Genomic DNA, 1,153,433 nt, shown 5'->3' on the forward strand with positions numbered 1-1,153,433 from the left:
GATGCATCTTAGGGGAGTGTTCCATAGTATGGAGACACAATTACTTATCTGTGAAGAGAGGACAGAGGAGGGGAGGGGGAAAAGGAAGGTTTTTTTTTCCAGTGGAGTACCAGGGGTTCAGTATGCATTTGAAAGGGATACAGACTGAACATGAATGGCTACCCATCTAGAAAGAGGCAGGCGTCCCTGGTTCCCTTCTGTTCCTAGCAGATACACAGGGTACGTGAGAGACAGAAGGAAGAGCATCCTCTTTCCTTCTGCTGTGCTTGTATTACTGAGTCCTGGCAACCTTGGCAGGTGCTGCCATGAGTGCCAAAGCAGCATGAAGCAGAGAGGTCCTAGAGAATAGGAATTATCCATTGTCACCAATGTCTCATTCCCACCAACTGTCAGTAGCCTTGAATTCCCTAGACCTCATTTGTGTTGTGGATACTAACATGGCCTTTATCCATGAAATGGGGAGCTTGGCTTAATTGGTAGGAATCAGCCACACTCACCTGCGCTGTGCTTTCTAACTTCCATTTTTTTCTTCATCTTGATCCCTCTGATCTAGTATTCTTTCCTAGGATTTGATCTGAAGCCTGAAATTGAGTTTAGGACAAAAATGTGCCTCAGAGGGTAGCATGGACTCCTTATCATAAGCTGAACGTGGAAGTGAAACTGTGGAACTGAGTCCTCTTCCAACAAGGGAGAGAAAAGGATGTCTTGTTGCATGCCCAGAAAACTTGTGGCTATAGGTATGCTTGCTAGGATTTGGGTGCCTGATACTTGGCTTTGGTTACTTCCCTTGGTCTTTCTCAAAGAAAACCTCCAAGTAATGGCATTCTATTTATTCCCATCATTTGGCATGATTTGCAGAATAAGTGCTCAGAACTAGATTATTGATCCAGTTTTTTACATTAGCCATCCCTCTCATTCGTTTTGAGCTGCAGCCGGAGACTGCTGATTGGTTCACAGGAAGAAACAGGATTAGTTTAAAAATGTGTACAAAAATTTATAAACAACTAATGAATTTAGAATTTAATGGCAAATGTATGCTAAAATTTGAAACATAATTTGTGTCTCCCAGTCCTGATTTTTTTTTTTTTTTTTTGAGATGGAGTCTTGCTCTGCCACCCAGGCTGGAGTGCAGTGGCCGGATCTCAGCTCACTGCAAGCTCCGCCTCCCGGGTTTACGCCATTCTCCTGCCTCAGCCTCCCGAGTAGCTGGGACTACAGGTGCCCGCCTCGTCGCCCGGCTAGTTTTTTGTATTTTTAAGTAGAGACAGGGTTTCACCGTATTAGCCAGGATGGTCTCGATCTCCTGACCTCGTGATCCGCCCGTCTCGGCCTCCCAAAGTGCTGGGATTACAGGCTTGAGCCACCACGCCCGGCCCTGATTTTTATTTTAAAAAAATAAAAATAAAAAGCAAATAAGCATAGAACTGAGTGGTTTGCAAAATAGACTTTAAACTTATACTTGGCCTGATTGTTTGCCTAAAATGCAGTAAGAATAATCATTTCTACATAGGCCTTTTGGATTGGATTTAAGGGAACTCTGTTCCCTAAGGAATCTCAGATAAGACCTTTTAAAGCCAAGCACAGCCATGGGTTTGTGTCCTCAAATTCCTGTGAGTTGGGCGATCCTTTCCTCTTAAGGTCCAAAGATAAACTTGGAGTGACTGGAGCTGTTAGAAAGTGACATTTTTAACTGACTACAGGTCAGGAACTCTGTAAGTGTACTGTGTAGGCAAGGGCATGAGACCTGTTTCTCCCACAGGGCCTTTATTGACTCCGCAATTTGAGATTGAGTCCTTAAAGAGAAGCATAACTTTCCAGTCAAAGCCTCCTGTTGCAAAAGAAAGATGGATTCTTATTGCACTGATGCAAATAACTATATTGCCGTAAGTTAAGAATACTCATAGAGAGTTTCCAAATTCTAGAGGAACCAGGCAGAGATAAACAAACATTCTCCAAAATTTGATCACAAGAGTATACCTTGTTTAATTATTAAAGGCCTAAGTAGTTAAAAATACGTTTCTTTGACTCTCTAAAACAAAACAAGGATCAGCAATATTTAAAGCAAAGGTAAAGAAGGTTGCTTCAGCTTTCTGAGTTCAATCCATTCAATTAACTCTTGTCTTGCTTAATATCTGTGAGCATTTTAGCTCTTCATGAGTCTTGTAATTTGCCTTTATTCCATTGTCACACTCTCCAAGGTTAACAGCAACTTTGATAACTATTTGAGAGCACCTATAGGAGTCTCATAGCTTATTATAAACCATCTTTTGAAAAGGATTAAGATAAGACAACAATTGTTTGTGAATAGCAAAATGTCCAGGATAGGTACAGTTGGAAACACAATTGACAAAGAAGTTTATCTCCATGGTTTACAATAACTTAACACAACAACCTTAATTATGATTGATAGCACATACTCAGACATTAGAATTTTAGAAATCCCATACAATTTGAAAACATGTGTTAACATTCACCAAAATATAACCTAAAGAAGATTGAACATCATTTGGCAATCCCACGCACCTAAACATGTTAAATAATTCTGTTTACCTATTTTCCGAATGTTTCAGGGACCCTCTGAACCATCCAAAAAGCCAAGCATTAGGAAAGACAAATTTGAGACTGAAGTTTGATTTTGAGAGGGCTGTTAAATATGTCTGAAGTTTAAAACACTGGATATTGTGAAATAGAATTCCAGATTACCACAAGTTATTCATTTTGCTAAAATGATGACTCAGAAATTTTAAAGAAGCAAAAACTTTTTGTAGCCCTTTACAAATTTTCCTAAAGAGCAGATTTGTGCCTTAAGAATATCTTGTTCTTTTATTTTAATGCTCAATTTACATAAAAATCATATAATACATTTTTTGAATTAAGTCAATAGGCCCACACAAAGAATCTCTTCTGCTAGATGAATTTCCACAATCTTTCCACCACAAGTTTAAACTTTCAGCTTTTTCTTATCTAATTTAAAACAATTATTTAACCCTAGGCAAAAAATTTACATTTCCATGCTTTCTAAAAACCTTTTCCATAAAAGACATTTTACTGTTTTTACACCTCATATGTAAATCTATTTTCAGTAGTTTCAATTACTTGTTATAATGGTAACTGCTAGCAATTTGTAACTTTAATGAAAAATTGTAAGTTGCTTTAATTGTGTGCTAAGTTCCGCCAAAGTTTGTCTCCCAGCATAATTAAGGGCATGATTTCTTTCATATGTCCCCAGGCCTTACCAATTGTGAAACAGTCAAGACAGATAGTTCTCAAAACCCAAAAAGCAATTTATAACCTCAAAACATTTAGCAAACCTTGCATCTGACCTGCATAATTTATTTCACCTATTTAAGTTTTAATAACACCTGCATTTTACCAATAATCTATAAGACTGTTTTTATATTTCAAATGTTAAGTCATGTGAAATGAAAAGTACCACAGTTTTTATCTTCCCTTTAAAAAATATTTGATCCAAGCATCTGTCTTTCTTTAGGCCAATTTAATTAGAGCTCCTTTTACAGACATCAAACACACATACATAAAACTACACAGACAGGTAGGAGAAAACCCAGTCCCCAGGTGGGGTTCTTTAAGAGACAGAGCTGGGAAAACATGCAGATATCAAACCAGAAAGGAACTTATTGGCTAAGGCAGGATTGCTAAACAAAGCCCTGCCGCTGGAGTTACAAGCCATGCCCCCAGGATGTAAAACAAGATGAAGGCTTGCAGGAAAGTTTACTATGAACCACACAGACATGCAAAGCACACCAGATTGGCTACAGCTTAAGATCAGCTAGTTTTTCACAAGTTAAACTTTACAGAGAATATGAACAGTGGTTCTTATCATTCCTGACCTAGTAAAACATCTTCCAAAAGTAAAAACCTTGTTTAAAAGTTAACTGCTGATGGGGTGGAGAAAAAGAAGAAAGGAAACAGTTTAAAAATGTGTGGGGAAGAGTCTCTTATTTTATTCTTACAAAAGTGGTTCCTCCACCAGGAGAAAAGCCTAATTACTGTCGAATGGAGCTAAACCCCTTGGCTGTAGAAGGGGAAGGATGGGGTAGCACGTGCCTGAGAACTAGCCACGCAGCTGTGCAGGAACATGGGCCATGCGTCCCAGCCTGGGAAGGAAGGGGAGGGACAGCAAGGAGCTGCTGCTCACCCATCTAGCCTGATAAAGGAAGGAAAAAGCCATGAAAAGGTCCCCAAGGCCCATGAGTGATGGGAGTGGAGGCACAGTTATCCCTACCCTCGGAAGTCTGAGGATGAAATGTCCTTGAATGGAGAGGAAAAAGAGTTCTTGTTTTACATCTCACTGACTGCTTCTTGAGGCCCCATGTTGGGTGCCAAATGTTGCAGGACTTTTCCTTAGTTCAGATAAAGACAAGGTCCTTGTCACGTAGTGTTAAAAATTTAGGCTTGCAAATGATTTGAAAGGTGAATAAGGCAGGGTTTTATTGGCTGAAAAGGGAAAAAAGGGGAAATAGGGACCATCCACAAAACCAGAGTCCATGCTCGTGTGCTTCCCACCTTGTAGTTTGAATTATAGGTTCCACCCAGGAAGAAGAGGAACCAAGCTCCTCCTTGCTGCACACAGCATGAACTTCTATGGTTCCACCCCGGCTTACATTCCTCCCAGTGCACAGGCCAGTTGGAGTTTTGCCAGGGAGCCCTTCCCACCTGGCTGCCTCAAGTTTATTCAGAAAAAGCATTTGAAAAGTTTGATATCCGCATATAATATAGACTCTTAGTAAAAGAGAAATGGAGGTGAAGTTTCTGAACTTACTCATCTGCAATAAACCTACAGCTAAGATTATAGTTAGTGATTAAAAACTGAATGGTTTTACCCATGATACAGCATAAAATGATGTATGTTCTCATCAATGCTACTTAACATTATCTTGGAAGTTGTAAGTTCCCTCTAATAAGGGAAAAAAGAAGAAATTAAGACAACCATATTGTACTATCTTTGTAATTTCCTGTGAATTTATATTTCAAAATAAAAAAACTTTAAAATACATAGATACATATATACAGAAGAACATAAATATAAATAAAGCACCAAAAGTAAAATTCACTTAAAAATCTGTGAATTGGACTTCAAATTTAAAAATATAAGGTAAGTGTGAGACCCTGTTAAGAGAATAAGAAGTCAGGCCTTATACTGGAAGAAAATGTACAGAAATCACACATCTGATAAAATCAAGAATATGTAAGTCTCAAAATTCAACATAGATTAAAAACTCAATTAGAAAATGGCTGAAGGAATTGAAGAGCCACTTTTGCAAAGAAGATATATTCATAGCCAATAAGCACTTGTAAATTTGTTCAACATCATTTTCCATTCAGAACATGCAAATTAATGTCATCATGAAAAAATACACTACCTACCTAATAGAATGATTGAAACAAATACCAGTAATACTCAGAGCTGAGTAGGGTGAAGAGCAACTGCATACCTCAGGCATTGCTAGTGGGGATGTAAAATATCACAGCTCTCTGGACAATACTTAAGAGTTTCTTATGAAGTTAAACACATTAGATAACAGAGCATTTGGACATTTGTCTATTGGTTGTTGAGAACCACATCTCAATAATATTTCTACATATCTTAAAGCATGAGTAATCTTTTTGAATATTTTTTACACACCCACATGCAGGCATTTTCACAGAGTAAGCATCTTTTGAAGCTATAGATAGATTTATCTTATCAGCAAGGTAGTGAAGATAAAGAACTCCCTTCCCAGAGATATCATATAATAGTAATGACCATTCCCTCCCCTTCCTAGTGAAGATCTGCTTTCACACCACAGTAATAAAAATGTCTGTCTCTCCAGAGAAGACAAATAGGTAGGCTTGAGAGGAATTCTTTTATGCAGATGGGGGATTTTTAAGCTCCTCAACAAGACACAGACCTACTGAATGACCTGCACCTACCTGGGTCCAAGCTTGCTTTGCCTCCATGGATCTTGGGGGATAAAGGATAATATGAAGCTTACACTGCCTGCTATGCCATGAAAAATGAACTGTGGGGGAGCGGAGCAAGATGGCCGAATAGGAGCAGCTCCAGTCTCCAACTGCCGGCGCAAGCGACACAGAAGACCGGTGATTTCTGCATTTTCAACTGAGACTCCACCTCTGGGGACAGCGCACAGCTGAAGACCAACAGGGGAAGCAGCGGGGGCCGGTGCAGACGCGAACAACTCTGTCTGACAGCTTTGGGGAGAGCCGTGGATCTCCCAACGCGGAGATTGAGATCTGAAAACGGACAGACTGCCTGCTCAGGTGGGTCCCTGACCCCTGAGTAGCCTAGCTGGGAGATATCCCCCACTAGGGGCAGTCTGACACCCCACACCTCACGGGGTGGAGTACACCCCTGAGAGGAAACTTCCAAAGGAAGAATCAGACAGGTACACTCACTGTTCAGCAATATTCTATCTTCGGCAACCTCTGCTGCTGATACCCAGGCAAACAGGGTCTGCAGTGGACCTCAAGCAATCTCCAACAGACCAACAGACAGTCCTTCTGACTGTCAGAAAGAAAACTATCAAACAGGAAGGACACCTATAACAAAACCCCATCAGTACGTCACCATCATCAAAGACCACAGACAGATAAAACCACAAAGATGGGGAAGAAGCAGGGCAGAAAAGCTGGAAATTCAAACAATAAGAGCGCATCTCCCTCTGCAAAGGAGCGCAGCCCATCACCAGCAACGGATCAAAGCTGGTCAGAGAATGACTTTGACGAGATGAGAGAAGAAGGCTTCAGTCCATCAAACTTCTCAGAGCTAAAGGAGGAATTACGTACCCAGCGCAAAGAAACTAAAAATCTTGAAAAAAGAGTGGAAGAATTGACAGCTAGACTAATTAATGCAGAGAAGATCATAAACGAAATGGCAGAGATGAAAACCATCACACGAGAAATACGTGACAAATGCACAAGCTTCAGTAAGAGACTCGATCAACTGGAAGAAAGAGTATCAGCGATTGAGGATCAAATGAATGAAATAAAGCGAGAAGAGAAACCAAAAGAAAAAAGAAGAAAAAGAAATGAACAAAGCCTGCAAGAAGTATGGGATTATGTAAAAAGACCAAATCTACGTCTGATTGGGGTGCCTGAAAGTGAGGGGGAAAATGGAACCAAGTTGGAAAACACTCTTCGGGTTATCATCCAGGAGAACTTCCCCAACCTAGTAGGGCAGGCCAACATTCAAATTCAGGATATACAGAGAACGCCACAAAGATACTGCTCCAGAAGAGCAACTCCAAGACACATAATTGCCAGATTCACCAAAGTTGAAATGAAGGGAACAATCTGAAGGGCAGCCAGAGAGAAAGGTCGGGTTACCCACAAAGGGAAGCCCATCAGACTAACAGCAGATCTCTCGGCAGAAACTCTACAAGCCAGAAGAGAGTGGGGGCCAATATTCAACGTTCTTAAAGAAAAGAATTTTCAACCCAGAATTTCATATCCAGCGAAACTAAGTTTCATCAGTGAAGGAGAAATAAAATCCTTTACAGATAAGCAAATGCTTAGAGATTTTGTCACCACCAGGCCTGCCTTACAAGAGACCCTGAAGGAAGCCCTAAACATGGAAAGGAACAACCGGTACCAGCCATTGCAAAAACATGCCAAAATGTAAAGACCATCGAGGCTAGGAAGAAACTGCATCAACTAACGAGCAAAATAACCACTTAATATCATAATGGCAGGATCAAGTTCACACATAACAATATTAACCTTAAATGTTAATGGACTAAATGCTCCAATTAAAAGACACAGACTGGCAAACTGGATAAAGAGGCAAGACCCATCAGTCTGCTGTATTCAGGAGACCCATCTCACATGCAGAGACATATATAGGCACAAAATAAAGGGATGGAGGAAGATCTACCAAGCAAATGGAGAACAAAGAAAAAGCAGGGGTTGCAATCCTAGTCTCTGATAAAACAGACTTTAAACCATCAAAGATCAAAAGAGACAAAGAAGGCCATTACATAATGGTAAAGGAATCAATTCAACAGGAAGAGCTAACGATACTAAATATATATGCACCCAATACAGGAACACCCAGATTCATAAAGCAAGTCCTTAGAGACTTACAAAGAGACTTAGACACCCATACAATAATAATGGGAGACTTCAACACTCCACTGTCAACATTAGACAGATCAACGAGACAGAAAGTTAACAAGGATATCCAGGAATTGAACTCATCTCTGCACCAAGCGGACCTAATAGACATCTATAGAACTCTCCACCCCAAATCAACAGAATATACATTCTTCTCAGCACTACATCGCACTTATTCCAAAATTGACCACATAATTTGAAGTAAAGCACTCCTCAGCAAATGTAAAAGAACAGAAATTATAACAAACTGTCTCTCAGACCACAGTGCAATCAAACTAGAACTCAGGACCAAGAAATTCAATCAAAACCACTCAACTACATGGAAACTGAACAACCTGCTCCTGAATGACTACTGGGTACATAACGAAATGAAAGCGGAAATAAAGATGTTCTTTGAAACCAATGAGAACAAAGATGCAACATACCAGAATCTCTGGGACACATTTAAAGCAGTGTGTAGAGGGAAATTTATAGCACTAAATGCCCACAAGAGAAAGCAGGAAAGATCAAAAATTGACACTCTAACATTACAATTAAAAGAACTAGAGAGGCAAGAGCAAACACATTCAAAAGCTAGCAGAAGGCAAGAAATAACTAAGATCAGAGCCGAACTGAAGGAGATAGAGACACAAAAAACCCTCCAAAAAATCAATGAATCCAGGAGTTGGTTTTTTGAAAAGATCAACAAAATTGACAGACCGCTAGCAAGGCTAATAAAGAAGAAAAGAGAGAGGAATCAAATAGATGCAATAAAAAATGATAAAGGGGATATCACAACTGACCCCACAGAAATACAAACAACCATCAGAGAATACTATAAACGCCTCTACGCAAATCAACTAGAAAATCTAGAAGAAATGGATAATTTCCTGGACACTTACACTCTCCCAAGACTAAACCAGGAAGAAGTTGAATCCCTGAATAGACCAATAGTAGGCTCTGAAATTGAGGCAACAATTAATAGCCTACCCACCAAAAAAAGTCCAGGACCAGATGGATTCACAGCTGAATTCTACCAGAGGTACAAGGAGGAGCTGGTACCATTCCTTCTGAAACTATTCCAATCAATAGAAAAAGAGGGAATCCTCCCTAACTCATTTTATGAGGCCAACATCATCCTGATACCAAAGCCTGGCAGAGACACAACAAAAAAAGAGAATTTTAGACCAATATCCCTGATGAACATCGATGCAAAAATTCTCAATAAAATACTGGCAAACCAGATTCAGTAGCACATCCAAAAGCTTATCCACCATGATCAAGTGGGCTTCATCCCTGGGATGCAAGGCTGGTTCAACATTCGCAAATCAATAAATGTAATCCAGAATATAAACAGAACCAAAGACAAGAACCACATGATTATCTCAATAGATGCAGAAAAGGCTTTTGACAAAATTCAACAGCCCTTCATGCTAAAAACGCTCAATAAATTCGGTATTGATGGAACATACCTCAAAATAATAAGAGCTATTTATGACAAACCCACAGCTAATATCATACTGAATGGGCAAAAACTGGAAAAATTCCCTTTGAAAACTGGTACAAGACAGGGATGCCCTCTCTCACCACTCTTATTCAACATAGTGTTGGAAGTCCTGGCTAGGGCAATCAGGCAAGAGAAAGAAATCAAGGGTATTCAGTTAGGAAAAGAAGAAGTCAAATTGTCCCTGTTTGCAGATGATGTGATTGTGTATTTAGAAAACCCCATTGTCTCAGCCCAAAATCTCCTTAAGCTTATAAGCAACTTCAGCAAAGTCTCAGGATACAAAATTAATGTGCAAAAATCACAAGCAATCTTATACACCAGTAACAGACAAGCAGAGAGCCAAATCAGGAATGAACTTCCATTCACAATTGCTTCAAAGAGAATAAAATACCTAGGAATCCAACTTACAAGGGATGTAAAGGACCTCTTCAAGGAGAACTACAAACCACTGCTCAGTGAAATCAAAGAGGACACAAACAAATGGAAGAACATACCATGCTCATGGATAGGAAGAATCAATATCATGAAAATGGCCATACTGCCCAAGGTTATTTATAGATTCAATGCCATCCCCATCAAGCTACCAATGAGTTTCTTCACAGAATTGGAAAAAACTGCTTTAAAGTTCATATGGAACCAAAAAAGAGCCCGCATTGCCAAGACAATCCTAAGTCAAAAGGACAAAGCTGCAGGCGTCACGCTACCTGACTTCAAACTATGCTACAAGGCTACAGTAACCAAAACAGCATGGTACTGGTACCAAAACAGAGCTATAGACCAATGGAACAGAACAGAGTCCTCAGAAATAATACCACACATCTACAGCCATCTGATCTTTGACAAACCTGAGAGAAACAAGAAATGGGGAAAGGATTCCCTGTTTAATAAATGGTGCTGGGAAAATTGGCTAGCCATAAGTAGAAAGCTGAAACTGGATCCTTTCCTTACTCCTTATACGAAGATTAATTCAAGATGGATTAGAGACTTAAATGTTAGACCTAATACCATAAAAACCCTAGAAGAAAATCTAGGTAGTACCATTCAGGACATAGGCATGGGCAAGGACTTCATGTCTAAAACACCAAAAGCAACGGCAGCAAAAGCCAAAATTGACAAATGGGATCTAATTAAACTAAAGAGCTTTTGCACAGCAAAAGAACCTACCATCAGAGTGAACAGGCAACCTACAGAATGGGAGAAAATTTTTGCAACCTACTCATCTGACAAAGGGCTAATATCCAGAATCTACAAAGAACTCAAACAAATATACGACAAAAAAACAAACAACCCCATCAAAAAGTGGGGAAAGGATATGAACAGACATTTCTCAAAAGAAGATATTCATACAGCCAACAGACACATGAAAAAATGCTCATCATCACTCGCCATCAGAGAAATGCAAATCAAAACCACAATGAGATACCATCTCACACCAGTTAGAATGGCAATCATTAAGAAGTCAGGAAACAACAGGTGTTGGAGAGGACGTGGAGAAATAGGAACACTTTTACACTGTTGGTGGGATTGTAAACTAGTTCAACCATTATGGAAAACAGTATGGCAATTCCTCAAGGATCTAGAACTAGATGTACCATATGACCCAGCCATCCCACTACTGGGTATATACCCAAAGGATTATAAATTATTCTACTACAAAGACACATGCACACGTATGTTTATTGCGGCACTATTCACAATAGCAAAGACTTGGAATCAACCCAAATGTCCATCTGTGACAGACTGGATTAAGAAAATGTGGCACATATACACCATGGAATACTATGCAGCCATAAAAAAGGATGAGTTTGCGTCCTTTGTAGGGACCTGGATGCAGCTGGAAACCATCATTCTTAGCAAACTATCACAAGAAGAGAAAACCAAACACCGCATGTTCTCACTCATAGGTGGGAACTGAACAATGAGATCACTTGGACTCGGGAAGGGGAACATCACGCACTGGGGCCTATTATGGGGAGGGGGGAGGAGGGAGGGAGTGCATTGGGGAGTTATACGTGATATAAATGATGAATTGATGGGTGCTGACGAGTTGATGGGTGCAGCACACCAACATGGCATAAGTTTACATATGTAACAAACCTGCACGTTATGCACATGTACCCTGGAACTTAAAATATAATAAAAAAAATAAAAATAAAAAAAATAAAAAATAAAAAAATAAAATAAAATAAAAAAAAGAAAAAAAAAAGAAAATATTTACAGTTTTTCCTATTCTCATTTGAAATCTATTTATACTTGAACTACACACTATTACACCTTTTTATTATTTCTATTTATCTGGCTTATTAGAGATTTTAATCATCCTGAGAATTTAATCAACCAGAAAGAATTTACTTATTTCTGGCTATTCTCAAACTTGCAATCTCTCCTTTCTTGCTTCTAATTTTATTCTCCATATTGCCAATAAATATAATTGTTTAAAAAGCTATTGATGTAATTTTCTGGGTTAAAATATTCTAAAATTTTCCAATTGTCAATAAACTAAACATCAAATTCCTTATCATAGCATAAATTATTTTCACAGATATACCTAATGTTCTCTTTCAGCTTTGGACTTTATCACAACAATCCCAGGCACAGTACATTCTTTTGTGTCCTTACATATCTTTAAGCTATGTGTTTACTGTACTGTACATTTCTGTCCAATGTCTTTATGAAGAGTTGCCAGCTATCTCTATTGTCTTCCTACAATTATTTGCAAAGTCTCATCCCATTACATTTTTCCATCTTTGCCTTCTCTTTAGCATAAGTAGATATCAGAAATTCTTAAAAAACAAGAGAGTTAGGGAATTGTAAATTAAAACAATGAGAAGTCACTATACACCTATTAGAGTGGCTAAAATTAAGAACTCTGACAACCAATTTATGGCAAGGGGAAAGAACAATAGCAACTTTCATTTATTGCTTATGAGAATACAAAATGGCACAGCCACTTTGGTAGACAATTTGGCAGTTTCTCACAAAACTAAATATATTCCTACCCAATGATCTGATGATTGAATTCATTGATATTTATCCAAATGATTTAATAACTCTATCCACACAAAAGTGGACTCACGCATTTCCTTCAATGCAAAATATATATATATATATTGAGGGCTGGTGCAGTGGCTGACTCCTGTAATCCCAACACTTTGAAAGGCTGAGGCGGTTGAATTGCGTGAGCCCAAAAGTTAGAGACCAGCCTCACCAGGTTAAAAATACATATATTATTGTGGGATTTTTCTTAAATGGAGTTGACATTTCAGGTGTATGTTTCCTTCCTTCTCTCCATACTTGCCTGTGTTAAATTCCTCATCTAGTGGAAACTTTTGAGTTGTAAGACTTTTGTGACATTTCTGTTTTCCTGCCTATCACGGCAATTGGGTGCTTCTTGCACCTACAAACAGGGGTGGGAAATATCTGCAGAAAATCAACAAAAATGCTTGATCTGTGGTCCCTAGAGTGTGTGAGACTTAAGGAATAGTAGTATCTGATTCATGCCTAGAAAACTCTAAAGCTGGTTGGAACTGCCAAAGAAGATTGGTGGGCTCCAGTAGACTCAGGGCCAAGATGGTTATGGAAGTGATCACAAAAAAGAGAGAGAGAATAATTCATATTAAATCCAACAATTTATAAAGAGTATAATACGTTATGACCAAGTGAATTGATACCAGCAATGCAATGATAGTTCAACATTTGAAAATGAATCAGTGTTACCCAGTATGAAAATCATGTAACCCTTTCAATGATGCTGGAAAAGCCTATGACAACATTTAGTATTTATTCATAATTTATTATGAACTTTTAAGTTCTTGGCAAACTAGGAAGAAATAGAAACTTGCTTAGTCTGATAAAGACATTTACTGAAAACCCATGCCAACAAAGTGTTTAATGGTGATAGATTGAATGCTTTTCCCTTGAAATCATTTACAAGGCAAGGACGTATACTTTCAACAATTAGTGTTAAACAAAAATTTAGTGTTAAATTGGAGGTTTCAACCTGTGTAATATGGTAGGAAGCCAAAATTAAAACGCACTTAATAAAAAGGAATAAATAAAACAGACTCTCTTGTAGATGGCATGGATGTCAACATAGAAAATCTTAATCTACAGAAAAGGCACTAGAATTGATAAACAAATTACAGTGATATCAAATGTCATATTTTTCGGAAGCTGTAACTCAGTTGGGTAAGTAATTTGACAAATACCATCTTTCTTCAAACTTTGGGAGCATTTAGGAGTTAGATGTCTATTCTTCGTAAATATTTGTCAACCAGAACAGATTATGTACCACACAGTCTGCACTTACATATATACAGTTCATATCTTAAACCTTTTAATTGAAGTTAAGTCTTTCAGGATCATGTTTTAAACATATGTAAAACTTACAAATCAAACCCAAAGAAATGAAAACCCAAATCTGTAAAAAGTATTTATTTTTATTTTTCAGTATGCTTCATTTAAAAAAGTATGGTTTCATTAGTAGTACATTAATTAACTGAAAGAACGAAGTGACAAATTTTTGTCACAGATATGAATTTACATTTTACAAACATCCACCAAAACAATTAAAAATGAAATAAATATATTTACATTTTATATTTCTTGTATTTTCATTACATTTTAATATATATAAATATATAACATTTATAATATTTTATTTGCAAAAGCAAATTCAAATGTGCAAATAAGTGGCATTATGATTTTAAAGTATTCAGTAGTAAGAATAAACAATAAAGAACAATTTTAGAGGTATGAATAAAGCAATTTTTAAGGAGAAATTATAAGCACAGAAGTATTAATAGTAGCAAAATGTGTCTTACTAATATCCGAACGTCTACACTTACCTTAAAAAGTTAAGCACAAGATCATCCTTGTACTTTTAAAGCTTCTCCACACTGCTGATTTCTAGCAGTAATTCTAAATTATTGTTAGGATAATTAATTTTTCTCAGTAATAAATCAAGCTTTTCTTAAATCCAGCATTCAACATAGACAAAGTTCATGATCAAGCTTCAGCACTGTAAATGAGGGAAATGTTGATCTATAAACTAATGACTCCAAAGGAACATTTCTCTCCTTGCATGGCTTATACGGACCTGACATTTATTTTCAAGTAATTGCTTTCTTTTTCTTGCTGAAGGACAGCTTTATGAGAGAAGATTTCAAAATTATAAGTTGGTACACGTCTGAAATATGGGCAAGAAATAATTAACTGATTATCCTCCCATTTTAAAAAAGCTGGATAAGTGTGTTGGGGTATACATTACACATACACTACCTATTAAATTATTTTTTAAATAAATACTTGTTGCAATATAACAAATTATAAATGCCCTTTCTGTAATATGCTTCAGCTTAGATGAATTGTTATTCTTTATCAGGCAAAAGACATTGTTAAAGTAGTTAGCAGTTTTCAATAGACTTTAAACTTCATTCTCTGACCTAAATAACAATATTCCCCATTAAGCTTGTTTTATGTACACTGTAATGAACCCTTTAATGATAACACACACACACACTCATACATACACACACAGACACACACCCAATCATACATGCTCACACACACCAAGGCACTGGAGGGGTTAACACATTAGCGTTTTGCTGTTATAATGTGCTCAATGTACAAACTAGGATTTTATGAATAAATCTCATACATTTAAACCTAAATTATATGAGAGAGATAAATTTATAAGTGTTTTTGTTCATTTCTAAGCTTTCTCATTCAAGTAGTCCAAGATATAACAAATGCCAACGACTAATCATCACATTGTAAAGAAAACATTAAACACTAATTATTAAACTGATAAAAATGAGAATAGTATTTTGTTACTTTTTGACTGTTGTACTAATCATGTTAAATAAAAATCACGGCTTGTGTTTTTTTATCAATAGTATCAAAAATAATCATAATGGTATTGTCATAAGTTTTTAATCAAACTGCATTTTACAACTTAATTTAAAATATATTAAATGTATGTACACAAAACATATTCTTTTAATATAATTAATGGTCAGCATTTCATTATATTTATATATATACACACACATATATGCATATATATATATATGCATATGTAGGTGTATGTGTATTCTCTGAGGAGATATATATTTATACATATCTAATTGTGCACCTTTTCCTTCATAACAGACATGAGCATAGGCTAAATTTTCATAATATCAAAAAAAAGATAGCTAATAGTTAATAGATTTTTTAAATTTTGAAATGGAATGTTTACAAAATTTCACAATTTTTAAATCATTCTATTACAGGTAGGTAAACTATTGAAACTTTTTTCTTTTGCTTATGGATAATTAGCCCACGTCATATTGCCTCAGACCAGATTGTGGACACATTCATGTAACCCCAATATGGGAAACACTGAGATTCAGCTCTGGTTGGAAGCAGAAGTTCTACAATGAACAACCTGCCACAGCTGAAAATTTTAAGTTGGATGTATTCCACTGCTTTTTCTCCATAAGTTCAGAAGTGGTCTACTACTGAAGCTTGCTTTTGGTGGGTTCCAATTTTACAATGACTCTTGTGTTTGATCAATATAGTGTGTAATAATTCTAAAGTTCTATACTAATTACAAATGTATACTTAGTTTTATGGTCAAAATACATTACATTGCAACTGTTTATTGTAATTTGTCACAGTTCTTTGGGCAAGGTATGTCAGATTCAGTTTAACATTTTCCCAGGGACAATTATAAACCCTCACTTTTTCTTTTCAATTTGAGGTATTTACAAATTAATCTGATGCAAAATAAATTAATGAATCATAATGAGTATAAAAACAACTTGATATTAATTTTTAAAATTAATAAATCTGTCCTTTATAGAAATCATTTTGTTTCCTTCTTGAGTGATTTTTAAAAACATATTTGAAAAAAAGAAAATTGAATCAATTTATTAGATACTTGGTTATATCCACAAGGACACATGTAATACTTGGTTTACCTGGGAGCATGTGTACCAATAGAAAAATGTTTTGTTTTGTTTTGCTTTTTTTACATACACAGTTGACTTTTAAAAATATCTCAAAAAAGCTGTACTAAAGGACAGAGAATGATTTCCATGTTATACAAGTAGTTGTATAATACCTGGAATCTCAGTAAATTGCACACCTCTAAGGCTTTCAAATTTCCCAGCCTTTCACATTTACATTCTTAGGACAAAATATCTAAAATAACCTGCATAGTTGACATTACTTAATCACTTTCCATGGAAAGGGAGGATAAAGATTTTTAACCTTTTTCTTTAACTATAACCTTTGTTTCTAATAAAATAGTACTAAAATGGAAAAATGTTCATTTAATTAGCATATATAATAGATTTGGGACTGCTTTCGAGGGACATTTTAGTTCATGATTAGCTAGTAGACTTCAGATTACAAAGAATTGCTTCTCACACCATAGTTGTTTATGTTATTTTCTCTACTAAAGTTTTTGGGTTCACTGAAAATTCATGAAACTTTAATTTGATAATAAATCTTCTTAGGTAAAATATAAATCTATTTAAAACCAAAGAAGAAATGAGAGGTTCGTAAAATTTTCCATCACTCATAATTAAATTAATACATTATTGGCATACTTGATTGACTTTGGCAGCTAATAAGACATTTCAATAACAGTGATCGAAGGGAGAATAGTCCATTCCACATTGTATCTATCACGGGTCAAAGTAATTATCTTTCTGAAGTTCTTTGGAATATTTACAATAAGATAAAAACAATTGGACTGCCAGTGTCAAATCATGGGATGAGAACACGAGGGCAAATTTACATTAGCAAATTAAAGTGCATCCTTCTTTGATGTGATTTTTTTGCATGCTCCTTGCTGATTGATGGATTTTAACTCTTTTATGTCCCTCATAATACAATGATAGGGCTTTGTTTATGACTCTGCCCAACATGTACTAGTCATACAAAATAATCTAAAATACAGAAGTAATCTTTTAATAAGTATTTTTATTTATAGGTAGCTATTTTTATATTACTTACATATTTCTTCAAATAATTCATTTTTGTCTCCAGTTTTGGTGAAAGCAATATACTTACTGGTACAAAGCAACTGAACTGTTTTGTTCATATAGTATGTTTCACAGATGTCATCCAGAATGGAAGCGTTTTTGAGGTTCCACATGACCTTCTTTTTTCTGCCAAAATTTCAATTTGCCTCCACTGCTGACTTGGTGATGTTATGGTTTCTCTAGGGTCTAAATGATGAGTAAATGTATTCTGCTTATATAGTCATGGTGCGTGTCAATGCAGAGCTCAGTATGTCAAGTTGTATACTTTGCTTTGCTCATGGTAGCAGAGCTGGCAGCAGCAGAAACAGTAGCTTGATTGCCTAAAAATAGAGGGTCCAAACAAGCTACCTTGGCAGCAAAGAAGGAATGAATGCAGTGAAGAACAGCAAATAAATTAGAAAATTCCAACTCCTGAAAGGGAAAGAGAAACAAGTCAGATAACATAAAAATTAATGTCTTTAAAAATTTATAATAGCTAGATTTTTTTTTAATTTCAATACACTTATCTAGAATCTGTGATATCTATAATATGGAAACTAATTTCAAATGTAGACATTTTTGGTCAACATGTAAACATCATAAGTATTGAAAATTTATTTCAATAGATGGTGGTGGATAAGAGGTAGGGAGGACTAATCACTCTTACCATCTATGAATGTTGTTTTAGCACTGATGAATATATTTTGCCAAAATTTTACTCCTGATAATGTATAATTAAAGATAAACTTGGAAGTACTTTTAGAAGTATTTTTATCTCTTCATACACACATCAGATGATAAATATGAGTTAGAGCAATTTAAAACTATTCTTGATTATTGTCTAGAATGAGGTAATATTTGCCATAAGAAACTGAATAAAAAATTCTAGAAGTAAGGGGATATGAACTCTTATAACCGCAGGATCCAACTGATTCACTTTCAAAAAATAATTCATGTACTAATTTTAATTGTGGCTGGCTGTTTAATGGTGTATGAGGCATATTTACTAAAAAAAAAATAAATAAACTAGAGCTCACTATTTCATTATGGATTTTTAGAAATAGGTTTCCCATTAAAATACCAAAGGAAATTTGTAACCCATTTACCAGTGGCAACCAAACTATATATGTGAAAACAGAAAAAAAGTTATTTCAAAACATAATTATGTCAAAATAGCTATAAAATCATAAAGCAACGCTCAGAATACATTTAGTAAGATGATGTTGCTAGTATTTTTATTAAAGACCATCAATAATCACATAAACATGTTTTAATTCCAAGATGATTGAAAGATTAATATGTTTATGTTCCTAATGAAATCAATACGATTAACTTATCACAAGGAGGATAACTAGAGGGTAATAAAGCATATGAAATTTCTGACAAACTCATTGCTATTTTATTATATGTTTCACTACATATATGTAATAAAGAATATAGAATTATAATTGATATGTACATGACTGACTGTGTTTACAACTTATATGTGGCAGTAGAAAATATTACAAAATATTCAATACATTATTACACATTATAACATCTGTCATGTACCAGGCAGCTATTTAAATAAAATAATTCATCTGAGGAGCATTTTCTCAGGTCAGGCAATAGGAGTACAATGAACCATAACATATATTCAGGAGTCTGTATAACGTAGAAGAAATAGCTATGCTTTCTCAGCTCCCTTCAAAACTTCAATATTTGATAGTTTCCTTTGTGAAGCAGCAACTTGTTCTAGAGAATAGAAGAAGTTATTCATTTATTCTAATTCCCTTAGATGTTTCCACCAAAAACGTCTCTAGTAACTCCATCATAATGATCTTAGAAGCTTTATTTATAATAATCCACTTCATTGGCATTAGTCATATGTTATTTGTAAATAAGCAAGTTCCCTTTGCTTTAGTTCATCCTGGAAATCCGCCATTCACCCCACCATGCTTGGTGTAGCCAGATTATTTCCTAAACAAATTTTGAATACTTTCTCTATTACCCCAAATTAAATACACTTGATGTGAAAGGTTTGGAAATTTTGGGAAAATGTAAAATGCTCTTGCGTGTTGTTAAAAAAATAAAACAACAACAACAAAAATAAGCAATTCACTCTAGGTAAGGAGGAGGATATTGTTGAGTGTTACAAATGGGTGAAAATAGTATAGCAAATAACTTTTTCTCAAAGGTAATTCTACCACCTCTTTATTAAAATAGAGGTTATATTTTGGTTACCCAAAATAAACAACCCTTAAATGTCTAAGTACCCAGGCATCTTTAGAAAAATAAAAATTTTCAATTATTACTACTTTGTCAATTATTTGTCAATAATTTAATATAGATTGACACTTTAACCTTTTTATACCCATTTTGAAGGAGTGATAGACAGGAAATAACAGCAGGTGATTAGAAGAGAAAGCAGGAGACCAAGTTGGATCCAAGTTTGGCTCTTCATTCCAATACCCACACATCTTTCCTCTGCCTCAGTGATCAGCCTTGGCAACCATTTCCACTCCTAGGGTGTCAACGATTCCTCTTATGTAAACTCACACTGCTCATTTACTAATTTTTTCTGTGAGTACTAGACCTGTATTCTTACAGCCTATTAAACACCCACTGATGATGAGCATCTATCTATCTATCCACAGACAGCTTCCACCAAGTTACAGACTTACAAGTTTCCCTTGTAAAAAAAAAAGTCTTATGATTGTCATGATCCCTCAGATATCGCTAAATATAAACTGTCTTCAAAACTGTAAAGAGTCATCCATTCAATAAAATACCATATGGATCTACTCTTTTTTGTTGTTGTTAAAATATAGCAGTGAATAAAACAGACAAAAACAAACAAAGGAACAAAACAGTCCTGATGGGACTTACATTCCAGTGACAGAAGACAAAATGTGACTAAGGGCATAAATAAATTAAGGATAATATGCCAGAATATGACAGTTACAATCAAGAAATAAAGTGGAGGAGACAGCAAAGACTACTCTAGCTGCCGTGGGAAAGGAAAATTCATGTTGCCTTATATACAGAACTTGAAAGGGATGAAAGAGTGAGCCATTTCCATGTTTGTGGGGAAATATTCCAGACACAAGAATTATAATTTTAAAGGCCCAGAGGTAGGGATGTTCCAGGAGAGTCTGAAGAAAAGCAAGGGCTGTTTTGTCTGGAACGGAATGAATTAAGGAGTACTTAGCAGACAATGAGATCAAAGAAAACACTTAGTACGCTGCATGAGCCTTTATGAGTTTTACTATGAGCAACATGGGAAACCATGGGAAATTTTTGAGCAGAGGAGTGACAAGCATTGACATAACTCAGAAAATGATGATTCTGGTTAGACTATTGAGAATAAGCTTTATGATCATTGAATTGAAAGAAGGAGGAGAAGTTACAAAGTTTCTATATGGAAATGGGTTGAATTTGGAAGTAGTTTTCAATAACTGGAAAAAAAAGTGTTGCTCTGCAAATGGAGGAATTATGGGAAAAGCAGGTTTGGAAGTAAAGATCAAGATTTTGGTTTTCGGAATGATATATCTGAACGCATATTAGATATATAGGTGACAGGTGGAGAACTGCATATATTAGTGTGGATTTAAGGGAAAAATTAGAGTTTAGAATAGAAGTTCAGTTTCTGTCAGCACATAGATGGTAGGTAAAACACTGTAGTCTGGATGAGGAGATCAAGGTGTGCAGGACAGGTAGAAAAAAATGACTGAGTACTCATCACTGTGATTCCACAGTATAAAAATGTAAGAAAGATGGGGAAGAACCAGCAAAGAAGGAATAGCTGTAGTTGTGAAGAAAGTGAGAGTAAAAACCAGGAGTCTTGTAAAATGACAGCTGGAAATCAAACAATCTAATTTAGCAACACAGAGGCCATTTTAATTCTTTACAAGAGTCCTCTTGTGGAGAAGTAGAAACAAAAGCTTCACAGGAATGACTTCATGAGAGCTTGCGTGTGAAGGTGTTAGAGTTACTACAGGCAAGTCTACCACAGGCAGCTTCTCTTTGAAGAAGAAATTCTTCTTTTCCTTTTAAAAGGGGGCATAGGAATATATCAGTAGGAAATCAAGAATGTTCTTCCAAAGTTTATGAAATTAGTACATACTTGTAGAATTGCTGGCACGAAATAGTTGAGCTCTTAAATCTGAGGACAATTGTAGAAACTGTATTCTTGAGAAGGGTGAGATCTGGTGCAAAAGTAGAGAGGCTGGACATGGATGGAAACCTGGACAATTGATCTGGAGCGGCAGGAGGTAAGGCACAGTACATGGGCACAACTCAAGGAAGGAGGGTAGATTTGGCGGTGTGTAGCTTTGATTCATTCTGTGTTTTAAATGGGATACAAAGCAAAGTCATACACTGACAGGATAAAGCGGAAAGTGTTGAGAATTTGGATAAACACTAATTTATAGGCATTATTTTAGGCACACAATCTGGAATTTATCTTCCTCATTCTGCTTGCTCTTTAAAAGCTTTTAACTCATTTATGCCTGAGACTGCAATTTTTTGAATTTTTGCAATCAGACCTTGGTGATGACCTTGAGAAGCAGAATATAAATAACTCCCACATGCTTAGCATTTCAATAATGGAACGCTAGGTGTAAGTGGGTCAATAACCCTTTTTTAAAATTATTATTAGGTGCATGTGCACAACGTGCAGCTTTGTTACATATGTATACATGTGCCTTGTTGGTGTGCTGCACCCATTAACTCGTCATTTACATTAGGTATATCTCCTAATGCTATCCCTCCCCACTACCCCTCCCCACAATAGGACCCGGTGTGTGATGTTCCCCTTCCCCTGTCCAAGTGATCTCATTGTTCAATTCCCACCTATGAGTGAGAACCTGCAGTGTTTGGTTTTCTGTTCTTGCGATAGTTTGCTGAGAATGATGGTTTCCAGCTGCATCCATGTCCCTACAAAGGACACGAACTCATCTTTTTTTATGGCTGCATAGTATTCCATGGTGTATATGTGCCACATTTTCTTAATCCAGTCTGTCACTGATGGACATTTGGGTTGATTCCAAGTCTTTGCTATTGTGAATAGTGACACAATAAACATACGTGTGCATGTGACTTTATAGCAGCATGACTTATAATCCTTTGGGTATATCCCCAGTAACGGGATGGTTGGGTCAAATGGTATTTCTAGTTCTAGATCCTTGAGGAATCACCACACTGATTTCCACAATGGTTGAACTAGTTTACAGTCCCACCAAGAGTGTAAAAGTGTTCTTATTTCTCCACATCCTCTCCAGCACCTGTTGTTTCCTGATTTTTTAATGATTGCCATTCTAACTGGTGTGAGATGATATCTCATGCTGGTTTTGATTTGCATTTCTCTGATGGCAAGTGATGATGAGCATTCTTTCATGTGTCTGTTGGCTGTATGAATGTCTTCTTTTGAGAAGTGTCTGTTCATATCCATTGCCCACTTTTTGATGGGGTTGTTTGTTTTTTTCTTGTAAATTTGATTGAGTTCTGCATAGGTTCTGGATATTAGCCCTTTGTCACAGGAGCGTATTGTAAAAATTTTCTCCCATTCTGTGGATGGCCTATTCACTCTGATGGTAGTTTCTTTTGCTGTGCAGAAGTTCTTTAGTTTAATTAGATCCCATTTGTCCATTTTGGTATTTGCTGCCGTTGCTTTTGGTGTTTTAGACATGAAGTCCTTGCCCATGCCTGTGTCCTGAATGGTATTACCTAGGTTTTCTTCTAGGGTTTTTATGGTTTTAGGTCTAACATTTAAGTCTCTAATCTATCTTGAATTAATTTTCGTATAAGGAGTAAGGAAAGGATCCAGTTTCAGCTTTCTACTTATGGCTAGCCAATTTTCCCAGCACCATTTATTAAATAGGGAATCCTTTCCCCATTTCTTGTTTCTCTCAGGTTTGTCAAAGATCAGATGACTGTAGATGCATGATATTATTTCTGAGGACTCTGTTCTGTTCCATTGGTCTACATCTCTGTTTTGGTACCAGTACCATGCTGTTTTGGTTACTGTAGCCTTGTAGTATAGTTTGAAGACAGGTAGTATGATGCCTCCAGCTTTGTTCCTTTGGCTTAGGATTGTCTTGGCAATGCGGGCTCTTTTTTGGTTCCATATGAACTTTAAAGCAGTTTTTTCCAATTCTGTGAAGAAACTCATTGGTAGCTTGATTGGGATGGCATTGAGTCTGTAAATTACCTTGGGCAATATGGTCATTTTCACAATATTGATTCTTCCTATCCATGAGCATGGTATGTTCTTCCATTTGTTTGTGTCCTCTTTTGTTTCACTGAACAGTGGTTTGTAGTTCTCCTTGAAGAGCTTCTTTACATCCCTTGTAAGTTGGATTCCTAGATATTTCATTCTCTTTGTAGCTATTGTGAATAGGAGTTCATTCATGATTTGGCTTTCTGTTTGTCTGTTACTGGTGTATAAGAATGCTTGTGATTTTTGAACTTTGATGTTGTATCCTGAGACTTTGCTGAAGTTGCTTATCAGCTTTAGGAGATTTTGGGCTGAGACAATGGGGTTTTCTAAATATACAATCATGTCATATGCAAACAGGGACATTTTGACTTCTTCTTTTCCTAAGTGAATTACCCTTGATTTCTTTCTCTTGCCTGATTGCCCTAGCCAGAACTTCCAACACTATATTGAATAGGAGTAGTGAGAGATGTTATCCCTGACTTGTGCCAGTTTTCAAAGGGAATGCTTCCAGTTTTTGCCCATTCAGTATGATATTGGCTGTAGGTTTGTCATAAATAGCTCTTATTATTTTGAGATACATTCTATCAACAACGAATTGATTGAGAGTTTTTAGCATGAAGGGCTGTTGAATTTTTTTGAAGACCTTTTCTGCATCTATTGAGATAATCATGTGGTTTTTGTCTTTCGTTCTGTTTATATGCTGGATTACATTTATTGATTTGCATATGTTGAACCAACCTTGCATCCCAGGGATGAAGCCCACTTGATCATGGTGGATAAGGTTTTTGATGTGCTGCTGGATTCGTTTTGCCAGTATTTTATTGAGGATTTTTGCATCGATGTTCATCGGGGATATTGGTCTAAAATTCTCTTTTTTTGTTGTATCTCTGTTAGCCTTTGGTATCAGGATGATGTTGGCCTCATAAAATGAATTAGGGAGGATTCCCTCTTTTTCTATTGATTGGAATAGTTTCAGAAGGAATGTTACCAGCTCCTCCTTGTACCTCTGGTAGAATTCGGCTGTGAATCCATCTGGTCTTGGACTTTGTTAGTTAGTAGGCTATTAATTATTGCCTCAATTTCACAGACTGCTATTGGTCTATTCAGGGATTCAACTTCTTCCTGGTTTAGTCTTGGAAGAGCGTAAGTGTCCAGGAAATTGTCCATTTCTTCTAGGTTTTCTAGTTGATTTGCATAGAGGTGTTTATATTATTCTCTGATGGTAGTTTGTATTTCTGTGGGGTCGGTGGTGATATCCCCTTTATCATTTTTTATTGCGTCTATTTGATTCTTCTCTCTTTTCTTCTTTGTTAGTCTTGCTAGTGGTCTATCATTTTTGTTGATCTTTTCAAAAAACCAGCTCCTGGATTCATTGACTTTTTGGAGGGTTTTTTGTGTCTCTATCTCCTTCAGTTCTGCTCTGATCTTAGCTATTTCTTGCCTTCTTCTAGCTTTTGAATGTGTTTGCTCTTGCTTCTCTAGTTCTTTGAATTGTCACATTAGGGTGTCAATTTTAGATCTTTCCTGCTTTCTCTTGTGGGCATTTAGTGCTATAAATTTCCCTCTACACTGTTTTAAATGTGTCCCAGATATTCTAGTATGTTGTGTCTTTGCTCTCATTGGTTTTAAAGATCATCTTTATTTCTGCCTTCATTTCGTTATGTACCCATTAGTCATTCAGGAGGAGGTTGTTCAGTTTCCATGTAGTTGAGCGGTTTTGATTGATTTTCTTAGTCCTGAGTTCTAGTTTAATTTCACTGTTGTCTGAGAGGCAATTTGTTATAATTTCTGTTCTTTTACATTTGCTGAGGAGTGCTTTACTTCCAAATATGTGGTCAATTTTGGAATAAGTGCGATGTGGTGCTGACAAGAATGTATATTTTGTTGATTTGAGGTGCAGAGTTCTGTAGATGTCTATTAGGTCCACTTGGTGCAGAGTTGAGTTCAATTCCTGGATATCCTTGTTAACTTTCTGTCTCATTGATCTGTCTAATGTTGACAGTGGGGTGCTGAAGTCTCCCATTATTATTGTATGGGAGTCTAAGTCTCTTTGTAAGTCTCTAAGGACTTGCTTTATGAGTCTGGGTGCTCTCGTATTGGGCACATATATATTTAGGATAGTTAGCTCTTCCTCTTGAATTGATCCCTTTACCCTTATGTAATGGCCTTCTTTGTCTTTTCTGATCTTTGATGGCTGAATGTCTGTTTTATCAGAGACTAGGATTGCAAGCCCTCCTTTTTTTGTTGTCCATTTGCTTGATAGATCTTCTTCCATCCCTTTATTCTGAGCCTATGTGTGTCTCTGCATGTGAGGTGCGTCTCCTGAATACAGCAAACTGATGGGTCTTGACTCTTTATCCAATTTGCCAGTCTGTGTCTTTTAATTGTACCACTTAGTCCATTTACATTGAAGGTTAGTATTGCTATGTGTGAACTTGATCCTGTCATTATGATATTAGCTGTTTATTTTGCTCACTAGTTGATGCAGTTTCTTCCTAGCATCGATGGACTTTACATTTTGACATGTTTTTGCAATGGCTGGTACCGGTTGTTCCTTTCCATGTCTAGTGCTTCCTTCAGGATCTCTTGTAGGGCAGGCCTGGTGGTGACAAAATCTCTCAGCATTTGCTTGTCTGTAAAGGATTTTATTTCTCCTTCACTTATGAAATTTAGTTTGGTTGGATATGAAATTCTGGGTTTAAAATTCTTTTCTTTAAGAATGTTGAATATTGGTCCCCACTCTCTGTGGCTTGTAGAGTTTCTGCCAAGAGATCTGCTGTTAGTCTCATGGGCTTCCCTTTGTGTGTAACCTGACCTTTCTCTCTGGTTGCCCTTAACATTTTTTCCTTCATTTCAACTTTGGTGAATCTGACAATTATGTGTCATGGAGTTGTTCTTCTCGAGGAGTATCTTTGTGGTGTTCTCTGTATTTCCTGAATTTGAATGTTGGCTTGCCTTACTAGGTTGGGGAAATTCTCCTGGATGATATCCTGCAGAGTGGTTTCCAACTTGGTTCCATCTTCCCCATCACTTTCAGGCACACCAATCAGATGTAGATTTGGTCTTTTCACATAATCCCATACTTCTTGGAGGTTTTGTTCATTTCTTTTAACTCTTTTTTCTCCACACTTCTCTTCTCACTTCATTTCATTCATTTGATCTTCAATCGCTGATACTCTTTCTTCTAGTTGATCAAGTCGGTTACTGAAGTTTTTGCATTTGTCACATATTTCTCGTGTTATGGTTGTCATCTCTATCAGTTCTTTTAACGTCTTCTTGCGTTGATTATTCTAGTTATCCATTTATCCATTCTTTTTTCAAGGTTTTTAGTTTCTTTGTGCTGGTTACGTAGTTCATCCTTTAGCTCTGAGAAGTTTGATCAACTGGGGCCTTCTTCTCTCAACTCATCAAAGTCATTCTCGATCCAGCTTTGTTCCATTACTGGCAATGAGCTGCTTTCCTTTGGAGGGGGAGATGCGCTCTAATTTTTTGAATTTCCAGCTTTTCTGCACTGCTTTTTCCCCATCTTTATAGTTTTATCTGCCTTTGGTCTTTGATGATGGTGATGTACTGATGGCGTTTTGGTGTGGGTGTCCTTTCTGCTTGTTAGTTTTCCTTCTAACAGTCAGGACCCTCATCTGTAGGTCTGCTGGAGTTTGCTTGAGGTCCACTCCAGACCCTGTTTGCTGGGGTATCAGCAGCGGAGGCTGCAGAAGATAGAATATTGTTGCACAGCAAGTGTTGCTGTCTGATTCATGCTCTGGAAGCTTTGTCTCAGGGTGTACCCTGCCATGTGAGGTGTGAGTTGTCGGTCTGCACCTAGTGGGGGATGTCTCCCAGTTAGGCTACTCAGGGGTCAGGGACCCACTTGAGCAGGCAGTCTGTCCATTCTCAGATCTCAACCTCTATGCTGGAAGATCCACTGCTCTCTTCAAAGCTATCAGACAGGGGCATTTACCTGTGCTGAGGTTTCTACTGCTTTTTGTTTAGCTATGCCCTGTCCCCAGAGGAGTGTACAGAGGCAGGCCGGCCTCCTTGAGCTGCAATGGGCTCCACCCAATTGAGCTTCCCGGTGGCTTTGTTTACTCACTTAAGCCTCAGCAATGGTGGGCGCCCCTCCCCCAGCCTCACTGCTGCCTTGCAATTAGATCTCAGACTGCTGTGCTAGCAATGAGGGAGGCTCCAAGGGCGTGGGACCCTCCAGGCCAGGTGTGGGATATAATCTCCTGATGTGCCGTTTGCTAAGACCCTTGGTTAAGTGCAGTATTAGGATGGGAGTTACCCGATTTTCCAGGTGTTGTGTGTCTCAGTTTCCCTCGGCTTGGAAAAGGGATTCCCTTCCTTTTTGCACTTCCCAGGTGAGGTGATGCCTCACTCTGCTTCAGCTGTCACTGGTCGGGCTGCACCAGCTGACCAGCACCGATTGTCCAGCATTCCCCAGTGAGATGAACTGGGTACCTCAGTTGAAAATGCAGAAATCACCCATCTTGTGTGTTACTCACGCTGGGAGCTGGAGGCTGGAGTTGTTCCTATTCATCCATCTTGGGTGTGCGCCCCGCATCGGTCAATAACTCTTGAGTCCTCTGAACACCACTGAGGGCCAACTAAGTCACCATCTACATTTGCATACATGTTTCCCACAGTAAAATGGTCATGCAACATTCAATAGATCATTAAACCATAACTGAAGTAAATCTTCTAGAATGTGAGGATAAAAAAATATTGAAACTGCTGCAGAAACTTCCATTTTGTAAATCACTTGCTTAATAGCATTATCATGTTTCCATTATGGCTCTTGATTTCAAGATAGGTTTCTTTTTCATTTCTACTGTGATTGTCATCCCTTCTTCAAGGCCAGATTGAACTCTAATATTCTTCATGCCCTTGCAGTCATTAGAGAAAAACAAATCTCTCCATCATTATTCATAGAAGGTTTATCTATTGCTAAAGCCATTATGGTCAGATTTATTTATGTCATTATTGTGTAAGTGAATATGTTCCCTGGTTGACATCTCCTTTATGTGTCATTCACCTTTTTGCTGCAGCAACCTTAGGAAGATATAGTTCACGTACTATGATACTTACCTGTTTAAACCATGCAATTCAGTGGATTTTATAATATTCACAGTTGTATAACTATCACCATCAAATTTTAGAACATTTTTATTTTATTGCTCCAAAAGTATATCCTGTACCCAGTACAAGTCACTCCTCATTTCCTCTCTCTTCAGCTCCTGATAAGCATTATTTTTTTTTTTTTTGTCTTTCTATTGGTTTGCTTTTTGTGGACATTTCATATAAATAATATCATACATATAAGATATTTGCTATTGTCTGCATTCACTTAACACACTGTTTTCAAGGTGCACCCATGTTGTAGCATAGATAGTTCTTCTTTTCTCTTTATTGATGAATATTTCCTGATGTGGACATATCTCTTCCTTCCCATTCATCACCTGTTGAACATTTGCGTTGTTTCCACTTTTGATATTTTTGTGAATAATGCTGCTGCGAACATCTGTGTACAGTTTCTTTTTTGTGTGTTTGGGAATATCCTGTATTTGCTCTTGAATATACCTAGAAGTGGAATTGCTGGGTCATATGACAACTTCAGCTTGCACTTTTTCAGAAAATGTTGAACTTTTGTCTAAATGAATTACCACATTTTACATTCTCACTAGCAAAAGATGAGTGCTCCAATTTCTCTGCATCCTCACTAATCATCATTATTGTCTAATTTCTTCTTTTTGAATAATTATAGCCATCCTATAGAATGGGAAGCTGTATTTTACTGTGGTTTTGATTTGCATTTTGATAACTAATGATTTGAGCATCATTTCTTGTGCTTATTGACAATTTAAATGTCTTCTCTGGAGAAATGTCAATTCGAATCCTTTGTCAATTTTTATTTGGGGTATTTATGTTTCTATTTCAAATTCTAAAAATCCTTTATATATTTGCATACAGTCTCCTTAACAAATAAATGATTTGAAAATGTTTCTGCCAATCTGTAAGTTGTATTTCACCTTTTTTATAGTATTACTCAGCACAACTGCTTTAAATTTTGAAAAAGTCCAATTTGTCTATTTTTTCCCCTTTGACTCTCGTGCTTTTCCCCTTTGATTCTTGTGCTTTTGGTGTGAAATCTAAGCACAATTGTCAAACCCAAGGTTACAAAAATTTAATCCCATATTTTCTTCAAATAGGTTTACAGTTTTAGCTCTTAGATATATTTCCATGTTTCATTTTTAAGAATTTTTTTTTTTTTTTTTTTTTTTTTTGTGGTGTGAGGAAATGACCCAACTTAACTTTTTGGATTAGGCGACATTTTTGGATTAGGATTAGGCGCGCCTTTTTGGATTAGGCAACCTTATTGAAAAACCTGTTCCTTTCCACATTTTATCGTGTTGAAAAGCATGGCAGAAGACAGTTAACAATAAGTAAGGTTCATTTCTAGACTCTCAATTGTATTTCAGTGTTGTATATGTCCATTCTTATGACAATACCACAAAGCCATGGTGACCATAGCCTTGTAGTGTTCTGAAATATGGAACTGTGGGTCCTCTCCAACTTATTTGCCAAGATTATTTTGGCTATACTGGATTTCATATACATTCAGGATCAGCTTTTCCATTTCTGAATAAAAGGTAGTTGGCATTTTAATGGAGATTTCTTAAATCTGCATATTAATTTTGGAATATTTTCATATTAAAAATATCGTCTTCTAATTTATGCACATGGGATGTAGCTCCCCTTATTTAAATCTTCTTGAAATTCTTTCCATGTTTTGTAGTTTTCAGTACACAATATTTGCACCTTTTTTGTTAAACATATTCCTTAGAATTTTTTTGATGCTATTATAAATGATTTTTGTTCTTAATTTTACCTACTCTAATCCACTGCTAACATATAGAAATACACTTGATTTTTGTGCATTGGGATTATATGCTGCAACCTTACAGAAGTCATTTACTAGTTAGCACTAATAGTTTTCTTGGTGAATTCATGAACATTTTCTATATTTAAGTTTGTATCATCTAGCCTGACTAGAAATTCCAACACAAGGTTGATGAAAGTGGGGAGAGCATACATCATTTTTCTCTTCCTGATTGTAGGGGGAACACATATATTCTTTCTATACTTAGTTGTCCTCAGTATACTTGTTATGAAATGGTATTTTTTTCTTATTTTTGAATCTATTACAATGATTATGTATTTTTGTCCTTTATTCAATTAATATGGTATATTGCATTATTGATTTTAAGATATATATATATATATATATATATATATATATATATATATATATACACACACACACACCATACATTCCAGAATATATACCAAATGATCATGGTGTATAATAATTTTTGATTGTTGTTGGATTTGGTTTGCAAGAATTCTGTTAAAGATTGCTTCATCTACCCCCATTAGAGATATTGGTCTATGGCTTTCTTCTCATCTGATAGTTTTGGTTTTGCTATGAAGCTAATTTGAACCTCAAATTAGTAGGGGAGTGTTTCCTCTTTTTCTGTATTTTGAAAATATTGTGAAAGTTTGGTAATAATTGTTTTTTCATTGTTTAGTGGAGTTCATCAGACAAACTTCTTTGGGGCTTTTTCTTGTGGCAGAGGTGTTTTAAAAATACCATTTCAGTATCTTTCCTTCTTTTAGGTGTATTCCAATTATTTATTTCTCTTTGGGTCAGTTTCATTGGTTGGTGTTATTCTCAGAGTTTACACACTTCAATTAATTATGTAAATGTTTAGCAATTATTTATAGTTATGTTTTTCTTTTTAATATCTAACATATACCTTCTTTTATTTCTGATTTTAAAAAATTTGAATCTTCTCTCTCACTGGTTATCTAGTTAAAGTTTTGTCATTCTTGCTAACCTTTTAAAAATCTAAATTTGAGTTTTTCTAATTTCCTTAATTGTTTATGCATTCTCTTTTTATTTATTTCTGGTCTAAATTTATATTCGTCCTCCTTCCTGCTTGCTTTGTGTTTACTTTGCTTTTTTCTCTAGTTTCTTATTGAGAAAGATTAGGTATTTAAGTTTTTTATTATTTAATGCAACATTTGAAGTTAAAATTTTTCTCTAAACAAACTATAGCTGCATAGCATAAGTTTTAGTATGATGAGATTTCATTGTTATTTATCTCCCAATAAATTATAATTTCACTGTGATTTTCCTTTTGACCCATTGGTTATTTAGGAATTTGTTTTTAGTATCCTCATATTTGTATATGTTTCAATTTGTTTTTTTGTTATTCATTTCTAATTGTATTCCACTGTGTTCATAGAACATAATTTGTACTATTTTAACGTTTTAAATGTAGTGAGGCTTGATTTATAACCTGACATATACATGGTCTTAGATAATGTTGCTTGTATTCTGATTAAAAATGTGTGTTCTTCTGTAATAGGATGGAGAGTCTAAACAGGTCAGCATGTCTGGTTGTTTACTGTCCTGACCAAGTCAACATCCTGTTACTCTTCTGCCTCATTGTTCTATCGATCAGTTAAAATGGGGTATTGAAGTCTACAACTAACTGTTGATACTTGCCATTTTCTCTTTGATTTCACCTCATTTGTTCCATAAATTTTGGAACTCTGTCATTATCATCAAATATGCTTATAATTGTTATATCTTCTTGGAAATTTGATTCATTTTTCACTAAACAATGCCCTTTTTAGTATCTTGAAACAATTTTTGACTTAAAACCTTTTGTGTCAAATTACTATAGATACTTGAGTTCTTTTCTCATTATTGTATACAAGATACATGTTTTTGTGTCATTTTGTTTGCAACCTACATGTGTGTTTAGCTGTAAAGCTTGGATAATTCTACTTCTAGGAAGATGGAGTAGACATATCTGTCCCTTTTACGCCTACTAAGTAGGACTGAATTCTTTGCATATTTTATGTAAAACAAACATAAGGAAACTTTAAAGGTAAATATTAGTGAGATAACTCCACCCACCCTACTCAGGGTGGGATCAGTGAAAGCCTACTGGGGAACTGGACCTCCTACTCTTTTACAGTAGTTGTGAAGAGCCCCAACTCCCAATGGAGGTAAAGTAGTAAACCTGAAATTCTACGACTACCTGGCAAGAGCAACATGGCGCTCTCCCTTACCTTGATAAAGCTATATCAATGGAAATTAGATAAAACATAATGTTTAAGTAAGATTTGGAATCTCATAACTAAATAACAAAAATGTTTAATTCCAATAGAAGATCACTCATCATACCAAGAACCAGTGAAAACTCAAAATGAATGGAAAAAAATTCAAAAGATGCCAACAGTGAGATGACATAGATTTTAGAATCAATTGACAAATATTTTAAAGTAGTCACAAAATTGTTCCAATAAGTAATTATCACCATGCTTACAACAAATGAAAGTATACAAAGTCTCAGAAAAGAAACACAAATTCTAGGAAGAAATAAAAGACATAAAAAAGAATAAAATAAAAATTTTAGAACTGATAAATATAATAACAGAAATAAAAAACTGAATAGATGGCTCAACAGCAGAAAGAAGAGAACAGAAGAATCAGTGAACTGGATAAAAGAATTGTGAAAATTAACCAGCTAGAATAAACACTATAAGAAAGACTGAAAAAAGGAAAGACTATTCAATGAACTGTGAGACTAAAACAAATATATATATGTACTATTCATGTCTTCAGAGTCCAAAAAATGAGGAGAAAAATTAAGGAACTGCAAAATATTGAAAGAAATTATAGCAGAAAATTCATTGAAATTGGTGAAAGACTGAATTCTTTAGATTTAAGAGACTAAGTGAAACACAAAGAGGATAAACTCAAAGAAATCCTTGCCAACACACATCATAGTCAACTTCTGAAAACTAGATAGCAAAAAGTCTTGAGAGCAGCAAGAGAGAAATAAAACCTTACCTATAGGAGAACACAAGTCAAATGACAGAGAATTTCTCATCAGAAATCATACAGTCAGAAGGAAGTGGCACAAGATTTTTCAACTGCTGAAAGAAAACAACTGTCAATCCTGAATCCTATATCCAGCAAAACAGCGTTTCAGAAATCAAGGAAAAATGAAGACATTCTCAGCTAAAGATAAACAAAGTAAACTTATAATAAGACCTATCCTAAAAACATGGCTTAAAAAGGACAAAAAGAGAAAATAATTATAGAAGCTATCTTGGAACTTAGGAAGAAAGCAAGAATATGGTAAGAAAAGTGATCCATAAATATTTTATTTCTGCTTTTGAGTTTTCTAATTTATAATTGGGTATTGAAACAAAAATTGTAACATTGTCTGGTTTGGTTCTTATTATATGTAAATAAAATATTTTAAAATATTATATAAAGAATAGTATAAAATATGAAATATAAACTAAACTATATTTATATATTATAAATATAAACTATATTATATATTATAAATATAAACTATATTTATATATTATAAATATAAACTATATTTATAACAAATATTATGTTAATATATGCTTAAATATAATATATAAATATTATAAACCATAATATATTATATATTATAAAATGTAAAATATAAAATAGGTAAAGAGACTTATAATATGTTAAGGTTTCTACACCTAACTGATAAGATGTTGATTTCACTAGACTATGAAGATATATACAAAATATAACCCTGAGAGTAACCACTAAGAACAGTATATGTTGAAGTATACTCAAAAATGCTGTGGATGAAATTAATTTCTAAAACAATATGTTCAAAAAAGGCACATGAAGGCAGAAAAAATAAAACAGAAAAACGGAAAAAAAAACAAAATTCAAATATATAATGATAAATATGTCAACACATCAACAATTAAAAGGAAAGTAAATTGTCTAAATACACCAATCAATACACAGAGATTGGCAGAATAGATTAAAAAACATGACCCTGGCCGGGCGCGGTGGCTCAAGCCTGTAATCCCAACACTTTGGGAGGCTGAGACGGGTGGATCGCAAGGTCAGGAGATCGAGACCATCCTGGCTAACCCGGTGAAAGCCCGTCTCTACTACAAAATACAAAAAACTAGCTGGGCGAGGTGGCGGGCGCCTGTAGTCCCAGCTACTCAGGAGGCTGAGGCAGGAGAACGGCGTAAACCCGGGAGGCAGAGCTTGCAGTGAGCTGAGATCCGGCCACTGCACTCCAGCCTGGGCGACAGAGTGAGACTCCGTCTCAAAAAAAAAAAAAAAAAACATGACCCAAATATATGCTATCTACAAGCTCACTTTAAATATAATGATACAGTTATATTTAAAGTAAAAGACTGATAAAAGATATATCATGCATATTTTTATGAAGAAAAGTGACTAGTCGCCCTATTAGCATTAGATGAGCTAAACTTCAAAGTAAAGAAAATTATTGGACAAAATGTGACTAATTAATAATAAAATTATAAATCTATAAGAAAAACATATCGACTCTAAATATGTATACATCAAATAACTTAGATGCAAACTACATAAACCAGAAACTGATAGAATTGAAAGGTAAAACAGATAAATACACAATTACATCGAAGACTTCAACATCCTCTTAACAATTGGTAAAGAGTTAAACAGAACGTCAGCAGGAATATAGAAGAATTAGAAAACACCATCAAATGACAAGATCAAACTAACATTTTTAGAACTTTTGGACAACACAAATAGAATATACATTATTTGTAAGTTTCTGTAGAAACTTGACCATACTGGGGGCATAAAACAAATCTCAATACATTTAAAATAATTAAAGTCATAGAAGATGTGTTTTCTGACCACAGAAGAATGAGTAACAGAAAGAAAACTAAAACAATTTCTGACACTTGAAAATGAAGCCGCAGAATTATAAATAATCCATTACATACAAGAAAGTCTCAAAAGAAATAAAAAAAAAGCATTGAACTGAATAATGATAAAAATAAAACAGAGTCAGGGTGCAGGTGTTCTGCTTTGACTGTTTCATTGGCAATATCTTGATTGTAATCGTATATATGCTAGAGTACTTTTCAGTTAAAAAATTTAAACTATTTCTCATGAGAGCATCATATAGTTAAATCATTTAAGGAAATTTATTATGTTAATCTCTGCCTTCAGTTGGAATGCTTAATATATTTGCTTTTAATGCAGTTATAGATATGGTGATATTTATATTCACTTTATATCATAAATTTTTATTTTTGTTCCTTTAATTTTCCATTACTGTTTTTATTTTGGGTGTTACACCATGACAAATGTACATGTACATGTGTATATACTTTCATATAAATTATATATAAATATATACTATATAGATATAATTTTAATTCTCCTATTTTTATCATTAGTTATTTTATTAATTATTTGGAGGGATATAATAATATTTTAAAATATTCTAGTTCAGAATAATGACAGTATCAATACTGCTCAAAAATTTGCTTCTATAAAACTCTGTTCCCCCCACTTCTTTGTGCTATTATTGTCATACACTTTACATCTTTATATATTACAAGCTGAAAGACACAGTGATATAATTATCATTTTATGAATTTTTCTTTTAAATCAGTTAGAAGTATAACACCAATAAAAATGCATTTATACTGTCACTTATATTGAATTATGTATTACCTTTAACAGTGTTTTTATTATTTCTAAGTGTATATTCAAGTTATTATCTAAAAATTATTTTCTGTAGTGTATATTTACTAGCGGCAAATGTTCTTTTTTTTATATGTAATAATGATTTAATTCTCCTCCACTTTGGAAGGAGAGTTTCGCGGAATAAGAACCTCTTAAATGACACCCTTTTTGTTTCAGCACTTAAATGTGTTATTCTATTACCTTCTAGCTTTCATAGCTTACTACAAAAAATGAGCTGTTATTCTTATTAATGATTCTTTGCATGTCGTGAGTCATTTTTCTTTTGCTGTTTTCAAGATTCTTTGGCCTTTTGCTGGTCAACCATGATAATTGTACGTCTTTGTTTTTATTCTACATGGAGTTCATTGAGCTCTTCAGATATGTATAGTACTATAAAATTTGAGACGTTTTCAGCTGTTATTTCTTAAAATATTGTTTCTATCCCTGTCTCTCCTTGTTTTCTTGGTATTCCCTTTACATATATGACAGTATAACTTATGTGGCCATAGAGACTTCTGAGACTCTGCTATTTTTCTTCATTTATGTTTTTGTTATTCCTTAGACTGGATAATCTCAGTTGCCCTATTGACATTCAGATATAGTGAACTCTTAATATTCTCTTAATCTTTCTTCATAAACTCAAATATTTTGTTCAGTTCATCTAAGAATTTTTAAAATTTCAGTAATTGTACTTTTCAACTGAAGAATTTTATTTGATTCCTTTCATTACTTCTATCTTTCACTAACATTTTCTATTTGGTCAAACGTTAATTCTTTGGGCATAGCTTTGTTTAGACCACTTAATATATTTGTAATTCACAATTTAAATTATTTTATTAGTAAGTGCACCAGATGGTTTTCCTCAGAGAAAGCTTCTATTGAGTCTATTTTCTTACAGAAAAGCCACAGTTTTGAGAATTTTTTCAATGTCACATAATTTTTGTTTAAAACTGGCATTTCAAAGAATATTCTTAGAAATCAGATTCTCATTCTTCCCAAGAGTCTGATGCTGTTGCAGTTTGTTGTTGTTTTCCTATCTGTTTCACTGATAGGAAACAGACTATTTTTGTCTATTTAGCTTCTTGGTCGTCTATTGTTTTGACCAATATTTCTGTAAATTATTAGAAGCAAAGTCTTACAACTTTTCCATGGGGCTCTGTATGTGTTTTGTGGCACTTCTTTAATGCTCCGGCAATGTGCAACTCTTTCTAAGTCTTTACTTTCTTCTTGCACAGATTTTTAAGGTCAGACAGAACGGAGAGTTTAGGGCATCTTTTTTCATCATGCGCACAGCCCGGCACATTCATGCGCCCTTCCAGGTTCTCAGGAATGTATTGGAGCTTCTAAAAGTCCCTCATTGGAATCTTATTCCTCAGATCTTAAGTTTTACACCAGTGTCTTTCTTGCCACACTGGTATTGCCAGTTCAAGTAGGTGTAATCTTAAACAACTACTGTTGATTGTTAAATACTGAGGTTAGCAATCTTTCCAATGAGAAAGGTCTGAGTAAGGTCAAGTAATGACAAGGTCTGTGTCTTAGTCTGTTTGTGTTGCTATAACAGAATATCTGAGGCTGGGTAACTTATAGAAAAAAAGAAGTTTATTTGGCTCATTACTCTGGTGACTGAAAAGTCTAAGATGGGAAAGCTGCATCTGGTGAAGGTTTCAGGCTGTTTCACCTCATGGCAGAAAGTGAAAGTGGAGTGGGCATGTGCAAAGAGATCGCATGTTGAGAAAGGAAGCAAGACAGAGAAACTGCGGAAGCCAGACTGTTTTTAACAACCCACTCCAGTGGGAAATAAGGCATTTCTACAAGAGTAAGATCTCACCCACCTTTGCAGCAGGGAATTAATTTATTTATGGAGGAATCTACCCCACGACCTGAACAGCTCCCTCTAGGCCCCACATTCCAACACTGCCATATTGGGGATCAAATTTTGACATGAGTTTAAGAGGAACAAACCATATTCAAAGTGAAGCATTTCACCTCTGCCCCCATAAAACTCATATACTTCTTACAATGCTAAATACAATCATTCCCTCCAAATAGTCCCAAAAGTGTTAACTTTTCCAACATCAGCTTGAAAGCCCAAAGTTCAAATTATCTTTTGAGACTCAGGGCAAGTTCCTTGTAGTTATGAATCTGTGAAATCAAAAGCAAGTCATTTATTTCCAAGATAAAATGGTATAACAGATATTTAGTAGATATTCCTATCCTAAAAGGGAAAACTAGACAAAAAGAAATAAATGATAGGTCCTACATAAGTCCGAAACACAGCAGGGCAGACAGTAAATCTTAAGGCTCCAGGATAATTTTCCTTGACTCCATATCTCACACTCTGTGTACATGGGTGTGAAGGGTGGGTTCTAAGGTCTTGGGCAGTTCAACTCCCATGGTTTTGTTGAGTGTCGCACATGTGTCTGCCCTCATAGATTGAAGTCTGGTACCTGTAGGTTTCCTTGGTGGGCATTACATGGTGTTGGTGGTTCTATAATTCTGAGGTGTTGATGGTGACCCCAGTAGCTCCCGTAGGCTTTGTGCTGGTGAGGACTTGGTAGAGCTCTAACTCCACATTTCCACTCAGCATTGTCCTATGGGAGGTTCTCTGTGGTGGTTCTATCCTGTGACAAGTCTCTGCCTGGGCCTGCAGTTTTTTCTATACACCCTTTGAAATCTCAGTCAATAAAGCCTTGTTTCCATAGCTCTCACATTCTGCAGGCCTGTAGAATCAACACCATGTGGATACCAAGGTTTACTGTTTGTGCCTTTCAAAGCAGAGTCCTGAGCCTTACTTGGGGCCACTTGAGCCACGGCTGCTCTTGATGTGGAGAGCAGCATCCCGAGGCAGCACAGGACTTCAGCAGCCTAGGTCTGTCCCCAAAACCCATTCTGTCCTCCTAGGCCTCTCAACCTGTGATGAGACTGGCCTCAAAGATATTTGAAATGCCTTTAGGGATTTTCCCCATTATTTTGATTATTAGCACTGGGTTTCCTTTCAGCCATGCTAATCTCTTTAGCAACTACTCACTGGACCCAACCCTCAGCACCCTTTCCAAACATGCCTTTTCTTTTTATATAACCAGTCTGCAATTTTTTTAAATCCATACAGTCTACTTTCCTCTTAACGATAAATTGTACATTTAGGTCATGTCTTTACTCTTAAATCTTACTGCATACAGTTAAATGCAACCATGCAGTTGCCTGAATGCTTTACTACCTGAAGTTCTCTTCTGGCAAACATTAATCACTCTTAAGTTTGACCTTCCACAAAATACTAGGGAATCGACATAATGCAGTCAGGTTCTTTGCAAGGGTGTAATAGGCATATCTTCTACTGTTTATATTTCTAATGGCATTTTGGTTCTGACCACATAATGAATCTCTAGGAAGTTCCAAACTTTCCCTCATCCTTTTGTCTTACTCTGAGTCCTCACCAGAATCACCCTAAGGATCCCATTCACAGCAATACAGGCTTTTTCTAGTCTCCTCCAAATTTTTCCAGATACCAGCCATTATCCAATTCCATTGCCACTTCCACATTTTCAGCTATCTGTAGAGCAACACCCCACTCTTCATGCCAATTTTCTTAGTCCATTTGTGTTGCTATAATAGCATACTTGAGACTGGATAATTTATCTTTCAAAAAAGCAGTTTATTTGTCTCTGATTATGGTGACTGGAAAGTTCAAAGTGGGGTAGCCACATCTGATGGCCACCTCAGGTTGCTGAACCTCATGGCAGAAAGTGGAAGTGAAGTGGGACTATGCAAAGAGACCACATTGTAGAGAGGTAGTAAGAGAGAGAAACTTGTGAAGCTAGACTTGTTTTAACAACCAGTTCTCATGGGAATTAATCCATTTCCCCCTAGAATGAGAATCCACCCATTCTCACAAGAAGGCATTATTTACCACCATGACTCAGACACTTCCCAATAGGCCCCATCTCCCCACACTGTCACATTGAGAATCAAATTTCAACATGAGTTTCAGAGGGGACAAGCCATATTAAAACCATAGCAGCCTGTAAATTGACTTCTCTAGGGAGCTTCCAGATAGGTCAGATGATTATGATTTTCTTGGGATTGTGCTTTTTTAGAATCTGCAAGCCCAGTCCATATCCTTCAGTGGGTTCTGAGGTACTAGGTCTTATAGCTAGCTACCATATTTTCTAGGATGCGTATTTTCAAGGTCACAGTGGTTACCTTGACAGGGTAGTAGGAAGCTCTCCATTCTTACCAAAACTTGAAGTTTGTTTTGTTTTTAAAAAATGCTGTATGGTTACTCCAAACATTTATTTCACAATTCTGAATAACATTGATTCTGATAATTATGAATATTTTCTCATTGCCTTTCCAGAAGAGTGGAATTTCAGAAGTTCTTAGTGTGCCATTCTGAAAATCCAGGCCACATTCACTTTTGATTTCTAAAATGCCTAAGGCACAGTAATTTGCAAAATGTTTATGATCCGTAAGTATCAATTAATTTGCATTCCAGCGTTTATAGGCATAGATCAGAATCCAACCTATTGTTTTGATCCTTTATTCTCTTCCTCTACTTTATGGGTTTCCAAGGACTATAACCTGTACTCTTTGTGATTTGGGTTACTGGTTTATTATGTATCTCAATCTCCTGATCCCCATCACTGAGTTTGGCAAATAAAAATAGAAACTTATTACATTGACTATCTCTGCTAAACTGCTTGCTTCAAAATCCTTTATGTTCTTTTAGCATCTTGATGTTATTACATCAAAATTTTGCTTTATTTCTTTCAAATTAATGTAAATAAAATAAGATATTTGTATCTCTTATATCATGTTTACACTGATCTTCTTGTATTAAATTATTTGGTGAATATAAATATGTCAGTCAATATCTTGATACCTGTGTCCGTAAATGTTAAGGTGGCATGACAACTGCAGTTAAGAAACTTACTTGGGGCTGGGCGCGGTGGCTCAAGCCTGTAATCCCAGCACTTTGGGAGGCCGAGACGGGCGGATCATGAGGTCAGGAGATCGAGACCATCCTGGCTAATACGGTGAAACCCCGTCTCTACTAAAAAATACAAAAAACTAGCCCGGCGAGGTGGCGGGCGCCTATAGTCCCAGCTACTCGGGAGGCTGAGGCAGGAGAACGGCGTAAACCCGGGAGGCGGAGCTTGCAGTGAGCTGACAGTGAGCTGAGATCTGGCCACTGCACTCCAGCCTGGGCGACAGAGCCAGACTCCGTCTCAAAAAAAAAAAAAAAAAAAAAAAAAAAAAGAAACTTACTTGGGGCATGGAGAGACCTAAATTTATACAGTTAGTCTTACTTCATTGTGCAAATAATTATAAATAGACATGTATAGCTTCAGGATAATTCTGTTTTTCCAGTTGAAATGCAATTTATTATTTCTAACCTTAAATGTTTTCATGATGATGGTGTTTTTTGCTACAATTACCTGACTATGAGAACATAATACAGTACTTGATTACTACACTCTGTGTTTTGTTACTTTGCCTCCTGGGAAATTGTTCCAGAAGGTCTTCAACTTTAAAATTCTGATTTTCAAAATGTTCTTAAATGGGTCAATTAACTAAAAATTTATGAACAATTCTTCTCTTCGTAAATGATTACTTTTGACAAAAAGGAAAAAACAAAATGTTGCATACCATAGGCATGTTCCCTTTGACAGTTACTACTTTGGAGGCAGTTGATAGATTTGTTTCATCTGTAAGATGTTAATGTAAATTTTACAGTCTACCATGAGAGACAAAATGTAGTAGAGATTTCTCTACAAATAGAGAAATTCACTATTATGATGAGAGTAGGAGATTTGAAAAATATATGCAAGGAGAAAAAATATATCTATGAAAAATAAAATTAATTCAGAATCCTCAGTGATTCCCAGGAGTTTAAAATCTCTTCTAAGGGGGAGAGAGACACTATCTTGTCCAGATATCTTCTTTTTTTTTTTTTTTTTTCCGAGACGGAGTCTCACTCTGTCGCCCAGGCTGGAGTGCAGTGGCCAGAGCTCAGCTCACTGCAAGCTCCGCCTCCCGGGTTTACGCCATTCTCCTGCCTCAGCCTCCCCAGTAGCTGGGACTACAGGCGCCCGCCACCTCGCCCGGCTATTTTTGTGTGTGTGTTTTTTAGTAGAGACGGGGTTTCACCGTGTTAGCCAGGACGGTCTCGATCTCCTGACCTCGTGATCTGCCCGTCTCGGCCTCCCAAAGTGCTGGGATTACAGGCCAGATATCTTCTTTACCACACATTCCTGTTCTCAATTCAATCATTAGTTTGAAATAAAATTTCACATAAAATAAGGTATTATGGAAGTTGTACACAAACACACACCTGCACAAATGTGAGTTCAGTTTTTGCCCTAACTTATTTCTATCTACTTCAGTCTATTTTACAGCATGAAGCACTCCAAACACAAATTTTTGCAAGACCTGTGCTATGAAGCAGATGCTCTATCTCAACCTTGTTTGTCTTCTCTGTAGTCTAAACAGCCAGTGCTTTGTACAGCTGGAAATGAGAGGAAAAGGGATCTTGGAATTTTAGAAAACCTTTGGTTTCAGATACCAGATAGAGTCAGAGATTGTGGAAAGCCAGACAGACTGAAAGCTGATCCTTTATTTACAAGACAGAAAGAGAGCCTCAATACCTACCCAGTCTTGTGAATATTAAAAGACCTTACTTATAAGACTCAAGTGCCAAACAGGGATTCATTTAGATTACCGGCCATCGTCTTCTGAAATGCAAACAACACCACATCATGAATTCTTCAGTCAGGAGCTTTGCAAAACTGAGCATCCAAAGTGTTCCATTAATCGTGTTATGTATTCAGTCCTTATATTCAAATAAGAAACTTTTTTTTTTCTCTAGAGCAACCCTTTAAGGTAGGTGCTTTAATGCACAATTTACAACGAGAAAATGAAGATTTATAGAGACTAGCCAGAAAGTAGTATTAACGGGAGTCAATCCTCAATTTCTGACTTGAATTTCACTAATACTTAATATATTTGAAAATTTCTCTTATGATGTTGTAGTACCTGAGATGGTGGTGACTTGGGGCAAGGAGATATTTGGGGAAAAAGAGCCTCTGAAGATCAACTCTATTTAAAAATCTTCCCAAGTTCTGTACTGTTCCACTAAATAGAGAAACAAATTTCTTTTCCCTTCTGTTATGTACTGTACAAAATGCATTACCATGACTTTCAGATCTCAAACTCAATACCTTAGATGAATATGCTGTGTACACTAGTTTAGGAAATATTTTAACATTATTTCCATAAGGGGAATTATCATGACATTCAATGAATAAAACTACACCAATGCATGTAGAACACAGCAGGTTTTGAAATCAGGGGATTATCTCACCATGTTAAGTCTAATTATAATTGAAGAAAAAATGCATATATATAAACATATAATATTAGAGGTAGTAAATAAAAATATTTTGACTCAGAATATTTAGTTATAAACAACTGTGAGAATATATCAGTAATCCTAGATGTATTAGTGTCTATATGAATATCATATATAGAAACAACTTTTAAGTTTTCAGTAACAATAAAATAAGCTTTTGTAACTTGTCGAAAAAAAAAAAAAAAAACTATATTACTGCTCAAGGCTTCAATTGAGAACCACTCCCCTGTTCCACTAGGGAAGCTCTGAGAAATTTAATGAGGCTTTGGAAAACAGATGGGAAATTTATTAAGCTTTTTGAGTAATGAAGTAAGAATTTATGAATTTTTGCTAAAAGAGGAAGAAAGTATAAAAGGCTTTTTTGTTATGACATTAGTCTTATATATATCAATAACAACAACAGTAAAAAGATAAAGCAAAGTTCTCCCAATTCCTATGTAAACCCACATGACTTTCTTCGGTATTTCCAATGCTTTCTCACAACCACGGAATTAAGCGCTATTTAGAATGTTTAATGTTATAATACATATGGCAGCTCAACCAATAATGTTCCCCAAAGAAACCATTTTTTCTTGTTAAATAAGCCCTGGTTATTATGTATTTGCCTGGGTATGTGTACATGAATTGTTAAATTAATGCATATTTTATTGAAAGTATTTCCCTATTATCATGTATGGTAAGTTCTAAGTCCATTCTGAACCATTTTCACCACTGCTTAGATTATTTTCAAAAGGAAGGAAACATTGTAACAGCCTCCACATTTAACCACATTTTCAGACCCATATTTCACACCCTGGCTCACCTTTTCTTTTTAACTTTGATGAAATAAAATCTCTTCACTTATTAATAATTTATTTCTTTTGGGTTATGGTCTTTTATTGACAATAATAACTTCAAAAACATATCATATCCAGATGGTGATTTTAAAATGCAGCACTTTATTAAATATGTTATATCCTATAATTTTTCAAAGATTTGCAAATTACTTGTCATACTGTTGGAATTCTTGGATTCATGGGAGGACATGTGGGCAGCAGATAAGTAAAATCTCCCAATAAGCTTCTGTAAACAACTTTAACTGGTTTTGGCATTGCTAATAAATAGGTATATTCTTTTGCCATCAATATATTTGAGATGGGGACACATGATGACAAAGTAGTAAATATTATTTGTTTCTACCCCAAAATAAAGTTTTGTTTTCTGTAGAAATATGTGTAAAGTATAATCTTAAATCCCTCTAAAACAAATCTGGTCTCATAATGAAGTCTTAAATACCAAACATTTCATTTATAATATGTTCTGATGAAAGTTTTATATGCAAATAGCTATTAAGCTATATAAAATTAAGTGAAAATGATAGCCTTCAATTATTATTCCCAAATCAGTAGTAAGCAAGGCAAAAAGGAATTTGCATCATAAGCCACATAAAATTTTGAAATACTCTAAGAAACCATCTCAGTAACAGTACTTTTAGACATCACTCACAGTTACCTATTTGCTAACCTATCTAAATTCTGATAAAGAGCAAGAAATAGAAAATTTGACTTTGATTAATGAATGTTGTTTAATATTTTCAGGATGAAAAATGTTCTATTGGATGGTATCTAATGGGGTAAGGGAGGTATGGAGACAACCAACTTCTTGTTATGCAGACAGTGGCCTCCCCTAGAGCAAACTGTCCTGGGTTTCCAGTCTCTCCTTCAATAGAATCTACTACAACTCATAATCTAGTAGCAATTTACAGGTATTTTATATTTGACATTTGAGGTTTGAAATAACACTTTAAAAATTAAAATGGGTTAAATTATCTTAAGCCATGTAAATTCCTCAGTATTGTTTAATCATACAAAATCTACTCTTATTTAAGTCATATTTGTGTAAAAATAAGGTGAAATATAGGCGTTGCATTGTAGAAAACATTTTACAAAATAAGCCTACATAACAATGTCTCTACATGTTAAGAATTCTCCCTCCAGATTACTCAGCAGTTACACCAAGAGCCACATCATAATTATACTTCCATTGTCAACTTTTAAAATATTTTTTGTCACTATTCATTTGGGTTATGAAGACTGAGAAACTAACAATCAGAGTAATCCAAATAAGCCAAATATTTTTTCTTTTAAAAAATGGCATTAACAGTTTAAAAATAAACATGGTACTATGTTGGAGATAGAATAGATGTACTTTTCCCTATTCCTCTTCCTAAGTATCATCACAAACCTTGGACAACATACATAAAATAAATGTAAGGACACCCTGAAAGAGAGAGGAGAGGCAGGCAGACTGAGAACCTAGAGACCCCGGGACCCTCACAATACATAACGATGAGTTCTCTGGGTTTGCCTCTTTATGTCATATCCCCCAAACAAGATAGTGGAGAGGCTGAGAACCCAGAAATACCAGTGGATGCAGACCAATAAACCCAAGAGAAGCCTATTTCTTCCAGCCACATGACCTGAGAGGGGCAGTCTATCAAGACAGAAGCTGTTATACAATAATTGATATTCTTTAGCCAAATACTACAGAAAAGCAGTGGCCCTATACCCACTCATGTCTGCAAAGACCTAGTAATAAACTTGGGCATTTTTTCCCCTCAAATACTGATCATTTCTTACTCTAGTCTAACAAAACATTGTACCTTTTGACCAAAATATCTCCATTCCCCCTATTCTCCAGTCTTTGTAAGTACTACTTCTCTTCTGAGCGTTCCATAGTTTAGATTCCACATATAAGTGGGAACATGCAGTATTTGTCTTTCTGTGTCTGGCTGGCTTTACTTAGCATAAGGACCCCCAGATTCTTCTATGACATAATGTCCTTTTTTAAGGTTGAATATTATTCCATTATGTACAAATATGCCATACTTTCTTTATCCATTTATCAGTTGATGTGCTGGCTATTGTGAGTGTAGCAGCATTTAACATGGAATTAACATGGAAATTCAGCCAGAAATAAAGTCTGGCTCACTTTTTTTTTTTAGCATAATGACCCCCAGATTCTTCTGTGACATAATGTCCTTCTTTTTTAAGGTTGAATATTATTCCATTATGTACAAATATACCATATTTTCTTTATCCATTTATCAGTTGATGTGCTGGCTATTGTAAGTGTAGCAGCAATTGACATGGAATTGCAGATATCTCTTCAATATACTTATTTCAAATCATTTGCATATATACTCAGAAATGGGATTGCTGGCTCTACACAGAGTGGTGGTTCTATTTTCAGTTTTTAGAGAAAGCTCTTCACAGTTTTCAACATGGCTTTTATAAATTTACATTGCCACCAAAAGTATACAGGGGTTCCCTTTTCTCTACACTTTTGCCAACACTTATCTTTCACCATTTTAATAATAGCCATTTGATAGACATGAGGTGATATCTCATTGAGTTTCTAATTTTCCTAAGGATTACCGATGTTAAGCATTGCTTCATAGATTCACATGTACGTAAATGTTGCCCATTATTATGTCTTCTTTTGATAAATGTCTCAAAATGAGTCCTTTGCCCATTTTTAATGGGTTGTTTGTTTTGTACTTTGAAGTTGTTTTAGTTCCTTATGTATTTTGATTACTAACCCCTTATCACATGTATAGCTTACAAATATTTCTTTCATGGTATAAGTCGCCTCGTCACTCTGTTCATTTCCTTTGCTGTGCGGAAGCTTTAGAGTTTGATATAATCCTGTTTGTTTGTTTTTTGTTGTTGTTGCTGTTGTTGCCTGAGCTTGTGGAGGCAAATCCAAAACATCATTGTCCAGATCAAAGTCATATAATCTGTTCTGAGTTGTTTTTATATATGGTGTTAGATAAGAACCCAATTTCATTTTCCTCAACATGAAAATTCCATTTTCTTGTCACCCTGTTATTGGAGACTGTTCTTTTCTCATTTTGTATTCCTGGGGCCGTTGTAAAAATCAATTGATCATAATCACACAGGTTCTTTTCTGGCCGCTCTGTTTTGTTTCATTGGTCAGTGTGTCTATTTTTATCAGTATTCTGCTGTTTTAATTCCTATACCTATGTAATACAGTTTGAAGTCAGGTTATGTGGTATCTCCAGCTTTATTCTTTCAGCTCAAGATTGCCTTGGTTATTTGTCTGTGTGTGTGTTTGTGTGTGTGTGTGTGAGTGTGTGTGTTTCTGTATTAATTTTAGAGCTTATCTCTAAAAAAGTAAAATTGAAATTTTGGTAAAAAGATTAATGAATCTATTAATCTTTTGGGGGTAATAACAACATTAATTTTTCCAATCCCTGGACACAGAATTATCTTTCACACTTTTCTCTTAAAAGCACACGCATGTGCACACACACACACACAATAAAGGCAATCTTGGACCAAAAGAGTGAAGCTGGAGACACCACACTACCTGACTTCAAACTGTATTTCAAAGCTAGGAATTAAAACAATATAATACTAATAAAAATAGACACATCAACCAATAAAACAACAGAGATGCCAGAAAAGAATCTATGCAATTCTGGGTTCTTTCCATATATTTGTGTCTTCCTCAATTTCCTTACCAAAATTATGTAGTATATGATATAGAGTATGAAAAAAATGAAATCATATAGAGTATGTTCTCTGGAATCAGACTAAACATCAACTCTAGAAAAATAAATCCCTGAATACTTAGAAACTAAACACTCCCTTTCTAAAACTCCAAGTATCAGGAGCTTCAGGTTTCCAGTTCAATGTGTAAGAACCTAGAAGTTGCTACCCCATCCTAGCAACAAGTAAAAAGCCAAAGGAACTGAAAAATCAACAACTCTCCTTATCTCCACTGGGGAAAACCACTGTCATCCAAATTGGAAGGACAGACAGTCATATTCCAAGAATCACGGATTGTTGGAACAGAAATCACTGAGTAAAAACCTCTGCAGAAACTGGTGCTGAAGTGGAGAAACCTGAATTATTTTTGATGACTTGCTGGAGGCTCAGTATAGACAAGGCTGAGACATAAGAACTCTAGGGGAACACAGTCATCAGTGTCTCCACACTTTTGTAATTTTTACCTCCAGGACCTTGACCAGATTCTCATATTGGATTTTGGAGAAAAGTCCCCTATGCTGCTGGTAGGGGGAAAGGAAAACATTTAAAAATAGCTAAGGCAATAGAGTGTGATGTCTGGCTTCAGAACGGGAACCTTCATTATGCCAGAGACTAAAAAGAGAATTAAATATGGGTGATGTTGAGTAAGGCAAGAAGACTTTTGTTCAGAAGTCTGTCCAGTGCCGCACCACGGAAAAAGGAGGCAAGGACAAGACTGGGCCTAATCTTCATGATATCTTTGGGCAGAAGATGGGTCAGGCTGTTGGATTCTCTTACACAAATGTCAATAAGAACAAAGGCATCACTTGGGGAGAGGACACACTAATGGAGTATTTGGAGAATTCCAAGAAGTACATCCCTGGAACAAAAGTGATCTTTGCTGGCATTAAGAGGAAGGTAGAAAGGGCAGACTTGATAGCTTATCTCAAAAATGCTACTAATGAGTAATAGTTGGCCACTGCCCTATTAATTCAAAATAGAAATGTCCCATGAGTTTTTTATGTCTACCGTACTTTAAGAGACCTCATACACTAGAATTCAGATCATGAATGACCGACAGAATATTTTGTTGGGCAGTCCTGATTTAAAACTAAGACTAGCTTGTGGTTAAATGAATATGTTCAGTTTTTGAATTTTAGTAGTTATTCCAATTCAGTAAATTCTATTGCTGTTCACCCCTTCTAAATATATGTTAGACTTCGTTAGTAATGTTCAACTTTCTACAAAGACTGTGAGTGCCATTTTAAAACTTACTGGAGATTAGTTTTATATTTAGATTTATATAACTGATTATGTGAATATATTGAAATATGGGGGAAATTCCTTCACTGTGTCTGAACCAAGCAAGATTCACCTGTGTTTTGTATTCATTTGCCTCTTAAAGGCAAGGATTAAAGATAAATAAGGTAGCAATGTCTACTTCATATTTTTGGCCTTAATTATGTCCATGTAATTAGAATTCCCTGTATTTAAAATGGTTCCTTTTACTTATTTAAAAGCATTTTAGTGTGTATTATGTGTAATATCAAAGATTATTTAACACTCCTCACATTTCATTGATCTGTAAGGTCACATGCTTCCAAAATAGTAGCAAATTAAACTTCACTCTTGAATTTTTTACAATCTAAGTCAATCTAAGTTGTAATTTAGGATTGTCTTTAAACAGCATTCAGAAACATAAAACTGTAGAACTGCTGTGTATTTGTGATTCGAATGGTGCTTAAAGTAGAGGAGATACACACAAAATTTAAAACTATGTGTGATAATAAGACAAGACAATTAAAAAGAAAACCATAGATCATGAAACAAACAAAAGCTAAGACACTGTTCTTCTTAGCCAGGTCTGCCCTCAGGAGAAACCAGCCTAACCTGCTGGTATTTTATGAGAGGCTAACTCACCTTGGAGAAGGGAAATACTTCAATCTCCTCCAACCACCCTGTCTCACCTAAGTGAAGGTGACTGAGCAGCACATCTGAAGCCACAGTTCAGAGGCACAGGCCAGCTACAAGACTGACACCTACTCACAAGCTGTAGAACATGCCCTTCCCCCACCTTAACACAACATTACTGAAGGTATGTTTGTAACAGCACCTTTTACTCAGTACGCTATGCCTGACTATTAAGAAAGCATTGGATTGGTTCTGTTTATGTGATGGATTACATTTATTGATTTGTGTATGTTGAACCAGTCTTGCATCCCAGGAATGAAACCAACTTGATCATGGCAGATAAGCTTTTGAATGTGCTGCTGATTCGGTTTGCCAGTATTTTATTGAGGATTTTCCCATCAATGTTCATCAGGGATATTGGCCTGAAATTTTCTTTTTTGTTGTGTCTCTGCCAGGTTTTCATATCATGATGATGTTCGACTCATAAAATGAGTTAGGGAGGATTCCCTCTATTTCTATTGTTTGGAATAGTTTCAGAAGGAATGGTACCAGCTCCCCTTTGTACCTCTGGTAGCATTCGGCTGTGTATCCATCTGATCCTGGACATTTTTTGGTTGGTAGGTTATTAATAGCTGCCTCAATTTCAGAACTTGTTACTGATCTATTCGCGATTCGACTTCTTCCTGGTTTAGACTTGGGAGTGTGTATGTGTCTAGGAATTTATCCATCTCTTCTAGATTCTCTAGTTTATTTGTGTAGAGGTGTTTATAGTATTCTGTGATGGTAGTTTGTATTTCTGTGGGATCAATGGTAATATCACTTTTATCATTTTTTATTGTGTCTATTTGATTCTTCTCTTTACTTCTTTATTAGTCTGGCTAGAGGTCTATCCATTTTGTTGATCATGATTATCGCAATAGATTCAGAAAAGGCCTTTGACAAAATTCAACACCGCTTCATGCTAAAAAACTCTCAATAAGCTAGGTAGTGATGGAACATATCTCAAAATAATAAGCGCTATTTATGACAAGTCCACAACCAATATCATACCGAATGGGCAAAAATCAAAAAGTATTCCCTTTAAAAGCCAGCACAAGACAAGGATGCCCTCTCTCACCACTCCTATTCAATATAGTATTGGAAGTTCTGACCAGGCAATGAGGCAAGAGAAAGAAATAAATGGTATTCAAATAGGAAGATAATAAGTCAAATTATCTCTGTTTGCAGATGACATGATTGTATATTTAGAAAACCCCATCTTCTCAGCCCCAAATCTCCTTAAGCTGAGAAGCAATTCAGCAAAGTCTCAGGATAAAAATCAATGTACAAATATCAGAAGGATTCTTATAAGAAATAATAGAAAAGGGCGGAGCAAGATGGCCGAATAGGAACAGCTCCAGTCTCCAACTCCCAGTGCGAGTGACACAGAAGACAGCTGATTTCTGCATTTTCAACTGAGGTACTGGGGTCATCTCACTAGGGAGTGCCGGACAATCAGTGCTGGTCAGCTGCTGCAGCCCGACCAGCGAGAGCTGAAGCAGGGCCAGGCATCACCTCACCCGGGAAGCGCAATGGGGAAGGGAATCCCTTTTTTTGCCAGGGGAACTGAGACACACAACACCTGGAAAATCGGGTAACTCCCACCCCAATACTGCGCTTTAAGCAAACGGGCACACCAGGAGATTATATTCCATACCTGGCCTGGAGGGTCCCACGCCCACGGAGCCTACCTCGTTGCTAGCACAGCAGTCTGCGATCTAACCACAAGGCAGCAGCAAGGCTGGGGGAGGGGCGCCCGCCATTGCTGAGGCTTAAGTAGGTAAACAAAGCCGCTGGGAAGCTCCAACTGGGTGGAGCTCACAGCAGCTCAAGGAAGCCTGTCTGTCTCTGTAGACTCCACCTCTGGGGACAGGGCACAGCTAAACAACAGAAACAACAACAACAACAACAACAATAAAAGCAGCAAAAACCTCTGCAGACGCAAACGACTCTGTCTGACAGCTTTGAAGAGAGCAGTGGATCTGCCAACATGGAGGTTGAGATCTGAGAACGGACAGACTGCCTGCTCAAGTGGGTCCCTGACCCCTGAGTAGCCAAACTGGGAGACATCCCCGACTGGGGCAGACTGACACCCCACAACTCACACAGTGGAGTACACCCCTGAGAGGAAGCTTCCAAAGTAAGAATCAGACAGGTACACTCGCTGTTCAGCAATATTTTATCTTCTGCAGCCTCTGCTGCTGATACCCAGGCAAACAGTGTCTGGAGTGGACCTCAAGCAATCTCCAACAGACCTACAGCTGAGGGTCCTGACTGTTAGAAGGAAAACTATCAAACAGGAAGGACAGCTATACCAAAACCCCATCAGTACGTCACCATCATCAACGACCGGGGCAGATAAAACCACAAAGATGGGGAAAAGGCAGTGCAGAAAAGCTGGAAATTAAAAAAATAAGAGTGCATCTCCCCCTGCAAAGGAGCGCAGCTCATCGCCAGCAATGGATCAAAGCTGGACGGAGAATGACTTTGACGAGATGAGAGAAGAAGGCTTCAGTCCATCAAACTTCTCAGAGCTAAAGGAGGAATTACGTACCCAGCGCAAAGAAACTAAAAATCTTGAAAAACGAGTGGAAGAACTGATAACTAGAATAATTAAGGCAGAGAACGTCATAAACGAAATGATACAGATGAAAACCATGACACGAGAAATACGTGACAAATGCACAAGCTCCAGTAATCGACTCGATCAACTGGAAGAAAGAGTATCAGCGATTGAGGATCAAATGCATGAAATGAACCAAGAAGAGAAACCAAAAGAAAAAAGAAGAAAAATAAATGAACAAAGCCTGCAAGAAGTATGGGATTATGTAAAAAGACCAAATCTACCTCTGATTGGGGTGCCTGAAAGTGATGGGGAAAATGGAACCAAGTTGGAAAACACTCTTCAGGATATCATCCAGGGGAACTTCCCCAACCTAGTAGGGCAGGCCAACATTCAAATTCAGGAAATACAGAGAACGCCACAGAGATACTCCTGGAGAAGAGCAACTGCAAGACACATAATTGCCAGATTCACCGAAGTTGAAATGAAGGAAAAAATCTTAAGGGCAGCCAGAGAGAAAGGTCGGGTTACATACAAAGGGAAGCCCATCAGACTAACAGCAGATCTCTTGGCAGAAACTCTCCAAGCCAGAAGAGAGTGGGGGCCAATATTCATCATTCTTAAAGAAAAGAATTTTCAACCCAGAATTTCATATCCAGACAAACTAAGTTTCATAAGTGAAGGAGAAATAAAATCCTTTACAGATAAGCAAATGCTTAGAGATTTTGTCAACACGAGACGTGCCTTACAAAAGACCATGAAGGAAGCACTAAACATGGAAAGGAACAACCGGTACCAGCCATTGAAAAAACATGCCAAAATGTAAAGACCATCGAGGCTAGGAAGAAACTGCCTCAACTAACGAGCAAAATAACCAGTTATTATCATAATGGAAGAAACAAGTTCACACATAACAATATTAACCTTAAATATAAATTGACTAAATGGTCCAATCAAAAGACACAGACTGGGAAAATGGATAAAGAGTCAAGACCCATCAGTCTGCTGTATTCAGGACACCCATCTCACATGCAGTGACCTACATAGGCTCAAAATAAAGGGATGGAGGAAGATCAACAAGCAAATGGAGAACAAATAAAAAGGAGGGGTTGCAATACTAGTCTCTGATAAAACAGACTTTAAACCATCAAAGATCAAAAGAGACAAAGAAGGTCATTACATAATGGTAAAGGGATCAATTCAACAGGAAGAGCTAACTATCCTAAATATATATGCACCCAATACAGGAGCACCCACATTCATAAAGCAAGTCCTTAGAGACTTACAAAGAGACTTAGACACCCATACAATAATAATGGGAGACTTCAACACCCCACTATCAACATTAGACAGATCAACGAGACAGAAAGTTAACAAGGATATCCAGGAATTGAACTCAGCTTTGCAGCAAGCAGACCTAATAGACATCTATAGAACTCTCCACCCCACATCAACAGAATATACATTCATCTCAGCACCACATCACACTTATTCCAAAATTGACCACATAATTGGAAGTAAAGCACTCCTCAGCAAATGTACAAGAACAGAAATTATAACAAACTGTCTCTCAGACCACAGTGCAATCAAACTAGAACTCAGGACTAAGAAACTCAATCAAAACCACTCAATTACATGGAAACTGAACAACCTGCTCCTGAATGACTACTGGGTGCATAACGAAATGAACGCAGAAATAAAGATGTTCTTTGAAACCAATGAGAACAAAGATACAACATACCAGAATCTCTGAGACACATTTAAAGCAGTGTGTAGAGGGAAATTTATAGCACTAAATGCCCACAAGAGAAAGCTGGAAAGATCTAAAATGGACACTCTAACATCACAATTAAAAGAACTAGAGAAGCAAGAGCAAACACATTCAAAAGCTAGCAGAAGGCAAGAAATAACTAAGATCAGAGCAGAACTGAAGGAGATAGAGACACAAAAAACCCTCCAAAAAATCAATGAATCCAGGAGTTGGTTTTTTGAAAAGATCAACAAATTGACAGACCGCTAGCAAGACTAATAAAGAAGAAAAGAGAGAAGAATCAAATAGACGCAATAAAAAATGATAAAGGGGATATCACCACCGACCCCACAGAAATACAAACTACCGTCAGAGAATACTATAAACACCTATACACAAATCAACTAGAAAATCTGGAAGAAATGGATAATTTCCTGGACACATATACTCTTCCAAGACTAAACCAGGAAGAAGTTGAATCCCTGAATAGACCAATAGCAGGCTCTGAAATTGAGGCAATAATTAATAGCCTACCAACCAAAAAAAGTCCAGGACCAAATGGATTCACAGCTGAATTCTACCAGAGATACAAGGAGGAGCTGGTACCATTCCTTCTGAAACTATTCCAATTAATAGAAAAAGAGGGAATCCTCCCTAACTCATTTTATGAGGCCAACATCATCCTGATACCAAAGCCTGGCAGAGACACAACAAAAAAAGAGAATTTTAGACCAATATCCCTGATGAACATCGATGCAAAAATCCTCAATTAAATACTGGCAAACCGGATTCAGCAGCACATCAAAAAGCTTATCCACCATGATCAAGTGGGCTTCATCCCTGGGATGCAAGGCTGGTTCAACATTTGCAAATGTAATCCAGCATATAAACAGAACCAAAGACAAGAACCACATGATTATCTCAATAGAAGCAGAAAAGCCTTTGACAAAATTCAACATCCCTTCATGCTAAAAACGCTCAATAAATTCGGTATTGTTGGAACATACCTCAAAATAATAAGAGCTATTTATGACAAACCCACAGCCAATATCATACTGAATGGGCAAAAACTAGAAAAATTCCCTTTGAAATCTGGCACAAGACAGGGATGCCCTTTCTCACCACTCCTATTCAACATAGTGTTGGAAGTTCTGGCTAGGGCAATCAGGCAAGAGAAAGGAATCAAGGATATTCAGTTAGGAAAAGAAGAAGTCAAATTGTCCCTGTTTGCAGATGACATGATTGTATATTTAGAAAACCCCATTGTCTCAGCCCAAAAGCTCCTTAAGCTGATAAGCAACTTCAGCAAAGTCTCAGGATACAAAATTAATGTGCAAAAATCACAAGCATTCTTATACACCAGTAACAGACAAACAGAGAGCCAAATCAGGAATGAACTTCCATTCACAATTGCTTCAAAGAGAATAAAATACCTAGGAATCCAACTTACAAGGGATGTAAAGGACCTCTTCAAGGAGAACTACAAACCACTGCTCAGTGAAATAAAAGAGGACACTAACAAATGGAAGAACATACCATGCTCATGGATAGGAGGAATCAATATTGTGAAAATGGCCATATTGTCCAAGGTTATTTATAGATTCAATGCCATCCCCATCAAGCTACCAATGAGTTTCTTCACAGAATGGGAAAACATGGCTTTAAAGTTCATATGGAACCAAAAAAGAGCCCGCATTGCCAAGACAATCCTAAGTCAAAAGAACAAAGCTGGAGGCATCACGCGACCTGACTTCAAACTATACTACAAGGCTACAGTAACCAAAACAGCATGGTACGGGTACCAAAACAGAGATACAGACCAATGGAACAGAACAGAGTCCTCAGAAATAATATCATGCATCTACAGCCATCTGATCTTTGACAAACCTGAGAGAAAGAAGAAATGGGGAAAGGATTCCCTATTTAATAAATGGTGCTGGGAAAATTGGCTAGCCATAAGTAGAAAGCTGAAACTGGATCCTTTCCTTACTCCTTATATGAAAATTAATTCAAGATGGATTAGAGACTTAAATGTTAGACCTAGTACCATAAAAACCCTAGAAGAAAACCTAGGTAGTACCATTCAGGACATAGACATGGGCAAGGACTTCATGTCTAAAACACCAAAAGCAATGGCAGCAAAAGCCAAAATTGGCAAATGAACTAAAGAGCTTCTGCACAGCAAAAGAAACTACCATCAGAGTGAACAGGCAACCTACAGAATGGGAGAAAATGTTTGCAATCTACTCATCTGACAAAGGGCTAATATCCAGAACCTACAAAGAACTCAAACAAATTTACAAGAAAAAAACAAACAACCCCATCAAAAAGTGGGCAAAGGATATGAACAGACATTTCTCAAAAGAAGACATTCATACAGCCAACAGACACATGAAAAAATGCTCATCATCACTGGCCATCAGGGAAATGCAAATCAAAACCGCAATGAGATACCACCTCACACCAGTTGGAATGGCAATCATAAAAAAGTCAGGAAACAACAGGTGCTGGAGAGGATGTCGAGAAATAGGAACACTTTTACACTCTTGGTGGGATTGTAAACTAGTTCAACCATTATGGAAAACAGTATGGCGATTCCTCAAGGATCTAGAACTAGAAGTACCATATGACCCAGCCATCCCATTACTGGGTATATACCCAAAGGATTATAAATCATGCTGCTATAAAGACACATGCACACGTATGTGTATTGCGGCACTATTCACAATAGCAAAGACTTGGAATCAACCCAAATGTCCATCAGTGACAGACTGGATTAAGAAAATGTGGCACATATACACCATGGAATACTATGCAGCAATAAAAAAGGATGAGTTTGTGTCCTTTGTAGGTACATGGATGCAGCTGGAAACCATCATTCTTAGCAAACTATCACAAGAAGGGAAAACCAAACACCGCATATTCTCACTCATAGGTGGGAACTGAACAATGAGATCACTTGGACTCGGGAAGGTGAACATCACACACTGGGGCCTATCATGGGGAGTGGGGAGGGGGGAGGGATTGCATTGGGAGTTATACCTGATGTAAATGACGAGTTGATGGGTGCTGACGAGTTGATAGGTGCAGCACACCAACATGGCACAAGTATACATATGTAACAAACCTGCAGGTTATGCACATGTACCCTAGAACTTAAAGTATAATAATAATAATTAAAAAAAAAAAGAAAAAAAGAAAAAAGAAAGAAATAATAGACAAACAGAGAGCCAAATCATGGGTGAACTCCCATTCACAATTGCTTCAAAGTGAATAAAATACCTAGGAATACAACTTACAAGGGATGTGAAGGACCGCTTCAAGGAGAACTACAAATCACTGCTCAAGGAAATCAGAGAGGACACAAACACATGGAAAAACATTCCATGCTGATGGATAGGAAAAATCAATATCATGAAAATGACCACAATGCCCCAAGTAATTTATAGATTCAATACTATCCCCATCTGGCTACTATTGACTTTCTTCACAGAATTGGAAAAAAAAAAAAAAAAAAAAAAAAAAAAAAAAAAAGAAACCTACTTTAAACTTCATATGGAACCAAAAAAATCCCACATAGCAAGGACAATCCTAAGCAAAAGGAACAAAACTGGAGGCATCACATTACCTTACTTCAAACTATACTACAAGGCTATGGTAACCAAACCAGCATGGTACTAGTACCAAAACAGATATATACACCAATGGAACAGAACAGAGGCCTCAGAAATAATACCACACATCTACAACCATCTGATGTTTCACAAACCTGATAACAGCAAGCAATGGGGAAAGGATTCCCTATTTAATAAATGGTGTTGGCAAAACAGGCTAGCCATATGCAGAACACTGAAACTGGACCCCTTCTTTACACCTTATACAAAAAATAACTCAAGATGGATTAAAGATTTAAATGAAGACCCAAAACTATAAAAACCCCAGAAGAAAACTTAGGAAATACCATTCAGGACATAGGAATGAGCAAAGACTTCATTACCAAAATACAAAAAGCAATGACAACAAAAGCTAAAATTGACAAATGGGATCTTATTAAACTAAAGAGCTTCTGCACAGCAAAAAAGCCTATCATCAGAGTTAACAGACCACCTACAGAATGGTAGAAAAATTTTGCAATCTATCCATCTGGCAAGGGACTAATATCCAGAATCTACAAAAAACTTAAACAAATTTACAATAAAAAAACAAACAACTCCATCAAAAAGTTGGTGAAGTATATGAACAGACACTTCTCAAAAGAAGACATTTATGCAGCCAACAGACATATGAAAAATGCTCATCATCACTGCTCATTTGAGAAATGCAAATCAAAACCACAAGGAGATACGATCTCACACTAGTTACAATGGCAATCACTAAAAAGTCCGGAAACAACAGATCCTGGAGAGAACGTGGAGAACGCTTTTACACTGTTGGTGGGAGTGTAAATTAGTTCAACCATTGTGGAAGACAGTGTGGTGATTCCTCAATGATCTAGAACCAGAAATATATTTCACCCAGCCATCCCATTACTGAGTATACACCCAAAGGGTTATAAATCATTCTACTATAAAGACACATGCACACATATGTTTATTGTGGCACTGTTCACAATAACAAAGACTTGGAACTAACCGAAATGTCCATCAATGATAGACAGGATAAATAAAGTGTGGCACATATACATCATGGAATACTATGCAGCCATAAAAAAGGATGAGTTCGTGTCCTCATGGACATGGATGAAGCTGGAAGCCATCATTCTCAGCAAAGTAACACAGGAACAGAAAATCAAACACCACATGTTCTCACTCGTAAGTAGGAGCTGAACAATGAGAACACATAGACACAGGGAGGGGGACATCACACACCAGGGCCTGTTGAGAAGTGGGGATGGGGGAGGGATAGTATTGGGAGGAATACCTAATTTAGATGACAGGTTGATGGATGCAGGAAACCACATGGCACGTGTATACCTATGTAACAAACCTTCATGCTCTGCACATGTATCCCAGAACTTAAATTATATATATATATATATATATATATATATATATATATATATATATATATATAAAAGAAAGAAAACATTGCAAACCATAATACAAGCAAAAAAGACATCACAGTTTATAGAGATAGGGCATGCATCACAACCAGGTGCAGATATGGCAGGAACATTGGATTTATTAGAACAGGCATTTGAAACAACTCTGATTAATATGCCTCAAGCTTCAAAATAGACCACATGCAAGAACAAATAAGCAATGTATGCAGAAAATGCAAATTCTAATAAAAAAGAAATGAATGAAATAGTATTTATCTAACACATAACAGTTTATTCAAAATAATAACAATGTATTAGATTCTATAGTATTATGTATAAGCAAAATGAGTAACAGCAATAATGGAAGGAGAGGCAGGAATTAGGAGGATTTTGTTATTATAAAATACACAACCTGTGAATCAGTGTAGTTTTATTTTGAAGGCAGACTTGGTTTAGTTGTAAACATATTTTACAAGGTGTAGTGCTTCCACTAATAAAGTAAAAAATATATATAACTGTTGTGCTAATAAGGAGAGAGAATGGAATTATGTTAAGTGTTAAAACTACAAAATCTGTAAAACATGCAAGACTAAAATAAAAACAAAGAACAAGGGCAATAAATTCAGAAGGATAAGAAATATTGTAGATACTCATCCAACTGTATCAAAAACTATTTTTAACATCAGTGGTCTTAAATGTGCTTATTAAAAGCACATTATGGATGAAGAAATAAGACCAAATGATACATTATCTGCAAGAAATCCTCTTTCAATGTTAAAGGCATACATGGATTAAAAGTGAATGAATGGAGAAAGATGTGCCATGCTAACAGTAACCTAAAGAAAGCAGTAGTAGTTTTTATTGATTCCAGATGGAGCAGACTTCAACAAGGAAAGTTTTAGGGAAAAGGAGAGACATTAGACCATGGTAAATAAATTATCCAAAAAGACATAATGATCCTTAGCATGTTTACACCTCATAAAAGAATATATAAATATGTAAGGCAATACTGATAGAACTTCAAGGAGAAATGGAAGAATCCACTATTATAGTTTATTTGCAAGGCTTACTCAAAATTTGAAATTCAATTAATGTATTACATCAAAACAACAGGCTAAAGAAGAAAAATCACATGACATATCAATAGATACAGAAAACTCATCCGACACTCATGCATGATAAAACCTCTCAGTGGACTAGGAATAGATGGGGAACATCCTCAACCTGATAACAATTACCTACCAAACCAACAGCTGATATCATACTTAAGGGTGGGAAATCCAAAGATTTTCTACTAATATTATAAAAAAGGGAAAGATATTCTCGGTAACATGTCAGGTAAGTTAACATAAAACTAACTAAATAAACAAAAAATATATAACAGGAAAACTATCAGACTCTGATAAATCAAAGAGCTAAATAAATGGAATATATTTCATGTTCATGGACAGGAAGACTCAATATTGTCTGGATGTCAGTTATTCCAAACTAGAACTACAGATTAAATAAAATTCCAATCAAAATTCCAGCAAATAATTCTGGATACTGACAAATTGATTCTAAAATATATAGAGAGAGGCAAAAGACCCAGAATAGCCAACACAATATTGAGAAACAGGATGGAAGTTGAAGGATTAATACTATCAAACTTGAAGACATGCTCTAAGCTACAGTCATAAAGACAGCGTGATGTTGGGAAAGGAACAGACATATAGATCAATGGAACAGAATAGAGAGCCTAGAAATAGACACACATAAATATAGTCAACTAATTTTTGACTAAGGAGCAAAAAAATACAATGGAGTAAATATAGCCTTTTCAACAAATGATGCTGGAAAAAATTGGACATCCACATGCAATGCAAAAACAGAAAGAACTTATACAGAAATCGTACACCCTTCACAAAAATTAATTCCAAATGGAACACAGCTCCAACTGTAAAACACAGTAATATAAAAACTTCCAGAGGATAACACAGTACAAAGTCCAGATGACCTTCTCTTTGTCCATGACTTTTTAGATTCTATGCCAAAGGCATGATCCACAAAAGAAACGATTGATAAACTGGACCTTATTAAAATTAAAACTTTCTGCTCTATGAAAGACATTCTCAAGAGAGTGAAAAGACAAACTGCATATTGGACAAAAATATTTGCAGACAACATATCAGGTAAAAGATACTAATGAAAATATGCAAAGAACTGTTAAAACTCAATGATATCAAAACAAAATTCCAATTAAAAATGGGCCAGAAACCTTAACAGACACCTTACCAAAATATATATATATATATATACAGATGAAAATAAGCATATGAAGATATGCCCCCCATTGTATATCATCAGGTAAATACAAATTAAAACAACAATAAGATACCACTACATGTGTATTAGAATGGTCCAAATCCAGAACATGGACAACAACAGATACTGGTGAGATTGTGGAGCAAAAGCAACTTTCATGCACAAGTGATGGAGATGGAAAGTTCTACAATTTCTTTGGAAGACAGTTTGGCAGTTTTAAAAAAACTAAACACTCTTTTGCCGTATGATCTAGAAATAACACTCTATGATATTACCCAAAGAAGTTGAAAACTTATGTCCACTCAAAACCTTAATATGGATGTTTAGAACAGTTTTGTTTATAATTTCTGAAACATGGAAGCAACAAAGACGTCTGTCTGCAAGTGAATGGATCAATGAACTGTTATACAGCCAGAAAATTGAATATTGTTCCGTACTAAAAAGAAATGAGTTATTAAGTCATGAAAAGACATGGAGGAAACTTAAAGTCATATCACTAAGTAAAATAAGTCAATGTGAAAAGGGTAACTATTGCATGATACAACTATATGACATTTTGAAAAAAACAAAACTGTGGAGACAAGTTTGAAAAATGAGTGGTTTCTTGGGGTTGGGGGAAGGTAGGGGTGAATAGGAAGAGCACTAAAGATGTTTAGGGTAGTGAAACGACTATGATACTATAATGGCAGATACCTGCCACTATACATATCAAAGCCCATAACATACGCAACACCAAGAGTGAACTCTAATGTAAACCATGGACTCTGGGTGGTAATGATGTGTCACGGTAAGTTTATCAGCTATAACTAATGTGCCACTCGGGGGGATGTTGACTACAGAGGGGGCCGTGCTTGTGTAGAGACAGGTGGTATACAGGAAATCTTTGTATCTTACACGCAACTTTGCTGTGAACTTAAAACTGCTCTGAAAAACTAAAGTCTATTTAAAAAAGGAAAGGAAAAAAATCCATTTGTCAAATCGAAAGACTTAAAGGAAATAAAAACATATTGAACTGATGAAAATAGAAACACAGAATGTCAGAATTTTGGGGATGCAGCAAATGCAGTGTTAACAAGGAAATTATAGAACTCAATCCTATATTAGAGAGGACATTTCAAATCAGAAATCTAAAATATTATCTCAAAAAATTTAAAAATAAGAGCAATATAAAAGTCAAAGCAACTAAAAAATAGGCAAATATTAAAAGAGCAGAATTCAATGAATGGATTACAGACCACAATATAAAAATCAGTAAAAATTACTGAAAAATAATAATATAGCAATATTGTCAGAACATGGGCAAGAAACAGGAAGATAAATCTCCTTAACAAAGAGGATATAACATACATGGCTAGCTAATAGGCATATAAAAAGTTGTTCATCACTATCAGACTTGAGGGAAATGTAAATGAAGACTATGATGAGCAGAACCAAAATTTTAAGTGAAAATACCCCAACCTAGCAGGGATGTAGAGAAACGGGATCTTTTATAATTACTGGTAGGATACAAAATATTATCTATATTCTATAGCCACTATAGAATATAATTTGGAATTTTATTTAAAACTAAAGAAACATTTTCTATTCTATGGTGCAACTTGCATTTCTGGGCATTTATCCCAGAGAAATAAAAGCTTATGTCCACACAAGAACATCCACACTACAATTGCTTTGCTCCTGTGATGGTATGTTGGCTTACTGCTCACAAGTCGTGGTTATAGAGGTTATACAATAGTTAGCAAAAGTCCTGCTTTCAGTTCTTACACAATTTTTATGTCAGCAGAGGTAATGTTCAGGTGATATGCACAAGTACGGCTAAACAATTATGTAGGTCTGGCCAACATTCTGATTGGCTAGCATTATTTGTTGTTTAAATAGTCGTCATATTTTACTGGATATTTTCAGTATTACCCATGGAGATATTATTTACTTTTATTTTATAAAGGCAGATGCTGACTTTAAAGAATTTCAACAACTCACCAAATGTCATAATCTCATTATTTTTAAGACTACTTTTTTCTCTATTCCATAATTACTTCCTATCAATTTGAGAACTTCACTCAACCAAATATCTTTTCTTACACCACTTCTTAATGAATTACATATGAGAGAAAGCTTTAAAACACAAAAATTACAAGAATGAATAATATTTATCAGCTGACAGGGAATTTCTAGTAAACTTGTCAGTATAATTAATTGCATGTATAATACATGCTACACTAAATTAACATCTAAATACCATAGTTAGCAGCCATTAAATTACATTTATCACTCTTGTTCCTTTGCAAAGGGTTTGTTGACTCATTAAAAAGTGTTGGGGTAAGTAATTGAATACTATACTGCTGTCAGCAGCTGGTGGTTGAGGTTCCCCATCAGAATAAATGCCAGAGTAATACAGAACTGACAATATTAACATCTTTCACCAGTATTAAAATTTGGCTGGGCTTTGAAAGATTAAGAAATATACGAAGAGCTAAAGGTAAAACATTCTTGACAAGAGTAATGCATTCTTTGATGTTATCAGAATAAATGGTTGGCACAAAGTAAATGATTGATCAGTGGTAGCTGAGGTGGGAGAAGAGGAGTAGTAACGAGAGGTGGAGAAAGGGTCAGTGTAAAGATGGGTCTATATTCAGGGAAGAGGTTGTGTTAGAATTCTAAGTTAAAATTTATGAGGCATGTAAAGTAAAGGGAGTTGAAGAAGTTATCAAGGCATTTGTCTAAACTGATGGGAGACAAAGTGAGGTGACCCCCTGGAAACATCAATGCATGCAGTGGCAAAGGAGCCCGCTGTAGAAACGATACAGTTCCCACATTACATAACCTGTGAGTTAGGAAGAGGCAGAAAAGATGAGTCCAAAGACACGTAAGAGACAAGAACAGGACATTTCCAGAGATACTCAGACAAAAAGCTAAGGAAAACAGTTAAGAGAAAAGCAGAAGATATATAAGGCTACAAGGAGTCACCTTGTTAAAAGAAGGAGAGCAGTGTTACAGGAGACTTTGCCTATAATATCATCAAGGGACATTCCTGGGAAGGTTCTGAATGTCAGGCTAAGGCTCCTTATCCCTGAATTTAATAAGTAAAGGGGTATAATAGAAATATGGTAATTTTAATTCATAGTTGAAAAATTATATTGAGCTTTCATGTTCATAGATATAATTTTTTCACTTTGTATTTGTTATTTATCCTTTTCCCCATACTGAGATAATGCATTTATAATTCATTCTAATGCAAACATTGTTATTGTCAATTTTATATTAAGGTAATAAAAAATGCAGATTTTGAATATATAAAAATATATATAAACAAAATATAAATATATAAATTTATGTAAATATGAAGTCAGATTTTTACAAAGTATTTTAAATTATTATTCAGAATGAAACCACCAAAGGACTGCTGTAGTTCCCAGGATGTTATTTTAGTTTGATACAAATGCAGTTCATAAGGAATTAAAACTAAGAAATGCAATTAGTTTTGTGTAATTCATTTTAAGTGCAGCCTTTAAGTGAAAATTTGCCAATAAAATCTTAAAGTAGGTTTATTCTTCTGGACATGAGGGATATTTCAAGATGAGCAGAGAATGTGTGTTTTTGCTCTTGTGATTCCCCAAAGGTTTCCCCTCTTTGTTCCTTAATGACATTAATGTGGTTTAGAGGGGTTATAGGACGAATTTCTTGGGTTTACCTTTGCTTCAATCTGTTTAGTATCTGGATTCTGAAACAAAAATTTGATTTTGCTCTTGCCATCATCTGAAGAACCTTTAAGCTGAGAGAACTTATACCTCCAAAGGATAGCCTAAAGGGAAAAAAAGAAACAATGTAAGTCAATGGAATTAATATCTGCTTTCAAATCAAGAAACTGTTCTTCTTTAAATGGTAAAAGTTAATCATACAAAGTTAGTACTATGTCCCAATATTTTAAAATGAAATTTAAAAATGTTAACATTTGTGATTCAATATTATCATTTAATTTTTAGAAATATTTTTTCCATGAAATAATTATTGTGAAAATACATAAAAATAAATTACTTTTAGTATCTTGTCTTATGTGCACGGTCAATAAGAACTGTATGTGTCATGGAGTCCTTTTCAATAGAAGTGACAAAGTGATTTTGAATTGATCATTCTGGAGCTTTATCTTGAAGTTCAACTAATAACCTTAGCTTTATTAAGATGACATATTAGCTTGAATAAACACCTGTGACAAACGCTGACATGGTACTTTCATGAGATTCAGAATAAGCATTTTATAGAGCCATCTGCATCAGTCTATAGTATCTTGGAAAGTAGAGAGGCCTCTTTCAGAAACATATTCTACAAACGTAATTCTCTGAAGCAGAAAGTAACAGAAATCTGTTGCCTTTCCGAATAACAAAAAAGGATATATACAAGGTTAAATTGGCAATAAGTGGGAATTGTCTATAACAATTTTTTGTCTATTCTATATCATAAATCATATTTCCTGGGAGTAGGTGCAGCACTTCGCTCTTTGGTATGTCCTGAAACTAAAACCATGCATGTCCAAAGTAAAATACCAAAGATATAAATCATTAAAGAAGAAAATTGTGTATGTGTGTTCAAACACGATCACATGCCATGTAGTTTTTTTTTTTTTACCTTATCTTAGCATACGTTCACCTCATTAAATATGTGATAGAAAATACTTTTACAAATTATTGTTTCAAATATTTTAAAAATGATTTCTTGTGGTTTCTAAAGAGATCAACAAAACATAGCTCATGTAGTCAAATATTTTCTGAGTGCAGTCCTATTTAAGCTATTGTCTCTGATAAAATAGTAAAGAAACAAAGAACAGAGTATATGTCTCACATCTTTTTCAGAATAAAAGGTGATAGATAAAAGCATATATGGGCATACCTCAGGGTATATACAGGCATACCTCAGGACTTTTGTGGATTTTGTTCCGGACCACCACGAAACAGCAAGTATTGAAATAAAGTGAGTCACAGAAATTGTTTGGTTTCCCAATGCACATACGAATTATGTTTGTTACAATCCTGTAGTCCATTAAGTGCACAATGACATTAAGCCTAAAAAACAATGGATATACCTTAATTAAAATATGCTTTATTACTAAAAAATGCTAGGGGCCATTCAAGTCTTCAGTGAGCCATAGTCCTTTCGTTGGTGGAGGGTGTTGCCTTGATGCTGACGGCTGCTGGCTCATCAGGATGGTGATTTTTGGTGGTTGGGGTGGCTGTGATAATTTCCCAAAATAAGACAGCAATGAAGTCTGCTGGATCGATTGACTCTTTCATGAAATATTTCTCTGTAGTCCGCAATATAGCCTAATAGCATTTTACCCACACAATTTCTGAATTGGAGTGAATTCACTCAAGTTCTGCTGCTGTTTGTCGACTAAATTAATGTAATATTCTAAATACTTCGTTATCATTTCAACAATATTCACAGCATTTTCACAAAGTGTAGATTCCATCTGAAGAAACTACTTTCTTTGCTCCTGCATAAGAAGAAACTCCTCACTCACTAAAGTTTTATCATGAGATTGCAATAATTCAGTCACATCTTCATGGCTCCACTTATAATTTTAGTTTTCTTATTATTTCCACTGCATTTGCATTTCCGTCTTTCGCTGAAGTCCTGAACCTCTCCAAGTCTCCTATGAGGGTTAGAATTGATTTAACTTATTCCAAATTCCTATTAATGTTGATATTTTGACCTCCTCCCATGAATCATAGATATTATAATGGCATCTAAAATTGTGAATCCTTTCTGGAAAGTTTTTAATTGACTGCCAAGATCCATCAGAGGAATCACTTTAGCTATGGTATCTATAGACTTACAAAGTGCATTCCTTAAATGATAAAACTTGAAAGTTGAAAATACTCTTTGATTCAGGGACTCCAGAATGGATATTGTGTTAGCAGACAAGAAGACATTAGCCTCCTTACACACCTCCATCAGAGTTCTTGGATGATTTGGTACATTTTTAGTGAGCCGTATTATTTTGAAAGGAATTGTTTCCTTGAGGCAGTGGGTGTCAATAGTGGGCTTAACATATTTAGTAAACCATGCTGTAAACAGATGTTCTTCAGGATTTAATGTTCCATTTAGAGCACAGGTAGAGTAGATTTAGCATCATTCTTAAGGGTAGTAGGATGTTTACAATGGTAAATGAGAATTGGCTACACGTTAGTCACCAGCTGCAATGGTCCCAACAAGAGAGGCAGCCTGTCCTGTGAAGTTTTGAAGCCAGACATTGACTTCTCCTCTCTAGCTATGAAAGTTTTAGATGGCATCTTCCTCCAATATAAGGCTGTTTTATCTACACCAAAAATCTGTTGTTTAGTGTAGCCACCTTTATCAATGATCTTAGCTAGATCTTCTGGATAACTTGCTATAGCTTCTCCATCAGCACTTGCTGCTTCACGTTGTACTTTTATGGTATAAAGATGGTTTCTCTCTTTAAACCTCATGAACCAACTTATGCCAGTTTCAACCTTTTCTTCTTCAGCTTCTTCATCTTTATCAGCTTTCATAGATCTGAAAAGAAAGCCTTCCCCTAGATTAGGCTTTGGCTAAAGGGAATGTTGTGGCTGGTTTGATCTATCCATACTATGAAAACTTTCTCAATATCAGCAAGAAGGCTGTTTCACTTTTTTATCATGTATGTGTTCCCTGGAGTAGCACTATTACATTTCTTCAAGAACTTTTCCTTTGCATTCACAACTTGCTTAACTGTTTGTCACAGGAGGCCCAGCTTTTAGCTTATCTCTGTTTTCAACACGCCTTTCTCACCAAGCGTAATCATTTCTAGATTTTGATATAAAGTGAGAGGCATGTGAGTCTTTCACTTGAATGTTTAGAAAGGCCATTGCAGGATTATTAATTAGCTTGATTTTCAAATTATTGTGTCTGTGGGAATAGGGAGTCACAAGTACAGGGAGAGAGGTGGGGAGCAGTTGGTCAGTGGAGCAGTCAGAACACACTTTTTTTGGTTAAAGTTGTTCACCATCTTATATGGGCACAGTTCATGGTGCTCCAAAATAATTACAATAATAACATGAAATATTACTAATTACAGGTCACCACAACAAATATAATTAAAAAGAGTTTTGAAATTTTGTAAGCATTACCAAAATGTGACACAGAGATACAAAGTCAGCACACGCTGTTGGAAAAATAGCCGATAGAGTGGCTCAATGCAAGGTTGCCAGAAACCCGCAATTTGTGAAAGACATAGTATACATGAAGGATGATAAAGCAAAGTATGATAAAATGAGGTATGCCTGTAAATTCCCACTTATGTCAATACATTCACACTGTCATATGAAGAGAAAGTTATAGTTAAACATATCACAAATACGAATTTTAACATACCACCAGTGATCCTTAAAACCCAGATTTCTTAAGGTCCTAGCCTCTTTAAGCAGAGTTTCTAATGAGAAAGTACTACCCCCTTACCCAGCAAAACATAAAGTAATTCCTGGTAAAATGCCTGTTCTCTAAGATTATCTCACACTGGCACTGAGAAAATGAGATTGGTAAAGGTTCCAATAAATACATTTAAGGGTAAATGAAAGGGAGTGAGAACATGTTTATCTCCAGCCAACAATTCCACAGTAAATAGTCATATGCATAACTTTTCCTAGTGGTAATATTTTCAGCTTAGATATTACAAGTTTATAATTAGGAGACATTACCCATGGTCTCCATTTGGACATTTGTATTCTAATGGTGACAGGTAACAATGGCAGACAAAAAAATTGCAACTTTCATCTTCAACTCAATAAAGAGTGTGTGTGTGTGTGTGTGTGTGTGTGTGTGTGTGTGTGTGTGTGTGTGTGTGTGTTTTATCTTGGTACATGGGGAATAAATGTACCTTACATTAAAAAAATATTGTCTTACACAGCTTGGGCAACGTGATGAAACCTTGCCTACAAAAAAGACAAAAAGTTAGCTGGGCTTCGTGGCATGCACCTGTAGGTCCAGCTACCTGGGAAACTGAGATGGGAGAATCACCTGACCCCAGTGGTTGACACTACAGTGAGACGTGATCATGCCACTGCACTATAGAGTGAGCCCTGTCAGAAAGAGAGAAAGAGAGAAAGAGAGAAAGAGAGAAAGAGAGGAGGGAAGGAAGGAAGGAAGGAAGGAAGGAAGGAAGGAAGGAAGGAAGGAAGGAAGGAAGGAAGGAAGGAAGGAAGGAAGGAAAGAAAGAAGGAAGGAAGGAAAGAAAGGGTGAAAATGTTTGTGTTTGACCAATTATAATATTGGCATTTTTCTTCTACAAATTAATACTAAAACAAGATCAAAATGTAAGAATTAAAGTGACAACAGAAGTAAAAAGAAAATTCGACATGGAGATTATATAAAATAATAGAATATTACCTTAATTGTATAACTAATACATAAGATAAGCATATGATAAGGTAGAATCCTAGTCCCCAGTTTACTTTATATGTGTTCTTAAATGTTAATTTTTATATGCCAATTTTTTAAAAGTAAATCACTCATGCACACAAAACACTTGCAGTATTTATGCTAGATTTCTGAGGTACCCTTAGTTTGACAAATGTGGAGGAATATGAGTACCATGCTCAAGGAAAAGTTTAAGTCCATGATCTGAACAATACTACTAGTTTAGTGCATCATTTCAGAAAGATGCAACAAGGAATTACTGCAACATAACCCTTCATGACTGAAGTCAATATTTTCTGCTATCCTCTTTCAGGAGACACTTTTTCAATTTATATGGGCCTACAGTGCATTATAATACTTTCCCAGATTTGTAGCTCCAAGAATTCCTGAGGGGGGCATTAATCTGGAGCTAATAGTTTTATAAGGAAATTCATTGCTTACCAGATCAAAATTCCTTCCAGAAGTCTATAAGGATTTTTGACTATGCCCCATCATCCAGTATCACAGTAGCATGTTTAGATAGCATACAATCTGCAGAAGAGCAAAAGCACTAAAAAAAAATAAACTTGCATTTGTTGTTTGACTACATAATGACATTGAACCCATCCTACAAGTCTAAAGATGTTTTGCAGGGAAATATTATATATTAGATATACATATGCGTTATGTTATTTATAATATTTATATGTAAATATAGATATTATACATATATATGACTTAAAAATATTAAGACAATCAGAAAGTTTATATCCACCCCACACCCAGTTTGACCAATTATTGATATCTCACATTAGTGTGGTGTCTTGTCACAGTTAAGGAACTAATATCAGAAGATTGTTAAGTAGGGTCATCATTTATTTAGATTTCTTTAGTTTTATCCTAATGTCTTTTTCCATTATGGCGCCATGTTACATTTATTCAGTGTGACTTCTTAGGCTCCACTTGGCTGTGACAGGTTCTCAGTTCCTTATCAGACTGTACTTGACAACTTTGAAGAGTTCTGTCAGGTACTTTGTAGAGTAGCCCCTATTGTAATGTTTTCAATGTTTTTCTCATGAATAGATGGGCCGAAGATTTTCTTTAAACCAAAAAGGACTCACAGTTTTTTGTCAATGATGCCAGTGGGTATCCCTGAGAGGTTTTCATTTAAGGCAGGCATGTGATTTGAGTGTGATATGTTGTGTGTTCGCTCAACTGGGGTAGACCACTTAACACAATTTGATAGGTTATTTCAACATAGACCTATGTGAAGAAAAGCAGACTTTTAAAGTACTGAAACTCCATATCTTGATTACTTTATTACTAAAACATTTGTATAAGAGCAGTCAAAATTAAGTAAAATATACTCATGTATTTTTACATTGCCTATAATTTCTTCTTTTGTAATTTCAAATTATTATTTAACATTAACAATTATAAAAATAAAAAGAACATTTGCATTTTCTTTTGGTGTGGTAAAATATGAATAATATAAAATTTAGCATCATAATGATTTTTACATGTATGATTCAAGAACGTAAAATACATTCACAATGTTGTGCAATCATTACCACTAGCCGTTTCCAGAATATTTTTATCATCCTAAACAGGAACTCTGTACCCATTAATCATATGTCTTCACTTATCTTTCCCCACTACTCCAGGTATCCTTTATTCTACTTCCTGTCTCTATGAATTTGCCTATTCTAGGTGTTTCACTTAAGAGGAATCATAAAACATCTCTGCTTTTGATTTCACTTAACATAAGGTTTTCGAGGCCCACCATGGCTAAATAATATTCCATTGTCTGAAAATCCCAATTTTGTTTATCCATTCATTTATTGATGGACATTTGAGTTGCATTCACCATTTGTCAACTGTGAGTCATACTGCTATGAACATTGCTGTACAGGTATCTGTTTAAGTCCCTGCTTTCAATTCTTTGGTGTATATACTGATAAGCTGCATTATTGAATCATGGTAACCTATGTTCAACTTTTTGTGGAATCCCCAAATGTTTTTCAGAGGCTACATCGTTTTATAATTATACCAGTTATGTGAAAGAAAGGGTTACTAGTTCTCCATTTCCTCGTCAACAACTTTGCTTGTTTTCTTTCTGATTTTTGCCATCCCAATGAATGTAAAGTGGTAACTCCTGTGGTTCTGACTTGCATTTCACTAATGGCTAGTGATGTTGGTCATCTTTTTGTGTGCTTGTTGGCCATTTGTATATATTGTTTGTTGCAATATCTACTCATGTTCCATTTTGAATTGGGTTGCTTGTTTTGTTACTCAGTTGTATAAGCATTTTTTATATTTTGGATATTAACCATTATCACATATATGATTTGCAAATACATTTTTCCATTCTGTGGATGGCCTTTGCACTCTGTTGTAGTACCATTTGATGTACAAAAGTCATTCACTTTAATGTTGTCCAATTTATCTATCTTTTATTTTGTTGCTTGAGCTTTCACTGTCATAACAAATAAATTATTGCCAAATCTAAAGTAATGAAGCTTTTCCCCTATGCATTCTTCTATAATTTTTATCATTTTAACTCTTATAGTTAAGTCTTTGACTCATTTTGAGATAACTTTTGCATATGGTGTAAAGCAAAGATTTAACTTTATCCTTTTGCAGGTGAATGTTTTGTTTTACTAACAAACACCATTAGTTGAAAAGACTGCTCTTTCCTCATTGGATGGTCTTGGCACCCTTGTTGAAAATCATTTTACCATACATGTGAGGTTCATTCTGTGATCCCTATTCCATTCCATGTTTTTATGTCAGTCTCTGTGACAGGACAACATTGCTTTAATTACTATAGCTTTGTAATAAGTTTTGTAAACAGAAGTCAAAAGAACTTTGTTATTTTTCAAGATTGTTTTGGATATTCAGAGATCCTTAAAATTTTATATTAGTTATAAGATGGACTTTTTCTATTTCTTCGAAAAACATAAGTGACATTTTGATGAGGACTGCATTGTATCATATTGTCATCTTAATAATAATATGTCTTTCAATTCATAAACACAGGATATTGTTTCATTTATATACACTTAATTTCTTTCATCAACGTTCTGTAGATTTTAGTATATAAGACTTTCGTCTACTTGGTTAAGTATATTTCCAATTATTTAATTCTATTATTATAAATGAAATTGTCTTCTCAAATGCTTTTCCACATTATTCATTGTTAGTGTATAGATACACAATTCTTTTTGTGTGTGTGCTGATTTTGTATACTGTGACTTTATTACTATTACATATTAGCTAAAACAGGTTTTGTGCGGTTATTTAGTTTGGATATTTGTCCCCACACAAATCTCCTGTTGAAATCTAATCCCAGTGTTTGGAAGGGGGCCTTATAGGAGGTGTGTGGATCATGGAGGCAGATCCCTGAATGATCTGCACTCATGAATGGCTTGGGCCATCCCCTTGGCAATAAGTGAGCTCTCACTCTGGGTTCACAGGAAATCTGATCATTTAAAAATGTGTGTCACCTCCTCTCTCTGCTCTCTGCTCCTACTTTCACTGTGTGACATGCTTGCTCCCACTTCATCTTCCACCATGACTAAAAACTCCCTGAGACTTCCCCAGAAGCCATCAGAAGCCAGCACCGTGCTTCCTGTATAGCCTGAAGAACAGTAAGCCAATTAATCCTCTTTCCTTTATGAATTACCCAGTCTCATGTATTTCTTTATACCAATCCAAAAATGGCCTTATACATCTGTTGCGTGTGTGTGTGTGTGTGTGGTTGTCTACATGAGAGATCATGTCATCTGTGAACAGAGATAATTTTACTACTTATTTTCAATTTTTTGGCTTTTGTTTTCTTGCCTAATACCTCTGGCTAAAACTGTCAATAATACCATGTCAAACAGAAGAAGTCAAAGCAAGTATTCTTGTTCCTGATTTTAGGAGAAAAACCTTCAGTCTTTCATCATTGGATATAATACTATCTGTGGATCTTTTTGTCATATTTCAAATTTCCTTCTCTTCCTAGTTTATTAAGTTTTTTGTTAAAGGTTGATGCATTTTGACAAATGTATTTTTCTATATTAATTGAGAAGATTATTGTGTTTTCATTTAACCTTAATTCTATTAAGGTGTTGTATTACATTGATTGATTTACATATATTGAAACTTCCTTGAATTTCATTAATAAATACTACTTGACCATGATGTATAATCATTTTAATATGTTGCTGAATTCTGTTTGCTAGTATTTTGTTGAGATTTTTTTTCTTTAATATTCATTAGGAATATTGCGCTACTGTTTTCTTTTCTTGCAGTATCTTCTGGCTTTGGTGTCAAGGTAATGTTGGCCTCACAGAATGACTTACAAAGCATTCCCACCTCTTCAATTTTTTTTTGTAAGAATTTGAGAATAACTTTGTTTTTTTTTTTTTTTTTTTTTTTTTTTTTTTAATGGTTGGTAAAATTCACCAATAAAGCTATGTGGTCCAGGCCTCTTCTCTGTTGAGAGATTTATGATTGTGGGTTCAATCCCCTAAATAGCTATAGATTCATTTACTTTTCACAGTGTGTATATTTCCAGGAATTTATCCATTTCATCTAGATTATCAAATTTCTGAAATGCAATAGCTCATAAAATTGTGTCTTAATGCATTTATTTTTACGATGTTATCAAAATGTCTCTTCTCTTTTTTCCTGATTTTAGTAATTTGGATCTTCTTGTTGAGACAGGCTAAAGACTTACAAATTTTGTTGATCTTTTCAAGGAACCAAGCTTTAATTTTGTTGATTTTTTCTTTATTACTCTTCTAGTATCTATTTTATTTTTTCCAACAATAATCTTTATTGTTTCACCTTTCTAGCTAGCTTTCAGTCTACTCTTCTTTTTCTACTTCCTTAAGATGTAATGTTGGGTCACTGATTTGTGATGTGTCTTATTTTTAGATGAGTTTTTGTTTTCGTCCTCTTTTTTAATATGTATACTTATACTCCTGTAAGTTTCCCTTTTAGTACGCTTTCACTTTGTCTCATATATTTTGATATGTTTGTGTTTCACTTTCATTTTCCTCTAAATACTTTCTAATTTGTTTTACGATTTCTTCTTTATCCATTTGACAGGACTGTGTTGATTTCCATTTGTTTCTGGATTATCCAGTGTTTCTACTGGTATTGATTTTTAGTTTCATTCCATTGTGAGCAGAAAAGATATTTTGTATTATTTCAATCATTTAAGATCTATCATGACATATTTTATGTCTTAACACATGGTATAATCTGAAGAATGTCCCATGTGCCCTTCAGAAAATGTTGTATTTTTTTTGTAATTTTGTTGGGTGGAGTGTCATCCATATGTCTGTTAGATACAGTTGGTTAATAGTGTGTGTATGATTTTTTAAATTAATAATAGATTTTATTTTTAGAGCAGTTTCATGTTCACAGAAATAATATGCAAAAGATACAAAGTGGCACATTTGTGACAATCTATGAGCCTACGTTGACATCATTATCCTTCAAAGTCCTAAGTTTACATTTGGGTTCACTTTTGGTATTATAAATACTATTGATTTTGACAAACATAATATAACATTTATCTACCATTACAGTATCTTGCAGAGTAGTTTCATTGTTCTGGAAATCCTCTGTGCGCAAACCTACTCATCCCTCTGTTTCCCACAATCACTGGTAATCACTGGTCTTTTTCCATCTTCATAGTTTTGCCTTTTCCAGAATCTCATATAGTTGGAATCATACAGTATATAGTCCTTTCCAATTGACTTCTTTCACTTAGTAATGTGCATTTGTTTCCATCATGCCATTTCATGGCTTTTTTTTTTTTTTTTTTTGGTGTTCAATAATATTCCATTTTCTAGATATACCATAGTTGAGTTATCCATTCACATACTAAAGAATGTTGGTTGTTTCCATGTTTGGACAATTATGAATACAATTGCTCTAAATATCCATGTGCAGACATTTGTGAAGACATAGCTTTTTAGCTACTTTGAGTAAATACCATGCAATAAGATTTGTATAGTAACAGAATGTTTTGTTATGTGAGAAACTGTTCAACTATCTTTTTCTTACATTTAACTTTTATTTTAAGTTCAGGAGTACTCAGCCAGGTGCAGTGGCTCATGTCTGTAATTCCAACACTTGGAAAGTGAATGCGGGAGGGTCACCTGAGGTCAGGACTTTAAGACCAGTCTGGCCAACATGGCACAATCCCATCTCTACTAAAAATACAAAAATTAGCTAGGCCTGGTGGTGCACACCTGTAATGCCAGCTACTTGGGAGGCTGAGGCCCAAGAATTGCTTGAACCCAGGAGGTGAATGTTACAATGAGCTGAGATTTCACCACTGTACTCCAGCTTAGGTAACAGAGTAAGACTGCCTCAGCAAAAAAAAAAAATGAAAATAAAATTTAAAAAAGTTCATATGAAGGTGTGTTATATGGGTAGACTTATATCATGGAGGAGTTTTGTACAGATTATTTTGTCACCCAGGTATTAAGCCTAGTACCCAATAGTTATTTTTCCCTGCTCTTCTCCCTCCTCCCAACCTCCATCCTCTGATAGGCTTCAGTGTATGTTGTTCTTCTTTATGTGACCTCATGTTCTCTTCATTTAGCTCCTCTTTGTAAGCGAGAACATGTGGTATTTGGTTTTCTGTTCTTATATTGGTTTGCTAAAGATAATGGCCTCCAGCTCCATCCATCTCCCTGCAATGTAAATGATCTCATTCTTTTTATGGCTGCCTAGTGTTGCATGGCGTATATACATCACTATTTCTTTATCTAGTTTACCATTGATGGGCATTTAGATAGACTCCATGTCTTTGTTATTGTGTATAGTGCTGCAGTGAACATACTTGTGCATCTCTTTATAATAGAACAATCTATATTCCTTTGAGTATATACCCAGTAATGAGATTGATGGGTTAAATAATATTTCTATTTTTAGGTCTTTGAGGAATTAACACACTGTATTCTACAGCGGTTAAACTAATTTATACTCCCACCAACCGGGTAAAAGCTTTCCTTTTTCTCTACAACCTTGTCAGCATCGTTTTTGTTTTGTTTTGTTTTGTTTTGTTTTGTTTTATTTCTAATGGTAGCCATTCTGGTGTGTGTGAGATGGCATCTCATTGTGGTTTTGATTTGCATTTCTCTAATGATCAGTGATATTGAGGATTTTCTTTTTTTATGTTTTTTGGCCACACGTATGTCTTCTTTTGAAAAGTGTGGTTCATTTCCTTCGCCCACATTTTAATAAGGCTGTTTTTATCTTGTAAATTTGTTTAAATTCCTTGTAGATGCTGGATATTAGACCTTAGTCAGACACATAGTTTACAAAAATTTTCTCCCATTCTGTAAGTTGTTGTTCACTCTGTTGATAGTTTCTTTTGCTGTGCAGAAACTTTTTAGTTTAATTAGATCCCATTTTCCAATCTTTGCTTTTATTGTAATTGCTTTTGGCATCTTCATCATGAAATCTTTCCCCATTCTTACTGTCTAGAATGGTATTGCCTAGGCTGTATTCCAGAGTTTTTATAGTTTGGGTTCTACATTTAAATATTTAGTATATCTTGAGTTATTTTTTGTATATGGTGCAAAAAATGGAGTCTAGTTTGTTCTGCAGCTGGCCAGCCAGTTGTCTCAGAATCATTAATTGGATAGAGAATCCTTACCCCATTGATTGTTTTTGTCAGATTTCTCAAAGATGAAATACTTGTAAGTGTGTGGCCTTATTTCTGGGTTCCCCATTCCGTTCCACTGGTATATGTGTCTGGTTTTGTACCAGTGCCATGCGTTTTGGTTACTATAGCCCTGTTTAAAGTCAGGTAGCATGATGCCCCAGTTTGTATTTATTTTATTTTTTTATTTTACTTTAAGTTCTGGGATACACATGCCATGGTGGTTTCCTGCACCCATCAATCTGTTATCTATGTCAAGTTTTCTCCTAATGCTATTCCTCCCCTAGATCCACATCCAGTATATACCCAGTAATGGAATGTTGCATCAAATGGTATTTCTGGTTATAGATCTTTGAGGAATCGCCACACTGTCTTCCACAATGGCTGAACTAATTTACACTCCCACCAACAGTGTAAAAGCATTCCTATTTCTCCACATCCTCTCCAGCATCTATTATTTCCTGACTTTGTAATGATCACCATTCTAACTGGTGTGAGATAGTATGTCATTGTGGTTTTGATCTGCATTTTTCTAAAGACCAGTGATGATGAGCTTTTTTTTCCTATGCTTGTTGGCTACATAAATATCTTCCTTTGAGAAGTGTCTATTCATATACTTTGCCCACTTTTGGATGGGGTTGTTTGTCTTTTTCTTATAAATTTGTTTAAGTTCCTTGTAGATTTTGGATATTAGCCCATTTTGAGATGGATAGATTGTAAAAATTTTCTCCCATTTTGTAGGTTACCTGTTCACTCTGATGATAGTTTCTTTTGCTGTCCAGAAGCTCTATAGTTTAATGAGATCACATTTGTCAATTTTGGCTTTTGTTGCTATTGCTTTTTGTGTTTTAGTCATGAAGTCTTTGCTCATACCTATGTCCTGAATGGCATTGCCTAGGTTTTCTTCTAGGGTTTTTATGGTTTTACGTCTTATGTTTATGCCTTTAATCCATCTTGAGGTAGTTTTTGTATTAGGTGTAAAGAAGGGGTCCAGTTTCAGTTTTCTGCTTATGGCTTGCCAGTTTTCCCAGCACCATTTATTACATAGGGAATCCTTTTCTCATTGCTTGTTTTTGTCAGATTTGTCAAAGATCAGATGGTTGTAGATGTGTGGTGTTATTTCTGAAACCTCTTTTTTGTTCCATTGGTCTATATATCTGTTTTGGTACCAGTACCATGCTGTTTTTGTTACTGTAGCCTTATAGTATAGTTTGAAGTCAGGTAGCATGATGCCTCCAGCTTTGTTCTTTTTGTTTAGGGTTGTCCTGGCTATGCGAGTGCTTTTTCAGTTTCATACGAAATTTATAGTTTTTTCTAATTCTGTGAAGAAAGTCAATGGTAGCTGGATGGGGATAGCATTGAATCTATAAATTACTTTGGGCAGTATGGTCATTTTCATGATATTGATTCTTCCTATCCATGAGCATGGAACGTTTTTCCATTTGTTGGTGCCCTCTTTTATTTCGTTGAGCAGTGGTTTGTAGTTCTCCTTGAAGAGGTCCTTCACATTCCTTGTAAGTTGTATCCCTAGATATTTTATTATTTTTGTAGCAATTGTGAATAGAAGTTCACTCATGATTTGGCTCTCTGCACATTATTGGTGTATAGGAATGCTTGTGATATTTACACATTGATTTTGTATCTTGAGGCTTTGCTGAAGTTGCTTCTCAGCTTAAGGAGATTTGAGGCTGAGGAAAGGGGTTTTCTAAATATATAGTCATATCATCTGCAAACAGAGACAATTTGATTTCCTCTCTTCCTATACGAATACGTTTTATTTCTTTCTCTTGCCTGATTGCCCTGGCCAGAACTTTCAATACTATGTTGAATAGGAGTGGTGAGAGAGGGCATCCTAGTCTTGTGCTGGTTTTCAAATGGAATGCTTCCAGCTTTTGCCCATTCAGTATGATACTGGCTGTGAGTTTGTAATAAATAGCCCTTATTATTTTGAGATACTTTCCATAAATATTTATTTTATTGAGAGTTTTTAGCATGAAGGGTGTTGAATTTTGTTGAAGGCCTTTTCTGCATCTACTGAGATAATCATGTGCTTTTTGTAACTGGTTCTGTTTATGTGATGGATTATGTTTATTGATTTGTATATGTTGAAACAGCCTTGTGTCCCAGGGATGAAGCTGATGTGATCGTGGTGGATAAGCTTTTTGATGTGCTGCTGGATTTCGTTTGCCACTATTTTATTGAGGAATTTCACATGGATGTTCATCAGAAATATTGGCCTGAAATTTTCTTTTTTTGTGTGTCTCTGCTAGGTTTTGCTATCAGGATGATGCTGGACTCATAAAATGAGTTAGGGAGGAGTCCCTCTCTTTCTATTTTTTAAATAGTTTCAGAAGGAATGGTACCAGATCCCCTTTGTACCTCTGGTAGAATTCAGCTGTAAATTCGTCTCGTCCTGTGCTTTTTTTGGTTGGTAGGTTATTAATTACTACCTCAATTTCAGAACTTGTTATTGATCTATTCAGGGATTTGACTTGTTCCTGGTTTAGTCTTAGGAGGGTATTTGTGTCCAGGAATTTATCCATTTCTTCTAGATGTTCTAGTTTATTTGAATAGAGGTGTTTATAGTATTCTCTGGTAGTAGTTTGTACTTCTGTGGGATCGGTGGTGATATCCTCTTTTTTTTATTTTTTATTGTTTCTACTTCTACTTCATTCTTTTCTCTTTTCTTCTTTATTAGTCTGGCTAGTGGTCTATTTTATTACTCTTTTCAAAAAACCAGCTCCTGGATTCATTGATTTTTTGAAGGGCTTTTCACATGTCTATCTCCTTCATTTCTGCTCTGATCTGAGTTTTTCTTGTCTTCTGCTAGCTTTTGAATTTGTTTACTTTTGCTTTTCTAGTTATTTTAATTGTGCTGATAGGGTATTGATTTTAGATCTTTCCCAGTTTCTCCAGTGGGAATTGTGTGCTATAAATTTCCCTCTAAACACCACTTTAGCTGCCTCCCAGAGATTCTGGTATGTTGTATCTTTGTTCTAAGTGGATTCAAATAACTTATTTATTTCTGCCTTAATTTCATTATTTACCCAGTAGTCATTCAGGAGCAGATTGTTCAGTTTCCATGTAGTTGTACGGTTTTGAGTGAGTTTCTTAATCCTGAGTTCTAATTTGATAGCACTGTGGTCTGAGAGACTTCCATGATTTCCTTTCTTTTGCATTTGCTGGGGAGTGTTTTACTTCCAATCATGTGGCCAATTTTAGAATAAGTGTGATGTGGTGCTGAAAATGTATCTTCTTTTGATTTGGGGTGGAGAGTTCTGTAGATGTGTATTAGATCCACTTGGTCCAGAGCTGATTCAAGTCCTGAATATTCTTGTTAACTTTCTCTCTTGTTGATCTGTCTTATATTGACAGTGGGATGTTAAAATATTCCACTATTATTGTGTGAGAGTCTAAGTCCCTTTGTACGTCTCTAAGAACTTGCTTTAAGAATCTGAGTGCTCCTGTATTGAGTGCATATATATTTAGGATAGTTAGCACTTCTTGTTGTATTGATTCCTTTACCATTATGTAATGCCTTTCTTTGTATTTCTTGTTCTTTGTTGGTTTCAAGTCTATTTTTTTCAGAGACTAGGATTGCAACCACTGCTTTTTATTTATTTTTTATTTATTTATTTATTTATTTATTTATTTATTTATTTATTTATTTTGTTTTCCATTTGCTTGGTAAATATATCTCCATCCCTTTACTTTGAGCCTATGTGTGTCTTTACACGTGAGATGAGTCTCCTGAATACAGCACACTGATAAGTCTTGACTCTTTATCCAGTGTGCCAGTCTATGTCTTTTTATTGGGGCATATAGCCCATTTTCATTTAAGGTTAATGTTGTTATTTGTGAATTTGATCCTGTCATTATGATGCTAGCTGGTTATTTTTCACATTAGTTGATGCAGTTTCTTCAAAGTGTAGATGATTTTTACAATTTGGTATGTTTTTGCAGTGGCTGGTACTGCTTTTTCTTTTTCATATTTAGTGTTTCCTTCAGGAGCTCTGGTAAGGCAGGCCTAGTGGTGACAAAATCTCTCAGCAATTGCTTGTCTGTAAAGGATTTTATTTCTCCTTTGGATAGGAAGCTTAGTTTGGCTGGATATGAAATTCTGGGTTGAAAATACTTTTTTTAAGAATGTTACATATTGACCCCCACTGTCTTCTGGCTTGTAGAGTTTCTGCAGAGAGATCCACGGTTAGTCTGATGGGCTTCCCTTTGTGGGTAACCTGACCTTTCTCTCTGGCTGCACTTAACATTTTTTCCTTTATTTCAACCTTGGTGAATCTGATGATATGTGTCTTGAGGTGCTGCTCCTGAGGAGTATCTTTGTGGTGTTCTCTGTATTTCCTGAACTTGAATGTTAGCCTATCTTGCTAGGTTGGGGAAGTCCTCCTGGATATTTTCCTGAAGAGTGTTTCCAACTTGATTCCGTTCTTCCCATCACTTTCTGGTACACCAATCAATCGTAGGTTTCATCTTTTCACATAGTTCCATATTTCTTGGAGGCTTTGATCGTTCCTTTTCTTTCTTTTTTCTCTAATCTTGTCTTCACACTTTATTTCATTAAGTTGATCTTTAATCTCTGATATCCTTTCTTCCGCTTCATTTGGCTATAGATACTTTGTATGCTTCACGAAGTTCTCATGCTATGTTTCTCAGCTCCATCAGGTCATTTGTGTTCTTCCTTAAACTGGTTATTCTAGTTCGCAATTCCTCTAACTTTTTTTCAAGGTTCTTAGCTTCCTTTCATTGGGTTAAAACATGCTCCTTTAGATTGGAGCATTAGAAGAGTTTGTTCTTTAGATTACAAGAGTTTGTTATTACCCATCTTCTAAAGTGTACTTCTGTCAATTCATCAAACTCATTCTCCATCCAGTTTTGTTACTTTGCTGATGAGGATTTGAGATCCTTTGGAGGAGAAGAGGCATTCTGGTTTTTGGAATTTTCAGCCTTTTTGCACTGTTTTTTCCTCATCTTTGTGGATTTATCTAACTTTGGTCTTTGATATTGGTGACCTTCAGTTGGGGATTTTCTGTGGATGTCCTTTTTGTTGATGTTGATGCTATTCCTTCCTATTTGTTAGTTTTCCTTCTAAAAGTCAGGCCTCTCTTCTGTAGGTCTGCTGGAGTTTGCTGGAGGTGCACTCCAGACCCTTCTTTGCCTGGGTATCACCAATGGAGGCTGCAGAACAGCAAAGATTGCTCCCTTTTCCTTCCTCTAAAAACTTTGTCCCAGAGGGTCACCTGCCAGATGCCAACTGAAGCTCTCCTGAACGAGGTGTCTATTGACTCTTGCTGGGAGGTGTCTCCCAGTCAGGAGGCACAAGGGTCAGGGACCCACTTGAGGAGGCAGTCTGTCCCTTAGCAGAACTCAATTGCTGTGCTGGGAGATCTGCTGCTCTCTTCAGTGCCTGCAGGCAGGAAAGTTTAAGTCTGCTGAAGCTGTGGCCACAGCTGCCCCTTTCCCCAGGTGCTCTGTTCCAGGGAGATGGGAGTTTCATCTATAAGCACCTGACTGGGGTTGCTGCCTTTCTTTCAGAGATTCCCTACCCAGAGAGGAGGAATCTAGAGAGGCAGTCTAGCTACAGCAGTTTTGCCAAGCTGTAGTGGGCTCTGCCCAGTTTGAAATTCCTGGAGGCTTTGTTTACACTGTGAGGGGAAAACCACCTACTCATGCCTCATGGTAGACACACCTTCTCCCACCAAGTTCAAGCATTCCAGATTGACTTCAGGCTGCTGTGCCGGCAGCGAGAATTTCAAGCCAGTGGATCTTAGCTTGCTGGGCTTCCTGGGGTGGGATCCGCTGAGCAAGACTGCTTGGCTCCTTTGCTTGAGCCGCCTTTCCAGGGGAGTGAACGGTCGGGCCAGAATGCACTGTTCTTCATGGCACAGTCCCTCACAGCTTCCCTCGGCTATGGGAAGGAGTTCCCTGACCCCTTGTACTTCCCAGGTGAGGTGACGCACCACCCTATTTCAGCTCACCCTTTGTGGGCTGCACTCGCTGTTTAACCAGTCCTAGTGAGATGAACTGGGTACCTCAGTTGGAAATGCAAAAATCACCCACCTGCTGTGTTGATGTCACTGGGAATTGTAGACTGGAGCTATTCCTATTTGGCCATCTTGGCAGCCACCAATCCAGTTTGTGGTTTTGTGTGTATGTGTGTGCGTAGTTTTTTTTTTTTGTTTTGTTTTTTTTTTTTTTTTTTTGGTTTGGATTGGCTTAGCTATTTGGGTTCTTTTTTGGTTCCAATCTCAGTGATAGTTTAATAGGAATAGCATTGAATCTATAAATTGCTTAGGGCTGTATGGCCATTATACTGATATTAATTCCTCCTATCCATGAGCATGGAATGTTTTTTCATTTATTTGTGTCACCTCTGATTTACTGAGCAGTGGTTTGTAATTCCCATTGTAGAGGTCTTTCACCTCCTTGGTTAGATTTATTCACGTTTATTCATTATTTGCATATATTCTTTGATGTGGTGTCTGTTAAGGGCATGGTTCATTTCTTAATCAAGCTGGCTTTTTTTCCCTTATTATTAATTTTTAAAAGCTGTTTGTATATTTTGGTAGCATCCTTTATCCAATATGTCTTTTGCAAATATTTTCTTCTGGTCTGTGGTTTGCCATCTCATCCTCTTGACACTTAAGTCTAACTTATCAGTCATTTCTTTTGTGACTTCTGACCTTGGTGTTGTATCTAAAAACACATTCTCAAATCCAAGGTTATCTTGATTTTCTCCTGTGTTATCTTCTATATGTTGTATAGTTTTTCACTTACATTTCATTCACTCATTTACATTTAGATCTAATCCATTTTGAATTAATCCATTTTGAACTAATTTTTGGAAAAGATGTCAAGACTGTAAAATTATTTATCTTTCTGCTTGTGAATGTCCAGTTATTTTATTACCATTTGTTGAAAAGCCTAGTTTTTTTCTCTAATGTATTGTTCTTGGTTCTTTGTCAAAGATAACTTAATTATATTTATGTGGGTCACTATTCTCTGTGACATGATTATTTCACATTGTATGCCTGTATCAAAACATCTCATGTGCCACATAAATATATACACCTACTATCTACTCACAATAAATAAAATAAAAAGATTAAAAACTAGATACTTATGTGGGTCTATTTCTGGTCATTCTATTCTCTTCCATTGATGTATTTGTCTATTTTTTCACCAAAACCACACTATCTTGATTACTGTATCTTTATAGAAAGTCCTGAAGTCACATAATACCAGTCTTATATTTTTGTTCTTATCCTTCAATATTTTGTTGATTATTCCTGAACTTTTTCTTTCTACAGGTACTTTAGCGTCAGTTTCTCTGTATCCATAAAATAACTGGCCAGGGATTAGATTGAAAATAATAGTACTGTTCAAGTTGTCTATTTCCTTATTGGTCTTCTGTCTGGTTGTTAATTCTATCCTTTATGTATGGTATAAAAACTTCCAATTATTATTATAGAGTAACCATTTTTCCCTCCAATTCAGTCAATATTTCCTTTATCTATTTTGGGGCTTTGATGTTTGACGCATGTATGTTATGTTTACTATTATTGTATCTGATTGTTGAATTAACTTTTTTTCAACATATAATATCCTTCTGTTCCTTTTGTAATAATGACTTAAAGTCTATTTTTTTCTAATATTCGTTTAGAAACTTAACATTTTTGGGCTATCATTTGCATGGAATATATTTTCTCGTCACTTCTCTTTTACACTATCTGTGTCTTTAGATCTAATATTAGCCTCTTGTGTATAGCATATAATTAGATCATTTTAAAAATCCAATATGTATGGCAGGAAGAATGAATAATTATTGCTTAATAGTTAGAGAGTTTCTCTTTCAGATGATGAACAGAGAGTAGTAATGATTATACAGTGGTGTAAGTTAATTAATGCCACTGAATTGTACAATTGTTTAACACGACAAATTGTATGTTTTTATATATTATATATATGTATTTATATATGTAAATTGATACCTCTCTCTCTCAGGATCCATATCCTGAACCTCAGCATCATGAAAATTCCCATGTAACAAACCTGCACATTTGCCTCCTGTATCTAAAATAAAAGTTGAAAAAGTTTTAAAAAAATTGCAGAAAGATGTTATTTTTAAAAAAGGAAAAAATAATTATTTTTGTTAACAACCATAGGAGAACTTGTTCAATCTCACTAGAAATCAAGAAGACTGCATTAATATTGCAGAGACTGTTTCTTTCAATCATCATATTAGTAAAGATCATTGAAAATTATATTAACTAAAGCTAGTAAGATTATGTGGAAAAAATATTTACATAACATTGCTGGTGACAGTGTAAAATTTTAGGACAGTAATTTTAAATATATATTTTAAACCCTTAAAATGTTAATATTATTTGATTCAGAAATTCCATTTATAAAAATTAATAGTAAGGACATACAATATATAAAATGTAAAGGAATATGTTAAACACCTTATTAATGAATATCAAAAAAATGAAAATTCTAAACATTTTGCATTAAAATAATGCTCATGAGTATTATGTAAATACATGGAAAAATGCAATTAATATAATGTTTGGGGGAACATAAGGACATAAAATTATTTTTGTGTTAAAATAAACAAAGACACCTGTAACAAATAGAGAAAAAATGTCTGCCAAAGTACCTCACCATTTGTAGCACGCATTGATATTAACCTACTGTGTAGTTTTACAAGATACTTTATTTCTAGCTTTGCTTAGCGATAAAATGAAAGGTTTTGAAATTCCCAAATTATAACTATAACTTTGAAATGATATTTTCTATATAGTAATTACACTACTAACCAGGAATTTGCTATTTCAACTAGATGTACTTTTAAGAGTGAACAGATTTTAAAAGCTCATTATTTTAAATAAAGCATAATAAAGTTTCTCTGGCTATAAGAATGTGTATTAGAGTCAAATGGAAGAGGTTTGATACGTTTTTGAATATGAAGCATGAATCCTTGGCTGTCAGTAGTATACTCCGAAGATGGATATAAAGAAGTTAATGAATATACTTGACTGAAGGATTTGTCAGCTAAAAGATAATGCAGTAAACTAGGAAAAGAGACAAGAATCTAGAAAAGCTGTGTAAACTTGCAAAACTCAAAGAAATTTACTAAGGCCAATTTGGAATAACCTAAGTCAAAATTATTGTCAGCAAAAGTTACAAAGTTCTGAAAAATGGCTTAACTCAAGAACTCATTGGCAGTCTTATTTCTTTTACCAATATTTTGTTCCTAAGATTCTGATAAACACTGTGGCAATTATGTTAAGAATAATAATGTTTAAAATGATGAGCAGACATCACCATTTTTGATAGCATGTAATTTACATTGCTCTGTAATGTAAATTGTGAGTGCCATTGTAAATTCCTTATAGCTGGCTCTGAGGTAGACCCAGACAGGATAGTGTTGAGTAAGCTATTAGAAGTGCATGGAGAATGGGATGGTTTATAGTTATTGAATTCACTTTGATTTGCTTAGAAACAAGGTGGTAGCGAAGAAACACAGGAGCAAGAATTTCTAGCGTCAAAAGCTTTTCAATCGGGTAGAAAGTAAATCACGATGTAGTAATGATATATGTATAAAACGTGTAGAATTTTGTTGGAAAAAATAATTTGCATAATAATACTAAAACTCAGAATAAAATATGTCAATTTGTCTCCATTTTTCTCATACTGGTAAAGTTCATGCATACTAGGATAATCAAGTTGCCTATATCGAATGAGATCAAGGGGATTATAAAGACCAGAAACCACTCTCTCCTGTTTATCTCCTTTTGGGCCCTTTTCTCCAGGTACTGGCCTGAATTCCATCACTAGGAAATTAAGATGCTTTCCCCTGTTACAGTGCATATATTCCAGGAAAGTTCATGTATTTTGCTGTTGGCAGTGTACTGAAATAAACATGAATACCAAACTCAGAGCCACAAGCCCTAAACTGTAATCTGAATTTTATATTCTACTTATAAACCACATGACTTTGGGCAAGATTCTTAATTTATTAGAGCCTGATCATATTCCACTGTGAATTAGAAATAATAATGTCTGACTATTATACTTTAAAGGTTAGCGTAAATGAGATACCATCTCACACCGGTTAGAATGGCAATCATTAAAAAATCAGGAAACAACAGGTGCTGGAGAGGATGTGGAGAAATAGGAACACTTTTACACTCTTGGTGGGATTGTAAACTAGTTCAACCATTATGGAAAACAGTATGGCGATTCCTCAAGGATCTAGAACTAGAAGTACCATATGACCCAGCCATCCCATTACTGGGTATATACCCAAAGGATTATAAATCATGCTGCTATAAAGACACATGCACACCTGTGTGTACTGCGGCACTATTCACAATAGCAAAGACTTGGAATCAACCCAAATGTCCATCTGTGACAGACTGGATTAATAAAATGTGGCACATATACACCATGGAATATTATGCAGCCATAAAAAAGGATGAGTTTGTGTCTTTTGTAGGGACATGGATGCAGCTGGAAACCATCATTCTCAGCAAACTATGGCAAGAACAGAAAACCAAACACCGCATGTTCTCACTCATAGGTGGGAAGTGAACAATGACATCACTTGGACTTGGGAAGGGAAACATCACACACTAGGGCCTATTATGGGAAGGGGGAAGGGGGAGGGATTGCATTGGGAGTTATACCTGATGTAAATGACGAGTTGATGAGTGCTGACGAGTTGATGGGTGCAGCACACCAACATGGCACAAGTATACATATGTAACAAACCTGCATATTATGCACATGTACCCTAGAACTTAAAGTATAATAATAATAATAAAAAGATGAAATAATAATGCTGATAAAATCACTTTGTAGATTGTGAACAGTTTTTTCCTCTTTTAGTTCAAACTAGTTTAGTAGCATTTTTCCAATAGAACAGTAAGCTGACGGCAAACTTTAATATAAGAAGTCACCTGAACACAAGTACTAATGGTGATGTTTCTGGAAGGATACGGAAGCAGAAGTTAAAAACTTTCAGAAGACATATATTGCCTCATTCATATTTTATGATGGATCTTTCTGTGTTCATTAAAAATTCTTTTTATTTCAGCCGGGCGCAGTGGCTCACGCCTGTAATCCTAGCACTTTGGGAGGCTGAGGTGGGCGGATCACGAGGTCAGGAGATTGAGACCATCCTGGTTAACATGGTGAAACCCCATCTCTACTAAAAATACAAAAAAATTAGCCGGGGGTGGTGGTGCACCTGTAGTCCCAGCTACTCGGAGGCTGAGGCAGGAGAATGGCAGGAACCCGGGAGGCGGAGTTTGCAGTGAGCCCAGATCTCGCCACTGCACTCCATCCAGCCTGGGCAACAAAGCAAGACTTAGTCTCAAAAAATAAATAAATAAATAAACAAATAATTTTTATTTCATTTTAAACATGTCATAAAATTCATAGTTTTTTGAGAAAACATATCCTTATGAATGTCTATAATGATTTTTCAATACCATTAATAGTACATATGTTGACTCCTAGTTCTAAGTTATATCACGTCTGCAAAACACATCCTCTTGCTCCATTCGATCCTATAATCTTTTTGTTCAACCTCTTTAATGCATAAAGTTTTTGTCATGTAATGCCCCTAATATCAGAGCAAACAGTGTGCTGAGTAGTGCCAAAAGAGTGTGAGATAATGAAAGCAGAAATAATTTTTTACTGTGAATGTTTAAATCCTTTGAAGAGACATGTGCTCTCACAAATTTGATTATTTCAAAGCCTTTTAAATAGCAGTGTTCTTTTTCACACTCATTAGTTCCTTCATCCCCTCTGCCCCACTCAGTATGTGGCGTAGCCCCCCTCCACAGTCCACACTCAGCAGAGAAAACTAAGCATGTCTTTCCACTGTTCTCTTTGTTTTTCCAAATATAGTTTTACTTTCATACATTCAAATCACTAAAAAATAATTAAATATTATCATTTCCAAAGCATATTTGTACAACATTCTGGATTGCATTTTTTTTCTTCCAGTCTCCTCTGAAACTGATCTATCAACTCTTCCCTATCTCTCCCATTTTTTCTTATCCAACTACTTTTTAGCATCACAGCCCATGTAGTGAATACAGGGGTGCTCCATCCAGGTCAGGGCTAGCACTCTCATCTCCCAGCTGCTGGGGGTACCTGCTGCTGCTGATTTGCCTTTTTATCCATTATAATTAATTCCTTGGTCACAGTTGAAATCCTAGCTAACGTAGAAATATAGATGTCTGACCCTGTTGTTGCCGTTAGGATAACTCGGTAGGACAATCAAAGTTTCAGAATTCCCTAGGTATAATTCAGAATTCCTTAGGTACAATTACCTGTGGGGCAGCTTATCCTTCTTCCCTATCCTGCCTTCCTCTTTACATACAAGTGTGTCCCAACCGTACCAACTCAAAAACCTATTTCTCTGCCCTGAATACTACTCTATGAAATTCAATCTAACATAGTTCATGCTAGGTGTAGTTCTTAATACAGAGGCAACAGTGAAATATTGGACATGGATTACTTGCTAGCTGGCTGACAAAAGAGATGCCCATCACTGGAGGGGAGGTAGACAGGGGCTTAACTTAATCTGCCAAACTCTATGACATTAGAAGTGTCTATTCTGAAGAAAGACCCTGTGTGGAATTTATGTGAAGCCCTCATAGGAGAATCATAATATAGACCTCTTTGGACTCTGGAGAAAAGTGATTCCATCTCCAGCAAATCTGTGTACCATTTCACAGTCAGAGGCCCTTGTAGAGAGAGATACTTACATGTATCCAGGGCTACACATTATATTTGAACTCTGTCTGCCTAATAAGTTATAAGGTATAGCAGGGCAATGTAAAAAGTTGTAGCATGTAATGTATTCACCCAGAATCAGGGATGAGCCAAACCACAGGGCACCAGCAAGTTACCAAGCTGGCAGTCCAGGTCTCCATCTCATCACCAGTCTAGGACATGCACCACTCAACAACTAGCAAATATGCCACCGAAGGGATAATCCCTATGATGACCTAAGATAGAACAAAAGGCTAAGATTTGTTCACAAACAGACAGGCTGAGCATGCAAGCTAAATATTGAGGTTTCCTCTTCAACAGCCCCTCTGTTAGCTGTTCCTAAAACATAAGTGCAGAAAAAATGCTCCCCACTGCACAGAACTCTGGACAGTGCATCTGGGTATCCATTTTCTGCAAATACAAGTAGACTGAGATAAGAATATGGGTGACTCATGGACAGAGGTGAAATTTTGACCCAGTCAGGGATCTAGGAGTACTAAAATATCAGAACATTAGGGACAAAGGGGTCTGAGGAAAAAGCCCCAAACAATGAGCACTCCTAATACGTCAGTGATTTTACAGCAGCCCTGCTCTGTCATTGGCATAAAGAATGTATGAACAAATAGGGGCTACACATAAGCCCAACCTGACTCCTCACGCACACAGGAGGATCCCATTTCTACCACAGCTGAATGTTCAATCTGTCATCAATAGAAGCCAAAAATGAGAGCTCAGAGTGCCACCAATGTGGCTAAAACAATCAACCATTTGGTGGCAGATTGATAATATTGGGCTCTTTTCTCCCAAAAGAGGCATTAATTTATTTAGATATGAACAGACGCACACTCTGGTATGAGTTTGCCTTTCCTGTTCACTAGGCCTCAACATTTTAGGACTTGCAGAGTTTTTGCAGGAGTCTTTGTAACTCCTCATAGCTACAGACCCATTGTACAACAGAAGAGGTGCTGTAGCAGGAACATTATCATGGCACCTAGTGGTGCCCTCAGCACTGCATCACCCTCAGGGTTTGGGCAGGAGAGGACAGTACAATGGCCTCTTCATATATAACTAGTGCTTCATCTAGGAGATATATTATGAGAAGGGGACACCACCCCCAGGGTGTGGTGGAATAGACCTGGAATCACTGACCAATACACAGCTCAGTGTCCCTGGTAAGTAGATAACATGGATCAGAGAATGAAGAGGTAGATTTAGGACAGGTTGCAGTTATCACCATTCCCAGCTGCTCAAAAGGGGAATGTGAGCATCTTGTGCTGACAACTCTGTACTGTGCAGGTAGAGGTCATAAGCCACGGTGCATCCTGGTGATTCTAAACACTTTGTACCAAGAGATCAGTAAACAGTTTAAGGAGTCACCTTCGCAGGGATAATTGTCCCTCAACACAATCAGGAAGTATGAGGAAGGTGAAGAAGAACTTATTTGGCATGCAATAACTCTGCTAAATGTTTATGCTGCCATTACCAGTTTTAACGGTAAATGGAAATAAATCAGCGTCCATAGCCACAGGATCAGCTCTTGGGATGACAGTGTGGGTTAGTCCAGCAGGCAAACTTCCCAGAGCAGCAGATGTTATGGTAATGACAGGGCCAATCAAGAATGAGGAGTGGAAGAGGGGATGACGCTTGCCAGTTATGACCTTGACAGCAGCCATAGCAGCAAGGGCTGTTTATCATCTCACTAACACTTCTCTTGTTTTCTACAGAAGGACCAGTGAGAATCCAGGACCAGTGAGAATCCAAAATGCACCTGGATGGGCCCACTTTAGCATAAGAAGCCAGTGGGGCTGCACAATGGAAGATGTGCACTGCAGTGGATATTGTGGTTCTCTGCTCACATCTGTTGGGAGGGCTACTGGACTCCCAGCATCGAGAAATATTGTCTGTTGAAAGCTCTCTCAAAGAAAACTCTTAAAGGAACCCAATCTAAGACAGCTTGTATAGACATTAAAATTGATATATTTGAAGTGAATTTTCATCTTCCCTTCAACCACTCTCTTCTTTAATTCATTTTAGGGATGGTCAGCACTTTTACTCCATCTTCTAAGCATTACATTTGAAAATAAAAGTCAAGTTTACCATCAGACCTCCTGCCTCTAATTTTGTTCATTCGAATTCCCACACACCTCATGAATCTCTATGTCATCATTATCATTATTCACCACTAATAGAGTTTAAATACAATTTCTCGCTTGAGTATTCACAGTAACTTCAAAATTAGTTTATGTTTTCTACTCTTGACATTCCACATTCTTACAAGCCCACTCCCTTCGCTTTTTTAAACTTAAATCATATTTCTGCTACATAACACCTTTCAATGGTAGTATCATGATCAGATTTAAACCCTTGTTAAGACACAGAAAATCCTTCAGGATTTAGCCCTTGATCAAATTTCTAATCTCATTTTTTTCCACTGACTTTCAACTACACTTCGCTCCAGCCAAGCCACTCTTCATTATTCATAAATCGTGATGCTTTTGCTCATTCCTTCCACCTTGCCTGTTGCCCATTCTGCCTGAGGGGCCTCACTTGAGTGCTCCCCCAACTTCGGCCAGTTCATGTCTCATTTTATGTTTCAGCCCCACAAAAATCACAACCCCTTAAGGAGGCTTTTTCAAAAACACATTACTGGCTGAAATATGTGTCCTTACCAACTGCTCCATAGCACCTTGTGTAATAAACAGTAATAAAATGTTTTTATTTATCAATTTTTAGAAATTAGTGATATTGATGAGCAGATTATGAATGACTTTATTAAGAGCTCTTTCAGTCCACTGTTTCAATACAGTGAGGAGTTCCTGGTTAATAACATGTTAATGTGAGTTTAGAAAGTTAGCTCTACAAATGGAAATTATATTTGTACACACACATACCACATGTCACATACCTGTACACAACTAGGCATTGAAGAAGGATGAAATGTGAAGATGTGTATTGTTGTGTTATACCCTGAGAGGGAAGACAGAGTAGTAGAAGCTCATTTCTTTTTCCAGTATGGAATACTAAAGAGCCCTGCCAATCCTACAGTCTCTTCAGGAAGCATGGGTAGAGAAGATGCACTTCTGTAATTCAGCAGCATCAGGCACAAGGCTTTGTTTTTGGTAGTCAAAATTTGTATCAAACCAGAATATTCTCCTGGTTAGCAAATTTCAATAGACATGGTACTTGCTGATAAAATGAAGTGCATCTGGATATGAGGTGCTAAAGGCACCTTATTTCTTCAGGTCTATTGCAGGGGAAGTATTCAACACCTCTGCTCACGAGCCAGTTGGTATAACAGCCTGCTTGCTGCAACCTGTTCTCTGGCATCAGGCAATCTTTTAACGGGGTAGTGAAAAACAGAGGAAATTAGAGGTGTCACATACATAAAATATGGACAGGAAAGAGGATAAATGACTATTCTGTAGGGTTTGTAGGCAGTAACCTGAATGCTTGTAAAAGAAGTTTTGCTGTTTATGGTATTATTAAGATTTTTTAATATTATTTTGGATTATAATACAGAAGTATATATATTTATTTTACAGTTTGATATTTTAAAAATCTGCATTAGACTCAATTTTAGTTAAGTTAAAAAATTAAGGGGAGTATTAAATGAAAAATTAACTAGTGAATTCTAATATATCATAAAGTTGATAACAAGTATGCAATTGCACAAAATGTTGTTTAATGTTCACCCACTCACCATGGGAATAACAGTATCACTGATTGCATAAAAGCCAAATGGAAAAAATTAGCATATGTTTGAAATACAGGATTTAGTAGTTACTTTAAAAAGCAAAACATTGCCCAAATAAGTTAATCTAATATATTTAGATGGAGAAGGTCTATTTACAAGTCATTCTTTTTGCATAACTTTTTATTTTGAGCAAATGATTCTCCATGTAAATGAAATATACTCACTTTGAATATCAAATTTTCTTATGAAAGTGAGCCAGATGATATTTGTCATCATTAATAGAATAAATTCACAGATAATTAAATGATATCATCTTTCTATTTATGCTTCAAATTAAAAAATGTGTTAACTCTAATAACTTTTTTTATCCCATTTGTAGAATAAAAGTTTTAGAAATTTCTTTCTGTCAAATTAAACTCTCTCTATTATTTTGAATGCTACCATAAATTCATCCAAACCTTAGCATTGTTTATGTTATTTACTAAACACTGATAATATGAATATATACAATTAATAGAGCACAGAGTTGTAGTAAGATCAAATTCTTCTAAATTAAGAAACATATGTACCTACAGTGCACTTGAATTGATTTTGGTGAACATACCATTCATAATTGCATCTCAACAAACTGTGATCGTCTCCTAAAAATGATTACCAAAAATGATTAATCTACTTATTAATGCTTAGATAATCAATAGAAAGAAATATCTCTCAATTTCTCTTTAATGTACCTAGTATATGTTTATATTTTAAAAATAATGCTTGACAAAATAATCTTACAAGTGAACAAATACCAGGAAACTAATTTGTTAGCTAATAAATAATTATTTATTATCACAACTTGGGCAGCAAATTGTGTGGCCACCTTACTTATTATTAGCCCAAGGACACCACATATTCAACTAAAACTATAGGAACTCAGATAAGAGGAAAATATTTAAATATGTCTCTGACACCCACCCCTTTCCCAAACAGAGATTCCTTACTTAAAATCATTTGGCACCTCTGTTGGTTTGTTTGTGATTACCTACATTATATCTGTGATATCTTCCACAGCCAGTGACCCATCCTGTTTCTGATATCAAATATAAAAAAATGAAACTAAGATTGCTTAAAATACAAAGCAAATGTTAAATACAAATAATACCATGGAATAAAACCTTTGGATAAAGTAAACATGAATTTATTTTCTATGCTACAATCAGAATTATCTTTTTTATTCTCTCTCTCTCCCTCTTACTCACCCCGCCCTCCTTATGTTTCTGGAAAAAAGCAAATAGCAAAGCCCTTTCATGTCTCTGACTTAACACTTCCTGTTCCCTCTCCTTGAAACCTTTTTACTCCTACTCATTCCATAGCTATTCCATTCTTGCTGTGGTCTCACTACAAATATCACTGCCTTAGGGAGTCTTTTCCTGCAAAACTACTAAAAGACCTTCTGAAACCTCTTTCTGTCAATACCTTTCTCCTTTCCCCCCTCTCCCCCAACAGACCTCATTGCCATGTACCCCTCCTGCTGTGTGCCTCTCCTTCTAATGAAAGCTTCCAGTCAGTCTAACTGACCCACTGTTGTAGCCCTGGGTCCTAATGGAGTCACTGGCATGCAGGGGACATGCAATAATTCTAACTTTTGTAAAATGAATATATTAAAACAGAATCAACTTTAATGAAGAAAAATCACTTCCTTTACCTCTGGTTATGTGGTTGTCATGTTATTGGAGGCCTGTAATTGAGAAGTGGGGGAAACATATACTAAAATGTGAACTTATAAAAGTCTATGAAATGCCCAACTTCAGAGAAGGCATGGTGAAAATAGCCAGTATTATTTTCTGGACTGTACAAGTCCAATGTCTTATCTAGAGAACTTTGATCAAAGGACCTTGAGTTTGGATTGAATAATTCCTGCCATTAGTAATAGTCTTAATTTGCTGAACTTGGTAGAGATCAAGTTGAAAGGAAAGAACAAAAGAAATAAACAAATGAACAAAAATAATAGCAATGTATGAGGACATTTTTCAATATTTTTAAAGCCTGGAATTTGACCTAAAATCTTTATATTAAGTAATTACAGACCAGAATTTTACTTTCCCATGTCTTTCCATGGACCTGTGAAGCTCCTTCATACTCCTCCAGAACAAGGAAGACAAATGTGGTCAAGTACGTTAGGTAAGCTTCATTAGCATGATAGTCTGAGGATATTTTCATAAAAGAAAATAATTTAACATTGTTTATGCAGGTACTTTCTTTTTCCCATGAAACACAAGTTGAGAAGTGATAAAATATGCACTATAGAACAGAATATGTAATACATTTACATATAGTGCTAATGGATCTAAGATACCTATTGACTTATTAAAACTTGTTTGTTTTTGACAGTCAAAAACAGTGTTTAATTCAAAATATTACTTGGACATCTATATGAAATGATAAACATATTTTTTTTATTGAATTTTAAAATAAAATTAAATATTTCCCATACACAAAACCTGGAAGTAAAGATGAAGAAAGAACAACACAACAAATCCCGGCATTTTTACTACTGGAATTCACTATCACAGAATCATTGAAGACCGCCAATGGCAAAAACAATGTATGTGGTAAAACTGTTTCAATCAAAGGGCTGATTAAAGAATTAATTAAATAATACAAAAGAAAAATACATTCTGCAGAAGAATCATTTGCCTATGAGCTACTATCTATAACATAAATTTTATTTGAAGGAATGCATGGAAACAGGTAAGCATTACAGAACCTTGGATTCAATGCAATCACATTCAATTATACAATGTGGGCCAGGTGCAGTGGCTCATGCCTGTAATCCCAGCACAATGGGAGGCTGAGGTGGGAGGATCACTTGAGGCCAGGAGTTCAAAACCAGCCTGGCCAACATGGCAAAAACTCTGTCTCTACTAAAAATACAAAAATTAGCTGGGTGTGGTGGCAGGTGCCTGTAGTCCCAGCTACTCGGGAGGTTGAGGCAGGAAAATTGCTTGAACCCAGGAGGTGGAGGTTGCAGTGAGCTGAGATCACACCACTGCACTCCAGCCTGGGTGAGAGAACACGACTCCACCTCAAAGAAAAAAAAAAAAAAAAAAAAAAAAAATATATATATATATATATATATATATATATGTGTATATATGTGTGTATATATATATACACACATAAAATATGATCATAAATAATGATTAATCCATGTGCAATTGAAGATGAAATGTTGAAATTTTATCAAGCAGAATTTTTCATGTGAAGAGAATGAGGCATAGAATAAGTAATCCATCATTTGTTCCTGACACTGAATCATTTGATGGCTGAACACAAGCACAGATTTTGAAAATACTTCATTTAGTGTATGTGAAGCATTCTGAGAGTCTGCTGCTATTTCAGTGAAACATCATCTTTGTTATTTATTAAAATGGGCATTCACTATGCTGGGCCCTTTCCTACAATTATCTCTGATCATTGCAAAAGCTATGCAATACCTAGTTACTGCAATTTCCCAGATGATATAATAAAGGAAGCACCATACACGTTCATCATACTTCACAGCTAAGAAGTAGAAATCAAACCTAAGTCTGTCATTTTCCACAGTTTATATTTCTTCTTTTATTCTGACCTACCTTTTTAATGATTTCCCTAACCAAACATCAGACTCATTTATTGAACATGATTAGAAATAAACTCTTATTGCTAATGCCTGACTTCTTTCTTAAAATAGAGGAGAGACTCAGAGTTCCATTTAGAACAAGACACTAAACCCAGGAAAACAATTTATTCATAGCACGCTCTGAGTCATCACTTCTTCTTATAATAATACTGCTATTTTAAGCATTTGTACCCCCCATATGTGAAAAGTTTCCCATAAGCTATTCATTTGAGTAAGACCCATTGTTAAAATTGGCTCAAAGTTTGAAAATGCCAGTAACCTAGAGAATGTCGGTGGGAAGGGAAGAGGAAACAAAGCTTGCCCTAACTTTTTATTTTTGACACTCATAATACAGATACAAAGGTGGCTGCTAGTTCCATCAGAAAACAGGGCTACAAAGCTGGCTGCAACTAAGGGACTCAGGTTAATGAATAACTTCACTTTCAAAGGACATCAAGTGTTCCTTAGATGCAGACCATTCAAAACTGTAATTCATTAATAATGTACAAATGGAAAGTAAAGTTGTATTAATGCTAATGAAAGGCTTACATGTTGAACAATAAAGGTTAAAAATCCCCATCACATTCTTTATTCATTTCCTTACCAACTCACTGTATTCAGGTCCAATTATTCATGCCCTAGAGAAAAATTTATCTTTAAAGAAACTGAAGCAACTTTCACATATGAAGGTAAAACTAAACACTATGTTAACTATTTTACGTGCAATAAAAGTAGCTTTTTACCACATAGGTAAAAAGCAAAAACACTTGAAAGAACAATTTATGTAGTTTACAACTTATTATATAGAACATGTTAAAAGTTACAACAATAATGCTTTGAAGGTAGTATCTATTTATACTCTTCTCACAACACAAATCACCTGGTATTTGATATTTGACTCATGAGTGTCCAGTGATAACCTCAAACATACTTTTTACCCTTTGCAAATTGTCTTGATGAACCTTCTGGTTAAGCAGTTGATCAAACTGTCCCACCAAGTCCTATTTCCGTTTAGCATTATCCCTCTTGAGTCTGTAAGAAGGCCCTCATAATGTTTAGACTTCTCTCCATACTGCATGAAAGTACCTACCCTATTCTAGATCTGTCTTTTTCATTAGACTGTAGACTTCTTGAGGGGAGGGACTGCATCTGTTTTTAAACTCCTAGTATCTAGCAATAGTCATGTGGCATGATTGATGCATAATAAGAATGTGTTCAATAAATAAATTGACAAGTCCTATTTGGAACATATTGTGGTAATCCAAATGACAAAAGGTTAACCAAGTTAGTAATATTGAAAATGGAAAAGAGGGAGCGTTTTCTAGATTTGTTTAGAGAAAGTTATTAAAAGGCTAAATGACAAGGGTAAGGATAAGGTAAGAGGATACAACTAAATTTGGATTTATTTAGATAGATGAGATGGGAATACAAAAGTGTGAGACTAAAATGGACAGCAAGCTCAGTGTTGAACACACTTTTGAAATGCCGTTATTATGGAATCTTAGGGATCATGTATGTTTGAGCTGGACATAATAGAAGAGGAACGCATTATCATTAGGCCAGTTAGCTAAATTAAAGATTGAACAAAATTGTCTAATCAAGCTCAGAACTTCTCCCTCAAACGTATTTCATCTAAATTTATTCCCTTCAAATTAAATCCACATATCAAAATATATATTTCATCAAATATATTAAACCATTCGGAGGAGTATGCAGGTTTTCACTTTCAGAATTTATTTAAAATCTATTAAGGAGAAAGATTAATCTTTTTCTATTAAAATGTTTCTAAAACTCAAATCTTACAGATATTATAATAACTTAATGCTATCAATCTGGTAAGTTGATGCATCACAATATTTATTTTAATCATAGCCATGCAAAATTTTTCAAAAAAATGCCCCAAATTCATGTGGTAAAGGAAGCACCAGCACATTTCCACATACTACTGGTCACGGTATGCTATTTGTTATTCTTAACCTACAGATTTTATTTTCAGAAAGTTGACATGCCATCTGTGTGATGAAAATAGGCAAAAATCTTTGTTTTGTTGGGACAGCTTTCTTGGATTCTAAGAGCATGTTAGGTTGTTCCTCCTGCTATAACAAAATACCCAGGACTGAATAATGTAGAAATAATAGAAATGTATTTCTTACAGTTCTGAAGACTGGAATTCCAAGATCAAGGTGCTGGCGGATTTGGTTTGTGGTGAAAAGTCATTCTCTGCTTCGAAAATAGTGCCTGTTGCTGCCTTCTCCCGTGGCAGCAGGAGGAAGGGCAAAAGGGACTAGGGCACCACTTCAACTTCTTTTATAAGGGCTCTAATTCCATTCATGAGGACAGAACCTCATGACTTAATCAGCCCCAAAAATGGCTTTCCTCCTAATGCTGTCACATGAGGTATTAGATTCTAATGTATGAATTTTGAGGGAACACATTCACTCAAATCATGGCAAAGGGCTTTGTTTTCTGTTTTACTTGTTATTGCTGCTTTTTTCTGCAAACATGATAAAATTCAGTCACACTAATAATTTGTATTATTAATTCTCTGTAGGAATCAACTCTTCTAGTTATTTCTTTTTAACATATGAACACACGGTTGCCAGTTCAATGGATAGTAAGCATTCTAAAGAGAAAAACAAATGAGTATCCTGAGAGAGCTACATCTAGGTAAATATATTCTGCAATCTAAGAAACAACCACTATCTCCATTCTCCTCAAGGTTGTCTGTAGGCTGGCCCACTGACAGAGATTAAGCACTTTATCAAATAACTGCCAAATTAATAAATAAGTATCTATATAGTTTTAATTTGAGGCAACATTATTCTTCACATTTACTAATATGACTTCTAAAATTTAATTATTAACTTGATTGATGCAAATTCCATGGACTGGGCTGATCTACCCTCCCGTTTGATAGTGGCCTCAACCACACGACATGGTTTGACTGACAGTAGGATTTTGTAGTTTTTCTCAATACAGAGACTAAAATAGAATTGCACATTAAGGCTTTCTCTCTTCTGCCTTTGCCATTTACAAGAAAAGGACATGCCTGGGCTAACCTCCTCTTTCTTACAGAAGAATAAGGAACAATCAGAGGATGCTTGAGTGAACCATCCAAATTACAGCCGTACAAATTAGCCTGCCCAGGTCAATCTTCTGAATCCCACAGAAGCACTAGAAACAATGTTTACTTTCATAAGGCAATGATGCATGGTCATTATGTGCTACATGGCAAACTTGGGCCACTGCTGATGTAAGTGCCAACTCTTCAACATGAAGTCCAAAGCTCCTCAGATTTGGTACCTGACTATTTTGCTTTTGTGTGCCCTTCCCACCCCCTAATTTTCCTTCTCTTCTGTCAGTGTTCTCTCAAGTCTCAGGGATTTCACACTTGCCTTTCAATCTTCCTTCACCGTGTGCCTACTTAGCCACCCAGGACCTACAAATTCTCAAGTGAAATGTACTTTTTCTCCAACTATTGCTAATGGTCCCTTAATCTAGTTTGTAGCTTCCAGGTTATCTCGAACTCCCTTTGCTAAGAACTATTTAAACTAACGACTACTTGTTCAACATCAATCTTCACTGGACTAAGAGGACAAAGACCTCCAAAAGCACAGACCCTAAGGACTGGAAAGTAACAGACAATAATTCTGCTGACTGGTTGATCAAAACTTCTAGAAAATACAGTGCCTCTTTCACATGTTGAGGATGGTAGCAGAGTAGCAAAGGGTCGCTGGTACTCATGTACTGCACTGGGTTGGACTATACCACAGTGTGTGAGGGGCAGAAATGTCCATCTCTTTCTAAGCATTCATCATGCGACTCACTCTGCAACACACTTCACACACATTTTCTTGTTTACACTTTACCATAACCCTGTGAGAAAAGTGTTATTCACATATCCATTTTAGAGATGAAGAAAATGAGGCTCATGGTGTCTGTGTGATTTGCAGAAGCAACTCCCTGGTATGCTTTGAGGAATTTGAAACAGAAAGAAAAAACATGATAAAATTCTAGTTACAGATGAAAGGACATGTTGTGGTTGAAACAAGATCTGTTGAAATATGGGATAGCTGGAAATAATGTTCAAATGTTTCAGAATATTTACCTTATGTTTTACAATTTATTATTTTTAACATGCTATCTCATTTAATTTTAGAATAATACTGTAAGGAAAATCAAAGCTATATCATTCCCATTCAATTCATGCAGGTTTGAAGGATAATTCTTTGAGTTACAAAACTTTTATGGAAATCAACAATGATAATTTAAGCAAAGGTAAATCAAAATATAATGAGAAAAGTTTGAAGTCAGTTATTCTTAATAATAATAACATTAATCCAGAAAAAATAAAATATATCAGAAGCCACAGAAAGAAAGAATAAAAAATTAAAAGATTTAAGGAAGAGGAAAACGAGATATAAAATTTAAGGGTCTGAAAAGTATATATTAGCCAAAGACCTTTTGACTCTCTCGATTTTATTTTTTCTGTATTTGAATTATAAACATAGCAGTGAATTATGTGTTAATTTTCACAGTGCTGTATAATGTCCCTGTATATCAAGAAATGAGTAAGAGCCTGGCGCCGTGGCTCACGCCTGTAATCCCAGCATTTTGGGAGGCCAAGGCGGGCAGATCACAAGGTCAGGAGATTGAGACCAACGTGGCTAACAAGGTGAAACCTTGTCTCTAATAAAAATGAAAAAAAAAAAAAAAAAAAATAGCCGGGCGTGGTGGTGGGCGCCTGTAGTCCCAGCTACTCAGGAGGCTGAGGCAGGGGAATGGTGTGAACCTGGGAAGAGGATCTTGCAGTGACCCGAGAATGCGCCACTGCCCTCCATCCTGGGCCACAAAGCGAGACTCCCTCTCAAAAAAAAAAAAAAGCAGGAAATTTTATTTTTTATATTAAGCCTCACTAATATATTGCATGGAAACTTGGGCTAAGTTTTTGAATGTCATTCAAATTTGAATGTTTTTTTTTTTTATTTTTATTTATTTTTTTTTGAGACGGAGTCTGGCTCTGCCGCCCAGCCTGGAGTGCAGTGGCCGGATCTCAGCTCACTACAAGCTCCGCCTCCCGGGTTTACGCCATTCTCCTGCCTCAGCCTCCCGAGTAGCTGGGACTACAGGCGCCCGCCACCTCGCCCGGCTAGTTTTTTGTATTTTTTAGTAGAGACGGGGTTTCACCGTGTTAGCCAGGATGGTCTCGATCTCCTGACCTCGTGATCCACCCGTCTCGGCCTCCCAAAGTGCTGGGATTACAGGCTTGAGCCACCGTGCCCGGCCTAATTTTTTTTTTAATATTTACTTTAGGGCCACCGTGCCCAGCCTAATTTTTTTTTAATATTTACTTTAGGGCTATCTTTGAAATACTTAAAGATTAGAAAGCAATTACCTGATAGATAGTTTCCCTAAATGACTGAGTTTTTTTGCAATAAATACAATGTTCTTCATTCTCCTAAAAGCAAAGAAGAAATAATTTATCTGAAGATCACAAAAATCACATCAAACAGCTCTGTCTGTATTGCTGAGCTGTAACACAATTAGAATGAAAAAATAAATATATAATTTTAAAATGCTAAGATGTATGTGAATACTGTCAGAACTATATTATAACGTGTAGAGTGATACTTACATAGGAGTACATACTCCTTACATAAGTAAGTAAGTACATACTAGTAAGTAAGTAAGTACATACTACTTACATAGGAGACATTTCAAGAAAGAATTCATTTTGATGTTTTCAAATTTTTTTACATTTTTAGTAACTGTCTGATGTGAAATAATTGAAAGTCTATGGAATAATATAAAATTTAAGAAATAAAGGGTTCATTCTATGTTGAGAAGTTTAAGTGATGGAATTCATATTGTGATCATATAAATGCTTTATATAAAAAAATCTAAAGATGTATATAATAAAGTGTGTGTGTGTGTGTGCACATGTGTGTACATGAGGGTCATACACCTTTGGGAGAAAGAGTAGCTCAGAGCTCCTTCAGTTTATCAGTCATGTCAAATATTTTTAAAAATAAAAAGGGCCATATTAACTTCAATTCAAATTTTACCTTGAAACATTCTAGAAATCAGTGTTGATTTAAAGGACTAAGTGGATTAGACAGATTAAGGTATTTTATGAATTTCAAACGTTAATGTGTTAACAGTGAATTTAATTGTAGATCAAAATTATTTTGGAAAATAATCAAATCCTCTAATTTTATAGAAAAAATATGAAAAACCAGAATGAAGTGATTTCAGCTGAGATCATCTTGATTGTCCGTCTCTTACTGCTCAGCATGTAAGTTTGCTAAATGAAGGTCACTATACATGTGAGTGGGTTTTAACAAACATTTTCCATAACAATGCTTTTAATGCACATTCAGTTAAGGCTAATAATGGGCATAAAGAGGAAATAAACCATAAAATCCTTTTATAATAGTATACAGTAGCTTATAATCTGTGATAGAGCTCATTCTTAAGACTGTGTCCTTTTACTTCATATTTATTATCTTCATAGATCTGTCAGCCAATCTTGATTTTCAAAAAGTGTTTTTAACAAGCTAAGTATCAGTACTAGCTCTTAAATAAATTGAAGTAAAGAAGCCTTTATAAGTATTAAATCACAGCCATTCTCAATTTCAACTATTAAAACATTAAATAATGATAAAAACAAGCAGACTATAACAATTTGGGGGACCTAGTATTCTAGAGACCAGCAATGATATGAGTAATGCTGTCCTTTACACATGTTTAAGAGTCAAATTTATGGTGTTCTAATAATCAAAATGAATATTTACATAGTATGAATATGAATATTATTTGTGCTACAGTTACATCCCATGGAGCCCTGTGACTCCTGAGCTGCAGCAGGAGGAGTAAATGCTATGTCTCAGGTGTGGGATTCCAATGCCTTCATTCTTATTTTTACTACTAACACTCAGGTGTTATTTGTTGGATGTCCATATTTATTATAGAAAGAATAACTTTCAAACTTTTTTAGAATCATGGAATTTTGTAAAGCAAAAACAAAAACATAAAAGGGAGGTGCCCATAACAAATATCTCCCTTTTATAGTTTTGTTGTTGTTGCTGTTTTTGGTTTTGGTTTTTACAAAATTCCATGATTCTAAAAAAGTTTGAAAGTTACTCTATAATAAGTCATTGAGAGGAAACATAAACGCCCATTAATTCAGTATTGCCTCCACCTGCTTGCTGCAAGCTGTACCTCAGCTAGAATGTTCTTTCCACTGTGTAAACGAGATTGTGGTGGAGCACGTGCTGGACCTTGATCATGTGGCCCAATTTATTTCTCCAGTTTTCCTCTCCCCACGCACCTCCTGGAACCTTAACTTTCAGTTGTACTGTGTCTCTTTGTTCTCAAGTTACACTCTGACAATTTTCCTCCCTCAATTCATAGTGTTATTCTTTGACTTTGTCATCCATGTATGCATTTTTTTTTCCTCAGGAATGTGATAGAGTGGCAAATGCCCAGTGGAGGACAGATTTCAAAAATCTGGAATCTGATTCTGTGAAGAAAGTCAATAGTAGTTTGATGGGAATAGCACTGAATCTATAAATTATTTTGGACCTTATGGCCAAAATATTGATTCTTACTATTCATGAATATGGAATTTTTTTTTTCATTTGTTTGCATCCTCTCTTATTTCCATGAGCAGTGGTTTGCAGTTCTCCTTGAAGAGGTCAAATTTCATATGAAACCAACAAAGAGCCTATATAGCCAAGACAATCCTAACCCAAAAGAACAAAGCTGGAGGCATCACACTACCTGATTTCAAACTATACTACGAGGCTACAGTAATCAAAACAGCATGGTTACTGGTATCAAAACGGATATATAGACCAATGGAACAGAACAGAAGGATCAGAAATAAAACCACACATCTACAGCCATTTGATCTTCAACAAATCTAACAAAACCAAGCAATAGGAAAGGATTCCCTTTGTGTTTGTTTGTTTGTTTGTTTTTGAGATGGAATCTCACAGTCACCCAGGCTGGAGTGCAGTGGTGTGATCTCCACTCATGGCAACGTCTGCCTCCTGGGTTCAAGCAATTCTCCCGCCTCAGCCTCCCAAGTAGCTGGAATTACAGGTGCCTGCCACCACGTCCAGAAATTTTTTTGTATTTTTAGTAGAGACAAGGTTTCACTATGTTGGCCAGGTTGGTCTTAAACCTGTGACCTCATGATCTGCCCACCTTGGCCTCCCAAAGTGCCAGAATTACAGGTGTTAGCCACCACACCCAGCCAGGATTCCCTATTTAATAAATGGTGTTGGGAAAACTGGCTAGCCATATTCATGAAACTGAAACTGGACCCCTTCATCATACCTCATACAAAAATTAACTGAAGATGGATTAAAGACTTAAATGCATGACTTAAAACCATAAAAACCATAGAAGAAAACCTAAGCAATTCCATTCAGGTCATAGGCATGGGCAAAGACTTCATGACTAAAACACCAAAAGCCATTACAACAAAAGCCAAGATTGACAAATGGGATCTCATTAAACTAAAGAGCTTCTGCACAGCAAAAGAAACTATCATCAGAGTGAACAGGCAACCTACAGAATGGGAGAAAATTTTGTAACATATCCATCTGACAAAGATCTAATATCCAGAATCTACAAGGAACTTAAATAAACTCACAAGAAAAATTAACCCCATCAAAAAGTAGATGAAGGATATGAACAGACACTTCTCAAAAGAAGAAATTTATGTAGCCAACAAACATATGAAAAAAAGCTCATCATCACTGGTCATCAGAGAAATACAAATCAAAACCACAATGTGATACTATCTCACACCAGTTAGAGTGGCAATCATTAAAACGTCAGGAAACAACAGATACTGCTGAGGATGCAGAGAACTAGGAACACTTTTACACTGTTGGTGGGGCGTGTAAATTAGTTCAACCATTGTGAAAGACAGTGTGGCGATTCCTCAAGGATATAGAACCAGAAATACGATTTGACCCAGCAATCCCATTATTGAGTGTATACCCAAAGGATTATAAATTGAGTACATACCCAAAGGATTATAAATTCTCCTATGAAGACACACGCACATGTGTGTTTATTGAGGCACTATTTACAATAGCAAAGACTTGGAACCAACCCAAATGCCCATCAATGATAGACTGGATAAAGAAAATGTGGCACATATGCACCATGGAGTACTATGCAGCCATAAAAAGGGGATGAGTTCATGTCCTTTGCAGGGACATGGATGAAGCTGGAAACCATCGTTCTCAGCAAACTAACACAGGAACAGAAAACCAAACACCACATGTTCTTGCTCATAAGTGGGAGTTGAACAATGAGAACACATGGACACACGGAGGGGAACATCACACACTGGGGCCTGTTTGGGGGTGGGGGCATGGAGAGGGATAACATGAGGTCAAATATCTAATGCAGGCAGGGGTTAAAACCTAGATGACAGGTTGATGGGTACAGCAAACCACCATGGCACATGTATACCTATGTAACAAACATGCATGTTTTGCACATGTATCCCAGAACGTAATGTATAATTTAAAAAATTAAAAATAAAAAAAGAATCGAAAAAACACATTTGGAATCTGGGTTTTGCCCAGATTGTCATAATTTCAGTCAAACATTATTCCACTAGTTTTCTATTCTCAAACACACATCTGATCATTTCTTTCCTTTGTCTCAAACCCTAAATGTATTCCCCTGTTCTTAGAATCACTTCCAATTTCTTAATTGGGTCTTTTTTAAAATCTGGCTCTTAGATACCCATAAACATGATCTCTCATCCCCCTCTTCCCTCAAATTCCATGTCCTTCCTCACTTACAGATATCTGTCTGGGCAGTTTCATCCTTGTCTCAACTTTAAGGAAACGTCTTTGAAGACTGATGTGTATGCCCTCCCATGTCTCTCAAGAGACAGCAGGCATTCGATGAAGATTTATTCACAAATTAAATGAGTGTTTTGTAGATGCCACTGCTGAGGTTTCTATTTAACTAGGAACTCTATCACTAGATATAATTAATTAATGCACATATACATATTTAAAAGAATATAATGACAACAAGGCTATGCTTTTAGCTATGTAAATTATTTAAGTACAGTTAACATTATACTTTGACATAATAATAATACCCTTCTCTAACAGTGAAAAGGCTACATTTTAATAAGGATGAGAATGACAAAGAACAAGCTGACCGTACAGTAATGAATTTGGGAGGAAATCACTCAGCAACAGTAAGGGAACTGAAGAATGTATCACCTCCTTATACCCTGCTAATGTAAATGTAAGCATAGGGAACAGAATGCTATTTAATATGTCTTGTGCTCTGGCAAGTCAAGGGTAATCTTTTACTCTGGGAACTTCCAAGCACAAGTGGTAAGTAATGAGAATTAGCTTGACATTCTTAGACATCCCTCTATATCCACACATTTAGCATACCAGTGTAATCTAAAATCATGCGGACTCTCATTCCCTGAAATAAGAGATGCAGCAATTCTTTCCTTCATTGATGTATTAACAATACACTATCTGCTTTATATGGAGCTCACTTAATGACCCAGAATAGAGTTCACCCCTTTCCTGGAATCTCTTCTTTATTACAAGAGCTTTGGTTTGCTTCTGCAGTAACTTCAAGGTTGGAAGTTACAAGAAGAATTGCAGAAGGACAAAGGATATTCAGCTAAAGGGTAAACTCTCCTGAATCCAAACATTTAAAAACTGTTGGACATATAGTCTTAGAGATATTTTTCACATTTATATTACTTAGCAAAAATAGAAAATAATTAGATATTATTTATTTTAATAAAACATTGGACAAAGCATGCTTTGATTTGTATGTAACAATTATCTTTTTTTTTGTCATATTTAAAAATAACTTTCAGGCTCATTTGATGAAGGGGTGCAAGTTTCTTGCAGTAAGCCCAGTTCAGTGGTTTGTCCAGGAATCTCCATTTTTGCTTGTCCTCCTCCTTATGTCTGACATAACAATTAATAGTTCCTACTTTCATTCTCCAAGTATCATAATCTGTGATGGATACTACAACCTCCTTCATTAATGCGTAGATTCCTTTTAGCCTTTCCCAATTCTCAGATTGCCTTGAAGTTAAATGCTTCCAATGATAGAATCAGAAAATAGAACGGTGACTACTATTCCTGAAGGCCTCTGGTATTTTCCTGAGTATCAAGCTTGGACTGATTAAATTCTTATTTCCTATTAAACTGTTTTCCCTGGATGGCATCATAATCATTCACTTAGACTCTCCTGACTACTCACTCGTTCCCAGAACACCCAGCAGAAGTAGACAGTAATGTCAGATAGGACACTGGTGTCATGATTTTCTCCCATATTATACAGAGCCAACAGGACACTGACATAGGTTAGTATTATGCTAGCCTTAAAATAAACTCAGAATAGATTCACATACTCAGAAATATACTCATGTGAATTTTATTTTTCTCATTCGCTAATATAAGATTCTTGCAGATTCATGTAACAGAGTTTGGTGACAATTCTGGCAATAACATTTTCTTTTTAAAATCAGACTTTGACTTTTCTAGTTAGTGTAATTTGCTTCTAAATTTATTTATAAAATTAACTTATTACTCATTTAACTGATTATTTAGTAATTCAATTAATTTATCAAATTAATTTAATAGGAGACTATCTTGATTTGATGAGCATTTTAATAAAAACAATTAGTAATAGGAATAGTTTATGGCAGTCTCATTTGAGAGTTTTCAAGAGTCATTGGCATTTAAAATTCCTTATTCACAAAGTATTCTTTTGTCATGATGCAAAGGCAATACATTAGATGGCCAAATCTGACCAGCGAATGTGTGCTGTTTAATTTTACCATGTTAAAATAAAAATAACTATTAACCATCTTTAAGTAACGTGAGATTTTGCAGGACAATGCCAACTGCTGAGTCATGAAGATTCACAAGGTAAATGAACACAAGGCGGAATCCTACCTGGATCCCACCATTAGACGTTCATCTTTCCCAAATCAAGCACCCCCACTGCCTCCTACAGTCCATCTTTCCTACACGTTTGTACTACTGTTTTATTTTGTTGTTATTTGCTTTAGAAAATCCCACACAAGACTTAATTTCTAGATAAAATATGTGTGTTCTGGTAAAGAATTACTCATGAATCCTCAAAATTAATGAGAAGGAACAAATCAATTTATACCCAAGCCATATTTTGATGAAGGAGGAAGTGGAATGGATCTAAGGAACTGAGATCCTCAATGAGAGGGAAGAGAAAGTCTTCTTTGGGGACAACAGTCCCAAGTCACAAACTGTAGTAGTGCCCAGAAGGAGATTACCAGTTGAATGGGGGTCAGTTGACCTTTAAGATCGCTTCCAATTAAAAATAATGATAATAATGTGCAATGCTTTGGCTTTGTCATTTGTCATTCCATCATAATCAAAATTGGATTTTTTTAGGTATGACTGGCTGAGTAGGCACCCTCTCTCATTCAATGTGCATCACTCCCAGAGATACATACTTTGGGAAAAGAGCACCTCAAAGTGCATAATCCTCATTAAATCAAATGTTTATAAAAGTCCTACTCCCTGGCTAGACTCTAAACTTTAAATTTTCACCATTCAATAATTTTAACATGTTAGCTATATATATATATATATATATATATATATATATATATATATATATATATATATATTTTAACATGTTTACCTTCTTTTTGTCTTGCAGAAGTTGATGCTGGTAAAGTATACAGAAATATGTTTTTTTTTTTTTAAATTGCTTTTTGGGGAAGAAAATGTCCCTTCAATTATAAAGTCATATCTTTAAAAAACAGGAAAATGAGGCCGGGCGCGGTGGCTCAAGCCTGTAATCCCGGCACTTTGGGAGGCTGAGACGGGCGGATCACGAGGTCGGGAGATGGAGACCATCCTGGCTAACATGGTGAAACCCCGTCTCTACTAAAAAAAAAAATACAAAAAACTAGCTGGGCGCGGTGGCGGGCGCCTGTAGTCCCAGCTACTCGGGAGGCTGAGGCAGGAGACTGGCGTAAACCCGGGAGGCGGAGCTTGCAGTGAGCTGAGATCCGGCCACTGCACTCCAGCCTGGGCGACAGAGCGAGACTCCGTCTCAAAAAAAAAAAAAAAAAAAAAAAAAAAAGAAAATGATTGATAGATAGATACATACATAGATAGACTTATAAAGAAATATTTACTTTCACATAGTTATAGTTTTGTGGTACTACATTTGTTTTATTAAAAATTCAAACTTTTTTTCAGACTGAAGCATAATTTATCTTCCATTAACAAAAACGAGGATCTTAAATCTGACATATGATTACAATTAAAATGCTGAAAGGAGTTACGAGGCATTTAAATCATCCTTGAATTAGAATGTTTGCAGCATATAAGGTCTCAGAGTTGACCTTAACACATTACCTTTGTTGCGGCATCAAAGCAGATAAATCCTGTGCTGAAGTCAATTGTGAGTCCCATTAGATGACTTTCTAGCACACATGCATAGGTCTTGCACTAGGTAGAACAGAAAGTATTGTTACTTTTCATGTTATTGATGCAATATTAATATTAAGAACTATGTGACAGCTTCTGCAGTAAGTACTTCACACAATATCTAATTTAATATTAACAATAACTGGATAAAGAAGGGAGGATTATCAACATTTTAATGTTAATGAAACAGAAGCTGAGAGTGTTGGGTTTTATTTTTAACTTGCTAAGGTGTATGCCTGGCCAAGTTTCCAATCCTGCTCCCTCTAGTTTCGTCTTTACACTGTGCTACACTGTTGGTTTTTGCTGTATTGACAATAAAGGTGGTATATAAAAAAACTTTAGGTGTAGGCAAGTTTATGTTAAGTCGTTATTTACTGTAGCCAACCATTTTCATTAAACAGAAAGATAGCTATTGTTAAATAGCACTGTCTTGAATTCTCAGGATATCAATTTTATGGATATTATTAAACCACATTCTCATGCACACAAATACAAATTTAGTAACCAAGCCAAAAGAGTAGATCTTGATCTTAAGAGTCTTTCTCTGTTCTTCAGTGTTGCACAAGATATTCCTACAGATATGTACCACTTTCCAATTTATTTGTTTAGAACTACAGATAATTTTTAAAAATCAACAAGTACTCACTGTGTTGATTATCTGAATTACTTTCACAGTGAGGTCAGATAATATTATAATTGTTCTTCTTTCTTTCTTTTTTTTGAAACAGAGTCTTGCTCTGTCACCCAGGCTAGAGTGCAGTGGCACGATGTCAGCTCACTGTAATCTCTGCCTCTTGGGTTCAAGCAATTCTCTTGCTTCAGCTTTCCGAGTAGCTGGGACTAGAGTCACCCACCACTGTGCCTGGCAAATTTTTGTATTTTTAGTAGAGATGGGGTTTCACCATCTTGGCCAGGCTGGTCTCAAACACCTGACCTCATGATCCACCCACCTCAGCCTCCCAAAGTGCTGGGATTACAGGCGTGAGCCCCTGTGCCCAGCCTAATTTTTTATAGCAAATATGGATACTGAAATATAAAGAAAACAGGATATAAATCAAATATGAAATAAAAACTTGAGGTTTATATATGCCACGACGTATTGTTACATCTATAAACCAGTTTTATTTGCATTTAATTTTAAATCATGGCAGGATATTTCAATCATGAAAAATATCTGTGATTCATGTACAAGACGAGAGAGAAGTAGAGAAAGAAACAAAGAGAGACAAGAAAAAAAGGAAGAGAAGTTTATCTGAAGCAAATTTGTAACACCTATCCTTACATTGTATTTGTTTTTACAATACCATATGTAAAACTGCACTAATTGAATCACATTCTGAATGTAATCATAACTAAATACATCAAGTTGCCTTCACCATAAATTACATTCTTGTGTTTAAGCCTTATTAGCATAGAAAAATTATAATGATGCAAAATTATTCTTTTGGAGTTACGGTTTTTTAAAAAAAGCAGACTAAAGAACATACTTAATGGGCCTCAAAAGTCCATTTTCGGGAGTAATTATATTTGTTTAATACATGAGCATTGTGCATGCTTACATCCACCCATTAGCACTTTATTAAAACTATTATCAACATTAAGGAATGTTTAAGGCCATAAAATTTTCTCCTAATTTAGACATAATGGTTTGCTAATTTCAAGGACTGTCATTTAAACAAGAAAATGTCAGGTGAAAATAAATTCAGTGCAGCATATTAAAATTTTTCTATTAAGTTCAGCATCACAAATTAAATTAGATTTTCTCAATAATCATTAAATTGAAACAAATAGATGTGCTATAAATTGAGACTCACTGAAGTCTCAATTTATATATAGCCTCAAGTTCTATCATTTATAATATTAATAGCATATCATGTGTATAGTTAACATGTTTAATATTGAAACTTTTAATTTGTTGTTTAATTTGTTTCCTTAAAAACAAATTATACAGAGAAAAATCAATAAATAAATTATCCTTTTTAAGGAAGTTTAAATGAGAAACACTTCGAAAGTCAATTCATTACTTTTTTTTGCTGCTTGTTTTACAACAGAACTTATGTTCCTTCTTTATTTAATTCCCTACCAACTTTAATGGAAGTGACAAATTAAGAATATAGAAGAAAAACATGTAAGGTTCTTCACGTAAATATATTCACATACTTGAATTTTGAAAGTAACACTACAAGGTGTTCAGCCACTGATTTCTTATATAGTAAACAAAAAAAGTTATAAAATCTGTAGAACAACTAAAAGCTAAGAAGACATTAAATATTTTACCTTTCACTTCTGACATGTATCTCACACTGGCATTGTGAATGGGCAAGGAGATAGTCCAATGTATTTCAGTGAATATCAGTTTACAGAACACAAAGCCCAGATTCAAAGATTTTATCTCTATCTAATTTATAAATATCAGGAGACTTAAAATAAAATACTAAATTGGAACCAAAATGTTAAAATTACCATGTATTGTTTCCAAGCAAAGTGGACTGTTGTAGAGAAATAATAATTTTGAAAACCTAAAAGTATAAATTTGAATAACAAAACTGTCAACTTGCATTCCATTAAATTATATTTTAATGCTTTAAATGGTCTTGGACCTTGACTTGGAATAAAATCATATTTAATATATTTTTGTTTCCATTTTTGATATAATATATATTTTTTTGAATTGAGGTTCTATGAGCTAATTGTGGAAACTATTTTTTTTAGCTATTTAAGACTTTTCAGATGCATGAAGATAAAAGAGTTATTGAAAAGAGTCAGCTGAACAATTAAAAAAAACTATAATTGAAGTTTTCTTTCTGTCCTCTTCCTCTGATTGTAATGTCATACTGGTACAACTTGATGTGTTGACTACAGAGGTTTGTGGTCAGAAAATAGAATTCAGTTCAACATGTTCAAAATATATGTATCCAACAATCCTGTTTTAAGCAAACTTTCCAGAATAGTCAATGCTAGATTATTCACCATATTTGTTTTCGTAATTAACTGTCCATGTGTGTATTTAGGTCCTTGGTCTATTGATCCATTTGCATGTGGCAAGCGCATGATAACCTTTCAGTTTGTCCACTGGTCTGTTTGAAGTCAGCCACAGAACCAACTTTGGGAGGCTGTTTCGTTCAATGGTCTTGTGAAGACAGAGGCTGAGGGCTCTAAAAAGTTTGATCTAGTGTATAACTTCACAGTTAAGAAACAAAGTTCAATAAATATCTGTTGACTACTCATGATGTGCAAAATGCACTGGACCATGGTTGGCACATGAATAAGATAATTCCAAACAATCTATAATTTAGTGCAGGGAATAACAAGCACATGTCACTGCAATACAAAACAGACTGAGTGTGAGCAATTCTTAAAGAAAAGACAAATAAATGGAAGAATCTTATAGATGCTGCTATAAATAAGTAGAAAATATGGTATAAATTTTATCACTAAACTATGCTATTTTAAAATCTATTTCCTATAATTGTATTTCTAATCAAATGTATCAGTTTTATGATTTTTGTTCTTGTATGTGTTGATGATTTTAAGTAAAAATGTAATTGCTTTTCATGAATAGCAGGAATGAAATTGCTTAGTTTGCGTTTTCTTTTCTGTAAAAAAAAACAGACAAGTATGTTATATCGTGTTCAAAAGTGAGAAGAAGAGTTGTTTGAACAGGATAATTGTAGGAGGAGTATTGGCAAGCATTAGGCATGGTGGGCTGGAAATCATGAACATGTTTCTGTATGATATGACCTTTGATAAAAAGTTTCAAAACCTCTATAAGGCTTTGAAGGCTGGAGGCAAAGGGAAGGCTTTCTAAAAGAAAGAGCATTGTGAGTAAATGACGCCAACAGGCTGGAAATTAGGAGGTCATATTTGGAGAACAGGAAGTGACCTTGTCAACAATTAATTAAATCAGAGTATTTTCTATACTAGATTTAAGTCAGAGTAATGTCTAATTAAAATTAGAAATATAGTTTTGATTAGTAGTAGGAAATAGCCTGGAAAGATCAAGTTGTGGAAAAACTAAATTTTATTCAGAGCTATATTACTAGTCACTAAACAAAAATGACTAATTATGGAATGTATTTGAGGTCAAGACTCCTGGAATGTTATTTTTACACTACTTTGGAATGATATTAGAATTCTAGGGAAGTGGTCATGCATCTGAGGGAGCCACACATCCTGCGATCCCACAGACTCTCACCTGTATCCGTTCTACTTCTAGAAAGGTTGCTGTCTGGAACGCTCTTTCCCACTGGGCGAGGTCACTTTCCAGCTCTACTGAGAAGTACAGGTCCTCCCCAGACTCAGACTGCACGGTGAAGCAGTGTTTCCGTCGGTCCAGCAGGTCACTGTCCTGGTGAAAACCTGGAGTTACACAGGCTGGTACACATCACTTCACATTACTAACCTGGCCATTCCTGACTGGAGCAAGGTGCGGAAGCCACAGGTAAAAAGATAACACTCTGTGAATTCACCATGTCTTCATTACGAATTATTCCAGAATTCTGGGCTTCAAAGCCGATAACTAACACATGACTTCTCTCTCTTTACACTGAAGCATGTCCATAAAATAGAAGTTAGGGTTTCTGGCTGCAACTCTTACTAACAATATAACCACCAAAGCATTTAACATACAAGACTTGGTTTATTACTGTTCAAAGGGGTGACACACTAACTCTTCCCTTCCTTACATAACTGTTATGATGTTGAAATTAAATAATGCTTGTGAACATGTTTGTAAATTTTAAGGAACTTTATAAGCAAACTGAAATATTCTTCTCCATGAGAAATGAAAAAGAAAATCAGTCTAATTTGTCTACAGCACTAATATTACTTTAAAAAACATATTATTTACCTTACTTGTGTAACTGTATTTCATTGCATCAAAAAGATGACTTTGATGCTAACAATTTCTTGGTCTTACAAGAAATTTCCAACTAAAGTGTTCACAAATTTACATGTATTCCAATTTAAGAGATTTTAACATAAGAAAAAAAAGTGAAGTAAATAATTTAGAAATAGAGTAACTCAATGCAACATGTCAGATATAGCATTTTAAATACAGTCATGTGCCGCGTAAGGACAATTGTGTTAATGATAAACTGTATATTCAACAGTGATCCTATAAGGTTATAATGGAGCTGAAAAAGTCCTATCCCCTAGCAATGTCATAGCCGTTGTAGTGTCATAGAACAATGCATTACTCATGTGTTTGTGGTCATGCTGGTGTAAACAAATCTGCTGTGCTGACAGTTATATAAGTCTGGCACATATGATTATGATGTATGCTACATAATAATCATAATAAGAAAGACTATGCTACTGGTTTATGTATTTACTGTATTATAGTTTTATTGAATTTTTTAGTGTACTCCATTTATTTAAAAAAAATAGTTAACTATAAAACAGGCTCAGGCAGTTCCTGCAGAAGGTATCCAGAAGACAGCATCATTACCATAAGAGATGACAGCTCCATGCGTGTTATTGTCCCTGAAGATCTTACAGTGGGACAAGAGGTGATGGTGGAAGACAGTGATATTGGGCATCCTGACTCTGTGTAGAACAAGGCTCATGTGTGTTTTTCTGTCTTATTTTTTTTAAAAAGCAGAGAATAAGGATATAGAATAATTTTGTACAGCTGCATAATATGTTTGTGTTTTAGGCTAAGCACTTTTACAAAAACGTCCGAAGTTGAAAAAATTAAGTTTGTAAAGTAAAAAATATTACAGTAAGCTAAGGTTAATTTATTATTGAAGAAAAAATTTATTTTTTATAAATGTAGTATAGCCTAAGTGTTCAGTGTTTATAAAGTCTATAGTGCTGTACAGTAACAGCCTAGGCCTTCACATTCACTCACCACTCACTCACTGACTCACCCACAGCAACTTCCATCCTGCAAGCTCCATTCATGGTAAGTATCCGGTACCTGCGTATCATGTTTTAAAAATCTTTTAGACTGTACTTTTACTTTACTTTTTCTATGTGTAGATGTGTTTAAACAACTACTTACCATTGTGTTACTGTTGCCTACAGTATTCAGTACAGTCATATGCTATACAGCTATGCAATCTAGGAGCAATGGGCTGTACTGTATAACCTAGCCATGCAGTAGGTTATGATGTCTCAGGTTGTGTAAGCAAATTCTGTGGTGTTCGCACAACAGTGGAACCATCTAACTGAGAGGCATTTCCTGAAATATATCTCGATCATTAAATGACTCATGACTCTATATATGCTGTATATATGCAGTGTACTGAAAACTGTCAGAGGGTTAATCACTGGTATCTGTAATCATTTCTCCTAAGGAGGGATGTAAGTGTATCATTATTAAACACCCAAAATACTAGATGGAATTCTCTGCTTTGGCAAGTGTTCAAAAAAAAAAATAGCTATTTTCTTTGTTTCCCACTCGCAGTCTTATAATCTCTGGAAGAGAGCTAATGGAAGGCAGTTACTTCCAGGGTTGTAGAATTTAGCTCCGACCCTTGTTGCCAGTAGATGCTCAGAAAGCTAAAATGATGATAAATGCTGTGCTTATTGATTTTCCTACTCTGTCTGAAAGGAGAAAAAAATGAAAACATAATATTTTTGTGAGTACAATCCAATGATAAATTATAAATACTTTTTAGCAGTTTTGGGGTTATAATGTCTATGGAGGCACCAAAGAGAGATAATAACCACACAAGTAAATATGTTAGTGCAAATTATTGTAAGTGACATTATAAAAAAAATAAGAGACCGGGGGCGGTGGCTCACACATCTGTAATCCCAGCACTTTGGGAGGCTGAGGCAGGCAGTTAACCTGAGGTCAGGAGTTCCAGATCAGCCTGTCCAACATCGTGAAATCCCATCTCTACTAAAAATACAAAAATTAGCCAGATGTGGTGGCGCATGCCTGTAATTCCAGCTATGCAGGAAGCTGAGGCAGGAGAATCACTTGAACCTGGACAGGGAGGTTACAGTGAGCCAAGACTGTGCCACTGCACTCCAGCGTGGGCAACAAAAGGGAAACTCCATCTCAAAAATGGAATAAGGAGGAGGAGGAGGAGGAGGAGGAGGAGGAGGAGGAGGAGGAGAAACAGAAGAAGCAGCTGCGCAGGAAGAGGTAGAGGAAGAAGAAGGTATTACATCACAATACATTGAAAAGCCAGAGGAATGTTCTCTAGGAAATAAATTTTAAATAGTGGCTGAAAATGAGTAGAAGATTAAAGATAAAGTATAGAAAAAGGGTGTTCTTTCCAGAGAGTGGATGGGGCTGGTTGGGACCAAGTGAGGCACTTCAGAAATTCACAAAAAAAAAAAAAAAAAAAAAAAACACGTGGCAGAAACATTGAGACCTAAAGCTAGGGAAAGACATGGGATGATTGGTCTGGTTATAAATTTTGGACTTGAACACAGTATAATGACCAGCTACTATAGCAAAAATTTTAGTATGCCCTCTCTTTATACTGCAGATATTTCAACATCTACATTAGCTTTTTAAATTGATAAATTGGCACAAAAACTATAATTCAACATTGCAGTTTCCAGAAACTTTGCCAATTTTATGGTTTATTAAATTGGCCTTAATCTACATTATAATAAAAATGTTATCTAATGTCATTATTAGTCAGAAAAATTTGGTATTTTTTCCTTTTCATAAATCACATGTAGCAATAGGATCTTAAAATGGCCTTCATGTAAGATTTTCTATTCTCTTGGCAAAACTTTACTCCTTTACTCTTTTAAAACTCAATTTAAGATCTTCTGTTATATTACCCAAGTGGTGACTCTCTCTCAGACAAAGGATCCTCTAATCAACTCTGCAAATACAGTTTCAGCATATCTGAAAACTTCTTGCAATTTCCTATTGTTATTTATAAGATATTTCTCATGAACTGACTCATACCACAAATTGCATCTGAGCACCCAGGTCTCATTTTAGTGAGGGAGAGAAATGTGTTAAAATAATGAGCATATGACAGTGCTATAGAGGTAACATGCTAAGGAAGCAGAATAAGGAGTGATAAATCATCTTGAGGGAAAGTAGGAGGGAGAAAGTTGTATTGTAGGGAGAGGCTGTAGTAACATCAAGGACTTAAAGACAAATGCAAGAGCAATGTGATGCAAGCCTTTAAAAGACCAGATGCTCCTGCTAAGAAATTCACAGAATGCACCTGCTAGGAAAAGATATTGGAGAGTTTCAAGTGAGAAGGAGGCAGCACAGACTCTAAGTTTCAGATGGCTAAGAGTGGATGAGTGGGAGGAGTAGAAAGTTCAGAAAAAGCAGAGGATCCTTTATCAGAAATTCAGTGAAAAATGACTATAGCTCAATCATTTTATTTTTTTTTTATTTTTTTATTTTTTTTTTAAGTTCATTTGATTTTTTTTTTTTTTTCTTTTTCTTTTTTTTTTTTTTTTATTATTATACTTTAAGTTCTAGGGTACATGTGCATAACGTGCAGGTTTGTTACATATGTATACTTATGCCATGTTGGTGTGCTGCACCCATCAACTCGTCAGCACCCATCAATTCATCATTTATATCTTGTATAACTCCCCAATGCAAGCCCTCCCTCCTCCCCCCTCCCCCCTCCCCATGATAGGCCCCTGTGCGTGATGTTCCCCTTCCCGAGTCCAAGTGATCTCATTGTTCAGTTCCCACCTATGAGTGAGAACATGCGGTGTTTGGTTTTCTGTTCTTGTGATAGTTTGCTAAGAATGATGGTTTCCAGCTGCATCCATGTCCCTACAAAGGACGCAAACTCATCCTTTTTTATGGCTGCATAGTATTCCATGGTGTATATGTGCCACATTTTCTCAATCCAGCTCAATCATTTTAAAGGTCTACTTTCAAAGTAATCATGTAAAATCATTGACACTAGATTTCTCTTACTAGAGTTTCTACCTTTGCTGCCTATAACATTTCAAAAGATTGTGTTCCTTTATGGTTGCAGTCATTATCAAGTTATATGCAAGCAATTATATATATATCTGAAAAGCTAAATAACATACTCTTAGAGGCTGGCATTGACTAAAAGTATTAGTATACTAAGGAGTATTTACACATGATTATTCACATAGGTATAAGTAAGAATGTATATATTCCTCTTTCTCACCCTCATTCTCTCACTCACACACATGCAGGAGCTGTCAGAAGGTGATAAGAACAAAAGCTCTAGCTTCAAAATTCTGTCTGGATTTGAATCTCCTCTCTTTTATTTATTAGTAGGTAATCTTTGGCAAGTTGATTACCATATAATAGCTTCCTTCACTCATCACTAAAGTGGAAATAATTAATTGATCTGATGATTAAATAAGACACTATATTTAATTATTTGCTTAGTCTCTAATACTTGGAAATACTTAATTAATGTTGGGTATTTCTGTTGTCAGTGTTGATTCAATAAAATAAATATAGATAAATATTTGTATCATTTCCTAACTTGCCTTCTATGGCTTGCTCTCTGCATGCATTTCTCTTTTGTCAAAGTGTGACTTATACCCGAGTGGAAACAATAGCCTCCAGAATACATTTTGCCAATTGGAAAGTATCATTTAATAATGGTAATGATAATAATAATAGCTAAACACAACAAGAACACATTTTTTGCATTTTTCTCAATTTTCTCACTTCTCCAGAAGTATCTTCTATTTTGTTAGGTTTGTTCCAAGTCCCCTGAACACTTTCTGTAGACCGATAACCATATGCTGTCCTTCATTGGAGACCTCTCAGATGTATAAAGCAATATTACAAAGAAACAACAGGATTTTTTTTCAAGATAGCTGACTAGATGCTTTTCCAGGGTACTTCATCCACTTAGAAGAATAACAATGATGTGTAGACAATCACACTTTGCACATATGAAAGCAAAATCAAATGTTGGGACCCAGAACTCACTATACCAAAGGGCTAAGCTTAGGTAGTGAGTCATGAAAAAACTCCCTTCCTTTCATTCCCAAAAAGCTGTAATTTCATGTTTACTTTACTTTACATAAAATATAGCTTTTCTGCACATGAATAAGATCCTCACAAGAATGTGACCTCTTATTTCTTTGCCTACCCAGACTTTTTTTCTTTCTTCTTCCTCCTGCTTGCTTTTTCCCTGTTAAATATTGAAGTTCCCAGAACCCTTTTTTTAAAAAGCACAGGGTCCAGATCTCCTTGTGATTTGTGTTTCTTTTTCTCAGGCATGTTCTCAACCTTGGCAAAATAAACCTCTAATTGATTAAGATCCACCTCAGTCACTTTTTTGTTTACAAACATATTATCCAAGAGAGAACACAGGAGTTCAACAGAAACACAAGAAGAACCTCCAGAATCTGACCAGAAAAAGAAGAGCAGTCAGTCTGTGTGGCTGGGACTGGCTGAAAATGAGAAGGCAGTAAATTCCCAGTACGGGAGAGGGTGAGTGAGTATCTCTCTGTGGTCTGCTTTCCCACTATAGATTCATGTAATTCAGGCCACCGTAGAGCACCATGACTTTTCTAAGCCCTAGATCTACCTTGGGGAGTGGCTGGGAGACTGTAAGAAGTACCCACTCTGGGACCTGGGAACCTACAACAGAACACCATTCTTGATCCTAGCTCTTTGCAAGCTGTGCACAGTCCTGAAAACTAGCAGCAGTGGCAGACTTTGGCATTAAATACACTCTAACTGTATCCTGGGGATCTGGATCTCAAGCAGGGAAGAGGTTCCCACAGCTGGAACTGATAATCAAGTATGGCATGGGCTCCAGCCATTGGCATATTGGAACCAGGCTCACCCCATCTTTCACTTCATCCCCTTCCCCCACCAGAGCAGGAGGAGATTTGCTTGGGAGGTATGGTGTTGGGCTGGGCAGTGACTCCTAAGGCCTGGGGCAGCTTGTGTTGACAACTAGAAGCAAACTGCACTAACTAAGTGAATCCAAACCTACTGACAAAGTTGAGAAGGTGGTGGGCCCCACCAAAACTGGGCCATGAGAGAAAATCAGATCTCACTCCTCTTGGCCAAGGTAGCAGTACTGAGTCCACACCTTTATCCTTATATACTCACAAACTAGAAAACCTAGAGCAAATGGACAAATTCCTGAAAACTTACTACCTCCTCAGATTGAATCAGGAAGAAATAGAAACCTTGAATAGACAAATAACAACATTGGATTTAAAATCCAATAAAAAAATCTCCCAACTAAGAAAAACCTCCCAACAAAGAATATCCCAGGGACAGATGGCTTCACATCCAAATTCTAGCAAATGTACAAGGAAGAACTAGTGCCAATACTCCTGAAACTTTTCAAAAAATTGAAAAGGAATTTCTCCCTGACTTATTATACAAACTATATCACTCTGATACCAAAGTCAGGCAGAAACACAACAAAAAAATAAAACTATAGACCTATATCCCTAATTAACACAGATATAAAAAATCTCAACAAATTCTCAGCAAACTAAATGCAATACATCAAAAAGATATTACATCATGATCAACTCAATTTTACACCAGAAATGGAAGAATGATTCAACATATGCAAACAAATAAATGCCATATATTACCTAAACAGAATTGAGGTCAAAAATCATTTGATCATCTTAATAGATACAGAAAAAGAATTTTTTAAAATTCAACATTGCTTCATAAGAGCACAATCTCAAAACCCTCAATAAATGAGGCATAGAAAGAACATACCTCAAAATAATAAAGGTCATATATGACAAACCCACAGTCAACATTGTACTGAAAATGGAGAAGTTGAAACATTCCCCATAAGAACTGGAATATGAGAGGAATATCCACTCTTAACACTCCTATTTAACACAGTAATATAGTACTAGACAGAACAATCAGGCAACAGAAACAAACCAAAGGCGCCCAAATTGGAAAACAGGAAGTCAATTATCCTTGTTTGCTGATGATATAATCAGGCATCTCAAAAAATCTAAAGACTACACCAAAATCTTTTAGATTTGATAAATAAATTTAATACAGTTTCACAATACAAAATTAACATACAAAAATCTGTAGCTTTTCTATACAGCAACAATAATGCAGTTGAAAGGAGGACAATCTTATTTATAATAACTTCCAAAAAAATCCAGAAATATATTTAAGCAAGGCTGTGAAAGAGCTCCACAAGAAAAACTACAAAACACTGATAAAATAAATTATAGTTGATACAAACAAATGATGAAACAGCCCATACTCATGGATCAATAGAATTAATACTGTTAAAATGACCATATTTCCCAAAACAATTTACAATTTCAATGCAATGCCTATCAAAATACCAATGCCATATTTCACAGATTAGAAAATAATAAATTCTAAAATTTATATGGAATCCCAAAAGATCCCAAATTAGCCAAAGCAATCATAAACAAAAATAACAAAGCTGGAGGCATCACATTACCTGACTTCAAATAATACGAGATGTCTATAGTAAGCAAAATAGCATGGTACTGGCATAAAAACAGACAGATCAATGAAACAAAAAAGTGATCTCAGAAATAAAGCCATATACCTACAGCCAAGTGAACTTTGTCAAAGTCAACAAAAATATACACTAGGTAAGGGACATTTGCTTTCATAAATGGTGCTAGGAAAATTGGGTGGCCATATGCAGTAAATGAAACCAGATTCCTATCACTCACCATATTAACAAAATTAACTCAAGGTGAATTAAAGACCATAAGACTAGAAGAAAACCTAGGGACATTTTCTGTACATTGGCCTAGGCAAATATTTTATGACCAAGTCCTCAAAGAAGACAAAAACAGGCAAATAGGACTTCATTAAATTAAAAACTTCTTAAATCAAAAGAAATAACTGACAAAGTAAATATGCAACCTAAGAATGAGAAAAAAATTTTTCAAACCATGCAACTAAGAGGGGGCTAATATTCAGAATATATGAGGAACTCAGACAACTCAACAAGAAGAAAACAGCCCCATTAAAAAGTGGGCAATGGACATGAACAGACGTTTTGTCAAAAGAAAACATACAAGTGATCATGAGACATATGAAAAAATGCTCAACATCACTAATCGTAAGATAAATTCAAGTTTATACCACAATGAGATGCCATCTTATCCAAGTCAGAATGACTATTACTAAAATGTCATAAAACAACAGATTTCATGAGGATGTAGAATAAAGGAAATGCTTATACACTGTTGGTGGAAATGTACATTAGTACAACCTTTATGGAAAACAACATGGAGATTCCTCAACAAAATAAAAATAGAACTACCATTCAATCTAGCAATTCCACTACTGGGTATATACCCAAAGGAAAAGAAACCATTTTATCAAAGCAAGACCTGCACTTATGTTTATCACAGCACTATTCACAATAGCAAACATATGGAATCAACCTATGTGTTGAATAATAAAAATTATATATATATACATACATATATATAGTTCAATACTACTCATCCATTGAAAATAATACAATTACGTCTTTTGCAGCAACATTGATGGAACTGGAGGCCATTATCCTAAATGAAATAACTCAGAAACAGAAAGTCAAATACTGTATATCCTCACCTATAAGTAGGAACTAAACAATGGGTAAGTCTGGACATATAGAATGGAATAATTGACATTGAAGACTTCAAAAGGTAAGAGGGTGGAAGATGGGTAAAGGTTAAAAATTTACCTATTTGGGTAACTGGTGCACTAGAAGCTCACATTTCACCACTACAAAATATATGCATGCAAGAAATTACACTTGTACCTCCCAAGTGTAAATAAATAAATAAATAAATAAATAAATAAATAAATAAATAAATAAGAAAGAAAGAAAAAAGACAAAAATTAAAACTCACTTATAATTCCTTCATTTAGGAATAATAACTATTAATATTTTGGCTTATCTACTCAGTAAATAAACTATACTTGACTGTCAGAAACAGTGTATTGCTAAGCATTTTGTGCTTCTATTATAAATGGTATTGTTCTTTTGATTTTTTTTTAAAACATTGGTTGTTAATGTAAAGAAACACTACTAATTTTTGTGTTGATATTGTAACCTGCAACTTTACTAAATGTGTTTCTATTTCTAACAGTTTTTGTGTGTGTGCATGAATGGGAGGATCTTGCGATTTTTTCTAACATATGAGATCATGTCACCTGCAAACAAGGACAATTTAGCATTTTCTTTTCCAGTTTGTATGCCATTTATTTCTTCCTCTTGCCTAATTTCTCTGGCTTGGACCTTCAACACTATAATGAATAGGAGTGATGATAGTGGACATTCTTGTCTTGTTTCAGGTCTTACAGGAGATGCTTTTAACTTTTCCTTGTTGAGAATAATGTTGGTTTTTGGCTTGTTATATATGGCCTTATTGTGTTGAAGTACATTTCTTTTATAACTAATCTGTTGGCAGTTCTTTTTTAATCATAAAAGACTGTTGAATTTTGTCAAATGCTTTGTGTTTTATAAAGTGATTATATGATATTTGTCCTTCATTTCATTAATGTGGTGTATCCCATTTATTAATTTGCAAATGTTGAACCATCCTTGCATTCCAAGGATAAATCCCACTTGATCATGGTCAATGATTATTTTAATGTGTTGTTGAATTTGTTTGGCTAGTATTATGTTGAGTATTTTCACAGTTATGTTTATAAAGTGTGTTGGCCTATAATTTTCTTTTCTTGTGATGTCTTTGCCTTTGGTATCAGGGTAATGCTATCCTCATAAAAAGAGTTTGGAAGTGTTACCTCATGAATTATTCAGAGTAATTAGTAGAGAATTGGCATCAGTTCTTTTAAAAATGTTTGATAGAATTCAACAGTGAGGCCATCAGGCCTTGGACTTTTCTTTGATGGGAAACTTCTTATTACTAATTCAGTATCCTCACTCATTGATGGTCTCTTCAGATTTTTATTTATTCAGCACTTACTCTTAGTAGGTTGTATGTGTCCCAGAATGCATTCATTTACTCTAGGTTATCCAATTTGTTGTCATATACCTTTTCGTAAATTTGCTTATGATCCTTTGTATTTCTGTGGTATCAGATGTAATGTTTCATTTTTAATCGCTGATTTTATTTGTTTGAGTCTTTTATCTTTTTCTTAGTTTAGCTAAAGATTGTGAATGTGATATATTTTTCAAAAAAAAAAAACTCTTCATTTCCTTGGTCTTTCTTTTCTAGTCTCTAATTCATTTATTTTTTTTTATTATTTTCTTCCTTCTAATAATTTTGGACTGTTTCCTCTTGCTTTCTGGTTTGTTGAGGCATAATATTAGGTTACTTATATGAAATCTTTCTTCTTTTGTAATGTAGATGGTTGTTGATACAAACTTCCCTGCAAGATTTGCTTTTCTGTATCCCACAGGTTTTGGTATATTATGTTTTCATTTTCATTTGTTTCAAGAAATTTTTAAATGTATCTTTTAATTTTATCATTGACCCATTGGTTGTTCAGGAGCATGTCATTTAATATTCATATATTTGTGAATTTATAAAATTCTTACTGCTATTGATTTCTAGTTTCATATTACTGAGGTTGAAAAAAGTACTTGATATGATTTTAATCTTCATAAATTTGCTGAGACTTGTCTTGTGGCTTAAATGATTTATCTTGGAGAATATCCCATGTGTGCTTGAAATGCAACAGAATGCAGAATGTTTCTGCATTCAAATCCAATATTTCCTTATTAATTTTTTGTCTGGGTGATCTGTCCAATTTTGAAGCCTCTATAATTATTTTATTGCAATTCATCTCTCTTTTCAGATCCTTTAATATTAGCTTTATATATTTAGGTGCTCTACTGCTAGGTGCATTTATATATCTACAATTGTTACATACTCTTAAAGAACGTTCCCCTTTATCACTACATAATGTTCTTCTTTGTCTCTTTTTATGGTTTTTGATTTAACATCTGCTTTGTTTAAGACAAGTATTGCTACATCTGATTCTTTTTAGTTTCTATTTGCATGGAATGTCTTTTTCTATTTCTTCCATGTGTGTCCTTAAAAGGAAGGTACATGTATTGCAATCAGCATATAGTTGGGTTTTGTTTTTATCCATTCATTCATTTATTAGAGAATTTATTTCATTTCTAATCAAGATGAGCATTGATAGTTAAGGATTTACTACTGATACTTAGTTGTTTTATGTTTTTTTTGTTTATTTCATAGATTTTTTTCATTTTTAATCTCTTGCTGTCTTTCTTTGTGGTTTCATGGTTTTATATAGTCATATGTTTTGAATTTGTTTCATGTTTATTTTGTGCAGGTCATGCAGATTTTTGCTATTGGTTACCAGGAAGCTTACAATAGTCTATTTCACAGTCTATTTCTATTATTTATAATTGTCTATTTCAAGCTGACAACTTTGATTGCATAAAACCACTTTATACGTGAAAACATTTTCAACTACTGCAAAAAGTAACTTATTTTTACAATTATTAACTTTAAATAAATATTTAAATAATTGTAAATAAAACATTACATTTGGAATATTTTAAACATTATTTAAAAAATCAAATGAACATTAATATATGCAAATTAATTCTTTATTTCTGAGTTTTAGTTGCTTTATCTGAGAAAAAGAAAGGAGAATACAAGTTTAAATTTCCTCCTCCTTCTTAGGAAACTATAATCCCTAATATAAATTGACATATTCTTCAAATATCATCTCTAGTTTAATCTTTATAGTAATCCACCAAAGTTGGCTATAATTTAATGTATCTAATGAGGGAAATAGGTCTCAAGCACATTGATAACTTTCTCACTTTAGAAGCTATTAATACTTGGCCTAAAAATTAAAAATATTAGTTTGGGAGACATTCAGCTTGAGTCTGAATGCCACTTTTGACTACTCCTTTTATCTCTCTAAGAATTAGTGTAGGCACTTTCAACAGGAGATGATACTGCCTGATAGTACCTGCCTTATGGTTCCCGTGAAGATTAAAAGAATTGATTGATGTGTATCACTTAGAAAAAGTGACTTGAACATACTAAGTAGTCCATAATATTACTAATATCTCATAATGTGACTAATAACTATAATATTAACCATAATTGAAATAGACTACTATTACAAAACTAGAGCATATCTAACAATGAATCCTCTACATGTTGTGGTACCCATGCACCTAAGAATACACACACACACATACAGTGTGATATTGTGTGATGTTGCATGGTAGAATACAATGTATATAAGGCAGAGACGAGAAGACTTCATCTTTTAACACAATTAGCTAACAGTATTCACATTGAAGTGAAAACACGCTCACCAGAATTGTGTACTATGTAGATAAATCTGACTCTTCCTCCCTTCTCTAGAAATCATGTGCTGTATGTGTATGTGTGCCCAAAAAGTGTATGAATTCTATGCTAGCTTAAAATAGCTGCATAAATACAAATACTGATCTCTATAGATATGTATTTATTGTTCCTGTTAACAATAGTATTTTCTATTTGAAGAATATCATTTATATTATATTATTATATTATGAAATGTTTTTATGGATATTATTTCATTTTCCATTCTGCCTTTGAAAAAATTAAGGTTTGAAAAGGTCAAATGACAAACAAGTTCAAATATTGAAAACTCAGAGATTCTGAAATTTATGGGTAAAATATGTTTTTTAAAAAATATAACCACCTTCCACAGTTTTTTGTATTATCAGAGTTAGAAAACATATTCAAAGATTAGCAATTTTAGGCTTGGAAATCCATGGGGCAAAGGGGCTTTTATAAGGTAGATACTGGATGAACTCCTGGACACCATTATTACTCTGGAGGACTGGTAGTTTAAATGGCATAGTTCTTTCTGGCAGTTCTCTCATTTCACTAGCATTTACCTCATTCAGAAACAAATACATTAACCAATCTCTTGGAGCAAAAGCAAGGTTATTTTCCTACGTTTATCATAAGCAGAGAATACATTGACCACAACCATGCTTTTGTTCTTCTAACATGCCCCTTTGTTTATAGCATCCTTACTGATTTATTTGTTAAATCTGTTTACACATTATGGCTTAATTTCTTTCACTAACTTAGTATGTCTTAGATTTAGCTTTTCACTGGGCTGGGAGAAATAAAGCTCTATTTTTTTTTATTTTTAAAAAGGTGAATTTCAGTAAAGGTAGGTAGCACATATGGAAAAATGCTGTGCAACTTCAAAGGGAAAATACTTTTTTATATGATAATTTCTTAAAATATGGATAGATCATATGTAGAATGTAATTATCATAAAAACCCTTTTTATCACTGTATTTTATTTGCATTCTTGAACTTTTTATTTAATATACTTAAATCAGTTTTCATTATTATTTTGATTGACATCAGACAGAATTTTCCCTAAGACATTATTATTGAAACAGAAAGAAACTTTACTACCATAAATTAGTATTCCTAGAACCAGAAAAGCAAACAAACAAGAGATACACAAAACAAAATTAGTTTCTTATAATATTGTTGAATAGATTACTTTCAAAATTGCTTACTGAGATTAATCTAAACCAGGATTAATAGTTCTAGGATTCATCTTCCAGCTTTTAACTCTAATATTCTATCTCTTAGACTAATTGTATCATAATTTTAAAAAGTTCTCAAATTCATGCTTAGAAAACACACAGACAGAGAGCATGTGGTTTTCCAGAGAAATGGCTACCCAGTGAGGGGGAAACACTACTTGTTTATATAAGTGAGGATATCAGAGGGTCACAAACACTAGGAATTATGGTTGGTCATTTGGTCCTGCCTCCAAAAAATAATTCAAACAAACCCACATTTAAATGTCTACTAAGAATGAAATTACAATTCTTAATCTTTAATACTTTGTATGTAGAATTTGTTCTTCAATGTTCCAGTCTCCCTTTTTGAAAACTTTACCCTCACATGGCAGCTTATACTAATTTTTTTCCTAATCTTTCTTCAATTGTCATTAAAAACAGGTGGTCACCACTTTTTCAAAAGTAACATTTTATGTCCTTGAGGGCAATTATGAAATCACCTTTCAGCTTTCTCTTTATAAAATCAAATGAAGCAAATGATTGGACCTTCCTCACAGGTGCTATGTTTTAGCTATTTAATTATCTTAGTGTCCGTCCACTGCAACTTATTCCACTTTTCCCAAATCCCTCAAGTAGTAAAAGCCATAAAGTAGCAGAATGGACTCATATGAATCTGACCACCATGGGATATAAAGGGAATACTTGTGTCACTTGAAATTGCTCTCCTATTTATATATCTTAGTATACTGTATTAGTATCTTGCCTAGGGAGATGTAAAAAGTTCAGATCATTGTGGGAAATGGTATCTGGCAGCAAAATGTCTCATAAAATGTGTTCAATTAGTCCTGCACATTTTGTCAGATGAAGAGGAAGGTTTTGGCCAAACTATTCAATTAGTACTCATTAATATGGATGATATCATCTTTGGTCTGACTTCTGAGTCCTCTTCTAAAGAATGACTCAGGACTAAAGAATGCTCATTCCATCCCAGTCCCATTAGATACTGTCTTCCCCCTATCCCCACCCCATCCACGCCTATAATTATTTATTTCTTTTAAAAAAATACAAATAACTTTCAATTGTGGAAATATTTCCAAGTGAAGTTCAAGACTGCATATACTCACTACTATTTCAGAAAGTGTTTTATTTGGGGGGCTACAGAAATATCCATAGTAGATATTCAACCAAAAAATGGATTGCATGCCTGCTGTGTGCCAGGTGCCATTCCAGTGTGGGGACATAGCACTAAGCAAAGCAGATGACATCTCTGTCTCCTAGAGCTTTGGTTTTAGTGGGACAAAGACAAACCACAAAGCAAATAAGAAAATGCTTAATCATAATATGTCAGGCAATGATAAAGTCAATTAAATACAGTAGGGAGTACTAGCCTTGGAAGCATTGGCATTTATAAAGCATAATAGGAAAAATAATCTTCAGGAGGTAACATTTGAGAAGAGGCGTGAAGTGAAAGAGTAAACTGTTTAAGATATTTGGAGAGGAAGGCAACAAATTCAAAGGACCTAGGGCCGGTGTATGCCTAAACAGGACAGTGGAATTGGTCTGAGTTATTGGGTGGGTAGTAAAGGACTAGAGCAGGCAGGCGAGGCCTCAGGGTCTTGGGAGAGTGTTCTTACAGAGGGCCCTGAGAACTTTGTATTTTACTTTGAGGCAAACTGGAAACTGATAGGAGGCAAAGGTCAAAGCAGGAACCAGGTGGGAAATGTGAGACCAACAGTTGAGGGCCGAGGATAACTAGGGTTAGATATAGTGAACTCCAAGTTTCTCTTCAAGGAATCAGTATGTCAGCATGTTCAGCTCTCTTATTCTTTGATTCTCTATTTTAAAGTTTAACCTCTTGGTTCTCTTTGCCCCCTTGCCTCTAGTTTCACAACTTTCCCACCAACTCTAATCAGTAATTCACATCATTTCTCCTGGTCACCTGCTTTGACCTGAGTCACCCCTGGTCACCTGCTGTGACCTGAATCATCCTGAGTCACCTGTTCTGTAACTGCCCTTCCCACCAATCTACCCACCTTGCCACTCCGGCTTGTACCCCTGCTCTCTTTAAAATAGCCAATAGGAATTAGCTTAGACTGCAGGGTCCAACCCTATCCAATAGGGGAATGACACAGCAGTAGGGGCTACTTGCATCAGGAATAAGAACTCCTTCCCCTCCATCTCCAGGTGTGCTCTTGCCATTACTCCATCTGCGAGTCACACTCTTCTGTAGAAGTAAAAATTGCCTTGCTGAGAAAATTAAATTTATGTTCGAGTGCTATTTCTTCTTTTAGGCACCTAGGAACAAACATTTGTTTCTAACACCAGTGTCACAACAGTGGTTCCAGATATGTTTTGCTGATGTGTTAGATATGGGTCATGATAAAAGATTTCAAGAGTGACTCCAAGGTCTTGGGCAAGAGCAACAGAAAAGTTAAAACATCTCTTGACTGAGGTGTGTGTCTGCAGAACCAAAGGACATGTTGTGTTGGTTGTGTTTGAAGTATTCATTAGACATCCATGTGGCATCATTCAGAAGGCACTAAAAACATTTGTTTGAAATGCAAGGGAGAGCTCTGAATAAATTTAGAATCATTGGCATATAAATGCCTTTTAATGCAAGGCAGTTGGAAATAGGTTGGGAATTCCTAACAAGTGAGTTTTGACAAATAATTCTTAGCATTGCTGGCTCATTATGAGGCTTTGGGTCCTCCTCTCTCATTGTTTTACAAAATAGTACAACACTCAAAAAATACTTCAAAAATAAATTACTTCTTACAATCCAAAAATAACATCACTGTCAGTTTTACACATTTCAATTAAATAGTAAACAGGTTATGTATTATGTGTAAGAACTACAAAAAAATGAATAATTTTAAACTATATAAAATGATGTGATGTGTACATATACCCTAACGAAATACGTTTTTATTTACTTAACATTACTGGAAAAATAGGGATTATGAAAATAATTGAACATGGTATAACTCAGAGCCATTATTTATGTATGTAATAAAACACATCCCTCTCTCCTTTTGTATGTAAGTCTTTTCCAAAAATGACATTTTAAAAAACTATATGCTCTATAATGTTCAATGTATTAGTCAACATTTCAACATCAAAAATACATAAGCATGTAACCTGCATAATTCCAATCTTATGTAAATACAAAGCATATTTGTATTCTGATCAAAATAGGTTATTATTACTGCACTCAGATTTGACAAAATTTTAATGTCTACAATTTATTATATTCATTCAAAAATTATCAGATCAATTAGTAAATATTTTCTGTGGCATTTAATCTTTTGTTGAGATGGGTATAACTTTTCTTTATTTGAAAGCATTTCTCCTAAAACAGAAGTATACAGGAGAAGATAAACCAAACAAAATGGAATTTAAGTATTTGTTTAGTTTTATTTACATTGTGTTTCCACATTATTCTAGTGAATAAACACTTGTGCTCCCTGTCATTGGGATGGAGTCCCAATGCAGATGGGAAGTCAGCTTACCCACAGGTCATTTACTGTCTGCAAGTCTTTAAGCTGGGTTGGAGCTGCGAGCACATACCTGGATCTGGTCTCACCTTTGTTCTCATTCTAGGGTCACAGCCCAATGCTTCCATGTCACCAGGGTCCTCGGATGTTGGCACTTGAGGACCATTGGTCAGATTAGGGGCTAGTAAACAATGGAAAACAATAGAGATAGACTGCCTCTGAAGGGTGTTGGTAGAAATGGTAGACAGAGCCACTATCATCCTGTAACTGTGCTCTAATTTGTAGCACTTTGCTCTCATATATTTCAATGTGTGCAAGCTTAGAGCCTCTCCAAGTAGAAAAAGAATCTGAAAATGATGCCTGCTAAGAGCAACACTTAAAGTCCAACGAGAAAATTTGAAAATTGCATTCTTAGTGTTTTGATCCCATTCACATAATTTGTATTGACGAACTACAGCTTCATCAGCCATATGCCCCTAAGTCAAGAGGCCGAAGCCCATAAAGAGTGTACTGAACCAAGAGTCCTGACATGATTTGCAGATTCAGTGTGAGAATGCGGAGAAAGGATAATATTATCTGATTCATTCTCTTTGTTTTATTAAGCAAGTTTTTACAGTAAAATTGCCTGTCACATACATTATCCTTTTTGAAGAAGCTATCTGCACTGGATGACTGGCCTCTTTCTCCCACTGACATACAACCTAAGCAGATGATTCAGCAAGTTTTAGGAATTGTACATGATGGAGTCAATTAGTATCCTCAGAAGACTTCTGGCGACTGAGGGCAGTGGAGAAAGAGGAGAACTCTAAGGGTTGACAGACAAAGGTTATATGTCCATTTCTGCTCTTGATTCCATGCAACAGAAGGCCCAAGGGAGGCCATGTAGGCTCCCCTTGCCCAAGTAGAAGCATCTGCATATTACCTACCATTGAGTGGAGGCCTTATTTCTGATCTTGACACACTCTCAATTTCCTTTACATACTGTGTGTAGTTGTAATTGAGTTTATACCATGCCCAGAGAAAAGCAATCTTCAAAAGTTACAAATATAATCAAATATCAGCTCACCACCAGAGAAATAAATCCATTCTCTTAATGTCAAACAAGCACTTGCTTGGAGGACAGTTCCTTGATTTCAAGGATGGAAGAACAACTCATTTGAATGCCTATTTGGACTAAGGTAAAATAAATCTAAATCTTCAGAATTGCCCCAAAGTTATATTATTCGGAAAAGGTGAGAATGACACTGGATAAAAAATAAGTGAATTGCCACTGTGTGCATGAATGATATCACTTCAAGGGTAGCATTTATTCCACAAGCAATTTAGAGTGAGAAATCACTAACGTATTAAATGCTTACAAAGTGCCCCATTTAAACAGACTTATTCATAATACTAACCCTATAATGTGGCTATAATGATAATTCCTGATTTAAAGATGAGGATTCTGAAGATAATTAAGGTAATATACCATTGATGTATTGTTGATATTAATTGGGGCCAAAATTCAAGCTCAGGTAACATGAGGCTAGTTCATTCTATTAACACATCATCATTCTTCCTCTTGACCAACTAATCCAGTAATCCATGTTAATCAGACATACAAAAACTAAGTAATACTTAGTACATAATGAATAACTAAAGTATAAATGCATTTATGGAAACAAAAATAAGATTATTTCCAGAAATAAGTGGTAGCCATAAATATAATCAGAAAACTTGTCTTAGTTTCTATGAAGTCCACAGGCTGTTATCCAGAACAGTTAACAGGTTATACTGTAAAAATACTACATCAAAATTGAATATTATTCCATGTTTTGATTTAAAAACTATCAAAATTATAGCTTTTATTTAAAAACCATTATAACCAATACCTCCAAGACACAATGATAAAACACACATATACACATATAGTTGTGTATGTATGTGTTTACTTATCTATATCCTTAGATATATCCTTGGAAAAGCAAACATTCCATAGGAGTGCATTATTTCTCTCTCAACTAGTCTTCATCACAATGAATTGGAACACTATAAAAATTTTTCTCAAGAGTTTTACAAAAAATTATGAACAACGTCAATTTTGACAAGAACCAGTTATGGGATATAATCCCAAAGGTAAATTTTGTATGCTTCTAATTTTATTATTTACATAAATGTGAGTTAATAGGAAATATTTCAGATAAAGTTTGGCTGAACGTTCCTTCAATCATATATGTGACAAAATTTTAAAGTCCCCAAGCTGGAAGGGCAAAAACAAACAACAATGAAATTGTATACTTTAAGGTTAGTATATCAAGTACCTATGTTCCTTAAATATTCAAAAACTTGACTTGCTCCAAAACCATTTCAAACAATATAAATATGTTCACACACTTAATGTAAACATTACAGCCCTGTAAAATCACATTTTCCAGAAATAGAACTTGTCTGGATACAGTAAGAACACAGAGCAACTTGGTCCAGAAAAGTTGGGTCCTTATGGATTTCAGCAGTTGCTACTGAGCACATCTGTAATCTTCATTTTCTCTACTTTTAATAAAAAGGAATATTGAGCAGTAGAACATATCAATTCAATTATTTAAATTATGCAAAGGTTAAGTAACAGGAGATAGAGAGTGTTTGATGTTGCTGAGTTTCTATAAGAAACAATATTAACCATAGATTGTGATGCTATTCTAAGAAAATAATAGCACAAATATCAAGAACAGTATTATTATTATTATTATTTTCTTTTCTCTCTTTTTGGTTAAATTTTAGTTTAAGTTCCAGTATACGTGTGCAGAAAGTGCAGGTTTTTTACACAGGTATACGTGTGACATGGTGGTTTGCTGCACCTATTGAGCAGTCCTCTAAGTTCCCTCCCCTCGTACCCCTCCCCCAACAGGCCCTGGTGTGTGTTGTTCCCCTCCCTGTGTCCATGTGTTCTTATTAAGGGCAATATTATTATTGTTAATAAAATAATGCATGATAGCTAAAATATTGTTAATTTCATTAGTGGTTAAATGATGTATTGAAAACTGGCACTGCAAACTATCTATGCCACTGTATCATCAAAAATATATTCTAAATCAATTTGAAGGCCATTGGAAAACTGCCAAAATATTCCATAGTGGATGAAGGCTTCAGAAGCAGATGATACCTGGGCTTCTTCTGACATTAAAATTATATTTTTTACTTTTAAAACAATAATACAAGGTTTTGGAAGGTCAAACAGTTTTACAATCATACACTATGTAAATTTGCAAGGCAGAACATTTCTGTAAACAGAAATCCAAGCATATTAAATCTAGAAAGGTTACTGAAAAATCTGAAATAGACCTGAAGGAATTTAAGCTAAATAGAGCATTAAAAATAATTATCATCCTAAGGGATGAATCCTTGAGATTGGCACCAAATTATTTGTGCAACAAAACCCACTTTCTAGCTTTTTCCTTACATTAAGGATATATTATGCTATGGGTTTCCATATAAAATTTTACTAACCAGATATTATTATGGAAGATAAGTCATTATTAAATTTAATATTTTTGAGCATTCAATTTATTCATAATTCATAAAGATTTGTTTGCTATGATAGGTAGATTTTCCTAATATAGTTATACTCTCACATTTTTATTAAAATTACTGTAGTAAATTAAAATGTTAGGATTTAAAACAGCAATGCTTTTCTGCTGCTTATTTTCAGTATAATATTTAGATTATCTTCTGACTCAGCTTAAAGGAGAATAGATTTCTGCAACATGAAAATCTGTAATCATTCATAAACATATTGCTTTTAGACTCACTTTGAAGAGGAAATAATACCCCAAAAATAGATTTTGAGAGAGACAAAGATAAGATGTTGGTTTATTTTGTATAAATGTGAATTTTTATCACTCCAAATATTGGAAAACAGAATTAGATAACTTCTGTGTACATATTAAATTCTTAATGAGATAAAGTGACTGAGTCTTTCTATTACCAAGTCACATTACTGATAAATACTTGTTTGACTTAAATAAGAACTTTGCATTGTTTTAGAAATGTCTTTTAAAAAATGGTGAGAATATAACTTTTTTAGCAAAAAGAAGAAACAAACATTTTGAGAATTATAAGGTAAATTACAGAATAATATAACATTATTTAAAAGTATTTTGACAAAATCATGCTTTATTCACACCTGCCATAAAAAAAATGGAGTGCAAATGACATTATTTAAAACATAATAATGTGGCCGGGCGCGGTGGCTCAAGCCTGTAATCCCAGCACTTTGGGAGGCCGAGACGGGCGGATCACGAGGTCAGGAGATCGAGACCATCCTGGCTAACACGGTGAAACCCTGTCTCTACTAAAAACTACAAAAAACTAGCCGGGCGAGGTGGCGGCGCCTGTAGTCCCAGCTACTCCGGAGGCTGAGGCAGGAGAATGGCGGGAACCCGGGAGGCGGAACTTGCAGTGAGCTGAGATCCCGCCACTGCACTCCAACCTGTGCCACAGAGCGAGACGCCGTCTCAAAAAAAAAAAAAAAAAAAAAAACATAATAATGTGAGAAAGAAAATAAATATGTGCCACTAGATATGAATAAGCTAAAAGAATCAGAAACCTACATTGAGCTAAAGGTGTGTGTTTTAACACAATGCAAAGAAGCTAAGAACCTTGATAAAAGGTTAGAGGCACTGTTAACTAGAGTAACCAGTTTAGATAGGAACATACACACAAATGAACTGATGGAGCTGAATAACACAGTACAAGAACTTTGTGAAACATACACAAGGATCAATAGCGAAATGGACCAAGTGGAAGAAAGGATATCAGAGTTTGAAGACCACCTTGCTGAAATAAGACATACAGAAAAAAACAGAGAGAAATGAATGAAAAGGAATAAACAAATCCTCCAAGAAATATGGTACTTTGTAAAAAGTCCAAACCTGGAGTGCCAGAAGGAGACAGGGAGAATGGAAATACGATGGAAAACACACTTTAGGATAATATCCAGGAGAACTTCCCCAACCTAGCAAGACAGGCCACCATGCAAATTCAGGAAATACAGAGAACACCACTAAGATACTCCATGAGAAGATCTACCCCAAAACACATACTCATCAGATTTTCCAAGGTTGAAATAAAGGAAAAACTTCTAAGGGCAGCCAGAGGGAAAGGCCAGGTCACTTACAAAGGGCAGCGTATCAGAATAACAGTGGACCTCTCAGCAGAAACTCTACAATCCAGAAGAGGTTGGGAGCCAATATTCAACGTTCTTACACAACCAGACAAACTAAGCTTCATAAACAAAGGAGAAATAAAATCCTTTCTGGGCAAGCAAATACTGAGAGATTTCATTATCACCAGACCTGCCTTACAAGAGCTCCCAAAAGAAGCACAAAAGATGGAAAGGAAAAACGGGTACCAGCCACTGCAAAAACACACCAAAATATAAAGACCAATGACACTATGAAGAAACTACATCAACTAATGGGCAAAATAACCAGATAACATCATGATGACAGGATCAGATTCACACATAATAATACTAACCTTAAAGGTAAATGGGCAAAATACCCCAATTAAAAGACACAGATTGTCAAACTGGATAAAGAGTCAAGACCCATCAGTGTGCTGTATTCAGGAAAACCATGAATACAGAATGTGCAAAGACACACATAGACTCAGAATAAAGGGATGGAAGAAAATTTACCAAGGAAAAATTTATCAAGGAAAGCAAATAAAAAGTAGGGGTAGCAATCCTAGTCTCTGACAAAACAGACTTTAAACCAACAAAGATTAAAAAAGACAAAGAAGAGAATTACATAATGATAAAGGGATCAATACAACAAGAAGAGCTAACTATCCTAAATAAACATGCACCCAATACAGGAGCACCCAGATTCATAAAACAAGTTCTTAGAGACCCACAAAGAGACTTAGACTGCCACACAATAATAGGAGACTTTAACACCCAGCTGTCAATATTAGACAGATGAATGAGACAGAAAATTAACAAGGATATTCAGGGCTTGAACTCAGCTCTGGATCAAGTGGACCTAATAGACATCTACAGAACTCTCCACCTCAAATCAGCAGGAAATACATTATTCTCAATGCCACTTGGCATTTATTATAAAATCAGCCACATAAGTAGAAGCAAGACACTCATCAGAAAATGCAAGAGACTGAAATCATAACAAACAGTCTCTTAGATCATACCGCAATAAAATTAGAACTCAGGATTAAGAAACTCACTCAAAAACACACAATTACATGGAAATTGAACAACCTGCTCCTTAATGACTCCTGGTTAAATAATGAAATTAAAGCAGAAATCAAGAAGTTCTTCAAAACAGATGAGAACAAAGGTGTAATGTACAAGAAAAATCTCTGGGACATAGGTAAAGCGGTGTTAAGAGGGAAACTTATAGCACTAAATGCCCACATCAGAAAACTAGAAATATCTCAAATCTACACCCTAACATCACAATTAAATGAGCTAGAGAGGCAAGAGCAAAGTAATTCAATAGTTAGTAGAAGACAAGAAATAATTCAGGTCAGAGCAGAACTGAAGGAGATAGAGACACAAAAGCCCTCCAAAAATAAATAAATCCAGGAGCTGTTTTTTGGAAAAAAAATTAACAAAATAGATAGACTGCTAGCTAAACTAAGAAGAAAAGAGAATAGAAAAAAATAAACACAAAAAATATTTAAAGGGGATATCACTATTGACCACACAGAAATACAAACTACCATCACAGAATACTATAAATACCTCTACACAAATAAATTACAAAATCTAGAAAAATAAATAAATTCCTGGACACATGCACCCTCCCAAGACTAAATCAGGAGAAGTCTAATCCCTGAATAGACCAATAACAAGTTATGAAATTGAGGCAGTAACTAATAGCCTACCAACCAAAAAAACCCAAGGACCAGACAGATTCACAGCTGAATTCTACCAGAGGTATAAAAAGGAGCCAGTACCATTCCTTCTGAAACTATTCCAAACAATCCAAAAGGAGGGACTCCTCTTTAACTCATCTTATGAAACCAGCATCATCCTGATACCAAAACTGGAAAGAGACACAATAAAAAAAGAAAACTTCAGGCTAATATCCCTGATGAATATTGATGCAAAATCCTCAATAAAATACTGGCAAACTGAATCCAGCAGCACATCAAAAAACTTACCCACCATGATCAAGTCAGCTTCATCCCTGGGATGCAAACCTGGTTCAACATATACAAATCAATAAATGTGTTCATCACATTGACAGAACCAATGACAGAAAACATATGATTACCTCAGTAGATGCAGAGAAGGCCTTTGATAAAATTTAACATCAGTTCATGTTAAAAACTCTCAATAAGCTAGGTATTGATGGAACATATCTCAAAATAATCAGAGCTATTTGTGACAAACCCACAGAGGATATCATATTGAATGGACAATAGCTGGAAGCATCCCCTTTGAATACCAGTATAAGACAAGGATGCCCTCTCTCACCACTCCTATTCAACATAGTATTGGAAGTTCTGGCCAGGACAATCAGGCAAGAGAAAGAAATAAAGCGTATTTGAATAGGAACAGAGGAAGGAAAATTGTCTCTTTTTGCAGATGACATAATTCCATATTTAGAAAATCCAATCATCTCAGCCAAAAAATTCCTTAAACTCATAAGCAACTTCAGTAAAGTTTCAAGATACAAAATCAATTTGCAAAAATCACAAGCATCCCTTTACACCAACAATAGACAAGCAGAGAGCTAAATCATGAATGAACTCCCATTCACAATGGCTACAAAGAGAATAAAATACCTAGAAATACAGCTAACAAGGGATGTGAAGGACCTCTTCAAGGAGAACTACAAACCACTGCCAGAGGAAATAAGAGAGGACACAAACAAATGGAAAAATATTCCATCCTCATGGATAAGAATAATCAATATCGTGAAAATGGCCACACTGCCCAAATTAATTTATAGATTAAATGCTATTCCCATCCAAGTACTATTGACATTCTTCACAGAATTAGGAAAAACTACTTCAAATTTCATGTGGAATCAAAGAAGACCCCGTATAGCCAAGACAATCCTAAGCAAAAACAATGAAGCTGGAGGCATCACACTGCCTGACTTCAAACTACACTACAAGCCTACAGTAACCTAAACAGCATGGTACTGGTACCAAAACAGGCATATAGACCAATGGAACAGAACAGAGACTTCAGAAATAATACTGCACATCTATAACTATCTGATCTTCAACAAAACTGACAAAAACAAGCAATGGGAAAACGATTCCCTATTTAACAAATGATGCTGGGAAAACTGGTGAGCCATTTGCAGAAAAGTGAAACTTGACCCCCTCCTTACACCTTAAACAAAAATTAACTCAATATAGATTAAACACTTAAATGTAAAACCTCAAACCATAAAGACCCTAGAAGAAAACCTAGGCAATACCATTCAGGACATAGGCATGAGCAAAGAATTCATCTCAAAAATGCAAAAAGCAATTTCAACAAAAGCGAAGATTGACAAATGGGATCTAATTAAACTAAAGAACTTCTGCACAGCAAAAGAAACTATCCTCAGAGTGAACAGGCAACCTACAGAATGGGAGAAAATTTTTGCAGCCTACCCATCTGACAAGGGTCTAATATCCAGAATTTACAAGGAACTTAAACAAATCTACAAGAAAAAAAAAAAAAAAAAAAAAAAAAAAAAAAAACAATCCCATCAAAAAGTGGGCAGGAGATATGAACAGGCACTTCTCAAAAGAAGACATTTATGTGGCCAAGAACAAACATATATATAAAAAAAAATGCTCAAGATCACTGATCATTAGAGAAATGCAAATCAAAGCACAATGAGATACCATATCATGTCGGACAGAATGGTGATTATTAAAAAGTTAAGAAACAATAGATGCTGGAGAGACTGTGGAGAAATAGGAATGCTTTTACACTGTTGATGAGAATGTAAATTGGTTCAACCATGTTGGATAACAATGTGGCAATTCCTCAAGGATCTAGAACAGAAATACCATTTGACCCATCAATCTTATTACTGGGTGTATACCCAAAGGGTTATAAATCATTCTACTATAAAGATACATGCACACCTTTATTTACTGCAGCAATATTTACAATTGCAAAGTCATGGAACCAACCCAAATGCCCGTCAGTGATAGACTGAATAAAGAAAATGTGGTACATATACACCATGGAATACTACATAGCCATAAAAAGAAATGAGATCATGTCCTTTGCAAGGACATGGATGAAGCTGGAAGTCATCATCCTCAGCAAACTAACACTGAAACAGAAAACCAAACACAGCATGTTCTCACTCATAAATGGGAGTTGAATTATGAGAACACATGGACACAGTGGGGAACAATACACATCAGGGTCTCTTGCGGGGTTAGGGGTCAGGAGAGGGACTTTAGAGGACAGGTCAATACGTGCAGCAAATCACCATGGTACACGTATAACTAAGTAAGAAACCTGCACATTTTGCACATGTATCCCTGAACTTAAAGCAAAATAATAATAACAATAATAATAATAATGTGAGAAAAAGAACATAGGTATCACTAGACAAGAACTAACTAAAAGAATCAGAAACCTCTCCTTGGAAAAGAAAACAAAACAAGAAAAGAGTATGAAACAATAATGTCTTTGGACTTTTAAGAGCAAAAATTGGTCAATGAAACAAATTTTGAAACATGAGATTTAATTAATTAATACTTGACACTTGAAAGATGTCTTGGTAAAAGGGAAATAAGCACTTTATATAACAGATGGGGAATTTATAGGAGTCACTTTCACAAAAGGATATGTGATAAAATATAAATAAACCCAATAAAATATTATTAGATAACAAAAATAAAAACTAAAATTATGTTTTTAATCAATGATGATTGTTATATTTTTAAGACAGGAAGCTGGATTTGAAGTTGTTGGGATTAGCTTTGGGATGGCAGTGACTTCCTTCTGATGTGTTCTCTCTGGCATGTTCATAAACAGAACAAGGAACAGCTGAACCTTAGTTCTCACCCAGAGCAGCAACACTAAAACCTAAGTGCACAGCCTGTAACGTCTCTTAAAAATCACCAGGGAAGGCCGGGCGCGGTGGCTCAAGCCTGTAATCCCAGCACTTTGGGAGGCCGAGACGGGTGGATTACGAGGTCAGGAGATCAAGACCACCCTGGCTAACACAGTGAAACCCCGTCTCTACTAAAAAAATACAAAAAACTAGCCGGGCGTGGTGGCGGGCGCCTGTAGTCCCAGCTACTCGGGAGGCTGAGGCAGGAGAATGGCGGGAACCCGGGAGGCGGAGCTTGCAGTGAGCTGAGATCCGGCCACTGCACTCCAGCCTGGGCGACAGAGCGAGACTCCGTCTCAAAAAAAAAAAAAAAAAAAAAAAATCACCAGGGAATTAAAGTTCTATTATCAGAGGAAAAACTGAAAACATATTTTCAGAAGCTTGTAGTTTAGGAAAGGACTAAACTTTTTATGCTAATTTAATTCTAAAATGTTACAGTAAAAAAAAAACATATTAATTTTAAATTACTTAATAAAATATAAACCAATCAATAAACTTTTAAAGAAAAATTATTTTAAAAATGAAAATAGATATAAATATAATCAGAAAATGCAGACACACCACTTTTTAGTAAGATGGTACTATGGTTTGAACATGTCTCCAAAATTGTATGTGTTGCAAACTTAACCAAATTTATATATTTATAAGAGGTAGGGACTTGGGGAAGGCAATTAGAATTAGATAAGGTCATCAGGATGGGGCTCTGTGATGGGTTTAGCAACTTCATAAAGAGAAGAAAAAGACCTGAGCTACTATGCTTGCTCTCTCTCCTTGTGATGCTTCCCTCTATGTTATGACACAACTGGTAGACTGTCACCACATGAAGACATCATGCTCTTGGACTTCCCAGCCTCCAGACCCAAGAGCTAATACTTAAACCTCTATTCCTTATAAACTATTCAGACTGTGGTATTCAGTTGTAGCAACAGAAAACAGATAAAGACAAATGGTCTCCCTAAAATGTAACTTTTTTAAAAAGTGGTTACTTTGGTGTTCTTACAATAGTTTCTACTAATACCTGCCATTGACATAAAATTCTACTGTAAAATGATTCTTCACATAAATTATAGTCTGCTGGAAATATTTTTAACTCTCCCAAATTTTTAGCATTTGCCTAATAATGATATCAATATACTCTTATATCATGTCTTATCTTCTGTTATATCTTAATTTATGTGTATAATATATATTTCTGTATTTTTATATTTTGATTTATTTTGCTTTTATTTTAAACCATATTATAATAAACATACTCTAATTTGGAGCATCTCTTTTCTATTAAAAATGCAAGTACTTGTGATAAAAGAAATAATAATATTAGATTTAACTTTTCAATCACAAATATAGTGAATACAGGGCATGGGAAAATATATATTTGATATCGAAATATAAGAATTATAAATTGACACAGTATTTATTGAAGATGTAATTATTGCATTACTTTAATTTTAAAAGTTATTTTTTCTATTTATGTCTTTGTTTATTCTACTTATTTTTGGTATTATTTCTTCTTATCTATTCTTAATTTGAGCACAATTTTAGCACTGTCTTAGAATGTTGTACAAGCCTGGTAGCCTTTAGGGATTTCTATACTAATCCACTGCATTGTCTCTATATGAGGCAGTTTCACTTTTCCTTGTTTGCTTGTTTTGCATTGCTGTTTATATAGAAACTCCTGACATGGAATAATTTTAATACAATCAGATTTAAAGAACATTTGCAAGTGAATTACAAATATTTTCTGAACTATTTGTTAACTACCAATGTGATGCCTCATTACCTCCCACTCTAGTACTTTAGTGTGTGTGTACCTTCTGCAAACAAGAACATTAGAGCATTCACCTACTGAAACACAATGCAACCGTCAAAGCAAGGACTCTGATGTGGTCTAGTCCTTGGGCTTCATTAATGCCTCACCAGTTCAGAACCCTCTGCTGCATGTGGTTGTTTTGTGATACTACTTGCCTTCAGTGGGAAAAAAATGCCTTAATCTTTTCCTAACTTTAATGACTTAGACACTATTAAAGAAAATATGACATTTATTTTATATAAAATGTGTCTCACTTGGGTTTGTTGGAGACTTTCTCAGGACTAGAATGGGTTAAATCACATTAGACTTGGTTAGATTACATTGGTTTCTCCTTCATATTACATTAGATAGATGTTTCCTCCTAGTTAAATTTCATTTATACCCAGCTCTAGTGGGAATGTCATGAACCTGCTATTTTGCTAATTATGATAGTCTATCACCCTATCAGACATACATAATTTTTGATGTGTTGCATTAACGAAATGTTCACTTTTATCAATTTGTTAAGGCAATGCTGTCACGTTTGTGCCCTGTAAAGTTCTCCTTTCTTCTTTGATAATTACAGTAAGTTCTTTGTAAGGAGGTACTTTGAAACTAAGTACGTTCTTTGTCCCTTGTCAAATTTTTCACTTATTTATTTTTATGAAGATAGACTTAATGGTTTCCTATTTTATTTTTTGAGTTACAATCCATTGCTAGCATTTATTTTATCCCAGAATTGCTCAATGTGTCCCGAATTTGCCCAATAGATGCTCTTGAAAGTTGCTTTTATGTCTTTTGATCTATCTCCATCATTCTCTGAACACCTCCTTATTTCCTAGCACAGTAATATGACTTAGCCTCATCTTTGACTTTCTGTGCCACAACCCAGTCATCAAACATTTCTCTATAGAGTTCTGGCTTTTTGCAATTGAGAATAATATTGAGAAGTGGAGAGTTTTGCTGAGTGTGCTCCTTGCTATTGAGAACTCTCTGACCCCAGATATTTTGGGGACAGAGTAAGGTACAGCTGGACACATATACACGCGCGCGCACGCGCACGCGCGCACACACACACACACACACTGCAAACTGAGACTGCATACCAATATTTCTAATTGTAATGCAATACTACAGAATTTATTCTTGGCTTCTTTATTTCTGTATTTATGACTCTCATCTCTAACAGTGAGAAATAAGGTTCCTATTTCACCTTCCATATAACTTATCTACTCAGTTGATCAATCCCTCTTTCTCCTTCCCCATCTCCCACCTGCATTCACTCTGAGTACCCTCCTCATTCAACCCTGCCAGGCATGTCTTCTTCTTTTTTCTAAAAATGATTTTAGATGAATATCAGTGTGACTATATTGCTCACTATGTATATTTTATCAAAAATTTAAACTTATTTGTAATATCAGGCTGAAAAACAGTATCATGCAAACTAAAAAATAATCTTTATTATCCAAAGACTTGTTCTTGCTAAATCTAATGCTAGCTCTGAAACAGGCAGGTGTTGAATACCTACAAACAAAATGATCATCCACTTTTTAAGGGTTTCCTGGCCAAATGTTAGAGAGTGCATTTTTATACGAATGATACACTGCTCATCTATTATGAATGAAGACAGACATTCCTTTCACTCCTCTTCTATGTTTCCCATGTGTGATCTGTGAGCATAACAACTACTACACTTGGGCTTCAAGTCATACAGTTAGGTCCTAGCTTCCTCTCACTAGGAAGAACCTCATCATTGCTACTGTACTTCTGAATTCAGCTGTAAGATGATATCTAAGTTCCATTGGGAGCTGTCCCTGGGCTAGGGACCTAGGGTGTCCTCTAGGAGGCAGGTGACCTTGGTGCCCAGAGAGATGAGGGTAAGATGCAGGGGGGTCTACTTCTTTTTTCCATAGACACTGGTTTACAATATCCTTTTTATTCAAACAGGTGATCAAAGAATACACAGCCCTCAAAAAATATAGGAGAAAAAGTAGTCAATAGGTGTCTTAGTGAATTTATTACAAATATAGAGTATTTTTCATAGATTTTCAATGTTTGTGATATTTGCCAACTTTATTCTGCATCATGAACTTTTCTCATTCTTGATATATATTCACTTTCATGCCTAATTTTATATTCCTAGTTTTGCATTTTCTTAATTTCTAAAGTACCAAAGTTGATTCAATGACAGTTTCCCTAACAGCTCAACAAACCCCTGTTGGCAGGCATCAGAGGTCTCTAATGCTAAAATGTACTCCATGCTATAACTTAGTATCATCTCAGCTCATTGCCATAAGTTCCTAAAAAAATAGCCAAACTCTAATTTTTGCTTTTGTTTTTCTCTTTTCTCTAATTTTCATGTTTCTTTACATTCTCTCCAATTGTTGGTTCTAAATTTTGAGATATGTAACATGTACATTTCTATTAGGTATGTCAGCAGGCAGAAATATAAACTGTTGAATACTTAGAGTTCAGGAATAAGCTCTGGGCAGAACATATGCCTTTGGAGTCATCAGGATAGAATTGCTGTTTATGTCAGAGTGGATAAGATCTATGACCCAATGGGAGGCTTAGTATTAGATAAGAGCAAGGATAGTTATCTGTCAGGATAGGGCTGCCAGGAGGCATTTGCAATGCTGAGAGAGTTTTCGTGTAGGAATTAGGATCATTACCTAAAAGTGAGAATGGAAAGTATATATTAATTTCAAAAAAGAATGAAGAAGGTTTAATATAAGTTCCAGTAGATTAGGCAAGATAATAGGCTAAGAAAATATGACCTAACAAAAGGAAGAATTAGAGGCTTCCTTGAGATTTTAGTCTGTAATTGAAAATGCATGTTGTCTTTTATTCCAGCCATGCCCCGCTACAGTGCTGTGTTAGGGAGCTACAGCTCAGGCTAGAGTCAGAGCAAAATGAGTCAAACCAGAGTGATGGAAGAGGGCTGTTCTATTCAGGTGAGTGGCTACCCTGAGGGCACCGACACTATCTGTTCAGGCCCGACTCCTCTGCCTCACTCCTCCTAGCCCGCTGTCCATGCCCTTGTTGACCAGAAGATGCCCCAGGAGCACTCCCCTCCAACCCCTTCCACTCCATCTCACGTTGCATTCGAGGAGGATTTTTAAATGGGCAAGCTCAGTCCCTCCTCATGCTTGACATGCTTTAGTGGCTGTCCTTTGTTCCTGAGATAAAGTTCATGTGCTTTATTAAGGCCTTTTCCTATGATCTGTTCCATGAAAACACTAACAGCAACCTCATACCCAACTTGTTTGCATTGCTGAAAGGACACACACTTCTTTGTAGCTCTGGGAAAGTTTACACATTATTCCTTGTGCCAGGTTGCTCTTCCCTTCCTACTGGCTGAACTCCAACCCCTCCCATGACACATGTTCCTCGGTGGAGCCCTTTCACAGTCACTTAGGTTTCCGTTCATTAAAGTTCTCCTCCAAAATGCCCTTCCTAAACTCCTTCATCAGCTGGAATTTTTGTGAGTTCAACTCTCTTGTACTGTTGTATTGATCCTTAGTACTTAGTGGAGTGCTTGGCACATAGAAGGTACTCGAAGTAGCTATAATATGAATTAACAGACAAAAATGCATTCACAAATCAGTTAACCAATTGCTAATCTTCACAGCACCCTCTGCATCAATAGCTGCATTTCACAGATGAAGAACTGAAATTCGTAGTGCCCAATACACTCATAAAGGGTAATGTTTTAGTAATAGAAGTGGCATTTGTTGCCAAGTTCCTCTTTTTATGAAACCTTTGCTCTCTCATCAGTACCAGGCTGGCTCTCTGGCTCCCATTTTTTTCCCCCCAAATTATTAATATTTACACTGAGAGACAGAGACAGTGCAGTATCATGTGCAAGAGCACAGAATTTTGAGACACTGCAAGATTCATATCTTTAGCTCTGATATTTACTAGCTATGTTGCCTTAGGCTATTTACTTCTACTGGTTTTTGCCTCAGTTTCTAAATCTCTAAAATGGGAATAGCAATAACTGACAGATAGTGGTGTTGTAAATATAAACTGAATTCATATACTAAGCACTTAGGGCAATATCTGGCATATACATATAAGCTATATACATCAGATCAACCTTATTGCTTTATTTTTGTTATTACTGGTGTAGCTTCAATAGATATTCAAATCTGACTTTTAATTAGCCTCATCTGAGGGATCCCTTTCTGGAGGCAGAGTCTACAACTTGCACAGATTGCATCAGAACTGGTACCTCATGGCAGGAGAGGGCTGGGCTGTAGAAGACCCCCTTTCTGATTTGCTCACCAGCCCTACCTATCTGACTGGCTTCCTTATCAAGCGAATTATTTTCCAACCAGTGATCCTGAAACAGGAGAAGGGCAGAATGTAATCCGCATGCAGGAAAATAATCCATTGAGCATTGAATCTAGTAGCCACTCCTCTGTTCTTATGCTACATGAAATTTTCCTTTGGGAAAAGGGATGCTTAAAGGATGGTTTTATATGTCTAATGTCAAGCCACAAAGCATAAAGCACCAGCATTGTACTTACTAATGGGAGGGGACTTCCTTAATCACAAACAACAACTGAAGGTAGATTTACATTGTATTTGATGTCTGAGAATACTTATCTCCAGGCCTCACTAACCTATGTAAACATTTTCCCAAGTAGAACATCACACACCGGGGCCTGTTGGGGGGTTGGGGGCAAGGGGAGAGAGAGCATTAGGACAAATACCTAATACATGTGGGGCCTAAAACCTAGATGATGGGTGGATAGGTGCAGCAAACCACCATGGTACATGTATACCTATGTAAAAAACCTGCACGTTGTGCACATGTATCCCAGAACTTAAAGTATTAAAAAAAATTCAAGTAAACTAAGGCTTATAGAAAATTTTATATAGAAAGTTAAAATGAGAAGTAGTCTTTGATTTTAATTTGGTCGGAATATAAATACACCAGCACTCTCCTAGACACTTCTGATGGCAACATAAGTTAGGGTGACTTTTGTAGGAGACAACTTGGACACATGGATTTAATATCTTGAATATGTTAAAATATTTTTCCACATGGGATTCCCAAAGCTCAGAATTTAGAATAAAGGAAATAAGACTTTGCATACAAGTTTCTGAGCACTTTGGGAGAGAAAGGTGGGTGGATTGCCTGAGCTCAGGAGTTCAAGACCAGCTTGAGCAACACGGTGAAACCCCATCTCTACTGAAATAAAAAAAAAAAAAAAAAAAATTAGCTGGTCATGGTGGCATGCGCCTGTAGTCCCAGCTACTCAGGAGGTTGAGGCAAGAGAATTGCTTGAATCCATGAGCTGGGGGTTGCAGTGAGCCAAGATCACGCCACTGCACTCCAGCCTGGGTGACAGAGCAAGACTGCATAACCAAATAAAAGCTATCTCATTAGCCATTTTGGCAATTGTTTCAGAAAACTGGAGTTGAGTATGATCTCCTTTTCTCAGATACTAGCACCTGTTTAAGAAACTGTCAGATCATTATTTACTAACAATACACTCAAGTATTTCATGTTGTCCCTCCACCATTACGCCTACAAAAGAACTCAAATCATGCACACTGATGAGCAATTGATGAACTCTATTCTTAGTTGGAGTTTGCACTTCAGAGAACTTCAGCTTTAATCCAAAGTTCTCTAAGGAACAGAAACAATGAACACTTTTGAGGTAATTATAATTTTTGTCTCTCTGCCTTCAGATACTTTTGATGCATTTTATTGTATTTTAAATGTTTCAGCATGTGTTTATTCTGCTAAGTCTTTAACAGGAAGATAAATAGCTAACATAAAACAAAGGGAAGTTAGTTTCCCTTGGGTACAGAAACAAAGTCAACCTTATGCAGGTATTGAATTATCAATCTGTGGTGAGTCCAAGCCTACAAACCTTAAAGTAGAAAGTGAAGAAAGTAGAAACTCTTCATGTTTGATAGGTTATTCCAATTTTAATTCTTTAAAAAACGCTATAGAAACCATGTGACATTTTAAAGAATTTGTGATGGCTTGCTATTGCCATAATCCTGCATACGGCACAAAATCCAACTCATGTATGACAATCGAATGTTCTTTTACATATGCAAAAAGACGGTCAAGCCATGAGATTAAGAACAAAAGAACAAAACTTTTCTTTGCATTTTTCTTGATATTTTCTACATTCCCTAATTCCAAGTCTTACACAAATCTTTCTCTTTTTCATTTTATTCAGAAAAAAAGAATTAGAAAAAAAAAAGCATGGTAACAGCCGACGTTTAAATTTAGACTACTTTCAACTGAATTGTCTTCCCCAGTGAACTCCTGAGGAGCTTCTCCCTATTCCCTCACCCATGGGGGGACTGCAGAGTCTGCTTGCAAGTTATTTAAGCAGATAGCTGAGTGCCAGTGCACTTCTGTGCATTCCATATTTTCTCGTTTTTGTCTAGTTTATTTTCTTTCTCTGTCATTTTTCTTTATCTTGCCTCTTCTTTCATTCCATGAATCATTTGTTTTCATGAGCTACTTATGAGCCCAGAGGCACTATTTGCTGAGGAAAAGTCATTCAAATACTGACTACTTATTGATCATACCTTGAGGACCTTGCACATAATCTCATAAACTGAGAATGTTTTCTCTGCTCTCGTCCAGTCCCAGGTGGTCACCTTTAAGAGATAAGAAAATAATGTTTAATTTGTTTCAGAAAGTTATTTACCACTGTATTTGATTTGCATAATATAGTGAAAAATAAGAAAAACTTTCACAGATGTGTCTACTTAGTCTCTCGTCTGTAAAGCTGTGCTCATAAAGGACCCTACATAATGCTTTTGTTTCCTCTATTCCACGCTTTGTCACCATTTGTCTTATGCTTTCAGCAAACGATTTATGCTATGTGCAACAGTTCTCATTTGTGCAGTGTCCTTATGTGTCTTAAATAATGTATATATTCTCTACCTATAACTGCTAAGTATTTACATTCTGCACTCATAATTTTTTTTCTCAATTTACTGCTAGTTAAATACAGAGAATACTAGATCTCAACACAGCTCTAATTTTTAAAATATACATCATTTATATTAAGAAATTCCAAGATGACTGTGACATTGCAAACATACCAAAAGTGTAATGCAGTTATTTCACTTACTTAGGTTGGGAACATATATTTAACTGCCCTGTCAAATAAATTATTCAGAGTAGGAATAGAGTAAAATATATAAATATTAATTTTTCCTCTGTCTTCCTAGTGCTTTAAACTACATAGAGACAGACATTTAAAACAGCAGCAAGTCAGACCTGACGATTTCTAAATCCTATGTATTATTAGACTTGCAAGTGACTGGTCTGGTATTTGGTATTTATATTCAATAAATATTTATTAAGTGTCTTCTGAGCTACAAGGTACATGTTTCCAAAAGGAAGACTTGAGGTGCAATAGGTATCTACACAACTCTAGTACAAATCTCAATAACTAGGATATAGAATATAATAGAGGATGAAAATGCTATTGATTTTATTTAGAGAGACCAGTACAACATAGATAAACATAGTTTGACTGTCATAAATGACAGCTTACCAGAATGTATTTATGATGTTTGCCAAGGATGGAATCCTCTAATTTAAACTTTGAACACCATGAGAATTTACATCATCTTATGGGATTACCACTAGGGTGAGATAGACTTAATAGTAGCTAGATAAGGTGCTATCATTTTGAGATTTCCTTATTACTCTTTGCTAATAATAAATTATTAGTAATTAAAAGTGCCGAATAAATTTAAAAGAACTTTCAAAAGATCCTTTGAAAATAAGAGTTTAGTAAACACATTCATTTATGCATAGCTCTAAAACAGTTTACTCTTTTTAATTTCACTTTTGGTATATTCATTTCTTTAAACTATATTCAATGAACACAATACACTGACATATGCTTGAAAATGTTTCTTAAAATCTCCTTTCCCATGTCTTCATGAGATTTTTAATGGCATTATAATTTGATCCATTATTTTATAGATTCACTATTTATAAAGAAGTAAGTTCCAGACTTTTCAACGGTGATAAATTGAATGTCTAATATCAGAACATATATTTTTAGTAAATTAAATCAGATAAACTGATTTCTATTTTTTTCTCTATATTATTTTTTTAAAATATTGACAGCATACTATTTGGTACTGTTAAGTTGGTGTCAATCTCTTGTGATAATATGGAAACGAGCAATACATTTGGATAAAACACTTACTGGAGGTGCCAGAAACTTGTAGAGACATGAGCCTCTCAGGGCCAGGAAGGTCGGGGAGTACACTCTGTCCTGAAGTGGGTCTTGCTCCCTGGCTTCACACCAGCCCATGTAGACAATCTGCAAGAAAATGGAATACATTCAACTGTCAAAAACTTCTTATTTTAATATATCTTATGCCTAAAAAATATTTAGATGTAAATATTAAAAATATTTTAGATATTTTTTCATGTAATATTAAAAGCTCACATAAAATTATCAAATTAAATGATGAAAAAAGTACACTAAACCAGATTTACCTTCAGTAAATGAATGTAAGACTCTCATAAGAATTTCTTATACATTTCCATCAGCATTTATCAAGTGTTTATTTATGGCATCCAACCTGCCATGGATTATATTTCCCACTCTACCAATTCTTACAGAAAAAAAAAAAGACCTATTTGTAGTAGAATTCATTGATGCATCACACTAGTTTACCAATTGCTGACATTTTATTAATTGGGAATGTGCTTTAATACACAATGTTGAAGTGAGTAAAGAAAGTAAATCAGAGAGACATCTTATGGCATTACCACTAGGGCGGTGGACCACTTCTCCTCTCTGTGTGACAGGGGAGAATAATAAATACCCTCCTTTTAATCACTGATCTTAGATGAATACAATTTATGCTAGTGTATTCATATGTCAAATGGCATTGAAACCAATTATTTAGCCTCTAGTGCTTAAATAAAGGCAAATCGATTTCCAAAGAAAGATTTGGTGAGATGAGTCACTCCTCTCTTTCTATGATCTGATTTTCATGAGAGTCAAACATATACATAAACAACAAATGAGTATGACATTTCTAGCAACATATTCACATGGCATTCCATTTCTTTTTTATCACAACTCTATGTGGGAGGATATACTTTCCACTTCATATAATTTATGTTAGCTTTATGGTTGGCAGAGTTAACTCCTCCTCCTAGATAATTTTTTTCTTTGTTTGGCTCATGAGACCTTCTATTATCAATAGGATATTCATGAATGTATCACGAGTAAAGTTAGCTTAGCATCTTGTGTTTTTGCCATTACCATGAAAAACTCATACCCAGGATAGGAAAAAGTGCAGCAGACCAGAGTTCAACTTAACACCTGGACCAAGCCCAGCTAGCTCCAAACTGGTGGCTAATGACAATCAGGTCACTTTCAGAAATAAATAAATACTTATTATTATATTACAGCTAGTAAGGGGGTGGTTTGTTGTGCAGCATTAATGTGGTGACAGTTGACTAATAACAATGCAAGACTTTGAAACGCAGGATTTGAAATATTACTGTCGTCTATTCATGGATCCCATCTTCTTTCCATTAATTATGTTTACTCTCGAAAATAATTGGATTATTCACCATCTCATTATCTCAGTTTGTCTTACAATAAGCCTCTGAGCTATAAAGTCTCCGAGTTAACAAATTAAGGGATTGTAATTTAAATAAATTAGCTTAACAAATGAATCAAACTTGATACAAGTTAGAATTGGAATTTGAACCAAGATGCCTTGCCCTTTTAATTATATAATGTATTCTGTAATCTTTTAGATTACTAACATATGCATTACATAGAGACTTCACTGGTTAATAATAACATAATAAGAACCAGCTATAATAACTGATTATTTTTTATTGCTTATATGGCCAGGTATAGTTGATCAGATAACAACACAGTTTTGAAAGAGTAAATGAAGCTTAATAGATAACCATCCCATAAAGAAAAGTATGACTTAGTTTAATATATATTTAATGTGTCAGAATAATTACATGAGTTAAAATGAAAGGATATTATAGTTTACACTTCCAGTAGGTGCATATTAGAGAATATAGACAACCTACCATCTAATGTTACCTTAGGAAACTGGAAAATAATATGCTTAAAACAACTAGATATTTCACAAGCTATTAAAGGAAAACCAGGAAAAATTTATAGTAATATGAAAATTGAGAGAGGTTAATCATTAATACAAATGTGGGGTCATCTTTTGCCATAGGTGTGCTTTCTACACAGAAATGTCACATGAGATAATCAGCTACATTGGCCAGTCTCACAGGTTTGGATCAAAAGGTTAAAGTCCAGAATCCTCCACATGTGGAGGCCTTAGTAAACATGCTCTGCTTTTAGTTAGGATCAGAAATGTCTGCATCCTAATTACAAAGTCAAGGCAGAAGTCATCAAGCCCTTGCCAGGACTGAAACTCATATTTAAGCCATTGAGATGATCCAGAAAATGTCAAGCTTGAAATGGTTTATAATGATCCTGGCATTCTCTCAGGCTCCTGACTAAAGAAAATGGAAATTTTTTTCTGGGTGACAATAACATTACTTACGTCAATGTATTTTCATAAGAACTGTTTCTTGGAAGAGAATAAAAATAACCAAGAATATAAGGAAATAAAACTTCATGAAGTACATCAGGAGAAAAACATGAAGAATAAAAACAATGGACAGCAGAACTGAATATTTAGGCATTTCAGATATTGGAATTTTCTAATACAGGCATTAATTTACCTAAGTTTGCTATGTATAAGAATATAAGATACAAAACTGAAACTTTCATCAGGGTATATCTGAGACAATAGATTATAAAATGTTCCATTTAGAAATTAGATAAATAAATATTTATGAAATATAAAGTTGGGTTTAACAACATATTAAAAAGCAGCTAAAGAAATAATTAGTGAATAGAAAGATGGCTCAGTAAAAATGTCTAGAATGATGATTGGAGAGACAAAAGTTTGGAAAAAACATATATGAGAGTAAGAGAAAAAGGTGTTACACTGAGAAGTATAAAACTTCAAATTTGAGTCCCAACCCAAGCACAGCAAAGAAAGGGAATGAACAGAGACATGTTGAAAGAGATCATGGCTAAGAATTTTTGCAAATAGATAAAAAGAAATCAATACACGGATTCAGAAGACAAACAAAACAAAAGCTAGATAAATATAAACACATCGAGGCACATTCGCATGTGTCTTCAGAAAACCAAAGACAGCAAAGAGCATAGTAAAAAGGATAAGAAGACAGGAAAAACGTGTACATTAACGACTGTTTAATAGAAGGCAGATGATTTGTAGTATATGTTTCCCCATTCACTCTCCTGTGATAGCAAAATCATTTTGCTTCTGGAAAACTTTCACTTTATGCCTATGAAACAATTAAAGAGGCAAATACCATCTGAATTTTACTGTGAAAATAGTTTTGACCTTCTGGATCCTTGAAAAGTATCCAAAGAACATTCAAGGGTCTACAAAGTAATCTGAGCCACTGCTGTAAAGTAAAAACTTTAGCAAATGTTATGATATTTCAGGTAACCACTTACTGTAAGTAAAGAAAAATAACTATGTTAGTGAAATATATAAAACTTCAAAATAAACATACAGAAAAGAAATAATTGGTTTTATAATCAACCTAAAAGGAAAGGAGATTAAAAAGAAACAAATGTGACAGAAAAATGTAAGGCACAAGGTAAGGTGGTGGAATGCAATCAAAACAAGATACTAGTTATACAGTAGGTAAATAGAATAAATGCAATCTTACAAAGATTTTGCTTTTTCTTTTTTTTTTTTTTTTTAGACAGGGTCTCACTATCAACCATGCTGAAGTGTGGGGGTCACAGTTCACTGCAGCCCTAACATGACCTCCCCAGCTCAAGTGCTCCTCCTGCCCCAGCCTCCTGAGTAAGACTACAGACACACACACCACCACTCCTGGCTAATTTTTGTATTTTTTGTAGAGACAGAGTTTAGCTATGTTGCCCAGGCTGGTCTTGAACTCCTGGCCTCAGTGATCTGATCATCTAGGCCTTCTAAAGTGCTAGGATTGCAAGAATGACCCATCATGCCTGGCTTCTTATAAAGATTTTTACACTACACTAAAAAACAAACAAACAAATAAATAAATAAATACAAAAGCAAAAGAAAAAACCTATATTCTATCTCTGTAAGGCTTATCTAAAACATAAAAGTACAGAAAATTTGTAAAGAAAAGAATAAAAAAATTATGTCAGAGACCAAAAATCAATTGATTTAGCAATACTGAAATTAGAAAATGTAGATATAAGGCAAAAATCATTTCTAGAAATAAAAAAGGACTTTTAGTAATGGTAGTCTCAAACCTATCACAAAGACATAATAATGCTTAGATTTTTTTCATATCTGATAACATACTATTTATTTATTTATTTATTTATTTATTTATTTATTTATTTATTATTATTTTTGTAACTGTCTCACTCTGTCATCCAGGCTGGAGTACAGTGGTATTATTTCAGCTCACTGCAACCTCCACCTCCCGGGTTCAAGTGATTCTCCTGCCTCAGCCTCCCAAGTACCTGTGATTACAGGCATGTGTCACCATGCCTGGCTAATTTTGTATTTTTAGTAGAGATGGGATTTCTCCATGTTGGTCAGGCTGGCCTCGGACTCCCAACCTCAGGTGATCCTCCCCACTTGGCCTCCCAATGGGCTGGGATTACAAGTGTGAGCCACCACAACTGGCCTTAACTTCATTTTTGATTTCTCTTTTGATCTGTGGAAGTATATTGCTTAATTTTCAAATCTTTTGGAGGGGGATATTCTAATTTTTTGTGAATATTGCTCTCTCATTTCATTCTATTTAGGGCACCACATGTCATTTGAATGGCAAAACGTATTTAATACCTGTTTTATTACCTGAATATAATGATATTATAAAGGTGTAATCACATCTGGTCATTTCCAGTGCACTTGAAAATAATTTGTACTCAATTTTTGTTGAGTCAAGTGTCTTAAACATAATAAATTAAGCAGATTGTATTAATTGAATTGCTCAAAACCTCTATGGCTTGATGGATTTTTAACTCTTATTTTATTAGTTATTCAATGAATTATGCTAAATTTGTTCCACAATTATCAGTTTGTTCATTTCTTTTGTTGTAGTTCCATCAGTTCTTTGTTTCATATATTTTAAAGGTATGTTATCAGGCCAGGCACAGTGGCTCAAACCTGTAATCCTAGCACTTTGGGAAGCAGAGGTGGCTGGATCGTTTGAACCGGGAGGCGGAGGTTGTGGTGAGCTGAGATTGTGCCATTGCACTCCAGCCTGGGCAACAAGAGCAAAACTCTATCCCTCCAAAAAAGAAAAAAAAAAATGAAGATAAAAAATAGTTTGAACTAAAATACAATGAAATATGAAATATCAAACTTGAGGGATTCAACAAAGGCTAACCTTAGGCTTTTATACATATACATATATATATATATATATATATATATATATATATATATATATATATATAAGCATTTTTTTAAAATCTCAACATTTGTAATCCAGGAATCTAGATCAAGAAGTTAGAAAATGTTTAGGAAGACAGAGAGAAAGTGTGAGAGATAAGGGGAGACCCAAAAGCAAAAACAAAAACAAAAACAAAAAAAAGAAAAGAAAAGAAAAAAGAAGTATTGAATGCAGGCACTAGTGAAATAGAAAAAATACATACAAATAGGTATTCAACAAAACAAAAAATAATTGTTAAGGGAGAATAATAATATAAATACTCATGGCAAGCATCGGCATAAATTACTAAAATCCATGATACCAGATCCTACAGATACTATAATTATGTTTAAAAATCTGATAAATAATATTTTGCAAGTTACTTTTAAAATTTAAATAAGAGGCCAGGTGAAGTGGCTCATGCCGATAATCCCAGCACTTTGGAAAGCCAAGATGGGTGGATCACTAGAGGTCAGGAGTTTGAAACCAGTCTGGCCAACATAGTGAAACCCTGTGTCTTTTAAAAATACAGAAATTAGCCAGGTGTGGTGACAGGTACCTGTAATACTAGCTACTTGGGAGGTTGAGGCAGGAGAATCACTTGAACCCAGAAGGTGGAGGTTGCAGTGAGCTGAGATGGCACCACTGCAATCCAGCTGGGCAACAGAGTGACAGTTTGTCTCAAAAAATAAATAAATAAATAAATAAAATGAAATATATTAATTCTTAGACAAATGTCAGAATAGATGCAGAAAGAAATTTGTTTTAAATAAAGAATCCTATAATTATTAAACTAATTTAATCTGCAATTTAAAACATCCCCTCCTCAAAACAACAACAACAACAACAACAACAACAACAACAACAAAACTTGAGGAACTTGTGAATCTTTTTAATTTCTACAAATTTTTTTTTTTTAATGATCTAAATTCTTGTAAAGTCATCCAGAGAATAGAATAAAAGAGTCATTAGTCCCAACTTAATTTAAGGACCAGTCACAACTTTACATGAATGAGTGAACAATGCAAATGAGTTCGAGTAACAGCACCTGACAAGAATATTCACAGAAAGGGAAATTTACATTTTAATCATTCTTTATATGAGGTGTAAATGTATTAATTAAACAAATACCATGAGATTTAAAAGCATCAATATAATTCACAACATGAACCAAAGGAAGGATTAAAATCACATACTCAAAAAATGAAGAAAAAATGATGAAATTCAACATGAATTCATGATAGAGTTTTTAAATTAAAAATAGAAATTGTCTTTAAAATAGAATTTTTTAAAATTTATAATCCAAATAAGGGTATTTGTAATTTTTAAAAATGTATTTAATGGTGAATTATTTAAATTATTCTTTGGAGATCAGTAACAAAACAGGAATATACACTACCACCACTAATAATCAATGATTTTCTACTTTTACCCAATGTGTTGAAAAAAAAAAAAAGAAATTAAATGTTAGGTTTAGAAAATAAACAAGGCCATCATTTTTGTTGATAATATGAATTTATATATAGAAAACACAAAACTTTTAAATAAAATTATTCTGCAAATTTCTCAATGTTGCCAAATATGAAATTTTATCCAAAATAAATTATATTACTGAGTAACCTAAACTAATAGTAAAAAAAAAAAAAAAAATAGAAATTTAAAAATAAGACAATAATAGACTGAAACTAAAAAAGACAAGCCAGTAGAAAAGTGGGCAAGAGCATTAATGAGGTTTTTCAGAAAAGAGATTTTGGCTTATTCAACTTAGAGAAAGTATTCAACCAAAGTGCTCATCAAAGAAATGTAATTTAAAACCACTGTTGTATATCCTGTGTTTATCTTCCAAAGTGGCTGCAATTAAAAGGACAGAAAGAGCTAAATTTTGGTAACTGTAGTAATGGTAAAGCTCCAACAGAGCTGGTGAGATTGACTCCTCACTTCTTTTTTTGAGAAGGAGTCTCACTCTGTCGCCCAGGTTGGAGTGTAGTGGCACAATCTTGGCTCACTGCAACCTCCGCCTGCTGGGTTCAAGTGACTCTCCTGCCTCAGCCTCCCAAGTAGCTGGGATTACAGGCATGCACCATGATGCCCGGCTAATATTTTGTATTTTTAGTAGAGAGGGGGCTTCACCATGTTGGCCAGACTGGTCTTGCACTCCTGACCTCAAGTTATTCACCTGCCTTGGACTCCTCACTTATGTGAACTGAATGCCGGTGCATGTAAGAGCACTAGAGAAGCATGTGTACCAGTGCTCACAGCAGCATTCTCCTTAGTAGTCCCAACTATGTGCTAATTTGGAAAATATCAATGAACTGAACCACAAATGTATATCATGTAGATGAATACAGTAACATGCTGTGTTACAGTATGAGTACACAGTAAGTATAATTATTAAATTATAGTTACATGGAACAATATGTGAATGAATCTCAAGGAACATCATGTTAACTGAAAGAAGCCAATACAGAGTCATACATATAGATGATTTGATTCAAATAAACTATGGTATTTGGAATGCACTCATGGTTGGAAAGAAAAAAGTAGTATAATAAAGCAAGACCATTATTACCAAGCCTTTCAGGATAGCAGTTACATGAGAAGAGAACAAGTCAGTTGTGCAAAGTAGGGAGCAGGCAGCACAATGGCTAACAATCGATTCTTCTTGACACGTAGTTTGTTTATGGAGGTTTGATTTTTTTTTTTTTTAATAATTAAACGGTATGCATAAGTTTTAGGAAGTTTCTATATATGCATTATATTTTATTAAATCATGTTTTTAAAATGTCATACAATATGTATTATTAACAGTTTTCTACCACTATTTTATTCAAATAATGTAGAGTTCTGTAAGTTCTACAGGAAAAAAGTATTCTAACAAATACTGTTAGATTGTCATTCTGGGGTCATTGTAATAAGATGAAATTTTAGTTATTGGAAATTATAACCCCATAAGCATTATTTCTCAATTAAGTCAGGGTTTCTAGTTTTCATTCAGTCCGATAAAATTTACAGTTTGTCTATAAATGATGCCTCTGTTTTGGCAAGAAAGAAAAAAAAGGAATGCGGTGGTATACATAACCATAAAAAAGAATATGTTCGAGACTCTTAAGACTATAATATTGAGTTTGTTGTCTCTTCCAAACTCTATACTTTGCTGCAGGCTGAAATATTAAGGGTGGTGTACTATTATTCGTCAAGAAATATCATCATTGTATGCAATTTTATTATTTTGAACTGAGTTTAGCTTTGGGAATGAGCTGAGAATATACCTAATAAAAATGGGATTATCAGATGTGTAAGGGATATATCTACATGTTTGCTCCCTGAGTCAAACATTCACCTTCCCATTTACTATGCCAAACAGGAAAAGGGAGTTCTTTTCAATTGCTCTCAGATGCCAAAAAGTACCATCATTGCCATACTTGGGCATAATAATTAGACAGTTGAAGAGAAATAAAGCAATTTCAGTATGTTCTTCCTATGAGTCTCACAGAAAATAATAATTCCTAAGAATCAGTGTGTCTCTTAATTTATAAAAAACGTAAAAATGGGAATTACAGGCATAATAGAAATAAGATGTCTTAGAAAAAAGTAGAATTAAAAGGAGAATTTCCCTAAACACATTAAATGACAAGAGGACTTCCAAATATCTATTATTTTAAGATAATTTGGAAGCTCCTTTACTTTAAATTAAATGTATCATTATCATAAAACATGCCCAATATGTGAAGCTTGTACTATAAAGTAATAACTTATTTATTATTATTATTATTATTATTATTATTATTTATTATTATTATATTTTAACTTCTAGGGTACATGTGCATAACCTGCAGGTTTGTTACATACGTATACTTGTGCCATGTTGGTGTGCTGCACCCATCAACTCGTCAGCACCCATCAACTCGTCATTTACATCAGGTGTAACTCCCAGTGCAATTCCTGCCCCCTCCCCCCTCCCCATGATATGCCCCAGTGTGTGATGTTCCCCTTCCCGAGTCCAAGTGATCACATTGTTCAGTTCCCACCTGTGAGTGAGAACATGCGGTGTTTGGTTTTCTGTTCTTGTGATAGTTTGCTAAGAATGATGGATTCCAGCTGCATCCACGTCCCTGCAAAGGACACGAACTCATCCTTTTTTATGGCTGCATAGTATTCCATGGTGTATATGTGCCACATTTTCTTAATCCAGTCTGTCACAGATGGACATTTGGGTTGATTCCAAGTCTTTGCTATTGTGAATAGTGCCACAATAAACATAAGTGTGCATGTGTCTTTATAGCAGCATGATTTATAATCCTTTGGGTATATACCCAGGAATGGGATGGCTGGGTCATATGGTACATCTAGTTCTAGATCCTTGAGGAATCGCCATACTGTTTTCCATAATGGTTGAACTAGTTTACAGTCCCACCAACAGTGTAAAAGTGTTCCTATTTCTCCACATCCTCTCCAGCACCTGTTGTTTCCTGACTTTTTAATGATTGCCATTTTAACTGGTGTGAGATGGTATCTCATTGCGGTTTTGATTTGCATTTCTCTGATGGCCAGTGATGATGAACATTTTTTCATGTGTCTGTTGGCTGTATGAATATCTTCTTTTGAGAAATGTCTGTTCATATCCTTTGCCCACTTTTTGATGGGGTTGTTTGTTTTTTTCTTGTAAATTTGTTTGAGTTCTTTGTAGATTCTGGATATTAGCCCTTTGTCAGATGAGTAGATGGCAAAAATTTTCTCCCATTCTGTAGGTTGCCTGTTCACTCTGATGGTAGTTTCTTTTGCTGTGCAGAAGCTCTTTAGTTCATTTGTCAATTTTGGCTTTTGCTGCCATTGCTTTTGGTGTTTTAGACATGAAGTCCTTGCCCATGCCTATGTCCTGAATGGTACTACCTAGGTTTTCTTCGAGGGATTTTATGGTACTAGGTCTAACATTTAAGTCTCTAATCCATCTTGAATTAATTTTCATATAAGGAGTAAGGAAAGGATCCAGTTTCAGCTTTCTACTTATGGCTAGCCAATTTTCCCAGCACCATTTATTAAATAGGGAATCCTTTCCCCATTTCTTGTTTCTCTCAGGTTTGTCAAAGATCAGATGGCTGTAGATGTGTGGTATTATTTCTGAGGACTCTGTTCTGTTCCATTGGTCTATATCTCTGTTTTGCTACCAGTACCATGCTGTTTTGGTTACAGTAGCCTTGTAGTATAGTTTGAAGTCAGATACTGTGATGCCTCCAGCTTTGTCCTTTTGACATAGGATTGTCTTGGCAATGTGGGCTCTTTTTTGGTTCCATATGAATTTTGAAGCAGTTTTTTCCAATTCTGTGAAGAGGCTCATTGGTAGCTTGATGGGGATGGCATTGAATCTATAAATAACCTTGGGCAGTATGGCCATTTTCACGATATTGATTCTTCCTATCCATGAGCATGGTATGTTCTTCCATTTGTTTGTGTCCTCTTTTATTTCACTGAGCAGTGGTTTGTAGTTCTCCTTGAAGAGGTCCTTGATATCCCTTGTAAGTTGGATTGCTAGGTATTTTATTCTGTTTGAGGCAATTGTGAATGGAAGTTCATTCATGATTTGGCTCTCTGTTTGTCTGTTACTGGTGTATAAGAATGTGGTTTTTGCACATTAATTTTGTATCCTCAGATTTTGCTGAAGTTGCTTATCAGCTTACGGAGCTTTTGGGCTGAGACAATGGGGTTTTCTAAATATACAATAACGTTATCCGCAAACAAGGACAATTTGATTTCTTCTTTTCCTAACTGAATACCCTTGATTTCTTTCTCATGCCTGCTTGCTCTAGCCAGAACTTCCAACACTATGTTGAATAGGAGTGGTGAGAGAGGGCATCCCTCTCTTGTGCCAGTTTTCAAAGGGAATTTTTCCAGTTTTTGCCCATTCAGTATGATATTGGCTGTGGGTTTGTCATAAATAGCTCTTATTATTTTGAGGTACGTTCCATCAATACCAAATTTATTGAGCGTTTTTAGCATGAAGGGCTGTTGAATTTTGTCAAAGGCCTTTTCTGCATCTATTGAGATAATCATGTGGTTCTTGTCTTTGGTTCTGTTTCTATGCTGGATTACGTTTATTGATTTGTGAATGTTGAACCAGCCTTGCATCCCAGGGATGAAGCCCACTTGATCATGGTGGATAAACTTTTTGATGTACTGCTGAATCCGGTTTGCCAGTATTTTATTGAGAATTTTTGCATCGATGTTCATCAGGGATATTGGTTCTAAAATTCTCTTTTTTGGTTGTGTCTCTGCCAGACTTTGGTATCAGGATGATGTTGGCCTCATAAAATGAGTTAGGGAGGATTCCCTCTTTTTCTATTGATTGGAATAGTTTCAGAAGGAATGGTACCAGCTCCTCCTTGTACCTCTGGTAGAATTCAGCTGTGAATCCATCTGGTCCTGGACTTTTTTTGGTGGATAGGCTATTAATTATTGCCTCAATTTCAGAGCCTGCTATTGGTCTATTCAGGGATTCAACTTCTTCCTGGTTTAGTCTTGGAAGAGTGTAAGTGTCCAGGAAATTATCCATTTCTTCTAGATTTTCTAGCTTATTTGTGTAGAGGTGTTTATAGTATTCTCTCATGGTAGTTTGTATTTCTGTGGGGTTGGTGGTGATATCCCCTTTATCACTTTTGATTGCATCTATTTGATTCTTCTCTCTTTTCTTCTTCATTAGTCTTGCTAGCGGTTGGTCAATTTTGTTGATTTTTTCAAAAAACCAACTCCTGGATTCATTGATTTTTTGGAGGGTTTTTTGTGTCTCTATCTCCTTCAGTTTTGCTCTGATCTTATTTCTTGCCTTCTGCTAGCTTTTGAATGTGTTTGCTCTTGCTTCTCTAGTTCTTTTAATTGTGATGTTAGAGTGTCCATTTTAGATCTTTCCAGCTTTCTCTTGTGGGCATTTAGTGCTATAAAATTCCCTCTACACACTGCTTTAAGTGTGTCCCAGAGATTCTGGTATGTTGTATCTTTGTTCTCATTGGTTTCAAAGAACATCTTTATTTCTGCCTTCATTTCGTTATGTACCCAGTAATCATTCAGGAGCACGTTGTTCAGTTTCCATGTAGTTGAGTGGTTTTGATTGAGTTTGTCAGTCCTGAGTCCTAGTTTGATTGCACTGTGGTCTGAGAGACAGTTTTTTATAATTTCTGTTCTTGTACATTTGCTGAGGAGTGCTTTACTTACAATTATGTGGTCAATTTTGGAATAAGTGTGATGTGGTGCTGAGAAGAATGTATAATCTGTTGATTTGTGGTGGAGAGTTCTACAGATGTCTATTAGGTCTGCTTGGTGCAGAGATGAGTTCAATTCCTGGATATCCTTGTTAACTTTCTGTCTCATTGATCTGCCTAATGTTGACAGTGGGGTGTTGAAGTCTCCCATTATTATTGTATGGGAATCTAAGTCTCTTTGTAAGTCTCTAAGGACTTGCTTTATGAATCTGGGTTCTCCTGTATTGGGTGCATATATATTTAGGATAGTTAGCTCTTCCTGTTGAATTGATCCCTTTACCATTATGTAATGGCCTTCTTTGTCTCTTTTGATCTTTGATGGTTTAAAGTCTGTTTTATCAGAGACTAGGATTGCAACCCCTGCTTTTTTTTGTTCTCCAGTTGCTTGGTACATCTTCCTCCATCCCTTTATTTTGAGCCTATATATGTCTCTGCATGTGAGATGGGTCTCCTGAATACAGCAGACTGATGGGTCTTGGACTCTTTATCCAGTTTGCCAGTCTGTGTCTTTTAATTGGAGCATTTAGTCCATTTACATTTAAGGTTAATATTGTTATGTGTGAACTTGATCCTGCCATTATGATATTAACTGGTTTTGTTCGTTATTTGATGCAGTTTCTTCCTAGCCTCGATGGTCTTTACATTTTGGCATGTTTTTGCAATGGCTGGTACTGGTTGTTGCTTTCCATGTTCAGTGCTTCCTTCAGGGTCTCTTGTAAGGCAGGCCTGTTGGTGACAAAATCTCTAAGCATTTGCTTATCTGTAAAGGATTTTATTTCTCCTTCACTTATGAAACTTAGTTTGGCTGGATATGAAATTCTGGGTTGAAAATTCTTTTCTTTAAGAATGTTGAATATTGGCTCCCACTCTCTTCTGGCTTGGAGAGTTTCTGCCGAGAGATCTGCTTTTAGTCTGTTGGGATTCCCTTTGTGGGTAACCCAACCTTTCTCTCTGCCTGCCCTTCAGATTTTTTCCTTCATTTCAACTTTGGTGAATCTGGCAATTATGTGTCTTGGAGTTGCTCTTCTCGAGGAGTATCTTTGTGGTGTTCTCTGTATTTCCTGCATTTGAATGTTGGCCTGCCCTACTAGGTTGGGGAAGTTCTCCTGGATGATATCCTGAAGCATGTTTTCCAACTTGGTTCCATTTTCCCCCTCACTTTCAGGCACCCCAATCAGACATAGATTTGGTCTTTTTACATAATCCCATACTTCTTGCAGGCTTTGTTCATTTCTTTTTCTTCTTTTTTCTTTTGGTTTCTCTTCTTGCTTCGTTTCATTCATTTGATCCTCAATCGCTGATACTATTTCTTCCAGTTGATCGAGTCAGTTACTGAAGCTTGTGCATTTGTCACGTATTTCTCGTGTCATGGTTTTCATCTCTGTCATTTTGTTTATGACCTTCTCTGCATTAATTATTCTAGCTATCAATTTTTCCACTCTTTTTTCAAGATTTTTAGTTTCTTTGTGCTTGGTACGTAATTCCTCCTTTAGCTCTGAGAAGTTTGATGGACTGAAGCCTTCTTCTCTCATCTCATCAAAGTCATTCTCCATCCAGCTTTGATCCATTGCTGGTGATGAGCTGCGCTCCTTTGCAGGGGGAGATGCACTCTTATTTTTTGAATTTCCAGCTTTTTTGCCCTGCTTTTGCCTCATCTTTGTGGTTTTATCTGTCTCTGGTCTTTGGTGATGGTGACGTCTTGTTGGGGTTTTGGTATAGGTGTTCTTCCTGTTTGATAGTTTTCCTTCTAACAATCAGGACCCTCAGCTGTAGGTCTGTTGGAGATTGCTTGAGGTCCACTCCAGATGCTGTTTGCCTGGGTATCAGCAGCAGAGGCTGCAGAAGATTGAATATTGTTGAATAGCGAGTGTACCTGTCTGATTCTTGTTTTGGAAGCTTCCTCTCAGGGGTGTACTCCACCGTGTGAGGTGTGGGGTGTCAGTCTGCCCCTAGTGGGGGATGTCTCCCAGCTAGGCTACTCAGGGGTCAGGGACCCACTTGAGCAGGCAGTCTGTCCCTTCTCTCATCTCAGCCTCCATGTTGGGAGATCCACTGCTCTCTTTAAAGCTGTCAGACAGAGTCGTTTGTGTCTGCAGAGGTTTCTGCTGCTTTTGTTGTTTTTGTTGTTGTTGTTTAGCTGTGTGCTGTCCCCAGAGGTGGAGTCTACAGAGACAGGCAGGCCTCCTTGAGCTGCTGTGAGCTTCACCCAGTTCGAGCTTCCCAGCAGCTTTGTTTACCTACTTAAGCCTCAGCAATGGCGGGCACCCCTCCCCCAGCCTCGCTGCTACCTTGCGGTTAGATCGCAGACTGCTGTGCTAGCAACGAGGGAGGCTCCGTGGGCATGAGACCCTCCCGGCCGGGTGTGGGATATAATCTCCTGGTGTGCCCGTTTGCTTAAAGAGCAGTATTGGGGTGGGAGTTACCTGATTTTCCAGGTGTTGTGTGTCTCAGTTCCCCTGGCTAGGAAAAGGGATTCCCTTCCCCCTTGCGCTTCCCAGGTGAGGCGATGCCTCGCCCTGCTTCAGCTCTCACTGGTCGGGCTGCAGCAGCTGACCAGCACTGATTGTCCGGCACTCCCTAGTGAGATGAACCCAGTACCTCAGTTGAAAATGCAGAAATCACCAGTCTTCTGTGTCACTCCCCCTGGGAATTGGAGACTGGAGCTGTTCCTATTCGGCCATCTTGCTCCGCCCCCTCTAGCAGCCTTGAATAATTGTTCTATTATTTTGAAATTTATTTTAGTTCATATTTTTTTCTTCAATAGAATTTCTTTTTTTAAAGTGGTTTTGGGTTCACAGAAAAACTAAGTAGAAAGCACAGAGCTCCCAACTACCTCTTGCCCCAACTTGCACAGCTGCCCCAGTAGCAAAATCCCCCAGCAGAATGAAATCGATTTGCCCTTTCTGTGTGTGTGTGTGTGTGTGTGTGTGTGTGTGTGTGTGTGTGTAGTTTTTTCATGAGGTGCTTGTTCAGGTATTTTGTCTGTTTCAAATCAGGATGCTTCCTTTCTAATTGCTAAGTTTTAAGAGTTCTCTGTGTACTTCAGGTAACAGTCCCTCATCAGATGCCTTTTGCATATATTTTCTTCCAGTCTGTAACTTGTATTCTCATTTTCATGACTATATTATTCATAGAGCAGATGATTTTTCCTTTAATGGGTTCCAACTGATTAATTATTTCTTTCATGGATTATGCTTTTTGTGTTGTATCTGAGAAGTCATCATCATACTCAAGGTCATCTACATTTTCTCCTGCATCATCCTCTAGGAGATTTATTTGCCTTTTAAATTTAAGTATATTATCCATTTTGAGTTAATGTTTCTAAAAGGTGTAAGGTTTGTGTCTAGGTTATTATTTTTTTTATTCCTCATGTAGATGTCCAGTTTTTCCAGTACCATCTGTGGAAAATATCACCTTTTTTTTGTTGTATTCTTTTTCCTTTTTTCAAAGGAAACAACTATACTTGTGTGACTCTATTTCTGGGCTTTCCATTCTGCTTCATTGAGACATTGTCTATTCTTTCATTGAATACAACATTACCTTGATTACTGTCACTTTATAGTAAGACTTGAGATTGGATAATATGAACCTCCTGACTTTGCTCTTCTCCTTCAGTATGGTGTTGGCTATTCTAAGTCTTTTGCCTCTCCATATAAACTTTAGAAACAGTTTTTAATATGTATCTACATTATAATGATTACATTTGTATATTTATCCTTAGTTTTTGGAAGACAAAAGGAAGGAGGGAGCATTTCAGGTGTTTTATAAGGAGGAATCAACATAACCTATAACAACATGTTCATAATAAATAATAAAACTGAAACAAATGGCAAATTCTTGCAGTCTAATTTTTTTTTATTATACTTTAAGTTCTAGGGTACAGCACATTATGTCCTTTACTTTTCTTAAAACAATCCCACAAATTTATCTGTAAATTTTTTCAGCTAAAGTGAAGATAGGCAGCTGCTAATCTAATATTACTGTGGTTTCCAGTCCAGCAACATCAGCATCATCTGAGAACCTGTTGGAAATGCAAATCCTCAGGTCTTAACCCAGAACTACTGAATTCAAAAGAAAATTTAGGGGTGGAATCTACCTCTTGATATTTTAATGAACCTTCCAAATGACAGAGATGCTGCCTCAAGCTTGGTCTCATAATTTATGCCTACGTCAGGGAGAAAGCCATCTAATTATGTTATAATTCCAACAGCTGGTAAGGCTGTGTATTAATGAGTACTGTGTTCATTACTTAAGACAGAGGAAACCATTAATGAAAATGTTCTAGGACTTGAAAGAGAAAAAGAAATGATGGGCTCTTGATAAACATGGTATTTCCAAATACGACATGTTGGACCACTTTATTACAAATCAATTCTACTTCAGGGACGATGATTAAAAGAGGAAATAATCTTTTTTTTTTTTTTAAATGAGGATAAAAACATTTTAGAGAGCGCTGCAATGTTACCAAGGCAACACAGACTTGACCAGCCAAGCTGCCTGGGAAAAGAAAAGCTCAGAGATGTGCATCCCCTCCGAGACACTTTCCCCCACGGCATTTCCTCATTGTAAAATCATTGCCTAGAGGCTAAAACAGTGAATCCCAGGAGTTTCAAAGGACGAAGTAACATATATTTGATTTCTGAGCCCTCCTAGAGAAAAACATCAGGCAAGATATAACACAGGAGGAAAAATAAATGAGTAATAACCAACACCTCATAAAGGTTGCAGCCTAAGTGTTCTGCGAGCCCTTCATAAGCACACAGTCTTTAGTCCTCTCATTACAGTGAGATAAATTGTACCTGTGATTTTATTTTGCCAGGAATAAAAGTAAATTACCTCTGGAGGAAGATAATATCCCTATGAACCTCAAATTATGTCTATATATTTATATGCAATGTCTTTTCTTGAACCAAAATTTATAAGCCATACAAGGAGATAAGAATACAACTTAAAAAAACAGGATAAAATGGACAAGAGAAAAAAAGCTGCACATACGTAAGATATTTAAAGTTTGGAGGGACCAGACAGACTTTAAAACTATCATGCTTAATATGTTCAAACACTAGGTGACTAGTTAGAAAATTATATAAAAGAAAATTACAAAATAATAAAATGGATACCTACAAATAAAAAATAGAATAACTAAAATTATAAACCCAATATATGAATTTACCAGAAGTTTATACACAGTTGAATAGAAGAGCAAAGAATTAAGTGAATTTAACTGTTAATGTATATAAAATAAACATAACAATTCTGTTTCTATATTAAAAAGAACATTTTTCTGATCTTTGATGTGTGTGTGCTAGCAGAAGTTCAAATGCTACAACTAAAAGCAGCTGAGGGATGGCAAGGTGGCTCAGGCCTTTAATTTTAGCACTGTGGGAGGCCAAGGTGGGCAGATCACTTGAACCTCAGGGTTTAAGACCAGCTTTGGCAACATAGTGAGACCTCATCTCTAAAAAAAAAAGAAAGAAAGAAAGAAAGAAAGAAAGAAAGAAAGAAAGAAAGAAAGAGCACCTGGGCATAGCAGGTGTTTCTTTAGACCACAACAATCTAAAATGCCTACAAAAGGCAAAAGAGTAATGTTAAAATTATTTGCCAAGGAGGCCTGGTTTGTTAGTACTGTCACCCCACAATGTTCCTCACCCTGCAGAACTCAAGAATTAATCTGAAATCTCTAAATCAAGGGAGGGCTACATGTATCTCACAAATTACAGTTGACTCTTCAACAACACAGGGGTTTGGGATACAAATCCCCTACCACTACCACGCCACAGTTAAAATTCAATGTATAACTTTTGACTCTCCCCCACATTTTACTGTTGACTGGAAGCCTAACTGAAAATATAATCAGGAGATTCACGCACATTTTATTAGTTATATGTAATGTATACTGTATTCTTACAATAAAGTAAGCTAGAGAAAAGAAAATGTGATTAAGAAAATCATAAAGAAGAGAAAATATATTTACTATTAATTGTCAGAGTGGATCATCATAAAGCTCTTCATCTTCATTGTCTTCATGTTGAGTAGGCTGAGAAGAAAGAGGAAGAGGAGGCATTTGTCTTGCTGTCTCAGGGGTGGCAGAGGTGGAAGAAAATCCACCTATCAGTGGAGTCTCGATGTCCAAACCTGTGTTGTTCAGGTGTTCAAGGGTCAACTGTACAATCATCTTCATGTTTCACCTCTTATACTTCCAAACAGTGAGGTCCACAGCACCTAACAAATCCAGACATCTGCTTTTGATGTTTCCAGGAGATTTCTGACTAAAATGCACCAATAGTGATGACATTGTGTGGCCACTACAACCACTGTTTACTCCACTGGTGTCTTCCCTCAGCATCCAGGGCACCTGTCTCACAGCTGGATTCCCTCTGTGGAGCCCCGGGATTGAGCTGCAATGGGCTCATTTACTTCCAAAGATGGAGGCATCCTTTACTATCCTTCCATGGTTCCCCATTCAGGGGCACCATTCCGATTGCTTAAAGCCATTCAAATAACAAGTCAAACCAGGTCTCATCACAGCCATTGATACTCTGCGACCCCCATGTGCACCCTCTCAGAAACTAGGGCTCATCCTCCTCTTGGCTCTCCAGGGCAGCAAGCAAACCCTCCCTCCATCCCTTCCGGGAAATGCTTCCCTCCCCAGCCCTGTTTTTATTGTGAGTCGTTCACTGTTTGATAGATGTTTTATCAGATAATTTTATTTTTGTCAGGTTTCTACAAGCCTTTTCCTGTGTTAATATTTCTCGAAGAGGAATCTTAATAAAATAAATTTCAAAAATAGCTTCAGGTGGAAAAGAAGTTACAAAATGAACTAAATATACCAGGAGTGCTCTGCTACATGTAGAAAGAAGTGATCTTCACTTTGAGGAAGGTCACATAGTTGGTTGCGAGTTTACAAATGAACCTATTGTCATTTTATATCAGCTGTAGAAACCATCTCCTTCCCCTCTTGCCAGCTGCTTCCCTGAAAACCACTGCTAAGCCAGCAATTACTGCAGCAGCACAAAGCCCCTCAAATGGGGAGACCATGGCAATTACCCTGATTTGTCACCACAGAGGGCTGGCTATAAAAGCTCCTTTCAAGACATTGAAATTAAGCAGTTTGGGACTATGCCAGGGCCTTCTGGAAAGTAGCAATCAGGAAAGAAAAAAAGAGACACCAGTGTCAGCACAAGAAAGCAGGTAGACTTGGAGCAGTGTGTTAAAAGGAAATAGGATGGCTATTTTCTGTTGACATGTTTCAGTGTTACCCAGAATGCATTATTTATCCTAGGTTGACTTTTCCGTGACAATTAAAATAATTCCAGGCCATCTTGATTCATGAGAAGGAGTAAAACCCAAGGTTATTTGCTTGTTTTTTTGCCAAGAGGAATATCAAATATAATGGCATCTACAGTGTCCACATACAAGGGTGACATTTTCAGATGATTGGTAACCTGAACATTTTTTCTTCTCCATCTCCCATTCTCTCCAAAAGAGAGTAATTCATTCAAGCCTCTGTCATAAACACTGGACACACAGCAGGAAACCAAATAGATGGAAATACCTGTGAAAATGTAACTTAGATTTTACTTTGGAAGCATGAGAATATAAAGATAAAAAGCAAAATACATGTTAGGTTAAATAGTAAGAATCCTAAGGGGTTACCATAAATAAATAAAGAAATAAACAAATCAAGGAAAAAAAGACAGAAAATACTGGGAAGGGCTGAAATTGTAGCTGCAATTGCCCTGACATCTTACCAATGGGACCTTTGAGTATAGGCTTAAAGGAAGTGAGTTACCTGTATGGACATCTGAAAGAGAAGCAGCAAGGCTGAAGGGCCAGCAAGGCAGGGGCTGAAATGTAAGGGCTTGCCAGGATGATCTCGGGGATGATGAGTCCATTATGGTTATGGTTACTGAAAAATTGTTTGAAGAGAGTAGTTGAAAATGAGATAAAATGGAATGTATCTTCAGTTGTAGACCTCCTTGTAGGTCCCTGAAAGACCTTTGGCTTTAGTCTGAGTCACAGGGCAAGCCATTGGAGGGTTTGAATGGAGGAGAGACAGAATTTAATGTGCTTTTTGACTGGATTGCTTGCCTGAAGAGAAAAAAAGAAAGAAAAGAAGCAAGAAGGACTATTTAGAATGCTATTGTAGCAAAGCAGATGAGAGACGATAGAGGCTTGAAACATTGGCAGCAGGGAAGACTTTAGAGAGTAGTTTAACTCGATATATTTTGAAAGTAGAATTTTACTTCTGGTGTGAAATAGAAATAGAAGTTAAGGGTAATAGAAAGTTTTTGATAATTGCAATCAGAAGAATGGAGGAGGCCATTAAAAGGTAGGATTTTGAGAAAATCAGCTGTGGAGATAAAACCAGGAGCTCAGTTTTAGACATTTCAAGACTGTGGTAAGTTTAGAAAGAAATAGAAAATATTAAGAAATAAATTTGATAAACCATTCTGGAGTTCTAAGGCATGGTCTAATCGTGTCATACAGAATATTCAGTTTAAGACTGTCTCATCAGTTTAAGACTTGTATTTAAAGTCTTGAAACTGTATGAATGTGTACAAAGAGAGGAGACCCAGTGAATGGCTAGGTACTGGGGCAGCAGACTTTGTGTGGTACAAGAGAAGAGGAGAGAACAAGGTATAAGAAAAAACTCAAGCATTTTTTACATCATGAAGACAAAAAGAAAGAGACTAGCTGTGTCAAATGCGTGGATGACTCAACTATCATGAGGACCAATAATTGACTATTTGATTTAGTGAAACAGTGTTCTTGTGTGGTGTTGATAAAAGAAGTTTGTCCATGAGTAGTGGAGGCAAATGATTATTGGATTTGATTCAAGAGAGAAGGGAAGGAGGCTAATTGGAGACAGTAGATATAGTCTGTATTTTAAATAGGCTCTTTCTGAATGAAAGCACAGAAAGTGTTGGTCATTACAGGGATTAGGGAGAGAAATGCAAGGACAGAGGAGAGAGCTGCTGAGCAATGTGCTTGAGTGAGCAACAGCAACATCTGGGAGCACGTGCAGGTCCTTTCCAGCCACAGCAGAACACAGATGCAGGGAAGTGGGCAGATGTGTTCAGTTCTCCTCTGATTGCTTCAATTTTTTGAAGCAGGAAGCAGAATTATCTTTTGAGAATGGGGATGAGGGCAGTGGTTATTGGAGGCTTAAGGTGACAGCAGAAATTTATTTAAAAGAAGTGGAGGGAATAGACTGGGGGAGGAAAGAATAATTTCAGGCTGCTTTAGGCGTGTAGCTGAGGTCAGTGATCATGAATTTAATGTGGATGAGTCACTATGACTATTTGTTTTTCTTCAGCCATGTTTAGCTAAATGAGTTCAGGCATATAGTGGAAGGAAAGTTGGAGTTAGTCTGAATTCAGGGAGAATAAGGAAGAATAAAGAAGCAATTAAACTGAGCATGTATGCTGGGGAATAATACTTGATTATGGAATTTAAGCTGGATAAGTGTCATAAGATGAATGCTCTAAAATGAAAGATGATAGATTAGGAAATTGAAGTTGGGATATTATGAGCGTGGGGCACAAGAGGGGCTACAGTGGAAGGTTTGAAGATATCACTAGGGCAGATTGTTTGAAATTTAAATTATGTTCACATTGTAATTACTTGTAATGACAAGGTGTGGGGTTTGAACATGAGAATGTGTGGTTTAGGAGACATGAAGACTAAGATCAGCAGAGAAGAGCAGATCAAGAGCAGAAAGGCCAGGAGACATTCATATACAGTTTTGTCATATGGAAAGTATTGAAAGAAAAATGTTAGAGATTTGATAATGATCCAGAGACTAGAATCATTACCAGGCTGCACAGATAGGTATAGATGTCTGGAATAGTGGATGGTGGAATTGGATTGAATGTGTATATATGTATGTGATTAAGGCATGAAGAAAAGAGTGAGGAGGAGCAAGAAGAATACCTATCCATCTCCAAGTTTAGTAAGATTACAAACAGAAAATGAAATCAGATGCCACGTTAGAGAACTGCAGGATCAAACAATTCTCCGCAAGAAAGCCAGCTTTCAATTAGCAGAGTAAGGTGAAAAGAATGTAGATTAATGAGCTAGAGGAAAGAGAGGCCTTGCAGATGACTGACCTTGTCATTATAAATCTTTCCACCCGTACAATGTTCAGACTAGGACAGTGGGGAGGGAAGAAAACAGCCTGGGGTATAAACAGAGCAAAGCAAGGAAAGCTATTCCTTTTCATAGGCAGATGCACCATATACACTACAGGAATTCACATTTATTTCTTTCTATCTAACCATATTCCTCAGACAGCGAAAGTTTTCATTAAGCAAATTAATTGATCGATAGTATCTAATTAAGTTTTCTTTTGCAATGCTAACTCAACTTCTCAAGCAATTTGCCAGATTCATTTCTGATGGTAAAATTAAAATGTGTTCAAATCCATGATGATAGTACCTAAGAAATTGTAGGATCAAATAAGAACTTGAAGTGGCTGAAGGATGAGGATATAATATGAAAATTGGTCCTGAAAAAAGTAAAACCTATCATGTCACCTATTTTAATAAATACTGATTACAGATGGGGAATTTTTTGTTGATAATTACTTATGGAGAAAATAAAATCATTAGAACATTTTGTTGAAAATACCAAGAACATTACAAAATCATAATATGCTAAAAGGTAAAGCTTGTTCATTGTTACTGGTTTCAGTTTCAATATTGAGGGTAAGAGTTTACTTGATATATTTTTTAAATATCATTATTTGTAAAATACATATTATTGTAGCAGAGGTGTAATTGCATGTTTTTTCTATAATAATCTGTATAAATCTGCAGGTAGGACATTGTAAGCATGATTACAGACAATTCTGTTGAGATCAATAACATGTGTTAGTGCTTTACACAAATATGTATTTGAAAATAACATGGAAGCAATAAAGTCAAATCACATTTCTTATAGTTCATTTTAATTTATACTGCTAAAATGGCATTACATTTTTTTCTCCTAAATAAGTTCATAGAAAAACAAAAAGGCAAAAATTTACACCCATTAAACATTTCAGAAATGTGCATTAAAGAATAAGAAGCATATGAAGGGATGCAAATTATTAAAACCATAGTGAGGCATTAGTCACAATTTCCTATTCTGATGAAGGCCAATGAGTAAAGAACCACTGTAAAAATAAAGAAATCACTGAAATATAGCAATAGTTTTTTTATTTTAACTGAAAAGCATTTCTGTCATTATCATTATTTTATAACACAATAATGAGCTGCACTTACAGAACTTTAAACTTGTATTTCCATTTTATTCTTAGCTTTTACTTTTGTATAAATAATGTCTTCTTCTTAATATCAGTTTGTAGTTAGAATAAGTTCTTATACAATTAAAATGATATCATATAAACCTCAATAACTGAATAATTTAGAAGTTTAAAAAACAACTGCAACAAGCATTTTGCAGCTTTTAGCATAAAATGATCTTCTTTGCTAATTGTTGTAAAGTAAAACAGTGATAGGTTTAGGTCTAGTTGGATGTAATCTGCTCATATGGTGATATTTAAGTCTTTATAGACATCTGATATTTTGTTGGTGCAGAAAGCTGCTACTGTTATAACCTATTCTAAACTCCATGATTTAATTTTTAGACAAATCCTCAATGAGGTAAAACAGTGACTTATGAGGCAAACTTGAAAGGATTTTCTTCTGTTGGAAAGAATGTCTACGGAGACACACCGCCTCTTCTAGGGTGGAGGGATGTATTCATAGAATCTCAAGAAGACTCTCAAGAATACCTGAAAACCTCAAAGGTAACTGCTTTGATTCTTCATCTGAATATATCACTATTTTGTAAATTATTTTCTGTTAAGACATAGAAGCACGATTTTCTCCTGTGCAGCCTTCTTCATTGGAGTGCCCAGTGCTATAGAAACAATTTTTGTAACTCTACTCTTGGTTTTTCACTCAGCCATAGCAGAAAGCAAACCAGAAAAATCAATATTATTATATGATACCTTTGAATATATAATTTACAAATAATTACAGACTTAGTACATTATTGTGGCACCTCACTTCCAGATATTTAAATCTGAATTAATTTTCTATTGTGGTTATAAAAATTGTCATAAAACCTTGGAGGCTTATAACAGCACAAATGTATTATATTATAGTTCTGTTCATCAGAAATCTGAAATAGGTCCTACTGAGCTAAAATTGAGATTATCAGTAGGCTTCATTCCATTCAAGGAGCTCTAGAGACAAGTTCCTCTCCTTGCCTTTTCTAGTTTCTAGAGACTGCATGCACTCCTTATAGCATGACCTCTTCTTCTTCCATCTGCAAAGCCACCAGTGTAACATCTCTACCCAACTTCCTTTTTCCACATAAGGTAACATATTCAGCGGTATCTGGGGTAAGCACATGGGTACATCTTTGGGAGTCATTCTTCTACCTATCACATTGATAAGTCATGTCTTGAAAGGAAAGTTATAAGAATCAATATGTTGAGAAAATGTTCTTGAAAACCTTCACCTTAATATATGGTGTGGTTTAAGATAATTATCTCACAGAGAATTACACTGTTTGATGTTTAATTAACTCTTGCATCTTAAAGTACTTTAATTGGACATTAAATAATATTTATACAGATAAAGATATGTATTTTTAGATACATTACTTTAAAATAAGTAAAATATCAATATGACTAATATAAATATATTTGTAAACAATTCAAATTATTTCTGGGATTTTTTTTGTTACCTATCTTTCCTTCATCAATAAGATAACACATTCAATTCTGTGCATTGCTTGGATCAAAGGTAAAATAGGAATGAGTGATCTACTAGAGTACTATACTAAAAATTGTACTAAAAGCTGTAGCAGAAGAAGATTTAGGACACCTGAATCCTAAGCCTGTTTCTAAAATTCATGTGCCTTATGACCTTGGGTAAGTCATTTGACCAAGACTATATTTTAAGCTCCTTGAAAGTAATAATGTTTTATTCATTTTGGGCATACTATAACCTTCAAAATTTATCATACAGAAATAATAGCAAGAAAGGTTACTTAATTGAATTAACCTTTGGGGGACATTTTCTCTGCAAATAAGAAAAGTAAACTCGTGAATGGCTAAAGTTTACTCTAAATAAAGAGTTAATGAGTTTAATGGACGTGATTGTATCACAAGATTCCATTGTATCACAATCCATTGATTGTCCTCCCCATAGGAACACCAAATTTAATAACTACATTAAAAAAAGGACCTTCGTAAGAACCAAAAATCAGGTGAACAAACACAGTACCTGATTTTAACATCATTTCGCTGAAAGAGGTGCTAAAGAGAGTACAAAGACAGTCTTGCATTGTTCCACTAAGTGCCATCTCTCCTCCATACTCTGTCAGTGACAGCTTGGCAAGAGGAGAGAATCTGTGCTCTTTGGGGAGGGGGAGCACAGTGACTGTGGGAATCTGCATTGGAAGTCAGTCCTGCCAACATTAGCAGAACTCAGCTGATGCCCATGGAAGAAGCATTTAGATAAGCCGTAGCTACAGGGGAATTGCACATCCCAGCAGTCCAAACTTGAGTTTTGGCAAGCTTCACTATCATGTGCTAAAGTGCTCTAGGGTCTTAAATAAACTTGAAAGGTGTCTAGGCCACAAGAGCTGTAACTCTAAGTAAGTCCTGGTGCTCTGCTGGGCTCAAAGCCAGTGGATTTGAGGGTATATGATCTAGTGAGTCACCAGCCAGGGTGGCTAAGGAAATGCCTGCACCATCTGTCCTCCAACCACAGGAAGTGCAGCTCACAGCTCTGAAAGAGACTCCTTTTTTTGTGCTTGAGGAGAGGAGAGGAGAGAGTATAGAGGACTTTGTCTTGCAACTTGGATACCAGCTCAGTCATAGTAGTTACCCCACAGAGAGTCATGAGGAACTCATTTGAGGCCCTGGCTCTGGGACATTTCTAGACACACTCTGGGCCAAAAGAGAACCTGCTGCATTGAAGAGAAAGAGTCAATTCTGGCAGGATTCATCACCTCCTGCTCACTAAAGAGCCCCAGCCCTTGGACCCTAAATGATCAGCAGCAATACCCAGGCAGTGCTCACTGTGGGCCTTGGCTAAGACTCACAGCCTTGTTGGCTTCAGGTGATACCAAGCACATTCCTAGCTTCAGTAGTTTTGATGCTTCCTGCTCTAGAAGAGCAGAGATAAAAGTAAAGGGGTTTGTTTTGCAGCTTTGGTACCAGCTCAGCCACAGAGGTTAGAGCACCAAGTGGGCTCGTGGGGTCTCTGATTATAGGCTTTGCCTCTTGGATGGCATTGCTGGACCTTCGCTAGGCCAGAGAGGAGCCCACTTCCCTGAAGGGTGAGTCCCAGACCTGGCAGTATTCTCAACAAGCTGAGTGAACTTGGCAGTGGTCTGACCTTAAGTGAACGTTGGCAATAGCTGGGCAGCACTCCCTGTGGGCCTGTGGTGGTGGTGACCATGGGGAGACTCTCCTGCCTGTGTAAAAGGGAAGGAAGAGTGGAAGGACTTTGTCTTGCATTTCGGGTGCCAGCACAGCTGCAGTAGACTAGAGTATCAGGTAAATTTCTAAGGTTTCTGACTCCAGGCCCTGGCTCCTGGAAATCGTCTCTAAACCAGCTCAGGGCCTGAAAAAACTCACTGCCCCTAAGGGAAAGACACAAGGCTGGCTGACCTCACCACCTACTGATTGTAGAGTGCTAGGACCTTGAGCGAATGTTGGAAGTAGCCAGGGAGTGGTTTTTGTTGGCCAAACTAAAGTTGTCACTTTAGTTTTACAGGTCCATAGATGGATAGGTATTGAGTCCCAGCGGCGGTGCTTAGTGTATTATGCCAAGAAATACAATCTACACATGATTTATATGTCTTTGATGATGACATTTTGGACTTTGAGGTGATAAGATTTAGATGAAACTTGGGAGTTTGAGCTGACATTAAAATGGGGTGAGACTCTTGGAAAGTTTTGAAAGGTTGAATGTATTTTACATTTGGAAGGAGCATGAAACACTGGGGCCCAGGATGCAGACGGTGGTAGACCCATCCCAAAAGATGCAGACTGAGGCTGTCAATACCAAATAGTTACATGATATGTAATTGTGTTTATATAACACTTTTGAAATGACCAAATTGTAGAAATGGAAAGCATATTTTTGGTCACAAAAGAGTGTGGGGACAGAGATGAGGATGGTTATACAAGGCAACAGAAGGGATTAGGGTGGGGCTGCAAATGTTCACTATTTTGACCGGTGGTGGATATATGAGCCTAAGCATGTTTTATAATTCTAGAAACCTAATTACACATACTTATGCCACCAATGTACACAAGCAAAAATTAAAATAGACAAAAAAGCTAAACAATATGAATAGGTTTTATCAATTTCAATACCTTTGTTGTGATACTGTGTTATATTATACAATAGTTCTGCAAAATGATGCCACTGGGAGAAACTAGGTAAAGGGTACACAGGTTTTCTCTTTATTATTTCTTAGAATTGCATGTAAATGTACAATTATTTCAATAAAATTTCAATTTAAAAAACTTGCTTAATAAGATGAAGAAAGGTGGTTGAAAAATCATGTTTGAAAACCTCAAAGATGAAATAAGTTCAAAGACTTAACTGCATAAGACAGGACTCAAGTCTCAGCAGAGGACACCTGGATATACGACCCATACAATTTGATCAGCAAAGGTGACTTGTGCCACAGTTAGCCGCCGCACAGAAAAGGAGGCTTTCATCTGTCAGTTGTAGTTTTCCAAGTGGCAGACCAAACAGCTAAGCTATTGGCAACAGATTAAATGTCAGTAAAAATATAATGAGGTTTATTTAGGGGTGTATTGACAATATCCATGAGAACAGCCTTGTTTCTGTCCACTGTGGAGAGTACCAAGTCAGTGTCTGACTCTGCATGGCGGGTGCTGAGGCTGGGACACAGCTATGGCAGCCCAGTGGACACCGCTATGCTTCAGCTTAGCTGAACCACTGGTAGCCCAAGCCTAGCATATGCGGAACCTCTGTGAATATATGCATCTATTCTCAATTAAGAGACTCCCCTTTGGCACTTAAGGGACAGAGAATCATAGGCATATAAATGCATCAATTTCTACTTCATACACAGATATAGGAATCAAAAACAACATTCCATGGAATGCCCAATAGGCCTAAACAGCAACGTCCCTTTAGCCTCTCCTACACTGTGAACACTTCCTAAACCCCATTGATTGAATACTGGCACCCCGCAGTCCACAGAAATAGGAGGATGATAACGTGGGTACCTGTTTCAGAGCCATAGAATTTGGGGTTCATTTCCTACGCAAAGTTCCCCAGCTCATTTGTATGGTTATGTGTCAGTTCCTCTTAAAGACAGAGACTTTAGTACACGGCCCACCTCAACATTCATATTCCCCCTTAAGGAAGTTGGGGTCAAGGTAGTAGAGCAGCACGGGTTGAGGGCCCAGAAGGAGAAAGACACTTAATGCTAGTAAGCAAAGCATATTTCCTTTCCTCTCTGAGCACAGCCCTTGTCATCCATCTTTAGGAAGCTTTATGCACCTGCTCTCTCATCTCTCTGGTAAACCAGGTAAAGTTCTAAATATTCCCCTGGTTTTTACCCAGAGTGGCTAAGAATTTTCCTGCTTTAATGCTCAGGGCAGAAGCATATCTGTACCTGTTGTCTGAAAGGAGACAAATCTATTAAGAGCAATTGCAGAGTAATAGGCCTGAGATTGACTGCAAGACTGGGGAGCAAGATGGCCCACATGAAGAACCATTAGACACACAGAAGACATTGTTCAGAAGGTTGTTTTTGAACTTACTTTTCAATTCTCTACCTATACCCTTTTCTCAAATTACTCTACATTAATAAGCAATGAAATGGAGGACAACTTTATAGTCTGATTGAAGGAACAATTTGATCAATATATTTATTACCAATGCCCATGAATTCTCTCAAATCCAATTAATCATTAATGAGGCCCTCATCTTTATTTCTACTGCAGAGCTATGTCTCCATCAGCATTTCAGCCCCACTGACAAATTGTTATAGATCATGAAAGGTCTGAGGTTTTGCAAATGAATATGTTAGCTTAACACAGGTTTATAGGTACTGGTAGAAGACACGCTATTCTTGAATCAGAGACAAAGGACCTTTATTAATTATGGCACAGTTGACATCTTGGACCTGCAAATAGACTTTGATAGCCTAAACCTTCCCCTGCAACGTAATCACATTTTCTTTTTTAATATAACAGTCTTCAGAATTTTGGTTTGGGGAAGGCACACACCTTACTAGTTTTATAATATTTGATTTACCACTATACATTATTTACTTGTTTTACTTATTTATTATGTCATAATCGGAATAGCATATAAAATACATTTTTCTTAACCTAATAAAAGACTATAAAAATAAGGCTGGGTGTGGTGGCTCATGCCTGTAATCTCAGCACTTTGGGAAGCCAAGGTGGGTGGATCACTTGAGGCCAGGAGTTCCAAGGTAGTCTGGCCAACATGGCGAAACCCTGTCTCTACTAAAACACAAAAATTAGCTGGGTGTGGTGGTGCATGCCCATGGTCCCAGCTACTCAGGATTCTGAGACATAAGGTTCACTTAAACCCAGGAGGCAGAGGTTTCAGTGAGCCGCGATTGCACCGCTGCACTCCAGCCTGGGCAACAGAGCGAGACTCTCTCTCAATAAATAAATAAATAAGTAAATAAATAAATAAAATTTAAAAGACTATAAAAATAAAATATATGCCATGATATTTATCATTTTATCATATATCCCCTCAATTGCTAAGCTTTTACCCATCTTTTAAGGCTAGAATGTAACTATAAATATAAATGTAATATATTTGACACTTCTGTATTTTGACCTGTTTTGCCCCTTAGTGACTGCCATATCCTATGTTTGTGATAGTTAACTAGTACTGCAAAATGTGTTTCCTAATCATCACAATATTTCTGTTTTGAGTGACCTCATTTTACAGTATTTCCAAATGATAAATCGCTTAACATAGTCACATACTCTGAGTTACTTTAATGTTTCAAATAACTCTAAAAACTAGACTAGTAAAATATAGTGGATGTGAGCATTGGCTTAGGGCCTAATAATCAAAAACAGGTAGGAAGGGTATTCCAGCAGTATAGAAAGTTCTGCAGTGTCTGCACTACAGAGTGTAGAGTCAATCCATTAAACTGAAAATGGGATGAACAGGTCTCTTAAACCATAGATTCACACTATGCTTTTCTGTGGCACAAATCACATATCTCTTTATGTATCAAGGAGGATGAATTACACAATATGGTCAATTAAATCACACTTCAAGAAGTAATAAAGGAAGCAGAATACAACAAACAGTTGTCCTATCAATGGATTATTTAAAAATATAAAAGTTCTCACCTGTGGGACTTGTTGTGTCTTATCCTTCTCGAATTTGTCTATATAACATGTGATCACCCCCTTGAATAAGCCCTTTGGTTTTGAGATTCAGAGTCATTCATTGTTAATTTGATGAGGTCAATCAAGTATTAAAACTATTTCAAAATATGAAAAGAATGTTGATCAGGCAAGCACAGAAAATGAGTTCTAGTTAAACTAGATTCATGTCTCTATAATATAATATAATTAGGATCACAATTGGTGCCTATGAAGAAATGATATTCCAAAAATTCTTGCATTTACATTATAAATATTCACTCCCATGTATGGTGCTGTGAGGAAAGGAAACTTTTCTAGATTTCTATGTGTATTTATACAAAGCCCCAGCTTCCTGAGACAGGAAATGTATACAGAAAAAGACAAGAATATTTGTTTTCACTTCTACTGGAAACATTGCTTTTTCTTTTTACATACCATAAGAATCACATCTGGAGCTATTTTTCTAGTGAATTGCTCTCATCTGAGCCGAAAAGATAACAACACTTCTCCTGCCTACCCGAGAGGGCCAAGAGGTTACAGTCAAGACTAGATTTCTAGGTTTAGCCCTGAAAACTCCTGGAAAACTAGGAAGCTTTCTCCCTGGATATGTACATCTCACAAGGGAGAAACCTTGGAGGCATCTCTAGTTCATAAAACCCAGAGACATTTGGGATGTATTTGACTTTTGGAGAGATTTTGGCATTCCAAAAGGTTAGGCAGAGAGCCTAGGACCCTTTCCATCCAGTCTCCAAAGGACAAATTATCTGTCTCTCCTTTGAGGAGCAGAGTGCCGTTTGACAGTTGTTCTTCACTTGCACATAAATAAAGAAAATTCACTGTTCTTCATCTGTCTTCTTGGGGTGTAATCTCAAGTAAAAAAATTCCATCAGTTCTCATCACATTACGTGCAGGTCTAGGTGCAGGTGACTGACACTGAGATTACTTTGGCTGTAGATATGGTTGTATAAATAAAGAGGAGGTGCTTTGTGTTTCTGCAGTATTTATATATGATAAATTCTATGCTATTCACACCTTTTAAATCACATCATGTTTTAAAACAAGATAAGGCAATTAGAAGACAAAGTATAGGTCTACTGAGGACATTTGGCCAGTAAGAACTGAAGAACTGTGGAGAAAAGATTGGGTTGGCATAATTCCAAAACAGTTGGCATTAATTACTAGGCTGCCTTTATCACACATGGCATTTACCAGGATTTAGGAACTCAAGGAATATGATTGCTGCATTCTATTTTCTTAAAAACCTTAAACTAAGGTAAGCCTACCTTTTTCTCTGTCTCTTTCTCTTTCTCTCTTTGAAAGCAGAGTAAATGCATGATATTCTTCCTTTATCACTCAATAATAGAAAAATACAGATAGAGATGCAAATTAGTATTTAAAGCCTCATTTTATGATCTTGGGTTAACAAGAAGATTATATAAATAACTTAGGTTTTCCATAAATTCCTACTTACCTTTTACCACCTGTAATTTTTTACCAACAACATGGAAAATAGAAATTGAATCTTGAAAGTAATTTAAAAATTATCCAGATGTTAAAAAAAAATCCACCGATTTACCTATTGAACAAAAACATCAAATGACTATCATTGCATAGGCCCTGGTCTAGGTACTAATGTCACATGTGTTTATAATATCAAGTAGCACTGTTAACGCATTTCTTTTGACACAGTAGCTAAATTCATCAGACAATTGACCGTCCCTATAGTTTTAGGTTATAAGGTGTATCAATTACAATATTGCATTTTTAAAAATAGAGAAAATAAGGAATTTATAATTTACGTGAACAGAGGTAATGACACAACCAATATGACTCTGAAGTCACTAAAATAAATGCTATATGTAATTCTTACAGAGGTGTAACAAGAGGAGAGCAAAGGAATCTTTTATGAACAGAAACTCCAGTTTTAATTTTAAGGATTTGACCACTCAGGTTCTAAAATTAGTCAATATCATTGAGGACACATTTAAATAACCTCCAGACATAAGAAGCATACAAGATTAGCAAACATCATATATCTTATCAGAATTCTGTATCAATTAACTGAGTATGGACAGTAAGGATTTGTCAGATTACATGGTGTGATATACTGTTTCAGAGAATTATCCAAATGTCTAAATTGAATTATCTCTTTCTTTATAGATTTGACTAGAAAAAAAAATCATCTCATTTGAAGGAACAAACATAGTAGCTATGTAAACTTACTACAACATAAAGGAGATGATCAACAGAAAATATTATTTCAAAACAAAAAAATATTCAACAGAAAGTGTTGCAATAAAATATTTAATAGTGATAAAAAATTGAATGCATTGAAGAAATTTGAAAAAAATCTCTGCTGTAGAATAATAAAACAAAGAAGATATACCACAAGTGAACAACACAATATTGTTAAGTATAGCCCCCATGCTGTGCATTAGATCCCCAGAACTTATCTTACAACTGAAAGCTGTACCCTTTGATCAACATCTCACCATTTCTGCCTTCCCCTCAGGCCCTGGCAACTACTGTTCTACTCTCTGCTTCTATGATTCCAACGTTTTTAGCTTCCACATAAAAATGAGATCATACAGTACTTGTCTTTCTGTGGAGAAAAAAATCAGACTATGGATTACCACTGGGAGCCAGAGACGAATTCACTAGAAAGGGGATATGCAGAAATATTCTGGTAATATTCTACATGTTGATAGGGAATTGTGTTACACAAGCACCTGAATTTGTCAAAACACAACAAAGACACCTCAATATTTGTTCATGTCATTCTAAGTTTTACTTCAAAAAAAGTAAACAAGCAAAAATAAACATATATTTTGCTTTACTTGTTATTATTAAAGACCACAAGTAAGATAGTAAAGCAAAGAGGAAAAAGAAACATAGCTTGTTCAGTTTTAGAAGAGAAGAGGAAACAAAAGTTTCTAAATTCACATAAATAAAGGAGAAATTGAAAGGTACAACCAGCACAGATTCTGATGAATACTCAAAGAATGAACAACAGGACTGAGAAGAGGACAAAAAAAAATGGAAGTACATGATAAATGTAAAAGGATTGACTAGAACATGACAGTTATGGAAGAGAAGAAAAGGAGACCCTCCATGTACATCATTAGTGACCCTAAATAAGATCAGATTAACGGGAAACAAATACAAACAAACAATTACAGAAAAAAATGCATAAACTATAAGATGATCTTCATCTGCCAATTAAATGAACACATCTTGTTTCAAGAATAGTGAAATTGGAAATACCAAGACTTAAATCAATCAAGTTATTAAACTTCAGAAAGGACAGTATCTTTTAGTCAGCCAGGTCAATAAAAAACCTCATATAAGAAAAAAAAAAAGTAGCTTCAGTAATCCAAAGAGCAAAATGTAACATGATAAGAGAGTAATGTTCTGGAAGAAAGAAAATATGAACTATCTTAATGCCATGATACTGTGAAATATATATGTGATCTTTGTTTGCATGAGATGACTGGTGGCTGGTAGCCCCTAGGCAGTTTCAGGATGGGGCTAGTCACCAGAAAGAACAAGGCTTGATTAGAGGGTTAGGACTTTCAACGCAAGCTTTAATCTTGGGGAAGGGAGAGGGGATGAAGGTTGGGTTGATCATTATGGCCAATAATGTAATCAATCATGCCTATGTAATGCAGTCTCCAAAAGAACCCAAAAGAACAGGCTATGTAAAGGTTTCCAGATGAACTTGTTCCTGGAGGGTAGCACCCCATGTTCCTGAAGAAGACATGGAAGTTCCATTCTTCTCTCATGCCTTGCCCCATGCATCTCTTTCATCTGCTGTTCTTCTGCGGACTTTGTAACATTCTTTATAATAAACCAATAATTAGAAGTAAAATGTTTCCTGCATTCTGCGAGCTGCTCTAACAAATTAATCAAACCTGAAGGTGGGGTCATGGGAACCTTGGTTTATAGCCAGTTGTCTAGAAGTACAATTGATGTTGTAGTCTGTTTTGTGCTGACGTAACAGAATGCCTAAGACTGGGGAATTCATAAAGAACAAAAATTTATCCATCACAGTTCTAAAGGCTGGAAAGTTTATCATCAAGGCTCTGGAAAGCTGGGCCCACTTTGTCTGCTTCCAAAATGGTGTTGTGAAAGCTGGGTCCTTCCACAGAAAAGGAACACTCTGTCCTCACATGATAGAAGAGCAAGAGAGAACCCACTCCTGCAAGCCTTGTTTACAGCAGCTTTAATCCATTCATGCTGGCTTATTATTATCTATGATAATCTGTGATTCAGAAAAAAAGTAAGTTTATCTGTTAAAATATAAACTTGAGTATTAGTAATTAAACAAAACTCAACTTTGTAATAACTACAAAAAGTCACAGAAAACAAAGTGGCTCAGGAAAGTTGAAAATACAAAGATGAGCAATGTCAGCCATGCCTGGAAATGGAACAAAATGAAGAGCGGTGTTTAAATCAGAAAAAGTAGAAGTCAGACAAAAAGGATTAAATGAGGCTAACAAAGACACTTTAAAATAATAAGCTGTGCAGCTGACAAAATCAAAACATGAATAAAAACATCAATATCAATAGTGAAAAATAAATAGGGATTGTAATGAGATATAAGATGAGACCTTAATACATATATTTTTTCCATAATGGTTCAAAAAGATATATATAATAACCCAAAATAATTTGCTCTTTCTGGTCCTGTTGGGGACAGGCCCCCAAATCGGGACAAAAACTGGCCCCAAAACTTGCCATAAACAAAATCACTGCAGCACTGTGACATGTTCGTGATAGCCATGACACCCACACTGAAGGTTGTGGGTTTATTGGAATGAGGGCAAGAAACACCTGGCCCACCCAGGGTGGAAAACAACTTAAAGGTGTTCCTAAACCACAAACAATAGCATGAATGATCTGTACCTTAAGGACATGTTCCTGCTGCAGGTAACTAGCCAGAGCCCACCGCTTTGTTTCAGCCTATTCCTTTTTTCCTCTAAGGAATGCTTTTAGTTAATCTATAATCTATGGAAATAATGCTTATCACTGACTTGCTGTCAATAAATATGTGGGTCAAATTCTGTTTGGGGCTTTCAGCTCTGAAGACTAATTTCCCACTCCACACGCTATATTTCTGTGTGTGTGTCTAGTTCATCTAGCGCCCTTGGGTTTGGGTCTCTGTGACTGAGTTGGTCTCGGCACAGTCCAATAACACATTGTACCTAGTTTCTTGAATTGAACTATGGAATCTCCACTTGCACTTCTGCCTTTGCTGTCTACTTCAATGAGCAGTCAGTAACTGCCTGCAACAAATATTCTCAGCATCCTTTTGAAATATTTTGATAGATCCTAAGAAGAAATTCATAGTAAAATGAGTGATATACAGAGGAAGTTCAGCCCATATATTCTCATAAACATAGGAATACCCGAGAATATATGTAGGAAACTCATGGATCTAGAAGAATATTATGAAAAAGCATATGCTGGCAGACCAGGTAAACCTGGGTTTGAATTCTCATATCAGAAAAAAAACTTTGAATGACTTATACAATCAGTTTGAAGCCTTGTGTGTAGCTTTGGGCTGCATAAAAAATCCACCAGCACATTCTCATTGGGAAGGAAAGCACACACGGGGTGTCCATCTTCCAAAAGGAGTTTTAAAAATAATTTGATAAATATGTACTATTATCTCTATTCCAACTGCCTGTATCATATCTACATATATCAGAAAACTCTTGTCATTTTAAAGAATTTTATGACAAATTTAGATGAAAACAGAAAATATTCTTATCAAAACTGCCTTGGTACAAAGTTGGGAATATTTGCTAATGAATTGGAGTTGAAAAGCAAGAATCAAATACTTTTTGTCACACTGAAACAAACTGATGGGATTTAAGAGTATTTAAAGTATTCATTTACTTTTAGCAAGCTGACTTCACAAGTATGAGTGGGATTATCTATGATAATCTATGATTCAGAAAAAAAAGTAATTGACAATGATCAATACAAGCAAATGATTTGTTCTTTTTTCGTCCTTATTTATTGATTTTTTAGTTGGCAAAAATTGTGTATATTTATGGTGTTCTACAGAATGTTTTGCTATATACATGTGTTGTGGGATGGTTAAACCAAGCTGATCAGCATATCCATGACTTCATCTTGACATAGTCATCAGAACTGCTGACAGCATCCTTCACAATATTCATTAAATAGAGTGCTTGCAAAAAGGGAAGTAGTAAACCCCTAGTATCTGCATTGATCTGCCACATCTGGGGCAATGCCTGCAGATAAATTTAGGAAAGGATATATTTATAGAACCCAGCAGCTAATCATGTCGACAACTACCCATGTAATTCTGCTCAGTTTCTGCACCTTCATGTGCTGTAGGGTCTTATCTGTAAGGTGAGGTTATCGAACTTAGCATATACATGTGATGGGATTGAATGAAATAATACATGTGAAGAACTTAGACAAGGCCCTTGGTTATTGTCATTAATCTGTAGTGATATTATAATAGAGAAATTGACCAGTTAATGTATGATTAGAGAAGAGCAAAAGAAATGCTGAAGCTTTTGGAAAGCAAGTGCTAAGGAAAACAGGAAAATAAATTGAGTACCTTGGACCACAGAAGAGAAGGTGTAGAAGAAGGGACATTTCTTTGACTCTATGGACGTCTCTGTGTGGAAGACAAAGTCACTTTCCTCGTGTCCTGAAGTATGAACCACAATGTTGTTGGAACCTGACTTCTTGTCATTTCAAGAAAGCTTTCACAGTATAGATTTTTCAGAAATAGAAAAAACTAACCTACAAATAATGGAGTTGGTTGTTGTGAAAGTGTAATGCATGAACTCAGTACTGTAAGCCCGAAAGACGGTGATGTTAAGGAATGGAGGTTAGTTCACAAAACGTGTACACCTTTCTCAAGGCTAGAGTGCTGTAGCTCAATAGATGTCAATACTGCCTCAGACTACTTTAAATCAAAACTATTCTATTCCTAATAGCAGTACTGCCACGGTAACTTTCTTAGCCGGAATCAGCTTCATTCTCTCAGAGAATTTCAAGTACCAAATTCCGTTTATGCCTCTTCTGACTTAAAATGACATCCAGGGCCATTTTGGTCATTTTAGTTAACCACAGTTGATATGTGACCACAGTGACCCAACAACAACCGGAAATTCTTGACATATGAGCAGATAAAACTCTCCTTTAGAGCTGCCAGACAAAATTATAAAAAGCTACTTGCTATTGTTGAAAAAAAAAAAAAAAATAGAATTTTTTTGATTATCTTTCAGAGGTCAAAAGCTAAATTAGCTCACCAAAGGAGAGTAAATGCATGAATTCTAGAGTGAGGCATTAGAATTAAATGCCAGTAGTGGCTACTCTAACATAGATGTAAAGAAACATTTTTTTACATTTCTTTAGGTGCTTTGTGATATATGACTATGTGTATAACCATAGCCATGAGAAAATCATCTCTGGCTCAATAATTCCACTGTTAGAGATTTTCTAAGGAAATTATTAGAAATCCATACCACCAAACACAAAAGCCTGCTTATTGAATTAGAATTTGTAAGGGGGCGGGGAATATGGAAAAAATAAATATATATTAGTAGAAGATTACTTCCAGATAGCTTAACGTAATCACTGAAAATCAGATTTCAAAAGAATATGGGGATAAAAACTCACAATAAAGTAATTGAGTATAATTTTAAGAGTTATAAAAAAAGAGATAATAAAAATAAAAGTATGATCTCAATAAAAATTACATAACATATGATATAAAAACAAATCCATATGATTTTAAAAACATTACTAGTTCTGTATGTTTATGTTATGAGACCAACACTTTATTTGGATGCATTTTTCAACTTTTCGTAATAAAAACATTTATTTTAAAATCAACATATAAAAATAAGAATATTTTCAAATATTTCATGATATAAAGAAATAAATTTTTGAAAAGCCATGATATATTTTACATTAAAATTGATGTGAAGAATAATAGTTTGTGAACATTCTGAAAATTTTTTTGTGGAGTAGAAATGGGCACATACAGGGACATGGAATCTGGAAATTGAATTTCTTCATCATTGAATTAAATAGATTCTTCCTATTCTAGAACTTCATTGCTACAAGATACTCAGATGTTTTTATGTAAATTAATTATATTCTGCAAGAAAATAAATTGAAGAAAAATTACATTTGAAAAATTCAACACCTTTTTATGATAAAGACAATAAAAAAAAAAAAAAACCAAAAAACTAGACATGGTTACCAAAAAGGAAATTTTCTCAACAAAGCAAAGGCCTTGTATAACAACCCCACAACTAACATCACACTCAGTGGTGAAAACTGAATTTTTTTCCTCTCAGATCAAAAACAAGACGAGGTGGCCCACTTTTGCCACTTCTTTTTAACATAATGCTGGAAATCCTTGTCAGAACAATTGATCACAAAGAATAAATACATCCAAATTGTAAAGGAGAGAGTAAAATTATCTCTATTCATAGACAAGATGATCTTATGTGTAAAAAATCCTAAAGATTCTACACATAAAAAACAAAACAAAAAATTGTTAAACTAACAAATTCAGTGAAGTTTCAGTACACAAAATCAAAACATAAAAGTCACTTGCATTTCTGTGCATTAAAAATAAATTTTTAAAAAGCACTTATAAATGGAATTTCAGATAACATTTTCACAGAAAACATCACTAATTCATTTTGAAAGAATTCATTATGAGGAGACATATTTACCTTTGAGGAGATAAACCGAAATCTTCAAAACTCCTAACTATTTAAAGATTCCTACTTTATTATGTTCTTAGAAATTTCATCTGCTAATGTCTTTGACATTACAAGAAAGCAACAATGCTACCACCAACTTTTTTATTATAATCTCACTTGTAATACACTATTAACTATCTGTATGATTATAGGTAATTTAATATTTACATATATATTCTTTATTACCGATGGTCAGATTCACAATTTCAACAGGAATATGGAAATGTCATGGGTAAGGTATAATTTTAAATGTAAATTGATTATGGTTAATTTACAAATGAAGACAATTTATAGTTTACCCTAAATAAATGACTAACTTAAGACATAAACTTTAATGGTGAGCTTCCCAAGGACAAAATACACATCACACATTCAAACACTATTTTTCTCTAAATTAAGTTTTCTATAACAATTAAACTTAAGGAAAAAAACAGATTATTATCAGATTATTATCTGATGTTATTACTAAAGATTATTATCAAAGTATGTTATTAAACATTAACTCTTTCCATAGAAGCTGAGGTGTTTGGAAGTAATATAAATGGTATTAGCATCATTTATGGAATATTATTTATTCTTACATTCAGCAAGTTTTTACTAAACACTTATTATTTTCCAAGCACTATTTTATCTACGTAGGATACCCTAGCGAACCACACTGACAAGCTTTCTTCCACTGGCAGTTTTTAATGTTCTACAGGAGAGAAGAATAGCTCAGCATACGGGATAAGGTAGTTGCTAATAGGATAAGCAGAGAAATTGGGGCAGATGTAATACCTATGAGGAAAATCTTGAGGCAAGTTGGAGAATTACCATGAATATATCAGGTAACAGAGCACTGCTGGCATAGAGTGGTGAGCACAAATTCTCAGATAATGAGAACCCTCAGTGCATTTGACACCTAGCCCATATAGGAGCAAGACTGCGGCAGAGGAAAGGAAGATAGAAAGCATCTGGATATGAAATCAGAGATATATGACTCTTCATTTAGTGTAAGTCATTAATTATTTCTAAAAGTTATATTATTCACTAATTATTTCTGAGAGTTTTACACAACTGAAATAAAATCAAATATTTATAGGTTACCATGATACTAAATTTCATTTCCAAGTTGATTTCTAAATCAATAAAAGCTATCTATGCGTACTGAGTTACCTACAAATCAGTGGTTCATATAGACTTGTCAGGATAATTCATTAATGAGACTTGGAAGTTGTCTACTGGCTGTCTCAGGCCGTGGAATTACAAACCAATGGTCTCTTTTGGACAAACAGCTAAGTTTGTATTAGTGATTACTTATTTCATTGTTTGTATTATCGAGACTCTACTTTAAAAACAACTAGACTCAGCACTTTGGGAGGCCGAGACGGGCAGATCATGAGGTCAGGAGATCGAGACCATCCTGGCTAATACGGTGAAACCCCGTCTCTACTAAAAAATACAAAAAACTAGCCGGGCGAGGTGGCGGGCACCTGTAGTCCCAGCTACTCGGGAGGCTGAGGCAGGAGAATGGCGTAAACCCGGGAGGCGGGGCTTGCAGTGAGGTGAGATCCGGCCACTGCACTCCAGCCTGGGCAACAGAGCGAGACTCTGTCTCAGAAAAAAAAAAAAAAAAAAAAAAAAAAAACAAACAAACAAACAAAAAAAACTAGAAAGCAATTGATATCTTTGTTTTTTATTACCTCTAAGCTAATAATGGCTATCAAACATTAGAAAAGTCCATTTAAATTTGTCTGAACAAAAATATTAAAAGGAAATAACAAGAACTTTCTTCCCCTGCTTCTACACCTCTTCCTGTTGTTGGAGGACTTGTGATGTTACTTCATGAATCACCTACTTTGTGCTTCTAAAGCCATGTCTTGGGGTAGCAGCAGCCCAGCCATGTGGGAAGAATCAGTTTATCTTGCCTATGAAAGAGTGAACTATCACTCTGGAGGCATGGTCTGAGTCATAGCCTGTGTTCAGTTTTAGGACCAGGGTGGCATCTCAGAAAATACTATATTTACCTCAAAGATCTGAGAAAAATAGAATAAAAAACATATAAAATTATGATTATACCCCACCAAAAGAAAATGGCATATAAAGTAAAACTCTAAACACATCTCAAAAAAAGGTATCTCTTTATGGCTACAGCTCTGCATAATTGTCTGTTTTTCTATTTTAGTTAATAGCCTCCAAACCCTTGCTCTGATGGCAAATTCTGCATGGCCTGGCAGTAGCCTGTGTCTCCAGGCTCACCAGAGACCCTGCTTTCTATCATCCATGCCTCTTTAGCCACAATCACTTTATTTATTTCTAGAGGAAGGCCAGGATCATTCACCTCTGAACAGGGTTGCTCCACCCTTCTTGCACTCCTTTCCCAACCTGGCGACTTCTTTCTATCTAGAACTCAGTTTAAAAGATCACTCCTTGAGTGAGAATTTTATTTAATATCCAAGCAAAAGTTGCCACCCAGTCTCCTCCACATGGAACAACCTGCTACTTCTCCTGTAAATATGTATTTGTTCATTGTTTGCCTCTCTTAACTGGCACTATTATGCCCATTCTATAGATGATAATGTGGAAGTTCAGAAAAATTAGCTACTCTGTCTAAGGCAACCCAGCAAATATCTGGAGCTATGCCTAGCTCTGAATTCTGTATGTGCTCTTCACTCCTGCATCACAGCAATAGAATAGTACCCCCGACACATGCCTGTCCTCCAAACCCCAGAACGTGGGACTGTGTTCCTGCAGGTGCCAAAGGGACTTTTCAAGTGTGATTAAGATGAAGGATTTTGTGCTGGTGACATGACCCTGAATTTCAGGTAGGATCCATCCAATCACATAGACCCTTCACAGTGGAAGAGGAAAGCAGAAGAATCCATCAGAGAAGTGACAGAAGAATAAGCAGAGATTGAAAGTATGAGAGGGACTCACCCCATGTCACTAGTTTTAAAGATGGAGAGAGACAAGGGATGCAGTGAACCTGGAGAGTCTTGGAATGGCCCCCAGATGACAGCCAGAAAGGAAATGGGGTCCTCAGATCGGCAACCACAAGAACAGCAGGATGCCAGTCATAGGAAGCTAGGAAACAAGTCTCCCTTAGATCCCCTGGAAAGGAGCACAGCCTGTCCACATCTGGATTAGCCCAGTGAGGTTCATGTGCACCTTAAGACCTACAGGAACACAAAGTGAGAAATCTGTGCTGTTTAAGCTGCTGAATTGTGTCAATTTGATATGGCTGAAATGGAAAACTAACAGAACCATGTTTGCTTTTTTTTTTTTTTTTTTTTTCTGCAGACATGCCTGGAAGAGAGGTTGAAGAGTAGAATTCAAAGTAGAAAGGGGTTAAATCAGGATCTATGAAAGGAAAAAGATAATAGGAGTCTTAGTAGCATGGGTAAAAGGCAACTGACTCTGATTCTTGTGAGCCATGTATCTTATAATGGCCCAGAGATGATAAAAACTTTGGGAAAATATTTAAAAATTAAAAAAAGAGAACCCAACACTGATCAGAAAGCAGATAAATAGGTATTTTAGCATATACAGTTACTCCAAATGGGTGTAAACATCCTCTCTGAATCTAATTTTGCTATGACTATCATAAAAATTAAAATATTCATCATACTTAAAATAAAATCTATTCCTGTAATGAATCTTAAATTCTTGTCTGAGTAGAACATTTGTATCTGCCATGACATTCAGCATAGTGCTCTAATAATAGCAGAACCACTGTGATGCTCTATCATAGAAAATCAAAACTTTCATATAATATAAAGTTTAAATTATACAGAATGAAACATTGTTTTATAAAAACGATAGCAGGAAACAGAAGAATAAACAGCCATATGCACAAGACAGACTAGAGAAAATTCATGTTTATAGTGATTGTCCTTAGTCACTGATCGATGTCACTTGATCATTTAATTACACACACACACACATATACATATACAGATACACATATATAATTCCACCTTGCTAGCACACTCTAAAATGTGTATCTTGCTGGCCTTGAAGAAGCAAACGGCCATATCGTGAACTCTCCATAGAGAGGCCCCATGACAGAGAATTGAGGGTGGTCTTTAAAATTTAGAGGTCTCCAACTGACATCCAGTAAGAAGCTGGACCATTAGTCATACAGCTATAATAAACTGAATTGTGCCAATGACCTAATGGGCAAGGAAGCAAATTCTTCCACAGTGGAAACTCCAGGTGAGAATACAGCCTGACAAACAACTTGATTGCAGCCTCGTGAAACAAGTTTAGTTTTTCAGGAATCTTGGCCTTGAGAACTGTGAGTTTAGGTAATGTGTGCTGTTTTAAGCCTCTTGGTTTGTGGTAATTTATTATAGCAGTGAGAGAAAACTAATCAGGCTTTTAGTCAAATATTTTTTCTTGAAATAAACATTTTACCATAGAGATAAATGTAGTATATGGTAGAATTATAAGGTGAAGAGTATGTAGATATTAAAATAGTAATTACGCATGCAACAGTAGAAAATACAGTATGAAACAAAAACAAAGAAAGTAAAATTCCTTGGTGAAAATGAAATCACAGAAAAAATATCAGGGGAGAACAAAGGAACAGTTACAGGTATATTTTGGTAGTTTTAAGTTTTTGTCATTGCTGTGGGTGTGGTACTGGTTGTTTCTCTTTTGACTATATTCCAGTTATTTGTAATTTGCAGCTTTGTGGAAATCACAAAATTATAAGTAGTTTAATGCAAACATCATAACAACTTAGGCAAAGATAAGTAATGTCTTTCATTTTCATTTTTATAAATTAAATTAATTCATAATTAAGAAGTTGCTGTCTCCCAGACTTTCTTCCATACATTGAGAGTACAATGAAGAAAGGACAAGATTTCTGTTTTCACCGGCCTTATATTCTCTTAGTTCAGCTTAGCTTTCCCAGTGGAACACATTTTTTATTATTTTTCCTGTGTTTCGTTATTTGTGTGTGGGTCTGTGTGTGTGTGAAATGCTTACTTGATCTTAATTGGTGTGGTCATATTGACCCTTTTATGCATGCCAAGATTCATTTGCTCATTGAATAAATTAACTGAGGATTGAAAAAATGCCAAGGGCAGTTATAGGTTAAAGATCAGTGAACACAAATTAGCAGGTTCCTTCCCGTCCAAGTTTGTATTCTTGCAGGTCAAATAAGCAATAAAGGAGTAAATAGATGTATAGTGTGGTTTCAGGCAGTGATAAGTGCTATGCAGAGCAGTAAAACAGAATGAGTGAGATAAACAATCACAGGACAATAGAGATGCTATCCCAGATACAGTATCTGGAAAGATGTAGCTTAGGGGTGATATTTGCTGAGGAACAAATGAAGCAAGTGACTGAGTAAAGTTCCTGTCTGATAGAAAAGCTTTATGAGCTGAGGCAAAAGCAAATGACACATCCCTGAGCTGGGAATGCAGCTGGTGTGTAGATGGGTAGCAAGAAGTAGATCACTGCAGCTGGGGCTTGCATGACGGAGGAAAAGAATTGTTAAGCACTAATGCTGAGTGATATGCCAAAGGCAGGGTATTCAAAGCCTTATGGAGTAAATCTGCCACAATCCTGCCTCTGGGCTGTTAATGCTCCTGCATTTTCTGTAATATGTTCTGCATAAAGGCACAATTATCTAATCATTCTGCACATGAAACACAGGTCCACTACACTGGTGATATCTTGCTAATTGGGTTTGGCTATGTGCACTCTGAGAAGCTGGGGAGGAGGGCTCAAGAGCTCAAGAGAGACACTGCAAGAGTGAAAAAGGACTTGGTTGTTCTCATTCATGTCCCATCGCCTGCCTGCTCATGCTTGCTGTAAGCATCACTCCAGCAAGGCTTTTTCACCTTGTCAGTGGCAATTACTTTCTGTAGCAGCAGCTGAATCCTTTTCATGCTTTTTCCAGCATTTTAAGAACCCAGTTCATTGTATGCCCACCTCAGGGATAGCATCAGTGGCCCTTTACCCAAATCTATGGTCCTGACCCATAAAGTCCCTTCTCTGAGCTCAGGGACACCAGCACTAGCTAAGTACCAACTTCTCTTCCTTAGAAGCCTGAATCTCATTCCCTTAAGACACTTTATCTAAAGTTTTATGTTTTAATTATTCTTACTGTAACAGTTAATTTTATGTGTCAACTGGGCTAGGCTGTAGTCCAGCTGTTTGGTCAAACCCTAGTGCAGATGTTGCTGTGAAACTATTTTGTAGATGTGATTCACATTTACAGTTAACTAAGTAAAGCAAATTACCCTCTATAATGTGGCAGGGCTCTTCAAACCACATGAAGGTTGTAAGAGCAAAAACTGAGATCTGCTGGAGAAGAAGAAATTGTGCCTCAAGGCTTAACACAGGAATTCTGCCTCTGTTTTCTGTCTGCTGGCCTGTTTTACAGATTTCACACTTGCTCAATGCTCACATGAGCTAATTTCTTAAAATTTCTCTGGATCAAGTGATTGATTGATCAATATGTGCCACGGTTCTGTTTCTCTGGATAATTCTGACAGATGCACTGCCTCTTACCCTTATCCTTGCAGCCCAAGATGTGGTGTCTGTTTCCTACAGCTGCTATTTTTGTGGCACACAAGTCAGCTGTAGTTTTTCATCTTTTCAGTTACACAGTTAACATGTTATATATCTAGGTACAATTCTTTAAATTAAGTTATCTCTAGATAACTGGTGTGATTTCTGTCTCTTGATGCACTCTGATGCTTTCTTGTAAAGGCTTTGAGCATTTTTCTACGAGTGACTGGAAGCTTTTGTAGAGATCCTGTGGCATGATGATTTCTTATCCCTCTACTTCCGACAAGTCACTCGTCATCTAGTAGAAACATGAGGTCGACTGTCTCTATATTCGGTTATGCTTCCTCCTCATCTGCTTTTTCAAGATCTCTATAGAAAGTACAGCAGAATAGTTTTCTCCTCATGGAAATCCTAAGATGCTTTAATTAAACTAAATGTCAAAATAAGCTGATAAGTGTTTACTTCCATGTTTCTTATTCCAGCCACAGTTCCATTCATCTGCTACACTTATTTTCTTCTAAGAAATATCAGCAAATATTCAATATTTATTAACTTCTAATTTTCCTATACCATTTTCTCTAAAAGAAAAAAACTGCCTCTCAAGGCTGGGTGCAGTGGCTCATGCCTGTAATCCCAGCACTTTGGGAGGCCGAGGCAGGAGGATCACGAGGTCAGGAGATCGAGACCATCCCGGCTAACCTGGTGAAACACCATCTCTATTAAAAACAAAACAAAACAAACAAATAAAAAAAATTAGCCAGGCGTGGTGTTGGGCACCTGTAGTCCCAGCTACTCAGGAGGCTGAGGCAGGAGAATGTCATGAACGCAGGAGGCAGAGCTTGCAGTAAGCTGAGATCACACCACTGCACTCCAGCCTGGGTGACAGAGCGAGACTCGGTCTCAAAAAAATAAAAAAAGAAAAAATTAATTCTCAAAACCGCTGATTATCTTAAAACATTACATAATCAGAAATGTTTAAAATAATTTTATTAAGTAATAATTAATATTTTGATATATTTAGCATATGCATTGATATGTATAATGCATTTATGGTTTTGCTAATAGAACAAAACGAGTTATTTTATGGAATGTAAGAAATCCAAATAAATTTTATTTTTTGAAATTTCAGTTTCAGTAATTGGCATAAATACATATAAAGCACATCGATTTTAGCCATTCTTCTAAATGTGCATATTGTTCAAACTATAATTAAAATTTACTCATGCTTCTGTGGGTAGGATTATATAATTAAAATGCAAATCTCAACATAGGTCATTGCTCATTGAGTAGCTAAAAATAACTACAAATGTTACCATGGCATTCTACTATACGTCAATTTGTCACAACATACTCCAAGGCTTGACTAATTAAATCTACCATTAGATATCCAATTTTTTTTTAAATAAAATAAAATTTGCAAACCAGAAATTTTCCTTAGATGGTAAAGGAAAATTATCTCTTGATTCATTGCTACTGTAAATGGTATAATTCTTCTTCTATAGGAATTGTAGGCCTTCTTATCTAGAAAGAAACTATTTCAAGCTTAATAATATTGAATGCTTCTCTATGTTTCAGAAATATGTTCATATTTTCTCAAAATATAATTGAGTTAAAATTTACTTGAAATTCTAAGAATCACAATGCCACAAAAATATATATACCATCTAATTTTTCTTATTCCTTTGTGATAAATTGTATGTAATATGTTATTATTTTCAATTGTTTCTTAAGTCATTAAATAATATCTAAATAAATGTTGATTAAAAATAAGTCAAACATATAAAAATACACAGAATAAAATATAGAAGCTCAGTCCTTTCTCTCCTCCAGCTCCAGCGTCTGTTTTAGGACCACTGAGAGTGCACAGTCCCATAGATATCATTCTAAAAGTTGAATCAAAACTTGTGTTCATAGGCATAACAAGACATAAACAGATGAATTTATTTTGTGAATGTGTCAGAGTTTTATTTTAGAACTTTTATTTTTACACATATAGAGTTACTCAAGGATTTTGGTGTAATCTATGGAGTGATTGTACAAATTTATGTTATCATTCCTATAATGAAGACAATTATGTTGTCTTCATTTTTCTTTTGCATGCAATATTTTGTTAAAAAAAAAAAAAAACTTAAGGAGTTGGAAAAAATGGTATGTGCAATTTAAATTCTAATACTCAGTACAAAACTGCCCTCCAAAAGTTATATAACCATTCACACTCTCACCAGCCATGTATGTGTATTTTGAATATGTTTTTATAAACATAAGCAGATTAATAAATATAAATGATATCTGTGCTTCCCAAAATATCTGTATTCATCAATTCATTAAAATATGAAAAAGTGTAGCTAAAATGTGTCTTCCTGCATTCTGTCTCTGTATTTCACCTGACCATAATTAAATCATTAAATTATTAAATTTGTATTATTTCTTTTTAATTTTCAAATGCGTTATTGCAATTTATCATTGCCCTCTAAGGGATACATTCCTGGTGATAAACACATCAGTTCAAGGAACACATTCTATCTTTTGTTGGAAGACACATCTTTTATTTGTTCCAAATTTCAAAATAAAGTTATCCTAAACTCAGGAAATTTTGAGCCATCAATACCATACGTTTCTAGTCTCACCACAACAGGCTTAAATTGAAGTTCACCCAAGTCTTTCATTTGCATTCTATATGCAGAAAACATTTATTTGAATTGCACTCTAGCAGGAAAGGGAGACTCACCATAAACTTTGCAATGTTTCTATTATTGAATTCTAATATTGCTCTTGGATTTTAACAGATGCCCTTCTCCCTCTTCTTCAATTAGTAAGTGGGGCACTTTTTGTCTTATATTTCTAAAAAGTAGCCTTGGTAACCTCAGTAATCCTGCCTAGTGTTTTCTTCCTGTACACTTGGCTTTCATCTTATTACCGGCTTCTTTCATCACCCAAGAATTGAACTCTGCAACTAAATTATTACTTGCATTTCTGAATCACATCTGCTGCAAGATATGCACATCTCCATGTGCAACTGCTAGTAAGGTAAATGCTACATCTATAGACTCCAGACTCTAAATGGCTACCTGAAACTGTCCACGGCTCTGTTGCTCTTACATCCTGAAAAATTCACCTACTTGGACTTCTATTTAATAAGTTAGAAATCTTGGCTTTGTATTCAAGCTAATATGGAAAATAAGTCAGATTTACATAGTAAAGCACATACACCAGAACATTTTAACGTCATAGGCATAGGAGGGAACATAACTATGACTCTAATTTTCCAACTGCTAGCCTACTGTCTACTTCCTAATATCACATTCATTTCACACAGAAAACTGAAGGTTGATCACTCTTTTCTAATATGTAGTCTAACATATTACAGAATTAACGAAAAGTGACAAAGGAGACTAGCTGGATTCTCCCTCTTGTTAGTTACAATGTAATGCATTATGAATGGAAATGTAGAGAAAGCATTTGAATAAAATTATATCTTTAGTAACACAAGTGAGTACATTTTAGAGCATTCATATAGTATTCAAAGATTCTACTAAATCTAAAGACATATTTAAATGAAATACTTTTTTCTGTGAATGAAGAAAGTGTAAAAGATCCTGTATATTTCACTACATTAGAAACATCTTTCAGCTCTTACTATGGAGATAAAGGTTTTCAAAAGCTCTTAGAAAGCACAAAGATTGACAAGGTGATTACAAAATACAGTATTAGGCATTAATTTTATTTACTGTAAAGTTACTACAATGAACGTTATGCTCTCACATGTGCTTCAAATTTTTTTTGTTGTTTGTTTTAAAGACAGGGTCTTGTCCGAGTGTCGTGGTTCACACCTGTAATCCCAGCACTTTGGGAGGCCGAGGCAGGTGAAAGAACTGTTTGAACCCAGGAGTTCGAGACTAGCCTGGGCAACATGGGGAGACCCAGGCTCCACAAAAAATAGCTGGGTGTTGTGGTAAATGCCTGTAGTCTCAGCTATGGAGGAGGCTGAGGTAGGAGGACTGTTTGAACCCAGGAGGTCAAGGGCGTGGTGAGCCAAGATCATTCCACTGAACTCCAGACTGGGTGACAGAGTGAGACTCAAAATTTAAAGTAGAGTAAATTAAAAAAAACAGAGTCTCTCTATGTTGCTCACACTAAACTGAAACTCTTGGACCCCAGCAATTCTACTACCTCAGCCTCCTTAAGTAGCAGGGACTATAAGCATGCACCACTATACCTGGCTTATTCAACATATTAAGGATATCACAGTAGTAAAAGCAAAATACATTCTTCAATGCTTTTAAATATAAATTTATTATGGTGTGAAATTTGGGAGTTATGCATGTTATAAATGATGAATTGATGGGTGCTGATGAGTTGATGGGTGCAGCACACCAACATGGCACAAGTATACATATGTAACAAACCTGCACATTATACACATGTACCCTAGAACTTAAAGTATAATAATAAAAAAAAAAAGAATAAATATCATGGTCACTTATTTTATGTCTTTCTTCTGAATAAAAAAATTCCAGCAAATTGATTATAATCCAACAGTGAAAACAATCAAATATGATGGTACTTACAAAGTATGCTGTGTATCTACAGTTCCCCGCCCCTCCCCATAGAACTATAATTTTAATCCTCCTATCCTCTCTTCTGCGTCTTGGATTCTCACTTTCATGCAGTTCATGAAGGAATGTCCTTGCCCTGTAGCTTCCTGTTGGAGTCTTTCTATCAGAGAAACTACTCAGAGGGAGAGGGGAGGAGGAGAGTGAGATGATACTGTGTGTGTATACACACACACACACACACACACACACACACACACACACACACACACATATATATATATATATATATATATATATATATATATATTTTTTTTTTTTTTTTTTTTTTTTTTTTTTTTTTGAGACACAGTCTCTCTCTGTTGCCCAGGCTGGAGCACAGTGGCACGATCTCGGCTCACTGCAAGCTCCACCTCCTGGGTTCACGCCATTCTCCTGCCTCAGTCTCCCAAGTAGCTGGGACTACAGGCGCCCACCACCGCTCCCGGCTAATTTTTTGAGTTTTTAGTAGAGACAGGGTTTCACCGTGTTAGCCAGGATGGTCTCGATTTCCTGACCTTGTGATCCACCTGCCTTGGCCCCCCAGAGTGCTGGGATTACAGGCGTGAGCTACAGCGCCAGGCCGTTGCTGTTTATTTTCTAACTCTGTCCCTGCAGAGACTGCTAAGGTTGAAGAAGGACCCTTTGCCAAAGGATATATCTTCTCTCAGGCATTCATATACATATAATCACCGTTTAATAATTAATGTAACATCTCCCTTTCCTTTCCTCTTCAGGCCGAGTTAGTGCCTCCCCATTATATATGATCATTTTAGTTTCTCAAAATGTTCCATGCATTTTTAAACAGTTCCTTAATTTTAATATCCTTAAGTTAAAATTTTAATTTTTTTTTCTATTTCTTATCTACCAATGTCATGAAGTGAATGATATGAAAAAGAAATCCTAAGCACATAAAACAAATGCGAAGCTGAAAAATAAACAGTCACAAACAACAATTTGGGAGCTTCATAGTCAACCTAATGCTGACTATAAATTGAGAAGTGTTGTCTTTCAAAAACTGCTCTAACTTTGGGTAAGAACAGTAGGAGTTTGTGGTCTTACTACATCAGTTTATTCCCATTTTCCACCCCTACTCTCAACGGTCAATGAAATTACTTACTTTGTTCACATAAACATGACATGAAACCCAACAACTTTGATATCTGATGGCATGGAATCAAATCTTGTGGCTTTGACAACTAAAATAACAAATTTGGTAGTTTACAAATAGGCACAATTCACAGTTTCGTACAGTGCAGTTGTGATGCTTATTGAGGAAATTGTCAGACACTGACAAATTTAACAGGTTGACCCTAGAAATGAGAAAGTCAAATAAGACTTAAATGAGCTTTCCACATACACCTGACTAAGTAGGAAGCTATGCACATGCAGAGAGAAGAACCCCCAAATCACAGTGGGGAGGAAGCCAAGTAGAACTTGGAGAACTGGCTGCATTTTGAATACACCCCTCAACCTAAACAGATTGATCAGCAGATAGTGGAGGCCTATGGGTGTAAGATGTCTTCACAGAACCTCTTTCCAAATCACTAGCTAGCCATTAAAATAGAGAACTGAGCCCAAGGAAGTCAAACAAAAAAATAAAAATAAAAATTAACATAAATAGACATCATTGGCTGCACACTACAGGGGAGACAGATCCCACAGTTAATGCTCAGGCATATTACAACAAGATACAATTAAAAACTATCAGAAAAAAATCCAGAATTGATAATGTTTATTATCTAAAATGTCCAATTTTCAACCAAAGAGTATCAAACAAGAAAACGAAGAAGAAAGTGTGATTCATTTTTTTGGGGGGAAAAAAAGCAGTCAATAGAAACTGACTCTGAATGAAAAAAGGTAATACATTTAACAAACAAAAATGTATGAAGTTTTCTAAATATGTTCAAATAATTTATTATGGCAATGACTCAACAAATAGAAACTTCAATAGAGACACAGAAATTTAAAAATAAGAAACAAATGAAACTTTTAGAGTAGAAAAGAACAGAACACAGCAAGGAAAAATAATTAGTAAACTAAAAGATAGATTAATAGAATTTATCCAATCTGAAAGGCAGAACGAATAATGGATTGAAGAAATGGACAGTTTAAGAGACATTTGGAAAAGTGTTAAGTATATCAACATATTTCTATTCATAGTCTAAGGCAGAAATGGGAGAGTAGAGAGACAATAACATTATTATTCAAAGAAATAATTGACAACTTTAAAAACTCAAAGAACAGCATTAATCTGGAGATTCAAGAAACTCAACAAGTCTCAAGTGGAATAAACACAAAGAGATGTACAGCTAGGAATATTAAACTTCTGGAAGACAAAGATAAGAGAAAATACTGAAAGCAAAAAACCTTTTATCAAATAGAGGAAAGTATCAATATGTGTAACAGCTAACTGTATATCATAAAATGAATGCCAGAAGACTGGAGTGACGTTTAAAGTGTTGAATGGTACAAACAAAATAGGTCAACAGAGATTTCAATTTCTAATAAAACTATCCTTCAGAAGTAACAACAAAATACTTCACCAGATAAAAAAGAAGTGAGGGAATTCACAGCTACAGGATGTTCCCCACATGAAATACTTACGGAAGTCCGACAGCGTGAAAAATAAAAACTAATGCCAGGCAGTAACTTGTATTCACAGGAAGGAAAAGAATAATTAAGGTGTTACTTATTTTTATTTAAAAAGGAACTTTTCTGTTCTAATAACTTAAAGAATGAGATTGCTTAAAACACGAATAATCCTGTACTTTGAGTTTATACATGCTTGTGATATGAAACAATAGTTTGAAATAGATCCAAACTACAATGCAGCAAAATGTTTATATAATTCCAACATTAAATCAGTGTAAAATTGAAGTGAATTGTGATCACTTAAAGACTCATATGTGATTCCAAAGAGCAATCTTTTTAAAAATCAAAATATATAGTTAAAAAATCAACAGACAAATTAAAGCACTACATTGAAGCTATCTCTTTAATATAACTTAGGCAGTAAAAAGAAATAGAAAATAAAAAAGACATAAAACATCCAGAAAAAGTAGCAGAATGGCAGGCATACATCTAAGCATATCCATAATTATTTCAAATGTGATTGACTGAAACATCTTAATCAAATGGTAGACATTGTCAGACTGAATTTAAAAAAAAAATACACACACACACACACACGATCCAAGTTTATTATAACTGGAACAAACGTGCATTTGATTTACCACTGGAAAACAGATTGAAACTAAAAGATTAGAAAATAATGTGCCAAGAAAATAGCAATCATAAGAGAGATGGAAAAGCAATATTGACATCATAGAAAATAGATTTTAAGCCAAGAAATATTATAGAGAAAAAGAATGACATTTCATGATAACACAAATGTCAATATATTTTGAATACGTAATAATTATAAATATATAAGTAACTAACAACAGAAACCCAATATATAATGAAGCAAAATAAGACAGGATTCAAAGAAAAAAATTAAGAAAGGAGAGTTGGAGATTTACATATTACTTTCATAATTGACAGAAAAACTAATTTAGTAGTCAATAGAAATAAAGAAAATCTGAACAAAATTATCAGTCAGGTTGATATACTTGACATTTGAAAAATACTCTTTATTCCAAAATAGCAGAATACATATCCATGTTTTATAAACATACCCGCAATATGATCTAGGAAAAGTAATATGGACCTCAACAAAATTGAAAGATTTGTAATCACATGAAATATGCTCTCAGACTAAAAACATAATTAAATTAGAAATACTTAAAAAAACAAATAAAATAGGGGAGCTCCAAAAACATGTGAAAATTAAACAACACCACTCTTCTAAATAGACAAGTGTAGAAGAAAAAAAATCGCAGGTAAATTTAGAAACTGCTATGAATGAGTTTATAAAGGAAAGTATAACATCCAATTCAATAGATGTAGTAAAGCAGTATTTCAGAAAAAATTCATACCTTTAAAGCATATGTTAGGCTGAAAGATGTAAAACTTATGTTACATTTCAAGAAGCTGAAAAGGAAGAGTTAATTAAACATGAAGCCAAAAGAAGGAAGAAAATAACAAATATTCATAAATAAATATCGGAATGAAAAACAGTAAAAAATAAAGAAAGTAAAGCAATGAAGAAGTCACAGAAATCAAATGTGTTCTTTGGAAAAATCAACAAAATTGATAAGCCTTTACGTAGCCTGATAAATTACAAAAGAGAGAGAGGGAAAGAATAAAAAGTCACAGACTGCCAAAATCAAAAAGCAAGAAGAAACATTAAAATATTATACGAGAATATTACAAACAAATATATACCAATGACTTAGATAAGTAAAATGAAATGCATGAATTCCTGGAGAGACACAAAATATCAAAGCTTACTCAAAAATAAATGTGATAACTTGAATAGCTCTGTACTTTAAAAAAAAAAAAATTAGTTAAAAACCTACATGTAAATAAAACTCCAGGACTAGATAGCTTAACTGGGAGATTTTTACCAGATAATGAATAAATAAAACCCATCTTACACAAGTTCTCCAGAAAACTTAGGAAGTGTAAATGCTTCCTCATTCAATCTACAAAGCCACCATTACTCTGATACCAGATCATATACATTCCCAAATATTTGAAAATTAAATAATATTTCCAAATATTCACATGTAAAATAAAAAGTAAAAAAATAAGTTAGAAACGATCTTGAAGGGCAATGTAAATAAAATGCAGCATATCAAATTTGATTTTTTGAAAGACATTAAAAGCAGAGAAATCTACACATCAATATCTCTCAGAAACACAGATGAAAAATTTCTTAAATTTTCTTATTTTAGAAAATTGAGTCCAACAATAAATAAAAAGGATTAAAAAATTATGATTAAGTGGATATATCCCCAAAATTCAAACTGGGTTTTACATCTAACAATACATTAATAGAACATAGAATACTGATAGAAATAAAAGGCATACGGCACAGTATATTTATTAATAGTCACAGATAAAGAACATTTGTGAAAAACATCCAGCTATCAGCATACTTAATGTTGAAATATTTAATGATTTCCCCTATGATCAGAAACAATGTATAAGTATGCACTTTCACCAATTACATTTTGCATTATACTGGAGGATCTCACAGTGCCATGAATTATTAAAAAGAAATAAAATGTATCCAAAATGAAATAAAGAATTAAAAATATTTACATTTACGTAGTAACAAAATTGTCTATGGTTCCTACATATTAGAAGTCATTTTAAAAAAATGCAGGAAAATAAATCAATATAAAAATCAAAATTTTATCATTTATATTAACATCAAAAATATGATGTACCTAGGAATAAATCTGACAAAATATGCATGATGTGTATACACTGGAAGCTAGAATGATTTCTAAGAGAAATTTGTAAAGTTCTAAGAAAGGTAGAGAGGCAGCCTATCTTCATGGATCTCAGGACTCAATAGTCATAATATGTCAACTTTCCTAAATTTAAAGACTCTGGCGGAGCAAGATGGCTGAATAGGAACAGCTCCAGTCTCCAACTCCCAGTGCGAGCGACACAGAAGACCGGTGATTTCTGCATTTTCAACTGAGCTACTGGGGTCATCTCACTAGGGAGTGCCGGACAATCGGTGCTGGTCAGCTGCTGCAGCCCAACCAGTGAGAGCTGAAGCAGGGCAAGGCATCGCCTCACCTGGGAAGCACAAGGGGGAAGGGAGTCCCTTTTCCTAGCCAGGGGAACTGAGACACACAACACCTGGAAAATCGGGTGACTCCCACCCCAATACTGGGCTGTGAGCAAACGGGCACATCAGGAGATTGTATCCCACACCTGGCCGGGAGGGTCCCACGGCCACGGAACCTCCCTCATTGCTAGCACAGCAGTCTGTGATCTAACCACAAGGCAGCAGCGAGGCTGGGGGAGGGGCGCCCACCATTGCTGAAGCTTAAGTAGGTAAACAAAGCCGCTGGGAAGCTCGAACTGGGTGGAGCTCACAGCAGCTCAAGGAAACCTGCCTGTCTCTGTAGACTCCACCTCTGGGGACAGGACACAGCTAAACAACAACAACAAAAAAAAGCAGCAGGAACCTCTGCAGATGCAAACGACTCTGTCTGACAGCTTTGAAGAGAGCAGTGGATCTCCCCACATGGAGGTTGAGATCTGAGAAGGGACAGACTGCCTGCTCAAGTGGGTCCCTGACCCCTGAGTAGCCTAACTGGGAGACATCCCCCACTAGGGGCAGTCTGACACCCCACACCTCACAGGGTGGAGTACACCCCTGAGAGGAAACTTCCAAAGGAAGAATCAGACAGGTACACTCGCTGTTCAGCAATATTCTATCTTCGGCAACCTCTGCTGCTGATACCCAGGCAAACAGGGTCTGGAGTGGACCTCAAGCAATCTCCAACAGACCTACAGACAGTCCTTCTGACTGTCAGAAGGAAAACTATCAAACAGGAAGGACACCTATACCAAAACCCCATCAGTACGTCACCATCATCAAAGACCAGAGGCAGATAAAACCACAAAGATGGGAAAAAGCATGGCAGAAAACCTGGAAATTCAAAAAATAAGAGCGCATCTCCGCCTGCAAAGGAGCACAGATCATCGCCAGCAATGGATCAAAGCTGGACAGAGAATGACTTTGATGAGATGAGAGAAGAAGGCTTCAGTCCATCAAACTTCTCAGAGCTAAAGGAGGAATTACGTACCAAGCGCAAAGAAACTAAAAATCTTGAAAAAAGAGTGGAAGAATTGACAGCTAGAATAATTAATGCAGAGAAGGTGATAAACGAAATGACAGAGATGAAAACCATGACACGAGAAATACATGAAAAATGCACAAGCTTCAGTAACTGACTCGATCAACTGGAAGAAATAGTATCAGCGATTGAGGATCAAATGAATGAAACGAAGCAAGAAGAGAAACCAAAAGAAAAAAGAAGAAAAAGAAATGAACAAAGCCTGCAAGAAGTATGGGATTATGTAAAAAGACCAAATCTATGTCTGATTGGGGTGCCTGAAAGTGAGGGGGAAAATGGAACCAAGTTGGAAAACACTCTTCAGGATATCATCCAGGAGAACTTCCCCAACCTAGTAGGGCAGGCCAACATTCAAATTCAGGAAATACAGAGAACACCACAAAGATACTCCTTGAGAAGAGCAACTCCAAGACACATAATTGCCAGATTCACCAAAGTTGAAATGAAGGAAAAAATCTTAAGGGCAGCCAGAAAGGTCGGGTTACCCACAAAGGGAAGCCCATCAGACTAACAGCAGATCTCTCCGCAGAAACTCTACAAGCCATAAGAGAGTGGGGGCCAATATTCAACATTCTTAAAGAAAAGAATTTTCAACACAGAATTTCATATCCGGCCAAACTAAGTTTCATAAGTGAAGGAGAAATAAAATCCTTTACAGATAAGCAAATGCTTAGAGATTTTGTCACCACGAGGCCTGCCTTACAAGAGACCATGAAGGAAGCACTAAACATGGAAAGGAACAACCGATACCACTCATTGCAAAAACATGCCAAAATGTAAAGACCGTCGAGGCTTGGAAGAAACTGCATCAAGTAACGAGCAAAATAACCAGTTATTATCATAATGGCAGGATCAAGTTCACACATAACAGTATTAACCTTAAATGTAAATGGAATAAATGGTCCAATCAAAAGACACAGACTGGCAAACTGGATAAAGATTCAAGACCCATCAGTCTGCTGTATTCAGGAGACCCATCTCACATGCAGAGACATACATAGGCTCAACATAAAGGGATGGAGGAAGATCTAACAAACAAAGGGAGAACAAAAAACAGCAGGGGTTGCAATCCTAGTCGCTAATAAAACAGACTTTAAACCATCAAAGATCAAAAGAGACAAAGAAGGCCATTACATAATGGTAAAGGGATCAATTCAACAGGAAGAGTTAACTATCCTAAATATATATGCACCCAATACAGGAGCACCCAGATTCATAAAGCAAGTCTTTAGAGACTTACAAAAAGACTTAGACTCCCATACAATAATAATGGGAGACTTCAACACCCCACTGTCAACATTCGGCAGATCAACGAGACAGAAAGTTAACAAGGATATCCAGGAATTGAACTCATCTCTGCACCAAGCAGACCTAATAGACATCTGTAGAACTCTCCACCCCAAATCAACAGAATATACATTCTTCTCAGCATTGCATCACACTTATTCCAAAATTGACCACATAATTGGAAGTAAAGCACTTCTCAGCAAATGTAAAAGAACAGAAATTATAACAAACTGTCTCTCAGAAAACAGTGCAATCGAACTAGAACTCAGGACTAAGAAACTCAATCAAAACTGCTTAACTACATGGAAACTGAACAACCTGTTCCTGAATGATTACTGGGTACATAACGAAATGAAGGCAGAAATAAAGGTGTTCTTTGAAACCAATGAGAACAAAGATACAACTTACCAGAATCTCTGGGACACATTTAAAGCAGTGTGTAGAGGGAATTTTATAGCACTAAATACCCACAAGAGAAAGCTGGAAAGATCTAAAATGGACACTCTAACATCACAATTAAAAGAACTAGAGAAGCAAGAGCAAACACATTCAAAAGCTAGCAGAAGGCAAGAAATAACTAAGATCAGAGCAGAACTGAAGGAGATAGAGACACAAAAAGCCCTCCAAAATATCAATGAATGCAGGAGTTGGTTTTTTGAAAAGATCAACAAAATTGACAGACCGCTAGCAAGACTAATAAAGAAGAAAAGAGAGAGGAATCAAAGAGACGCAATAAAAAATGATAAAGGGGATATCACCATTGACCCCACAGAAATACAAACTACCATCAGAGAATATTATAAACACCTCTATGCAAATAAACTAGAAAATCTAGAAGAAACGGATAATTTCCTGGACACTTACACTCTCCCAAGACTAAACCAGGAAGAAGTTGAATCCCTGAATAGACCAATAGCAGGCTCTGAAATTCAGGCAATAATTAATAGCCTATCCACCAAAAAAAGTCCAGGACCAGATGGATTCACAGCTGAATTCTACCAGAGGTACAAGGAGGAGCTGGTACCATTCCTTCTGAAACTATTCCAATCAATAGAAAAAGAGGGAATCCTCCCTAACTCATTTTATGAGGCCAACATCATCCTGATACCAAAGCCTGGCAGAGACACAAGAAAAAAAGAGAATTTTAGACCAATATCCCTGATGAACATTGATGCAAAAATCCTCAATAAAATACTGGCAAACCGGATTCAGTAGCACATCCAAAAGCTTATCCACCATGATCAAGTGGGCTTCATCCCTGGGATGCAAGGGTGGTTCAACATTCGCAAATCAATAAACGTAATCCAGCATATAAACGGAACCAAAGACAAGAACCACATGATTATCTCAATAGATGCAGAAAAGGCTTTTGACAAAATTCAACAGCCCTTCATGCTAAAAACGCTCAATAAATTCGGTATTGATGGAACGTACCTCAAAATAATAAGAGCTATTTATGACAAACCCACAGCCAATATCATACTGAATGGGCAAAAACTGGAAAAATTCCCTTTGAAATCTGGCACAAGACAGGGATGCCCTCTCTCACTACTCCTATTCAACATAGTGTTGGAAGTTCTGGCTAGGGCAATCAGGCAAGAGAAAGGAATCAAGGGTATTCAGTTAGGAAAAGAAGAAGTCAAATTGTCCCTGTTTGCAGATGACATGATTGTATATTTAGAAAACCCCATTGTCTCAGCCCCAAATCTCCTTAAGCTGATGAGCAACTTCAGCAAAGTCTCAGGATACAAAATTAATGTGCAAAAATCACAAGTATTCTTATACACCAGTAACAGACAAACAGAGAGCCAAATCAGGAATGAACTTCCATTCACAATTGCTTCAAAGACAATAAAATACCTAGGTATCCAACTTACAAGCGATATAAAGGACCTCTTCAAGGAGAACTACAAACCACTGCTCAGTGAAATCAAAGAGGACACAAACAAATGGAAGAACATACCATGCTCATGGATAGGAAGAATCAATATCATGAAAATGGCCATACTGCCCAAGGTTATTTATAGATTCAATGCCATCCCCATCAAGCTACCAATGAGTTTCTTCACAGAATTGGAAAAAACTGCTTTAAAGTTCATATGGAACCAAAAAAGAGCCCACATTGCCACGACAATCCTATGTCAAAAGGACAAAGCTGGAGGCATCACACTACCTGACTTCAAACTATACTACAAGGCTACAGTAACCAAAACAGCATGGTACTGGTGCCAAAACAGAGATATAGACCCATGGAACAGAACAGAGTCCTCAGAAATAATACCACACATCTACAGCCATCTGATCTTTGACAAACCTGAGAGAAACAAGAAATGGGGAAAGGATTCCCTATTTAGTAAATGGTGCTGGGAAAATTGGGTAGCCGTATCTAGAAAGCTGAAACTGGATCCTTTCCTTACTCCTTATATGAAAAGTAATTCAAGATGGATTAGAGACTTAAATGTTAGACCTAATACCATAAAAACCCTAGAAGAAAATCTAGGTAGTACCATTCAGGACATAGGCATGGGCAAGGACTTCATGTCTAAAACACCAAAAGCAACGGCAACAAAAGCCAAAATTGACAAATGGGATCTAATTAAACTAAACAGCTTCTGCACAGCAAAAGAAACTACCATCAGAGTGAACAGGCAACCTACAGAATGGGAGAAAATTTTTGCAACCTACTCATCTGACAAAGGGCTGATATCCAAAACCTACAAAGAACTCATACAAATTTACAAGAAAAAATCAAACAACCCCATCAAAAAGTGGGCAAAGGATATGAACAGACATTTCTCAAAAGAAGACATTCATACAGACAACAGACACATGAATAAATGCTCATCATCACTGGCCATCAGAGAAATGCAAATCAAAAGCACAATGAGATACCATCTCACACCAGTTAGAATGGCAATCATTCAAAAGTCAGGAAACAACAGGTGCTGGAGAGGATGTGGAGAAATAGGAACACTTTTACACTGTTGGTGGGATTGTAAACTAGTTCAGCCATTATGGAAAAGAGTATGACAATTCCTCAAGGATCTAGAACTAGATGTACCATATGACCCAGCCATCCCACTCCTGGTTATATACCCAAAGGATTAGAAATCATGCTGCTATAAAGACACATGCACACGTATGTTTATTGCGGCACTATTCACAATAGCAAAGGCTTGGAATCAACCCAAATGTCCATCAGTGACAGACTGGATTAAGAAAATGTGAAAAAAAAAAAAATCATGAAAAAAAAAATATTCCATTATATGAATATACCACAACCTGTTTATCCGTTCATCAGTGGATAGACATTTTAAGTTTTTCTACTTTTGGGGCATTATTGATGAAACTGATAAACATTTTGTACAAATGTTTGTGTATAAGTATTGTGTTTTCATTACTCTTGGGTATATACCTACACGTAAAATTTCTGGATTTTATGGCAACTCTATATTTAAGTTTTTAAGGAGCTGCCAAACAGTTTTCCAAAGTGGCTGCATCACTTTCCATTTTTACATTTTGAATTTTAAACCAGGGGTTCTGGTATTACCTATTCAAGATAATCAATAAAATATTGTTTAAATAATAAATTAGAGCTATACTCACTGAAAAAAAAAAAAAAAAAAAAAAAAGAAAATGTGGCACATATATACCATGGAATACTATGCAGCCATAAAAAAGGATGAGTTTGCATCCTTTGTAGGGACATGGATGCAGCTGGAAACCATCATTCTTAGCAAACTATCACAAGAACAGAAAACCAAACACCACGTGTTCTCACTCATAGGTGGGAACTGAACAATGAGATCACTTGGACTCGGGAAGGGGAACATCACACACCGGGGCCTATCATGGGGAGGGGGAAGGGGGGAGGGATTGCATTGGGGAGTTATACCTGATATAAATGATGAATTGTTGGGTGCTGACGAGTTGATGGGTGCAGCACACCAACATGGCACAAGTATACATATGTAACAAACCTGCACGTTATGCACATGTACCCTAGAACTTAAAGTATAATAAAAAATAAAAAATAAAAAAAAGATTCTATGCAATTTCAAAAATACACAATTACTCTTGAATAAGTCTGTAAGTTGTTTATGTATTTCTAACTTTCTGTTTAGAAAGGGCAAGATTCCAGAGTAGACAAAATTACTTTGAATAAGAACAAGGACACAAGAACAACAAAGAAAAGAAAACTACAGGGTAATAGCTATGATGAATACAAACACAAAAACTCTCAACAAAATACTAACAAAGGAAATTCAAATACATTATAAAGATCATTCACCATGATCAAGTGGGATTCACCCAAGGGTTGCAAATATGGCTCAACATATACCCATCAACAAACATAATAGATCACATAAATAGAATCAAGGACAAAAATATGATAGATGTTTTTACTTATTTTTTATTTTTGTGTTATTTTATTTTATTTTTTTCAGTGAGGACAGAGCAAGATTGCTGAATAACAACCTCCATGGATAATCTCCTCTTCCCAACAGGAGCACCACATTTTAACCAACAACCACACACGAAATAGCACCATTGTAAGAACAAAAAATCAGGTGAACAATAACAGTACCTTTAACCTCATATTGTTGAGAAGGAACTGAAGAGGATATAAAAGAAAATTTTGAATCACTGAGATCACCTCTCCCCCATCCCCTAGCAGTGACTTCATGGTGTGAATAGAGAATCTGTGCACTTGGGGGAAGAAGAGCACAGCGACTGGCAGGCTTGGCATTGAACTGTTTTGCTACACTGTTGCAATAAAGAGCAAAGATTGGTGCTCATCTGGTGCCTTCCCATGGAGGGAGCATTCAGAGCAGTCAGAAAGGAATCACCCATCCCAGACATCAGAACTCACCACTGGAGTCTAAAATGCTCCAGCATCCTAAGTAAACTTGAAGGCAGTCTAAGCCACAAGGGCTGACATTCCTAGGCAATTCCTAGTGCTGTGCTGGGCTTAGAGCCAGTGGACTAGGGAAACAGCTGACCTAGGGAGATACCAGCCAAGGCAGCTAAGGGAAAGGCTTGCACCACTCCTCCCCTAATCCCAGGCAGTGCAGCTCACAGAAATGAAAGTGACTCTCATTCTGCTTCAAGACAGGAGCAGGAAGAGTAAAGAGGACTTTGTCTCAAATCTTGTATATCAGCTCAGCCACTATAGGACAGGGCACAGGGCAGAGTTGTGAGGCCCCATTCCAGGTTCTACCTCCTAGACAACATTTCTAGATACACCTTGGGCCAGAAGGAAACCCACTGCCTTGAAGGGAGGGACCCAGTCTGGGGACAATTCATCACCTGCTGACTGAAGAATCTTTGGGCCCTGATATCCTGCAGTGATACCTTGCTTGTATGCCATGGCCTTTGGTGACACCCTAAGACATGCTGGCTTCAGGTGAGACCTAGTACATTTCCAGCTGTTGTGACTAGGGTGAAAGACTCCTTTTGCTTGAGAAAAGCAGAGGAAAAATGAAGGGGACTTTGTCTTGCACCTTAGGAACCAGCTCAGCCACAATGGGGTAGAGAACCAAGCAGGCTATTGTGATGGCTAAATCCAGGCCTAGGCTCTTGGACATTTCTGGACCTGTCCTGCAGTAGAAGGGAACCCACTGCCCTGAAGAATGGCTCCCAGTCCTCGTAGCATTCACCACAAGCTCACTGAAGAGCCCTTGGACTTTAAGTGAATATTGGTGGTAGCCTGGCAGAAATTCCCTGCCTGTAAAAAGGGGAGAAAAAAGAGGGGAGGACATTGTCTTATAGTTTGAGGGCCATCTTAGCCATGGCAGAATAGAACACTAGGTAGATTTCTAAGATTTTATTTTATTTTTTTCTTTTTTGAAAGAGGGTCTTCCTGTCACCCAGGCTGAAGTGCAGTGGTGTGATCTTGGCTCACTGCAACTTCCACCTCCTGGGCTCAAGCAATCTTCCCATCTCAGCCCCCTGTAGCTGGGACTACAGACATGTGCCACCATGCCCAGCTAATTTTTGTATTTTTAAGTACAGATGAGTTCATCATGTGTCCAGGATGGTCTCAAACTCCTGAGCTAAAGTGATCTGCCTGCCTCAGCCTCCCAAAGTGCTGGGATTACAGGCATGAGCCTCTGCACCAAGTAGATTTCTAAGGTTTTTGACTCTAGTCCCTGGACCCTAGAAAACATATCTGAACCCTTCTGGGACATGGAGGTACTCACCGTCCTGAAGTATAGGACATTACCCTGTCTGGCTTCCCTACTTGCTGACTGTAGAGCCCTAGGGCTTTGAGTGAACCTAGGTAGCAGCTAGGTTCACTGACCTTGAGCTAGACTCAGTGCTCTGCTGGCTTCAGGTTTGACCCAGTGCAGTCCTAATGGTGGTAGCCACAGAGGTCTTGCATCACCCATCCTCTAGCTCTAAGCTGATCAGCACAGAGAAGGAGCCTTGGTTTGGGGAAAAAGTAAGAGAAGAAAACAAAAATATCTACCTGCAAACCAGACAATTCTTCTGATCTTATCCAAGGCCACCAAGTCAGCACACCTGTGAGTCTGCAAGAATCAGTGTTATTGGTCTTGGGGCCCAAGTCCCATTGAATAGCTGGAAAGCTTCCCCAAGAAAGAAGGGTACAAGCAAGCCTAGACTGCGAGGACTACAATAAATATCCAAATCTTCAATGCCCAGATGCTGACAAACCTCCATAAGCATCAAGACTATCCAGGAAAACATAACTTCTCCAAAAGAAATAAATAAGACACTAAGGACCAGTCCTGGAGAAATACAGATGTATGACCTTTCACAAGGAAAATTCAAAGTAGCTGGTTTGAAGAAACGGAAAGAGATTTAAGACAACACAGAGAAGGAATTCAGAATTCTATCAAATAAATTTCATAAAGTGATTGAAATAGTTTAAAAGAATCAAGCAGAAATTGTAGAGCTGAAAAACGCAACTGACATACTGAAGAATGTGTAGGAGTTTCTTAATAGGGGAACTGTGGAGCAAAAAAGAGAATTAGTGAGCTTGATGACAGGTTATTTGAAAGTCACAGAAGAGACAACAGAAAAACAAATAACAAATAATGAAACACACTCACGAGATGTAGAAAATAGCTTTGAAAAGGCAAATCTAAAAGTTATTGGTCTAAAAGAGAAGGTAGAGAAACAGATAGGAGTGGAAAGTTTATTCAAAGAAATAATAATAGAGAATTTTCAAAGCGAAAAGAGAGATAACATTCAAGTACAAGAACGTGATAAAGCACGAAATGGACTTCCCCTAAAGAAGACAACCTCAAGGCATTTAACAATCAAACTTCCAAAGACCAGAGAAAATGAGAGAACTCTAAAACCAGCAAGAGAAAAGAAAAAAAATAACACACAATGGAGCTCCAATACATCTGGCAGCTGACTTTTCAGAGTAAACCTGACAGGCCAGTAGAGGCTAGTATGGCATATTTAAAGTGATGAAGGAAAATAATTTTTACTTTAGAATAGTATACCCAGTGAAAATATGCATTAAGCATGAGGAAGAAATAAAGACATTCCCAAACAAAAGCTGAGGGATTTCATCAACACCAGACCTGTCCTACAGGAAATGCTATAGGAAGTTTTTCAGTGTGAAAGCAAATGATGTTAATGAACAAGAAAAAATCACCTGAAAGTACAAAACTCACTAGTAATAGTACGCACACAGAAAAACACAATTATAACACTGTAATTGTGGTGTGTAAACTATTCATCTTAAGTAGAAAGACTAAATGATGAACCAATCAAAAATAAAAACTACAACAACTTTTCATGACAAACAGTACTATAAGACATACAGAGAAACAACAAGTTAAAATGTTGGAAGAAGAAGTTAAAGTGTAGAGTTTATATTAGTTTTTGTTTATGCAACCAGTTTTAAGTTCTCATTAATTTAAAATTATAAGTTATAAGATACTCTATCAATCCTCATGGCAACCTCAAATCGAAAACCATACAATGGATACACAAATAACATAAAAGAGAATTTAAATCATACCTCCAGATAAAATCACTTTAACTAAAAGGAAGACTAGATGAAAGGAAATAAGAATGAGAAGACCACAAAACAACAAGAAAACAAATAGCAAAATAGCAGGAGTAAGTCCTTACTAATGAATAATAATATTGAACGTAAATACACTAACCTCTCTAATCAAAAGACATAGAGTGGCAGAATGGATTAAAAAAGGAAGACTCAATTATCTGTTGTTTAATGTAAACACATTTCACCTCTAAAGATACACAAAGACTGAAAATAAAGGAATAATAAAAGATATTCCATGCTAATTGAAACAAAAAAAAATAAAAGAAGTAGCTATACTTATACCAGACAAAATATATTTCAAGACAAAAACTACAAGAGGAAACAAAGAAAGTTACTATATAATGATAAAAGGGTAAATTCATCAAGAGGATATAGTAATTACATATGCACCCAGTGCCGAAGCAACCAGATATAGAAAGTAAATATTATTAAAGCAAAAGAGAGAGACAGGCCTCAATACAAGAATAGCTAGACACCTCAACACCCAATTTTCAGCATTGGACAAATCTTCCAGAAAGAAAATCAACAAAGAAAATCGTGTTTAATCTTGCACCTTAGAACAAATGGACCTAATAAATATTTACAGAATATTTAATCCAACAGCTTCAGAATAAACATTCTTCTCCTCAGCATATAGATTATTCTCAAGGAGATATGTCAGCTAACAAAACATGTCTGAAAATACTGAAAAACTCACAATCATCTCAAGCATTTTCCCTGACGGCAATGGAATAAAACTACAAATAAATAACAAGAGGAATTTTAGAAGCTATACAAACACATGGAAATTATACATATGCTCCTTAATGTCCAGTTGGTCAATGCAGAAATTAAGAGGGACATTGAAAAATTTCTTGAAACAAATGGTCATGCAAACACAACATAACAAAACCTATGGGATACAGCAAAAGCAGAGCTAAGAGGAAAATCTATAGCTATGTGCCTACATAAAAAACAAAACCAAACAAACAAAAACCTTCAAATAAATAGCTTAATAGCCTAACATGTCTGTTTTGTTTTGTTTTGTTTTGTTTTGTTTTGTTTTGTTTTGTTTGAGATGCAGTCTTGCTCACTTTGTCACCAGACTGGAGTGCAGTGATGCCATCTCAGCTCACTGAAACCTCCACTTCCTGAGTTCAAGCGATTCTCTCGAGTAGCTGGGACTACAGGTGCATGCCACCATGCCCAGCTAATTTTTTTTTGTATTTTTAGTAGAGACATGGTTTCACCATGTTGGCCAGGATGGTCTCAGTCTCTTGACCTCATAATCTGCCCACCTCAGCCTCCCAAAGTCCTGAGATTACAGGGGTGAGCCACCACGCCCAGCTAGCCTAACGTGTCTTAAAGAACTAGATAAGCAACAGCAAACCAAACCCAATATTAATAGAAGAAAAAAAAGTGTAAAGATCAGAGCAGAAATAAATTATGTATAAATAAACAAATAAAACAATAAAAAAGATAACCAAGTAAAAAGTTTTTTAAAAAGAGATAAATAATATTGATAAACCTTTACTAAAACTAACAAAAAAAGAAAGAAGAACCAAATAAATAAAATTAGAGATGAATTTCTAATTACAACTGATACTGCATAAGTTCAGTAGAAATTTATATATTTGCCATTATGAGAAAATATATGGCAATAAACTGGAAAATCCAGAGGAAATAGGTAAATTCCTAGACACATACAACTTACCAAGATTGAATCATGAAGAAATCCAATATCAAAACAGACCAATCACAAGGAAGGAAATTGGAGCTCTAATAAGTCTCCCAGTAAAGAAAAGCTTGGGACCCAATGGCTTCACTGCTGAATTCTATCAAACATTTAAAGAACTAACACCAATCCTAATTAAACTCCTCCAAAAAATGGAGAAGCTAATATTTCCAAACTTATTCTATGCAGATAGTTTTCCCTGATACCAAAGGCAGACAAAGGCATATCCAAAAAAGAAAACTAAAGGCCAATATTTCTGATGAAATCTGATGCAAAAATCCTCAACAAAATACTATCAACCCAAATTCAACACACTAAAAAGATCATTCATCATGACCAAGTGGGATTTAGCACAGAGATTCAACAATGGTTCAGCATACACAAATCAGTCAATGTGATACACCATGTCAACAGAATGAGGAACAACAACCATATGATCATTTCAATTGATGCTGTAAAAGCATTTGATAACATTCAAAATCCTTCCATGATTAAGAAAAAACTGGTAATACAAGGAACATACCTCAACATGATAAAATCCGTATATTACAGACCCAAGTTAGTATTATAATGAATAGGGAAAAACTGAAAGCCTTTCTTGAAAGCATCTTTGTCTGGATCATGACAGAGAACCCCACTTTCCCAACTGTTACTCAACATAGTACTGGAAGTTCTAGCTAGAGCAATCAGACAAGAGAAAGAAATAAAGAGCGTCAAAGTGGGAAAAGAAGTAGTCAAATTATCCTTGTTTGCAGATGTTATGATCTCATATTTGGAAAAATCTAAAGACACCAACAAACTATTAGAACTGATAAATAAATTCATTAAAGTTTTAGGATTCAAAATCAACATACAAAAATCAGTGGCATTTCTAAATGCCAAGAGTGAATGATTTGAAAATGAAATCAAAACTGTAATCCCATTTGTAATAGCAATAAATAACAAAGAAATGAAAGATCACTACAATGAAAACTAGAAAACATTGGTGAAAGAAATTAAAAAGGATGCATCGAAAAGAAAGACATTTTGTATTCATGGATTTGAAGAATCAATATTGTTAAAATATCCATAGTACCCAAAGCAATGTACAGACTCAATGCAATTCCTAACAAAATGTCAATGACATTCTTCAGATAAATAGAAAAACAATCCTAAAATTTTTTTGCAACAACAAAATATCCAGAATAAACAAAGCTATTCTGAGCAAAAAGAAGAAAACTTGAGGATTCACATTACTTCATTTCTAATTATACTATAGAGATATAGTAAGCAAAATGGCATGGTACTGTTAAAGACAGACACACAGATCAGAGGAAAAGAATAGAGAACCCAGAAATAAATTCATACACCTACAGTGAATTCATTTCCAACAAGTGTGCCAAGAATATACATTAGGGGAAATGACAGTCTCTTCAATCAATGGTGCTGGGAAAACTGGATGGGGGATAAACATCCCATTTTCCATGATGTGATTATTATGCATTGCATGCCTCTGTCAAAGTATCTCTTGCACCCAATAAATAAACATACCTACCATAGATGTAGAAAACCTTAAAGACTCCAAAAAGTTGTTATAACTAATGAATGACTAGTAAATTTGCAGAATACACAACCAACATAGAATTAGTAGTATTTCCATACCACCAACAGCAAACTATCATAAAAAAATTAGGAAGCAATTTCATTTACAATGGCCACAGAGAAATATTTAGGAATAAACTTAACCAAACAAATGGAAGATCTCTATAATAAAATCTGTAAAGCATTGATGAAAGAAATTGGAGGAAATCCAAACAAATGGAAAGGTATTCTGTGTTCATGGATCGGGATAATTAATATTGCTAAAATGTCAATATTAACCAAAGCCATCTACATATTTAATGAAATCCTTATCAAAAAGACAATGCCATTTTCACAGATTTTTTAAAGCAATGTTCAAATTCAAATGGAAATGTAAAAGACTGCCAATAGACAAAGCAATCTTGAGCAAAAAAGAATAAAGTTAAGGCATCACACAACATGACTTTAAAATATACTACAAAGATATAGTAAACAAAATGTATGGTTCTGGCATAAAAATAGATACATAAACCAATGGAACAGAATAGAAAACCCTAAGAATAAATCCATACACTTAAAGCCAACAAAAGTGTCAAGAACACGTATTAGGGAAAGAATAGTTTTTTCAGTAATGATGTTGGGAAAACTGCATATCTACACTCAGAAAAATGAAACTAGACCCCTATCTCTCACCACACACAAAAATCAAATCAAAATGTCTTAAAGACTTAAATTTAAGTAAGACCTGAACTTTAAGTAAGACCTGAAACTATGGAAGCACTTGAAGAAAGCTTAGGGAAATTGCTTCATAACACTGGGCTGGGCAAGGATTTTTAAAAATAAGACTTCAAAAGCAAAGGCAACAATAGCAAAAATAGACAAATGGGATTGTATCAAACTAACAACAACAACAAAACAAGCAAACAAACAAACAAAACCTTCTGCTCATCAAAGGAAATAACCAACAAAGAGACAACTCACAGAGTGGGAAAAAATATTTGCAAATTTCCTGTCTGACAAGATATTAATAACCGTAATATATAAGAAGCTCAAAAAACTCAATAGCAAGAAACCATGTAATTGGATTTAAAAATGGGCAAAAGATCTGAAAAGACATTTCTCAAAAGAATACATACAAATGGCCAAGGTTTACATTTAAAAATGCTCAAAATCACTAGTCATTAGTGGAATACAAATCAAAACCAAAATGAGGTATCACCTCACACCAGTTCAAATGGCTATTATCAAAAAACAAAAACAAAAACAAATAACAAATGCTGGCAAGGATGTGGAGAAAGGGCAACTCTTGTGTACTGTTGTTGGGAATGTAAATTCATACACCCATTATGGAAAACAGTACTGAGTATGCACTCGAAGACCGTGAAATCAGTATGTTAAAGAGATAGCTGCACTCCCAATAAGCAGCACTATTCACAATAGCTGAGATATGGTATCAACTTAAATGTTCATATACAGATGAATGAATAAAGAACACGAGACATATTTATATATGAATGAATAAAGAACATGAGGCATTATATATATATATATTCTCTACAGCTGTACAACAGAATGAAATCTTGTCATTCACGGCAACATGAATGAACTTGGAGGACATTATGTTAAGTAAAATGACCCATGTATAGAAAGACAAACACCACATGATCTCACTCATCAGTGTTATCTAAAAAATGTTGATCTCGTACAGGTAGAGAGTACAATAGTGGTTACCAGAGGCTAGGGAGGGGAAGAGTGAGGGGAGATTGGGAAAGGTTCACCTGTGGGTACAAAGTTACAGATACACAATAAGTTCTGATGTTGTATTACACAGTAGGGTAACTATAGCAAATAACTACGTAGTGTAAACCTCAACATAGCTAGAGGAGATTTTGAGTGTTGCCACCAAAATAAACGATAAATGTTTAAAGTGATGGATTTGGCAATTACTCTGATTCACTCATTATACAATGTATATATGATTCGAAATATTACACTGTCCCCCAAACGTGTACAATTATTACATTTCAATTATATAAAAACATTAATAAAAATATTAGAAGTTTTATCAACAACAACAAATAACACAAAGCTAGCGGACTCACACTACTGATGTTAGACATTGTAGTACTACAGTATTCAAGACAGTTTTGTATTTGTGTCATGAGATACAAATAGATGAAGGCAGCAGCATTTAGGGTGCAGAAATAGGCCCACATGTATGTGATCAATTTGTTTTTTGATAGAGGAATAATAATTCAGTGAAGAAAGAATAATATTTTCAACAAATATGCTGGAACTATTGTATCTCCCTTTAAAAATGCCTTTGATCTCTACCTCACTTTTGAAACAAGTGTTAAATAAAAATAAATCATAGATTTAAAATAAAAAGCATACTGTAAAAAACCTAGGATAAAAAATACGTGAAAATTTATTTCCTGTGTTAGGAATTTTCAAAAGCATGATTCATTAAAATGCAATGAATTAGACTTCATCAAATTTAAAAACTTCTATCCTTGGGCAACATTTGAAGAGACAATTCACAAAATAATATATACAGATGTCAAATAATAACGTGGAAAGTTGCTCAACATCATTATTCTTTGGAGAAATGCAAATTAAAATTTAACAAGTCATGACACATCTATTAGAATGTCCAAAAATTAAAGGCCTGACCATAAGGGATATCTACGAGATTATCTTTACTCTGCTGGTGTCAACGTGAGATGTAAAACCCTTTGGAAAACAGTTTTGCAGTTTCTTAAAATGTTCAAAATATACAACCATAATATCCAGTTATCACACTACTAGGATTTTACCCAAATATAATAAAAGTATATGTCAAGACAAACACTTTTCATAAATATATACATCAGCTTTATCTGTAATACACTAAAACTTAAAATCAAGCAAATGTGCATTAATGTGGTAATACACAATATACAAACGGTGGTAGAGCCACCGATGAAGTACTACTCAGCATTAAAAAGAATGATGAGGCCGGGCGCGGTGGCTCAAGCCTGTAATCCCAGCACTTTGGGAGGCCGAGACGGGTGGATCACGAGGTCAGGAGATCGAGACCATCCTGGCTAACATGGTGAAACCCCATATCTACTAAAAAATACAAAAAACTAGCCGGGCGAGGTGGCGGGCGCCTGTATTCCCAGCTACTCGGGAGGCTGAGGCGGGAGAATGGCGTAAACCCGGGAGGCGGAGCTTGCAGTGAGCTGAGATCCGGCCACTGCACTCCAGCCCGGGCGACAGAGAGAGACTCTGTCTCAAAAAAAAAAAAAAAAAAAAAAAAAGAATGATGGATTTTTGCACGCTGTTAAATGAGCAATGTTAAAAATAATTATGCTGTATGAAAGAAACCACACAAATTCAGACATACGGTATGATTCCATTTATATAACAATCTGGAAAATGCGAAACAAGACAATTTTGCCATATTTGATCCCCACACCCTCAGGATTTTGAAAATCTATATATTTAGAAAAGAAAGCCAATGAGAATTAAGACAATTCTTTCAATAATGAAACCCATGTATACATGTGTATAAATTCAACACACACACACATATACAACTTTCTATTATTTGAATAACCCTTTCCCAAGTCTTCTAAAGTGTATATTTTATTTTAACTGTAATACATAATTGTTTACATAATTAGGTGTGGGCTCTTTTAGTTTAACTGTAAAATAACATTTACACCTCTTTTTCATGTGAAATAACCGTCATGTTTGTTATCAAATGATTTATGAGCTAGCTGATTTTCCAAGAGTTAATTTATAAAGACACATTACATTTTTTGAGGTGGATTCTCCTTTAGATCATAAAATGCCAGCATATTTTATCACCAAGTGTTATGAAATGGACCAGAACAACAATAGGCTCATTATCCCCAGATTGTGTGACTCCATAATGTGTTTTTAACATTTATAAATTGAATATATAAAGAACTAGGATAATTTCTTTCTCAAATTGAAAAAAATAGATTTTACATCCCCAAAAATAAAGACCAATTGTCAGTTTCATTAATAGAATATTTTGTCTAAATACACACAAATACACATCTTCAATAACGCTAAAATTGCATGAATTAAATATACAACTTATTAGATTATAAATTTCAGGTTATACATCATTATTCTGTAAGCCACCATATTGCCAGAGAAAAGGGAGGGGTTGGAACTAGGTCCAGTTACAATGCCACAAAGCTTGCTGTTCTTACCAAGACTCAGTTGTTTTTCTTGAATAAATGCTCCCTGGGTTCAGTGAGCCTTTGTGAATTTCCATATTTGTTAAAAGTTGATTCTATTTTTGCCATTCTTCTGTTGCTTTTATAGAGAAGCAAAACTGACAAAATTTATCCTACTCCTCTTTCTTTTCTGATGCCACTCCAGAAATGGATTTTTAAAGTGTCCTGAAATTCCATAATTCTCCCCAGCACAACTAGAGACTTTAGTCACTTTCTATTCCAGCTGCCAGCATTCTATGTATGGTATGTACACATCTATAATAATGTGTCCAAATTATTATGGTTAGTCAAATGTAAATATTTCTGTAGGAATAGCTGCCACAGCTAACATGTTGTTTTAAATAAGTATAACTTTATTAATTTAAACTAATGTAAACAATTTGATTATATTATTTTGTATACTGCCTAATATAAAGCTCATTATATTAATATTTTAATGATGAATTAATACTTTATAATGTTACTCTCAGGTAAACAATTATAGAAGAAAGTTAATGAAAAATGCTATTTTTGTGGAAGGAATGAGATTTATTTCAGGATGAAGAAACTTCAGTTAAAAATGAGTAAAAATGACACATGTAATAAATTATGACCTAATGGTCTAGGTACATACAGTAGTGTGATGTAGGCCTGGTTCTCTAGGCCTGTATGCCTTTACCTCTAATATATTGAGAGAATTATCACAACATCACTTGACATCCATTCAGTTATCCCTATTTTGTTCATCAGCAAGACCACTGTCCCACCTTTCATCTTTTCAACAGAAAGTTATCAGGGCAAGTTGAATTTCAGTGTGTTCACTGTAAAAATGAACCAGTTCAGGATGGCTGTTGTGGCTCATGCCTGTAATCCCAGCACTTTGGGAGGCCAAGGCAGGCAGATCACTTAAGGTGAAGAGTTTGAGACCATCCTGGCCAACAGAGTAAACTTGTTTCTACTAAAAATATAAAAATTAGCCAGGCCTGGTGGTACATGCCTCCAATCCCAGTTGCTCAAGAGGCTGAGGCAGGAGAATCGCTTGAACTAGGGAGGCGGAGGTTGCAGTGAGCCAAGATTGCTCCACTGCACTCCAGCCTAGGTGACAGTCTCAAAGAAAAAAAAAAAAAAAAAAAAAAAAAACCAAATCCAAATCAGTTTTCTTAATAAAACAAAAACACATGAATGTGTCTCAGATGCATAGAAAAAAATGGAAAACTTACTCCTCATGAAAAGTGAAGTAGGAGATACACTAATGTGATTTCAAGTGGAGGCAATAACTAAGATTATTTAGTTGGTTAATTAATTTTAAATATAGGGTTGTTTTTTTTTTTTTTTTTTTTTTTTTTTTTTTTTTCAGTTTTGAACTCCTGTTTGGTTCTTTTAACAACTACAAATTTTAGCACTATGTCCTGTTCTTGTCTTACAATTTTGATTTCTTTATTTAAAAAAATCATGATTAAAAATATTTTGGATAGTTCTTTAGTCTCTATGCATTTTTTTATAATGACTTATTTCCTCATATGGTTTATAATTTTGGGTCCAACCATCTTCTTCAGACAGAGAATTTTTCTTGAAAGCATCATGCATTCTGGAGTATGGCAGAGTTCATGTGGAACTAATCTTAGCACTTGTCTCAGTTGGACTGCAGTGGCTCTCTCCCTGTGTTTTGCTTTCATTTTAATTTATCTGGTTAGGGTAGTGGTACCATCTGGGTAGCACAAATTGAAAATCAGATCTCAGGGAGCAGAGAACTTCTGGTTCATTGTAGCTTGGGTGACTTTTAATTTGTTTTGATACCTAGAATACCAGGAATACGAGGGAGTTATTTAATACATATGTCATCAGAAATTGGATTATATGTGCTTTTAAATTTCAATTTCCTTAAACTGGCTCAGATTTTACTAAACAGGAAATGTATTCTAGTCATTTAATGCATTGTTGTCATACTATGAGGTGAGTTTTCCTAATTATGTAATAATATAAATATTTAACTATAAATTAATCCTATTTCTTAAAATTCTTCATGTATACAATGGAAAGTAGTAATGAAAAAAAAAACTATTAACTATTATTTTCAGGTTTCTTAAATGCCGGGAAGAATTTGTTATGATTTTCAAAACTGTGAGCTGCCAAAATAATTGAAATAAAATCTGAAATAGTTTTGAATTACATAATTTCAGATTTGAAATAATTATATAATGAAAAATATTAGCATGCTAGCAAATAAAAATGATGAATAATAATGAACATCTATGTTTACATACGAGTATGTGTCAGAACATTATAGTGTTAGAATATTGAGGTTTTTTATTACCTGTTCTATGTGTGATTTATTCAAATTCTCATTTATTTTACTTAATGTTATTCTAAACCTGGATATAAGCAAAGGTGGCAAGAAGTGGTCCCAGTCAGCAGGCTGACTACGTGAGAAGTGTTAGCTGTAATTGTCATTATGATTACAGAATAGCTTTGGGGCTATCAGGGGAGTGACCACTGTAGTAATATACTACACCAATATTAATATCTCCCATGTTGAGGTTAGAAAAGGCATGAGAGGGTGATGACACAGGTCTAGAGTCATTCTTAAATTAAAAAAAAAATCACCATTTTTTTATTTTGGAGAAGAATTTACAAAACAGCAGATTTCCATTTTTATAGATCTGACTAGAAAACAGCCTTGTCTATCGATGGACATTATAATCTTCTCCTATAGCTGATGCTTTCTTCTATCTGAGTGATTTCTTATTAATGACATTTTCCCTCTACTGGAACCCTATAAAAACACTAAACTGTAGCTCTAAGATGACACCTATCTTGAACTATACCTGTCTGCAGTTCTCAAGATGACACCCATATTAGAATCACCTGGGAAAGCATGGGAGCAACAAAGGGAGCATCCCAGGTGTCATCACAGAGCAAGTAAGCAGAGTCTGCTGGTGACAGCTCTGCTTTCCACACTGTAAGTAAGGGACTTAGAAACAACTACAGGCTGCTGCAGCATGTGGCAAGACATGTACACCTCCCCAACCTCTGCATTTATCCAAAATATCAACTTGACTCAGGACTGAGGGACTTAAGTTAGGAGGGAGGGGACTTCTGGAGCTGAAAATAACTAGACCAGAGCATTGTAGACACAATGAACTCTCCAAAGTGGTTCTCTCCAGTGTTCTAGTTACACATGGCTTTGGAAGCTGATCTGGGCTAGCAGCATCATTAATGATACAATTTCTACAAAACATAAATTCTGTATTCCAAAGAATAAGTGTAAACATTTGGAAACTTTGATGATAATGATAGCATAGATTGAGAACTTTACATGTGCTACTATTTAATCCTCAAAATAAACTTACAGGATAGTCACCCTTATACAAATGTAACAGATAAGGGAACTGAGGTTTAGATAAGAAAAAGGTCTTACATTTTATACATTGAAGAGCATTTAAACATTTTTATCATTAAAATTAATATGTAATTTATGTATCATTTATAAATAGCTAGCATAGATATTTAGATTTGATCAATGGTTTCAAATCAAAGTTGATATCAAGAGTAAGAAGTTTATAGAGCTGAATAATCAAAATTATTTTTGTTCTATGCATTGCCTTAGACTTATTTGAAATACTGTCAGAAAATTGTGAAAAATCCGTTTGAATTTTGAGATAAATTAAAAGTATGTCTTCCAAAAGTTAAGATATACTAAAACTATCATATGTAAATAAAACTGTAAGTTCTTCAACAATGTATTCAAATAAATATCACTATTTTGTATAAACAATAATTTTTGACTTAGATACACATTTTAAAGTACTTTTTAATATAAGTAGAGGAACCTACATATTATATAATATGAAAGAGATAGCTGAAATGTATATTTCTCACTGAAGATAGTAAATGACAGTATCAATTATTTCTGTCCAGAAATCAGATAACATTATCTTCTATAATAGATCAAATTGAAGAAATATATTATGTAGCTTTCCAAGTATGCAGTATGCTTTGATCTTACCTGCTGGTTTACAGGAAAATTTCTGTTGATTTTTTTAATCTGCAATGATAAATAAATAATAAAAGTGAGAAGAAAAGTATGTGGTAACACAAGGCCCTCAGAATTTTATGCAGATTATTTTTAGCAAACTAATATATATTAATATCCTATTTTGATATACTGAAATCATCACATATAAAACAACATATATAAACAGATTTTTTCTTTTTAAAATTGGCTATCAAAATTATCCCACATTTCATATGTAAACATTTTGGAAAAGATTTCCCTTTAATTTTTTTTTTTTTTAACTCAGAAACCAAAAGCCTGTGCTCAAACAATGCTAAATGATTATCTATCAAGAATGTAGAGAGTAACTTTCTGTGGTTTGTTTTTTGCACTTTGAAATTATATTATATCCAATTTGTTTTAGCACTCAAGAGAACAGGGAAATGCAATATCCAAATGCTAAAGGATAAAGTATGTGTGTTGAACATTTTCAGTCAAGACTCCAGATAAAGTCTAACATTTACTTTAAGAAAATTTAATCAATGATATTTTATAAGAATTTAAAGTAGGTCTTCAGAGAAAGCATTTCCTCTGTCATACGCCATGGAAACAAACTTTAAAAACCAAATAAAAGTGAGCATTAAGTTTGGATAAAGGACATTACATGAAGTCTTTCTTCAATAGTGCTTTTGCTAAATAAAACGATTACCTTCCAATGGCTTTATAGAGAAACTTAAACATGCTAACTCTGTATGGTACACACTTACAGCAGAATTAATGCAGACTATATTCACTTATAAATCATGTCATTGACTTATTTTATTTTGTCCTTTTTTAGTTCCCTTTTGTCCTGCTGACTAGTGTGAAATAATATATCATTTAAACAGAAAAAGTACACAAAGTTGGAACATCAACAAAGGTCACATCTACAAGAACAGATTTATTGCAAGATATTTCTCACTTAAAATGTAAAAATAAAAGAAAATTTGAAAACATATGTGTGATCTGAGCAAGTTTAGGTTCAGAAACCATGTACTTCTTACATTATTATGATCATTTCAAAACACCTTTTGGCTCTGCAAAGGAATCTGCTAAGGAATCTCTGAACCTACTCATATATGCCTTCGGCTAAAATCAGCACAGCCTGGAAATACAGATGGAAAAGCTGATCTCTAAACATATTTTATTAATCAATTAAAAAATATATACTGAGTACTTTGTGGATATCTACTTTTTGCTAGTTCATATGAATTGTTATAAAGAATTCTAAAATTCAACTAATATTCTATGTGGGCCCTTGTCTTCAATAATGTACTATGTAGCTTTGTAAACTGCAATGATTTTTAATCCGAAAAAAAGTCTGAACCATCTTTCTAGGAACTTGAAGATCACCTATGAAAGTAAACACTTCATGATAGAAAGTAGTGGTTGAGCCAAACACGGAGTAGAAAGTAGTGGTTGAGCCAAGCTTCTGAGTCTAGCACAGAATTCTTGTCCTACTAACCCGCCCTTGGGAGTGTTTGCAGAATTAAGATGTTTTCTTGCACAGAGATCTACTTTCTCTCCCACTAGAGTGTTTACTAGACCATCAGAATTATTTATCTGTGAGGAGTTGTTACATTACCATTTTTTGTTTTTGTTAGTTTCCCTTAGTACATACCTGACTCACCTTGGAAAAGATCAATTTATTAACTGATACATGAATGTTACCATCTCTAACCTTTGAATGGTTTCTTATATAATGTTACTACTATTAAAATAATAAAATGTATGGTGTATTTCCTACCACTGCTCAAAAATAAGGAAATAAATTGGGAGTAACTTAGAATATAGAATATATTATGATATATTTTACATTAGAATATCTGTATCAAAAATTAGAATACAATAAAGAGGTCATATATTAATGACTAGAGAGAATGACAAGACAGTGAGATATGCCAACAACCAGAATAAAATGTAAATAATAATATTAATACGTAAAAACTATGTTTGGAAAATATTAAAATGGCCTTTAAAAATTATGTGTAGATTGTTTTCGTAATGTGGCAAATACAATAATAAAATAATAAAGTAGAACAAGGCATTAAGTCAATTATTAAAGAAGTAATATTCTTTAAAGTGGAAATACTGATAATTGTGCTCCTCTTAGTCAAATGATATCATCATAACCTTTCAAATACTGCTTCTCTATAACTTCATAATACTTTATACTTGAACAATTTACGTCATTCTAGGATTATGTAAAAATATTCAAAAAGAATGAGTCAATGCTTAAATACCACTATGTGTAGTATTAATAGATTTATTTGGCAAGAAAATAACTTGTGCAAGCTGATTTCCACTGAAATTTGTAGCTTTTTAATTGCGTATTAGTGTAAAATAATCTATTCATGTTTATTCATGCTTCAATGGAAATATAAACTTAAATAACCAAACTACTGACTGCACAGGAATGGAAGACGGCGAATCAAAATGGGGGGTGTGATGTCCAGCACAGAAAACTCCGTCCACCTGTTACCCTCATTGTGGCAGCAAGAAATGTACATCCATTTTATTCAGGAATTTTTCCTGGTGTTGTAGATACAAAATAATTCCTTGTTAAGATTTAAAATCTGTACACACACCCAAATCCATTTTAAAGATGATTTCCATCTTTCCCATAGCAAGTGGAGTATAACAATATAAAATGTTCCATTTGCTAGTACTTATACTAACATTTTAAAATAAAACAGTAAATAAAAATAGGGAGAATTAGAACATTTCATATCTTTATTTTATTTTATTTTATTTTATTTTATTTTATTTTATTTTATTTTATTTTTTGAGTCAAGAGTCTCGCTCTGTTGCCCAGGCTGTAGTGCAATGGCGCAGTCTCAGCTCACTGCAGCCTCCGTCTTCTGGGTTCAAGCGATTCTCCTGCCTCAGCCTCCACAGTAGCTGGTACTATAGGCGCCCGCTACCACGCCTGGCTTTTTTTTTTTCTTTTTTTTTCTTTTTTTTGTATTTTTAGTAGAGACAGGGTTTCACCATGTTGGCCAGGATGGTCTCGATCTCCTGACCTCATGATCCACCCGCCTTGGCCTCCCAGAATGCTGGGATTATAAGCATGAGCCGCTAATTTTTTTTTTTTTTTTTTTTTTTTTTTTTTTTTTTTTTTTTTTTTTTTTTTGAGAGGAAGTCTCACTCTTGTCCCCCAGGCTGGCAATCTCCGCCTCCGGGGTTCAAGCAGTTCTCCTGCCTCAGCCTCATGAGAAGCTGGGACTACAGGCAGGTGCCACCATGCCCGGCTAATTTTTGTACTTTTAGTAGAGACGGGTTTTTACCATGTTGGCCAGGTTGGTCTGGAACTCCTGACTTCAGGTGATCCGCCCGCCTCGGTCACCCAAAGTTCTGGGATTTCAGGCGTGAGCCACTGTGCCCGGCCAAACCGCTAATTTTTAACAGTCTAACATTTTTAAATATATACACAGAGAGAGTATAAATAAGTGGAAATATCACAGCAATTAAAACATATGTAGCATATACTGAACTATTTATTATGCTAAACAATAATCAATATATCCAAAATTTTTTAACACTGTGCATTCATTACAAATGCTTATGGTGATATTTACTGATTGACAAGATACAATGCTTTAAAAATGTTCTAATTTCAAGACAGCTTTATGCAGCATTTTAAAAATTATATATATACACATATATATGCATATGTATGTATGCATATATGTGTGTATGTATATTAAACATAAATACATATATTTATATATGCATACATATACACATACACAAAGATTGATAATTTGGGCATACATCCAGTCTTACAAATTTAGATTAATGTCTGTAAGAATGAATTGAAATTTATTTTATGTTTAATATGCATACATAAGCAGACATATGTGTATGACAATGATACTGACAGTTATAAATATAAAATTCTAACAGTTTTGTTTTTTATTTAGGGATTATTACATGAAAACTTCCTTTACTGCTTTGTATTTTATAATTATTATTATTTTGAAATATAACTTTTAAAATTAGAAAATAATAAAATTAGTTTAATCTTTATTTTTTAACAAAGCTATTCCATTATTTAAAACTTTGAAAATATAAAATGCCATCAAAACAACCCCTGGAATACACATGTTTCAAAAACACCTGTTTTATTTTTCCTCTCTCTAGCTAAACTTTTAAATCTTTCACAACATTTTAAAGGCTTATAAGGATCCTCAGTACTCAGTAATATGTGTGTGTGTGTGTGTATGTGCGCGTGTGTGTGTGTGTGTGTGTGTGTATTGACCAAATGAAATGCAGACAGGAGAGAATGTCATTATTTACTTCTAAAATCTTTTAATGACCTTCTACCAAGTGTGACTCATGGTGATAAGTGCTGGAACATGGAAATGAAAGATCCCGTGCAGAGATGGCATAAGGATGCCCCCTTTACAGAATCCAAACAATCCAAGGAGGCTGCAGAGGGGAAAGAGGGTAAGTTTAACACAGGAGCTAAAATGCAGTTGCATAAGACTTTGTCAGGCTGTGCAGTCAGAGAGATCTGGTGTTGAATTCCAGCTGTAATTGTTACTAAATATCCTCGGACAGATTATCAATTATCAAATATCTAGATCCCTTCATTTGTAAAACATCAATAATAACATTAACTGCATATATTTGTTGGAAAAATTGACAGGAATTTAGAACTCAATAAGTAGTGATTATAATTAATATAAAGTAAGCTTGAATTCCTTTCGAAGATAAGTGCATTTTAAAGAATTCTGAGCAAAGATGTCTTTCTTACACTATAGTTTAAATGCATACTCCCTTCTATTTTTTTGTCAACTCTAGACTAGGATTTGCACACTCAGGTGCCAACTGGGTGACGATCATGTGTGAATCAGGCTGTGTGGGGAATGAACAGATAGAGGGAAAATGAAACCATTGATGCTCTCTCATAAGTGGCACTGGTGGAATATCCTAGTGTTTATCAATTGGACATAGTATACCTTCGTTTCCATTTACAACCGTATTCTAGGAAACCTAAATTATAAGTGAACTCTCAATATAAAGATACTAGCAGTAATTTGCTTTGAAAAATACTTATTTTTAATTATAACATTAATATCAATAAAGCAAATTAAAATTTAATTAGAAAAAACAAAAAGTATATTAATTACAATTTAAATTTATTTTAAACATATGGCATTATTCATGTTTAATATAGTGTCTGCTATATTATATATAGTAAAATACTAAAACATAAATATTTTTAGTAATAAAATGCATTCATAGAGCAAAGTTTTAAAAATTGTCTACTCTTGGTAGTAATAGTAATTCCAAATAATGAAAATTCTAAATTGTCTGCATCATTTTTAAGACCGATCTTCAAATAAGACAAACCAGGGTTTTCCAAAAAGACATTTTCCATGTTACACTTCTTAGAAACCAATGCTAATTTTGTGTTATCAGAACAATTTGTGTTATAAGTAGCTTAAAAGGGAGTATAATTTTGACTAAAATAAAGGTTGTGTTTGAACTTGAAGGCTTTTAGAGATCAAAGGGCATACTTGCTGTCCATATCACAAAACCGGCTGCTTTTGGAGCACAATTATTTAAGCTATTAATCCTCTGGCTGTAAAAGGAGCAGAATGGCTTAGACCAAGGTTGCCCAACACGTCATTCTACAAAATGAGCAAGAGCTATAAATGACCACAAAGTAAAATGGATTCAGATAAATGAAGGTCATGTTAAGGCTTTTAAAAATGAAAAACAGAAGATAAATTCATATTACATTAATCTCTGCTTGATTTCTTGGCAACTCACTTTTCGGCCAGCTGCCAAAGCATACGGTCTTGTTTTCTTGTGTTCTTATTTCAGGTAGCAGACAAGTAAGTTCTATCTATGAAAATTCTGTATGAATGACCCAGAGCCAATGCCTGCCCCTTCTCCCCAAATACTGGCCCCAAGCTGCCTTGACTGAGAACACTTTCCATTCCAAGCACTTTGGGCTTTCCTGGCAGCGAGAAATGAACAACACATGGACCCAGTGCCCACCCAGGTTAGTGGCTCTTCAGCACAACACAGCAGAATGGCAGCTGCAGCTGCAGGGACTTCATCGTGTTTGACTTGCACAGCTGTGGTCGGTGCCAGATCACAGTAAGAAGACTGGTATCCTTCTCCCACGGGCACACTAATGCATCATCCTTCCACCACCAAAGTACATCTTAGGAATCATGTTTCTTTCCAGATAACGTCTAAACTAAAACCTAGAAGGCTACCGCTGTTCAGGTGTTATGCTGGGATATGCTTGTGACAGCAGTGTTGCTGTCTCTTTCAGGAGCAAGTGTTGACTCTCTCAGGGTCACCTTCATTAAGAGTATCATCTCTCAGACCTGTTTTATTTTTCAGATAGCAATTCAAATGGTTACTGTTGCCAAAAACAGTAACTTATCTTGGAGACTCTGTCTTCTATCCTTGGTTTATGCTTTAAAATAGAAATTACTTTGAAGTTTGCATGTCTATTTTTATATAAAATCTTTTAGGAGTGATGCTGCTTTCCTGTTCTTTAGAATTTGTTGTTAATGCACATGTGCCTTCTCAAACACATCTCCATGGAGTATATTGAAGGATATTTCATATATTTTGCATTCTTTTTTCTCAAATACAAATCCATTCCTTAAAACTGGAACATTCCATATTGTTTCTTGATATAATGTATCAAGTTTTAATTATATGTTACCAAAACGTACCATTTTAATATAGAACTGACTTAAGTGAAGAATAGGGAAGAATAGGGAATAATTCATGCCTACTTGGAAGTAGGAGAGGACACAATTTATATTGTGTAATTTTTCAAGAACTACTCACAACCTCATAATAAGAAATACAAGTTATCTATGATCTATATTTATCAGTAAAAGATTAAATATAGGCAAATATCACTAAGAGAAGAATTGCAAATAATGTATGTAGATATTCCACTCTCTGTTAGGACGATACAATTGAAATTTCTTTTGCTACTTTAAAAGAAGACATTTATCTCAAAAGCAATAAAGTATTTGACTTTTTTAAACAATAAGCTCCTTTACAAATCTGATGAAACTTGGTTGGGTGTGGTGGCGCACGCCTGTAATTCCAGCACTTTGGGAGGCCAAGGTGGGCAGATCACAAGGTCAGGAGTTTGAGACCAGCCTGGCCAACATAGTGAAATCCTGTCTCTACTAAAAATACAAAAAATTTGCCGAGCATGGTAACAGGTGCCTGTAATCCCAGCTAATCAAGACGCTGAGGCAAGAGAATCACTTGAACCCAGGGGGCAGAAGTTGCAGTGAGACGAGATTGCACCATTGTACTCCAGCCAGGGAAACAGTGTGAGACTCCATCTCCCACCACAACCCCCCCTCCAAAAAAAAAGGAAAAGAAAAGAAAAAATAAATCTGATGAAACTTATCTGACCTCTATTAGAAAAAATTAAAAAAAGCTCAGCATTTTTCTATTTACTTGCTGTTCCAGGGGATTTATAGACACTTTGAAACTTTATAGAGACTTCCAGCAAAAAACAAAGTTCATATTATTGCACAAGAAATATTTGATTTGACCTATTTCCTTCCATCGGGTACTAAAATGTATTGTGAATATGTGAATATCCTTCCTCACAGAGGATGACTATAGGAAAAAGGAACTGAGACTGACAGTTAAGATATGTCCATGGCAGAGGGCTTTGCATCTCCAAGAATTTTTGATGCTAGAGTTATTTTCTATCATATGAACTGGTTTAATGGTTCATATATTTTCTTTTTTTTTTTTTTTTTTTTTTTTTTGAGTCTCACTCTGTTGCCCAGGCTGGAGTGCAGTGGTGTAATCTCAGTTCACTCCAACCTCCACCTCCCAGGTTCAAGCAATTCTCCCGCCTCAGGCCCCCAATTACCTAGGATTATAGGAGCTGCCACCATGCCCTGCTAATCTTTGTATTTTTAGTAGAGACAGGGTTTCACCATATTGGCCAGGTTGGTCTCGAACTCCTGACCTCAGGTGATCAGCTGGCTTCAGCCTCCCAAAGTGCTTAGGATTACAGGCATGAGCCACCACGCCTGGTCTCATGTGTATTCTCAAGGAACGTATCTAGATTCAGGATGGGGTGACCTACACAAAGGAAACAAAATCTAAGTAGTGTTAAGTTCTTATTTTTTTGAGAACATAACATATAAAATTCAATTTTTTAAAATATCAGTTTATTTCATTTTATGCTGCAATTGTGATAAGGAAACTCAAGGGGTCTTTCTTGTAATTATTTTTGATTTCTAGAAAACTGTAGGCTCTTTGAGCTTGGGAATTCTGTATTCTCCTATCTTTTAATTCCCAAAATATGTGATTTTAGTTCTGTGAATGACACAAAACACAGAACAGAAAGTTAAAAATGACACTTTTGTGTAGTATTTACTTAAAAGGACATTCATTAAAATATGCTATTCAAAACCAACCCTAGGTCATCATGTTTGCTTAAATGGGAACCTCCAGACTTATTCAAGAAAAAAAACAAATTATGCTTGAATTTCTGTTTTTTTCTAGAATCACAATGGAACATTTTCTGCTAAAAGAAAAATTGCAGTACCTCAGATAAATCAGACAGGTTGATACTTTCAGATGTACAGTACATGGACACACGCACCCCCCCACACACCCATACACACTAAAAATGTGAAATTATGCTTAATTGTATCTTTATTTTCTCTATACTACTTATCAGTATCTAGTAACTGCTTATTGTAATAGTTTTCTTTTATAATTTATTTGCTCCCCTCACTAGAATGTAAGTAAGTTCTAGGTCACAGACTTCTATCTGTTTCAGTCTATACTGCACCAATTTGTATCTAGAGAAGGTCTAGGTCTTCTTAGTAGGTGCTCAATTAATATTTGCTGAATGAATGAAAAGACAGAGAATAACTCAGTTACAACAAAATTAAACTCATGAATTTGAAGTTTAACTTTGCCTTGAAAGCTAATCACTTAAAAAGCAAAAGAAGCAAGCAAACAAAAAAACGAAATCAAACAACCAAAAAAACCCTCTAAGTTCTTGAATCGTAATGTCTATAGTGTAAAACCTGCAGATACTGGATGATTGTTTTTGTCAGATCCAGACAAAATAGGACTGGAAAGACATGAAGGAGAGGGAACTCATGATTACATGTCTGAGAAAAGAACTGTTTCCATAGACTCTCTAAAACCTCACAAGAAATTTATTAACCTCCTTCAAGGATGCACATTTTGCTCATATACTTATGTTTGTATGACAAGGTCTATAACTAGACATCTTTAGGAAAGCAATATTTTCAATAAGATGCTCTGCCAAGAACACTTGCCTAGTAAGGACATCTCCACCAGCAAACTGAGCTTGAGCCTCTGAAACCAAAGAACTTTGTTTCTAAGCAACTTATGTAAATCCCTCCCTTTGTGCCAATAAAAGCTTCCATTTTCCCTTCCCTCACTGGATACATTTGTGGCATCCCAGGTTTAATCCTCATATTTCATTCCTGAGTATACTCAATATATTTGGAGATATTAATCTCTAATTGTTTTTAGATAGACAATAGTAATTATTTTTTTTTCCATTTGTATGTTTTCTTTTTTTTTTAATTGTATATGCCTGCTGTTTATTGTTTTTTTTATTATTATTATTATACTTTAAGTTCTAGGGTACATGTGCATAACGTGCAGGTTTGTTACATATGTATACTTGTGCCATGTTGGTGTGCTGCACCCATCAACTCATCAGCACCCATCAGGTCATCATTTATATCATGTATAACTCTCCAATGCAATTCCTCCCCCCTCCCCCCTCCCCATGATAGGCCCCAATGTGTGATGTTCCCCTTCCCGAGTCCAAGATTCCTCATTGTTCAGTTCCCACCTATGAGTGAGAACATGCGGTGTTTGGTTTTCTCTTCTTGTGATAGTTTGCTAAGAATGATGGTTTCCAGCTGCATCCATGTCCCTACAAAGGACGCAAACTCATCCTTTTTTATGGCTGCATAGTATTCCATGGTGTATATGTGCCACATTTTCTTAATCCAGTCTGTCACAGAAGGACATTTGGGTTGATTCCAAGTCTTTGCTATTGTGAATAGTGCCACAATAAACATACGTGTGCATGTGTCTTTGTAGTAGAATAATTTATAATCCTTTGGGTATATACCCAGTAGTGGGATGGCTGGGTCATATGGTACATCTAGTTCTAGATCCTTGAGGAATTGCCATACTGTTTTCCATAATGGTTGAACTAGTTTACAATCCCACCAACAGTGTAAAAGTGTTCCTATTTCTCCACATCCTCTCCAACACCTGTTGTTTCCTGACTTTTTAATGATTGCCGTTCTAACTGGTGTGAGATGGTATCTCATTGTGGTTTTGATTTGCATTTCTCTGATGGCGAGTGATGATGAGCATTTTTTCATGTGTCTGTTGGCTGTATGAATGTCTTCTTTTGAGAAATGTCTGTTCATATCCTTTGCCCACTTTTTGATGGGGTTGTTTGTTTTTTTCTTGTATATTTGTTTGAGTTCTTTGTAGATTCTGGATATTAGCCCTTTGTCAGATGAGTAGGTTGCAAAAATGTTCTCCCATTCTGTAGGTTGCCTATTCACTCTGATGGTAATTTCTTTTGCTGTGCAGAAGCTCTTTTGTTTAATTAGATCCCATTTGGCTTTTGCTGCCATTGCTTTTGGTGTTTTAGACATGAAGTCCTTGCCCATGCCTATGTCCTGAATGGTACTACCTAGATTTTCTTCTAGGGTTTTTATGGTATTAGGTCTAACATTTAAGTCTCTAATCCATCTTGAATTAATCTTCGTATAAGGAGTAAGGAAAGGATCCAGTTTCAGCTTTCTACTTATGGCTACCCAATTTTCCCAGCACCATTTATTAAATAGGGAATCCTTTCCCCATTTCTTGTTTCTCTCAGGTTTGTCAAAGATCAGATGGCTGTAGATGTGTGGTATTATTTCCGAGGACTCTGTTCTGTTCCATTGGTCTATATCTCTGTTTTGGTACCAGTACCATGCTGTTTTGGTTACTGTAGCCTTGTAGTATAGTTTGAAGTCAGGTAGCGTGACGCCTCCAGCTTTGTCCTTTTGACTTAGGATTGTCTTGGCAATGCAGGCTCTTTTTTGGTTCCATATGAACTTTAAAGCAGTTTTTTCCAATTCTGTGAAGAAACTCATTGGTAGCTTGATGGGGATGGCATTGAATCTATAAATAACCTTGGGCAGTATGGCCATTTTCACGATATTGATTCTTCCTATCCATGAGCATGGTATGTTCTTCCATTTGTTTGTGTCCTCTTTGATTTCACTGAGCAGTGGTTTGTAATTCTCCTTGAAGAGGTCCTTTACATCCCTTGTAAGTTGGATTCCTAGGTATTTTATTCTCTTTGAAGCAATTGTGAATGGAAGTTCATTCCTGATTTGGCTCTCTGCTTGTCTGTTACTGGTGTATAAGAATGCTTGTGATTTTTGCACATTAATTTTGTATCCTGAGACTTTGCTGAAGTTGCTTGTCAGCTTAAGGAGATTTTGGGCTGAGACAATGGGGTTTTCTAAATATACAGTCATGTCATCTGCAAACAGGGACAATTTGAGTTCTTCTTTTCCTAACTGGATACCCTTTATTTCTTTCTCTTGCCTGATTGCCCTAGCCAGAACTTCCAACACTATGTTGAATAGGAGTGGTGAGAGAGGGCATCCCTGTCTTGTGCCAGATTTCAAAGGGAATTTTTCCAGTTTTTGCCCATTCAGTATGATATTAGCTGTGGGTTTGTCATAAATAGCTCTTATTATTTTGAGGTACATTCCATCAATACCGAATTTATTGAGCGTTTTTAGCATGAAGGGCTGTTGAATTTTGTCAAAAGCCTTTTCTGCATCTATTGAGATAATCATGTGGTTCTTGTCTTTGGTTCTGTTTATATGCTGGATTACGTTTATTGATTTGCGAATGTTGAACCAGCCTTGCATCCCAGGGATGAAGCCCACTTGATCATGGTGGATAAGCTTTTTGATGTGCTGCTGAATCCGGTTTGCCAGTATTTTATTGAGAATTTTTGCATCGATGTTCAACAGGGATATTGGTCTAAAATTCTCTTTTTTGGTTGTGTCTCTGCCAGGCTTTGGTATCAGGATGATGTTGGCCTCATAAAATGAGTTAGGGAGGATTCCCTCTTTTTCAATTGATTGGAATAGTTTCAGAAGGAATGGTACCAGCTCCTCCTTGTACCTCTGGTAGAATTCAGCTGTGAATCCATCTGGTCTTGGACTTTTTTTGGTGGGTAGGCTATTAATTGTTGCCTCAATTTCAGAGCCTACTATTGGTCTATTCAGGGATTCAACTTCTGGTGGCTTCAAAATGTAGAATTCATACCATGAATACAAGATTTGAAATGAATAATTACAATTTAAAAGAAAGTTCTTATACTACAAGAATAATTGTTTCTGGGCTGAGATGAAACATGGAGAGAGAGAGTTATTTGCAGTATTAGTAGGAAAGGTAGGGTAAATATGATGAAATTTAAATTGATTTCTGTTCAAATAGAGAGGTGTAGTCTTATGAAACATGATCATAGAGTTTATTAATTAATTGTTAAATATAACCTTCTCAGTAGTATTTCCTAGTATCTTCTCACTCCTTATCACTGGTGACTTCTTCAAGTAATCTGCCTCCTTTAGTTGCAGAGCAGATTTTGGATTTTAGTCATCCCATTTATCGTTTAACACATAAGAACATCATAAATGTAAGTGCAAATTCTTGTAATTTTATGTGCTGTTGATAAGATGGATGATTAAGAATAATATTTCAGGTTTGTCCATCTATTATATAGGCACATATGTTTTCTACAGTAGTATTTTAAAAATGTATATTTGAAAGGGCCATTTTTTATTTAATTAATTATACACTGTCCATTAGTTCAGAAACAAAAGAGCAAAATCATGTATAATTCAAATCCTTCCACATCCTGGCCTGTGTGTCGCTCAGAAGTCACTTCTGTATCAGGTCCTTATATGTGTGAACTCCAGGATGTAGGCCCTGTCCTGCCATAGCACAGTGTCTTTGCTCATGTTCACTCTCCCCAGACCCGCTGTATTAGCCCATTCTCACTCTATTAATAAAGACATACCCAAGACTGGGTAATTTATAATGAAAAGAGGTTTCATTGGCTCACAGTTAAGCATGGCTGTGGAGGCCTCAAGAAACACAGTCATGATGGAAGGGGAAGCAAAGATGTCCTTTGTCATATTGTGGCAGCAAGGAGAAGTGCCAAGCAAAAGAGGGAAAAGTCCCTTATAAAACCATCAGATCTCCTGAGAACTCACACGCTACCATGAGAACAGCATGAGGGTAACCATTCCCATGATTCAAATACCTCCCACTGGGTCCCTCACATGACACATGGGGATAATAGGAACTACAGTTCAAGATGAGATTTGGGTGGGGACACACCCCAGTCATATTATTCTGCCCCGGCCCCTCCCAAAATCATGTCTTTCCATTTCAAAACACCATCATGTCCTTCCAACAGTCCCCGAAAATCTTAACTCATTCCAGCATTAACTCAAAAGTCCAAGTCCAAAGCCTCATCTCAGACAAGGCAAGTCCCTTCCACCTATAAGCCTGCAAAATCAAAAGCAAGTTAGTTACTTCCTAGATGCAATAGGGGTAAAGGAGTTGAGTAAATACACTTGTTCCAAATAGGATAAATTGGTCAAAACAAAGGGGCTACAGGCCCCATGCAAGTCCAAACTCCAATACGGCAGTCATTAAACCTTAAGGTTCCAAAATGATCTTGTTTGACTCAATGTCTCACATCCAAGTCATGCTGATGCAAGAGGTGGGCTCCCATGGCCTTGCACAGCTCCATCCCCATGGCTTTGCAGGGTATAGCCTCCTTCCTGGCTGCTATCACAGACTGACATTGAGTGTGTGTGGCTTTTCCATGCACATGATGAAAGCTGTCAGTAGTTCTACCATTATGGAGTCTGGAGAAAGGTGGCCTTCTCACAGCTCCACTGGGTAATGCCAACCCCACATTTCCCTTCTGCACTGCCCTAGCAGAGATTCTCCATGAGGGCTCCACTGCTGCACCAAACTTCTGCCTGGATACCCAGATATTTCCAGACATCCTCTGAAATCTAGGCAGAAGTTCCCAAACCTCAATTCTTGTCTTCTTCACACCCACAGGGCAAACACCACATGGAAGCTACCAAAGCTTGTGACTTGCATCATCTGAAGCGATGGCCTGAACTGTTCATTGGCCCTTTTTAGCTATGGCTGGAGCAGCTGAGAGTCAGGGCACCATGCCCCAGGGATGCACACAGCAGGGGTTCCTGGACCAGGCCCAGGAAACCATTTTTCCTTTCTCTGTGCCTGTGATGGGAGGGGCTGCCATGAAGGTCTCTGGCATGCCCTGGAGACATTTTCCCCATTGTCTTGGTAATTAACTTTCAGCTCTTCATTACTTATGCAAATATCTGCAGCCTGCTTGAATGTCACCCTAGAAAATGGGGTTCTCTTTTCCATTGCATTGTCAGATCGGAAATTTTCCAAACATTTATGCTCTGATTCCTCTTTGCTGCCTAGAAATTTCTTCCATCAGATACCCTAAATCATCTCTCTCGAGTTCAAAGTTCCACAGATCTCTGGGGCAGGGGCAAAATGCCACCAGTCTCACTGCATATCAAGAGTGACCTTTACTCCAGTTCCCAAGAAGTTCCTCATCTCCATCTGAGACCACCTCAGCCTGGACTTCATTGTCCATATCACTATCAGCATTTTGGTCAAAGCCATTCAACAAGTCTTTAGGAAGTTCTGAACTTTCCCACAATTTTCTGTCTTCTGAGTCCTCTAAGTCTTCCTAAGAAGTTCCAAACTTTCCTACATTTTCCTGTTTTCTTCTGAGCCCTCTAAATTGTTCCAAATTCTAACTGTTACCCAGCTCCAAAGTCACTTCCACATTTCCAGGTATCCTCACAGCAACACCCCACTCTTGAACCAATTTACTGTATTAGTCCATCTTCACACTGCTAATTAAGACGTAACAAAGACAGAGTAATTTATAAAGAAAAGAGGTTTAATTGACTCACAGTTCAGCATGGCTGGGGAAGCCCTCAGGAAACACAGTTATGGCAAAAGGGGAAGCAAACACATCCTTCTTTACATGGCAGCAGCAAGGAGAAATGCCAAGCAAATGGGGAAAAGCTCCTTACAATACCATCAGATCTTGTGAGAACTCACTCAGTATAATGAGAACAGCATGAGGGTAACCACCCCCATGATTCAATTACCTCCCACAATTGGGTCCCTCCCACCACACGTGGGGATTATAGAAACTATAATTCAAGACGAGATTTGGGTGGGCACACAGCCAAATCATATCACCCATCAAAGCTCACTTTATCCCTCTTTTATTTTTCTCTCCCTCTTTTGTTCCTCCCATCCTCCCTTGCTCTTGCTCTCTCGCTCTCTTTCTCTCTCTCTTTCTCTCTCATCCTCTCACTTTTTCACCTAGCAAGACTCTATTCTATTTTTAGGGTTAGCTGAGGCACACAGAGATTAAATATCCTTTAATTCACCCTGAAATTGGCACCAGCTAATTCAGTCTGACAAAAGGCTATGCACATGTACCGCATAATCGAAACCATATCTGTCATGAAAGCTTTTCTGAGGCCTCAGAGAGAATGTCCAGTGAATTTCTCTTTGGGTCTGCATTTCCATCTGCTATTCCTCTTGTTGCATATGTTTACTAAATGTAGTGTAAGCCTTAAGAACAGAGATGTGTCTTATTCATTTTATCTTCCCTCAGTCTAGCAGAGTGTCCGTATGACCCTAACAAGCATTATCAGAAAAAAAATAGCTATCTTTTGAGGTAAACTGTATGCCACTCTATCTTTTCAAACGCATTGAGGATTCTAGCTCTAAATAAATGTAATGTCATTTTCTCTTTTTGTGCTCTTGGTGCTTTGCAGTTTATCACTGAGGACTGGACTTTGAAAATCTATAACTGATAAGGTTTCTTAATTCTTCTTTAACTGGAACCTTATTTAACCTCTTTCTTTGTATAATCTCAACATCCTGTAATTCGTTAAAGAAACCTCATGTTCTACTTTGTAAATGATGTCAACATAAGTAAAAGAACAGCAGTGCAACAATAATGGGAATCATCAAATTAGTATATTTTCCTGACTAATGAGGGAAGTTAGCACTAAGATTTGACACATTCTTGCTTTGCCAACATATAACACAGTGTTCCATGTTTATTACATCTTCTAAAAATGTATTTTATGTCAAATCTCAATGTATAAACATTTAAAGAAGAACTAACACCAGTCCTTCTTCAACTTTTCCAAAAAATAAAGGAACATTTCCTAAATCATTTTGCAAGGCCATTGTTACTGATACCAAAGCCAGAAAGACACCACAAGAAAACAAAACAAAACAAAACAAAACAAAAACTATGTACCAATATTATTTATGAACCTCATGAAAATATCCTCAATAAAGTACTAAGAAAGTGAGTTCAACAGCACAATGGCACATTAAAAAGATTACACACCATTATCAAATGGGTTTTATTCCTGTAATGGAAGATTGGTTCAACATATGAAAATCAATCAAAGTAGTTCACCACATTAACAGAATGAAAACAAAAAGCACATAATCATCTCAACCAATGCAGAAAAGGCAATTGACAAAATTCAACCCTCTTTTATGATAAACACACTTCATATACTAGAAATAGAAGGAAACTACCTTAACGGAACATAAGCCATACATTAAAACCTCCAGGGAATATCATACTCAATGGTAGAAGACTGAAACCTTTTCTTATGAAAAGGATAATATGTTCCTGTGTGATCAGGAAGAAGACAAAGATGCCCTGCTTTTCACCATATTATTTGACACAGTACTGCAAGTCCTAGCAGGTGTAACTAAGGAAGGAAAAATAAATACAAGAAAGAATTGAAAAGGAAAAAATAAAGTTATCATTGTTCACAGATGATATGATCTCATATGTGGAAAATTCTAAAGCTTTAACCAAAAGTAATTGTTATAACTAATAAACAAATTTAGAAAACTATCTGATTACAGAGTCAACATGCAAAATAAATTGCATTTCTATATACTAACAATGAACAATCTGAAAAGAAAACTTAAAAATTTATTTATAATAGTAACAAAGAGAATAAAATACTCACAAATTAAGTAAGAGGTGAAACGCTTATAAAATGTAATCCACAAAACATTTCTTAAAAAATTAAACAAGACAAATAAATGGAGAAAATTCCATCTTCATAGATGTGAAGACTTAACGTTATTAAGATATCAACACTACTCAAGGGAACCCATAGATTCACTGCCAACCTTATCAAAATTTCAGTGAGGTGTTTTACAGACATAAAAAATCTATCCAAAAATTTTCTTGGAATCTCAAGGGCCCTCCCGAATTGCCAAAACAATCTTTACAAAGAACAATACCAGAGAACTCATATTTATCAATTTCAAAACTTTTACTATGAAACTACTTACTACAGTAAACTATGTGGTACATGTCTAAAAACAGGCGCAAAGATAAATAGAATAAAATAGAGTCCAGAAATAAGCCCTCATATATGATCAAATAATTTTTAACACAGGTGCCAAAACCACTCAATGGAAAAAAGACAGTCGTAGTAACTAATGATTCTAAGAAAACTGGAAATTCATATGCATAAGGATGAAGCTGGACCTCCTGTTACATTATATTCAAAAATTAACTCAAAGTCTCAAACATAAGACCTAAAGCTGTAAAACATTTTCGGGATGCATGCAATTGGCATCCTGAAAGAAAAGCAGAGAGAGAATGGAATAGTATGGAAGAGCTGAGAATTTTCCAAATGGATAAAGCCATTAACCTACAAATTTGAGAAAATCTACTAACTTTGAGCCCATCACAGTAAAACTGTTGAAAAATAAGGAGAAGGAAAAACAATTGAGCACAGACAGAGGGAAAGAGGCACTATTTCAAGGAAACAAAATAAGGCTGAAAGAGGTTTCCTGCAAGAAGATATGAATGAGCATTTATGAGATTTCTTCATTTACAAATATTTTTAGAAATTTCCAAAAATAGTCCATGAGATGCACATTTGAAAGACCAGTACATGTTTGAAGAATACAGAAAAGGAAACACAGACTCACATTTGATTTGTCTCCTTGTGGCTCACACTGTTCCACTGCCGACCCTGCACACTAGCACTACAGAGGACACACAAGCAATCAACGATACAGAGGTAGCAGCAGTGCCCTCACGGAGAAGCATCCAAACCTTAAACCCCAAACACCTGCAAGAAATTTGGTACCCAACATACATGTCAGAGAAGTAAGGGCCTTGGGCTTGCTACTTTGGTATCGTGGGGTCTGGAAAACAGAAAAGGAGCTGAGGTGCATTTGGACATGCTATGAAGTCACTCAAGATTCCACCCCACAAATGCAGAGGAAAATGATAGCTCTGTTAATCGTTATTCTCACACTGTTATTACCTTTCTCAGCAGGCATATTTTAGAAGTAGGTGTATTTGGCCTTGTGATGGACTAATCAAATTCAAAGAAGGTCATTTCAGTAGAAAAGTTAGTGTGAACACTACATAAAAATAAGTATCAAAAAAGTGGGCTATTCATAAAGCCCCCATAAACAAACTTGAAAACAAGAAGACATTACAAAAAGATTAATAGCTCCACTGTATAATAAGCTCTTCTTAAAAATACATATGCTCTCCTTCATAGCTATAGATCCATTAAATAGAGCCAGTTGTACAACTGATTCTAATCAAGATTTGCTTGGAATTAATTTATTTAAAAAATTTAAGAAATGGAAGTGCACATTTATTTTAAATATTGTCCTGTTTCTTCAATCCCTGAATTTTGTTTATTAACTTTTAGCAGCATTGATTTAGCAGTAATTTGTAATGTTCTTTTAGTAGTAATAATATTCTCTTTTGATGACTTTTTAGACCAGCAGAGAAATTCAGATTCAAATATTCCTTTAAAAATATTCCTTGTTTCTGAATTTAAATGCCTTTAAAGATAGAATTTTTAAAAATTAGGTTGCCAGTTTAATCAAAGATCTTATATGTTTAAATCTTAATGATACTATTTTTTTAATTTCCAGCTTTCGTGTACAAGACACCTTGATGACAGGGGAGGTGTGCTCTCCAGATGGACGATGCAGGATGCTGTTTACCAGGGTATATTTTCTCATGAAAATCAATTTTGAAGACTTAATCAAAAAGCTACAAACATTCCTCCATTTTTTTTTAAGAGAACTGTGGCCAATACTATTTAACAAATGTGTTAGGGCCTAGAGAGATCATTATTCTACAGATTATACATTCAGCTGATAAATAATGCCATTAGTATGAGGATACACGATGACCATATATCACCTGTAACTGTTGAGAAAATTCTACTTTTACCATGAAGAGGGAAGAATTTAAACATGACTTTTGCTTCTAGAGCTCACATTTCAGCTCATATTTTTCCTTTTATGCCCTTTTACTTTGGTTATTTCTCATGCCTATGTATAAAAATTAAAATCAGGATATGTTCCTTTTCAAAACATATCCATTAACAGTAAATCAATGCCTTAGGATGATTAGATACTATATCTAAATGAGCTTTCTTAAACTTTATTTTCCTATAACAAGAATTATCCAATTTCATCTGTCTCAATCATCATCTTAAGATTAGCATGCACATATACATACAGCTGTGAATCAGGAGCCTGAAAGTAAGTTGCAATCACTTACAAATATCTATGGGTGTATGTTCAGTGTCAAATCATTCCTTTTGCATGAATTCACCAAACATCGGAAATGACTCTATCTCTATATATAGTTTCTAGCTTTTTGATTAAGTCTTCAAAATTGATTTTCATGAGAAAATATACCCGTTAAACAGCATCCCAAATCGTCCATCTGGAAAGCACACCTCCCCTGTCATCAAGGTGTCTTGTATATGATAGCTGGAAATTAAAAAAATATTATAATTAAGATACAATTTAAGTGTATATTATATATATATACACACATATATATATACATACATATGTGTGTATATATAGTGATAGAAGCAAACATGCAACAAATAATCCCAAGATGAGTATTATAACAGGACGCTACAGGAGTATGAGAAGGAGGGGACTCTTATTATAGGGGCAGGTGTACCCGCGTAGCACAGTCATTGTGGGCTTCAGGAAATAATAAAAAGCGCTTTTTGTCTGTCAGTATTAATTGTTGTCATAGATGAAGAAAATAGTTTTACCATTGCTATATGATTAGCCAGTTTTCTATAAATTAAATGCACAATGTTCATACATGAGAAGCTCAAAGCACCCTCAAGTGACGTGTGTGACCACCTCGGCTCCCTCATCAGGGGTCCTTAGCTTTGAAGCTCCATTTTAGAATGAGGTGTTTCTAAAGCATGTTTAGTGGAGCAACTGCCCACTCAAAGTGATTTCTTTTGTAATTTTCTAATGGGCTTTCATCTACCTACTTAACACAATTCACTTACGCTGCTTTACTCCTATGCCTGATAGGAGGTGAGAGCGAATCACCTAGGGAATATTCAGTACTCTGCAATGAACATTTAGAGGTGAAAGGTATTTCCTTAGTCCCGCTTCCGTAGAAATAGAGTGTGAGGCAAAGTTTCACATGTTAACAATTGACAGGGAAGATGTTTGAGCCTAAGGAACTGAGGGTCATAGGTGAAGACCAGCAAGGCAGGCAAGTAGAAAACAAATATGAGGTGGGAGTTCCTGGATCCCTGAACTGGCCTCAGCTTCTCAGTGAAGCACTGCTTCATCAAGTGTGCTTTGACTCTGGGGCCTGTGCCATCACTGCACTTCCAAATCCAAACAGCTCATCTAATTGAGCAAGAGTGAGCAAATTTATCAGCAATCTGTTTCGTTTCCCTGGTCTTTCACCGGACAAAGTATGTCACCTGGGGACCAATTACCCCATGTTCCTGCTGCGTTTTCTTGAGCCCGGGACAGGAGGCAGGTCCCAAGGAGTTAGCTCCTGTCTCTTTGGGTGTGATGAAGACCATGATAACTCCAGCCCCAGGCACTGAAGGAGAGAGCAGCGTTGGTGTGCTACGGGGTGGCCCCTGTGCAGTGTCATAGTTTCCAGAGCTGCTGAAACGTTAACAGCTGGGGCTGCCCTGGCCAGAAAGACAAGCAAAGCAAAGAGGGGCCTGAAGCAGGCAGGCAGCACCCATTGGACAAAAGGGTGGTGGGGGCAGAGGGAAGGAAACTATGTGCAGGAAAGATGCTCCATTTTAATATGACTGCATTATTTATGATAGATGCTGCCGAAGGGGTGGAGAAAGCGGAAACCCTTGTACACTGGTGGTGGGAGGGTAAATTCGTACAACCACTATGGAAAACTTTGTGGAGGTTCTTCAAAAATTAAAAATAAGGACCGGACACTGTGGCTCACACCTGTAATCCCAGCACTTTGGGAGGCTGAGGCAGGCGGATCACAAGGTCAATAGACTGAGACCATCCTGGCCAACGTGATGAAACCCCGTTTCTACTAAAAATACAAATATTGGTGGGGCGTGGTGGTGCATGCCTGTAGTCCCAGCTACTGGGGAGCCTGAGGCAGGAGAATCTCTTGAACCTGGAAGGGAGAGATTGAAGTGAGCCGCGATCGTGCCACTGCACTCCAGCCTGGCGACACAGCGAGACTCCACCTAAATAATATTAATAATACTAAATAAGGCCGGGCGCGGTGGCACACCCTGTAATCCCAACATCTTGGGAGGTCAAGGCGGGTGGATCACCTGAGGTCAGGAGTTCAAGACCAGCCTGACCAATATGGTGAAACCTCGTCTCTACCAAAAATAGAAAAATTATCTGGGCATGGTGGTGTGTGCCTTTGTAGTCCCAGCTACTCCTCAGGCTGAGACAGGAGAATCACTTGAACCCTGGCAGCGCAGGTTGCAGTGAACCAAGATCACGCCACTGCACTCCAGCCTGGGTGACAGAGCGAGACTCTGTCTATAATATAACATAATATAATATAATATAATATAATATAATATAATATAATATAAAAATAGAACCACTGTATGATCCAGCAATCTCATTAGTGAGTATATATCCAAAGGAGAGGAAATCAAAGCAGATGTTGTGGGTAGTGGTAAATAAAAATCAGCTGATAATTTCCAATATTAAAACTTGTTAAAAAAAAATTAACTTCTGGTGAGTACTGTTCCAAGATACAAAGTAGGCTATTTTACTGAAATATTCTACTTTCCTGACATACTTCTTGAAATAAACTCTAATTATGTAAAACGTAAAAATACGATGGTCAAGAATCTGAATGCAGTGCAGTGCCCAAACTTGCCCTTGCTTTTATTCTGACTTAAATGATTCTCTCTGCAGTTATTTATTTCACTCACACTAACCCATTTCCAGTTGGCACCTGTTTGTCTGACATTCACATTTCGGTGGATAAAGAATAAAAATGCAGACAAGCAGACAACAACACACTAACGCTAAAAAGTACACTTTAGGACTCAGAAATGTCAGCAGCTATAAAAAAGGAAGAAAAAGTCGGCTTCAGTCACACCCGTGGCTGTCAGCACCACACCCCACAATCTCTAATCACAGTCTTTACTTCACTTATGGTAAATCTTCCTTCTGTTAGTCTTTATTCTGTCATGATTTTCAATTCACTTACAAGCTTTGTTGAGCCTTTTCAATGTGGCAGACAGAATAGAAGTTTTGTTGTTGGTGGTGGTGGTGGTGTTAACTTTTCACAACCAACTCTTTTATGGAAAAAAAAATGATTTTTTAACTTGCAAGTGGTAGTACAGCAGATCTCTATGGATTAAATATACAACTCCCAAACAGTTTTTTTTTTTTTTTTAAATTTCGCTTCTGCACATAACTGTGTGAAATATAGAAAGATGGGTGAAATACCCATTGAATAAACTCTAATAACTGATAAATTATTTGTGTATTTGCATTAGTGTGTTTGTCTGTGAATCCCGAAGGGCTGTGTTCATCCCACAGAGGGGCTGGCTCTCCATGCTTTTTCTTTAGAATTAATATATCTTCAGTATTAAGCAATGTGGTAAATACTACTGACTGACTGATCCAGAAGCTATTCACAGTCACTTCTTCTGTGTTATGTGGCACTACAGATGATAGGAAAGTTAAGTATTGGCCAAACTTGTCTTACCCCACCCCATAAAGAATTGTCATGGATTTTGTTAGAATGAGAAGAACTACCACAAAGGTTTCTGAGAAATTTTCTCTTACCTGATACAAGGGGACAGATGTGGTTCATTCTACTCATCCCTCTTCCTTTTCTTTCCTTCCTGAAACTGAAGTGATGTTTGTAGCTGTTGTTGCCCTCCATGACCAGGACTTGAAGGCCATAAGATAAAAGCCAATACTCTACAGATGATAGGAAATAAATGATGTGGATAGATAGAAGATGGAGAGATGAATGGAATTGCTTCAAACTAAAAGGCTTGCTCACAGCAAAGAAAACAACTAACAAAGTAAAGAAACAACTTATAGATGCATTTGCAAACTACGCATCTGACAAGGAGTTAATACCCAGAATATTCAAGGAACATAACTCAACTAAAAAAATCCAATTAAAAATGGGCAAAAGACCTAAATAGATATCTCTTAAGAGAAGAAATATGAATGGCCAAGAGGTATATGAAGAAATGCTCACCATCACTAATCATCAGAGAAATATAAATTAAAACCACAATGAGATATAATCTCACTCAGTTAACATAACTTTTATCAAAAAGACAAGCAATCACAGAGGCTGGCGAGGATATGGAGAAAGGAGAAGGCTTATACACCAGTGGTAGGAGTGTGCAGCTACTATGAAAAACTGTAGGGAGGTTCCTCAAAAAGTGAAAACAAAACTACCATTTAACTCAACAATTCCATTACTGAGTATATATCCAAAGGACAGACCATCAGTTTATCCAAGAGATTCTGTACTCCCGTGTTTATTGCAGCACTATTCACAATGGTAGATAGATAGATGCATAGATAGCACACACACACACACAGACACACATGGACAATGGAATACTATTCAGCCATTAAAAATAAAGAACTCCTGACATGTGCAGCAACATGGATGAATCTGAAGAACATTGTATTAAGTGAAATAAGCGAGGCACAGAAAGATAGACATTGCATGAGCTCACTCATATGTAGAATCTGAAACAGTTGTTTTCACAGAAGTAGAGAGTAGAATATTGGTTACCAGAAGCTGTGGAAGGGAGAGAGAAGGGGAGAACTGGGAGAGGTTGATCAATGAATACAAAGTTACACTCAGGAAGAATGATATGGTGCTCTATTATATAGTAAGGTGACTAGAGCAAATAAAATGTAATGTGTATCTCGATGTAGCTAAAAGAGAAGATTTTGAATGTTATTAAAACAAAGAAATGACAAATGTTTAAAGTAATGACTGTAAAAATTGCCCAGATTTGATCATTATACAATGTATACAAGAATTGAAATATCACAATGTACCCCAATAATATGTACAATTATAATGAGTCCATTATCCATTTAAAATATTAATTTAAAAAATACAGGAAATTGGTTCTTGTACATATTATTAATTTGACTATCACACTGAAAGACAGTAGCAAATGCTACCATCTAGAATTCTTGTCAGGCAGGGAAAAACAATTATTTACTCCATCAATACATAGAGTTTCTCTTGTTTTAAGGCTAGAATAATATCTCATATACATATGCGTATGTATGTGTATATTTCTATATATATACACATATACATTTATACACATACACATATGTTTCAAAGTAACAAAATATATCTAAATAGACAACACATATAGGGTATATAGGGAAGAATCAGAATCAAAGAGGAGATTCCTTTATATCCCTAAGTAACCTTAATAGAAATGTCATATAACATTATCTCTATTTACAAATTGGTATTAATTTTAGTATTCCAGTAGGAAAGCATGATTGGGAAGGATTGATTCATTAACTGCTAGCTGAAAGGGAGGTTAGCATTTTACCTGTTTACTCTGTCTCTTTTACAGAAGAGGGAATTGAGGTACAGATGTATCACTTGGCAAAGATCATAGCTGCTTAAGATGCTAATCATGGCCACACATTTATTTCAACTAATTTTGTCCAGTATCATCAACATTCTACTACCCAAACAATGATCCTTCAGAATCCCAAAGACTATTACATGAACAAAGATGTGTAAACTCTTTAAACAAATATAGGCTGCGGTTTATTGATGGTTTATGAATTACATCATTTAACTTAGAATTCAACTGGAAAGAAGAAAAACTGCAAATGTTTCAGCATCATATAAGGGGCAGAATGTTCAAAGTACTTTTTAAATTTAATGCTCACAGTAACTTATGGTTACCTGGTTTCTGTTCCTAAGGAGCAAATTGAAGTTAAGTACACATAGCTCGTAACTAGAGAAGCTAGGATTTTGTACCCAAGCTCCCAAGTTTGATGACATCAAAGTCCATGCATTTTTCACAATATAAAAATACTTCAAAAAAAAAAAAAAAAACAAAAAACAAAACAAAACAAAAAACAGTAGACTTAGTTCCCTTGATTGAAACAACAGAGAGTTTTGAGTTTATACTTCCTCATCTTTTCAGATCCAGCATATTCAAATACCTTTTAATACTGATTGCTTGTAATGCTTCCCAACTCAGTCACACAAATTTCTGTCTTTTCTCCTGCCTAAATTTTGATAAATATTTGTTTTTCCTGCTGTATTTCGAGTGTGTGTGCGAGATACTTTTATTACATGGTCAATTAATATCACAAACGTTGTAAAGTTATAAAATACCAGATTTCGAGAGACTTGCGGAGTTGGTTTCTGCGATTTTCCAAAATTTGATCCATTGGTCATGATTAGCATTCTGCTAACAACATCATCATTTTATTCCAGTCCCGGTATTCAGTGACTTGGTTTTAATCTCAAAACTTTCAGTTGCTTTGGGACTATATCCAGACTTGCCCTATCTGCCAAGATTCCAGGTCAATCATTTTGAGGAGTGTATTTGTTGGAGTATTAAACCTTTCAATAGTAATGACATTGGGGTAACAGCCTCTTATTTTATTAAACAAGGATACCAGACAAAACAAAATTTTTCTGTGATTACTATCATTTGATAAGAGAATGGACATTTAACTCCATAAATATAAGAAGACTATATATAAAATTAAAGATCTGTCCTTAAAAAATACAGTCTTATGAAAAATTCACTTATATTAATATAAACATTTTCGTTTTACCCTAGACAAGTGAAAATTTCCAAAAAAAAAAATACCCATTGCTATGAATGTATTATTTACTTTTTGCTCCTGAATTTATTACCTCTGCATAAAATATCTTTTCCCACCAATTCTCCTATTTTATTCTTACTCGTTATTTATATATAAACTTTAGGAAACTATCCTGGGTAGCTAGAGACTCAACCTCTTCTTCATATTATCTATGAATGTTGCTATTTCACATTTGTTTATGTGCTAATTTTATTAATGTCTCCCTTCCCAACTAGGCTCTTGGCTCCATGAAGGCAGAGACTAAACATTTTTCGGTCAATATTACAGTCCTGCTCCCTAACAAATTGATACAGTAAACTCTCACAAAATGTTTATGGAATAAATAGATGGATGAATACATCAGGACGCTGATAATCATCTCAGAAGTTTGTTAATATCTGGGATTAACTTAATTATACATATATATGAATATGTTTAAGTAAAGTTTTTAATATCAGGATGGTTTTGGATTTACAAAAAAAAAAAATACAATTATAGAACAGAGTTGCCATATACCACATAGCTAGTTGCCCCTATTATTGGCATTTTATATTTCATAACTATGACACATCTATTATGATTAACAATACAATGGATATGAATACACTAGCATTAACCAAAGTCCATACTCTTTTCAGATTTCCAAAGGTTTTACCGAACTTTTTTTTTTTTTTTTTTTTTTTTTTTTTGCTATTCCTGGATCCCATCTGGACTGATACACATTTAGTCAACAGGTCTCCTTAGGAATCTCTAGGTTATACCAGTTCAAATTTTCCTTATTTTTGAAGACATCGTCAGTCTTGAGGAGTGCTGGTCAGGTATTTTGTAGACTGTTCATCAGTTGGGATTGTCCACTGCCTTTCCATGATGAGACTAGGATTATGGATTTGGGGACAAACATCACAGAGGTAAAGTGCCGTTTTTATCACATCATATCAAGGTTACATATGTTTAACTTCGTTTGTTAACATTATTAACTGTGTTTGTTAGGTTTGTCCACTCCAAAGTTGTATATTTTCCACTTTCCTTTCTTAACACTGGAAGAAGATCGCTATACACATTAATAAACAAGATTAAGAAATAATGGACATTTTTAATAATAGCATATTTTATTGGAGATTGTAACATCCACAATATTGCATTTGAAGTTCTCATTGTATGGCAGTATTTTCAAAGATATAAGGCAAATATTAGCTTTCTGTTAATGTTTAATGGATTACTAACCTTTAAAAAAAACTTACAGATCATGGTATTTAAACTTCTATAAAATATTCTAAATATCATTGTAACCTAAGAAAGAAGGCAGCACCACTAAAATCTCAATATTTGAAAAGTAAAAAACTAAGAAGCTAAGTTTTTGTGTAAATAGTTTAATATGGGGGGTTGTCTTGCATCACTTTGAGAATTTAGTAATTTGTGCAGCCAGCTAAGTGTAAAATACCTATTCGAAATTTGGATTGTATTCACTATTGCCACCATGATGTACAATATTAGTACATCATGGTGAAAATATGTGAAAATATGAGCTTTCATTGATCATTATAATAAAATATAAAGTAATTGAGTGTTTGCTATATATGTTTATATATTGATTATATGAAATCAGTAAATACACATCAAACCATAATGAATGTAATGAATTTTTTTTTTTTTTTTTTTTTTTTTTTTTTTTTTTTTTTTTGAGATGGAGTCTCACTCTGTCGCCCAGGCTGGAGTGCAGTGGTGTTGAGATCTCGGCTCACTGCAAACTTTGCCTCCTGGGTTCACACCATTCTCCTGTCTCAGCCTCCCAAGTAGCTAGGACTACAGGTGCCTACCACCATGCCAGGCTAATTCTTTGAACGTTTAGTAGAGACAGGGTTTCACTGTATTAGCCAGGATGGTCTCGATCTCCTGACCTCGTGATCTGCCCGCCTCGGCCTCCCAAAGTGCTGAGATTACAGGTCGGAGCCACCGCGCCTGGCAATGAATCTTAAAAATATTTGAGTTCATGACAATGACAATAATAAAAAGTTAAATATATTATTACTCTACCTATTCTAAAGAGCTTCTATATCCAGAGACAACGACTAGGACAGGGAAAGTCTCAGATGACATGTCAGAGAGAAGTAGAAAGGAGCCAGTGATAATTCTATTTAAAAAAAAAAAAAAAAGACTGCAACATATGACACTTGTCTTTGTATGTTGGAGGAACTGCCAAGAGAAAGTTGAATTATTATGTGTCTTTCTCAAAGCAGAACTAGTACAAATGGATGAAAGTTATGAAAGAGATATTTTTGTTCATTAAAAGTATTTCCTAATATTAAGTTGTCAAAAATTTAATTGCTATATGGTGAAGCAATGACTTTCTAGGTCATTTAAAGATTTCCAGCAGAGAACTGTCTGAAAGAATCTTTTCAGGAGAGATTTCTAACTGGGCAGGAAATGGGGCTACATAATCTCCTGATCCCTTCCAGTAAGAAGGTTTTAGGAAACCACAAGTCAATGTATTCTTAGGAGACTCCAAGTTGTTGTACATGTTACATGTGTTCAAAACTATTTGTCTTGATTTGCAACTAGATATATATTCTTTAAAGAGCATTTATTTCCAATTGCTCTGCTACACTGTATTTCCTATACTTGTCACTTAGAACGTGACTCAGTGAGTTATAGAAAGAAAATTTATTTTAAAAATTTGTCTATCAGACACTTCATTATGAGAGATAGAGATTTATGATGGACAAAAGGAACTATACCCAGAAACACAGGGAACATCTACTATGGACAGCACCTCTGTTTCCTCACGACAGCAGCAACTTTTCCCTACTCTAAAGCACAGTGGCCCCTTGAAAGATGTAAGAATTTAAGGAGTAATACATGTGAATCTCTTCTTGCAGTGTTTACTGCAGCTAAATGTGTTTTTCTCTCTTCTGTCTTGGTTTTTCTTTACATTCTCAGCAACGTTTCCTTCAAACAACTGTTGATTGATAAGAGACTCATTCATTCACTTCCTGTTTGTTCTGTATGGGCTGTGTTAAGTACTGGAAATACAAGGATACAGTCAGTAGTTAGTGTGTGACCTGAGCCAGCCAGCACTTCCTAGGGCCCATCTTCACAGGACACTCTCAGGGATCGGTTGCCGTCTTTCTTTCTCAGTTGTGACTGCCTGACAATTCAACAGTCACGCCTGCTCCTCAGGGACAGCAGTTCCTTATTCTCGTCTTGTGTGGTTTCTCCCTCCTGGTTTCCAGTGACATTTGAAAGTTTCTAGCCATGCTTATCCAGGCACTGAGAGCCAACACTGCTTCCCAATTCCAAAGACAGTCCTTGCTCAGACTGCGTGAATGCAACAATTCTGATCATTGTTTTTCTGGTGATGTCAGTTGGTTAAAAATTAAATATATAGGAACTCTATAGGCTGATTTGCACTGGGAATAATTAATAATGTAAATGTTAGTTTGTTTTCTAACATATGCAAGTATATTTTACAGTTATTCTGAAAAAAGCTAGGTGTGACATGAGTTAAAGGCATGATTTTCAAATTAAACTGTAAGCTTTACATTAAGTGAAAACATGCAACTGAATAAAGATATGTTGTATTAGTTTCTATTATTGTCATATCAAATTCCTACAAACTAAGGTGGTTTAAGAAAAACCCACAAATTTATATATTATCATACTGTTCAGTAGGTTGTAAGTCCTAAATGAATCAAACAGGAGAGAAATTGAGGTGTTGGCAGGGCTGTGCTGCTTTCTGGAGGATCTAGAGTAGAAGTGCAGCCTTTCACTGCTATTGGACGACTGCTCTCTTTGAATTGTGTTCCCTTCTCCATCTTCAGAGACAGAAACACTGGATTCAGTTCTTCTTTCACTGCTGTCTCTTGTTCTCTCACTCTGACTTCTTCCACTGTTAGAAAATCACACTAGACCCGCTTGGATAATCTAGGCTAATCTCCCTATTTTAAGGCCAGCTGATTAGCAATGTTAATGGTATTTGTAACCTTAATCCTCCATTGCCATGTGACATGGAATTTTCACAGGTTCTGGGAGTTAGGACAAAGACATCTTTGTGTGGGTATTATTCCTCCTACCACAGATGGGTAGAGTTAAATCTTATAAAATGAAACAAAGATAAAATGTCAGTTTTGAATTATTGACAAAATAACATTTTTTCAAATTGCTTTCCAGTTACGCATTGTAACTTATAAATTAGAAAATGTTAGCAGTCTTTAAAATGTTTGCACAGTTATCTTTTTTTTTGGTCAGGTAGCATTTAAAGGACGTATATGAGATGGATGTTGGATGGCTAAAATCTTTGCAGGACCGTTTTGACCCTAAGGAATGACAGTGAGGAAAGCTGAAAGGTTATAGAAGAGAGATAATTAAAGTGAGTTCTGATCTCCAGCTCAGGCTGGGAAGACATTCTAGACACCTAGTACTGAATGAATAGTTCATTGGGAAATGTCTGCTTGATAATGTGATAATGACTTCCTATAGGCTAAAATAAAGGCTGAGCATGAATTTTATTTTCTTCTTCCGATTCCATAATCTATTATTTTACTTTCAATTTCTTCATAGCCAGGTCTTAACCATTTTGTGTCTCTAGTTCTGAGATTTTCTGATTTTTACTTTCTCATCAGTCTACATTTTCAATTTCATCTAGATATATTTAAGTCCATGTGACATTATGTTTGCATTTGTTTCCTAGTGCATTAAACTTTTTTATTATTACAAAGTGACCATATCTATATTTAGTAATATATTTGCTGTGAAGTTTGCTTTGCCTAATATTAACAAAGCTACAAACCTTTCTTTTATGGTTTGCACTGTATTTTTTCTTTCTTTCTGGTTTTTAAAACACATTTATTTAATTTGTAAATTAACTGTATTAGTCTGTTTTCACACTGCTGTAAAGAAATACCTGGCACTGGGTAATTTATAAAGGAAAAAGGTTTAATTGACTCATAGTTTTGGCTGGTTGGGGAGGCCTCAGGAAACTTACAATCACGGTGGAAGGCAAAGGAGAAGCAAGCACCTTCTTCACAAGGCGGCAGGAGAGAGAGCAAAGGGAAACTGCCACACATTTTTAAAACCATCAGCCCTCATGAGAACTCACTCGCTATCATGAGAACAGCATGGGGGAAAACACTCCTATGATCCAATCATGTCACACCAGATTTGGGTGGGGACACAGAACAAACCAAATCATTAACTTATGTGGAAGCATTACGTAAAATGTCATAATCTCAATGTAAAAGCTTCAAATCCATTTAGTTATTAAACGTTTAGAGAAATATTCAAATTATGTCAATTTATTTATTTATTTGTTTTCCTTCTTTATTTTGTCACATTTTATTTTAAGTTCTGGGGGACATGTGTAGGATGTGCAGCTTTGTTACACAGGTAAATATGTGCTATGGTGGTTTGCTGCCCCAATCAACCCCTCACACACGTATTAAGCCCCACACCCATTAGCTGTTCTTCTTGATGCTCTCCCTCCCCTCAACGACATCTAGCCCCAGTGTGTGTTGTTCCCGTCATGTGTCCATGTGTTCTTATCATACAGTTCCTGCTTATAAGTAAGAACATGTGGTGTTTGATTTTCTGTTCCTGTGTTAGTTTCCAGAGGACAACAGCTTCCAGCTCCATCCACGTCCCTGCAAAGGACATGGTCTCATTCCTTTTTATGACTGTATAGCATTCCATGGTATATAGGTACCAAGTTTTCTTTATTTAATCTACTATTGATGGGCATTTGGGTTGATTCAATGTCTTTGCTATCATGAATAGTGCTGCAATGAACATACACATGCATGTGTCTTTATAATAGAATGAGTTATATTCCTTTGGATACATAGCCAGTAATGGGATTGCTGGATCAAATGGTATTTCTGCTTCTAGATCTTTAAAGAATTACCACACCGTCTTCCACAATAGTTGAACTAATTTATATTCCCACCAACAGTATAGATGCATTCCTTTTTCTCTGCCACTTTGCCAGCATCTGTTGCTTCTTGACTTTTCAATAATCACCATTCTAACTGGCCTGAGATGGTACCCCATTGTTGTTTTGATTTGCATTTCTCTAATGATCAGTGATGTTGAGTATTTTTTATTCATGTTTGTTGACTGCATGAATGTCTTATTTTATGAAGATACTGTTCATGTCCTTTGCTCACTTTTTATTTTTATTTTTTCTTGTAAATTTGTTTAAGTTACTTGTAGGCTCTGAATATTAGGCCTTTGTCAGATGGATAGACAGCAAAAGATTTCTCCCATTCTGTAGGTTGTCTGTTCACGTTGAAGATAGTTTCTTTTGCCATGCAGAAACTCTTTATTTTAATTAAATTCCATTTGTCAATTTTTGCTTTTGTTGCAATTGCTTCTGGCGTTTTTGTCATGAAATCTTTGTCCATGTCTATGTCCGGAAAAGTATTGCCTAGATTTTCTTTTAGGGATTTTAGTTTGAGTTTTACATTTAAGTCTTTAATCTATCTTGAGTTAATTTTTGTATAAGGGGTAAGGAAGTTTCAGTTTCCAGAAATGGATAGCCAGTTCTCCCAGAACCATTTATTAAATAGGGAATCCTTTCCAAGTTGCTTCTTTTTTCAGGTGCACTGTATTTTTCTAAATTTTCACCTTCAATCTTCCAATATTTGTAGACATCCTCTTGTAAAAAATATATCTTATATTCGGATATCTTACTGTATGCTTACTATTGGTTCAACCTACTCTAGTTTGCTTTCTGTTTTTTATTTTTTTGTGAACTTTTTTTAGTACATATTAGCATTATTTTTTCACTTATTCCTTTGTTAATTTAGAAGATACACATTCTGGCAATTTAGTTAGGGCTTCCTCTAGGAAACACACAATTCATTTTGACATAACAAAGTTTAATATTAATTACATTTGCTTTGTGGATATTTTTGATATTGCTTTTGTAATATATTATAATTCTGTTAATTTATCTAAACACCACAAGAAAGTTTGGCATGTTAATACAAACAATCTTCATCTAGATTCATCTACATATTTATTTTCTCCTGTACTATTTACTCCTTCTCACATCGCCAAGCCTCTATCTGGCATGATTTTTCTTTGCCTGAAATAGTACCCTTTACTTTGCTCACTACCTGGTTGATGGCTTCAGTTATACTCTAAATCTCAGCATCACAAAATACACCTTTGTAACAAACCTACACATGAACTTCCTGTTTCTAAAATAAAAGTTGAAAACAAAAGAAATAAAAAAATAGAACACAGAATCTGACCCATCATAGTCAAGTATTCAATAAATATTTGTTGAATAAATAAAAAATACAAAAAAATTAAAAGTACCTTGAATATGTCTTTTAGTAAATCTTTGTTCTGTTGAATTTTCTTTATTTTTATATTCCTCTGAAAATAAATTTATTTTATCAGGACTTCTAAAAAATATTTCCAAGGTACAACAAACTCAGGTAGCAGTTATTTTCTTCCAAGTACTCTACAAATATCATGTGGTTGTTTTCTTTCTTACATTTTGTTTTCTATTAAAAGTATCTATTGCTTCCAGTTAGAGCCAAGAAGGAATAAAACCACTGCAGCCATCTCTCCCACCGATCATACCTCAATACGCTAGATAAAATGCAAAAGACAACTATCTGAGAATATTGTATAATAAATAATAGCAAGAACTTTGTAGAAAGAAGTAAAAATTGAATAATGACTAATAAGGCAACCAGGAGTTTCCTATTTTTAGTTTGTTTTCCCTTTCTTTTTCTCGCTTCCTTTATTTCCCAGCATGGACTTGAAGTCAAGACAAATTAAGTCATGGACAACAAACAAAAACTCTGAGAGAGCGTTTCCTACTGATCAGAGACCTGGGAAGAGGCCCCTGTGAGCCAGCAGCTGTGGAAGACATCTCTGTAACTGTTCCTTTGTTTTGGCTCCTGAGCTGACTCTAAGGCCCGCTGGCCATGCAGCTGCTGCCATGGAGCCTGGGGCAGCTGGGCCAGTTGGAAACCTGGAGGGAAAATCCACCCTCGATCTAAAGGATCTGGAAAAATTAGTTTCTGTGGCATGAGGGATCCCCATTCTTCTTCTCTCCTTTTCTCATGCTGTTTTCTCCAGTCATGAGGAAATGTGCATCACTACAGGAAACTAAACTCTGAGAAAAGTCTTGGATTTCTGGACAGAAGACCAAAGAGAGTGATGCTGGGATCCAGTGAGAGTGGGGAACTCCCACCTAGGAGGAAAGGGAAGGAAGTGATATCCCAATTTTATGTGTGAACTGCAAGAAGCTCTGGGTCCACCCCAAGCAATGCATGTGTGGAACACCCAAAGGGCGAAGCAAAAGCTTTGAAACTGAACTGCTACCATAGACATTGCACAAAAATCAGACAGAACTGCGTAAATCTAATCATGCTGTTCACCTGCTGGATAGTTCTTGTGGTAGGCCAAAAATGCTCCTCCCAAAATATCCACATCAAAAACCTAGAACTGGATAAAGGATCCTTGCAGATCTACTTCAGTTAAAGATCTTGAAGTCAGGCTGGAATATGTGAGTGGGCCCTGGGACCAATGACAAGTGTTCTCATAAGTGACACACAGAGAAAGAAGCAATGTAACCACAGAAGCACAGGTCTGTCTGATGTGGCTGTGAGCCAGGGAATGCTGGCAGCCACCAGAGACTGGGAGAAAACAAGGCTTCTCCACTATAGAGTCCAGAGGGATGTATCCTGCTGACCTCTGATTTCAGACAAATAGGCCACAGAATTGTGAGAAAATGAATTTCTGTTGTTTTAAGTAACCAAGTTTGTGGTAATTTGCTTTGAAATTGTTTTACGAAAGTTTGGAATTTTAGGAAACTAATACAGTTCCCTATTGCTGTGTAACAGAATATCCCAAAACTTTGTGACTTTAACCAAATATTTATTATCCTATAATCTCTGTATGTCAAGAGTCCACATGTGGCATAGCTGAGTCTTCATCCCCTGTTTTGTTTTTGTTTTTTGTTTTTGACTTTCTCCCCTACTCTCTAACCTCTACCCCTGCCCCCATCGACCTGATGCTGTTGGAGAGATCGGCCCTCAAAGAAGTGGTGGTGCATGCTAACCCAGCCTTCTTGCCCATCCTCACTTTCCAGGGCAGAAAGGGTCCAAGGTTATAATAAGAAGTAAATAACTTGTCTGTAAAGCCTGTGCTTGTGTGGTGTGAGATGGAGTGCAGGGTAGGGAACAGCTGGCATGGGCCTCTGGTTGGTACATCTTTGTGTGTTGATCCCTGAGGTGACTGGCGTGTGCTGAGCCCTCAGCATGTGATTAGTGTGTGTTAGCATGTACTGGATTTCTCAAAAGGCTCTCAAGGGTCATCTGCTATCTCATCTGAAGTCTTGTAAGAGAAGTGTCTGCTTCAGAGCTCACTATGCAGCCAACGGACATGGAAGGTGATCCCATAAGGATATAAATATCAGGAAGTGAAAATCATGGGGGAGCATCTTACTAACCTACCCATCAAAGTCTGATGATTCATATCCCTTATATATTATGCCAAATATATTTACTTATTTCCAAGGTTCCCAAAAACTTCACCCTATTACAACATTGCATATTTTAAAGTCTTCAATTATTTAATATGAAGTAATCATGGAAATAAAAATTGATAACTTTCTGCTAATACTTGTTCCTATAGCTGGTGAAATAATGAATGAAAAAAATTGGTAAATTATTAGTTGGAATCAATTAATCTTTCTTACAATTTATAAATTTTACATTTTAGAATCTACTCAAGTCCACTTTACCTAAAATAATAGATGCTGGGAGTGAATGCTCATCTAAAATAATAGCAAATGCTCATTATTTGAGACCTGGTTAAGAAATGAACTGAACCCCACCCACCCCACAACAGCATAGCCTCTGCCATGCTTTGCTTTCCAATGTGAAAGCATAGAATTTGAATAAAATGAGTTGAAACCTGTGCCAATACAGCTTAAGACAAGTCCCTAAAGCCTTCACCCTCTTTCTACTAGACATCATTCACTAAATATCAAATATTAACAACTATTGCAAATACTTTGGAGCCACTCTGAATAGTGATAAAATACAATTTTACATTGTCAGTGTGTGTCTAGGTATTTTTTAACCATTATGATCAATTATTTCTGGAAGAATAATTTTTTCAGATAGTAACTATAATTATATAGAATTTTTAAAAACTGGGTATGCAAATCCCAGTCTCATGAGGTTACTTTTAGAAACTAGTGAGCAAAGAGAAAAGAAAATGATCGGTACATTGATCTAATTATTCTAACACAGGTTGTTTTTTGTTTTTTTTTGTTTTTGCTCTCTTTTATCCTTCCCCTGTCTGTTCTCCAATTAGTTTACAACAAAATGTGATTCATTATTAAAAAGTTTATATACATATGTATGTCTTATTTCAATAGCACAATTTTTAAACTGTCAAACTTATTATTTTATATGCATTTTAATCCTTTTTTCAGTTTTATTTTATGCCTGATAATCTCTTGAGTGGAATTTCTTTAAATATTTTATCACAATATTTTTATTTCTGCACCTATTATTAACAAACTATTCAAGTCAGACTTACACAAGCATATACTCTCAGAATATTGGCAAAGAAAGAAAAAGTTCTACATCTTTCCATAAGGTATTATTTCCAGTATATCTTTAGAATTAAAAACAAATAAGAGAAGTAGAACTGATATCTAACTATCCTAATCAAAAGTTTTCCTAGCTACTCTTTCTGCCTAATTTATTTCTTTATGTTAATCAACCACATTGTTTCATCAATGCATTGTGCCTTCTCCAAAGTCAATGTGACTTTCACATTTTTTATTGCTATGCCTGATAACTTTTCAACGTTTATGTAGTACTTTCCATATCAGAATACATTGTAACCTAATGCTTTTGAATGGAAACTGATTACAAGAACAAAAGAACATGTAATTAGAATATAGAAACAGGAGGTGAAAGAAGAAATACATAACTTTTAATATTCAACAAACATACGGATCTCCCAACAGTTAAAACAATAGTATAGGGGAATCATTTGCTTTCCTAAGTAAGATGGTGAGCACTTAATACAAGGATGACAAGCAAGCAGTCAATTGTGGCTTGTCCCTCCTTAGGCTTACAGAGGGTAGAGACATTTGCATCTTCACTGTTTTGTTGTTGCTGTTGCTTTTAACTAAAGCATTGACTTTTCAAATGCTTGTCAGCTGAAGCACAACATTCTAACTGAATAGACCATTTGAAGAAATACAACATGACAGTATTCCCAAGATTTTAGGTCAATGCAAATTTGGATCTAGGTAAAGAAAAAAAAAAAAAAAAGAAAAAACCTTTGGATTTAAAGTTTAACATTGTGTTCTTTCAAAAACATTTGTCTCACAAATATAAGTTCATAACTTGTTTTTAAGAAACTAATCATTTCTGTAATAAATTCTCTAGCCTCATGCGGTATTTTTCTGTTTTTAACTCTAGAAATATCCATGTAAGTCAGTCGAAGGAGAGGAGACAGTCCCTAGAGAAACACTCCATTTCTTTTCCATTTTTTTTCTTTGTTTTTCAGTCATTCTGAAACCTATGCCCTCTTGTGCAACCTCAACTCTAATATGGTGACAACACTGGATTAGCAAGGTGGGCTGGGAGTGAGCGTTCACTCTTGCCCAAGCTAGGCACACCCATGTCTAGCCTCCTTGTTGAGGGATGACCCTGGGTAAGGCTTTGCATATTTGCACCTATCATGGAATCACCAAAAAGAAAAAAAGAAAATGTTTTTATTCACACTGGAAGCGCATTTCCACATGTATCAAATAACCAAAAATTCAAAAGGCAGGGTGACCCAGAGTTTTGAAAATTATCTACAGAAAGAGACATATCATCCACCAAGAGTGAGGAGTAAACTACACAGCCAATTGGAAAACACTTAGCGTGGCATGATAAAACTGACCATGCACATATCCTATGACTGTCAACCCTACTCCCAGAGCATCCCATCACCGTATGCATGGCCATTATGATGGCATTGTTTGAAATAGCCATAGACTGGAAACAAGACAGTTGCCTTTATTGGCTAGTGGTCCTCCTGTCGTTTTAGAAAGGTATAGTCGCCACAATCCCTTCTTATGTTTCAAAGCAAAGTCTACTCTGTGTAAGGATACTTGGATCTGAAGGGTAATTTACATAAGAACAATTTTGTGTGTTCACATGCTGGTGACAGAGTTATGTATTTTTGCTTGACCATTTGCATATTAGACTCCCGATCTCCCTTAGGACTTCTGAAATGCCTCAACATGGCATGAACAATTGTGGACTGAGGAGAGAATTAACACAAGGGTATGGATGATGGCAAGTACATTTTCTAAAACAATTATTATTAATGATACCTAGATTGATATTCAGTAAGGTGAGATTTATGGTTTTGTATATTTTGTTAGACTATATTTCTCATAGAAGTATTAATAATAGGGAGAAAGAATTGTTTAGGTTATTAAAGAGTTAAAATAATGCGAAGATAGCTACAATAAAGAGACACAGGAATGTGGAAGGAAGAAACGGTTGTAGTAGAAAGAGAGAAAATGCAGAGAAGCCATTTCTAATAACACAGACCAGGCTCTACCTAACGTGAGATAACAGCAATCTTGACTCTTCTGTTTCCTTCAGTCTCTATGCTAACTCTTTCATCCTAGCCTACTACTCCTCAAACCTTCCTAACTGTAATTCTAAGATCACTAAAGGTAAACCAATAATGCAGGTCTTGAATTCCAGTATTATACTAGTCCAGAATGATTTTACTTAAATATATTTAGCGATTATATGCTAACTACTTGTTTTCATTTGCTAAAGTAATATAGGGATTTATGATGCTTATTAATGGAAATCTATGCAAATTATTGAACCATAAATTGGGCTAGAACTCTCAATTTTATTTCAATAAGTATTCCAAAATGCTTTCATAATGAATGTCTCATTCTGAGAAGAACATTAAACAATTGATGTGAAGTTACATACATAATTGAAGGATTTTATAAAGCCTGATAAACCCTGGCTAGGTATTCCTTGAATCGTCACTTACATTGTGCTTTGTGAGATTTGAAATATTAGTTGCTATTGCTTGTAGCCAGTCAACGCAGTCTTCAGCAGAGAGGCACTGAATAATCCCACTGCAGACCCCATCCACAGCAATGACTTGAAAGGCATTCTGCCTGCAGATGTTCAGAACAAATCAGATCAAAATATACTGTCATTGATCTATTTGCAACTCATAATAGTATCTGTTGAAAAGCTTATCTTTCAAACAATATAAATATCAGCCTCCAAATTCATATTTGTTTATCTGACTTTATAAACATCTCTGTTTTAAATGAAACACTGAAGATAGACCCAAATGACATACAATTTTGATTTAGAAGGAAGCATCTTTAGATTCAGGTAACTATGGAGAAACTTTGACTTCTAAAACATACAATATGTAAATGAAAGAGAAGCTAAGAAATTTTAGATGCATTCTTTTCCCAGTTTGCTATAATATTATGCATAGTTTACTTATTATTTAGGCTACCTTTGTCTCCTCTTAACATTTGTCAATGCATTTTCTGACTTAGAAAGATCGCAAACACAGGCAATAAAACATCCAGCGTGACATTAAAAAGTCACTTGATAACATGAGTGGCAGCACTTTGTCCATTGTTCTCCACCCTCATTCTAAGTCTGTTCATCTTCTTAAAGATGATTTGGAACAAGAGATTCATACCTCCTTTCCAGGTCTAAATGATCATGCTCTCCATTTGCATGGATGCTGCAAATTTCACTAACATTAAACTTTTTTCTTAAAATGTTATGATCAGTCTAAGCAATCTGAAAGTATATTACTGACTTTTGTTTTTGTTGTCATAGACAATTAAATGATGCTTTTTAAAACTGTTCACAAAAGTGCTATTGAATTTAAAAGTGTGCCCTATAGTTTCAACGACTTCCTTACTTCCAGATATTTTAATATTTAGGTATAAACTTAATGGACAGGAATATATAAAATCCCAAAATAGATGGAAGCCAGCCAAAGTCTCATGCTTAAGAATTACTTCATTGTGCAACATGATACACAAACTATATTTCAATTCCAGTCAATTATGAATAGAAAACTTCTGCAATTCAGTATTCAAAATGCTATGTAAAATGTATAAATTTATATGTTTTCTCCAAACAAACACCTTTCCTGGCTCTTCTACTAGACATTTGTGGATATAAAACATGAGTTTAGTCCCCAAACAAAGAAAATCCGATAGAGCATGTCTGGCTTAGGTATCCTGCTAGGTCTATGCCACTCTACCTTCCTGTCTCAGAACTGGGCACATGGTAAGGCCTTGGGCATCCACGACTCTGAGGGTTCAAATTGTCAATATTTTTAGAGAAACTGGTTCTCATATTTTGGGCACAGCACTTTATAATGAAAACAGGGTTGTGCTCAGATATACGTTTTTGTTTTCTTTTAAAAATACATTAAAAGAATTTCAGAAGTATAACTATTGTCCATCTCTTTGAAATAAAGTTAGTTTGATTTTGTGACAGTGAACACATTGAATGAAAATAATGTTATAATTTCACACGATATTTTTAGCTTTCATTCTGATGTTTAACAGCAAGTAAGATGCTGAAAGTATTCAGACAGAAGTTTAACCATCCATAGAAAATGAGAAATAATTGAAGTTTAGTAATACATATTTCTTTCTGCTCACTGGTTGTAACCATTGCTTCATGTACCATAAATTAAAGCATATCTTGATCATATTTGTCTTTTCTGCTTTAAATGAATAATAGTAGCTAGATATTTTTAGCTAATAAAAGTCAGTACACTTAGATCAAATCTTCAATCTATGTAATTATGGATGCTACATAGTTCCTACATAGAATAATTGAGGGGCTGATCTTTTATGAAACTAGACTTGTAAGTTAATACATATCAATTTTTACATTCTGTTTCAACTTTTCAAATATGGAAACTGTTTTATAAACATAAGTGAAACACTTGAACAGTTTATTTGATTACATGTGACCACTGATAGAATAAGTTGATCATACAAATTACAGTTATCTGGGGCCTCTATTACTAAGTAAAGAAGGTTGTTAGTAAACTAGCTCACTTAGTTGTGCCTCAATTTCATCTAAAATGAGAAGAATTTACTGTACAGATTTAACAAGTATTTTCTGAATAATTGGTGGATCTAAATACTTTAATATACGGATGAAGTTCTATGTATGATATTCCCCTGAATAATCCATCAATATGGTCTTGATTGCAATATTTCAGTGTTAAAAGAAAACGTACCCACATAGAATTATTGTCTCATCAAGCACTAGGGAAAAACTGCAGTGCTTTTGTTTTTATTTGTAGCTTTTAGAAAATGTAATTCTAGATAAACAATAAGAGTTAATATTTATTATGGAATCAATAGACTCCATTATCCATTAATTTAGCATTGTGAGACATTAAACTTTTACAGCATTAACAGTAACCTTATGGATACCCAGGCAAAATTATGTGTCTTAGTCTTAGTTATATTTATATATATATATATGCACACACACACACACACACAAATTACATCACTGAAGAGTTAGTCTGAAGTTTTTTGTTCAGGCTTATTTTTCCACTGTCCATTTATACAGTTTTCTAAAGATTCTTGGTAACTCTTCCGGTAGTAAAAAGTATCTTCAAATATTGCTCAATTTCAAAGTAGGTTTATTCATTTAAAATACAAATTTAGTCTTCCTTGAATGAAAAGTATACTGCTCACTATACAAATTCATGAATAATTTTCAACCTAACATAAGCGATCAAATAAATATACATCATTTCTAATTAATACAGTTTGTGATTCCTGTTTTGATTCATTGTTGATTTTACCCCACAAGAGGACATGTACTTTTATGCCACAGAGACTAAAATGTGAAAGTTTGGAGTGGCTGGAATGAGCATGAGTTCTGGGAGCTCACCATGGAAAAACAGGCAGACTCAGAAAGAGGTGGGCTTAAAGTCTGCAAGGAACCACTGCAGAACTCCACATAGAGGACCACAATGGCTAGATTTGTGTGGCTTTGTTAGACCAGTGAGGGAAGGACTATCACTGGTAAAACTTGAGGTGATATGAAACTGAAATAAACCTATATTAGTGAGAGTGAAGATGAAGCAACTTAGTTCACTTAGTTGTGCCTGAATTTCCCCTAAAAAATGAGAACGATTTACAGATTTAACAAAGATCTCAGTACTTTCACATATAGTTGAAGTTCTATGTATAATTTCCCCCTTAAAGGCATTAGAAATGATGTGATTCAATAACTGCTTTTTTAAATGAATTATGAAGGAGTGAGTAGAATCAAAACTACTCCACCATGTTGGGCTAAGCAGTGGAATGGCTTGGCTGGGGCAGGTAAGGGAAAGCAAAACTTTTAAAGAGGAGATAATGAATCCAAAAGAAAATGCTCAAAGTATGAAAAGCATAGTATATCCAGAGAAATATGGATTGTCTGGCACATTGTGTGTGGATCTCATGAAGTTGGTGATTAGACAAGGCAAAATCAGTGATAATTCATATATCTTGCTGCAACTTGATCCTGAGGGGTAGGGGGCCAGTGGAGACATTAAAACACTGGAGGAAAAGGGTCACGCTTATATTTTAGAAGTATCTCTCTGTGGGGTGAAGGATATGGAAAAAAAGTGAGAATGAAGTTTGAGGGATGTGAGAAGGGTATTGCAATACACAAAAGGAACTATGAGAAAAATCAGTCTCACAGAGTGTCCCCGTGTGAAGACGGAACATTGACTCATTTACTTGATTTCGTTATCACTTAATTGGTGGGAGGATGCTATTCAAGGAAAGGAAGAAATAAGAAGAGGCCCCTCGGGTTTGTGATTGTAGCATTTTACTCTGTCTTATTGAGTGTAATCCACACACAGCAGGCCTGAGTTGTTTCTTCCCTGTGTGCACTACCTTAGTTCACTGCTGTGTCTTCTCTTTAATTTTTCAGGCACAAAACCTAAGCTGTTTAGGTACATCAGGAGCTTTTTCAAGTTATTTTTTGTGACTTATTTTCCAGACCTTAAATTCACTAGATGTTTCATGAGTTGAAACCACATAACTCATCATTCCCTAAAGAAGTCCTGCACTTTATGCAACAGTGTCTTTCTCCCTGGTACTCTTTGTGTGAAATGCCCATCTATGCTCCTTCAACATCTCCAAGGTCCTTGCAAGTCAGTTAACACCAGGAAACTCTCTGACCCGCAGTTCCTCTAGTCGTGAAATGAAGAAGGCAACACATATTCTGCACACCTCAGGCTGTATTTTGAAGGCTATAGACTGGACTTCTTAAGAACTGAAAAATACTGTTAAAAATACCAGTTGTGCCTGTCAAAATCCATTTCAAATTTTAAGAAGTTAACTCAGGTGCCATCTATTCCATGATATTTTCTATAACCCTTGTATTTGGAATGAATCTCTTCCACTTTAGTGCCCCTAGACTTCCTGATTCCTTTATTGCAACATTTGTTCTCTGTGGTATTAAACATGTTTGTGTAACTGCTAAATCCTGTTTGATCTTACTAAGCTGCTAGCTCCTAGAAGGAAAAGCCATATATGCTATTTTATACCTCTCATAGCATTAGCACAGTGCTCGGAGACTTTAATCTGTAAGTAAGGAACAAAAACAAACAAGTCCATCTCCATTTTACTTTCACAATCCACTGCTTTTGCTAACGTGATATCTAGTGTTGTCCAAGACAGCTCCACTGTCAGACTTGAATTCTCACATTTCTGTTCTTTAACTATAACCTCTTCGTTTCCATCACCACCAAATTACCCTAATATTTTTCTGATCTTTCTTAGCCCTTCCAATTACCCTAGTTCATATATCTATTCAGGATCTAGCTGCATTGCCTAGACTGAGCTTCCTGTTCATCCATGCAAATTATGTGTTAATTTTTCACTTTAGAATTTCCTAGCACTGTGACCTCCAGTCACTCTAATCTTACTACTTCCCAGCCCTCAATAACTCCAATTTAACTAAATGAATATCCTTTTCTTCCTGGCATGGCAGGATTCCCTACCAAAAGTAATAAATTGTGCAAAGAAGCCGCAGTACAATTGATCTCTGGGACCCCAAGATCCTTAGTTGCTCTTATCGACTTTGCTACCTTTTTCCCCTCGTGGGAGCAGGTATTACATATGCAGATGCTTACCTGAACGTCATTTTATTTATATCTTCCTGGATAATCCTAGTCACATAACAGCTCTTCCATAATTTCTCTGTCCTTCTATTCCTGAATTCTGCCATTTCTAGGGCATTTGAAGCAGAAGGCATTCTCATGCAAATTTTGAATATCTCATCACATCAGCAGAAGCACTACATTATATACCTTTAACCTATATTTGGTTAAAATTTATGGGCTTCAAAAATACATATTCTATCATTTGATCAAATGTAATTTTTTATTCTGTGACTAAAGCCTAACAGAATACATATACTTCTTCAAGGATTATTTCTTTTTTTTTTTTTTTTTTTTTTTTTTTTTTTTTTTTTTTTTTTTCAGTTTCCCAGAGATATTCAAGCACCCTGGAATACTGTTCTCCTCTGACTATGGCAAAATTAAAATTACTATTAATTAATAGACTCATATCATTAAGTGTGTTATAATAAATTGGAAAAAAATGAAACAAATAATGACTCTTTGGCAAGATAATTTGCCCTAGATTGTAAGAACTATACAAAATTGATCTAGAATTTTTCGAAGGAAGTGTGGACTTTTCCAAAGAGAGTTATATATTTTAAGGGGATTATGATAGCTTCTTTTTTAATCCCCTACATAATTGTGTAAGAACAAGTGAAGAGGTTTATGCCAGAGGAAGGAATATTTGCATGACTTATGGAGAGGGCCTTAATGGTATTTAGTTGATGTTTTCTAAACATTATTTATTGTTCCTGAGTTACATAGAGACCAGTCCTTGTGGACCTCCTGACCAATCTGTGAAGTGGAATGCAATCAGTCCAACTTCTGTATCCACTTTTGAGAACCACATGCCACATCAGGATGATGAAACTGAAGGGCAACTGCCGCATCAGACGTGGGTGCTGTTTCTGTTTATGAGCACATTTGCCATTGAGTCTTCCTTCTCTGCAAGGCACGGTGGCTCATGCCTGTAATCCCAGAACTTTGGGATGCCTAGGCAGGCAGATCACTTGAGGTCATGAGTTTGAGACCAGCCTGGCCAACATGGCAAAAACCCATCTCTAATAAAAAATACAGAAATTAGCTGGGTATGGTTGTGGGAGCCTGTAATCCCAGCTATTCAGGAGGCTGAGACAGGAGAATCGCTTAAACCCGGGAGGCAGAGGTTGCAGTGAGCGGAAATAGCGCCACTGCACTCCAGCCTGGGTGACAGAGTGAGACTCTGTTTCAAAAAAAAAAAAGTGAGTCTTCCTTCTCAATTAGTAACGCACGCCATGGAATGCTTAAATGTTATATTCCCCTTTCTCCCTCATCACATTTTTATGAATATACTCTTACACATTATGCTCCTTTCTCTACTGTCATTATTTCTTCCTATAAACTATTTTTTTATCAATTAGCTTCTACAATTATTCTACCCAAAGTCACTCCCAAATTAATCACTGTTCTTCAGTTCTTTCAGTATTTCTTTTCTGTAGTTGCTACTATCAACTGTTTCTTCTCCTTAAAAACCTGATTGAAATAGCTTCTATGACATCCTTATGTCATAGTTTTTTTTAATGCCTATCTACTTTTTTTCTGTTTCACACATTCACTGATTGTGCTTCCTCCTCAGATCCCCTAAAATATACATTCCTGAAGCTTCCCCTCCTTCAATGAACAGCCATGAATTCAGTATTTACTATAAGCCAGATACATATTTGGCTTTATTGTTAGAAACCCATTTGCTAAGATTGTTGTGTTATTAAAAGCACAATTTTTATAACCACTAAACTTGCCTAGTGTTTAGATACTAAATTTCATCCACCAGTGTCAAACCTGTCACCATCTGAAACGTCTTCATCTCAAGGTAAACAGTGTGCGCACTCTGGGAGAAAACTAGAAATTCTACTGTCATTTGAGAACTTTTAAAGTCCAAAAGCCTACTTTCAATACTATTGATTTTCATAGTGCTTAAAAAGCATGCAGTAGATGATAATTCTACCTAAGGAAAAAACTAAGACATGAAAGCTTTTCATTAACATTCATTTAATAAATATTTGTTGAGTACTTTCAGTCATAAAGTATGCTAAACACTGAGAGTACTCCTCAAAATTATACTCTCAAATTCAAATATATATATATATAATATGTATATAATATTATATAAACTGACGTGCACATATTTATATGCTCATTTTGCACATAAATAAAATAAAGAGGCAGGGCGCAGTGGCTCAAGCCTGTAATCCCAGCACTTTGGGAGGCCGAGACGGGCGGATCACGAGGTCAGGAGATCGAGACCATCCTGGCTAACACGGTGAAACCCCGTCTCTACTAAAAATAAAAAAAAAACTAGCCGGGCGAGGTGGCGGGCGCCTGTAGTCCCAGCTACTCCGGAGGCTGAGGCAGGAGAATGGCGAAAACTCGCGGGCAGAGCTTGCAGTGAGCTGAGATCCGGCCACTGCACTCCAGCCCAGGCGACAGAGCAAGACTCCGTCTCAAAAAAAAATAAATAAATAAAATAAAATAAAATAAAATAAAATAAAATAAAGCTTGAAGAGATTAAAAGAACAGCCAGTTTTGATAATCTTTAACTCTTATTCTAATACCCTTGACATTGCCATATTATAACATACTTCAAAATTTAAAGCAGATATTTATATCTGAATCAGGGTCATTACATTATGTTAAATGTAAACTGTGTTATTACTGATAAAAATATCGTGATTGATAAAATATCATAATAAAATATCACTGATAAAAATATCATGACTGACAAAAATATCAAAACATGATAAAAATGTCATGCTTTAATTTATATATATATAGTAGTACATGATTGTAACACAACTTGATGGCAATTAAATATGACAGGTATTATATCACTGAAGTTAAAATCATGAGCTATGGCAAAAAAGCCACCAAGAAATAATATCCTAAGTTTGAGCCAAGCTAAATGATTTTATTTATTTGTAATCATGGGCAGCGCTATTCATAATAGTCAAAATGTTAAATCAACCTAAGTGTCTATCAGTGGATGAAAGGCTAAAGAAGTGTAGTATACATATATTACATTCATATATACATGTACATATATATGCAATAGTATATTATTCATCTATGAATCTAGTGTAAATCACTTATTTATCTTTTCTTGCCCACTGATCCCTCACTGAATCTACTACTACTAGTCTGTGAGCTTTTTCAGAGAAAGAATCAAACGCAATGTCTCCCACTTACAGATATTAAATCAATATTGATTGAGTGAATGAGTAAACAATAAATTAGCTCTTGAATGTGAATCTCTATGAAATCCATTCTGAATAGTGCTATGTTTGTAACTGCTTATTGCTGTCATGTGTATTGAGTATAATTAATTCAGCTGATGAAGCTGTTGATGTGCTGAATGCCATAAAAATGAAAATGTAAGGAGTCATCTGGACCCATTCAGACAATTCCTTTCTTGTCAGAAATTTCTCTAGCTAAATGTCTTCAAATAATGTAACTGCATTTTTTAAAATAAAAAAGAAAATAAATGTACACTGTTAAAAAATATGCATTCTCTTAATAGAAACATTAAGAGAGCTCTTAAGGCAGAAAGAAAATAGAACCAAAAGAAAGAAATGAGAAGAAAGATTAAAAGTAGAATATGTTTGAATAGTTACATGAAAGCAATAATATATTTTGAAGTATCTAACTTACATTTTTTAAGTATATCAAATATATGCTCAAACAGAAAAAAAAAAAGAATTAAAGTGTCTTAAAGTTCCAACAGTTTCTGAAATTGATATTGTGTTAAACTGTAATAGTTATACATATAAGGCTCTATATATATGATAATGTTTAGGCAATAACTTAAACAATAACAAAAAGACAAATATATGAAAATTGAATAGAGGCAGTATTAAATAATAAACATCTCTAATTATTACAAGAGGTAAGGAAATAAAACAGCACAAAAATTCATGTGTTGAGCAAAAGGACTTTGAGATACATGTACATCTCAACAGTATAAAATCTAACAAATCAGTTTCAAAATGGGCAAAAGACATAAACAGACTCTTCAGCAAGAAAGAAATACTGATGGTGAGTAAGTACATAAAAAGATGCTCAATGTCATTATAATATACAAATCATGGCCACTGGGACATGTCACTACATACCCATTAAAGTGGTTCAGTAAAGCAACAACACTAAATGTTGTCAGAGATGTGGAGAAACAATCATTCCTACATTGTTGGTGGGAGTGTAAAATTGGACAATCACTCTAGAGAGTAATTTGACTGCTTCTTAAAAGACTAAAATACTATTATATATAACCCATTCATTGCACTTTTTAGCATTTATCGGAAGAAATGGAAATGTATGCTCCCAAAAGATCTATATACAAATATTCATAGCATCCTTATTTAGAACAGTCAAAAACTGGAAGCAACCTAGATGTTTTGCCAAGGTTGAATTTTTTAAATGTACTACATCTATACCATAGGATATCACTCAGAAATGAAATGAATGAACAACTGAAAAAATAAAACTACTTGGAAGAATCTCCAGGAAATTATCTTGTGGGAGAAAACAACAACAACAACAGCAGCAACAACAAAACAGACACATAGACCAACGGAGCAGAATAGAGAACCCAGAAATCAATTCTCTCATTTACAGCCAACTCAGATTCAACAAAGGTGGCAAGATTGGAGAAAGGGCAGTCTCTTCAATAAATGTTCCTGGGAAAACTGAAGATCCATATGCAGAAGAATGAAACTAGAGCCCTATCCCTCACCATACAGAAAAATAAAATCAAATGGATTAAATACTTAAATCAAAGGCCTGAAACTATGAAACTGCTGGAAGAAGACTCTGGAGAAATGCACTGGGATATTAGTCTGGGCTAAGACGTTTTCTGTAAGACCACAAAAGCACAGCCAAAGCAAAAATAGACAAATGTTATTACATCAAACAAAAAAGCTTTTGCACCACAAGAGAAAAAATAAAGTGAGAGACAACCTACAGAATGGGAAAAAATATTTTCAAATGACCCATCTGACAAAGAATTACTGAACAGAATATATAAGGCACTCAAACAACTCAATAATAACAAAAAAAAAATCTAATTTAAAAATGGGCAAAAGATTTGGACATTTCTCAAAGAAGACATACGTATGGTCAACAGATATATGAAAAACTGCTCAACATCACTAATCATCACAGACATGCAAATAAAGTGCAATTCATTTAGCTGATGAAGCTGTTGATGAGATATCTCACCCCAGTTAAAACGGCTTATATATGAAAGACAGGCAATAACAACTGCTGGTGAGAATGTGGAGAAAGAGGAACCCTTATACACGGTTGGTGAAAATGTAAATTAGAACACTTCACTACTTCAGAAGAGTATGGAGTTTTTCAGTTCTCATAAAACTGAAAATAAGACTGTAACACAGTCCAGCAATTTCAGTAGTGGGTACATATTTTAAAAGAAGGAAATCAATATGTTGAAAAGACGTCTGTGCTCCTATGTTTATTGCAACAATATTCATAATAGCCAAAATGTGAAATCAACCTAAGTGTCTATCAGTGGATGAATGGCTAAAGAAAGTGTAGTATACATTTGGGTCAGGCACGGTGGCTTACGCCTTTAATTCCAGTACTTTAGGAGACTGAGGCAGGTGGATCATTTGAGATCAGAAATTCCAGACCAGGCTGGCCAACATGATGAAACACCATTTCTACTAAAAATACAAAAAAGTAACTGGGCATGGTGGGATGCTACTTTAATACCAGCTACTTGGGAAGCTGAATCAGAAGAATTGCTTGAACCCAGGGGGCGGAGTTTGCAGTGAGCCAAGATCGTGCCACTGCACTCCAGCCTGGGCAACAAGAGTGAAACTTTATCTCAAAAAAAAAAAAAAAAAGAAAGTGTAGTATACATATACTATCTATCTATCTATCTACGCAATACAATATTATTCATCCATTAAAAAAAGAATGAAACTGTGTCATTTGCAGCAACATGGACAGAACTAGAGGTCATTATACTGAGTGAAATAATCCAGGCACAAAAAGATAAGTATTCCATCTTCTCACTCACATTTCAGTGAGAGCTAAAAGAGTTGATCTCATTAAGATAGATAGTAGATTGTTTGTTACCAGAGACTAGGAAAGTTAGAAGGGAGAGAGAATGAAGAGAAGTTGATTGATGAATACAAATATATAGTTTAATATAAGAAATAGGACCTAGTATTAAATAGTTTAGTAAGGTGACTATAGTTTATAATAATCTATTGTATATTTTTTAAAATAGCTAGAAAAGAAGGATTTGAATAGTTCTCATATAAAGAAAAGACAAATATGAAGATGATAGATATTGTAAGTATCCATTTTTTACTCAATTTTTACGAATTCTATGAATGTATTAAATGATCTCATGTATTCTAAAACTATGCATCTATTATGCATCAAAAAATTGAATTAAATAAGGTTATATAGTATCATATATAATGTTCTCAATAAGGTGAAATAACAGAGGCGAAGAACACGTTATTAGTTGTCAGAGATTAGAACTGTGGTGACGGAGGAGGGTCGAAGGGATGCTAGTGTAGTTGTGGAAGAACTACAGGAGAATGCCTGCAGTGATGGAACTGTTCATACAAAACTTGGCTGCGTTGCTGGATGCAGGAAGATGCATATGTGATAATATTTCACAGAAATAAACACGCACACACACACACATACACACAAACACACACACAGGTAAAACCTGTGTGGTGAATTTTGTCAAGTTAATTCCCTGTTTGGGATATTGTATTATTGTTTTGCAACGTGATACCATTTGGGATAATAAGCAAAGAGTAAATGAAAATAGTATTTCCCACAAGTGCATGTGAATATACATTTTTTTCAAAATAAAAGGTTTAATCGTAAAAAGCTAGGATATTCAATAGAAAAAAATAAGATGGTATATTCAAAATGTATCTGTGATTACATTAAAAGTAACTAGACTAATTTGATTTAATGACCAAGTTTGTTACTTTGGATTAAAAACAAAAAAGAATATTCCAAATATATGTATAATATATAGATGTGTATATATACATATATAATGCAGAAGGGGCCCATTTTATACAGTAAGACTAAGAAAAGTTTAAATAATAGGATAGAAGAATATACAAGTAGGTATTAATAAATAGAAATCTGTTTTTTATTTATCCAAATATAGATAGACTTAAAGGTGGGAAACATTTCCAAAGGTATAGGACATGCCATAATTATCCGGCATCATATAACTGGAATTTATAAAAATTCTAAATCTACTTGTATCTGACAACATAATTAAGTATACACAGCAAACACTGACTCAACAATATAGAGAAACACACAGATCTACTATCATAGTGGGACACTTTACCATGTTCGTGTAAAACCTAATACAATAAATGAAAAAAATCATGACTGATGCAGAGGATCAGAGCCTCTGATGGACACATATGACCTAGTTGAAATATGTACAACACAGCACTAAAAAAATTACAATACTCATCCTTTATAAATACATATAAAACGTTTCCCAAAATAACATACATGCTGAGTAAAATCAAGCCTCAAAAATTATCAAAGGATTGAAATCATCTAGCATGAAATTATACTAAATAGAAATAGCAAAAGGATAATTAGAAAATCCACAGGCCTGGCGCGGTGGCTCAAGTCTGTAATCCCAGCACTTTGGGAGGCTGAGACGGGCGGATCACGAGGTCGGGAGATCGAGACCAACCTGGCTAACCCGGTGAAACCCTGTCTCTCCTAAAAAATACAAAAAACTAGCCGGGCGAGGTGGCAGGCGCCTGTAGTCCCAGCTACTTGGGAGGTTGAGGCAGGAGAATGGCGTGAACCCGGGAGGCGGAGCTTGCAGTGAGCTGAGATCCGGCCACTGCACTCCAGCCCTGGGCGACAGAGCCAGACTCCGTCTCAAAAAAAAAAAAAAAAAAAAAAGAAAGAAAGAAAGAAAGGAAGAAAAAAGAAAAAGAAAAAAGAAAATCCACAAATATTTTGAAATTTTATGATACACTTTTAAATAGTCCATAGGTCAAAGAAGTAATTATAACAAAAATAAAACATTATCAAATGAATTTTTTAAAATATATGAATATCAGTACTTGTGGATTTCCTATTCTGGCCAAGACAAAGTGGCCTCATTCTTATCAGATGCTTCCTTATGCGACTAAAGAACTTCACACATAACATGACAAAAGTATGGGAAGCCCCTGTGTGGTGAACAGGTAAGCATGAATGACTAGGGACTTCAAACTCAGGGATGAAAAAAGTGCTAAGTCCCCTGGCTTTTCCTCCTGCATGTCCTAGACATGACCCTCTGAATCCTCCAATCTGAATGGCTAGCAGCAAGATTTTTTAAAACATAAAGCCTCCAATGGAAACCTGTTACTCTAAAGGACTAGAGAATGGGTGCACTAAAAACCAAACAAAACCTTTTGGCAATACCTGCCCAAATTCAGTCAAATACCAATGGATACGTTGTCTCCCTGTTCACAAGGTTTTCAGCAGGGCTTAGCAGGAAGCTGGTCTTCCATCCTACACCTTAAAGAAGCAGGCTCCAATTTCCCTGCCAGGGTAGCGTCAGTGGGGTGTCCTGGAGAGCTGAACCTTCATACTCACCTGCAGCAATCAGACTAAATGGACTTGTGGGAGATGGGACAAGTAAGTACTGTGCCTCCCCTTCCATGCTGACAAGTGTGGCCCAGCAAGGAGCTGAGTCTCTCCCACCATTATCACCACGGTGGAATGAGGTGGTGCTTGGTGGAGCTAGTTGCCCTCTCCTATCCGTCCACCTCCTTCCTTATGTCAGTAGAATTCTGTGGGGAGTTGAGCTTCTACCTCCAACCTTTAGCAACCAAGAAATATAAATGACCCTGTCCATCTACCTTTCCAGGTGTCAGCATGGTGCAGTAGGAAACTTAACATATACACCCACCCAGTCCTCACAACAAAGAGATTGCCTGCTGAAAACAACAAGAAGAAGAACAAGAACAACAACAACAAAACCTAGATTAAATAGGAACTTGAATCTCAACATTTAATATCCAAAGTCTAGAATGATTTTGTTACATCACTTGTCACATCAATATCCAGGAAAATCACAAGTTGAACGAGAAAAGAACTAATGATACTAACAATGAAATGAATGAGATATTGAAATTATCTCACAAAGATTTTACAGTAACCATCATAAAAATGCTTCAACAAGCAATTAGAAGTTTTCTTGAAACAAATAAAAATATTTTTAAAAACTTCAAAAAATAAGTTATTTTTAAAAGAACAAACTAGAACTGAAAAAATAAATCAACAAAAACTAAAATGCTGAGTAGGCTGAAGAGCAGAGTTAAATGACAGGAAATAGAATTTGAAAACATTAATACAGATCAATAAACTTTTCCCAAACTGTGTAACAGAAAAAAAATAGATTCTTAAAAAGTTTCTCAATGATGTGCGGGACAATAATAAAAGGGTTAATATTTGCATCAACAGAGATTCAGAGCGAGAGAATGCAAAGTGCGGCTAACCAAGTGTTTGAAGGAATAAAAGTCAAAACTTCCCTAATTTGGTGAAAGTCATAATCATACAGATTTAAGAAGCAGAATAAAGCCCATTTATGAGAAACTTAAATAAATATATGCCAACATACTTCATAATTAGTCTTCTGAAACTGAAAAAAAGAAAAAGAAAAAGTCTTGAAAGCAGACAGAGAGAAAGAACATATTACTTATAGGGGACACCGATTTGAATGACAGTAGACGTTAATGCCTAACATATTTTAGCTTCTGAAAGAAAAGAACTGTCAACTCCAAAGTCTGTATCCACTAAGATAAATGAAAACTGAGGGAATTAAATGTTAGCAAATCTACCTTTAAAGAATGTCTAAAAAAATTAAGCAGAAAGGAAGCGATAAAAGAAGCTTTGAAATTCAGAAAGATCATTGATGGGTACACTTTGGGTTAAGTATAATGGATTATCTTTTCCACGAGTTTTTAAAATCTTATTTGATGGTTGAAGCAAAACTCATAACACCACCCAATATAGTGTTTGATGTATGTATAGGAAGTTAAGGTAATATCTTTATAAACGAGAAAGATAAAGGAATCTTAACGGAAGCAACATTTCCATACTCTTCATTCAAAGTGGTAAAACGTTACCAGTAGACTGTGATACGTTACCTATACATATTATAATACCTCGAGCAACCCGTCAGAAAACTATACAAAGTGATATACTCAAAAATACTATAAATAAGTCAAGAGATAATGCTAAACTTGCAGAAGTAACTACAATAGTATTTGCTGGAAATGTAAAGATCTGGCAATACATATTAGGAAAAATAAGTCTTAAAATTAATTATCAAAATGGACTGGCAAACTAAAGCCTATGGGACAAATGTAGCCTGACACCTGTTTTTGTAAATCAGTTTTATTGGAACAAAGGTGTGCTCATTTATTTATATATTGTATATGACTATTTTTGTGGCAGAACAGCAGAGTTGAGTACTTTGTGACAGAGATATTAAGGCCTGCAAAACATAAAATATTTACTATACAACTCTTTACAGAAAAGTTTTTCAATCCCTGGAACTTATATCTCTCAAAAAGCAATAAGAACAAAAATTCAAGCAGAAAAACTTAAGAAATGGAAACAATCAGGGAAAAAGCAGAGGCTCATAAAGTATATATATAAGTTAAGAGATCCAAGAAAGTCCCAAATTAATCATTTTCTAAAAATTAACAAAATGTACAACTCCTTAGCAAAACTGACCAAGATAAAAAGAGAAAAAACAATTCCAGAATGAAAATGAGGACACTACTTACCTTACACTTACTAAAATAGATAATAATAGAAGAATATTAAAAGCAGAAAATAAATCTTATAATTTAGACCAACTATGCCACTGGGCATGTGGTTTATGCCTGTAACCCCCACACTTTGGGAGGCTAAGGCAGGCAGATCTCTTGAGACCAGGAGTTCAATACTAGGGAACATGGTGAAATCCCATATCTACAAAAACAAAACAAAACAAAAAAGTTAGCTGGGCATGGTGGCATGTGCCTGCAGTCCAGCTACTTGGGAGACTGAGGTGGGAGGATCACTTGAACTCACGAGGTGGAGGTTGCATTGAGCCAAGATCGCACCTCGGCACTCCAGCTTGGGCAATATAGCTAGACCTTGACTCAAAATAAATAAATGAATAAATAAATAAATAAACTATGCAATATTCTTGAGAAGTAAACAACACAAGAGGAAATACGAAAACTTAATAAAACTATCTATTGAATCCATTGAATCCATTAGAATAAGTTAATAGCAGAGTCAGGGCTTTAACTTGTGGTTTTGTCATCAGAATAGTGTTTAACTTTGTTAGATTATTATTTTGAAGATCTTCTTTCTACTATCAAAAACATCCTAAAATCATAAAGCATATTGCGATATGTTAAAAAGATTTCCTAAAAGGCCTCTTTTTTAATAAACAAAACAATCGTAACGCATAAACATGGACTCACCGACTCAAATCTGTGCCGGGCACATACTGAGAGAAGCGCGAATGTAGTAGAGGGATCAGTCTGAGGTCGCACCATCGCTTCTCCCACCTCAAGCCTGGAGATGTCGGCCACGACGAGCATGATAATGTGTCCTGAAAGGAAGACAAATATTTAAATGTAATGTTTTTCTTCTGTGCTTTGAGTTTCTGTGTCCCAAACCCCTTTCATCTGGGGGATATTATTTTTCCCCTAAATGATCAAAAGACTTTTATGGAATACCATGAGAAGAATTCCATATTAAGTACACTAAAGTTGTATTGGTTAACTTATTTATTAATAGAATGCTATAAGAAATTAAGAAATGAATTATTGAGACTAAGAATGCTAGTAAAAACATATTTTTAAATGAGGAGTGGAGATGGAAGGAAAGGATAAGAGTGTGACAGAACATAATTTATTCAAGAATGGAAAAAGTGGGAAAAAACTCTAAGTATAATTAACCAATAAGTGAAAAAACAAAAATAACTAGTAGTTCATTCAATTAGCAAGTATTTTATGAGTGTCAAACACAATTATAAGTGTTTTTAATTTATCAGTTTTTTGCAAATATTTTTGAATAGAATGAGCATTCCTATAAAACAACTTTCAAAACACTGCTCAAGGAAATCTGTACTCATTTTTCTAACTTCATGTTCATAAAAAGTTTATACTTTCTTATGTTGTTTTAATTGCATATCAAGCCAACTACTGCTGGCTTAAAATTACACATATCTTAAGTTTCGTTAGAGCTTTTATTTCCATTTGTATATGGAAGAGACTTACATTTGATAAAATTTGTGCTTTTTCACTTGATTCATGTTTCTTCATTATTTCAGCTTTAATGTTAACATTTCTTCATCACATCAGCACATCAAATAATATTAATATTTAAATTGGCATGGGTTGTAAGCTCAATTTGGCCAGTAAACTGGTAACATTGACTTCCCTTTATTCACTAATTTTTGACTGATAATGTTGGAAGAAGATTCTATTTTAGTCTAGATATTGAAACTCTGTGAAGTCTAAATATTATTAAGCATTACTCTCAGGCATTAAATTTTTTTAACAATTCTTCCAGTGAAAAACAATATTACTTTTACTAAAGGTTGTATGCTACCCGGCATTTTTATGTTAATTGTTGCAGATTGAGCAAACAAAAAGGTACTAAGTCAGTGGAGCGGTTTAGAATATCCTGAAGGGTAGACTGGCTAAGATCACTTAGTGAGGGGTCCCTATTGGTGACTTAATGAGCACCTCAGCCTCCAAGACACCTGTCCTTCAATGCTAGTCAATTGCTTTGAATGCCTCTCTGGTGACTGCAAAGGCACAAACCTAGGTTTCATATTATTCTTTCTCTTGGCCTCATATCAGATGTTATGGATAATCAGCATGTGACGTGAAGTCAGATCTTCATGTCAGCTGTTATACATGGTCAGTTCATGACACGGAATCAGTTCTTTATGTCAGCTGTTATAGGTGGTCAGCGCATGATATGGGGTCAGCTGGGCGACAGTACAATGTGGCGAGCGCTTAAGTTGCAAGTCAGAATCAGACCACTTATATTTGAATACCAATTTCCCAGCTGACTAGTCCACTACCTGGGGGCAAGTTTTGTAGTCTCTGTCTTACTGTGTTTATCTTCAAAGTGGGGATAATAATGGTAACAACTGGTAAGATTACAGCAACAATTGAAAAAGTTCTTAGAATATAGCCCAGCTAAATAGCTCCATACTATTTTCAATATACCTAAAAGGCTAATGGTAATTTAACATTTACTAAAACAAACTAATTACATGCATCGCTTGGTAGCTGTAAGTAAAAAGTATCAAATAATGTATTCTCAAAAATAATAAGCTCAAATAATGGGCAAAATTGTTTCTAAACATGGAACTTTTAGGGAGGACATTCTTAGGAATATTACTATTACTATTTAATAGTAGTTTTAGTAATACCTACCTGTACTAAGTGCTTGACTTACACCACTTGCAACATCTTTGAAAAACAAAGCTATTACTTTGTTCATATTTGAAGGGAGAAACAGAAGATTTTTTTTTCTTTGTTTGTTTTTTGAGACAGGGTCTCGCTCTATCACTTAGAAGTGCATGGCATGATCTTAGCTCACTGCAACCTCTGCCACTGGGGTTCCAGTGATCTTCCTGCCTCAGCCCCCCATGTAGTTGAGATTACAGATGCCCACAACCAGGCCTGGCTAATTTTTGTATTTTTAGTATAGATGGGGTTTCACCATGTTTGCCAGGCTGGACTTGAACTCTTGACCTCAGGTGATCCGCCTGCCTTGGCCTCCCAAAGTGCTGGGACTATAAGCGTGAGCCAAGAAGGTTTTTTTAAGAAGCATTCTATTATTACTTTTCACCTTTTCATCATGAGGGAACATGAGGAAGCAATAATACTGCGTGGCAGGCTTGGGTAGACAAACCAGGTTTCTGTGGCCAGGTCAGAGATGCCCACAGGGATTGCAAGTGGCTCAGGACCCACCCAGCTGCACAAAGCAAGGACCATGTTGGCAATGACTGAAACTCCTTCCCAGAACCCCAGTGCAAACACGCATTCCTGAGTTCTATAGTAAATGATCTACCCAAGTCGCCCAGCCAGCAAAGGGCACCCCCAGGATTCACTTAGACTAACAGCTCTTTGATAGCAGAGCCAACAGATCTACTGCAGCACATTTAACATTCAACACTCATAATCAGAGGTGAAACAATGGAAAATAATTTGGATTTTTTTACTTGATTATTTCACATTTTGGTTATATATCTTCAAGTTATTATTTAAAGATGATTTCTCATCTTTCATAAAATACAATAATAATTTCTCTCAAATTTTGTGTTTCATCAATAAATGAGACAGAGTATGTCAAAGACTGTTAAAGATATGGGTAATGAGATGTTGGGGACTGACTAATAACCAATACATGAATACGGTAGGTTTTACAAACCATATCAATCCATTTCATAGACTGGCAAGTACAGAAATATATGTGGCCTTTGACATTCTTTCTGTGGCATCTTGATTTGATGCCTTTATGTACCAAAAGTATAAATATGTCACTTTCTTATGTTTCTTGTTTATAAGAAATATGTAATAAGTCCCTCTTCAGTTATTTGACTAAACAGAGTTGATATATTTCATATTATAGACCTGTTATTTACAGTGGAAGACAAGTCATCCTTTAAAGAATTTTTCTCCTTACTTATTTTATTTATGTAAATAGAATATAAATTTACTTTCTAATCATATTTTGGAATAGTAGTCAGATTTATTTTTGCACAAAAGATAGTCTAAAAACACAACCATTTTTGTGCTTTTGAGAACCATGACTATTTTTCAATAGCTCTACTCTACAATGTCAAAAATGTTGTTTCCTAAAATATTAATAATGTGATTGGAAAAAGAAGCATTTATGTTTCCTTGCTCTTTTCCCAAAATTTTACACATGCCAAACAATAACCTCAAGAACAACTATCTTACCAAAACAGAACTGCACACAAGGCAAACTGCTGACCCAGATTTTATTAAGGATTTGGCAGCATAGGATGTATTAATTAAAAGTGTACAGTTAAGAAAAATGTTTCTCAGTCTGCTTGGCTGATTATCTGAATCAGAATCTTCTGGCAAGCACAAAACAAATCCTTCTACTCCATTTCAAGAGAGAAGTTCAGTGAATCTGAGCTGGGGCTGAGGAGCCAAGGTCTGGGTTGGCAAAACAAATGACTTTCATATCGCTTAAAATTAGTGATGTTGTGCATCATTAGAAGGAATAGATGATATTTTTATGTAGGATGGTGGAATGATGTTAATATATTATAATCCTTTATTTCCCCTTAGACTTAAAATGCTGCCTTAAAATACAATAAGGACATCTTAGAAAACCAGAATAATAAATACTCAAAATTTGTTTCAGATCAAGGTATAGACATTGAAAAGGCAGTTTGTGAGCCTAGGATAGAACTGAGAATTAAGACACATCAGAGAATCAAATGTTTCTTTTAAGTAGACTGTCTATAATATACACGTATTCTGCGGAAAGAAAACTTGCCTCACAATGCACTCTTCCTTCCGAGTGCCCATTGTCTGTTGTTATTTCATGTCTTTGACCTCTCCAAATTTAGTACACCTCTGAGTAGAGGTGTTCTCCACTCGCCATTCCTCTATCAAAGCTTATTCAAGATACAGAAGAAACAGCACGTGCTCTCCCTGGCTGTGCAAGCCTGCATGGTCTGGTTACCATTGCAGGTTAGTCTCCCATGTGGGCAACAAAGCACACACTTGGTTTGTAGTCTCTCAACTTACTTTGAATTTTTTAGTCAGCTGTTCAAAGTCTCTACAGCTCTTTACCTGTGTTATTAGAATGCTGCTACTCATTCTTTTTTCTGCTTATGTTATAGTTAATTTTATGCTTTTGTCTACAGATCTGGATCTTATTGTTTTTGTGTTAAAATCATAATTAACAGCTCCCCAAAGTATAACACCCCCAAAGAGGGGTGTTTCCACACAGTAACTTCTCAACAAAAATGCATTTAATTGATATGCATTGAGACTTTTGTCTTTATTTTGAATATACTTTGTTTTGTTTTCATATTTTTATTATTATTCTCTATAGCATCATGATAAATACTTTCAATTTCCTTACAGTGAAATATCTTCAGCAATGTCAAAAGAATGTTCAATTCTAATGCTCAAAGGAAAATAAAATGTGCCTCTGGAAATGGGAAGACATAGCTGCAGTAAGAGGAATTTATAACATTTGCTTTATTTTTAATTTTATAAAACTGAATTTATTTGGGATCAGTCATGTTATAGAATTGGAGTGATTTTCTTGCTGTAATTGTAGTTTTCTAAGGAAGGACATTATTCTGTACACATTTTTCTATATGTCAAAGGAATGGGTTAAAAACAAACCAGAATGATTTCTACCCTTAGACCTGCCATTCGGACTCCTCTGCTTCTCATTATTATACAGGAGTTCAAGGGTATGAGACAAGACCTAGAACAAAACAGCTGCAAACAGCTTTCTCCCACTCTGAAGTAAGTGTGCTCTTGTTTCTGCCTTAGGATCAGAGTTGAGATGGAAATTCTTGTTTGAGGGACATGTGGAGGGGGCACTCTTAGGAGCAACCTCTCAGGACTGATGGAAGCAGGGCATGTAGTGCCCAACACCCAGGGGAGTTCTGACTCCCAGGCAAAGGGGATCCAGAGAAGAGGGATCAGCTGTGAATGGGCACAGCCAACACCTCCAGCTACTGAGGGCAGGTGCACCAGTGCAGTGAAGGAAAACAGAAGTGCACTGAAATTGTCGAAGGCATCTAGATTGGGAGGGAAAAAGGTAAGCACAGTAATTACAAAATCAAGAGGTAAAAAATTTCATTGTATATCTAAGTTTTTCATTAGGAAACCTGTATATTTCCTCATAAATTTTAAGCCACTCCCGTCGTGCTGTATTGTGGTTTTAAATGCCCCTTTTTGTGTGGCAATTACTTCTCTGGCAAAAAAAAAAAAAAAAAAAAAGGTTTCAAAGATGGCCACATGAAATATATCCAGCTGAGGTTGGTTTTAGAAAATATCCTAAAATATCCTTACAGTTGTACAGATAACCGTTTGTCTTGGCAAATGTCTTTTTAAGACGGAAAAATGTCGACAACTTGAGGGCCTAAGGTTCTCAGCTGAGGAGTAATACTGGGGACATCAGGTACAGTGAAGGCCATTCAGGATTGAAGATGTTCAAAAAGATTGCTTTGAACTAAAATGCCACTATTTTGACAAAAATTTCAAATGCAGTATGAATCATACGAGTCAGTAGAAGAAGCTACATGACGTCTGTACCATAATATGTGGAATAGAATGAAAAAATTCTGCTTAAGGTCACCTCTGCTTCTCTTCACATTTATAAGCATGCAAGATGATTGTTAGATGTGTTTGTAATCAGAAAAAATTATTTCTTTAAGAATGTGTGAGTATTTTGAAGGATGAAATACAAGGAACTTCAAAAACATTTATAAGATATTAAAATCAATTTACTCAAAATGCAAGTAGAAAACAAAGATTAAAATTTTATTAAATATCTACAAAACAAAGATTAATTTTAACTTTTATTAAATACATGTATAAACGTTCATTACATGTTAAAATAATGTGTGAATTGGATTTTCTCACTGCAGTAATTGCTTACTGTGCGTAAAGTTGGCTAAAAAATTCCTAACAAATGGCAAATTAAATAGGTACTTTTAGTTAAGTAATTTCAAAAGAAAAAAGTGATAAAACTAATATCAAAGCATTTTGAACCTGGAATCACATATAATGTGCAATGTTCTAAAATGACTGTATGATATTATCCATTTCCAGTGACCTCCCCAAGTTAATAGTATCTATTGCTTAAAAATAACTTAATCCATACAGACTGGAGAGGGGAAAAAATGGCATAAAAACCCTGACCTATTTATTTTCCATTTCTTGTTTATCATAATACTTAAATGATTATGCAACCAGGGATTTCCTATCTATCACATAAATCAGATTCACTAGCAGTTTTTACAAACTATGTGTTATCTCCTTATTAATCTGAGCTGTGCCTGGATCGTCTTACTGTATTATTGGGGTGGTAGTTGAGATGTAAGCCACTGTCACAGAGAGGAGAGGAGGTGCCACTGCTCTGGTCACTTGGAGCACCTGCGGGAGACAAAATCATAACATTCCACTGGTGAGAATGTCATACCCTTCTAAACTTATGCATTCCATTACACTTTCAAGGATACTCAATAATATCAAGTAAATCAGATGTTACAATATAATTTTATTTCAGTTATCCTAAACCCAGAGTTTTGCAAGTAACCCAAGTGACTGCAGATATCTGGGCACTAAAAGAGACTCACAAAAATTTGTCTTTGATTTCAGAAACATTAAGACTTTATTAGGGAAAATGTACAGCCTTATTAAAAGTATTATTTTGTTTGATTGTCTAAAGTGGCTTGCTTTTAGAAACCATACTTAGAATAATGCAAGATTTGGGTTGTCTACAAAGTTCTATTTAATGTCATATTTCAACCAACTGGTAAATCCTACCCTTAGAAACTACAATTTTCCATGATGCAAAAATGTTTGCATATTCTCTGTTTTTATAGGTACTCTTAGTTTGTATTCAAGTAATCATTAAAATTATCAAATTTTGTATAATTGGCCGGGCGCGGTGGCTCAAGCCTGTAATCCCAGCACTTTGGGAGGCCGAGACGGGCGGATCACGAGGTCAGGAGATTGAGACCATCCTGGCTAACACCGTGAAACCCCGTCTCTACTAAAAAATACAAAAAAAAAAAAAAAAAAAAAAAAAAAAACAACTAGCCGGGCGAGGTGGCGGGCGCCTGTAGTCCCAGCTACTGGAGGCTGAGGCAGGAGAATGGCATAAACCCGGGAGGCGGAGCTTGCAGTGAGCTGAGAACCGGCCACTGCACTCCAGCCTGGGCGACAGAGCGAGACTCCGTCTCAAAAAAAAAAAAAAAAAAAAATTGTATAATTGCAATGAAAAAACTTCATATTAGATTTTAATGAGATGCCTACTAATATCTATTTTTTAACGATGAGTAATGCCTTAAAGATTTGTCATTTTCTACGATTTCCCAGTTTAGTATTAGAGTCACAATTAGTATACATAGTTCCTGACTTCTGATTACTTGATTTTTCTAAAGATATTTTTTAAAGTTATGAATGTTTATAAATATTACCCATAAATATAATTGATTCTCAATTTACATTTGAAATATTATACTTGATTTCAAACATCATATGTCATAGGGAACAGTACTTACATAATAGTCAATGTGCTAAAAAAATGATATTGTTCTTCTTTTTTATTACTCTAACATTCTATAATTTTCCTGGAACTAAGAAGGGAAACATAGGCCTTCTTGCTATACTGATCTGGATATAATTTTTCTAACCTTTAAACTGTAAGAAATATCACACTATGTTTTAGTTATTTTTCTTGTGCAGTTTATTTGCAATTGTATCTTCTACAACATTTTAATGTGTATAGGTATTACTTTAAAGCAAATATATATACATATTTCTTTAAAGCATATACATTTTGAACTGAACAAAATAAAAATGCAACATATCAAACTCTGTGAATGAATCTTAAGGAGTCATTTGAGTGAAATTTAAATGTTTAAATACATACACAAAAAGAAGGTAGGTATAAACTTAATGCTTTTAAGAACTTAAGAATGGAGGAGCAAACTAAACCAAAACAAAACAAACAAAATAAATAAATAAATAATAAAAATAAAACTGGGAAAAAATTAAATAGAAAAGAGAAAATAATAAACAAAATTAATTAAGACAAATATCAGATCTTTAGGGACACTAATAAATCAGATAAACCCATAGCAAAAAAAAATTAGAAAACAAAGAAAAAAATACAGGTTATCAATATCAGGAATGAAGGATGGGTCATTACTGAGAGCTAACGGATGTTAAAAGGAATAATGAGAGGACATGATAAACAACTTCATGAAAGAAATTGACAACTTAGTTGGAGTGAACAAATAAATTTAAAAAAAAAAATCCAACCAAAACTTACAAAAGAAGAACGAGACTATCAACTCTTATGGACATACACACAAAAAAAGTAAACAATATATTAGCAAACTGAACCTAGTACTATATGAAAAATATATCACATCATGACCAAGTAAGTGGTATTTATTCTAGAAATGCAAGCTTCGTTTTACATTCAAAATCTATTTTAAACATTTAGCATATCAAAAGGCTAAAGAATGAAAACATATACATAATATTTCAATGTATGTAGAAAAATATTTGAGACAATTCACCATCAATTTTTTTTGAAAAAAGCAAATCAAAAACTTTAGAGTTCTAGGAATAGAAGTGCTCCTGTACCTGATAAAGAACATCTTTAAAAACCTATATCCAATACTCTAATTAATGAGAAAAAAAAAAAAAAACTGGATTACTCCCTGCTAGTATCAAGAGAAAGAAAGGGATGTCTACTGTTAATATGTTGTTCAAAATAAAATGGAGGTCTTAGCCACTGCAACAGGAAAGTCAAAAGAATTAAAGAAATGTAGATTGGAAAGGAAGAAGCAAAACCTTATTTGCAGATAACACAATTGTATACATAGGAAAACATTAAGAATGCAGAAAAATCCTTCTAGAATTAATAATAAAATTATACTATTGTGCAATATGTTAATATATGAAGTTAAATTACATTTTATGTGCTGGCAATAAACAACTGGATGATGAAATTTTAAAATATAATTTAAAATAAAATTAAAACATAAAATGCATATAAGTAAATTTAATGAAAGATATGCAATAATTCCAAATTAAAAGGACTAATATATTGCTGAGAAAAAAAAATGAAAAGGTATATCATGTTCATTGACTAAGACTTAAAGTTATTAAGGGGTTAATTTCCAAATTGTTTATAAATTTAATTTAGTTCCCTTCAAAATTCCAATACACTTTTTATACAAAGTGGCATGTTTTTTCTGAAATATATGCAGCAATACAACAGATGTAGAATAGCCAAACAATCTTTACAAATTGTAAAGTTGAAGAACTTATTCTAGGTCACTTTAGGATATGTTACAATAAATAAACAATGTGATTTTCATTTAAAAAAATAGACATGCAAATTAATGGAAATAACAAAGTATCCCAAAATAGATCCAAACATGTATGATCAAATAATAATCATATGTATACATATATCAAATACACACACACAACTGATTCTTATCTAAGATGCACAAAAATATAAGATACATTATAAATGTAAACATAAAAGCTAAAGCAACAAACCATCTAGAGGAAAATAAGAAAAAGTATCTTTGCAACCTTGGGGTAGGCAAGTATGTCTTAGGGAGGATACAAAAACAATAAAAGGAAATAAAGCTTCTGTTAACAAAGACAACCTCAAGTGGAAAATGTAGTTATACAAAGACTAAGAGAAAATCTTTGTAATTTATATCACTGGCAAAAGGCTTATATAGACAATATTTGTAAAAACTCATGCAGTGTAATAGTAAAAAGAACATACCAATAGAAAAACGGGGAAAAGCCTTGAACAGAAGCTTCCCAAACTAAGATATGCAAATGGTCAATAATCACATAATATGGAAATAATTATTATTAGTCATCAGGAAAATGTAAATTAAAACTACAATAAGATTTCACTGTGCACTCAATAGAATGACTGGAAAAAAAATATTTGAGCATCAAATATTGGAAAGAATGTAGGGCAATCAGTGCTTGCATACATTGCTGGGGAGGACAGTGGGAGTTGTTTAAAAATATGCTGACTTTGGGCCAGGCACGGTGGCTCACACCTGTATTCCCAGCACTTTGGGAGGATGAGGTGGGCAGATCACAAGGACAGGAGATAGAGACCATCCTGGCCAACACGGTGAAACCCAGTCTCTACTAAAAATACAAAAATTAGCCAAGTGTGGTGGTGAGCACCTGTGGTCCCAGCTACTCGGGTTGCTGAGCAGGCGAATCGCTTGAACCCAGGAGGTGGAGGTTGCAGTAAGCCTGGTGACAGGGCGAGACTCCATGTCAAAATATATATACATACATATGCATATATACACATATATGTGTATATATGCATATATATGTGTATATATATACACACACATATATATATGCCGACTTTGATGTAGTTCAGAAAGATGGTGGAATAGAAACCCCAGAACTTGCTTCCCATAGAGACACCAACTTTGCAACAATATATAGTTCAAAAAGCTTTAAAGAGTACTCGAGAAACTAGTTAATAAATCATAGTAACCCAGCTAAGCTCAAAGCCAAGAACAGCCACATTAAAAATGGTTAAAAAGACCATTTTGTTTCACCCATGACAGCCCATCCACTAAGTCAGAACAACTTGGTGTGATCAGAAGTAAATGTCAAACTTGCAGTCACTCTGTAGAGTGGAAGAAAAGCAAAAAATGCCCAACCAATGTTATGTTTTTTTGGGGATTGCACAAGGGTCTGATTTCTATGTCACTGACTGGGTGCACTGATAGAAATAGCATACTCTGGATGCCTGAGGCTCAGAGAACCAGAAGAGTTCAGGGGCTCATTGCAGTACTAGAGAATCTGCAGTTCTGCAGCCAGAGAGCAGAAGAAATAGTAATTATAAGGTTGGGAAAAAGAAATCAATAAACCTCTCTATTGGGATTTTACATGCCCAGAGAAGATGAATCCCCTAAAAATGTTTGGGAGACACTTTACCCAGGCTGATTGGTGAAGTTCTTTTCCTGTGTGAAATCAGTTAGAAAAAGTCTAAGAGACATGGCTGATTTTTTCAAATTCACAAATCCCAGAAAAAAAAAATAACAGCACTGACATATGAAGCAACAGAGAAACAAAAGAAACCACCAGAAACCAACTGGAAACCATGGTCTATAAATTGTCTTTAAAAACACAAAATAATCATCTTAAAGAAGCTCAATGTGCTAAAAACAAAAACACAGATAGCTACATAAAATTAGAAAAAATATGAATGAACAAACTGAAAATATCAAGAACTACAGAAAAGATTTAAAAACAGAAATTCTGAAGCTGAAGAATACAATAATGAAGTGCAATATTCACTAGCAAATATCAACAGCAGATTTTATCAAGCAGAAGAAGGAGTAAATGAATTCAAAGGCATGACATTTGAGGAATAAAAAGAGATTAGAATTAGGAAAAGTGAAAAAATGCTAAGAGATTTATATGACACCATCAAGCAGACCAATATACACTTTATAGAAGTCCCAAAAAAAGAAGGAGATGGGCAAAGAGCTTATTCAAATAAACAATTTTCAAAAGTGTCCCAAATCTGAGAAAGGAAATGAACATTCAATACAAGAAACTTGAAGATCTCCAACTAGGATGAACCTAAAAAGACTCACCCTGAAACCCATTATTATCAAACTGTTAAAAGTAACAAATAAAACAGATAATCTTGAAAGCTGCAAGAAAAAAAAATGCACTTTCACAGGTAAAAGGAAGATCTCATAGATCAACACATTTCTCAGCAGAAACATTATAGGGAGAAAGGAGTGGGATGATATATTCAAAGTGCTGAAAGAAAAATAAAATCAGCCAATCTAGAATACTATACCCAGCAAACCTATTCAATAAATGTGAAGGAGAAATAAAGATCTTCCTAAATAAACAAAAACCATGGGACTTCATCACCCATGTAGAACTCTTTTACAAAAAATGCTAAAGAGAATTCTTCAAGTTGAAATAAAAGAACACTAGACAGAAACAGAAATGCATATAAAAAATAATGTCCTCTGGTAAAGGTAGATGTAGACAAATACAGAATAATGAAGGTGTGTTCATAGTAACTTTTATTGTGGTACAGAATTTAAATGACAAAACTGTGAAAAATAACTATATAGTCATTCCTCCCGGGGAGACTGATTCCAGGACACCCTGCACATACCAAAATTCACATCTGCTCTAGTCCCTTATATAAAATGATGTAGTATTTGCATATAGCCTATGAACATCCTTCGGTATATTTTAATTCATCTCTAGACTGCATATAATACCAAATACAATGTAAATGATATGTATGTAGTTGTTATACTCTACTGTTTATTTGTATTATTTTTATTGTCGTGTAGTATTTTAATTAATAATTTTGATTTGTGGTAGGCTAAATTCACAGATGTGGAATCTGTGGCACAACTATACCTATACAAGCGGGTTAAGGGATCTAAAATATAACAAGTTGTAATTATAAGGTAGTGTATGTGATTGACACGGAGTTATCAGTTTAAATTCACTTATTTAAAAACAGTTAATAGTATTTAATAAAGTGTATTAACTTATGATTATTTCTTGCCTAGGTGACTTATTTTTAACAGAAAATAACAATTTAGCAAGTATATTTGTCCATTAAAAATAGGTAAAAGGGAATTAATAACAGCAAGATTGTGGGATAGAAATCTCTATATTTCATTCCCCAACAGAGACACTAATATGAAACCAGTATATGGTATAGAAGGTGGGGAGAGGATGTAAAGGAGTAAGATCTTTATGCTGTGATTAAGTTATTATCCATTTAAAATAAATTGTTATAGTTTGTTCTATGCAATACTAATGAAAGTCACAGAAATACCTATAAGGGATACAGAAAAGAAATTGATGAAAGGATCAAAGCATGGAACTGCAAAAAACAAGGAAACAAATGAAAGTAGCTACAGAGGAAAAGAGAGACAACATTACTATAAGATATACAGAACACAACAAAATTACAGTAGTAAGTGCGTCCCTATCAGCAATTATTTAAACATAAGTGGAATAAACTTCCAAAACCACAGACATAAAGTGGTTAAATGGATTTAAAAACCAATATCCAAGTACAGACATACCTCATTTTATTACATTTTGCTTAATTTTGCTTCACAGATTTTTTATAAATTGAAGGTTTATGTCAACCCTGCATCCAGCAGATCTATATGCTTTTTTTATAATAGCTTGTGGTCACTTTGTGTCTCTGCATCACATTTTGGTAATTCTCACAGTATTTCAAATTTTTCTTTATTATTTTACGTGGTATGGTGATCTGTGGTCAGTTATCATTTATGTTTCTATTGTAATTCTTTTGGAGCTTCACAAACCATGCCACATAAGGCAAGGAACTTAATGAATAAATGTTGTATGTGTTCTGACAGCTCAACTCACCATCTGTTCCCCATCTCTCTCCCTCTCCTTGGGCCTCCATATTCCCTAAGATACAATAATATTGAAATTAGAACAATGAATAACCCTACAATGGCCTCTAAGTGCTCAAGTAAAAGAAAGAGTTGCAAATCTCTCACTTCAAATCACAAGCTAAAAAAGAATAAGCCTAGTGAAGAAGGCATATTGAAAGCCAAGATAAGCCAGAAAACAAACTTCTTCCAGTCCAAGTTGTGAATGCAAAGGGAAAGTGTTTGAAGGAAGGTAAAAGTGCTACACCAGTGAACATGTATATGTTGAAGCAAAACAATCTTATTACTGATAAGGAGAAAGTTTCAGTGGCCTGGGTAGATCAATCCAGCCACAGCATTCCCTTAAGCCAAATCTTAATACAGAGCAAGATACTAACTCTCTTCAATTCTATAAAGGCTGAGAGGTGAGGAAAGTACAGAAACAAAAGTTTGAAGACAGCAAATGTTGCTTTATGGGACTCAAGAAAAGACACTGTCACCATATACAAAATTGCAAGATGAAGAAACAAGCGCTCTTGCAGGAGCTTTAGAAGCTGTAACTAGGGCTGGGATCAATGCTGAATGTGGCTTCACTAAAAAACAGATTTTTGTTGTATCCATTAAAGAGCCTCATATTAGAAGAAGATGACATCTAAGACTTTCATAGGTAGAAGGAAGTCACGCCAGCCACGGTGGCTCATGCCTATAATCCTAGCACTTTGGGAGGCTGAGGCAGGCAGATCACAAGGTCAGGAGATCAAGACCATCCTGGCCAACACATTGAAATCCCGTCTCTCCTAAAAATACAAAAATAAGCCAGGTGTGGCTGTGTGTACCTGTATTTCCAGCTACTTGGGAGGCTGAGGCAGAAGAATAGATAGAACCTTGCTGGCAGAGGCTGAAGTGAGTGCAAATCACACCCCTGCACTCCAGCCTGGGTGACAGAATGAGACTCTGTCTCAAAAAAAAAAAAAAAAAAAAAAAAAAAAAAAAAAAAAAAAAGGGAGGTCAATGTCTGCCTTCCAAACTTCAGCGAACTCTCTTGTTAGGGTCTAATGCAGCTGCTATCAGTTGAATTCCATTTTTATTTACTGTTCTGAAATAAAAAGGGCACGGATAGGTCCCTTAATAATTATGTTAAATCTACTCTGCCTATGCTCTAGAAATGGAACAACAAGGCCTAGATGGCAGTGTATCTGTTTATAGCAAGGTTTACTGAATATTTAAGTCCACTGTTGAGACCTACTGCTCAGAAACACACAAACACAGACACACACACACACACACCACACCCTGAAACACACATCTAAACACATTCCTTTCCAATAATTACTGCCTATTGACAATGCACCTGGTCACCCAAGAGTATTGATGAAGATGGACAAAATTAATGTAGTTCTCATGCCTGCTAACACAAAATCCATTCTGCAGTCCATGGATCAAAAAGGAATTTCAAAGTTTCAAATCATATTATTTAAGAAATATATTTAATAAAAGGATAGCTGCCATCGTTGGGGATTACTCTGATGGATCTAGGCAAAGTCAATTGAAAACCTTCTAGAAAGGATTCTCCATTGTTGATACTATAAAGAATATTCATGATTAATATTGATGGGAGTAGGTCAAAATATCAATATTAAGAGGCATTTGGAAGAAGTTGATGCCAACCCTCATGGGTGACTTTGAGGAATTCAAGACTCCTCAAGTGGAGGCAGTTAGTGTAGATGTGAAGGAAATAGCTGACGATTTACAATCAGAAGTAGAGCTTGAAGACGTGACTGAATTGTTCCAATCTCATGAATGTTTTCTTGAGATGGAATCTATTCTTGGTGAAGATGCTATGAACATTGTTGATATGACAATAAGGTATGTGGAATATTACATAAACTTAGTTGATAAAATGGTTGCAGAGTTTAAGAAGATTGACTAATTTTGAAGGAAGTTCTAATATGGGTAAAATGCCCCAAGACTATTACATGTCACAGAGAAATCTTTTATGAAAGGAAGAGTTAATGAATGTGACATACTTCATTGCTGTCTATTTCAAGGAATTATCATAGCCATTCCAAACTTCAGCAACCACCACTCCGATCAGTCAACATCCTTCAATATAGTGACTAACAAAAAGGCTGCAACTCAGTGAAGGTTCAGATTATTCTTAGCATGTTTTAACAAAAGATTTTTTTTTTATTATACTTCAAGTTCTGGGGTACATGTGCAAGAAATGCAGGTTTGTTCCATAGCTATGCACGTGCCATGGTGGTTTGCTGCACACATCAACCCATCATCTACATTAGGTATTTTTCCTAATGCGATCCCTCCCCTAGACTTCCACCCACCATCAGGCCCTTGTGTGTGATGTTCCCCTCCCTGTGTCCATGTGTTCCCAAATGTTCAGCTCCCACTTATGAGTGAGAACATGCAGTGCTTGGTTTTCTGTTCCTGCATTAGTCTACTGAGAGTGATGGTTTCCAGTTTCATCCATGTCCCTCAAAGGAAATGAACTCATCCTTTTTATGGGTGCACAGTATTCTATGGTGTATATGCGCCACTTTTCTTTATCCAGTCTATCATTGATGGGCAATTGGGTTGGTTGCATGTCTTTGCTATTATAAATACTGCTACAATAAACAGAAGTATGCATATGTCTTTATGGCAGAATTATTTGTATTCCTTTGGGTATATACCCAGTAAAGGGATTGCTGGGACAAATTGTATTTCTGGTTCTAGATCCTTGAGGAATTGCCACCCTGTCTTCCACAATGGTTGAACTAATTTACACTTGCACCAACAGTGTAAAAGCGTTCCTGTTTCTCCAAATCCTCCCCAGCATCTGTTGTTTCCTGACTTCTAAATGATCGCCATTATAACTGGCATGAGGGTATCTCATTGTGTTTGATTTGCATTTATTTAACGACCAACGATGATGAGCTTTTTTTCATACATTTGCTGGCCACATAAATGTCTTCTTTTGAGAAGTGTCTGTTCATATCCTTTGCCCACTTTTTGATGGCATTGTTTGTTTCTTGTAAATTTGTTTAAGTTCCTTGTAGATTCTGGATATCAGCCCTTTGTGTTTTTCTCCCATTCTGTGGGTTGCCTGTTCACCCTGATTATAGTTTCTTTTTTGTGCAGAAGCTCTTTAGTTTAATTAGACCCCTTTTGTCAATATTGGCTTTTGTAGCCATTGCTTTTGGTGTTTTAGTCATGAAGTCATTGCCCATGCCTATGCCCTGAATGGTATTGCCTAGGTTTTCTTCTAGGGTTTTTATGGTTTTAGATCTTATGTTTAAGTCTTTAATCTATCGTGAGTTAATTTTTGTGTAAGGTGTAAGGAAGAGGTCCATTTTCGGTTTTCTGTATATGGCTAGCCAGTTTTCCCAGCACCATTTATTAAATAGGGAATCCTTTCCCCATTGCTTGTTTTTGTCAGGTTTGTCAAAGACCAGATGGTTGTAGATGTGTGGCTATTTCTGAGGCCTCAGTTCTGTTCCATTGGTCTATATACCTGTTTTGTTACCAGTACTATGCCATTTTTGTTACTGTGGCCTTGTAGTATTGTTTGAAGTCAGGTAGCATGATGCCTCCAGTGTTGTTCTTTTGCTTAGGATGCTCTTGGCTCTATGGGCTCTTCTTTGGTTCTATATGAAACTGAACATAGTTTTTTCTAATTCTGTGAAGAAAGTCAATGGTAGCTTGAATCTATAAATTTCTTCGGGCAGTATGGCCATTTTCACTCTATTGATTCTTCCTATCCATGAACATTTGTTTTTCCATTTGTTCGTGTCCTCTCTTATTTCCTTGAGCAGTACTTTGCAATTCTCCTGGAAGAGGTCAGTCACTTCACCTGTAAGTTGCAGTCCTAGGTATTTTACTCTCTTTGTAGCAATTGTGAATGGGAGTTCACTTATGATTTGGCTCTATGTTTGTGTATTAATGGTGCATAGGAATGACTGTAATAATTTTTGCCCGTTGATTTTATATCCTGAGACTTTGCTGAAGTAGCTTATCAGCTTAAGGAGATTTAGGGCTGAGATAATAGGGTTTTCCATATATGCAATCATATCATCTGCAAATAGAGATAATTTGACTTCGTTTCTTCCTGTTTGAATATACTCTATTTCTTTATCTTACCTGATTGCCCTGTCCAGAACTTCCAATACTGCATTGAATAGGAGTGGTGAGAGAGGGCATCCTTGTCTTGTGATGGTTTTCAAAAGGAAGGCTTCCAGTTTTGGCCCATTCAGTATGATATTGGCTGTGGGTTTGTCATAAATAGCTCTAATTATTTTGAGATACATTCCATCAATAACTAGATTATTGAGAGTTTTTAACATAAAAGGGTGTCAACTTTTATTGAAGGCCTTTTCTGCATCTATTGAGATAATTATGTGGTTTTTGCCATTGGTTCTGTTTATGTGATGGATTACATTTATTGATTTGCATATATTTAACCAGTCTTGCATCCCAGGAATGAAGCCGGCTTGATGGTGGTGGATAAGCTTTTTGATGTGCTGCTGGATTCAGTTTGCCAGTATTTTATGGAGGATTTTCTCTTCAATGTCTATCAGGGATATTGTACTGAAATTTTCTTTTTTGTTGTGGCTCTGCCAGGTTTTGGTATTAGGATGATGCTGGCCTCATAAAATGAGTTAGGGCAGAGTCCCTCTTTTTCTATGGTTTGGAATAGTTTAAGAAGGAATGGTACCAGTCCCTGTTGGCACCTCTGGTAGAATTTGACTGTGAAACCATCTGGTCCTGGACTTTTTTGGTTGGCAGGCTGTTAATTACTGCCTCAAATTCAGAACTTGTTATTGGCCTATTCAGGGATTCAACTTCCTCCTGGTTTAGTCTTGGGAGGGTGTATGTGTCCAGGAATTTATCCATTTCTTCTAGATTTTCTAGTTTGTTTGCATAGAGGTGTATATAGTATTCTCTGATGGTAGTAATATATTTCTATGGGATCGTGGTGATATCCCCTTTATCATTTTTTATTGGGTCTACTTGATTCTTCTCTCTTTTCTTCTTTATCGGTCTGGATAGTGGTTATTATATTAATCTTTTCAAACAAAAATAGCCCCTATATTCATTGACTTTTTGAAAGGTTTTTTGAGTCTCCATTATCTTAAGTTCTGCTCTAATCTTAGTTATTTCTTGTGTTCTGATAGCTTTTACATTTGTTTGCTCTTGCTTCTTTAGCTCTTTTGATTGTCATGTTAGGGTGTCAATTTTAGAAATTTCCTGCTTTCTCTTGCAGGCAATTAGTGCTATAAATTTCCCTCTAAACATGCTTTAATGGTGTCCCAGACATTCTGGTAGGTTGTGTCTTTGTTCTCATTGGTTTCAAAGAACGTATTTATTTCTGCCTTAATTTTGTTATTTACCCAGTAGTCATTCTGGAGCAGGTTGTTCATTTTCCATGTAGTTGTGTGGTTTTTATTGAGTTTCTTAATTCTGAGTTCTTATTTGATAGCCTTATGATCTTAGAGACTGTTTATTATGATTCTCATTCTTTTGCATTTGTAGAGGTGTGTTTCACTTCCAATTATATGGTGAACTTTAGAATAAGTGTGAAGTGGTCCTGAGAAGAATTTATATTCTGTTGATTTGGGGTGAAGAATTCTTTCGACGTCTATTAAATCCACTTGCTCCAGAGCTGAGTTCAAGTCCTGAATATACCTGTTTATTTTCTGTCCCCTTGATCTGCCTAATATTGACAGTGTGGTGTTAAAGTCTCCCACTATTTTTGTCTGGGAGTCTAAGTCTCTTTGTAGGTCTCTAAGAACTTGCTTTATGAATCAAGATACTCCTATATTGAGTGCTCTTCTTGTTGCATTGATACTTTTATCATTATGTAATGCCCTCCTTTGTCTTTTTTGATCTTTTTTGGTTTAAAGTCTGTTTTATCAGAGACTAGGATTGCAACCCCTGCATTTGTTTTACTTTCCATTTGCTTGGTAAATATTCCTCCATCCCTTTATTTGAGCCTATGTGTGTATTTGCACATGAGATGGGTCTCCTGAATACAGCACACCAATGGGTCTTAACTCTTTGTCCAATTTGCCATTCTGTGTCTTTTAATTGGGACATTTAGCCTATTTACATTTAAGGTTAATATTGGTATGTGTGAATTTGATCCTGTCATTATGATGCTACCTGGTTATTTTGCCATTAGTTGATGCAGTTTCTTAATGGCATTGATGGTCTTTACAATTTGGTATAGTTTTGCAGTGGCTGGTATCAGTTTTTCCTTTCCATATTTAGCACTTTTTTTTCAGGAGGTCTTGTAAGGTGGATTTAGTGGCGACAGAATTTCTCAGCAATTGTTTTTCTGTAAAGAATTTTATTTCTCCTTCACGTGTGGAACTTAGTTTGACTGGATATGTAATTCTGGGTTGAAAATTCTTTTCTTTAAGAATGTTGAATATTGGCTCCCATTCTCTTCAGGCTTGTAGGGTTTCTGCAGAGAGATCTGCTGTTAGTCTGATGGGCTTCCCTTTGTGGGTAACACTACCTTTCTCTCTGGCTGCCCTTAACACTTTTTCCTTCATTTCAACCTTGCTGAATCTGATGATTATGTGTCCTGGGATTGCTCTTCTTGAGGAGTATCTTTGTGGTGTTCTTAGTATTTCCTGAATTTGAATGTTGGCCTGCCTTGCTATGTAGGGGAAGTTCTCCTGGATAATATCCTGACGAGTGTTTTCCGACTTGGTTCCATTCTCCCTGTTACTTTTAGGCACACCAATCAAACGTAGATTTGGTCTTTTCACAATAGTTCCATATTTCTTGGAGACTTTGTTCATTCCTTTTCACTCTTTTTTCTCTAATCTTGTCTGTACACTTTATTTCATTAAGATAATCTTCAGTCTCTGATATCCTTTCTTCCATTTGATCAATTTGGCTAATGATACTTGTGTGTGCTTCACAGAGTTCTTATACTGTGTTTTTCAGCTCCATCGGGTCATTTATGTTCTTCTCTAAACTTGTTATTCTAGTTAGCAATTCCTCTAACCTTTTTTCAAGGTTCTTAGCTTCCTTGCATTGTGATAGGACATGCTCCTTTAGCTTGGAGGAGTTTGTTATTACCCACTTTCTGAAGCCTACTTTTGTCAATTCGTCAAATTCATTCTCCATACAGTTTTGTTCCCTTGCTGGTGAAGAGTTGTGACCCGTTGGAGAAGAAGTGGTGCTCTGGGTTTTGGAATTTTCAGCCTTTGTGTGCTGGTTTTTCCTCATCTTCGTGGATTTATCTATTTTTGGTCTTTGATGTTGGGGCCTTTGGATGGGTTTTTTTGTGGATGTCCTTTTTGTTGATGGTGATGCTATTTCTTTCTGTTTGCTAGTTTTCCTTTTAACAATCAGGACCCTATGCTGCAGGTCTGCTGGATTTTGCTAGAGGTCCACTCCAGACCGTTTGCCTGAAATATACATTCTTCTTATGTGTACACAAAATATTCTCCCTAATAGTTTACATGTGTGGTCACAAAACAAGTCTTACTAAATTTAAGAAGATTGTAATCATACCAAATATCTTTCCTGATACAATGGTATTAAACTAGAAATCAATAGCAGAGAGAGAATTGAAAAATACACAAATGAGTGGAAATTAAGAAATGAAGTTTTGAAGAACCAAGGAGTCAAAAAAGAAATCACAAGGGAATTAAAAATATTTTAAACAATATTCAACAAATTAAAATGAAACACAACATACACAAACGCATGGGATACAGCAAAAGCATTACTAAGAGAGAAAATTTTATCAGTAAACATTTATATGTTAAAGCAGTACCTTACAAAATAATTTAAAACCCTCTAATCTACAACCAAATTTTACCCTTCAAAAACTAGAAAAAGAAGCAAAAGAAACCCAAGGTAGCAGAAGGAGAGTAATTATAAAGATTAGAGCAGAAATAAATAAAATGGAAAGACAATATAGAAAATCAACTAAGCAAATACTTGGTTTATTGAAAAGATCAACAATAATGACAAAAGTTCGACTAGGCTAATCCAAAAAGTAAAAAAAAAAAATGTAAATAAAAATTAGAAATGAAAGAGTAGACATTACAACTGCTGCCACAAAAACCAAAAGGATTGTTAGAGAGTAATGTGGACAATCATGTGCCAACAAACTGAATAATCTAGAAAAAATAGATAAAATTCTAGAAATATGTGACATACCAACAATCAATTATGGAAAAACAAAAAATACAGACAGACATAGAACTAGTAAGGGAACTGAATCGTTAATAAATTCTTCACATAAAAGAAGAGCCCACAACCAGATGGTTTTCCTGTAGAGCTTTACCAAGCATTTAAAGAAGAATTAGCACTGATCCTTCTCATACTCTTTCAAAAAAATTTGATGAGGGGAAATCAGTTTCCAAATTGAGGAGAGCATTACCCAGATATGAAAACCAGACAAAGATACTACAAAAAAATAAAACTACAAGCCAGTACTCCTGATGAACATGAATGCAAAAGTTCTCAAAAAGATACTATAAAACTGAATTCAATTACCAATTTAAAAGATTATACACCATGATCAATTATGACTTATTCCTGAAATACAAGGATGGTTCAACATGAAAAAAAAATCTATCCATGTAATTAACACACCACAGTAACAGAATGGTAGAAAAAAAATCCCACATAGTCACCTCAATTGATGAAGAAAAAAGCATTTGCCAAATTCAATATGTTTTCACAATTTAAAATATAATACATTTTACAAACTAGGAACAGAAGGAAATTACCTCAACATAATAAAGGTAATTCATATATAAAAAGCCCACAGCTAACACTATACTGAATGATGGAAAACTGAAAGCTTTTCCTCTAAGATTAGGAATAAGGCAAGGATGACCACTCTCAAGTCTTCTGTTTAACATGCAACCAAAAGTTATAGCCAGAAGCAATTAGGCAAGACTCAGAAATAAAAGTCACCCAAATTCAAAAGAAGAAGTAAAATTATCTTTGTTTGCAGATATGAGCTTGTGTGTAGAAAACTCTAAAGTTTAAACACACAAAAAAATGTTAAAACTAATAAACAAGTTTAAGGAAGTTGTAGAATAGACAACATAAAAAATCAGTTGTTTCTATTCATTAACAATAAAAAAGGAAAACAATTTTATTTATAATAACATCAAAAAGAATAATTAAGAATAATCTAACCCAAAAAGTTAAAAGTCTTTACACTGAAAACTAGAAAACATCATTGAGAAATTAACGATGAAACAAATAAATGGAAAAGCATCCCATGGTAATGTATTGGAAGAATTAATGCTGTTAAAATGTCCATACTAAGCAATGCAATCTAGAGCTTCAATGCAATCCTTATCAAAATCTCAATGGTATTATTTTGCAGAAATAGAAAAACTATCCTAAAATTCATATGGAACCTCAACTAATTCTGAATAGTCAAAAAATTCTTGAGAAAGAAAAACAGAGCTGGGGCTTTATACTTTCTGAACTCAAGATATACTACAAAGCTGCAGTAATCAAAGCAATGTGGTACTGGCATTAATTCGGACACACAGAACAATGGAACAGAATAATCCTAAAACTAACCCTCAATATGTGATGAAATTATTTTAAACAAACTTGTTAAGGTTATACAATAGGTAAAGAATAGTCTTCTCTTCAATTAATTGTATTGGGAAAACTGAATATCCTCATGCAAAAGAATGTTGGGCACTTACCTGATACTAGGTATAGAAATTGACTCAAAACAAATTAAATACCTAAACATTAGACTTGAACTGTAAAAAATCTTAGCAGAAAACTTAGAGAAAACTCTTTACGACTCTGGATTTGGCAATTATTTCCTGAATAGGACACCAAAAACACAGGCATTAGAAGCAAAAAATAGACTTGACTACAGAAGAATTAAAATTTTTGTAAAATAAATAAAATGATCAACAGAGTGAAACAGCAACCTTTGAAATGGGAACAAATATTTTCAAACCATATGTCTGATAATACGTTAATAGCCAGAGTATCTGAAGAATTCTTACAACTCAACAACAGCAAAACAAATAACCAGATTTAAAACTGAATAGAAGACTTGAATAGACTTGTCTTCAAAGAAAATATGCAAATGGCCAATAAATATGTGAAAAGAAGCTTAACATTACCGATTATCAGGGAAATTCAAATCAAAACCACAGTGAGTTATCACCTGACAACCATTAGAATGGCCACTATCAAAACCAGAACAAAACGAAGTAAAAAACAGAAAATAAGAAGTGCTGGTGAGGATATGCAGAAATTGGAAACTTTGCCTCTGTTACTTAGTGTAAAATGATGTAGCTGCTATGGAAAACGGTATGGTCATTCTTCAAAAAACTAAAAATAGAATTACCATATGATCCAGGAATCCCACTTCTGAGTGTATATCCAAAATAACTGAAAGCAGAGATGTGAAAGATATTTGTACACTCATGTTCATTGCAGCATTATTCACAATAACAAAGAATAACCAACCTAAATGCTCACTGTTCAAGGTTTGAATAAAGGTTGAATAAAGAAAATGTGGTATATGCATACAAAGGAATGTTATTCAATCTCAAATAGGAATGAAATTTTGTCATATTCTACAACATAGATGAGTCTTAAGGACATTATGCTAAGTGAAATAAGCTAATCACAGAAAGAACAATACTGGATTATTCCAAGTGCACAAGGTGACTAAAGTGGTCAAATTCTTATAAACATAAAGTACAATGGTGTTTGCCAGGAGTTGAGTCTGGGGAAAATAGGGAACTGTTTAAGGGGTATAGAATTTCCATTTTGCAATATCAAAAGTTTCTAGAGATATGTTACACACTAATGTACATAGACTTAAGACTACTCTTCTCAACACTTAAAATGGTAAAGATGGTAAATTTTACGTTATGTGTTATTTCCCACAATAAAAAGTATGCTCACTTTGGAAATAAATTTCGCAATTTATTTATATTTATTTATTTATTTTTGAAACCAGGTCTCACTCTGTCACCCAGGCTGGAGTACAGTGGCATGATCTCAGTTCACTGCATCCTCACCCTACCAGGCTCAAGCCATCCTCCCACCTCAGCCTCCCAAGTAGCTGGAAACACAGGCACAAGCCACCATGCCTGGATATTTTTTTTTTTTGGTAGAGACGGCATTTTGACATGTTGTTCAGGTTGGTCTTGAGCTGCTGAGCTTAGGTGATCTGCCAGCCTCGGCTTCTCAAAATGTTGGGATTACAGACATGGGCCACTGCAACCCTCTAAATTTGGCATTTTATTAACAAGTTAATTATACATCTATATAGTCACTCAGCAATTCCATTCTTAGGTATTTATTGTACTAAAATAAAATTACAAAACTGCCAAAACCCTTATACAAGAAGCTTCCAGTGATGGGATTGCTGGGTCAAATGGTATATATTTGAAATATATAAATCATTCTATTATAAAGACACATGCATGCGTATGTTCATTGCAGCACTATTCACAATAGTAAAGACATGGAATCAACCTAAATGCCCTTCAGTGATAGAATGGATAACAAAAATGTACATATACACCATGGAATACTATGCCACCATAATAAAAGAAAGAGATCATGTGCACTGCAGGGACATGAATGGATGGAGCTGGAGGCCATTATCCTTAGCAAACTAACACAGGAACAGAAAATCAAATACTTCGCATTCTCACTTATAAGTGAGAGCAATATGACGAGAACACATAGACGAATAGAGGGGAACCACACACACTGTGGTCTTTTGGTGGGATGTAGGGTTGGAGGAGGGACAGGATCAGGATAAGTAACTAATGGGCATTAAGCTTAATAACTGGTTTGTGTACAACGAACCCCCATGACACAAGTTTACCTATGTAACAACCCTGCACTTGTACCTCTGAACTTAAAATAAAAGTTAAATAAAATAATGTTTCCAGCAGCTTTGTTTATTATAGCAAAATACTGGAAACAGTGCTGGTATCTTCAACATAAAGATACATTAATAAATGTAATACATTCATACAATGGAATAATAAACAGCAATATAAATGAACAAACTAAGAAATATGTAGCATAAGTGAATCTGAAGGAAATTATTCATAAAGAAAGAAACCAGAATAAAAAATAAATCAAGTAGAATTCCATTCTATAAAGTTCTAGAAGAAGTAAAATAATGTATGAAGAAGAGAGTGTAAGTGAGTAGTCATTTCTGGGCTGTTATTTACTGGGAACAGTTTTATGATTGCAGGAAGTGGATTAAGCAAATGTGTGCCTTTTCAGAACTGATCCAACTGTGCAAGATATTTGCATTTTATTGCATACAAATTATGTCTCAGTGAAAAATATATTATTCTTCAATTTTTCAGCAAAAGTATTAGATAATATACATTTCATTTTAGAAAATGCATCCAGAAAATAAAGTTGACAAATAACTTTTCAAGTAGTTCTAGGTAAATTAGTACATTCCCACAAAGGCAAACGCTTTTCTTATATTCTCTCATCAGATTAACTTAAGCACACATTCTTGCTTAGTAGTAATTTTTAGTTAGAGAAAATACATTCACCAAGTATTCTGATGAAATTTAATAGACATGCATAATGCATACATGATATTTGATATGATGCTTATTTTTAAAACAAGTAATACTTCTCCAGTTGTAGGTTAGAAAAAAAAAAACTGTAATGTGGTGAATCTATACTTGAAGAAAAAAATATGTTCTCTTTTCATAAGGGTTAGTAGAACACTTTGTAATATAAAGGTATTTATAGTCAGGAAAAAATCTCAACTTTAAGAAGAAATTACCAATTATTGTCAAAATAATAATTACATAACTATAATGATGTGAGCACTTTTATCTATTCTTTCTAAATGCTTACATGCACAATCTTCATTCAATGGGAGTTTGAGGAAAGCAGGTGCTCTTTTTAAAAATGACACTGTTAGAGTCACTTCTTCTCCAGCATTCCGAAGAACCTGAACCTAAAAAAAAAAAAAAAATAAAAAGAATAAAACTATCATTACATTTATTTTATATGATGGCAAAGGCTTTAAATTATTGGTTGTTTTTTCCACCTTCCATTTTTCCTTAGTGATCAGAAGCATTTTATAAAAGATAGAGGGAGGTAATTATTTATCATTGCAGTAAGAGTTATCAATGTGCATCCTCTTGTCACATTCTGTGATCCCCTGTTTATTTGCAATGTGCATCTTCCATTCATACTTATTGAGGTCTTCTTGAATTTATGGTCTATATTAGGCAATATGAGGAATTATGAAGTCCACAGAAAGACAGATATAATGTTCAGGACACTGTATTTATTAGTAAATATTAATAATTGTTGAACATCTATTATGCACCAGTAAATTGAATAAGCTTTGGAGCATCCGTTATGCAACATAAAATAGGCTAAGATAAAAGGGAAAATTATTCTAAAAGCATAAAAATCTGATTCTGCCAATGTTGACTAGAGTACTAATTCAGATTAAATCAAATTGACCCAATTCACTCTAATCCTCTTGCAAAAAATATTGGCATTACATCTTCTACTTATTGTTTTCTTTTCCCTGCAAACCTGTTATTATCAATAGCATCAGTTGTTATATAATGTTGAAGTCTGTTATTATCAATGACTCTCAACATTTTTTAAATTATGAAATAAGTAAGTCTAGTTCTTCCAGTTAAAATAATTTCAATTTCTCAAAAAATCATATCTAAAAATATAAGCATTGTAAAAATTTAAAAATTGTCAAAAAAACTAAAAGAACAAAGAAGCGGAAGAGTTATTTATACCAAACACACCTGAAAAATATATTAATATATTTATGATTTTAAACTGTCATGTAAAATAAGGAGACAAGAATAATCAGTGAAAAAGCAGTTAATAAACATGGAAATATATCTTGTTAAATACACTGAAAAATTGTTCAACCACAAATCATTAAAGAATTGGCTACTTAAAAGCCAATTTAGAATGACTTCTGGTCCTGACAAGATGGCACAGATGGCCGGGAGTGGTGGCTGGCGCCTGTAATCCCAACACTTTCGAAGACCGAGGCAGGCGGATCACCTGAGGTCTGCAATTCGAGACCAGGCTAGCCAAAATGATAAAACCCCCTTCTCTACTAAAAATACAAAAAATAAAAATAAAAATTAGTCGGTCTTGGTGGCAGGCATCTATAATCCCAGCTACTCGGGAGGCTGAGGCAGGAGTATCGTTTGAACCTGGGAGGCAGAGGTTGCAGTGAGCCGACACTGCACCTCTGCACTCCAGCCTGGGCAGCAAGAGGGGAACTCCATCAATACATACATACATACATACATACATACATACATACATACATAAAATTTTTTTTAAAGGGACAAGCTCATCTCTCTCTGCTCCTCCCCAAGAAGTACAACTGTAAACACTGAAGAAAACAGAAGAGACAACCAAATAAGAACTCTGAAAGACAGGAGAAGGAAAACCTGATTAGGGATCTCAGGACAGCACTGGACAGCACAGAGACCAGATACATTACCTGCTCCACCAAACAGAGGAACACCAAACAGGCCAGGCATTTTCTCCGCCCCATCGTTAAAACAGACAGCACGCTAGATAGGCTCATACTACCTCTGGATTGTAAGACAGCCCCACTAATACCAGGCAAGGCCACAAACATCAGTGAGTGGTGACAACTGGAAGCCAGCGGAAGTGCTAGCCTTCCCCCTGGGTCTGAGAATACTCTGCCCCACTCAGAGGCACTGCGTAACCGGGAACACTGGCAGGGGTACCTCCTCATACGTGCCCAGTGAAAGAGGCCGCTTTGTGAAGGTCCTGAGACTACCCTCCCCCGCCTGGAGACACCGTCCTAGCAGAGAGTACCAGCAAAGATAGACCTGCTCCAAAGTCCCCATTATCCTACCTCTTCTACAGCAGGGAGGAACCCTCCATAACCAGCACTGACCTGGGAAAGCTTTTTCCATCCCTTCAGACTATCCCAGCAGGGAACAGTGGGTGCCCATTGATACGAGATAAATCAGTCAGAACAAAGCAGCACCAAACGACTCTAAAACATATATCGTAAGTGGAACCATAGTCCACAAACCCGTGAGCTAAATAGTAAATTTCTGCTTAAAAAAATAAATCTCAAGTAAGAGGCAGAGTCACCTAATATAATAAACAAAATGACCAGGATATAGTAAAAATTATATGTCATATTGAGAACCAGAAAAATCACAATTTTAAAGGGAAGAAGTAATCTACTAATATCAATGAGATAAATCACATATTGGAACTCTCTGACAAGGATTTTGAAGCAATCAACAAAAATGTTGCCATAAGAAATTACAAGATTTTTTGATACACGTGAAAAATTATAAAATCTCAGTAAAAAAATAAGTTATGTTATAATATCCAAATATATATTACACAAATATTTTTTCATAAATTTTAAAAATACTTGGGAATAGTTCAATAACAAAGTAGGAATGAGAGAGAGTAGAATTAACAAAGACGAGGACAGAATAATATAATTCACCTAATCTTAACAATAAAGAGTATATAGACCAAAAAACAGAAAAAAGAAAAGAAAAGAAAGAAAGAAAGAAAAAATAAGCTGAAGAATAGTAACAAAATATATAAAATGCATATCATATGAGTCACAGAAGAGAGGAGAAAGAAGAGGGACTGAAAGAGTATTTAAACATATAATGTCTGAAAATTTCTCAAATTGGATGACAGATATGAGCCCACAGATTTAAGAAACTTAACAAACCTCAAAAGGATCCTGCCAAATAAATCTACACTAAGACACATCATAATTAAAATTTTGCAAACTAAAGATAAAAAAGAACAAACTTTTAAAACTTTTAAAAGGAGCCAGATAAAGGACTTATGTAAATATTATTAAATGTTTTCACAAATCAAATAATACAACATGATTAATGCAAATCAGATAATACAACATGATCACCTGAAGTTTAATCCAGGAATACAAGGTTGGTTTAACATTAGAAAATCAACTGGTGTAATTAACCACATAAAAACCTAAGTTGAAATATCAAATAACAGTTGGCAATATTCAAAATTCGTATCTGTTGAACCCTTTAAGCAAAGTAATGGTAGAACAGAACTTCCTCAAACTGGCAGAGGGAAAGCTATTTAAAAAACCTACAGGTCTGTCACAGATGGACATTTGGGTTGATTCCAAGTCTTTGCTATTGTGAATAGTGCCGCAATAAACATACGTGTGCATGTGTCTTTATAGCAGCATGATTTATAATCCTTTGGGTATATACCCAGTAGTGGGATGGCTGGGTCATATGGTACATAAGAAAATGTGGCACATATACACCATGGAATACTATGCAGCCATAAAAAAGGATGAGTTTGTGTCCTTTGTAGGGACATGGATGCAGCTGGAAACCATCATTCTTAGCAAACTATCACAAGAACAGAAAACCAAACACCGCATGTTCTCACTCATAGGTGGGAACTGAACAATGAGATCACTTGGACTCAGGAAGAGGAACATCACACACTGGGGCCTATCATGGGGATGGGGAAGGCGGGAGGGATTGCATTGGGAGTTATACCTGATATAAATGATGAATTGATGGGTGCTGACGAGTTGATGGGTGCAGCACACCAACATGGCACAAGTATACATATGTAACAAACCTGCACGTTATGCACATGTACCCTAGAACTTAAAGTAAAAAAAAAAAAAAAAAAAAAAAAAAAAAAAGCCTACAGGTAATATCATTACCAAATGGTAAAAGATTAAAGGCCTCAATGACTTCAGTTTAGAAAAAATAAAAGAGTGTCCACACTATCTACTTTAAGTCAACATCTCCATAAAGATACTAAGCAGGGCAATATAGAGAAAAAAAGTAGTTATCTATATTTGAAAAGAAGGAACAAAAGCATCTATCTGCAGATGACGTGATGGCTTACAAAAAACGTGCACTAGAATCTACCAAAAAAAAAAAAAAAGAAAAGAAATAAAAAACTCCTGGAACTAATCATAACTAATCTTTTTAGTAGAGTTTCAGGAAATAAGATAAATATAAAATCACTATATTTCTTTATAAAAAAATCAGAATTTCTAATTAAAATTTTGTAAAATCACCAAATATAAAATCACTATATTTCTTTATAAAAAAATCAGAATTTCTAATTAAAATTTTATAAAATCACCAAAAACCATGAAATATTTATGTATCAGTCTAACAAAAGTAGTAAAAGCCCTGTATACAAAACATTGCTATGAGTAATTTTTAAACATTTAAATATATGTGTCACAAAACTAGATATTTATCTACCCTAATTGACATATGGGAATCCCAGCAGATTTTTTAATAAAAATTGACAAACTGTTATTAAAATTATGTGGGAATTTAAAAAATACAGGATAACCAAACCACCTTTGGAAAATAAAAGCAAAGCTATTAAATCAACATCGTTTGATTTTAAGAGATATAAAAATACTATAATCATCAAGACATTGTGCTATCAAAAACATAGATAAAATAAAATAATAATATAATATGATGTAATATAATTAATATAATATAATGTAATATAATATAAAATGTGTCCAGAAATAAATGCAAACAAAAATAAACAACTATTTTTCAACAATGTTGCAATGAAGTAGAGAAAGTAAAATCTTTTTTTTTTTTTTTTTTTTTTTTTTTTTTGAGACGGAGTCTCGCTCTGTCGCCCAGGCTGGAGTGCAGTGGCCGGATCTCAGCTCACTGCAAGCTCTGCCTCCTGGGTTTACGCCATTCTCCTGCCTCAGCCTCCTGAGTAGCTGGGACTACAGGCGCCTGCCACCTCGTCCGGCTAGTTTTTGTATTTTTTAGTAGAGATGGGGTTTCACCGTGTTAGCCAGGATGGTCTCGATCTCCTGACCTCGTGATCCGCCCGTCTCGGCCTCCCGAGAAAGTAAAATCTTTTTAACAAATTGTGCTGGGACAATTGCAAATCCTCATTAGAAAAGAAAAGGAGCTTTGATCTATACCTTATATGACATACTAATACTACTTCAGAGTGAATCAATCACCTGAATATAAAGTCTAAGCTTATAAAACTTCTAGAAGTAAACTTTGGAGAAAACCATTGTGGCATTGAGGCAGGATTTATTTTTGTAGTTATTAATCCAAAAGTACATCCTGTAAAAACACAAATTGTTAAGTTGGTAGTAATCAAAATTGAACCATTGTTTTTCACACAACATGCTTTTAAGAGAGTCACAAACTTTGAGGAAATATTTGTAAATCTTTTTCTGATAAATAATATACACCTGGAATATATTTTAAAACACTCAAAACTCAATAATAATACAAATGACTTAATAAAACATGAGAAAAAATCTTAGGCAGGTACATCCTTGAACTTATGTTGATGGCAAATTAGTGCATGAAAATATGCTTAACATAATTAGGGAAATGTAAATTAAAACTATAATGAGATACCACTATAAATCTTCTGAAATGTCCAAATTATATATGCCTCAGATACTAAGTGTGTGTAAGGTTTTGGAGGAACTGGACTGCTCAGAGACTAAGAATAAAAATTTTAAATGTTACAATGATTTTGGAAAATAATTTAGCAATTTCATAAAATTGAAACATGCCATTACTACATGATCCAGTAAATTAATTTTTAGAAATTTATCCAAGAGAAATGAAAGTAAATGTCCTTATAAATACTTTTCATGAATATTCATGGCAGCTGTATTTTTAATCAGAAAATTTAGAAAACTCAAATGTCCATCAGAAGGTAAATGGGTAAACAAACTGAGGTATATCCTTATAATGGAGTGTGACTACAATAATAAGAAAAAATGAATGAGTGATGGGTACATGATACCTGGTGAATAAATATAAAATAATTATATTAAGTGAAAGAAGCCAGAAAACATACTACCAACTACAGGATTACATTTACATAAAATTGTAGAAAATGTAAGCAAATGTATAGTGCCACAAAGCAAATTAGCGATTGTTCAGGGATTGAGGAGAAGAGAAGAGGCAGAATGACAGATTATACAGTGGCAGGATTAAACTGTTAGGGTAAATGAATGTTTTATTACCTTGCTTGTGTTGGTGGGTATTTTATGTCATGGATTGCTGGACACAGTACTGTGAAGATATCAATTCTGCTCTATTTTTCTATAGATTCAGGACAATATCATTGAAAGTTCCAGTGTTATTTCTTTTACTTTTTTTGGCTTAGAATGAATTTATGAACTTGGCTTCTGTATTTGTATTGACATTATATTATAACCTCTAAATATTGATATAATCAATATTATATGACAATTTTGGGAATTTCTGATAAATTAAAATACATGATGCAGTGGAAAAAATAGCTAAGTACTCATATTCTATAGTAAGTGTAAAATAGATAATATCTAGGATTAAACAAAAAGAAATAATGGTATGAAAATCAATTTTGAACAAGTATATAAATATGGGAATTTGTGAATATGGGTGTAGATATGGGAAAAATATGACCTGTATAGGTTAAATATGGTTGCCTACGAAATAGACAATGGACAATTGCTTTACTTTTAAAGCTTTACATTTAGGCCGGGCGCGGTGGCTCAAATAATCCTAGCACTTTGGGAGGCCGAGACGGGCAGATCACGAGGTCGGGAGATCAAGACCATCCTGGCTAACACGGTGAAACCCCGTCTCTACTAAAATACAAAAAAAAAAAAAAAATTAGCCGGGGGAGGTGGCAGGCGCCTGTAGTTCCAGCTACTCCGAAGGCTGAGGCAGGAGAATGGCGTGAACCCACGAGGCGGAGCTTACAGTGAGCTGAGATCCGGCCTCTGCACACCAGCCTGGGCAACGGATCGAGACTCTATGTCCAAAAAAGAAGAAAGCTTTACATTTGTGCTTCAATCTTAAAGTTTTTTTCAAGTATAAGTGAAAAATATAAGAACGTTAAACAATAATAAAAACTCACCCTAAAGAGATAATGAGTTTTTAAACTATAAGGTCAGTTATGAGTATCTGTGTAATCATAATTTTAAGTCTTTGACAAATACACATTTTTAATTAATTCAGGATTATTAATCTTTTCAGGGAATAAGATTGAGATAGTATTTTTTTTTTTTGAGTTTTTCTTCTGTGGTTTAAATGCATATTATATCAGCCTGATACTGTCAAGTTGGAAAATATAAGTTCTATATCTTGAATAATAATGAATGAATTCTTCCTGCCAAATCAGAAATTACCAATAAATCCAGTTGTCCTTTTTACTTTCATTCACATTTTATAATTCAAATAAAATGTTGTGAATTTTGATCAGATAAAGTACTTTTTACTTTCATTCACATTTTATAATTCAAATAAAATGTTGTGAATTTTGATCAGATAAAGTACTTTTTACTTTCATTCACATTTTATAATTCAAATAAAATGTTGTGAATTTTAATCAGATAAAGTATTAGCACAGTTATTCTCTCAAACTGCTATAGGTGAGTACCCAAGCAAGAGGATTGATAAATGGTGACAATCAATAAGAATAGAAAAGAGAAATTAAATTCAAATAGATATTTATGGATTTAATCTAATATTGAAACCACTACAAATCTAACGACTCAGTTCATGAGCTGAAAACTCTTAAGTTCCATTCATCTATTAAGAAGAAAAGTTCATACAACGCTTTTTGGTTCTTTGCCCTTTCTGGTTTTCCCCTGGAGGCCGTTCTAACTTCTATGAGATTCTAAGGAGGAATTTAGCTAGCTGCTGCTACTCTGGAATATAAAGCCAAGGATGCCCATAGCTGAGCTTGCTTTTAATTGATAAAAAGAAGTCACTGCTGCTTTCTCTATGCATATTTTAAGCACACATCAGGAAACACGCACACACCTCCCTTCACAGACAGCAAGGGCAGGAAGATTAGTTTGTGAGGATCATAGTTACTGACCTCACGTGGTATCAGGAAATCAAGTAAGACTTTGATCTTAAGAGAGTCAGATTGACGTATTTCTGCCCACTAGTAACAATGATGGAAAACAGTCACCTAGAATGTGACATTAACATTCGACTTATCCCACTTAACATAAGTAAATTATTTCCTTATTCTGGATCCTATCTGAAAACGATCTTAAAAATGACTTTGAGGGTTGATATTGAAACAGGTCACTTTACAGATAAAATAGGCTAATCCAGAAACTATAACATGCTTTACTGTTCACTCTAAAATAGTGACTATATGTGGAAACCAAATAAATGAATCATTTTTTTTTTTTTTTTTTATGCACTGGTTTATGAACTGAAGGAAAAATAAGAAGTTGGCTTATTATGGGTATTACTGAGTGACAGCTTTGGTTGAAAGTGTAATGTAAAAGCTCTCATGCCGGGGTTAGGGAGTCCTCCTGCCATTGTGTATCTACTAGCACATTCAGGTTTACAGAGAAGTCTTCTGGTGGCAGGGTGAGGGAGCATACTGCCCTTCTGTGGTTTCCTGCAGGCATATACATTCACAACTGCAGATTGCTCACAGGGTCATGGCAGTTGCTAGCCATGGGCAGGAGATAAGGCCTTCCTAAGAGAGAAGCATTCGAGCAAGAAATGAGTCTGTAATATTCACAAGAGCTGGTACTGTTGGACTGGAAAGTAAATCAAGTGTATTAGCAGAAATTTCCCTGCTGGAAAGTAGGGTATAGAGCTGCATCTAAGAAAACCTTATCACATAACTTTTGGAAGCAGTGGATTAATCAACTATGTGAAGTCAAATATAATTGGGAATGTGGAGGAAACAACTGAAAAAAAACAAACAAACAAGAATTTGACATGATTGAGACACATCAGCTCTCATCTTTGTTGCTGCAACCACAGGATACAGGACAGAGCTGGAAAAGCTAGAAATACATCACATTAGGGATGGGGAGTCAGATTATCGTCAACATAATAGCACAAGGAAGGTAATGTGATGTTCCTGAGGAGGCATTGTATGCATTTATTCATTTTATTATGTTTCTCTGCATTTTAATTTTTAAAAATACTTCATAAATACATAGAAATGAAATAGGAATATTTCAATAGGCATTTCTAGTGTAAATTTTATGTCGTTTAAAATGAAAAGTCCCAGCAAGAATGTCCATCTGGTTATATGATGAAAGAAGGAACTATGAATAATTTAAAATTTCAGAATTCCTAAAATTTCAGCCTAAAATAATGTATAATTATGCAATAATGTTTGATTTTGATAATTATTTATTACAATTAAGAATGCAGTTTCAGCTCTCAGCTCTAACAAAAATAGCAAATCTTAGTGAAACTAATCATAATACAATAATAATAAATTATTGAATTTCAATATAGAAAAGAGTCACTTATTTCAGTTAGATAAGAATATTGAAACATTTGATAAAATTGTATTTATTTAAGGTAATGACTTAATATTTAAGGTTATGACTGAAAATAATTAATTGTTTTCAAAGACTCAACTAAAACAAGATTTTATATAATAGAAGTGTATAAAGAGACATATCCTTCTGAGGTAAACTTTAATTGAAGTAAAATACATTATTAGCTAGTTTACGTGGCTATGGAAATACTATTTCAGCATTTGTTGTAATTCCAAGATGATTTCCTCAATAACTCAAGCAACATTTTCTTTTATATTTTAATTGTTATGTGGCCAACTGAGTAGCTCAAGATCCATTGCAACTGATAAAATTTCTACTTTGAAAAAGCATCAGGAACAGAGGGATAAAACTGAGTTTTATCTAATTCTTAAAGAAGAGATTATTCCAGTAGGAAATCATGTATCTTCAAACTATTGTATTAAAGTAAATTTAAATGAAAATTAAAAATAAAGGCATAGTAGTATAAATAAAATAAACAAGAGACAATTATTAATATAAATGTATACACCAATGCTGTATTTTGAATACAGATGGAATTCAGCAAGTGAGAAATGAAATTTTGCTATGAGCAAGTGGTCTTTACTACAAAAGAGAAATACTGAATAAATATCCAGGAATTATTATGAATATAATTAATTTCCTCAAAAAGTTGTGTGTGTTTGTACATATATATGTGTGTGTATGTGTGTGTGTGTGTGTATATATATGTGTGTGTGTGTGTGTGTGTGTGTGTGTGTGTGTGTGTATTTACATGTTTCTCCCTTCAATGAAAGATTCTGAAAGGATGTTTGGTCAAATTGAGCAGCAATTCCTAATGAAAACTCCAAGAAAAGTAGGAATAGAAAACAAAAAAAAAAAAAATTCCCTGGCATGTCCCCCCACCAACCCTCCAACTTAGGGCTCTCTTTAATATTTCTAAAAGAAATTTCAATTTTTTATTTGTCTGTATTTGCTGGAACTCATAAAATATTGTTGAAAAATAATGGAGATAATGGTCGTCTTTATTTGGTACCTGACTGTAGTTGACATGATAAAATAAAAATAATTTTATTATTTTTTATTTTTTTCAGCAATTACCAGTTGCCTTTATTTATATAAAAGTATATTAAATACTCTCAATATGTAAAAGTAAAAAATATTATCTATATAAATAGAAAATTTCCATATACAAAATCTTTTTTAAAAATTATACATGCATATACAGTGTTGACCTTAGAAGCTGTACCTTAAATCTTAAACTCTGTATAGTTTGTACAGTAGATTCATGAAAACATAGTTATTGGTCAAATGTTTAATCAACACCACTCAAGTCAAAGTACTAAATGATAAAGCGTATTAGGAAGGTGCCCAAAATGCAGAAGTCTCCTGCATATAATACACTAATTGAAGGTTTGCCAATTGTTTTGAATTTCCAAATGTACTCCTTAAAAGAAAATAGAAAAAGAACCTAAATACAGTATTACAAACATTAGAAAAGTCTGCACAATTTCCATCTTAGTTTCCTACATGGTTTGAAGTCAGTCTTTCAAAAGCTCTTCAAAAGTTCATTTAGGAATATGTAAGGCATTCATTCATTGGTTTTTGGTTGGATGATCTCAGTACAGAATATATCATCTAAAGGATGACATACGTAGAAGGTACAGAGTTTTAAAAACTACAGCAACTTGGAATTTGTTGTACCATCATGCTCCAAAATCCCCGTTTGTATTTCCACATATTCTACTATCTTAAGAGTTCTGTTTTCTGCATATGGCTAGCCAGTTTTCCCAACATCATTTATCAAATAGGAAATCCTTTCCCCATTGCTTGTTTTTGTCAAGTTTGTCAAAGAGCATATGGCTGTTGATGTGTGGTGTTATTTCTGAGGCCTCTGTTCTGTTCCACTGGTCTATATATCTGTTTTGGTACCAGTATGCAGAAAACTGAAACTGAATCCCTTCCTTATACCTTATACAAAAATTAACTCAAGATGGATTAAAGACTTAAACGTAAGACCTAAAACCATAAAAACTCTAGAAGAAAACCTAGGCATTACCATTCAGGACATAGGCATGGGCAAATAATTCATGACTAAAACACCAAAAGCAATGGCAACAAAAGCCAAAACTGACAAACCGGGTTAAACTAAAGAGCTTCTGCACAGCCAAAGAAACTATCATCAGCGTGAACAGTCAACCTACAGAATGGGAGAAAATTTTTGTAATCTATCCATCTGGCAAAGGGCTAATATCCTAAATCTACAAAGAACTTAAGCAAATTTACAAGAAAAAGCAAACAACTCCATCAAAAAGTGGGCAAAGGATACGAACAGACACTTCTCCAAAGAAGACATTTATGCAGCTCATCATTACAGGTCATCAGAGAAATGCAAATCAAAACCACAATGAGATACCATCTCACGCCAGTTAGAATGGCAATCATTAAAAGGTCAGGAAACAAAAGATGTTGGATTAGATGTGGAGCGATAGGAACACTTTCACACTGTTAGTAGGAGTGTAAATTACTTCAACCATTGTGGAAAACAGTGTGGCGATTCCTCAAGGATCTAGAACCATAAATATTATTTGACCCAGCAATCCCATTACTGGATATATACCCAAAGGCCTATAAATCATTCTGTTATAAAGACACCTGCACACATATGTTTATTGCAGCACTGTTGGCAATAGTGAAGATGGAGCCAACCCAAATGTCCATCAGTGATAGACTGGATAAAGAAAATGTGGTGCATACACACCATGGAATACTATGCAGCCATAAAAAAGGATGAGTTCATGTCCTTTGTAGGGACATGGATGAAGCTGGAATCCATCATTCTCAGCAAGCTAACACCAGAACAGAAAAACAAACACCACATGTTCTCACGCATAAATGGGAGTTGAACAATGAGAATACATGGACACAGGAAAGGGAACATCACACACTGGGGCTTGTTGGGAGTGGGAGGCTAAGGAAGGGATAGCATTAGGAGAAATACCTAATGTAAATGATGGGTTGATGGGTGCAGCAAACCACCATGGCACGTGCATACCTCTGTAACAAACCTGCACATTCTGCACATTTATTCCAGAACTTAAAGTATAATAAAAAACTTCATTATATTTATTTATTAATAACTTTTTAATGAATACTTTTTATGGGCCAAGTGTCATGCTGGACTCTTGGAATCTGTCTGTCAATAATATGGCTTGTTGTTATCGTGGTCATTGCCTAGCACTCATTTTCAAGGGGCAGGAACAGATGATGGAAGATAGACATTAGGTGAGCACAAAGTAGACAATATGAAAGCCCAGAAAGGGAGACGTTGAGAGGTGCTCATAGGCAAGGAAAACAGCAGGCAGAGCAGACAAGCAAGAACAGAGCTGTGTGGAGAGTTATTTTAAATAGATCAGTGAAGGTAGGACACATCCATAAGATTTCCAACCAAAGGATAGAAGGAGGTAAGCATGTTCGCCATACAGATACTTAGATAAAGGGTATGCTAGACTCTTTGGAAACATTGAAAAACTGAGTGACTTGCTCAAACATAGCACCTCATATATGGTAGACTGACAAGTAAAACTACATGTAAACATGAGTTCTCCATTTTTTCCACTGTGCCTTTCTCTTAAAATAGTCAGTGGCAAATCTTGCAGAATTTCTTAAAAAAACATATTTTACTCTCATAGCAATTTCAGGACGATCATCACCTATCAACTTCTACATGGGTCTTTATCTGCAGAGCCCAGTTGCACAGCACCACTTCACGGCCCTAATTCTGAGGAGAAGGAAGACTCTACCTAGATACAGAAAACAAGATAGAATGGACTAAGTAGCTTCTTTCCACATTGATAAGACTCCATTTGTTTAAGTTACTTATTTGTGTATATTTTCTTCTGAGATCAAGAAGTAGAGTTTAAATTAACTCAGCAAACATATATCAAATGTCTATCACATTCGAAACACCATATGAAGTAACACAGAATATGCAATGAAGAAATGAAGTTGATAAAGCCCTTTAGTTCTAGAGACTTCTAAGCTGGTGGTAAGACAAATGTTTACAACCAATTAAAAGAAAAAAAAAGGCATAAGAAAAGTTTGTAAAAGTAAATAGCATTATGTAAAAAACCCAGGCCCAAATCTAGTCTGCATAAAAGGTAGTCACAATGTTTTTTTAGCTTCTGTGCTAATAATACTGACATCACTGAAATGTGGTGCAGTTGTCTCATTGCTTAGTGTGATACAACAAACAAGGAAACCAACAAAGCCTAGGCAACCCTGCACACACAACCTTATGGTCCCAGCAGTTTTTCAATAAGTTTCTACAGTGCCCTCTTGGTCACATCTCAGAGACTACCAGTGACTCCCTCAAATGAGCAAAGTTTCCATTATCAAATCAAATGTAATCACATGTTTACTGAGGCTGCAATATACTTAATTCAGACCCATGTTGAATGTCCCTACACCTTCCTTCAATGACAGAGAGTATATTTATAAAATGCAATCATTGCACATGAAATGAAGTATACTCAGTTCAAATCTTGCAGATGGGAAGAAAGGGCATATTTTACAGACTGAAAGGTTATAGCATATTTCTTTCTTTTCCTTTTTTATTTTTTTCTTTTTTTCTTTGAGATGGAGTCTCTCTCTTGTTGCCCAGGTTGGAGTGTGATGGCACGGTCTCGGCTCACTGCAACCTCCCCTTCCTGGGTTCAAGCGATTCTCCTGTCTCAGCCTCCCAAGTAGCTGGGATTGCAGGCATGCACCACCACATATGGCTAATTTTGTATTTTTAGTAGAGACGGGGTTTCTCCTGTTGGGCAGGCACTTGGGCAATCCACGTGCCTCGGCTTCCCAAAGTGCTGGGAATATAAGCATGAGCCACTGCGCCAGGCCCAGCATATTTGTCATACATAGATACGATGTATTTCAGGCAGGATACTGAGGTGGAGAACATGTCTATATCAAGAAAATCCAGGATGGGCATGGAGGCTCACACCTGTAATCCCACTGCTTTGGGAGACCGAGGTGGGCAGATCACCTGAGGTCATGAGTTTGAGACCAGCCTGACCAACATGGTGAAACCCTGTCTCTACTAAATACAAAAAATTAGCCAGGAATGGTGCTGCATGCCTGTAATCCCAGCTACTTGGGAGGCTGAGGCAGGATACTCGTTGAACCTGGGAGGCTTAGGTTGCAGTGAGCTGAGACTGTGCCATTGCTCTCCAACCTGGGCGACAAGAGTGAAGCTCCATCTAAAAAAAAGAAAGAAAGAAAGAAAGAGAGAGAGAGAGAGAGAGAGAGAGAAGAAAGAAAGAAAGAGAAGAAAGAAAGAAAGAAAGAAAGAAAGAAAGAAAGAAAGAAAGAAAGAAAGAAAGAGAAAATCCAGAGTGTTTACATAAAGCCTCATACATATTTGATACAACCACATTAGATGGAAATAACTTATACACATATTTACTCTAAATTCATAATAGTAAAACCATAGTTATACAAATGCTTAGCTTGAAAACTATGTACCATATTTAAGTAGAATTTGTGAAGAAAAAGAAAGAAATCATAACACTTATCCTTATTTTAATAGAATTTTGTATAGGTCACTTCAAGCATAAAGAATTATCAAGATCTGAAAACAAAGGTAAACCCTATCAAGCCCACATTAGATTTGCAGCTTCAGAATACAGTTGCTAAATATTTGTTTACGCACATTATCACAAAATGTTTGCACAAGATGGAACTAAGAAGTAAATATTGCAGAATTGCTTACACCGTTCCCTGCCATATACTGTCATATCAGTCCATTGCATTAGTCATTTGAACATGCTATTCTGAATTTTAAATGCCATCCCCTTTGATATACACTGAGTACAGTATAAATACCCTGATACCATTAGCAGCATTGTTAGGGCCACCATGGAGTGAGCTGTGCTAGCACTTTCATGGTGACTGAAGCCTGCATTAGGGAGAAACACAGCTGTACCACCATGAGAAAACAGTGGTTTCTTTGAGAGTCCAGTCATTTTAAACACTTAAAATTAGATGTGTATATGCCAAATATAATGTATTAAATGAGTAGGGAGAAAACTGTCTGCCTTATATGTTGCTAAATACATGAAAAAAATACATAGATCTATTCTATTACTTCATGATTACTTTAAATTTCAGCCTTCAGAGAGGTCTGCTATGCACAAAAATGTCAGACATAGGATAACTGTAAAAACCACTAAGATATTTATCAAATTGTACAAGATCTAGGCACTTTATGGGACTGTTCAATATTTAATACATACTTAGAAGTAATTTATGCCCCCATCTTACTTACATGAAAATTAGTGTGAATGTCTAAAAATAACCCTTAAAATTATAATATTGTCACCTTTCCATTTTATCTCAGACTTCTTTCTAGTCTACTATCCTACTTCAAGCCTTGCTTCTTTTCCAAGAGAGTCCCAAAGCACATTCCCATCACTTGGTACCTGAATGATAAAAAAAATCAATAAATAAAACATCTTTGGGAAATTTATTGTGTTCATGCTCTGAGCTCAGGTTCAGATGTCAGCATCATACCAACTCTCCTCCAAACTAAATGCATCATTATCTCAATGCAAATAAACCTCCAGGTAAGGAGTACACATATCAATGGCAACATATTAGGCATAGTTTGGTGCTAATGCATTAGCCCCCTCATGTTCCATAATTGCATTTTTCAGAGGCCACTTGCTAGAATCCTTGCATTTATGTGGCCTCAGCAATGTTGTAGAAACAGGGAATTCAGGCTCTGTCTGTCTACTCTCTAAATGAACTGAAGTAAATGATTGCTGATTTTATAAACTATAGACTATTTGCTTCAGACCTAAGATTGAAATGGGTTATATTCTCTAACAGAGAATATATATAAAATCTCTAACAGATTTTATATAAAATAAATATAATATAATATCTCTAATATAATATAATATCTCTAATATAATATAAAATCTCTAACAGATTTTAGAGGAATGAGTGCTCATTGGGAGTTTGCGAACTCACAATGAGAGTGTGAGAACTCACAAATAATACTTTCAAATGAGACAGTGTTACAAAAACTACTGAGGGTAATTCTCACAAACATTTTCTTTGCAAAGCAGGTGGTAAGTAGGCAGGGATGGGGAAGCTGGGCTCCCTGCCCATGTGGAGGATTAGAAAGGAAGCCCCACATGCCTTTGAAGTCCCGTCATTCTCACCCTACCTGCCTCGGTTATATTTGGAGTCTAGGGTAGGATAAGAGTTCATGTTTGTTAGTAAGAAGAGGAGGAAAAAGAACAGCTTTTACTTTCATATCTACTATCACTGTGGTCTCCATAGCAACCTGGGGCAGCAGAGCCTCCATACAGAGCTAGTCCACAACTACAACTTAGTGGGAGGAAAGAGGAGGCATGAGAGAGATATCTTGACAGATTGACTGGAGCAGCAATTTGTCAGATCACTGGACTGGGAAATGGCTACAGCTCTGCTGATTCTGTTCCTATGTTCACTTCATAAACTGGGGACTGAATAAATATGTCTGTAACATGTTGCATGCAGGGTTGAAAATCCAGGACCAGAACTGTTTCCATTCACTGCTGGGATTGACCATCTCACTTCCATGACTCTGCAGAAATCACAAAACTGATTAGTAACAAAAAACATTACACATTAAGGGAAGCCGTTAAAAGCAATAAAGCATGCATTCTTTTTGATATTGATTAGTGAAAGAGATGTAAAAAGATTTCATAGATTTTTTCACACCAATCATCAAAACATTCCTTGATGTAAGTAGAAGCACATAACTTCATTCCAATTATTGATGAGGAAAAGTATCTGAAATCAATATGATTTCTTTCATGACATCTAGAGTAATAGGAATCCAAAGTGCAGTCCCCTTGTCCTCAAAATGCAACCTCAGTGCTTTTCTTAACATAGAACAGTTAAGTTTTTAAATTTCATTTGCTGTGCTCATAATTATTTGCTACTCACTAAACATAAAATCTTCACATTCCTTGAATATACTGAGCACAATTACAGGGAAATAGTATAAAAATCCCCAAATAAAGCAAATGTTACACATTGCCCACTGTAGAATCGAATAATATTTTATACTGTATGTTTTGTTGTTGCTGTTGTTTTTTGAGATAGAGTCATACTCTGTCACCCAGGCTGGAGTGCAGTATCGTGATCTCAACTCACTGCAACCTCTGCCTCCCCAGTTCAAGCAATTCTTCCGCCTCAGCCTCCCGAGTAGCTGGGATCATAGGTGCCCGCCACTACACCCGGCTAATTTTTGTATTTTTAGTAGAGACAGGGTTTCACCATGTTGGCCAGGATGGTCTCGATCCCCTGACTTCATGATCCACCCGCATCGGCTTCCCAAAGTGCTGGGATTACAGGCATGAGCCACCACACCCAGCCTATGCCATATGTTTATCAGCTGTGCCTTCAAACTATTACTGCCTTGTTTTGTGGGTGCTGCCACCTTAAATGATAAAGTTCTTTATGGGAAGAAACAACTTGTAGTAATAATTTTTTATACAAGAGGATACTATGTGTACACTGAATATTCAATGCTTGTTTTTAATAAAAATAGTGTGGTATTTATAGCTTTCAGTCTTCTATTTGAGCTATATCTGAATAAAAACAACTGTTCATTCTTTCATTTTCACCAGCTGTAATTCTTTCAATTAAATATTTAATGTTGTTAAATACAGGCTGATTTCTGTTGTGAAAGTCAAAATATTTTCCTAATTTATTATTAAAATCATGCAGTATAGTTTATATCTAATCATCGAAATATAATTTTTCTAAAGAATACAAAGCCCTCTGTGACCAAACCTTCAACACTGGGTCACTGTGAAGGAAACACTTTAAAGATTACTAATGTGAAGTGGACTTTTTTATGTTGTTAACATTTTTATGGCAAAAGACGATGCTCATCTAATTATTTCAGCACTAATTAGTAATTTGTTTCCATTTGCTTCCTTGGATTGTGTGACGCTATATGTCAGGAGCTTGTTAATTAGCCTGAGCAGGTCTCCAGCTAAACAGAAAATAAATTTAAATAAACCAAGTATTATAACTTCAGCCATTGTTGTGGCCTTAGACATATTTCTCCCTGTATACTTTTGAGATATCTCAAGTCATCGAATGACAATGTCCCATTCATTCCAAAAGAGACTACACACACCTGATTACAGGCTGGTCCTCACATTAAATTTGTTCATATTGTAAAACATCTCAAAAAATGAAAAGGTGATGACCATATCCATCACTAATTTTAAGCTCCACATTCAGAGTGAATTAAAGTTCGTGTGGGGTGAATGCAAGAAGGTGGGAAGAGAGTGACTTACTAAAGATTGTTACAGCGAAGGGTTTGAGATGTTAAAACTTATGAGTTAACATTTTTATTTAAAAATTTTAAGTATTATACTTCAAGATGTTTGACATGTAATTCTAGCCAGAGGTTCTCTATCCTCAGTTAAACAAGGTCTCACTATTTTACAGTCTCCACAGTTGATATTGTGTCTATTTTTGTGTCTTTTCTTATCCAATTTATTATCCTAATCAACTAACATTTACTGAACCTCTACAAGCAGAAATACAGCAACATTCATCAAGAGCCCAGAAAAACTTGAAATATTGACAAACGTTTGTAATTGTCAAGATCTAGTCAATAGAAAATAATTCAGGCTTTTCAAATGGTAATTTAACATGAGATGTCTTGGAAAACCTCAGCAGGAGAGTGTGAGGCAACATGTAACAGTAGAAACCCACTACCACCGACATGGGGGACAGCTGAAGAAGAGGATGGCCCAGGGGCACAGGGTCCACCTCATGCTAGACCAAAGGCTAGACTCTACAGTGAGTGCAGAGGAAGGGCTCTAAGGGAAGACTTAGAATAAAGCAGAGAAGGACAATTCTCAGGCCTCATGAAATCAAATTCTGTGTAGGCGAGGAGCTAAATGAGGCATCAAAGGCATTAAGAAGGTAGAGGAAAGTGTCAATGGGAAAAGAAAGAAGCCAAGAATATTCCCCATTGTGGAAGTAAGCAGAAGACAGGCAATAAGAAAATTCATTTCAAATTCTGTAGGAAAGAAAGCGTTTTTCTGTTAACACACTACACACCATAGATTTGGAACCCTCAAAAAGAGTCAGACACTTGGCATCAGATGAGATTCAAATTCTTGGCAGAAAGCTGGATAATTACAAGAGTCCCTCAATGTCCAAGCTCTATAACACTCTTGAAGAAAAAAAAAAAAAGCCAAGTGTTTTAATTCCCATTATATTCTCAGAAGAAAGATTATTATCACAAAATCATCCCCAAACTACTTTCTTCAAACGGCAGATACTTGTTAAAATTTGGACTTGGGAGCTACATGCTATTAGTTTTAATTCTATTTCCATAGTTTGACAGCTATATATTCCTGGGCAATTGATTTAATCTCTCCACATTACATCTTTCTCATCTATGAAATAATAGTAATAATCATATCTATCTGGCAGTTTTATGAAGATCATATGTTTTACTAGAGAGCAGCTTGGAAGTTTGTATTTACTTAATAAATATTACCTTTTGTTACTAGGAAAAAATATTGAATTAATTAAAATAAGAGAAATTTCATATACAGTGCTTTATTATAGAATGTCTATGTATTCCTAAAAGAGAAATATTTTATTCAATAAAATTATTCAATAAATATATGGAACTCCAGTGAAATAGACTTAAAAGTATCTGACCATATGTAACCATTTGCTTTCTCATTTCAAGGACCATAAGACAAACGCCAGAATATACCCAACATTTAAATAACATAGCTGTTTGAAATAAGATGAATCCCTAAGTAAAACAAAGACAGTTTCAGTCACACACATGCACTACTTTACTCAAAGGAGGAGAAGGAAAGCAAATTTGAAAACGTATGTCCAATGGATATAGTTTACAGCTTAGAGCAAAAGAGGAGTTATCCCAGAAACGCTAGAAGTGAAAATCAAAAACTAGTGATTAGGAAGTGGCTTCAGTGGTTAGCAGAGTGAAATGACTGATAATAAACTGGGAATTTTGGGAACAAGAAGGAACTTTAATTTCAGCTTATCAAATTGTGTTGCTTATTCAGAAATCTACAATTGGCAATATGCATAAATAGATATGTTGCAATCCAAAAACCTGTCATTAAAAATGATACAAGATTAATCCTAAAGCATCAAGTATAGAAATATATTAGGGATGACTTAAAGTCCAAATGATTTTTAAAGAAATATTTTCAAAATAGGTTGAAGTCCAAATTGTGTTGATCCACCTTTAATCCCATTGTTTTATGTGTACAAACATAAGTAAACCAAGGGCTGCTATCTGGAGGTTCCTTCCTAAGCTGATAGAAGAGCTGTTATGCCAGATGAATATAGAGAGGATTATTTGAAAACAGAAAAGAAGAAGGAAGGAAAATCTACAGGAAAGGAGAAGAACTCTTTCTGAAATTAATGGGGCATCTAGATTACAGTGGAGAGAGTATTTCAGTATTTCATTCATTGTACCTGTATGTGTATTGCTCATTAGCATTATATCAATACACAACGCTTTGAATAAAAGAGAAATGACTTTCACTCTCAAAGAGCTGACATTCCAGAGAGAGAAAAAAATAAATAAAAGTAAACAAAAAAAGGGAAAAAAATGAGATCATTGTAAATACAAATGCATTGTTTGTAAAAATAGAATGGTTGTGTTAAAACAGTTTAGATATACAGAAACTTGAAAAGACAGCACAGAGAGTTCCCATGTACCCCACATCCAGCTTCCTACATGAACATCCTTCTTTACTATGGTACACTTGCCACAGTTAATGAGTCGGTATCCATGTGTTCTTACAAACCAAAGTCCATAGTTCATTCAGATTTCTTAGTTTTTTTCCCCTAATGTCTTTTTTCTAGTTCCAGGATCTCATTCAGGATATCACATTACATTTAGTTGTTCTGTCTATTTAGTCTCCTCTTGGCTTTGACAATTTCTCCAGATTTTCTTGTTTTTGAAGACCTTAACAGTTTGAGATGTACTGGTCAGGTATTTTGTAGTATATTCCTGAAGTACAATCTTTCTGATTTTCTTTTCTCGTAATTAGACTAGGTATATGTGATCTGGGGAAGGGGACGACAGAAGTAAAGTGTCATTTTCCTCATCAAGTGTGAATGCAATCAATAGGACTCTCATTGTGGATATTATCCTTGATGAACTTGCTGAGGTAGTGTTGTCACATTTCTAAACACTAAATTTCTCTCCCCACCCCTTCTTTTCATACTGCATTCTTCATAACGTAGTCACTATGGACAGCCCATATTTAAGAAGTGGCATGTTATACTTCACCTCCATGAGTACAGTCTATCTGCATGAATTATTTGAAATTGTTCTGCACAGAGTTTTCTATTCCTACCCCATTTAATTATTCAATCATTTATGTCACTGAGGACTTATTGATATGTATTTTATATAATGAATTAAAATCTGATATTACCTGATTTATTTTATTGTTCAGATGGTTTCAGCTTTGGCCATTGGGGGCTCTTTCAGTTGGCTCCTTTGCCCCTTTGACATGCCCTATCAATGCTGTGTTTGTATGTTTCTCTCTCTCTCTCTCTCTCTCTCTTTCTGTGTGTGTGTGTGTGTGTGTGTGCGCGCGCGTGTGTATTTCACTATAAAATGATCCAGGCTCATTTTGTATACATCCTGCCGCATCCATTTCTCTTTATTGGAGGACAGTATTAGATACCAAGATCTAGGTACTAGGTGTGCTAATTTCCACTGGAGAGACAGTACCTTCTAAACCCTCCAGTTGGCAGAGCAAGAAAAATCTAGTAGGTTTATAAACCTCTTTATTTACATAAGTGTATAAATGTTTCTATGTGCAATGACCTATATCTAATTTAGGCAAAACAGGAGTTCATAATGACATCTCCCAACTGTATACTATCTATTACCACATAGACCATTCTAATCTTTTCCCCTTGCTTATCTGTAACCTCCCACTCCAACAGTGAGAAACCTAGCTCTGCCATCAAGTATGTTTTAATAGTTCAAATATAGTGTACAGGTATAGCAGTTTCAGAAATTTTTAACCCATAATTCATGAAAACCAACTTTATCAGCTGAGTAGAGTAGTCCTCCATTATTCAAAGGGCATATGTTCCAAGACACTCAGGTAATTCCTGAAATCACCAGATAGTACAAAACCGTATACATACCATGTTTTTTCCTGTACATACAAAACTATGAATAAGTTTAATTGATATACTAGGCACAGTAAGATACTAACAACAACAACAACTAATAATAATAATAATAATAATAATGGAACAATTGTAATATGCCAGTATCATTACTCTTGCACTTTGGAACTATAATTAAGTAAAATTAGGGTGACTTGAAAACAGCACTGAGATGCTATGACAGTCAATTTGATAATGAAAATGGCTACTAAGTGACTAACAGGTGAGTAGTGTATACAATCTGGACATGTTGGACAGAGGGATAATTCCAGTCCATGGGGTACTGGAGCAGTGCTCCAGTCATGCTAGTTGGAGCAGTGCACAATGTAAAACTTATGACTTGTTTATTTCTGAAATTTTCCACTTCATATTTTTGTACCATTGTTGACTGCAGGTAATTGAAACCATGGGTAAGAAGAGGACTACTGTAGAGCATTTATGTAATTTATTTGCCTTTAGTCTACAACTTTTCCTCATTTCCAAAGTCAGCACCTTATTTGTAATGCATTTATATCATGTTGTCACATATTCTTTCCACCCTGGGATTTTCTAAACTTCGAAAATGATTTTTTTGGAAATCCTTCTATTCAGGAAACTTTTTTGTTACCCTGTTTTTACCAGGCATTACTCTGGGAGCACAAACCATGGTGTGAAAGACAGCATTATTGTCACTGTTGCCTCTTGGTTTTACTGCGAGGCCAGTAATGAGATGCTTATGATGTGGTTGAGTTTTACTGGGATCTACTATAGCAAGCGAAGGAACACAGGGAAATGGTGTCTGACTCTGGCATTTGGCCATTTCAGCATTGTCATTCAGGAATCTATAGAAGTCAGGCAGGCAAATGCACAAGGAGGAGGATAACTAGAAACTGTGAAATATCCGAGAAACAGTGGAGGTCTACAGTTGCCAGAGCTTCTGGTTTTTAAAGGAAGAGCCACATATCTGAATGTTTATGTGATTTGTCATGATTTTTTAAAAATTTTACTTGTGACACACTACATATAAAATGTACCATCTTAATCATTTTTAAGTGTGCAGCAGTTTTAAGTATATTCAAATTGTTGTGCAACAAACATTCACAATGTTTTCAACTCTAAAACATGAAACTCTAGACTCCATGGAGCCCTCGCACCTCTGTGCTGGAGCCAGTGGGAAAAAGAAAAGAAAAAAAAAAAAAAAAAAAAAAAAAAACTAAAAACTAAAACTCTATACCCCTAAAACAATAACCCTCTGTTCCCTTCTTAGCCCAGGCTCTGGAAAACGCCATTCTATTTTCTGTTTCTATGAGTTTTATTACTCTAGGTACGCCATATAAGTGCTGTCATACAGGATTTATTGTTTTGTGACTGTCTTATTTAACTCAACATAATGTCATCAAGGTTTATCCATGTTCTATCATGTAAAAGGATTTCCTTCCATTTGGGGGAGAATAATATTCTATCACAAGTACATATCACATTTTGTTTATCCATTCATCTGTTAACGAACATTTGGATTGCCTCCACTTCTTAGCTATTGTGAGTAATGCTTCTGTGAACATGGGATTGCGACCATCTCTTCAGAACTGCTGTCAATTCTTTTGAATATAAACCCAGAGGACACACTCTGGATCATATGGCAGCTATATTTTTAACTTTTTGAGGAACCATCATACTGTTCTGCATAATGGCTATACCATTTTACATTTCCACCAATAGTGCACAGGAGTCCTAATTCCTCCACATCTTTGCTGTATCAGTCAATTTTCACACTGCTATAAGATATATCTGAGACTGGGTGATTTTTAAGGGAAAGAGGTTTAATTGACTCATAGTACAGCATGGCTGAGGAGCCCTCAGGAATCTTACAGTTATGTCAGAAGGTGAAGGGGAAGCAAGGCACCTTATTCATAAGGTAGCAGGAAGGAGAAGTGCCAAGTGAAATGGAAAGAGCCCTTTATAAAATCATTAGATCTCCTGAGAACTCGCTCACTATCATGAGCACAGCATGGGGAAAACCTCCCTCATAATTCAGTTATCTCCACCTGGTTTCTCCCTTGACACTTGGGGAGCATGGGGATTACAATTCAAGATGAGATTAGGGTGGGCACACAAAGCCTAACCATATCACTTGCCAACACTTGTTTTCTGTTTTGATTTTGCTTTCCATACTGGCATTCCTAACTGGTGTGAGAATATCACTTTGTGTTTTTGATTTGATTTCCCGAATGATTAGTGTGTTGAGCAATTTTTCATGTTTTCTTGGCCATTTGTGTATATTTTTTGGAGAAGTGTCCATTCAAGTCTTTTAGACAGTTTTTAATTGGGGAAGGTTTTTGTGGTTGTTGTTGCTGTTGTTAAATGTAGGAGTTCTTTATATATTCTGAATATTAACTTCTTGTCAGATATATGATTTACAAATATTTTGTGTCATTCCATAGGTTGCCTTTTCACTCTGTTGACTTGCGTCCTTTGATGCACAGAGGTTTTTCATTTTGATTTAGTACAATTCATCTATCTGTTCAGTTGTTGCCTGTGATTTGGTGTTCCATCCAAAAATTCCTTGCCTAATCTGATGGTATGAAGCTTTTCTCTGTTTTCTTGTATGAGTTTAGTATTCTTTTTAGGTCTTATTAGATCTTTCATCATCCATTTTGAGTTAATTTTTATATGGTATGATGGAATGATCCAGTTTAATTTTTTCACATACAGATACCCAGTTTTCCCAACAGCATTTGTTGAAAAGACTGTATTTCCTAATTGAATGGTTTTTAAAATCTTTTTTAGAATCCTTTACTGAGCTCACTGTTCTCTTCATCACATTTACAATGTGACGTCTGTCTTTATATCACTACCACGTTGTTTTGACTGTGGATTTGTAATAAGTTTTGGAATCAGAAAGTGTAATGCCTCTGACTTTGTTCCTGGTTTTCCATATAACTTTTGCTCTTTGGTGTCTCTTGCAATTCCATATAAATTTTAGAATGGAGTTTTCTATTTCTCAGAAAAACACCATCACAATTTTGAGAGATCACACCAACTCTAAATTACAATGGGTAGTTCTGATATATTAATAAAAATTGTCTCCCAATCCATGAATATAGGATGTCTTCTCATTTACTCGTACTTTCTTTAATTTCAGAAATATTTTGGAGTTTTCTGTGTAAAAATCTTTTGCCTCCTTCATTAAATTTAATCCTAAATATTTTATTTTTATGCCATTTTAAATAAAATTTCTTTTTTTTTTTAGGTAGTTTATTGTTAGTGTATAGAAATCCAACTGATTTTTATGTGTCAATTTTCAATCTGGCAACTTTGCTAAATTTATTAGTTCCAACTTTGCTTTATGGACTCTTTAGGGATTTCTACATATAAGGTAATGTAGTCTCTGTTCTTTTTATTCCAAAATAGTATTTCATTTTACCACAGTTTGCCTTTTCATTCATATGTTGAAGGACATCTTTCTTGGTTTCAGTTTCTGTTGGTTATGAACAAAGCTGCTATGAACATTGCTGTATATGTTTTGGTGTGGACATTTTTGTATTTATCTTGGATAAATACCTATGAGTGTGCATGTGGCATGGTATGCTAAGACAATATGTAACTTGGTAACAAACTGTCCAACTCCCTTCCACAGTGACTGTGCCATTTTGCATTTCTAGCTGCAGTGAATGAGTTTCTGCTGCTCTGCATCTTCACCAGCATTTGGTATACTTGATTTTTTGGTCATTCTAATAAGGCTGTAGTGATATCTTGCTGTTTCCTATTTAGTATTATTTCCTATGTAGTATTACACATAGATGACAATTCTTAATTTATATAGACGATAAGTATATCACAAAGGTATTAGCTCATACAATTGAAGCAATGGTATCAAAACACACTCTGATAGGAACAAGGGTGTCTCCAAAAAAAAAAAAAAAAAAAAAAAAAAAAAGTTATGTGATTTTTAAACAATGCCTTGCTTAGGATGTTTCTACCAGGGCTGACAGCTGGACATTTATACTATGGCACTGATGTCTTGGCCATTCTTCTGTCACAGAACATAATCTCATACTGACATTTCACTCTTATTTCTTAGGATTAAATTTCATTACTGGGAGTATTAAATTCGGCTAAACGTTGTTGCTTTGTTAACATTCTATTTTGCAGAGAACTTAATGGGGGAATATATATTCCTTCCATTCATTTTTGTTGTTCTATACAAGGACCTATTTCCCAATTGTCCTGGAATGTTCCGTCATATAAGAATGTTTTTGTGATGCTGGGCAGCCCAGAATGCCAAATGACTTCTATTACGTGACTTACCAGAGAAGGTTTCTGTGATAAGGATAATTATTTGTTTGTTTTTTTTTATTTATTGAGGCAGAGTCTCTCTCTCGCCCAGGCTGGAATGCAGTGGCGCCATCTTGGCTCACTGCAGCCTCTGCCTCCCATTTCAAGCTGTTTTCCTGCCTCAGCCTCCTCAGTAGCTGGGATTATAGACATGCACCATCATGCCTGGATAATTTTTGTATTTTTAGCAGAGACAGGTGTTGCGGGAAGTCACGGACCCTGAACGGAGGGACTGGCTGAAGCCATGGCAGAAGAACATAAATTGTGACGATTTCATGGACACTTATTAGTTCACCAAATTAATACTTTTATAATTTCTTAACCCCTGTCTTTACTGCAATCTCTGAACATAAATTGTGAAGATTTCGTGGACATTTATCACTTCCACAGTCAATATTCTTATAAGTTTCTATGTCTGTCTTTACTTTAATCTCTGAATCCTGTCATCTTTGTAAGTTGAAGATGTATGTCGCCTCAGGATCCTGTGATGATTGCGTTATCTGCACAAATTGTTTGTAGCACATGTGTGTTTGACCAATATGAAATCTGGGCATCCAAAAGGAAAAGGATGGCTGCGATTTTCAGGGAACAAGGGAGATAACCACTGGGCCTGACTGCCCATGGGGTCTGACAGGACAGAGTCATATTTATCTTCTTACAAAAGCAATTGGGAGAAATATCACTGAATTCTTTTTCTCAGCAAGGAACAGCCCTGAGAAAGAGAATGCACTCCCGGGGGGTCTCTACAATGGCTGCTCTGGGAGTGTCTGTCTTATATGTTGGGTTCTAAGGAGTGGACATGCAACAGGGGAACAGGGAGCGCAGTCATGGGACCACTGGGTCTCCTTAGAACCCAACATATAAGACAGACACTCCCAGAGCGGCCATTGTAGAGACCTCCCCCTGGGAGTGCATTCTCTTTCTCAGGGCTGTTTCTTGCTGAGAAAAAGAATTCAGTGATATTTCTCCCATTCGCTTTTGTAAGAAGATAAGGGATGAAATAAACCCCAGTCTCATGTAGCGCCTCAAGGCTTATTAGGATTAGGAAATTCCTGCTTAGTAAATTTTAGTCAGATCAGTTGTCTGCTCTCAAACCCTGTCTCCTGATAAGATGTTATCAATGACAATGAGTGCCCAGTGGGACATGAAACTTCATCAGCAATTTTAATTTTTCCCTTGTCCTGTGATCTTCCTCTGTCCGCATTAGCCTTGTGATATTTTATTGTCTTTGAAGCATTTAATCTCTGTGACCCACACCCTATTCGTACCCATAGTAAAAACTTGCTGGTTTTGTGGCTCAGGGGTCATCACAGAACCTGCCGACATGTGATGTCTACCCCGGACAACCAACTTTAAAATTTATCTCTTTTGTACTCTTTCTCTTTATTTATCAGACTGGCCGACACTCAGGGAAAATAGAAAGAACGTACACTGAAATATTGGGAGTTGGTTCCCCCAATAGACAGGGTTTCGCCCTGTTGGCCAGGCTGATTTCAAACTCCTAGCCTGAAGCGATCCACCCATCTTGGCCTCCCAAAGTGCTGGGATTACAGGCCGGAGTCACCGGGCCCGATCAATAAGGAGGCTTTTAATCTAACGTCTGAATGACATGAATCTAAACCATGAAGAGATCAGGGGAGAAAAATGCAGGAAAAGAAAACAACAAAGACAAAGACCCTAATTTGAATGTGAGCCCCAACAAAAGTGGGAGAGTGGGAGCTGGCACATGGTGGGTTAGAGGGAGTGAGGAACTAGATGAATTTTGAATATTGGAGTTGCTGAAGCCCAGATAATGACTTTGCACTCATTTTTTTCTATGCTGGGAAGCCTCTGGAAGGTTTTTAGGATGCCTGGCAGAACCTGACTGCAGTATGGAACTCCGACCATGGTTGGAGTGGACATGCAACAGGGGAACAGGGAGTGCAGTCATGAGACCACTGGGTCTCCTCAGAACCCAAGAAAACATGAGGAGAGAAAAATGAATCATGTCAATTGCTGAAAACTGTCCTTCTAAAGTAGAGGAATGAACAATCTGACAAACAATAGTAGACAATGCCTTGCCAGGAGCTCTGCACTGCAAGAAACATAGGAATTCCTACAGGGATTAGAAAAATGACATAAGTCTGAAGCTCAGATCCACACAAGCAAAGGAGAACTCCAATGAAATAATAAATGAAAGTAAATAAATGATCTTGCTTTTCTCATTCTTGATTGTCAGCTTAGCTCTTTGTTTAAAATAATAACACTAACAATATGTGGGGTGACTAAAGAGTGTGGATAAATAAAATAAATGATAGTAATGTCATAAGAGATGGGAGGGAGGAATTGGGAACATTCTGTTAAAAGGTACCTGGACTACATATGAAGAAGCAGCACAGTGTTATCTGAAAATGCATACAGATTGTTTAAAATACACAATGGAAACTAAAACAAACACTAATTGTTTTCAATAGCATAACTGATGCAATAAGAGAAGGATGTAATGGGCCTAATCAAATGCTTAATGTATACCAAGGAAGTTAAAAAAGAGAGAGGGAGGGGGCAGAAAAAAGAACCAATGCAATAAATAGAGAAAATTTACAAATATGGTGGATATTAATTCAGTTTTATCAATAATAACTTTATATTTGAATGGTATAAATATAGCAACCAAAAGACAGATTATCTAGGGACTATGAAAGACCCAACTATAATTTCAACAAGAAACCCATTTTAAATGAAGACTCCTATAGGCTTAAGGTAAAGGGATGGAGAAAAATATACTTTGCTAACATTAATCAAGGTAGCCGGAGGAAATATATTAATAACGGACAAAGAGGACTTAGAGCAAGGAGAATTACCAAAGCTAAGGAAGGGAATTAAATAATGATTAAGTGAGGAATTAAGTAAGATAAAGCAGTAGAATCTCAAAGAAGACATAGCAATATTAAACAGTCTAACAACAGCATGATACTATATATGTGGCAAAAACACTGATAGAACCAAAAAGAAAAATATACATATATTATAATTACAGCCCACAATGGCACTTTATTCAAAAACTGATAGTTCAAGCAGGTAGCAGTTGTTTAAAAACATAGTTGGACTGAACAGTACTATTGTTATAATAGACTTTTATAGAATATACCATTTACAAGTAGCAAAACATACACTTTTTTCAAGCTTATAAGGAAATTTTATAAAAGCAAATTATATTCTATGCCAGAAAACAAATTTTAACTATTTTTTTGAAAAAAATATATTTATTTTACAAATATGTTCCCAGATAATGAATAATTTAAAACAAAAATCAGTAAAATAAAGAGACCTCAAAAGTCCCCAGATGTTTGGAGGTTAATCAGTACCCCTCTATATAGCATGTAAGCCATGAAGAAGTCTGAAGAGAATTTAAAAATATTTTGAACTCAATAAAAGTAAAAATATATCTTATCAACATTTGTGACATTCAGGAAAAGAAGTGCTTAGAGGTAAATTTATACCATTGAATGCATGTACTAGTAAAAATGGTTAAAATCAATGATTTTAATCTCTCACAATACAAAATTAGAAAAAGCAGCAATCAAAGTCTAAAGCAAAAAGAAAGCAAATAACAAAAATTACAGAGGAAAAAAATGAAATGGAAAGCAGACACACAAAACAACAGAGAAATATAATGAAACTTAATGCTTGTTTTTTGAAAAGATAAAGAAAATGAGAAATTGCTAGGAAACTCACCAAGAAATAAAGAGAGAAAGATACAAACTACCAGTGTCAGAAATGAAAGAGAGATCATACTTATTGATCCCACGGATACCAAAAGGCTAATAGAGGAACACTGTGAACAACTCTGTGCCCACAGATTTGATAACTTACATGATCTGGGTACATTTCCACAAGAAGAAATAGAGATTACAAAATAGTCTATATTTATTAAAGATATTTAATGAATAAATAACATCACAAAAAGAAAGTACCAAATCCAGAGAGTTGCCTTAATAAATTCTATCACATATTTAATGAGGAAATAATATTAATCCTCCAGTATTTTGTCTAGAACACAGAAGGAGAGGCAACAGTTTATAACTCATTCTGTGGTAACATAATTAACCCAACAGCCAGAAAAGTTTTTAAAAGTGTTACAGAAAAAAAAAATAAGAGCAAAGTTTCTCATGAATATAGCTACAATGATTGTGAACAAAATATTAGCAAATCAAACTGAATAATATATAAAAAGATTCATATACCACACCTAATGAGATTTATTCCAGTTAAGCATGTGTGAATCAAAGTTTGCCATCCAAACAAACCCACCATATCAAAAAGTCTACCAGAAACAAAACCAAAAAAAAAAAAAAAACACGAAAGCTCTTAGAACTAATAAAGAAGTATAGCAAGGTTTCAACCTTGCTAGGGATAGACATTTAATGTACATTGTGTTAATTGCTTACTACTTACCAACAATAAACAATTTAAACTTGAAGTTAGAAAAAACAATACTGTTTATAATAACACCAAATAATTGATGTACCTGGGTCCAAATTTAACAATATATCTACAGAATTATATGTGGAAAACTACAAAGCTCTGCTGGTAGAGCAAAGAAAATATAAATCAATAGATGTTCCATGTTCATGGATTTGAGGACTCAACATTGCTTAGATGCTGATTTTCTCAAACTGATAAATAATTTAATGAAATTCCCATCAAAATCCAAAAAGTTATTTTGCAGATATTTTGAAGTGATTTTAAAATTTATATGAAACAACAAAAGACTTTAAATTGCAACAGAATATTGGGAAAGAAAAAGTTAAAAGGCTCATGTTTCCCAATTTCAATACTTACAATTAAGCTACAATAATTAAGGCAGCATGGTGTTGGCAAAATAATACACATGATCAGTGGAAGAGAACAAGGAGACCAGAAATAGTTCCACATAAATATAATCAACTGATCAACAAAGAAGCAATGGCAATTCAATGGGAAATTGGTAAGATTTTGACAAATGTGCTGAAACTATTAGAAAGTCATACACACACACCAAAAATTAAATTAGATATGTGTTACCCCTTTCACAAAAATGAACTCAAAATTAATAATAGGCCTAAATTTAAAATGCAATACTATAAAAATTCTAAAAGAACATAGAGTGTAAAATAACCTTGAGCTTGACAATCAGTTTTTATGTCAATGCAGTTTTTATGTCAATGCAGGGTAACAGGAACTTTAATTTACTACAGGGATATACACAAAATGGTATAGCCACTTTGGAAGACAGTTTGGCAGTTTCTTACAAAGCTAAAGATAGTCTCTCCATATAATTCAGCAATTGCCTTCTGAGCAAATTGATTTCTAAAAATATGTCCACACATAAACCTTCATGGAAATGTTACAGCACTTTATATAATAATTGACAAATAGTAGAAGCAAGTGTGATGCCCTTCAACAGGTGCATGAATAAACAAATTATACTGCATCCATATAATGGAATATTCTTCAGTAAAAAAAGAAAAGAGCTTTCAAGCCAGGAACAAAGTCATAAATCTTAAATGCACCTTGCTAAGTGAAAAAAGCCAATCTAAAAAGGCTAGATTTTCTACAATTTTAATTACTTGGCATTCTGTTAAAGGAAAAACTAAAGAAACAGTGAAATGATCTATGGCTTCCTGAAGGCCGTGGCCAGGATAGTAGGAACAGATGGATCCTAGAGGATTTTTTAGGGCAGTGAAACTATTCTGTATGACATTGTAATGGTGGCTACATACATGGTGCTGTGCAGGTGTCAAAACCCATTGAATTTACAATCAAAGAGTTAACTTTCATGTGTGAAAATCTTAAAATAAAAACAACTTAAGAGGTTGAGAGATATGACAAAATGCAGAATGTGACAACAGAATCTTACTGTATTACAAATGTTTGAAGCAACTTCACTTAAGATCTGTAAGACAAAGGGGAATGGGACTGAGCATAATTATTCTACTCTACCTGATAAAATTGTTTCCCACTGTGGAATGGGTTATTCTGATACTGCTGTACATATATTCCAGATTTGAATAATTAAATAAATGAATGACAGATAATCTAATCATGTGTTAGAATGAGATGAGCAAGGGGAGGAGGCTGTGGTGTTTCATGTGATAAGGGTTGAGTTAGAGACAGCAGTATAAACTCAGGAGTAGTTAATAATAGTTACATATAGCAATGTGTATGAATAGACACAAGCACACCTTGTTTCCTTGTGCTTGACTTGACTGACCTCTGCAGATATTGCATATTTCATATATTGATGGTTTGTAACAAGCCTGTGTGGAGAAAGTCTATCAGAGCATTTTTTTTCAACAGCATGTGCTCATTTTGTGTCTTTGGGTTGCAGTTCGGTAATTTTCACAATATTTTGACTTTTTCATTTAGTGAAACTACTTGAAAAACAGGTATTTTTTTCAGATATTATTTAACAGTTATGATTTTAACAGATATTATTGTATCTGTTATGATGATCTGTGATTAGTGTTTTTTGTTTGTTGGGTTTTGTCTGTTTGTTGGTTTATTTTTAAAGACAGAGTTCCACTCTGTCACCCAGGCTAGAGCGCAGTGGTGCGATCTCAGCTCAATGTAATCTCCACCTCCCAGTCCAAGTGATCCTCCTGCTTCAGCCTCTCGATGATCGCTGATGTTAGATGTTGCTATTATAATTATTTATAGGGTGCCACAAACCACACATGCATAAGGCAGCAAACTTAATTGAGAAATGTTGTGTGTGTTCTGACTGTTCTACTGAATGTTCATTTCCCCAGTTCTCTCCCTCTCTGCAGGCCTTCCTATTCCCTGAGACACAACATTACTGAAATTAGATTAAGTAATAATGCTATTGTGGCCTGTAAGTGTTCAAGTGAAAGGAAAATTCACATACCTCTCACTTTAAATCAAAATTTAGAACTTATTAAACTTAGTGAGGACGGCATATTGAAAGGCAAAATAGGGCAAAAGGTAGGCCTATTGCACAAGCAGTTAGCCAGGTTGTAAATTTAAAAGAAAAATTATTGAAGGAAATTAGAAGTGCTACTCAAGTGAAGATGCAAGTGGTAAGAAAGTGAGACAGGCTTACTGCTGACACGGAGGAAGTTTCAGTTTTCTGGATAGATCTAACCAGCCACAACATCCCCTTAATCCAAAGCTTAATCCAGAGCAAGGCCCTAATGCTCTTCAATACTGTGAAACGTGAAAGACATGAGAACACTGCAGAAGAAAATTTGGAAACTATCAGAGGTTGGTTCATGAGGTTTAAGGAAAGAAGGCGTCTCCATGACATAAAAATGCTAGGTGACGCAGTAAGTGCTGATAGGGAAGTTGCAGGAAGTTATTAAGAAATCTAGTGAAGATAAATGATGAAGGTGGCTACACCAAACAGCAAATTTTCACTGTAGACAAAATAGCCTTCTGCTGGATGCCTTCTAGAAATTTCATAGCTAGAGAGGAGAAGTCAATGTCTGTTTTGAATGCTTCAAAGAACTGACTGGCTCTATCATTAGGGGCTAATGCAGCTGGTGACTTTAAGTTGAAGCCAGTGTCTATGTACCATTTTGAAAATGCTAGTGACCTTCAGAATTAAAATAGATCTACTCCACCTGTACTCTAGGAATAGAATAACAAAGCCTGGATGACAGGACATCTGTTTATAGCATGGTTTACTAAATATTTTAAACTCACTGTTGAGACATACTGCTTAGAAAAAAAGATTCCATTCAAAAGGTTACTGTTCATTGACAATGACTTGGTCACCCAAGAGCCCTAATGGAGATGTAAAATAAGATTAATGATGTTTCCGTGCTTCCTAACACAATATCCATTATGAAGCCCATAGATCAAGGAGTAATTTCAACTTTTGAGTTTTGTTATTTAGGAAATACATTTCGTGAGGTGATAGCTCCAAAAATGGTGATTCCTACAAGGGATCTGGGCCAGGTCAATTGAAAACCTGGACAGGATTCACACTCTAGATGCCATTAAGAAAACATTTCTGCTTTACCGGAGAGGCCAAAATATCAACACTAACAGGAGTTTGGAAAAAGTTTATTCTAACCTCCATGGAGGACCTTGAGGGCTTCAAGTTTTCAGTGTAGGAAACAACAACAAACAGTGGAAATAGCAAGAGAATTGGAATTAGAAGTAGAACCTGGGCTGGATGTGGCTCACGCCTATAATCCCAGCACTTTGGGAAGCCAAGGCGGGTGGATCACAGGGTTAGGAGTTCAAGACCAGCCTCGTCAACATGGAGAAACCCCATCTCTACTAAAAATACGAAATTTTGCTGGACATAGTGGTGCGCAACTGTAGTCCCAGCTTCTCTGGAGTCTGAGGCAGGAGAATTGCTTGAACCTGGGAGGTGGTGGTTACAGTGAGCCAAGATCATGCCATTGCACTCCAGCCTGGTGACAGAGTGAGACTTCGTCTCAAAAAAAATGTAGAACCTGAAGATGCAACTGAGTTGCTGGCATGTCATGAAAACACATGAATACATGAGGAGCTGATTTGTATGGAAGAGCAAAGAAAGTGGTTTATTGAAAGGAAACTCTTCCTGATGAAGATGCTGTGAACATTCTTGAAATGACAACAAAGAATTTAGAATATTGCGTAAACGTAGCTGAAAAAGCAGTAGCAGGGTTTGAGAAAATTGACTCCAATATTGAAAGAAGTTCAAAAGACTATTAAACAGCATCACATTACAGAAATTTTTTAATGAAAGGAAGAGCCAATAGATGTGGCAAATTTCATTGTTGTTTTAGTTTAAGAAATTGCCCCAGCCACCCCAGCCTTCAGTAACCACTACTCTAATCAGTCAGCAGTCATCAACATTGAGGCAAAACTCTATCCCACCAAAAATATTATGACTCACTGAGAGCTAAGATAATTGTTAGTGTCTTTAGCAATAAGTATTTTTAATGAAGGTATGTACATTTTTAAGAAATAATCCGGCCGGGCGCGGTGGCTCAAGCCTGTAATCCCAGCACTTTGGGAGGCCGAGATGAGCGGATCACAAGGTCAGGAGATCGAGACCATCCTGGCTAACCTGGTGAAACCCCGTCTCTACTAAAAAATACAAAAAACTAGCCAGGCGTGGTGGCGGGCGCCTGTAGTCCCAGCTACTCAGGAGGCTGAGGCAGGAGAATGGCATAAACCTGGGAGGCGGAGCTTGCAGTGAGCCCAGATCGCGCCACTGCACTCCAGCCTGGGCGACAGAGGGAGTCTCCATCTCAAAAAAAAAAAAAAAAAAAAGAGAGAAAGAAAAAATCCTATTGCATAATAGACTGTAGTATATTTTAAATATAACTTGTATATGAACTTCCATATAGAAATTTTCATAAACCAAAATTTACAAGACTCACTTTAGTGTGATATTCTCTTTTTTATCTTTTTATTTTTTATTTTGGCTTCAAGTTTTGGGGGTACAGCTGGCTTTCGGTTACATGGGTAAGTTCTTTGGTGATGATTTCTGAGATTTTGGTACACCCGTCATTGGAGCAGAGTACAATGTACCGAATATGCGGTCTTTTATTGCAGTATCTAGAACCAAACCCACGGTATCACCAAGGTATGCCTCTATGTGTATATGAGCAGGCATGTATACACAGGTTTCCTTCCTAGCTGAGAAGGCCTAGAAAGCACCACTACTTTGCACACCTAGAACCCAGATTTTGATTTCTGGTACCATTCTCTAATAAAGGCAAGCAGAACTTCCAGGGGAAATGTCTGATTCTTAGACTGGCAGGAAATATGCAAGATCAGCCTGAAAAGTACGTTAGTGCCAGAAGCTGAGGAGCTGCAAAGAGCAAAACAAAACTAATTAACAAACAAAAAAACCCCTACTATATTAGGGTATTTAAAAGTGACACTGAAGTCCACAGAAAGAGCTCCCAATACCCAAAACTGGAACCATTTGACCAGTAAAATATATAAGATAGTATTGGATTATATCCCAAAGTATAAAATAAATATATGTGCATCCACAGTGATTTATCAAAATGATCAAATAATAAATTGAGAAAAATAGATAAATCTATGTTAACAGAATTCTAAATAATTTATGTAGATAGCCTGCCCTCACGCAGTAAAGCACAGTTTTCAACTGCATAATTGGCATTGTGCATAGTGACATACTTCTTGAAAATATAGCCTGGACAGAAAAAAATACATTTACAATGAAGAATTCTGAAAAACTCTATCTCAGACAGGTAATCAAGGTTATTATCCATGGTAATAAGTCATGCTGGTAGTTTTCTCTTGGTATGATGTGATAAGAATGGCAATTTCACTCTGTGGTCTTCCTCTGGAAAACCACATAAACCCAGTACGGTCACACACACACACACACACACACAAATACACACACACACACACACAAACAAACACACCAGAAAAATCTCAGCTGAATGACATTCTACAAAACAACCTGGCCAGTACTACTTAAAACTTTCTAAGTCACCAAAAAATCAAAAGCAAGGACCCTGAAGAGACATGACTACGAAATGCTTTGTGTATTCTGATGGAATCCTATAAGAGGAAAACAAAGCCATTAGGTAAAAACTAATGAAATCTGAATAAAGTGCAAGCTTTTCTTGGTAGCAATATATTAATAGTAATTTCATAATATCAAAAGATATTAGTATTAGGGAAATATGTGTGACGGGTACATTAGAATTCTTGGTACTATCTTTGCAATTTTCTGTCAATCTAAAACCAGAATACAGAACCCAGAAATAAAACTGTATGCCCACAGCCATTTAACCTTTGACAAAGTCGACAAAAATAAATAATCAGGAAAGGACTCCTTATTCAATAAATGGTGCTGGAATAGCTGGCTAACCATATGCAAAAGAAAGAAACTGGACCCCTACATTTCACTATAAACAAAAATTAACTCAAGATGTATCAAAGAGTTAAATGCATGACATCGAACTCTTAAGTATCCTAGAAGAAAACTTACAAAACACCATTTTGGACATCGGCTTTGTGAAAAAATTTATGACCAAGTCCTCAAAAATAATTACAATGAAAACAAAAATTGACAAGTGAGACCTAATTAAACTAAACAGCTTCTGCACAGCAAAAGAAAGCATCAAAAGAATATACATACAACCTCCAGAATGGGATAAAATATTCACAAACTATGCATCCAACAGAGGATTGATATCCAGAGTCTTTAAAGAACTGGAACAATAGAACAAGCAAAAAACAAATAGCCCTATTAAAAAATGGTCAAAAGACATGAACAGACACTTCTCAAAAGAGGATGGAGAATCAGCAAACAAACATATTTAAAAATGCTCATCATCACTAATCATCAAAGAAATGTACATTAAAGCCACATGAGATACCATCTCACACCATTCAGAATGTCTGTTAATAAAGGCTGCAGAGAAAAAGGAATGCTTATACACTGTTGGTGGGAATGTAATTTAGTTCAGCCACTGTGGAAAGCAATTTATAGGTTTCCCAAAAAGTTTTAAATAGAACTATCATTTGGCTCAGCATCCCCATTACTGGGTATATATCCAAAATAAAACAAATCATTTTACAGAAAAGGCACACGTATTCACATGTTCATTGCAGCGCCACTCACAGTAGCAGAGTCATGGAATCAACCTAAGTACCCATCAATGGAGGATTGAAGCAAATGTGGTACATATACACCATGACATGTTATATGGCAGTAAAAAAGAAATAAATCATGTCTGTTGTAGCAACATGGATAAAGCTGGAGGCTATTATCCTAAGTGAAATAATACAAAAACAGAAAACCAAATACCACATGTTCTTTTAGAAGTGGGAGCTAAACATCGGGTATTCATGGACACAAAGATGGCAGCAGTAGACACTGAGGCAGGAGGGAAGGAGTGGTACAAGGTCTGAACAACTAATTGTTGAATAATATGCTCACTACCTGAGCAACGGATCTTTCATACCCCAAACCTCAGCAACGTGCAGTATACCCAGGTAACAAACCTGCACATGTACCTCCACAATCTAAAATAAAAGTTGAAAAAGAAAAAAATATATATCATTATGCATAAAAAGGGTGTATTTCATTTGGAGAAAAGTACATGAAAATTCAAAATAAATATATATTTCAATATTTTATTTTAATTACCTCCTCTCTTATAATGAGTCAAATAAAATGCTCAAATGAAAAAATAAAAACAAAAACCAAAACCATTCTAATATAAACAGTTTGCTTAACAATCAGATTTAAAGAGAACAAAGTTTGATGGCTTACCAACATTTAATTTCAAAACACAGTACAAAGTTACAAGAATGTAATACTGGTATATGTGAATAAATTCACGGAACAGCATTAAGAATATGGAAATAAACTCTAACATTTAGGGCAATTCATTTTCAACAGAAGTGGCAAGGCAATATAATAGGAAAGAATAGTCTTCTCAATAAATGGGACACCTTACCTTACCATGTACAAAAATTAACTCAAAATTGATCCTAGACATAAATATAAGAGTTGAAACTATAAAATCATTAGAATAAGAAATGACAGTAAGTCTGTATGGCCTTAGATTAGGAAAAGATTTATTAAGTAAGACACCAAAAGCACAACTGACAAAATTAAAATATTGATAAAATAGACTTCATAACAGTCAAAACCTTTGAGCTTCAAAAAGCACCATTAAGTAATTGAAGAGACTAAGCCACAGACTAGGAAAAAATATTTGTGAATTGTATATCTGACTTGTAGCCAGATTATGTAAACAAATTCTTAGAAATCAGTAAGAAGAAGTGAACCCAATTATTAAAGGTGATATAGGCATATATAACAAACATAAGAAAAAATGTTCAATATTTTTAGTCATTAGGAAAATGCAAAGTAAATATCAAAATTTGATGCTCCTTCATGGCAAGCATAGACATGTAAAATACTTTTATTTCATTTTCTTTTAATTGGTATTGTGTTTCTACTGGAAAACATATACAAGAAGTCTGGATATTTTTCTTGTATTATTCTTTTGATAATGGATGCTCCTTTTATTTCATGTAATATTTTATTTCTGAATTCCATTGGTTCAATGTCAAAATTATTGAATGCGCTCTCTCTCATATTCTTTATCTGCCATATTACCTTCTTGTTTGCTACTTTATTCCACTTTGATATGTTTCCCACCATTTTTGTAATCTAATTTTTAAAGATGGATATCAAAGTGTTAATATCCAAGAGTTCTTCTTTTTCTGCATGTTCCTTTTATATATAATGGTAGCGTTAATTCATTTACAAATTAATTTTCACCATCTATCTGAAAATATTACAATATAAAATCCTTTTGCTAAATAAACCTTGCTTTGTCTGTTTCGTCCATTTTTTTTCCCGTTTTAGCCTCTGCCTTTGATGTGGTTGATTTTCTTCAAATTTTAATGATCCTTTGGTATCACAAAATATTTCAGAGTGAGACACTGAAAAGCAAATTGATAGCGTTGGGTACAGGACTCATGGTTTATCCAATGGGTTCCACTGTGAGGTTTAGGGTGAACTCTGTTTGCACCAGGAGAGTCCAAATGTATTATTTGTGGATTATTTCTGTTAGATCAACTTCACTAAAAAAGAATCCTCTCACCTCTTCTCTGAGTGGCGAAACCGGCTGCCAATATTCTGAGAGCTGAAGGAAGGACAAACAAAGAGCACTTACTGCCCAGAATGTACATCTCACTGTACTTACGGCAGTGCCTGGGGCTGAATACTCAGAGCCTCTTGAACTCTAATTTGATTGCCTGTTCTTGACTACTACCTCTTCAATCCTTCCTTTCAACACCCCCATCCACGATTCCTGTCTGAGGCCTGCAGCGGGGATGTTTGCTGAATAGCGACTTTGGCTATAGCCCCTTGGCCCTTTAGGTTCCCCCCCATCTATCTGCTCTCTATTCTTAAATAATATTGCCAACAACCCTTTCCCCCTGTCTTCTCTTCTCCTCCTCTTTTATCTTTACGATTTTTACATTTAAAGAGTTATTCATTATCATATAGAAAGTATTTCAAAAGGGGAGAGAAGTAAAAACATTTTGCCTAATCTCCCATCTCTGTATTCATTTGCTTAAAAGTGTACATTTACTCCTTGGGAAGACCTTAAAATTTGTCTTTTGATGGAGAATTTGGAGAGTCAGGAATACAAAGAGTTCCCCTATTATTAATATCTTGCATCAGCATGGTGCATTTGTGACCATTGCTGAGCCAGTGTAGATGCGTTGTCATCCACCGAGGCCCATAGGTATTCCCATTAGAGGCTTCTCTTTGTGTGCTGCAGCTCTGTGGGCTTTAACAAATGTTTATGTTCTTTGACAATGAAATAATTTAACATTTTACCTGAAAAAGACCTAAGCAATAATCTACTTCGAACTCTTAATCCTTCAGATGAGAGAAACGAGGGTGAGAGAGAATGAGGCCCTTTATCAACATCACACAGTGGAAAAGTGTGACAAAACTTTTACCTTGTGTTAAAACCTCCATTGTCATATGGTTTCTTCTCCTTGGCTTTCAGTTTGACCAGCTGATTATTTTAAAATAAAATGTCAGCTATGTGAAAATTATAGAATTTGTATAACACACATTCCTCATTCCAACCCCCTAGACAGGAGAGTGTCTGAGAAGATCCCTGTGGAATGTGTGAAGGGATTGCAGGCACACCCATGCCTGCCCTGCCAGCTTTCTCCTCCCAATTTGACCTGGTTTAGGTGTGCCTGCTGGGGTGTATCCTGTTTTTAGACTCCTCTACAAGGAAATTGGCTGGGGCCTTACTAAGTAATTGGTTTTTCAGGCCTGGTTTTGTCTCATTATTAGAACGTGCTAAGGTTTGAACGTTTGTGTCCCTCCAAATTTTATATTGAAACTTGACCCCCACTGTGGTAGTAACAAGTGGTGGAGTCTTTTGGGAAGTTATTAAATCATGAAGGTTCCACTCTCATGAACAGAACTAATGTTCTCATAAAAGATCTTCAGAGAGTTGCTTGGCCCTTCAAATATTTTCTGCCGTGTGAGGACCCACCCAGCTTTCATCTCTTCCAGAGGAGGCTGCAAAAAGATGCCATCTTTAAAGCAGAGAGCAGCCCTCGGTGCACTCCAAGCCTGCTGTTGCCTTAATCTTGGACCTCCCAGTCTCCATGACTGTGAGGGTAAAAAAAAAAAAAGCCTCTATTAGTTATAAGCTACCCAGTTGCAAGTATTTTGTTACAGCTGAAGGGATGGACTAGATGGAGCTTTGCAAAATCGGGTCTTTCAGTTCTCTAAGATGTTCAATTTCACTCAAAAAATAGACCACAAATAAAGATTTGATAAGAATCAGCGGTCAGGAGTACAAGCATGCATGTCATTAAAATGTCACCTGTGCTGTCTGGATGCATAACTTATACAGGGGACAGATATGTGGGTCTAGCAAAAAAGGCATCCCTAAAAGTATTAATGCAAAGCTAAGTATGAAAATAAAGCAAGGATATTTTATTTCTTTTCAAAAGCAGACATAGTGTAGACAGTATTTCTGGCCTTTTTGTCCTTGCACTAAACAATTCCCAGAGCACTGAAGAAATATTAAAAGTCAAATTACATTGTATATGGCTTTCCTTGGTGGAAGTTAATTCAGAGAAAAACTATCCAGTATGGTTAGAATTCTTAAGGAAGTATTAATCACTTAGAGCTCAAAACCTATTTCCAGATTGTAAACAATGTAATCGTCAGCAGTTAGGTAAAACATGACTTGTACCTCATGATATTTTAATCTAAAATGATCTTTGTGCTCAACTCACATCCTAAATATGTTCCTTGGTGACACATAAAACCTCCTAGATTGTTGCAATGTATAAATTTATACCTTTTCCGAGATGATTTGTTATAACTCTTTTATTGTTTTTGTCTGATTAATCTAAAGTAAAAAAGAATATGTTCTTACTCCAATGGAAATTTTAAATTAAGTTAGGCATATATCATAACAAGCAAAATGCTATTAACCAGGATTTTTGCATTAGGTTTTATCAGCATTTGTTTTCATTGTATGAAGGTGTCATTTTAAATTACATAGTTTTAGTTACTCATTCTGTTCTTTTAAAATTATGAACTTTTTTAGAGTTTAGTTCAAAATCATGACTTCAGAATTAGGTGTTAATTTTTGCACTTCAAATTACCTAATAAATTCTATTCATGAAAATCATAGAAACAAAAGCAAATGAACATACTTTTGTTGAAACCCATAAATCTCAAGTCTGAAAGCGGAAATGCTACTTTAAAAGGCAACCTCTGGAATCAGCTATGCATCTTGCTTTGCCTAATGATGATCTACTCTTTCAAAAGTCTCGTTAAATGGAAATTTCGGTTATGTGAATGGATTATCTTGTTAGAACCAGGATGCTTTCTACTCAATGAATACTTTTCTGCTATAGTTAAATCTTATTTCCTATTATTTCTGGTGAAAAGAGGAAGATCACCATTGTTATATGTTAGAGACCATTGTAAATAAACATTGTTTTCATATTGCCACTTTCTAATAGTTTTCTTAAATTTTTTGTATACTCAATTATTAAAATCAAAAGAAATGATGCCCACATACCATAAGGTTGCAGTGATATAGAGTTATTTATATATTCTTTCTTATCACACAAAGTACTCAGCCTCAAAAAGTACTCAGTGTCAGTGCTTTTCACATAGATGGCACTCAGATCTAAGTCCTTTTTTTTTTTTTTTTTTTTTTTTAGCTCTTTCTGAGAGTCTGGAGTGTAGTGGCACAATCTTAGTTCACTGCAACTTCTGTCTCCCGGGTTCAAGCAAATCTGCTGCCTCAACCTCCTGAGTAGTTGGGATTACAGGCGTGCACCACCATGTCTGACTAATTTTTGTATTTTTAGTAGAGACAGGGTTTCACCATGTTGGCCAGGCTGGTCTGGAATCCTTGGTCTCAAGTGATCTGTCCTCCTGGGCCTCCCAAAGTGTTGGGATTACAGGCATGAGCCACTGTGCCCAGCCACCCAGCCACTCATACAATTCATTTGTTGTTGTTGTTGTTTAATTTTGTTTTCTTTGATTTTTTTTCAGATGGAGTCTTGCTCTGTTGCCCAGGCTAGAGTGCAGTGACATGACCTCAGCTCACTGCAACCTCCGCCTCCCGGGTTCAAGCAATTCTCCTGCCTCAGCCTCCTGATTAGCTGGAGTTACATGTGCATGTCACCACGCCCAGCTAATTTTTTTGTATTTTTAGTAGAGACGGGGTTTCACCATGTTGGCCAGGGTGGTCTTGAACTCCTGACCTCATGATCCACCCACCTCAGCCTCCCAAAGTGCTGGGATTATAGGCATAAGCCACCACACCTGGCCCAAATAATTCTTGATATGTGATCAGTTTACTTGTTAAGCAAAAGAAAAATACAGATGACAAGATATAGAGATGACCATCAGTTTACTGTGTTTAGGATTCAGTGGTAAGGAGAGCAGCATCAATTTAACATCTGCAGTGGCAATAGATCGCTTTCCTTGATGACTTTTGGTATCTTGGAGGCACAACTCATAAGCTCCAAAACATGTTTACATGGAAAATAAAAAGACACACTGCTAGGATGAACAAGGAATCCCCATTTTTCACACAGTCCTGCCAGTCTTGCCTTGCCACTCTTTATGATGTCAACTCCTCACTGGAATTGTTGGAGGAAGCATGGGATGCTGAGCAGCAGCATTGGCTCTGTCTGTGTGTGATCCCCCAGGACCCATCATGGGTCCTAAGCAGACACTGTCCCACCTTGACACAGCAGTGCCCATGGAGGGGGAATAGGGAGAAGAGCAGCAGCATGTGAGCGGCGGCATTTGGTGGCATCAAAATAATGTATGACTACTTAATTGCCAGGTATATGCTTAGAGTTTCACATATGGTATTCTCATTCATTCCCACAACATTTATTAATTGTTCATTTTTATGAATACATGATAGAGAGATAGAAAAGGTTAGTTCAGTCTGTTGACCTTAAATTACAATGTTCATAAGTGGTTGAGCTACGATTTGCAGAATTGTTTCTGAGCATTGAAGCCCTATGTGTGCACTATGCTGCATGCCAAGCAGTGCTGGGCACTGGTTCTAGTTTCCTGTCATGAGGAAACTGTGAGATTCTCTTCCTTAACAATCTTCCAGCAAGAATGCAGTGGGTGATGTGAGTGAAGCCAGAAATTCACTTATTATACATCCGTACTGGTCCCATGAGAAATATATACAGTAGATGTAAATGCTTCCGTGATCTAATTCTAGGCATTTGGTTACAGAATCCTATCCACAAATCTACTGAGCACCCACTGCTCACAGCACCAGGTACTGTCCACTACCAGGACAATGTAAAATACCCCTTCTATATAAATCAAACCTAATAACTGCAACACAAAACATTTACACTGTTGAAGCCTGTTTGACGGTAAAGCTGATCATAGGCTGAATGCACAATTTCTAACATCAAGGAATAGCGTAGGTGTATAAAATAAAAGTTACATATGCACAAACAACATGCTTCCATACCTGCCCAATTTGTTTCTGAATTTGGTGTTTTACAAGGAATCTGGCATATCAGCATGCTATTTGGAATAAGAAATGTGATACATCAGCATGCTAGCTGAAAACCACCTACATTCTCTGAGCTTGTTATACCTTTTTCTGCCCTTGTAGGTTTATTATTAAACATTTAATTAATATCTCTGTTCTACTGAGGTGTAAGTCTATTGGCTTAGCTAATAAGCAGTGAGGACAAAGCATCTAATAGCTGTTGGAAAGTCAATTATTAGATATAAATGAAAATATTAGTACTCATATTTCAAAGCTGGTAGAGTTAAGCTTCTCAGAAAAAAAATAAAAGTTTATTGTGAAGGACCACATGTAATTTGCAATACAATCCCAAATTTCTTTCCTTTATAACAAAATGAGCACCATTCAGAAGTGGAATTATTAGCACATTCTAATCATTCATGCTGCACTAATCTGTTTAATCAAAGCTCCATCTCAGTTTGTCTAAGCATGCTGCCTGCCTCTGAAGGGCAAATTGAATTCCATCTAACAGCATGTGGTTTTAAAAGAGAATGCACTTGTTTTTACTCCCTGGGTAATGAGTTTAAAATCACTTTGTACTTTTGAAAAAAGAGTCAAGTTACAAGCAGCTTGGCTTATGTGACTAAATTTAAAATTTACATAGGAATCTGCAAAATAGAAGACTGTGCTGTGCTGGTTTCTCACTTGTTTACAAATTTATTCTAAAATATTAGTTTTCTTTGCACATATTTGTAGGAAACTTAGGATTTGAAATATGTATATTCTACATAAAGTTGAGAACAGAGTGGCAAGAGTATGGCTCAAATAAGATTGTAAGAAGACAAAGACAAGTGACAAATACTAAAAAACCTTGATTAGTTATGCCAAGTGTTCCTAATTAAAAACCCTCCTTCGTATCAGTTCTTGTGCAGCCGTGGCTTTCACAGACACTTGAGGTTGCCTCTCTGAGATTTGAAATGTATCAACATAGTTTTCTCTAAATAGCTTTTAACAGAGGAGCAGTCTATTCAAAACCCAAATAAACTAGAGCTGTGACAAGCAAAAGGGCTACAGTATTCCTTATTTTCTTTGGCCTTTGAGTATAAACTTTTAAATACAATTTCTCCTCTACTGTTTCCCATAGGAGCTGATACACAAATCAGGAGGTTTTAGAATGATATTTAATCAACCACGACAGACATGTCCCAGAATGCCTATCACAGTCCTGTTCCTTTCTGTACTTTTTAATGTCATTTCACCACCCCCAACAGAAGTTCCTTAACCTTTCAGCTTCTCTGAAAGTTGAATTTAGAGGCCACCTATAATGGAACCACTTAGGCCGGTTGCTAAAATCCACATCCCTGGGCCCACCCAAACTTACTGAATTAGAATATGTAATTCCAGAGCTTGGGAACCTGCACATTCACAAATCTAAGAAAACACCACCATAAAACTGGATGACTACTCTGCCTAGTGTTAAACCTGTCTGCCTTGAGGTTAAGGTTCTCTCTCTCTCTCTCTCTCTCTCTCTCTCTCTCACACACACACACACACACACACACACAAACACACACACTCACACACACAGACAATACACACTTGCAGTCTTTATATGTCCTTCCATTTGTTCCTAGGTAATCTGTCTGTGGGGGATTGGTTTCAGGAAGGACTCCAGAGGATACCAACACCCATGGATGCTCAAGTCCCTTATATAATAACAAGTTGTAGTATTTGCATACAAACTATGCACATCCTCCTGTATGCCTAAAATCATCTTTAGATAACCTGTAATATCTAATATAATGCAAATACTGTGTAATAATTGTTATATTGTTTTGAATTATTTTTATTATTGATTGTTATTTCTTATTGTTCTTCCTCAAGTATTTTCTACAGATGGTTGGTTGAATCTGCCGATGTGAAATCCCATGAATAGTGATGCCTCTACTGTGTGACATTCTACAGGCATAAATGAATTGTTTATAAGCTTTTAAACACTTACAGAGATTTAGAGATACAGTTCACCTAATGTGTATTTCATGGACATTGACTGGTAGGGGTAGATACAAAAACCGGAAAAACATAGAAAATGTTCATCTTTAAGTAAGAACTTCAAAACACATTTCATCCTTGATAGGACTCATTAATCTATTTCTAATTTTAAAAAAATTAAGAGAACATTTGGAAATTTGATATCAAACTGGATAAATGTCATATCTGCCTAATGAATGAAATGACAATCTTCAGCAATGCACTACATTCTTATTTGCACATGGGGAAAATTATAACATTAGGAAAAAGTAAACTCACCACTTCTTCATGTCTACATTTTCTCACATTAATGCCATTTATCTGCAATGAAAAGAAAAGCATAGTTTCCTATGGCATATTGTAAACTGAGTTAATGTTTTGACCACACATATAATGATAAAATGTATACCTGTAGAATTGCATCTCCAATAAAGAGAAGTCCCGAAAGTTCCGCTGTGAATGAAAAAGCACAGTTGATAACATATTGACTATTTTTGCTATCCAGATGAAAGGACTTTTAATTAAAGATAAAATTTACTAATGTAAAAATTAAGGGTTTTATATGGTTAGCATCTTAAAAGATCCAGAAAAAAATGGAAATTCAAAACAATATGATTCAGTCTAATTACTGAAGCACAGGCAGACATATTTCCATTTACTTTTACTATTGCAGACCTAACAGTTGCTAAAATGAGCCGCTCTTCTAAGGGTAGGAGACCACATTTTCTCACGCACTTAAGATTATTAGGTCTCCGTGAAAAAGTTTAAGACATAGACATTTAATCTGTCATCTATGGAATTGGCTCCAAGTTCATTTTTAAACATTACATTGTTTTACTAATTTCAGTTCTTGCAACATCTGCTTTATATCTCCATTTGTTTTCCTACAGTTTCTTATGAATGGTTAGCTGAGTAAAACTGCAAATTAGAACTGAAAAACAGATACTTGAAATTGTCTTTACTCAATGGGACTTGTTATCATTACTTTTGTATCTTTGTTGGTTTAATGAAACAACTGAAAAGCCGTGCAGTCCCTAACTCTTACCTGCTTTCATGGGTTCCTATCTTTCATCCTTGTTCCCCTTCTGTGAGAGAAGCCCTCCCCCACAAGAGGATAAAGGGAAAGGACCTAGGAAGCGAACTCAGCCACTAATGCCTGAAGGTGGGGAAGCTGAAGCCAGTCAATCACATCGTAATTTATGATTCTTAAATATCATGTCACACTTCAAACACAATGTCTTAAAGAAATGGCTGGTACACAATTCTCTAAACACGTTACCTCTTTGTTCCTTGGAGATTTTTGAAACAACAACTGGAATGTTATGTTCTGCTCCTCCCTGAAAGGAGAAAATCATACACTGTACTTTTTAATATATAAAAAAAATGCTGCTTTTAGCTAAGAAACGATACAGGTTCTGAACGGAATGTTAAGTGGATACCGGGCAGAATTTAAATAAACTTGTGGAATTTCTCCACTAAGGAGATAGTGCTCTCATGAAAATTATCTACCTGTTTAGAATTTTGCTGAGACATCCAATAATAACAACTGGCTTTGAAAGTTTTCATTTATCAACAAATATTGATTATGTATTTAGATAGGCATTCTCTTTAATGTGTAACAATGCTGTCCAATAGAAATTCTTACTTAGGATTCCAAACACCAGTAATTATATATTAACAGTGATTATGTATTACTGGTATCCTGCTAAGTTATTCTGTGCTGGCAGCTAAGGGCTTTTGGTGGTGCAGTGACCCCTTGGGATGCCAAGGAAGCAGAGAGAACTTTACCGGAACAAATGGATAAACAAAATTAGAATGTGCATATGCATGTAAAACCAGGGATTCATCTGCATTTCCTTCCTTAGTATTGAATTCCTCTTTGTGTGAAAGCACATACTAAAAATTTTACAGAGTAAAACATACTGCCAAGAATATTGAAGTACTACTATTTATTTATTTGTTTGTTTGTTTGTTGAGACGGACACTTGCTATGTCGCCCAGGCTGGAGTGCAGTGGTGCGATCTTGGCTCAAAGCAACCTCCGGCTCCCAGGTTCACATCATTCTCCTGCCTCAGCCTCCCAACTAGCTGGGACTATAAGTGTGCCACACCGAGCTAATTTTTGTATTTTTCGTACAGACGGGGTTTCACCACGTTGGCCAGGATAGTTTCGATTTCCTGACCTTGTGATCCATCCGCCTCGGCCTCCCAAAGTGCTGGGATTACAGAGGTGAGTCACCGCGCCCGGCCTGCAACAGTACTATTTTTTATTTGACCCAATGAGATATGAAAAAAAAAAAAAAAAAGACAAGTAAGCTAAATTTATGTGAAAGAAAATAAAATGAATCCTTAAAAACTGAACAAAAATCCCATTTTTTTTATGACAGTGTTGAGAAAGTTAAAAGCAGTAGTCGAAAAATGAAATCAGTACATAAAAGGATAAAATGTCACACATGAAAAGAAGCATAGAACTTGTAACACAGGCTAGTTGAAAAGACAGTCTGAATTCCATTGAAGTTGTTCTACCTTCAGAATATGTAAATCACCTAAGCTTTTTGTTTTCCAAGCACAAAAAATTATTTTGGAAGAGATAATCTTTTTTTCCCTTGCATGTCCATTTTTAACACTGAATTGCCAGTATATTTAAATATAAAATAGTCAATCTTTTTTTAAAAGCAGGGATATTTAATTTTTTTTTTCTTGGCAAGTAGAGTCCTTTCCACTTCCAGAATATTAAGAAGAAATATGATAATTAAGATAATGAAAACTGTCCTACTCACACTGAATTTCAAGCCCACTGCTCAATTCCCTTTTCCTCACTGTTTCACAGTAACCTAATATTCGTGCACTGCACCCCTCAGCTCTATGGGGGAAGACACTGGCGTAGGTTACAATGGCTCCCACTTGTTCTGCTGTTTGGGCTGTGTGTCCCTAACAAATACAGACTGTGTCTAAGATGACCCTGCCTCTGATTAGAGCAGAGATAGTGATTTGTGGCTGATAGCGTGGTGGAAATTACGTGCTTATTTGCACACAGTAAACACTGAATAAAGGATGGTTATTACGCTAACATAGTGCATCTATTAAGATTTATGAGGAAACTCACATAGCATTAAAGTGGTAAATAAGATTAGGACTAATCCCTTCGAAGACCCTTAATATTTATGAGTTAGGACTCCAAATTCCCAATTCCCTATTATATGCTCTATTTTGTTCCATTACAGTTATCAGTATCTAACATGCTATTTATTCATTTCTCACACGTACTGTTTTCTTTCTCCTTCCCATTCCTAACTAAAATGCAAATTTCTTCAAAGCACAGATGTTTTTAGTAGTTTGTTTCGTGTATTGATGTAAACCTAGTGCCTGAAATAATGTCTGGTTTATCTTTGAAATGTTTGTTGAATTGAATGAATGAATGAATGAATGAATGAATGAAGTCTAAGGCTTTCCCAGCCCTAGTGTAAGGTCACTGATAGCCTCTAAGGATACTTGGAAATTAGAAAGGATGTTAAGGATGCATCTACGTTTCTTAGAAGGAAAAAGCTGGTTAATTCAAATGAGTCATTAACTGATGAACTTTTAGGTGAAATTAAAAGATGAAGCCATCATCCAGATATAGTGATTCAGATATTCTGGGACAAGGAAAAACATGTTTTTGCTGGTCTCATCAGTGAGGCTGTTATCAGAGTATTTTCCTTCAGCTGTTTTTGCATGTCACCCTTTTCTCTTACTCTACTACTGAACACAACTTATTTTAATGCATAGACTATTAATGCAAATTACCATGGCAGGACATTGGGAAACCTATTTTTGGTGTCCAGAAACAAGGTTTTTGAGATAGTTTTTCTGCGGGTTGGCTCAATAATCCCATTCTTTCTTCAACACCCAGACTGGTACAGCAATCCCCTGCTTATTTGTGTTTCGCTTTCTGTGCTTTCAGTTATCTAGGGTACAGTACAATACAGTATTTTGTGAGAGAAAGGAAGCACATTCACATAACTTTTATTATAGTGTATTGTTATAATTGTTCCATTTTATTATTAGTTACTGTTAATCTTTTACTATACTAATTTACAAATTAAACTTTATCACAAATATGCATATGTAAGCAAATATATTATATGCAGTATAGGATTCAATACTGTCTGCAGTTTCGGGCAACTACTGGGGTCTTGAAATGTATCCCCCAAGGTTAAGGGGAGAGTATTATAACTATCTTTGTAATGCAAAATGTAACTAACATTTATTTTACCATAATTTTTCTTTTACATGTAAAATTTATCCTAAAATTTGAGTGGTTTGAATCCAAACATGGCTTTTGGGTTTTGTTATTCTGTTTCTATTTTATTTTATTTTTTTGAGAGGGAGTCTCGCTCTGTTCACAGACTGGAGTGCAATGGCACGATCTTGACTCATTGCAACCTCCACTTCCCAGTTCAGGTGATTCTCATGAGTAGCTGAGCCTCAGCCTCATGAGTAACTGGGATTACAGGCACCCAGCATCGTGCCCCGCTAATTTTGGTATTTTTGTAGAGACGGGATTTCACCATGTTGGCCAGGCTGGTCTTGAACCCCTCCCTGACCTCGGGTGATCTGCCTGAGTCGACCTCCCAAAATGCTGGGATTATGGGCATGAGCCACTGCCTCTGGACTGTGTTTTTTTTTTTTTTTTTTTTTTTTTTTTTTTTTTTTTTTTTTTTTGCTTTTAAATTAGACATTTGGAGCTCTGACATACTTTTTAAACTGATTTCTGAAAATTACTTTAGTAATTACTAAATTTTAAGACAAAACTCAGAAGATAAAATTGGAACTCAAAATCATATTGCCTTCATTACTGAAAAACTTGTGAGCAGCTCAGCTGCTACAGTTAATTAGATTTCGTGCAGGGCCTAAATGGGGAAATGTAAGGTTTTGCAGTCAATAATCAAATTATGTGGCTTGCCCTGTTTAAAACAGGTGATAGGCTTCCATGACACTTGAATATAATGAGAATCTTTAAACTGTCCCTCTTCCAGTGCAGCTCCTGGACCTCCATCGCCCTGAACCTGAAGGACACAAGCGTGCACTGTTGTCCGGCCAGGTATGCTCCTCCCTTCCTCCTAACCTGGAAACTGTTCATTTTGAAATTTTGGCTTAAAGCCCCCTCCTTCAGTGTCTCCTTACTTGAAATAATTCAGTTATGTAGCACCGGATCATGCCTGTGATTTACATTTATTTTGGTAACAATTTGATCAAAGTCTACTTTCCTACTGGAGTATAAATGGCATGAGGTCGGGGAAAGGCTTTCATCGCCATCTTATCCCCAAGGCACTCCTGGGGGGGCTGTGGCTCCTGACTGTGGTTTAGGGAATGTTGGAATTAACTGAGCACTGTTATTCTAGTTTATGGAGAAATCCAAGATTAGGAAAAGGGAGGCAGTGTTCTAAAGCATAGACCAGGTAATGTTCACACATACATTGTTCAGCTTTGTAGTATTCTTTTTACAAAGCATAGTGGATTTTATAGCTAGCTCTGTACGAAGAAGGATATAAAATCCCATCTAAAGCATTTTGAGAAGGACTCTATACAATGATTTTACCAGTGTTACTGTGAAATACCACCAAATAAAACCTGGACTGCTTTTAGAGCATCAGGAGTCTTGCCAAGTAATCTTTTCAGTTCAATATTACTATTACTTCAATCAATCAATTAATCAATCAATCACATTATGGGCATGGGGTGCAGGGAAGATGCATAGAGCTAACCATTATTTTTCCTTTTAGAGAAAGGAAACTACTTGCAAGCAGAGAATAACAGTGATTAGAGTTAAGAGCTGCAATGGACAATTACAGAAGAGGCAAGTAAAGGAATATCACCTGGAGGAATATGGGCAAGTGTCATCATTCTTCTGGATGCTATCTTTGTCTGCCAACATACTTCGTTTGATTTTGGGAAAAAAAAATTGTCTTTTTCACATGCTATATGATTACCTTCATATGAAAGTCTAAAATAAGGAAATGGTCATTACTCAGCGTTGAAATAGGGGAGATAGGGGATAAAAGGGTGATGAATAAATATGAGATTTCATCTGGAATTGATAGAATGTTCTAAAATTGACCATCGTGATAGTTGCAAAGATCTGTGGATATACTAAAAACAATTTAATTGTACACTTTAAATGGATAAATTGTATGGTATTGGAATTATACCTCAATAAAGCTATTTAATACAAAAAAAATGGTCTTTGAAATGATAATTGACCAGTGGTTTCAACTAATTATTGGGACTAATCCATAATCCTCAATTTAAGCTTTAGTGTCTTCCTGTTATCTCCTTTTTTTGTTTTTTGAGATGGAGTCTCACTCTGTCGCCCAGGCTGGAGTGCCGTGGCACAATCTCGGCTCACTGCAACCCCTGCCTCCCAGGTTCAAGCGATTCTCCTGCCTCAGCCTCCAGAAGAGCTGAGACTACAGGTGTGCGCCACCACGCCCGGCTAATTTTTGTATTTTTACTAGAGATGGGGGTTTCATCATGTTGGCCAGGATGGTCTTGATCTCTTGACCTTGTGATCCACCCACCTCAGCCTCCCAAAGTGCTGGGATTACAGATGTGAACCCCGTGCCAGGCCCTGTTATCTACTTTTATGATGGAAATGAACATATCCATTTTGTCTATAGTGAAAACAAGCAAATTGGACTTGAGTAAAAATAACAGGGGAAGCGAAATGCAGAAAAATGTATGCAAGCTTGTGCGTGCACTTATAGCAACAGTTGTTATTTAAATATTTTTGCCCAGATACCACTAATAAGTTAAAAGGAATACAATTATTACAACTAATATAAAGATATATTTTATTTGGAAAATTTGAAACAATTAGTACTCAACCCTTTATCTTACAAAATTGTTTACTTGATCTTGGTCATTTTGACACATTTATTTCAATTTTATTTTATTTTATTTTATTTTATTTATTTATTTTTGAGACAGAGACTCGCTATGTCACCCAGGCTGGAATGCAGTGGCATGATCTCAGCTCACTGCAACCTCCACCTCGCAGGTTCTAGTGATTCTCCTTCTTCAGCCTCCCAAGTAGCTGGGACTACAGGCATGTGCCACCATGCCCGAATAATTTTTTAAAATTATTTTTAGTAGAGACGGGTTTTCACCATGTTGGTCAAGCAGGTCTTGAACTCCTGACCTCAAATGATCTTCCCGTCTCGGCCTCGCAGAGTCCTGGGATTTTAGGCATGAGCCACCGTGCCTGACCTTATTTCAGTTTTAAATAAAACAGAAAGTAAACAGCATAGAGAGGAAACATGATTTGTGTCCCTGAGTAGAGAGTTTTGAGGTAATTTATTCCAGGTTTCATAGTTCAAAGCATAGCTATTAAGGGTAAGGACTTTGTTATCAGCTTCTAGGGGGACTGAGGTCCAACTCTACTGCTTATAGCAATAGATGAATTACTTAACCTCTTGACACTTAATCTCATTGTTTGTGGAAGGTATAACAATAGTTATCTACTTCGTTGGATAATAAAGGCAAGTTAAACTAAATATAAAGTATTTAGCTCAGAATCTGGCACTTAATAAGAGGGGCATAAATATTAGCAATTATTCATAAATGAGAAGATGATTAAGAGTAACAATGATTATAATTATATTTTTGATTGCTGCAGTGTTAAAGCTTCCAAATAGAAATCACCTTTGATTGCATACATTTATTTAATGGACATAGATAATTTATATATTTGCATAAGAAAGTTGTGTCTGTTGGAAAATACTGCATAAAATATTTTTACAGTAATAACATTTAAAAGTTCCTTTCCCTCAAAGGTAATTTTTAAAATGACAATGGTCAGAAGTATAATTTGAAAATGTGCAGATAGATAGTGTTGGATTTTAAAAGACATAAGAGATAAATAAAGCCTCGCAAGGGCGATGATGGCTGACTTTAACCTGACTATCCCTATGGCAATTCTGATAAGAGGAATAAGGCAAAATACAATAATATTGGATCCGACGATGCAGGAATTCGGTGATTTCTGCAGATGTAGTTGAGGAAACTATTAAAGTTATTTATATAAATGCCAAGTCTTTGAATGGTCCAGACCAGAGAATGGGCACTTGAAAGGGAAGGAGACAAGAATTGGTGACGCTCGGAGAAAAACCATGAAATGCCGGTAGAAATGGTGCTACAGCAGAGAAAAACAGCCAGGCTGTGCAGGATGCCACTAGCCTGCTGAATCTGTCCGCTTCAAAGGAGCAGTTTCTGCCTGAGAACAGGCAACAGAATATGTGATTACGAGTTGAAAGTGTAGTGGTTCTTTTGTTCAGCTGTGGGGGAAGCCCAGATAGGGCTTTTTGTGGAAACATTTTTAAAAAGTAAATAGAAGAGCTTGATTTATTTATTTATTTATTTATTTATTTATTTATTTATTTATTTATTTTATTTTTTTAATGATGGACAAATTAACACAAAGAAATAAAAAGCACACAAGTGTGTGGTTTCTGAGAGATGTTTTAATCAAGGAAAATTAAATAATAACAGGCAGGAAGAAATCTAAATCACTGTCAAAAAATACCAAAAGTTACAGCAGGAGTGAGGACACCTCTGAAAGGCAACCTGAGAGAAAGAACAGTTTGAATAAGCAAGGATGCCTGCAGGGCTGGGAGCAGGAGTAAGGGCGGTGCACAAAACCCTAGAAGGGTTCTGATCAGAGAGGAAGGAAGTATTGCTCTCTCCTTCAAGGGTCTAAAGTAGGGGTTTGCTTCACTTCAAGACAGCAGAGGGGCCGGGCGCGGTGGCTCAAGCCTGTAATCCCAGCACTTTGGGAGGCCGAGACGGGCGGATCACGAGGTCAGGAGATCGAGACCATCCTGGTCTACACGGTGAAACCCCGTCTCTACTAAAAAATACAAAAACTAGCCGGGCGTGGTGGCCAGCGCCTGCAGTCCCAGCTACCCGGGAGGCTGAGGCAGGAGAATGGCGTGAACCCGGGAGGCGGAGCTTGCAGTGAGCTGAGATCTGGCCACTGTACTCGGAGACTCCATCTCAAAAAAAAAAAAAAAAAAAAGAAAGAAAAACAAAACAGCAGAGGGACTGGCGTAAATGTGTATGTCATGCCTCCAAATTTCATCTCATTACATTATGGCTCAGTTCCTCATTTGATCCTTCTAGATTTGCTAAACAGCAATGAAAGAATAACTGTAGAATGAGATAGGAAAGCAGAGAAAGTAGCACAATCCAGGAAGGGACATTCTCCCCAGAGGTTAAAAAGAATTTCTACTCACTTTAGGAGTTGAAGACAAATAGTTCATCAAAACTGGGAGATGGGGATGTGAAAGTGTCAGCCTGTGTGTGGCACTTCTCTGATCAAGGCATCCGCTTCTCCATGTGCAGTATGAGCTAAAGCTGGACACTGTGCTCAGAGGTCATTTCTGGTTTTGCTTTTGTTTTATTATTATTATTATTATTATTATTATTTAGAATTAACATGGAGAAATAGGTAATTTTTGTCTTTACCTATTAATGGGGTAAAACATTCTTGTTGTAAAATGATGGGAGTTTAGGAACCTAAAGGACAAATATGTCCGTGAAGATAAATCAGTAATTCCTACCTTAAATCTCAATGTAGTTGATGTCAGAACTTTTTTTGGGTGGCTGTTTTTTCAAATTGAGTGTCTAGCATTTTTGGAGATGATTTGAAGAAATGATAAGTATGACTTTCAAAGGACAGGCTCAGATTTGGTAAGAAACTCCAAAGAATATACTTCAAAAAATTTAAAGAGAAAAACTAAGGAATAATAGAAAGAAAACTAGACAAAATTTGAAAAGAAAAAGGATTCAAACTTATTTAAATCACATTTTTAAAATGTAAAGCTATTACAATATTCCTTTCATTTCTACCAAATACATACTTTCTTCAGGATTTTGGGAAGTTTTGAGATGGGAACTCTCCTCAAAGTGGTCTACATCGTATCTGGTATCAGTGCTTCAAGGGAAGAGTTAAAGTCCTAGAATTAAGCTGGTGGGACACAGAACTGCCTCAACCTCCAAGCCACCTGCACATTTTTTGTCCCAGAAGTTTGAACAATGTCTTATATAAGGTAAATAAGAAAAATGAAGGTAAAGGCTAACTTTTATTTTCCCATCAACTTATACCCTACAAGGTACTCCGGCTGGAGATAGGGCTTGAGAGAGACAGCAGTATTGCACGTGAGCAGCAGACATCAAGGATTTGTGGACACTGGTAGCTACAAAGACATCATGTTGCCCACAGCCCACGGCCAGTGAGACATATTAACCAACAAAATACTGGACTCAAACCTATATAAGAAGCCCCTCTTCACTGTCCTTGTCCACTTTGTCAGGAGATACGACGAATTACCGTGATGCATAGTGGTGACTATAACGGGAACGTCCCCAAGCCAAGATTTGTCAGGAGTGTAGGGCATGGTCAGCTGGCTTTGACTTCTAGCAGCACATGTTAGAGCGTTTGACTGCATTCTGTCTAAAAAGGACATTTGTTACCCTTTAACCAAGTTTTTTTTTTTTTTTTAAAGAGTGTTTTTAATATAAAACTAAAATGCCATGTGTTCTGAGTCCAGTGGAATTCACAAGCACCTGTAGGAGTCTTAACGACATTGATAAATGATTTTTCAGTTGTCTAGCATACCATCTTCCTTCTGTGATGTTAAGCCGAGACCATAAAGGTTTTAATTAATAATTCTCACCACAAATCTTCCAGGTGTGTGCCAGTGAGGATTACTTAACTGAAGCAAATAAGGGTAAGATATGCATTTACATATTTATAGGCATACTTATATTAGAGGCTCAAATTGCTCCTGAAAACTCTAAATAAATAGTTCAACACCAGAATACTAATTCTGCTTCTAACCTAGAATGATATTTTAAAAAAAATGTTTATACATTTTTTAAATTCTAAGGATTCTAAGGATCTAAGGAAAATAGTGCTAACAAATAAGCACAGTAGTTTATTCAATTCACATATGACAGGGGAAAGAGATTTTTGTAATAATATTGCTAGTTACAAGAAAGAATCATATTTTGATCTAAATAATCAGAATGAAAGATAGTTTAAAAAATACAAAAATGAAGTTCAGAGGTAAGAACTGAGAAAGTAAAAATAAAAAACCATAAAAGGAATTTCTTTAGGATGAATGGGTAACATTCTGAATAAAAATCTTGATGTTTGTATTTCTTGTCAGAGTGTGTGTGTCATACGAATTTTGCAAAATGTTCTTTTTTGTTAATCCTAATATAAGATATTGATCATAGTTCAAATACCACTTACTGGTCAATATTTGAATGGAAACTACATGCTTATTTAATTCAAAAATTATTCTATTTATTACACACATAACAGTTTTGTTTGGATTGAAATAGTGAAAACATCAATATGAAAAGATTTATTTAGAAAAATTATTGATGCTTAAAAACTAGGTTAAAATGTGGTATTTTAATAAAAATACATAGCGTTGTATTATTGGGTTTAAATTATAAATACAAACAACAACAACAAAAGGAAAAGAACGTTTCTAGGTGACATAAAATTAATGTAAGCAATACTACCAGAAATAGAGTTAGTGCCTGGTTCAGTAAAAATAATTATTTCAGATGAAATCAGCTCTCAATATTGGATTTCATTCATGGATTTTCTAGTATCTTGAGTGGTACCTTTAAATTCTTTACAGCAATATCAATAAACAGCTTGGCCAAAAGAAAAATAATCTCGTTTGTTGAGGGATGAAAGTCTCATGGCATACTTTCCACATCCTATAATTTGTTCTGCATGCTTCCCTGTTCCTAGTTGGTGATAAAATAAAGTTTCACTTTGATAAACCGAATGTACAAAATATGTTTTAAAGCCAATGCTCTGTATAGCAATATTCTTTTCTTATCACTGACAGTACAACACTATTGCATACTGATTTCTACTCTGAGTCATTTTCACAAAGTCAACTAGAGCTGATGTTCACAAAATTTAGAGTTCTGATTTCCATACATATGTGACATGAGTTGTGCTGAAATATCAAGAAATGTGTGCTTGAAATATATAAATTATTTTCACCCTATATAAGTCAAATGACTAACCCAAGAATTATAAAGTTAAACTTCATTTATCTATGAAGAGACGTAGGTTTGATAAAGGCATTGTAATTATGAGATTAACTCTTCAATATTCACATAATTTCCCATCCTTTAAAAATTTCTCCTTTATTTCTATAATAAATTACAGATATGGCACATCTCTAATAGTCAATAGTATACAAAATGAAAGCCTTTAAAACTTGATAATAAATTGAAATGAACACATATGTTCACTTTTAAAATAAAGCCTATGCAAAGACTTTAAGTCTATCCTATATGACTAGCACTATAAAATTAAATTTACCGATTTCTTTTTAAAAAATGAAAAATAAGCAAGATGAACAGAATACAATATCTCACTTACTATTGGGCTTTATAAGTGTTATTATTCTATTTAATATTATTGTTATTATTCTATTTACTTCAGATCATCATTTCCTACTCCAGTTTGTTAAAGAAAGATATGCACACGACATCATATTTAACATTTCAGAAGAAACCAGAAAAAGAAAGTTAATGAGTTATATTAAATGGTAAGGTAAAATTCCCATATTCTTTGCTAAATTTTCTAAATCAAATGGTAAGAGTTGGCAGGAATTCTGTGAGAACCTACCTAACTTACATCCCAGTCCAAATATTAAGAAGTTTGCTACAGCCATTCTTGTCTAATGATTAATCAGCAAACATTGAAATGCACCAAAGTTCAACTCTTATGGCACGGCCTTTGTAAGGATAGACTAGAAAGGCAGGCTACCTTTATGCTTAATCCAAATCCTCCTACTGTTTGTCTTCTGATGGTCACCGTTCTTTCCTGAAAGACAGGATTTTTAAGAATGGTTAGTGTTTCCTAATACTATACTTACACACCGTTTTCTGTTGTTGTTTGGTTTTCTTCTGGGTTTTGCTTTTGCTCTTTAAAAAAAGAGAACTCTTTTGTGGTGGGATAGATGCTCCACATTTTGTAAAAAATAGTCCTTGACTTTTAAATCTAAGGGATATTTGTCAAAATAAAAAGGAGTAAAGTGTTAATAAACTCCTAAACTCTTAAAAATAAGTTATTCTCAATGATTATTTTGGGCATATTTTAGAATCTAAACTTTTATACTTCTTCTTATTTCCACATCACGTATTCATGTTTTCTAAGAAATGACAAGTTTTAGGCTATATAAAAGTAACTCAGAGGCAATGGTAAATATGATCTTGGTAAACCATGTCCCTGTCTCCATCACTGCCTGGAATTTGGGAGCTAAGCTGGGAGGTTGCTGTGGCCAGCACAGAAATGATTCATATGAGTGCTTTAGATTGAAAGTGAATAAACCAAGTCCACAATAAATTAATTGCTTGTTCATAAAATTAATAAGTTACACATCTAAGTAATAATGATAATTGAATTATCAACTTTAAAAATTAGTTTCTTTTCCTCTCCACAATAGAAGTAATTCAGTCACTGGCCTATAAAACTTCAAAATCACAAAGATGATGGCATGAGAACAAAGAGCTACATTTAGACAAATCTTGTGATTTTCAATTTGAAAAATCGATACTGCTCTGATTTTGGACAGTCGTCTCCACATAGTGCTTACTGTGGAGGCATGCTACAGGGCTGAACGCTTTAATTTATAGCTTGCTCCATGACATCAGTCTTCTTGAACCTCCTCCCGTGCAGAGCCATTTGAGACACTGACCCCTTTCCCCTGAATCTGGGGTATATATTTGTTATCTGGTCCCTATATCTCTACAAATGCCTTTTGCCCACATTATCCACTTCCAAATGGAAATACCCCTCTTTCTTACAGATGAATTGGTTCCCTCATTCCTTTGTTCTACAGAAACTGTGTGGAACAGATAATATCATTTAAAAAGAACTAGTGAAAATCAGAAAAATGTGTGCTTCTGCTGGCTCTTGCTAAATATTTTAAGACAGCATAAGACTCTTCATTTTGGCAAGGTTAAAAACTTCCTTTTTGGTTTCTATAAATAGAACAAAATAATGCTTAAAGAACAAGAGCGCCATACTAGAATTTGAGGTATACTAATATTGATTTATTTTGAATTTTGAAAATAGGACTTTTTGATGAAGATTGGTGTATATTTACTTAGAAATTATTATTATTATTTTTGAATGCAAATGAGTAACATTCAATGATATAAATTGTCTTTATTTTCACAACGTGCTGAGTAATTTCATCTATTTCTAAAATATTTATGTTACTCTTATAATCTGTCATCTAATCATACTTTCAAACCAACATTAAAATTATAACTGTACCAATAAGTTTATATGTGTATAACAATTTATGCAAAGCAACTTGAAATATAAGACAAACTAAACTTTGCAGTATTAAATAAAATACCAAAGCAAAAAGGAAGGTTAAACATGTGCATTCTAGGTACACAAAAATCTATTAATAATTTAAGATAAACTACATATGTATTAGAAATGTCTTTTTATTGAACAGGAGAAGTGCAATCTGTCTAATAATTAATTAACATTTATTATTTCTCATTAAATGATTCATTAAAGAGAAGTTGAATATTGCACACAATATTGGAATTGAAGTTAGAGAATGTGCCAATGACTCAAATAGCCACTACTTCATATGTTCAGCAAATTACTTATTCCCTGTGAGCCTCTGTTTTCAAATTTGCAAAATGCTGATAAATAATACATAGCAATTAAAAGCTTTGTTTTGAGAATTAACATTTGTAAAGGACCCTGGCATAGAGTAGAAATTTAATGTTCACACACACACACACACACACACACACACACAGTCCAATATTCTACACAGGGATTCTTACATAATAGTCATTTTAATATATTTACATCATAGAATAACTCAAATACTGGAAGACTCAGATTCAGGAACAGGCGAATTAAATATTGACTACTTTTCCTCTAAAATAGATACGTAAACTGCTTTTATAAAACTGACCACCCAACTAAACTAAAACTCCCGGATGACAGGAACTATGTCCTTTTTTCCTTTTCTGTAAAAAGTAAATATGTGATTCCTTAAAACAGTATCAAAATCAATGGTGCAGTCATCCAGACGACCCATATCAGTTGTCTTCAAATACAAATTTCAGTCAAAGCAAATGTATTTCAATCAGCAAATGGCATCCCCTAAATTTTGTAGAGTATTTTGCATAGCAATCATTGGTCATGAGGAAAACTTGGTCAGTAATCGCTGCTCAGTAGCTAAATGCGTCCTGAAATGCTGCTTTCCTTTGACAGAAACAACAAGCACCCCAGGGTTCTCAAAAACCATTTCTTTGAATTTCTTTACTCATGTTCGACAAGCCCACCCTCTAATCTCTGGTGGAAAATATTTAGAACATGTTCCAAATCAAATACAACATTGCTGATGCAGAAAAGATTTCGGAGAGACTAAAGAGTCAGCAGAAACTACCAAAAATATCTCAAAAACAGCACTTATCTTAATGTTTTATTAACCACCTGGGCATACGCACATATACATGCAAACCCTAGCTGGTGCCTCCAGTTGCTGCTTCTTCATTAGCTTACTTTTAAGAAAGTTAGGAGAGACGAGCCAAAATAAATTACTTCGTGTTTGAAAACCAAGATTGTGCATTGGTCACTGCAGGCAGCAGGAAGCATAAAAGGGGAAAGAACTGTTCTTGGTGTGACCTCTGCTAATATGTTCCCAGTTGTTTGTGTTTGCGCTAGCTCTGCCACTTTATCCCCTTACACCTCTGCTTCTTCCCTCCTCCCAAAATAGATGCAATAAAAAGAAGAAAAGAACCTTGTCAAATACTCAGCTCATAAATCAGACAATATCTGGAAGCTGACCTGAAATTATATTTAGTTAACACATCATGAGTGTGGTAAAGACTGTTGCCAGGTAACAAAACACCGTCCTTTGGGAGACCAAAGTATTGTCAGTGATTTTATCTTGTAAAACACAAAATCTGGGCTGATGCTCCTATACAGTCTCATGTATACAAAACGCCTTCATTTAATCTTCCTATTCCTTACAAAAATGCAAAGAATTGAGTCCAAGATTAATATCAGACTTTATAAAGACTGGCTACACACCTAAATAATCAACATCAGTGTTACAAAAAAGTTGTGTATTAAACACTTAGTATGCTTTGTAGAAAAATATAACTAGCACCTCTGCTTTTTGGAATATTACATTGTAAGTTGCATATAGGGAGAGATTATATGAACTATATGAAAAAATATGCATGACACCAAAAAAAGTTGGCATTACATATGTCAGGTATTGAAATTTTGAGATATATATGTGAAAAAGTTAGGAAGAAGTGGAAACCATGCAGAAACTAAAGAGATTATGATTGGAAAATTATTTGTACTAATTTTGTGTTATAGAAACCAATGCATTATTGTTTGCAGAACAATAATGGAAAGAAAATAGAGAATGTTAATAGCTCTTTTTGACAACTAAGGAAGAGTAGCTGAAGCTGAAAAAGGAATAATGAAGATGATGGCTTCTAATTATTAAAAATCTACTATCGGTACTTACAGCTCTCATAGCACTTACAATTGTTTATTGAAGAGAACAATGCCCTTGACTTTTTCCCTCCAAATTTTCTGAGAGCTGGACCTATGTCTTACACAAAGTTCTCTCACGAGCATTTAGGACAGGTTCTAAATCAAAGTTAGGTATTAAAATATTAAATGAATAAATATTCATTCAAACATTATTCTAAGTAATTATTACAACAAGCCACTGGTGTAGGATTTTTTTTTCTAATTAAGAGATGAGGAAATCAAAATGTGAAAGAGTGAAATTAACTTGACCAAGATCCAAGTTGTGATTGAAACCAAGATTTCTCTGATCTCTTGTTCTTTCTATCCCAACAGGCCTGCAACAAAATGAAGAATTAGAATGAAGAAAAAAGAAACCTGAAAACTCATGGTGCAATGTAGTAAAAACGGGGAGAAATGTAGTATTTTCCCTGCAAGATTGGGAATAAGACCAGGATGTCCTTGTTTGCCATTACCATTCAACATCTTGATGTCCTAGCTAGCGCAATGATGAAATACTATGAAATGAAGGCTTATGAAATGAACAAAAAGTAAAAGAACTGTCTTTGTTTTTTGTCAATGTATAAAACCTCAAAGAATTGAAAAAAAATTCTTCTGGAAGTGTTAATTATAGCAAGTTCATAGAATACGAAATTATTATACAAATTAAATTGCTTTCTTACATATCAGCAATAAAAAATTGGAATTTAAAATTAAAAGCATAATGCCATTTACAATAACACATACTAAAAGGGAAATATTTTGTGGCTCGGCGCAGTGACTCATGCCTGTAATCCCAGCACTTTGGGAGGCCAAGGTGGGTGGATCACTTGAGGTCAGGAGTTTGCGACCAGCCTGGCCAACAGGGTGAAACCCATCTGTAGTAAAAACACAAAAAATTAGTCAAGCGTGGTGATGTGTGCCTATAATTTCGGTTACTTGGGATTGCTCGAACACGGGAGAATCGCTTGAAGGCGGGAGGTGGATGTTGCAGTAGCTGAGATCGTGCCACTGTACTCCAGCCTGGGCAATAGAGTGAGACTCTGTCTCAATAAATAAATGCATAAATAAAATAAAAAAGTAAATAAAAAAAGAAAAATATTTTGGTATAAATCTAACATAATATTAACAGAATTTATATATGAAACTAAAAAAATCTAGAGAAAAAAACTCAAATATGTTCAAAATATATGAAGAGAGAACCACATTCATGAATTGAAAGACCCAATATTTTTAAGATGTCGATACTTCCCAATTTGATTTTTAAAATCTATGCAATTCCAATAAAAATCCCAGCAAGCTGTTTGTGGATACAAGCAAACTAATTTTTAGGTTTAGATGGAAGTTAAAAGTTAAAAGACTTATAATAACGAGTACAATACTGAAGAATAAAGTTGGAGGACTCAGGATGCTTGACCCAGGACTTACTATAAAGTTTTAGTACACAACACAACATGGTATTTTTGACAGAAAAAGCATTTAGACTAATGGAACAGAACAGGTGGCAAAAAAAAAAAGGAAACAAAAAAATAGAATCAACTAATATTTGACAAAAGAACAAAAGCAATTCAATAGAGAAAAGCAAGGATATTTTTTTCCAACAAAGAGTGCTGGAGGAATTGGACATCCATAAGAAGAAAAGGCATATATACTACACTCTTCACAAAAATTAACATAGTGTATGCTTAAATATTAAAAGCACAGTAGTACTGGAAGAAAATATAGGAGAAAACCCATGTGACTTTTGGTTTAGTGATGAGTTTTTAGATACAACACCAAAAGCATGATTTATAAAAAAGTTGATAAATTAGAATATATTAAAATTAATAACTTCTGCTTTGTGCAAGAAACTGCTAAGAGAATGAAAAGAAAAGCTACAGACTAGAGGAAAATATTTGTAAATCACATATCTGATAAAAGACTTGTATCCAAAATATACAAATAACTCATAAAGCTCAGTAAGAACACAAACAACCTAATTAAAAAGTGGCTAAAGTATTTGAGCAAAGACTTAATCAAAAAAGATATGCAAATAGCAAGCAAGCCTATGAAGATACGTTCAACATCATTTGTTGGGGGGAATTGCAAATTAAAATAACAATGAGATGATATTATACACTTATTAAAATAGCTAAAATCCAAAACATTGACAATACCAAATGCTTACAAGAATTCTGTTCAAGGCTAATTCTCATTTCTTATTGGTGTGAATGCAAAAGAGATTTTGGCAGTTTCTTATAAAGCTGAACCTAGTCTTAACATCTGATCTGGGAATGACACTCCTAGGTCTTTACCCAAATAAATTGAAAGTTTATGTTTATACAAAAATCTGCACGCAGATATTTATACTATCTATATCCATTATCACCAATAAGTATAAATAGCCAAACACGATACCCTTCAATAAGTAAATGAATCCACAAACTGTGGTACATCTACACAGTGAAGTACTGAACAATTTTAAAAATGAGCAATCAAGCTGCAAAAAGACATGGAGATTGTGCATGCATAGCCTCCCACATTATCAATATCCCCTATGAGATGGGAACATTTGTTACAACTTATAAACCCACATTGACAAAGAGTCTCCATGTTAATGAAACTATTTTACATGATATTACAATAGGAATTGCATACCATTATACATTGTCAAAACTCACAGAAATTTAGAGCACCAAGAGCAACCTTAATATATGCAAATGTTTAAAAATAATTTAGAACTAAAGAAGGAATGCAGTCTGTGACACTGGAACTACATTATGAATGTATGTTATAACCTCAGCGATGGGGCAGGGGAAAGATGTGCTGACCTAAGTCACTGTGGAAATGTACTGTGAAAGGGTCATTTACGCAAAGTGGCCCCCACATGCTGAAAAAGCCAAGAAACCAAAGAATGAGGAAGACAAATTGACTTTGTTGTAAGGGGTGTTTTATTGGCGGAACTTGCAGACAGAATTGTGGAAGACAGTGTGGCGATTCCTCAAGGATCTAGAACTAGGAATAACATTTGACCCAGCCATCCCATTTCTGGGTGTACACTCAAAAGATTATAAATCATGCTGCTATAAAGACACATGCACACACGTATGTTTATTGTGGCACTATTCACAATAGCAAAGACTTGGAACCAACCCAAATGTCCATCAAGGACAGACTGGATTAAGAAAATGTGGCACATATACACCATGGAATTCTGTGCAGCCATAAAAAAGGATGAGTTCATGTCCTTTGTAGGGACATAGATGCAGCTGGAAACCATCATTCTCAGCAAACTATAGCAAGAACAGAAAACCAAACACCGCACGTTCTCACTCATAGGTGGGAATTGAACAATGAGAACACTTGGACACAGGTTGGGAAACATCACACACCAGGGCCTGTTGTGGAGTGGGGGGAGCGGGGAGAGATAGCATTAGGAGATATACCTAATGTAAATGACCAGTTAATGGGTGCAGCACACCAACATGGCACATGTATACATATGTAACAAGTCTGCACGTTGTGCACACGTACCCTAGAACATAAAGTATACAAATAATAAAAAAAATCCTAATACTATTATGCATGTATATTGAAATTTAACAAGTAAATGGATGGTGGATGAAGGGAAGCCAGGTTTCTCAGTGTTGGAGAAGAATTCACAGATAAGCAAGAGGAGGAGGCTAAAAAGTTTCATGAGGTTATGGAAACTAGTTGGGGACATCAGTATAAACTCATGTTTAGCTTAATATTGATATTGATGTTTATGCATAAAACATTTAAAAATATGTGAATATACACAGTTTTTGTGTTAAAATACATTTTTTGAGATATAATTCATACACCATGAAATTCACTCATTTGAAGTGTGCAATTCAAAGACTTTTAGCATAGTCACAGGTCTGCATTCATCACCACAATTAATTTATTTGGCTACTATGAATAAAGCTGCTGTAATATTCATGTGCAAGCATTTTTTGGCACATTAGTAACAATTTATCTTGCATATATACCAAGTATTGAAAGCAGAAATTGTCAGACTGTTTTTCATTGTGGCCACATCATTTTATATTCCCATCAACAATGTATGAGAATTTCAATTTCTCCACATTCTCACTAAACCTTATTATCTGTCTTTGTGATTATAGCCACCCTAATTGATAAAAAGTTGTATGTAATGGTTTTAATATAAATTTCCCTGGTGGCACTTTATTCATTTTCTTACCATTTATTCGCCTTCTTTAGAAAAATATCTAGTCAAATTATTTGCCCATTTTTTTATTGCCTGTTTAATTGAATTGTGAAAGCTTTTTACACATTCTGAATATAAATACCACACTAGATTTCTGACTTACAAAAGTGTTCTCCCATTTGTGTATTGTCTTTTCACTATATTGATAATGTTATTTGAAGCACAAAAGTTTTAAATTTTTGGATGTGCCATTTATCTATTTTTTCTGTGTTTTTTTAACTTGCACCTTGATGTCAAATTTACAGAACTATCACCTAAACCAATCAATGTCAAAATGATTCACATGCATGTTTCCTTCTAAATTTTAACAGTTTTAGTTCTTAAATTTAGATGTTTCATGTATTTTCAATTAGCATTTGCATGTGGTGTGAGGTAGGTTTCCAAATTCATTATTATACATGTAAATATTCAGTTGTCCCAGAACCATTTGCTGAAAAGACAGTTCTTTCTTCACTGGTTTGGGCACCCTTGTTAAAAATAAGTCGACTATAAATGTGTTTATTTCTGAACTCTCAATTCTATTCTACTGATCTAATATGCCTATCATTTTACCAGTACCACACACCCTAGGTTACTGTCTATTCATAGTAAGTTTTGAAATTGGGAAATATGAACCCTCAAACTCCTTTCTTTTGTTTTTTTTCAAAATTGTTTTTGTTATTTGAAATCTCTTGTATCTGCATATGAACTTTAGAATTAGTTTGTCTATTCCTGCAAGGAAATTAGCTGGGATTTTTTTGTAGGCATTTATATGTAGATCAATTTTGGTAATGTTATTATAATATAAACAGTAATACTGAGTTTTCTAATACATGAAAATGATATGTCTTTCCATTTATTTAGGTTCTCTTTAATTTCTTTTATTCATGATCTTCAGTTTTCAGAATACATATTTTATAATTTTGTTAAATTGATTCCTAAGTATTTTTGATGCTATTTTAAATGAACAATGGGGTCCTTGGTCCCAAGGAAGTAATAGCATCCCATCTTAGAAGACTTAGGCACAGAACTTACCTCCCTAGACAATTTTACAAAAATCTAATTAAAGAGAATAGGTTACAAAAAAATAAGGCCCTTTCCTATAAATTATTTTAGACTCATATTTATAGCACTTCTGAGTTTCTTGCTTCATTCCCTTTGATTTGTTCCCCCAGCAAGCTCTCAGGGTTTTTCTCTCTTGCTACAAGTGTAGTGGTGAAAAAGATTAACATTCCCTAAAGTCCACTGAAAATTGTGGTTTGTAGCAGGTCCTTCATATCTGACTTAAGGTCATTAGATAATGGAGACTATTTAAAATTTAAATATTCCTTGTTAGCTTTGTTTGCAAATAATTGAAAATTGCACAATTTCGCTTTTGTTTCTGCAAATACGCATCTGTAATATAAACAGAGGCACAGCGATGTTAAGTAACTTTACAAGGTCAGTTAGTGATGAATTCTCTAGATTGAAATGCAGGCACTAGGAGCCACTGCCTATATATTCATCCCCTGTTCTATTCTGTCTTTTATTGCTTTTCTTTTCTTTCAAGAGACAAGAGTCTCACTCTGTTGCTGAGGCTGGAATGCAGTGGCTTCATTATAACTCACTGTAACCTTGAATTCCTGAGCTAAAGAGATCCTTCTGCATCAGCCTCTCCAGTATCTAGGACTACAGGCATATGCCACCATGCTCAACTAACTTTTTAATTTTTTGCAGAAATGGAGTTTATGTTGTCCAGGCTGGTCTCCAACTCCTCGCCTCAAGTGATCTTCTCACCTTTGCCTCCCAAAGCACTGGGATTACAGGTGCAAGCCACTGCACCTCGTCCTGTCTCCTGTTTCTCAACACTTATTTAGATGGTAACCTCTCTGAGAAGCGCTGTATTAAACATTGTTTCCTTTTGTCTAATCTACTGTTTCTCTAACTGAAAACTCTAGCATGGGACTTCTAATTGATTTTGACAAATCTATATTTAAAAGGTTGTGTGAGACAAAGATTTACTAATTCAAATCATCTAATGAATTGTATTTGAATATATTGTCCCAAGAGTGCCTCTTGGCATAATATAGAAAGAACAATTGAGTAATTTTTTTCTGAGAATATTTTTAAATTGATAGGTAAAAATGTATTTGAGGCTGGGTGCAGCGACTCATGCCTTTAATCCCAGTGCTTTGGGAGGCCAAGGTGGGAGGGTTGCATGAGGTGACGCCTTTGAGAATAGGTTGAGCAACATTGTGAGACCCTGTCTCTACAAAACATAAAAAAGCTTAGCCAAGCCCAGTGGTATGCACCTGTAGGCCAAGCTACTCGGGAGGCTGAGGCAGGACAGCTTGAACCAAGTAGTTTCAGGCTGTGGTGAACTATGATCATGCCACTGCACCCAAGCTGGGTAACAGAGGGAGATCCTGACTCAAAAAATTAAAAATAAAAAAAGTGTATACATACATATTTAAATATTTGCATTAGTGTCTGTTTTCTTTAATAGTATTTCGATACAGTTTTTTAAAAGATTCATACCATTTACAAATATTGATATTAATACTAATTATTATGGTTACATTTCTGCAAAGTTTAATATTTTACTTAGTAAAATTGGCTTGTAATTTTAGATTATTGTTAAATAATATTTTTGACTGTAACATATATCATAATGGTAATTTAGGGGCCAATTACCATAAAACTAAGAATTAACATTGATTTTTGCTTTTCGTGAAACCTTTATTGTAGGTAAGAAATTTTATATCTATGTAGGTAGAAGTATACGTAACCATTCCTCAGTGTCTGTGGGGGATTGACTCCATGATCTCCCCGGAATACCAAAATCTTCAGATGCTCAAGTCCCTTGTATAAGATGGTATAGTATTTACATGTGATCTACATACATCTCCAGGTAAACTTTAACTCATCTTTAGATTACTTAAAATAGCTAAATACAATATAAGTTCTATATAAATAGTTATTAAATAGCTATTATACTATATTGCTATATTATAACCTATACAGTAAACAGTTATACTTTATCGCTTTTTAAATTTGTATTATGTCTTATTGCATTGTTTTCTGAATATTTTTCATTTTACAGGAATGGAAGGTGCTATAGGTGAGTCAGTGAGTGAGTGGTGAGTGATTGTGAATGATAGCACACTACTTTATAATACTGTAGACTTTATGAACATGCTATGCTTAAGTTATACTAAATTTATTTTAAAATACTTTTCTATCTTCACTAATAAATTAGCTTTAGCCTACTGTAACATTTTTTACTTTATAAACTTTTTTTTGACTTTTAGTAACACTTAGCTTAAAATACAAACACATTGTATAGCTGTGTAAAAATATTTTCTTTATATTCTTACTCTATAAACCTTTCTATTTATTATTATTATTATTATTATTATTATTTAAATGTTTTTGTTAAAAACTAAAACATATACACACATATTAGCCTAGGCCTACACAGGGTCAGGAGCATTAAGATATAACTAGAAATGTTTCAGCTCCATTACAATCTTATGATACGGTGTATTATATGTGGTCCTTCATTGACCAAATATCATTATTGCTGAAAGCAATAACAAGTGAATTCTTATACAGTGTCACAGACAAGAGGTGCCTGAGGAGATCTGAGGACTACATACAGTGGTGTCCTGGATGCGATCCTGGACTATCGATGAAAACTAAGAAAATCCAAATACACTATGGACTTGTGTTACAATTTACCTATCAAAATGTATTCATTCACTGTAACCAACTTACCATACTATGTAAGATGTTCATAGGGGAGCCTGGGTGTGTGGTATGTCTCTATATTATTTTTGCAATTTTTTCTGTCAATCTAAAACTGTTCTAAAAAATAAAGCACATTTTTAATGGAGGAAATTAAATTTAGTGAAGACTTCCAGAATGCCAGACATTCTACTTTGCACTTGATTTACAGAAGAATATAAAACAACTGGGATTTAGGAATTCATCCAATTTGCTTCTTCACTGCAAGCTTATTTCAGCACCCCATTGCATCTCCTAAGTGTTTTCCTTGATTCAAATGCCACCCTCCAATATTTTTTACCAATAATATCAGACTGACCTTTTTTTTTACATAATTCAGCTTAATGCTTACTTTTTATCTGTATCAAAGTAATGTATGTATGTTAAAATAGCAGTCCCTAACCTTTTTGGCATGAAGCACTGGTTTCATGGAAGACAATTTTTCCATAGACCAGGGTGGTGGGGATTGGACTAGGAATGATTCAAGCTTATTACATTTATTGTGCACTTTATTTCTATTATTATTATATTATAGTATATAATGAGATAATTCTACAACTCACCATAATGTAGAATCAGTGAGAGCCCTCAGCTTGTTTTCCTGCAAGTAGGTGGTCCCATCTGGGGGTGATGGGAGACAGTGGCAGATCATCAGATATTAGATTCTCATAACGAGTGCACAACCTAGATCCCTGGCATGTGCAGTTCATAATAGGATATGAGCTTCCGTGAGAATCTGATGCTGCTGATGATCTGATGGGAGACAGAGCTCAGACAGTAATGTGTGATCACCTGCCACTCACCTCCTGCTGTGTGGCCTGGTTCCCAACAGGCCATGGACTGGTGCCAGTTGGGACCCCTGTGTTAAAAGTCTAATATTCTACATGAGTTGTATTAACAACAACAAAAAAAATCTCTTTTTGCACTTATCTCCACTTAGCTTTCACCTGCCTAGATGCAAATCTTGTGCCATTTCTTATTATGATTCATCACATATTACTAAATAATATACTTGTGATTTATTGTCTTCCATTTTAAGATGGTATTTCTATTACAGAAAAAAATATTGATTTCTCATAAGCAATACTATACACATACACTTTTTATATTCCAGTTTCACCTGTAAAGATAATTATAATTTTCTAGTGAATCAGTATTCGATGTTTATGTAATTGCTTGGAAATATTATTCACACCTAATACAGTAAGTATAGCATAATTATGTTTCCATCCTGTGCAATTCTTAGCATTTCCTGAAGTTCCTAAATGGCTTTTGAAAATTTCCTAGTTTTCTATATACCTGTCTGTCATGAAACTGATTCCCAAACTTAACAGAAGAGTAAAACTCATCTTAATAAAGTCATGTATTATAATGTTTTCAATAATACAATAGTGTGATTTTTAACTTTTTAAAAATCTATCTCTCTCCTGGACTCATACATCCTCCTGTTCCCATGTCAGCTAATTAAGTTCTTTGTGTGCTACACAGCTGTTGCCCTGCGACCTCTATTCATCCCATTCCTGGAATCTTGTATCATATTTCTATGTAGGATCTGTTTCCTAACTCCATGTTTGCCTTTTTAAAATTTACTTCTTCAATATGTTTACTAGTGACCTTTGATCACTCATCCATGCATGGTGTAAAAATGATAGTGGAAACTGTATATATGTGGCTAGATTTTTGATTGGTACACTTTACAGATGCTGAGGAGCTTCCAAATGTCAGTATTTGTTGTCGAGGCTTTCTCTTGAGATTATCTTTTTCCGTTTCTGTTCGTTTGTTTATTTTGTCTGAAAAGAAACTTCCATTTACTTGCCAAGGACTTACAGACCTAGGTTCTGTATTCTGGGAGAGGAGTGACCCTGAGGGAGGGTACCTTGCACATCTCGCTATCTCGCCATGTTTAATCCCTTCATTTGCAGTGCAATGCCTCATCACAGTTTCACCTGGAGCACATTCCCGGAACCTTTGATTCACTCATTCCAAAATCAAACATCATGTTTATTTGCTGTTAGGACCAGAGACTGGGGAAGAAGGGTCTTTTGTCTGTAGCAAGAGATGTTCTCTAAAACCTCAAACACAGGTTCCATCAGTCTCTCCGTCTTTAGACCATCCCCGTATCCAAGACTTTAGAAGAACTTTGGGTTTCCAGTACTTGAGTCTTTCACCATTTGAAGTTAAAGACTTGACCACTTTATTTCGACTCCCTAATGTGATGTCAGGCACTCAGACTTTACCTTTCTCTGACTGCTAGTCAGTTACTAAGTCTCATATCATCACATTTTTGGGTCAATTTCCATAGGTTTTATTTTATTTTTTACATTTCTCATTTGCTTTATGCTTCTTTTCCATTTTCCTTATATATTTTCTCAAGCTGAGAGTCATTTCATGTACTGAGCTTTAATTTACTGATTTATTTGAAAGCTACTCTTGTTCATAGTTGACTTGAAAATACTGCCTTTGTGAATATATCCACAATATCTCTCTGTCAGATAGCATTCCGCTATTGCCTTTGGATGAATAGCTTTTGGTCATCCTTTGGCAAGAATATAGGGGAAAGGATAAAGAAGTTAACTTGAGTTAAAAATTAAAGGTTTTATAGTCATGTTGAGTGCAAAAAAATAAGTGAATAAATGAACTTTTGGAAAGGGATTATTAAATTATAAAACTTCAATGAAACTTAAATGCGGAATTCAGAATCAGGAGAAATTAGATGATTTTTTTTTTTTTGTTTTTTGCAATATTGAATATTTCAAATAATGGTTGTGTGGCTACTATATACTAAGCACTGTCTTACAAGCTATAAACACAACAGAGAACAAACTGATTTAAAAATTTCTGCCTGTTAGGTGCTCACACTTTAGTGAAGTGTTTGAAGATTTTCCTTGTATCTCTCTGTTATTGGTTTCTACTTTGATTCCATTATAGTCAGAGAACACACACTGTATGGATTTCTATTATTTTAAAATATTGATATTTACTCATTTCATGGTCAAAAATATGTTATAACATAATAATAAAGCCAACTTTGCAAAAACTGAATCAGTGAGAAAAGTTTGACAGTTAAAAAGATCTGAGCTAACCCAACGAAACCCACCTCCTGCTTTTAACTTTCAACATGCCTGAATTATATCGGGGCTTAGGCCAGAGCTAATTTTGGAAGATATTTAGGTTACAGTTTAAATAATAATAGCCGTTCCCCAAAACTGAGTCTGTATGCCTGTATCATCTGACTAGGGGGAGTAAAGGAGCCTGCATGCTAGTAAGGTGTAGATATACACAATTGCTTAGCCATTCTTGCAAATAACATCACTATTGTAGAACCTAAGATTGGCCTTTTGAGATATCCTTTCAGGTTTTTGCATGTCTAATACTTGGCTCTACCTGGCCCCACCAACCCCACTCCTGTGGCTCCACCTAGAAGCTTTAACTCCCTGTTATTTAATCTCTCACATATTACCTGATCAACCCCACCCCTTCCCCAACCTACCTTTGGAAAACTCCTAACCTATGAACTTTTGGAGAGATTGATTTAAGTAATAATTCTGTCTCCTGCATGCTGTGGCTGGCCTTGTGTCGATTAAACTCTTTTTTTATTTACTGCAATACTGTGCTCTTTATTTGTGAAGCAGACAGAAAGTACCCCTCATACAGTTACAGTAAATGTTCTTTGGTATTTTAAAATAATGTGTAATCTGCTGTATGTTCTGTACATTTGTTCATTAGATCTGGTTGGTTGATAATGTTTCTGAGTCCTTCTATATTACTTATCTTTTTGTCTACTTGGTCAATCAGTTTTATGTGATCTACCTATCTAGATAGATAGATAGATAGATAGATAGATAGATAGATAGATAGATAGATAGATAGATCACTGTTGAAGGAAATTCAAATATTTTACCCCAAAATATATATTTTGATATATTTGAAATGACTGCTTTCTGGCCAGCAAACAGAAGTGGTCTTGTTAGCCTGTCTTTTGTGAATAAAATTGCATCTGTAGAGAATCTCCATTAATGCAGTCAGTCCTGTCCTTTCTATGCCTTTTCCAGGTCCAGGAGAGATTGAGAGTGTGACATTTTTAAAAGTCTGAAAAGAAACATTTACTCTATAGAGGCTTGGTCTGCACAACAAGGCCACTTTGCAAGTCATTCTCCTTCCTTTCTCCCTCCCATAACCTGTCTTGCCATTAAAATCTGTTTTTGGAGATACTCTGGTTCTGCATTATGTCTGTAATTTCAAGATGGTATATAAGCTTTTATTACTTACTGAAAAGTTGAGTCTTCATTCCGGAGGCTCCCAGGTATACACTAACTAAGTCTGCATGCCTTTTTTCCTATTAATGAATATGTCTCATGTCAGTGATCTTTCAGCAGACCTTTAGGGGGCCAAGAGCCTATGGCCCTCACACTGTCTATCGGTGTTGTCAGAGGAGTTTCAAACAGAGCAACTCAATCTTAAATAAGCGTTGGGTAAAATAAAGCTGAAACCTACTGGGCTGCATTCCTAGGAGGTTACGGCATTCTTAGTCACAGGATGAGATAGAAGTTTGGTACAAGATACAGGTCATAAAGACCTTGCTGATGAAATAGGTTGCAATTAAAAAAGCCAGTTAAATCTCACCAAAAACAAAATGGTGACAAGAGTGACCTCTGGTGGTCCTCACTGCTACACTCCGACCAGCACCATGACAGTTTACAAATGTTATGGCAATGTGAGGAAGTTAGGCTATATTGTTTAAAAGGGGGAAGCATGAATAATTCACCTCTTGTTTAGCATATGGTCAAGAAATAACCATAAATATGGGCCACTGGCAGGCCTGAAAGCTTCTCTGCCTATGGAGTAACCATTCTTTTATTCCTTTACTAGCTTAATAAGCTTGCTTTCATTTTACTCTATGGACTCACACTGAATTCTTTCTTGTGGAGATCGAAGAGCCCTCTTTTGGGGTTTGGATTGGGACCCCTTTCTGGTAACAGTGTCAGCATTTTACTAGTTCAAGGTAAGTAACAGAAACCTCACTTTCATTTAAATCTCACTGTATCACCCCCTCCCCCCCCCTTTTTTTTTTTTTTAAACAGAGTCTCACTCTGTTGCAAGGCTGGAGGGCAGTGGCACAATCTTGACTTACCACAATCTCTGCCTCCCTGGTTAAACAATTTCCTGCCTCAGCCTCCCAAGTAGCTGGGACCACAGGCGCATGCCATCACACCCAGCTAATTTTTGTATTTTTAGTAGAGACAAGATTTCACCATGTTGGCCAGGATGGTCTTGATCTCTTGGCCTCATGATCCACCCACCTCAGCCTCCCAAAGTGCTGGGATTACAGGCATGAGTCACTGCACCTGGCCTATCTTCCCCTATTTTTAATTGTTATAAATATTTTCTCTCTATATATTGAGAAGTACATTAGACAATGTTATAATTTTTGCTTGAACCATCACCCTTCCTTTAAAAAACTTAAGGGGAAAAGAAAAATGTATTGTATTTACATATCTTTTAATTATTTTTCTTCCTTTGTGATGTTTCAGGATTCCTTCTTTAATCATTTACTCTCTGTTGAGAGAGATCTTTGTAGCCATTCCTTTAGTGAAAGACTTTTCTTATATTTCTTATATCTTATGATGTCTTGATTTTCTCTTGATTCCTGGAGGATATGTTTCACAGATACAGAATTCTGGGTTGGCAGTTTTTTTTTTTTCCTTTCAGCAATTGAAAACTATTGTTTCACTTCCTTCTGGCCTTCATTGTTTCTGGTGAAAACTACACTGTCATTTAGATTGTTTTCTTCCCATTGCTGTTATTCCTTTTTTGTTGCTTTTAAAGTTTTCTTCTTTGTCTTTAGTCCTCAGAATTTGCTTGTGAAGTGATCGACATGAATTTGTTTGAGTTTATGCTTTTTGATATTTGGTCCATTTCCTGAATACACAAGTTCATACTTTTTGCAAAATTTTGAAAAATTTCAGCCGTTATTTTTTTAAATACTCTGAGTCTGACTTCTTTTTCTTCTCAGGAGACACTGCTAAAATACATGTTAGAACTTTTGTCACATTTCCATGGGTCCCTGAGACTCATCTTATTTTTTTTTCATCCCAATTTCCCTGTTTTTTTCAGAATAAGTAATTTTATTGTTCTCTCTGTTTCAAGTTAACTGTTTATTTTCTCTGTCCTGTGCTGTTGAGTCCAACCATTGAGATTTTATTTCAATTATTGTATTGCTTAGTTCAATAATTTTGATTTTATTTTTTTGGCTGAGGTATTTTATTTTCTCATTTGTTTCAATGGTGTTTGTAACTAATATATAGAAATTTTATGACAACTATTTTAAAATTCATATTATGTAATTCTAATATCTGTGTCATTTCAGACTTGATATCTGTTAATTATTGCTTCTCATTCAATGTGAGAATTTTCTTGTTTCTGCTGGTAATAGGTGGGAATTTTAGCTCCCTACTAGGCCTCCACTGATACAACCCTTACTGCTCTCTGAGAGGTTTCAACTGACTCCATTGTTTGAGATGGCTTCTTTATCACTGGACTGCACAGATTTGAATTTCAGACAACCAGATAATCTCCTCTGACACCACAGTGAGGTGTGGTTTGTGGGGGATTGTTGTTGACCTTGCAACGTAGAGATGAAAGTCCTTGTTCCTATTTATGATTTCTGTAACACCACCGTGGCAGACAGAGCTGGAGAAGATCAGTGCAGCCTGGTGAGGGTGTTAAGTCTAACTTCTCCACTTGGTCATTGCCACTGGAGATAGAAGGAGGGCACATTTTTTGTGTGTGTGGTATTTTGGTAGAGTACAGCATTTATTTTGGAAGAGTTTATTGTCTTGTTAAACTGCTCACTTTTTCTCTGGAAAGAAAAGTTTTGGTTGGGCTTATTTCATTTCCAGGTTACTGGCTTCTCCTGTAACCAGTCTGGGATATTTGAGGCCAAAAATCCATCAAAGAATGTAGTTCTATGACATTCCTCAAATCCTAAAATCCCAAGCCAACCTGTTTTTCTCCCTATTCCTTTCAGAGCCTTATGGTATTTTTTCAAAAGATAATAGTCATAGTTTTTAATTTGCACTTAGTAAAAATAATAGAGAAAAACAGTTCTCTCCCTACTTTCCAGAAGAAATAATGGATATATCCTGGAAATATTTTTGACAGAAAGCTAACATGATTTTTTAAACTGATTGGATGTAGCTTCAGTGAAACAGTAGAGTAATGAGAGATTCCAGGGATTCTGCCTAACGCAACTGGAAAGATGACATATTCATTTACTCTATTGGGATAGGAAATGTTGTGAAGGGAACTGATTTGGGGAATAATCAAGAGTTTGGTTTGCCTAACATGTTTAAACTTATGTTTTAGTTAAACATGAAGTTTAACTAAAATTTCATATTTAAGTTGAAAATGCCTACTGGACCTCCAACTGCAGATATTGTACAAATCGTTGCACTATCTCAATCTGGAGTGCAGGGAACAAGCCAAGGTAAGATATAAACTGGAGCTTAGTCACTATCAAAGCCATGAGAATGGATGATATCTGAAAGAGCAAGTGCAAAAAGTAAAAGAAAAAGAATAACGTAAAGAACTAAGTTTTGCACCACTAAAGTGTCTACAGATGGAAAGGAAGAAAAGACTCAACGGTGAAGACAGACAAAGTTGCTTAGAAATTGGAGGAAAAGAGGAATGTAGGGTACCCAAGAAGCCAGTAAGAAAATATTTGTAGGAGAAAGGAGTGTCAGTGGTGTTGAAAACACAAGTATAATTAGGAATGGGAAATATCCATTAAATTGAACAATGTTGAAATAATTAGTGAAATTGAAGAGAGAAATGACAGTGGAATAGTGGGGATGAATTACTGAATTTGGGGGATGATGGCAAAGAAACAATCATTTCAATGGGTTTGCTCTGGGAGAGGAAGCAGAGAAATGCAGTGGAAGCTGGAGAAGAATTTTTGGCCAAGAGAGAATTTGGTTTGGTTTTGCTTTTGAAGGAGCAGAAATTATAGTTGCTTGGTTGGAATGATCAGAATGATCACTGGTCAGAATGATCTAGTGGAAAATGAGCATTTGATGATGCAATCAAATATAGTTGGAATCATCAAATACAGTGGGAAATTGCTGGAACAATGTCTTTGAAGATGCACGCAAGGATGGAATTTAGTGTATGACTGGATGGTGACCTTAGGTAGGAGAAAAGACAGATCATCTATGGTAATGGAAAGGGAGAAAACACATAAAGTCACAAGTCCAGGAAGGCAGATATAAATGGCAGTGGGGCATTGTTTTCTCAGTTTCATTTTCTCAGTGAAGGAAGAAGCAAGGACATCACCTTGGAGTGAGAATGAGAGAGATGTTACTGGATACTTGAGGAGAAAGAAGTTGATATGACATTGTCACCTAAGGAAGCAAGGGACTGAATGGACAAGAAAATGAAGTGTGATGTAGTAGTTCATGAACGGTGAGAAAAGCACACTCTTATTTATATCTTACATGAGCCTCTTGCAGGCAGTCACATAGAGTGTCCACTGTTAGAGGAGATTTAGAAGAAAAAAGAGGAGCAAGCCATGGATTATTATAACGAGGTGACCTTTCATAAGTACAATTCTACATTCTAAGAAAGCAAATATTGCATCTAGAGAAAGTAAAATGTTACGATCACATAGGTGCCTTTTGACAGACACTGAAATAGAAGCCAGTTCTCTCCTATAAATCACTAGGGCTCAGAATATGCAGTCTACAGAGTAAGATAATGTGGCACATGCTTCATAGCTAGTAGAAAAGTCAAGGAGTGTCAAAGTTCTGTATGTGCTCCTTATCACAGAGATGTTCCAACTTGTGTATATAAGCAATTGCTTTGATTTTATTGATGTTACTTAGAAAAGCATATATCATGGAGGTTCAAATGGAAGTTATACATTATTTTTGGAGACAAATTTTTTATAAGTTAAAATTATTTTACCATATGTCCAGTGGGATTGAAACCACCTAGAATTTCTTCTTTAAAACACCTTTTTTCCAGTACTAGTAAAAATAAATCCTCCTATACTATACAACTTATAGTGTCCAAAGTGCATTTGAATATATCACTTTGTGTGACATTTGACTCAAAAACAGTGAATCATCGTCACAGTCACTCAGGAGTTAAGCTACGGATAGAGCAGAACAAGTATCTGCTTGACTCCATTGCTCTAATGCAGGGTAATGGGATCCATGACATGGAGTTCAGCACAGCTATCGCTCTATTATGGAAAGATCTTAGCGTTAAATCACATGGACTTCAAAGTCTTCATTTATGGAAGAAAGGCAATGATACAAACAAATTAGCAAAATAATGATATGATACAAATATAGGTAGTCATAAACAAAATGTCTCAAACACACTTCAAACAGTTTAAGTAATCTTTCTAAAATATTCTGTGAATTACCAAGAGCTAAGCATAATCAAATATAAGCCACAGTAACACCTCAAATTTCCAAGATTTAGCTAATCTGCAAACTCATGTATTAATAATAGTGTTGAAAGTCATAAATAAGAAAAATAAATCATCACTATTGTTTAATACAGATTTCAAAATTTATGCTCTTAAGTAAGAAGGCCTTAAATTCTCACTCTGATTCTCACTTTTCGTGCTACACATTTGACATATTGGCTATGTGGATCCAGGCCCACTGTATAGGAAAGTAACAGACTTAGTGTTTTAGAGTGGAACGAAGCAGGGGGAACTAAAGAACCACTTCCATGCATGTGCACATGTATAACTATGCTTATAACCTCCATGGCAATCCAGGAATATTTAGTGTGGAAGCAAATGATCCCACAAACCACAGATTATCACTGAGTGAATGCCCAGTGCAAAACCCAATATCCATACTGATGATTATACAAGTTTAATTATACTTGGGACATTTTGTTTAAGACTGCACAGACTGCTTTCACAGATGAAGAGAGAAAAGATACAATCTAAAATAACATGAAGATAAAAGCATTAACATTGTAAAAATAAAAATATTAAGCTACAATGAAAAGTGGATGAAGTATGTGGCTCAATATTTGAACACCTAGAACATTATCCATTTCACTCTGTCATCATAATCACCCATCGTTATCATGTATCAAGTCTCCTCAATGTCTAGCTACATTAACAGCAATCCATTTATCAAAGATAAATTTCAACCATTGCCTTCTTAATGCTCTGAAAATTAAAAGACTTATTTAAACTCTGAATTTTGGTTACCCACATTTCATTTTTAAATTTATTATTAATTTTTTAAAAAAGGTGGCTGTCTTACCCTGTTTCCACATATGCAGTAAAAATTAACAATATGTATGATAGCGAGCATCATGCAAAATTATGTGGATTAAATACAAAAATATTTTAAGTTTTATATAATATACTGAAAGATGAACTTTTATTGGCTTGGAAAGGAGAAAAATGTATTTTTTTAAAATTAAATTTCTCTAGTTGTGCTACTAAAACAACTGAGGAACTGTTTCATGGAAAGAGGATATTACAAATACATTGTTGACAAAAATGAGAAATTTTAACCAAAAATTTTACTGCTTGATCTATTATGTTAACATGTATAGGTATAGGTAAACATTTACTTCAATTATGTTAACCTTATTTTTACATTATTATCTATTTCTTTTCATTTTCTAGTGTGTCCTGATTATTGATTTCCAGAACAATATAGATTTCAGCCTATTAGTTAATATTCAATCTCATTTAAGTATTACCTACTTAATGGAAATGTTTTTCTACAGAAACAGTATAAACTTCATAAGACTATAGTCTTTGGAATACCTCTAGGCTGCTTTACATTACTGCCATTTTGAGAACTCTTTGGTTTAAAGCAATAATAATGAAACTCATTTGCATTTAAAGAACATTTGTTCACTCGCGAAAGATTTATTTTAAGGTAAGAAGTTTTGTTTTGTAATTTTGAACAGAAAGATTGTTTATGCCCTTCAAATTACTCCTCCAGGTTAATCATTTAAAGTTTTACGCAAAGCGAATTAGAGAAAGAAACAATTATCCAGATGAGTAATTCCTTTACTATTTTAGCAAACATTTCTGATCTCAGATAAGATTGTGGGATTAAGATAAGCACACAACAACAGTTTAGAAGCTGAAAGGAAGAAGAGAACCATCTTTATTGTTCACCTGTATTGGTCGCTTAGGCAATGCAATCTCATTTAATTTTGCCACAGTGAATTATATATAGTAAGTGGTGTCTGTTTTTCACTCATAGAAACCATGATTCAGAGAAAGCAAGAAGTCACACAGGTTCACAAAGTTGGCAAATGGGGAGACTGAGATTAAAAGCCAGGCCTGTACCACTTCAGATCTGATAGCTTTTCCACAAACACACACACACATATGCACGCATATGCATACACACACAACTAATCTTGAGTCTAACGCTCCTTTGAGTTAGAAATACTAAAATCCCTTTCCAAGACAACACACAATAAAATGATGAATAAAATAAGCAAGAATAATGTCAAACGTGCAGCCAGAGTAATAAGGAAAGAGGAAAAATGTCTCGGTTGTCAGGAATGATGACTAAGTATAAAGATTCACAAGTAAGAAGTCTGTACAACCAGGGGCCCAAAGGCAACCATTCAGGGCCACCACTGAAAGGACCAGGCAGGAGAGGAGAGGCACCATTACCTGCATAGAAAACCCTCTTAGTGTGTCGGTATGAAAAACGATTCCTATCACGCAAAGGATTATAGTAAAAAGCTTGCCAATCTTGAACTCAGATCTGGATGAAAGGATTAAAAACCAATTCTCCTGAGATTTTGTGAACTGGCCCACAGGTAAGTTTGTGATGAGTTGTCTTTACCTGTGTGGCCTCATATCCCCAACTGAGAATTTAGTTTAAAGAATATCTGGGTTGCTAATATACCCTTCACCTGGAAGAACTAAATGTAAATTCTGTCTTCATAACACATTATACAGCCAAACTGAGGGATACTCATAGAATGCCAAGAACCATGAGCCCACAGTGAGAAATCCCAGGAGGAAATAGAACATAGTGAGTGTGTCAGCAGCAGAACAAAGAACAGACAACAGAGTCAGATCTATACAGACTGCAGATCTTGCAATTATAGATACAGCATATAAATAGGATTCTCTAACAAGATTAATATTAATAGAAAGGAGATATCAAATGTATAATCGTGATGTAAAATACTATGAGGCAAATATAAAATAGAATAGAGCTTCTAGAAATGAAAACCATAATAGCCAGAATCAGAAATTCAATAAATATTTTAAATAATAGACTCAATGTAACCAAAGAGAGAGATAGTGAACTGAAGTGGAGATGGGAGGAGTTGCCTTTAGCAGTCCACAGAGGGCAGACAAGTTCAAAATATGAAAAAACGTAAGAAAATGGAGAATCCAGGAAGCTGATTTAGCATCCATCCAAATGTTACTGAAGGAAAGAACACAGATAATAGGAGGCTCTTCAAAGATAATGGCTAAACTTTCTTCAGAATTGAAGAAATACATAAATCTTCATATTCCAGTCTTATGACTCCCAAGCAAAGAAAATAAATCTTCAGATAGAAACATCAGAGTGACACAGCAGATTACCATGGGGCATGGATGGGTATGGATTCTGAAATCTTCAACACTCAGAAAGAAGAGACAGCTTTCCTACAAAGAAAAAATAGATAGATGGCAGACTTTCTCAAACTCCAAAACTCAGTGTGAGAGCTAAGGGATCAAAATATAACAAAATACATCAAACTGTCAAACTTTTTATGGAAGAAGAAAAAAATAAAAACAGTGTTAATCTATCGATACTTATCAATCAATCATCTGTCTATACCTGTTATCTATCTATGCATCTATGTATCTATCATCCATCTCTATCTATTATTAAGCTGCTGATGGGCACATGATTGATCGTAGCCCTCTTGAACTTTAAAACTCAAATTTAATGTTATAAAAATTCATTTGTGTAAATATGATATATATTTTTGTAAGTATGACAAATCTGTAAAATCACAAATGTGAGCAATGTAACTGATAAGCTAGTGGAACCAGGCATCATTGCTTTAATTAACTGATTTTAGCTCCCATCTTGATATCAGTCTATGGCAAAATTGCATTGGTTCTTTTTTTTTTTTTTTTTTTTTTTTTTTTTTTTGAGGCGGAGTCTCGCTCTGTCGCCCAGACTGGAGAGCAGTGGCCGGATCTCAGCTCACTGCAAGCTCCGCCTCCCGGGTTTACTCCATTCTCCTGCCTCAGCCTCCCGAGTAGCTGGGACTACAGGCGCCCGCCACCTCGCCCGGCTAGTTTTTGTATTGTTAGTAGAGACGGGGTTTCACCGTGTTAGCCAGGATGGTCTCGATCTCCTGACCTCGTGATCCGCCCGTCTCGGCCTCCCAAAGTGCTGGGATTACAGGCTTGAGCCACCGCGCCCGGCTAAAATTGCATTGGTTCTAAACGGTCTAAGTTTTTTTGTTCTCAATTCAACTTCATTTTATACCACTCTAAAACCTGATTTTCCTACTTAAGTTGCTCCCTTCGTTGATGGCACCACAACCCACCAATACACCTTGCACCTACCCCACCTTACATCCTTCCCAACTGTATCCTGAGGGTAACATGTCCCATGACAAAGCAATCCTTGATTATGGCACGCTTTTTAATGGTTTGGTAATTGATAATTTTGCATACACTTTTTGTCTGCTTTGAATGTTACCTACATATGTCTTGTAAAATTACATATATCCTGTAAAATTCTATCTGCTATTTAAGAGGTGGGACCTTAACCACATCCTCTGGAAAGCAGTTCCTGACCTACACCTCTGTACTCCGTGCATCACCATGTCTATACACACCCACATTGTATCATGTGTCATGTTAACAAAGATATTATTTGTTGAGCGCCTACTATGTGCCAGAGAATGTGCTCTCTTTTACTTGCATTCACTTATTTCATATTCACAATTATCCAATGAGATAGATAGTATTATATCCATTTAGAAGTGAAAAACATAATAATACAAATCAGAAATTCAATAGTTTAAATAATGGACTCAATCTGTCAAAGAGTTATGAACAGAAAGGAAGACGGAAGGAGTCACCTTTAGTGTCCCATAGAAAGACAAAATAGGTACAAAAAATAAGAAAAACTAAGTATTAAAGAGTTGCTAAGTATTGAAGTAAATTTGCTTTATATGTATATAGAAAGTCTCATTAAAATTATTTTAAAGGTAAAATAAAACAAAATGCACAATAACAAGTGGCCTTAACAATGCTAGGTTTAACAAAAAATGTTAAGATAAATATTCTCAATATGCATCTTATACTTAGCAATGTATTTCACACACACAAAAATAACTCTGTTAATAAGGTATCTTCTGTGGGTGCCATTGTTCTTGTGGTAAACGTTATCATTCATTTGCTTCTACATTTGGAAGAGGCTTCAAATAACACCACCAACACCTCCAACTGCATCTGCTCTGTCTATCCTAATCAAAGGAGACACAGGCAGTAGTCCCTGGGGACTGCTGCCCAAACTGTGGAACCCGCGATGGTGTTGCCGCGGGCTGACTACAACTGTGACCATCTCGGGCTAATCCCACTGCGGCCACCACCAGGGAGTCCAGTGACAATGTTTTCACTGCAGCCACAATCTTTTCTTCCAGGGCTGCCATATCTGGAATGGCATAAGCCCTGGGAAATTAGGAACATAAATGTCCCTAGTGGTGATTATTGACTGTCAAAAATGAAACATCATATGAGAAATAGAAGGAGTTTCCAGCACTGTCTTTTCAATTTAACAATCTCTAATAATAAAAGAAGGACACTCTCGGTTTCAAGAGCAAGCCTTTGTATATCTTTGTGTTATAAGATCACAACTCTATAAACAATACTTGCCCATCTGTAAGTATTTTTCTACTCTTGAAAAATGTTTCTCTTCTTCCATTTTTTTTTTTTTTTTTTTTTGAAACGGAGTCTTGCTCTGTAGCCCAGGCCAGGGTGCAGTGGCGTGATCACGACTCACTGCAAGTTCCACCTCCTGGGTTCATGCCATTCTCCTGCCTCAGCCTCGGAGTAGATTTAGCATCTTTTTTTTTATTTTTAGTAGAGACGGGTTTTCACCGTGTTAGTCAGGATGGTCTCGATCTCCTGACCTTGTGATCTGCCCACTCGGCCTCACAAAGTGCTGGGATTACAAGTGTGAGCCACAGTGCCCGGCCTTCCTTTTCTTAATTTTATTGCACATATTTGGAATGTCAGTCTACCCAAAAAGACCAAATAACAAGAAGCGCAAACATAAAATACTTTGTATTGCAAAATTTATAGACATACAATCAAATGTAAAAACAAGATTAAACTGATAGCGTCTTTTATCAATGTTAGTAACCCATGACCACTTTTATCTCTAAAATGTTTTAAAAAATCAGTTGTATTTACTTAGAATAGGTCAAATTTTATAGAATACAACCTAAGTGTCTGTCAACAGATGAATGCATAAAGCATATATATACACAGTTGACCACAATGCAGCCAGAGGAAAGGAGGAAACCCTTCCATTCGTGATAACATGAATGAACACAGAGGACATTATGCTTAATGAAATAAGTCAGGCACAGAAAGACAAATGCTGTATGACCTCGCACATGCATAATCTAAAAATGTCCAACTCATAGAAACAGAAATTAGAATGGTGGGCTTCCAGGGGCTGGGGAGTGGAAGAAATAGAAAGTGCTGATAAAAAAGTACAAACTTTCAGTTATAAAACGAACAATATCTCAGGGTCTAATGTACAGCAGGGGAGGTGATAGATATGTTAAGTTACTGCAACAATCATTACACAATGTGTATATACATCTATCAAGTCATCATATTGTACACCTTGAATATATATATTCTTTGTCAATTCAATATTTTTTTAAAAAAAGAAGAATGCAATCTCATTAAAATCAGCAAACAAATGATAACATTGGCATACAAGAGTTATTTTTACAAGTTTAAAAAATATAGACAATGTGTATTTTGTGCGTGTGTGTGTACACAGACTCTGATCTCTATGTTGACAGATTTCAGTGAGTAGCTCTGTGATGTGGGAAAAAGAAAGAACAACCTTCCTATCTAGGCCTGCACACACCATCCCTCCCAGGTGACCTATTAAGAATCTATCCATAATAAGTGCACTAGTCTAGATACATTCTCTCTCTGGATCACATTTTCACAGATAATGAACCTCAAAGAGCCATATCCTATATCATGTCACACCCATGTGGAAGCCAGTACAAATTCCAAGGTTAATAGTAGATACTAGTTCTCTTAATGTTATCTTCAGGAAATTGTGGTTTCACTTGTGGGATTGCTAATTGCATGTTTTATCCCACAAGGAAACTGGAAGAAGTTGTTTGGTTGATTTTAAAGTCTAATGGTACCCATTACACTGAGGTACTGATTGTACTGATGCTATTTATCTGATAGTTCTGCCATATTTGGAATTTAAACTCCATGATTCTTCATGGTTTTCCTATCTTTAACTAGCAACACCTTTGTAATTGGTGTCTCTATGGGAAAATAGATAGCCATCTTGTATTGATTTTACTCTCATTCGCCTTTTAAAAATATTTCATCAATATTTAAAACTAGCACAGGCTAAATTTAATTTTCCTTCAGGGCACATTGAAGGGTATACTATCATGAGAACAGCCACAGATATCTCTGACTTAGAGTGGTAAACCGTTCAGAAGGATGACAGGAACTGAATGTCAGATTTCAGTTCCCCTGGAGCACCAGGGGAAGATTATCACTTTCTTGTATGTTAACTGAAGCTTTAACACATTTATCTGACAACTGCCATGCATCATTCTGATCAACAGTCACTCTACTATCTGCATCTAAAGATCTTGAATAATTGCCGCCTACGTTTTGATACTATTTTTAAATTATCACAGATGAAACAGGTTTTATCTGATATGAACTCAATGCTAAAACTTCAACTGTATAATCTCTGAATAAATCACAGAATGTTCTTCAAAAGTAGCTAATAAAAGGCACTGGGGGAAAGCAGTATTTTGCTGATAGAAGTCACAGTAAATGCATGGATATTTCAGTTTTAACTCTCTAGCTGTCTCTTGTAGGTGAAAATGTTGACACACATTTCTAAATGATCAACATTTTATAGGACTTTCAGCATAACGAGAATTAGAGTCAGATGTGCTAAATATGTCAGAGTGTTTTTTCTCTGCGCCACCTCCTCAAGCCTCTCAGGAGCTACCTGACTTCTATTATAAACTCCTAGACCCACTAATCAGGGAGTGATGAGCAGGTTTAAGCCCCATTTGATGGGGGTTATTGTTAAGTCACCTTCATTAGAAACTCACCCTGATAAAGCCCTGGAGCCCAGCTACAGGTTCATCAGCCGGTGGTTTTCTGGTGCTGACTCTGGGATTATTACCTGTTCCCATAGTTTCCTCTCCTAATTCTAGAGGTTTGTGAAGCAAAGCCTTTTCCCAGGGGTCCCTTCACTATCCAAATCCTATATCCTGCCCTCTCACAGAGGCTGCCCTTACATACTTACCATGAATTCTCGATTCTGGTTTCTGCAACTGAGCTATGCCTTACAGTATGTCCAGGAATTCAGAGCAAGGAGCTAAGAGCATCACTTGGCATGATGTCTGGGTTTTGGCCCATCTGTCAATCCTTGATTTTCAGATACCAACATTTTGGCCGACTGGAGCTTCTCCAAACGCTCAGTTCTGTGCCCCCTCCCTCAGAGCGAGCCTTTTGCCTGGGCTCACATCCCACTATTTATCCTCCATGGACAGTAGGTTAATGTTGGGGCTGATGGAAGCCTCTCCTGCCTTTGGTATAGATATAGAGAAATTGTCGAGCTTACCAGTAACTCCCTATCCCAGACCTTGTCCCACTGCCACCCCTGAGTCCCAGTCCACAAGGGTTTTTGGAACCACTTTTGCACAATTTTAACAATGACAGAAATCTAGCATAACTGACTCCCTAGTGATTCTAACCGCACAAGCCTTTGCTTATTTCTCTGCCTAAGCCAAAATAACTATGGGAGAGATTTACTTTATAATTTAATGGAAAAATTTAGTTTATAGTTTAAAGCAAGGATGAGGATAGTCCGTTCCCAAAGTTAACCTTTTCCCTATTTGGGGACTGAAACTGTCTTTGTAAAACTAATGAAGGCCATAAAATTATAATTATGCTAGGGACCTGAATTCTGCTAAGATATAGGCATAAACAGCACCTAGGCATTGTTTCCTAGCTTGCTTTTTATAATTGCTTACTGCTCAAGATTCACATAGCCAGGTGTCCGAAGGTTTGTAACTTCCCCAGTTGCCCCTCTAGGTAACATTGCTATTGTGAAACCTCAGCCTAGTCTTTGAGATATTTTTCAGACTTTGCATTCTAGTATACCAGCTAATGCCTCCCAGACAAGTGACTCCACCCAGGAGCTAACTAAATGCCTGAAGACAGTTTTGGCAGCACTGTGATTTAGGCCCTGATCCAACCAGTCAGTAGAACCCATTGCCTAGCTGCCTGCCCACCAAACTATCCTTAAAACCCTAGTCTTCAAATCCCCAGGCAGAGAGATTTGAGAAATATCTCCTGTCCTCTTTGCTTCACTGCCTTGCAAGTATTAAACTCTTCCTCTAATGCAGTACTGGCTGTCTCATTGTATTGGCTTTTTTCTGTGCAGTGAGCAAGAAGAGCTTGACTGAACTGTAACATTTTCTTTCAGCCTGAGCAAGGCAGGTCAAAAGTTCAGGCAAAGACAATCCTAGAAGCAGCTTTCAGCTAATGTGATAGACCTGAAAATATAAACAACTTCCTCCCTGTTGTGGAGTTGGAGAAAAAACTACAACATTCTATAATTCTCAGGATTTTTCAGCAAAGTGGAGCTTCATTTATCCCCCTCACGAGTAAACTGCCTGATAGCAATCTTCTTCTCAGCCCCTTGCCCCTGACTGTCCTATTTTCCACCCAGACCTTCAGAGCATTGCTTCCAGATAACAAAATAGCTCCTTGCCTAGGGTTCAGACTGACATTTGCCTTTCCTTAGAGCATTCTCCCAACCTTTCCACTCACTTACACGGACTGAGAGTTAACACTCTATTTGTTGTAATACTCAGATAAGACTTTCTGCTCTCCAAAGTTGGATGATTATCTCTGGCCTAATCTCTTACTGTCTCAAATGCATCTCGTAATTAGCTGGTAAGTGGGGTGATCCCTGTCCAGAGAGCACATGGACTATGTATTGTGGCAATACAACACAAACAATGCACTGTGAAGGGTCAAGTTTAAAGAGGGTATCTTTTAATACAGAGGTGTCTGCGGGCCTTTACCAGTGGGAGGTTTTAAAAAACAGAAAAAGGGAGTTTTCCCAGAGAAAATCTGGCTCTCTGAAACTACAGTGTGCTACTTTCTCTGTTGTAGATTGGCTTTCCTCAGAGGCAGACCTAGAAGTTAGAATTCCTTCCTGGGACAGGGGTCCCAGGAAGTACTTTCAAGTAAGAAAAACAATTTATAGAGCAGAAGAAAAAAATTTAAAAGCACACTTGTTCATCTCAATTGATTCAGAAAAAGGCATTTGACAAATTTCAAGACCTTTCGATATAAAATTCAACACTGCCTCAATACTCAGCCAGCTAGGAATAGAAGAAAACTACCTCATCATAACAAAGGCAGTATATGAAAAACCCATACTCAAAAATACTCAAAAATGAAGCTTTTCCTTTAGGATCTGGAATAAGAAAAAAAATGCCTGCTTTTACCACTCTATTCAGCATAGTATTGGAAATCTTAACCAGAGTAATAAGGCAGGAAAAAGAAATAATAGTCATCCAAATTTGAAAGGAATAAGTAAAATTATCTCTGATCACAGATGACATAATCTTATACATAGAAAACCATAAACATTCCACAATAAACTATTAGAACTAATAAATTCTGCAAAGTGGCAGAATACAAAATCAAAATTTAAAAATCCATTACATTTCTATGCACTAACAATAAATAATCCAAAAATGAATTAAGAAAATAATTTTTTAACAATACTATCAAAAATTATCAAATACTAAGGGTTTAACTCAAGCAAGGAGTTGAAAGACTTGTATACTGAAAACAACAAAAAATTGCTAAAAGAACGTAAAGTACACATAAATAAATGGAAAGATGCTATGTTCATCTATCAGAAAACTTACTATTATTAAGATGCCCATACAACTAAAAGTGATCTACAGATTCAACATGATCCTTATAAAAACTGCAATGGTATTTTTTCAAGAAATAGAAAAATTCATTCTAAAATGTATTTGAGATCTTAAGGATCCAAAATTAGCTGATTTCAAAATTTGCTATAAAGCTACAGTAAAAACAAACAAATAAACAAAAGGCACAACTGTGTGTTACGGGCGTAAAGACAAATATATAGACTAATAAACTAGAATAGAGAGGCCATAAAAACCCCCTTGTGTATATGGTAATTTATTTTGAACTGGGTATCCAAACGCTAAAGAATGAAGTTGGACCTTTAACTAATGCCATGTACAGAATAGAAACTAACTTAAAATATAACCAAACCTACAAGTAAGAGCAAAAATTATAAACTCTTAGAAGAAAATATAGGGGGAAAAGATCAATTAATAATAATGATGCTCTACAAACTCAGTGTTCACTGCTGAGTGAGTAGATAAACAAAAGATGGTATAAATACACAATGGAATGTTATTCAGCCTTTGAAAGGAATGAAATTCTGATATATCCTTCAACATGGATGAACCTTGAAGACATTATGATAATTGAAATAAGCCATCCACAAAGGGTCAGATATTGTATGATTCCACCTACAAGATTTACCCAAAATAGTCAAATGTAGAGGCAGAAAGTAGGACAGTGGTTAACAAGGGGTTAAGAGGAGGAGTATGGTTCAGTGCGTACAGAGTTTCAGTATGGCATGATGAAAATTCTGACAATGAATAGTGGTGATAGTTACACAACAAAGTGAATGCACGAAATGCTACTGAACTTTATACTTAAAAATAGTTAAGATGGTGCATTTTATATTATGTATATTCTACCACAGTTGGAAAAAAAAAAAAAGAAAAACAAAACTTAACTGACCATATAAGAGTGGGTCTATTTTGGGCTCTTCATAATGTTCCATTGACTGACATACTTGAATTTATTACAGCATTACATTGCATTTATTATTAGAATCTTATAGCAAGCTCTGAAATCAGTTAGAATAAACCCTCCAACTTTGCTCTTTTTATTCAAGATTGTTCTGGTTATTGTAATTCCTTTATACTTCCATGTGAATTTTGGAATCAACTTCTACATATCTGCAAAAATATTTTGGGGTTTTGAACTGGTTTAGGGTATCTGGAGAGATGTGACAGCTTATCAACACTTAGCTTTCAAGTTACAATCATGGCATATTTCTCCATTATTTGTTTATTTTTTTTAATTTCCTTCAACATAGTTTTTATAGTTTTCAAGACAGAGATCATATACATCTTTTGTTAAATTTGTTCCTAAGTATATTGTCTTTCTGATGTATTGTGGATTGCATTTTTATTTCATTTCTGGTTGCTTGTAGGTAGTTTTAGAAACACAAATGACTTGGGCTATTGTCCTTATTCCCAGCATCCTTGCTAAATTTTTGTGTTATTCTATCTTTTGTAGAATTCTTAAGGTTTTCTGTGCATACCATCATGAAATCTATAAGAAAAGCCATTTTGCCTCTTCCTCTATAATTTTTGTTCTTTATATATAATTTGTGACTTGCTGTAGGAACATGGTGAACAACATTGATTAGTGAGCAAGGTATTATCCTTGACTTGCTTTCAAACTCAGAGAGAATGTTCAATGTTAACTAACATATTAGAGAGAGGCTTTAATTAGATGACAGTTGTCAGATTAAGAAAAATCTTGTCTACTCATATCTTGCTTAAAGTGTTTTGTGAAAATGGGTGTTGAATTTTCTTTTATTTTATTTTATTTTTTTTTTTTTTTGAGGCGGAGTCTCGCTCTGTGGCCCAGGCTGGAGTGCAGTGGCCGGATCTCAGCTCACTGCAAGCTCCGCCCCCCGGGTTTACGCCATTCTCCTGCCTCAGCCTCCTGAGTAGCTGGGACTACAGGTGCCTGCCACCGCGCCTGGCTAATTTTTTGTATTTTTAGTAGAGACGGGGTTTCACCATGGTCTCGATCTCCTGACCTTGTGATCCACCCGCCTCAGCCTCCCAAAGTGCTGGGATTACAGGCGTGAGCCACCGCGCCCGGCCTGGGTGTTGAATTTTCAAATGCTTTTTTGAATTTGTTGACAACGCCATAAGATGTTTCTCCTTTATTCTGCCTTCAGTCTTCCCAGCACTCTGAGCTTTATTTACATGTACAATTATCTTTTAAGGAGCAAGTAGGTCTATGTGTATCAGTTATTATTGACTGTGAAATTTGAAATCAATAATATTGTCTCAGTATTGAAGTAGTAAATTTTACTGATTTTATTTTTTGATCTCGGGACCAGTGTGATATATTTATTCTAGAGAGTTGTATGACTCATGCCACTTCTCTATTATTAACCAAAGGGAAGAAAGGACAACCCATGGGAACAGTTTAATCAGCCTTGACATCCAGGCCCATGATTCAGAATGATTTAAATGGTCTGTGACAAAAGAATAGTTAACAGTCTGCAAAATGTCCATTATCTTTAGTTGGCAAAGGCCTATTGATTTAGGGCCTTGAGTTACTCCCATAGGGTATTAGTAAGAAGTGATGTGAGAATTCAAGTTCAGCATTATTTGCCAGCTACTAAACACTCCAAGGTAAGTCTATTAATAAGGTACAAATTAAATCTTCATGCTAAATAGCTGCAGATGTTTGGGAAAAGCAGGGAGCAGACTACACGCTACTGTCTATAATTTTCTTCTGAGATCACATATGGCAACATTGTTAAAAAAGATGCCTTTAATGGCATTATTATACAATGAATGATAAACTCCAGAACTTGTTTTATGACAATGTCTTTTAGTGGAATAAAATCTAATCTCATCTAAGGATGTCTTCCACAGCTATGCTGCCTCGACATGAGTAAGTACAGCAATCAGTTTTGCACTGTAATTTATGGCTCTTTCTGAGGCTAGATTAGGAGCAGTGTAATGTGTCAATGGGTTGGAGCATTGGAAAACAGAATTTGCTACAGCACTTGGGCATAATTCTATTAGGGAGGTCCACAGAATCATTCAGACACTATCCCAGGGGAACATCACTCACGATGAGTTCAGTGACCGCTGCCTAATGTCTCCTGCTTCAGTGATGCTGAAGGATGGGCCCCACCCTGGCACCACTCTCAATAGTCCAAGTTCATGAAACATAAGACCAGAGCAGAGGACACCACCATGCGCAGTTCTCAATTAATTCTCTATGTGAAAAGGTAGAACGATCAGAAAATCCAGTGTCACTCTCATCATATGATGACAGCTAGGAGTCATAGACAATAGGCTGGAGATGGGCCCAAAATGCATGTTCATGGACCCCAGGCAAGGTTCTCATACAGGGCCACTGCTTACTTAATGATGTAAGCAAAAATTACATGCAGAACCATTGACTAGACACTGAAAGAAAAACATATTTAAAATGGTCTGTGAATAAACATTTTTATTAACAAAAACAAACACAAAAAAATTCAACAGAAGAAAAAGTTACTTACACCAGAATAGAAAGGCTCACCAGACACACATATCACATCCTGTTCCTGGATCATCAAAATATCTTTGGCTAGGTGCAGCCGGACTTTGAAAGGCTCCTGGTTACCATCCTGCAGCAAACAAATTCCTGTCTTTGTCTTCAGATTAAAAAAAAAAAGAAAAAAGAGGAAAAATTATACTTAGTTTATAGGTTGTAATTTTGTGGCCAATTTACAGCAACATACAGTGAATAACATTTAAGAAGTGGTGAAAACACACTCTGATGAGCCTGAAAATGAATACTTATCATGGGTGCAAGGGAAAAGGAGAATGATTTTAAGTAAAGCGAACTCTCGGATAATGAAAACGATGTCCAAAATTCACACAAAGAAGTGGGGAGTAAGGATTATGGTACATGTACTACATTTTTAAAATAATGAGAGGTTTTGTAATACTTATAATCTAAAAATAAAAAGGTAATAGCTTTATTGAGATATAATTCAAATTCCATACAATTCAACCCTTTAAAATGTACAATTCGTGTTTTTTAAAATATAATCAATGGTGTGCAACCATCACTGTAATCAATTTTAGAACATTTCCATCACTTCAGAAAGAAGGAACAGACTCCTATTTCTCCATTTCCCCTCCCACTGCCCAAGCCTACTCTAAACTCCAGTATTTCAGCATTCCTAGTCACCAACAAACACATGCATGCATACACACATGCACAGACATGCATGAAAACACACACACACACACAGTTTATACCTAGAAGGAAATAAGGGTAACAAGGTGAAGTAAACTACCCAAATTAACATAGTTAATTAAAAACAGAGCCTAGTTTAAGACCCAAGATTTTTGATGCCTAATCCAATATGTTGGCTTTATATACTTTGGGGAATTGTGAAAATGGACTGTAAAGATTTCTGAACTTGTGCTATTATTACCTAAGTAATCACCAAATAAGTCCATGAGTTTTGTCACTTATCCAGAATACGTATGTTAATCTGGATTAATATAAATATTCTCCCTAGCAAATGCACTTAACATTCCCATTTGTCACAGACACAAAAGGTAATTCCTTTGAGACAGAATATAATCTTTAGCTCTTATTCTGCACCAAAAAGTCCATAGGAATAATGACCACTTTGGAAATGACATTTTCTTTTAATAATTATTGAGTCATATAACATAGTGGAATATATATATGGGGATATATACTTATCCTCAGAGTTAATTGGTTAATTAATTTCAAATTTAAAATATTAGCAAATAGTAATTGCATGTATTAATGGCAAACAATGTGAGGTTTTGATGCATGTATATATTGTGTAATTATTAAATCATGATAATTAGCATACACATCACATTAAACACTAATAATGTATGTGTTGTGAGAACATTCAAAACCCTCTCTTCCAGCTATTTGTGATATACAATATTGTTAGCTATGATCATCCTACTGGGCAATAGAGTAACAGAGCTTATTCCTCCCATCTAACTGTAATATTGTACCTGTTGGCTAACATCTCCCCATCTCTGATCCTTCCATGAGCCCCAGTGTGTGGTAACCACTCTTCTACTCTCAACTCCAACATCACTTACTATCAGGAAAATGCAATTCAAAACCACAATGTAGCACCACCTCACCCAAGTTAGAATGGTGACTAACAAAAAGACAAAAACTGGCAAATGCTGGTGAAGATGTGGAGAAAAGCGAGCTCTTATATACTGTTAGTAGAAATGTAAATTAGTATATCCCTTACAGAAAACAGTATGAAGATTACTTTAAAAATTAAAAACTGATCCAGCAATTCCGTTACTGGGTATATATACAAAGGAAATGAAATGAGTATGTCAAAGGGACATCTGCACTCCCATGTTTATTGTAGCATTATTCTTAACAGCTAAGATATGAAATCAACCTAAATGCCCATCAACACAGGAATGGATAAAGAAAATATGGTACCAATACACAGTGGAGAACTATTCAGCCATAAGAAAGGAATAAAATTCTGTCACTTGGAATAACATAGATAAGGCTGGAGGACATTTTGCAAAGTAAAAACTGCCAGGCACAGAAAGACAAATATCATATTACATCACTTATATGTGAAATCTATCTTTAAATTTAAGGAGCACGCTATCCCAGGCAAATAATACCAGACTTTCTCTTGGAATATACATTTCCATGGCTATTGCTGGGAGTCTGCTACTTTAAAAGAATCCTCTGTAATATTGATGGGAATATATTTATATACTGCAGCCTCCAAAGATATCTCTTTCTCTAAACTGCTTTTGTTCTCGTGTGCTAATGCATACTCTTTTACCATCTATCATATACACTCTTATATTAGTTTAGAATTATTTTGTAAAAGTTATGATGTCTTTTTAGGAAAAACAGAAGCTTTTTCATGAGCAAGGAAAGCATTTTTTCTTCATCCATGGCACTAGCACACGTGTGCTCATGAAACCAGGCTGACTAATCTAGAGAAAATTTTAAGTGAACATATCTAGAGGACAAAAATCTTTTAACACAAGCAGATTGTACTTTCCCTAATATAGAACATAATTTTTCTATGTTTTTGCACAAAGTCACTCATGCTTACAATGCGATATTGGAGAGGGGCCGACATGGAGCCTTTCTGAGGGGCGAAGCCACTCTGAGGAGTGGCAATATGAAATAATACATCAAAGCCAAGTGATCATAAATGAGCACATTTGTTGATTTTTTAGTACAGTATATTCCAGGACATTTCTCCCCCAGAAGTGTAATGGAATAGCTGGTAATCACAAATAATGCTCTGTTTGAACTTCAGGATGAGAAAAGGGTTTTCCCTGAAAGCCCAGAAATATACTTTTGGTACACATCAAAGAGATGCCAAAGATCATCCAGGGAAAGTTTGAGGAGCTAAAACAAAACCATGAGGATATTCTCATTTAATTTCTATGTGGCCAAAGCTATCATTCACATAAATACTATGTAAAATGTTCACAAATTATTAGATCGTTGTCTGGAGAACAGAATACAGTCTTTGAGCTCGCTTTTGAATTCTGAAAAGACAAGAGTTGCAGAAAATAAAGAATGAGGAGGATTTTTTTCTTAGAATAAATCACAGAAGCACACACACACACACACACACACACACACAAACACACATTCCAATAAATAGCTACTGGAGAAAACAGCACACAAAGTGCTAAAACAGATCGGTTAAAATACGTTTCCAGAAGTTAGAGATGTTACACATGTTACCATGAAAATTCAGCTGGTGCACATGGAAACACATCTAAAATCCTACACATTTATTAATTTTGCAAATACCGTGCAGCATTAACAGAGAATCAGACATGAATTCGACAATAGTCCCTGACCTCATAGTATTCGTACTTATTTTACCTTATGTTATTTTATTTTTTTCTTGAGACGGAGTTTCGCTCTTGTTGCCCCAGGCTGGAGTGCAGTGGAGCGATCTTGGGTCACTACAATCTCTGCCTCCTGGGTTCAAGCGATTATCCTGCCTCACCTCCTAAGGAGCGGGGATTACAGGCGCCTGTCATCACACCCAGCTACAAGATTTTTGTATTTTTAGTAGAGACGGGGTTTCACCACCCTTTTGGCCACGCTGGTCTCGAACTCCTGACCTCAGGTGATCCTCCTCGGCCTCCCAAAGTGCTGGGATGACAGGCGTGAGCCACCGCGCCCTATCTCGTACTTATTTTGAAAGTATATATATATGAAACCACAATATGACATCTGATATAGGAGCAACATGGGGATGGGAATTTAATATTCTTGAGGGATGGGTGTTTATGGAGGATAGGAAATATATGTGGTTTGTCTTGAAAAAAACAAATTGAGGAAACCATAATTAAAGGAATAAATATCATTTTAATCAAGAAGGAACACATGAGTAAAGATATGCAAGCATGAAAATGCACGCCACGTGATGATGCAGGAAAATGAAGGTGCGCTCGCCGCTGAGCCTGTGTAGTCCGGCAGGGGCCGCTGAGGGAGAGATGTCTGCAGAGGACCAGGCGGGCCAACGCCCTGTATGATGGGCGAATGGTGGACGGTAAGGGAGACGCCATACATAAATGTGAGCAAGAAGATAATACGTTCACTGTTATGTGTTCTAAATGTATTTCTTGTAGCAGAGTAGAAGACGGAGAAGAAATGGGAAAGTTAAAACACACTTATTGTTGACAGAAACAGGCACTGAGCAGGGAAGCTGGGGACTGATAAACAGGTGCATTGGAGTCAGAGCTTCTCTGGGAGATGCAGGAAGATGGATAAACTCCGTTTCAGGGCACTGTCTTGATTAGAATCAGCGTTGCTGGACTAAGATCCTCACTCATGAAATGTGGTCATATATTTCATTTATTTGTTGTTTAATAATAATTATTCATATAGTGCTCACTGTGTGACAAAAAGTATTAATTCGTTTTTCTCCCTTAACAAAAATTAATGCAGCCATCTGCCTTTACAGTTTAGACAAGTGCAGAGGGACCCAGAGGAAGCAAAGGCTAGAATTCAACCCAGGCAGCTGGACTCTTCACCACACGGCCTGCTTACCTTGTACACAGATTATTTAAGAATGCCATCCCCAATTGTCCTGTATACAGTGACATGGCTACCGGCATCTTTCACTGGAGAGAATTATGGTTATCAATAATCTCCTATTGGGGTGTGGATAATTTTGAAAAGAATACTTGAAGCAGCTATTCTTCATGTATGGAAGCAATGACCGCTAGAGAGAGAAAATGAGTAAGAGACTACTCTGGAACTTACAGACGGTCTTCCCCAAAGTCAAACTACCAGGAGGCTGTCTGATAGAGGAAGAAGTTTGATCCCCACTCCTTCCTGAAGTGTTTTAAGAGCTAAAAATGGGACACCAAATCATGGGAGCAGTTGCTGGTTGGTGCTGCAAACCTAAAACAGCCCCACCTGCAAAGTCTTTACAGATCTGTGGACTCAAATTGTTTAGATATCGAAAACCACCTACATAATTATTGGTCTCAAATTTCAATATAAACTGAAGACACACACTCATCTTCTTTCTTTCTATTAATGTGACATCATTTGTCTCCAAACTTTGTTAACTTTGCATACCATTGCACATAAATAAAGGAATGTATGTGATATAGATACTGTATGAACGTATTTTGTACTTTATAAAATATACACCAAACTTACAATTTTAAATGGATGATTCATTTAAAAATGATACCACTGAGGACAGAGGCATGGGCAATGACTTCATGTCTAAAATGCCAACAGCAATAGCAACAAAAGCCAAAATTGACAAATGGGATCTGATTAAACTAAAGAGCTTCTGCACAGCAAAATAAACTACCATCACAGTGAACAGGCAACCTACAGAATGGGAGAAAAATTTTGCAAATGAAGAAAATGTTTATGAATTTGCATGGATTTACTCTTTAAACAAATCTCACATTTAACTTCTCTCACATTTAAACTTATTAAGAATTTGTACTTTCTTAAACGTAGGACCTACACTGGATCTTTATAAAAGTAGAATGTCATCCATTTTCTACTTAAAAATTAAGACCCTTTTAATTTATGTTCTAGTCTTTCAAAAAGTGCAACATGTATTTTAATGAAATGTTAAAATTTAAGGTCTTTTAATTTTGAAATATGTTCACAATGTCAGATGTAAAAACGACAAACTATAAAAAATAGACAAAGACCTTAATATGAACTGCAAATTTTCTTGCAAGCATCCACAGTATTTCCATGTTTCAAGTGCCAAATACTATTTAATTTGTTTTGTCTTAACTGTACTGCATTGTAGCAGTAGTGCACTAAACGTTCTTTTAGGCGAAGTGCTTCAAACTGCCTCATCATTTACATTGCCATTCCTGGATTACTTTTAATCATGGCCTTTTCCTTAACTAAATTGTAGCCATTGTTCAAGTCCTAGTACCAGACTGAATTCTCTTTGAAGTCTTCTGAAATCATTCTACTCAAAAATGAGGAATCATATGAGTGATTTAACTTCCCCTTTCCTCACTTTCCTGAACACATGGATTCCATTAAGTAAATATTTGCCCCAAAATTGATCATTATTGTCTTTTGGCATCACATATAGTGACTTCAGCAATATTTATCTATATCTCATATGAGTGATTTAATTTCCTCTTGTATATTGTTATCTCAGTAACAGATTGTCACTCTTTTCATTACTAAGGATTACTAATTTATAAGAACTAGTATAGTGATCACAGCATTACCATTGTAAATAAATCTTCTGAATCTTAATAGAATTCGAGAAATATCTCAAATCAGTACATCAAAACAATTTTGTTTACAAAAAGGTCTTGTAAATCTTTCCAGCCTCTGAAATTCAAAATAAATCATTTGTTAAAATATTATTTGGCCACTGTCCAGTCTCTATCATATGAATGTCATGTGTCCCATAAGTATCTCATTCACACAAATATCCACTGGGTTTCAATGAGTGCCTTACTACTCAAGACATAAGGGTTGCACATTAATGGAAATAGAAAACTTGCTACATTTAAAATTAAGTATGCAATTATAACCAGAAATGGCCTGGGTGCGAGGGCTCACCCTTGTAATCCCAGCACTTTGGGAGGCCGAGGCAGGTGGATCATGAGGTCAGGAGATCGAGACCATCCTGGCTAACAGTGAAACCACGTCTCTACTAAGAATACGAAATATCAGCCGGGCGTGGTGGCGGGCACCTGTAGTCCCAGCTACTCGGGAAGCTGAGGCAGGAGAATGGCAAGAACCCAGAAGGCGGAGCTTGCAGTGAGCCGAGATCACGCCACTACACTCCAAAAAAAAAAAAAAAAAAAAAAAAAAAAAAAAAAAACCTGAAACAATACAATTAAAATATAACACACAAAGCTTCTAGAATATTAATTCAATTTTTAAAAATATATGAACCAATAAGTGCTAAGTTGCAAAGATGAATAATTTACATGTTCTGACCTTATAGTATTCTGTGTAACACATGAGAAAGATTTGTAAACTGCATTATAATTGATGAGTATTAGCATAGAGATATGTTTAAAATGTTATGCTTAAAGCATTAAAAGTAGAAACATAAGAATAGAAATATAAAAGCAATTTATTAGTTTTCTGAAAAACCCTTATATTTACAGTCTGAACTTTGTACCAACTGTGACAAACATTTTTAAATATATATTTTTTCAATTGCTTTAGAAGAAAATAAGGAGTTATGTTCCACAAATTCACACAAGAACTGTAAACACACGACATTTTCACTAAAATAACAGTCTTCACAAGTTTAAGAACTGAAGTCTTTCCCCGGTTTGATTTTAGCACTACCAGAGGTAATCCAGTTATGGTTGGTTTTTGTTGGGTCAGTTACATACCATAAAAAATGCCTTAAATCTTTTAAGCAAATATAAAATATTTTTAAGCTGCATGTATTTTTATTTTGCCTGAAGAATGAAAACACAATGTTTTGAACGTTACATAGTTAGCAAAAAAAAAAAAAAAAAAAAGGTAGTCTTTCTTCCTAAGATGGAATGGTTATATTCCCTGGGGGCCCATGTCCATGCACTAGTGAACCGTACACTTGAACGCTCTTTCACATCCTTGAAAGACTAATGTGCCACTTTAACTCGTGCTGAAATGTGATGACAGCTCTACAGAGAATCTAAATTGCTGTGTATTAATACTTAAATAATATTGAATTACTTAAATAATATCAGAAACATAAAATAATAGAATTTTAGGGCTGAAAGGAACCTTAGATGTCTTCTAATTTATTCCCATTTATGTGAAAAGAATTCTTTCCAACACTTCCACTACCTGAAAAGTGCAGAGTTGGTGGAGAGAACCAACTCAATTATATTTAATATGCTGCAGTCTTCCTAAAGAAAGAGTTAAAGTCCGAGGCTTTCCATACACAGTTAGGCTTCCTATCTTTGCAGAAGGAGAACATAATCTGGAAAGAAAAAGAGCCCATACCCCTCTCTCCATCTTCTGCCAAAAGCAGAGTTTTCTCTATATAAATTGGAGCCAAGTGTTTCCTGCTTATATTCTGTTTTCCCTGTTTGAAAAGCAGAAAGCTCTGTACTCACCTCCTCACAGGCGGTTCTGAAATCCATGTGCTATGGCACCACAAAGGATGTCGTCTGAAAAGACACAGAAATAGTAAGCGATTAGGCACAGCATGGCATGTGAGAGAGAACACTAACATAGTGGAGGAAATCGTGAAGCAGAACTTGTGGGAAAACTGTGTTTACAACCACCTGTAAGGAACAAGAGCTCCAGGGCATATTGAAGAGAGGAAAATGAAGAGATGAAAAAAGTCTTAATCCCCAGCTTTTAGGAAGTATAAATATCCTGCCATCATTCAGTGTGATGAAGAGTGTGCATTTCCAGGCACCTCTCCATCCTGCCAGCAGGCGTTCAGACTCCATGTACCAGCAGATCAACCTCTTCTCACTCATTCCCAACATGCATTGTGAAACCTGAGTTTGCAATTGAGAAAGAAACTTCAAAAAGAGCAATTAAAGATTGCCTTCATATGGTTATCTCATGGAAAAGGTTGACTAATCATTCTCTTTTTAATTAAAAAGCTACATGCATGAATACTTCTCTCTGGAACTTAAAATTTTATTCACAATACGATGTAAGGAAGCAAGCTATTTGTCAGAGTGAATAATAAGAAAAATCAATGTATAAAATATCTAAAATAGATTCATCTATGGTCACTGTAATATCTAAATGATGAATGTAGGTTGAAATACATATAAATGTTTTTGTAAAATTATTCTGGAGTGTTTTGTTTTCATTACTTGATACCCCTAACAAAACTAAGATTTGTCACGGAAAGTTGACACCCAGACACTATAAAACAAAGCAATGCAGAGCCAAAACAGAATGGATAAGTAAATGAGACATCAAAGTAAGGTGAATGGTTAATTCCAAAATAGAAGACGCTATACTCCTCAAAATTACTCCTCCTCTCAGCCTTTGGAAGAGTAAACTATTATATCCTTCTTTGGCATTTCTTTTTAATTATACAAGATTGATTAATGTTTTATCAGGTAAGTGTGGTAAAACAGAGTAGGAGGTATCACCATGCTGTCACTGAACTGATGGATTACTACTATGGATTTTGAAAGAAAGAGATTAGCCATCATCAGTATTAACCAAACACATCATATAATCTATTAAATATTTCCCCTAGGTAAATCTTGTGGATTGCGAGCCTCATTAGTATTAATGAAATTTTTATTACTAACAATTCTTTTTCAAAATTGCTCTTAAACATTTTATTTGAAAAACTTGTAAATATTTTCTTGTCTCTAACTCTGATATAAAGTTATTCTTTTACTACAAAAGAAGGAAAATTTTGATATGTATTGATTATATAAAAACAGGAGACATCTGGAATCAACTTCTTGCTACTAAAAACCAACCAGAGAAATAGACATGAGGATACTCAACCATCTAAATATAACCTCATGCTTGTTTTATATGCTGAATTTAATTTTAATGCATAAATTTTAAAATTTTAATTATTTCATGATATGGCACATTTGAGCAGGTGCTGTATCTGTACCTTCTACCAATTTAGTAAATCTTCCTTTTTTTAAATTCTAATCTTCTATTCTTTTTCATCAAAACAGTAGGTAATAATATCAGTTGTTTGTTCAGAAAAATAATTAATACATAAGCACAGATATATAAGTATATATCTACATACTGTTAGATAAAATGTGTAGGAGATAACCGATTTGGATTGAGTCCCTACCTTAGGTTCTACTAGACTAAATCAAAAATGAAGTTACTCATGTTAAAGCTTCACATCACCAAACTGAAAGCAAGCTGTTTGACTTCTCTAAAACATTGGAAGAGGGAATAATGGCCAAATAGCCAAACAGGCCAATTTTAGCTGGCATTAAAAGAAGTCCCCTCTGCTTTAACCCTAAAAGGAAAGTAACTTTGTAATGAATAATCTATGTTTTGGCTTTTATTCTGCTTTCTTCAGCCCTTTTCTGCAAATAAATCCCACCTCCAGGGCTCAGCTCATCAGAACATCTTGTCTGAAGGTTTAAAAGAGATGCTGCCCTGATTCATGAATCACAATAAAAGCCAATCCAATCATTTCACTGCAATTGTTGTATTTTTTCTTCTGACAGTCCTCCACTTCCATTTTTCTCTACTGTTGGATTCTTATATTAGTTTGTCACATTGATTGCAATTAATGAACTGTTATTGATACATTATTACTATCTAAAGTCTAAACTTCATGTGTGTTTCCCTTGTTTTTCCTATTGTCTGTTTTCAGTTCTAGGATCGCTTCCAAGGCACCTCATTACATTTAGTCCTCTTTTCTCCTTAGGCTCCTCTTGGTTGTGACTGTTTCTTAGACTTCGCGTATTTTTAAAGATGTTGGCAGTGTTGAGGCATGTTGGTCAGGAATTTGTAAGATATTCTTCCATTGGGATTATTCTGATGTTCTTTTTAGTTATTATAGTGTAGTTATGTGGTTTTGGAGGGGGAAGATCTCCAAGTAAAGTGCCATTTTCATCCCATTCAATCAAGGATACATGCGAGCAATACGACTTAACACTCGAGTGCTTGCTAACCTTATCATCCCGCTGACATAGTGTTTGTCAGCTTTTTCTATTGTAAAGTTCTTTTTTCCTCTTCTCTCCACACAGTACTGGTTGGAAAGAGGTTACTACGAGTAGCTCACACCTAAGGAATTGAAGGTTATGCTTCCCATTCCTGAGGCTGACCTATCTACATAAATTATTTGAGATTACTCTGCACAGGAGACAGAGTTGTTTTCCACCATTTATTGATTGAGCCAATCATTTCTTTTAGGACCTCTCTTCTGACAGAGCAAAGAAATATCTGTGTGTATACTAATCCATGTTAGCATGCACATATCGATAGACATGTCTATGTATAACCACCTGCATCTATATCAAGCTGAACAACAATTATTAGTGATGTTCCACCTCTAATAGCAACCACATGTGCTATTCTAGTCTTCTTTCTTCGCTTATCTGTAAACTTTTACTGTACAAGATTGATGAATGCTTGTTTAGGTAAGTGGTAGAATAGGCTAAGAGGTGTCACCATGTTGTCACTGATAAATTATTACTATTGGCCGTGAAAGGAAATAGATTGGTCATTTTCAGTAGAAACTGAACGTGTCATACAATCAATTAAGTATTTCGTAAGTCTCTGACAGTGAGAAACCTAGTTTCCAATAACCAACCGTTCATGTGCTCAGTTGTGCAATCCCATTATACATGTATAGTCACAAGAAATGCTAACCCACAGGCCTGTGGGAAACAACTTTATCCATTAGAGCATAGTTTATTTTACCTTTCATCATATAGACTGCACTTATTATCAAAAGTACTTATGTCTACTCCAGCGATGGGTGGGGAGAAATGACCATATGCTAGCTTCTCTGCAGACCTCACATGTTTCCCGTGCCCTCTAGCATTTCTGCAATTGCATGAGAACAGTTTCCCCAAGAAGCTGCTGCCCTGTTGGTCTGGCCTTAAAATGACACACACAGAGCCAAACATCTTATATGACCCACAGAATGCAAGGTGCAGCCTAACTACCCTTACATCCTTGCCCAGGACAGAGCTGCCACAGTCACACTGTAGACCTGTGAGTCAAATAAGTGATTGATATTTGTGGTGGTGAGCTTTAGGTGCTACAGAGCCCAGTCATTTAATCAAACACTAATCTAGGTGGTGCTGTGAAGTTTCTTTGCAGATTATATATATAATCAATTCACTTTAAATAATGGAGACTATTCTCAATAATGTGGGTGGATCTCATCAAATAAGTTGAAAGGCCTCAGAAGCAAGCTTGAGTTTTCTCTGAAGAAGAAATTCTGCATCTAGACTACATCAGCAGCTTCTGCATGAGAGTTTCCAGCCTGCTGGGCTGATGTAGATTTCAGACTTGCTGACCCCCAGTCACATTAGCCACATACACAGTGCTTCCATTCCTCTGTAGAACCATGACTGATATAGATTTGGGTACCAACAGTGGTTTTGAAGGAACTGAATTCTAAGAATGAGTTTTTTGAATTAGTTTTGAGGTTTCAGGGATTGATTCTGTAATCTAATTAGGTTTAAAGGCAGTAAAGACTCTGTTTCCAGTATTAACAAGAACACTGGTAGTCCATGGCACATAAAGGCAATACAGATACACACAATATCACCACTGAACACTACTACTCAAGTACTGATAAGACAAGGTTCTCAGTGAACAAGTATTTGATAACTTAGAACAGTTCTGTCAAATAATGAGTGCAATAAGATTGGCTCTTTGCTCTTAACCATGCTATAGAAAGTAGAGAGAAAAAGGGTGAGCCCAGGATTTCAAATTTCTAGTCTATGACCTTCATATATGACCTGAAAATGCCTATGTCTGTCTTAGATTATACCTTTATCTCCTATAGTCACAAGCCTGAGTTTTCTGAACAGTAAGCCCAGAGTCTCATCCTGTTAGTCACTGAATTACATCACAAATTAAACCCCCAGCCTAGCAAAGTTTCTTCTGTTAAACACAGGCATTAGAAAAATGGGACCCTGAATATTGGAATGAAGACATATATGAAGTCTGTGATGAAGCTGGGCTCAGTGAACCCCTAAGTTCTACTGAGTCTTCTTTGGTAGTAGAGTGATGGCCTTTGCTGAGGTGGTTGTCCTAAAAACAATGCTCATTCTCCTGAGGATCCAACCCCACCAATCCTCTTTCCTTTTATAGATATAAGTAGACTCAAGTGGCAACAGGTGAAAAAAGGTGAGATACAAAGTTTAACCCATTAAAGGTGTGTTCCACTCCAAAATCATTGTATATTTTTTCAATTTATACAGACAAAATTCTGGGGACTATGTGTGGAATGGATGTTCATGATGTTAGATAATGTTGGAAGGCATAAAAATTTGGACTAGGTCACATTGATTGATATTGCCCCACTAAGAATAAATTCTGGATGTAAATTTGGGGTGTTGGAAAGGGTTCTGAGCATTTGTTTAGTTGACTGGGTTTAAACATGGACCAAAAAAAAATGGCTTATAATAAATTACGTTAAAATGCCAAGATCGCCTTGGTATACTGCAGAGGAAGGTAACAGATGACTTAGGAGTATTGGAGTGTTAGAGTGGATTTATCACACAAGAGCTGCTCACTCGCCCTGGGAGCCCAGAGAATGCACCTTTCAACTTGACTCTGAGGAAAAAATTTGTGGTGTGGCTCTGTTAAAGAGCTCTTCGGTCACTCTTCTGTGTAGGGCAGAAATTACCATGGGAACTATTGCCACTGAACTGGGATCCTTACATGCAATGGCAGTAATTGGATCCTGGGACGGCAGGGGCCAAGTGGCAAAGACAAAGAAGCCATGGTTATGAGAATGGAAATCAGGACCAAGGTAGTAATCAGAGTAGCTTAACTCAGAGAGGCTTACAGTGTTGTCAAGTTGATCATGTGTCCCTAGAAGCAAAACAGACAGGAAACTTACTAAATTTTTACTTGATCAGTACAAGCAAATGAGTTCTAGGTTGAGTGAAAAGTCTAGTATGAATCACCAGAATAGAGTCATAGACTCTCATTCAGTTCCCAGAATTGAAATGATTTGTAGAACCAGAGCCTCCTTGCATGATGGTGATGTGGTCTGAATGTTCATTCCAAATCTCATGTCAAAATGGGATCCCCGGTATGGTAGGTGGGCCTGGTGGAGAGTGTTTGTGTCATGGAGGCAGATCACTCATGACTACTTTGGTGTCCTCCCTGTAGTAATAAGTTAATGCTAGACCTGGCAGTTTAAAAAGACCCAGCCATCCCACTACTGGGTATATACCCAAAGGATTATAAATTATTCTACTACAAAGACACATTCACACGTATGTTTATTGCGGCACTATTCACAATAGCAAAGACTTGGAATCAACCCAAATGTCCATCTGTGACAGACTGGATTAAGAAAATGTGGCACATATACACCATGGAATACTATGCAGCCATAAAAAAGGATGAGTTTGCATCCTTTGTAGGGACATGGATGCAGCTGGAAACCATCATTCTTAGCAAACTATCAAAAGCAGAGAAAACCAAACACCGCATGTTCTCACTCACAGGTGGGAACTGAACAATGAGATCACTTGGACTCGGGAAGGGGAACATCACACACTGGGGCCTATCATGGGGAGGGGGGAGGGGGGAGGGATTGCATTGGGGAGTTATACATGATATAAATGATGAATTGATGGGTGCTGACGAGTTGATGGGTGCAGCACACCAACATGGCACAAATATACATATGTAACAAACCTGCACGTTATGCACATGTACCCTAGAACTTAAAGTATAATTAAAAAAAAAAAAAAAAAAGATCATGATCTTTGATCCACCTGTTACTGTTAAGTATTTTACTGAGAGAAAAGCAAATGCACTAAAAATAAATAAATAAATAAATAAATAAATAAATAAATAAATAAATAAAAATAGTCTGTAACCTCCCTTCTTTCTCTTTCACTTACTCTCTCACCACATCACATTCTGGCTCCCCTTCCATCTGCTATAACTAAAAGCTTCCTGGGACCTCAGCAGATGTAGACTCTGGTGACATGCTTCTTGCACAGCCTGCAGAACCATGAGTCAAAATAAGCCCCTTTTCTTTATAAATTAGCCTGCTTGAGGTATTTCTTTATAACAGCACAATGAACTAATACAGAAGGGAAGTCGGGCCATGTAAAGAAGGACCCTGATAACCTACCACAGGTTTATATTGTTAATCTTGCACCCAGCCTTCCCCAAAGAACTGTATGATCTTTTCCCAGGGTAAATAAATGTGAATTAAATATGAATTAAAGAAGGGAAACAACCATAGCTTTCAGCAACTACCAGACACTGGTTCTGAAATGACACTGATTCCTGAAGACGCAAAACACCACTGTGGTCCACCAATCAGAAGAGAGGTTGTGGAAGTAACCAGTGGAGTTTTGGCTCAAGTCCGTGTCAGGATAAGGCCAGGGTAGTCTGTGAACACATCCTGTGTTTTTTCCCTGGTTCTGAATGTGTAATTAGAATAGACATGCTCAGTAACTAATAGAATCCCGGCATTGATTTTCTGACATGTGGAGTGAGAGCTGTTGCTATGGGAAAGGCCAAGTGGTTGCCACTAGAACTACCTTTACCACGTAAAATAGCAAACCAAAAGCAATACCAGTTTCTTAGAGAGACTGTAGAATTTATTACTATCATCGAGGACTCTAAAGGTGCAGGAGAAGTGATTCCCACTATATCCCAATTCAGCTGACCTATTTGGCCTGTGCAGAAGACAGATGGATTTTGGAGACTGACAATGGATTACTGCAAGCTTAGCCAGGTGGCCACCCTAATTGAAGCTCTTTAGCAGATGTGGTTTTATTGCTTGAGCAAATGAACATATCCCCTGGTACCTGGTACGCAGCTATTGACCTGCCAAATCCCTTTTTCTCCATTCCTGTCCATAAGGCCCATCAGAAGCAGTTTGCTTTCAACTGTCTAGGACAGCAATACACCCTCACTGTCCTACCTCAGGGATGTATCAATCTTCAGCCCTATGTCAATAGCTCACAAAGATTTTGAATCACTCCTCCTTTCCACAAGATTCCACACTGGCTCATTACAGTGATGGCATTAAGTTAATTGGACCTAGTAAGTGAGAATTAGCAACTATTCTAGGCTTATTAATAGAGCATTTGTGTGTCAGAAAGTGAGAAATAAATCTGACAAAAATTCAAGGACCTCAGCAAAGTTTCTTGGGGTCCAGTGGTGTGATGTCAGTTGAGATACCCTTCTAAGGTAAAGAATAGGTTGTTGCAGTTGGCCTCTACTACTACCAGAAAAGAGGGACAATGCCTAGGGGGCCTATTTGAGTTTTGGAAGCAACATATTCCTCATTTGGGTGGGCTACTATGACCTCGTTAGATAAGTGACTCAAAAAGCTGGGGATTTCAAGTGCGGTCCAGAACAGGAGAAGATTCTGCGTCAGGTCCAGGCTGCTGTGCAAGCTGCCCTACCACTTGGAACATATGATGCAGAACATCTGTTATGTGAAGTGGCAGTGGCAGACAGGGATGCTGTTTAGACATGCTTTGGCATGTCCCTGTAGGTGAATCACAGGACAAGTCCTCAGAATCTGGGAGCTAGTCCCTGCTCTCTTCTCAGGATAATAACTCCCCTTTTAAGAGACAGTTCTTGTTCTGCTATCGGCCATTAGTAGATACAGAATGTTTAACCATGAGACACCAAGTCACCTGAGATGCTCATCATGAACTGGGTATCATCCAATAGACCAAGTCATAAAATTAGGGGTAAACATCATCAAATGGAAGTGATTGGCACAAGCAGACTCTAAGGCACAAACAGTTTACATGAGAAAGAACTTTAAATACCTATGGATTCCACTCTTGCTCCATTACCTTCTCCCTCTTAGCCCACACCTATGATCTCTTTGGGGGTTTCCCAATCACAATTCACTGGAGGAAGAGAAAAGTTGGCTGGGGTTAGAGATGGTTCTGCACAATATGCAGGTGCAACATGGACTTCCACTAACCAAGGCCAACATGGTTACAGCCACTGCTGAGTGTCCAATTTGTTAGTAGTATAGACCAACACTGAGCCCAGTATGGCATAATTCCCCAGAGTGATAAGCCAGGTACTTGATGGCAGGTTTATTGTATTGGGCCACACTTACATAATGGAAAGGTCAGCATTTTGTGCTTACTAAAATAGACATTTATTTTGGATATGGATTTGTCTTCCCTATACACAACGTTTTTGCTAAAACGGCCATCGGTGGATTTACAGAATGCCTTAGTCACTGTCATCATATTCCATACACCATTTCTTCTGATCAAGGCACTCACTTCACAGCAAATGAAGTGAAGCCATGAATTCATGCTCATAAAATTCACTGGACAGCTCTTACCATTTTCCCACCACCTTGAAGAAGTTTGCTTGATAAAGCAGTGCAATGGCCTTTTGAAAACTCAGTTATGGCATCAGCTAGATGGCATTTTCTTGCAGGGCTTAGTCAAAGTTCTCCAGGAAGCTGCATTTGCTTAATATATGGTGCTGTTTCTCCCATTACCAGAATTCATGAGTTTAGGAAATGAGTCTCAGTATTACCCACTACTTACTAGCAAAACTTTTGTTTCCTGTATCTGGGACCTTATTCTCTTCTGGTTTAGAGGTCTTCATTCCACAGTGAAGAATGTTTCTATTAGGAGATCCAACAAGGATTTCACTGAACTGGAAGTTGAGATACTCCCAGCCACTTTGGACTCCATTGCCTCTGAATCAACACGCAAAGAAATGAGTTCCTCCACTGACTGGGGTGATTGATACTGATTTCCAAAGGGAAATTGGGCTGCTCCAGCATGGAGATCAGGAAGAGTGTGCACAGATTCCTTAGGTGTGTCTTACCATGCTTGTGATTCATGCCAATGGAAAACTGCAATAACCCCATTCAGGTGGGGACTGTGAATGGCCCAGACACTTCAGGAATGAAGGTTTGGATTACCTTACCAGGTAAAGAACTATGACGAGTGGAGGTGTTTGCTGAGGACACAGGGAATAAGGAACGGGTAGTGGAAAAAGGCAATTATTACTACCGACTACCACCACACTATCAGCTGCAAAAATCAGGACTGTAATTGTTATGTATTTCTCATTTTGTTATGAACTTGACTGTATGTGCATGTACATTTACAAACATATTTATATGTGTCTATATACATATGTATATGTCAACCATCTTGGTTTTCTTCCCTTCTTTATTCCCTTATCATCTAACATAAGATTTATTAATAGATTAATTTTATATCACAGCATTTAAATTATAGCATATCAAGGAGAAGAATGAACATTACTCAAGGCCTTTGCATCATCTTCTAGGGAAATAATTAGAGTGTTTTTGGTTATACAAAGGATTTTTGCATCATATTTGTTAGAAGGATGACTTTGTAATGGTTTTTATTTGGAGGTAAAGTAGGTTTAAGGGGATATATATGAGTGTTACGTTGACAAAGGATGAGCTGTGATGGTTACTTTTATGTGTCAACTTGAATAGGTTATAGTGCCCAGTTATTTCATTACGCATTAATCTAAGTGTTGCCGGAGGGATTTTGATGTGGTTAACATCTGAAATCAGTTGGCTTTAAGTATAGGAGATTATTACCAATATTGTGGGTGGTCCTCATGCAATCACTGAAAGGCCCTAAAAGCAAACACTGAGGTTTCTCTGATAAAGAAATTCTGTTTCAAGTCAGCAGCACCAATTCCTGCCCAAGAGTTTCCACCCTGCCAGCCTACTCTACAGAATTTGGATTTGCCAGCCCACACAATTGCACGAGCCAATTTCTTTAAATGAGTCTCTTAAAATGTGTATAAACATACATAGACATTCTACTGGTTCTGCTGATCTGGAGAATCCTGACTGATACAGCTGTGTATGCCACTGAGATTTTATTGTTTTATTATGTAACATGTGACCATAACTGACTAAAAGCATATTTCTTTTTTTAAAAAACAATTGAAAGATTGAAGGTAGTTTATTTTGATGATATCATCTAGAAAAAAAATACTGTCAATCAGTCCCATTATCTGGATTCTGTGAGCTACCCTACTTTCTGCTCTTTCCAAAGCCTGGTTGGTCAGTTGCTTCTTCACTTTGGTGAAACAGTCCATATCTTTCCAAAAAATCCTTTTATAGTTTGAACTAGTCAGGTTTGGATTTGGTCTCTTGTATCCAAAGAACTCTAGGAGCGCATATTTCTAGACATTCCTGGAATTTCTTTAAACACAACTATCAAGTACCAACAATTTAATAACATAAGTTCCAGAATATAAAATGTACTAGATATTTCTATGTTATACTATAAAAACTATAAGGACAACACTTCATTTGTAGCTGGTTTATTAGTAACATAGGTATGATGGTTAATACTCAGTGTCAACTTTATTGGATTGAGGGATACAAAGTGTTGATCCTGGGTGCATCTGTGAGGATTTTGACAAGATTAACATTTGAATCAGTGGGCTGGGAAAGGCAGATCCACCCTTAATCTGGCTGGGCACCATCTGTTCAGCTGCCAGCACGGCTGGAATATGAAAAGCAGGCAGAAAAATATGAAAAGACGAGCCTGGCCTAGCCTCCCAGCCTATATCTGTCTCCTGTGCTGGATGCTTCCTACCCTGGGATATCAGACTCCAAGTTCTTCAGCTTGGGACTCGGACTGGCTTCCTATATATACAGAACTAATAGGATATATACATATATACACATATATATGATATGTAGGATATATATACACATACATATGATATGTAGGATATATGTATTTAATAGGATATATATATCCTATATTAGAACATATATATATATATATATATTTCCTATTAGTTCTGTCCCTCTAGAAAACCCTGACTAATACAATAGGTTAACTAATACTGTTATTTAAAATGTAAAATTAAGATTTTTTTTCACACAAGAAAACTGTATTTTTCTCTTCTGGAGACACATTCATCTTCCCATATTTTTTTCTTATTCAGATATGAAATTTTTAATGTTTTCTTTATGATTTTTTAAAAATAATTGATTTGTATTAAAATATGATGCAGGAACAGTTTATAAATGTCTTCTTTTCTGTATCCATGGATAAAAGAAAAACAAGTTTATTGGTTAATCATTATCTAGCATAAGTTTTTTCTAGGGGCAAAAAAAAAGCTCCTATGAAGATAATTTTTAAAATGTCATCAGTAAACTTTATCACAAAATATAGAGATGAGAACTGCAATGCATAAGTAGCTCTGGTGAATAATCTGATGAAATTATCTTTAATGTTTAAAAAATGACAATATATGAATGTCCCCTACCTCATCTTTGATCCATGTAGAATCTCCATGGACAGCTCAGTGATGAGCCACAAAGCATGAAAAGCTCTAGCCTAAGGAAGGCTGTTTAGACTATTATTACATAACTGACCTAACAAACAATGGTAACAGCCTAGTTCCTGACCAAGAAAAGTGAAAGTGAAGCTGAACATTTCCTGACTGTCATATCATCAGATGTGGCCTCTGTCTAGAGGTCTTGCCTGTTATGATTAAATCTAACACTCAGAAATTAATAAGAACTATTATCATCAATTATGATAAGAACAGCAACAATAGCTGTTGATTAAACTTCATATTTGCAACCAAAACATGGAAAATAAAATTAGACAAACACAGCCAAATTTATGCATGCTGAATATAAAACATACGACTGCTTCCCTTCAAATGCTCCATTGGCCAGGAGACTGATAAAGATAATGCACCTCTCCAACTGCACACATGGAGAGCTGACTAAGTTGTTATGTAAAACAGAATAGGAAGTATTAGTGCAAAAATATTTTGGATTTAAATGATTTTGATAATTTTCAGAATGCTTCAATTTATGAGTGTTAAAAAGTCTCTATAATGTTCTGCTTACTCTGACAGTTCAGTTTACTGAAGAGAGAAATGTTATCTATTTATAGAGTTTGCTCTAGGCAAAATTATGAAACATGCAAAATTTATCTCCTATCTCTTTATGCGTCTCAAACTCAAACCCAGCGTGTACCCTCTCCGCAAGCGTTCATATCTTCAGGTTATGCCTTGACTGTTGGAAAAAGATTAATTGGTCCTCTCTCCAACCTCAGTTACAACAATAGGATTTAAAACAATGGTTACAGTCACTTGAGTTTCATTTTGTGTGAACTTTTTGTTCATTTAACGATATGTACCTTGGAGGCAACTATTTATGCATCTTTAACCTTTCTATGTTAGTTAGAATACTGGTTTCATTAAAAAAAAAAAAAAAAGAATATAATAGTGGCGTATCTCAGAGAGCAATTTGTTTCTCCTGTAAGAGTCCAAACGTAAACGTCCCAAGGTGATTTCAAAATCTGTGGGACCCACTCTCCGTCCCTCCTATTTCCCTGCCATCCTCAGCATGTGTGATCTGACAAGAGTTCAGTGCTGCCCTCATGTCCAAGATCTTGCCAGACAGAAAATGGGAGTTGGACACATCAAGACCATTCACATTCCATTCTCTCATTACAAGATCACATCTAGCTGTGCTAGGACTGGAAAATGTGATGTTTAAGGGGACAGCCCTGTGACCAGCTAGCACATGCTGGAGAACAGGGATGGCCACCAGGCATTTCCCCAAGTTGTTCTTGCACCTTGTAACTTTCATCTGTGTGAAAAAGGCTCCTTTTAACAGCATTTCTGCAGTCCTTGGGCCTATTGAGACATTTTATGCACTTTTAACATTTATTATTATTCCTGTTGGCAGCAGCAAGCTGTCTGGAGTGGCAGCTGCCATCATGCCAGCTGCAGAAGGGAGGTGCGGCCAGGGCTGCATGCTCCATGGAGTGGTGGGATCCGAGAACAAGTGGGAGCTCTGCCCCTTCAATGTTGGGGCGAGAGCTCCCCAGATGCTTCTGCAGTCACTCAGTGCATGGCTGTGGACCCAGACATCCCTGTGCTCCTGGACCTTGGAGCAGGCGGGAGCCCTGCTCCTGACTCCCCATTGACATGACTGCAGTTGCCCAACTGCAGCTGCTCAAGCCATGGCTGTGGTTGTGATCTCAGGCATCTCTGGGGGCCCAGGAAGCCCCCCTCCTCCACTTGCATAGGCTAGGAAGTGCCTGCTCCTGCTGTCTGGCTACTCCCTGCTGTGAGCACTTACTCTGATCTTGGAGCAAAGTCGGGACCAATCTCAGATGCTCTCAAAGGCCACCCAGGTGTTCACATGCTTGAGGCAATGCTGACACACCAGCCCCTTGCCGCCTTAGCTGCCTCCAGACTTTTGGCACCAACCAGTATAGGAGGGAAGCTGAGAGGGGGTTGAGGACAGTTCTTCACTGGCCTGCAGTTGTCTCTTGGCACTTATAGCCTGGGCTCCATGAAGAGTTGCAGGAAGCAGACAGGTTCCTTGTTGGAAGGGGACAAGTCCCTGGTGAGGCTCCACTTTCAGGGCAGGGAGGGCCTGAAGGCTGGGGTCCAGGCTGCCAGTCCTGCTGACCAGAGTGGGAGCTTGTGGTGCCTTTTCTGGGCCTACCCATGGCCTCCCATGGATGAATCACATGCACTTTCTCCCCTCTGAGGCCCATAAAAAGCCCTGGGATCAGTCAAAGCTTAGCAGGTGTCAGGATAACCAGCTGCAGAGAGGAGCTACCCTCTCTACTGAGAGCTGAGCACTGATCAGGATGATTTGCCTAGCAGAGAGGAGCTACCTTCTCTTCTAAGAGCTGAACACTCACTGTGGCATCCTGCCTAAGGAAAGGAGCTACCCCCTGTGGCTTTCCTCTGAGCTCTCCTATCTATCAATAAAGCTCCTCTTTGTCTTGCTCACCCTACACTTGTCTGCATACTTCATTGTTCCCGGTCACAGGGCAGGAACACAGGATCCATCAAACGGCAGGGCTAAAACAGCTGTAACATCAACAGGTGTGGCAGGTGGAGAGAAAGAGGGAAGAGCTGTGGCCCTTCAGTGTTCCCAGACATGGGCACTCCCTGATGCAGGGCTGTGACACCATCTTTGGGGCCTTGCGGTTTCTTGCATCTCCAAGCTTCCGCATGCCACCGTGTTCTGCAATAGCAGCTGTGGGAGCTGCTTGAAGTGCTCCTGGACAAGTCACAGCCTCACAGAGAGCTGGTGCTCATGCCACCACCTGGAGCCACCCTCTCCACTGCAGCAACTGGTGCATCTGACCGTGCAGTGGCCAAACCCCATGCTCACTCACACACTCCTTGCTACTTCATGCATGGCTTGCCATGGCAGACGTCAGATCCAGGCTGGTAGCATGAGCCAAGCACAGCCCTCCAGGCTGAGTAGACGGAACAAGCCCAGTGGGCCTGAACAAAACTCGGAGAAAGGTGCCACCAGCCACAGAGGTTTCCAGCCAGAAAAGAGACACCCCAAGGATCCCATAACATTATTATTGATATTGCATCAGTTTTGACAAGTTATACCAACTCTGCTTGTTCACAAAGTTGTCATAAAGTTTTGAAATTTTCTGTTCATCCCTGAGGAACATTCCAAAATCACTTTTTTAAAAAAATGGACATAACTGCAGTTTCATGGACATTTTGCTAGTTTATATGGGCTTCAAATGTCTTAAGTTGATTTCACAATTTTAAATTAATATTTAGGTAATTATGTCAATTCCTTAGGTGATTTTGCTTTATATGATAAAATTGCTTTTAGGCAATTAATCTATTTAGCTAGATTTTTGACATTTTTGTGTGTATATTTATTTTTAATTATGCAAATTTGATAATATGCTATAAAAAAGTCTTTCCAACCATTGACTCTTCGCTTAGAGGAGAAAAAATTTGAAAATTCATGAATACGGGGGCGAAGCAAGATGGCCGAATAGGAACAGCTCCAGTCTCCAACTCCCAGCGCGAGCGACACAGAAGACCGGTGATTTCTGCATTTTCAACTGAGGTACTGGGGTCATCTCACTAGGGAGTGCCGGACAATCGGTGCTGGTCAGCTGCTGCAGCCCGACCAGTGAGAGCTGAAGCAGGGCGAGGCATCGCATCACCTGGGAAGCACAAGGGGGAAGGGAATCCCTTTTCCTAGCCAGGGGAACTGAGACACACAACACCTGGAAAATCGGGTAACTCCCACACCAATACTGTGCTTTAAGCAAACAGGCACACCAGGAGAATATATCCCACACCTGGCCTGGAGGGTCCCACACCCACGGAGCCTCCCTCATTGCTAACACAGCAGTCTGCGGCAATCTAACCGCAAGGCAGCAGCGAGGCTGGGGGAGGGGCGCCCGCCATTGCTGAGGCTTAAGTAGGTAAACAAAGCCGCTGGGAAGCTCCAACTGGGTGGAGCTCACAGCAGATCAAGGAAGCCTGCCTGTCTCTGTAGACTCCACCTCTGGGGACAGGGCACAGCTGAAGAACAACAGGGGAAGCAGCAGGGGCCTGTGCAGACGCGAACGACTCTGTCTGATAGCTTTGGGGAGAACGGTGGATCTCCCAACGCGGAGGTTGAGATCTGAGAACGGACAGACTGCATGCTCAGGTGGGTCCCTGACCCCTGAGTAGCCTAGCTGGGAGACATCCACCACTAGGGGCAGTCTGACACCCCACACCTCACATGGTGGAGTACACCCCTGAGAGGAAGCTTCCAAAGTAAGAATCACACAGGTACACTCGCTGTTCAGCAATATTCTATCTTCTGCAACCTCTGCTGCTCATACCCAGGCAAACAGGGTCTGGAGTGGACCTCAAGCAATCTCCAACAGACCTACAGCTGAGGGTCCTGACTGTCAAAAGGAAAACTATCAAACAGGAAGGACACCTATACCAAAACCCCATCGGTACATCACCATCATCAAAGACCAGAGACAGATAAAACCACAAAGATGGGGAAAAAGCAGGGCAGAAAAGCTGGAAATTCAAAAAATAAGAGCGCATCTCCCCCTGCAAAGGAGCGCAGCCCATCACCAGCAGCTGGTCAGAGAATGACTTTGACGAGATGAGAGAAGAAGGCTTTAGACCATCAAACTTCTCAGAGCTAAAGGAGGAATTACGTACCCAGCGCAAAGAAACTAAAAATCTTGAAAAAAGAGTGGAAGAATTGACAGCTAAACTAATTAATGTGGAGAAGGTCATAAACGAAATGACAGAGATGAAAACCATGACACGAGAAATACGTGACAAATGCACAAGCTTCAGTAACCGACTTGATCAACTGGAAGAAAGAGTATCAGCGATTGAGGATCAAATGAATGAAATGAAGAGAGAAGAGAAACCAAAAGAAAAAAGAAGAAAAAGAAATGAACTAAGCCTGCAAAAAGTATGGGATTATGTAAAAAGACCAAATCTACGTCTGATTGGGGTGCCTGAAAGTGAGGGGGGAAATGGAACCAAGTTGGAAAACACTCTTCAGGATGTCATCCAGGAGAACGTCCCCAAACTAGTAGGGCAGGCCAACATTCAAATTCAGGAAATACAGAGAATGCCACAAAGATACTCCTCCAGAAGAGCAACTCCAAGACACATAATTGCCAGATTCACCAAAGTTGAAATGAAGGAAAAAATCTTAAGGGCAGCCAGAGAGAAAGGTCGAGTTACCCACAAAGGGAAGCCCATCAGACTAACAGCAGATCTCTCGGCAGGAACTCTACAAGCCAGAAGAGAGTGGGGGCCAATATTCAACATTCTTAAAGAAAAGAATTTTAAACCCAGAATTTCATATCCAGCCAAACTAAGTTTCATCAGTGAAGGAGAAAGAAAATCCTGTACAGATAAGCAAATGCTTAGAGATTTTGTCACCACCAGGCCTGCTTTACAAGAGACCCTGAAGGAAGCCCTAAACATGGAAAGGAACAACCGGTACCAGCCATTGCAAAAACATGCCAAAATGTAAAGACCATTGAGGCTAGGAAGAAACTGCATCAACTAACGAGCAAAATAACCAGTTAATATCATAATGACAGGATCAAGTTCACACATAACAATATTAACCTTAAATGTAAATGGACTAAATGCTCCAATTAAAAGACAGAGACTGGCAAACTGGATAAAGAGTCAAAACCCATCAGTCTGCTGTATTCAGGAGACCCATCTCACATGCAGAGACATATATAGGCTCAAAATAAAGGGATGGAGGAAGATCTACCAAGCAAATGGAGAACAAAAAAAAGCAGGGGTTGCAATACTAGTCTCTGATAACACAGACTTTAAACCATCAAAGATCGAAAGAGACAAAGAAGGCCATTACATAATGGTAAAGGGATCAATTCAACAGGAAGAGATAACTATCCTAAATATATATGCACCCAACACAGGAGCACCCAGATTCATAAAACAAGTCCTTAGAGACTTACAAAGAGACTTAGACTCCCATACAATAATAATGGGAGACTTCAACACTCCATTGTCAACATTAGACAGATCAACGAAACAGAAAGTTAACAAGGATATCCGGGAATTGAACTCATCTCTGCACCAAGCGGACCTAATAGACATCTATAGAACTCTCCACCCCAAATCAACAGAATATACATTCTTCTCAGCACCACATCGCACTTATTCCAAAATTGACCACATAATTGGAAGTAAAGCACTCCTCAGCAAATGTAAAAGAACAGAAATTATAACAAACTGTCTCTCAGACCACAGTGCAATCAAACTAGTACTCAGAACTAAGAAACTCAATCAAAACCACTCAACTACATGGAAACTGAACAACCTGCTCCTGGATGACTACTGGGTACATAACGAAATGAAAGCAGAAATAAAGATGTTCTTTGAAACCAATGAGAACAAAGATACAACATACCAGAATCTCTGGGACACATTTAAAGCAGTGTGTAGAGGGAAATTTATAGCACTAAATGCCCACAAGAGAAAGCAGGAAAGATCTAAAATTGACACTCTCACATCACAATTAAAAGAACTAGAGAGGCAAGAGCAAACACATTCAAAAGCTAGCAGAAGGCAAGAAATAACAAGATCAGAGCAGAACTGAAGGAGATAGAGACACAAAAAACCCTCCAAAAAATCAATGAATCCAGGAGTTGGTTTTTTGAAAAGATCAACAAAATTGACCGACCGCTAGCAAGACTAATAAAGAAGAAAAGAGAGAGGAATCAAATAGACGCAATAAGAAATGATAAAGGGGATATCACCACCGACCCCACAGAAATACAAACTACCATCAGAGAATACTATAAATGCCTTTACGCAAATAAACTAGAAAATCTAGAAGAAATGGATAATTTCCTGGACACTTACACTCTCCCAAATTATTCTACTACAAAGACACATGCACACGTATGTTTATTGCGGCACTATTCACAATAGCAAAGACTTGGAATCAACCCAAATGTCCATCTGTGACAGACTAGATTAAGAAAATGTGGCACATATACACCATGGAATACTATGCAGCCATAAAAAAGGATGAGTTTGCGTCCTTTGTAGGGACATGGATGCAGCTGGAAACCATCATTCTTAGCAAACTATCAAAAGCAGAGAAAACCAAACACCGCATGTTCTCACTCACAGGTGGGAACTGAACAATGAGATCACTTGGACTCGGGAAGGGGAACATCACACACTGGGGCCTATCATGGGGAGGGGGGAGGGATTGCATTGGGAGTTATACCTGATATAAATGACGAATTGATGGGTGCTGACGAGTTGATGGGTGCAGCACACCAACATGGCACAAGTATACATATGTAACAAACCTGCACGTTATGTACATGTACCCTAGAACTTAAAGTATAATAGAAAAAAAAAGAAAATTCATGAATACATTGACAGAAAAGTACTGCAAACAGCGAACAGTGAATTAGAAAAAAAAAATGAGATATTTAAAGAGACATAAAATGCCTTCCAAAAAACTGAAGAATACTCTATTTTACAAAATTTTTCTTGTCCTTCAAATCTAAAATATGAATAAAGTACTTGAAATTATGTACGAAGTTGTTAAACTTCCCCATGTGCACAGAAATAAACCAACAAAGGATATATAAGTGGGTATAAATATTCATGTCCCTACACATTCCATTTTTTTTTCTTCTTTTCCTAAAGCTTTATTTATGAAGGTGCAGGTTTTTCAGTGCCTAGATTTTACCATTTCAAAAATTCAGCCAGACTCACTTACATCAAACTTTCACCTCAATTCTCCTTCTCACCCTCCTCAAATACACACCTCCCAGATTGCCCAAGAGCAGCCTTCTTTCTATGTGCTTATTATTTTATATAGCTGTCTAAGAAAGCTGACCCAGTGTGAGCCTGGGATCATGGTGCCCAGGCAGGAGCTGGAGTCTGGGAACACTCAGGCCAGGTTGAATCCTTCACTGCTTCCTTTTGACATGCCAGAAGTTTTAGCTTTTAGGCATGAAGATAAAAGAAGTTCTAAATGCCGCATGTAAAGGGCACAAGACAACTGATCAAAGTGTGTAACTGACAAGAGAAGGTGAAGATGAGGAGAGCTATAGGGCAAAGTAATATTGTTTTCAAACCCTTGGAGAAGCATTGTTTTTTTTTCTCTCTCTCTCCATATATATAATTTAATAATATTAAATATATAATATTATATATTTAATCTACTTCTGAAATAGATTAAAATGAAGTCCTGGGATTCATGGAGGCAGACAAAAAATATATACAATTTGATGAAGACTCTGAAAGTGGACAGCACAGTATGGTAAGTGTCAGGCTGCAAGTCAGGAGGCTTCACCATTGGCTGGGTTACTTACTTGCTGAATCATTTGCTTAAATGATCTGAGTCTCAATACCCTTTTCCTATCCATTGATACATCACTGATTTTTCCTCGAGGATGAGGTAATATGCAAATGATAAGCAATATAATTTTTTGAAAAAAAATATCATTACGCAAGTGAAAAATACTACCGCTGCAAAGAAAACCTCAGTAAGATGATATAAAATATTTTATCCATTCTAGGACATGTAAACCTCAAATCTGAATAGCAAGAGTCTGGCTCAAGTTTTAGCAATTGCCAATTTTATTACAAATATGAAGTGGAGGATGTATATAATCTGCATAGTTACAGTTGTTGGAAATCAGAATATGCTTCCCCCAAATATGAAGGTTTGTTGAGCTGAAGACAACTATGGTGCAGCAGATGCAAGGAAGCTCTTTTTTCTCCCTCTATATGCGTAAAAGCAGGATGTAATTTTACAAAGACAGAAGATACCCTGCCTTCTCCTTCTATCAGTGAGAACAAAGTTTACCCACTGGAAATATCTTTAGACTTTCAGCCTGGAGATAACAGCTTTATGAACAAGCCTTTGCCATTTATTTACCTTTCCTCTGAATTGCCATCTATAGAGATTCAAAGCCCTTTTCCTTTTTCTTGTCACTTCTCTAAAAATGTACTGTTCTTTGTAAAGGTGCTATATAACTTGGCGCTCAAAGCCTCCCCTTGGAGAGCTACTCCTTCCCTGGGTGCCTCCCATGCATATATAAAACATACCTGTAATCAACTTCTGTTTGTTTTTCTGTTGTTAATCTGTTTTTTGTTATGGGGTTCCGTTCCAACCAAGGACTTATAGGGTTACTATTTTTCCCCACATGGTAATATAAAATTCCAAATGTTCATCATATTATCAGAAGATTTTATGGGCTTATCTTATCCTGACTCCTTTTACATGGGAATAATATCCCCAAACAAGTACATGCTAAGATTGTAAAGTTGACACTACATGTTTTTAAAGTGATTCAGCCTAAACATCTCCCTCTGCCTAGACTATCTACTCTCACCTCACTCACACTCATGTTCACAATTGCTCAGCACCCCTCCCACAGCTGCCATGCCCTTGATTCTTTGCCTTAGTCCTTCTGAATCACTGTCTCTTCTGCTTGGCTCCTCTGTAAGTCATATTTGTTCCATGCACAAACTCTTGGCTCTCTAAAGTTCTGGAGGTCTTCCTGTACCTGTCCCATTGCCCCAGTATACCAGCCAGATCCACCGAGATCTAATGTGTCCAACCGTGTGCCTGAAGGCCATCTGATGACATTAGAGTACAGATTCAAGGCTCTGCGTCCACAAAAGTCAGCAATGCAAACATCTCATTTTGTAAGGAGCATGCACAGAGTTTCAGAAATGATGTTGTTTTAAAACACATTATTTTGGTTTGCATCTTCAAGAATCTTCTACAGGAGAGATCCCCAACAGCAAACCAAGGACCAAATGTGGCCTGCAGACACACATTGTTTAAGTGTTACTCTGGCAAGACATTCACTCTTCAATTAATGGATAGCAGGTTCTTCCTTATCCAGGACACATTATACTTTCACTTGTTTATTTTACTTCCCAGTGCCTGAGGTATTGAGTTTGTGACCTTCTTTCTTCACGATGAAAACATTTTTATTTATGTGAAAACAAGTTTCCAACTTAAAACAGTTTTCCAACTTATAAAAACATGATCAAATTGTCTAGGGAATTTTATTTATTTATTCAGCTATGAGATGCTTTGTTTCATCTAAATGCTGTGTAGAAGTCAAATATGAAAAATACATAAATGCTGAGCAGTTCACATTGATTTGGGCATGAAAAAAGGCTGAGGTTTCTTAAGTTCACTTTACTTTCCAGTGCAAATTAGGCCACCGTTCTTGAAGCCTGGAACTCTGCAGAGCAAAGTTTAAAGACCACCAAGCTAACTAATTACTGCAGTCCCAATTGTCCCTATGAACTGGGTACCTTGTCTGAGAAGAGGCTTAAAACATAAAGAACAGAAAATCAAGACCTTTTTCACGCCGTTCAACAGTTGAGCTGCCCATATAAAAATGTACCATGCATTACAACCTGCAAGGAAAATTAGTCTCTGGACCTCACAAAATAGTAACAGGAATGATATTGACTAAATTTGAAAGTGCCTATACAGTTTTATTAAACAGAATTTACTTACTTATTATGATCTTTCTTCCAGGACTCCAAAAATAGCAACCTTGATATTTTAACTAATTGGATGTTTACATATTAAGGAAACTAAAATTGATCACACTATTAGCAAGGCTAAAAGGGTCAATTCACCAGGAAGATCTGCCCAAAGGGAATTTAAGATTTTAACAGCAAACACAGAGGTCACGAACACCTAAATGATAGTGAAAATTGTGGCAGAATGTCATTGGCTATGTTTTTTGTTCAGAGTCCTTCACCATCAAAATAGGTCTTCTAACAAGCTAAGCATTTCAACACTAATACACAGCTTCAACATATGAATTTTGGGGAAGATAAATTTAAATCCATGAAAAAAAATTGTGTAGTTTACATTAGCGATCCCAGGACTAGACTCTTTAAGAAGAGTGAGATGATTCCCGTGATAGCCCAGGAATAAGGATTCACGGTGGAGCAAAGGTGTTGGTGGGAGCCTCGGACATAAGGGCCTGGTGATCAAACAATGCTAAGGCATGAGAACAGGTGTGGAGTCAGCCTTAACATAGCCCGGGTGACTTCAAAGTTGTTGTCACCATTAATAGATATGGACTTAAGAACATCTCACTTTAGAGAAAAAATAATATTTAGTTGCAAGTATATTGATATCTTCCAATATATTTTCCAATGTACATTTAACCGTAATGAAAAGTATAATTTCTCATGTGAGATTAAACTCTGCACTTCTTAAATGAGCTCCCCTTCTATTGTCTCCCTGTCATCAGAACAATCCTGAAAAATAGTTATCTGTTGTAAGGTTGAGGAAACTGAGGCTCATACTATACATTTTTTACTTCTTAAATTTTTACAAAGTTATGTTTATCCATTTAATCACATGGTAACATTATACAATCTTACACAGCAATAGTCCCAAGAATTTAGAATTCCCTTGTCACAATTGAAAAATTAATATGGAGAGCTGTTTGAAAAAATCCTGATCACTAGACTTAACAAGTGAGATTTACTCAACAATTTAAAAAATGACCTATCATACTTGAGCTCATAAAATTAACTTAACTTCTATATTTGATGAAAACATATTTGCATTCCTTAAATAAGAGGATCTGGGAGTTTAATAATCACTAATCAAAAAGAATTGCAATTTGTTTATCTTTATGAAGCAAATAAATAAAAATTAAAACCTTACAAAACAGAATTTACCAAGTGCTACATTGGGAAGATTTGTAATTAACACATCGAAAAAGTTTTACCTACACTGGTGATTTTGCCTCCCTCTGTTCTCTGTAGATAATTTCTTTAGTCAGTGGGTAAAATGCAGTTATATACATGCAGAATGGCTAAATGTTTAAATTTAGTTATACTGCTTGTACAGATGGAGACACAGAAAATTTTTTCCAGTATAACACTGTTAACTTCTAAAGCAGGTGTTTTGTTTACCAGCTGTCTCTTGGAAACTCTTCAGTTCAAAATGGTGAGGTTTTTTTTTCTTTGTATACAAAATCCAGTCTACTTCCTAAAATTCAACCCAGCATGCAGTTCCTTGGGATATACTATCTGACACCACAGAAAGAAACGACTGTTCAGACTGCACTGTGTATTGACTTTTGTTATTGAAATCCTTATACTGGATTTTAATGATTTTTTCTTCCTATTTGCCATTCCATCCTGTGACATAATGTCAGAGCTATATCTTTCATTTCTTGGAATCCCCAGAGCTTCTCAATGAGCTTAACACATAGCAGACATTTAATAAATTTATATAAAGTTAAATTATGATCATCTCTTGAGTATGTGACTTATATACACGATAGGAAGTAATAATTAAAATGCATATCTGCCCATTTTAAATAAAGAAACAAAGATACAAAGTATCAGTAAGATGGCACAATAGGAAATACCAGAACTTCTTCTACCACAGAGACACTAGCATAATAGCATAACAATATATGGTACGTACACGGGGACAAGAAACAGGAAGAGAGGTAAAGGAGTAGTTTTATATGTAATGGAAGTTAAGTTGTTATCAATTTAAAATATATTATATAAGATATTTTATGTTAGATCCATGGTAACCCCAAAGAAAATAACTATAGAAGACACAGAAACTAAAATGATAAACGAATCATGCCACCACACACACACAGAAAAACATCAATGAAACACAAATGAAAGCAGCTAGAGAGGAAAAGCTGACATGGGATAAGTTAAATGGGATAAATGACAAATAAAAAAGGATGAAAAATGAAAAGAATTGAAAAGTAAAAAGGAATAAAATAACAACAAGACATGCAAAAAACAATAACAAAATGGCAATGGTAAGTTCTTTCCTATTAGTAATTGCTTTAAATGTAAATGGATTAAACTCCCTAATCAAAAGACAGAGTGGCTGAATGGATTAAAAAACAAGATCCAACTACATGCTGTCTACAGGAGATTTATTTTTTGATATAAGCCTGGCAGTAAAATAATAGGAAAAGATATTCTAGACAAATGGTAGCCAAAAGGGAGCAGGGGTAGCCATACTTACATAAAATTGACTTTAAGTTAAAAATGGTCAGAAGACACGAAGTAGGACATGATGTAACAATAAAAGGGTCAATTTACCAGGAAGATGTAATAATTATAAATAGTCAGCTAACATTAGAGCACTCAAATATATGAAGAAAACCTTGACAGAATTGATGTTAGAAATAGATATTAACACAATAATAGTAAAAGACCTAAAAAATTGCATTTTTAGTAGTGGTAGGTCAGTGAGACAGAGGATCAATAAGAAAACAAAGGGGCTGAACAACACTCTAGATCAATGTGACTTAATAAACATGTACTGAACCCTTCACCCAACAACATCAGAATCATCTGCACACCAGGTTAGAGACTTCTCTTTCCCTGCTAACTGATCACAGTGAACTTGGCAGGAGCCATATGAACATGCAGGGAGGGAGAAGCCATGGTAGCTGGAATGGGGTCCATGGGAATTTGGGCCACTAGTTCATGTAACCTGCTTGTGCTTTCAGGGCTTGCTGAGGCCTGATGACTTATTTATTGGGTGATGCAGTACTGCTGTACTCACTCGAATTTATGGCTTAATGAGTCTGATAACATCCAGTTAATGATGGGCAGCTCAGGCCACATAATAACATGGTGACCAATGGTTAAGCATTCAGTCTTTTCTGAGATCCATGAGTAGGCCAATAGCTGATTCTCAAAAGACAAATAGTTATCTGCAGTGAATGGCTGGGCTTTTCTCCAAAATCATAAAGACCCGTGCTGTGGTTCACCTATAGAAGCCTCCAAAGGCCAGTCTAGCATTTCTAACTTGCTCACATTAGGCCACGTTTAAGTTCATGTTTCAATTATCCCAGCAAAGAAATTATTAGCCTATTAAACAAATTATTAAAATCCTCCCTAATAGAATCTCAGCTTAGACAGACCATATCGATAAATTCCACCTGATTCAACTTTTATTTTCCTTTCACTCTTAATCCATACTCTTAGTATCCATTCACATATATATTCCCTAGAATTCTGCTTGTATAAATTAGAAAATTCAAGTGCTTGTGGAGTGTAGTGCACCTCCTCATGAGTCATACTTTGTACCTCACCTCCAGGGGACTACTGGGACTTGGGTCTAGTTATAGGTCTGGAAGCAAAGCGGGGAAGTAGGGGTGGCTCTGGAGAGAAATGGCATTACCTTGCATAGTAACTGCCTTTGGGGAGTCCATTACAGGTTTTTCAGGACCCTCAGACAGGAGTGGAGGGGTGAGGAAAGTATTCTCATTGCAGATGGGGAGGCTGCTCCCACTGAAGTCCTGAAAATGGAGCACTGCTCCGACTCACCACTGAAAATGGAGAAGCCTCCTCTATGGGCAAAAAAGTCATCACAATTTACTGGCTCATTGTGCTCATACTCATCAGGGTCTTCCCACAGGGTCGTTCCCATTCTGACTTTCAGGATCCCATTCTTTACCAATCAATGCCCTCACTATAGCAGATAGACAGTTCACCAGGCTGGGAGTTCAAGTTGCATTTTGATTCAGCCAGTCGCAGAGTGGTATTCCGCATCTGATTTTTAACAATCTCAGCCTTATGACTATGGGAGAAAAGATCTCCTTCATAGCACACCCAGAATCTTTCATGTCATTTACGTAGCCCTTGAGCTTGGAATTTCAATTCCTGAACTCATCCTTTTACTTTCTCACTTTGTACAATGAGTTAGGAGCTGTCAGTCAATAGCATTATATTCATTCGTTTGCCAAAAATGCTCAAATGTATATACACAGTACTCAGATCCTTGATTCTTATAAGCGATTGATTAGGAGTGTCCAATGGTGATATTCTGCATATCCCTACGGCTAGATCACACCATGGAATATTAGGCTCTCTTTTCTGCTGGAAATAGAGTCATTGGCACCTTTAAATCCAATCAGATTAAAGAGCCAATTCCAGATACTTCAGAACCAACTCAGAAAATTCATCCTTAAAATCTCTCCCAAGAATGACTCTTGGCACCAAGTCAGCTTGGGCTGCCACATAGTAAATACCGTAGACGGTGATGTAAACAACAAGAATGTGTTGCTCACAGTTCTGGAGGCTGGAAGTCCAAGATCAAGGTCCAGTGGGTTTTGGTTTCTGGTATGGGCTCTCTTCCTGGCTTGCAGATAGCAACATTCTGGCTGTGTCCTCACTTGGTAGATAATGAGATAGCTCTAGTTTCTGTTTCTTTTTTGCGGGGGAGGGGACTGAGTTTTGCTCTTGTTGCCCAGACTGGGGTGCAATGATGCAATCTCAGCTCACTGCAACCTCCGCCTCCCAGGTTTAAGCGATTTTCCTGCCTCAGCCTCCCAAGTAGCTGGGATTATAGGCATGCACTACCACTCCTGGCTAATTTTGTATTTTTAGTAGAGATGGGGTTTCTCCATGTTGGTCAGGTTAGTCTCGAACTCTCAACCTCAGAGGATCCACTTGCTTTGGCCTCCCAAAGTGCTGGGATTACAGGCATGAGCCACCATGCCCAGCCCCTCTTTCTTTTCTTAAAGGACACCAATATTATGAAATGAAAATGTTATCCTTATGGCATCATTTCACTTTGATACCTCCTAAAGTCCCTATCATGAAATACAGTCACATTAGGGGTTAAGGTTTCAATATATGCATTTTGGAAGGACACTAAAATTCCACTCATAGCATTCTTCCCCTGTTTCCCCCAAATCCATGTTCTTATCACATGCAAAATACAGTCATCGTATTTCAGTGGCCCCCAAATTCTTAACTTATTCTAGCATTAACTCTAAAGGTTAAAGGTCAAAGTCTCATATTAATATCATTGAAATAAGATATGAATGAGACTTGAGGTACAATTCATCATGAGCCAAAATTCCTCTCCAGCGCTGAGCCTGTGAAACAGACAAGTTATGTGTCTCCAAAATACAATAATGGGACAGGCATAGGATAGATATTTCCTTTACAAAATAAAAAAATATAAATTAAAAAAGGAGGTGATGATTTCCATGAAAGTAGAAAACCTAGCAAGGGCAGTTTCATTAAGCCTTAACTCTGAAGAATAACCTCTTTTTTTCCATATCTTGCTAAGGAGGGTGTAGGACAACCCCACCCATTTGGTTAATAGCTCTACAGTCTGGTCCTATAGAATCCAAGAAGTCTGACAACTTTTCCTTAATCTGCCCTGCTCCCTCTGTCCTCTTCAGTTCAAACTGGCCAGGTCTTTGATGGTGTAGTCTATTTGCTGTTCCTGGTTTCAGCTGACATGGCTGATTAAGCTAATGGGTCACCCCCATTATCTCTTTAGCAAAGGGAGATTCAGCCACACTCTTAGTGTTGTCTCCAGAACAGACTTTCCCAGTTTTTGCATTATTGATAAGCTGAGAAATTTCTAAATTTCCTGGTCCTGGGTCTTTTTGCTTAACAAATCCTTCTTTAATCCATATTTCTCCTATTGTATTACCTTAAGGAGGACCCAAGCCATACTTTCAACACTTTGCTTAAAAATTGCATCTGGTAAACAGCCAATTGTATCAATTATAAGTGCTATTTTTCTCAAAACATTGGAAAAAAATGCAACCAAGATATTTGCTACTATATAACAAGAAGCACTTTTCCTCCAGCTTACAATAACCTGTTCTCATTTCCATCTGAGATCTTCCCAGAATATTTAACACCTATATTTCCACAAACATTCTATTTTGATTATTCATGATTATTTTCTAAGAAGAGTGAAGCTCTCCTCTTTTCCTCCTGATCCCTTACCAGAATTGCCTTTAATGTCCACAGTTCTACTAATAGTCCTGTAATAGAAATTCAGGCTTTTTCTAGTCTTTACCTCAAAACTCAGCCAGCCTCTACCCATTACCCAGTTCCCAAGCCAAGCCCAAGCCAGGTCCACATTTTCAGGTATTTGTTACAGCAGCAGTCCCCTTCCTGGTACCAAAATCAGTGCAGTGTTGTTCAGGGGTTTCCAGAGAAACAAAACCAGTAGGGTGTGTGTATATGTGTGTGTGTGTGTGTGTGTGTGTGTGTGTGTGTGTGTGTGTGTGTATACAATAGAATGGTTGACCAAGTATATTTGAGCACCCAGTGGCCCATTCAAGTTGGCACAAAAAATTAACAATCACAGGTAATTACTAGAAGTTATATCCTGATACAATTTCATGATTGAATGAGTTTACACTTTAGCAAAATGTAATAAAAAAGAATTGGAAATGATTCTGTATTAATATAAGCAGTTGTTAAAATAAGTATATTTTGATGCATTTTCAACTGCGTCATTATCAAAAATAGTAATATTTTGAAAGATCACATAAGTAAACACATATTTTTCTCACTAATATAAAAAATAAAAAACCAATAAATTTTATATGCAGGATTAAAATCTAATGTACATATTTTATTACTGGCTACAATTCAGCATTCTAACATAGAATTAAATAAAATTAATCTGATGCTAGCTAATTTTATTGTGGGAATTTAATGAATTATATGACTATTTTCTTTCTAATATTGCAAACTAGGAAATGTCATAGACTTTGGTAGACTTCCTGGTGGTCAAGAGATTAAAATCAAAGTTTCAAATTTCTAACGTTTAAAGAATACATGTAAGAAATGAACTATGAATTTTAAATACCCAGCTGATCTACTTGGTAAACATTCCATTATATAAACCAATGTTTTCTAAATATAATGATCTCTTAAAATCACCTATGCTCACGTCAGAACAATTATCATCAACTCAAGGGTGTGTTCTAGGACTCCATGCTATTGCTGCTGAGATCTCTTTGATGGTGTTAGTCTTACCAATGATGCAGACAAAACAGATGATTCCTTAAATCTGTATTTTACTACTCCTTAATATTTGCATCCTTATAGTATACTATATTATATTTTATATAGTATAGGCCTATACTATATTATATAGCAGATTATATATGCTATATTATATAGCATATTATATAGTATAGGCCTATATTATTATATTACATAGCATATAGTATAGGCCTATACTATATTATAAAGCATATATAGAGTATAAACCTATATTGTTTTATATATTATATATATAATATATTATACTATTATATCTTCCATATTAGTTTTTAAATAATATAGGATAGGCCTATATTATTGTATATATAATATATAAAACATATACATTTTCATATATATGCAAATAGTAAGTATATAATATATAATATCATAAGTTATATATATTACATAAATATATATAAAATAATATAGGCCTGTAGTTTTACAATATGATATATATATATATATATATATATATAATCATATGGGCATATATTATTATTTAAAAACCAATACAGAAGAATCACTTACATAGTGCTTCTTTTCTTTTCTTTTTTTTTTAACATTTGGAGGTAATCCCATACCTCCTCCTTTTCTTATTTTTTTATTATACTTTATGTTCTAGGGTACATGTGCACAGTGTGCAGGTTTGTTACATATGTACACATGTGCCATGTTGGTGTGCTGCACCCATTAACTCGTCATTTACATTAGGTATATCTCCCAATGCTATCCCTCCTCCCATTCCCCTCCCCACAATAGGCCCCAGGGTGTGATGTTCCCCTTCCAGTGTCCAAGTGATCTCATTGTTCAATTCCCACCTATGACTGAGAATGTGCGGAGTTTGGCTTTCTGTTCTTGTGACAGTTTGCTGAGAATGATGGTTTCCAGCTGCATCCATGTCCCTACAAAGGACACGAACTCATCCCTTTTTATGGCTGCATAGTATTCCGTGGTGTATATGTGCCACATTTTCTTAATTCAGTCTGTCATTCATGGACGTCTGAGTTGATTACAAGTCTTTGCTATTGTGAATAGTGCCACAATAAACATATGTGTGCATGTGTCTTTATAGCAGCATGATTTATAATCATTTGAGTATACACCCAGTAACGGGATGGCTGGGTCAAATGGTATTTCTAGTTCTAGATCCTTGAAGAATCGCCACACTGTTTTCCACAATGGTTGAACTAGTTTACAGTCCCACCAACAGTGTAAAAATGTTCCTGTTCCTCCACATACTCTCCAGAACCTGTTCTTTCCTGACTTTTTAATGATTGCCATTATAACTCATGTGAGATGGTATCTCATTGTGGTTTTGACTTGCATTTCTCTGATGGTGAGTGATGATGAGCATTTTTTCATATGTCTGTTGGCTGCATAAATGTCTTCTTTTGAGAAGTGTCTATTCATATCCTTTGCCCACTTTTTGATGGGGTTGTTTGTTTTTCTCTTGTAAATTTGTTTGAGTTCTTTGTAGGTTCTGGATATTAGCCCTTTGTCAGATAAGTAGATTGCAAAAATTTTCTCCCATTCTTTAGGTTGCCTGTTCACTCTGATGGTAGTTTCTTTTGTGATGCAGAAGCTCTTTAGTTTAATTAGATCCCATTTCTCAATTTTGGCTTTTGGCCATTACTTTTGGTGTTTTAGACATGAAGTCCTTGCCCATGCCTATGTGCTGAATGATATTGCCTAGATTTTCTTCTAGGTTTTTTATGGTTTCAGGTCTAACATTTAAGTCTCTAATCCATCTTGAATTAATTTTTGTATAAGGTGTAAGGAAGGGATCCAGTTTCAACTTCCTACTTATGGCTAGCCAGTTTGCCCAGCACCATTTATTAAATAGGGAATCCTTTCCACATTTAGTGTTTTTGTCAGATTTGTCAAAGATCATATGGTTGCAGATGTGTGGTATTATTTCTGAGGGCTCTGTTCTGTTCCATTGGTCTATATCTCTGTTTTGGTACCAGTACCATGCTGTTTTGGTTACTATAGCCTTGTAGTATTGTTTGAAGTCAGGTAGTGTGATGCCTCCAGCTTTGTTCTTTTGGCTTAGGATTGTCTTGGCAATGCAGGCTCTTTTTTAGTTCCATATGAACTTTAAAGTAGTTTTCTTTCCAATTTTGTTAAGAAAGTTATTGGTAGCTTAATGGGGATGGCACTGAATCTATAAATTACCTTGGGCAGTTTGGCCATTTTCACGATATTGATTCTTCCTATCCATGAGCATGGAATGTTCTTCCATTTGTTTGTGTCCTCTTTTACTTCACTGAGCAGTGGTTTGTAGTTCTCCTCAAAGAGGTCCTTCACATCCCTTGTAAGTTGGATTCCTAGGTATTTTATTCTCTTTGAAGCAATTGTGAATGTGAGTTCATTAATGATTTGGCTCTGTGTTTGTCTGTTATTGGTGTATAAGAATGCTTGAGATTTTTGCACATTGATTTTGTATCCTGAGACTTTGCTGAAGTTGCTTATCAGCTTAAGGAGATTTTGGGCAGAGATGATAGGATTTTCTAAATATACAATCCTGTCATCTGAAAACAGGGACAATTTGACTTCTTTTTTTCCTAATTGAATATCCTTTATCTCTTTCTCTTGCCTGATTGCCCCGGCCACAACTTCCAACACTATGTTGAATAGTAGTAGTGAGAGAGGGCATCCCTGTCTTGTGCCAGTTTTCAAAGGGAATGCTTCCAGGTTTTGCCCATTAAGTATGATATTGGCTGTGGATTTGTCATAAATAACTCTTATTATTTTGAAATACGTTCCATCAGTACTGAATTTATGGAGAGTTTTTAGCATGAATGTCTGTTGAATTTTGTCAAAGACCTTTTCTGCATCTATTGAGATAATCATGTGGTTTTTGTCATTGGTTCTGTTTATATGTTGGATTAGGTTTATTGATTTGTGTGTGTTGAACCAGCCTTGCATCCCAGGGATGAAGCCCACTTGATCACGGTGGGTAAGCTTTTTGATGTGCTTCTGGATTCGGTTTGCCAGTATTTTATTGAGGATTTTTGCATCGATGTTCAACAGGGATATTGATCTAAAATTCTCTTTTTTTGTTGTTGTGTCTCTTCTAGGCTTTGGTATCAGGATGATGTTGGCCTCATAAAATGAGTTAGGGAGAATTCACTCTTTGTCTATTGATTGGAATAGTTTCAGAAGAAATGGTACCAGCTCCTCCTTGTACCTTTGGTAGAATTTAGCTGTGAAACCGTCTGGTCCTGGACTTTTTTTGTTGGTAGACGATTAATTATTTCCTGAATTTCAGAGGCTGTTATTGGTCTATTCAGGGATTCAACTTCTTCCTGGTTTAGTCTTGGTAGAGTGTATGTGTCCAGGAATGTATCCATTTCTTCTATGTTTTCTAGTTTAATTGCGTAGAGGTGTTTATAGTATTCTCTGATGGTAGTTTGTATTTCTGTGGGGTCGGTGGTGATATTCCCTTGATCATTTTTTATTGTGTCTCTTTGATTCTTCTCTCTTTTCTTCTTTATTAGTCTTGCTAGCGGTCTATCAATGTTGTTGATCTTTTCAAAAAACCAGCTCCTGGATTCATTGACTTTTTGGAGGGTTTTTTTGGTCTCTATCTCCTTCAGTTCTGCTCTGATCTTGTTATTTCTTGCCTTCTGCTAGCTTTTGAATGTGTTTGCTCTTGCTTCTCCAGTTCTTTTAATTGTGATGTTAGAGTGTCAATTTTAGATCTTTCCTGCTTTCTCTTGTGGGCATTTAATGCTATAAATTTCCCTCTACACACTGCTTTAAATGTGTCCCAGAGATTCTGGTATGTTGTATCTTTGTTCTCATTGGTTTCAAAGAACATCTTTATTTCTGCCTTCATTTCGTTATGTACCCAGCAATCATTCAGAAGCAGGTTTTTCAGTTTCCATGTCATTGAGCAGTTTTGATTGAGTTTCTTAATCCTGAATTCTAGTTTGATTGCACTGTGCTCTGAGAGACAGTTTGTTATAACTTCTCTTATTTTACATTGGCTGAGGAGTGCTTTGCTTCCAACTATGTGGTCAGTTTTGGAATAAGTGTGATGTGGCGCTGAGAAGAATGTAGATTCTGTTGATTTGGGTTGGAGAGTTCTGTAGATGTGTATTAGGTCCACTTGGTGTAGAGTTGAGTTCAGTTCTTGGATATCCTTGTTAACTTTTTGTCGCATTGATCTGTCTAATGTTGACAGTGGTATGTTAAAGTCTCCCATTATTATTGTGTGGGAGTCTAAATCTCTTTGTAAGTCTCTAAGGACTTGCTTTATGAATCTGGGTGCTCCTGTACTGAGTGCATATATATTTAGGATGCTTAGCTCTTCTTGTTGAATTGATCCCTTTGCCATTATGTAATGGCTTTCTATGTCTCTTTTGATCTTTGTTGTTTTAAAGTCTGTTTTATCAGAGACTAGGATTGCAACTCCTGTGTTTTTTTGTATTCCATTTGCTTGGTAGATCTTCCTCCATTCCTTTATTTTGAGCCTACGTGTGTCTCTGCATATGAGATGGGTCTCCTGAATACAGCAAACTGATGGGTCTTGACTCCTTATCCAGTTTTCCAGTCTGTGTCTTTTAATTGGACCATTTAGTCCATTTACATTTATGGTTAATATTGTTATATGTGAACTTGATCTTGTCATTATGATGTTAACTGCTTATTTTGCTCATTAGTTGATGAAATTTCTTCCTAGCATCGATGATCTTTATATTTTAGCATGTTTTTGCAATGGCTGGTACCGGTTGTTCCTTTCCATGTTTAGTGCTTCCTTCACGATCTCTTGTAGAGCAGGCCTGGTGGTGACAAAATCTCTGAGCATTTGCTTGTCTGTAAAGGATGTTATTTCTCCTTCACTTATGAAACTTAGTTTGGTTTTGATATGAAATTCTGGGTTGAACATTCTTTTCTTTAAGAATGTTGAATATTGCCCCCCACTCTCTTCTGGCTTGTAGAGTTTCTGCTGAGAGATTTGCTGTTAGTCTTACGGGTTTCCCTTTGTGTATTACAAGACCTTTCTCTCTGGCTGCCCTTAACATTTTTTCCTTCATTTCAACTTTGGTGAATCTGACAATTATGTGTCTTGGAGTTGCTCTTCTTGAGGAATATCTTTGTGGCATTCTCTGTATTTCCTGAATTTGAATGTTGACCTGCCTTGCTAGGTTGGGGAAGTTCTCCTGGATAATATCCCGAAGAGTGTTTTCCAACTTGGTTCCATTCTCCCTGTCACTTTCAGGTACACCAATCAGATGTAGATTTGGTCTTTTCACATAATCCCGTATTTCTTGGAGGCTTTGTTCATTTCTTCTTGCTCTTTTTTCTCTAAACGTCTCTTCTTGCTTCATTTCATTCATTTGATCTTCAATCACTGATACTCTTTCTTCCAGTTGACCGATCGGTTACTAAAGCTTGTGCATTTGTCACGTAGTTCTCATGTCATGGTTTTCATCTCTATAAGGTTGTTTATGGACTTCTCTGCTTTGGTTATCCTAGTTATCCATTCATGAAATATTTTTTCAAGGTTTTTAGTTCCTTTCCGCTGGGTTTGTAGTTCCTCCTTTAGCTCTGAGAAGTTTGATCGACAGAAGCCTTCTTCTCTCAACTCATCAAAGTCATTCTCCATCCAGCTTTGTTCTGTTGCTGGCAAGGAGCTGTGTTCCTTTGGAGGGGGAGAGGCGCTCTGATTTTCTGAATTTCCAACACTGCTTTTTCCCCATCTTTGTGGTTTTATCTACCTTTGGTCTTTGATGGTGATGATGTACAGATAGGGTTTTGGTGTGGATGTCCTTTCTGTTTGTTAATTTTCCTTCTAACAGTCAGGACCCTCAGCTGCAGGTCTGTTGGAGTTTGCTTGAGGTTCACTCCAGACCCTGTTTGCCTGGGTATCAGCACCAGAGGCTGCAGAAGAGAGAATATTGCTGAACAGCAAGTGTTGCTGTCTGATTGTGGCTCTGGAAGCTTCATCTCAGAGATGTGTCCGGCTGTGTGAGGTGTGAGGTGTCAGTCTGCACCTAGTCAGGGATGTCTCCCAGTTAGGCTACTCAGGGGTCAGGGACCCACTTGAGCAGATAGTCTGTCCATTCTCATATCTCAACCTCCATGCTGGGAGAATCACTACTCTCTTCAAAGCTGTCAGACAGGGACATTTACATCTGCAGAGGTTTCTGCTGCTTTTTGTTTAGCTATGCCCTGTCCCCAGAGGTGGAATCTACAGAGGCAGGCAGGTCTCCTTGAGCTGTGGTGGGCTCCATGCAGTTCGAGCTTCCTGGGGCTTTGTTTACCTACTTAAGCCTCAGCAATGGTGGGTGTTCCTCCCCCATTGCTAGACTGCTGTGCTAGCAATGAGAGAGGCTCCGTGGGCATGGGACCCTCCAAGCCAGGTGTAGGATATAATCTCCTGGTGTGCCGTTTGCTAAGACCCTTGGTAAAGTGCAGTATTAGGGTGGGAGTGACCTGATTTTCCAGATGTTGTGTGTCATGGTTACCCTTGGCTAGGAAAAAGAATTATCTTCCCCCTTGCACTTCCCAGGTGAGACCATGCCTTTCCCTGCTTAGGCTGTAGGCTCTCGCTCATTGGACTGCACCCACTGTCCTGCACTGACTGTCTGGCACACCCCAATGAGATGAACCCAGTACCTCAGTTGGAAATGCAGAAATCACCTGTCTTCTGTGTTGCTCACACTGGGAGCTGGAGGTTGGAACTGTTCCTATTCGGCCATCTTGGGTACGCCCTAGTGCTTATTTTCAATGCAGATCCCTATTATACATTCCCAAACCTCAATCTGATTCAGTAAATTTAGGGAGAAACTCAGGATTATGATTGTTTCATGAGCACAGTTGTGGTTGAAAGAGGCTTGTTATGAATTTTTCATTAAGATGGTCATGGACATGGTTATGATTTCTGATAAAGATGGTCAAGGATTACACTTTGAAAAATACCAATTTAAACACAACTGCACAGCATGGCAAAAAGACTATTGGGTAAAGATGCAGTTCTGTGCTGACTCACTCTGTGATCTTGGGCACAATCATGTTGTAGTTCCTGAATCTGATTTAGTCATCTCCAAGTGCAAGGATTGAGCTATGTTCCGTTCTGGCTCTAACATGCAGAGGTCCTACCAGCATGTTTTGGCAATGTTATGGTGGTGCATTGACTTTATTACACAGATCCCAATGTTTCATGCTTTGGGTGGACTCTAGTTCTCATTCTCTTGTTCACTGGAAATTTTCAATACAGCTTGATAAAAGTTATATATTCCTCAAATGCTCAGGTGATAAATTGTTTGTTAGAAAATAATAGGCATGCCAGTTAATTTAAGTGTTTAAAATACAGTCAACTGGTTATTTTAGAAAAGTAGGAAATGGTTAGGAAATTGCTTTTATGTCAGCTGCCCAGAATCTAATCTGGATTCAGTTTTGCAACATTTTGCAGAAGAAAGCTTTCAAAATAATTTATGTTAGCATTTAGAGACTAATAAGCTTTTAAAATACTTTATGCAATTTAAAATAAAAAAGCAAGAACAATTGTCTTTACCACTTGTAATTTGTGGTTATAAGAGTTCTTAATCAACACTCATAAATAAGAAGACACCATAAAATAATTAGGCTATTGAAATAAGAACACAAAAAATTTTTAAGAAAATTGGCCAAAGAACTGAATTTCAATTTGCTGTATCCATTCTCCTAAGCTCATAGTCTAGATATAATTAAAACAAAAACATTTACTCATTTATTTCTGCAAGATTAAAAAATTTTTGATTTTATACAATCCTTTCATAAATGCTTTAGATCAGATATAACAAATTTTCTTATTATTTGACTAGCAAATCTCAAAGGGAAAATTTATAAATACATATAGTCAATGTATACATAGTCAAATTCAAATAGACATATTTGCATATTACATCGAGTTAAAAACTATATTAATAAATGACAAATATAAAAGCAAATTCATCTAACCATGTTTTCACTCCGCATTTGGTTTACTTTTGCTTAGAGGTCTATTTCAGTAATTATCTCACCAGGTCTCTTTGTACACAGACTACAATGACACCATCAAAAATTAAAGATATTGAGGAGAAAAATCAACGAATACAACTTTCAGAAATCTAATTTTAGATATATTTTGGTCTCTTGTTTTTCCTCTTGAATTTTTCTCTGACTACTCATACAGAAGCAACTAAACTTATGGAAATTAATTGACTTTCACATGAAGTCGAAAATCTGAGAAATCAAGCAGATTTGTAGTACATATAAAGTACGCAGCACAAGGACAAAATAGCTGCTTTATAAATAGAAATTGTGAGAATGGATAGTGGAAGCATTTGCAATAGTAGCAGTAGTAAAAAGAGCATTTGTTTTGGTTTTGCAAAAAGCCTTAAATGATTTTTCTGTTTGAAAAATTACAATTCTATTATTTCAAATTCAGCTTTTCTCAAAGCACATAATTACTGTTACTTAATTTTTGTGATTTGTTAGAAGTCGACAACTGATTTAAACGATTACTGCAATAAAAAGAACAAGAACAAGAAGTAGTTTGCTGACCTAAAACGTCTGAGTAGAATAGAACTGAATATAATGTGTTTTTAAATATTTTTATGAAAATTCAAGGCCTATAGGAAAGCAGATGTAGGTATTGATCTTGAATATGAATGAATTATTCATATTAACCCTTTTTACAGCCAATATAATAATGAGAGGTGCTATAATTAATGCAATGGTATTATGTCTCAGAGAAAATCCTATGATACAAGCATATTAAGATATAAGATATAGAATAGAATAAACTAATGTTGCTCTCACCTATTTCTCATTTATTCCCAGAATACACATAAACTGTCATGAAGAAGAAAAAAAAGAGCCCATGACAGTAAATGTGTGAAATTACGATGTCATAGAAATAAATATTTGGTCTTAGTCCCGGGTTCCTGGATAGACTGCCTAAAACCCTTGTAATTTGCTAAGGGATAAGAGTGATAATGGTGAAAAGAGTGTCTTTCATTATTCATGACAAGTGCCTTTCAACCGCACCTGAGTTTATATTATTGAGTGACTTTCAGAGAAACTAAGCAGCGGGTGTGGCTTGCCAGGGTAACTATGGATTAAAGGATAGGAACTTTCAACCCCAATCCCCCAACTTCTAGGAAGGCAAGAGGGACTGGAGATTGAATTAATCACCAATGGTCGATGATATAATCTATTGCCTATGTAATGGAACTTCCCTAAAAATCCCTAACCAAAGGGATTCTGAGAGCTTCCAGGTTGGTGAACACGAGGAAGGCCTCAGGGCTTGGTGCATATGGGCAGGACATGAAGCTCCAAACGCCTTCCTCCATGCCTGCCATGTGTATCTCTTCCATCTGGCTTTTCTGAGTTGCACCCTTTTATGTTAAACCAGTAATCTAAACTGTTTTTCTGAGTCCTGTGAGCCTTAAGAGAGAGGGCTGTCCTTGGGTAGACCACTATTCAAATGCCTATGAGAGATTCTCCAACTCTCTCTTCCCAAAGGAATTGTATCTAGAGATGGTTGAGTTTATTCAGACCTACAACAACTCTTAAAATGGCTGTATTTCCTTAAATATGTAATAGCATATAACTTGCAAGTCTTCTTATAGAAAAAAAAAGTGTTTGGATTCAATCTAATAAAAAAGATGTCATGTGCTTAATATTTATGCATAATCAAAATCCACTATGTCTTACAATTCTGTGAATTTCTCATTTCCATTTCCTTACTAGTCACTTCACAACTGAGGATCTAAAAGTTATTACACACACACACACACACACACACACAGACACACCCTGAAGTGATTTTCCCAAACAAAAGCTTCAGGAACAAAGTCCATTTGTAAAGGCAAAAGCCTGATGGCAATGACCAGTGGTTCCCTAGATCAGTTTTCCTGGCTCTAACTCTGTTCTGCACATCCGGCCACCACTGCCATTACCTGCACATAGGCCACAACTGTTACCTCCCAGATTCACCACCTTTGCACACTCAATCAAAAAAAAAAAAAAAAAAAAAGATATGGCAAGGAGAAGTAAATTCATGTCTATTTATTTTCAACTCTGGAAAAATGCTTGGCACTCGATAGGTTCTTCATATATATTTGTTGAGTGAATAGGTAAAAGATTGACTAAAGTGTTGATGATTTAGTAGTTAAATCTGGCTAGAAGTTTCTCTAGGCTTTAGCACTGGGGTTGAAAAAAAGACCATTATTTAACCTTAAAAATAAGCATAAAACAAATAAAATAAGACTTTCTTTCTTTTTTTTTTAAGTTCTGCTAAGTCCTGATAGGCCCAAAGAAAGGAAGAGGCCATGGATTTCATTTTCCATCCTTTCTCTTCTCACGGGGCAATCATCTATTGGCAATTCAGTTGTCTGTGTTTACTAAGGAAGATGAGATCTTCAGTAGATTTCAGTAATAGTTATATGGCCCATTCATGTTTTGCTTTCACATTTTAAATTTATAGCAATCTTATGTGTCTTTGTGAAGCCTTATTTAACACCCAGAGTACAAGTATACTTCCCATAAAACTCACCATATATAACAAAGCATAGCACCTGGTAGAAATTATCATCTGCTATACATAAGACTCTAACTTAAAATCCTAATAAACATAAGCAGCTTCTGTATAGTAAAAATAACCAGGGGAAGAGAATACTAAATTCTAGCCTCACAGTGACTACTTAATATCCATGTGATCTTGGAAGAATAATTTTAAAGGGATTTAGCTTGCTCATCTGAAGAAAATTAGAGTGCTAAATCATTCCTATATATTCCAATTTAAAAAAAACAAAGAAAGAAAAGAAAATTGACTGTCTTTATAATGAGGCATGTTGTAAGTGGGTGAGAGGAAAAACAACTTTAGGTATCAAAGTATTTCTGAAGTGTCCAATACTTATCCCTTCCTTCATTAGATGACTTACTCCTCAAAAAATTCATTTTCCAGGCCAAAGCTACAGTATTAGTTTATTGAATATAATTTCACTGTTTTGTTTTGTGTATGTATTTACTGTTACAGTCCCTTTCTTTGGTACCACACTGGAAGATATACTGGTTATCTTCATCCTCAGTCAAGGGTCTAATTAGTCAAGACTCTGACATCCGCATTTGTCAGAATGAGAAGCCAGCTCAATGGGGGGACAATAAAATGTAGCAAGTCCTTCCCTGGCTTTAAAAATCCATACTCCTGATGCAATTTCCTATACAAATATAATTGGAAAGACACTCGAAACATAGGGCAGGAAGCACATTTGGGGTTAAATAAGAAAACAAAAAAGTATCACAGACAGGTGCTGCATCGAGATATCGATGACATACATCACATGACATACATGACTCACTCACTGACTCATCCATTGCCACTTCTAGTCCTGCAAGCTCTGCTCAGCATGAGTGCTCTATACAGGTGTACCATTTTTAATCCTTTGTACCATTTTTTACTGTACTTCTACTGTATTTTTCTTTGCTGAGATATGTTTGGAGATACAAATACTTACTATATTGTTGCAATTACCTTCAAGTTTTAGTATAGTAATGTGCTGTACAGGTGTGTAGCATAAGAACAATAAGCTATCCCATGTAGACTAACTGTGTAGTAGCTTATAACTCCTAGGTTCATGTTAAGTGGTCCCATAAGATTATAAAGGAACTGAAAAATTTCTATTCCCTAGTGAACCCCCCAAGAAAAATTCACAATGAAGGGTTTAGTAGAAGATTCTGCAGACCTCAAGAAGCTCCTTAAAATGTTTGAGTGGGGTGTTGTGGCATGCACCTGTAATTCCAGTTACTTGGGATGCTCAGGTGGGAGGCTTGCTTGAGCCTAAGACTTTGAGTTCAGTCTGAGCAGCCTAGAGAGATCCCATCTCTAAACAAACAAACAAAAAGTTTGAAACCATAGATCCTAACACCTACAAGTTTTCATTAATAGAGAGGAATGTTTATGATGCTTTACCTGTTTATAAACAAGTATATAATGAAAAAAGAAGCAAACCATCATGGACATATTTCTAAAAATATGACTGCTATTCAAGAAGAGCTTCAGACACGTCCTTCCAGTGGTATTCAGAAGAAGGCATCATTACCATGGGAGATGACAACTCCATGGCTGTTACTGCCCCTGAAGACCTTCCAGTGGGACAAGAGGAGGTGGCAGATAGTCGTATTGATGATCCTGACCCTGTGCAGGCCTAGGCTAGTATGTGTCTTTGGGTATTAGTTTCCAACAAACTATTTTAAAAAGTTAAAAAATTAAAATTCAAAAAATAAAATAGAAAAGAGCTTATAGAACAAGGATATATGAAAGAAAATATTTTTGTACAGTTGTAAATGTTTGTGTTTTAAGCTAAATGCTATTACAAAAGAGTAAAAAAAAACACATCACACACCGGAGCCTATCATGGCGAGGAGGGAGGGATTGCATTGGGAGTTATACCTGATGTAAATGACGAATTGATGGGTGCTGACGAGTTGATGGGTGCAACACACCAACATGGCACAAGTATACATATGTAACAAACCTGCACGTTATGCACATGTACCCTAGAACTTAAAGTATAATAAAAAATTAAAAAAAAACAACTCAACAACAACAACAAAAAAAGCAAACCATTGAAAGTTTATTAAGTGAAAAGTTATAATAAGGTTTTTATTAAAGAATTTTTAAAAATAAACTTATGTAGCCTATGCGTACAGCATTTAAAAGCCTACAGTAGGCCGGGCGCGGTGGCTCAAGCCTGTAATCCCAGCACTTTGGGAGGCCGAGGCGGGCGGATCACGAGGTCAGGAGATCGAGACCACCCTGGCTAACACGGTGAAACCCCGTCTCTACTAAAAACTACAAAAAACTAGCAGGGTGAGGTAGCGGCGCCTGTAGTCCCAGCTACCTGGGAGGCTGAGGCAGGAGAATGGCGTGAACCCAGGAGGAGGAGCTTGCAGTGAGCTGAGATCTGGCCACAGCACTCCAGCCCGGGTGACAGAGCGAGACTCCATCTCAAAAAAAAAAAAAAAAAAAGTCTACAGTAGTGTACAGTAATGTCCTAGGGCTTCATATTCACTTACCACTCACTCACTCATGCACAGCAACTTCTATACTGCAATTATAGTCCTGCAAACTCCATTTATCATAAGTGCTCCATATAGGTGTACCATTTTTTGTCTTTTATGCCATACTTTTACTGCACCTTTTCTATGTTTGGATATGTTTGGAGATATAAATACTGTACTGTTACAACTGCCTACAAGTTTTAGTATAGTAATGTGCTGTAGCGGCATGCAGGCTAAGACCAATAGGCTATCCCATGTAATGTAGGTGTGTTATAGTTTATAACTTCCAAGTTTGTGGTAAATACACTGATATTGGCACAACAGTAAGATCCCCTAATGACGCATTTCTCATAATGTATCCCTGTTCTTAAGTGATGCATGGTTGCATTTAAATGTGTTAGAAGATATTAATGATAACCCACCCACACTTTCTAGGGGGTCACAATGGCAAGACTTATAACTATAGCTCCCCAAGACAAAAGAAAACCCAAAAAGAAAAACATTTTTTAAAACATATGATCTTCCAGATGTTGATAGAGAACTGGATTATCAACAGATGCTGAGCAATCCACTTGACTACTAGTCATCAAGAAAATATTTAGGAAATGGGGGTGGGTTTCATTGTCACTCCCATTTGCACATGTAATTCACTTCAAAGTTTGTTGCCTAATTTAGTCTGATCCTAGGAAACACTAGTTTGATCATAGGAACACAATGATTTGTGGTGATGATGATCTATCTGGTCTCATGTGGGTGTGTGTATAGTATTTCTGCATGGACTGTTAGGCCAGTTAATAAGAGGTGTTGATTATCCCATTCACTGAAAATTAGAATTGAGTCAGTCATTAATTTATCGTCACTCTTCTACAGAAAGGACTGCATTTCTAGGAAACTTGTTCTCTTCTTTTTAACGTGAAAATTTTAGTAAGCTAATTGCACACTAACTGGTTAGAAAAATCTGTAACACATTCATGTGGAAAAAAGAAAGAAAGGCATCACAGTGGAAAAAAGAAAAAGAGAATGCAAAACTAGAAGCTTAAATGTGAAATAAGGGTTTAAAGATGCAAACAGAAAGAAGAACCAGAAAAATACTTTGAAATAGTATTAATCTTTATCCTTAAAGTTTTCTACCTTAAAATGTATCCCCATTATGCTGAAAGATTATTTTTGAAGAGTTGAGATTGAGAGAACCTGATAGACAACTAGAATTTCTTTCACCCATTTAATATATCTTTCATTTATTTTCACTGTCAAGTCAGTGGCATCTTTTAGACAGATTTCCAAAATCTCCTTAAGATTCAAGCTGTTACTGCTATCACTGATACAAAACTTGCTCAAAGCAAATTTTATTGAAAAATATTATCACATTGGGAACAACAAGGAAAACAGAGATGCAAAAATTGGAGCTAAGCCAGGGTTATGTTGTTTTATGAAACAAGGCCAGCAGATTTAGGACACTTAAATGCCAGCGGTTTACAATGGGCAGTCCCAGAAAGAGGACTGTATAGAGCAAGATAAATTCCAGTCCTGGTTCAGATGTCAAACGCATGCTGGTGAATACAGCAGGGTGCAGAGTGAAGCCTGTGGGCTGGGGAGTCTCTAAGGCATAAATGTGGTAAATGTAGAGACCCTGTCACGTGGGGAGTGGTTTTGTGGACGAAGGTGTTGAACTCAGAGGAAGACTGAGCACAAAGCAGAATAAATAGTATGCCTATTTTAGGAAATTTTTATGTGCATATACCCAAGGAAAGGACCGGTTGACAGCTTCAGTTATGACAGCAAAGGCACAGGGAGACAGAGAACATTTTGGTTCTGGAAGGCAGAAACATTTGCTGCCGCCTGTCATTGCCACGCAGTATGATTTGTCTTTAGATGATCAGCAACTAGGTGTCAGCAAGGCCATATTTTGAGGCAAAGAATACCAGTATGAATGGTTCCTAGAACACTGAGAGACAAAGGAATATCAAGCTATGTGTTAACTTACATGGAACAATCAGAAATAAAAATGTCAAGTATGAAAATGTTTTATTGTTACACTTGATGATGGCCTGAACTTGAATAGTTCATCAAGCCTTAAAACATTACCATATCTGCATTGAAAGTGGTAATTTTTCTTAGTACAAGATTCTGATTTATTGGCTAAATTTGAAACCTGTAAAAAAAATCACAGCATTAATCCCTGTACTGCTAAAAGTAAAATTTTTAATACTTTCATCAGTCATTTGGTAATTTATAGTTATGAAAATTATCCAGATAATCATTAGGTGCTTCTTGAAATGAAATTGTTATGAAAGTTGTGCATAGCGTTATTAAGTCAAAATTGTTCAAGGTCTAAACCATTGCAAACTTATCTGAAATCCTGAAATATAACTGTGGTCCTGGACTAATTGTGTCCAAGGCCACCCATCCCACTTTATGTGATTCTCTCCTTTAGTGTATCCAGACCAAGTATCAAACTGGCTCCCATATGCTATCCTTCAGGGTTTCCGGAAGACACATGGAACTCACTGGTCCTGACCTCTGCTTTTATCCTCCATTAGTTAATGAAGTTAAAAACAAAAACTTACTCTGATGAACACTGAGCAGACGTAGGGGTGTGAGCGTTCTTCCAAACGGAAAATTATCCGGGAGTGCATTTGTATGGCAAAACTCTTTGATGTTTCTTTACCTTTCACTCTTATAAAGTTCAAGGTGCTTCTGAAAAGAGCCTATGGGTTCCCTAGAGGAGCCTTGCTCCCAGCTGTTCAGCACAGAATTCCTAGCACCCAACACAGAGCCTGCCACATGGTGGGCCACAATCAATATTTGGAAGAGATTCACATTATGTCAGAGTGGCTGGAAAGGGACTTTATGGATAAGCTGAGGCTTGTATTTTTAAAAAATAAGAAGAGTGTCCTAAAAAAAAAAAAAAAAAAAAAAAAAAAAAAAAAAAACATAAAAAGGGAAAACAAATAAAACTTCTAATTATATATGCACCCAATGGAGACACAACCAAATATCTGTCATCTGGATTATTGACAAGAAATGCTGGCCAGGATCATCTAGCAATCATTTACAGGTGACATTAGATTTCCTCACACAAGTATTTTTTTTCTTAAGAAGCCTATTTCATCATTTGTAAGTAACCCAGGACAAAATTACTTTATTTTCTTTAAAGGCACACCACTAAGCAGTTATCAGTCCACTGAGAAATATTCTAGGTGACATGAGAAAGTCATTCTGGAAAACAGATAAATGTGAATGTGCTGACAAGGATAATCAAAAGCTGACAACATTAAACTTTCCTCAGTATCAAGGCTGGTCCATTTTCTTTGAAGTCCAGTCTTATTGCACAGAGAATGATATTAATATAAAATAAAATATATTCATCTTGGTAACAGAAAGACAGTAGTGATAATAATTCCCACACGCCAAGGACACTTATATTGATTTTAGAATGTGATTTTGAATTTAATTTGGAACTGTGTCTGGTGCTCTTAGAATTCATATCACTTCAATGGGATAATAAAACCATACTGTAAAGCATGTCTCAGAAACAATGCATAAACTTATTCTTTTGTTTCCATCCAATTGGACTTGGCACTTGTTGATTAACTTCCACAGGGCAGGATAGTCCCCAGTGTGGAAATACAGGGATGTAGAAGACTGGAATGTTGCTCTCTGAGAGTCGTGGTGGGGGAGACCCAAGAGAGAAGCATAATCTCATTTGCAGAGCTCTGGTGATTGAGGGGAAGGAGCAACTCGCCACCAGGGAGTTTGGCTGACATGGGAAATGAGCAGGAGGGAATCCCGCCAAGGAGGTGAAGCCAGTTCCTGAAGGAAGGGCAGCTTTTCAGGCAAACCATGGAGGGAAGGCCAACGAGGGAGAGAAAAAAGGCCCGAGGGCAATTTTGGATATAACACAAGTGTGAAGCCCTTCCAGTTATGCATTCCCTAAGACTGGAAAAGCGGAACCTATGTCCAGCTCACTGGGGCCCAAAAGCCACACTGAGGTTGTTGGATTTTTGAAAAGCAGGCTTGAGTCCAGCATTGCACAATCTGTCTTCATGAATTCCCATGAGTTATTTCTACATTGTGAAGATAAGGAATCAGACTCAAAAATGCTATAGTTTGAATGGGTCCCCTCCAAAATTCAGGTGTTGAAGCTGAATGGCCCATATAATGGGAAGTCAGGCCTTTAAGAGGTAATTAGGTCATGAGGTTCCTCCTTCATGAATGGGATTAGAGGCCCTTACAAAAGGACTTGAAAAAGAGATTGTCCCCTTTTGCCTTTCCACTTTCTTCCATGGGAGGACAGAGCAAGCAGGCCCTTCCTCACTGGACAGCAAATACCTGCATCTCGATCTTGGACTTCCCAGACTCCAGAACTGTATGAAATAATTTTTTGTCCTTTATAATTAACCTTGTTTCAGATATTTTGTTATAGCAGCACTAATGGACTAAGACAAAGAGTGCAGAGCATTTGCTCAATAGAACACTGCCATTTATTTCTGTGGTAAAATTGAACATTGCCTTTGGGTCCTAAATCCCTGGTTCTGTCCACAATGGTATTGTGAGGCACCCTGACTCATACTTCTCTATTAGGAATCCTGAAGGGAGATGGGAAACTCAGGTTAAGAGAGATTTGAACCCCTTCCCAGGGAAGCTGAATCAAGTAGTTTGGCAAAAATGACTGTCTCCTGTCAAGATGGTGAACTGAGTACACATTTGACTTCTATCCCTCTACAGAACCCACTGACATAAATGTATTGAAGAAACAAACCCACCGAATGAAAACAGCACAAGAATGGAAAATCAGAATTGGAAGGACCATCCCCAAAATGCTGAAAGACAGACAAAAAACAAAAACAAACCAAAAAAGGAAGTACAATATTTAGGCAGCAGAATAAGCCAGAGCCTACTCTGAGCTATGACAACATCACATGGGGTGTTGTGAATGAATCCCCTGCCACCCAGGAGGGTCCGGTACTCAGAACAATCAGTCACACACAGAGACTGAAATCAGCTCAGTCTAAAAGCCACAGTAAGCTCACAGCAAAGAATCAGAAGCTTTCTCATTGAACAGATTAAATGTACTGTTGGGATAGTTGAAGCTAAAAATGAGGGTTTTTTTGTCTCGAAATGAAATCCTCTTTCCTCTTATACCATAGGAATCTCACAGACTTAGGTCAAATCCCACAGCTGATTCTTACATAAATTTTAAACATTTGGGCATCACATTTCTCAGCAGCAGCAATTGATGATAGAATATATTGAGACAACACCTTCAAAGTTCTGGGGCAAAACATTTTCAACCGGTCATTCAAATGTTAAGGTAGAACAAAAACACTTTTTGAACCTGAAAAAGTTCACAAATTTCACCTTTCGTGTATGCTTTCTATAGTAAAGCATGTTGAATATAAAAAGAAGTTCACAACTTAAAAGTGCCATTTCACCCAAAAATACTAACATAATTATCAAATTTAGGCAGGGGTGGTAGGAGAACATTAGGAGATCTTATAAATCTCAATTTTCTATTTTTCAGTAGATAATATCTAGTCATAATATATCATAAATTAGAAATATATGTCTGTCATTTAGACTGGAGGTGGCGATCTAATTAATGAAAAAATCAGTGAATGACTATGAGAAAATCTACATTCTTCAATTTCCAAGTGTTTCACTACATAGCCCCCTTGGCTTAATTTTTTCTCAGTTTCTTTATTTGTAAAATAAAATATTTGAACTACAATTCTCTGACAAGCAGCATGTTTTAAGGACATAGTGTAGGAGTGAAAAGTAAACAGACTTGCATTTAAAATAGCCTTCCACACCTCCCCGAAATCAGGCTTCCTTGACTGAAACAATGCATGCTTCTCAAGGATGGCGGGTTTTCTCTTCTTAAAAGACACAAGCATCTCAAATCTAACTATATTTCCCTATATCCTTCAGCTTTCAGGAAACTTAGTAGTATCAAAGTTGTTCTCTAATTTTAGACAGTCAGATGACACAGTTCTGTATACCTATTTCACCTTTAATTTTATTTCTTTTAGTCAGCAAGAAAATGGGGAATTCAGTCCAGCCACTGCAAGCAGCTGAGTTCTGCCTTAGCTACGCGAGCTTGGAAGAAGACCCAGGCTCCAGAAAGAAACACAGCCTGGCTGACATCTTGACTGCAGCCGTGTGAGATCCTGAGCTGCAGACCCACCTGAGCTCTGCTTGGACTCCTTACACATGGAAACTGAGAGATAATAGCACATGTTGTTTTAAGCCATTACATTTATGGCAATTTGTTATATGACAATAAAGAAAAACTAATATAGCAGAAGAGACAATAATGTCAGCTCTCAGGATTTAAGATTTTCCTTCTTTTAGGGCAAGATGAAACAACACATAATTGTGGCTAATTAATTTAACCACTACACGCAAGATTCAATGATAATACAATATATAGACAATGTTATCCCAAAGAAAAAAGGCCTAAAATCTAGTAAAATAAATAGAAAAAAAATTACCTTACATAGAGTATTTCCCAGTCTATGTGATGATGTTGCAAAGATTTTTGATAGAATCTAATTTAAAGAAAGCTTGACCATGCTTTAGTTTTCACAGAGTCAGTAGCACTTTTTAATAAAAAGGTAGATCTGTGACTATTTGCTCCAGACATAAAAAATTGTTTGTAACTTTTATACCTTTGTGATGAAGGGGAAGTCAAGACTTTCTTTAGTAACAGCTAATAAAGAACAGCTGGAGTTTCTATCAGCCGGAATACAGAAAGAAAAGGCTGGCTGAGCTTTCTGGATATGGACAAGAAGGGACAGAATTCTCTGAAATGGAAAGTCCTCCTTTGGAGATAATCAAGTGAATAGTTCACTGGTCTGCCCTTTCTAGACAGGGACACTCCCTGCTGAGGGCTCATGTATCATCCTCACCTGAGAACCAGGTACAAACTATCAATTAGTCTTTTTGAAACACCATGAGTTTCTTTTGAGACCAGTTAAAATACTGAACACTTAGAAGTACGTGATTTGTTGCTGAAGAATAAATCCTTCACCCTTGCCTTCCTGGATGGTTTGCAGTCTTCGTTTATCAATTATTCACCCTTCCCCATTTTTGTTTAAAGCACCATTCCTGCTACCATAATGAGTGTGAGTTTTGTGGTTGAACTTGACCTTGCATGAATGAAAAGAAATGGTTTCTGGCCTCAGCCCATTATTGGGAAACAACATAAAAGCACATCACACACACAACAGGTTCAATGTAGTTCAAATAAATGCTCATTCTGTATGTGATTTGTGGACTGTATGGAGCAAAGCCCAAACTCACTTGTCATATCTCATAAAAGTGGGATATTGACTTGAATCAAGATATCATCAAGGTGGCATGCTTATTTTCATGATATTGGTGAGTTCTGCATTTGTGGAAAAAAAAAAGACTAAAATATTCCTGCACATTTGCAATGCTACTTTTAGTGAGTAAGATAATGCTAAAAGTGTGATTTTAATGAAGGTATTCTGAGAAGCCTAAATACTGTAGGACAAGGCAAGATAATTTCAACTGCGTCTGAAAATGTTTAATAGCTTTCTTAACTTCTATACTGAATAATTACCAGAAAAGAAAGGACCAAAAGCCTGGTGCACGCCCGTAATCCCAGCACTTTGGGAGGCTGAGGCAGGTGGATCACCTGAGGTCAGGAGTTCGTGGCCAGCCTGACTAACATAGTGAAAACCCACCGGTAAATATAAAAGAATTAGCCAGACGTGGTGGTGCATGCCTGTAATCTGAGCTACTTGGGAGGCTGAGACAGGAGACTCTCTTTTACTTGGGAGGTGGAGGTTGCAATGATGTGAGATTGCGCCATTGCCTGCCAGCCTGGGCAACAAGAATGAAATTCCATCTCAAAAAAAAAAAAAAAAGAGAGAGAGAGAGAAAGAAAGGACCAAAAGCCATCAGGAGGATGTCAGATGTTTTGAATAACTGTGCTTCGTGGCGAGTTCCAGGAGTTCAAGGAAAGCACTTAAATTTCCCTTCCTCAAGAATCAATTAAAACAGGGACACATTAGTTCAACTCTGTTCTGAAAATTGCTTTCCAGTCTTAAGCTAATTATCTAATTGTATTTACCCTTAACAGCTAATTTGGGTAGGTCTACCTTTCTGGGTCTAGAATTTGCAATATCTAAAATGAGATGGCTAAAAATAAGATCACTGAAGTCTGCTCAAGATCAAAGTTCTCTGGGTACAGGATTCTCACTTGCAAAGAAAAATATGCTTATGCTTCATGTACCATCTTTTTAATATTCAACCAAATTACAAGCATTAAAATCTCGATGGCAGGATATGTTCTTCTTTTTCCTCCCCTCCCTCAAGGACCACAGTACTTTTAACTTGTAGGTTCTCAGCATTTATTTTTAATTCATAGGAAACAATATTTTTTCCCAATTCAGCAGGAATTCAGTGGTATTTCCCAGTCACCAAAGATCATCAAGCAACTACCCACCTACTTCAGGAAAGATACGTTAGCTACATTTCTTAAGAATGTCCTTAATGTGCCAATTACTCCAGAATGTATTTTTCAGACTTTTCAGACCAGGCATATCCTGATATTGAAAAAGAAACTTTCAGTTGTTCTCTGTTCTTCATATATACTCAGTTTTAAAATTACAATGCAGTTTTAGAATTGTTGATATTTTTCTTTTTTTGTACTATTCTCTCTTCAGTTTTTTACTCCAGCATGTATGTTTTACTGTGATATTTGTATGTAGAAGCCTATTTATTTCAAGAACATCACAATGAATGCTTTTGACTAAAGTCCATTATGAAATTATACATGATCAAAAGCAATAATGTAAAAATAAAAAGAAAAGACAGTATATTAATCAAATGAGATAAACACAATGTTTCTAAAGGCAAATTATCTAGAAAGCTCCAAGGGTAGCATTCATCATTTCTGTCAAAACTACTTGAGTGCCCTTCCTGTATACACTGTGCACCTGTATAGCCAAATGGTGAGTAAAGGGACATTCTGTGCATAGAAGTGATCCATCAAAGTACCCAACTTGTCCTGGTTTTCCGGGAGTTTGTCAGTTTTGCACTGAAACTCCCACAACTTGAGAAGAAACTCCAACACCTTAACTCTACTGAATACATGAGAACAACTGTCAAAATTAGAAGAGCAACACAGGCGTCCCCAATAAGAAATAGGTCTAGGTAGTCATCACCAATACCTGCCAACACCACATAAGGGGACAAGGGAACATGGCATGCCTTATGAAGGAATCCCATAACACCACAGGAAAGCATATTTCCAAAACTCAAGCATACACTAGACCTGAATATCACTGGACCTCTAGAACTAAACACTTATTTACACAACATACAAAGACAATGTAAATATGTAAAAGAATAACATAGAGGTGCAGTTAGCAAAATCCAAACTGAGAAACTCTATTGAAGAGATCTGGTTTCAACAAAATTAATTTCACTGAAAAAATCGAGAGATTTAAAAAAACAGAAAATATATAGATCATGTATACCTATATAACAAACCTGCATGTTGTGCACATGTACCCTAGAACTTAAAGTATAATTTAAAAAAAGAAAATATAGAGATTAAAAAAAACGAACTTTCCTTGCAAATTTGCCCTACTAGACTATGGAATCTTTGAAGCAGAATTATGTCTTACCGCTGTGTAGACTCCCATCACTCAGCACCTACCACAATTCCCAAAATATGATAGGTCCTCACAGACAGTTTGTTAAGTGCTGAATACATAGAATATTTTCTGATTCTTCTAACAAAAGTGAACTTTTCACCTATGAAATCTAAGAACAACGAGTTCATCATATAGTAACATATTTGGCTAGTTAAGACAAGTAGTAAGTCCATTGACTTAGTGGACAGTAAACCTCTTAATGTCGGGGATTCTTTACATTGTTGAAGATACAAAATGTCTTTTTTCACATCATACTTATAACAGTTAAGCAATCCTTACTATGAGATTTAAATTAGAATAAAATCTACAGGGTAGATTGTTGTAATCATATGCACATATGAGTATATACTGAAACGGCTTCTAACAATGTTCCAGCCCAACAGGTTATTGGAAGGCAAAACTTAAACTAGATCATGTGCCCATAAAATAGATGTGATGATGGAAATATGAAACAATTGCCTTTTCTTTTTACATTCCTTCCCTAGAAGGGGAAAAGTCAGTGTCAGAACAGCTTATCGTAAGTCTATACAGTGTTATTATACTTTACTTGTCACATTCATTATGGGTCATATGCTTGCAAGGTTTTAAATAGACATCTTTATTAGTTTTTTTCTGAATGAGCATAGAAAATATTCTGAATCAAGGAAGGGATTTCTGATTTATCATCCTATATTAAATATTAAGTGCATTGGTCCTGCTTTCCTTAGACCTTACTCCTTGGGGTGACCAAATTAAAGCCAGGTCAAATTACCTATATGAGTAGCTGGAAAGCTATACACAAGGCATGGAGAAAATGGATTTTCTCTATTTACATGTAAGAGAGAGACATATAACACATATTAGTCATTTCCCTCCAGCTCCAGAAGGGAGCGGGTAGTGGGTGTGGGTGCAGGGACAGAATCCAGTTGCTTCATTGAGATGGGATGAGGAGCATCCTGGGATCCTACCTTCACATTCTGGAATGAAAATATGCCTTCCAAGGGCCAGGTAACCACCCCTCATTCCCATTTCTGACCTGTAAGGCATGGAGATGTCTCTGAGTTCTCTGAGTTGCTATTTCTTTTGGAAAAAATTTGAGATAAGGCTTCAGTCTCACTGCCTCCTAGAGAACTAACCTAGGTACCTATCCCAGGATGTACTCAGTTGGCTTTTGGGGAGACGAAGGAAGTTTTATTATCTTTTTCAATCAGAACAATCAACTGCATCATTAAAGAAACATTGACTATAGATATAAACCTTACATTATGTCAAAATGTTTCTTGGGGAAGTGAAAGGAAACATTCTCTAACATTATATCATATATATTTTCATGGCTCATGAGGGTTGGGCTCTTAACAGGCTCACTGGGAAGGCCAGAAATTTGTTATTTCCCCACAACTCTATTTAAAATATATATGTGAATGTTTATGTACATATGTCTTACCCATGCAATTGAATTGAAAGTTCCTTGAAAGACTCATAATTTCATACTTTCTTGCAATGAATGAGTGAGGAGTAAATACTAGTTGAACACCTACAATGGATTAATCACTAGAATAGCTCAGGAGATAAAAAGATAAATGTTCTTAATGGCATCTAGAACGGTGAATTCTTTTTAGAAGGTTTTCAACTTACTTTTGCCAGATCCATTGCAGGAATCATTATCTATGGCAGCTATAGCATTAATAAATGTATTTCATAAATAATTGGACTTGAAAGTTAAAACTACTCCTGGGTCTAAGGGACTGCAACAGAGATGTTATGTTAGCAGGCATGAAAACAACGTTAATCTTGTTGCATGTTTCCATTAGAGCTTTCGGGTGATCAAGTTCATTGTCAATGAGCAGTAATATTTTGAAAGTAATGTTTGGTTTTGTTTTTGAGCAATAGGTCTGAACAGTGGGCTTCTTATATTCAGTAAATAATGCTACAAACAAATGTATTGCTACTCAGGCTTTGTTTTTTCATTTATTGAGGACAGGCAGAGTTGACTTAGCGTAATTCTTAAGAGCCCTAGTATTTTTATTTTTTTTTTTTATTTTTTTTTTTTTTTTGAGACGGAGTCTCGCTCTGTCGCCCAGGCTGGAGTGCAGTGGCCGGATCTCAGCTCACTGCAAGCTCCGCCTCCCGGGTTCACGCCATTCTCCTGCCTCAGCCTCCCGAGTAGCTGGGACTACAGGCGCCCGCCAGGTCGCCCGGCTAGTTTTTTGTATTTTTAGTAGAGACGGGGTTTCACCATGTTAGCCAGGATGGTCTCGATCTCCTGACCTCGTGATCCGCCCGTCTCGGCCTCCCAAAGTGCTGGGATTACAGGCTTGAGCCACCGCGCCCGGCCAGTATTTTTAAAATGGTAAACAAGCATTGGTTTTAACTGAAGTCACAAGCTGCATCAGCTCCTAACAAGAGACTCAGCCTGTTCTTTGAAACTTTGAAGCTAGATATTAGCTTCTCCTCTCTAGTTGAGAAAGTCCTAAATGGCATCTTCTAACTTAAGGCTGTTTTGTCTACACTGAAAATCCGTTATTTATTGTACCCACCTTCATCAATGATCTTATTTAGATCTTCTGGCTAACTTGCTGCAGCTTCTACATCAGCATTTGTTGCTTCACCCTGCACTTTTATGTTATGAAGATGACTTATTTCCTTAAACCTCAAGACCAGCTTCTGCTCACTTCAGCCTTCTCTTGTGCAGCTTCCATACCTCTCTCAGCCTTCAGCCATACCTTCTCTTCACTGAAGAGAGTTAGGTCTTTGCTGTGAATTAGGCTTTGGCTTAAGGGAATGTTGTAGCTATTCTGATCTTCTACACAGATCACTAATGCTTTCTCCATATCAACAATAAGGTTCTTCCCATTTTCTTAAGATTCTTGTGTGTTCACTGGAGAAGTATTTTTAATTTCCTTCAAGATCTTTCTTTTTGTATTCACAACTTGGCTGTTTGGCACAAGAGGCCTAGCTTTCAGCTTATCTCAGCTTTTCACGTGCCTTTCTCATTAAGCTTAATTATTTCTAGCTTTTGATTTAAATGGAGAAACATGTGGCTTCCTTTAACTTGAACACTAGGAGGCCATTGTGGAATTATTAATTGGCTTAATTTCAATATTGTTGTGTCTCAGGGAATAGGGAGGCCCAAGGAGAGAAAGCAAGACAGAGGAATGGCTGGTTGGTGGAGCAAAGACACATTACATGAATCAATTCAGTTTGCCATCTGATATGGGCACAGTTTGTGTCACTCAAAAAAACCAGTAGTAACATCAAAGATCACGGATTCCAGATCCCCATAACAGACATAGTAATAGTGAAAGCTTGAAATATTATGACAATTACAAAGACCAGAAGTGAGCACATGCTGTTGGGAAAACTGTGTTGATTGACTTGCTTGATGTACTGTTGTCACAAACCTTCAATTTGTGAAAAAGGAACATCTTTGAAATGCAATAAAGTGAAACACAATACAGTGAAGTACACCTGTAAGTCATAGGTATTTGGGAAGTTGGAATACCATTTTGCTTCATTATGGCCTGTCATCTTTCCAGATAATATGTTAACAAAGTAAGACATGAATGAAAGAAGATCAAATATTCACATAATACCAACAGAGGTAACAAAACCCAGCTAATGAAATTAAACACTATTAGATTTGGTAAAATAATACTGTCAAACTAAAGCAAGGATGGTTAAAATTAACTGCACTGAAAAAGATATCAAATAAATGCAGTCAAAATGAAAGAGAGATTGAGAATATTAACCAAAAAAGAATACTTGGAGGAAAAGCACTATTTCAGAAATAGAATTTTAGACTTGTCTAGATAAAAGAATACCACAATGTAACACTGACATTCTAAAAAGAAAACTGGTATAAAATATACTGAAAAATTGATAAATGTCTATAGTTATTGCATATTTTTTATTTGATCTTGATAAATCAATTAGAAAATCATGAGCATAAAGTCGAGATTAATGTAATTATGGGAGTTGATTTAATATATGCATAATACACCCACCTCACTATAAACCAGGAACATATGTTTCATATGTTTTATTTTCCCATGTAAGGCACAGTGGAAATATGATTCAGAGTGCAGAGCCAAGACCTTATGGGGCAGGGCTATGAATGCAGAAGACAGAGTCAAGATTCAAGAGGGCAGAGTAGGGTTCTAGAAGGCAGAGCCAGGATCCCAGAGGACAGAGCCAGGAAGCAGGTGGACCACCCCCAGGCACTAAAATGGAGCTCCAGGCAAGGAATAGACATGTACCTTGCTGGCTTTCAGAATTTCTATGGGCCAGTAACTGCTGTGAGTCTCCAGCATTCCCTGTTATTGAAAAGGAGGGCCTGTCATGTTTATTCTGTGCCTGTTCTACCATTGTATAAAAAGTATAGAAGAGGAGGGGATAACCTATCTTTTTGATTCAAATCTGTATTCCTTTGCTGGGCTGTCATAACAAAGTAACACGGACTGCATGGCTCAACCAACAGAAATTGATTGTCTCAGAGTTCTAGAGGCTAGAATCCAAGGTTAAGGTATCAGCAGGTCTGGTTTCTATCGAGACTTCCCCTTGGCTTGCTTCTCCCTGTGCCCTCACATGGACTGACCCTGGGCTTGTGCACCTCTGCTATTCTTTTGTGTGTCCCAATTTCCTAGTGTCATAGACACCACTCTGATTGGATTAGGGCCCACTTTAAGAACCTCACTTAACCTTAATCACACCTTGAAAAACCCTATCTCAAAATAGAGTCACAGTCTGAGGTACTGGGGGTTAGGGCTGTGCTTTATGAATTTTGGTGAAATGCAGTTCAGCTCATAGCCTCGTTCAGCGCCAGAGGAGCAGTACTCAAGAATTCCAATGCGAGAAGCCTTTGAGAAGCCTTGGCCACACCTGTATCTGCACTGGATCTTCACCTTCAGAATGAGATGAAATTTTGAAGAGCAGGGGATGAGTGAATGTTGCATGTGGGAAGACTGCTGTGAGTTGTAGTGGCCAGAGGGCAGAATGTGGTCAATTATATCATCCAGAAATGACCAGAGTAATATTTCTGTTTCCACGTGCTCTTTCAATGCCTTTCCATTCCCCATCAAGACACAGAGTTTATTTCCACTCCTCTTGAAACTGGATGGAGTGTGTGTGGAATCCTTGAAAAACAGAGTGAGGTGGATGTGAGGCTGCCTGCCTCCCAGGGCTGCCTCCAGGGGTAGCCTTCCACCCGCCCCAGCTACCCACCATGGAGCAGAAACAAGCTATCTTCTATGAGCCTTGCTCTAGCTGGAGATCTCTGAGCTAAATAAATTTTCTCATTGTTTTAAGCCACTAGTTTCTTGTGTAATTTTTAATAAAGCCATTGTAACTGGGATAGTAAGTTGCTTTGTTTTGTTTCAAAAAATGGTATATATAAAGTATATATAAAAATGGTATATATCAGGATTCAGAGAAAAAAATGAATTGACTGTAACTCAATTGAATGATAGATTACTAACAAAACTGTACCCTCAAATTTAAACCTTCTTAGGCTGAAGGTGCAGTGTTCTTGGTATCAATTTCCACGCTGCTTTTGGGAAATTGTCATTGGAGGTTGTGATAGTCTGTCAGCAAAGAGAAAAGCCAGCTGAGGATGGAGTTAACGACCTGCTCAGATGACTAACACCAGCCACCCCGGATCTTATTCCTGAACTGGCTAGCCTGGGAAGCAGGTACATTCATCACTATTGTGATAGTATTAAGGCCCAGTATTTTAACTCTATTAAGCCTAGAAAATATGCTGGAAGAACATGTGCATCTCATTTATACTGAGTTATTACTTTTTTATTTCAAAAAAATCAATAAGATAATTGCTTTGGATTTTCTCTAATAGCCTTACTCTTAAATGGATATGGTGATCACATAAGAATCATACATGTAATTTAATCAATGATTAATGTAATTTTTGATGCAGTTAAAAATACAATACAATAAATCATTTCCCAAATCTTATCTTTCCAAATCTACTAGTTTGCTATCTATATTTCTTTATTAGAAATTCAACACATCATTAATATTTATGTTAAGATTGATTTGCTTGGCTTTGTTTTGTTTGTATTTGTGATCTTTAAATTTGTTTTATAATTAAGTCAATTGTTAATTGCTTTCAACCACACTAATATCTATGACACGAACTGATTGTTCTTACAGAAATATCTTACTTTAGGATTCCAGCCTTAAAATACAGTTTTATAAACTCAAGTGAGTCCTCTGACACAGAAATCACTAATGGTAAGGATATAAAGGTCTTCCATTTAGTGTTCGATTTATAAACTACATTGTAATTAATGCCACGTAATCTATTGTATCAATGCTGTTGGTTGTTCTTACCTATTTTCCCCATGTTTTAGTGTGGGTTTGAAAGCTCTTTACTCACTGGAAGGTTGAGCTTGTTCAGGTCTGACTGGGTGCAATTCCTACGAGTGACATAAATCCATCACAAAGTACTGGGGATTAAATAGCGAAGCAGGAAAAATTTCAGTGACAAAATTTTGTTTTGATTTGTGTATTTCTCTTTGTTTTCTGGTTTTGATCCCAATTTTGTTTCCTGGGAGTAAAGTCCCAGGTGGTTTCTTTAAAAAGATTTTGACTTAAAACAGAATTATGATACTGGAGGATTTGTCAGCGAGCTCCAGGCAGACGGCCTCATGTCTCTAGAACTCCCTTGCTTCAGGTTTGGAAAGAAAGAATGAGACTAGATGTGACTGCTCTCCCTTTCCACTTTAATGTTAGAACTTCTGAATGCCCAGACTCGCAGGCAAAACAAAAGCATTAAATAAATTTACATAAACACTACTATGGTGATCCTTTTTTTCTTGAAAAGTTATTTTTAACTTATTTGAAGAGCAGTCCTCTCTATTAACATGCTTCTTAGTTTTCCATTCTTACCTACACGGCTTCAATTTTGCTGGGTGGAATGTGGGTGACAGATTTTTAAAAACCTAGAATATAACATGATTGAGCCACTGGCAGGTTAACACAATAGATGTGTTTTAAACACTTGAAGCCATAATACTTCTTTCTAAATATATTTCTTGCTTGCCTTACTTAGCAAAACATTTTTTTAATCTATTGATTTATGTTTAAAGAACTATTTTTTTGCAATGCAAAGAGTATAATTAGTCTCTGGTTCACCATGAACATTTCTTGTCTTTAAAACATAGTATAGAAGTAAGGAGCCAATTATAGTTCATGAAAAACTCAATGATGTTGTCAGGTGAATTTGCCTATATCTACCTATAAGTATTCTATAAGCTAAGCAGGGCATGTTTTCACAATTGTGCTTACATATTTATTGTATCTTCCAGAAGGTGGCAGTCTATAATGTTAAAAGGATGCATGGTATTACTCTGGAAGCTTTTAAACTACTTCATGCAGAACTAAAATGAGCAGAAGGAAAAAATTGCCTTTTATAGCAGTCTATTTTTTCTTTGAAGCAAAAACAAGTTACATATTTATTGTCATTCTGGAAGTAATGACAAAATTGCTACTGTACAAATAGTGATTATGCCATTTTTATAGCCAATCCAGACTATAAGAGTGGCTTGGATGAAGTGATGATGAAAAGCACAATATTTGGAATAGAAATTTAATCTGAGAATATGGAAATAGGCAATCATACAAAATTTGTTTTTGAAAAATGGTCAGCTATTTTACTATTTTCTGGCATAGTTGAAAATGAATAAAAATTTAACTTTATCTGCATTTAGCTTGTTATTATTCTTCAATGATAATTATCTTGTCATGTTCCTATGGCTATTAAGACTCTCAATATCAGTTAAGTTTACAAGGCAAAGGTGACTACTGTCACCTACAAACTGGCACCAATAATGTTTCTCCTTAACCCTACTAATATTAGTTGCCCTGTAGCAAATTAAAATCCATTTCATTTGGGAAACAGAATTAAATGATTACATTTTTTACTACAATGCATTCTCCCCAGTTGGGTAATTTTTTCTTTCCTCCCATCAAAATTTATTTTCAGCCACATATCTTATGGTCATGTCAATCTTCACCTAATTTCATTTCCTGCATCTCTGCATCTATCATCATTAGGTATTCAAAGGAGTAGCAAACAGTAGGATACTTTCATAAATATTTATTGAATGAATTAATAAATAGTATCATTAGCCCACTATTATACATAGAAATGACTATTGCAGGTATTCATTAAACTTGAAATCTGATTATGCAGATGGGGGAAAAAGTACTATTTGTGGAACAAGCAGAGAAAAAAATGTGTTAGCCACCATTCCTCCAACTCTTATTTGTCCCATGTTTGAACTCCAAAATATTAACTGCCTATTTTATAGTACTGGTTATGTATCAATGTTCCAAGAGGAGTACTGGGTTAAATATTTCTATAGGAAAAAAATATACATGGAAAGAGATCGATCCCTTTAAGGAGGTTTGGTACTAAGCCACTCTATTTAAAGCTGCATTGCATACAGTTGGCCAAACTATTATGTAGCCAGAAAAATACAATCAAACAACAACAAAAGCAGCCAAAGTAAGAAAAACTCAAACAATCTTAACCTCTTTGCTTTCATCTGTAACTGTCTCACATTTGAAGGTTTGGATTAGATTAATTAAGTCTTCATTGAAAAGTTAAATTTTTTTGTGTGTGTGAACAAGTCAAGTAATTTGTGCTTTACTTTGAACTCTGCAAATTGTCATTAAACAATTTCAGTACCTATTTTGCACCAAGAAGTATTTTTTACATTTTAGAGATAATGTACAGACAAAACAAAGTCCCAAACTTATGCAGTGCATCATTTTTAATCTACTTTTAATCAATAGATTAGTGAGGGAAAATTAAGTTTTTAATTTTAAGGAAGTCCAGTTTTTCAGTTTTCTTTTTTCTTTCATAGATCATGCTTTGATATTGTATTCATAAACTCATTGCCAAGCTTAAGTTCATCTAGATATTCTGTCATGTTGTCTTAGGAATTTATCAAAACTGATAATTATGTGTTTTGCTTTTAGTTCTATGATTCAGTTTGAATTTATTTTTGTGAGGATTGTAAGAAGTGTATTTATATTCATTTCTTTCATGTGGATGTCCAGTTGTTAATAGCACTATTTGTTGACTTTGTGCTGTTAACTTTCTTTGTGGTCTTTGTTCCTTTGTCAAGATCAATTGACTACATTTGTATGGGGCTATTTCTGACTTCTCTATTCTGTTATCTTGATCAATTTGTCTATTCTTTTGCTAACACCACACTGTTTTGGTTAATGTAGCTTTATAGCTACTCTTAAGATAGTGTCAGTTCTTCAGCTCTTCTACTTTGCTCTTCTTCACTCTCGTGTTAGCCATTCCGGGGCTTTTGCTTTCCATGTGAACTTTAGAATCAGTTTATTAGTATCTACAAAATACCTTGCTGGAATTTTGACTGAGATTGTGTTGAACCTATAGACCAAGTTAGGAAAAATCAACATCTTAACAATATTTCTTCCAACCCATATACATGGAATATCTCTCAATTTATTTATATCTTCTTTAACATTTTTCTACAGAGCTCTGTGGATTTCACGGTGTAGACCCTTTATGTATTTTTATAAATCTGTATCTAAGTACTTCTCTTTTACTGTGCTTCTGTTTTTACTTTTAACCAATCTATGTTCTTATATTTAAAGTGCATTTATTGTACACAATATGTAGTTTACTCTTGTTTATTTTTATCTACACAAGAAGTCTGTCTTTTAATGGATATATTTAGAACATTTTAATGAGTATATTTAGAGCAGTCATATTTGAAGTAGTTGTTGACATAGTAGGATGAATAACTACTATATGTATACTTGTTTTATTTTGTTGCACTTTTTATTCGTTTCTTTATTTTCCCCTCTTTTTCTGCCTTCTCAGGTTGTAATTGAGCTTTTTATGACTCAATTTTTACTTCCCTCTTAGTATATCAATTTTACTTATATTTTCAATTTACTTTAGTGATTTTCCTAATGTTAGAAATATACATTTACAACTAATGTAAGATAATGTAATGTACTATAACACTTCATGGATAATGCATGTGGTTTATAGTAGAATATTCAAAACCTCGCCTTCCTTATCTCTTATAAAATGACTGTAATTCATTTTACTTATCCATAAGCTATAATCACCATATAGACCATTGTTATTATTATTTTACAGAAGAGTATCTGTTAGTTAAATTAAATATAAACAGGATCTTGTTTTTATTTATTTATTTTTAATTATTTTTAATTCTCTTTTTTAATGTATACATAAGTTACCGACCTATATCATTTTTCTTCTCTCTGAAGAACTTCTTTCATAATTCTAGCAAAAAGGATGAACAGACAATATGTTCCCAAATTTTTGTTAGACTGAAGAGTTTCATTTCTTCTTTACTTTTGAAGGGTGTTTTTTAGTGAAATTTCAACATTTTAAGTATTTCACTCCATGTGTTTCTTCTTTGCATCGTTTCTAAGAAAAGTCCAACGTAATTCTTATACCACTATAAGTAAGGTGATTTTTTTTCTCTGTCTTATTTTCTTCTTTGATTTTCTGCAGCTTATTTAAAATATTTCTTAGGCATAGTATTTGTGTTGTTTTGCTTTTTCTGTGTATATTCTGTTTGATGTTCTCTGAAATTCCAGTATCTGAAGTTTGGTACCTGTCATTAGTTTTGGAAAATTTTCAGCCATCATCATTTTAAATATTTATTCTGTTCCTACATGTTTTCTTTCTTCTTCTTCTGGTATTCACTTTACACATAAGTTACACCTTTTTAAATTGTTCCACATTTCTTGGGTATACCGTTCTCTTTCCTTTTTCAGTCTTTATTTTTAATTTTTAGTTTAAATAGCTTCCATAGGCATATCTTCAAGCTCATTATTTTTTCCTCAGCTGTATTCAGTTTAGTAATTTCATAAAAGACTGTACCTTTTTCATTTCATTTATAATGGTTTTGATTTTTAGCATTTTCTCTTGGTTATCTTCTTACAGTTTCCATCTGTTTGCTTACATCACCTATCTTTTCTTGCATGCTGTCAACTTTATTCCATTATACTTCTTAACATAATATAGTTAGTTTAAAGTACCAATTCAATAATTCAAAAATCTCTGCCATATCTGATTCTGGTTACGTTGCTAGTTTTTTCTCTTCACACTGTATTATGTGCCTTTTAATGTGTCTTCTGGGTTTTTATTGAAAGCCAGATATGATGTCCTGGGTAAAAGAAACTGATGTGAGTAGATCATTACTGTGAGGTATTGCATTTGTCTGGCCAGGAGTTAGGCTGTGTTTACTGCTTGCTGCAGCTGTAGATTCCGGAAGTTTCCATTTCCTCCAGTGTCCTTGTTTTTGTCATTTGAGTTTTTATAAAAGACACTTCTTAAATAAAGTTATAACCTCATAAAATTTTCAACTGTATTTCACTATTATTGTACTAGAGCCCTGTTGATGTGGGGTAAAGTGTGAGAAAGGAGGAAGTATTCCGTAAGTTTCTGACTAGGTCTCAGTCTTTCAGGGAGCCTGTGCCCATGGGTTGTGACCCTTACAAATACATCTCAGCTTTTCTTTCACCTGCCTTAGGTGAGACAGAAAAGTCTGGGGGTCTTGAAGGGCTTATTTCCCTTCTTCCATGTTAGCTGGGTTTTATAAAACAAGGTTTTTCGTGAGGGGAGACCTTTGTTAAACAGAACAGAATGCTCTGGGTATATTTAAACATGGTTGCTTTTCTCCACCCCATGCAGGAAATGGGTAGAAATTTTTATCTGATTGTTACAATGATAACCTGGTGAATCTCCTGGAGGTAAAACTCATGAAAGAGCATTGTTCCCCTTGAGGCTTGACCTCTAGGAGACTTAACTTCCAACTAGTCCACATTGAGCAACCACCAATTCATCAGTTACAGTTTAAGTTTCTCTATAATTTATTGGCACCAACGATGGTTTCTGCTCCTAGTAAGCTGTGGTTCCCTGTATTCACATTTCTCCAGTTTTAGGGGTGGTAATTTTCTCTGTGATTAGAAGAAGAGTTGTCCCTATACAGTTTGTTCACTTGTTCTTGAAGCAAAGAAGACAATGACAACTGCCAAGTCATTTACATGTAAGAGCAGAAACAAGCAGCCTGATTCCTCATTTTTCTAATGTGATGCGATGTAGGGAAAAAAGGCAGGGGATGTCATGCGCGTCCCTGTGAAGAGACCACCAAACAGGCTTTGTGTGAGCAATAAAGCTTTTTAATCACCTGGGTTCAGGCGGGCTGAGTCCGAAAAGAGAGTCAGTGAAGGGAGATAAGGGTGGGGCCGTTTTACAGGATTTGGGTAAGTAAAGGAAAATTAGAGTCAAAGGGGGGTTGTTCTCTGGCAGGCAGGAGTGGGAGTCACAGGGTGCTCAGTGGGGGAGCTTTTTGAGCCAGGATGAGCCAGGAAAAGGAATTTCACAAGGTAATGTCATCACTTAAGGTAAGGACAGGCCATTTTCACTTCTTTTGTGGTGCAATGTCATCAGTTAAGGCGGGGCAGGGCATTTGCACTTCTTTTGTGATTCTTCAGTTACTTCAGGCCATCTGGGCTTATAGGTGCAAGTCACAGGGGATGTGATGCCTTCGCTTGGGCTCAGAGGCCTGACAGGGGAACTATCAATACATTTTCTATATGGAACTTTTGAAGATAAAAAGAGCAAAAGCAATGATTATAATGTCTGTCACATAATATGTAGAAATAAAAAGTTATTTTCTTTAATAATGCTGAAATTAAGAGGCATATAGTAGTAAAGAACACAGACTCAATCAGTGGCCAGAATCTATGGGTTCAAAGTCATCTCTACTACTCCTTAGGCCATGATTTTACGGATTTATTTCACTGTTCAGTGCCTTAGTTTCTACATTTTGGAATACTCATGCCTGGCACACAACAAGGTCAAGATAAGCAGAAGTTGTTATTACTATGACAAATACATTCAATAAGTTGATCTATTATTTATTAGGACATTCATTTATGTATTATGTCTTCAAACAAACAAGCATAGTGTGGGTTTACCATATGTAAGGAACTTTGGTAATGCTGAGCATTCACAGACATAATTTCTGCCCTAAGAAAACTACATTTTGAAAAGACAAACTATAACTATGATTCATTTGACATGCGGCATGTAAATAAATATATTTTTGTTAAAAATATAAGAAAAAAAAAAGACCACCTCTGGTTTAGGCAATCTAGAAGAACTTCATAAATCTTCTACCAGTGCTTCAAAATGATTGGCACTGATAATTGCATAATACCTCTCAATTCACATAAACAGGGATAGAGCACTAAGGAAAGAAGAAACAACAGGCAATGCACAGAAGCATGGGGAATGGACAAGATGTTAGAGAAAATCTATGAATACAGATTCAGAGTATAGAAGCGGATATGTTTAGAAATCTTTTCAGTTGGGAAGCGTCTACAAGATGAAGAGAATGCTCTATGGTCTCTAAATTCTTTTTTATTTCTCCTGGAATATTAAGAAAAATTACATTTCCCAGTCTTCTTTGCAGTTTCCAGAGACCATGGCCTGAGTTTTAGCCAATGGAATGTGGATAAAATTCATATTCCCAATTCTGTACCCAACACATAAAACTTCATTTATCTCACCCTTCCTGAAGTAAAGTGCAGGTGTACATCAAAGACGGTGGATTCAGAAGACACAGGAAGAACAGAACATCTGAAAGACCTTTGTGTTTTAAGGCGTTGCAATTTTGAGATCGTTATATACCTATACAACATGACTTATCTTGACTAATGTAGACATTGTTTCCCACAAGAGATGTGATCCCATAAGAGTAACATAAATAAAATAAAATAAAACAAAATAAAATAAAGTAAAATAAAATCATAGAATTGGCAGTGACTATTGTCTGGACGGAGGGAGAGGGAAACAAAGAACAAAGGAGACTAAGATGGTGTACTTCCGGGTTCTTCATCACCAACTTTCCCGCGCCCGGGAAGGGCACAGGTCAACTGCGCAGGCGCAGCATGACGTCCCACCGTGGAAAACCCGAAACCTACCTGGCCGCGCCCTCCACACAGCCCTCGACCCACCCGCATTCTGCCTACCGCCCTCCCACTCCCAGGCCCAAGACACAAAAGCGGCTCCCGTCAGGCGCACGGCACGAACTTCCTCGGCCCCCTTCTCATAGGCAGACCCAGGAACTTCGCCCGAGAACACCAGAGTGACTTCCTCGGCCTCCACCACGGGAGACCAGTGAACTTCGCCCTTTCTTCCTTCACACTGGCTAGCTAATAAAGTTTATTTTTACCTTGCCTACTTGCCTTTTCTCTGGTGCCGGCTCTGGTGGTCGCATAAAACAAATCAACTATGACTTGGCTGATTAATTAGAGTTCAGAAAGCTAGAGACCTTGCCACGTGGTGGTATAAGAGTGTTCTTGGTGTTACCCTGGAGTATCCATGTGGACCCAATCTAATCACAGAAGCCCTTAAAAGTAAGAACTCCCTTCCATTGGAGTCAAAGATATAAGGGAGAACAGTCTGATAGTTTCCAAGTGTGAGTAGGATTTGATTCAACCACACTGGTTTTGAGATATAGGGGCCATGAACACAGACAGAAAGAGACTTCTAAGTACAATGGTCAGTGGCCTGGTGACAGCCACCAAGAAAACGGGAACTTCATTCCTATAACCAGTATGTATTCCTACCACAAACAACTGCCAAAATGTTGATTGAACTAGGAAGCAGATATTTCTCCAGAGCCTCGAACAGGAAACAGTACTCTGCTGACATGTGATTTTGATTTTCTGACATGCAAAGCAGTGGACGCTACTGAGCCATGTTGTATGCTCAGACTTCTGACCACCAGAGTGGTGAGATGATACTAAACCACCAAGTTTGTGGTAATCTGTTATGACTGCAATATGAAACTAATAAAAATATAAAGCACATGTAACCAAAAGGAATAGAACAAGGAGAAAAAAACAACACAAAATGCAGCCCTAAATACACGATAAACAAGACGAGGTCAAGTAAAAAAGGAAATCAACATTGTTTGAACACTTAATATATTCTAAGCACATTCTTAATGTTCAATTATTTAACAGATGTAAATTGACTACCTAATATTTTTTAGGTCCTGTACCACACACAGGAATATTACAGTGAACAAAAATTGTCTCCTTTATAAGTATAATCTAGCAGAAGAGTTGGGCATCAACACATTCCCACAATTAACTATATTTTCAAGTTACAATAAGTGCAGGAGAAGAGGTGCATTGAGTGAGCACAACCTCGAAGATTTAGAGGTTAGAAAACCATCCTTGAAAAACAGCTTTTAAGCTGCTTGGAGAAATATTGTTCAGTCTATTATCCCATTTAATCAACACAATCTTATAAGGAGATCTCACTTTTCTTTATTATTTTATAAGAAAATTTGATTGAAAGAGGTTGAGTAATTTGCCCAGATAGCACAGCAATGGGCATTTCTGGATTTTGACACTATGTTGCTGTTTTTATGGCCTACCTTTCTAGCATGTTCTCCCCGGTTAGTCTTCGATTGCTACAGAAATAAAGTAAAATGAGTAATGAAAACCATATACTGGTTTGAGCAATGAGGTCTGCTATTTTTTCTTCTTTTTTTTTTTTTTTTTCCAGCAGAAATATAAATGAGGACCAAATCCTGGGCAAACAATGCAGAACAGGACAATTGTAAGGGAGAAACTCAACAGAGAAAGCTGAAGGCAGCTTGCTTTTGTTATGGTTTTTGTTAGTTTTCTACTGCTGCCATCAAAAATCGCCACAAAGTTACTGGCTTAAAACAACTTTGCTTTATTTGCTCTCAGTTTTGTATCTCGAGAGTCCAGCATGGTATACATAGATTCTTGGCTCAGGGCAAGAGGCTGAAATAAAGGTGGGCTGCCATGTGTATTTTTGTCTTCATGCTTGACTTAGAAAAATGTGCTTCTGGCCAGGCACAGTGGCTCAGGCCTATAATCCCAGCACTTTGGGACGCCGAGGAGGGCGGATCACCTGAGGTCAGGAGTTCCAGACCAGCCTGGCCAATGTGGCGAAACCCCATCTGTACTAAAAATAGGAAAATTAGCTGGTCATGGTGATGGTTGCCTGTTGTCCCAGCTACCTGGGAGGCTGAAGCAGGAGAATTGCTTGAATCTGGGAGGGAGAGGCTGCAGTGAGCCGATATCACGCCCCTTTAATCCATCCTGGGCAAAAGAGCAAAACTACGCCAAAAAGAAAAAAAAAAAGAAAGAAAGAAAGAAAAAGAAACAAAGAAAGAAAGAAAGAAAGAAAGAAAGAAAGAAAGAAAGAAAGAAAGAAAGAAAGAAAGAAAGAAAGAAAGAAAGAAAGAAAAAGTAAAAAAAGAAAGGAAGAAAAATAAAGAAAGGAAGAAGGAAGGAAGGAAGAAGGAGGGAGGGAGGGAAAGAAAGAAGAGGAAGAAGAGGAAGAGGAAGATGAAAGAAGAAGAAGAGGAAGAAGAAGAAGAAGAAGAAGAAGAAGAAGAAGAAGAAGAAGAAGAAGAAGAAGAAGAGGAGGAGGAGGAGGAAGAGAGAAGATTGAAGAGAGAGGAATAGGAGAGAGGAGAGAGGAGAGAGGAGAGAAGAGAGAAGAGAAGAGAAAAGAAGGAAAGAAACTCCGAAATCCATCTACTCTCAAAAAGGAGATGATAATCCAATTGTGTGAGGCACTGGATTCATTCATTCTTAGAATTCTGCCTGCTTCATTGTTAATTGTAGTCAGGATTTTAATGATGGGAGAGGATGTAGGATATTTGTAGCCTAAAGAGAAATAGCCTTTGGGAAAGGTTGAAGACATTAAGGAGTTAGAGTCATCACAACGTGGTTGAACACAGTTTCTAAAGCACAGGTGACATTTTTTTTTTAACATACAAACCCTGGCTTGTAGTACAACATGTTATTCAGTTTTGACAAGAATCTAAATTATGTATATTATCCACATAAGATTTTATGCATCCATGTGGCACTTTAATGGAGATAAGGAGAGCTCAGTTGGATTTCAGGTGTCCTAAGAATTACCCTAGTAGTCTTAATTTCTTCTTTAATTTGATTTTTATTTTTTCTGGAGGATTTTATTCCTTATTATTAGCTAGTTTATTTTGGTCAGTCAAGGGAATGTTAAGAAATGTTTGGAAACAACGTTGCCCTCATAAAGATTTTGGTTCTGTGTTTCTCTGATAACACCACTCTCATGATAGGAACTCAAGCGAGAGAAGTTTTGCAGCTACAATCTCAACAAGAAATACATTTGTTCCTCTTCCATAAGAGATGTTTTGCTATTGCTAGGCAATGCTGTTTCCAGCATTAACAAATAGAAAAGCACATTCATAGCAAAATATGGCAAGAGGTAGCTTTGAAACATTAGGAGAAGCTGAAATATTACAAAAATGGTACCAGTTATTCAGCTAGGAATTCAGATGATCAAATTGTGGGTAATAAATGAGATAAGAAGATATACAAAAGTTTGGTGAACATATAAACCCATACATTTCAAAAATATCAGGAAAATACTTGTAAACAAACACTTAAACTAACATTCAATATATATCGGACACCATTATGTAGACTTCATAAATATTAATTCACTTAATCCCTATGGCAAACCTGTGAGGTAGACACTTTCACTCTTCCCATTTATAAATTATGATACATAGTCTCAGAGAGGTTAAGTTATTGTATTGAAGTCACACAGCTGTCCTGTGATGGTGCCAGGGCCAGAACCTGAGCCCAGCAGGCTGAGTCTTGAGTATACATTAAGTTTTTACAAAGTCAGCAATGACTTTTTAAGAGTTTTTTGTTTGTTTTTTATATCTTCATATCTGAAAATACATAAAACTATTGCTAGTTAGCGTCAAAGATAATATAGTTTACCATATTTGCATTAGGCTACATGCCAATACATACTCACAATGTGAAAACAAAGAAGAAATAAACCTGCTTCAATGATTACATTGATTCTGAGAACAAAGTAATTGTACTTGAGAAGAAATAAGCTGCTCCAACTGTGCTATTTTGTAACTGAGCTCTCTCCTGGTGAGATTGTAATCATTTAGTGCCAGGTCTTCAAACACTCTCACATGCTCACTTCCTTGCACTCCAAGGACTGGTGTATAATCTACTCGAATGGCGAAAGTTATGAATTGGCTGGCAAAGCTTTTATTTTAATTTTAGAGAGGGAAGGTTGCCTTAGTAGCTGAGTCATGTATGCCTATGACATACATTATCTATATAAAATGGTGTCAGATCTAAACTTAAGAACTGATTCCATCAGGGAAATCATGTGATTAAGCATGCAGATGCTGTCAAACATTATACACATGATTCCAAGTGTTTTAATATTTTATTTCCCAAACTTGATTCATACCTCAGTGAAATTTATTTTAGTATTAATTATAAAGCACATTAAAAAAAAAATCTGAAGTAGTAATTTTCTCTTAATTGGGGACTCTGTTTTCTTCCCTGGTGGGGGCCATGGAAGTACACGAGGGCACTTTGTAGAGGAAAGCCATTCAAGAAATGAGGACCCAAATAAGTTTTTAACTCTCCAAAACTCAGTTTTGTCTTATGGATAAAATGAATAATAGTGACAATCACATGCAGGATTGGGGAAAAGATTAGGAATAATATGTATGTCATGAACAAACTATGTGGTGCTTGCAACATGATAGCTCATTTTAATGGATAGAGAGATTAGAACATTTTTCAGATTTCATAAAATTTTGGGCTTGCCTGGTTCCATAGCTCAATAGTCAAGAACATGCATTTGAGAGTCAGAGAAGTTTAGAATTAAATTATGGATCTGCAACTACTTAACAGCATGGCCTCAGAATTCTACATCCAACTGTGTGATTCCATTTGCTGATACTATAGTTTTAAAAAACAAAAAATTGCCATCATCATCTTTTTCCATAGCTCAAGCATGACTTACTTCTGAAAAAAATCTGAAAATTAAAATATTTTAAATTAACATTTCTTTCTGCTGTCTTCTCCACTTTAGATTATAGCACCTTCATCTACCCAGTTGTTCTCATTATAAGTTCTGAAGTAAATTGAGAAATCGTCCCTGTCACTAACAGAATCTCCTGCCAAATCTGTCCATTGTACCTTCAAACTATGTCTTGATTCAGTATCCTTCTCTACATCAGCAGGCACTACATGATTCAAGCCACTGCTATCTCTCATGTAGATACTTCTCTTAACCACATCCTTCAATCTATTGTCCATAAGCACCCAGATGAAGCACTCACCTGCTAAGACTACGCTCGATACTGCCAATGGCTTCACTGTAAACCTAGAATGAAATGGAAAAATTCTGACCATGGACACTGTATCATCTGATCCTCAGCTGCAGGATTTCTTCCCTTGTTTGATTCCTCCAGACTTGCTAGCTCTCCTTAAATTTCCAAAAATACCATGCCTTTTCCTCACTCAGGGCTATTTCTCTAGCTTGGAACACTAATTAGTGATCTTTTTGGTCTCAAGTTCATGCAAACTGTATCAGAGATTCTTCTTCTGATTCCCTCAATCAAAATCAGATGTCCTAGACACTCCTCACTTTACCTTAGAGAGTACATCAACCCCACAAGGTGTGCTGCTGTAATGACACACTTAGTAAAAAATACAAGCATACCACATGTGTCTTCCCACCTATCTGTGTGCTCTTTCAATTTCTAACAGCTGATGATTTCCCTGATAGTTACATGGCATGTGTGTACAAATGTGCACACACACACATGATAAATACCTAGTGTACCATATTTGTATTTTAGAAAATAAAAAATATAGAAACAAATCTTGGAAAATAGCTAGAAAAATATTACCTGTAGAGAAGCAAAAATAATAATTATGTCCTGTTTCTCCTCAGAAATTACATGATATGGTTTAGCTCTGTGTCTCCACCCAAATCTCATCTCGAATTGTTAATCCTCACATGTCATGGGAGGGAGGTGATTGGATAATGGAGAAAGCTTTTCCTATGCTATTCCTATGATAGTGAGTGAGTTCTTACAAGATCGAATGGTTTTACAAGTGTTTGTCCGTTCCTCCTCCACACATGCTGTCTGTCCTGCCATCTCGTGAAGGTGACTGCTCCCCCTTCCCCTTCTGCCATGATTGTAAGTTTCCTGAGGCCTCCCCAGCCATGTGGAACTGTGAGTCAGTTAAACCTCTTTCCTTTATCAATTACCCAGTCTCAGGTATTTCTTTATAGCACTGTGATAACAGATTAATATAGTAAAATGGTACTGGGATAGTGGGATATTTCTGTAAAGATAACCTGAAATTGTAGAAGCAACTTTGGAACTGGGTAACAGGCAGAGGTTGAAACAGTTTGGAGGGTCAGAAGAAGGTAGGACGATGTAAGAAAGTCCTAGAGATTTTTTGAATCTTCTAGAGATTTTTTGAATAGTTTTGACCAAAATGCTGTTGATGATGTTGTATTAGTCTGTTCTCATGCTGAAAATAAAGACAAACTTGACACTGGTTAATTTATAAAGAAAAGAGCTTTAATCAACTCACAGTTCAGTAAGGCTGGGGAGGCCTCAGGAAACGTACAATCATAGTGGAAGGGTAAACAAACAGATCCTTCTTCATGTGGCAGCAGGAAGGAGAAGTGCCAAGCAAAAGGGGAAAAAATCCCCTTATAAAACCATCAGATCTCATGTGAACTCACTCACTATCACGAGAACAGCATGAGGGTAACCACCCGCATGATTCAATTATTTTTAACTGGGTCCCACCACATGTGGGGATTATGGGAACTACAATGCAAGATGAGATTTGTGTGGGGACACAGCCAAACCATATTAAATGTGGACAATGAAGTCCAGGCTGAGGTGGTTTCAGATGGAGATGAGGAACTTCTTGGGAACTGGAGCAAAGGTCACTCTTGCTATGCTTTAGCAAAGAGACTGGTGGCAAATTGCCCCTGCCCTAGAGATCTGCAGAACTTAGACTTAACAGATATGATCTGAAACTGGAACTTATGTTTAAAAGGGAAGCAGAGCATAAAAGTTTGGAAAATTTGCAACATGATGATGCAATAGGAAAAAAAAAAAAAAAAACATTTTCTGGGGAGAAATTCAAGCTAACTGCAGAAATTTGCATAAGTAAGGAGGAGCCAAATGCTAATCTGTAAGACAATGGGAAAGAGGTCTCCAGGGCATGTCAGAGATCTTGGTGGCAGCCCCTTACATTATAGGCCTGGAAGTCTAGGAGTAAAAATGATTTTGTGGGCCAGGCTCAGGACCTGGCTGCTGTGTGTAGCCTCAGGACATCGTGCCCTGCATTTGAGCCACTACAGCTCTAGGATAGCTAAAAGGGGTCAAGGTACAACTCAGGCTGTTGCTTTAGAAGGTGCAAGGGCCAAATTTTGGAAGCTTTCAAGTGGTGTTTGGCCTGCAGTACACAGAAGTCAAGAATTGAGGTTTGGGAACCTCCACCTAGATTGCAGAGGATGTATGGGAATGCCTGGATGTCCAAGCAGAAGTCTGCTTGCAGGGGTGGAACCCTCATGGAAAGCCTCTACTAGGGCAATACAGAGGAAAAATGTGGGGTTGGAGCCCCCACACATTGTTCCCACTGAAACATTGCCTAGTGGAGCTGTAAGAAGAGAGCCACTGTCCTCTATACCCCAGAATGACAGCTTTCACTGTATACCTGGAAAAGTCATAGACACTCAATGCCAGCTGTTAAAGTAGCCGAGGGGGGGAGGTGAGGTGTCGGGGAGGTTGAATCCTGCAATGCCACAGGGTGGGAACCCAATTTTTACATCAGTGTGACCTGCTGGATGTGAGACATGTAGTAAAAAGAGATTATTTTGGAGCTTTAAGACTTAATGACTGCCCTGATGGATTTCAGACTCACATGGGACCTGTAGCCCTTTTGTTTTGGCCAATTTCTCCCAGTTTGAATGGAAATATTTATCCAATGCTTATACCCACATTGTGTCTTGGAAGTACCTAACTTGTTTTTGGTTTTACAGATTCACAGGTAGAAGGTACTTGCCTTGTCTCAGAGGAGAATTTGAACTTGGATTTCTGAATTAATGCTAAAATTAGTTAAGACTTTTCAGGACTGTTGGCAAGACATGATTGTGTTTTGAAATGTGAAAAGACAAGAGATTTGGGAGGGGCCATGGGCAGAATGATATGGTTTGGTTCTGTGTCCCCACCCAAATCTCACCTCACATTATAATATCCACATGTCTAGGGAAGAACCTGTACTCCCCACATGCTGAGGGAGGGAGGTGACTGGATCATGAGGTGGTTTCTCCCATGCTGTTCTCATCATAGTGAGTGAATTCTCATAAGATCTGATGGTTTTATAATTGTTTGACAGCACCTCCTTCACACATGCTCTCTCTGTGTCCTGCTGCCTTGTGAAGAAGATGTTTGCTTCCCTTTCCCCTTCCACCATGATTTTAAGTTTCCTGAGGCCTCCCAGCTATGCAGAACTGTGGGTCAATTAAACCTCTTTCCTTTACCCACTCTTGGGTATTACTTTACAGCAGCATCAGAACAAACTAACACACCACATAAGCAAGAAGAGTGGAGTGAAATATTTAAAGTTGACAGACAAAAGCATGAAGCCAGTACTCTGAATCTTGAAAATTATCCTTCAAAAGTGAAAGGTAAAAATGTTCTCAGTCTAAGAAAAATTCAGAGAGTTTGTTGCCAATAACCCTGTCTTGCAAAATATGCTAAAAGAAGTTCTTAAGAGAGAAGTAAAATGATATAGATCAGAAACTCCGATCTTCATAAAGAAAAATAATTACAGAAGGTATAAGTGAAGGTAAAATGAAACTCTTATTTTTCTTATTATTAATCAATCTAGCAGCAAAAAGTTTGTTAAAAATAAAAATAGCAACAATGTGTTTCATAATAATAGGTTATGTAAAAGTGAAATGAATGACAACAAAGATAAAAGAAATGAGATAGAGGAATTAGGAATATTTTGTTATTAGAAAGTATTTGAACTACCTGTGAAGAGGAATAGTTATTTGAAGTTGTTTTAGATTCATTGTAAATGTATATTGCAAACTCTAAAACCACTTTAAAAATAAGTGAAAAAATAAGAAGCTGACATGTTAAGAATGGAGAGTAAATGGAAACATATAAAACGTGCAATTAAAATAGAAAATGCAGAAAAAGAATGGAAGACAAAAATGAAACAAAGAAGGGCAATGAATAGAAATAACAATAAATGTTATAGACATTTATCTAATGGTATCAAAAACCAGTATAATGTCAATAATATACCAATTAAAACACAGGTTGTCAGTGTGGATAAAAATATAAAAATCAACTATATGTTGTCTATAAAAGACCCACTTAAATATGAAGAGACATACAACTTAAAGTAAGAGGATACAGAAAGACATACAATGTTTATACAAACTAAAAAAAAAGCTGGGGTAGAAAGACTTATTTCAGAGACAGCGGACTAAAAAGCAAGTAAAAGTAACAGGAGTAAAGCACTGAACCATAATAAAGGGATTAGTTCTCTAACAAGATTTAGCAGTCTTTAGTGTGTATGTGTCTAACAGCAAAGTATCAAAATATGTGAGGCAAAATGGATAGATCTGCAAGGAGGAAAGGGTGAATTCGCTATTTTCTTTGCAACTTAAACACCCCTCTGTCAGAGATGGACAGACTCAGGAAACATAAAAGTAGTAAGCTTATAGTTGAACTCAATATTAACCATCAATCATCTGGATCTAACTGGTATTCATAACATTCTTCTCAAGCTCATATGGGACATTAACCAAGTTAGACCAGATTCTGGGCCATAAAACACAACTTAAAATATTTAAAAGAATAGAAATCATGCAATATATGTTCTCACACTACAATGGAACTAAACTAGAAATCAATAACAGAAAGATATCTACAAAACCACAAAACACCTGAGGATTAAACAAACCTCTTCTAAAGAAAACATGGGTCAAAAAAGAAAGATCAAAAGATATTAAAAATATTTCAAACAAAGTACATAAAAAAAAAAACACACACAACTTTTCAAAGTGTGTGGGATGTAGAGATAGTGCTTAGAAGGAAATTTAGAACATATAATGCATTTTTACAGCAAAAGTAAGCCCAAAATCAGTAATATTAATACCCACCTTAGAAAATTAGAAAAATAAAAGTAAATGAAATTCAATGTAACCAGAAGAAAAAAATAGACTTAGAGCAAAACTCGGTGAAAATGAAAACAAAAATCAATGGAGAAAATTTTTTTAAAAAAGTTAATTCATGGAAAAGATAAATAAAATTAGCAAAACAGTAGCTAGGCTAAGAATAAAAAAAGAGAAAAGATACTATTCATATCAGATGTAAAGAGGAGACATAACTATAGATCACATGGATATTAAAATAACAAAAAATACTATAAAATAACAACTGTCTGCCCACAAATTTCACAATGTTGGTGAAACAGACTGATTCCTTGAAAGATACAATTTGCCAAAACTCACACAAGAAGAAACAGTCAGTCTGAATAGTCTATATCTATTAAATAAACTGAAGCAATAATTAATAACCTTTCCAAGCAGGAAGCAAAAGGCTTCTACCAAATGAATTCTACCAAACATTTTAGGAAGAAATTATACTAATTTTCTACAAGCATCTCCAGAAGGCAGAATTGGAGCAAATATTTTCCAACTCATTTGAGGCAGGTATTACACTAATACCAAAACAAGATAAAGTCACTACAAGAATAGAAAATTACAGGCAAAAAAGTGAACAAAATGATAGCAAGTAAAATCCAACAGTGTATACAACTATGCATTACTTCCACTTGGAATTCATTTCAGGCTCCAACGCTGTTTCATCATTTGAAAATTAATTATTGTAATTTATCATATTCACAAGCTAATAAAAAAATCACATGATCTTATCTATGTGTACACACAAAAACGTATGACAAAATTTAAACATCTGTTCATGAAGAAAACTCTCAGCAAATTAGAAACAGAGGAAAACCTCCTGAACATGAAAAAGAACATTTACAGAATAACTGACACCACACATAATGATAGAAAACCAAAAGCTTTTCCACAGAGATCAGGAACAAGAAAAAGATATTTCCTATCACCATTCCTTTTAAAAATCATACAGGAAGTCCTAGCTAACGTGATATGATGTGAAAAGGAAATAAAAGTTGTACTGATTTGAAGGAAGAAACATAACTGTCTTTGTTTGCAAGCTTGATAGTCTACGTAGAAAATACTATAATTGACAAAATAACTCCTAGGACTAATAGGTAATATAGCTAGCTTGCATGATACAAGTTAATATATAAATTTTAATCACTTTTCTATATACCACCAATGAACCAGTGCAGTTTGAAATTAGAAATGCACTATCATTTACATTAGCACCACAAAGATGAAATATTTCAGCATAAATCTTCTTAAAAATGTTCAAGATCTATATTAGAAAAACTATGAAACTTGAATGAAATGAATTTAAAGGGAACTAAATTAATAAAGTATTGTTTTATATTTATGGATATTAAGACTAAATTGTCAAGATGACAGTTCTTTGTTACTTTATCTACAGATTTATTACAATCCCAATAGAAGCCTTAGAGAGTTATATTTTGAATATTACCACATTAATTCTAAAGTTAAGATGGGAAAACAGAAGACACAAAATTGGCAATACAATATTGAAGAACAAGGTTGAAGGACTGACTGACATTGGCTAACTATGACTTGCCATATGACTATAGTAATCAAGATATACATATATATTTATATATGTATATATGCATATATTTGTGTGAGTCTATTTCTGTGTTCTTCTGTTCTATTGATCTATCTGTGTGTGTGTGTATTACACACACAATATTATCTCTCTCTCTCTCTCTATATATATATATATGTATGTATAAAATGCACACACACACACTTAATGCAAACGGGGTCATACACCTAAATGTAAAACACAAGTATATAAAAAGTATAGGAATAAATAGAAGACAATCTAGATGACCTTACATTTGGAGATGACATTTTAGATATATCACCAGAGGCATGATTCATGAAATAAATTATTGATAAGCTAGAGTTCAGTAAAATTAGAAGCATCTGCTTTACAACTAACACTCTCAAGGAAATGAGAAGACAAGCCACATATTGGGGAAAAATATTTCCAAAAAATATTTTCAAAAGGCATATTCTATAAGGGAATGTTTTTCAAAATATACCAAGAGCTAAAGAGGGAAATGCAAGCCAAAACAAGGAGATGTGGGGGCAGAGCAAGATGGCAGAATAGAAGCTCACAGTACTATTCATCCCTCCTATCCCCGCCACATGCTGGAACACCAAATTTTAACAACCAACTACATGCAGAGAAGCACCATCACCAGAACCAAAAATCATGTGAAAAATCACAGTACCTAATTTTAACTTTATATTGTGGAAAGAGGTATTAAGGAGGGCCGAAGAGACAGTCATAAATTGCCAGTGCCAACAACTGTGGCATAAATTGCCAATGTCATGCACTGCGGAGACAGAATCTGTGTATCTGGGGGAGGAAGAGCACAGCAACTGAGGGACTTTACACTGAACTCAATGCTGCCCTGTTACAGCAGAGAACGAAGCCATATTGGGATTAGCGAGGGCCGGCACAAGGAGGGAGAATACTTACCAGCCCTAGTCAGAGGGGAATGGCCCATCCTAGCAGTTGGAAGTTTCTCTGCAAGCCTTGCCATCATGGACTGAAGGACCCTGGGGTCCTAGGTAAACTTGAAAGACAATATAAGACACAAAGACTGCAATTGCTAGGCAAATCCTAGTGCTAGGCTGGGCTTAGAGCAGGCGGACTAGGGTGACATGTTACCTAAGGAGACACTAGCTGTAATAGCTAAGGGAAGACTTGTGCCTTTCCTCCTCAAACCCCAGTATTGGACTGAAGCACCAGCTTAGCTGTGGTAGAATAGAACACCTGGTAAATTGCTAAAGTTTTTGACTCCAATCCCTGGCTCCCAGACAGCATCTCTGGACATGTTCAGGGACTGGGGATCTTGCCACCCTGAAGGGAAAGGCTTTAAGTAAGGCTAAGTACTGTGCTGGCTTCAGGTGCTGAGGATGGCCACAGAGGTGTTTGCATCACCACATCCCTATGTCCTGGTGGTTCAACACAGGGAGAGAGAGAGAGACTCCCCTTGTTTTGGAGAAAATAAAGGAAAAAAACAAGACTCTGGCTGGTAATCCAGAGAATTTTTCTGGATCCTTTCTGAGACCTCCAACACAGTACCTCTATGAGTCTGTAAAATCAATAGCATTATTTGGCTTGGGGTTCAAGTCTATTCAAATACCTAGTAAGTCTTCCCAAGAAGGGCAGGTACAAACAAGCCCAATCTGAGAAGACTATAATATTTACCTAATTCTTTAATGCCCAGACACCAAAGAATATTTACAATCATCCACACCATCCAATAAAACAAGACTTCACCAAATTAACTAAATAAGTCACCAGGGAGCAATCCTGGAGAAATAGAGATATGTGACCTTTCAGAGAATTCAAAAAAGCTGTTTTGAGGGAACCTGAGGGAATTCAAGAAAACACAGAGAAGGAATTCAGAATCCCATTATATATCTTTAACAAAGAGATTGAAATAAGCGAAAGAATCTAGTGGAAATTCTGGAGTTGAAAAATGCAAATGACATATTGAAGAATGTATCAGAGTATCTTTTTTTTTTTTTTTTTTTTTTTTTTGAGGCAGAGTCTTGCTCTGCAGCCCAGGTTGGAGTGAAGTGGCATGATCTTGCAACCTCCGCTTCCCGGGTTCAAGCAATTCTCCTGCCTCAGCCTCCCGAGTAACTGGGGCTGCAGGCATGTGCCACCACCCCTGGCTTATTTTTGTATTTTTAGTAGAGACTGGATTTTACCATATTAGCCAGGCTGGTCTCAAACTCCTGACCTCAGGAAATTTGCCCACCTTGGCCTCTCAAAGTGCTGGGATTACAAGCATGAGCCACTGTGCCCAGCCACATCAGAATTTTAATAGGAGAATTGATTAAGCAGAAGAAAGAATTAGTGAACCTGAAGACAATTTGAAAATACACAGAAGAGACAAAATAAATAAGAATAAAAAACAATGAAGCATGCCTACGAGATCTAGAAAATAACCCCAAAAGGGCAAGTCTAAGAGTTACTGCCATTAAGGAGGCAGACAGAGATAGTAGAAAGTTTATGCAAAGGAATAATAACAGAGAACTTTCCAAACTTAGAGAAATATATCAATATTCAAATACAAGAACGTTATAGAACACCAAATAGTTTTAACCCAGAAAAGACTACCTCAAGATATTTAATAATCGAACTCTCAAAGGTCAAAGATACAGAGAGGATCCTAAAAGCAGCAAGAGAAAAGAAACAAATAGCATACAATGGAGTTCCAATACAGCCCGCAGCAGACTTCTCAGTGGAAGCCTTATAGATCAGGAGAGACAGACATTATATATTTAAAGTGCTGAAGAAAAACAAAATAAAACAAAGAAAAAAATGCTTTTTTTCAAGAATAGTATTTCCAGTAAAAATATCTTTCAAGCGTGAAAGAGAAATAAGGACCTTCCCAGACAAACAAACCTGAGGGATTTTATCAACACCAGACCTGACCTATAAGAAATGCTAAAGGCAATTCTCCAATCTGAAAAAAGGATGTTAAGAGGCAATTAAAAACACAGGAATCCTGCCGGGCGCGGTGGCTCAAGCCTGTAATCCCAGCACTTTGGGAGGCCGAGACGGGCGGATCACGAGGTCAGGAGATCGAGACCATCCTGGCTAACACGGTGAAACCCCGTCTCTACTAAAAATACAAAAAAACTAGCAGGGCGAGGTGGCGGGCGCCTGTAGTCCCAGCTACTCCGGAGGCTGAGGCAGGAGAATGGCGTGAACCCGGGAGGCGGAGCTTGCAGTGAGCTGAGATCTGGCCACTGCACTCCAGCCTGGGCAACAGAGTGAGACTCCGCCTCAAAAAAAAAAAAAAAAAAAAAAAAAAAAAAAACACCGGAATCCAAAAGCACAAGACTCACTGGTAATAGTAAGTACGCAGAAAACAGAGAATATCATAACATTGTAATTGTGATGTATAAACTACTCTTAAGTAGAAAGACTAAAAGATGAACTGATCAAAAATAATAACTACAACACATTTTTAAGACATAGACACTAAAAAGTAAAATAAGATATAAATAGAAACAACAAAAATTTAAAAATTGGGGGAACAAAGTTAAAGTGTACAGTTTATATTAGTTTTCTTTTTGCTTGTATGTTTACACAATCTTTGTTAAGCTATTCTTAGTTTAAAATAATAAGTTATAAGATATTATTTTCAAGCCTCATTTTGACCTCAAATCTACAAGCACACAACAGGTATACAAATAATAAAAAGCAAGAAATTAAATCAAACTACCAGAGAAAGTCACCTTCACTAAAAAGGAGACAGGAAAGAAAGAAGGAAGGAAGATCACAAAACAACAAGAAAATAACAAATGACAGGAGTAAGTCCTTACTTATTAATAATAACACTGAATTTAAATGAACTAAACTCTCCAGTCAAAAATATAGAGTGGCTAACTGAATTAAAAGACAAGACCCAATAACTTGTTTCCTACAAGAAACACACCTCACATACAAAGACACACATAGACTGGTAATAAAGGGATGGAAAAAGATGTTCCATGCAAATTAAAACCAAAAAAAAAAAAAAAAAAAAAAAAAGAGCAGGAGTTACTACACTTATATCAGACAAAATAGATTTCAAGATAAAACTACTATAAAAAGAGACAAGGCGATATAATGATAAAAGAGTCAATTCAGCAAGAGGATACAGCAATTGTAAATATATATGCACCCAACATTGGAGCACCCAGATACACATAGCAAATATTATTAAAGCTAAGGAGAGAGATAGACCTCGACACAATAATAGCTATATACTTCAAAACCTCACTTTCAGCATTAGACTGATCATTCAGACAGAAAATCAGCAAAGAAATGTCAGATTCAATCTGTTCTATAAAACAACAGGACCTATATGTGTATTAGGTACATTCGTAATGTTGCAGAACGTTTCACCCAACAGCCACAAAATACATATTTTTTTTCCTCAGCATGTGGATCATTCTTAAAGATAGACCATATATTCAGCCACAAAACAGCTCTTAAAGTATACAACAAAATGAAATAATGTCATGTATCTTCTCTGAGCACAATGGAATAAAATTAGGAATAAGTAACTAGTAGAATTTTGGAAACTAAACAAACGCATGAAAATGAAACAATATGATCCTGGAAGACCAGTGGATCAATGAAGAAAATGAGAAGAAAATTGGAAAATTTCTCTAAACAAATGATATTGGAAACACAACATACCAAAATCTGTGGGATGTAGCAAATACAGTTCAAAGATGAAAATTTATAGCTACAAGTGCCTATATTAAAAAAGAAGAAAACTTTTAAATAAATAGCCCAGTGATGCATCCTAAAGAACTAGAAATATCAACAGAACACCAAATACAAAAGTAGTAGAAAAGAAATAATAAAGATCAGAGCAGAATTAAATGAAATCGAAATGAAGAAAACAATACAAAAGATCAATTCAACAAAAAGTTGGTTTCATGAAAGATAAACAAAATTGACAAGTCTTTAGTCAGACTATGAAAAAAAGAGAAAGCCAAATAAATAATATCACCGATGAAAAGTGAGACATTACAATTGATATGGCAGAAATTCAAAAGATCATTAGTGGCTTCTATAAGCAACTTTGTGCCAATAAATTGGAAAATCTAAAATAAATGAACAGATTCCTAGACACATACAACCTATCATGATTGAACCACGAAGAAATCCAATCCCCGAACAGACCAATAACAAAGAATGAGATTGAAGCCTTAATAAAAAGTCTCCCAGTAAAGAAAAGTCCAGAAACCAATGTCTTCACTGCTAAACCCTACCAAACATTGAAAGATAACTAACACCAATCCTACTCAAACTGTTCTGCAACACAGAGGAAGAGCAAATACTTCCAAGCTTATTCTACAAGGCCAGTATTACCCTGACACCAAAACCAGACAAAGGTACGTCAAAAACAGAAAACTTCAGGCCAATATTTCTGATGAATATTGATGTAAATATCCTCAACAAAATACTAGCAAACCAAATTCAACAATATATTGAAGTGATCATTCATCATAACCGTGTGAGATTTATCCCAGGGATTCAAGAATGGTTCCACATATGCAAATCAATTAATATGATACATTGTATCAACAGAATGAAGGACAAAAACCATATGATCATTTCAATTGATGGTGAAAAAGCATTTGATAAAATTCAACATACTTCAGCATAATAAAGGTTATATATGACAGGCCCACAGATGGTATCATACTGAATGGGGAAAAACTGAAAAAAACCTTTTCTCTTAGATTTGGAACATGACAAGGATACCCACGTTCACCAGTGTTGTTCTACAAGGTACTGGAAGTATTAGCAAGATTAATCAGATAAGTTAAAGATATAAAGGCCATACAAATTGAAAAGGAAGATGCCAAACTATCCTTGTTTGCAGATGTTGTAATCTTATATTTGGAAAAACGTAAAGACTTCCCTAAAAGACTGTTAGACAAATTCAGTAAAGTTGTAGTATAAAAAAATCAATATACAAAAATCAGTAGCATTTTGTTTTATGTATGTATGTACGTATGCATGTATGTATTTATTTATTTTTGAGACGGAGTCTTGCTTTGTCCCCCAGGCTGGAGTGCAGTAGCACGATCTCGGCTCACTGCAATCTCCACCTCCCAGGTTCAAGCAATACTTTTTGTCTCAGCCTCCCGAGGAGCTGGGATTATAGCACCACGTCCCCAGCTAATTTTTGTACTTTTGTAAGTATGTATTTCTACTAAAAATGTAAAATCATTTCCAAAAATCATTAAATAGAATCAAGCTTTTGTCTTGGCTTTCCTATAAGAGCTATAACACAAGGTAAACAAATAGAATAAATACATTATATGTATATATATCTATCTGTATACATAGATATATATAACACATGTGCATATGTGTTCTGTGTATATATATACACATATACATATATGGATATATATGAATACACATACATATATACACAGATAGAATATATATATGTATTCTAGTTGATAAAACATAGAATAATAGAATTGAAGTAGAAAATATATGCAATACCACCTTGAAAAGTCCTCAAAAAGAGAGGTATATTATAATAGAAGGTTGATGACAGGATGGATGTGCATGTATTATTTTTTATGTAAACATTGTTGCACACACATATATAGAATGTGTATTTCAGTACGTTAGAACTGATATCCATGGCTCTATAGTCTAAATTTCCACAGATAACACAATTCAGGAATTGACAGGAAAGGCTCTGTTTCTCAAATCTACTTAAGGAAATTTTCCCAGTGGTATCGGAAGCAGAGATCTTTGTCCCCCATTAACATCCTTTGGAGAAAAATAGTGCAGAGGCTTACCGTGGGAGTCACACAGCGTCATTTGTATTACGAGTAATTGAGAGATTAGTTCTCTGCTGTGAAGTGATGGAGGGCAATGAATCAGGCATTATCTTTCTTTCCCTGGGGAAAATGAGTTGGAAAATTCAATAGATGGAGCTTTAGGGAGGTAAACAAGATCCAGGCCAAGAGGAGCGTATCAGTATGTGTTTTCAAGTTAAACAAATACTGATGCTTTTTATGCAGTTAGGCATTGTATCCAATGCATTCCACAATGGCACAATACACATACTTGTAGATTGCCTTGCACATGTTGAGAACACCTACAAGAACAGACTAGCAAAAGTGACGTGAGACAGTTCCTACTCTCAAGTCCAGGGAGCAAGACAAGCCCGTAGTAATTGCAACTCAGACAATAAGTGATGTTTTCTGAATAGGCAAACGATGTCATGAGCACACAAATAGAGAAGAAAAGGAAAGTAAGAATGTGTTCTAGCTCTTTTCCAGAGAAGACATGAAAAAGACTAAATTCTTCCTATGGTAGAACTCCTCTCCTTCCCACTTGCATTGCTCTAATTCAAACTCCTTTGTTTCTGTCTGTGCTAACACTGTTTCACACACCATCATCCTATTTCAGTCTCATTCCTGACTATTCTTCACATTGCTGCCAGGATTATCTTAAGGATAGGCATGTGCATTACTTTTCCACGTAGAGTCTTCTGCTGTTTACTGTTGCTAAGGGACGGATGTGTAGAATTCTGAAAGTTAACTTTTCTGTAGAGAATAACGTTGCACTTTATCTTCAGACCAAAGAAGATTTTGGGAGTGAAAAGGGACACTGTCAATCATGATTTCGGAAATAGTGATATAATCAGGATTGTTCTGGACAAACTATGTCACCTGGCAATTAGGCTTCACCTACATGCCAGCTTGCAAAGGATACAAGTTTTTGCTAATACTAATAGATACCTCTGTTGGCTGGGTCGAAACTTACCCTACCAGAACAGAAAAGGTTCTCTTAAAGGAAATAATCCCCCTAAGGAATCTACCACATATTTATCAAAAGCACCTACAATAGCTTTTCCTTCTCCTCTCCACTTATTTTGGGCTCCAGTGACAATCACTCACTACTTTTTAAATATAGATTCAGCTTAGACCTTTATAATCATTGTTTCTTTAGCAGTGAAATCTTGAACTCCTCTTCATTTAACAACATACTTATCTTTCAAAATGCAGATTAAGTACTATCTCCATTAATTTTTTAAAACATTTTCCAGTAGAAATATTGCTCCACTATTACTGGAATTTCGGCACATATAAATTTCAGCACAGTTCTTGGTCATAGTGGTTGTTCAATATGTATTTGTTGATTGCATACTCTTATTGTGTTTACAAGTTCTCATTGTATTATCTAGTACATATCCCTCTGCAATCAACTGCATACTTATCTAGATTAGAATTAAATCCTTAGTACTAACTGGATTGCTTGGAACATACTAGTTTCTCATCATTTGCTGAATTATTAAACGTATTCTTTGTCATATGGCCTAGGCCATGAAAAGTTTGCCATCAGCAGAAAATGAAATTATTTTAAAATTTCTTTATAAATTCCATTATTTGAACAGATTTGCTATATAACATAGTGACCAAACAAGAAGCCATATAAAGAATGTTTCAATAACTTGCAGTACTCTTAATTAGGTTTTGTGACATTTTAAAATGGTAACATTAGTAAAGGCACTAATTCCTCATTCTGTCAAGTTCTAAATTCAAGTACATCAAAACATTAAAAACGAATTAAGTAGACATGATCATGGTCAGACGGTATTGAGAGGTGACAATGTGCTAGCAGCCCTCACTTTCAGTGACTCCTCGGCCTCGGAGTCCACTCTGGCTGCACTTGAGGAGCCCTTCAGCCTGCCACGGCACCGTGGGAGCCCCTCTCTGGGCGGGCTGAGGTCGGAGCCTCCTCCCTCTGCTTGCAGGGAGGTGTAGAGAGACAGGCGCCGGCGGGAACTGGTGCTGCGTGCCACACTCCCGCCCCAGTGCGAATTCCAGCAGGTGCAGGCGTGGACTTGGTGGCCCCACCCACGGAACAGGTGACAAGCGCCATTGGTCCAGGGCAGTGAGGGGCTTAGCACCACGGCCAGGTAGCTGTGGAGGTTGCGCCGGGTCCCCCAGCAGTGCCGGCCCACCCGGCTGCACTCAAATTCTCTCCAGGCCTCCTGGCAGGGCAGGGCTGGGGACTTGCAGCCCGCCATGTCTGAGCTCCCCCACTGCGGTGGGCTCCCCCTCAGCCTGAGCCTCCCCTACTGGTGTCGCCCCCTGCTCCGGTGGCACCTGGTCCCATCGACAACCCAAGCCTGAGGAGTGAAGGCTGCGGCTCCAGACTGGTGGGCAGCTCTGCCTGCAGCCCGGATGCAGGATCCACTAGGTGAAGCCAGCTGGGCTCCTGAGCTGGATGGAGACTTGGAGAACTTTTATATCTAGTGGGAAGATTGTATGTGCACCAATCAGCACTCTGTGTCTAGCTAATCTTGTGGGGACTTGGAGAACTGTTATGTCTAGCTAGAGGATCCTAAATACACCAATCAGCACTCTGTATCTAGCTCAAGGATTGTAAATACACCAATTAGTACTCTGTGCCTAGCTCAAGGTTTGTAAATACATCAATTGGTACCCTGTAACTAGCTAACTCTGTATCTAGCTAACCTAGTGGGGACTTAGAGAACTTTTCTGTCTAGCACTCTGTGTCTAGCTCAAGGATTGCAAAGGCACCAATCAGCACTCTGTGTCTAGCTCAAGGACTCACTGCAAGCACTCTGTCAAAACGGACCAATCAGCTCTCTGTAAAATGGACCAATCAGCAGGATGTGGGTGGGGCCAGACAAGGGAATAAAAGCAGGGTGCCTGAGCTAGGCAGTGGCAACTTCTCCTTCCACATTGTGGAAGCTTTGTTCTTTTGCTCTTTGCAATACGTCCTGCTGTTGCTCACTCTTTGGGTCCAAGCTGTCTTTAAGAGCTGTAACACTGACCACGCAGGTCTGCAGCTTCACTCCTGACAGCGAGACCATGAACCCACCAGAAGGAGGAAGCTCCAGACACAACTGAATGTCTGAAGGAACAAACTGTGAATACACCATCTTTAAGAACTGTAACACTCATCGTGAGGTTCCGCGGCTTCATTCTAGAAGTCAGTGAGACTAAGAACCCACCAATTCCAGACACAGTATGACATCATAGGAGATGGAGAATATGCACCAAACGTTCATGATCGAACTGAAACTTTTTTTTCTAACAAATACGCTCTGGCATCATCAAGGATTCTACCGTGTTTACCAAATTCTGTAAGCTGGGAAAATCTGTACAAGTTTATTGTTTTACCTCATTGTTTTTAAACGTTTTGAATTGATGACTTGCAGTGACAAGACTGAGAGAAGATTAAATATAAATGAAAGAATAGTGACATTAAGTAAGGTAAACCATGTCACATGATGTCTGAAGAAGAAAGAATTTAAAAGTTGGCTTCTTGAAAAGCAACTGAAATGTGATATGAATAAAAACATTGGGAAAAACACTTGAGAGATTTTTCTTCTTTCAGTGAAGTCTTCTCACTTTCGGTTTCCACTTTTCTGAACTTCCAGGTAGTATTTATTCGATAAGAATCTAAATGGTAGAAATGTGCTTATCAGCATACTTTCGCTCACATCTGTGAATTGTTGTGCTTGATTGCAGTGCAGGTGTTCATGGTGGGAATAACGAGCAGAGCTTTGATGGGATGCATCCTTAGTATTACTACGATTTTCTTTTCAATGGTTTTGAATGAAAGATAGTTAAGAAGGCATACCTATTTTCACTATAAGTGTCCAAGAGAAAGTAAACATTCTTAGAATCACTACATACTTGAAGTATGCTTCATTTCAGTCCTACACTACAGGTTTTCTGTTTTGTTTATTGAAACAATCTGCATTTTGTCATTCCACTCAACATTTCAGTATGATTCTCCACTATCACTTTCACTACCTACAGTATTAGTTCATTATATCTTACATTTTTTTATCTATTCTTAAAATAATTCTCAATAATGTTGCATAATACAATCAATACAGTTAATTTTTCTTTTACTGTACACTGTATAATTTGTGGGGAATGCCAGTAGAGTTCATACAAAATTTGAATGCTACTAAGGTTATGAAGTAAATTTAAAAGTAATTACTCATATCAACATATAAAATATCTCCTATTGGCTCCCATAAAGCAATGATACTGTTCCTTTCCCATAGGCTACATATGGGAAAAAAAAAATTGAATTGCACTCAACACTACACCATAGACATAACAAACTGAAGATAAATTAACGTTCCTCAGTGACCACTGCAGCTCTATCCCTTATCTTGCATTTTAGAAATTATAAATAATATATATATATATACAAGAACATTATAATAAAGTTAAATGACTTTTTAAATTCATTTCTTAAGGCAATCCATTCACAATACTTAGTAATTAAATTTTTTTGATGAATTATTTAATAAATTACAATCAATGAGTTTAATGCTGTCAATCTATCAAAACACTATAGTTAGAAGCAGTACCATAAGGGGTAGAAAAATTGTAACACATTGTCTTACTCTCAAGGTAATGATCACCTAGTAGATAGAAAAGTTCACCAGTGCTTACAACACTAGGTAAAGTAAAAGTACTCAAAAAGTCATAAGCCAAATGTAGAGTTAGAAGATATCACATTTAATTGGGGAGATTACACAAATCTTTGTAAAAGAAATAACATTTGAAATTGTTCTATGATTATTTACATTTCAACATGGGGTAAAGGAAGAGGTGATATAGATCATTTCAGATTGATGAAATAACATGAAGAAAAGCATGATTTTAGAAATAAGACACTTTCAGGAAATATCAAAAACTTTGAAACTCTTTGATGAGATTCATGTCTCCATCCATACCTCTCAATATATTTTCTTCAAATGGATGACTGGTTGGTTTTTTACTTGTTATAAGTGTGCCTAATAAGGCTACCAAAGTCTTTCATTGAAAATTATCTCCTTCAGGCATTCCAGTCACTGTGCACTTAATTAGAATGCCTAGAGTAAAAGAGGGAAGAGGGACTTTTTTTGAAGGCTCAAAAATGTTTGATTTGGTGAAACCTATAAATCCATGGATCCAAGAATCCCAATAAAGCTTAAGCACAAAAAAAAATTGAAAATAACTACACGGAAGCATGTCCCAATCAAGTTGATCAAAACTAGAGATAAAAAGGAAAACTTTAAATGAGCCAGTGAATTTTGAAAAAACAACAACAGCAACAACAACAAGATTTATAGTATCAGGGAGTAAAGATGAAATCATCAACTCAAGAAAATTAAATAAAAACACTGAACCCAGATTTGAAACGGAATGTTCTCCTCGGTTTTAATAAGTAACTGTCCATTGAAGGGACCTAGAGGGGATGACTGGATGAGCTAATGGCAATGGGTGTACCTAACAACGTAAAGGCTTGTCTGTGTTTTAAATGGAGAAATGAAGACTGAAAAGACAGCATGAGGAAAATTAAAATATATATATATAAGAAAATGGATTGGCTATTAAATACTGATAAATCTTTTATCAATAATTTTTTAAAGCATGATAATGTCAAGCTAGTTATGTGGAAAAATAATCCTTGTATTTCAGATATGCACACTGAAGTATCTCAGGTAGAAATAAGAGCTTGTCGAAACTTACTTTTAAATATTTCTGGAAAACAAATTATGATAAGGGGAGATAAAAGAAGATATTGATCACTGTCAGCTCTTTATATTGTTTTTTGTGTCTGTTTAGGTTATCCAGAATAAAATAATTTAGAGCAACTGTAAGTATATAAAAGATATATATTTTAAACACCAGTTTTTTAAAATATGTTTAATATAATTTTGGCATTATAAAATAAACTGAAAATAAAATAGCCATTTTAACTTGTGTGGACTATAGCTCATTTTGGTTTTCATTTGCATTTCTCTGATGACTAACAATGTTGCACATTTTTTCATTTATTTTTGGTCATTTGTATGTCTTCTTTTTAGATATGTCGATTCAGATCATTTGCCCATTTTTTAATAGGATAGTTTTCCTGCTATGGAGTTGAATTCCTTCCATATTTTGAATATTAACCCCTTATCAAAGTATAATTTGCAAATATTTTTCTCTCCATCTATGGTTGTCTTTTTGCTGGGTAAAATTGTTTCCTTTGCAGTGCAGAAATTTTCTAATTTGATGAAACCCCATTTGCGCATTTTTGCTTTGATTTCCTGTGCTTTTGGGGTCATATTAAAAAAATCATTGCCTAGCCTATATCATGCAGCTTTTCCTCTAAGTTTTTCTTTGAATAGTTTTGTAGTTTCAAATCTTACATTTCAGCCTACACTCCATTTTTAGTCTATTCTTGTATATGGGGTGAGCTAAGAGTCCAGTGCCATTCTTTGCATGTGAATAGCCAGTTTTCCTAACAGCATCTATTGCAGAGACTGTCCTTTCCCCATGTGTGCTCTACTTTTGTGAAGTATTACCATGGAATTTTGATGGGGATTGCATTGAATCTGTACATTGCTTTTGGTAGTATGGATATTTTAACAATATTAACTCTCCCAATCCACAAACATAGGGCATCTGACTGCACATGATTGTTAAACTTTAAATTCCTCAAATCTGAAACCTAACTGGATGTTAGTAATTTTGGGTAAGATAGTTGCATTTTATTATATTTATGTTTTAAATCCCTTATAGTTAACATATGCCTAGTGGAGAACCTTATAGACGAAATTATATTGTTCCCTGGTTTTTGTTTCACAATAATACTGGAAGGCATGTTAGGAATTGAGAAAAGGTAGAGATGAACATATTTTGCCATGTGGAAGTTTAGTAATTGGTATGAGGTGGTTTATTATGCTATTTTTATTGTTTTTGTATATGCTTGAAATTTTTCATAATTGTAGTAGTTTTTAACCCAAACCCTTGGCTACTGACTGAAAGACCCTTACTTTTTCCACAATCTCTTTCCTCCCTGAGGCAGCTGAAGTGCCAGCTTCCAGATACTGCTTGGATTTTCAGTTTTACTCTGTTACTCACCTTACATATTTCTGAATTCATTGTGCATAAAAATATTATATTTTATCTAGAATTTTAAAAATTATACCAAAATTTCATATCAAGACTATTGGAGAAATAAGCTCTCTCTCATTGGGGCCATCTATCTCTGTTATTTTGAGACAACCACTAAACATCTATCTTCTTGGAAATAAGACTAGCAAGGAATTGACCAGAACAGATAGATGGGGAGAACTAAAAGTATTTGTTGGTTTAATTTTTTACAATATCACTGAAATCACAGATAATATTCACTCTAATAGCTTTGGATTTACTATTACATTTTTGTATTTTCAAAATAGGAACACTGAACCCACAGTGAAACCCAGAGTAGACGATGTAACTTGTCCATTGTCATACAGCTGGATTTTTTTCTACTTTGAAAACATACAAAAACATATTCTTCACAAAATACATTCTAGAATCATATGCACACTACTTTTCATTACTGTTATTATGGAGAATATATTCTTCCAGTCCTCTCCGTTAATGGGGATAATTAAGAGTCTGCAGTGATCCCAGGAGAACAGATAATGCACAAATATCAAATAACTGAACTAGAGAAATTAAATGCAAAGACTACTTACTACTTGGTTACCCTGGCAACTTACCTAATTGAATATTTCACATTACTCTTGGGTAAGTCAAAAACTATACAAAGTGTATTTCCATGGATTTTCTACAGAATATTTTTGAGAATAATCTCAAGATACAATTTTCCAACTCTTGCCTACTTTTAAGAAAGTTTTCTTTGTTGAGTTCATAAGAAATATACATAAAAAGAGAATTGAACCAGTTATAGTGGATAACAATTTAAGATTTTGAAATATATTTTCAGAATTTCAAGGTACGTAGGCCCAAAGCGTTTATATTTTCAGTCACATTATGCATACCAAAAAGACATATTTTAAGAATAAGACGTTTGTATGTAAAAGATGATTTGTAACCCTAGTCACACAACCTACTCAATGTATCCACTCAAGGGATCCTGTTAAGAAAAGGTTAATTTTGCTTTCAGTCAAAACCCATACATAAACACACACCTCATCAAAACCTGATTATAAGAGTTCATAAGAAATATACATATAAACAGAATTGAACCGGTTATAGTGGATAACAATTTAATATTTTGAAGTATATTTTCAGAATTTCAAGGTATATAGGCTCAAAGCATTTATATTTTCAGTCACATTATGCATACCAAAAAGACATATTTTAAGAATAAGATGTTTGTATGTAAAAGATGATTTGTAACCCTAGGCACACAACCTACCTAATGTATCCACTCAAGGGATCCTGTTAAGAAAAGGTTAATTTTGCTTTCAGTCAAAACCCATACATAAACACACACCTCATCAAAACGTGATTATAAAAGCACTTAAGCTCTGCATTTAAAATATGAAGTTGGAGGTTAATCAGCACACATATTGCTGTCTACAATGAAACATAACCTTTCCTAAAGTGGCACACTGTGTAGGTTCTTGCAGTTCTTGATAGTAAATGCTGACAGAGGTATCCAATTATTCAGGCTTGGCTGCAGCCACAGTCCCTTAACTATGTAAGATAAACGGGATGGTGGAGAACACACAGAGGGAATACAAACCTTAGATAGCCAAGTATAAAACGAAAGAAAAACGCAACTTAAAAGCAGTAATTTTAAGTTCATAGGAAGGCTCATAACACTTTTAGAAAGAATCATGCCTCAGTGAAATAAGCAATGAATCAGAAGTCAGGACCTAATTTTGGCTCAAGCCTTAAGTAGCTGTGTGATCTTGAAATAAAATTTTCTGGACATTTGTGTTCTCATTTGTCTAAAGGCAGGAGGTGGCAATTAAATGCTGAAATAGATTAACTGTAAGACCCTATTTAGCTATGACATTTCATGATTCAATTATACACACACATTCTTTATATATGGGAAATGTGTATTTTATACTGGTATGTATATCTTATCTCACAATACTAACTGTTTAACCAGTATATCAAATCTTATGTAAGAACACTTTAATAGCTTCACAGACTCACTTTCAAAGGATACTTCTATTTATTTATGTATTTATTTTGGGATGGAGTTTTGCTCTTGTTGCCCAGGCTGCAGTGCAATGGCATGGTCTCAACTGATTGCAACCTCCGCCTCCCAGGTTCAAGTGATTCTCCTGTCTCAGCCTCCTGCGTAGCTGGGATTACAGGCAAGTGCCACCACACCTGGCTAATTTTGTATTTTGAGTAGAGAAAGGGTTTCTCCATGTTGGTCAAGCTGGTCTTGAATTTCCAACCTCAGGTGATCTGCCCACCTCGACCTCCCAAAGTGCTGGGATTACATGGGTGAGCCACCAAGCCCAGCCAGGATACTTATATTAAATAAAATTGCAATAGTTTAAGATTCTTGAAATTCTACTCTTAGAACTGCTTTCAGAATGTATTTCTGCAATTTTCCTCAGCAATTAAAATCTTTATCCTTCGAAATTTAAATGTTATAACACTCCAAGGAATCCATAATTATTTTATTTAATAAAACCAGAGAAGAATCCAGGTAACAAGTTTGACATAAAACAAAACAGATATGTCAAGCAATGCCACATCGTTGGAGTAGGTAAACTCCTTCCTCAGGTGACCAATTTAAAGGACAATGTTCATTTTAAACTGTAAGCTTAGATGTATGAGGATCTTATAGATAAATGCATATGCAAGTGGATATGCTCAAACACAGATTGAGTTTCAATTAATATTGATTAAATAAAATGGGCTGTTTGATTATTTTTACGCACATAGACACTGAATTTTTACTTTTGATGTTAAAGCCACGGAAGTTAAAACACAATGTTTTCCAGTTAATTGTCTCAGTCCAATATTTTTTGGATACTGGTCAATGGAGTTTGCGGACAGGGAATTAATTCATTGTTGCATTAAGAAACATTTTTTTCCTGATATTAAGTATTAAAATTCTTAGCTTCTAAGGTCTTAAAAACTTTTGGAAGATAATTGGTTAAAGCTAAATTATACATGCATTTTCCTTTCATCTCCACTTCTTTACTCTTCTTTAAAATAGCTGCATACCTAAACCACTACTAAGATATGGCATATTTGTTCCAGCCCTCAATGTAACCTGCCACTTCTGTAGCTTTTTGAAGTTTTATTACCAAGAAAGATATAATCAATTTATCCCAAATTAATGAATGCAGCTTGCATGTCAAAATTCCTCACTCATCTCCTTGAAGTATGAGCACGGTAAAATAACATCTGATACCAAATTCATTTGTTTTCCCAGCATTAGCTTTGCATTTAACTATGTGGGCCAAAGGAATCAAAACCATCTGACTTTCTCTTCTTGAAATAATCAATACATTTTTACAGAATAGTGTAATTTTTTTCTTAAAAAAGAAAGAGGCAAAGTCTATTGAACATTTAGGAGCTCAAAAATCTGAGAGAAAAGAATAAATACGTGGCTTCCTTCTTATCATGAAATCCTGTCATTTTTGCTTCAGAAAATGATACACAGATTTCAAAAGAAATTTAAACCTAGGTGTCCTTTCAAATATATAACAATAACAAAGAGAGTGTGGTTTTCTTCATCTTCTGAACTTTAAGCTTGATTAAACTCAGTAAAAGGTTATGAATGTTGTAAAATAGCTTTAGAAAAATATTTTTTATTTCTTCTATGTAGTAGCTCTTTCCAGATGACTATAAATGCCTAGAATTTGTGAAGACACATTTGTCTTCTCTCAGGAAAGCCTTTCAAAGTCATCTGTGATGTGTATATCAAAACTATCGCTTCCTAGTTATAACACACAAAAATCTACTTTATGAATCGAAGCATGTTTTTAGAAAACAAAACATCATTTGTATAATTATCTAGCTCTGGAAATCATTTGCCAGGAAAATGAGGGCAGAAAGTTAGCAAGAACAAAAATGTCTAAAAAACATTTCTGACTTTAAGAGCCAATTGTTAGAAGACACCAATATCTATGGAAATTGTGAAATGATAACAACTTTTATTTTATCAAACATTTAAAAACACATAAATGAGTAGGTACAACATATTACCCATTAGAAACACTGACATTAAATTAATGGTAGTGTGCTCTATTCAGCTGACTATATATTTAATAGAACTTGGAATATTACAAATCTTAAAAGAAAACAGAAAGAAGATGGAGGTAGTGATAATGTAGATTTTTTAACATTCTTAAATCTCCCTGAAAATGAGAAGAGTGATTATATATAAAATGTTAAAATATGGTCATCTACAACAATGACTACACAAAAGGAGATATGATAGCTGTACACAACCCAATGTGCTTGCTTGGTCAAGAAGAAAATATGAGAGAACTCTATAGGCCTGGCATGGCTTTAGTGTCTGTGTGGAGGAAGCAGGGAGAAACAGAGAAGTCTCTCATGAAGATGGAAGAACTAAATAAAGAAAAACTAATACCACTTACAGGAACTCTCTGGAAAGTACAATGTACTACTTTGAGAACAAAAGATGAAACTTGAAGTGTTTTTGTTTCAAATTACTACCAGAGTGAAAGGGATCTCTGATGAAGTCTGAAGGTGCTGGGACCATCTGAGTCCTGTGAGCACTTCCAAAGATTGCTTGCAGGACAACGACAAAACAAAACAAAACAGACAATGCAAGGAATTGCAGCATCACTGCAATTATGAGGGAGTGAACTTACTGTCCAGTCCAAGCCTTCTTCTAGAACAAAGTCCTGAGCTGAGAGAAACCTCTAGCAACATATTTCTCATTGAAGGAATAAGAAAAATACAGGCAAAGGGAAAGCTGAAATGTTAGAACAGATCCAAGACATCTCAGAATGTGGGACAGTGCCTTTTAAAACAATTCACAGGACAACAGAAAAATCTCTAATGCTACGAAGCTAGAAAAAAAAAGCCTTATGCACCCTCTTTCCTAAAAGTTCAGCTATAACTAAATAACATGTACAAAATGAAGAATAGAAAGAAATTATCATTGAATTACATATAAAGCTGATACAAGAAAAAGATTGAGGACAGAAAATGTATTTAGAGGCAACATTAGCATAGGACATGACCATAAATAGAGGAAAATTTTGACCCAATGTTTCAAAATCAGCTAAGAAGATGATGAAAAATAAAATAAAGACATATACTAGAAGTAAAAACAAAAATCAAGTGATAAAACACAGGAATATTTTTTATTTCATAAATAAAATACTTTTTTCAGACATAAAGTCTAAGAGGAAAATAAAAAAAAAAAATAGAAAATTCCTTAAAACAGAAAGATGGAAGAGAGGTAATTTTTTTGAAATAAAAAATAAATGGAGAAAATATGAGTTAAAATTATAATACAATACCACTACCTATAGTCCAATCAACTAAATAATAATAATAATGAAATATATACAATTCTAATTGTGTTGAACAGTGCTTAAATATCTCATATAACCCTAGGTACAATCACTTTGGAAAAAGGACAGTACCTAAAATTGGACATATTCATACCTAAGACCCATTAATCCCCTGCCTACATTTATGTACAAGAGAATGCATATATAGGTTCATCAAGAGATTGACACCTTGGTAGTCAGAACTATTCATAATAGCCAAGAGCGTTAAAAAGTTCAAATTTTAATTAGCAGAACTACAAAGAATTAAATCACGGTATATTCAGTCAAATAAACACCATATATAAATGAAAAGTAATGAATAACTATACGTAGGAATATTGATGAGCTCACAGACATGATGTTGAGAGAATGAGGCCAGACACAAAAGAGCACACACTGCAAATACCCCTTATGTAAAATTTAAAAGCAGATGTAATTTTAAAACCTCAAAAGTAAATACAAAAAAAAAAAAAAAATAAGTAAATGTGATCTCATTAAATTAGAAAGCTTCTGCATGGCAAAAGAAATGGTCATAAAAATAAAGAGACAACCCACAGAATGGGAGATAATATTTGCAAACTATGCATTCAACAAAGGACTAGTATCCGAAATCTACATGGAACTCAAAGAAATCAGAAAAAAAAATCCATCAAAAAGTAGGCAAATGACATAAATAGATATTTCTGAAAAAAGATATAAAAATGGCTAACAAACAAGAAAAAAATGGCCAACGTCACTAATCATCAGGGAAATGCAAATTAAAACCACAATGAGATACCACCTTACTCCTACAAGAATGACCAATATGAAAAAGTCAAAAACAATAGATGTTCGTGTGAATGTGGTAAAAGAGGAACAGTTATACACTGCTGGTGAGAGTGTAAATTAGTACAACCTCTACAGAAAACAGTATGGAGAGTATTTAAAGAACTAAAAGCAGATCTACCATTTAATTCAGTAATCTTACTACTTGGCTATCTACTCAAAGAAAAAGAAGTTATTATATGAAAAAGATACATGCACACATATGTTTTTATTGCAGCCTAGTTTACAATTGCAAAGATATGGAACCAACCCAAGTGTCCATCAATCAATGAATGAATAAAGAAAATGTGGTATATATACACCACAGAATACTACTCAGTAATAAAAAGGAAAGAAATAACATCTTTTTCAGCAACTTGGATGAAGCTGGAGGTCGTTATTCTAAGGAAAGTACTCAAAAATTGAAAATCAAATACTGTACATTCTCACTTACAAGTGAGAGCTAAGTTATGGGTACAGAAAGGCATACAAACTGATATAATGGACTTTAGAGACTCAGAAGGGGGACGGTGGGGGGTAGGGATAAACAATTATGTATTGGGTAAAATGTACACTATGGGTACACTAAAATCACTGAATTCACTACAAAATTCATCCATGTAACCAGAAACCCTTTCTGGCCGCAAAGCTATTGAAACAGTTTTGTTTTAAATAAATAAAACGCAGGATGCTGTTTAATTTTTGGCAATGCTGGTGGTTGGATAAATGTACATTGGAGCTGCTGGGTTTCTGAGACTCTGTAATTTAGATTTCTTAGTCTAGATACTAATTATTTGACATCCAATTCATTGAACTTTAAATTTTTTAATGAGTAATTTTTGGCTTATATGTTCTACTTAAATCAATTTTTTAGGTAAGATAAATAAAAGGGTATTATAAAAAAATGTAACAGACGAAGCAATCTAACACATATATAGCGAAATTCCACATCGGAAAAAAAAAAAAAAAAAAAAAAGTAAAAACAAAAATAATGGGAAAAAATGGAAGGGAAGAAATACACACACACACACACACACACACACACACAAACACACACAAGCACAAACAAATCAAACATCCACAGAATTTTCCACAAATTAAAATGTAAACAAAACTTGAAATCTGTATTTGAATAATACATCAAACCTGGAAAAACCAAATCCAAATGATCAACACCAAGAAAACATATTCTAGTACAAAATACTATATTTTAAAAACAAACATTAAAAATTCTTTCATCACCCAAGCAAAAATTGAGCAGGTACACCATAATAGAAAGAAAATTAGACTGTACTTAGATGTTTTTCATTGCTATAGTTTATGCAAAAAGAAAATGCAGTAATATATTTAAGATACTCAAAAAAGAGAATGTGAGAAATACAAAGCCTATGACCAACTCCTTTCAACATACAAGAGCTCAATAAAATGTTCCTGTGAGCACCCGAGGTCAGGAGTTCAAGAACAGCCTCGTGAACACAGTGAAACCCTGCCTCTACAAAAATACAAAAATTAACCAGGTGTGGTGGTGCGCACCTGTCAATTCCAGCTACCCAGGAGGCTGAGGTAGGAGAATCGCTTGAATCTGGGAGGTGGAGGTTGCAGTGAGCCGAGATCATGCCATTGCACTCCAGCATGGGCAAAAAGAGAGTGAGACTCCATCTCAAAAAAAAAAAAAAAGAAAAAAAAAAAAAATTCCTGTGAGCAACTCGAAGAATCTAACAGAGAATGAAGTTCAAGTAACCGAAATGACAAGAGAGATTGTGACATAAGAAATAGTGGTCACTGGCCGGGCGCGGTGGCTCAAGCCTGTAATCCCAGCACTTTGGGAGGCCGAGACGGGCGGATCACGAGGTCAGGAGATCGAGACCATCCTGGCTAACACGGTGAAACCCCGTCTCTACTAAAAAATACAAAAAAAAAAAAAAAAAAAAAAAAAAAAACAACTAGCCGGGCGAGGTGGCGGGCGCCTGTAGTCCCAGCTACTCGGGAGGCTGAGGCGGGAGAATGGCGTAAACCCGGGAGGTGGAGCTTACAGTGAGCTGCGATCCGGTCACTGCACTCCAGCCTGGGCGACAGAGCGAGACTCTGTCTCAAAAAAAAAAAAAAAAAAAAAAGAAATAGTGGTCACACAAATTCTATCTGATGGTGGATCATCATGAAATGATGGCTATATTAGACAGAGTATAGTATGAAAAAGCTATCTACTCAGACAATAAAGATATAAGTTAAGAACTAGAAGTATGTGGGAGCAGGATAAAATAAACTTTTTAGTTTTCTTTTTTTTTTTTTTTTTTTTTTTTTTTTTTTTTTTTTTTTTGAGACGGAGTCTCACTCTGTCGCCCAGGCTGGAGTGCAGTGGCCAGATCTCAGCTCACTGCAAGCTCTGCCTCCCGGGTTCACGCCATTCTCCTGCCTCAGCCTCCCGAGTAGCTGGGACTACAGGCGCCCGCCACCTCGCCCGGCTAGTTTTTTCTATTTTTTAGTGGAGACGGGGTTTCACAGTGTTAGCCAGGATGGTCTCGATCTCCTGACCTCGTGATCCGCCCGTCTCGGCCTCCCAAAGTGCTGGGATTACAGGCTTGAGCCACCGCGCCCGGCCTAGTTTTCTTAAATGCTTTTTTTGTTGTCGTTCTGTAATGTATTTTGTCAAATATCATGTTTGTGACCCCTGCTTTCTTTCTATTTGGTATTGCCTATCATATCTTTGCCTGCACTTTTGTTTTAACTTTTCTATCTTTGTTTTAATATGTCAGTCTATTTACAGAAAAAATCAGTTGATATAATGTGCAGTATTATAGTTAATCCAAATAATTACTAATTAAAAGTCAGTCACTTTTATAAACAAGTACTATTTGAATCAAAGAAGTTAATATCTAATTGACTAACTTAATAAGTAATCTAGGAGTCCATTGTGAAAACAAGTCCTCATCTCAGAGACCATAGAAATGCTACCAATGTATTTACAGATTTTCAAGGTAGTAACATAAATATGTGTTTATATGCTTACTATAAAATTATTTTAAATGTTTTTTAAAATGAGAAATTTTATGACATTTTGACATATGGTTTGATATGAATACATTCATTAGTTATTTTATCCATCAAACTTGTATTCATTATTCTGGAAATGCTAAGTGAGCATCTCAGCAAATCTTTTCTAAAGAAGCAATCATAAAACTGGACACAATCGTCAAAAGCAATTATTTCAGAACACTAGAAATTGACCAAAAGCATATAGGGTGATTTATAAAGAAAAGACATTCGTTTGGCTCACAGTTCTAGAGACTGGAAGGAAGTCCAAGGGCAGAGTGCTGGCGTCTGCTCAGCATTTGGTGAGGGCTCCCTTGTTGTGTTATAACATGCTGAAAGGCATCACTCATGAGAGTGTGAAAGACAGAGAGAAAATGGAGGCAAAACTTACTCTCTTCTCAGGAGTTCACACCTAAGATATGTAACATACTCCCATTAAAATGACAGGAATCCATTCCTTTTTAAATTAAATCCATTAATAAATTAAAAGGCATTTATTCAAGAAAATTCACTGAACCTCAGTAAGAATATTTGGAGTTTATGGTGTTTTGCTTGGTAGTTTAACCAGGGAGGGATGATCATGGAGACAGGCAGACTCTCCACAGAAGATGACAGTCTTGATTCTGAGTGAAGTATGACAAAAACTTTTAACCAGAGCATTGTCAAAATTATAGTGATCCCAGTGGCAAATAATCAGGGAAACACATCACAGCTGATGTCACAATAGTGATGAAACAACAACTGTTGGTTGTCTGAAAGTCTGCACATCTAATAAGCAACAGGAAAGGGCCCAGCTAATTGAGCCCTTAGTGGGGCAGGATGGCTTACACATGCAGAAATTAAAAGCTGGGTAGAACTGTAAACTGCCTCCATATTAAATGTGTTCCCCAATCCACACACTGGTCCATCAGCAAAGTGTCAGTCAGTATATGTTTAAGCACAATTTTTGGTGACCACTAAGCAAAGCTCATCTACAGGTAATCCCTCGAAAGCAGGCTTAAAAAGTAAGAATAATCAACTGAGCAGACCAGCTTGATCAACATGGCGAAACTCTGTCTCCATTAAAAGTACAAAAATTAGCCGGGCATGGTGGCAGGCACATGTAACCCCAGCTATTCAGGAGGCTGAGGCAGGAGAATGGCTTGAAGACAGGAGGCAGAGGTTGCAGTGAGCTGAGATTGAGTCACTGCACTCCACCCTGGGCGACAGAGCGAGACTCCATCTCAAACAAACAAACAAACAAACAAAAACACAAACAGAGCGGAGTCTTCAATAAATACATGTTTCAGGGGAGACTAACTCTAGATAATTGGTATAGACAAATTATGTGAAAACAAATAACCAAAATAAATGAACAGAAAAACAACAAAAATGGCAATCCCAGGGGATGTCAGAATCTAAAATTGCAACAATTTATTATATAAACCAGTATATAAAATGTCCAATTTCCAGCAAAAAACAATAAGATATGCTTAAAAATAGAAAACTGTCAGTAATCAATGTCCCTGAGAATTTACCAGTGTTGGACTTACTAGACAAAGACTCCAAATCAATTATTGTAAATATATTTGAAGAACTAAAAGAAACCATTTTTATAGAATTAAATGACACTGCGATGATGATAAATTATGAAATATAGAATGTCAGTAAAGAGATAGACATCATATAAAAAAAGAAGTTGAAATTCTGGAATTCAAAAATACAATATTGAAATGACATTTTTTTTTTGCTGCAGATATGAGCTGCCAGAATAGACAATCAGTGAACCTAAAGATCAATCAATAAAGATCACTCAATTGAAAGCACAAAAAGTAAAAAGAAAAATAAAGGGTCCCAAAGTCTATTAGAACACCATTAAACAAAATGACCTGAGTATAACATGAGTCCAAGATGCAGAGGCAAGAGAGAGTGATGAAGGAAGAAAATGGAAAAATAATGAATAAAAACTTTCCACAGTTGATGAAAAAGAATAACTTGTACATCTAGGTAACTCCCCAAACTCCAAATAGGATAAGCATATACAAAAACACACACCCAGATAATTCTATGCAGACTTTTCAAACTGTTGAAAAAGACAAAGGAAACATCCTATAAGCAGCAAAGCAAAAATTACTCCTTATAGTTAAGGGGACCACACTATAACTCTCTTACTGCTCGTTAGTAAAATAAAGTCAGAAGGCAGAAGAAGAATGTTTTTAAAGTGTTAAAAGACATTAAAAACATCAACTAAAAATTCTATATCTAACAAAACTATCTTTCAGAATACAGGCAAATTAAAGACATTCCAAGATAAAGACAAAATTTGTTGCTAGCACCTGCTTTACAACAAATGCTAAAATAATTCCTTCAGGCTAAAAGGAAAAGGTACCACATGGTAACTTGAATCCACACAGAGAAACAATGAGTACTGATAAAAATTGTATCAGAATTATTTTAATCAGTCTCCCCTTTTTTAAAAAAAATTCCTCCATGGGAAAACTTGTCTGCTTTACTTAATCTATCATCAAAAGAAGAAATTTCAAACTATTGAAATTTATTAGAAGAATACCAATTTTAACTTAAGTAATTCAAAAATTTTTTCCCATTCTTATATTTTGATGCTGCAAAGAAAAACCGAGAATAATCTGCAAGATTTATTTATTGGCTGGGCACAGATTTAAGGTATTTTTTCAGGAAACTCTCTTCCAGTATTCCGGGACAGTACAACATAAATCAAATGAATTTGTGTATTCACACACAAAAAAATGTACACTACATAGATATAGATATGCATATGCATGTATTTAAGTAACAACTGAAAAAAAATCTTCATGAAGTACGGAAACAAATAAGTACACAAACTGGTGCTTGCACACTACAACTGTTTCATAACACACTTTCGATCTGAAAAGATAAGTGCATTAGGGAAAATTACAATAAATTTGGCAAAAGTTAGCTACTAACTAGCTGAGTAAACTTGGGCAGATTATTGGACCTCTCTACATTTAGTTCCTCTTTTATGAATGAGGAACTAAAACTAATTTCCAAAAAAGTGTCTTAAAAATAAATTTATTCAGTAATTATAAGTACTATAATAATTGAAAATATGTGACAGGCTTTAGTTTCACTGTTCTATATGAATTAATTTAGCCTTTACAACTACCCTATAACAGGTATTGCTGTGAAAGATAAAGTTGAAAGCATTTAAGTAATCTCACCAAAGTTTAGTAAATGGGTTAGAGTACAGGCAAGTTGGTTGTAGACATAAGCTCTTATTCCATAGGCCTATTCTGTCCTAAATGGGAACTCCTAGTGGCATGTATCTACTGAGCCTTTGAAATAGGGCTAGTTCTAATGGAGATTCCAACAAAAATAAGTATGGTACAGACAAGATTTAGTATAAAAATGTAAAATCCCTCTCTAATAATGTTCATATTGATTATAAGCTGAAATTTTAATATTTTGGATCGGTTGACATAAGTTAAAACACTATTATAATTAATTTGATCAATTTCTTTTACTTTTTTAATGTGATTCCTAGGAAACTTAAAGTTTCACATGTGGCTCAAATATTTCAATTTGACACTAACTTAGGATTGCATTAGCCTATGATGTCACTTGTCTGTTCCCCAAAAGACTGTTTGAAAACTTTGTAAGATTCCAAAGAGGTTACTTAAATGCCCCTCTTATAATACATGTTCAATAAATGATGTCTTTTTCCCCCTTCTTTCTTTTTCACAAAAACAATGGCAACAATAACAATAATGAGGAGGAAGAGAAGGTGAAGTTGAAGAAGGAGAAAGATAAGGAGACAGGAGGGTAGCTTGAGTTCAAGAATTCAAGGCTGCAGTGAGCTATGATCACATGACTGCATTCCAGCCTGGATGACCAACAAAACCCTGTCTCTTAGGGAAACTTTTGGTATTTATCTTTCTCATGGTACCCTAAAATCTACACCTGCCATGCTAAAACTATCAAGGTGTAAACTGGTCCTAGAAGAGACAACTTAAATTTGATCATACTTAACATTAGCAATTACTTTGTAATTACTTTATTTGATTTGTTTCCACGGGAATTTTGAGTGTTCAAGTTCAATATATGTATTTCACTTTCAAATAAAGGCAATTAAAAACAACCTGAACTTCAGTACTTTAGAAATAATTAAATCTTCCTATTATTTCTTACGGTTGATTTTGTTGCTATAAGATCAGTTTTGAAGGAATATGAAATACCAACCAAAGAATAAAGTATTTGTGAAGTAAACTTGCCTGTGTTTCTCAGAGTTCACACTAGAAGCCCTAGCCCGAAACACAGAAGTGTATACAGCACAAAAAGAGGGAATGTTTGCTGTCACTTCCCCTAGAAACATTTCACTCTTCACATACAATGAGGAGTAGATCTATGGCCATTTGTCCTGTTTCTCTGATTCAAAGGGTCATAAAACTGAATTGAAGCCTGTTAAGTTTTTAATATTCATCTTTATTAAATGTATCTTGATTGCACACATGAAGTGTTCTGGACCAGAGACAGACCACTTATTACTTCAAAGTAAATAGTGAGTGCATCAGCCCCATCCATGCCTTACATCCTTATCTCATGCCATGAGAGCTGAGGGAAATTTTTCCAACATAGCTAGCTGTACATTGCATGGGCAGGGGGTGAAGAAAATGAGTTTTCTCTGCTTACAAAGGGAATAAGGCAGCTTCCCTCACTCTGAATCTGAGCCCTAACTCCACACTATTGGAATATAAATATACTCTCCAGAAGTCAAATAGCCTCATGTATCTGAATCTTTCCAACCTAGAGATGTTTCCAAATTTCCAGGTATTATTACTTCTTGAAATGTAAATACTTAGGCAGATAACTACTCTACTCTTCCTGATATTTGGAGACAAAAACTGAGATCTAATCTGAGATGTGATCATTTGTCCATCTCTGGGAGGTAAGAGAAGTTTCGTTACCCTTTGGATCAGATCTATACCTTGGGGAGAGGGATGAATGAGCAGGTGTAAAGCTGGCTAGTGACAAGATGATTCAGCCCTTAATATGGATTTTTTTTAGCTTTTCAACAGGATGGTGACATAATGTGCTTCTATCTTCTTCCTTTCCCCATTGCCCTGTTTTTGACAACAAAAACAATATTTGTTTTTATTTTCTCTTTGTAATAGTGTTCTCACATAACAAACCAAATAGTTGAAAAAAAAAGCCACATATTTCAACCAAATCTTCCTCCTGCAACTCAGTTATCTTGCTAACACACCACAGTAATGCCCTCTTCTCTCTGGTTTTGCTCTTCATGGTTTCAGATACCTGCAGTAACTACAATATGAAAATATTCAATGGAAAACTCCAGAAATAACAGTTAATAGATTTTGGGTTGCATGCCATTCTGAGTAGTATAACGAAATCTCCAACTCTTCTGCCCAGGATGTGAATACTCCTTTTCTCCAGAGTCTCCACACTGTGTAGGCTCCCCACTTCTGAGGCTCTTAGGGGCCATTTGGACTGTTGAAGTATCACGTTGCTTGTGTCCAAATCACCCTTATTTTACTGTGTAATGTCCCAAAGTGCAAAAGTAGAGAAGCTTGCAAGTCAGACATGCCAGAAACAACCCATAAAGTGCTTCCAAGTGAAAGTTGTAACTCCTTGACTCAATAAGAAAAGGAAAAAAAAAATTGTGTGCTGGGGTTGCTAAGATCTATGGTAAGAATGAATCCTTTATCTGTGAAATTGTAAACAGTATGTTGTTATAGTTGTCCTACTTTATTATTATTGTTGTTAATCTCTTATTCTTCCTAATTGATAAATTAAATTTTTATCACAGGCAGACATGTGTAGGAAAAATCATAATGTATTTGGGATTTGGTACTGTCTGCAGTTTCTGGCATCCACTGGGGGTTGTAAAATGTATCTTCTGCAAATAAGGAGGATGACCATACTGTCATGTGCAATCATGACTCATTGGTCAAACGTTTCCCATTCAAAAAATAATTAATTCCCCAAAATATCTGCATTGATGAAATTAAAGACCATGAAAATATACTGGGCACTGCATGTATTCTAACCTCTGCCAAGAACTAAACATTTAGGGATGGATAAGGTTGACCTCATTTTTAAGAAATCTAGAGTTGAACTGTTGAGCAATAAATCTCCAGATGGATTTATGAGCTATGTGGGACAAGTATTCAGGGAGTAGTTCTTGTGCTTGCTATTTAATAAGCAAGACAGCTAATTTCCTTAAATATGATGTAATGCCCATGGAATAAACTGTTTTTGTTTTTGTTTTGCTTTTCTTTCTCTCTCTTTCTCTTTTTATTTTTTATTTTACTTAAATTCTGGAATACATGTGCAGAACATGCAGGTTTATTACATAGGTATACATGTGCCATGGTGGTTTGCTGCACTTACCAACCTGTCATCTAGGTTTTAAGCCCTGCATGCATTAGGTATTTGTCCTAATGCTTTCCCTTCCCTTGCCCTCCACCCACCTGACAGGCCCCAGTGTGTGTGGTTCTCTTCCTGTGTCCATGTGTTTTCATGTTCAACTCCCACTTATGGGTGAGAACAGGCAGTGTTTAGTTTTCAGTTTCTGTGTTGGTTTGCTGAGAATGATGGTTTCCAGTTTTATCCACGTCCTTGCAAAGGACATGAACTCATTCTTTCTTATGGCTGCATAGTATTCCACGGTGTATATGTGTCACATTTTCTTTATCCAGTCTATCATTGATGGGCATTTGGGTTGGTTCCAAGTCTTTGCAATTGTAAATAGTGCTGCAATAAATGTATATGTGCATGTGTCTTTATAGCAGAATGATTTATATTCCTTTGGGTATATTCCCAGTAGTGGAATTGCTGGGTCAAATGGTATTTCTGATTCTCCGTCCTTGAGGAATTGCCACAACATCTTTCACTGTTTTGTTTTTTCAATTGTAGCCTGCAACACAGTCTTTCCATTACCTAGTGTTTCTCATTTAAGATGAGGAATATGGTGTTCTGCATCTCTCCTGCGGAGCTGTGAGTAGTCTGCTGAAAAACAAATTGAATCTTAAATATTTTCAAATTTAAAATCTTCCTAAACACTTTAACATACTGTCCCAGCCTAGAGTCATATTAATGAGCTATACACATGCTCAAATGCCATCACAGGATTTAAATGCATTAGGTGCATTTTTTACATTAAGAGTTTTGTTATCAATAGTTAGCTGTTGAAGCCTCTAGAATGAAGTTAGACTCAAATGAGGAACATTTTGTCCAAAGACATCCTTGTCTTTAGCACTTTGTTTTCTATGTATGGCATGTTCAGTACACACTGTATGTATCTTGGCAAACTCTTGGCAGATTCCAAATTGTCCTTAAACTGGCTTTTGAATCGTCAAGCAAATGCTGACTGTGGCAGTTAAAGAAGAACTAAAACAATGAGACTAGTTAAATTTCTGGAAGGTTGTTTGTCTACATGTAAACAACCTTTGGCAGTAATGTTTTTCTCTTTTCAACTTGTGGCACAAAGAAGAAATTATGATTTGATTATGCAAGTGACTTCAATCAACGTATCTGTAATGGCAACTGGAAACTCACACTAAATCAAAGCAGCTGCAATATGTTCAATGAAACACTGTTCTGTTTAGATAAAAAAATTTATTTCAAAGAAATCATTTACCTATCTTATTAAAAGAGAAAAAATATTTTTTAAGGTAAACTTCAAAATGATTAAAGACATATGGATTTTTCTGGAATAAATAGGGAGACATAGAAGTATTATGAATGTTTGAGATGATGGAGTTTGGCAACCAAAACCATTTTCTATGTTCAATCTCCTATCAATGTTGCCATTATTTGTAGTTCTATCTCTTTACAGTGGGCTGGGTTATCATTATTAGAAAACATGATTATAATTTCTTGTTTAAAATATATCCTTAAGAATGTACTTTGTCCCTAAGTTTGATTTTAATTTCTTTGCTTCTTCCCTAAATTTGCAGAATGTCTTGGAGGTAGGGATTGTCTTAAATAGTTTCCTTCTCAGACTACAGTACCTACATAGGTATATACCACGTACAAAGTGGTTTGTCTGTTGAATATTCTACTTACCTAACTGATCTGGTGACCTCAGCCTGTATCTGTTGACAGAGAGAAAGAGATGTGATGTGGTGTTGGATGGAGACTTTTTAGCGCTCATTGTCCGGCTCTGGAGAGCTGTTGGCAGGACAGCTCACCTGCACATCTGCTCCACTGACCTCCGTACTAATTTTTCCTGTTGGCACTGATAAGCAAATGTAGAGGATAAGTGGAGTATTATGATGTTTAATTCCAGTGTCATCTTGGCTGAGCCATGGTGCCCAGATACTTTGGTGGAATATAATTTTGAATATTTTTATGCAAGTGTTTTTGATGAAATTAACTTTTAAATCTGCAGACTTTGAGGAAAGCAGATTTGCCATAACATGGGTGGGCCTCACTCAATCTGTTAAAGGCCTGACTAGAACTAAAGAACTAAAGACTGACTCCTTCTTTTCCTCCTGCCCCATAAATAGGAGTTCTGTCAGCATGAAAGCTTTGAACTTGAAGTGCAACATCAGCTGTTTCCCAGGTCTCTAGCCTGATCCTCTTTGAACTTCAACTACAAATTTTGGGGCTTGCCAGACTCCATAATTGTAGAAACCAATTCCTTAAAATTGATATATACACGTGTCCTATTGTTTTGTTTCTCTTTAAAAGGCATAGAAAGCTTGAGAGTACTTTGAAGCTGTTGGATGACTCCTGAGCCTTTTTTGTTTCTTGTAGTTATTTAACGTGGATTAGAACGACACATTCAGAATTAAATTGGTGTAGAGGTTCTTACTGGTCTATTTGACATTTTCACTTATTACACTTTTAGGAATTACTTAATCTTAAATGTAATAATATTAGATTATCTTAACTTTTTTATTCTGTGTTTATTAGATTATTTTTATTTTATTATTTTCTACAGTTTTGATATAAGGAAAGTAGACATGTGTACCTGTTTGCACAACTTGATTCAGTCTTCCACATTTCCTTATAACAGATAGTAAATTAATTTATCATAATTGTTTAGGTCATAATTTTTTCTTGATAAGATGTTCTTTCCAGTAATGTCACAGTATAAATTATTTTTCTCTAGAAATACAAAAGTTATATGACATCAAATATTAAATGATTTCTGAAGAAATGTTTTTTTTTTTTTCCAAGTCACAACTCCTTTTATTTTCCAAGTCACAACTCCTACAAATGTAGGATTTGCATGGTCTAACTGCTATGGACTGAATTTTGTACTACACAATTTTATATATTGAAATCCCAACCCCTGTACTACAGATATGACTGTGTCTGGAGATAAGGTCTTTAAAGAGGTAATTAAGTTAAAAGGAGCATACAGCAGGGCACAGTGGCTCGTGCTTATAATCCCAGCACTTTGGGAGGCCGAGGCAGGTGGATTGCTTCAGGTCAGGAGTTCAAGACCAAACTGACCAAAATGGTGAAACCCTATCTCTACTAAAATTACAAAAAATTAGCTGGGGGTTTTGGTGCATGCCTGTAATCCCAGCTACTCGGGAGGTTGAGGCAGGAGAGTCTCTTGAACTGGGGAGGTGGAGGTTGCAGTGAGCTGAGATCGTGCCACTGCACTCCAGCCTGGGTGACAGAGCAAGATTCAGTCTAAGAAAAAAAGAAAGAAAAGGAAGCCTATGAAGGTGGGCCCCAATCCAATATGACTGGTTCTATATAAGAAGAGATTAAGACACAGACATACAGAAGGAAGACCCTGCGAAGACGTAGGAAGGAGATGACAATCTACAACAAGGAGAGAGGCCTCAGGAGGAACCAACCCTGCCAACACCTTGGTCTTGGACTTCTAGCCTTCAGAATCACAAGAACAAAAATTTCTGTTGTTTAAACCAATCAGTGTTTAGTACTCAGCTACGATAACCCTAGCAGACAACCACGTGACAAGACAGCCTGGATGTCCCAGTTCTATAATGAATTCCAAAGGCTACACACACAGATTGTTCCAAGGAAACACATTGTATGAACACAATTCTGAGCCCTCCTGAGGGGCCCTGTGATGAAGCTCTCACTTTTTAGTTGATTTCCAAGGCCAGAACCCGCTGTGTCTTGCCTCAGGTCCCTGACTCTTCCTTCTCTACCTCCTCTGCTAGGGTCTCCTTCAATGCTGTTGCACACTGCTTTTCCTCGGGCGCACCTTGCTCCCTCTCCTTATGTTATGCACTTACAGAGAGAGCTCACTCATTCTTTTAGTTTTAAATGCCACCTGTAGGTTGTGGATAACTAAATATTAAAATATACATCCCAATTCTGTTGACAAATATCAAAACATTCCTTTCACAAGGAGCACATTAAACTCACAGAGCGTCTCTCACCCCCTGGTCATCTTCATCTCAACTGAGAGTAATACCTCCTCCAAGCACTCAACCTAGAAACCTAAACCACATCTTCTTGTCTTTCAAATGCTTTTGCTTGTCTCTTTCCATAATGACCATCTGGGTGCCAGACACAGTCATCCCTCTCAAGCATTTCTGTAAGTATTCTGAACAGTCTATCTGCCTCTGCTCTTTTCCTCTCTGAACCAGTCTTCCCACTTCAATCAGAGGGGTTTTAAAAAGTAGCTGAATATGTCAGTAATTTCCCAACTGAGAATCCTGTCTATCCTCAGGACTGCAGCATCATTGGCCATCCGTTTTCTAACATATTGCCTACTTTCTCCTTTTGGCTCATACTACATTACACCCTTTATTCTTTCCATATTTTATCCACACTGATCTGTCCTGGATTCAAGTAGATTATGCTCTCAACTACAGTTATATGCTGCACCAACCTGGAACAGGTTGAATCTTCCTTACTCATCTGGCTTGTTTCCTCCCTCTGAGCTTCTGTCCGCATGACTCTGACTGATGTCATCCGACCCCACGGTTTTAAATGCTATCTATATATACTGTTGGCTACTGTATTTTCAGCTCTAGAATTAACCTGTCCCCTGAACTCCAGACTCAAACCCACTGACTATTTCATTACACATATGTGTGTCATAGACATTTCAAACCAAACATTAGAGCACACGCGCACCTTTCCTCATTCTGCTTCCTACCATGAACCTCCCTCTATTTCAATAAATGCTTCTACCGTTTTCACTCCGAAACAATGGACAGCATCTTGATGTCTCCCTTTCTCTTACATAGATCAGATCCATCAACATGTCTTGTCTTTTCTGTCTTAAAATTGTATCCTAACTATGCCTTCTACTTAGCTTTATTCCTGACACCCTGGTCTAGGACACAAGCAACAGTCACTTAGATTGCTATGTCACCCCTCCAATTGGTCTCTATGATCTCATTTTCTTTCCTGTAGCCTATATTTCACTCAGTTGCCAGAGTAATATTTAAAGACAGTCATTTTATCATTTTACTCCTTTTCAAAGCCTGCATTGATTCTCCATCATACAAACAATAAAATTCCAAATCCCTCGTACATCCTAGAAAGCTTTCCTTGATCTAACCCTGCAACCTTCCCAGGGTCATTTCTTACCTGTCTGTCTCATTTATTATGTCACTGGCCTTCAAACACACTATGAAGGTTTCCATTACATGGCACGTGCACAAGCTTTTTCCTCCACCTAAAAAAGTTTTTCCCAGAATAGTTACATAGCTTGCTTCCCTACTTGATTCAGGTCTTTGCTCAAATAACCCTCCTTAGAGAAGTTTTCCCTACCAATCTTTTAAAAAATAGCACCTCACAATCTATGCTTCTAACCTGTTTTGTTTCTCTTCACAGTCCTTTTCATTATCTGACATTGCATTCTACACACACACACACACACACACACACATATATGTCTGTCTCTCTTATATATAAATACGTAAGTCTGTCTCTCTCTAGTAGGCAAGATGTTTGAGAAGAGACCTTATGTCTTTTCTTCTCTGCTGAAACTTCAAGGCCAAAAAGATTGCATTGCAAATGATCAATGATTATTACTTGAATGAAATCCACATATGCAGGAATGAATAAATAAATAAATGTATAGGGTGGCTAATGTCTGTAGTCCCAGCACTTTGGGAGGCTGAGATGGACGTTGCTTGAGTTCAGGAGTTCGACACCAGCCTGGGTAACATGGCAAAACCTCGTCTTTATAAAGAATATCAAAATTAGCCAGGTGTGTCAGTACATACTTGTAGTCCCAGCTATTTGGGGGGCTGAAGCAGAATTGCTTGAACCAGGGAAGTCAAGGCTGCAGTGAGCCCCAAGATCACACCACTGCACACCAGCCTGGGAGACAAACTGAGACCCTGTCTTAAAAAAAGCAAAATAAAACAAAATAAATAAATCACAAAAAATTTTAATAATATAAAAATGAGTGCAATTATTATTAATATTATAACCGACTAGATTTTATCCTCAAGAAGAATGAATAGGAATAAGCAAATGTAAATAAATAAGGACAATAAAGTAATATATGTGCTATACTAATGGCTATATTTAGGAATCCAAGATATTATAACTGGAAAGACCTAAAAATCTTTGGAAACTGCAACCTAATAAGCTTTAAGTATTTGCCAAAGATTGGACTTTCCTAAAACCCCAGCAACCTAAACAGTGATGTTTCCTTACAAAGGCCTCACATTTGGTAGAGAACACAGCAGTGAAAAATGGCATAATTAACCCTCCAATTCTTGAGATTAAAAAGAAGAAAGGAATTCTCTTTTTTTTTTTTTTTTGATTTTTTTTTATTATTATACTTTAAGTTCTAGGGTACATGTGCATAACGTGCAGGTTTGTTACATATGTATACTTGTGCCCTGTTGGTGTGCTGCACCCATCAACTCGTCAGCACCCATCAACTCGTCATTTACATCAGGGAAAACTCCCAATGCCATCCCTCCCCCCTCCCCCCTCCCCGTGATAGGCCCCGGTGTGTGATGTTCCCCTACCGGAGTCCAAGTGATCTCATTGTTCAGTTCCCACCTATGAGTGAGAACATGCTGTGTTTGGTTCTCTGTTCTTGTGAGAGTTTGCTAAGAATGATGGTTTCCATCTGCATCCATGTCCCTACAAAGGACACAAACATCCTTTTTTATGGCAGCATAGTATTCCATGGTGTACATGTGCCACACGTTCTTAATCCAGTCTGTCACAGATGGACATTTGGGTTGATTCCAAGTCTTTGCTATTGTGAATAGTGCCATAATAAACATACGTATGCATGTGTCTTTATAGCAGCATGATTTATAATCCTTTGGGTATATACCCAGTAGTGGGATGGCTGGGTCATATGGGACTTCTAGTTCTAGATCCTTGAAGAATCGCCATACTGTTTTCCATACTGGTTGAACTAGTTTACAATCCCACCAACAGTGTAAAAGTGTTCCTATTTCTCCACATCCTCTCCAGCACCTGTTGTTTCCTGACTTTTTAATGATTGCCATTCTAACTGGTGTGAGATGGTATCTCATTGTGGTTTTGATTTGCATTTCTCTGATGGCGAGTGATGATGAGCATTTTTTCATGTGTCTGTTGGCTGTATGAATGTCTTCTTTTAAGAAATGTCTGTTCATATCCTTTGCCCACTTTTTGATGGGGTTGTTTGTTTTTTTCTTGTATATTTGTTTGAGTTATTTGTAGGTTCTGGATATTAGCCCTTTGTCAGATGAGTAGATTGCAAAAATTTTCTCCCATTCTGTAGGTTGCCTGTTGACTCTGATGGTAGTTTCTTTTGCTGTGCAGAAGCTCTTTAGTTTAATTAGATCCCATTTGTCAATTCTGGCTTTTGCTGCCATTGCTTTTGGTGTTTTAGACATGAAGTCCTTGCCCATGCCTATGTCCTGAATGGTACCACCTAGGTTTTCTTCTAGGGTTTTTATGGTACGAGGTCTAACATTTAAGTCTCTAATCCATCTTGAATTAATTTTTGTATAAGGAGTAAGGAAAGGATCCAGTTTCAGCTTTCTAGTTATGGCTAGCCAATTTTCCCAGCACCATTTAATAAATAGGGAATCCTTTCCCCATTTCTTGTTTCTCTCAGGTTTGTCAAAGATCAGATGGCTGTAGATGTGTGGTATTATTTCTGAGGACTCTGTTCTGTTCCATTGGTCTATATCTCTGTTTTGGTACTAGTACCATGCTGTTTTGGTTACTATAGCCTTGAAGTATAGTTTGAAGTCAGGTAGCATGACGCCTCCAGCTTTGTTCTTTTGACTTAGGATTGTCTTGGCAATGCAGGCTCTTTTTTGGTTCCATATGAATTTTAAAGCAGTTTTTCCCAATTCTGTGAAGAAAGTCATTGGTAGCTTGATGGGGATGCCATTGAATCTATAAATAACCTTGGGCAGTATGGCCATTTTCACGATATTGATTCTTCCTATCCATGAGCATGGTATGTTCTTCCATTGGTTTGTGTCCTCTTTGATTTCACTGAGCAGTGGTTTGTAGTTCTCCTTGAAGAGGTCATTTACATCCCTCGTAAATTGGATTCCTAGGTATTTTATTCTCTTTGAAGCAATTGTGAACGGAAGTTCATTCATGATTTTGCTCTCTGTTTGTCTGTTACTGGTGTATAAGAATGCTTGTGATTTTTGCACATCAATTTTGTATCCTGAGACTTTGCTGAAGTTGCTTATCAGCTTAAGGAGATGCTGGGCTGAGACAATGAGGTTTTCTAAATATACAATCATGTCATCTGCAAACAGGGACAATTTGACTTCTTCTTTTCCTAACTGGATACCCTTGATTTCTTTCTCTTGCCTGATTGCCCTAGCCAGAAATTCCAACACTATATTAAATAGGAGTGGTGAGAGAGGGCATCCCTGTCTTGTGCCAGTTTTCAAAGGGAATGCTTCCAGTTTTTGCCCATTCAGTATGATATTGGCTGTGGGTGTGTCATAAATAGCTCTTATTATTTTGAGGTACGTTCCATCAATACCAAATTTATTGAGCGTTTTTAGCATGAAGGGCTGTTGAATTTTGTCAAAGGCCTTTTCTGCATCTATTGAGATAATCATGTGGATCTTGTCTTTCGTTCTGTTTATATGCTGGATTACGTTTATTGATTTGTGAATGTTGAACCAGCCTTGCATCCCAGGGATGAAGCCCACTTAATCGTGGTGGATAAGCTTTTTGATGTGCTGCTGAATCCGGTTTGCCAGTATTTTATTGAGGATTTTTGCATCGATGGTCATCAGGGATATTGGTCTAAAATTCTCTTTTTTTGTTGTGTCTCTGCCAGGCTTTGGTATCAGGATGCTGTTGGTCTCATAAAATGAGTTAGGGAGGATTCCCTCTTTCTATTGATTGGAACAGTTTCAGAAGGAATAGTACCAGCAACTCCTTGTACCTCTGGTAGAATTCAGCTGTGAATCCATCTGGTCCTGGACTTTTTTTGGTTGGTAGGCTATTAATTATTGCCTCAATTTCAGAGCCTACTATTGTTCTACTCAGGGATTCAACTTCTTCCTGGTTTAGTCTTGGGAGAGTGTAAGTGTCCATGAAATTATCCATTTCTTCTGGATTTTCTAGTTGATTTGCATAGAGGTGTTTATAGTATTCTCTGATGGTAGTTTGTATTTCTGTGGGGTCGGTGGTGATATCCCCTTTATCATTTTTTATTGTGTCGATTTGATTCTTCCCTCTTTTCTTCTTTATTAGTCTTGCTAGCGATCTGTCAATTTTGTTGATCTTTTAAAAAAACCAACTCCTGGATTCATTGGTTTTTTGGAGGGTTTTTTGTGTCTCTATCTCCTTCAATTCTGCTGTGATCTTAGTTATTTCTTGCCTTCTGCTAGCTTTTGAATGTGTTTGCTCTTGCTTCTCTACTTCTTTTAACTGTGATGTTAGAGTGTCCATTTTAGATCTTTCCAGCTTTCTCTTGTGGGCATTTAGTGCTATGAATTTCCCTCTACACACTGCTTTAAATGTGTCTCAGAGATTCTGGTATGTTGTATCTTTGTTCTCATTGGTTTCAAAGAATATCTTTATTTCTGTCTTCATTTCGTTATGTACCCAGTAGTCATTCAGGAGCAGATTATTCAGTTTCCATGTAGTTGAGCGGTTTTGATTGAGTTTCTTAGTCCTGAGTTCTAGTTTGGTTGCACTGTGGTCTGAGAGACAGTTTGTTATAATTTCTGTTCTTTTACATTTGCTGAGGAGTGCTTTACTTCCAATTATGTGGTCACTTTTGGAATAAGTGCGATGTGGTGCTGAGAAGAATGTATATTCAGTTGATTTGGGGTGGAGAGTTCTATAGATGTCTATTAGGTCCACTTGGTGCAGAGATGAGTTCAATTCCTGGATATCCTTGTTAACTTTCTGTCTCATTGATCTGTCTAATGTTGACAGTGGGGTGTTGAAGTCTCCCAATATTATTGTATAGGAGTCTAAGTCTCTTTGTAAGTCTCTAAGGACTTGCTTTATGAATCTGGGTGCTCCTGTATTGGGTGCATATATATTTAGGATAGTTAGCTCTTCCTGTTGAATTGATGTCTTTACCATTATGTAATGGCCTTCTTTGTCTCTTTTGATCTTTGATGGTTTAAAGTCTGTTTTACCAGAGACTAGTTTTGCAACCCCTGCTTTTTTTGTTCTCCATTTGCTTGGTGGATCTTCCTCCATCCCTTTATTTTGAGCCTATGTATGTCTCTGCATGTGAGATGGGTCTCCTGAATACAGCAGACTGATGGGTCTTGACTCTTTATCCAGTTTGCCAGTCTGTGTCTTTTAATTGGAGCATTTATTCCATTTACATTTAAGGTTAATATTGTTATGTGTGAACTTGATCCTGCCATTATGATAATAACTGGTTATTTTGCTCGTTAGTTGATGCAGTTTCTTCCTAGCCTCGATGGTCTTTACATTTTGGCATGTTTTTGCAATGGCTGGTAGTGGTTGTTCCTTTCCATGTTTAGGGCTTCCTTCAGGGTCTCTTGTAAGGCAGGCCTGGTGGTGACAAAATCTCTAAGCATTTGCTTATCTGTAAAGGATGTTTTTTCTCCTTCACTTATGAAACTTAGTTTGGCTAGATATGAAATTCTGGGTTGAAAATTCTTTCCTTTAAGAATGTTGAATAGTGGCCCCCACTCTCTTCTGGCTTGTAGAGTTTCTGCCGAGAGATCTGCTGTTAGTCTGATGGGCTTCCCTTTGTGGGTAACCCAACCTTTCTCTCTGGCTGCCCTTCAGATTTTTTCCTTCATTTCAACTTTGGTGAATCTGGCAATGATGTGTCTTGGAGTTGCTCTTCTCGAGGAGTATCTTTGTGGTGTTCTTTGTATTTCCTGAATTTGAATGTTGGCCTGCCCTACTAAGTTGGGGACGTTCTCCTGGATGATATCCTGAAGAGTGCTTTCCAACTTGGTTCCATTTCCCCTGTCACTTTCAGGCACCCCAATCAGACGTAGATTTGGTCTTTTTACATAATCCCATACTTCTTGCAGTCTTTGTTCATTTCTTTTTCTTCTTTTTTCTTTTGGTTTCTCTTTTTGCTTCATTTCCTTCATTTGATCCTCAATCGCTGATACTCTTTCTTCCAGTTGATAGAGTCGATTACTGAAGCTTGTGTATTTGTCACGTATTTCTCGTGTCATGGTTTTCATCTCTGTCATTTCGTTTATGACCTTCTCTGCCTTAATTATTCTAGCTATCAATTCTTCCACTCTTTTTTCAAGATTTTTAGTTTCTTTGCGCTGAGTACATATTCCTCCTTTAGCTCTGAGAGGTTTGATGGACTGAAGCCTTCTTCTCTCATCTCGTCAAAGTCATTCTCCGTCCAGCTTTGATTCGTTGCGGGCGATGAGCTGCGCTCCTTTGCAGGAGGAGATGTGCTGTTATTTTTTGAATTTCCAGCTTTTCTGCCCTGCTTTTTCCCCATCTTTGTGGTTTTATCTGCCTCTGGTCTTTGGTGATGGTGACGTACTGATGGGGTTTTGGTGTAGGTGTCCTTCCTGTTTGATAGTTTTCCTTCTAACAGTCCGGACCCTCAGCTGTAGGTCTGTTGGAGATTGCTTGAGGTCCACTCCAGACCCTGTTTGCCTGGGTATCAACAGCAGAGGCTGCAGAAGATAGAATATTGCTGAACAGCAAGTGTACCTGTCTGATTCTTACTTTGGAAGCTTCCTCTGAGGGGTGTACTCCACCGTGTGAGGTGTGGGGTGTCAGTCTGCCCCTAGTGGGGGATGTCTCCCAGTCAGGCTACTCAGGGGTCAGGGACCCACTTGAGCAGGCAGTCTGTCCCTTCTCAGATCTCGACCTCTGTGTTGGAAGATCCACTGCTCTCTTCTAAGCTGTCAGACAGAGTCGTTTGCGTCTGCAGAGGTTTTTGCTGCTTTTGTTGTTGTTGTTTTTGTTGTTGTTGTTGTTGTTGTTGTTCAGCTGTGCCCTGTCCCCAGAGGTGGAGTCTACAGAGACAGGCAGGCTTCCTTGAGCTGCTGTGAGCTTCACCCAGTTCGAGCTTCCCAGGGGCTTTGTTTACCTATTTAAGCCTCAGCAATGGTGGGCGCCCCTCCCCCAGCCTCGCTGCTGCCTTGTGGTTAGATCACAGACTGCTGTGCTAGCAAGGAGGGAAGCTCTGTGGGCGTGGGACCCTCCCGGCCAGGTGTGGGATATAATTTTTGTTTTGTTTTTCTAAGACCACCAGAGCGGGTACAAAAGAACCAGCGACTAGGCAAGGGTAGGAGCAAAACCGCAAGTTTATTTTGGTCACCTAGCTTCAAGGGAAGAAGGTGGGTAGGGAGAGGTCTGTTGGCCCCCCGACAAAAGGGGCCCCCAGAGTCACCCGTACAGCTCTCGGACGGAGTTCCCGCAGTCCTAACATCCCGACAGGAGTGGAGGACTGAGGAAGGCCGCGCGTGGCGTGCCTCTGGAGCGGCTTTTCTAGGAGTGGGAGGGCAATAGGCGGGGCACGGGCGTGTCAGGGGGCGTTCCACAGGTGCGACCAGGTAAATCTTGGTCTCTTCAGATTGACATCACCTGGAGCATGCCTAGTTGGTCTGCACCTTCCCGGGTCGCCGGCTGGATTTTCGCACGCGCGGGAAAAGTTGGGGGGATGAAGAACCCGGAAGTGCGCCATCTTGCCTCCGTTCATCCAAACAGTCCAACCTTTTATTGATAATAGTGATAAGGGGCGCTGTGGTCTGTCTGGCTACTTCCTGCTGTTAAGGGGCACTGTTAAGGTCGGGGCCCATGGTTGGCATTTGGACGTACGGATGAAGAATAAAATAAAGCACAGTATTAGTATAGGAACGAGGTAAGGAAGCATTTGAGGGTTTGAATGTTAGTGTCTGCTAGGCCTAACTTGCTAACATAATAGCAGCACTCTTCTCTAAGGAAGAGACAAGTGCCTCCTTTTCAGCTGTAAACAAGCCTAGGGCTTGCCTGTTTTGGGCTGCTACTTAGGCTATTGAGGTAGTTCGGCGCTGCAGGGAGGCCAGGCTTTCAGCTGATTTCAATAACTAGAGAGAGGAAAAACAGCCCGTTTTGACGGGAGTGGCGTAGTGGCATGGAAAGTTGCTGGAAAAGCTCTGCTACTTCTGCCTGGCTGTATAGAGTTAGACTGGGGACCAAGGACACGGGGACATAGAGGGATCAGTTAGTGGCTGTATGGTTAAGAGTTTTAGAGAGAGATCAGTTGCACGAGAAATAGCCTTCAATGGGGGCTGTTTTGGCCTCCATTGGGTGCCTGAGTATGATTACCTCAGGATGAATTTGGAGTTGAGTAACAGAAAGGAAGGATCGGGCCTTCAATGGGGGCCGTTTTGGCCTCCATTGGGTGCCTGAGTATGATTACCTCAGGATGAATTTGGAGCTGAATAACGGAAAGGAAGGATTGGGCAGTAGCACGAGAAATAGCCTTAAGGAAGACAACTGGCAGAACTATGTACTACTGAGTGTGTTCGGCTGTCTTATGGCCAAGTTTCAGTGATGAGAAAAAAAATTGCCATACAGTAGGCGGACTAGCAAAGGTCTGAGTGTATGAGTGAAACAGCAATATAAGTATAAAATGAGACTTCATTTTCAGTGTAGTCACGGAGTGTCCCTTGCCACTGGAGATGTGTCTGGGTCCTCCCATGTGAAAGCAAAAAGGAACTGGCAGTCTGTGTGTAGGGGTATGGTAAAGAAAGCATCCTTAAGGTCTAGCACAGTAAAATAAGTAGAATTGGTGGGGATATGGGACAGAAGGGTGTAAAGGTTGGGAACTACAGGGTGCGTGGGACGGGTGGCTTCATCGACTAGCCGAAGATCCTGTACTAACCTATACGTTCCATCTGCCTTTTTAACTGGAAGTATTGGAGTGTTACAGGGGGAATGTGTGCGGACAAGAATATGTTGGCTAAGTAGTCGCGTGATAATTGGCTTTAAACCTTGTAGATGTGTCGGAGAGAGAGAGAATTGGGGGCGGTTTGGGAAACGAGTGGGATCTTTGAGCTTGACGAGAACTGGTGGGTGGTGAGCAGCTATGACCGGGGTGGAAGTATCCCACACTTGAGGGTGTACAGAAATAGGGAAGATGGGGGGGTGGGGGCGACATAGGAGGAGCCTGTGCACTTGCACAAAGCATGAGCAACAGGTCATGAGGGGGCTGAAGGGGAGTGGATGAGTTGGTGGGAATGCATATGGAGGCCTTTAAGGTTCTCAGGATGTCTCGGCCTAGTAAGGGGGTAGGGCATGAGGGTATAATGAGGAACGAGTGCGCAAAGTAATTGTTGGCCAGGCAGCAATTAAGGAGTGGAGTTTTTCGTGGGGTGGATGGCTTTCCGTCTACTCCTACTACAGAGATATCGGATGGAAGGCTAGGTCCAGAGAAGGACGGCAAAACAGAATAGGTAGCCCCGCTATCTATTAAAAAATTAATTGTCTTACCCGCTACCAGGAGAGTTACCCGCGGCTCGGCGAGGGTGATGGGGGTCCCCGAGTCTTGGCACCTTCAGTTGTCGTTGTCGTCCAGATGTAGGAGCTGGAAGGAGCTCCCAGGATCCTGGGAAAGGGGGTCACGTGGAGACGCAGCACCTGTTCTCAGGGTGGGGCAATCAGACTTCCAGTGTCCTCCCTGCTGGCAAGCAGGGCAGGGGGTTGCTGGTGGACGAGGCTTAGGACATTCATTGTCCCAATGTCCTGACGCCTTGCACTCATGGCAAGGCTGCGTTGGGGCTCGGGGACCTTGCGGACACCTGTTGGCATAGTGTCCCGCCTTGCCGCACTTATAGCAGGCTCCTTTCGTAGCCTTGGAGTCTGCGGAGTATGTGCTCTCTGGTCTGGGGTTACAACTGGGCTGTAAAGCCGCTGCTAGGAGCTGGGCCTTCTGTTTGAGGCGTGCCTGTCGCACTGCCTCAGCCGTCTCCTCTCTGGAGTTATAGACCTTAAAGGCTAATTTAACCAGGTCTTGTATTGGTGCCTGAGGACCATCCTCTACCTTCTGAAGTTTCTTACGAATGTCAGGAGCTGATTGAGAAATGAAATAAGACGCCAAAATGGTGGCCCCTGTAGGGGAGGCCGGATCTAACCGGGTATATTGGGTTAGAACCTCAGTCAGCCTATTTAAGAATGCGGCTGGATTTTCTTCTGTATTTTGAATAATTTCTTTTAATTTGTTAAAATTTACAGTTTTGTTTGAGGCTGTTTGCATACCAGCCAACAAACACTGAACCATTATGTCTCGCCTACGGCGCCCAGGCTGGTTTGCTTGATAGTTCCAGTCCGGGTCTGCCGAGGGGACTGCTTGCTCCCCTAGTGGGATGGTGGCGTCAGTTAAATGTAGTTGGTTGGCGTGCTGCCTGGCGGCCGCTAGGATGCGCTCTTGCTCCTCAGGGTTTAGGGTGGAGGTTAGGATAACCTGGAGGTCATGCCAAGTTAAGTCATAGGCCTGACAAAGGTATCTAAATTCCTTTATGTAGATGGTGGGATTAGCTGAGAAATCACCTAAACGCTTTTCAATTTTGGAAAGATCGGCCAATGAAAAAGGGACATGTACTCTGACTACCCCCTCCGCCCCAGCCACCTCTCGCAAAGGTGCTAACACTGTAGGAGGGTGTGGGGCAGGAGTGGAGGCATCAGCAGGGCACTTAGAGCGGGTGTGTGCAGAGACAGGAGACTCAAGACAGCCAGTTGGGGGCCCCGAAGGAAGCACGGGACTGAGTGGATTACTAGTAGGTAAGGAGGAGGAAGGAGGAGTCTGGGCAGGAAGGGAGGGGGTGGAGAGAGCAGGGAGAGAAGGAGGAGTATAGGGACGAGAGCTTAAGGCCCAAAAGCCTTGTACGTAATTAATTTCAGACCACTTGCCTAGCCGCTGGCAGAAATTGCTGAGGTCGATCACGCCACAGTGGAAAGGAAAATTAACCGCTTCCTCCTAAGGTCTTGTTCAAGCTGTAAGGTTTTTAAATTGGCTAGGAGGCACCCTAAGGGGGTGTTCTTTGGAAATTTGGACTGGGGGTTTCCCATTTGTTTCCTCTTTACTTACACAGTGGACCCAATGGACATGGGAATGGATCCCTGCCTGGCTTCAAAGCGTCCTTTGGAACCAGCAGAGACAGACGAGAGGCTCTTGAAGCCTAAGTGGAGATTACCTTCAGGCGGACGTCTCCGTCCTGAACGGGTCTCCCGAGCCACGTGGTGGCTCCCGAGCCTTGCTCCAAATGGACCCCGGACCTGCGCAGGATTTCTGGCCGAGGGAGGTAAAGAGGAGACAAGGGCACTTACCCCAGAGAGGCCGTGAGAGTGAGGGAAGCGGGTCTCAGGTCCTGGTCCGTCTGCCGCGTGGGAGCAGGAGGAGGTTCCTCAACCCTTAGAGGCCTGAGGAGGGGTCTCCTCCCGGGTTTCGGCACCAACTGTTTTGTTTTTCTAAGACCACCAGAGCGGGTACAAAAGAACCAGCAACTAGGCAAGGGTAGGAGCAAAACCGCAAGTTTATTTTGGTCACCTAGCTTCAAGGGAAGAAGGTGGGTAGGGAGAGGTCTGTTGGCCCCCCGACAAAAGGGGCCCCCAGAGTCACCCGTACAGCTCTCGGACGGAGTTCCCGCAGTCCTAACATCCCGACAGGAGTGGAAGACTGAGGAAGGCCGCGCGTGGCGTGCCTCTGGAGCGGCTTTTCTAGGAGTGGGAGGGCAATAGGCGGGGCACGGGCGTGTCAGGGGGCGTTCCACAGGTGCGACCAGGTAAATCTTGGTCTCTTCAGATTGACATCACCTGGAGCATGCCTAGTTGGTCTGCACCTTCCCGGGTCGCCGGCTGGATTTTCGCACGCGCGGGAAAAGTTGGGGGGATGAAGAACCTGGAAGTGCGCCATCTTGCCTCCGTTCATCCAAACAATTTCCTGGTGTGCCCATTTGCTTAAAGCACAGTATTGAGGTGCGAGTTACCTGATTTTCTGGGTGTTGTGTGTCTCAGTTCCCCTGGCTAGAAAAAGGGATTCCCTTCCCCCTTGCACTTCCCAGGTGAGGCGATGCCTCGCCCTGCTTCAGCTTTCGCTGTTCGGGCTGCAGCAGCTGACCAGCACTGATTGTCCAGCACTCCCTAGTGAGATGAACCCAGTACCTCGGTTAAAAATGCAGAAATCACTGGTCTTCTGTGTCGCTCTTGCTGGGAGTTGGAGACTGGAGCTGTTCCTATTCGGCCATCTTGCTCCCCACACCAAGAATTTTTTTTTTTTTTGAGACAGAATCTCACTTTGTTGCCCAGGCTGGAAGGCTGGAGTGCAATGGCGCGATCTTTGTTCACTCCAGGCTCTGCCTCCCAGGTTCAAGTCATTCTCCTGCCTTAGCCTCCCAAGTAACTGGGACTGCAGGCTCCCACCACCACACCTGGCTAATTTTTTGTATTTTTAGTAGAGATGGGGTTTCACCGTGTTAGCCAGGATGGTCTTGATCTCCTGACTTCGTGATCCACCCACCTCGGCCTCCCAAAGTACTGGGATTACAGGCGTGAGTCACCGCGCCCAGACAAGAATCCTCTTTCAAGGACCTTTCAGCATTGCAAATGGCATTCTGAAACTGTAGTTAAGCCACTTTTTATAGAGTTGTATTAAATGTCTTATTAGGGAGAAATAATGTAATGATTCAGGGAGCACACCAGGTGGCTTGTTTATTATGGTAACTCCAGATACTTAAAATAGGCAGGATTTAGAGGAACCTAGGTACAGGAGAGGGTCTCAGAAACATGAGGCTGAGGGAAAGTTTCAGAAAGAGATCCCAGCCCTGTGTGGTATAGAGAGCTATGGTTTATGGAAGATAAAAGTGTATAGCAGGAAACCTGCTAGTACTGAAGGAATTGAAGAATCTTTCAAGCTGGAAAAGAATGTAATTGCACCCCCATCCCCTGCAATACTCAACAGGAACCCATTCCTCATGTTCTTCAACAGCTGTCCAGTCAAATTCTGTGGGAACATTCTGTGGAATCCAAAGCCTACTATACTATATGTGCATTCCATGTATTCCCTTGCTATAAAGGGGGAGAAACAGACATTCCAAAGGAAAGTAGAGGACTTTAACCATTTCTGTAGTTTTTCCTGGTGCCAATCCTGACTGTAACCACCAGCACACACATCTGACTTCTCCTCTCTTTCACTATTAATTTCAAAAGTATTTGCTGAACATAAATAATAATACATTTATTATTTGTTCATGTATTATATCAGTCCTTATTGTAGGCACTGGGAATACAGCAAAGAGTAAAACAGACAAAATTTTCAGTCCAGTGTCATTTACATTCTAGCTTCTACATTTTGTGGAAATTCCAGAATTCTGTAATATTTCTTTAAGTCTGAATAATTAAAATAACTTTAATGATGTTAGTGATAAAATGATGTGTGCAAACTCTTTAATGGTGCACAGCACTGTCTCACTATAACTAAGGTATAAGCAAGAGGAAGTACAACTTCAGTCACTGACCCCACACCTCCACTTTCTGAGGCTATTATGCGTGATTGCACTACAAAAGAATCATGGGCACTGACGCAGTCACACCCTGGAGATTTGTCCAAGTCTGTGCATTCTATTCAGTGATAATTTAGTAAATGATACTGTAAAATCAGTAAACTTGATAAATTGTCTAGTGAAGACACAGCTTCATCTGGATCCACATAAAAATTACATAGCAGATTAGTGAATTTTATGTTACTGTGTTTTCCATACCACGTACAACCAAGGATTGAAATATTTATATGGTAGTCTTCTACTCAGGCTTATTATATACTATTTATCTAAAGGTTGAACATTACCATTTTGCTCCTCTTAAAAGAACTTTGCAAAGCAAAATGTAAAACAACAACAGAATCGAATTCCTCTTGTTTAAACTGGTCACATGTTGGAACTAAATGGAAATAATATTTGGAACTAATATTTTTGGAACTCATATTTTTCTTAGTAAACACATTTAACCTTAAGACACAGCTCTGTGCCTTCACCAAGAAAAGGATAAAATTGTTGTGTTTCGGTGAAACCGTGTCTCTACTAAAAAATACAAAAAACTAGCTGAGCGACGTGGCGGGCGCCTGTAGTCACAGCTACTCGGGAGGCTGAGGCAGGAGAATGGTGTGACTTGCAGTGAGCTGAGATCTGGCCACTGCACTCCAGCCTGGGCGGCAGAGCGAGACTCCGTCTCAAAAAAAAAAAAAAAAAAAAAAAAAAAATTGTTGTGTTTATTTTAAGGAGAAGTGACACTGTAAATTAATGCTAGCAACCTATAGCATGCAATTCCTAGGTGGAGGAAGAATAAAGCATTAAGTACATTTACCTCTGAAATGACAAAAATAGCCTCATATGTCAACATCTTTTAATTGTGTAACTAAAAATCATTCTGTTTATCCTACCCTTTTTTTTCCAGATGACCTTAAACAACACATTTTGTAGCTCTACACACAAAAGTGATCCCTTGAAATCTTTGATGTTTCTGAGCTTCATGTCCTCAGAGAGTTGAGTTGTCAAAAGTGAGCGGTTTAATTTATTGTTCATCTAATGTCGGCAAGAGTAGAGTGCTGGGTTTGTCAGTAAATTTAAAAAATGACAAGCAAAGGCTATTTCTGCTCTCACAGGCAGTATAAAATAAGTGGAATTTCTCAATATAGTAGATTTCTTTAGTTAAAGGGAAATAATTTACATTACACTACACATTCTCTAGAACAAATAAACCAATTAAACAAGTAAATCAATGGCCCACCATTTAGAAAGATTTAAATTATTTTTGTTACTTGAGTAGGTTAGTCATATTTCTCTTTTTGTAAAACAATTAAAAATACGGAGGAAAATCTTTGTATTTAGAAAATATGACAATAGTAGATGTGTGTAATCTTAATCCTTTTGAGAAGACCAAATTATTTTTTAAGCATGCTTATTCAGAACTAGTAACAATTGCTTCCTCAATGCCATTCTCCCCTGTACTAATGTATGGAGCAGACATTCTTCCAGATACTAGAAATACAAATATGAATAAGTGAGTACATCCTGGTATTTTCCTAAATAACTTTACAGTCCCTGAAGGTCTATAGAATAAATGCCATATTTGGAGGAGAGCAAGGGAAAAGAGAGGAATAGCAGAAAGTCAGAAACGCTTCATAGAGACGATTTTGCAATGAGGCTGGAAAATACAATATGGTGAGCCGGATGGACACAGAGGAGTGGAAAGGACACAGTAAATACTGGGAATGCCATGAGCATATGTAAAGTTGCATAAAGTATTTTCTTAAAACGTGGTATGGAATGTTGTCACCAGAGTCTAGCATTAGGAGATGAGTTATGAGGATTCTTGGGGAGCAAGTGAACTGGTAGAGAGCCTGCTCAGGAGTATGGATTAAAATCATCGCTCAGACAATGTGGAAGATGGATCCAGTGGTGGTAATTGTGGAAGCAGGAAGACAAGTTGGGTATAAGAGGAAGAGCTCCTAAACTATGACTGAAGCAGTCAGGAGATAACAGACGACAGAACTGCAATTCAGGCTACTGTGAAAGGATTTGGGCATCATTTTGTAAGTGGGGATTGTCTGCTGCTTGACCCCAGGGCACCTTTGTGCTTGTTGGGAAATGTGAGCCTCAGACAGTCCCCTGACCTGGTGCTGTGTTGTAGTCAGTGACTTGCATAACTGTGCGTGAAAGCTCAGGAACCAAGGGCCAGATGGCAACGAGTTTAACTTTCAGACTGCTCATCTGAGTGTTTTTATTCATAAAGACAAGGGAACTAGGAGAAGAACAACATTGGGAGAAAAATATGATAACTACAGCTTTTTGTATGTTTCACTAGGAAGCGTTCAGATTCCTAGATTTTGAGAGATAGAGCTTAACCTGATTTATGCTTGGGGCAGTAAGTAAAAAGGCAGATGATGAAAACATACAGACGGAGGTGATAGCTCAGGGAGAGAAAGAAAGCCAGGATAAGGATGGTTCTCTAGGGGAACCCAATATTTTATTAGGAGTCAAAGGAAAAAAGACAAGCAAATAGGACTGAAATAATAGTCAAGTAGGTTGGCACACGGCAAGGAGAGAACAAGGCCATTGATAAGAAAGGAAAAGAGAATTTTTAGACAGAAAAAGAAATTAATGACGCTAGGTGCTGGAGTGCAATATGGTAAAATTAGGTCTAAAACAAGCAACGGTATCAGTAATGAAGGCACTGATGACCTCATTCAGAGCTTCATCAGCTGAGTGATGGGGCAGAAGCCTCAATGTACGGCTTGAAAAAATATTCTGGTCCCTTCTCTATTGTAATAACAGGTTAAACCTGTATCACAATATTTCTTCACCAATTATGAAATTAATAAAAAGTTATAAAACACAGCAACAAATTCCCCAACCTTAACCCAGACAACGGAATTTTAACACAGTGCAATTAACATTTAAAACTAATAAGGAAGAAGAAATGAGAACAATGACAATAATGTTGTGTTGAAGCAGACAACCCGAATAATGTTGGGTTGAAGCAGACAACCCGGCTCAGCTTAGGTCTTCATTCTTCCTTCACAATGCTGAAGCCACACAGGTATGTGGTAACAATTTGTGGAATTCTTCCTAATACAAATATCAAGAGAAAAATGTGGTTGCTATCATTATGTTTCCTCATTTGGATAGAAGTATAAACGAAGTGACTGGTGGGGAGAAATGAGTGAATCGGGGATCATAAATGGCACAAGTGACTGCAGACCAGAGCACACTTGGAGCATACACTGACTTTAGGCAAAGAAAACACATGCAAACCCAGGTGTTTGTCACATTGGGACAAATACAGCCCTCAGATAGGTTCAAACAAACACTAGTAGAAAGCAGTTAGAGAATACATCATGAGAAGGAAAGTAAAGATCTGCCATTCTAGCAAAGAGGATATGCTTTTTGTTGGTCTCCTCTGCTCAGATTTTCCCATTCTCTGCACACTACTGCCCTCACCTCAATCATAAGGCATACATAAAAATGGATAGAACAGAAAACAGAACAGAACGGTCATATAGGAAAAAGAGAAGTTATACATATGGTGAGAATAAACGCCAAAACATCTGTATATAATGTTAGAATAAAATAAATGGTGGAGTAGAAAGGTTCAAATGTGAGGTACAAACAATTCATATACTATGTTAATCATAAATGATACTGTGTGCAGGGGTGTTTGGAAATTCTGCATAATATATTTTTAGTTTTTCCACAAATCTGAAAGTGTTATTAAAGATGAAGATGATTAAAAACAAAACCGTATGTGATCCCAGAGTATCATATTATGTCTACAACAAGAAAATCACAACTTTCTCAACCAGAGCAGCTTGGGAAATATAGAACTATGTGCCCTTTTGAAGAAATGATTTGGCCGTGTAATGTACTCAGTTAAGAGCTGATTCAAGAGGAACTTCTCAGGAATGAGAAACTATGTTAAAAGCACAGTAAATAAGGGTGAGCACTGAAAATATATAAATGGAGAATTAATACTATAGGATGCTGAAATTGATGGATATAAAATAAAATGTGAATTTACACAAAAATTAGTTTTGTTCCATATTCATATATTTCCTGTACTGAAGAGTGTCAATTGCATTATAATGTATGTTCATCAGACCTTCAACAATGGCCGTTTAAAATCTTTTGTCATCTGCAGACAATCATTTTACTCTGATCTTCCCTGAACTATTTTGTGAGTAACTATAATACAAATGTGCTTTGCCTTTAAGGAGATTCTTGGGAAAGACTAACAACTACATGTTTTTCATAACTTTAAAACCATACCATTGAACTAGGTAAGAATTTCCCGAACTCTCATGGAAAAGCAGGATTCATCAAACTGCTAACCCAAGATTAAGCACAACAAGAATTAATTATATGAGACTGAAATAACTGATGAGGATGATTGTAATTTTTGTGGCTTTTTGTTTCAAACACTGTTGGTTATTTAATGTTTTATTTTTCTGGCTTCAAGGAAACATTTTTCCCTTTCTTTTCTCTTAAGCTATCTATAGCTTGCAGCAATATGGTAAAATACATATTTGTAAACACAATTGAAGCATTTACCATTTGTTCACTACCCAATTCATCCAGAATTTAGAAAGTCTTAGTGAATACTTCTGTTTTCATGGCAATATAGTTATTTGCATGAGTTCTATAATAATCTGTTCTCTCTGTAACAGGACACAATTGGTAACATTGGTTACATTACCAAGGGTTGACTGGATTGCCATACTAGCAAAGTGCATAGAAACAGATATTGTCAAACAGCTTTCGCCCCCCTCCCGCCGCTTTTTTTCTGAGATGGACAGAGTCTCCTCTGTCATCCAGGCTGGAATATAGTGGAAAAATCTCAGCTCACTGCAGCCTCGGCCTCCCGGGTTCAAGCGCTTCTCCTGCCTCAGCCTCCAGAGTAGCTGGGACTGCAAGCATGTGCCACCACGCCTGGATAATTTTTTGTATTTTCAGTAGAGACGGGGCAGACAGTTTTAAGGAAATAAGGTTGACTTTATATAGCTAATAGAGACCCCTGGGGGGAAAACCTAGTCTAGCACCTGGCTAAAAAGTTTCCCTGGCTTTATAAATTGAGTAAATCGGTTGAGTCACTTTCAGGTAAGAAATTCACCCATATCTATAGGTGTAAGAGTTAAAGAAAGAAACATGAAAAGTGCCTCAACAGTCAAAGACATGTTTATTTTGGAAATAAATGTGAGAGGGGCTTCTGGCCAATTTTGGTCGTGAGGGCTCTCTCTTACAAACTAAGAGTATTTATTGGTTTTAAGATGAAAGAGCTTATTACAGGTTCCGAAAGTTTCTGCATGAGGGAGAAGTTTATTGTGGGGTTGGAATGTCTCCGGTTGGAGGAGAGGTTATCTTGGGGCTGACATTTCTCTGGCCAGAGGGGAGGTTATCTCAGAGCTGATATATCTCTGGTTGGGGAAGGGGTTTATCTTATGGTTAGGTTGTTTCTGGTCAGAGATGTTATTTGTGGTTTATGGTCAGGCTGACCTTAGCCATTAGGCTGATGCCCTTTGGATTTGCACAGTTTTTGATCAAGGTGATATTTAAAATGGCAGTGCTTGTCCAAGATGTTGATGCTCATGCTCTGTCAATAAGTACTGTAGGTGAAGTCTAATGTCAATTCCTTGGCTTGGCTTGCTAAACTTAAAAGGGTTTAAAAGTCATATCTGCTATATCTTATAAGTTACAGCAAAGTGGACTTTAAATGAGCCTATATGTTCAGTTGATACTCTTGCACATTTATATAAATACTCGAAGTTTAGTGAGACTACTTTTAATTTGCAAAGAAATCAATGTTACTATGATAATTTTTGGTAAAAATGGAGGTGAACCTAGAAAGAAAAATTACAGTATACCTATTAGATTCTAGTCCTTTTCATTGTCCTTGAACTTCTGTTACCTATCCATAAAGTAAACTGGATTCTAAATTCTTCCAGTTTTTCTCCAATATCTCATTATGACTCTCCAAACTGTGACTCTCCAAACTAGGGTTTCTCATTTGCTCTCACTCTTCTGATTTGGAATTACTAAAAACAAAATTGCCTTTTCCCTGAAGCCCTGAAAGCTGAAGTTGAACAGATTGATAAAAACTTCAGAGAAATCACTACAACAGTTCATGTGTGGATAGACTTGAATGTATTGTTATGTAAACCAAAACTATAATTCTAAGCCCTCCTACTAACTGAATGAACTCCCCTCTGAACCAAGCGGATTCCAAAGAAACCTGAAATGTTAACTGAGGCCATGATGGGAAGTGAGGGTTAGACAGGCCTCACTGTACTTACTGTACTCTCCTCCCTTTGGTGTTCAGGCACAACTGACCAGCATTAACATTAAAACAGAGATCTTAAGACTGACAAAACAGACTCTTTGTTGCGGTAAGATACCAAATTCCAACCTGACTCTAGTGTAGCACCACGTAACATGTAGGAGATTTTATCCCAAAACATATTCCTTTGATGTATTTTTAAATAGTCCTGCAGCTTTGTCTCTTGTCTAGAAAATTTAAATTCTGTAGAGAATCCCCATCCCTTTTCTAGGTCCTTTTCTTTTTCTTTATCTTTTCTTCTCTTTCTTTCTTTCTTTTTTTTTTTGAGACAAGGTTTCACCGTGTTAGCCAGGATGGTCTCGATCTCCTGACTTCGTGATCTGCCCACCTCAGCCTCCCAAAGTGCTGGGATTACAGGCATGAGCCACCATGCTGGGCCTCTAGGTCCTTTTTTTATCCTGAATAGATTAGCAAGAGTCTAGCACCTGTTAAAGGTCAGACAGGAAAAATTTGCCATCTGTTATCTCTAAAGGTGACCATGTATGAGACTTCATCTACATAATAATATCTATTTCCACAGCCCCTTATCTTAACTGAGACACTCCTTTCTATTGATTTCAGGTCTTTAGATAAAAACTTAACTCTTTCAACCAATTACCAGTCAGAAAATCTCTGTATCCACCTATGACTTACAAGCACCCCCTCTTCAAGTTATCCCACCTTTTCAGACTGAACCCTTGTGTACCTCATATGTATTGGTTGATGTCTTCTGTATTCCTAAAACATACAAAACCAACTTATAACTTCTTAAGACTATGCCTTGGGCCATGGTCACTTACTTGGCTCATAATAAACCTCTATAAATATTTTACAGAGTTTAATTCTTTTTTTTGTTGACAACACTGTGGGTCAATCAGAAAGTTCACTGGAACATTGAGACATTTAAATTGCAAAATATGTTTTAAGCCCAACCCACACCTAGAAATTTTTTCAACTGACTGTCCTCCAAACACATAAACTAGTTTTTACTTTGCTCTAACTATTAACGTATGTTTTTCTTTTATTTGTATAGAAATGCCTCTTCAACAAATTGTGAGATAAGCCACCAACTCATGTCCTGGACTGTGAAATTTCTTGCAGAATTTTCAAATGGAAAAATGAGACGGCTCATGCCTATCACTCAGCAGCCAAAATATGATTGTAGGAGGTCAGAATATGCTATCCCAAATATGCCTCTTTAGTATATATAAATAATTTGGAACAAACTCTTTTGAGAAACATCAGACAAGGGAGAAGCATTGAAAACAGAGTAGAAGTTACCCTTTCATAAGGGAAGTTTACATCTATAAGGAAATCTCCATTCGTAAGGGTGTCTCGCTCTCGGTTCCAGGAAGAGGATGACTACATCTGTAAAACGTCTTATCAGTGGGAAAGGCATTGATTTAAATCCACATAACAGACTTTGTTCTTTTTCACTGTGGTTTTCCTGGCAATTCCCCCATAACTACCCTTTCCTCATACCCTTCCTTCTTTGTTTCAGCAAGGCATGGTACTTAATCCCAAAGTCAAAGCCACCTCTTTGAGATCTACTCTGGCAATATACTAATTTCTCTGGATCATCTCTCATGTATGTGTGATATACACATTTTAAGAAACTTCTGTTTGATTTTCTCTTGTCAATCTATTCTTTTATGCAAGCATCTGTCCCAACTAGTAACTCAGAAAGGGCAGAGAAAAAAAATATATTTTTTTTAATTTACATGATGCACTTTAAAAGGGCATATGAACATATATATGATAAATGTATTTCATAAGATGATTATAATGACAAGATAGCCTTAGTTGAAAAAACTTTGCTCTACTTATTCAGTCTGTTATACAATTAATAAGTACACAAACACATTGATAAAGTTAAACAAAGTGATATTCAAATATATTAATTCAAATTTTCATACTACTTTACCTAGATTTTGTTTTTCATTTAGTATCAAGAAGCAGGCATCAAAAATCATAAGCATCTTTAAAAGAATTTTCTCAAGGCTATCTTCCACATGTTTATTGATTTCTTATGAGCATTTTGTTTGGATTTACCCATACTCTTATTGCTTTTATCAAATACCTATGCTTCATAAATAAAATCAACATTTTTCTCAATTAGATTGTAAATTATTTAGGTGTCTGACCATGGTTTTCTGCATTTTTTATGTGTCATTTAAGCTTTTGATAAATATTCATTAATTGATTGCATAAAGAATAGATGTGAGAAAATATTTGAAAGCATACTTTCTTATCTTGTACTCATCTTCTAAATTATGGTGTGGACTGTGTTAACTTTTATTTCTATAATTTTGTAACAATGACAATATCAAAATGATCTCTAAAAGGACCTCAATAATGTTACAAATATTTCTGAAATGTATATAGCAGTAAATGGCAGTCTAATAACTAAACTGCTCTCTTAGAAATTAAAGTTTTTTTTTTTTTTTTTTTTAAGTTAAGTTAAAGGTATAAATACTGGCCTTATCTGAAACATTGTGGCTAATTGAAAGATGTCCAATGTTTGTTTCTTTAGATATGTAACTTTATTTGACTCAATTTAAGGGTTAAAAATATTCTACATTTTTCCAAATGTTTTTTTTTTTTTCTATAGACTCCTTTATTTCACATTTGAGATTACTGATTTAGGGTCCGTTGATATTTCTCCTAAACATATGATTGAGAGAATACTAAAAGGGGTCAGTAAATATGATAAATAAGCCACCTATAGCAGCCTAAACACTTAACTATGAATCCATTTGCAAAGTTTTGTATGTCATAAAGAGTCCTTGTTTATGATTCATAGTAAATTCAATCACAGGGATTTCTGAAGAGATTTCCATTCCACTTAGGCAGGCATCATTATTCCACTTTTAGTGAGGCAGAAAGAACAAGGCCAAAGCCAACAGACAGACATAAAGTGTAAAACCACTTGAAAACAATCTCTGCAGTTTCAAAGATTAAAGACCTATAAATAACTAACTCTTTGTCTTTGAAAAATATTATACTCAACAACGAGAGAAAATTACACCTTCCCTTAAAATTATAGAGAAAGAAAAATTCATGGAATAAATTTTTATTAATTAATATAAGTCCTTTTTTTCTTTTTCTTTTTGAGACGCAGTCTCACTCTGTGGCCCAGCCTGGAGTGCAATGGCGCAATCTGGCTCATTGCAACCTCTGCCTCCTGGGTTCAAGTGATTCTCCTACCTCAGCCTTCTTGGCAGCTGGGATTACAGGCACACGCCACCACACCCGGCAAATTTTTGTATATTTAGTACAGACGGGTTTTCACCATGTTGGCCAGCCTGGCCTCAAACTCCTGACCTCAAGTGATCCACCCGCTTAGGCTTCCCAAAGTGCTGGGATTACAGGTGTGAGACACCGTGCCTGGCTTAGTTAATATAAATACTGATTACCTACATTTCATAACCATCAATAAAATTAATAGAGGATAATTAATTAAAATAATGAATAAATGCAAATAAAATTAATAAAAGCTTAATTTATACAAATCCTGATTAGGTGTCTTCCTAATAAGACAGAAGAGAATAATATCTCAGAAAAAGTTATAGTTTCTTGATGCATTAAGTATATAACTTGGAAATGGAGCTTGGGAAAAGTTTGTAGAGTATCTACACCCCTGCACAAAAAAAGAATGTCTATTTATACCAATATAAGAGTGTATCACATAATTGTTTAATACTGCTTTGAATTCCATTTTATAACAACTGTCAGTCAAATAGTATTATTTTCAACTCTGTTGAAAATAGATTGAAATCACATAAGTCTGCCTTACTTTAGATAAGAATTATTTCATTTAATGATTTACCAAATATATAAAAACTGTATATAATTTGTCTGTGTCTGAAAAAGTTTCTGTATCTAATAAAGCCACAGTAGTCAATTGAGAATAAAAGAATATTAAGTGTTAATTAGATTTATTCCTCATACTATTATAATATGTTTCCAGTTCAGATGTTCTATGAAAGACGTCTTTTTGTTGTTGTTGTTGTTGTTTTTGTTTTTGTTTTTGTTTTTTTTGTTTGTTTGTTTGTTTTTTTTGTGGCAGGGTCTTGCCCAGTTGCCCAAGCAGGAGGGCAGTGGTGCGATCGTAGCTCACTGTATCCTTGACTTCCTAAGTTCAAGAGATTCTTTCATCTCAGGCTCCTGAGTAGCTGGAACTACAAGAATGCACCACCTTGGCCAGGCACGGTGGCTCACTCCTATAATCCCAGCACTTTGGGAGACTGAGGCGTGCGGATCACGAGGTCGGGAGATCCAGACCATCCTGGCTAATTCGGTGAAACTCCGTCTCTACTGAAAATACAAAAAATTAGCCAGGTGTGGTGGCAGGCGCCTGTAGTCTCAGCTACTTGGAGGCTGAGGCAGAAGAATGGAGTGAACTCGGGAGGTGGAGCTTTCAGTGAACCAAGATCATGCCACTGCACTCCAGCCTGGGCAACGGAACGAGACCCCGACTCAAAAAAAAAAAAAAAAAAGAATGCACCACCATGCTTAACTGATTTTTTACCTTTTTATGCAAGTGAGGTCTCGCTATGTTTCCTGGCTAAGACAAACTGATTTTACTTTAGAATAATTTGCATATTCTAGAGTTTTATGTATAAAAATGTTATTTTTATCGAGACCATCCTGGCTAACACAGTGAAACCTCATGTCTACTAAAAAATACAAAAAAATTAGCCGGGCGTGGTGGCAGGTGCCTGTAGTCCCAGCTACTGGGGAGACTGAGGCAGGAGAATGGCGTAAACCCGGGAGGCGGAGCTTGCAGTGAGCCGAGTTCCCGCCACTGCATTCCAGCCTGGGCGACAGAGCGAGACTCCGCCTCAAAAAAAAAAAAAAAAAAAAAGTTATTTTTGATGTTGAGTGACTACTTCAGATAGAGAGGCAGCTGAATACATCAGTGCTTGTTACATTTATTCTATAGCACAAAATGATTAAAAACTCAACATAGAATTAAGGCTTAGGGTTTAATCAGTGTCTTGCCCAAATGAGTCCTGGTGGTTTTAATTTATGAAAAATGTAGAGGAAAAAAGCAATGACAGTTTCCTACCAAAATGTTAAAATCATTGCCTTCTAGGTAAGTTACAAAAGGAAGTTTAAATTACAAGAACCTTTTTTTTGTTTGTTTAGTTAATCTATGATTCATACATATATAATTATTATAAGTAAATTATATATATAATATGTAAGTAAATTATATATGTTATATATATAATTTACTTGCACATATATGTGTGCTAAAATCTAAGCTGAATGCTGACGACAAATTTAGAATAAGTCACAGCATACTGCTAAGAACACTTTCCAGCTGTATCACAGTTGTGAGTGCTGAGAGCTTGTAGGTCTGTAGTGAGTCAATGACTCACTGAACTGTTCCATCATCTACCAATTAACAAACAAGCAGAATGCCGTGGGCCTGTACTGTGGCAAATCACGGCTGTCTCCCTACTTCTTGCTCTTTAAATGAATTCTGCTTCTAGATGTCTCTGGTATGTAGGTATTGTTATATATTGAAATAAAATATGTAGAGATTCAAAGTTTAGCAGAAGTAAAATAAATTAAAAATTAAAATAGACATTGGTTACCAAATAAACACATTAAATATTTGTTAGTTGGAGGACTTCTGATTTCAGCACTGGGGCTCTGAAAGCATCACTCCATCCACCTCAAGAGAAACCAGAGCAAAGAGGAACAAGTATCTTTTCTTAGATCCAAGAAAGAATGGTGGTCGCAGGGCAAACTGCCACCCTAAAATCTGAAAAGACAAGCAAATGCAGGGAATCTTATAGTCAAGATCAACTTGGAGCAGTAGTCACTGGAGTCCATATCTTGCAAGAAAATTTCCACAGTAACTAATGAATTGCTGGGAGCTGAATGTGGTGAAGCTTGAAGGTAAAAGATGCCTGGGAGGCCCAGACTTAGGTGGGGCAGGAGCTCCACACATTCATGGGTTCTACCTCCAGCACTGCAATTCAGTTCTAATGGTGAAGAATAGAGAAAAATCACCTCATGTTTTACACAGGGGTTTAAGTTACTTGCACTACTTGTGAAGTGTTATAACGTTATTTGAAGCTGGACTTAGGTTACTATAAATGCGTATTACAAACTCTAGAAGAAACACAAAAATATTTTTTAAAAATTTAAACTAATATGCTGTAAGAGGAGAAGAAATACAGTGTAATAAGATATTCACTAACAGCAGAGAAGGCAGAAAAAAGAGAAAGATTTAAAAAATAACAAAGAACAAGTATAACAAAAACAATTATGCATATTGTAGGTAATCTAACCATATAAGTAATCACTTTAAAGTAATCACTCTAAATATCAATTAAAAGACAAACACTATTAAAATGTTGATTCATTTAAGAAAATAAATCAGTAACTAATAATTTTTAAAAATACCAGAACTGGATGATTTCACTGGTAAAATCTACTATAGAGTCAAGGAAGAAATGTCATCAATCCTTTATAATCCCTTCCAAAATATAGAAGACTAATTCACCCTAGAAGGCCAGCATTACTGTAATGCCAAAACCAGATGAAGAATTACAAAAAAAGGAAAACAAAAGCATAATTTATAAATATAGATGAAAAGTCTTTAAAAATATTAGCAAATCAAATTCAACAGAATTATAGAATTGTAATTGAAATATTCAAAAGAATTATATAGAACTACCAAGTGGAATTTATCCCACATATTTGAGGCTAGTTCAACACTAGAAAATCAATTATGCAATCAACCAATCACATCAGCAAGCTAAAGATAAAATCATATATGATCATATCAATACATGCAGAAATTTGGTTGAGAAAATAAGCACCCATCAATGACTAAAACTTTTCAGCAAATTAGGAATATAGAGAGATTTCTTCAATTTAATAAAGAGCATCTCCAAAAGTACCTACAACTCACATCATACTTAACGGGTCAAAAAGGAGAGGTGTTTTTATCCTAAGATGGGAAAGAAGGCAAGAATGTCCTCTCTCCCCACTGCTTTTAGCCATTGTACTGAAAGTCTCATCTAATGCAGTAAGAAAAAAAAATTTATAAGTGTACAAATTGAAAAGAAATGTAAAAACTTTTTTTTTATTTTTCCACAGATGGTATAGTTGTATATGTTACAAACCCCAATAATAGACAAAAATATCCTTATAAATAATTATAAGAGGGTTGCAGGGTACATGATTTATATATTGCCGGGCACAGTGGCTCACACCTGCAATCCCAGCACTTTGGGAAGCCTAGGTGGGTGGATCACTTGAGGTAAGGAGTTTGAGACCAGCCTGGCCAACATGGTGAAAACCTGCCTCTACTAAAAATACAAAAATTAGCCTGGTATGGTGGCGCACATCTATAATCCCAGCTACTAGGGGGGCTGAGGTGAGAGAATCGCTTGAACCCGGGAGGCAGAGTTAGCAGTGAGCCAAGATCGTGCCATTGCACTCCAGCCTGGGTGAGAGTGAGACTCCATCTCAAAAGCAACAACAACAACAAAATTGACATACAAAATTCAGTTGTGCTCTTATATACCACAATTTAACAACTGAAATTTGAAATAGAACCAAAAAAGGAAATAATTAGATAAATATTTAATTCAGTAGGTGCACAATCTATATGTAGAAAACTGTAAAGTTTTGATGAAATGAATCAAAAAGTATCTAAATAAATAGATGATTCCTAAGTCTTTTCATACTGCCATTCCAGGACCTCCTGTGTTAAATATTTGACTTTTCTCTCATCACTCTTCTCCATCTCTGACTTCAGTCAACCATGCTTCCTTCCTCGCCAAATATACCAGTCCGAAACTCACTTTAGAGCCTTGGCATGATTATTCCCAGAATTTAAGACACTTGTCACCACCGTTGTTAACCCTCTTATCTCTTTCTTTAAATTGTTGTTTAAATGCCGGCCCCAGGAGGCCTACACTGATCATTCTGTTTGAAACTTTATCATGCATCTGCTCCTATTTAGTGCTTCCAATCCTTCCAATACCCATGACACCAAACAATCATCAATTTTATTCATAATAGTTAAAATGACTTAACATACACATAGCATCTTACTATTGCAGTTATCATGTGTTTTATTTCTTTCGTGAGTATAAACTCAAGAGGGAACAATTCTTTTTCTCTTTTGGTTATTGATATAACCCAAGACTTAGAGCGGTGCCTGGCACAGGTTATAGATGCCACGTCAATGTGTCGAATGAAGGAATGACAAAATATGTGAACTTTTTGCAGACTTCTGACAGAACTTGTGTTTTTCAAAACCATTTTGAACCATGTTAGATTAAGTGTTTGTATGAGACTCTTAGTACGAAACTTCATGACTGTATTCTGAAGGCGGCTCTTATTTCCCTCAAAACCCTTATAATATAACCTCCTAAGATTATTTGTTAAAAATATCTTAAAACTGTTTTAAACATCAGCATCCTAACCATTTACCATGTTGATTCAAATTTCATCCTTCTCCCAAGACAATTTCAGATGATTATTTCTTATTTGTAATTATAAAAATTTGAATAAACATTAATATTTAAAAATATGCTCATGCTTGTAATCCCATCACTTTGGGTGGCTGACATGGGAGGATCACCTGAGTCCAGGAGTTCTAGACCAGCCTGGGCAATATAACAAGACTCTGTCTCTAGAATTTTTTTTTTTTTTTTTTTTTTTTAAGTATCCAGTCATGGTGGCACACACCTGCAGTCACAGCTACTCAGGAGGCTGAGGCAGGAGGGTTGCTTAACCCTAAGAGTTTGAGGTTACCATGAGCTATGATTGTGCCACTGTTCCGCAGCCTGGGCAACAGAGAAAGAGTCTGTGTATAAAAAAAGAAAGTGTAGCATTACAAGTTGTGTGATATAAATGATACATCGTACATATATACATGATATAAGTCAAGGTGCAAGGCTCTTTTCTTCTAGTCTGATACTAGTGCTTAAAGTCCACAGGTATCCTGTGGCCATTGGGAGGGAACTATGCACAGAAAGCCAAGGAGAACAAGAACCATCTATAACCCATCAAGCAAGAGTTGAAGTCCTCAGGGAAGGCTGAAGCCAGTGCCAGTTTTTGTTGAGAACAATCTTGATGTCCTGGGGCCTTACAGCACCAGGTCTCGTTGTTATGGCACAAAGTTCTGTGCACACCTGGACCAGGAATCAAAGAAACTGACAGAGGATCCAGGGAAAGACGGGGAGTTGCAGGCATGGAAGCAAATGTATACGTGAGCTACAAAAAAGCTGCTGCTTCACTTTGACACTTGAACTGTCCCACAAGAATATCTCCTGTGGCCCACCATAACCAGAAACACACAGAAAGGGTAATTCTCGGAAAAACAATGCAGACTAGCCAAATTAACATTTGAGAAAACCTCAACAGTATGCAAATAATTACCAAGTTGATGATATATCACTAAATGTTTCAGTTCATTTGGGCTGTTACAGCAAAACACCTTAGACTGTGTGGCTGATAAATAATGAAAATTTATGGAGGGGCGGAGCAAGATGGCCGAATAGGAACAGCTCCAGTCTCCAACTCCCAGCGCGAGCAACACAGAAGACCGGTGATTTCTGCATTTTCAACTGAGGTACTGGGGTCATCTCACTAGGGAGTGCCGAACAATCGGTGCTGGTCAGCTGCTGCAGCCTGACCAGTGAGAGCTGAAGCAGGGCAAGACATCGCCTCACCTGGAAGCCAAGGGGGAAGGGAATCCGTTTTCCTAGCCAGGGGAACTGAGACACACACCACCTGGAAAATCAGGTAACTACCACCCCAATACTGCGCTTTAAGCAGACAGGCCCACCAGGAGAATATATCCCACACCTGGCCGGGAGGGTCCCACGCCCACGGAGCCTCCCTCACTGCTAACACAGCAGTCTGCCACGATCTACCCGCAAGGCAGCAGCGAGACTGGGGGAGGGGCGCCCGCCATTGCTGAGGCTTAATTAGGTAAACAAAGCCGCTTGGAAGCTCGAACTGGGTGGAGCTCACAGCAGCTCAAGGAAGCCTGCCTGTCTCCGTAGTCTCCACCTCTGGGGACAGCGCACAGCTGAAGACCAACAGGGGAAGCAGCGGGGCCGGTGCAGACGTGAACGACTCTGTCTGACAGCTTTGGGGAGAGCCGTGGATCTCCCAACGCGGAGGTTGAGATCTGAGAACGGACAGACTGCCTGCTCAGGTGGGTCCCTGACCCCTGAGTAGCCTAGCTGGGAGACATCCCCCACTAGGGGCAGTCTGACACCCCACACCTCACAGGGTGGAGTACACCCCTGAGAGGAAACTTCCAAAGGAAGAATCAGACAGGTACACTCGCTGTTCAGCAATATTCTATCTTCGGCAACCTCTGCTGCTGATACACAGGCAAACAGGGTCTGGAGTGGACCTCAAGCAATCTCCAACAGACCTACAGACAGTCCTTCTGACTGTCAGAAGGAAAACTGTCAAACAGGAAGGACACCTATACCAAAACCCCATCAGTACGTCACCATCATCAAAGACCAGAGACAGATAAAAACACAAAGATAGGGAAGAAGCAGGGCAGAAAAGCTGGAAATTCAAAAAATAAGAGCGCATCTCCCCCTGCAAAGGAGCGCAGCCCATCGCCAGCAACGGATCGAAGCTGGTCAGAGAATGACTTTGACGAGATGAGAGAAGAAGGCTTCAGTCCATCAAACTTCTCAGAGCGAAAGGAGGAATTACGTACCCAGCGCAAAGAAACTAAAAATCTTGAAAAAAGAGTGGAAGAATTGACAGCTAGACTAATTAATGCAGAGAAGATCATAAACGAAATGACAGAGATGAAAACCATGACACGAGAAATACGTGACAAATGCACAAGCTTCAGTAACCGACTCGATCAACTGGAAGAAAGAGTATCAGCGATTGAGGATCAAATGAATGAAATGAAGTGAGAAGAGAAACCAAAAGAAAAAAGAAGAAAAAGAAATGAACAAAGCCTGCAAGAAGTATGGGATTATGTAAAAAGACCAAATCTACGTCTGATTGGGGTGCCTGAAAGTGAGGGGGAAAATGGAACCAAGTTGGAAAACACTCTTCAGGATATCATCCAGGAGAACTTCCCCAACCTAGTAGGGCAGGACAACATTCAAATTCAGGAAATACAGAGAACGCCACAAAGATACTCCTCCAGAAGAGCAACTCCAAGACACATCATTGCCAGATTCACCAAAGTTGAAATGAAGGAGAAAATCTTAAGGGCAGCCAGAGAGAAAGGTCGGGTTACCCACAAAGGGAAGCCCATCAGACTAACAGCAGATCTCTCGGCAGAAACTCTACAAGCCAGAAGAGAGTGGGGGCCAATATTCAACGTTCTTAAAGAAAAGAATTTTCAACCCAGAATTTCATATCCAGCCAAACTAAGTTTCATAAGTGAAGGAGAAATAAAATCCTTTACAGATAAGCAAATGCTTAGAGATTTTGCCACCACCAGGCCTGCCTTACAAGAGACCCTGAAGGAAGCCCTAAACATGGAAAGGAACAACCGGTACCAGCCATTGCAAAAACATGCCAAAATGTAAAGACCATCGAGGCTAGGAAGAAACTGCATCAACTAACGAGCAAAATAACCAGTTAATATCATAATGACAGGATCAAGTTCACACATAACAATATTAACCTTAAATGTAAATGGACTAAATGCTCCAATTAAAAGACACAGACAGGCAAACTGGATAAAGAGTCAAGACCCATAAGTCTGCTGTATTCAGGAGACCCATCTCACATGCAGAGACATACATAGGCTCAAAATAAAGGGATGGAGGAAGATCTACCAAGCAAATGGAGAACAAAAAAAAGCAGGGGTTGCAATACTAGTCTCTGATAAAACAGACTTTAAACCATCAGAGATCAAAAGAGACAAAGAAGGCCATTACATAATGGTAAAGGCATCAATTCAACAGGAAGAGCTAACCCTCCTAAATATATATGCACCTAATACAGGAGCACCCAGATTCATAAAGCAAGTCCTTAGAGACTTACAAAGAGACTTAGACTCCCATACAATAATAATGGGAGACTTCAACACTCCACTGTCAACATTAGACAGATCAACGAGACAGAAAGTTAACAAGGATATCCAGGAATTGAACTCATCTCTGCACCAAGCGGACCTACCAGACATCTGTAGAACTCTCCACCACAAATCAACAGAATATACATTCTTCTCAGCACCACATCGCACTTATTCCAAAATTGACCACATAATTGGAAGTAAAGCACTCCTCAGCAAATGTAAAAGAACAGAAATTATAACAAACTGTCTCTCAGACCACAGTGCAACCAAACTAGAATCTCAGGACTAAGAAACTCAATCAAAACCCCTCAACTACATGGAAACTGAACAACCTGCTCCTGAATGACTACTGGGTACATAACGAAATGAAAGCAGAAATAAAGATGTTCTTTGAAACCAATGAGAACAAAGATACAACATACCAGAATCTCTGGGACACATATAAAGCAGTGTGTAGAGGGAAATTTATAGCACTAAATGCCCACAAGAGAAAGCAGGAAAAATCTAAAATTGACACTCTAACATTACAATTAAAAGAACTAGAGAGGCAAGAGCAAACACATTCAAAAGCTAGCAGAAGGCAAGAAATAACTAAGATCAGAGCCGAACTGAAGGAGATAGAGACACAAAAAACCCTCCAAAAAATCAATGAATCCAGGAGTTGGTTTTTTGAAAAGATCAACAAAATTGACAGACCGCTAGCAAGACTAATAAAGAAGAAAAGAGAGAGGAATCAAATAGATGCAATAAAAAATGATAAAGGGGATATCACCACTGACCCCACAGAAATACAAACAACCATCAGAGAATACTATAAACGCCTTTACGCAAATAAACTAGAAAATCTAGAAGAAATGGATAATTTCATGGACACTTACACTCTCCCAAGACTAAACCGGGAAGAAGTTGAATCTCTGAATAGACCAATAGCAGGCTATGAAATTGAGGCAACAATTAATAGCCTACCAACCAAAAAAAGTCCAGGACCAGATGGATTCACAGCTGAATTCTACCAGAGGTACAAGGAGGAGCTGGTACCATTCCTTCTGAAACTATACCAATCAATAGAAAAAGAGGGAATCCTCCCTAACTCTTTTTATGAGGCCAACATCATCCTGATACCAAAGCCTGGCAGAGACACAACAAAAAAAGAGAATTTTAGACCAATATCCCTGATGAACATCGATGCAAAAATTCTCAATAAAATACTGGCAAACCAGATTCAGTAGCACATCCAAAAGCTTATCCACCATGATCAAGTGGGCTTCATCCCTGGGATGCAAGGCTGGTTCAACATTCGCAAATCAATAAACGTAATCCAGCATATAAACAGAACCAAAGACAAGAACCACATGATTATCTCAATAGATGCAGAAAAGGCTTTTGACAAAATTCAACAGCCCTTCATGCTAAAAACGCTCAAGAAATTCGGTATTGATGGAACGTACCTCAAAATAATAAGAGCTATTTATGACAAACCCACAGCTAATATCATTCTGAATGGGCAGAAACTGGAAAAATTCCCTTTGAAAACTGGCACAAGAGAGGGATGCCCTCTCTCACCACTCCTATAGTGTTGGAACATAGTGTTGGAAGTTCTGGCTAGGGCAATCAGGCAAGAGAAAGCAATTAAGGGTATCCAGGTAGGAAAAGAAGAAGTCAAATTGTCCCTGTTTGCAGATGACATGATTGTGTATTTAGAAAACCCCATTGTCTCAGCCCAAAATCTCCTTAAGCTGATAAGCAACTTCAGCAAAGTCTCAGGATACAAAATTAATGTGCAAAAATCACAAGCATTCTTATACACCAGTAACAGACAAGCAGAGAGCCAAATCAGGAATGAACTTCCATTCACAATTGCTTCAAAGAGAATAAAATACCTAGGAATCCAGCTTACAAGGGATGTAAAGGACCTCTTCAAGGAGAACTACAAACCACTGCTCAGTGAAATCAAAGAGGACACAAACAAATGGAAGAACATACCATGCTCATGGATAGGAAGAATCAATATCGTGAAAATGGCCATACTGCCCAAGGTTATTTATAGATTCAATGCCATCCCCATCAAGCTACCAATGAGTTTCTTCACAGAATTGGAAAAAACTGCTTTAAAGTTCATATGGAACCAAAAAAGAGCCCGCATTGCCAAGACAATCCTAAGTCAAAAGGACAAAGGCGTCACGCTACCTGACTTCAAACTATACTACAAGGCTACAGTAACCAAAACAGCATGGTACTGGTACCAAAACAGAGATATAGACCAATGGACCAGAATAGAGTCCTCAGAAATAATACCACACATCTACAACCATCTGATCTTTGACAAACCTGAGAGAAACAAGAAATGGGGAAAGGATTCCCTATTTAATAAATGGTGCTGGGAAAAATGGCTAGCCATAAGTAGAAAGCTGAAACTGGATCCTTTCCTTACTCCTTATACGAAGATTAATTCAAGTTGGATTAGAGACTTAAATGTTAGACCTAATACCATAAAAACCCTAGAAGAAAATCTAGGTAGTACCATTCAGGACATAAGCATGGGCAAGGACTTCATGTCTAAAACACCAAAAGCAACGGCAGCAAAAGCCAAAATTGACAAATGGGATCTAATTAAACTAAAGAGCTTTTGCACAGCAAAAGAAACTACCATCAGAGTCAACAGGCAACCTACAGAATGGGAGAAAATTTTTGCAACCTACTCATCTGACAAAGGGCTAATATCCAGAATCTTCAAAGAACTCAAACAAATATACAAGAAAAAAACAAACAACCCCATCAAAAAGTGGGCAAAGTATATGAACAGACATTTCTCAAAAGAAGACATTCATACAGCCAACAGACACATGAAAAAATGCTCATCATCACTCACCATCAGAGAAATGCAAATCAAAACCACAATGAGATACCATCTCACACCAGTTAGAATGGCAGTCATTAAGAAGTCAGGAAACAATAGTTGTTGGAGAGGATGTGGAGAAATAGGAACACTTTTACACTGTTGGTGGGATTGTAAACTAGTTCATCCATTATGGAAAACAGTATGGCAATTCCTCAAGGATCTAGAACTAGATGTACCATATGACCCAGCCATCCCACTACTGGGTATATACCCAAAGGATTATAAATTAGTCTACTACAAAGACACATGCACACGTATGTTTATTGTGGCACTATTCACAATAGCAAAGACTTGGAATCAACCCAAATGTCCATCTGTGACAGACTGGATTAAGAAAATGTGGCACATATACACCATGGAATACTATGCAGCCATAAAAAAGGATGAGTTTGCGTCCTTTGTAGGGACATGGATGCAGCTGGAAACCATCATTCTTAGCAAACTATCACAAGAACAGAAAACCAAACACCACGTGTTCTCACTCATAGGTGGGAACTGAACAATGAGATCACTTGGACTCGGGAAGGGGAACATCACACACTGGGGCCTATCATGGGGAGGGGGGAGGGGGGAGGGATTGCACTGGGGAGTTATACATGATATAAATGATGAATTGATGGGTGCTGACGAGTTGATGGGTGCAGCACACCAACATGGCATAAGTATACATATGTAACAAACCTGCACGTTATGCACATGTACCCTAGAACTTAAAGTATAATAAAAAAAAAAAAAAAAAGAAAAGAAAAGAAAATTTATTTCTCACAGTACTGAAGGCTGGAAAGTCCAATAGCAAAATATAGATTCGATATCTGGTGAGGGCTGCTTTCTGGCTCATAGATGGCACCTTCTAGCTGTGCCCTCACCTGGTGAAAAAAACAAAAGAGCTCCCCGGGGTCTCTTTTATGAGGGGATTAATCTCACCCATGAGGGTTTTGCCCTCATTGCCTAATCACCTTTCAAAAGGCTCCACCTCCTCATAGCTTCATTGGAGTTAGGATTTCAATGTATGCATTTCATGGGAACACAGGCATTCAGATCATAACACCAGGTATGTATATTTTATGCCTTAAACAAAAGCATTCCCAGATAATTCCCAGAGACTCCTAGAGAATCTTAGTAATGGAATTTTCAGAATGAAAATATTTAGGAGATCAACTGTCATACGAATATATTGTCTACCTCTCTGAAAAGCTCAGTTGAACCATCCCGATGAAAGAAAACTTTATTATACCTTAGTTTTTTGCCTGCTAATTTACTTTTTAGAAAGCCAGTAGTTATAAGAAATTTATATAGATATAAAATAAAACCTTATAAGTTTAATCGACCACCAAAAAAAGCTTAAAAAACTACAGCCAATTATAATGTACTGCCTATTCATTTTCAGAACATTTCATAAAACTTCAGACTTTATGCAGATGCCAAAATAAAATACTTTAGCGATTTTTAAAAAGAAGTGAGTAAAAACATCTTGAATTGGAATACAAAGTTAAAACCTTTCTGAGTCTTAGATAAACATGAGAAATATGAAACATTAAAATGGAAAGTTATATTGTTTGTAGTTCTTCAGTAAATGTCACTATCATTATTCTTACATGAAATTTGCAGGCATAATAATGGATCTTATGAAAGGGTTAGGGTTGAAATACCAAAAGCTGACATATTTTTAATAACACTTTCCATTTCTCACATACTTCTATAATCTTTTCCCTTAATCACATTTGCCAGGGATGTTGCTATTCTATTTAATCACGCAATCTCAAAGCACTCATTTTTTATTTGAATTTGGTACGGAGTATCTCATGTTCTCCTTCAGAAAGAATAATCAGATTCATCTATTTTTCTGTCTCTGAGTGTTAGTAAATGGCAAAAACAGAGGCAGCAAGCGCATATTTAGAGTAACTTTTATCGTTTTCCAACTACACCCAGAGGCATCGCAAACAGCTGAAGAGTGATTGGCTCATAATTCAAGCGGCGTGGCTGCGACTTTCCTGATTCTTTATTGGAGCTCTATTCTTACCAGAAACCAGGCCTTGAATAGCTCTTTGTTTTTAGGTCTTTCGTTCTCTTTTACACTCAGAATCAATATGTGCTAAACCTTTTGATTTGATCTCATGTTTGTCTTCATAATGCACTCAAAATACATGTTGATCTGTTACTATGTTCCAAGTACTATGCAAAGCAATGACAACAGAGACCTGAATAGGAGTGAGTTTTCTTCCCTCACTGACTTTACAGGGAGTAAAAGTTCTCAAATCTGTCTTATCAACCTAGTTCCTTCAAAGACCATGCAGATCTCAATTCCTCTGACTTGGAAGATTATGACAGCAAAATTATGAGAGACCTCTCTGATCTCCAATCATAACAGATTTTTGGTGTTGAATTCATAAACGTTTTTGAAGATCCAGTAAGATGATAAGAGAGTTATTGGTTAACTTTTGTTAGAGAACTATCCACACTACAGCTTTCTCTTTTTATAGTTCTTGTTTCTTTTTCTTTTTATATCTATGGTAGGGCTGAAAGTTTTCACATACATATTTTCATTGGATAGCCTGTTTCATCTCTGTGTGGCCCCACTGAAATACTTTTAATAGCTTCTATCACTCTATAGGACAAAAATAAAATTCTTAACCTGGCATTCGAAACCTAAAATCTGGCTTGCATCTTTTTCTGCTGTCATCACATATTATAGCTCTTGCTTTGGAAGAAACAGACTGATTGTATTCTGCTAACTCATGTTTTCTGCTTTGATATTCTTGTTCATGCTGGATTTACCCTGAAGTTACCCCTATTACTAACTTATACTTAGAAAAATCTTTGTAAAAATTATTTTCAATGATAAGGAATGATAAAGAAAGGATTAAACAAGAATTTTAAAAAACGGAGAAAGAAGAAAAAATCTTTTCATCCTTAAAGTTTACTGCAAAAGGCCTGTGTTCCATGAACTTTTCCAAAAAGCATTGCTATCTTCCTCCTAAGCTCATAGAGTAAATGTGTATATGTCTTTTATGTAACTTACCACAAATTGCCTGTACCACAGTCATTTGTATGTGTCTTATTTTTTGACTACCTTACAGAATCCTTGAAAGCAAAAACTCTTTTTTTTTGTTTCTTTTTATTTTCTATTTCAGATTATATTTTTGCCACACTCAAACTGTTGTACGTGGTCAGTACTAGAAGTTTACACATAAATATACATATTTACGCTGCTGAGTTGTATATACAAATGTGAGTACCATACTTTGAGATTGCTGTGGAGGATGTTAAAATGCAATTTTGCTGGCACATGTTTTTTTTTTTCTTTTTATTTTGCATTAATTTTAGATTGGCATGCAGTTGTAAGAATGAATATAGAGAGACCTAGTTTACACTATATAGCATTTCCCCCAGTGGTAACACCTGGGCAAACTTACACAATATCATGACCATAATTATGACAGCAATAAAATCAACCAATTTTGCTCAAATTTTCTCAGTTATCCATATTAAATTTAAGTGTTCTTTATGTATTCTAGATATTATATTATTTCTTTGCAAATATTTACTTTCGACCTATAGTTTGCCTTTTCCTACTTAAACAGGTATTTTATACAGTGAATATTTTTAATTTGTATAATATAAAGCCCAGTTTATGAATTCTTCCTTTTAATGTTAGGACTAAGAATTCTTAGCCCAGGTTTAGATATCAAAGATTTTCTTCTTTGTTCTTTTTTCTTTAAGTTGAATAGTTTTACATTTCATGTTTAAACCTCTAATTCATTTTGAGTTAAATTTTGTATAAGATGTAAGGTTTAGCCCCCTTTTTTGGTCTATTAAATCTAACTGTTCAAATATCATTTGGTGAAAAGGCCACTCTACCTTCCATAAAATGCTTTTGTACCTTTTAGAAATTGGTTGAGGCTAGGTGTGATGGCTCACACCTGTAACCTCAGCACTTTAGGAGGCCGAGGTAGACATATCCCTTGAGACCAGGAGTTTGAGGCCAGCCTGGCTGACATAGCAAAACCCCTTCTCTATTAAAAATAAAAAAAAAAAAATTAGCTGGGTGTGGTGGTATGCGCTTGTAATCCCAGCTACTTGGGAGGCTGAGACATGAGAGTCACTTGAACTCAGGCGACAGAGGTCACAGTGAACCAAGATCCTGCCACTGCATTCTAGCCTGGGCAACAGACGGAGACTCTGTCTTAAAAAAAAAAAAAAAATGTTGAGTATGTATGAGTATGTATATGTAGTCTTAGGTTCTCTATTGAATTGTGTTCCATTGATCTGTGTATCGCTCCCTCCTACAATGCCATGCTGTCTTGTTTGCTGTAGCTATTCATTAAAGGTCAGTACTGGATAGAGTGATTCTTCTCACTTTATTCTCTATTTTTGTTCATGATTGTCTTGGCTACTCTAGGAACAGAGTATTTCCGTATATGTTTATTTTATGTCTATTTTAAAAATATATCTTTCTTATATCTATTTTAAAAACTTGCTAGATGTTGATAGTTATTAAATCTATAGATTAATTTGAGAATTGATTGGCATCTTTACTGTGTTGAATATTCCATTACTTATGGATCCATGAATATAATATGTCTCTCCATTTATTTAAATATAGTTGATTTCATTTTATCAACATTTTGTGACTTCTGGCATACAGATCCTATACATTTTGTTAAAATTTTGTTAAATTTTTACCAAATAATTTTTCTGTGGATACATTTTAAATGGTATTGTATTTTCAGTTTTTGTTTCCTCATGTTTATTGTTAGTACATGAAAATGCAAATCAATTTATGTTGATCTTGTATTGGGTAACCTTGCTAAACTCATATAGTATTTCTGGAAGTTTTTCGCAGATGCTTTGAAATATTCTATATAGTCAAAAACATCATTGGTAAACAGGAATAGTTTTATTTATTCCTTTCCAATGTGTATGATTTTACCTTCTAGTACTATATTGAATAAAAGTGGTGAGCATGTATACCATTGCTTGGTTCATGATTTTTCGGGAAAGGACTCATAGTATCACTGAGTACATTAGCAGTATCTATTTTTCCTATAGATTCTGTCTATTCAGTTAGTTCTCATTAATTCTTAAATTGCTGAGACATTTATCATGAACAAGTGTTGAATTTTTTGTCAAATGTGCTTTCTCCATCAAATGATACTACTATTTTTTCTTTAGCCCATTAATATGGTGGATTACACAGACTGACTTTTGAATTTTGGATAAGCCTTGCTGTCTTCATGTGGCAACTTGATATTTTGAGGAACTGCTAACTTTTTTTTCATATGGCTGCAGCACTTTACCTTCTCCTCTGTAATAGACGAGCATTCTAATTTTTTCTCAACCTAGCCAACACTAGGTATTGCCTGTCGCTATATCATTATAGCCAGCTTTGTGTATGTAAGGTATAGCTCATAGATTGACTTGAATTTCTCTAAGTACTAACAATATTGAATATCTTCTCATGCGTGTATTTGCCAGTTGTATACTATTGTTGGAGAATTATCTATTCAAATGCTTTACCCATTTATTAACTAGGTCATTTTTCATCTTATTACTGAGATGCAGAAGTTTTTATATATTCTGGCTACAAATCCCTTATCAGACATATGATTTGAAAATGATTTTTCTGCTACATAAAATTATTTAGGTTAGCCCTAAAAGAACCTTCATACATTTAAACTTTAATAACACAGTAAAGGTATAAAAGAAAAACTTGTAAACATCTGAAAGAAACTTTAGAACTTCATTACACTGTGTACTATTAGATTACATCTTGTGACAAATGAGAAACGGTTATCATTTATAAAAATTTATAAAGAACTTCTGCACAGCAAAAAAAACTACCATCAGAGTGAACAGGCAACCTACAGAATGGCAGAAAAATTTTGCAAACTACTCATCTGACAAAGGGCTAATATCCAAAACCTATAAAGAACTCAATCAAATTTACAAGAAAAAAAACAACCCCATCAAAAAGTGGGCAAAGGATATGAACAGACACTTCTCAAAAGAAGACGTTCATACAGCTGGCAGACACATGAAAAAATGCTCATCATCACTCGCCATCAGAGAAATGCAAATCAAAACCACAATGAGATACCATCTCACACCAGTTAGAATGACAATCATTACAATATCAGGAAACAACAGGTGCTGGAGATGATGTGGAGAAATAGGAACACTTTTACACTGTTGGTGGGACTGTAAACTAGTTCAACCATTGTGGAAAACAGTGTTGTGATTCCTCAAGGATCTAGAACTAGAAATACCATTTGATCCAGCCATCCCATTACTGGGTATATACCCAAAGGATTATAAGTCATGCTGCTATAAAGACACATGCACATGTATGTTTATTGTGGCACTATTCACAATAGCAAAGACTTGGAATCAACCCAAATGTCCATCAGTGACAGACTGGATTAAGAAAATGTGGCACACATACACCATGGAATACTATGCAGCCATTAAAAGGGATGAGTTCATGTCCTTTGTAGGGACATGGATGCAACTGGAAACCATCATTCTCAGCAAACTATTGCAAGAACAGAAAACCAAATACTGCATGTTCTCACTCATACGTGGGAATTGAACAACGCGATCACTTGGACACAGGAAGGGGAACATCACACACTGGGTCCTATTGTGGGGAGGGGGTAGGGGGAAGGGATAACATTAGGAGATATACCTAATGTAAAGGACGAGTTAATGGGTGCAGCACACCAACATGGCACATGTATACATATGTAACAAGCCTGCACGTTGTGCACATGTACCCTAGAGCTTAAAATGTAATAATAATAAAAAAAAGAATGTGAAGTATGACCTAAGTATAGGAGAATGAAAGTCTTTAGTAACTATAAAAAAAAAAAATGCCTTAAATATAAATACTCTTTACAGACAGCTTCTCTGGGGCACGGTGATCTTCCTACACAGAGATGTGTGAGCAAGTGGAAAATACCCAAGGGGAGTGGCTTCAGGGGATTTTTCCAGACACTGATGCTTAAAGTGGAGTTTCCGAAGTGAAGAGTAGCACTATGGCTCAAAACAGGGGAGCAAGAATCACACAATGATTTCTACTTCTCTTTCACTTTTTCTGGTTAGCTTAAGGAGAAAGTTTACTGCTTTAATTTCTTATTAACATTTGTATCATATATATACACACGTATGTGTGTATATATATGTACATACGTATATATGTATATATACCTACGTATACACATATACTTATGTGTATATGTATATATACATACGTATGTGTATATGCATACATATATATGTAATTCTGTCTCTTTCACTTTTGTTGTGGTACCATATGCCCCACCAAAATTATTAATTTTTTTTTTTTTTTGAGACAGAGTCTTGCTCTGTCTCCCAGGCTGGAGTGCAGTGGCCGGATCTCAGCTCACTGCAAGCTCCGCCTCCCGGGTTTACGCCATTCTCCTGCCTCAGCCTCCCGAGTAGCTGGGACTATAGGCGCCCGCCACCTCGCCCGGCTAGTTTTTTTTTTTTGTATTTTTTAGTAGAGACGGAGTTTCACCGTGTTAGCCAGGATGGTCTCAATCTCCTGACCTCGTGATCCGCCCGTCTCGGCCGCCCAAAAGTGCTGGGATTACAGGCTTGAGCCACCGCGCCCGGCCCAAAATTATTAATTTTATTGATTTATTTATATTTATTCATCACATGTATTTTTGTTTTCATGTCATAAGAAGTCATTGCTTAATCAAATTTCAGGAAGATTTACTTCTACTTTCTCTGTAAGATTTTTATAGTATTACGTCTTACATTGAAACTTATAATCTATTTTAAGTTAACTTTTGTTTATGATTTGAGGACACGATCCAACTTGATTCATTTGCATGTGTATAACTAGTTGTTTCAGGATAAATTGTTGAAAAGAATATTTTTTCTAGTGAATTCTCTCACCATCTTTGGTGAAAATCAATTTGGCATAAATATAAGACTTATTCTCAGAATTTTAATTCTATTCTATTGATTTATGAATGTCTTTCCTTATGGCAGTCTTACACTTCTTGCTCACTGTGGCTTTGAAGTGAGTATTAAAATCTAGAAATGTGAGTCCTCCAACTTTGTTCTATTAACTCAAGATTGTTCAGGGTATTCTAGGTCCTGTGCATTTCCACATGAATATTAGCATTAGCTCATCAATGCCTGCAAAAAAAGACAGCTAAGATTTTGATATAAATTGTGTTTAGTCTGTAGATCAATGTGTAAAGTATTGCTTTTTTAACAGTGTTAATTCTTACAATCTATGAATATGGTATGTCTTTCTATTTATTTAGATTTCTTAAAAATTTTATCTTAATATTTTCTAGTTTTCACTGTATATGTTTTATACCACTTTCATTAAATTTATTGCAAAGTATTTCATTTTTTTGATGTCATTGTAAATGTAATTGTTTTTTGATTTCATTTAAAGGTTTTTCAACCCTACTTTATAAAAATACAATTGATTTAATGTCTCTCTGAACTTTTAATTAACTCTAAATTTTTGTAGATCTTAGGATCTTCTACCTACAATATCATGTCATCTGGAAATAAATATAGCTTTATTACTTATAAAATGTGCCAGGCACAGAAAGACAAACATAACAAGATTTCACTGGTATGGAACCCGAAAGCCTATTATTCCATATTCTTGGTGAATTTCCTCACTAGAACTTCCTGTGAAATTTGAATAGAAGGGACAAAAGCAAATACTCTTTTCTTACTCCAGAACTTACCAAGAAATGCTTTCGTTTTCCATTATTAAGAATGCTGCCAGCTATCGTTTTTTTATAGATGTCCTTTATAAGGTTGATTAGGTTGTTTTCTATGTCTAGTCTCGAGTGTATATGCTATAAAATGGTGTTACATTTTGACAAATAATTTTTCTACATCTATTAAGAAAATCCTGTGGTTTCCAGTTATCCTAATAATATGATGTATTGCATTATTGATTTTTAAATGTTAAACCAACTTTTTATTCTAGTAATATGTGACACCTGGTTGTGGAATATAATGCTATGTGTTGCTGAGATTGATTTTCTGGTGCTGTTTTGCAAAGTTTTGCTATATATTCGTAACAATTATTTGGTGGTAGTTTTCTTTGTGTTGTCTTTTTATGGTTATGACATTGTGGTACTAATAACCTCACAGAATGAGTTAGGAGTGTTCACTCTTTTTTAATTATTTAGAATCATATGTAATACATGTTGCAAATTCTTCTTTAAATGTTTGGTAGGATTTACCAGTAACATTATTTGCTCCTGAGCTTTTAACCTCTCAAGGTTAAAAATTTTGAAAAACTTTTTCTAAAAAGTTTTCAAAATTAATAATTCAACTCTTTATTACTTACAGGTCTATTCTAGTTTTGCATTTACTAATGAGTTACTTTGGTATATTTTTCTTTCTGGTAATGTGTCCACTTTATCTAAATTATCTAATTTGTTGTCATAGAGTTTTTTATAGTATTCTCTTACCTTCTTCATTAATTCTGTAAGCTCAGTAATGATGTTCTCCTTTTCATTTCTGATTTGAATAATTCAAGTATTCGCTCTACTTAAATGTTTTATAATTTCTTAGGTCTTTTCAAAGAAGCAACTTTTTGTTCCACTAACTTTTTAAAATTATGTTTCTCTTCTACCTTTTTATTTATTTCTATTTTACTATTTCCTTACTCTGCTTGTGTTGGGTTTAGTTTACCTTCATTTTCTGGTTTCTTTTTTTTTTTTTTTTTTTTTTTTGAGACTGAGTCTAGCTCTGTTGCTCAGGCCAGAGTGCAGTGGTGCAATCTCTGCTCACTGCAACCTCTGCCTCCTGGATTCAAGCGATTCTCCTGCCTCCGCCTCCCGAGTAGCTGGGACTACAGGCATGCGCCACTATGCACGGTTAATTTTTTTGTATTTTTAGTAGAGACAGGGTTTCACCATGTTGGTCAGGTTGGTCTAGAACTTTTGACCTCAAACGATCTTCCTGCCTCGGCCTCCCAAAGTACTGAGATTACAGACATGAGCCACTGCACCCGGTTCATTTTCTGGTTACTTAAGATAAAATTCTGGTTATTAACTTGAGATTCTTCTCCTTTTTAATATAATAAAATACAGTTTTTTTTTTTTTTTCTAAATACTACATTATCTGGATCCCATAAGTTTTGGTGTACAGTGTTTTAATTTAACTCATCTTCAAGTATTTTCTAATTTCCATTGTGATTCCCACTTTGATATCTTGTTTATTCAAGAATCCTTAATGTTTAATTTTCATATATGTGTGGGTTATCCACATCTTCTTTGTTATTAATTTCTAGTTTTCATCCATTGCATTCAGAGAAAACAATTGATGGTTTTAATTTTCTTACATGTATTGAAGCTTGTTTTATGGCTTAGCATATGATTTGTCCTACAGATGTTCCATGTGTTCTTGAATATGTATTCTGCAATCACTGGGTGAAGTGTTTTACACATGTCTGTCGGGATTAGCAAGGATTCATAGTGCTGTTGAAGTCTTCTGTATTATTGTGCTTTTTCTGCTTGCTCTACCAGTATTGAAGACTCCAGCCACTGTTCTGAAATTGTCTAGTTCCTCATTCAAACTTGTGTTTTCACTTTATGTGTTTCCCCTGTAAGACGTCTATAATTTTTATAATTGTTATTTCCTCCCCATGCATTTTAAATTAATTAAAAATGAAGTTACTTTTTTAGTAGTAAATTTTTTAACCTTTGAGTCTATTTTATGGTATTAGTATTGCCACACCAGCTCTCTTAAGATCATCATTTGCATTGTATGTCTTTTTATGTCATTTTCATTTCAATTTACATGTATCTTTGAATCTAAGTTGTGTCTCCTAGAGATATTTTTCATTATAATTCATTTTCATAATATCTGCTTTTTATTACCTTGTTTAATCCATTTATATTTAATAACATTACTAATATGGTTAGATTACATTTGTCATTTTGCTGTTCTTTCTACATGTCTTATCATTTTGTCTTCTTCCTTTTGTACTCCATGTCTTTACCTCAAATATGTATCTTTTTAAAAGATTCTATTTTTCAAGTAATGTTGGGTTCACAGCAAAATTAAAAAGAAGTTACAGAAATGTACCATATCCACACATGCATAGCCTATCTCTTTATCAATACTCTCCACCTTGGTTGTACGTTTCTTACAATTGATAATCCACATTGACACATTATTATCACAAAAAGTTCACAGTTACATTAGGTTTTCCTCTTGGTGTACATACATTTGTACAAGTGTATAATGACATGTATCCACTATTATAAAATAGACAATTAAACAGAGTATTTTAATATTAAACAGAGTATTTTAACTGCACTAAAAATTCTCCCTGCTGTGATAATTCATCTCTTTCTTTCCTCTAATCCCTGAAAATAACTGATTTAAACTGTCTCTACAGTTCTGTCTTTTCCAGAATGACATATATTTGGAGTAGCAGAGTATGTTGTTTTTCCAATTTTCTTCTTTCACTTAGTAATTTGGATTTAAAGTTTTACCATGTCTTTCCACAGCTTGATAGTTTCTTTCTTTTTAGATAGCCTGGGCTTATTCATTTCATTGATCTTTTAAAAAAACAGATTTTGGGCCGGGCGTGGTGGCTCACGCCTGTAATCCCAGAACTTTGGGAGGTCGAGGCGGGTGGATCACAAGGTCAGGAGATTAAGACCATCCTGGCTAACACGGTGAAACCCCGTCTCTACTAAAATACAAAAAACTAGCTGGGCGTGGTGGCAGGAGCCTGTAGTCCCAGCTACTCGCCAGGCTGAGGCAGGAGAATGGCGTGAACCCGGGAGGCGGAGCTTGAAGTGAGCTGAGATCACTGCACTCCAGCCTGGGCAGTTTGCTGATTTTCTCTTGATTTACTGTTTATAATTATATTGATTTTTGTTCTAATTTTAATTATTATTGCTTACTTTGGATTCAATTTGCACTTATTTCTATAGTTTCCTCTGGTGGAAACTTAGATTATTGATTTGATCTTTCTTCTTTCCAATATGGTCACTCAATGTTATACATTTACATTTAATCACTGCTTTCATGGCATTCTACAAATCTCACTATGGTATTTTTCATTTAGTTCAAAATATCTTCAACATCTCTTGAGATTTCTTCTTTGACCCATGTGTTATTTAGAAATATGTTATTTAATCTCCTAGTATTTGGGGGATTTTTTCCAGCTACCTTTATGTTATTGATTTCCAGTTTAATTTTATTGTGATCTGAGCACATACATTGGGGTTAGGGGTCCCTTCCAAATTCTCTATATTTCAATTGATGAATAGAGATCATTGACATTTAAAGTGATTATTAATATACTTACATTAGTATATGATAACATTTATAATCTATTACCCTCTGTTCCTTGTTTTTCTTTTTATCCTCTCTTCTTTTCCAGCCTTCTATGGTTTAATTGAATGTTTTATGTGATTCTGTTTTCTTTCCTTCCTTTGCATGTCAGTTATAATTTTTTTCACTTTTTTATTGGCTGTTCTAGAATTTGCAATTTACATTTACATCTAATGCAAGTCTACTCTCAAATTATAATGTGCTGCTTTTCAGAGAGTGCAAGTACCTTAATAGAAAATATTCCCACTTTTGCCTTACCCTTTCTTCTGTTGCTGCTTTCATTTCACTTATCCGTAAAATATATCCACTGTGTACATTGTTGCTAATAATTAGTAGCAACTAACAGATTAGTAGTAATCTGTTATCTAGTTGATCAACTAAGGATAAAAAAATAATTTACTTTTACTTATTTTTTCTCTAATGCTCTTCCTTTTGAAAACTATATTAAGGTTTCTAACATATACCATTTTCCTTTTTTTTGAAGAACTAATATTCATTGTAAGATAGGGCTACTAACAATGATATCCACAATGTCTATTTGTCTGGAAAAGTTTTATTTCTACTTTACTTTTGAAGAATAATTTCACTTGAATGGAATTCTAGGTCAATGATAATTCACTTTTCAAATCTTTAAATATTTTACTTGATTTTCTTCTTGCATAGTTTCTGATGACAAGAGTGACACAATTATTATCCTTGCTCATCTGTAGATAAGAGTGTCACCCTTACCTCACTTTTTTCATGGTTTTTTGATCTGTGAATTTCTGCAGTTTGAATATAATATGCTTAGATGTAGTTCTTTTGCAATTTATTATGCTTGGTGTTTTCTGAACTTCCTGGATATGTAGTTTGTTCTCTAAAATTAATCTTGTAAAATACTTGTCACTATCAGTAACTGTGGCTGTAAATATTTTGCTCCTTTTTTTTCCCTCTTTCTAGTATTCCCATTATGCATGTGTTACAACTATTGTATTTATTCCACAGTTTGGGAAGTTTCTACAAACTTTCATGTTCCATGATCTCCTTTCTTCAATCATGTTCATGCTACTAATAAGCCCATCAAAAGTATTCTTCATTCTTTTACAACACTTTTAATTTCTTGCTTTTCTTCTTCTTCTTTTTTTTTTTTAGAATTGCTATTTCTCTACTTACATTGCCTATCTACTCTTGAACATTGTCTGTTTTTTTTTCCATTACCTCGTAACACGATAGTCATATTTCTTTTACATTTCTGATCTGATAATTTCACAATTCCTGCCATATTTTTTTCGTTGTTGTTTCAAACTCTCTTTTGCTTTTTAGAATGCTGTGCAATATGTTTGTGTTTGTGTGTGTGTGTGTGTGTGTGTGTGTGTGTATGTGTGTGTGTGTGTGTTAAAAGCTGGATGTGATGTACTGGGTGAAAAAACCTGCATTCAAAAGGACTTTAGTGATGCATTTGTAAGTTGTGTGTGGAGAAGTGTACTATAGTCCTGTGCTTAGTTCTGCTTTTTAGTGAGCTTGTGCCTCTGTATTGTGACTTTAGAAATCCTTCTCAGTCTCGTCTGCCTTGGTGATGCCCTGCTCGTTATGTCCTTAATACAATGTGGAAGGCTGGAGTGGGTTGCAGTTGAGTATGTTTCTTCCCCCGCAACATTGAAATCTAGAGAGAGGCTAAAGTTGTATATTTTCCTTCCCCCCAGTTGCTTAAGCTCTGGTAAAAACCATTTATTAGGCTCTAGTAAACTATCTGGTTTTGAGGGTAATTCTTGTTAAGAGCAGAATGTCCCAGGTGTATTTCAAAATGGTTGATTTTTTCCTCCCTCTGCCAGAAGGGAATTTCCTCCCTCAGCGTAAGGGAACTTTTCTCCAATCTTTTTGGTGAAAACCTGGTAGGGCTCTCAGTGGGAAAACTTACATAAAAGTGTGGGAAACCCTTCTAAGACAGGTACTCCTTGGAATTATTAATACTCATTCACCAGTCTATCAATTACAGCTTTGGTTTCCCTACCCCAGACTGTGACTCATGCAAGTTTCTTCTTCTATTTCAAAAAACTGTGATTTACCTGCATTTGCCTGACTGCTTCTTCAATTTGTGTGGCAGCAATTTCTCCTATTGCCTCAGTTTTTTGAAGGATCTAAGAGGAGTTTTTGATTTTCAGTCTATTCAGCTTTTTCTTATAGTGTGAATGAAATTGACAACTTCCAAGATCCATATACATCATACGGAAAACCATACATCTTTAGTCATTCCTTTAAGGTGGATTGTCTAGGAACAAATTCAGTTTTTATTTACTTGGAAGTCTGCTTTTCTCTTTTCATTTTTTTTTTTTTTTTTTTTTTTTTTTTTGAGACAACATCTCTCAGGCTGGAATGCTGTGGTGTGACATTGGTTTCCTGCAACCTCCACCTCCCAGGTTCAAGCGATTCTCCTGCCTCAGACTCCTGGGTAGCTAGGATTACAGGTGCACGCCACCATGCCTGGCTAATTTTTGTATTTTCAGGAAAGACAGAATTTCGCCATGTTGGCCGGGCTGGTCTCAAACTCCTGACCTCAGGTGATCCACATGCCTCAGCCTCTCAAACTGCTGGGATTACAGGCATGAGCCACCATGCCTGACTTTCTCCTTTAATTTTTGAAAAAAGCTAGTATTGCCTGATATAAGATTCTTGGTTCATAATTCTTTCAGAATTTTAAATATGTCATTATGCTGACTTCGGTATTCCATGGCAATGTCCTTGTAAATAATGAGAAGTCATCTATTAATCCTATGGTGATCTCTTTGTATCTTAATCTTTTTAAGATTTTCTTCTTTGCCTTTCAACATTTTTTACTGTGATATATATAGATTTAGGTCTCTTTTCATTTTTCCTATTTATACTTTGTTGAACTTTATGGTGTGTAAATTAATGCTTTTAATCAGATTTAGAGCATTTTCAACTATTATTTTTTAAAATAAATTTTTACTGCTTTTTCTTTGTCCTCTCTTCTGGTCATCTCATTTGTGGTAATCTCATTATGTGTAAGTTTATGTATTTAATGACATCATATATTTCTGTTAGACTCTGCTTATTTTCTTTCTTCTTTTTTCCTGTGTTATTCAGATGATATAATCTCTATCCTTGTCTCTTCAAGTTCATAGATTGTTTATTCGTCAAGTTTTGATATACTATTGAGCTCCGTGAATGAATATTTCATTTTAATTATTCTACTTTCAACTCTAGAATTTTCATTTAGTTATTTTATAAAATTTTATTTGTTGATATTCTCTAGCTAATTAGACATTATCATCATACCATCTTTTAATTATGTAATTTTTTAAGTGTTTGAATATTTGTGCAATAATTGCTTTGAAGTCTAAATCTACATCTATGACCCCTCAAAAACAAATTCTATCACTTGATTTTCTTTTGTGTATGGATGACACCTTCTTGTCTCTTTGCATGTTTCACAGTGCTTTTCTGAAAACTGAACATTTTATTTTTCATCAAAAATATATTTATGTTTAGTTTATTTATTTGTATACCCATTAAAATAACATATTTCAGAAAAATTAGTAATATAATATTTCCTACTCTCACATTTCATAGTGTTATTTAAACACTCAAAATATACAGTATTAGCATCCTCATCAATGAAACTGCTTTTGAATCATCTGAAAGTGAAAACTCAACAGTTTAAATAATATATTGTAGCAACTCTGAATATTGATTCTGCACTCCAAGCTTGCTGCTGCTGTTGTTCCGTTTGTTACTAACTAGGCTAGATTTATTCAGCGAAGTCTGTTTTCCTGCATGTGCAGACTCAGACGACATATTACTGCTCTTGTGCACAGATTCCTTGGACAAAGTAATGGATGCAACTTTTCTAGATTTCCTTTGACTGTTTCTTTCCTTGATTTCATGTTAACTTTCTGGCTGCTCTGCCTCTATTGGTTTCACACCTAGCTGTTAGCTTCCATTAATTGCTAGCTGATTGCTTTATTATTTTTGACAAGACCCAGGAGCATAATTGTTCCACAGTCTGATACAATTAAGTTTGGGGCTCCATTTGCAGCAGTAGGGTTCTTTTTTCCTTCTTTGAGCTTGCCTTTAACCGAAGAGGGCTCTACCTGTCCTCTTTCCTGGTTATCACTCTTCCCACTTATGCCTAGTGTTCCATTATTGAAACGCCAAGCATGTGGGAGTTATTTATACCATACTGCTCAAGGCCATCACCAAGGACTGATTGCAAAAGTTCAAAAAGATTGAATCTCAGGCACAAATGGGTTAAACTTGTAGCTGGCCTACTACTTTACCCCCTCTTAACTGCTCGCTAACCAAATCTACATTGTTTTCTAAAACACTCTTCGAAATTAGTTCTAAGAACACTATTTCACTTAGACAGAGCTGTGAGGCTCTTTGTCCTTATGGCATGCCTCATTCTTGGCAGAAACTCTGCACCACACATGGGGACAGGGAAGATGTTCTGCTTTTCACAGAGGGGCCCCCTACTCTACAAGGAGAGTGCTGGATGTAAATGGCAGCACTTGTCCTTTTTAGTTTTTTCCTACTGGCAAGAAAACTACACCCTATAAGTGGACTGGGTTTGAACAATAAGGTCCAGTATTTTTCATCTGCAATTCCTTGGATAAAGCTTTTCTTAATGAGTGTATATTCAGTGGGATAAGGGAGCCTTAATTTTAACCATGCCTGCCTCAAACAGAGCTCCTGCTGCACAGGCTGAAGGGTTTTGGGGGTTGATGAGAGATGCTGGTGGGCATGTCCCTTCTGTGGTTTGAACTGTACTCCTAAGTGGGGAGCAGGGGAGCTACAGAACCGTGTCTTCTTGGCCATACTTATTCAGAATAGGTCTTCCACCACATGGAACTGGACACAGAGGTGGTAGCAGATAGCAGGCTCAAATGTCGCAGATTATTGTTATGCTGATTAAGATTTAGTAGCTTTCCTTGAATAAATGATTCTCTGTTTGATGTATCCCCTTAGGACAATTTTTAGAAACTACACACACACACACACACACACACACACACGTACACACACACACAAACTTTTTTCCAGTTAAGTAGTTAAATGCTTGTGGAGTGAGTCTGTCTATTGATTTCTTAAAAATGTCATGCTGGGTGTCAAGATCCCTTAATTTTGTAAGTTACAATAACTTTATTTTTTAAATTTTCTTACAAAATATTTATTCAACATATTAAATATATTTTTTTTTTCTAAAACAATGCTTTTGGAGTGGATTTCCCTCACTTCTGCTATTTCCTTATATATTGTACATCTCCCCTACCAGTCTGCAAACTTTTGAAGACATGTTTTTTTCATACTCACGTTCATGTAGTTTTGGAACTCTTTTTTACTGTGTTAACAGGCTCAAAGTATCAAGGCAGGCCTACAAAATCCTACCTTAGATCCTCTTGTTATTCATATTTGTGTTTCACAACACTCTAAAATACAAGTCATGAGCTTCAAAACCATATCCCCTGATTCCAAAAGTCTGTGAATGTCCTACCTGAAGCATATATATTTTTAAATTGTAGGTTGAGCATGCTTAATTTTCTGTTTCATTCAGGAGGACTATGGTTACTTTAAATTTCAATATAAAATTTAGCTGCTCTGAACATAGGGAGCTCTATTAGCACAGCAGACATTATCATGGGCTCCATCCTGAATATCTACCGCATCCACAAATATAAGAATATTTACCAACTCTTTGCCAGTGTAAGACCACATAATGGTTAGTTAAGTGTCAAGACATTCATGATTAAGAAAAACTTGCAGTCCCAAATATGCTTGACGATCACAAAATAGACACTAGATTGTAATTCACAGAGGGAAAGGGACAGACAGACATTCTCAAAGCTAGGAGTAATTTTCATTAGAAAAATTTTATTGCACAGTTTAAAGTATGATTCATGTTAATACAAGTAAATGCCATTTTTACATTTTTCCCATTATCTTTCTTGCAACAAAAGTTTTATTATGTTTTCTTGGTTAGGTCAGAGCAATTACAACTCTCAAAGTGTCTAGGAATAGTCTCAGTGCATGTGTATGCAGCAATAAACATGTTTCATTCTCGGGGTCAATGAGATTGTTCTCTCTCTTCCAAATGGCCTAAGAAGTCAACAGACCAAATCATGCTTGGGGCTTCTCTCACACTCCTGAAAGCACACCGATCTGGAATTTTCAGTGTCTCACAATTCCTTGATTTGGGACAGATCACCAGACTATAGATTCTTTGATTTCTTCTGCTTTGTTAAGTTTGATAATTAAATAAGTAGCAGCATGGTATGGAGGGAGGAGCAGAAACTGTAAAGTGAATGTAAAATAGCCCAGGTGTGGTGGCTTACACCTGTGATCTCAGCACTTTGGGAGGCCAAGGGATGCAGATCACCTGAGATCAAAAGATCGAGACCATCCTGGCCAACATGATGAAACTCCATCTCTACTAAAAATACAAAAATTAGCCGGGCATGGTGGTGCATGCCTGTAAACTAAGCTACTTGGGAGGCTGAGGCAGGAGAATCCCTTGAACTCAGGTGGCAGATGTTGCCATGAGCCGAGATCGTGCCACTGCACTTCAGCCTAAGTGGTAGAGTAAGAGTCCGTCTCAAACAAACAAACAAAAGAAAAGAAAACAAAACATAAAAAGAATGTAAAATAGATGTAAAGTCCTCTTCTCATTGTGACCTGGGGCTTCTCATCCATCCCTGTGAGCTCAACTTTCTTATATGTCAAAGTCATAACACTATAGTGATGAGAATATTTTCATCTTGTGGTAGTTATTATGCGTGACAGAATGTATAAGTACAACTTTGCAAACTGTGAAAACTTTGTCGACTATTAAGAATTATATTAATAGCTATCACATTTGTCCTCAAATTAAGGTAACTGCTAAACGATTATAATCTCAAAAGCCTTGATCAATAAAATAGCCAGATGAAGACTTTATCTATTTTGTAAGTAAAGAAAAACAGTGGAAAACACTAAATAATTCTTATTAAAATGTATTAAAATCTCTCATGCACAGAAGTAATACAGACCTGATACTAGATGTATAAAATGTGAAACTATTAATAATAGGTAAGTAGATATTGTTTGATCATTTAAAACTGGAGTAGAAATAAAACATCCCTAATGTGCTTATTCTTTGGTAAGTTGCTAGGGCTATGGTAACAATGATCCACCAACTAGATAGCTTAAGGAGCAGATACAAGGGGACATCAAAAAGTGTGTGGAAAAATGGAATTAAAAGATAATAAAAATATCAGCTCTATTTCTCAACATAAGTTCCATCAAGTTTAACACACTTTTGTAAATGATGATACCAGATACCAGTCATTTAGTTCATCCATAAAGACCCAAGGATCCTGAGAACAGAACCATGTCAATGTACTCTTTTTAACATTACTAAGTGAAGAAATATGAGTGTCTGTCTTTTTTTTTTTTTTTTAATTAGAAAAGAAAAAAAGACGTCAGAAGGAGCCAAATCAGGGTTGTAAGGTGGATGCCTAATGATTTCCCCCAAAACACTCACAAAATTGCCCTTGTTTGATGAGAGGGATGAACAGGAGCATTGTCATGGTGAAGAAGGGCTCTTTGGTGAAGCTTTCTTGGGTGTTTTTCTGCTACAGCATTGGTTAACTTTCTCAAAGCACTCTCATGATAGACAGATATCATGATCTGACGCTCCAGAAAGTCAACAAACAAAATGCCTTGAGCATCCGAAAGACTGATGTCATGCTCTTGACTGGTCCACTTTGGCACTGACTACACTACTTCCACCTCGTTTTAGCCACTGCTTCAGTTGTGCTTTGTCTTCTGGATAGAAACACTGAAGCCACCGTTACAATTCTTTAAGTAAATGCTTCAGGATCTTGACCTCACTTGTTTAAGATTTCCAATGAAAATTTGGCTCTTGTCTGTAGCTGATCTTGACACAAAGGACTTGGCACCCACTGAATGGAAAGTTTGCTTACCTTTAATTTTTCCATCAGAATTTAGTGAGTTGAACCCATTGAGGTGTTGGCTATTATTTCTGATATTAGTCATTGGCCCTCTTCCATTAGGGCATAAACAAGATGAACATTTTCTGCATAATTTGTGTATGGTCTACTGCTGTAGACTTCATCATGAACATTGTCTCATCCCTTCTTATAATGAGTTGTCCACTCAAAAACTGCTGATTTCTTTGGGCATTGTCCCCATAAGCTGTTCATAAAGCACCCGTGATGTTACCATTCTTCCACCCAAGTTTCACCAGATATTTGATGTTTGTTCTTGCTTCAGATTTAGTAGAATTCCTATTGCTTTGATAGGGGCCATTTTCAAACTGAAGAAAGCATCATCCTTCTTAATGTCACAAACTAGATTTTGTTCAGCCATGTTATCATAAGTTAGTGCAAGTTACTTTGGTGCAAAAAAATTGAAATCTACGAATAGATTTTAAAAAAAATTAGAGACAAATACTCTGTTACCCAGGCTGCAGTGTAGTGGCATGACCATAGTTTAATGTAACCACTAATTATTGGGTTCTTGTAGTCCTCCTGGCTTCAGCCTCCTGAGTAGCCAGGGCTAATGGTGCATTCCACCAGTACCAGCTAAATTTTTTTCTGTTGTTTGTTTGTTTGTTTGTTTTTTATTTTATTTTTGGAGAGACTGGGTCTTATCATGTTGCCCAGGCTGGTCTTGAAGTCCTGGGCTTAATAAAGTGATCCTCCCACCTCAGCTTCCCAAAGTGTTGGAATTACAGCTGTGAGCCATTGTGCTTGGTCCCATAGGTTTTTCATAATACACATTGTTCATGAGCTTTTTGAAGACCCTTTGTATTTATTGTATCATAATTTTGTAGGCAAGAAGTCTGAGATCAAGTTGTTGGCAGAGTTGGTTTCTTCTGAGAGCTATGAAGGAAAGATCAGTTCTGGGACTCTTTACTTGGCTTATATATGGTTATGGTCATCTTATCCCTGTGTCTCTTCACATCTTCTTCCCTCCATTTTTATCTTTCTCTGTACCCAAATTTCCCCTATTTATAAAGACATGTGTCATGTTAAACTAGAGTCTACACATATGGCTTTATTTTAAGTTGATTAGTTCCGCAAAAACCTTATCTCCATATAAGGTCAGATTCTAAGGTGTGAGCAGTTAGGACTTCAACATCTGCATAATGGTGGGGGAGGGAAATTGTCAACCCATAAAATAGTCCATTTCTAAAAGTATAGCCCCCAAATCAAGGCTCCTTATTTGATAACTATAGAGCCTTCTTGACTTGTCAAATACAAGTGACAAGTCTCTCCATATTTGACTTTCAATTTCTCTTCATTCATATGATTTTAAACTCAATTCCCTCAAGGACAAACATCCTGTTTTACATCTCTGCATTTCCAAAAGTTGATTTACTTATCCCAAAAATTTTTTCCTTGCTTGACACCTTCATAAATCTCTCTGCATACTACTTTCCTCAGTCAGACTATTAAATCTCCAGTGAAGCCTTCTTCTAACACCTACTTCAGCCTTAATGATAAATTCTCCAGATTACAAGGCCTCTCTGTTCTCTGTAATGAGTTTATGCTCTTTGAAATGAATAACTCTATCTCTAGATATATCCAGAGACCACCACAAAAATAAGGTACAGAATACACGACAACCACTAAATATATGTTAAAAGAACAAATAAAAAGAGAACAAAGTGATTAGAGAGATAGAAATAAAGATGATGGTGCTGCTGATTGTGATATTAGCAATAACTCATATTTCTTGAGTACTTACCATATGTCAGGTTTGTGCTAATTGTTTTACACATTCTATTCTCACTTTACAAATAAAATGTTATAATTTGGCGAAATATCCTGTCTCAGCTTACAAAGTCATTAGAAGGAAATGCCAAAAGAGAGTGCCATCAGCATGGTGGCCATCAAGGTAATGTCAAAATTCCTGTGGAGCATGGGAGCCCAGCCCAGCATAACACCATATAGAGTGGAGTATGGTACCCAGCATCTGCCACACTGTATCTCCTACTAGATCAGATCACAGACAGGAGAAAGTTCTTCTTACAAGGAAAATATAAGCTGAAGACACTCAGTGGTCTTCTTCACTGCCAGATATCAATGGTAACTGATAGAGGAGGATATTCTGGTCCTTACAGGCCATTAATTCAGTATAAAAATTGCTGGACGTCTGCACAGTTTCAACTCATCCCCAGGGCAGGAGTCCTCATGGCATCTGCAACCCCTACGACCTAAGCAGCTATGGCACAGGCTTGGACATCAGAGCAGTGTTCTGCATAGCAGCAAAACTGCATGCACCTGTCCCCACAAACAGCCAGGCCAGAGGCAGTCCTGCCTCATAAGCTGGCCTCACCTCAGCAGAGAGGATTGGGGGCAGCCCCTGGACCCACATGTACCTGCTCCTAGCTTGACAGCTGCCTAGCGGTAAACCCATTTCTCTAGAGAGAACTCTTACTCAGTTGTTTAACACATACACACACACCCCTGCCCCTTACAGCCCTGGCAGTGACCCTGACAATTCAGAAGAGCCTGCCACAAAATCTCTTTGACTTCCATACCTGCGTGTTTCCTGGCAATGACTAGTCCACCACCCTTGCCCCTAGCAGAACAACACCATAGTCACAAACTCCTGTAGCTTAGGCCTATAATAATCTCAGAAATCACAATCAAAGGTTATAACTGAAGCATCTGTACAGAGCACATGCTACTGAGTTCACCCAGAACCAAAGCCAATGCTACATTCTCAACCAACATCCTGGGATCCATTTACAAGAAAAAGCCTTTTCCTATGAAAGTTACTCCATAAATTGGAAAAAACAATTGTTCTACTAGATACACAGATATCAATGTATAGATACAAGAAACAAAAAAGAAAGAAAATACAACAACCACAAAATAACACAGTTCTTTGTCTCTAGCAACAGATCATAAATGAAAGAGTATTTATAAAATGCTTGAAAAAGATTTCCAAATAATGATTTCAAGGAAACTCAGTGAGATATAGGAGGATCTAGGAAAACAATTCAATGAAATCAGGAAAACAATTATGATGTGAATGAAAAATATAATAAAGAGATAGATATTATAAAAAACAGAATTGTTGGAGCTGAAGAATTTGATAAATGAAATAAAAACATAGTAGAGAGCTTTGACAACACTAGATCAAGCAGAAGGAAGAATCTCTGGGCTTAAAAGTAGGCATTTTGAAATAACCCAATCAGAGAAAAATTAAAAAAAGGAAAGAAGAATGAAAAAAATGAAGAAAACCTATGTGATATATGGGACTTCATTAAGCAAACAAATATTCACATTATACAAGTGCCACAGAAAAAGAAAATAACCAAGGTATAGTAAACATTCTTAACAAAATAATAGCTGAAAAGTTTCCAAGTCTTATGGGAGATACGGACATCCATATCTAAGAAGCTCAAAAATTTTCAATGATTTTTAACCCAAAAATCTTTCCAAAGCACATTATAATCAAAATGTCAAAGGTTAAAGACAAAGAATTCAAAAGCTGCAAGAGATACATATAGGGGAATTTCCATTACACTGACAGCATATCTCTCAGCAGAATCTCTGCATGCCAGGAAAAAAAATTGATGACATACTAAAAATATTGAAAGATAATAAACAAACAAAAAGAAAGCAAACAAACAAAAACAAAAATTTCTCACAGCCAAGAATATTATATCCAGCAAAGCTATTCTTCAGAAATAGCAAAATAAAGACCTTTGCAGACAAGCAAAAACTGAGAGAATCCATCACAATTAAAATGACCTTACTAGAAATGTTTAAAGAAATGCTCAAAAAGGAAACAAAAAAACAGTAATTAATATTATGAAAATACAACACTCATCAGTATAGGTAAATCCATAACCATACCCAGAATTCCCTAGTGCTGTAATAGTGTTATATAAATTCTTCAGTATCACAGTATGTAGGTTTAAATTCAAAAAGGTCAAAACCACCAACAGCTGCAATTAATGACTAAGGAACAAACAGAAGATAAATATACAAATTACGGTAACCAAAATACAAATGAAAAAGGAGAGGGAAAAAAGTCTATAGTAACATTATGTGACTGAAGTTAAGTTGTTATCAGCTTAAAATAGGCTACTATACCTACAAGACTTTTTATGTTAACCTTATGGTAACCACACACACACACACACAGACAAAATTATGATTATTTAAAAAATTATGATTATTAAATTATGATTTAATAATTTATGAATATTATGAATTGTGATTATTAAAAAATCATTTGTACGTGTACAAATGAGAAAGAGAAAAGAAACAAAATTTAGCATTACAGAAGACCACCAAACCAGAGAGGTAAACAATTAGAGAAGGAGAAAGAAAGAAAATATCTACAAAACAACCAAAAAAAAATGTTAACAAACTTGAGGAGTAATTATTTGCCTATAAATAATAACATGAATTTAAGTGGATTAAATTTTCTAATTTAGGTTTAGAGTAGTTAAAAGAATAAAAAACAAAATCCCACTATATGTTGCTTATAACAGATGCACTTCACCATTAAACACAAGCAGACTGAAAGTGAAAGGATGGAAAAATATATTTCTTACAAATCGAAACCAAAACCAAGCAGAGATACCCATACTTATATCAGATAAAATACACATTAAGTGAAAAAAATCAGAAAAGACAAAGAATATTATTATATAATAATAAAATAACTAATTCAACAAGAATATATAACAATTATAAATACGTATGCACCCAAGACAGGTCTAGCAAATATTACTAGACCTAAAGGGAGAGTTAGATAGAAATACAATAATGGTAGGAGACTTCAAGTTCACATTTTCAACAATAGACAGATACTTTTAGACAGAACATTAATAAACAACAGACTCAAACTATACGGTAGATCAAATGGACCTAATACATACTTACAGAACATTCCATCGACAGCTGCAGAATTCCAAGTTTTCTTAACTGCATATGGAAAATTCTCCAGGACAGATTACATATTAGGACACAAAACAAGTCTAAACAGATTTAAGAAGACGGAGATAGTATCAAGTACCTTTTCTGACCACAGAAGTATAAAACTAGAAATTAACAAGGAAAACTTCAGAGATTTTACAAATACATGAAAGTCAAACAGCATCCTCCAACTTAACCAATGGATCACTGAGAAAATTAAAGAATAAATTTAAAAATTTCTTGAAACAAATGATAACAAAAACACGTCATACTGAACTGTATAAAACATAACAAAAGCAGTTCTATAAGAAAAGTTCATTGCAATAAACATCTACATCAAAAGAGGAAAAATATTTATGATCAACAACTTAATTGTATAACTCAAGGAACTAGAAAAACAAGAATAAGCTAAGCCAAACAGTAGTAGTAGAAGGGAACTAATAAAGCTCAGACCTAAATAAACAAAATAGAGACTAAAATAATTCATAAGATCAACTAAACAAAGAGTTGTTTTTTTTGAAAAAAATAAGATTAACAAACTCTCAGTTAGATTAACTGAGAAAAAAAAAGAGAAAAATCCCCAATAAATAAAATCAGAGATAAAAAAATGAAACATTATTATTAAGATCACAGATATTATTAGAGACTACTTTTACCAACTGTATGCCAGCAAATTCAAGAACATAGAAAAAGGGAATAAATTCCTGGACACGTACAACCTATCAGGATTACATTTCAAAGAACAGAATAGCTAAACAAACCAATAACCAGTGAGAAAATAATAGTAGTCATAAAGTCTTCTATCAAAGAAAAGAGTAGATTCTGATTACTTCACTGCTGTTTTCTACCAAATATGTAAAAAAGAACTAATAGCAAACTCCTTAAACTGTTCCAAAAAATTCAAGATGAGGAAATACTTCCAAATTTATTTTATGACGCAAGCATTATCCTGATTCCAAAACCAGATAATGACCCAACAGAAAAGAAAAAGAGAAAACTACAGGCCAATATTCCTGATTAATACAGATGCAAGAATTCTCAACAAAATACTAACAAACTAAATTCACTAGCACATTTAAAAGATCATTCACCATGATCAAGTGGGATTTATCCCAGAAATGCAATGATGGTTCAACATACATATAATAATAAATGTAACACATCACAATTCTAGAGAGAAAGACAAAAACCATACAAATATTCAATAAACATAGAAAAAGCATTTACCAAAATTCAACATTTCTTCATAATAAAAATTCCCTACAAATTAAGTATAGAACAAATACACCGCAACACAATATAACCCATATAGGACAAACTCCAGCTAACATTATACTGAAAGGGGAAAAGCTGGAAACTTTTCTTCTAAGATTAGAAACAAGACAGGGATGTTCAACTTCACCACTCTATTGAACATAATACTGGAAGCTTTAGCCAGAGAAAAAAAATAAAGGGCATACACATTGGAAAAGAAAAAGTCAAAGGGATTATATTTGTATATGACATGATCTAACATGTAGAAAAACCTAAAGACTCTACAAAAAAAAAAAAAAAAAAAAAAAAAAAAAAAAACAACTGTTGGAACTAATAACCAAAGTCAGTAAAGTTGTAGGAAACAATATCAACATACAAAAATCAGTAGTGTTGCTATACATTAATAGCAAACTATCTTAAAAAGAAATCAAAAAAACAATTTCATTTGTAATAGCTACTCCCCAAAATAAAATCCCTTAAAATAAACTTAACCAAAGAGGAGAAATGTCTCTGCACTAGAGCTATACAATGTTCTTAAAAGAAACTGAAGAAAATACAAACAAATGGGGAAAAAAAGCCTATGCTCATGTATTGAAATGATTAATATTGCTAAAGCAGCCATACTCCCCAAAGCAATCTGCTGATTTAATTCAATCTCTATCACAACACTAATAACATTCTTCACAGAAGTAGAAAAAACAGTCTTAAAATTCGTATGGAATCACAAAAGACCCTAAGTAGCCAAAAATATATTGAGCAATAAAAACAAAGCTGTAGACATCACACTACCTGACTTCAAAATATACTACAAGGCTGTAGTAATCAACAGAATATGACATTGGCATAAAATCAGACACATAGACAAATGAAAGAGAATGAGGAGCCAAAAATAAAATTAAGCACCTATAGTCAATATGTTTTCAACAAAGGTGCAACAAACATATATTGGGGTAAATACAGTCTCCTTAATAAATGATCCTGGGAAAATTGAATAGCCACACACAGTAGAATGAGATTAGACCCTTACATTTCACTAGATACAAAACTCAACTCAAAATGAATTAAATACTTAAATGTAAAATCTAAAACTATGAAACTACTAGAAGAAAACATAGGGGAAATGCTATATGACATGGGGCTAGGCAAGGATTTTTAAAACCTAACAAGTACAGAAAGCAAAAGCAAAAGTGGACAGATGGCATTACATAAAACTAAAAACTTTTGCACAGCAAATGAAACAATTAACAAAGTAAATTAATAACCTACATAATGGGAAAATTGTTTTCAAACTGTACATCTGTCAGCATGTTAACATACTGAATATATAAGGAACTTAACTCAAAACAACAACAAAATGACCCAATGAAGTAGCAGGCAAAAGACCTTGTGTTAGCCCATTTGTGTTGGCATAAAGCAGTACCTGAGATGGGGTAATTTATAAAGAAAAGTGTTTTTTTGTTTGTTTGTTTTTTGTTTTTGTTTTTGTTTTTGTTTTTGTTTAACTCACAGTTCTGCAGGTTGTACACAAAGCAGAGTGCTGGCATCTGCTTCTGGCAAGGGCCTCAGGACGCTTACCACCATGGTGGAAGGTGAAGGAAGACCCCATAAGCCACATGGCAAGGCTAAGAACAAGAGAAAGGGAGTGGGGAAGTGCCACACTCTTTTAAACAAAGTGATCTTGAGTGAAGTCATTACCACTCATTACTGTGGGGAAGGCACCAAGGCAGTCACAAGGGATTCACTCCCATGACCCAAACACCTCCCACCAGGCCCTACCTCTAACATTGATTCAAATTTCAACATGAGATTTGGAGGGGACAAAACATCAAACCATATCAGACCATAAAAGACACTTCTCAAGAGAAGAAATACAAATGGCTAACAAGTACATTAGAAAGTGCTCATCAGTAATAATGAGGGAAATCCAAATGAAAACCACAATAAGATACACTCTCAATCCAAGTAGAATGTCTATTATAAAATTCTCGAAAGAAAACAAGTGTGGGCGATGAGGTAGAGACAGGGGAACATTTACACACCATTGATGGGACTGTAAATCCATACAGCCACAATTGAAAAGCAGTATGGAGATTCCTTTAAGAATTAAAAATGGAGGTTGTGTGCAATGGCTCACCGTAATCCCAGCACTTTGGGAGGCTGAGGTGGGTGGATCACTTGAGGCCAAGAGTTCGAGACCAATCTGACCAACATGGAGAAATCATGTCTCTACTAAAAATACAAAATCAGCCAGGCATGGTGGCAGGCGCCTGTAATCCTAGCTACTCAGGAGGCTGAGGCAGGAGAATCACTTGAACCCAGGAGGCAGAGGTTGCAGTGATCCAAGATCGTGCCATTGCATTCTAGCCTGTACAACATGTGTAAAACTCCATCTCAAAAATAAAATAAAATAAAATAAAAATAGAACTACCGTTTGAACTATTGAGTATATATCCAAGGGAAATGAAATTGGTATGTCTAAGAGATTTCTTCTCTCCCATGTTTACTGTAGCACTATTTCCAAAAGCCAATTTGTGGAATCAACCCATGTATACAACCATGGATGAATGGAGAAAGAAAATGTGGTGTGTGTGTGTTCCATACATACACACACAAATATAAATAATATATATGTATACACATGCATATACACACACACACACGCATATGTGTATATATGGAATGGAATATAATTCAGCTGTAAAAAAGAATGAAATCTTACCATTTGCAACAACATGGATGGACCTGAAGAACATTATGTTAAGTGAAATAAGCCATACACAAAAAAGAACACATGATCTCATTCCCTGTAGAATCTTAAAAAAAAAAAAAAAAAGTTGATCTCATAGAAGCAGGGAGTAGAATGAGGGGAGTGGGGAGGCAAGGATGGAGAGTGGTTGGTGAATGAATTAAAAAGTGATAATTAGAAGGAGTAAGTTGCGGTATTTTATTACACAGTGTGGTGAGAATAGTTAACAGTGAGGTGTTATACATTGCAAAATGAAAACGAGAAGATTTTGAATATTCTCATCACAATGAAATGATTAATGCATGAAGTGATGGATACACTCGATACCTTGATCTCATCATTATACAACCTATATATGTATTAAAATATTACATTGTACTCCAAAAATATGCACAATTACAAGATTTTAATATCAAATTAAAAATAAATTAACAAATATGATGTCAGAATTGGAACCATCAAAATGAAACTCAAAGACTATTTTCTCGATCAACACAAATTTTTAACTACTAAAGAATAAAATCCATTTACGATCTTTTGGTTAGATGATGCAGTTCATTTTTCAGAACTCACCTTCATCACTGTACCTTTTTTGAAAACTCAAAGATTACTAAAAGAGCTTTGAAATCTCATCCTTAAGGTTTGTTCTACAGCCCAAGTTTTGTAATTAACATTTAAACTCCTTGGTAATTTTTTAAGGATATTTCTTCTACCTGAGTCTCAAGTTTCTTATGAACTATGACAAGACTAAAAGATATTGAGTAAGAATAGAAAATACAAGCAAACAGGACCAGGTGTCGCGACTCACACCTGAAATCCAGCACTTTGGGAGGCTGAAACCAGTGGATTACTTGAGGTCAGGAGCTTGAAGCCAGCATGGCCAACATGGGGGAAATCCTGTGTCTACTAAAAATACAAAAATTAGCTAAGCGTGGTGGTGCATGCCTGTAGTCCCAGCTACTCAGGAGGCTGAGGCAGGAAAATCACTTAAACCTGGGAGGCAGAGATTGCGGTGATTTGAGATCGCGCCACTGCACTCCAGCCTGGGCAACAGGGCAAGACTCCTCAAAAAAAAAAAAAAAAAAAAAAGACAGAAAGAAAGAAAAGAAAAAAAAAAAAAGAAAGGAAAAAATGCTGAGTATTTCCCTTGTGCAAGACTTGTGCTGCTGGAAGCTAGATAATCTCTTTTTTTCTCACTGTTTTTTGCTCCAAACATTTTCATCACCTTCTGGTAATTTTTCTTAATTCATTTCAATCTGAATTGTAGCCTTTCTGAAAGTATTTATCACTGTGATTTTGTTTGCTGTAGCTTATTAAATGCCCTTTTGGTCCTTTTAAATTGACCTTTTTAAATCTGAGCTCATCTTAGAGAATGATCTTTGTATCTAAAATTAGTTCTTAGAAAATCCTAGTTTTATTTCTTATCGGGGTCCCTTGTAATTATAATGTCAGATTTCCAGAATGAAACATAAGTATTTGTCACATGTAGCCATGATTGGTATTCCTATCACTGAACTGGTTTCCTTAATGCTAGTAAGTTTCTCTCTAATTTATAAATTATGTCAAGTTTCTAATGTTTTGGAGTAAATTGTAAAGGATATTATCACACTTTCCAACCATGACTGTCATTGTGCACATTAGTTTACTAGGGCTACCATAACAAAGTGGCACTGAGTAGGTGGCTTAAAAACACAGAAATAGAAGATGGCCGAATAGGAACAGCTCCAGTCTCCAACTCCCAGCGCGAGCGACACAGAAGACCGGTGATTTCTGCATTTTCAACTGAGGTACTGGGGACATCTCACTAGGGAGTGCCGGACGATCGGTGCTGGTCAGCTGCTGCAGCCTGACCAGTGAGAGCTGAAGCAGGGTGAGGCATTGCCTCACCTGGGAAGTGCAAGGGGGAAGGGAATCCCTTTTCCTAGCCAGGGGAACTGAGACACACAACACCTGGAAAATCGGGTAACTCCCACCCCAATACTGCGCTTTAAGCAACGGGCACACCAAAAGAATATATCCCTCACCTGGCCAAGAGGGTCCCATGCCTACAGAGCCTCCCTCATTGTTAACACAGCAGTCTGCAGCGATCTAACCTCCAGGCAGCAGCGAGGCTGCGGGAGGGGCGCCTGCCATTGCTGAGGCTTAAGTAGGTAAACAAAGCCGCTGGGAAGCTAGAACTGGGTGGAGCTCACAGAAGCTCAACGAAACCTGCCTGTCTCTATAGACTCCACCTCTGGGGGCAGGACTCAGCTAAAAAACAACAGGGGAAGCAGCATAGGCCTGAGCAGACGCGAACGACTCTGTCTGACAGCTTTGAAGAGAGCAGTGGATCTCCCAACACGGAGGTTGAGATCTGAGAACGGACAGACTGCCTGCTCAAGTGGGTCACTGACCACTGAGTAGCCTAACTGGGAGACATCCCCCACTAGGGACAGTCTGACACCCCACACCTCAAAGGGTGGAGTACACCCCTCAGAGGAAGCTTCCACAGTAAGAATCAGACAGGTACACTCGCTGTTCAGCAATATTCTATCTTCTGCAACCTCTGCTGCTGACACCCAGGCAAACAGGGTCTGGAGTGGACCTCAAGCAATCTCCAACAGACCTATAGCTGAGGGTCCTGACTGTCGGAAGGAAAACTATCAAACAGGAAGGACACCTATACCAAATCCCCATCAGTACGTCACCATCATCAAAGACCAGAGACAGATAAAACCACAAAGATGCGGAAAAAGCAGGGCAGAAAAGCTGGAAATTCGAAAAATAAGAGCGCATCTCCCCCTGCAAAGGAGCGCAGCCCATCACCAGCAATGGATCGAAGCTGGTCAGAGAATGACTTTGATGAGATGAGAGAAGAAGTCTTCAGTCCATCAAACTTCTCAGAGCTAAAGGAGGAATTACATACCAAGCGCAAAGAAACTAAAAATCTTGAAAAAAGAGTGGAAGAATTGACAGCTAGACTAATTAATGCAGAGAAGGTCATAAACGAAATGACAGAGATGAAAACCATGACACGAGAAATACGTGACAAATGCACAAGCTTCAGTAACTGACTCGATCAACTGGAAGAAAGAGTATCAGCGATTGAGGATCAAATGAATGAAATGAAGCGAGAAGAGAAACCAAAAGAAAAAAGAAGAAAAAGAAATGAACAAAGCCTGCAAGAAGTATGGGATTATGTAAAAAGACCAAATCTACGTCTGATTGGGGTGCCTGAAAGTGAGGGGGAAAATGGAACCAAGTTGGAACACACTCTTCAGGATATCATCCAGGAGAACTTCCCCAACATAGTAGGGCAGGCCAACATTCAAATTCAGGAAATACACAGAACGCCACAAAGATACTCCTCGAGAAGAGCAACTCCAAGACACATAATTGCCAGATTCACCAAAGTTGAAATGAAGGAAAAAATCTTAAGGGCAGCCAGAGAGAAAGGTCGGGTTACCCACAAAGGGAAGCCCATCAGACTAACAGCAGATCTCTCGGCAGAAACTCTCCAAGCCAGAAGAGAGTGGGGGCCAATATTCAACGTTCTTAAAGAAAAGAATTTTCAACCCAGAATTTCATATCCAGGCAAACTAAGTTTCATAAGTGAGGGAGAAATAAAATCCTTTACAGATAAGCAAATGCTTAGAGATTTTGTCACCACCAGGCGTGACTTACAAGAGACCCTGAAGGAAGCCCTAAACATGGAAAGGAACAACCGGTACCAGCCATTGCAAAAACATGCCAAAATGTAAAGACCATCGAGGCTAGGAAGAAACTGGATCAACTAACGAGCAAAATAACCAGTTAATATCATAATGGCAGGATCAAGTTCACACATAACAATATTAACCTTAAATGTAAATGGACTAAATGCTCCAATTAAAAGACACAGACAGGCAAACTGGATAAAGAGTCAAGACCCATCAGTCTGCTGTATTCAGGAGACCCATCTCACAGGCAGAGACATACATAGGCTAAAAATAAAGGGATGGAGGAAGATCTACCAAGCAAATGGAGACCAAAAAAAAAGCAGGGGTTGCAATCCTAGTCTCTGATAAAACAGACTTTAAACCATCAAAGATCAAAAGAGACAAAGAAGGCCATTACATAATGGTAAAGGGATCAATTCAACAGGAAGAGCGAACTCTCCTAAATATATGTGCAGCCAATACAGGAGCACCCAGATTCATAAAGCAAGTCCTTAGAGACTTACAAAGAGACTTAGACTCCCATACAGTAATAATGGGAGACTTCAACACTCCACTGTCAACATTAGACAGATCAACGAGACAGAAAGTTAACAAGGATATCTGGGAATTGAACTCATCTCTGCACCAAGTGGACCTAATAGACATCTATAGAACTCTCCACCCCAAATCAACAGAATATACATTCTTCTCAGCACCACATCACCCTTATTCCAAAATTGACCACATAATTTGAAGTAAAGCACTCCTCAGCAAATGTAAAAGAACAGAAATTATAACAAACTGTCTCTCAGACCACAATACAATCAAACTAGAACTCAGGACTAAGAAACTCAATCAAAACCGCTCAACTACATGGAAACTGAACAACCTGCTCCTGAATGACTACTGGGTACATAATGAAATGAAGACAGAAATAAAGATGTTCTTTGAAACCAATGAGAACAAAGATACAACATACCAGAATCTCTGGGACTCATTTAAAGCAGTGTGTAGAGGGATATTTATAGCACTAAATGCCCACAAGAGAAAGCAGGAAAGATCTAAAATGGACACTCTGACATCACAATTAAAAGAACTAGAGAGGCAAGAGCAAAACACATTCAAAAGCTAGCAGAAGGCAAGAAATAACTAAGATCAGAGCCGAACTGAAGGAGATAGAGACACAAAAAACCCTCCAAAAAATCAATGAATCCAGTAGTTGGTTTTTTGAAAAGATCAACAAAATTGACAGATTGCTAGCAAGACTAATAAAGAACAAAAGATAGAGGAATCAAATAGATGCAATAAAAAATGATAAAGGGGATATCACCACCGACCCCACAGAAATACAAACTACCATCAGAGAATACTATAAACACCTCTACGAAAATCAACTAGAAAATCCAGAAGAAATGGATAATTTCCTGGACACTTACACTCTCCCAAGGCTAAACCAGGATGAAGTTGAATCCCTGAATAGACCAATAGCAGGCTCTGAAATTGAGGCAACAATTAATAGCCTACCAACCAAAAAAAGTCCAGGACCAGATGGATTCACAGCTGAATTCTACCAGAGGTACAAGGAGGAGCTGGTACCATTCCTTCTGAAACTATTCCAATCAATAGAAAAAGAGGGAATCCTCCCTAACTCATTTTATGAGGCCAACAGCATCCTGATACCAAAGCCTGGCAGAGACACAACAAAAAAAGAGAATTTTAGACCAATATCCCTGATGAACATCGATGGAAAAATCCTCAATAAAATACTGGCAAACCGGATTCAGCAGCACATCAAAAAGCTTATCCACCATGATCAAGTGGGCTTCATCCCTGGGATGCAAGGCTGGTTCAACATTCACAAATCAATAAACATAATCCAGCATATAAACAGAACCAAAGACAAGAACCACGTGATTATCTCAATAGATGCAGAAAAGGCTTTTGACAAAATTCAACAGCCCTTCATGCTAAAAACGCTCAAGAAATTCGGTATTGATGGAACGTACCTCAAAATAATAAGAGCTATTTATGACAAACCCACAGGTAATATCATACTGAATGGGCAAAAACTGGAAAAATTCCCTTTGAAAACTGGTACAAGACAGGGATGTCCTCTCTCACCACTCCTATTCAACATAGTGTTGGAAGTTCTGGCTAGGGCAATCAGGCAAGAGAAAGAAATCAAGGGTATTCAGTTAGGAAAAGAAGAAGTCAAATTGTCCCTGTTTGCAGATGACATGATTGTATATTTAGAAAACCCCATTGTCTCAGCCCAAAATCTCCTTAAGCTGATAAGCAACTTCAGCAAAGTCTCAGGATACAAAATTAATGTGCAAAAATCACAAGCATTCTTATACACCAGAAACAGACAAGCAGAGAGCCAATTCAGGAATGAACTTCCATTCACAATTGCTTCAAAGAGAATAAAATACCTAGGAATCCAACTTACAAGGGATGTAAAGGACCTCTTCAAGGAGAACTACAAACCACTGCTCAGTGAAATCAAAGAGGACACAAACCAATGGAAGAACATACCATGCTCATGGATAGGAAGAATCAATATCGTGAAAATGGCCATACTGCCCAAGGTTATTTATAGATTCAATGCCATCCCCATCAAGCTACTAATGAGTTTCTTCACAGAATTGGAAAAAACTGCTTTAAAGTTCTTATGGAACCAAAAAAGAGCCCACATTGCCAAGACAATCCTAAGTCAAAAGGACAATGCTGGAGGCGTCACGCTACCTGACTTCAAACTATACTACAAGGCTACAGTAACCAAAACAGCATGGTACTGGTACCAAAACAGAGCTATAGACCAATGGAACAGAACAGAGTCCTCAGAAATAATACCACACATCTACAGCCATCTGATCTTTGACAAACCTGAGAGAAACAAGAAATGGGGAAAGGATTCCCTATTTTATAAATGGTGCTGGGAAAATTGGCTAGCCATAAGTAGAAAGCTGAAACTGGATCCTTTCCTTACTCCTTATACGAAGATTAATTCAAGATGGATTAGAGACTTAAATGTTAGACCTAATACCATAAAAACCCTAGAAGAAAATCTAGATAGTACCATTCAGGACATAGACATGGGCAAGGACTTCACGTCTAAAACACCAAAAGCAATGGCAGCAAAAGCCAAAATTGACAAATGGGATCTAATTAAACTAAAGAGCTTCTGCACAGCAAAAGAAACTACCATCAGAGTGAACAGGCAACCTACAGAATGGGAGAACATTTTTGCAACCTACTCATCTGACAAAGGGCTAATATCCAGAATCTACAAAGAACTCAAACAAATATACAAGAAAAAAGCAAACAACCCCATCAAAAAGTGGGCAAAGGATATGAACAGACATTTCTCAAAAGAAGACATTCATACAGCCAATAGACACATGAGAAAATGCTCATCATCACTCGCCATCAGAGAAATGCAAATCAAAACCACAATGAGATACCATCTCACACGAGTTATAATGGCAATCATTAAAAAATCAGGAAACAACAGATGTTGGAGAGGATGTGGAGAAATAGGAACACTTTTACACTGTTGGTGGGATTGTAAACTAGTTCAACCATTATGGAAAACAGTATGGCAATTCCTCAAGGATCTAGAACTGGATGTACCATATGACCCAGCCATCCCACTACTGGGTATATACCCAAAGGATTATAAATTATTCTACTACAAAGACACATGCACACATATGTTTATTGCAGCACTATTCACAATAGCAAAGACTTGGAATCAACCCAAATGTCCGTCTGTGACAGACTGGATTAAGAAAATGTGGCACATATACACCATGTAATACTATGCAGCCATAAAAAAGGATAAGTTTGCGTCCTTTGTAGGGACATGGATGCAGCTGGAAACCATCATTCTTAGCAAACTATCACAAGAACAGAAAACCAAACACCGCATGTTCTCACTCATAGGTGGGAACTGAAGAATGAGATCACTTGGACTCGGGAAGGGGAACATCACACACTGGGGCCTATCATGGGGAGGGGGAAGGGGGGAGGGATTGCATTGGGGAGTTATACATGATATAAATGATGAATTGATGGGTGCTGACGAGTTGATGGGTGCAGCACACCAACATGGCACAAATATACATATGTAACAAACCTGCACGTTATGCACATGTACCCTAGAACTTAAAGTATAAAAAAAAAAAAAAAAAAAAAAACAGAAATATATGTCTTCATAGTTCTAGAGACTAGAGGTCCAAAATCAAGATGCTGGCCATGTTGTTTCCTTCTGAGACTTGTAAGCAAGAATCTTCTCTGTGCCCCTCTCATATCTTCTGGTGGTTTGCTGGCAGTTCTTAAGTGTTCTGACTAGTAAAAGCATCACTCTCATCTCTGTGTTCATCTTTACATCAAGCTCTCCTTGTCTGTATGTTTATGTCTAAATGTCTCCTTTTTATTAGAACATCAGTTACATTGAATTAGTGGCCCACCTTACCGCAGTATGACTTCAACTTCACTAATGACACTGCAATGATCCTTTTCCCGCCAGAATGTCGCATTCTGAAGCACTGAGGGCTAGAATTTCAACATAAGAATTTGCGGGATAGGGGGAACAATGTAGTCTGTAACACCATGTCACTTGGCACAGGAAAACCATTAATGTTTTCCATTACACTGTAGGACAGGCAAACCGTACCGTGCCTATAAGACCTATCACAACATAGCTGAAACAGTGTTATGATCGACTGACTCTTCTATTAACCCTTATCATCAAACACTTGTCTATTCACCAACTATAAAGCATGCTGTCTGCTTTCTGCCACTGCCTTGTTGCTCTATACTTTGCCTGCTGGTATGTACGTCATTAGGATTTTCTCCTCACTGACATAGCATTTCAATATGTTCCATGTGTCTTTCTGTTTATACATTCCTGTTTTTCTATATATTGTGAGTATAAAAAAAACAGCAGACAAGCCTTTCATGTCTTTGTAACACCCACAGGGCCCATAAAAGTGTATACCACATAGCAGGTAGTGTATTTTGCTTTCTTTAAGAGATGAAAAATCAAGAATGAAAAGTGAAAGACTAATCATTATATTAAATTAATCTACAATAAAATGTTTAGATATTTAACATTTTTATTTAAAAATTAAAATGTTTAATATTAAAATATTTTAAATATTTTAAGCCTAAAGACCTTATTAATCATAACACCATGTATTAATGTACTTTTAACTAATATGTTCCAAAGCTACATGAATGTGAGTATGAATAAAACATGTCTTCAAAAAGTTTGCAGACTGGTAGGGGAGATGTACAATATATAAGGAAAGAGCAGAAGTGAGGGAAATCCACTCCAAAAGCATTGTTTTAGAAAATGAAAAGAAGAAACTTATTAGAGTTTTAAACTCTAGTCTAACATTCTAGAACATATAATATGTGTGTATGTCCATGGCACACACACACACACACACACACAAAATAATTAATTACCCTGAGACCTGGCCCACACACAAATGCCTTAAAATGCATCATATTTGCTCTTAGAGTAGGCCCAAAAAGTGTTGTGCTAAAACTGGTGAGTTCTATATCCTTGAAGATGTGTAAACATGGTTAAACAATGGGTAAAATTGTTTGATATAGCAAACAGACATTTGCATTTTAAAATCCCTTCAAATTCGGAGAGTTTTAATTTCTAAGATGGATACAGTATAGGTGGAAAGAAAGATGAGAGGATCTTTAAAAATCAAATTGATCTAGATAATTTTTAGTAAAATAGGGAAAAGTTACTCCATAATTAAATTATTCAAAAATATCTGTAAATTCAGAAACCCTACACTTGCATCAAATCCTAACTAAGCATATATAATTGCAATTTTTTATGAACCTGAAATGTCAGATAGTATTATCACGTAATTTTTGGTCAGACTGTTAAAATATTAGAATATAATTAATTTTCACAGAGCTCTTTTAAATACGTATTAAGATAATTCAGGACTCATTTATCCAAACATGTACCATTAGCTGTCAATTTATTCTTAAATATTTTATAGACGTATTTTTTTGTTCAATAGTTTACTAATTATATGTAATTAACTCTCAGAAGTTAAATTTATTTATTTTGTGTCAATATTCAAAAAACTATTTCAAAACCTTAATAGAAATAATAGACAAACTCATAGATCTCAACAGACATGCACTACAAGTCTTGCATGAATCAAATAAAATTTCATGATTTCTATGCAATGCTATTTTAAAAAATACATTATTTATTTTCTATAAGCACATAAATAAGTAAAAGGTAGTATATTTGCTTATATTTTCTATGTTTATTTGCATGCTTATATTTTCTTTATATAGATAATATGGTAATATAAATAGATAATATGTGATAATAGATAATTACATAATAATAACATGATAATACATAAGTGATATAGATATTGCTATACAAACAGAGTAATGGAAAGATACTGGGTAGATAATGACTACCCACTCCTACACCTCACAAGTTGGAATGTGTACATATTTGGGGGTTCACATCAGTACATAGGCTTCCATAAAAAGCTACAGAATAAATACAATACATTTTCTGTTTTTTTCTTTCTTTCTTTTTCTTTGTTTTAGACGGAGTCTCGCTCTGTCCCCCAGGCTGGAGTGCAGTGGCGTGATCTCGGCTCCCTGCAAGCTCTGCAAGCTCTGCCTCCCGGGGTCACACCATTCTCCTGCCTCAGCCTCCTGAGTAGCTGGGACTACAGGCGCCCGCCACCGCGCCCGGCTAATTTTTTGTATTTTTAGTAGAGACGGGGTTTCACCGTGGTCTCGATCTTCTGACCTTGTGATCCGCCCGCCTCGGCCTCCCAAAGTGCTGGGATTACAGGCGTGAGCCACTGGGCCTGGCCTTTTTTTTTTTTTTTTTTTTTTTTTTTTTTTGAGATGGATTCTCACTCTTTCACCCTGGCTGGATTGCAGTGACACAATCTTGGCTCACAGCAACTTCCACTTCCCAGGTTCAAGTGATTCTCCTTCTTCAGCCTCCTAAGTAGTTGGGATTACAGGCACACACCACCATGCCCAGCTAATTTTTGTATTTTGGTAGAGAGGTGGTTTCACTATGTTGACCAGGCTCATCTTGAACTCTTGACCTCAAGTGATTCACCCACCTCTGCCTCCCAAAGTCCTGGGATTACAAGTGTGAGCCACTACGCCTGGTCTCGAATGCATCTTCTTAGAGCATCAGCTTTACTCAAAGCTTTATATAAGACATTTTCTTTATGATAAACCATATAAAAATATCAATAAGACAGAGGGAAGGGGAACATCACACACCGGGGCCTATCATGGGGTAGGGGGAGGGGGGAGGGATTGCATTGGGAGTTATACCTGATGCAAATGACGAGTTGATGGGTGCTGACGAGTTGATGGGTGCTGATGAGTTGATGGGTGCAGCACACCAACATGGCACAAGTATACATATAACAAACCTGCATGTTATGCACATGTACCCTAGAACCTAAAGTATAATAATAATAACAATAAAAAGAATTTAAAAAAAAGAAAATGTGGAAAAATACATTAAAAATTACCTCCAGGTTTCAAAAACATATTTCCACCAGAAGTGATTCCAGATATGCTCCTAATATCTCAGGGTGTATCCATTCCCTTTCTTCTGATAGTTAGGTTACTGCTTTGGCAAATCAGAGGAAAAGTGTTCTGTAACTCCTCTTTGTAAAGGCTCTGCTGCTTTAGCTCCTGATAATTATCAAACATAACTTCTCTTCATCACTGTAAACTTTTTTAAAATAAAGATGTGAACCAGATTTCAAGTCACCATTCATTTAACTCTAGCAATCCTTTTAAGAAAGAAGAGTTTAGGTTAGAAAATTACTGTGTGGATCTGCATCATGAATGTGGTGGCTTTAGAGCCTCTGGATGTGAGTTCTCTGGGGATGTGTTAAGCAAGCTATGAATATTTGTGTTGTTTGACGACGATTATATCTCCAGATGTATTTTCATGCCCATCACTAGGGAAATAACTTATTTTCTCCTTTACCTTATCTTAAATAGAGTTTTAGCAAACAGAAAGATGGAAGGTGCCTTTGTTGTAGCCTAATCATCTGGGGATCTTTTCTCATATATATATATGCACACACACATATATATATTTGCTTTTTTATATATACATATATGTATAAGAATATATGTGTATATATACATATATATTGTATTATATATGTAGATTATGTATTATATAGGTAAATGTATTATATATATGTATTATATATATATATAGATATGTGTGTGTATCTGTCTATTTATCATCTATTTATCATCTATGTATCTATCTAACTATCTATCTGGTGATCCATCAAGAGGAAGGAGGGCTCCAGTTAGGAGGGAGCATTTCATTTTACAGATGGGAAAAGTGAGGTTCAGAGAGAATGAGTTGCCCAGAGTTTCATGCATTAACTGGCAGTAAGATTCCCAATCTAGATTTGTCCTACCTGTTGCTGGCCTCCAGGGCTTTGGGGATGAGCTGACCTGGGTGTAGGTTAATGACCAGATTCTCACTCCTGAACAGGCTTCTTAACAGCCAGAAGGTTCAAGAACATTGGAGGCTTGAGGGAAGGGAAGACAAAAGTTCTTTTATGTATTTATTTATTAAATATGAAATATTTCATGAATCTGCATATCATCCTTGCCTAGGAGCCATGCTAATCTTCTCTGTACAATATTAGTATCTGTGTTGCAAAATGAGCATGAAAGCAAGGGTTCTTAAGAGTACATACATACATGGTGTGTATATATGTATGCTGCGATTTCAATGCATCCTCTCCAAAATTTCAGTGTTGCCCATACAATGGTAGTAAGACGTGGGGCCTTTATGAAGTAATTAGGCCATGAAAACACCTCCTCTGTTCATGGGACCAAGTCTCTTACAACATATGCCTCACATAGCAGCATGCAGCCAGTTTGCTCTTCTGTCTTCTCCCAAGTGAGGATGCAGCAAAAAGGTCCTCACTAACCAAATGCTGGGATTTTCATCTTGGATTTCCCAGCTTCTAGAACTGTGAGAAATAAATTTCTGCTCTTTAGAAATTACCGTATCTCAGCCATTTAATTGAAGCATTTCGAATGAACAAAGACACACAAATATATGCATAATTTTAAAATTTACCAAGAATTAATACTAAGTAATATCAGCAATAGTAATCCATAAAACATGAGAATAAGTAGGACGACTTTAGGATGAACACAAATAACATGTTAGAAAGATGCCTGATATGATCACATGCCATCCGTTTCCCTTCTCCGGCAATATTTTTTAAAATAAACTTTTAAGATAATGATAAAGGCCCTCCCTAATTGATTAGTAGTGATGACAAGAATTCATACTTTAACTCATAACCAAGCATATCCACTTCTTCTTGCCTTTATTTTCAACAACTCTGAGGCACATGGGTTAAATAATGTCCCTTCCAAGCCACAGGTATATATAGGTGTGGTACATAAAAGAAGGCAGAGCCTCAGACTAAATCCCCCATCACTCCAGAAGTGAGGTTTAGTATTTGCAGTGAGAACCTCAAGACTGTGAGCAGACGACCTGAGACTGGTATGTTAATAATGGGCAGTGGGATCCCTATTGCTTTCCAAGTTCTACCTGCATCCTCTGAGGCACATCCAAGCTGAGAAGAGGAATTACTGTTTAATTTTAAAGTTCATTATCATCCCATCTAGTACGAATCATTAACCCTGCTCATCAATATAGTTCTAACTTAGTTCATGTTGGCACACTATGAAAACTGTTTATGCAACTTCCTCTTCACATTGGGACATCACCTTCCTCTTCATGAAAATTAAAGTCTGTTCACATAAACCTGAAAGCAATACTTAAGGCCTTGAAGAAGCTTCATAGATGCTGAATGTCTGCCCACTGGGACATCAGACACCACCCACCTAAATGATTGCTTCTTACTCCAGCCCCTAAACAGATTCATAGAAATATTGCATAGTTTCATCTTTGTCACTGTGGCAGGCTAGAGACTAAACTTCAACAGAATATTGCCACACATTAAAAAATACTGTTTTTCCTCCATTTACCTGGAACCATTCTGTCACCTCATCTAGTAACATTCAGTCTGAACTTGTCTCTCTCAAAGTATCTCTCTGATGGCAAGCCATTGCCATTCACACTCTCTGTTCTTCTTTCTATATATTTGACCTTAAATGTAATGTGGGTTCACATAAATCAGTAGCTAGAGAGTAAAAAAAAAATTTAATGAACCACAATATTTCAAAACACTTTGTAAAATTAAAAGCACAAAACAAATGTATACATTAACTCTGGAAGTATTAGTGTATCAGAACTTTTTACTCTACCACTAGCCTTTATCCAGACTGAGAGGAAATTGTCTTTCTACTTACTCTAACTTCCCAAGGAAAGAGAAGACTATCCTATGACCTCATAAACTCCCTAACGGCTTTTTACAGTGGACTCTGCTTGAAATTATCAAGGTTTAATTACATTTAGACTACCTTTCTTCTATTTATCACCCTTCATTGCTAGGGAAAAAATAGAAAATATAAATTATCACCTTAAGATTAAAAAATATGAAATTGGAAAAAGAATCTCTCATGGGAAATACTTCTATTTTAGAAACTGGTAAATCAAAATTACTTAAGCATAAATTTCTTTTCTTTGTGTAAGCATTATGCTATATAAACTTGTTTTCTTTGTTTAAACATTATGCTATAAAGTACTTATGGGTGAGGGAACATGGCCAACATGAAGAACTGAAGTGTTGCTTAACTATGGGCTAAGACAATATCCAGGAGGATGGAGCTCGACTGGGCTCCAGGACCCTCTGTGCTGCTTGTTTACCACCTTTCCTGCTAATCATAGAGGAGAGCTCTCTTGGTACAAAATTGTTTTTTACATCATATATAAAATCTTGTGACAGGTTTAGTTTGTTCTAAGAAGTCACAAAGCAAAAGTAGAGTTCAGGATTCAGGATGGTTCATAAAATTTAAATTATTTCAAATGTAACTAAAGAGACTAGAATTTTAAATTTTTTAGCTAAGTAAATCTCATTTATTCCACAAACATTATTAAGGAGAAATTGTGAATTCTGATATTCAGTAAAGCAATTCAGCCTGTTGTCACTTTCTACTGAAATTAAAAATACAAAACCAACTTCATAAAATAAAAGTGCTTGGAATCCTTGCGAAAGCAAACAATATGCAAAGCCTTGCCTGTATTTCAGGAGCAAAAATAATATTTCCTTTTTGGTTCATTTACTTCCGTCAGATGGAAATATCTAAGCATGTCTCATTGCAAAAGTCTAACAGGCATATTAATGAGCTCTCTCCGCAAATACTAAGAGAGTCTGTAGTATGTCTTTCCATTAACCCCAACATTTTTAGCATTAACTGTTCTTACAAATATTCCTACAACTTCCTGCCCATTGCAGAAGCCAAAAGATTATAATTACTTAGTGAATTTTCAGATGTGATGGAACTCAAAGGTTGTTCTTATATCAGAAAGGATAATTGGGGTTTTTAACTTGATGCTGTTCTAACTGCTGAGCATACTATCAAATTGAGACCATGGTCTGGAAAGATAATGGTAGATTTACCTACTCCCAAATCTTTAACTCTCCCCTGATCCCTGAAATTAATAAAACAACAGCATAAGCAGTACAAACCTAGTGAATAATTAAAGGAACAAACAAAACTAGGAAGAACATCTGTAACAATATTAATGAAGTATCCTCACAAACCTAAAATATTTGGAAGGCTGAACCACACACTGCAACAATCCCTGGTGATGTCAGCAGTGACTCCAGGAGAAAGTGGAGCAGGGAAATCAGAAATTATTCTGATACCCCTGATATTAGGAGAAATTCCATTGTCAACTGGTCCTTATTTACAGCTGAGTAATTGGATTACGGGGGCAATTTCCATCATGCTGTTCTCATGGATAGTAAGTGAATTCTCACAAGATATGATAGTTTTATAAATGGTAGTTTTTCTAGCGTTTGCACACACTTTCTTTCTTGCCACTTTGTGAACAAGGTGCCTACTTCCCCTTCCACCATGATTGTAAGTTTCCTGAGACTTCTCCAGTCATGCGGAACTGTGAGACAATTAAACCTCCTTTGTTTATAAATTACCCAGTCTTGGGTAGTATCTTTACAGCAGTGTGAGAATGAACTAAATCATCCAATCTTCCACTGATGGGCATCTAGGTTGACTCCTTGTCTTTGCTATTCTGAATAGTGCTGTGATGAACATAGATGTGCAAATGTTTCTATGGTTGAACAATTTATATTCCTTTGGGTATGTACTTAGTAATGTGATTGCAGGGTTGAATGGTAGTTTTAAGTTCCTTAAGAAATCTCCAAGTTGGTTTCCACAGTGGCTGAACTAATTTACATTCCTACAAGCTGTATATAGTGTTCCCCTTTCTCACAACTTCTCTAGCATCTGTTATTTTTGACTTTTTAATAATCACCATTGTGACTGGTGTAAGATGGTACCTCATTGTGGTTTTGATTTGCATTTTTCTAATGATAATAATGTTGAACATTTTTTATATGCTTGTTGTTCATGTGTATTTCTTCTTTTGGGAAGTGTCTGTCCATGAACATTGCTCATCTTTTAATGGGGTTGTTTGTTTTCTTCTTGCAAATTTGTTTAAGTTCCTTGTAGACTTTAGATATCAGAATTTTGTCAGAAGCACACTTTGCAATTCTTTTTTCCATTCTGTAGGTTGTCTGTTTACTCTGTTGATAGTTTCATTAGCTGTGCAAAGCTCTTCAGCTTAATTAGGTCCCACTTGTCAATGTTTGTTTATGTTGCAGTTGTTTTTTGAGTCTTTGTCATGATATCTTTGCCAGAAATAATGTCCAGAATGATATATCCTAGGTCTTCTTCTAGGATTTTTATAGTTTTAGGTTTTACATTTAAGTCTTTAATCCATCTTAAGTTGATTTTTGTATATGGTGTAAAGAAGGGGTCCAGTTTTAATCTCATGCATATGGCTAGCCAGTCATTCCAACATCGTTTATTGAATAGTGAGTTCTTTTCTCATTTCTTGTTATTGCTAGCTTTCACAAAGATGAGATGGTTGTTGGTGTGTGACTTAATCTCTGGGTTCTTTAATCTGTTCCATTGGCCTATGTATCTACTTTTGTACCAGTACCATGTTATTTTGCTTACAGTAGGCTTGTAGTATAGTTAGAAGTCAAGCAGTGTGATCCCTCCAGTTTTGTTCTTTTTGCTTGGGTTGCTTTGTTTATTTGGGTTCATTTTGGGTTTCATATGAATTTTAGACACTTTTCTAATTCTGTGAAAAATCTCATTGGTAGTGTGATAGGGATAGCATTAAATCTAGAAACTGCTTTGGGCAGTAGGGCCATTTTAATAATATTGATTCTTCCTATCCATGTGGCTCAACAATTTTAATCAGGATATGATCTCATGATGTGTCTCATCTTGAAAATAAAAAGTTGTATCTTTCTTGTAATAGGCAAAGAAACCATGACTGTTTGAGTAGTAATGAGTAGCCAGAATGCCCAGAGTTTCATCTCTAAATATCTTTTTTTTTTTATAGAAATAGGTAATTTCAGGGCAAGTAATATATAACCTTTAAAATTTCTTATAAAAAAGATAAAACACTACCAAACACTATTAGGATCTATTATACAGACTCAGGAGACAATATGAAGAAGTTCCTATTAGCCAAATTTGAGATTATTTTAGCATCAGTGAGAATCTTTAAAGTGATGGAGCAAATATGTTTAAAACCATGAACTTAAATGGGTACTAAAATAAAATCCCTTTTTGCCTTCTTTGAAGGAGAGTTTGGGAAAAAATCATTATATTGAAAGTAGAGATAAATAATTGAGCATTTTTTCCTGTCTTTTCTATAAGGTCTATTCTTCAAGTTACCTAAACAGTTGGTAAGATGATGTTTTCCATTAAATATATGCTAGGGAATAAGTGAATGCCATTTCAACATGCTAATGAAATAATAAATCTAATCAATGATCAACAATGACGGCCAAATTCATGAAAAGAGAGAAAGTTAACACACGGCGTCTGATAGACTTACATGACATTGCCAGTAAAGTATTCTTGCCAAAGATAATGGAACCCGAATTTTATCAGCCTTAGAGCTCCAATTACAAATTAGCAGGAAATATAGAGCAGGTAGAGGATCATGTTAACCTACTCCATGGAAAAGCAATTGAAAACAAATCCTGAGTGGGAGAAACACCATCAGACAAAGGTTCTGGTTCTTTCAAGAAATGAACTGCAAGAAAAAAGAAATAAAGATAATAAAATAAAGAGTGAGGGAAGAGAGATTTAGTGTATGATTCTTAATCTTTACTAGATTTCTGATTTTAATAAATTATTACAAAATAATCTGTAACAATTGGGGAAATTCAAATACTAAGTACTTGTTTGTATTCAAGCAATATTTGTGATAATGGTATTGCTCTAAACCAAAAAGTTATTTTTTAGATACACATTGAACTACTTAAAGAGGAAATTTTTTGATATCTAGGATTTGCTTCCAAATAACCCAGAGAAAGTAGTGGAGAAATGAATGGGACAGAAGAAACAAAACTAACAACATGTTGACATTTGTTGAAGCTGTGTAATGTCTACATTTCAGTTCATTATATTATTTTATATCTGTATATATACATATATATATATATTTTTAAAATGTATAGTTAAAAAGTTTCTATAAACATTCAGAGCTTTATATCACCTGTAAAATCTAAATGTATAAAAATAATGCACCTGAATCACACCTTGGAAGGAGAAGGTTTAAGAGCTTAGTCACTAAGACATTAATTAGAAATAAATATTAAGGAATGTTTGTCTACATTCAGTTATGATCTATTTTCTATTCAAAAAAAGTCTATCTTCTTAATTTGTTACTTCTGTGTTCGGTATACCTGAGCAATATAGCATACTATAATAATCTCCAGTGGCACTCTATTAGACTAGGAAAAGAAAATTTGTGTAATGTAGAAAAGCCATCCAGGTAAAACTGTACCTTTTTAAAGTGGTACAGCCTCTCCTCCATACTCCCAATGCCATTCAAAAATCTCTCACACTGTGGGACAGAGACAGCTACACTGTTCTTTTAGATAACTGGGCTTTAGTCTCTTAGGTTTATTTATAAACTCACTGAGAAAAGATTGTTTAACTGTCTGAATTTCTTTATGGGTAGAATATTATCTACTTTAAATTTAAATAATGCTAGAAACATTTTTTCTTCTTCTTTTTTTTTTTTTTTTTTTTTTTTTTTTTTTTTTTTTTTTTGGCTGCAGTGTTTGTGAGAAACAGCTAACATATTTTACTTGGAGGAAAATAAGAAAACCGAAGCACATTTATTTTGAATACTTTTATACCGTTGTCTTCCCATGCATTTAGGGAAAGAAAACCTACAAAGTAAAATGAAAGAGAATCATAATTGTTTTTCAAATCTTTGACTTCTTATCTAATGAACTTTTTCCTTCACACGTAATCCACTAGTCAACTGCATTCCCCATAAACCAGCAAGTTTATTACAATAATAAGCATAGTTGACCTTGATATTTATTTTTTCCAACAAAAATGTGTTGATTGATTTCCACTCACAGATCGCTGTACATTTTTTTATTAGAAAACCTGTTGTTTTTACATCATAATTTTTGTTTTTATTTTAAATAGACGGATACAATTGTATGTGTTTATCAAGTACAACATGATGTTTTGCAGGATATATTAACTCTATTTATGAGAACAAGGTTTTCGGGTCCCACACCAGTGAAGTCTTGTTATGTTTGTCTTTCTGTGCCTGGTGCATTTCACTTAACATAATGCCCTCCATATTCATCCCTTGTTGTCGCAAGCGTCAGAATTCCCTTCTTTTTATGATAGAGTAGTATCCATTATACACATATTCCACATTTTCTTTATCCCTTCATCCATCCGTGGTCACATAGGTTACTTCTATGTCTTGGCTATTATGATGCAGCTGCAATGAACATGAGAGTGCAGATATCTGTTCAACATGCTGATTTCAATTCCGTTTGAAATATGTCCAGTAGAGAACAGTGTATATTTTGTCAGCATCTCTTAAATTTTTGTCAACTAACCAAACTAACCTTCTTTCGGTTTTAACTTTTCACTGAAATTTCCCAATGCCCCTGCATCTTTCCTTACACTGATTTTGTCTAATATTATATGACTGTTTCTGCCAATGTTATCAATTTTTCTGCATCTACTAATAGCAGCTTATACCTTTTCTTATTCTAGCAAAAAGATTCTGATGTGATCTATCAGAAAAAGAGACCCAAAGGAGCATTTTTAAAAGTTGAAGTGATGGCATGATGTCATTTTTAGTCACTTTGTGATATAAATTTATCTTGTTTTGTTTTGATAATATTTAGAATTACTAGTAGTAGCAATATTTAGGATATGGTTTTATAAATGTAACATATTTTAACTTGTTATTTTGAATTTGTATACATTCACAGGAAGTTTTAAAGACAGTCTAGAGAGGTTGTTTGTACCCTTCACCCAGTTTTTTCCATTGGTTGCACTTTATGTAACTATGGCAAAATATCATTGCAGAAAATTGACATTGGTACAAAGTGTGTGTATAGTGCAATGCCATTTTACTGCATGTTTAGATTCTGGTTACCAACGCCAAATGAAGATACAGAACTATTTTGAAAAACTGTTCCATGACCACATCTCCCTCATGCTACTGTTTTATAGTTACACACAACTAACCCATGGAATCCACTAACCTGCTTGCTATTTTAATCATTTTGTCATTCAGTGGCATCACACAGTATGCAATTTTTGATACAACCTTTTTTCTTCAGCGTAATGCTCTTCATATCCATTCAGGCTTTGATATATATCATTAGTTCATTCCTTTTTACTACTGAAAAGTATATCATGATATGGAGGTACAAAAGTTTGTTTAATCATTCAACTATTTAGGAACATTTGATTATTTCCAGGCTTTGGCTATTACAAATGAATTTGGTATGAATAATTGTGTATGGATCTTGTGTAAGCATAAATTTGTATGTCTCTAGAATAAATGCCCAGGAGTATAATCACTGGTTAACATGGCCAATTTCTGTTTGGTTAGGTTTTAAAAAATGCCAAAATATTTTTTCAGAGGGGCTTTTTGACTATATTCCTTACAGAAATATATGAGCGATCCATTTTCTCTTTCTCTTTACCAGCTTTTGGAATTATCAGTAACTTTTACTTTAGCTCTCCCAACATTGTAGGACATTATATTGCTAGGATGATTTTCATTTCCTTAAAGTTTAGCAATGTTTAACATTCTATCAGGTGCTTATTTGCCATCCATATAGCCTCTTTAGTGAAATGTGTCTTCATTTTTTTTTTCCATTTTCTAATTAATGGGGTTTTTTAAAGTAAAGTTTTGAGATTTCTTTATAAATTCTAGATATGGCCTCTTTATCAGATTTGTAGTTTGAAGTTATTTTTTTATTTTTTTTATTTTTTTGCCAGCTTGTGGCTTGTCTTTCATCTTCTTAACAGAGAATTTTCAAAGCTAGTGTTTAATTGATTTTTGATTGATGTTTTTGGATAGACCATGCTTCTGGTGTTCATGTCTAAGAAGTCTTAACCAAACTCTCAGTCCTAGTATTTTCTCCCATATTTTTTTCTCAAAGTTTTATAGAGATAAAGATTGAAGTTAAATTTATGTTTCATTTTGAAGTTTTCTTTATTTATTTCTTTTACATGAGGAGTAAAGTTTAAATCAAGGTTTACTTTTACCTGTCTATATCCAATTACTCCAGCACCATTTTTTGAAAAGACTGTCCCTCCTCCATTTAATTGCTTTTGAATATTTGTCAAAAATCACTTCGTCAATTTGTATGTGACTATTTCTGGAGCATCTATTCTGGTCCATTGATCTATGTATCTATCCCTCTACTGATACCACACAGTTTGATAACTGTGAGCCATAATCTTGAGAATCAGGTATAATGATCCATCCTGTTTATTTCTTTTCAAAACTGTTTTTGCTATTACAGTTTTTTTTGGCTGACTATAAATTTTACAACAATAACGTCTATATCCACAACATATCTAGTTAAAATTTTTGCAGGAATTTCATTAAATTTATATATCAATTTGACAATGACATCTTCACTATTTTGAGTGTTATAATCCATGAACACAGTATGACTTTATTTTCATTTTTTATTTATTGCACCAGAATTGTTGAGTTTTCAGCTTAAAGCCCTGTAGATGTTTTAAGCTTAAATCACAGTATTTTATCATTTTTTGAGCAACTGTAAATAATATTGGAATTTTATTTTTAGGTTCAATGTATTGCTAGTATATAGAAATACAAAGCAATTTTTGAACGTTTATCTGTATTTTTGTGTTTTTAGCTGAACTTACTTATTAGTTCTAGGAGGTTAGTTTTTATATTCCTTAAGATTTTCTATGTAGGTGATCATGTGATCTACAAATAGGGACAATATTATTTCTTCCTTCAGACTCTTATGCATATGTTTCCAAGTCGTCTTGCACTGTCTAAAAATGTCAGGACTATGTTCACAAAAATTGAAAAGAGTAAACATCTTGCCTTGTTTCTAAACTCAAGGGTAAAGATTCACTGTTTCACCATTATGTATTATGTTAGCTGTAGTTTTTCTTTTTTTCTTGGTAGATCCTCTTTATTAAGTTCAGGATGTTCTTTCCTACTATTAATTTTCTGAGAGTATTTGTTAATCATAAGTGTGTGCTGAATTGTCAAATTATTCTTCAGGTGCTTTTTCTTTTTAGCCTGCTAAAATCACGGATTTTACTAATTGCTTTTAAAATGTTGAAACAGCCTGCTTGCCTGGAATAAGACCCCTTGGTCACAGTGTATACTTCCTATATATGTTGCCTAATTCTACTTTACAAAATTTTAAAAACCAGTTTTACATCTATATTTTCAAGACATATTGCTCTGTAGTTTATTTATTTTTGCCTTTTCTTGTTTTGATTCTGTCTTTGCTAATTTTGGAACAGTAGTGCTAGCTTCATTAAAATGAATTGGTAAGTTTTATCCTCTTTCATTTTCAAGAAGAGGTTGCATAGAATTTATGTTCATTTTATTTTTAATTGTATTTACAGTTGAACATATTTATAGAGTACAAAGTGGCATGATAGTTCAACATAATGTAAAATGACTAAATTAAGCTAATTAACATATTTATCACTTCAAATATGCAACAATTATGATGGTGAGAACATGAGAAACTTACTCTCAGCAAAACTGAAATGCACAGTACTCAGTTATTAACCATATTCAGCATTTTGTGCTACTGATTTAAAAAATAAACCAAATGTATTCCTTCTAACTGAGGCTTTGTACTCTTTATTATCTTCCCATTTCCTCCAGTTCCCAGACTTCATAACTACCTTTCTATTCTATTTTAAACTTTTCATTTTAGAGTTCATATATAAGTGAGAACATGTGACATCTGTCTTTCTTGTTTCTGGCTTATTTAATTTAGCATAATATTCTGCATCTGTGTTGTCACAAAGAACAGAACTTCATATTTTAGGGCTAAATAGTGTTGCATTTTGCATATATACTACATTTGCTTTATTCATTCATCCCTTCATAGACACTAAGGTTTATTCAATCACTTGGCTATTTTGAGCAGCGCTGGAATGAACATAGGAGTTCAGACTTCTATTTGACACATTGATTTCAAATCTTTTGGGTAAATACCCAGAAGTGGGATTGCTGCATCATATGATAACTCTCTTTTTAGTTTTTTGAGAAACCACCATATTGTTTTTCATAATAGTTGTACTAATTTACATTCCCACCATTAGTGTACGAGGGTTCCCTTTTCTCATATCTGTGCCAATGCTTGTCTTTTGTCTTTTCTGTAATAACAACCATTCTAACAGAAATAAGGCCATATTCATAGTGGTTTTAGTTTGCATCTCCCCAGTGATTAGTGACGTTGAACTTTTTATCATGTATCTATTAGCTATTCGTATTTTGTTTGGAGAAATTCAGGTTCCCTTCCCATTTCTTAATCAGATTATTTGTTTTATTTTTTTAGAGTTGTTTGAATTCCTTATGTATTTTGGATATTAATCCCTTGTAAGATGTATGGCTTGCAAATATTTTCTCTCAGTCTGAAAGTTGACTGTTCACTCTTGTTTTCTTTGATGTGCAGAAGCTTTTTACTGTGATGTAACACTATTTATCTATTTTTGCTTTTGTTGACTATGGTTTCTGAGTCAAATTAAAAAAAAAAAAAAGTTACCCAAACCAATGTTAGATTATTTTCTCCCCATTTTCTACTAGTAGCTTTACAGTGTCCAGTCTTATGTATGTCTCTAATACTTTTGAGTTGTATTTTATGCATGGTCTGAGATATGGGTCCAATTTCATTTTTGGCATGTGGATATCCTGTTTTCTCAACAACATTTTTTAAAGAGACTATCATTTTCACATTGTATTTTTGCTCTTAAATGTTGGGTAGAATTTCCAAATGAAATGATCTGGGCCCTAGATTGCTTTTTTGAGAAATTTTTATGTTATGCTTTATATTTTCTTAATAGTAATAAAGCTCCCAAATTATGTATTTGATATTGGACAAGTTAAAGTAGTTTGTCCTTTTAATGTAATTGATTCATATTATCTAACTTGTTCATTTATGTGTAAAGCTATACATATGGTATTACTCCCTTAATGTACTTTTGGTTTTTCCGGGGTTTGTAGTGGCATCCCCTCTTTCATAGTAATATTGGTAATTTGCGTCTTCTCTTTTTTTCTTTCTCAATCTTTTTAGAGATTTGTCAGTTTCATTAATCTTTTCCAAGAAACGGATTTTTGTTTCATTGTTTTCCTCTATTATTTTCCTGTTTGAAATTTCATTGATTTCTATTTTATTTTTCTTATGTTGCTTTAGACTAAAATTGCTTTTTTTCTAGTTTATTAGGTTGGAAGCTAACATTATTGTTTCAGATCTTCTTCTTCTCTAATATATGTTGTTAATGCTGTAAATCACCCTCTAGACATTGCATTTGCCACATCTCACATTTTGATAAGTTGCATTGTCATTTTTATTTAAGTCAAAATATTTTTAAGTTAGTCTTAAGTCATCTACTTTGGCTTATGGGTTGTTTAGAAATGTGTTGTTTAATTGTCAAATATTGGAGGATGTCCCACATCTCATTATGTTTTTGAGTTTTGGCTGTTGAAGTCTGAGAATAGATTTTGTATGATTTCTGTTATTTTCAATATGTTAATATGTATTTGTTGCCCAAAACGTAACCTTTCTTCATGAATGTTCCACATAAGCTGGAGGAAAATTTGAATTCTCTTGCCACTGGATGGATAATTCTATAAATAGCCATTAGAACAAATTGATTTACAGTGCTGTTCAGTCAACTAAATAAAATTTTTGCCTGCTTAATCAATGTTACCAAAAAAAAAAAGATGATAAATTCTCAAACTACACACTTACATTTGCATATTTTTTTCTTTCACAACTATCAAGTTTTGCCTCACAAATTCTGACTCTCTTTTTAATTGTGTACATGTTAAGGACTGTTAAATTACCTTGTAAAACTGATCATTATTCCTGATAATCTTCCTTGTTTGGAAGTCTGGGTTTTTTCCTTGAAATTTATATAGCTAACCCTGTCTTCTTTTTTTTTTTTTTTTAATTAGTGTTAGTAAAGTATATCTTTCTCTATCCTTTTAGTTAAATGATTTAATTCTTTATATTTAAAGTAGATTTCTGATAGACAGCGTAGCAGCATATACTTGGGTGTACTCTGAAACGCACTGTCTTTTAATTGGTATGTTTAATTGGTATATTTAAGATTATGTCCACTTGAAATAATTAATGAATTAATATTTTCCATACTTAAGCATTTTAATTTTGTTGCATTTGTTTTTGTTTATTTTCCTCTCTTTTTCTGTCTTAGTGGGTTTTAACTGAGCATGTTATCTCCTTTCCAAACATATCCACCATACATTTTTAAAAATAGTAATTGCCCTAGAGTTTATATCATTTTAACTGATCTAAATCAACATTCAAATAACAATAAACCACTTTACTTGTATAGGGAACTTGCAACAGAGTACTCCCAATTTCTCTCTCACCTCTTACGACAGTGAAATCATTCATTTAACTTATCTATATGATATAATCACCTTATAATTGTTACTATTATGATTTTAAGCAGTTATATTTTTCAGCAAAGGATTAAACAAATAAAACATTAAGTATATCTTAATGCATTCTCCCTCCAGTGCTCTCCTTTTCAATCTACAGGTATGCATTTGTGAATTATATTCTTTTCCTTCTCCCTGAAGAACTTTTAATGTTTCTTACAAGACAATTTTCTAGTGATTAATTCCCTCAGTTTTTGTCTAAGAAGGTCTTTATTAATTCTACATGTTCAAAGGATAGTTTTGTAGAACATAGAGAACAGTAAGTCAGTGGAATTTTTTTTCCTTTAATGTTTTAAACATTTCACTCCACCCTTTTCTGGCTGTCTTGGCTTTTGATGAGAAGTCTCTTGTAATTTTTATTCTTGTTCTTCCATATGTAAGGTGTTTTTCCCTCTGGTTTATTTCAAGATTTTCTCTTCACCATTGTTTTTTAACAATTTAGATATTCCTAGGGATCGATAGGTAATTTTAGCATTTTGCTTGGCATTGACTGTTCATTCTGGATCTGTGGTTTGGGATGTGTAACTAATTTGGGAAAGTTCTTAGCTATCATAATTTCAAATATTCCTTCTGATCATCTTTTTTTCCTTGTAAGGTATTCCACATACATGTACATAATATTTTTGAAAATGTCTCACATTTCTTAGATGTTTTGTTTCTTTTATTACTTTTGCTTTTTATATTTTAGTTTCATAATTGTTTTTCCTTGGCTATGTCAAGTCTACTTATTAGAACAGCAAAGGTATTCTTCATTTCTCTTACAGTGTTCTTGATTCTTACATTTTGTTTCAATTCATTTTTAGATTTTCTATCTCTCTGCTTTCATTAACCATCTTTCTGTCTATCTTTTCTGCTAGGATACTTTCCGTATTAAACATAACTATTTTTAAATTCTCCATTTGATAATATCAAAATCTGTGTCATAATCTGATTCTTATTTTAATGTTTAGTTTGTCTCTTCAGACTGTGTTTTGCTTATAATGGTGCTGGTGTTCCTTTGATTTTTGGTTGTTGTTTATGTCATTGCTTACGGTTTTGTTAGAGACTGGACATATTGTATTGAGTGTAAACTAAAGATGAAATATACCTTAATGTTAATTTGGCTAGAAATTGGGCTTTATAAATACTTTCTTAGTTATGGTTGTCAAAGGCTCTCATGTTTCCTTTTTTTTTCCTTCTCCTTGTTCCCTTGACGTTTGGCTTCTCCGATGACCCCTGTTCAGGGAAAGTCTGTGTCTTACAGCTCTTTCAACTCTAGCTACTGTTATTTTACTGGAGCTGTGCTGATGCAGAGGGAAGGGTCAGAGAAGAGAAACATTCTATAGCCTTATGATGAAATCTTTTTCTTTCAAATGGGCCTCTGTCTGTGGTCTGGGACCTTCACAGGTTTTTTTCCAGAGGTATTCTCTTAGCTGATGCAGGAAAGCTAAAGGGACCTGGAGTGAGAGAAATACCATTCTGAATTTGGGAAAAGACTCTGGTAGTCGTTTGCCTTTTGTAGAGTAGGTTTTCTAATGAAGGTTTCTCTGGACCTGTTTCACAATGATTACTCCTCCCCTCCCTCTTCTCTTTCTTGCATTTTACCGTCAGAATCTTGTCAGTTCCTGGGAGTGAAACCCCCTTTAAAACTGCAGCACCACAAGTTTCTCATTCTTATGCTATTCTACACTTTGCCTTCACCAATTTGAGAACATCAACATTTCATTTTTTCTACAGGTCTATAGTTCAGGGCCTTCTTCACCACAGAAGCAATCTTGGCTGTCAGTCTCCAAATTGACCTGTCTCTCCAGAGTTTTATGTTGATGATAGAACTGGCAGCTTCCGTTATTGGTAAGTACAATAAAAGTCATTGATTTTCAGTGCATCCAGATGTATTTTGTTTTAAAAACTAGAGTAACAACATCAAAATTATTTACTCACTAGTGCTAAAATCAAACTTCCCCCTGAAATCTGTTTTTAAAATTTTTTTTTGTAAATGTTTGGAACCATCTATTCAAATTAAATGAAGTGTTATAGTGAATATATTGTTGACAAAAAGAATCAAACCGTAAAATTTTTGAAAATATTTTGAGCCAAATATGAGTGACCATGGCCCGTGAAACAACACATTCAGGAGGTCCTGACTACATGTGCCCAGGGTGGTCAGGTTACAGCTTGGTTTTATATATTTCAGGGAGGCATGACACATCAACCAAATACATTTAAGAAATACATTGGTTTGGTTCAGAAAGGTGGGACAACTCAAAGTGGGGGAGGGGGAGCTTCCAGATTATAGGTAAATTTAAACATTTTCTGGTTGACAGTTGGTTGAGTTTGTCTAAAGACCTGGGATTGATAGAAAGGAAGTGTTCAGGTTAAGATAAAAGATTGTGGATGAAAGAACACAAACACATCACAGCCTTGAGCACATCACATCCCCCCATATGCCTCCACTTCCTGAGCTCGACACAAACACATCACAGCCTTGAGCAATGCCTCCACTTCCTGGGCCCGACACAAACACATCACAGCCTTGAGTACAACCATTTGTAAAAGCGCAGGAACTGATAAGAAAGCTGCTAAAAGTATAATTTAAAATGTAAACCAATTGTAATGCTGTAGCCTAGAGAAATGCCTTGTTCCTCTGTAACCTGACAAGTCCTGTTTACCTCGAGCTATAAAAAGCGAACGCACGCTTTGTTCCAGGCCCTCTTGTATGTTGTGGAAAGGAGGGACCAAGTTTGAACTTGCATTAAAGATCCTTGCCGCTTGGCTTTGACTCTGGACTCTGGTGGACTTCTTCGGGGAACAAGCGGTCTGGGCATAACATTTGGGGGCTCTCCCGGGATTCCCCCAAGCCCACCAGACCCCCGGTCAACGGATCTACTAGGATCGATCTGCTAATAGGTGAGCCGGCTCGTCTCTGTTTGTCTGTCTGTGTCTTTTCTAAACCTGTATCTGTAACTCGCAAGGTCTGAAACTGAAGCTGACGCAGTCCTGGCGGACGCGCTATAGGACGGCCAGCGGAGACCGGTGGGAGATGTCCCCCGGCTCTCCTTTGATCTGACTCTGACCCAAGATTTCTGGTGCGCGCTGGCGGCTCTCCTTTGATCTGACTCTGACCCAAGATTTCTGGTGCGCGCTGGCGGCTTTCGTTTCATCTGACTCTGACCCAAGATTTCTGGTGCGCGCTGGCGGCTCTCCTTTGATCTGACTCTGACCCAAGATTTCTGGTGCGCGCTGGCGGCTTTCGTTTCATCTGACTCTGAACCAAGATTTCTGGTGCGCGCTGGCGGCTCTCCTTTGATCTGACTCTGACCCAAGATTTCTGGTGCGCGCTGGCGGCTTTCGTTTCATCTGACTCTGACCCAAGATTTCTGGTGCGCGCTGGCGGCTCTCCTTTGATCTGACTCTGACCCAAGATTTCTGGTGTGCGCTGGCGGCTCTCATTTGATTTGATTCTGACCCCAGATTCCTGGAGCGTGCCTACAGCTGACATAATTTGTTCCCTTGCAGGACCTGTTCCAGACGCCTCTCCGGGCGCCACCGTTTAAAATGGGAAATACCCAGAGCACTCCCCTATCTCTCCTTACAAGTAATTTCAAGGATGTTAAAGCAAGGGGCCGTGATCTTAGTATGGAAATCAGGAAGGGAAGGCTAATTACTCTATGCCGCTCCAAATGGCCTACCTTTAATGTAGGGTGGCCACCCGAAGGGACATTCTGCCTTCCCGTCATCACTCGAGTCAAGTCCAAGGTTTTCCTATCAGGGCGTGCCGGCCACCCGGATCATATCCCATACATTCTTATATGGCAGGACCTAGCTGAGAACCCGCCCCCTTGGCTGTCCCCCTTTCTATTAGCCCCGGAACCCTGCAAGGCACTGGTTGCTCAGCCGCTAAAATCCAAGCAACCGACGGCCCCCCCCGCATCCTGTTTTACCTGAGAGCAAGGACCCACTATCCACAGAACCCCCTCCGTACCCCTCCGGACCCCAGGCCCCAGCCCCCCGGGCTGAGCCACGGGAGGGAGCAAGCGAACGGGAGACGGCCAGAGCTCTGGGATCTGCTGAAAGTGAAAGTAACTCTGAAGGGCCGGCTGGGTGGACGCAGGGGAGTACTTTGTGAGCTAGCCCCCCCCAGCCGCCTGACTCCACAGTGGCTTTACCCCTCCGGGAAATAGGACCCCCAGATGACACAGGTATCTCCAGGCTTCAGTACTGGCCATTCTCCACTAGTGATCTGTATAACTGGAAGACTCAGAGTGCCCGGTTTTCAGACAACCCCAAAGATTTAATGGCTTTGCTAGATAGTGTCATGTTCACCCACCAGCCTACTTGGGATGATTGTCAGCAGCTCCTCTGGATCTTGTTCACAACGGAGGAGCGAGAGAGAATACAGGTAGAAGCTAGAAAGCTGGTCCCAGGGGACGACGGTCAACCAACTGCCAACCCTGACCTCATAAATGCGACTTTTCCTCTGACCAGACCGGCGTGGGATTACAACACAGCAGAAGGTAGGGGACGGCTACACCTTTATCGCCAGACTCTAATGGCGGGTCTCCGGGCGGCTGCTCGCAAGCCCACTAATTTGGCTAAAGTATACTCTGTTTTGCAAGAAAAGACAGAAAGCCCAGCCAGCTACTTAGAAAGATTAATGGAAGCCTTTAGACAGTATACCCCCATAGACCCAGAGGCCCCAGGAAGTCAGGCAGCTATTGTAATGTCTTTTGTAAATCAGGCAGCCTCAGATATTAAAAAGAAACTCCAGAAATTAGAAAACTTAGAGGGAAAGCAGATACAGGAACTCCTCCAGATAGCTCAGCGAGTTTACAATAATAGAGATACTCCAGAAGAAAAGCAATTTAAGGCCACTGAAAAAATGACCAAGGTCCTGGCAGCAGTAGTACAGAAAGAGCATCTACAGCCAGAGAACACTCAACCTAGGCAGTGCCCCAGACATGATAATCTGAGCAAAGACCAATGCGCCTACTGTAAGGAAGTTGGCCACTGGGTAAGAGACTGCCCTAAGAAGAAACAACGAGGACAGGGACCCCCTAGGCCTACACCCATACTAGTCACTCAAGACGAAGACTAGGGAAGACGGGGTTTGGACCCCCTCCCCGAACCTAGGGTAACTCTGCAAGTGGAGGGGTCCCCAGTCCAGTTCTTGGTCGATACGGGAGCACAGCATTCGGTCCTAGTTAAAACTAATGGAAAATTATCCACCAAGTCCTCATGGGTACAAGGGGCCACAGGAATTAAGAAGTACCCCTGGACGACACAAAGGACAGTAAACCTCGGAGCCAGGAATGTAACCCATTCTTTCCTGGTCATCCCTGAGAGCCCCTGCCCCTTATTAGGGAGAGACCTGCTGACTAAAATGGGAGCACAGATCCATTTCCTCCTTGAGGGGCCCATCGTGACCAATTCCCAAAATCAGCCCGTGCCCATCCTGACTATAACCCTAGAAGATGAGTACCGGCTCCACCAAGAGCAAGTGACCCCTGACCAGGACATAGCAACCTGGCTCCAGCAATATCCAGGAGCTTGGGCAGAGACAGGGGGCTTAGGACTAGCGAAACACCGTCCTGCCTTGTTTGTCGAACTCAAGCCTGGGACAGATCCTGTTCGGGTACGGCAGTACCCAATGCCCCTAGAGGCCAAAGTAGGAATTATGCCCCACATCCGTCGGCTCCTCGACCAAGGGGTCCTTCGGCCCTGTCATTCACCCTGGAATACTCCATTGTTGCCAGTACGTAAACCTAATAGCGGAGAGTACAGACCTGTGCAAGACTTAAGAGAGGTCAATAAGAGGGTTATGGACATACATCCAACTGTGCCTAACCCGTACACCCTCCTGAGTACTCTAAACCCCAAACACCAATGGTATACTGTTTTAGATTTGAAAGATGCCTTCTTCAGTTTGCCTTTAGCCCCTCAGAGCCAAAAGCTCTTCGCCTTCAAGTGGACTGACCCTGAGAGGGGCATAAGTGGCCAACTGACATGGACCAGACTGCCTCAGGGATTCAAAAACTCTCCCACCCTGTTCGATGAGGCCCTCCATGAAGATCTGGGTGAGTACCGATGCAAACACCCTGAAATAACTTTACTACAGTATGTTGATGACCTCCTGATTGCAGCCGAGCCCCAAGAAGCTTGCCTCCAAGGGACCAAGAGTCTCTTACAAGCTTTAGGAAATCTAGGATACCGGGCCTCAGCAAAGAAAGCTCAAATCTGTAAACCAGAAGTAACATATCTGGGGTACCTGCTCAAAGGAGGGCGGCGCTGGTTAACAGACGCCCGGAAGCAAACTGTTCTGCAGATCCCCAGGCCACAGTCCACCCAAGAAGTAAGGGAATTCCTGGGGTCAGCAGGATTTTGTAGACTATGGATACCTGGGTTCGCGGAGCTGGCTAAACGCTTATATCAGGCAACCCGGGGACAGCAGCCATTTAATTGGACAGAAGAAGCCGAGACGGCTTTCCAACAGATCAAAACCGCCTTACTCTCTGCACCTGCACTGGGACTACCTGACGTCACTAAGCCCTTCCACTTATACGTGGACGAGAGCAAGGGTGTCACCAAGGCGGTGCTAACTCAGAACTTAGGCCCCTGGCAGAGGCCAGTTGCCTACCTGTCAAAGAAATTAGACCCAGTGGCTACCGGGTGGCCCCCTTGTCTCTGAATGATTGCAGCCATGGCCCTGATGGTACAAGATGCTGATAAACTTGTCATGGGTCAAGAATTACGGGTCGGTACCCCACATGCCATCTAGGGTGTACTCAAACAGCCACCTAATCGGTGGATGAGTAACGCCCGGCTCACCCACTACCAAGGACTACTACTAAACCCTCTCAGGATAACTTTCCTGTCCCCAACAACCTTAAACCCGGCCTCGCTGCTGCCTAACCCGGACCTGGACGCCCTGCTCCATGATTGCACTGAGATACTAGCTCAGGTGCACGGAGTTCGAGAAGACCTGCAGGACCGCCCACTCCCTGACGCAGACCTCGTCTGGTTCACTGATGGAAGCAGCTTCATTCACCAAGGCCAGAGGTATGCTGGAGCAGCGGTGACTTCAGAGACTGAGGTAATCTGGGCGGAACCCTTGTCCCCAGAGACATCGGCCCAAAAGGCCGAACTGATAGCACTCACCCAAGCCCTTACCCTAGGGGCAGGGAAGAAACTGACAGTATATACAGACAGCCGATACGCTTTTGCTACGGCTCACATACATGGGGCCATTTATAGGGAGCGAGGGTTACTAACGGCTGAAGGAAAAGAGGTAAAAAATAAGCAAGAGATCCTAGCCCTGTTAACAGCCCTATGGGAACCAGAAAAATTGGCTATTGTACATTGCCCAGGGCATCAGAAACCAACCACTCCAATTGCTCAAGGCAACTTTCTGGCAGACCAAACTGCAAGGAGTGTGGCAAAGGCTTCCAGTCAACTCCTTGCACTCCAGCTCCCTGATCCGTTCCCCCAGGACCTGCCATATCTCCCTGATTATTCAGAACAGGATCTCCAGTGGATCGACAAACTTCCCCTGAAACAGATCCAGAATGGGTGGTGGACTGATACTAATGACCAAACCATCCTACCAGAAAAATTAGGACAACAAGTGTTAGAACACATCCACCGAACCACCCACCTGGGTGCCCGGCGGATGATAGACCTGATCAGACGCTCCAAGCTCAAAATCAGACATAGAGCCGAGACGGCCAGCAGCATCGTGACCGATTGCAAAGTCTGCCAGCTTAACAACGCCTACCCTCAAACCCAGGCTGCAACGGGAACAAGGCTCAGGGGAACCAGGCCCGGTATCTACTGGGAGGTAGATTTTACTGAGATAAAGCCAGGGAAGTACGGGTATCGGTACTTACTTGTCTTTGTAGATACTTTTTCAGGGTGGATTGAAGCATTCCCAACCAAGAGGGAGACTGCTCAGGTTGTAGCAAAGAAAATTCTGGAAGATATCCTTCCCAGGTATGGCTTCCCCGTCCAGATAGGGTCAGAAAATGGACCAGCCTTCGTTGCTAAGGTAAGTCAGGATTTGGCTTCCATCCTTGGGGCAAATTGGAAACTACATTGCGCTTACAGGCCCCAGAGTTCAGGACAGGTAGAGAGGATGAATCGGACCTTAAAGGAGACCTTAACTAAATTGACTATGGAGACTGGTGCTAATTGGGTGGTCCTTCTCCCCTGCACTCTGTTCCGGGCCCGTAATACCCCTTACAGACTGGGCCTTACCCCTTATGAAATCATGTATGGCAGACCCCCACCCCTGGTTCCCAGCCTAAAAGATGATCTGCTCAAATCTGAAACAGAAAATGTCTCTGAACTCTTATTTTCCCTACAAGCCTTGCAGAAAATTCATCAGGAAGTCTGGCCCAAGCTGAAGGAACTATATGAGACTGGTCCCCCACCGACACCCCATCTGTACCAGCCGGGAGACTGGGTCCTGGTTAAGCGACACCGACAAGAGACCTTAGAACCCAGGTGGAAAGGACCACTCCAGGTGCTCCTAACCACACCCACCGCCCTGAAAGTAGAAGGCATTGCGTCGTGGATCCACTACACCCACGTCAAACCGGTGGACCCAACCTCCGACTTTCTTGGACCACTCACGGCAGCGACTGAAGCACCAACCACGTGGACTGTGGACAGAGCTAAGAACAACCCCTTAAAACTCACCCTGCGCCGGCAGCATAGCTCACTGCAAACATGCAGTTAAGCAGTCTAACCCTAGCGTTAGCTGCCCTAGTGGCCACTGGGGCAAACACAAAACCAGTTTCTAATCCCTTTGTCTGGAGATTCTGGCTTTATGAAAACCGAACCCACCCTGGGCAACCTCATAAGCCCGGGAAATTATTGGCCAGTGCTGATTGCCCCCCCCCCTCAGGGTGCAGTGCCCCAATCTTGCTGAATTTTACTGGTTTTCAAATAGCCGAACCAAAGGTGCCAATAATATGTTTTGAGTTTCATCAGACTGAATGCAATTGTAAACACTATTGGTGGCACCAAAACGCAGGCTGCCCCTACAATTACTGTAGAATGCATTCAGTCAGAGGGTGGCACGAGCGATCCGGGGGGAACTTCTACCGACAGGGTAGAGGCGGCATCTATACTTGGGTAGTTAAAGACCCTTGGAACTCCCGCTGGACCAAGCCTCAACATGGAGCTGTATACTATTCCTCTTCCTCCACGTGGCCTAGCAGTCACCTCTATCTGTGGCGGGGCCTAGTTCAAGTACTGCCCCTGGTCCATGGGAATATCCAATGACAGGAAGACAGACTAACACAAGAGTTACGTCCTTTCTCCTGGTTAGAATTATTACGAGAAGGAGTAGAACTTGCTAACCTTACAGGACTTCATAGCTTGTCTGGTTGCTTTCTATGTGCCACCCTAGGGCGCCCACCGCTAACCGCTGTCCCTCTGCCATGAGGATCCTCTACCCAAATTAACAACCTTCAGAATCTCACAAACGCCCCCATTCTTGATGTGCCACTGTACCTGAACCCCAGTCAGGAGAAGTTTCCCTACTGTTTTTCAGGCACCAACTCTAGCCTCTGCAACATCACTGTAACGCCCCCCAACACCAACCTGAGGGCCCCGCCGGGCATATTCTTTTGGTGTAATGGAACCTTATCTAAGAATCTACCTGGTCCCTCTGTAACTAACCAACTGCGTTTTCCTGTTACATTAGTTCCCCAGTTAACTCTCCTAACTGCCGGCGAGTTCCTGGGGTACACCGGTAACTGGACTAGTACCACTATTCACCCAGTCCCTAGACCGAGACCTGCACGAGCCATATTTCTCCCCCTCATTGCAGGAATCTCCCTCACATCATCCCTCATTGCGGCCAGACTGGCAGGGGGAGCCCTAGGTCACACCCTCATAGAAAATAACAAGTTGTACCAACAATTTGCTGTTGCTATGGAGGAGTCGGCTGAGTCCCTTGCCTCCCTCCAACGACAGCTTACATCCCTAGCTCAAGTAGCCTTGCAGAACCAGAGGGCCTTAGACTTGCTCACTGCTGAGAAAGGTGGTACATGTATATTTCTGAAGGAAGATTGTTGTTTTTATATCAATGAATCAGCTCTTGTAGAGAACCGGGTCCAGCAGTTACGCAGGTTAAGCATAGAAATGAAAAAACAGCAGTTTGCCTCAGCTGCAAACCAATGTTGGAATTCCTCTATGTTTTCTCTGTTAGCCCCCTTCCTTGGACCCCTGCTAAGTCTGCTGTTTCTGCTTACCATAGGACCTTGTGTTATAAACAAAATTTTGCGGTTTGTCAGAGAAAGGTTTGACACCATACAGCTCATGGTCCTCAGAGCTCAATACCAAACTGTGGACACTGAAACGGAGTCAGACCTATAGGACCCAAGATTGGCTCCAGAGGTACCTGAGAGAGGGGGAAATGAAAGAACACAAACACATCACAGCCCTGAGCACATCACACCCCCCCCCATATGCCTCCACTTCCTGAGCCCGACACAAACACATCACAGCCTTGAGCAATGCCTCCACTTCCTGGGCCCGACACAAACACATCACAGCCTTGAGTACAACCGTTTGTAAAAGCGCAGGAACTGATAAGAAAGCTGCTAAAAGTATAATTTAAAATGTAAACCAATTGTAATGCTGTAGCCTAGAGAAATGCCTTGTTCCTCTGTAACCTGACAAGTCCTGTTTACCTCGAGCTATAAAAAGCGAGCGCACACTTTGTTCCAGGCCCTCTTGTATGTTGTGGAAAGGAGGGACCAAGTTTGAACTTGCATTAAAGATCCTTGCCGCTTGGCTTTGACTCTGGACTCTGGTGGACTTCTTCGGGGAACAAGCGGTCTGGGCGTAACATGGAGACCACAGATCTTTTGAAGTCTTATAGTGGCTGCCGTTAGAGACAACAGATGACAAATGTTTCCTATTCAGATCTTTAAAAGGTTCTAGACTTTTAGTTAATCTCTTTAGGACTGAGAGGGTCTGGAAGAAAAAATCTAGCTATCTTAGTAGAGATTCTTTACAGATACAGATTTTCCCCCACAAAGGACAGCAGGGAAACATGAAAATCAAATATTTTGATTTTCTTCCTTGTCTCATAATGTTATGCCAGAGTCAGATTAGAAAGTAAGCCATGATATATAGGGTTAAATAAAACTCATTTGATGAGAATTTATGGTTTGTAGGGGATGACACCCCAGACCCCTTAGATAGGAATTTGGGCAAGATAAAAAAATCAGAGCTTAGTCCTCAATACATATAACATTGGCATAAAATTATTTAAATAAAAATAAAAACCAGAATTTAACTTTTGAAAATAGACTTTTATAATATTTTTAATAAAAATAGCACTATTTGCAATTCTATTGTGCTCATTTTGTTGTCAATGTAATCAGCATCATGTCCTAGATATGTATATCTAGACCTATATGTGTACATAATTAATAATAGTGTAAATTTTTAATACTGCAAAATATTTTCAGCTGCCAGTGATAACTGTTGCAAATACTATGCTAATTGTCAAAACTTCTTGAACCACAAGCTACAGCATAAAGTAAACAAAATGGATATTTGGCTCTACTGAGTAAGAATACTTTGTTATCTGAGGACATATTCCATTCATGAATTGGAGAAGTATCTAATGTGTTAATTTGTCTTTTCTCTTACACAAACACTTAATTATTCAAAATTCTCCCTATTTTTTATATAGCTGAAAGAAGAAATATTCATGGTGTTGGCAAAAGACTCAAGCTCTGTAAAATATTTGAAGAGATTTATTCTGAGCCAAATATGAGTTAGGAGATCCTGAGAACATGTGCCCAAGGCAATTGGGCAATAGCTTGGTTCTATGCATTTTAGGGAGACATAAAACACCGATCAATACAGGTAAGACGGTCATTGGTTCTGTCTGAAAAGGCGGGGGACAACTCAAGGTGTTGGGGTGGGGGGTGTTGCACTTTTAGGTCCTAGGTGAATTCAAACATTTTCTGACTGACAATGGTTGAAAGCATTTATTGTTTATCTAAAGACCTGGAACAAACCGAAGTAAGTGTCTGGGTTAAGATAAGGAGTTGTGGAGACCAAGGTTCTTATAATGCAAATGAAGCCTCCAGGTAGCCTGCTTCAGAGAGAACAGATTTAACTGTTTCTTATCAGACTTAAAAATACGCACTTTGGGAGGCCAAGGTGGGATCATGAGGTCAGGAGATGGAGACCATCTTGGCTAACATGGTGAAACCCCGTCTCTACTAAATAAAATACAAAAAATTAGCCAGACATGGTGGCGGGCTCCTGTAGTCCTAGCTACTTGGGAGGCTGAGGCAGGAGAATGGCATGAACCCAGGAGGTGGAGCTTGCAGTGAGCGGAGATGTCGCCACTGTACTCCAGCATGGGCGATAGAGCGAGACTCCGTCTCAAAAAAAAATGAACACAAAAAACCCACCAGACTCCTTAGTTAATTCTCTCCTGGATCAGGAAAAAAGCCTGGAAAGAGAAGAGGATTCTCTCTAGAATGTAGATTTTCCCCAGAAGAGACAGCCTTGCAGGAACATTTTAAAATGTGTCAGGGCAATATATTTTGGGCCTGCTATCTGTCATTTTGGCATTTTATTGCTACAGAGTCTGCTTTGTTAGTCTTAAGGTCTCTGTTTCAATGTTAATGCTGGTCAGCTATGCCTAGATTCCAAAGAGAGGAGAGTACAACAAGGCATATTCAACCATCCATTCCCATCACGGCCTGAACTAAAGTTTAGCTTTACCTCAAAATGCCCTTATCTGAGAGGAGGAATCCAGTTAGCTGGTTGGGGGTGCTTAGAATTTTATTTTTGGTTTACAATTGCATTCAGGAAAAACATATCTTGTTTTAACGATAGAGGAGAATAGATATGCAGAAAGGTTTACTCAGGTGTGAATGGTGTTAGTCACAGCCTTGAGGCTTAGGGTCCTGAGTCTTCCTTTGAAAGCTGAGTTCTGGATCCTGTATGACAGAGGAGCCATATATTCTTTAGTAAAAGCATTCTGTTTCTTTGTGATCTGTGGGATCTACGAAGCCGGGGTCCCATGGAAGGATGTCCGCTGATTAAGTCTAAGTATGGTAATGCTTGAAAAATCTCTGTGTGTACTCCGTGTCACTTTTCCCTTGTTTTAAATATTTAAAACAATTTAAACAGAATTTATATCTTTAGCATAGTAACATTTCCACTAACGTGATATGCCTCCCAACTTAATTTAAGTTTTCTGTAATGTACGTCATTCACTTTATATGTTTCTATATGTAGGTCTTATATGTCATACATTATTCATTATTATGTGTATTATATAATATTTAGTCATTTTAAATAATTTTTGTTTTATTTTGATAATACTTGCTGCTATATAAAAATGTTACTCACTAAATTGAATAGATTTATATCTGGCAATTTTTACTATGTTTTTTATTAAATCTATCAGTTTGGGATTCTTTTGGATTTTCTACATAGATGAATGTCTCATTTAAAGAGTGACAGTATTTTATTCTTTTCTTACATTCCTTATGTTTTAGGGTCATCACTATTTTTGTGTAGTTAAAGCATCAGTGCTACACTGAAAAGAAATTGAACATTTTTGTCATGTTCCTGAATTCACAGAGGTTTTAAAAAATTATTCTTCTCCCTCCATTCAATAAATTTGCTGTAGTTCTTTTGAAAATGTGCTTTATTGATTGAAAGAGTTCCCATTCATGTAGAGACAGCCTTTTGAAAAAATGTATTTTCCGTATTTTATTGCTCTTTTCTTTTTGTTTCATAAGTGGTAGTTGCATTTCATCAAATGATTGTCCTTTGCATTTAATGAGATGGTCATGTTTCTCCTTAAAGTTCTTAAACAAGTGAATTGAGTTAACATGTTTTCTAATGTTGAAAATACCTTCCTTTTGTATAACAAAGTCAATAAGGATAAATAGTTATTTCCAATAATAGTTATTTCCTATGATATTTTTATATATCATTGATTCATATTGCTAATTTTTAATTTAATTCCTTTGTATCTGTATATTTGAGTAAAATTGCATATTTTTATTTTCCTTCTCTATTAGAAGATCAGTTATACTAGCCATATAAAATGAGTATACAAAGCTATTCTGCTTGTGGAGAAACGTCCAGTGTTTCTGTTCTTTTAGTGTAGAATTCAGCGTTTTTAATGTGTTTACAAGGTTGTGTACTTTTCCTCACTATCTAATTCCAGAACATTTTTGTTACCCCAGAAATAAACCTATACCCATTAGCAGTCATTCCTCATCACCCTCCCCTTAATATATCTTTGAATTCTTTAATAGTTAGTTAGATTGCTTGTTTTATTTTGAGTTGGTCCTGGAAATTTTTCAATTTATATATATTTTCAAATTTATTGGTACCAAGGTTTTCAGGGTCTTTCTAATAACTCCAATTCCTGAAGCTTCTGTTGGTCTATTTCTATTGAATATTCTTGGGCCAATTTTCAGGCTTGTTTTCTTGCCCCTTCTCCTACGAGTGATTTATTTTTATTGTGGGTTGAAGAGGACATTTGAAAAGGGTTTTTACAGAAATAAAGCCTCAGATGGTGTTATATGTCTCTAGAGAGTGTCTACATTTGCTTCTGTCTGTAACTGTGGTCACTAGTTCCCCAGGCCATTCTCAATTAATTTCGGTGTTGGAGGGGCTGTGAGGCTGAGCAGCAGTCCCCGCTGAGGGTCGGTCTGCATCAAGTGAGTCCTTACTCTTAGCAAGTGGCTGGTCAGTACCTTGGCAATTCCTAGCTGCAAACTAATGTCCCCACGATGCCTCGAAGTCAGTGGTCAAAATCCTCCCGAATTGGACAATTCAGAGGAAAAAGGAGGTGTATGTTCCGGTATTCTATAGCACTGGAGGATGACTCTAGTTGAAAACAATTTATCACATATTTTCAGAGAGTTAGAAAAAAAGAATTGAATGATTCCCAACCCACCAAAAAATGATACGTTTGACATAATGGGGAAACCACCTTTGTAAAGAATTATAATAGTCAGAAAATTATGACAGTGAAAGAGATGTGATTTGACCACTGCATCTTGCCTTTAACCTCCAAACTACCCTTGGTCATTCCTGGGCTTGGGCCATTCTAACTAGGAGAAATTTAGTTTATAGTTTAAATGATAGTAGCCCCTCCCCCAGGCTAAACTGCCTTTGTAAAACTAATAAAAGGCCACCAGGTTAGCAGGATGCGTTCCACTAAGATGTAGGTGTAGTTAAATGATTACCAGCCATTATTCCAGAGTTCACAAGGTTTGCAACTTCTCCAATTTACTAGTGTAGAACATAAGACTGGCCTTTTAATATGTCTTTCCTGGCTTTTGCAGGCTTGTGCCTGCAACTCTGCACTCAACCACTCCTAGGACCGTTTTCTGCACCCCTAAGATTGCATCCCCTACCAATTAGAAACACCCATATCCTAGCCCCCTGCCTACCAACTATCTTTGAAAAACTCAAGTCTCTGAACTTCCAGAAAGGCTGATTTGTGTCATAATAAAACTCTAGTCTCCTATTTAGCTGGCTCTACATGTATTAAACACTGTCTCTGTTGCAATTTCCCTGTCTTGATAAATCGGCTCTATCTGAGCAGCTGGCAAAATGAACCTGTTGCATTGTTAAATGGATATGCTAAATACCCTGATCTGCCCACTATACATTGTATGTATCAAAACATGACTATGTACTCCACAAATAAATGCAACTATTATGTGGCCATTAAAAAATACATTTTTTAAATGGGCCACACACATAGCATACATTGCTATACTGCAATCTTCTACCAGATCCATCATATATTACTAACTCTCTCGCTGTCTTTAAGCATTTGTTTTTATTATTCATTAGTCTTTTTGAGTGTGTGTGTGTGTGTATTTGTGTGTGTTGGGAGGGGTAGCAGATGTAAAAGTCCTTGCATTAAGTATCATCTCTATTTTTTATTAATATTTTGCCATGTTGATCTTTTCTTTTTTTTTAACATTTTAGCTTTGTTGAACCCTCCCTTGTACCTTTGTTTTCCATTTTAATTCTCCATTGTACCTATTTTTTCCCTTTACTGCACATTCCTTAACATTCAAACTAATTTTAATTCTTGCATTTCCCACAATAAATACATTAAAAGCTACACATTTCTCTGTGTCATAAAAATTTTTATATTTAGTATTTTCTATATTACCATATTGTATACATTTATATATATTTCCATTATGATTTCATCTTTAAACTGTGAGTTACTTAGAAGATTTCTTTTAATTTCCAAATAATGGGGGTTTTAATGATTTTCGTTTGTTACCAATTGTTAACTCAATTGTGCTGTCATCAGATAATATAACCAACGTAATACCAGTACTGGTTTTATGGACTGGATTTGAAAGGAAGACATTTTCTCAACCTGCTTAGTTCAGTGTTCTATATGCAGCCACAGTGTGAGCTACTGTAAGGTGAATTGACTCATGGGTGATTTGTTAATAAGGAAGTTAGTTTAGAATGGAGTAAACACTGTCTTGGCTCATCCTCAAATATTCTAGACAAGAGGGTAGAGAATTATGGTAGGATCATATCTTTATTGAGAAATAGAAGTCTTCAATGTTGCTGCCATGCTGGCAGGAAAGGCACTACTGCATCTATCTTAAGAAAACTAGAAACAAGTACTAGGGTCCTTCCCAGGGCCACATCCCTCCTCCTCCTGTGCTGCACTCTTGCTCCATTGCCCTGTCTCCACAGACACTCTAAAGGAGCATGCTAGCTCACGCTCCGCCCATCTGCCAGTCTGTACCCACCAGCTCCACTCCAACCAAACTTCAATATATTGCCACTCTATTGTTCTGGAGCATTTTTAGCAACCACTGGGGCAGCGTGTGCTCACAATGTATCTGAATGGGCCGACAGATTATCCCCTCCAGTCTCGTGTACTCTTTTCTGTTTTGTACTCTTATTATAAAGCTGCATAGTTTTGTATTGTCCTCCACAACTCTTTTTTCTCATAATCCCTACTATCTTTTGAATATATTTTTCAGAACAATGTATTTTTCAGGAAGTAGACCATGTTTCAGTGCAGAAATATCTATATCACCTGCAGTTTCATCTTACAGTTTGTGTGGTTCAAATCTTTCACACGCTTCCTATCGACATTAAAGACAGGGGCATTATAATTACCCCAAAGGTGGCTTCTATCTTCACATTTCATGTGACCTTGAGGATTGTGATATCATGATCCATAAAATTTTATCTGTGGGATTTTTGAGGCTTTGATTTAGCCCTTCTTTTTGTCAGATACCTGAGAAGGGTCACCAATGGGACCTTCTTGAAGTTCATTCCAGATATGTCCATTTCTTCTTGTAGTTCTTTCACTTTTGACTTTATATATTTTAAAGTTATGTTACTATGTTTAGATAAGTTTAGGATTGTTCTCCCCTCCTGGTGAATTAAACCTTAATGTTTGATCTCAAGAAAGGCTTTTTGCCTTAAGGTTTGTTTTGTCTTACACTAATAAAAGTTCACTACTTTTCTATAATTTGCCTTTTAAAATCTGTTATTTCATCTGGAATCTTTGATACTTTGTTATTGGTTGATATGGTTTGGATTTGTGTGGACGCCTCTTACTTTCTTATCAACTAAGTCTACATAAAGAGGATATTTGCATCCAGTCTTTTATTCTTTTAATGTGTGATGCATTGCAAAGGCTATTTGGGCAATTAGTCTTCTACATTGCTGGAATTTGATGTCTGATTATAGCTGCCCTTTTATTAGTATCTGTGGTCCTGTATTTTAAAAATTTCAATAATCATAACACTATGATGAGAAAGCATTATTTGAAATATAATATTATGTTTTAAAATACAAACATTCACTACACTGAAAAAAAATAGGAAAAATGTAATACTGATTGTTAAACACTTTAAAGTTGTATACCTTTAAGAAAAATAATTATTTTTATTTCTCTAAGAACATATAATGCAGGCATTTATGAATATTAAATAAACTTAAATATATAACAACCACATAGTGAGTATAAATACTGAACTCTGATATAGTGGATATGTGAATGAATTCTTTTCTTTGTGAACATTTAAATTTTTTTCTTAAATTTTTATAATGATTGAGGAATTGTTGGAAGCAAAGTGTAACCCACAGAGCTAAACACACATTCAGGCCTCAATTTTGTAATTTTCTACAACCTTCCTTATGCTCGGTGCATTCCTCAGAGATAGTTGTTAAGTATATTGCCAGTGTTAGGCAAGAGAAAACATTACTCTCATTTTCAAAAATAACATTTACATTGAGAGTGCAAATTTTAACTATTATGAAAAAAGTCATATGCCCTAATGTCATGGCAAGGAATTAGCTCATGCTGAAATAGTGACTTAGTCTTTTTGAAGTCATGAAATTCCATTTCAAGCTCTGAGGTGAGTTGGTATTTTTGTTATGTTTGATTTTATTCACAGCGCAGAACTTAATAATGTTAAGAAAAAGGAATCAAAGTCTTTGAACTGAGCTGATATGCCTTCTTTTGCATGGCTTAGAATGAATGCAATCTGCAGTCTTTCCCCCTCATCCTCACATCCACAGACTCTGCTTTTGCTGAGTGGTGTGGTAACAGCACAGAGCTGGAGATCAGAACAACAGATTTTGAATAACTTCTCCATCACTCTCTGGCCTACTAGAAAATCTGGTAACCTTTCTTAGCCTTGTAATTTGAAGAGTTGTTATGAAGAGTATATTCTGCTAAATGAGAAAACAGTGGTTTGTAGAATGTAATGGAACTTTTAATATAATAGGTTTTTAATATTGTAAGTTGATTCTAGATCCTATAATTAGATTGTAAATAGATTTGGCCTTGTGTGCACCCACTCAACTTTTTTCTATTAAATCTGTTATTGGTCTATTTTCAGTATATGGACTTGAGACAAGAACATTACATGCCAGCACATATTATGAAGGTGCTAAGTAAGAGTACAAGTAGGTGACTGGCTTTTATTGCAAAGGTCAGGAAATACAGCTTTTAAGATTGATTCTGACATATGATATATATATATATATTTTATCCCTTTGGGCTGCCTTCCCAGTGATTGAAAAAAATGACTCCTCCTTCATTAATAGTTCTTTCATCATAGGCCAAGGTGGTTTTATTAGACTTTTCCTACATGTGATTTTACATCAGCAATATGAAACAAGTTATGGTGTGTACCAATATATTAACCATTCATAAATGAGTAATATTTAAATATGTAGTTATATCATGATGAGGTTTTACTTTTGCTAAATTAATATGTCTACATTAAGTTGAATCATCGGCTTAAAAATCAACTCCTTTTGGTGTCAGCCCATTTGTTTCATTACTGTTCAATACTAATAAACATACGTATATATATTTTCTAAATTTATCCTTGAATTGCTTTTTCCCCAAACTCAATAAATAAGTTTTCTACTTCTGTTGAATATTAATAGGATACTATCTGGTATGTTGACTACTCTGTGATGTAACAAACCTCCTAGTGATGGTTCTCCAAGTGCTATTCTGGCATGCATTCTGGAAAAAATGCGTCTAGTAATCTCTAAAGTCATTCACTAACTTATGCTTTTTGGGCAATTTTTGACATAAAATTTTAGCAACTTTCCTTTCTTATGAAAAGAATTCTCAGACATTAAGAATTTTAATTCCTAATTCAACATTCAAATAACACGATCCATGATTATTTCTTCAAAAAAGTTGTAATTACCATATTCTAGACCCAGAAAAATTTTCTTTTAATCATACTGCCTAGTATACACCACTTCAGATAAAATCTAAAGCAAATTTGTCTAAGTAATTTATAACAAAACGATGTGATAGATTTGAAGCAACCAGCTTTCATCCCCTAAGTCTGTTGCTACTCTTAACAGTATAAATTTATTGAGTTTTCTTATTTCCTTCATGCCATACTCTTATAAAAACTTAATATGTGATTATTGAAAAAATAAGTGGCACACTTCTATCCTTCAGCAATGTCCTATCTTACTGAAAAGATAGTTCCGCATTTCAAAAGAAGTTGAGTAAAAGACAACATGTGAAACAAAGCTAACAACACATGGAACCAGAAGTAATTAATGCGAGGGAAGGTAAAACTAAACCATGAAAAAGAGATTAGCAATATGCAAAAAGAGATCAGCAAAATTTTAAAATGTTCTTATCCTTTTGTGGCTTTTAAAGGTACTTACATGGAGAGATACAGAAGGAGAAAATCAATCCAGCCAGCCAAATCAGCTGACCCACTGAAAATAGTCCTTGGAATGACAAGTGCCCCAGCCATCTGTCCATGTCAAAGAATGAGGAGGGAAGACATGCCTGAGTTATGTTCCTGAGTGAGATAGAAACTCTCTGGCTTTCTATAAAATCCTTGATTTTACAAATAATCTTGATGAATTTGTCAATATATTTTACTATAAATAAGCCTACTCTAGTGAAAGTGATCACTAATTCGGTTTTGCACCTAAACTGAATATTACTCTTAAGAAGTTTTTTGCACTGATCCTTGTTATCCATGTGACAGATGCCATGTGAAGAGTTATCTGGGATTAAATTTAATTAAATTCATAATCTCCTTCTGAAAACTTTCTAGGAAGTTTGAAAGTGATTGGATTTTAGTCTCAGAAGATATGTATTTGCCTATAATCTTTTGGTAGGGAGAGAGCTTGGATTCAATCAGTTACCTAGAGTTCAACAGTTTGTCTGGATTGATAATACTTCTAAAATTATTTTTAAAATTAAGCTATAATTTATCACCTTTGTTATAAACCTAATTGATCCTTATCATTGTCACTTGAAATAACAATTATAATAAAATGTCAGGATATCTCAAACCAATCTCAATCTTTCATCTATGCCTAATTATAAATAATATATTCAAACAGGAATATAGCCATAACAATCTTACTTAAATAGTGTGATACGATGATGAAATGGCATTTGTAAACATTTTTGGCTCTTCTTGTTGATTGTTTCATGATATAACTTGTGTTTAATTATTTTGTCCTAAAGTGCCAACATAAATAAAAATGAAAAATAATGAAACTCATTTAAAATGTGATATGTCATATACTGACGTGGTTCATTTTGCGAGGTTTTTGTTTATTTGTAGTAGCAAATCAAAGTGCATAGAATATATATACACACATTTCTCTATGCCCCTTGTTCACACTTCAAACTGTCCAATATTAAAATGTCTCCTTCTTCCTCACACAACTTTTTGCAGATTTATACAATATTTTAACTTTTATTTAAACAAAATAAAAACATTAAAATCTCCTGAAGAATGTAGTCTTCTAAAAGTCTCAGCTGATTGTTCTGTTTTTGTCTTGTGACATCTACTTGATTGTAATTAAGGGAGTGGTTCCTGCCCTAGAAAACAGGGCCCCAGGAGAACAATCCTCCTGGACTGGTGCACATGCGGCCATCTGGTGGTCAGCCCAAGGTGAGAACCCACCCTATAGCCTACAGCATTTTGATTACAGCATTTTGATTATCAAAATTGGAAGATGAAAACAGATTTCTTTGCTTTTGCCTTCAATGCAACTGGACGTGCCACTAAAGAAAGTCAAATGAGGTCTCTTTGAGACATCCACGTGGCTGAGTAGGGAGACAGTTTCCCCTTGATTCTAGCATGTTACTTTTCTATAGTATCCTCAGCTTTGTCAGGGTACTGGAGTTAAGCCCAACTCACTTGCAATTTGTTGACTTGGCTATTTTCTATTTGCCAGGTCCCTTTTATTTTTATTTTAAGTGTCCATGCCTAGGGTGGACAATTGGAAAGGCTTTGCCAGATCCCGAATCAAACTGTTATTAGAGATATAGGCTTAGTACTGAATCCAGTCAAGCCAATTACATTACACAAAGAACACCGAGAAAATTATCAGGAGCAGAAAATAAAACATGCGGCCATCTGGTGGTCAGCCCAAGGTGAGATGAGTGCACAAAATATATTTTCTTGACCCCCATTTTCTAAGTACATAGAAAATACTAACACTAGTGTCCCTGTAGGTGAAAACCATTGTATCATCCAGTCCAAAGTGGTTTTCTAACTATTTTACTGCTCCAAATAAACATAAAGAGAACATAAAATTTTGATTTTTTTCTAATACTGTGATTGAAAATGAAATACATATTTAATTTTTCCAAAAAGTTTGATGACAAAATAGTTTATTTTCACATCAACCCATATAAATTTCTTCATATGCCAGAAAACATCCCCCCAGCTCACTGCAATTGGTATGTCATATGCCATAGCCTACATACTTTCTAAGTCAATGTTATCAATACTACTTTCATTCCTTTTGGGTTTGCTTTTATCATTCAATAATTATTCACAAGAATATAATTAGATATGATGGAACCATATGAAAGAAATTCTATACAGAATACTTCACTGAGAAATTCCTGTTCAGATGTTAAGATTTTTCCACCTCCACACATACATGATGGTTTAATTCCTTCTAGAAATATCTATGGGAACACTGCCTATGCACAAGCAAGTCTGTCTGAGAATGTTGGATAAGTGACGATGTGTATGTGTCTACTCTTTCATAGGGAAGATGATGTATGTGTACACTACAAAGACTCAAGGGAATGCATTGCAAGCAATAAAATATGAGTAGCTGAGAGGCAGAAGAAATGTTATTTCCAAATCGAGGTTACTGGGAGAGGCGTCATTAAAATGCTGTTTGCCATCGCATAGGCAGGTCTCAATTGCTCTGGGGTTGCTTCCACACGTTCTCTCACAGAATAGTTCTGAGAACATTCCAGCCAAAACTTCTATTCAAATTGGTCAGCCTGATCTTACAACACAGCTGCTGGAAGAAACTGAATGGCACTTTTGAATTTCAGCCAATTTTGCTGCCTCATGGACAAAAAACTGTGTCTGATCTGTTCCATTCAACAGCACTTTCAGAATTTGAATTTTTCTGCCCCAGAGTATATATAAACACAGCTTTGGTGAATAGACCACATGCTGGAGATGAGAATTAACTGTCTCATACCACTGTGGCCCATCATAATAGGAAAACAGAATGCTTATCATTTTCTTACGAGAAAGTATTATCAGCTTTCCCCTTTTTATTTTCTTGCTCATCTCTCTCGCTCTTACTAAACCATGAATTCTTGGAGGGCATGGATCTGTATCTTTCTATATACATCACACATTACTTATGTGCTCAGAGAATGTTTCCTAATGAATGGTCAATAGGTATGGAGTGATTATGTTCATGTAATCCTGCATCTCAACCCTAAACCCAAATTGTTCTATACAGAGCAATTTCTCCTAGAGGCAATTTTCATTACTCACATTTGATAGAATCTCTATCATTCATCAGGGGATATAATCTACATGGCTTTACTTATGGTTAAAATGGACCCCTATCTGGAACTGGATGAACAGAGGAAAGAAATGTGTTGCCTAGGCAACAGAGCTGCTTTGTTTGAATGACTTTCCTTCTTATCACAGTGGAAGTTAAAACAGATACTGTACAATAAATTGCTGAGTTTGTATTAAGTTTGCTGATGAAGAAAATAAGAGAAAAGAAAAAAAAACTTTTGAGAGAAAGATGTAAAATGTGGGGGCTATTCTCAATGTTGCCAAGATGTGTGATAGGATATTTATTTAATTCACTAAAAGTATTATGGAAATTTCTGAATAAATTCAAGAGTTACTGCAGAGCACATATAACAGCCTCTCTTTTTATTTTATTTATTTTATATTAATCCTTTAGAAAATATTACCACTTTGAGAGAAATATTCTGTGGATCTCTCTCACAGCTGTCTGCTCATATACTAGACATTCAGAAAACACAGAATAAAAGGAAAATAAATTTTGAAACTGAGTGTCAGATACTGTCAAATGTAAACATTTGATCTCACTGAAGCAAAATGATTTTGTATTTGTAATTGCAATATTTCTTATGAAAATAAAATCTTTTTAAAAAAGGTTTGACATCCATCTTTTTTAAAAAATAAGAGGTGGAATTTTATAGCTCAGTTCATTGACAACTGTTTTATTTCTCTTAGATTGTTTTAATTGAGAAGTATCAATACATAGAAGTTCTGAATCAAATCCATGTTGACTTAGAATTCTTGTGCAGATCTTAATAGTCTTGTTATTTCATTGGTGAAATTGAGTATAAAATTATCGACGAAACAGTGTTGCTCTCAGGATTAAGAAAGATAACCCATTAAAGAACCAGCACAATGCATGGCACCAAGTACATAAACAATGCTAGTCAATTATTATTAACCAAATATAATTATATGGAGAAAATGAAATATAATATTTCTCTGATAACAAAGATCTCACCAAATCACTTCAAAAGCTAGATAATAGCTATGTTTCTAAGGGTGCATATAAGATATTAAAAATAATTTTCATTAAGTTAAACAGACCTTTTAATATACTCTTGATAGCACTAAACAATAAATTTCCATGTTTCTTTGCACTAAGTTATGTACTTTACCTCAACATTACCATTTTGTAATTTAAAAAAATCCATTGTGCACAGCCTCAAATGTCAACATATTTTGTGATGACTATATTACATTACATATTCTTTATCTGAATTTGTAATACCCATATTCCAACTTATTATTGTTTAACAGCATTGATTCTAAAATATTAGACTTGGAGAAGCAATCATATGTTATCAATGCATAAATTACAGTCATTGTAGGGGTATTTTGCATGGCAAATAATATCTAGAAAGATACATGACTTAGCTAAGAACAAATGTAATTAGTGACTATCTACAATTAGATCTAGCTTCTAATATAGTACACTTTTTAACCTGTCATTTCTAAGAACTAAAGTATCATAACACTAATTCTGTTTTTTTGTTTCGTTTTGTTTTGTTTTGTTTAAATTCACTGGTCTACTGAAATACTCCTTTGAGGTATTTGAACAAATCTTTGAGTGGTACAAAGTCAATAGTGAAAATAACTTTATTTTTTAATCATTGTCTAACTTTATGTACCAATGAGAGGGGGTTGTCATTAAAATATTTATATCTTGTCTGTAAAGGATGTTATTTCTCCTTCACTTATGAAACGTAGTTTGGCTGGATATGAAATTCTGGGCTGAAAATTGTTTTCTTTAAGAATGTTGAATATTGGCCCCCACTCTCTTCTGGCTTATAGAGTTTCTGCCGAGAGATCCGCTGTTAGTCTGATGGACTTCCTTTTGTGGGTAACCCGACCTTTCTTTCTGGCTGCCTTTAAAATTTTTTCCTTCATTTCAACTTTGGTGAATCTGACATGTGTCTTGGAGTTGCTCTTCTTGAGGTGTACCTTTGTGGCGTTCTCTGTATTTCCTGAATTTGAATGTTGGCCTGCCTTGCTAGGTTGGGGAAGTTCTCCTGGATAATATCCTGAAGAGTGTTTTTCAACTTGGTTCCATTCTCCCCATCACTTTCAGGTACACCAGTCAGATGGAGATCTGGTCTTTTCACATAGTCCCATATTTCTTGGAGGCTTTGCTCATTTCTTTTTACTCGTTTTTCTCTAAACTTCTCTTCTTGCTTCATTTCATTCATCTGATCTTCAATCATTGATACTCTTTCTTCTGCTATATCAAATTGGCTATTGAAGTTTGCGCATGTGTCACATAGTTCTTGTGCCGTGGTTTTCAGCTCCATCAGGTCATTTAAGATCTTCTCTACACTGTTCATTCTAGTTAGCCTTTTGTCTAATCTTTTTTCAATGTTTTTAGCTTCTTTGTGATGGGTTTGAACATCCTCCTTTAGCTTGGAGAAGTTTGTTATTACCGATCATCTAAAGCCTTCTTCTCTCAACTCATCAAAGTTATTCTCCATCCAGCTTTGTTCCGTTGCTAGCAAGGAGCTGTGTTCCTTTGGAGGAGAAGAGGCACTCTGATTTTTAGAATTTTCAGCTTTTCTGCTCTGGTTTCTCCCCATCTTTGTGGTTTTATCTACCTTTGGTCTTTGATGATGGTGACGTACAGATGGGGTTTTGGTGTGGATGTCCTTTCTGTTTGTTAGTTTTCCTTCTAACAGTCAGGAACCTCAGCTGCAGGTCTGTTGGAGTTTGCTAGAGGTCTACTCTAGACCCTGCTTGCCTGGGACATCACCAGCAGAGGCTATAGAACAGCAAATATTCCTCTGGAAGCTTCATCTCAGAGGGGCACTCACCTGTATAAGATGTTAATCAGTCCCTACTAAGAAGTGTCTCCCATTTAGGTTAGTTGGGGGTCGGGACCCACTTGAGAAGGCAGTCTGTCTGTTTTCAGATCTCAAACTCCATGCCAGGAGAAGCATTACTCTCTTGAAAGCTGTCAGACAGGGACATTTACATCTGCAGAAATTTCTGCTGCCTTTTGTTCAGCTATGCCCTGCCCCCAGAGATGGATTCTACAGAAGCAGGCAGGCCTCCTTGAGTTGTGGTGGGCTCCACCCAATTCGAGTTTTCTGGCCCTTTTGTTTACCTACTCAGGCCTCAGCAATGGTGAACACCCCTCCCACAGCCTTGCTGCCGCCTTGCACTTTGATCTCAGACTGCTGTGCTAGCAGTGAGTGAGGTTCCAGAGGCATGGGACCCTACAAGGCAGGTGTGGGATATAATCTCCTGTTGTGCTGTTTTCTAAGACCATTGGAAAACCTCAGTATTAGGGTGGGAGTGCCCTGATTTTCCAGGTACCATCTGTCATGGCTTCCTTTGGCTAGGAAAGGGAATTCCCTGACTCCCTGTGCTTCCTGGGTGAGGTAATGTCCCACCCTGCTCTGTGGGCTGCACCCACTGTCTGACAAGTCCCTGTGAGATGAACCTGGTACCTCAGTTGGAAAGGCAGAAATCACCCATCTTTTGCTTTGCTCATGCTGGGAGCTGTAGACTGCAGTTGTTCCCACTTGGCCATCTTGGAAATGCTGAGAGATTTTGTCACCACCAGGCCTGCCTTACAAGAGCTCCTGAAGGAAGCGCTAAACATAGAAAGGAACAACAGGTACCAGCCACTGCAAAAACATGCCAAATTGTAAAGACCATCAATGCTAGGAAGAAACTGCATTGACTAACGAGCAAAATAACCAGCTAACATCATAATGATGGAATCAAATTCACAAATAACAATATTAATCACAAATGTAAATGGGCTAAATGCTCCAATTAAAAGACACAGATTGGCAAACTGGATAAAGAGTCAAGACCCATCAGTCTGCTGTATTCAGAAGACCCATCTCACATGCAGAGACACACATAGGCTCAAAATAAAGGGATGGAGGAAGATCTACCAAGCAAATGGAAAACAAAAACAAGTGAGGGTTGCAATCCTAGCCTCTGATAAAACAGACTTCAAACCAGTAAAGATCAAAAGAGACAAAGGAGGTCATTACATAATGGTAAAGGGATCATTTCAACAAGAAGAGCTAACTATCCTAAATATATATGCACCCAATACAGGAGAACACAGATTCATAAAGCAAGCCCTTAGAGACTTACAAAGAGACTTAGACTCCCACACAATAATAACGGGAGACTTTAACACTCCACTGTCAACATTAGACAGATCAACGAGACAGAAAGTTAATAGGGATATCCAGGAATTGAACTCAGCTCTGCATCAAGCGGACCTAATAGACATCTATAGAACTCTCCACCCCAAATCAACAGAATATGCATTCTTCTCAGCACCACATCGCACTTATTCCAAAAGTGACCACATAGTTGGAAGTAAAGCACTCCTCAGCAAATGTAAAAGAACAGAAATTATAACAAACTGTCTCTCAGACTACAGTGCAATCAAACTAGAACTCAGGACTAAGAAACTCAATCAAAACCGCTCAACTACATGGAAACTGAACAACCTGCTCCTGAATGACTACTGGGTACATAACGAAATGAAGGCAAAAATAAAGACGTTCTTTGAAACCAAGGAGAACAAAGACACAACATACCAGAATCTCTGGGATACATTTAAAGCAGTGTGTAGAGGGAAATTTATAGCACTAAATGCCCACAAGAGAAAGCAGGGAAAATCTAAAATTGACACCGTAACATAACAATTAAAAGAACTAGAGAAGCAAGAGCAAACACATTCAAAAGCTAACAGAAGGCAAGAAATAACTAAGATCAGAGCAGAACTGAAGGAGACAGAGACACAAAAACCCTTCAAAAAATCTATGAATCCAGGAGCTGGTTTTTTGAAAAGGTCAACAAAACTGATAGACCTCTAGCAAGATTAATAAAGAAGAAAAGGGAGAAGAATCAAATGGACACAATAAAAAATAATAAAGGGGATATCATCACTGATCCCACAGAAATACAAACTACCATCAGAGAATACTATAAACACCTCAATGCAAATAAATTAGAAAATCTAGAAGAAATGGATAAATTCCTGGACACATACACCCTCCCAAGACTAAAAGAAGAAGAAGTTGAATCCCTGAATAGACCAATAACAGGCTCCAAAATTGAGGCAATAATTAATAGCTTACCAACCAAAAAGAGTACAGGACCAGATGGATTCACAGCCAAATTCTATCAGAGGTACAAAGAGTAGCTAGTACCATTCCTTCTGAAACTATTTCAATCAATAGAAAAACAGGGAATCCTCCCTAACTCATTTTATGAGGACAACATCATCCTGATACTAAAGCCTGGCAGAAACTAGAGACACACACACACACACAAAAAAGAGAATTTTCCACCAATATCCCTGATGAACATTGATGCAAAAATCCTCAATAAAATACTGGCAAAATGAATCCAGCAGCACAACAAAAAGCATATCCACCATGATCAAGCTGGCTTCATCCCTGGCATGCAAGGCTGGTTCAATATATGCAAATTGAGAAATGTAATCCATCATATAAACAGAACCAAAGACAAAACCACGTGATTATCTCAATAGATGCAGAAAAGGCCTTTGACAAAATTCAACAGCCCTTCATGCTAAAAACTCTCAATAAACTAGGTATTGATGGGACATATATCAAAATATAAGAGTTATTTATGACAAACCCACAGCCAATATCATACGGAATGGGCAAAAACTGGAAACATTCCCTTTGAAAACTGGCACAAGACAAGGATCCCCTCTCTCACCACTCCTATTCAACATAGTGTTGGAAGTTCTGACCACGGCAATTAGACAGGAGAAAGAAATAAAGGGTATTAAATTAGGAAAAGGGGAAGTCAGATTGTTCCTGTTTGCAGATGACATGACTGTATATTTGGAAAACCCCATAATCTCACCCAAAAATCTCCTTAAGCTGATAAGGAACTTCAGCAAAGTCTGAGGGTACAAAATCAATGTGCAAAAATCACAAGCATTCCTATACACCAATAACAGACAAACAGAGAGCCAAATTATGAGTGAACTCCCATTTACAATTGCTTCAAAGAGAATAAAATACCTAGGAATCCAACTTACAAGGGATGTGAAGGACCTCTTCTAGGAGAACTACAAACCACTACTCAATGAAATAAAAGAGGACACAAACAAATGGAAGAACGTTCCATGTTCATGGATAGGAAGAATCAACATTGTAAAAATGGCCATACTGCTCAAGGTAATTTATACATTCAATGCCATCCCCATTAATCTACCAATGACTTTCTTTGCAGAATTGGGAAGAAAACATGACTTTAAAGTTCATATAGAACCAAAAAAGAGCCCACATTGCCAAGACAATCCTAAGCCAAAAGAACAAAGCTGGAGGCATCATGCTACCTGACTTCAAACTATACTACAAGGCTACAGTAACCAAAACAGCAAAGTACTGGTACCAAAACAGAGATGTAGACCAATGGAACAGGGTAGAGCCCTCAGAAATAATACCACACATCTACAACCACCTGATCTTTGACAAACCTGACAAAAACAAGAAATGGGGAAAGGATTCCCTATGTAATACATGGTGCTGGGAAAACTAGCTAGCCATATCTACATATGAAACCGAAACTAGATCCCTTCTTTATACCTTATACAAAAATTAATTCAAGATGGATTAAAGACTTAAATGTTAGATCTAAAACTATAAAAACCCTAGAAGAAAACCTAGACAAAACATTCAGGACATAGGCATGGGCAAGGACCTCGTGACTAAAACACCAAAAGAAATGGCAACAAAAGCCAGAATTGACAAATGGGATCTAATTCAACTAAAGAGCTTCTGCACAGCAAAAGAAACTACCATGAGAGTGAACAGGCAACATACAGAATGGGAGAAAATTTTTACTATCTACCCATCTGACAAAGGGCTAATATCCAGAATCTACAAAGAACCTAAACAAATTTACAAGAAAAAAATCAAAGAACCCCATCAAAAAGTGGGCAAAGGATATAAACAGACACTTCTCAAAAGAAGACATTTATGCAGCCAACAGACACATGAAAAAATGCTCATCGTCACTGGCCATCAGAGAAATGCAAATCAAAACCACAATGAGATACCATCTCACACCAGTTAGAATGGCAATCATTAAAAAGTCAGGAAACAACAGGTGCTGGAGAGGATATGGAGAAATAGGAACACTTTCACACTGTTGGTGGGACTGTAAACTAGTTCAACCATTGTGGAAGACAGTGTGGCGATTCCTCAAGGATCTAGAACTAGAAATACCATTTGACCCAGCCATCCCATTATTGGGTATATACCCAAAGGATTATAGTGTATAGGGTATATACCCAAAGGATTATAGTGTATAGGGTATATACCCAAAAGATTATTTAGTGCCCTTTACAGAGCTCATCTATAACAACAAAACTTTTAGTTTGAAAAATTATAAATTTGCTACAAAAAATGCGTTGACATTGCAGAGTTATTTCTAGTCATCCTACATTCTTTTAAACTAAAAGACTTCCATCATTTTTCAATACAAATATAATAAGATTTTATTACGAACACACACACACACACGCAGACACACATAGACACATTTAATTCTACCACACAGCATGACAGTGATAGTACAATGGATGAACTTTTGTATTAATAGGAAACTGAGCTTCATATAAAGACACATGTACACGTATATTTATTGTGGCACTATTCACAATAACAAAGACTTGGAACCAACCCAAATGCCCATCAGTGATAGACTGGATGAAGAAAATGTGGCACATATACACCACGGAATACTATGCAGCCATAAAAAAAAGGATGAGTTCATGTCTTTTGTAGGGACATGGATGAAGCTGGAAACCATCATTCTGAGCAAACTATCACAAGGACAGAAAACCAAACACCACATGTTCTCACTCATAGGTTGGAACTCAACAATGAGAACACTTGGACACAGAGTGGGGAACATCATACACTGGGGCCTGTCATGGGGTGGGGGAGTGGGGAGGGATAGCATTAGGAGGTGTACCTAATGTAAATGATGAGTTAATGAGTGCAGCACACCAACATACACATGTATACGTATGTAACAAACCTGCACATTGTGCACATGTACCCTAGAACTTAAAGTATAGTAAAAAAATTATATCTTATTTTAAAATTAAATAAATTTATTTTCAAAGATGTATTTTCAACAAATTTACATTTACACCATTCCTAGATTAATATGCTATACAAAATGAACTTGTGGTTTATTTGGAAGATATCTAGGTCAGATAAATATTGTCTGGCAAGGGACAGACACATTGGCAAGGAAAATACAGAAAAGCGTGATCAAGATAATGTACTTGGAGCATAATTCATGCCCAGATACCGAGTGTTGACTACAATTTATTTCAGTGCCATATTTACTGGACAAAAAAGATACATACCATACATCTAGTACAGACCTAGGTAGAGTGGAGATAATATGAAATAGAAAAATAATTGAAAGTTCTTCTCTTGAGAAAATAAATCTTACCTGGCACATATCTTCAGAGGGCTATAAGGTATATGGCTAGTCTATTAGCCACCAAAACTTGAGGAAATCAAACATTCCTCTTTGCTTCTCCATCCCATGACTAAATTGTTGAATTTACACTGAATCGTATGTCTGTATACAAAATGTATCTACTAAATTTTTCCAGGGAGTATCATTACGCATTTTGCATCACCTTGTAAAACTGACAGTTCACAAAAGCAGAGCTGCCCTTCACAGAGCTCATCAATAACAACAAAACTTTTAGATTGAAAAATTATAAATTTGCTACAAAAAATGCGTTGACATTGCAGAGTTATTTCTAGTCATCCTACCTTCTTATTTTTAAACTAAAAGTCTTACGTTATTCTTCAATACAAATACAACAAGATTTTATTACGAACACAGACACACACACACAGATATTTAATTCTACCACATAGCATGACAATGATAGTACAATGGATGAACTTTTGTATTAATACAAAATGAGCTTCAATTGCAGCTCCTAAGAACCATTACAAATGCCCAAATAAAAGGTATACATTTCATGTTTTTACTGCATGGTTTTCTGCACACAAAGAAAAACCACAAAGTAAGGAGCCTAAATGCTGCTATTTAAAACAAACAAAAAAATGCAATAGATTTCTTTCTGTTCTGATGTGCAAAAAGTCTTAGAAATAGCTACTCCTATCCTTACAACAAGAAAAAATATGAACGCACTGAAAGTTAATGACTTTTTTTGGGCCCATTAAAGAACTGAAGTCTCAGGGCAAACTGTCACCTGAAATCTGCAAAGACAGGTGAATACAGAGAAACAGCTGAGATTGTCTTACCTGGAGGATGGGTTGCTGGAGCCATAAAGTTAACACTTCTGGAAAAAGTGGTCAGCATGGAAGAACAGATGGGTAATGTAAACAGAAACTCTAAGAAAAATTCAACGAAAATGCTAGAATCGAAAAACTCCAAAATAGAAATATCCCTTTGATGGATTCACCAGAATCCTAGACATGGCAAATAAAATAAAGAGTAAGCTTGAAGGCACGTTAACAGAAACTTCCCAACTGAAATGCAAAAAGTGAAAAATATATAATGAAGAGGAAGAAGGAGAAAAATAAGAGAATAAGGAGGAGGAACAAGAAGTACCCAAGAACTTTGGGACAGTTTCAGAGCTGTCATATATCTGTAATGACAATATCAGAAGAAAAAGGAGACAAAACCGAGAAATATTTGAAGTAATAGTCTTTGAGATCTTTCCAAAATTAATGATACTCAAAACTAAAAACCAGAATACACAGAGAACACAGAGCAGGATAAATAGGAAAATAAATAAATAAATAAATAAACAAACAAACAAACTCACCTACATGTAACATTTTCAAATTGAAAAAAAAACAACACAAAGAGAAAGTCTTGCAAGAAGCCATGAATGGAAGGTGAGGGAATGCTTACTTTTAGAGGAACAATGGTAAATTTACTTTAACTCTGTTACACAAATTAACTGAAAGCGTATTTCCATAGATAATACTGCACATAATTGTTTATGTCAACTTATTCACTGCTGCCAAAAATTGGAAAATATCAAAATGTCCTTTAATAAGCAAATGGATAAAAAAAAAATGTGGGTCATCTGTGCAATAGAGCAGTATTCAGCAGTAAAAAGAAATGCACTATCAAGACATAAAAGGGCACTGAGGAAACACTGGACGTTGCTAAGTGAAAGAATCAGTGTAAAAAGGCAACATACTATATGCTTTCAATTATAGCACACTCTGGAAAACCAAAGACATAAAGATGATACAAAGAGCAGTAATTCCAAGAGAGATCAGAGAAAGAGAGGAGGACAGGAGAGTAGAGGAAGAAGGCACAGGAGATTATTTAGAACATTAACACTGTGTTGTATGATTGTAATTATGGATACATGACCCTATCCATTTTTCAAAAACCATAGAACTTACAGAACATAACGTGAAAATTAAAACATGCAAATTAAGAAACAGAGAATTGGGTATCCCAGGAACTAATTCGGGCCATGATAAGAGAATCTAACTGTATTACAAATGTATAAAACAACCTCATTGATGGGGTTGGGAAGAAAAGGAGCTGACCTAAGTAACTCTGGAAAGAAGGAGTATCTATAAGGCTAAACGCAAAAAGAACTCACATAAGAACGGTGCCATAGTTGATAAAGGTGTTGCCCATGGAGACACAGGTTAAAAATTCTCGTACTGCTATACTTGTATTCTAGAATTGAATGCATCGGTAAATGGCTGCTTGGTGGTGGGAGCCAAGTTTCTAACTATTGAAGTAAAAAATTTATAGACAAGAAGAAGCAGCTAAATGATTCAGGTGGTGATAGATTAGAGAGTTGAGGTCATTAGTATCAACTCATGTTTAGCTGAATATAGCTACAACTGGATATATACAAAAGTATTTATAAATATCTGTTTAAGGCCAATGAGTATACACACATGTTTGCTGAGATTGTCTAAAGGAAAAGGACATCAAGACACATAACACCCAGTTCCTGATTTCTAATGTCATTGTTCAGTAAAAGAAACCAAGGCTCCTTAGAGAAATGGCTAATTCTAGAACTCAGAAAGTAAACAAGATGATCATGGAGAATCATATAGTGCTAGAAAGGAAGAAAGTGCTCCACAAAAGTTAAATAAATTTTTAAAATGCGCCATAGACTTTAGTTAACAATGACATATTAATATTGGTTCATTAGTTGTAACAAATACCCAGTACTAACAGAAGATGTGCTATTTTGCTACTCTTTGTGCTATCTTTTCAATTTTTCTTTAAATCTAAAACTGTTTTAAATATTAAATTCTATTTAAAAATCACAGTGAAAGGAATTCAGTTTTCTTAGGAAAAAAGAGATTTCAGTTACATTATTACAGTAAAATATCATTTAAATTCCTGTGAATTACAGATAAATGAAAAAAACTTAAACTCCATTATTAAATGTCTGATCCTAGGCACATGGCCATAAGATGTATGTTACATCCTTTAAACTTCTACTTTTTAATCTTGAGAAGGAGTTGATGATATATTGTTTTTTTCATGAAGTATTCCATCAGTATACCTCAAAGCAAGCCATGATGTTACAGAAAGTTTTAATGCTTAAAATAAAAAATCAAAAGACAATGAATGAGCCTCTTTTACTTTTTTTTAGCTCTAGTTTACTGCAAATATCACTGACACATGTATAAAATATTTCATGGATCATTCCCCTTCCCTTCGCAGAGGTCTATTTGATTTTCATTTATCGCGATTCATTCTGAAATTGCCTTTCTAGTGTCTGTCATCAGTTGAGGTATTCTTTTTTTTTTTTTTTTTTTTTGAGACGGAGTCTTGCTCTGCCGCCCAGGCTGGAGTGCAGTGGCCGGATCTCAGCTCACTGCAAGCTCCGCCTCCCGGGTTCACGCCATTCTCCTGGCTCAGCCTCCCGAGTAGCTGGGACTACAGGCGCCCGCCACCGCGCCCAGCTAGTTTTTTGTATTTTTTTTTTTTTTAGTAGAGACGGGGTTTCACCGTATTAGCCAGGATGGTCTCGATCTCCTGACCTCATGATCCGCCCGTCTCGGCCTCCCAAAGTGCTGGGATTACAGGCTTGAGCCACCGCGCCCGGCCAGTTGAGGTATTCTTGCTCAAATGCTTTCAATCCTTGCTCCTCTTGTGCTTCTGGTGCCTAAATTGACTAGAGTTGAGGAAGGGCTTCCCTGGTGTAGATGACATTTTGTTCAGTAAGCGCCTGAATGGAACAGGCCAGATTTTAAAAGAAAGCAGAGAATTACAAGTACACATCTTTCCACACAGAGAGGATTTCTGCTTGCTACGCTTTTCATTTTAGCCCAAGCTTGGGGATTGAGTTTCGAGTATTAATGTTACAAACCAAGGAATCAAAGTGTGTTTCTTGGATCATTTACTTTCTCCACAGCCCAAGTCATTGTAACCTTGGATTTTCTGATGTCATAATCTTCAGGAGATTAAATGAGGAGATTTCAAAGCTAAACTGTCTGAGATAAAGTCCCACTTCCACTTCCAGCACTTGCTCAATGCAACCCTTGGAAAATTATTTTCAGTTTGATGACTTGTTTTTTCAGCATAAAGTGGAGATAATAATGGGAATTAATTCATAGGATTGTCTGAGGATTCAGTGAGTCATTGTATGCAAAAAGTGTTTAGTACAGGGTCTGGCATGAAGCAGGGGCTAAGAAAATATTTGCTGTTATTATGTCGTTTACACCTTTCTAAAACAACCAGGTAGATGCATGAAGGTAAGCATTTATATTATTCAGGCTCTCAAAAGAAAAACCAATTTGTTGGAGGAATGATTAAAATAGCTAATTGCACTCCTTGCCTATCATTCTATTAGTCCCCAAATGCTTGCTAAAATCCACACCCACAATACAAGTTCCCTAATTTTGTTTCCTTATCCATGTCATTCACTTCAGAATCAATATTCCCTACAAATCAAGTCACTGATGAAAGTGAAATTACATGCAAGAAGTCTGGGAACTCGATGTTTTGCACTCTCTGCTAAGAGAAGGCCCACTGGAAGACTGGAACAGCTGTTGGCTGACTAGCACCCTACGTCTACCAGGTTCCATACCATCCTGACGATAAGGCAGCCATGCACCAAAACAGGGCAGCTGACGACCTGCACTCAGCGTCGTCATGATTTCCTAGAATCTGTACTCACAAGTCGGGTCTGCTTGTCCTGCCTCATATTTCTCAGAATTGCTTCAACAGAAATTTGGACTCAACTCCTCATTGGTTGATTTGCTTTTCTATGACCACATTAGAAGTTAAGTCCTGCCAGCCACAGTGGCTCACACTTGTAATCCCAGCACTTTGGGAGGCTGAGGAGGCAGATCACCTGAGGTCGAGTTCGAGGCCAGCCTGGCCAACATAGTGAAACACCGTCTCTACTAAAAATACAAAAATTAGCCAGGTGTGGTGGTGGGCACCTGTAATGCCAGCTTCTTGGTGGGGCTGAGGCAGAAGAATCACTTGAACTGGGGAGGCAGAGGTTGCAGTGAGTCGAGAGCACGCCACTGCACTCTAGCTTGGGCAACAAGAGTGAAAATTCATCTCAAAAAAAAAAAAAAAAAAAAAGGAAGTTAAGTCCTGATCAGTTGTGTTTCAATAGTTTTGTCTAACCACAAAAAACTGTGATTAAAAAAAAAAAAAAAAAAAAAAAAACTGCAAAGAACAATAAAAACGTTTACAGAATAGAAGAAACTATCTTCCACCGTCTTCATCCCAGAGAATGCATTCCAAATCTGAGCCTGATGACATTACTTTTGTTCCTGACTTAGCAGGTGAGATAATGCTAACCATATTCAGTACGAATTCCCTGTGTAAGCATTTCATTTATAACTTTCACCAAAAATAAAACTAATGTACCCAGGATCACATTTAACAAGCACTGGAAGTAGGACTTTAATTCGGGCATTTTAGCTTTGAAGTCCCTTCCTTTCATACTGCTGATACTCTACTAAAAGACTTGAACATCCTCATGATTGTGATGCCAAAAAAAAATCCAAGATCATGGTATACTGGATGGTACAGAAAAATGATCGTGGAGATACACTGTGATTCCTTGAATTGTAGCATTCATAGCTGTTCTTGCTATCTTCTGAAACTAAAAATTCTACAAGGCATCAAGTTGTTAATTAAAAGAAAGTATGACATTTAAAAAAGGAAATGGATGCTTTACTGCACTTTGCTGCTGATGTTCATTGCTCTGCCTCCTTTTCTATTACGAACTTCCTGAGTGTCTGTCACCTGTCACAAAGGTAAATCATCAGGACTTGCAGAGCCCTGTAGATTTGAGGAGCAGAGTGGGCTCTGTAGCTGCCTGAGGACTGTGTCAGGGCTGGAGAAAATCTTCTACTTCAGGATTTAGTTGCCCCATATTGCCTTGTAAATGATTGCCTATCCTATTTCCAGAGAAATAATCAGCAACTCAAACTGATGGTGGAGCATGATAAAACCAGGGCAGGAAAAACAGCTATTAGCAGGGCATTTATTTCCCTTCTCCCCACTCCTACCTTCAGAGCCAGTAGATTCAACCTGAGAGACTGCTTTTTCCCAGCTGGATCCCTCCCAGTCAGATGCTGGTTTTTTTTCTGAGTCTCAAGTCAAGTCACTGGCCTGGGATGTACCTGCTGAGGGACTGTAAATGGAAGACTTCACCTGTGCTCTGGGCACAGGCTGCTCTCTGATATGGGGCTCATTCTGAAAAGAAGACAAACGTGCAGATAAACTGCAAAGTATGGAAATAAATATAATAACATTGGTAGGGAAGTGGAAACCAATAGAACACAAGAGAGAGATTTAAGAATGGTCAATGTATAAGTGGCAACCGAAAATATAATAAATATGCCACTAAAACCAACGGGAAAAATAGATGATTTAGAAGGTGGTACTAGGACATGTTTTACTACTGGGGAAAAATGATAAAACTGTATCCCTGCATAATACCATGTTCCAAGTTTGAAACTAGATGTATCAAAAACCTCAGTGTGCAAGGTAAAATGATAAATTAGAATATCCTTATTTTTAGTAATCATGTAGCTTGCCACTCTGGACAGTAATCTGGCAATACAAAGTTTAAGCATGTGCAAATCTTAGAAAGTCAGATCATAGATACATATTCTAAAGATATTCTCACACAAGGGAAAATATGCAAGGATATTCATCCTGGTGTTATCCTGTGATGACAAGGCCCTAGACGCAATCTCAAAGTCTATCTCTGGAGAAGAATACTGAGAAATTACAAGATAGAGACAAGGTGCACATATTAACAGAGACAAGTTTAAAAAAATGCTGAGCAAAAGTACAATAGAATAAGAAAGCATTAGAACACAATAACCTATGCAATCCTAAAATGTACATAAATAGACAACAGAAATACTGCTTACAAGAATGTATTTGAATGTATATATCTCTACGTACATATTACATATTCACACATACACATAAATGTATAATCAGGCAGGCCTTGCATAAGCCAGTGATGATGTTTTTCATAGACCAAATAATATGATTAATTCAACTATTTGCAAGTCAAGACCATAAAGAAAAAAATAAATATATAAATAAATAACAATAATTTTTGCTAAATTTCAATACTTTTCCAATTCCTATTCTTCAAGAAAATAAACCAAGTAGTAGCAAAGTGGTATCCTTTATTTAGAAAATTACTGTTATCTTTCTCTCTGTGTATGCTACTTTTAAGTTTTTCTTTCTTTCTTTATTTTGAGACAGCGTCTCGCTCTGTCACTAAGGCTGGAGTGCAATGGCATGATCTCAGCTCACTGTAACGTCCGCCTTCCAGGTTCAAGAGACTTTCCTGCCTCAGCCTCCTGAGTAGCTGGAATTACAGGTGAGCGTCACTGTGCCCAGTTATTATTATTATTATTATTTTTGTATTTTTAGTAGGGATGGAGTTTCAGCTTGTTGGCCAGGCTGATCTCGAACTCCTGACCTCAGGTGATCCGGTCTCAGCTTCCCAATGTTCTGAGATTACAAGCATGAGCCACCACTCCCAGCCTATATGCTACTTTTAAAGCATCAAGAATTTTCACATCTACTTGCCAACTCTGGCCCCAAACAACTTTTCTCCTTGCTCTTCTATGAAGAGCACTCTTCTATGTAGAATGAAATTAAAAAAGAAAGCAGACAATGCTTTGATCCAAATAATCCAAAACAAATGAGAGAGAGAGATCCTTTAACCATCCACACTTGCTGTAAAGAGAGTAAACATGGCTTAGAGAAGAGAAAAAGAGAGTTTAAAGGCAACTTCTACAAATATTCTAAATTTATCCTTAATAATCATGGTTATTCATTATGCATTGCAGTTTTCACAAATCGTTTCATTGGTCTTTCATAAGAATCTCATGTACTTGTTAATTCTGAGACAGTTGCATGGATTACCAGATACCAGTTGCTAGCTATAAAATGGCAAATCAAGGTCTTCTGTCCAGGCCTTCTGACAATTATTTAAGTGCTTGTGCCTTGACACTAGGTCAAAAACTCTAATGGATACTGGTCAACTCAGATAGAGCATCATTAGACTTTATACAGCAGTGATTTCCTGGGAAAATCCCATCAACTTCAGCAGTGTGAAACAGACTAAGGACATTACATAAAAGAGTAATTTTTATATTGAGCCCAAGTAATTCCTGAAATTTACTCCAGTTAAGTCACTTTCATATGTTTGGATGAATGAAGCCCCCCATGAAAATTATTGATATTAAAATCCAATCTCAAGAATCATCATCGTGGAGGACTGGAGGCAGGACTGGATTGCAGTTCCAGACAGAACAGCTTGCAGAAGCTCACATTGTGAATTTTAGCTCCAGATCTACTGCAAGAGCAAACCAACAACCCTGAGAGGACACACAGACCTTCTGAAGGAAGTGAACTGCTCTTGTAGGACCCAGAAGACACCCCATATACAAATGCAGAAGTGGGAAAGGGAGATCCTTCTCTCCAGAACACACACTTCCCTTGGAGAAGCTGAAAGTCTGTTTGTGGGAGACGTTTCTGACTTTACCTGGAGCTGAGTCAATTTAGATAGCAAAGTGAAATACAGGGGTAGAGGAAGCAGCAGAAAGGTCCAGGGAGCTTGCTGCATCTCCTAGCAGGCCATCCTTGCCTGGCACCACAGGGATCCATTGGGAGGGTGATCAGAGGAGCAGGAGGTATAACTCCACAGGGAGAAGGGAATCTCTAGCTGAGTTTTGTAACAATTTGAAGAGGGCGAGAAACCTCCTGGCCAGAAATTGGGGAAAGGCACAAATCTGGTGTGCAGACTTTACAGGTGGGGGAAGAACCAAGCCCTTTTCTTTCACAGTTGGAAGGTAAGTATCCCAGGGCAAGTTTTCAAGTCCACCATGCCCTCTGCTTGGAAACAGACTTGGGGCTGTTGCAAGGTATATGGTGGAATTGAGACCAGCCCTTCGGTTTGCATGGGAGCTGGGCGAGGCCTGTGACTACTGGCTTTCCCCCCACTTCCCTGACAACCTGCATGACTTAGCAGAGGCAACCATAATCCTCCAGGCACACAACTCCAGTGACCTGGGAACCTCACTTGCATCCCCCACAGCAGCCGCAGCAAGACCCGCCCAAGGAGTGTCTGATCTCAGTGATGCCTAGCCCTGTCCCTACCTGATGGTCCTTCCCTATCCATCCTGGTAGCAGAAGACAAAGGGCATATAATCTTGGGAGTTCTAGGGCCCCACCCACCACCTGTCCCTTTGTACACTACTACAGCTGATGCTTTCTGGAAAGCGTCATCTTCTGGGTCAAAAACGAAATCAAGAGTGAAATAAAAAAATTCTTCAAACTGAATGACAATAATGACACAATCTATCAAAACCTCTGGGCTAAAGCAAAGGCAGTGCTAAAAGGAAAGTTCATAGTCCTAAGTGCCTTCATCAAAAAACTGGAAGAGCACAAACTGACATTCTAAGGTCACATCTCAAGGAAATAGAGAAACAAGAATAATCCAAACCTAAACCCAGCAGAAGAAAGGAAATTACCAAGATCAGAGCAGAACTAAATGAAATTGAAACCAAAAAAAGTACAAAAAATAAATGAACCAGAAAGCTGGTTCTTTGAAAAGATAAATAAAATTGATAGACGATTAGCAAGACTAACCAAGAAAAGAAGAGAGAAAATCCAAACAACCTCACTGAGAAATGAAACAGGAGATATTACAACTGACACCACTGGAATACAAAAGATCATTCAAGGCTACTATAAACACCTATACACACATAAACTAGAAAACCTAGAAGAGATGAGTAAATTCCTGGAAAAATATACCCTCCTAGTTTAATCAGGAAGAATTAGATACCCTGAACAGACCAATAACAAGCAGGGATATTGAAATGGTAATTTAAAAATTACCAGCAAAACATGTCCAGGACCAGACGGATTCACAGCAGAATTCTACCAGGCATTCAAATAAGAATTGGTACCAATCTTTTTGAACAGTATTCCACAAGATAGAGAAAGAGGGAATCCTCCCTAATTCAACTTATGGAGCCAGCAGCACCCTAATACCAAAACCAGGAAAGGACATAACCAAAAAGAAAACTGTAGACTGATATCCTTGATGAATATAGATGCTAATATCCTTAAAAAAAAAATACCAGCTAACCAAATCCAACAACATATCAAAAAGATGGCCCACTATGATCAAGTGGTTTTCATACCAGAGATGCAGGGATGGTTTAATATACACAAATCAATAAATGTGGTACACCACATAAACAGAATTAAAAACAAAAATCACATGATCATCTCAATAGATGCAGAAAAAGCATTTGACAAAATCCAGCATCTCTTTATGATTAAAACTCTCAGCAAAATCAGCATAAAAGGGACATAACTTAAGGTAATGAAAGCCATCTAGCACACACCCACAGCCAACATAATATTGAATGGGGAAATGTTGAAAGCATTCCCTCTGAGAACTGGAAGAAGACAAGGATGCATACTCTCACTACTCCTCTTCAACGAAGTACTAGAAATCCTAGCCAGAGCAATCAGACAACAGAAAGAGTAAAGGGCATCCACATTGGCAAAGAGGAAGTCAAACTGCCACTGTTTGATGATGATATGATCATTCACCTTGAAAACACGAAGGACTCCTCCAGAAAGCTCCTAGAACTGATAAAAACATTCAGCAAAGTTTTCAGATACAAGATTAATGTACACAAATCAGTAGCTCTTCTATATACTAACAGCGACCAAGTTGAGAATCAAATCAAGAACTCAACCCCTTTTACAATAGCTGCAAAAGCAAAAAAACAAAAAACAACTTGGGTATATGCGTAAGGAGCCAAAAGATCTCTACAAGGAAAACTACAAAACACTGCTGAAATAAATCATAGATGACACAAACAAATGGAAACACATCCCATGCTCATGGATAGGTAGAAAAAATACTGTGAAAATGACCATACTGCCAAAAGTAATTTACAAATTTAATGCAATCCCCATCAAAATAACACCATCATTCTACACAGAAGTAGAAGAAATAATTCTAAAATTCATATGGATCCAAAAAATGAGCCCACACAGCCAAAGCAAGACTAAGCAACAAGAACAAATCTGGAGGCATCACACTACCTGATTTCAAACTAAACGATAAGGCCATAGTCACCCAAACAGCATGGCACTGGTATAAAAAAAAGGCACACAGACTAATGAAACAGAATAGAGAATCCAGAAATAAACCCAAATACTTACAGTCAACTGATCTTCGACAAAGCAAACAAAAACATAAAACAGGGAAAGGACACCCTTTTCAATAAATGGTGCTGGGATAATTGGCTAGCCACATGTAGGAGAAGGAAACTGGATCCTCATCCCTCACCTTATATAAAAATCAACTCAAGATGGATTAAGGACTTAAACCTAAGACCTAGAACTATAAAAATTATGGAAAATAATATTGGCAAAATCCTTCTAGACATTGGCTTAGGCAAAGATTTCATGACCAAGAACCCAAAAGCAAATGCAATAAAAACAAAGATAAATAGCTGGGACCTATTTAAATTAAAGAGCTTTTGTACAGCAAAAGGAACAGTCAGCAGAATAAACAGATAACCCACAGAGTGGGAGAAAAATCATCACAACCTATATGTCTGACAAAGGACTAATATCCACAATCTACAAGAAACTCAAACAAATCAGTAAGAAAAGAACAAACAATCCAATCAAAGTGTGGGCTAAGGACATGAATAGACAATTCTTAAAGTAAGATATACAAATGACCAACAAATATATGAAAAAAAATGCTCAACATCAGTAATGATCAGGGAAATGTTACATGAGAGCGTTAACAACAACATGGGCCTAACTTCCTTATTTCACAGATGCAAAAACTAAAGACCAAAGAAAACAAGTAAATTTCTCAAACCTAAAAAGCAGATGATTTGTTGAGCCAGAGACTCCAACATCCCAGGCCAGTAGAATTTGATAATACCAAGCTGCTTCTGGTTTTGTTCTTTTTAAAAAGATATAACAAAACAAACAACAAAACAACAAAAAAAAAGCTTTTTGGAGATTTGACTTTCTTGCACTGCACTCAGGGTAGGATGCCCACTCCAGGGCTCTCAATAAATCAGGCTACACTGAAGCCTTCTCTGTGGCTTCTCTGACTCCATGAAGTCCAGTAAACATAGATATAAAGACAATATGGTGACATTTGGAAATTCTCTTTTGCTGTGCAAAAGCTCTTTAGTTTAATTAGGCCCCAGCTATTCATCTTTGCTTTTATTCCATTTACTTTTGAGTTCTTAATCATGAAATTCTCCCTTTTGTTGTCCCATCATAAATAGGCTAACTGAGACAATATACTGAGAGGACAAATATTCAATGGTGATTGGTATCACTAGTCTCATCTCAAGAACACGTTCCTCACATGGACAAGGGAGGGGAACAATACACACCGGAGCCTGTCAGGGGTGAGGAGCAAGGAGAGGTAGAGCATTAGGACAAAAACCTAATACATGCAGGGCTTAAAACCTAGATGACGGGTTGACAGGTTCAGCAAACCAGCATGGCACATGGATACCTATGTAACAAACCTGCATGTTCTACATGTGTATAATATAATTTAAAGTTTAATTAAAAAAAAACCAGTTTCCCCTTATAATTTTATATTAGAGGATGGTTTCTCAACATAAATTTCAGCTGATTAACCAAAGAAAGTGAGGTAAATGATTTGCCGAGCTATTTACAGTAGTGCTCTTGTGAATCAATGGAACACTACTGATTCACCTGGCATATTAGAGCATCCTATGCTGATAACTCAATATTTCAAAATTAACAATGATTTGCCAAGCATTGTTCTCCTTTTGCCCTTCAATATTGCTTCTGCTAAACTGAAAAAAGAATAAAAAATCTGTTAGAATAAAATCTTAGTTTTATTACCATTACCAAATGGCTCTGTGTAATGCTTAGAGTGAGGTTGGAGAGGCTTTTATCCCAGAAACACCACAGCATAATATAAAGAACACAGAAACAAAAGCCTAGCCTAATATATTTGACATAAAAGTCTCATAAACTTTGGAGCTTTCAGAAGACTGCGTAATTATGATATATGGCAAGACTGATGAAAATTGAGAATTCTGAATGGTAAAATGTAAAAAGAAGACCAGTGAAAGAAAAAATAGCAAAGTGTTTATCCAGAAAATACAACCCAGCATAATTTATGGCAATGAAAGGCAGGCTGTTTGTAGCATAATTGCACCATTCTATCTAAGCCCAATTTAGTCTTATTGTCTTGTCATTCCACCTTGTTCCTTCATATTCTCTAGTTGTTTTGCTTCACCTACTGAAACAGTGAACAGGTGGCTGCTTCCTCACAGGGAACCAGTTCCACTATCCACCCCCAAATGACCAAGCATGTCACCTCTGTGATATGTGGAGCATCTTGCTGTGTTTATCAACAGGAAGTAGTAAAATGGTTTTCAAAGGTTCTGCAAGTGTGTGCAAGAAGCTTTATTGAAATAATTTACCTCTAAAAGGTAGTGACAAACACTAAGAGAAAGAGAGAGTGTTTTCTGTTACTATACCTTTCTCAGGTTTTCAAGTAGAAAAGAACACCAGTGTGATTTATGGCATGCTAATTAGTTATGACCTATTCATTACTTTTTTTCTCAAAGAGAAAACATTTAAATCAACTGGAGCTATTCATTTCAAACTGATTGCAAAGCCATAACCTTACTGATGTTATCAATGTTATCAACAATAAACTTAAATTGGACACATTGAGTGAAAATAAATCTGAATTATAATCTTAAAAGCAGAAAACATGGAATATAAATATTATCACCTTTTGTTCTGACTGTTCTCCTCAAGCCAGGGAGGTAATGACTGTAAAAATATGGTTAACAGCTGCATTTTGCATGAAACATCATATTCTATGAAATATAATATTGTTCTAGAAAGAATCAAGAAGAATGCTGGCCTTCCTCTTAGAAGATTCAGTTACGAAACATTAAACTGTGAGCTCCTTAAAGGCTGAATTATACCGTATTCATCTTTGAATTCCAGTGCTTAGTACAGAACCTAGTATATAGCAGGTATTCAGTACATACTTGTTTAATGGATTAACAAATGAACGAAAGCTACCAAATGACTCTTATGAGTAATCAACATTCAAACAGAAAATAGGGAATGTCTATAACACAAACAATTGTCTTCCCATTGTTCACAAAATAATCTTCACTGAAATGTGTTCTAGAGAAGAATTAACTTAATCAGGATTTAACTTAGATTGGAATTTAGAATTAGGATTCAAAAAAGTTAAATTATTAGATGTGCTACTGAAATCAAGTGAAAATCATCTCCATTTTTATAATTTTTTGAAAACACTATATTTCATGCCTAAAATATTAAATATTTATCCTAAATTGTTTATCTCTTCTGAAATGTATTAAATGTTCTCTTCTGCTGTGTAAATGCCATGCAGCACCTAGATACAAGGAGGCTTGATGCAGAGATCTGTGTGGTCTTACAGCAGACTTGGTACTCGGAGTTTGAATGTTGTTAACGTCCCTTTTACACAGAGTCATAGCCCTTTGCTCACAGAACAAATTCAGAAACAAAACAGAGAGTTATCAGTGATAAATGATATTACAGCCAACTTATAACTTGCTTTCTACCGTAAATCATCCACTTCTTTCTCCATCTAGTGGTTTGCACAATGTGGTCCCTGCATGAGCATCACCTGGGAACTTAGAATTGCAAACCAGGCCGGGCGCGGTGGCTGAAACCTGTAATCCCAGCACTTTGGGAGGCCGAGATGGGCGGATCATGAGGTCAGGAGATCAAGACCATCCTGGCTAACACGGTGAAACCCCGTCTCTAGTAAAAAATACAAAAAACTAGCCAGGCGAGGTGGCGGCCGCCTGTAGTCCCAGCTACTCGGGAGGCTGAGGCAGGAGAATGGCGGGAACCCGGGAGGCGGAGCTTGCAGTGAGCTGAGTTCTGGCCACTGCACTCCAGCCTGGGCGACAGAGCAAGACTCCGCCTCAAAAAAAAAAAAAAAAAAAAAAAATGAATTGCAAACCATAGGCTCCTTCCCATCCCACATCTACTGAATCAGAAACTCTGGTGTTAGGGCCTAGCAACCTGATTTTTAACAAGATATACAGGTGATTCCATTGTATTCTCACTTTTGAGAATCACTGCTCTATGATATCTAAGACTACTCAAAAAACATACACAATTGCATAGAATAAAAATAAAAAAGTACTGTATTTCCATTCCATGAATTTCATCCTTAAATTCATAATATCTCTGATGGCTTAATTATGTGTCTTTCAAAATTTCCAAGGCCCAGTGGCCTGGAGATTGTCAAAATATCCTTTCCTAGGTAAGGGTTAAGTTGCTGTTTCTCCACCTTTGTGCTATTCCTGTGAGGCCTCCATGGATTATGGAGGAAGTGTGTACCTTGTTAGGGTATGCTTCTCTGGCCCATTTACCAAGTGACTCAAAAGTTGCTAATGCTGGGTGACACTCAGAACACAAAAGGGCTCTGAACAGATCCAGGCTGCTATGCAATCTGCTCTGCCTCTTGGGTTTCATGATCGAGTAGACCTCAGGAAACTTGAAGTGTCAGTGGCAGAGAGGGATGCTACAGGTGAGTCACAGTGCAGGCCTTTAGAATTTGGGCTCAAGGCCTTACTATCCTTGGTGAATGTCTACTCTGCGTTCGAGACACAGATTTTGGTCTACTACTGGGACTTAATATATAGTTCACTGTGAACTATGTATTGTTTGCCCCCAATAGTCACAGTTAGGTGTGCACCACAGTACTCCATTGTCAAATGGAAGTGGTATTTACCAGATTGGACTCAGGTACACCTTGAAGGCACAGGTAAGTTACATGAAGAGGTGTCCCAAATGTGTATGGCTCCTACTCCTGCTACACTGCTTTTTCTCTCTCAGCTTGTACCTAAGGCCTCATTAGAGTACCCTATGACGATCTAAGGGTGAAAAAACTGTTGCTTAGTTTGTGAATGGATCTGCATGATATGCAGGTACCATCTGAGATGGGCAGCTGCAATGCTGCAGCCCCACACCTACAGGGTCTTCCTGATGACAATTGCAAAGGAAAATCCTCCCAGTGGACAGAACGTGGATGAGTGGACTTGGTTGTTCATTTTGCCTGGGAGGAGAGAGAGCCAAAGATGGGGGACTATAATGATTCATGAGCTGAAGCCAATGGCTTGGCTGTATGGTTCACTATTTGAAGAAACGTGATTGGAATATTGGTGACAAGGAGGTCTAGGGAAGGAGCATGTGGGTAGACCTCACTGAATGGTCATAGAATATAAAGATATTGGTGTCCTTTGTGAATGATTGTCAACAAGTGGTTTCAGTAGACCAATACTTTAATGATGAAAATAGAATGCCCTGTTCTGTTGATGACAGCCAGTCTCTTTCCCCAGCCATTACTATCATATCCAAGTATCAGCTGGTGACAAAGTGGCTAAGGTGGCAGTGATGCAGAATACGTATGTGCTGAAAAACACTGACCTCCACTCACCTGGGCTGATTTGGATACAGCCTCTGCTAACATTGAACCATTTCCTGGGTGATCAGCCAGCTGCCTGGTTGTTTTCACTGGGCCACCTCCATCATGGAAGGGCAGAACTTTGTTCTTAGTGGAATACTTACTCACTACAGGTATTGATTTGCTTTACCTGATTACAGAGATTTTGCAAAATTACCATCCATGAACTTATAAAATGCCCTTTCAAATATCATGGCATTGTACTTAGCATTGTTTCTGACCATGGACCTCATCTCAGAGCAAATGAAATGTGACAATTGGTTTATGCTCATGAAAACTCCAAAACAATAGCACCCAGAGTTTATATATGTATGACTTTGTACGTTTGATATTTCTTAATTTTTTTAATTCTATAAGCTATAAAATAGGCCCAAGATTATAATCTATTTAACAAAGATACTGTAAAACTAAAACAAAAACATAAGTGTAACATTTTCCAGTTTCAGCTTTCTGCATATGGCTAGTCAGCTTTCCTAGCACCATTTCTTAAGTAGGGAATCCTTTCCCCATTGCTCGTTTTTGTCAGCTTTGTTGAAGAACAGATTGTTGTAGATGTGTGGTGTTATTTCTGAGGTCTCTGTTCTGTTCCATTGGTCTATATGTCTGTTTTGGCACCAGTACCTTGCTGTTTTGGTTGCTGTAGCCTTGTAGCAGACTTTGAAGTCAGGTTGCAGGGTGCCTCCAGCTTTGTTCTTTTGGCTTAGGATTGTCTTGGCTATATGAGCTCTTTTTTGGTTCCATATGAAATTTAAAATAGATTTTTCTAATTCTGTGAAGAATATCAATCGCAGTTTGATGGAAATAGCATTGAATCTATAAATTACTTTGGGCTGAAACTGGACCCCTTCCTCATACCTTATACAAAAATTAATTCAAGATGGATTAAAGACTGAAATGTAAAACCCCAAACCATAAAAACCCTAGAAGAAAATGTAGGCAATACCATTCAGGAAATAGGCATGGGCAACGACTTCAAGACAAAAATGCCAAAAATAATTGCAATAAAAGCCAAAATTGACAAATGGGATCTAATTAAACTAAAGAGCTTCTGCACAGCAAAAGAAACCAGCATCAGAGTAAACAGGCAACCTGCAGAATGGGAGAAAATGTTTGCAATCTACCCATCGACAAAGGGATAATATCTGCCATCTACAAGGAACTCAAACAAATTTACAAACAAAACAAAACAAACAAAACAGCCCCCTCAAAATGTGGTAAAAGGATATGAACAGATGCTTCTCAAAAAAAAAAAAAAAAAAGACATTTATGCGGCCAATAAACATATGAAAAAAAGTTCATTATCACTGAACATTAGAGAACTGAAAATCAAAACCATAGTGAGATACCATCTCACATCAGTCAGAAGGGTGATTATTAAAAATTCAAGAAACAATATATGTTATTGAGGCTGTGGAGAAATAGGAACCTTTTTTACACTGTTGGCACATGTATCTTGGAAGTTAAAGTAAAATAAATAAATAAACAAAATAAAACAAAAAATAGTACTGTGTTACCTTCCATGGTATAATATAGAAAACCATGAATTCATAGAAATATAAATTAACAGATAAAAGTTTGATGAGGATAAAGAAAAAAAAAAAAAAAGAATGTTTTCCACAATGATTAGTGAACTTTAAAGCCACAAAAGTGTGATTTTTGTTAACCAATTAACGTATATTATTTGCTTATATTGTCTGATAAACATGACATTAAGCACTTTTCACATATACATTTATGCTCATCATAGCATTATGGTCTATATGGCAACTTACTCAGAGAGTTTAAGAAACTGTCAAATGAGTCACAGCTAGTAAATGATAGCATCAGGTTTTGACCTAAGCAATATTTCTTTGGACTATTTTTAACACAGCATGTGTATTAGTCCATTCTCACACTCACTGCTGTAAATAACTGCCTGTGACTGGATAAGTTATAAAGAAAAAGGGTTTAATTGACTCACAGTTCCACAAGGCTGGGGAAACCTCAGGAAACTTACAATCATGGCAGAAGGTACCTCTTCACAGGGGGCAGGAAAGAGAATGAGTGCCGGCAGGGGATATGCCAGATGCTGATAAGACCATCAGATCTTAAGAGACTTAGTCATTATCATGAGAACAGAATGGGGGGAAATGCCCCCTTGATTCAATTATCATCACCTGGTCCTTCCCTTGATATGTGGGGATTATTACAATTCAAGGTGATATTTGGGTGAGGACACAGACACAAACCATATCAATCTGATTCTATTTTCTAAGCATATTATAAAACTCTGTTACCTTATGAAGGCATTTGTCATCTTCAGAGGAATCAATGTCAGAAAGTGTAACCTTGAATAAGAAGAAACTCAATTTTTTCTTTGTTTTGTTAAAAAAGAACAATCATAATTTTATATTATAAAAACATTGAGAATCTTCACAGTAATAAATAATTGTCATTTACAAAGTCAATAATACTTAAGTACCACAAAAAGGGTATTTAATACTGAACTAAGGACATTTTAATTTTTTTTCCTCAAAAATATACCAATTCTTATGTTTTTACATTCAGGGCTCTAATATATATTGTTTAACCATTAAAAAGGAATCTGAATGACATCCCATGAATGAGGCATGAAGAAGAGACATTTCAAGTCAGAAGTAAACTCACTGGAAAACATATTAAATTTCCCTTGGCCCGTTTGCTAAGAACTGTTTCAGTGGAATGCTGAGTTAAAACCTATTTGTAATAGTTTCAAAGGTGACTAAAATGTGAAGATTTGAAAACATGCCATAATTACAACTACGTAGAAGAGATTGAGATTGCAGGGAACAGACATTTCAGGCTGAAGCTACTGAATAAGTGGAGTTAATGGAGGGATTTTATTTTTAATTTTAAGATGTAGGTTGGGCATGGTGACTCACGCCTGTACTCCCAGCACTTTGGGAGGCCGAGGCGGGCAGATCATGAGGTCAGGAGTTGGAGACCAGAGCCTGACCACCATGGTGAAACCTCGTCTCTACTAAAAATACAAAAATCAGCTGGGCAGGGTGGTGTGTACCACCTGTAATCCCAGTTCCTCAGGAGGCTGAGGCAGGAGAATCGGTTCAAACTGGGAGGAAGAGGTTGCAGTGAGTCGAGATCACACCACTGCAGTCCAGCCTGGGTGACAGAGTGAGACTCCATCTAAAAAAAAAAAAAAGAAAAAAAAAAAAGAAAAATATGTAACCATATTTGTATTCCAATGGAAATAGACAAATAGAGCAGAGAGAGACAAACTGTTGATACTTGAATAAGTAAGATATAATTTCAGGAGCAGAGGCCTTAAGCAGGTGGGAAAAAAATGGAATCCAATGTAAAAGTGAAGGATTTTTGGCTAAGATGGGAGCATATGCATTTCTTCATAGTAAGAAGGGTTATGGGAATAAATGCAGCTAGTTTGGTAGTTTTTCTTAATAGATAAATAATTTTGTTCTTAATGCTGCTATAGTAGTAAAGTAAAGCCAAGGTTATTAAATACACCAATAAAGGACATTTGCTGAAAGTTTGGAGAGAAAAAAGATATAAACAGCAAATTCAGACAAATGATGACTCATAAGCAAGAGTCATGACTGGGCTGAGGTTTAGGGGTCACAAGTTGAAGGCGAACTCATCAGCATAGTTGTATGTTTTCTCTGAGTCATATTTTGCTACTTGGGGAAGCAGATAGAAATTTACTTTAATTATGGTTAAGATTTTTCAGATGTGTTGTAAGAAGGAGAGAAAGGCAAAAACGTTGGGGAGGTATGTAAATAGTGATTATACTGATGTATCATGGAATCTAAGTTGTTTAAGGATGGAATTAAGGCATAACGTGTTATGGGCACTTGAAGGTAAAGCGTTGAGGACTGGGAGTCTTCAGCTTAGTCTGGAATAGCATAACTACGGTAAGTGGGCTGAAAAAATGGGATACAGAGTTATAAAACGGAGACTCTGGAGACGGTACAGTCATAGGCAATTATACAGTTTAGGGAAGGGGCACCTGCAGACAAATGCACAAATAGTTGAGAGGGAAGCAGCATAGCACTGAAAGCTAGGGTATGGAATTCATCTTCTGTGTGAATGTTGAAGCGTAAGACTTACAGAAATAGTGCAGAGAAACAGAAACAGTTAGTCAAATACTAAAACGTTGAGTAAATGAGCAAGAGTGACCAGGTTGACGTCATCAGTATGCAAATAAGCAATGCAATCTGATGAAATGCCTGGCAAAGGAGCGGTGGCTTATGAGGAAGTGGAGATCAGGAAAAGCAAGGAGGAGCAAGGTGACAGAATGGGTCAGATTAGGCATTACAGTTGGTTGGAGCAAACCATGAGAGGATGTAATGTAAAGTTGGCCACCATTTGATATGAGGCATCAGTGACATCATCTTGGGATGGTGTCTCTGAGGATAAAGGGGAGAATAATACATCCATTGGCTCTAGTCTCCAGGTTGACAGAAATTTGTCTCATGGACAATTAATTCCATAGCATTTGTGGGTGCATCACCTCAATAGGAAATTTCCAGGCAGAAGAAAAAAGAGGAGTGATATGGGATGCAGGTTTAAGATGAAGAGCTGGTCACTTGTGCTTGCATAAATTTGTTTCAAACTCCAGAAACTTGACCACTGCAGTATTGGCTGAAGCTGGGAGAAGTGACCAAAAAGATGAAATTAAGAGAATCTGAAGTCGCTTTTAAGAGTTGTCTGGTGTACACACACACACACACACACACACACGTGCCAAAGCACACTTTTTCTCGAAAAAATGCTTCCTGTTAGAAATAGGGCTACTTTTATAACTAATATATTGGGATATCTGTACTCATAAACATAGAATATATTTTATTTAGTAACATGCATCTAGTACATAGTTATATCTTTCAGCTTATTAATTACATTTACTCAACTAAAGATTTATTTCTTATAGTGTTTACACCTGCAATATAAAAATGGTTTAATATCCTGTCAAAAAAATTTTTGGATTAGTTGACAAAAACCTGAAGACATAGTTGTTGATCTGCCATTATCTCACCATCTAACTTTGGAGAAGTGCAATTGGCAGTAAAAGAATCTACTGTATCTATATGGTAGGTGCATTCTCATTTTAAAAAGGGTATAAAATTGACTGTTGTCATTATTATATATGCATTATTCTTTGCCTCGTCAACTCATAGGCATTTAGACTGGGGTTTTCATGCTGCAAATGACACTCTTCTAAAATAGATCTTCATATTGATCTTGCTTTAGAAAATAATACTATATTCTTATTATGATATCACAACTTGCTCCATTGAATTCATACATTATATACTGTAACATACAAGTGTAGAATAATTTTGAAAATCTGGCTTGGTTTTTAAATAGCATAACAATTCTTGTATTCTGTCACGACATTTCTTTCAAGGGAACTGTTTCTTCGCTTGTTCAATTGACCCTTTTTGCACTATTGATTTTCCTTCTTATTTTTTCTACATATTAGGAAATAATATGAAGCGAGGCCCAAATTGAACATTTTAAAAAATAAAAGATAATATCACATTTCAAAAGCATATAACTTTGTGCATGTTACTATTCATCACTGAGAAATGTAACAGATTACATTTTGCTTCATTTTCTCATCATTTTTCTATGCATACTAGCAATTACACAGTTAAAAATAAAAATGAAATCCCTTAAACATTTTCACATTATCCATTATACTAGTATTATTTTCTTCCTTAAATACGCAAAATAACTTGTTGAAAACACAAATATTATAAGTACCAGTTACACCCATTAAATTTATAAAATGAGAATATATAGCCCAGAAATAGCACCTGAAAAACTCTGCTGACCCCGCTTCCCCACCTATTCATGGAGGTAGGACTGAAGCATGTGCCAGCCAAATGGCTGTTTTTGGAGAAGCAGTTTTTGGAAAGGCAAGAAACTGACATTATATTAAAGCAATTAATAAAACTACAGTCAAGTTTATGATAAAGTCCATTAGGAAAATAAAAACAAAGATCAAGTCCAAATATCCAGATGCAAGATCTGAGACACGCAAGGTACACAGAAATGAGTTTTAAGGACGGGGCATGTTCAAAAGCATAGGACATGAGTCAGATTAAGTCAACTAAAAGTGAGGTCCAGAGCAATCACCACCAACAGTGCTAGCCTGGAGAGCACAGTTCAGACAGGGCTGAGTGAAGTGACTAGGAGGGAGAAGTACTCTTGGCAATGGAGTAATGCAAGACTTCTCTTCAAGAGTTCACAGGCAGGGCATGGTGGCTCATGCCTGTGATCCCAGCACTTTCGGAGGCCAAAACAGGCTGATCTCCTGAGGCCAGGAGTTCGAGACCAGACTGGCCAACATGGTGAAACACCATCTCTACTAAAAATATAAAAAAAATTTAGTCAGGCATGGTGGCATGTATCTGTTATTCCTGCTACTCAGGAGGCTGAGGCAGGAGAATTGCTTGAACCTGGAAGGCAGAGGTTGCAGTGAACCGAGCTCATGCCATTGCACTTAAGCCTGGCAACAAGAGCAAAACTCTATTTCAAAACAAAACAAAATAAAACAAACAAACAAAAACAAAGAGTTCACAATCTGCTAGGAAACACAAACAAAAATAATCTATAATGCTATTATATAGCAACATAGAAAATGAATACTTAGGATGGGCCACCTAGAAAAAATGTGTTGAATGTGGTAGGATTTATGTTTGGGTTTTGTATAATAGGAAGTCTATTTTCTCTCATGTTTCCTTGCATTTGTTTTCATTGAGGTAAAATTCACATAGAATAAAATTGATTATTTAAAGTATATAACTCAGGGGCATTTAGTAAATTCACAACATTGTGCAAATATTACTTCTATCTAGTTCCAAGACATGTTATTACTTTCTTTTGTGTATGTATGGTAAGCACACCTAAAGTCTACTCTCTCCAGAAATTTCCTGTATACAGAACAGTATTATGAACTAGAGTCCTCATGCTGTACCATAGATCTCTAGACTAATTCATCCTATGTAATTTCAAGTTTGTACTCTTTGATTCACATCTCTTTATTTCCATGCCCTCTCCTGCCAAGTAACCACAATTCCACTCTGTGTTTGTATGTATTTGACTTAAGATCCCACATATAAGTCAGATAATACAGTATCTGTCTTTCTGTTTATGGCTTATTTCACTTAGTGTAATACCCTCCAGGCTCAACAATGTTGTTGCAAATGTCAGTATGTCCTTTATTAAGACTGAATAGTATTATATTATGTACATATACCATAATTTATTTATCCATTCATCCATCTATGAACAGTTAGGGTTGTTTTCAAATCTTGGCTATTGTGAATAATACTACAATGAACAGGGAAATGCAAGTATTTCTACAAGATGCTGATTTCACCTTCTATGGGTATATAACCAACGGTAGGACAGCTGGATCATACAGTAGTTCTATTTTTAATTTTTTGAGAAAACTCCATGCAGTTTTTCACAATAACTCTTCCAATTTACATTCCCAGCAGCAGTGGACAAGGGTTTCCTTCCCTCCACACCCTTGCTGACACCTCTCACATCTTGTCATTTTTATTATAGCCATCTTAACAGATGTAAAGTGATATCTTACTGTGATTTTTATTTGCATTTTCCTGATAATTAGTGCTGTTTAATGCCTTTGCATATGTATAGTTATTTGCATATCTTTCTTGGAAAAATGTCTATTCATATATTTTGCCCATTTTTAAATTAGATTACATTTTTCCTTTCAAGTTGTGAGAATTCCTTATGTATTTTGCATATTAACTTCTTATCAGATATATAGTTTGCAAATATTCTCTCCAAGTCCATAGATTACCTTTTTATTGTGTTATTTCCTCTGCTGTGCAAATGTTTTTTAGTTTAATAACTAATGTTTATGGATTGAAAGTTTTAATATTTTTAAAATGTCAAATACTGCCTAAAGCCATGTACAGACTGAATGCAATCTCAGTCAAAATTTCAATGGCATTTTTCACAGGAACAGAAAAAACATTCTAAAGTTATATGGAACCATGAAAGACTCAAATAACCAATATGATCTTGAAAACTGAAAACAGAGTTTGGGACATCATATTTCCTGATTTCAAATTACATGACAAAGCTACATTAAAAAGAACAATATGGTACTGGCATAAAAACAGACACATAGACCAATAGAACAGAGTAGAGAGCCCAAAAATCAATCCAAGTATACATAGTCAACTAATTATGGCAAGGCCACGAAGAAGAGACAATAGCATTAGGATAATTGGAAATTAGTACTCAAAAGAATGAAACTGTACTCTTATATAACACACAAAAATCAACTCAAAATAAATTGATGATTTAAACATGAGATCTGAAGCAGTAAAATTTGTAGAAGCAAACATGGCAAAAATCTTCTTGATATTGATCTTAGTAATAATTTGTTTTGAATATGACACTGAAAGCTCAGGCAGCAAAAGCAAAAATAAGCAAGTGTGACTACATCAAAATAGAAAACGTTTTAGTAAGGGAAAGTGTTTCTTTTTGGCAGAATGTCACACAGAGATAACATCAGGAAGAAAGGTGAGATTACAGGATGAGGCAATTACATATCTTGATACGATAAAGAACAAAAATAATGAACAGAACATGCATAAGAAGGCTGATAGAGCTGGTGGTTATAGAATTCATGGACACCTGGAAGTTCAAGAAGAAAGTCATGGAAAACTGTAAGTTTGAATTTTGCAGATAAATAGAGGAAGATATTGACTAATTAATACTGAGACCTGAGGAAGAGACTTCATATTGTATCTTCTCTTTATAATTCATTTGTATTCATTTGTATTGTCTGAAATGGCCTTTCCCCATTTCAAAACTAACGTGTTAGATAACCTCCCACAGTTTTGTAAAGTATCCCTGTGTGTGTGTGTGTGTGTGTGTGTGTGTGTGTGTGTGTGTGTTTGTGTGTGTGGAGAGAGACAGAAAGTGACAGGAAAAAAAAAAAAAAGGAGGAAGAAAAAAGGAGGAAGAGACCGGAAGAAGAAAATGAGGAATGGAAAGAGGAAGAGGTACAGGAAGGAGAAGATAGCAGTGGCGAAAAAGAGAATGTCAAATGATTCTGCCACGTTGGAAGACAACTTTGCCATTCCTTCTAGAGCTTACCACCTGATGCAGCAGTTACGCTACTAAGCATTACCCATTGATTTGAAAGCTTATGTAAGGTCTGAATATTTTTGTTGCAGCTTTATTTGTAACTGCCTTCAGAAGATGAATGAATAAATAAATCGGGGTATACCACAGAATGGCATATTATTAGGAAACAAATCACCTATCAAACCACCAAGAGACATAGATGAATCTAAAATGCATATTGTTAAGTGAAGGAAACCATTCTGAAAAGGCTATCTACTGTAGGATTCCAATTATGTGACAATTGGGAAAAGGCAAAACGGTAGAGATAGTGAAAAGATCAGTGGTTTACAGGGGTTCAGGAATGAGGAGAGTTAAATAAGAGAAGCACAGGGATTATTTTTGGGTGGTGAAACTCCTCTGTGTGACACTGCAATGATGGTTCCATGATATTATGCATTTGTCAAGACCCATAGAGTACTATAACACAAAGCATTCATATGACTGTATGCAAATTAAAACAAACATATGTTAAAGAGGTCAGAACATTCAACTAAGTGTGGGGCTGTGTATGCAGGGCCCTATAAGGCTAAGTCAGTTTTTGTTTCCATGAAGCCAGCCCACTCCTGTTTCATTTGTCAATATTTGCCTCTTAGCATTTGCCCCTGAGCTTTTGCTGGGTGTAACCAACCTCTCTGAGCAAACCAAGGTCTCTGTGTGTCCCTCGGGGTTGGAGCAGACACTGCACAGCTGTGACAGCTCCTCGATGGGAATAGTTGAGGCTGAACTGAAGATTGGCTTTTGCATCCAGGACAGAGGGAGGCAAGCAGGGAAGTTCAGGAATGAGGCACTGACTGCTGCTGACACATGGTAACCATGGGGTAGTGAGAGCCATCACTAGGGGTATTCCAGCCTGAAGGCAAGGAAAACTCCTGAAATTTGGAAAGAAGGCAGGACTGAGCAGATGTGGAAAGTCATGAAAAAGAGGGTCCCACACTTACAGGAAGACAGTACCTCTCTCCACCATTTCAGCTGCCATGCTCCAGAGCTTCTGCAATTCTGTTCTGCAGCTTTTACAGTATAAGCAGCATTTAACACAACAAGATTTATGAGAATAATTTTTGAGATTTGTTTGTTTTACCTTATATTACCAAATGTGCCTGATGGTGACCTAAAGATTTTCCTGTGACTCTACTTCACAGACAGACACAAATACAGGCGCACACTTTTAGTCCTGAGAGGATGCCAATGGCCTTTCCCTCCACACCATGGTACCACCTTCTCTTGACTGAACAGGGAGAGATGGAATCACCAAACTAAAGCAACCTAGATTAATCTGCCCATGAGGAAAAGCAATTCTGAGAACTTGAGAACTTCCAGAAGTCCCCTCATACCACTAGGGTAGACAATACTAACAATAAAAGGAAATATTTTAAGTGTAGCTAGACTTTCCTCAACTAAGAGAGTCTTTGAAATGCACAAAATGGAGCTACAGAAATGTTCCCTTCAGTTGATCAATTTTTCTGAAATGTTCATTTGGACCTTATACATTGTGGTACAACAGTTAATCCTGAGAGCATAAGGAGAAACTACAGTTTCTTCCCTCTCATATAACTTTCCTGGAAACATAAAACAAGCAAACAAATTCAAGTCAGTGTGTTTTTTTCCAGTCTGGGGGAACCTCACTGCTATTAGTGCTCTGGCTGGGGACTTTACCCGCCTTCCCTACATAAAACTTTTGCAGTCAGATCCAGGAAACAAGAGAAATGGGCAGTGGGTCCCAGTCAGAATGAATTCAGAAAGTTTCCCAGGGTATGAAGTCAGTACTGGGCTGAATGCTAAGCTTGCTTGCATTTGATCATGTAGTCATTTTATCTGTGACAGACAACACTAGAAATAGAGATGATTTCTGAGTGAAGCCAATGATTCTTCAATCACAAACTTGCCTAAGAATACTAAGAACCTGAACAATGATTCTGGCGGCACATGGGCCAATAGAAGTTGCGTCCTGTCAGCAGCTGCAACTTGTGACACAAAGAGGGGCAGGCCACTGCAGAAGGACTAATTGAAGTACAAGGGTAGAGGCCTCAGACATCCCAAAAGCACACAAAAGAAGCAACAGCAAAAAAAAAAAAAAAAAAAAAAAAAAAAAAAAAAAAAAAAAAAAAAAAAAAAAAAAAAAAATCTATGTATTAAAATATCAAGTATTTTTATTATACTCTTGTTACAGTAATTTTAAAAATACCCAGGAAGCCTGGGGCTGCCTCTAGCCAGGTAGAGAGGGTGGCGAGCACAAAGGGGCAGGGATCCAGCTGTGACACTTGAGGACACTCAGGCTCTCAGGGTTCCTTATGCTCCTGGGGCTATTTTCAACTCTAATGTGAAGTCAGTCTAGCTTTAAATGTGGGCAAATATGAACATGAATTAAACATGAAACGGCAAAGAGATATATTTAAGAAGAGAGAGGACTGCTTGAAATGCATCCAGCCATATTTTTGAAAAATAACAAAATATTAACACTTTTCAGGATTGTCAGAAGAAGGTGGCTTGAGAATGGGAATAGCCGCCCTCAAGTGAATTTCCATTATTTTCCTTACAACTGCCTTTCGCCATTTCTTCATGTATAACCTGTACTCTTATTGGGCTTTAGTCAGCATTTGCTGTGCATGATGCTTTGAAATCTTTGCACAGCAGTGGTGTGAAAGCATGCAGAGCGGCCCCTGACACTTGGAAATTCTAAGAAGGGAATAAATGAACCCCTCTTGCACAGCAACAGCTTGACCACTGATGGCTAGCCCAGAATAATTCTGGAAGTTTCAGTTTCCATCCTTTGCTCTCTGTGCCCTTCAATTGATTCTTCCACAAGTGCTTCCAAATTAAGGATTGAAAAACCAAGGAATCACAGGACTCAAAGAAATATTAATATTCATCTAATCTGGAGGTTTGGGGAATGGGAATGGATTTAGGAGAAATGAAGACAGAGACAGAGCAGCCAAGTCCTAGATCACTCACTGCTGCTTCCATTAAAATGCTTCTTTTTCCCTCTTTTGTCTGTTGGATTCCCCTATGAGATTTTATGTGAAGCACATATTTAACTATGACAAAAGGTCCAGCAATGAAAAATAACTTGAAAACTTTGGGTATATAATGGCATTTATAATGCATTAGAAAGGGTTCTTTTTGCTTTGTGGAAAATGTGCTTTGGAAATTTCTGAGTTTACATGAATGATGAAAATATAATGTTTAATTTAAAGATAATTGTTTAACACTTTTACACTGTTGGTGGGAGTGTAGATTAGTTCAACCATTGTGGAAGACAGTGTGGTGATTCTTCAAGGATCTAGAACCAGAAATACCATTTGACCCAACAATCCCATTACTGGGTGTATCCCCAAAGGATTACAAATCATTCTACTGTAGAGACACGTGCACACATATGCGTATCGCAGCACTATTCACAATAGCAAAGACTTGGAACCAACCAAAACATCCATTAGTGATAGATTGCATAAAGAAAATGTGGTACATATACATCATGGAATACTATGCAGGCATAAAAAAAGAATGAGTTCATGTCTTTTGCAGGGACGTGAATGAAGCTGGAAGCCATCATTCTCAGCAAACTAACACAAGAACAGAAAACCAAACACCACATGTGCTCACGTGTGAGAGCTCAATAACAAGAACACGTGGACAGAGGGAGGGGAACATCACACACCAGGGCCTGTTGGGAGTTGGAGTTGGGGCCAAGGGGTCGGAGAGCATTAGGACAAATAACTACTGCATGTGGGGCTTAAAAGCTAGAGGATGGGTTGATAGGTGCAGCAAACCACCGTGGTACATGTATACCTACGTAACAAAACTGTATGTTCTGCACATGTATCACAGAACTTAAAGTAAAATTTTTTAAGAAGATAATTGTTTAAAAACCTACCTGAATAATTTTAGAGTCAGATTGGGTAAGGGAAATCAGTCTATGAGCAACCCATTCCCATGTACATTCCACGACAAGAAATAGCACAATGTGGCTTCCATGCCTAACAGAATAGGTAGCAAACAGGACAACTTTGAGGCCTAATTGCCTAATCCTCAGTGCCTCTGAACTTGCCATAGTCCTTGAAAACCCATCCTAGAAATCTCTTATAATAGACAATCTGCATGGCTACATAGTTATAAAATTTCATGGTTTTTATAACACATGATACACTCAAAGATTCTTGCCACTTCTATACTACATTTAAGTATAATTGAATACATAAATATGCACACAATATACTTTTTAGTACTGGCACTCACTGAAACTTAACAGATATCAGTGAGTTTGATGATTCTTACTAAAACCATACTATAAGTCCTTGGACTACCAGGACATAAGCTGTCAAAAATACTGTGACAGCTTATTATAAAAACAGATTTAGTGACTTTGATCCTAACCTTTTCTAGCCAGGTTCACCTCCTTCCAACAAATAGTGTATGATTCCTTCCTAAAGTTAACACTTATTCTACTACAAGGTCATTGATCCACCTGCATCATACATGCTGACTCACACTCCCTTCCTAAAGGAATTTGATTCATTGTACTAATTTCACCTCATTCACTCATTCCTCTGAACAAACAAAAGAGAACATGACAGTCCATAGTCACTCTGCCAAGCACTGGCCCCTGCCCCCTCCTTGTTGAGTGTCTACCCTTCTTAGGAAATCACACCTCACTGAAATGTATAACTCCAGTTACCATCTTCATGAGGAGACACTGACCCCTCACCTAATAAAGGGTGTTTTAGAAAAACTAAATTATTTTTCTCATTCCTATAAATAGTATTTATTAAAGAAACAACACAAATCAACACAGCTGTTTAAATAAATATTGTGGAAAGACACATCCAAATGCTGTGTAACTGCAATTAAACATTGAGATATTTCTGAATATTTCTACTCCTTCCATAACAAGAGGTTTTGTTTTCTATGTCAATTTTCAAGAACAGAGAAAGAGGCTTCAAAAAGATTAATATCAAAGAAAACAATTGTCTCTTAGAAGTGTAGACAAATACAGTTGATTTTTTCCCACGAATTTACACATGATACATTACTGCAAAGTAATGGTCTTACTTGAATTCAGGTAGAACAATATTTTTCTTTTGCTGGGGTCACTTCTCGGGCAATCTCAACATTCTGGAGAGCAGTCTAGATGCAGAAATAAAAAAAATAAAATAAGTCCTATGAGCATTCAAAAATAGAAGTGATGAAATCTACACACTGAAATGTATCTACTTTCCCCATGAGGAAGACAAGCCTGCTAGTTACACTTAAATCATACACAATTTTCCACACTTTCTTGTCAATTTCTAGGAATAGCTCAAATCCCTGTAAATTATCGAGAGAGGAAGTGAGGTAATATTTTCCAAATGACTAATGTCACAAGATTAAGTTCTGTGGAATACACTTTGGGGAAATTGACTTCAAAAGGAGTACCAGAGGATATTTGGTAATCTGCCCAAAATTTCATCTGCCAGTAGGTAGCACTTGGATCCAAATTTAGAATGAGACTCCAAGTTTAAATTAGTGACAATATGTAAAAGCCTTCATCGTGAGGAATAGTCTATTGATTTAATGTCAAGAAGTGATAACTTTTTTTATGAAACTTAGCTATTAACTCAGTTTTATTGGGGGGGGGCAGGCTGATCCCTTAAAACATTGAAGGCTTGAACAACAGATTGTTAATTCTAGAGGCTAGAGAGATGCTTCTGCCTTTGTCATTTAGTTTTTAATGATCCCGTTGATGATACTTGGTCCCTCATGAACTCAACTGTAGTTTTGAAAATACTGTACTTTAATAAATGAAATGTAGGTGAGATGTCTATATTTAATAGAGAAGTGGTTATCAGAAGTTCCAGGGTGATGAAGCTGGCTGCATAAGGGTTGCTTCTATAGTTTATTGAAAATAATAATATATTTATAACTGAGGAGATAGGGTTCAATTCTGATTCTGAATCAGATTCAGATAGAGGCCTATAAATATGCATTTTAAAGAACCTCCCTCAAAATCTGAAGCATAGCTAAGCTGAGAACCCTTAACTAGAGTAAAGCTTTTGAGACGTGCTAGGAATAATTCTTGGATGGTGTGATGGTTAACACTCAGTATCAACTTGATTGGATTGAAGGATGCAAAGTATTGAACCTGGGTGTGTCTGAGAGTGCTGCCAAAGGAGATTAACATTTGAGTCAGTGGGCTGGGAAAGGCAGACCCACCCTTAATCTGGGTGGGCACAATCTAATCAGCTGCCAGCGTTGCCAAGATATGAAGCAGGCAAAATACCATGAAAAGACTAGACTGGCTTAGTCTTCCAGCCTACATCTTTCTCCTGTGCCAGATGCTTCCTGCGCTTGAGCATCCAACTCCAGATTCTTCAGCTTTGGGACTCAAACTGGTTTTCTTGCTCCTCAGTTGGCAGGCAGCCTATTGTGGGACATTGTGATTGTGTGAGTTAATACTACTTAACAAACTCCCATTATGTATATATATGTAATATACATATATATTTCCTATTAGTCCTGTCCCTCTAGAAAACCCTGACTAATACAGATGGCCCCCAGATTCTTGCCCCTAAAATGCTTCTTGGCTGCGGACTGGACTTGTGACAATTGTGGCTTTCACTCCTGTGATGAGATTCTATCAGATGACAAAAGTGAAGGGATTATGTGGCTGTCATCGCCCAAATCAGTCAATTTTGAGTTAATCAGTTTGAAGGAGATTATACTGGGTGGCCAGACTTGATCAAGTGGGAGCTCCTACAAAGGATCAGAGGTTCAAGCTGGGACAGATCCTCTCGTGCCTTTGGAAGAGGGAAGCTGCCTTGTGGAGATGGTTGCATACCCAAGTCCTCCAGGAGGCGGCCACTAGGAACCCGGAACAGCCCTTGTCCAGCACGCAGCAAGAATGTGGGGACCTCAGTGCTAGAAATGCAAAGAACCGGATTCTGCCACAAACCTAAACAAGTTTGGTAGAACCCCGGATTTCCAGATGCGAACGCAGCCTGAATGACACTACAATTGTAGCCTTGTGAGACTGTGCATAGAATCAATCTGCATATGTCGTGCCTGCACTTCTAACTATGGAAACCATGAGGAAACAAAGGACTACTATTTTAAATGACCAAGTTTGCTACATGTTTTTATGCAACAATAGATAACCAATACACGAGATAAGTCTTATGCCTCACTCTGTTATTATTGTATCCCCACATGTCATGCATGTGATTCCATATTTTTTTAAATTTATATGATAAGGAGTTCAGAATTAGATATTGTGTCAAAATAATGTTAATTGCACTGGAATAATTATTATATCTTTAAGTGTTTTCACAGGTTGTTTCCTTAGTTATTTTATGTGAGATAATTTTAGACTAATCTGTTTTTCTCCATTTATTTATTATTTTATATAGATGTATTTGATGGATTTTATTTATGAAATAATAAATATACATTAAGCCTCTTGAATTAAAAAAAAAATGTAACCTTGTACCACAGGACCAATGTTGAGGTGTGAAAGTAGGAACATTAGTTAAAGAACAACATGCTATCCTCACTGAGGCCGGTCTACTCCTGGTCTCTATAGCCACAGAGGTGAGCAGACATTAGAACTAGAATACAAGGTTCAAAGTACCACTCTTACAGCCCCAGGTGCAAATATGAAGAGCAAAAAGGGAAAGGAAGCTCGATGAGTCTAGCTAGATGAGTCTTCTGTTTACATATTTACCACCCTCAATTCCACGATTAGCCATTTATTTTCACTTCATTATTATTTTTTTACAGATGGGGCCTCACTCTATCATCCAGACTGGAGTGCAGTGGGTGCAACACTCAGTGCATAACTCACTGCAGCCTCTAACTCCTTGGATCCAGTGATCCTCCTGCCTCAACCGCCCAAGTAGCTGGGATTACAGGTGCAAGCCACAAAACTCGGCTCCTAGTTGGGACCTCTGCAGAGGCTTTAATGAAACACCGTGAGGGAAATGAAGAAATCAAATAAAAACCTCAAACCAAAACACAGACAGTCCAAAGAAGAGTTCACTACAGCTAATGAAGTAAATAAAAATCTAAAAATGGTAGGTTAATCAATGTATTACTTAACAAGGAACTAAAAGAAAGGAGAGATTTTAAGTTTCTATGGAACCGGAATAAATGAGGCAAATAAGAAATACCAGGGCTCTTGCCACCATGTCCTTCCCAGTTCTGAGCTCCCTAAGAGTGGGCCGTCTTCTCTCTCCCTTTCTAGGTCTTTGTATGTTTTTCTCTATGTGATGTCCAAGATATTAAGTTGCATTTAAGTGGGAGGAAGAAGCAAAACTGCTTCTTCTCCAGTTTTGTCAGAAGCAGAAGTCGAACTTCATTTTTGACCTAGGAATTTAACTGGAAAATTTAAGTGTAAAACATAAGAGTATACATGTGAGGTTAAAAATACATTATTGATGTTAGTTATTCAAAGTGTCTTTTAATATTGATAAATTCATACTGCATGCGCTATGATGTCTTTTTGTGAAATAAATTATTATTCACCGTAATTATTCAATGAAATTATTATTCATTGAAAACCCTCAAATACAAGTATCACTGAGGAAAACAAATTCAATTGTAAGTGACAAAGATGGAAAAGTTTCAGAAAGAAAATAAATGTTTTAAAACACTCCTCATCTATATAAAAATGTGAAACAATCACTCTGCCTGGCATATTATTTAATAAGTTAAATATCTTAGTTGTGATGGGAGTTTCACAGAAATATACATATGATAAAATGACATATACACACAAACGAGTGCACGTGTAACCAAATAACTCTGTGGGTTGTACCAAGGTCAGTTTCCTGCTTTTCATAATCAGGTACTGCAGTTATGCAAGATGTTAAATTTGGGTGAAGCTGGGTGAAGGGTACACAGCATCTCTCTGTATGTTTCTTTGCAACTTCCTAGAAATTATAACTAATTAAAATCTTAAAAGTTTCTTAATGTGGGGAAAAGAAAGAGAGGTCAGCCTGTTACTGTGTCTATATAGAAAGAAGTAGACATAAGAGACTCTATTTTGTTCTGTAATTGAGATGCTGTTAATCTGTGACCCTACCCCCAACCTTGTCCTTGCAAGAGACATGTGCTGTGGTGATTCAAGGTTTAAAGGATTTTGGGCTGTGCAGGGTGTGCTTTGTTAAACAAGTGCCTGAAGGCAGCTTGCTGGTTAAAAGTCATCACCATTCTCTTAATCTCAAGTACCCAGGGACACGTACACTGCCAAAGTTCGCAGGGATCTCTGCCTAGGAAAGCTAGGTATTGTCCAATGTTTCTCCCCATGTGATAGTCTGAAATATGGCCTCGTGGGAAGGGAAAGACCTAATTGTCCCCCAGCCTGACACCCGTGAAGGGTCTGTGCTCAGGAGGACTAGTAAAAGAGGAAAGAATGCCTCTTGGCAGTTGAGATAGAGAAAAGCATCTGTCTCCTGCCTGTCCCTGGGCAATGGAACATCTTGGTGTAAAACCCGATTGTATGTTCTGTTTACTGAGAAAGGAGAAAACTGCCTTAGGGCAAAAGATGGGACTTGCTAGGGCAAGGCTGTTCTTTATGCACTGAAAAGGTTTATGGAGATGTTTGCATATGCATATTAAGGCGCAGCACTTTGCCTTAAACTAATGTCACAGAGATCTTTATTCACATGTCTTATTGCTGACCTTCTCCCTACCATGATCCTATTATCCTGCCACTTCCCTTTTTTTAAGGTGGTAAAGATAATGATCAATAAATACTGAAGGAACTCAGGGGCTGGTGCCGGTGTGGGTCCTCTGTATGCTGAGTGCCGGTCCCCTGGGCCCAATTTTTCTTTCTCTATACTTTGTCTCTGTGTCTCATTTCTTTCCTTAATGTTCCACCTAACGAGAAATGCCCACAGGTGTGCAGGGGCAGGATAATAGGATCATCGTCCACCCCTTCACTTAAAAAGTAAAGGAAATGTTGAATATAACTTCAAATAGTGTTATCTCTTAAAGGAAAATAGAATAAAATACAAATATAGTTAAAATCACGTGTACTACAGTTGTTATGCTCCACTTCTTACATTGGGTAATAGATTCACAGATTCTTATGGTATTAATATGCTTTATATCATATATATACACACAGACACATATATATACACACATGCATATACATGTATACACACACATATGTGTTAAGGTTTTGTTTTTGTCAACTATTATACTAAAGTAAAACAAGCAAAATGCATCTTATACTGTATTTCTGTTTATGTATTTTTGTGTGCATATCTTCAGATGAGAGGTACATATTTTCTTTCCTTTACTGTTAGACAAAAAAACAAATTGTTCCTTAATGGCAGTAATAAAAGGAATGGAATGACTTGGTCTTAATAGTATATCTACAATTTGTGGCTTTATTTACATTTGATTGTCTTTATGTTAACAATGTAAAGTTGTTTGTGTTTGTATGAAGTATGTAGCAATAGAGTTAGTAGTTGGGAATTATAATTTTTCACAAATATGATCCTTTCTAAAGATGTGTAGATTTTTTTCAGGAAGTTGGGAAATATTAAACGTTTTAGAAAAAGGTTACTAAATCATTTAGCTTGCTTAAGTTTTATTATACAAATTAAAGGAATTGTAATTAAATTATATTTTTATATTTTAATAAGAGAAAGCACAAGATGTAGCCACATAACATCAAATTATAAGTTCAAATTTAGATTCCTTCATTAAGTAATCATGTATTTTATAACAATACTTATCTAAGGTAATTTTTAAATTATTAGAAAAAAATGATATGCAAACTAATTAATGGCTTTTCTAAATTTCTCTGAAAATAATACTTGAGTGAAACAAATTTACTTTCTTCCTTTCTTTCTTTCTTTTCTTTCCTTCCTTCTTTCCTTCCTTCCCTTCCTTCCTTCCTTCCTTCCTTCCTTCCTTCCTTCCTTCCTTCCTTCCTTCCTTCCTTCCTTCCTTCCTTCCTTCCTTCCTTCCTTCTTTCCTTCCTTCTTTCTTTCTTTCTTTTTTGAGACAGAATCTTGCAAACTTGCCCAGGCTAGGGTACAGTGGTGTGATCATGACTCACTGCAACCTCAACCTGCCAGGCTGACAGGATCCTCCCATCTCAGCTTCCTGAATAGCTGGGACTACAGGCACATGCCACCATGTCTGGCTAACTTTTGTATTTTGTGTTTTCTTTTGTAGAGATGAGGTTTTGTTCTGTTGCTCAGGCTGATCTCAAACTCATAGGCTCAAGCAATCTGCCTGCCGAGGCCTCAAAAAGTGCTGGGATTATAGGCATGACCCACCATGCTTGGCCAAATATACTTTCTTATCAGGACTATTACATATAATCACGGTCCAGAGAGGTCAATGTTATTTGAAGGAATGTGATATGAGAGGTTTTATATATACTAGATTTAATAGCTGAGTGACATATAGGAAAAGTTGGTTTCGAAACAGACTCTTTTGCTTTCCTAATTTCAAAGATATTTTTATTTAGCATAATTGGATGGCATTCAAGTTACAATGCATCTTTAGGTTCAACTAGTAATGCCCATTGGTTATATGACAAATGTATGTATAGACATATATCTTGATATTTTTAGGAAACACTAAGGTTTTCCAATGTAGGGTTTCTGTAATGATCTGAAAATTATAGTTGTAAATCACTGAAAAAGGAAAATAAAAATGACATGGCCATAATGGAAGCAATTTTCAAGCAGATAATATGCAGAACATGGTAGATGAGTGTCCCTGGCTGAGGATGATGTAAATTAATTGCTTCACTTAGTTAAGTTAAGCAATATTAAGTCAATTATACTCTTTCTGGATATAAAAGCTCTATTTGGAGATGAGTACAAGGATGAAAAAGCTCTACAGCAAACATCAGTATACAGGACACAAAATAATTTTTGGATACACTTTGACATTTTCCTGATTCTTGCTTGAATAAATCACTACTTGCAAAAATGATTTCTGTACATCCATACATCAGTTAGCTAAAGCCTCATTCCTGTCACTGACTGCACTGTGATATAGAAAATTAATCTTTTCTTCACTCAGACAACTTGCTAGAGCAAGGTAAATGGGAATCTCTGGCTGGGGATGGAGACTAAACTTTAAGTTAAACTGACTTCACTTAATTAAATCGAGCAATATTAAGCCAATTGCTCTCTTTTCAGTAAGCAAAGCTATGCCTGTGAAGCTCATCAAAGCAGAACTCAACACTGCTCTGTCCGATATTATAAACACCTGACACCAAACTCAACATTTGTGTGTGTGTGTGGGGGGGGGGAGACAAAAAATTATTTTTACTGCTGGGGAGGGGAAAGCATAGTTTATATGGATTAGAGTCACTATTGTCTTAATTTATGACATACATAAAATATGCTAAAAGCAAATTTGAAAACCTATAAATAAGGGATGGCTTATTCTTTGACCATAATGTTTAGAGTGATATTCACAAAAATGAACTTTATCTTCTGATGTTGTATAGTCATACCATTTAGTAAAGCCATGGAGCATAATAAGTATTTAGCAATAGAATTCATAGTTGGAGATAATATTTTTTTCAAACAGTTTCCAAACTGTTGACATAAGGGTTGCATATTTTGAAGAGTTACTTCTATTTACACATTCACCACATGTTTGAGTGTATATTAGGGACTTTGTAGTCTTCTAGGGTCTGTGAATGTAGCAGGGAAATAAAACAAGGGACAAATAGATAAGTGAAATTTATATTATGACATGTAATACTTTGTACGCACAAAGAGAGTTGCAACCAGATATCCCCTAGTAATTTAAAATGTGTTCACTAAAAATTATCTACTTAAAAACCTATCTACTTTTAAATATCTTTTGATTTTGCCCAACCAAACTATCATTTCAGTCAGATTTTCTGATAGAGCTTTAAATGAATAAGCACCAGTAAAGAAGGTTTGCGGTGTTATCCACTGTTCATGCTTGTCAATGGAGAATTGCCAGTTCTCTGGAAAAAAGCAATCCCCTTTCAGAATTTCATACTGGAACAGAACATGTTCATATGCAAAGTTCTTTGTAACTGTGCATCATGCTGTACCAGCCACGGCAAAGCATCTGAATAGCAGAGAGCAAAGTTCTATTCTCCTTAACCATTTCAGACAAGCATTGTGAAAAATCAGCTTTCTGTTCATTTTTACTTCTGACCATAGTTTAAGCATATTGAGCAGGCCCATGATGATAGACAAAAAAAAAAAAAAAAAAAAAAAAAGAATCTGTGTCTTTTTATCAGGGTCTCTGAGATCAATAGGAGCATTAAAATGGAAGAGAGACAAGAGGAAAAAGCAAACGAAAGAGGTAGATCAAACCCGTAGATTTCAGTCTGTCAGTTCAATAATTTGCAGTGCTAAAGGCAGCAATTGTAGAAATGTAGTCATTATCTTGAAAAGGTAGGATTCAACATAAGTGATTTTTTTGAATTCTTTTTTTTTTTTTTTTTTTTTTTTTTTTTTTTTTTTTTTATTATACTTTAAGTTCTAGGGTACATGTGCATAACGTGCAGGTTTGTTACATATGTATACTTATGCCATGTTGGTGTGCTGCACCCATCAACTCGTCAGCACCCATCAATTCATCATTTATATCATGTATAACTCCCCAATGCAATCCCTCCCTCCTCCCCCCTCCCCCCTCCCCATGATAGACCCCAGTGTGTGATGTTCCCTTCCCGAGTCCAAGTGATCTCATTGTTCAGTTCCCACCTATGAGTGAGAACATGCGGTGTTTGGTTTTCTCTTCTTGTGATAGTTTGCTAAGAATGATGGTTTCCAGCTGCATCCATGTCCCTACAAAGGACGCAAACTCATCCTTTTTTATGGCTGCATAGTATTCCATGGTGTATATGTGCCACATTTTCTTAATCCAGTCTGTCACAGATGGACATTTGGGTTGATTCCAAGTCTTTGCTATTGTGAATAGTGCCGCAATAAACATACGTGTACATGTGTCTTTGTAGTAGACTAATTTATAATCCTTTGGGTATATACCCAGTAGTGGGATGGCTGGGTCATATGGTACATCTAGTTCTAGATCCTTGAGGAATTGCCATACTGTTTTCCATAATGGTTGAACTAGTTTACAATCCCACCAACAGTGTAAAAGTGTTCCTATTTCTCCACATCCTCTCCAACACCTGTTGTTTCCTGACTTCTTAATGATTGCCATTCTAACTGGTGTGAGATGGTATCTCATTGTGGTTTTGATTTGCATTTCTCTGATGGCCAGTGATGATGAGCATTTTTTCATGTGTCTGTTGGCTGTATGAATATCTTCTTTTGAGAAATGTCTGTTCATATCCTTTCCCCACTTTTTGATGGGGTTGTTTGTTTTTTTCTCGTATATTTGTTTGAATTCTTAAACTTGTCAGTTTGCATTTAGAATTTTAAACTACAATTTAAATAATCTATTATAAAAGCAAATTAATTTCACTAAAAAAATTCCTGGGTGGAGTGCGGTGGCTCCTGCCTGTAATCCCAGCACTTTGGGAGGTGAAGGCGGGCGGATCACGAGGTCAGAAGATCGAGACCATCCTGGCCAACATGGTGAAATACCGTCTCTACTAAAAATGTACAAATCAGCTGGGCGTGGTGTCGTACGCCTGAAGTCCCAGCTACTCGGGAGGCTGAGGCAGGTGAATCACTTGAACCCAGGAGGCGGAGGCTGCAGTGAGCCGAGATGGTGCCACTGCACTCCCACCTGGCGCAGAAGCAAGACTTCGTCAAAAAAAAAAAAAAAAAAAAAAAAAATTGAAGATAAATCTGTAATACTTAGTCTATTAAAAAAACTTGGAATTCTAACTGGAAGATTTAATTTTGGAAAAATTGTATTTTGGAATACTCAGAAGCAACAGTAAAAGGGACACAGATAACTCGTCTTCTAGTCAATAGGTTATAGGTTATGATTAAGTAGAATTTTTCGAAATTTAAAACTAGAGCATATGGGACTTAGTTTCTGTGGATGAAACGAGTCTGTCTCAATAAAGGGCAGTGGAATAACTGGCTGAGTCGAGGAGAGTTGCTTTCTTCCCAGTTGATGGAATCTACAGAGTTGACAGACCAGAAAGGGCCTCCCTTGGCGGGTGAAGGGAGAGTCCTCTCTTCTGAAGAGTGAACTGGGACCCAGGGTATGGAAGCAGGTAGTTAGCAACTCTATGAGAAAAGACTGGAACCATGAATCCTGGAAACAGCCGCATGACACCAGATGCCATCCCCTTCTGTTTGCTCTGAGCCCTTAGAAAGGCTTCCTAAAGATTTCATGGTGATCTCTGCTGTGCCTTGTTATAGAATATGCGAGAAAGTTTCTGTGTCCAGGCTCCCATGAGGCAGTAAGAGCATGCTCTGAATCTGGAATAGCCGGGGCATGTTAACCTCCAGGAACAGCAGTGGGGACAGATGACAGGAGCAGAACACGTCACTACATAATCACGAAGGAATGGCCAGGCTGATGTCAATCAGGACAGAGGATTCAGCTTCACATATGTGATGTAAATACCCCTTCCTATGCTGATGTCCTAGATTAGATAGCGCCTCAGTGGGAGACCCAGCGGGCTAAGGAAGGGAAGCATGATGGAGGATGAAGTCTTGCTAGGGACTGGTGCTTTTTGTTGTTGTTGTTGTTGAGACGGAGTCTTGCTCTGTCACCCAGGCTGGAGTTCAGTGGCGAGATCTCACTGCAAGCTCCGCCTCCCGGGTTCACGCCATTCTCCTGCCTTAGCCTCCCGAGTAACTGGGACTACAGGCGCCCGCCACCATGCCTGGCTAATTTTTTTGTATTTTTAGTAGAGAAGGGGTTTCACCGTGTTAGCCAGGATGGTCTGGATCTCCTGTCCTCGTGATCCCTCTGCCTGGGCCTCCCAAAGTGCTGGGATTACAGGCGTGAGCCACCGCGCCCAGCCAGGATTTAATCTTTTTTTTTTTTTTTTTTTTTTTTTTTTTTTTTTTTTTTTGATACGGAGTCTCCTCTGTCACCCAGGCTGGAGTGCTGTGGCGCAATCTGGGCTCACTGCAAGCTCCGCCTCCTGGATTCACGCCATTCTCCTGCCTGAGCCTCCCGAGTAGCTGGGACTACAGGAACCCGCCTCCACGCCCGGCTAATTTTCTTTTTTTCTTTTCTTTATTTTTTTTTTTTTTTATTATACTTTAAGTTCTAGGGTACGTGTGCATAACGTGCAGGTTTGTTACATATGTATACTTGTGCCATGTTGGTGTGCTGCACCCATCAACTCGTCAGCACCCATCACTTGGACTCGGGAAGGGGAACATCACACATCGGGGCCTATCATGGGGAGGGGGGAGGGGGGAGGGATTGCATTGGGAGTTACACCTGATATAAATGACGAATTGATGGGTGCCCGGCTAATTTACTATATTTTTAGTAGAGACGGGGTTTCACCGTGTTAGCCAGGATGTTCTCCATCTCCTGACCTCACGATACGCCTGCCTTGATCTCCCAAAGTGCTGGGATTACAGGCTTGAGCCACCGCGCCTGGCCAGTGCTTTCTTAAAGCCAGCGGGCTGCAGGGTTCACTCTGGGCAGCCTCACTTGCCCATTGGCTTGGTGACACTATTTTCCTGCTCTCAGGTTATTCACAGAGCTGCTCTGACAAGAACCAGGGCGACTAATTCTATCTCACTTCCTTATTTTGTTCTCCCAAGCAAGTGGCAGTCAAGTCAAGCTCTCCACCTTCCCTGTCACTGTACAATTCAATTCAACCACAAATCACACAGCATTTCTTCTGCCTCTCACTCTTCCTCCTTCCTCTTCTCTTTCTCTTTCCCTAAATATTATTCCCCTCTCTTTCATTCTTATAAAAGCAGTTTAGGCCAGGTTGTGAAGGATTTTCAATGCTTGTCTAAGATTATATGCTTTATTAATGCAGAATAGGGAATGAATAGTGTTTTTTTTAAAAGACAATTATCTCTTAATCTAATTTGTGGTCTTTCCTTTTGCCCCTTAAATATTGCTGCTACCCAGGATGTTTTGATTCGGTGTTTCATTTTTGTTTTCTTTTTCTTTTTCCTATTTTTTTTTTTTTTTTTCTGATTCTTCCATACCTTTTTTGTGGGAATGCTCTCCTCACTAGACTAGGGCTTTCAAATCTATAACTACCTCAGGTACTCAAGGGCAAATCACTAATTCTATCTTTAGGCCAGAGGTTTCTCTGAACTCCAGATACACATACACAACACACAACACATATACCACAAACTCTCAGGTCCTCTTGGAAAGTCCCTAGAATCAGCACATTGACACTGAAAGTTAGCCTTTCCCCACAAAGACATGGCTGTCTTCCCATATAATCTATTAATAGTACCATCACAACTCCCACGCCCCAAGCCACGAAACTGAACTTAATATTTGATTTCTTCCTTCGCTTTGTCCCTATACAATCAGTGGGTCAAGTTCTACTAAAATCTCGAAATTATTTCCCAACTACATACTTTCCTTAAGTCTTTCTACCTCATTTACCTTATCCTGTTATTTTTCCTTGCTTAGATTTCCATAATCATAAAAAACTGATTATATAGTGTTCCATACAAAATCTCTAATTTGTTCTATGCGCTGCTGCTGAAGTCATCTTTTTGAAACATAAACTTTCAGCTTATATGATCATGTGACTCTTCAGCAATAAGTTCTTTCATAGATCATCATCATCTTCAGGACACAGTATCATTTAGAATAATATTCACTATCCTTAATGATCTATCTATAAGTCTTGACATTACAATATCATCTTCTGTATTTTACTATTCCAAAACACCATTCTCTAAATATGAAATCCTCTCTTTGCAGCAGTGGTCCCTCTCATTGGTGGCTGCATCTGCCTGAACTCCCCTTTCCCCACACTTCTCAGACTCCTACGCTTCTTCCAGGCTTGTGTCCAGTGTTTTCAAAACTCCTCCAGAAAGTACCCTACAGTCTATGTTCTATGCCCAAGTTCTGTGCTCCCAAAAGAGTACTACAGCGATTCTGTGTTTCTGCAAGAGCTCAGTGAGTATCAAATAAACTGATATGAGTAGGTCTTCAGGTTCAAAATCCATAGGATACATTATAAGGCAATGATTAGCTATGCATAGTGTTTCTAAGGGAGATTTCAGAAATATATTATGACTCAGAGAGATCACAAATCACATGACTTGTTATTCAGGGAAATTTACTAACACACTATGTTATTTTATTTACATTTTATTCACAATGAAATGTAAATCTTAGAAGCCATCCTAGTGGCGATATAAAATGAGAGCACAAAAAAGCAAAAGCATGTCCATGCTTCTAAGTGGTGAGGACTGATCTTAGCAATCCATATGACCCTTTAAGAAAACTGGGAGGTTTTCTTCTTGGAAAGAGGTAATTCTTTCAAAGCAATAGCATTTTCCTTTTCAAATGCATCTCAAAAGTCAACAAAAGTTACCAGTTACCATTAGAATAGATGTTGTTTATATCACCCCTTTAACACAAAAATTTCAGATACTATTGAAAGTCAATTTGCTCTAACAACGTTTATGTGTCAGAAATTGTATTCAATTCCATAAGGCTCCAGGTGAGTATTATCTAGAAATAGTTCTTCCAACCCTAAAGATTAGTAAATTTTTCTCAGAAGATGAGACACAAACTGCATAGAAAATTAAGTGCAATGCCCAAGAGCATGTCCTCCTTGTATTAGAAAACCAACAAACACATTACTCAATATGTTGTCCTGCATAAGTATCAAACATGCAGAGTTTGCTACTGTTTTCTTGTTCTGAATTAAAATTGCTCCCAGTTGATTCCTCATTTTAAGTCTAGCAGGTAAGGGCCCAACTTAGCTAATTGGGCATATTTTTCAATAGGAGAGGGAGCTGCAGGTGGATTCTGGTTTAATTCTTGATTTAATTTCTTTGTCTACTTTGCTGGTGGTATTCCAGAACAGATAATTAAGATTTTTGAACTGTGATTCCCTCTCTCTCTATATATACTATGGAACCTGTAAGTTCCATTGTATATAGAACCAAATGAATGAGGACAGAATGAGAGGATACCTGTGAATACGCCATAGAAACACTAGGCTCGGCTACTGAATACAATTGCTGAGAGAATCAAATACTCAAGTACACACATATGACTCTAAATTTCATTGAAGCTGCAAAACAATCACTGCTATTTTATTTCCTTTTTTGATACACACGTCAAATAGTGAAAATATTCTCTATATAAACATGATAAAATAGTGAAGACTCACATTTTACTTTTTCCGTTGACCAAAATCTCATTGAGATTACAGTAAAGAGACTAGAAAAACACAAATTAATAATTACAAAGAACAGGAGAGGACATAACAATGTTTTGGAAGTTTAAAATCAGATGTGTGATGAGTAACTTGCTTACAAGGCTAATGCCTAAACCTGTGCTAAGCCAGCAGCAGGCAAAGAATAGGAATAAGAAAACTTATATTGCAGAATTTTGGTAAAACCAGGATATGTAAAATATAGATGTTTGAAAGTATTGCCTCAAGTGAACAGAAAATAAGACTGGTTTATAGGATATGTAAAGAGTTTAGTAACAAACTCATAGAACATAACTGCAACCAATTACAAGTGAAAAAAAGGAATATTTAAAATAGTCAAAAACCTTCTAAAAGTCAATAAAGAAAAAAGTCAAATAATCCAATATAAAAATGGACCCAAGACAGGAACAAGCATTTTAGAAGAGAAAAAACCCAAACGGCCGGTCATCATCAAAAAGCACTCAATGCCCACTAACAGTTATCAGGCAAAGGCACATTCCATTCACAGTGTGTTATTTGACCATTAAATTAGAAACAAATGCAGACAATAAATGCTTGAGACTAAGAGGAGCAACTGGTTTGTAAACTCTAGTAGGAACATTAATTGGTACAATAATTGTGGAAAATAGTCTAGTATTATTTATTAAAGGTGTCCATATCCAAGGTCTCAGCGATTCTATCCCCAGATATACACCCTTAAAAAACAAAAATCCCCTTACACATGTGCATCGAGACATACCAGAATGTCTGTTCACCAAAGCATCTTTATCATAGCAAAAATTGAATCAATTAAAAGTTATGTTGATGTAATAAAGAATAGAGAAACAAATTATGCAGTGTTACTGCAATGGAAGGTTGATTACAATGGAGAAAAATAATAATCTCCAGCTACAAAAATCAACATGGAAATCTAGGAAAATGAAAATGTCTGTAGGTATTCAATAATTGCATAGTTGAAAATTAACAAACTTTGATTTCCTATTTCACATTTAAAATTGTTTTTATTAAATTGAAGTTAATAGTATTACCCTGTTATTCTAAATAGAAGTCCTGTTTGTGCTCCATGACCATAGGCATAGCATCCACTGAGTATTGTCAATCCCTGGGGACTCTGCCCAGTGCTCTCTGATGGCCGTCTTCCTACACTTAAAAAGTATTGAGAACCCACCCAAGAAGCTACTTTATACATGGGTACAATCTGTTTTTTATTTCCTAAGAGACAACCTAAAAATAAGACTGCATATGTGAAAGATGAATAGATACCATATATATTCAAAAATTTTCTAAAATTCCAGCCATGTGACATTAAAGTATCAAGAAAGCCTTGGATATCATGGATCTACCATAATCTGAACCTGGTAATGTGAAGAGAACCCTTTATTGCTTAATAGAAGAAATGAACCAAAAGTGCCTATCTTGATGTCCCAATGGATCAGGTCTCCCAAACGAAGATGATCATGGAATTTGCCACCCAAATAATGTCACTTGGGAGAGTGATAGGAAGAGGTATGAATAATTTGCTAGGATAATAGACATAAGCCAGGAATGCCCTGGAGAAAAGAAAACATACATTTAACTTACCCAAAACTAACAACCACTTATTGCTTTTGTCTGTCAATGAACATTTCTTTAGAAATTTCTGAAAAAGTTAACTTCTGTCTAGCTTTGGTAACTACTTTTATAACATTCTCGATTCTATGGATTTGTTTATTTTCATTTCTATGAATGTGCAAGACAGGAAAGGTCTCAGTGCTGTAAACAAAGCATCAGTAGCAATCTCGAGAAGGTGTAAATTGTTTTGTTTCCTTGGCTGAATTGTTGAATTTTACCTCCATTTTTATGACTTACAATGAAAAGTCCTAAATATTACATTTTTATTTTGGCATCCAGTAATACCCTATCTGCAAGCTCGGGGAAAGTCCATAATTCAAAATTTTCTTAAGGGCTTTTGCTGCTGTAATATTTAACCTCCTTCCTTTTTTGATAAGAAAATAATAATGATGCAAAGAATACGTTTTTAATTGTATGTTGAATAATATGTATTTTGTGTATACTAATATGTATTTTTATAATCAGATTTACCTTAAAGAATTATCAAGTAATCATTAAATATAAGTTTCTATTGGGGAATAATTTAAACAAAATAAAATACTCATATACGAAGGACACAGTTTGATGAGTTTTAGCAAGCCTATATAGCTTTGTAACCACTCCTGTGATCAAGATACAGAACATTTCTATAGCACTCAGGCACAGTCACTCTTCTGATTTTCATCTTTATAGTTTAATTTACCTAGAAAGCAAACAAATTAAATACTACTATAGCTATGTATCTAAATATCTATATACAGACATATAGATGTGTCCATACAGCCATAGATATTAATATCTATTTTTGTCTAGTCTTCCTTGTTTGAGATTCAGCTGTTTTTGCACCAATCAGTATTCCATTCTTTGCATTGCTGAGTAGCAATCATTGCATAAATATAAAACCATTTGCTTATCTATTCATTTGATCATGAGAATTTTGTGCAATTTCAATTTAGATATGAAAACCTGCTATGAACACTTGATTTATTCCTCTTGGAAATGGAAGTGTTATACCATTTTACATTTCACACAGTGCTTATGAGTTCAGTTGCTCAACATCCTTAACAACACTTGGTATTTATTGCCAGTCTTACTCCTTTTAGTTATTCTATTGGGTGTGACATGGTAGCCCAAGATGGTTTAATTTCCACTTACTTGATTAATAATGATGTCAGCGCCTCTTCATGTACTTACTCACAATTTGTACGTCTTCTTTAGTGGCATACCTGGAGTGCTTGATCAGAGCACTTGCCCATTTTTAATGGGCTAATTTGTCTTTTTAGCAATAATTTCTATTATTCTTGATACATCTTGTCCATGGGCAAAACTAGGAAATACATGTACATATCCCAATCTACATTTTAGGTTATATATTAAACTATATACAGTAATACATATATAACGATATATACATATAGATGTACATTATATATATCAGTCATATATAGATCACTGCATATATTGATTTTTATATTCTGAAGTAATCTTAGATTTCTGGACTAAATCTATGTGGGCAACGTGTGTTATCCTTTTATGTATTGCTGAAGGAGATCTGACAATATTTCAGAAAGGATTTTAACATCCGTGATCATAAGTGCTATAGGTCCGTAATTTTAATACATTTTCATTTTGCTATAGCACTTGTCAATGTTGGATTCAGGGCTATACTGATTTCATACAACAAATTGGGAATGTTTCCTCTCCTTGTATTTTCTGAAAGAATTTGTATAAGTTTTGCGTAATTGTTTCCTGAATTTTTAATAGAGTGGACTAATGAAGTCAACTGTACCTGTGGGTGTTTTGTGTATAGGGACAAAGGATATAGTCTTAAGTCTCAATTTCACTTATTTAAACAAAATAAGGCTATTCAGATTTCCTCTTTTTGTATTAATCTTAGCAGATTCTATTTTTCAATAAAAGTTTTCATTTCATTTACCATTTTTTTCTTTACTGAATAGTGTTTATATTTTTTTCCTTTTTACACTTCTATATCTGTAGTATTCATGGTGATGCTCCGACAAATTGTGATTTTTCTGTTTCTTTTGCAATTCTAAGTAGTTTTATTCATCATTTCAAACAACCAACTTTTGTCTTTATTATTTCTATCTTATGTTGGTTTTCTGTTACCTCTGTTGTTTGTTTTCTTCAACTTACCCTGAATTACAATAAATCTTTCTTCAGATGGCCCTATAGAGTGAAAGGTGATATTTTTATCATTAACCTTTTCTTCTTGCTAATATAAAAAATTAAGGCTGTACATTTCCTTCTAAGCTTCATCTCACAAATATTTATTATCTTTAAATTATCTATAGCTTCTAATTTATTTTGTGGTTTCCTGTGCATAGCTTAATTTACAAATATTTGGGAATCTCTAAACATTATAGAATATTTTATCTCTTATTTAATTCTGTAGTGTTATAACTTAAAATTTTTTGCCTAGCCAAAGGTCATAAATATTTTCTTCCATTATTTTTCTATAACTGTTGTGGGTTTAAGTTTTACATTAGTTCTCTAATACACTTTTAGCTAATTTTTGAATTGTTGATTGAAATTAATTTTGTTTACTATAGATATCAAATTGTTCTACTACCAGTTGTTTTTAGATAATCCTTTTCTCAATGAATTGCCTTTGCAATTTAGATGAAAACCAACTGATCATGTGAACCTGGGTCTAATTTTGTAGTCTCTATCCTTTTCTTATGATCTCTCTGTGCATTTTTACAACAGGACCATACTGCCTGTAATCAAGGCAGTTTTATTTTGAGCTTTGAAATGCAGCAGTATTACAACTCTATTTCAAGCATGATGGCGAATTTGGTGTCTATTAATTCATGTGGAGGAAAAGGAAAATCTAATTCTTTCACAAAATATTTTAAAATTATTTCAATTGAATTTTTACTTTGAAATAATTTCATAGTTAGAAAAAAAGTTGTAAGTATAGTACACAGAATAACTCTATAACCTACACCCATTTTATTCTAAGTGTAACATAGTACATAACCATTAACAGGTTAACGTTGCCACGTTGCATGAACTGAATTATAGGCTTTATATTCAGACTTTACCTTTTTTCCACTAATGTCTTCTTTCACTCCAAGATTTTATCCAACACACCACATTGCATTGGGTCATCATGTTTTCTTGGTCTCTTCCAATCGATGGCATTTTTTTCAGGTGTTTTGTTTTCTATGACCTTGATAGTTGTGATCAGTATAGGCCAGGTGATTTATAGACGGTCTCAATTTTGGTTAGTTCAATACTTCTTCATGATTAGTCTAGGTTTATAGATTTTTGTGAAGAATATCACATCCTTCTTATTTCATTGTTTGAGGAAGGTCAGGACTTATTTCTGGTAGCATATACCTTGCCCAGTTGGTTACAGTGGCGCCTGCTGGGTATTTCTATTCTACCTGGACACAGGAAAGGGAGCATCACACACTGGGGCCTATTATGGGGAGAGGGTAGGGGGGAGGGATAGCATTAGGAGAAATACCTAATGTAAATGATGAGTTAATGGGTGCAGCACACCAACATGGCACATGTATACATATGTAACAAACCTGCATGTTGTGCACATGTACTCTAGAACTTAAAGTATAATAAAAATAAAAAAATACAAAATAAAGTTACTATTTTTCACTTTATGTAGTTTATTGTTTGAAAGTGAGTCTCTAAGTCCAACCCGCACTCAAAAGTAGGGATATTCAGCTCCACTTCTTGAAAGGAGGTATATCAACATATATTATTTGGAATTCCTCTGCAAGGAAGACTCCCCTGTGCCATATATTTATATCCATAATCAATTTTATACCAGTATGAATTCATATTCATGCATGTTTATTTTATATTTAATACAGTGTCTATATGTATATACATACTCTATATAGGATATATACACACACACACACGCTATGTTATATATACTCTTGCTCAAATTGTACAAACTTTGGCTGTTGTGAGTGCCTTCAGATTGGGTCCCATGTCCTTTTGATATAACCTCATCTTTATTTAACTTCTATTTTTGCCACTGTTCTACTTTCTAGCATTATAATGTGCATTACGCGTATCCTCTATTTTCCCTGCCTTAAGTAGAGAATCAGCCATTTTTCCAGGAAATCCTGGTTCATTTCTTTAGAGAGTAATATTTGGAAACTGAGGCATGGCACGTGCAGTGTGTTTATGGTTACTGGAATTACAGTGCTTCTAGATCCCATGCATGTGCACAGCTAGGGAACACATGCATGTATCCTAACCTGCATGCTCATATAATTTATGTATCCTTCCTTTCTTGTATTGAATTAAACAAATTCATAATACCTCCAGTTGTAATCCAGAACCACGAGCTTCAAAGTCAGTCCCCACCATCCCTCCTGGCTTCTTCCTCTGACAGAGAAAATGCTGAATCGATTTGCTTAAGGTGGCATCTGCAAGGTTTAGCTATTCCAAAGTCACTCTTTAGAGTAACCTATTACCTATATTTTATTACTTATTTGTCAAACCCTAGTGTATTCGTAAAGTGGTTTCAAAATTTCTAACCTCCATTTCTGTAAAAAACGAGTTTCCCAAATAAGGTACAGTGATTAATTCTTTAATTCTATAATTATTTTGTCTTTAGCTTACCTTACAGTTTCCAGTCAAAGCAGTTCTTTTTCTGATGTTTCTCAAGTCAGCTCTTATTTTTCCCTCACCACTTTCAGTGAAGTTTGTTATACATTTATAATACAGTTTGATTCATTTTTCAGTCTGCATTCCATTCTGACATTCCCTGACGTCCTGGTTAATTTTTTTAATTGACCTGTTTTCAAATCTACTAGATGACTCTTGACAAGTGCATACAGTCATGTATCTACCACCCAGGTATCATGCAGAAGAATTTTATCACTTTCAAAATTCCCTGTATCCTTGTCACATTCAATCACTCCTGCCTTTGGTTTTAAATACAACATCACCAGGATATATGGTAAAAAAAAAAAAAAAAAAAAAAAAAAAGTTTAAATATTGGACTTTATAAAACCTTAAACTTTTGCTCTGTGAAACACATTGTTAAGAGAATAAGAAAACAACTGTATAGTGAGAGAAAATATTTGCAAATCATATATCTGATAAAGAATTTATATACAGAATGTATAAGGAAACTTAAAACTCAACAAGAAAAAAATAAAGAAAAAAATCATCACAAGGCTTTTAACAGACATTTAACCATAGAAGACATATTAATGGCAAATAAGAATATAAAGAAATCTAAATTTAAACCACATTGAAAGGCCACTACCTAAGTTTTAGAATGTCTAAAATTAAACAAAACCCTCACAATGATGTGGCTGGTGAGGATGTGGAGGCACAGGACTCCTCACACATTGATTGTTGGTTGCAATATGACATAGCCACTGTGGAAGACAGTTTGGCAGTTTTTTAGATAAGTAAGCCTGCCTTACCATTCAACCCAGAATTCCCACTTTGTTTTGCATGTTTGTTAGTGTGTTTTTTTATTTTATTTTTAGACTGAGTTTCACTATTGTTGCTCCGGGTGGAGTGCAATGGCGCGATCTTGGCTCACTGCCACCTCCCCGTCCCAGGTACAAGCGATTCTCCTGTCTCAGTCTCTCAAGTAGCTCTGATTAAAGGCGTGCACCACCACGCCTGGCTAATTTTTCTGTATTTAGTAGAGATGCGGTTTCACCATGTTAGTCAGGGTGGTAACAAACTCCTGACCTCTGGTGATCCACCCGCCTCAGCCTCCCAAAGTGCTGGGATTACAGGCGTGAGCCACCACGCCCGGCCAAGCATTCCCACTTTTAAACATTTACCCAAGTAACTTGAAAGCATATTCACACACATACACACACACACACACACACAAACACAAGTTGAATACTCTTTAGTTGAAATATTTCCTTATCCTCATATAAAATAACATTAAGTATAGGCATTTTATTTTTCTAATTTTCTTTCCAAAGTGCCTTAATAAGTTTAACAAAATCACTTATCTATATTTAGCTGTATTTCTACAAGTTTCCACCTAACATTCTATACAAAGATAGTTCAAGTCATCTATCTATTTTATTAGAATTTGCATATGCATATTTTATTTCCCTTTAAATGCATTTAGATTTTATTATTCATAGAAATCTAATTATTCAAAAATATATATCTAATTTTAAATTATTTAAATAAGTAAACTGTTACTTTCTAAAATATATGAAAATACAAACAAAAAGTGCATTTGACAATAAGGAGATTTTTTATTTTGGGACAATCATTTCTGCTTTCCCTAAACTTTGTTGGGTGAGAAAAATAGTTCAGTTTGTGTTACTAATCCCTGAGGCAGAGTATGTCAGCACGGGTTTCTCTTCCCCCCCCCGGCTCCCCGACAGCCAGGACTTTTTCTGTAAGGCAGTAAATGAAGTCAGGCTTCATCCCTATAGTTTCATCTTGAGTAAGTCTACAAAAGGGCCCAAAATTCACATTAGTGGGCTTCTTGTTTGACTCTGATCTGCAACCAGGAGTTACTTCATGAGTTTCACATCTATTTTTTGAATAATAGTTATGTATGAATTATTCTAAAAGTAAGTATTAAAATATCAAAAAAACAGAGTTATTTCCTCTGCAAAGAAGCAAGCAAATAAAACTGAGTCTGTAATTCCATCTAGCTATATATATGTGTATATAATTTTTTCATATTTATCTGTTTCAAGACTTATTTTAAACTGTGTCTATAGTCATTGTCACCACTAGCTCTCTGTGAAGATTCTCCTCAATTCATTCCAATGAGGCTGCCCCTTTTCTCCAAAGACTGCTCTCCGCCAGGTCACCAGGGCTCTGCCACTGTCACTCCTGGCACCCTCCCTATGGTTGGCATTGCCATCATTCCTGAAGCACTGAATCCCCCCGGCATGGGGGGCACCACATGTGACTGGTGCTCTTACCTCATTTGGTGCTGCCTCTCATCTCCTTTGTCATTGTTTTCTGTCATCTTGACCTCCAAAGCCCAGAGGACTACAAGCAGCTCAAGTCCTGTTCTCTTTCTTGACCTTTATTCAAGATTGCTGACCTGGCAATGCTACTAGAAGCTTTCATAGGTGTCTTGAACCCAGCATAAGAAATACACATATTGATCCCTTTCCTTTATATAAAAAATGCTCTGTGTGCCTCGTATATGTGAGTAGAACATTCATCCACCCACTGCTCAATTCCCAATCTACAGCCGCTGCTCCTGCCCAGTCAGTCTCCTTCTACTCATTCTTACCTGTTGATCCCTGCAGTGTAAATGGAAGCACATGATTCACTCCATCCCCATTGCTGCCACAGTCATGTCTATCATTTCCCTAGGTTCCTGAAGAAGCTTCGTAAATGATCCCCAGTCCTATTTTTGAGCCCTCCAATTCACCCTACAGTGCTAAAGCATGAAACATATGATAAAATTCTCACCCTTCGCTTACAGCCCCCTAGAGGACCTGGTCCCTATATAACCCCTGGAAATTCTTCCTGAAAATCTGTATGCTGCTGGCTCCTCCTCTCTCTAATATGCCTGCTCAGAGGAGCCCATCCTTGATGACCTCACCTAGGTATGCTGGACCTCATACTCACTGCTATCATTTCACCCTTAGGTTATTCTGTCCTATCAAAACCAACACTATCTGGAACTATTGTCTTCATTTGTATGTTTCCCTCCTGATTGATTTCTCCATCTGCCTTCTATCTGTGGCCTGATCATACAATGCATTCTAAGTAATTTGTCTAAAAAGTATTTTGTTTAATCATTAAGATGGTTTTGTATAGCATACCTTGAAGTAGCATTGTTCAAAGTTATTGTTTTAAGTAGGCATTTCATTCAATTAGATGAAATTTTCTAGGCTAAAGATTCTAGTCAGAATGTTGGAAGTGAAGGTGTGTGACTGCATCTGTGTGTCAATGCTTCTTATCAAATGTGTCATCACTCTGGTCCTGCTCTCCAGGATTCATGGACTCAAATCCATACCGAGGTTGATGGAAGGCTTTCTGGTGACATGTTCTTATTATGCTTCTCAGTTACCTCATGTTAAAAGGAATTCTAATTTTTAATACTAATTAAGGCATATGATATAACTGTTAATAAGCAGCAGAGAGTAACTGTATTCCAATTTCTGACCTAGGAAGTTAGTCTTAATATCTTACTCTCCATTATCAACTAAATACAAGGCATTTTTAATGGAGGTTTTACTCAGGAATATGTGGCATATCCATTATACTAAAATACACTCTAAAATTAAACCAGACCAATAGAGCTGTGCACCCAAACAGTAACATATTGGTTCTTTCTAAATTGCTTTTACAGACTGCTTGCTAAGTGATTCTTATCAAACTTGCATCTGAGCAAATCTTATGCTTACGTATGTTTGAAAGTATGAGACTATCTGGCACAGTTTTGTGGGAAAAAGTATCCATAAAGACACTTGAAAAGTGATGTTCCTAATATGAATAAGTCTTTAATACACAGAAGCAATTTCTGCTACACCAGTTACTATTTGTCACCCTAGTTAGGAAATATTTTCTAGAATCATCCCTTCCACTGCCAAAATGTAATTGTATTCCCCTTTCTATTCAGTATTTAAATGCCAAGGGAGGATAAGAAACAAACACAACTTTTTTCTCAATAAAAATTTAGTAATACAAAGTATAGCAAGGCAAAACTTGAAAACTAGGCAGGGAATTTTGTCTTGGACAGAAAGTGATATTATTATGAGTATTGGAAATGAGAAACACTTAAACAAATTTCCCACTAGAACATTTCCCACATGGAGTTCTGTCAGGTCGAGGCAGCATGGTCATCTAATGTAATTGTTCTGGGTAATGGGAGATACTATGGACTTTATTTATTTTATTTGATTTAGTTAATTTATTTATTTATTTTGAGATGGGAGTCTCGCTCTGACCCCCAGGGCTGTAGTGCAGTGGAGTGATCTCAAGTCACTGCAACATCTGCCTCCTGGGTTCAAGCAATCCTCGTTTCTCAGCCTCCCGAGTAGCTGGGACTACAGGTGCCCACCACCAGGCCCGTCTAATTTTTTTGTATTTTTAGTAAAGATGGGGTTTCACTATGTTGGCCAAGCTGGTCTTCAAGTACTGACATCAGGTGATCCACCCGCCTTGGCCTCCCAAAGTGCTGGGATTACAGGAGTAAGCCACCACACTGGCCATGGACTTTATTTTTAATTTCTCTTGCTTTTGCAAAATTTCAGTGAGAAGTTTTAACATGATGAAATACACTGATCAACCTGTATTCATATGCTTGTTAACACTTGTATAAAGTAAAAATGCAAGTCACTAGAAAATTTTACTTCATTTATCAACAGCTTCGTTAACAAAACTTTATCTCTTCCCAAATAAACCTAATTACAATGTGATTGACATTTTTTCATTTTTGGTTACCTTTTCTTTCTTTTTTATATTTTCCATTTTATTTCATCTTATTTTTGTAATTATTATTATACTTTAAGTTCTAGGGTACATGTGCACAACGTGTAGGTTTGTTACATATGTATACATGTGCCATGTTGGTGTGCTGCACCCATTAACTCGTCATTTACATTAGGTATATCTCCTAATGCTATCCCTCCCCCCACCCCCTCCCCACAATAGGCCCCGGTGTGTGATGTTCCCTTTCCCGAGTCCAAGTGATCTCATTGTTCAATTCCCACCTATGAGTGAGAACATGCAGTGTTTGGTTTTCTGTTTTTGTGATAGTTTGCTGAGAATGATGGTTTCCAGCTGCATTCATGTCCCTACAAAGGACACAAACTCATCCTTTTTTATGGCTGCATAGTATCCCATGGTGTATATATGCCACATTTTCTTAATCCGGTCTGTCACTGATGGACATTTGGGTTGATTCCAAGTCTTTGCTATTGTGAATAGTGCTGCAATAAACATACGTGTGCATGTGTCTTTATAGCAGCATGATTTATAATCCTTTGGGTATACACCCAGTAATGGGATGGCTGGGTCAAATGGTATTTCCAGTTCTAGATCCTTGAGGAATCGCCACACTGTTTTCCACAATGGTTGAACTAGTATACAGTCCCACCAACAATGTAAAAGTGTTCCTATTTCTCCACATGCTCTCCAGCACCTGTTGTTTCCTGATATTTTAATGATTGCCATTCTAACTGGTGTGAGGTGGTATCTCATTGTGGTTTTGATTTGCATTTCTCTGATGGCGAGTGATGATGAGCATTTTTTCATGTGTCTGTTGGCTGTATGAATGTCTTCTTTTAAGAAGTGTCTGTTCATATCCTTTGCCCACTTTTTGATGGAGTTGTTTGTTTTTATTTCTTTTAAATTTGTTTGAATTCTTTGTAGGTTCTGGATATTAGCCCTTTGTCAGATGAGTAGATTGCAAACACTTTCTCCCATTCTGTAGGTTACCTGTTCACTCTGATGGTAGTTTCTTTTGCTGTGCAGAAACTCTTTAGTTTAATTAGATGCCATTTGTCAATTTTGGCTTTTGTTGCCATTGCTTTTGGTGTTTTAGACATGAAGTCCTTGCCCATGCCTATGTCCCGAATGGTATTACCTAGGTTTTCTTCTAGGGTTTTTATGGTTTTAGGTCTAACACTTAAGTCTCTAATCCATCTTGAATTAATTTTTGTATAAGGAGTAAGGACAGGATCCAGTTTCAGTTTTCTACTTATGGCTAGCCAATTTTCTCAGCACCATTTATTAAATAGGGAATCCTTTCCCCATTTCTTGATCTCAAAGATCAGATGGCTCTAGATGTGTGATATTATTTCTGAGGACTCTGTTCTGTTCCATTGGTCTATATCTCTGTTTTGGTACCAGTACCATGCTGTTTTGGTCACTGTAGCCTTGTAGTATAATTTGAAGTCAGGTAGTGTGATGCCTCCAGCTTTGTTCTTTTGGCTTAGGATTGTCTTGGCAATGTGGGCTCTTTTTTGGTTCCATATGAACTTTAAAGCCGTTTTTTTCCAATTTTGTGAAGGAAGTCTTTGGTAGCTTAATGGGGATGGCATTGAATGTATAAACTACCTTGGGCAGTATGGCCATTTTCACAGTATTGATTCTTCCTCTCCATGAGCCTGGAATGTTCTTCCATTTGTTTGTGTCCTCTTTTATTTCACTGAGCAGTGGTTTGTAGTTCTCCTTGAAGAGTTCCTTTACATCCCTTGTAAGTTGGACCTAGGTAGTTTATTCTCTTTGAAGCTATTGTGAATGGGAGTTCATTCATGATTTGGTTCTCTGTCTGTTTCTGGTGTATAAGAATGCTTGTGATTTTTGCACATTAATTTTGTATCCTGAAACTTTGCTGAAGTTGCTTATCAGCTTAAGGAGACTTTGGGCTGAGATGATGGGGTTTTCTAAATATGCAATCATGTCATCTGCAAACAGTGACAATTTGACTTCTTCTTTTCCTAACTGAATACCCTTGATTTCTTTCTCTTGCCTGATTTCCCTAGCCAGAACTTCCAACACTATGTTGAATAGGAGTGGTGAGAGAGGGCATCCTGTCTTGTGCCAGTTTTCAAAGGGAATGCTTCTAGTTTTACCCATTCAGTATGATATTGGCTGTGGGTTTGTCATAAACAGCTCTTATAATTCTGAAATACATTCCATCAATACCAAATTGATTGAGAGTTTTTAGCATGAAGGGCTGTTGAATTTTGTCAAATGCCTTTTCTGCATCTATTGAGATAATCATGTGGTTTTTGTCTTTGGTTCTCTTTATATGCTGGATTACGTTTATTGATTTGAATATGTTGAACCAGCCTTGCATCACAGGGATGAAGCCCACGTGATCATGGTGGATAAACTTTTTGATGTGCTGCTGGATTCGGTTTGACAGTATTTTATTGAGGATTTTTGTACCAATGTTTATCAGAGATATTGTTCTAAAATTCTCTTTTTTTGTTGTTGTGTCTCTGCCAGGCTTTGGTATCAGGATGATGTTGGCCTCATAAAATGAGTTATGGACAATTCCCTCTTTGTCCATTGATTGGAATAGTTTCAGAAGGAATGATATCAACTCCTCCTTGTACTTCTGGTAGAATTCGGCTCTGAAACCATCTGTTCCTGGACTTTTTTTGGTTGGTAGGCTATTAATTATTGCCTCAATTTCAGAGCCTGCTATTGGTCTATTCAGGGATTCAATTTCTTCCTGGTTTAGTCTTGGGAGAGTGTAAGTGTCCAGGAAATTATCCATTTCTTCTAGGTTTTCTAGTTTATTGGCGTAGAGGTGTTTATAATATTCTCTGATGGTAGTTTGTGTTTCTGTGGGGTCAGTGGTGATATCCCCTTTATCATTTTTTATTGTGTCTATTTGATTCTTTTCTTTTTTCTTCTTTATTAGTCTTGCTAGTTGTCTATCAATTTTATTGATCGTTTCAAAAAACCAGCTCCTGGATTCATTGACTTTTTGGAGGTTTTTTTTTGTTTCTATCTCCTTCAGTTCTGCTCTGATCTTAGTTATTTCTTGCCTTCTGTTGGTTTTGAATGTGTTTGCTCTTTCTTCTCTAGTTCTTTTAATTGTGATGTTAGGGTGTCAATCTTAGATCTTTCCTGCTTTCTCTTGTGGGCATTTAGTGCTATAAATTTCCCTCTACACATTGCTTTAAATGTGTCCCAGAGATTCTGGTATGTTGTATCTTTGTTCTCATTGGTTTCAAAGAACATTTTTATTTTTGCCTTCATTTCGTTATGTATCCAGCAGTCATTCAGGAGCAGGTTGTTCAGTTTCCATGTAGTTGAGCTGTTTTGATTGAGTTTCTTAGTGCTGAGTTCTAGTTTGATTGCACTGTAGTCTGAGAGACAGTTTGTTATAATTTCTGTTCTTTTACATTTGCTGAGGAGTGCTTTACTCCCACCTACGTGGTCAATTTTGGAATAAGCATGATGTGGTGCTGAGAAGAATGTATATTCTGTTGATTTGAGGTGGAGAGTTCTATAGATGTGTATTAAGTCCACTTGGTGCAGAGTTGAGTTCAATTCCTGGATATCCTTGTTAATTTTCTATCTCATTGATCTGTCTAATGTTGACAGTGGAGTGTTAAAGTCTCCCATTATTATTGTATGGGAGTCTAAGTGTCTTTGTAAGTCTCTAAGGACTTGCTGTATGGATCTGCTTGCTCCTGTATTGAGTGCATATATATTTAGGATAGTTAGCTCTTCCTGATGAATTGATCCCTTTACCATTATGTAATGGCCTTCTTTGTATCTTTTGATCTTTGACGGTTTAAAGTCTGCTTTATCAGAGACTAGGATTGCAACCCCTGCTTTTTTTTTGTTTTCCATTTGCTTGGTAGATCTTCCTCCATCTCTTTATTTTGAGCCTCTGTGTGTCTCTGCATGTGAGATGGTCTCCTGAACACAGCAAACTGATGGGTCTTGACTCTTTATCTAATTTCCCAGTCTGTGTCTCTTAATTGGACCATTTAGTCCATTTACATTTAAGGTTAATATTGTTATGTGTGAAATTGATCCTGTCATTATGATATTAGCTGGTTATTTTGCTTGTTAGTTGATGCAATTTCTTCCAAGCATCTATGGACTTTACATTTTGGCATGTTTTTGCAATGGTTGGTATCAGTTTTTCCTTTCCATGTTTAGTGCTTCCTTCAGGATCTTGTGTAGGGCAGGCCTTGTGGTGATACAATCTCTCAGCATTTGCTTTTCTGTGAAGGAGTTTATTTCTCCTTCACTTATGAAACTTAGTTTGGTTGGATATGAAATTTGGGGTTGAAAATTCTTTTCTTTAAGAATGTTGAACACAGGCCCTCAGTCTCTTCTGGCTTGGAGAGTTTCTGCCAAGAGATCTGCTGTTAGTCTGAGTGGCTTCCCTTTGTGGGTAACAGGACCTTTCTCTCAGGCTGATCTGAACATTTTTTCCTTCATTTCATCTTTGGTGAATCTGACAATTATGTATCTTGGAGTTGCTCTTCTTGAGGAGTATCTTTGTGGCGTTCTCTGTGTATTTCCTGAATTTGGATGTTGGTCTGCCTTACTAGGTTGGGAAAGTTCTCCTGGATGATATCCTGAAGAGTGTTTTCCAACTTGGTTCCATTTTCCCTGTCACTTTCAGGCACACCAGTCAGATGGAGATTTGGTCTTTTCACATAATCCCGTATTTCCTGGAAGCTTTGTTCATTTCTTTTTACTCTTTTTTCTCTGAACTCTCATTTCATTTCATTTCATTCATTTTATCTTCAATCGCTGATACTCTTTCTTCCAGTTGATTGAGTCAGTTACTGAAGCTTGTGCATTTGTCATGTAGTTCTCGTGTCATGGTTTTCATTTCTGTCAGTTCTTTTAAGGTCTTCCCTGCATTGATTATTCTAGTTATCCATTCATCCATTCTTTTTTCAAGGTTTTTAGTTTCTTTGCACTGGTTACGTAGTTCCTCCTTTAGTTCTGTGAAATTTGATCAACTGAAGCCTTCTTCTCTCAACTCATCAAAGTTATTCTCCATCCAGCTTTGTTCCATTGCTGGTGATGAGCTACATTCCTTTGGAGGGGGAGATGCGTTCCGATTTTTTGAATTTCCAGCTTTTCTGCACTGCTTTTTCCCCATCTTTGTGGTTTTATCTGCCTTTGGTCTTTGATGATGGTGACATACTAATGGGGTTTTGGTGTGGGTGTCCTTTCTGCTTGCTAGTTTTCCTTCTAACAGTCAGGACCCTCAACTGCAGGTCTGTTGGAGTTTGCTTGAGGTCCACTCCAGACCCTGTTTGCCTGGGTATCAGCAGCGGAGGCTGCAGAAGATAGAATATTGCTGAACTGCGAGTGTTGCTGTCTGATTCTTGCTCTGGAAGCTTCATCTCAGGGGTGTACCCCGCCATGTGAGGTGTGAGGTGTTGGTCTTCACCTAGTGGGGGATGTCTCCCAGTTAGGCTACTCAGGGGTCAGGGACCCACTTGAGCAGGCAGTCTGCCCATTCTCAGATCTCAACCTCCATGCTGGGAGAACCACTACTCTCTTCAAAGCTGTCAGACAGGGACTTTTACATCTGCAGAGGTTTCTGCTGCTTCTTGTTTAGCTATGCCCTGTCCCCAGAGGTGGAGTCTACAGAGGCAGGCAGGCCTCCTTGAGCTGTGGTGGGCTCCACTCAATTCGAGCTTCCTGGGAGCTTTGTTTACCTACTTAAGCCTCAGCAATGGCGGGCGCCCCTCTCCCAGCCTTGCTGCCGCCTTACAGTTGGATCTCAGACTGCTGTGCTAGCAATGAGGGAGGCTTTGTGGGCGTGGGACCCTCCCGGCCAGGTGTGGGACATAATCTCCTGGTGTGCGTTTGCTAAGGCCCCTGGTAAAGCACAGTATTAGGGTGGGATTTACCCGATTTTTCCATGTGTTGTGTGTGTCAATTTCCCTTGACTAGGAAAAGGAATTCTCTTCCCCCTTGTGCTTCCCAGGTGAGGAAATGCCTCGCCCTGCTTCAGCTCTCACTGGTCGGGCTGCACCCATGGACCAGCATGGACTGTGCAACATGCCCCAGTGAGAGGAACCTGGTACCTAGTTGAAAATGCAGAAATCACCCATCTTCTGTGTAGCTCACGCTGGGACCTGGAGGATGGAGCTGTTCCTATTCGGCCATCTTGGGCACCCCCTCTGGTTACATTTTCTTAAAAACTAAATTCTCTCACTTAACTGCTTAATTCATTCAATCCAAATATATATATATTCATATATATATATTCATAATATATATATATATATATATATATATATATATATATATAAATATTTTAATTGCAGGTTTGTGCAAAAAAGTAAAAAGCAAAATTTGTGCGTTTGCTATGAAATTCCTTGTGAATCCTTCTTCAATCTCCTACTCTCTTCTCTCACCTTTTCTTTGTTTATAACTCCTCTGTTATAAACCTTATGTCCTTGTGTTATAAATCATATTGTATTCTTCATCTTAACTTTAGTCTGGGTTTCTGTAGAAAAGACACAGTGAAATTCATCATTGTGTTCCCAGATCTTGCAAAATGCCTATCATGTGGAAAGTGTTTAAGTAATGTATGTTTTCTTGCTAAATAACTTTAAAAATGTTTAAATAACAAAATTACAGCTATAATATATAATATTAGGAAGCCATAAGAAACAGTTAGGTAAACATAAACAAACACATTTATAGCAACCCAGAAAGAAATGTCATAACACTTAAAGTTAAAAAGGAAGTTATAGAAAAATAGAGTGTGAGTTGATTTTGTAATAATAGGTGTCAATATAAATTATTTGTAACTATGTGTGTAATAATTATATGCAATTTTAAAGGATAAGAAATAATGAAACACACATATATATGCCCAGCTTTTATTTTATTTTATTTTCAATATTATTACATTATAAATATACACAATTATGCATTATGAAACCTTAACTGAATATTTGTCATGAGATATGTCGTTGGTTCCTTATGATCCCCTAATTCTTTCTCTGTAGCTCTATCTAGTAGAACATTTATACAATATATTGTACGGCATTAAAGTTACATTTTCACCCTCCACTAAATTAAGAATTCTCTAAGGTGGATTTCATGTCATTTTGTTGTTGTTGTTGCTATGTACCTTAATGATCACATAGTAATGTATTTCAGATACTCAAAGTGTTCAGTTTTAAATGGATAAATAATTATATAGAAATTTAATTAGTTAACCTTCCTAGCACATGTCCATTTTTGCACATATTCATCTCTCTCATTGCAAGCCTTCAGGTAGGTTTGAACCATTAGTAGTCACAATGTTTGTTTATTAATCATTAGGAAAATGCTAATTAAACCCAAGGTGTGGAACAATTCCACACCCACTAGAATTCTGGAAATTAAAAACAAAAGTGAAACAAATGAGAAAATGCAGACTAAGGGTTGGCAAGGATGAAGGACTGAAGCTCTCACAGGTTGCTGGTGGGCATCCAGAGGTATCTTATGAAGTTCAACATGTAATTACCATCTGATCTAGCAATCCTGTTCCTGTATATTTAAGTAAGAAAACTGAAAACAGACATTCATGGGAAGACCTGCCTAAAACGTGTACAGCAGGCTAATTCATAATCAGCGAAACCTGGAGACTCCAGGTATCTTTCAAGTGATCACTGAAGAAACACGCTTCCATGCATTATTACAGAGTTTCTGTTCCAGTGGGTCTGATGTGGGCCAAATAATTTGAATTTCTATCAAGTTTCCAGGGGATGTTAAAGCCGTTGCTTTGGAAACCACACAATGAGCATATTGATTTAGAATATAATTAGTAAAGAGCTTAAGTGGTCGCTCTTTCAACCTACTTCTTTATAATGGAACCAATGTATACAAGTATTTGTACAATGATGTGTGAGGTGAGATGAAAACAATCTCTCTGTTTCCAAAATGACCATATTTTAAAGCTGACCCAGAAAGAGCCTCCCATAAAGAAGGAATGAAGACAGATATGTCAAAATATGAACTTAATGCTTTAAGCATTTAAAATGAAAGACAAGTGAGGTTGACATTGGGTCTCTGCAGGCAAAGGGGGAGTTTGTATTATGTATGTGCACACACACTCAAATACACACTCACACCCACCCCTCCACATTCAGACTCACATCCACATGCTACAAATATTCACACATACACACTAACATGAACATTCTCACTCACACATACAGATTCTCACACTCATACCCACGCATACCACCACACCACATAAAATACACAGACATTCTCACACTCACACTCTTACACCCACATACACATACATATGGCATATACACACTGTACATACCCTCTCTCTTTCAGACACACACATGTTCAAGATGAACCAGAATGGAAAATCTGGCTGAGACAGGGAGCATCACCTATAGCAGTTCATTAGACTCAGAAGAAGGCTGAACATGGAAACAACCGGAAAGATGCAACGTTATGTGTGAGTCTGGGATCCTTCCAGAAACCCTTCTTCTTAACTACAATAACAATAGTGGAGTCAGTTGATCCCTCTTTAAATGTTAGATTTCTGTCTCACACTTCTTGATTTCTAGCATTATATAGAACAAAGATTTGCCTCATCAATGCTTATTGGTTGATTATTTTTTATCAACTAAAGTGGGACCTTATAGAACAATATATTATCTTCAGGACATTGCAAATTTTGCAACTGTTTACTTCAGCACTTGTTTTAATTTTTGCATTATTTTCTTTGCAATATAAAACAGAAACACAAAGCTTGCTAGTGACATGTGAAAAGCTTCAGACATCAACTGAATTTGGCAAGACTATTCTAAACTGAACTACATTACTGAGCTGTATGAGTTTACTCATCACTAAGAATCACTGTGAATCATTCTGCAAATGCTCTCATCTCCTTTAAATTCCAGTGACTCACTCTTGGCTCTGGTGCTTTGCAATCTTGCCAGGTATCTTGGGAATGTGCACAGTGGGCACATGAAAGATAATTAGCTATTTCTTCAAATGACCCAACTGTGGAGTGCATTAAGATAATTCTAGAGTCCCATAAATGTAGAGGGTTCTTTCTTCTTTCCCTTGCTCAGTCTCCAAGAGCAGGGCATACTATGACACATCTAATGATGTCTTTCTAGTCTTTTAAGTTTTCACTGATAGACTTTTAAGAAAAATAGCTGGAATTATTTTAGCATATATTTGGGGGTTTTAACTAAGTCTAACGTTGGCAGACATGACACAGTCATTCTGTTTTCTAGGTTAATGACATCTTACATATTGCAGCTCTTCTGGGAGTGCTAGTGAACATGAGTTAAAGCCTAAAAGCTTACACTCTTAGACTACATCCATATTTAGGGTTTACCTAAGAAAATAAGTCATATTTAGAAATTATGCATATAAATAACTACAGCAATTTTATAGTAAAAAATTGCATGTTCAAATATAAATGATTTATTACATAAATTATGATATGTACATTCAGTATAATATTTTGCTGCCATTAAAAATGTTTTTAAAAATGTTGATAACATAATATCCCCTGCTATATGCCAAAAGTGGGTTACAAAATGAGACATTCATTGTAATCTCAATTATAGGAACATAAATACCCACAGATATACACAAATGTACACAAATATACTCAAATACATGTACACAAAAATCCACACAAATATAAGCAAGTATACACAATGCGAATGGACACATATATCGAAATGGTAACAGCATTTGTGTGTAACAGGATCATAAGTGGCTTTGGTTTCCCATTGTTTTTCTGTTATTTCTGAACTTTTAGACTTTAGTTCGGTAATTTTATTGTCAAATAAATATAAAATTTGAAACTTAAAAAGTCAGTATGATACACTCTATATCATATAATATAACTTATAGTTTTTATTTGCTTAGGAAAATATGCAACAATCCTACACACTTTAATGAATTTCAATATCTTACCCAAGGATTTTTGTGTTTAAAATAGATACCTGTTTTTCTAGGAAAAAGCACAACTGCTTGTAAATGGCACTCACCAGCAAGTACGAGCTGCATGCCCTTCAGTGCTTTGAAGGTGCATGAGTCTTTCAAATAATTCTCCTTCTTCTTCTTCTTCTTCTTATTGAGATGGGAGTTTCACTCTTGTTGCCCAGGCTGGAGTGTAATGGTGAAATCTCAGCTCAGTGCAACCTCCACCTCCCAGGTTCAAGCAATTCTCCTGCCTCAGCCTCCCGAGTAGCTGGGATTACAAGCGTGTGCCACCAGGCCTGGCTAATTTTTGTATTTTTTTTCAGTAGCGATGGGGAGTTTCACCATGTCGGCCAGGCTGGTCTTGAACTCCTGACCTCAGGTGATTCACCCCCCTCAGCCTCCCAAATTGCTGGGATTATAGGCGTGAGCCACCGTGCCCAGCCAGAACTCTTTATTAAGGTTGATATATTTTCATTGGCATCATGCTGAATTATTTCAATTGCTGTTTTTTCTGAAAACACATTTTCAGTGCTTTCGTCATCCGTGGAAAACATATATGTGAATTTCAGGGGTTGAGAGACTGTGTCTTGCCCTGATATCCTTACTCCAGACTGTTAAAGTTTTCACATTAATGTCATTTTTAAGGTTGTCATGAAGTCACAATTATCAGCATCTATAAAAAAAGTATTCCTCTACCAGATATGTTTCTTAGCTTTAGACCACAGAAGGGAATTCAAGCAGAAAATTTATTGATAAGAAAGATATTGACTTGATCCCTTAATTAATGGAAAGGCTGAAGAATTGGACTCAGGACACAGAGGCTAGCCCAGGAGGTGAGGTATGGCTGACATGCTAACATGGGAATCCTGTCTTGAGGAGTCACTCCAAGAGGAGTCACCATAGATCACTCACTGTGGCCCCAGCTACTGCATCTCTGGACAGTCGCCTCCAAGCTGAGATCGTCCATCCTCAATGTCCAGTGCAGTCTCCGTGTTGATGCTGCCTCAGGACAGGAAGCTGCCTCTTGCCTGTATGTTTCCTGGAATCTTCCCCACAGACCTGGTGGTTTACTCCCTGTCACTTCCTCATGTCCTTGCCAGGTCTGACTTTAGAATGGAAGCCTCCGCAACCACTCTAGGTGAAATAGCACACTGTCACTCTGTTGCCTTCATGCTGCTTTGTTTATTCTCAGGAATACTTATTGCCTTCTAACATACTATCTATGTACACATTTACTTAATAAGTGACTGTCCTCCTCCACTGAAAGATAAACTCTTTAAGCAAAGTCTTGGTTTTGTTTGCTGCCAGGTTCCCACACCTACTGAAACATAGCAAGCACCGTATAAACCAGTGCTGAATGAAAGATGGAAAGTTGACTACAGGCAGTAGGAGCTGTGGTGAGGAGATCAGATTGGTCCAATGAGATGGGGGACTCAGGGCATCCCATCTGCAGGACGATGAACATTAATGGGCAAATTAAAAGCACTGTTCTGTGTTATGCACTCTTTTTAATTTCTCACTACACTAATTCAGGAGCCTTCTAGCTCATCTTCTCACTTTCAAATCTCACCAAATACACTCCATCTTTCTTTTTTTTTTTTTTTTTTTTGAGACGGAGTCTCGCTCTGTCGCCCGGGCTGGAGTGCAGTGGCGGGATCTCAGCTCACTGCAAGCTCCGCCTCCCGGGTTTACGCCATTCTCCTGCCTCAGCCTCCCAAGTAGCTGGGACTACAGGCGCCTGCCACCTCGCCCGGCTAGTTTTTTGTATTTTTTTAGTAGAGACGGGGTTTCACCATGTTAGCCAGGATGGTCTCGATCTCCTGACCTCGTGATCCGCCCGTCTCGGCCTCCCAAAGTGCTGGGATTACAGGCTTGAGCCACCGCGCCCGGCCCACTCCATCTTTCACACTGTGTGGGAGGATGTTTAAATACAGTATGTTAACACCGGACATGAGATAATGTTTGTATTTCTTAGAGTGTCTTTGTGGCAACTACTCTGCTGAAACTAAGTCATTCTGAAGCAGGTATTTTTCCCCTAAATGTGTTATGGTGTTTCAGTTGCTCTCCATATATCCTTTCCAGAGAGTACCACAGGGCCCCAAATGCTTTATGCTATCTTCTGCTTGGTGAAAACCTACTGTTTTTCAACAGAGTAAAAATGGGTTGGTTTTAAAGAGTCTTCTGATGTCTTCCTCATTTTGGTAGCATGGACCACAAGTTACCACGGGTCCCAACCCTGACCCCTGTATATACTCTGTCAGAGTCCTTATGAGTTGCCAGGGAACTGATGGGCCTGTAGGTCTGTTTCACATGATGTCCTTGAACACAAGGTAAGTCATAGTCATCTCTGTGCCCCCTGCAGCTCAGGCATAAAATAACATTCACCAGGTATTAAATTCCTGCTCCAGGAAGGAAATGGAAGCTCAGGTGTGGAATTCAATGAGAAGGGTTGTGAGGAAGACAGAAAGGAAAATGGGGGAGAAGAGACAAGAAAAATGAGAGATGAGTGAGGGAGACTGGCTGGATTTGTGTGGAGTTTATGAAATAATCCTCACAGAAGATGTAGATTATAAAGCAGAGGGAGTTTCTATTCTTTATAGAAACTGTTCTTTATAGAAGAGATACTATAAATCGCCAAGCTGCTTTTCATGGTGGCCACACTAATTTACACTCCCAGCAACAGCGTATAGCTTTCCAAGGAGAAGCCTTAACACTGTCAGAGTTGGTGAGAAAAGAAGCATCACATATGTGATAAAGGAGTTAGGTCAGAAAGTTAGAAAATAAATAAAGATTGCTAAGAGTATTGGTATCCATGGTCAAATAGATTTTTTTTTTAAATTGAAAGATTCAAAAAAGATTCTAATTGAAAGATCTAGAAATTAGTCATTACATTTTGTAATTTAAAGATAATTTGTGGCTTTGAGATTGCTTTTTTTTTTTTTTTTTTTTTTTTTTTTTTTTTTGAGACAGAGTCTCACTCTGTCACCAAGGCTGGAGTACAGTGGCATGATCTCGACTTACTGCAACTGCCACCTCCCGGCTTCAAGAGATCCTCCTTCAGCCTCCCGAGTAGCTGGGATTACAGGCATGTGCCACCATGCTTGGCTAATTTTTGTATTTTTAGTAGAGACGGGGTTTCACCATGTTGGTCAGGCTGGTCTCGCCTCCCAAAGTGCTGGGATTACAGGCATAAGCTACCACGCCTGGCCTCAGGATTCCTATAATTTTAATAGAAAGTACAGAATATTTTTTTCCAAGGGTTCTACATTTTCTTTTATATTTTTTTATCTGTCTAAACAGGAATGTTATGAAGAAAGTCTTACAGTCGTTGGATTGGGTTTTGACTATCTCCTGAATGTTGATGATTTTCATAACTATTCATTTCATTCCTATTTATTCTGATTTTAATTTCTGTCATTTCAGCCATTTCAGCTTGGTTAAGAACCCTTGCTGGAAAACTAATGTGATCATTTGGAGGTAAGATGACACTCTGGCTTTTCAAGTTGCCCAAGTTCTTGTTCTGGTTCTTTCTCATCTGTATGGGCTGATGTTCCTTCAATTGTTGAATTTGCTGTCCTGTGGATGGGTTTTTCTTTCCTTTTATCTGCTTTGATAAGTTTGATTATGGTATAAGGTAGGCTTGGTCCACTGACTTTGATTCTAATTCACTCTTGGGTCTTGAAGGGGTCTGCTTTGATTGCTATCTCTGTGACCTTGTTTATATGTTTTTGGATGTTCTGATCCATGGAGCTCCCTTAGGCAGGGGCAACAGTTGGTAAACAAGCCATACCCTTGCTGGATTGGCTCTTATCTGCTGTCCGTGTGCTCTGCAGGGAAACACAGGGTTGCAGCTGCCTGCAGAGTTCAGGCAGAAGCAGAACCACTGTGCTAGAAGCTCTAGCAAGTGTGACTCCTCTAGCTACAAGAGGTGGGGGTGGGTGGGGTCGCCTGTTCTGCTGACCAGCTGGGTGCTTCCCAGGACAACAGGGAGCTGTGGCAACAGGCGAAGTTCACACAGATGCAGGATGGCTGGGCTGGAAGTTATAGCAGGCATTGCCCACCTGGCTATCAGTAGCAGGTGTGGGTGGGGTGTGGTGCCCTGCTATTCAGGTGTTTCTCAGGACAAAAATAGTCTGTGCCCTTTAGCTGAATTCACACAAAAGCAGAACCACTAAATGCTCAACATCACTGATCATTAGAGAAATAAAAATCAAAGCCACAAAGGGATACCATCTCACACCAGTCAGAATGCTTATTACTAAAAGAACAAAACATAACCGATGCTGGCGAGGCTGCAGATGTAAGGGAAAGCTTATATGCTGTTGTGGGAGTTTGAACTAGTTTAGCCACCATGGAAAGCAGTTTGGCAATTTCTCAAAGAACTCAAAGCAGAACTACCATTTGGCCCAGCATTCCAATATTGGGCATATTCCCCCCCAAAATATAAATTACTCTACCATGGAGACACATGCACACATAAGTTCATCACAGTACTATTTACAATAGCAAAGACATGAAATCAACCTAAATATCCATCAATAGTTGGTCTTGATAAAGAAAGTGTGGTACATATACACCATGAAATACCATGCAGCCATAAAACAGGAACCAGATCATGTCCTTTGCAGCAACATGGATGAAGCTGGAGACCATTATACTAATCAAACTAACACAGAGTCAGGAAACCAAATACAACATGTTTTCACTTATAACTGGGAGCTAAACGTTGAGTACACGTGGACACAAAGAAGAGAACAACAGACAGTGGGACCTACTTGAGGGTAGAGGTTGGAAGGAGGGTGAGGATCAAAAAACTATCTATCAGGTACTATGCTCATCATCTGGGGGACAAAACAATCTACACACCAAACCCCTGCAACATGAAATTTACCTAAATACAGTAAACTAAACTAAAAAATAAATTTAAAAAATTAAACACCCAAACAACAATTTCAGATAAACTGATAGATAACAAGGACAGAAGAGATGCAGCATAAATATTCCACTACTTCTGAAAAATAAAGTTTTTTAAAACAAAGAAATAAAATTCATTGAATTTTTTGTTAAAAGAAAGTCCCCACAAATCCTGAAAGACCCTGTAAAGGTTAATGAGAATATGTCATATATCCACAAACTGTTATAAACAAGAATTAAATAGTTCTTGCTACCTACTGATCACTTTAATATCTGCTGCATATTAATGGTAGCTATCAGTAATATTCTCTGCTGGAAAACACACTAATAGAAATAATAACAATTCAAATAATGACAAATGCTTACCAGAATAAACATAAACATAAAAGAACACTACAGTTCTTCAGTTTCATTCCTTTATGTAATATTTTACTTTCTGACTTGTCTTTTTATTTATTACCACGTGGTGGAGTGTTAAGAATGTTCAGGATTTTGATTTAGAATCTGATTGAAGTATTCACATAGGATAAAACAAAGTTGAACTTCATTCAGAAAGCTTTGAGAACAGTATTGGTAAGGGGATGAATCTCCGTGAAGATCAATTGACTTTTCGTGCCTTTTCTTGTTGACAGGGGGTAGGGCCTTGAAAGAGCTTGGCTCTTCTCAGACTGCAGCACGCAGCCATGCAGAAAAGGGAATCTGAGTCTCACAGAGATGTTCATTTCCAGGCCGACTACTGGGTTGACATAATTGAACCTGTGGAGCTATTTCCCACTGGGATCACAGAAAACAGCCCAATCCAGGATCAGTTCTATGCTACAGTTTCTATTTATTTGACCTTTTTTTCATTGTAAATACATAAAAGAGGACTGAAAATTACTTTATAACCACTGGAAGAATATCATCAAAGCTGGATTCTTTTTGATAGTAAGTTGGGATCATTCTAGTCTCCTGCCCAAAGTGAACACTTCCACCTGTGCTCTGAATCTCAATTCTTCCTGGGATCACATTCCATCGGTGATTCAAGTATGCCCCCTCTTCCATCTATAACCGCTCAACTATTTTTTCTCCTAAAGTACATATACTCATCTCAGCGTCTCTCATTTTTAAAAGGTAAGAATGGAATGTACCCTACTAACCATACATTCCCCCTAATTGTTATTTTATCTTTCCCTGTCATCACAGAAAAGATTCTTGAAATTGTTGTTTACACTTGTTGATTACATTTCTACCACATTTTATGGAAAAAAAAAAAAGCTTTCCTATAAGCCAGGAAAAGCCTGCTTGCCAAATCCAGTGTACTTATGTCACTGCTTCCCTTGCCTAACAGCTCTGTGATAATTTGGTTCAGCAATTGCATTATCTCTCTTTTTGTTTTATCTTACATTGACAGTAAGCCTCACTTAGAAAGCTCCTCTCCCTGTGCTCTTTTCATAGGCATTGGTGATCTCCAGCTTCCATTCCCCTTTACTCTTGTTAACCATGCATATTTGTTCACCTGGGTGACTTTTTCACTTTCAGTGTTCTTGCTATAACGTATGCCATGGTAACTGCTGGAACTGCCTCACATGTTCTCATCAATTCAAGGATCTCTTCCTTTGTGACAGCAACACTGCTATTAACCCACCACCACCGACACTGATATTAATCCAGCACCACAGATTGAGTTCCATGAATGGCATATTATGTACTGAATCTTGGCAGTCCCCATCCCCATAGCCTTTTTTATGTATTGGCCTTAACTAACATGTTCAACAATATAGAAAATTTAAGCATATCCTCCTAAGGGCTGTCTTGCTAAGCATCCCAGGCTGGACTAGCTGTCCTTTTCTCTGCTTCCAGACTTCTTTTGTTAATTACATTGAAGTTTCTTATTATGAATTATACTGTGCTTTCAAAAAGATATGTTGAAGTTTTAACTCATAGTACTGCAGAATGTAAACTCATTTGGAAAAGAGGACTATTGCAGGTGTAAATGGTTAAAATAAAATCATACTGGGGTAGGGTGGGCCCTGAATCCAACATGAATTATATTCTTTAAAGAAGAGAAGAGACACACAATGAGGATGACGTGCCAGTGGAGGCAGAGACTGGAGTGACACAGCTGCAAGCTTAGGCCTGTCAAAGACAGATGGCCACCAGAGGAAGCTGGGAAGGGGCCAGGAGGCAGCTTCTACCCAGAATCTCACAGGGCACATGGCCCTGCTGACACCCTGATGTTGGATTTCTAGCCTCAAGAACTTTGAGAATAAGTATCTCTTAAGTCACTCAGTTTATGGCAGCCCTAGGGAGTCAATACGGATGTTAGTACCAGAAGGAAGGGAGCTGGCATACAGATAGCTAAAAAATGTGGAAGTGGCTTTGGAATTGGGTAAGAGACAGAAGCTGAGAGAATTCTGAGATGCTTAATACAAAAAGCCTAGATAGTCTTGAAGAGACTGTTGTTAGAAATATGGACATTAACAGTGCTCCTGTTGAGGCCTTATGGAGAAATGACAAGCATATTATTGGACAGTGGAGGAAAGGAAGGAAAGGCAATACTGGGTATAAAGTGTCAGAGAATGTGGGTGAACCGTGTTCTAGAATTGGGTGAAAAGCAGAGCTTGTAAGTCATAAACGAGAATATAAAAGAGCTGAGGTTATTTCCAAGCAAAGCACAGAAGGTGCAGACTGTCTCGTCCTTGCTTCTTATGGTAAAATGTGAGAAAAAGAGATAAAGTGAAGAACGAACAAAGAAGCAAAAAGGAATCAGTATTTGTTGATACGGAAAATCCCTAGGGTACTAAGATACCATGTCCTGGAGATGGGGTCAAGGATGAAACTGAACATCTGTTTTTAACAAGATTTTATTTACAACTCATGGATCCAATCCATAAATCTCTCAGCAGAAGCTAGGGATAGAGATACAGTTATCCGGGAATGATTTGTTGGGGACACTTCTTGTCTTATGGCTTGGATCCCTGTGAATTGTACGGGAAACTGATACAGCTTTTGAGAATTTTATACCAGCGGAGACACTGTCAGTTTAGACTGAAAGAGACAGAGATGGGACAAAATGAAGGAAAAATTCTAGGGTATAAAAATGGGTGCAGAGTCATTGCCCACTAGGACCTACTTGGGCCAACAGAGTGAGGAATTTTGCCACAGAAGGCCAGAGGACAGATTTTCAAGATACAGAGAATTATTAGTAGTCCTTGAAACCTAATAGAATTTTCCCTGTTGGATTTCAGACTGGCCTGGGACCTGTGACTCCTTTTTTCTTCCAGTTTCTCCCTTTGGAATGACAATGTCTATATTCTGCCTATCTCAGTCTAATTATTGTAACTTGGAAGCAGATAATTTGTTTGGTGTTTTGACAGATCCACAGCTGGAGAGGTTTTGTCATAGGATCAATCACACCCTGAATCTCATCCATAAATAATTTAAATGATAAAATTTAGAATGTTTTAATTTGATGATATGTAGATAAGATTTCAGACTTAGAGTTGATGCAGCAGTGGTTACTCTGCAGATGTTGGGATGTGGTGAATATATTTTAATGATGATTAAAAAATTATATGACTTTTTTACAGAAATAGAGAAAGTAATTCTAAAATTTTTATGGAATGACAATAGACCCATAAATAGCAAAAGCAATTTTGAGAAAGAATAACAAAGCTAGAGGCATCACATTTTATTTCAAATTATATTACAAAGCTGCAGTAATCAAAACAGTATAGTACTAGCATAGAAACAGGAAAATAGACTGCAGGAATGAAATCGAAAACCCAGAAATAAACATATGCATAAGTGGTCAACTAGTCTCCAACAGGTATATAACAAGGTGCTCAACATCACTAATTATCAGAGAAATGAAAATCAAAACCACAGTAAGATGTGGTTTTATGTTTAAATGGCTCATATATATATATGATTGGAATGTAAATTTGCACAATCATTTAAATAAAATAGAATGGAGGTTCCTCAAAAAATTAAATATGGAACTACCATGTGATCCAGCAATCCCACCTCTGAGTATATATCCACAAAATAAAATAAAATCACTACTTTGAGGAGATAATTACACTCCCATGTTCATTGAGGCATTATTCACAATAGCCAAGATATGAAAACAACCTAGACATCTAACAACAAATGAATAGACAAAGAAAATGTGATGTGTGTGTGTACACATATGTACAATGGAATATTATTCAGCCTTAATACACAAGTAAATCCTGTCACTGGCAGCAACATCCATGAACCTGAAGGACATTCTGCTGAGTGAAACAAACCAGACACAGAAAAAAATGATTTCACATACATGTGGAATGCATACATATAACAAAACCTAACGTACACCTTCAATATGTACAATTTTTATTTTTCAATTATACTTCCAAAAATCTGCAAAAAAATCAAGAAGTAATCAAGTGCCCCCTTTGATTATTCCAGGTCGAAATATAAGGCTTACTGAAACAGTTATTTGTGAATGCTTTCCTGATCACATTTGCTAGCCTTCACACTGAAAGCAAACACTGTGCATAAACGTGTTGATTTATAATATTTTACATTATTTGAAACTTTCACTGACTATATCCACTGGAAACTTATTTTATATTGTTCTGCTTTTTCTCTGTGTTGTTCATACCCTCTTTTTGAAATTAAATATGTTGTTTTTATTCTAATTTGCTCCTTCCCATGGTCCAGATTATTTTTATACCTTTCTGTTGTTAAATAACGCATACTAAAATTTCAAGTTTACAGTTAATGAATATCTTTGTAATTTTTCTAAACAGAACAAAGGCCTCAAATATTTCTTGAAACCATTATCTCCCATCCTAAATGGTATTGTTGTCAAATAATCTGGAGCTCCCATTCTTTCTTAATCCTCAAAGTTGCTTTTGCTTTGTGTAGTCACTGTTTATTTATATTTACCAAAGTGTTTAATAATTTTTTGCTCAGTGTTAGTTTTTGATTCTGAGACTTCCCTTGCAATATCGTTTATCTTCTTCCTCAAGTACATCTTTTAGAAATGCACTTATTGAGCATCTTTTAATGCAAATTTCAACGGTTTTGTAAGATAAAAAAATTCTTTCTAATTTTTGTAAGTAAAAGTGTGAACACAGGAAAGGCAAGCTGGCATTTCCATTCTTTTAGCATTGTGAAAGTGTTAATTTTTGCTCCTGGTTTCCATTATCATGATAGTAAAACATATAACCTTTTCTCTCTGACTACTTAAACACTTTTCAATTTCCCGTTGGCATTTTGTAATCTACCACAAAATCAGCTATATATACATTTCTTGGTATTTATCTTTCTTGATATTTGTGCCTCCTAGATTTGAAGACTTTTGTGTTTCCTCACTTATGAAAAATCTGCAAAATAGTTTGTCTCTCACTCTCACTAATCTCTCTCTGAAACTCCAATTAGCTTTGTGTGAGAGCCTCTCATTTTGCCTTCTTTGACTCTTAACTATCTTAGTTTCAATTTCTATCTTTTCAGTTCTATATTCAGGATAACTTATTTTGTTATATTTTATGGCTATTACTAAAGATATGTCATTCTTGGGCTATGATAATCTAATAATTCTCCTCAGAGTTTTAAACTTAGAGTTTTAACTTAGAGAATATTTCTCAAACATTCCATTTGTTTCTTTTTCACATTTACATGAACATTTTTTCCTTAGTGTTATTGTACAGAATTTCCAATTGAATTTCATTTCCTTAATTTATTAACTATTTGTATGAAATTCTGGTCACCTAAAATTACTTTGGTCAAGGTACAGTGGCTCACGCTTGTGGTCCCAGTACTTTGGGAGGTGGAGGCAAGAGGATTGCTTGAGATCAGGGGTTGGAGACTAGTCTGGGAAGCACAGCAAGATCCTGTCTCAACAACGACAGCAAAATAATAAATGAAATTAATTTGTATTTAGTTTTATTATGAGCTTTGAAAACAGAGGGCTTTTTCCTGCTGTATTTGTAATCGTTGACCATGAGATCTGAAGTCATGTTTGGTTGTTCTTAATCTTGAGGAACCTATAATGTGTGATATGAGGATGGTTTCTCCATAACACAATTGGGAAAAGTTTCAAGTCTGAGCCATTTCTCCATCAGGGCAGTATGAATCTAAACCCATGGATCTTGTGAGGGCAACTCTGTGGGTAAAATTGTTACTCATAGTAGCTTGTGCTTTGCTGACAACTCAGGCCAAGACAGTGAGAATCACATTTTGAACTCTTGTAGGAAGACTGATGTGTTTTATAGATTATATTTGGGGTCCTCTGAGGGTTCTGGCTTTAAACTAAGAAGTTTCAGTTCCCATTTATTGAGGTCCTTGCCTTCTGCATTCTACCTGGACAGTAGAAACTAAGGTTTCCTTCTGGATGCTATGAAGCCTTGAAATGAAACTTTCAACCACTCTTTTCCCTTCTATGCCATGTGCGATGCTCTGTATGATCAGGAAGTGTGTGTGCTAAACTAACCATTTAAGGTATGAACAATAATACAAAAGACGTTTAATATAATTTATTCATTCCTATGTCTTAGTATCTAATGTAGTGCTTGGTACTTAGCAGGCACTCAATAAATATCTGTTGCCTAAATAAATCAGTTTAATGATATGAGTTAAGGTATATGCAATATTAGAGAATAAAGTTGTCTGTCATCAATTTTATCTTCATCAAATTATGTTCTGACTCTCACTACTAGTCATGTCAATTCTAAGTCACATTGGATTTCAGAATAATTTCACTATCTTAAATTTCATTTCTGACTGATATAGCCATGAATGTACAGCCAAAAATTACTAAAATGACACTTGAATGCAATTTGTAGGTCCAAATTGTGAGTATATATTAATATAAAGATAAAATTGTGTGTTCTTTAAAGAATGGAGTGAGCATATAATTTTTCTATTCAAACATTTTTGTAATTATAATTAGAACTAACATTTATGAAACTAACTGCAAGCTGAGAATTGGGATAAGAACTTAATTTAACTTACTTTTCAACACTCCATGAAGCTGGGTCTAATATTTTTGTCTATTTTATAGTGGGAGAAAAAATAACCAACAAAAAGCTCAACTTGTTCAAAGTCATACCACTTTTAAGTCATGGTATTGGAATTTGAGCCTAGGATGAAGTACTGGGAGCAATATACAGTTTATTTATCTAGACATTTGTGTAGGAATTTTTGAAAGAATGTAAGTACTTATTATTGCCTTTATCACCTGTGAATTGTAGCATCTTTGCTACTGGCAAGAATGCTTTTTAAAGTGCTTTTACTATATAAAGGAATATTGCTTTTAAATTTCTACAGCCTCTTTCTATATGCTCTGTCTAGCTAAAGACAAGAACCTTTGTTACAAGTGAGACACTCAAAAAAAAGCAAAGTATTTCTTTGCTTATCTCTTAATCACAATCATTTTATTTAGTTTGTGCTTAGACTATGTCTCTATTTTCATTCCTGTTCACCATCAGTAATGGAGGGAGATAGAATTAAAACATCAGTACTGATCCTGGGATAAGCAAGTAGTTTCTCTGTACAGAATTTTTCTTTTTCCAATATATTTGTGAATTGTGATTCCTCAGTGGAGAGTAATTAGACTGCTACATTGGAAACTTAATATGCAGTGCTACTAAGTTTCAATGATTTAAAGTTTGATTCTTCCCACCTGTTTGCAGTAAAAGACACTTTTTTTTAGGTTCTCTCCCCAATCAAATAACCAGTTTAGCATGATAATGATATATATAAATTTAAAAGCCACCTATTGAATACAGAATTGATATTAGAAAGTGTGTTTAATGCAGTGGTGTGTGGCTGCTCAGAGGCAGCCACAGTCAGAAAAACAAAACAATTGGACTTGCAAAGCAGACTGAATGGTAAATCAATGAAAATAATTGATGATAACATTTATTTTACTGAAGGAAATATGTCCTAATTGTATACTTTTGGTCAGAGAGTTTGTAGGTTGAGATAACTTTGGAAGTATATCCTGTTTGGGCATTCTGAAATGAAGCATTATTAAAAATTAATCCAGCAACAAGAGTGACAGAAAAATGACTACATGTCTTGAATGTTTCTATCTATGCAAACGTGGTCTAGACCAGTAGGCTTCTCTGCAGTTATTACAGGACAATTGCCAGGCCTTGAGGCAGTCGGCTCTCAAAGGATTCCAGCTCTGAGAAAGCCCTTGAGACTTCTGTTCCAGTCCTTTCACCCACTGGGCGGTGGGCCAGAATAACCACTTTGATGAAAAGGGCCTAAAAAGAGCACCTGTTGTAACTGAACCCAATGCTTAAGTCATTCAAGATGATTACTTCTGATGCACTGTTTTCACTATTGCTAAGTAAATCCATACCTTCGTCATGACCTCATATTCCCTCTAATACTCCTAAGATGTATTTTAATGCAATGTTAGTACCACTTAATTACTCTTAAAAGTCACAGTAAATGGCTTCCAAAGTGCCTCTATCGTATAGGCCTCATGTGTCGGTCTGAAGAGTGGACCTCAGCCTCAGCTGCTAGCTCTACGTCAACGAATTTCTCCTCCCCCATCGCTCAGGAGTCCTTTTCTTTCTGTTTTAAGGGATCTGTAGGACACACCACACTTTCTGATATTATACCTAACATTTCTCTATCTTCATGATTCCATTGTCCTTATTTACCAGGTGATTTTATATTTTTATCCCTGACTGTGGAAGTTCTTAACCACTTTAACTTCCATGACCCCAGATATAACTGTGATGTATGTAAAAGCATGCTGCCTCCAGGATTGTATGCCTCTGAGGGAAAAGCTTGTACCTCTCCACTTTGTGGAACCTGGTACTCACCTTCACTGCAGACTTGGACCTTTTCTGGCCGATATAGTTCATGGGCTTTCTTTTGTTTTCCTCTGCCTTTCTGTCTAACCTGGATACTATTGTCACCTGTTCCAGAAGTTTCTCCACTGATGACGCTGACTCGCACACCTTCCTCTACAATATGATCTTGACAAATCACCCACATTGGGATCTGTGTTATATATATATATATATATATATATATATATATACACACACACATATATATATATAAATACATGAAACATATATAAAACATATATAAAATTTATATATAAAACATATGTATGTTTTATATTGTCACCTGTCACCTGCGTTTCTTTTTTCATCAATACTAAACTTTTGAAAAAAATACACACTAATTTCTTACAATTGTTCCATTATTTACTAAGTTATTTTAATCAATTTTGTGTATATTATAATACAACATTCTGAGAAAGTTTCTTTTCCTTCCATTCAAACCTATTTCTTCTCCTGTATCAGTTATGGATGTGAATTGTCTCATAAAACTATAGAACCTGGCACAACCAATTAAAAATAGCCAGTCTGAGTCCAAAGGCCTGCTTTGAGATTCTTAGAAATTTAGTCACATGGCCCTTTCAAAACTTAACATCACTGTTTCCATTACTGAGTCATGCAGATAAATAGAGTCCCCGAATTTCCCTGGCCACTGTGACTCCTTTTCACTTCATCTTCCTCAGTATGAGACCACCTGTCCTTAGGTGCGATGACCCAAGAAGGGTGCCACAGAGCCAGCCATTGTGTAATCATGCATAAACTTCAAAGCACGGCAGAAACAGCTCACCTACACAACCAGAGACAGCTCTTCCTATGTTACTTTCTCTGTGAAATATTCCAGAATTCCACCAACAGTAATATGCCTCTGACCTTGCACAGACGCTACACATAGCACTCCACATACGGCACTTAGCATACTCTACGAGGAGCACTGAGCACACTGTGTGATGGGCATGTGGCATGCCTCACTAAGGCACAGAGCATACCACACAGTCAGCATTTTTTTTAGCACAGCATATTATTGCCACCTAGCGCATCTTAACATAGCAATGTAACACGCCATACACTAAGCACTTAGGATACAAGTCACTGTACACCTATCCGAGCAGACCTGAGATCCAAGAAAGCAAGTGTGCATCTTTTCCTTCTAATCACAGAGCTTGCACAGTTCTTAGGACACAGTGTGAATTCAGTAGTAGAGGTTTTATTACAATGGTTGCCTTAGTATATAAAAATTACATTTTATGTGCTTATTAAAAAAACATGTTCTAATACTACACATTTAAATTTACTAGGCATTACTTAAATATATATTTGAGAGATTTCTATGTGACACATCCATAAATAAAGAAAACCTGATGTCTATTTAAAGAAACAAACAAAAATTATATTGGACCAAATTAACCCTCTTCTTCAATTTAGCTAAAACATTTTTAAAATAATAACTACTACATTATTTTGATATTGTTTACAGGACAGAAAAACAAGTGTTGATTATAGTTATATTTAAAATTTCACCTGTAATTGCTTTAAACAATGGCTTATATTCTTAGCTGGGATTTAATTTCACATTTAGAGGAGCCATTGTTACTGAGTTCCTGATGTTAAAAATGCATATGCTCACTTTCCTAGTCCACCTGCTATCCAAACCAAACTCTGTAATTGCTCTGTATTCACATAATCTTTTCAAAGAACTCTGGACTAAAGCCAAATGTACCTTTCAATTATCAGTAGCTGGACTCTTGTATAGTGATAGCAGAAATCTGAGTGCTTTAGGTATGGTTTTGTTGGTAAATAAGTAACTATCTTATAGTATCATTTATGAGAGGGTATGCCATGAAAAAAATAAGATAACATATGTTTAGTGCAAGTAACTGCATGCCCACAAGAATTTGTAATTCAGTTACAAACTCTTTAGCACAACAAATATTTCAAAAATTTTATGGAGTATTTAATCCCATTCTCTTACTGTCTGTCGCTTAACACTCGAATTTTAGCAACAGGCTTCGATCACTAGGGCCAATTTCTTTAGGAATTTGGCAACAATTCTCTTCCTCACTGCCTAGCCCAAGTGGAAGCAGGGAAAGGCCTTGGAGGTAATTTGGCATAGGAACAGGATCATTTTCTGCCTTATTCAACAATAATTTGAAGTTGTATCAATAATTTATAAGCGGAGGATTAAAAGTAAAGCTTCAAAGTCCATTTCATTCATGTAATTAGGACCGTATTGCTATTCAGCATCTTATATTTAGAGGTAAGCTTTATTAATATGCAATGTTAATTTTTTGAAAAACAAGATTTATGCTTTAGAAGTATAAAATATTATTTTACACAGTCTATTAGAAAATTTCTGAACAATGAGTTGTTACATCTATCCTTTAGCAGCAATGCTATTCACATACTAAGAAGGTGATTTAGTTTGCTAGACCTGCCATAAAACAGTAGCAGAGACTGGGTGACTTCAACAACTGAAATTTGTTTTCTCGATATTCTGGAGGCTCAAACTCGGAGGCCGATGTGTCAGCGCGTTGGTTTCTCCCAAAGCCTTTCTTAAGGGCTTGCAAATGGCCATTTTTCCCTGTGTCTTCACATGGTCTTCTCTGTGATTCTGTCTCTGTCCTAACCTCCTCTTTTAATAAGGACACAAGGCATATTGGATTACGGAGCATCCTAATGGCCTCGTTTTAATTTAGCTAGCTCTTCCAAGACACCATCTCCAACTACAGATTCTGAGGTACTGGGAGTTAAGAATTTAACATATTAATCTGGTGGAGAGACACAGTTCAGATCCTAACTGAAGGATTTTGTGATTTTTGTTGTTGTTCTAATACAAAGAAAAAGACACTGAAAACTCTATATTATTTATACTCAATTTTGGTAAAAGCAAAGTCACCTTGGAAAATGGGATATCTACGTTTGAATCCAAGCCCTGCCACTTATTAGCTGTATGGCCTTGGGCACATCACTTAAGAAAGCAAAGATGTGTTGACTTGTGTGCATTTTTAGCTGCTACCTATAGGTTACACAGCTATTTGTCACACAGGATTGGTTTGCTTGAAGATGTCCCTTCTTTTGGTCTCTACCATGTCACCCTTTCCCAGTAGGAAAAACAAAACAAAATCTGTGATTTGCATATACATAAAAGGCAGATTTTATTCTGAAAAGGAGTTTTTGTTTGGAAATTATGAGAATTAATGAGGTATTGTAACAGGCATCTTTTAGCAATTTGATATTTCATCTTTTATAATGCATGTAAGAAAAAAACCATACTCTTGCTTTCTTAATATAAAGATATTCTAAATGCCTGCTCTCTTTATATTTTTGGCAGCAGTGAATAAAACTATAGATTTTAGATGAGTGTAACTGAATCATTTGCTTGCTCTTTTTTTACTGATCATTAAGAATTCACATAAGACCTGTGCAGTATTCTCCACTCTCCTTTCAGGAACACTGAAACCAGCAAATGCATTCATTTACTCAAATTAACTGTCTGACAGTTTAAATATCTATGCTTTTATGCACCGATGTAATTGTGTGTAGGAGCACTGAGCAGTACAATAATTACCATCAGCTACTAGTCTGTATTTATGTACACCTCTGCAATGCCTCTGTAAAAACTGACAAATCAGGTTTGAGGTGAGTCTTAGGACTTTGCAGAGGCATGTGGAGTATGAAATCTTAGATGTCGCAAATGCATCTAAGATTTTGTACTCCGATGACCTAATCTCACCTGCAGTATTGATGACCTGATTTACCACAGGTTTCTGCTTAGTTTCTGAATCTGTCACAATATGCTAGAAGTTGTGAGCCCCCTGAATCCACTGAGTGTTTGTGTTTAGCACATAAAAGCCTCTCTGTAAATATTTGTTAAATAAATGTACTTCCATTCCCATTTTATATGCAAAGCAATTAGGTTTTTCTCTCTATTGGTCTGGTGCATTCTTCCTGTGAGAGCTCGTACAATTTGGTTTTCTATGAGCAGAACTACTGTAGGGTATTTCAGCTGGTATAGCTCTTGAATTTCTTCTCTGTACTACTCCTATCCTCCTTCAACTCATCATCAGTGATTTCAAATGCATCCTCTTGTGCCCATTGCCATCCTCCTGCCTCTGTTGACGTCACAGTGCCTCTCTCTTCTGCCAACCATCTTCCCAGTGCTCCTGAGCTACAGCCTCACCTCCTTTAATTAGTGATGGACATTGCAGCCCAAATGCTCTTTCTAAAATATGAGCTATGAGCCTCAATGTCATCCTCCTCTGCAACATTCTTCAAGCTCTAATAGCCTTGAAGATGTAGTCCAAAGGGCTAGGTGCAGTCATAGCATTTTCTGACCTACTTCTTGTGCAGTGCTCAGCCTGCCCTCTTCCTGCATTTGAGGCCTCGCAAATCCACTGTAACTCCTGAAAGGGACCTCACTCCCTCACCTTCACTACCTCTCTCATCTTCATCCCCTCTCCAGGTGCATAAGAATAGTGAAGTCTTCTGCTGGGAATAAGGGAGTAGTTTTTTTACCCATTTTACTATTTGCTTTGCAAAACGAAGTAGGGAACAAGTTACCAAGGATGCCTTATGTGTTTTTACATTTATTCAAAGGCAGCGTGGCTTAAAGAGACTGAGAAATACTATCCCACACAACCATGGGTACAGTTTACAAGGTATGTGTTTATCTGTGTGGCAGATGACACTTGGGGTCCCTAAACCAAGGCAGTGGTCATTGAGGGTTGGACATGGTGCTGAGGAGCAGGTGAGAGGTCAGCACAGGGAAACCAGTTTAGAAGCAATTTCACTTGGTTTTTTTTTTCCCAATCCCAGAATTTGTATCTCCAAAATGCACTATTACTAAAGGCTTTCCTATCCAGAAAACTTAAACTTAAGATTTGTATTTAAAGTATATATTTTTGTCTTATTGCATTTGTTCTCTTTTCCAATTTAGTTTCAAGCTTAACCACCGCATTATTTCACCCAGGCTGTAGTGCAGTGGTGCAATCATAACTCAATGAGGCCTTGAAGTCCTGGGCTCCAACAGTCCTCCAACCTTAGCCTCCCGAGTAACTGGGAGCGCAGTTGTGAGCCACATTGCTTGGCTTATTTTCATGATTTAAAATGCATTATATTCCTTTTGGTACACTTGTAACACACTGGTTTAAATCCTCAACAAATTCTCTATCTGTGTCACTAGCTTCACAGTTTCTAATTATTCTAAAATACTGGCACAATACCACTAAAGTTAGTTTGTATTAATACTTATTTGAGTGAATCATGTTACTTCTCATCTAACAGACTCTATTATCTTCCAAAGCACATCAACATTTTTTTCTAGCAGGTACCTGTAACATTATTTTTCTTTTTGTACATAAAATTTTGTGTATGCTGATAAATATCTGGGGTTAAACATTCTAGAATGTACACAGTTTCTGAGCAGTGCATATAGAACTAGGTAGGAACACCAGAACTCCAAGAGTCCTTTGAGCCCATCTAGTTAAAAGTGCTTTATTTTGCAGATATGGAAGCCAAAACTCAGAAATTTTAACTGATCTAAGTTCACAGAAATAATAAATGACAGAGCCAAGTCAGAAGCCAAAATTAGTCTTCAAGTATCCAGTTCAATAAATTTTAACTCTGACAATGTTGTTGTTATATTCAGAGGCACTTAAGTGCAAAAACTAATGGTCTTGAGAGACTATTTTTGTGTGTATGGCAAGTGTGCATTTATTTTCAATAATAACGAAGACATTTTAATATTCTTAGACAAAAAAAATCTAATAAATATTTTCCTTTCAGTGTCTGGATATGATAATGATATGATGGGGGGAAAAAGTAGCTCAGTGCTTCCTGTAAGTCAGATTGTCCTATGATACATTTATGCGAAGTAATGGCAACCAGCCGTGTAAAGAGGATCGGTTGTCCTGAAAAACTGCACTCATTCCATGGCTACATGACTTGTTCCTTTAATATCTACTATATCATTTCTCCACCAGTTTCTTAACAAATTAAGAACTTGGTACATAATTTTTGATTAAGCAAAATAAGAGACCCAAAAATAAAAACATAATTTGGTTATTAAAATTTGATCACTAAAAAATTATGTGTTCAGGAGAAGACACTTCATTGTAATATGTTAGTAGTGCTGGTGGTGATGACAGCAGTAATCGTAGTGGTGGTGAAGTTGGTAGTAATAGAGGTGATGGTAGTAAAAAGATGGCAGTAATAATGAGCAGTAGTTGTGGTGGTAGTAGTGGTACTAGTAGTAGTAGCAGTAGTTATCATGGTAGCAGTATTGGTGATGGGGGTGATGGCAGTAATGTGTAGTGTTAGGGGCAGTAGTAATGGTAGTAATAGTTAATAGTTTCAGTAGGGTGGTGGTGGTAGTAGTATTAGTAGGGATAGTAGTAGTTATGGTGGTGGTGGTGGTGGTGATGGTAGTAATATTGGTAGTATTAGTGGCAGTAGTCGTAACTGTAGTAACACCGGCAGTAGTTTCAATACTGGTGGTGGTACTGATGATAGTAGTGACAGTAATAGCTAGTAATAGATAGTATAGTAAGAGCTAACTATTTCTTAAGTGTTTGCTAACGGTCAGGCATTACTCAGAGTTCTTACAAGTATTAATTCATTGATTTTTTCCTTACAGTAACCCCAAAAGGTAGATACTACTACTATTACATTTTGCTAGAAGGGGAAAAAGCAAAAATAACAAGACAGATGTTATGCAATGTGTCCAGAGTAAATGGCAAAGCTACATTTTTAACTCAGGAAGACTGGTTTTATCTTCATCTTCTGCTGTGCTTCTTAAGGCAAGATACTAAATTATCATGAACAAAATTGATGATGAGTAATTATTAATAAAGAATGAGGGATGTTTTTATAATCTTAGCAATTCTGAATCCAATTCAAAGAAGTATGTAATGCGTATCCTATCTGAGTATTGAACTTTCCTGTAATGGTAAGTATGCTTGTATTATTCTAGTTTATTAATTCTGGCTCCTAAATTTACTAGATATGAGTTTTTTAACAACTTCTTTAATTTCCCTGTGCCTCAGTTTCTCATCTGATAGGGGTATAGTAATTGTCCTTACATTGTAAAATTATACAGACTGAATCAATACAAGGGCGTTGATCAAAAATAATAGCTAATTAGCTCCGTGCTAGCTATTATTATGTTTACCTATTATCTCATCTAGTTTTCACAATAATGTAAAAATTATATAATTTAATTAATTAGTTGTACTCAGTTGAATGAGGATTTGTTGAATTACTATTTCTTTAACACTTAATTCCATGTCATTGCCATGCCATCATTTTGTTTCTTGATGAATTGCAACATAACTTTTCCTGGGTCTGGTGTGTTCAGCTGCATGCCAGCCTCACTCCCCTACAGGAATCCTGGAAACAAGTCTCTGAGCACAAGTTGTCTCTGAAGGTACTTGATGAATCTAAGGAAGCCATTTCCTGGCCATGTCAACCTGAGTGCATTGCTGAAATTGTTTAGATGGCCACTGAAAAGAGAATTAATTTTCTCTCTGTGGTGGCAATGATCAGTGATAAAATATAAAATGGGGCACTTCGCTGGCTCTCTCTCTCTCTCTTTCTACATATATACACACACACACACACATATACACACACACACACATATATACATATATACACACACACATACATATATAACCATATAGAGAAAGGCAGTGAGAAAAAGAAGAAGGCACACCGAAAAAAGAAAAATATTTCCAGAGGTGTTTTGTTTTGTTTTGTTTTGTTTTGTTTTGTTTTGTTTTGTTTTGCTTCTGTGTAGTTTCTGAGCTCCAGCTGTGTGCCTCCACCACAGTAGTTTGTTAGTTTCTGTGGGCCAATGCATCCTGCAGTATTTTCTTGAGGTGGTTAGAAGTAGAATTCCATAACTCAAGCAGAAAACAGGCATCGATCTCTTCCAAGTCTAAAACAAACAAGTTCTAGATCCCATTACTTTGCCTCCAACTCTTTTAATTTAAATAAATTAATTTTTGGATTCTAACCGAGTATGGTTTTAGTATCAATCTATATATAATTTTTTAGAATGATAAAAAGCTGGTAACTTTGTTATTTGGAAAACAAACAATGTGGAATGTAAGAATACATTTTAATTTTATAAACTATAAAGAAAGAATTAAAAAATAATACTTTGTTTTCAAGTCATAGATTCTTGATTTTTCTTTCAAAATTATCAGGATTCTTTGGGGTACACAGGGAATGGAGAGAAGAACTGAATCTTTCAGTGAACTCCTCACATGATTGTCTTGGCCATGTGTTAGCTATGTGTCCGGAGTCAATAGCTAAGATCCCCTTTGCTTCTATTTCCTTATATGCAAAGTAGAGCTGATGATATTATCCACCTCAGAGGGACACTCAAAGATCTTGTGAATAATCTACATATGTAAAATGTGTAAAGCAGTGAGAACAACACTCAGCAGTTAATAAATCTTAGTTCATGTTCTCATCATTTCCAGCATATTTATTTGAAATAAAATATTGAAAATCATTGTACATTCAATTTTTTAAATAACCGAAGGAGAAAAATGAACTATTGCTGCTTGGAGTTGTAGTATCTTCTCTGGTCATGAAGCATGGTTTCTACTCTTTGGGTTGAAGCCCGTTGAGAATGGACTCTTAGTGGGTCAAACAGTTCAAATGCCTTAACAACCAGGAAATTTAAGGTTAATAAGCAAATCATATTCCCAAGTGGCTGGTATGCAGCCTTATTTTTTATTATCAAATAGATTGTTCGTACATCATACATTTGGAAAACAGAGAAGCAAGTCGGTGCTTTCTGTGAAATGCAACCTAAGAACAAGAGCATGCTCAATCTTCTGCAGTGGTCAGCATCTTTTCCTTCCCCAGGGCCAACTTCACATAGCTCTTACCAGGTAACAGGGAACTCAGCACACTTCAGCTCTGCTAGTCACAAATCTCATCACACTAATTAGATTGTGAAGCAAAACCAAACATAACCTAACTTCAGACCTAATATTAATATTAAAGAAGAAAATAGAAATGAATAGAGGAAATGTTGCCTTCCTCCTAGTTCCTGGGACTTTTCAGTTGCTAGTACATGCTTATCTGCAATCTAGTGATAACAGAGAGAATAACAAAACTCAGTGACCAGTAGAGAGACTTCACTACTCACTGGAAATATAGTGAGAGCTAATTCTGTGATTAAAAAATCACTTAAAAATAAATAAACTATAAGATTCAGACAGCAATGGAGCAAAGACAATTTTGCTGAGAAGCATGAGGACTGCTACCATGCCCTACCTTCCTCCTCCGTGATTATTGATCACTTTTATCTGAAATATTGGCATTTCCCTGTGTGCGAATTAGACCCTAAACATTTTATGTTCTTTATCAGAAAAAGAAAAACATATTGTATACTGATGTCAGGAATCCATCTTAGGTAAGGACAATTCTATCTTGCTTATTTTTCGGAATGTGAAGAATCACATACATTTTGATCGTACCAGAAAAACAAGTGTAGCCGGTTTATTTTTTGATATGCTGGACTCTAAAATTATAATAAATTACATCTGTTCTTAAGTGCTTTTTTACAGCATGACAAGTCCAAATTGTGTGCACACACTCTGGAAATGATGTCTAAAAAGGCATTTGAATATTTTCAGGCATACGTGAAACAAAGACAAACGATGATTCACATTCAGCTGAGTGATTAGAACGTTTTCAAGCAGAAAGAATGGAGTATGTTCGTTCCAGTATTATTAAAATTGTCTTAAAATGTAAACCATGATGTTAAAATTATCAAATATAATCTTCGTCATGTTGTTTCATGCCTCATTCTCTACTGAGAAAATGAGTCCTAGCATTAAAAAAAATCTAAGTACTCAGAAGCTTTGGTCTTCTGTAAGTTAAATAAGTTTTCCACTTAACTTAAAATGCCGGGACTTTTTTTGACTCCTTTGCAGTTCTGAAGGTCATTCTGCTGATGCCATGGTCAGGTAGAGTCATAAGTAAATTTGCGGAGTGAACAGCATAGAGCTCTGAAAGTTATTGGAATATGGCTTCTGCATCAGCAGGGAAATAGGAGCAGCAGCCCCTGCACTCTTCAAGCAAAATGCTCATGGAAAATGAGTATAAAATAAACATTTCTGGCATACCAACAACCTAACCTGACTAGCAAGAGAAAGAAATAGGCCAGGTTTGAAAAGTATAACACTTCACATAGGCATGCATCCAATGGGCATGCTTTGTGCATATGAAGGTGTATATTCAAAATTCTTATAAATGCACAAATATGAATTAGGTACTCAACGACTGAAGATGGCGAAGTGGGTGAGAATTTGATCTTATGTGGTTTTAAAGTCCATTCCAACACAGAGTCAATGCTTCTTAAAAATTATAAGTGACATAAATCAAAGGGCGGGTAAAAATCACAGAAATAAAAGACCTAAGAGTAGAGTTGGGGGAAAACCAGTGCTGAGAAAAGTCAGGAAGAAAGACAGATTTTATACTGAAATTGATTTTGGAGTAAAATCCTACTTTGCAGAATCATTGTAAGTATTCCATTAACTAGGAAAAAAAGGGATTTGGAAAGTGTTTAATGCTAGATGGCGTTAGTTATAATGGTTCAGGGCATGCCGTCTGGAATCCAACACCCTAAATTTGGCCACTTAATAGCAGTTTAACAGTTGGAAGTCACTAATGTCTACCCATAGTGTATTTTCTTTTATGTAACCTGGAAATAAAAGTGGTGCATATTTTATAAAGAATTAAATAAAAAGACATATGAAAGATCTTCAAACAGTGCCTTGAGCATAACAAATACTCAATTTATGCTCACGGTGCTGTGACTGTGTGCATGTTGCTGGGGAGGGCTGCTTCGGCTGCACAGTGGCAAACCTGACACAACCTTGGGGCTGCTGTAGTGTATGACTGACATTTTTTTTACTTTAAAACAAAATTCTCTCCACTGGGGGCGGGGGTGTGGGTGGTACTTTTCAATGAATGATGAAGGAGCAGTTGGACATTTATAGGCGAAATAAAATAAGCCTTAAGCTAAACATCATACCTTGTAAAAAACAATGATCTCTAAATGGGTCATTGACTTAATGTAATGTAAACAATAAAATGCAATGTAAACGATAAAAACATAAAAGTTCTAGACATACACACACAGCATGGAAATTTCCTTCCACCTTTCAGCACTCATTTGTCATCAGTTGTCTCCTTAACTGCGGATTATCACAGCAACTTTCCTACCTTCAATCATCTTTTTTTTTTTTTTTTTTTTTTTTTTGAGACAGAGTCTCGCTCTGTCACCCAGGTTGGAGTGCAATGGCGAGATCTTCCTCACTGCAAACTCTGCCTCCCGGGTTCAAGCAATTCTCCTGTCTAGCCTCCCCAGTAGCTGGGATTACAGGCACCAGCCATGATGCGTTGCTAACTTTTATATTTTTGTAGAGATAGGGTTTCCCCATGTTGGTCAGGCTGGTCTTGAACTCCTGACCTCACATGATCCACCCACCTTGGCCTCCCAAAGTGCTGGAATTACAAGCTCGAGCCACTGCACCCAGCCAACCATCTTAACCCTCTCACTCACACTGTAAAACCACATCCTTAGTAGAATTTAATCACCATTCTCTCCAGTCTTACCACCTGAATTTTGCAAGACAATATCAGAAAGTAAGTTGACTGGTTGCACTTTAAATTCACGCCCTCAGACATGGACTTTCATTATAGGCCCAATACATTTCCAGTTAAATTCACTTTCTAACGTATTTAGTTTTTCATTGCAGATGTATTCTTGAATTTTAAAATATTTAATTGGCAAGTACATGTTATATATATTCAAGGTGTCCAACATGACGATTTGATATATGCAAACACTGTGTTATAGTAATGACAAGCAAACGAGTTACTACACCACTCCTGCTTTACATTACAGCCCCAGAACTTGTTCATCTTTTTTTTTTTTTCTTTGAGATGGAGTCTCACTCTGTGGCCAGGCTGGACTACAGTGGTACGATCTCAGCTCATTGCAACCTCTGCTTCCTGGATTCAAGTAATTCTAATGCCTCAGCCTCCAGAGTAGCTGGGACTACAGGCGCGCACCTCCACACCCAACTAATTTTTGTATTTTTATTTGTTTGTTTGTTTTTTGTTTTTGTTGTTGTTGTTGTTGTTGAGACGGAGTCTCGCTCTGTCGCCCAGGCTGGAGCGCAGTGGCCAGATCTCAACTCACTGCAAGCTCCACCTCCCGGGTTTACGCCATTCTCCTGCCTCAGCCTCCCGAGTAGCTGCGACTACAGGCGCCCGCCACCTCGCCCGGCTAGTTTTTTTTTTTTTTTTTTTTTTTTGTATTTTTTAGTAGAGACGGGGTTTCACCATGTTAGCCAGGATGGTCTCGATCTCCTGACCTCGTGATCCGCCCGTCTCGGCCTCCCAAAGTGCTGGGATTACAGGCTTGAGCCACCGTGCCCGGCCAATTTTTGTATTTTTAGTAGAGACGGGGTTTCACCATGTTGGCCAGGAGGAGCTCAATCTCTTGACTTCGTGATCCGCCTACCTGGACCCCCCAAAGTGCTGGGATTACACGCATGAGCCACCTCGCCCGGCCTTGTTCCTCTTAAAACTGAAACTTTATACCCTTTGGCCAACATTTCCCCAGTTTCCTTTCCCTCACCCTCAGGCCAACTACCTTCTGACACACTGCTTCTATCAGTTTGACTTTTAAAAATTTCTCATGTGAGTGACATCCTACAGCAGTTGCTTTTCTCAATCAGGTTTATTTCATTTACCACAATTTCCTCCAGGTTCATCCATATTGTCACAAATGGCAGAATTTCCTTCTTTTTAAGAAGTTATTGCATATTTGTCACTATTAAGAATGAAATACATTCTTTTAGTGCTTATTACTAATATAAAGAAAATCTAATGGTTTTAAGTATTTATTTTATAGATAATTATCTTATCAAATAGTCTAAAGTAATTCCAATTGCTTTTTAATTGCACCTTTGATTTTCTAGGCATGCAATAATATAAATCAAAGTAAATGAGTGTCTCCTATGTGATATAGTATTGTTCACATTATTCGTGGGTGAGTTGTTAGTTATTACGCCAAATATTCTCAATCTATTCCTAGATTACTAGTCTTTAAAAGCAATAAAGATCACATAATGTTGTCAAATGTCATTTTGTGAGTTAGGTTTTTTCTATGATAATTTATGTAAAGTTGAGCCACCCATGCATATTTAGAATTAAATACTTGGGCCAGGTGCAATGGCTCACGTCTGTAATCCCAGAACTTTAGGAGGCCGAAGCAGGTGGATCACGTGAGACCAGTCTGGCCAACATGGAGAAACCCCATCTCTACTAAAATTACAAAAATTAGCCTGTGGTGGCAGAGGCCTGTAATCCCAGCTACTTGGGAGCCTGAGGCAGAAGATTCACTTGAACCTGGGAGGTAGAGGTTGCAATGAGCCAAGATTGTGCCACTGCACTCCAGCCTGGGTGACAGAGTGAGACTCTGTCTCAAAAAAAAAAAAAAAAAAAAAAAAAAAAAAAAAAAAAAAAAAAAAAAAAAGAATTAAATACTTGTATATGCTGCATAACTGTTTTGATATACCTCTTGATTTTATTAGTTTTTTAATTAAAGTTTTTAGACGTGAATTTGTAGATCCAATTGTTATATTGCTTCAGTTTATGCTATCACATTAACCTTCTGATTTGGTTATTTTTCTTTATGCTATGTTTATGATTTGGTTATCAGTTTATGCTGTCATATTAACCTTCTGATTTGGTTATCTGATTTGTGTTATCTTTATTCTTTTTTCTCTGTTTTAAAATGTTTAATGTAAAGTCATCCATGTGTGCCTGAAATCAAACCTACCTGGTTTCCTACATCATTTTTTTGGTATGATTTTAGATTTAATTAGTTAAAATTACAATTAAGGTGATTACATCTATGTTCTTAATGCAAAATTAGTTTTAGTCATATCTTAATAATTTTCTGAAATAAAATATATGCCAACTATCTTTTCTATGATCTCAAATTCTTTGGATGATGAAAAAAATCATGTGTTTTCTGAAGGTTAACACTTGTCTTTTGTATCAGACTGTTTTTCTAGTACTACTAAATTTTTAAGTTTGATAAAATATAATTGTCTTAAAATAATTCATTTATGTTTTCAAATTTATGCCATAGAGTTACTTATATTGTGGCTATATTTTTGGCCTGAAAGATTATTTTTGTTATATCTTCCTTTGTGAGTTTTTTTAACTCTGAAAGTGGAAACTTTCTTTTTTACATAGTCTCTTTTTTCTTCTGATTCTTTCTTTTCCTTACTTTCCGTTTCAACTACTGTTATTTGATCACAGAGTTATCCTCCATGTCCCATTTGTCACTCATAATTTCAATTTCCTAGGATTTTGCTTGGAGCTGAGATACATGCCCTCCATTGGGCCTTGGTAAACACTGATGCAGTTCCACTTGTAGTAATCATTTTCTCTCTTGAATAAGAGTTTTAATGGAGGGGCATATTGCTCTGCTTGGGCTGCCATAATAAAATATCATAGACTTGGTGGCTTAAACAACAGAAACTTATTTTCACATATTTCTGGAGGCTGGAAGCCTAAGCTCATTTCTAGCAGTTGGATTTCTGGTGAGGGCTCTCTTCCTCCCTTCTCACTGTGACCTCACATGGTTTTCTTCTGTAGGTGCAAGAAGATTGAGAAATAGAGGGGGAGAGAGAGAGAGAGAGAGAGAGAGAGAGAGAGAGAGAGAGAGAGAGAGAGAGAGAGAAAGAGAGAGAGAATATGCTGTGTCTGGTGCCTCTTCATATAAGGACACTATTTATATTACATTACGACCCCCGCCTTATGACATCATTCAACCTTAACTACCTCCTTAGATTCCCCCTTCTCAAAATACCATTACACTGGGGGGGCGGGTAGAGCTTCAACGTATGAGTTTTGGGGAGAGACAATTTAGTCCATAGCAGGCAAGTACAGTAGGTGATCTCAGGAAGCAAGTGTGAGGGAGCTAGGAGAGTAAGGCAATGACAACAAAAATACACTAACACTCATACGCATTGATGTTGCAACTAACAGAGTTGTAAATCTTCCTGGGGTCTGGATAATCATAATAAATTCCTCCTCAGAAAATCTATCTAAACCAGAAGTCATCACACTACAATTTGCAAGTAGAATTGAAAGCTAAAATACATGATACCTAGTTAAGTTTGAATTTCATAGAAATAACAAATAATTGTTTAGGACATATCTAGATTAAAGAAGTTAATTGTTATTTATTTAAAATTCAAAGGTAAGCAACCTATATTTTTATAAGCTAAATATGGCAACCTTCCCCATTGGCCCAATTTAGCCACGAGCCAATTTTTGTAAATAAAATTTTAATTGGAACATGACCACATTCATTCACTTTTGTATTGTCTATGGCTGTTTTTGCACTACAGTGGTATTACTGAGTAGTGACTGCAAGATAGTATGGACAGAAAATGCTAAAATATGTACTGAATATATTTACCAAAAAATATACTAAATATATTTACCTGGATTTAAAGGACAAAAAGCTTCATCTCAGGCAGTTGGTGTTGATTCCTAAAGCTTTAGCCCCTTGCTCTCTTCCAGGCTGTGTGTGTCTGCAGGGGTACTAAGAGGGTTCAGGTTTATAGAGACCAAAAACTGAAAGACAAATGGCTTGTCTAAGCTCACAAAGACTAACTACTACAGTTGCAAATGAAATCACAAGTGTTGCACACCAAGGATGTCTGCACCTTCCAAGAAGGCTGATGATGGTCACTGATGAGAGTTCTGCTTGCACCTGTGTTACATTAGGCTGATAGCTAGACATAAGCAGAATGGGGAGCCCCTGAGAAAAGGGAGGGCTGGAAAATCTCTCACCCCAGAGACCACTCAAAACATCCATGCTAGATATGAGCAGAGAGGAGGGAAAACACCTAGATGGAAAGCAATGTCCCTTATGACTTGCAGTAATCCCTCACTCTGCAGTTAAACTGTCAGAATATCACTAGATGCATGTTGATAAGGGAAGCGGGCAGAGGAGAAATTCCTAAGAGATATGCAAGAGCAGTAAGTGCAGATTTAGCCACTACACAACCTTCCTGGAATGAAAAACACAGCTATTAGGTAGAATTCCTATCCAACACCTGGTTTGCCCATGCACATCAACAGAGAGTAAGAGAGAATTCCACAAGCCTGGGCAGAAACTAGATGGGGAAAGGTGGGTACTTAAGATAGAAGTGGGAAAACTAGAGAAAGAAAAAGGTGGTAACTTAAGACACAGGTGGGAACTTCCAGAACAATCCAACATTATAAAAAATCCCATGCAGAACTCTCAGGACTGTTGCTGGCACACTGGCTTTCAGCAGCCCACTCTGCCTCACCTTTCAGAGTATACTGTCTCTCTATGTAAACTCTTTGCTCCCAATTTCCCTTCAATAGGGCTCACTGTTTTCTTTGAATTGTCACTTAGCAGAATTCTGTCTCCCAAGTAAGACTAAGAACTGAGGATCTCCCCCTTCCTGGTAACACCTGGACTTCCTGTTGAATGAGACCACTCAATGGCTCAGTTATTTAAGGAATTATAGCAGGGTAGTCTATTCATTAAGTTTGAGTATAATTCTAACCAATATCATATGAACATTTGTTAAATGCTGCAGAACATAATTTGAAAACTCTTGTTCTAACTAGAAAATTGGTGCAAGTAGTTTTACCAATAATCCCCACTATGATTCCTCCATGTTTTATATTCTCCATTGAGGCGCTGGATTTAGACTCCTCTCATGTTTTTGATAATGTGATTTTCTACAGGACAACAGGACTGTAGATTGCAGAAACTTGAAAGAGAATGTGAATTGCATCTGCTAAAAAATTCTCATGAATTGGATATTAATTGTAACCTTGTACATTTCAATATTTGCCTATTTATGTCAGTGGACAAGAGAGTCAGGCTGTCCAGTCTTTTGATAAGAAAGATTGTCAAAGTTCAAGGGAGAGATCTTTCTCTTGACTCCTGTGGTATGTCATGAATTGGCTTCCTATGAATTTCCAGAAAACTAATATAGGATACTCCATGCCCAGGAGTGGAAAGTGTCTCTGTTGTCAATGGAAATGGCTGGTGTCCCACAGGGCTGCAACCAGAAATCAGAGTACAATGCCTTTACCTTCAATAATGGAATTTTCTTAAGTCAATTATGCTTCCCTCTCCCTGTCTAACTGCCTTTTCCACCTAGACTGCATACATACACAGAAGTGATGCTAAGATTGCTCCAGAGAGGGTCGTCTCACATCTGCAAAAATCCTGGGTCTCTGGCCTCTTCAAAGTTTCCTTCAGACTCCAAAAGCAGATCACAGTTAAGTGTAAGGTTCCTTGAGCAATGTATTGGATATACTCAAAATCAAGAAAATTTGTTCAGGCCACTGTATTACTAGAATCCCCCTACAAATAACTCAGCAAAGGAGCTGGACTAGTAGGATTTTAACAAAGATTCTATAAATGTAATAAAAACATATAAAATATTTTAGCTTCAAGAAAATCACAAAAGAAAGAAGATACTAAATCATTTTTGTTGTTATTGTTTTATCTAGTCGTAAATCTTACCAAGAGTTTTGTGGGGGTTTTTCCCTTCATGAATATTTTGTTACAAAATAAATCTTGCTTTTTGTAGAGTATCATTTTTGTAGCATTGAAAATACGTTTACCACCTTCTTCACTCTCAATATTGTTTTTTACACAACATCAAATTCAATCCCAGTTCCATGTGAAATTATTGCAAAGAATGGCAAATATAAATTATTCTTACAACATCAACCTTTGACCTGTCCTCTGAAATACCAGAATATAAACTGTCTTGTATTTTATAACATCTCTTCTTTCTCCTAATGGCAACTTGATTTTACTCAGCATGTCAAGTCTTATAAATAACAGTATTTTGTTCATTTGTTGCTGTTATTTTCAAAATAAAAATAAAATAATTGCTCTCATTGCCTCTTGAACAGAGTTCTATTTAGTTAGTAAATGCAATTATTTAAAGAGAGAAAACTATGAAAGGTAGATTTCTGTGACCCATGTTAGTGGCTACCTCATCAAAACTTGGAATCTCTCTTGTTGCCAATAAAAGACCTACACAGGTAGGATGTGATAAATGAAATGGACACTGACTCATCATTCAGAATACAGTTTGAGGAAATGCTCATGGCAAAGGCAAGGAAACTAACCCCTATCAAAAAATTACTTATGTGATGCTAACACAAAATATTTTACACATTTTCTCATTTAATTCTTACAACACTTAGTGATTTGCTCTTGTTAAACATCTTGATTCCTGACCAGGCATGGTGGTTCATGCCCATAATCCCAGCACTTTTGGAGGCTGAGGTGGGCACATCACTTGAGGTCAGGAGTTTGAGACCAACCTGGCCAACATGGTAAAATTCTGTCTCTGCTAAAAACACAAAAATTAGCTGAACATCTTGGCGGGTGCCTGTAATCCCAGCTACTTAGGAGGCTAAGGCAGGAGAATCACTTGGACTTAGAAAACGGAGGTTTCAGTGAGCCAAGACTGCGCCACTCCACTTCAACCTGGCCAACAGAGCTCTACTCCATCTCAAACAACAACAACAACAACAACAACAACAACAACAACAACACCCTTGATTCTGCATTTATGCTATTTTAACCTTTAAAATAATATTTGAGATAAGTTACACTTAAACTTTTTTAAAAAAGTGAATGCAATTAATTGTAGTTATTAAATACAACATAATTAAAGAAGTATTTAAAGACAAATTGATCTTTAAATGTCATACATGCATGAGAATTTATCTTTCTATTTTCTATTTATCTATCTATTTGCATATCTATCTGTCTATGTTGCCAATATTCCATCTAGAATGCTAATAAAGGATGGGGAAAGGGTCTATACCTTGCTCTTTCATGTTGCCCAAGTTACACTTTGTTTTGGCAACTTAGGATAGTCTTGAGAGTTTATAAAAGGTAAAGATATTTAGAAGATGAAAATATAAAAGGGCATTCAAGAAAACTTACTTTAGTAGACACTAACTGCATTCCCTTCCTTGAAAGTAAAATTTTACTTTCTGTAATTATTTTAATTTAGACTGGAAAGTCTCTTAATTGTCTTGCTGGGCACCCTGGCGCTTCAGTTGCTCATTGCCAACAGGCAACATATTTCCTGTGCATTCTGCTCTTGCCAATCATAAAATTATAATTTAGGAAAGAAGAGTTAATCAGCTCTGCTTGTCTCCAAACCTGTTTATGGCAGTATGAATTGCTATTGTGATTATATAGTGATTTTCAAATACATGTATTATTGAAATTCCATGCTGAAATATAGAATTGAGTCTATATAATCTATGAATATTTGGGTGGACATAATAAAGGTGAGTTGTCAAACACAATGTTATCAAGGTTAAAGTAAGTTAACCAGAAAAGTTTGCAAAACTCATGAGAATGCAAGAAGGATTCTGCATTCATATCACATAAAGATAACTAAAAACAAAACCACACGATCATCTCAAGAGATGCAGAAAATACTTTTGATAAAATTCAACATACTTCATGTAAAAATCTGCAACAAACTAGGCATTGAAGGAAAGTACCTCAAAATGAGAAGAGCCATCTCTGAAAATCTTCAGTCAATGTCACTGAATGAGTAAAAGCTGGTATCTCTCCCCTTGAGAACCAGAACAAGATTAGGATGGCCAACCCTTACTATTCCTATTCAACATAGTACTGTGAAATGGTTTAGCTCTGTGTCCCCACCCAAATCTCATGTTGAATTAGAATTCCAAATTTTGGGGGAGGGATCTGGTGGGAGGTGATTGGATCATGGAGGTGGATTTCCCCCGTGTTATTCTTGTGATAGTGAGTGAATTCTCATGAGATCTGATTATTCAAAAGTGTGTGACAATTCCTCTCCTTTCTCTCTCTCTCTCCTCCCTCTATGTGAAAAAGATTCTTACTTCCCCTTCTCCTTCCACCATGATTATAAGTTTCCTTAGGCCTCCCATTCATGCTTCTTGCTAAGCCTGCAGAACTGTTGGTCAATTAAATTAAACTGTTAGTCTTTTCTTCATGAATTAACCAGTCTCAGATAGTTCTTTATAGCAGTGTAAGAATAGACTAATATATACTGGAAGTCCCGGCTAGAGCTGTCAGGCAAGAGAAAGAAACAAAAGGCATCCAAATAGGAAGAGAGGAAGTCAAGCTATTTTTGTTTGCAGATGATATGATTCTATACCTAGAAACCCCCATAGTATCTACTCCAAAGCTTCCAGATCTGATAAACAACTTCATCATAGTTTCAGGATACAAAATCAATGTATAAAAATCAGTAGGATTTCTATATGCCAGCAATGTCCAAGCTGAAAACCAAATTCAGAATGCAATCTAATTCACAACAGTCACAAAAATAATAAAATATTTAGGAATACAGCAAACCAGGAAAGCAAAAGATCTCTACAATGAGATTTACAAAACACTGCTGAAAGAAATCGGAGACATCACAACTAGAAAAATATTCCATACTCATGAATAGGAAGAATTGATACTGTTAAAATGGCCGTATTGCACAAAGCAATTTACAGATTAAATACTATTCCTCCTGCCTCAGCCTCCTGAGTAGCTGGGACTACAGGCACCTGCCAACATGCCCGGCTAAGTTTTTGAATTTTTTAGTAGAGACAGAGTCTCACTGTGTTAGCCAGGATGATCTCGATCTCCTGAGCTCTTGATCCACCCACCTCAGCAGTGAGTCAAGATCGCACCACTGCACTCCAACCTGGGTGACAGGGCAAGATTCTGTCTCACAAAAAACAAAACAACACCAAAAAAAAAAGGCCGGGCGCGGTGGCTCAAGCCTGTAATCCCAGCACTTTGGGAGGCCGAGATGGGTGGATCACGAGGTCAGGAGATCGAGACCATCCTGGCTAACACGGTGAAACCCCATCTCTACTAAAAAATACTAAAAAACTAGCCGGGCGAGGTGGCGGGCGCCTGTAGTCCCAGCTACTGTGGAGGCTGAGGCAGGAGAATGGCGTAAACCCGGGAGGCGGAGCTTGCAGTGAGCTGAGATCCGGCCACTTCACTTCAGCCTGGGCGAAAGAGCAAGACTCCGTCTCAAAACAAACAAACAAACAAACAAACAAACAAACAAAAACTACTCCTACTAAACTTCCAACAACTTTCCTCACAGAATTAGAAAAAAAAAAAAAAAAAAAAAAAATTTGAAAACAAAAAAGAGCCCAAAGAGCCAAAACAATATTAAACAAAAAGAACAAAACTGGAGACATCATGTTACTCAAATTCAAACTATACTACAAGGCTACAATAACCAAAAGAGCATGGTATTGGTACAAAACAGACATAAACCAATGGAATAGAATAGAGAGTGCAGAAATAAAACTACACACTTACAACTATCTGATCTTCAACAAAGCCAAAAAAACAAGCAATGGGAAAAGAACTTCCTATTCAATAAATGATGCTGAAATAACTGGCTGCCCATATGCAGAAGATAGGAGCTGGGCTCCTTCCTTACACTATTTACGAATATCAACTCAAGATGGACTAAAGACTTCAATGTAAAACTTAAAACTATAAAAGCCCTGGAAGGTAACCTAGGAAACACCATTCTGGATGTAAGATCTGGCAAAGATTTCAAGATGCAGGTGACAAAAGCAACTACAACAAAAACAAAAACAAAAATTGACAAATGTGACCTAATTAAATTAAAAAGCTTCTGCAGAGTGAAAGAAGCCATCAACAGAGTAGACAGACAACCTACAGAATGGAAGAAAATATTTGCAAATTCTGCATCCAACAATAGTCTAATATCTAGAATCTATAAGGAAACTAATCACAACAACAAGCAAAAAACAAACAACCCTGTTGAAAAGTAAACAGAAGGCATGAATAGACACTTCTCAAAACAAGGCATACACATAGCCAATAAATGTATACTCTCCATCACTAATCATTAGAGAAATGAATATCAAAACCGCCATGAGATATTCTCTCACATCAGTAAGATGGTTATTATTAAAAAGTAAAAAAATAATAGATGCCGAAGAAGTGGTGAAGAAAAGGGAATGCTTACACACTGTTGGTGGGAATGTAAATTAGTTCAGCCTCTGTGGAAAGTAGTTTGGAGATTTCTCAAAAAACTTAAAACAGGACTACCATTTGACCCAACAATCCCATTACTGAGTATATACTCAAAGGAATATTAATTTGCTGCCATAAAGACACATGCATGTGTATGCTCATTGTAGTCCTATTCTCAATAGCAAAGACATAGAATAAACCTAGATGACTACCAATGATGGACTGGGCAAGGAAAATGTGGTACATATACACCATGGAATACTATGCAGCCATAAAAAAGAGTGAGATCATGTTTTTCACAGCAACATAGATGGAACTGGAGTCCATTATCCTAAGCAAACTAATGTAGGAACAGAAAACCAAATATGATATGTTCTTGCTAATAAGTGGGAGATAAACATTGAATACACATGGACACAAAGAAGAGAACAGACACCAGGGGGTATTCAAAGGTCGACGGTGGGAGGAGGGTGAGGGTAAAAAAACTGACTATTGGGTACTATGCGTCTTACCTGGGCAATGAAACATACTATACACCAAACCCCCATGACATACAATTTACCTATAAAATAAACCTGCACATGACCCCTGAACCTTAATTTTTTTTTTAAAAAAAAGGAATATAAGTATTATTGTGCTTTTAAAAACCTGAAAATGGAAATATGACATTGAAAATGCATACCAGGTACTGTTTATGCAAGAAAAATCTAGATAAAACTCTAATTAACAAGTTTATGTTCAAAGAAAGCAACTTAGCCTTACCTCAAAAGTTTGTCAAGTAAATATTCAATTATAATATTGTGTTAGTATATTTGAAGGAATATGTCGTTTTTTAATTGACAGGTAATAATTATACAAATTTATCAGATACGTATTGACGTTTTGATACACACAGTGCATAGTGATCAAATCAGGGTAATTAGCATGTCCGTCACCTCACTTACAGTTTCTTTGTTTTGAGAATATTAAAAACTCTCTCCTTTAGCAATTTGAAAGTATATAATAAATTATTGTTAACTATAGTTATACTATAGTGATATAGAACACTAGAACTTGTTCTTTCTCTTTAGTTGTAATTTTGCATTCTTTAATAAGACTCTCCTTATCCTTCCTTCTCTCTGTCCTTCCCAACCTCTAGTAACCACTTTTCTACTCTATTTTACTCTACTTCTATAAAATCAACTTTTTTTAACTTCTAAAAAATGTTGAGTGAGAACATGTGGTATTAACTTTTCCTGGATTCTTTCACTTACTATAATGCCTTCCAGGTTCATCCATGTTGTCTCAAATGACAGGATTTCATTCTTTTCTATGGCTGAATAGTATTCCAATGTGTATGTACACCACATTTGCATTGTCCATTCATCTATTGATGAACACTTAGGCACCAAAAGCAAAAATAGACAAATGGGATTCTGTCAAACTAAAAAAGCCAAGGAATCAACCAACACAGTGAAAAGACAACCTACAAAACGGGAGAAAATATTTGCAAACCCTTCATTCAACAAGAAATTCATATCCAAAATATACAAGGAACTCAATACAATAGAAAAATAACTGCAAATAATTCAATTAAAAATGTGCCAATGATCTGAATAGCCATTTCTCAAAAGAGCTACAAATAACCAACAGATTTATGAAAAAAAAAGTTCAACATCACTATTCATCAAGGAAATGCAATCAAAACTACAGAATATCATCTCATCCCAGTTAGAATGCCTATTATCACAAAGATAAAAAATAGCAAGTGCTAGTGAGAATGTGGAGAATGGGAACTCATACACTGTTAAAGGGAATTCAAACTGGTACATTTTCTATGGAGAGCAGCATGAAGTTTCCTCAAGAAGCTGCATATAGATCTACCATTTGGCACAGGAATCCTACTTCTGGATATTTATCCAAAAGAAAGGAAATTTTAACAAAGAGTTACTTGCATCCCCATGTTTACTGCAGCACTATTGAAATTGCTAAGATAACGGGAATATGTCAATTTTGAAGGTTCTCTTTTTAACCAATGTTCTCGAATAATCACAAATTTGATTTTTGTCTTATTGTTTGTGTATCCATGTGTGGCTGTGTGCGTTTTAGCCACAGACACTATGTAAAATATAAAGAATATCTGGGTTCTGTTTAAAAACAATTAAAATACTGTCTAATTTCTCAAAGACCAGCAGCAGAAAATCTACTTGTTATGTAGAGAATATCATTATCAGTGGAGTCAGAATGGAATTCTACCTGTTCCTAAATATCTCTCCCATTCAAGTAACAAAGAGTCTGAAATTCTACCATTAGACACATATCCCGATTGGTTGAATCACTTATTTTTTGTGAGGTGCTTTTAAATAGTTTTAAATTTCAGTATAAAATGTCAAAAATTTCAAAATGCTTTCTGTAACCTCTAGATGGATTGTGGCCCCTTGTTCTATGTGTACATGGAACATTGTTTACCTCCTACAAAAGAACAGTAGTGTGATTTGTTCACTATTTTGTGTAAAGCTGTAATGAATCCATCTTCTTTGCTAGATTATGAATTCCAATGAAAGTGCACTTATGTTCCACAGAATCTTCAAAACCTAGAACACTGTCCGCCTAAGGAATAAATAAATATATATATTCGTGTTAAATCACTTGCAAAATTACGTGACTTATAAATAAGGACTGATATTCAAATACATAACTTGTTCAAGATCACATCTTATGTGGATCTCACTGTGAAGTGAGCTTGTCTAAATTCTAAACCCATGCTTTCTCCACTATATTAGGAAGCATTACAGTGATCCCTCAGTATCCATGGGGAACTGGCTCCAGGATCTCTACAGGTAGCAAAATCCACAGATATTCAAGTCATTGATCTAAAATGGCCTGCTATTTGTGTTTCACCTACGCACATCCTTCCGCATACTTATCTCTAGATTACTTATATTGAATGCAATGAAAATGCTATATAAATAGTTGTTAGACAGTATTATTTAGGGAATAATGACAAGGAAAAAGTTGGTATATCCTCAGTATAGATGCAATTTAGTTTTTCAATATTTTCAATACACAAAGGACTAACCCATCAATACAAAGGGCCCACTGTGTATTACCCTATCTTGAAATGAAATACTGACTGGAAGAATATTTTATTCACGAAATTGGGATACATTGGTTGCCACACAGCCTTTTCTTGAAGTCGGTGGCAACATCCTGAGCTCACTGGAAAGATTTGAAACCATGAAAATAATTAAAAACAATGTCAGGAAAGAATGAAGATGAACCTATTTATGTCTCTGTTTTCCCCGGAGTTGAGCTGTGTTTTAATGAATCTCAAATTTCTACTCCTGTAAGAAAAATAATAATGACAATTATAGGATCTAGGAGAAGTAGGAAGCAGAAAAAAAATCAATTGCTTTTCACACACTGAAACTAAATATTTACAAATTTAGACATATTAATATTTTAAAAAGACATATGAAAATTTAGTAAGTGTGCGAAGTATAACCATTGAAACAAAAGTTGTTGCATAAACAACTTTGAATGAAATACAACATACTTAACAACCAACATCTATCTTATATAAAAAGTTCTTTTGTATCTCGTACTGCCAAAACTCATGATGGGTGAATTTCATGATGAAGTTCTCTTAAGTTTTTCACTTTCAATCAGAGTCAACAAAACTGTATTTTCTTCATAATCTTAAAGTACATAAAGTATGCACTATACTTGTAACTCTCCTTAGTTTCGAAATTGGCTATGTTAAGAAAGAGTATTTCTCTGATGTATAAGGAATTTTGTGATTGTGAGTATAGTTGACATTACTCTAAAAACTACATGAAAGAAATCATTTCATTTTAATTTTTGTAATGCTATATTCGTTTAAAACCTAGTTTCTAGCTAAAACAAATTCTTCAACATGGACTATATAAAATTTGCAACTAAGAATCTAAACATAATTATTAGTTGAATATTATGTCAGCAATTTTTAAAAGTTTTAGTCTTTGGGAGGCTGAGGTGGGCAGATCACGAGGTCAGGAGATTGAGATCGTCCTGGCTAACAAGGTGAAACCCTGTCTCTACTAAAAATACAAAAAAATTAGCCGGGCATGGTGGCCGACGCATGTAGTCCCAGCTGCTCAGGAAGCTGAGGCAGGAGAATGGCGTGAACCCGGGAGTCGGAGCTTACAGTGAGCCTAGATCGCGCCACTGCACTCCAGCCTGGGCGACAGAGTGAGGCTCCATCAAAAAAAAAAAAAATAAAATAAATAAATAAATAAATAAATAAATAAATAATAATAATAATAATAATAAATAGTTTTAGTAAGAGTTCAATGTTTTGTATTTTCCTACAGCGATTATACTACTTTTTTGAGTTCCACTACTACTATTTTTTTCATCCTCAGACCCAAATACTTGCAGAATGTATTCGTTCATTTGTATCCTGAATGACTACTCTGGCATAAAAACATCAAGATAGCTCATTCATAACTTTTGTGGATAATCTTACCAAATTTTTGTGAGCTGTTCGGAAAACAAATACAAACTTTCACGAAGCTATTCTTCCTGGAAAAAGTCCCTATTTTACAATATGTATCATCTATTTTAGTTCATAAATATGTTACCATGTCTTGCCGCCTTTTGGTGCACATTTTATTTTATGATTCCCATTGACAGTAGGTAATATTATGAACAGGGAAATATATAAACTGCTCCTTCACTTGCAAACGCATTACTTCACAATTCAATTTTCAGTAGATTACAACAATTGTGTTGTAAACTCAAGGAAAGCCTTTATTTACCTCAAAAGTAGACTCATTTGGATCTCATTATTCACATTGACAAATTCCTCATAGCCTCCTTCACAATTATACTCACCACTTCTACCCAGCAAGTTTCTTTTTGTTTTGCAGAAGCGCCAAGATTTCCAGTTACACCTTAGCCAAAAACATCAATGAAACAAATTTGAACTATTATAGTTTAAAAACTGCTGAACTCTTCCACAATTGTGTTACATTATTGTTTTTCTATCCCCTGTCAGCTAATCCTCAAATTCAACACTGTCAAGAAGTGTGGTTGTGCGGATGGATATTGACATGGATGGAAATTGAATCCTAGTCTTGGGCGCTGCCATTTTTTAGCCATCTGAACTTGGAGAGACAACAAAACCAAATTGCACATCATTATAAAGATTTAAAATGGTAAAATATATTACAGTGCAATTTCCAGGTTTTAGCATTTACTGGACTGGGGTTTTTTTGCCCTTAAAAATGTTTGTCATTCATGGAATTTTTTTTTTCTTTTTTCTTTTTTTTTTTTTAGATTCAGGTAATAGTAATTAAGATAATAATTTACAATGCTCTAATAATTTTCACATTTCAAAATAATTTTCATATTGTTTATTAGCAAAAATGTCAGAGATAGCCTTGTGTTCACTTTAGAGAATTTAAAAAAGAAGCACTAGTAAAGAAAAACTGACCCACAAAGGAGAGATTCTAAAAAAACAAACAAAATCCACATCTTTCTTCAGTTTTTATCCACATTTTTTACCTGTACTTAAAGGCACTTTAAAAGAAATAAACAAAGCAAACAAACATAATCTGGTTCAACATTTCTGTACATTCCCTTCTGAGTATTAAGGGCATATCACAATTGTACACAATAGTAACCTGCATAGCTACAACCTTCTGCCTTCTGGTTTTGCACACAGAAGAAAACCAAATCACATCTTATGTGGATCTCATTATGAAATGTGCTTGTATAAAAATCCATTGTATGTAAAATCCACTGTATAACTGGCAGAATTTTACCTCTTCCTCAATAGGCCACCTGACCTTGGTGCTGTCCACCATGACTCTTCATCTTGAGAAACACTGAGACTGTTTCTGCCATTCACGTATCTATATGCTTGCAGAGATCACATCCATGGAAAGGTTTCAGTCCTTAAACTACTAGTTTTCTTTTTTCTTCTTTCTCAACTTATATTGTAGGTTTGGGGGTAGGTGTGTAGGTTTGTTACATGGGTAAATTACGTGTTGCTGGGGTTTCGTGTACAAATGATCACATCATCCTGGTAGTGAGCATAGTACCCAACAAGTAGTTTTTCAACCCTCACTGTCCTCCCACTTTCTACCCTGAAGTAGACCCTGATGTTTATTGCTCCCCTCTTTGTGTCTATGTGTATTCAATTTTTAACTCTCATTTGTAAGTGAGAGTATGCTGTATTTTGGTTTTCTGTTTCTGCATTAGTTTGCCTAGGATAATGACCTCCAGCTGCAACCATGTTGCAAAGGACAAGATTTTCTTCTTTTTTATGGCTATGTAATAGTCTATGGTGTATATGTGCCACATTTTCTTTATCCGGTTTACCGTTGATGGGCAGCTAGGCTGATTCCATGTTTTTGCTATCGTGAATAGTGCTGCAATGAACATATAAGTGCATGTGTCCTTTTTGGTAGAAAGATTTATATTCCTTTGTATATATACTCAGTAATGAGATTGCTAGGTCGAATAGCAGTTCTGTTTTAAATCCTTTGAGAAATCTCCAAACTGCTTTTCACAGAGGCTGAACTAATTTACACTCCTACCAACACTATAAGTGTTCCCTTGTCTCTTCAACCCCAATAACATCTGTTATTTTTTAACTTTTTAATGGTCATTCTGATTTGGTGTGAAGGCATCTCATTGTGGTTTTGATTTGCATTTCTCTATGATTAGTGATGTGGAGCATTTTTTTCATATCCTTATTGGCCATGTGTGTGTTTTCTTTTGAGAAGTATCTGTTCGTATCCATTACTCATTTTTTAAATAGTATTGTGTGTTTTTTGCTTGTTGATTTGTTTAGGTTCATTATGAATTTTGGATATTAGACCTTTGTCAGATACATAACTTGCAAATGTTTTCGTCCATTTTGAAGACTGTGTGTTTCCTCTGTTGATAGTTTCTTTGCTGCACAGAAACACTTTGCACACATTACTAAATTTCTAAACAGAATTTGACACTAAGTAAACCCTGCTGTTAACTTTTTTTCCCTGAATTGGTCTGACAGTTCAGTTCCATTTTCTTTCCCTTAGCACAATAATCTCTCATTTCTTTACACATTTTTCTACCTCTGTTCCCTCTTGAAATGTTGATGTGTTATTGGTGCTACTTAACTACTTCTTCCTACCCTCCCTGTGCACTCCCAAACACACATATAATTTCAGTAAACATCTCCACAAGACTCAGACATCAGTATCTTCAAGCCATATACTGCCTTATACTCCAACTGCATCCTAAAATATAGACATAAATAAAAACCAAATACATAGACAAACGGCTTTTCCTTTTTCTTTGTTTTATGTATCTCAAGTAATGTCCTCATTATCCTTTTGAGTTAACCACACTAGAATCTTGAGTTTTATTTGAATCTGCTGTTTCCTTCACATCTTTCTTCTGAAACCTCACAACATTGTATTCATCTTCCTATCCCATGTCTCTTTATGATTTAATCTTGCTTGATGGCTTTCCACTACCTTTAGATAAAATCCCAAACTCCTCCATGGATGTGGACTTTTCGCAATTTGTTAACAGTCCATTTCTTTACCTTAGCAAACTGCCCTTATACTTTATACCACAATTGTATAATACTTAACATCTTGTAGGTCTTACAAGGGACCATATTCTTTCATGGCATAACATATTTGTGCATGGTGCTTTCTCCAGGGACTCTGTAGGAAAGAACTTCAGGCAGGACTGAAGTTCTAGTTCGGCCCTAAAATGAAATCCACATGGAATTTTGGTTGCTATTTTACTTGGCTTCACAGAAACCGCTCATGAGTGGCTAGTGTTATTTGATGCTAATTACTGGTGAATATGCCAGCCACTTTGCACCTTGATATAAAAAATGTGGTCTGTGTGATAAATATAATATTAGGTAATGATGATGTCTATGTGATTGTGGACATGCTAAAAACCAATGAATTGTACACTTTAATGGGTGATTGTTACAATATATCAATTATATCTCAGTAAGATTATAATTGAAAGAAAATATATGGTCTCAGGCCTTATACTAGACTTACTGAGTTTTAATGAAAGCTCCAGATCATTTGAATATATATAGTAATGTTTGAGAGTTACTTTAGAGTATGGTAGGGTTTGGCAAACCTCTTCTTTAGGTGGAATCATTAACAATGACTGTCCACCCACATATGAATCTCATCATTGGGTATATTTGCTCCACAACTAGAATCAGTGCTTTGCATAGCTAGCTCTACACAGATAAGTGTTAATATTATTTGCTCTTGAGAATTCTCCTTCAACGAAATCCACTGGTATCTTACCACCAGCCACAGTGCTTTCCTTTTGTTATAAATCCATAGAATGTAAATTATCATACTTTTATTGTATTGAATTATACTTTCTCCCAACACAGTATGTTTTATAGGGAGTGTTGTCTTTCTTATCTTTGCATTACTAGAATCTAGCACAGCAACATAGTACTCCACAGAGACTGCCGAATAATATTAAAACTGTTTGTCAGTGTAACATGGATGTGATAGTCCTAGTCTCCTGAGAAGCAAATGCTAAGATGGGATTCAAAGTGCAAGAATTGTATTAGGGAAATACCTGTGAAAAAAAATGAAGAAGAAGCCTAAGAAGTCCAGGAGACCCATGATGCAAGGCTGACTCTGAGTGAAGAAGGTAGGGAAAGTGGGGTGGAAGTGTCCTAAGTAGCTATTTAAGCTGAAGAAAGTTCAGCAAGGATATCAGGGAGTCCTGAAGCCAAAATCAGGTGTGAGCCAAATCCCACTCAAGTTTTCCAGAAACAGGTGTGCCCATTATCATTTCTGCCAGTCAGTCAGGCTGAGTATGGCCCATGGGAAATGTAGTTTTGGAGCAAACAAACCCGTAGACTTCCTAGTACGGAGCCATGCCCTCCCTAAAGGAGGAGACTGGAAGAGCATTTTGATGGCTGCCTCAGTGACTCTCAAAAACCTCCCAAATCTGATGTATTTAGGTTTTTCACAACATGTCCACTGATAGCAATGAGCATCTAATTAAGGTCTTTGCATTTTTCCTTATTTGACATTGGTTCATCCCCATGTGTGAAGTCCCTGCTATGTCCTCTTTCCAGGAACAGATAGCTTAACCAGGTGGGCCAGGTTTCTGCCATCAGAAAACTAAAGAACACAAAACAGCAAACCTGATGCAAGTCAGTTATTAATTATAATCTCATTCAGTGACATACAATAAATAAATGCATTATATTTTCCTTAGAATAGGAAATGGGAAAAGAAGGGTTTTATTGGTTTGAGTTTTGGTGTTTTGTCTTTTTTAGACTGGGAGTTCCCAGTTGACAGATTTGGTATTTTGTCATTGCTGTCTCGCTCAGCAGAGGTCCTAACATACTGCAGTTTACAAATTAAATCTGACATTTTAATTAAAATTATGTGGGACTTCTACAGACCATCAAATAGGAGAAAAAAATAAATTTAAAAAGTTAGTTATCTGTTTATTATCCTGCTTATGGATTACACAAAACTTCTCATTGACCAGTCTTCAGGGATATCATCAGGCAGGTTATTCTCTAGAAAAACAAAAACATCACCTTACGTGAAATATACTTATGAAATATAGAATCATGATACATACACACACAGTGCAATATTATTCAAGTTTTAGAAATAAGAAAATCTTACCATTTTAGACAACACAGATGAACCTATAGGACATTGTTTGCTGAAATAAGCCAGGCACAGAAAGACAAATGCTGCATGATCTCATTTATGTATGGAACTAAAAAAGTTAATGACATAAAAACAGAGTAGTAGAATGATAATAACCAGGGATTGGGAGTTGGAGATCATGAGGAGATGTTTCTAAATGAAGTTATGTAAGGTGAATAATCTAGAGACCTAATGTACAGACTGGCGACTATGATTAGTAATACTGTATTATATACTGGAAGTTTGCTAAAAGAGTAGGTTTCAAGTGCTCTTACCACATGCACAAACATCAAAAAGAAAGAAAAGAAATTTGAGACAGTTACGTAAATTTCCTTGAGTGTAGTAATCATTTTACTATGTGTAGGTATAGCAAAACATCATGCTGTACACCTAAAATATAAACAAGAAGAAAGAAAAATAGAAAATCTAATTTTCTCTTGCTCCAAATTAAGAAAAAAATATATTTTTATTACCAAATATTTTAATTATCTATGCCACTGTGTTTATTCCTATTCATGGGAAAGTAAGAATTCACCTTGAAAACATATTTTTGGTCCATTAAGATTCTTTTGAGCACGCCTCATCTCTTTACTGTCTTTCAGCATTTTTAAAAATAGTAAACTAGTCCTTTCTATATAAATTTTCCAAAATCATAATTTCAAAAAAGGTCCCATTTTGGTCTTAATTTCAGTAAACTTATCCTTTCATTCTTTTATTATTTTTCCTACCTTCAATGCACTTTTTTCATATGTTGTCTGTATTCTTGTGTGTGAGGTTATAACCAGTACAATGTGTGCAGAGATATAATGGTTCTTCCTGATTGTATTTTCTGCCTTAGTACCCATCTTCCCTACTTTTGTCAGCACCCCTTGATATTTTTGGATCACACACTCTTTTTTAATTCCCATTCAGTATAATCTGAGAGAAGGGGAACACTGGGTTCCAAAGTTAGTGTACAGAACTCAATTAGTGCATTGTCTCCACCTGGCCAAGCTAATAAGTTAGAGAGGTATATAGACTTTGACCTGAGCTAGTGCTTCCAGAGTGACTATCAAGACTTCTAGAGAACCTTCTGCAGATGAACCTTTCTAAATCTGCTGCTCTTTGATTTTGTGAGAACTTAGGACTGAAGCCGTCTTACCACCATGAAGGGAAAGCCTGTCTTGCACAAGAACCAATCCAGAGAAAGAGAAGAGAAACAAAGTGAGAGAAACTGCATCCAGGGATGTCTTCTGAGGCCCCCACTTAGGATGGGCATAGACCCAGCCCTATCCTTACCTCTTCAGTTACAAATCATGAGCCAATCAATTCCCCTTTTATTTAAGCCAATTTACAACTGGATTTTGTCACTTGCAACTGAAACAGCCTGAGTAATATACAAAACTAATGAAATTTGAAACTTTGCTCAAAGATTTTACAATATTTAAGAAGAAAAAGCAGGGGACTGGTATACAATTAATTGATGTTTACTTAATTTATTTAGCTCTGAAATGCTTGTTTAATTTCTTTGGGTTACTTGAAGATGACACTCTTATGGCCCTGGCCCTGGGACTGATCCTACAGAACCTTTTTCTTCTAAAATAAATTCTAAATACTTCTAAAAGCATAATAGGACTGCCCACGGTTGTCTAATTGTTTGCATTTAAAGGTTAATAACACTATTAACCTCATATATTTTGCAATAAGGACAGTTATTGAGTTTATGCTTTGATTAAACATACACACAAAACTAAGTAGAATATATTTATAAAATAGTATAAGGTTTGGTTATGTAAGGATATTTTTCCCTTGAAAGCATCTAAAATATTTTAGAAACAAAACAGAAATGGAGGAGGAGGTATGCAAGAAAAGGTGTGATGTTTTGGCACAATTCTGACACAGTGTAAAGAGGCTTGACATTATTGAAACGAACATTTATACGAGACATCATAAAATAGTGAACCACATGACTAAGAGTTTCAGCTGCTCTGGAACTGTGGAAGCTCTCTATTTGAGATACCAAAGCACAGGGTACTTGAGCAGTAGTCTTGTTACAAACAAAGACAAACTTGACCCTTTCAGGGGCAGCTCAAATCCCCAGGAGATTACAACTAAGAGACGTTATTATACTTCTAAATGCAGAAGCTGAAAACAAATCAGATGTTCTTAAGTCTTTGTAAACCATGTCTTATTCAGAAGAGATCAATCACAGAGGGCAGTTAAAAAATAGACATGGCAATCCCACTTATTTCACAAAACCTATCTGGAACATAGTGATGTAATATCACAAGCTGAAGGTACTCTTAATCCCGACAAGACCTTGAAGCTGCCTCCTGTGTGAAACAAATAAAAGAACAATGACCTTGCCTTAGAATTGTGAATACCGCAGTACATGCTTATCTTCAAAAAGAGTGTTCTCAAAACAATGCCCATTTCCAATCTTTAAAAACCTTCATTTCACTGCTACAGCTAAAAGTTTACTATTGATGATTTTGAAGCAGATATCCTAACCCTCCACTGCTTTACACAATATATAATAGGTTTATAAGCTTTTTAAAATAAGGTGAGTTTTTGGTTTGTTTCCTTCCAATGGTGGTCACCTAACCCATATTTTCAACCACCTTTTGCAATCAACACAGAAATCCATGTCTCTCGTTATGAACATATTCAATTGATTCCAAAAATTGTCATTCTCTTGTATCATAGGCACAGCCTCCCATGCCTCAGCCACTTCAAACATAACCCATGACATTATCTTCCAAGCTTCTCCTTCCCCTGGTATTTCCTATCTCTATAAATGATACAGACATTCATCTGACCATTCAGCAGAAAACTAGCTATCATCCTAAAAAATGACCTATGTCATTATGCAGTGCAACACTAACTGATTATTACATCATATTGACCCTTTTTCTGCATATCCCTTCTGTGGCCTGGTGTCTAGATTCCATTTTTCTAAATTATTTCAGTCCATAATCCTTTCTAATAAAGTTTCCACAATTATAGCTTCCAAATGGTCTCCCTGCCTCCAACTTCTTCCTCTGTTCCCATGGTTGTCTCCACACTTCCAACAGAAAGACCAACACTAAAAATGTGATCATGCCTAACAGTAATCTGGGGAATTCCTGTTAATTCCTTAAGATTCAGCTCAAACATCAGATGCAGCTCTCTGTGGTCCCCTTTGTGGCCTGATTGTCTCTGCATTTTTCTCCTGCTGCACAGGATTCCACATTTGTTTTAACTCTCAAGAAAATCATGAAAACGTGTATGGACATGGTTGGTTGCTACCCCAAATCAATCCTTTGTTGTTGTTGTTGTTGTTGTTTTTCTCGGAGAATTCCAGTTTAATTTGGGTATGAACTCATCATAAGACAAAAAGTAAATCCTCATTGTGCTACGCTAGCAGTCCTCAGGCCAGCAGAAAATGTGGAACCTATAAAAGATACCATTGCCAAGGACCCAGTGTCAGAGATTCCAATTTCACTGATCCAACACAAGGCTTTGACATCAGTGTGTGTTATGAGCGTTTTCCAAATCCTAAAGTACAGCCATGGATGAGAGAAATTGTGAGAGCATGTGGAGTTCCCAAAGATGTTTATTGCTCCAGGGTTTGGTGCATGAATTAATGAGCTAATCAGATGAAAAAATAATGATTTACATTCTAGGCTCCAGGTCAGGATTACTTTGTATCCCGCTGAATATAAACAGGCATGCAGTGCAGACTGCAGCACAGACTGTCTACTAAATGTGACAACGAGGAGACTAGCCTAAGAATGAAATGAACACTAGAGCAGTAGAGACAAATAGAAAGAACCTGGGGGTTTGATGATACTATGAAGGTGCTGATTACACTGTGCATAGAGCCTTGTCTTTGATCTTTGAATCCTTAAGCTCTTGACTTCTTCAGAAGAATGTAATGTAAATGAGAAAAATATTTTGTTTGCATTATCCAATACTGCCTACTCATGCTTATAGAGGCATTCTGGTACTAAATGTATAGTATAGAAGGAAGAAAAGAAAGAAGGAAGTCGGTTTTGTGAATGGTGACATTTAAAAGGAAGCGTGTAGATGCTGCTATGGAGTTGTCAATGATTGACAAATTTTTCTATAAAGACTTGGTGCTCTAAATTGTTTGTTCTGACTTGCACACATTTTCCCTATATTATTAATATCCTAGAATTTGAAAGAAAAGTTATTTTTAAAAGTAAATAAAAGAGGCTTTATCTAAATTCTTCCATAATTACTTTCTAACATGGACAGATAGGATTACCTGGAGAAGACAAAGCATACCAGTTTCCTGCTCGTGCATCATCTAACTTGAGAGTGCACTTTCACTGATACATGTTAAACTACAAACATATTCATCATTAATTGTAGTTACAAACATGTTTTAGTTTCTTGTCTGCTGCTATAACAGAATACCATAGACTGGGTAATTTATGAGAAACAAGTTCTGAAGGCTGGGAAGCCCAAGATCAAGAGGTTACATCTGGTGAGGGCCTTCTTGCTGTATCATAAAATGTCAGAAGGGCAAGCAAGCCCTAGAGATAGAAAAAGGAGGCTGAACTCCTACAATAACTAGCACACTCCCACAATAACAGCATTAATCCATGCATATGAGCAGAGCCCTTGTGACCTAATCACAGCTTAAAGACCCCACCTCTTTAAGGTATTACAATGTCAACAAAATTTCAACATGAGCTTTTACAGAGACATTTAAGCCATAGCACATGCAACATATTACAATTACAGAGATGTTTACAATTTGTGATTTTAGACATTATAGCACAATAATTTACTCTCATGTAAGTCATGAAATAAACCAAGGACCTGCAAACGACTTATCTGAGGTCATATAGATTTTGGTCATCTAAATTTTAGCCAAAAAACTAGTTTTACTTTTCTTTTTTCTTTTTTTCCTTGAGATGGAGTCTCACTCTGTCAACAGGCTGGAGTGCAGTGGTGTGACCTCAGCTCACTGCAACCTCAGCCTTCAGGATTCAAGCAATTCTCCTTCCTGCCTCAGCCTCCCAGTAGCTGGGACTACAGGTGCCCACTACCACGCCAGGCTAATTTTTGTATTTTTTTGTAGAGATGGGGTTTTACCAAGTTGGACAGGATGACCTCGATCTCTTGACCTCGTGATCTTCCTGTCTCAGCCTCCCAAGGAGCTGGGATTACAGGCGTGAGCCATTGCGCCTGGCCAGTTTTACAGTCTACTTAAATATTTTCTAGCATACATTATTTAGCACAACATTTCCTCCCACATGAACCATTGAGTGTGAGAGGTATCTTTTGGAGATGACTTTTGGAGTATCTATTCCGTTTAGAATGGCTATAGCAATAAAATAATTTGTGTGTTTAATGCTAAAAGAATAAAGAACTCAGAATTGAAAGAGGTTCTAAATTAAAGTTACATCAACAAATTAAGGCTTTTCTTGTTTTCCTAGAAATTGCAGAATAAGAAAACCATTGATATTATTTGCATATCTGAAGATTCATAGTTTTGAATAATACTCAAATATTGCAAAATTACTGACTGGGTAGTCAGAAGGCATAATAAAATGAACAAATGAAAAGTGTAAGCAAACATAGTCCCACCACTTTAGCAGCTAATATTTTCTCAAGAAACAGGACTCTATCACAACACAGAGATATATCTGTGTTAGCACAACACCACAATGGATGTTAACACTCCAATAAAATGAATGCTTGAAGTAGTTGCTTGCATTATCTTATAGCTTACATGTATCATACACCATTTCTGATGAACAGAATCCTGTTAGTGAAATAATATTTTGCTTAATATAAAATTCACAAGCTTAAAAACTGAATGTGCATGTAGATAATGAAGTTCACACATTTCCAGTTGCTTTCTCTTTTACTAGAGGTCCTTTCTTTAATTAAAAGGCTTTGCTTGTATTTTCTGCATTTGATTCAATGTATCCATCAAAAGATAATTTATGGGTCCAAAATCGACTTTAATTATTGAGCAATGAATTTGAAAAGAAGTATCTAAGTCTCTTTAGCTTTTTATATAAGCATTTATATAAAAATGTTGTTCTGACTCCTGTTGTGAGGAGATTGACAAATCTTCCCCTCAAAAATCAACTACAGAATTGAGCAAATGGTCAAATCAGCAGTTTTAGAGCTCTGGGATTTAACAAAAGTTGTACAATCAACTAAGAAACATTAGTTTACTGAGACTACTGAACTTCAGCTAAGAATAGTTAAAAACCTTGCCTAACAGTCTGTGATTGCTTCATCCACACTAGTCCCAGGACTCCCTCAGTTCTATTGGCAATAGTAGTTTAACCCAAATCGGCAGGATATGAAAACCAGCAGCTTCACACCTATTGTCAGAAAGGACACACTTGATCGGGAGTATTATACATTAAAATGGAAATCTCAGTGGCAATTGAAAAGAGAGGTCAGTGGCTCCATTAGCCTGAGACTGAGGTTGTAGTTGGGGCAAACAATGAACTGTAAGAGTAGCATGGGATGTAACAGGGAGCTGTAGAAGTCAGATAGTCAAAGGAAGACTTAAAGTAGCCACATATCTCTGATTGACGGGAGTCACTGTGTATGTCCAGCAGAGAGTAGAGGGGTGTTAAGATACCCAAACATTCTTGGCAAAAGAAGTCTAAGTACATGTGTGGAGGAGGCATGAAAGGGTCTATTGGAGGTAAAAGCCAGGGAAGCTTTAAAACAGCCTGAGATTTGAAAACTTTCTCGAGAACATTCATAAATTCATCATCAGGGAATAAGAAGTTTACTGGCTCTGTCTTTGAGCATGTTCTTTTACCACTCTTAAGATGAACTCACTCTTAAGATGAGCAGTTACAGTAGGAAGCCAGACTTAAAAATAAAAACAAGAAGAAAAAATAGGAGCAGAAAAATAAACTGGCCCATATTTCAGGAAGAAAGACTTCACAAACTTTGTCCAGGCAAGTTATACAAACAACCAAACAAGTCAACAACAACATATTGTGGGAAAGTCAGAATCTAGAATTACAACATAAATTTTCAAAATGCTCATTATTGTGCATAAAAGTAAAAAGAAACAAGAAAGTGTGACCAATATTTAGCAAAAAATTTTAAAGTCCGTAGATTTTTGTCTCTGTCAACAAATGTGGAATTCAGCAAAGACTTCAAGGCAGCTATTATAAATATATTCAAAGAACTAAAGGAAATCCTATCTAAATAATTAATGGAAAGTACAATGAAAATTTCTCACCACATAGAGGAATTTCTCTATTCATAGGCATTACTAAGAAAAAATAAATCAAATGGAAATTCTGGAGTTAAAATGGACGGTAACAAAAATTAATTATTTAGAGGAGTTTAGCATAAGATCTGAGATAGGAGAAGAAACAATCAAAGAACTTAATGATATAACAAAACTTATCTTCCAGTCTGATGAACAGGGAGAAAGAAGATTAAAACAAAGTGAACAGGCCAGGTGCAACGACTCACGCCTATGATCCCAGCACTTTGGCAGGCTGAGGTGGGCAGATCTCAAGGTCAAGAGATTGAGACCATCCTAGTTAACATGGTGAAACCCCCTCTCTACCAAAACTACAAAAATTAGTCGGATGTGGTGGCATGCACCTATAGTCCCAGCTACCCGGGAGACTGAGGCAGAAGAATCACTTGAACCTGGGAGGCGGAGATGGCAGTGAGCCGAGATAGCATCACTGCACTCCAGCCTGGGTGACAGAGAGACTCCATCTAAAAAACAAACAAACAAACAAAAACACAAAATGAACAGACCTTCAGATACCTGTGGGAAGACACCATGTATGATCCATAGCAACATACATGAAATGACACCACAGGAGGAAGATAAGAAAGTGAAAGGGACAGAAAAATAATACAAGAAAAAATAATAATTGAAAACATCTCAATTTTATGGAAACTTTTAACCTATAGATTTAAGAGACCTGATAAATGCCAAATGGAATAAAGACAAAGAGATAACACATCTACACACAGTAGTCTAACTACTGAAAGCCAAAAACTGAGTAAACTTGGTAGAGGCTAGAGATAAATGACCAATCATATACAACATGATTACTGCTTGACTTCTTATTAGAAATAACAGACAAAAAAAAAAGTTAGAAAATATTTGTCAACAAAGAATTTTATAACCAGCAAAACCAGTCTTTAAAAATGATGGCAAAATATAAATATTTTTGGAAAGAAACTGTTGCTAGCAGACCTGAATTCAAGTTGACAGGAAAAGTTAAAAGTGTCACAAATGGTAAATATGTGGATATACATGAAAGATTCTATAAATGTTTTCTCTTTCTTTTATTAACTTATCAAATATAGATCTTATACACTGATATTCATGACATTATAATTGGAGTTTATAACATACATATATATATATGATTATTAGCACAAAAGATGTAGGAGGAAAAGAAAATAAGTTGGAGCAAACTTGATATATTTTATTAGAAATAAGCAATTATAATTCTGAAGTAGATTGAACAAGTTAATAAACTCAATGCAATCCCTAGAACTTGAGTGGATAAGCTATCACCCATAGATCCAACTGGGCTGCTAGCTGATTGCAGATACATTTTTATTGAAAAACAGACTTGGTTCCTCACTTACATATTGGCTGTGTCAGTTTTAATACTGCAATAACAAATTGATCAGTTGCAGCAAAGATCATATGACTCACAAAGTTTAAAATATTTGCTATCTTTAAAAAATGTTTGTCAACCCCTAACATAAACCAATACTAAGAAAATAACTCAAAATAATACAGCAAAACATAAACAAATTAAAATGGCACACTAAAAATACTTATTTAGTACAAAAGGAGACAGTAAAGGAGAAACAGGAACTGAAAAGACACAACTGTTTAAAAAGTAGCAAATGGCAGTCAAAACGTAATAGTAATGTTTAAATGTGAATGTACTAAAATTTCTATTAATGGGGCAGATACTGTCAATCTGGATAAAAATGTAAGATACAATTTTATGTCATCAACAAAAGACACATCTTATACTCAAGGACATAAAAAGATTGAAATTAAAAGGATGGCATATGGTATACTCTAAAATTGTATCCATCAGAGAGTTGATCTAGTTTTATCAATATCAGACAAAATAGATTTTTAAGACAAGAAATAGTACAGAGATGAGAAGGACACTTCATAATGATAAATGTATCTGTATATCAAAAAACATAGAAAATAGTATGAACCACAATAAAACTTTTATAAATCATAAACAAGTTTCATAAGTCACAGGTTAAAGATCACCATAAATACACATTGTGTTTTTATATTACAGCAATGGCCATTAGAAAATGAAAGTAGAAAAACAAGCCCATATAGCCAAGACAATCCTAAGCAAAAAGAACAAAGCTGGAGGCATCACACTACCTGTCTTCAAACCATACTACAAGGCTACAGTAACCAAAACAACATGGCACTAGTAACACAACAGATATATAGACCAATGGAATAGAACAGAGGCCTCAGAAATAACACCACACATCCACAACCATCTGATCTTCAACAAACCTGACAAAACAAGCAATAGGAAAAGAATTCCCTATTTAATAAATGGTACTGGGAAAACTGGCTAGTCATGTGTGGAAAACAGAAACTGGACCCCTTCATTACACCTTATACAAAAATTAACCCAAGATTGATTAAAGACTGAAACATAAAACCAAAAAACATAAAAACCGTAGAAAAAAACCTAGGCAATACCACTTAGGACATAAGCATGGGCAAAGACTTCATGACTAAAATCTCAAAAGCAATTGCAACAAAAGCTAAAATTGACAAATGGGATCTAATTAAACTAAAGAGCTTCTGTTCAGCAAAAGAAACTATCCTCAGAGTGAACAGGCAACCTACAGAATGAGAGAAAATTTTTGCAATCTACCCAACTGACAAAGGTCTAATATCCAGAATCTAAAAGGAACTTAAACAAATTTACAAGAAAAAAACAAACAACCCCATCGAAAAGTGGGCAAAAGATATGAACAGACATTTCTCAAAAGAAGATATTTATGTATCCAACAAACATATGAGAAAAAGTTCATTATCACTGGTCATAAGGGAAATGCAAATCAAGACCACAATGAGATACCATCTCACACCAGTTAGAATGGTGATCATTAAAAAGTCTGGAAACAACAGATGCTGGTGAGGCTGTGGAGGAATAGGAAAGCTTTTACATGGTTGGTGGGAGCGTAAATTAGTTCAACCATTATGGAATATAGTGTGACGATTCCTCAAGGTTCTAAAACCAGAAATACTGTTAGACCAAACAATCCCATTACTGGGTATATACGCAAAAGATTATAAATCAATCCACTATAAAGACACATGCACATGTATGTTTATTGCAGCACTATTTACAGTAGCAAAGACTTGGAAACAACCCAAATGCTCATCAATGATAGATGGGATAAAGAAAATGTGACACATATACACCGTGGAATACTATGCAGCCATAAAAAAAAATGAGTTCATGTCCTTTGCAGGGACATGGAAGAAGCTGGAAGCCATCATCCTCAGCAAACTAACACAGGAACAGAAAACCAAACACTGCATGTTCTCACTCCTAAGTGAGAGTTGAATAATGAGAACACGTGGACACAGGGAGGGGAACATCACACGCTGGGGCCTGTCAAGGGCTGGGGGGCTAGAGAAGGGAGAGCATTAGGACAAATACCTAATGCATGTGGGGCTTAAAACCAAGATGACAGGTTGATAAGTGCAGCAAACCACCATGGCACATGTTTACCTATGTAACAAACCTGCATGTTCAGCAGGTGTATCCCAGAACTTAAAGTAAAATAAAAATAAATATATATAAAAAAGAAAAAATATCACATTCACAACAGTAAACAAAATTATAATGTATCTAAGAATAAAACTAACAAAATGAATGCAAGCTTGTACACTGAAATGTACCAAGTGTTGGTAAGAAGGAGTACAGAAGATCAAAAGAAATACAGAAATATTCCATGGTGATGGAATTCCAGGAAGAAGAAAATTCTCTGCAAATGTATATATGTATTCAGTGGAATCTCTATAAAAGCCTAACTGACATTTATTATAGAAATTGACAAACTGAACCTAACGTGTAAATGGAAAGGAACTAGAATAGCCAAAATAATTTGGAAATGAAAAGCAAAGGTAGAAGATGTACCTTATCCAGTGTTGAAACTTATTAACTTACAGAAATCAAGACAGTGTTGTATTGTCTAAAGACGACATATAAACCAATGGAACTGAACTGATAGTTCAGCAGTAAGGTTTCAAATTTATTTTTAGATGATTTTCAACAAATATGACATGACAATTAAATTGGGAAAGCCCAATTAGATACATATCTGTGTCCATATATGAACCTATAGATGTAAATACAAATGTACACACAGATACATCAATACACACATACGTACATAAATACACACATACACAGGCATCACATATTTAGGCCATTATTTCACACCATAAAAATACCAACTCAAAATTAATCAAAGACCTAAAGGGAAGAATTAGAGTTATAAAACTTTAAAACATATGCACACACACACACACACACACAGAGAGAGAGAGAGAGAGACTTACATTCATACAGGTGCTTACACAGACAAGAAAATCTTTATGACACTGAATTAGGCAAAGATTCTTGGACACACACCAAAAGAACTGGTGTTGGAAGCAGGAATTGTCTCCAAATGGGTACGAGCAAACACTTTAGGATGATGGAAGTGATCTAAAATTTAGTTCTAATGATGGTTGATGATGGTTGCACAACAATATAAATTGCTAAAAAAATTACAACTTATCTGTTACAATGGGTGAATTTTATCTTACACAAATTACAGCTTGAAGTTTTTAAAATGCACAAATTAGACAAATATTAATGATATATATCACAGAATGTTCTATTGAATAATGCTTAATAACCATAATATGAGTTATTATGTGTTAGAAAACTAAACTGATTTGAATTCAGTGCTATCCTCAAAGAGAAAAACAGAAAAAAAATTACTCTGAAGAAGATAAGGGATTTAGCTCTTAGTAATATCCTGTATAATAATATCAGAAAATTATGAAGGGGTAAAATTATCTACATGCCAGATGTTTGCCAGAAAATTTTTCTTTAGTTATCCTGCCCTTCATGATAGTCAAAATATCTGCCAATCAGATTCAAGAGGAATAAGTAAAAATGCAAGAATAATTATACACAAAACTGCCAAATTGAATATCAAATTCATTGTTTCTGTATCTAACTGTTTTGTAGCCAAAATAAGCAATAGATGTTGTGTTGTGCATTTTCAGTCTGCCAATCTACAAAATCCACCAGACCACACATCAAGGAGTAAACACAGAACGTTAAGCCAGAGGCAGAAAAAATAGTCACCTAATTTTGATAATCTTTTGCACTTTGAAAAATAGTATCCACTGTACTGAAACTGAAAAGTTTGTGTCACTGACAACTATACTTCTTATTTTATATTTTACTCATTTACATTGGCTTCAGCTAGTCATAATTTTAACTTAAATCTACTTAAATTATTTTTAAAAAACACACGAAAATAAAGTCCTGGATATCTCCTGAATTACTGCCCATTTAAACTTCTAAAGACAGTATACATTATAAATAATGCAGTGGTATAATTTATAATGATTATTGCAAAGTTTTCTTTTTCCAAGGAACTCAAAATTTTGTACCTTAAGAGTACATTAAAGTTAAATTATTATAATTTACATAGAAAAACAAGATGCCTACATATGTAAGATAAAAACCAAGAGAAAGATCTGAAATACATGTTTAGCCACTTGAGAATTTTCATATTTTTATGATGGAATATGTAGGCCTAAATATATATTAGCTTATATTTCTTGATTTATATTTATCCTAAGCAGTTTTTCATTTTAATAGTAATCAAGGTAATATAATTTTGTGGTCATATTTTATAGTCCACTCAAAATCGTTCTTCTTGGAAGGAAACAATTTTATTCTGGACTAATTCATTGCATTGGAATTCATACATTTTCATAGAACCTACATTGTCCAACATTAAACAATAATAGTATACTAATATACTGTTAATACTCATAAACCAACTCTCAAAAGAATTCAGGATTTTTTGGTTTTGTTTCTTTCAGTATGTTACCTAAAGAACAAGTCTTGCCAGATGTATGACTGAGAAAAAGGCCTTGACCTCAACTAAATTAGCATGTGGAATTTGCTGGCCCAAGCTCACATCAATGCCAGCCTTTTGGCTTGCTGGAAAATTCCTCAGGTTCTATGTATCAAGTTTACACAGGCTTATCTCATTTTACTGCACTTTGCTTGATTGCACTTTGCAGATATTGGATTTTTTACTAATTGAAGATTTGTGGTCAGTTTGCACCATTGTGTGTCTCTGTGTCATATTTTGGTAATTCTAGCATTTTTAACTTTTTCATTATTATTATGTTGTGGTGATCTGTCATCAGTTATCTTTAATGTTACTATAGCCATTATTTTGGGGTGGCACAAATCACGACCATATACAACTGCAAACTTAATTGATAAATGTGTATGTTTTGACTGTTCCAACAACCAGCTGTTTCTCTCTCTCACTCTACTCAGACCTCCCTGATCCAAAGGCAAAACAATATTGAAATTAGGTAAGTTAGTAACTCTACAGTTGCTGATATGAAGAAAGTTTTAGTGGTCTAGATAGGTAGAAGATCAAACCAGCCACAACTCTTCTTAAACCAAAGCCTAACCCACAGCAGGGCCGTAATTCTCAATTTTATGAAGACTGCATGAGGTTAGGAAGCTACAGAAGAAAAGTTTGAAGCTAGCAGGTGCTGATTCATGAGGTTTAAGAAAAGAAGTAATCACCATAACATAAAAGTACTGATGGAAAAATAGTAACTAGTTATCTAGAAGATCTAGCTAAGGTAAGTGAAGAAGGTGGTTACACTAAACAACAGATTTTTGATGTAGACAAAACAGCCTTATGTTGAAAGAAGAAGTCATCTAGGACTTTCATAACTAGAGATGAGTAGTCTCTAACTGACTCTATTGTCAGGAGGTCATTCAGCTAATGAACTTAAGTTGAAGCCAACATTCACTTACCATTCTGAAAATCCTAGGGCCCTTAAGAATGATGTTAAATCTACTATATTTGTGCTCTAGAAATGGAACAATAAAGCCGGACAACACCGTATCTGTTGACAGTATGGTCCACTAAATATTTTAAGCCCACTGTTAAGACCTGCTTCTCAGAAAAAAAAAAAAAAAAAAAAAAAAAAAAAAAAAAAAAAAAAATTAAAAGATCTCTTTCAAAAGATTTATTTCAAAAGCAGACTACTATTGACAATGCACGTGAATACCCAAGAGCTGTGAGGCAGACATACAAGGAGATTAATATTTTTTCCGTGCCTGTTAACACAACATCCATTTCTCAGCTCATGGATCAAAGAGTAATTTTGAGTTGCAGGTATTATAATTTTCAAAATAAAATTTCTAAGGCTATAGTGACTCTTCTGCTGGATTTGGGCAAAGTAAATTGACAACCTGGAAAAATGCATCATTCCAAATGTCATTAAATAACATTCAGAAGTCAGGGGGGAAAGTCAAAATTTCAACACTGTCAGGAGCTTGGAAGAAGTAGATTCCAAGCTCATGATGACTTTGAGGGGTTAAAGACTTCAAGGGAGGAAGTAAGTGTAAATATGATGGAAATAACAAGAGAAATAGAATTAGAAGTGGAGCAGGAAGATGTGTGAATTGCTGAATTATTGATCTCATGGTAAAACTTGAATGTATGAGGAGTTCGTCTCATGGATGAGCAAAACATGTGGTTTCTCAAGATGAAATCTATTCCTGGTGAAAAGAACATTGTTAAGGTGACAACAAGCCGTTTAGAATATTATATCAACTTGTTTGATAATTAGTGACAGGGTTTGAGACAGTTGACTCCAACTTTAAAAGTTCTGCTGATGGTAAAGTGCCATCAAACAGAATTGCATGCTACAGAGTAATCTTTCATGAAAGGAAGAATCAATTGATGCAGCAAACTTCAGTGTTGTCTAATTTGAGAAAATTGCTGCTCCCATCCCAGCCTTCAGGAAACACCACCCTGACTAGTCAGCAGCCATCAACATGGAGGCCTGACCCTCCACTGGTGTAAATGTTATGACTCACTGAAGGCTCAGATGACTGGGAGCATTGTTTAGGTATCAACTACTTTAAATTATGTACACTGTTTTTAGACATAATTTTATTATACACAGTATACTGCATGCAGTATAATGTAAACATTAATTTTATATGCACTAGAAAACTAAAATATTTATGTGATTCACTTTATTACAATATTTACCTTATTGCTGTGGTCTAGAACTGAACCCGTGGTATCTCTGAGCTATGCCTGTATTAAGGTTAGCATTGCTATTTTAGTTTTAGATTTGATCAGATTTCCTCCCACATAACTCTTCTAAGAGTATATATCATCTTCAGGTACTTCAAGATAAAAGTATGTTTCCCACTGAATTAACTTTATTAACAATAAAGTATTATATTTACTTTGGTACATCAGCTCTACAAAACTGATGTAAGCAGTCAACTCATGAAAGAGAAGATGCTTGGATTCTATTATTATTTTCATGGTTAAAAAGACTGAGCTCAGGCAAATATTAACTGTACAAGCCATAATTTAGAATTTTTTATGTTTAGTGTCTTCCTCCTAAATAATAACCCATATTCAATTTTGTAACCTGCAAAATGCAATAGAACCATGTATCACTCATAAAAATAATATTACTTATTAGATATGTATATGTCTCAGCACTATGTTAAGTAATTTATGTGTATTCTCATTTAATAACAAACAACTCTCTATGGCAATTACTATGTTTCCTCTACCTATCACAGTGAACCATCATAGTTCATATATTACTTGTCCAAGGAACATATTACTTGTCCAACGCAAATAGATCCATGTCTGTCTGAATTAAAAGCTCAAGCTCTTAGTCAAAAAACTAAACTGTAATTGGCTATTTAATTTTCTGATATTTGACTTTCAAAAATGCATTCAAGAAAGAGTTGGTACAAATCACACTGGGGGATTCATTTTGCTATATTTTCTTTGTTTTTTTTTTTTTTTTTTTGCAGTATTTATTTATTTATTTATTTTTTTATTATACTTTAAGTTCTAGGGTACATGTGCATAATGTGCAGGTTTGTTACATATGTATACTTGTGCCATGTTGGTGTGCTGCACCCATCAACTTGTCAGCACCCAGCAATTCATCATTTATATCATGTATAACTCCCAATTCAATCCCTCCCTGCTCCCCCCTCCCCATGATAGGCCCCAGTGTGTGATGTTCCCCTTCCCGAGTCCAAGTGATCTCATTGTTCAGTTCCCACCTATGAGTGAGAACATGCAGTGTTTGGTTTTCTCTTCTTGTGATAGTTTGCTAAGAATGATGGTTTCCAGCTGCATCCATGTCCCTACAAAGGACGCAAACTCATCCTTTTTTATGGCTGCATAGTATTCCATGGTGTATATGTGCCACATTTTCTTAATCCAGTCTGTCACAGATGGACATTTGGGTTGATTCCAAGTCTTTGCTATTGTGAATGGTGCCGCAATAAACATACATGTGCATATGTCTTTGTAGTAGAATAATTTATAATCCTTTGGGTATATACCCACTAGTGGGATGGCTGGGTCCTATGGTACATCTAGTTCTAGATCCTTGAGGAATTCCATATTGTTTTCCATAATGGTTGAACTAGTTTACAATCCCACCAACAGTGTAAAAGTGTTCCTATTTCTCCACATCCTATCCAACACCTCTTGTTTCCTGACTTTTTAATGATTGCCATTCTAACTGGTGTGAGATGCTATCTCATTGTGGTTTTGATTTGCATTTCTCTGATGGCGAGTGATGATGAGCATTTTTTCATGTGTCTGTTGGCTATATGAATGTCTTCTTTTGAGAAATGTCTGTTCATATTCTTTGCCCACTTTTTGATGGGGTTGTTTATTTTTTTCTTGTATATTTGTTTGAGTTCTTTGTAGATTCTGGATATTAGCCTTTTGTCAGATGAGAAGATTGCAAAAATGTTCTCCCATTCTGTAGGCTGCCTGTTCACTCTGATGGTAGTTTCTTTTGCTGTGCAGAAGCTCTTTAGTTTAATTAGATCCCATTTGTCAATTTTGGCTTTTGCTGCCGTTGCTTTTGGTGTTTTAGACATGAAGTCCTTGCCCATGCCTATGTCCTGAATGGTACTACCTAGATTTTCTTCTAGGGTTTTTATGGTATTAGGTCTAACATTTAAGTCTCTAATCCATCTGGAATTAATCTTCATATAAGGACTAAGGAAAGGATCCAGTTTCAGCTTTCTACTTATGGCTAGCCAATTTTCCCAGCACCATTTATTAAATAGGGAATCCTTTCCCCATTTCTTGTTTCTCTTAGGTTTGTCAAAGATCAGATGACTATAGATGTGTGGTATTATTTCTGAGGACTCTGTCCTGTTCCATTGGTCTATATCTCTGTTTTGGTACCAGTACCATGCTGTTTTGGTTACTGTAGCCTTGTAGTATAGTTTGAAGTCAGGTAGCGTGACGCCTCCAGCTTTGTCCTTTTGACTTAGGATTGTCTTGGCAATGTGGGCTCTTTTTTGGTTCCATATGAATTTTAAAGCAGTTTTTTCCAATTCTGTGAAGAAAGTCATTGCAAGTACCTTGATGGGGATGGCATTGAATCTATAAATAACCTTGGACAGTATGGCCATTTTCACGATATTGATTCTTCCTATCCATGAGCATGGTGTGTTCTTCCATTTGTTTGTGTCCTTTTTTATTACACTGAGCAGTGGTTTGTAGTTCTCCTTGAAGAGGTCCTTTACATCCCTTGTAAGTTGGATTCCTAAGTATTTTATTCTCTTTGAAGCCATTGTGAATGGAAGTTCATTCCTGGTTTGGCTCTCTGCTTGTCTGTTACTGGTGTATAAGAATGCTTGTGATTTTTGCACATTAATTTTGTATCCTGAGACTTTGCTGAAGTTGCTTATCAGCTTAAGGAGATTTTGGGCTGAGACAATGGGGTTTTCTAAATATACAATCATGTCATCTGCAAACAGGGACAATTTGACTTCTTCTTTTCCTAACTGAATACCCTTGATTTCTTTCTCTTGCCTGATTGCCCTAGCCAGAACTTCCAGCACTATGTTGAATAGGAGTGGTGAGAGAGGGCATCCCTGTCTTGTGCCAGTTTTCAAAGGGAATTTTTCCAGTTTTTGCCCATTCGGTATGATATTGGCTGTGGGTTTGTCATAAATAGCTCTTATTATTTTGAGGTACATTCCATCAATACCGAATTTATTGAGCGTTTTTAGCATGAAGGGCTGTTGAATTTTGTCAAAGGCCTTTTCTGCATCTATTGAGATAATCATGTGGTTCTTGTCTTTGGTTCTGTTTATATGCTGGATTACGTTTATTGATTTGCGAATGTTGAACCAGCCTTGCATCCCAGGGATGAAGCCCACTTGATCATGGTGGATAAGCTTTTTGATGTGCTGCTGAATCCGGTTTGCCAGTATTTTATTGTGGATTTTTGCATCGATGTTCATCAGGGATATTGGTCTAAAATTCTCTTTTTTTGTTGTGTCTCTGCCAGGCTTTGGTATCAGGATGATGTTGGCCTCATAAAATGAGTTAGGGAGGATTCCCTGTTTTTCAATTGATTGGAATAGTTTCAGAAGGAATGGTACCAGCTCCTCCTTGTACCTCTGGTAGAATTCAGCTGTGAATCCATCTGGTCCTGGACTTTTTTTGGTTGGTAGGCTATTAATTATTGCCTCAATTTCAGAGCCTGCTATTGGTCTATTCAGGGATTCAACTTCTTCCTGGTTTAGTCTTGGGAGAGTGTAAGTGTCCAGGAAATTATCCATTTCTTCTAGATTTTCTAGTTGATTTGCATAGAGGTGTTTATAGTATTCTCTGATGGTAGTTTGTATTTCTGTGGGGTCGGTGGTGATATCCCCTTTATCAGTTTTTATTGCGTCTATTTGATTCCTCTCTCTTTTCTTCTTTATTAGTCTTGCTAGCGGTCTGTCAGTTTTGTTGATCTTTTCAAAAAACCAACTCCTGGATTCATTGATTTTTTGGAGGGTTTTTTGTGTCTCTATCTCCTTCAGTTCTGCTCTGATCTTAGTTATTTCTTGCCTTCTGCTAGCTTTTGAATGTGTTTGCTCTTGCCTCTCTAGTTCTTTTAATTGTGATGTTAGAGTGTCAATTTTCGATCTTTCCTGCTTTCTCTTGTGGGCATTTAGTGCTATAAATTTCCCTCTACACACTGCTTTCAATGTGTCTCAGAGATTCTGGTATGTTGTATCTTTGTTCTCATTGGTTTCAAAGAACATCTTTATTTCTGCTTTCATTTCGTTATGTACCCAGTAGTCATTCAGGAGCAGGTTGTTCAGTTTCCATGTAGTTGAGCGGTTTTGATTGAGTTTCTTAGTCCTGAGTTCTAGTTTGATTGCACTGTGGTCTGAGAGACAGTTTGTTATAATTTCTGTTCTTTTACATTTGCTGAGGAGTGCTTTACTTCCAATTGTGTGGTCAGTTTTGGAATAAGTGCAATGTGGTGCTGAGAAGAATGTATATTCTGTTGATTTGGGGTGGAGAGTTCTAAAGATGTCTATTAGGTCCGCTTGGTGCAGAGATGAGTTCAATTCCTGGAAATCCTTGTTAACTTTCTGTCTCGTTGATCTGTCTAATGTTGACAGTGTAGTGTTGAAGTCTCCCGTTATTATTGTATGGGAGTCTAAGTCTCTTTGTAAGTCTCTACGGACTTGCTTTATGAATCTGGGTGCTCCTGTATTGGGTGCATATATATTTAGAATAGTTAGCTCTTCCTGTTGAATTGATCCCTTTACCATTATATAATGGCCTTCTTTGTCTCTTTTGATCTTTGATGGTTTAAAGTCTGTTTTATCAGAGACTAGGATTGCAACCCCTGCTGTTTTTTTGTTCTCCATTTGCTTGGTAGATCTTCCTCCATCCCTTTATTTTTAGTCTATGTATGTCTCTGCCTGTGAGATGGGTCTCCTGAATACAGCAGACTGATGGGTCTTGACTCTTTATCCAGTTTGCCAGTCTGTCTTTTAATTGGACCATTTAGTCCATTTACATTTAAGGTTAATATTGTTATGTGTGAACTTGATCCTGCCATTATGATATTAACTGGTTATTTTGCTTGTTAGTTGATGCAGTTTCTTCCTAGCCTCAATGGTCTTTACATTTTGGCATGTTTTTGCAATGGCTGGTACCGGTTGTTCCTTTCCATGTTTAGGGCTTCCTTCAGGGTCTCTTGTAAGGCAGGCCTGGTGGTGACAAAATCTCTAAGCATTTGCTTATCTGTAAAGGATTTTATTTCTCCTTCACTTATGAACCTTAGTTTGGCTGGATATGAAATTCTGGGTTTAAAATTCTTTCCTTTAAGAACGTTGAATATTGGCTCCAACTCTCTTCTGGCTTGTAGAGTTTCTGCCAAGAGATCTGCTGTTAGTCTGATGGGCTTCCCTTTGTGGGTAACCCGACCTTTCTCTCTGGCTGCCCTTAAGATTTTTTCCTTCATTTCAACTTTGGTGAATCTGGCAATGATGTGTCTTGGAGTTGCTCTTCTGGAGGAGTATCTTTGTGGTGTTCTCTGTATTTCCTGAATTTGAATGTTGGCCTGCCCTACTAAGTTGGGGAAGTTCTCCTGGATGATATCCTGAAGAGTGTTTTCCAACTTGGTTCCATTTTCCCCCTCACTTTCAGGCACCCCAATCAGACGTAGATTTGGTCTTTTTACATAATCCCATACTTCTTGCAGGCTTTGTTCATTTCTTTTTCTTCTTTTTTCTTTTGGTTTCTCTTCTCACTTCATTTCATTCATTTGATCCTCAATCGCTGATACTCTTTCTTCCAGTTGATCGAGTCAGTTACTGAAGCTTGTGCATTTGTCACATATTTCTCATGTCATGGTTTTCATCTCTGTCATTTCGTTTATGACTTTCTCTGCATTAATTAGTCTAGCTGTCAATTCTTCCACTCTTTTTTCAAGATTTTTAGTTTCTTTGCGCTGGGTACGTAATTCCTCCTTCAGCTCTGAGAAGTTTGATGGACTGAAGCCTTCTTCTCTCATCTCGTCAAAGTCATTCTCTGACCAGCTTTGATCCATTGCTGGCGATGGGCTGCACTCCTTTGCAGGGGGAAATGCGCTCTTATTTTTTGAATTTCCAGCTTTTCTGCCCTGCTTTTTCCCCATCTTTGTGATTTTATCTGTCTCTGGTCCTTGATGATGGTGACGTACTGATGGGGTTTTGGTATAGGTGTCCTTCCTGTTTGATAGTTTTCCTTGTAACAGTCAGGACCCTCAGCTGTAGGTCTGTTGGAGATTGCTTGAGGTCCACTCCAGACCCTTTTTGCCTGGGTTTCAGCAGCAGAGGTTGCAGAAAATAGAATATTGCTGAACAGCGAGTGTACCTGTCTGATTCTTACTTTGGAAGCTTCCTCTCAGGGGTGTACTCCACCCTGTGAGGTGTGGGGTGTCAGACTGCCCCTAGTGGGGGATGTCTCCCAGTTGAGCTACTCAGGGATCAGGGACCCACTTGATCAGGCAGTCTGTCCCTTCTCAGATCTCAACCTCCATGTTGGGAGATCCACTGCTCTCTTCAAAGCTGTCAGACAGAGTTGTTCGCGTCTCCAGAGGTTCTGCTGCTTTTTTGTTGTTGTTTTTTAGCTGTGCCCTGTCCCCAGAGGTGGAGTCTACAGAGACAGCCAACATTTTGCTATATTTTGATAATTTACGTTTCTCGGAACAATATATATAATAGCAAGAAAATAATATTCTTTAATGGAAAAGAACAAAAGATGAATCAGCTCTTAACATTTTTACATTTTATCACTGATGCTTATCTCTATTGGATAGCAAAAATATATCAACTGAAACTTTATATTGTTGCATAACTCATCTTAGTTTCTCTCTCTCTTTTTTTTTTTTTTTTTAGTACTAGTATGTTCTATGTAAAAATGTACATATTTTAGGCTGGGAGCCATGTCTCATGCCTGTAATCCCAGTACTTTGGAGGCCAAGGTGGGCAGATCATCTGAGATCAAAAATTCGAGATCAGCCTGGCCAACGTGGTGAAACCCTTTTTCTACTAAAAATACAAAATTAGCTTGGCGTGGTGGTGTGAGCCTGTAATCCCAGTTACTCGTGAGGCTGAGGCAGGAGAATCACTTGAACCGGGGAAGTGGAGGTTTCAGTGAGCCAAGATTGAACCATTGCACTCCAGCCTAGACAAAAAAAGTAGAATTCTACTCAAAAATAAATAAATATGTGTGTGTGTGTGTGTGTGTGTGTTCGTATAATCTCGTTATATCTTAGAACAAGTTTGTGAGTCTGGGAAAAATAACAAGACCCCATCTCTGAACAAAATTTAAAAAAGTTAGTCCTAGCTACTTTAGGAGGTTGAAGTGAGAGAATGGCTTGAGCCTAGGCTTTCAAGGCAGCGGTGAGCTATGATCATGCCACTGAACTCCAGCCTGGGTTACAGAGCAAGACTGTCTCGAAAACAGGAAAAATAAGTTCATGTATATGTGATGAACTAACGAGGTCCACAGATTCTTTTGCATTCTTTCTTTTGGAGTTGGGATCTCCACTTGACTCTGAGCAATCTCTGTGACCACCTTGGCCAATAGAGTGCAGAGTAAGTAGATTGTACATGCTTAAGGGTCCAGGCCTTAGAACACGGATAGTTTCCACTTCCTGCCTCTTGGAACACTCTCCTTTGGAGCCCTAACTTTCCAGGTAAGAATAACAACCACTCAGCTAAATGACTGTGGCAAGTCCTGCTCTCCATGAAGAAGCAGATGAGAAGGGCTCAGACTTCAGTCATCCCCAACAGGGCAATTACTTGTAATTGTAATGATGATATGTTTAGTATCACATGCATTCATTCTTTACTATTTTATCAAACATACATTGAATGTTCTGTGTGTCATGGATATTTTACTGCCAATACAGCCTTGCATGTGAGAATAGCCATGTTTGACTTACCAGAGCAGCCTAGCCACTAACTGAACACATTTTGACCAAGAATGGCAACCCATGGGGTAGAAACCTGATTGAGAATGCCGAGTTCTTAACCCACACATTGATTGGATATGATAATACGATGGCTGTTTTAAACCACTCACTTTCATGGGTACTGTGTTATGCAGCAATAGAGAACCTGACCAAGAAACTCAATTTTGTTTTGCAGAATGGAATTGAAATCATTTCCTTTTGTTTTTGTTTTCACTTTATTTTTTTCATTTCAATTTCAAATCTCTAACACAGAAGCCCTATTCAGCTTGCTTTTGTGGAATTTGGATGCTGAAACCAGTCATTTGGCCTGACCAGTAATTCACAGGTGCATGGCTATTTATGTCATCTGATTTAATGGTTTTATTTCTAAGAGGAAAAAAAATCAGATTGAATTTATGATTGCATCTGTTCACAAGAAGACAACAAAATGCTTTTAGTTTTTAGTGGATGATATATTTTCAATACAGTTTCCAAAATGTTTTTTAAAAGTTAGTATAACAAAAGAAAAGCTATTTTTTCAAATTATGGGAGCCACAATAAAGAACAATTTTTCTTCATCTTGATTTCCAAAAAGAAAGAAATCACAAGGGGTTTTCGAATAATGTTTTTTTCTCCATATTTGAATAACCCCTCTGAGCTAAGATCTGTTTTTAATATTCCCCAGTGAACATGTGTTTTTCTTCTCAATATATTATAAAAAGATTGATTTGCATTAAAATATCTTATCAACTATTGTAATGATGATATTTTTAGTATCACATGCATTCATTCTTTACTATTTTATCAAACATACATTGAATGTTCTGTGTGTCATGGATATTTTACTGCCAATACAGCCGCACAAACAGTCAGAAGACAAGAAACTGACAAGAACAGAGCAATTGCTGCACAGCCTTACTTGCCCTCAGAGAAGCACCCATAGGCTGCAGATGCAGATCCAGCCCCAGGGGAGTCAGGCAGCCTTAGCCCAGACTTGTAGGAGGAGAGTAGCTTGGGCAAGTGTTGCCTAGAGAGCCCTTAGTGAATCGGAGCAGCAAGGGTGGGGGATTGTGCAGCAAGCTGACAGCAGAGCACGCAGCAGGGCAGGACTGAAGCATGGGATCCACTCCAGGGATTCATCATGGGTACCCTGGGGAGAAGTCAGGAGGAAGGAGAACACAGTGGGGGTTTTAAAAGGAAAAGGTATCTTGTTATGAAGCTGTGTTGTCAAGCTGCTGGAGGGAAAGCAAAAAAAAAATTCCTCCCAATCTCATTGCCCAGAGAGAATCATTTATATCTTAGTAATGCAAGTATTTTCAAGATGATTTCATTACACAATTTTTTTGCAATAAACAATTTTAAACATCAATTTTTATTGTGAACATTTTTCCATGCCAGTAAATATTCTGTGGATAATAACTTTATGATCACTGAATTGTTTTTATAGTGTTCTGGTAAATGTTGAGGCTACTATTTATCAACCAGCATTCTGGAATGGAAAAGTCTTGATTTGCGGCTCTTGTGGATTTTGTGATATAAATACTCCTAAACTGGCCACCGACATGATGCAAGTGAGCCCAAAGTTGGGAGGAAACTGCAAGAGCCTTTGCTGGCGCCGACTCCTCACCGAGTTTATTTTCACTCGTGTAATAGTGAAAATATTAGTACTAGTACTCCAGGCTAGGCAAAAAAAGTAGAATTCCACTCAAAAATAAATAAGTATGTGTGTGTGTGTGTGTGTGTGTGTGCGTATAATCTCGTTATATCTTAGAACAAGTTTGTGAGTCTGGGAAAAATAACAAGACCCCATCTCTGAACAAAATTTAAAAAAGTTAGTCCTAGCTACTTTAGGAGGTTGAAGTGAGAGAATGGCTTGAGCCTAGGCTTTCAAGGCAGCAGTGAGCTATGATCATGCCACTGAACTCCAGCCTGGGTTACAGAGCAAGACTGTCTTGAAAACAGGAAAAATAAGTTCATGTATATGTGATGAACTAACGAGGTCCACAGATTCTTTTGCATTCTTTCTTTAGGAAATAACCCAAACTTCATTTCCCCTTTTCTGTTCTTGGATACTTAATTTACATACATTTCCTTTATAAACCGTATCTGTCACCCTAGCATCTCCTTTGAAAGGAAGATACTGGATACAAGTTTATAAGCGGTAGTGACAATTATCAACTGTCTGGAGAAAACAGATAAATCGTAAATCATAAATAAGATATGATATTTTGCTTGTTTTCAATTTTGTCAAGAGCTATGTACTGCAATGAAGAGATCAGACATGATAGCTGTATAAAACCTGCAATTTAAAAATGATGTTTTAAGTAGTTGTAACTGTGAATAGATTTAGGAAGACACACAGGGAGCGGACTGACAAGACAGCAGCAGCAGGGGAAAAGGACTGTTAACATGAGCTGAGCAAAAGCAAAATCAAAGCCATCTACTCAACATTCAGCAGCAGCCACAGAGTATATAATGGATTGTTTCAGGCACTACAGATACTGTAGTGAATCAACAGGAAAAAAAAAAAAAATCCTATCACAACTGGGCGTCCATTTGTGTAGAAGAGGTAGAAAATAAGCGAGATAAATCAGTAGCATGGAATATGTGAGACAGTGCTCCATGCGACTGGAAAACCTAGCTCAGGGGAAGGGTCTAGGAACTGTCCTGGCTGGCAGGAGTGGGGGTGTGGCCCCAGCTTTATCTTCCACAGAGCAGGCCCAGCGCACTGAGTCTGGAGTACTCAAACAAAGATGACAGCAAATGTCCTCAGGCTCTCTTTGTGTCAAACACCTTGGAAATGATTTTTCACTCAGGAAAGTGATTACTGTGGTCTGACTCTGCACTGAGGAAGAGAAGAAAGTACAAGTCCGGTGGCAAGAAAAGCTACAATTAGCAAGGATACCATGCACGGGTAATCTGCCTGAGGATAATGCCTGATGAATATGACAGTAACATTCCCAGAGCCTCTCTCAGTCCAACCCACTAATCCCACTGAGGTTGTAATTAGGATGGCATCGAACCTGCAATGCGAAAAGACGGAAATATTCTCATGTAGATCACTGATCAAAGACCAAAACTGATCGTGTTCTGTTCCTTTACATCTGTTATGTCCTTCAACAATGATTTGCACTTTTCTTCATAGGAAACCCTCAGATTGAGTTTGGAAGCTTTCCTAGGTATTTTGTCTGATTTTTGTTGTTACTGGAATGTTTGGATGTGCCTGGACATGGGAAGATGATGAAATACACGTAGAGGAATATTTAGGGGAAAACAATTAAAATTTGTCTGAAAGATACCTGCCATCATTCATGCAGCAACTGTTGATGGAGACCCTACAACAGGCCCCAGCAGGCTGTGTGCCCGAGTACTGCAGACGCAGGGCTCTGTGTGCACTGCATCATTCCAGGTCATCTGTGGGTGACCCTGAGCAATCCAGGTATCTGGAAGCAGCATCTACAAGAGTTCATGCTGAAGACATCAGCCAATGAAACTGAAATCAGGGTGTGGATTCTCAAACTCCAAGAAAAAGGGAAAGTTGGTCAACTGTGGGTTTTTACCTCACAAAAGTAATACACGAATGATAGCTACCAAACTATATTTTGAAAAGAAGTCAAAAGAAAGCAACTTACAAATTATCAAAGGGAAGACTAAAAAAGGTTTAACAAAATGTAAGATGTAGAAGGGTAGTTTGAGAAACCGATTAATTTCACACTGAGCTAAGTAAACAAGCCCATTCAAAATAAAATCCCACATCAGAAATGGAGAGACCTGAAACAACCATATGGTGTACAATTGTATTTCTACTAATCTTATTTTCTTAATGGCTTAAAGGTAAATTTAAAGTTAAATTAGGTTCAGAATGCAATTGAAAGTTAAATGGTGTGTAAATTAATAGTTCAATTTTTAAAGTAATGGCATTAGTTTGGATTTTGAAATAAACTGGTAAAAAACCACATATGTAGGAAATAAGAATGTTTCCAAGTTTGTAAAACTTTTGGAATTGCTTGCACAGAAAAGGAACAAACTAATGAAAGAGAGACAGCAACAATACTAAATGCAAAAATCGCATAGACCTTTGCTGTCTTTCATAAGAGAAGGCACATTTAAGACAAATGTAAGCTGACTGTTGGTGACAGCAGAATGGCTTTATATGTCTTTCAAAAAAAAAAAAAACAAGAACGAATGAAAGAATAAGTAATGGTTAATGATATTTATGTTTTGCATTTATTACTATAATCAAATTCATTGTCCTTCTTTTTTCCAGTGGAGTTTTCCACAGAAGACTACAATATTTTCTTTACTGTTTTTTTATTTCCATCTGAGGATTTTCCAATAAATTGTTTAGTAGGTGTTAGAAACCACTGGTGACTAGCTAGTTCAACAGATATAATGGTACAAAGTCAAGTGCAGTGGGAATTGTCTGTCAAGATAAGTGAAGATCATGCAATTAGAATATTCCCATTAAATCCTGTATTAATTTAAACACTGAAGTGAAAATCATTTCTATTTATTCTTCCCTGCAGATTTACAGCATGGAGCATGGAAAAGGAATTATGAGTTCACGTGTTTGTACTTCTATGCCTGCATTCATTTCTGCCTGGAAGCATTTTTATTGCTATAGCATAGATATACACACACACAAAAATGGCGAGGGGAGAAAAGGAAAGGAATTTAATTAATTGTTTTTAAACCTGACATTGTGTTGTTATCCTAAGTATTACTATTGACACCATTTCCAGAAAGTTGTTACTCCAGTTCTCACTACAAATTTAAAACAAATTTTAAAAACTACATGAGATGATGAATATGTTAATTAGCTTGACGGTGGTAATCCTTTATTTATATATATATATCAAAATACCACACAGTACATCTTAAATGTACATCATTTTTATTTGTCAAGTATACGTAAAGTTGGGAGGAAGAGCCAAGAAAATGAAAAGCTGTTATTATGTGGGGTTTATTTATTTATTTATTTTTAAGATGGAGTTTTTGCTTTTGTTACCCAGGTTGGAGTACAATGGCACAATCTCGGCTCACTACAACCTCCGCCTCCCAGGTTCAAACGGTTCTCCTGCCTCAGTCTCCCTAGTAGTTGAGATTACAGGTGTGTGCTACCATGCCCAGCTAATTTTTATATTTTTAGTAGAGATGGGGTTTCACCGTGTTGGCCAGGCTGGTCTCGAACTCCTGATCTTGTGATCCGCCTGCCTTGGCCTCCCAAAGTGCTGGGATTACAGGCGTGAGCCACAGCGCCCAGATGATGTGGGGTTTATTTTAAGCTGAGAAAGTATCATGGGAAATGAGGTGTCATAGACAATCAAATGTAAATTGATTATTTTATTGACTCATGATAGTTGAATAACTATTTTAAGCTAGTAACCTAAAACCTAAATCTTATGGAATTTTCTCAATCGTATTTAATTACTCACTTTATGGCTTTATATTTCTTCTTAAATTTTTTAATCTACATTTACTGATGCTCTAGCCAAAGCATCCTAGGAAGATATCTACACCTTGAGTAAATGAGGAAGGTAGTGGATTTATGTTGTATGTATATGCTTCATCAAATGTACTCCCTCCTTCAAATACCTTCCATGTTGGTTAAATAGCATATTTAAGAACTTAAGCTCTTGTATTTCTGTTAAATTACCAGAGTACCTATAACAAAATTCATAACATTCTGTTGAATCAGTGGTCAAATGTTCTGAAATGATCCTGAAAATGTCTATAATATTTCCTGAAACAAGTTGTTTAATAAGAATTTTATAGTATTCTATAAGATGCAGGAAAAGAAAAATATAATAGAGTCACATATTTTTCTTAAGGGTAGTATATAATTAGAATTTGATGTTTTTGATAGGTTATAACCAAAGAAATGCCTAGCAACTCAGTATCACTAAATTGGATTTGAAATTAAAATGCCATTTTATTGATTCAATTTACTTATGCATCTTTTTATTTATTCATTTGCTTACCTCAGGATATTTGTTATGCAAAATTGCAATTATTTTTATTTTGCAAACAGCTAAACAAAAATAAGATAAAAAACATGATGCTTTACAGCATCTTTTTCCAGACATTAGTGAAAGACATTTCCTAATTACAGTAAATTCAATGTATCACATTTTATTAAATATGCAACATAATCCAATTCATTTATTTGAAAATCACCTGCCAATATGTAAATTATTTCACTGACTCATGATATTTGAATAACTATTTTAAGATATCAACCTAAAACCTAAATTTATGGAATTCTCTCAATCATATTTAATTACTCACTTTATGGCTTTATATTTCTTCTTAATTTTTTTATTCTACATTTACTGAGGAATCACTGTATGCCAATCACTGTCCTAAGCACTTAACATTACAAGGGAATCCATATTTTAACCTACCAGTGAGAGGGAAGTAAATAATAAATGTAAGATACTGTATGAAATTTATAACTGCTCTGAAGACAATAAAACATGGTGATGTGGACAAAAGCATCAGGAGTTGCAGGGTATTTCAGACACAGTTGTCAAGAGTCAGTTCCTTGAGAAGCTAGCAAGGGAACTGGAACCAGAATGATATGAAGGAGCCAGGAGGTAAAGGAATTAAACTGTTAGCACAAATGACAAAAAAATGAGAATACACGAATGACCAATACTAAGAATAAAAGAGGGTATATTAATACAGATCCTGAAACCATTAAAAAAGTAACTGTGGAACACCATAAACAACTTTATGTTCAGAAGTTTGACAAACTAGGAGAAATAGATCAATTCTTTGAAAACTACAAACTGTAAAAACTCAACCCAAAAGGATAATTAATCTAAATTATTCTATAATCATGAAATAGATTGAAGTCATAATTTAAAATCTTTCCCCCAGTAAAGTCTTTAGGCTTAAATGGTTTTGCATTTGAATTCTACACATTTGAATAAGGCTTTTAACAATAATTTTACACAGCCCCTTTCATAAAAGTAAAGAAGAGATCATTTTCCAACACGTTTTTAAGGCCAGTACCCAGGTAGCAGCACCAAAGACAGAACAAAAACAAATAAACTTTCTCTTGAACTTAAACATTAAAAGTCTCAGCAAAATATTAGCCAACTGAATCTAACAGTATATCATACGATATTTACACTGTGACTAAGTGGAATTTATTCCAGGGATTGCTGGTTTGACATGCAAAAATCAATCAATGTTATATACAATATCAACAGGCCACAGAATAAAAACTATATCAGACAAATTGACATAAAAAAGCATTAAACAAATTCTCAAAACATATCCATAGGGGTAGGGTAGACTCCAGGCAAGCTGAACATAGTGGAAAAACACCTCAACTAAAGAAATAGCATTATAAAAAGCTGTAGGTTTTTTAAGAAGTGAAAGGCCTAATAGTGAGAAACACTAAGATCAGAGGCAGGCAGGGATGTCTGCTCTTACCACTTTGATTCAACATAGTGCAGGAAGTTCTAAGTTAAGCCTCTGTGATAAGAAAAAAAAAAGGCAAGAAATCCTCATAAATCACACCATCTAAAAAACCTCAAAATTAGTTAAAGACCTAAACGTAAGAGCTAATGTAATAAAAATACTAGAAGAAAACATAGGTACAAGTGTTCGTGTTTTGGAATAAACGTTCGATATGACACAAGAAGCATAAGCAACAAATGACAAAAAAGATGGACTTCATCAAAAGTAAAAACTTTTGCTCTTCAAAAGACACCATCAAGGGAGTGAAAGGCCATAGAATGAGAAAAAAAAATGCAAATCTGATAAGGCACTTTATCTAGATTATATAAAGAATAATTAATTACTACTCAGTGATAAGCAGACAATTGACCCAATTTGTTTTTAAATGGTCAAATGATCTGAATAGATACAACTCCAAAGAATCTATACAGATGACCAAAAAAGCACACAAAAAGATGCTTCCCATCACTAGCCATCAGGAAAATGTAAATCAAAACCACCTTTATTGTAAGTTACCACTTCACACCCCACTACGATATCTGTATCAAGACAGAAAATAGCAGGTGTTGGCAAACATGGTGAGAATGGTGAGAAACTAGAACCCTCATCTACTGCAGGTAGGAATGTAAAATGAAATAATGCTCCTGCTTTGAAAAACAGTCTCATATTTCCTCAAGAAATTAAAGGTAGAGTTACCATATTGTCCAGCAATTTTACGTCTAGGTGTACACTTAAGAGAAATGACAACACTATGTCCACACAAAAAATTGTACACAAATATTAAGCAAAGCATTATTCATGATACCCAAAAGGTATAGTTAATCCAATTGTCCATTTAAAATGTATAAATAAAATATGATACAGTCATATAGTGAAATCCTATTCAACAATTTCAAAATCTAGGTGATACACACTACAAAATGGATGAACCTGAGAAACATTATGCTAAGTGAAAGAAGTGAGTCACAAAAGTAACATATTATATGATTCCATTTATATGAATTGTTTACAATAGGCAAATCTATAGGAACAGAAAGTAGGTTAGTGGTATACCAAGGCTTGAGGAGTTGGATAAATTGTTGGGTAATGTTTAGAGCTGTAGTGTTTCTTTTAAGGGTAATGAAAATATTCTAACATTGATTATGTTGATGAGTGTATGACTCTGTACATACACTAAAATATATTAAATTATATGCTTCAAATGAGTGAGTTATAAGCTATGTGAATTATAGCTCAATAAATCTGTCAAAACAAGAACAAAATTGACCTAAGCTAAACATGCAACTGCTATGCAATCTGGCAATCTTAATCTTGAACATTTATCTCAGTGAAATGAAAACTTATTTTATACAAAACATTTGAAATGCATGTTTATAGCAGCTTTATTCATAAAAGTCAAAACGTAGAAACAACCCAAATGTCCTTCAATGGAAGAAAGGCTAAGAAAACTGTCACATGGATACTATGGAATACTACTCAGAAATAAAAAAGGAATGAACTGTTGATATGAGCAACAACTTTGATGAATCTTGAGGGAGTGTTACTGAGTGAAAAAAGGCAATCCCAAACGCCTGCACACTGTATGATTGCATTTATACAACATTCTTGAAATGACAAAGTTTGGAAAATGGAGAACAATTTATTGCTTACCAGGGTTTAAGGAAGTCAGGTGGAGAGAGTAAGAGAGAGAGGTATGGTTATTAAAGCACAACAGCAGGAATCCTTGTGGCAATGACTGCTCTGTATCTTGATGCAGGTGATGTACTTAAGACATTTTACCTGTGATAAAATTGCATGGCACTAAACACACACACACACACACACACACACACACACACACAAATATTTAGTAAAACTGTGAATCTGAAAAACATCAACCGATTTTATCAATGTCAGTATCCTCGTTGCTTTATTGTACTATCATTTGAAAATGTCAACTATTGAGGGAAATTGGTTAAAGGGTACTCAGGATCATTGCATATAACTTCACAACTGTATGTCAATCTTCAAAGTTAAAACTTGAATTAAAAAATTCAAGATAGTTTTGGAAAGTTGGACTTTGTGTGAAGATATGTTTTCTAAATTCTGCTCTATCACCTTTAGCTGTGCCACTCCAAAAATCACTTGGACTTTCTAAGCTTCAGCTTCCTTATAGGAAATGGATAGATTTAGATAAGGTGTGTGGCTTCCAGCCTGAAGAAAACATTTACCATATGAGTGTATTTAGAAACCACTAATGGCGATGTCCACATTAAAAACAATCTCATCTGTGTGTTTCTGCTCTTATTAATCATATAAACATCTATATGCATTTGAAAAAATAGCATTTGTTGTGAAAATATTATTTATCTTTTCCACATACCATGTTTGCATCCTGTGTGGTATAAGGGCCTCTGGTGGCAACTCTCCAACCCCTCAGAGTCTGCAGTTGACAGTGTGCAAATTTTAAAAAGTGGCTTTAGAAATCTCAAAGATCTCTTTCAGACTTGGGATTCTGAGGTGGAGCTTTGGATTTTTCACCCCTAGAAATTTACAAAAATTTTTGACTTACCATCAACCACCGACTGTATATGAGTCATATTTTCCAACATGTGTAAATGCCTTATCAAATTACATTCAAATAATATTCAATAAGTTAAAAAGTGCACATAGACTATCACTATCTGCAAAACATATCATCAGTCAAAAACTGTGTGCATATTATTCCCTAAACTGAAATGATCCTGGGTCCTGGGATCACTAACATCCCTGAAATAGGTTCATTCCAACATCCATGTGCTGACATGAAAGGGCCTAGCCAAGTCCTATTGAGCAACTCAAACAGGGATGGAAACAGTTCCAGGTTGCAGGTTCTGTGGAATCTAAAGACAGAGGAGGAAGAAGTTTCCAATGACTCTTCATCCTGTGTACATAGTGCTCTAGGCCTTACTATATATCTTATGCATTTAATCCTTAAAGCTGTCTTTATGATGACATATCACCTCCATTTTACAGATTTTGACACCAGTGCTTGGGGAGATTATGTAATTTTCCCAGGTTGGTACCAGATCTTGGATTTGACTTTGACCTTGTTCTCTTTCATTTTACAGCCTACACACTTTCTGCTCCACTGTGGCATTTCAAATAAAGTTAGAAAGATGAAAAAGAGAAACAGAAAAGTGTAAAGCTTCTAAAGAAGAAAAAAAAAAAAGAATGTACAGGCTCAGCCAAGGCATCGTTCCCGATAGCATATAATCACCCTAGCCCATTGTGTCTTCATGCATCCTGGCTTCCACCTATGAGCTGAACTTACCTGTGACAGCTGCATTTCCACTCAGCATAGCCCTCTAATAAATATGACAAAAGATGGGCATATGACAAACTGACTGTTTCTCTGGCTAGGAGAATACCACGTTCTGAGTAAAACAATTCTTCCCTTAAAAATGAAAGAAATGATAGAGAGAAACTGTCCATGTAATTTATTTCATAGTAACTATAACAAGTTTAAATGTTTCCTCTAAATTATGTTTTGCTAAATCACTAAAGAAATGCATGATGAAATATGACTTCCTGTCTTATCTCTTACAACAATATACTTAGGTTTGATATAATAAATTATAGGTTAAATCTCAAAACACAGGGTAGATGACATGGTTACACTCTATAAACCTAAGCCTGGAGGCTCAGTGAGGATTTGTTGGCTTGCTTGTTTATTTTGAAATAAAACATGTCTGCCCTTGATCCTAACACATACAGCCCGGTGTCCTGCTGTTCTAGCAATCCCCAATTGCCTCCACGGGGCCCATTCACTCATCTGTCTTGCTTGACATTGTTGGAAGCTGAAACTTGATAATTAAAGCTAACATTGCTGGTGCTTTGCACCAGACAATGTTCTAAATGACTTTACATACAGTAAACCACACAGCATCACAGGAAAGAAATGTTGTCCTCTTTCTTACTTTACTAATGATGTGACTGCTTGCATGAAGTGATTAAGAAACCGACTTTGTGTGGTTTGTGAACAGATTGGAACCCAAGAGGTTGGACACATTCCAGGGCCTGAAAATTTAACCACTGGGCTATATATTTTGAAAGATGGTTCCAAACTCCTGACTTCATCCTTCTCCATAGCTTTTCTGCTGTGTCATATATCTGGCATGGATGTTTGCTTTAAAAAATAAGAGAAACGTTTCCATAGCAATAGGAGGAGGAAGATATTGTAGCCTCGAGTGAGGTCCAGGCTCTCTTTCAGACAAAGTGCCTAAGGCCAATCTCAGGTCCAAAATCTCCTCTGGGCTCACTCAGCTTTGACCTTTATGAATGATCCTGATATTTTACCTGCAGAACATAGTAGGACACATTGTCTTTCATTAATTTGCCTTCACTCAGCTCCTATGCAAGCTCAAGCAGAGAGAATCCTTAGATTAAAGCAGGAGTACCAGGGGAAACAAGAAGGTCATGAGGCTGATAGAAATTCATGCTTTTTCTATTGTGAAGTGGAACAATATGAGGTTATTTTCAAATCCAATTTGACAATCCAAAATGCTTGCACGGAAAGGCGATGATTCATTTTTCCCTCCCTTTGGAACTGCTTCCAAGCCCTTCAAAACAGAAAGGATAGAAAAATGGGGTCAAACAGAATTACCTGGCGTGGTACATTATCCATTGTTTCCAATAAAAAGACAGTAAAATACATTTTCTTAAGAAAAACAGGGCCTATTAAGTCTATAAGACAAACAATTTTTTAAAATGATAAAATACATTAATGTGTTTGTTTCTCCAACTCTTGCTTAGAAATAATGCAAATGACTTGTTTTCTTACGAGAGAAAAAAAGAACAGGTTATGAGTTAGAACCAACTTCTGAGGTACCCCTTCTCAGGACTGACTGGTGAGGGAAGAAGTACCGAGAAAAGATAGGAAAGGCAAGAGCTACTTCCTCAATTGGCATGCTTTACAGGCATTTCGTTTTACCCTCAAGCAGTCCTCATGTGTTCTAATGCCTCTTGCAGATGAGGAAATTGAGATTCAGAGATGTTAATAAACTCGCACACACAGGAATAAGAAGACATCTGTTTTCCTCCCTGCCCCATGCATTCCAGCACCATGGAGCATCATGAGAGGGACTTCTTCAATGTAAAGAAACAGGAGCATTAACATGTTTTTTAAAGTTTATTGCAAATCTGGTAAACACCTTTCAAATCATATTTCTTCATTCAAAAATATTTACTGATCACCAGATTTTTTTCAAAGCAAGATACAATAAAATAGGAGTGCTTCTTGCTTTCCCAGAGGTGGCAATGCATATGGGAATAGAGAAAATGGAACACATAAATACTAGAAACTCTTAAGGGAGGTTAATACAAAGTATATTCTCACCAACGTGGGGGTGGTCAGGGAAAAAATCCTAAAAGCAGTATCAGCTTAGTGAGTTCTGAATATTCAGTAGATGTTAGCTAGATGGGCCATTGAAGCAGTTGAGGTTAGTGTGGGAAAGAGTCTGAATTATAGGCAAGTTGGAATGATGAGATGATTGCAGCCCATTTGAAGAATTTAAGAAAGGGCAGAGTGGTTCAGCCATATGAGTGAGAGAAGTCAAAAAAACCTGTAGGCCTAGTTTGCTGGCTCATGCCTTGAGAGGCCGAGGTGGGATGTACCTCGAGAGGCGGCACCTCGAGAGGTCTCAGAGGAACACTTGAGCCCAGCAGTTTGAGACTAGCCTGAGCAACATAGCAAGACCCCATCTCTACAATAAGTAAAAATAAAAAATTAGCTGGGCATGGTGGTGCACACCTGGATTCTTAGTTTCTCTGGAGGGTAAGGTCAGAAAATCACTTGGACCCAAGAGTTCAAGGTTGCGATGAGCCATGATTGCACCACTGCACTCTAGCTTTGGGAACAGAGTAAAACCCTAACTCAAAAATGAATAAATAATAAGAACCGAGGCTAGAAGAGTAGGCAAGGAGCAGGTTATTCAATCACCAGGTTAAAAATTGTATACATTACCTTGAACAGTGGAAGCCACTGAGAAATCCTCTCACGAAAAGGAACATTTTGGCAACAGTATGAAAAATGATATGGAACAAAGATGGAAAGAGTTTATGGTTTGTTCAGTAATATAGGTATGAAAAGATGATGCCTTGGCCAAAGATAGCAGTAAAAGGTAAGGAGATAAGTAATGGTTAAGGAAATAAGTAATAGATAAGGAGATAATTGGAGAGATGTAAAATCTCTTCAGAAGGTAAAGTACATAGAACTTGGTGACTGGTTGAATGTAGAATGTAAGTGAGAAGAAATATTTACAAACAATGCCCAGGTTTCTGGCAAGGGCAAGTGTGTAAATGATTACATCATTTGCTAAGAAGGGAGCTGCCCAGAAGGGAGCGCATTTGTGAGAGATGTGTCATGTTGTCACAGTTGGAGTCCATTAAATAATAATAATCAACTCATCAGAGACCCGAAGCAGAAATTGGAGATTTGGAAATATTCACATAAGGGTGATCATAACTTTATCTTTTTTATTGAGAATCAATATTATAGTAAGTAAGAGGATCAAAGCCAGAATTAAAATGTCACTTCTTACAGGCAGGAACATGATGCAAAAATTTTCCTGGATTGCTTAAGGTGCCTGACACAGTCCCTGATAGTAATGAGAAGTATCTTGTTCTTCACCCGATGGGAGCTCAATCAATAGTTTTGGTGTTTCAAAAATTGCTTGAAAAAGGAAGTATGGATTTAGAATACGAGAGAAGTCATCAGAAAAATGAAGTTTAGCTCACAATGTGTATGTGTTGTGGTGAGGGGTGTGTTGTCGATAAATAAATGACTGCAATTAATTTCAAGAGGTGACAAAGGAGTCATTGAACAAGTTCATGTGTTATGAATTTGGAACTTTTGGCAGCTTAAACAATCCAGGATTCTGTCCAGGATACTATCCTGGATTACACACACACATACACACACACACACACAAAATTATGTGTGTGTGTGTGTGTGTGTGTATATATATATATATATGCATATTTATAATCAAAATATAAATCACTCATTGTAAATCATAAAGTTCATTTTTGAAGTCTATGACATTTATTATATTCCCAGGGTAGCAAAATCATCACTACTATCTTACACAAAGAAAAAAATCGTTCCCTATGCGTTCCTCTCCCTAATCCCTGGAAACCACCACTCCATTTATGCTTCTATGGATTAGCCTATTCTAGACATTATATATAAATGAAATCATACAATATGTGATATTTTTTACTTCTTTCACTTAGCTTAATGTTTTCATATTTTCAAGGTTTGGCCATGTTATAACATGTATCAGTATTTCCTTCTTTTTATTGACAAAGACTATTCTCTTGTAAAGGCATTCCATATTTTGTTCATCCATTCATCAGTTAATGGTCATTTGGATCATTTCCACTTTGTAACTATGGTGTGTAATTCCACTATGACCCTTTTTGTAAAAGCATTTCTGTTAATGTGTGTTCATTTATCTTGGGTGAATATGGGACGTGTTTTCATTTATCATGGCAGTGGAGTTACTGGGTCACATGAGAACTCTAGGCTAAATATTTTGAGGTATTAGCAAAGGTTTTGTAAGGCAGCTGTGCCATTTCAGATGCCCCCAGCAATGTAAGAGTGTTTCAATTACTCTGCATCTGGGCTAGCATTTATTACTGTCTGTTTTTTGGCAATGGCCATCCTAGTGGACATAAAGTGATAGCTCAATGTAGTTTTGATTTTAATTTCAATAATGACTAATGATATTAAACATACTTTCATTTGCATATGGTGCATTTGTGTATCTTCTTTTGGAGAAATATCTTTTTAATTCCTTGAATTTTTAAATTTGGGTTGTCTTTTTACTGTCAGTTAAAGGAAATGCTTATATATTCTGGATACTAGACCCTACTAGAAATGTAATTGACAAATAGTTTATCTAATTTTATAAACTGATCTATTCATAGTGTCCACTGAGGTACAAACTCGTTTTTAATTTTAATGAAATCCAACTTAGCTACTTTTAAATTTTTTCCTTGTGATTTTGTTGGCATGGTTAAGAAACAATTGCCTAACTTTAGGGCACAAGAATGTATTCTTACATTTTCCTATAAGAGTGTTGTAATTTTAGCTCTTCCATTTAAGTGCATAATGCATTTTAAGTTAATTATTATATGGTGCAAATTAGGCATCCAACTTAATTCTTTTTGCATGTGGATATCTAGAAGTCCTAGTGCCGTTTGATAAAAACACTATTACTTACTTAATGAATTGTCTTGGTCACATTGATAAAAATGTTGTAACAATGAATTTAAGTGTAAAACTGTATTTCTGAACTCTCAAGTTTACTCAATTTATATGTATATCTTTATATTACATTACAGTAATTAGTTTATATAACATTATCTGATTACTCCATCCTTTTAGTCAGTTTTGAAATCAGGAAATATAGTATGAGTCCTCCAACTTTGTTCCACCTTTTCGGAATTGTTTCAATTATTCTAGGTCTCTTGCATATGAATTTTATCATCTGATTCTCAATTTATGCAAAAAAGCTGAAATTTTGAAAAGGAGAACATTGTTTCTTTAGGTCAATTTTGGAGGCATAAACATCTTAACAATATTAAAATCCATCCCCATGAGATATTTTTAAAAATTTAGATCATCTTTCATTTTGTTCAAAAGTATCTTGTGGTTCCCATAATGCAAATTCTTATGGTTTGGATTGTGTCTCCCCCCAGAAAAGTAGGCTGAAGTCCTAATCCCCAGTACTTCTGAATGTGAACATATTTAAAGGTAGGGTCACTGCCTAGTCCAATATGACTGGTGTTTCTATAGGAAGACAACCATGTGAAGAGAGAGGCATACAAGAATACTGGGTGGCAGAATGGCAGAATATGGGGTTACGTGGCTACAAGTCGAGGAATGCTGAAGATTGCTGTCAAACCGCCAACAACTAGGAAGCGGTAAGGCTCTTTGTACATGTTTCATGGCTCTGTTAACACCTTCATTGCAGACTTCAAACTTACACAACTGTGAGACAATACATTTTGGTTATTTTAAGCCACTTCATTTGTGGCACTTTAATATGGCAGCCCTAGGAAATGATACAGACATTTTTGCACTTTTTCATTAAATTTATTCGTAAGCATTTTATTATGTTTATGCTGCTGTCAATGGAACAGTTCTCAATTCTATTTGGATTGCGTATTGCTAGTGTATAAAAAATAATTTATATTTAAATTTTGATCTTATATGATGTTATCTTGCTATGATTTTAATTTAAATATTTTCTTCTTGTATGTGTGTGTTTGTGTCAAGATTTTCCATCTAAAGATAATGTCCTCTAGTGTCATTTTATTTTTTCCTTTCCAAAATGCATATGTTTTATTTCTTTTTCTTGCCGTACTAACCTGGCTAGGCCTTCTATTACAATGTTTAATATAAGTGGCAGGAGCACATATCATTTTCTTATTCCCAGTCTTAGGGGGAAAGTATTCAATCTTTCACCAATAAGTGTGAATTAGCTGTGGATTTTTCATAGATGCCTTGTATCAAGTTGAAGAATTTCTCTTCTACTTTTAGTTTGTTGGATATTTTTATCATGAAAGGGTGTTGGATTTCATCAGCTGTAATTTATACTTATATTAAGGTGATTACGTGCTTTTTATCTTTTTTCTATTAATATGGAAAATTAAATTAATGTATTTTCCAATATTACACTCCTGGATAAATAAAATTTATAATACTGGGACAAATAAGTTTCTGGATTCCTTGTATTACTTTGAAGATTTGTGTGTTTATATTGACATGGGATGCAGGCTTGTAGTTTTCTTTTCATGTGATATACTTGCCTGGTTTTTATATCAAGATAATATTATCCTCATAGAATGAGTTTTTGTGTGCTCTCTCCTCTTGTATTTTCAAAGATTTTGTGAAGAATTTGTATTATTTATTTCATAAGCTGTTAGTTGTATTTATCAATTAAGCATCTGTACTTAGGATTTTATTTGGGAAGCTTTATTTATAATTCAGTGTATTTACTCCTTGAATTTAGGGAAGAATACACAAGTAAATACATCTAGCCTGGTGTTTTTTGTTTTGGAAGGTTATTAATTATTGATTAAATTTCATTAATAGATATAGAAGCTATTCGGGTTCTCTATTTCTGCTTGTATGAGTTGTAGCAGATCATGTCTTTCAAGAAGTTGGTCCGTTTTGTCTAGGTTATCAAATTTGTAAGCACAGGCTTGTTCATAATATTCTCTTACTACCCTATGAATATCCGTGAGATCAACAATGATGGCCTCTCTTTCATTTCTGATATTAATAATTTGTGTCTTCTCTCTTTTTTACATAATTAACTTGCTAGAGGTGTTTTGATTTTATTGATTTTTTTCAAAGAACCAGCTTTTGCTTTCATTGATTCTGTTGATTTCCTATATTTAAATGAATTTATTTCTGCTTTAATTTTATTATTTTTTCTTCTGTTTATTTTGGATTTTCTTTACTCTTCTTTTTCTCATTTCCTAAGGTGAAAGATTAGATTATTGATTTCAAATATTTATTTTCTAATATATACATTCTATGCTACAAATTTTCCTTTAAACATTGCTTTTGCTGAATCCCACAAATTTTGATATGTATTATAGTATTCTCATTTTCATTTCATTCAAAATATTTTTAAATTTATCCTGAGACTTCTCTTTTGATCCATGTGTTATTGAAAAGTTGATTAACCTCTAAGCATTTTAGAGTTTTCCGGCTATCTTTCTATTATTTATTTCTATTATAATTCTATTGTGGCTTAAAATTATACTTCTTATGTTCTATTATTTTAAATTTCTTAAGATGTACTTTATGGCCCAGAATGTAGTCTAGTGTGGATTCTGCCATTGTTGGATAAAGTATTCTATGTGTGCCAGCTAGATTTAGTTGATTGAGGTACTGCTTAGTTCCACTATGCACTTATTTTCTACCTGCTAGATCTATCTGTTTCTGATGGAGAGGGGATGGGTACTGAAATATAATGGTTAATTCATCTATTTCTCCTAACAATTCTGTCAGCTTTCACTCTCACAAATATTGATGTTCTGTTTTTAAGTGCAAACATGTTAATGACTATGATGACTTCTGGTGAATCGATCCATGTATCAATATAATAATGACCTCCTTTATCCCTGATTAATTTCCTGGTCTTAAAATATGTTTTGTCTGATATTAATTTAGCTATTTTAGCTTGTTTTTGGTTAGTGTTAGCATAGCATGTATTTCTCTATATATTTACAAGTTATCTATCTGTGTCTTTATATTTAAGGTAAGTTTCTTGTAGATAACGCAGTTGGATCTTGTTTCGTTGCCCATTCTGATAGCCTGTCTTTTAAATGATGTATTTACAACTTTTTAAATTAAAGTGATTATTGACATAGTTGACTTAATATACGGCATATTTGCTAATCCTTACAATTTGTGGCTCTTTTCCATTTTTCTTTTTTTTGTTTTCACTCTATCCTGCCTTCTTTAGCTTTAATTGAGCATTTTACATACTTTTATTTTTAATTCTCTCAGCAACCAATTATACTTATTTTTTCAACTTTTTTGAGTGGTTAAGAATATTGATGCACAGTTTATTAATATAATAGAGTTCTTGCCTGCAAGAATAGTAAATGACATACTGTTAGAATTAGGTACCAAATTTCAATGTAACGAATTATGAAATTAAAAACCAGGCCAGTGCTATCAGGTAAAACTCACTTGGCAACTGCCATTATTTACAACAATACTAAACTAATTTCAAGTCAGAGGTAAAATATTAAGAAATCAGTCAAAATATTAATGATAAGGTCAAACACATAAAAAATAGGTTTATGATATTGCCATAATTTACTAATTAGTATTTAAAAACCTGAGCGCCATTCTACAAAACAGAACTAATAAATTAATTGAAAAAACTAGAGTTTTCTCACCTTCATTTAATATTTGTTTTGTTAATTAGGAGCTGACACCTTTTGTATTTTTTGATAAATATAGTGCTGAAAATGAAAGAATGTAATTAAAAATCGAAGTATTTAAGTTAATCACTATTGTAAAAGAAGGAAAGAAAACAAAGAGAACTAAAGTGAAGGAGCACATTTGCAGGTGCAGGTAATGCTGCACATAAGGATCGTGCATTCACCCCACACTCTGTCATTTTCCAGGGCTAGGAGCAGCAAATGTAAAGACAAGTTGTCAGATTTCGTATTTCATATATACAAGTATTTTACCATGAATGCTGGGCATGACTTTCTTTTTTTCTGTCTCTTTTTTTCTCTTGGTTTATCTTCAAGAATTCAAATTTCCCTCAATACCATTATTTTAAAAACCTACCTTAAACCCTTATTTTTGAGGAGGATAAACTAAAATTCAGAAGATTTAATAAAATTGCCTGATTGCTTAAAGGAAGTTATTTAATGCAATAAATAAATGTAAATTACTTTATATTTTTACGGATGCCAACACAAAAAAATGTATTTACAATATATTACACCTGTAAAGATGATTTATTAATTGTTTTCTTTGTGCCAGGTTCTCAAGTAAGTCCATTCCATATGCCCTCTCATTTAACACTCTGAAAAAATACCTTGAAATTAGTATTAATATTGAATTTTAAAGCCAAAGAAACTTAAAATTTTGATCCTTAAGTCTTAACCACTAACTCAGGATTTATCAAATTTGCATAATTTAAAAATTCATCTTAATGACTTGGTAAAACACAGATTCTTTGGCCCATCTTCATCTAGAATCTCTAAGGTGTGGAGAATATTTAATTTAGCAAGTGACACCCCCAGGTTGTTATGACAGTCAAGTTTGAGAAACACAGGATAAGCTTTCCCATCACCTTACTTTGCAGAAGGTGAGTGGGAGAACATTTTATGTTTATTCTATTACATATAGATACTTAATGACAGTTATTTAATTTAAGTCTTACAACTAGAAAGTTTTCTAAAATGGCAACTATTTCCCCCATCAATTTGTCCCAACAAACATTCTGGTCATGAATGTATTCTGGTCGTGTAACTAAAATAGCTTTGTATGGTTACCTAGTATCTCTTAATTTTGAGTCCTTCCTTGGCTCTAAACTTTATCTCTCACATTTTACACAGAGCCAGCTTTTATATGAAAAAAATATAAGTTTATAAATTTTAAGTAGGTCTACATATAGGTAAATGATAATATGAATGATTGATTGTATGTTGAACTAATTTTTATTTTATTTATTTATTTATTTTTGGCAGCATCTCTGTGTCACCAAGGCTAGAGTGCGGTGGCACCATCATGACTCACTACAGTCTCGACTGCCTCGGCTCAGCATTCCTTTCACCTCAGTTTCCCAGGCAGCTGAGACCACAGGCGTGTACCACCATATCTGGCCAAAATTTGTGTTTTTTGTAGAGATGGAGTTTTGCCACGTTGTCCAGGTTGGTCTTGAACTCCTGGGCTCAAGTGATCTGCCCTACTCAGCCTCCCAAAGTGCTGGAATTTAAAAATAAGTTTCTTTTAGACTTTTACCATATATTCCAAGAAAATTTAATACTCCGAAAAATGAAAAGGAAAGTAAGAATTTTGGAATTTAGAAAACTCAAAGAAAGTAACTTATCCTAATAACATAAATGACACTTTAAATTTCTAATTTCTTTGGAACAGTAAAGTGTAACTAGAACAAAACTAATATTTATAAATAATGTGAAAACGTATTTGTGTAAAAGCTAATAATTTGGTTATGAAGAAACATCAACTTCTAGTAGGTAAAAGTAAAAAAGGCTAAGACATGACACATCAAAAAATCAGATACTTGGGAAAATTTGACAAGATGCAAAAATTGAATGGTCAGCATTTGTGGCAGAGGAAAATCACTTTTGTTTACATAAAAAAACACATACAAATAACAAAGAAATGTTGAGATTATTTATCTTTGTTTTTTCTATGAACTGTTTTATTTTAGGTTCCTTTAATTGAATTCAGGTTAATGAATGATTACTCTTGGCCCAAGTCTTGGTAATATAAATTCACTCTAGAATGGGGTGGTTATGATTATTGACTTCAGAATATTTTAAAAAGAGTTGAATTAACTTACCATTTGATGAATGATAGTGAGTTAAACATGTAAACATTTAAAATAATATGTTATCTTTCTTGATAACAGCCCTTTAAAAATTATGAACTTGCAACCACAAGGTAATTTTCAGAAAGAATATCAAGTAGATGTGCAGAAATGGGAGTGTGGGAATGAGAATGAGAAAACAGATCAAAGAGTACCAGTTACAATAACAGAATCAAGGTTTTGAGAGTATACTAGCTCTTGAAAACAATCTAGTTTTGAGATAGCAAACTCCAATCCTGGCACCAAATCTAATCTGTCACCTGTTATTTATGGCCTGTACCTAAGAATGACTTTTACATATTTAGAGGTTGAAAAATATTGAAAGAAGGATATTATTTAACGACAAGTTGAAATTATGTGAAACTCAAATTTCAGTGTCCATAAATACAATTTTATTAGATCACAAGCAGAAGATAATTTGTTTATGTATTGTCTAAGACTGCTTCCTCACTGAAATCACAGAGTTGAGTATTTGCTACACACACTCTGTAGCTCTTCAAAGCCTGAACTCTACTCTTTGGCCATTTAAAGAAAATTTGCTAATCCCTGATCTAGTTGAGCTTTTTCACACAGCTAGGAAGTTCTTAGAGCTCTGGTGGCCCGTACGGTGTCTTACAAATTGTTCTCAACAGAGCTAAAATCAAAACTCAGATGGGCTGACTACACTACATCTTTGCATCTCTTTTGTCCTAAGAGAATCACATATCCATAGGATTTGATGCTATAAGAGTTTGAAAGTTAGAAAATTACCCACTATTTGTCTTACTATATGTAGTCATTTTTGTGGAGTATGTTGTTTTATTATTTTGATTATGACAACACATATTTTTGATAGTTTTTTATTATCTCTGATTTAGAAATGAAGAAACTGAGGACTCCCTCCCCAAAGAAGTAAATCTTAAGTAATAAAGTTTGGATGTTGTCCCCACTAAATCTTATGTTGAATTTTAATCTCCAGTGTTGGAGATATGGTCTGGTGGGAGGTGATTGGATCATGGGAGTGAAATTGTCATTACTGGCTTAGCTGTCCTCACAATAATGTGTAAATCTTCACAAGACTGATTGTTTCAAAGTGTGTTGCATCTTTCCTTCTCGCTCTTGCTGCTACTCTCTCCATGTGATGTGCATGCTCATGCTCCACTTTCTGCTATGATTGTAAATTTCCTGAGGCCCTCACTAGAAGCAGATGCTGGAGCCATGCCGGTTCAACCTGTAGAAAAATAAGCCAATGAAACCTCTTGTCTTTATATATATTACCCAGCCTCAAGTATTTCTCTATAGTGAGGCAAAGAACAGCCTAATACCCCAAGCGAGTTAAGGGACTGGGTGGATGTCAACCCACGTTTTCTGACTTCCAGCACCTGTGCTCTGGTCCTGCACCCTACTGTCTCCTAACACTGGGAGCTGTTTGTCACCACTGCCCTAGGAAAAGGATTTACATCCTGTAGACTTGCTCTTTCAGTATGTCTCAATCTCTGTATCTATCTAGCTATCATCTGTCTGTCTAAACCAACAGAGTGCTTCCTGTATTTTAGACACTATTTTAAGTGCCTTGCAGATATCATCTATTTTAATTCACTGAACAAATGGAAAAGTTCCTTATGACCATAAACTCATCTCTTAAGACCTTATATCTAGAAGTTCTCGAAGAATCAATGCGTTTTTCTGTCCTTGTGCGATCAAAAGTTTTCAATGGCAAATATGATGAAGCAATGTGTTAATTCTGTCACAAATTTTGGATAAAGCAGTTTATAGATGTTATTTTATGAGAAACCAAGAAGAAATGCCAAGGCTATACCTTTAGACCTTTATATGAATCTATAGTTCTCTTGCAGAGCTTATTCCAGATTATTTTACAGAGAGATTAAGAAGTCCAGGTTCTAGGTTCCATGTCACACCTCCTGAATCACGATCTCTGGATAAGATCCGAAAATGCCACATTAAAAGCAAAGGTGACCCTCACATAACCCAGTAGAGAATGATAAAATGAAAGGACTTTTTTTTTTTTTTTTTTTTTTGAGACGGGGTCCCACTGTGTCACCCAGACTGGAGCTCAGTGGCGTGATCTCTACTCACTGCAAGCTCCACCTTCAGGTTCATGCCATTCTCCTGCTTCAGCCTCCGAGTAGCTGGGACTACAGGTGCCCGCCACTACGCCCAGCTAATTGTTGTTGTTGTTGTTGTTTGTTTGTTTGTTTTGTTTTAGTAGAGACAGCGTTTCACCATGTTAGCCAGGATGGTCTCAATCTCCTGACCTTGTGATCTGCTCGCCTCGGCCTCCCAAAGTGCTGGGGTTACAGAATTGAGTCCCACGCCGGGCTGAAAGGCTATTTTTAAGCCAATTTCACCATTAGAAGACATTAGTATCACAACTGTGTTATTTTAATATGCTTTTGAAATCTGGTTTAATTTTGACCAAAAAGAAAGAAATTTAAAAGATTCTTAGAAGCAGGTCTTCTGATTCTTCCAATCAGGTCTTCTAAAATGTACATTTCTCCCCTGCTCTTAGATAAAAAGGTTGGTCTTCCCATTTCTTATCTGATAATTCTTGGTTAGAAAATGTGATGGCAACTTAGAAACACATTCTTAACGTATTGATTACATATGTCTGACTTACGTTACATTCAAAGCACTTAACTTGACTTAAAATTATATCTTCTTTCTTCCATAACTAGGGACTTTGGTGAGCTGACCCCTGGTGAAAAGAGGGTGATATGGCCCTTCTCTTCCTTGAAACTTGTAGTTTTTTGGAAAATCTTTTTAGTGTTACGTAAAGATGGCTATTCAGAGAGATGTCAGAGTGATAATAAAGTTTCATGTGATTAGTGTTATCATAGATGATTTATTTTTCTCTAAACCAGAGAGATGTTTAAAGCTTATTGATTTTCTGTTGATTCTTAAATGTCCTCACTAAGGACATCTCCATCTCCCTAGGCTGCTATGACATGAGCAATGCATTTTTCTCAGGTGTCTGCTTGCCACCTCAGCCCACATTGCTGTTTTTGTTGTAAGTGTGTATGGGTGTGCACGCACAAGAGTGCTTATCTCCCTATGTTGTAATCTCACTGTTCTACAAGGAACACTTTCTGACAAAGTAGGAATACTGTTGAATACCACTGTCTCAACTTCTGGATGGCCTGGTTATGAGTCAAATATCTGTCCACTAGGTCCCTTAATTGAAGGAACGCATAGTCAGCTTCAAGAGTGTGAGTCCAGGAGTGTGAAGGAACTCACAGTTTACTCCTGCAACTCTGTGCAAAGGCATCCCCTTCACAAATTATTTTATAAAGCAGGCTGCTTTCATAAACTCGATGTGAATAAGGAATGAAGGGTCATGTAAATGGTATCCAGTTACTTCTTTTTAAAATTTTCACCTCATATATAGCATACATTTGTGCCTTAGCCAAAAAATTCTAATTTAATCTCCTGCTATCCAAGAAATAATTCCAGAAGCATTTGGGTTCTCTGTGTGTGGACCTCATCTATCAAAATCATTTGCTTTACTTATAAAAAATCATATTCCTGGCTTCAGTTTGGACTTGATAATATAGATTCTCTACTGATAAAGAAAATTTGCATTTTTACATGTTCTGCCTAAATGATTGTGTTGCATCTTAAAGTTTGAGAAAATGCCTAAAATTGTGTTATCTTCATTCTTTCAGAGTACAAAGAAAATAACAGAGGGAAGGGAAGAAAGGAAGGGAAATAAATAAAAATAGTAATCATAAATTTAAATATACATAATTTTAAAAAATCATAACTTAGTTTTTTATTACTCAATGGCTAATACCTGTGTGGACACAAACCAAAGTCTTTACATTACTTTAATTGCTAAATAGAAAATTATTGGTAAAATTGGCAAGGAGCCATAGTTCATGGCTGTAATCACACCACTTTGAGAGGCTAAGGTGGGAGGATCACTAGAATCCAATAATTTACACTAGCCTGGGCAACACTGGAATCCAAGCATTTAGACTAGTCTGGGCAACAATGCAAGACCCTAGCTCCGCAGAAAAAAAAAAAAAAAAAAAAGAATTCAATTAGCCAGGCATGTCGGCATGTGCCTATAGTCCCAGTGGCTTGAGAGGCTGGGATAGGAGGATCACTTGAGCCCAGGAGTTTGAGGCTGCAGAGAGCTATCATCACACCACTACACTCCATAAATGGGTTCCACATTTTTTTTTTTTTCTTTATCTTTTTCTTTTTTAAAAACAGTCTCTGGCTGTCACCCTGGCTGGAAAGCAATGATGCTATCATGGCTCACTGCAGCCTCAAATTCCTAGGTCAAAGCTTTCCTCTCGCCTCAGCCTCCAGTGTAGCTGGGACTATAGGAACTCCCAGCCCACGGAAGGTTTCAGTTCATGAGAATTATTTTCAGACTTGCATTTTGAAAAGCTTCTTCAACCTGCTCTGTGAAGAATGGAATGGGGGTAAGACCTACAATACATCAGCAGCACCCTGGGGGTGGACCGTGGGGATGGTAGTTGGTGGAGGGGACTAGAGAGATTGCTGTGGGAATGAAGGGATGGGAACAGATCCCAGAGAGAGATGGTGGTAAAATTATATTTAATTGTTGCTTAAATTGTCTCATGTATAAAGGCTGATGACAAAAAAAAAAAAAAAAAAAAAAAAAAAAGGAGAAGAAAAGGTTGGAATACTATGGTTTCATTCTCAATTTTTTAGCTTTATAATGGGTTTATCAGAGTGTTGAATGCAGTTTCAAATTACAATGGTTTTATCAGGATGTAACCCCATTGTAGGTTGAGGAACATCTATATAGGACAAGATAGAGATATTCAAAAGTGTGGCGTATGAAAGGATGGGATACAGGTGCAGCTGTGAATTTTCCAGGCCCCTCTGCTAGGAGCAAAGGCCACTTCTACATGAAAGAACAGTAACCAATATTTTTCCTTTGCTCTTGAACAAACTCATTAAGAGGAAAGATCAATTTATAGTGTCTAGATTAGAATGATTATGAAATACTGTGTCTAGAAACTAGTTCCACAACAGGGAGACATGAATCAAAAGGGGATGTTGTCACTTTTAAACTGGGACACAAATATGACTCCACAGTCACTTAACAGATTTCCTGCAGCTGTGATGCCTGAATAAAAGAAGGTATAAATTGTGGAAGTTGAACAAACTGGATAAAATAGTAAGGACGATTTAGAAGAAAAAGAATATTTACAATCACAGTTTCTACTGAGCTCATTTCCTTTTAATCTCAAGTCTTATTTTTACATTGAATACAATTCTCAGTGTTGTCAACAATCTCTTCAGGTTCACTGTGATTTACACTGTCATTAGTGTTGCAATATTAAATGTTTAGAGTCTTTATTAGTGCAATTTTAGTTAATATATATGTTTTATTATGAAAAATTTCAAAAACTAATCAACTGGGAGAGAACAGTATACTGACTCTGCCTCTACCCACCATTCATCTCCAACAGCAATTGACATTTGGCAATGCCTTTTGCTTTCGTTTGTTGAATTTCAAAGCAACTCAATAATATGATTTTATTTTAACTACAAATGCTCCTTGGCCAGGCATGGTGGCTCACGCCTGTAATCCCAGCACTTTGGGAGGCTGAGGTCAGGAGTTCAAGACCAGCCTGACCAACATGGAGAAATGCCATCTCTAATAAAAATACAAAATTAGCCAGGTGTGGTGGCACATGCTTGTAATCCCAGCTACTTGGGAGGTCGAGGCAGAAGAATCACTTGAACCTGGGAGGCAGAGATTGTGATGAGTCAAGATCATGCTATTGCACTCCAGCCTGGGCAACAAGAGCAAAACTCTGTCTCAAAATTAATAATAATCATTAATAAAAAAATGCCCCTTTGTGCTTCTCTAGCAGATAAGGGCACTTTCAAACAATAAAAATGTCATGAAAATCCCTAATAAAATTAGTAACTACTATTTAATGCCATCTAATACCCAAGTCATTTTTAAATTTCTCCTAAAATTCTCATAAATTTCTCAACAATGTGTTTTTTAAACCAAGTTCTAAATGAGGTTCACATAATGTCTTTCTTTGCTTTGGTTTTAAATGTCTTATATTTATCAGCATCTCCTTCCCTTTTTCTTTCTTGCCATTTATTAGTTGAAGAAATAGGATTGCTTGTCCTACAGAATATCTTACATGTGAATTTACCTGCAATACTTAATAATGCTTGCATTGACTTAATCATGTCACTCTTCTCCAATAAGTTTATATGGTGTAGTTTGCACACATTCCAAGTGGCCACTAACAAATTAAGATATATAGTATAATTAACGTACTATGACTAGAAGTGCTTAAAAAGAAAGATAATGAATGCCTCAAAATGAGATAGAAAAAAATAAGCCCGCTATATAAGTTTTATAACAAAAAGTCTGCATCTCATTTATTTCTAAAATTTTTTGACACATAAAAATTTATAAAAAGATATGGAGTTAAATGTAGTCGCTTTCAGTGTGTGGTGCAAATATTTCTACCTGAAGCAAAAAGTGAGGTGTTTTCTTAGTCATCAGGCAAGGCAGAGACATCAGTGCCAACAACCGGCAACTGCCGGAGCAGCACAGGCGGCTTCAGGTGCTTGGTCAGTGGTGTTCTAAACTGCTCTTAGCTTGCCCATCCATGTCTCTGTTTTATAAATTGCACAATTCCTTGACCCAACATGACTCATCTTAGTTCTGATTTCATCAACTCCGTGGCGTCCAAGAGTCAGTGTGTGCACGGCCCCTTGGACACCTTCCTCGAAGGCACATAGAGAGCTCGACATCATGTGCCCTAGGGCTGCGGTCTGTGCGGCTTCTGTAGCAGGCAAAGGCCTCATTCACCCTCCACACCTCGTGCAGTCAACCATTAGCAAGTTCATTGGCTTCTGAACCATGACTTACGGGTCTGAGGTTTAAGTTTCTGCTTCCCAGATTACTAGAAAAAATATAACACCAATTTGACCAATTGGAAATAAAATGAAAGCATACAATCTAGTACAATTCACATCTATTAAGGCACTCAGAGGAATCTAATAACGGCAAGATTTGATATGGAAAATCGGGAATATACTCTATAGGCAAAAAAATGTAAATCATGAATTAGAGAAATGTATAGGGAAATATTAAAGGAAGATAATATGGTGATTCCGATTAAATAAAATGGATCAGTTGATGCATCCCAGTGAGAGGCCTCGCTTGTGCTGACACTCATTTTAGATAAAGAAATGGCCTAGGAATTAAGTTGAGTTTTTTTTTTTTTTTTTTTTCTTTTTTTTTTTTTTTTTTTTTCCAAGACGGAGTCTTGCTCTGTAGCCCAAGCTGGAGTGCAGTGGCGCGATCTTGGCTCACTGCAAGCTCCACCTCCCAGGTTCACGCTATTCTCCTGTCTCAGCCTCTCGAGTAGCTGGGACTACAGGCGCCCGCCACCACGCCCTGGTAATTTTTTGTGTTTTTAGCAGAGATGGGATTTCACCGTGTTAGCCAGGATAGTCTTGATCCCCTGACCTCGTGATCTGCCTGTCTCAGCCTCCCAAAGTGCTGGGATTACAAGCGTGAGCCACCACACCCGGCCTAACTTGAGTTCTTATTCCACAAGCTATTTATCAGATACAATCATCACACCCGAATGGAGACTGAGATAAATGCAAGGACCTACTATAGCCATCTTAAGCAAATGACACTATTTTAATTTCTGAAACCAGGGATAATGGGAAGCTATGAGAAGCACAAGGCATCCTTATGTCCCATCAGAGTGCCCCAAAAGGCTCTTGCAGGGTATACCACCACGGATGAAATCCTATATGCAACCTGATGGGGCATGGTCAGCTGATGTGAAACACACACCAACACCTGATTAACCAAAGTGAAATGTACGGAAGACAGTCTTCCTTACTCAGTGTGGGCCAACCCAAAAGTCCATGGAGTCCTGATGTGTCATTCGCTATTTTAAGAGAGTATCAAATGTGTGATTAGCGCTGCCTTTATCTCCGTGTCAGTAGATCTGACTTACAGGTGAGAGTCACTTATTTTGGTTATTACGATTTTTGTGTCTAGAATTATCCTTTTCAGGATTTTTATCCATTACTTAGACAAGAACTTTGAAATCAGAATGATGAATTATTTTATTTTAGCTTTGACATCAATTAGGGAGGAGCAGCAAATTCCCTGATTGAAAGAAAAAAATATCTAAATCAATGTGGCCTGCCATGAGAGTAATATAACAGGAATGTAATAGTAATGTCTCTGACAGGAATAGTGATAAGGTCTGTGCATCCCCTATACCCACTGCACAGGAGGGTTGGAAAGAGGAGTGATAGAGTTGCTAGTGAAGACAGTCATAATTTTCCACTGGGTTCTTACTGTGATGTGACCACAGTGCCAATGTGATCTTGTATTGCACTAAGAGAACTACAGTTACCAGAAGCAGAAACTTGGAGGAGCCCATTCTGCAGTACACACCTAGGATTAGTCCACTCGATTCTTGCCTTTTGCCTCTGAATGCTCTATTTTCAGGGGTACATAGATCAGCACCAGAGGGCAGGGTGGAAAGGAGTGATTGTTTTCGACGTGTACAGAAGGCTATGGGCAATTGTCAAGCACAGGAGGACCAGCACAGGGCAAAATGATGGAGCCATTCCCGTATGAATTCATAAGAAAGAACAAGGCTGGGGTGGAAGTCTTAGGAAAGTGTATCATAGTTGGAGTGTGGAAGGAGTTTCTGATGATTTAATTAAAAGCAAGAGCAAGGAGGCTCAGCTTTTCAGGCAAGATGGCATTCCAGAAGGGATTTGAGTGTTAGAGGAAGGTTTGGGTTAGAGCACCCACAAAGTCCCTTTCATGGCTAACATTGAGTGATTCTTCCACACTCTTTTATCAGTTTCTAAAAAGAGATTGTTATTACTACTTTAACTATGGTTTATTATGCATTTACCACATCCCGGGCTTATTGCTATTATATTAATTTACCCATTTTATTCAAACCAATGGATCTGAGATTTGATAACTAGCCCAATGTTTGTAACTCGGCAAGATAATTAATGAATTTGTCCAAGGACAACTGGCTACTAAAGGGACAATCCAGAAGTCAAATCTGGCTTTAAAACTTATGTTGCTACATCATTGCTTCTTTTAAAATACATGACATGTATTAGGAGAAGCAGGATAATTTTAAATTCACATTAATAAAATAATCTGAAGCATTTACCTTCTAACTATCTATTACCTATTGCATTTTATTAGCAACTTTACTATAAATTTCATGTTCAGCATTAGGGAGCGTGAGTGAACCAGATGAGGACTCTTATTTTGAGGTCCTGGTTCACAGGCTGACATCATTGGCCATCTCACAGATCTGGTTAGAATGCAGAATCTCAGGCCCACGTTAGACCTGCTGGACCTGAATCACCATTTTGACAAAATCTGCATATCATTCCTGTGAGATAAAGGTTGAGAAGCACTGGTTTACTATAGACTCAGCAAAAAACCTTTCAGATAACCTACATTAAAACAATATTTTTAATAATCTGCACTTTAACAGAACTGCCAGCGAATTAAATTGTGGAAATATATGCAAGGTTTATGATTTTCTAAACTTAGAGAATAAATGCGCTGACTGTGCAAGCCAGTTGTCACACAAACGTAATTAGGAAGGGAGGCAGGACCACCCAGTGCTGAAAAGCAAGAGCTAGGAAAGTTACGTATCTATGGTGTAAATGAACCATTAAGCACGATGAACTCATATTATTGAAATTTACAGAGACATTCACTTCCAGAGATTGCAGGTTATATAACCTTAACTTTTTAATTTCTACATAAGGTCTTGTATATTTCTTAAGTTTGTAGTCCCAAAATAGTGTCAGCTAGTGAACAGTACCTACTGTTAGAATACAATTTTAGGGAAAATAAAAGATGGTATCACACTTCTTAGAAAATCAAATCACAGTTATAAACTTATAGAGAATGCTTACTTCAGCTGAAGAAGAGGAGCTTAGTTTTTAGCCTGTTTATGCAGAGGAAATAAATACATATTTGTACATAATAAATCTTCAGTTACGCCACCTATTCATTTCACTAGTGTTATTGTCTGTTTACATGGACTACACACAATTCTAAGAGGTGGGAATGCCTTAAAAATGAGACTTTCTCCCTGTCCATGGGGAGGTCTCATTCAGTGAGGAGATGAACAAGAAAGCAGCTGGGATGATGGAGTGCAGTAAGTGTGATGATATAAAAACTGTTTCTGAGGATAAGTTATTCCAGACTTTGGTGGCTTCCTGGAATAAGGCTATCTGTGCTGATGCTTAGTGAATAAGCAAGCGGGAACCAAATGAAAGTTAGTGGGAAAGATATGTTTAAGCAGAGAAAAGAGAACGTACCCAGAATTGTGGGTGACACAGCACAGTGCATTAAGGAACAGAAAAGACTGTGCAGGAGCTGCATAGAGATGTCATAGTTTTCATTTTCTTATCAATAAAATGGTGTTGAACTGTCTTGTAGCTTTTGTGTGTGTGTGTGTTTAGGAGAGATAATGTATGTGAAAGCATATCTGTGAAATGAAACTCATTTAATGCATATTCTTGTGCATTCACATGAAACAAGTCTAATTAATTTATATTCCTAGAATTGCACATTTTACATCAATTTCGACTATCTTAAACCATCCCAAATGGTGTTGTTGTGGAGAGAAAGTGATGCATAAGGAGGCCATTTTTTTTTTTTTTTAATTTTTCAGGATTAATTCTTTATGTCCTATATTTTCCCTTACTTTTTTTCTCACATGATCTCAGAAATGAACCCAAAGCTGGCCTTCACCAAGCTGTCTTTCAGTCTGGTGATGGCAGGTGCAGTCTGTGCTTGGACATCTGTCCTAGAGCTTAACCCAGATCTTGTTCAGAGGAATACCATCTGGCCCTCCGTGCTGTTGGATTTGTGTGTTCCGGTCCAGTCCCTGATGCTCTCTTCCAGTCTCTGCTCCTTAAACAGGCTTGTATGCGTTCTTCACAATGGTCTGTGTTAGTCTTCAGCAAAGACCTGTGATGCTGGGTGCTTGGGTGAGTCTTTTCTTTGCCTGAATTTGGAATCTCAACTGATAAATGTGATTGAAACTTGGATTGAACTGACCACAGAGGACACACTGAAACATTTCCTGAAGGCACACTCCTCATTTTCACACTAAAGTGAGAAGTGTAACAACACATAAAATATTTGACTGTATCTTTCTAAAAACTTCATACTTTTGCTCATGTGCCATCTCTGGGAAAAAATGTACACCCAGAAAAGAAGGATATGTGGTCCCAAACCTTACTTTCTGAAACGCAGAGAGTGTTCACAACCCAGGTGAGGGGAGAAGTAAGTAACTTTGACTTGGAGAGCACATGGCATGAGAAGTTGGAAAAGAACAGAGGGAGCCCACAGAGGTGAGATGTGTGAGTAAAAGATTGTTCGCAGGTAAATACAGACATGGAGTGGGGGTACTTGGATCCTTTTATTCAAAAAATACCATCAACTCTAAGAGAGACACTCAACAGGAAACACTGCAAAAAGCTCAGCCTCCTTAGAAAAGTGAGTGAGGCTTCCAATGAGGGTGATCTCAGGAAGAAGTTTGGTGCACTGCATGCTAAGGAAAGAACCAACCAGAAGGAAAGCTCACATTAGCCAAGTGGTAAATAACAAAGTGACTTCTAGTGGGAACGATGTGGGATGTCACCCAGCCAGAAAGACAACTTGGAATGCAGGCTGTTCTGTGCAAGGAACCTCTGTTCATCCGCTGCTGGAAACTGGGTTGAAGGGTGCTAGGCGCTGGTGGGTAATTCATCCCAATCTGCATCATGGCAATCCAGGACTAGCAAATACTGCTTTCAGAAAATGAGGTGAATTGCTAAAACACTAGATGAAGCTTCTCAAACCTGCGGCCCACGGGTCACATGTGGCCCAGGACAGCTTTGAATGCAGCCCCCAAAAAATTTGTAAACTTTATTTAAAAATCATGAGTTTTTTTGTGATTTTTTTTTTTAGCCCATCAGCTGTCATTAGTGTTAGTGTATTTTATGTGTGGCCCAAGACAATTCTTCTTTTTCCAATGTGGCCCAGGGAAACCAAAATATTGGACACCCTGCATTAGATGATCCAGGTTGACACAAAATCCCAGGTTTGGGGCAGGGTCTCATACTAAGTGAAAGCTGAGACTCCCCCACCCCAATCCCACCCTGATGAACAACCTCTGCTCTCACTGCTGTAGGAATTTCAAACAAAGGAATTAGCTTTGATTTTTTAATGTTGGCATTAGCCTTATATTTAAACTTCTTAAACAGTGAAAACAATTAGTATTTCTAAGAGCTCAAACAGCCTTACTTGTTTTCTAACTACATTAGTTAACAAATCTAAGAAAAATTTCACCAATGTTGTATCATTTATTTCTTTCAATAAAATGAATATAGGAGTGTGATTTGTATTATCCTTCTTGCATGTTTTAAAGCTTTCTTCTAATGCTTTGTAAGCATTCTGGCAACAAGTTTGATGATCCAATTGCTGAATTTGTTTGGATTGAGAAGGAAAAACACCCTCACTTCTTTCAAAGTCCAGATCCTGAGAGAAATGTGCCTGTTTGTTCCAGACTTTTATGTTAGCTGAAAATCTTTCATTTCTGCTACTTCCTTTTCATTGAGTTGTGACCTGCTGCCATCAAAAAAGCAATTAATTAAATAATCTTTTTATCACAATCAGAAGAGTGACTGCTAAAAACCTACAATCTCTTCTCTTACTGCTTATCTTTTCCCATCTATGACTTTAAACAAATCAGTTCAAGAGATTACAGAACACCTTCTCATTCCAAATAATAGGAACATTTATGAAATAAGTTCTTCCCTGCAATTTATATGTTAAACCCCTAACCCCCAGCAGCTCAGAATGTGGCTGTATTGAAGATGAGGCCATTAAAAAGGTGATAAAGTTAAAATGAGGTCATTGTTTGGTCCTAATTCAATATGACGGGAATCCTTACAATAATAAGAGGACATTAGGACACACAGAGATACCAGGGAGTTACACTGACAGAGAAAAAAAATCACGTGAGAACACGGGGAGAAAGCAGCCATCTACAATCCAAGAAGAAAGGTTTCAGAGGAAATCCATCCCGCTACCTTAATCTTGGACTTGTAGCATCCAGAAGCGAGAGAAAATAAATTTTCATTGTTTAATCCGCTCAGTCTGTGGTGTTTGTTATGGCAGCCCTACCAAACTCATACAAAGACATTAGGTGTATATCAACTATTATTGTTAAGAATAATAAATTGGCTGGGCAAGGTGGCTCATGCCTGTAATCCCAGCACTTTGGGAGGCCGAGGCAGGCGGCTCACCTGAAGTCATGAGTTTGAGACCAGCCTGACCAACATGGAGAAACCTCGTCTCTACAAAGAATACAAAATTAGCCAGGGATGGTGGTGCATGCCTATAATCCCAGCTATTTGGGAGGCTGAGGCAGGGGTTGTGGTGAGCTGTCATATCGCCATTGTACTCCAGCCTAGACAACATGAGTGAAACTCTGTCTCAAAAAAAAAAAAAAAAAAAAAAAAAAAAAAAAAAAAAGAAAGAAAGAAAGAAAGAAAAAGAAGAAGAAGAAGTTACTTCTTATTTCATAGTTCCTTAGCACTATGCAAGGCAGTTTTCAAAGCAGTATTATCTATAATATCTTACTTTGTTTTCTAAAACAAACCCAAGTTTAAAAAAAAACTGAAAGAGGAAATTGAGGTCAATAAAATGTCTATGTAGGAAATTGTGAGTGGTTATCTAAAGAAGAATGGACAAATTTAATTCATGATTATTTGGGATGGGACCAGATTGTTGTGATTTTAAAAACCAGGATAAAAAATTTGACTATATACTTTAGCTAATTGGCTAATTGATGGTTTCTGGGATTTTTAGCAGGTGAGCAACATGAAAAAAATATATATAGTATTAAAAGATTAGTCAAATTTTGACTTCTGCTTCCTAGAAGTGAAGGAGAGTTACTTCTCTATTGTCTTCAAAGTACAACTGAAAAGTGTAGACATTGTATCTTTGAAACGAACTAAGGAGGCACAGTAAGCTGGAAAGAAGATGGCAGAGCAGCTATGGGACTGGGCATGACTGGAACATTGGTTACTGGAGAAGTCAGTGACTTGGAAATGCTTATGGGTGCAGACAAACAAAAACAAAAGCAACAATGGTCCCTAGAGAAATTTGCACTTTCTAGCCAAAGAACCACAAGAAAAGCAGCCTAGCAAGACAGAAAACTTTAGACCATGACTGTTGTTTTCTAAATTATAGTGCTCTAAATGCTTCTGTTAAAAGAAAAAGAACAATTTCAAACTAAAACTCTAACTTGCCATCTCAAAAAAATTAGAATAAAAGAGCAAAATTAACTCCAAGTAAGAAAAAAGAAATAAATAATAAAGAGCATAAAATAATGAATTGAAGAATAGAAAGAAAACAAAAAAGCAATAAAACAAAAGTTGGTTCTTCCAGAAATATCAATAGAATTGACAAATCTATAGCAAGACTAACAAAGTAAAACCAAATTGAGAAGATGCAAGTTACTAAAAAATAGAAATGAAGGAAGGAACATCACTACAGTCACCGTAGCCATCAAAAGGATAAAAAGAATTACTGTAAACAACTCTACACACAAATTTTATAAACTAGACAAAATGGAAAAATTCTTGGAAAAGTACACTAACAAAATTCAACCGAAATGAAAAAGATAATTTTAACCTCATAAATGTTAAGGAAATTGAATTTACAATTAAAACCTTTTCAAAAATGAAATCTACAAACTCAGTGGTTTATTGGGGAATTGTATAAGACATAAATTCTACACATTCTTTTCTAGAAAATGGAGGCGGCACCACTTCCCTATTCATTGTATACAGCCAGTATTGTTCTCGTACCAAAACCGAGGAAAGTACATACAAACTGCAGATAATATTATTCATAAATATAGATAAAACATTTTTAACAAAATGTTAATGAAAAGGATTTATCAATACATAAAAAGAATTACACACTACATCCAAGGGTGGTTTATTCTAGTGCTGCAATTCTGGTTTAACATTTGAAAACAAATCCATATGATACAAAACTTCACAACCTAAAGAAGGAATATCAGATAATCATATACATTTATGGGAAAAAGTATTTGTCAAAATTAAGCACCATTCATAATAAAAACTTCAGTAAACTAGAAATAGAAAAAAAACTTTCTCAATGTGATAAAGAGTATCTATGAAAATATACAGCTCTTATGGTAAAAGACTAAATGTTTTCCCCTAGACTTTAGACCAAGACAAGGATATACACTCTTACAAGTACTTTTCAACATAATACTGCAAGTTATAGACAGTCCAGTAAGGCAAGTAAAGGAAATAAAAGACATATAAATCTGGAAAGGAAAAATAAAATAGTACTTATTTGTAGATGACATGGTGATCTATAGAAATAACCCTGAGAATTCTATGCTTAAGAACCTAAAATAATCACAGAATCCAACAAGATCGACACACGGAAATCAACTGTATAATTAAAAAATCTGTAAGAAAAAAACTCAACTATATTTATATGTATTAGTAAGGAGCACATACAAATAGAAATTTAAAATATAATATTACAATGAGTAAAATAATATTTAAGTATACATCTCATAAAATTGTGTAAGAGTTTTATGTTGAAATCATAAAGGACTGCTGACACCAAAATCAAATAAGAACTAAATAAATAAATGCAACATCCATGGATTAGAATACTCAACATAGTAAATATGTCAATCCTCTACAAATGTATATACAGGTTTAACACAATTCTTACCAGAATCCTACCACATTTTTAGTACATATAATCAAAATTATTCTAAAATGTATATGGACAGGCAGTGAGTTAAGAATAGCTAAAGCAATTTGGAAAAGAAGAATAAGGTGGGAGAAAACATTCCACTCAATTTAAAAAAAATATTATGCACTAATCAGGATTGTGTGGTGTTGGTGGAGGGATTGACACATAGATCAATGAAACAAAATTGGGAATCTTGAAATAGACTCACATGAGTATGACATCTAATGCCTGGCAAGAGAGAAAAAGCAATAATAAATGGGGAAATGATAGTCTGCTCCATTAATGGTGTTAGAACAATTGGATATCCATAGACAAAAATATAAATGTATAATTAAACCTTATACCATATATTTAAAAATCACTCAAAATGAGTTATAAATTAAAATGTAACATTTTCAACTATACATTATTTTGGAATAAAACATAGAAAATCTTTGGGGCCTACAGCTAGGTAAAGAGTTCTTAAAGAGTAATACCTCAAAATCACAGTGACCAAGGCAAAAATGGACAAATAGGATCACATAAAGCTAAAAAGCTTCTGCCAACAAAAGAAACAATCAATAAAGTGAAGAGACAACCTATAAAATGGGACAAAATATTTGCAAACTAGGCATCTAACAAGGGACTAACAGAATATACAGGGAATTCGAAAAACTCTATAAGAAAAAATATTAAATAATCCAGTTAAAAATTGAGCAAAATATGTGAATAGACATTTCTCAAAAGAAGACGTACAACTGGCCAACAGATATATGAAAAATTGTTCAACATCTTTGCTTATTAGAGAAATGCAAAACAAAACTACAGTGAGATACCATCTCACACCAGTAAAAATGGCTTTTATCTAAAGGATAGGCATTACAAAACGCTGGTGAGGATGTAGAGAATGGGGAACCCTCATACACTGTTGATGGAAATGTAGATTAGTACAGCCACTATGGAGAATGGTTTGGAGGTTCCTCAAAAAATGGAACATAGAACTACCATATGACCCAGGAATCCCACTCCTGGGTATACACAAAAGGAAAAAAAATCAGTATATCAAGGAGATATCTGCACTCCTGTGTTTACTGCAGCACTATTCACAATAGCCAAGATCTGAAATCAACCTAAGTTTCCATCAACAGACTAATAAATAAAGAAAATGTAGTACATATACATAATAGAGTCATATTCAGCCTTAAAAAAGAATGGAATCATGTTGTTTGCAACATGTGTGGAACTAGAAGATATCACATTAGGCGAAATGAGCAAGGAAGAGAAAGACAAATTTCACATATTCTCACTCACATGTGGAAGCTAAAAATTAAAACAATTGAACTCATGAACATAGAGAATAGAATGATGGTTACCAGAGGATGGGAAGGGAAGTGGGGGGGAGGGGGGGAGGATAATGTGGGAATGGTTAATTGCGGCAAAAATAGTTACATAGAATGAATAAGATCTAGTATCTGATAGCACAAGAGAGTGACTATAGTTGATAATAATTAGTTGTATATTTTAAAAGAACAAAGAGAATGGAATTGAAATGATTCTAACACAAAGAAATGATAAGTGTTTGAGGTGATGGATACAACACTGTGATTATTACACATTGAGATTATTACACATTGTGTGCCTGTGCCAAAACATCACATGTAACCCTGTAAATGTATACAACTATTATGAGCCCATAATAATTAAAATTATAATACAAATGGGAGTTTGTAGCATTAACTCTCAAGGCTGCTTGCTCTCTAGGCCTCATTGTATGCCCAAGGTTTTGTTATATTTCTCTGGCCTTAGCTTCTCTGATCTCTCATCAGCTGGTAACCAGGTGTTACCAGGTGTTACCAGTCACAAACGAATGGGAGTTTATAACACTTTCTGGGAGTTTATTTCAAAATGAAAAGGTTAAAAAGATTTCTTAGATTTGAAACCACATGCACAACACAGGAGAAACATTGAAAAATGGACTCTATCTTTTTTTTTCAATAAATCTTGTTAATAAGATAAAAATACAAACTAAAGATCTAGAAAACAAAAATTTCAAATCTTACATCTGCCACAGTGTTTGTAACCTAAAACACACAAAGAATTATTAAAACTCAAGATTAAAATCCAAAATATCCAATTTGAAAATGCACAAAAGACATGATCTGACATTTTATGAGGAGAATATACAGATGGAAAATAAGCACGCAAAAAACTGCTTGACATCTCTAACCATTAAGGAAATACAAATTAAGACAATAATAGACTTATGACACATGTATTGGAAGAGCTAAACAATTAAAAATATATTGAAAATGTTAAATTCTGGCAATAAGTTAGAAAAACTGAATCTCTTAAACATTGCTTGCAGAGAAGTAAAATGGTGCTTTCACTCTGAAAATACATTGGCAGATTTTTTTTTAAAGATACACCTGCAACTGCCCTATCATCTAGCAATGGCACAGCTGGCCATTTATTTAATGGAAATGGAAACATGTCCACATAAATATCTATACACAATTATTCATAATAGCTTTATTTTCAATAACCAAAACCTGGAAACTAATATATTTGGGGGAAAAAACTGAGTGGTTAAACATCTATACTGTGAAATATTACTAAGCAATAAAAACAACCTGAATATTGATACACACAATAGCTTTTACCATCTCAAGGTCATTTAGCTGAATATAGAAAGTCAACGTGAAAAGTCACATTCTGTATGATTCCATTCATACAACATTCTTGGAATGACAGAATTATGCAGACGGGGAACATGTTAGTGGTTGCCAGGGTATTGGGGTGGGTGTGACTATGTATATACACTCTTTGTTAGTAATGGAATAGTCCTGTATATTGATGCCAGTGGTGGTTTCAAGAACATGTGGTAATGTGACATAGAACTACACACACACAATGTAACCATATCAGTTTCCTACTTTTGATACTCTAAAATGTAACCACTGGGGAAAATTGGGTGAAGGGCATGCTGAACTTTCTGTACTATTTTTGCAACTTTCTGGGAGTTTATTCCAAAATGAAAAGATAAAAAAGGATTAATCATTTAAGGGATGTGATGAATTGAGAGAATAGTGAAGGTGAACAAAAATCAATGTACTTCTTATATAGTCTGAACAGCTGCTATTTACAATGAATTGTGTTGGATGAAGCATTAGTGTCCTTGGGTTTTGGTGCAAAGCTCCACAAACTGAATAGATTAAAATGACAGAAAGTTATTCTTCCACAGTAAGGAAGGCTAAAAGTCTAGAATCAAGGCATCAGCAGGCCTGTGCTCGCTCTAATGAAGAATGCCCCATTGCCTCTTCCAGCTTCTTGTGTTCGGCAGTCCCTGACTGGTAGAAGCATCACTCCTGTCTCTGCCTCTGTTGTCATAAGGCACCCTTCCTCTGTATGTCTGTCTCCACAGGTCTTTAGGAGCCACCATAATCCGTATAATCTCATCTTAACTATGTCTACAAGACCCTTTACCCAAATATCCTCACATTCTGATGTTCTGGGTAGACAGAGATTTTTGGAAGACATCATTCAACCCAGTACAGATGGACACCAAAATGGCATAGAATGTGTCTGGATATGGCTGCTGTGAACACCTGGTTACCAGCTGATGAGAGATCAGAGAAGCTAAGGTCAGAGAAATATAACAAAACCTTGGGCATACAATGAGGCCTAGAGAGCAAGCAGCCTTGAGAGTTAATGCTACATTTTGCTCTAAAAATGAACTTTTGTCCCCCTTTGACCATCAAAGCACCGGCTTTCACCCCCACTTTTGCTTTTTTCAAACAGAGAAATGACATGGTTAGAAATAATGTGTCGAATGGTCAATCACTAGTGGTGTGTAGGATGTACTCAAAAGAAAGGAGGGTAGAAGAGGGTGGCCAGCTAGAAGGAAGGACATAGCAATCCTGCAAATAAGTGACACGGGCTTTGCACAGAAGGAATGGAGACCAGAGGCAGGAACAAACAGCACTGTCAAGCAAGCACATTTGGGGCTTGTGCATTTGACCTTGACTTATTTACCCATTTTATTGTGCTTTTACCATCAACACTTCAAACACATTTTCTTAGTAGTGAAAAAATATAGCTTTAAAACAATGCAAAATCTATAAATTTAAAAATCTACAACCCATTTCTTCCTGATGTTTTGTTTAAAATTTGCTCCTTTCAAGGGGGCAAGATAATTTTTAGGATACACACACACACCCACACATATACACAAACGCCATAAATATAATTTTTGAATGAAGATATTAATAGCCTTCTGTTTGAGAGTTCTAAATATGGTCTATTTTTAAATTTATGGTTGTTTTTGGGTTTCTGTTGAACCATCTTTAAGCTCATAAATGTCTTTCGTGCAACATTTTGTATTTGTGATGTGGTAGTCTTAGGGACAGGAGTATGGAAAACTCTTATGAATTTAATTGGTCAACAGGGAGTTTGAACCTTCAACCTTTATCTCATTATCAACTCCCTTTAGCCAAATGAGCCAACTTGCTGGACACGTATTACAATTAGAACAGGAAAAAATCTATTAGGCTATTGTGCATGTTCGGTTAACTAGTCCAAAACAACACAGAATTCAAAAAGCAAAGATTTTTCAGAACAAGAGCCCTGAAATAAATAGTCAACCACTACCCTCTGCACATTTCTAAAGCCATTTTTAAAAACCATACAAATACAGTAAAATCATTATTGGCAAGGTATGCATGGACTCAAAATAATCTAGAAACTGAACTTGGTAACAATACAGTTTTTATACACAAACAGAATGCATGTTGATTGAAAATGGCATGCAAGTGATCAAAGAAAATCTTTATAGATAAACATTTGAACTTTTTGCAGTATGGGACAATTTTAGATAATTTATGTTCTTCTGAAACTCATTTGTAGTCTACTCTAAATATATAGCAGCCTAAAAGTTTGAGAAAATCTGGGCCACAGACCTAAATACAGAGCTCCAGGAAGGATTGCTGGCTGCATGCAAGCTCATTTATGTAACCACTAGTCTAGCATTTTATCAATGTGAGAAACAGAAGTATTTTCTTCACTACAATCAGTAGAATGCATTCTGCATACCAACACATAACCATGAGAGAAGAAAAGAATTGCAATATGTTGATTAGGAAAGTTATTTTCTAAAGAAATAACAAAATAAAATAACAGATTCAGAGTGGTTCTACTGTTTTTACCATACTGAGATATCCACACATTTTTCCTGAAACGGAAAGGTTTATAAAAATATGAGATTTCCCTCAGCATTTGAAATCTTGAATTGCTGTTGAAAGGCTTAAAAATACCGACATAGGTTTTCTGACTGCAGGAGTTACCATGGCCATTTCTTTCCCTAACTATCTTCTTCAAATGTTCTCATTTATTAGCTCTTCTCTTTGATTTATTATATGTCTCTGAGTATAATTATAAAAAGAAAATATATTTCTTGCACAGTGGCTATCACACCATCTCATAGAACTAGACTTCTTAGCTTCCATTAATTTTTGGAAGGGTGAATTTAACATTCTAAACTAATTAATAATTTGGCAGACACATTGAATGCATGTTAAAATTAGTAGAGGAAAAAATATCTAATAATTAGAATTGTGGATGAATTATGTTTAAGATTAATGAGAAAGGGGCTTATTATAGATGACTAAAACTAATGAATATATACTTTTCAAATGTGGAATTATATTCTATTTTGTGCCAGAGAAGTTCCAGAGTTAACATTGTTATAATATTTAAAAATGTTTATTTTACAAGTCTTTTTTTGGTTTTGTATATCTTTCAGGGTGTTTGCTGTGAAGAAATATTAGAAAGAATAAGGAGTAAAAGATTGCATTTCAGTAAAGACAACTGGTAGCCTTCAGCCCCTTGCCTGCCCTTATCCAAAGTTTCACTTTCTGAGGTTTTAATTACCTGAGGTAAAACAATATTAAATAGGAAATTTCAGAAATAAACAATTTGTAGAATTTTAAATTGCATGCATACTGAGTAACGTGATGAGATCTCATGTCATCCAGTCCATCTTGCTGCAGGACATGAATCATTCATTTGCCCAGCATATCTGTGCTGTCTGCATTACTTGCCCACCCATTAATCCCTTAGTAGCCATCTTTTTCATACTCTCCCATCATCGCAAGTAGGAGGAGGGTGAGTACAGTACAATAAAATATTTTGAGAGAGAGACAACATTCAGTAACTTTTATTATGGTATACTGTTTTAATCATTTCATTTTGTTATTGTTAATCTCTGTGTCTAACTTATGAATTAAACTTTATCACAGATATATATGTAGAAGGGAAAAACATGGCATGTAGAGGATTTGGCAGTATCCAAGGTTTCAGGCACCCACTGGAAATCCTGGAACATATCTCCCTCTGATAAGGGGAACTACTTGACTGACTTTTGGACAGAAAACATATTGAGAGTAATGAAGCATGACTAACATAAAATAAGTTATTTTCATTTATTTAAAAATAAATTTCCTAAAAGAAATCCAGTCTGCATGATTTTGCAGGTTTCCTTTAGTAAGTGACAAATGCCGTCTTGCTTTGAAGTTATATAATTATTCCTTTTTGTAGTTCTGGATTCTGTTTGCCTAAAATTCTGGTTCGCAAACTTGATTGTGCATTAGAATCACCTGGAGAGTTCACTAGCATAAGCCATGGCTAGGCTCTACTATCAGAGTTTCTGACTCAGTAGCTCTAGGACGGGAACCAAATTTGAATTTCTAGTAAGTTACCAGGTGATGGCAATGCAGTTGGTTGAGGGATCATACACAGAGAACGGGTGGGATAAAAAATGAGATGCCCTTCTTTTTGCCAGTGTATACTCTATATCTCAACTATTAAGAGAAACCTTAGCATAGAATCAGTTTGGAATTTAAGTATGTTCTTTCACCATACACATTGACCTGTCCATGGCTTAACATATAATTCATACAACAAGGCCCAGAGCCTGAAACCCCATGGTTATGAGGCCAAAGCCCTATGGACTCACAACAGTTGATGGTCAGGAGGCCTCAGGCACAGACCCTCCACAGAGGCTCCTGTTTCATGTTAATCATTATTTGCATTTCATGAAACCTGAGACATTTTTGTTATTTTGATTGCCATTCATTCCTTGTTTTTAGTGAAGACTGACTTAACTAAATATACTGGAAAAAAGGGAAACTGCATTTGCTTTGTATTGGGGCAGCAGGAGTCTTTGAAAGATGTGGTGGTTATTGAAAAAGACCAGGAAAGAGGTTCCCAAGTATTTTACGGTCAAAAAGCTAAGAAAATCATCTTTAAAACCTGCTAAAATGGCATGAAGTTTTCAGAAATTCATATTTGCATACATGAATAAACTTTTTAAGGACAACAGGCTTTAGCTTTTACCCTCTGAACCTCATACTGATACCCTTAAGGAGAATAACTTCTACTGTGATTGGAAAGTTATCAACAAAATAATGCCATCTTAAGTGCCAGTTGAATTCTTTTAAATTTGTAATTCTTCCCTTCTTGATGAGGATGAAAATATCTCTTCTCTCCATATCTCTTTATTCAAATCCATAGCTATGTGTCTCCCCAAACTTGGGCCATGTAACCAATGTGCTCTTCTGGAGAAAATGATGAAGTAATGGAATACTAGCTTACTCAAGTTCTGATTGTTAATATCACTATTTTAACTCAAAACATGCACTGCTTCCCTCTCAGCTTTTCCATCTGTCCCTCTCCACAGGCTCCCTGCCAATGGATATCAAACAAACTCTGTTCTTCCAGAGCCTGAATGGACTTCAACTTCACCATCCATCCACCGCCAACCTTGTTGATCACCCCTTGGGGACCGGATTTCTCAGACTGGTGTTGACATAGCTTTCCTATTGTATATTCACAGAAAACATTAACTAACTTAGCTGTTTGTACAGTTTTTCTTTTTCTTTTTGTTTGTTTGCCACTGAAATAACTCTAATTGTGTATTTAACTCCTATTAGGATAATTTTGAAACACTCTCCTAACATGGAAAACCAGGAACTTCTTTGCCCCAAACAAACATGTATACTGTCTGAGAATAAATAAAAAGTCAAGGTCCACCCCCTCAACTCTTTACTTAACCAATAACTGTGCATTTTGGGTTTGAGCCTAGTGAACAACATGGGCACTATTTCCAAATCCAGGTATGCCCTAGCAGCTCAGTGTCTCCTGAAAACACAGATAGTAAGTAGTCCTGAGCAAGAAGATGAATGAAAGAACAAAACAAACAAACTGCTAGGCTACTGTATTCCACTTAATTAAATCCACTTTCATCCAATTGAATTTATTACAAATTTAAGATATTGACCAAGGTTCAGGTCTCCTTCAAGGAAATTTATCGGTGTTGGGGAGGATCTGAAGCTCTCATTGGTTTAATAATCAGCCTTCTTCTACTTTCCCTGGAATCCCAGGATTTGATAGCACTTGCTTTCCATCATCTGTCCTACTAGTATGTTGACATGACTTCACATGGCAGCATCGGACTCCAGTCTAGCTGCCTTCTCAAGCCTTTCTGGATCCTTCTCTACTCCATCTCAAGGGATCAATGATCATTTTACCCTCATAACACAAAGCATTTTACACAAGTATCTATTACAGCATTTATAGACACTATTATCTCATTTATCTATATAGCAGCCTCAAGACATTGTTACTGTCTCCAGCACAGGGATACTATTTACCCCATTTCTGAATCCCATAAAGATTCTATGTCTGGTTAAAGATGACACAACAAGAAACTAATGGAGCTTGTTCTCATATACTTACTATACCAATGTGTTCTTTACATTATGATGTATTCTTAGGTCTATGGTGGATTTTTACATTACTGTGTTGCTATTTAGAATGATATGTCTTTAAAGAAATAACTATAGTAACTATGCATTTCTTCTTCTTCTTCTTCTTCTTCTTCTTCTTCTTCTTCTTCTTCTTCTTCTTCTTCTTCTTCTTCTTCTTCTTCTTCTCTCCTCCTCCTCCTCCTCCTCCTCCTCCTCCTCCTCCTCCTCCTCCTCCTCCTCCTCCTCCTCCTCCTCCTCCTTCTTCTTCTTCTTCTTCTTCTTCTTCTTCTTCTTCTTCTTCTTCTTCTTCTTCTTCTTCTTTTTCTTCTTCTTCTTCTTCTTCCTCCTCTTCTTCTTTTTCCTTCTTTTTTTTTGACACAGTCTCACTGTGTCACCCAGACTGGAGTGCAGTGGTGTGATCATGACTTACAGCAGCCTCAACCTCCCAGGCTCAAGCAAGCCTCCTGCTTCAGCACTGCAATTAGCTGGGACTACAATCACAAGCCACCATGCCTGGCTAATTTTTATAAGATGTTTTCTGTAGAGATGGGGATTCCCTGTGTTGCCCAGGCTGGTCTCAAACTCCTGGGCTCAAGTGATCCTCCCACTGTGGGCTCCCAACATGCTGGGATTTTGGGCTTGGGGCACCACGTCATATATATAGTGTCCAGCAGAAGATGTTTGATAAGGGTTATTTGTGATCACAAAACCACATAAGAGATCAGCACCATGATACAGGATTGACCCTCCAGACCCACTAGAGTTCTCAGAGTTCTCATGTTAGTTAATACATATAGAACATTTCATTAGTTTAATTAACTCCATTGGATAAATGAATTTATCAAATTAAATATTATAATCTAACAAGGATTTGAGGAAATGAGCCATTGACCATATATATGGTATCAGTGGGAGAAAGTAAGAGAAGTCTTAAATCTGGAAAGGATAAACTAGAATCTGTACCAGCTGTGACAACAGACAGCAAAACAAACAGAGTAAAATTGACAGAATTCAAATAAAGGTGGTGAGAAACAATGACAATGTCGATACAATTGAGGAAGTCATATTGGAAGATTATAGATACAACTTGCAGCTCTTTCCTTTGAAAATCAACTCTGGAAACATGGAAATTTGCCAGAGCCAGTTTTTTTGAGTGGGATTAGCTCTGGTGAATGCCCACAGAAAAACTTAAGAGTGCTCAGGCTTTTGTGGGCAAAAGTAATATCTGGAACTGTGGTTCAAATGCCACCTCTTCTGCCCAACCAAAGATATTCATCACAGTAGATTAAGAGTGGCCCCTAATCATATCAATGGCCAAAAGGAATCATAGGTGATTCTGAGGTAGCAGGCTTGTAGATTGCAATTAGAGAAGCTCTAGAATGCCCATATCAAAAATGTTAGATTAGGATGAAGAATCCATTTATAATGGAGATTTTCATTTTCCCATCACATTTCTTAGAATCCATGGGCATATCAACTACCTAAGTAAATAATACTTTTTTTTTGTCCTACATAAAGTAAAAAATCGAAGGTGCATTGGATCATCCACTTATAACCTGAGAATAAAAGTATTTTCACTCTCCTCGCTATCATAGCTTCTCAGAATATAAATCATCAATCTATGCAGCATAGTCTATGCATTTTCACCATCTGCTCTCCAATAAATAGCCCCTTGTAAAAAGATGTGTGTATCAAAACCAATCAAACAACAACAATAAAATCCATGCAGATTAATGATGTGCCTAAATGAATTAAGCAATCATTATTGTAAGAAGAAAGTATTTTACAGATAAAATATATTTCAAAGAGAATGCAAGTGAAACTTTATTATCCCCTGAATGATTGCACTGAACATAGTAAAGTTTACTATTCACAAAGGTAATCAATAAACTTGACTTGGCTGTATTTGCATTAAAACCAATGATTTTAAAGTGAGACGAATGGCAGCCTGGCAGCCGTGTAGGAAGCCTTGTCTCAGTCTCCCATCTAAGACCTTGTGTAAATATGTCAAAACCAATCCCGAGAAAGCAAAAGTTTATTATTCACTCTGTACTGAGGGAAACGTTATCTTCTCTAATTAAATGAAGAAACAAGGAATACAAGATAAAAGAGGAGGAGGAGAAGAGCTTTACATCAAAGCAAAACATTTTCCTTTCGGATTTCAGATTTGTCAACTCTCAGTAAGAAATAACCATTCCAGGTTCTGTTTAACACACAATGTAAATGGAGAATCCCATGCTGAAGAATATTGCATAGTGGCACAAAAGGCTCAATTCATTTCTGATTTTTTTTTCTAAAGGTCAACAATAGAAGTGGTCATGGATTCTGCTGTCAAACTGCCATCTGTTTTAGTATCTTAATAACTTTTGGAAAGATTACAACATTTTCACAGTCTCTCAATTTGACAAGTGGGATAAAATAACACCCCTGTTTAGAGGACACTCTTATGTCTCTTGACATGCATGATAGCACTGCTTATGATGTTTCACACCCAGCAGGGCCTCAGCATAGACAACAGCTATGCGAACACTAGTTTGTACAATTATATTCCAATCTCATATGCCTACAATCATTTCCTCATTATCATACTACTCTATACTCTTAATATTTCATTGTGTCTTTGGGGGTTATTTGATTTGGTTCATGTTTTCACAGAATGTATGAATCACATTTTTATCAGCTATCTTTCTTTGAATTAAGAGGTTCTTAAAGTGAATTTAAAGAACCCATGCATGGATACATGAATGAATGGGCACATAAATGTATGACAAAGAGATGCATTAATAATTCAGATAAATTTTTCATAGATATAGAAAGCAAGATAAACTAAGAGACTTTGTTGAGAACAAGTGGGAAGTGTAAAAAGAGCTTCTTTGGATTTCACTCAACTAATACACTGTTCTTTATCCATCTTAAGGTAATTCAAAACATTGCAGGAACCTATGCACACTCGTTTGTATTTTCTGTTTATAAGTCTGTCCCTGAAAACCACTCTCAAGACTGGATGTCTTATCAAATAAGAGAACTTCCATCATTTTCTTTAAATCTATCAGAAAGACAATGAAAATTTTTCTGAAGCTTTACTGAGACACAATTCACATACTATAAAATCCACCCATTTAAAATATTCACTTCAATCTTAGTATGTCTACAGTGTTGTTCAGCCTTTATTGCAGTAGCATTTTGGGACTTTTCTCATTAATTTCTAGATAATTCCCATGCATATTAGCATGGATCTTCTTTTCCCTGACCCTTCCCCCAGACCCTGCTTTATCAACCTCTAGTCTACTTTCTATCTCTATTTTTGAAGGATATGTTTTTATTTCCCTTGGGTATATACCTAGGAGTAGATTTGCTGGATCATATAACAGTTCTATGTTTAACTTTTTGAGGAACTGCCAAACTGTTTTCACAGTGGCTTGCACCAGTTTACATTTTCAGCAGCAATGTACAAAGGATCCAGTGTCTCCATATCTTGGCCAACACTTGTTATTTTCTGTTTCTTTGTTTATAGCCATCTTAGTGGATGTGAAGCGAAACTGTGGTTTTAATTTGCATTTATCTAATGACTAATGAGGTCGAACATCTTTTAATGTGTGTGTTGGTGAATTGTACATAGTTTTTTGAAAAAATCTAGTCAAATTCTTTGCCTATTAAAAATGGTTTGTTATTTTGTTGTTGAGTTGTAAGAGTTCTTTATATTATATGTACTAGATTCATACATGTATTATGTTCTATGTACTAGATCCATATATGTAATATGTATTATATTCTATGTACTAGATCCATCTATATATTAGATTCATATACATAATCCATATATATGATGTAAAAATATATTCTTATGTTCTATACATTGCTTTCTTACTTTCTTGGTGCTCTTTGATACACAAGATTTTAATTTGATAATGTCCATTTTATCTATCTTTTTTGCTTTTGATATTATAAGTGAAAAACAAAACAACAACAGCAAAAGCATTGCCTAACACATAGTCAAGAAGGTTTACTCTTATGTCTTTTTCTAGTTTTATTACTTTAGATTTTATGTTCATGTCTATAGTCCATTTTGTGTGGATTTTTGAGTTAGGTGTGAGGTAGAGGTCGAAACTCATTCTTTGCATATTGATATCCAGTAGTCCCAGGAACATTTGTTAACAAGAATTTTCCCTTTCCATTGAATGATCTTGTCACTGTTGTCATTAATTAGTTGAGTGTAAATGTAAAGGCTTACTTCTGAAGTGATCTATATTTCTATCCATATGCCAATACCTCAGTGTCTTTATCACTGAAGCTTAAAATAGGTTTTGACATTGGGAAAGGTGAGCCCTCCATAAATATTCTTCCTCAAGCTTGTTTTTACTATTCTGAATCATTATCTTTCCATACAAATTTCATAAGCATCATAAAAATTTATGCAAAACACTTGCTGGGATTTTTATGGGGCTTATGTAGTATCTGTAGATTAATGCAAGGCATATTGACAGCTTAGTAATGTTAAGTCTTATGGTTGATGAACACGGATTTTCTGTCTATTTATTTGGAAATAATTTAATTTCTTTCAAATTTTTGTGTTTTTTTATTGTTCCATGTGCACTTGAGAAAATGCTGCATTCTGCTGTGATTAAGTGCTGAGTTCTTTAGACCTTTTTCCATAGTGTTGTTCAAGTCTTCTGTTTTCTTTTTTATCTTCTGCCTAGATGTTTTATCCCTTGTTAAAAGTGGATATTAAATCTCCAAATAAATTGTTGACTTCTCTCTCTCTTTAATTCTGTCAGTTTTTGCTTCATTAAATTTGAGGCCTTATTTGTAGGTGCATATATGTTTACTACCATGTATCTTCCCTTTTTGACTCATCATTATAAAATGTGCTTTTTTTGACTCTCATAACATTTTATCTTAAAGTCTATGTTGCCTGATATTGCTATTCCATCTCCATCTTGATTCAATCTTGCCTTGTATATCTTTTCCATTTGTTTATTTTCAACTTATTTGTGTCTTTCCATGTAAAATGTGTCCTTGTAAACAGCATATTATTGGATTGTATTTATTTTTTATTTTTTAACCATTCTTTCAATATCCACCTTTTATTTGGGATGATAATTATTCAATTTAGTATATTTACAGATAAAGTAGAATTGGCATCTGTTATTTGCTCCTTGTTTTCTATATTTTTTAAAATTTCTTTATTCATCCATTCCTGTCTTTTGTGATTGTTAAATAGATTATTTTCTAACATAGTTTTAAAATTCTCTTTTTCTATTTCTGTATTTTTTGTAAAGCTATCAAATAATTTTATAGTTATTGCTTTATACAATTGTATTTAAAAGAGATAGAACAAGAAATGAGTAACAAACAGAAAGAGGTTGTCCTTTCAAAAGAACAACGTAGTAACATTTCCTGGTGCTCTTTTATTTCTTAGTTTGTATTTGAGAAACCATATACCGTCTTTTCGTTTCAGCTTGAAAGATTCACTTTAATATTTATTGCATTACTCTCTCAGCTTTCGTTTTCTGGAATGTTTAATTTTCTCTTTGTTGTTGAATGTGAGTTGAGGTAGATGGAGTCCTCAGTTGACCGCCTTTTTCTGCCACAACTTTAACTATGTCATCTCACTACTTTCCAGCTTCTCTTTGGTTTCTGATGTGAAGTCAGTTGTTAGTCTTATTAGTTGGTGAAAACTCATTGCGTTTCTTTTGGATTGGTGGAATTTGCCATTTGATATTGGAATACATTCTTAAATAAATGTGGTTCGTTATACATCTTTTAATGGACATTTCTTGCTTTATGTTATTTTGCTAATGACTAATTACTTTCTGTTTATTTTAAATTTATTTTAGACTATGAAAATTATGTTAGACAAAAAGCAAATTTAAGTAATTTTCTTATTCAAGTTTCAAAATGGGTCTTAAATCAGTGGAGACAACTTGTATCATCAACAATGCATTTGGCTCAGGAGCTGCTAATGAACATATAGTGCAGTGGTGGTTCAAGAAGCTTTGCGAAGGCGACAAGAGCCTTGAAGGTGAGGAAAGTAGTGGCTGGCCATCAGAAGTTGACAATGACTAATTGAGAACAATCATCTAGGTTGTCCTCTTACAACTACACAAGAAGTTGCCAAAGAACTCAACATCGACCACTTTAGGGTCCTTCGGCATTTGAAGCAAATTGGAAAGGTGAAAAAGCTTGATAAGTGGGTGCCTCACGAGCTGAGTGAAAATTTTAAAAATTATCATTTTGAAATGGCATCTTCTCTTATTCTATGCAATAACAACGAACCATTTCTCTATCAGATTGTGACATGTGATGAAAAGTGGATTTTATATGAAAACCAGTGACTACCAGCTCAGTGGCTGCACTGAGAAGAAGCTCCAAAGCACTCCCCAAGGCCAAACTTGCACAAAAGGTCATGGTCACTGTTTGGTAGTCTGCTGCCGGTCTGATTCACTACAGCTTTCTGAATTCTAGCAAAGCCCTCACATCTGAGAAGTATGCTCAGCAAATCGATGTGATGCACTGAAAACTGCAACGCCTGCAGCTGACATTGGTCAAGAGAAAAGGCCCAATTGTTCTCCACAACAACACCCAACTGCATGTCACACAACTGATGCTTCAAAAGTTGAATGAATTGGGCTACGAACTTTTGCCTCATCTGCCATATTCACCTGACCTCTTGCCAACCAACTACAACTTCTTTGAGCTGCCAAACAATTTTTTTTGCAGGCAATGCTTTCCAAGAGTTCATCAAATTCCAAAGCACAGATTTTTATGCTATAGGAATAAACAAATTTATTTGTCATTGGCAATAATGTGTTGATTGTGATGGTTCCTATTTTGATTAATAAAGGTCTGTTTGAGCCTAGCTATAGTAATTTAAAATTTACCATTTGAAACCACAATTACTTTTGCACTAATCTAACATTAAATCTCCCTTGTGCGTAAGTCACTTTTGATGTGTCTAGGGTTGGATCTCTTTGAGCTTATTCTACTTGGAGATTGCTGAGTATCTTGAATGTGTACATTAACTTTTTTTACTCAAATTTGGAAAATTATCAGCCATTATTTCCTCAAATAATTTCTGCCTGTTTCTCTTTCTCTGGTCCTTCTGTGAATTTCTATATACACCTATTATGCTTGATAGTGTCTCACTTCTCTCTGAGGTTTTGTTCATGTTTCTTCATTGTTTTTCCACTCTGTTCCTGAAACTACATAATCTCTACTGACCTATCATCAAGTTACCTGATTCTCTCTTCCTCCTGTTCAAGTCTGTTGTTTAAGTCCTCTGCTCTGGTGAATTTCTTATTCCAAATATTTTGCTTTACATCACCAAAATTTCTGTGATCCTTCTAAAATTATTATTTTGATCTCTTTCTTGATATTCTCTGTTGTGTGAGACATTGTTTTTATATTTTGCATTAATTATTTCAACATGGTCTCCTTTAGTTTTATATACATATAGATTCACTGACTTAAATTCTTTACCTACTAAGTTCAAAATCTGGGCTTCTGTAGGACATGTTTTCTTGGCTTTTTTCCTGGGCATATGGTATATTTTCTACTTCTTTGCCTGCTCATGAGTTTTTGTTGAAAACTGGACATGTTAGATAATATAATTTCTTCCATACCTTTCCCCTTAACATGTCTTGTTGCTTTGTTTTGTTTTGTTTTGTTTTGTTGTTGTTTTGAGACAGCATCTCGCTCAGTGGCCCAGGCTGGCTGGGGTGCAGTGGCGCCATCTCGGCTCACTGCAAGCTCTGCCTCCCGGGTTCACACCATTCTCCTGCCTCAGCCTCCCAAGTAGCTGGGACTACAGGCCCCCGCCGCCACACCAGGCTAATTTTTTTGCATTTTTAGTAGAGACAGGGTTTCACTGTGTTAGCCAGGATGGTCTCGATCTCCTGACCTCATGATCTGCCCGCCTCAGCCTCCCAAAGTGCTAGGATTACAGGCGTGAGCCACCGCGCCCGGCCGTTGCTGTTTTTTTATATTCCTTATTTGTTTAGAAGCTTTACTGGAATAATTCTATAGATTACATATTTCCTACAGTTTGTGGCCACTGAGATCTCTTCTGACATTTTTTTAAAGTTCTTGTTACTATTTTAAAGTCTGCTTTCCTAGGAGTCACACCTTAACCATTATAATTTAGTGGATAGCCTATTATTGTTTAGAAGTTTTCCCTAAATTGCTTGCCTATAGATCCTCTGTCCTTTGCCATGGGGACCTGTATGTGAGTCTTCCAACTTCAGACAGCATATTACAAGACAGACTAGCCTTCACTTCCTGCTTAGGGAGGATCATAAGGTCAGTGAAGCTTGTGGCTTCTTCTAAGATCTTTCTTAGACATGCACACGGCTTTGCATCAGTTTAAATGCCCAGGAGTATTTCAGAGCTTTTTGGTAGTCCTTATCATTGTGTAGATCTTAGAATTTCCTTTTAAATTCTCAGCTAGGCTCATGTTTTCCCCAACTAAAATCACAGCCATAGGTGCCTAAAATGTTACCAGCAATTTTCTATTGTTTCTGTAATAATGTGGGGTGGACATTTTTTATTTGTCCTGCCTAAGTTGAGCTCTGGGTCAAATCAAACAGCTAACACACTCTGAGATTTCACAGGGAGCTACAGATTTGGACACAATATTGACTGTGCTCGGGGATAGTATTTTTAATGAAGCTCCAAAAATGGTCACATCTCTCTGCTGTCTGCAATGCTTTCAGCCTTTGGCTACTGTGCCACTCAGCTGCTGTGTGTGGTGGAAAGGATGGGGATGGCACCAACTTAAAACATCACCAGACTTGCTGTCATACTGTGGTTTAGCACTTTCTTTTGAATAGGTTGTCCTCAGTACATTCTGTGGCTTTGGTTATTTTTCTGAGATCAAAAATGGGTTGTTTAGTTGTCTTGTTATATTTTCCATGTTTCACATTAAAATTGAGTTAGAGGAAAACTGAGTTAACCAAGATCTTCACACTGCCATTCTGCAATGTTTTTCTCCAATGTAAACTTTTCAGGTTCCAAGTCCTCCCTTAGCATGGATATTTATAAAATCCCCGAGCCCATGATTATGCTTATATATTCCTTTATTATTTTATGTGAAGTTTTATAGAATTATATAAAGTTACCATTTTAAAAAAGCACAACATGCTAATTATTCTGATATCATTACCATAATTATATGCATCACATCACTATGTATCCCACAGATATGTACAATTATTATGTGTCAATTTAAAAAATTTTAAACACAGTACTTTTCCCTATTTTTTCCAGATAGTTACTGTCACAGAGAGCCATATATATATATGTATGCACATTCATATATGCACATTCTGGAGGTTATAGATTTAATGAAAAGAAACTTTTACAAAATAAAGGAGGAATCAATAAATTAAAGAAAGTTGTCAGGCAAATCTTTCACAGAGAACTGAATTTGAGAAATGAAAATGCAAATAAAAGTCTATGACGAGGTTCTATTTTGCCTGTTGCTATTTTTTAAGATATCCTTCCTAATCTCTGCAGTCTTCTACACGTTTAATAAACTCTTTATCACTTTAATAAACTCTTTATCAGTTTAATAAACTCTTTATCACTTTATCACTCAGTTAAAGAATAGTACTGTTTCTATGAAGATTAAACACTAGCAAGATTACAGTATAAAGACTAGTGAATCAGTTATTTATTGATTAATTTAACAAATATTTATTAAGCAAAGTGCATGGGCCTGTATTAAATTTATCTTTTTATTCTAATGCTTTGATATCCAGGGCTTTGCTAACACAGTAGGGACTTCCCCTCTCTTTCTAGGTTTCACCAACTCTTAGAGGTAGGACTCACCTGTGAGTGTGCGGCCTTCCATTTGCAAATCAGCAAATCCAGAGCCCACATTCCATCCATATTATTTACTGTGCTTTTATGCTCTGGGACACCATCTACCTGCCCTAGTTACCCCAGGATGAGGTACCAGACAACTAGGGATAGCTGCTGTCTCAGAACCCAATGAAATTACTCAATCTAGTCCATCCTAAACCTGTTTACCTTGTCTCACTCATTCCTTCACAGACAAACCACAATAAAGACTTATGCCCACAGTTCCCCTTTTGTGTCTGTCTCTAGACTCACCTAAGTGCTCCCCCGTGTGACCCCTATGGCATAGCAGGCACCTCTTCTAGATAACTGTGAGTAACAATCTGTCTTTTCCATGGCAGTGATCTCCTGATCTGTCACCCTCACTACACCTGAATAATAAAACTACATTTTAAAACAAGGCCTAACCCTCCAGTGAATTTAAAAACCTGAATTCCTAACCTCAGAGCCTTTGTGAAAGGATGAAATTACAACCAACATCTAACCTCTGAAATTTTTAAGTTTGTACAAATGTAAGTGATTAGTATTATGAAGACTCTGTACTTCCCATTGTTTTTCTGGTTCACCCTTTTTGTGGCCATATAAGGTAATGATGAGATTTATGGTATTGCAGCAAGACCACATTTCCATCCAAAACATATAACAGCCGCTGACGTCCAGATTCCATTGACATGCAAGTAGCAAAATAAACCACCTCAGTTGCACTTTACTTCATGAAGATAGAAAAACAGGAAAGTAGATGTAGGCAATGTCCACAAGAAAAGCCAACGTGCTCATGAGGTGTAAGTGCTCATTTTTTTTTTAATTTAAAGAAATAAAACACTTTTTAAAGTTGAAATTAATGTGTGTGAAAATAATTACTCATCTCTTGCCAACTTCACTAAACTTTTTGCCACAGACATATTTAATGTGGATTCTAACTGTGTAAAAAGCTGAATTCGCTCTACCCAAAGATGTACTTAAGGAATGTTTTGTAGGCCATGGGATGTTTCCAGATATAAATTTAAAAAAGGTGATAGCATTTATAGCTCTGGCTTTTGCCCATCAAAGACAGCACTAAAGTTCATTGACATTCAAGTTGTTGCCACTTGCATCAGAACATACAATCTGTGAAGGCAGGTCTGCTGTCTCTGTGTTCATTGCTATGCTCTCAGCACAGAACAACTCCCAGCAACATGCCCATTGTTCACTGTCAGAAATAAAGAATGATTTCACAAAATATATTCCTCCCCATTGGCATTAAGACAGTGACAATCTTTGAATAAAATTGAAATAATTCCATAATATCCAAAGGAAACATAAAAGCAACCAGGAAGGCTCAAAAGATTTTTTTTTTTTTTTTTTTTTTTGCCTTGGGATAGTGACCTGGAATCGCATATAAAAATTATTAGAATTTGGCAGTACTGGATTACAATCCACTAATTTAATATTTTGCTAGTAGTAAAGAAATACTTAAAGTTTAAAAAAACACTATTTAATGATAAATAACTTCATCAAAGTCCCTCAAATTCTGAGTTGTTGCACATCTTGGTAAAAGTTAACAATATTTGTGCTTAAAAATATGGAAGAGTTCATGGCACATCCCTGCATTATGCTAACAATAAGTGTCATGTACTAAAGTGTCTAGTTCTTACAAACATTATTTTCATCCTTCAAAACTCTTTAACGTGGGTATTTTAAAATTTTATTTGGTAATAGATATTTCAGGTAGATTTCCCTTTAAAGTTAAAAGCTAGTAAGAGTCAGAGCTGAAATTCAAAATAATGTTTGTCATGTTCTAGTTCTTTAAATGCTTTCTCAATGAGATGAGGAGACTGATTCTGTCACCCTCAATGTTTATTACAGAGCTTGTTTCATTTCAAAGCAGGGCCATAAGAAGTCACAAGCATATATCTAGTCCCGCATTTAATGGTAAACCCAGATATATGAAAGAAATCATTTAAATCAGTCTCCATTTTATTCATTCACAGCAAGTCAAGTGGTATATATATATTTTCAATTTAGGGAAATTATTTCACCACCATTAAAATGAATGAGCAATGGTGTGATGATATGAAGACACAAAATATAGAGAAAATAACGTAACTATATTTTGTTGAAGTAAACAAAGGCATCTGAAACAACGGCAACTAACTTCCTCTTCTTCCCCCTCCACCTCACCTAAAAAAAAAAAGAGAGAAAGAGACCTGTGTCTTTGGATATGTCAGGAAAATAGTCACCCACTTCAGAAACATTAGAATTCTTCTTACTCCTCATTAAAAAAAATAAGCAAACATCATACATTATTTCATGCCTAAAATAGTGTTTATTAAAAGCTATGGTCTATAAAATATGAACTGAGATTTCGTAAGCAAATAAATATTCTGAGTGTCCCTATGGGGATGTTTTTAATAAGAAAATTTTTAAAAATCTACCATTTAAGAGAGTTTATCAAAATTTAAGATACTGCATTGTTATTCATCAGGTGCACCTAGTGAATTTGTCATTCTTTAGAAAATGACTATAATGGTGATTCTTTAGGGTATATGATTGTTTTTTAATCTACATGCATGAGTAATCCTATCATACATTCAGATTTTGTTTTATGAAGTCAGACATTTGATTAATTCATTCTAAACATTAGTGAATGAACAACGGCTATGACAGGAATTAATTGCATCTCATTGTTAAAATTATTAAATTGTCAAAGAGCACTCCTTCCTAACTGTGTAATTATAGGCAAGTTCCTAAAGCTCTCTGTGCTTCAGTTTCCAAATCTGTAAAATGAGGCAAAGGTCTCATTGGAGTTTGTGAGGATTAAGTGAGTTACTCTGAGTAATACACCTTGAATAGTGCCTGTTATAATTGAACACAATTACTATTAGATGTTGATATTGAGTAGACATAATGCCAAACTAGTATTAGAGGAAAATACTAAGGGCAAAATCCTTAATTGTATGCATGTTAGTGGCTTTCTTTTAAAACAAACTGATTAAAAGAAAATTATTACGGAAGTAAAGTTAATTAAGAAGAATTGAGACTTGATAAAAAGGAAAAACAAAAAGGAGAATCAAGAAATAAATAATTGTTTTCTTTTTAGACAGAGTCTCTGTCACCCAAGTTGGAGTGCAATGGCACTATCTCAGCTTACTAAAACCTCCACCTCTTGGTTTCAAGGAATTCTCCTGCCTCAGCCTCCTGAGTAGCTGGGGCTACAGGTGTGTACCACCATGCCCAGAGAATTTTTTGTATTTTTAGTAGAGATGGGGTTTTGCCATGTTTCCCAAGCTGGTCTCAAATTCCTGACCTCAGGTGATCTACCCACCTTGGCCTTCCACAGTGCTGGGATTATAGGCATGAGCCACCACATGCAGCATTTTACATACTATTATTTGAGTAAATAATACTTGACACTTTGCAACACTTTTCTTTATAATATCAAAAAAGAACCTCTTGATTTTGGAAGACTGGCACCAATAAAAAAGGTTTCAGATAATTTGCTAGAGACAAATATAGAAACAATGGCTACAACAATAATTTGTTCTCAGACCCCAGAATGTATGAAACAAAATGCCACCACAAAACCCCCATGCAAAAATGCTTAGCCTAATGTTCAGATGATAGACAAACTGCCTTCAGGATACATTTACACGAAAGGCGAAAACATAGACCAAATTACATTTCCATGCCCTTTAGACCCAGAGAAAAAGTAGTCCAGGTCTACCAAAATAATTCCCGTAAGAGTAGTAGTTATATAACAATCCCTATATCATGCACAATAAGAACATTAAACTCCACAAATATCCAAAATTTAAATTAAAGTTGACAAAAGCATGACAACTAAAATTAAATTATACCATCTAAGTGAGATCAACATGCTATATAAAAATCAGTCCCCAGTCAAATAGCATGCAGGTCATATAGAATAAGGATGCAGAGGGCTGCAGAAATGATAATCTGGTACTTTAGCAATGTCTGAAATAGTTATAGATATTATCCTTACAAATAAGCATGGGAATCCAGAATTCAATAAAAAATAATTTAATGTCTCACAAATAAATAAATAAAGCACTGACTGGGATATTGATTCCTTACAAGAGGCAAACTGTGAGATTGAAGAATGAAAATTAAAATTACTTGAAAATTACTCAAGATAACTACTTACATGTTGTGCAAAAATGTCAAGATGTCTCTTTAATATATTGATTTGATTTTGCAACTATGGACAAGCATCTAATTAACAACAGGAGCTAGATATAGCATGCATTTAAGTAATGCATCTATACAAATCTTAATATAATCATTTAAAAATCTTATGAAGAATCTAATTTGCTTGTTCTAATAAATCAGCAATATGACAAAACAGGTGGCTGACATATAATTTGATTAACTGAGACAAGCTGTAGGAAGGATTAAATCAGCATAACATTATCTGGCATTATCCAATATAAAGTTGATGGAATTTTTCTTTGTTTCTCCATCCACCCAGTTTCCCATCCTTCCATTCGTCCATCCATCATACATCTATCATCCTTCATTCACTCATCTACTTGTCCATCGATCCATCCATCCATCCATATGCCCATATATCACATTCCTAATGATTAAAATCATCTCAATAATGAACTTTACATAATAAGGAAGACTAGGCCTAATTTCTAAGAAGAGCAATAGTTTCCACGAGATGTGTCTAATAATAGAAGATAACAATAATCAGGTGCTTATCCAGACACTGCACTAAGAAATGTGTACATATTAGCTCATTTAGTCCTTGAAGCAGCCCTTTGAGGCATTTACTAATACTGGCTCATTTTCATACAAGGAAAGTGCAATATATAGGGTTTGATAATGTTTGTGATGTCAACTACTGGAAAGAGTGAATATTCCAGTCCAAAAATTGTCACTCTAGAGCTCTTACTCTTAAAAACTAAGTATTGCTTTCTACATAGAAACTTGTGGGTCTTTTCCATAAACTCTTTTAAATTCTCTGATATGGTTTGGCTCTGTGCTCCCTCGCAAATCTCATCTCGAATTGAAATTACCATGTGTTGAAGGACTGACCTGGTGGGGGGGTGATTGGATCATGGGGGCAGTTTCCTCCATGCCGTTCTCATGATAGTGAGTTCAAAACTTGAGGGTTTTAAAAGTGTGTGGCAGTTCTCCGTTTGCTCTCTCTCTCTCCTGCCACCTTGTGAAGTAGGTGCTTACTTCTCCTTTGCCTTCCACCATGATTGTAAGTTTCCTGAGGTCTCTCTAGCCATGAGGTGAGTCAATTAAACCTTTTTTTAAAATAAATTATCCAGTCTCAGGTAGTTCTTTATAGAGGTATGAAAATTGACTAACACATTCTCTGTTCCTCTAAATTCATTCCCAAGAAAGCTGCAACTCCCTTCAAAGAAATTTCCCCTCGTCTCTCTGACTCACTGTGACTCTTCTCTAAAATCCTATGGAATCTCTTATTACTCAGAAATCACTCATAACCTGCCACATAGCATATCTGAAACCAACGCATACAACTACATTATATGGTTTTTACCTTTCTCACCTTCAAAATTTGTCTAATCAACTCTCAGTGCATTGAATCCCTAAATCTGCTTATTTATTTTCCCCTCCAGTTAATGAAGTACCACTGAAGGGTAAGAAAAATGGCTATGTTTTAAAATGAAAGAGATTTCCAGTCCAGACAATATGGTGAAAACTATCTCTCCCTTCTCCTCCCCACAAGCTCAACTATAGACATGTTGGAGAAAAAATGTGAAAGATGACCCAAGGAGAGCTCTGAAATGTTCAAAGAGAAAGAAAGCTGAGTAGGGACCAGGACTGGAGGAGCAGCCCAGAAGTAGGATGTCATATTATTCCATGCAACAGTGGAAGGACATCCAAGCCCAACATTTCCTGACCCCCAGCCTCACAGAGGGAAGATCAGTTAGTTTCATACCACATGTGTGTGGAAATAGAGGTCCACCATACCAAGCAAGTTGGGGGAAACCAGTAGAGGGGACTGATCAGAAGCCCTGTGGCAATAAGTGGTGCTCTCCTTCCCTGGCCTGGGACGACTCCTCCCACTGAGTGACTCCATTTAACAGGGACAGCAGCAGGGACAACTGCTACAAACAAAATGCTCAACCTGGGAAATCACTTAGTCCCCCAGGGCCTGAGATTCCTCTTTCCTAGGCAGGGATATCACACTTGGGAAGCACCTTGCAAAGGTGACATTGAGCCCATGAGCAGCCTGAGAGGTGCTCCTCATCATCCCACTTTTTCAACAGGCAGGCGTGGCCCTTGACAAGTGCTGAGCTGGAAATGCTCTTAGTCACCATGGGACAAAGGATCCCTTTCCTAATTAGTGGCAGAAGCAATCTGGCCTGCATAGCTTCTTCTGCCCGCCCAAAGAAACGCCAGCAGGGACCACAGGAAGCCTCATTGGCACAAGATAAACTATTCAGAATAAATAACACCTCACAGGCTCAAAAATGAGACAGCTAATAGACACAGACAATCAGTCTATAAAACTACACCAGAACCTATGTGCTAAATCCAAACAAGGTAAATGTCCTCTTTTAAAAAATCTTGAATAGTACCCAGCCTTGAAACATAATAAGCCAAAAGACAGAATACAATTAAAAAGTATGTGTTATACTGAGAACTAGGAAGATCACAACTTGAAAGATAAAAGACAATCATAGAACACCAACAATTAAACAAATCACAAATTGCAATTATCTGACAAGAATTTTAAAGCAGTCATCATAAAACAATGTTTCAACAGAATTTCAGATTCTCTGGAAACAAATGAAAAAAATAGAGAATTTTAACAAAGGAATAGAAGCTATCAAAAAATGCAACCAGGTCGGGCGCGGTGGCTCACGCCTATAATCCCAGCACTTTGGGAGGCCGAGGCAGGCAGATCACGAGGTCAGGAGATCGAGACCATCCTGGCCAACACGGTGAAACCCCGTCTCTACTGAAAATACAAAAATTAGCTGGGCATGGTGGCATGCTCCTGTAGTCCCAGCTACTCGGGAGACTGAGGCAGGAGAATAGCTTGAACCCAGGATTTGGATGTTACAGTGAGCCAAGATGGCCACTGCTTCCCAGCCTGGCGACAGAGTGAGACTCCGTCTCAAAAAAAAAAAAAGTGCAATTTAATGGAAATGAAAAATAAAGTAACCAAAATAAATATATCAAGCTACATGGGCTCAGTTTTAGAGTTGAGATGACAGAGAGAGTGAGCTAGATGACAGGTCCACAGAACTGACTCATTGGAAACAGTAGAGAGAAAAATACTGAAAAAACAGTGAGTATAGCCTCAGGGACCTTTTACACAGTCACAAAACAGCCAATATTCACGTCAGCAAATCTAATTCTATCACATGGAGTGTTTTATATCTGAATTTCAACTATTCATCCTACACTACCTGAACTAAAGATCTGTATATGTAAATCAACATTTTCGTTGTACTTCAAAATAATGCAATAAGGTAAATGTAATTATGTATTTGTATGTATATAGTAACCCTTACTGCACATTTTTAGTTTGTTTTCAATAAAATTCTATTTGAATTCTATTTAACAAATATATGTCATATTGAAATACACAGCTAAATGATCAATTGTTTTTATTTTTCCAGCAATACCTGTAGACTATGTCATTGTATTGAAATAATCTCTCCTGTTCCTTTTTACAATATGAGAAACATAAAAGGAAATTTTTGAATTTATTTAAGATGTGTATGTTCAATTAAAGGTAAATAATCTTTCTGTAAAGACTATTTATATTTATTATCTTAAAAAATTCCTGCATTTTGAAAAAATAATAGTTTTTATTTGTATAACACTCCTGATAATATGTCTGTTATGCTCTGTTTTCAGTTTTCTAGTTTAGAATGTATATTTTTCTCCTTTATGTATGCTTTTATTTAAGTTTATGTAAATTATCATTGACAGTATCAAGAAATAGATTTTAGACCTTTCTTAATCTGTATCTTTTTATAAATATTAGTAACAGAAATAACATAAGAACATATATGATTTTTTCTGGTATTTTCTTATATTTAAAGAAACGACAAAAACAAAGTATATCTGGCTCATGGAATAAAGGGCATTTATTAGTTTAACTAATGGAAATCAACAGTCAGGAAGGTTTCATGCGCAGTTTAATTCAGCAGTGCAATAATCTCACAAATACCAACTTTGTTCATTTTCTCTCCTTTGGTTTGTGTACTTTTGGTTTGGTTTGTGTGTCAGGCTCATTCTAATGCTGGTTGACCTTTTAGTTCTAAATAGCCATAGGGCTACCTGGTGCTGCTTTTCTCTCAAAGGGTAGAATATTTCTTCTGGAAGTTATTTCAGGAGACAAAGGAAGTTTACTTCTTCCTCTAAAGGCTCCAGAAATCTCTGCATAGAAATTGTTGGAACACATTGGGTCATATGCCAATCATTACAATAGCAAATATTGTCAGTGGATGGAGTGTTACTGAAGTAATTTTTCTTTTTCTATGAAGAAAAAGATGGGGAGATGGAGTTAGCCTTACCAAAAGTAAAATGGCAAAGGACTTGTGGGGGAGTTACTAAGAGAAGGAGAATGAAGTTTGGAGTGAGCAAGCACAACATTGGGTGCAGTGTTGCAGTAAGAGAGGATCCTCTAGATTCTGGAAAAAACTTGATTCCCAGCAACCAGGACTTATCATTGTCCTCTTTCTCCTACTGAGATTTGGGAAACCACCAGCTTTTGTTGTAAAAGTTTAAAGTGATCGTGTTTTCCAAATTAACTAGGAATAAACATATTTTATAACTCAGTGATCCTCAATTTACATGAAGTGAGTTGGAGTAATGCATGTTAAACATCCCTGGGTCAGAAGAGAGGGTGGAATTTAAGTAGTTTTATTTTCATTATTAAGACTATGTAAGGTAGTTATGCCAAAGGTTTGTGTACATTTTCATATAGACTCCTTACAAAAATCATTAATGATAGGTTCATATAACTCAGGCACAAGAACACTAGGTGATGACCTCAGGGTATTAGTTTTTCCTGATCCCATTGTATACATGCTACACACCACTGCCATACTCTGCACCCTTTGCAAGTCTTGATGATCAAAACAGGAGTAAAAGCCCTAACACAACGTTGGATCATTGGCAAATTCTTTTAACTAGAATAATAAACCTAGATCAACTACAATGAAATTCACTTCCCCCAGATTGTTCTGGGCCAGTACCAGACTCCAGGGAACAGGAGAGAGACACCTGGAAGGTTACTTAATACTAACTGATTCAAGTGAGCAAACAGTTTTCATTTGGGTGTTTTCCAGACAGAAAATGACCAAATCACTTTTATTCCCCCGGAGGCATTAACACATTATTTTAATATATAAGAGAGCAGCTCCTCTTGAGAGAACAAAAAGTAAATACCAAGTAATTACAACAGAAAAATGTCTATCTTCTAAATAGGGTTTTCTTCTAAAAGGTTCTTTGGGGAAAAAGTAAATTTCACACTGTAATCTTGCTTTTTAATTAAAGTAAGACCAAAAAAAATCCATAATTACATCAGCATTTAAAATGCATTGCCTTTTATTCTTAAATTTAAATTTATTTTTTAAATTAAATAAAGTAAAATGTTTTCAGTTCAAGAATTTAATTAAAAGTGATCATTGTTGCCAGTTTCCATGAAGATTTTTCTAAAGCATCTGTTTTTCACATAAGACCACTGTAATTGTTTGGCAAAAAAATCACTGATAGTTACAAATTTCATTTTTATTTTAAGTTATAAGAATAAATATCTTCCTTGCCCTTTACTTTCAACAAATATAAAATGCCATTATATTTTTATAACAGTAAAATTGAGATGATAAATTTATATATCATCAAATCCACCTTTTAAGTGTGCAACTCAGTGGTTTTTAACACATTCATAGAGTTGTACAACCATCACCACCATCTAATTCCAGAACATTTTTATCACTCCAAGAGAAATGCTTGTACCCAATAGATATGACTGTTATCTCATAAACTCCTCACAACCACTAATCTACATTCTGTCTCTATAGATTTGCCTATTCTTGACACTTCGTATAAGTGGAATCATATAATATGTGGGACTTTGTGACTTGCTTCTTTCACTTAGCATAATGTTGTCAGGATTTATTTCTATGTTGTAGCATGTATCAGTGTGTCTCCCTTCTCACAGCTGTATAATATTCCACTGTATGGAAATACCACTGTTTGTTTATCCCTGTATCTGTGGATGGACATTTGTTTGTTCTATCTTTTGGCTATAACAAATTCTGCTGCTATTCACATTTTTCCACATGTTTTTGTAAGGGCATGTTTTTATTTTTCTTGGATATATATGTGTAACAAAATTGCTGGGTCATATCATCATAGGGTAACTTCTATTCTGTTATTACACAACATTCAAATCAACCTGATTTGGAGGAAGTGTTATGTGTAATCTCTTAAATAAGTTTAAGAATTGAAACCTGAGCAAAACTCACAGCAAACAAACAGAAAAATCAAGTAATCCTCCCAATATAATGTTATATTTCTTTCTAAAATAAACAAAAAAAAGTAATAAAATATTAAAATTCTGTTTATTATTTTTTGGTTGAACTTAAATGACTGTTCATGTTATAAAATATTGCACTTTTATTACTGAAAATATATAAACCAACTCACAGAAAAATAGGCAATATTGAGTTTTTCGTATCTTTTTTTCTACATAAATATGAACAAGAGATATCACTCTTATCTTCTAGAAGATCACAAGGTACTTGGAAAGACAATGTGGACTAAGGAAAATCAGAAAGAAAAAAAATACTGTGGACTATGCCGATGGCTAAACGAAAGCATATGTTCCTGTATATGAAGAAGGAGGAAAACATTTGGAGTTGGGCCTTTTAAAAAATACCCACTTTGTGATATATCACCTTCCTGCAACATCTTATTCTCATCATTTCAGTTTACCTTTGTTTCTTCATAGTTTCTAGAGATGTTCAGTAATAAGACTTTTAAATATTATGAAATATGTCTAGTGTTGGTGGTGCTAAGTGCATGACAAGCCTGATTAGATGAGGTGCTGCTCAGAAACAGCGCTAGTCTACAAGCCCCAAAACCTCCTTCCCAGTCTGATTTGTCAGCTTTGCTATCCGGGTCACCTTCCACAAGCACTTACTTTCTCTAAGCTTATTGTTCTTATCTACAAAACATAGCTCAGTTCCCTGTCTTCTTCCCAAGAATGTTGTATAAATCAAATACACTGAGGTTTGTGGAATTACTTTACAAAGCATAAGTTTTGCTGCAAACTCGCTGTTTAACCTTGAACAAGCTATGAGGTCTCTGAGTGTGACATGCACACTTTAGCAGAGTGCTGCTTCCTGGTTCTCAGAGGGAAGTTATTGGTGTACTTCACCAAGCAGCAACCAATTCACAGAAGTTTAGAACTGCAAGATAACTTAATGCTTTATTTTCACAACAATAGATGATCTGGTGTACATGGAGGAGTTGAAAATCCACAAAACTCTGAAAGTTACTGGTGCCTCCATAGTCCCAGTGAGCCAGAGGTACGAGTCACATAAGACGATAGATGATGAGTGTTCTCTCCTTGAGCGAAATCTAGCCACGTTCCTCTGGGCCCTCTTTTGACTAGGCCTCACTCTTGTCCTATAAAGACATTAGTAAACACTAATATAGTTTCTAGCAGCTCAAGGCCATCTTCCTAGGCTCACCCTAAGCCCCCTTAAAGTGCCGTCCTGAGAAAATTCAAGGCTGCCCAAAGAATTTACTGTTTGTTTTAGCCGACACCTGAAGACGGGATCCTCATCTCTCAGTCTCTGTGGGAGGGTGGGAACCCAACTTCAATAAGCACCAATTAAAAAACCCAGATAGGTTTCACACAGACCAAACCCTCATTCCTGCTTTCTGTAATTTTCCATTTCTCTGAATCCTAAGCCCCTGCGCACCCACTCCCCACTCACTTGTTCTTCTTGTGTAATACACAGTCATTTCTGCACAAGTCACAGTTGAGTTCAGCTCATGCTGGACTCTTTTCCCTAATGCAGTGGCATATGACTGATTACAATCTGTCCTTACCATGTCAACTATTGTCCAGCTTTGTTTATCTTTACCATAAGTTTCTGGAAAGAAAACTGAAGGCAAAAGAAAGGCTTTGACAACTGTATCTCTTAGCAAATATGCTCTGATGTTTTCAAAGGGCCAAGAGTTCAGATATGGTGAAACAGTTTCACTTGTTCTCCTAAAATAAACAAATTTGTCTGGTACTGACAGGAAGGATAACCTCTTGTCCAGATCTATAGGACACTAGCAAGAATGGAAGGAAGTTCATTAAGTAACTAGCAGGGAGCAGTTATTTCTGACTATATTTGTAAAGCACAAATACATTTCTCATACATTTATGCAACATTTAGGGGCACGAGAGCGTAAAAGCTTCAATTACTGCAGCCAAGGGGACTATTTTATATTGCTTATGAGAAGTAGCATAGAGTCTGTGATATTTGCACTACAGGCAAACTTTTCTTAAGTCAGGTTATACACTGAAGTTTAATTCTTTTCACAAAAATGTAAGGCTTTAAACACCCTTTACATTGCACAAAGAATCTGAAAGGAGAGTAGAGAAGGAGAAAAATATAACTATAGCACAACATAAGAAAAATAAGACCCATTCCAGAACAACTCAGAGGAGCAGCAGTTTGCAAAGTGCACACAGGCCCTTCTAGCATTCTGTGATTTTAAAACTCAGAGGAATAGAGCTTGATAGATTTTTAGAAATATTCTAGATGATACTTCTGCTTAAAATCTGAACGGGAATAATATCAGTCAGAAAGAAACGGTAATGTCTTTGCTATGGATATTAAAAGCCCGGAAGTAAGCAACCAATCATTTCAACACAATGACAAGGGGGGAAAAACAGAAGCAGATCATATTGCAGGAACTTGCAATATGAAAAGATGACATCTGGACCAGTGTGGCATGGTGCCAGTTATCATGGTCAGTGCTAAGTAAAAAAAAAAAAAAAAGTTAAATGAATGAACAGACTTTCTCTTGGCCTTACCAAATTGAGGATTTATTTCTCTTTTAGTGAAGAAGGATTATAAGTCAACCAGATACTATTATTCAATTCAACAATATATGTTAAGCCAGGAACTGATCAAGGCTCTGGGAATACAACAGGAAACAAAGTAGAGAGAACAGAAAATCTTTCTAGTTCCTAAAAAGAGGTTCCATTCTAGTGGGCACAGGCAAATGAAGTTAGGCGAAATATTTAGTGTAATTATTATACCAGCTAATGTCAAGTACCACAGAGGAAAATATAGAAGAAGGTGGGAACAGGAAGCACTGGCTCAGTGGGAGAGCCAAGCCCTGGATTCAGGAAAGGGGCAAAAAGGACTGGCGGTGAAGGTGACATTGGAGCCAAGACCCAGGAAGAAATGGGGAGAGTCAGGCAGACATTGGGGGAAGAGTGTTCTGGCGCACGGAACCACAGGTGCAAAGTGCTGTATAAAGAGGACCATGTAGGCCTAGAGAATGTTTTAAAAGAATAAGGATGAATGGTCAGACTCATCATAGGCCATGGAGAGTGAGATGGAAGTCACTGAGAGATACTCATCAGATTTGAATTGACTTTATTATAACAAGATCACTGTGACTGTTATGTCAAGAATAGACCGGAGGAGAGTGAGTAATAACAGACAAGGAAACAGTCTGCTTCCAGGCAGAAGACCATACTCATCCAGGCTGCTCAGCGGAGACTGCAGCAGAGAGGCAGTGAGACAATGAGTTACTCTTAATGATGTAAATGTAGAGGGAGAAAAAGAGAAGACAAATTTTGACTTCAGCAGCTGTGAAACTGGACACCATTAAAGAAAAGTGGAAAAGTTTGAGAGGAAAAATCAACAATTACGTTTGGACATCTTGACTTCAATATTCTTTTTAGACATTCAAGGATCTACGTTGAACTGCATTTACAGTCATGCACCCCACAATGATGGTTCAGTTAAAGAAACACCATATACGAAAGCAGTTCTGTAATATTATAAAGGAGTTGAATACTTCCGTTCGCCTGGTGACATGTTAGCCATCACAGTGTCAAGCAATGCATTATTCAAGTGAAATGTCAACAAACCCACTGTGTTGCCAGTCTATAAAAGTCTGGCCACACAATTATCCAGTACATAATATTGGATAATGGTAGTAAATGACCATGCTACTGGTTTATGTGTTTACTATACTACAATTTTTATCATTACCTTTCATTATTCCTTCTACATATAAAAATAAAATAAAATAAAATAAAATAACTAAACATGGCCCCAGTTAGATCCTTAGGAGGTATCCAGATGAAGGCATCATTATGACAGGAGATGACAGTTCCATGCCTGTTATTGCCCCTTAAGACCTTCCAGGGGACAAGATGTGGAGGTAGAAGACAGTGATGTTGATGATCCTGACCCTGTGTAGGCCTAGGATACTGTGTGTATGTGTGTGTGTGTGTGTGTGTGACTAAGTTTTTGACAAAATGCTTAAGTAGTAAAGAAAACAATTAAAAATAAAATAAAATGTATAGTATAATAAGGATATTAAAAAATATTTTGTACAGTTTTATGATGCGTTTGTGTTTTAAGCTTTGTTATTATAGAGTCAAAAAGTTAAAAAAGATAAAGTTTATAAAGTAAAAAAGTTTCAGCAGGCTGAGGTTTATTATTGAAGAAAGAAAAACATGTTTTATAAACTTTGTCTAGCCTAGCTGTCCAGTGTTTATAAGTCTACAGAAATGTATAGTAAGTAAAATCATAGGCCTTCACATTCAGTCACCACTCACTCACTCACTCACTCACCCAGAGCAATGGCCAGTCCTGCAAGCTCCATTTATGGTAAGTGCCCAATATAAGCATACTGTTATTGATCTTATATACTGTAGTTTTGCTGTACTTTACCTACGTTATGTATGTGTATGTTTATGTATGTGTAGATATACAAATGCTTACCATGGTGCTGCAATTGCCAAGGACAGAAACATGCTGTATGGGTCTGTAGCCTAGGAGCAATAAGCTATACCATACAGACCAGGTGTGCAGCAGGCTCTACCATCTCAATTTGTGTAAGTATCCTCCATTATGTTCACATGACAAAATTGCCTAACAACACATTTCTCAGAAAGTATTCCCATCATTTAGTGACAAGTGATGGTATATGCATCGAGATTTCAGGTGAGAAGTCTTGGTTGACTATGGAAATTTTATTCTTAGCATAATCTCTAAAGGCATGAAACTAGATGAAACAATAGATTTCTGATGACTGAGACACTGCAAGATTTCAAGATCAAGATGCTACAAAAACAACAACAACAACAAATTCTAAGAAAGAGTAACTTGTGAGATTGTAGGAAAACTAGGACACAAATTTTTTCTGGAAGTCAAGTGATAAAATATTTCTAGGGTAAGGGCATGATCAGTTGTGACAAATATACTCATTGCTAATCCACTAGGTCTCACTGAGATGACTGGTTCTTGTTTTAGCAGCATAAAGCTTGGTGGCAACTTGAAACATTTTCAGTGATTGGAGAGGGAGAAATATGACTTGAAGGAACTTATAGTGAAATGAAGGAGGGAAGGATTTGAAGACAGGAAATACATGACTCCATTGAGTTAAGGGAGCAGAGAAATAAGGTGGTAATAACAGAAAATTAACTTTAGCTTTTTTGATTGAAAAAATAACAATATGTTTATATACTTATGGGAAAATCTATTAAGGCATGGGGACTAAGGATATAACAGAAAAAGGAGAGAATTTCTGGAAAATGATGTTCTTTAATAGGTCAGAGGGAATGGGGTGAGATACAAAAGTGGATGGTGCGGCTTTGGATAAGTGGCAACTGTATGCGTATAATTATTACAATACAATGTGTACAATTCTGATTCCACAGTGTTCATTTAAACATAGAACAGCTTTGTGGGTCATATAGTTGCCTACTTTATGTAAATCCAACTTAAATTTTATATTCTCAAAGGACAAAGTAAGTAAGTAGCTCACAGAAGGCTCCCATTTAAAAAGCTAATTATATTCTAGGTGTGTCACTCATTACACAGACATTGGATAAAATAAGTCTATTAAATAGGATAAAACAAATTCAAATAGTCTTACTATTGGACCTCAAGATTCTTATTTAAGTTATTAAGTGATTTGGCTATGCAATTATAATTATTCTAGGATTGCCACAATCTAAAAGCTATGTAATATGAGCTTCTATCTTGGAATTTATATCAGAAAGCAAGAAACTTTTTTAGTTCCTTGTTAATATGAAGGTCCCAGATATTAAAAATTCAAGGTCTGCAAAATGATAGTTATTAGAACAATAACCCTTTTGATGGGACAAAGTAGTGAAACGTGTTGGCATACCTATCTAGATAATTTGCCAGACAATCTAGATACTGGAAATAAACATTTGGACTGGTGATCGGTCATTTATTCAAATAAAATTTATTTTAATGTTTAGTATTTTAAGAAGTCCTTTTAGAAGGTACATTCTATATTTTAAACTTGTCCTTATTCCAAACTTCATGGTGACAAAATATTTCTCTCCAAGATGCAATATGAGGCTTTTGGATAAAATTGGAACTGAAGGAAAAGGAGAAGGCAAGGACATGGAGAATGAAGTGCTCTTTCTTTGAAGAATGTTTCGACAAACATTGTGGAGAAAAAAAAAAAAAGCTTCTTACTGTTTCTTCTTTAATTTTTTACCTTGACACATTTATTGAATAAAAATAAGTGGTACAATCCTTATTTCCAAGAATTGTAATGCAAATTACTTGGTAATTTGACCTTTTCTCCTCTCTTACAAAAATCATATCATCTCAGAAGAAAATAAGCAGTATTATTAATTAAACTTTCTATCTTATTTAGCTTTATATGTAAATCTGAGAAAATGGAAGGATGAAGAGTTTTCTAAAATGGTAATAAAAAAGACAAACAAAAAAATTCAATTTTAATGATGAAAGTAAATAACATATATTTGCTTGTTTACAGTAACTAATTTCTAAGGTTTCATCTTTTTCTGTAAAATCAAGAGTTCTACTTGCAGTTTTTCCTTCTAGTTCTACTCCTTGGCTATCAGCTTGAAGTTACAGATTCATTAAAACATATCCAGTTTTTATGTTTAAAGATATGTATTCATAGGCATCAAATAAGAAAAAAACTTCAGGGCATAAGAGTATCTTGGTGATCAACTAATAAAAAGCTGAATAAATGGTATGTAAGTGACAGAGAAAAACGAGGATTTATTGACAAGGCAATGAGCCTTGCCTGAGCATAAGGCATGGAGGGTGAGCCACACAGACACCGCAGAGGGTGTGCTCCTCTAAAGTGGCCTTCTCATTCTCTCTCTATTGAGCAAAGATTCCAATGCCTACTCTGTCAATATCCTGAACATTTCCGCTGCAGTATTCTTCTTTTACACTGACCTGCCACTTTGTGTGGTGGGGGGAACTCACACCTGAATAAATCCGACTTCTCTGCCAGCTCTGCAAAAACCCTGAACTGCTGAATGCTAGTGGAGAAAAGTTAAACAAATACACACATCAAGGCTACCATTGTCTTGCGGATGCCAAAGTCAACTGGGTTCTTAGCTCTTCCCACTAATCCTTCTATGTCAATACTCTCTCCAGTTCTCAGCAGACAAGAAGAGAGACCAATTTCTCTATTCTTCTCTGGCTACCTGATTTATTTTCAGCAGAGAGCCTTATTTTGTATTTTTCTTTTAAAAAGTCACCTAAAAATAACATCAACAGTAATCTAAACTCCCGCAAATATTCCAATAGCTGTAACTATTCTTTCTTTTTTTCATTTTCTGTTTCACATCCATTGAGTGGCTTTGACAATCTTAATGTTGAACTCTTCACCAGAATTCGGGATGCTATTCACTCCAGAATTTTTGAAACCTCTATTCACTGATTATTTCTTCTTCTCTTATTTCATTGTTATCTTCATCTCAATTAGTCTTTCACAATCTCTGGATTCTCACATGCTAAAAGAAAAAGCCAAGTTCACATCATCTTACCACTGGACCTCAACATTCTTATTTAAATTATGAGGTGATTTGGCTATGCGATTATTACACTTTTTCCTAGCACTTACATTCTATTAATTATAAGACCCATGAGGGCATTGAAATAATAAAGTGTCCTTTACTACATTTTAAGATCTGGGATGATTCTAAATGAAATGAAAAAGTAACCGTTATCTTTAATTCCCTACCTTTGAGGTCCCCTTTAGCCCATTCAATTTCTTATTATGTTCCTGACTTTTCCTCCATAAAACATTGTCATCTTTCATCTCATTATATGAGGATGTTTCTTAGGTTCAGAGAAAAAAAAAAAAAAAAAGAGTAGCTATAGTCAAAGTGAGGGGATTATATTACAAAATATTTAACAGTTATTTTAGCTATGAATCCATATTTCTTGGGTTACTCCAATTCAGCACATCTCTCTTTATAAAGTTCCATTATAAGAATAAGGATCTTGGCCAGGCACGGTGGCTCACACCTGTAATCCCAACACTTTGGGAGGCTGAGGCAGGTGGATCACCTGAGGTCAGGAATTTGAGACCAGCCTGGCCAACATGGTGAAACCCCGTGTCTACTAAAAACACAAAAGGAATTAGCCAGGCATAGTGGTGGGCACCTGTAATCCCAGTTACTGTGGAGGCTGAGGCGGGAGAATCATTTGAACCCAGGAGGCAGAGGTTGCAGTGAGCTGAGACTAGGCCATGGCATTCTAGCCTGGGTGACAGACTGAGACTCCATCTCAAAAAAAAAAAAAAAAAAAAAAAAAAAGAAGAATGATCTTGAATATTACACCCAGTATCATGTGGATAATAGGAAAGAAGAATGTATTTTTTCATGTCTCAATTATACTAAGACAAAGTATATTATACTATAGGAAATAAGTTTTATAGGTATATCCATATACTTGTATGTACACATATACATCCATCACAATTTAAAAACACTGAAAAGGCATGTAATAAAATTAAATAAACCCTATAGGCTATATAATGGATATCCTGAGGGACTAGAAGGTTAAAGGTAGAGGATAGAAAGGATTTGAGAGGAAGAGAAGTTTCCCCACATATTTACATGCGTAAGAATTCAAAGATACTTTCAACAGGAATATAACGATCCTAACGTTTCTTTCATTCAATAATCAACACCACTCTTCAAAATAAAGCCCAGATAATTCAATAACAAAGACTCGGGACCAACCCAAATGCCCATGAGTGATAGACTACATAAAGAAAATGTGGCACATACACACCGTGTACTATGTGGCCATTAAAAAAATGAGTTTGTGTCTTTTGCAGGGACATGAATGAAGCTGGAAGCCATCATTCTTGGCATACTAACACAGGAACAGAAAATCAACACTATATGTTCTCACTCATAAGTGGGAGTTGAAAAATGAGAACACATGGACACAGGGAGGGGAATATCACACACACTGGGCCTGTCGGGGTGTGGGAGGGAAAGGGAGGAGAGCATTAGTACAAATACCCAATGCATGTGAGGTTTAAAACCTAGATGATGGGTTGATAGGTGCAGCAAACCACCACTGGCACATGTATACCTATGTAACAAACCTGCACTTTCTGCACATGTATCCCAGAACTTAAAGTAAAATAAAAATAAAACAACAACAACAAAAAACTCAGAAAAAAATTACAATAGAGGAAGAAAAATTTGTAAATAAAAGATACTACTAAAAAAAGAGAAATAAATAGAGTGAGTGTCAAAGAATCATACTTAGAGAAATTGTAAAGTGCCCCCCTCCCACTTTGGCCCCAACCCCACTCTTGGCTTTGCCCAGGCCAGTACTCGCGTGCACGTGGAGGGAAAAATAAGCCCAGAGAAAAGTCTTATTCCCACCTTTTGGGTGAAAAATATCCTATCTATCATCCTCCTTGATCTTCTTAAAGGTATGATAATTTTAAGCTCATACATATATACATATAAGCATGCATGTACATGTTTTTCCTACAAAAAAAGATTTTGAGCATGTAAATGGCATTGATGATTATATATTTCTGCAGAAATAATACTTTGCTTTCAACTTTCTACTATCTGTATGTATTTAATCTCTAACCAAGAAAGTGAGCAAATGCAAAATCAAAATATCATTATCACTAGTGCCATTCTAATAAAGGTGATTTTAGTATGTGTGAGGACTTTACTAAGAATAAATTTTCAGCATTATATTTTGAACTATGTCTCTAAATTAATACTTAAAGCAATACATAAAACACAAATGTTCTCAAGAGGTCCATTACTAAATAAAACCCACTTTCATCCATATAGTGACGGCAAAGAGTTTTAATGAGGACAAGCATACTACTTAGAATTCCCCCTTTCTGCTGATGGTAGGCACTATCATGAAAGGCAATTTAAGTTTCTTCCAACACTACCCATTTGTCAGTGCAGATGTGTGGGAGTTTGTTTCCAGGTAAGAAGGTTGCCGAGGCTCTCTGTGTGCACTTAAGGCTTATACCCAACATGATTTAGTTAACGATGAAGTGTCTTGAATAATAGAAAAGTTAACTTGCTTCAAATCAAGTGTACAAGTCTATGTAGAAAATCCTATGTAATAAAACAATAGTTTTCAAATTACATTTGAAATAATAAATCTTCCCAAATTTAAGAAATACATCAAATCCTAATATGTAAAATAGACTCCTAATATGCAAAATTGCCAAGTTAGTGACCGGTGGTGGACCTGCTACAAATGGGGGTATAGTCCCTGTAGACATTGCTTATTCACAAATCTCTTACTTTTTTCTCCCACACACCTTGATAACATGGTACCACTTCTGAATATTTTTTATCTTCTTACATTCTTATCCTGAAAACTCTTACAATACAATAATGTAATTTGGAAAGTCTTTTTCTATTTACAAATCTACATTACATAGCTTCAAGAATGTAGGTCAGATATGTATAAGTTTCCGGTGTGTTCCAGTTCTGTTCCTGCAAAGGAAGACATGTTGTAAGAGAGATGTGGAAACAGTACAGAATAATGAGAGCTCAAGAGGAGAAATCATTAAGAATTCTCCTTTAAGACATTATTTTTTAATAGCTTTAATGGGATAGAATTTATATACCATAATATTCACCAATTTAAATGCCACAATTCATTGGTTTGTAGTATTTATACAGTTGTGCAAACATCACAACTATCTAATTTTAGAACATGCCATCATACCAAAGAGAAGTACCCACAAGCATCCATACCCCATTCTTCTCTACCCCATATGCTGGCAACCATGAACCTATTTTCTGTCTCTATGGGTTTGCCTATTCTGGACATTGTATATAAATGGAATCACAACATATGTGCTCTTTTGTAACTGGATTATTTCACTTAACATAATGTTTTCAAGGCTCATCCCAGTTATACAGCATGTATCATTACTTTCTTCTTTCTTATTCTTATTTTTTATTCTTATTCACAAATATTCTTCCATTATAGAGATGTACCATATTTTGTTTATCCCTTTATCAGTTGATGGCTATTTAGGTTATTTTCACCCTTTGGCTATTATGAATAATACTGTACACATTTTTGTGTGGATATATGTTATTATTTCTCTTAGGTATCACCCTAGGAGTAGAATTCCTAGGTTGTGTGATAACAGTTTAACACTTTAATGAATGGCCAGAGTGTTTTCACAGATGGCTGCACCATTTTACAATCCCACCAGTCTTGCATCGGGGCTCCAATTTTTTCACATCCCCATCAACACTTTCTACTACCTTTCTTCTTAATCACAAGCATCCTAGTGTATATGAAATGGCATTTAATTGTGTGGTTTTGATTTGCAATTGGCAGGTAGAAAAAGATGTTGATCATCTTTTTATTGTGTTTATTGTCAGTTTGCATACCTCCTATGGAGGGAAGCCTGTTCAGACTCTTTGTCCATTTTTAGTTCAATTATTGTCTTTTTGAGCTGTGAAAGTTCTTCATGTATTCTGTATGCAAGTCCATCATCAGATATATAATTTGCCAACACTTTCTCCAGTTTTCTCGGCTGCCCTTTGATTCTGTTAATGGTGTCTTTTGAAGAACACAAGATTTTTATTTCGATAAGTTCAATTGTCTACTTTTTCTATTGTTACTCAAGCTTATTGGCCGTATCTAAGAAGTCTTCCTATAACACACCATCATGAAGACTTCCTTCTATGTTTTTCTTCTAAGAATAATACTTGCAGTTTTAGGCCTTATATTTATGCTTATGATCCATTTTGAGTTATGTTTGTGTGTTATGTGGGGAAGGAGTCAAACTTAATCATTTCACATGTGTCCTAGCACTGTTCGTTTACAAGATACATCTTTCTCCATTAAAATGCCTGTGCACAAATTGAAAATAGATTTACCATAAATATAGATGCTTATTTATGGAATCTCAAGTCTATTCCATTAACCTCTGTGTCCATCATTAGGCCAATATTACACCATTTTGATTTTTGTAGTTTTGTAATACATTATGTATTTTATGTAGTTTTGTAATACATATATACATGAAGTAAGAAATTGTGAGGCCTCTAACATTGTTCTTTTAGGGGATTTTTTTTTTTTTTTTTTTTTTTTTTTTGTTATTCTGGGTCCATTGCATTTCATATGAATGTTCAAATTATACTGTCAATTTCAGCAAAATTGTATAAGTAACCAAGCTGGGATGCAATAAAGATTGTATAAAATATTTTGATCAATATGGGACATGTTGTCATCCAATTATTTACAGTTTCAGTCTTACATTCCTTTTGTTGGTGTTGTAATTTTTTTTAGTTTCATTTTCAGATTGTTCATTATAGTATATAGAAATATACTTTTCTGAATTCATTTACCAAAGTTTTAATAAATTTTGGTGAATTTATGATTTTTCTATGTACAAGATCATATGATTTCTAGATAGAGACAATTGTATTACTTTATTTCATTTCTTTTTTCTTTCCCTTAGTTACCCTTGCTAGAACTTCTAACAATGTTGCATAGAAGTGACAAGAGCACAGATCCTTGTTTTGTTATTGATTTTATGGGAAAGATACTCTGTTTTACACAATAAGTTATGTTAACTATAGGTTTTTCATGTATACCTTTTATCAAATTGAGAAAGTTACTTTTATTTTTAATTTATTTAGTGCTTTTACCATGAAAGGATGTTGACTTTTGTGATATGGTTTTCTTTTATATTACTATAATTACACAAATTTTCTTTCTCACTCTATCAATATGATATATTACATTGTTTGTTTTTCAGATGTTAAAACTACTTTGTATTCATGAGATAAATCACACATGTTCATGATGCCTACTCCTTTTAATAGGTTGCTGATTTAGATTTATTAGTATTTAACCAAGGATTGTTGTGTCTATATTTCTAGAGACAGGGGTATGTAGTTTTCTTTTTATGTTTTTGCCTGTTTTTTGGCATCAGGGTAACATTGGCCTAATAATATAAGTTGGGAAGTGTTTCATCTTACTATGTTTTTAGAAATATTTTGCTAAAAATTATATTAACTATCTATTGCGTGTTTGGTAAAATTCACCAGAAAAGAAAGGTATAGTAAAACTTGGACTTTAACTTGTTGGAAGTTTTCAAAATAATAATTCAATCTGTTAAATGATTATATATCTATTCAGACTTTCTAATTTTTGAGTCAATTTCTATAATTTATATCATTTTTAAGAGTTAATTCATTGCATTTAAGTTATTTAATTTATTTGTATACAGTTTTTCAGGGTACTAATGTATTATTCTCTTTAATTTTGTAAGGTCATTATTAAGGTCTTTCTTTCCTTCTTGATTTTAGAAATTTGAATCTTAACTCTTTTAAATGGTCATTCCAGTTAAGAGTTTGTCAATTGTAGAAAATGATTTCAGAGAACCAACTTTTGGTTTCCTCAGTTTTCTATATCTTTTACTTTAAGTATTTTAAGATTTATTTTTAGTGATCATGGATATATAATAGTTATATATATTTATGGGGTACATGTGATGTTTTCATATAGGCACACTCTCTATGATGATCAAATTAGGGTAATGGTATCCATCACCTCAAGAATTTATTACTTTTTTGTGTGAGAAACATTCTAATAACTCTTATTTTTAAATATACAGTAAATTATTGTTATTATATTTTTCTCTCTTTTTCTATTCCTTCCTCCTGTTTATTTTGCTGTTTTTTCATATTTTAATGAAGAAGACTGGGTTACTCATTTGAAGTCTTTTTTAAATATAGGCATATAATCTATAAAATTTTCTCTATGTATTGCTTAAGTTCTATGCATTAATAAGCTTTTGTGTGTTGTGACTTCATTTTCATTTACATCAAAGTATTTTGTGCAAAGCGTTCTCATTATTCATACATTGGTTATTGTCTAAAGTTCCATTAAATTTTCTTTGTTTCTTTTCCTTCGTTCTTCAGATTGCATAATCTCTAGCAACGTACATTCAAATTTTCTGATTATTTATTCTGCCAGCTCAAATCTACTGATGAATTCATGCAGTATATTTTTCATTTCAATTATTGATTGTACTTCTTAACTCCAAAATTTTCATTTGATTCTTTTCAAAATAATTTTATAAATTTATTTATATTGCCCACCTGATGAGAACTTGTCATCCTACATTTCTCTATTCTATGTATCATTTGAACGAATTCTTCTAACATATTGATAATAGCTACTTTGAAGTCTTCTGCTAAATCGGACATCTGGAAGTTACTGTAACTTGGTTTATTTCATACGTATGGGACACAGTTTCTGTTTCTGTTTCTGTTTTTGTGCCTTGATTTTTTTGTGGAAAACTGAACATTTTAGATAATATATTGTAACAAATCTGCATGCCAATTTTTATCCCCACTATCTTAAGTCATTTGTTGTTTTATGTCTGTTTCCCTAGCTACTTGGCAAGATTATTTCACTGGAGTCTTTTTTCCTGCCATGTACAGTCTCTGTTGTCACTCCTCACAAGTCACAGCCTTGAGCCTGTGTACAGTCACCCTGGGATACCAGTGGTTTTAATAGAGCTCTTTTGACTCTTTCTCTCCTTTGTTGCTAATATTAGGTTGGTGCAAAGGTAATTTCAGTTTTTGCCATTAAAGGTAGTAGCATAACCTTTAATACAAGGTTAATTTAATTAAAAGCAAAAACTGCGATTACTTTTGCACCAACCTAATATTGTAACTGGCTGTTAGCGTCCACTAATTTCAGGATAAGTTTACCACTATATTCAAAAATGCTCTGGGCATAAATTGTTCTACCTTCTGATCCAATTAAATTTGGGCCCTGTTTCAAGAATAGATTTTGGGAACAGATTTTGAGGTTGTCGTGACCCCAAGAAGACTCTTTTTAAGTGTATCTTATCTTGCAGTATGCCTTTGAGATAATTTCCAGAGACTTTAAATAATTGTTTATTTACTTTTGATTTATAATGTGAACTTTTATGGTTTTTTCACATTGTCATTCTGGAAATTATTCTTCTAACTCATTCTTATTCTTGTATGTTTTATTTATACTCTTAATTCTTCAGGCATCCTATGATTTTATATTTGACACATATATTGTTTTCACTATGTATTCCCCATCTGCTTAGATATGACTCCCCCTCCTGGGGTCCAATATGACACTTCAACTTAATTGGAAGTATCTCCTCATGGAAACCAACATGCTGTCCAAACTCAGAATTTCCAAAATGTAATTTGTCATACTTTTCCAACATAACCTACTTTTCATTTCTCAACATAAGCTAAGGGCAAATGGAATTGCTCATTCTAGTTAGAGATTTTGGGATACTCTTGCATTCTAATCTCAATATCTATTACAGAAGACTTTTCTTCTCCATACCCAGATTTTTTTTATATTTTTGTATTTATTTATTTGTTTATCTATTCTGAGATAGGGGCTCACTCTGACACCCAGGTGGAATGCAGTGGGCATGATCACAGCTCACTGCAGCCTTGACTTCCTGGGTTCATGTGACCCTCCCACCTCTGCTTCCTGAGTAGCTGGGAATACAGGGATGCACTGCAATTCCTGGCTATTTTTTTTTTTTTTTTTGTACTTTTTGTAGAGATGAGGTCTTATGTTGTTGCCCAGGCTGGTCTCCAACTCCTGGGCTCAAGCAATCTGCCCACCTTGGCCTCCAAAAGTGCCGGGATTATAGGCATGAACCACTGCACATGGTCACTCAGATGTTTATTATTTAATCTGGGCTATACTGAGTATCATGTACAAATATTCTGATAAAAGTGGCTACACAGGAAATTGTAAAAGTCATTAATATTGCACAACCCCAATGACTTGCGTGATGTGATACCTCCAACTTAACCACAATTGACTTATTCAATAATTAGAATCTTACTCCAGTTCAGACCAGTCATATTAGAGGGGATCATAATGAGTGTTCCACCTACACTGTAAAACACTTTTCATTATCTGAAGAACAGTGACCCAACTAGATCCTTTATCAGGAAAATGGAAGTGAAATACATACAGTTCTGCTTGGTACAAGAAATTCAGATTATTGCAATTTTTCTGTTGATCTGAACATCTTTTTCCCCTTTTTCATTTTATGCATTACACTAATGCCAGAAATCTATCTTGATAGATCTGATCAGCACAACTTTTGCTTTGAAACTTCTTGGGATGTTTTATAATAGAACTAATAATAAAATATTGTTCACTTCAATGAATTCAAATGAACCTAATTCACTTATTTGTAAAAATCTAACACTTTTCTATAAAGCCTATCTCACATAAGTCTTTGTTATAAAAAGAAATTATTTGGATTTTTAATAAGTAAACTTCTATGAAACCTTTGATACATGAAAAATACGTACTTATAAAATATAAAAGTCATATCAGATTTACTAATTCAAATATAGATCATTATCATTATCATCATGGAATAAATGCCAAATAGGTGTCTATTAATAAAATCAAAGTTTAAAAAACAATCACATGAAGTTGGGATTACCTATTATGAGAGAATATGCCACCAAATAACTGAAGAAAAGCATCCCTTCTGCTGAATTATTTTCAGTAGTGAATTTGATTATCAAAACTTGCATTGCCATTGTCTATGAGCCTTATTTAACTATATTTATTGTGTGTAATATGATTTATATCAACTACTTTTAGTCATTAACCCCTCACATTGTAATGATTTTAAAAACTTTCTATTGTCATCTATAACTAAAAGCTTAATCTACATTAACAAAATGGTATCACAACTTAATATTATTAATATCCTCTACAGGAGATAATAAGAATTGTGATTTCAATATTGATTTTAATAGATTTAAAACATTGTAGGCCAGGTGTGGTGGCTCATGCCTATAATCGCAGCACTGGGGAGGCCGGGACAGGCAGATCATTTGAGGTCAGGAGTTTGGCAACAGCCTGGCCAACATGGTGAAACCCCAACTGTATTAAAAATAGCCAGATGTGGTGGTGAGCACCTGCAGTCCCAGCTACTCAGGAGGCAGAGGTTGCAGTGAGTGCAGATCATGCCACTACACTCCAGCGTGGGCGACAGAGTGAGACCCTGTCACAAAACAAACAAACAAGCAACGACAAAAATTGTGGTTGCTTCCCCTTTTATAACATATTCAGTATATTTCAACCATCAGTTTATGCATCTGAAACTTTCATTCTCAACTTATTATTATGACATTTTAGTACCTTAGGAATCTAATCCTGGCCACCAGAGGGAAAGCTGATTAATTAGAATTCAACCAAAAACACCTTTCAGACAGTTTTCCTTCTGGAAATTGGTAAGGCAAAGGTAAGAAAACATACTCCAACAGAAGAACAGATTGCTTTATGATAGAGATGCTTACAATTTTAAGATTATGGAGGCAACTTACTTTCCGTGACACACCTCCAGCCAAACATTTTTAATGCTATTGTTGGGGAATGTGCCATCTCATTCTCAGCCATGTAAGAATTCTTTAAAGCTATACTACACTTAGCATGCTGATTCTCTGCCTACTATAAAGTATCGATTCTTCAATTTACTTTTCATGAAATGTAGTGATCTTATTTTTACATACAATTTAAAAACAACATTTATTTTTTAAATAAAATTTTACAGCAAACTTTACAAGTAATTGAACCATAAGTTACAAGTAATCAAACCATAATATAGGTGTATAACCATACACCTATATTTAGGTGTGTAACCATACACCTATATTTAGGTGTGTAACCATACACCTATATTTAGGTGTGTAACCATACACCTATATTTAGGTGTAAAACATTAAGGATAATTTTATATCTCAAGTCATTCATTTGATATTGGAAATAATTTATATTTGACCCTATCTAATCCCAGATATATTGTTTAGAAATAAAAGAAAAAACAAGAAATGCTCACAGCATGAGCTATATTGACAAATGTTTGAACTTCATTCCAAATAGCATTTTTAATCTAATATTTGAAAGATAAAATGTCACGAAAGAAAACTAGTATGATGGATAGTAAGAAATACGGTGGTTATAGAAGAGAACAAGGCAGAATTCTGCCTCAGAGTAACAAACTGAATTGGCACATCCATGAAAATTAAATGCTACCAAGGCCACAAGATAACAGCAACCCCCGCCATTCATCTCACTGGGAATGAATTTTTCATGAATAAAATGAAATATAGTTTCAAATTTTCAGTAGAGCGACATTATTTTCTTACTTTAAAAGGGAGCAAAAAAATAATTCAATAACTGTGATTATTCTATACCACTCTCCTGCAAACCTTTTAGAAGCATCAGGGCAGTGAAGTAGACAGCACCATCCCAGCCTTCTATAGGGGCCTCTGCCAGCTGCTGTGATTGACAAGGACCGTGTTGGCCCTCAGCTAGTAAGCCAGGGCTATCCAGGGCAAGAGTAGTGAATAACTGGGAGTTTAGGCACCACACTGAGTGCTCTTATACATGTTATCTCATTTGGTTACTTAAGCTATGATCTCATACAATTCTCAATAATACAAAGCAAATGAGATTATTTATAAAATATATAGAAATCCAATAAACAAAAAAAAAGGATTATTTAAATATATAAAATTCACATTATTTATGTTTAAAGACTGAATTTGATATGTTTATTGAATGCAGTATAAATGATACATACATAAAGCACATTAAATGCACAATTTTATAAAGATGTTACTTGAATTTTGAAAAATGTGCAAACTTTTTTTTGCCTCAAATTGTCTGAACTTTTACTTGATGAATAGACAACTCGCTCTTTACAATGATTAATCAGAAAGTTCCTATGTTAATGTTTTTCCTTTTTCAGTTATAGCTGAGTTTCAAATAATATAATTATGTATCAAAGACAAGCTGTCAAGCATCAAAATGATTGTATAACTACGGCGTAACACTTGAGGTTTTATGGTCCATGAAATTACTGTGGTATAAATCCCCCTCTTCCTGAAGCATCCTTTGGGTAGGGATGAGAGGAAACTGCATTTATAAAGGTTCATTGGTATAACTTTAGACAAGCACTGTAGCCTTTGCAAAACTGTATTAAAAGTACACACAGTGCATAATGTTTAATGCTTTTTAAAAATCAATAACCTTGCAACTCAATTGAGTTGGATTACATCAATTTTACTGTAGTTCCTATCTCTTGGATTTAATACTAATTCTGAAGTATTCTGACATCTTCTGTGAGTAATTGTAGGAAACGTGGACATAAGCGTTAATAGACAAATATCCACTCGATTAGTTTTCCAAAAAGAAAGCTAGGAATGATCTAAACTCAACTAGGTTAAGCCATCTGTTTTTTGTAAAGGTAAATGCAAGTTAAGGTAACATTCTTGGCTCTTGGTCAAGTGAATATAATCACACACACACACACACACACACACACACACACACACACATTGTTTGTTTTGTTTGTTTGAGATAGTGTCTCACTATGTAGCTCAGGCAGATCTTGAACTCCTGGGCTCAAACATTTTTTTTTTTTTTTTTTGCTTCAGCCTCCTGAGTATCTGGGATTACAAACATGAGCCACGGCGCCTGATTAATTTCATATTTATAAACCCACACACATTATGTATGTATACATGTATACATATATATGATATTTTGCATTATATATAATGAATATATATAGTTATAGATACAAAATTAGAAAAGATTCAAAATTAGCTATCAGAATTTCTTTTGTATTTCCAGAGTTTAGAATTGTGTCTAATAAAGAGCAGATGGGCCCAAAATGCCAAAAACATTTGCTGAAGAAATCAGTCATCTGAACTCACAAAATGTTTTGAGCTCTCAAAACGAAGGATTCAGATGCCAACTACTTGAGCAGTTGCATACCACTGAGACTTATAAATTTTCATGTGCCCATACATATTATAACTGAAGGATATGACATACTCATTGAGTAATTCTCCAGGGCATAGATGTACTTTTTCTTTTTATAAATGATTTCACATGGAACTAGGAGAAGAGCGTCTTTAACTTAAAGGAGACATAAGAGTTTGATTGGATCAAGTCAATTTGAAAAACATGCTCATTTTTTTTCAAAGACTTTTATTTTTAAAGCTATTATGTTCTCCATAGATTTTATTATCTATCAGTTATTTTTTTAACAAGGATCTGTGGTAAACAACTAATGATAGTCATATCCACAACAACAACAACAACAACAAATTAAGGTAAAGATATTCTAAAGACATCATTTAACTTTTAAAGTGCTTTTTATTTCACTACAAAGACTGTTTAGAAAGTCTACATACTCTGAAAGCGCAAAGAGGGAAAGGATTTTTTGTTTGTAATATATTTAATTTTTTAATTGAAAGCAAAATATTTTATACACCTTTAAGGAACAGGAAAATATTTCATAAAAATTAAAAAATGCATAAAAGATTAATTATATTATTTCAAATATTGATCACCTGAAAATGATAAAATGATTCACTTTTATTCATTTACTATAACAAAATGTAACGGTAGCCGTATTTGCTTTCCTAAAGTCACATTTCATAGTTGGTGGCAGATAAACAAGTAACCATAATACAGGATAGACTAAAACAAATTATGTTGGCCCATCTTTTTGCCCTACTCTAATCAATAATGCCCTTACAAACAATAGTGCACTACTGTACATCTAAATGTCAGAGTCCAGATTCTTTATCATTTCAGTCTAGTCTGCCTCCAGGATAAAGGAAACAGTGACTTCCATGGTCTAGCAGCCAGGAGCAAAGTTTCTGAGCCTGAGGCTTTAGGAGACTGAGGCTCTGTATTTACATTTGCCTTTTTTGGCACCTCTAATTATGAGTCTTTACCAGGAGTCTCTGATGCCAGTTTATTTATTCCCCATCTCTCCTTTTCTTCATTTCTTATTAGGCTATTATTGTTAAAGTTACTTCAGGTACTACTGTTTGCTTCTGTTCTGTGATACTTCCCCTTTTAACTCACATGGCTTTCCTTCTCCCCAGATTAATACCCTGGCCCGCCAGGAGATTTAATTCAATGTTTATCAGGAACCTAGTCTGCACAGATGTTAGACACTCATCTGCATCCATTATTTAGATCTCTAAAGAGCTTCACTGCTCTTCACTCTCTTCTGTGTACATGGGGCTCGGAAGGGCACTTACAGAGAAGAGACTGATATATGGGAATTCACTCCATTTTTATTGAAAAAACAGTTCTTCTCTAAGAAAATACGTTTTTAAGCAAGAGTGAGAAAATATGAATAGAAATCATAAGAGTGTACAGTTTGTGAATGAACCCTTACCAAAAGTTAGCTTTAAGTGTCTAAAAGGCTTAAAAACACACTTCCCTAAAGAATACTTTTTATTGAATTTTTACTTTTCAGTAGAAACCCCAGAGCCACATTACCAGAAGCACCTGAAATTAAATTTTATTTCTACCACACTCAATTATAATGTATAATATGAAAGTACAATTTATTTTATTAAAAAAAATCAAGAACACACTGTTCTTGCGAGTGGAGTCAGCTGGGCAACTGAGAGGCAGCAAAGCTGTGCCCGGGGAGCTCATGAGGCAAACATAATTTTTTTTTTTTTTTTTTTTTGGCAAACGAGTCTACAGGAAGGGATGTGAAGAGAAAGTAAAGCAGGAAGCCCTGGGGCAGGGATATGGAGGAATTCTTGCAGGCAGAAACTAGGGAGCAGGGCATTTTGTGTACATATAAGAGCGTGTGCAAGTCAGGAGCGCTCAGGGCTCCGTCTTCTAGAACTGAAGCTACCAGTTGAACTTCAGTTGATGGAGCAAGCAGAGAGGAGGATGGCTACTGGGCCAAACATTTGATTTCTTTACAACGTCAAGCAGGCCTGTAGTAAAAACTGGAAGAGGTATCCAGAGTAATGCAATTCACAGAGAAAGAAAGTAGAATGGTGGCTGTCAGGCGCTGGGGGAGACCTGGGAATGGGGAGTTGCTGTGTAATAGTTTAGGCTGTCTCAGTTTTGCAAGATCAAAGAGTTCTGAAAATTGGTTGCACAACAATGTGGACATACCTGCTGTGTGTTTTTTCCTCGTCACTTGCTCTGTCCCTGCATTTCAAAGAGGCTGCTGCCTCCTTTTACCCTGACAATATGAGTGTGAGTGTCAAATACATTGAGTGAATACTGTGGTGTCTACATGGGTACAGTTACTGTTTTTCAACAGCAAGCTCTTTCACCAGGATAGAATTTTCCTCACAGAAATAATCTGAAGATATAAATAACCATGTGCATCTGCCTGGCTGTTGCCCTGCACACACACGCATGCACAGCTGTAAACAGCGGACACATAAGCGACTCAGCACTCCTGGGCTGCCAGTCTCTCAGAACATTCCAGCCAATATACCTTGAGCAGACTCCAAGGGCGGTCAGGGAGACACCGAACAGGCCTGGTCCTGACCGCAGAAAGCCTTCAGTCTGCAGAGACAGGCCTTTCAATCAAGATGCAATAGCCCTGGAGCGTCACGACAAGCTAGGTGTGAGAAGTACCCAGTCAGACCAAGCCAAGAACCCCGGAGAATGAGGGAGCCCGAGGACCGAGGACGTCGGTGTGCAGACAGGAACAGGAAGGGACGGGGTGAGAAGGACCAGGGGGAAGAGCAAAGGTTGGACAGAAGGGGCAACAGATGAAAATGATCCCGACCCAAAAAAAGGATTGTCATCAAAAGCGCAGAACCTGACTATGAGCCACACACTTTGGAGACATGACATACAAAAGCTGTTTAGGAGCTGCTGGAGAGACCGGCGCCTGCTGAAACGGTGGTAGGACAGTCTGGGCCCATTCGTGCTCTGGGTTCTCCTGGCGCAGGGCAGGCGGCGGTGCGGAGTACATGCAACTCCAGGCGCACACTCAGTCCCAGGCACATTCCGTTACCGCTGCACCGCCCCAAAGGCGTCTGCTTCTCTCCATTGTGAACTGCCCTCCTGATCATTGCCAAGCTATAAAGGACAGTACTCCCCCGCCTGTTAGTTACACTACCAAATTCGCTCATTCTTCTCCAAAATCTTAACAGAGTGAAGCCTTTTAATGTACTGAAATAGAATTATTTTCAACTCGTCCAGGGAAGAATTCCTACATTATGGTGTCAGTTCTCCCAAGCTTGTGATTTTACCCATCTGTGGAGGAAGATTGCATTTATTCATCCCTATCTCCTATATTTTCTTCCTAACATAGTGGTTAGGGACACTGAAGTCTGAGGTCAGGAAGAACCAGGACTGAGTCCCGAAGTCAGCTAATAACTGGGGGATATTTCGGATGTTACTCAACTTCTTAAACATCCATTTCCTCATTTCTAAAGTGAACATAAATATAAAACCTGCTGCCTGGAGTTCAACATTAGATAATGGAGGGAATGAAGTCAGTGCCCAACTCAGCTAAACTCTCAATAAAATGGTTATTCTTATTTTTATTTTTATTACTATTTCATTCTAATTTAAATGTTTTTAATGATGTCTTCATACTTCTGGTAGACTATTAAATGAAACATGGACCTTTACAATAAAGACAACAATTTTAACTGTATGTTCAAAAAATCAAACCAAGCCCATTTTTATAGGTACAAAGCCACTTCAGAGCTGCTTCAGTGATCGTGGCCATGAATGAAGGCCACTCATGCTATTTTAGATTGAAGCAGCCTGCACAGCAGCAAGACACTTCTCTGTTAAGCATAATCCTATCCAGTGTGTTTCTGCCTTGGCTGCATTTTCATTTGTTTGCATTGCTTTCTTTTCTTCCTCTTTGGTCATTAATTAGCTCCTGACTAGCTCATTCCATTCTAGCCCTGTTCTCTTCTTCCCTCTCCTCTCCTCTTCCCCCTTTCTTCTCTCTCCTCCTGTTTCTCTCTCTCTCTCTCAATCTCTCTCTCTTTCCCTCCCTCTCTATCCCTCTCTCTATTTCAGTTCATTCTAGTCTAACTTAGGGAACTAGTTATTTCAAATCTCTTTCATATCCCAGCATCTCTTTACTGTATAAAAGAGCAAAAGGGCTTTGAAGAAAAGAGTGACCTACATTTCAACATGGCAACGTCCATTACATTGAGTGGACAATTGTGAAGTGGGTTGGCCACAGGCCCCATGGGAAGCATTTTACAGGTATTCACAAATGATCCTCCAGGCATCTTTATTATTATTATTTCCCCTTATGAAGATATGAAAACTGAGACTCCAGGGATTTCCCTCTGGTCCTGGTCATAAATCTAGTAAGCAGCTTTCTTGGGAAGCCAGCGGAAGACCGTCTAACACCCAAGCAGTGTTCGTGATTCCACATCCCCACTACAGAGGCTGCATGCATTGCCTTGTCTTCTGACTTTCTAACTTTATCTTTGATCAGCCCTTGCAATGAAGCCTTCCCCTTTCCATCTTCTGCTTATGACAGGATCGATAACAGGAAAGAGGAATGAATGTAAGATAGGATAGGATGAAAAGGGCATCTGGTCTTTATTTTTTGTCTTCCTTTGAGGAAAGATAAGTGAACACTAATAGGATCTTCATCGGCATCTTTCCCCTTGGGGATCCTTGCCCAGGCCACATGCCTATCCTCTTACCCTCAGATGTATCTGTTGTTCTGCTCTGTTTTCCTACTTAACTTTCCTTTTGAAAATGTTCTGATTTTGAAAGATAAAAATAATGAATTCAGTATATAAAGACGAGATCTAACTAGTAAGCACACTGGGCTAGGTCTCAGGGATGGAGATGATCTTGCACAGGCCTTTGAGTGGGAGCACTCTCAAAACAACCTTTCATAGCCTTCCTAGTTTCAAACATAGCACTGCGTTCAAAGTGGAAATGAATAAAAGCACAGTCCCTACATTTTCTTAATTGCTTTGACTGATCTTTTTTTAATTTCTGAAAAAAAAATCTGTCTAAATCATTTATGAGTCTAGCACAAGAAGTTAAACATGCTTTGCAGTTGTATGCCCATTTTTATCTATTGAGTCTGCTTCAGCTTGCTGAGAGGACTTGTCATTCATCCTTACTTCATCTTGCAGACACTTCTCTAAGCTCTCCACTTCCCACCCACCTTCCCTCTCAGACTGGGCACTCTACTCTTTGAATTGAGTGCGTTGCAATGACTTTGCCTTCCCACACCTCATTATTAAAACATGGAATCAAAGCCTAAAATACATCAATTTTTTTCTCACCAGCACTTCCTGCTGCAAATTGTCAGCCTCTGGCCATGGTCAACGAGGCAAACCCACCTCCAGTCTCTGATCTGCTTTCCTCTGTCTATGGTTCCTTTCTGCACATAGTAGCCAGAATATCTCTTCAAAACCAAAGAAAGTATGCCATTTAATCTTGCTTAAAATATGCTGGTGGCTTTCCATTGTAACCTGAATTTAAGTAAAATGTATCTCTTTGGCTTTACAATATCCTGCATGATCAGGACTCAGGGCTCCCTTCTCTCCATTCCCCTAATCTGTGGGCTCACTCCTAACTGGGTGCCTCCGCTCTGCTGTTAACTCTTCTCCTAATCCTGGTATGATTGGTTTTGCTCTGTCAATTACATCTCAGTATAAAATTCACTCCTCAGAGTAGGCTTCCCTGGACAAATTTAAGTCACTTTTCTTTTTGCATGACATTTAAATATTCTCTGCCAAACACTCAGGAACACTCCACAGGCTATTTCTGTTTCTTATTTCCTGTTCCTCCTATCCTCCCAAACACAAACACTCCAATGAAAGTTTCATGAAACTGGGGAACTATCTGCCTTATTCAGCCTCACAACCTGGGAGAAATCAGGCAATATGTACATTTTTAGAAGAAATATAAAAACTCAAAAACACAGAGAATAAGTGGATGACTTGCCATCCAATCCTTTTTTGTTTTTTGTTTGTGATTAAGGCACTTAACTAATATAATTTCATATAAACATCACTTTACGAAAGCAAAGAAAACTTCTTTTCCTATTTATTTCCATTTTCCACACAAATATACACACACTGAGCCTTCACATTAGGCCTTGCTTTTCTCAAAAAGATATAGGATCTAATTAAATGCATCACTGATTGCAAGGTACCTCTGGATGAACCATTGTTTCTGGAGTAAATTGAGACGTGCATCTCGAAATTAGTAATAGTTCTCAAGAATGGTAGTAGGTCTTCTTTCCAATTCTTTCTCCTTCCCAGTTTTTGAAATAAAAATAAGAATAACTAGCTCAGGGAGCAAATGTAGTTTGCAAAACTAGCTGTTTACTGAAAAAATAAATGAAAGTCAATTTCATGTAATTCACCACCAACATGAAAATAAACAAATAAGACAAAAGTTGTTAAAATTATATATCAAGAATGGAGCCTTTGCACATGTATATATGTTTTGTAAGTCTTGCAGGCACATAGTCATACTGTTTTAAAACAGGAGAAATCTTTCTTCAAACTGAAAGTAACAGTCCCCTTCTTGTGGACTACCTATAATTTATGTGTATAGAGAACCTGTCTGTTATGGTTATTGTAGAGCTATCTTGCAAAGCCTATGGATGTCAAAAGCATTCAGATCAGCTTCATATTCTCATCCTGGAAACAGTAATAAGAAAAAAATTATCAGATTGTAGACACTGCGTGCTAATTTGACAACCCTGCACACCCCCAATGATCTTGAAGTCAAGCGCTGCTGTGCATGTTGTGACGATTAATCGAAACATGAATCTTGGGAACCTTCCTCGAATAGCTTTGTATCATATCATCAACATCAACAAGCATACTAAGGCAAAGATACTCGGGTATTCTTAACATGAATTTCTAAGAAATTCCAGAAATCCTTTTATCCAGCACTGCTATAGGTAAAGAAGAATGAAAAGATCTTTTCAATATTGCTAAATAATCTTGGCAGTTGAGGTGATTATGAATTAAGGCAGTCTAAAAGTTTAGTTTGCAATTATATTTATTAAGAAACTTCTTTAAATGTTATTCTGCCAGAGATGTCTTTAAATACACAGCCCATAGCCACCTCAAGGTCCATTTGGTAGAGAGGAGATATCAGGAGATGCCATTATTTGCCCATTGAGAACCATCGCTGACAGTTTGGACATGATAGCTTTTCTCAGAGACCCTTTCCTGGACCATTATTGACATGATCATGTCCATGGACCCTGCCTGGACCTGTGCACTCTCCATGTTCTTTCTCTAGTTTCACTCTGCAGTTGGAATGTTGAAGTCACGAAGAAGTCTTGCCAAAAAGAAATTATGCCTAATTTTGTTTTACTCTGCATTTCGCAAAACCAATCACCCACAGATTCTTTTATGCCATAATATATATTAACACATGTGGCACTGTAGTTTGCAGGATACATTCTGGGAAACTTTCAGCAATAAAATTTATTATAGATGCAATTTTTCTGAAGCTTCCTACATCATTTTAAATAGAGTCATTGGATTTTATAGCTGTAAGTACTTAAAATGATCTAGTTCAGAGCCTTCATTTTACAGTTGATGTAGGGAACCACAAGGTCACACAGCCTATACAAATCACTGATCTGGCAAGTGAGGACTATGTTCTCCCAATTCCTAGGCCAGGCCGGGGCTCTCTTATGACACCAAAAGAAAAATAATCCCTTTTGCATTTATCTTGAGAAATAGTTGAAAGAGCAAGGAATTTGAAATGAAAGACCCGAGGATGATTTTGCCACATGTTAACTATGTGTCCTTGTGCATATAGATACCTCTTCTGGAAAACAGATGTTTTAATCGTGCTTTATCTCCTTATCTCAAGGAATGTTTGAGAAGTCCAAAGAAGCTAATAAAATATATGAAGGCACCCTCTACAACATGGAGAGCTAGGAAAGTATTAGCGCTCTTCAATTGAATATTATTGTGACTGTTGTATTTTGTTGACCTCTATTTGGAAAAGACTAAAACCCTAAGGTAATTTTTGGGAATTAATTTTATCAGGCTATAGTTAGTATGTCTTGCTAATGGAGTTGTGGCCTGTGCTTCCAGATAGGAAAATAAGGCAGCTGGATGATTTGAAATTTTGTAACTTACATTCATTCTCTTTGGAAAACAGCATACTTCCTAGTATAGAAAAGCAAAAACTTGAAATGATGAATAATATTAATGAAGTCAAGGAGGAAATAGCCTAATATTCTAATGACATAAACAATTGGGGCTTATGGTAAAATATGGATATGATTTCCTCTAAGAAGACAGCATTCATACCATCAAGAATCTTCTCTTACTTCATTTGAATGAAAAAACATAACTTAATGCCGTTACTATAGCATTGTAGAAGTATGTTTTGTTGAAATGAAATGATACATGTTATCAAATGGTATCAGAATTTATCATTGTTGTTTTCATTTTTATTTTCTCCAAATATTCCTTTCTTGACATCTGTATCTGTAATTTTATTCTGTAGTTATGAGTTCAACTGATTTGATCTATGCCAAATGAACAGGAATACGCTTTTCTTCAGTATACACTATTTTTTCATTTTTATTCCTTGCTTCAAATATTTTTAATTCTATAAGATATACCGATGCATATTAATGAAAGGTGAGACTCCCCAAAATGAAGCAGTAAATTTCATCTCATCTGGATCTCAGTCAGAGTCTTTTAATCTGAACCCAGCTGGGAGTTGAGTCCTGTGTGCATTCATAGCACCACTAGTCTCCCAGATTACCTGTACTTTAAGTCAACTTTGCTTAGATCTGGCATCATTCCCTAACCAGAGCTGCCAACTCTTCAAGGTGGGAGAAAGGAGTCTCTAGCATTAAAAATAAGCGATTTGCCAGTCTCACTAGCTGCAGAATTTAGGATGGCAGAATGTTCTTCTCTGGAGACATGGGAGTTAGAGCTACGTAAGTTATAATCTTCTCTGACCATCTATTTGGTCAGGGATCTTATGGAATAGAGCAAAAATAAAAACAACTAAATATAATTTGGATACCAAGGGAGCAAATACCTGTTTCCTGAAATGGTATTTCAGGAAATGAAATGGGTAATTTGTTATTGATTATTTTAGAAGCTGCAGGGAAGAAACAATAATCTAAAACAGTTGTATTAGTCCCTGGAAGAGAAGCATTGTTCAGATCAGACAGGGACACTAAATGCTAGATGTTGAATGAATTAAAAAGAGTGCGGCTAGACATACATGCATTACTGAAACAATTAAAAACTACTGCAGGAAGTACCTGTGTTTCTAAAACAAAGCAACGCATTTCGGTGTATGTGTCTGTTTGCAGCATTACCCAGTGGTCATAAACAATTGCTGAAACTGTTTGTTGGTGCTGAAATTTCCTCGTAATGATCTCGTAGCACCTCTTACTCATCAAACAGGCGCTGTGAAATGCTGCCAGATGGTGAGATACAGAGATATTACTGTAGTTGTCAAATCACTGAAACCCTTTAGTAGTAAGAGGCCAACCAGAGTAAAAGTTACATTCTTTACGCCAATCCTATTCTCTAGTCACCCCAGGACTGGTCTAAATGTTTCCTTAATAAGTATCTGTAATGGCAATTTGAGTAAAATAAGTAATAAAAACATGAGACAGTCTTGTTTTGTAAGGTTTCAATAGCACACCAGACTGAAAACACACACACACACAGGCTTTTGATTCCATCATCAAAAAGCAGCATGAATTTATGACAGCATTTTGAGTGTGGCTGAGGAGGAGTGAAGAAGAAATAGCAACTTTTCAAGTTCTGTAACTTGGAACATACACCATGATGTCATTGTTGTTTTGATAGTGAGGCTATCTCTCTTCTTTAACCTGACCCCACCCTACGTGACCCTATGTAATGGATGTAACTTGAACAACTAAGTGAATGGCTGGGTGCAGTGACTCACACCTGTAAGCTGAGCACTTTGGGAAAATGAGGCAAGTGGATCACCTGAGTAAGGAGTTTGAGACCACCCTGACCAACATGGTGAAACCCTGTCTCTACTAAAAATATAAAAATTAGCCGGGTGTGGTGGTGAGTACCTGTAATCCCAGCTACTTGGGAGGCTGAGGCAGGAGAATCACTTAAACTCGGGAGGCAGAGGTTGCAGTGAGCCAAGATCGCACCATTGCACTCCAGTCTGGGTGACACAGTGAGACTCCATTTCAAAAGAAAGAGAGAGAGAGAGGAGGGGGGAAGAAAGAAAGAAAGAGAGAGAGAGAGAGAGAGAGAGAGAGAGAGAGAAAGAAGAAAGAAGAGAAAGAAAGAAAGAAAGAAAGAAAGAAGAAAGAAGGAAGGAAGGAAGGAAGGAAGCGAAGAAGAAGGAAGGAAGGACGGAAGGAAGGAAGGAAGAAGGAAGGAAGGAAGGAACGAAAGAAAGAAAGAAAGAAAGAAAGAAAGAAAGAAAGAAAGAAAGAAAGAAAGAAAGAAAGAAAAAGAAAAAGAGAAAGAAAGAGAGAGAAAGAAAGAAAGGCTAAATGAATTAAAATGAATTTTCTTTTGAGAGTTTTCGTAAATTCTACAACTTTCTATAAAGTAGTGTATGGCATCCTGTGGTGAAGTCTGAATTATTACAGACTTATAAATAAAAGAAACAAATTTAAAAAGTAAACCAAGCCTCTTAAAAAATTATTCACCACCTTATTAAAAAGAAAAATAATCAATGCAGAAGACTTTGAGTTAAGCGGCACACATACAAGCCACCAATCCATTAGTTACCTTGCTGTCACCTAATTTGTCTATCATTCTGCCTCCAATTCATTTTACACACTAATTCCCAGTTAATATTTCCAAAGCTCAAAAATATTATCTCTCTGTCCCCTTCCTCCAGACTTTATCCAAACTCCTTTACTTGGCACTCAAGTCCCTGGAATTTTAAATGCATCCTGAAATATATTCTTCTGCCTCAGTATCGCCCTTTGCCTGGAGTGCACATCAGTCCAAGGGAAAGATCCGTCATCCCCAGTTCTATCCTGAATGTTTCTGCCTTTCTGTTTTCTGGAACTCTGGAACACAGTGCCTATAAATAATTATGATTGAATTGCAGGAGATAAATGGTCTCTTGCTTGCTTAGGAGGTCCTCCCTTTCATGGAGAAGTCTTCAATATTCTTCCAGCTATAGCTTTGGTCTATCTGGAAGAATAAGGGTCTCTCTCTTTGGTATAACCTGCGTCCTGTAGCTACATCTGATCCTCCCCAATTGATATTACTTCCTCTGAATAAGGAGATGTCTTTTGCATGTAGAAACCTGGAAACTTTATTACAAGTTCTTCCAGGGCAAGAGTCATGCCTGGTTCATTTTGTATCCTTTAGTATTGCATCTAGTGATCTGAATCTTTCCACTTTAGATCTTATGAAAATTTTGGAACTAAAAAATTAATGCAATGTCAAGACATTGTGCCAACTTACTGGGTAAAATAGTTTTGCATGTGTTCTTTATTGGTAATTCTCAAGTCACAAGAAGCAAAAGTCAAAAAAGTTTAAAGATCTTTACGTGAGGCAAAATACACCATGACTGGGGGGAGAAGAGAAGGTGCTGAAATTTCATAAGTAAATATACTGCATTTTGGTAAGTACTGGAGACATTTGGGGCACATTTTAAATCATCAGATTCAATGACGGATGTGGTCTATGGCTTTGGACACAAAGAAATTGGAAGAAAAAAATACATTTATCCTTCTTCTCTGCCCAAAATCTTTCCTTCCAATGTTGTATAATGACATAAATATATACTGAGTAGACCATTGTATTTATTTGCAGAAAAAAAAAAAAAAAAAAAAAAAAACAAAGATTGTTCACCAGATACAGAGGAAGCATACCTGGACTTGGAAGATGAATAGGGTGATTCTCTGATGTGCTGCAAGACATTGACAGATAGGACCAAGACTGAGGAGAATACCCTTACTCTTGTATCTGTGTAGAAAAGTGCACACTCCTGGGGACAGGGCGGAAGCTGCTGTAAAGCCAGATTACTTTGATAATCATGATCTTAAACTACAAATGTCAGTAGCACGATGTAATAAGATGCTCATGGCGCCTTATTATTTGCTTAAGAACTTCCATTAAATGCCAACCTAGTAATTAATTCTTCTTAATGGAACTTTTCACTGCTTTAATCTCACTTTCAGTGATAATTAACACTTATCAATTCTCACTACAAGTGAAAGAGCTATTTCAGAGAAAGGGCTGAACTCAGACACCTGGCACTCTCATGGTGAAGGCAGATTGAGAAAAGGCTAAAGATTATCTTTACTGAACTTTTTCTCCTGTCCAAATCAACTAATTCTAGTTTAAACAAAGTTTATATGTTATAACAAATTAACAAAACTTGAGAACAAAAATCAATGAAAAGTGAAGATTTTATCAGATGAAAAACTTGTATCACCACATATATGCAATGAGCAAATGTGTCTACCAAAGCAGAAAATAAACAATGCAGAAAACTTCACAGTCTCATATCTACCAAAGTAGATTTTGTAATAGGTAAACAAGACAAAATAATGGCTATGTCACAGGCGACAAACACAATCCTAAGAACAGGCTGTAAGCTCCCTGAGAACAAGCTGTCTGCATGCTAAGAGGACAGACTCCAAAGCCAGACAGGCATTCTTCAAGCCCCTTTTTCTTGCCATTAAACATGTGACTTTGGGGAAGAAATAACCTTTACTGTGCATCTGTTTTTTCATTTGTGAAATAAAAATCACAACTGGTCCAGCTTCCTGGGACTGTTACGAGGATGATAAAATACGCCCTTGGGACAATGCCTGGCCAATAGTGAGCATTAGCTATTGTTATTATTCCTGACATTTTTTCCTAATTCAGTGCTCTCTAAATAGTAAAGAGAGCACAAAAATATTTTCTTGACATTGTTTATAGATTATTGAAAAAAACATTGCTAGCAAATTTGTGATACAGCACTAAATTTACATAAACATCCATTTGCATTGCAATATAACCATCGAACAATTATTTATTATTTAATATATGCTAGGTATACACAAAGTAGCACATAAAAAACATGCCTATATAGTAAAGGAAATAATTTCACAAGTCATCCTACCCATTCTTGGTTACAAATTCACTACCAATGGAATAAAAGTAAAATAAAAATAAATTATTTCCAGAGATTAAACATGTGTTTTAGTCAAAAAGACTGGAATAGGCCAGGCGCGGTGGCTCATGCCTGTAATCCCATCACTTTGAGAGGCCAAGGTGGATGGATCATTTGAGGTCAGGAGTTCGAGACCAGCCTGGCCAACATAGTGAAACCCCACCTCTATCAAAAATACAAAAATTAGCCAGATGCAGTAGCGGGCGCCTGTAGTCCAGCTACTAGGGAGGCTGAGGCAAGAGAATACCTTGAAGTTGGGAGGCTGAGGTTGCAGTGAGTAGAGACTGTGCCACTGCACTCCAGCCTGAGGAACAGACCGAGACTCAGAAAAAAAAAAAAAAAAAAGACTGGAATAAGCTATACACTTTTTTTTTTTTAAACAGGAAAAACAAAAATGGTAACTACACACTTAAAGTACTGACTGTATTTCCCCTACAAATCAACAAATTTGCAATGATTTCATGGACTAATAACTATAAACATATCTTTTTACAGAGACAGAAACTGAGACTTGAAAGAAGCAACTTTACCAAAGCTTCAATCCTAATTAGACAGGCTCCAAACTCTGTTTATTTTTCTCAGATTTTCCCAATAGAGACAAGAAAAATAGAGAGTCCAAGAGAGACTTGAGTAAGTAGAAGTTGAATCAGAAATAGAAACCAGATATATTGTAGAAATGAACATTACATGCTGAATATACTGGCAACAAAAAGTCAGAGCAAGGAAAATGCACAGAGCTTGGCTGGGTAGATGAAGGGGAGGCATAAGAAAGTCCAGCATAAAACATTGAAACAGCAGGAACTCAAAAACTGACTCACTTTAATTTCCATACAGACTGAAAGAAAAGGTAAAATGAAAAGAGATGAAAGATCACAGGAGGAAGTTAGAAAAACACTGAATTAGTAGAAATGACGTTTGGGAAAAAAATAGATAAAGATGGAGGATCATAACTAAAATTTGTAATATGCCATTTGGTTTTAAATATCTTTTGAAATTGCAAAAGCCAGAGTGGGCCCTATTTGTATTATTTTCATGAAAAAGATTCTCTTATCTAAAAATGGAACATTTCTGATGGGGCTAGGGAGGCTGGAGCAATCAAGACGCATGACAACAACCACATTAAGCAGCTAAAAGCAACCCAGTGTCTGCTTACAGAGATTTCACATTTCCAGAGACTATTGTCCTGGTGTCCAGAGCAGGATTCTCTTGAGCTTCCACTCATAAGCTCAATTATTCATTTCTGAATTCATTTTCTGTTTGTTAAGGTGAGTAAGCATGAGAATCAAAGTGAAATGTCCTTGAGAGGAGAACAGACTGATTAGATAGTGAGTTGTTGCATTAGCAAATATATCCAGGCTTCAGTCACTGTATACATATCCAGCAGTTCAGAAAGAAACTCATATAAAAAGAGTTATTGCATTCCATCATCATCATCATGATCATCATCATCATCATCATCACCTACTGAGTGCCTCCTTCTGTACTAGATTTGTTAGAGTCCACAGGAGAACTGTATCCTTACTGCTAAATTGATGTGTAGCTTGTCACAGTTGACTTTTACCACCCTCATAGGTATAAGCAGAATTCACAGCAAATATCAGTGATAGGTAAATCATACCGATATAATGGAGGAGTGCAGTCAGTGCCAGAGTGTCATACGAGACATTTCACAAAACAGTAGTATCAGTTCCCTGTTTTCTATTTTAACTGAAAACAAAGGTCAGAGATCCCATGCCCTATCCTGTCCAGTATGCCATTAATTTTAACTTTCCTTAACAACTACTGTATAAATAAACTCTAATTTATATTAAATTTTGTTTCTAATGTGGCTTGATAATACTTCATGTGCCATACATGGCTATAAATTAGAGAAACAATGATATATACTAAACTTCAAAATTATACTGAGAATAATTCCATCTATCTTGGAGGTAACAAAGACAATTTTTGGAAGAGCATTGCTAATGAATACTTACTATCATGGAACTGGATAAATATCAACATGTTGGCTAAAAGGGGAAAATAGAATAAAAGTATAGAAATGAGAAAAGGGGAAACTTTGGTTCAACAAATATGCCTAAACAAGGTGAAAGTGAGTATAAAGCACCTGTTCCAGAGGTTTCCCACATGGGAAGAAAGAGGGACTAAACCAACTGTCAGTGAGTATTTTCAAGAGTTCTCCAAAGAAACAGAATGGATAGAGTATATGCCTGTGCCTGTCTACCTATCATCCACCTAACTATATAATCTCTTCCTATCTGCCTAGCTATCTATCATCTACCTGTCTATCAATCTACCTAGCTATCTCTGTAGAGAGGGAGAGAACTAGAAAAAGATTGGGATTGATTTTAAGGAATTGGCTCATGTGATCATGCAACTGTGGAGAATGACAAGCCTAAAATCTACAGGTTCAGCTGCTAGTTGGAGACCCAGGGCAGAGCTGACACTGCAGCTCGAGGCTGAAGGCAGTCTGTGGCAAAACCCCCTCCTCCTTGTGGGGAACCAGTTGTATCCTTCCAAGGTCTTCAACTGATTAGATGTGGTCATCCACTTGAAGAGTAATCTACTTTACTCCAAGTCTACTGATTCAAATATTAACCTCATCTAAAAAATACCTTCACAGGAACATCTAGAATAATGTTTAACCAGATATCTAGGTACTGTGGCCTAGCCAAGTTGACACATCAATCACACTGAGTGCCTACTATAAACAAGGTGCCATGACTTTTGTGAGGCATACATGTTATTTAATTTAACTTGTGTGGAGTTGAAAATAACTTCTGGGAATTTAATGGATTTGATGCAAGCTATTTTTCTCATTTTGAGCCTTATGTATAAGTTTTTAAATATCAGACATTGGTGAGAAGCTGAAGAAAAAGTCTTTCTAAATGGAAAAGATTTACAAACACATGTTTTGTCATATCGCTATGGAAAACAGAGAAGAAAATGAAATCTCTGTGAAGTTCTATTTTCATGAAGTTTTAAAACTCACTGAAATAAAGTGGGAGCTATTCATAGCATTGCTACATGCATTTGAGTTTAAACAATCATCAGAAGGTACAATGCAAAGACCAGTAGCTTGTAGTAAAGGAAACCTCAACCTGTTAGCACTGGACTGAATTCCACTTTGCTAACAGAATGGAAAGGAGCAAGGTATAGCGTCAATGCTTGCTAGAGCAGGAAAGTTTCCTGCGAGGTAAAGAAGCAACACTAGTGACTTCTAATTTTTTGGAGAACATACTAAATACCAAAACACTACTGCATTTGAATAGTAATATAAACCAAGTTCTTACAAACTATGACTCAAAAAGGAAAATAAAATTGTGAAACAGCAGTATGAAAATGAACACCCAAGACATCAACCAAAACAAAATCAGCCACGTCAAGATCACAGCTGGGCAATATGCCAAAAGACATTTTCCCACACGAGTCTCTGATCTCCTGTTTATTTGAATCCTGGCAGAGTGTGTTTGCGGCAAAGCGTTCATACAGCACATGCTATGGGCAGATGTCTTGATGCTTTGCTTTCTGAGAAGGGAAAACCAAGGAGGTGGTATGATTAAGGATGAAGAGGGTTTTCTAACTTAGGGTTGGATTCATTCACTTATACTTTATTCACTCATCCATTCATGAATTCCTTTAACTAATTGTTTAGCTTTCATCTGCTACAACTACAGGAGGTGCTGTCATGAAACTGCAAGGAGACGGTCACTTCTTGGATTGCACTTCCTGCCTCTGGCTTGAGAAGCACCTACTCAAGAGTTGTGGATCCCTGGCTGTACCCCTGCTCCTGCCAGATACTGCCTGTCTCCCTGCTACAAACAGCCCAGGAATCTGTGATTGGAACCACTCTTGGCTGGGCACAGTGGCTCATGCCTATAATCCCAGCACTTTGGGAGTCCAAGGTGGGCGGATCAACTTGAGGCCAAGAGTTCAAGACCAGCCTGGCCAGCATGGTGAAATCCCATTTCTACTAAAAATACAAAAATTAGCTGGGCGTGATGGCGTGCACCTGTAATCTCACCTACTCAGGGTGCTGAGGCAGAAGCATCTCTTGAACCTAGGAGGAAGAGGTTGCAGTGAGCCGAGATCACACCACTGCACCCCAGCCTGGGTGACAGAGAAAGGCCATTATCTCATTGCATCCCAACGAGAAGAGGAGTAGGGCATGATGCATCTATTGTCTCTATCTGAGGTAAATACAGATTCAGAGAGTCACATGGGCCTTGAATGGCACCACAGAGTTAGAACAAGACCCAGCTCTTTTTGGAGCTCTTTCCTCATGATGACCTTGTTTCCTGACTCACTTGCATATGATATATCTGAGCCTCTGCCCATTATATGTGTCTGCATGTATGTGTGTGTTACCCAAAATAACACATGGTGCCATTTGAACTGTAGCATCTTACGGCTGTAAGGCACCCTAGATATCACCTGCCTCCGCAAAAAAGAACCACTCTCTCAAGTCTCTCAGCTTCCTGAGAGCCCCGGAGCTAGTCCCATCTGCTTCTCATCCTTGCTGATCTCACATTCCAACTAAGCTCCTCATCTGATTACGAAGTTCATCCTATGGTCAGTCACCTGTGCTCTCTCCACCCTACACGTCTTCCTCTCCACCTCTGACCTTAGCAGCATTCCACAGGGCCTTGCATTTGTTTCTCAATGTCCACTCAAGGAGAACCTACTATTCTGAGCCCTAGGGAGGGTCTGCTAGCAGAGGGGAAGCTGGAGAGTGTTAGTCCAGCTGCCATCAATGTGGCTTTTCTTGCCATTCGCAAACTCCCTCAAAGTCAACTACAAATTCCTTTTGCAAAGCCAGTAGAAATGATGCTATTTTTTCTATGCTTGGATGGGCACTCAAGATGGGACCTGATAGTACTTAATTGTATGATTTCAACAAGTCACTGAATTCTCCCAAGTCTGTGTCCTCCCCATTAGAAAAGGGTGATAGGCGTTCCCAACTTATGAGGTAAATGTGAGCCATGTGATCTGAGGTAGAGAGGGCATTTCAACAAGTAGATGCCTCTGCAGATGATTTCAATCAATGTTAGCTACCATTGTTCTCTTTTAAGTGTATTAGGCATATTCTCATGCAATAATGTATAGCAGAAAGTCTTATTCTAAGGAATTCCACTAAAATATTATTCTTAGCAGTGACATAGAAATACTCAAAATTTTTTATTTAGCAAGGTAATTATTGCAAATACAGACCTTCAACAGCAAACAAAAAAGACAATATTGAAAATTTTGTTTCAGGAAGAATGTGCATCACGATGCAAGAATGACTATGTTTAAGGAATAGCAAGTGGCCTCAACAGGCATCCAAGTTTCTACAGGTTAGAAAGTGACAATTATTCTTTTTCCTGTAATCAAAAGTTTCTCATTCACAGTGGATTTGGGACCTATGGTTGATGGTGGGATATGGATTTCTTATTAGGTGCAACATTCTTATCAACATGCTTAAATAAAATATTAATGTTAGTAGCATTGCTGCATATGACTTTTGCCTGGCAAACAACAATGAATAGAAATTTATTTTAAAATGGAAACAGCTCTGAGGGGGGAGAAAAGTAGTCCAGCCGTGTTTATGAAGTAGACTCCACAGAGAACAGGGTGACCCTGCATAACTAAGCTTAGCTAATCCTGTAGGTCCACTGCCAACTGTCCAAGTGTTTTATTCTTGCCCAAGCCCGCAGCTAGGATTCTGGAAGATGACAGTCCTATCAAATAGAAAGTTTTCCAGATAGTATTGCAATAAAAGTATATTTTCCTACACAGGTAACTTTCCGCTTTTGATAATGCCATTCCTGTGTAGGGCCCTAAGGAGTCCTCCACCTTTCCTTCATCCATGGAAGATATTCAATGCTCTACCTAAGAATAGAGGGGCCATTATCTCATTGCATCCCAACAAGAAGAGGAGGAGGGCATGATGCATCTATTGTCTCTATCTGAGGTAAACACAGACTCAGAGAGTCACATGGGCCTTGAGTGGCACCACAGAGTTGGAACAAGACCCAGCTCTTTTTAGAGCTCATTCCTCTGATGACCTTGTTTTCTGACTCACTTACATGTGATATATGTGAGCCTCTGCCCATTATATGTGTCTGCATGTATGTGTGTGTTACTCAAAATAACACATGGTGCCATTTGAACTGTAGCATCTTACGGCTATAAGGCACCCTAGATATCAACATATCATCCTTTCAAAGGTAATGTAACTTACACTCAAAGAAATAGATTTCTTTTTTCAAAATCAGATTTCTAATTATTATTAAGGTGGGATCAAAATCCATTTTTTAGCAATCAAATCTGTATATTATGCTGTAAGTGGCCCTAAAACGTACAATTTAAACTTCATACCTACTTTATCATTAATTGTTGCATTATCTTGATTCTTGATTTCTTAATGCAGTAGTAATTTTCTTCGCATTCCAAAATATTCAATGCTAACTGCATTGTTTATGCTCAATAGATATTTGTTGTTACATTAAATTGATACAAATTGAGAGTCAAGGAAACAAATCACTGCATACACACACATTCTTTTGAAGCATCAAATATGGTAATTAGATATAGGGTCTGTTTGGAAACCAAATCTATTCTCCAAAGAAAAATAATTACAAAAGTAAGCTTCCCAGGTCAGCTCATATGATCTCAGCTTACTTCAGTTGCACCCCGTGTGGGTTTACAATGTATAGTAAAAGAATGCTGAACTGGATCTCAAGCAAATTTTGAGTTATACTGTTGATGCTAGTTAGCTGTAACACCTTGGGTAATGCATTAATTTCATGTGATCCAGTTTTTTAAATCTCAAAAGTATAAGGGTTAAACTAGAAATCTTCATCCATTTTACCTTAAAGGATTCAAATGGACTTCAGTGATATTCACGGATAAGCAAGTGTGCTATGCAGATAGGGAAGGGTTACCATTTGTGTTCTAAAAACTAAGTATTAATTATAATGTACTTCTCTACACAAAAAATTGGGTACAGCTGTTCACAGAAGCATTATTCATAATAGCCAAAAAGTAGAAACAGGTGAAATATTCAACAACTGCTAAATGGATGCACAAAACGTGGCATCTCCATACACTGGAATGTTATCTAGCCATAAAAATAAATGAAGTATTGACACATGCTACACAACATGGATAGACCTTGAAAACATTGCCCCAAGTAAAAATGTCAGTTGCAGAAACTACATATATTGTATGATTCCATTTACATGAAATGCCCAAAAAAGGCAAATCTATAGAGACAGAAAGTAGATTAGTGTCTGTGTAGAGCCGAGATGGGGCAGTGGGGAGTGACTGCTAGCATGCTAACAACACCTCTATGGAAAACAAGTCAAGGATCAATGAGTGTGATGCCAGAGCATATGGAATCACATAAACTGAGGACTCCAAGTCAATGGTGTCCTATTTATCAATGACATTTAATCAAGAATAACAGAAAAGACTTGTCTCCCCATTTTGTCCTACCTTCTTGTTTTTCACCAGCATGCTCTTTCCCGGGTGCAGCAGGAGGGAGGAGAAAGCCCTTGGTACCCGTACATTTTCCTCTGAGCCTAATTTCCATAACTCAGAAAATGCCTGCAATATGATTTAACAACTACTAATGAAAATATCAAGAATTTCATATCAACCACTTATTTTGAGTACTTGAGAAATAATGAAGCAAACAAAAAATTCAAAAGAGCTAATTAGACGAATTTAACTTGTATATTGCAAGGAGAATCATATTTTGTACATTAACTAACAGATCAAAAAGCATGTCATTTTGTGCTTAAAAGCACACTTTCAAGCACAAGATATTTTAGGCTTTGATTGAAGCTACATTTACATTGGCATGAAGGCCATAATCTTTGCTTTGGGGACCCAAATGGAGAAATTTCTCTGATAATAAGAATTATCTTTCTAATCTATGACCAGTAATGATTCATCTGTAATTATGTGCTGTACTGTTTTTGCCTAAGAATGATCCTAACTACATTTCATAGCAGTAAATTATTGGATTAGAAAGAAAATGTTGGCTGGGCACAGTGGCTCACCCCTGTAATCCCAGCACTTTGGGAGGCCGTGGTGGGTGGATCACGAGGTCAGGAGTTCAAGATCAGCCTGGTCAACATGGTGAAACCTTGTCTCTACTAAAAATACAAAAATTAGCCGGGTGTGGTGGCAGGCCCCTGTAGTTCCAGCTACTTGGGAGGCTGAGGCAGAGAATTGCTTGAACCCAGGAGGCGGAGCTTGCAGTGAGCCAAGATGGCCTGGGCAACAGAGCAAGACTGTCTCCGAAAAAAAAAAAAAAAAGAAAAGAAAGAAAATGTTGACATTGACAAGCCACTCACTCCTGGAATTGCAGGACTATCCCCTGTTAGTTGCTCATCTCTTCATAATGGATGACATTTCACTCCCTATTTAGTCAAAATGGACATGATTTTACCCCCATTCTGTCTGCAGGTGTGGGTCTCCCTGCTGGATGTGTGCCTTGTGTTCAACCCTACAATAAACCTAAAGTGCTGATCTGTGATTCCCATAGGCTGGGCCTGTGTCCTCTTGTGGGCCTCTGCATCTGCCCTGGAGCCCTGAAAATGACTTCTCTCTCACCTACCTTCATTTCGTTGTCTCCACATGTGTTTGAATCCCCAACCTCTTACCAGCACTGAAGAGTTAAACCTTTAATTGTGGAAGTTCAAGCATTAAACTTGGTCAGCAGAATTTTTTTTTTTTTTTTTTTTAAGAGCTAGACTTCTAATCTCACGATCCACAAGTCCTATGTCATTTGAATAATGTTTATTTATTTGTTTATTTTTTTAAGATGCAATCTCACTCTGTTGCCCAGGCTGGATTTGATCTTGCGATTTCAAACCACCCTCCAGTCTCAGCCTCCTGAGTAGCTGGGACTACAGGTGCACACCACCATGCCTGGCTCTTAAAAAATTTGTTTTTGTGTGGAGACAGGGTCTCTCCATGTTGTGCAGGCTGCTTCATCTGCATAGTTTTAAAGCCATCACCCCTTTCAGTGGACTCTGCAAAACCCAACGAAAGGACAAAGGGGAAGGTAAGCATCTGAGTAAGTAACCTGGCTCAGACTGAATGACACTCCGGTTTTTACGTTTATCTGCATAACTATAAAATCAAGTAATTGAGGGCTCTCTGCATTCTGGAAAATGTTTTCTTTCCTGCTGTACTGTCCTTGCCAAACATTCTGCCTGCTTGTCACTCATCTGGTGTGTGGAGACACATGAATCATGACACACTTACCCCCTTACATGAGGCTAGACCAACATAAACTGCTTAAACTACTCCATACAAAGTACAGCACTAATGAAGTACGGGAACATAAAGACAAACCACAACCGTAGTTAATAATACATTTAGAAAATGAATTCATTTCATTAAAATGAGAAGAAATATACTCTATGTAGGACAGCCATAGCTAAACTTAGCTCAGGGGAATGGCATTTTGCTGATGTTGCTCTTTCCAATCTTTTTACAAAACATGGTGGTCTGCTGGGAACTGTGAGAATGAGGCAAGACTCATACACCTCTTCAGGATCCCCACATGAACACCATTTAGGGGTGCAGAAGCACCATCTTAATGCTGTGCTTCTAGAACTGGGGTAGGTTACTGACTATGCTACTTATGTTAGAGCTTTTCAGCATGCAGCCTTAAAAGACTGAATTAACTTATGCATCTTGTAACTAAAATTTCATACCCTTTGACCAAAATCCCTCCATTTCCCTCACCCTCCTATCCCCTGGCAAAACACCTTTCTGCTCTCAGCTTCTATGAGTTCTTACATTCTACATATAAATGAGAGCATGCAGTGTTTGTCTTTCTGAAGTATCTTTCAGCAGTATCTGGCTGAAATAAAGCTGGAGGAGGGGAATGAAAATCTTTAAAAAAGAGAGAGACTGAATTACCCATGCCTATCTAAGTTAACGTATTATTTACCATGGTTCTTAAAGTCCTGGTTTTTTTCTTTGTTTTCCTACTTTCATTTATATTAAGGATGATCAATGGGTCCAGGATATGTCTGTCTGATCATTTCATATAACTGTTTAGCAAAATAAAAGTTAGGAAGAATAAAAATGAAAACAAATACATGCAGAGAATATAATCTAGTTAGAAAACTGCTATTTTGCAACCTTCAGTAAAATAAATGAAATTGAGAAATACTAATCAACAAAAGTCCAGTTTTTAAATGTGTATCTGGAGACAAAACTGTGTCTGGTCAGAGCTACCCTATGCCATGCACTGCCTGGCTGTACATGACCCATCCCATTCCACAGCTGAACCAAACTTACCATCCACATCAGTTTTAACACACACTGAGGAGACATGCGAGAACCACTGTAAAAAATAGCAAAATAAAGTTGAAGATGGCCAGTTACCTGAAAAGATTAGATGTTGTCAATCTAGATAATTCAATCAAAGTACACAGTTTGGGTTGTTTGTTTTAGGTTTTGCCTCAATTGTACTATATTAGCTTTGTAAGGTTCTCAAGTTGTACAAGGTGTTTTGCTCAAATGCTTAAATTATGTCTTTGCAGAACCTAAAATTACTATATATGCAAAGATAAGTTAAATGTCTCTCTGCAAAATGAAAGTAACTCAGATCAGAATTTTAAATCTCTATGATCTTAGTATCAGTGAAACCTGTTAAATAAATAGCAATTGATGTATATAACACTTCAGGAGACTTCTTTGATCAGCAGTTCTGTCTAGCTGGAGGAAAACGTATTCTGGCATAGAAAACAATATATGGCAGTCAAAAGAAAGCAGAAGAAACATGGCATGGATAATGAGATGACATACTTGGGTCCTAGAATTCTTTTGCCAAGGGCTTAGAAATCAAGGTCAAGGGCTTCTCAGAGCTTACTGCCCATAAATCGACAAGCCTGAGAAAAGCTTATAAATGACATTAATCTCCATGATGACACAGCAATGGAATATAGAACCCTTTACATGTGTGGCAATGCTGTTTTGTAGCATGGGCCACCACAGTGGTTTGGCAGCACCTCTGGTAATGCTGGACGATGATTTAGCCTTGGTCTTTTACTGAGGAGAGTACTGCCAACGTGAATATTGGGAACTCTTCCCTTTCTGCTTACATTTATAAGCAGCAAGTCCATTAAAATCAAAAGAATATGACTAAGTGCCTGATAACAGCCAATCATGTTAATTCATTTCTCATTAAAAACAAATAAGTGATGAAAAGGTACTCCCAGTGGATTTGTAACTGTAAGAGCTTACTTCTTGCCTGTGCATGTGAATGGGCTAAAGAGGCTTGAAGCATTCACTGGGCCCTGCTATAGCACAAGGCTCTGCCTCACCAGAGGTGCCAGGGCAATGTGCATGCTGAGCTCCTTATGAAGACAGCCTGTCATCGAGCCAGCAGGGACTGCAACTCTGCTGGAGGACAATATCACTTTACTGCATGAATACAATCTAATGAGATCATTTTAGATTTAAAATTATTTTAGCTAGCAAAAACCAAAGAGTGATTTGTCCAATGAGTACACACAACAGATTTAGGAGATAAGTGAATATACATTGAAATACATTACACAAAGTCTTTGGTCTTTGGTCTTTAAGGGAAATGAAATGTGCCAAATATTCTGACTAAGAGTGTTCTCACTTAAAATATGCATGAAATATGAACCTTTTATAAACATAACACTAAAGATACCTAATATTAAAATTGTGGCAAGCATAATTTTTCTTTTGATGTTCATGGAAACATTTCAGATTTGATCACATTTTTTGAGTCATTAATAACAGACCAATTAAATAGATGTCAGTTAAACATTTTGCTTACTGGAATACTAGAAAATAAACATTAGCATATATTGATCTCAAATAACTGAAAAGTATTGTAGCTTTCTACAATATTTCTAGAATACAATGTTTCTTCTTTGGAGTAATACAATAAGACATATTACTTACAGTAATATTGCAGAACAGTAAGTCAATATGCTTTTTAGAAAAAGAAATAGGAAACATTAACATTGGAAAAGAAAAACTCTGGACTTATAATAATGAAAATTAGTTTTGTCAACAGTCTCTGGCTCAATATTTTATGAGAGGGGAAGATTTAACTAAGGGCTTCTGTCATGTAAAATTTCAATTTAGCATGACGATTTAGAAATACAAACTGTATTAGAATCAAAAATTAAAGACTCTAAGAAAGAATAGAGAAAATACACTTTCTAGTTCTTTTGAGTTTCGCTTTTGAGTACATATTTCTCCGTGAAAAATTGCCACAGAATAAGAATTGTAAACAAATCACCTCTCTCCTCTAAATAGCAGCATTTACGATTTAACTTTCACTTATAGTACTCATTAGATCTTACAGCCTAATATAATTTTTATTAAAGAGAGCTGTTGGTGACTTTTATGTTTGATACATAGTTACTAATCAAGTGCCTGAACCAGTTAGCTACTTGACATCTCTCTGAGTGTGGCCTACTAATTTAATTACTACACTTTAAGACAATAGCATTCATTTAAGTTTTACTTTCTAACCATATGTGATTCTCTCTCTGGTAGTACTTCCTTTAAAAATTACCCAGTTAGCTTATAATTATCAGAGAAATAAAGGTTGAATTAAAATAGATGCTAAGTGACTACAAATCTTTTTATACAAATCATTCTCATAACAGTGCTAATCTTGTCCTCTACAATTTGATTGTAACAGAAAATATTATTAAATGATATCAATCCTTAACTTTTTCACTAAAGAAATAAAGGAATTTCCATCTTTTGGTTTTCAATCTAGAACATTTTTGTTATGAATATAATAGAAGTGAACGAAGGAAAAAGCAGCAAGTTGTAGTTATGCAATTACTACATAAAGCAATTTCAAGTTGCCTATGCAGAACTGAAATAGTACCTTTTTCACAGATGGGATTTTCCAAGAAGCAAACTGAATCTGCACAAAACTGGCTTTATTTTTCTGACAGAGGATGTGTTTTCCTTTACTCAATGGGTGACCCGACATCAGCAATAACAATACGAATGTCTGAACAGGGCTATGAACTTTTCAAGCAAATATCCAGTGTCTCAGGTAATTTAATTCTCAACATAACCTAATGAGATAACAAATACATATCTTCTACATTTCCTTTGTATTTACATATCATCAAAAGTATGAGAAAAACTTATAATCTTCATAGTCTTAAAATATTTTACTCTCTGTGCCAGGCACCTTCTGTGAGCATCTTCAGATGACTCCCCACCTTGTCTACCCTTCTTAGCACTTGGAGCCCTGACCTGTATGGTCAGGGCACTTGTAATCTCTAGTTCCCAGGGAAATTTGGCCAATGGGCAGCATCAACAGAGAACAGAGGAAGGAGAGAGGACAATGAGGACAGGACATTGACCCTCTGTTTCCCTCCCAGGGTCCTCTCAGACTGGCTGGATCCCTGGAGAGAAGATTGCAGTTTCTGTGAGTTGGTCTACTGTATCCACAGACAAGAGGAGGAGGGGCTTTGACCTCACTGTTTCCTGTGAGGACTCTGTCTGTCACAGTCTCTTCTGCTGGTTTCTCCTTACTTTGTTCTTCTATATGTTGGAGTTCTTCAAAGTCATTCCTAGACTTTAATCTTCTTGTCACTCTTGGTGGTCTCATTCATTCTTATAGATATAAATCTCACCTATAATCTAATAATTTCTAAATTTATATGTCAATTTCAGACTCCTCAGAGCCCTACACTCATGTATCTACCTATTGATTTGCATCTCTTCCTGGAAGGCAATAAATTTATCTACATGAATGTACATGATACTGAACAAGTGATTTCTGCGTATCCCACCAGTCAATATTGTTCTGTCTCAAGTTATTTCCATTTCAGTAATTTTTACCTACTCAGTTAGCCAAGTCAAACACCTAGAAGTTCCACCTTGGTTTCTTCTTATGATTACCTATTAAGTCAAAGCTATTAAAAAGTCATATATATATATATATATATATATTTATTTATTTATTTATTTATTTATTTTTTTTTTTTTTAGACGGAGTCTCGCTCTGTCGCCCAGGCTGGAGTGCAGTGGCCGGATCTCGGCTCACTGCAAGCTCCCCCTCCCGGGTTTACGCCATTCTCCTGCCTCAGTCTCCCGAGTAGCTGGGACTACAGGCGCCCGCCACCTCACCCGGCTAGTTTTTTGTATTTTTTTAGTAGAGACGGGGTTTCACCTTGTTAGCCAGGATGGTCTCGATCTCCTGACCTTGTGATCCGCCCGTCTCGGCCTCCTAAAGTTCTGGGATTACAGGCTTGAGCCACCGCGCCCGGCCAGTCCTATATATTTAACTCTGGTAACACATTCCAAATCTGCCATCATCCATCTCCACATTACTGTGATGTGTGGCCTGGTCCACTGGAGTGGCATCAGACTCTGCACAATACTGCCACTGCCTCATCCCAAGTCAGACTTTTTGGTGGCTGTTGATAAAAATAACAATAACAGCAATAATGGCTGGATTACCATGTACCTCCTTAAACCCTTTAGACTACTGCCTATTTCTCTAACCTGTTCTAAGCTAGCATCTTCTTCACTCCTGAGCTCCAGTCACAGCAGCCTCTAATCTGTTGGACAGGGCAAGATCTTTCCCATTTCCATGCTTGTGTGTGAGTTTTTTCTCTTTTGTGGAATGCCTCTCACTATGGTTTTATGCAGGACTGGTTCCTTCTCTTCGGTTCTCACCCTTAGAGGGGAGTCTTCTCTCCCCACATTCTCATCAGGATTTTGCATCGTTTAACACAACAGCACAAAAAAATCTTTGTAACACTTCTCATAATCTGTCGACTGTCTTTCCTTAGAGGCTCTCTGAGGACAAAGGCTTGTTTTATTGTTTTATTTTTCATGGCATGATACAATATATAGCACATGGAAGTTATCTGAATGAACACAAACAGTAAAAGCAGTTCACTATAAGAACAGTCTGTTGATGATAAAAACATTTAGGTCTAAAATAACATTTCTGGCAGAAAGCTTTCCCCAGGCTCCAAAGTCTTCTTGAGATCAAACCAGTTCCAACTATGCTCATAACATAACAAACAAAAGAGCAGTTCTGGGTGATATATTTCCCAGTACCTACCCTCACTACTCCCTTCACTCACAAATTGCCTCAAGAAGTTCAATGGATACTTCTAAGGAGTCAAGTTTCCCATTAACAGCACTGCCATTTCCTGGTTATCTGACAGGGCCAGCATCTCAGTGTCTACACTCTCTGTGTCTCAGTGGTTTCCCCAGAAAAATGGATTAATTTCATTTGTCTCTCAAGATTTGCGAGGATTTATTTAGATATTGTAACCGGATGCTAATAGGCATTCTGTTAATAACACTGATTATTTTTACTTTTATTTCTCAGTCCACTGATTATTTCCCTTTTCACAGATAAAATATTGCTGTTTTCACCTTTAAGTATTTTCCGTAGCATAAAAGTATGATGAATCAGATGTCAGCAAACCTAATTTCTAGCTTTACTTTGACCACCATCTGCATAAAGTCAGAGTAAAGATATAAACTTTCTTAGTCTCAATTTTACTATCCCCCAAATGCAAGTGTTAGAATAATTTAAAATTCTCTGCCAACCCTAAGATTGTAAGGGTTTTATGAATAACCAATGAAAAAAAGATGTTTTAGATATTGTTTGGACAGCAGATTTATAACATTTAAAAATTATCTTTAAAAAATAAAGTGAGCTCTTTGCAAGTAAAGAATTGCACAGCATCACAATAGTGACAATATTTCCTGGAATTTCAAGAGAACTTCACATGTCTCAGAGCTGTGAGAAGTAGAAGAGAGCTGGGGAGCATTTGGTATACTCACATTTAGCAGATGTGAAAGTAGGAGCCAACAGCCTTTTTGGATGCCAAATTAAAGCCAACTGCCCAGACGTTTTACACATGATCAAATGTATCATTTTTCTTAAGCAAATACATGACTTATTACTTTTATTTCTTAGTCCACTGATTATTTCCCCTTTCACAGATAAAATACCTCTGCCTTCAACTTTAAGTATTTGCCATAGTCTAATAATAAGATGACTTAGCATAGTAATTAGTATAGTATAAAATATGAAAATTAGTTACATTAGATGACAAAATGCTGACATATTAATAAGGTGTGTTTTACTTAATCGGCAAAAAAATCTCCCCTGGATTTCCAATTCCATTTAAAAATTTTAAAAAATAGCATAAATATTAGTACAAATAAGAACTACTAGAGGAATAGCATATAAAATGTTGAGTAGTTTTTCAAAATCATTCCAATTGTAATTAAATGGGAAATAAATTGTATTAATACAATTTCATTGCATTTATCATGTGCCCTGGGACTTTGAGATGATAGCATGTTTAACATTCATTTTAATAGAAATTAAGCAAGCAACATTTAAAATTTACTCAGAGAAGAGTCTGTAAATATATAATGAAATAAGTTGTCCTTTGAACTTTTCTTTAAGGAATGCGTTTAAAAAAAGTATTTATTTATTTATTTTTATTTATTTATTTTTGAGGTAGTGTCTCACTCTGTATCTCAGCCTGGAGTGTGGTGGCGTGATCTCAGCTCACTGAAACCTCTGCCTCACGTGTTCAAATGATTCTCCTACTTCAGTATCCCAAGTAGCTGGGAGTATAGGTGTGCACCACTACACCTGGCTAATTTTTGTATCTTTAGCAGAGATGAGGTTTCACCATGTTGTCCAGGCTGGTATCGAACTCCTAGGCTCAAGCAATCCTCCCAAAGTGCTGGGATTGTAGGCCTGAGTCACCTCACCTGGCCAAGGAATACTTTAATAGTAACTGAAATATACTTGAGAATTTCAGACACTAACAATTGTCAAAAACATAGCTAGAATAGGATAGCTCAATGAAGCCAAACATGTGCTAACAGCTATTCCCTTGTGCTTTTGGAAGTATGGCTATCTTAGGCAAACAACCGACCTATGAGCACATGGAATTCAGATCTCTCTTTTATCACAATGGAAAAATATAAAAATCGTAGACATCCCTGAGTCCATGTACGAAGTAATGCCGTTTCTTACAATGAGCTACATGAAGGGCAGGAATTAATATAGTTCACTCCAAATATTTTCACATGGATTTGTGCAATTCAAAATAGCAATTATAATACCAGGAAGTGAGCTTCATGTCTATAAGAAAAAAAGAGTGATCGGCCGGGCGCGGTGGCTCAAGCCTGTAATCCCAGCACTTTGGGAGGCCGAGACGGGCGGATCACGAGGTCAGGAGATCGAGACCATCCTGGCTAACACGGTGAAACCCCGTCTCTACTAAAAATACAAAAAAACTAGCCGGGCGAAGTGGCGGGCGCCTGTAGTCCCAGCTACTCGGGAGGCTGAGGCAGGAGAATGGCGTAAACCCGGGAGGCAGAGCTTGCAGTGAGCTGAGATCCGGCCACTGCACTCCAGCCCCGGCGACAGAGTGAGACTCTGCCTAAAAAAAAAAGAAAAAAAAAGAAAAAAAGAGTGATCTTAAGAAGATTAGTGAATTACAGATAAAACATGAGGACTGAAATACATGTAGTAAAATACCCGAGGATTCAGTATTCATTCTTGATTTTCAATTAAGCTGTAAATTATCTTTTATTTTTATGAAATAGAATAGTTTGCTAGCACCTTTTTTCACATGATGACATCGACTCTTTGTGTTCATGTAAATGTGTGGTGCGATTTCGAAAGATTCATTGGCAAATATTTGTTAGACAACATCCCCACTGGTCTCCTCACCAACCACAAACCAATGACCAGCACCTTTCCTAAGAAGAGCAGCTTTTAGAACCATCAGGCCTGGAGAGAATGAATATGACTTCAAACACTAAAGGTGTGTAGCATGAGAACAATGAAAGAACTTTCCTACTTAACCTGAGGGAGCTTTGGGTCCGGAGTTGAAATCCAGTGGGTAAGGATTTGTGTACCTCTCCTGTGGAAGGTGTGGTCTCAGAAGCTCTGCAACATTTAAGAGAAGGGTGGCAAAGATCAGGGAGGAAGTAGCAGGAAAGACCAAAAGGTGGCCTGGGCCTCTCCATGCCCTGAGCCTGGGGGCTGTTAGGAATTTGTAGCTAAGGCAGCTCAGGGGAGAAACGCTTCTTTCCAGTGCCTCAGAAAATGACTGACAGCCTTCCAGCCCGAGGAGCACAGACGCTCAATCCTTCTCACTAATTTTGCCGAAACTGAGCTTTAGGCATCAATCATGAGTGAGCCAAGAACACTGAGGATCCAGAGAGGAAATATAAACAAAATCGTCTTTATCAAAATACAGCTTCTAGAGGAGACAGAGGATGTTTTGCACCAAAAAAATAATAAGAGTACTTAAGAAGATTCGAGTACAAGATTCAAAAGTCCAGGAACATAATTTTCAAACTAAACTATTGAGTAGATGATTTAAGAAGAGGATAGTAATTGTTCAGTGACTCCAACGTTCAAGTTGAAGAAATATCTTAAATTACATAAGTAAAAAATGCAGCAAACAAGGGTCATGAGAGAAAAATAAACAGATTTGGGGAAGACATTGTGTTCCTCACAACAATAGATCTACATTCTTCATGTCTGGTAGAGAACATCTAAACCTTTTTAAGATTCAACTTCCTCACCACAGTAAAATAACCTATGATAATTAATGAATAATAAAATAATACATGTAAAACAGTTTTTGGAGGCCCAGCTTAGAGCATGAATTGAGTTAATGTTAGATTTTTAAAATAATTAAAATATCAGTCTCTGTGGAGTTTAATTTACAGAGGTTTTATGAGATTAAAACGGAGAGAATAATTAAGAGATTCTGTGTTTTTTCTTGTTTTTTTTTTTTTTTTTTTTTTTTTCATTTGTTTGTTTGTTTGAGACACAGTCTTGCTCTGTCACCCAGGCTGTAGTGCAGTGGCACGATCTCAGCTCACTCCAACCTCTGCTTCCCGGGCAAACAATTCTCCTGCCTCGGTTTCCCAAGTAACTGGGATTATAGGCTCCTGCCACCATATCCAGTTAATTTTTGTATTTTTAGTAGAGACGGGGTTTCACCATGTTGGCCAGACTGGTCTCAAACTCCTTACTTCATGTGATCTGCCAGCCTTGGCCTCCCAAAGTGCTGGGATTATAGGCATGAGCCACCATGCCAGGCCTGATATCAAATTTTAATATAAACACAGAGCTTTAATAGAGTCAAAACATGTTTTTTGGACGATGTTTAAGTATCTTTGAGCATTTTCCTATAAAATGTTAAGCTCCTATGATTTGATTTCCAGAAAAATTAGAAACTGGCGATTGCAATTACACAAAGTCACTCCTGAGGTAACTCTCAAGATTAAAAAGTCTTCTAGCAATGTACAACTTGTTACCAATTTTCACAGCTTGTTAGAAAACACAAATATGTTCAACTACATAGACAACATCTTTGCAATATTAGAATACATTTAAGTTTAAGAATAATTATCCTTCCTGGAAGATGCCATTTATACTGTGTATGTTTGTATCAGTGGAAATGGGGCACAAGCCCCCGGTTGCTTTGGACCCTCATAAAGATGGTGGTGACAACAAAAAGGATGTATTCACCAGTACAGCTCTTTATAGCCTTGAAATACAAAGTGGTTAAACATTGGTCATGTTTATCTCATCACTGAGGAAAAGTTGTAAATGGACTGAGGACAGAAATTACTTTTTTTTTTTTTTTTTTTTTTTTTTTTTTTATGACGGAGTTTCGCTCTTATTGTCCAGACTGGAGTGCAATGGCGCGATGTTGGCTCACTGCAACCTCCACCTCCCAGGTTCAAGAATTCTCCTGCCTCAGCCTTCCAAGTAGCTGAGATTACAAGCATGTGCCACCATGCCTGGCTAATTTTTTTTGTATTTTTACTAGAGACAGGGTTTCACCATGTCGGCCAGACTGGTCTTGAACTCTTGGCCTCAAGTGATTTGCCCGCCTCAGCCTCCCAAAGTGCTGGGATTACAGGCGTGAGCCACCACACCTGGCCAAAATTGTTCTTTTTACTCTTTTTTATATCTCTCGTAGCAATTAAGAATTGCTAAATTTGTTGTGAATGTGTTAAACGTCTATGTTGAATATGCTAATATTATCATTGAAAATATGAATATTTGGGGACATTAATTTTAAGAAGAAAGAACATGCTGTGTAATTGAAATGGAATTTGAATCCAACTAGAGGTTACATGTCCTATTAATTATTTCATGAGGATACAAGATTAATCTTTCCATGGTTTAGATCTTGTCTAGGTAAAAGGAACAAGAATATCGTGTAATGGTTGATATTCATAAAATTAACCAGATTCAGATTACATCAGATGGCCCACTTTGACTACAAAAAATATTGTGAGACTTAATTTAATATTAATACACTTCCCTGCTTTTCCAAAGAACAGAAAAAAAATCAGCTTTTTATTTCTGAAGTAAAGAAAAGAATATTCTGAAATCCTACTTTTGATTCTATAATATAAAAGGTACCGCCAGCCATGTTAAAACCAGTGCCTTTCAAATATTTAAAATGTTCAAAAACCCAAGTAAAATTTAGGGAGTATTGAAGTCCTTGGTGTGTGTATATATCCCATCACCATACGCGTATCTCCCAGGGTTTTCAAGATTTTATTCACAGTCTCATTGTAGCCTAAATTAGAGAGAATGTATATTGAACTATTATGTCTACAAAGTTATTTACAATATTTTATCCAGTTATAGTAACAGACTTTTATGTGCTTAAGAGTATGAAATAATTTTGACAAAAGTAGCTAGGAGTCAGCTTTATATAAACAACAACAGAAGAAGACTGACAGTAACTCAAAAACAGTACAGCTGGAAAAGATAAACCTTTAGGAAAATACTTCTCACATTTATAGATACAGAATAGATAGATGATATAGATACATAGATGATAGATACAGATGGTGGACTAGAGAGGGCATTGGCCAAAAATAGGGGCTTTGGAGTCAATTAGATCCAAGTTTGCTTCCTGGTTTTCTTAGTTAGTAAAACCCAGAGAGCAAGGTATTTAATCTTTCTGATTGTCAGTCACTTTCTTTGCAAAAAGAAGATGCTTATAATGACCTGCTTTCATACCGCAATGAAGTTTAAGAAGAAGGATATTGTGAATTATTGTCCAGCAAATATCCCGTTGTTCTTGGTCCCACTGTGCACAAAGGGTCCAGGCCTACTCCTTTCCTGCTTGGCCATGTGCTTTGACGGTGGACCTTGAGCTAACTGACACAGGCAGAGACCTTCAGTGCCTGTGTACTGAGGCTTGCCTGTCATGCTCTAGCCATCCACAGAGGGAAAGGGACGCTCACAACTGCTGCCCCTTTAGCCTAGGCCCTGGCAGGCAAGTGCGTGAAGCAGACCTGAACCCAGCGAGTTTGCAGGAAGACTGAGTCCTGCATAGATCAGCTGAACATGGGTCATATTCTGACTGGTGAATGTGAAAATAAATGCTTGTTTCAAGCTTATTTTAAGTCACTTTGTTTATAAGGCAGCATTATCGGGGCGACTGCTGATTGACATAAGACCCAGGATGAACGGTTAAATGAATGCAGACCTCGGCTTTCTAATTATTTGGAGCTCCCCAGTGATGTAACACAATACCATTAAAAATAAAGCATTTGTATTCCGTAAGCTACAGCAGAGCATAGAAGACCTGCCAGGATGCTGCACCCAAAAGTTCCACATTGCGAGGAGGGCAATCTTGTAGCCATAGATTCTAACGGTCTGTGAGTTTGTGTATTCAAGTACTGAAGTTAATCTACCAAACTTCCAACGCTGTTTTGAACAATGTAAATTCGAAGACTAAAGATGAATAATAAAAAAAATTAGCCAGGCATCGTGGTGGGCGCATGTAGTCCCAGCTACTCAGGAGGCTGAGGCAAGAGAATCTCTTGAGCCCAGGAGGTGAAGGTTTCAGTGAGTCAAGATCACGCCACTGCATTCCAGCCTGGGCAACAGAGTGAGACTCCATCTTAAAAAAAAAAACAAAAAAAGTACTAATATATGTTATGAAATTACACAAATATCCTTTTTCCAAATATTTATTCTTAGCACAGCATCTACTGATCTATAGAATGAAGGATGTAGCAAATTCCATTAATCCCCAGAATAGAATTCTAGACTCACACCCTACAGCCTACAGAGCTCTGTAAAGTCAAATGTGATGTACTGTTTAACCCTCCTAGGAGCTGCGCTTTTCTCAGTGAAAGAGTTGTGAAATGAGTGTCAGAACTGGGACCTTTCGAAGACTTGGTACTCGGATCCTATCACACAATAATCAAGAGGTACACAACATAAGGATATAGTAACTGCTGAAATAATTTCGAAAGGGACATTTAAACAGATATTTTCAAAATTAGTATACAATAAACACTTCAATGATAATATAGTGAGATAAAATTATTTAATTCTGCATTAATATTGTAACCACTTTATTTGCTTTTGAACCATAATGAGATTAATTTTTCCTGCTTTAATATTTAAAAGCTTTTAAAAATAAGTACATTAATCAAATTAATGTGATAACAAAAACTAAGCATTTAAACTTAAGTGGGTACTAAAATATGTTTATGGAACCAAAATTAAAATGAAAAAAGTGCAAATACAATACATTGTGATGTGACGTAAACGTTTGCTTTTCTAAGAAAGACTCATTTTAATAGAAGAGGAAATGCAATGTAATCTGAAAGTACTAGAAGTACAGAAATATTTCCATTCAAATAAGTTTTATATTTAATGTGGGGCTCACAGTGAAATTTTAAAAACATGGATTATAGGACCAGAAGGGCAAGGATTAAAATTCTGCACATTGGACTAAAGAGAAGTCATTTGGAAATACAAGATGTTTTCTCAAGCCTTCAGACAAAAGTATCTTTCCACACTCATACCTTGTATCCTAAATCCATTCTCCTATCCTTAGCAAGTATTCTGTTCCTCTTTGTTACATGTTTCAGAAAGAACAATAATAGTTTCAGAGATGTGAAGGTATTAACATTATCCTAAAATATTAGCACTTGTGCTTGGTGCTTAGTATTTATCAAATAAAATAGTTACTAGAACATACATTTCATCTTTATACTGCAAGCACCAAGTTTCCAATTCGTTCTTCAATTGGCCAGTTTCTCCACTAGATTGAATGATCCCTTTTTGTAAGCAAGGAATACAGCCTTTGAGTAATATAATTTGGATGCAATATCTGGATGTGTGTCCTTTGGCAAATCACCTCACCTCTCTGAGCCGTCCTTTCACTCCCAACTTCTTTTTGAACAGGGCGGATTTAAATATTTTTTAAAGAAACATATTGAGCAATGAAATAAAGGAGTATTGCATTATGACTGAAATTATAAAATAAACATCCATGAGTTCATACTGATACAATGAATGATTAGATTTGAACATCAGATGGTAGAGAGGAGGCAAATCTCTTATGAAGAGAAATTGCAAATATTGTTTGTAGAAAATCAGCCTTCAAGAGAAAGAGCCTAAATCCTCATAGTGACTGTTTTCCAAACAGCACAGTATGGAGGTGGGTGGAGTGTGAGTAACTTTACAGAGGAGAAACTGGACAAACATAACCCCAGCCAAGTGACGGAAGTCCACATCAACAGTGATATGTTGTGTTGACAGGATGCAATGAAATGGCAAGTCACCTCTGTGGTCTTCCACCTCAAAACACATAAACTCAATCTAGTCATACTTCAAACATCAGACAAACCCAAATATGGGGACATCCCACAGAATATCTGACAATTATGCCTCAAAACTCTCAAGGTCATCAAAAATAAGAGAAGTCTGGGACATGATCGTAACTAAGAGGAGGCTGAGGAGACATGAGGACAAAATGTCCTGTGGTGTACTGGATGGGATCTTGAAGCAGATAAACAACAGTAGATAAAAAGTAAGAAAACTTAAATTAAGTAGGAACTGTAGTAAAAAGTATGACATTGATATTGGTTTATTAATTTTAGAAAATATAGCATACAAGTGTAAGATGTTAATAATAGAAGAAACTTGGTATGGGGTGCTTGAGAACTCTGTGTGCCACATTTGCAATTTTTCTGTGTATTAAAAACTACTCAAAAACTAAAATTTATTTTGAACAAGAAGTACGTTGTCTATAAAGAGCTTTGTAAGCTGGAAAGTTATATGCAAATGAAAGTTGTGATACTTGTTAGTAAATTTTTCCTTGTCTTCAGTCCTAGGTAGGTCTCAGTCAAGACAAATAGGGCATCAATTCAGAAAACTTATTAGATTTTGTGGGCAAGGTTTACAATATTACTTTTACTCCTTTCTACTAATGTTCCAATTGAAAAGGCAGGTCTGTCCTAGTCTATATTTAGCGTACCCTTCCTCCCTTTTGTCTTTTTGAGATATATTTATCTCTAGTCATTTGTATACATTCTCATATATGCCACTAGATTATATACCTTTTCATGTCAAACAGATGACCAACATATGTTTGAACACTTCTCAAGATTTTTACCCCAGTGCCATGTTCACAGTAGGTCTTGCATACTAATAAAATCTGTTCATCTAAAAGCAAGTAAATAAATACAAAATGGTAAAAACAAGAAGGAAAAGGTCATTTATATACTTTTAGACAGATTAACATAGATTAGAATGACAAATCCAATCTCTATCCAGAAAGCTTCCTACCCTTCGGTAACAGACTTATCCCAGAGTTCAGGGCATCTGCTAGTGGAGCGTGACACAGGTTTCCAGCTAGAATGTCAACCAGATCTCAAGGCAGGCAAGCGGCCAGAGGCCGGAGGGACTCACTCAGGCTGCAGGCCAGTCTGCTGGTGAACCTGAAGCAGGTGCAAAAGCCTCTATGACCAGCTTCAGAGCCATTTCAAATGTGCATATATATACAAATGTGCATATATATACACATTAATGTAAATATATAATATATTAATATAAATCTATAATATATAAATTAATGTAAATATACTACATATTAATATAAATATATAACATATAAACATTTGTTTAATGAATTTCAGAGGAAAAGTCAGAAGAAAGTACTATCAGGTTCTGAATATCAGTTATGAGTGAGGTGACCATTCTGGTGCATCCTGAAGGTGTAGGAGTGCCGTAAAGACAACTTCTTCTGGGAAGAGGCAGGTTCTTCTAGAAGGGAGCTGTTCAACCCCTTCAGCAATGTTAAGTCTCCTCAAAAGAAAGTGCATGGAGGGTGGAGTTGATACATTCATATTTTTTGGACAGAAAGCAGGGAAAGGGTCAAAGGGAAACCCCTCTTCGTGACACCACCCACTCTTGCATTGTCAGAGCTTGAATGCAGAGTGCTATGGGACTGAAGAGTTTGTCCTGAGAAGAGGGGGTGCCCCACTCAGATGCTCCCCACTAAGAGGCATTTTATTGATGGATTCAGTCTAGTCCACATTCTGGTCTGTAAATGGCAAGGGCTGTTCCAAAAGTGCCTTAACCATTGCTCCATCAAACGTATGTTGATTTTATCAATTAAAGTTTTTTAAACTAAGAATATCAGCTAAGAGATAATTTCCTCAGAGCGGTCATTCCTGAACCCTGAGACTAAAGTATTCACATGAGTAGCATCCTGCCTTATGATGTTTTTGCAACGTGTATTCTATTTTCACATGTGTGATTACATGCTTAAAATATATAATATTTCTATGTTTAATATTTAGTATCTCTCTCTACCATCTGACTACAGGTTCTGTGAGGGCAGGGTCATAACTGTTTTGAGTTCTCTGTTGTTAGCACAATATTGGGCACGTGTTAGGTCCTCAATAAGTATTTCCAAAATGTCATTTGGTGAAATAGACTGTACAGAAATATCATCTGTTGAACACATTGTCTCTCCTTGAGCAGACCTGAGAGGAGGCCAAATGTTATGAAAGTTTGTTTCATGAAAAAGAGAGTCAAAACAAAGGATTTTGTTATATGAATTTCATATTGTATGTAATCATGTTAAGGGAGAAAGCAGGTAGAAATAAAGATATACCTGCCACTGTGACTGAATTAGCCATTCCCCTTTTCACTGAGACAATATTTCCCAGGAAAATCTACTTTTTTGCTAAACTAACCAACCAACACCCACCCTAAGAGTGGGCACAGCCATTCCTCAGATAAGTGATTATAATACCACCTGGGTGCTGGGATCCTCTGTCTTTCAGGGCATTTTGCATGTCCCTGCTCAATGTATTTGGTGCACGTTACTTAGCTGACTACCTTTTGGTGTGGTTTCCCAGGTCTTTCCAGGCATTTCCTGCCACCTCAAGGACTCAGTGTGCAATTTCTCTGTATTGGTTTGGTTCAATCCAAGCACCTCATATTTCACAGACTCCAGATTATACAGACCAAAGCCTGAAGGAGTCAACTCCCAGAAGCCAAGAAATCATCTCATGCTATGTCGAATCCAAATATCCTCTAGTATATTATCTTATTACTGTGTATCATAAGACTTTTTCAATTTTGCTTATATTTTACTTCACATGTTTTGTTGCTCCTAATTTTTCCTTTTTAAGTAAAAGTCAGAGAAGTGATGTTCTCACCCTGCTGGACCCTAGACCTATCAGGAGCTGCTGATTTTCCAAGAAGCCCATGGTTAGAACCTCTGAAACCCAATGCTTTCTAGGAGAACAGAGAAATTGAGGGTGGGCCCTTGCTAAACATAGACTATACCACAGAGAACAAGTTGCTCAGGTTGGATAGTTTAAAAGCCTTAATGACTAACCGCTTGAAGGTCATTTTATGCCTTGTTACCCATGGTTAATTGAGACAACTCAAAAGACATAGCAGAAATTTGACATATAAAATAAACAGGCTAGGCAGGGTGGCCCAAACCTGTAATTCTAGTTACTTGGGAGGCTGAAGTGGAAAAGGTTGTTTGAACCCAGGAGAGCGAGATGAGCATGGATTACATAGTGGGACTCTGTTTCAGAAAAAACCAACAGCAACAATAAACAAAGTGTAGTACATTGCTTTTTATTAAGTGAGCATTTATGGTGTGTATACTAAGTGGTCAATGACAAGGGTCTTAGTCAATTAAACTATTTATTGACAACTGACTATAAATAGACAAGCTATAGATGAGGACCCAATGGTTGAAAGAAAATTAAAGAGATTCTCACATTCACTAGTAGTGATATAGATACAAATTTAGATGCCAACATAGGAATTTATACCCATTAGAACAGTAAAATTAAAGGGTTGCTAATGCCAAAGTTTATATTGAATGTTAGAAAACAGACATTCTAACATGCTAGTGCAAAGAGTAAGTATAAATTGAAATGGCCATTCTGAAAACAGTCTGCAGTACTAAATAAAATTTAAAATGTGAAAACATTTTGAGTCAGCAAACTCATAAATCAATCAGAGAGATAATACTAAAGTCTTATTTCACTACAACGCATAGTATCTGATAATTGAAAATTACCTAAGGATCCACCTCTAGGAGACACACTGGTAAAATGTGATAGGGCACCGCTATGGAATACTATGAAACATTTACACATACTGAACTAAAGCTTCATAAACAAGATGGTGAGATTTTCAACAAACATAATGTTGAAGGAAAAGAGCAACACCTAGAACAAGATTTGAAATTAAATATAATTTGTACAAATTTATAACACAGTCAAAATATGTTATCTAGTTTAAATTTACATTTTCATAGGAAAAAAATAAAACTCTTGTTATGAAGTGCAAGAAACATTGGGAGAAAGGAAGAAAAGGAAGGAAGGAAAGAAGGAAGGAAGGAAGGAAGGAAAAGGAGGAAGGAAGGAGGGAGGAAGAAGAGGGAGGGAGGAGAGGAGGAGAAAGAAGAACGAAAGAAAGAAAGAAAGAAAGAAAGAAAGAAAGAAGAAAGAAAAAAAGAAGAAAAGAAGAAAAGAAAGAAAGTAAGAAGGAAGAAGAAGGAAGGAATTAGAGAATAAGAAAGAAGAGATCAGGGAAGGACGGAAGGAAGGAAGAGGAAGGAAGAAGGAAGAAAAGAAAAAAGAGGAGGTGTGGTAAGATAGGGAGGGACAAAGAGAAATTCCACAAATGCACATTTTGGCATTGGAAGAATAGTATAGTATTGCAATTAATTAGAATTCTGTCAATGTAGTCACGATTTTCACCCTGAGTATCCAATTTAATAAACATGCACATGTTTCTTTGTCTGTGAAATAATGGGGATTATAATTATTATCTACCTTCTAGGATTATTATATAGATTAAATTAGCTAAGGCATGCAAAGTGCTTGGCACACACTGAGTTGATCCTCTTATTTGGGAACACATCATGGGCAATGACCATATATGAGATGCAAGAGACAAGTGGGCTCAGCTTGAGAACAGCTTTACAAATCACACTAAGGAATTACACAGTCATACACAGTCAGTTGTGGGCAGCCAATAAAGGTTAATAGTCAAAGGCATGGAATGATTAGAAACTGGGTTTCAGAAAATAAGACACAGTGTCATGGCATGGATTTGAAAGGAGTCAGGAAACCAATAATGAGACTACTTTTGTAGCCAGGGAAGGGAGAGGCAGGTTCAAAGATAAGGACAAGGCCGAATTTAAGACTGATCACTGATAGGGTATAGGAAAGAAGGGAGAGACAAGTTAATGACTATGCCAAAAATATTAGCTTGTGGATCTGACAGGAATAATGCTTCACAAAGGAACTCAAAAGAAGGAGGGAGGGAGGCAGGAAAGAAGACAGGACAGGAGAAAGAAAAGAGAACTCGCTGTCACCAAGATAGCTGGATAAATCTAAAAGGAAATGTAAAATCACGGTCTGAAAAGCTACACATTGCATTGGGCTGGTATTTTTCATATGACCCCTTTACCTCAGGTTTCCCTTGTCATTAGTTGTTGAAAAAAGCCTAATCATTTGTTCTATGGTTTCCACATTTTGAGTGTAGCTGACTAGATCCCAGTGGTGTGGTTATCATATTTGACTGTCCTTCATATTTCCTGAAAAACCATAGTAAGATCTCGATCAGTACTCTCCAATAGAAATGTGATGTCAGCTACATAGAAAATTTTAAATGTTCTAGTAGTCACCTTGAAACAGTACAAATAAAAAGCCAACATTAATTTTGCAACAGCTTTATGAAGATAATTCACATATAACAAACTGCACATATTTAGACTGTAAGTTTGAAACCATTGTCATCATCAGCAAGCTGAACCCCACCCCCAAAAGTCCCCGTGGGCCTCTGTGTCATCCCTTTCTCCTGACATTCCTGCTTCTTCCTGTCCCAGGCAACTCCTGATCCACTTCCACTGTGGTTTAGCTTGTATATTCTAGAGTTTTATGTAATTGGAATCATGTGATGTGTACTCTTTTTTCTCTTTTTTTGGTCTGACTTCTTTTGTCAGCCTAACTGGGTTTGTTTATTTGTTTGTTTGTTTGTTTGTTTTGAGACTGAGTCTAGCTCTGTTACCCAGGCTAGAGTGCAGTGGCACAATCTTGGCTCACTGCAACCTCTGCCTCCTGGGTTCAAGCGATTCTCCTGCCTCAGCCTCCTGAGTAGCTGGAATTACAGGCGAGTGCCACCACACCTGGCTAATTGTATTTTTAGTAGAGATGGGGTTTTATCAGACCAGTTCAGGTTGGTCTAGAACTCCTGACCTCAGATGATCTGCCCAACTCAGCCTCCCAAAGTGCTGGGAATACAGACATGAGCCACCATGCCCGGCCAGCATAACTGTTCTGAAGTTCATCTAGGTTGATGCATATATCAATAAGAATTTCAATACATGACTGCCGGTTTTTGCTTGAAAATTTTGCCTTGTGTGGTGGTACCATGTTTGCTATTCACTTGTTGATGGACTTTTGGGTTATTTCTAGTTTTGACTGGATAAGGGTGCTATGAACACTTGAGTACAAAAAGAAAAGTCAGGAAGTGGAATGAGTAAGTGACAGGAAAAATTTTACATAATAGTGACACATTTTTCCAAATTAGGGAAAACAGAGCATATTGCAAAAAAGCATAAATAGTGCCAAAGTGAATCTTCTGGAGGAAATCACTGTTTATATTTTTCATTCTCAAAAGTACTTGATATATTTATTAATTTATTTGAACCAATTTGATAATTTGTATTTTAATTGCCAAACATGTGAATGATACTTCTACTATAATTCTTTAAAATTTCAAGTTGTTTATATTCAGATCCCCTATAAAATGGACTCATACCAATAAACAGAGAAACTGTAGCAAAAGGGACTTCGACACTTTCAGCTCACTGAATTTTCAAGGCAGATAGAGGAGCCACATTAAAAAAAAAAAAAAAAAAAAAAAAAAAAGAAAACGCTCTTTGTATCTAAATCAATTATAAAATTTATTTTTAAAGGGCATTAAGTCAGCTGACATCATTTTGATCAATTCTATTAATGGTCCTTATGCCTGCACTAAGCCCTTTAAATTATATCCACTAGTTTGCAATGACACCTAGGTCCTTGCATATTGGAAAGTTAACAATTGCTGAATAAGTCTCTCTGTGAACCATTCCAATTAGGATTCTTTTCAGTGTTCATAAACATTTTTTAGTTTCAACTTTAATTAGTTTTAATTGTATTCACTTTCACATAATCAATTTGTTCCTTTAAAATGTAAATGCCAAAATTCATTGCTATCCATGTCAAAGGGAAGATCGCAGACATTGCAGCAGAGCATTTAAAAAATAGAAAAGGCAGAGTTATACTTCATAGTCCAATAGAGAAGATGAAGGGAGAATGAAGTTAGAATATAAATTTGAAAGACTGTAAGTTAGTACATCTGCCAGGCTATCAGGTGAATTGCAGTGTTGGGTTTTGCAGTTGCCAAGGTTTGGGGAAATCTGGCTTCCAACACTGGACCGGAGCTGCAGGCTGGTGACAAAGGACTGTGCCAAGAGCACAGGAGAGATGCCCTGGTTGAGGATACATCAGTTGAGTCCTATATACCTTAGTTTGATTTCTCCTGTTCTGTCTTAACCAGGGCTGGGAAGATGGGAGCCAGTGTGTATTTGGATAGAGTCACTTGGGCTGCATGATTTTTTGTTTTGTTTTTCTTTTTTTTTTTTTTGGCTTACGTCTCCTTTCTCACATGAAGCCACTTTTTTTCCAGTGACTCAGCATTTCCCATTTGTGAAATTCTTCCTAAGCATCTCTGCAGTCATTGAAGGCCTGGGCTTACCACCAAAAAAAAAAAAAAAAAAGGAGGGGGGGGGAATTAATGGCTTTAGGGGCCCTTTGTGAGTGAAATAGTATGGAAATCCCCCAAGACATGCATCAAAGTCCTCATCAGAGTAGGTTGCTCTCCAAACATTTCTTCTAAGGAGATGTCATCAGAGCATTCAGAAGAGCTTTAACACACACACACACACACACACACACACACACACTTCTGCTTGGCTGCTGTCTCATTCCACAGATAAGATTAACATTTAGCAAGTCTGGAAAAAGGTCTTAAATCCATACTTTTAAATGCTTCCTACAACTGCTTGGTCAGTTTTGTTAACCAATGATCTAGACAACACCTTTTCTGACTTCTTCAACCTTTATGGTACAGGATGGCTTAAAATTACTGGTGCTAAATCATCATTGGCATTGATTTATCATGCTTTCTCAAGAAGATAAATAATAGTTTCTTTTAAAAATATGTTTAACATTTTTCCCCCACAAATTCAAAGAGAAACAATTCCTTTATTTCAGCATTTTCTTCTCCAGGTTACTCATTTAATCCTATCCTGTTTGAGCTATTTGGCTGATGGAAGTTTCATGAAGAAACCCATAATTTCTTATAAACATTAGATTTTAAATCAACTTACTTATTTGTTCACACATGGTACTGTTTTCACATGCATACACCAACATGTTGATCTTATATTTGCACCTGTATTTTTAATGAAAATTCATAGGGCTTGCCAACATAATCACGACAATGGCAATTATTATGTTTATTTTGCAATTATTTCACTTTCCAGAGCAAACTCTATCATTAAACACATAGTCTTCTGGGGTATAATTTCCAGTGAATAATTTAGTCCCACCATCTCTCTGAGGTCTCTTCCACTCTCACATTAATCTTTGTCATAGCATTTTCACCCTGGATCAGTTATTTTATACTGAATTGAAGATTTCACTTTGTGAATTGCCTAATTTGAAAATACCACTCTATCATATTTTCTCTCAAAGAAAGTCTACATGATAATGACAAAAATGATATGATAAATAGATAGGTAGATAGGTGGGTTGGGTGCATGGATGTATAGATAGATAGATAGATAGATAGATAGATAGATAGATAGATAGATAGATAGATAGATAGATAGATAGATCTATATAGTATATATGACCAGGACAGGTGATCATGTCCAGGAAAGATGTTTGTTGCAAGGAAAGCTATGTGTAATCAGGGAAGGTATCAATTTAAGTAAGGTATGCCTGATAAAGACTAGAGAATAACCCAGTCAAATTTAGGTTTATGTTTTAAATAGCAGCCCAGACATTCTAACTAGATAAGAAACTTACCTCCACACACTCATCTCACAGATTGCACTATGCACTTTTCCTTCTCAGCATATTAAATTTCTGTTATGAATTTGTTGAGAGACAGAAAGAAGTAAACATCTTGGATATAAATTTTAGGTTTACTTATCTTTTCACATTTATGCCTTTTCCCTTTCTCACATAATTCCTAACCTAAGCAGAGACCATAAATATGTAGTGATATCCCTGCTAAACCTCCACAACCGAGTCCAGAAGGTTACCAATAAATAAGCATCACGTGAACGAATGAGCATCAAACAGGTTGAATAAAAATGAATGGACTCACATCCACCTCTTTCAAAATTTAGAACAAAGGTACAATAATAAAATTGTGTAGTATTAGAATGAGACTGGGCATCGACATCAATGGAATAAAATTGAGAGTTCAAAAAACAAACCCGTACACTTATAGCCAATTGATTTCCAATAATGTGCCAAGATCATCCAATGAGAAAAGAATAGTTTCTTAAACAAATGGTGCTGGGACAACTGGAAATCTATAAGCAAAAATAACTAACTAACTAGCTAAATAAATAAATAAATACAGTTGGCCTCTACAACATGGCATATCCAAAAGTTTATTCAAAATGGACCAAAGGCCAAAATATAAAAGCTAAACTGTTAAATTCTCAGAAGAAAATTTAGGGATGAATCTTGAGCTCTTAAATTAGGCAATAGTTTATTAGATGTGACACCCAGTAAAATCATAAGCAACAAAAAATGCTAATTATATGCAAATTAAAACTAGAGTCAGTTACCCCTTCACATCCAGTAGGATGGTTATAATAAAAAAACACAGACACCTCATCCTCATTGGTGAGGATGAGGAAAAATCGGCACCTTCATGAATTGTTGTTGGGAATGAACAGCTGCTTTGGAAAACAGTTTTGTGGTTCCTCATGATGTTAGTCCATATGACCCAGTAATTGCACCCCTAGATATATACCCAAGAAAATTGAAAACAAATGTTCACATAAAAACTGGCACATGAATGTTAACAGCAGCTTTAGTCTTAATAATAAAAAAGTGGGAACATCAAAATGTTCACCAAGTGATAAATGGATAAATACAATGTGGTAAAATCCTACAATGCAATATTATACATCTATGAAAAAGCATGAAGCACTCAGGTATGCTACAATATGGATGAACCTCGGCAACAGTATGCCAAGTGAAAGAAGTCAATCACATAAGACCACAGATTTTATGACTCCATTTATATTAAATGCCCAGAATAGGAAAGTCCACAGGGATAGAAAATATATTAGTGGTTGCCAAGCGCTGGGAGGAAAGAAGAATGAGGAATGACTGCTAATGGTTCAGTTTGTTTTGGAGATGATGAAAACATTCTGAAATTAAATAGTGGTGACAGTTGCACAATCTTGTAAATAAACTAAAAGCCACTAAATGACACACTTTAAGAGGGTAAGTATTAAGTTATGGGAATTATATCTCAATGTATTTAAAAAAACAACAGGGATCAAATAAATGGTCATGAAATACATTCTGACCATTTAAACAAAAATACCATAATGGCTAGTTTCAGATGGATAGAAACCATGTGTAATAATACGACACTGGACATCAATAATGAAAGACAAACATTATTCAGTAATAATAATTCAATATTATTTAATATTAATAAATCTCGGTGAAGATTTTATATGTGTTCACTGTGTGGATTCTTTCAATTTTTTTCTAAGATTGATATTTTTCAAATAAAAAGTTAGAAGAAAAGTGAATAGAATTTAATTAGGATTAAACAACGGAGCAAAAGTTATTAATTTTCTTTAAAATATTAGACCTTCACTCACTCAACAAATGTGTTTGAGCACTTGCTATGTTGTAGAAGATGTAATAGGAAGTAAAACAGAAAACTGAGTAAGCTGCAGTGGTTGAGGTAAAACTGACCTCTTTTAGTGATCTGTGTCTCTTCCACAAAAGGGATTTGAAGCTTCATGAAATGGAATGGGGAAGGGTGAGCAGAGGACTTTCTGTCCTGTTTTGATTCTTCAATTATATAACTTTTTCCTTTAATTATAAAAAATTAAGTGCACACAATGTATAAAATATATATGTATACTTTTATGTGTTCTTACTAATAACTTATTTATAAATTTTGGCAGCATCAGTGTGTGCAAATATCGGAAAGTAAGGCAGGTGTCTTTATATTCCTTTCTAACCCTTAAAGTGTTTGTCAGTTGTTGTCGTTAATGTGCTTACTGTGGTGGAAAAAACTTTCAATGCAATATGGAAAGGAAGTGGTTTTACTGCTGTTCTTACTTTGTTACTGGTTTCAAACAGAAAATTTCCAACATATATAAATAAAGAATGATGGTTTCTGTAACATATACATATATACACACACACACATAATATGTACATATGCTACACACACACGTATATATATACACATATATATATATATATATATTATATATCTCCTTCATCGGATTAAGAAAGTCCCCTTTTATTTCTAGTTTGCTAGATTATTAGACGTTATCAGGAATTTGAATAACTTTTAATTAGTTAATAAAAACCTATATATTGAGGTTACAGTATGATTCTTTCTCATAATCTATTAATAGTGCTAATTGCTTTATTACTTTTTGAATAGAATAATCTTGCCTCACAGATATAAATGTAAAAAAGGTACAAATAATGATTTTTTTACTATTTATAGATGTGGTTTCCTATTTTATGCGTTGTCTTTCTCATACTATCTCTTGTCACGTTTTAATTTCAAAATTTGATAACCTTATAAAGTTCATGGGAGCCTTCTTTTTGTCCTAATCCCCAGGATATTTTTTTCTTGACAATTTGGTATAAATTGTTTTTGAAGCAATCTGGACTTGTAGTTTATTTATCTTTTTCTAACAATTTAATTACATTAATGTCTATACGGCTTTTTGGGTTTCCTTTCGTTTTAGTTGTTTATTTGTTCTGTTTTATTTTTGTTTGGTTTTCTGTCTCTTAAGAAAACACTTTATAAAATAAGCTAAAACAAAGGGCTGAGTTGTTCAACCATAAATCCATGATTCAGGGATCTCACCCAGTGTCAAGCCTCCCTGATAAAGCTACTGACACCTGTCACCTAGCGGCACAGGCGGGGAGGGGAGGGGGAAAGCCCCCCAGGTGCGTCCTTCCCACCTCACTCACTGGATCAGAGGATGTCCCTGAGAGGGATGCACAGATTACCTCACAAAAGACCTCCATTTCACAGCCCAGAAAGTTGAATCACTCCTATGGCATTCTTCAGGGAACCCGTAATCAATCCTAAATCAGGGATGGCCTGCACAATCTCTCCATAGATGCGGGCTTCCCCTCTCCGCCTAGCAAGTGCCATTGAGCAAGAGGCCAGTGGCTGCCTATTTAGGAAGAGATTCAGATGAGTCCCCGGCCTTTATCGTGTCCTCAGGAGAGGAGTGAAACACATGGCCCCTGCTTTCATCCTTTCCTCTCCAGTGAATTATATTTTTCTAGAAATTTATAAGTTGCAAATAAAGTTTCTAAAATATTGATGGGAGGTGGTTCACAATATACTATTAACTTTTAAATAAATTTTATCTTGATTTTATTTTCTTTATTAGTTATTTAAGTCCTCCCTTTTTCTTGATATCCTACCATAGTTTGTTCACATATAAATCTATTGAAAAACCAGCCTTTTCTTCATTTTCCTATACTATGTTTGCATTTGTTTTCATTAATTACATTCTTATATTAATTATAGGCTCTTGTCCAATTCCACTGTGATTATTTTTAGATTTCTTTAAAATTTTTGACATGGATGCTTAGTCATCTTTATTCTTTGTTTCTTTCAAAAAATACATTTAAGGCTAGAGAATTACTTATAAATTATCCATGTCCTAAAATTTCATATATATAACATTTTATTACTTTTCGTTTAAAATATATTCTGATTAAAAAATATTTTTTCTTGCATTGTGGAAAAGCATATCTTAATTTTACAAACATGAAAATTTTCTAATTTTTAAAAAATTAAATATACTATATTTAGAGCAGTTTTACTTTCACAGCAAAACTGGGTAAAATGTGCAGAGAGTTCCTGTATAGCTCCTGCCCTGTCACACTCACAAACTAGCCTACTATCAACATTTGTTGCGCACCAGCAGAGTAGTACATTTGTTACAGTCTAAGAATTTTTTTAAGCAAAAATCAGCTGAGTGCGGTGTCTCGCACTTGTAATCCCAGCACTTTGGGAGGCCCAGGTGGGAGGATCACCTGAGGTCAGGAGTTCGAGAGCAGTCTGGCCAACATGGCGAAACCCTGTGTCTACTAAAAATACAAAAACTGGCTGGGCATGGTGATGAGTGCCTGTAATCCCAGCTACCCGGGAGGCTGAGGCTAGAGAATCACTTGAACCCAGGAGGCAGAGGTTGCAGTGAGCAACTGATACCATACCACTGCACTCCAGCCTGCGGGACAGAGCTAGACTCTGTCTCAAAAAAAAAAAAAAAAAAAAAAAAAAAAAACTCCACAGACACATCTTCACCCAAAGTCCATCTTTTTAATTTTTATTTATTTATTTATTATTTTTTGAGACAGAGTCTCACAGAGTCTCACTCTGTTGCCCAGGCTGGAGTGCAGTGGCTTGATCTTGGCTCACCATAACCTCCGCCTCCCGAGTTCAAGTGATTCTCCTGCCTCAGCCTCCCGAGTAGCTGGGATTACAGGCGCATGCCACCATGCCCGGCTAATTTTTTTAATTATTATTTTTTATTTTTAGTAGAGATGGGGTTTTACTATGTTGGGCAAGCTCATTTTGAACTCCTGACCTTGTGATCCGCCCCCCTCAGCTTCCCAAAGTGCTGGGATTACAGGCATGAGCCAGCATCCCAGTCCTAAAGTCCATCATTTATATTGTGGTTCTCTCTAGGTGCTGTACATTCTGTGGGTTTGGACAAACATATAAGGACTTTTGTCCACTATTATAGTGTCATACAGATTAGTTTTACTGTCATAAAAATCTATAGTCTGCCTAATTATCCCTCCCTCCCCCTAACTTCTGGCAATCAATAATCTATTATGATTATTATATTTTTTACTGTCTCCATAATTCTGCTTTTCCCAGAATGTCATATAGTTGGAATCATATAATATGCAGCCTTTCTAGGTTAGCTTCTTTCCCTTAGTACCATAATATTTAAGTAACTTAATATTTAAAATATATTCTCAACTTCTTAAGTAAGTTAATATTAACATATATTTCACACACCTTCCATGTCTTTACATGGCTTAATAACTCATTTTTTTAGCACCGTGTAGTACTCCCTTGCCTGGAAGTACCAGAGTTTATGTATGCATTCATCTACTGCAGAACATTTTTATTATTTCCAAGCTTGGTATTACGAAGAAAGTTGTGATAAATATTCCTGGGCCAGTTTTGCTGGACATAAGCTTTCAAACAATTTGAGTAAATAACAAGAAGTGTGATTGCTAGATTGTGTGATAAGAATATGTTTAGTCTTGTAAAAAAGTCCCAAACTGTATTCCCACGTGGCTCTACCATTTTGCATTTCTACCAGCAATGGATAAGTTTCTGTTTCTCCACATTCCTGTCAACAGTTTGTATTGTCAGTGTTTCAGATTTTGGCCATTCTAAGTTTCTAATTTTTTTGTTGTGCAGTGGCATCTCACTGTTGTTTTAATTTGCAATTTATTAATGACATAAGGTGTTGAGCATCTTTTTATATGCTTATTTGCCACCTGCATATCTTCTTTGGTGAGATGTTTATTAAGATCCTTTACCTATTTTTTAATTGGTTTGTTTGTTTTCCTATTGTTGGGCTTGAAGTGTTCTTTGTATATTTTGAATAACAGTCTTTTATCAAATATATCCTTTGCAAGTATTTTCTCCTATTCCACAGCTTGTCTTCTTATTCTCTTGACATTGTCTTTCACAGAGGTGACATTTTAAATTTTAACGAATTTAGCTTATTAATTATTTCTTTCAAGGATTATGCCTTTGATGTTATATCCAAGAAGTCATTGCCATACAAAGGTCATCTATATTTTCTCTTATGACATCTCGAAGGAGTTTAGTGGTTTTGAATTTTACATTCGGATGAATGTTTCACTTTAAGTTAATTTTTGTGAAGACTGTTAAGGTCTATGTCTAGACTCATTTTCTTTGCATGTGAATGTTTATTTGTTTCAGATTTGTTGAAAAACTCTAGTTATTTTTAATTAGTTTATGTTTAATTAAATTGTATTGATAAAACATGATGGTCTTTGAAATTTAATCATTTGAAGTTCAGCATAGTTTCCTTTATGGCATAATATATGCTCCAGTTTTTATAAATATATTTGTGAACTCCTAAAAAATATAAATTATAAAAAATTATGCTTGTACATATTGTGTGTAGATTTTTTGTTACATTTCACAAACCAATTTTTTTTTGTAGTAGAATATATGGGTAATTATAAAACCAAGTAAATATGACATTACCTAGAACCTCTTCGTAGAAAATTGATACTTGTGTGGGAAGTTTATTGATTTGTTTAAATTTTATATTACTTCCTAGAAAATTATTATTGTTTTACAGTATTATATATCAGAAACTAATAGAGAAAATGTAACAAGTAAAAAATCATCATCCATCCATGAAAACCAGAGTGTAAAAACTTAGTATGACTGATTGAAGTCCTTTGTTCTCTAGTACCTTTTCTACCTACCTTCTCAAATATATTGTTAATATGTCCTATTAAATGATCAAGGGTGCTCATAGGGAGATATTCCAGTTATCTATTACTGTATAACAAATTACTTGTACATTGATGTTCATAGCACCTTTATTCATAGTAGCCCAAAACTGAAAGCAACCCAAATGTCCTTCAATCACTAAATGGGCAAACAGATTGGGAGAGCTGGAATACCACAAAATACTATTTAGCAATTAAAATGAATAAACTACTGGCACAGGCAACAACTTGGATAGTTTACTATGAGTGCAAAAAACAGATCTCAAATGCTACATACCATATGATTCCATTTGTATAACATTCTCAAAATGACAAAATTATGGAGATAGAGCAGATCAGTGGTTTCCAGGGTAGCTGGGTGTGAATCACACTGTACCAGATAGAGCAAGGAAGTTTATTTGTGGTGCTAAAACAGTTGTATATCTTGACTGTAAGAGTGGTTATACAAATCTATGTATGGATAAAGTACACAGAACTCCACACACAGAGAGACAGACAGATAGACATGCACACACAGACACACACACACATACACAGGTAAATTCGTTCAGGTAAAAACTAGTGAAATCTAAATAAGGCTATAGTGTATTTGACAATATCATATAATATCAATTCCTGGTTTGGATATTGTACTACAATTACATAAGATGTTATCATTAAGGAAGTTGACTGAAGGTTTCATGAGAAATTATGTCTGCAACTTTCAGTTTATAATTAAAGTAAAAAGTTAAAAGAAAAGTAATTATTTAAATATAACATAGCTGTGCATAGCTGCATCTATAATTTATTTATTTTATTTATTTACTTTTTTTAGAGACAGGTTCTGGTTCTGTTGCTTAGACTGGAATGCAGTGGTATGATTATGGCTCACTGCAGCCTTGAACTCCTGGGCTCAAGCAATTCTCCTGCCTCCACTTCCTGAGTAGCTGGAACTACCGGCACACAACACCATGTCCAGATAATTATTTTCCTTTTTATAGAGATGGGAGTCTTACTTTGTTGTCCAGGCTGATCTCAGACTCCTGGCCTCAAATGATCCTCCTGCCTCAGACTTTCTGAGAGTTGGAATTATAGGCGTTAGCCAATACACCCGGCCAATAGTTGCACCTATGAAGGGAATTCAGCGATGATTGAATATCATTTGAGAAGTCAAGCAAGACTTACAACTTGCCTCTTTTCTTGTTTCTCAACATCCTAGGTTGCTCATTTGCCCTGAACTATGGTTCCATACAGAGATACCCATTAAACATTATTCAACTTCTCTTTAGCCTTTTTGGAGTAGCATCATGAAATAAAACATAATTAATGTTTAAACTCCCTCATGAACTAAATTTGAAACTTGAAACAAATCGTAGACATTCAGAGGGTCAGCTGCCTAACCTGATCATCTGTGAGTACATTTCCAATGCCAGCTTGTTATGATATCACAATGCTATGGTAACCCGGCTCTGCTCACCTCTGGAGGTTGGTAACTAAACTTGGTTTTTAAAACAAATTTATACTGCATTATTCTGCATACTACGGTGGTGTAGTAATACTTGTACAAACAGGAAGTGTGGGTTATTATCTGTATTTGCCCCTGATCATTGCTATTCTGACCACCTGATGTTGAAATTTAGTCCTGGTAATGACAGCAAAGCAAGTGTTGAACACAGATTTTCTAACAAACCTTTTTTCCCCTATAAAGTACATATATCTTTCTTTATGAAAGTCACAATAATCTAAGAGGCTGAAATACTGTATTTTCAGATACTATCTGTGAAGCTTATTTCATAATTCTATATATTGTTGAAATTTAAGAGTTTTTAGCTTTGATACTCTATTAGTTATATATCTAAAATTGTACTGGGCTAACAGAGCTAGTTGATAGACTAACCCTATTCATTAAAAATTAACCTGCCTTGAAATTTCCTTCAAAATGTCCTAGAAAATTAAAAAAAAAAAAACAAAAAACTGGTATTAACAAGAACACATTTATTGCTTTAACAATCCAAGATATAAATCTAATGATGTTCTTTAATGTCTTGATTCAGTATTATCTGTTAGACATTTATCGCTAATTCACTTTATAACATACTTTATTAAAAGTCATTAAAACCTGCAGCTGCATCCCATAATTATTTCCCAAATAAAGACAGCATTTATAAATGATCTCCTTGTTCAAAACACTGCCATACAGCTCACAAACTCTTTGTTGGAAGCCAGAGAGCTTTTATTCTTTACAAAAAGATATGCTAAGTAACTCATCAGATGCCAAAACTTTTTTTTCCTCCTTATTGGACTTGTTCCAGTTGTTTAAATTCCATGCTCATTAGGAACAGTTATAATATAGTCTGAGATTGATGCTCAAAACTTTCATTTATTTGAGTGTCATCTTCCTCCTAGGACTCAATGTCTTAATATGTATCCTTTATAAACTTGAAAAGGCTGAATAATTTGGCTTAGCTAAGTACGCTAAAGTGAAGATCTTATGCAAACGTTCTAGAAGTACACATTGAAGGAAGAGACTGTATTTCATTTTGAGTTTTGTTAATTCTGCTCAGAAGAAAATAGCCTATTGAAGACTTTATATGCTTATAAAAATAATGTAAATAATTTCTAAGCTTCATTTAATTGAGTATTTTACCTTTATGCCTATTTTATCCATGTTTTCCCCTCGCAAAAATGTTTCAGAGAAATAAAGCGTGGGTAAGATTTAAAAGAATTTTATTTTTTAACAAAATCCCAACAACACTGGATTATACATAGTAGAATTGCTTAGTTCTCCAAACAATTTTATCCATTCATAAGCATGACTTGGAAATCTTTGGTATTTGTCAATGTTTTTTGACAATATCTCCTGAAAACAAGGTGGGATATCTTTGAGTTATTCGGTAGAATGGTATGTAGTAATATGCATATATTGCTTGAAATATGTTTCATGAGACTTGAGAAAAAGGGCCTTAAAAAATTCTTTCAGTTGAATTTCCAGATATTTCAGGTAGAATATCAACCGCAACTGGAAATAACGGTAATTAATAAAGTAGACATGAATCACTACATTTATCAGTATGTTTATGGAGAAACAGGAGAAGAGTTAAAAACAAAAACAGTTACATGTAGTAGGTTCATTTACATCCAAGTTATTGATATTTTTTGTTGGCAGAAATAAATTATTCCATTTCACAAACAGGACCAGGATAAAAATAGCAATGGTCAGTACATGAAAAAATAAAGGAGTTGATTATTTCACAAAGAATACTTTTATACAAATCTAAAAGCAGATAATTCTTCATGATCATGAGTTGTTAGCTTGCCTATTATTGCCAAATATATAGATGATGATATAGAAATTCCATCCAGATAATGGCTGACAGCATTATCTGCAACTTTTAAGGGTAGGGATCATCTCTTGTGTCCCTCGTCCCTTCTCTACAGTGATAAACACCTCCTCACCCTCCATGGGTTAGCGTCACAGAGGCTCAGTGACTCCACACTTCACTGTGACTCAATGTAAATGCTCCCATTAATGCTCTAAACTGTCTGCCCTCATCAGTGGTGAAGGAATAAATTGCCCACCGTTTGGTGGTACATTAATTCCTTTGGGTTACTGGGGAGCTTTTTAGTGCACTGAAAAGGTAATTTGCTAAAAGGCCCACTAGCAGTTTAGAAAACTTTTTTTTTCTTATTTATTTATTTATTTATTTATTTATTTATTTATTTATTTTTATTATACTTCAAGTTCTAGGGTACAAATTGGCCTCCAGAAAGTAGATAATTTACTACTCTAGTACCAAGATAAAATCCAGGCAATTATCTGGAGAATCTGAGTGATTGAGAGAGAAATTTGCATATCAGATAAAAGCAAACTTTTGTTTGCCTGAACTCGGGAAATTCCTGTTGTTCTGATGGAACAGACAGGTTCAGTTTATCTTCCAGGTAATTGAGCTGTAGTGAGGTATAAAGTCCCCTAACGAAGTTTAGATGGGTCTACAGATCCCTTGTATGCATTCTTCATGCTCTAAAATTTCTTTTAGAAAAATATGAAAATTTTTCACAAGATGAAAGGCAGAGAAGACAAATCATATTGAAGAGAATATAACAGGATGATATAATAAAAAGAGACACCATTGTCTGAAATGAATGTCAGTCTTTCAACTAAAGTCAACGTTACTTTACATGTTCCAAGTGGAGAAAAGTCAATTTTCAGTGGCTAAAACAAATGAGTAACTATTGACTATTTTATGTGTATATTTTATGTATATTTTACATGATCACTTAAAATTGAATATATAATGAGGTGGAGAAAAGAAAACTTTAAACAGATGTCTTCCCAGGTAGTATGTGTATCTTTTTGGTTGACTATACTCTCATTTATAATTCCAATCACTAGACCTTAATCACCACAGACAGACCTGATCTGATCTAATGCAACAAAGCACTCATATTCCCAGAAATGCAGCATCATCTAATTCTAAAGCAAGCTGTAAACCGGAAGCAATAAGGGAGACAACACACATTGTCAGCAATAATTCTGTAGTGCTTTTTCCTTGTCATAAAAAATCCCTTCTGATCCCTACCCTCTTCCTATAATGAACATGATCTTTCTACTATCTGTCCTTGATTTGATCTTGAGGATCTGACAGTCCAAAGATTATGTTAATCGTTTTTCAGAAATGGTTCTCTCCAAGTTGCCCCATGATCTGCTTTTGAGCAAACCCAAAGGAACCTCAAACATTCATTCCTTTCACTTCTGTTCAGTATCAACACTGTTAACCATCATATGGTTCTTAGAACTCTATGAATTTTCCTTTATACCTTTCCCCTACACTTTCTACGACTCTTTTATAACCTTCTTTTCTCTTATTTTTTCCTACTTTTGAAAGGTATTTATGTCTGTAAGCAATTGTTTTTCTTTTATTCTCTCAAATAGCTAATACATTTTCATAACGGCAGCAGTAATCTCCACTTTGGTAACTCTGAGTTAGATAGGTCAGGTTTTACCCTCTTTCTAAAATTAATGGGTACTTCACCTGCATTTGGCTATTATGTCGTCTCATTATCCATTTGGCCTGTCCCATGTCAGATATCACATGTTTCCTTCCAAAGAGGCATATTTCACACTTATAGAACATGTGAGCATTTACCTAGTACATGACAATATTAGCTCGTTTGGCCTCCTCCTGATTCTTATTTAATGTGATGGTGGCATCACTAACATCTGGTCATTTAGTTTTATCAGGATCATTTCTAACCTTCACTCAATTAGATCCAGTTCTCATCGGCTCGAGTCTGAATTCTGCAACAGAATCAACCCTGGTCCACCATGGTTCACTGAAGCTTGTAAAATATGACTTTCAACATGTGATTATGCTGTCCAAAAACCTCTCTGTTTGTATAAGATTAAGACCAAGATAATATATGAACCCTTCAAGATTCTTGAGAATCTAGATCTCTCCAGTTGCTTAGTAAAGCTAAAAGTCAATGAAATTCAGTTGCTGTTTTTTGTTGTTGCTGTTGTTTCTTTGTTTTTTATTTATTGACTGCAATCTGAAGCAAGTAAAGCCTATAATAGGTGTTGTAAGAAGAGAGGCAGTTTTTCTTCCTAAACCACTTATGAATAGAAAGGTATTAAATATCGATCCCAAATCTCAATTTTGACTTAATCTATAGAGAATCATTTAACTTTTCTGGACCTTGATTGTCCCATTTGCAAAACAGGAATGAAAAGTTCAGCTTACTAGTCCTGCTGTGAGAATCACATGAGATTCCCTAAAACAGGACTCTAACAATCATAAATAACACATAGAATGTGAGAAAATAGTATTATGAATGGAAACTGAAGTGTAGGGTTACATTTTCTTAACTGCATTTATTATGCCCTATGAAGACTTTATACTGAAACTTCTAGCTCCAACTTCAGGAAGATTTCTTGGAAAAAAACACAACATGGAAAATAAAAATAAATGAATTAGGTGGATAATAGGCAAATTTTAGTTTTCTCTAATTGCTTAAGTTGAGAAAAAGATGTGTTTGAAGAGAAAAATAAAGTCAATTTGTGAAATTAATGAACTAGACAAACTACCACAATCTGACTTACTTTGACTTAAATGTGCCCTATTGTATTACTCTTGATTGTGTTATCTATAATAATGGTGTAAAATGTACACAAGTAGATTAATCTACTTTTGGGACTTTTACTTCTTCAAGATTAAAACCAGACCAGGAAAACAAAAGAAAAATAGTCTAGCTAAGCTGGAACAGACTTACCATGTGTTAAGTAAGGAAATATCATTTAAAACTACTGAAAAAAAACACCAAATACAGAAAAAAATGACTATTCAGAAATAACAATTCTTTTATCCCCAGTGATGTTTTAATCAATTTCTGTGTCCTTTTCATATTATTCATTTGTTAATAATATAGTAAAAGGACACTCACAAAACTTTGATGTGTTAATTACATTTAAGGTCAAACATTTCATTTTAAGACGTTTTTTCCTTAGGAAAAAAAATTCCATAATGTGGAATTTTTGTTTAGGGAAACAACAAGCCAATGAACCCACTTTTGCTGAGTATTCCATCAACAGTAGATAAATTCACTGACTTAGAAATCTTGGGTAGATCCTTCACTAATATTGTAGAGGACAAGTGTTGTTCTTTTTCTATCCTTTAATGTAGTCTCTCCTTTCCGCTGAAAACTGCACTATGCTAGAAATTTGTATTCTGAGAAGAGGGAATATTTGCAGATAGGAGTCAATAACTAATACCCCTCAATCAGTGTGATTTTGTAAAGCCCGCCCTACTTCAAGATTCAGCCCAATAAGTAATTCCCTTGGTCAGTCCCAGTACATCTACTGGAACTACTGAGGAAGTGAACTGGATTTGGAAAGGAAACACTGTAGATCTATAACTGGTAAGGAGGTGAGTAAGACAGAGAAAGAGATAGAGAAGAGAGCGGGAGAAAAGAGATACAGACAGAAACAGAAACATAGACAGGAGTGAGGGAGAAAGACAGTGAGAACAAAGAAAGAGGCAAACATTATCATGTAGGCAAACTGTACTTTGGAATGAAGACAACACTGAAGAATGTGGATAATGTTTGAACAATTTAATCAAGCCATACCTGCTATTGTCTACTACTGCATGAGCCAGTAATTCTCTTTTGTAAATATATTTTTTGTTTAGTTGCTTATTTGGATTAAGCCACTTTGAACTGGGATTTTGTCACTTCCAGCAAAAAAAGAAATTAAAATATACAAATACCAATTAGGCAAAATAAGCTCCTTTTTTTTCATCAGTAATGGGAGAATTGTTTTTCCCTTTGGCACAGTCACTATTAACAAGGATTAGAAAAGAATAAATTACAAAAAAAAATTGCCATATATCAAACCAAAGCATAATCTTATCCATCCCTGTGTTTGTGCACTTGTCTGGGTGTGTGGACTTATATCACCGAACATACAATAAGACATCTGCCTCCAATTTATGAACTCCAACAGAACATTCTATAGAGTGTGTTATAATTTGCTGATGAAATGTAAAACATAACTTTCCAGAGAAATTATCTGTTTTTACACATATGAGTAGACACAAAAGTAGAAAATCTGTATTCTGGGAAGAGGGAATATTTGCAGATATTAGTCAAAAACTAATCATCTTTTCTTAGTCTCATTGTTAGTCAAGGTTATTATCTGGGTTATTGTAGCTGTTGTGTGTCTATGAGGGGCAAAAACAGTAGCTGGAAAAGATGCTGGAATAAAACATATTATGGAATATTATTGACCTATCCTCATTACTATTTATTCTATGAATTAATTTTTCCCCACAAAACTTTTGCCCATTCAAAAACATGAAGTATCTATTTTATCTCAGCCACTCATTATTTTTAAGTTTATTTATTTTAAAATTGTAAAAATATATTAAGATGAACCTTTTCATGAAGTCCTGATTCATCGTCTCATTTTTAGACAAAAACAAAAAGGTCTGGAAAAAATCTGACTAAATATCTCAGTTTGGGGTTTCTATTAAATGTCATTGAAATGGGAAATGAAAAGGCTCGGCAGCTATGTGTGGAATCTACCATGTAGTCTGTTTTGCTACATGCAAAATTTTAACAATTAAATTAGGTAAAACAAAAAGTAGATTTCACACAAAATTCTGTTTTCAGTTCTCACGTTTTGTTCTAACTGAGCAGAGCTCAGCCAAGGACTCTTGACGGCTCGCTTTCTGCAATGTGATGCAGATCTCACTGGTTAGCCTCACTCCTTACATGAGCTGCCTACACCCTGCGGGAATTTGAATTTACAATCTATGTAAAGAGATATAGATTTGAATAAGTAAACAGAAAAGGGAAAGTCTAGGACAAAGCATTAACAACAGAACTATGTGGTGGTGAGGACAGTATGTTTGGAAGAGAATATACAGCATGGGGGATTTATCTGGAGAAATGAGAGAGCAGTCGTTGAACAGAGCCATGTGCATAGGCTAGTCTAACAGGTCAAGTCATAACACTCACCAGCTTCAACAAATCCCTGGCAATGCACTAGCCATTCCATACAATTTACTCATTAACTGTTCCCTGCAACATATTGCAGTGGACATCAGAGTTGGAGACTTCACATTCCTTGCCCAAGTTTTTGTCAATAATGCCATTTCTATATCAGAATTCAAACTTAAGACTGATTCTAAATCCCATGTATGTTCCACCATGAGAGCACGGTAATATTTTCAAGAAGAATGGCATGACAGATGTGGAAGGAATGTTTATGAGTTCAACTAAACATAGACTTTGTTTGTTTTCTCATGGACATAATAATGATTTACCAATAGGACCAAGGATACAGATGAGCAGTTAAATTAAGATAAGGTGATTTACCCAAGACCACACAACTAATGGATGATAAACCATGTTGAACCTCAGATTTTCTGTGTACTGGATGCATTTTTAACCACAAAATACTCTTTTCTCATCTATACTCTAAATTTCTTAATCTCAGATACCTATTTCTCACTGTGTCTCCCCTTGAGAAGATTCAAATAAAATTTATTATTTTCTTAATCGTTTTTCTTTTTTGAGATAGAATCTCATTCAAACTGGAGTGCAGTGATGTGATTATAGCTCACTGCAGCCTTCAATTGCTGGGCTCAAGTGACCCTTCCACCTCAGCCTCCTGAGTAGCTGAGACTACAGGCACATTCACCACACCGAGATATTCTTTTCAAATTTTCTACCTTGTTTTTCCTATTGAAGAAACAAGGTCTCACTGAGTTGCCCAGGCTGGTCTTGGTCTCAAACTCCTGCCTTCAAGTGATCCTCTTGCCTCAGTCTCCCAAAGTGTTGGGATTACAGGCATGGGCCACTGTACTTGGCCTTTTCATAGTTTTATATAAGTAACACATTATTGTTAAAATTTTGGCACCATTTCTAAAAGATTTCAATTTTCTGTTAGCTTATTTAGTGAATTCACCAGGCAAATACTTATTCTTTTAAAAAACTAAATCTTAAACTGAAATTGTGAGTAAATTTGTTAAACACAGAGCATATAATTACTTCACAATTTTTAATTTTAAAAATGTTTTCGAGTGTGTACATTACATATGATGAAGTGATAATTAGCAAGTATTCAAATGAATTGATTTAATGATACATTTTTGAAAAAAAAAATAACATGATCACTTTAACTTTGCTGACAAATTGAAGAACAAATTAAGGAGACCCAAAATGATTTTCTGACTCTTTCAGTGTGTACAATGTGCTGAAGAAACCTCACAGTGATAATTTAAGGATAATTCAAAGATAAATTCTCTGGCCTCAAGACATTATTTTAATGACCTCTTACTCTTGATTCTTCTTCATTTTATTTTTTCGACTGTTTCTGGGTTTTGTGTGTGTGTGTGTGTTTGACAAAAAACAAAAAATCTGAATTATATTACTAAGTAAGTGATGATATAATTTTTTATCTCTGGTGCAATCGTATAATTTAACCACAAAACAATGCTGGAAATAACTGTAGCACCAAACATTGACTTACATTTCTTAAGCATACTATCAGAATACTATTAGATTTTAGGAAATCTAAAGAGATTTCCTAAAGAGGCCTATGAATAGAATCTAGGCTTTGGACTAAATCAAGACAGCATCTTATCAGCATTTCCAGGCTAGCCCCTTAGATCAGCCCTAATGTTGTCCACATTTCACTCCATGCTCACAAGCCAGCAGTCAAATCACAATGCTTTCTGGATGTTTTAGGATATGGAGTTTTGAAATCTACTTCATCCTATGAGTTTCCTTATCAATATCACTAATGGCAAACATTAATCCTCCTTTATAAACCAGAAAATTATGGCACAAAGTGATAGATTCTTTGAAGGTCAAAATGAAAGTTGTTGAAATAAACTCAGGTCAACTAGGTTTGTCCAATTGATAAAGAATGTGGTGTCAATTCTGAGTAATAAATATTTTTTAAATCAATTCCACCTTCATTGAATATCGCTTATATTTATACCATTAAGAGATATAAAGAAAATGACTGCTGAATTATCAGGAAAGTATTATATTCTCCGAGGTGAGAGCTGCTAAATATAAAGGATGTGCCTGGTATATAGTAATTGGTGGGATTTTTTGACGAATGAATGCATGCTATTGGAAATTATTTATAGTAACCCACAGATACAACACTTGTTTCCAAAACACTCTCAAAATCACTGAATTTGGACTTTCCAGTATCCCACAAAGTAGGCATCATTCACTCATCTTATAAGTGTTCACGTATCAGCTGTACGTAAATTATTGTGCCTTCATTGAAAGGTAAAGCATCCCCAAATTTAAGTAAGAAAAATTAAGCTGCAGTGAATTGAGTGACTTGTAGAAGATCTTACAGCCAGCAGTTAAAAAATTCTGATCTTTTGGCTGTCGGGTAGTACTTGTTTCCCTACAGCATGATGTGTAACATGTTTCTTGCTGCAGGATGTTGTCTCTTCCAACACATGCTATGTGCTCACTCTGATAAGCTAAATAGGAAGAAAACACCAAATAAGATGTCTCTCTCCATTTGAGCTCTATTCTGTAACACACTGTACCGATTTCTGGGAAGGTGAGATGACTACGGAAATAATTTCTAGCTTACAATATGCTTTTTTCTTTCCTAGTGACTTTAGTCGTGCTTGACAGAACTAGGTGAGTAAGCAGGTTAGCGACTTGGAATTTATAAATCTTTAAGTGCTCAAAAACAGTCAATTACTAAATATTAGCAATAGTCATTTCTTATTTTTATGTTTTTTAATAAATGTTTGAACTTCGTTGAAACCCAAGTAAATAACTCCAAAGGCAAAATGTGGGCATTAGAATCCAATATGATTTCATGGTATTGATAATTACATTAGACTATACAGGTAATATATAAATATTACTATATAGTCCATGCAACAATTAATCAAGAAATGTTTTTATAACATTTTGGAAGAAGGCAATTGAACAGACTCCAGGGCTCATTTTAATTATCCTCTGGTCCTATATACACTTTACATTTTCTAGATTATGTAATCCTATCTCACTTTTCCCTTTTGAGTCTCAAATGTAAGCAACAGCCAACAACACTTAGTCTTATCCAATAAAACTTTTTTTTTTTTTTTTTTTTAATGAGGAAGAGATACTGTGTTTGGCACTCCCAAGACCTCATGCATCGTTTTTCTTCAGCAAAACAAAATAACTATCAAATCAAATAGATGTCCTTAGTGGAGTACAGATATCCCTTAATAAAATGCTGATTGGTCTTTAAAGGCAAGTGATTCTGTGCAATAATGAAGTTTGGTTTCCACTACCCTCTTTTTTTTGTTTGTTTGACTATCTGTTTTGCAATTAGAGATTAGCATTAGGTAGGCATTAAGTTGCTTTCCCAAACTCTATCTCAATGTGAGGACATTTCCCTACAGATAAAGATTGACAAGGGCTTCCAAGCACTTTCACGAGTTTGGGGTAAATTAGAGTTAGTATTTCTGTAACTAAATCTCCTAAGGGATTAGTCAAAGATAACTTTCACTTTCTGAGATTTCAGTTACACATAGAGAAAGCCTGCCCCCTCTGCCCCTGAGGAGGAAACTGCGGCCATATACCCAGAGGATTGCTTCTCAAAACACATTCTCTGCTTACATTTTATGCCGTATTGACTAGGGGAGTCCCTCTGTGTTAATTAATTGACAACCAAAATAATTCTCTAACAACATGCTGTAACTCTCTTAAAATATGATTAAGTCTTCCATGTGATAATTTCACTTCCATACCTCTCCTATTGGGGAAAAAAAGGATTGTGTTAAGAGCACATTGTAGGTTTTCTGGGAAGGAATCCAAATCAATGATACACGTTTCTGCTCCTCAAATAATCATTCTTGACCTATATAGGGCAACAGAGTCCCCAAGGAGCTCAGTGACATAGATGCCTCTGCTCCTTTTCTGCTAAGCAAGCAGGTTCATGGTAAGTGGTGACAGTTAAGAATGATTTTTCCTCAGAGAGTAATTGCTACACTCAGCCAACATAAAACAAGAGGACATCACCCCACCAATGAATGCCACTGTAATGGCCTCCAGTGATTTTTGTGTTAAAATTGAGAAAGAAGGTATGTATAGATGTGAAGTAGAGCCATTTTATTATCAGTTACACACAATCAATGAGATTAAAAGTAAAACCTAAAGATCTCCTGTAATTTTTCAAAGGGGTAAACTTTTTTCACAGAGTTTATTATGCATATGTCATCACTTGTATTTACATGATTGTAAAATTCCATCCTTGCAAGTGGAAACTCTTCACTGAACTGAATGTACTCATTGGAATTGATCAAGTTCTTAGTGAAATGTCAGCCACAGGTTATAAATTTGTGTAACTGCTTTTGCCCAGTGAACCCTTTTTATTAAAGCAGAATGCTTATCAAGGTCACTCTGAAAGATTGTAATTTTAAAGCTCCAGGGGAAGACTAGAAATAAGAATCAACAGAAAACAGATTTAATGAGCATTTTAAAATTTATGGTTTTTCGGGAACTTATTGGCCCCTATCACTTTCTGGATTTCAATGACAAATGTATTTTGCAGAACTAATAAGTTAGAATGATTTTGAAATCCAGCTCTCCTAAAGAGGCACACTAAAGCTTCTCATTTTCTGCCTTCTGGCAGATCAAGCTTGAGAAAGCAGTCTTGAGCTTTAAAAGGCCAGAAAGAGGGTGCTAAGTAAAAATGTGAGTGTCTCCTTACACAAGATTCTACAGGTGTAGGTATACTTGGGGGTTGGCATGGAGTGAGAAATCTGGTGTATATGTATACATGTATTTGTTCCCGTGCATAGTTTGGTATATTGTAACAATATAAAATGTGTTAGAGGGCATGGTTAAACTCTCTCTATTTTAACTTTTTGAGTCTTGCATACTATGTAACACAGACAGGATCACTTTGGGCATATATAAGACAACAAAATTATCTTGAGAAATGTCAGATTGTATTAGCTTTGGTAAAAATAAACAAGATATGCACAGATCCAAAAAGATATTAAATAAGCAATAAAAAATGGCCAGCTAAGAGTTTACTGTAATCATGTAAGGCAACATGTATGTTATTTTGATTCTTCTTGTCACACAATGAACCAGGAACAATTATTTTAAAACAAAATTTCTTGTCTTCCCCTTAACTCCAGGAAAAATTATATTGCTTATGTTCTTTCTGTTAAACCATAAGACAAGTCATTAGAATTTAAAAATAATAATAATAATAATAATAATAATAATAATAGTGCTATCACTTACCTGCCGAGCAATGAAATTAGATGTCTTTTCAGTTTCTCTAACGTAGAATTTTGAGTAGATCTCCAACCTCTTTTCACAAAGCTATTTCCAAAACAGTTGCAATCCACTCAGGACCATTCTGTTTATTTCAAGAAGTGTGGGCCTTTTAACATTTCGACCCCTACTGTATGGCCCATGATTTCTCAGAGCTTCTAAGAACTTCGGCTTTACTCTTCTGCCAGAATTCCTCCCAGGCCCTTATAGAAAAATGATTCTTGAAGTTTCTGCTAAGAGTTTAATCGGTGGAGCAAGAGTACTCCTCAGAGTCCTGTCCTTAGGTACAGCTGGTGTAGAGGGAGGGGTACTTTTCATCCATTAAGGAAGGGACCGGGAGGCGACGGAGTAATAGGAGACACCTCCTTTTAGCTGCGAGGAGCAAGGAGCCCAGCTGCCCCTGGCAACGACAGTGGCGGCAAGGAGAGCGGCCTCGGCAGCGTAGTTCCGTCCCTGTGGCTGTAGCCCAGTCCGGAGACGCTGTCCATCCCCTCTGGTGCTGAACTAAGGAGACGAGATCCCCCAAGCCCAGCTCCCGGTCGCACTTTCCTCCACCAGCGAATCCAAGCAGCAGCTTCCTTGTCTTCCAGCCTAGCCTTCTCCCCTCCAGTGATTTTTTTTTTTTTTTTTTTTTTTTTTTTTTTTTTTTTTTTTTTTTGGTAGGGGCTAATTGTTTCTACAAAATAACAGTCTCATTGGTGACAACGTTTCCGGAAAAACAGGAATCCGTGGGAAATAACATTTGAGCCTCCCCTGACTTTTCAGTGGCCCTGAACGAGTTTCCTAATGCTAGAAATGAAAGAAAACGCACGCACAGGCGCGCGCACACACACGCACGAGAGAGGCAGAGAGAGAGAGAGGGAGAGAGAGAGAAATACAGATTTGTACCGTGGAAAATCCAGAGCTTCTTTGGAAAGCTCATGGACCTCTAATTACATAAGATGAAAAACGCTGTTTTGGAAGACTTCGCAATCTTGAATACCAATTAATGTGACCACATTCAAATTTTGAGAAATCCAATTTGAAATTCCTAAATGAAACCCAGTGAAGATTCTTAGACCCTCTACGGGGAAAAGACAGGATATTGTTAAAATTTTAAAAGACAGAGAATGAAAGAATGAAAAAGACAAGAAAAGGCATCTCCACTCGGCTACCTTTTATAACGCGGCTGAATTGGATCGGGATCCTTGCAGAGCCTCTCAGAGGATCCAGCGAACGCAGCTCCTGTGAGTGTCAGCGCTGGGCTCAGCGAGCAGGGAGCTTGGAGGCCCAGGGCAGTGCAAGCGAGTCTCCCACAGCCTAAGCTCCTGCAGGGGGGCAGAAAGCGGTTTATTTCACAAAGGACGGGATAAAGAAGGCACAAAGTCAGTCAGAGGGCTTGACCATCTCTGCCTTTGTAAAGCCGGAGCAAAGCCCAATTTACGTTTTTTTTTTTTTTTGCTTGGCTTTTCAGCCCATTTTCCCTTCTGGTCTCCCACGCTGGCCCCTCGCCTCCCTACTCCGGAATCCGCGCTCTCCTGGGCCTTGAAGGCTCTTCACTCCCTCTCCAAACAGCCCCCACTTGTGTCTGTTCCACTGCTCTTGGCAACTGGCTGACAACGAGCATAAAGAAGGGTATGGGTTCGTGATCCTGAGTGCTGTCACCCAGGGCTCCGCCACCCACACTCGGCAACGGGTGCAGACGCAAGTGAACTGAGACGGGAAGTTGAAATACATAACGCTGAAACTGTTGGAAAACTGGTCAAAACCAGGGCCATGCGGATCTTTGAAACTATGTAAAGGAGGAAGATGGAAAGAGCGAGACTGTAACACCTCCCGCCCTTGCAGGCTCTTAACTTGTGCAGTGCAGATTTCTTCACCAGGAGGTTGTTGATAGATGTGAGAGGAAATTCGATAAAGGCTGGAGAGGGGCGCTGGTGTGTGTGGTGGGGACGGGGGTTGGGGAGGGGCGGGACGCAACACTAATTTCTCCCGGGCTGTGGGAAGGGGCCGGACGCCTGCTCCTGGCCTCCCTTCACCGGTGACTTCTCAGGTTATTCTTCCTCCTGTTCTTACACTAGAGGGAAGTCCTAGACGTTGTGCTTTCCTCCCACGCTTGCTTCCATTAAGGATTAGAGTGCGTTCCCGCTGGTCTGGAACCATCCATTCCAGGTAGGGGATCTTCCCTCTCGGGGACATTGCGCTCTCCAAGCACCGGTCTGAGGCGCGCGCTGGGGGCGAGCGAGGAGGCGTCATAGCTAGTGGAATTCCAGTGGGCTCCCTGGAAGAGAAACGTTATTGAGCCGGGAATCACTCGGGACAGAGAACCAAATAGGCCGCGTATTTACTCACAGGAAAAGGCCAGGCTTTAGCTGGACTTTGAGCCATTTTGCTGCTGCAGCAATGGCTTTATTTCCCTGGGGTGGCCACCAGCCGCCACCGCGGCTCCGGCTGGAAGAGGCAGCGCTGTGCTCCGCGCATTGCAGGCCGCGGTCGCTGTGTGGAGCTGCACACGCAGGAAACGGTGGCCGTGGAACGAAGCCCTTGGTCAACTTTCTCTAACATTTTTTTTTTTTTTTTTTTTTTAACACAGGCTCCATTAAAGGTTGTGATTCTCTCTAAAACCGTGTTTGGGGAAGCCATCTGATCTCACAGAGACACACAAACCTAAAAAAAAGAGTATCTGCTGCTTGAGGCTAATTTTTAAGGGGCTCTTTCGCTTTTCAGCCCATGTGAAAACAAATTGCTTAAGGTTATGGTAAATGAAGTTTCCTTTTTCCTTAGACAAATGTGATCAAACACGTGCTTATTTTTTTTTTTTTTTCTGCAGAAACAATACCTGTCGTATGTAGAAATAAGTTTCAGAAAGTGCCCCCTTTTTGTTAGATAAGGAAAACAAACCCCCGTGTGAAGGTTATGCTAATCAGGGCCCTTCCCTCCTTGTCAGCAAAGAGGGTTTTCTCTGCTGTGTTCAATTCTGTGCTTACTTAAGTTGATTTAATTGATTGTTTAAATTATTTTATCGGGATATATAGAAACATGAATAATCACAGAAAATCAACACGCCAAATAAGAGCATTTAAATGAGGCATACAGTACAAAGATGTTGCTAATTAAAAACACATGCACTTGATTATTCAGACCTAGAAGAGCAGATTCCCTTCTTCCTGATCACCGATTGAGTTTTATGCAGTCTCTCTCAATCTTTCTCTCTCTCTCCCTCTGTCCTTCCAGGAAAAGAAAACAGAAACAGTTGATTAATTTGAACTGACAGTCCCAGTATGATTATGATAGTTTGATGTCTTTTCTTCAAGAAGCAAAATCCACTTTATATTTTTTCTCATCAAGTTGTGTAACCAGTTATGGAAAACAATATGATGAAAATTAAATACGACCTAACATCTGATGCTACAAATGAATATAAATGAAGTACAACATAACAAAACCAAGGAACAAATAAGCTGAGGTGAATTAAATAATTATGTTAAGAAATTTCACCCTGGGAGCAGATTTTTTAAAGTCTATTTTAAATGATTTTTTAAAAATTCTTAATTTAAGTTGCCATGATTTTAAAAATGTAAATATAGTAAAATGTGAATATAAATAATCAAAACAATACATGAAGCATTATGTGCACAAGAAAATGTAGTAACCTAGCATCATTACTGTGAATCCTAAACTGGCTCATTCAATCCCTCTCTATAAAACTAGGATGCGATTCCCCTCTAGTCCACTCTACACAGTACACAAATCTCAGAAAACATAATCGTTTGTGGAACATTTTGTAAACAATTGGAAATCCTTTGGGTCAGGAATTTTGAAATGTAAGGCGAAACCACCATACAATATGATCTAAATGAATAGTCATTATACACTATGTAAAATATTGGCTGTGTCAATTCTGGAAGTCTCCTGACTATTTTCTCATCTCGTTACCATATATAAAATGGTGATAACAAATAATAATTTTTGCCAGCCTCATAAACTGTCATATACAAAAATCAACATATGTAAAAACTTTGTATATCTTGTATATTTCTACAAAAATAGGTAGTAGCACCTATCATCTGTGGAGTATCATTTGCTCACAATTTTTAGACCTCAACTGAAAAACTGGTGATTCCAGTTAAAGTTTCTTTTTTAGTTAATATATATTTCTAATTATTTCTGTCTTTACTTCATGTTTCCCAGTAGATGTAGAGCTATAATAGGCCAATACCCATATCCAAACCCTTTTCAATTCACAGTTTTAACATCTTCAGTATAATTTTGAGCTGCTTTTTAAAATTGGGTACAAGTACAACTAAATATTACATATCTATTACCAATTATTTCTGAATTGGAACAATGATCCTATTTTAAAATATCCTTCTATTGGTTTTCAGATGAAATGTTACTGAGTTGTATATTCTTTTGCAACCTTTGAATGTAAGATCCCTCACTCAGTCATACCTTTACTAAGCTAAGGAGTTCTATTTTGCTGAATTGTGGTCAGATAAATCTTGAAGACTTCATGGGTATTTGCACTTGTATCAGTTGAGCTTAGTTAACTTCAGTTGCAGGCAAAAGTACATGGAAATTTGGACTCAAATGACCGAGATACAAAAATCTGTCCCTCAGATTAGTTTAATTTTTCTTTTGCAGGAGGTAACAGGTGGCTACCAGAGAAGCTTAGAAAATTGGATACTGTTAACTGCAACTGCCTAGGAGAGACATTTCATTTCAGAGAGTAGTTCCCTAAGCACTTTCTTTTATATTTCTGTTTTTTCTATTCACAAAAATTCTGAAGTTGAATACCGACTTCCTTGACAAAGAGTGTTACTTTCTGCCACTTGGATAAGTTACTTAATCTTTTTGAGTCTATTTATTCACCTTAAAATGAAAACAATGTAACTTATTTAGCAGAGCTAATATATAGCACCTGGATCAAGGTTTTGTCCATGTGTGACAGGCGGCACACTCTCTAGAAGATCTCTCCATGCCTCTCTGAGGGGAACAGTGCTGCAGAGAATTTTTCTTGTGCATTAACATCAAGCAGGAGATACGGCTGTACTTGAAGTGTGGTGTAGATAAAATTTGTATACAAATATGTGGAAATTCCACACACAAGATTTCAGTACTATGGAAATCCCTTCACAGCTCAACACAAATCATTCGTAGTAGTAAGTTGCTAACCACTGGAAAAAAACATCCTTACAGGATATGCTGCCAATTTGGCTTAGGGTATAAAATAGTTTTTAATTGTCTGGTAACTATACTCCTTTCTAATAAATATACATATATGTTTCAGTAGCTTCCTTCTTAAAATATATGTGTGTGTGTCTGTGTATGTGTGTGTGCACAAGTATGTGTGTTTATGCATGTGTGCCAATAAATGTATGTACTTCTATAAATAAATACATATTACATTGATACTTCCAGCTGGTGTTCAGTTATTAGGAGAAGTAAATTCTTGGAAAAATTATCTAAAGTGGTCTTTAGAGAGCTAATTTTTTTCACCTTCTAGTATACCATTTTCTCTTTAGAGACATCTAGTTGCTTCTCTATTAAGATACCAATGTGTTCTCTATCTCCAAAACCATCGTCAGTCATAATTTGGCCCTCACTATATTTAACTCATCTTAACTGATTTGCAGGCTGCATATGACTCATTCAATGACTTTCTATTTTTTGAAACACTCTTCTCTTGGCCATTGTGACTCATTCACATAAATGGCCATTCTTCTTCAGCCTTTCTTGATGACAGCTTATTTGCTCCTACTTCTCATTATTGGAATTCCACAGAAATTATTTCTGCAGAACTTATCTGCATTATCTGCTTATATAATCTCATTCATTCCCATTGCTTTAAATACAATTTATATGACATTGACATCCAAATCTGTAGGAAAGTCCTTACCTATCCATTGAGCTAAAGATACTCATATGGAGAGAAAGAGACACAAGTTATATATTTGACATCTCTACCTGAATGCTTACTAGATATCTCAAACTTAGCATACCCAAACCAACATTCTGGATCACCATCACAGAAAAACTTTCATTGACCATGTCTTTATCAAATATTGCATCATTGCGCATCTGCTTAAAGATCACAACCAACTAGTCACCTCACTGCTTGTATTCTCTCACCCACCATCTCCAAAGAGTCAACAAAGACGGTTGCTCCTGTTACTAACATAGGTTCCAAATCCATGCACTTCTTCCAATATAACTTTTTCATTCTAGTTTGGACTGCTACAGTTTCTTCTTGGTACTAATGCAGTCTACTAATTTATTTCATTGTGGCATGTTTTCCCTGTGTAATCCTTTCTCTGCACAGCAGTAGGAATGAATTTATGACAACATGAACCATGCCATACCATGCTATTGCCTAACCCTCCAAGGTTTTCTAGTGCACTTGGGGCCATGTCTAGCTTTGCCCGTCTGATTCTTATTTTATTACTCTTTCCTTCTTGATCACTGGCATTCTGGGTTTTCACACTGGACTCTGCCTGTACCATTCCCATTCCCATAATCTGAAATACTACTCCTAGATCTTTACATGACTACCCCTTGTTTTCCCTTGTGATCTCAGATCAAACATCTCATTCTCAAAGAGGTCTCTTCTGACTAGTTAATTTAATGGGTCTGCAGTCGCCTTCTGTCCTTCTGTCCACCAATTTGTTTTAATGTCTTTACAGAAAGCATCATCACAAGCAGAAATTATTGCTGTATGATTTTTTGTTCTTTCTCAACAACCTAATGTCACATCTAAAGGAACTAGAAAAACAAGAATAAAACTAATAGAAAAAAAAAAAGAAATAGCAAAGATCAGAGCAGAACTAAATAAAACTGAGATCCCAAAACCATTCAAAGATTCAACAAAACTAAAAATTGGTGATTTGAAAGTATAAACAAAATTCATAGACTCTTAGCTAGATTAGCTAAGGCAAAAAGAAAGAAAATTTAAAAACTAAACACAATAAAAAATGACAAAGGTGACACTACAACTGATACCATAGAAATATAAAAGACCCTCAGAGACTACTATGAACACCTCTGTGTGCACAAACTAGAAAACCTAGAGGAAATGGATAAATGCCTGGAAAAACAACCTCCCAAGACTGAAACAGAAAGAAATTGAAAACCTGAACAGACCAATAATAAGTTACAATATTAAATACATTTTTTAAATTCTTAATTTAAATTGCCACAATTTTAAAAATGTAAGCACAGGAAATGTGAACATAAATAATCAAAACAACATATGAAGCATTATATGTACAAGAAAATGTGGTAACTTAGCATCATTACTGTGAGTCCTAAACTGGCTCACTCAATCCCTATTTAAAAAAACTAGGATACAATTCCCCTCTAGTCCACTCTACACAGTGTACAAATCTTAGAAAACATTGTAGTTTGTGGAACAGCTTGGAAATCAGTAATAAAAAAAATCTACAAATCAGAAAAACCCCAGGACCAGGTGAATTCACAGTCAAATTCTACCAGATGTACAAAGAAGAACTGATACAAATCTTACTGAAACTATTCAAAAAAACTGAGGAAGAGCGATTCAATCGTAACTCAGTCTACAAAACCAGTATATCATCCTGATACCAAAAGCTGGCAAGGACACAACAATAAAAAGAAACTGCAGGCCAATATCTCTGATGAACACAGACACAAAAATCTTCAACAAAACACTAGCAAACTGAATCCAGCAGCACATCAAAAAGATAATTCATCACAATTTAGTGGGTTTCATTCCTGAGGTGCAAGGTTGGATCAACATATGCAAATCAATACATGTGAGTCACTATACAAACAAAATTAAAAACAAAAATCATATGATATTCTCAGTAGACACAGAAAAAGCATTCAATAAAATCATCTCCCTCTATAATACAAGCTGCATGAAACCAAAGACCTTGTGTGCCTTGAGTGTCTCCTGTACTAGAACAATACACCAGAAGATTCAGAAGATTGTAGATGCTTAGTAAATGGTTCAGAATTGAACAACCAAAGAATAAAGCTGTACGATAATTGCTGTGCAACCAAAACTAAACCAAATAGTGTCTTTGCTTTTCAGATTTCAGAAATATTTGTTATTTATAGGACTGAGAGCCTTAATATTGAAGTTATTTCCCGTGACTTTTTAAAAATACACTTATATATTTCCACGTTTTCAACGTTGCAGTGAAGAATTTATTTTTACAGAGGTGCACCTTGTATGCCTTCACAATTCTAACTTTTTAGTATAACCAATGGGATAGCTATAAATGTGTCAAATTGCTAAAACTATTCAAAGTCTGGCAAAAACTAAAGTAAAGGCATAGAACTAGATTTCGTTGCAAACATTCCCCCATGCACCCTGATCTGCATTTCATATGCTTTCATTATCTTCACTTCATTATTTTTACTATCTTTCCTTTTCATCATCTTCACTGTCTTTTGCAGAAAGAATAGTATGTGATTATTTTTATTTATAAACACATTTTATTATAAAAGCCAATAAGATAACTATGAAGAAAAATGGAATGGAATGAAGAAAACAGTCTGACACATTCTTACCAACTACATTAAAATTTTATTGTATTTTCTCCTAACTTTTTGCAATGTGTCATCTCCCCACTGATTAACACAGTATACTTACAATTTTTATGAAGCCTTTGCAATTTAACACAATCTGTAAGATTTTCTATGTGTTATATAGTCTTTGTAATCACTTTTATTATTATTATTATACTTTAAGTTCTAGGGTACATGTGCATAACGTGCAGGTTTGTTACATATGTATACTTATGCCATGTTGGTGTGCTGCACCCATCAACTCGTCAGCACCCATCAATTCATCATTTATATCATGTATAACTCCCCAATGCAATCCCTCCCTCCTCCCCCCTCCCCATGATAGGCCCCAGTGTGTGAAGTTCCCCTTCCCGAGTCCAAGTGATCTCATTGTTCAGTTCCCACCTATGAGTGAGAACATGCGGTGTTTGGTTTTCTCTTCTTGTGATCGTTTGCTAAGAACGATGGTTTCCAGCTGCATCCATGTCTCTACAAAGGATGCAAACTCATCCTTTTTTATGGCTGCATAGTATTCCACGGTGTATATGTGCCACGTTTTCTTTTTTTTTTTTTTGAATGAAAATAATTTATTTTAGTCTTAATAATACAGGGTGTTTTAAATTAATTATAGGCTCTTAAAAATCCATTGATTTTGTAAGTAGACTTTTATCTTATTTTCTTTTCTTTTTTTTTTTTTTGTATTATACTTTAAGTTCTAGGGTACATGTGCATAACGTGCAGGTTTGTTACATATGTATACTTATGCCATGTTGGTGTGCTGCACCCATCAACTCGTCAGCACCCATCAATTCATCATTTATATCATGTATAACTCCCCAATGCAATCCCTCCCTCCTCCCCCCTCCCCATGATAGGCCCCAGTGTGTGATGTTCCCCTTCCCGAGTCCAAGTGATCTCATTGTTCAGTTCCCAACTATGAGTGAGAACATGCGGTGTTTGGTTTTCTCTTCTTGTGATAGTTTGCTAAGAATGATGGTTTCCAGCTGCATCCATGTCCCTACAAAGGATGCAAACTCATCCTTTTTTATGGCTGCATAGTATTCCATGGTGTATACGTGCCACATTTTCTTAATCCAGTCTGTCACAGATGGACATTTGGGTTGATTCCAAGTCTTTGCTATTGTGAATAGTGCCGCAATAAACATACGTGTGCATGTGTTTTGTAGTAGAATAATTTATAATCCTTTGGGTATATACCCAGTAGTGGGATGGCTGGGTCATATGGTACATCTAGTTCTAGATCCTTGAGGAATTGCCATACTGTTTTCCATAATGGTTGAACTAGTTTACAATCCCACCAACAGTGTAAAAGTGTTCCTATTTCTCCACATCCTCTCCAACACCTGTTGTTTCCTGACTTCTTAATGATTGCCATTCTAACTGGTGTGAGATGGTATCTCATTAAATGTTAGACCTAATACCATAAAAACCCTAGAAGAAAATCTAGGTAGTACCATTCAGGACATAGGCATGGGCAAGGACTTCATGTCTAAAACACCAAAAGCAACGGCAGCAAAAGCCAAAATTGACAAATGGGATCTAATTAAACTAAAGAGCTTTTGCACAGCAAAAGAAACTACCATCAGAGTGAACAGGCAACCTACAGAATGGGAGAAAATTTTTGCAACCTACTCATCTGACAAAGGGCTAATATCCAGAATCTACAAAGAACTCAAACAAATATACAAGAAAAAAACAAACAACCCCATCAAAAAGTGGGCAAAGGATATGAAAAGACATTTCTCAAAAGAAGACATTCATACAGCCAACAGACACATGAAAAAATGCTCATCATCACTCGCCATCAGAGAAATGCAAATCAAAACAACAATGAGATACCATCTCACAACAGTTAGAATGGCATCATTAAGGAGATTTTGGGCTGAGACAATGGGGTTTTCTAAATATGCAATCATGTCATCTGCAAACAGGGACAATTGGACTTCTTCTTTTCCTAACTGAATACCCTTGATTTCTTTCTCTTGCCTGATTGCCCTAGCCAGAACTTCCAACACTATGTTGAATAGGAGTTGTGAGAGAGGGCATCCCTGTCTTGTGCCAGTTTTCAAAGGGAATTTTTCCAGTTTTTGCCCATTCAGAATGATATTAGCTGTGGGTTTGTCATAAATAGCTCTTATTATTTTGAGGTACGTTCCATCAATACCGAATTTATTGAGCGTTTTTAGCGTGAAGGGCTGTTGAATTTTGTCAAAAGCCTTTTCTTCATCTATTGAGATAATCATGTGGTTCTTGTCTTTGGTTCTGTTTATATGCTGGGTTATGTTTATTGATTTGCGATTGTTGAACCAGCCTTGCATCCCAGGGATGAAGCCCACTTGATCATGGTGGATAAGCTTTTTGATGTGCTGCTGAATCCAGTTTGCCAGTATTTTATTGAAAATTTTTACATCGATGTTCATCAGGGATATTGGTCTAAAATTCTCTTTTTTTGTTGTGTCTCTGCCAGGATTTGGTATCAGGATGATGTTGGCCTCATAAAATGAGTTAGGGAGGATTCCCTCTTTTTCTATTGATTGGAATAGTTTCAGAAGGAATGGTACCAGCTCCTCCTTGTACCTCTGGTAGAATTCAGCTGTGAATCCATCTGGTCCTGGACTTTTTTTGGTTGGTTGGCTATTAATTGTTGCCTCAATTTCAGAGCCTGCTATTGGTCTATTCAGGGATTCAACTTCTTCCTGGTTTAGTCTTGGGAGAGTGTAAGTGTCCAGGAAATTATCCATTTCTTCTAGATTTTCTAGTTTATTTGCGTAGAGGCGTTTATAGTATTCTCTGATGGTTGTTTGTATTTCTGTGGGGTCAGTGGTGATATCCCCTTTATCATTTCTTATTGCTTCTATTTGATTCCTCTCTCTTTTCTTCTTTATTAGTCTTGCTAGCGGTCTATCAATTTTGTTGATCTTTTCAAAAAACCAACTCCTGGATTCATTGATTTTTTGGAGGGTTTTTTGTGTCTCTATCTCCTTCAGTTCTGCTCTGATCTTAGTTATTTCTTGCCTTCTGCTAGCTTTTGAATGTGTTTCCTCTTGCCTCTCTAGTTCTTTTAATTGTGATGTTAGAGTGTCAATTTTAGATCTTTCCTGCTTTCTCTTGTGGGCATTTAGTGCTATAAATTTCCCTCTACACACTGCTTTCAATGTGTCCCAGAGATTCTGGTATGTTGTATCTTTGTTCTCACTGGTTTCAAAGAACATCTTTATTTCTGCCTTCCTTTTGTTATGTACCCAGTAATCATTCAGGAACAGGTTGTTCAGTTTCCATGTAGTTAAGCGGTTTTGATTGAGTTTCTTAGTCGTGAGTTCTACTTCGATTGCACTGTTGTCTGAGAGACAGTTTGTTATAATTTCTGTTTTTGTACATTTGCTGGGGAGTGCTTTACTTCCAATTATGTGGTCAATTTTGGAATAAGTGTGATGTGGTGCTGAGAAGAATGTACATTCTGTTGATTTGTGATGGAGAGTTCTGTAGATGTCTATTAGGTCTGCTTGGTGCAGAGATGAGTTCAATTCCTGGATATCCTTGTTAACTTTCTGTCTCGTTGATCTGTCTAATGTTGACAGTGGAGTGTTGAAGTCTCCCATTATTATTGTATGGGAGTGTAAGTCTCTTTGTAAGTCTCTAAGCACTTGCTTTATGAATCTGGGTGCTCCTGTATTGGGTGCATATATATTTAGGATAGTTAGCTCTTCCTGTTGAATTGATTCCTTTACCATTATGTAATGGCCTTCTTTGTCTCTTTTGATCTTTGATGGTTTAAAGTCTGTTTTATCAGAGACTAGGATTGCAGCCCCTGCTTTTTTTTGTTCTCCATTTGCTTGGTAGATCTTCCTCCATCCCTTTATTTTGAGCCTATGTATGTCTCTGCATGTGAGATGGGTCTCCTGAATACAGCAGACTGATGGGTCTTAACTCTTTATCCAGTTTGCCAGTCTGTGTCTTTTCATTGGAGCATTTATTCCATTTACATTTAAGGTTAATATTGTTATGTGTGAACTTGATCCTGTCATTATGATATTAACTGGTTATTTTGCTCTTTAGTTGATGCAGTTTCTTCCTAGCCTCGATGGTCTTTACATTTTCGCATGTTTTTTGCAATGGCTGGTACTGGTCGTTCCTTTCCATGTTTAGGGCTTCCTTCAGGGTCTCTTGTAAGGCAGGCCTGGTGGTGGCAAAATCTCTAAGCATTTGCTTATCTGTAAAGGATTTTATTTCTCCTTCACTTATGAAACTTAGTTTGGCTGGATATGAAATTCTGGGTTGAAAATTCTTTTCTTTAAGAACGTTGAATATTGGCCCCCACTCTCTTCTGGCTTGTAGAGTTTCTGTCGAGAGATCTGCTGTTAGTCTGATGGGCTTCCCTTTGTGGGTAACCCGACCTTTCTTTCTGGCTGCCCTTAAGATTTTTTCTTTCATTCCAACTTTGGTGAATCTGGCAATCATATGTCTTGGAGTTGCTCTTCTGGAGGAGTATCTTTGTGGCATTCTCTGTATTTCCTGAATTTGAATGTTGGCCTGCCCTACTAGGTTGAGGAAGTTCTCCTGGATGGTATCCTGAAGAGTGTTTTCCAACTTGGTTCCATTTTCCCCCTCACTTTCAGGCACCCCAATCAGACGTAGATTTGGTCTTTTTACATAATGCCATACTTCTTGTAGGCTTTTTTCATTTCTTTTTCTTCTTTTTTCTTTTGGTTTCTCTTCTCGCTTCATTTCATTCATTTGATCCTCAATCGCTGATACTCTTTCTTCCAGTTGATCGAGTCGGTTACTGTAGCTTGTGCATTTGTCACCTATTTCTCATGTCATGGTTTTCATCTCTGTCATTTCGTTTATGATCTTCTCTGCATTAATTAGTCTATCTGTCAATTCTTCCACTCTTTTTTCAAGATTTTTAGTTTCTTTGCGCTGGGTACGTAATTCCTCCTTTAGCTCTGAGAAGTTTGATGGACTGAAGCCTTCTTCTCTCATCTCGTCAAAGTCATTCTCTGACCAGCTTTGATCCGTTGCTGGTGATGGGCTGCGCTCCTTTGCAGGGGGAGATGCGCTCTTATTTTTTGAATTTCCAGCTTTTCTGCCCTGCTTCTTCCCCATCTTTGTGTTTTTATCTGTCTCTGGTCTTTGATGATGGTGACGTACTGATGGGGTTTTGTTATAGGTGTCCTTCCTGTTTGATAGTTTTCCTTCTGACAGTCAGAAGGACTGTCTGTTGGTCTGTTGGAGATTGCTTGAGGTCCACTCCAGACCCTGTTTGCCTGGGTATCAGCAGCAGAGGTTGCCGAAGATAGAATATTGCTGAACAGCGAGTGTACCTGTCTGATTCTTCCTTTGGAAGTTTCCTCTCAGGGGTGTACTCCACCCTGTGAGGTGTGGGGTGTCAGACTGCCCCTAGTGGGGGATGTCTCCCAGTTAGGCTACTCAGGGGTCAGGGACCCACCTGAGCATGCAGTCTGTCCGTTCTCAGATCTCAACCTCCACGTTGGGAGATCCACGGCTCTCCCCAAAGCTGTCAGACAGAGTCGTTCGTGTCTGCAACGGCCCCCACTGCTTCCCCTGTTGGTCTTCAGCTGTGCGCTGTCCCCAGAGGTGGAGACTACAGAGACAGGCAGGCTTCCTTGAGCTGCCGTGAGCTACACCCAGTTGGAGCTTCCCAGCGGCTTTGTTTACCTACTTAAGCCTCCGCAATGGCGGGCACCCCTCCCCCAGCCTCGCCGCTGCCCTGCGGATAGATCGCCGCAGACTATCCACTGTGTTAGCAGTGAGGGAGGCTCTGTGGGCGTGGGACCCTCCCGGCCAGGTGTGGGATACACTCTCCTGGTGTGCATGTTTGCTTAAAGCACAGTATTGGGGTGGGAGTTTCCCGATTTTCCAGGTATTGTGTGTCTCAGTTCCTCTGGCTAGGAAAACGGATTCCCTTCCCCCTTGCGCTTCCAGGTGAGGCGATGCCTCGCCCTGCTTCAGCTCTCGCTGGTCAGGCTGCAGCAGCTGACCAGCACCGATTGTCCGGCACTCCCTAGTGAGATGACCCCAGTACCTCAGTTGAAAATGCAGAAATCACCGGTCTTCTGTGTTGCTCGCGCTGGGAGTTGGAGACTGGAGCTGTTCCTATTCGGCCATCTTGCTCTGCCCTGTAATCACTTTTAAAGGCTGCATATAACTCCATCATGTGGAGGTAACATAATTTGTCATATCTTTATTTTATGATATTTAGTGTATTTTTAATTTTTTATGTTATATGAATAGCTTCATGGATATACTTTTTCCATCATTTGAATTTTTTTTTGTGGAAGAAGAGTCAAATTGATGCAAATATCAGTCTAAATTACCTGCTTACTTTTATGGTTCTAAATATATGGCCTTTGTGTATGGGGAGAAGTGTATGAGAGACAGAGAGAGAGAGAGAGAGAGAGAGAGAGAGAGAGACAGAAACAGAAAGAGAGAGAATAAGATGGCCTGTAGTCGAAGAGGAATTTTGCTATCCTACTCTGCTAGGAAGAATCATTAACCATTAACCACCTATTATGATAGGTGAATGCTATTATACTGTTATTCTCTATGTGACCCATTATATAGAGTTTCCCAAGTGAGAGGTAGCCTGATTTCAAATCCATATGTGCAACTTTTACTTGTGACTCTCCCTATGGGCTTATATTTACAACCAGTATTCATTTCCTCTACCCACAGTATCTTAATATGTGTGTCAGCATCGCAAATCTCTTTTAATACTAAATTTTCAGCCTCTCAGAAGGGTGACTATCTGCTTTTTAGAAGTATACTCCCCAATTTCCCACAAGCAAATTCTTGCACTTTTGTAAATACCATAATACTTGCACTTTTGTCAAACCAAATAAAAATGCTGCTCAAGTGTGGTGAAAACATTCTCATCAACTTTTTGGGGAGTGAGAACCATTTGACATCTTTGAAGTTCTCTCTGGGGTCCTCCTGGGTAGATTGCAGATAGCATAAATACTTCAAAAAAGATCATCCAAAAAATAAGGTCATTCAGATTTTGATAAGGGACAAGTTATAAAAAAAAGACAAGTAAACAAAACTTTTCATCTCTTTTCTTTTTTTGTACTTACATTTTTTTATTTATTGAAAATGTCACAACCAAACACAATACCGAAGGCAATGTATAAAAATAAAAAGTTGTGATACACTCCAATAACTATAGATTTTACATAATATGATAACTGCTTTTTTTATACTGATGTATAGCCTTGTAATATTCCTTAGGAGGGAAAAACCCAACTTTTGGAAGAAATGCAAATATATATTATGTTACAATCTATCCATGCATTAGATTATGTAACAGTCTGCTGTTCAGACACATATCTATCAGTCTGTCTGTCTGTGCACCTATCTACCTACTTAAATATTTACCTACTTATGGATTGATTGAAATAACACATTTAATTAATTACACCTGTCAAGCCACAATGTGCAATGAGTCTATGCAGTTTTCATAAAGAGTTGGAATCTATTATTTTACCCCTAGAGTCAGAGTAGCCTTGAGAGTTGCATTTAGTAATAGGATGTGGCAGGAGTGATGTTGTGTTAGTCCCAAGTCTGGGCTTCGAGAGCTCTTGAACACTTTAGCTATCATGTGGGCCTTTTTGCCCACCACGATGAAAAGGTCATGACTGCTAGAGGGTGAGAAATGATACAGAGAACAGCTGAGTCTTCTCAGTTGACTCTATTCCAGCCCAGCCATTCCCCAGCAATCCCTCCAGCTTACAGGGATACATGTGCAAGCCTGTCTGAGAGTAGATGACCAACATTCATGACACTAAGTTTTAGAGTAGTTTTTTCATTGCAGTAACTAACTAATTCAATACATCTTGTGTAGAATTAAAAATCACATGTTCCATGATTCATTTTCCAAGCAATCAAGTTGATTAGTAACAACCTTGTCTCTCTTTATATACCCTATTTGTGTGTGTGTGTATAAAGAAGAGATCTCACTATGTTGCCGAGGCTGATCTTGAACTCCTGGGTTCAAGTGCTCCTCCCACCTTGGCCTCCCAAACAAGTGCTAGGATTACAGGAGTGAGCCCCCTCACCCAGCCTCTGCTCATGTAGCACTTGATAAGTGTGTTCCTTTTGTTTTTCATGTAGTGAAAGCAAGTGGAGGAAGAAATAAAAAAGCAAACATCAATTGATACTTAATTCTATAGCATATTCACACTGAGTTATAATTCCTTTAGCTACTGTTTTAGAGTTTTTAAGGCAAAATGGGGAAATGTACTGACTTTTATAAATCAAATCCTAGAAAAGTAGATTGACCTTTGGATCCTAGAGCTTCAACCTGTAGTACAGACATTACCACTCTTTTGTCCTGTTCCTACTATGAGCTGGCTGAATATTCCAAACATTTAATGAAAAAGTCAGACATAGCTCCAGATTCCTATCCTCCAGCAGGTCCATTGGGAAAAATGTATTGTTTATCCACCTGTCTCTCTAGGAAATAAGCAATGAAAGGGGCTAGAATCTTATGATCTTTGTACTTCAAGTAGTGAACACATGAACTGGTTTCTAACAGTGAATCAGTGAAGGTCTCTGGAATGCATGCACACGTCTGTGGAAAATTCTCATGCCCAGTAACTTTCTTCTCCCTCAACTACATTGCAAATGTGGCTGACCTTTAGCCCAAGAGACCACATGCTGCTCCTAGCTAATCATGGAATTCTCCCTTCCTTGTTTCTGAGTTAAGAAGTATGAAAACGGCACACATACTCTGACATGCAAATAAGACACTCATCCTAGAAGGAAATTGAATGGTTCCCTTTACAAGTAGTTTCTTGCATACATTGCAGAACCTCACAAATAAAGACCAGACATATGTTTTAATCTTGAAATAAAATTTATTTTATTCTGTGCATATAATTTAAATATTACAGTTTCTTTATATAAACTATATATGTACATATATAATATATATGGTGTCATAGAGAAATATTGTCATACAAAACAGTTATGTCTGCCTTTAAGTAAGTTTTAATATTTTCATAGCCCTGAATGTTTAAAGTTGTGCTCAGAATGTTGGTTTAAAACCTGGACCATGTTTGCTTACCATTTGTAGTATCCAAAGCTTTACTCTTTAACCTTATTCTTATTTTTACTTTCCTCTTTAATTTCTGCTTCTGCTTTTTTCTCCTCTTTTTTCTCATGCTCTCTTGATGCTTTTTGCTTCTCTGTTTCCTCACTTACTCTTTCTCTTATTACTCTTTTTCCTCCTTTCTAGCTTATCCTGTATACAGAAAATACAGATGTGACACAAACATTTCATAACCAATGAGCTGTATACACATGCAGCGAAACTGTTTGATGTCTTCTGATGTTCTCTGAAGTTAGGGTAATAATGGCATACTTTTAGATCACAATTCATTGCAGGTCCCTAAGGCTCCCATTTTTGTGAAAACCTCTAAGTCTTACGGGTTGGCAAAGAAGATCATCATGAGTAGTCTCCATTGCAACTGCAGGAAGGACTTGGGGATAGCAGATTACAAACTACCCCACACCAGAACACCAAAGGGTGCAGGAGGAGTGCTGCCAATATAACACAGCATCGGGCTATTCTCTTCCAGCTCAGGCTGTTGAAGTCTTGATTGCAACACAGATGCTGAAACTTTGAAGATTTACTGTCTCTAATTATACAGGTGTCAAATTTATAGAGAACATTTGGGACAACTTCACAGTATTATAAATAGTTTATTTTTGGACATTAAAAAATTTATTTCTAATGATCATGATATGGTTCAGCTAATGTAATGTTAACAGTGAACAAACAATTATTAATGTCAGAAACATTTTAAAAGAATGCTGTGTAAGAATTGAGAATTTTGAGTTTGATATACAAATTTTTTATGTGAAATTCTTTAGTACTTCACATAGGTTAAAGAAAATTTTGTTTACTGTATTAAATACTTACTGTTTTGTCTGCATAAATTCTATTTAGAGAGTATTTTTCATAGATATTTTTAATGTCTTTAACATTTCAAAAAATGCAATCAAAGAATTCAGTGGAAAACTTTAAAATTCATCCACAGAGACTACAGAACAACACATTCTATATCCACAGCTATGTTTGTTATTTTACATTTAAAATATGGTTGGTACTCTCTCAATTTTTGAGACAAATATGTGCATATTCTTTATCTTTTAATTTTTATGCATTGAATAAGTAATGGTATAAAATAGAAAAGACAGGACATAAACACTTAATTTGCATCAGGACCTCATATTAAATTCAACAACTTTAGAATGCTAAACCTTTTGGGTCAGAAGTGACATAGAAATATTTACAAGTATGAATTTTTGTGTTTGAAAATTATAAGATAGACCACGACTTACAGTTTGAGAAGTCTTACTTCAACTCTTCCTCATCCTCCCCCATCATTGTTTTAAGATAATGTCAAAAGGAAGGTGTATTTCATTCTAGTGAATAATGGGAGGAGACAGATGTTGGAGTGTGGTATTCTTTACAGAGTTTCCACATGTCTTGTGACAGCTTTTTCTCTACACTATCTTTTCAAGCATGTTTGTGTAGCAACCAGCCTTAGAAGATAGAGGTAGTGTAGTGTCTTCCTCCAGGGCAAAGGGAAGCCTTCTTCTGACAAGGATAATAAAGGTAATCCTTCCCTTTGGGATAAAGATTTAACAGGTCTACTTGTAGCCCCCTTATATAAAAAAAAAAAAAAAAAAAAAAAAAAAAAAAAAAAAAAAAAAAAAACGGAGGATTTTCTAAGCTCCGTGTTGTTCAACTGGGACACAAACTCACTGTAAATATGGCATCCATCTAGGTTCACCTCTGCATCATCCCCAGGGGACTTAGCAGACAAATGAAATAGATGTGAACATGAAGCTCATTCTGCTTGCTGCGTCACGAGTAATAAAGTCTTTTATCTCTGACCCTGGAGTCCTGTTTTAACTGTGGCAAGCTAACTTGTCAGCTTGCAAGTAGGGCAAAATCTCAGCCCCTTTACAGTTCTTGACCCTAGAGAACAGAAAAACCCCATAGCGTGACTGGAGAGAATGTGAATTAACCCAAGTGATAGGGTTAAAACAGGCAGGTCTGTGAAGTCAGATCTTCAGCTGCCAGTTTATTTTAACCTCAGTGAGGGAGAGAAATGAAAACATATCTAACATTCTTCACAACTCATGCTAGAAATAAATTAGAATGTTTTTAAATTTTATGTATGCTACTCAAATCATGAAGACAAATCCAGAGGCAAGTCAACTGGTGAGCAATTGATGCTAACTTAGTTTTCAAGGATTTGATCTTTGCCAATGTGTTCTTACTTGCAAAACCTTGAAAATTTGGCTAAATAATCAGTACTAAATGATTCTTAAATGTGGCAGCATAGTCTTTAAATATGAGGACACTAAGGGGGACTGAAACAACACAACCTCCATGAACTGACTAGATGAATAGGTTTTTGGTTATAATATTGGCAATTATGTCTAAGACAAAATTTATTCTGTCTTTGCTGAAAGGGGAATAAAAATATATATGTAGGCATCTTAGCATTTTTATACATTTCATAGCAAAACAATTTTGATAATATATTTATTCACCTCCTGACCTTGTCTCCTAGTTATTTAAATAAACTTTTTGAAAAAGATGAATACATTGTACATTATAAGCCTGAATGTTCTCTCTCAAAATATGGAATTATGTAAGCCAGACTGTACATTCTACTTGTGAAAATGATAAATAGAAAATGTATGATTGTATGTGGATAAGCATGATAGTACATTGAGCCTCACTGTAACTGGATCCAGCAATGTAATCTAACATAAATTATAAATGTGTCCTTAGGAAAACATTCCAGCTCCTCAACCTAAGTATCCAGTAACTAATGCAAATACCTTACCTTGCTAATTCTTCATTATTGCTCAAGTACAAGAAAATAATGAAGAGGAAAGGGAATCTCATTCAATCTTTTTCTTATTGGATTCATATTTCATAGCTTCTTTGAAAGTTTCATTTGTTTCCATCCCTTTGCAAGGCAGCACATTCATAAGATTCTCCTGGATTTACATCTTATTTAGTATTTCATCCAAATAGGTTACTCTCCCTGTCTCTGAGAGATCCCCCTGAAAGGCCTCAAGAGAGAGCTCTTGCCTGTGTGATAAGAAATAGCAAAGACTTGGAATCAACCCAAATACCCATCAGTGACAGACTGGATTAAGAAAATGTGGCACATATACACCATGGAATGCTATGCAGCCATAAAAAAGGATGAGTTTGCGTCCTTTGTAGGGACATGGATGCAGCTGGAAACCATCATTCTCAGCAAACTATCGCAAGAACAGAAAACCAAACACCGCCTGTTCTCACTCATAGGTGGTAATTGAACAATGAGATCACTTGGACTCGGGAAGGGGAACATCACACACCGGGTACTATTATGGGGAGTGGGGAGGGGAGAGGGATGGCATTGGGAGTTATACCTGATGTAAATGATGAGTTGATGTGTGCTGACGAGTTGATGGGTGCAGCACACCAACATGGCACAAGTATACTTATGTAACAAACCTGCACGTTGTGCACATGTACCCTAGAACTTAAAGTATAATAATAATAATAAATAATAAATAAAAGAAAGAAATAGCCCCTCTGAGGCCGCTTGTGGCTCTCTCAGTCCTTCTCTTTGATTTCCATTTAATCTCTCTTTTAAGAGATATTGGAAAGTATAGAAAGAAGATAGAAAATTTCCATTAAGGGATCCTAGCAATGGCTAAACCCATATGCTATGAAAATCAAATGAAGAATTCTGAGGAGAAGAATATATCTGGCTTCTGTGAAACTTCAGACTTTGAAAATACTCTACAAGACACCGAGGAATCCTGCCTTCTCTACAACAGCAAAGAAGCAATTTTGCTGTAATTATTTGGCTATTTTATTTTATTTTATTTTCTACTGCCATAAAATTTAGATAGCTTACATCAATTCTTTCCCTTTTCATGTCAAAGGTCCATTGTCTGTCTGTTCAATATGGCCCTGAGGCAGGTAGGGAATCCTGTTATCAATTCTCAAGCCATCTTATCCAGGAAGAAGTATTTGTAAAATGATATAATACAATTTTATTTACTATATGGGATACCTGGAATAGTCAATTTCATAGTGATAGAAAATATAATGGTGGCTGCCAGGGATTGGAGGAGGGGAGAATGAGATTTATTGCTTAATGAAGCAGAATTTCAGTTTGAGATGATGAAAACCTTCCGGGTAGGCACGGTAGTGATAATTGCACAAGATGACTATAGTTAAGGTCACTTTCCTGTACATTTAAAGATGGGTAAAATGGTAAATTCTATATTATATATATTTTACCACAATAAAATAGACATTGAATTTCTTTAAAAAATTCATTTATCCCTAAGTTGATCTCCTTCTGTAAAATACTGCACAGTTTTCATAAGTTTCTATATTTTCTATCTCCCTTAACACTATAAGGCACCATTGTGTCTCTGAATAAACTTGGGAGATAAAAAAAAAAAAAAAAAAACTATTTTGAATCATTTGCAATGTTTCATTTTGTAAGTCCCAGCCCAATTTATCTTTTCTTTCTAAAATGTATACTCATATCAGTATATTTATAAAAACATTCTTGCTTCCTTTTTCTTATTATACCACACCAACAACCTTGGCTATAATTTCAACATTTTTAGCTGCAATCTTTTCAGGGAAAAACAATGAAAAAGGCATAACATGGAGAATACAGATGGAAAAGAAAAATACAGACTTGTAATTGCCTGACATTTTCAAGGAGACTACATCTAGCTACCAAGACGCTGTATGCAACTGTTATCTTTGTAAAAGTTCAGAATATGCATGTCCTGCTTATCAGCAAGCATAGTGGTCACTAGAAATTATCCAATTTGAACATCAAGTGAAACAAGTAATTGAGGGCTATTTATTAACTTAAAGTTACACTTTAATCACTTTTTTTTTTTTAATTCAGCAATTGGCTTTGATGTTCAGATTGCCCTGCAAATTTTTTTCTAATTTGTTCAGCTTTCATTACAATTAAATATGAGCATATTTATATGCTGCACACAAACACATATGCCACCTATGTTTTTCAAATGTTTGGACTTCAGGAAGTCCTATGAACCACATGAATTGCACGTTGAAGTGCTGGATAAAATGCATGTGTCATTCTCCATGAAAATGTTCACAATTCTTATAAGTTTCTAAAGTACCCATGCCACTCAATGTAATGAAATACGTTATTCAGCTTGGGAGAAAAGGAAGTCTGTGTTCTGAAGAACAGCCGTCGAATATGTCCAGCAATTTATTTAGAACATGGGAAATAGACAAGTGTTCATGTGTGGATAACAGGAATATGAGAATACGTCATTTATTTGTGGTGGTGGTAGTGTCAATTTTAGACCAACAACTTCCAGGGGGGAGAAAAGAGCTATTATGATCTCCTCCCCAACACACTGAACGTCTTTGCTAAATAGCTTTTGAGAAATAGATTTTTGTCTTTCCCGTTATTTCCATCGTCTGAAACAAAACGTCCATTAAGAGGGGCAGTTCTGAGAATAATGGAAGACCGCCTAAAAGGCAGAGCAGCCTTGATATTGCTCCTAAGAAGTGCTTCCCACAGCTCAGGTAATAGCTGACAGAGCAGAGCTGGTGATCCCCTGGAGCCCCCAGGTTCCACATGGAACTGGTGGCCTGATAGTAAGCTGCTACCCTCTGTTCAGCATAAGCATAATGCTGCCAGAGAACACATTTGCATGAAAGGGAGAAAGAGAGAAATACAGACAGCAGAGAGGGAGGAAAAAGGGAAGGGGAGACTAAAGACAATTTACTACAAGATCTTCAGACTTCAGAGGATAAGAGAATATCATGTTTATGCTATTTGCTGATACTCAAGTTAGTATAGCGTAAATTACTCAGGGAAGGAGAAACTACTTCATCCATTTGAAAAGACTTTTAATTATCTTACAGGCAGCATGCCTCTGTGAAAGGTACACTGTGCAGTAATTTAACTAACATTTAAATTCACTGAATTGAAAATGTTTATTGCTTTTCAGATATGTGTTTATTGTCTTTAGCATTATGCTCAGTACCTTTATTGGATTGGCATACCTGAATTCATTTAGCTTAAAGAGAAGCAGTCTACTTTTCGGATGCACAAGAATCCTTGCCTGGAAATGACTAAATCACTATAAGTTGTCCTTAATTAAAACATTCTCACTTTCTGGCTACTTGGTCATAAGAATGACAGTAATGTAATAATAATAATTTCAATAGTAAAAATAGCCGACACCTGTTGGAGTTTTCTAAGTTCCAGGCACTTATCTAAGTTCTACTGTCCCCTTTTTATGGATGCCAAAACTAAGGTTCAGAGATGTAAGGTTAAATGATCTGGCCATGATCATGCAACATGATCAAGGTAAATAAAGAGTTTTTACTCAAACCTAGGCAGTCAAATGTGAGACCTCAGACTCTCAGCAGGTACAAATCTAAAGTGATTACATTTTCCTTCTTATAATGCCCCTCCTATAAAGTCTCCCATAGAACAACTTTTTTTTCAAGAATTTATGACATTTTAATGGCAATATCAGATTATAAATTTTGACTAGCTCTACTTTTATTTTGAAGATTACTAGTATGTTATTTGGATAATATCTTATATGCCACATCTTAAATTGGAATTCTAGAATTAAGTTCATTTCCATCACACATATACAAAATAGTAGAAAAAATAATAATTTTGGAAAGATAATAAGTCAGCAGTGGCTAAAGTCATGTGCAAATTTGAAACACACTATGCTCTTTCTGTACCTAAACATTTGAGGATAGTTGAATAAGAATATTTGGACAAATAATAGACATGCTTGTTAATAAATTTAATAAACATAAAAACTAACCTGGGTTGATAAGAAAATACTGAATTATCATAACCCAAGCTACCTTTGTATCAAGAGAGATGTAAAATATAAGAAGTAAGTCTCTACCTTAAGATAATAAGTTACTGTATATATTTATTGATTTCTTGAGATTTTATAAGCATTTAATTGGATATATGCTATTGCATTTATTTCAAAACTTTTCCAGAACACTTATTTTGTATTAGTCATGGTGTTTGGTGCTAAAAACATAAAGGTAAATTTATTTCTGTGGCATAAATTAAATAGAAATTTTGATGGAGTATGATAAGTGCTCTAATAAAGACATAGGAGAGAGGGAATACGCAGGGACACAAATTAGCCTAGGTAAACAACAGGGCAGGCATGCATTAAAAAATTATTCCTGTATCTAGTGATCTTTGAGATTTCAAGAATAAGAAGTTGGCAACTCAAGGCAGGTAGATATGGTTCATCTGGGCACACATTAACGAACTAATGAATTAATGTACAAAGGCAAGGAAGTGAGAGATTCCATGATATTTTATGATGAAGTAAATGACAGCATAAAACCTCAACTATTCATTTAAAATATTGGTATTTTAACATCAAATACGCATATAGCATATTGCAAATTTCTGTGAGAAAGAAAAAGTAATAAAATTGTGTTTTTCTTACAACAGTTTGCAGTCTATAATATACACTAGTAATAAAAATTATTCATCATATTAATACTAATAGAAATTTCATAAACATTTTTAGTCCTCTTATTGAATACCAGACACTGCACTTCACATTGGAGGAAAAGAGAGAAACTCCCTCAAGGAGGTTATAGTCAGTGTTAGAGATAAATATGTCAACAGAAACTCTTAATGTAAACCTGTAAAGGCTAACTAAAGCAGCACACAGAATACCATGGAAACAAGAAGAAAGGGCATCTATCCAAGGCTGGATGGTGTCGAGGAAGCAATTCAGAGAAGATGCCACTGAAGGACAAATAGAAACTAACTAGACTAGGGCAGAGAGAAAGGGTGGGAAGGCCCTTCTAACCATGATGGAAGGAAGATGAAGGGAATCCCCACTCCCCCTAAAAAAACCAACAAAACAGGGGCAGAAATTACAAAATTGGACAAATTGTCAGAAACACCTTTATCTTTTCAGGACTGCAGAACTTGACAAAAGATGAACAAATCAAAAAACATTTACTCATGAGAAACTGCTGAAATGTGAGTGAGATTAGTGTGAGTCTGTTGTGTGGTATCTGTAGCAGCTCCCACCACTTCTTCTCCCTGCTGCCTGCCATGCCCACCTAACATTATGACAAAAAGAACTAGAGAAGCAAGAGGAATCCAACCACAAAGCTTGTAGGAGACAAGAAATAATCAAAATAAAAGCTGTATTGAAGGAGACTAAGAAATGAGAAACCATTCAAAAGATCAGCAAACTCAAGAGTTATTTCTTTGAAAAAAGAAAAAAAAAGATAGACTGCTAGCTTGACTAATAAAGAAGAAAAGAGAGAAGATTCAAACAAACACAATTAGAAATAGTGAAACAAAGTTCCCAACAATCCCACAGAAATAAAAATAACCATCAGAGACTACAATGAACACCTCTATGCCCACAAACTAGAAAATCTAGAAAAGACGGATAAATTCCTAGACACATACACCACCCTTATGACTGAACCAGGTGGAAACTGAATCCTTGAACAGACCAATAATGAGCTCCAAAATTGAATCAGTAATAAATAGTCCACCAATCAAAGAAAGCCCAGGACTAGACCAATTCATAGCTAAATTCCACCAGATGTGCAAAGGAGCTGCTACCACTCCTACCAAAACCATTCCAAAAGATTGAGGAGGAAGGACTCCTTCCTAACACATTATATGGGGCCAGCATCATCTTGATACAAAAACCTTACAAAGACACAACAACAACAAAAAAATAAAACTTCAGGCCAATATCCTTGATGAACATGAATGCAAAAATCCTCAACAAAACACTAGCAAACCAAATGCAGCAGCACGTCAAAAAGTTAATTCATCAGGATCAAGTAGGTTTCATTCCTGAGATGCAAGGTTGGTTTGACATCCACAATTTAATTAGCGTGATTCATCACATGAATAGAGTCATCTATGAGAACCCCACAGTCAACATCATACTGAATGAGCAAAAGCTTGAAGCACTCCCCTTGAAAACTGACACAAGATAAGGATGGGCTCTCTCACCACTCCTATTCAACATAGTATTAGAAGTCCTGGCCTGAGCAATCAGGTAAGAGAAAGAAATAAAGGGCATCCAATAGAAGAGAGGAAGTTAAACTATCCCTGCTTGCAGATGACATAATTCTACATCTAGAAAACCCCAGTATCTTGGCCCAAAAGCTCCCTGAACTGATAAACAACTTTAGTAATGATTTAGGATACAAAATCAGTGTACAAAATTCACTAGCATTTCTATACATCAAGAGTCAAGCTGAAAGCCAAATCATAAATGCAATCTTATTCACAACCACCACAGAAAGAATAAACTATCTAGGAATACAGCTAACCAGGGAGGTGAAAAATTTCTACAACGAGAATTAAAAAACATTGCTCAAGGAAATCAGAGAAATCACAAACAGATGGAAAATCATTCCATTCTCATGAAGAGAAAGAATAAACATTGCTAAAATGACCATGCTACCCAAGGCAATTTACATTGAATAGATTCAATGCTATTCTTATTCAACTACCACTGACATTCTTCACAGAACTAGGAAAAGCTATTTTAAAATACATATAGAACCAAAAAAAGAGCCCAAATAGCCAAGGCAACCATAAGCAAAAATAACAAAGCTGGATGCATCACACTACTTGACTTCAAACTACTACAGCTCTACAGTAACCAAAACAGCATGGTGCTAGTACAAAAACAGACACATCAACCAGTGCAATAGAATAGAGAGCCAGGTTGCATACTTACATCATCTGATCTTCACCAAGGCTGACAAAAACAAGCTGATAAAACTATTCCATAAATGGTGCTGGGAGAACTGGCTAGTCATGCCGAAATTAAAACTGGAGACTTTCCTTATACTATAAACAAAAATTAACTCAACATGAATTAAGGATTTAAATATAAAATCAAAACCTATAAAAACCCTGGAAGACAACCTAGGCAATGCCATTCTGGACTTATGAACTGGCAAAGATTTCTTGATGAAGATGCCAAAAGCAATTGCAACAACAGAAAAAAAAAAAAAAATGACAAATGGGATCTAATTAAATTAAAGCTTCTAAGGTCTAATATCCAGAATCTATAAGTAAGCTAAACATATCAACAAGCAAAACACAAGCAACCCTGTTAAAAAATTAGAAAAGAACATGAAGAGGCACTTCTCAAAAGAAGAGAAATGTGGCCAACAAGCATATGAAAAAAAAACCTTCACATCACTAATCATTAGAGAAATGCAAATCAAAACTCCAGTGAGATGCCGTTTCACACCAGTCAGAGTGGCTATTATTTAAAAGTCAAAATATCACAGATGCTGTTGAGGTTGTAGAGAAATGGGAATGCTTATGCACTGTCGGTGAGAGTGTAAATTAGTCCAACCATTGCAGAAAGCATTGTGATGATTCCTCAAAAAGCTAAAAACAGAAGTACCATGTGACCCAGAAATCCCATTACTGGGTATATGCCCAAAGAAATGTAAATTATTCTATCATGAAGACACATAAATGTCTGTGTTCACTTCAGGACTATTCACAATAGCAAAGACATAGAATCAACCTAAATGCCCATCAACGGTAGACTGGATGTGAGTTTACCAATATAACAAACCTACAAATATACCCCTGAACCTAAAATAAAAGTTTTTTAAAAATGTGCCATTTAATGACAATAACATTCACAATGTTGTACATCAGTTGCCATTATCAATCCCCAAAATGTTTTTAACACCCTGAATAGAAATTCTGTACCATTAAGCAGTAACTTCGAACCCCTTCATCCCAGCCCCTGATAATTTCTAATCTACTTTCTGTCTCTATAATTACCATATTATAGATATTTAATATAGGTTAAATTATGCAATCTTTGTCCCTTGTGTCTGACTTAGCTTCACTTAGCATGACTTTTTCAAGGTTTATGAATGTTATAGTGTGTGCTAGAACATCCTTCTTTTTATGGCTGAAAGATATTCTGTTGTGTGTATATATCTATTCTGTTTAACAATTGATCTAGTGATGGACATTTTAGTTGTTGCCCCCTTTGGGTCCTTTGCACATAATGTTGCAATGAACTGATATACAATTATCTGTTTGAATCAATTTTTTCAACTCTTTGGATTATGTAACTGTAAGTGGAACTGCTGAACCATAGAGTACTATATATATTTTTTTATTTTTGTGGAACTTCTAACATGTTTTCCACACTAGCTTACATAGTTTACATTCTCAAAAACAATATCCAAGGGTTTTAATTTCTCCACATTTTCACCAACACTTGGTAATTTGTTTGCTAATTTTTACTTTCATTCATTCATTCATTCATTCATTCTTGTTTTTTATTATAGCCATTCAGGCTGATGTAAAATTACATCTCTTAGTGATTTTGATTTGTTATTTTTCTATTGACTAAAGATGTTAGCAACTTTTTATGTACCTGTTGGTCATTTGTATATCTTTTTTAGAGAAATATCTATTCAAGTAATGTTTTTCACTTTTTAATTAGGATATTTTCTCTTTTTCTTGTTGTTTGTGGAGTTCTTTATATATTGTGGATATTTATCCCTTATCAGATATGTGATTTGTAAATACTTTTCCCATTAATTTTGTTGTCTCTTCATGTTCTTGATGTTGTTCTTTGACGCACAAAGGTATTTAATTTTGATGAAGTCCAACTTATCTATTTTTTCTTTTGATGCTTGTGCTTCTGGTGTCACATATAAGAATCTATTGCTTAACCTAAGGTCATGAAGAGTTACAACTAAGTTTTCTTCTAAGATTTTTATAATTTTTACACTTATCATTGCGGAATTGACCCATTTTGAGTTAATTATTATGTATGCTTTGTTGTGGAAGGTCCATCCTCATCCTTTTGTAAGTGGAAATCAAGTTGTGTCACCATGATCTATTGAAGAGACAATTCTCTCTTATTTGAATGAACTTGACAACCTCATCAAAAATTAATTGGCCACACATTGACTTAAGCAAAGATTTCACGACCAAGAATCCAAAGCAAATGTAATAAAAACAAAGAGAAATTAGTAGGTCTTAATTAAACTAAGGAACTTTTGCATGACAAAAGGAACAGTCAGCAGAGTAAACAGACAACCTACAGAGTGAGAGAAAATCTTCACAATCTATACATCTGACAAAGGATTAATATCCAGAATCTACAATAAACTCAAACAAATCAACATGATAAAGAACAAGCAATCCCATCAAAAAGTGGGCTAAGGACATGAATAGACAATTCTCAAAAGAAGGTATACAAATGGCCAACAAACATGAAAAAATTCTCAACATCACTAACAATCAGGGAAATGCCAATCAAAACTACAATATGATACCACCCCTGCAAGAGTAGCTATAATCAAAAAATAGTAGATGTTGTCATGGATGCAGCGAACAGGTAATATTTCTACATTGCTGGTGGGAATGTGAACTAGTACAATCACTGTGGAAAACAGTGTGGAGATTCCTTAAATAACTGAGAGTAGAACTACCAATTGATCCAGCAATCCCACTACTGGCTATTTACCCAGAGGAAAAGAATCCATTACACGAAAAAGATACTGGGACATGCATGTTTATAGCAGCACAATTTGCAGTTGTAAAAACGTGGAACCAACCTAAATGTCCATCAATCAACGAATGGATAAATAAACTGGTGATGGAATACTACTCCACCATAAAAAGGAATGAATTAATGACATTCACAGTGATCTGGATGAGATTGGAGACTATTACTCTAAGTGAAGCTCAGGAATGGAAAACAGACATTGTATGTTCTCACTTATAAGTGGGAGCTATGAGGATGCAAAGGCATACGAATGACACAATGAACTTTGGGAACTCAGGGGGAAAGGGTGGGAAGGGGATGAGGGATAAAAGTCTACAAATATGGTGCAGTGTATTCTGCTTAGTCAATGGATGCATGAAAATCTCACAAACCGCCACTAGAAAACTTACTTACCTGTTTCCCAATAACCTATAGAAAATTTTTAAAAAGTCAATCTGTCATAGATGTATAGGTTTATTTCTCAACTCTTAATTTTATTCCATTCATCTATTTGTCTGTCTTTATAACAGTAGCACATTGTTTTGGTTATTGTAGTTTTGTACTAAGTTTTGAAATTGAAAAGTTTAAATTTGCCAACTTTGTTTTCTTTCTCAAGATTGTTTTGGGTATTCAGAGCCTCTTGCAATTACACATGAATTTGAGGACGGACTTTTCCATTTCTGCATAAAAGCTTGTTGGAATTTTGACTAGGATTGTAGTAAATCGGTGGCTCGCCATGGGTAGTATTGACATCTTAACAATATCCTTGGTGTCTACCATTGCTACCCATGAACACAAATGTACTTACATTTATTTATGTCTCATTTCAACTCTCTCATTAGTGCTTTGTAGCATTCAGTGCACAATTTTACCTTGATAGTTAAATTTATTCCAAGATATTTTATTCTTTTGGGTGCTGTTGTAAATATAATTGTTTTCTTCATTTCTTTTCTATATTTTTCTTTACTGGTAAATAGAGTCACAGTGTATTTTCCTGTGTTGACAATGTACCCTATGACTTTGCTGCATACATTAATATTAGCTCTAATAGATTTCCTGTGGATTTTGGGAGTTTTAACACATACAGGGTCATGTTAACTGTAAATTTTTCTTTCCATTTTCAATAATCTTTCTTTCTTTTTTATTTTTTTGATTAATTGTCCTGGTGAGAAACTCCAGTACAAGATTTATTGGCAGTGCGGGAGGTATACATCCTTGTTTTTTCCTGACCTTAAAGGGAAAGATTGCAGTCTTTCTTCAGTGAGCATTATGTTGCCTCTGTGTTTTTCAGTAAGTACCTTCTTTAGTGTGAGGAAGTTTCCTTTTATTCCTAGTCTTCTGAGGATTTTTATCATGAGAAGCAGTTGGATTTTGCCAAATGCCTTTCCTAATTCAGTTCAGATAACCCTGTGTGTTTTTATTCCTAAATTCTATCAATGAGGTATATTACATTGATTTTCTTATGTTAAATCACTTTTGCATTGATGGTATAAATCCCACTTGGCCATGATGCATAATTCACTTATATGCTGTTGAATTGATTTGCTAATACATTGTCAAGGACATGTGCATTTATATTCATAATTCATATTCATGTCATTTACATTTATACCATAAATGATATTGTTCTGTAATTTCTGCTATTTTTTAAACTGGCTTTGGAATCAAAGTAATGCTAATATCATATAATTAATGAGGATGTGTATCTTTCTTTCCTATTTTATGGAAGGATGTGAGGATTGGTGTTAATTCCTTTTTAAAATGTTTGATAGAACTCACAAGTGAAGCCATTTGGTTCTGGACTTCTCTAACAATTGGAACTCTTTATTTCTTATAGTTTCTGTTTCTTATTGAATTAGTTAAGATAATTTGTGTTTGTAGAAATAAGTCCTTTTTGTTTAGGTTGTTATGTTTGTTGTGGCACCTACTGTTCATTGTATTCTGTTATAATCATTTCTATTTCTGTAAGCTCTATCATAACATCCCAGGTTTATTTTTTATTTTAGTTACTTGAGTCTTTTCTCTCTTTTTTTTTTTTATTTCTTTGAAATAATAATTTTGAAAGATAATTTCCCTGGACTCAGAATTGTAGATTGATGAGTTTTTCTTCAACACTTTAAATACTTAAGTCTTTTAGTGAGTCTCTTCTTTTCACTCTCTTTTTGCTTCCATATTTTTGCGAAGTTTGATGCAATTTTTATTCTTGTTCCTCTACAGGCAGTGTTTTGTTACCCCTCAGACATCTTTCAAGCTCTTCTGTTTCTCTTTTCTATTTTTCTCAGATTTAATATGATATTCATAGGTGTATATTTTTTGGTATTTAGCCTGATGGTGTTCTCTGAGCTTCTTAGTTCTGTGGTTAGTTGTCTATCATTAATTTTGAGAATTCTCAGTTATCATAGCTTCAAACATTTCTTCTCTGATATTCCCATTACACATACGTTAATGGTCCCATAGTTTTCAGATACCTGTACTGTCTCTTTCATTGCTTTTTCTGTTTTCATTTTAATTTTGAAAGTTTGTATTGATATCTCATCAAGCAATGAGTCCATCAAACACATTTATGCTACGATGCTTCTAATTTCCAGCATTATATTTGATTTTTCTCTTAGATGTTCTGTCTCTTTGGTTATACCATACATCTTTTTTTTATTTTATCCACTTTTTCCATTAAAATTCTTAGCATGATAATTATAGATATTTTAAAGTTATAATCTACTATTTCCACAATCTCTTCCATATTCCAGTCTGGTTCTTATGTTTATATGGTCTCATCAAACTGTGTGTGTGTTTGTGTGTGTGTCTGTCTTCTCTGTCCGTGTCTTTTATTATGTTTGATTTTTTTTTGAAACTCAGACATAATGCACTAGATAAAGGAATTAAGGTAAATGACCTGTATTGTCATTTACAGGTGTAGCAATTAAGCTTGTTTACTGTACCCTATAGCTAATGGTGTTTTTTGTTTGATATCCTTTGATTAAACTCTCCTCTTGTTTGGGGGGTTTGCTAGATACTTATTAATAAAGTCTGAGATGTGCAGTTCTTTTAGTTCTAAGTCCTTGTCATTATACAAGAGTCTCCAGGTGACATTGGAGGGGAGAGGAGGCACTCTGTCGTCCTATGATTAGGTTTTAGTGTTTTAGTGAGCCTCTCCTTTTCAGCTGTGATCATCACAAGTACTCCTTGGGTTTCCCCCACTGTCTTAGGCAAGATGGGAAGGCTAAAGAAATTTGGATCTGGGCCATTCCCCTCATGGAAAGCTAGCAACAGCTGGACTTGGGCTTTTCTCTTCATCCAGGTCTGTTGATCTGTGTTAGAACTACAGTGGATTAAGCTCTTTAAGGGTTATCCCAAGGCTCTGGTCAAACAATTTGCCTTGAGGGAAGACTTGGTTAAAAATAAGAGAATACTCAGGGCATATTTTAAATGGCTAATTCCCGCCCCTTCCCCCTTCTGGAAGCATAGGAGCTTCTGCTTTTGTTATACTCTGTTTGAGAATTATGTAGGGGTCCTTGAGATAAAACTCCCAAAATTTAGGAGTTGTCCTAAGACTGGATTGTTCTGGAGTTTTTAACTCCCCAACTTTTCCACCATGAACCTTAAATTGCAGTTTAGGTTTTCCTACCCTAGTGCTGCATTCCACAAAGTTGGTATCTCCTCCAGCAAGTGATTCTCCCTGTCTTTCTGTCTTTCCCTCCAATCTGAAGAGCATCAGTTTGCCCTGTGAATTATCAGATTAATCCATGGGGAGTTTTTGATTTTCCATTTATTCAATACTTTTCCTGTTGTGTTAATGAAAGTGATGATTTCCTCAATCCTTACATGGTAGCCAGAAACCCAAACATTTATCATTATGAAAGCCAGTTTTGTTAGATATGGAATTATTGTTTGACAGGCCTTTATTTTTCCTTCAAGCACTTTAAATAAGTCATTCCTTGGTTTCTGATGAAAAATCAGTAATTAATATCATTAATCTCATTGAGGATGCCATGTATGTGATGAGTTCCTTCTTTGTGAGTGATACTTTCAAGATTCTCTTTGTTTTTGTTTGTTGGTTGGTTTGTTTTTTTTGACAAGAGTCTCACTTTGTCACCCAGGCTGGAGGAATGGAGTGCAGTGGCTTGATCTTGGTTCATGGCAACCTCCGCCTCATAGGTTCAAGCAATTCTACTGCTTCACCCTCCCAAGTAGCTGGGATTATAGGCACCTACCACCACACCTGTCTAATTTTTGTATTTTTAGTAGAGATGGGGTTTAACTATGTTGGTCAGGCTGATCTCAAACTCCTGACCTCAAGTTATACACCTGCCTCAGCCTCCCAAAGGGTTTGGATTACAGGTATGAACCACCATGCCCAGCCTGTCTTTGCCTTTCAACTGTGATTATAATGTGACAATGTGTGGTTTATTTTTTGAGTTTTTTTAAAATTTAGGTTTAGTTGTTTGGATGTGTATATCAATGTGTTTCATCAACTTTATGCTGTTTCCAGCTATTGTTGTTTTCATATATTTTGAGATTGCCATAATGTGTATTTTGGTCTGCCTGATAGTAATTCCCTGGTGTCTCCCATTGCGTTCATTTTTTTTCTCTTCTGTTCCCCCAAATGCATATCTATCTTCAATTGTCCTGTCTTCAGTTTTGCTGATTCTGTCTCCTGCTTGCTCACATCTGCTGATAAATCTCTCTAATGAACATATCATTTCAGTTATACTTTTCAACTATAGAATTTTGGTTTGTTCCCTATTTATACTTATTATCTCCTTATTGATATTGCTATTTTGGTTATACATTGTTTACCTAATTTCCTTCAGTTCTTTGCCCATGTTTTTCTTTAGCTCTTTGTGCATATTTAAGATAATTATTTTAAGTCCTTTTTCTAGTAAGTCCAGCTTCTAGATTTCTTTAGGAATGGTTTCTGCCAATTTACTTTGTTTGAGTGGCTCCAAAAGTAGCTGCCAGTTTTTCAAAGCCCCTTTATGGAAGAATAGAATCTTGGAGTTGTCTTTTATAGCATTTTGTACTTTCTCATTTCATTATGTGTTTGTCATTTTTATCATTGTTGTTGAAAATGAAACATTTGAATAATGTACTGGGAATACTGTTAAAGTCAGAATCTGCTCCTTCCCCAGGCTTTGCAGATTTTTGGTTGTTGGAGGCTGTAGTAGCCCACTTGTATACTGGTTTTTCGTAACTACTTTTGCAGAGACTGTATTTCTTGTTGTTTCTGGTCACTGAGGTTTCTTAATGTTCAACTAATGTTTTGACAAATTTCCTTGAATGCTGGGAGCTGAAAGAGTTAAATAAACAAACAAAAAGCAAAGCAAAATAAAATAAGCCACTTCTCACACTCTTTGAAGATCAACTCTGTGCTGACTTAGCCAAACTTGCACTGAACTTAATCGTTAACTGGAGTTGAAAGCATAGGGCGTTCTTTGGTATTTTATGATTATACATCATAACCTTGGCATGTATATAATTTTCTAAGTGCTTATGTATTCACTAATTTCCCAAATGAACTCTGTCCAGCTTTTCTCCCTAGGCCTTAGAAACTGTATCTTTCCTCAACTATAATCATTTGGGTCATGCATTTTGGGGGTATTTGTTCACTTTACAATATTTTTAAGCAATGTCTAACATGTTGCTGAACTGTGTGATCCCTGACTTAGGCAAAATGGACATGTTCACTTTGCATCAGTCCTTCTGGTAGTTCCTATGCAGGTTAGAATATATATATATATATATATATATATATATATATATATATATATATAATAACTTGTAAATAAGTTGGACTTTGCTTTCTCCTTAATCAGGGATGAGGATTTTCACACTGAGAAGATAGGTTGCAATCTTCAGCAACACCACTGAGCTGGGCAGGATATAGAAGAAGGGCAAGTAAAAATGCCCCAAAGTTTTACCTAAATTTTTGAAATGTCATTTTCTTGATGCAACATTTGTTTGGTTGCTCTAAACATCTGACTGTGTTCCAGATTCTGACAAATTTAACTCTAAAAGTAGTTGCAAGTTTTTCAAAGCCCCTTTGTGGAAGAATAGATCTTGGAGCTGTCTGCTATAGCATTTTGTTGGTGTCACTTCAGATAAAATTTGGCTGACACACAAAATGAGGCAGTAATAGAAGAATGTAATAATAAAAAAGGTCCTAAGGCATATAGAAAACAAGTAATAAAATGACAGACATGAATCTTATTTTATCACTATTTCATTATCAATAAATAGCTTAAACAATCCAATTAAAAAGGTAGAAATTGGAAGAATGAACAAAAAGCCTCATCCAAATATTAGGTGTTTAAAAGAGTCACATTTATGTTCAAAATCACAAGTAGATTGTAAATAAGTTGAGGGAAAATATATAACTTTCAAATAGTAAACAAAAGAGAGCTGGAAGGGCTGTACTAATTTAAGAAAAATACACTTTACAATATAAATTGTTACTAGATATAATGAAGATCATTTTATCATAATTATAATGTCAATCAATCAAGATGTAACCAATGCAAACTTACATGCAACTACAAACACAACCCCAAATACAGAAAGTAAAAACTGAAATAATTAACAAGTGAAATATGAAATTCAGCAATAATATTTGGTGACTTCAATATTTCTCTTTCGGTAATGATAGAAAATGATGCAGCAGATCAAGAAAGAACTAAAAGACCTGAAACATAATATACCAAGTAAATTTAACCAATGTATTTAAGTGAATCCACCAAGCACTTAACAACAGCAGAACTCACATTCTTCTCAAGTGTACACAGAATATTTTCCAATAAAAACTATATGTTCAGCCATAAAACAAGTATCACTACATGTAAAAAAACAACTAAAATGATACAAAATATCTTCTCTAACCGCAATGAAATAAAAGCAGAAAAAAAATTAAAAAACAGAAAAATTTACGAATATGTCATAATTAACACACCCATAAATAACCAAAAAAATAAAAAATAAAAAAACAAAGGAAAAATCACAGGGGAAATTAGAAAATAATTTGAGATAAACTTAAACAAAAATGTCATATTAAAACACGAAATGCAGCTAAAGCAGCATTTAGAGAGCAGTTTATTGCTGCAAACGTGTACTGAAAACTAGAAAGATCTTACATTGATAACCTAAACTTCCACTTTAAAGCTATAAAAAGAGCAAACTAGACCTAAAGCAAAAAGAAGAAAAGAAAGGATGAATGTTACGTTGTAAATAAATTAAAATAAATAGTAAAGAGAATGTCATTTAAATCAGAGAACTTTCTTTGAGATAGCAAACAACTAACTATACCAACTAAGTGAAACAGAGAATATTCAATACTAATATCAGGAATGAAACAAGCACATCAATACTGACCTTACAGAAATAAAAACAAATTAGAAGAGACTATAGAACTGTCCCTATAAACTTTATACAGTTAAACAGGGAATAAGAGTGATATATAAAAATAAACCAAGCTTGCAGCACATTCTGCATTAATCATTAGTTAGCCTGCTCTCAGATAATGCTTCCTCATGGTTGTTCACTGCCTACTGCCCCAGGATCATACAGACCCTCTCACCCCCTTAACTTCTTTATAGATAGCAATGTAAACATTAGGAAACATTATGTTTTCCATTTGAGATATTTATTCAGGTCCTGCATATCAGTGGGATGTTTCGAAGTCAGATGGTCTGAAGAACTCCGTGAGAAACAGACTCACTAAAGAATGCAGTTTCCACATCCTGATGATTTTATCCCCCTTATTTCAACCAATCAAAGACCTCAATTTTCTAGCACCTTGTCCTCCACAGTCCCCTCAAGAATCCCAGCCCAGAACTGCTCAGGGAGACGGATTTAAGGGTCTCTTCCTGTCCCTTCACTCAGTGACCCAGACATCCTTAAACTCTTTCTCTGCTGCACATTCCGCTGTCTCAGTATACTGATTTGTCACTACACAGTGGGCATATAAACTTGTGTTTCTATAACAAATACAGTGAACAATTGTATGCCAACATATCAGAGAGCCTAGATGACGTACAAATATATCCTAGAAAAATAGAAACAATATTAGTCCATTTTCACATTGCTTAAATGAACTACCTAAGACTGGGTAATTTATAAAGAAAAGAAGTTTAATTGACTAACAGTTCTGCAGGCTGTACAGGAAGCATGGCTGGAGAGGCCTCAGGAAATTTACAATTATGATGGAAGGTGAAAGGGAAGCAGGCATATCTTCACATGGTGGAGCAGGGGAGAGAGAGTAAAGGGGGAAGTGCTACACACTTTTAATTAACCAGATCTCATGATAACTCACTCACTGTCACAAAAACAGCAAGGAGGAATTCCACTCCTATGATTCAATCACTTCCCACTGGGCACCTCCTCTAACACTGGGGATTACAACTCAACATGAGATTTGAGTGGGGACACAGAGCCAAACCATATCAGAAATGAGCTAGAGAAGAATATAAAATCCAACAGATCCATAACAACTGAAAATAATTAATAAGCAAAAAAATTAAACAGGAAGCACATGAACAGACATTTTCACTGTTTAATTAATTAGTTAATTATTTTAGAGGTCTCATAAATAAATAATTCATTATTTGGGTGTCTCACTATGTTACTCAGGCTGGCGTCAAAACCCTGGGCTCAAGGGATGTTCCCACATCCGTCTGCCAACTAGCTAGGACTACCGGTACATGTCACCATGTCCAGCATGTTTAATTTAATTTCATCAAATGTTTAATTAATTGACACCAACATTTCACAAAATCCTCCAAATTAGAGAAGAGAAGGAAACACTTCACAGCTTATTTTTTGAGGTCACTATTGTCTGAGTAGCAAAGCCAGACAAAGAAATTACATGAAAAGTAAAATACAGACCAATATCTTTCATGAATGTAGACATCAATATCCTCAAATAGAATAGCTAGTTTAACAACACACAAGAAGTTATATACCATGACAGAGCGGGATTCTTCCCAGGAATGCAATGTAGGTTCAACATACAAAAGTCAATCAATGCAATGCACCATATCAGTGGAATAAAGAACAATAAAGCATGTGGTCGATAAACACAAAAACTATTTGATAAAAATCTATCACTTCTTCATTATAAATACACTCATGAAAAGGAACTTCCTCATCTGATAAAGGACATCTATGAAAACCTCACAGGAAACATTATACTTAATGGTTAATAACTTTAAGCTTTCCTCCCAAAATCTAGAAGACAAGATGACCCACTGTCACAGTCTGTATTCATGTTATGCTAAAGGTTGTATTCAGGGAAAAAAAAGCAAGATAATGAAATAAAAGCTATTCAGACTAAAAAGTAAGAACTAACACTATTTCTTTATGTCGACAATTGTATATTTTTAAAAATTCCTAAGTAATCAACAATAAAATATTTTATTAGAGCTAATTAAATTGTAAGGTACGAGAACAATATATACCAAATCAGTTTTGATTTCTCAACACTTGCAATGCACAATCCAAAACTTAAAGAAAACAATCCCACCAATGAGAGCAGTCTTTTACACTGATCCCTATAAAACATCACTGAAAAAATTGTAAGAGGATGTAAGTAAATGGAAAGACATTTTGGTTGGAAAGCATAATATTATGATGCCAGTACTTGGCTGGGTGCATCATGTAGATAGGTACAGCAGAATAAATTAATTAACATTAACTTCATAATAAATAACTGTGAAATTGTTATAGCAATTATGCAAATGCTTACACAGTTTGGAATGTACCTGTGTGTCAAAAGAGAAATAATAGGCTGGGCATGGTGGCTCACGCCTGTAATCCCAGTACTTTGGGAGACTGAAGTGAGTGGATCACTGCACTCCAGTCTGGGTTATGGAGTAAGACTCCATTTCAACAACAACAAAATGGCAATACTCTCCAAATTTTTCTATGGATTCAATAAACTCTCTTTCAAATTTGTGGCTGCATTTTTACAAAATTCGCAAAAGCTGATTCTAAAATGTATATATAGAAATGAGAGCAACTTAGAAAAGCCAAAAAAAAAAAAAAGTTTAAAAGAACAAAGTTTGAGAATCCATACTTTCTGATTTAAAAATTTAATAGTAAGCTACATTGTATGAAAATACACATATAAATCAATAAAATGGAATTTAAATTCTAGCAATAAACCAATATATTTATGGTCAATTGAGTTTCAACATGTGTGCCAAGGCCATTTAATAGAAAAGTAAAAGTATCTGCAACAAATGGTGCTGGGACAACTTAATATTTAAATACAATAGAATGAATTTTTCACTATATGTCAAAGGAAATAGAAAAATTAACTCAAAATGAATCAAAAACCTAAATATAAGAGCTGAATCACTGAAACTTGTAGAAGAAAACATAGGTGTGGTTCTTCATGAACATGGATTAGGCAATAGTTTTTTAGATATAAAATCTGAAGTACAAAAACAAAACATAAAAAAATGGATAAATCACATTTCATCAAAATGAATATTTTTGTGCATCAAAGGACACATCAAAGTGAGTAAAAAGACAAACCCGTAGAATGAGAGAAAATATTTGCAAGTTGTATATCAGATGCGGCTCTATAATCAAGAATATATATTTAAAAACATCTTGCAAATCAACAATAAAATGACAACCCAACTTGAAAATACATAAATTATTTGAATAAACATTCCCCTAAACAAGATATATAAATGGTCAATACAATATAAACATGCTCAACATCATTAGTTGTTAGATAAATGTAAATCAAAACTGCAATCAGATACTACTTCATACCAAATAGGATGACTAGACAATTACAAGTGTTGACCAGGTTGTGAAGAAATTGGTACCGTCATATACTGCTACTGGGAATGTAGAAATGTACAGTCACTTTGGAAAACAGTTTAGCAGTTCTACAAAGTGTCAAGTATAGAATTTAAATAAGACTTAGCAAGTTGATTCTTAAGCATAAACCTCCCCCCCAAAAAAGAAAATATATTTTTACACATAAACATGTACATGAATGTTCATAGCAACATTATTCCAAATAACCAAAAAGTGAAAATAAAACTAATATTCATCAACTGGTGTTAAATAAACAAATGGTGACTTATCCATATAATGAAATATTATCCAACCATAAGAAAATAATAAAGCACTGTGACATGTGACACCATGGATGAATATTGACAAGGTCATGGTATGTGAAAGAAAGCAGGTATAAAAGTACAAGCGTCATATGGTTCGATTTATTATATGAAATGTAATGAGCAAATACAAAGCTAAAGAAAGTAGATCAATGGTTTGATTTCTGCTAGTCAGTATAAATTTTATATTGGCATGATGAAAATCTTTGAAAATTATATGGCAGCATTGGCCACACAACTATAAGTATGCCAAAAGCTGCTGAATTTTACATTTTAAAAGAGAAACTTTATGATATGTGATATATACCTCATACAGCAAGTAGAATATGATGAAAATTTTAGAGTAAAATATGATTAAAACACCTCAAACAAAGGATTTCAACAAAGAGATATAAACTGCAAATAGAACCAAATGGAAAAATTTACTCAACATGATAAATACAAGATTTGAAATATTAAAAAAAAGAAATAGTGAGTTTGAAGTTATGTCAATAAATATTATGTAATATGAAGAACAGAAAAGAAAAAGAATAAAGAAAAATGAACAAAATCTCAAAGTCCTATGGGAATTAATAAGCATATAAGCATCTATGTAATGAGCATTCCAGGAGGAAAAGACAAAGAGGGGAATAAAAAATATGAAAAAAAGGATAAAAAATTTCCAAAATTTATGAAAAAATGACTCTATAAATCCAAATGAGTGAGGCTTAATAAATTCCAAGTGACATTGTCCATTAAGAAATTTACCTTTAGATACATCATAATCAAATGATTTAAAGTGAAATAAAAACAGAAACTTAAAAGCAGGGAAAGAAAAACACCTTTTTGTGTACAGAAAAACAGTAATGTAATTAACATTCAACTGCTTATCAGAAAAAGAACACAGTAGAATGACATTCAAAGCGCTAAAAGAAAAAAAAAAGTCTATTCTTTGAAAAAGGAGATTAAATTAGAAAGCAATAACAAATATGTTTAGCAAATATTCAAATGTTGCAAAATTAGACCATATTATTAATATACACAATAAACACAAGATATAAATTTTTGGACTGCAATGAAAGTGGTCATTAGAGAAAATTTCATTAATTTATTCACTTACATTATGAAGGCAAAAGTTTTTCATGTCAAAAATATGAAACAACTTCCTTGTTAAGAAACTAAAATAAAAGGAATACATTAAATCCAAGGCAAGCAGAAGGAAGCAAATAAAATGATCACAGTGTAAAGTGATGAAATTGAAACAGAAACACAGAAACAAAAGCTGTTTTTCTTTAATTATCAAAAAAATTCATAAATCATTAGCAATACTGACCAAGAAAAAATGGAGGAGACACAAACTACTGAAACCTAGGAAGAAGGCAAATCATAAATTTTCATTTTAGAGAAATTAAAGAGTAACAGAATCATGAAATTTTTTTGTCAAAAAAATTAGGCAACTTAAGCTTAAGAACTGGCAATATTCATTGGAAGAGAAAATTAATTTACTGAAACTGAATTAAAAATAAATAGAAAATATGAATAGACCTATAACAGAAATTGAATTAGTAATTGAAAATCTACTCAGAAGCAGGCTTGGTGCTGTGCGCCTATGGTTCCAGCTACTCAGGAGGCTGAGGCAGGGAATCTCTTGAGCCCAGGAGTTCTAGATTACTATGAGCCACTGCACTGTAGCCTGAGTGACAAAATAAGATGCTATTACAGTTAAAAAAAATTTTTTTAAAAATCTTCTCTGAAAGGGAAACCCAGGTTCATATGGGCTCACTGTAAATTCAATAAAAGATGTTAAGAAGAAATTAATACTGGTATTCAACATAGTCTTCCAGAAAATACAGAAAGAACATTTCTCAGCTCATTCCATGATGCCAATATTATCCTGATAGTAAAGCCACACATAGCTGTCACAAGAATGGAAAACTACAGTCACTATTCTTCATGAACATTAATGCAAAAATTCTATCCAATTATTAACAAATCAAATTTTGAAACCTAGTAAAGTGTTATATAACATCACCAAGTGATATTTATTACAGAAATGCAAAACTGATATAAAATCCAAAGAACATTTAATGTAATACACCATGTTGACAGAATAAAAAATAAAGATAGAATGATGATCTCAATAGTCACAGAAAAAATTATTTAAAAACTCAGCACTGATACATCATTAAAACTCACACCAAAATGAAACAAAAGACAATGTCTTCAAGTAGATAAATAGTATTTACAAAGAACTATGGCTAATAATAATAATTAAAGGTGATGCAATTCTTTCCCACCTAATATTGAAAATTAGTCAACAATACTCAGTCTTTCTCTTTTTATGTAATATTTAAATGGAGATTCTGAGTGGAGCAATAAGGCACAGAAATAAAAGTAAAGGCAAATAGTTTGGAAAGGAAGGGATAGAACTATCTTAATTTTTAGAAAATGTGTTTTGATATACAGGAAATCTGAAACAATTTACTAGTTTATTACTATGAAACATAAACATACTAATAAATAAATTTAGCAAAGTTACACAATATAAAATCAATATACAAAATTAATTGTATTTTCAGTGACTAATCAGAAAATGAATTGTAAAAAACAATTTTGGGTGGAGCAAGATGGCCGAATAGGAACAGCTCCAGTCTCCAACTCCCAGCACGAGCGACACAGAAGACTGGTGATTTCTGCATTTTCAACTGAGGTACTGGAGTCATCTCACTAGGGAGTGCTGGACAATCGGTGCTGGTCAGCTGCTGCAGCCTGACCAGCAAGAGCTGAAGCAGGGTGAGGCATCACCTCACCTGGAAGCGCAAGGGGGAAGGGAATCCCTTTTCCTAGCCAGGGGAACTGAGACACACAACACCTGGAAAATTGGGTAACTCCCACCCCAATACTGCGCTTTAAGCAAACAGGCACACCAGGAGAATATATCCCACACCTGGCTGGGAGGGTTCCATGCCCACGGAGCCTCCCTCATTGCTAAAACAGCAGTCTGCGGCGATCTATCCGCAAGGCAGCAGCGAGGCTGGGGGAGGGGTGCCCTCCATTGCTGAGGCTTAAGTAGGTAAACAAAGCCGCTGGGAAGCTCGAACTGGGTGGAGCTCACAGCAGCTCAAGAAAGCCTGCCTGTCTCTGTAGACTCTACCTCTGGAGACAGCGCACAGCTGAAGACCAACAGGGGAAGCAGCGGGGGCCTGTGCAGACGCGAACGACTCTGTCTGACAGCTTTGGGGAGAGCCGTGAATCTCCCAACGCGGAGGTTGAGATCTGAGAACCGACAGACTGCCTGCTCAGGTGGGTCCCTGACCCCTGAGTAGCCTAGCTGGGAGACATCCCCCACTAAGGGCAGTCTGAAACCCCACACCACACAGGGTGGAGTACACCCCTGAGAGGAAGCTTCCAAAGGAAGAATCAGACAGGTACACTCGCTGTTCAGCAATATTCTATCTTCTGCAACCTCTGCTGCTGATACCCAGGCAAACAGGGTAGGGAGTGGACCTCAAGCAATCTCCAACAGATCTATAGCTGAGGGTCCTGACTGTCAGAAGGAAAACTATCAAACAGGAAGGACACCTATAACAAAACCCCATCAGTACGTCACCATCATCAAAGACCAGAGACAGATAAAACCACAAAGATGGGGAAGAAGCAGGGCAGAAAAGCTGGAAATTTAAAAAATAAGAGCGCATGTCCCCCTGCAAAGGGGCGCAGCCCATCGCCAGCAACAGATCAAAGCTGGTCAGAGAATGACTTTGACGAGATGAGAGAAGAAGGCTTCAGTCCATCAAACTTCTCAGAGCTAAAGGAGGAATTACGTACCCAGCGCAAAGAAACTAAAAATCTTGAAAAAAGAGTGGAAGAATTGACAGATAGACTAATTAATGCAGAGAAGGTCATAAACGAAATGGCAAAGATGAAAAACATGACATAAGAAATATGTGACAAATGCACAAGCTTCAGTAACTGACTCGATCAACTAGAAGAAAGAGTATCAGAGATTCAGGATCAAATGAATGAAATGAAGCGAGAAGAGAAACCAAAAGAAAAAAGAAGAAAAAGAAATGAACAAAGCCTGCAAGAAGTATGGGATTATGTAAAAAGACCAAATCTACGCCTGATTGGGGTGCCTGAAAGTGAGGGGGAAAATGGAACCAAGTTGGAAAACACTCTTCAGGATATCATCCAGGAGAACTTCCCCAACCTAATATGGCAGGCCAACATTCAAATTCAGGAAATACAGAGAATGCCACAAAGATAATCCTCCAGAAGAGCAACTCCAAGACACATAATTGCCAGATTCATCAAAGTTGAAATGAAGGAAAAAATCTTAAGGGCAGCCAGAGAGAAAGGTCAGGTAACCCACAAAGGGAAGCCCATCAGACTAACAGTAGATCTCTCTGCAGAAACTCTACAAGCCAGAAGATAGTGGGGGCCAATATTCAACGTTCTTAAAGAAAAGAATTTTAAACCCAGAATTTCATATCCAGCCAAACTAAGTTTCATAAGTGAAGGAGAAATAAAATCCTTTACAGATAAGCAAATGCTTAGAGATTATGTCACCACCAGGCCTGCCTTACAAGAGATACTGAAGGAAGCCCTAAACATGGAAAGGAACAACCGGTACCAGCCATTGCAAAAACACGCCAAAATGTAAAGACCATCGAGGCTAGGAAGAAATTGCATCAACTAACGAGCAAAATAACCAGTTAATATCATAATGGCAGGATCAAGTTCACACATAACAATATTAACCTTAAATGTAAATGGACTAAATGCTCCAATTAAAAGACACAGACTAGTAAACTGGATAAAGAGTCAAGACCTATCAGTCTGCTGTATTCAGGAGACCCATCTCACATGCAGAGACATACATAGGCTCAAAATAAAGGGATGGAGGAAGATCTACCAAGCAAATGGAGAACAAAAAAAAGCAGGGGTTGCAATACTAGTCTCTGATAAAATAGACTTTTAACCATCAAAGATCAAAAGAGACAAAGAAGGCCATTACATAATGGTAAAGGGATCAATTCAACAGGAAGAGCTAACTGTCCTAAATATATATGCACCCAATACAGGAGCACCCAGATTCATAAAGCAAGTCCTTAGAGACTTACAAAGAGACTTAGACTCCCATACAATAATAATGGGAGACTTCAACACTCCACTGTCAACATTAGACAGATCAACGAGACAGAAAGTTAACAAGGATATCCAGGAATTGAACTCATCTCTGCACCAAGCAGACCTAATAGACATCTACAGAACTCTCCATCACAAATCAACAGAATGTACATTCTTCTCAGCACCACATCACACTTATTCCAAAATTGACCACATAATTGGAAGTAAAGCACTCCTCAGCAAATGTAAAAGAACAGAAATTATAACAAACTGTCTCTCAGACCACAGTGCAATCAAACTAGAACTCAGGACAAAGAAACTCAATCAAAACGACTCAACTACATGGAAACTGAACAACCTGCTCCTGAATGACTACTGGGTACATAACAAAATGAAGACAGAAATAAAGATGTTCTTTGAAACCAATGAGAACAAAGATACAACATACCAGAATCTCTGGGACACATTGAAAGCAGTGTGTAGAGGGAAATTTATAGCACTAAATGCCCACAAGAGAAAGCAGGAAAGATGTAAAATTGACACTCTAACATCACAATTAAAAGAACTAGAGAGGCAAGAGGAAACACATTCAAAAGCTAGCAGAAGGCAAGAAATAACTAAGATCAGAGCAGAACTGAAGGAGATAGAGACACAAAAAACCCTCCAAAAAATCAATGAATCCAGGAGTTGGTTTTTTGAAAAGATCAACAAAATTGACAGACCGCCAGCAAGACTAATAAAGAAGAAAAGAGAGGAATCAAATAGACACAATAAAAAATGATAAAGGGGATATCACCACCGACCCCACAGAAATACAAACAACCATCAGAGAATACTATAAACACCTCTACGCAAATCAACTAGAACATCTAGAAGAAATGGATAATTTCCTGGACACTTACACTCTCCCAAGACTAAACCAGGAAGAAGTTGAATCCCTGAATAGACCAATAGTAGGCTCTGAAATTGAGGCAACAATTAATAGCCTACCCACCAAAAAAAGTCCAGGACCAGATGGATTCACAGCTGAATTCTACCAGAGGTACAAGGAGGAGCTGGTACCATTCCTTCTGAAACTATTCCAATCAATAGAAAAAGAGGGAATCCTCCCTAACTCATTTTATGAGGCCAACATCATCCTGATACCAAAGCCTGGCAGAGACACAACAAAAAAAGAGAATTTTAGACCAATATCCCTGATGAACATCGATGCAAAAATTCTCAATAAAATACTTGCAAACCGTGTTCAGCAGCACATCAAAAAGCTGATCCACCATGATCAAGTGGGCTTCGTCTCTGGAATGCAAGGCTGGTTCAACATTCGCAAATCAATAAACGTAATCCAGCATATAAACAGAACCAAAGACAAGAACCACATGATTCTCTCAATAGATGCAGAAAAGGCTTTTGACAAAATTCAACAGCCCTTCATGCTAAAAACGCTCAATAAATTCGGTATTGATGGAATGTACCTCAAAATAATAAGAGCTATTTATGACAAACCCACAGCTAATATCATACTGAATGCGCAAAAACTGGAAAAATTCCCTTTGAAAACTGGTACAAGACAGGGATGCCCTCTCTCACCACTCCTATTCAAGATAGTGTTGGAAGTTCTGGCTAGGGAAATCAGGCAAGAGAAAGAAATCAAGGGTATCCAGTTAGGAAAAGAAGAAGTCAAATTGTCCCTGTTTGCAGATGACATGATTGTATACTTAGAAAACCCCATCGTCTCAGCCCAAAATCTCCTTAAGCTGATAAGCAACTTCAGCAGTCTCAGGATACAAAATTAATGTGTAAAAATCACAAGCATTCTTATACACCAGTAACAGAGAAGCAGAGAGCCAATTCAGGAATGAACTTCCATTCACAATTGCTTCAAAGAGAATAAAATACTTAGGAATCCAACTTACAAGGGATGTCAAGGACCTCTTCAAGGAGAACTACAAACCACTACTCAGTGAAATCAAAGAGAACACAAACAAATGGAAGAACATACCATGCTCATGGATAGGAAGAATCAATATCGTGAAAATGGCCATACTTCCCAAGGTTATTTATAGATTCAATGCCATCCCCATCAAGCTACCAATGAATTTCTTCACAGAATTGGAAAAAATGGCTTTAAAGTTCATATGGAACCAAAAAAGAGCCCGCATTGCCAAGACAATCCTAAGTCACAACAACAAAGCTGAGGTGTCACGCTACCTGACTTCAAACTATACTACAAGGCTACAGTAACCAAAACAGCATGGTACTGGCACCAAAACAGAGATATAGACCAATGGAACAGAACAGAGTCCTCAGAAATAATACCACACATCTACAACCATCTGATCTTTGACAAACCTGAGAGAAACAAGAAATTGGGAAAAGATTCCCTATTTAATAAATGGTGCTGGGAAAATTGGCTAGCCATAAGTAGAAAGCTGAAACTGGATCCTTTCCTTACCCCTTATACGAAGATTAATTCAAGATGGATTAGAGACTTAAATGTTAGACCTAGTACCATAAAAACCCTAGAAGAAAACCTAGGTAGTACCATTCAGGACATAGGCATAGGCAAGCACTTCATGTCTAAAACACCAAAAGCAATGGCAGCAAAAGCCAAAATTGACAAATGGGATCTAATTAAACTAAAGAGCTTCTGCACAGCAAAAGAAACTATCATCAGAGTGAACAGGCAACCTACAGAATGGGAGAAAATTTTTGCAACCTACTCATCTGACAAAGGGCTAATATCCAGAATCTACAAAGAACTCAAAGAAATATACAAGAAAAAAACAAACAACCCTATCAAAAAGTGGGCAAAGGATATGAACAGACATTTCTCAAAAGAAGATATTCATACAGCCAACAGACACATGAAAAAAATGCTCATCATCACTCGCCATTAGAGAAATGCAAATCAAAACCACAATGACATACCATCTCACACCAGTTAGAATGGCAATCATTAAGAAGTCAGGAAACAACAGGTGTTGGAGAGGATGTGGAGAAATAGGAACACTTTTACACTGTTGGTGGGATTGTAAACTAGTTCAACCATTATGGAAAACAGTATGGCAATTCCTCAAGGATCTAGAACTAGATGTACCATATGACCCAGCCATCCCACTACTGGGTATATACCCAAAGGATTATAAATTATTCTACTACAAAGACACATGCACACGTATGTTTATTGCGGCACTATTCACAATAACAAAACTTGGAATCATCCCAAATGTCCATCTGTGACAGACTGGTTTAAGAAAATGTGGCACATATACACCATGGAATACTATGCAGCCATAAAAAAGAATGAGTTTGCGTCGTTTGTGGGGATATGGATGCAGCTGGAAACCATCATTCTTAGCAAACTATCACAAGAAGAGAAAACCAAACACCGCATGTTCTCACTCATAGGTGGGAACTGAACAATGAGATCACTTGGACTTGGGAAGGGGAACATCACACACTGGGGCCTATCATGGGGAGGGGGGAGGAGGGAGGGATTGCATTGGGGAGTTATACATGATATAAATGATGAATTGATGGGTGCTGACGAGTTGATGGGTGCAGCACACCAACATGGCATAAGTATACATATGTAACAAACCTGCACGTTAAGCACATGTACCCTAGAACTTAAAGTATAAAAAAAAAAAAAAAAATTATTCACAAAAGCATAAAAAAGAATAAAATACATAGGAATACATTTTTAAAAAGAAATATAGTAACAGAAGACTAGAAATTACAAAATATTCCTAAGAGAAATTAAAGAAGATCTAAATAAATAGAAGGACATGTGACATTCATAAACTGGAAGACTCGGTAAGAGACAAGTTTCCAAATTGATTTGCAGATTTAACACAATCTCTATAAATATCTCAGAAAGATGTTTGTAGAAATGGACATGCTAATCCTAAAATTTATATGCAAATGCAAAGGATGTAGACTAGCTCAAACAATTTTGACAAATAACAATTGAAGAGCACTTAAGCTAACTGATTTTGAAAAAAAAAAAAACAAATTACAATACAATTAGAAAATCAAGATAGTATGGTATTTGAGTAAATAAAGATATGTATATCAAGGAGCAGAATAGAAAGTCCAGAAATATATCCTTAAGCTTGCCTTATCCGTTTATCATTTTCCTTCAGGGCAGCCAACATCTTCCACTGCTGGGGTAAGTGGTACTTGCCATTCCTACCCTGCACATGATAATGATGGTTTTAGAGTAATCATTCCTGTATGTTTTCTATTCTTTCCTTTTCCAAGTGAGTTTCTCCTTGGCTATGATGATTCATCATTGTGTTTTGCATTTGTGGGTCCAGATAACTTGCTTTATCATTTATAGTTCACTGGATCCTGAGACACCTTGGAGTACTGGGGCATCAGCTAGGAATCCAGGACTTCAGCCAGGTAGCGTACCTGAATCAGATTGTAGTTACCATTTTTGTGGTCATGAGTTGACTTTAGTGTGGGAGAAAGGCGCTGAACTATTGTCTGGTGGCAGGAGAGGTTTATTTCTGTGGATATCATTGGCTATCCACCAAATTCCATTCCCCATTGCCACTGGAATGGAATGATGGCTGGATGCAGGGAGCTTAGCTCATTCCATGACCTCACTTCCCTCCTGGAAAGCAAGTGAGACTTCCATGTGAATCATCCACGCTGGCACCACAAAGCAGTACGCATGCCCTGTGGAAAGCTATTTGCCCCTATCTTTAGACACAGAAGTGCCTACATCAAACCTCCAAAAGGGAGATAAAACTACATGTCAGGGATGAAAGACAAACAAGGTGGAAGGGATGTGAAACTTTCTCTACAAGAAAAGGTGTATGAGTGTGCTGACCTGGAATGCACACCTTACACAATTATGTGAAATGGAAAGTGAAAACATATAAGCCATGTACTTATTGTTTCAGCTCTGGTTAGTAAAATGTGTCCTTATATTCATCTAAAACAGGGTTAAAATGTTGCAAGACCATTCAGTGGGGGGGAAAAATGCCTTTTCAACAAATGTTGGAAAAAATAGATATCTATGTGCCGAAGAATGAAGGCAGACCCTCAGTTTATGCCATACACAAACATTAATTCAAAATGGATCAAAGACTTAAACATAAAAGCTAAAACAATAAAACTCCTAGAAGAAAACATAGCAGAAAAGTTTCATGAATTTAGATTGGCAATAATTTTTTAGATAGGACAACAAAAACAGAAGCAACAAAAGTAAAAACAGAAAAATTAAAAACTTTTTGAATCAAGACACACTATCAGTAGAATGAAAGGAAACCCACCAAATGGAAGAAATATTTGCAAACATGACATTTGGGTCTAGTATCCAGAATATATAAAGAAGTTCTACAACTCAACTACAACCAAACAAACAATCTGATCAAGATCTGCAAAGGATTTGAATACACATTTACCCAAAGAAGATATACAAATAGTTCATGAATAATAGCAAATAAAAGATCTTCAACATCACTAATCATTAAGGAAATAAAAACCAAAACTACAATAAGACACTATTTCACACTCATTAGGATGTTTATTATAAAAAAGAAACAAAACAAAGAATAACAAATTTTGGTGAGATGTGAAAAATTTGGAATCCTTCTGCATTGTTAGTGGGAATGTAAGATGTTGTAGCTGCTATGGAAAACATTATAACCGTTATTCTAAAAATTAAAAATATAATTACCATATGATCTGGAAATCCCACTTCTGGGTACATGCTCAAAAGAATTGAATGGAGGGACTCAAACATATATTTGCTTACTTGTGACCATTGCAGCATTTATTCATAATAGCCAAAATATGGAAGCAATTCAAATATTTATTGATGAATGAATGGATAAACAAAATGTGGTATATTTTTAAAAATAACTTTAGAATACAGTATCATTCAGTCTCAAAAAGGAAGAAAATTCTGTCACTTGCTACAACATGGATGACCTTGAAGACATTATACTACCTGAAACAAGAGAGTCATGAACTAATACTTACATGATTCCATTTATACAGCAAACTTAGAATAGTAAGATTCAGGGAGAGAAAGTAAAATGGTGTTTGCTGGGGCTGGGAGGAGCAGGGAATGGGAAGTCAGTGTTTAATGGTGACAGAGTTTCAGTTTTAGAAGATGAAAAAAACTCCAGAGATGGATAGTGATGATGATTGTACAACAATGTGAATGTACTTCAACCCACTAATTCATACACTAAAAGGGGTTAAGACAATAAATTTTGTGTTATGTTTATATATTACCACATTTCAAAAAATAAAACATGAAAGGAAAAAAATAACAGTTATAATTTGTTTCCTCTGGTTTTGTTCTATTTTTGTTTTGTCTGTTTTTTTCCATGTTAATGTAACAAAGCCAAACTGTTCTCAATAAATTACCTCCACTGGTTGTTGGGTGCCATTTTCTCCTCTTCCCAAACTTTCACATCTTCTGGTCTCTTCTGATCCTTCCTGCTCCTGTCACCAGATAACTTTCCTCATCCATCAGGCCTCATCTGTAGCACTACTTCCATGGAAAAGTCTTTCCTGACTTCCACAATTTATTAGGTCACCTATTACTACAGGCTTCTAAAGAATCCTTGATCTAATAATACCTTCCTTTTCACTATTCTGCACGTTTTAGGAGGATAAAATAGTGTTCTTGTTTTTTGTTTGTTTTTGTTTTTTTTTTTAATTTTTTGCAGCTTATGAAAATAATCACTATTTTGTTTCTTTGGATATTAATGTTATCTCCAAGTTTTCGGTAATACAAATAATGAGGAACTTGTATATCAATCTTTGCTTTCATCTCACTTCACTCTTTTATGATACATTTATAGAAATTGAATTGCTAGATCAAATGCTGTGCTCATCTGTAAGCCTATGGACACATTTTCACAATAAACAGGATGACTTGAAAAAATATTACTGTCACTGGCCAGTCCTTTTACAAATTATTTTACATGGCTAGCATTTTAATTAATGAACACTTATTTGCAATTTTCATAAAGTTTAACACGACATTTAAAAATCATAAAATGAATTAAACTTATCAGTATTTTTCTTAGGTAATCTATTTCAGATGAATTACTCACTATTTTTGAAGGAAAATTTGTATTTACACAGGGTAAGCTCAATAAAGAACATATATTTCGATGATCCTACCTGTGAAAAGTGGTCACTTCCCTTTAAGGAATCCATTGCCTCATCCTCAGGAGCTCCAGAGCTAAGCAGGTGACAGCTGATTAATAGTTCACACAGGGACAGAGTTTAATGGTTCACAGGAGAAAAGGAGTCCTGTATTGGAGACTGCAACAAACTCCATCTAAAGAGTGCAATACCGAAAGACACCAGATCACTCCACCTACCCTCCCAGTATGACATGGTTTGGGCAAAGTTGCTAAAATTCTGAGGAACAACACCAATTTAAAGTCAGCTGCTCAAGGACAGAGGGAGGCTCCTGTTATAATAGCCACTAGTGAGTGCAAAACATAAAAATCAGGCCTGAAGATGGCCCAATAGGAACAGCTCCAGCCTCCAGCTCCCAGCTTGAGTGACACAGAAGATGGGTGATTTATGCATTTTCAACTGAGGTACCAGGTTCATCTCACTGGGGCCTGTCAGACAGTTGGTGCTGGTTCGTGGGTGCAGCGGGAGCAGTGAGAGCTGAAGCAGGGTGAGGCATCACCTCACCTGGGAAGCGCAAGGGGGAAGGGAATTCCTTTTCCTATACAAAGGAAATTGAGACACACAACACGTGGAATATCAGGTAACTCCCACCCTAATACTGTGCTTTACCAAGGGTCTTAGAAAATGGCACTCCAGGAGATTATATCCCACACCTGGCCCAGAGGGTCCCACGCCCATGAAGCCTCCCTCATTGCTAGCACATCAGTCTGAGATCTAACTGCAAGGTGGCAGTGAGGCTGGGGGAGGGGCGCCCGCCATTGCTGAGGCTTAAGTAGGTAAACGAAGCATCCAGGAAGCTTGAATTGGGTGGAGTCCACCACAGCTCAAGGAGGCCAGCCTGCCTCTATAGAATCCTCCTCTGAGGACAGGGCATAGCTGAACAAAAAGAAGCAGAAACCTTGGCAGAGGTAATTGCCCCTGTCTGACAGCTTTGAAGAGAGCAGTGGATCTCCCAGCATGTAGGCTGAGATCTGACAATGGACAGACTGCCTGCTCAAGTGGGTCCCTGACCCCTGAGTAGCCTAAATGGGAGACATCCCTCACTAGGTGCAGACTGACACCTCACACCTCACACAACGGGGTACACCCCTGAGACGAAGCTTCCAGAGCAAGAATCAGACAACAACACTCATTGTTCAGCAATATTCTATCTTCTGCAGCCTCTGCTGCTGACACCCAGGCAAACAGGGTCTGGAGTGGACCTCAAGCAAACTCCAACAGAACTACAGCTGAGGGTCCTCACTGTTAGAAGGAAAACTAACAAACAGAAAGGACACCCACACCAAAACGCCATCAGTACATCACCATCATCAAAGACCAAAGGCAGATAAAACCACAAAAATGGGGAAAAAGCAGTGCAGAAAAGCTGGAAATTCAAAAAATCAGAGCGCATCTCCCCCTCCAAAGGAACGCAGCTCATCACCAGCAATGGAACAAAACTGGGTGGAGAATGACTTTGACGAGTTGAGAGGAGAAGGCTTCAGTCGATCAAACATCTCAGAGCTAAAGGAGGAACTACATAACCAGCGCAAAGAAACTAAAAACCTTGAAAAAAGAATGGATGAATGGATAACTAGAGTAATCAATGCAGAGAAGACATTAAAAGAACTGATAGAGATGAAAACCATAACACAAGAAATACGTGACAAATGCACAAGCTTCAGTAACCAACTCGATCAACTGAAAGAAGTATCAGCGATTGAAGATCAAATGAATGAAATGAAGTGAGAAGAGAATTGTGGAGAAAAAAGAGTAAAAGAAATGAACAAAGCCTCCAAGAAGTATGGGATTATGTGAAAAGACCAAATCTACGTCTGATTGGTGTGCCTGAAAGTGACAGGGAAAATGGAACCAAGTTGGAAAAAACTCTGCAGGACATCATCCAGGAGAACTTCCCCAACCTAGTAAGTCAGGTCAACATTCAAATTCAGGAAATACAAAGAACACCACAAAGATACTCCTTGAGAAGAGCAACTCCAAGGCACATAACTGTCAGATTCACCAAAGTTGAAATGAAGGAAAAAATGTTCAGGGCAGCCAGAGAGAAAGGTTGGGTTACACACAAAGGGAAGCCCAAGACTAACAGCAGATCTCTCAGCAGAAACTCTACAAGCCAGAAGAGAGTGGGGGCCAATATTCAACATTCTTTTTTTTTTCTTTTTTTTTTTTTGAGACGGAGTCTTGCTCTGTCACCCAGGCTGGAGTGCAGTGGTGCTATCTCGGCTCACTGCAAGCTCCGCCTCCTGGGATTACGCCATTCTCCTGCCTCAGCCACCTGAGTAGCTGGGACTACAGGCACCCGCCACCTCGCCCAGCTATTTTTTTTTTTTTTTTTTTTTTTGTATATTTAGTAGAGACAAGATTTCACCGTGTTAGCCAGGATGGTCTCGGTCTCCTGACCTCTTGATTCACCCACCTCGGCCTCCCAAAGTTCTGGGATTACAGGCTTGAGCCACCGTGCCCGGCCAACATTCTTAAAGACAAGAATTTTCAATCCAGAATTTCATATCCAGCCAAACTAAGTTTCATAAGAGAAGGAGAAATAAAATCCTTTAAAGACAAGCAAATGCTTAGAGATTTTGTCACCACCAGGCCTGCCCTACAAGAGATCCTCAAAGAAGCACTAAACATGGAAAGGAACAACAGGTACCAGCCATTGCAAAAACATGCAAAAATGTAAGGACCATTGATGCTAGGAAGAAACTGCATCAACTAGCAAGCAAAATAACCAGTTAATATCATAATGACAGGGTCAAGTTAACACATAACAATATTAACCTTAAATGTAAATGGAATAAATGATTCAATTAAAAGACACAGACTGGCAAATTGAATAAAGAGTCAAGACCCATCAGTTTGCTGTATTCAGGAGACCCATCTCACATGCAGAGACACACAAAGGCTCAAAATAAAGGGATAAAGGAAGATCTAACAAGCAAATGGAAAACAAAACAAAACAAAAAGCAGGGGTTGCAATCCTAGTCTCTGATAAAACAGACTTTAAACCATCAAAGATCAAAAGAGACAAAGAAAGTCATTACATAATGGTAAAGGGATCAATTCATCAGAAAGAACTAACTATCCTAAATACATATGCACCCAATACAGGAGCACCCAGATTCATAAAACAAGTCCTTAGAGACTTACAAAGAGACTTAGACTCCCATACAATAATAATGGGAGACTTTAACACCCCATTGTCAACCCAACAGATCAACAAGACAGAAAGTCAACAAGGATTTCCAGGAATTGAACTGAACTCTGCACCAAGCAGACCTAATAGACATCTACAGAACTCTCCACCACAAATCAACAGAATATATATTCTTCTCAGCACTACATTGCACTTATTCCAAAATTGACCACATAGTTGGAAGTAAAGCACTCCTCAGAAAATGTAAAAAAAGAGAAATTATAGTAAACCGTCTCTCAGACCACAGTGCAATCAAACTAGAACTCAGGACTAAGAAACTCAATCAAAACCACTCAACTACATGGAAACTGAACAACCAGCTACTGAATGACTACTGGGTACAAAACGAAATGAAGACAGAAATAAAGATGTTCTTTGAAACCAATGAGAACAAAGATACAACACACCAGAATCTCTAGGACACATTTAAAGCAGTGTTTAGAGGGAAAATTATAGCCCTAAATGCCCACAAGAGAAAGCAGGAAAGATCTAAAATTGACACCCTAACATGACAATTAAAAGAACTAGAGAAGCAAGAGCAAACACATTCAAAAGCTAGCAGAAAGCAAGAAATAACTAAGATCAGAGCAGAACTGAAGGAGATAGGGACAGAAAAAACCCTCCAAAAAATCAATAAATCCAGGAGCTGGTTTTTTGAAAAGATCAACAAAATTGATAGACTGCTAGCAAGACTAATAAAGAAGAAAAGAGAGAAGAATCAAATAGAAGCAATAAAAAATGATAAAGGGGATATCACCACCGACCCCACAGAAATACAAACTACCATCAGAGAATATTATAAACACCTCTACATAAATCAACTAGAAAACCTAGAAGAAATGGATAATTTCCTGGACACTTACACTATCTCAAGTCTAAACCAGGAAGAAGTTGAATCCCTGAATAGACCAATAGCAGGCTCTGAAATTGAGGCAATAATTAATAGCCTACCAACCAAAAAAAGTCCAGGACCAGATGGATTCACAGCCGAATTCTACCATAGGTACAAGGAGGAGTTGGTACCATCCCTTCTGAAACTATTCCAATAAATAGAAAAAGAGAGAATCCTCCCTAACTGATTTTACAAGGCCAACATCATCCTGATACCAAAGCCTGACAGAGATAAACCAAAAAAAGAGAATTTTAGACCAATAACCCTGATGAACATCGATGCAAATATCCTCAATAAAATACTGGCTAACCGAATCCAGCAGCACATCAAAAAGTTATCCACCATGATCAAGTGGGCTTCATCCCTGAGAGGCAAGGCTGGTTCAACATACGCAAGTCAATAAATGTAATCCAGCATATAAATAGAACCAAAGACAAAAACCACATGATTATCTCAATAGATGCAGAAAAGGCATGTGACAAAATTCAACAGCACTTCATGCTAAAAGCTCTCAAAATATTCGGTATTGATGGAATGCATCTCAAAATAATAAGAGCTATTTATGACAAACCCACAGCCAATATCATACTGAATAGGCAAAAACTGGAAGCATTCCCTTTGAAAACTGGCACAAGACAAGGATGCCCTCTCTCACCACTCCTATTCAACATAGTGTTGGAAGTTCTGGCTAGAGCAATCAGGCAAGAGAAAGAAATAAAGGGTATTCAGTTAGGAAAAGAAGAAGTCAAATTGTCCCTGCTTGCAGATGACATGATTGTATATTTAGAAAACCCCATTGTCTCAGCCCAAAATCTCCTTAAGCTGATAAGCAACTTCAGCAGTCTCAGGACACAAAATTAATGTGCAAAAATCACAAGCATTCTTATACACCAGTAACAGACAGAGAGCCAAATCATGAATGAACTCCCATTCACAATAGCTTCAAAGAGAATAAAATACTTAGGAATCCAACTTACAAGGGATGTCAAGGACCTCTTCAAGGAGAACTACAAACCACTGCTCAGTGAAATAAAAGAGGACACACACAAATGGAAAAACATACCATGCTCATGGATGGGAAGAATCAATATTTTAAATATGGCCATACTGCCAAAGGTAATTTATAGATTCAATGCCATCCCCATCAAGCTACCAATGACTTTCTTCACAGAATTGGAAAAAGTTCCTTTAAAGTTCATATGGAATCAAAAAACAGCCCGCATTGCCAATACAATCCTAAGCCAAAAGAGCAAAGCTGGAGGCATCATACTACCTGACTTCAAACTATACTACAAGGCTACAGTAACCAAAACAGCATGGTACTGGTACCAAAACAGAGATATAGACCAATGGAACAGAACAGAGTCCTCAGAAATAATACCACACTTCTACAGCCATCTGATTCTTGACAAACCTGACAAAAACAAGAAGTGGGGAAAGGATTCCCTATTTAATAAATGGTGCTGGGAAAATTGGCTAGCCATAAGTAGAAAGCTGAAACTAGATCCTTTCCTTACTCCTTATATGAAAATTAATTCAAGATGGATTAGAGACTTAAATGTGAGACCTAATACCATAAAAACCCTAGAAGAAAACCTAGGTAATACCATTCAGGACATAGGCATGGGCAAGGACTTCATGTCTAAAACACCAAAAGCAATGGCAACAAAAGCCAAAATTGACAAATGGGATCTAATTAAACTAAAGAGTTTCTGCACAGCAAAAGAAACTACCATCAGAGTGAACAGGCAACCTACAGAATAGGAGAACATTGTTGCAATCTACTCATCTGACAAAGTGCTAATATCCAGAACCTATAAATAACTCAAAGTTACAAGAAAAACACAAACAACCCCATCAAAAAGTGGGCAAAGCATATGAACAGACACTTCTCAAAGGAAGACATTCATACAGCCAGCAGACACATGAAAAAATCCTCATCATCAGTCACCATCAGAGAAATGCAAATCAAAACCACAATGAGATACCATCTCACACCAGTTAGAACAGCAATCATTAAAATATCAGGAAACAACAGGTGCTGGAGAGGATGTGGAGAAATAGGAACACTTTTACACTGTTGATGGGACTGTAAACTAGTTCAACCATTATGGAAAACAGTGTGGTGATCCCTCAAGGACTTAGAACTAGAAATATCATTTGACCCAGCCATCCCATTATTTGGGATATACCCATAGGATTATAAGTCATGCTGCTATAAAGACACATGCACACGTATGTTTATTGTGACACTCTTCACAATAGCAAAGACTTGGAATCAACCCAAATGTCCATCAGTGACAGACTGGATTAAGAAAATGTGGCACATATACACCATGGAATACTATGCAGCCATAAAAAAGGATGAGTTCGTGTCCTTTGTAGGGACATGGATGCAGCTAGAAACCATCATTCTCAGCAAACTATGGCAAGAACAGAAAACCAAATACCTCCTGTTCTCACTCATAGGTGGGAATTCAACAATGAGATCACTTGGACACAGGAAGGGGATCATCACACACCGGGTCCTATTGTGGAGAGGGTATGGGGGGAGGGATAGCATTAGGAGATATATCTAATGTAAATGACGAGTTAATGGGTGCAACACACCAACATGGCACATGTATACAAATGTAAGAAACCTGCATGTTGTGCACATGTACCCTAGAACTTAAAGTATAATAAAAATAAATAAATAAATAAAAAATAAAAAAAATCAGGCCTGGGTGTGGTGGCTCATGTCTGCAATCCCAGTACTTGGGGAGGCTGAGGCAGGTGGAGCAAGAGGTCAGGAGTTCAAGACCAGCCTGGCCAAAATAGTGAAACCTGTCTCTACTAAAAATACAAAAATTAGCAGGGCACGGTGGTGCATGCCTGTAGTCCCAGCTAGTCACGAGGCTAAGGCAGAAGAATCTCTTGAACCTGGGAGGCGGAGGTTGCAGTGAGCTGAGATGGCGCCATTGCATTTTAGTCTGGGTGAAACAGTCAGACTCCAGCTCAAAAAAAAAAAAAAAAAAAAGTGACAGGGGTTAAAAAAATAAATAAATAAATAAATAAATAAATAAATACCGACATCCCAAACCAAAGCAACCTTAATGAGAAGTAGAGGAAAACAGGACATTCCAGAAGCTGGCATCCATCAGGACAGGGGGCAACAGGAGGGACCTGCTAGGGATGCCCGTGGGCTCTGCGTGCCGCGGTCAGACGCTGAGTCCCCACAGCCAGCCCAGCGGGTGAAGGCTAGAGGCAGCTCGCTGCTGCAGAAAGACTGAGGCCTGTCCGGCGACTCTGCAGTCTCTCCCGCTGCCCAGCCCCTCCTGGAGGCCTTTAGGAAGTGATTTTTAGGTCTCCCGCATTCTGAGGGGTGGGGGCTCAGAACAGAAGCTCACTGACTCCAGTGCAGTCTGAGTGGGGCACCTAGGCAGCTCCCCTGAATCAGATCTATCTTCCTTTTGTTTAGGTGCCAACCTTTTTGGCATGTGCCTTGGCATCCCAGAGAGCTGGCACCTCTGGATTTCTTGTTGTCTAAATCTAAAAGCGGTTCATCAGTCGGACCTCAGGCTTGCGTTTGGGAATTATGAAAACTCAACAAGAAGACTGCATCCAATCCAGCACCGACAGACCTGACCAGCCTCATATGGCTTAATCTAGCAGCCTAAGGCCCTGTCCTCGGGACCCTCCACCTCCTTTTACGTTAGAAGCTCACCGATGCCAAAAGAAGTTACTATCCGTCCCAGCCAAAGTTTGATGGTAGGCTCCTGCCCTTCTCTCCTCGGCACATGTACTTAGAAAACTTGAATTGCACATTCTTTCTCTGTCGTTTTGAGGCATCTGTGTGTCTTGCACAAGCCAGGAATGTCTTTCTTCTGGGAAGGCTACGGCCAGGGTCTCCCTGTCTCTGCTGGTGGTGGGGGCCTGACTTCCCTATGGCCAGCTAACTGACACAGCTGGCCCAGCCTCACCCCTTAATGTCCTTCTGCTTTTTCTTTTGGCACACTGCCGGGTCGCATGGCCTGCGGTTTTGCTTTGTGAGTAATGCTTAGGTCACACTGGTGTCTTTCCCCTGCTGCAGCCACACTGAATGGAACCTGCCTTACCACCTTTAGCTAGCGTCTGGTTCTGCTTCTCTCTGAGATATTGTCTGGTCTTACCAGTGTGTGCTCCACCCTGCCCTGCTCTAAAACGCCCTCAATCTCCTACCTTCCTGACTGACCTCTGCGGGCTCTGGAATTTACATCAGAGAAGCCTCTTACTTCAGGAAAATTCAATAACTGATTGAGGTATTGTCCAAGAAGCTAAGATACTGTGAGGGTGGCTATGGGGTGCCTGTGACCTGCAGACCCCAATTTCAAGTCACGTTGTTTGTCTGTGTGAGGCCCCTGCTGTGGGATCCTCCCACCAGCGCTGCCACAATATTCAAGATATTCCTGGAGAGTCTGTCTGACCATCATGAGCACAACTGCAAAGTGTTTCTGTTTTCAGTATCTTGTTTTGGAAAAGGAGTGGTGGAAGAGCTCTAGACTTATCCTCAAATGTCTGTGCAGCTGCTGATGTCTGCTCCATCTCACTCAACTGTATCACTCTATTTGCTACTTTCGCATGTATATTTGTCTACCTTTCCATTCAGTTTGAACCTTAAACTTACTGGAAAGCTAAGCAAAGTAAAGAAGAGAAAATGTAGTAGAGGAGCATCCTTCTATTTTCTGGAAGCTAAATGTGCAGATTCTATGGAAGCTGAACTATCAATAGTCTTTTAGGACTTCACTAGTTCACCCTGTTTTAATTTTAATTTCCACAATATGTCACAGTTAGACAGAAACAATGCAATAACTATGTGATGTGTCCTTATAGGTCGTAATTCCAAAAAAAGGTAATGATGACGTTTGCTATATTTAAACCTCACGAGATGAATGATAACACTGTTCCATCTCAATTTTAACAATGGCATGATTTTTATATAAATCAAAATTTTCACAAGGAACACAGTTCTTTGTTATGCCCACTTGCAGCGAGATCTAGATTTTAAAAAGTCAGGTTTCAATTACTCAAGTGTTATTCTTCTAACGCTCTGAAGTGTATCATTCATACCCTGAATCAGAATGATTTGCCAAGAATCTCCCCATGGATCTGCCTATCCAGAGATGGATAACAACCATTACCCTACCTCAGACAAAGTCCTTTTTAAGCAGGAAGTAGAAATTACAAGTGAAAACTGTGCACAGTGGGGAACGTGAATGATGAAATAAAAATCTCTTTCAAAATGTATGTCTACATTTTTCCATTATCAGGCTGATGATGCACTTTGAGATTTTACAGTAGCTACTTCGAAGAGAGAGGGATGCACAGTAAGGCTTGTGGAGCCAGGGCAGAGAGAGCTGCAAATGAGTATATATTGATATTTTTCAGCAAGCTGGAAACATAGGACTCAGGAGGGTGTGAAGAGCAGTGTATTTTCTGTTGCATTTACACTAGATATATTTTTCATTTATGCTCAATTTAGAACTGAAGAAAAAAAAAAAAAAAACCTGATGCAAAAACAAGCTTCAAAAGCAGTAGAGGACAGGCATGCCTGCATATAAATTGCCAAAACCAATGCAAGCATTGGTGTTACAGAATGTTCCTTTACTTCAAGAGAATTTGCATGGGAAACAGGTCAAAGAGCCACAGAGAGGGCTACTGAAAGTGACTTACTTTGTTTTACGTATTGCCTTCTTAGAACTATTACTTAAAATTTATATTCAATGTATATAATAATATACATTGTCTCAGAAGGAACGCTTGTATGAGTTGCATTTTGTGCTGCATATAATTGACTGCATTTAATGCTGTACAAAAGTTTTGGTATTTACCCACAAATAATGAAGACTATAAAGAAGTTCATCCCTTCCAAAGATGGTGTTGGAAGGGAGGAGGCTTCAGTGATCAGGGGTCCCCAGATGATGTGTCGGTAATGCCCCCATGACATTTCAGATCATAACTTTCAATATCTTAGTGGCTAGGTGTTTATTTCAGATCTGTATGCATGAGGCTGTTCCAAACACTACTGAAATTGCATTGTGTTGTTTCAAAACAAAGCCATTCCAAGGTTTCAGGTGATCATGCTGCTTCTTCCTGAAAGCCTGGTGGCCCCGACTTGGTGCTGTGTTAATGCTCAGATTTCAGCCTCCACAATGACCATCAGTGTTGGGGATGTCAACTGGGGAGAGCAATGCAGGAGAGTGGATCTGATAAATCACTGACCTAGATTTTGGGTCTGATGAAATACAGCAATCTCCTTTGAACTCAGCGTCAGTTGATGGCAATGTTGATTTCCGCTTTTTCAAATGTTCATACATTATCTATAAAATTATGTGGTACTGGAAAATGTGTAACGTACTGGAAAATGTAATGTTTAAATGATATTCTTTTTTTAGAAATTATTATAAAAATTATTTCAAATGACTTGGTATTTGTTCATTCAAAATACATTACTAAAATTATTGGACCAACGACTAATAACATTTGTATGGAAACATAATTTGCCAAGCATTTTCCCACGTATTTTTGGAGGCGCTTGATTATATTTCTGGATAACCAACACTCGTTAAACTAGCAAGATGATACTTAAATCTATTTGTCGACATACAAAAAGTCTCGATCTCAGATCCCTGTCTTGTATCCTCCACTCACTCTACTCTTTCTTCTCCTGCTCCCTTTTTCTATTGTAACATTTTCTGAATATCCATATTGTGTATGGAAGCCCTGAGACCATTGTGCAACATTTAAGAAATATTTGACATTGCCTTTGAACTAAGAAACATTGCCATAGAACAGGGGCAGTGGTCATCAACTTTGACAATGAGACATTTTTGTTTCACTGGGAATCTTAACATTTATGTTCTAATATTAAAGAAAGTTATTTCTAAGCAATTATTAAGTCAGATTTAAGAATGTGGTAATGCATATAGGATGGATTTTCACTTAACCTAATTAAAGTTTGTATAACCTTTGAATGTTTCAGAATGATTATAAGTACATAAAGAAAAATCCAAAAATATAAATACAGAGTACAGTTGGTAGTTATACAGGAACCATTTAATGGAGGAGTCATCTAGGTTCAGAAAAGGCATTTCCAGTGCTCCAGAAACCGTCCTGTTTCTTGTCCAAACACATTCTCCTCCACCCCACTAGATATAACCTATAACTTGAATTTTGTTATAATTAACTTCTAACTTTACTTATTTTCTCTCCAATGCATATATAATATTGTTAATTATGACAAAATTATATATATTGTGTGAGTTCTGACTGCTCTAGCTACCAGCTGTTTCCCCATCTCTCCCTCTCCTCAGATCTTCCTATTCCCTGAGACAATGCTGTTAGAAGGAAAACTATCAAACAGGAAGGACACCTACAACAAAACCCCATCAGTATGTTACCATCATCAGAGACCAGAGGCAGATAAAACCACAAAGATGGGGAAAAAGCAGGGCAGAAAAGCTGGAAATTCAAAAAATAAGAGTGCATCTCCCCCTGCAAAGGAGCGTAGCTCATTGCCAGTAACGGATCAAAGCTGGATGGAGAATGACTTCGACGAGATGAGAGAAGAAGGTTTCAGTCCATCAAACTTCTCAGAGCTAAAGGAGGAATTACGTACCCAGTGCAAAGAAACTAAAAATCTTGAAAAAAGAGTGGAAGAATTTATAGCTAGAATAATTAATGCAGAAAAGGTCATAAACGAAATGACAGAGATGAAAACCATGACAAAAGAAATACGTGACAAATCCACAAGCTTCAGTAACCGACTCGATCAACTGGAAGAAAGAGTATCAGCGATCGAGGATCAAATGAGTGAAATGAAGCGAGAAAAGAAACCAAAAGAAAAAAGAAGAAAAAGAAATGAACAAAGCCTGCAAGAAGTATGGGATTATGTAAAAAGACCAAATCTAGGTCTGATTGGGGTGCCTGAAACTGAGGGGGGAAATGGAACCAAGTTGGAAAACACTCTTCAGGATATCATCCAGGAGAACTTCCCCAACCTAGTAGGGCAGGCCAACATTCAAATTCAGGAAATACAGAGAACGCCACAAACATACTCCTCCAGAAGAACAACTCCAAGACACATAATTGCCAGATTCACCAAAGTTGAAATGAAGGAAAACATCTTAAGGGCAGCCAGAAAGAAAGGTCAGGTTACCCACAAAGGGAAGCTCATCAGACTAACAGCAGATCTCTAGGCAGAAACTCTCCAAGCCAGAAGAGAGTGGGGGCCAATATTCAACATTCTTAAAGAAAAGAATTTTAAACCCAGAATTTCATATCCAGCCAAACTAAGTTTCATAAGTGAAGAAGAAATAAAATCCTTTACAGACAAGCAAATGCTTAGAGATTTTGTCACCACCAGGCCTGCCTTACAAGAGACCCTGAAGGAAGCCCTAAACATGGAAAGGAGCAACCGGTACCAGCCATTGCAAAAACATGCCAAAATGTAAAGACCATCGAGGCTAGGAAGAAACTGCATCAACTAACGAGCAAAATAACCAGTTAATATCATAATGGCAGGATCAAGTTCACACATAACAATATTAACCTTAAATGTAAATGGATTAAATGCTCCAATTAAAAGACACAGACTGGCAAACTGGATAAAGAGTCAAGACCCATCAGTCTGCTGTATTCAGGAGACCCATCTCACATGCAGAGACATACATAGGCTCAAAATAAAGGGATGGAGGAAGATCTACCAAGCAAATGGAGAACAAAAAAAAAGCAGGGGTTGCAATCCTAGTCTCTGATAAAACAGACATTAAACCATCAAAGATCAAAAGAGACAAAAAAGTCCATCACATAATGGTAAAGGGATCAATTCAACAGGAAGAGCTAACTATCCTAAACACATATGCACCCAATACAGGAGCACCCAGATTCATAAATCAAGTCCTTAGAGACTTACAAAGAGACTTAGACTCTCATACAATAATAATGGGAGACTTCAACACCCCACTGTCAACATTAGACAGATCAATGAGACAGAAAGTTAACAAGGATATCCAGGAATTGAACTCATCTCTGCATCAAGAAGACCTAATAGACATCTACAGAACTCTCCACCCCAAATCAAGAGCATATACATTCTTCTCAGCACCACATCACACTTATTCCAAAACTGACCACATAATTGGAAGTAAAGCACTCCTCAGCAAATGTAAAAGAACAGAAATTATAACAAACTGTCTCTCAGACCACAGTGCAATCAAACTAGAACTCAAGACTAAGAAACTCAATCAAAACCGCTCAACTACATGGAAACTGAACAACCTGCTCCTGAATGACTACTGGGTACATAACGAAATGAAGACAGAAATAAAGATGTTCTTTGAAACCAATGAGAACAAAGATACAACATACCAGAATCTCTGGGACACATATAAAGCAGTGTGTAGAGGGAAATTTATAGCACTATATGCCCACAAGAGAAAGCTCGAAAGATCTAAAATGGACACTCTAACATCACAATTAAAAGAACTAGAGACGCAAGAGCAAACACATTCAAAAGCTAGCAGAAAGCAAGAAATAACTAAGATCAGAGCAGAACTGAAGGAGATAGAGACACAAAAAAACCCTCCAAAAAATCAATGAATCCAGGAGTTGGTTTTTTGAAAAGATCAACAAAATTGACAGACCGCTAGCAAGACTAATAAAGAAGAAAAGAGAGAAGAATCAAATCGACGCAATAAAAACTGATAAAGGGGATATCACCACTGACCCCACAGAAATACAAACTACCATCAGATAATACTATGAACACCTCTACGCAAATCAACTAGAAAATCTAGAAGAAATGGATAATTTCCTGGACACTTACACTCCTCCAAGACTAAACCAGGAAGAAGTTGAATCCCTGAATAGACCAATAGCAGGCTCTGAAATTGAGGCAATAATTAGTAGCCTACCAACCAAAAAAAGTCCAGGACCAGATGGATTCACAGCTGAATTCTACCAGAGGTACAAAGAGGAGCTGGTACCATTCCTTCTGAAACTGTTCCAATCAATAGAAAAAGAGGGAATCCTCCCTAACTCATTTTATGAGGCCAACAGCATCCTGATACCAAAGTCTGGCAGAGACACAACAAAAAAAAAGAGAATTTTAGACCAATAACCCTGATGAACATCGATGCAAAAATCCTCAATAAAATACTGGCAAACCGGATTCAGCAGCACATCAAAAGGCTTATCCACCATGATCAAGTGGGCTTCATTCCTGGAATACAAGGCTGGTTCAACATTCGAAAATCAATAAACGTAATTCAGCAAATAAACAGAACCAAAGACAAGAACCACATGATTATCTCAATAGATGCAGAAAAGGCTTTTGACAAAATTCAACAGCCCTTCATGCTAAAAACGTTCAATAAATTCGGTATTGATGGAACATACCTCAAAATAATAAGAGCTATTTATGACAAACCCACAGCCAATATCATACTGAATGGGCAAAAACTGGAAAAATTCCCTTTGAAAACTGGCACAAGACAGGGATGCCCTCTCTCACCACTCCTATTCAACATAGTGTTGGAAGTTCTGGCTAGGGCAATCAGGCAAGAGAAAGAAATAAAGGGTACTCAGTTAGGAAAAGAAGAAGTCAAATTGTCCCTGTTTGCAGATGACATGATTGTATATTTAGAAAACCCCATTGTCTCAGCCCAAAATCTACTTAAGTTGATAAGCAACTTCAGCAAAGTCTCAGGATAAAAAAATTAATGTGCAAAAATCACAAGCATTCTTATACACCAGTAACAGACAAACAGAGAGCCAAATCATGAATGAACTTCCTTTCACAATTGCTTCAAAGAGAATAAAATACCTAGGAATCCAACTTACAAGGGATGTCAAGGACCTCTTCAAGGAGAACTACAAACCACTGCTCAGTGAAATCAAAGAGGACACAAACCAATGGAAGAACATACCATGCTCATAGATAGGAAGAATCAGTATTGTGAAAATGGCCATACTGCCCAAGGTTATTTATAGATTCAATGCCATCCCCATCAAGCTACCAATGAGTTTCTTCAGAGAATTGGAAAAAACTGCTTTAAAGTTCATATGGAACCAAAAAAGAGCCCACATTGCCAAGACAATCCTAAGTCAAAAGAACAAAGCTGGAGGTGTCACGCTACCTGACTTCAAACTATACTACAAGGCTACAGTAACCAAAACAGCATGGTACTGGTACCAAAACAGAGATATAGACCAATGGAACAGAATAGAGTCCTCAGAAATAATACCACACTTCTACAGCCATCTGATTCTTGACAAACCTGACAAAAACAAGAAGTGGGGAAAGGATTCCCTATTTAATAAATGGTGCTGGGAAAATTGGCTAGCCATAAGTAGAAAGCTAAAACTAGATCCTTTCCTTACTCCTTATATGAAAATTAATTCAAGATGGATTAGAGACTTAAATGTTAGACCTAGTACCATAAAAACCCTAGAAGAAAACCTAGGTAGTACCATTCAGGACATAGGCATGGGCAAGCACTTCATGTCTAAAACACCAAAAGCAATGGCAGCAAAAGCCAAAATTGTGTTCGATAAGCTCACAGAAGGAGATTTTGGCAGAAGTACTTTGGTCAGAGAAGGAAGGCATAGCCATATCTAGAGTAAGTGCCCCTTTCTCTGCAGAAAGTTACCCAATGTAATCAACCTGGAAGGCATAGCCATATCTAGAATAAGTACCTATTTCACTGCAGAAAGTTACCCAAAGTAAAGCAACCTGCTGAGTGGCTGGATTGTCTACTGAGAAAATGGTGCCATTCATGGGCTGTGGGCTTGTTCTTGGTAAGCTAAGGAATCTACAGTGGTAACCAGATTGATTTTGAGAAAGGAAATCCATGTAGCTGAGTCCATGTGTAATGCCCATTCCTCTTGTCAGGCACAGTTTGCTCATGAGGCCATTGGCTGAGTTTATGGGCATCTGAGGCAAGAAGCTCCCTAGTATCTGCTTAACAGCTAATCTTGTCCATCTGACTATTAAAACTCTTTGCTACTAAGACTGCTATTTAGTGAGTATTTACATAAAACACAAATATTTTCACTCTCTGTGCCTCCTTGGAAAGGTCATTCCATACCTTTTCTTAAAACCTTTTCACCAACTTTCCAAATATATTCCCTCCAACTTCCTGAGTATTGAGCCAGACAGTGGTCTGTTGTTTCTGAATCAGTGAAGATCCTTTTGGCTATTTCTCTTTCTAGGCAAAAAGAATCACTTGGTGCCCTGCTCAAAGTGCTGCCCCCGGGATGGAGGATGCAGAACAGTATTTCCCCCCATCACTGTTCTTCAGGATGACACCAGAATGGGACTGCAGTCACTCAGGTGTCTGCTGCTGGATAGTAACAGAATACTGTGGAGACCAATCTGAAAGCCAGGAGCAATTTTTTCATCCTCTGTCAAAAGTTAATAGAGATTTTTTCCTTCATTTCAACTTTGGTGAATCTGGCAATTATGTGTCTTGGAGTTGCTCTTCTGGAGGAGTATCTTTGTGGTGTTCTCTGTATTTCCTGAATTTGAATGTTGGCCTGCCCTACTAGGTTGGGGAAGTTCCCCTGGATGATATCCTGAAGAGTGTTTTCCAACTTGATTCCATTTTCCCCCTCACTTTCAGGCATCCCAATCAGACGTAGATTTGGTCTTTTTACATAATCCCATACTTCTTGCAGGCTTTGTTCATTTTTTTTTCTTCTTTTTTCTTTTGGTTTCTCTTCTCGCTTCATTTCATTCATTTGATCCTCAATCGCTGATAATCTTTCTTCCAGTTGATTGAGTCGGTTACTGAAGCTTGTGCATTTGTCACGTATTTCTCGTGTCATGGTTTTCAACTCTGTCATTTCGTTTATGACCTTCTCTGCATCAATTAGTCTAGCTGTCAATTCTTCCACTCTTTTTCCAAGATTTTTAGTTTCTTTGCGCTGGGTACGTAATTCCTCCTTTAGCTCTGAGAAGTTTGATGGACTGAAGCCTTCTTCTCTCAACTTGTCAAAGTCATTCTCTGACCAGCTTTGATCCGTTGCTGGCAATGGGCTGCGCTCCTTTGCAGGGGGAGATGTGCTCTTATTTTTTGAATTTCCAGCTTTTCTGCCCTGCTTTTTCCCCATCTTTGTGGTTTTATCTGTCTCTGGCCTTTGATGATGGTGACATACTGATGGGGTTTTGGTATAGGTGTCCTTAAGGTCGGGTTACCCACAAAGGGAAGCTCATCAGACTAACAGCAGATCTCTCAGCAGAAACTCTCCAAGCCAGAAGAGAGTGGGGGCCAATATTCAACGTTCTTAAAGAAAAGAATTTTCAACCCAGAATTTCATATCCAGACAAACTAAGTTTCATAAGTGAAGGAGAAATAAAATCCTTTACAGATAAGCAAATGCTTAGAGATTTTGTCACCACCAGGCCTGCCTTACAAGAGACCCTGAAGGAAGCCCTAAACATGGAAAGGAACAACAGGTACCAGCCATTGCAAAAACATGGCAAAATGTAAAGACTGTCGAGGCTAGGAAGAAACTGCATCAACTAACGAGCAAAATAACCAGTTAATATCATAATGGCAGGATCAATTCACACATAACAATATTAACCTTAAATGTAAATGGACTAAATCCTCCAATTAAAAGACACAGACTGGCAAACTGGATAAAGAGTCAAGACCCATCAGTCTGCTGTATTCAGGAGACCCATCTCGCATGCAGAGACATACATAGGCTCAAAATAAAGGGATGGAGGAAGATCTACCAAGCAAATGGAGAACAAAAAAAATCAGGGGTTGCAATCCTAGTCTCTGATAAAACAGACTTTAAACCATCAACTATCAAAAGAGACAAAGAAGGCCATTACATAATGGTAAAGGGATCAATTCAACAGGAAGAGCTAACTCTCCTAAATATATATGCACCCAATACAGGAGCACCCAGATTCATAAAGCAAGTCCTTAGAGACTTACAAAGAGACTTAGACTCCCATATAATAATAATGGGAGACTTCAACACTCCACTGTCAACATTAGACAGATCAATGAGACAGAAAATTACCAAGGATATCCAGGAATTGAACTCATCTCTGCACCAAGCGAACCTAATAGACATCTATAGAACTCTCCACCCCAAATCAACAGAATATACATTCTTTCAGCACCACATCACACCTATTCCAAAATTGACCACATAATTGGAAGTAAAGCACTCCTCAGCAAATGTAAAAGAACAGAAATTATAACCAACTGTCTCTCAGACCACAGTGCAATCAAACTAGGACTCAGGACTAAGAAACTCAATCAAAACCACTCAACTACATGGAAACTGAATAACCTGCTCCTGAATGACTACTGGGTACATAACGAAATGAAAGCAGAAATAAAGATGTTCTTTGAAACCAATGAGAACAAAGATACAACATACCAGAATCTCTGGGACACATTGAAAGCAGTGTGTAGAGGGAAATTGATAGCACTAAATGCCCACAAGAGAAAGCAGGAAAGATCTAAAATTGACACTCCAACATCACAATTAAAAGAACTAGAGAGGCAAGAGCAAACACATTCAAAAGCTAGCAGAAGGCAAGAATTAACTAAGATCAGAGCAGAACTGAAGGAGATAGAGACACAAAAAACCCTCCAAAAAATCAATGAACCCAGGAGTTGGTTTTTGTGAAAAGATCAACAAAATTGACAGACCGCTAGCAAGACTAATGAAGAAAAGAGAGAGGAATCAAATAGACACAATAAAAAATGATAAAGGCGATATCACCACCGACCCCACAGATATACAAACTACCATCAGAGAATACTATAAGCACCTCTACACAAATCAACTGGAAAATCTAGAAGAAATGGATAATTTCCTGGACACTTACACTCTCCCAAGACTAAACCAGGAAGAAGTTGAATCCCTGAATAGACCAATAGTAGGCTCTGAAATTGAGGCAATAATTAATAGCCTACCAACCAAAAAAAGTCCAGGACCAGATGGATTCACAGCTGAATTCTACCAGAGGTACAAAGAGGAGCTGGTACCATTCCTTCTGAAACTATTCCAATCAATTGAAAAAGAGGGAATCCTCTCTAACTCATTTTATGAGGCCAACATCATCCTGATACCAAAGCCTGGCAGAGACACAACAAAAAAAGAGAATTTTAGACCAATATCCCTGATGAAAATCGACACAAAAATCCTCAATCAAATACTGGCAAACCGGATTCAGCAGCACATCAAAAAGCTTATCCACCATGATCAAGTGGGCTTCATTCCTGGGATGCAAGGCTGGTTCAGCCTTCGCAAATCAATAAACGTAATCCAGCATATAAACAGAACCAAAGACAAGAACCACATGATTATCTCATTAGATGCAGAAAAGGCTTTTGACAAAATGCAACAGCCCCTCATGCTAAAAACGCTCAATAAATTCGGTATTGATGGAATGTACCTCAAAATGATAAGAGCTATTTATGACAAACCCACAGCCAATATCATACTGAATGGGCAAAAACTGGAAAAATTCCCCTGAAAACTGGCACAAGATAGGGATGCCCTCTCTCACCACACTTATTCAACATAGTGTTGGAAGTTCTGGCTAGGGCAATCAGGCAAGAGAAAGAAATCAAGGGTATCCAGTTAGGAAAAGAAGAAGTCAAATTGTCCCTGTCTGCAGATGACATGATTGTATATTTAGAAAACCCCATTGTCTCAGCCCAAAATCTCCTTAAGCTGATAAGCAACTTCAGCAAAGTCTCAGGATACAAAATTGATGTGCAAAAATCACAAGCATTCTTATACACCAGTAACAGACAAACAGAGAGCCAAATCAGGAATGAACTTCCATTCACAATTGCTTCGAAGAGAACAAAATACCTAGGAATCCAACTTACAAGGGATGTGAAGGACCTCTTCAAGGAGAACTACAAACCTCTGCTCAGTGAAATCAAAGAGGACACAAACAAATGGAAGAACATACCATGCTCATGGATAGGAAGAATCAATATCGTGAAAATGGCCATACTGCCCAAGGTTATTTATAGATTCAATGCCATCCCCATCAAACTGCCAATGAGTTTCTTCACAGAATTGGAAAAAACTGCTTTAAAGTTCATATGGAACCAAAAAAAGAGCCCGCATTGCTAAGACAATCCTAAGTCAAAAGGACAAAGCTGGAGGCGTCATGCTACCTGACTTCAAACTATACCACAAGGCTACAGTAACCAAAACAGCATGGTACTGGTACCAAAACAGAGATATAGACCCATGGAACAGAACAGAGTCCTCAGAAATAATACCACACATCTACAGCCATCTGATCTTTGACAAACCTGAGAGAAACAAGAAATGGGGAAAGGATTCCCTGCTTAATAAATAGTGCTGGGAAAATTGGCTAGCCATAAGTAGAAAGCTGAAACTGGATCCTTTCCTTACTCCTTATACGAAGATTAATTCAAGGTGGATTAGAGACTTAAATGTTAGACCTAATGCCATAAAAACCCTAGAAGAAAATCTAGGTAGTACCATTCAGGACATAGGCATGGGCAAGGACTTCATGTCGAAAACACCAAAAGCAACAGCAGCAAAAGCCAAAATTGACAAATGGGATCTAATTAAACTAAAGAACTTCTGCACAGCAAAGGAAACTACCACCAGAGTGAACAGGCAACCTACAGAATGGGAGAAAATTTTTGCAATCTACTCATCTGACAAAGGGCTAATACCCAGAATCTAGAAAGAACTCAAACAAATATACAAGAAAAAAACAAACAACCCCATCAAAAAGTGGGCAAAGGATATGAACAGACATTTCTCAAAAGAAGACACTCATACAGCCAACAGACACATGAAAAAATGCTCATCATCACTCGCCATTAGAGAAATGCAAATCAAAACCACAATGAGATACCATCTCTCACCAGTTAGAATGGCAATCATTAAAAAGTCAGGAAACAACAGGTGTTGGAGAGGATGTGGAGAAATAGGAACACTTTTACACTGTTGGTGGGATTGTAAACTAGTTCAACCATTATGGAAAACAGTATGGCAATTCCTCAAGGATCTAGAACTAGATGTACCTTATGACCCAGCCATCCCACTAATGGGTATATACCCAAAGGATTATAAATTATTCTACTACAAAGACACATGCACACGTATGTTTATCACGGCACTATTCACAATAGCAAAGACTTGGAATCAACCCAAATGTCCATCTGTGACAGACTGGAGTAAGAATATGTGGCACATATACTGCATGGAATACTATGCCACCATAAAAAAGGATGAGTTTGTGTCCTTTGTAGGGCATGGATGCAGCTGGAAACCATCATTCTTAGCAAACTATCACAAGAACAGAAAACCAAACACCGCATGTTCTCACTCATAGGTGGGAACTGAACAATGAAATCACTTGGACTTGGGAAGGGGAACATCACACACCGGGGCCTATCATGGGGAGAGGGGAGTGGGGAGGGATGGCATTGGGAGTTATACCTGATGTAAATGACGAGTTGATGGGTGCTGACGAGTTGATGGGTGCAGCACACCAACATGGCACAAGTATACATATGTAACAAACCCGCACGTTATGCACATTACCCTATGTACCCTAGAACTTAAAGTATAATAATAATAAAAAATAAATAAATAAATAAATAAATAAAAGAACTGAAACTGCAAAAAAAAAAAAAAAAAAAAAAGAAAGAAATTAGGTCAACTAATAACCCACCCATGGCCTCTAAGTGTTCAAGTGAAAGGAAGAGTTGAATGTTCTTCACATTAAATCAAATGCTAGAAATGAGTATGCCTAGTGAGGAAGGCATGTCGAAAGCTGAGATAGGCTGACTTGTGTCGGTTAACCAAGTAGTCAAGGAAACCACAAAGAAGAGTTCTTGAAGGAAATTAAAAGTGCTACTGCATCGAGCACATGACTAATAAGTAAGTGAAGTAGCCTTATTGCTGATATGGAGAAAGTTTTAGAGGTTTAGATCAAAGATCAAATCAGCCACAACATTCCAGTAAGCCAAAATCTAATCCAGAGCAAGGCCCTCACTCTCTTCAATTCTGTGAAGTCTGAGAGAAGTGACGAAGCTGTAGAAGAAACGTTTAAGCTAGCAGAGGTTGATTATGAGTTTTAAGGAAAGAAGTCATCTCCATAACACAAAAGTGTATGCGAAATTGCAAGTGCCGACATAGAAGCAGCATAAAGTTACCCAGCAAATCTAGCTAAGATCATTGATGAAGGTGGCTATACTGAACAACAGACTTTGGTGTAAATAAAACAGCCTTCTGTTGAAAGAAGATGCCAAATATAACATCCATGGTTAAGGAGAAGTCAATGCTTGACTTTAAAACTTGGAAGGAGATGCTGACTTTCTTGTTAGGGACTAATGCAGCTGGTGACTTTACATTGAAATCAGTGTTCATTTACCATTCTGAAAATCCTAGGACCTTAAATAATTATGCTAAATCTACTATGCCTGTGCTCTAGAAAAAGCCTGATGACAGCACATCTGTTTACTGGATGTCTTAATGAATATTTTAAGTTCACCGTTGAGACCTACTCCTTAGACAAAAAAATATTATTTTCAAAAGATTTCTGCTCATTAACAATGCTCCTGGTCACCCAAGACCTCTGATGGAGATGTACAGGGAGGTTAATGTTGTTTTCATGTCTGCTAACACAACATCCATTCTGCAGTTCAGAGATCAAGTGGTAATTTTAACTCTTATTATTTCAGAAACACATTTTGTAAGGCAATAGCTGCCAGATGTAATGATTCCTCTGATGGATCTCAACAAAGGAAGCTGAAAATCTCCTAGAGATGATTCACTATTCTAGATGTGAGTAAGAACATTTATGATTCATGAAATGAGGTAAAAATATCAACATTAACAGGTGTCTGGAAGAAGTTGACTTCAACATTTATGAATGACTTTGAGCAGTTCAAGACTTCAGTGGAGGAAGTACTTGCACATGTGGCAGAAATAACAAGAAAACTAGAATCAGAAATGGAACCTGAAGATATTGCCAAATTGCTGCAATCTCATAATAAACTTGAACAGATGAGAAATTGCTTCTTATGAATCAGCAAAGAAAATGGTTTTTGAGAGGAAATCTACTCCTGGGGAAGATACTGTGAATGTTGTTAAAATGACAACAAAAGGATTTAGACTATTACATAAACTTAGTTGATAGTGCCGCAGCAGTGTTTGAGAGAACTGCTTCCAACTTTGAAATAAGTTCTACTGTGGTTAAAATGCTATCAAATATCATTTCCTCCTACAGAGTAATCTTTCATAAAAGGAAGAGTTAATTGATACGGCAAACTTCATTATTACCTTATTTTGAGAATTTGCCAAAGCCACCCCAAGCTTCAATAATCACCACTCTGATCAGTCAGTGGCCATCAACATTGAGGGAAGACTCTCCACCAGCAAAAAGATTACAACTTGCTGAAGGTTCAGGAGATCACTCGCATTTTTAGCAATAAAGTATTTAATCATGGTACGTGCATGTATTAAATATGATATTATTTTACACTTAGCAGTATAGTGTAAACATAACTTTTATGTGCACTGGGAAATTTGAAAATGTGTTTGACTCATTTTGTTGCAATATTTGCTTAATTGAAGTGGCCTCAAACTGAACCCACAGTATTTCCAAAGTATGGAAGTATAATTATTCTTTTCTGTCTTATTCTTTTCACTTTACATTATATATGCAAGAGTTACCCCTATGTTGTGGCTATCACTTATTTTTCCTTATAGCAATATAATATTCCAAGTTATGAATACACCAAAGGTTATTTTTCCTTCCGAGCATTGATGAACATCTGGGCTGTTTTCCATTTGAGGCTATTGTAAACAACGTGTTTTTGGAAGATCTATGTGTGTGTTGCCTGGGGCTCATTGCTTAGTTTCCAAAGACCCCAGCCTCTCAGTCTTCACATCTTTGTGTAGTCTGTAGTTCTCTCTCACCATGTATCATATCAAAGTTGGTCTGTATGAGCAGGTGATACAAGTGATGGGACGGCACTTCAAAGATTAGACTATAAAACTCTGCAGCTCCGTTTTGGGCATTTGTTTGCTCACTCACCGGCTCACCTGCTCTGCCTCTCTGTTGTCTGTCTCTCTGCCTTTCTTTCTTTCTTTCTTTCTTTCTTCTTTCTTCTTTCTTTCTTTCTTTCTTTCTTTCTTTCTTTCTTTCTTTCTTTCTCTCTATCTCTCTTTCTCTTTCTTCTTTCTTTCTTATTTCGTTCTTTCTTTCTTTCTTTTCTTTCTTTCTTTCTTTTCTCTCTCTCTCTCTCTCTCTCTCTCTCTCTCTCTCTCTCTCTCTCTCTCTCTCTCTCTCTCTCTCCCTCTCTCTCTCTCATTCTGGGGAAAGCAGCTGCCGTGTTCTAAGCAAACCTATGGGGAGACCCAAGTGGCACAGAATAGAGGCCTCTGGCCAACAGCTACTGAAGGAGACAAGCCCCTCCCAACTCAACCCAATAAATACACTAATAGGCTTGGAAGCAGATTTTTTCATTCACTCCTTGACATGGGTGCAGTCCTGGCCTGAAAGCTGGACTGTAACCTCATGGCAAATCTTGAGCCAGAACAGCAGAGCTAAATTTTTCCCAGAGTCCTTCACCATAAGAAACTATGTGAGATAATCACTGTGTGTTTTTTTAAACTTCTAGCTTAGGAGATAAATTTTATGCAGCAACACATAACTACAAGTACATTTGTTTCTCCCTGACATATTCCCAAGATTGAAATTCTGGAACCATGGGTTTGTGCTTCTTAAGCTTATTAGATAAGGAAAAATTGAGTTTTCAGTAGGTATATGTGATAATCCTTTACTCCATACCATCATCATTACCGAGCGTTACTACTGCCAGATTTTAAGTTTTAGACCATCTAGTGACCATGTAATCATATCTCATTGTGGCCTAATATGCATTTATTTATTGGAATAGTAATGAGATGATACACTTTCCCCTATTTTTTCTTACCGTTTGTCTTCCCTCTTTTGTTAAGCAATTCCTTGAATCTTTTGGTCATTTATCTACCCCTGAATATATAAAGATATGCTTCCACATTAATTTTAACTTTTGGACTGTCATATTTAGGTTTTTAATCTATATGCAAGTGATTTATGCATACAATGTAAGGTATGGATTTTCTTTTTTCTCCATGTGGACACCCATTTATTGATATATTTCATCTGTTTCTTTTGGATTAGTAAATGGCTTTGGATCACAGCACTTTGAATCTGGTCTTAAAACTCAGGGACCTGTCTTTCTAGGATTTTGGTCTCATAATGTCTCATTAGCTTGGTAGCTTTTAGAAATTTTAAGAAACATTTAATAAACATTTTTTAAATTTATTTATTTATTTTTAATTTTATTTTAAGTTCTAGACACAAGTGCAGGTTTGCTACTTGCAGTTGTAGACCAGAACTTAAAATAAAAGTTTAGGTAAACTTGTGCCATGGAGTTGTGTTGTACAGAGTATTTCATCAGCCAGGTATCCAGCCTAGTACTCATTAGTTGTTTTTCTTGATCCTTTCCCTCGTCTCACCCTATACCATCTACCTTTTAAAAGGCCCCAGTGTGTGTTATTCCCCTCTATGTGTCCATGTGTTCTCATCATTTAGCTTCCACTTACAAGTGAAAACATGAGGTATTTTTCTGTCCCTGTGTTAGTTTGCTAAGCATAATGGCCTCCAGTTCCATCCATGTCGCTGCCAAGGATATGATTTCATTCTTTTTTATGACCACATAGTATTCCATGGTATATAGGTACCAGACTTTCTTTATCCAATCCATCATTGATTGGGATTTAGGTTGATTCCATGTCTTTGTTATTGTAAATAATGCTGCAATAAACATAAGTGTGCATGTGTATTTATAATAGAATGATTTCTATTCCTTTGGGTAAATACCCAGTAATGGGATTGCTGGGTCAAATGGTATTTCTGTCTTTAGATCTTTGAGGAATTGCCCACTGTCTTCCACAGTCGCTGAACTAATTTATAGTCTCACTAACATTGTATAAATGTTCCTTTGCCACCACAACCTTGCCAACATCTGCTATTTTTTGACTTTTTAATAACAGCCATTCTAGTTGGTGTTAGATGTTATCTCATTGTGGCTTTGATTTGCGTTTCTCTAATGATCAGTGATGTTGAGCTTTCTTTCATATGATTGTTGGTTGCATGTATGTCTTCTTTTGAAAAGTGTCTCTTCATGGCCCTGCCCAGGTTTTAATGAGTTTTTTCTTTTTTCTTGTATAAGGTTTTACCTGTGATTTTATGCAGCATTTTTCATTGTCTTTAATGAAAGGGTGGATCTGAATTATTTCAGCTACCATTGCCAGAATAAATTTCTACTCAACTATTTCAAAATTTATATTGAAATATTTCTAAATTAAATATTATGTAGTCCAATTTCAGGGTATAATAGGTTTAGTGCCCTATCTCATATTAACTGAATAGTAAAAAGAATCTCAAAAATGTCAACTTCTTTGTTGTTGAAAAATCAACAATAATATATGTTAGGTACATACATGCAACTAACTGTCAAAAAATTATTTAGGCATTTTGAAAGACTACATTTTAACTATTGATGCAATTATTTGGATTAAGGAATCAATCCGTAACTTTGTCTTAAAATGATAATTATTTACTCTTGATCATATGTCTGGACATGAGTCTGTCTGTGGCCAACTTTGAGCTACAGGGATGGTCTAGAAAGCTCTCTGTGTCTTCATCCTCCATGGACCTGTAGGAACAGTAAGTTAGTGGGAAAATTATTCTTATGGCAATGGCAGAACATTACAGACGCATTTTAGTTTCTTCTTGTGCTACTTCTATCAACATCCATTTGGCCAAAGGAAGCCTTGTGTAGTTGGAAGAATTTTCCACCACTAGTGGGAAAACCTTCAAAGTTAGATGTAAAGGATATGTATTCAGTGAGGTAAAGAACCAGGCCAATAATTCAATCTGCCACATATTCTCCATCCAAAATATACAGACTTATTTGAAAATTGGTGCTGTCTGTAGAATACAAATACAGTTCAAGCAACACATGGTCACCTACCAAAAGTTGCTAAATTAGAATGAGTTTTTCAATTACATTTAGAATATTTGCTTGTTTTTGTAGAGACTATTTGAAGTTGGATAAACATGATTCTTATAACTATATTAGCGACAGAGGTATTGATGATACTGAAGTTGTTCTGACAAAACTTTAAATTAACTTCAGTTAGCAAGAGGCCCTCATGATATGCAGCAATCGAATTCATATTAAGTGCTATTAGAGAAAGGTGTATAGGCTGACAACATTGACAGTCTCATTCAGGAAGTTAACAAAAATACATTACAAAAATTATATTAAAATTAATGTAAATATTTATATTATCCTGCTTAATAAAATATAGGTGACAAAGTCATGGTTCTAGCAACAAGCAGGAAAGCTCCTCTTCCAAACAGAGAGAGATACTTGAGATGTGTGATGGAGGACACAAGAGAGACAGGCAATGGCCACAGCCAGGAGCCAGGAAGGAGCTGAGGGCTACAGCAGTGAGCACGTGTGCTGACGCTATTATAGCCTGGGATGGAGCTGCTGCCTGACCTGCAGTTTCGAGGAATTTGGCTTTAGTGACTGTAGAGAAACTTATGAGATAAGGTCCATGGCTTGAGAAAAGTGGAGGATTGGAATTAAAACTCTTGCATTAAGCTGCAACTCTAAGGACTAAAAATCATCAACCACTGGCCCAGGAAGACAACAAAGTGGCTTGTTTCTGCTGGACACTATGTGAGGAGAATTATTACATAAAAGTCTAAAACTTGGGCTTAATTTTTGTTGGAATGCAAATTCTACATTGTTTGAGAAACTTCAGTTTAAGAAGTTAACATAAAATATGGTCTCATACCAGTGATACCTCGGGGGATCATAGAAAAAAATGTTCCCTCCTCCACACGCATATTTAAGATGAGTTTGCCGTGAAGCATTACAGACTTTTGGGGGAAATAATGCACCTGACCTAAGCTGTTTAAACAACAATGTAAACACGGATGTAAATAAGTGTTTAACGTGGTTACAAAGATGAAGTTAAACAATCCTTAAAGAAAGAGAAAGACTCAATATTAGAATGCAAAGCAGACTCCAAAATCAAACTCTAACTTTCTAAAATGAAAACCACAGACAATAACATATAAGACCCAAAGGATGGGTCCTAGCCACTATAGTCTATTAATAAGATACAGAAGGGTAGGCACACCTGAAGAGAAAATCACTGAACTGGAAGAAACACAAAAGGAAATTCTTCAGTGCACAACATGGTAAGGAAAGCTTCACAGGCGTTCATTCTTCCTCATATTAACCATATGAGGTGAGTACTAATATAATCCTCATTTTAAAGATGAGCTAACTGAAGCACAGAAAGCTCCAGAAACTTCCCCTTTTTCATCAAACTAGCACATGTGTGAACCCAAAACATCTCATGCAGTTCTCAATCTATTTAGAAAGTTTATTTTGCCACGGTTAAGAACAGGCCCATGACACAGCCTCAGGAGGTCCTGACGACATGTGCCCAAAGTGTTAGGGGTGCAGTTTGGTGTTATGCATTTCAGGGAGACAGGCATCAATTAATATGTGTAAGATGTCCATTGGTTCAATTCTGAATAGCAGGACAACTTGAGGCTGGAGAGGGGGCTTTCAGGTCATAGGTAGATAGGAGACAAGCAGTTGCATTCCTCTGAGTTTGTGATGAACCTTTCACTCAATACACAATTTACATGTGAGAGAAGGGTAGAGGAATTGTCACTTATGCCTTAGTGTGGCTTAGTGAAACAACAGGGCCAATAGGGCAGGGGAAGCCATCAGATATGCATTTGTCTCCGGCGAGTAGAGGGATGACTTTGGGTTCTTTCTCTCCTTTGAACACAAGGAATTTCCCCATAGGAAATTTGTGAGGTTGATATATAGCTTTTTTATCTTCATAGCTATCTTATTTAGGAATAAATGGGAGGCAGGTTTGCCTGACATAATTCCCAGCTTGACTTTTCCCTTGGTTTTGTGTTTTGAGGGTCCTGAGATTTATTTTCCTATCACACATGAAAGAAGCATTATTCAGACACTGGGAGTTAGTGCAATGCCTAGATCTTTGTGGCACAATGCTGCTAAGCTATGGGATATATTTCTGTCCTCTAATAGCTACATCTAAATTTTACATAACCCTTATATGTTTTTTCCAAACAAGTTACAAATATGCAATATTATATGTTTCTGCAGAATATTTGGTACTTAAGTCAAATACTGCATGTTCTCACTCATAGGTGGGAGCTAAATAATGTGTACACGTAGACACAGAGTATGGAATAATAGACACAGGGGACTCACAAGGGTGAGATGGTAGGAGAGGGTGAGGAATGAGAAATTATGCAATGGGTACAATGTACACAATATGGGTGATGGTTATACTAGAAGCCCAGACTTCAGCACTATGCAATATATCCATGTAATAAACCTGTACTTTTACTCCCCAAATGCATACAAATTAAAAGTAAAATAAAATTAGATAAATAAATAATAAAATAAAATAAATAAAAATAAAGTGATTTAACAACCTACTTAAGGTATTCATCAAGTACTAACTCCCTCCATCGTAATATTTCTGGAAACTTTATTTGAACTTAATTTTTTAACATTAATTCGTGTACCTTTTTCAGAGTCTGTAGTAAATGTGTTTTGACATTTTATCAGTATTGAGTTTTTTTGGGTTTCTTTCCTCTCATAGCTTTCCTATGGATTACCTTCTTTCTTGCTTGGATATACTACTGAATTATTTAGGGCTTGAGGGTGGTGAAATATCTCTGCCATTGTTTGTTTATAAATATCCCTACTTTCCCTTTAGTCTTGTGTGGTGGTTTGTGATAAATGTCCAGATTTATTGTTTCTCTAGGCACCCTTGGAAGATAGATAATCCTTTATCTTCTGGCATCTGCATAACTGGTGAGTAACCTACTTTTAGTCTTTTATACTCTAAATGTTCCCTCTGCTAGCTTTTAATTTTTCTCTTCATTTTTTAATATTCTGCATTTTCACTACAGTGTTGCTAAATTTGAATTATTATTAACCTATATTTCTTGGAAATCAGAAGTCATTTGGTTAGTTGTTCTTTGTTGGAAGACATCTTTATTTCTAGGAAAATCTCAGCTATATCTCTCTCATTTTTTTTAACATGGAACTCTAAATACATACAAACTGAAGTATCTCAACTTACCTTCGATGCCTTGAACTGCCCTATAATATGTTTATGTCTGCATTTCTTTGTTGCATTCTGGGTGAATGTCTCATGTATCTGTTGCAATATTTCAACTCATTACCTTCACCCTTCACTATGACCAGTACAGATATTTGGCTTAGGTAGTGGTTTTTTTTTTTTTTTTTTTTTTTTGTTCTCAGGACTATATATTTTTGTAGTTCAAAGGTTTCTAATTATTTATTTTGAAGACATTTTTGGTTGTTTTATTTCTGTCTTTTTTAGGGTCACAATTTCTTGGGGTTTTCTTGATATTATTCTTGAATTAATCTTTTTGATGTCTTAGATATGCTTATTTTGTAAGTCCTTCTCAACCTATTCCATTAAATGATTTCATCTGGAATGTTGTCATGCACCTAATGCTGATTTTATCAACTACTTGTTTTGGTAGTAATTTTTATTTGCATGTGTTTTGAGACTGCTGGCGATTGAGTGGGTGTGTTTTATTTTGATCAATTACTCTCTGTGTTTATGCATACCTGTTTAGCAGCTTCCTGTTTCACCGTTCCTAGTCCAGAATCAATTCTTAGAATGATATGCTGGGTCTGCTGTCCCATGGTAATAAAAACAATAACTAACAGTAATTGAGTGCTTCAGAGGGCCATGTTATCTTGTAAGTGATTTATCTGTATTAACCCATTCCAGTCTTACATGTAACTCTCTGAGATAGGCAGCAATTTTATTTCTTAGTCACAGATAAGAAATGAAAAATGTACTTTAATCCCAGCACTTTGGGAGACCAAGGCAGAAGGATTGCTTAAGGCCAGGAGTTTGAGACCAGACTAGGAAACATAGTGAGACCCCATCTATACAAAAACAATTTAAAATGAAATGGGCATGATGGCGTGCATCTGTAGTCCCAGCTACTTGGGAGGTTGAGGCAGGAGGAGGATCACTTGGGCCCCAGAGTTCAAGGTTACAGTGACCTATGATTACACCACTATACTCCAGTCTGGATGACAGAGTGAGACCCTGTGTCAAAAGGAAAGAAAAGGAGAGAAAAAAGAAGAGAAAAGCAAAAAAGAAAGAGAAGAGAAGGAAAAGAGGAAAAGAGAAAAGAAAAAAGAAAAGGAAAGAAAAGAAAAGAAAAGAAAGAAAAGAAAGGAAAGAAAAGAAAAAAGAAAAGAAAAGAAAAGAAAAAGGAAAAGGAAAAGGAAAAGGAAAAGAGAAAAGTGTAAGTAATCTCCAAAATGTCAAAAAATGGTACATTCTAGAGCCAGGATTTTAACACAGACATTCTTTTCCAAAAGCTCATTTTAATCATTTCAGTGTGGCTTGAAGCTTCAAGAAGCCATCCAACCACTGCACTTGGTTCAGTCCCTGTAGGCAGGGATAAGTCTTGGGCATCCAGCCTTCTGGGCTCATAGTATGTATTAGTCTCTGGCTGCAGTTGTGTTCTCAGCTCAGGAGCTAGGAAGTTCTGCAAATAACTGGCTTCAATCTACATGGATGGATTCCATCCAACTTTTTGCATGGAGTGCCTTTCTCTTTCCCGGATTCCCTCACTACCCACACCAAGCTCACTAGCCCAGCATCTTTCAGCTTCATCTGCATTCAGTATTTGGTATTTTAATTTAACTTCTGCTGAATGGGGCTGTTTGTAAATCTGGCTTCTTTTTTTTCCCCCTTGAAGCAAGAGCTTATTGTACTGTTTGGATTGAAAGTCTTCGCGATCTCTCTCTCCTAGGCCTTTTCTTCACCACCAGAAAATCACCCTTTGGAGAACTTCCAGAATCTTTCATTACAGATTTTCTAGTTACACCCTTGTAGTACTATTTTAAAGAGCAGAACACAGGAAAAACAAAATTTTTCAATGCTTCAAACAATTTGGCATGCTGGCATTTGTGCTGCAGGCTTTTGTGCTAGGGAAGGACAGTGCCAGGGATTCTATGCTTATTGAGCAGAATGACTTTCTGGAGTTAAACCATCATGATTTATTTATTTTTTTCTCTATTTTTGAGGACTCTTCTGAGGATTCTCTTGCAGCTCTTCCCTTGTTCAATGGGTATAAGGAGACATAACTGAAGTTCTCTCAATGCAGCTTGTCCACAGGGCAGGGCTTTCCTCATCCTGCCTATGCCTCTCTGTGGCATTATCCACTAATCAAGTTTCATTTTGGGTCCCCATGGCAATATTCCATATGCATTCCAAGTGGCAGCTGGTGCCACATATTGGGTGGAGTATCTATCATGATGAGTCACCCCAAACTGCTTGCCATCTTCTGGTAACTCCTTCCCCTTTCTTATTTTAGGACGAAAGCGTTAGGTTAAGAATGCAGGTGATCTTCTGAATTCCTCTGTCTTCTGGTTGCTTTTCTTTTTAACTATTCATTTTTGTGTTTTACAAGAAATAACCCTATAATAGTCCTTCAGATCCTTACAGTCTGCCTCTACATACTTCATTTGCCCCCACTAATCTTAGAAAGGCTGTAGCAAGTACTTATAAAATGATGACTGTCTCCAAACATCTTCCATGCCCCTCTGGGTAGCTCCTTCTCCACCTATGAGGCTGCTGTTCCAGAATATTTTTCAGGACATAACATCTACTCCCAGCAATTTCTTCATCTGGCCTTAAAACTTGGTTCAGTATATAAAGAACTGAATGGGAATCTCATTTGAGACAACCATCGTAGGTCATTGAGACTTGCAGACACCTCATGCCATTCTCCAGGTCATCCTCAGAGACCGTGAGTTTCCCTCTATGTCAGCTACGTAAATAGCAATGCTTTTCAGGTTCCATGCTATCTCCAAGAATCTCTTGTTAATTGGAGGAGAAGCAGGTCCCTGACTTAAGCGGCTGCTATTTGATTGAGGCTAGAAAGTGCATATCAGTCTTTGAAATTCAAACAAAGACACCTAGAAGCCCTGTAATTTGGGACAAATCTGAAGTTCTCTTTATTTCTGCACTGTAAAGGCCTTTCCTGGCGGTGCACAGATTTTTTAGCTCTCTAAACACCTGTTCTATCTTGCTTGAATCAGCCTGCTTGATCAAATCCTCTTGTTTTTCTGGCCTAGGAGTGGTCCTGTGGGAGTCTGACCTGGACAGTAAATAGCTATTATAGCAAATCGTGTTTTCTCGCTTCTTGTTTCTTGTTCCTAATATCTTATTGTCTTACACATCTTACATCTTATGCCTTATTCCCAGAGGAAAATTTGAAGCTGGGCGGCGGAAACTACAGGGACCTTAGATATTTGGTTTATGCACAAAAGAGTTCGTCCTGACATGATTTCTGTCTCATGAAAAAAAAAAAAAGAAAAGTACTTGGAAATATTGTTTTACTTCCCCAGCTTCTTGTCTTGAAAAGTAGTTCTGCCCCTTGTGGAGTGAGGATTCTCTATTGGTACACATCTTCTAAGTTGACAGCTTGCCAACAATTACTTCAAAATAAAACCGACTACTCCTCTAGAGGATTATCAATGAACATTCTAGTTTGTGGATATCTCCTGTAATATGTTTGTTATGATGTTATCAAAGTAGATATGTTAATATTCAGCAAGGGATAATATAAATATATATACAAGTTGCTGATACTAATTGTATCACTTGTTTAAGTTTATTTAATAAGCTCACAAATTAAACTATGAGAACTTTAAATAAATATATATTTATTTAAAAAACGGAATCATTCTTTTGCTATATGAGGTCTCCACACAGTGCCTAAGGGAAAGGGCATAGCTTTATAGAACAGCTTTATAGAAAGAAAGAATGAAAACAAGACATTGGTGTGAAATAGTTCTTTGAGTCTGCTTTACCTTGCAGTATGATAACTGTGCTGCCCTTGGTTCTCTGCAAATCTTATTTTATTTTTATTGAAGGGGCTACAGAAAAGGCAGAGGTGGTGTTTAGACCCATGCAGTGAATCAGAAAAGCTCCACAGTCAAAAGACCAGATAACTGATTTGAAAGGCAGTCAAGTCATCAAACTGAAGAGTAGCTAAGTCAAGAACTACAGGAGCAATTTCGCTGAATGCTCCCAAAAATGAAGACACCACAGTGGACCAGTGTGAGGCTGGAGAACTAAGTCTGGGAGGCTACTTTGCTCTGAGATGCATTCAGGATCTCAGGGATGCTCAGGGCTCTACGGTATTTTGAATAAGCCATTGGCAAACCATAATGGTTTAAAAGCACAAGAAACAAAATACTTTGAAATAAATTAGATTTGCTTTTTAAACTGAATTTGTTTATTCTTTTGTTTGTTTTTGTTCATTCTCAACTTACTCCCTCAGTTTCTTCTGAAAAAAATTGGAAGAATTTAAAAATTCATGTTATACAACACTGAAAATAATTAAAGACATGACCCTAAAGGGAAAACAAAGGTAGAAAAAATTAGGACATGGGGATAAAAATAATACCCTAAATAAACCAGGTGTTTCTGAAAAATACTACAATTGACCAATATTTTGGCCTTGTAGTAGTCAATGAGAAGAAGGAAAGATAAAGAATGATGTGATTCAGAATTTTCCTCAGCAAAAATTAACTGCTGAGAATTTTGAGACACTAAAATGTGAGAGATGGTTTCTTCTACAGGTCCTGGTCAGTAGACAAGATTTCCTTTTATTTTCCAATTATTTGAATGCTACATGTTTTAAAATCTAATAATCGTTGGGGTGTTATGATACATATGCCCAAAATAATCATTTATACAGCTATCCATTCTCCAGAGAGTGGTACAGTGAAGACTGTCAATACCATTGTCAAATGGCAAACCAATTCATACAAAATGTCCATTCCACCTGGTATATTGGAATCACAGATAACTCTGTGTTGACTGGCTTACCAAAGTTAAAGGTAACAGACATGATTTCATTTCATTCTTTTATATTATTATTTATTATTCATAACCTTGATAATGAAATGTACATGAATACTACATGACTATGAATGAACATTATAGAGATTATCTAAAAGTGGTGAGGTTAAATAATATATAAATAATTGAGGAAGAGTATGGTTTTAAGTGTAAGATTAGAGCCAGAGGGGAAAAAGATTTTTAATCATGAATTAGCTGTAGTGTGTGTTTTCCCTTCATGCACAAAATGAAATATTCACGTGGCAAAAATCAACTGTTTCTATAACTCATGTGTGGCAATTACTCCTCTTATTTCTTGGGTAGGGGCTGGTGTATCTATCAATGCGTCCTTCCTCTTCCTGCCTCCACTCTTCCCAGGTTAGAGTCTCCCTGTGGATTGTCACACCACCCTCCTTTCCAGGTGGGAGAGATGAACCCAGGTTAGTGGAAATCCACGGGGGCACTCTCTCCTGAGGAAGCTCCCGGATGTTAGCTGTTTCACAGGTTCAACCACATTTGGAACCTATCTGCCTTTCTGTCCCAGATGGCCATGCTCTCTTCTAGACGTGGTGTCAGTTGTCTGAGATGAGGCCATCGCACCAAGTCTCTGCCTCTCAGGATCCAGTCTGGTGCACATGGAGAATGAAATCCTTGCTTAATAAGCTGCTGGCACTGTTCTTGCAGTAGAGAGGAGTGCAGGTTTTACTCTTCATTTGAAAATGTACTCAAAATACCAACTGAATTCTGTCCCTGCTAGCTTGCTTCAGCACTAATACCTCTATTTTATGAATATAACTTAAAAAAAAAAAAAAAAAAAAAACTCTGCAGTCAGAAAAACTAACTACGAATGCCAAAAGTTTCTACTTCCTATTTTTGTCTCGATTAAGTAATACCTGCAGTTCTAAACTGGCACCAGTTTACACAGTGAAAGAAACGTTGGACTCAGCAAAATTTCTGCATCACAGCACTGACTAGGCAATCTCCTGCGTTGAGAGTCACCACTCCTTGCCTGGCCCCACCTCACTCCGAGTGAATACAGCAGCCAGAGATCTCTGGTCTCTTTCAGGACCTGAGCCATCCCAGGAACTCTCTTGTGGATAGGGTCCTATGCAGGCCAGTGGGTCATGACATCTGTTTATGGTGAATAACTGAACTCTGGATTGCTTTCAATTTCTCTTTATCCCTCTATGTATTTGCAGTTTTAAGAGAGCATTGCAATAAAGGATAGAACTTTTTTTTTTTTTTTTTGATCTGTGATCACCTTTCTATTTAGAAACATGTGTCCCACAAATTCAACATTTGTCAAGGGACGGTTTTAATCCTGCTAAATGCAGTTTCCCTTTTGAATGCCTTCTCATTCTCTGCAGCTTAGGTTCATAGTCTGGGCATGACTCTCATTCCTCCCCTCAGGAAGTCTGATGCAGATATTGAGGGTGATAACATGGATAGAACTATCTTCCTACACTGTTGGCGCCATGTGACCACAGCATCTAGCACATCCAGTGTAAATGGAAGTGAGCTACAGACTCTCCCTCTCTGTCAATAATAGCTCCAAGATAGGTGAAGCTGGCTTTGCCATGGAGAGGGGACAGATTAACTGCTGGGGACCCCAGTGCTGACTGGGCCCTAACTGGCTGGCAGCTGCATCTCAGCAGCGTCCTTGTGCCCCAGTGCTTCTCTCTGCTTTTTCCACAGTAGGGACATGAACTTCGTTTTTTGTACCTCACCGTCCCACAGTGATAATAATATAAGGGGCTTGTCAAGGGCTTCATTCTCTCATTCTGCTGCTTCCCAGCAAAGACATTTGGTGACTTGGTTTCAGTTGTCTTGAGGAAAGCTTTCAGCTTCTCCACATCTCTGTTGGCACAGGCCTCTTGTCAGTCACAGTTATCCTACGAATCAATAAAACTAACTGATCTAAACAGAAAAAAGGACTTATTAAAGGATATTAGATAGCTCATACAATTTTCAAAAGGGCCTGAAAATCAAGTCTAGGAGTTGTTCTGTTAGGACCGCACTGTGGAAGTCATCCAATTGGTTCCACTGGCCTGCAGGCACTTGGCAAAAATGAGAAACATTTTCTAGAAATGCAAAGACCTGAGCTTGCTTCCAAGAGACGCCAATTTCTTATACTTCATCATAGCCTCAGGTCTCTGTTCTTCTACCAGTAGTAACTGCAGCAATGAGGAAGGATTTGTAGGGTCTTCATGCACCCTAATACTAACCAGTAGTGCATGTTTTATGAGGTCTGAGCAGAACTTGTGGCATCTGCTTGCTTCTCTGTACAGTGTACTTACTAATGAACTTCTTAACTTGCTTTCCACATGAAATGATTTCTTGCCTGACTAAAACATGAAAAACACTATCTATCAAGAAGAATTTGTTTTAAGTTTTCTCAACATTTCCTCCCAAGCCAACCATGGCCTAACAGTCATCCCCTGCAACCAATTTTTCCAGCCCATCACATTCTAGCAACGTTATTGTAGAGTGTCCAGAGTTCTCTCTTCTGGTATTCGAGAAAACTTTTGTCTACTGATAGGGTTCTGAGTGACCTGAGAGAACAAAGTCAATCAAAGATCTAGGTGAAGAGGATATGTCTTCCAGCATATAAATATTTCAAGTACATAGATATACAGAGAAACATCCATAGCATTTGCCCCAGAGATGGTGGTGATGATGATGATGATGACATTGAGCAATAGAAAGCAATGTACACATTTTAACAAGATTTGTTGTTCTATGGATGCCGTGTGGAAACACAATGATTGTCATCAAGTAGTAGTTACATGTTGCAAATACTATATAGTAAATATGCAGAGATTTTTCAATAGAAAATGATTCTTAGATATTTTTTTCAAATGATGATACTTGGCAATGAATTATAGGTATGCAGATTTACTAGAGACAGGAAGATGGCATTTTCAATAACTCATAGAGACAAGAACATGGCATTTTTAATAAATTACATAAAGAGTTGTGACATTTGAAATGAAAATTGAAGTTCACCTAAATGACTTTATTTTCCATAAAACAGAATAATGTTTCCCAAGTTAGTTTTATAACCTTGTTATGAAGTATGTACTTCATTATGATTTCATAAATTATGTTAGGGAAATATAGTTGAAACCATGCCTTATATAATACATACATTTTTAGTGGACATTATTATTTTTGTGAAGAATTATTCTACTCTAATAAAATATGTGGTTCCAGAGCTTTACTCATCTACTTGATATATTAGTTTGGATGCTATAAGACAAGATAAGGTTGCATATATTACATTTCTAAATATTTTCCAAAATCTTTTAATTTAGGGGGAATCCCAGCAGGTATGCAGATAGCTAGCTTCTGACATTTCTCCAACATTAAACTGTAAATCCATTGAGTAAAATTTTCCAGTGTTTTACAAAATATTATCCTCCGTAAAACTGAACATCTAATAAATTATCTAAATTTTTCTTTGCCACTCATCTTCCATAAACACTGTAAAAAGAAAATAATTTTACCACATTGTGACCTATGATGACTTACTTTTTCCCTGTGTTTACATATTACTTTATGTTTAGTGGCGTTGTTTACAATTTACTGTTAAAATGTGTACACATGTGTATATACATATTTCAAAAAAGGCATGAAAGGTTCAATCTTACATTGTGATATCTTAAACATGAAATTAATATTTCTTCCTTCTAATTTAGAAACTAAAAAAGAACATCTGAGAATGAAATGAGTATCTAAAAATGCCAGAGTATCCCAATAAGACCTTGCTTTCCTCCAGTCATTATTTACTTATTTATAATTTTATTGAACAAGCCATTTATTCAAATTTTCTGATTGCGTACATAAGGAGAATGAGATTTTAAAAGCTGAAGTGATTTGCTGAAGGTCTTCTGACAAGGGTTTGTGACTTTTCCTTAAATAAATAGGAAACCTAGAGCTTTCCAGGATGAGCATGGAGCTAGACAAATATTAGGTTACTGTCTTTCTAGGCTTAAAGTTCATTCCATGAAGTAAAAAATTCTAAAAAGGTGAAAATACACTGTATCATCATTAGCACTATAGAAGAGTGTGTATATATATATACACACACACACATATATATATATCTCCAACTGTATGTTACGTTAATATTAATACAACTATATTATGTTAATATTGAAATATCCACAGAAATACAATTTTGAGGATTATATAGAATGAATACAAATATGTTTACTCTAACACACAATGATTTTGTGTATATTTGAGCGGTGCATCCCCAATGTGGAAACTATTACCATAGGACATGATGAAGTATTTATATAGAATTTGTGGACTCAATATATAGTGCAGTGTATTAAGCAAATAATAATTTGTTATTTTGATAGCACATACTTTTTTCAATTCACTGCCTATGTCTTGAAGAGTAAATGTGCCTAATTATCTTCAAAAGATAACTAAAGCATTCATGTTGACAAGGTTTACAATGATCACAATAGTCTCAGAAGAAAAGAAAATTCAATGATAAGAATCATCATACTATGCTCTAATTCTTGTAATGCTGTTTTGTTTTTATAATTTCAACCTTTATTTTAGATTCATGGTTACATGTCCAAGTTTGTTGCATGAGTATATTACTTAATACTGAAGTGTAGGGTCCGAATGCTCCCTTCACCCAGGTGGTTAGTATAGGACCCAGTTGGCAGGTTTTCAACCCTTGCCCGCCTCTCTCTCTCTCATTCTCTCTCTCTCTCTCTCTCTCTCTCTCTCTCTCTCTCTCTCTCTCTCTCTCTCTCTCTCTCTCTCTCTCCTCCCTCTCTAGTACTCCCCAGTGCTTATTTTTCCCATCTTTATATCCATGCATATCCAATGTTTAGCTCTCACTTATAAGTGAGAACATACAGTATTTGGTTTTCTGTTCCTGTGTTAATTTTCTCGGATAATGGGCTATAGCTGCATTCATGTTGCTACAAAGGACATGACTTCATTCCTTGTGTATATGTACCACATTGTCTTTGTCCAGTGCTTCCTTGATGGGCACCTAGTTTGACTCTAAGTCTTTTCTGTTGTGCATAGTGTTATGATGAACATACAAGTCTACGTGTCTTTATGGGAGAGTAATTTGTTTTCCTTTGTGTATATATCCAGTAATGGAATTACTGGGTTGATGATAGTTCTAAGTTTTTTGAGAACTCTCCAAACTGCTTTCCACAGTGGCTGCACTAATAAACACTCCCACCAACAGTGTATACACATTCCCTTTTCTCCATAGTTTTACCAGCATTTGTTGTCTTTTGACTTTTTAATAACAGCCATTCTGACTGCTGACTGGTATGAAATGGTATCTCATTGTGGCTTTGATTTGCATTTCTCTAATTATTAGTGATGTTAGCATTTTTCATATGTTTGTTAGCCACTTGTATATCTTCTTTTGAGAAGTGTCTGTTCATGTACCTTGACCATTTTTAATAAGGGTTATTATTATTACTATCCATTGAATTGTTTACATTCCTTATAGATTCTAGCTATTAGACCTTTGCCAGATGCATAGTTTGCAAACATTTTCTCCATTCTGTAGTTTGTCTATTTACTCTTTTTATGGTTTCTTTTGCTGTGCAGAAGGTCTTTAGTTAGGTTCTAATTGTTAATTTTTGTTTTTATTGCAATTGTTTTTCAGTAATTAGCCATGTATCCTTTGCCAAGGCCAATACTGAGAATATTTGCTAGATTTCTTCTAGCATGTTTATAGTTTGAAGTTTTACATTTAAATCTCTAATCCATATCGAGTTAATTTTTGTATATGGTGATAGGTAGGGGCCTATTTTCATTCTGTATGTATGGCTAGCTGGTTATCCTGGCATCATTTATTGAATAGGGAGTCCTTTCGCCATTGCTTTTTTAATGAACTTTGTTGAAGATCAGATGGTTTCAGGTGTTAACCTTTATTTCTGGGTTCTCTATTCTGTTGCATTAATCTGTGTGTCTGTTTTTGTACCAATACCATGCTGTTTTGTCTACCATAGCCTTAGGGCATAGTTTGAAGTCAGGTAACGTAATGCCTCCAGCTTTGTTCTTTTTGATTAGGATTGCTTTGGCTATTCAGGTTCTTTGTTTTTAAATATTAATTTTAGAATACTTTTTATTTTCTTGAGATGGAGTCTTGCTCTGTCACCCAGGCCATAGTGCAATGGCATGGTCTTGACTCACTGCACTGCAACACCCAAGTTCAAGTGACTCTCCCGCCTCCGCCTCCTGAGTAGCGGGAACTACAGGCTCATGCCATTACGCCCAGTTAATTTTTGTATTTTTAGTAGAGATGGGGTTTCACCATGTTGGCCAGGCTGGTCTCAAACTCCTGACCTCAGATGATCTGCCCACCTCAGCCTCCTGAAGTGCTGGGATTACAGGCATGAGTCACCGCACCCAGCCAGAATACTTTTTGCTAACTCTGTGATAAATGATATTCATAGTTTGATAGGAATATTGCTGAATCTGTAGCCATGTTCTTTTTGCTTAGGATTTCTTTGGCTATTTGGGCTCTTTTGGGGTTCTGTATGAGTTTTAAAGTAACTTTTTCTAATTCTATGAAAAATGTAGTTGGCAGTTTGATGGGAATAATGTTGAATCTATAGATACCTTTTGATAGTACAGCCATTTTCATAATATTAATTCTTTCAATCTAAAAGCATGAAATGTTTTTTCCATTTGTTTGTGTTATCTCTGATTTTTTCCACAGTGTTTTTTAGTTCTACTTGTAGAGAATTTTCACATCCTTGATTAACTGTATTCCTAGGTATTTTATTTTTGTGTGTATGAGGCTATTGTAAATGAGATTTTATTCTTGATTTGACTCTCAGATTGCGTATGAGTGTGCATGCTCTGATGTTGGGTTCATATATACTTAGGATAGTTAAGTCTTCTTGTTGAATTTGTTGGTGCATTTCTATGCTGGTATTTTTGTACAGTGATTTTGTATTCTGAAACATGACTGAAATAATTTATCATTTCTGGGAGGTTTTGGTGGAATTTTTAGGATTTTCTAGGTATAGAATCTTATTGTCTACAAAGAGAGTTACTTTGACTTCCTATTTTCCTATTTGGATGCCTTTTATTTCTTTCTTTTGCCTAAATGCTCTGACTAGAATTTCAAGTACTACGTTGAATAGTAGCAGAGAAAGTGGGAATCCTTGTCTTGTTCCAGTTTTCAAGAAGCATCATTTCAAATTTTGCCTATTCAGTATGATGTTGGCTGTGGGTTTGCCATAGATGACTTATTATTTTGAGGTACGTGCCTTTGATGTCTGGTTTGTTGAGAGTTTTTATCACAGAGAAATACTGTATTTTATTAACTGCCTTCATTTATTGAGATGATCATATGGTTTTTCTTTTTAATTCTGTTTATGTGGTGAATCACATTTATCGACTTACATATATTGAACTAACCTTGCATCCAGAAATAAAGTCTACTTTATTGTAGTGAATTAACTTTTTAATTAACTTTTAAATTAATTAGTTAACTAATTAGCTACTGAATTCAGTTAGCTAGTATTTGGTTGAGGATTTTTGTGTCTATGTTCACTAGGGATATTAGCCTGTAGTTTTCCTTTTCTGCTGTGTTCTTGCCAGATTTGGGAATCAGGGTGATGCTGGCTTAATAAAATGAGTTAGGGAGGAGTCCTTCCTTTTCAGTTTTTTAAATAGTTTCAGTAGAATTGGTGTCAGTTCTTTGTACATTTGGTAGAATTTGTCTGTGAATTTGTCTGTTCCAGGTCCTTTTCTTGATGGTGATTTTTTACAGATTCAATTTTGGTATTTGATATTTGTTTCTTCCTGATTCAATCTTTGGGAATTCTGTCTTTGCAGTATTTTTTTAATTTCCTCCAGATTTTCTACTTTGTGTGTATACAGGTGTTCATACTAGTCTCTGAAGATCTTTAATATTGCTGTGGGATAAATTGTAATGTCACCATTGTCATTTCTGATCATGCTTATTTTGATCTTCTTTCATTTTTTATTTGTTAATCTAGCTAGTGGTCTGTTGATCTTGTTTATCATTCCAAAAACTAACTTTTGGTTCACTGATCTTTTGTATGGATTCCTGGGTCTCAGCTTCATTCAGTTCTGCTTTGATGTTAGCTATTTTTTTTTCTTCTGGTAACTTTGAAGTTAGTTTGTTCTTGTTTTTCTGTGTTTTTTAGATATGATGGTAGGTTGTTGATTTGAGATCTAACTACTTCATGTAGGCATTTAGTGCAATAAATTTTCCTCTGAATACTGTTTTTGCTATATCCCAGATATTTTGGTATGTTCTGTCTCTGTTTTCATTTATTCCAAATAATTTTTGATTTCTACCTTAATTTACTTGTTTATATCCTAAAGTCATTCAAGAGCCAGTTGTTTAATTTTCATATAATTATGTGGTTTTGAGAGCTCTTCTTGGTATTGATTTAAATTTTTATTTTACTTGGGTCTAAGTTGGTATGATTTTGCTATTTTGAATTATTGAGACTTGCTTTATGGCTGAGCATAAGTCAGTCTTAGAAGATGTTCCATGTGTAGATGAGAAGAATATATATTCTGTATTTGATGGATAGACTATGCCATAGATACACATTAGATCTAACTGGTCAAGTGTCAAATTTAAGTCCTGAGTATCATTGTTAGTTGTTGTTTTTTTTTTTTTCCCCTGTCTAATGCTGTCAGAGGGGTGTTCAAGTACCCCACTATTATTATATGACTGTTTAAGTCTTTTTGTAGGCCTAGAAGTACATGTTTTATGAGTGTGCATGCTCTGATGTTGGGTACATATGTACTTAGAATAGTTAAGTCTTCTTGTTGAATTGAAACCTTTCCATTATTGTAATTTTCAAATGGTGAGCCAAGTCTATGTAAGTAAAATTATACAATAATTTTGTATAATTTGTAATAGTGTAAAGACAATATGTTTTGACATATTTAATGAGAACTTCAGCTTCTTAACAAAACCTCTTATGAAATAAATTGGCTCACTGATTTTTCAGCAAATTTGGAATATAAAATTATAAAATATTACCAAATTGTTCTAGAAAATCAATCAGCAAAATTATTGCAAAATTTGACAATACATGTTTTTCTCTTAAATGCATTTAAACTCTAACTCCTTACTTAGGTCCCAGTGATTTAAAAACAACAGCAACAACAGACCTATAAGTTTCTCAGATCTAACATCTACTAGGGAGCAGTTGATTTCTTCTCCCAAACTTGTTCTACTGTGGCCTTTTGTCGTCCTCTCCATGAACATGCCAATATCTGCATAGTTAATGAAGCCAAAACCTTTACCTAAGTCTTAGTTCTTCTCTTTCCTTAAATCTAGGCTAAATACATCCCCTGATTTATACTCCTAGTCCTGGGTCAGTAATAATTACCTCGTTTTACATTAAAAGGATTCTGGTTTGGAGACTAAATTATATGATGACTCTTGCTGTCTCCTAAATCATTTTTTTCATCAAACCCTGTAAGAGCAACCGAAAATATATAGATCTTAATAACCCAGTCTTCCCTATCCATTTGTCACTACCATGGCTCAAGCCTTTGTTGTCTTGAACTTGAACCACTTCCACCTACCATTCTCTCTGCATCCAATCTTGTTTCCATCACCCATTCTGGAAAGTAGCATCTAAAGTGATCTTTATCAAATGGAACCACTTTCCTTAAAGCTTTCTATTCCACATGGGAAGGCTAAGCTTTTGGCTATGTCTGCATCTCCACTCACTTTGTTCTTAGCCATGAGTTCAGAAACCCATGCGTTCTTTCTGTCCCAGGTAATTCTCACTAATTCCCAGGAGCCTCTGCATCCTGGAGTCTCTGGCTTCTGTGTGACTAGCCTCTTCTCAACATTCATGTCTTAGAACAAACGCCAATTCTTCAGAGGGACTTTCCTCGCTACTCAGCAAAAATAGCCCACCAGCCACTCATGAGTCTCTATTACATGGTACTCATCCTCTCCCTTCATAATGTTCATCATCTTCAACTAAAGTTGTTGTGATCATTCATCTGCCTGTCTTCCTCAAATTATAATTAGTACTTGAGCCTCTTGTCCATGACTCTAATTTTGATGCTTCCAACAATGTACTGTACATTTCATAGTACACACATTAGAAATATTCATTAATAAAAAATTAAAGTTGATTTTCATATAATCATATTTAAAGGTCATTATTATTATTCATTGAAAAATGTCTCCATCTGATACGAAATAGTCCAAAAGATATCTTCCAAATCAGAATACAGTTTACAAAAGCTATTAAATATTAAGCTTCATCATTCCTCCCAACATTCAAGATTTGAAGTAATATTCACTGGCCGGGCGCGGTGGCTCAAGCCTGTAATCCCAGCACTTTGGGAGGCCGAGACGGGTGGATCACGAGGTCAGGAGATCGAGACCATCCTGGCTAACACGGTGAAACCCCATCTCTACTAAAAATACAAAAACTAGCCGGGCGAGGTGGCAGGCGCCTGTAGTCCCAGCTACTCGGGAGGCTGAGGCAGGAGAATGGCGTAAACCCGGGAGGCGGAGCTTGCAGTGAGCTGAGATCTGGCCACTGTACTCCAGTCCGGGTGAGAGAGCGAGACTCCGCCTCAAAAAAAAAAAAAAAGAAATAATATTCACTACATTTCACAAAGTTATTATAACAAAAATGCTAATGTTCTAATAAAATAATAATGTAATCGACATGGTGTATTCTTCAGAAACTTGAATGTAGGAGAAATGCCTACATTTTCTCTACATCAAAATAAATCAGATTTCATGCCAACATATTTCTGTAATTTCAGATGCAATCATTTTTAAATAACTTATCCCTCATAAATGTTGCACAGGTTATCTGAGTGGGGAGTTAGGGGGTTATGCAGGAGCTCAGAACACAAGGGTATGGGTTCTAATCCATTGTGGTCACCGCTGGCATTGTTTATGGCCAAGTCCACACAGTCCTTTGAAGTTGCAGGCTACTCTGAGGCATGTCAAGCTGGATTCATCACCCTTACAGATTCTGAGAGCCCCACTGCCTGGGCAACTCCCTTCTCCATGCACCTCGTGAGCCAGAGGCCCCAGAGGGCCTTCCCACCACCTAGAGAGTCGGTTAGCAAGGTCTTCTCCCTGCTATGTACAGCCATTTCTTTTCCCATCCTGTTACCATCTCTACTTTAGGATATTCTCCTCAGGAGTCTCAGAGTTTCAGGAAGCTGAAATAGGAAGGCAGCCTCTACTTTCTGCTCTGCCACTGAAAATGCTGCACTGACAAAGGCTCTTAAACTTTGCCAGTGTTCCTTTGGCAGTGTGTACCTATGATCCCTGTCTCAGAAGAATGATTAAAATATATATAATCACAAAGGAAACAAATTATATTGAAATTCAATTTAAAATGTGCTTCTTTTATTAACCACATTTAACCATGATTTAATAAGGACTACTTACTTTTTAACACCGTAATCATAGTGATAAGCAAAACAAAAATTTGATGTATCCATAATAACTGCATATAAATGTTAAAGTATTTAAAATTTTATGAGTGTTCTTGGTATGTCCGAATCTACTGTGTTTTAAAATTTACATTCATATTTGAAAAAAGTGTCAGATTTCAATTAGAAGTTACTAAAGTTGAAGGCATATATATATTTTTTCTTATCCAAGTTCACAGATGATCCCTCATTAAGAACCTAACTTAATGATCATTATAACATCTGTAGTGTGATAAATAGTTTATCCCACTAAAAACAAACCTGACTGATGCTTGAAGAACCAGATTTGGGTATAATACAGCAGAGCTTTATCTCCAGATGTGTATTCTCATCCTATGCACATTACTGAGAAAACTCACCTTCCCTTTTTACGTAACTAGTAATAATGATCCCCTCTACTGGTCCTGGCAAACACAGAATTTCTTCTAATTTGATGATTACACTCCTAAGTACAGGTTCAGATTACACGTAGGAATGTAAGCCCTCTCCTTCAACCCAATTTTTTGGGTTTTAAAAGAAATTAAGCGTTAAATGCACTTTCATCTTAACCACATCCTGTGAGCTGAGTATAAGTTGGCATGACACACTCCCCTTAGATACGTGAGTAAGATGAGGTGCAATTATATCTGAGTGACAGAAAGTCTGAGACCTAGGGAAAGTCAGAACTGGAGCAATAATCTCTGTTGGTCAGCTCTGTCCTTTGCCTCATGGTGCCTTCCTGCTATGTTATTAGAAGTGCTACAAAGCACACATTTTGAAAGCAGAAGCCAAAGTTAGGCAATGTGTGTATACACATACACACACTCACACACACACACTAGACACAGCAAGTATTTGTTTCTCTTTGGTAGTCTGCCTTCTGTCTACATGCTATACATTTCCAAACAGAGATGTTCCCTGAATTACGTTAGACACAAGTGAATTTGTTTGATTTAAAGTTTTAGTTTAAGGAAGAGTGGACATTTTTTCCTTCATTTCTCTGAACACTTTTTTGTCTTTCATGCCATTATTAGCATATGATATTACCAGTTGATACATAATTTTACATTTTGATTCTAGCATCATTTCAGAATTTTAGAATTACTTAAGTGGCTGAATTTTTGCACAAAACATTCTGTTATTGATTAAGCTGACTGAACTATGATGAAATGATAGGTATCTAACCACATTCTAAGTTGTGGTTAGTATGATAGTAGAAGTAAATTGAAGTTGGGATTTCCACTTTAGTAGAATAGATAGATAACAATAGATAATAGATTTAATTTGGTATTTCCACATTAACATCTAAAAATACAGTCATTGGAGTAGCCACATTTTGAACCAGAGGTTTCATTTTTTATATAGAATAATTTGTATATTAATTTTTCTAAACAGAGGACTCAATGTTTGCTGTCAAATGTATAACTCATATGGATTCCATAGGTTTCCTCATTGTGTTAGTATTCTACTCTGTGATGTTACTGTATAAACACGTACACATTCTTTTAATTCTGAAAAAGTATAAACATGCAAATTCCAAAGAAGGGAGCTATATTTAATCAGGGATAATTAAATATTTCAAGCTTTGCATGGGTAATCTAACTTGTCAGCAAAGGCATGACAAACTTTCCCAGGTATTGATCATGGTTCACTTGTCCTGATTGATACAGAATACTTATACTGTCAATAAAACACACCAGAGAATTACAAATCTCAGCACTGGGGTGATGGCTTGTACTAAGTGGCTTTAGTGATTGCCAAGACACTGCCATAAAAGTAGGTCATCATGTTTCAATGATTAACATAAAATAAAAAATGAAACATTTTTATATTCAGTAAGAAAAATGCAATCTTCAAACATCTGATTATTTGATTTAACCATTAATATTCCCCCATAAATGGTTTATGAGGCATGCATTTTTCATGGCCAGGCTTCAAACGAAAATGTTATAGGTAGTCTTTAAGTTAGATACTTGATAATAAATAAAATTTATTTATGATTCATTATTTTATGTAACAAGTAGTTTTCACTTTCACTTTCATGGTAAATAACTTAAGAATTGAGTTTCTGGATCCCTTGGGAATAGTGACAATACTCACAAATGAGCAAATAAGTAGACTCAGTGCATGGTGCTACGTTGCTCCCGAAGATAGCAGACCTTACTCTGACAGTCAGTGTCTCAGCAGGATCCAGAAACAGAGCTTTTCTGCCTTTCTCCTCTCCAGTTAGAGATCCACAATAGCAGAGAAGAGGACACTGATTGTTTCAGGAAGATGTGCCTCTGTGCCCCTTTCTCCTTGTCCTTAGCGGGATTAGTTCTACATACAACAGGCCTGGCTGTACCCCATGGTGAGCTCTCTCATTCTCTGCATGACAGTCCTCTCTCTCTGGAGAGAACCAGAATGGGGAGGAGAGATAAGAATTATTAAAGTTGGAGAGGCAATGCAGTTTTAACACTTCAACTGATGGATTATTTTACATATTTCCTATTTGAAGTTTAAGTTATTAATATACTTTACTGTATGTATCTTAAATTTTTTAAAGTGTTTGAGGGCACTGCCAATTTTAGAATTTGAAGTGATATTAATAGTCATTCTGTTCAAAACTTTTTCCCAAAGACAAAACATGTGAATTGCAAAGAAGCCAAAGCATTTGTGAAACAGCTTCTTTTATGTATAATTTCTCAGTAAGCCATGATTGATTGAAGAGTTATTTTCCAAAATCTATTATTTCCCAGGGTATCAGAAGAAATGTAGAGAGGAGAAAATCAAAGAAAATAAATTTCCTGCCTTATGCCTTCAATATAAGAAATGGTAAAATTATGGTTCTTTTATCTTCAAGAATTATGTTACTTTCTTTTGAGTAATCATTAATTAACATCCATCAGTTCATTTTTCAAACCTTTCATGGTTAGGAGAAACCCAAAGAGGGACTGCCCATAGCCATTTTGCCTGACGACACAACACAGGTCATCAGCCTCCTACTTGGAGACATGCCTACCTTCTTATTTTGCAAAATTCTCACTGTCCTTTTCTGTTAAGGTGTGGGCAAAGGAAGTTAAAAGACAGCATTCATTGCCCACTTTGCTCGGTACTTGGTGTAAATTTCCTGCACTTAAATGCCCAACATCCAGTGGTTTGGTCTGTAAAAGACACAGGAAGCAAAGTGCTTGCTCAGCCTACAGGGATGCCGTAAACCCTGTTTCTAGAAGGAGCGTAGAAGCCCAGCAGTCTCTGAATTATGTGAGAATCACTCAGCAAATGGTTGCTGCAGCATATTAATAGAGGATGGGTATTGATTCACCTAAAATTAGAACACACCTCAATATACTTTTATTGCCACAAGACTTTGACTTTCAAGGCTTTGTCAGCAGAGTCCAGAATCTGTAAAATGTGAGAATGTAAGAGTGGAAGTAAAAATCTCCTATGTTCATCAGACCTATCAGAAGACAGAGTAGAGGCAACATTTTAGAAGTTTGTAAACCTGTGGACATCTGGGATAATTTCAGTTTTCAGAAAAGTCTGCCCTGAGCTGAAGGGGCTCTTTACTATCTCTTCTTTATGACATTACTTCCTGTTTCAGGGAATCTACAAGATAAGCTTGAGGATCCCATAGTGACAGAAAGAAAAAAAATAAATGCTCAAACACATGCCTGCATGTGCACACACAAAACACACACACATACACACACACACACACACACACAAGATGGAACTATGCCACAGAGACACAGGAACCCACTGGAAGAGCTCCCAATGGACAAACCTGGGACAATTTGATCAAACAACGTAAATAAAATGCTTAGATTATAACTAAAACTATAACATAAAAGGCTGTGAGTACACAGTGATATAAATAATGATTGAATAAATACATAAATGGGGGAGAAGAGGCACATCTCCAGTGCAGATGATTCAAAATAATTTATGTACATATTCTGCTCTCAAATAGGTGAAGCAGGATATTTCCCTGACATCTTCGCAGGACTCACAACAGGGGTGCCTCGTTTACTCAGCCCACAGCTTTTAACTCCTAGTGGGAGGGAGCATGGGAGCAAATGAGGTGGGAACTAGAGTGCATGCATGCTGGAACCAGCTGGTTGCTTTGGTGTGGCAGGGGCAAACTCCACTCACTCAGACCTGCTGCATTCCACCCCTTGTGGGAGGGAGCACACATACGAGCAGGTGCAGGAGCCAGGGCAAGAACTTCTGGGTGCTGGCAGGAGTGAACTCCATGTGGGCCTTGCAGCAGCATCTTGTGGGGTGCCCATGATCCCTGAAGTGCCATAGGGTGTGTTAAGGTACTCTTTTAGCTCGGCCATCTGCAGATGGCTTAAATGTTAACAGGTCAGTGGGCCCTCTACCTTTTCATGTGAGGTTGCCTTCTGCCAGCAAGGGCAAATGGCAAGTGTGACAGCCTTTCACATCTGTACTTGTGGCTCCCAAGCTCTTGTCTGGCATCCAGGAGAAATGAGGTCACATGAATGAATTGAAGAATGGTAAATGTACTGATTTTATTGCCAATAAAAGTGGCTCTCAGCAGGAAGGGGAGCTAAAAAGGGTATGGGATGGGAAGGTAATCTTCTCCTGAAATCTGGTCATCTCCAGCCAAATTCTTCTCTGAAGTTACACCATAAAGCTGTCCCTTTGAAGTCAAGCTGCTTCTCTCTGACTTCCAGCTGCTCCTCCTCTCTGCCAGTTGAATATGGGGTTTTATAGGCACGGGATAGGGGTGTGGGACAGGGCCATGAGTGTTTTGGAAAAAGCAACATTCAAGCAGAAAAACAGGGATGTCAGTTCTCACTTTGGGCCATGGCCTCAGGTTTTTCAGCTTGAAGGTGGGGCTTTACCAGGGACCTGCCACTGTCTGTCTAGAATTTCTCTGTCTCCTGTTGCTATCATAAGTATAGCATGACTTCCCACTCCTGAAGTGTAAGCTGCACATAGTGACCTCCATCAAAGAATACAGTACAGAAAAGGAGAGGAAAGAGTAACTTTGCAGTGCGAAATCTTACCAAACATTACCTCAGCTAGGTGGTCAAGGTCAGTATCAACAGAGATCAGTCATTTTGACTGTGTATACTCTTGGTAGGATGTGATAAAAATCAAGATTCACCTATTGAAAAACACATAGCCCATAACCCCAGTCTGAAATGGAAAAACAGATGAATTCGAACAGAGGAACACTTTATGAATTTCTTGATCAGTATTCCTCAAAATTGTCAATGTCATTAAAAATAAGGGATACGTGAGAAACTGGCGCCACCAAGAGGAGCCTGGAAGTCATGGTGACTAACTCAAATGCAGAATCCTGGATGGGGCCCTAGAACAAGAAAAGACATTGAGTACAAACAAAGGAAATCTGAATAAATTATGGACTTTACTTAATAACAATGTATCAAAATTGACCTGAATCTTAGACATACAGAAACTTTCTGTATATTTAGTATAAATATACTAGGTATACCTCTATATACTAGATAGAGATACTAGATATACTAGATATATATTGAAACTTCTCAGCCTTTCTATAAAACAAAAACCTTATAAAATTAAATTTCTAAAAAGGATACTTACGAATTCATTTCTTATAAGGAAAAACACAGCAATCTTTTAACATATAAAAATTAGAATCATATTAAACATAGGATATGAACAGTTTTTAATTGAATTTGGTTTATCCACATGGTTGAATGTTACGCAGCTACTATGAACAACCTTAAAATGCTTATGTTAAAAATAGAAAATAGTTACATTCAAATATCAAACGAAGCAACAAGAAAATTTTTACAAAGTGTGATCGTATCTGTATCAAATATCCAATATCTACCATAAGCCCAACTCCTCCCTAAGTTAAAAAGAAAAACAAAAACCAGAGAAAATGAGACAAGCAGTATGTAGAAGCTACGTCCCTACTACTATATGCATATTTAATGAAATATTTAATTATAGAAAAGTAAAAAAGTGCTGTGAGTATATATTTTAATCCTTTTTTAATCATGTTTCATAAAAATTACTACAGTTTGTGTTATTAAAATACTATGGTTTATAAGCTAAAAAATAATATATTTTCGTAGGGAAGAGCTGCATATCATACTTTTAGAGTATTTTTGATTCTGGCATTAAGAATCTCTAAAAAAGAGAAGCCATATAATAAGTGGTTTGAGCTGAGTTGTAAAATTACATGCTCCTAGGTTTACATATTATTTCCAACCCTTAATACCAACATGAACTTTGAAATATTATTCATTTTCTAAGTCTTGATTTCTTCATACAAAAGGGAGAATAATTATATCTACCAAATAATTTACTGCAGTGCTTGAATCATGGTTAATGCTAAGTAAATTCTATAGGAGATATTTCACTAGAATAAATTAAAAATGCATATTAGTCTGAATTCTCCAGAAGAAAGATGAGAGGAGATGAAGAAATTCAACGAAACTAATGGACCACATTAAGTTATAGCACTTTCCTCTGAATTCAAGTCCCTGAAGGAGGATCATAGGTAGACAGCAACATTATTCATGATAATTGGGAAAAGAGAGGTAATAGGAGTCCGAGAGTGAAAGACGAAATTCCAAGGAAACTCTGAAGGGAATTAATAAATCAATACAAACCTAGAGCCAGCTCAGCAAAAAGCAGAGCACATGATCCTGAGCCTCAAGAACAGATAAGACTAAAGAAACGATGTCAATATTCAATGCAAATATTTAAAAATACTGATTTCATCATTTGCTTAAGAAAAAAATTGAAGACATTTAGAAGCGTGAGCTAGTGACACTGTTGTTTTATTAGTCTGGAGAGAGATGTTTCCACATAATTCGTGTCTTCCTGACCACAACACTACTGTACACAGATGTTTTTGTATAAGAATGTGAATTTCTGAAGCACTAATAAACTTGCTTCGAAAATCGACATTTGTGATCTCAGAAAAGAGAGCTCGAGAAGCAATGCAGTTCCCAAGATAACACAGGACCTGAGGGCTGCTCAGGTTCAGTATGGCTAGGAAGAGAGGACCATGAAAAAAGGAAACATGTTGTGTTAGTGAGATGACAACTAGGATTTTTGGTAAGAATTTGAGTTTACAAAGAACATGGAATTGGGGTGACATAATCAAGCAATAATTTAATTAAAAGCCTGTATAGTAAGAGTATGCCAATAAGGAGCCTCACTAGAAGTGGCAGTAAGAGGCTCCATGAGGTTTCACTGAAGGAGATTGTAATTACTTTAACAGTTGTTTTTAATTCACACTTCTTTGCAAATAGAAATCTTTAGAGTTCAACACCATTAAATGTACTGATTGGAACTTTCCATGTTTCAATTATAGTAAAAGCCATTGAGCAATGTTCATAGGGACTCTGTAATCCAGCATTTATGCAAAGGCTATTAATTTTTAAAACCAGAGTGACTTGAGATAAATATATTTGGTAGTTTCTGAAATCACTTAGGAGTATTTTATATCATGAAAGTTAATAAATCTGGATAAAATATAAAAGCTCAATCATTTTTAATCAAGCAGCTTTTTAAAAGTCTTCAATGACTGACCTTTCTGTTTTCAATGTTTCAAGCACATTGTCAATATACCTTTTTTACTCTCATTTATTATATATTTCCTTTCATCCAAAATTGTCATTCTATGAATGTATTTATGAACAAATGTGAAGGGATGATTGACCTCAATTGTAATCTTCCCTGTTAAGAATGAATTGCTATGGGTATCATGCTATGGAGAAAGTAGGAATTGATTCTGAATCTCACACACACATATGCCCACACCCACACGCCCTTCCCCCAACACACAAGCATGGAGCTGGAAATAAACACTGTTTAATTCAGATGAAAATCAACCACTTTCAAAATAGCAGGTTAGAAACCAATCATTTGTACCCTGCTTTGTGAAAACAACAGCAAAAACAGAACGCATGCGGTGCATCCAATTACAGTAGTAGACACACCATGGCAATCTTCACAGCCATTTTCAGATAAGGTCCAAATATGAGCTGGGGGCGGGGGTGTGTGAAATTACAAACAACAACACAAAGGAAGTAAAGGGAACAGAGAAGAATTGTGTGAGGAGAAGGAGAAGAGAAGCCCATCGGTAGTGAGGCAGGAGTTTGACAGAGGGAAGGTGAGGAAGACAGGTGAGCCTGTCACTGATGCACTCAGAAAACAGGGGTCACCCATCACTCTTTCACCTCCATACTGCCGCAGATCACACTCAGCATTAAGGTGCTAGGATTACAGGCGTGAGCCACTGCACCCAGCCGACTCTTTAAGAATACATCTTTGTCCATTTCATGCACAGGTGAGAGTTCTGTGACTATCTTCTTGGATTATCTCAGAACGATGTCTATCCACTCAGCTTGACAAACTTTTGAAGGGTACCAGAATATGCCACTCAAAATATGCAACTTTGGCATGAGAATTATTTTGAGCTGAAGGCAACTGAGAAGCAGATAAAAGACAAACTCTCGGTCCTCCCCAATCTGCCTAAAAGCAAACAATGAGCAAAGACACAAGCAGACATTTCACAGAAGAGCAAACATAAGTGGCTCAAAATTATATAAAGATACATATATCGTTAATAATTGTTACTGGAAGGCAGGCCTTGAGTGTGAACTGTCCCGGTCCCTGGAATGTTGAACAAATTGGATAAAATACACAGAGTAACAAAGGAAAAAACACAGGAATGAAGCAGTGAAAGCAAGGATTTATAAAAGCAAGAAAGCACTCCATAGGGTGTGAGTGGGCCCAGGGCAAGCAGCTCAATGGCCCGGTTACAAGGTTTTCTGGACTTTAAGTACTCCATTTGAGATTTCTATCGGTTACCCCTTATCTGGACGAAGGATTTGGTTCATGGCTAATTAAGGGCTGAGGTGAATTGGTGGCCTGTGCAGATGAAGGGATGGTCCCTGCTTGGCCCATGCCCAATCCAGGGCACTCTCCCTTTCCATCTGAGACCTGGTGGAAGGGAGAGGGTTTAGTAGCCTGTGATCCTTTATTACTCAGCATGGAGAAATGGGGTTTCTACTTTGGAGTAGCTTTAGGAAGTTTGTGTTAATTGGCCTTGGGGTCCCTGCCCCCATACACAAGTGTTTTTCTTTTGAATCACCTTTGAGAAGTCAGCAACAATTGACCTTAGACTTCCTGCTTCCCCCAGATGGTGTTTTTCCTTGACTCAGCATGAATTGGCCTTAAGTTTCCTGCCGCCTGACCCTATTCTCCTGCTTCATAATCACAAAAATGTAAATTAGCATCAAAATGAGATGCCATTGCATATCCACCTAATTGGTGAAAAGATAAATCAGATTAAGCCAAATGTACATTAAAATGTGAGGCAACAGCAACTCAGCCATGGCTGATAAAAGTATAAATCATGGCCAGGCACCATGGCTCACGCCTGTAATCCCAGCAGTTTGGGAGGCTGAGGCGGGCAGATCACGAGGTCAGGAGATCGAGACCATCCTGGCTAACACGGTGAAACCTCGTCTTTATAAAAAAATAAAAATAAAAAAAATTCGCTGGGCATGGTGGTGGGTGCCTGTCGTTCCAGCTACTTGGGAGGCTGAGGCAGGAGAATGGTGTGAAGCTGGGAGGCGGAACTTCCTGTGAGCTGAGATCGGGCCACTGAACTCCAGCCTGGGAAACAGGGTGAGACTCTGTCTGAAAACAAAGAAGTATAAATCAAAACAGCTTTAAAAAAAAATTGGCATTACCTACTAAAATTAAAATGTGCAAATTTTTTTTGGCCTAGACATTTTGCTCTTTGATATTAGCTTAAAGAAACTTTTGCATATGTAGCATGAAGTGGCAAAATATAGGACTGTTCATGATATAGAACCAAACTATGATCTACTTGCCCAGCACAGTAAAACCAGATATCCACACCAAGGTTTTATAAAAAGAGAAAGGAAAGCACTTATTTGCAAGGTACCAAACAAAGGGACCCAGGCAACTATGGTTAAACTCTGACCTCCTCAATGGCTTTCAAGTAAGACTTTTTAAAGGCAGGAGTAAATTTCAGGAAAGCAGAAGATTTTGCCTGTAGGCAAAATCATAAATCAATACATGAAGTTTACACATTTGTTTTGGCCTAAAAGGGCAGGATATCTTGAACCAGGATTCATAGGGAGGTTCAAAGATTTTTTATTTGCAATTGGCTAAGGAAGAGAAGCTTTGTTTAAAAATTTTGGGCCAGGAGAAAAGACTGTTAGCTCTGGTTTCTGCATGTGACTCCATCCAGGCACCTCAGGAGGAAATTTAGAACAAGGAATGGTGGTCAGAGCTCAGTCTTCAGTTGCCATTATCTGAAGTGTACTGCCATGGAATCTGTTCAGTGGGGCTTGGGGTTTCAGATAAACAAGTTAGGAACATTTTTTAAGATGTTACATTTAGTTTCTATGGAGACCCAAACACCTCCTGACTGTAACGTCCTTGGCTATTGTTTTAAACTACTATTACCTTCTTGTTTATTAAGTTGCTTATTTACATTTCAGGGCTAGCTAGGGCTAGCTAGGTGCCTGGAATTTTCCTTGAAGAAATTTAAATTTTCATTTATTTCCATGTTTAGGGGGTCCAAGAAACCTCTAAAAGGGGGTCCCTCCTCTGTTTCGCTCATAGAACCATTTAAAAGAGAGGAAACTAGCTGAACATGTCATAGGAGTAAAATGTACACATATATTTGGTGCTTTCATATTAGGGAGTACTACATATTCTCACAAATTAATGAACTGCATGTAGTTGTTGCAACTACATGCAACAACATCGACACATTTCAAAAACTTTACAATAAGAGAAAGTAGCAACTGAAAGAAGATATTTAGAATACAAAAATTGTTAAAAATAATAAAAACTAAATGATATATGGATGTACATATATTGGAAATAGAACTATTTTTATAAAGAGATTGTCATTACACAAAATTTAGAAAGTTGATTAACCCTGAGGGAGCAGAAGAAGCTATGACTGTGGGGTAGAACAGAGAATCCAAGATACTGATATTGCAATCTTTCTTAATCTAGGTAGTAGGACACTGATGCTAATCTTGTTACTGAAACACCAGGGATTTGGTCTAGGTCCTGCTGCTTGTTGCACAGAAAGCCAATCACTGAGACAACCAGTACTGCCAAAGAAGAAGGCTTTCATTGAGTGCTGCAGCCAAGGAGATGGAAACTCAGTCTCAAGTTAATCTCTTTGACTTCTAATTAGAGGCTTATATAGCAGGGACAAAATGTAACAATGTGTAAAAAAAAAAAAAAAAAAAAAAACAGGAACTAAGGAGGGAAGCAATCATGATGAATGAGAAATTCGGAGCCTCATTGTCAGGATGTGGTAATCTGGTGAGTTTCAGTTTTTTGATATATTTTTTGAGAGCCTGAAAGTCCTTTTCTGAGGAAGGAACTCAGATAAAACAAATGCAAGTTTCATGCCTTAAAACCAGAAAGGTCAGTTTCTATGTTCATCCAAAAGAATGATCTATGGGATTACTGGGTTGGTTTCAGTTCCCCCTTTCTGTTTATAAATTCCTCAATCATGAAATGTTGTCAGTCTTTCTTGCTGCTTCATGATGAAGAGGGATGTTATAGTCAGCTCCATACTATGGGTGACCATGTAGCCACCTAGGAATCAAAGGTTACTCTTATAGAGGGTTTTCTTCTGACATACAATATTTCTCCCTCCAGTCCCCCACTTCCAAAGACAAATCAGAGTAGGACCAATCTCCCTGCAAAATATGCTTCAGTCCCATATGCCTGGCCTGATTTCCCACACGAAGTGCAGCAAGAATTATTGTCCACATAGGCTCTCCTAAACTGACTTTGCTGGAACCTCTCATATGGCCATTTCAGTCAGAGCCCTGAGAAAATAACACATATATTTTCAAATGCGTCCCATTACAAAAGAAAACTTGTGGTTATTAAATGTATGCAAACAAACACATTGCCATTAATTATGAATATTCAAAAATAGCTTACAAATTCTGTAGAAATTAGGCAGACCAAGAAATGACTCAAATTCTGTTTGCAAAAGTATACTCCACTCAATATACGCAAAGTATATTTCACGAATATTAGTAGCTCAGAAGGCAAAAACTCTCCAGACTCTGAAAAGCAAAACAAAAACAATCCACAATATTTCAAACCAAAACACCATAAAAAATTATTTCTGTTCTCCATTAGCTCAGTCCATGCATGTCAACACCTTCTCTGCTTCATATTGGGTTAGTAATCTTTATGAACAAGCAGTCTTTCAATTAGAGCCCTGCAAATTTTCTCTCCAACCAAGGGCACAATCTCCAAAGTTATCAGAAACCTGCATTCAATAGTCCTTTTCATGAACTCTTCCAAAGAAACAAGCCCTGGACTGTAGCTAATTATAAGTCACTTTTTCTGAGAAGGATCAAGGCAAAACATCAATTGTGGATGACAAAAGTCTTAACACAGCCATAGTTAAAGACACAGTTGACAAGGAAATTTGGTTATGTATGTGACATACACCAATTTAACATAATAATTAAAACATATATTAAGAATTTTAGGAAAGTCATACTATCCTGGACCACATAGTATAAATATAACCCAAAGGAAGCTAAACACCACCTCAGATTTGACAATATTCCCACTAACATAACAAATAAACCTAATAAGCATAATATGTCTCTCTTGGACTTCAGGGAACCTAATATCAAAAAAGCTAGTTTAAGATCAAAAAGACTAAATTTAGAACTTAGAATTTTGTTGAAAGTCTGTCAAATATCAAGGTTTTAAGAAACTTCATATAATAAAGTAGGATCACTGGTCACCTAGCGATTCACTAGTCATTCATTTATCCATAACGATAAAACAAAAACCTTTACCTTTTGATAAAGAGGAGACTCAGTTTCCCAAACAATAAGACCTAATACAGACAGCATGGGGCCAGCTATATCTGTCTCTCCTTCCTCCATCTTCTCCCTGCGGTTTGCTCAGAAGGTAAACAAAATATTTTCTTTCAATATGACATAAACATTTTGTTCAACAGAGAAAAAGCTTGCCTTTACATGGTGTATTATAAATGTGAAAGTTAATTTTAATAAAACCTCATAAACAAATCTACCTACTTTTAATCACTTTGACCATAAGATTTCCATAAACTTTTTATAATGTTTTCCAATTTTCTATTAAATAGCAGATCAATACTCCAAGAAAACCCTGTTATTCCAACACATGGGCTCAGATGCTGGCCTTGTATCAGAATGCCTTTGATATTAATGTTTAATTTATAGAAAAACTCTGAACAAATCTTATCCCGCAAGATCGGCCCTTATAATTTTTGCAGGCACCCGTCTCTTCCACAATAGTTTCTGGTCTCAGAGGGTTATATAGTTTTAATTCCTGGCCCCATGTCTCACAAAAGCAATTCATTTTGATTGTCACCTTCTCCCAAGTATAGTGATAACGCTTCAACTGGTGTCAATGCTCAAAATGTAGCAGGGGTTGGTGCTTTCTTTAGACCCAAAAGTCAAAGCCCTGTAACTTAACAGCACAAGCCTTAGTTAATAGGGTACTTATACTACAGAAAATCTTATTTTCTCTAACATGTTACAAATTAAAACACTATGATTTGGTGTTTGGGAATTACTGCCTGCCGTACTTCAAACCACATTAAAGTAGTTAGGTACTCTTTGCATATATCTGATAGAATTCTAGTCAGAGAATTATGACCGAATGCATCAAAAATGTGATAGGTCCTATGCCAAACTTAACAGAGTAAGACAACTAACTTTTTTGTCCATCATTAAAAAATGATAATTGCAAATATCAGATTTGGAAATTCAATGAGAAATACTCTCCTCTCACTTAAATACTGTATGGTCAAAAAAGAAAAAAGTAAGAATAAGCAAATGATAATTTCTATTCAGCTATTTTTATTTTTATTTTTTATTATTATACTTCAAGTTCTAGGGTACATGTGCATAATGTGCAGGTTTGTTACATATGTATACTTGTGTCATATTGGTGTGCTGCACCCATCAACTCGTCAGCACCCATCAATTCGTCATTTATATCAGGTATAACTTCCAATGCAATCCCTCCCCCCTCCCCCCTCCCCCCTCCCCATGATAGGCCCCGGTGTGTGATGTTCCCCTTCCCGAGTCCAAGTGATTTCATTGTTCAGTTCCCACCTATGAGTGAGAACATGCAGTGTTTGATTTTCTGTTCTTGTGATAGTTTGCTAAGAATGATGGTTTCCAGCTGCATCCATGTCCCTAAAAAGGACCCAAACTCATCCTTTTTTATGGCTGCATAGTGTTCCATGGTGTATATGTGCCACATTTTCTTAATCCAATCTGTCACAGATGGACATTTGGGTTGATTCCAAGTCTTTGCTATTGTGAATAGTGCCGCAATAAATATACGTGTGCATATGTCTTTACAGCAGCATGATTTATAATCCTTTGGGTATATACCCAGTAGTGGGATGGCTGGGTCATATGGTACATCTAGTTCTAGATCCTTGAGGAATTGCCATACTGTTTTCCATAATGGTTGAACTAGTTTACAATCCCACCAACAGTGTAAAAGTGTTCCTATTTCTCCACATCCTCTCCAGCACCTGTTGTTTCCTGACTTTTTAATGATTGCCATTCTAACTGGTGTGAGATGGTATCTCATTGTGGTTTTGATTTGCATTTCTCTGATGGCGAGTGATGATGAGCATTTTTTCATGTGTCTGTTGGCTGTATGAATGTCTTCTTTTGAGAAATGTCTGTTCATATCCTTTGCCCACTTTTTGAGGGGTTTGTTTGATTTTTTGTTGTAAATTTGATTGAGTTCTTTTTAGGTTCTGGATATTAGCCCTTTGTCAGTTGAGTAGATTGCAAAAATTTTCTCCCATTCTGTAGGTTGCCTGTTCACTCTGATGGTAGTTTCTTTTGCTGTGCAGAAGCTCTTTAGTTTAATTAGATCCCATTTGTCAATTTTGGCTTTTGCTGCCGTTGCTTTTGGTGTTTTAGACATGAAGTCCTTGCCCATGCCTATGTCCTGAATGGTACTACCTAGGTTTTCTTTTGGGTTTTTATGGTATTAGGTCTCACATTTAAGTCTCTAATCCATCTTGAATTAATCTTCATATAAGGAGTAAGGAAAGATCCAGTTTCAGCTTTCTACTTATGGCTAGCCAATTTTCCCAGCACCATTTATTAAATAGGGAATCCTTTCCCCATTTCTTGTTTCTCTCATGTTTGTCAAAGATCAGATGGCTGTAGATGTGTGGTATTATTTCTGAGGACTCTATTCTGTTCCATTGGTCTATATCTCTGTTTTGGTACCAGTACCATGCTGTTTTGGTTACTGTAGCCTTGTAGTATAGTTTGAAGTCAGGTAGCATGATGCCTCCAGCTTTGTTCTTTTGACTTAGGATTGTCTTGGCAATGCGGGCTCTTTTTTGGTTCCATAAGAACTTTAAAGCAGTTTTTTCCAATTCTGTGAAGAAACTCATTGGTAGCTTGATGGGGATGGCATTGAATCTATAAATGACCTTGGGCAGTATGGCCATTTTCACGATATTGAATCTTCCTATCCATGAGCATGGTATGTTCTTCCATTTGTTTGTGTCCTCTTTGATTTCACTGAGCAGTGGTTTGTAGTTCTCCTTGAAGAGGTCCTTGACATCCCTTGTAAGTTGGATTCCTAGGTATTTTTTTCTCTTTGAAGCAATTGTGAATGGAAGTTCATTCCTGATATGGATCTCTGCTTGTCTGTTACTGGTGTATAAGAATGCTTGTGATTTTTGCACATTAATTTTGTATCCTGAGACTTTGCTGAAGTTGCTTATCAGCTTAAGGAGATTTTGGGCTGAGACAATGGGGTTTTCTAAATATACAATCATGTCATCTGCAAACAGGGACAATTTGACTTCTTCTTTTCCTAACTGGATACCCTTGATTTCTTTCTCTTGCCTGAATGCCCTAGCCAGAACTTCCAACACTATGTTGAATAGGAGTGGTGAGAGAGGGCATCCCTGTCTTGTGCCAGTTTTCAAAGGGAGTTTTTCCACTTTTTGCCCATTCAGTATGATATTGGCTGTGGGTTTGTCATAAATAGCTCTTATTATTTTGAGGTACATTCCATCAATACCGAATTTATTGAGCGTTTTTAGCATGAAGGGCTGTTGAATTTTGTCAAAAGCCTTTTCTACATCTATTGAGATAATCATGTGGTTCTTGACTTTGGTTCTGTTTATATGCTGGATTACGTTTATTGATTTGTGAATGTTGAACCAGCCTTGCATCCCAGGGATGAAGCCCACTTGATCATGGTGGATAAGCTTTTTGATGTGCTGCTGAATCCGGTTTGCCAGTATTTTATTAAGGATTTTTGCATCAATGTTCATCAGGGATATTGGTCTAAAATTCTCTTTTTTTGTTGTGTCTCTGCCAGGCTTCGGTATCAGGATGATGTTGGCCTCATAAAATGAGTTAGGGAGGATTCCCTCTTTTTCAATTGATTGGAATAGTTTCAGAAGGAATGGTACCAGCTCCTCCTTGTACCTCTGGGAGATTTCAGCTGTGAATCCATCTGGTCCTGGACTTTTTTGGTTGGTAGGCTATTAATTATTGCTTCAATTTCAGAGCCTGCTATTGGTCTATTCAGGGATTCAACTTCTTCCTGGTTTAGTCTTGGAAGAGTGTAAGTGTCCAGGCAAATATCCATTTCTTCTAGACTTTCTAGTTTATTTGCGTAGAGGTGTTTATAGTATTCTCTGATGGTAGTTTGTGTTTCTGTGAGGTCGGTGGTGATATCCCCTTTATCATTTTTTATTGATTCTATTTGACTCTTCTCTCTTTTCTTCTTTATTAGTCTTGCTAGCGGTCTGTCAATTTTGTTGATCTTTTCAAAAAGCCAGCTCCTGGATTCATTGATTTTTTTGGAGAGTTTTTTATGTCTCTATCTCCTTCAGTTCTCCTCTGATCATAGTTATTTCTTGCCTTCTGCTAGCTTTTGAATGTGTTTGCTCTTGCCTCTCTAGATCTTTTAATTGTGATGTTAGAGTGTCAATTTTAGATCTTTCCAGCTTTCTCTTGTGGGCATTTAGTGCTATAAATTTCCCTCTACACACTGCTTTAAATGTGTCCCAGAGATTCTGGTATGTTGTATCTTTGTTCTCATTGGTTTCAAAGAACATCTTTATTTCTGCCTTCATTTTGTTATGTACCCAGTAGTCATTCAGGAGCAGGTTGTTCATTTTCCACGTATTTGAGCAGTTTTGATTAAATTTCTTAGTCCTGAGTTCTAGTTTGATTGCACTGTGGTCTGAGAGACAGTTTGTTATAATTTCTGTTCTTTTACATTTGCTGAGGAGTGCTTTACTTCCAACTATGTGGTCAATTTTCGAATAAGTGTGATGTGGTCCTGAGAATAATGTATATTTTCTTGATATGGGGTGGAGAGTTCTATAGATGTCTAGTAGGTCTGCTTGCTGCAGAGTTGAGTTCAATTCCTGGATATCCTTGTTAACTTTTTGTCTCGTTGATCTGTCTAATGTTGACAGTGGAGTGTTGAAGTCTCCCATTATAATTGTATGGGAGTCTAATTCTCTTTGTAAGTCTCTAAGGACTTGCTTTATGAATCTGGGTGCTCCTGTATTGGGTGCATATATATTTAGGAGAGTTAGCTCTTCCTGTTGAATTGATCCCTTTACCATTATGTAATGGCCTTCTTTGTCTCTTTTGATCTTTGATGGTTTAAAGTCTGTTTTATCAGAGACTAAGATTGCAACCCCTGCTTTTTTTTGTTCTCCATTTGCTTGGTAGATCTTCCTCCATCCCTTTATTTTGAGCCTATGTATGTCTCTGCATGTGAGATGGGTCTCCTGAGTACAGTAGACTGATAGGTCTTGACTCTTTATCCAGTTTGCCAGTCTGTGTCTTTTAATTGGAGCATTTAATCCATTTACATTTAAGGTTAATATTGTTATGTGTGAACTTGATCCTGTCATTATGATATTAACTGGTTATTTTGCTCGTTAGTTGATGCAGTTTCTTCCTAGCCTCGATGGTCTTTACATTTTGGCATGTTTTTGCAATGGCTGGTACCGGTTGTTCCTTTCCATGTTCAGGGCTTCCTTCAGGGTCTCTTGTAAGGCAGGCCTGGTGGTGACAAAATCTCTAAGCGTTTGCTTATCTGTAAAGGATTTTATTTCTCCTTCACTTATGAAACTTTGTTTGGCTGGATATGAAACTCTGTGTTGAAAATTCTTTTCTTTAAGAATGTTGAAAATTGGCCCCCAGTCTCTTCTGGCTTGGAGAGTTTCTGCTGAGAGATCTGCTGTTAGTCTGATGGGCTTCCCTTTGTGGGTAACCCGACCTTTCTCTCTGGCTGCCCTTAAGTTTTTTTCCTTCATTTCAACTTTGGTGAATCTGGCAATTATGTGTCTTGGAGTTGCTCTTCTCGAGGAGTATCTTTGTGGCGTTCTCTGTATTTCCTGAATTTGAATGTTGGCCTGCCCTACTAGGTTGGGGAAGTTCTCCTGGATGATATCCGGTAGAGTGTTTTCCAACTTGGTTCCATTTTCCCCCTCACTTGCAGGCACCCCAATCAGACGTAGATTTGGTCTTTTTACATAATCCCATACTTCTTGCAGGCTTTGTTCATTCTTTTTCTTCTTTTTTCTTTTGGTTTCTCTTCTCACTTCATTTCATTCATTTGATCCTCAATAGTTGATACTCTTTCTTCCAGTTTATCGAGTCGGTTACTGAAGCTTGTGGATTTGTCACGTATTTCTTGTGTCATGGTTTTCATCTCTGTCATTTCCTTTTTGACCTTCTCTGCATTAATTATTCTAGCTATTAATTCTTCCACTCGTTTTTCAAGATTTTTAGTTTCTTTGCGCTGGGTACATGATTCCTCCTTTAGCTCTGAGAAGTTTGATGGACTGAAGCCTTCTTCTCTCATCTCGTCAAAGTCATTCTTCATCCAGCTTTGATCCGTTGCTGGTGATGAGCTGCACTCCCTTTAATGGGGAGATGCACTCTTATTTTTTGTATTTCCAGCTTTTCTGCCCTGCTTTTTCCCCATCTTTGTGGTTTTATTTGCCTCTGTTCTTTGATGATGGTGACGTACTGATGGGGTTTTGGTATAGGTGTCCTTCCTGTTTGATAGTTTTCCTTCTAATAGTCAGGACCCTCAGCTGTAGGTCTGTTGGAGATTGCTTGAGGTCCACTCCAGACCCTGTTTGCCTGGGTTTCAGCAGCAGAGGTTGCAGTAGACAGAATATTGCTGAACAGCGAGTGTACCTGTCTGATTCTTACTTTGGAAGCTTCCTCTCAGGGGTGTACTCCATGGTGTCAGGTGTGGGGTGTCAGACTGCCCCTAGTGGGAGATGTCTCCCAGTTTGGCTACTCAGGGGTCAGGGACCCACTTGAACAGGCAGTCTGTCCCTTCTCAGATCTCAACCTCCGTGTTGGGAGATCCACTGCTCTCTTCAAAGCTGTCAGACAGAGTCGTTTGCATCTGCAGAGGTTTCTGCTACTTTTTTTGTTGTTGTTTTTTAGCTGTGCCCTGTCCCCAGAGGTGGAGTCTACAGAGACAGGCAGGTTTCCTTGCACTGCTGTGAGCTCCACCCAGTTCGAGCTTCCCAGCGGCTTTGTTTACCTACTTAAGCCTCAGCAATGGAGGGCGCCCCTCCCCCAGCCTCACTGCTGCCTTGCAGTTAGATCACAGACTGCTGTGCTAGCAATGAGGGAGGCTTTGTGGGCTTGGGCCCTCCCCGTCAGGTGTGGGGTATAATCTCCTGATGTGCCTGTTTGCTTAAAGCGCAGATTGGGGTGGGAGTTACCCGATTTTCCAGGTGTTGTGTGTTTCAGTTCCCCTGGCTAGGAAAAGGGATTCCCTTCCCCCATGCGCTTCTCAGGTGAGGCAATGCCTCGTCCTGCTTCAGCTCTCGCTGGTCAGGCTGCATCAGCTGTCCAGCACTGATTGTCTGGCACTGCCTAGTGAGATGAACCCAGTACCTCAGTTGAAAATGCAGAAATCACCGGTCTTCTGTGTCGCTCACGCTGGGAGTTGGAGACTGGAGCTGTTCCTATTTGGCCATCTTGCTCCGCCCCTCCTTTCAGCTATTTTTAAAGAGTATCATCACATATTTCCAAGATTGCTTTCTAGATATAGTACTGACAACTGATTATGCTACCAGTGGAGGGTGTACAGGTTCTTGGTACTTTGAACAAAAAAATTGGACAAAAAGCACAAACAAAGCAAGGAAAAAAGGGAGCAGCAAAAGCAAAGCTTTATCGAAAATGAAAGGACACTCCACATGGTGGGGAACAGGCCCTAGCAAGCAGCTCAAAAGCCCTGTTACAAAACTGTCTTGGGTTTAAAAATCCTCTAGATGTTTCCCACTGGTTACTTGGTGTATGCCCTATGTAAATGAAGAGGCTTAAGTAAAGTTATAAAGTCATTTACTTGATGTACACTGTGTGCAAATGAAGAGGATATTTCCCATTACAGCTGAAGTAGAGTTACAAAGATATTTACTTGATCATAGGAAGTTGGAGTTTTTTTATTTGATTTGGTTCTGGGAAGTCCTTAGGTTCCCTGCCCCCAGACCCTGTTCTTCTACCTCAATTATGTAACTCTCATCACCAAAATCTTCAAAACAGTGCAACAGCTGCAAATATTTTAAGTACAACATGAAGACGCATCAGTGATAAATGGCTTGATATAAAAAATCGCTAGAAAGTCTCACCCTTTTTTATATTACTACTTAATCCAAATGAGTGTCACTTTAAATTAGTTTTAAAGGAATTCTAATCAATATAATTTCCTTAAGAACAAAGCCAATCTTTCCTGAACATTAAAACTGTACTCATATCACAGTTTTTTCCCTCAAAGAGAAAAATCTGAAACAAATCCTAATTATAGATTCAATTGAGTCACCCTGGAAACAAACACCACTCAAACACTTTTGCTCTCATCCACATCACCAAACAACAAAATAGATAATGTACTATTTCTGTTCAGAATTCATAAAAATATGTCTTTTACTTATTTAGTTGTCTAGATCATCAGAGGCAAGCAAAACCAACCAAATTCCAAGTGGCTGATGTGCTCCATCAATTCCTGCAGGCCTCACCAAAGGCAGCCTAGGAATCCAGATAAATAGAACAGATGATGACTTGCTAGAAATGCATAACAAACAAAATATTCACATAAGTAAACAAAAGCCTTCAATCAGAAGGTAAAAAAAATCTATAGTTTTATATATGGTTTTATATATGTGTATACACAAGTAAAACCCAAAGGAGAAGAAACAGCAAACAAATGAAAATTAGAAGCAAAAACAAATAAACAGGAAACCAATCCTAAATTTCTCAGTTTACCTTACAGGCTGAAGTGTTACCTAGAGCCTACAAACCCCACATAATGAATATTTTATTCCTGATACACAATTCAATATCCTTAAGTCCACCAATATCACCATACATCCTGTGCAATCAAGAAATTCACTCTCGGCACATGACCAGTAAGGACTCTAGTGTCAGCACTATCCATGCAAAATAGCATACATAGTGTGAAGCAATGCAAGCATGTACACTAAATCCAGCTTCATTCTTAACTATACTAAAAAAAAAAAAAAAAATGTCACCAACCTGGCCAACATGGCAAAACCCCATCTCTACTAAAAAGTATAAAAATTAGCCAGGCGTGGTAGCATGCTCCTATAATTCCAGCTACCCAGGAGCCTGAGGCAAGAGAATCACTTGAACCTGGGAGGCAGAAGTTGCAGTGAGCCAAGATCGCACCACTGAACTCCAGCCTGGGTGATAGAGCAAGATCCTGTCTCCAAAAATAAATAAATAAATAAATAAACAAACAAATAAATAAATAAAAATTGCCAAACTGCCAATGCATTTCTTTACAGTATTTCTTATTTTGCTTTAATCAAGACTAAGGCTTTAACTATGAAAATGTTAATTAGCCAAATTTCTCCAATTCTCTATCAGTTTTTAAAGAATATTTTATTATCTAAACACTATCAACTTTTTATTCTTTCTGTTTGTGCAAAGGAACAGGAAAAAGTCCATATGACTTACACAGACCATCCACAACATGCCTGGGTTTTCCATTCAGTGCTAGATTTTCTCCTTCTCCTTCTCCTTCTCCTCCACTTGCCCTCCCTCTCCTCCTCCTCCTCCATCTCTTCCTTCTACTTCTCTTTCTCCTTCCTTCTTGATTCTTCCCAAAGAAGAAGCTTTTGCTTCCTTACCAAAAACAAATAATCATATATATAACTTTTTCTACATCTTTCTCCCCTGCTTACTGGTTCTTTACTAAATTCTTTTATAAATATTCTTTTTATATCTATAATTTGAACTAACTTTTAAATAATTCTGAATTAGACAAAGGTATTATTTATCTCACTAACAACACAAACTTTTTGGCACATTTTGTATACAGAATTATGTGTTGACTTGAATTCTTATCCTTAGTAACCTAAAACTTTAGTGAAACCCTAAAAAGCAGGAAATCCTAAACTATCAGATAAAAGCATTTTATAGATAAGAACAGTTCCACAATTTTTAGAAGCACTTCCCCATATTATAACCCTTTCTTTTAGTATTTTTAAGTTAGTCAAAAAGTTGACCTAAAACATGTGTTTTTTTTTTTTTTTTTTTGAGACAGAGTCTCACTCTGTCGCCCAGGCCAGAGTGCAGTGGCCGGATCTCAGCTCACTGCAAGCTCCACCTCCCGGGTTTACGTCATTCTCCTGCCTCAGCCTCCCGAGTAGCTGGGACTACAGGAGCCCGCCACCTCGCCCGGCTACTTTTTTGTATTTTTTTAGTAGAGACGGGGTTTCACCATGTTAGCCAGGATGGTCTCGATCTCCTGACCTCGTGATCCACCCGCCTCAGCCTCCCAAAGTGCTGGGATTACAGGCTTGAGCCACCGCTCCAGGCCAACCTAAAACATTTATCTCATTTACATGTACTCAATTCTTTCATTTTTAACAATGTATCTAGATAACTTCTATAAACTGAGATATTAGACACTATGAAACTAGTTATATCCTTGTTAACTACTTTTAAAATAACCATTTTTTAATGGCCAGCGAACAAAACAACAGATGCTCACCTAAAGAAAACAGCTTCAGAGTTAAACATATAGGTATTTTTGTCAACAACTCAGAAAGTTCAGCTAACAACATTAAGTTAGTCTCATTTTTCAAAGAAGGCACACAAACCAAGATAATTTTATTTTGGCTGGGTTAATAGCTTTGTAACCTTCTATGCCAAACACTGACATCTCAAAATATCTGTCAAAGACAGATATAAAATCCAGACAAAAATGTATGCTGACAATTCTGAAGACATTATATTTTTATTTTACCAATAATTTTAAAGCCAGCTTCTTTAGTAAAAATTTACTTAAGTCAGGTGAACTTGAAAATTGCTTGGATTTATTTACTTAATTTATGAGCACTTTTTAATTTATAAGCCAATTTGGTAGACACAGTATATAACTTAATAAATGTACATACGAATAAACACAAATAGACATTTATACACACACACACACACACACACACAAAGATCCACTAGCTTTTACCTTGGAACACTAGCTATGAGATAGCAATACAAACTCACTGGTTTTACATGGTTGCACTTTGTCCCAAGAGATAAATATGTGCTATATATTTATCACATTCTGAATTTTTTGCTAGAGAAATTTTCTCCATATATTTACCAGCAATTGAATTTATTATTCTATACATTAACTCTTCATAAATTTCACTCAATTTCCACTATAGTCCTCAAGTTTTCTTAGTGGTTTTTTAAAAATGTTCATTCTTGGAAAAGCTAGTAATTTTTATCTTATGGTATTCAAGCATTTTTATAGTTTTTCATTTAGTCTGGACTTTACTTATGCTCTATTTGTAATACATAGACTTTTAAATTGTTATGTGCTTAATTCTGTTGATCCTTTCTTTTCATTTTCACCTTAAGTATCATATAGAAAAAAATCTCTTCCTTAAGTGTACTCTTTTGTATTTTATGGCTTAATTTTTATATATAAATCTTTATTACAGTTGGAAATTATTTTGGTGACACAAGACAAGACTCTAACTATATGTTTCTAAATATTTAACCAATTATATATTAACTACATTTTATGAATAATTTATTTCTTCAGTTAACAGATGCAACAGTTTTATCATGTACTAATAATAGAAAAATATGTAAAATTAATTTTAATCAAATCCATTCTTGTATATCTTTGAAAATCAAAGAGTGCAGAAAATTCTGTAAGATATAGAACAGTTCTCTACCTCTCCATGCCCTTCCTGCTTCTCACAAATTACAGCCATGGCATCTTAGAGATGCAATATTGGTCACATGAAGGAAATGGAAAACATAAGAACAAATAAACTAGCTCACCACTGAGACGATAACGTTCAGTGGCCAAATGTTAGTGAAACTTATGTTTGAAAACAAAATTCTATTTTTCTAGTAAAAATTGAACTGACAATTCGATCTTTAGTGAAAATACAGAGCATACCATTTCTTCCAAATGTAGAAATCCTGTCGCTAGGATTTTGTAAAGCATCCTACATTCTAGGATATCTTTACCTAAATAGGAAATATCATTTCATCCCAGGATAGGGCTGTTCATATTCCTATGACAAATACATCTTCTGGTCAGATTATAATCCAGTTCATCCACTCCACTCCAGTTCATTATTCATACTCAATAACATCCTCACATTATATTGATTGATGTGTAAGAAAGTCCTGCGTTTGGAAAATTTGGATCTGAAGTAGAGGAGAAAGAGGCTGTGAAGGCAGATTGTTTTATTTCCCCAACAATAAAGTTCCCTTGTAGAAAATATAAAAAGCTGAGAGTATGAAGTTTAAAGTAATTCCACATTCTATTGCTTTGGAAAGCAGAGCTATCTTTAGCTACCAAGGGGACTAAGGAAACATAATGCGTCAAAACACTGTAGAGACAAAGAAGGAAGAAAATATCAGAATACGAAATAAATTCCCTTTGCTGCTAAGAAGTTCTTTTAACATGACAGGAAAGGGGACCTTATGGAATAGTAGCATGCTTCTTAGAACATTATAAATACTTTGATCTTACAAAAGTGTGATTTAGTAGGTTAAAACTCAGCAAATCTTACCCATCCTGATTCCATTTCAGATATGAAACAGAGGAAACAAACAGAAATTGTCCAGGAATCTATACAAGTGCTAGATATGTTCTTTTTCAAATTTATGAAGGAACTTAAAAACTTTTTGAATATATCTCAAATAATAAATCCCCATAGTTTCCCATTGTTATACATATATATTTGGATTAGTTCTATACTAAATGATAGTGAACACATTTCCTCTGGGCGGAAAAACAATGTACTCATTCAAGAAAAACATCTGCACAATTTATGAAATATTTTAATATGTGAAACATAAAAATTCAAAACTGAAAAATAAAATTGTTGTTGATAAGTTAGTTGTCTGGTGTTATACTAGGAGAATGAGTAGTTGTTGCGAATTACAAAGAACTCAGGATCATTTATAATTAGATACATATATTTTTACATTTGGTATCTTGCTAGGACAGACAGTGTGATTTAAGGGACCCACCAAATTATAGAAGTTTTTAACATTTGCAATAATTTTAGAACTAATTGAGTTATCAAACTATTCCTTTGTTCATCTTGTTTATTTGCTTGTTTTAGTTTAAGGCTTATTAGAAAGAAATAAAGGAAAGAAGGAAAAGAAAAAGGAACATGAGGGAATAGACAAAGGACAGGAAATATTAAGGAGGTCAAGAAGCGTAGGAAAGTTGACTCCAACAACTGAAACCAGGAATAGTAAGAATAGGACCCCTGGGGTCACTGCATAGTGGACCAAGGGCCCTTCTTGCTCTGTACTACCCGACAATGGTGCATCTCTGTGAACATGTAGACTTGATACAAAGTCTCAAAAAGGGCTTGGCACTGGTTGGCTGAGCTTGTCCCTTCCTCTTATAGGCAAAAGAGCATGAGAGTAAGATACTTGCTTTATAGCTTTCATTTTCTTGAAAATATATCTGTGCATACTTCATAGAGTTTGTTCTGCTGCAGTCAGAATTAGCTCATTAGGGATGAGTAAATACAGAAGTGGTATCAACAAAAAGGAAAAGAGTAAGGATTCATATTTTTTCAAACAACGCTAACATTTTGAAGTGAAAAGGGGAAAACTGTCACACAATTAAGAAAAAGCTTTACCAATATACGAAGGTCAGTTTGTGTTTCCTGGCTGCAGATTTTGAAACGGACCCTGATAAGCCTGGGAAGTGCCTTCCTTTGGTGTAATAACTGTTTGATTTAGTGTCTTTGGAAACATCTGCATCTTTCACTGCCAAGTTATACAAAAAAGTGACCAGTGAAGATTAAGATGCTGCAAATACATTGCACCGTGTATTAATAACAATGGTTAATGAATATAGCTCAGCATAACTTAAAATTTTAAGTTTGATAAAATGGTTTCAGTTCATAGAGAATTTCTTCAAAGGCTATATCCCAAAGGAGAAAACACGAGCCCCAGAAAGGTGTTGAAAATACTGAAAAATGATAATTCTGGATACAGTTGTCTTTGTCTATATAACTGTGCTAGCATTTTTAAGATTATTATTGTTTCACTGGAACTCCAAAGGGATTTTCACTGTTTCTATCCAACCCTAGTTTTCTTACAAATCTTATTATTTTTAGTGTGTGATTTTTGTGGAAATTTTTGGCATTTTTTAGGAATGTATATAAGGCTTTAAAGTAGAAACTTCTACATCTTTATTTGACAAGAGAAGTCTGACTTTCAGCACTGTGAATAAGAAAGGGAAAATTCTGAATATTAAAATGAAAAAGGAGGCTGATTTTCCCAAGGGAGTAAATTAGTTACCAAATTGTATCTAAAAAACTTGACCCTACCTACTCCTTTTTATTTTAGCTACTGCTAGCGATTAATGGTAGGAATAAGGTGGGTTTCTTTGGGGATGGGAAGGCATTCCAGTTCAGATCAGAACTTTTAAAGAAATACCAAAACAGGACCTTAACCAGGAAAAACAGAAATCTTGAAGTTTTAATATTTATTTTACTGGTTTGTAAGACATATTTTTATTTCCAGTCTGACAAGGAGAGATGATCTCTCAAGTATTATTATTAGTTCCAACTTTTCTTAAAAAAAGTGAGTTGGAGTTTTAAAACTTTACATCTTCAACATAAGATGTTGAAATTCATTTAATAGAGATTGATTAAAAATAAATAGTATATTACTCAGAAAGGAGAAGTATGGTTGATCACCTGTATGCTTGCATGTAGACAAGTAGAGTTTGTGGAAATGGGGAGGCTGTGGGTGTGTGGATGGGTGTATTAACTGTGGATTATAATGACCAAAAGATATGAATCAATGGAAAGTATTTAAATTGTTCCCAAACTTTACACCATAGTAAATAAATTCCCCCAAAACATGATTTTCTTTCTATTCATACAGCAATACTTTTAACTTACTCGTACTTAACATGTATTTTCTGTTATAATTTATTGTAACCCAGTTAAAAATAATCCATATATGACTCTCTGCTCACTATTATTTGGCAATCGGGCAAGTCAGAGTATAGCAAAATGAATGATGACACACAACTTTGATTTTAAATTTGGAGTAGAAACTTATTGATTATGTCAATTGTCAACTGAAAATTCTATATCCTATTTTAAATAGATGAAGGCAAAATAAAGACATTTTCAGATGAACAAGCTAGGAAACATTTTAAGAGCAGACATGAGTTATAACAAAAAAATGTTAAAGGAAGTTCATTACACTGAATAAAATTATACCAAATTGGTATTTTAATTTAAAAAAGAATGAAAAGTGCTGAAAAGGGACATATATCACTAAATGCCATTTTACACATTTCCAAAGATGTTTTTAAAACATAAATAACTGAAGCACAATTTCGTCATCATATTGTGGTATTAATAAAATATATTGAAGTAAAGTAGATAAAAATAATAGTAAGAATGAAGAGAGGAGAGATGAAACACAAGGCTCTTACATGTGAAATGGCATAACATGATTTGACAGTTAGTGATAAGTTACAGATTCATATTATAAACCCTAGAGCAACCAGTAATAAACCAGAAACGTTTACTCAGTAATTTGAAGTGGAGATGAAATAAAATACTAAAAGTACTTATTTCATCCAAAAGGGTACTAAAAGAAAAAAAAGTATAAATGATGCAAATAGAAAACAAATTACAAACAGGAAACTTAAACAGTATAAACAAGTATATGTAAACAATCTAAAAACTGCAATTAGAAAGGTAGAGATTATCATACTCAACTGTAAAGAATTACAACCAAAATGTTTCTTGTCTGAGGAAATGCTATTTCAACATGGCAGAAATAGTTTAAAACTGAAAGTATACAAAGGACGTACCATGAAAACACTAACCATAAGAGAGCTCAAGCTACTACATTAACATCCATAAAAGCAAACTTCCAAACAAGATATAAAGATAAAAGGGGATATTTTACAATGATGAAGGAAAGTGTTAATTAAGAAAATGTGACAATCTTATATATGGGATATCTATTAACAGAAACTTGAAAAAAGCAAAAACTCACAAAGCTGAAAGAAGAAATAGAAATCACTACAATTTTAGTTGAAGATTTCAAAACTTCTAATTGATGAAATAAGTAGACAGAAATTAAGAAAGAATACAGGAAACTAGAACAATATAACTCAAGCTAATTGACATTGATAGTGCACTCAACTCCAAATAAACAGTTTATATTATTTTTAACTACAGTGAAAGATTGCTAGCATAGATGTTATATTTGGCCATGAAACAGTCTCAATATTTAATACAATTATAATCAAACAGAATGTATTTTCTGAAAAGTGAGTTAAATTATAAATTAGTAACAGTAACAGTTCTGAAAATCCCCTCATATTTGGAGATCAAACAACATATTGCCAAATAAATACATGTACATGCATCATGGGTCACAGATAAAATGACAGGGAAACTACAAAATTATTTGAAAAATATAACAATGAAAACATAACAACATAATACATAAATAGATGGGGATGTGGCTAAATGGCTAAATAGTGCTTAGACAAAATTTTAGATTGTTAAATGTTTATTATAAAAAAGAAAAATGTCCCAAACCAGTTGAAAGACCTATTGCACCATCTAAAGAACTAAGATATAAAAAAGTAATCCAAAGTAAGTAGGAGCAAAACCATGATTCAAATAGAAGCTGAAACCAATGAAATTTAAAATAAACTGTAGAGGAAATCAATAAAGTCAATACAATAAAATGCAATCCTTTGATGAAAAGGTAGATGAAAGTGATGTAATGAGTAGTTAAGTTTATTTATATAAAAGACAGGAGTCAATTTATCTCCATAATGAATGAAAGACAATGTTGCTACAGATTCAATAAAAATGACAACATAATAAGACTAAAATTATGAAAAATATGAAGCCTGGATATGCACTAACACATTATGACTTGTTTAATAAAAAGACTTTATGAAACTTATTAGAAAGAATGTCTTGTTATTAACACATAATTGCCACTGTACATGTAATCATCATAATAATTTCTATTTAAAATGAAACATGATGTAGTATAACGAGTAAAACAAAGACAAAATGATTAATGTTGTATAAGTATTTAGAAAAATCTTAAAATAAATATGGTTAAAGCCAGATACATAAAATTAGTAACTCTAAATTGAGGTATAGTAAACAACGGGTAATGAACACTTCCTAAAGGTTTTTCTTAAGTTAACTCATTAAATTATTATAATAATCTTATGAGATAAGTAATATTTTATTTCAATTTTAGAAATGAAGGAACTGAGGTAGTAAAATAAACAGTACCTTGCCTTGGGTCTCCCAAATCCTCCCAGTTCCACCTTTCCCTTGTGAACCTCAGATTCCTGTGCAGAGCAGCCTCACCAATATGTTGTGGCATTTCCTATTCCTGGAAAAGCCCTGGAGACTGCAAGTAATGTACTTGTTTTGTAAGTTATACAGTATATGTGATTGCTAGAAGCAAAGATATATTCTAAAAGTTAATTGCACAGGGTAATGGATGTATGCTTCCTCTATAATACTCAAGGGTAAGAATTGTCATATTGTTATGTTAGTTAAATTTGGCTTTGTTTTCCTCTATCAGATTGAAATGAAATGTCAAGCTTGCTTGACCAACCTCTCTATGGAGGCTACACTCAGGAAAGATGTAATTAAGGAATAGACACTAATTTTACCTCATACCCTTGGCAAGGAAGCTCAGCATTCTAAATTAAAGACATGTTATTTGGAGAAAAAGCCTTTCCATTTCTTTTCTTCTATTACTGCATAGACCACAACAAAGGATCAATATCTGAACAAATTACTTAGCTATATAACTTTAAGCTGTTAAGGGACTGAATAAAATTCACATGGAAAAAATGAAGAGGGAAAGGGACATGAGGAATGCTAAAATATAAGACACACCTCAACAATTGGTTTTATATTCAAGATGTCTCCCTTCCTCCCTCCATCTTCCTTCTTTCCTTCCTCTTCCTTCCCTCCCTTTCTCCCTTCCCTTCCCTTCCCTGCCCTTCCTCCTTTTCTTCCTGTCCCTCTTTCTTTCCTTTTTACCTGTCCTTCAAACATTACTGACTGCACACCTTCTCTGTGTTAAATGCACTAGGTACACAGTAGAGAGAAAGCACAACAAGATCCTTGCTATCAAGTGCCTGTATGCTATCACCAGTGCAAAGACATTAAATAAGTAAACAAGCAAGCAAAGACTGTGAGCACAAATGAAGTGCTAGCATGAAGAGATAGCAATGTCTGGCGGTTGGCATGGGTGGAGTGGGGAAGTTAATTAGAGAGAATGAGCAGGAAAGGCCTCTGAGAAAGAGCCACTGGAGAAGAACCAGATAAATCCCCAGTGAAAGGATGCTCCAACGGAAAAAAAAATTCCAGTGAGAGTCCTGTGCTTGGAAGGAGTTGCTGTATGTGAGGAACACAGATAAAGACCATGGCATGTGGAAGATAGTGAAGGGATGGAAAAAAGGTATGGATGAGTTTAGAGAGGAAAAAAAAGACCAGAGTGTGGGGGGGGGGGGGGGGGGTGATTCATCCTGATTATATAAAGGAGTTCTCTTTTGCACTTGCTTCATTTGATTGGCTTATTAAATACCCACATAAAAATACCCAGTGTGCTATGGGTGCTGAGTCCAAATCAGGAGACACGGGTGCCAGCTTGCACTTGGGTGCCTAATGCAAATGTAGAGTTATCTGACAAGGTTTACCCAATTAGCATCTCTGACAAAGGTATGTGCATTCTGAGCGAATTACCCAGGTGCTCCTTATGCGATTAGAATTTAGAAATATGAGTTTAGAGGTTAGAGTCAAAAACATGGAAATAGTTGTACTTCTCCAAGAAGAGAATGACTACAGAGAGAAAGGATCAGAAATATCATACCAAGTCTCCTACATGGGGAGATATAGGTGTGTCACCACAGCACGCAGAGTTTGGCACCAGAAGAAGATGGCTGCATGTAGCTAAGAGGAGAGCCCTTCAGTATGAAACGTATGGTGGGCAGCATGGGCACCTATAGTCGATAGGCCAGTATGATGGGAACAGTGGGACTGCATGGTGCTTGATGTCTAAAGGATTTGAGAGAGAACAGATTGTGTATCCTTGGGGGACAATGGGTATAGAAATAGCATTAGAGACATGTTATCAGTAACCTGTGAATATTACTGTTTCATAGAAAGTAACTGCATCTTTATTTTATATTTTAGCAACTTTCTTAAAATTAAGATATCTTTTTCATTTGTGTTATTTCTTATGATAACTTTTTTTTTTTCTTATAGAGGTGGTGTCTCTCTATGTTACCCAGACTGTTTTCTAACCACTAGCCTCAAGCAAATTTCCCACCTCCTTCTCCCAAAATACTGGGATTACAAGTGTGAGCCACTGTACCCAGTCTACTTAGGAGGACATTTACTATTCACTTGCTGATTTGTATCAAATTATGTAATTTATATAGCTATACATATAGTATGAAAGGGAAAATTGTCAACCCTCGGTAAAAATTACAAGTAAATATTTTGTTTTATCAATTTTATATAAAAGACAAAAATCATACACTATATTTTTGGGGTTTTTTAATGAAGACAATAGGTTTATGTTATGAAAGACAACTTTTGCCTTATGCTAAAATACCTATTAGTTATGAATAGAATATTCTTTGTTTATAAACTGTATTTCAGATGATATATCTAATGGTCTAAACTCTAGAGCCAAAATGATAGGATGAATGATTATTAAAAAACGATAAACTGTCTTTGATCTACTTATATACCGTATACGTATGGATGTGTGCATATATAATTGCATATATAAATACATATACATATATAAATACACTAAAATATATACATACATATTTTAGCATGTAGAAGAGTCGTGGATTTTTGTTTACAAAGAAGGTTAGATACTAACTGTTGAGTATGAAATGAAAATTTATCTGTGTATCAAAAAAAAAGTAGATGAGAAATAAAAACATCTGTCTGTGCCAAGAAATAGATCAATATAAGTTCATATACAAGTGCTAGAACTGTCTCTTGTTATGAAATGTATTTAAAGATATATTATGCTTTTAAAAACTATTCTTGAATCTTAATCAATGGCTATGGGAGTTGTCAGTCAACACTTAAGTTTTCCTCCACCGTAAAGTGATTCAAGGACATATGACTTGCTCTGGCCCGTGACTCATGAAAATGAGTGAAAGGCATTGAGAGAATGAACATAAAAATGGAACAGGACCAGGCCGTATATTGCAACAGATTCGGACCCACAACCTCTACTGTAGCCAGTCCAGGAAGCCCAATGACAACCTGTGAGCAATAAACCCAGCATGGTCAGGACTTGAGTGATGTCTTCTACCTTTCCTATTTTTTGCCACGTCTTTAAACTTAGCATCAACCAGAGAAAGCCACAGCTGCGTTGCTAACCAAGCACATGGTATGTCTCTCTTCTAGTTAGCCACCTCCAACTTCCCCAGGCTTAACAGCCTCCACTCAGGGAACACCTGAAACTCTCCTTTCTCCCCACTGTAAAGCTTTCTCAAGCACCTGACTGCTTGTAAGTCTCTGCCAAAGCTATGAGGGTACCTGCCTCCCTGGCTATAGCAAGCTCTGAATCAATATGCTTTGCTTTTCTCATTTGTGTATCTTTATCTCACACTTTGGACAAGCCAATTAACCACATTCCTTGTCTATAAAGCAGTATATGGGACTCACAAGAGTGTGAGATTTGATTGATGATGAGGGTTAAGGTGCTCTAAATGTATCTGATGACCAGAATGGCAAACTGTGGAAGTCATTGGTTTGCTCATTAATATTGTAGTATTTTGATACTTCCACACACCCTGCTTGACATGTTTTATGACCTATTGCATGATTTGCTAAATCTCTGTTCTTGCCTCCATAGTGATTGGTGGTATTTCAGAAGGTGAAATCTCTGCCAGCCCCACATACAGTCTGAGTGAGACACGGCCCTCATTTGTTAAGCAGCTGAGGGTTTGTAACTACTTGTGATTGCGGCATGTCCAAGAATGTTTTGTCTGACGCACAACAATGAGTGAATGTATAATGATTCAACAAGAGCCATAGAGTTTTTGAATGTGTTACGTTGTTATAGGAAATATAGTTACTTAGACTAATAAAAACAAGATATTCTCAGAATATTTTTCATACTGATTTCTCTCTACTTGTCTTACTGGTGTCTATGAACTCAACTCAAGATTTCCAATCAAATAACAATCATATGGATTAACCTGGTGGCTAAGCAACAATGCAAGATACTTAAAGTAGAGTCCTCAGAACACTGTGCTGTGTTTGAAGTTGCTCAGGGTAAGTTATAATATTCTGAGTTTTGTATTTCACTGCAATGAATGCTTGTCTGTCTTTGCTTTCTTTTTTTTCAAGAAGAGGACAGAAGAGATTGAGAATCATAGTGAAAAGAGAAAAAGCAAAACTCAGTTGGACTGTCTTTAAATATATACAGATAGGCATTTGGTAGGCCCTAGCATGCTTAAACTTAGGTTTCAGTATGAATGAGCTTTCCAGGAAACTCACCGGGAAGACACACAAGAAATTTATATCCTATAAGGGACTGAGGCCAGAGAGAGAGGGGCTCAGCACAGCTGATAGCAGAGCCATGCTGTAACTCTGTATACTGCCAAAGAAAGATACTATGGAACATAATGCAAATGCTGTTTCATGAAGGCACACAACACCATCTACATGCAGGTACTAAAGCAGTGGAAATAGCACAGCATCCTGCTTCTCAGGAACCACTGCACTGATAGCTCCTTAGGCATGACTAAGCAGCCTCCCTCAGCAGGGCTTGGCAGGGGTGTCTGTCAGAGGTCGTAGAACTCAAAAACAGAAAATTGATGAGAGAGGATGGGATGCCCAGGAACACAACCACTGCCCCTTGAGAGCAGGAGCACCTCTTGGAAGTGGCAGCTCTGCCCCCGGAAGTGGGCAAATTGGAGCCCAAGTCTAGCAGGGTTTTGGGTCTTTTACAGAGGTCTGGCCTCTACATGCAGGTGTTGCTGAAAAGTTAGAGGAATTTTTTGGAGTCTTGAGTGCATGTGGAAGCAAAAGTCAGTGAGATTTGAGTGATTATTTGTAACACAAATACAATTCTACACACAAATGGGTGAAGCCAAGATAAACTGGCCATTTATGGGTCTATGCAACTACATTTAACTTATACACACATATAGAATTAGTATAGATGTTAAGGGTAGAAATGCTGACAGAGCAGTGACCATGTGTAAATTAGGAAATAAGGAATATTAAGGCATTGCTGTTTCAGAAAGTTCAAACTATCCATATAAATGAGTAAAATCGGATTATTGGTTAACTAGCTGCTATGCAAGATACATATATTATCGTAAAAGCAAAATAATGTTTCAATGATTTATAAAAATAAGAGAAACTAATACATATGGATAAAGAATACAGATTATGTGTATCTAAAGCAACTATCTAAAGCAACTATGTATATCTAAAGCAACTATCCCTGACAGATCAAACTGTTTTGCAATCTTATCTCTCATGACTATGATTGCAATTTATATTAAAGCAGCTATTGAGGCCAAAAGTAGCTCAGAACTAAATTGTTCAAATGGTTATGTTAAAAGGCATCTCACTTTTGTCATTTCAGTACAAATGGGATTCTCACTGGGAACATATAAAGTTAGGTTGCTAGGATGACTATTGAAACCTTAAGGTGAAAAAGCTTGCTCTTACTGAGAAAATCCCATCATGAGTTGTGGGATTCAATTCAAACGAGACACAAAGGATAAAGAAACACTAAGAAAATGTGCATTTAAAAATATATTAAAATGAAAATCTATTGAGTCATAACTGTAACACATCTTTAGAGGTGGCAGCTTTACAATCAAATAAATAATGTTAATATTTTGACACTTTCCATAACATTATGTTTAATCCCCTTTCAATTACATCCATCTGACTATCTTTCCAGGCACTTTGAATCAAAATTCTCATGTCAGAAGTTTATTTTCTTCTAAAGAATGAATTTCGAGAAAAAAATCCTTGTGTTTCATTCTTATATCATGAAATGGGCATTCAATGCTTTTCTTGATGTGTACGATTAGCAAAAATGGATAAATCAGACACAAATGATACTGGTCCAGTTAAAGTGAATATGCACAAACTACCTTTTATCGTTTTGGGTAGTCATTATAAATTGATCTGGATGTTAAAATTCACTCAAAAATTTCAAAGAGTTTCTTGTGAATCAAAAATATGTTGAAAGTCAAAAGATTAGGAGAAATACATTTATTGTGATTTAAAAGAACTCTTGATCAGTTTTTAAAATATTTAGTAACATATAATTTATTATTTTACTCATCTATCTCAGTATAAGGAATTTGGTGACATTTCTATTTATACTTTTAGAGGAAACATTGATTCTAAGGCTCAAAGCGTGAAAATGTAAGGCTTTTACAAACACAGAAATTAATGAGGAAGGTCACCAAGCAGTCTATAACTATCATAGACATTTTTTAATGCAACAATTTACTGGATTAGCTATCAGAAAGTCAAGGAGGTGATTCACTGCCGTACATGAAAACAAAGTATAAAATACTGGTTTTGACAGGGCAGCTACACTTTTATAGCTGTTTTGTCAGTTTCTCACAAATTTCCTCAAATGGACATATCATTACTTGAATAGTAATCAGCAATTTATTTTCAGGGTTTTTTTTATTTTTTTTATTTTTATTTATTTATTTATTTATTTATTTTTTTTGCAGTAAAAAGAGATGCCTTCACTCATAAAACATAATGAAGAGAAAGGCACTTTATTTAAGAATAGAGGAATGCATTATGCCTCTTTAATATATAGTATATTATTTATAATTTACAGCTGCAGTTACTGTTGTATATCCTGTTATGGAACTGCATGAAGAGAGATGAACATTGCTTGCATTTTGTTTTCCTTGCACTTGCATCGATCTCTTACTTTTTAAACCTTATTTTGATTCATAGAGTAATTAAGACTAAATAATTTAATAGAATAAAACAGTTAAAATTATAATACATAACACACATATGTTACTTGTATATATATTTTACTACAGTTAAGGGCAACTTTAATTATAGCCTAAAAAGTATTGTTTTTTAATACTATGTTAAAAACAACAAAAACAGTAGTTTATATGCTAAAGACCACTCATTTCCTTATTAAATTTACACAAAGAGCTAAAAAAATAAATTATAGCACATCCTTTTACTTCTCCTTGCCATTAAGTAGCTTCTATATTGTTGTTATTGTGGTAATTTCAGCAAGAAAAATATATCCTTAAACTCCAGTTTGATAAAAAATGTACCCAAAACCAAATACATAATAACAAATGTAATCATAATAGTTAATTCTTGCATAATATTTTTAAAACTCCAAAGAGTAACCATGGGTACACTAATATAAGATCATCACTTAAAAAGAAATTCTAATTATATGTATGATTTTTTTCTAATCTTATAACTAAAAGGAAGACATTTATTTTGCATAGGTCATGCACAACTTTACCTGCAAATTAGCAAATTACTATTTTATAAATTATAGACAACTCACCTAAAATTCCAATGTGCTTCAAGGACTCTTAGAATAGCAGTGTGCCATTAGCAGACATATGGTGCAATAGGATGAAAAAAAGATAAAGCGATTTCCAAATTCAGACCTAAAGAGGTGTGAAAATCTGCACTTCCAACTCCACTGTAAATTAAGTGTTCTTACCTATAGATTGGCATACTCATGAGAACTTCTAATCTGACACACACTCTTCCTGGCTCTAAATCTGTTATACCTTTAGCATTAATTCTGAGGAAAAAAATATTTTTATAATATTTATGTGTTTATGGGTAGCTAATATTGTGGGTATAATTCAACCAAAATGTACCAGGCATACACCCCAATTTTCACTTTAATAAAACACCCAAGTGGGGTGCAATGAGGATATAAAAATGAAGAAAATCCTGTTTCTGCCTTCCAGGAACCACCACCAAAAATTTCCCCAGGTACTGTCTATATTAAAATACTTGTATACACATATATACAAACACAAAACACTTGTTCTTCTGTAAGTATATTTATATGTATATAAACATTTGCATGCACATTTGGGCACATATTGTTTTATACTTACACTAAAATGCACATACACACATGGGCAAACACACACTCACTTTGACTCATATTGTCTCATTTGATGATCCAAACAACCCTTTTAAATAATGAATATAACTGTTATTTTATTTTCATTTTGTGATTTTAAAAAACCTTGGAGATGAAATGTTATGTAGGTTAACATTCTGTATTAATTTCTTAGGGCTGCGGTAACAATGTACCACAAACTGGGTGGCTTACAAAAACAGGAAATTATTGGTTTACAGTTCTGGACACTCAAAGTCTAAAATTAATGTATCCACAGGGCTGTGCTCCTCCTGAATTCTGTGCCTCCTCCTTGACTCTTCTGTTCATTTCTGTTCAGATTTCCCCTTTTATAAGATACCAGTCGTATTGGATAAGGGATCACTCTGATGTGTAATTTTAACTTGATTACCTCTGTAAAGATCTTTTTTGGAGAAAAAAAACCTCCAGCAGAAATATTCATCTATTATCCCCCACGCGATGCTAACTGTATATTTTTCCAGTACTTTTACTCACACTGATTTCCCCTAATTGAAGGCCATTTATTCTTCATTCCAGATCTTAGTCTTAGTCTCCTTTTAAAAGCCAACTCCTCTCCTCCCTGCTCTTTCTTTTTTCTTTTTCCTTTTTTCTTTTTCTTTTCTCTTCTTTTTTCTTTTCTTTTCTTTTCTTTTCTTTTCCTTTCTTTTCTTTTCTTTTCTTTCTTTCTTTTCTTTCTTTCTTTTTCTCTCCTTCCTTCCTTCCTTCCTTCCTTCCTTCCTTCCTTCCTTCCTTCCTTCCTTCCTTCCTTCCTTCCTTCCTTCCTTCCTTCCTTCCTTCCTTCCTTCCCTTTCTTTCTGACAGCTTCTTGCTCTGTTGCCCAGGCTGGAGTACAGTGGCACAATCTCTGCTCACTGCAACCTCCATCTCCCAGGTTAAAGCAATTCTCCTGCCTTAGCCTCCCGAGTAGCTCTGATTACGGGTGCCTACCACCACATCTGGATAATTTTTTTTTTTGTATTTTTAGTAGAGACTGGGTTTGGCCTTGTTGGTCAGGCTGTTCTCAAACTCCTGACCTCAGAGGACACATTCACTTCGACCTCCCAAAGTGCTGGGATCACAGGCTTGAGTCACAATGCCCAGCCCTGCTCTTTTATTTCTTCTAGCAATTTTGTAATTGCAGTCCCTGCCCATGTGAAACTAAGAAGCTTATCTCTACACTGGGACAAGTGTCCATCAGCCATCAGGACATGCATCCAGAAGAGGAATCTGTATACTCTGATGTGGAACAAGATGTCGCACTGAGGGCAAGTATGGAGTCCCCAGAGCTGAATGAGAGCTGAAGCAGGAGCATGCAACGGTGTCCAGGCACATGTGGAGAAGGAGAGCTATCCCAGGGCTTCAGGAAATAGCTGAGAAATAAGATTGGAGGAGAGAAGTTCAGAGCTATTGTCTAAATCCAGAAGGCATTTCCCAGAACAGTTTCTAATAGTTTAACTAAATTAGATATGTCAGATAAGTAGAATCATGTATTTGTGTTTTTGTCTGGCTAATTTCACTTAGAAAATTTCCTCTAGTTTTAATTGTGATGTCACAAATGGCAAAATTCCGTTGTATGTGTATACCACATTTCCTTTTTCCATTCATGTGTTGATGAGCATTTTAGTTACTTTCAACTATTAGCTATTGTGAATAATGTTACAGTGAATGTGGGTGTGCAAATAACTCCTTGAGATCCGGTTCTCAATTCTTTTGGGTATATACCCAAAAGTGAGGTTGCTAGATCCCGCTGTATCCAGGAGTTCAATTTTTATTTGCTGGTAGTTCAATTTTTAGCTTTCTGAGGACTTATATACTGTTTTCTATAGTTTCTGAACAAGTTTATATTTCACATTTACATTACATTACATTGTACATTTACATATGGCGCATTTACATAAAATGCACCAGGGTTGCAATTTCTCCACATCTTTGTCAGCATTTGTTTTCTGTTTATACAAAAATCGTAATTCTAATGGGTGTCCAGAGGTATCCCATTGGAGTTTTAGTTTTCATTTCCCTGATGACTAGTGATGTTGAGCATCTTTCCATACGTTTTTTGTGCATCTTCATTGGATAAATGGCTGTTCAAGTCCTTTGCCCATTTTTAAATCAACTTTGGCTGTTTGATTATACAAATCAAATTTGTACAATGCAGGAGTTCATTATACAATCTGAACATTAACCTCTTATTAGATATATGATTTGCAAATACATTCTCCCACTTTGTAAGTTGCCTTTTCACTTTGCTGATTGTTTCCTTTGCTGCACAGACGTGTTAACTTTGATATAGTTACACTTCTCTATATTTAATTTTATTGCCCATGATATTGGTGTCATATCCAAGAAAGAAATAATACCCAAAATATAGTACACAGTGTCATCTATGTTTTTTCCATATTTGTTCATCAGGTGTTCTATATTTTTAGACTTTATATTTTGGTCTTTAATCCATTTTGAATAACTTTTACATAGCAAAATGAAAGGTCTAACTTCTTTCTTTCATATGCGGATATCCAGTTTTCCCAAAGCCATTTATGAAAGATACTGTCTTGTGTAGTGTTGGCATCTTTGTCTGAGATTATTTGACCATATATCTAAGAGTGTATATGCCTGTTTTAATGCCAGTATCATATGTTTCATTTCTGCAGCTTTGTAATATGCTTCAAAATCTGGGTGTTTGAGATCTCTAGCTTTTCTTTTCTTTTCAAGATTGTTTTGGCTATATGGTATTCTTTGATATTCCATATAAAGTTTAGAATTTTTTTTTTGTATTTTTGCAAAAAATGCCACTAGGATTTGACAAAGATTGCATTGACTATGAAGTTCACTTTTGGTCATATGGACATTTTAACTATATTAATTCTTCCAATCCATGACCATGGGACATCTTTGCATTTACTTGTCTCATATTACGTTTCTTTCCTTAATGTTTTGTAGTTTTCATTATACATATTTTTGTATCTTTGTTTAAGCTTATTCTTAAGTGTTTTTTTCCTTTTTATGCTATTGTACATGAGACTGTTTTCTTAATTTCCTTTTAGGATTGTTGATTGTTAATATATAGAATGCTGCCGATTTTTGCATGTTGATTATGTATCCTGCAATGTAGCTGAATTTATTCGTTCTAAAGGTTCTTTTGTGGAATCTTTGTGTTTCCTAATAATAAGATCATGTCATCTGCAACCAATGATACTTTTGCTTCTTTCTTTCCAATTTGGATGTCTTCTATTTCTTTTTCTTGACTAATTGTTCTGGCTAGGACTTCTAGTGCCATACTAAATAGAAATAGTGAGAGTGACATACTTGCCTTGTTCTTGACCTTAGAAAAAAACACTTTAATTTTTCACCTTTGACTGTTATACTAGCTTTAAGCTTTTTCATACATGATCTTTAATATGTTGAGGCAATTTCTTTCTATTTTTAGTTTTTTGAGTGTTTTTATGATGAAACTATGTTGAACTTTATCCAGTACTGTTTCTAGATCAATGACATAATCATGTGGATTTTGTTCACCATTCTGTTTTGCAGTATGCTATGTTGATTTAATATGTTTCACTATCCTTGCATTTCCAAAACTAAATTTCACTTGGTCATGATATGTTATACTTTTAATGTTCTGTTGAATTTGGTTTGTGCACTAGTGCATTTTCACACTGCTGTAAATATACCACTCAAGGGTGGCTAGCTTATAAACAATGGAGGTTTAATTGACTCATAGTTTCACATGGCAGGGTAGGCCTCAAGAAACAATCATGGTGGAAGGGGAAGCAGGCACCATCTTTAAAAGGCATCAGGAGAGAGAGAGCATGTGAAAGAGGAACTGTCAAATATTTAAAAAACCATCAGTTCTCATGAGAATTTACTTACTATCACAAGAACAGCTTGGGGGAAACCACCCCCATGATCCAATCACCTCCCTCTCTCAACATGTGGGGATTACAGGTCCCTCGATTGACACATGGGGATTACAAGTTGATATAAAATTTGGGTGGGGACACAGCATCAAACCATTATCGGTTTGCTAGCCTTTTGTTGAGAATTTTTAAATCAAAATTAATGAGAAATGTTGGCCTGTACTTTATTTGTAGTACTTTTGTATGGTTTTGATAGCAGGGTAATGTTGTCCTCACAAAATGAGTTAGGAAACGTTTCTTCTTATTCTATTTTTTAAAAGAGTTTAAAAAACATTGGTATATATGATTCTGTAAATGTTTGGTAGAATTCTCCTGTTGGTTCTAGGTTTTTCATTTTGGGGAAGTTGTTGATTACTGATTTCATCTCCTTTATGATTCAATCCTTGTAGGTTGTATGTTTCTAAAAGTTTATCCATTTATTTCAGATTATCCCAAATAATTATCATATGATTGTCCATGTTGATCTTTTATTATCCTTTTTGTTTCTGGGGCATCAATTTCAATATATTCCAAAACTTCTGTCCCTCTTTCTAGCTAAAGGTTTGCAAATTTTATTTTAAACTTTACAAAACTCCCCAGTTTCTTTAATATTTTTTATTCTTTATATATTCTATTTCATCTATATCTGTTTTAATCTTTACTATCCCTTCTTTCTGTTAACATTGAATTTAGTTTGTTTCTTTTTCCTAGCTTCTTGAGGTGTAAAGTTAGATTGTTGATTTGAGACTTTTTAATTTTTTTTAGTGTAGATGTTTACCATTCTAAATTTTCCTCTTAGCATGTGTTTTGCTGTAGCCTATAAGGTATGGTATATTGTGTTTGAATTTTCACTTGTCTCACATTTGTAATTTCCTCTCTGACCCATATGCTGTTGTTTAATTTCCAAATATTTGTGAATTTTTAGTTCTTTTGCCAATTACTTTTAGTTTTATTTCACTATGGTTGGAAAAAATATTTGATATAATTTTAATCTTCCTAATTTTTTAAAGACTTGTTTTGTGACCTAACATGTGATACAGTCTCAAGAAATTTTATGTGCTCTTGAGAAAAATGTGCTCTGCTATTGTTGGATGAAGTGTTCTGAATATATCTCTTAGGTTCAAATGATCTATAGTGTTGCTGAAGTCTTTGTTTCCTTGTGGATCTTCTGTCCAGTTGTTTTATTATTTAAAAGTGAGTATGAAGATCTCCTACAATTATTGTGTTATATCTGGTTTTTCCTTCAATTCTTTCAATGTTTGCTTCACGTATGTGGGTGCTCCAATGTTAAGTGCATATATATTTATAATCGTTATATCTTCCTAGTGGGTTGACCCTTTTACCGTTGTATAATATTGCTCTTTATCTCTTGTAACAGTTTTTGCCTTAAAGTCTATTTGGTCTGATATAAGAATGACCAGTCCTGTGTTCTTGGGTTATCATTTACACATATAATGTTTTTTCTCATCCTTTCTCTTTCAGCCTATTTGTGTGTTTAAATCATAAGCGAGTCTCTTGCATGCAGCACACAGTTGGATCTTCATTTTAATCCACTCATTTTATGTTTTTCATTGAGGAGTATAATTATATATAAAATAATTGCTCATAGGAAAGGACTTCTTATTGCCATTTAAAAATTATTTGTTGTATAATTTTGGGTTAGTTTGTTCTTTTTTTCTCCCTTGCTTTAAGTTATTGGTCTTAAAATTACATTTTTTTTTTTACATTTTCTATCTATTTGCATAGCCTTATGGTTATTTTTATGCATTTATCTTTTCCATTACATATGAAAATTATATATGAAAATTAAAAGTGATTTATATATCACCATTACAGTATTATAGAATTCTGTATATTTACCTTTATCAGACAGCTTTATATTTGCATAAGCTTCTCTGTTGACATGTAGGGTTTTTTCATTTCAACTTGAATGACTACCTTGCACACTTCTCATAAGAAAGGACCAGTAATGTTGAATGTTCTTGATTTTTTTTCTGGAAAGATTTTTATTTTGACTTCATTTTTAAAGCACAAGTTTACCTTTATATAATATTTTGTGATTATTTTCTAGATTTATTTTTTTCCTTTGATTGGACCTTTTTTTTTTTTCCTGTTTCTTTTGTAATTTAATTTTATCTCAGATTTTTGTCATTTCAAAAAATACCACCCCTTCTAGTCTTTACAGACTTTATTCAGGGAAAAACCTTCATCTGTCAGCATGGCTAGACATTCTGGTGGCCTATCAAACATTTAAGGGGGATGCATCTCCTATGAGCTTATGTGTGTAATTTCCCAATTAGAGGTTTGCCAGTTTTTTTTGTTGTTGTTGTTGTTTTTTTCAGGACCTCATAATTTCTTCCTCCCTCTAATATCTGTCTTTGGTACTGCAGGTTCTATGGTGTTATAAAAAGTCATTCAGTTCTCCTTTGTTTTCAGTGATTTCAGGTTTCCAAAATATGCTGGTTCCTCATCAGCACTCCAACTGAAGTGAGGCCAGCACAGGTCCTTAGGCAGTCTCCTGAAAAGCCAAAATGCTGGATGTTTTGTTCCAATTTTATCTTTCCTTCCTGAGGCAGAAGTTTGGAGTTGGGTGTTTTCTACTGATTGCTCCTAGCTGTGGTAAGTTCAGGCAGGGGATATCACAGGTACAATGCAATGACTCTTCTTACCTGTTTCAACGCAGCTGTTCTTGTCTTTAAACTTGCCTAAGATACTTCAACTGCTGTATTGTTTTCTGGAATTCTCATGAAGGATTTGGGGAACACATATTGTTTTTCAGTCTGAATATCTTGGGGGAATGAAGTCTGGGGCTTCCTATTCTTCCTTTTTGCTTAAAATTCATCAATAAATATATTTTTATTGAAGAGAGAGAGTAATACTTGTGCTTTTCTGTTTTTATATAAAAAGACTCAATAGATAGAGTCTCACAGGCTTCAGGATAGCAGATTTATATGAAATTTCTGTGTGTAGGTAGGTGAGACTTGTGCACACAGCCTATAAGAGCTTCTTAGTTTATGCCAAACAGGTTTCTCATATTGATTTCAATAGTTTTGGTGGAACAGGTGGTGTTTGCTTACATAGATATGTTTTTTGTTGTGATTTATGAGATTTTGGTGCACCCATCACCTGAGCAGTATACACTGTACCCAGTGTGTAGTCTTTTATCCCTTACTCCCCTCCCATGCTTGCCTTTGAGCCCCCAGAGTCCATTGTATCGTCCTTATGACTTTACATCCTCATAACTTAGCTCCCACTTATAAATGAGAACATATGATGTTTAGTTTTCCATTCTTGAGTTACTTCACTTAAAATAATGGTTTCCAACTCTATTCAGGTTTCTATAAATGCCATTGTTTCATTCCTTTCTATGGCCAAGTAGTATTTCATAAACCACATTTTCTCTATCCACTCACTGGTTGGTGGGCATTTAGGCTGGTTCCATATTTTTGAAATTGTAAGTTGTGCTGCTATAAACATGCATGTGCCAGTGTCTTTTTCATATAATGGTTTATTTTCCTCTGGGTAGATACCCAGTAATATGATTGTTGGATCAAAAGGTAGTTCTGTTTTTAGTTCCTTAAGGAATCTCCATTATGCTTTCCATAAGAAATAATCAGCAGAGAAAACAGAAAACCCACTGAGTGAGAGAAAATATTAACAAACTATGCAACTGACAAATGACTAATATCCAGAATCGACAAGGAACTCAAACAAATGAGCAAGAAAAAATAATAATAATAATTCTATCAAAAAAGAGGGGCAAGGACATACATGGACAATTCTCAAAAGAAGTTATACACATGGTTAACAAGTATATGAAAAATGCTCAACAGCATTAACTGTGAGGGAGATGCAAATCAAAACCACAATGCAGTACCACCTCACTCCTGCAAGAATAGCCATAATTACAAAATAAAAAACTCATAGATGTTGAAGTGGATGTGGTGAAAAGGGAACACTTCTACACTGCTGGTGGGAATGTAAACTACTACGACCAAGACAGGCTTTTACTTTTAGCAGAACACAATGAATCACTATATCCTATAAAAGGCTAAAGGAAAAAAGGCTTCTTCAGGATTTCTGTGCCTTTCAGCTCTGTATCAATGTTTTACATAATAATTTGATGTGGTGTTATTTTAAAAGCCTATATTAAACATTTAGTGTCTCCTTAGTGGTATGTCTTTATTATCCTTTCCATTTTGAAGATAAGAAGAATTTTTCATCATGTAAATATGTAATATATGCTTATAAAATATAACACCACCACAATTTATTATGTAAAACATTTATACAAAGCTGAGTTGGTGAAAATCAGTTGTCTTTCTTCAAAGTTGTGTACCATTTTAATTACCAAAACATGATAGAAGCCATTACCTAAGCCTTCAAAAGATTGGCAAATTACAGAAAAATTATAATGGAAAAAAAAACAAAACAGTTTTACAACTAATTTACTATAATCAACCATATCATTGAACACAGGTGTTTACTGTCAAATGGCTTTCTTTCACGCAGATTCAATTCAGAAGAAAGAATAATTTAGTAATGCTCATCTCAACAAAAAATAAAGCTATTTAGAATTGACATTCCATCCTACTGGTGTTATTGTTTAGGTTGCCATCAGTAGAAAAATAAAATAATTCTGTGTATCATAGCAGGAGAAATATTTTCACACACACCATTTTTTTTTTTTCTAATCACAGAGAAAATTACAGTTTTCCACGCAGAACATTTTTATGGTATTCCAATAACTATCTCCATAGGGAGCTACTTGAAGCATTGGAAAAAGTTTAACAACTCTCCAAAAGGACAAGATTTTTTTCTCTGCCCCTAGCTTTTCAAGGAGCTACAATAGCGAAATTTCCCAGTATTTAATGCTCACTGTAATTGGCAAGTATACTACTTACAAACTGGATTATGACCCTTTATTATAACATAAAGAATTTAATCTTGAATTTTTTGATAAAATAATAACAAAGTTTTAATAAATAGGAAGTTAAACTCTATTAAACCGTTGAAGTTTATTTTCACATGTTTTTGCTTCAGTAACATTGCACCCAAGGGGAAAAGTTCTAACTTTTGGGCAACAGATTTGGGAAACTGTGTTCCTCTTCAGGATGATAGACTCAGCCTTCTCTGAATAATCTTAATGAATCTTTGGGTTTTCATAAATGGCAATATTGCCATGACTCCCCGTGCTATACTCTCAGGTGTGACCTTCAGACTCTAGATCCAGGGCCTTTTTGGCCATTTCCACTTGGATGTTCCACAGGCTCCTCAAATATCTTTTGTTTCTATCTTCTGTCTCAGGAAACTGGGGGTTCTTCTTATGCACACACACACACACACACACACACACAACACTACATCATCAGTATCCAAACAAAACACTTTCAAGTCCTGCTGGTTCTACCTCCTAAATTCTAAAATTTTATCCTCACTGACCAGGTTTCAGCCCTCCTGCAAGACGTTCTCACTACTCTCTCTGCCTTCTTTTTCCACTCACCTACTTGGGGGCAAGCAGCCTGTAGCCCTCCTGTGACCAAAGCACTCTCTGTTCACAAGAGCTGTTGAGGGTGCAGTCACTCATCTCTGCTCCTTGTCACAGTGATGAAGGCATCTGGAACTGGCTCCTTGATGATTTCCGTAGTTTGATCACCAGGCGAGCCTTGAATTTTATTCTCTAGCAACATGTAACTGTTTGATGAACTAAAATGCTTACCGCTTTTTCAAACCTTTCTGCATCCTGTGTACATGTTATTAGGGGGACTTATGCTAATTCTAAACTGCAACATGCCTCTCTTCCACCCCCAAACTCTATTCCCTCACACTTGATAAGACTTTCCCAATGCAAATCCACCCCCAATCCCTTCAATAGCTCCTCATTTCACAAACCTCAGAAACTTTCCAGATGGCTTCCTCTTTGGGTTACCTACCCCAACCTTCTTCTAGTAGCACCTCCCTGACTGCTGTCACAGCTTCCTCTTCATACCTCATTGTAATTATTGGTCTATGTCTATATTTGATGCTGGTAAAAATTCATTTGTTTTTCTCTGTTTATTGCTTGAGACTCAGAATGATTTCTGGAAAAGTTCTCAAAATTTCTGAATAAATAATTATCTTTTCTTATAACACATATTTTATTTAAGGACTTTTTTGTTTTCAATTGCTAAGCAAAAATAGAATGATGATGAAAATGAAGCTAGTATTTAAAAAGTATTTCCTAAGTTTCAAGGAAAATATTCATGACACTATCGGGGCTTAAATAACAATATCACAAATGAAGACCTAACCAGCAGCCTCAGAAGCAAAAGTTTTTCTCTGACCTTTTTTTACCCTCATGTCTCTCAGTCCCATTCTCCTTTGAGGTGTTATAGAAACTAGAATCCCTCTTCCCCAAGGTAAATCATATAAACCAGAAGCCCCTTTCCCAAAAGCCAGACATGGAACCTAAAATGGATTGCTCTAACTTTTCTTCTGTCTTATCTCTGTAAAAACTTGCCACAAAGAATTTTCCAACCTAATTTGTTTTGTCTGTAGTTCATAAGACCGCTATTCCAGAGAGGGTCCTGCCCCATACCCAGATGGAATGAGTGCTCCTCAAAAAGGGCAAGAAGAATCTCGTAGACTACCCTTTCTGTGTTTTCCCTCCCAGTCTATCAGCATTAGATCATATCCTTTTCATCTAATCACATTTCTCCACAGCTGTTTATACTTTGTTGAACATAGGCACAAAAGTAGAAAATTTCCCTTGTGTCTTTGGGTCTTCATTCTGAATATTTCTATGTGTACACACTAAATAAATTCATGTACTTTCTCTCTAATTAGTCTGCCTTTTGCTAATTGATTTTTCCAGGAAATTTCAGAGGGTGGGGTGGAACTCACTCATTGGCCCCTGCAACACAATGGAGTTAGTGTGATTCACATTTTGAAAATAATGTGAACCAAGAGTAGAAAATAATGTATAAAATATTCTAATTTTCCATAGTCTGGAAGGGATATTGCAAGTGATTTTATTGTTGTTGCCACTGTGAATTTGTATTGTTGCTTTCTGCAATCGATTAAGCCAAAGTGTTGATAAAGAAAAACTTGCTGTAGGGGAGAAAACTGGTATCTTTTCAACACTCACAAGAGTCCTGGCTGCCGTATATGTAACCAAAAGACAGATTGACAGGAGGAAAGCGTAACAGATGTGTTTATCAAAGTTTTATGCCACATGGCAGCCTTCAGAGATGAAGACCCACGGAACCAGGGAAAACTATATTGTGTTAACTCTGATTAAAGAACTAGATAGCTGTGGAGAAGCATAATTTGACAAAATGTGTGATCTAATGGTAATAAATTGGGTGAAGAGGGATCCAGCCAGGCCTGCTCAGTTGCTTTTCTGTGTCCTCGTATGACAGGCTTCTCCCAGGTGTGGGGAGCAGGATATCTGACACATGAGAACCTTAGCGGGGAAAGGGAGTATAACCGTATGTTCATTTCCCCATGAACACAGCAAGCACACTGGGTTGCAACAGAGAAAGAGGTTTAATCGTAAAGTCACTGTATGAGGAGATGGGAGGAAACCTCAAATCCATATCTCTGAAGAATTTGGGGCTAGGGTTTTTAAGAGTTTTGGAATGGGCTGAAATGTTAACATCATTAATTGTCTGAAGAGTACACAGTGAAGTCGTGGGACAGAGAGATGAAGAAACTGTATTCTCCTGCTGATCCTGTAAGGGTCTTCAAACAGGTGGCTGGAATTTGAAACAAGCAATGAAAAACATCAGTGATCCTTCATCAAAAGCTTGTGATTCTAATGTCAAAGATACTGTCTATAGGAGCAATGAGGACTCGCACAGTCAGCCTCTAAGGCTGTGTGACTTTTAGCAGCAAGGAAGTGGCCCACCTACAGCCTGATTAGTGCATCTTGTGTTAGGCCTTTCTTGCATTGCTATTAAGAAATACTTTGAGATAGGATATTTTATAAGAAAAGATATTTAATTTGTTTAATTGGTTCTACAGGCTGTACAGGAAGTGTGGCACCACCTCTGCTTCTGAGGAACCCTCAGGAAGTTTACAACAGTGACAGAAGTTGAAGTGGGAACAGGAGTCCCACATGACAGAAGCAAGAGCAAGAGAGAGTGGGTGGGGAAGTGCCACACACTTAACCAACTCTCATGAGAACTTACTACTGTGAGAACAGCACCAAGCCATAAGGGATTTGCCCCCATGACCCAAACACCTCCCACGAGGCCCCACCTCCAGTATTGGAGATTGCATTTCAATATGAAATTTGGGTAAGGACAAATATCCAAACTATATCATATACTTATCACTAGATTTCTGTCTGGACCCAGAATGTAATTCTTGTCAACCCCGTGGGGGCAGTTTTAGGAGGAGACCAGAGGCCGTTTTCAGTCTCATGGCTTGCTGTGGAGGAGAATAATGCTAGTTTCTACAGCCTTCTTGGAACAGAAAGAGGAGTAGGAGAAAGGAGGGTGGGAGAAGTTTAGGAAGACACTTGCTCCTCAGGGCCTTCCAATTTCCTTCAGTTCAGAGAACTCTGCATGCCAAGGCACCATGCCTTGGGGTAGGGTGTTCTATGTCCTGACATTACTAAGGTGATTTAAAAACAACTGTCACTTCCTGGAGCTGATCAATGCCTTGGAACTGGCTTAAAGCCTGGAGCTGTTAGCCTGTGATGCCCAGAGGTCTATAACCTGCAGCTTGAGACATAACTATGCAAATCTTTTTTCTCAGCATTTGTATTTCTTAAAAGAATGTGGATTTTACTGGCATTATATTTTATCACCTACTCCAATCAATGAGAGAGTATCCTCTGATAATTTATAACCCAAAGCTCAAATCTAGTGGAAAAGAATGACATATAAAATCAAATTTAATAAATTGATGAGCTATGAGACAATGTGGTTAAATGAAATTAAAAATCATGTCATCTAGTGCTCATTTATGAATGTCATTTCATGATAATATTAGCAGGTAAAAATTAGCCATATCCAATTTATTGTAAGGGAGGGAAATGTTTAACATTATATAAACATATGCCTAGAACATACATTATATGTCAGAGACATTCTTTTTCTAATTTAATAGTTTACTAAACTTATAGAGACTTAGTAACTATCAAAAGTAATTTTTAGGAAAAGGTAAAATCATAACTCTCAGAGGTATGAAAATGATCACATGTTAAATAACTTATTTATTCACATGATATGAGAGAACTGAGTAGATGTTATAGCCTGTCTAAAGGAAAAGTAAAAACAGCACAAATGTATAGGAATAAAAAAATGATGAAACAAATTGCAAATGGGACAAAACTGGTTTTCCTCCAATGAAGGGAGTCAGTTAAAATACTTATCAAAGTGGACAGAATTTGCATATCTATCAGTTATGCCTGCAATTTGCAAAGCTTTGTTATGTCACTCAAAGATTATGAATAGGGCTAGAATCTGATACCCCTCAAGGGTGTGCTATACATAATGGATAGTTTTCCACTGAAAGCCTTTTTTCTCTACATAACTTATTTAGATTACACAGTACCTAGAGGAAACAGGATGAACCCAGATTAAGTTTCCTGCTTAGCCCAAATTATTCATCACTATGATTTATGCAAATTATAAACAGATGCTTCAAGTAATAGTAAAGTACTATCATGTCTTTTTGTTAGATTTTCTCCTCTTGTGCAATATTTTTAATAGAATTAATAAAGTGTATCTTCTTATTGTGATCATATTCTTTATAAAACTATAATCAGTGATGCAAATCACTTTGTAACTCTTGGTTCTTTCCAGGAGATATTCCTGAAAATTAACTGAAAAAAACAGGAACTAATTAAAAATGGAATATTTTCTACTTTATATTAATGTACTTACTTAGTTCAGGAATTGACAGTTTATCTTTATTTTTTCATTTTTTTCCTCAAAGCAGATCTACTAAAGGAATTATTTCATAATAAAACAGTTTGTTACAATTGAAGGAAAAACGTGGACTTGGTGTCCAGGGATCTTCATTTAGTCCCAGCTATGGTATTAACTGGCTATGGAAATGCGGACAACTCAGTTTCAGTATATCTCAGTTTATTAATCTAAATAAATCAATTAAATAATAAATTGATTATCTTCACAGACTGCTTCTAATTTTATAACTATACAAGCACTTGGTTATCACTTTATAAACTTATTGTTACAGAATAATTTTTGAAAGAGGAAAGATAATAATTCTTGAATAGATGTAAAATAAACACCTGTTCAGGATTTTATATAGCTAATTAATGAAGGAATCTATACTATGTAAAATTTAACTAAAAGGAGAAACCTAAGAAGAGACATATTTATAGATCAGAAATGCTAAAATACATTTGCAAATGAATACAAAACTTGCTATTCCAGGAGTTGGGGAGGACAGTCAAGAAAATTCAACCAGACTGAATGTATTTACATGTCAATAGATAAGCCTCTTTCACATTTTCTTCAATTCTTTACAATTACCAGTGTTAGAAAATAGCCCCAAGGCTATGAAAGGCCTAGAACCCCTGTAGAATCAGAATCAAAATCAGATAAACTGTTAGAGCGTGCTCTAAAAAATTAAGCATCAATTTTCCCCCTACATGATCATATAAACAAACTTTAAATTTAACATATCTTTCTTATTTTCTAAAATGACAATGTTTATAGCTGAGATTTTTGTGTGACTTACAATATAAGTGTATGTGGACAAAGATTCTTTGCTTGGTCAAATTTTAGTCATGCTTTTGAATCTTCTTCAAGGACGATCTGTGCACTTTCTTGTAAAATCCAGTTTTAGCAAAGCAGCCTGCTAAATCAGTTTAGCAAGAACTCCTCACCCTGGATATCTGATCACCCTAAATATATTATTGGGTTCTTCATGTAACCACCCAATGAGTTCACCTTGCCTGCTGCCTAGACAGATCCAATTTATCAAGATAGGGGAATTGCAATGGAGAAAGAGTAATTCATGCAGCGTTGGCTGTGTGGCAGACCACAGGTTTATTATTACTCAAATCAGTCTCTCTGAGCATTCAAGGATCAGAGATTTTAAGGATAATTTGGCGGGTATTGGCTCAGAAAGTGGGGTGTACTGATTGGTCACGTTGAAAATGAAATCATAGGGAGTTGAAGTGAGTTCTTGGTGACTTCTGTTCCTGGGTGGGATCAGAGGCCTGGTTGAGCCAGTTCTGGGTGATGTCATCTGCTGTATGAGAATGCAAGAGCTGCAAAATATCTCAAATACTGATCTTAGGTTTTACAATAGTGATGTTATTCCCAGGAGCAATTTGGGGAGGTTCAGACTCTTGCAGCCAGAGTCTGTATGGCTCCTAAACAGTGATATCTAGTCTTGTAGCTAATTTGTTAGTCCTACAAAGGCAGACTGGTCCCCAGACTAGAAGGGGTTTTTTGGGAAAGGGCTATTATCCATTTTGTTTCAGGATTTAAACTATAAACTAAATTTCTTCCCAAGACTAGTTCAGCCTACACCTAGGAATGAACAAAGACAGTTTAAAGGTTAGAAGGAAGAAGGGGTCGGTTAGGTCTGATCTCTTTCACTGACATAATTTCCCCAGTTATAAATTTGCAAAGGTGGTTTTACTCATTCTCCACCCTTTCCCAGGTAATGTCTATCCACCCTGGCCTCTCTTCAGCAAGAATCCATTTAGCTGAGTTTATCCAGAATGCCCCCTCCCCCTGATGTACCTTCTTAGTAAGTTTCCATCTACCGACCTCCGCACTGGCTATAAATTGCCATCTACTGGCCTCCACTCCTTGGCTATAAATTCCAACTTGCACATACTGTATTCACAGTTGATCCTGATTTCTGTCCCCACTGAAAGACCTGATAGTTCTAAAGTTTCCTTTACCATATTTTAACAAATATTATTGAAAAAAAAATTTAACAAGAGTCAGCTCTTTACTATCAAAAGCCCTGGTTTGCTTGAAATTTGATTTTTTTTTTTTCCATTTTGAATCCCTCATTAAATATAAGTCGAAATAGTGGCTTGCTACAAAGAGAATAAAATTTACATTAGGTCAGCTTGGGTTAACATAGTTTACTCCATGATTAACTATCTAGAACTATATGCAGTTTACTTACATTTTGAGACTAAGCTTCTTAATATATAATAAATATCAGAATAATAACACCTCCCTTTAGGAGGTATTATCAGTTTGGCTGCATGGGTAACAGGAATACATTTTAGTTATTTTGAGAAGCAGGGGAGGATTGAGAAAGGGGAGAGGAGGCAGAGAGGAAGAAGGGACAGAGAGGAAAAGAAGCAGCATGATGATTTCATGGAGACTGATGCTTTGAAGGAACACCAAAGTTAAAATAAATTTGGACTACATAAACAAATAAAAATAAATAAAAGAACAGAATCAAGGATAAAAAAAAAAAAAAAAAAAAAAAAAAAAAAAAAAAAAAAAAAAAACATGATGCAAACACTAAGTGCTGTGAGAAGACAGGGAATGAAGAAGCCTGAAGATTTCCTTAAGACTGTCAACCCAAATATGAATAAAGCCTGCCTTATGCAAGGTTGGAGCTAAAACTCACCCTTCTGAATGAATTACTTTCAGTTGTGGGACTGTACAGAGAAAAGGCCAAAGGATAAACTGAGTGAGACCAAAAGATACAAAGGCACCAAATTAAATATCCCAACAAAAAGTTTGTACATAAAAGGTAGTGATTTTGAAGGGCACTTAAAAATACAAGATTTTACTTAACAAGGTTGAAAAAATTGTGTTTCTGACATAAGTTTAGGGTGACTTGCATAGACTCTGTACTATGAAAATCTCCCTGAGTTTACTGCAACTGCTCCACCTTGACCCTAAACTGTGTGCTTTGGGAGGAAGACTATTCCTCTATCAACTTAGGGTCAACTGATCTAGAGCCTGTCAATTAACTGATAATAGAAAAGATTAACAGGAGAAAAGACAAGTTTTATTTACATGTGCACATGGCAGTATTCAGTAATGAGTAATACATTAAATACTCAGAAGTAAAGATGTGTGGGTGATGCATGTGGAGTTGGTGGAGCAGGTTTAGAGTTTCAGTAAAAAAATGGAAGGCTCCATTTGTTTTTGTAGGTTAATGACAGCTGAAATTGTACTTTCTAGCAGTCTTCTCCTAAATAGGAAACTCCTCTCGGGGCAGGGGACAGGGGCTGTCAATGGAAAATTTATTCTGAGGGGGCTCTGAAACTGCCTTTGCAAAAATTATAGCAGTGAGATAAATCTAACATAACTGACCCCATGTTGCTTCTAACCTCACAGGATAACTAGTCTTGCTCATTTCTGGGCATAGGCCAAGCTAACTGTGGAAGGAATTTAGTTTATAAGTTAACTTTAAAGCAAGGATGATAATAGTCTCTTCCTCAAATTAAGGCCCTCCTTATTCGGGGACTTACCTTTGTAAGATAAATGAAAAACCACAAGATAAGAATTATGGCTGGGGCCCAAATTCTCCTAATAGGAATAATTAAATAACAACTAGTCATTGTTTTCTAACTTGTCTTTTTATAATTGCTTACTACTCAGGAGTTACATAGCCAGTGGTCACAAGGTTTGTAACTTCCTCAGTTGTCCCTGTAGATAACATCATGATTATGAAATCTAACACTTGTGTTTGGGATATTTTTCAGATCTTGCATTCTAGTGGACCAACTAGCACACCTGAACCAGTGATTCATACCAAAAACTGACTCAACTAGTCCTGTGATCCCCATCATGAACTGACTCAGCACATAAAGACAGTTTCAACACTCCATGATTTCATCCCTGACCCAATGAATAAGCATTCCCCATTCCCCAGCCTCCTGCCCACTATACTATCCTTGAAAACCCCAGCCTCCAAATTCTTAGGGAGGTGGATTTGAGAAGTATCCCCTACTCTGCATGCTCAGCCATCCTGCAATGATTAAACTCTTTCCCTGCTGCAACAACTGCTATCTTGGTGTATTGGCTTTTTCTGTGAAGCTGATAAAAACAGCCTAGTGGGTTGTAACAGCTCTGCTTAGTTGTAGATAATGTTTCTTTCTCTACCTGTTGATTATTCATGTTTCCAGTTTACAGTAATATTAATACTACTTTAGTGGGTTCTTAGTCTCTTCATTTCCCCCTCTTTGAAAGTTCCCAAGAAGTTTCAAAAATAAGAACATAGGTTGATTATTATGAGCAGAAGATATGATTAGAAGTCGAGAGGTAAAAACTCTGCAAAGAGAAAGAAGAATATGCAGGAGAACAAGATGAATCAGCAGAAAAGAGTAAATCTAATTACATTGCTTCATATTTTGTTGAACCAGGCTCTCAGTCCTAAAAGCAGAGAGGGTCTTTGCTTGATGATGTAAGTAATCAAAAATTTAATGAGCGATGTTTCCATGGAAATAAAAACAAAAACAAACATTCATAGACAGATTTATTCTAAGCAGCTAATTCACATGATTATGGGGACTGATCAGTTTTAGGATCTGCAGTTGGTAAGCTGGAGACCTGGAAAAGCTAATGGCATAGATCCAGTACAAGTCTGGAGAAAAAAAATTAATGTCACAGCTGGAAGGCAATCGAGCATGAGAAATTCCCTCTAATTTGATGAAAGGTCAGCATTTTTGTTTCATCCAGGTCTTCTTTTGATTGGATGAGGCCTACCTACATTAGGAAGGCCAATCTGCTTTATTTAATTTATTGTTTTAAATGTTTAATCCTAAAATACCCTCACAGAAACACCCAGAATAATATTTGACCAAATATCTGGGCACTCCATGGCCCAGTCAAGTTGATGCATAAAATTAAGCATCGCAGGTTTACCGTTTGTCACCTTGCCATCCATATGTATCTCCTACACCATACTTAATCTTCAAATTAAGACAATAACAAGGTCCTAATTTCATCTAACATGATGCAGCTATCCTGCATACAATTGAATCTGTACTAACCCCTTCCCCAGAAAAGGAGGTAAAGCCCTTGAGTGATGTCTGCTCTTCTCCTTGATATCCCATGTCAATGCAATGATGTAAAATTAACAATGTTCAAATACTGAAATCTAGTCAATACATCAGATGTTATATGATGAGAGAAGAAAGTAAAGGTATTGTTTTGTATGTGTTATTGACTGAATTGTATCCCCCCTCAAATTTATATGTTGAAGCACTAACACATAATGTGACTATATTTGGAAATAGGGCCTAGATTAAATAGGGGTAATTAATGTTCAATGAGGTCATAAGAGTGAGGCCCTGTTACTATAGAATTTGTGTCTTTTTAAGAAGAGACAGTGCTCTCTATGAGGATGCCATCCACAAGCCAGTAAGAAAGTCTCACTATGGCTGAATCATGCTGACACCATGATCTCAGACTTCCAGCCTGCACGACCTCATACACATTTTAGTACCCAAGAACTTGAGTGCTTTTGAACAAACACCCAAACATGTGGAAGTGACTTTGTAATTAGACTGGAAGAGTTGTAAAGTGCATACTAGAAATATAAACATTATGGGCAATTTTGATAATATCTCAGATAGAAATGAAATTTTTGGAAATTGAAAGAATGATAATTCTTATTATAAAATGGCAACCAACTTAGTTGAACTCTGCTTTAGATTTGGTTGAAGGTAGAACTTACAAGTGATGATATTAGATATTGATCTGAGGAGATTTTTAATCAGTGTTGAAGATACAGCTTGGTTTCTCTGGACTACTTAGGGTAAATGTGAAAGGAGAAAGATGATGTGAAGAAGGAATTGTAAACAGAAAATAATCAGATCTCAAAGATTAGGAAAATTATCAGCCTATACGTGTTACCAAAACTGTGAAAGCTTGTTCTCAAGTCAACATCAAGAATGTGGTGAAACAACTAATTGATAAACAGATCATGGATCATGGGTGCAACTCATGAAATTAATCAGCCATCTCAAAGGAGGCCAAGAATAGAGCTGAGAATATACCAGCAAAGATGTGACAATTTGAATTAAAGGAGACAGAAGCAGTGGGATGGAAAGAAGAAAGACTGCTGGGCATTTTGGATGCTACAGGACTGAAACATAGAGCTACTGGCTGTGAATGGGCACTATTCCTCAAGGAGATGGATGAATTATTTCAGAGGCAGTTCGGAGATCATCAAGGCTGTCACTTCTAACATGGGCCCAGGGAGCAAGGCTATTTCCTCCTTGGTTTCAAGTGGTGGGAGCACCTATCTTAATTCAGTAGGCCAAGATGACCCCACCCAGCACCTTAGGGGCAGGGCCACCTGCAGAGTACCACCTGGATGAGTCTCCACAGAGTGCTTCAAGAGAGGAACTCTTGCAGAGAGCTGCGGAGGAGGTGCTCAGAAGAGCCAGATGGATGGACCACTCCATAGAACATTGAGAGTGATGCTGCCATAACAGTGAGCCTGGAAGGTGGGATACTGAGGCAAAGAAGATTATGTTTTAACCTTAAGATCTAATGGAATTCACCTTCCTAGGTTTTGGACGTGTTTGGATCTTTCTTCCCTTTCTTCTTTCTTTTTCTACCCCTCTTTTGTAGTGGGAATATCTATCATATGCCTCTCCACTGCTATATTTTGGAAGCACACAATTTGTCTAGTTTAACAGATTCTAGAGAAGAATTTTGTCTGAGGATAAATTATATCTTAACTCGCAGATCTGATTTAGATGACATTCATATGAGACTTTGAACTTGAGACTTTAGAGCGAATGCTGAAATGAGTTAGGACTTGGAGGCTGTTGGGATGAAATAGATGTATTGTGCACCGAAGAGAAGGGCATACATTTTGAGGGCAGCAGGGGTGGAATGCTGTTGGTTTAATAGAGTTTCCCCCAAAATTTATATCTTCAGTTTTTAACCTCTAACATGAATGCATTGAGAGATACAGCCAAAAAGGAGATGAAGTTAAATGAGGTCAATGAGGGTGGTTCTTTGATATGATAGGACTACTGTTCTTATAAGAAGAGACACAGGAGAACTCACCCATTGTCTCTGTATGTCACATGAGGACACAATGAGAAGTTTGCATTGTATAAGTCAGGAAGAGGAGACCAGACCATTCTGACACCTTGATCTCTGACTTTCAGCCTCCACAACTGTAAGAATACAAATTTCTATTGTTTAAACCACTCAGACTTTGTTACTTTGTTATTGCACCCTGAACTAACTGATGTGTATATATATATATCTATATATATACACACACATACACACACACTTATATATACACATACACACACATATAAATTTATATATACACACACATATATAAATGTATATATACACACATTTGTATGTGTATATATGTATGTATAACTGTATACATATATATACACATGGAAAAAATGTAGTGTACAGGAGTGGGGACAATGAGCATTTGGGCTTCTTTTTCATGTAACCTACTTGCGCTTAAGAGTCTGCTCAGAATTTGATAATGGAGTATTGCTATGCATGCCATAGTGTATAGGAATGCATAACAATACATTAGCACATAGAAATGCACTAAAATGAGGAGTACGTTGTCTCCTAAATCCAGATAGGCTTCCTAGGCATTATGCCTCTTTTAAGTTGTAGAAGAGACCAGATGAACAACTTATTTTTCATCTTAGAAAGAATACCTTGACATACTACACATCACTGTACCCCTAAAAGTTTTATTGAGGTGTATGCTCCCCAAATTTTAGTTAGACTTATTTCTCACCTACCCATTGACCTGCAAGTGATTTAGCAATAATTACAGAGTAGTTGCTATTCACAATTCTTGTTTGCTAAGTCCAGTCAGCATTATATGTATATATATATATTATATTTTACTAATATAATATAATATATATTATATAATATATATGACAAAGTAAAAAGAAAAGGAGAAAATGTTTCTGTCAATTATCTTCATTTCTGTAACTAGTCATTTGACCATAGCTCGTATTTATAGTTACCTTCTCTACTAGCCATCCCGTATTTCTTTTGCCTTTAGCAAGAACCTCAGCTAGTTATGGTTGTTTATCTGGTAGGGTTACCCAACCTTCATTCTTGAAGGATATGACCCATTAGCAGTTCTGTCTTGATTGTTATTGTAGTTTACCATTGACCTTAATTACAGCACATGATAATACTGAGAGACAACCACAGGGATCCCCTGCATTTTTCTTACCTGTGCTGTAGAGTAGTAGCCTAATTTCCTCCTGTCAGTCATGATCAATCATTCCACCCAGCACAATAATGCCCTTTTTTGCCTATTGAATCAAAGGTTTAAGAAGTCCAAAGTGAGTGGGTCACATCTTAACTTCCAGTTCAGTAGATCATTGAGTATCCTGGTGAAGAGATTCCTCACTCTGGAACTAAGACTGTTAGGCCAGCAGAGCGTAAGATGATTGCAAAAGAAAGCAAAACTTTTGTTAGTGGGTAATTAAAGGTAACAGTGAGTAGTGACACTCCATCCCCATCTCTTGATTCCTGTATCTGTGAATCCTAACTATAGGAGAAACAATTTTATATATTAGACACCTATTCAGAGCATACACAGACTTATTTAGAGCCTTTCCCCAACTTTGCAAAGTATTGCCGTGCACCTATGGCTGTAACTGAATCTTCAAAAATCCATCCCATAGTTAAATGAAGCCAGCTACTTTAGGATAATGAGGAACATAGTAAAACCATTAATTCCTTAAGCATGGACCTATTACCACACTTCATTTGCTGTGAAGTGAGTTCCTTGATCATAATCAATGCTCTGTGGAACACCATGACATGAGAGAGACATTCTGTAAATTCATGGTTAAAAGTTTTGGCAGAAGCATGCAGGAAGGATAAACCTATATTCAAAGTAAGTTTCTATTAATAAAAAAATAAATATTGCCCCTTTCACGATGGAAAGGCACTAATATAATAAAGCTACCAGAAGATAGCTGGATCATGACCCTGGGGAATGGTGCCACTTGTTTACTGCTGCTGGTAGATTGGACACTCAGCAGTGGCCATCTCCGGGTCAGTCTTAGTGAATGCACATCCATATTGTTGAGCCCATGCATAATCTCAACTTCTGACATCATGAGCACTCTTTTCATGAGCAATACAGCAGTGGATGGGGAAGGAGGCTGACTTGCATCCACAGAGTGAGTCATCCCATCCATTTTAGTATTAAAACTCTCCTCTGCTGAGGTTATCCTTTGCTACATATTCACATGTGATACAGATAACTTTACTTTTTTTTTGGCCCATTCAGGAGCGTTCATGTACATGCCTCTTCCCCAAATTTATTTGCCACCGATTTTCCAACCATGTTCCTTCCAAGTCCTTGATAATCCAGTCAAACCATTGGCCACAAATCATAAATTGGTATATAATTGCACATCTGACCATTTCTCCTTCCAAGCAAATTCACAACCATGTACATTGCTTGTAGATCTTCCCACTGTGATTTCCACCAAAAGACTTTTCCTTTACCACAGTCCTTCAGAGATGTCCCCGAGAAAGGTTATAGGGTAGCAGTTGTCAACTTTTAAGTGGTGCCTGCATATCTTGAAGAATTATCTGTAAACTAGGTTCAGGTCTTCTCTCCCTCTGTCAACTAATTGTAGGGAACTTCCCATGAGCCCATAGATACAGAATGGGAGAAAAAAAAATGTAGTGTACAGGAGTGGGGACAATGGGCATTTGGGCTTCTTTTTCATGTAACTTACTTGTGTTTAAGTGTCTGCTCAGAATTTGATAATGGAGTATTGCTATGCATGCCAAACTTTATGATTTGGTGGGTCAGATAATATCCAGTTAATGGTAGAAATGTCAGGTCACATGGTAACCTGGAAGCTCACAGTTAAGCATTCAGCCTCTTCTAAGATTCAACAGCAGGTCAAGAGCCTGGATGGAGGACAGAAGGGCCTTGCTCCAAAATTCTAAGGACTTGTTCTATGATTCACCTACAGGGGCCTGCCAAGGGCTACAATCAGTATCCCTATCTGCCACTACACTTTAAGCACAATAAAATCTGCTGTATTTTATGGCTCAAGTAGAAGAGCAGCTTACACAGGAGACAAGACAGGCTGGAGAGCCTTCTCTTGTTTGGGGTCTCACTCAGTACTGGCAGCTTTTTTGGGGTCACTCAGTAAAAGGACCAGAGCAATGCACTGAAATGAGGAATATGTTGCCTCCTAAATCCAAATAGGTGTTCTAGGCATTGTCCCTCTTTTAAGTTGTAGAAGAGACCAGATGAAACAGCTTATTTTTCACCTTAGAAATAATACCTTGACATACTCACACCCCTGGACCCCTAGAAGTTTCATTGGGATGTATGGCCCCTGAATTTTAGTTGGACTTATTTCTCACCTACGCATTTACCTGCAAATGATTTACCAATAATTATAGAGTACTTGCTATTCATATATCTAGTTTGTTAAGTCCATGTCCAGTCAGCATGCTATTAATATAATGGATTAGTATGATATTTTGCAGAAAGAAAAGGCAATCAAGATTCCTATGAGCCAAATTATGACATAAGACTGAAGAGTTGACATACCCCTAAAATATGACAGGGGAGGTGTGGCCAGTCTTGCCAGCCGAAAGCAAATTGCTTCTGTTGGTCCTTATTGACAGAGATGTACGAAAAAGCATTTGGCAGATCAACAGGTGCATAAAAAGTAACAGGTTGTGTGTTAATTGCCCAAGGAGTGAAACCACGTCTGATAGAAGTTTCAGTTGGACCTACCACTTGATTAAGCTTATAGTAATCCACTGTCACTCTTCAAGATTCACCTGTTTTCTGCACAGGCCAAATAGGAAAGTTGAATGGGAATGTAATGGGAATCACAAATCTTGTATCTTTTAAGTCTTGATGATGGCACTAATATCTAGACTCCCTCAGTAACATAGTATTGCTTTTGTTTTACTCTGCTTCCAGATAGAGGAAAATATGGTGGCTCCCTCCTGGCCTTTGCTATTGATGTACTTTCAATGCTATTGATATACTTTCGATGTTTGTCCTCTCCAAATCTTATGTTGAAATATGATCCCCAATGATGGAGATAGGGCTGAGTGGGAGGTGTTTGGGTCAGGGGATGGATCCCTCATGAATGGCTTGGTCCCCTCCCCAAGGTAATGAGTGGGTTCTCACTCTCTCAGTTCACGTGAGAGTTGATTGTTTAAAAAAACATGGCAACTCTCTTACTCCCCCTTTCACCACGTGACACACCTGTTCCCCCTTCATCTTCCACCATAATTTTAAGCTTATTGAGACTTCACCAGAAATAGATGCTGGCGCCATGGCTCTTCTACAGTCTGCCAACAAAAAGTTCTTCTTTTTTTTTTTTTTTTTAATAGATTACACAGCCTCAGATACTTCTTTATAGAAATGTGAAATGGATTACTACACTATCATAATAAATATCACTCCATGAGTTAGGGAACCAATGTGGGGGTTTTGCCAGATGTTAAATATGTGTATTCCAATTATTCATTCCCAAATTGAAGGGATAACCACAGGACAGGTTTGGAGATGGATGGTCAACTGCGAGACGGATCTAAGCTAAAACTTCATTGCTCACCTGACCACCATAAGCCCCTACTCTGATGTGTGGACCACAGATACATATTGGTTCTCCTGAAATTAATAAGATGTGAGAACCAATGTCCACTAGTCCTTGATTTCTAGTTATTTTCTTTTCCCCAATGCACTATTACGCTGGTAAAAGGCTGTAGGTCCATTTATAGAAGGCTGTGAGAAAAATTAACATTATAAATTTTTTACGGTGTGCTGGGGTCCTTCATCAAGCTCTTTTGGGTCTGTAAGCTGTCTCAAGTCTGAAAATTAATTAAAAGTCTGTAGTTCTCTGTTTTAATGATTTAAGTAACACTTTTTGCTGACTTAATGTGTACATTTCTCTTCATACAGATCAACTACAATTTAGCAATTTTCCTGTCTATTTCACTTTAGGAACACCATGACCAGATAGGCAATGCCAGAGGTCTGTGTGAATCAGACTATTCTGATTGTCCCTTTGACTTGCTGTTCATTACAGTAATCACATCCATCTTACTTTTAGAGGTTGAGTGCTTCCACTTAGCCCCTGAAGCCCTGACATCGAAATATTCCCACTACATTTAGGTTTTCCCAGTTAGTAACTGAAGTCCCCACTAAAAGTATGGACTATGGAGAAGCATGACTACAGAACTCTTCAAGAATTCTGGGGCTGTCCTCACACATTTAGTTCTCATAGTTGTGCTAAAAAGTATGTCCTATGGGCCCTGCCAGAGTGAAAAAATGACAAATCCACTTTAACATTCCCATCTCCCTAAGGCTCTGGATGGGTTTGCACCATTATCTTGAAAGTACAATGCTGAACACCATCATCTCAAATGTTAAAAATTCAAAGCACCAACATCCTTAAAATCTAAAATCCCCAATATCACAATCTTGGAAGATTAAAATCCCCCTAAAATAATTCTGGAAATAATAATTTTAAAATGCTTTAAAATACAATTATTTACATTTTTAAAGCTAGTAAAGGGAGCAGTAAAGTAAGGGAGTTCACTTGATAAACATAAAAAACACAACTTTATTGGCCACTTTACACAATGAACTAGGCAATTACAACATATTTTGGGAAGCATAAACACTCAGATATACCAATGACAGTCACACAAGCATAACAGTTATGAGCAGGTGAGCCATATTCATAAAGAGGTAGATCAAAATGTTTATTAATTGTGTGCACCCAGATCTACTGTGAAGGACAGCTTAAGACTTTTGATGAGACTGACCAAAGCCTACACAGGTCACTGCCACATATGAAGTTGCCCAATGAGCCGAGATCTTGAGAAATTTTATCTTTCACAAATCAGATGTACAAAGCAGACATCGCTTCATTTGTTGATGAAGTTTCAACATTTATATTGTTAAGTTTTAAGAAGTCACACATTTGTAAATTTAGAAGAGACTTTATTTCTCGTAAACAGGTATAGTCTGCAAGGTTGCAATCTTGCAGGCCAGGAAGCAAGAATTTGGCCGGAGACAAAAGACAGGAACTTTGAAGGAGAGATTGGGGAAGGAGCTTTATGCTAAACAGGTAGGTTAAACATACATATTCAGCAGGTTACAGAAGGAGCTGTGAATATTCGTGACAGTGGTCCTGACACATGCATATTGAAAAAACATGCATGTAACATGCAACCCATGTTCACTTTGGGGTGGACACTTAACATTGAAATGTATTACAATTTGGCACTGTATGTCAAAAGGTCTTTTCAGAACATGAAGGCACACAAGTGTCCAGCCTCTATAAACTGGCCAAAACCAGTTCATGGCCAGTGGTCTTCTTATCAGGAGGAAGTTACTGAAATCAGTCTCTTGTGCTGTTAAAGTTGTAGTCATGGTTAGTGGAACAGGAGCTCAGTCAGTTACTGTTCATGAGCTAGATGAGTTGTAATTGTTTGGATGTTACTTATCTCAAGGTCGGCACTTGTTTAGCTGTTAGAGAAAAAGAAAAACCTGTGTCAGTGAGAATATAGTTAGCTTTTTAAGTGTAGAGTTGTGTGACTTGATCCTTGCCTGATTAGGCCTTAGGTTTTTATTTTTTAATTTTACTTTAAGTTCTGGGATACATGTGCAGAACATGAAGGTTTGTTACATAAGTATACATGTGTCAGGGTGGTTTGGTGCACCTATCAACCTGTAATCTTGGTTTTAAGTCCCACATACATTAGGTATGTGTCCTAATGTTCATCCTCTCCTAGCCCACCACCTGGCAACAGGCCCCGGTGTGTGATGTTCCCCTCCCTGTGTCCATGTGTTCTCATTGTTCAACTCCCATTTATGATAGAGAACATGCAGTGTTTGGTTTTCTGTTCCTGTGTTAGTTTGTCTTATGATCTCTGTTTTATTAATGCTGGACAGTTGTCGTGTCTAAACCATAGAAGGAAGAGGAGTATAATAAGGCTTGTCTGACCTCCCATCCCATCATGGCTAGGAATGCAGTACTAGTGCTTTCCTTCTTCTTGACCACGAAGGAGTCTGTTCAGTCAGTGGTTAACTTAGGATTTGAGTTTTAGTTTACAATAAGCTCACACACAATGTTTGTAAAGTCAATATAGTGATAAGACACATTCATGGGATCAGATTTGCAAAAAGTGAATAAAGTTAGTTAGAACCCTAGAAGTCATTACACAATTTATACCTCCAGCATTAGAAATGATATGAAAGGGAAGTGCATAGCATAGCAAATTGGCACTCTGTGTAAAGGGACAGAAGTCATACATGATTGAATAATTTGGCAGGATGAGTTTCCTGTATTTTTTGCCTATATTTTAACTTCTATAATCTTCAAAACATTAATTGCACTTGTATTTAGACAGTGGTTATGATCTACAAATTTAAGTATATGCTGTCCATTTGAAAGTCTGGTCATTGTGGCCATTGCAATTCAGTGATTTTCTGCTTTGGTAGTACTACTAATAATTAGCTCCTAAACCTTTATCTGTCACCATTAAATAGCCTCATACACTTAATTTATCACAGTCTTTTATAAGGAAACAATTTCACACATCTCTTCCATTGTGTTGTAAGGAAAACAGTAAGAGGAAATGATATTCTACTCCCTAATACCCAATCTGTGCTAGTCAGAGTTCTTGAGACAGACAGAACCAACAAGATTAAGTATATAGATATGTGAGAGGGGATTTATTAAGGAAATTGGCTTACATGATTCTGATGACTGAGAAGTCCCATGACAGGCTATCTGCAAGCTGGAGACACTGGGATGCCTGTAGGATGGCTTAGTCCAAATACAAAGGCCTTAGAACCAGTGAAGAAAGCTGAAAATATAACTCTCAGTCCAAAGCCAAAAGCCTCAGGGTCCAAAGAGTCACTGATGTAGGTGTTAGAGTCCAAAGGTTGGTGAGCCTGGAGTTCTGATGTCCAGGACAGAAGAAGAAAAGTCTGTCCCAGCTCTCAGAGTAAGGCCAACTCACCTTCTCTATTTGTTCCCTTTGACTTTTGGCTGATTGAATGGTGCCCAACAACAATATTGAGGGCAGATCTTCCTCACTTTGTCCACTCAGACACACACACTAATCTCCTCCAGAAACACCTTCATAGACACACCCCAAATAATGCTTAACCAGGTTTTTAGGTATTCCCTTACTCTAGTCAGGTTGACACCTAAAACTAAGGCATGAGTCTACTCTTTTTCAAGTTGGCACCCATATACACCTCTTTAAACTATGAAACTATGCTTAATTTCTAAATAAAGACAACAAGGTGATAGTTCTGTCTGGTATGATGCAGCTATCCTACATACAACCCCAAACACAATAATCTCTTCCTTAGAATTTGGCTTTCATGATTTCATATTTGGAATTTTAATATTTTAGGGTTTTAGGCATTAGGGATTTTAGACTTTGGGGATTTTGAGCTTTCCCGATTTCAACATTCAGGATTACATCATTTGGGATTTTGATTGATATTACTTTGTGTCCCTTCCTCTATGTTAAGCCAAGGAAACACTTCCAACTTGCTCACTGTGGGTCACCTTTTGGTTCATATTTCAGCCAACCAACCTGTTAAAGCCCCTTCTAATATCTCAAACTATGACATTAAATACAGAATATCTGCTTAGTTATCTCACATCAATAAATCTGCACTGATCCAACTTTTTATTCCTTCAAGAATTTTTCTACACCCATAATATCCATCCCCACACATGCTCTCTGAATTTAGAAAACTCAAGTTTATTTTTTTAATGTAGTGCATCTTTACATGGATCATACTGTGTGCCTCATCTTAATGGTCTACTGGAATTTGAGCCTAGTTACAGGGCAAGAAGCAAAGAGGGTGGTTGTGTGGGTCCTAAGGAGAATCAGCATTGCTTCTCAGGGCAACTGCCTCAGGAGAGGTCGTTATGGTTTCCTCAAGCAATTCAGATTTAATCTCCTCAAATATGTGTGAAGAGTCTTTTTCCATTAGGGATGGAGAGACTTCTTTTAATTGAGGTGGGGACACTACTTTCATTGGCAAAGAATTTTCATCAGAAATTTGAGGCTCAATGTTCCTACCTTCATCAGGACTCTACCACACCTCCCCATTCAAACTTACAGGATTCTATTATTTCCCAATCAATGCTCTCACTTTAATAGCAGATATCCTGTAAGGCTAAAAGTATAACATACATTAAAACTCAGCCACTTGCAGAATGAAATTCTAGGACTGATTTTCAGTAAACTCAGCCTAGCAGCTATAAGAGGTAAGACTCTTTTTCAGGGCAATATTGAAGTTTTCGGATCATTTACACCATGTTGAGCTAGGAGTTTGAATCTATGAGCTTATTCCTTTCTTTTTGTATTTTGTCCAACAATATTGGAAGAAACCGGCCAATCTCATTTATTCATTACTACTACAGTTTAAATATTTTTGTCCTTTTTAAAGTTCATGTTAAAACTTAATCTCCTCCAAAATTCAGGAGTTGCCAGAGTGAGAGTATTAAGAGGTGGGATATTTAAAAGATGGTAGGCCAGGAAGTCTGCTCTCGTGTTAATAGGATTAACACATTTTCTTTAAGGGGCTTCATATAATGTTTGGGTAGCCTGTTAGCTTGCCTTCTGTCTGCCTTTTGTCATATGTGTACACAGCAAGAAGGCCCTTGATCTTGGACTTCCAAACCTCCAAAAATGTGAAAAAAAATATATATCTGCTCTTTATAAATTACTCAGTGTGTAGTATTGTGTTAAAGCAGCACAAAATGGACTAAGACATTTAGATCAACAACAATTTTCGAAAGTGTCACAAAAATGGCACAGTCACAAAGATTCTTGCTTCTTATAAGTGGTTGATTAAGAGTATCCAATAGTGATATATATATATATGTGTGTGTGTGTGTGTGTGTGTGTGTGTGTAAAATATATAATCTCTCTCTTTTTTTTTTTTTTTGAGACAGAGTTTTGCTCTTATTGTCCAGGCTAGAGAGAGATGGTGTGATCTTGGCTCACTGCAATATCTGCCTCCTGAGTTCAAGTGATTCTCTTGCCTCAGCCTCCCAAGTAGCTGGGATTACAGGCGCCCACCACCATGCCCAGCTACTTTTTGTATTTTTATATTTTTAGTGGAGACGGGCTTTCACCATGTTGGCCAGGCTTGTCTCAAACTCCTGATCTCAGGTGATCTGCCTACCTTGGCCTCCCAAGTGCTGGGATTACAGACATCAGCCACTGTGCCTGGCCCATATCTCTTAACAGATCACTCCATGGATATCAGTACTTTGTTTACTCTTGGAAATAAGGTCATTAGTATCTTTAAATCTAATCAGATTAGAGAGCCAATTTTAGAAACTTCAAAACTGATTTAGAAAAGCCATCCTGAAAATTTTGTTCCTCTAAAACCATTCAGTACCAAAATCTGTATTAGTCAGGATTCTCATGAGAAACAAAACATATAGAATGGATATACAAAATAATAAATTGGCTCACATAATTATAATCACCCACAAGTCTTAAGTTCAGCACAACATGCAGAACACTCAAGAGGGTTAATAGTGGAGGCCCTGTCTGAAGCCAAAGGCAGGAATAAAACTGATGCCTTAGCCCCAAGGCAGTCCGGTTAGAAGAATGCCTCCTTTTGGTGGCATGACAGATGTTTTATTCTATTCAGACTTCAACTAATTGGATAAGACCCAGCTTCATACTGAAGGGCAGTCTGCTTTACTTAGTAAAGTAAAGCACATTAGTCACATTGATTTAAATGTTATACTCATCCAAAACATCCTCACAGACACACTCAGAATAATGCTTGAGCAAATATCGAGGCAACTAATGGTTCAGTTGAGTTGACACATACAATTTACCATCATACCTCTCTTCTCTACCTTGGCCCTGATCTACAAGACCCACCTGGCTATATTCCATCTGCTGTACCATAGCCTGAACTCTGAGAAGCCTCTTTTCATTAATCCACTTCTGTAAAGACACTTTGCTCAAAATTTTAGCATCTAAACAAATTAATCCATCCTCCCACAAGTTTATTCTGTGCTTTATAATTTCAGTGATGTTATCAATGGTGCTTTATTAAAAATTGCTGAAACTCAACTTACAATGTATAAAATATTAATAATTAAGTACATTTTATGAGCATTTTTTCTTTATCATCTGTGTGCCTTATTCTTTGTGTTTTCAAAACAACATCCAAATTCATATTATTCAGAAATTTAGTCTAAAGTTATCATATTTTTAAAAATTCTTACAGTTTTTAATGTCTCTTTGGTTCATAATTCAATTATATTGGAATCAAGGTCAAATGCACATCTATTTTCCTACAATTCAAGTTAGATATTAAAAAGCATCTACTAATTTTTTGTATTTAGCACATTATCTAATGGTGTGCCTTCTACAATGATTTTAAATAATTTGTTGATAACATGACAAAACAATTCATTTTCCTGCAAAAATAAAAAATATATGGTTACTTTTCTACCTAAGAAGGTCCTATATTAGGTATCATTAATTGTGAAATGTTTAATAAAATGGACAAACGAAAGGGGAATTGGTTTGACATTTTTCCAAAACAGTTGTTAAAAGTATTTGAATTTATTAAGCCTTATTTTTTTTGAGATATTAAATTCTCAAAATATGCTGAATTGTTATTTGCTGTAGCCTCAGCAAACAACCCCATGTCTCTCTAAAAGAATATTTTTACATTTTCCAGGCTTCATTAAAAATACATATATTCTTTATACATATAAAGCAAATATTTATGAAAACAAAGAGATTTTCTCTTTATATTTAGTTTTTAAAAAACACCTTCCTATTTTGGGGTTTAAATAATTTTCCTAATAAGACTGTAAAGAAGAGAAATTTGCAGTCTACTTCACACTTTTGGTTTAGTGCTTTCAGACTTCAAGACTTTTTTTTTCTTCTATAAATAATTATACTTCAAAAGTTTGTCTTTAATATACATGTAAAAAAAGACATGTAAAAATACTGAGACTTCTAGGAAGAAAAATTCCATAAAAATCCTAAAGTTTACTAATTGCTATGACTTGCATTTTATATTTCTTTTCTTTGCTTTTGTTTCTTTTTAATTTAATTTGTTGACTAATTATACAAGTAATAAATCAACATATTTTCTTCAAAATTATGAAGATGAAATTAATGATGAACTTAGAGGCTCATTTGACCTCTAATGAGAGAGAGATAATCCCTAATGATTTTGATGTATTTTTACAGAGTAATATTTTCATTTATTTAGAGGGATAGATAGAACCCCACAGTATTTGGTTGATACATCTTTTTCAATACTTTTATTTTCAATTTTGTTTAAATTTTAGGTAAATCTTTTAGGGATATATTTAGAATTTAACAGCTGTTGTGGTTATATGTTTGAGTTTATTAAAACTTTATTTCTGGAATTTTATGCATTCAATCTACTCATCTTCTTTTTCTAAATATCTTCACTTTCCTTGTCTTTTAATTGGTCTCATGTATGCTTTAATCATTTTAATCTTACTAATCTGAAAGTTATGCATTATGCTTATATTTTTCCAATGACTGTCTTTTAATTTTCACATTCATATTATAACTCACATTTTTCTATTACTATCTAGACTTAGTAGTTTGTACCTCCCCTGCCCAAGTTGAACAGAATCCACAAATTTATTTCCATCTGCTCTAAACACCTTTTCACCCAATGTTATTATCTTTATTACTTGCAGGTTGTTGTTCATTGTTAAATCAATAGCTACTCAAGTTTAACAAAATTAGGCTTTTGCAAGAACATTCACTGCAGACAACATCAAAGAAAGGAAAGGGGGCCTCAACTCTTACAAAGGCAGGTAAACAAAAGAGTTAGTTGTGAGGAAGGAAGAAGAAAAGCCTTACTGGAAATATACATGGGCAATATGGTCTCTTGTGATTAACCATTTCCTGGAACACACAATTCTGTGTAATTTCTTAACCTTTGCTGTTTTTCAAAAGCACAGGGTTCAGGTAAAAGTCAACATTATCACATGGAGCTACAATTCCAAGGTTACATTTCTTTGCTTTCTTTCATTTTAATTTTGCTTCTAACTTTGAAGATAGTAGTTTTCATTTTTTGTATTCACTATTTCTTCTCTTTCCTGTATATGTAGTCACTTTTAAACTGTGAAATCTTATTATGGTTTCTACAACTCAATAATACAAAGACAAACAACTCAATTAAAAATGCAAGCCAGACTTAGCAAGGCACAGAATCTGCTATTGAATTTATCTTGGAATTACAATCTTTGTTATAGTAAGAATAAAGTTAGTTGGTTAATTAAAAAAGCAATCTGGATAGATGTTTCTCTAAAGATATACAAGTAGCCAATATGTATGTTAAAAAGTGCTCAACATTATTAATTATTAGAAAAACTAAAATCAAAACCACAGTGAAATACCACTTCACACCCACTAGAATCACTATGATCAAAAAAGTCAGATGATAATAAATGTTACTGAGAATGTGAAGAAACAGGAACCCAGTTAAATGACTGGTAGGAATGCAGCCAATTTGGAAAGCCATATGAGTTTTTCAAATGGTTAAACATAGTATTGCCAAATAATCCAGCAGTTTCACTTTTAGACATATACCCAAGCAGAATGAAAAATTGTCCCTACAAAAAAACTTGTATACAAATGTTCACAGAAGCCTTATTCGTAATAGGCAAAAAGTAGAAACAACCAAAATGTACATCAGCAGATGAATGGATGAATCAAATTGGTAGATCCATAAAATAAAATATTATTCAACCATAAAATACTGATACATGCTGTAACACGGGTGAACTTGAAACATCATTCTACGTGCATCCTTCTATATGCAGTCTGAAATGACAAATTGCATAATTCCATTCAACCAAAATGTCTAGAATAGGCAAATCAATAGAAAGAGAAAGTAGATGTGTGGTTGTCCAGAGCTAAAAAAGTTGAGAACACACAGGGAGTGATTGCTAATAGGTAGGGGTTACTTTTGGGGGTGATGAAAATGTTCTCAAATGGATTACAGTGATGGTTACACAACTCTGTGAATATATTTTTAAAAACACTGAATTTTATGAGTAAATGGTTAAATTTTATGGTATATAAATTATATCTCAATAAACCCATAATGAAAATTAAATTACATAAACTTATCATCAAATAACAAAGAAACAAAATGCCTCATTGTAATATTTTTCTTTATTAGTTATAAATTTTTTTTAAGTTTTTGAACATATGCTTCTTAGTCTTTTTATTGTCCTTTAATTTTGATAAATTCTGTATTAAAAAATACTATGTTCTCCATTCTCTTTGTTCTTCATTCTGAAAATCCTATTGTGAATTTTGGACTTTTATGTTTATTTCCAATATTCATTAACATTTTGCTAAACATATGCATTTGTCTCTTTTAAATTATGGAACTTTTTTAAGTTAGATATCAAAATGTGTTAATTTATTATTCAGCTGTTTGCACTCAAATACAGAGGCTTTGGTTTTATCAACATATATAAATTCTAAGATTTAGAAGGAACCAGCCAGGGGGTTTCCCTGAGCCCCTAGCCCCTCCCTTTCTCCCCTCACCCCAGCGGGACATGCTCCGCACAGCTTCTGTCTTTCCTAGTACTCTGCATTTGCGGGTTTCTTGGCCTGAAGATAGCTTCTTCAGTACAACGTTTCATACTTTCATTTTGAAGTGGGTGCTCATAGTTTCATTCTCATAAAATTTGTGCTCTTACTTTTATGCACAACACAACCAGATTTTCTTATATATTTTTTTTTATTATCATACTTTAAGTTCTGGGGTACATGTGCAGACCGTGCAGGTTTATTACATAGGTATACACATGCCATGGTGATTTGCTGCACTCATCTACCCATCATCTACATTAAGTATTTCTTCTAATGTGCTATCCCTCCCCTACCCCCCCAACCCACAACAGGCCCTGGTGTGTGATGTTCCACCTCCCTGTGTCCATGTGTTCCCATTGTTCAACTCCCAGTTCTCAGTGAGAGTACATGGTGTTTGGTTTTCTGTTCTTGTGATAGTTTGCTGAGAATGATGGTTTCCAGCATCATCCATGTCCCTGCAAAGGACACGAACTCATCCTTTTTTATGGCTGCATAGTATTCCATGGTGTATATGTGCCACATTTTCTTTATCCAGTCTATCTTTGATGGGCATTTGGGTTGGTTCCAAGTCTTTGCTATTGTGAACAGTGCCACAATAAACATATGTGTGCATGTGTCTTTATAGTATAATGATTTATAATCCTTTGGGTATATACCCAATATCAGGATTGTTGGGTCAAACAGTATTTCTAGTTCTAGATCCTTGAGGAATTGCCACATTTTCTTCCACAATGGCTGAACTAATTTACACTCCCACCAGCAGTGAAAAGGTGTTTCTAATGTATCCACATCCTTTCCAGCATCTGTTGTTTCCTGACTTTTTGATGATGGCCATTCTAACTGGCATGAGATGGTATCTCATTATGGTTTTGATTTCCATTTCTCTGATGACCAGTGATGATGAGCTATTTTTCATATGTTGGTTGGCTGCATAAATGTCTTCTTTTGAGAAGTATCTGCTCATATCCTTTGCCCACTTTTTGATGGAGTTGTTTGTTTTTTTCTCATAAATTTGTTTAAGTTCTTTGTAGATTCTGGATATTAGCTTTTTGTCAGATGGGTAGATTGCAAAATTTTTCTCCCATTCTGTAGGTTGCCTGTTCACTCTGATGATAGTTTCTTTTGCTGTGCAGAAGCTCTTTAGTTTAATTAGATCCCATTTGTCTATTTTGGCTTTTGTTGCCATTGCTTTGGTGTTTTAGTCATGAAGTCTTTGCCTATGCCTATGCCCTGAATGGTATTGCCTAATTTTTCTTCCAGGGTTTTTATGATTTTTGTTCTTACATTAAGTCTTTAATCATCTTCAATTAATTTTTATTTAAGGTGTAAGGAAGGGATCCAGTTTCAGCTTTCTGCTTGTGGCTAGCCACTTTGCCAACACCATTTATTAAATAGGAAATCCTTCCCCCAATGCTTGTTTTCGTCAGGTTTGTCAAAGATCAGGTGGTTGTAGATATGTGGTATTATTTCTGAGTCCTCTGTTCTGTTCCATTGGTCTATATATCTGTTTTGGTACCAGTACCATGTTGTTTTTGTCACTGTAGCCTTGTAGTATAGTTTCAAGTTAGGCGGCAGCATCATGTCCCCAGCTTTGTTTTTTTTTTTTTTTTTTTTACTTAAAAAAAGTAAAATTTTAAATGTAAAATTTAAAAATTAAAATTTAAAAAATTAAAAATTTAAAAATTAAATGTAAAATTTTTAAAAATGTAAAATTTTAAGTAAAATTTTTTTTACTTAAAAAAATGTTGTCTTGGCTATGCCAGCTCTTTTTTGTCTCCATGCGAAATTTAGAGTAGTTTTTTTCTAATTCTGTGAAGAAAGTCAATGGTAGTGAGAGACAGGACTAGTTGGATTTCCTAGGCCAACTAAGAATCCCTAAGCCTAGCTGGGAAGGTGACCGCATCCACCTTTAAACACAGGGCTTGCAACTTAGCTCACATCCCACAAATCAAGTAGTAAAGAGAGCTCACTAAAATGCTAATTAGGCAAAAACAGGAGGTAAAGAAATAGCCAATCATCTATTGCCTGAAAGCACAGCAGGAGGGACAATGATGGGGATATAAACCCAGCCATTGGAGCCAGCAGCAGCTACTCTGTTTGGGTCCCCTCTCTTTATATGGGAGCCCTGTTTTCACTCTATTAAATCTTGCAACTGCCTTCTGGTTCGTGTTTGTTATGGCTCAGGCTGAGCTTTTGCTCCCCGTCCACCACTGCCTTTTGCCGCTGTCACAGACCCACCACTGACTTCCATCCCTCCAGATCCAGCAGGGTGTCTGCTGTGCTCCTGATTCAGTGAGGCGCCCATTGCTGCTCCCGATCGGGATAAAGGCTTGTCATTGTTCCTGCACGGCTAAGTGCCTGAGTTCATCCTAATCAAGCTGAACACTAGTCACTGGATTCCACTGTTCTCTTCTGTGACCCACAGCTACTAATAGAGCTATAACACTCACTGCGTGGCCCAAGATTCCACTCCCTGGAATCTGTGAAGCCAAGAACTCCAGGTCAGAGAACATGAGGCTTGCCACCATCTTGGGAGCAGCCCACCACCATCTTGGGAGTTCTGGGAGTAAGGACCCTGCGTAACAGTAGCTTGATGGGGATAGCATTGAATCTATAAATTACTTTGGGCAATATGGCCATTTTCACGATATTGATTCTTGCTATCCATGAGCATGAAATGTTTTTCCATTGGTATTTTAGCACTGAGAAAATTGCTGCTTTTGAGAAAACAATGACATGAAGAAACATTTTAATCATAGGGGTTTAGAAGTGTTTCTATATATGAGATTTTTGTTGCTATAAACAATGTTTTTCACAAAATTCTGTATCTCTCCAAAATTATAAAACTTGTAAGTTAGAAATTTTAATCTATCTAAACTCTCTTCTAAATTACAAGTTTCAGATGGTCTGAACACATTTGTTGAACATATAACATTTTCCTATTAGTTTTCATAAAAACTAATTGATATTAGGTAAGATGAAAATTTACAAGTTAAATGTCAATAATGATTTTTTTCATAATTGATAGATGGAGTTGAACCATGAGCACCCTGATGTGGTATTCACAGTCACAGTGTACTCCATCTATTTAGACCCTTTTTCAAGGCGAATGATCATTTGCCAACTCTAAGAACCATCAATATCAAATACTAAAATATATTAAACCTGGTACTAGACCTTTAAAAGACAATATTGCAAAGTTTACAGCAGGGTTTTAAGATCATAAAGCATAGTTAATGAAATAATAGAGCACATCTTTCTTATCAAAACGTATACAATGTTATATTTTTATTTTTTATAGTATATGGTATTTTGGTAGTATACATACATATATAATTTATGAATAAATATGCAGATTACAGGGGACTTACTTTTTTGGAATTCAAGAAGGGTGTGGTCAGAACAGTTTTAAGACTAACCTAATCTACCTTCTGAATGTTAAATGTTAAGAAGCTAAGGATTTTCAAATGTTATGCACTTTTTCTTCCAGTGATGGGATTCCTAAAGCCTCCTCCAAACTTTCTTTCAGTATTCCACCCTGATAAATCCAAATGTGCTTACAAAAAAATAAAACAATAAAAAAATCAAAAATCATTTCTAGGTATTCTTAGAATCCACTAGAAGGAAGTTGCACATTAAAATTTGCTAGTTTTTAGAGTGGTGGTTGCCAGGCATTTTGGGGGAACAGGGGAAGGAGAGTTATTGTTTACTGGACACAGAAATAAGTTTTAACTGCAAGATTAAAACAGTTATGGAAATGGATAGCTGTGATATTTGCACAACAAAGTGAATGTGTTTAATACCAGTGCAAAAATGCTGTAACACAGTTCAAAGAATTTAGGATGATAAATTTTGTGTTATGTGTGTTTTGCCAAAATTTAAAAAGATAAAACAAATTTTAAAAATTTTACTTCTATGTGGTAAAATTGGGGGAATTTTTCGGCTCTTTTTCCCAATTTGCTTTTAATGGATATGTTTTTCTTTCATAATCAGAAAAACATAACTTCAAATGATAGTTTTTGTTTGGACAAACGAAGGCAAGATGGCGCAGTTCCGGATTCTTCACCGTCAACTTTCCCGCGCCCGGGAGAGACACGGGTCGACTGCGCAGGCACAACCCGACCTCTGACGGAGAGGAACCGGAGCCCGCCTAGCCACGCCTACCACCCCACCCCCGACCCGCCTATGTCCCGCCCACTGTCCTCCCACTCCCGGGCCCAGGACATAAAAGCCGCTCCCGGCGGGCGTGCGGAGCGAACTTCCTTGGCCCCTCCTCGTGCGCAGGACCCAGGAACCTCATCCGAGAATGCCGGAGCGAACTTCCTCGGCCCCTCCTCGTATGCGGGAACCAGGAACCTCGTCCAACAACGCTGGAGCGAACTTCCTTTCCCCCTCCTCGTATGCGGGACCCAGGAACCTCATCCGAGAACACCGGTGCGAACTTCCTTGGCCCCTGCTCCTGTGCGGACCTAGGAACCTCGCCCGAGAACGCCGGAGCGACTTCGTCAGCCTCCACCACCGGAGACCGGTGAACCTCGCTCCCTCCTTCACATTGGCTTGTAAATAAAGTTTATTTGCCTTGCCTACTCACCTTTTCTCTGACATTTGCTCTGGGGGTCGCCTTAAAGCAAATCAGCTGGTGCTGAAACCCGGGAGGAGACCCCTCCTCAGGGCCCCCCAAGGTCCGAGGAGCCTCCTCCTTCCACGCCCCAGACAGACCGGGACCTGGACATCGCTTTCCCCACCTCCAGGTCTCCTAGGGGTGAGTACCTTTTGCCTCTCTCTCATATTCCTTGGCCAGAAGTCCTGCGCAGTCCCAAGGCTTTTTTTTCTGGTCACCAGGTGACCCAGGGAAGTTCCCAAAGGCAGAGACGTCTGCCCAAAGGAACTCCATTCCGTTCTGTGGGAGACCCGTCCAGGACGGAGACGTCCGCCTGGAGGTAATCTCCATTCCGTTCTGTGGGAGACCCGTCCAGGACGGAGATGTCCGCCTGGAGGTAATCTCCATTCTGGCTCCAGGAGCCTCTCACCGGTCTCTAGTGGCTCCAAAGGATGCTTTGTAGCCAGGTAGAGTTCGGTTTCCATTTCCGCCTATTGGTGAGAGGAAGGCAATGGGAAACCCCCAATCCAAAATACCTAGAGACTCCCCTTTAGGATGTCTTCTAAAAAACCTCAAAACTTTGCAATTAGAACAAGATCTCAGGTGAAAGCGACTGGTGCTCCTCTCCACTGTGGCGTGGCCACAATATAAATTAGACAATCAGTCTCAATGGCTGCCTGAGGGCACTCTAGACCGTAACATTTTAACCGACCTCAGTAGTTTTTGTCAAGGCTTAGGCAAGTGGTCCGAAATTAATTATATACAAGGATTTTGGGCCTTGCGTTCTCATCCAGACCTGTGTGGCCGGTGTTCCTTGGCTCAAGTCATTTTGGCTAAGGACGCAGGCCTAACAAAGTCCGAAAAAGAGGAGTCATCTTTCCTGTCTGAGTTGCCCGAAGACCTTACTTCCCCTCCCTCCCTTCCACTCCCGCCGTATACCCCACCTCCCCCTCCCGCTTCAGCCCCACCTCCTCTTTCGGCTCCACCTCCCCCTCCCGCTCTGGCAGTTGTTCCGCCTCCCTCCTCAGCCCCTCCCACCATTGTTGAGGCTACACTTCCGTTGAGCCTACACTTCCCTCCGACCCCTCGGCACTTCCGCCTGGTCATCTTAGTTTGCCTATCTCTGTCCATACCCGCTCTAAAGATTGCCTAACTGCCCCCGCTCCTACTCCCACCCTATCCAACCCCCCTGCGGTCTTAGCACCCTTGCATGAGGTGGCCGGAGCAGAGGGCGTAGTTGGAGTTCATGTTCCCTTTTCATTAGCAGATATTTCAAAGATTGAAAGACGCCTAGGAGATTTTTCTGCCAACCCTACAATTTATACCAAAGAATTTAGATACCTTTGCCAGGCCTACGATTTAATGTGGCATGATCTCCAGGTTATTCTTACCTCTACTCTAAACCCTGAGGAGCAGGAGTGCATCCTAGTGGCCGCCAGGCAGCATGCCAACCAATTACACTTAACAGACCCTGTGTTCCCACTAGGGGAACAAGCAGTCCCCTCTATAGACCCAGACTGGAGCTATCAAGTAGGCTAGCCAGGCCGCCGAAGATGAGATATGATGACTCAATGTCTTCTGGCTGGTATGCAGGCGGCCTCAAATAAGGTAGCAAATTTCAATAAACTAAAAGAAATTATTCAAGGTCCAGGTGAGAACCCGGCCACATTTTTAAACAGGCTAACTGAGGCTTTACTTCAATACACTCGGTTAGACCCAGCTTCCCCAGCCGGGGCCACTATTCTAGCATCATATTTTATTTCACAATCTGCCTCGGATATTCGGAAAAAAACTCCAAAAGGCAGAGGATGGACCTCAAACTCCTATTCAAGACCTAGTCAAGTCAGCCTTCAAGGTCTATAATTCAAGGGAGGAAATGGCTGAGGCCCAACGACAGGCCCGCCTAAAGCAGAAGGTACAGCTCCAGACTCAAGCCTTAGTTGCTGCTTTGCAGCCTAGCCGTAACCCAAAACTGGAGAGCAAAACCCCCGGAGGCTCAAAGACAATAAAAGGGGCTTGCTATAAATGCGGTAACCCAGGGCATTGGGCTAATAGATGTCCCCAGAGTCCCCAACCGTCTGAGCCAGTGCGGCCGTGCTACAAGTGCGGAGTAGCTGGACACTGGGCTAAAAAGTGTCCTAACCCTCGTCTGCCAACAACTCCTTGTCCAGCATGCCATGAAGAAGGGCACTGGAAGTCTGACTGCCCCACCCTGAAAACGGGCATGGAGCCTCAACGTGATGTCCCTTCTCAGGACCCTGGGAGTTCCTTTCAGCTCTTACATCTGGATGACGACTGAAGGTGCCGGGACTCGGGGACCCCCATCACCCTCGCCGAGCCGCGGGTAACTCTCCTGGTAGTGGGTAAGACAATTAATTTTTTAATCAACAGCGGGGCTACCTACTCTGTTTTGCCGTCTTTTGAAGGGCCTAGCCTTCCCTCCAATATTTCTGTTGTAGGAGTCAATGGCTCCCCGTCCAGCCCTCGAAAAACCCCACCCCTTAATTGCTGCCTGGCCAACAACTATTTTGCACACTCGTTCCTCATTATCCCCTCATGCCCCACTCCCCTACTGGGCTGAGATGTTTTAAGTCAACTGAAAGCCTGTATCTCCATCCCTATTAGCGCCCCCCACCCTACCCGCCATCTGCTTCTAGTATTGACTAACTCAAATGACTCCAACAATCCTACTAACCCTTTCCCCGATTTCCCCATTCCTATCGACCCCCAAGTGTGGGACACCTCCACTCCTGTCGTGGCGGACCATCATTCACTGATACTTATAAAACTTAAGAAACCACCTCAGTTTCCAACCCACCCACATTTCTCTCTCTCTCCACAGCACTTACGAGGACTAAAACCAATCATTACTAGGTTACTCAGCCAACACATCCTCATCCCCATTCATTCTCCCTGTAACACTCCAATCCTACCTGTAAAGAAGGCAGACAGAACTTTTCGGTTAGTGCAGGATCTTCGTCTTATCAACGAAGCTGTTTGTCACACCCATCTGGTAGTTCCCAACCCCTATACTCTTCTTTCTCTCATTCCACCTAATACAACACACTTTACTGTACTGGATCTAAAAGATGCATTTTTCACTATTCCCCTGCACCCAGATTGTCAGTTTCTTTTTGCTTTTACATGGGAAGACCCAGACACCCATACCTCCACCCAACTGACATGGACAGTGCTTCCCCAAGGGTTCCGAGACAGCCCCCATTTCTTTGGGCAGGCCCTAGCAAAAGACTTAGCCTCCTGTCCTCTTACCAATAGTAAAATTCTCCAATATGTAGATGACCTTTTACTCTGTAGTCCCACGGGACAGGACTCTCTTTTAGACACTGCGATCCTCCTTAATCATCTAGGATCCAAAGGTTACCGAATATCCAAACACAAAGCTCAACTCGCACAACAATGTGTCATATATTTAGGTATTGAGATCACTCCTACGACGCGCTCACTTACTACAGACCGCTTAACTCTAATACAAAATCTTTCTCCTCCTCAGGACGCTAAGGAAATTCAATCCTTCCTAGGCCTAGTAGGATTTTTCAGACACTGGATTCCTAATTTCGGAATCTTGGCTGAGCCTCTATATGCAGCTGTCAAGGAGACTCCCCAAGGACCTTTGTCTAACCCAAAGTTAATCTATAAACATTTCACTCACCTGAAAAACTGCCTTCTCTCACATCCTACTCTCTCACTCCCAGAATTCCAACGCCCCTTCCAGCTTTTCATAGATGAAAGACAAAAAGTTGCAGTGGGTCTTTTAGCCCAATCTATAGGCGCCACCTACCGCCCCGTGGCATATCTATCTAAGCAATTAGACCCCACCGTACAAGGGTGGCAGCCCTGTCTTTGGGCCCTAGCAGCAGCAGCCTGTCTAACCCAAGAAGCAAAGAAACTCATTAGGGGTGGTAACCTAACAGTCTTCTCTACTCACCGCCTTCAAGATCTTATTGCCCACAGAAGTATTAGCCATCTAACCCCGTCCAGACTCCAACTCTTTCACCTCTTATTCATAGAAGACTCCACCATTGCCCTAGGAGTCTGTTCCTCTCTGAATCCAGCAACCCTACTTCCTGACCCTCTCAAGCAACCTAGTACTGAACACTCCTGTCCAGAACTTTTAGAGTCCCAACCACCTAGTCACTTACATTTACATGACCAGCCATTGGAAGGCTCACAGTTAACCCTATTTGTAGATGGCAGTTCTTTTATAAATTCTCTAGGAAACAGACAGGCAGGATACGCGGCAGTTACATCTTCGGCTGTCCTAGAAGCTAAGCCTTTACCACAAGGAACAACATCACAGCAGGCAGAACTTATCGCACTAACCAGGGCTCTCCTCCTATCCAGAGGAAAAACGGTAAACATATACACAGACTCCAAGTATGCCTTCTTGATTGCACACACCCACTCTGTCATCTGGAAAGAGAGAGGGTTCCTAACCACCAGTGGTACCCCTATAGTCAACAAAAAACAGATACTCAAACTGTTAGATGCTTTATCAGCGCCTTCCAGAGCAGCCATCATACACTGTAAAGTTCATCAGACTCTATCTAACTCGGTGGCGGCTGGCAATAACTTTGTCGACACCACTGCCAAGTCGGCAGACGGATTCTCCACTCCCATGCTTCCCTCTATTTGTTTTCTCTCTCCTCAATATACCCCTACTTATATCCAAGAGGAAAAGACCAAACTATTACAAGATTCAACAGCCAAACTAGCCGCAGACAATTGGATTTACCTCAATAATAAATTAGTTATTCCTGAAACTCAACTCCACACTATTGTAAAAGACATACATAATTCCCTACACATAGGACCCAAAGCTTTATATAACCTCCTAAGCCCCCCTCATTCACTGCCCCACACTCATGAAACACCTAATTATAATCAACCAACAGTGTTCCACATGTCTCAAGTCAAACCCTCAAGGCACATTGTGCAACCCCCATCCGAGCCATCAACTTAGAGGGCACCAACCAGGCAAAGATTGGCAAATAGACTTTACCCACATGCCAAGGCATAAAAAATTCAAATATCTCTTAACCCTCGTTGATACTTTTTCAGGATGGATAGAAGCCTAGCCTACTACAGGAGAAACCACCAATATAGTTGCTTCCATACTCACTGAACACATTATTCCTAGGTTTGGCCTCCCGCTCACTCTTCAACGGGCCTTCTGACAATGGCCCAGCATTCATCTCCAAGGTAGTCCAACAGGTGGCAGCCCTCCTACACATCACCTGGAAACTCCACATCCCTTATAGACCTCAGTCTTCTGGTAAAGTAGAGAAGGCCAACGGGCTCGTTAAGCAGCAACTCACCAAACTCTCCCTCGAGACTCAACAATCGTGGGTAACTCTCCTTCCCCTGGCCCTAACCTGGCTGCGAACAGCCCCACGGAGTCCAACAGGCCTCAGTCCGTTTGAATTAGTTTACGGCCGGCCCCTCACCCTCCAGCAGTTACCCACCCTTTCTTCCCCGCTGGCAACTTATCTCCCATACCTCACCCTCTTTAGACAACTCCTGAGACAACATGCAGAACTAGCACACCCCTCACCAACAGACACCTATAGCCCACATCTCTCTCTCAGCCCAGGAGACCAAGTATACTTAAAATATATCCAAGCCAAAGATCTTCAGCCTAGGTGGAAAGACCCCTATACTGTCCTCCTATCCACATACACAGCAGCCTTCTCCTAGTCATCGGAGTCTCCCTGGCCACCTCCTTAGTGGCATCAGGGCTTGGAACTGGGACACTTGCCCACTCGGTACAGTCTACCCAATCTCTAGCAGCTCAAATCCGAGAGGCCATAGAGGTTTCAGCTAAAAGCCTGGCCTCTCTGCAGCGTCAAATTACCTCAGTGGCCCAGGTAGCAGCAAAAAATAGGCGAGTATTAGATTTACTTACTGCCGAAAAAGGAGGAACATGTCTCTTCTTAGGAGAAGAATGCTGCTATTATGTAAACGAGTCAGGCCTAGTAGACACTAACATCCAAACCCTAAACAGGATTAAAGCAGAATTAAAAACCTATAATACCCCCTTCACCCCCAGACCACCAGTATGGCTGCTGCCCATAATACAGCAGATGCTCCCGTTCCTAATTCCCGTACTAATCTTCTGTTTTGTCTTATGTCTCGCTCCTGTTTTAATCAAATTTCTCTGAGCCAAAGTTCAAGAGATCACGTGCGTCACCTTCAACCAGATGCTTCTTCATCCGTACGTCCAAATACCAACCGTAGACCCCAACCTCAACGACGTCCCTTAACAGCAGGAAGTAGCCAGACAGACCACGGCACCCCTTATCACTATTATCAATAAAAGGTTGGACTGTTTGGACAAACGGAGGCAAGATGGCGCAGTTCCGGGTTCTTCACCGTCAACTTTCCCGCACCCGGGAGAGACACGGGTCGACTGCCCAGGCGCAACCCGACCTCCGACGGAGAGGAACCAGAGCCCGCCTAGCCACTCCTACCGCCCCGCCCCCGACCCGCCTATGTCCCGCTCACTGCCCTCCCACTCCCGGGCCCAGGACATAAAAGCCGCTCCTAGGGGGCACGTGGAGCGAACTTCCTCGGCCCCTCCTCGTGCGCGGGACCCAGGAACCTCATCCGAGAACGCCGGAGCAAACTTCCTCGGCCCCTCCTCGTATGCGGGAACCAGGAACCTCGTCCAAGAACGCCGGAGCCAACTTCCTTGCCCCCTCCTCGTATGCGGGACCCAGGAACCTCATCCGAGAACACCGGTGCGAACTTCCTTGGCCCCTGCTCCTGTGCGGACCTAGGAACCTCGCCCGAGAACGCCGGAGCGACTTCGTCGGCCTCCACCACCGGAGACCGGTGAACCTCACTCCCTCCTTCACATTGGCTTGTAAATAAAGTTTTTTTGCCTTGCCTACTTGCCTTTTCTCTGACATGTGCTCTGGGGGTCACCTTAAAGCAAATCAGTTTTATCATCATAGTTTTATAATATAGCTTTTAATGTATATACAGAGGAGTTTATTCAGTGTAATGCAAGTGCTTACTTCAATAAAATATCATCAGGAAGCAGTTAGGTAATTTTCATTTAGGAAATGCTATGAATTTTATAATGAATTGTTAGAGAAGAGGGGATGTGTTTGAACAGCCTGTTGGATCCAGACCTTGCTCCTCCTTGGAGTGAAAGGGGATGGGGGCAGTGGGTAGATTGTCAGCCTGATGTGAGAGACTCAGTCACAGATGAGGTAGTGTGGTTGTCAGGAGACCTTAGGTGAATCCAAGCACAGAGGGCAACTCAATGTTATTTTAAACATGTAAAGACAAATCCATGTCCCCACATTTTTTTCTCTATTAAATTGTTTCCCCAGGTTAAATATTCTCAGTTCCTTAAGTTTTCTGCATTAGGCATTAGGCAGGCTTTGCAGGACTTTCATCATCTTTACTATTTTCATTCTTCTCTGATTGTACTTTAATTTGTTTACATCATTTTTAACGTGGAGCCAAAGAGAATAACGTGGAGCCAAAGAGAATAAAGTAGGCATATTTTACATGCAGTTGATCTTAATTATTTGAAGACTTTGTATTTGTGAATTCATCTCCAGGCGAAAGTTTATTTATAACCCTGAAATCAGATGGTTGACGTCACTTTCCTGGTCATCTGTGGGCACGCAGAGAGGGGAAAAGAATTTGAGTTGCTTGATGCACACATTCCCAGCTGAAGCCAAACAAGGCAACTGCTTTGCCTTCTTGTTTCGTCTCTCATGCTATAAACAAGTGTCGTTTTCAAGGTTGATTTAGGGCCACATTTGTTCTCAATTTTGTATTTTTAGTTGGCGATGTCACTGTTTAAAATGGCCCTCAAGTATAGTGCTGAAACGCTTTCTAGTGTTCCTAAGCACAAGAGGGCTGTGAAGTGCCTTTTGGAGAAATTACGCCTGTTAAATAAGCTTCCTTCAGGCATGAGTGACAGTGGTGTGTTCTGTGAGTTCACTGTTAATGAATCAACAATATATATTAAATAAAGTTTCTTTAAACAGAAACACACATAAAACATAGTTATATGTCGCTTAATTGACAAAAATGTGACTAAAAGCTTGCAGGGACCTAACCCATTATTTCTCCTAGGAGGAATGGTTCAGAATTACCTAATTCAGTGTTTAAGATGAGTTAATAAATCTTCACCTTGGTTATGAATAAAGATATTAGTTAGGTTATGGCCAAGGATGGTGCCTGTGTTCTATTACTAGAAAGCTCTCTCCATACAGCTATAGAGCTACTGGTCAGTAGTTTTGGCATTGAACCCATCTCAATTCTGTCTATTGAGAGAATTATTAACATATTTTTATTGAAATGACACTGAATCAACTGATTCTGAGATGGAGCAGTGCCCCTCTTAGGGGTCGACTGGGCACCGCATCCCTACCCAAGCATGAAAATACAAGAAAACCTTTATTTCTTCAAGGGGAATTCTAGGAACCTCGCTAGCTTTGAGAAGCAAATGAGCAACTTGATAAGTAAGAAGTAAAATTAGCTTAAAACAAAAGCCAAGGAAGTGAGAGTGAGGAGATGCTTGGTTCCCCTGGAGAAACTAAAGATAACATCTTATGTCCCTGAGTTACTTTTCAGAAATTGAAAAACCCACCAAATGGAAAATGCTGTCTGCTGACATGTAGACTCCAAATGACCGGGAACTGAGGACTGAATTCTGATTGTCATTCTTTGTTCTAAATTTCTTCCTCAGGGACCTGGAAGGGGTCACACCCACAAGCCAGGGCTCAACATTCTTTTCTGCTGACCCCAAATTTTTAGACAAAGCTTTGGCTCCTTAACCAATTACGAATAAGAAAACTTTTGACTTCACCTATGACCTGTGGCCCTCGCTTCTTGATGTCCTGCCTTTTTAGCTAAAACCCATATGTAGCCTTGGTGTATTGATTTATGATTTTGCATGTCACCTCTGCCTTTAAAAACTCTACCTGTAAGCCATTTGGGAGTTTGCGTCTTAGGCACGAACTGCCCAATTCTCCTTGCTTGGTGCCCTGCAATAAATGCCTCACTTTCTTTAGCTGCATCCCTAATATCAGTATTTGGTTTTGGGCAGACCTACTTGTTGTTACCATTAATTCCAACTTGCCGCATTCATAGTGCACGGAACATTCACTTTAGAAGTGTAACCAGGGTAAGTGATAGACTCAGGCCCAATTCCTTACAGAATTGCCCACTTTCTTCTTTAAAATGTAGGTAGAACTTTTCCAGATACATTCTCATCCTTAAGAAATCAAGTATTAAATCTAGAAATGTAAATCAAAAGGGAGCACATATGATATGATATATATGTGTATGTATGTGTGTGTGTATATATATGTATATATATGAATAATATATTATCAGACTTTAACTGAGATTCAGTTTTGGGTTTGGGATCTTGGGTAGGTCACCAGACCTCTTGAACTTTAATCAAACATTAGCATACTTTTCAATACATTTCAGCTAGCAAATTTGAATATTCTTCTGTCCCACCAAATGATCTGACTCCAAGAATCAGCCAAATTAAACACTCTTAATTCCCTCACAGTCAAAGCCTACCTCTATTCCCTCGGATACAGTCTCCAGATCTAGTGTTTCTCATTAACGCGATAGCTACAAAATAATGTCCATTCCTCCTAAAGGTCAAATTTTTCTCTTTGATATATATGATTATGTCACATTATCAGATGTGGTTACATATGTATATACACAAACATTTTCCTGAATAAAATGAAAGATAACCGCACTAGTTTCAGTCTGGTTCCACCACTGTTTTTAACAGGGTATTAGATTCTGCTATAGAAAGCCTTTATTATTTTTTCTTCATAGCTGTCTTTGTACTGAATTCAGTTAATATTTTCTTGTGAGAGTTAAAAACAATAATATATTGGTCATCTTTCTTGAGTCTCTGATAGTGTCCTTTTCTTTATAACTTTCATATTGTAGCTATAAAATAATGACGGTGTGCTTTGCCTTATAAAATATGATATAAATCAAACTAAATTTGGTTAAATGTGAATGTCAGATACTTCAGTTAGAAAATAAAGGCTCATTAATTTTCCTCTCTGGTGGAGGACAGTTAGAAATCTCTTTGACTTTAATTTTTAATGCAGATAAAATTTGACAGTCAATCAGAATTTTTTTTTCATAAATCAAATTTGAGCATACTATGGACATAATAAAAAGAAAAATAAACAAATAAATCCAAACACTTACTACAGTTAATAGTTTGTCAGGTGGTTACATTAAATAATGATCACTAATTAAAGAAAAGGAAAATTAATGTGAAATCTTGGTAGAACTCCTATCAGTTCTACCAAGATGGGTGTAAAACTTTCTTCTCTGACACATATTGACAGGATTCAGAGGTAAGTGCCACGTTCTAAATTAACACATACATGAAAGTCAACACATCTGTGCAGCTGCCGGAAGACTCACACCTCCAGCCCATCCATCCCCACACAGGAACCTGCCACCTCCCAGCACCTCAGTCCTATGTCTGGATATAACTTTCTGTCTGAAGGGTGCCATCACAGACTGTGTTTTAATACTTGCTGCCCTATAATACTTTTCAATATAAATGTGTCCATCCTAAGCAGATTCTAGAACTTTCCTAGTTTTCTAGTTCTGAAGGTTCTCCTTACAGACATCATTTCAATAAGAATATCCTGATATCAGAAACGATCTGGTTATACCTGCAGAGGGAGTAGGATGAGGTATGTGTAACTTGTGTGTGTGATGGTTGTGTGTATATGTGTGTATATGTGGTGTGTGTGAGGTGTATGTGTGTGGAGTGTGTGAGATATGTATGGTGTGTGTATGTGCGTGTGGTATGTGTGTCTGTGTGTGTTGTGGGGGGTTTGTGTGCATATGTGGGGTGTGTGTGGTGTAGTGTAGTTTATGTATGGTATGGTGTGTGAGCATGTCTGTGTCTGTGTGTGGTGTGGAGGGTATGTGTGTTGTTTGTGTGTATATGTGGAATGTGTGTGGTGTGTGTGGTATATGTATGATGTGTATGTGTATGTAGTGCGTGTGGGATGCATGTAGTGTGTGTTCGTTGTGTGTGTGTGTGTGTGGGGTATGTGCAGAGTGTGTGTATATATGTGTATGAGGATGTATGTGCAGTATATGTTTGGTGTGTGTATGTTTGTGTGTGTGTATATATGTGGTGTATGTATGTATGTCTGCATGTGTTATGAGGAGAGTGTGTGTCGTTTGTGTGTATATGTAGTGTGTGTATTGTGTGTGTGGTATACACATGATGTATGTATGTTTGTGTATTTGGTGTGTGTTTGTGTCCGGGTGTGGTGTGGGGGTATGTGTGTGGTTTGTTTGTATATGTGTGGGGGATGTGATTTATGTGTGTGATGTGTGTGTGTGTATGTGGTGAATGTATGTATGTGTGTGTCTATGTATGATGTGGGGGGAATGTGTGTGGTTTGTGTCTATATGTAGTGTGTGTGGTGTATGCATGGCGTGTGTCTCTTTGTGTGTGGTGTGTGTTTGTGTCTGTGTATGATTTGCGTGTCTGTGGGGTGTGTGTGGTATGTTGGGTATATGTATGGTGTACTGTGTATGTTTATGTATGTGATGTATGTGCTTAGCATATGTGTATGGGGGAGGTGTGTGCCTCTATGGTGTGTGTGTCTCTTTGGTGTGTGTGTGTGCGCCATTATTCGCTTTTCCTAAAGCCACACTGCAGTGAATAAATGATAAATGAATAGAGGGGAGGATAGTAGAATGAGCTTTTGATATAGAGTTAGTACTTCCATCTCAACATAAATAATTTACTAAATTATTATTCTTGATATTTGTGAGTTGATTGTAGGAGTGTAAAAGAGATGAGAGAATTTTTTATTTCCTGATTTTACTGTTCTGTTTTCCAATAAGAAAGGATCAGATAAATGAGACCTGCTCTTAAAAAGTACCTGACATAAAACACGTCATTAAAAGAATAAATTAAAATCCTTCAGATAACCTAGAAATAAATCTTTTTCTCTAAGGTTTATAAGATTAATTTAGGCCTAGAATTGATCTTTTTGCAGGTCACCAAAACCTTTCTCCAAGTCTAAAACACTGTGACTGAGAGCAAATGAAGGAATCAAAATTGTGATTTTTTTAAAAACTACATATCCAGTTACAAAAAAATACACGGATAAAAAACCTCTATACTCGTATCTGAGCGAATCATCAGCTACAGTAGAATATAGTATTGGCTTTTTCTTCATTGAGAAATACAAATAGTTTTATATATTGAAAGATACAGTTCTCAATATTAGTAATCTTAAAAGTACAACTGAACTGAGATGTATACAACTTAACTTCTGTTTCCCAAAAAAGGAAATCCCTTTATAGACATGAAATATAGGCATAGAACAATCACAACTTGGGTTGTTCTTGCATTGCTAAAGATATTGCATTGTGTAAACCTGGGTAATTTGTGAGAAAAGGGTTTAATTTCCTCACAGTCCTGTAGGCTGTACAGAAAGCATAACTCTGTCATCTGCTTCTGGGGAGGCCTCAGGAAGATTCCAGTCATGGTGGAAGGCAAAGGAGAAGCAGGCACCTTACACGGCAAGAAAGGGAGCAAGAGAGAGAGAGAGTGTGGGTGGTGCCACCCACTGTTAAATGACCAAATCTCGTGAGAACTCATAGTCAGGAAGGCCACACCTTGGGATTTCAATTTGACATGGGATTTGCGTGGAGACAAATATCCAAACTATATTATTCTGTCCCTGGTCCCTCCCAAATCCCATATCCTCCTCACGTTGAAAACTACAACCATGCCTTCCCAATAGTCCTCCAAAGTCTTAACTCATTCCAGCATTAACTCAAAAGTCCAAAGTCTCATCAGAGACAAGGCAAATGCCTTCCATCTCTGAGCCTGTAAAATAAAAAACAAGTTAGTTACTTCCAAAACACAGTGGAGGCAGATCCTTCATGGCTTTGTGCTGTCTTCATGAGAGTGAGTTCTCAGGATATCTAGTCATTTAAACGTGTGTGACACCCTGACCCCCTTCTCTTGCTCCTGCTCTTGCCATGTGATGTGCCTGCTCCCGCTTTGGCTTCCACCAGATGCCCTAAATTACCAGTTTGAAGCTCAAACCAATCCTTAGGACATAAACAGAACGCAGCAAAGTTCTTTGCTAAGGCATAATCCCATGACCTTTGTACCAGTTCCCAATAAGTTCCCATTTCTGTGTGAGACCTCTTCATCCTGGACTTCATTGTTCATATCACTATCAGTATTTTGGTCACAATCATTTAACCAGTCTCTAAGAAGTTCCAAACTTTTCCTCATCTTCCTTTCTTCTTCTGCACTCTCTAAACTCTTCCACCCTCTGCCCATTATTCATTCCTAAACTTGCTTCCACATCTTCATGTATCTTTTTTTTATTATTATTATACTTTAAGTTCTAGGGTACATGTGCATAACGTGCAGGTTTGTTACATATGTATACTTGTGCCATGTTGGTGTGCTGCACCCATCAACTCGTCAGCACCCATCAACTCGTCATTTACATCAGGTATAACTCCCAATGCAATCCCTCCCCACTCCCCTCTCCCCGTGATAGGCCCCAGTGTGTGATGTCCCCTTCCCAAGTCCAAGTGATCTCATTGTTCAGTTCCCACCTATGAGTGAGAACATGCAGTGTTTGGTTTTCTGTCCTTGTGATAGTTTGCTGAGAATGATGGTTTCCAGCTGCATCCATGTCCCTACAAAGGACACAAACTCATCCTTTTTTATGGCTGCATAGTATTCCATGGTGTATATGTGCCACATTTTCTTAATCCAGTCTGTCACTGATGGACATTTGGGTTGATTCCAAGTCTTTGCTATTGTGAATAGTGCCGCAATAAACATACGTGTGAATATGTCTTTACAGCAGCATAATTTGTAAACCTTTGGGTATATACCCAGTAGTGGGATGGCTGGGTCATATGGTACTTCTAGTTCTAGATCCTTGAGGAATCACCATACTGTTTTCCATAATGGTTGAACTAGTTTACAATCCCACCAACAGTGTAAAAGTGTTCCTATTTCTCCACATCCTCTCCAGCACCTGTTGTTTCCTGACTTTTTAATGATTGCTATTCTAACTGGTGTGAGATGGTATCTCATTGTGGTTTTGATTTGCATTTCTCTGATGGCCAGTGATGATGAGCATTTTTTCATGTGTCTGTTGGCTGTATGAATGTCTTCTTTTGAGAAATGTCTGTTCATACCCTTTGCCCACTTTTTGATGGGTTGTTTTTTTTCTTGTAAATTTGTTTGAGTTCTTTGTACGTTCGGGATATTAGCCCTTTGTCAGATGAGAAGATTGCAAAAATTTTCTCCCATTCTGTAGGTTACCTGTTCACTCTAATGGTAGTTTCTTTTGCTGTGCAGAAGTTCTTTAGTTTAATTAGATCTCATTTGTCTATCTTGGCTTTTGTTGCTGTTGCTTTTGGTGTTTTAGACATAAAGTCCTTGCCCATGCCTATGTCCTGAGTTGCATTATCTAGGTTTTCTTCTAGGGTTCTTATGGTATCAGGTCTAACATTTAAGTCTCTAATCCATCTTGAATTAATTTTCGTATAAGGAGTAAGGAAAGGATCCAATTTCAGCTTTCTACTTATGGCTAGCCAATTTTCCCAGCACCATTTATTAAATAGGGAGTCCTTTCTCCATTTCTTGTTTTTCTCTGGTTTATCAAAGATCAGATGGCTGTAGATGTGTGGTATTATTTCTGAGGGCTCTGTTCGGTTCCATTGGTCTATATCTCTGTTTTGGTACCAGTACCATGCTGTTTTGGTTACTGTAGCCTTGTAGTATAGTTTGAAGTCAGGTGGCGTGATGCCTCCAGCTTTGTTCTTTTGACTTAGGATTTTCTTGGCAATGCGGGCTGTTTTTTGATTCCATATGAACTTTAAAGGAACTTTTTCCAATTCTGTGAAGAAACTCATTGGTAGCTTGATGGGGATGGCATTGAATCTATAAATGACCTTGGGCAGTATGGCCATTTTCACGATATTGATTCTTCCTATCCATGAGCATGGTATTTTCTTCCATTTGTTTGTGTCCTCTTTTATTTCACTAAGCAGTGGTTTGTAGTTCTCCTTGAAGAGGTCCTTGACATCCCTTGTAAGTTGGATTCCTAGGTATTTTATTCTCTTTGAAGCAATTGTGAATGGAAGTTCATTTCTGATTTGGCTCTCTGTTTGTCTGTTACTGGTGTATAAGAATGCTTGTGATTTTTGCACATTAATTTTGTATCCTGAGACTTTGCTGAAGTTGCTTATCAGCTTAAGGAGATTTTGGGCTGAGACAATGGGGTTTTCTAAATATACAATCATGTCATCTGCAAACAGGGACAATTTGATTTCTTCTTTTCCTAACTGAATACCCTTGATTTCTTTCTCTTGTCTGATTGCCCTAGCCAGAACTTCCAACACTATGTTGAATAGGAGTGGTGAGAGAGGGCATCCCTGTCTTGTGCCAGTTTTCAAAGGGAATTTTTCCAGTTTTTGCCCATTCAGTATGATACTGGCTGTGGGTGTGTCATAAATAGCTCTTATTATTTTGAGGTACGTTCCATCAATACCGAATTTATTGAGCATTTTTAGCATGAAGGGTTGTTGAACTTTGTCAAAGGCCTTTTCTGCATCTATTGAGATAATCATGTGGTTCTTGTCTTTGGTTCTGTTTATATGCTGAATTACGTTTATGGATTTGCGTATGCTGAATCAGCCTTGCATCCCAGGGATGAAGCCCACTTCATCATGGTGGATAAGCTTTTTGATGTGCTGCTGCATCCGGTTTGCCAGTACTTTATTAAGGATTTTTCCATCGATGTTCATCAGGGTTATTGGTCTAAAATTCTCTTTTTTTGTTGTGTCTCTGCCAGACTTTGTTATCAGGATGATGTTGGCTCATAAAATGAGTTACGGAGGATTCCCTCTTTTTCTATTGATTGGAATAGTTTCAGAAGGAATGGTACCAGCTCCTCCTTGTACCTCTGGTAGAATTCAGCTGTGAATCCATCTGGTCTTGGACTTTTTTTGGTGGGTAGGCTATTAATTGTTGCCTCAATTTCAGAGCCTGCTATTTGTCTATTCAGGGATTCAGCTTCTTCTTGGTTTAGTCTTTGAAGAAACTGCATCAACTAACGAGCAAAATAATCAGTTAATGTCATAATGGCAGGATCAAGTTCACACATAACAATATTAACCTTAAATGTAAATGGACTAAATGCTCCAATTAAAAGACACAGACTGGCATATTGGATAAAGAGTGAAGACCCATCAGTCTGCTGTATTCAGGAGACCCATTATCTGTGAGATAAAGGGATGGAGGAAGATCTACCAAGCAAGTGGAGAACAGAAAACAGCAGGGGTTGCAATACTAGTCTCTGATAAAACAGACTTTAAACCATCAAAGATCAAAAGAGACAAAAAAGGCCATCACATAATGGTAAAGGGATCAATTCAACAGGAAGAGCTAACTGTCCTAAATATATATGCACCCAATACAGGAGCACCCAGATTCATAAAGCAAGTCCTTAGAGACTTATAAAGGGACTTAGACTCCCATACAATAATAATGGGAGACTTCAACACCCCACTGTAAACATTAGACAGATCAACGAGACAGAAAGTTAACAAGGATATACAGGAATTGAACTAATCTCTGCAGCAAGCAGACCTAATAGACATCTACAGAACTCTCCATCACAAATCAACAGAATATACATTCTTCTCAGCACCACATCACACTTATTCCAAAATTGACCACATAATTGGAAGTAAAGCACTCCCCAGCAAATGTACAAAAACAGAAATTATAACAAACTGTCTCTCAGACCACAGTGCAATCAAACTAGAACTCAGGACTAAGAAACTCAATCAAAACAGCTCAACTACATGGAAACTGAACAACCTGCTCCTGAATGACTGCTGGGTACGTAACGAAATGAAGGCAAAAATAAAGATGTTCTTTGAAACCAATGAGAACAAAGATACGACATACCAGAATGTCTGGGACACATTTAAAGCAGTATGTAGAGGGAAATTTATAGCACTAAATGCCCACAAGAGAAAGCAGGAAAGATCTAAAATTGACACTCTAACATCACAATTAAAAGAACTGGAGAAGCAAGAGCAAACACATTCAAAAGCTAGCAGAAGGCAAGAAATAACTAAGATCAGAGCAGAACTGAAGGAGATAGAGACACAAAATACCCTCCAAAAAATCAATGAATCCAGGAGTTGGTTTTTTGAAAAGATCAACAAAATTGACAGACCGCTAGCAAGACTAATAAAGAAGAAAAGAGAGAAGAATCAAATAGACACAATAAAAACTGATAAAGGGGATATCACCACCGACCCCACAGAAATACAAACTACCATCAGAGAATACTATAAACACCTCTACTTAAATCAACTAGAAAATCTAGAAGAAATTGATGATTTCCTGGACACTTACATCTTCATGTATCTTTATAGCAAAGCTCCACTCCTATGTACCTGTTTTTTGTATTAGTCAGGGCTCTTCAAAGGAGCAGAACCAATAGAATATATGTATATATAAAAGAGAGTTTATTGGGGAGGGAAAATTGGCTCACACAATTACAAGGCAACATCCTACCATAGGCTGCCTGCAAATTGGGGAAAGAAAGTCAGTAGTGGATTAGTCTAAGTCTGAAAGCCTCAAAACTAGAGAAGCCAAGTGCAGCCTTTGATCTGTGTCTGAAGGCCTGAGAGCCCCCAGGAAGCTGCTGGTGCAAATCCCAGTGTCCAAAGGCCAAAGAACCTTTAGGTTGATGTCCAAGGGCAGAAGGAACAGAAGCAAGTGTCCTGCACAGGAAGAAGAAAGAGAGCCAGAAGCTTCAGCAGGAAAACGCATCCCACCTTCCTCAGCCTGCCTTATTCTAACTGCATTGGCAACCGATTGGATGGTGCCCATCCACATTGAGGGACATCTTCTCTCCCAGTCCAGAGACACAAATGTCAGTCTCCTCTGGCAACACCCTCACAGACACACCCAGAAACAACACTGCCCCAGCTATCTAGGCAGCTCTCAACTCAGTCAAGTTGACACCTAATATATTAACCATCACAAACTCTCTTTGACATTTTGACAAAGAAACAAAATAAACTACTCTGAGAGTTTAAGGGTGTATATAAATGTCTTTTGTTTAAAAGGGCAAAACTCCTTTCCCCTTTATTCAAGTGTTTTAATGAAGACGTAGTGAAACTGAGCCCATTTGTAACCTTTGCAATAGAGATAAATCTCTCCTGGGATTAAGTCCAGTCTCCACCTTTTTTAATGTAGCGATATCTCCAAGGTCAGAGGCCAAATTCCTCTACATGGAGTAAAAATGAAATTCTGGAGTTATCAGGGCAGGGGCGGGGGGCGAGGGGGCAGTATCTGAAGACATGTATAGGATACATACATGAAGAAACAAGAGAAGCCATTGTTTTTCTTCTGCTTTGCTATATGAACTGTGTGAGATTTTGTTCTAAATTTCTATTTCCTTTCCTGCTACCTCATAGGCATGTGAATCTTGTTAACGATTAATCAGTAATAAATTGTGCCTGTGTTCACTTTCTCTTCTATATTGGTACTGATAAATCTTTTGGTCGGCAACTTTTTTTTTCCAATAAGGTTAAATACAATATTTCAATATATTAAACAATTAATATATGCCAGATTATCAATCAGCCCATGCAGATCCTTTCTGAAGGTAAGCAATTTCTCAATTAAAATGTCAATTTGCTTGAAAAACAGAACAAATTTAACACAAAGTTCATCTAGAAGTTTCAAAATTATTTTTAATAAATAATTTAAAATTATTTGATAATCAATTCAATGTCGTACTGATACTAGTACCAGCAGTAATAATGATACAATAATTATGTAATTATAAACAGATATAATTTAATTTCACACCTTCATATTAAAGATTAAGCACCCGAGTCTCCAGGGAGATTAAACCACTCAATTGAGGTCACCTGACAGAGACGCTGAGCCAGGATTGGGCTCCTTTTTGTGATTCCAGTTCACATCTTGTCCTGCCACCTCTTTTTCTGCACAACCCTGAAAATTGTATCAACACTTTGGGAGTCAACATAAAGTTGCATGCCAAGCTACGTTTCCAAAATGACATCTTCAGACCTCCAGAACCTCCTTAATGAACTCACAAAGAATATTCAGACTCCAGTAAGGTGGGAAGCTGAAGCCTTAGGAATGTGGGAATGGCATCTGGGAATAAGTTGCTATCATAAGTTTACCACTTAAATGATGAGTTTTGACAGCTTTACCTAAATTTGATAAGGTTGTTGTATTGCTACTGGGGTTTTAAAAATCAGGATGCTATAAAATCTTATTTGAAAGTGTTTCCCCTTACAATCCATTTCCTGTTAGACAGATAAGGTCACAGCAGAATAAATAATGCCCCGTTCTGCCTTTCAATGACAGTTTATTTGATAGACTGGTGTGTTTCTCGGTATTACAGGACCTTTTCTAAATATCCAAAGGACGCTTACTACAGTTTTCACACCTATGGAATTCAGCCAAAGTTTTATTAGTAAAATTGATCAATCTCCTTTGGGGCTGAGACATGAACTGAAGCCAATTGTTCTCTAAGAAACATCCCATGACACTCAACTTCTGTTTTCTGTTGCTCCAGGAAAAAAAAGAAGCAAAATCAATAATCTGACTTGATTTGTCAACGGACAGTGTTTGAGTCTCATTTAATATTATGGGCCACAACTGGGTTAGAGAATAGATGCATGATGGGAGAATGTGAGCATGAGTCCTTTTCTAGCATACAGCTCAGGAACAGGTCACTGCAATATTGGCTAGACAGGTAGAGTGAAAGACACGCATATGGCCGAGATGCTGGGTGATGCCTCCTGGAGAGGAAAGGGGACAGGAAGGGAGGTCTCTGGTCTAGTCCTTGTTAGCCTCAACCAGAGATAAATACAAGAGAATTTTATTGTGAAGGATGGTTAGAACAGTCAAGAAATTTGTGTAAGTAAGAACTGGTCAATTTTTATAGGTTAAAAATTTTCCTCCCTGGTAAAACAAAAATTAGGCAAAGAAAGAAGTTAGTTTAAAAAAAAAAAAATCAACTTTCCTGTTCTTAGCAGGATTTGCTTTGGGAAAACAAATGGAAAGGATAGATTTGATACCTATAAGGGCTGTCTAAATTCTACCAATATTTGGGTCAGAACCAGTCATACTTCTACATTCTTATGGTAGATAGTCTAAATTAAGGTTATTGAAAGGATCAAAGGAAAAAGATAAGAAGACAAAAAGCATTACAAATAATATGCAAATATCTTTATTAATAATGCAATTAAAAAGCAAGCTTCCCTTTCTTATTATAATTGCCTTCACTGGCATTTTTCAAAGTCTTTCTAATTTCATTATAAGAAATGTAGGACCACTAGTCAAAACTACATTTTTAAAAACAAGTTGGGTATGCTGGACTTGCCTGCCATCCTAGCTACTCAGGAATCTGAGGCAAGAGGATCAATTGAGCCCCGATTTTGAGGCTACAATGAACAGTGATTGTGCCACTGCACTCCAGCCTGGGTGACAGAATGAGACTTCATCTCTAAGAAAAAATAAAAATAAAAACAAGAAACAGTTCTCTGTTTCTCCACGTGCTACCACCATCATCAGTGACTTACACCTGCTGCAATGTTTTAGCATGTTTCCTGTGCAAACTTAGGTTAATTATGAACCCATTGTATTCACTGCTTGAAGTGACACACAATGCTGACACTTACCTGGCTGGGGTGCTGGGAAATTAATTCGTGTTTGCGAGATGCATTGAAGATTTGAAAGTGCGAGAAGTGCAATACACATCATCAACTTGCCCCAAGGCAGTTAATTTGTTTGTTGGATATGTGTGCTAATATCTAATAGCCATAGACATCTATAGATCACTTCTTCAAATCAATGCTTACCCATGGAGATTCAACACTCAGCCTTTACTTTCTCTGAAAAGTAACCACTCTGCCTCCACTGATGTATTACTTGAAAAATATACGTGACGGTTCCGTGAAGTACTGCACTTTGTGCTCAGCTCTCTGCATGGCATGTGCTGAAGTTCATGCGCTGTAGATGCGGGACTCAGTAGACATCGTGAAGCGATACAAGGGTAAACTATGGAGACCCTGCCTTTAAGCAGCCTACAAACTAGTATAAAAGATCAGGCATTTAACTACTTATAATGCTACAATCACATTATTAACCACACAGACATAAACTATTCAGCTACTGGGAAGCAAGAGAAATTTAACCATGACCAGGGACTGTCCTGCACATAAAGTGGGAAGGGTTTGGATACATGATGTGGTTGGGAAAGGAGAGAAGGAAAAGGCACTGAAGCAGTGGATGCACCAGGAACCCGGACAGTCCCAGCCCGAATATGGGAAATAATGCCTGTAATTCACTTTGCTGGAGTTTAGAGGAAAGGAAGACAGACAGAAGGGCCTTGAGCTATGTAAAAGAACTAAGTGTGGCAATATTTCTTAGCATGGAAATGGTCAATACAGTTATGATGAATAAGCAATTTTAGAAACAATTAAAACAGCTATACGAAATTATTTGGGCCAGATGCAGTGGCTCACGCCTGTTATCCCAGCACTTTGGGAGGCCGAGGCAGGCGGATCACTTGAGGTCAGGAGTTCGATATTGGCCTGGCCAACAGAGTGAAACTTCGTCCTACTTAAAATACAAAAATTAGCCAGGCATGGTGGTGCATGCATGGTGTCGCCCCAGCCACTTGGGAGGCTGAGGCACACGAATCACTTGAAATCTTGAACCCAGGAGGCAGAGGCTGCAGTGATCTAGATTGTGCCACTGCACTCCAGCCTGGGCAGCAAAGCAAGATGCCTACTCCAAAAAAAAAAGAAGGAAAAAAATAGAAAAGAAAAAGAAAAAGACATTAATTGGAGAAGAGAGAAATTTTAGATGGGGAGATAGGTTAGAAAGTTACTAAATCAATTATTTATTCAACTGTCAATTTATTTAATTTCTCATTATGTAAGTTAATATTTATTACATGCCTACTGTCTACAAAGACAACGGAGAAGGTTTGTGGATACAGGTAAAAGATATTGTATGAGAACTTGGAGCATTGAATAGTCACAGAATACCGTAATCCATGGCATTTATCAAAGTACTTTCTAGTTTCATTATAAGAAATGAAATTTTTCTTATCTTCTGTGTTTTCAGATGATAGATGTAAAAACACAGGTCATAGGAGAAGTAAGATGTGCATCAACCTGTGTACTTAACCCATGGTCAGGGAGGGTAACCAGGAGTCCACCTAGAAAAGGCAACACCTGAGCTGAATTTGAAGATAAATAGACTTCTCTGGCTGGAAAAAGGGTTTAAGGATGTTTTAGGTAGAAACAGCTTTGGAAAGACACAGACAGACTCAGGAGAAAAGAGAGGACCTGCAATTACGTTGAGAGAACTCACAGTAGGTTTCAAAAGCGGGTGTGGCAGAGGGCAGTACAGAGATGTAGACAGAGGCCAATTCATTAAAATCTCTGTCTGAAAGCAGCAAAGAAGAACAAGCAAAGGAAGACACTTCTAGGGCCAGCGTGATCAGATTTGCATTTTAGAAAGATTTCCTTGAATGAGGAATGAGCAGTTAAGTAGGAAGGTCTTTAAAATTGTTATGTATTTAGACAGCTATAATTTTTTATTAAGATATAATATACATACAATTTGGTGCACACATCTTAATATAAAATGTTTTGACTTTTTACACGTGCATACCCTGGTATATCCACCAACCAGATTGAGGTACAGAACAACTGTAGCATTTAGAATTGTACAGTGTACGTCTTTCAGTCAGTGTCCTTGCAGAGAAAAGAGATGAGTACTTTTCTGGCTTTATCTTTTATTTTTAATACCTGATCCTGAAAGTCATATAAATCCAGAATGTATCATTTGATGTCTGACCTCTTTTGCTCCATATTATGTCCGTGAAATTCATCTATGCCCTTTCATGTAGGAGTAGTTCTCTTTTACTGCTATATGGAATTTAATTATATTCCACCACTTTTAAACTCATTTTTCTTTTGATGGATTTTTTTTTTATTTTCAGCTTTTGGCTATTATCAGTACAGCTGCAACAAATACTTTGGTATGTATCTTTTGATGGACATATACTTTAATTTTTCTTGGATGTAAACCTAGGGATAAAATTGCTGGGTTATAGAGTCAGTAACTGTTTTGCATTAGAAAATAGAACCTGATATTTTAGTTTTCTAAAATAGTTTAATCAATTTACACACCATCACATGTATGAAAATTCTGCATCTTGTCAATATGTGTATTGACAGTCTTGGAAACTTTAAGGATTCTGATCTGTGTGTAGTGATATATCTTTTTGTATCAGGGAATATCCTCTGCATTTTCCTGGTGAATTATTATACTGAATACACTTTCTTATGCTTATTTACCATTTAGAGATCTCCTTTTGTACAATGCCCATTCAAATATTTCCTCTATCGTTTTTTTGAAACATGGTTGACTTGTCTTCTTTGACCTTGAGACATACAGTCTGGGCACTACTGCTTGGACAAATATTGCAAATCTGTTCTCTCAGGCTTTGGCTTACCTTTTTATTCTTTCTTAACTGTTTTTGTTTGTTTTTCTTTTTATTTTTTTTTTTAGGAACACAAATCCATTGTAATGAGCCCTTTTTTAGTCTTATTTTAATCCAGCCAAGTTATGAAAATATCCTTTTATGCATTCTTCCAGAGGCATTATTGTTTTATCCTCACATTGAAGTCTATAATTTATCTTGAATTAATTACTAATTGATTATCAAATTGAGCATGGTGTGAATTAAGGGTTAGTTTCTCGTTCTCCCATAGGGAAAATCAATTTCTCCAGTGCCATTCATGAAAATGATCATCACTTTTCCTTTTGTGGGTATTGACAATCTAGGAAAGAGATAATTAGATTCTGAGCTAAGGAGGTGTTCTTAAGAATAGCAAGAATGAAACACATTTAATCAGTTAAGGAGATACAATTTACTGCACTTCATTAGTGATTCAGTGTCAATTTTGAGAAAAAGGAATCGAAGATGACTCAGGGTTTGCCTTGGACAGCTGTGTAGATGTTGTGTCAACTAGAAAGATGGAAAGTGCTGGAGGGAAAGGTGGCCACGGGAGGGTACAGAGGAGAAGAGATGACAACAGTTTGAGCAAAATACTTTGAAGCCTCCAGTAAGAATACCAAGCAGGTTTAGCAATGCAGGTGAGTGTCACCTAAAATAGGGACAAAAGTCACAGAACTGGAAACAGATCATTGGTATAGGGAATGTAGGTCTTACACATGATTTACTTACTAACGTTTTAGACATTCAAGATCAGCACATGAAGAACAGACCTAGATAATAAACAGAGACACTTCTCTATTTATTATAGAGAAGGTTATACAATATTGCACTCACACAAATTAAACTTCATGTAAATTGCTACCCAAAGAGGACATTTAACAACATTTAATGAGATGTGGGAAAAATATGCTAAGTGTGGTAACACAAGGCTGCTGTGCAATTCATACAGTCTGTTGTGTGAATTCGAATCATAAAATGAGATTGCAAGGTGGGCCTCATTTCCACAGCGGGTAGCCTTCGCTGTGGCTTTTGCAGTCTTGGTGCACCATCTCATGTGGCCCCCACATGGCAAGGGTAGATTTTATACATTTGACTCTCCTCTCCTCTGCATGTCTTTTGTGCTGTACTCTGAGCTGGGATCTTGGTCTCCATCAGGAAGTATCTGACTGTGGATGTGCTATAAAAACACTGAACACATGATCTCTAATGGTCCCTGAAGGCCTGACACAAGAATTAACACATGAAGACTTGAAAGACGGAAAGTGTATTTATCTATAGTTCTAAAAAAAAAAAAAAAAAAAATAGCGCTAAGGGATTGTGCATTTTTATTTTTAGAAACATAAGTTCAATCCCAGTTTCACTGTTCTAACAAATACTTTTAAAACATCCTTGATTTTTTTCTATCCTTTTCTATACACGAATTCCATTTTATAGTGATGCAATCAAAACTAATTTACATAGGGTTTTGCTTTTTCTGATAAATAACTATATAAATACATAAATTAAGTAATGCCATCTGTTAAAGAAAAAAAAAATTATTCAATGACGCTTGTGAATGGTGAAAAGACAGACTTCATTCAAGAGGAAATGATCGCAATAGGTGCTGGACCTATTGCAGTGGGTTCCAGCAGAGGAGGGAAGATTGATCTTTACTCCAAATACAAGGACAAGTCACTATTCACAACAAAGGAACCAATGGGAGTAAGTAGATGGAAGCTTACTAAGCAGAAACATCACAGCCAATGGGAAGATTCTTGCTAGACCAACTCAACAGTATTTTTGTTTAAGGCAGGTCATGGTGGGTAGACAAAATATTCAGTCTATTTTCAATTACTCTTTTGTTTTTCTTTTCAGTTTCAGGTAGTTGCCTTTGAGGGTTCCTGAGTCCCTCGAGAATCCCCAGGAGGGAATTGAGGAGCTACAGGAGGTAGGGAAAGATCTGGCAGGAGTGCATGGACAAATGCAGTAGGCAGGGGTTTTGAGGGCACCTGGAGGGATTCAAGGGAGTGGATGGGATGATTAAAGGTGATGAGAGGAGAAAGGAGGAGAGGAAACATAGGAAGGAGAGGTCCCAGGGGAGTCAGTCTGGGGAGATCTTAAGTTTCCCAAAAAGTCCATTGAAGTTGCTCAGCAATATTACCCTAGCAAGAACTGAAGAGGATAGAAATGGAAGAGCATATAGGCAGCAAGTGTTCTAGAGAAGCCAGGAAAAATAAAGTCCACCTAGGCAATGGACAGTAGATTCCCACTTAAGACACACACAAAAAAACAGGACAATCTTCCAGCCCAGGGAGAGGGATTCTGGGATTAATTTCTTCTTGACAGAAAAGTTACCCAGGAAGAATTTCCGTGACCAGGACCAGGTCTAGGAGTTGGGGAATGCATATAACCCCAATCGGAGCAAAGAGCCCAGAGGAAAGACCTCCAGCCCAGCAGGTGCCTTTCCAAAAGCCTGGGACTAGACTCGGATACTGCTCCAGAGCACGCAGAGTTGAGAAGCAAATCCATTCTCACTGCACTTCAGGGGCCATCACCCAGAGGACTGGCTCAGGAATTAGGTTCATCAGTGAATCAATCATTCGGTTGTGGAGATCAAGGCTTCCAAAGGTGAGCACTCAGGTCCTGGGTGAGAGGCCCAGGGCCAGAGGTGGGCTTGTGATGAATCAAATCCTAGCTGAGCCACAGCACCAAGAGTGTGGGAGACATTATTTATGGCATTGTTAAAGGTGGTCAGGTGGACTTCATTCAAGGGGCAGCATCACAGTAGGCAGGGACACTGCAATGGGGTCCTGCAGTGGAGGAGAGAAAGTGAGCTGAATTCTGAATACAAGGACAAGTGGGGTTTACAGCCAAGGAGCAGGGTAGGGTCAGTGGGTGGAAAATTACTAAGAGGGGTCATCACTCAAGGGGGATTCTTGTCAGTCCCACTCGACAGACTCCTTGCTGCAGTCAGGCCAAGGTGATAGGATATGGAGGAAGGTTACATACTAAGGATGAGGGATATTACCAGGATTCTTGCTCAAACTGGATTCTACAAGGACAATGAGGTAAGCCAAGGTCAGGCCTAGTCAGAAAGGAGTCAGAAGACCTTGACTCAAACGTGGTCAAAAGAGAGTGTCTGCCACTTCCCCGTGTTCCTTTTAAGGACAGCAAAATATTCTATCAAGTAGGCATACATTTAAATTACTTCCATTTATTTTGCTTATAGAAATATTTTTCTATTTATGGTTCCTTTTATTGTTGTATGTAAAATTCATATTTATGGACTGGACAATAAAATCCTAGTGAAGAAAATAAGCTCATGCAGAAGCAATGATGGTAGCTCACCAAGGGGCTTCTTGGTGGACTTGCCAGGCTGCCAGCCCCTGCTCACTCGGGGTCCCACTCACTCTTGGGTTTAAAAAGGTTTAACGTAAGTTTTATCATCATTTTTACTTTTATGTTTTTGGATTTCCAACTAATTTTTCCTTTGTATCAAGTATACTTGCTGGTGAACCAGTAAAAACATTATTTATTCTAAAGCTTTTGATGTTAGTAAATTATTTAAACATCATTATTTCAATTTAAAACTCTTTGTCAGACCAGGCATGGTGGCTCATGCCTATAATCCCAGCAATTTGGGAGGCCAAGGTGGGCGGATCACTTGAGATCAAGAGTTCGAGATTGTCCTGGCCAACATAGTAAAACCCTGTTTCTACTAAAAGTGCAAAAATTAGCCAAGCATGGTGGCGTGGGCCTCTAATCCCAGCTACTTGGGAGGCTGAGGCAGGAGAATCACTTGAACCCAGGAGGCAGAGGTTGCAATGAGTCGAGATCCTGCAACTGCACACTAACCTGGGCAACAGAGCGAGACTCCATCTCAAAAACAAATAAACAAACAAACAAAAATAAACAAGTAAAAAACACCCTTTGTCAGTAACACCAGCAGGGAAGAGGAATGCTGCTTGAAATGATTCAATCCAATGACCAATGTCAGTGAGTCAAGACTGGCTTTCAAAGTGACTTACAAAGTGGCGCCCTCTTCCACACTTCCTGTGGAGGCACCAGGACTATTATTTTCTAAGGCCTCATACATGTCAAGTGTGAGGACCAGAATTCATTTGCAACTTAGTAGAGTGAATTTCTAACACATTTTAAAATGGAATTTTGGCTGACAGGAGAAATTGTTTAAGATATGAGAAAGATCATTTGCATAAAATGATGTATCTGCTCATTATTTTCAACTAAAATTCACAACATGTTGTTTAGATTTAAGCACCTAAGAATGGAAACTGTACTGAGTAGGCCATCACCTGGGTTTTAAAGATTTTTGGCTTCTAATCAGAAGATGCTTTTTAACATTTCTAAGAACTCTGAAGACTCAATGAGTTACTTTTGGGGTGCTGAGTTCCATGTTTCTGGAGATGTTCAGCAATGGTGCATAGGGTGCCTTGTTGGGAAGAAATTCCAGCTTTAGGTAGATCACGGTACCCTGAGGTTCTTGCAGTGCTGTAGTCCAGAGCTCCTCACAGGTAAATGGGCATAATGATCATCTGTATAGTGAGTCGTCCTACCTGCAGGGCTTGCAAAAACATACATTCTTATGCCCAACCATTTTCTAATTCAGTTTATCTATGTTGGGACCTGAGAATTTGACTTTCTGAAGACCCAGGTGAGGCTGATGCTCCTAGACAATGGACCAGATTGTGAAGAGACCTGCTGTATCATGGAATACTGTTTTAGGCAAGGTTGACACTTTGAAACATGAAACTCCTCTTCAAAGACTTAAAAATCTAAGTTATTTAATGAAGTAACAATGGCAGCAGGGGAAAAAAACTTCCATAAAACTTTTCTGTAATGTGCATTGTTTAACTTTTATTGCACAGATGGTGTCTAAACAAGAATTTGGAATTTTTGCAGAGTTACTGGCAGAATATTCCAAAACGCTTTCGTGTAATACTGAATTCAATGAAAAGACAATGAATGTATTTGACAAGAGGAATCTTTGTAAACAACTTTTAATCATCAAGCCTAACTCTCAGTCATAGGTTTGGAAATCACATTATTTAAACAGGCAGTGTCTTTGACAAAGCATACACACCTCAATTTTAGTCTGGCTTGTGACAGAGTGTCCTTATATCAGTCTTCAATACTTTGGTACGTAAACATTGTCAACAAGCCCATATGATTAGATCACCATAAAAGTTACTAAGCCAGTGATATTTCCAACAGCCAAGCTGTCTCTTGAAATCCCTTTTTAGATACTATTAAATGGTATGTTACGGTCAGAGTTCATCAGTGTCAGCCATCAGAAGAAGAACACAGTCTCAATGTGAAAGGACTTCATGCCCAGGGGGGGATAAGCCTCTGTGGTTTTTGAAATAATATTGATTGCAGATTGAATATTAAGTTTGCACTGTGTTGAAAACAAAGTTCTAAAATTCTCTAATCTCTGCTTATTTTGTCTTATCATGTCATAATTTAATTAACCCTTACAATTCTCAGAGGCATGACACTTGTTGAATGGCACTTTACTTTACCCAACTCTTTGCATTGTGGAAGCACAGCAAGCCCAGGCCGCTGGAAAGAAATGAAGTTATAAAATGTTAGGATATCAGACATTGTGTAGAGATGGAGGCAACTTAGGGATGAGCTCTTCTCCTCCCTGTTCTGATCAGTACAGGGCTGGGGTCATCCAGAAGTCAGTTAGCTTTAGCAAATACAATTTTAATAATAAGATTTGAATTCCATAGAAGATTGTTTAGAGATTTGCTTTTTAAACAAGAAGTAGCAAGCTTTATATTTTCTAATTAAGTAGAAAATGTTAAAATAATATTTATGAAAGATATGACATATGAAAATACATCATAAGCAATCCTTAACCATCTGGGTGCAACCTACCTCCAAATCACTTCCAACTGAAGTTCAGATGCCTCTGAAAAAGATTTGTATTATTTACTGGATCTCTTCTTCAAGATCTATGCAATACCATGCAATAAATAATTGCTTCACAAAAATGTATTAACTAAACTTATTATAATTTGCAAATTCTTAATAATGAAAAACATGGGCACATTAAAAATAATTTGATGAATTTATATATCTATATATTATAATATTTTACAAAGTATATTTATGAACCATGAATTTATCAGTCTAGCTATAAGATTTTTTGCTGTGACAACTATTTCAAGTGTATGCAGAGCTGTCTTTTTTGTTGTTTGTTTTTTTTTTTTTTTGAGACGGAATCTCACTATGTCACCAGTCTGGAGTGCAGTGACACCATATTGGCTCACTGCAACCTCTGCCTCCTGGGTTCAAGCAATTCTCCTGCCTTAACCACTTGAGTAGCTAGGACCACAGGCATGTGCCACCATGCCCAGTTAGTTTTTGTATTTTTAGTAGAGGCGGGGTTTCACCATATTGGCCAGGATGGTCTTGATAATCTTGACCTTGTGATCCACCTGCCTCGACCTCCCAAAGTGCTGGGATTACAGGCATGAGCCACAGCCCCCATCCAAGCTGTCTTTGCTTTGATCCACATAATTGACTTTTAGCCAACATTTTTCAAATAGTATGAGTCCAACCTGAAAATGTCATATTTTCTTCTGAAGTTCTGTGTTTTCAAGATTTCTAATTTGGACCATATCAGGATTAACTTAAGCATTAATAAAACATACAAAAGGAATGTGCGTTACTATCTGATAGACTGGCAAAGCTAACCTGCAAGCAACAGGCATTGCATACCATATGATGAATGACCAAGCTGTGAAAATATCATTTAAACTGAAATATTCCCTTTAAACTTTTAACACATTTTTAAATATTGGATTGTATTAATTATAGTTATACATTCACAAAAGCCAGAAGTCATGTTACTTTGAACTTGCAATGCTATGCATGCTTAAATATTGATTGGTAGCTCAGCTTAAATTCAAGGATATGAGTTTTCCTGGGAAAATCTAGTACTGTTTCCTCCAACTTGTGGAGGTTTTCTTAGTTTCATGTTTTCCATAAAAAAAGCATTTATAGATTACATTTATCTTTGTGCTTGTAAAGTTGGAAAAGCTTCCACTTTTTTATCACAGGATTTTAACAAAGATTTTCTCAAGATCATCTTTGAAACTTATCACATATCTCAGATAACTTTAATCAACACATTATAGGAATTCATCATTTATTCATTCATTCTTTTTCTCAATAAATCACTTATTTTCTGTTCTTTTTCACCCACTGTGGTTGGTGCAATTGGCGTCTTCTACCTATGCTCCTAAATTCACAAAGGCTCTTTGGAATTGTAATAAACTGGAAGGGAAACTAGGCTGTTCTGTACACCAGCTCTTGACTCTGTCAGCTGGTATTGAACATCCAGAGAATTGTCTTGCTTTAAGAGTTTTATTGTCTCACAAATGAGAGGGAAGAAGTCAGACTGAGCATTGGTAAATGTATCATTATACAGAAATTATTTATACACTGAATTGGGTAATATGAGATTTAAGACAAAATATTTGAAATGAGAAATTCATTTTGTATGACATTATATCTAGAATCAATTCTCAGATGTGTAAAAAGGATGGAATCCACAATCTAGAACATCATTATCCAAATGTTGAGCTTGGATACACAATTCAGTGATGATAATTTTACAGTGAAATACATTTTGAAAAGTCTTCATGTATGTTCTAAACTGGCACTGTCCAGTGGAAATTTCTACAATATTGAAACTATTCTATATTGCATGATCTTTTATGATGATTCCTAGCCACATAGGACAATTGAATGTATGAAATGCAGCAAAGACAACTCAGAAACTAAATTTGACCTTTTATTTAATTTTAGCTATTTATATTTAAACTAAGTAGCCCCATATGACTTGTATCTATTGTATTGAACAGTGTAGCTCTGGACGGAAATGGGCTTTAAAATTCATTGAAAAGTACAAAGTCGACTGTTTAACTAACTACTGAAACATGCAATTACCCATAGCAATATAAATATGTACACTCACAAAACTAGCACCACTATCAAGATACGAAACATTTGCATCACCACAGATGTCCCCTGGACCTCTCTGAAATCAACCCTCACTCTTTACCTCAAGCAAACACTGATCTGAATTCTGTCACTATGGATTACTTTTATCTATTCTAGAACTTCATGTAAATGAAATCATCATTTGCAAATGAAATCATAGTTTGTAGTCTTTGGGTCTGGTTTATTTCACTAAGCATTATGTTTTGGGTTCTGTCCATGTGCATGTGAATCACTAATTCATTCCCATTTGTTGTTGAAGAGTATTATTCTATTTCATATTTATAGCACAGATTGTTTGTCTGTCCATCTATTGATGAACATTTGTGCTTTTCCCAGTTCTAGGTTATCATGTGTAACATTTCTATGAAATCGTGTAAAAAATTAGAAAATTTTGTTTATTTTAAAGGTTATTTAATATTATATGTAAAAGCCCTTAATGCTGCTAATTTAGGAATATTTCTTTATCCTTCTCATTGAGTTATTTTTTATACTCTATTGTAATGGTCCTCAATGGTGATGGTTTATTCTTCCTGTGACTGTCAATATATTATGGCTATAGATGCAATACAAAACAATAGTATTGAGACCAAAATCCAAGGCTTATGCCATTTATGTGTTTGAGTCTATCAAAATAGAAAAATCACTTTTAATGGTAGGATAGGTATTGAGGAAATATTTTAATGATTTATAGTTTCTAAATTACCCTGACAGATATCACATAATTTCACTGACACTTTGTGTTACTTTATTCATTTTATTATTTCAACTTTCATACAATTGTTTATTTAATAATAAAGTTACAATAGTGATGTTAAATGCTATGCTTTTCATTAATATAAGTGTGACTGGAATCTTAACATTTTTACCCCAAAGGACAGGAGCAATGTTAGGCTTGTAAGTTGGCTTTATCTCCTTTCCACAAAGAGGTCACCGATGGTCGCCCTGCATGGAAGGAAGATTCTCAGGAGATGCAGAAGAGATGCTTCCTGGGCTTGCTGAGAAGTCTTCAGGCTGGGCAAGGGACAGCAATCTCAGTTGTTTATTGCACAACCCTTACTTCCTGGCAGCTGGCTAATTTTCATCCTGAAGATGCCTATTTTATCTTGGCTCCCATGTTTAAATAATGTCATATTCAAATGTTTGGGATTAGAAGCACGAAACAGAAGCCTCAGCTGCCAAAAATTTAAAAACATTTAAAAACATTTCAAAGGCAAATACATTCTGTACGCACTATCACATAAAACAAAATTGCTTGTCCTGCTGGGCAATCAGCAGCACATTCATCCACTACCTTCCTGGATTCGTTTTTACCTGTGTATGTACAATGGTGGCCACTTCTTCATCCTGTGCTCCCTTTCGTTTGCTTCCATCTGGGAACTCAGGAAACAAGACAAACTGATTTCTCTCTCAAATTTACCCATGGATTCTCTACACAAAGGACATGTTTAAAGGTTTAAAGTTAATGTGAAAAATGTGGAATTTAAACTTTAAGGTATTTTACAGTTTGAAGGAACACAAATGGATCTAGAAATTTATGTTAAATAAAAACCCTTCCTTGATTTACATAGCTTAAAATAAAGTATTATTTTCCCTTCCTTTTAATTTTTATTTTATTACTATTTAAAAGGAGTTAAATTTGTAAATACATACAGAAAAGCAGCAGGATCAAGTCCAGAAGTGTTAGTCTCTAAGTTGGAATAAAACCAAAATATTTTTGTAGGCCTTTGATTCTTTCTCTTAAAAGGCTCATCCCCATGTTACCAAATTACTTAAAGTCGGGCTATTCCATATACAACTATAATTTATATGCTACTGTTTCAGAGTTCAATTGAGTTGCAGTTAACTAGTTGACATCACAAAATAGTGTGTAGATATATAATTAAATATGTATTACCTTTTTTGTTGTCGTGTTCAGTTTTTTATCTGTATTTTGGAATCTGTATTTTGAATCTGTATTTTGGGACTCCCTCCCAGGCTTTTAAAAAAATATTTCTCCTAGACAGTGTGTTAGCAAAACCTAATAGAGGAACAGGATCTAAGAAAGGATATCAAGAATAAAAAGACATTTTGTTGCATACTCATCTAATCTGCCTGAAATTCTCAGGTGATGATTCCCCAGTCTTTCTAACTTTCATCTCAGGCATTACTTGCTTGAGAACCTTAATTTAACCTTAATCCCTCCTTTTTCCTTCCTCCCTCCCTACCTCCCTTCCTTTTTTCCTTCCTTCCTTCCTTCCTTCCTTCCTTCCTTCCTTCCTTCCTTCCTTCCTTCCTTCCTTCCTTCCTTCCTTCCTCCCTCTCTCCCTCCCTCCCTTCTTTGCTCCCTTTATTCCTTCCCCCCTCCCTCCTTTCTTTCTTCCTTCCTCCCTTTCCCTTTTTTCTTTATCACTTTAATAAAATGTTTTTGATTACTGTAAAATACACATAACATAAAATACACAATTTCAAACATTTTAAAGTATACAATTCAATGGTATTAAGTACATGTATACAATTCAGTGGTATTATGTATATGTATACATTAAGTATGGATATTGAAGTACATTAAGCGTGAATGTACTTAATGCCACTGAATTACATACTTTAAAATGGTTTTTCATCCCTCCCCACTGTCCATCTCCAGGGCAATTTCACCTTGCAGAACTGAAACTCTTTGCCCATTAAATAAAAATACCCCATTTCCCCTTCCTTCAACCCCTAATAAGTACAATTTCACTCCCTGTCTCTATAAATTACACTTTTTTAGGTCCCTTATATAAGTGGAATTGTACAGTATATGTCTATTTGTGACTTATTTCATATAGCATCCTGTCCTCAAGATTCACCTATGTTGTGGCATGCTTCTAAATTTTCTGCCTTTTAAAGGTTGAATAATATTCCGTTATATGGATACACCACATTATCTTATCCATTTGTCTGTTTAA

The 1,153,433-nt window shown here is 36.5% G+C and overlaps 1 protein-coding gene and 2 pseudogenes across 4 annotated transcripts; 1 reads left to right on the forward strand and 2 right to left on the reverse strand.

Annotated features, from left to right (window-relative positions):
* Positions 1–14,041: 14,041 nt before the first annotated feature.
* SNTG1 (syntrophin gamma 1) lies at positions 14,042–943,134 on the reverse strand. 4 transcript variants are annotated; one of them, XM_030938149.1, is made up of 20 exons: positions 943,029–943,134; positions 941,852–942,004; positions 684,217–684,291; positions 418,895–418,948; positions 410,815–410,949; positions 375,352–375,408; positions 363,785–363,842; positions 362,915–362,958; positions 362,785–362,826; positions 314,911–315,013; positions 294,912–294,994; positions 288,293–288,423; positions 271,605–271,734; positions 232,167–232,205; positions 153,728–153,844; positions 152,082–152,153; positions 115,914–116,066; positions 111,647–111,739; positions 65,692–65,802; positions 14,042–18,066 (listed from the first exon to the last, which is right to left on the reverse strand). In XM_030938149.1, exons 4-20 carry the CDS (start codon positions 418,919–418,921, stop codon positions 17,908–17,910), a joined length of 1,554 nt encoding a protein of 517 aa, XP_030794009.1. In that variant the 5' UTR covers positions 418,922–418,948; positions 684,217–684,291; positions 941,852–942,004; positions 943,029–943,134; the 3' UTR covers positions 14,042–17,907. The 4 variants fall into 4 exon arrangements, with proteins under 4 accessions (XP_030794009.1, XP_030794011.1, XP_030794012.1 ...); XM_030938150.1 differs by lacking the exons at positions 941,852–942,004; positions 943,029–943,134 and adding an exon at positions 940,665–941,494 and having other exon boundaries at positions 16,638–18,066; XM_030938151.1 differs by lacking the exons at positions 684,217–684,291; positions 941,852–942,004; positions 943,029–943,134 and adding an exon at positions 940,665–941,494.
* On the forward strand, positions 49,044–49,361 carry LOC115899722 (annotated as a pseudogene).
* On the reverse strand, positions 607,944–608,043 carry LOC115899770 (annotated as a pseudogene).
* Positions 943,135–1,153,433: the final 210,299 nt, after the last annotated feature.

Source organism: Rhinopithecus roxellana, chromosome 9, assembly GCF_007565055.1.
Source record: "Rhinopithecus roxellana isolate Shanxi Qingling chromosome 9, ASM756505v1, whole genome shotgun sequence".
NCBI classification, from domain to species: Eukaryota; Metazoa; Chordata; class Mammalia; order Primates; family Cercopithecidae; genus Rhinopithecus; species Rhinopithecus roxellana.

Bases quoted from the DNA above. Each gene is read 5' to 3' on its own strand.
- SNTG1 (XM_030938149.1), bottom strand. From the start codon at position 418,921: ATGGATTTCAGAACCGCCTGTGAGGAG. The intron at 362,959-363,784 runs GTAACGTGTTTA...TTTCATTCACAG, and splicing joins AATCTCCAAGGAACAAAGAG to CGGAACTTTCGGGACTTCTC. The intron at 271,735-288,292 runs GTGAGTCCATGT...GAACATCTGCAG, and splicing joins CCCGGCACAGATTTGAGTCG to GCAGAATGCCTTTCAAGTCA.